Source organism: Podarcis tiliguerta (assembly GCF_965153285.1).
Source record: "Podarcis tiliguerta genome assembly, chromosome: 3".
Taxonomy (NCBI): domain Eukaryota; kingdom Metazoa; phylum Chordata; class Lepidosauria; order Squamata; family Lacertidae; genus Podarcis; species Podarcis tiliguerta.
In genome coordinates, this window is record NC_139536.1 from 105,404,396 (window position 1) to 106,381,681 (window position 977,286).

Below are 977,286 nucleotides of genomic sequence, written 5' to 3' on the forward strand. Positions count from 1 at the left end.
GGGCACAAATTACTTGCCTTGCCCTGGGTGCTGACAACCCACGCTACGCCACTGCCTGGCATGGTCACCAAGCGATCATATTTTATCCAGAGAAGACTAATGGTCCATCTAGCTCAATAGTGCCTACCCTGACTGCAGTGGATTTTTAGGAACCAGGTCTTGTTATTTACTGAGTATCCCAGGATAGACTGAAATTCCTGATCAATGGCCTTCTCCTTTCAGCCCCCAGAAAAGTGTAATGGCATTGTCCCAACCATGTCCAATTGCCTAGTGAAAACCACCTGTATAGTTAACTGTTTGTTAAGGTTGCTGCCACTGTGTCACAGCTTGGGTTAGTGATCTCAAGACTGTGACATCCAGTCTCAAGGCCAGGTTGTAGTGGGTTGTATTCAACTACATCCTATTCAGAGCAGACTCATTAAAATCAACGAAACTGAAGCTAGCCATGCTCATTTCTTTCAAAGGTTCTACTGAGAGTGTGACTTAGAAACAGGACTGGAGGAGAGGCAGCTTTGCTCTCATGTGGCAAGCTCTGGTTTGTAGTGAAAGGGGAAGTGATTCAAAGGAGTAAGCGTACACACATACACATATCTTAAAGGTAAAGGGACCCCTGACCATTAGCTCCAGTCGTGGCCAACTCTGGGGTTGCGGCGCTCATCTCACTTTATTGGCCGAGGGAGCCAGCGTACAGCTTCCGGGTCATAAGGCCAACATGATTAAGCCACTTCTGGCGAACCAGAGCAGCGCACGGAAATGCCATTTACCTTCCTGCTGGAGCGGTACTTATTTATCTACTTGCACTTTCACATGCTTTTGAATTGCTAGGTTGGCAGGAGCAGGGACCGAGCGACGGGAGCTCACCCCGTTGCAGGGATTCAAACCGCCAACCTTCTGATCGGCAAGTCCTAGGCTCTGTGGCTTAACCCACAGCACCACCCGTGTCCCTTACACATATCTTACCCATATAATAAAATTATAAGACTGTCATCATGCTGCAATTCATGCAGCTGCCAGCAGAGGGCCATGATAACAGTCCAGCAGGCAGGCAGGCAGGCAGGCAGGCAAGCAGGCAAGCAAGCAGTGTAGTTGAGCTGTTTCAAGGAGTGTGGAAGGTGCTCCAAAGACCTCTCTGAAGCACTCCCCTCCTCCATTAAATTTCACTGGGGCAGTGTTTTAAGGAGAGGGAGCGTCAGAGAGTGGTTCGGCAAAGGGATTGGTAGGTGGGCAGGCTTGGCAAGCAAATCAAACAGGGGTGGCAGTCCCTGGTACATGCATACATACATGTATCCCTATCAGTTCACATCCACACCAGCAGTCATATCATTCATATCGTTGCAATGTGGTTTGTTAACCTTAACACCTGCTGAAATCAAGTGTTCCCACTGAATGAAGACATTGAACATTTTATGCACAATGAAAGCATTGTAGCTATTTTGAGAATCCTCGGAACCCTTTGCTTTGTCAATCAAATCCTTTGTGAGCTGGAGTGGTGGGAAATCTTATTATCAAAAAAAGGTTCCCCCTTCTATACCAAATCCTAACAGCAGGCCCTTAATCTAGAATAACTCCAAATGACTAAATTACCCTTCTCTGGTGTTATATGAATGTTAAGCCAATTGTTATAATATTTGAAATTGGGAAAGGTGTCATTAGTGGCTTAGGAAATTAGGCCAACTGGCAAACAAGCTACATAAAGTGTATTGACTTCCCTGATATACTGGGTATACTTTTCTCTTCATGGTGTAGGCAGGAAGAATAGAGGTCTTTCCTACCTTGAAAGAAAAGGCTAATATTAGTGCCTTGTACATTAATACTGGTGGCACGCTGGTGGCACTGTGGTCTAAACCACTGAGCCTCTTAGGCTTGCTGATCGGAAGGTTGGTGGTTCGAATCTCCATGACGGAGTGAGCGCCCGTTGCTGTGTCCCAAATCCTGACAACGTAGCAGTTCAAAAGCATGCCAGTGCAAGTAGATAAATAGGTACTGCTGCGGCGGGAAGGTAAATGGTGTGTCTGTGCGTTCTGGTTTCCGTCATGGTGTTTTGTTGCACCAGAAGCAGTTTAGTTATACATGACCCGGAAAGCTGTCTGTGGACAAACGTCGGCTCCCTTGGCCTGAAGCGAGATGAGCGCCGCACCCCATAGTCACCTTTGACTAGACTTAACCGTGCAGGGGTCCTTTAAAGGTAAAGGTAAAGGGACTCCTGACCATTAGGTCCAGTCGTGGCCAACTCTGGGGCTGCGGCTCTCATCTCGCTTTATTGGCCGAGGGAGCCAGCGTACAGCTTCCAGGTCATGTGGCCAGCATGAATAAACCGCTTTCTGGCAAACCAGAGCAGTGCACGGAAATGCCGTTTACCTTCCCGCTGGAGCAGTACCTATTTATCTACTTGCACTTTGACGTGCTTTTGAACTGCTAGGTTGGCAGGAACAGGGACCAAGCAACAGGAGCTCACCCCATCACGGGGATTCGAACTGCCGACCTTCTGATTGGCAAGTCCTAGGCTCTGTGGTTTAACCCACTGCGCCACCCGCGTCCCTCTTTTTTTAATAGTAGTAGTAATTATAATAGACAGCCTTTGGCTTTGTTATCAGGGTATTATTTTTTTTTTTAAGAACAAAAAGACCATTGAGGCATAAGTTTGCATGGACTAGAACCCACATTAGCATATACAAGAAGTCACTTTCCTTTGTCTGCTGTCACAGACACCATACAAAGCATTTGCTCACAATGTATAGACTCCACACCCCCCCCCCCTTTATGCATGTACACAACTGCCAACAACAGATGCCATTTCATCATTCCCGAGAAGTGGATGCTAGTTCAAGGAGGCCGATTGCCACCACAATAATTGCCGCAAGTCTCTTTGTTATCTTTACCGCAACAGACCCACAAGCATCGCTTTCCTTTTTTTAAAAAAGAAACACAGTATAGTATGTCCACAAGATGGCGCTTGAGACAGGGACATTTTAAAAACGTGGATCAGTTTCTTTGGGTTATGGTTAATGCCCAAATAAACCATGTGTGCCCTGAATTTCAGACTAACAAAATAGAAATGGGTATGTGTGGTGGTCACATTCTGCCAAAAGATGCATCATTCATTGCGCTACGATGCAAATGGCATTTATGTATTTGGCAAGGTAGCCCTCTTCCCTTTCAAATCATGCTACAAAGAAGGTAAACACACACACACACACACACACACACAATTTTTCTGTTTCAGAATTTAGAACATTCCTTTAAACAACCTTCAAATATCAATGATTTCCCTTCTCTTTCCAAAGTTCATTTTGCGTAGCATAAATCCCTGCATATTTTATATAAACTAAACCATTGAGTATTCCCATTATTACTTCCATCAAATCTTGTTTGAATTTATCTTAATGCTGCCAACATTTTCAAGTGTACACAATTCCCCCCATATATTCAATGAACATTTTCCAATCTTCTTTAAACAAATGTTCTCCTTGTTCTCTTATTCTATAAGTTCGATCCACAAGCTGTGCATATTCCATCAATTTAAGTTGCCACTCTTCTTTAGTTGGGACTTCGCTTCTTTTTCATTTGGGAGCTAACAAAACACGGGCAATTGCAGCCAGTTCTCTTTCCCTCCTTACAGCAGCAGAGAGAGAAAGTCCTCCTCTGTGTCATTTATCAAAGAGGCATGAATATGTAATCATAATTATAGGCCTAGCCTTCAACATTTATACCCATTTCCATGCAAGGTATCACAGCAACCACCATCATCAACCTTGCTCGAGGCCCTGCTCTGGATAGCTGTATGCTATACTCTTATTTGATTTTGCAATAGTCTGTCGTGCAACTGGTTTGAAAGCAAAGAGTATGCTTGTTTATTTTGGGGTTAAATATTTAGGAGAAAGGGACGCGGGTGGCGCTGTGGGTTAAACCACAGAGCCTAAGACTTGCTGATCAGAAGGTCGGCAGTTCGAATCCCCACGACAGGGTGAGCTCCCGTTGCTCGGTCCCAGCTCCTGCCAACCTAGCAGTTCGAAAGCACATCAAAGTGCAAGTAGATAAATTGGTACCGCTCTGGCGGGAAGCTAAACGGCATTTCCATGCGCTGCTCTGGTTCGCCAGAAGTGGCTTAGTCATGCTGGCCACATGACCAGGAAGCTGTACGCAGGCTCCCTCGGCCAATAAAGCGAGATGAGTGCTGCAACCCCAGAGTCGGTCACGACTGGACCTAATGGTCAGGGGTCCCCTTTACCTTTATTTAGGAGAAAAACCCAGTCTCTAGCATTTATAGAACCTGAGATATGAAGCAAAATGTTCATGCACCATTCTTCTCTTGCGCTTTGGTGAGAAACAACTTACATCTGTCAGGAACGACAGCTGCACTGTGTTTCAAACAAAGATGTGCTTTCCAAAGCCCACATTCCCAGTATGTTTGAACTCCTGTCTCAGTGACACCTACGCTTGCTTGGTCATGTCCACAGAATGGAAGTTGCCAGGATCCCCAAGGCTGTGCTATGCAAGAAGCAGACCTCAGGCACCAGGCCTTTTGGCAGACCAACTCTGAGTTAACAGAGACATAATGGTTGGCAACATCAACCCAAGGAAGTCTGCCTGGCTCCTTCATTATATATCTTTAGGTGCCAGGCAAAAACATTCCTCTTTAACCAGGCCTTTGGTTGACTGAGATTCAATGCCCTTTTAAAATAGGGATGCGGGTGGTACTGTGGTCTAAACCAACCCAGCAGTTCGAAAGCATGCCAGTGCTAGTAAATAAATAGGTACAATTGCGGTGGGAAGGTAAACGGTGTTTCCATGCACTCTGGCTTCCGTCCCGTTGTCCCGTTGCGCCAGAAGCAGTTTAGTCATGCTGGACACATGGGGTGTCTGTGGACAAACACCAGCTCCCTCAGACTGAAAGCAAGATGAGCGTCGCATCCCACAGTCGTCTTTGATTGGACTTAACCGTCCAGGGCTCCTTTACTTTTTACCTACCTTTTAAAATGTGGTTGTTTTTTTTTGGGTGGGGGGCATTATTGGGTTGTTCTTGTTTTTATTTTGATTAAGTGTTTTGTGTTTTTATTTTGTGTTTTTATCCTGTGAGGCGCCCTGAGGCCTGTGGGTATAGGGTGGTATGCAAATTTAATAAATAATAACAACCCTGCAGTGTGGGAATCCCTTTCAGATGGCCACAGAGCCTGGAGACAGTCAGGTTCTGCATTCACAGCAGTGACCAGAGAGGAATGACAGCTGGGAGAAGCCCAGAAAAAAATTAACGTCATGGTACACTCAGTGGCGTAGCGTGGGTTGTCAGAACCCGGGGCAAGGCAAGTAATTTGTGCCCCCCCCCCCCCGCTGCACTGTCCCTCCCCCAGATGGTCCCTTGCTCTCTCTCCGCACCGCACGCCTGGCACCCTCCCCTCCACAGTGGGCGGTGACCCGGGGCAATGCAAGTAATTTACGCCCCCCCCGCTGCACTGTCCCTCCCCCAGATAGTCCCTCGCTCTCTCTCCGCACCGCACCGCACGCCTGGCATCCTCCCCTCCACAGTGGGCGGCGACCCGGCGGCTCGGATCGGATTCGCACAGCCAGCACTGCAGTAAGAGAGAGTGAGTGAGCCAGGTAGGGGCAGAGAGCTGCGAGCGCGAGCGCCCCCCCCAGATGTTGCACCCGGTGCGGCCGGCCCCCCCTGCACCCCCACGCTACGCCACTGGGTACACTTGCATCCTGCCCAACTAGCAGTTCGAAAGCACTTCAAAGTGCAAGTAGATGAATAGGCACTGCTCTGGCGGGAAGGTAAACGGCATTTCCGTGCGCTGCTCTGGTTCGCCAGAAGCGGCTTAGTCATGCTGGCCACATGACCCGGAAGCTGTCTGTGGACAAACACCGGCTCCCTTGGCCTGTAAAGCGAGCTGGACCACAGAGTCATTCATGACTGGACCTAACGGTCAGGGGTACCTTAACCTTTACCTTACACTTGCATCAGCACAACCAGATGCCTTCATCTGCCCCAGCTGCAACAAAACATTTCTCTCCCCTGTTGGTCTTTTCAGCCACAGCAGGCGCTGTAACTCTGTAATGGTTTGATTTCATCCCTGAAGGTGTACTTTCCCATGGTCTCCCAAGACAGACAGATACTAACCCTGCTTGTTCCACACTTTCTGTGTTTACTCAAATCATGCAGTTGCCCATAAAACTACCTTGACCCCCTCACTCCCAAAATATTGCATACACCAAATTTGACACAAATACAGTGCATGCTCAAGGATGAAGCCACCAGCGACTATATTGATGGTGGCAATTTATTATATCCAGCATGAGAGGTCCATGCCACTGAATACCACTTTCTGAGAAACTTGGGGGGGGGAAGAGTCACGTCTTGCTTCTGAGCATCTCATAGGCATCTGATTGGCCACTATGAGAATGGGTCTATCGTTGGTACTACACTCCCACCAAACTGGCAAAAATGTATAGGACAAGTAGTAAAACTTGTTGGAAATGCAAGGTAAAGGGCGGCGACTTCTAGCAAATGTGGTGGTCATGCAATAAAATAAAAGAGTTTTGGGAATCGGTTTATAATGAGTTAAAAAAGATGTTTAAGTATAGTTTTCCCAAAAAGCCGGAAGAATTTTTGCTAGTCTTGGTGGGAGAAGATATTAAGAAGATAGACCAAAGACTATATCTGTATGCAACAACAGCAGCTAGAGTTCTGATAGCCCCAAAGTGGAAGTTACAGGAGATGCCGACGATAAGAGAATGGCAGATAAAACTGGTTGAATACACTGAAATGGCTAAATTGACACACAGAATTCGGAATCAGGAGGACACAAAGTACCAAAAAGAATGGAGTAAATTTATGGTTTATATAAGTGAGACCTGTACAAATATGAAAATGTTGGCAGGATTGAAGTAAATCTTATGTCATGGTGTAATTTTTAATTAAATAAACTGTGAACTATAGATTGGAATAGGAAAACTGGTGGAAGGGAAGGACGGAAGTCAATGGCTCTATGGAGCATAAAGCAGGATATGTGTAATAAGACGTGATGTTTCTGTTGGTTGGTGTTTTGAAACTTCAATAAAAATCATTAAAAAGAGAGAGAGGGAGAATGGGACGCTGAATCAAATGGACCTTTCAGTCTGATCCACCATGACTGGTGAAAGGTTGGTCTGCCACTGAATCCTGATGTGCTCCAAAGTGCTAAAAATAAAATCCAAGGCTTTTCTTCATCATCTGAAATGATCCACTGAGGTTTGAAACCGAATTCTTTCCAGGATTGCAAAGCAATGTTTGACAGGCATCCAAAAAGCCTGGCTGCTAAATAATGAATAGCACAAAAAGCGGCTAAGTGCTGACATGACAAAATGCCTCCCTTCTCGTAGTCTCCTTCTTTCTCCTTGAAGCATCTAGATACCACCTCGTCATACACTTGAGGCAGCTCACGACAAAAATTAAAATTGCAACACAGCTACAAAACTATATGGGCACATTTAAGTAACTTAAGCATGCAAAGCTGTCCAACCTCAGCCATATCCATGCAGGTAAAATTGCTGGCGTCTCTTCGCACAAATCAGATTTAGAAAATGCATTGCAGGCTCTTAATGAAATCAGGGTATTGCCTTTCCATCCACATCTAATTCATAAAGCTTTGTCATTGGGCTAAGCCTGTGATTTATTGCAGCGTATAGGGTTTTTCCTTTTTTCTGAAAACAGGAGTCGACATATCCTTTCCCTGACCCTCATATTTTTAAACCTACCAAATAATTAAGGTTTCTTTTGCATATCTGAAGAGGTGAAGAGGTTTCCAAGGTGTTGTTCATCCATGTGAAATCCATTACAAGTCTAATTTCTGCCCAATTCAGATCTACTCTCGAATTATTGTCGCATTAAGCCTAGAGGTATGTGCAAACATGGTTAGAAAAGAAGCTGTAATCAATTGCATACTGCAGAAACAACATTAATATTCACTTACAATGTTCATGTTGCCCAGCAATTGTGTGCTACGTAAAAAGCAACTCAGCTAAATATGGTAGCACATAAATGGTCCATTTATGTTGTAAATCTAGTCTGTGTTTCTCCCTTTGGAATTACGGAGGGATGAACCTTGTCAATTTCAGTTTCTCTCTGTCTGCCGTTTTTCTGATCGAAAATTCAGTTCGTCACATTCCTTCACCAGTTTGCATTTCCTTAAAAAAATGTCCTCGTGTAAATTCATCAGCGCTTTTCTCTCAGTAGACACCATTTTGTACGGCATTCAGACTAATATCGGCATTTTGGCAAGCAATTCCCCCTATATGCATTTGATATTTTATTTTCACAGCTGCATTTTTATGTACACCTTCCCCCAACATACACATCTTCATACACAATTTATTTCACTGTGGGACAGCATCACAACATTTGGAGAAGTGTGAATTTCGACTGAGATTAAATAGACTCAATTCAAATCATCTTTGGACTGGACCAGGAGTGGAGGAGAGAGGAATTTGGCAAGACGAAGGACTGCTAATTACATCTGGCAGGAGTTTATATATGTGACTTTGTTTTTTAACTGCGGACTGAGGAAAATAATCCTCAGAATTTTAATGGCAGAGATAAATGGCGGAGCAGGCATCTTGTCGGAAAGTTATTTATAGCCCAGCAACTCCTTGAACAACTGAAGGAATGTTTTCAAAGGAGTGGAATGTGAATGGACAAAGGACGGTGGCAATAAATTATCTCTACACTCCAGGTTTGGGAACAGAGTGCTAGAAGGACTACACGCGTGAAATCGATATCTATATGTTTGCGAAACAACAAGGGTGCTGATTGCAAGGGAACAAGAAAGGTCAGCTTTGAAAATGGATTAAAATTAACAGACGGATGAGAAGGTGATTAAAGAAGAAGAATGAAGTGGCAACATCAGGAACAGAAAAACTATGTTCAAAAAATGTATTAAATCTTAATAATTTGGATCAATTTGTTATAATTTGGAAAACTAATAAAATTAATATATATAAATATAAAAGAATTTCAGAAGAGAGCTGCATTTTTTCCCGGGAATTGCAGGTGAAAATGCAAATTGCGGCAATTTTCTCCTCATCCCTATTAGCAGCGGATGGTTTCCACACATTCAAATTCTGCATCTGCACATCATAAGCTGAGCAAGCTCCACCAGTCTCTCTGTGTCACAGGCCTAGTCAGCTTCACCCATCACTCTTGAGATTTCGAGAGGGTTGTAAGCATCTGGGGACTTCAGTTCTTCAGACGTGAGAACACAGTGGTCACTGGAGCCCAAAGGAGGCCAATGATGACAGCTGCAAAATAATTATAATAGTATTCAAAATGGACAGTTCTAAGGTGGTGCCCAGACCAAGCACTCTTTGTCATCTTCCCTTCAATTCTTTTCACTCAGTCCCAGAGCAAATCTTGTCGTTTTCCCACACACAAATTTACACAGTCGCCTCAGGCAACCTCTCTTCCTCAGACAAGGGCATGTAATTTTCACTGGAAGCCAAATGAGGGCAATAAAGAAAGCTGCAAAAGAGAGAAAAAGAAGAAAACATACGTCTGCTCTAAGGTAATGCCCTCGTTAGCATTGTGTGTCACCTCAGTCATTTCCCTCACAGTCCTGGGCAGCAAATAATGTCATATTCTCCATACATCTCAACACCTGGCCCAATTTTGGGCAGCCGGGAGTAGGGAATGGTGGGAAGGAAAACTGGCAAAGGGTTTCATAAGACAGCTGGGTTTACAGTAGGCTAAAATAACTTGGCCAAAAAGGTGAGTATTCAGCAGAAAGGGAGAAATGGGGAAAGACTCCATTTACGAAGGAGGAAAGTGTTGGACAATGTCAGACAAACCAAGCCTGAGTCAATAAATGGCTACAAGATTTAGCCATATATGCCCCATACATTTGAAGCACTATGATCAGTGCTTTTTTCTGGGGGTACACAGGGGTACGCATACTCCTAAACATTTTGTGAATCTAAGTTTGGCCTCATTGAGGGGCAGTATTTCAATATGAGTAGAAAATTGAGAGTAGCCCTAATTTATTTATTTTTAAGAAAAAAAGCACTGACTATGATAACACAGCGGGTGGCGCTGTGGGTAAAACCTCAGCGCCTAGGACTTGCCGATCGCACTCCCGTCGTTCGGTCCCAGCGCCAGCCAACCTAGCAGTTCGAAAGCACCTCCGGGTGCAAGTAGATAAATAGGGACCGCTTACCAGTGGGAAGGTAAACGGCGTTCCGTGTGCTGTGCTGGCTCGCCAGATGCAGCTTGTCACGCTGGCCACGTGACCCGGAAGTGTCTCCGGACAGCGCTGGCTCCTGGCCTATAGAGTGAGATGAGCACACAACCCTAGAGTCTGGCAAGACTGGCCCGTACGGGCAGGAGTACCTTTGCCTTTTACCTATGATAACACTTTAAACATGGCTTCCCCAAGGAAATTATGAGAGCTGAGGTTTGTTAAGGGTGCTGAGAGTTATCAAGAAGAATGAATTCCCCTCACAGAGCTACAGTTCCCGTCATAGGAGCCAACTCCTAGGGGCCGAAGGGTCTTTGACTACCCCAAGGAAATATTTGAGGGGGCCAGCCCTCCTCCAAAGTCAATGGGCACTGCTATTCAAATGGTGTCTGCGCACCATGTCATGTGATCGATTATGCAGGGTGGGGCTTTCCTGCCCCCACCCCAATATTTTATTCAAATTGGCACCCCTGGTTCCCAGAGCTCCCCATGAAGAGCAATTGATCGTTAAACCACTCTGAGAATTGTAACTCCCAAGAAGACTATTTATGTATGCGACTACTGCTACACGATTGCAACTAGCCCAGAGATGGAAATAATATAAAGTCCTAACCAGAGAAGAATGGCAGATCAAGTTGATGGACTATGCCGAAATGGCACAAATGACTGGAAGAATCAGAAATCAGGAAGACCAACATTTTAATAAGGAATGGGGAAAATTTATCATCTTCCTTAAAAATCATTCTAAACAGCTAAAATTGTTAATGGGATTGGAATGTCACTTGTAGTTTAATGGTGAATTTTGGACCTAATGGAGATGTAAAAGATTTGGATTATTATGAAAGATGCAGGAGGAAAGGACTAACAATAGGACCCACAAAAAGGAGGAGGGAAGTCCAGGAGACTCTTTGGAAATCTTGTTTTTATGTTGGATATGTGATTGTAAAATTTTACTTTGAAAAAAAACACAAATAAATAAATTTGAGAGAGAGAATTGTAACTCCACGGGGAAATGGGAGTCTCCTAACAACTCTCCGTATCCTCTGAAGTGACTTGGAAGCATGACTTTTTTCCAACTGAAACTTGTTGGTTCTGGCACTTCTCAGGTGATTGCCATTGCCATTGCCAGTGGCGTAGCGTGGGTTGTCAGCAAGGCAAGTAATTTGCGCCCCCTAACCCGGGGCAAGGCAAGTAATTTGCGCCCCCCCCCCGCTGCACTGTCCCTCCCCCAGATAGTCCTTTGCTCTCTCTCCGCACCGCACCGCACGCTTGGCACCCTCCCCTCCACAGTGGGCGGCGACCCGGCGGCTTGGATCGGATTTGCACAGCCAGCACTACAGTGAGAGAGAGTAAGTGAGCCAGGTAGGGGCAGAGAGCTGCGAGTGCGAGCGCCCCCCCCCCCAGATGTTGCGCCCGGTGCGGCCGGCCCCCCCTGCACCCCCACGCTACGCCACTGGTTCATGGTGAGTTCTGGCACCTCTTTTTCTACAAAAATAGGACTGCTTGGAAGTGAGTACCATTTGATCAGGTGTTTTGGGAGTGGGGCATACAAAGGATTGGGTTGCAACCATTTGGAGGAACAAAATGTCTACTCAAACGAGCCCCTGTATACCCCACCACATTTTGTAAGGCTGAACCTTAATTCTCCTCTTACCAGGTGTCAAAATACCATTCTTCTGCTTAGGAGATGACGTCCCTTCATATTCATTTTGTGTCTCTGCCTCCTCTTCCTGGAACATGACAGCAGGATTCTTCAGTACTCGAGGCATTCCTGCCAAATTTAAAATATTATTGATTATGCAAACTTTTAAGCTATATCATAACATAACTCATTCCCTTCTGGGTACAGACTTCAAACTGTTCCTCTGCTGGTGGTGGGACTTTAAATGGTAATATGTAGGTACTTCATTTACTATAAAAGATGCTAAGTCAGCCTGGTGCATTTGGGAACCTTGTGCTTATTTTACTGAGTTTGGGGGCAAGTCCAAGTCCTGATGGAATCCCTGCCGGATTTCATGCTTAACTTTAGAAATACAATTTTTATTAAATTTTCTGCTTTACAATTTAAAGTACTCATTTTTACATCAGTGACTTTCCATGGTTCATTTTACATATCCCTGCATATTTTACATAAACTATACCATTCAGTTTTCCATCAAAACTTTATTTACACCATTCAATTTATCTGAATTTATCAATTTATCAATTTATCAATTTATCAATTTATCTGAAAACAGTGTTTTCAGCTATACACAGTTATTTCCCATATATTCCAGAAACGTTTTCCAATCTTCTCTAAACATATGTTCTTCTTGTTCTCTTATTCTACATGTTAAGTCTGCAAGCTGTGCATATTCTGTCAACTTACGTTGCCATTCTTCTTTGGTTGGGACCTCAGATTTCATGCTTAACTTTAAATATGAGGGTTCTTATTTGCCCGTGAAGGAGGAACAGTGACTGGATAAAATTGGCTGTGTGTGTTTCCCTTTATTTATTGTTTTTTCTGTTTGAACGGTTCTTCATTATCCTCCTGTTTAACTTAATCCATCTGGTTACTTCCTCAGAGGCCTGACTTGCAGCTCATATTTACCCACTTTTACACTTCAGCAAGTCTCATTGTGCTTGTTGGTGCTTACTCCCAGGTGAGCATTCATGGGGTTGTAGGTATAAGTGTTCATTTATCAACCTGGTGTACGGCAAACAGTACAAAATGTTTTCGGTGGTTTGGTAAACAGTTTAAACACCTCTGCTATAGAAATTGTCTTGAGCCTTTCAAGTGGTGGTGGGAAAAATAAGCTTAGGAAGTAAGCTCCGACATCAGTGCTTTTGGTTCATGTAAGGTAAAGGTAAAGGGACCCCTGACCATTAGGTCCAGTTGTGACCGACTCAGGTTGCGGCGCTCATCTCGCTCTATAGGCCGAGGGAGCTGGTGTACAGCTTCCAGGTCATGTGACCAGCATGACTAAGCCGCTTCTGGTGAACCAGAGCAGCGCATGGAAACGCCGTTTACCTTCCCGCCGGAGCGGTACCTATTTATCTACTTGCACTTTGACGTGCTTTTGAAGTGCTAGGTTGGCAGGAGCAGGGACCGAGCAACGGGAGCTCACCCCGTCGCGGGGATTCGAACCGCCAACCTTCCGATTGGCAAGTCCTAGGCTCTGTGGTTTAACCCACAGCGCCACCTGCATCCCTCATGTACCTGGAACTAAAATCTTCCTCTGATGAGACATTTTATATCAGCCTTCACCAACCTGGTGCCCTCCAGATGTTTTGAACACAGCTCCCACTAGCCCCAGCCAAGCATAAAGGTAAACGTGAAGGACCCCCGGACAGTTCAGTCTAGTTAAAGGTGACTAAGGGGTTGAGGCGCTCATCTCGCTTTTAGGCTGAGGGAGCCGGCGTTTGTCCACAGACAGCTTTCTGGCTAGCATGAGTAAACCACTTCTGGTGCAACCAAACACCATGACGGAAACCAGAGCGCACGGAAACACCATTTACCTTCCCGCCGCAGCGGTACCTACTTATCTACTTGCACTAGTGTGCTTTCGAACTGCTAGGTTGGCAGAAGCTGGGACAGAGCAATGGGAGCTCACCCGGTCATGGGGATTTAAACTGCTGACCTTCTGATTGGCACACCCAAGAGACTCAGTGGTTTGGACCACAGCACCACCTGCATCCCATAAACACCCGGTAAGCCCCATTCAGGGTTAACAAATGTTAGCTTATATATATATATATATATATATATATATATATATATATATATATATATTTAATAGTCTACTAGATCACAGAATCATAGAATTGTAGAGTCCTGCAGGAACAAGTTTCACTATATGTGTTCTGAGTCTCCCAACATTCACATTCATGGGATGTCCACACATTCTAGCAATGAAGGATAGGAACGCGCATCTTCCAACATGCACTGGGTCTAGTTCAGACCATTATGGTTCCCGAGTTCAGCATGAAGGCCCAAAGGAGGAGTCAGTGTGTGCTGAAAATGCCAAATCCCCAAACAGACAGGAGCTGACTGTTGTGAAAGAAAGGCATTCCTGTTTACTGTCTGGGGCAGCGGAAACCTATCAGTTGCAGCGAATCCATGAAACTGGAGTGTTGATCCTAAGGATGGTCTGGCAGCACACAATGTGGGAACCTTGCTGAAGCTGAGCTGGTTTGGGTCTGGTTGGTACATGGATGGGAGACTGACCTGGGACCCCCTTGAGTTCTTTCTTAGAAGAAATACTGTACCCGCATAACTTTAGAATAAAACAGTTTTCAGGGTCTCCCATGAACTTCTAAAGTGGTAGCCCGGACTTCACACTAGCAAACCTTTTCTGAAATGAAGCGCTTAAAAACCACTTCACCTCCTATTCTGCAACATATGAATGCAGTGTCAAGATGGCTGCCTTCAATTATAAATAAATGCTTCTGTTTCAATGGGTCAGGGAATGGGAAAATGTGCTTCTCTAGATGTCAGTGAGCTATGATTCCCATCATCTGTGCTTGGCAACCGAGCTGGCTGGGCCTGAGGAGCAGTGGCGTAGCGTGGGTTGTCAGCACCCGGGGCAAGGCAAGTAATTTGCGCCCCCCCCCCGCTGCACTGTCCCTCCCCCAGATAGTCCCTCGCTCTCTCTCCGCACCACACCGCACGCCTGGCACCCTCCCCTCCACAGTGGGCAGCGATCCGGCGGCTCGGATCGGATTCGCGCAGCCAGCACTGCAGTATGAGAGAGTGAGTGAGCCAGGTAGGGGCAGAGAGCTGCGAGTGCGAGCGCCCCCCCCCCAGATGTTGTGCCCGGTGCGGCCGGCCCCCCCTGCACCCCCACGCTACGCCACTGCTGAGGAGCACTTGGAGACTGACAAGATATGAGAGCCACATGTTCCCTATCTCTGCTATAGAAATTTAGGTTTTTAAAAAGTTGCTGGGAGGGCCTGTGCTTTTGAGGAGGCAACAATGCTAGCAACTTCACATCTTCTTAGATTGAGCACTGCAATTAATAACCGGTTCTAGGGCAGAGGTTTATAATTAAAAGCCGGGTTGGAGCATCAGGCTGCAATTAAAAAATCCACACTATCTGAGCAGCGTTTGTAATTGTCTTAAGTGTACGGAGACAAAGCAGTCACTTCTCGGTTGCTATGCACCCCCGCCCCAGCTTCTGTTAGGTTGACGTGTCAGGTGTGACACAAGCTGCATCCCAGATTTTAGATATAGAGAATAGCTCTCCCACACCTGTTAGAAGGGATGCTTTTGCAACTTGGTCTGTTTCACATCTAGCTTCCAGGCAGGACGGCAACCGATACTTTATTTCATTAAAGATTTCTAAACTGCTGCCCTCACAAGCACAATGCCCTAGAGAAGCAACAACATGCAATATAAAACCATCAAATTAAACCGGCGTTATACTCCCCTTAAAAATGAGCAGCATAACTGTTATCACATGGGACAGCAATTTACAAAAGGCGGATTCAGCAAAAAAAAAAAAAAAAGGCCTTAAGGTTTCTTTTGCAAAAAGCAACAGTGATGGAGCCAGGCATGGGAGGAAATTCAGAGCCACCCCAGAAAAATTCCTGTCTCTTGGTATCTGTCAAGCTGCCAACTGTTACCAACAGATCAAAGAGCGGGGCATTAGAAGCTGATCTTAAAGTCCAGGCAGTCTCGTTGAGTCTCATTCAGAAGGATTGAGTGAGTGGTGGCTGGAGGAACGACTCCTGAACTAGAGTCATGCACCAGGGGTGGGGGAAACCATGGACATCAAGGTATTCCTTGACTACAAGTCCCATCATTGGCCATGCTTGCTAGGGCTGATGGGAGTTGGAGGCATCAGGTTCCCCATCGCTGAAATAAACTATCATGAAGTAGGAATACTTGAGAATGAGAGGTGACTTTTTCCTGAGTGCGTGACTTCAGAGGAACTGGAGCAAAAAAAGAGCACTCTAGGTATTTAGGCCTGGAAGAGTGAGCAAGAGGGATAATGGCATGTAGAAGAAGCAGAGCAGTTCTAGGTTTGGGGAAGAACTCCAACCCATAAGGAATGCATTCTCTCCGTCTTCTTTTCTGTTGCCACCATGCGTTCGTTGGCCTCTGCAGCTGTGCCCACTCTGGACCACCTCCCAGAGTAAGAGACAGAGAGGCAAGTGGTGGGAAAAGGACTTTTCTTTCCCCTGCTTCCTCGCTCAGAGAAGGTAGGCCAGGGGAAGCCAATCCTCCAGATTTTGTTGGACTACAACTACCAGCATGGCCAATGGCCAGGGATGATGGGAGTAGGAGTCCCATAGCATCTGGTGGGCACAAGGTTGGGTATTCATGGGGCAAGTGAACAGGCAGCCACAGAATAGAAGGGGAGCATCAGGGGCAGAACACTCCAGGGATTGGCAGTGGGTATCTTCTACTAGGGCACCAGCCTCAGGAGGTACCAAATGATGCTGACCCCCGAGTCCAGTCCTGGAAATGGCTATTTACAAATACAAGAGTACGCTTCCCTTCTGATACTACCAAATGCACATAGAAGAGGGGAAGTGAGCTGGGGACTCTAAGAGTGGATTCTTCTTCTTTGGCAATCACTCATAGCCGAGTAAGATTGTCTTCCATAAACACGGTTTTAACAATGAGCCCATAAGTGACTGTGGAGGCCAATTCTGGATCCACACGTCCTTCCACAGTGGCGACATTGGTTTTCGGGCGTGTTATGGTTCTGGGGATTGCTTGTGCGTAAATTGCCTTCACTCCTGGTGGTCTGGCATGGCTGAACCCCTTTCTGACAGAGCAGCCTCTACTCCGTGGCTGCCTCAGTCGCTGGCAGAATCCGTCAGTGGGCGTTTCTTAAACCTTCTCCAACATAAGAACTCCTTTACTCCCAGTCTCCTCCCTCTCTCCCTACGTGACAGCTTCCTTCGCAATGTGGGAGCTGGCAAGGGAGTACTGGTTCCTTCTCCGCTTGTCTCTGGCGCAGAGTCTTGGAGCTACCTCTCCGCTTCCTCTATCTCCTCCCCTTCTCCACTGGTGCTACGCTGATTTCCTTCCCCAGCTTGCGGGCTACCCCTCCTTCTGCTGGAGGCTTCTCTGCCATCATCCTGGAGCCTTCTCAGCTCCTCCTCCTCCTCCGATGGCAGTTCCCTGACAGGGCGGGAGTGGCAAATCCACAGTGTGGATTTGCCAAGCGTGCCTTCCTCTTAGCATGTTTCTCCCTTGCATCCTGAGTTTGAGTGTCTTCAAAACCCATGACACCTTTGGTCAAGGCTACTCTCCAACTGGAGCGCTCGCAGGCCAGTGTTTCCCAGTTGTCAGTGTTTTTGCTACATTTTTTTAGATTTGCCTTGAGAGAGTCTTTAAACCTCTTTTGTTCTCCACTGGTATTTCACTTCCCATTCTTAAGCTGGGAGTAGAGTAGTTGCTTTGGAAGATGATAATCAGGCACCCACAAAACATGACCAGTCCAACAAAGTTGATGTTGAAGAATCATTGCTTCAACACTGGTGATCTTTGCTTCTTCCAGTACACTGATATTAGTTCGCCTGTCTTCCCAAGTGATGTGTAAAATTTTTCAGAGACACAGTTGATGGAATCTTTCGAGGAGTTGGAGATAGGTTGCTTGTTGCACCATTGACCGTCGGGTAAATATTAAAGAGATGCCTTGATAGGGTTGCCCGAGTCAGCAAAGGGCAGGATTCTGATGCCTGTTGTCATTTGGTGCTGCTGTGGCAAGAGAAGATGCATTGAGCCAACTATGAAAATGGCAGGAACCATCTCCCATCTTGGATCAGTTCCGGAATGCCTACATAGAAGATAGCAAAAGGTTGAAGACCAGTCCTGGCTTAGTGTCCCAGTATTCCTCCTTGATCCAGCTTCATTCTCTCACCAGGAGACTGCTGAATGCCAGTTTTTAAAGGAAGACTCACATAGCTCAGTGGCAGATTGTGCTTCTAACACAGAAAATCTCCATGGCATCTTCAGTTTTGTAAAAGAAAGAACAGAGAGAGAGAGAGAGAGAGAGAGAGAGAGAGAGAGAGAGTCACTGCCATTCATTGGGCTAATGGACCAATGACATGGCTTGGTATAATATGCAAACAGAAAGCAGAGGGTCTAATTGCACAAAACTGGCAGCTAAAAAGTCAATAAGCCCTGCAAACAATAAAAGAAGTAATCATGGTCCTGTAGTAAGATAATAGTACATGAATGCTGAGTACACACCCTACATACCAGAGGACTGTAGTTTGTTAAAGGTGCTGGGAATTATAGATCGGTGAAAGGCAAACTGCAGATTCCATGATCCTTTTATTTTGGGTAAGTCTTTAATGCATCGTGTGGATGCAGGCAGTGACATAAGTGAAATAGACTATTTCACATGTGTGGTGAGTCTATTTCACTTACGTCACTGGCTGCATCCACATGATGCATTAAAGACCTCCCCAAAATAAAAGAATCATGGAAACTGCACTTTGCCTTTCACAGATCTATAATAGACTTGGGACGTAGCCAAAAAAATACTTAATAGACCGAAAACGCTAATTTCCTTGTGAAGCTGAGAAGACTGTATAGAGGAGCTGTTAATGTATTGTGGAGTTGTTGACAAAATCTCTGGATTGTATCTTGTTTCATTGCTTCATCGAAACCAGCTCCTGGCTGGCAGGTGAAAATAACTCTCTGGCCCCTGAAGTGTTCATTAAAAATATATATATAGATATATATCTTGATGTAAATCATCCAAAGTAATTTAACTGCAGAACTACCCCAAATTAGATTTATTGTTCTATGCAAGTGTCGGTGCAGGAACCAGTTCCTAAATGCATCAAAATTAGAAAGTGGTAGAGGACCCATTGACTTTGTGGCTTTTCTGACTTAGTATAAGGCATTATATGCTAGAAGGTAAGGTAAAAAGGTAAAGGATCCCTTGGCGGTTAAGTCCAGTCAAAGGCAACTATGGGGTTGTGGCGCTCATCTCGCTTTCAGGCTGAGGGAGCTGGCGCTTGTTCACAGACAGCTTTCCGGGTCATGTGGCCAGCAGGACTAAACCGCTTCTGGCACAACAGAACACTGTGATAGAAACCAGAGCACACGGAAATGCCGTTTACCTTCCCCCGCAATGGTACCTATTTATCTACTTGCGCTGGTGTGCTTTCGAACTGCTAGGTTGGCAGGAGCTGGGACAGAGCGACAGGAGCTCACCCCATAATGGGGATTCGAACCACCGGCCTTTTGATCAGCAAGCCCAAGAGGCTCAGTGGTTTAGACCACAGCGCCACCCACACTAGAAGGGTACCCATGTTAGTCAGTTACTGCAAACATTAAGAGATTTGTCACACCTTAAAGACTAACACAACATTTGTGTGTGACAGTTTTATGTGTGACTGCTTCCAAAGTCTTTCTTTCATCAGAACTTTTCAACGAGTTGCTGGCAGAAATCAGGATTTTATTACCTGACGTCGAATATATTCAGTCAGTCTTTTGCAAGCAAACGCTAGTCCCCTGACCCCGAATGTCAAAAAACCAAATGATCAGAGAGTATCAGTCAGAACACTTTCTCTCTACCCGCCCCGTAAATTAAGACTTTGATTTGCTATGCAACTGGGTCAATGCATAGGAAATACGTTTTCAGTGCAAGCATCATGGTGAAAATGCTCAAACAGAAAAGAGCAAAGGAGGGGGGAAAGTGGAGGGAGGAGGAGGAGCATTGCAGAGAAGAGCTCATCTCTCAGACATGCTAAAGAGGCATTCAAAAGTTGAATGTTGAAAAGACAACTGGACCCAGAATTGGTGCGAAAACATGGTGTGTGCTATTGCAGTGGCGTAGCATGGGTTGTCAGCACCCGGGGCAAGGCAAGTAATTTGCGCCCCCTAACCCGGGGCAAGGCAAGTAATTTGCCCCCCCCCCCGCTGCACTGTCCCTCCCCCAGATAGTCCCTCGCTCTCTCTCCGCACCGCACCGCACCGCACGCCTGGCACCCTCCCCTCCACAGTGGGCGGCAACCCGGCGGCTTGGATTGGATTCGCACAGCCAGCACTGCAGTGAGAGAGAGTGAGTGAGCCAGGTAGGGGCAGAGAGCTGCGAGTGCAAGCGCGCGCCCCCCAGATGTTGCGCCCGGTGCGGCCGGCCCCCCCTGTACCCCCACGCTACGCCACTGTGCTATTGAACTTGGTCTGATTTGCATCAAGAAATCTGGCCTGAAATTGCAGGTGAACCCTTGTTTCACCAGCTGTATCCTGACAATTATTTCCAAACAGTACAGGTGGACAACCTGTGGGCCTCGGAGTACTTTCAGCAGCTCTCTGCAAGCGTTCAGACCTTTAGCAAGAGAAATCTAACCCTTTCCTAACAGCGGCAGCAAACAGGATGCAAAGTGGCGGCAGGGGTTCTGCTTGAGGTCGCAGCAAACTGTAGACACTTCTGTCGCAAACAGCACCGGCCACATTCCTGGGGGTGAGATTTTGACACACTCCGGGGGGGGGGGGAACTTGCAAAACTAGTTTGAACAGAGGTCACGGCCAACAAGGACAAAGAAAGTGTATCACATTACAACACTGCCTGCAACTCTCTGCAAAAGCTACAATCTGTCCACAGTCTCCAACCCTCTGTAGAGGAAAACGAATATCTTGGAAGATACAACAACTCTTCTAAAACAATTTTTTCCCTTCAAACAAGCTCTCCTGGTCAGAAATACGCAGTATGGGGTGGACTATAGCCCATAGGCAGATCATTTTTCTTGGCACACATAAGGTTCTAGGTTCAATTCCTGGCTTCTCCCATAAAAAACGGTAGCTAGCCCATTTGGGTGGTGGGGGCACTGTCCTCAGCCAGCTTCCACCTGCTTCTTTGTAGACAACCAGTCCTATGGTGGCCCAGCCTGTCAGCTTCCTCCTCCTTAGTCTCAGTGTTAGCCCTTGTAGAATTCAGCAGGAGGCAGGCAGAGCCAACAAATTCTAATTTTGTCCCCATTAGCTCTAGCGCCACCTACTGTCGGGCTCCCAGAATGGGCACCAGAGACCACAGAGGTGCCTGAGACTCTGTTGCTGCCTGAGACGTGGAGAGCTGCCGCTTTTCAGTTATACCAACCTTCTGCAAGCTGGTGCCCTTCCGATGCTTTGGATGCAGCATGGGCAATGGTCAGGGATGGTGGGAGTTATAATTTAAAACTTCTGCAAGGCACCAGGCTGGAGGAGGGTTGGGGCAGACAATATTGGGCTAGATGAACAAATATCGCATTTACTTGGGTCCAATGCGCCATCAAATCTAACGTGCAGCTCAGTTTTCAGAACCTTGAAACCCCAAAGTACTTGCCGGTAAATGTAAATGTGCCAACGAATCTAACGCATACCTTAATTTTTGCAGCGTAAGTTGGCCAAAAAAGGTGAGCATTAGATTCAAGTAAATACAGTATGAAGCAGCCCCCTTTGGTCCTACAACTGGTAGATACAAATTGCTTGATCGCTGCAATTCATAGGAGTGAATTTCCAGGTTTCCCCTCCCTCCCCTGTAACCAGTAATCTTGCTTCCCTGCTTTGAAAAAGAGGGAAAGATTAAATCTTTTGGAAAGATTAAAAACAAGCTTCTCACAAGTTTTGATTCTGCAGTCCAGAAGCACGATACGAGGTGAAAATCAGCCGGAATAAAAATTCTCAATTTTCTGAAAACCTGGACTGATCCCTTGCCATCACCACCACTAAAATCACTGCTCTGTTCATACCCAAACAATGCTAAATTAGGTGAGGATCTGTATGGTGAAACACTACGTTTTGAAATGCAAAAATTAATCCTACTATAAATATGCAGTTTCATCTTCTCAGCTCCCCTGGAAATTGTTTGGGTATTTATGCTTTTCCTCATCTTACATAAGTAAGAAAAACTAATTTCATGTGATGCGCTAATCTGCGAAGTGAGCACGCTGTGTGCCGTTTGTGATTCTGATCTCATTTCCTCAAACTCACTGAACATTTGTGTCAAAGTCAGCAAATGGTCTGTGATCCTGTCTTACATTTCCTGATCCTCAGCAGGTCTTGACCCAGTTCCTACTGTAATCCATCAGAGAACACTCCTGGAAACCATTCTGTTCTAATCTCTTTTTAAAAAAAATATTAGAACTCATTCAGAAAATCCAAGCCTTTTAATTTCCTACAACCAGGAGCTAAGGTGAGATTGAAATGACAACGGGACCAGGATATGGGAACGTTGACATGAACAGGAGGACAAGAAGTCATGCTGCAAATACATGGAGCAAACAGATTTCTGTGCTCTTCTCCGGCTGACAAATAGGGACTCAAAGCAGTTGAGGGTTAAAGGTGGATACATACAACCAGTTTTTCAAAGGTTCTAAAAACTCAGCTTTGTTTGTGTTTGCAATGATGATCTAAATTGGTCTTATGAATCCCAGAGCTGCCATGGCTGCCATGGGTTTCTCAAATGCTCAGACGTGGCACCTACATTGATTGTCTAGATCACAGCATTTCACATGCACGTAAAGGCAGCTGTCTTAATGTTTCCCCAACTCACACACATTAGGCATCATGTGCTGATCATGGCACCTGGAAGGAAGCCTGCAAATGAACCTGAGTCACCAAATTGTAGCCCAGTTTGGGGTGGGCTTTAAATAAACCTGACAACCGGCATTGGAGCAAGTTGCCCCCGTGTTATTTTGTTTATCATATCATATCATCATATTGAATCCTACCTTTCAGGGTGCAAATTCCTTCAAAGAGGCTTACAAATACAGTGGTGCCTCGCAAGATGAAAAGAATCCGTTCCGCGAGTCTCTTCGTCTAGCGGTTTTTTCGTCTTGCGAAGCAACCCCATTAGCGGATTAGCGGATTAGCGCTATTAGCGGTTTAGCGGCTATTAGCGGCTATTAAAGGCTTAAGGGATTAGCGGATTAGCTGCTAAAAGGCTATTAGCAGCTTAGTGCCTTAGGAAAAGGGGGTGGGGAGCGAAAAAAAATCGCAGGAACTCGCAAGACATTTTCGTCTTGCGAAGCAAGCCCATAGGAAATTCGTTCTGCGAAGCACCTCCAAAACGGAAAACCCTTTCGTCTAGCGGGTTTTCCATCTTGCAAGGCATTCATCTTGCGGGGCACCACTGTAACTTTAAAATGCATTCATAAAATCATGCTAGGCAGTATCCGAATCTAACTTGTCATCAGGATCCTTCCCATATGGCAGCTGGTGGCAGGTGGCCCTGTGAGCACATGGAAGGACAATCCAGTTGGAAGATAGGAACACCTGATGTCATCCTCCTGTAACAACCTCTTTGTCAAGGCTTCAGGGGATCCTATCTCTCTCCCTGGGGGTGCCAAAAAGCAGAAAAACCAGAAGAGTTCTTACCAAGTACAGTTGTACCTTGGTTGTCAAACACCTTGGTACTCGTACATTTCGGCTCCCAAGCCGGAAGTCAAAACCTGGAAGTGGGTATTCCGTTTTTTAAACTTTTTTTTGGAAGCCGAATGTCCAGTGGGGTTTCCCCAGCTTCCAACTGGCTGCAGGAGCTTTCTGCAGCCAATCAGAAGCCGCACTTTGGTTTCTGAATGTTTTGGAAGTCGAATGGACTTCTGGAAGAGATTCTGTTCGACTTCCAAGGTATGACTGTAGTTTCTTCAATATTCACAGAAAGAGACGAAGGAATGTGGTCTCTCTTAGATAATGGCATTGCTCCAAGTAAAGTCCCACCCCCCTCAGTCCCTCCTATTCTACATCACCCCTGTCCTGGCTGATCTGTGCTTTCTGCCTCTGAGCTTTCTGTTCCACTGCTCTCAAGGCACGCCTGGTTCTGGGAGTGAGGGGTCAGGAATGCTTTCAAGGGACACTGGGTCTGTTACCTGTCTCCCCCCGGTGCTTCTTCTTCCTGGTGCTCCCTCAATATTTCCCAGCTTCTCCTCTCTGCAGCCTTCTGAGGAACTATGACCTTCTGCAAACCACTGTTCTAAATCTATACTGTCCTCCTCTTTTTGGGAATGTGCAGGAAGAGGGGGGTGGTCCCAACCATTCCTCTTCAGTCCAACCCCTGACACTCTTTTCCCTGGGATCCTTCCCACAGGGCAGTTAATGGCAGGTAGCCCTGCCAGTCCAACTGGGGCAGGTTCTGGGGTCTTCTTTGCATGCAATCCCCCCCTCTTTAGTTATTTATTTGTTCAATTTGAAAACCATGCTTCACTACTTAATGTACTCGGGTGGTACACAATAATGCAATTAAAGAGCAATACATTCATTAATTTTTTTTAATTAAGATTAAAAAGTTAGGCATCATGACATCACTCCAGTGGAAGGCAAACACTGATACATCTAGACTCAAATACATCTCTCAAGGGCTTGAGTGATGCCTTCTTTGCTTTATGTTTCTCCTGGAATACTTTGCTCAGGGCAGGTGGTGCTAAATGGCCCTATGATGAGGTCAGGACAGTCCAAATGGAGCAGGTGTGGGCACCTGGTGTTAGCTTTCCCTGCCTCCCTTGAATTCTCAACACCTTTTTCTACAGGGCAGTTAATGGAAGATGGCCTGGAGGCAGGAGGGGACAGTCCACCTGGAGCAGGCTTAAGGTCTTCTTTGCCTGTCTCCTCCTCTTTTTTTGGACTCCTTCCCACACAGAGTTGGTGGTACAGTCAAATTTACACTTGCAGGCTGAGGGTGGGCTACATCTCCAAGCCTGAAAACTAGTTCAGCTCTGCTTATAGAGAGGTTGCAGGATCTGGTTCCTGGTAGAGTGAGAAGGCAAGGCTCAACGGCATCTGTTTGTGGTGCTTTGGCATAGGAGATTCTGCGGTAAGACAGAGAAGACATTCAGACCAACTTGTAGAAACGTATCTTTGAATTTCACTCCATGAATATCCCACCTTTCTCCCATCATGGAACTCTGGAGATTCTGTTAGGGAGCTCAAAGGGTTTCATTATGGAACTCAAGGGATTCCACTATGGAACTAGATTTGGGTTCTCAAGTGGCCTCCCCTACAGTCGAGGGACTGACCAAACCCAGACCGGCTTAGCTTCGGCCAAGTGGCGACACCATGTACTTTCATGCACAGCTCAGGACCACAATACCTTAAGGACTGCCTCTTTCCATATGAACCTACCCAGACCCTGAGATCATCATCTGGGGCCCTTCTTCATGTGCCTCCTCAAGAGGTCCAGAGGGTGGCAACATGAGAACGGGCCATCTCTGCAGTGGCTCCCCATCTGTGGAATGCTCTCCACAGGGAAGTTCTCCTGGTGCCTTCATTATACACCTTTAGGCGCCAGGCAAAAACGTTCCTTTTTAACCAGGCCTTTGGTTAATCTGATGCACATCATATGCCCTTTTAAAATACAGGGGGGGGGGGGTTGGGGGGGGACTATTGGGTTGTTGGGGACGTGGGTGGCGCTGTGGTTTAAATAACAGAGTCTAGGACTTGCCGATTAGAAGGTCGGTGGTTTGAATCCCCGCGACGGGGTGAGCTCCCTTTGCTCAGTCCCAGCTCCTGTCAACCTAGCAGTTTGAAAGTATGTCAAAGTGCAAGTAGATAAATAGGTACCGCTCTGGCGGGAAGGTAAACAGTGTTTCTGTGCGCTGCTCTGGTTCGCCAGAAGCGGCTTAGTCATGCTGGCCACATGACCGGAAGCTATACGCCGGCTCCCTCGGCCAATAAAGCGAGATGAGCGCCGCAACCCCAGAGTCGGCCACAACTGGACCTAATGGTCAGGGGTCCCTTTACCTTTCCATTTATTGGGTTGTTGTTTTTATTTTTATTATGTATTTTGTGGTTTTATATATTGATTTTATTCTGTGAACCCTCCTGAGACCCCGAGTATAGGGAGGTATATAAATTCAATTAATGATGATGATGATCCACCTTGCCTTGGGTTACATCTTTTCACACATAATATAATATGGCACAGGTTACAGCTTCCATGCACAATAGCATTCTCTGTCTCATTCTGCACACCAAGGAGGACATAATGATAGATTATGTATGGAACAGAAAGAAGACCCAAGGCAGAGAGAAGAATAAGAGAGGATTCTGGAGAGCTAGGCCCAGTCAAACTGTTGTCTTCAACCAGAAGCAGTCCTATAAAATCAATGGGATTGAGTAGGCCCTGAGATTATAAACAACCCAAGCTACTTCAGGAAATACCTTCCCGAGAGAGCGGACTCTCAATGAGGGTCTGCATCGCTGCCTGGTTCTTTTCCTTACCCGCTGTGAGTTGTGTCACCCTGGTGTTTGAGGAGCTTTCCTTCTTCAGCATAGACGCCCTTTCTCCCTCTGAGGAACGGTGGACCTCCAGCAACCCAGAACTTGCTCGGTCTAATTTCTTCACAAGCATCCCTCCAATGGTGCTCCGAGAAACCAGGCTCAGGATTGCTCTCCATTTCAGGCTGATCTTCCTCTTTGCTTTCCTCTTTGCTCTCTTCAGCAGCCCAAAGGAGAAGTGGAAGATCACCAAGCTGGAGAGGCTCGCAAGGAAAAGGCAGCCAAGCACATAAAGGACAAAGGAGAGGGCGGAAGCCAGTGTTAAATCTGCAGCCATGAGGAACAGCTGGTGGGAGCCGGTCGCCATCGTCCCAAAAGGACTTTCCTCTTTTATATACACCTCAGCTGCTTTGCTCAGAAGTTTGCAGAGAAACCTTCTGGGAGGTGCACTGTATGCAATTAGGTCATTATAAAGCTAGCTGGCCTCTTGAAACATGCAAGAGCAAGTCACAGCCCTGCTGGGAGGGTGAATCATCCTTCTCGCTATAGCTGCAAAACAGCATTTCAAAACCACACTCGCTGCAGAGAGTGCCAGAAGGGTTTGCCGTTTCTGACATTGCTACACTGCGATCTGTATTTATGACTTGCTTGGCTGAAGTCCAAGAATTGTTTCCACAAGGGAAACAATGATCTGTCTTTATTACTGGGAAAGTTTTGCTTTCTTTCTTTCTTTCCTTCTCTCTCTCTCTCTCCCTCTTTCTTTCTTTCTTTCTTTCTTTCTTTCTTTCTTTCTTTCTTCTTTACAAATGCCTTTCTCAAAAACATGTCACATTCTGATTTTGAAAAAATGCACTTCATTAAAAAGGACACTGCCCTGACAAGAAGGCAATATATACTGTTATAAATAAATCTAAATAAATAAATAGACCTGAACTGTGTATTTTGACACGTGTGTGTGTGTGTGTGTGTGTGTGTATTCTGCTAAAAAATACGGTGCCTCTCAATTTGGAATGGGATTCTTTCAGAAGCTCTTTCCAGTCAGCTAATTCAGGGAGTCCAGAGAGATATTTCCCTTTTTCTCTTGTAATACAGTCGTACCTTGGATCTCAAACGCCTTGTGAGTTGAATGTTCTGGCTCCCGAACCTTTGAGTACCCCCTGGGGGGAAAAAGAGCACAGCCTTTAACTCTCCAATGGTTTGACTTTACCCCCAAATGTACACTCTCAAGACAGATAGATGCCAACAATACATGCAAGCGTAAAAAAGAAAAACAAAGTGGTGTTTTTTTATGTTCTTACTGATTGACACTTACTGTTAATGCTTTTTTTTCTGGGGGAGACACAGGGATATGCATACCCCTAAACATTTTGTGAATCTAAGTTTGGCCTCATTGAGGGGAGTATTTCAATATGAGTAGGGAAAAGAGAGTACCCCTAAACATTTTTTTAAAGAAAAAAACACTGCTTATTGATATTCCTGCAAAATATATAGAGCAAATGTTTTAAAAGCCAAATTTCTTTTTTTGAATATTCAAAAGATCGTATTGCTTGCTGAAACATTTAAATACAACAACAGCACCATCTATTGGCCGATGCTGTCTATCATGAAAATGAGCAAAATGACATACTGTATATGTAATTCAATATGCTAAATAAAGGTAAGAGTTAAAATGTTAAAGGACCCCCGGACGGTTAAGTCCATTCAAAGGTGATTATGGGGTTGCGGCGCTCATCTTGCTTTCAGGCCGAGGAAGCTGGCGTTTGTCCACAGACAGCTCTCCAGTTCATGTGACCAGCATGACTAAACCGCTTCTGGCGCAACAGGACACTGTGACGGAAACCAGAGCACATGGAAACGCCGTTTATCTTCCAGCCGCAGTGATACCTATTTATCTACTTGCACTAGCGTGCTTTTGAACTGCTAGGTTGGCAGAAGCTGGGACAGAGCAATAGGAGCTCACCCTGTTGCGGGGATTCGAACTGCCACCTTCTGAGTGGCAAGCCCAACAGTGATTTAGACCACAGCACCACACACATGCCATAAATATAAAGGCAACAACCAACAAATGCATTGTGGCACAAGCTTTGCAGACTCAAGCCCGCTTCTGACTTGCCACTTCACCATTACGCAGCGGTTGGAGTGGGATTCAATGGCTGCCACGAGGGGGAAATGGGCCCACTCTGAATCATGGCAGGTGGGTACAGAGCCCAGAGCCCTAAGCAGGCAAGGCACTCCTGCTGCCCCTGTGGATCCTGCCACCTGAGGCAGTTGCCTCACCTTTCCTCATGGGTTGGCCAGCCAATGTAATTCTGGGCTGCATCAATAGTAGTATAGCATCTAGATCAAGGGAAGTAATAGGGCCACTGTATTCTGCTCTGGTCAGACCTCACCTGGAGTACTGTGTCCAGTTCTGGGTGCCACAGTTCAAGAAGGACACTGACAAACTGGAATGTGTTCAGAGGAGGGCAACCAAAATGGTCAACGGCCTGGAAACGATGCCTTATGAGGAACGGCTAAGGGAGCTGGGCATGTTTAGCCTGGAGAAGAGGAGGTTAAGGGGTGATATGATAGCCATGTTCAAATATATAAAAGGATGTCACATAGAGGAGGGAGAAAGGTTGTTTTCTGCTGCTCCAGAGAAGCGGACACGGAGCAATGGATCCAAACTACAAGAAAGAAGATTCCACCTAAACATTAGGAAGAACTTCCTGACAGTAAGAGCTGTTCGACAGTGGAATTTGCTGCCAAGGAGTGTGGTGGAGTCTCCTTCTTTGGAGGTCTTTAAGCAGAGGCTTGACAACCATATGTCAGGAGTGCTCTGATGGTGTTCCCTGCTTGGCAGGGGGTTGGACTCGATGGCCCTTGTGGTCTCTTCCAACTCTATGATTCTATGATTCTATGCCTGAAATGAATGAAACATTGCTACAGCAACGTTCCTGAAGCCCGAGGAGCCGGCAGACACCTGGCACTCCAAAGAACCTCCCCTGAGATGAGCAGAACAGGAGGTTCGCAGAAGGAAGTGGCTTGAGGACTTCTGTGCAGCTGATGCTCTCGACTTCTGCGCTAACATTCATCCTCAGAATCAAGCCCTGGGAAGTGTACGGATATCGGCACTAGTGACTTAACTAATGCCTCCCGCTCCTCCACCAATGCCAAAATCTTGCCAGGCCCAGGAGCGGGCATTTGCGATCGAGCACACAATATTGGTTTGGAAACCTCCAGTCAGATTAATTAAGATAGCTTTTATTACATGATGGGAAGACTCCAATTACAGGTTGCAAAGCGTTCTCCGATTCTTTCCTCCACTGTAATTTCTTTTAATTAAAAAAACCCACCCATGCCAGCCTTGGGCAGGTGGCCTCTTGGTGTGAGAAGCTAGCACCCTAGGGTGGTGATTGAGCAAACCTCAGTGAACATTGCAGGGCTAGGCAGCAGGCTCCCCATATCCCAACCCATATAAATAAGAGACCAATAAGACTGGTTTGGGGTCAAAACAGGCCACAACTTTATTGAATACAGATAGAAGAGCTTTGGCTTGGGCGTGGGGCAATCTAAATACTTCCAGCCCGCTCGCCGGGACTGACGCATGGTCAATCCAGGTTCCTAAGACTTACACCCAATAGGGTGACCCCCGCAGGGACTGCCATCTGGGGGAGTGCCTTCAGCCCTGGTCCTCCTGGGCACACAGACATAGCCACTCCCCTCAGATGAGCCAGTGTGGTGTAGTGGTTAAGAGCGGTAGACTCGTAATCTGGTGAACTGGGTTCGATTCTCCGCTTCTCCAGATGCAGCTGCTGGGTGACCTTGGGCCAGTCACACTTCTCTGAAGTCTCTCAGCCGCACTCAGCTCACAGAGTGTTTTTCGTGGGGGAGGAAGGGAAAGGAGAATGTTAGCCGCTTTGAGACTCCTTCGGGTAGTGATAAAGTGGGATATCAAATCCAAACTCTTCTTCTTCTCTTCTCTTCTTCAGATCCCTTTAACGGTATACCCCAGTGTCTATACATTGCTTCCCCAAAAAGGAAAGAAAAGGATGTCCCATCGGATCTCTTGCAGAGCACAAAGAGTGACTGGCAGAATATATGTACAAAATGCATGATAAAACCCATGGGTAGGAAAACTAAGGCCCAGGGGCCGGATCCAGCCCAATCGCCTTCTAAATCCGGCCCGCAGATGGTCCAGTGTGTTTTTACATGAGTAGATTGTGTGCTTTTATTTAAAATGCCATCTCTGGGTTATTTGTGGGGCATAGGAATTGGTTGTTTTTTCTCCCTCCCCCCCAAAATATAGTCCGGCCCCCCACAAGGTCTGAAGGACAGTGGACCGGCCCCCTGCTGAAAAAGTTTGCTGACCCCTGATATAACCAAAGGTATTAGTCTGCTGTCTGAAGTCCTCTTGTTTGTTTCTCTGGTTGGGTCTAATTCTTGCCTCATTGTGGCTATCTCAGTCCAATGCAATCCTGCACACCTGGAAGTAAGTCTCATTGAGTTCCTTGAGAGTGTATCCCACTGAATTCACTGGAATTTACTTCTGAATAAACCTGAATAGCATTAGCCTGCATAGCTGTAATATCCAGTTCAGCCAGAGGAAAGCTTCATGTTGAAACAGCAGAAACACAGTGTTAAATCCCATCTCTAACAGAAGAGCAGGATTCTAGCAGACAATCTCACTCCCAGTCTGCCTCTGCACAATATTGTAGCTATTAACAAGCTCTGGGTTCATGTCTGAAATCCAAGAATATTTCCCTGTCTCCTTTGAGACAGTGAGCATTTTCTGCCCCATTTCCTTCCCTTCTGAAAAGCTATGCTACAAATATGCCCAAACATTACAAAAAAAGGCACATATTTCTCAGTGCATCATTGAAAGGGGAGGGGCTTGCACCATTTGATAGGAAAAGAGAATCTGCATAGCCATGTAGACAATTCTTTGACATGTAGATGCTTTGAGGAAAGTATACACAACCCCTAGAACTAGTGAAATCTGTGATACCTGTGAATAGTCTTTTATGTTTGTCATGAGGTGCAGCTTTATTTCCATAATATTCCTGAGCTCAGAGAGAAATGACAGATGGATTATCTATTCCCTCTAGCCAATAGAAGGATTCTCTCTTTTTGCAGAGCCTCATTATGCCACTTAAACGACACTTCAAAAGACAGTGAATACTAGACTAAAAATTAATTTTGCATTCAAAGCCTCCTTTGGATCAGTAGTGACAGATTTAGCTATTGCAAGCATGTTCATGGAATTGCTACAGAGGATCTTAGAGAAAAGGGATGGTAGACCAGTGGCTTCCCCGATGTTGTTGGACTACAACTCCCATAAATCCCTTACATTGTCCATGTGGACTGAGCCTGTTGGGTTCCCTAATTCCCAGTAAATTTGCAAAAAATGTATAAGACAAGATCTCTGTTGGAAATGTAAGGAAAAAGCGTGTACCTTTTATCATATGTGGTGGACATGTAAGGCAATGAAAGCATTTTGGGAAACAATATATAATGAACTGAAAAAACATACTTAAAATAACTTTGTAAGCATTTTTTGTTTGGCTTTTTTTGTTTGTTACTTGTGCTTCATTTCCTTCTTAACTGCTCAGGCATATTACCCAGGCTGCTTCCACCAGTCTTATTTATTTACTTTCAGATCTCATTTGTCATTAACAAAGTCAGCACTCCATGTGTCTATCTGGTTCCTACCATCATCCTCTCTTCAAAATTGGCATTGTGTTTTCCCTTCCTTGGCCTCTTTGGGCTCACTCTCACATAAAACTGACTCTTTCCACCTTTCCCACCCTCATAGGTAAAGGTAAAGGGACCCCTGACCATTAGGTCCAGTCGTGACTGACTCTGGGGTTGCAGCACTCATCTCACTTTATTGGCCGAGGGAGCCGGCCTACAGCTTCCGGGTCATGTGGCCAGCATGACTAAGCCACTTCTGGAGAACCAGAGCAGCACATGGAAACACCGTTTACCTTCCCACCAGAGCGGTACCTATTTATCTACTTGCACTTTGACGTGCTTTCAAACTGCTAGGTTGGCAGGAGCAGGGACCGAGCAACGGGAGCTCACCCCGTCGCGGGGATTCGAACCGCCAACCTTCTGATCGGCAAGTCCTAGGCTCTGTGGTTTAACCCACAGCGCCACCCGCGTCCCTAGCTCTAATCAAATTGGTCCAAACTGAATGTTACCTCTGTAATTAATCAATGTCTATAATAAGCCACATGTTTGCTAGACAGCTCAGTTTTTAACACAATGCTAAAAACAAACAAACACAATGCTCTGTGGATCTTGCTTAAACATGTCGAGATGAGGGGGGAAATTCAGTTCAGCTTCCATTTTAAAACCTACCTAATTTTCACTTCCTGGAATGACACACTTCCCAAAACTGCGATGACTTTAGAAATTTGCACCTCTGTAAATGTTGCTGTGCACTTCTGCAATAATGTGTACAAAAATGTAGATACTGGGTGAAAGTTTGCATAAAAATGGGTATAGTGAAAATAATGTACAAATACATTACCTCAGGGAAATTGCGTAAAAAAATGGGTAGGAGGAAAATGCACAAAAGTGCTGATGGACTTTCATAAGGATTTTTTTAAAAAAATGCACACAAACAACTGAAGTCGGGAGGAAAAGAAAAACCAAGAGAAATTGAAGTTGACAGATTTGTCCATCTCTACAGCAATGGCTAGACAGATAGGTATACCAATATTTGTGAACACATTTTCAATACTTTCATTGTATCCTATCCAATGAAATAGTGCAGATTTTTAAAATAATAATAATAATTGTATGGATGGATGTGGGTGTTTTCTGAGTCAATAGGGAACTGACTTAAAAGTACTCTAGAAATCACATTTCAGCCACCTTGTAAATCTTCTTTAATCAGAAGCTGATTAACTGGGCTGCAAAAATGGATATTGCTAATTTTCAAAATGGACATTTCCTTTTGACTTCCCCTTTGTTCTGCATGAGGACAGATGTGCTTTTTAATCCAAACAATAGGGGCGAAATTCACTAAGCTCAAGCGTTCAAAGTTCAAGAGAACAAACACAATGTTGGATGGAAATTAAATTGCTTTTGTCCACCAGCATATTCTGCCGCTATAAAAACATGTCAGAAAGATTTGGTAGCTTCAGCTCCAGAAAAGCTTGCGTGCAAACGGGACTGAAAGGCGGAGAGAGAGAAAAGAGCAGGTAAAGCAAATAGTCTGCTTTTGACATTAGAGATTATTCTTGCAAACATTATTCTCTCTCGGTACTAATGGCTGAGCGTGTCCGTGCCTGTTGCTGATATCTTAGCGCCAGGGTTCTTTTGGCATGTTTCACAGGGGTGTGCCATTTCTGTGTTGTCTTCTTATAATTGCACCTTCTTGGGAAAGGCTTGAAGATATCATGGCAAGAACAATGCATTATTATTTACAGAGACCCATCATATTGTAAAACTCCTCTTGCAGATGATCTGAGCAAACACTCAAAGCAATAATGTACTCCAGTCTGACATTGGTGACTGACTAGCAGAACTATTAGATATTCCTAGACTGTTAGGTTTTTGTTTTTTAAAAATTATTTATACTTTTCAAGTTTATACATTTCATCAGTTTTACAATCAATTTAACATTTCAAAACTTGACTTCCTTCCCCCTCTTTCTGCGGTTCTTTAAATTTATTTTTTCATATCTTCTGCATTTCCAAATTAACTTAATTTGATCATTTATTCATCTACTTTAAATATATACTCTGATAAAACTGCAGGTTGTTACAATTATCCTCCCAATGTTTTTATCTGTTTGCAATTTATCTATAAATATTCAATAAACCATTTCCATTCTTTTATAAAAAGTTTGTTATCTTGATTTCTTATTCTTCCAGCAAGTTTCACCATTTCTGCATATTCCATGTTTTTGTATCCATTCTTCCTTTGCTGGGATTTCTGCTTCTTTCCACTTTTGGGCAAGTAGCATTCTTCCTGCTGTAGTCGCATAAATGAATAAATTTCTATACAATTTAGGTAGTTCTGTCCCTATAATTCCCAAAAGAAAAACTTCTGGTTTTTTGTTTTTTACAAAAGTTATTTTGAACATCTTTTTCAATTCATTGTATATCATTTCACAGTAAGCTTTAACCTTACTACAAGACCACCACATATGATAAAAACAACCTTCTTTCTCTTTACATTTCCAGCACTTGTTTGATTTAGATTTTTTTTCCTAGTTTACTCAGTGTTAGATACCAACGATATATTATTTTCATATAATTTTCTCTTAAACCATAACAGGCTGTAAATTTTATATCCACATTCCACAATTGTTTCCATGCTTCCATATCTATATTATGACCGATATCTATTGCCCAGCATATCATTGAGGATTTTCCTAGATACTCCTACGCTTGATTACCTAGTTCCTCCCAAGGTGAGGGGAAGTGGACATAGCCAAGTCTGGCTGGACAGCTTACTCTATGGTATTAACCCCTTCATGCACTAATTAGACTGTTGCATGTTGGCTATATGAGGACGGTTATTTCACAGGGATAACCATCTTCCCTGATCATTGACCATTATCATAACTTCCGTCTTCCCTGATCATTGACTGTGCTGGCTGGAGCTGATGGAAGTCAGAGTACAACTATACCAGGAAAGTCATAGGTTCTCCCAACCTTAAGTAGGGATTCCTTATTTGGATATTTGTTGCTGTTTAATCATTTAGTCGTGTCTAACTCTTTGTGACCCCATGAACCAGAGCATGCCAGGCACTCCTGTCTTCCACTGCCTCCCACAGTTTGGTCAAACTCATGTTGGTAGCTTCGAGAACACTGTCCAACCATCTCGTCCTCTGTCGTCCCCTTCTCCTTGTGCCCTCCATCTTTCTCAACATCAGGGTCTTTTCCAGGGAGTCTCTTTTCTCATGAGATGGCCAAAGTATTGGAGCCTCAGCTTCATGATTTGTCCTTCCAGTGAGCTATTTGGATATAGCCCCATGTGAAAATCTCACTGCAGGTGATCTCTATATCGTCCCCTCTCCCAATATTAAACTTCTTTGAGGAATGTGTCGGGAGGAGAAAATGGCGAAGGAACATTTTTCTTTTCTTTTGAGATGAAAAAGAGGTTTTATCCATGCTGATTTATTCCAGCTCCACTACATCAAATCACTTCGAGTAACAAGAAGATGTTTGGACTTGACTCAGGCAGGAGGTTGAGCTTCTCAGTTCCCAGAACAGTTTCTATAAAGCCTCTGTTGAACTGAGTATCTTGACTTCCTTCTTTTGTCTTTTTACATAATTTTCTACTCAGAGGAAGCTGGCATGTATTCAGAGGCAGAGCATAGGATCTTGAGGGAAAGTGTAAAGGGGTGTTGTGAACAGAAAGCCTGAAATAAGTTCAGGGGTGGGTGGGAATTATAATAACTGGGTGCCCCATCACACTGGGTGCTTGCCTCAGTCAATGCATGTCATTGTAAGAATGGGCTTCAAGACAAGACCCATATATCATAGAATTGTAATGGAAAAAAATCTATCAAGGTGCTGTTGGTTGAAATGGGTACCGAAACAGTTTCTAATATTTGACTTGATTTTCATTCGATTAGGCTGGGCTGGGTGATGTTATTGTGGATTTAATGTTGTTTGATTCTATAGCATTATGACAAACAGGACCCTAAATAGTTATGCAGATATTTAAAATGGAAAAAAGAATAAGCCTATATCAATAGCTACTGTAATGATATGCTGCTGCTCTTATTATGCTTTTACTACAATTTTAGACTCTCTTTCTAAAATTGTTGTAGCCCACCCTGGGAACTTTTGGTGATTTTTTTTAAAACAAAAAACAAAACAAAAATATAAATAATATTTAGTTTTTAGCAACAGGAGGTGAAAATAGGGACAAACATCTCAAGAAGTGAATATTGACAGTTGACCTTCCTCTTGGAGATGGAGGGATGGAAGCAAAGAAAGGAATAAAGCAAATATCCTAGGAAATCAATTTCAACCCTTTTAGCACCTTGGACCACATCATTATCTGCTTTCAGAGATAATCATTCTGCAAAGAGTCATCATCAAAGAGTAAAATGGATAAAGCTCCCACACCTGTGTACACATTGTATAATTCTCATGGAGCCCAGCAGGACTTACTTCTGAGTAAATATGCAATAGGATTGCACTGCATTGGGGACATTTTTATGGTTAGGAATTCATCAGTCGGTCTATGCAGCAAAGCAAGTGATTCACTGCTGCTCTTTGGTAGTTTGAACTTAGAGCATATACTTTCAATGTGATTGCATCTGAAGTTCCCAGCAAGAGGAGGGATTGTTTACAGAACCCCTGCAAAGAAATGGATGCTATGACTGTTATAGCTATGAATCCTCGAATGCTTGGCCAACTGTGCTGACAAAGTGGTAGATGGTGAATGACTCAGTCACCTAAGGCACTTGCTATACCAAAAATATTTAACGTATAGTTGCCAAAAGGAACGCAGGTGGCACTGTGGTCTAAACCACGGAGCCTCTTGGGCTTGCCAATTGGACGGTCAGCAATTTTAATCCCCGTGATGGGGTGAGCACCCATTGCTCTGTCCCAGCTCCTGCCAACCTAGCAGTTCGAAAGCACACCAGTACAAGTAGATAAATAGGTACCGCTGCGGTGAGAAGGTAAATGCCCTCACGGTGTTCTGTTGTACCAGAAGTGCATGACCCAGAAAGCTGTCTGACAAATGCCAGCTCCCTCAGCCTGAAAGCAAGATGAGTGCTGCAACCCCATAGTTGCCTTTGATTGGACTTAACCATCCAGGGGTCCTTTACCTTTACAGTTGCCAGCCTGACAGATCTTTTACTGGGTGTCAAAATAACTGGCCCCAGGTACCCCTATGTAGGGTTTGATTGAGATCAGTGTTATCACAGAAATATTATTTGAATTAATTAAGTAGGTTTGGAGGGGAGGTTTCAGGTGTACAGTACTCAAAAGTGATTATTTCTTAACTCTCACCTTTGCCTGAAAGAATTCCTGATTGCAAGAGCAAGATCAGGGCTTTCATTTTGGACTAGAATGAAGCTCTACCTTGTTTCAACAGACAACATTAGATGTGGTTTCTACCAAGGTTCAACTTTCTACCATACCAAATGAACAGTGATGTTTCAAGTAGGGCAGATGAAGGATAGATGGACCCTGAACAGATCTTGCATGTGGACTGTTTAAACTGCAGGATGGTCTGACAAAATGGAGAAGTGAGTCCCTTAGCAGCTAAATGTGTACAGGAAAACTTGACGCCCCAACCCCAACCCCAACCCCAAAAAGTTGGGAACTCTAGATATAATTATATAACCTTTATAACTCATGTTGGTGTTCCATAGTGTACATTTGGAAGAGGGCCACCAGATGGCATCCCTTTCGGTGACAGTGGTACATAAGTATCATTTGCATTGCTTGTGTACAGATGGAAGAAGAGGTTCGTTGATAAAGCATGCTCAAATTACAATATTTCCTTCAGTTTCATCAGCTGAGGAAAAGCAGTCACCAACCTCCCCACATAATAATAATAATAATAATAATAATAATAATAATAATAATTTATTTATTTATATCCTGCCCTCCCCAGCTGAAGCTGGGCTCAGAGTGGCTAACAACAGTAAAAATAACACAGTTTACATAAAATCACAATCAATTAATTGAAATACATTCTAAAATTAATTCAGAATCAAATTAATGGCAACCACTGGGCTAGAGTTCTATGAGGATTACCGAAGGAGGGGGTCAGACTGTGCCTTGGCCAAAGGCTTGGTGGAACAACTCTATCTTGCAGGCCCTGCGGAAAGATGTCAAGTCCTGCAGGGCCCTAGTCTCTTGTGACAGAGCGTTCCACCAGATCGGGGCCACGGCCGAAAAAGCCCTGGCTCTGGTTGAGGCCAGCCTAACCTCCCTGTGGCCTGGGATCTCCAAGATGTTTTTATTTAAAGACAGTAAAGTCCTCTGTGGGACATACCAGGAGAGGCGGTCCCATAGGTACGAGGGTGCTAGGCTGTATAGGGCTTTAAAGCATCACAGAAGAGGAATTAAAAAGATGGGGAGCCATTGTCCCTCTAGATGTTGATGGATTGGACTACGAAATCCCAACAGACCCAATCACATGCATTCTCTCTTCCAGGAAGAACACCCTGGACCCAGCCATCAGCCAAAGAAAGAGTAGTTACCAGGAGCTTGCTTTCCTTCTCCATACAAGACAGAAAAATGCTCCAACCCCCAGGTATCTTGAAGCTACAGAATCAAAGAGGAGCACACTCTGGCTTCTGCCACTGGCCAGATCAAAGAGATTGACTGGTAGATTGTCCACTGTTTCTCTCTCTTTTCCAGGAAGAACAGTCTGGTCCCATCCATCGGCCAGAGAGGGAAGCTTGTTTCTAGAAGAACACTGAACTCCTAATGCCTCTTGGACTGGGAATGCAAAAGTAGATTCTGGAGACTGCCACTGGTTAGAGAAATAAGGACCTTCCAAAATTTATTTTAATTTAATTTATTTATTTAATTTATATACAGTGGTGCCTCGCAAGACGAAAAGAATCCGTTCCGTGAGTCTCTTCGTCTAGCGGTTTTTTCGTCTTGCGAAGCAACCCTATTAGCGGATTAGCAGATTAGCGCTATTAGCGGTTTAGCGGCTATTAGCGACTATTAAAGGCTTAAGGGATTAGCGGATTAGCTGCTAAAAGGCTATTAGCAGCTTAGTGCCTTAGAAAAAGGGGGTGGGGAGCGAAAAAAAATCGCAAGAATCGCAAGACATTTTCGTCTTGCGAAGCAAGCCCATAGAGAAATTCGTCCTGCGAAGTGCATTGAAAAACGGAAAACCCTTTCGTCTAGCGGGTTTTCTGTCTTGCGAGGCATTCGTCTTGCGGGGTACCACTGTACTGCCCTATACTTGGAGGTATCAGGGCAGTTCACAGAACAAAATCAAAATATAAAACCACAATATATATAATCAAAATAAAAACCACAATCCAAAAGAGAGCCATATTTTAATAGGGCATAGGATGTCAATCAAATCAACCAAAGGCCTCATTAAAAAGGAACATTTTTGCCTGGTGCCTAAAGTTTTATAATGAAGGCACCAGGTGAACTTCCCCGGAGGGAGCATTCCACAGATGGGGAGCCATTGCAGGCCCGTTCTCGTGTTGCCACCCTCCAGACCTCTCAAAGAGGAGACACATGAAGGAGGGACTCAGTAGATGATCTCAGGGTCAAGTTCATATGGAAAGTGGTGGTCCTTGAGGTATTGTGGTCCTGAGCCATTTAAGGCTCTATAGGTCAAAATCAGCACTTTGAATTCAGCCCAGAAACTAATTGGTACCCAGTGCAGTCGGACCAGGATCGGTGTAATATACTCAAACCGTCTTGCTCCGGTGAGCAACCTGGCAGCTGAATTCTGTGCTAGTTGAAGTTTCCAAACCGTCTTCAGAGGCAGCCCTACATATAACACACTGCAGTAATCGAACCTTGAGGTTACCAGAGCATAGACAACAGTAGTTAGGCTATCCCTGTTCAGATCAGTGCGTAGCTGGCAGCGGTGGAGGAAGGGGGGGGCGGTCCGCCCCGGGTGCCATCTCTGAGGGGGTGACAAGAAGGCACACCGTGGGAGGCTCGCCCCACCCCCCGGGAGCAGCAGCGCAAGCCGCCACCATCACACCGCTGCAGCTGCAAGCAGAGGATCCTGCCACCATCCATACGGTGCTCAAGCAGTGCTGTCAACAAACCACCCAGCAGTGCATGTGCGGCGCCGCTATGTATGGCGCATGCGTGTGTGCCATACGTGGCAGCACACACACATGCGCCGCCGACACCCCGCACCGGGTACCGGTTAGCCTTTGATCGCCCCTTGTAGCTGGGCCACCAGCTGAAGCTGATGGAAGGCCACTGAGGCCCCCTGAGCCTCTAGCGACAGCAAAGAATCCAGGAGGACCCCCAAGCTACGAACCTGCTCCTTCAGAGAAAGAGAAGAAGAGAAGAGTTGGGTTTGATATCCCGCTTTATCACTACCCAAAGGAGTCTCAAAGCGGCTAACATTCTCTTTTCCCTTCCTCCCCCACAACAAACACTCTGTGAGGTGAGTGGGGCTGAGAGACTTCAGAGAAGTGTGACTGGCCCAAGGTCACCCAGCAGCTGCATGTGGAGAAGTGGGGGATCGAACCCAGTTCACCAGATTACGAGTCTACAAACTTAGAAACTCTCCAAAGGTCAGATTCATGTGCTTTTCCATACATCAGCCAGAAAACACAGGCAGTAAAACTTGGCTTAGCTACAGTGGTGAAAGTTCCTAAATTATTGGTATAGGAACACAAGAATGACTTGTAAGAACCATGCGATCTGAGCTTGGAGCAACCAGCTCAGACCTTTATACATGCTGAGCTTCTCAGGTGACTGAGTAAGCAAAAGTTTGATTACCTAGCCCCTCCCAAGCTGAGCTAAGTCTGGCAGGACAACTTACTCTATGGTGTTAACCCTTGCATGAATTAATTAGACTTAAGCATGTTGGTTATATGAAGCTGCTTATCTCACCAAAAAGAAAAGAGAAAAGAGAAGTTGTCCAATCAATAGGAAATTTTACAGGGAAGAAGAAGAGGAAGAAGAGTTTGAATTTGATATCCCGCCTTTCACTCCCCTTCAGGAGTCTCAAAGCGGCTAACAATCTCCTTTCCCTTCCTCCCCCACAACAAACACTCTGTGAGGTGAGTGGGGCTGAGAGACTTCAGAGAAGTGTGACTGGCCCAAGGTCACCCAGCAGCTGCATGTGGAGGAGCGGAGACGCGAACCCTGTTCACCAGGTTACAAGACTACCACTCTTAACCACTACACCACACTGGCTCACTGGGAGAATCCACGTTGTGATTGATTTGCAGAAAATTCCACAAAGAATGCCTCAGCAATGGTACTTTACTTTACTTTTTACTTTACTCTACTTTACAGTGGTACCTCAGGTTAAGAACTTAATTCGTTCTGGAGGTCCATTCTTAACCTGAAACTTTTCTTAACCTGAGGTACCACTTTAGCTAATGGGGCTTCCCGCTGCCGCCGTGCGATTTCTGTTCTCATCCTGAAACAAAGTTCTTAACCCAGGGTACTATTTCTGGGTTAGTGGAGTCTGTAACCTGAAGCGTCTGTCACCTGAAGCATCTGTAACCTGAAGTACCACTGTATTGTATTGTATTGTATTGTATTGTATTGTATTGTATTATTATGGCATAGGTCAAGAATCTAATAGCAACTTCCTTCCCAGGGCAAATGGCAGCCACTTGTAATCTGGACCCAAGTTGGTTGGCCAGTCTTTCCCAGCCTGGTGCCCCTCCAGATGTTATTGGACTCCAACTTCCATCAGCCCCAGGCAGCATGGCCCATGATCATGGGATGATGGGAGTTGTAGTCCAGCAACATCTGGAAGAACACAGCTTAGCCTCCCCGGCCACTGGAAGAACTTGCAAAGGTCAGGAGTCCCACAACATCTGGAGGGATGTTGGGAAAGCCTGCTCCCAGCTGTCAAGCTTTGCAAATGGGTTTTTAATCCAAATGCCTGGGAGTCACCGCTGCAAGTATGTTGTGCCCTTTAACTATTATATACAGTAGTCCCCTTTCACTCGCTGACAAGCAGCATAAGGTAACATTAAAATAAATAGTGGTACTTTTTTGTCACCATGACAACAAGACAGCCAGGCTGAATTATCCTTCTGGGGATTCACAGTTCAAAGCTTACAGCAACATTCCCTCCAATTGCCTATTAGTCCCAGGCAAAAATACAGCTGGGTTGCATCTCAGGGGAGCCAAGCAGACTGTCCTTCTGTTGGCTTCGGTCATTTACCCATTACAGCTTCACTTAGTTCTATCCCTCGGGTGAGATTCCCTCTGTCATGAGGGTCTTTCTGTTTGCTTACATTTTTAACCAATTTCATGCCCTCTCATTTGAGGGGCAGGTAACAATGCTGAAATAGAACGAAATCTAACTTTCATATGAACATGCCCACTAGCGTAAAGAAAATGGCATCGTCAAGTTAGTGTGGAAACAATGTTAGTTTTGATGGGGAAGGTAGAAGAAATATACAGTCGGATCCTGGAAGTCAAGTGGAATCCATTCCGGAAATCCGTTCGACTTCCAAAATGTTTGGAAACCAAAGTGCGGCTTCTGATTGGCTCCTATAGCCAATCGTAAGCCATGAAAGCCATGGCGGACACTTGGCTTCCAAAAATCGTTCAAAAACTGGAACACTCACTTCCGGGTTTCGATCTTTTGGGAGCCAATTTGTTCGGAAGCCAAGGCATTTGAGATTCAAGGTATGACTGTACAGTGGTACCTCGGGTTACATACGCTTCAGGTTACAGACTCCACTAACCCAGAAATAGTGCTTCAGGTTAAGAACTTTGCTTCAGGATGAGAACAGAAATCGTGTTCCGGCGGCGCATCAGCAGCAGGAGGCCCCATTAGCTAAAGTGGTGCTTCAGGTTAAGAACAGTTTCAGGTTCTTACTGAAAAGGCCCTGGCCCTAGTTGAGACCAATCTAACCACCTTGCGGCTTGGGACCTCCAAAGTGTTGTTATTTGTGGACCCTAAGGTCCTCTGCGGGGCATACTAGCAGAGGCGGTCCCGTAGGTATGAGGGTCCTAGGCCGCAATCTCCAAACTGCAAAGTGGCATTAAAAACAGTGTGCTGTATTCAACTAAATCCTACCCAGAGTTGACTTAGTGAACTTAATGGCCCTAAGTTAGTCCTGTCCATCTATTCCAATGGGTCTACTCTGAGTAGGATACTAGTCTTGGATACCACCCAGTCCATACTTTTCTTTTCGGCAATTTGAAGATTAAATTTGTTTCCTTCCATTTCGGCATATGTAGCTCCCGTTTTGCTTCCCACTATAGGCACGTCTTTCCAATTAGAGCAATCGATTTGCATTTAGCAAATGCGAATGCAGATCTCCTTAATGGTTAAAGAAGGCCATTTCAATAAGTTGCAGCTAAGGATGACTGTTCCCAGCTAATTTCCACAAGGCTTATTTGCAGCGTTGGCTGCGCACTCGACTTGGGGTGTAGAAGATGTTATCATTCTGACGGCAGCTTTCTTTCCAATGCATCTTGCAACATTTCGAAATAATAAACCACAAATGGGGAAATCATGCAGCAGGTATTTAAATTAAATGGATAGCGTAAATTGGCTCCATCTCCCATCTGTGCTCACCAGAGGCTCAACATAAGGCCTGCATGACAGCCATGAGGTGCCTTGGCAAAGAAGGGCTCATGCAACAGCCAAGTAAAATCCCCGTCAGCAGGAGTCCTGGCTTCGGGTCTTTATGCAATTCTCGCATATGGGGTATGAACAATGAGGCTCAGATTGCAGTAATAAAATGGGAGGGAGGGGTTAGCCCTCAGACGATGACCTGTAATTCCCCATCTTTCTTCAGTTGCAGCTACAATTAAATTTTCTTTTCTGAGAGAACACAAAACCACCGTTCTGGACAAACGGTATTATCAGTTCTTTCCATTGATTTGGCTGATGTCTTCTGGAATAGAAGTGAAGGAGAAATTTGATTTTTAATGAGAAACTACCCCTTTTGCACTTCTCAAACCAATATGTGAGTATTATAAGAATTTTAAGGTCTTCGATATGTAATAAATGTTCATAAATGTACCAAGCAAACATGTACATAAATATATAAACCACATGTCTGGAGCAGCACAGGAAGACTGTCCTGAAACCATTTTGACTCCCAAACTGACCAAATGTTTGCTCTGCAAGGAGGGAGGGGGTGAGGGAACCTTCCCATTGTCTCAGGAATTGGGTAATCACCATTTCAAAGGAATGGCCAGACTACCAGGAAAGGCAGTCAGATAAGGCATTATCAGATAACCTGGCAGACAGGAAAAACAAGAACATTCAAATTTCTGTTGTAGACCACCTTTTCTGTGATGTAGGTATGATGTTTGTGGGGGGTGGTCTTGGGTTATGTGATGTATGTATAATGTGATGCATGTATGATGTATGGAGGAGTGGTCTTGAGCTCCTGGGCAGGGAATTTAAAATGTCTATATAAGGGCAGGCACACCTTTGTTCTGGGTCCTCCTCCGTCCTCCTGCGTGTGAGGGGAGTACCCTGTTGAAACAGTTTAATAAAGATCAGGCTCACTAGCTGATTTTCTTTTCTATACAGTGGTGCCCCGCAAGACGAATGCCTCACAAGACGAAAGGGTTTTCAGTTTTGGAGGTGCTTCGCAGGACGAATTTCTCTATGGGCTTGCTCTGCAAGACGAAAATGTCTTGCGAATCCTGGGGGTTTTTTTCCACTCCCCACCCCCTTTTTCTAAGGCACTAAGCTGCTAATAGCCTTTTAGCAGCTAATCCGCTAATCCCTTAAGACTTTAATAGCCGCTAATAGCCGCTAATAGCCGCTAAACCGCTAATAGCGCTAATCCGCTAATGGGCTTGCTTCGCAAGACGAAAAAACCGCTAGACGAAGAGACTCACGGAACGGATTCTTTTCGTCTTGCGAGGCACCACTGTATTCTCTGGTTGGCCTCTGTTATTTTCTCTTACCAATAGGGAACCCATGTAAGGACTCTATGCAGTCTCTTGGATACCCCATAAGGGGAAAAGGGCAGATTTTGTTTACAAAGGTATCCCTTTGGAGTCTCTCCTTTGGGCATGTGATGATGGCAAGGGAACCCCCCCATAGGTGACTGTGGATCAGCTTGCTCCTAGGTGAGAGACAGGAGCAGCTGAATGTGGGTATACCTGAAGGAGCATCTCCACCACCATTGTTGAGCTCCAAGGGCCTTCTGGTGGTTCCCTCCCTGCGAGGTTACAGGGAACCAAGCAGAGGGCCTTCTTGGTGGTGGCACCCACCCTGTGGAAGGCCCTCTCACCAGATTTCAAGGAGGGTAAGCTATGTGGCTTTTTAGACCCATTCCTATATCCTTCTAGGTCAATCTTCACCAACCCAGTTCCCTCCAGATAGATTGGACCCATCCAGCACAGGCACTGGGAAAGACTGGCCCAGATGTTTATTACTTAAAGCTAACAAGTTTTGTGAGAAAGTTGCTAGGAAGGGGCTGAGTAATTGTGGCTGCTCTGAAGTTTCCAGCAGTAGATAAGCCCAGTTATCTTGTTTCAGTGATTACCCATCAAAATAATTTATATGGTTGAACCCGGCTCAGATAAGGCCTCAGGAACAACTGTTTTTGTCGTTATAAAAACAGCTGCAGTGGATTAGGCCAAAGGTCCATTTATCCTTAATCTTTGACAACAGGCTGTATTAAATTCCTTAGCAGAAACATACAAGGTCGGGAAGCAATAATGGAATTTCCCTGCTTCAGGGCAGGCAGTGGAAAGTTTAGCAGTCTCCCAAGCCTCCAAATGCAACATTTGCTACAAATGCTTAGCAATACTCTAGTCTTGAACCAGGAACTTTCATTTTTCAGGTTTCACTTGTGGGTGAAATGGTTTATCAAGCCCAGCAGTTTGGCCCAACTACTGTGTGTTATTGGCTAAAATGTTTCTCACTTAGCCTGCGGTCAGGCTGTGCTAAATCAGTCATCTCTTTGTTGAGGGAAGAGTACTGAGGCAAAACATTGCATGATCCTCAACAAACATATCTACCCATGAATATTCCCAGGACATTGCAAACAGATCTGTGCAATCTAGTTCAGGTGGAGCCATTTCAGATGCTTATAGCAAGCTCAGTAAAACCCTCCCTTTGGCATGTAAGATTGCCGTCACTTAACTGAACTTGCCAGCTTAAATGTTTATGCCTTCCTAAATTCGTGTGTGGCGCTGTGGGTAAAACCTCAGCACCTAGGACTTGCCAATCATCAGGTCGGCGGTTCGAATCCCCGCGGCGGGGTGCGCTCCCATTGCTCAGTCCCAGCGCCTGCCAACCTAGCAGTTCAAAACAGTGGCGTTGCATGGGTTGTCAGCACCCGGGGCAAGCAAGTAATTTGCGCCCCCTAACCCATGGATTTGCGTCCCCTAACCCATGGATTTGCGCCCCCTAACCCCCAGATGTTGCGCCCAGTGCGGCCGGCCCCCTTGCACCCCCCACGCTACGCCACTGGTTCAAAAGCACCCATAAGTGCAAGTAGATAAATAGGTACCGCTTACTAGCGGGAAGGTAAACGGCATTTCCGTGTGCTGTGCTGGCTCGCCAGATGCAGCTTGTCACGCTGGCCACGTGACCCGGAAGTGTCTTCGGACAGCGCTGGCCCCCGGCCTCTTAAGCGAGATGGGCGCGCAACCCCAGAGTCGGACACGACTGGCCCGTATGGGCAGGGGTACCTTTACCTTTACCATAAATTCGTATGTTAAGAAACACTCAGTTGACTTTTCATTTCTTCTGTTCTCTACAGCAAAACAAAGCATTGTGCGAGACAGAATCTGGAGAGAAGTTCTTCTGATCAGTTGCTGGCTTTATTTATTTGTTTTGCTCAGAGAGTACAGCTGGAAAAATACGAGGCCTTTAAAAACACCTGCTGTGATAGCAGAGTTAACAGACTTTCCAAAATGTTGCTCTCTGCATAGAAATACAGCAAATATTTCCTGTGTTGCGCGTCGAGGTCCCCAAGACCCCTCCCCCAAGAAAAACACAATTGACACTTAATTTTTGTTTAAGGTTTTTGGCATAATTTTGGCCACAACTTTATTCAAATACAGCAATGTGAGTGGTTGCTTAGGCATTGGTAGCACTAATTGCCCCCGCACGGGGACAGCTCTGACATTCGCACCCCCTGCGAAGTCAGCAAGGGTAAGTCACCTGGGGAGGGAGACGGGACTGGGAACCATGCCTCACCTCTCCCCAGCATGCTCCCAGGGGCTTGCGTGGCCCGAGCCCCTTGCCAGGGGGTTTCGGACAAAAGCATGGGGGAGCCCCTGGGTTCCTTTAACGGTAAATCCCTTCAGCAGCAGCAGCAGTATTTTGGGAGGCAGGCACAGCCGAATCCATACCCCCCAGCAACCAATTCCAGACCAATGGCTAACCGCAAACCTTACAAGTTGTGAGGATTTGCTACGGGGTAGGCGAAAACCAAGTGGCACACTCTAATCAGCCAAATGGCAAAATTCCTACCGGGCCCCTGCCCCAAAGCAGACGACCCCATGACAGGCAATAGGAAGGTCAAGCAAACAGCCTAACATTAGGGAAGGTAGGGTGGGTGATCCGAAGCATGCAGCAAAAGAGGGCGTTCATTGCTGCGTGCCTTGTATTTAACAAATAGGGCTGTCAATCACTAATTGGCAACATCTAAATTTCCCCAGTAACAGCCCACCCCTGCTTACAGGATGGCCAAACCATTTGCCTAGTAACAGTGAGGTGTCTTGTCAGCCCCGCCCACAACCTGTGGTCTCCATGAGGGAGAACACACTTTGCAGGATGCCAAAGCAACTGGAAACAGATCACCAAGATGCTAAATCATGACAGCATTTTTATTTGAGCACAGCCACATTTGTGTGGCATTTAGGGTGGTCAACCATTTATTTATTTATTTTAAAAATCAGATTAACTCCCAGGCTTTTCGTTAATTAACGAATTAGATTACAGCGTTCATAATATATGGTTATGGTGTGCGGCAATTGCATATTGCAAAAAGATTTGCTGGGACACCATCCGTCTGTAACATGATGCAAGAGTTGGCATTAAAGTCATGACTGAAAAAGTAGTCAGTTAGAGCCTCCAGTTGCAAAATAGGTGTAATGTCAAGCTTAGATTTGTAAGGGTTGCTATTAAACGAAAGCACTGATGCATTGTGCATTGGGAATCTGAGGGAAATGGCAGATATTATTTACAAGTGGCAACACAGATTCAGCATCTCCAGGGGAAGAGTTTGGTACTTTTCATCTCTGGATTTAATAACCGCACACCCTCTTTATGCAGTAACGTACATCCCTTACTTTAAAATGTGGAAAGCCAACCCTATTACATCTGAGGACCACACTGTTAATTTTGCGGAGTGGGGTCCTGGGCCTCTGTCCCAAAGTCCCACCCGGATGCCACCACTGAGTATCTCACACCTTAAAAGGTAAAGGGACCCCTGAACACTAGGTCCAGCCGTGGCCGACTCTGGGGTTGCAGTGCTCATCTCACTTTATTGGCTGAGGGAGCCGGTGTACAGCTTCCGTGTTATGTGGCCAGCATGACTAAGCCGCTTCTGGTAAACCAGAGCAGCGCACGGAAATGCCGTTTACCTTCCGCTGGAGCGGTACCTATTTATTTACTTGCACTTTGAGGTGCTTTCGAACTGCTAGGTTGGCAGGAGCAGGGACCGAGCAATGAGAGCTCATCCCGTCAAACCGCCGACCTTCTGATCGGCAAGTCCTAGGCTCTGCGGTTTAACCCAAAGCTCCACCCGTGTCCCATTCTCACACCTTATGCATACATGATTCCCATTCAGTTGTGTTATCTTTCCCCAAATTTTCTTCTGCCATGGTATACAAAGTCCTATGGGATGCGGGTGGCGCTGTGGTCTGAACCACTGAGCCTCTTGTGCTTGCCGATCAGAAGGTCAGCGGTTTGAATCCCTGTGATAGAGTGAGCTCCCGTTGCTCTGTCCCAGCTCCTGCCAACCTAGCAGTTTGAAAGCACGCCAGTGCAAGTAGATAAATAGGCACCGCTGTGGCAGGAAGGTAAATGGTGTTTCCATGCATTCTGGCTTCTGTCATGGTGTCCTGTTGCACCAGAAGTAGTTTAGCCATGTTGGCCACATGATCTGGAAAACTGTCTGTGGACAAACACCAGCTCCCATGGCCTGAAAACGACCACAAAGTCTCCTTTGACTGGACTTAACCGTCCAGGGGTCCTTTACCTTTCCTTTTTTTTTTACAAAGTCCTGTAAAGGTAAAAAAAAAAAAAGGTCAAAGGTTGACCTATTTTAATCACCGGTGATGATCTCTCTGGGAACAAGGCGTGCCATTGGGGTGCGTGTGTGAAAATTTTCAATGAGGGGACCTGGTCTTCTCAAAGTTTCATGGTGGCTGTCTGAAATAGTACAAGAGAGCAATTCTGCAGCCATTTTTACTCTCCCAGTGACCTCAAATATTCCTCTGCAGTAAGGGAGGCAAATGAGGAAAGCTTTCCCATTGTCTTTTCACTTACAAATCCTGTCTTAAGGGCGAATTTGTGTATGAATAGGGTGAGCCTGTGACCTGGATTCAGGAACTAAAGTATTAACCATCGCAAAATAATAATAATAATAATAATAATAATAATAATAATAATAGCCAGGCTGCCCAGGTAATGCAATCAGCGACCATTATTAGGTATCCTGGCAAACAGGATTTATGCTGCAAACTGCCTCCTATGATGTATGTATGATTATTTTGGGGTGGTCTTTGGCTGAGGGGATTGGGCAATGTCAAAAGTCTTTAAAGGTTCCTACACACTTTTGTTTGGGGTCTCTCCCTCCTTGGAAGGAGGGGGGGGACTGTGTTGCAACAGAAAAATAAATATCTGCCTTGCTTTCCATTGGATCCTGCCTCCATCGATTCTTCTCTGACCAATCATGGACTTAGGGGATTCAGAGTCCTATGGGGAGTTGGGCAGCAAAAGCCAAACCCCAATTTTTACATCACTGTTGTTGTTGTTGTTTTTGTTGTGATCAGACCCATATATGTGCTGCATTCTTTCTGTGCATTCCCCATGACTTAATAGCATAAATATAAAACGGCATTTGAAAAACAGAGACGTTGCAGAATATACGCAAGTATTTTCAGCTGCTTGTCTGCTGCGCTCCCTCTGACTGCGACGTGGAAGAAAAGAGGCAGATTATGCTGAGAATGGCAAAGAAGCAGCAGGGAGCCTTGGCAAGTGGCAGGGAGATTAATCTATTCCGTGATGCAAGTGTAACGCCTTCTTTGGATGAAAGGAATTGATTGAGACCGGGGGTGTGGGGTGTGGGTGGCGGGGGAAAGCTCTGAGTAAGAAAATATTGCAGCAGCTGCTTCGCCTGTGCCCTGCAAGGCAGAGGCTAGGGTACCGGGAGAGCAATGCACCACCTGCTCTGAGATGGAATGACTCTGCAATCTGCTGGAAGAGGGAAGGAATGACGGAGCGATGTTAGGACAAAGAGCTGAAAGAGGAAGACAGGCAGGTTTCAGTGCTGCGAGCATTCGATGAACAAACGGGCCTGCCCATACAATGCAGCTGAAGGGAACAGAAAATAGAGTTTCAGAGTCTGAGTGATCAACAATTTAAATTGGGTAATGAAAAAGTGAAACCTGATTAATTGGTTAGCGGGTGCTTCTCTTTGTATTTAAAGATTTTTTTATTATTAATTTATTATTATTAATTATTTAATAATAATAATAGTAATAGGACAAGGGTGGTGCTGTGGGTTAAACCACAGAGCCTAGGGCTTGCTGATCAGAAGGTCGCCAGTTTGAATCCCCGCGACGGGGTGAGCTCCCGTTGCTCGGTCCCTGCTCCTGCCAACCTAGCAGTTCGAAAGCACGTCCAAGCGCAAGTAGATAAATAGATACCGCTCTGGTGGGAAGGTAAACGGCGTTTCCATGCACTGCTCTGGTTCGCCAGAAGCGGCTTAGTCATGCTGGCCACATGACCCGGAAGCTGTACGCCGGCTCCCTCGGCCAATAAAGCGAGATGAGTGCCGCAACCCCAGAGTCGGTCACGACTGGACCTAATGGTCAGGGGTCCCTTTACCTTTAATAATAGTAATAGTAATAATAATAATAATAATAATAATAATAATAATAATAATTTTTGTATGCCACCCTTCAACTGCAGATTCCAGGGCAGTTCACAACATAAAATTACAATATAAAAAGCACAAAATACACAGTAAAAATAAGAACGACAACAAACTGATAACCCCCCCTCCCACAACTCATGTAAAAGGGTATTGGATGCCAGTCAACCCAAGACCTGCTTGAAGAGGGATGTTTTCACCTGGCGCCTAACAGTGTATAATGCTTTTAAATCCGTTAGTACCATCTGTTACATTTAAACATATTTGCATAACACTAACCTTCACTAGAAGTGTGATGTTGGTATACTGAAGGTAGCTTAAGAACTTTAAGTAAGTCCCAAAGTGGCCTCACAAAGATAAAGATGTGTTCCCCTTAGCTGCTCACCGATTAACATTTGCCAACACTGATTAGCCAGCTATAACTCTGAAAAACTTTATCGCAGGTTTATTGTCAAGCTTTCTATGACTATCAGATGTATTATTAATTAATCTTTAAATTGGCAAACACAGTCGTATCCATGTCTATTCAGAAATAAGTCTCACCAAGTTCAGTGAGCAAGTATGTAGAAGACTGTGGCCTAAACTGATTTAAAGCTTGAAGCCCTGGTTACAAGAAAATATACAATAGCCATTCAAACAGATAAACCATAGCAAAAATGAAACTGTACATTAGGTTATAATGTTACTTATTATGTAATAAATTTATATACCACCTTTCCTCTCAAAGGAGCACACTGATAAAACAATTGTTAATTATTATTTTTTTAAAAAAAAATCTAGTACAGAGGAAAACTGGGAAAGCTGGAAGAGGAAGGTCTTCAGTTGTTACTAAAGAGACAGAGATGGTGCCTGTCAAATATTTAATGGGAGGCCATTTCAGAGGGTAGGAACCACAACACTAAAGGCCCAGTTCCTGTATTGTGCAGGATGTACTTTCTGGTAGGATGTTATCTGCAGGAGGACCTCACCTGTAGTGCTCAGTGACTGAATGGGCATATAAAGGATGCTTATGAAACATGGGCCACTTATAAATGCCATCTCCAACTCCTCAAAAGATTCCATCAACAGTGTCTCTGGAAATTTTTGCACATCACTTGGGAAGACAGGTGAATTAATGCCAGTGTACTGGAAGAAGCAAAGATCACCAGTGTCGAAGCAATGATTCTTCAACATCAACTTCGTTGGACTGGTCATGTTGTGCGGATGCCTTACTATCATCTTTCAAAGCAACTACTCTATTCTGAACTTTAAAATGGAAAGCGTAATGCTGGTGGTCAACAAAAGAAGTTTAAAGACTCTCTCAAGGCAAATCTAAAAAAAGTAGTATAAACACCGACAACTGGGAAACACTGGCCTGTGAGCACTCCAATTGGAGAAAAGCCTTTACCAAAGGTGTTGTGGGTTTAGAAGATGCTCAAACTCAGGACAGAAGGGGGAAATGTGCTAAGAGAAAGGCACTCTTGGCAAACCCTCATGTGATCAACTCCCACCCAGAAACCTACATCCCCACTGTGGAAGGATGTGTGGATCCAGAATTGGCCTCCACAGTCACTTATGGACACACCATTAAGACCATGTTCATGGAAGACAATCTTTCTTGGCTACGAGTGAGTGCCAAAGAAGAAAGATGATCAAATGCAGAGCTATTACTGCTCACAAATGGGTTGTTTCAACACATCATTTTGGTCACCTCCAAGAACAATGTCATAGTTTAGAAAAGATATATTATTAACAGGCTAACATCCATATATGTGCAACATCCATCAACACTTGAACTCAAGATGAAAGGGAGACACTCAAACTCAGGAACGAAAGGGAGAAAGGAGCTAAGAGGAAGACACTCTTGGCAAACCCTCCCTGTGATCAACTCCTGCCCAGAAACCTATGTCCCCACTGTGGAAGGATGTGTGGATCCAGAATTTGCCTCCACAGTCATGGACTCACTGTTAAAACTGTGTTTATGGAAGACAATCTTACTCGGCTATGAGTGATCGCCAAAGAAGAAGAAGAAGATAAAAGATAAAATGACATTTTGGGTATCCTGGTCCCAAGCTATATAGAGCTTAGTACGCCAAAAAACGCACCTAGAACTTATCCTAATAGGTTGGGCTTACACATTTCATGGCAGGCTGGCCACCTGATAGACACTATTCAGTGTAAGGCCAGTATAAAGCTTTTTGGCAAGCCCATGCAAGGCATGATAGCATTGCCCCACTACATCTGATTGGGCATGTGGCTCTCCCTGGCTAAAGTGCTGGGTTCTTGTCTAACTAGCCTGCTTCCTTCTCCAACCTCCAGAGATATTTACTGAACACCTTCCAGGCCCTGTAGAGCTGCTGCTTTGTTCTCTGGCCATCTGTCCCTGAGCCCATTGGCCACCTTCCCTTGTTCCTCCTGCTGCTGCTGCATCAGCTTCTTCTTTGCTCTTTTCTTTGCTCCATGACAACATCTGGTTTCCAAACTCCCTTTGCCTCCTCCTCCTGCTGCTGTGTGCACCAGAAGCCAAGGCAGCCCTGCAGCACCAAGAATATTCCGCAGCAGCAAATCTTGATCCACAAAATTGCATCCATGAAGTGCTTCTCTAGGCAGCCACCTAGTGGGAAAGGCAGAGAAAGGCAATCTCACCTAGTTTTGTTATTATTGATTTTTATTTTTCCATCCCTAATCCCACCTTTAGGGACATGAGTGGCACTGTGGGTTAAACCACAGAGCCTAGGACTTGCCGATCAGAAGGTCGGTGGTTCGAATCCCCGCGACGGGGTGAGCTCCCGTTGCTCGGGCTCTGCTCCTGCCCATCTAGCAGTTTGAAAGAACGTCAAAGTGCAAGTAGATAAATAGGTACCACTCTGTCGGGAAGGTAAATGGCATTTCTGTGCACTGCTCTGGTTCACCAGAAGTGGCTTAGTCATGCTGGCCACATGACCCGGAAGCTGTACGCCGGCTCCCTCAGCCAATAAAGAGAGATGAGCGTCACAACCCCAAAGTTGGTCACGACTGGACCTACTTTAACCTTTACCTTTAATCCCACCTTTACTCTCAAGATGTTGCATACATAGCTCTCCCACACTCCCTTTTATCCTCTCAACAACACTGTGATGTAGGTTAGGTTGACCTGGGCTCCTTGGGGAGGAGGCAGGATATACATTTCTTTCTATAAAAATAAAAATGTAATGCCGTTGTCATGCAGTCCCCATTGGAGGATTTGTAGTACCTCATTACAAGCCTGGATTTGTGTGAAGTCAGGGTTGGGGAGCAACAGAGAAGGTAACCTTTTTGAAAGATGGATGTTATTTGGGGCAGGGGCCTGGTAGGAATTTTGTCCATTTGGCAGATGGGCTGGTGCCATTTGGTTTTTGCCTACTGCATAGCAAATCGTCACAACTTGTAAGGTTGCGGTTAGGCATTGGTTAAAATTTGGTTGGTGGAGGGGTAAGGATTGACTGTGCTTGCCCCTCCAATGCTGCTGCTGCAAGGGAATTCCGTTAAAGGAATCCAGGGGTTTGCCAATCATTTGTCCGTATCCCCGGCAAGGGGCTAGGGCTGTGCAAGTCCCTGGGAGCATGCGGGGAGAGGTGAGGGCCTGTGGCTTAGCTCCATTTCTCCTCAATATTGTTTTCCCTTACTGGCTTTCGCTGGAATCCAGAAGTCAGTTCTGTCCCTGGACAGGGACAGATAGTCATAACCAATGCCTAAGCAACCACTCACATTTATGTATTTTAATAAAGTTGTGGCCAAAATTATGCCAAAAACCTCAAACAAAAATTCTGTGTGAATTGTGATTTATTTAGGGGGTGGCTTGGGGACCTCGACACACAAGGACCCTAGTCTAGAAAGCTCCTCCCCAACTTCAATTTTTCTCTGTGTAATTGCCCCCATGGAAGAGTACATTAGTGAGGCGCAGTAGTCATAATTCATCCATGAAATGCTTTTGAAATATGCCAAGGTATTGGACCATATTATAGCATCCGTTAAGGAGACCGTGGGAATTCCAATTCTGTCACGACTATTAATATAAAGAATTCTCAGTGCCCTTACATGTTTCATTGGGAGGAAGTCACGACAGTCAACATGTTTGAGGAGCAGAGTGTCAACGTACACTTAGGATATAGGTAAAAAAGGTAAAGGTAAAGGTAACCTGGGTGGTTAAGTCCAGTCAAAGGTGGCTATGGGGTTGTGGCACTCATCTCGCTTCAGGCCAAGGGAGTCGGCGTTTGTCCACAGACAGCTTTCTGGGTCATGTGACCAGCATGACTAAACCACTTCTGGCACAACGGAACACCGTGACGGAAACCAGAGCACATGGAAACGCCATTTACCTTCCCGCCACAGTGGTACCCATTTATCTACTTGCACTGGTATGCTTTCGAACTTCTAGGTTAGCAGGAGCTGGGGCAGAGCAACAGAAGCTCACCCTGTCACAAGGATTCAAACCAGCAGCCTTCCACTCGGCAAGCCCAAGAGGCTCAGTGGTTTAAACCGCAGCGCCACCCCGTACCTTTACATAATATATAACAATCAGGGCTGGCCAGAGATCTTTTGCTGCCTGAGGCAAAGGTCAGGATTGTGTTCCCTGCTGTTCCCCATCCATCAATATATCTGCTAACTGAGGCAGGTGTTTCTAGACTCCAACTCCCATCAGCCCCAGCAGTCATGGATAGCAGTTAGGGATGTAACAACTGGAGGACCAGCAGTTTACCCAAACACACCCTTACCTAATGTTAGGGCTGGCCCTAATTGCAACAAACCAAGCAAACCGCAATGCAGGTAAGAACTTTTGCTGCCATGAGACTGGCAAGAAGTATCCAAGTTATCAGCAAATGTAAACCAGCATGCTTATACTGAGACCCCCAGCAATTGCTCATTTTTGCAGCAGTCGAAAATTTGGCCAGAAAAGCGGGGCTAACTACATATTACAAACAAAGCACAAATTATGTGTCCCTTCCAAATAGTGTTAACGATTTCATTCTACCATTTCCCACCACCAGATGGAAACTTGCTGCAGTGGGACAACTGGTTCCAAATGCAGGTCGTATGTTTAATTATTATTATTATTTTGAAGTGAAACAAATCAGATATCTTTTCACTAGGAAAAACACATATTCCCTGCAGTTATTTATTTATTCATTCTGCCCCTGCCCCACCCTGGGTAATGTGGCAGCATCTGTTTCCGTCATATTTCCATTATCAGATCAAGCTTGTTATTTCTCCCACTGTGCGCAGCAGAAAACCTACACAGAGTGCACAAACAACCCCATGGTCCAATTGCATAGCAAACTGTAGCATTGCTGGCCACTAACCTAAGATTTGGGGATGCGGGTGGCGCTGTGGGTTAAAGCCTCAGTGCCTAGGGCTTGCCAATCGAAAGGTCAGCGGTTCGAATCCCCGCGGCGGGGTGCGCTCCCGCTGTTCGGTCCCAGTGCCTGCCAACCTAGCAGTTCGAAAGCACCCCTGGGTGCAAGTTGATAAATAGGGACCGCTTACTAGCGGGAAGGTAAACGGCGTTTCCGTGTGCGGCTCTGGCTCGCCAGAGCAGCGATGTCACGCTGGCCACGTGACCCGGAAGTGTCTTCGGACAGCGCTGGCCCTTGGCCTCTTTGAGTGAGATGGGTGCACAACCCTAGAGTCTGTCAAGACTGGCCTGTACGGGCAGGGGTACATTTACCTTTAACCTAAGATTTGTAGCTTAATGACAGACAAAAGGAAACACTGCAAAGTTCACGAAACACACACCGTACTGGCCTGAATATAAGCCACACCTTTTTTTCTAAATTCTGACCGTGAAAAGTTAAAAGTGCGGCTTAAATTTGTGACCTTACAAAAATGGGCTTTTACGATATCGCTGCTGAAACAGACATATGGTAAAATGGAACAGGTGTGAGTGACTGGGGAATTTTAAGGGAGCGGCTTATATTTGGGTATTGTCTTTTTTTTTCTCTCCCCCCCCCCCTTGAATTTTAAAGGTGCGGTTTATATTCAGGTGTGGCTTATATTTGGGCCAATATGGTAATAATTTATGCTATTCCCTGCTTCTTCTTCTTCTTTGGCTATCACTCGTAGCTGAGTAAGATTGTCTTCCATAAACACAAAAGTAGTCCCTAAGTGACTGTGGAGGCCAATTCTGGATCCACACGTCCTTCCACAGTGGGGACATTGGTTTCTGGGCAGGAGCTGATCACGGTGTAGATTTGCCAAGAGTGCTTTGATCCTAGCACATTTCTCCCTTGCGTCCTGAGTTCAAGTGTCTTCAAAGCCCATGACATCTTTGGTAAAGGCTGTTCTCCAACTGGAGCGCTCACAGGCCAGTGTTTCCCAATTGTTGGTGTTTATACTACATTTTTTTTAGATTTGCCTTGAGACAGTCTTTAAACCTCTTTTGTTGACCACCAGCATTACGCTTTCCGTTTTTATGTTCAGCATAGAATAGTTGCTTTGGAAGACGATCATCAGGCATCCGCACAACATGAGCAGTCCCACAAAATATTCCCTGCAATGAGATATGGACTGTGTAAACATATATTTAAGCAACCCTCTCCTCCAGAATCCAGGTGATGGGGGATAAATTTGATTCAGTTCTCATTTAAAGGTGACCCTATCTAGTTTGCACTTTCTGAAACAATGTGAATAGCAAAGCATAGTCACCCTTCAAAATTCCTGCTTCTCCTAATAGAAACATCTTTATGCACCTGCATTTTTGAAAACATTACTTGTCTGGAGAACTGCATTGTACAATTCAGAGAAGTACAAATTTCGAAAGGTGACTGCTTTTTGGTTTGTGCACCCCACCCTCAGGAAGTACAAATTTGGTAGGCTCACCTTTACATGTGACCTGAATCAAATTCCTCCTCCATCCCTATCTACAGGTCAAAATTAAATAATACGAACATATTTTAACCATCTCCAAGACTGGCCTTTTGAAGCAAGCACCCTTGGCAAATTATTTTCTTTTCCTTTGTAGATTTTTGTTGAAAAGATCACAGGTACACAGGTTCAAATCTATCTGCAGGCACCTGCTCATAGTCTTTGTTCTGTTCCTTGAGAGTGGGAAGCATTTTGAAGAACACTGCCAAGCTAGATAAGATATCTTCTTTGCTCACTTGCTTGCTTCTGGTTTTTCTTTAATTATCGCTCTGCAGACTTGCAACCCTGCAGAGACCCTAATTAAAGTTATTTGCTGTTCACTTAAAATATGCAGCCCCCTCTGCTTACAGCTTTATTTCTGACTGCAGTTTCTATTGCGTGTTGAGTCCTACAACGCCACCCCCCAAAAATTCACACTTCACACATCAATTTTTGTTTAAGGTTTTTGGCATAATTTTGGCCACAACTTTATTCAAAATACAAAAAAATGTGAGTGGTTGCTTAGGCATTGGTTATGACTATCTGTCCTTGCCCTCAGGGACAGAGCTGGCCTTCCGGACACCAACGGAAGCCAGCGTGGGAAACAAGTATTGGGTGAGAAAATGAAGCTGGGCATCAGTCCCTCACCTCTCATCCTCATGTTCCTGTGGGGCTTGCACGGCCCAAGTCCGATGCCAGGGACAAGGACGAAAAGAATGGCAAGCCCCTGGATTCCTTTAACGGAATTTTCCTTTCCGCATCATTTGGAGGGGTAGGCACTTACCCCTCCAAGCACCAATTTAACCAATGCCTAACCGCCAACCTTACAAGTTGTGACGATTTGCTACGCAGTAGGCAAAAACCAAATGGCACCAGCCAATCAGCCAGATGGCGAAATTCCTACCAGGCCCCCGCACCAAGGCGGACGACCCCATGACAGGCATAACAAGGTCAAGCAATCAGAAAAACCACCCTATTAAAGGGAGGGAGGGCGGGTGATCCGGTGCAAAACGGCCAAGAGGACGTCAACGTCTGGCTCCTGTATTTAAAGACTCTGACCACTCCTCCAAATTGGCAACAATCAAAACTCCCCAGCAACCCAATTTTAACCATTTAAAGGCTTGGGTTCCCCACCAAATCTGCCGAGTCACGACAGGGTGGCTTGTTCCCCCAACTGCAACACGTGCTCTCTGTTATGGAGAACACGCTTTATCAAAAATGCATCCTCTTGCACTGGGTGTACCTTCATCGCCCTTTTAGGTTTTCTGATGCTACACTCAGCTTTAGACTGAAGATCAGACATGATGAGACCATGGATGAAACCATGATGAATCACTTGGTTTTGTTGAATGACTGTCTATAAGACTCATCTACTGCAATTTTCAATGCACTGTCCCATTTTGAGGGGATGGATATTCCCACTGTGATTGCCCATGTGGTGCATTGCTGGCCTGCATGGAGACAGATACAATTTGGAGCAAATTCAAGTAGCTTGCATGTGTACTACAGGTATGCTGGATCAGACCAAGAGCCCGACATCTTTTTTTCTCACAGCAATCATTTGGGTGCTTTTGGGAAGTTAAGAAGCAGGCCAGGAGGGCAATATAACTCCTGTTGTTTACCCCACAGCAACTGCCTCTGAACATGGAATATACAGTGGAACCTCAAGTTGTGGACGTAATCTGTGATGGAGGCACGTTCACAACCCACAGCGTCCGTAACCTGCAGCACCGCATCTGTGCATGCGTGTGACGCGATTTGGTGCTTCTGCACATGCGCAGAGTGCGATTTAGCACTTCTGTGCATGCACGAGCGGTGAAACCTAGAAGTAACCCTTTCCGGTATTTCTGGGTTTCCCACGGTCCGCAACCTGAAAGCACATAACCCAAAGCGTTTATAACCCGAGGTACCACTGTGTGTGTATATGTGTGTGTGTGTGTGTGTGTGTGTGTGTAGGGACGTGGGTGGCGCTGTGGGTTAAACCACAGAGCCTAGGGCCTGTCGATCGGAAGGTGGGCAGTTTGAATCCGCACGATGGGGTGAGCTCCCTTTGTTCGGTCCCAGCTCCTGCCAACCTAGCAGTTCGAAAGTACGTCGAAGTGCAAGTAGATAAATAGGTAACGCTCCAGCGGTAAGGTAAACAGCGTTTTCGTGTGCTGCTCTGGTTTGCCAGAAGCAGCTTAGTCATGCTGGCCACACAACCCGGAAGCTGTACTCCGGCTCCCTCGGCCAGTAAAGCTAGATGAGCGCCGCAACCCCAGAGTCGGTCATGACTGGACCTAATGGTCAGGGGTCCCTTTACCTATATATATATATATATATATATATATATATATATATATATGTGTGTGTGTGTGTGTGTGTGTGTGTGTAAAGCTTATAGCTTTGGATAAGCCTACTATATTCTACTATATTTTATTTAGCCAGATTCCAGTTAATGCCATTTTCGTCCTGAGATATTCTGAATTCCTGAAGGCTGGCCTTTAGACAGGTGGAGGTAAATCAAGAATTCCTCTGACTCTAATTTGATCTTCAGAAGCATTTGTGGGCTCTTAATGCCTCAATTTTCATATAGTTTACATTTTTTAAAGGCGCCATCCAACCGTCGTAGGGACTCCACTCTGGATTTGTGTAGGACTTACTCCTTAGCCTTTTCTTCTCCTGAACATATCCTGTAAGGCAGCAGAGGTTTAGGACCAGAGTTTTCCTTCTCTTAGATGGGCTATCTTCCCAGATTGATGAGCCCCATCTGCCTCTCATTTCCCTCTACAGCATGTGAAGAAGCCACCTTCTTGACCATTGGACCCACTATTGTTCTTGTCTGCTTAATCCGCCAGATACTGTCTTTGCATGCAGAGGACCTCCCTGAGGGTTTGAGACCCATTGGCTCATTTGGTTTAGCTGGCCAGTCGAAGTTGTTTCCTGGGGTTTGGCCACTGTTGCATGCTAACAGCTTCTGGAAGCCACAGGTGAGAGCTGAGAACTGTAGAGTGGGGACCAAAGGTGGGCAAACTACCCTAGAACAAACACAACATGTCCCTCACCAGAGGTACTACTCCTCCCCTAAGACCCCATACACTTCTGTGACTACCTCTGAACTAATACATTTATAATTCTATATATGCAACAGTATAAAGGGTGTTAAGTTTCATAAGGGTTGGAAGACGAAGCCAAGATCAGAACTGAAAAGTTAATAGAAGAAGGAAGGAAGAAAGGGAGGGAGGGAGGAAGGAAGGAAGGAAGGAAGGGAGGGAGGGAGGAAGGAAGGAAGGAAGTTTAATAATAATAATAATAATAATAATAATAATAATAATAATAATAATAATTTTATTATTTATACCCCACCCATCTGACTGGGTTTCCCCAGCCACTCTGGGCGGCTCCCAACAGAATATTAAAAACACAATAAAACTTCAATCATTTAAAACTTCCCCAAACAGGGCTGCCTTCAGATGTCTTCTAAAAGTCAGATAGTTGTTTATTTCCTTGACATCTGATGGGAGGGCATTCCACAAGTATGTGAGACTAACAGGCAAAGGAAAGGGCACCACTATCTGCATATTATTTCTCTTACCTGCCAATCAAATCGGAAGATACATTCGTTTTGACAAGAACTCCAAGATCTATCTTTTCAGGATGTGATGAATTTATACCTTGCTACATTAATCCTCTTAGTGCTTAACCAGCAGTTAAGGACTTTGATGTCTTAGCTATCAGTTTCACTGGGCGCTTTGACATGATGGCTGGATACCTAGTTACTAGCTGAGGGGGAACCTCAAATAATTGATTCAGACTTAATTTTTTTTAAAAGAGAGATTGCATTTATCAAGGTTTTAATTCTCTTTGCCATTTTTTGCAATTCGGCAAATTCAAGCACTGTTTCCAATATCTATTTAATTCCTAGCCAAGTGGAAAGAGTGACAGGAGGCACCTAAATACTGGATGGGTCGTGTGTCATTGCGGCCACATTCACTTAACCACTATGATGCTACATGAAACAGTCATAGCTTCCCCCAAAGAATTTTGGGAGCTGTTCTTTGTTAAGGGTGCTGAGAGATGGTTACCAGACTCTGATTCTCTGCATAGAGCTACAGTTCCCAGAGTTCCATGTGAAGAGGGACTGGCTGTTGAACCAGTCAAGGACTCTATGTTTGGCATGCAATAATATTGAATATTTTGTGGTTGGTACACAATGGTACAACTTTTGGCTTTTCTCAGCCTTGCCCCTGCAGAGATCCATCAGTCATCCTCCGATGTGTGTCCGCGACTGATGCTGCTGTGCATGCAAGAGCACACATTACTCAGCAGAGTAAACACACAACAGATCAAGCTCAAGGCATGGATACTGTACTAAACTACACATTTATTATACATAAATCAGGACAAAGAAAAACGTGGCCTCTCTTCTTGGAGGGGGGGGGGAGCAATACAGTGCGGTTGTTCCGCTCACGGGACTCCAACAATCTGTGTTGGAATGTAAACAGACATGTAACAATCCCACATATCTGCAGCAAGAGTGGAATGGAATTCCCAACAAGGAGGAGGAGTAGAAATCTCCACTTCAAGGTTTCTGGGCAGGAGGAAGATGATGATAGTATGGACCCAGATTCATGGTGGTGGGAAACAGGACACACCCCAGAAGAAGCAGAAGCAAAGAGCTGGGAAATAATGGAGGATGAGGAAGAGGAGCAAGCTAACAGATGCTTTGGTAAACTGGATGGTTAAGTCCAGTCAAAGGCGACTATGGGGTTGTGGCACTCATCTTGCTTCAGACCAAGGGAACCTGCATTCGTCCACAGACAGCTTTCTGGATCATGTGGCCAGCATGACTAAACCGCTTCTGGTGCAACAGGACAGCATGACGGAAGCCAGCAAGCATGGAAACACTGTTTACCTTCCCACTGCAGTGGTACCTATTTATCTACTTGCACTGGCGTGCTTTCAAACTGCTAGGTTGGCAGGAAGCAGATGCTTTAGTCATGAACGGACACAGGACTCTGGAAGTGGGAGAAACAGTACAGCAGACGCGGACACTACATCACTTGAAAGTCTAGTAGAACCTCCTCTTTCTCCGAGGACCAGGCAATCCCTTCACATCTTTGAGCAGAAGGCTAAACAGAGACAGAAAGATTCCGTCTCCAGCCACCGTAGGCAGTAAGGAGGGGTTTGAAAAGTGCTGCAACGGGCACTCTGAGCAATGTCTCAAGACTGAGAATAATTCACGGTCTCTCTGTGCGTTCTGTTGATTTAAATAAAAGAACTGGAAGCAGCTCTCTGCATCTCTGACTTCACCAGGCAGCTAGCCTGTGAGTCGTGACGCTTCCTCAAGCAGGTGCGATTTCAGAGCACTCTGTTAGAGGGGTTGAAATGGAAGTCTCTGTCCAGAAGCCAAGCGTGGGACAGATGGACCATAGAGGGCCACCTCAGTCACCCGTATCTCAAGGAGGTGTCAAAATCTCAGGCATGACACTGCTTAAGCATCAGCCCTCCATCTGAAGGCTGAGAATGGATATAAAGAACCAATGCCTGAGTCAAAGCCTACGTGCATCAGTAATCAACTGTGGCGTAGCGTGGGGGGTGCATGGCCGCAGTGGGCGCAACATCTGGGGGGGGGGCGCTCGCACTCGCAGCTCTCTGCCCCTACCTGGCTCACTCACTCTCTCTCACTGCAGTGCTGGCTGTGCAAATCCGATCCGAGCCGCCGGGTCGCTGCCCACTGTGGAGGGGAGGGTGCCAGGGTGCAGTGCGGTGCGGAGAGAGAGCGAGGGACTATCTGGGGGAGGGACAGTGCAGCAGGGGGGGGGCGCAAATTACTTGCCTTGCCCCGGGTGCTGACAACCCATGCTACGCCACTGGTAATCAATGAAAGTTGTGGCCAATTTTAAATCCCAGAACATTGTCTTGTCCAGTTTGTTTACACCTATCCCCATCTTGGACTCTCACTCTGGGGTGCAGTGCAGTGTGAATGGGTCCACAATGGTATTTTTGTATCTTTGTAGATAATATGCAGCGTTACCTTGGACCTGTCACAACCTCTCGGGCTAACTAACATCATAGGGGCATTGTGATGATAAAATGGGGAAGGGGAGAGCAATGTCCATGAGCAACTTGGAGGAAAAAATGATGGGATAAAATGTAATAAATAAGCAATATACTTCTATGGAGTTACCTCCATGTAGAAAAATGGCATGTGCTAAGTGGTCCTCTCTGATTGGCAAAGTTTCCCCAACATCTCAACAGCTGAGCGGTGGAGAGCTCTACGGGTACAAAAGGAGAAAGCTTCACAATGCCAATTAAGTTCCGGAAAGAATAGCTTTCAACAAAAGGAAACCAAGCATGAGGTGAACTCACAATAGGGAATACTTCAGATTCTAGAAAGCTGCCTTACAAATAAAATTGCTAGGTTTGTAGAGTGAAGGTATAGTCATTTTCTGCAGTGAATAGCTTGCACAGTGTTACTTACTTGCACTTCACAAATCCCATTGCTTCAAGACAGCAGAGCATGCTGCTTCTGATCAGGTAGATGCCTTGCCAGTATAGATTTGCCCCACGATACCAAAGATTTCATAGAAGCGCTGCCGAGAAAAGAAGTAACTTGCAGGATGCAGTTTGCAGAGAGAGAAAGTTTCTGTGTTTGCAGGGATGATATTTGTGTCATGTAGTAATCGGAAGGTTTACTTCTGCAGGACCTGGAGATCTGTCCAGTTTGGGCCTCAGTCCCTCAGTTCTGCTGACTAAATAGAAGGCATCCTTAGATGTTGCTGCATTTTACACAGTCTACCAGGTGATACACCAGTGTTAGATGGCACCAGGCATAAATCTGCTGGCTGGATCCTGCTGGGTTTGGGCCATCGCCACAGGAAACCAACAATGGTTCTGCAGATTTGGAATATTTCACACTCCCTGTGCAGTCAAAAGGGATATTAGTGGCTCGAAATGTCAAGAGGTCCTCCCTCCTTCCCTCCCACCTGCTGAGTTTCAAGTTGCAGTCTCACATTGTTGTACAGACCATGCCCATTACCTGATTTGTTTCCCTGCACTGACTCCAGATCACTAAAGGTATAGTCTGCAACTCACCATGAAGGCCTCCCTTGCTCTCTTATAATGGCAACGGTGCCCACCTGAGAGGGGCCGGAACTGAGTTCCAGTGTGTTCTGGTTGGGGGGGAAACCTCTAAATTTGAATGGCATGCCTCAAATTCCATAAGAGCATTCATTAACTGCCTGCAAGAACTTGTTTTTAAAAAGCCACAGCAAGCTCAAAATATGGTGAGGCAAATACTCCATAAGTTAACCAAGGAAGCAACTTTGGATACAGGATATAATTCAATTTGCCTTGGATATAATTCAATTTGCATACGTTGCATACGTTGCCATACGTCCAGAATTTTCCAGACATATCTGGAATACTGCAGCTGCAAGCAGTGCGTCTAGGCAGAAATCGGTGAAAAGTCTGGGAAACTCCCGATGTATAGCAGCCCATGTCGGCAGCCCATGTCCAAAACGTCCAATTTCTTTGCAATTTCAACAACTTTTCTGTCCGGATCTTCACTTTTTGAAATATGGCAACCCTAGCTACACAAGTGGTGGCACAAAGGATCTTGTAAATGAAGCACTGAGAAACACACATCCCCATCCAAGGTCTGTTCAGAGAAATGTCACGGGGGAAAGGACAGTGTCTCCCACTGTACTTGAGGGCAGTAGGTTTGTCTAAGGGTTAGGGACTCAGGTGGTGCTGTGGTCTTAGCCATTGAGCCTCTTGGGCTTGCTGATGAGAAGGTTGGTGGTTCGAATCCCCTCAATGGGGTGAGCTCCTGTTGCTCTGTCCCAGCTCCTGCCACCTAGCAATTTGAAAGCATGCCAGTGCAAGTTGATAAATAGGTACCCCCCCCCCCCCCGGCGGAAATGACTGGCAGAATCCGAGACCAGGGAGAAGAGTCGGTGGAAGAAGATTGGAAAAAATTCAAAGTATATTTACAGAAATATTGCAAAATCAATGAATGTTAGAAGAATGCTGGAATGAAGTTATATGGTTTTAGCAGAAATGTCATAAAGAATTAAGTAAAAACTGATTGTTAAGGGGTTAAAGTGGAAAATTACAGAAGCCATCCCAGTTTCTGATCTGATCCCGGAATGTCCCACTTTCCCGTCTCTTTTTCCATCAGAGAAATGTTGAAGGGTTTGGAGTTATCTGACCCCCAAGCCCTGTATTGGGAAGGTGTTTTTATGTTTAATGTTTTATTGTGTTGGAAGCCGCCCAGAGCGGCTGGAGCGACCTAGTCAGACAGGTGGGGTGTTGATGATGCTGATGGAGGAGGAATGGGTCGACCCTATTTTCATTGGAGAAATGTTGGAGGGTACGTTAATAATAACAAAGGGAGATGGAAAGAAGATAAAGTCCAGACCAGAGAAGAACAGCAGATCAAATTGATGGATTATGCCGAAATGCCTAAAATGACCGGAAGAATCAGAATTCAGGAAGACCAAATTTTTAATAAGGAATGGTGGAAATTTATAACTTATCTTAAAGACCACTGAAAACAGTTAAAATCGTTAGTCGGATTGGAATGTCACTTGTAGCTTAATGGTGAATTTTGGATACAATGGAGAGATAAAAGATTTGGATTAGTATAAAAGATGCAGGAGGAAATGATTAACAATAGGACCCACAAAGGGTAGAAGGGAAGTCCAGGAGATTCCTTGGAATCTTGTTTTTATGTTGTATGTTTGATACGTGACTGTGAAATTTTAAATCTGAAAAACCAAATAAATAATTTTTTATATATACCGTAAAACTTTAATCTGAAAAACCAAACAAATTTATATATATAAAAAGAAACCACTATGGGGGGGGGATAGGAAGGGAGAAATAAACTGAAATTCAGAACAGAGAAAAGCCAAGGCAACCCTCCTCTTTAGGCATCATTTGGGCTCCTAATGATCTCTGTCTCTCTCATTGCGGCTTGAAGAAGAGGCGGTGGGGCGGGGCGGATGGCACACATACCCGCCTGGCGCGCGCACCTCGCTCCCCCCCAGTGCGGAAGGCGCGTTTCTTGCGCGCCTCGCCTAGCCGCCGCATCTCCTCGGATCGCCGCTACGAGGCGAGCTGGAGCGCTTTGGCCGGCGGCAGCCCGGATGTAGCAGCAGCAGCAGCAGCAGCAACAGCAACATCAGAGCCGGAGCCGCCGAGCTGTGGTGCTGCCTTGCCTCCTTGCTAGTGACAAGCCTCGGCGAGCACGAACATGGCGCTCGGAGCGATGTAACGGAGGCGCCGGAGCGGCCGGAGCTCGCTTGACAACCAGCCGGCAGCCTTTAGGTAAGCGCGACAGGCTTCCGCGGGGATGGGGAGGAAGGCTGGTTCCAGCGCGAGGACCATTCTCAGCCGCAGCATCCCGAGGGCAGCATCAGTAGCCTCTACCTGGAGAGGATGTGGGATGGGAGGAAGGAGGATGGAGGAGAGAGGGTACCCCGGGTTGCCACTGCCTTTGTCAGCTTCCTCGGGGGACGGAAGAGCCTCGCTCTCCCGAAGGCAGCGCTGGCTCCCTTTTTCTAGAGGGAAGATGCGCTCTTGGAAGGATGGGAGGCATCTGTGGGTGTGGAAGACTGTGGAGTGTGTAGATTAGAAGCTATCCCAGCTCTCTTTCTCAATTCCAGCGTGGTCTGAGCTGCCAAAGAAGGACCCCCTCACCCCTGCAAAAAATAATAAAAAATAAAAATACCAGGGCTCTTTAGTGAGGGATGTGCCCGTGCGTTTTTGGGTAGGGCTGTTGTGCACATGATGTCTTAGGGGATCGGACATTATCTGTTTGCAGAAATCTGCATGCTTCGGTAGGATTGTCCACAGAGTTGGCCACATGCAGCATGCATACATGTGTGCGCGCATGCACACACACACACCCCAGCGAGCATGTTTTTTGGGTGTGGGTGTGCTGGGCGGGGAGGGGAGGGGAGATTTAAGGAACTGCTGCGACTGCTTGCATGGAGAGCGTGGCGATTCTCTGGTCTTGCAGATTAAAGGCGCGGTTCGAAACTGGGGGAATTTAATATTCTCCATGTGTGTGTTGTGCAGTAAGCCCTGCTGTGACCTTGTCATTTTAGATGTTGAGGAGGTAGGAAACATAGGGGAAAAAACCGCCACCTTCCCAAACCTAGTGAAACAATGCCCTCTTTTAAGAATCTGATGAAGAGTACTTCTCAACTGCGAGCTGCTAGTTCTTTTGATTTGATACTCTTGCTTATTTTAGAATGATGATACATGGCTGGCATTTTTTTTTTTAAATGTGTTTTATTTAATGTCTGCATCCGCTTGTTCATAAAACAAGGTGAGATAAAAATGCAAACGTCCAAGTCAAATATTGGAAATATTGTTTGGACAGCTGAGTGATTTCAAGAAAGGAAATAGGACTCTTGTGCCTATTTTAAAGAACTTTGCATAACAGCAAGATAAGATAAGCTCTCACTAAGTAGAACACGTATTATTTTACTCTCCTGTACAGGTTTACTCAAAAGTAATTCTCAGTGTTCAATGAGGCTTACTCTGAGGTAAATGTGCATAGGATCGCACCCTTCATCAACTGCTTAAAAAACACAGGAAACAGAATCACTTTTGTAGTTATTTTTATATAATACTACATTGATGATGTATTAAAAGACAACATTGGGAGCAAGTTTTGTTTCAAGCTTAAGAATCAACTTTTCTTTAGGAGACAAATATTGCACAGGAGTTTAAGTCTAAGAATAGCTCATTGAGAGAGCATGAGCCACAATGTATGCACTGGGCAGGGTATTCTGGAGCCTTGCCAATGAAATCAATAGACGATCACACCAAGTCCATGATTATGCTGACTTTTTTTTTTTAATGCACTTCCAAGCTTCTTAGGTCAGCCATTGTTTTATGTGAGGTGTAAAAGCTGTTTTTGATATTTGCTGCTTCTTTTATCTCACTCTTCATGTGATACCTAATTATCACTGGATGTGATGGTTTGGGTTTTAGAACAGTATCCTTTTCTCTTTTTTTAAAGTCTAAGTTACTTCTGAATAATTTATCCCTGAGGTAGGGTTGGGAGAAAACCACAACTGTATCGCAACTGACCTTGTTGTAGAAAGATACAAGGCTGCAGGCAGCAAGACAGTGGAATGACAAAAGGAAATTATTGCTGGCAAAGGAATGGCATGGTGATCTCTCATTGTGATAATTCCAAAATGCATAGTAGGGCAATACCTTTATTAGGCCAACTCCAGTGCCACATGACATTTGGGGAAGAAGCCAATTTGCTTTAAAGCCCCAAAACAGAAGGTGGGAACCTGTGGTCTGCCACATGTTGTTGAACTCTTTTTCATGAAATAATTTTTATTTTATTTTACAAGTATAAAATTATAACAATACCACCATACACATCCATATTTAAAGATTCCTCTGAATCTCTGGCCTTCCCATCTTCCCCTCCATGGGTCCTATTGTCAACCTTTTCAACTCCATATTATTCAGTAGTCCATATTTTATGTCAATCCACTATTTCCATAGTATTTGCTACATTACAAGTGTTATTGCAATCCTGCTAATGTTTTCATCTGCTTACAGTGGTCTCCAAGATAAATTATATTTCTTCCTCATTCTTTATCAAAGTTTGGGTCTTTGGTTCCTGAGCTTTCTGGTCAGTTTTGCCATTTCGGTATAGTCCAACAGTTTAATTTGCTATTCTTCTCCGGTAGGGACTTGATCTTCTTTCCATCTCTGGGCTAGTAGCATCTGTGTGGCTGCTGTCGTGTACATAAAAAGTCTTTTCTGCTCTTTTGGAATGTCAGCACCTAAAATTCCTAATAGAAAAGCCTTTTAAATAAATAAAAATTTAAATAAAAATTAATTTAAACATTTTTTCAACTCATTATATATCATTTCCCAGTATGCTTTTGTTATGTTACAGAACCACCACATATGATAAAAGGCGCCTTCTTTTTCTTTACATTTCCAGCGGATATTTGTACCTGTTACACATTTTTGCTAGTTTTGTTGTTGTTTAGTTGTTTAGTCGTGTCCGACTCTTCGTGACCCCATGGACCAGAGCACGCCAGGCACTCCTGTCTTCCACTGCCTCTCGCAGTTTGGTCAAACTCATGATAGTAGCTTCAAGAACACTGTCCAACCATCTCGTCCTCTGTCGTCCCCTTCTCCTTGTGCCCTCCATCTTTCCCAACATCAGGGTCTTTTCCAGGGAGTCTTCTCTTCTCATGAGGTAGCCAAAGTATTGGAGCCTCAGCTTCAAGATCTGCCCTTCCAGTGAGCACTCAGGGCTGATTTCCTTAGGAATAGGTATGTTTGATCTTCTTGCAGTCCATGGGACTCTCAAGAGTCTCCTCCAGCACCAGAATTCAAAAGCATCAATTCTTCAGTGATCAGACTTCTTTATGGTCCAGCTCTCACTTCCATACATCACTACTGGGAAAACCATAGCTTTAACTATACGGACCTTTGTCAGCAAGGTGATGTCTCTGCTTTTTAAGATGCTGTCTAGGTTTACTAGGAGTCAAATACCACTGGCACAACATTTACATATAGTTTTCTATATGAACACATTGCCCATACTGTGGTTGATCGGAATCAGATTTCAATAACTGGAGGGCCACATCTTTTATACCTCTGCCATAAAAGTTTGCATTAGGGCTTCTCCACGCTTTTCCCCATTTGCCCCACTGCTTGCTCCTGGGGAAGCCCTCTCTTGACCACTGAATTGGAGCAAATGTCAACCATTTGCTCCAATTGATGTTTCCTTTGATTCGGCAGTAAAGAGTGGGTTTCCCCAAGGAAAGCGCAGGATAAATGGAAAACTCCATGCCTAAAAAGCGTCCTGGGATAAGCGTAAAACCTCTCAGACCTGTGGACAAGCAGAAGTATTAGTCTCAGTCTTAAAACGGAGTGCAGATGAATTTATCTTAGGTGGTATACAGGTTTAAGGTTACACTCTGGTTTGTTTGGATAAAGAAACAGACAATGGTCAGTTCCTTGTTTTCTAGAACACAGAATCCGGCAGTTCTAGGAATATAGAGTGTTTGATGACAGGAAACAGGGTTTTAGTCTAGACTTCTTCCTGAAATTTTAGTTTTCTTATCATATGTGGTGGTCTTGTAGTAAGGTTAAAGCTTACTGGGAAATGATATATAATGAAATGAAAAGGATGTTATAGGGACAGAACTACCTAAAATGTATAGAAACCTATTCATGTATGCCACTACAGCGGCAAGAATGTTACTTGCCCCAAAATCAAAAGAAGCAGAAGTCTCAGGAAAGGAAGAATGGATACAAAAACTTATGGAATATGCAGAAATGGTGAAACTTACCGGAAGAATGAGAAATCGAGATAAAAAGATATATATATATATTATAAAAGAATGGAAATGGTTTATTGAATATTTACAGATAAATTATAAACAGATAAAAACATTGGCAGGATTCTTGTAATAACCTGCAGTTTTATAAGAGTATATAGTTAAAGAAGATGAATGAATAAATAAATTAAGTTAATTTGGATATGCAGAAGATATTAAAAACATATTTAAGGAACCACAGAAAGAGGGGGAAGAATGTCAAGTACTGAAATGTCAAACTGATTGTAAAATTAGTGAAATGTATAAACTTGAAAACTACAGTCATACCTCGGGTTGAAGTCGCTTCAGGTTGAGCGTTTTCAGGTTACGCTCCGTGTCAACCTGGAAGTAACGGAACGCTTTACTTCCGGGTTTCGCCTCTTGCGCATGCGCAGACACTCAAAATGACATCACACACATGTGCAGAAGTGGCAAATTGCGACCCCCGCACGTGCAGACGCACAGATGTGGGTTGCGTTTGCTTGAGGATACGAACAGGGCTCTGGAACGGTACCACTGTAATAATAATAATAATAATAATAATAATAATAGCACAGGACTGAGATTTTAGTTTTCTATATACTCCATGTGTGAGTATTCAAATCACAAGAACACCCATTTGCAGTCAAGCGCTACAGTCAAGTCACAAGTTTGCAACCTCACTGAGCATTAGGTCATTATTGTCCGCTGCAGTGTAGATGTCTGTGTCATATGTTAAAAATGCAATTATTTAGGATCTTATGGGCTCAAAAATATTAATGCAGCAATTTCCTTATTTCTCCTTTGCATTCAGGAGACTTTCTGTCATTGATGTTGTCAAAGTCTTCTCTATGCTTATGTTGAGACCAGGGAAAGCTCAGCCCTTTGAAATCATAAAAGTTGATATCATTGCTATATAAGCTGGCGTTCACAGAGGCCTATGTTTTCCCCTCTCTTTAAATGGGCAAAGGGAAGAAGTATCGCCTATCACTGGTGGCTGGGGAAGTTTCATTGCCTCTTTTCAACAGGCAGCAAAAGTTTTTGAAGCTTCACAGGAGTTCTAAGGTCTGCAGGAGGCTTGAGTGATCACATGCCCCCCAACATTACTCCATTGAAAACAGGGACATCGTATTCCTTAACAGTGTTCAAAACCCCCATTGTTCTAGGCACATTTTGCGACAGGGAATTACCAAATTGGTAAGAAAGGAGGACCTTTTCTGCCTCCCCACTTCCAGCTATTCTCTAAAGACTGGAGAAGAGAACTTCTTAAGAATATTAGGGGGGTGGGCAGGGGAAGGACTAGGCCATGTGAAAAATGAACATAATATTTTAGCTGCAGTTCATTCATTTTCAGCATTGAATTCTTGTTATAAAAAAGCGTGCCTAGACATTCTGTTGTTGCACCCATAACCTAGGTTTAAGGTGCCATTTAGCTCCTAGCTTTCATATCTCTGTTTCTAGCACTGTTCCTTAATAATAATAATAATAATAATAATAATAATTTTATTATTTATACACCTCCCATCTAACTGCACTGCCCTAACCACTCTGGGCAGCTTATAACACAATAATACATGAAACATTGAAAAACTTCCCTATTCAGGGCTGCCTGCCTTCAGGTTGCATAGTTACTCATCTCCTTGGCTCAGGGGGTCGCATAACTGCATACCCTCCAACATTTCTCCGATGGAAATAGGGACGTCCTATGGGAAAGCGGGACATTCCAGGACCAAATCAGTGTTAGGTTTCTGTTGGTGCCACTGTGCAGTGCTTGGAGTCACAAGACTCTGTTTACATTCCAGAGATTCCAGACTGTTGGAAGTCTCACGGGAGAAGGGAGATGGATGTTGTTGTTACTGGTTTCCTGTTTCGAACCCGGGATGGCTTCTGTAAATGTGGGACTGTCCCTGGAAAATAAGGACACTTGGAGGGTCTGTGATGGGGCTTTGGGTGTCTTAGAGACATCGATAGGCTTTGTGGGGGAAGTGTCCCTCCTATTTAAAGTTGTGATCTAGGACCTCTTAAACTTGGTGCTTTGTCTACCAGTTGCCTCTCTGCTTTCACAGAGAGAGGATGTATATTTCTGTTCTGTCTGCGTAGTTAGAAATAAAACTCTTAGCGATGTAGTTCATATTTCTGGTCCTCTGCTGCTGCTTGGACACTCTGCGTAATGGGAACGTGCCTGGAGCCTCATCAAAGGCTCAGGTCGTTAATCACTGTCGGAGGACTTGACCAGAGGAGCAGCTCGGTTGAATGCAAGTCCAACAATCAGAACCCCGGATGGCTTCTGTAAATGTGGGACTGTCCCTGGAAAATAGGGAAACTTGGAAGGTCTGTGATTGGGGTGTCTTAGAAACATTGATAGGCTTTGTGGGGGAAGTATTCCTCCTTTTTAAAGTTGTGATCTAGGACCTCTTAAACGTGGTGCTCTGTCTAGCACCTGGTGGTGATGGACTGTATAGCATGCTTTCCAGGATGCAGGTGGCGCAGTGGTCTAAACCACTGAGCCTCTTGGGCTTGCCGATCAGAAGGTCTGCGATTCGAATCCCCAAGACGGGGTGAGCTCCTGTTGCTCTGTCCCAGCTCCTGCCAACCTAGCAGTTCGAAAGCACACCAGTGCAAGTAGCTAAATAGGTACTCCTGCGGCAGGAAGGTTGACAGTGTTTCCATGCACTCTGGTTTCCATCTTGGTGTCCATGATTGCAGTCATGGGATTTTTGTCTATCACATGACGGTGTATGTTTCGACGGGCTGAAGAAAGCCTTTGAAGCTCCCAGAAAGATGTGTGGACAAATGCCAGCTCCCTCGGCCTGAAAGCGATATGAGCGCTGCAACCCCATAGTCATCTTTGACTGGACTTAACTGTCCAGGGGTCCTTTACCTTTTTCTTTTTACTAGCATGCTTTCCCATTAAACCACTGCTTAGGGCAGCAATGGGGAGCTTGCTCCCCTACATATGCCATTGGACTCAGCCCCAGCCAGCTCAGCCCATGGTCAGGGATGATGGGATTTGCTGTTCAACATCAACCCGAGGGGAGAAAATTCCCCTACCCTTGCCTTGGGGTTTCTTCCTCCCCCTTTCAGAGCCCTTTATCAGGCATTGCTTGCCTTTGGCTTTGGGCTGGGAGCCAGTTTATACCTTCCTTGTCAGCATGCAGTGTCCTTCTTTCACATTGGGATTCTGCAAGTTTGCTTCAGCTGGGCGTACTTGGGATTCACACGTGGCTACTTCCATGAACTGGCAATTCTTAGTTCTTGGGGGTAACGTTTTGCCTTCTGCCTTCAACATGTAGCCAATCCCGTGGTTTGTGCATTTTCATTTAAGCGCTGCACCAAGTCTGTGCAGCTCTGATAAGTGAGTTAAAGTCTTACCCAAACATGTAATACAGCAAGGCGATACCTCTCATTGTCTCCGCCATCGCTGTGTCCTGTATGTTGTATATTTACAATTGCAGTGAGCTCTCATGAATTATAACTACAATCCTATGGTCAGTTATACGTACACTTTATTGATTCAACAGCATCAGTCCAATATACGGTTATGGTGAACTTGTTTTCAGAGTGTAAATTCTTGTCTAGAGAAAGCAGCACCATCCATTTTGTTGGGAGCCACTCAGAATGGCTGGGGATTATATTATTATTATTATTCCACACACTAGAGGAAAATATCAGTGGGTCTGTGAAATATACTCGGAGTCGAGTGTGGATTTCATGCTCTTTATTCAGCTCATAGTAGTGAGGAATGAAAGTTCCCCCCAAAATATCTGCTTTATATACATTATTTACACAATGGGCCGCACATGATTGGCTAATTCTGGGATTCTCCTGTAGGCCAATCAGGTTGCGGATTCACTTCCACCTGGAGCTGGATTGGGTGGCTCCTGCCGACCAATCATACTGCTGCATTGTTCTAGGACCAATCAGACTGCTACATTCTGAATCCTATTGTTCTAGGACCAACCAAACTGCTGCATTTGGAGCCTATTTAATTAACTCAGTACATAACAGTCTGGAAGTTTGCAGAAGCACCAAATATATCCGTGGGGGGGGGGATTCTTGCCCCCCAAACACCAAAAGCCCAATGAGGGCCTGATTTTAAGTGGTGGTCACACAATGACTGGTGAGGGAGAAATAAAAAACTGGGGGGGGGGGGGATGAAATGGAATATCCTGAAAAAGGGCATGGCTGGTTGGAACTCTGATCAGGAGCACTCTGCACTGAAATATTTTGTTGCAGGTCCTACTTGCACTTACAAAATTTGGATGCACCTAACTGTTCAAAAGTCTCCTCTAGGAAACCTGTTGTATACATATCAAGGTTAGTGTCTGGAACAGGTCTGGGATAACTCGCAAGGTGTTCGTGAAGTAAGCTCTTTATTCAAGGAAGCAAAACAGCTCAGGCCTAGTGAGCACAGCAACTCTTCCCAACAGATCTTGCTCCTATGAGGAAGTTGTGAGGCAGCTCCCTGGCTCTATTCCTTCCCAAGCAACCTGAGACTCTGAGACCTTGTGTGTCTCTTCTCCACCCTCTTCATACCTCTGTAGGTTCTGGGAGGCCAGGGGGACAGGGGAGCTGGTCACAGCAGGAGGGGCATACCAGCCTCTGCTTCTGCCTCTGCCTCTGCACGACTCTCTGCCACCGACTCTTCCTGCTCACTAAAACCTGTTACCTCTTCAACATCCGGCGCCTGCTCCTCCCAGTCTGCTCCCTCTGACCACTTATCATCGTCCCACCACCAATCCACTGCCTTTGAGCCTTCTTCCCTTGGGGGTTCCCTAGCTGGTGCCTCCCAGCCAGTCTATGACAATAGAACATACATCCTGTTATGTTCGCACCAAGTTTACTTGGAGGTTAGACTCTGCATAGCCTTTGTGGAAGATGCATTCTGATTTGTTTGAGGAGCAGCTATGCATCAGGAAACATTCCTCCTGGTTTGCTTGTGGCATGTTGATAAGTCTTCCCATTATTCACCCAACCCACATTTTTCAGTGGCCATTAAAAATGGTTTTGTTGTGCTGGGAGGACAGAGCACTGCTAATTTTAATTATTTTGATTTTTAATGTTTTTATTTATTTTTCAGATTATATTAGGTGCATTTGAGAAAACCACTGTTGCAGCACTGTATAAAACAAACAACTTGCCTTGGTATTTATACAGATTTGTTTCATGCTGAATAATAAAGTTTAATCATTTTAAAATTCCAAAATATCCCTGTTTTCAACTTGTGTTTTACTGATTATTTTAAGGCTTGTTTTATTTTATTTTTTGTAAACCACTTGGAGATTCCGTTTCCAATCAAATGGTACATAGATATTGTTAAATTAAACTAAATAAAAATAACTGCACAAATAAAATAGGTAAAAACAATTGACTTCTAGCATGTGGTTGAGTCCTTCCCATGAAATAGTGACAGTATGGAAGCACTCAGAACCTGTTTAAAAATAGCAGTTGCATAAAAAATGTGGACAACTATCCATATCTTCTGAATTGCTAAGCTCATTTTTTATAACACAGTTGCCTTCTGGAAACCTTTGCAACAAACTTTTTTCTACCTTGTTTTTCTGGTTGTCCTAAATTTTGGCCAAGATCTCTGCTAATGCTCCACTTCTCCTTAGGCTTGAAGACCTCCACTTTGTATTGATTTGGAATCTGATGTTGACATCTGACTAGAGTAAGCATGTGGATTTCAAATTTCTTTTGCTCTAAGTCCTGTGATAATCGTGATAATGAACAAATGTTGGCTGTAGAGACATGAGTAACTGGAGAAATAGAAATAGAAATTTATTTGTCATTGTCCGTATATACACAGTATACACAACAACGAAAATCAAACACCCACCCAAAGACCGACTTCACATACACATTTGCACGTACCTCCAACACTCTCATCCCATTCAGACATAATCTATAAAACATACATAATCCAGAATATAACATGACCTATTAAAAGCATAACATAACCTAAACCTAAAGAAGAGGTATTTAGATGGTTTTGTCTAGCTCATGACAAGCTCGGGACCTCTAAAGCAAAGCAAGTGCACCTATCTTTTACTGTTAAGTGTTGGAAGGTTTGCCATGTTTTTAAGGGGTCTGTTCTGTGTCTCCATTCCTCTTATCGTTCTGCTTTTGAGTTGGCTGGCTTCCATATGCAGCGGCTCACAGTCAAGTTAACTTCTTGCCCTCCAATTGTCCTTTCCCTTCTGGCTTCTCCTTTCTCTCTCCCACAATGTGCTTGCAAGTTCCTGCTCTTATCTGCTGCAGCACTTCTCTAGGAAGAGCGTTACTGGATGAATGCTGAAGCCCGGCTGAAATAGCAGGATGCCAATGGCTGGGACTAATGGAAATCAACACAATACTGTTATCAGGCCTGCATAACTTGTGACCACATGGAACGCAGCTCCCCAGATATGCCTGGTGGCTCAATAGGGTCTCACTAAAATAATATTGCGGAGTTGGGAAAAATTGAGAAAAGGACAACTGAAAGGGGACATGTCATGACAGAAGTTTATAAAATTATGCGTAGCATGGAGAAAGTGCGAAAAGAATAGCTTTTCTCTCTTCAATATTTTTTTTAAAAAATAAATTTATTTATATGGTTTTTCAGATTACAATTTTACTGTCACATGTCCAACATACAACATAAAAACAAGATTCCAAGGAATCTCTTGGACTTCCCTCCTACCCTTTGTGGGTCCTATTGTCAGTCATTTCCTCTTGCATCTTTTATAATAATCCAAATCTTTTATCTCTCCATTGTATCCAAAATTCAGCATTAAACTACAAGTGATACTCCAATCCAACTAACGATTTTAACTGTTTAAAATGGTCTTTAAGATAAGTTATAAATTTTCCCCATTCCTTATTAAAAGTTGGGTCTTCCTGATTTCTGATTCTTCCAATCATTTTAGCCATTTCGGCATAATCCATCAATTTGATTTGCTATTCTTCTCTGGCCGGGACTTTATCTTCTTTCCATCTCTGGGCCAATAACATCCGTGCAGCCGTGGTCACATACATAAATAGTCTTTTCTGCTCCCTTGGGATTTTGGCACCTACACTTCAAAACATTGTGGACATCCCATGACACTTATACCCTCCAACAGTTCTCCGATGAAAATAGGGATGTCCTATTCAATTCTTGTTGGTACCCCACCCATCTGACTGGGTTGCCCCAGCCACTCTGTATGGTTTCCAACATCTATAAGAACACAATGAAGCATTAAACATTTTTTTAAAAAACTTCCCTGCACAGGGCTGCCTTCAGATGGCTTGGGGGTCAGATGGCGTCATACCCTCCATACCCTGAACTAGGTGGACCATTGTCCTGATCAAGCAGCTCTTCTTATGATCTTACTGTGGGCCTGGGACTTAAAAATTAAAAGATTACTGAGCACCTGGCAGCAACCATACTTGGCTATGGGTTGTGTTCACCTTGGTATGGTGCAATACATACGAGTTATGTATACAAAACAATTTTCTTATGAACTAAAGCAACCTTCATCCACAATATCTTTTATTAACAGGGACGCGGGTGGCGCTGTGGGTTAAACCACAGAGCCTAGGGCTTGCCGATCAGAAGCTCGGTGGTTCGAATCCCCACGACGGGGTGAGCTCCCGTTGCTCGGTCCCTGCTCCTGCCCACCTAGCAGTTTGAAAGCACGCCAGTGCAAGTAGATAAATAGGTACCGCTCCAGCGGGAAGGTAAACAGCGTTTCCGTGTGCTGCTCTGGTTCGCCAGAAGCAGCTTAGTCATGCTGGCCACATGACCCGGAAGCTGTACACCGGCTCCCTTGGCCAATAAAGCAAGATGAGCGCCGCAACCCCAGAGTCGGTCACGACTGGACCTAATGGTCAGGGGGTCCCTTTACCTTTACCTTACTTTACATTTTAAGGCTCTTTTTGGTGGCTTAAACTCAAAGCAATTTCATATACATTGCACTATATTTTTCTTCTTTAGCGATCACTCGTAGCCGAGTAAGATTGTCTTCCATAAAAATGGTTTTAACAGTGAGTCCGTAAGTGGCTATGGAGGCAAATTCTGGATCCACATATCCTTCCACAGTGGGGACATAGGTTTCTGGGTGGGAGTTGATCATGGTGAGGGTTTGCCAAGTGTGCCTTCCTCTTAGTACATTTCTCCCTTCTGTCCTGAGTTTGTGTCTTCAGGACACCTTTGGTAAAGGCTGTTCCCCATTTGGAGCACTCTCAGGCCAGCATTTCCAAGTTGTCGGTGTTTATGCTACATTTTAAAAGATTTGCCTTGAGAGAATCTTTAAACCTCTTTTGTTGACCACCAGCATTACGCTTTCCATTTTTAAGTTTGGAATAGAGTAGTTGCTTTGGAAGATGATAATCAGGCATCCGAACAACATGTCCAACAAAGTTGATGTTGAAGAATCATTGCTTCGACACTGGTGATCTTTGCTTCTTCCAGTACACTGGCATTCGTTCGCTTGTCTTCCGAAGCGATGTTTAAAATTTTCTGGAGACACCATTGATGGAATCTTTTGAGGAGTTGCATTATATTATAGTTAGACATTAATTGGAGCAATCTTTAACATGCTGTAATGTTATTCCTATTTTGTCCATGGGGCAAGGGCAGGGGAAATAAGATTTGAACTAGCAGGCAGAGGGTGAACTAGTATCACAGGATTCTTAAAGCAGAGATGGAGCCTCTGTGGCTCTCCAGATGTGTCTGGAGACATTTTGGACCATTGCCTATCCTGGCTGGGGTTGATAGGAGCTGGGAGTCCAACAACAGCTGGAAGAGTAGAGGTTCTTCATCCAGGCCTTAATGCATTTATGTGGGGTTTGTTGTCTGCTTGTTTGGTTGTACAGTAGTACCTCTGATTGCGAATGGGATCCATTCCGGAGGCCCGTTCGCAACATGAAAAGCCCGCAACCTGAAGTGCCGTATCTGCATAGTGTGATTTTGTGCTTGTGCACATGCGTGAAGCATGATTTAGCGCTTCTGCGCATGCACGAGCGGCGAAATCCGGAAGTAACCCTTTCCAGTACTTCCGAGTCGCAGCCGGATGCAACCTGAAAGAAAGTACAGTGGTACCTCAGGTTACATACGCTTCATGTTACAGACTCCACTAACCCAAAAATAGTACCTCGGGTTAAGAACTTTGCTTCAGGATGAGAACAGAAATCATGCAGCAGCGACACGGTGGCAGCGGGAGGCCCCATTAGCTAAAGTGGTGCTTCAGGTTAAGAACAGTTTCAGGTTAAGAATGGACCTCCGGAACGAATTACCGTATTTTTCGCCCCATAGGACGCACCACCCCATAGGACGCACCTTGTTTTTTTTTGGGGGGGGGGGAAATAAAGGGAAAAAAATTATTCCCCCCCCCCAGGCGCGGGGGCTGGCACGGGGGAAGCCTGAGTTTCCCCCGACCCCAGCCCCCAGAACAGGCTGCCGCCCCAAGCCTTGCGCGCCTGGTGGGACATCTGGTCGAAGCAGGGGGCAGGCTCCGCAGTTCGCCCCCTGCTTCGGGCTGCAGGCTGCCGCCCCAAGCCTTGCGCGCCCGGCGGGATCTCCCGCCAGGCACGCGAGGCTTACAGACATCTGCCCGAAGCAGGGGGCGGGCTCCGCAGCTGGCCCCCTGCTTCGGGCTGCAGGCTGCCGCCCCAAGCCTTGCGCGCCCGGCGGGATCTCCCGCCAGGCATGTGAGGCTTGCGGACATCTGTCCGAAGCACGGGGCATGCTACGCAACGCAAGCCTTGTGCACCCGGCTGGACCTCCTGCCGGGCACGTGAGGCTTGCGGATAGCTTCCTGAAGCCTGGAGAGCGAGAGGGGTCGGTGCGCACCGATGCCTCTTGCTCTCCAGGCTTCAGTGAAAGCCTGCATTCGCCCCATAGGACACACACACATTTCCCCTTCATTTTTGGAGGAGAAAAAGTGCGTCCTATAGGAAGAAAAATACGGTAAGTACTTAACCCGAGGTACTACTGTAACATGAAGCAAACGTAACATGAAGCATGACTGTAAGTCACTTTGCGTTGCCCTAGACAAGAGAGAAAGTGACTAACAAATTCAATAATTAATAGTAATACCCAGTGCTTTTCCCCCCTAAAATAATGTTTAGGGGTACTCTCATTTTAACTCAAGAAAATCACCATTTTATAGTTCAAATCGGGGAAAATACAGTAAATGGAGAAAAGTACAAAGATTCACAAAATATTTAGGGGTATGCATACCCCTGCATACCCCCAGAAAAAAGCACTGGTAATACCCCTCTAGTTACTTCTTCCCCCCTCTCCTGGCTCAGAAGGCCTCCATCCCCCGGGCCCCTGTGTAAAATCCTTGTTCCATCAGCTTTTTGCACACACAGCATCGAAGAAGACAAAAAGCTTTCATTTCAGGCAGGATTACATGAGGAAACACAATTATTTGCAAGGCTGGGGCTTATGTGGTCACTCTTACAGTTTCAGGCTACTGTCAGAACAAAGATACATGATAAGATTCATGCGCTGTGCTTCTAGTTCATTGTTTCCACAAGCCCCAAACTAAACAGTTTACTGGAAGAGATTTTCCCCCCCCTGAATGGAGTGAGCCCTACCCAGGCTACCCACAGTGCAAAACTGAGTTTCCAGAACAAAATGCTTCACCTCCACCTCCGGATCTGTGTGACAGCTCTAAGTCAGAGTGCACAGCATTTTCCACGCTGGTGAATTTCCCATGTCCCAGTTCAACAAGGGCAAGTTTGAAACAGGCCTTTTCCCCCAGAAGCTAAAGCACCAGCTCTTATTAGCTCATCTCGTGGCGGAAAGACGAAAACATGCGTTGCGCTCAGGGGCCCTGGTGGCACAGGGAGGTGAAAGGGGGTGAGCAATGGAATACTTGCCCAGAGCACACAAGCACATATTATTCATCCTGTCTCCCCATCCTTTACAGAGGAGTACATGTCCTCTACTGCAAACTTTCTTTTTTTAAAAAAAAGATATTTTATTGGGTTTTACAATAAGTATAACACAACAGAAAGAAAAACACAATACAACATATAACAGAAAAATACAATAACATATAAACACAAAACAACAACAACATATGAAAGAAAAAAAGTAAAAACAATTTTTATCTCATTATAATCTTAGCATCAACTTGTGTCACCGACCTCCCCAGACCTTCCTTCTCTGTATTCCAGATCTTATATTCTATCAGCAAATTCCTTCCCTCTGTCTTAATTTAATTTTGTCATAATTTTAGTATCTTAATATAATTGCATTTCCATATATCATAAAATATTAATCTTTCTTAATCTTTAACCTCTACTGCAAACTTTCAAAGCTCTCCTGGAGCTGCCACCTCATTGTCAGGGGTCAGGCTTGCTCTAGCGAAAGGTATTTGAAGATTATGGGTTTGAAGGGGTTCCATTCATATCCTCACATGCTGATTTCTCCCCTGTCTGTAGCCCTAATTCAGGCATTCTTACTGCCAGGTTGGTCGTCACAGAAGAAGTGGGGAGGTGTCACAGGAGGGGGGGTTATTTATTTATTTATTTATTTTTTCCCCACCCATCTAGCTGGGTTTGCCCAGCCACTCTGGGCAGCTCCCAACAGGATATTAAAAACACGATAAAACATCAAACATTAAAAGCTTCCCTAAACAAGGCTGCTACATTCTGAATTAGCTGTAGTGTCTGGGTCGCCTTCAAAAGTAGCCCCACGTAGAGCGCATTGCAGTAGTCCAAGCAGGAGATAACCATAGCATGCACCACTCTGGCGAGACAGTCTGTGGGTAGGTAGGGCCTCAGCCTGCGCATCAGATGGAGCTGGTAGACATCTGCCCTGGACACAGAATTGATCTGTGCCTCCATGGACAGCTGTGAGGTCAAGCAGACCTGCCCACTATCCGTCGCACGAGCGTCAGTGTCTCAGAGCCTCCACAGATATGCCTGCATGTGTGAAGTCTTCTTTGTGACTCGAAACCCAGTTTAATCAGGATTCTGTGCAACAGGGAAGCCTTCATGCCTACAGATGCATAGACAAAGGCTCGGTCAAAGGCAGTTGTGTCTTTTGTGTGAAGGCTGCAGCGTGGAGGATTACTCCTCAGCATGCCATGGGAGGAAGAATGCCCAAAATGGGACCCATAATATTAGAATTTATCAAGTGATCTCTCCATTCTACACAAATAATTCTAACATCTCATCCAGTGGTTTCACTCACAAATAAGATAATCCTGCGATGGTAGTTCAAATCCTAGGTAACTCAGGGTACATCTTTAGATTTTCCAATTAAGAGGCAGCTTCCTGTGGAGTCTGTGCTAGGAGAAGAACTGTAGCTTACAGGTAGAGCACAAGCTTTTCAACCATAAGTTCCTAAAGCTGCAATCTCTGGCATCTTCTGTTAATAGGCTCACATGTGATGGGAAGATCCTCTATCTGAGACCAGGGAGAACTAGGGTTAATCAAGGGTAGACCAGGGTGAAGAACCTGTAGCCCTTCAGATGATGTCAGATTACAACTAGAGGACGCTGCAGATGCTGTGGTCTAAGGCACCGAGCCTCTTGGGCTTGCCAATCGTAAGGTCGGCGGTTCAAATCCCCATGACGGAGTGAGCTCCCGTTGCTCTGTCCCAGCTTCTGCCAACCTAGCAGTTCGAAAGCACACCAGTGCAAGTAGATAAATAGGTACCACTGTGGTGGGAAGGTAAATGGCATTTCTATGCACTCTGGTTTCTGTCACGGTGTTCCATTGCACCAGAAGTGGTTTAGGCATGCTGGCCACATGACCCGGAAAGATGTCTATGCACAAATGCCAGCTACCCTGACCTGAATTTGAAATGAGCGACATAGTTGCCTTTGACTTGACTGAACCGTCCAGGGGCCCTTTACCTTTCTTTTACCTAGACTTCAACCCCCATAATCCCTGACCTTTGACTATGCTGGCTGTGGCTGATGGGAGTTGGTGTCCAACAACATCACAGGCTCCCCATTCCTGGTGTAGACAGCACTGGCCAAATGGAGCGATCTCCTGGTATGTTCCTATGTCCCCCTATCTCTATCCATGTTGCTATGTTCCTATGTTCCACTCTGTAGAATGCGCCTCTGTCACACATGTTTGCAAGCATGCATTTGTTGCATTCACATGTTACATTTTAGATGTATAATTAAACATGTGGGGAAAGTGGCCATCCCTTTTCATAGCTGGCTTGATTGTTATGCTAAATGATGGCTGGATTAGTGTAGCAAACTGAAAACAGAGGCTGCCCTGGCACCTAACTGCTGGGGATTAGTAAACGGAAAATATTGTTTCAGAACTCTATATTCATGAGATGAGCCTCCCTAGATCAAAAAGATAAAAGGATTTTAGCATCTCCAGTTTTCAAAAGCCAAGTAGAAATGAATAAATCTGATTGTGGCGTAACTTGGCCGTGACTCACCCTCAGTCCAGGACTAGTCAGGTGATAGCCAGTAAACCAGCAAGGATCAAACTGGGAATAGACAATGCATTTCTCATGTGATTGCCTATTCTGGGCTTCTTGCCAATTTAAGTCCTCTCTCTCCCTTCCTGGAGTGCCATTCTCCACCCATGAGTTTCCATGTAGCTCATGGAGGGGAAATCTCTTCCCCTTCAGATATAGTTGGACTACAACTCCCATTGTGCCTGACTACTCAACATCTGGTTGTGGCTGATGGCAATTGATGTCCAACAACATTGAATGACTGGATTCCACATCCCTGATGTAGATGCCAACAGGTACTGACAGTGATGATCCATTTCTTCTTCTTCTTCTTCTTCTTCTTCTTCTTCTTCTTCTTCTTCTTCTTCTTCTTCTTCTTCTTCTCCTCCTCCTCCTCCTTCTGCAATCCCTTGTAGCTGAGTAAGATTGTCTTCAATAAACATGGTTTTAACAGTGAGTCCATAAGTGACTGTGGAGGCCAATTCTAGATCCACACATTCCTCCACAGTGGGGACATAGGTTTCTGGGTGGGAACTGATCACAGTGAGGGTTTGCCAAGCATGCCTTCCTCTTAGCACGTTTCTCCCTTTTGCCCTGAGTTTGAGTGTCTTCAAAGCCCAGGACACCTTTAGTAAAGGCTGTTCTCCAACTGGAGCACTCGCAGGCTGGTGTTTCCCAGTTGTCGGTGTTTATACTACATTTTTAAAGATTTGCCAATAAACTTCTTTTGTTGACCACCAGCATTACGCTTTTCATTTTTAAGTTCGAAATAGAGTTGTTGCTTTGGACGACAATAGTCAGGCATCCACACAACATGACCAGTCCAACGAAGTTGATGTTGGAGAATCATTGCTTCAACACTGGTGATCTTTGCTTCTTTCAGTACACAGGCATTAGTTTGCCTGTCTACCCAAACAATGGGCAAAAATTTTTGGGGACACCATTGATGGATGAGAAGGGGATGATCCAGAGAGTGAGATGATCCATCTACCATGAACTGTTCTCCTTCAAACAGGCTAACAGTGAAGATAGTCATACCAAGTGTCTTGACACAGTGGTTTGATCTTTAATGCACACACATTAGTCCCTCAAATCTAGTGTCTCAGTGCTGCATATTTGTATCCCCAACAAGATGCTTGCTGCATACTTTAGAATAATTGCCCTCAGCCTAATTAGTTTATTCCCATACTGTAGCAAATTCAAAAGTCACTGCACATTGGAGACAGGGCGAAGGTTCTCCAAATACACCCAGTGAAGTGTACTTTGATTATGTGAATACATAATTCACGGTCCTAAGGCAGATTTGTAGACTGAGAAACTAGATCTGTGTAAAATGACAGTTCTCACGGGGGTGGGGTGTTACAGGAGAAGACTATTCAGCGAAGACCCTGTGGTAGCTTGTGGGCTGAGGATTTCATAAGCTGGAATTCATAAGCCAACGTCAAGCTGTGATTTCATATCCTGGCTCATTTGGAAGCCACTAGCAATAGTTTACTGATTCACATGTAACGGGAAGCTACATGTGATTTCTTTGCTCGTGTCATGCTTGTGCAGGGAGGAGAGGTTGTGTGTGTTTGTATGGTGCTCATGTGTACATTGACTTATGTATCCAGACTTTGAATGTCTGAACCCTGAATCTGCGTATTCTGGGATACATTGTTTCATTTAAATGGTGAGCCTTTTTTTTCATGTGAAGGCAGAATTCCCTTAGGAGGAATTGTGGACTGCATAGCCAACCTCTCTCTTTTTTCTGTCTTCTCTCTTTTCCTCTTTCCTCCCCAAATTTCTGCTTGAGAGGGATAGATCTGTCTTGCAAGAAGTCTGACTTGCTCTCATAGCTCTTTCCTCGCCTCCTCCTTTCATCACTTTGTAAATTTAAGCGTTCCTCCCATTCCCCTCTCCAGCCTGCTTCTCCCTGCCAGCTCCCTCCACTCATGTGAAGTTAGGCTAAGGGTCACAGGTTCCCCATTCCTGGTTTAATCAGTCAACTTCTTATATCTGCTATGGTACTTCTATAGAGCATCACAAGCTGAGATGGTGGCTCTCTAGCCTAGAACTCACTGAGGTGCTCATCCTTGCCTGGACTTTACCACCTGCAGGTGAGAGCTCATATGATGGAACTTTCCTCTATACAGAAAACACAATTCCCCACACATAGAAAACAAGCATCTCAAGTTAAAAAATAGGCCCCACCTCCTATATTTACATTTTTAGGTACAGGGGTTCTTAAAAAGTAATTAAATTGTGTGAGCTTTCACCACATACTGAAAGTGGACACCTTAGTGAGAACAGTGCCTTAGATAAACATTGTATTGATCGCAACTCTCATTCAAGCATTCTTTATTATTATTACATTTTAGGGGGTTGGGGGGTCTAAATCTTGCCTTCATCCGAAACATGGATTCCTGGTGGTATACTTAAAAATAAGAAATTAATACATTTTAAAATAATAATGATGATAATGATATCTGAGAAATAATTCTTTAGCAATCAGAGCTGCGAAAAGACTCATGGATGAGGAATGTGGATGTGGAAGAACAATGTTACAGAATAAATCTACTTCTCCTTGAATAACTAAACTGTTTCTGGCACACAGCTCACTGTCTATTTTTGTTCTGAGTGATAGCTTGACAGCTAAGCAAACTTAAATGTTCTTTAGTTGGCAAATGTCACCAGTTCTCTCCTTCACCCCCTCCCGTTGCATAAGATGATCCACTTATGAGTTTATTTCCAACTCAATTTCAACATCTCTCTCATATATCCACATAATTAAAAACTGGAATAAAGTAGCATTATATGAGTGCAGCTAGGATTCTGCCCAGAAGTGATTATCAGGGTCAAGAGGTTAGCCCTGGACTTGGGATACCTCAAGGATTTTTAAAATCATTAATATTATTTTGCATTTGGAGAGTGTAAAATGTGTCTGCCTTTCCTTTATGAGTTGTATAAATTAGCATTATATCGCTGAGTAACCATACCAGTTAGAGAGGGTCGTAGTTAATGTAGGAAATTCACTGCCATAACATGTAGGATTGGGACGTGGGTGGCGCTGTGGGTTAAACCACAGAGCCTAGGACTTGCCGATCAGAAGGTCGGCGGTTCGAATCCCCGTGATGGGGTGAGTTCCTGTTGCTCGGTCCCAGTTCCTGCCAACCTAGCAGTTCAAAAGCACGCCAGTGCAAGTAGAGAAATAGGTACCGCTCTGGCGGGAAGGTAAACGGTGTTTCCGTGCGCTGCTCTGGTTCGCCAGAAGCGGCTTAGTCATGCTGGCCACATGACCTGGAAGCTGTATGCCGGTCCCTCGGCGAATAAAGTGAGATGAGCGCCGCAACCCCAGAGTCGGCCACGACTGAACCTAATGGTCAGGGGACCCTTTACCTTTTTATTACTATTATGTACTTCGTGGTTTTATTCTGTGAACCACCCAAAAATCTTTGGATGAAGGGCGGTATAGAAAAATTAATAAATAAAATCATTAAAAGTAAGCTCCATTGATTTCAGTGAGGCTTACCGCTTCCAGGCGAAGTGCAGCCTAGGTCACCAATAGCAACTTCTAGGCAAGGGTGATTAATGTTCCTAGAGTGATAGAATCATAGAACTGTAGAGCTGGAGGGGTCCCAAGGTTCATCTAGTCGAGGCATAGGTAAACTCGGCCCTCCAGATATTTTGAGACTACAATTCCCATCATCCCTGACCACTGTTAGCTAGGGATGATGGGAGTTGTAGTCCCAAAACATCTGGAGGGCCAAGTTTGCCTATGCCTGATCTAGTCCAATCTCATTTCTTGTAACATGAAGCCATTCGTTCGAGTCCTACCCTTCCAGAGCAGGGATAGGCTGAAAGCTATCCACTGAGACGATACTGTTCAACCTGAATCAAGTGAGCCAACGAATAGTGAAGTTCTATCTATACCCAGTGTATAACAACTTGGAGGAGAGAAGCCATTCTTCAGCTTGCTCATGTTTGCTGTTGTCTGAAAGGGGGTGGGGAGCCTACTACAACCCAGATGTGGCTGGACTACAACTCCCATTAACCATTGGTCACAATGGGAGTTGGAGTCCAGAAACACCTGGAGGACCACAGGCACTTTGACTCTGGTTTAGGAAGTCAGTATACAGCAACACTCTTCTCTTCACATCCCTGAATCTTGGTGAAGGCAAGAGGCCCTCTGCAAGGAGAGAAAGTTGTTGTTCATTTGAAGGATAACACCTCCTTTGAAGGGTTATTCAAATAATATCTCTTCACATTCTGTTTATGCATTTTTTTCTTTAACGGGAGCCAGACTCTTCTGCCTGGGGTGTTGTACTTTGAAAATGAGCTCAGAAACACCTTTTCTGGGAGTTTTTGTTTTGTCCCTTTGAAAAGTACAGAATGAATAATTCAAAGAGTAGACTTTAAGTAGCATCATCAGCTCAGATCCAGATTGTGGGTCCATCTCAGTATTCTCTGCACATCAGTAGGCAGTTGCTCTGGCAGGGGTGTTTTTCAGACCCGTCCATCTAAAATGGTGTCCTCTGAAGACCACTGAAAGGAACAGTGGTACCTTGGTAGTCAAACGGCTTGGCTCCCGAACAAATCGCCTCCTGAACGCAGCAAATCCGGAAGTGAGTGTTCTGGTTTGCGGATGTTTTTCGGAAGCCGACCGTCCAACACAGCTTCCGCAGCTTCTGATTGAGTGCAGGAAGCTCCTGCAGCCAATCAGAAGCTGCGCCTTGGTTTTCAAACCATTTGGGGAGTCGAACAGACTCCCAGAATGGATTAAGTTCAATAACCAATGTACAACTGTACTTCATTTCTAGCTCAATCAAGTCTAGCTGCAAGTTTGAGAGTCAAAATGCAGGAATCATATAAAAATTGAGGGGAACGAATGGACAACTGAGCAGATTTGTGCCTGATTGTTGTTATGGTTGTTGTTGACAGTACAGCGCGTACATTGAGAGGCAGGTGGATGGGGGCCTTTGCCAACCAATGCCAGCTTTGGAAGCGCATGGGGTGTACATAAGCAAGGAGAGAAGCCAAATCTAACAGCGATAACGGCAAGCTGGTTTGCCGCCACTTGAATGTCAATGGAGCCTCTCCATTTGGCATGTGTTCCACATACTTTTTTTTATTATGGCTGACTCTCCCAGCTTCATTAACCAGTTCAGAAGTTGCAAAGTTAAGGGCACCATTTCAGCCATTTGGGAGGCAAAGCATGCAAGCAGGCTTAAGCATATCTCCCATTTACAACTACTGGTGTTTTGTTTTGCTGTTTAGTTCTGTGAATGCTGAAGTGTACTAGGGGGACTAGGCTAGTCTCTTAAATGTTTCCTGTAAATCAGAGTATTAAAGTATTAAATCCCGGAGCCTCTTTCCCAAAGTCTGGGAAACTTCTGCCTGGCTTAGGAAGGGAGACACTATACTCACACCCAAAACGTCAGGATCATAGCTGTCAACCGTCCCTTATTTGGCGGGAAACTCCCTTATCCCAGCGTCGTGTCCCGCTGCTGTCCCGGATTGATGATATCCCATAAATTTCCTGGTTTTCAAAGGAAGCGGTTCATCTCCCTCCCTCCCTCCCTGCTGGCCAGGGAGGCTCCAACTGTGTTGCTTGGCTGCGTTGCTCACCCAATAAGGCGTCTAAGAACGACTGGGGGGTGGAGCTTGCATGCCTTGTGCCGATCAAATCGGCCGCGTTGCCTGGGGACTCGCCTTTGCTCAGCGCTTCCCAGCTGAGAGGTGACAGTGGTTTTGCTTGCTGCATCCCCTTTGCTGGGTTGCTGCGCTGTGGGAACCACCGCTTGAGGCTTCGTTTGGCTGATGGCTGGGCTTTCTGCCTTTGGCTCGGAGGGGCTCGGAAATTGAACAAACCTGTGCTTGGAATCAGATGGATACGTCATCGACGGCCCACTCACCCTTGGCGGGGGAAAGGTCTGTCTGGAGCGGGGGCACATGGTGCGGAAAATAATAATAATAATAATAATAATAATAATAATAATAATAATAATTCCTTATTTTGGCTGCTGATCCCTTATTTTCGAGGCTGCTGGTCCCTTAATTTCAAATCCGTAAGTTGACAGCTATGATCAGGATGTTGTGACATAACACACACGACGTCCATCCCCCCCCATCACCCTTGCAAGCTGGTACCTCTGTCCCTATCCTACCCCCCAAAAAATCATTGCATGCCACTGCTGATAACCACCACATTCTTCCAAAGATACGGTGTATCTCACCGTTTTTCCAAGGAATTCAAGATGGCCTACATACCGTATTTTTCGCCCTATAGGACGCACTTTTTCCCCCCCAAAAATGAAGGGGAAATCTGGGTGCGTCCTATGGGGCGAATGCAGGCTTCGCGGACCTCTCCGCAAACAGCAGGAGCGCTCCCGCTGCTGGCGGAGAGGTGCCTGCATGCCGAAGCCTGCGCGCGCTGAGCTCAGCGCGCCCAGGCTTCGCGGACCTCTCCGCAAACAGCGGGAGCGCTCCCGCTGCTGGCGGAGAGGTGCCTGCATGCGGAAGCCTGCGCGCGCTGAGCTCAGCGCGCCCAGGCTTCGCGGACCTCTCCGCTAGCAGCGGGAGCGCTCCCGCTGCTGGCGGAGACGTGCCTGCATGCGGAAGCCTGGGCGCGCTGAGCTCAGCGCGCCCAGGCTTCGCGGACCTCTCCGCTAGCAGCGGGAGCGCTCCCGCTGCTGGCGGAGAGGTGCCTGCATGCCGAAGCCTGCGCGCGCTGAGCTCAGCGCGCCCAGGCTTCGCGGACCTCTCCGCTAGCAGCGGGAGCGCTCCCGCTGCTGGCGGAGACGTGCCTGCATGCCGAAGCCTGCGCGCGCTGAGCTCAGCGCGCCCAGGCTTCGCGGACCTCTCCGCTAGCAGCGGGAGCGCTCCCGCTGCTGGCGGAGAGGTGCCTGCATGCCGAAGCCTGCGCGGGCTGAGCTCAGCGCGCCCAGGCTTCGTGGACCTCTCCGCTAGCAGCGGGAACGCTCCCGCTGCTGGCGGAGAGGTGCCTGCATGCGGAAGCCTGCGCGCGCTGAGCTCAGCGCGCCCAGGCTTCGCGGACCTCTCCGCTAGCAGCGGGAGCGCTCCCGCTGCTGGCGGAGAGGTGCCTGCATGCCGAAGCCTGCGCGCGCTGAGCTCAGCGCGCCCAGGCTTCGCGGACCTCTCCGCTAGCAGCGGGAGCGCTCCCGCTGCTGGCGGAGACGTGCCTGCATGCCGAAGCCTGCGCGCGCTGAGCTCAGCGCGCCCAGGCTTCGCGGACCTCTCCGCTAGCAGCGGGAGCGCTCCCGCTGCTGGCGGAGAGGTGCCTGCATGCCGAAGCCTGCGCGCGCTGAGCTCAGCGCGTCCAGGCTTCGTGGACCTCTCAGCAAGCAGCGGGAGCCAGCACTGGGCTCCCACGGCTTGCAGAGAGCTGCCTGTTTGGGGGCTGGGGTCGGGGGAAGCTCGGGCTTCCCCAACCCCGCGCCTGGGGGGGAAATAATTTTTTTCCTTTATTTCCCCCCCAAAAAACTAGGTGCGCCTTATGGGACGGTGCGTCCTATAGGGCGAAAAATACGGTAGTTCTCTTTCCTGTGAGGTAGATTTAAAATCACCCATCCTACAAAAATACCCTGGGCCGTTTTTCTTCTTAATGCCACTGCATATGGACCACTGTTACTACCCCGAATTTCACCCTCGTAGAGCTAGGAGATTGACAGATGTCTTAGAATATGTCTTAACGTCCAGAGCTGAGGGACTATGATGATGGGTTTTCTGGTACCTCCTTAATTATTTTCCCATGTGGTTTCTCCTTCCCCATCAATGCTCCTTTCAGATGCAACAGCTGTAGAGGGGATTCCACATGGATGTAGGAGATAAGGACCAGGAATCTTGAAATACTTAACTTTTTGTTTACAAGGTAAGTTTCTTTTACCCTTCAGTTTCGCAACAAAAAATTTAAGGCTGCAAAGCCATAGTCACTTACCTGGGACTAAGCCCTGTCAAACAAAATGGGACCTGTTCTCAAGTAAGAATGGGGAAGAAATTCATTTGGGTCACATTTTAATGTTGGTCTACTAAGTCACAATTTCTAGGCCAGCCCATGTACTGAAAGGCAGCTCTCCTTTCAAATCTGCACTGGTCCAAATTTGGCAATACAGAACTGCATAGAGCAATGAAAAGTGCCCACACCTACGTCAATATTAGTGAAAATACAAAAGTGAGTTTTACTGATGAGACAGTGCAAGCAGAAATGCACTTTCCAAAAGAAAATGTGTGTATTAGGATAAATGAGTATGAGGATGCAAGTGAATTTTCATGCAGACTTTTTAAATTTAAAAATGCAAATCTAGGCAGAAATGTGGCAAACCAAATTTAAGATAGGAAAATTATAAGATTGCACTATAAATACTATTTTTTCAGCATGAGTCAAAATAAAAGACTTTTAAAAAAAAATATGTAATGATCTCTACTGCCCCAAATCATTGGTTATGCGTTGAGTATTATTTTATTTTATGGTTTTGGGAGCTGGCAGTGAATAACTGTTGCGTGTGTCAGGGCTCTTATTTACTTCCAGCCAGCTGCTATCTCCCCAGTAATTTGTAAGCAGTCTTTTCCATGATAGCTTTGCCTTGTGGAGATGGTGAAATGCCCTTCTAAGTCAATATTCCTCTCTGTTTTTCATTGCATGCTGAGGCTGCCTCTAAACCTGAACCAACATATATCCAGATATGTAAACTGGGGGAGGGCCATAGACAATACTGGCTGGATGTACCAATGGTTTGACTCAGTACAAGGCAGCTTCTATGTTCCTATCTATTATGTACTGAGTTGAATAGGATTCAGAATGCAGCAGTCTGATTGGTCCTAGAACAATAGGATCCAGAACGCAGCAGTCTGATTGGTCCTAGAACAATAGGATTCAGAATGCAGCAGTCTGATTGGCCCTAGAACAATAGGATTCAGAATGCAGCAGTCTGACTGGTCCTAAAACAATAGGATTCAGAATGCAGCAGTCTGATTGGTCCTAAAACAATAGGATTCAGAATACAGCAGTCTGATTGGTCCTAGAACAATCGGATTCAGAATGCTGATTGGTCCACAGGAGCCACCCAATCCAACTCCAGGTGGAAGTGAATCCGCAGCCTGATTGGCCTACAGGAGAATCCCAGAATTAGCCAATCACATGGGGCCCATTGTTTAAATAATGTATATAAAGCAGACATTTCGGGGGAACTTCCATTCCTTACTACTATGAGCTGAATAAAGAGCAAGAAATCCACACTCGACTCCGAGTATATTTCACTAGCTGAAGTTTTTCAGTCTTGTCCCTCCCCATGGATTGCTACTGCTGCTGTCTCCTTTTTCCTACCATGGTTGCATCCTCTCCTCACTAGGGAAAGGCTAGTGGAGTATCCTGCTGTTGGGCCACCAGCTTACCCCAGTCACAGGAGAAGGAAAATACAGGTGGAAGAGGTGGCAGTGATTGCAAACAGTGGAGCTATCAGAGAAGAACATGATTGGAGATCTTTAGCAAGTGTTCGATTTGCTGCCAGTATATGTCTGACAATTCAGGATTTCAAGGAGGGCTAGAGTACATCTGAAGAACATCATCAAAGCACTGTTTTTCATCTTAGGCCAGTCTTTGGCCTCAATCTGATTCAGCCACATGAATCACAATGATCATTTACAGCTGCTTTCACCATGCCTTCCACATGTTTTAGAGTACCTTTTACCAACTTCCATTGGTAGAAAAAAAAGCTACAGCTGTTCATGGTTAGCTTGACCGCACATGTTCATGTGCTGGCAACCTCTCAGTTGGATTACTGCAACACACTCTATGTGGGGCCATCCTTGGAGGTGGTCTGGAGGTGGCAACTGGGGCAGAAGGCATCAGCTGGGTTGCTTGTGGGGAAAACAACCAGCAGTTTATAACACATTCTTGAAGGATTTCCACTGGCTGCCAATTTGCCACCAGGGCAAGTTCAAGGAATTGGCACTAACGTGTAAGGTACGGGATACTTGAGAGATCATGGATGCGGGTGGCACTGTTGTCTAAACCACTGAGCCTCTTGGGCTTGCCGATCAGGAGGTCGGTGGTTTGAATCCCTGCGATGGGGTGAGCTCCCGTTGCTCTGCCCCAGCTCCTGCGAACCTTGCAGTTCAAAAGCACGACAGGTACTACTGCGGCAGGAAGATAAACAGTGTTTCCATGCAATCTGGTTTCCCAGTGTCCCATAGCACCAGAAGCGGTTTAGTCATGCTGGCCATATGACCCAGAAAGCTGTCTGTGGACAAACGCCAGCTCCCTCAGCCTGAAAGCGAGTTGAGCACTGCAATCCCATAGTCACCTTTGACTGGACTTAACCATCCAGGGGTCCTTTACTTTTTTCTACCTTACTTGAGATCCTTCTTATGCACCCAGCAGATTGCTGCAGTCTGTAGGAGAGTTTTCCCTGCAAGTTATAAAGCTCTCCAAAGCCCACTCCACAGTAACTGTGAGCAGGGCTTTTAAAGTAGCTACTCCTATTCTGTGGAATGTCAAGATAAGAACAGTTGCCCACTACTGGCACTTTCCAGAAACCATTGAAGACATTGCTATAGCAGGCTTTCCTGGCTGGATAAATGGGTCTTTGCCATGAGTGGCAACTTTGTATGGTTTTAGGTAAAGGTAAAGGGACCCCTGACTATTAGGTCCAGTCGTGACCGACTCTGGGGTTGCGGCGCTCATCTCGCTTTATTGGCCGAGGAAGCCGGCGTACAGCTTCTGGGTCATGTGGCCAGCATGACTAAACCGCTTCTGGCGAACCAGAGCAGCACACAGAAATGTTGTTTACCTTCCCGCCGGAGTGGTACCTATTTATCTACTTGCACTTTGACGTGCTTTCGAACTGCTAGGTTGGCAGGAGCAGGGACTGAGCAACGGGAGCTCACCCCATCGCGGGGATTCGAACCGCCAACCTTCTGACCCTAGGCTCTGTGGTCACAGCGCCACCTGCGTCGCTACACTAAATATGTCAGTATAAATGCATTTTGCCTCAGAGCTCTCTGTTTTGTGTTCCCTGCAACAGACTTAGCTGCCTCACTGGAATAGTTAGGCCTGTGTCATTCATGCCGCAGTCCGGGGTAGCTTAGCTGCAACCCTTTGTATTTTATTGGACACCAACTGCATCAGCCCCCGCCAGCATGGGATATAGTCAATGATGGCAGGAATTTTGTTCCATCGACATCTGGAGGACCAAAGGTGGTTTGCCTGCTCTGATCCTGTTCATCAGAAGCTTTCTTTAGTTGTTTTTAATATTTTTAAGCAGTGGAGCAAGATAACTAGTTCCAGGAGAAAAGCTCTGTTTAAATGATGGCTTCTGCATCATTTTAAGGCGCATGCAGGCATCGGCCCAATAACCCAGGGCAAACTGACCCAGTCTGTGACTGAAGGCAACCGTTGCTTTGGAAACCGTAACGTATCTCCCAGGTGTGAAACATTAAGTTGCAGTTCTTAGCAACACGTTCCCCCCCCCCATATTTTTTGAATCCTTTCCCACATAAAAAACCTAAACGGGGAAGATTATAATACACCTCTTTCCTCAGTGGTAGAGCATATGCTTTGGAGAACGTCCCGGGTCCAATCTCTGGCATCTGCAAATACAACTGAAACCCCCGGCCAAAACCCCGAAGAAGAGATAGTAGCAAGTTAGATGGATTAATGGCCCAATGCAATGTATAGTCATTCCTTGTGTTCTTTGATTTATCATACGAGGGAGAATTCAGAAACACCATTGCCCCCTGCATTTGAAGCCTTAAAATTTAAAATTTGATCACCTGCGTAAATCAGCTTTTATTTGCCTTTAGGTAAGGGGATGGAGTTTTGAGAACTAGTTCAACGGCAGCCCTAGTTCTGGCACAAGTGTTTCACAGCCTCTGCTAGGCTTACCTTTGTGACGTGGGGGGCACTGTGGTCTAAACCACTGAGCCTCTTGGGCTTGCCAATCAGAAGGTTGGCAGTTCAAATCTAAGCGATGTGGTGAGCTCCTGTTGCTGTTTCCGAGCTCCTGCCAACCTAGCAGTTCAAAAGCACGCCAGTTCTTGTTGTTTAGTCGTTTAGTCATGTCCGACTCTTTGTGACCCCATGGACCAGAGCACGCCAGGCACTCCTGTCTTCCACTGCCTCCCGCAGTTTGGTCAAACTCATGCTGGTAGCTTTGAGAACACTGTCCAACCATCTCGTCCTCTGTCGTCCCCTTCTCCTTGTGCCCTCCATCTTTCCCAATATCAGGGGCTTTTCCAGGGAGTCTTCTCTTCTCATGAGGTGGCCAAAGTATTGGAGTCTCAGCTTCAGGATCTGTCCTTCCAGTGAGCACTCAGGACTGATTTCCTTCAGTCCATGGGACTCTCAAGAGTCTCCTCCAGCACCATAATTCAAAAGCATCAATTCTTCGGCGTTCAGCCTTCTTTATGGTCCAGCTCTCACTTCCATACATCACTACTGGGAAAACCATAGCTTTAACTATACGGACCTTTGTTGGCAAGAAGCACGCCAGTACAAGTAATTAAATAGGTAATGCTGCGGTGGGAAGGTAAATGGTGTTTCTGTGTGCTCTGGTTTCCATTACGGCCAGAAGCAGTTTAGTCATGCTGGCCACATGACCCGGAAAGCTGTCTGTGGACAAAGGCCAGCCCCCTCAGCCTGAAAGCCAGATGAGTGCTGCAACCCTATGACTGGACTTAACTATCTAGGTGTCCTTCACCACCTTTTTTTTTACCTTCATAACACATCCGGGAGATTAGTCCATTTTACAGAAATACAATGGAAGCTTTAGGACAATGGTGGCCCTCCAGGTGATGTTGTGCTCCAGCTTTTCTTATCAGATCCAGTCACCATGGTCAATGCTCACAGAGGCCCAGGAGGACAACTTTATTCCATGAACTTTTCCAAGTGAAACAGTAGCGGCACAATCACCAAAGGTGATAAAGCATCTCAAGAGTAGTATATCAGGGCAGCTGAATGGGGAAAGCTGCTTGCAAGTTATTCTGCATTTCAGCTAAGCTTCCATTTCAACAGTTCCTCTTTCCTTCTGTGCCCAGATATTTATTGATGAGCAAACCACAGAATGTTAAGGGTGGATCAGCAGCAGACTTAGCTACTTCCATTGGTTCCCATTGAAATCAACAGGACTTCAGAAATGGCCAACCTCTCCCCTTAATTTTAGTGGTACAATCTGGATCTACAGTGGTACCTTGGTTCTCAAACTTAAACCATTCCGGAAGTCCGTTCCAAAACCAAAGCGTTCCAAAACCAAGGCACATTTTCCCATAGAAAGTAATGTAAAATGGATTAATCCATTCCAGACTTTTAAAACCAACCCCTAAAACAGCAATTTAACGTGAAATTTACTATCTAATGAGACCATTGATCCATAAAATGAAAGCAATAACCAATATACTGTACTATAAAATAAATTAGTATTGTACCATGATTAAAATTAAAATTAATGACTGATAGTCATTGTTTGGATGGCGGGCATTTATCCATTTCCACAGCCACACAATCAATCAATCAGTAGTTGAACTGGGTTCCACACAGTCACAAAAACAAACTAACCGAAAAAGCCTCAAAAACAAAAACATAAAATAAAAAGCAAAAACAAAAGCGCCAAATACAGTGGTACCTTGGTTCTTGGACTTAATTTGTTCCGGAAGTCCATTTGACTTCCAAAATGTTTGAAAACCAAGGTGCAGCTTCTGATTGGTGCAGGTGCCTTGGAAAAAGTAGCCTACAGTTTGGCTTCTGAAAAATGTTTGGAAACACTTACTTCTGGGTTTTCAGCATTTGGGAACCAAGGCTTTTGAGTACCAAAGCGTTTGAGAACCAAGGCACCACTGTATATTGTAATATACTTGAGAAAGTTCTAACTTTCTCCATGTTACTCCAAGCACTTTTAAAAGAAAAAGACACGACACGCTTTTCAGATATGGCACTATTGCTGGAAGCATCATTTGTTATTTTAAAACTCTTTCCTTTTAAATTGTCGAAGGAAAGCCAGGGACCATGTAAGGGAAAAGCAATTTTTTAAAAAAGGTGCTGTGTGTGTTTTATTTTTAAACAAATTCTCAACCACGGTAATGTGATATCTGAGTTACCTTGGGCAGCAGACAGTTACCGAGTCCTCTCTCCTCGTAAAATGTCATTATTTACAGAAGCTGCGCAATCAGATTGAATTGAAATCTGTGTTATAAGATCTGCAGCACGGGGTGAAGAGGGTAGTCGCACTCAAACTGGCCTGGAATTAGACATTATTGCCGCCTCATTACACATAATTTCACCAACCACTCGTTGAAACCAAGAGGATAAAGATCACAAGCTTGCCACAGAGGGCTCTGTACAGATGTGACTTTTTAAATACTGCGATGTCCAAACCCACACAATTATCACAGCAACAGTCTGCTTCTGACGGAAGGCATTAGCTTCAGAAGAATTGTAGGTGCGTCGGAGATGTCAGAGCGTAGCTAGGCCTGCCTTTCCATTGCCGAGTAATTTCTGAACGCAGCCTATTATCAACCCCAGTTTGCAAATAGAAGGGATCAAGGCATATTGATGAAAGTGTGTCTTCCTCTACAAAGTGTCCAATTGAGAAAATACTATGGAATGACTCTACATCGATACGTCTCTCTTCCTTCCTCATCCTTGCTACCCTCCCTTAAGGATATGTGCTAGTTTTAAAATGAATTGGGGGAAGGGTATGAAATGGACCAGCCCCATTTGTTTCTGTTGGGGGAATCAGGAGAAATGGAAACAAAAGAATTAAAAAAATATTCATTTTTTTCGTTTGTTTTTGATTCCCACTGAAACAATGAGCCAACTAATTTGTGTGTCTTATTGGACTGCTGATAAAATGGCAGCCCCTGTCATTTCTCTCTGAAACGTGACGTGAATGATTGATGCCTCCAAGGGGTAGCAGAACACCTGGGAAAAGCAACCTGGGCTAAGAGATTATAATTGAACCATTGGCCTTGGAGGGAGAGGGTTAAACACTCCCTACTGTTTCTGTAACATTCAGAACCTCCCACCCCAACATTTAATTTAGCCTCTAGTTCCACATACCTAAGGGAACAAGAGAGAGACAGAGAGAGGGAGTTTTCCCTTAAATCATAGAATCATAGAATCATAGAGTTGGAATAGACCACAAGGGCCATCGAGTCCAACCCCCTGCCAAGCAGGAACCACCATCAGAGCACTCCTGACATATGGTTGTCAAGCCTCTGCTTAAAGACCTCCAAAGAAGGAGACTCCACCACACTCCTTGGCAGCAAATTCCACTGTCGAACAGGTCTTACTGTCAGGAAGTTCTTCCTAATGTTTAGGTGGAATCTTCTTTCTTTTAGTTTGGATCCATTGCTCCGTGTCCGCTTCTCTGGAGCAGCAGAAAACAACCTTTCTCCCTCCTCTATGTGACATCCTTTTATATTTTTGAACATGGCTATCATATCACCCCTTAACCTCCTCTTCTCCAGGCTAAACATGCCCAGCTCCCTTAGCCGTTCCTCATAAGGCATCATTTCCAGGCCTTTGACCATTTTGGTTGCCCTCCTCTGGACACGTTCCAGTTTGTCAGTGTCCTTCTTGAACTGTGGTGCCCAGAACTGGACACAGTACTCCAGGTGAGGTCTGACCAGAGCAGAATACAGTGGCACTATTACTTCCCTTGATCTAGATGCTATACTCCTATTGATGCAGCCCAGAATTGCATTGGCTTTTTTAGCTGCTGCTAAATATGTGGAACTAGAGGCTAAATGATATACAGTGGTACCACTCTGGGCAGCTTCCAACATATATACAAACATAATAAAATATTAAATATTTAAAAAACTTCCCCATACAGGGCTGCCTTCAAATGTCTTCTAAAGCTTGTACAGTGGTACCTCGGGTTAAGTACTCAGTTCGTTCCAGAGGTCCGTTCTTAACCTGAAACTGTTCTTAACCTGAAGCACCACTTTAGCTAATGGGGCCTCCTGCTGCTGCCACACCGCCGGAGCATGATTTCTGTTCTCCTCCTGAAGCAAAGTTCCTAACCTGAAGCACTATTTCTGGGTTAGCAGAGTCTGTAACCTGAAGCGTATGTAACCTGAAGCGTAAGTAACCTGAGGTACCACTGTAAAATATAATATACAACGTTATATTTTACTAGTGGTCAACTCATTTTGTGTTAACTACCGCGAGCAACTGGAGAGGAGCTGCATGCATTCTTCAAATTAAAAAACAACAACAACCAATGATCAAGTTCTGTCCAACAAGCTGTGAAGTATCAAATATCAAGTGCTCATCTGATGTTCAATAGGTGTTGAATATCTGTTGTTCTTGATTTTTTGGCTCATATCGAATAACAGGTTGCGGAGGAGGATTTTGAGGGCAAATGCATTCCGGCATCTCTCTCCCGCCCACCCTGCTTTCCAAATCAAATGCCTTCAAACGCAGACATGTGCATGCCTAGAGCTTCTATTCTTTTTCATTCTCACCAGGTTTTTGAAATCCTTCCTTGCCCACTGCCCAAGAGTTGGCATCTTTTCAACCTCCATCAGAATAACTGAACAAAAAAATTAGTGGCATTTCAAATAGAACCAGGAGGCCTTCCGTAAATGATGAACCAGCTGGAGTGTTGGATTTGTCACCAATGAGGAGTGTGTTGATTTGAGTTCCCATTGTTGCCTTTTTGTGGAAGGCAGGCAGAAGGACCTGCCCACAGGCCCTTTGTTTACCACCCAAGAGCCGTCTGTCATGAAATATTAGTTAGGCATCTTGTGGGTTTTGCAGTTTGAAATGATAACTATCACGATGCATTTCTGCATTTAGGCTGCCTATTACTAGGAGGCTGAGGATCTGTGTTAATACTTCCCACAGAAACCACCTCATAAAGTAAATGTTAAAAATAAATAAATTATAGTGACGATGATATTCTTTAATGGCCATTTCCATTTCTGGTTGTGTTTTCTTTAAAAATACATTGAAATCCCTATATATTCTGCCTTCTTAAATTCTGAGGTCCTAAAACCATGTATGCAGATTGAGATTGGAAATTCTGACCCTAATATAAAGGAGTAGGCGAATACTCATATCCAAGGCTTAGTGGAGAACTCTGAGGGTTTTTGACTTCTCCCTTTTTCACAGTCAAGTGGTGTATCCATTTTGGGAGTAAATAACAAACAAACAAACAAATAGTGAAGTTTGTTTAGTATACTGTACAAAGTCCTGATTAGAACTTCTTATTCTTAGTGTTGTCAGTGGTTCTAAAATACTTGTGCACTCAATTGCACCTTAGTTTTAGTAAAGACTATACAGTCTAAAAATCAATAGCATAGAAACACTGTTTTTTGTTATCGTTTCTTTAATTGGGGAACAGATCATGAGAAAAGGATACACTCTCTTCAATACCAACAAACAGTAAGATACGATTGGCCCTCTTCCTTTTTTTCATTTATGCTTAAGAGGAAATGAAGGCATTCAAGCAGCAATCCTATATCGACTTAGCTGGGAGTTAAGTATAATTGAGCACAGTATAACTGAGGGTAGGTAATAAATCTAAACAAGAAGAGCAATAATAATGGTGCTGGGAGTTGTAGCTTTGTGAGGGGTAAATTACAGTTCCTAGGATTCTCAAGGAAAACCATGTTTGTTAAATGTGCTTAAAATATATGGCGTGAATGTGACCCTATTTCAGCACTGGCAGTGGGACAGCATCCTTCACTGCACCTGACTGCAGACTTGATAATAATAATAATAATAATAATAATAATAATAATAATAATAATTTTATTATTTATACCCCAACCATCTGGCTGGGTTTCCCCTGCCACTCTGGGGGGTGGCATACAGCACATAAAAAATGGTAAAACATCCAAAAAATTTCTAATACAGGGTTGCCTTCAGATGTCTTCTAAAAGTCAGATAGTTGTTCCACAGGGCAGGCACCACTACCAAGAAGGCCCTCTGCCTGGTTCCCTGTAACCTCACCTCCCACAGTGAGGGAACCACCAGAAGGCCGTTGGAGCTGGACCTCAGTGTCCTGGCTGAACGATGGGGGTGGAGACGCTCCTTCAGGTATACTGGGCCGAGGCCGTTTAGGGCTTTAAAGGTCAGCACCAACACTTTGAATTGTGCCTGGAAACGTACTGGGAGCCAATGTAGGTCTTTCAGGACTGGTGTTATGTGGTCTCCAGTCACCAGTCTAGCTGCCGCATTCTGGATTAGTTGTAGTTTCTGAGTCACCTTCAAAGGTAGCCCCATGTAGAGCGCATTGCAGTAGTCCACAGGCACAGGGCAGGCCACATGACACATACAACTCTTGTGCCCTCCAACCGCCTGTTGTTACTGCTCCCCCTCCAGCTGCCTCATTCTGCTAAATGGTAGGGCTGGCCCTAGGTATTCACTATAGCTCAGACGCTGCATGCAGAAAGTTCAACCGCTTAGAGAAAAATCCCTCTCAAGAAGCAGTGTTGTGGCAATATTCCTCAGCAGACGAGCAAACAAACAGTAAGAAAGAAAATTAATAACCTTGATGGCTAGAAATGGTTGTTTGTGTAGGAGTTCACAGAGCTAAAGATAACAGCTGCAACCCAACACAGAACCAAGCAAGCTTAAGCCCCATGATAACAAATAGGGACGCGTGTGGCGCTGTGGGTAAAACCTCAGTGCCTAGGACTTGCTGATCGCAAGGTCGGCGGGTCAAATCCCCGCGGCAGGGTGAGCTCCCATCGTTCGGTCCCAGCTCCTGCCCACCTAGCAGTTCGAAAGCACTCCTAAGTGTAAGTAGATAAATAGGGACCGCTTTATAGCGGGAAGGTAAACGGTGTTTCCGTGTGCGGCGCTGGCACTGGCTCGCCAGATGTCGCTTAGTCACGCTGGCCACGTGACCCGGAAGTGTCTCCAGACAGCGCCGGCTCCCGGTCTTGAGCGAGATGAGCGCGCAACCCTAGAGTCGGACACGACTGGCCCGTACGGGCAGGGGTACCTTTACCTTTACCTTAACAAATACATTTAACTGAAGTCAACTCTGGGTTGGATTGGGTTGGATTTTTGTGAAGGATTAGAATGCTTTACCCATGACCCACAATGGAGCAAAGCAATCCAGACATGCACATGTACCTGGGCGGAACTGTGAATGGTATTGGGTTAGGCAGAGCTTTCGTTTCACCCAGATCTGCCAGCTAAGATGCTGGGCAGCCACCGCCAGTGGAAAGCCCCAAAATGGGCATTACGCAGGTGAAGAGAGTCACATTGAGTCAACTCAAGACTCCAAGCTGGTCTTGCTGTGCTCTTGTGTGATGCGGTGATGGCCCATAGTTTGGATTAAGTACTAAGTTATTTAAACACACACATACACAGCTGAGAGAGCCAGGAGGGAACATCTGCTGGCTCCAGGGCCACCGTTTTCAATTTCCTGAAGATGCGCTAAAAAGGAATAGTCCGTAGCTATCATCTAACGGCTTTACAGAAAACTCGGCCCATCTCAGGTTTATACTGCTGCTTTCTATTTGTCTGGATGAGTCCCCAGCTGCAATCCTTTCTTTCATTGTTCTTGAAGGAAATAGTTTGATGCAGCCGGGGGAGCAGTACAGCACTCCCATAATAAGGTCTTCCTCTGAGAGAGCAGATGAAAGAAAAGAGATAATCAGGGCTTCAAACCTCCCACTGTGCACCTGTCAATCAGTGTCAAAAGGCAGCGGAGAGATGGCTCTGGGCTGTGCCGTAATCATCCTGATCAGAGCGGGAGAGAGGGCTTGATTAAATTTGCCAGAAGCGCTTCTGCATCTATCGCTTACATTGCTGCAGGTACGTTTACAGGTGCTGCAAGATTAGATTCTTTAAATTATTATTTCGTTCCAATGTTTTCTTGTTTTTGTCTGCATTCCTCAATGGTAAAAGACCCCTGGATAGTTAAGTCCAGTCAAAAGCAACTATGGAGTTGCGGTGCTCACCTCGCTTTCAGGCCGAGGGATCTGGCATTTGTCCACAGACAGCTTTCCGGGTCATGTGATCATCAGGACTAAACTGCTTCTAGAGCAACAGAACACTGTGACAGAAACCAGAATGCATGGAAACATTAATTACCTTCCTGCTGCAGTGGTAACTATTTATCTACTTGCACTGGTGTGCTTTCAAACTGCTAGGTTGGCAGGAGCTGGGACAGAGCAACGGGATCTCACCCTGTTGAGGGGATTCGAACTGACGACCTTCTGATCAGCAAGCCCAAGAGGCTCAGTGGTTTAGACCACAGCTCCACCTGCGTCCCAATGACTTGGGGCCAAACTAGACATGATATTTATTCCATAGTATGGTGTTGCATGGCTGGTTCATCCCCCATTTCATTAATAACTAGTGCAAGCAGCAGAGCTGGATTGGGTCCCTATTAGAATTGGGTTCCCCGTGCTTGCTATTCACAATGGGAGGGGAAATGCTTCCATCAGAGCCTATGAGAGCTTTCTTCTTATTGCTCACATGGGGTGAGGATTTTTGATTGACACCATGGCCAGGATAAATGGTTAATGCTCCCCACCCCCTATGCCTTAGTCCTGATCCAACTAGCTCCACTTCCTGTGTTGGCTAACTTTAAAAGAAACTACAGCAACAACTGTGTAGAATCTAACTATGTCATACTTTGGCTCTTAGATGACCAAATTTGGTGAGAAACTAGGGGAAGGTTAAGTGAAAATCGTGTGGATGGACAAGCTTTGGAAAAAGTCATTCCAGAATGTTCTTTTTGGTTATTCCACACACCCATAAGGTTCATTGGGAAGAGCCAAGTATCTTTTTGGATTCTTCGGGTCTTCCCTGATAGAGTAGGATCGGCCACAGGATGTGCAGGAGTGTTGCTCTCATGTTAAATGCACTGGATTTGCCCTTAGAGCGCATGGAGCTAAATCTGATTGGCTATGTAGCGCTTTGATACCCTGACATTGAATGCATCCGGTACTCAAGGAGAACTGAAACAAAAAAAATGCTGCCAAAGCAACAGCCAAGGTGGAAAACAGAAGGGAATCAAAGGCAGCTTCAAAAAATGTAGGGCTAAGGTATTTTTTCTGGGCAGGTTTGTACCTCCTAAAATTACTGTTTTTGAGACAATAATTGAACCTGGAGAACCTTTTGGCTCAGCATTTCAGAGAATACATCCTGTCGTGGAAGAACTCTCGCTAAGTCTGTCGAGGCCTACTAAAATTATGGACTAGATCAACAGTAAATGATTAGAGAGAAAATATAAATACATTTCTATAAGAGAAGTTAGTTTATAATACGGAATCGTAAAACTGGAAGGGCTACACTGTGACCCAGTGTGGTGTAGTGGTTAGAGCGTCAGACTAGGACATGAAGAGCGCAGGGTTCAAATTCTGAATCAGCTATGAAATTGTGATTATTCCAATTGAACTGAACCAGCTGGTAAACTGCAGACAATTAGGAAAACATTTTGTTTTGCCTTTCCTGTTAGCTTTGTGTCACATAAGACTTTTTGCCTAAGAAGCTGTGACTTTGCATGATGTTGTCCTCGCTGCCACCCTGTCCTCTCCCTCCCAGTAAACAACAGTAACCCTATGGTCAGGGGGAAAGCCTTAGCAACTCCTCTATACCCATCAAGCTGCTTCTGCTTCCAGACAATTGCCATTTGTCCAGTGCTTTTCTTCAGGGGAGGGGAGAAAGGTGCTGGTCCTGCGTGCCCTTGAGTGCCCCAAGGGGAAAAAAAGCACTGCATTTCTCACTGATATACCACCATAAAGGTAAATGGTAAAGTGACCCCGGACCATTAGGTCCAGTCATGGCCGACTCTGGGGTTGCGGCGCTCATCTCGCTTTATTGGCCAAGGGAGCCGGTGTATAGCTTCTGAGTCATGCGGCCAGCATGACTAAGCCGCTTCTGGCGAACCAGAGCAACGCAGAGAAACGCCATTTACCTTACCGCCATTGTGGCACCTACCGCATTTTTAGCTCCATAGGACGCACCCGACCATAGGACACACCTTGTTTTAGAGGGGGAGAACAAGAAAAAAAATTCTCCCCCTCTCTGCGCAGCACCCCTTCAGCGAAGTGGCAGGAGGCGCTGCACAGAGAGGGGGAGATTTTTCCCCTGCATGTTCTCCCCCTCTAAAACAAGGTGTGTTCAGTGCATTCAAGGAGCATTCAGTCGTCCTCAGTGAAGGCAACCTGAAGCCTCTGGAGCGCAGCGGGAGTTCTGCTTTCCCCCACCGCCAGCCTCAAAGAGCAGGTCAGGGAGCAGCCGAAAGGCACGCAGCCTTCCCACTGCTCGCGAGCTTGTGGGGCTGATGGTGGGGGGAAGCGCTGCTTTCCCCCACTGCCAGCCTCAAAGAGCAGGTCGGGGCTGGCGGGGGAAGCCCGGGTCCCCCCCCCCCCAGCCCCATGGACCACACATTCGCTCCATATGACGCACAGACATTTCCCCTTAGATTTTAAGAGGGGAAAAGTGTGTCTTATGGAGCGAAAAATATGGTATTTATCTACTTGCACTTTGACGTGCTTTTGAACTGCTAGGTTGGCAGGAGCAGGGACCGAGCAATGGGAACTCACCCCGTCGTGGGGATTCGAACTGCCGACCTTCTGATCGGCAAGTCCTAGGCTCTGTGGTTTAACCCACAGCGCCACCCCTGTCCCATCAATATACCACCATACACAATGAATAAACGTCTAACTTACAGACGCAATATGGGATATTCTCTCTGTGTTGAGCTTACTGGCTTTTCAAGCAAGACATAACTCTGCCCCCCCCCCCACCCTGTCTATAGGAGAATTAATTGCTGGAGTGTTTGCTGGGAGCACTCTTTTTTAAGAGGCAGGGTGCCACACTATAAGCATGGAGAAGCTCTAGGGCTTTTCTGAGGGGGCGAGAAAACACCAAAACCCAAATACCCCAGCATATTGCAGCTGAATCGAACCAGCTGATAAGTTGCAGATGAGGAGGAAAACTCTTTGTTCCTGCCTTTCCTATTAGCCTTGTGTCACATATCACTCTTCTTGTCTAAGAGGCTGTATTTCTCAGGGCAGTCAATACATCAGTCAAAAGAACAAGGAAATAGCTTTGACTTTTCGACTCCTTTGTTCCAAATGGTAGCATCTGACATCTCCAGTTTACCATGGATAGAAAGTGAAGCAATTCACTTTTTGGCAATTCATTAACATGGGCTTTAGTAACAATATTCCCAGCTTGTAAAACAGCAAATGAAAACCGGCACCTGAGAAATCAAATCAAAACCAAATGTTTTTTTTAAAAAAACACACAAGTGCCTTAATATCTACTTTTCAATACCTCTCTGTTTTGTCCAGGGGTATCAAACGCATTTCTGTGTCTGAAGCCCCCGAAATTGGCTGTTCAGGAAATTACATTTGCGCTCCATCAGAAAACTGACTTGGTGCAGGCGTGTTTCATAACCATTCCTCTAAATGCCCTATCAGGAGAGCAAGCTCTGACTCAATTGCAAGGTTGGAGCGAGGCTTTTCTGATCAGAGATTGTCAAACGCAGACAATTAAATAGTATTGTTTATGATTCAAGGACACCCAATATATTTCTGCGAAGGAAATAGATTATATCTCAGCCAAGAAAGTGAAAAATGAAAATGGGAAAATTTTATCTCTCTAATCTCAGGCTTACATTTGCCCCCTAGATTTAATCTTATTGTTAGTTTAGCGGCACAGTCCTGACTATGTCTATGCAGAAGCATGTCCCACCAAAATTGATGGGACAGACTCCCAGGTAAGTGTGAATAAGATTGCAGCTTAGGTACATCTTAAGGCAAATGCCTTATTCCAATACATCTGAATATGCATTTACAGAAAGTGTGTGCTGGAACATAGCTTTTGATGGTGAGAACATGGTTTATAAAGCTGATATAATTCTTGAGAAAGGGGGCAGCTTGACATCCCAGGTAGTTTGGGGGCAGGGAGAGGGATAGTAGGAATCACAATGCACTCCTACATAGCACATGATGCATTAACTCATTTTGCTCACTATTTTAAAAATAGGTGGTGTTAACTGTTGCTGAGCTAAAGTGATTCGCTTGCTTTCATTTTTCAGCACCACTTATGACAATGTGCACCTGTCCATTTACGTTGCTTTCATATATTTCTCTCTCTCTATCTGCCTTCCCAAAATTTCCACTTATTGCAAAGCAGTTTTTCAGATTTTCTGACGCATTGTCACGCAACGTCAGCACCATTCAGCTAGTATTCCAGAATAACGTGCAGTGGTACCTTGATTCTCAAACTTAATCCGTTCTGGAAGTCTGTTCGAAAACCAAAGCATTCCAAAACCAAGGTGCGCTTTCCCATAGAAAGTAATGCAAAACAGATTAATCCATTTCAGACTTTTAAAAACAACCCATAAAACAGCAATTTAACATGAAATGTACTATCTAATGAGACCATTGATCCATAAAATGAAAGCAATAATTAATGTACTGTACTATAAAATAAATAAGTCTTGTACATGATTAAAATCAGATTTTTTTTCTTACCTGCACTGATGATGGTCATTGTTTGGATGGGGGGCTTTTATCCATTTCCGCAGTCACACAATCAATCAATCAATCAATCAGTAGCTGAAGTGGGTTCCACACAGTCACAAAAACAAATTAACCAAAAAAGCCTCAAAAACAAAGACGCAAAATAAAAAGCAAAAACAAAAGCGCCACACTTAATCAGTTCCGGAAGTCCGTTTGACTTCCAAAATGTTTGAAAACCAAGGCGCAGCTTCTGTTTGGTGCAGGCGCCCCACAAACAATAGCCGACAGCTGCATCAGACGTCCGGCTTCCGAGAAATGTTTGAAAACTGGAACACTTACTTCTGGGTTTTCAGCGTTTGGGAACCAAGGTGTTTGAGTACCAAGGCGTTTGAGAACCAATGTACCACTGTATTCAAAAACCCATTGTTGTTGTTTTTTTCTACCGTAAGAAATCAGACTTTTTTTAAAAAAAGATCTTGAATGGACCATCAATATTTTCTGTTGTGTGGCATGTGGACAAGCATCTTGGGTGGGTTGGTGGTCATGGTTTGGGAGATGCCTGTTCCAACCCACTTCTCTATGCCTGTCAGTTTGTCATCTCTGTTTGGAAGAGAGATATGGCAGATAGAGATGATGGTGCAGAGTCCATGTCCAGCTTAGGACTCAGCTGCAAAACAAACATTTGTCACCATAATCAGGTTCTCCATAATCCCACATGGTCAGTACTAGGCACTGAATAAATTAAATAGCTGTAGAATGGCTATTCCTGTGTTCATGCTCAAAACTCCAACACTTACTGGTCAGAAGAAATTGAGGGTACATAAGGGCTCTGACTATGGCTATGAAACAAATACCAGTTCAGGGACAACCTGCCATTAGGGTGGAAAGGAGAAACATGTAGACGCACCCTAAAAGCAGTGGCATGTTACTGCTGCCGACAATCAGCTGCAGGTTCACTTAAAAACATCAGGTAAAGGTAAAAAGGTAAAGGACCCCTGGACAGTTAAGTCCAGTCAAAGACGACTATGAGGTTGCAGTGCTCATCTTGCTTTCAGGCCAAGGGAGCCGGCATTTGTTCACAGACAGTCATGTGGCCAGCATGACTTAACCACTTCTGGTGCAACGTAACACTGTGACAGAAACCATAGCGCACGGAAACACTGTTTTACCTTCCCGCCACAGCAGTACCTACTTATCTACTTGCATTGGTGTGCTTTCGAACTGCTAGGTTGGCAGGAGCTGGGAGAGAGCAGCAGGAGCTCACCCCGTCATGGGGATTCAATCCACCAACCTTCTGATTGGCAAGCCCAAGAGGCTCAGTGGTTTAGACCACAACGTCAGGAAGGTAAGCCTAGCAAGGGGCTGTGAAATGCTTGTGCAGAACTAGTTCTCAAATGTTTTTTTTTCTACTGTAAGAAAGAACACATTGCCACCCACATCAAACAGCACATGTCAAACAATAATAATAATAATAATAATAATAATAATAATAATAATAATAATATATTTATACCCCGCTCATCTGGCTGGGTTTCCCCAGCCACTCTGGGCAGCTTCCAACAGAATATTAAAATACAATAACCTCTTAAACATTAAAAGCTTCCCTAAACTATAAATGGTAAGCACGGAAAGGCTTCATTTGCCTTAAGTGGTGGCACCACAGAGCCAAATCTGATTGGGTACATAGCAGAGACATACCCACCCATGTGCTGCTCCACAGTTGGAAGTAGTATAATGCTTCCAATTACCAGTTGTTGGAAACCATGAGAGGTGAGAAGGGAGCTCCTGTGCTGGTTTCCTGAAGACATCTGGTTGGCCAGTGTGAGAACAGGTTGGGGGACTATATGGGCCAGTGGCCTGACCCAGCAGAGGTGCCTATTATGTTTTTAGTACTCTATTTTTAGAACGGAGTAAGGAACCTGTGGCTCTTCATATATTGCTATGGAGAAGTACGTACATACTGTATTTTTTGCTCTATAGGACGCACTTTTCCCCCTCCAAAAATGAAGGGGAAATGTGTGTGCGTCCTATGGAGCGAATGCAGGCTTCAGGTAGCTATCCGCAAGCCTTCTGAGCGCGGCGGGAGTTCCCCCCGCACTCTGAAGGCTTGTGGATAGCAGCCTGCAGCCTGAAGCCCAGGGAGCGCAGCGCCAACTCTCGCTGCCCTCGCCGTGCTTCAGGCAGGTATCCGCAAGCCTTCTGAGCATGACGGGAGTTCCCGCCGGGCTCCAAACGCTTGCGGATAGCAGCCTGTTCTGGGGGCTGGGGTCGGGGGAAGCTCGGGCTTCCCCAGCCCCGCAAGCTCCGGGAGCGGCAGCGAGGTTGCATGCAATCTTGCCGCCACTCCTGGACCTGTTCTGGGGGCTGGGGTCGGGAGAAGCTCGGGCTTCCCCCGCCCCAGCCCCGTGGCTAAAAACGAAGCCGCGCGCAGCCTCTCCCGGCTGGAGAGGTTGCGTGTGGCTAAAGAGGAAGCCAAGACAGCCAGCGGGATGGATCCCGCTCGCTGTCTTGCCTTCTTTGCTCTTTGGGGCTGGGGGAGGGGGTAATTTTTTTTTCTTTATTCCCCCCCCCAAAAAACTAGGTGCGCACTATAGAGCGAAAACTACATTTACCATTTCAGAGAACACACCACAATTAAGCAGGCACAAGTTGCAAGAATTTGCTTGCACCCTCATATTTGGTTACCTCATCATCCTAAAGACGTTTCCTACTAACAAGCATATCCCAGTCCAGCCAAGGCTTCTGATATTTCGACATTCTGAAAGTCCCACACTGCCAGGACTGGCTTGTGAAAAACAGCTTGAGGTAAGGCAGGAATGAGACATCATGGGAAAAACCTCTGTGATGAATCCAGGAATGTGAAACAAACAGTAAACAAAGAGAAAAATAGCATTGAAGCAGCACTATCGGGGGCGGCGGGTTGGAGACACAGGACAGAATGTAAATAAATAGATCTTGGATAATATCCACAAGTGGGTTGTTGTTTTTGCAGGGGGTGGTATTTCTGTCCTCCAGAAATCACTATTTGGGAGCAAAATTTGAGAATATATAGTCTTCCATATAGTACAGGCAGAGCTGCAGCTGGTGAGGGGAACTTGCTGTCGAAACCTCTCTAGCTCCTCCAGAGCACCTCCTCCCATTCCTTATCGTTCTGTATAGTTGCCAGGATTCGGTGGGTTGCGTAAGTGCTTACTGTTTAAAGAGTTTGCTTCTCAGCTGCCGGGTCCTGGGAGCATCTGCTTAGAGAAGACATGCACTGTGAAAACACAGAATATTTGCCTCTTTGTGGTTGACAGCTGGCAATGTGGTCTGCTAGAGAACTGCCACGGAAAGTGAGATGTTGCAATTAGTAGTTTGGGGTCTCTTAATACCTCTCCCCTGCAGAGTCTGCCAACAATTGACTGAAAGATTTAATTAAATTGAAACAGGGAATTAAACATTCAGCTGCTGATACTAGAAGCCTTGCAACATGTTTCGAAATAGCAAACCAAGTAAAACAAAAAACAACCCAGTTGTGTGCACATTTACCAGTTTTAAGGGTACTTTGAGATCAGGCCTGCACTCTCAAACAGCCATAGTTTGTTCACCTACTTTTTAGGGGTATCCACATGACGCAAGGGAGCGGGTGGCGCTGTGGTCTAAACCGCCGAGCCTCTTGGGCTTGCTGATCACAAGGTTGACAGTTCAAATCCCCGCAACGGGGTGAGCTCCTGTTGCTCCGTCCCATCTTTTGCCAACCTAGCAGTTCGAAAGCACACCAGTGCAAGTAGATAAATAGGTACCACTGCAGTGGGGAGGTAAACAGCGTTTCTGTGCACTCTGGCTTCTGTCACGGTGTCCCGTTGTGCCAGAAGCGGTTTAGTCATGCTGGCCACATGACCCAGAAAGCTGTCTGTGGATGAACGCCGGCTCCCTTGGCCTGAAGTGAGATGAGTGCCACATCCCATAGTCACCTTGGACTGGACTTAACCGTCTGGGGTCATTTACCTATTTACCTACGCAATGCAGTCATTCTATTCCAGCTCCCATCAGCCCTAGCCAGCATGACCAAAGATCAAGGAAGATGGGATTTGTCGTCCAACAAAATCTGGAGGACCACAACTTCTTCATCTATTTTCTGCTCTCTCCCTCCCCCCCAAATGTTTCTTTCATCCTGAGTGCTATGCGAATAACTTTCTTTTGTCTCCCTTGTATGCACATAGTGACTGATATCCTACTGGCTTAATAAAACTATAAAAACCATACAATGCTATAAATTACAGAGTCTTTGTCTTAGAAGAAGACAAAAGAGGGCAATTCTTTAGCATCTTTCAGGGTTCATTTTTCAGGTAGTTATTCGCCATGAGAAGCATCTTTGCAATATTTCAAAGCAAATTGCTGCATGTTCTCCCAAGCTTTTAATAGTAGCATCCTTCAGCATAGCACTGCATTGAAAGCTAAAGTGCATATTGTCTGAGAAATGGTGGCAAGAATGAATATTTAAAGGCATTTTCCAAATGGGAGGAGTGCAAAAACGTGAAAGCTCATGGGAATTCAAAATGCAAATATTTGCAACATAAGCAATGTATAAGCATCTAATTAATAGATTTAGATATAGAATGATGGAACACTGCTGCAAGGAATAATTGGAACAATCAGAGCTGGCATTGTCAGAACTTTACATCAATACAGTTTTGATGCACCAAAAGCATGGCACATAAAATGACATATCACTGGACTACTGAATGATCTGTTGAAAGGAAGGCTAACAGCAGAATCCTGCACAGGTCTACTTAGAAGTAAGTCCTATTGAGTACAAAGGACCTATTTCTGTATTAGTTGCTTTCCTCACAAAAGCAATCCAAAATGACATACAAAGCCAGTAAAAATGCTAAAACCAATTATAATAAATGTAACCAATAAAAGCCTAAAATACATCTGTACAGATAAAAGACAGGTCTTACAGATCCTGCCCCACTAAAAGACGTTGCAAATATCAGAACCGCTTCAAATCAAGGGCCAGTGCGGGAGGAAAGTTTTTGCTTCTTCCTGACACCTAAAATATGCTCTGCAAAAAAAGTCCATACAAACACATGTGTTGTTGTTGTTGTTTAGTCGTTTAGTCGTGTCCAACTCTTCCTGACCCCATGGACCAGAGCACACCAGGCACTCCTGTCTTCCACTGCCTCCTGCAGTTTGGTCAAACTCATGCTGGTAGCTTCAAGAACACTATCCAACCATCTTGTCCTCTGTCGTCCCCTTCTCCTTTTGCCCTCCATCTTTCCCAACATCAGGGTCTTTTCCAGGGAGTCTTCTCTTCTCATGAGGTGGCCAAAGTATTGGAACCTCAGCTTCAAGATCTGTCCTTCCAGTGAGCATTCAGGGCTGATTTCCTTAAGAATGGATAGGTTTGCTCTTCTTGCAGTCCATGGGACTCTCAAGAGTCTCCTCCAGCACCATAATTCAAAAGCATCAATTCTTCGGCGATCAGCCTTCTTTATGGTCCAGCTCTCACTTCCATACATCACTACTGGGAAAACCATGGCTTTAACTATACGGACCTTTGCTGGCAAGGTGATGTCTCTACTTACAAACACGTGTATATTAGGATAAATTCGCACTGACATTCGAATTTCCACAACCATTTCTATTTTAAAAAAGCTTCCCCCCCCCCCATAATACAGGAAGATAATACAGGAAGATAAAAGAAACTGATATAAATAAAAGCAAAAACAGAGAGAGGGTTTCTTTTTAAATAAATAAATTGCTAATTGATGAGTGTTATGTACTGAGTTGAATAGGATCCAAAAGGCAGCAGTCTGATTGGTCCTAGAACAATAGGATTCAGAATGCAGCAGTCTGATTGGTCCACAGGAGCCACCCAATCCAGCTCCAGGTGGAAGTGAATCCACAACCTGATTGGCCTACAGGAGAATCCCGGAATTAGCCAATCACGTGGGGCCCATTGTGTAAATAATGTATATAAAGCAGACCTTCTGGGGGAACTTCCATTTCCTCCTCACCACTATGAGATGAATAAAGAGCATGAAATCCACACTCGACTCCGAGTGTATTTCAATGTGGAAATGGGGAGAACTGAAATTAAGATTGGAAAATGAGAAACGGAGATAACCTAAATCAGAAGACAATGGCAGGGCCACATCCTGCAGCAGAGTAGGGGTAGGAGAAAGCAAGGAAGGATTCTCTGTTGAGTAGAGCCCTCAGCACTTCAACATCTTCCTTGGGGTCCTCCTTTGAATGTTGAAAGCCCCAGGTGCTAGGATATGTGGCTGCTAATGGATGCCAAACATTTTATTTATTCTTTAGCAAGACTTGGGGCTTATCCACCCTTCTTCATGTCCTGTAGCTTTCCCCTGGAGAAAACCTCAATTGGAGCAAATGACAATTTGGTGGGGTTTTTTCTGGATTGATGTTCGCTCAATTTAGAGCTAAGCAGTACCGGGCAAGCATAAGTGCGAATGAGCCCTTCTGGTAGATAGTTGTTTCAGTGTTTGCCTTTCTGTATGATATTTGTACGGTGAAGTATCTTTTCTATTTGTTTTTATGAGTCACAGTCTGAATGAATAAAAAGTTGAGATACTCTCAAGGGCAGATAGCAGCTCATCAGAGTACAGAAAGAGATAGTTGTGGATTGATGGGAGCTGCTGTGTAACAGTGAGGAACAGTTATACTAATGCTGCTCACTTTTCAATGTGCCCCGATTTTCGATTAGATGTGCCTTTGCTACAGCTGCATTAACCTTTTCATGGTCAGTTGGGGCCAAAAGCAAGTGTGGGCTTTGTTGCTGATCTCATGAATGAGAAAGATGGAAAATGTTTTGCGTGTCGAGGTCCCCAGGGCCACCCCAGTAGCTCACAAATAACACCAAATTTTTTGGTTAAGGTTTTTGGCATAATTTTGGCCACAACTTTATTAAAATAGAAACATGTGAGTGGCTGCTTAGGCATTGGTTGTGACTATCTGCCCCCACCGTGGGGGACAGACTGACATTCCGCACACCTGCGGAAATCAGAAAAGGGGTATACACTTGGGGGTAGCGACGGAGCAGGAAACCTGCCCTCAGCCCTCCCCAAATGCAGCCAGGAGCTCTTGCAGTGGCCTGAGCCCCCTTGACAGGGTGGACAAGCAATAGGTAGTCCCCGATTCCTTTAACGGAATCCCTTGCAGCAGCAGCAGCATTAGAGGGGCAGGCACAGCCAATCCATGCCCCTCGACCAACCATAAACCAATGCCTAACCGCAACCTTACAAGTTGTGATGATTTGCTACGCAGTAGGCAAAAACCAAATGGCCCCAGCCAATCAGCCAGATGGACAAAATTCCTACCGGGCCCCTGCCCCAATGGCAGAAGACCCCATGACAGGCATAGCAAGGTCAAAGCGAACAACCCTAAATATGGGGGGGGGGGGGGCGGGCAATCCGATGCATGGGCGAAAAGAGGAAGCCCTAGCCTCGTGCAAGGAGTTTTAGCATTTCTGGCTGTCAATCAACAAATGGCAACATTAACTTCTTCCCAACAACAAGGGAAGCCCAATCGCATCAGTGGCCAATGATCAATTAGCCCGCCCCACAACTTTGGAGTGTCCTGGCGGCCCCCACCAGGAGAACATGCTTTAGCAGACAGAATATAGACCAGGGGTCAGCAAAGTTTTTCAGCAGGGGGCCGGTCCACTGTCCCTCAGACCTTGTGGGGGGCTGGACTATATTTTGAAGGGGGGAAAAGAACGAATTCCTATGCCCCACAAATAACCCAGAGATGCATTTTAAATAAAAGGACACATTCTACTCATGTAAAAACATGCTGATTCCTGGACCATCTGTGGGCCGGATTTAGAAGGCGATTGGGCCGGATCTGGCCCCCGGGCCTTAGTTTACCTACCCATGATATAGAGCTTCAAAATACAATGAAATAAGTGTGAATAATTAGAAACTCAGGAGATTCTTCTGACTAGTTAATATACGTAGGCAAACCTTTGGAGATAAAATGAAGCTTGAAAAGCCTAAATTGCAGGAGGCATGAATTTATATAATAGAGACCGGTTTCATTGCATCCCATTCAACTGGGATTGTAATACACAATATGGATGGAACTGCCCATATGTGGCAGGAATGGTGAAACCATGATGCCTGAAGATTTATGCAAGGGTGTTTGCCAAGACCAGCTCTACCATTAGATGTAGCAATCTTGTCAGATTGCTAACCTACTCTGTGCCTATTAAGCTAGCCTGCAGCATCACTTTTCAGATAAGTAAAAAATAGTCATTGCAATGGTCACAATCAAACATAAAGTGCAATGAAACTCCTATATATATATATTTAAAGTATGGAACTGAATTAAAATTGAAGTGAAAATTGCCCAGTACAAATCTCCACCGCAAAACAAATTTAATTCATTTTATTTGTTTGTTTATTTATTATTGCATTTATATCACATGTTTTCCCCCAAGGAACTAAGGGTGACACACATGGCTCCCCCTTTCCTCTTTACAGGAACTACTTTCAGGTGTAATTTGGAGATTTTTCAATCAATATGGCAAATCAGTAAATCTGTATTAGATCATTTCATGCACTGAGTTTACTGAATGCCCCACCAATTAACATTCACCAAAAAACAAGTGCAACCTGGGACAATGGCCATAGCAGTTGGATTTTTATAAAAAACCTGTCTGTCTAAACAGTTCTCCACCTCCTCTACTGTAATGGTTCTAGGGGTTGCTCGTGCGTAAGTTGCCGTTACTCCTGGCTAGGTTGCCTGGTTGAACCCTTTCTGTCTGGACAACCTCAAGTTCCGTGGCTGCCTCGGTCGCTGGCAGAATCCATCAGTGGGCGTCTCTTGAACCTCTTCCAGCATAGAAGCTGTTTGACGCCCAGTCTCCTCCTAGATTCATCAGCTAGCAGTGAACATTTAGTGCAAAATGCTTTGACATCAACATCTCTCAACTCCAACGAAGGACAATATTTGCAGCAGGGACTAGGCAAGTTTGTATCATTGTTCTGTGCTTATCTCATGCTGAGCAGTCAGCAACCTTAAAGCAGATGAAGGGGAGGAAAATTAGAGCCTGTAGCACTCATCTGGTGTATTGAGCAGAGGCCACAGAGAGAATTCTTGGAAGCAAGAGATGTTCAGAAATGGTTGCCCCCCAGATTGTTCTGTGCTTGGATGCTCTTGCTCTTTGGGAGGTGAGTGAAACAAACAAACAAAAATCAGCAGTTCTTATGCACAAATCCGTATTGGCTTGCATTTGATGTCTTGTCTGTAGATTAATTAATTTCTCAGATTTAGCAGTATTCAAGGATCTGGTGTGCTTGCTACGTTAAGGCAAGTGAGAGCTGGTCTTGCATTTTTTATTTTATTTTTTGCTTGAGCAGGGGACATCAGGCTTTCCTCCTGCTTAACAAGTAAGGCTTCTCAGATAGTAAAAAGTAGAGGTTGTGGCCAGCTGCTTTCTTTGTCCTCTTTAAGACTGTAGTCTAGAATAATTCCTTAAAGGCTTACACGTGTTAACGGAGAAATCTGAGGGCTCCCTTGGACAAAAAAACAAGGACACCGGCCAGGAATACCAGAGCAAAACAGCAACCAGTAGGCTTGGTCTTTATTGAAGACTGTCGCGACAGGACTCCTACCTGCCTCAAGGTGAAACAAGATGGAAGCCCTGAGCAAAAGAGAACCCAAACTTTTATTAGCTGCTAATCCCCATGTTACACCCCCCCCAACTACATCACTAATACATCATGGTTGCATCATGAAAGGGGAGGTCTGGTGACAATAATCTGAGCATCCTGGACCCTGCCCCATGGTTCCCCTTGCCTTCCACCAAACACCCATCAAGTGTAACAGATATTTACATTTCCCTGTTTCCCAGCCAAGTTAATCACACCCCTTTGTCTTCATCTGAGTTTGTTATTTCTGGAATGGCTACCTGTCTGGCGCTCAGGTATCAGGATGCCACTCAAGCAGAGGGGCTGCTGAGTAGCTGAGCTCACATGTCTATATAAATTTCTGAAGCTTTCCCAGAGAGCCAGTACATAGATATATATACAGTGGTACCTCGGGGTGTGAACAGGATCCGTTCCGGAGCCCCATTCACATCCTGAAGCGAACGCAACCATGTCGATGGGTTTGCGCGTGCGCTGGTCACATTTTGCTGCTTCCGCACATGCGCGTGATGTCACTTTGACTGTCTGCACATGCACGCGCAGCGAAACCCAGAAGTTACATGCTCTGTTACTTCCGGGTCGCCACGGAGCGGAACCCGAAAATACTTAACTTGAAGTACATTTATCCCGAGGTATGACTGTATATATATTTATCAGTGAATTATTATATTTGGTATTGTGCAGCAGAGGCCCTTTGAACAGATAGGAAGAAACTGTGATGAAGTGTTTTGTGGGGACAAATCACAAAAGTCACAAAAGTGATTGTGCTGGTTTTGGTAGTGGGCTGCATGTGCATGATATCTGCTGGAGGCGCAACACCTCCCCAACCTATACATAAATTCCTGCAACACAGGTAACTTTCCCTGTTGCAAGTGTATCATAGAATTGTAGTGTTGGAAGGGACCCTGCTGTCATCTAGTTCAATTAACCTCCTGCAATGCTGACGCATCCCTGACAGACGGCCGTCCAACCTCTACTTAAAAGCCTCCAAGGAAGGCGAGTCCACAACCTCCCAGGGGAGTCCATTCTACTGCCAAACAGCTCTTACTGTCAGAAAGGTCTTCCGGATGATTAGTTGGAATCCCCTTTCTTGAGAGAGCCAGTGTGGTGTAATGGTTAAGAGCAATAGTGTCATAATCTGGGGAACCGGGTTCGCATCTCCGCTCCTCCACATGCAGCTGCTGGGTGACCTTGGGCTAGTTACACTTCTCTGAAGTCTCTCAGCCCCACTCACCTCACAGAGTGTTTGTTGTGGGGGAGGAAGGGAAAAGAGAATGTGAGCCACTTTGAGACTCCTTCGGGTAGTGATAAAGCGGGATATCAAATCCAAACTCTTCTTCTTCTTCTTCTTCTTCTTCTTCTTCTTCCTGGAGCAGGAAAAAAAACAAGCTTCCTTCAACTTCCATGTGACAATCCATTAGATATTTGAATGTGACTATCATATCTCCTCTCCTCCAGGTTAAACATACGCTCTTAAAGGATTTGGGACGCGGGTGGTACTGTGGTCTAAATTACTGAAACTCTTGGCCTTGCTGATCAGAAGGTTGGTGGTTCAAATCCGCACAACAGGGTGAGCTCCCGTTGCTCTGTCCCAGCTCCTGTCAACCTAGCAATTCGAAAGCATGCCAGTGCAAGTAGATAAATAGGTACCACTGTGGGGGGAAAGTAAATGGCATTTCCTTGTGCTCTGGCTTCCATCACGGTATCCCATTGCGCCAGAAGCGGTTTAGTCCTGCTGGCCACATGACCTGGAAAGCTGTCTGTGGACAAATGCCAGCTCCCACGGCCTGAAAGGGAGATGAGTGCTTCAACCCCATAGTTGCCTTTGACTGGACTTAACCGTCCAGGGGTCCTCCCCCCCCTTTTTATACCTTTAACTTAAAGGATTCCTGGGAGACTTATATTACTAGAATCGCTCACTGTGATAATTTTACAAGACAAAGCTGCAACTTTAGCAAAGCAACTAACTTTGCAAGGCAAAGTTTGTTGCTTTGCTAAAGTTGCAGCTTTGTCTTGTCTTTGCAAGGCAGTTTGTTTGTAGAAGAGATAACAGGCACTTCCAAACAACCTGTTTGTTGAGCTATCATACTGAGTTGCTTTGCAGAACGGTTAGATGGCCACTGGCTATTTAAGGAGCATGTGTTCTGATTTGTATGCAGGAAGATTGGATGAGTCGTGCAAGATACAAGTTGAACCACACTTCCCAGTGCATTTCCGTAATACAGTGGTACTTTTGGGTGGTAATCGCACCCAAAAATAGAGACAGTCTGGAAGCGCCAGTGTGACAGTTTTCTAATTTTGCTCCATACACAAGTGTGTGTGTGTGTTGCAGAAGTGGGATTGGCAGTGGCACACACAGCAGCACAGGCCATCCTAGAAGACTAATCCAATTGCATTGTTCAAGCTGTGCACCATGTAGCACAAAACGTTGAATTGGCTGCATCAATATGGGCAGGTTCACACCATAGATTTGAAGCACGTGTAAAGCAGATGGCTTCTCCCCGCAAATCCTGGGAAACTGTAGCTTGTTGAGGTTGTTAGAAATCTCGCCTGAGGAAAAACTACACTTCCTAGGATTCTTTGCATGTGCTTTAGATGTACGGTACAGATTTGCCCTATGACTTCTGGAAAGACCTGGTTGAGAGATGCCTCCATGAACCTTGCTGTATGCTTCAAAACATTCTGTGCTGCCTTGTGGAAAGTCCCACTGGCCAAAGAAATGGGAATTTGCTCTGCTCACTGTGTTTCTATGAAAAACACATGGTATTTTGTCTCACTTCGATGTGACTTGAATCCTTGATATGTTGCAGGCGGCATCGACTGCGTTTCTCATAGTATACTGCAATCAGGATTATGGAGACTGTTGTGTACGTAGGATGATGCCAGATCCAGATGATTTTTATACTTCTTCTGCCCCTTGATCCACATATTCTTTGTTAGCATCACTCTATAATTTGCTTTCATTACGGGCAGCATTCATTTCTTGGATATTTAAGAAATGGTGCTTAATTACGATTGGCACTCTAGGAGAGATGCAGCTGAGCAAACTGGACATTTTGCAAGATGAACATCTTGGCTTGGCGTTAGAGGACCATTGAAACTGAACAGCGTTGTGCGATCCTTTCGGCTGCAATTTTGTAAATTATCCAGAACACATAGCATCAGGGTCCTCTGCAGATATAAAACCAGTGATTTCAGTGGCGCTCTGCCAATTTTCATCAGCTGGGCATCATTAGTAGAGAAGATGCAGTCTGAGTAAATTTTCAAGATTATTTTTTTTTTTAACAGCTTGAATGCGGGGCAAATTGATTTCACACTTCTGCTGCAACTATAAGATCTTCGTTCCAATTAGAGAAAGGCTCAATTAATGCTAATACATTTCATTAATGTAGAAATAAATTTCAGACTTTTGGTTCAGATTTTTCCCTTAGGCAACTGCAAACATGTATTCATTACTCCTCTCACCCATCTTTCTCCCCTGATAAATCACCACCATCTCTGTCCTTGACACGTCAGTATCATTGACAACATTTCCTCTTCTAATACAGACCAGAGGAAAATGGTAATTTACTTAACTGGCTCAGCAACTGTATTTTGTTATGCTGGACACAACACTGTGTAGAGACTTTGTTCTGGGTATAGCCTTTTCAAAAAGAGATGCTTGCTATTTTGTGAGTCTGCTTTGGACCAGAGACTGTGGGCACACTCACACCACAGAATTAAACTGGCTTAATGATCAGTCCCTCTTCCCAGGGAACTCTGGGAATTGTAGGAATATCCTAATATTCCCAGACTCTTAGCAAACTACAGATGCCGGGGGTACAGGTGTTCTTTAATGCAAAAGCTTCTCTGCACATAGAAAATGAGATATCAGGAGCGGGGGGGGGGGGTTTCTAGTCTAACCTTTGTCCTGACATGCTAGTTTTTTCTCTGTGTGTGGTGTTGTGGAAAACTATACAGAAGAGAATTCAGTAATGCTCCTCCAGTTTATTGAGCATCTCCTGATTTGCTTTTGCAGACACTGAGGTCCAGCACCGAGGGCCTTCTGGAGGTTCCCTCACTGCGAGAAGCGAAGTTACAGGGAATCAGACAGAGGGTTTTCTCGGTTTCCCCAGCCACTCTGGGCAGCTCCCAACAGAATATTAAAAACACAATAAAACATCAAACATTAAAAACTACCCTAAACAGGGCTGCCTTCAAATGTCTTCTAAAAGTCTGATAGTTGTTTATTTCCTTGACATCTGATGGGAGGGCATTCCACAGGGCAGGTGCCACTACCAAGAAGGCCCTCTGCCTGTAAGTCCCAAGAGGTATCAGTCACAACTTGAAGCCCTCCAGAAAAACATTGGAAGTCTGGAGATGACCGAAGTCCCCGCCTACAGTCTGAAGTGGTCCAAGCGCAGTTATGGGTTGGACACATGAGTGAGAACAAGGCCTACTTTCTCCTGGTGTGCAGGGGCAGAGGAAGGGGGCACAGGTACCATCCTGGGGGGGGGGGAAGCGACATTGCCGTGAGCAGCCACCTCTCCCTTGGGACACTCGGGTGAGCGGGCGCTGCCCCATTGGAATGATGCTCACATGGCCAGACACCTACCCAATTGGGACGACGACTTGCATGGGCAGGCGCCTACCCCTTGGGACTCTTGCACGTGCGATGTGCCACACCCCCGCGTGTGGCATGCCATGCCCCCACTGCCCCAGGTACCGAAGCCCCTTCCTCTGTGACTGCTGGTGTGATTCCCCCAGAGTGGTGGTTGCATGTTTACTGGATACCATTGGCATGCTTTCCCTCCTGCCTTGGCTAGTCAGTTGCATCACTGGTGTAGATTTGTGTCACGTAGTGGGACAAATGACTACTGGGAGAATAAGAGAGCCAGGAGACACACAGCATGTGGGGAATTGGAAACCAGAGTACTGTTGTGAGCAGCACCTGACCCTTCACTGGCTGTAAGCCAGGAAGCTAATACAGGGCTCACTTTTTCCCAGCGAGTGCTGTTTTAGAGGCTCTGTAATGTCAGCTGATGCATGAAAATAGGAAATACAAAAGTGGCTTTCATTGTGCGGGAGGCGGTGGAACATTGTTCCTCAAATGACAACAGTGTTTCTCTAGTTACCCTTTGCCAGCGTTTACTATTTCTGTACAAGCCCACATTGTCTTTGATGGTGTGTGTGTGTGTTTTGTTTTATTTAGTTTTATTTATTTCATTGTGCATCTCTATTAGATGTTTCTCATGGGCCAACCATCCCGAGAAACCCTGCTGTGCTGTGGTGTGACCAGTGAAGGCATTTTCGACAATAAACAAGGTATTGTGTGCTTTGGAAGAAACATTGACAATGGCAAAGCCCAGATGGCTTGGAACCGTTTCAATGTTTTCTTCTTGCTGTATTAGTTCATAGATTTCAATAACGGTAGTGGCTGTGGGGAGGGAATGGCCAACTCAGAAGACATTTGGAGCATAGCTGGGAACATCGACCAAACTCAAAACAGGATGCACTGTAGCCATTTGCAGAGGGTCTTCATGTATGCACATGAACATGGAAAGAGATGGATTGTCCTTTCTGGTCCTCACCCAAACCATCACATATTTGAGGTGCTGTATGCATCTAAACCAAAGGAGGCATTTGTCTTTGTGCTAAGGCAGGGTTTTCCAAACTTGGGCCTCTAGCTGTTTTTGTACTACAACTCCCACCACCCCTAGCTAGCAATTTGTAGAAATATGCAGTTTTCTGAATTTTGTGATGCAGTTCTCCAGCCAAGTTGAAAGCACCTACTGGGGTAAAATGTGCGTTAAAATGCATGCATACTAGTGAACACTACATGCAAAAATGCATTTTACCTCAGGAAACTGCTTAGCAATAAGGTGTATATCAGGCTGCAGTACATACAAAATGTGTATTAGGAGAGATGTTCACTAAAATGCAGATTAGTTTTGCTGAGGTCTTTTAAAATCATCATCATCACAAACTGATGTGGTAGTATGGGGAGCTTAACTTAAGATGGGGGAAAAGATAACCCAAAATTGACAATTTTCCCACCCCTAAAAAAGGTAAAATGTAAAGGACCCCTGGACAGTTAAGTCCAGTCAAAGGCGACAGACAGCTTTCTGGGTCATGTGGCCAGCATGACTAAACCGCTTCTGGCACAATGGGACACCATGATGGAAACCAGAGCGTACAGAAATGCTGTTTAACTTCCTGCCACAGTGGTACCTATTTATCTACTGGAACTGGTGTGCTTTCGAAATGCTAGGTTGGCAGGACCTGGGAGAGAGCAACAGGAGCTCACTCCATCATGCAGATTCAAACCGCTGACCTTCTGATCAGCAAGTCCAAGAGGCTCAGTGGTTTAGCCCACAGCGCCACCCGCTCCCCTACTCTACCAACACCATGTGGCATGCATAGGAAATTTCCCCTTATATCAGAATCTCAAGTCAAACAGTGAACAAAGTGGTTAGTGTGGGTGTGTTTTCAGAAGTAAAGAACATACTGAAAAATGTTTAAGCCTTGAAACTGAAAGGTCTATATTTAAGTCATGTTTTACCTGTGCGAACACATTGACATATAACCCTGCAGCTATGTACTATCCCCTTCCACTTTTAAAGATTTCTTCCTGCTGTTATCCCAGCATGCATGACCTGGCTGTAAAATACAACAGACTTATTTAAACTGGCAAGTAAATCAGTCTGTTTCGGATGTAATAGTATTAAGTTATGGGTGTGCACCATATTACTTGTGAAATACAGTGCAATTTACAATATTGTACAGAAATAATATCACCTATTACAGTTAATTAAGCAGTGACAGGTTTATAGAGTGCTGGAAGGCGAAATTCAGTTTAGATTTGGGTTCTTTCCCCCTTATTATTGCTGTGAGCCAAAGACAAATTGCAATGCATTAACAGAACTGGTACCATTGGTTTTTACCTGGCTCTACTTTTTCAGGGTTGTATGGTGTCAGTCGATGGGACGTGGGTGGCGCTGTGGGTAAAAGCCTCAGCGCCTAGGACTTGCCGATTGAAAAGTCGGCAGTTCGAATCCCCGTGGCGGGGTGCGCTCCCGTTGTTCGGTCCCAGCGCCTGCCAACCTAGCAGTTCGAAAGCACTCCCGGGTGCAAGTAGATAAATAGGGACTGCTTACTAGCGGGAAGGTAAACGGCGTTCCGTGTGCTGCGCTGGCTCGCCAGAGCTGCGATGTCACGCTGGCCACGTGACCCGGAAGTGTCTCCGGACAGCGCTGGCCCCCGGCCTCTTAAGTGAGATGGGCGCACAACCCTAGAGTCTGTCAAGACTGGCCCGTACGGGCAGGGGTACCTTTATGGTGTCAGTCAGCTGATGGTATGAATTCCATCAACAAAACTTGGAAGGCTTGTGGGACCCTTCAGGGCAGACTGGGGGGCAGGGACTGTAGGTGGAGGGTGAATCCCCCAAAATTGCTTCCCTCTCCATTCCACTGATGTTCAGTCACTTTCAGCTGAGCGACACTGTTGGTTGGATACAATCTTCAGAACAGTTTATCTCCTAGATAGAAAATGACTGATCACATTGCTTCTTGGCCTTTTGGCTAAGATCAAGTGTAGTAGAAAATGACTGATCACACTGCTGAGTTGCTTAAGCTACTTTCACATATACCTGAGTCAGCTTTGGCCTACTGAATGACGTGGAACAAATCAGGGTGAGCAGAGCTCCATTCCAATACACTGCATGAGCCAATCGCTCAGTGAACTACAATGCTCAAGGGTGAAGTCCATTGTAATGGCTAGTAGAAAACCATTCATTGTTCAGCCCGGACACTGAGGTCCAGCTCCGAGGGCCTTTTGGTGGTTCCCTCCCTGCGAGAAGTGAGGTTACAGGGAACCAGACAGAGGACCTTCTTGGTAGTGGCACCTGCCCTGTGGAATGCCCTCCCAGCAGATGTCAAAGAAAACAACAACTATCTGACTTTTAGAAGACATCAGAAGGCAGCCCTGTTTAGGGAAGTTTTTTTATGTTTGCTGTTTTATAGTGTTTTAATATTCTGTTGGGAGCTTCCCAGAGTGGCTGGGGAAACCCAGCCAGATGGGTGGGATATTTATTATTATTATTATTATTATTATTATTATTATTATTATTATTATTAAGCATGCTTGTGCTCAGGTGGGTCTGAATGCTAACTAGGATTGCTTTATTGTTTTCTGTATTCTACCAAAGTTTTACCCAGAAGAGATATTAATTAGGAAATATAAGGGGAAATTAGCAAGGTATAATAACAAATAATCACATAGCATCTAATGAAGACTTTGCAAGGTATAGCAGAATAATCCTTTGCATGTTTCCTCATAATCATCCCATGGAGTTTTGTAGTGCTTAATCCCAAGGTCTCCTTCTTCTTTGGCGATCACTCGTAGCCAAGTAAGATTGTCTTCCATAAGCATAAGGTTTTAACAATGAGTCCATCAGTGCTCTGATGGTGTTTCCTGTTTGGCAGGGGGTTGGGCTCAATGGCCCTTGTGGTCTCTTCCAACTCTATGATTCTATGATTCTATGAAATGACTGTGGAGGCCAATTCGATACAATGCATGGAACTGCACTGTAAGGCAGGAATTTTGCAGGAACCCATTTTTAGGCTGCAATCCTAAGCATATTCACCAGAGGGTAAGTCTGATTTAATTTAGAGGGATTCACACCTAAGTAAACATGCTTGGGATTGTACCATGTGCTGTTCAAAGTTGTTGGGTTTTTTAAACGAAATCTTCAGGGTTTATGACACCATATTTATGTGGAATTTCTTGGGATGTTTTTCAAGCAGCTTTTGCTTAAAGCTCCAAGATCCTGTAGGTTGTGTCCCCATCCCCTCCAGATCATCTGAATTACTTTCTTCTGTGCAGCAGAAAGAAAAGGGTTTTAAGGGAAAGCTCTCTGGAATTCTCCACCGCTTTGTTTAATACAACAGCGGGTGTGTTGTATCTTAGGTGTCATTTAATGCTTAAAGGAAAATACTAAGATTGGATGGATGGATTGGCAGGTTGATTGGATTTGTCCACTGCGTGCTTCTTGCTGAAGTGATCTGCTTCAATGCACACCGTGACCTAGCTCACAATTTCGACCATAATTAATTCCATGCCCTTTCCCCAATCAGGCAATTAGGGCTCTGACCCACAATCGGAGAGCACGGGAGGAAAGCAATCAGATTATCTCTTTGCTACACAGCAGGTCAACTCAAGCTTCATTCCGATATGCTTGGAGAATTATTCAAATTGTCCCTTAACATACCCAAGAACTCTGCTTTAAAAGCAGCTAGCCAAGGGGCGGCTAACTGAGTAAATGAGACCATTGAGGCCGAAGGATCCGAAACAATCAAAGCTAAATAAATATTTCCGCACGACGTTTCTCCTTGCAGACTGTAACAACCTAGGTTATTGTATTTTAGTGTTCTATTGGAAGCCGCCCAGAGTGACTGGGGAAACCCAGCCAGATGGGTGGGGTATAAATAAATTATTATTATTATTATTATTATTATTATTATTATTATTATTATTACCTGATGACAGTAAAGTGTGCAGAATTTCGAGTGGCTGAAAATGAGTGCTTCTTCGTTTGTACGATTTAAATTGAGAATTTCTGTCTCTCTGGTGGCATTTTTTTCTGTTTGGCATACTGTGTGTCGGAACCCATACGTCTGTATATATTGTAGATGAAATGGTTGGTGGCTGATGCAGATGACATTTCTTTTTAATATATATAATAAAGCAGATACAAAAGATGGCAGATAAGAATTCAGAAGCTAAAAAGGCAAGGGGGTTAAGAGAAAGGTCTTCATACATGGACAGAAGGCCATCAGAAAGGGGACCAAATCTGCTTCCTTAAGGAAGAGAGTTCCATAGCCTGAGAGCAACCTTCTCGCCACCGTTTAATATAATTCGGTGCATCTTCTTTAGATATTGATCATAGTGGTTACAATCATGGGCAGTGTCAGAGGGTGGACTGGGGAGGGGGGCAAACAAGGAGCTTGCCTTCCATTTACCCCCATTGCTGTCATTAACTTTTCCTGATTTTTTTTCCGTTCCAAAGTCTTAACATGAAGGACACAACACATCCACCCACTTTGCCCCCCCCTCTCTCTCTCTCTCTCTCTCTCTCTCTCTCTGTGTGTGTGTGTGTTTCCTGGTGCTGCCACTAGTTACAATTTCAATTTAACAGATGGGAACAGGTTGTAGAATAAGGGGAATTGCCTTTCCTCGGGTTCACTAAACATGACAACGTGTCATTATCTCTCCCAGGTTGGGAGAGCTTGCTCTGAGGTCACAGAAGGAAGCCTGCAGTCCAAGATCCTTTAACTGGAGATGCCATTAAACCCAAGACGAGCATGAAAACATGGGCTAGACCATTGATTTAAATGGGTCTTCTCTGATCATCACTAACACTGAATATTGCCCATATACTCTGAACTCAATGAAACCATTCTTTTTGGCTGTTCTCCTGGTGTGAAAACAATTTGTTTCAGATATTTTATTATTGCTACCTTAAATTATGGTGCTGTCCATAATTCAGATTTCTCAACAAAGAGCCTGGCGGTATCTGAAAGGCTTGACGTTTTTTCGCGACATCATACACATTCTATCATAGGCATGGAGCCTTACAATTTCTCATTTTCTAACCGTTTCACCCAATGTGGCAAATTATGTCTGAATGACTTAAAATATTTTAGCGCCAAGGTAATTTTCTCCTTTGTCCTCGCAGGTTTTTCCACCATGTTTGGAAAGAAAAAGAAAAAGCTTGAAATTTCCGGCCCTTCAAATTTTGAACACAGGGTACACACTGGATTTGATCACAGAGAACAGAAGTTCACCGGACTACCTCAACAGTGGCATAGTTTGCTAGCGGACACAGCAAACAGGCCAAAGCCCATGGTGGATCCTTCATGCATTACCCCAATCCAACTTGCTCCAATGAAGGTAAGCAGATTATATTGAAATTGAAATTCAAAAACTTTATTGTCACGTGTACAACTTGTATACAGTGAGATTACACGAGCACCCCCCACTCAGCTCTCTTAGTCTTAATTCCCCTTGTTTACTGACATACACCCACCAAACCCAAAAGTTAGTTGCCCCGTTGATTCTTTTCATTTAGCAGCCTAATAGCCCACGGATAGGAGCTGTTCTTTACCCTGTTGGTACAACTAATCATGCTTCTATATCTTCTGCCTGAGGGCAGGAGATCAAGAAAGTGCCGGCCAGGGTGTGAATCATCCCTGAGAATTTTCCTCACTTTCCTGAGGCACTGTTCTTCCACAATGTCATCCAGCGGATTCATGGGACGGCCCATAATATCTTGTGCTGTATTCACCACCCTCTGTAGGCACTTCCTATCAGTTGATGTCAAACCAGGATACCACAACGTGATGCAGTATGAAAAGACACTTTCTATTGTAGAAGGAGATCATCAAATGTTGATTGACATCGTTCTTTTGCAATCCTCTGAGGAGATGGAGTCTGTGTTGGGCTTTCTTAACCACCTGGGTTGCATTGATTTTCCAAGTAAGGTCTTCACTGAGATAAACTCCTAGGAATTTAAAGGAAGAGACTCTCTCCACATAGCCCTCCCCTATGTACAGCGGTGCTATTTCTCTTCTCTGCACCCCAACACATACATATTAGTGGAAACTGTGTGAAGTGTCCTTAAGGGAGCTTGCCCATTTCTGTTGCAGAACAAAAGGGCAGGTTCTCTCTTGAGAAGATACCTGAATAGCCACCACAGACGTATATCAATAGGACATATTTGTTATGCAAAGATTGCAATCTTAAATGAATTTTGCTTTGCAGCGGTGGAACCTCTGTGGGTGCTTAATGGAACCAACTAAAACAAAGAAAACTCCTAAGTGTGGCGGGCAAGTTTCAACACAGGAGATAAAAGTGTGAGCTTCCAGTTCACAACCCAACCAAAAGCATATTTTCAAATTAGGGTTTGAGAATTCAGTTCAGCAGGAACACCAGAGACACCCGAAAACCAACATGGCAGACTTCCCCCAAAGTCCACATAGCTATTGATCAGAACTCGGCAGCTTTTGAGCACATGGTTCAGCTGAGGATACACAAAAAGAGTAATGTTCCTTGAAGCCCAGGCTAACGTCATGTGTATACAAGACCATAAAATAGACCTTGTTGTCATCCTCAGTTTTGCACCGTCCCCTCCAGCTAGAGTAAAGCAGGTTTTCTCCTTGTGCCCTGTTTATTGTAGATTATTTGCTGTGTATCAGTTTATCCTTTCAAATCGATATTCTTAACAGTTATTTTTAACAAGCCGTCTCTGAGCAAAAAGTTGTTTCTTGGTTAAAATAAAGCAGAAATCAATGTTTGCCTCCTCCACCCCCTGATTTCTCACCCAATCATCCTAGCTACTCACGAAGCAGTAAGCTGGGAGGCTTGAAAACAATGATCTTTAAATAAATCCACGAGGACTTCGGAGTTCAGTTTGAAGTCAGATTGCATTTTCTTACGCAGCGATGGATGGATATCAGTTATATATTTTAATGAAGCCATGTAGAAAATTTAACAGCAAATATTCGCAATTCCAGTTGTCAGGACTGTCTGCTTGCTATTGTTTGCTTTGGGGTTTTTTTTTCCCTGTCCAAACGTCTAAAGCTTTGCATGTAAAAAATATTAGAGCCAGCTGGATCAGACCAAAGGCCTAACGGCTCCTTGTCTGCTGTCTCCAGGAACATATTTAGATTCACACTAGGAAGAATCCAGCCATTGTAGATAGTAGTCATTGGTAGGGTTAGCTTCCGCGAATTTGCCTAATCCTCTGAAAGCCACCCAGAATGGTGGCCATCGCTATTCCTTAATGGAAAAAGGACCACCACCACCCCCCCACAGTTTTTCCCACCACCCTCTTGCCCTTTCCTCAAGCTGCATTGTTGCAGGCTCAAGAGATTCATGCAATGCGATCCTATGAAAGAAAGGAGATCACAGTGTATCCTAATGCCGCCTTTAAATATGTCAAATTCTATTAGAGCTTTGGATTGAAAGAAAGGAATATCTTGAAGCAGAGAAAGGGGTCTCATGTAAGGTAAGTTTACCTGCATTGTAGGATCTTAAGGTTTTGCTGTCATCTAGTGGCTATGTTCTTTATTGTTCAGAATATACAATAGATTTGCTTCACCTAGGAGTGGACAATATGCTATTGTGTGCTGGTGAGGGAAAGAGTCCTTTATCCAATTTCCTTTGAATTCGTTTTCTGTTCGGGCACCACAGAGACCTTGCTAAGACATTATGCTGCAGACATTATGCTGAACTCGGTGCAGCAACAGTGGCGGTGAGAGGAGGAATGTGACTTAGCTTCAAGAAATGAATCCCCACAGAAAAACCACTGGCCCAAACTAAATATCCTTATTATTTGTTCTTCCATCACCCACTTTCTTTCTTTTTTCATATATTTTTTTTGTATTTTTGTTTTGTACTTTTCAAGTTTATACATTTCATTAATTTTACAATCATTTTGATATTTCAAAACTTGACTTCCTCCCCCTCTTTCTACGGTTCCTTAAAATTATTTTAATATCTTCTGCATATCCAAATTAACTTAATTTGCTCATTTAGTCATCTTTAAATTTATACTCTTATAAAACTGAAGGTTATCACAATAATCCTGCCAATGTTTTTATCTGTTTATAATTTATCTGTATATATTCAATAAACCATTTCCATTCTTTTACAAAAAATAAAAAAGTTACCTTGATTTTTTATTCTTCTGATAAGTTTTGCCATTTCTGCATACTTCATAAGTTTTTGTATCCATCCTTCCTTTGTGGGACTTCTGCTTCTTTCCATTTTGGGGCCACTGTAGTAGAATACATGAATAAGTTTCTATACATTTTAGGTAGTTCTGTCCCTATGATTCCCACTTCTTTCTTTCTAGAGTAAATCTAGCTCTGATATGCGCTTATACTTGCAGTTACACTGCATCATGGAATTTGTAGTCTGCATAAAAAGACTCTCATTCTGGTATATTCCCCCCCCCCCCCCATGTGTGCTGGTGGGGCACGGTGCAAACCAAGATGGTGGTGGATATCCTAAATGCATAAAATCAAATAAGCACTATTAAATATACTGTATGCATTGAATGCATTTAAAGTATGGCACCCTATCAAAGAAGCAGACTGTGCAAATGTTACAGGAAAGCTGCACAGTTGCGACATTCTTTCTGCTCCGCTCCAACCAGTTGCACACTACATCATGGGCCTTGCAAGTTTTAAAGCTGCATAACTATAGAGCCATTGCTGGGTTTGCACATTTTGTTCAATGCTGGGCTTCAGTGAGGGATTTGCAATGAAGCTCTTTCACTTCCCTTCACACTGCTGACAGTGAGAGAATAGACAAGTGTACTGGGAAGTAGAGATTAAAAATATAAAATGAACCATTTGGGCAAAAACAATGGAATTCCGTGATATGATATGATGTCAGCGGGTACCAAAGGATTTCAATAGCATGAGAATGTGGAATGTGTATTTTGTCTTGAAAACACACAAATACCTATTGTGTGAGTGTGAGCAATGGGTTTAATGCAGGCAATTGGATATAACCACATCTTCTGACTTGAATGGACCACTACAAAATCTGGTAGAAGCTCCCACCCCCCCTCCTAAAGGCCCTATGCTGTATATATCTTATAGAAAGACTGCTCTAGCAGAGCTATCTGGAAATGGTGCTAATGTGCCACCTAGCGCCAATGGATAAAATTACCAATGAAATAAGGTGAGTTAAAAACAGCTGTCTTTTGGCATCTTAAATACTAGCAGATTTATTGCAGCATAAGCTTTTATAGACCATCTTGCATTATGGACTATATTGCAATACATGCACACACTGATCTTAAATGGTTGCCACAAAATTGAAAAGGTGAACTATTTGATGGTCTTTGAGGCTCCCAGATTGCAACAACCAGACCTTAAAAGCTTATACAGTGGTACCTCGGGTTAAGTACTTAATTCGTTCTGGAGGCCCGTTCTTAACCTGAAACTGTTCTTAACCTGAAGCACCATTTTAGCTAATGGGGCCTCCTGCTGCCGCTGTGCCGCCAGAGCACGATTTCTGTTCTCATCCTGAAGCAAAGTTCTTAACCTGAAGCACTATTTCTGGGTTAGCGGAGTCTGTAACCTGAAGCGTATGTAACCTGAAGCTTCTGTAACATGGGGTACCACTGTATGCTACAGCAAATCTATGAGGGTGATAGCCAACAGTTGTCTTACTCAGAGGAGACCCATTGAAATCAGCTGACTCAAATAACGCAGTTGGCTGTCACTCTTCATTTTAAGGTATCATAGAATTGGAAGGGACTCTGCGGATCATCTGGTCCAACCCCCTGCAATAGCAGGAATATGCAGCTGTCCCATGAGGGAATCGAACTGCAATCTTGGCATTATCGGCACCATGCTCTAACCAACTGAGCTATCCAGATATACAAGTCATTGTTGCTGTCACTGTTGCTTTGCTACAAAACAGCAGACTAGGTGTCAGGAATGAGTCAGCTCAAAGTAAAGGTTTGCAGCCAACTGCAGAAAGCAGCCAAGAACAGGGAGGCTTTGATGTTAGTCAGGCAGGAGAGGGCTGGCAGCTGCAGACTTCGACTCTTCCTGACCTTGATGAACAGGATGATAAGGTGGTAGCTGAGAGCGGGCTGGAACACAGCCACAGCTCGCCGGAAGCACAATCAGGCGTGAGCAAATCCCTCTCAGACCTGGAAGACTCAATAAGTCTGAGGAGTCAGCAAATGGGAGGGTTGTTAGATAGGAAGCGAAACAAGAGACATCAGGGTCGAAAGTTCAATATCTGCTGGAGACGCTGGAAGGAGTCTTCAGAAGGGTCATCTTGAGTAATGGTGCCGGAGCCTTCATTAGAGCCGTCCAGAACAATATGCTTGTTTTTGCAACAAATCCTCCTTTTCAATTAGCTACGCTTACTGTGTCAAGCTGGAACCTGGGAACCTGACACTAAGCCAGCTACCCATCTTGAATGTGCCATTTGAGTGACTGATGATTTCCCCAATGTATTGATGCCAACCTACAATGACACTGCCCTACTGATTCCTTAAATGCAGCCACAAAATAACGAGGGAGCTGACATTGCAAAATCTTATTTCATTTACTCTGTATTAACACCTCAAATAGGGATGCGGATGGCGCTGTGGGTTAAACCACAGAGCCTAGGGCTTGCCGATCAGAAGATCGGCGGTTCGAATCCCCGCGACGGGGTGAGCTCCCGTTGTTCGGTCCCTGCTCCTGCCAACCTAGCAGTTTGAAAGCATGTCAAAGTGCAAGTAGATAAATAGGTACCGCTCTGGCGGGAAGGTAAACGGCATTTCCGTGCACTGCTCTGGTTTCACCAAAAGTGGCTTAGTCATGCTGGCCACATGACCTGGAAAAACTGTCTGTGGACAAACGTCGGCTCCCTCGGCCAGTAAAGCGAGATGAGCGCCGCAACCTCAGAGTCGTCCGCGACTGGACCTAAAGGTCAGGGATACCTTTTTAACACCTCAAATAGTAGTGATAGAATGCTTATCCACATGTTTTACCAGTGCTGTTATGAAGAAGCAATGATCCAAATCGGCCTTCACCAACCTGATGCCTTCCAGATGTTTTGGACCACAATTCCTATCAGTCCCAGACAGCAGGGATTATGGGAGATGTAGTCCAAAATGTCTGAATGGCACCAGGTTGCAGGAGGCTGGTCCTGATCTATAGTGATAAGACAAATGCTCAAAGACCAGGTGGAATTTTCCTTTCCTCTCCACCTTTGCCATACGACAATCTACTTTGGAAAGTTTCAAAAGCAGTTTGACATGTGGAACTGCTGTTTGAGAGAAGCCAATCCAAAACCACCTTAGCCATGTCAAACTAGTTTTGTACGTCTTTGAGTATTGGACAACATGGCTTGATATGATCAGGAATCATATCAATCTTAGAAAAATATTCCCAGAAAAGCTTTGATCCTAGGCATGCATAACTGGGACTAACTTCTATAGAATCAGGATTTTAAAAATTTTACCCACCCCGCCCCCATTTATGAAATGAAAAATCAAGACCATTTTCTGAAATTCAGTTTTTTAACCTTGTTAGATTTTGAAACTTTCCAAAATGTCTGAGATGATTTCATTTCACCATTGGAGCATTTGGCTAAATTGTCGCTCCTGTAAAGAAAGGAATAAGAGTCACTGCTATATTTCATTGCTAATTGCGGACTCTCAGTACCAAACACAAGGTGGCAGCAAAAAGTGTTTCAGCATGCAGATAAGGCGTCATCTGCTTAAACAGAAATGTGGTGAGAGTTTTGTTTAAAATAAATCCAGTGTGATGAAGTTGTCATTTGCATGTGATTACCCTTATTAAGGGACTGCTTTCTCACTTCATAATCTGAGATTGCAACCCATGTATGCAAATTCCAAGATTTGAACAGGCAACACATCAGATGCTTATTAGGACGTGTGATTGCCCCCTTGTTCCCACCATAAGGGACAGGAGATTTTTTTGAGCACACCAGTTGAATTCTCATCATACCCCATGTCATGCCTTCTGCGTCTTCCTGCCCCAAGATCATTCCTTGAGGCAGCAGAGGCAGGCTGCTCCCAATCTTCAGTGGGACATATTTTCCCACTTGGAAGCTGGTACTACAAGTCCCAGAATCCTCAAGGAGACATCTTCTCTGCAAAGATTCTGGGATTTGTCATTCTCTGACCTGCCGGCAGCAAAAGATGCTCTGCTGGGGACTGAGTACTTCTCTGCCACCTGCCTCCTGATACATTTGGGACCTTGAACAAGGGAGGCAGCAGAAGAGGGTTTTAACCAGAATAGGAGCAGATTCTTCTGTTCTAGGTGGTGATCGCAGCCAGCTTGGGCCAGTCAGAAGTTCAGGACCTCGGACAGCTCTCAGTGGAGCTTGGCTTGATAGCTTATGAAAGAAGAGCTCACATGTTGCTTCAGCAGCAATCTGGAGTTCACTGAGGGTTCAAACAGGCTACAGCTCCATTTAGTTTGTTCCCCTATGAGGAAAAGCCTCCTAGTTTCATAAACATTGGCTCTCTGACTGAACTGAAAATATTATGGCTTGACAATGGTTTCAGGGGTGACGTCCTTGAAATCCAAGGATGATGATAATGCAATCTCCTCCAGCTGGGGAGGCAGGGTATCGGTTTTATACCCTCTAGGGAAGGGGAGGCAGAAATCATCACTAAAGCACAATAAAAACGACATCTGGAGCCCCTGCCCAACTGAAAATACAGGGAGCAATTGGACTGGAAGGAGGCAGGGTGCTTGATTCATACTTCAGCAGTTAAAATGCCTTTTTATCCATCTCTGGCAATAGAACTGGGGAAAGCTGTACAGGAAATTTTAATACATGCAAGTGTTGGGGTCTGTAAAATAGTGCTTAGTGGGTCCCCGTGTCTCCAGCAGGGTAGTGTGAAACTGATATTATGCAGACGGCATATAATTAAATGGTTCTAGTCTTGAATGCTAAGTTGGTCTGAAAAGGCAGGCAGCCCACTTGTCTGGAAAATGCATACAGCCACCATGCTGATTTATAACTTACTATTTATACTGTGTGTGCATTATTATAACTTGCTCTTGCCTACATGGTAAAAAGTGCTGTGCTAGTCTCCTCTGGTGTTCACTTAAACATGGATATATGTATATGCAGGTGGCGCTGTGGTCTAAACCACTGAGTCTAGGGCTTGCCGATCGGAAGGTTGGCGGTTCAAATCCCCGCGGTGGGGTGAGCTCCCATTGCTTGGTCCCAGCTCCTGCCAACCTAGCAGTTTGAAAGCACACCAGTGCGAGTAGATAAATACGTACCACTCTGGCAGGAAGGTAAACGGCATTTCCGCGCGCTGCTCTGGTTTCACCAGAAACGGCTTAGTCATGCTGGTCACATGACCTGGAAAAACTATTTGTGGACAAGTATCACTCTCTTGGCCAGTAAAGCGAGATGAGCGCCACAACCCCAGAGTCGTTCGTGACTGGACTTAACTGTCAGGGGTCCTTTACCTTTTATGTATATGCCACAGGACAAATTAGAGTTTTGGACCGTAAGGAGAACACCATTTGTTGTAATGCCCGGGAAGGAACTCTCTGAGTCATTGCAGCAGCTAATACAGAAATTATCTTTATTAGTTAATATCAGGCAGTCGATACAGCTGCATTGGCATGAAAAGATAATAAGCACGTCAAAGTTTCTGCAATGTGCAGTAGTGTGGGTTGGTATGACTGCAACAGCAGCAGGGATTATCCCCAGATACAAAGCTATGATTTCTTTCAGGAACACAGAGGAATCGGGATGCCTTGCTCACCATTCTAAGGGTCTTTCAACCGCTTGTGGATCCAACTCTGCCAGGGAAAACCTATATGCTTGATTAATATGTAATGCTAGCATATGGGATTGAAATTGGCAGCTAGTCTAGTGTGATGGATTTGCTTCACTTCTTTTACATGGGATGTGGATGCAGCAGCTATTGCATTAACATGGCAGTGCACAACTCAAGGATCAGGGAGGCTTATCATGCAATCCTATTCATGTTTGCTCAGAAGGAAGTCCCACTGTGCTCAATGGAGGGCCGGTATGGAGTGAAATGGCCTCCCCAGTTTCACCATTCATCAGTTTTGGGTGCAACTGTAGAAGCAGCTTTAATATTGTTGTGGCGATCACACAGGGTCCCTGGACGTTTGACGGTCTATTGATCCCTGTGCCACCACTGTGATTGCTTCCCCGCTGCCACCAACCCGTTTCTCTCAGATACACACGGAGTCCATATAGTTGTTAACATTAAACCGAATAAACAAGTTTATTTTATAAGCATTAACAAGTTTATGGTTTCAGATAATTTTTCTTGTCAGTTTCTTAATCTTAGTTTCTTTACCGGCCTATACCTTCCTAATAACTTCTGAATGATTATCCCAACTGTCTATCTGACTCCTCTTAACAGATTCTCTCACTCTCTCACATCAAACTATCCCAACCCACAGACTTATCCTCCCTCTCTCTTCTCTAACACCCGACTGACTCCTCAACAACTCTAACTCTAACTCTAACTCCTCCTCTTGAGTTCCCACTGGCCAATCACTTCACACTCATTTAACCCTTTCCTTATGACCCAGCATGATGTCACACACCCAGGAGGCAAACACCACAATTGTCAAATATTATTTTTATAGTGTTAAAGGAAGCACTGGTGGGGGTTGGGAATTGTAGTCCAAAACATCTGGAAGGGTAAAAGGTAAAGGTAAAGGATGCCTGGACACTTATGTCCAGTCAAAGGTGACTATGGGGTTGTGGCACTCATCTCACTTTCAGGCCGAGGAAGCCAGTGTCTATCCACAGACAGCCTTCTGGGTCCTGTGGCCAGCATGACTAAAGCGCTTTTGGTGCAATGGAACACTGTGACAGAAACCAGAGTGCACAGAAACACCGTTTACCTTCCTACTGCAATGGTACCTATTTATCTTCTTGCAATGGCTTGCTTCTGAACTGCTAGGTTGGCAGGAGCTGGGACAGAGCAATGGGAGCTCACTCTGTTGCGGGGATTTGAACTGCCGACCTTCCGATCAGCAAGCCCAAGAGGCTCAGTGGTTTAGACCACACCACCACCCGTGGACACCAGATGGGCAAAGATTATCCTGCTCCTTCTGTTCCTCCACTCTTGGCCCATTGAGCTCTTCATCCACCAATATCCTCCAATCCACCATTCAGTATCTAAGAGGAATTTCTCAGGAGAGTGTTTTCTGGGAAATTTTCCAAAAATTTTCTTTTTTAACCCCATTGCAGATAACTCCCATCTCCCGGCAGAGATAACATTTGGCAAAATACTGTCTCCCGGTTTCAGCACCTACAGACAGCATGGAGAATTTTGGGAGGCCATTTTCACCCAGCTCTAATCCCCCTGTCCACCCATCAACAGAAATAAAATTGGATAGAATCAGACAGAATATGGGTTTGAGTTAATGGTCTACTAGAAAGAAACTATAATGTTAGCGTCAGAACTCAAACCAGCCCAGTTACCCTGGCACCCGTTTGTGATAGCCAATTTATATTAATGGTGGATTGAGGAGTTTATCATTCACTATTTTCTGAAGTCAGACATGGCTGTTTATACTTAATTAATCTTTAAGGATGTAAGTGCCTTTCCCTCTGTATAAAGCTCCTCTTTCCCCCTCAAATATTCATGAATTAATATGAGAACATTAATTACCGTATTTTTCTGTGTATAAGACTAAGTTTTTTTCCTTAAAAACAATGTCAAAAATTGGGGGGGGTGTCTTATACACAGATACATCTCTCTCCCCCACACATTTTCTTGAATCGGTGTCCCCCGAAATAAGGGGTGTCTTATACATGGGGGTGTTTAGGCCGGGCTCTTGAAAGGAATCTTTCACGAATTGTTGCATGTGTGTATGCGTTTGTCCATTTTAGTGTTTGTCCATTTTGCTACTTGTCCTTTGAATGCACACTTAGAAATACACTGGTTTTTTTTAAAGGGAAAATAGGGAATGCATCCTCAACATGAACATAAAATATAGAATTATTTGCTTAACGTGAGTTCCTATTAGGGCAAAGCAGTTAATCATCTACTTCATTATAGTCAGCGTTAATACAGTGGTTTTTAAACAGGAGCTGTTTTTCATCTCCTCTTTGTAACATGGCGAGACAGCTGTTCTTGCAGACAGATCCATTATAGCTTATCACTAGAGAACAGGCCGCTAACATAACACCATGAATTATGGCTATTGTCACCGGCAGCCAGAACAAATGCCGGAACTCGTCAGAAAGCAATGGAAAGCAGAGGATATCTGCTCTTAAGGAGAAGTGGGCTTTAACTCAAAGAGATTGGCTTTCATTGATTTTAATGTATGAGAGTCGCTATGGCACAGAGGCGTGGCATAACTCAGTGTTGCGATATTGATTTCTCCAAAGCTGCGTTCTGGTTTGCATTAATGCATGCTGTTTAGCACTCGCCAGAGATAGAGGTATGATAACAAGTAGGAGCTGAAACTGTGGGGCGGTGCATGCTCTCATCTTCGCTATGCACAGGGGTGCCATGTGGAAGAATGTCCTCTTCTTGTCCTGCCCCCTGCCCCTGTTTTGAAACTCTTTGAGAGTGTCTTGTACCTCTGGTCAACTCATTGTTATAAACAATAAAATGGGTGTGTGGGCTATGAATGCATGTTGAAAGCACAAGCCTTTTGCTGGGAATCACAATGGGGGATGGTGCTGGCTTGGCTTGTGGGTGTCAGGGACTGGACTGAGGAGGAATGGTAGGAACCACCACCACCCCTCTTCCTGCACCTTCCCAAGAAAAGGAGGACAGTATAGATTTAGAACAGTGGTTTGCACAAGGTCATAGTGCAGAGGGGAGAAGCTGGGAAATATTGGGAGAGTAGCAGGAAGGAGAAGCACCAGGGGAGAGACAGCTGACAGTGTCTCTAGAATGCATTCGTGACCACCACTCCTCTCCTAGGACCAGGCGTGCATTGAAGTAGAACAGAAAGCACAGATCAGCTGGCCCAGGGGTGACGTTGTATAGGAGAGATGGAGGGAGTGGGACTTTACTTGGAGCAACGCCATTACCTAGAGAGAGACCGCATTCCTTTGTCTCTCACAGTGAATATTGAATAAACCACTTGGTAAGAACTCTTCTTGTTTTATCTGCTTCTTTGCTGCCACCATGGGAGGGTAGGAGAGTGGGCTTCCCATGGACATCTGCTTGGCCACTGTGAGAGTGGAGTGAAGGACTAGATGGATCTTTGGTCTGATCCATCAGACTCTTCTTAAGGTCTGATGTGAGATATCAGTTCAGCTCACCTCCTAGGAGAATATATGCCTCTTGCCTGCAACTATGCCTTGCTGTTGGGACGTGGGTGGCGCTGTGGGTTAAAGCCTCAGTGCCTAGGGCTTGCCGATCGAAAGGTCGGCGGTTCGAATCCCCGCGGCGGGGTGTCTCCCGCTGTTCGGTCCCAGCGCCTGCCAACCTAGCAGTTCGAAAGCACTCCCCGGAAGTGTCTTCGGACAGCGCTGGCCCTTGGCCTCTTTGAGTGAGATGGGCGCACAACCCTAGAGTCTGTCAAGACTGGCCCGTATGGGCAGGGGTACTTTACCTTTACCTTTATGCCTTGCTAGTGTTGTTGGCAATGGGGAGACAATGGAGTGCACCTCCCGTGGGCAGTGCGTCCAGAGATCCTGGGCTGCCCAGATGACCAGATCCCTCCTCTTGGCCATGCTGATGTGATCCAATGGAAAGCAGAGTGATACGTTTGGCACCAGCTTGGCTGCAGGAGTTGCCAGAAGGAGCCATTCAAGGCATCATCCAATCATCTTAGGAACTCCACTCCAGATCTTTGTAGGGTTTACTCCTGAGCCTTTTTCTTTCCCAAAGATATCCTGCAAGACAGCAGAAGTCTGGGGTAAGAATTTTCCTTCTCCATATGTCTCTGGTGATCAGTCCTCCAAAGAAGAAACCGAACTCTCACATAGCACTGCCCTGGGACTTCTCACTGCTTAGGAGTGGGAGTGGGAACATGCAACAATGTTTTGGAATGTTACACTATTATGAAGGGGGTGGTCCTCCAGGTGTTCTTGAACTACAGTTCCCATCATCCCTGATCATTGACCACATTGGTTGGAGCTGGTAGAGAATAGAGTCCAACAATATCTGGAAGTTACCATGTTGCTTTCCCTCATTCTATGACCATAAATCTACTGAGTTTCCCCACATCCTTGAGTGTTAAGAAGTCCCACAGGCAAGTGATACCAAACTTTGGTTTCCTCTTGGAGGAGAAATCACTGAAGATTAGCGACTGTGCCCTAAATGAATCCTTTTGTATGGGTTTGGGGTTTTTTATATTTTAAAAGCAAAAACATAATCTAGCTTGATTTTTCGTTAAAAACATCTGCCCTGTGTAACGCAGTTTGCAAATATCCAACAAATATGACCATCAGGCAGGCAAGGCCCTGTTGTTGATGATGATTTCTTTTCTCACAAAGTGATCCAAAGTAACTTTTTTAAAAAAACACAACTAAAAACAACCACAAAACCCTAAGAACGCAGCTAGAAAATCAAAAGGCAGGATTAACTAATCTGACCCCATTAAAAGAGGTCACAGTTTTGCCCCTAAGTTTAAGAGTCAAAAGTCTGGGCTAAGAGAAAAGTCACATCTCCCAAATATGTAGATAAAAATTGTGTCTCCCTGGGGAGATCATTCCACAAATGAGGGGCCCATCCTTTGAAGCTCATGCAGAGGGTTCCTAGCTGCTGGTTCCTGGCATGATCTTTAAAGCCCTAAACCCCCTCAGCCCTATATACCTGAAGAAGCGTCTCCACCCCCATCATTCTGCCCGGACACTGAGATCCAGCTCCGAGCGCCTTCTGGTGGTTCTCTCATGGAGAGAAGTGAAGTTACAGGGAACCAGGCAGAGGTCCTTCTCAGTAGTTGTGCCTGCCCTGTGGGACACCCTCCTATCAGATGTCCAGGAGATAAATAACTAAACAACTTTTAGAAGACATCTGAAGCAGCCTTATATAGGGAAGTTTTAATTGTTTGGTGTTTTATTATGCTTTTATATTTGTTGGAAGCTGCCTAGAGTGGCTGGGGCAACCCAGTCAGATCAGTAGGGTACAAATAATACATCATCATTATTATTATTATTATTATTATTATTATTATTATTATTGCTATTTTTCTAGAAAAGGAGGTGCTGGAACTCACTATGAACTTGTTCTGTTATAATGGCAATGGCACCCACCTGAGAGGTGCTGGAAAATTGAGTTCCTCTCAGTTCCGACTGAAAAAAGCACAGATTATTATTATTATTATTATTATTATTATTATTATTATTATTAACCCATGTCACCCACTGCCCATGTCAGCTACAGGAGGCCTTTACAAAGCCGCAGTATCTGTGCAAATCACACCCTTCACTACTTCCATCTCTTTTCCTATCGCAAGGAGTAGCTTTCTCTTCAACGCATGGATTTTTATCAGGATTCAGGGCCAAGTAAGTGAAGGTGTCTTCAGAATTCTTCCAGGAGGTGGTGTGTGGGATGAACAACCCCAGATAAGGCACAAATGAAAAAGAGCTGTTTCAGGTGGAGTAAGGGGGAATAAATCATTTTGTATGCAGAGCAACCTTGTGCCTCCATAGGGTCCTCCTCTCTGCTCAGAGAAGCAGAGAGAATCCACAAGACAAAATAAGGGAGGGAGGGAGAGCAAGGCGGGAGGGGAGAGAGAGAGAGAAGAATCTCCTCTGCCTTGAAGCCTAAACACAGGGAGAATATTAAATTGGCCCTTGTATCTGAGCAACATGTTGACACAGGGGAAGTGGGTTTCCCTTGGGTGCTTCAGTCTTGCATTAAATTATAAAGCATTTCATTGCCAATCCTGCTGTTTTATGATGTGGTAATTAAATATGAATGGGCTGTCAATTGAAACACAGTCACATTACTGAACGGCTACAAAGTCAAAGGGGAGCACATCTGCCGCACCTCGTTCGACCCTATGGTTTCAGTATCAAAAGCCACAAAACAGCAACACCAGCTTGTAATTGCAGACAGAAACCAGCGCAAGCCCTGCCCTCTGCTTGCCTCTCAGAGCCGTGGGGATGGGCCCCGGTGGCGGCACCACCCTCTCCAGCTGCTGCTATGAACTGGCCAAGGGAGGAGGCTGCCTGTAACAGCTGTGGAGAGGCAATGGGATGCTCCTTCACTGCCACCACTCAAGACAAGTGGCGGCTCATTCTCCTCCCCAAGCTTGGCAGCAGCAGCACTGGTGAAGGAAATAGGGACAAATCAGAAACCGGGTGGCTTTCATAATTCTGGGACTGTCCCTGGAAAATCAGGACACTTGTGGGGTATGTGTCAGGCTTCTGGGATTCCAATCCCCCTCCCTCACAGCTGGCTGCCAGAAATGGGAAAACAAGACGTTCTTACCAAGGTAATCTATTCAATATTCACAGAAGGAGACGTAGGATGTCTTCTCTCAGACAATGGTGTTGCTCCGAATAAAGTCCCACACCCTCAGTCTCTCCTATTATATGTCATTCCTACACCAGTTAATCTGTGCTTCCTTCCTCTGAGCTTTCTGTTCTCCTACTCTCAAGGCCCGCCAGGAGCTGGGAGGGGGAGGGTCTGGCGTGCTTTCCAAAGACACAGAATCTGTTAGCTGTCTCTCACCTGGTACTTCTTCTTCCTCCTCTCCCATTATTTCCCAGCTTCTCCCCTCTGCAGCCTTTGAACTGTGACCTTCTGCAAACCACTCTTCTAAATCTATGCTGTCTCCCTTTTCTCTGGGAAGTGCAGGACGAGGGGGAGGGTCTCCACCATTCCCCCTCAGTCCAGTCCTTGACAGTATAGAACTCTAGCTATTTCCAGGCTTCTGGCCCTGTGAGAAGCGAGCAGATTATTAAAGCTCAGTTTGAGATGCCATGAAAGCTGTTCAGAGCCAAAAAGAAAAGTATCCCTTGTATATCTTGTTCCTTTTCTTCCTTCTGCCTCACAATGCCTTGGTAGTATTACCTTAAGTGTTCTTTTTAGGGAAGAATAAAGTGCCCAATAATAAGCAGACATCCTGTGCTCCATATCCACTTGTATAAGTAAATCTAAACTGAGGAGTGATTTCTTTTCATTCAGTTGTATGCTGGCAAACTAGTTGTTAGCTTTGGCTGGCACTGGTACAGACTGGCATCAAGTAGCAATTTATTATAATAGTCTCTACTTGTATATGGAGTTTTCAACAGTATGCAATAATGCATCTTTAGGAGGAAATGACATATTTTTTTTGTCCTAAAATGTTACATTTGATGGAGGGACATGGCAGGCTATCAGCCTGTTCCTCGCCGCATTGTTGAAATTGCTCTGCTCAATAGTTTTATCACAGTAACATGAAATCTAAGACGGTCTTTAATCAAAAGCTATCTTCTGTTCCCAGACCATCGTTAGAGGAAATAAACCTTGCAAGGATACTTCAATCAATGGATTGCTCGAAGAATTCGACAATATCTCCGTGACACGTTCCAACTCACTGCGGAAGGAGAGCCCTCCCACCCCTCGCCTGGGACACGCCAATCATATCGAAATTCACCAGCAGGAAAATGGCTACATCACGTATTCTCAGTATTCGAGTGAGTCGGAGACTGCTACGGACTTCCTTGCCGAAAAGTACAGAGACAAGAGCATTCATGGGGAAGAGTTGGACAGATATTCCAGGGGCAGCTGTGCTGCCAAGCAAAATGGGCACATGGCGAAAGTGAAAGCCAGCGAAATGTATTTTTCGGAAGCTAAGCCCCTGAAGTCTGATATCTCTAGGTTCTTGCCAGATTACCATGCTCACATGGAAACGAAAAGCAAACTGAATGAGTATGGTGGCTTGAAGCTGGAATATCAGAGGGCTCCTAGCGGATCGTCCCTGGATTATAAAGAACCTTTTCATTTCACTCCTTCTAGGACTTCCATTCACAGTCATTGCTCAGGAGAGAGACTAGAGTACAGTGACAGCGACTGGGCCAAGGATGATTATGACAAAAGGCCAAAGTCGTCCTATGTAAACCAGACAAGCCCTCAACCTGCCATGAGACAGAGGTCCAGGTCAGGCTCTGGTCTCCAAGAGCCAATCATGCCCTATGGAGCAAGTGCTTTTAAGTCCCATCAGCAAGGCCATTCGTATAGCTCATATACCTACCCTCGATTATCAGAAACCGCAGCAGGCATTCCAAAGGTAAACTTTTACAGGTCAACCTTTTCGACATTGTGGTCATTTCAGTATTTGGAGTTGAACACTTATTTTGCAATCTGATTTTAGCCCCAGTATCCCTGTGGGTTCTGCAGAAAACCTGGTTTCTTCCCAGGGAGATGAAAGGTTCTTGCACATAGGCCTCTGAATATGTATGAAGGTTTCTCATTTTTTATGGTTCAATTGGAACTCCAGTGCTACTTCTAAAAATTGGTACTGGCACTAAATCAAGCTGTGTAGTTCAGAAATCAGTTTTTTATTTGTTTGTTTGTTTTTTGGCCAACAGATACTACTAGAGATGTTCAAAACCAATCCATTTGTTGCCAAAAAAATTTCCACCTATGTGCTTCATAATATCAGATCTAACTGAAGAGAGACTCAGATATCTGTGCTTTTAGGTGTCCCTCCAGCAGCTATCCCATGTGTTCACTTCATTTCTTCCAATGGGAGGTGCATCTGGATGGGAATCTAAGTATGCATCCCATAATGATCTATACATTTTTGGCTAGCTGGTACAAGAGTTTCCATACCCAGCTACTGCTCCCTGCCCACCCCCACCCCCACTGACCGCCATCATGCAGAAGAAGTTGCCCAGGCAGCCAATCATCATTTGTTTTCCTGGCAGATAGTAAACCAGACAGCAGTGGAAATTTCAGGACAGTCAGACAAATAGCAAAAATTAGGGTGGTCCAATTGCTGTGGCATCCCTATACATGACACTTAAATGCACAGCTGCAAAATAATGATAATAATCATAATCATAGCCAAATGTATATCTGTCCTCCCCCACTTCCCATTACGTTAAATAGAATTTGCCTGTTGTGGGTCCTAACTCTATGTCATTAGTAACCCCACTGCAAACAAGCGAAATCCAGTGATGTAGCTCTCCAATAGGTAAGTTCTCCAATATGTTAAAGAGGAGGGAGTCAGTGGGTGGTTGCTGTTCTGGGCGGCACCCACACATTCAATGCAGTGTCTAGTTTGGCCTATAAATCAAGGATGTCGTTGGACTACAATATGCACCATCACTGACCATTGGCCCTGCTGGCTGTGGCTGATGTGAGTTGTGTTCCAACAAAATCTGAAGAGCCACAGGGTCCCCATCCCTCCTGTAGAGGCTTGATAGCTTCTCCTGTGAGCAACGCCATGGTTCTGATGAAGCCAGGTGCCCCAACTCTAGTGGGCCAATGTGTCTTCGCCCTCCTCAATGTTTGTTGGAAAGGGGCCCCTTATTGTGTGTGCATGATGTCACATGGATCACATGTTGTCAGTTCAGTGGCCAGCTCCTCCAGACGATGTGACATCATGCAGGCGCCACACGCACCTGGCCCACTCAGTCGTTTGAAGCCTTTTCCCATGAGGATTTGAGCACATCTTCTCAAAAATACCTCTCATATCTGAGTTAAAATGATGCTTCTGATTCACAGTGCCATTCTATACATGACTGTGCAGAAGTAAAGGGCCGTTGAGTACAATGGAACTTTCTTCCTGGTCAGCAGATATAGGATTGCAGTGCCTGTTTCATCCGTCTGTTCCAACCAGGCTACGATTTCCAAAACAAATAGTGTTTTTGCACAAGGAAAAATCAACAACGGATGTCTTCCTGGGGGGAAATGGTGATGGTTTAAGTCTAAAATCAATTAATGACATAGATTATTTAGCTCCCCATCATTATTTTTAGTTCAGGTTTGTTTTTTTGAATTACCTCTGGGGATGGGGGTATCTAAATTTTGCCCCTTCTTCTGTAAATCTCCCTTGATATTTTTCAGTGACATCAATATCACCCTCAAGACCTTCCAAAATATTAACCATTTCCTACTTCTAGACTGAATCTTTCTCCTTGCCAAGTGCCTGAGCATGTGCATGGAACACTATAGCCTAAATGCACAGACACAAGCAAGCCTTATGAAACAGCAAATCCACACCTGGCTGCTATTGCTGCATATATGGTTGAGCTTCAATTGATACAAGCAAATAGTTAAAGTCTTTGCTACGGAGAAGACTTTTGCAGCAATATATGCCATTGGCCCCAGAACAATCCTGGTGAATTCTGTAGGCTTATTCCAGAGTAAGAGCTAGTTTAACTGAGCCTTTTAGAACTGTACAATATGAGCTGACTCTACCCATAAATGCATAAAAGAAACCCTGATGCATCAATCCTCATCTAATCCAGTATTCTGTTCTCAATGGAAGCCAACCAGACATCTTCAGGAAGCCCAGAAATCTGTGCATGAAGACAGCTCCCCTCCCATGCTATAATATAATAATAATAATAATCTATTATTTATACCCCACCAAACTGACTGGGTTTCCCCAGTCACTCTGGGTGGCTCCCAACAGAATATTAAAACCACAATAAGACATCAAACATTAAAAGCTTCCCTAAACAGGGTTGCCTTCAGATGTTTTCTAAAAGTCTGATAGTTGTTTATTTCCTTGACATCTGATGGGAGGGCGCCACTACCAGGAAGGCCCTCTGCCTGGTTCCCTGTAACCTCACTTCTCACAGTGAGGGAACTGCCAAAAGGCCCTTGGACCTCAGTGTCTGGGCTGAATGATGGGGAATGGAGACGCTCCTTCAGATACACTGGGCCGAGGCCATTTAGGGCTTTAAAGGTCAGCACCAACACTTTGAATTGTGCTTGGAAACGTACTGGGAGCCAATGTAGGTCTTTCAGGACTGGCATTATATGGTCCCAGCAAACTCTCCCAGTCACCAGTCTATCTGCCACATTCAGGATTAGTTGAAGTTTCCAGGTCACCTTCAAAGGTAGCCCCACATAGAGCACATTGCAATAGTCCAAGCAGGAGATAACCAGAGCATGCACCAATCTGGCAAGACAGTCTGCAGGCAGGTAGGGTCTCAGCCTGCATACCAGATGGATCTGGTAGACAGCTGCCCTGGACACAGAATTGCTGTGCCCCCCCCAAAAAAAAACCCCAAACCCACATTCAGAGATATACTGTCTCTAAGGCTCTAACTTCCATTTGGGTATCCTGCTTATCTGTGACTTTGTCTCATTTCCCTGCAAAGCCATCCGAGCCAATAGCCGTCCCTACCGCATCTTGCAACAGGAAATCCCGCAAGTTTATTGTTCTTTGTGCTTGTCGGCACATTCTCCCATTCATTCCAAGTTGGCATTCTGAAGCTGTTCTGCATTTCAGTTTGGCCCCATGGCCAATCCAGGGGAGGACAGGCTATGTGACACATTTAATCACATACCTGAACTGCAGTCCACAATGCCCACTGAGTCAGTCTTCATTTCAGGGAATCAGCTACGTGGGGTGGTAGAACTGCACTTCATTTTATTTAATTGAACATGTCAGGGTGGGGATGTCCATTGTCTGTTTTCCTCTGCTATTCTGCAGAGACGCAGTTATCCGCCTACGTACCCATAGAGGCTGGATTTCTGGATCAGCGCTTTCGATTGCATTCAAATCAGATGGCTCACTCCCCAGTCACCCCCAGCAATCTCTTACACCTTGCTCTTTCGAAGTGTATAAAATGGTTGTTTCTTGTTGCTGCTGATGTTGCATTCTCATCCTGTACCTTCTATTTCACTTTCGCTCCCCTCCCCAGAAAAAAAGTGAAATGAGTTTTTTAAGCAGGAGGGATATCCACCTCCTAGCAAATGAAAGGCCCTTTGTGCCAAAGGGAGAACAGCCTTGCTTGCCTTACACAGAGAATAGGCAGCACAGCTGTCGCTGCAGCAGCAGCAGCATGTTCCGTTTCAGTGCTGTGCTTTTGATGGATTTCTTGTCAGAACTTAATCTGCTCTGCTGACCTGGACCTGAACAATCAGATTCCCTTCCCTCCACCTCTTTCCATTTTCTTCAGTCATTCAAAGAATTTCCTTTGGGAGATTAATTAAAATATAAATGTCAAAAAGAAGTATGCAATGAAGCAATACGTATAGTGCATGCCGCTCTCTGGATTTTGCAATGCTGTGGATCTCTATGCTTGGACCTGATTAGAATTAAGGTGTGTCAAGTTTATCTTTTGTTACGCATGTCACAGAAAGCAAAAAATAATAATGGAGCATCTTGAGTCATAAGTGTGTAAAATATAAGCATGAGTGCATTTTTACAAAAGCTTGTTTTGTTTTTCTTTTTTCCTTAAACCTGTCTCTTGTAGTTGGCCATGCCTTTAAAAAAAAATGCTAATGCTGATTCAATTCATTAAAGTAAATTTCAAATCACTAACATGGAAAGGTAATTAGACTCTATCTAACATGTGAGCTGTCCACATCATTATCAAAAGACAAAGAGGAGAGGGGACAGAATAATTACCAAGCAACCTCTTCTCAATAATTTGCCGGATATTTGTCAAGAGCTTTCTCATGGAGAGAACCTGTAACCATTAATTTAAAAGGTGGAAGAGGACTGGCAGATAGACACGCTTAATTTCCATGATCTGAAAGAAAGAGAGAAGGCAACTGCTATAGATCTTCACATAATTAAAAAGCAAACACAGCAAAGCCTCTCAAGATGTGGTCTAAAGTCACATGAAAGAGAACCTTGTAGAAGCTAAGCAGATCTGTGTCTGGTCACTACCTGAATGGGAGGCCAGATGGGAAGCCTTCTGGCTTGAATTCCATCATGGAAGGACAGTGGGATATGGTTGTGAACAAATATACATAAATATAACAGCTTCTGCATTACAAAGTTGTGCCCATCCCAGATTCTCACAGTGAAGTTACAGGAACCCATGCTACCTTGGTAGGATATCAACTTTACATCTGGTTTTGTAGCAGTCCAGGGATGGGCATCTTCAAGGCATGCTTGGTTGCAGCCAGGTTTCCTTCATTTTTGGCTTTCAAACTTTCAGTTGTCATGATCTGAGAAACGTTTGAAAAGGTATAGCCTCAGACACTCAGAAAAAAACAGAGAGCAGGCCTTCTAATGAACCAGAGATCTTTAGAAAGGTCTACCACCCAAAAGAGTGGGACGTGGATGGCGCTGTGGGTAAAACCTCAGTGCCTAGGACTTGCCGATCACATGGTCGGCGGTTCGAATCCCCGCGGCGGGGTGCGCTCCTGTCGTTCGGTCCCAGCGCCTGCCAACCTAGCAGTTCGAAAGCACCCCCAGAGTTCAAGTAGATAAATAGGGACCGCTTACCAGCGGGAAGGTAAACGGCGTTCCGTGTGCTGCGCTGGCTTGCCAGATGCAGCTTGTCACGCTGGCCACGTGACCCGGAAGTGTCTGCGGACAGCGCTGGCTCCCGGCCTATAGAGTGAGATGAGTGCACAACCCTAGAGTCTGGCAAGACTGGCCCGTACGGGCAGGGGTACCTTTACCTTTACCTTTACCACCCAAAAGAGCAATTGGTCCCTTCAACCAAAGTGACGGACAAATGCCATTATTTCCCTCCATACCTGGGTTTTTTTGAGATGCTCATCAGCGTTGGCAACAGAATATGGAATAGGCTCGACCTCTTCCAGAGAGGCTCTCCTTATGAATGCAAGCCACCACCACACTTGTTCAAATAAAACTGAAACTGAGAGGTCTTGCACTAGAGGAAGAGTCAGAGAAGCAGCCATCCATGCACTTAAGTTATTAGCAGTCAGCCTCCCATGTTAAGCATGGTGCTGACCCAATCCCCAGCAAACATGGACTCCTTTGTCATTTTGCGAGATAATTAAAGCAGCTTGCCATTAATTCACGGGTGAAATAATCACACGTGTCTGTTGCCAGCACCCAGCTCATTTATATCTCTGAAATTTGCAGCTCTAAAACACAGTTGGCGGTTCCACGCTTGGTGAATAGTCAGCAGTTTTTGGAGCCTTTGGAAGCGCTCTTCTTTGAGAAAGAGAAGCCCGACAGCTCTACACTTCAGATACGCCTTCTGAGCTTGCAGGAAGCCTTCTTTCTATCAAAGCTTGCTGTGAGATTAAAAGACGAGCGAGTCCGCCGGACACGAGAGTTTGCCAGACGCTAATCTCTGCATTAAATCTATCTTCCTCCATTGAGTACACCCTACTCACAAACAGTCCGGCGCCATGCAGCAGCCTACAGTGACAAATTGATGCTGCGGCGAACTCCCTTCCTCCCCTCCGCCCCACCCTGCAGTCTTAGCATAAAATGGTCAAATGATGTTCCACTGCAGAATTCAATTTCACAGTTCAGTTGGATCCTTGATTACACTGCCAAATTCAGATTAATGTGCATTTAACTAACATGGATCAGGGAACTCCTGGCTGCCAGCCAGCAGTAAAACTAGCAACGGAGAGCTGTTTAAGAGCTCTATGCTTTGTCCTCCCTGTGCGCCACCACTGAAATTGATTGATTAAATAAATTCACAGCTATAATTATTTGTAATTGTGCTACATCATGAGTCTGTGTCGAAACCCCCACCCACGTCGGAGATGTTACACACATTATCCCAAGCTCTTTTGCTTTGAACAAAGCTGAAAATTATTCCTTTTCAGAAATGGTTTACATTTTCTGTTGTTAATCTTGCACCTTCATAGGTACAATTTCCTCAGACTGGCTCAGAAGAATATTTGAGAATGTCAAGAATAAATGGATAAAAAGCTAGGTGGGACATTTAAAAACAACAACAAAGAATGCAGTAGTCTGAATTCTAACCTCTCGCGAGCAAATCTGATTAAGCGTCAATGCAAAACATCATTGTCATCTTGCAAAGACTGCCACTGATTTAATTTCTTTTTGACTTTTTGATTTAAACAATAGGATTTTTTTTAAAAGAGTTGGTCATTTTAGGAAATAATTCAGGAAATGGCTAACTCCTGTATTTTTTCCTTGAGAAGGCTCCTTTTAAAAAGAGGCTGAGCTCCTATTTGATGTGCTCATCTTATAAATTCCCTCAGGGATGAAATCTCATTGTGTGATATTCTGTGCTATATACACATAGTTCACTCAAGTTGCATGTATGCTACTGATTGGAGATTACACACATAAATATACAACCGCACCCCAGGGGTTAGCACAGTGCTTCTCAAACTTGGGTCCCCAGCTGTTGTTGGACTACAACTCCTATCATCCCTAGCTAGCAGGACCAGTGGTCATGGATGATGGAAACTGTAGTCCAACAACAGCTGGAGACCCAAGTTTGCTCTCCAGATATTGTTGACTACCATCCCCGTAATCCCTTGCCATTGGGCATGCTGGCCTAAGCCCCAGCAAACATGGACTATGTTTTCATTTTGCCAGAGACACAGCTTTGTAACATTATAAAGGAAGCTGGGGAACTATTTTTCCAATATCTCTTCATCCAAACACATGGTATGTCTGGACCATTAAACCTGTGAATTATCTGTTCCTACAGGTTATGTGGAGATGCTACATCTTTTGGTTTTGAGTCTTTGCTAGTGGTACTCTCCACCAGTTAAAGATTGTTAATAAGTTCAGCTTTTTGGCTTTCAACCAATTGATCCATCCATCCATTAATTAGAATAAAATTTAAATAAAGTTAAACATAGTAAAACCACATGAAAAGTGGCTATTTAAAAAAATGATGAAAGAAGGATCCTTTGTTCAAGCCCACATTAGTTCATTCCCTGCCATCGCCAGTTCAAGGGCTTATGGTAGCTGGTACTATCAAAGCCTTAGACCTTGGAGAACCAATGCTAGCTGGGCACTACCAATCAAGACAGACTCAAATTTCACCCACTGGGAGGCAGCTTCATATGCCTAGAGAAAAGTATTTACCTTAAAAATAGCATTAAGGTAAACAGCTTTTAAATGAAGCATAAATAAAATACTTGAATTAAAATGCCTTCTGAGAACAAGGAAGTTCTAGGTCCACTGTATTAAGAACATACAAAGCTGCTGTATGGTCCACATAGTCAGACCAATGGTCCATCTACTCAATAACGTCTTTGCTGACTGACAGCAGCCCTTCCTGGAGATGCCAGGGACTGACCTTAGGACCTACCTAAGTTCTACCACTGAGCTGTGCCTTTCCTCATTGTGTTATTGTGATAGATTCAGGTTTAGAAAGGCCATATTGAAATATTGGCATTGATTTCAGTGGACCATTGGTAACCTCAGTCACCTATAGCTCATACTGTGAAGAACATAAGAAGAGCCATGTTGGATCAGACTGAAGGTCCATGTAGCCAAGCGTCCTGTTTCTTACATTGTCCAGAAAGCCCACAAGAAGAAGAAGATGAAGTCAATAGACCTCTCTCTGGCTGTTCCCCTCTCAACAGAAACTGGTATCCAGCACAGATCACCTCATAAAGCCCCATTGACAGATCTGTCTTCTGTGTATTTGTTCAACATCCCCCCCCCCTTTAAAGCCATCTAAACCAGTAGTCATCACCACATGACAGCCAATTCCATAACTGAATTATGTGCTTGGTGAATACCGTATTTTTCGCCCTATAGGACGCACTTTTTCCCCTCCAAAAATGAAGGGGAAATCTGGGTGCGTCCTATGGGGCGAATGCAGGCTTCGCGGACCTCTCCGCAAACAGCAGGAGCGCTCCCGCTGCTGGCGGAGAGGTGCCTGCATGCGGAAGCCTGCGCGCGCTGAGCTCAGCGCGTCCAGGCTTCGCGGACCTCTCCGCTAGCAGCGGGATCGCTCCCGCTGCTGGCGGAGAGGTGCCTGCATGCGGAAGCCTGCGCGCGCTGAGCTCAGCGCGTCCAGGCTTCGCGGACCTCTCCGCTAGCAGCGGGATCGCTCCCGCTGCTGGCGGAGAGGTGCCTGCATGCGGAAGCCTGCGCGCGCTGAGCTCAGCGCGTCCAGGCTTCGCGGACCTCTCCGCTAGCAGCGGGATCGCTCCCGCTGCTGGCGGAGAGGTGCCTGCATGCGGAAGCCTGCGCGCGCTGAGCTCAGCGTGTCCAGGCTTCGCGGACCTCTCCGCTAGCAGCGGGAGCCAGCACTGGGCTCCCACGGCTTGCAGAGAGCTGCCTGTTTGGGGGCTGGGGTCGGGGGAAGCTCGGGCTTCCCCAACCCCGCGCCTGGGGGGGAAATAATTTTTTTCCTTTATTTCCCCCCAAAAAAACTAGGTGCGCCTTATGGGACGGTGCGTCCTATAGGGCGAAAAATACGGTATGTCCTCGCTCTCATCAAAATGGAATCTACTGCCATTCAGTTTTATTTGTGAACACCATTCTTCAAACACACACACACACACACACACACACATTTTCCTTGAAAACTTTCACCTTCCCTCGTAGGAAAGATGTCCCGGCCTCCTGATCATATCACCTGCTGATGTCCGCATTTCCCCCCGCTGTACAACATCCTTTTGTGGAGTAAGAAACTAAAATGTTCAGAGGTGCTAAGACCACCCAAACAGGTCAAAGGATGTCTTGAACCAAGGATATTTGTGCTCCATACAGAACCACTGGCATTACAGCAATTTACCCATAAGGCAGGGGTGGCTAACCCAGGGCTCTCTAAGTGTTGCTCGATTCCACTCCCATCCTCTCATACCAGATATCTGCCATCTTTGAAGGCTATTTTAAGCCTGATTCTCATCAAATGGCCTGTACTCAGCTACCTTCAGCAGCCTCGTGCTTTTGATTTTAGAATCAAAAATCCAAAGCAAGAGTCTTCTCACAACTCACAACCCTGAGATTAAGAGCCTCATGCTCTACTGGCTGAGCTATCCAACAGCTAGCTTTTGTCTGGTTCTTTTCAGTCCCAAAGGTTAATCAGATCACATCTACAATTAAACCTTTAGTTGATAATCTAGTATGTGGTAGAATGGAAATCGCCATTCATTTGCAGGAGCCTGCTATAGCAACTCATTGCAATTTCATTCTTTTTGAGCTTAATGCAAGCGTGGGGAAGCTGCAGCCCTCTTGGACTACAACTCACATCATCCCTGACCATTGGCCATGCTTGCTTAGGCTGATGGGAATTGGAGTCCAACAACATCTAAAAGGCTGCAGATTCCACCACACCTGACTTAATGTATGGCCTCTGATAAATTGTTATCCTTAGGCACATTAAAATGCCTGTTCTGAAGACTGGGTTGTAAACTAAGCTATTTCTGAACTGTTGTGGACAGTATGGAGCATCTCCTGTCTAGTCAAACAAGGGGAATGGTCAGGGAAATTGGTTGCGTGTTGTACAAACAGATGTTGCTGCATCAATCTGTCACGATGGACTTTCATTTGATAGGAAACTGTGTTGCTTCACAGGCTTCAGAATGCCAATAAATGTTGCGCAATAATATCCCCTCTAACCCCATCAAGAAACGGTTATTCACACTCATTACAGGGGGTGCGGGAGAGAATGTATCAGAGATTTACGTGGCACATGCTCTTTGCACTGTGTTGTGTTCCATCCTGCTGTCAGAATGACAGGGCGGCAGCAGCACCTGTTCTGCTCAAACCACTGTCAGCTAGAATCAGAGCAGATCAGTAGTGGCTGGCCAAATGAAAGGAACTTCTTCCTATTAACAGTATGAAAGGGAAAGGTCTTATCCACACTAAGCTTTTCTCCACTCTTTCCAGGCATAGTCTGCTCTTTAAAGCTCCGTGTCCAAACACCTTTTTCTTGTGGCTCTACAGCAGCGGTTCTCAACCTGTGGGCCCCCAGATGTTGTTGGACTACAACTCCCATCACCCCTGAGCTCTGGCCTTGCTACCTAGGGATGATGGGAGTTGTAGTTCAACAATGTCTGGGGACCCACAGGTTGAGAAAGGCAGCTCTAGAGCTTCCACTGTGACAACCTCACAATCAAAGCAAACATCAATCTGTGGGAGATCTGAATTGACATTTGCTCTGATTCAGCTTTAAAGGGGTGGGGGGTGGGTAAAGCTTTTTTTGGGGGGGGGGAACCAGCCCAGAAATGCTCAGATGTGGAGCATTAAGGCATGGACCTCTGCCTCGAAAGAGATGCCCAAAAGGTAACTGTGGATTTTAAAAATATCTGGTATGTAGCAGTCTGTAGGGTCAGATTCTACCAGTAGATGATTTCAACCAGGGGCACCAACTATAGAGGGCAGAAGGGGCTTCAGCCCCCTCAATATTTATAGGCGGGGGGCTGACCCCCCCAAATTGAGAGGACCGACATCCCCCGCTGCTGCCGGGACAACACTGGCCTGCTGGGCGAACTCTGGCCTACCAGGTGGGGGTGGGAGGCGTGGAAGGTGATTTTTGCCCTCTGCCCCCCCCCCATATCACATGATTCCACCTGCCCCCCAATGTGTGTGGTGGGGGGTAAGTCAGCACCCCGGATTTGGGCTGAATAAAAGTGCAAGAAAAACCCAGACTGCTTCAGAGAGGACAATAGTCACTGTAATTTTGGAGAGCGATAATATGGTCACATTCCACTGATGAGGAAAGGTGCTGAGATTGGCATATCTGCTATAGGGTTGAATAACTGTAAAGACCTGAGCTGTGAATAAGGTACATAATGGGACTCCTAAAATCCCATTCAAGTCGATGAGACCTGCCTTAACTGTGCACAGGTTTGCAATTCCAGTATACAAGAGCACATGTGCTGTGGAAGCAGCTATGCAACCCACAATGTGTGTTTAGTAGCTCTGCAACCCATGGTAGAAGGACACAAATGTAGGGTGAAATCTAGTAGGAAGTTCTTCTGAACTTGAGATGAATGGGACCTGCGATAGTTCAATGCAGATTGTGCAGGACAATTTCTTTGTGGATTGTGCCCATGGTCTGAAGGCTATGTCTGAAGACCAAGGATGAGAAGCCAATGGAGCTCCATATCAGCCGCAGCCAACGTGGCCAGCGGTCAGGGTTGATGGAAGTTGGAGTTCAGCCACAGGTTCCTCCCCTCCATCTGGCTTCTGTAGAATCGGCTGCAATTATCTCTACTAGAGTCAGAGAAATATGCGTCTTGGAAAAGCAGGAAATCAGTAATATTTGAAGACGCCTTGTTCTAAATCAGATTACTGGCCCATCTAACCAAGTGTCACCTGTGCCGACCGCCTGATGGTCCCCAAGGGTACAGGCAGAAATATTTCCCACCCTTGCTATCAAAGATCCTTTTAACTGGAGATGCCAGGGTTTCAACCTGGGATCTTAGGCATCCAAAACATTTGCTGTCCCCCAACCTGTGACCCACCCTATGAATGACAGTTGCCTGCAATCTACCTGCACCAGAGTTCAACCAGGTGCTTCCAGCTGCAGCCATCAGTTGCTCCCTTCCCTAACCACTGATATAATCATAGATGGTAGAGTTAGAAGGGACCCTTTCGTGCAGTGCAGGAATATGCAGCTGCCCTATGTGGGGATCGAACCTGCAACCTTGGCATTATTGGTACCGCCAAGTACCAATTGGTTCTAACCAAGCTACCCACTTAGTAGGGGTCAGCATTTGGTTCCTGAGAGATGCATTGAGTAGGGAGCTGGCCATGCTCAGATGGCCCAACTTGAGAGATGCCACAAGAGCAATCACATCCTGTCATTATTTGGGCACACTCAAAATGATAATAATATTATTAATAATAATAATAATAATAATAATAATAATAATAATAATAATATACACAGACCGTGGCAAAGTTTCTTTTAGAGGTCGCAAGAAACAAAGACCGTCATGCTCTAGACATAACAAAATGACTACCTCAGTCTCTTTTGCCTGTTCTTTTGTTGTTTTAACTGTATCTTGTTTTGAAACTGTTTTGTGGGTCTATGGACCGCAATAAAGATATTTATATAATAATAATAATAATAATAATAATAATAATAATAATAATAATTTATACCCTCCCCAGCCATTCTGGGTGGCTCCCAACAGAATATTAAAAGCACGATAAAATATCAAACATTAAAAACTTGCTTAAACAGGGCTGCCTTCAGATGTCTTCTAAAAGTCAGATAGTTATTTATTTCCTTGACATCTAATGGGAGGGCGTTCCACAGGGTGGGCGCCACTACCAAGAAGGCCCTCTGCCTGGTTCTCTGTAACCTCACTTCTCTCAGGGAGGGAACTGCCAGAAGGCCCTTGGATCTGGACTTCAGTGTCTAGGCTAAATGATGGGGGTGGAGACACTCCTTCAGGTATACTGGGCCAAGGCTGTTTAGGGCTTTTAAGGTCAGCAGCAACACTTTGAATTGTGCTCGGAAACATACTGGGAGCCAACGTAGGTCTTTCAATGTACGTAAAACCACGCTTACCTGTTGACTTGCTTCTTTTCACAGCTGGATTATGATCGAGCACAGATGGTTGTAAGCCCACCGCTGTCTGGGTCAGACACTTACCCTCGAGGCCCAACCAAGCTACCTCAAAGTCAAAGCAAAGTCACGTATTCAGGCAGTGGCTACCAGTACCCAGCAGTCTATCACAAATTCTCCCACTATCACCACCAGCCTTCTCTCCAGCCAAGCTCACATTACATTTCCACAGCTTCTTACCCAAGCTCCCCGAGCATCACTTCAAGTGCTTATCCTCCACCAAGCTGGGGCTCTTCCTCAGACCAACAGCCCTCCCGGGTCTCTCACGAGCAATTCCGAGCGGCCTTGCAGCTGGTGGTGAGCCCTGGTGACCCTCGGGAGTACTTGGACAACTTCATCAAAATTGGGGAAGGCTCCACTGGTATCGTTTGCATTGCCACAGAGAAGCACACGGGGAAGCAAGTTGCAGTGAAGAAGATGGATCTCAGGAAGCAGCAAAGAAGGGAACTGCTCTTCAACGAGGTACGCCATTTTGGAAGTGTGGGAAGGTGCTTCCACCCTACTGATTTCAACTGGGCTTGAGCACACTGTTAGATTGTGCCCATTGGTTTTAAGTAGAGGTCAGAAAGCCATGGGGAACTGGGAGACAGTGGCGTAGCGTGGGGGGTGCAGGGGGGGCCGGCCACACCGGGCGCAACATCTGGGGGTTAGGGTTAGGGGGCGCAAATCCACGGGTTAGGGGGCACAAATTACTTTCCTTGCCCCGGGTGCTGACAACCCACGCTACGCCACTGCTGGGAGATCTGGGCGTGGCACCTTGAGCTCCTTGGAAGAAAGGTGGACTAAAAACATAATAAAAATAAAATAAAATTACAGTGGTACCTTGGGTAACATACACTTCAGGTTACAGACTCCGCTAACCCAGAAATAGTACCTTGGGTTAAGAACCTTGCTTCAGAATGAGAACAGAAATTGTCCTCCGGTAGAGCGGCAGCGGCAGGAAGCCCCATTAGCTAAAGTGGTGCTTCAGGTTAAGAACAGTTTCAGGTTAAGAACAGATCTCCGGAACGAATTAAGTACTTAACCCGAGGTACCACTGTAGAGGTAAGCATGCCTCTGGATTGTGCCCATCAATTCTAATTTGTCTTAAGGATGGCACTGAATTGGACAAAGTATCATTAAAAGGCATATTCTATATCCACATGTCTTGAAAGACAGCTCTGTGAGCTCTTGGATGTCTGTGTGATGTAAAGTTTAGGGAGGGCTTAGCTAAAACCAGGACTTCTCTCTCATACACAGAAGCCATTGCTTTGATTTAGTCACCCTTCTCCAATCATCATGTAACAAAAACATTTACTCTCCCTACCACTATCTCCTTAGCTCCAAACAAAACAGAGCCTTCAACAGCCCTTTTTGGCAACTGCCCCCAGAAGCTGCTAATCTCATTCTAAGTTGCCAAAGGCGATGAAGGAAAAGTTGCGTTCAGGAAGCTAAAGCAAGGAGGTCCAGAAAGATCCAGGTGCTCTCCAGAGTCCTGAGGACACCGGCTTACACAACCAAGAGTTCCTCTATCTATCTCAAAATTGTCCACCTTAACTGGAGTGGCTCTCTGAGTTTTCAGAAACGGAGTCTAATAATAATTTCCCCAGCCACTCTGGGCGGTTCCCAACTGAATATTAAAACACAATACAGAATTAAACATTAAAAACTTCCCTAAACAGGCCTGCCTTCAGATGTCTTTTAAAAGTAAGATAGTTGCTTATTGCCTTGACATCTGATGGGAGGGCGTTCCACAGGGTGGGCGCCACCACCAAGAAGGCCCTGTCTGGTTCCCTGTAACCTCACTTCTCACAGTCTGTCCCTGGCCTTACAGTAGATGCCAGGAATGCAACATGGGATGTTTTGCATGCAAAGTACATGTTCTGCCCCCATGCTACCACTCTTCTCTGAGGGTAGATGCTGGCACCAGACCATCTGCTGCAGTGCTGGCAGTGGCCATAGAGTGCCACTCAGATGGGACCAGCCTGTTCCCATTCCCTGTCTTCCCAAAGCTCTTTATAGAAAGCATTCGTGCCACCTTCCTGAAATGTACAATTCATGATTCAGAGAGCCAAGTTGTGCCTATACAGGGCAAGCTTTCTCTCTCTCCATTTGCCAGCAAGATGCAATGGAGAACAGCGCTCCTGTGTTGCGTCTTTCATAGTTTAGGGAAGAGGCATTTCAGCAGCTTGATTCACTCCAACACTGCACCCACCTCAAATTCTATTTCTACACATTTGCTGTGGGCACAGGAACCCTTTACACAATCATAAACTCATTGCTTCAAATTGCAAGTCACTTTTTTAATTCACTGGGAGAAGGTCCAGAGTTACCAGGCAGGATTTGTGTGCTTCGACCAAACATATACCTAAAGCCCAGTTCCACATAAGGATTTCGTTTTAGTTCAAGGTCAATATGTTTTAGTTCAATGTTATTTTGCTGATAATTCACATTAAAACTCTTTTTTTAAAAGATGTGTGTGTGTGTGTGTGTGTGTGTGTGTGTGTTGCGGCTGCTGTATAAAAATATATTTACAATTTGGCCTATGTGAATTAAAAAACAACAGATGCGCAAAAACCCATTAGCACATTATTCAGAGGTTCTCCTCTTCTGTTCTTTAAGGTTGTAATAATGAGAGACTATCATCACGAGAACGTGGTCGACATGTACAACAGCTACCTTGTGGGAGATGAGCTGTGGGTTGTTATGGAGTTTTTAGAAGGTGGTGCTTTGACCGACATAGTGACTCACACCAGGTAAGCTGCATGAAATGGGTACGTTTTAAGACAAGCCAACCCTTCCAAGTATCTGATAGTTTGCACCATTGTTTGGCTGCCTGCAAGGGCTTCCTCCATTCGCTGAAACTAGCTTGATCTCACTACATCAGGGTGGCATGGGTGGTGCTGTGGTCTAAACCACCGAGCCTCTTGGGCTTGCCGATCGGAAGGTTGGTGCTTTGAATCCCCGCGACGGGGTGAGCTCCCGTTGCTCTTTCCCAGCTCCTGCCAACCTAGCAGTTCAAAAGCACGCCAGTGCAAGGAGATAAATAGGTACCACTGTGGAGGGAAGGTAAACGGCATTTCCATGCTCTCTGGCTTCTGTCACGGTGTCCCATTGCACCAGTTTAGTCATGCTGGCCACGTGAACTGGTAAGCTGTCTGTGGACAAACGCCAGCTCCTTCAGCCTGAAAAGCAAGATGAGCGCCACACTCTATAGTCGCCTTTGACTGGACTTAACCATCCAGGGGTCCTTTACCTTTACATCAATGAATTGAACCCCTGTAGGTGGAGCATCAGCATGCATATAGAGGAAGGTAAAGTTTGTAAAATAGTGGAAAGGATTTGGCATTAGCATTAAGTCAACACATTACACCGTTCTGTCATTAGCAGCAGCAACAACAACAACAACAGAGGAAGAGTAGTTGGAGGGAGACATACACATTGGGTACATCCTAGCCTGCTAATTCCTATTCATTGCCTTTGTCGTTTCCATGGCAACCTGTGAATTTGCTAAACATAGTTTGGTTGTACCATCAGATGTATCAGTAAGACGCTGCACAAGGGAAGTGTGGTGGGTTTGATTTCCAACATGGATGTGCTGGCGCCTGAGCAACTTGGAAGTCTGTGTGCTTAATTCTTTTACACTAGCTGATTCTCAAGTAGGGGAAAATCTCATTTGCTCTGTAACTTTTCTGCTGTGGCTATTTTAAAGACCCGCTTCAGCCCACATACTAAAAAAACCAACAAGCTCGTAGCTTTCATTAGGAGCTATTTTCTGAACTGTTAGTCACCGTGCCAAATATTTTGGCAGGCATTTAATTGCAAACAGATGCTTCCAGAAAACTCTTAAGTGCTGTCATTAGGGCCGGGATTCATTAGAAGCACTCCTTTCTTGTTATTTGAACATTTTATGGCCGTCTCTCTAAGGTTTCGTTGAAGGCTTTACAGTATTTAGATAAATAACATGAGGCCACAGTGGGCAAAATGTTCATCGTGCCTGATGGCTTGACCACAGCCAGGGTTGTGATTAGCTGCTGACCATTCATTAGGCAAGGCTCCATCCTTGTCTTGAGTGCTCACAAGTGTTTGCCAATGAACCTCCCTTCAAAAGGCAGAGATCACAAAGCTAGCCATACTCAGATTCTTTTTCACAAAGGGCAGCAAATATGTTCCAGCAGCCTTAAGGGTTTTCAATGCAAAACCCATTTCCCAACTCCTGTACGCTGCAAATGTCTGGCATAATGGGGACCTGCCAAAGCTAGATGGCTTTCAGGCAAAATTTCTACGATCTCTGCTGCAGGTACCCAATTGTGTCCCCAACTCCATACTTCTGTTAGAAGCTGGTGAATGCCCAATTTCAACTAAAGCGTGGTAAAGGTAAAGGTACCCCTGCCCGTACGGGCCAGTCTTGACAGACTCTAGTGGCCAGCGTGACAAGCTGCATCTGGCGAGCCAGCGCAGCACACAGAACGCCGTTTACCTTCCCGCTAGTAAGCGGTCCCTATTTATCTACTTGCACCCAGAGGTGCTTTTGAACTGCTAGGTTGGCAGGCGCTGGGACCGAGCGACGGAAGCTCACCCAGCCACGGGGATTTGAACCGCCGACCTTTCGATCAGCAAGTCCTAGGTGCTGAGGCTTTTACCCACAGCGCCACCCGGGTAAAAGCATGGTGGACTGCCCTAAAACATTGCCTCAGGATTTCATTGTTTGATTTAGGGAAGGGTTTGTACCAACACCTGACCAATGAGGAATTTGTCAGCAAATGGCAGAAAACCATGGCTAAAAAGCCACCTCTATTGGTCAGTCACCCCCCCCCCAACTGTATTACCTGGGTTATGAAGGTGCCCAAAAGATGTTAAAGCAAGATTATGGGATAATGCACACAGTGACTTGCGATCTCAATCACACACAGTCTGTAGTCCACTGGCAGTAGGAGTTCAATATGGGCATGTCTTTAAGTTAACATCTTACATTAAAAACCTGACAGTACCAAACTATCAAAGGCTTTTCACCAAAGCCAGACTAAACATCTTTCCTTCTGCAGTGTTGGATGGCAGGCTGAGAGGTGTTCCCTACCAGGACAGACTTTACTCATGTGCTCAAGACATCGATTCCATAAAATATATTTTGTTGCACTGTGCAAAATATGAGCAAGCCAGGGCTGAACTGATACTACCCTTGTTGGTACCTTTCCCGGGAAAATCAGAGGCTCACTATGTCAGGTTCCTATTGGAAGACCAGACAAATGCTAGAACATTAGAAGGTGGCAAAGGTTTTATCGGTGGTTGCAAGAACCAATGATCCCTATATTCTGAACAAAATGCTTGTTTAACCTGGAGGTAGGCTGTATGAGGGTTCGACGGGACGCGGGTGGCGCACGGGACGCAGGTGGCGCTGTGGGTTAAAGCCTCAGTGCCTAGGGCTTGCCGATCGAAAGGTCGGTGGTTCGAATCCCCGCGGCGGGGTGCGCTCCCGCTGTTCGGTCCCAGCGCCTGCCAACCTAGCAGTTCGAAAGCACCCTCGGGGGCAAGTAGATAAATAGGGACCGCTTACTAGCGGGAAGGTAAACGGCGTTTCCGTGTGCGGCTCTGGCTCGCCAGAGCAGCGATGTCACGCTGGCCACGTGACCCGGAAGTGTCTTCGGACAGCGCTGGCCCTTGGCCTCTTGAGTGAGATGGGCGCACAACCCTAGAGTCTGTCAAGACTGGCCCGTACGGGCAGGGGTACCTTTACCTTTACCTTTAGGCTGTATGAATTGTGCATTGCTTTGTAACAATTTGTTGGGTCTCTGGACCATAATAAAGATTGTTGTTGTTGTTGTTTGCCAGTGGGATGGTAAGAGTTTAAGACCAGGACCTGGGAGACCAGGGTTCAGATCCCACTTCCAGCAATGAATCTCACTGGGGGACCTTTGGCTAGTCACTTCCTCTCAGCCTGACCTACACCACAGGATTGCTGTGAGGAAAAAAGGGGGGGGTGAACCTTATGCACAACTTGCAACTCATTACAATTTTTTTGTGTGAATTCAAGCTTATCTGTATAGTGAAGTTGTTCATAAAATCATGGAATCATAGAGTTGAAAGGGACCCTTAGGTCTAGTGCAACGCCCTGCAGTACAAGACTCTTTTACGCAATGTGAGACTCAAACCCACAACTCTGAGACTGAGTCTATCAAATGAGCTACCGCCCATTGATGCTGTGTCAAAATAATTTAATAAAAGTAAAAATTAGATTGATGGATTATTATTTAATTTCTATACCACTTAATATGTTGAAAACATCTCAAAGCGCTGTACAAAAAGTTTAAAAAAACAACAGATTTAAATATTAGAAAATTGCACTGTTATATGTTAAAGTGTTCCATTAATGCAAAGTGACTAATGCATATAAATCAATGTCAATTCATTTTCCTTCCTTCTCAGTCTCCGAGTTCTCACCCAGGATCCAAACAAACTCTCTGCTCACCCTCAAAAGTCTCATAATGAGAAAAGTTCCTGGAAGCGGCCGACATCACCTTAGTCTTTTACACTAGACTTGCTTCCCTAGTGCCCCTGTTCCCTGCCTGTTCCCACCAAATGGAACAGCCTTTCTCAACCATGGGTCCCCAGATATTGTTGGACTACAACTCCCATCATTCCAGTGGCCAGTGGTCAAGGATGATGGGAGTTGAAGCAGATGAAAACACTACAGCAGGATTTGTTTCCATGTGTTGCTTTCTTTTAACAATTCCAGAATGAACGAAGAACAGATTGCTACTGTCTGTCTGTCTGTCCTAAGAGCACTGTCCTATCTGCACAATCAAGGAGTCATTCACCGGGATATAAAGAGCGATTCTATACTACTCACAAGCGATGGGCGAGTAAGTTTCTCAGCAGTTGATTTATTACTATGAATTAATTTTGTATACCAACCTTCATCCGCAGATCTCAGTGCATTTCATAATATGAGCATGTTTTTATGTTGTACAATTTCTTCTTCTTCTTCTTCTTCTTCTTCTTCTTCTTCTTCTTCTTCTTCTTCTTCTTCTTCTTCTTCTTCTTCTCCTCCTCCTCCTTCTCCTCCTCCTCCTCCTCCTCCTCCTCTTCTTCTTCTTCTGGATATTGCCTCATAGAACATAACTCTGGGTGTTGCGTGTCAAGGTCCCCCAAGCCACCCCTAAATAATTCACAATTCACACATAATTTTTGTTTAAGGTTTTTGGCATAATTTTGGCCACAACTTTAATAAAATACATAAATGTGAGTGGTTGCTTAGGCATTGGTTATGACTATCTGTCCCCACACCCAGGCACCAGACCCTCACCCCCCCCCCCATGCTCCCGGGGGCTTGTGCGGCCCTAAGCCCCATTCAGGGATACGGACGAAAGAATGGCAAGCCCCTGGATTCCTTTAACGGAACTCCCTTTCCACAGCAGCATTGGAGGGGCAGGCACTTACCCCTCCACCAACCCATTTTTTAACCAATGCCTAACCGCAACCTTACAAGTTGTGACGATTTGCTAGGCAAAAACCAAATGGCACCAGCCAATCAGCCAAATGGACAAAATTCCTACCAGGCTCCTGCCCCAAAAGCAGACGACCCCATGACAGGCATAGCAAGGTCAACGCAATAGCCCTAGATTAGGGCGGGTGATCCGATGCACGCAGCAAAAGAGCCCAGTCAGTGCTGTGTGACTTGATTTTATAACCTTTGGTCCATTTAGGGAAATGGCAACACCAAAATTTGCCCAGTAACCCAACCTCCCAATCACTGCGGATGGTCATCCATACTAACCCACCCAGCAGCAGAGGAGTGGCCTGTTCAGACCCCACTGCAACACGTGCTCTCTATGAAGCAGAACACGCTTTGCGCAGAAATCAATTACAGTGGTGCCTCGCAAGACGAAAAGAATCCGTTCCGTGAGTCTCTTCGTCTAGCGGTTTTTTCGTCTTGCGAAGCAAGCCCATTAGCGGATTAGCGCTATTAGCGGTTTAACGGCTATTAGCGGCTATTAAAGGCTTAAGGGATTAGCAGATTAGCTGCTAAAAGGCTATTAGCAGTTTAGTGCCTTAGAAAAAGGGGGTGGGGAGCGGGGAAAAAACCCCAGGAATCGCAAGACATTTTCGTCTTGCGAAGCAAGCCCATAGCAAATTCGTTTTGCGAAGCACCTCCAAAACAGAAAACCCTTTCGTCTAGCGGGTTTTCCATCTTGCGAGGCATTCGTCTTGTGGGGCACCACTGCATAGGAAACTGAGGCCGGAAACATGCCCCAAACATGAAAAGGGAGAGCTTCTGTGCACACGCAGAAAAAAATGGCATTTCTTTGCAGTATCAATGCCTCCCTCTTTGCGGCCTGCTGCTTTGCACGGTCCTTTGGCTTGTAGGGGGGGGGCTGCTGCTGGAAGGGGGAGCTAAAAAGCCCCATGGGCACGAGTGGAATGCCATTGAAAGTGCTTTGGATCCCAGCCAGATCATATAAAACTTGGTTTCTGTTTCCTTTTCAACGGCACCTTACCTCTCCTTCCCAGTGCTACAGAGAAAAGGTGCGGCTGCTGACTGCCAATTAGCTACCTGTTCAAAGTGTTGGTTTGAACAGCCTGAAGTGTTGGTTTGTACAGCCTGGGATCAGAACACCTGAAAGTTTGTCTCACTGTGTGGCCTCTGCCATTTGCAATTCCCTTCCCTTAAACAGGCACGTTCTCTGTTGTCTTTATGGAACCTGCTGGAATAACAACAACAAAATAATAATTCAGGACTGCCCCCTTTCTGCTACCTTGAAAGCTCACAAAAGTATAGCTGCAGGTCTAATGGTAGCTTTTTGTGACAGTATTCTTTTTTAAAAAATATTTATGCTTTTACAGTACATTGGTACATCCATTTCACGGTATTCTTCATCATCCTTCTACATTATTCGACTTCCCCACACCTTCCTCCATGGGTTCCTTTTGACTCTTAGTTGTTCCTTTTGGGTTCCTTTTGACTCTTAGTTGTGTTACATAACCTTCCACTCCTTCTAGTTAATTTAGCTGCTACTCATATGTCTGGTTTTACTTGGGGATTTATAGAACTGTTGTAATTCTTAAATATTCTGCAAAGTTTTCCCACTCATCTCCTATGGTATGTTCATCCTGGTTTCTTATCTTTGCAGTCAGCATCACTAACTCTACATATTGTAACTTATTCTAGCAATCCTCTTTTGTTGGACCATTTTTTTGTCCTTCCACATTTGTGCATAGGCTATTCTGGCCACAGCAGTTGCATAAAGAAACAGATTTAATACAGTCTTGGATATCTCACCCTCCATTATACCCAAAAGGTACATCTCCGGGAGGGTGTGTGTGTGTCAACATTAGCATCTTTTTTATTTCTGTGTATATCATCTCCCAATATCCCTTAGCTTTCCCAGCCAGATGGGCAGGGTATAAATATATTATTATTATTATTATTATTATTATTATTATTATTATTAATTACATTCTTCAACCTTGTATCCTCAGAAGTTGTTGGGGCAACAATGCCCATCCCCCTGATCACTGGCCAAGCTGGCTGGGGATGGGGGGAGTTGTAATCCAACAACATCTGGGGACTCAAGATTGAAATGTACCTCTTTCTGTTATCAAACGGCCTAGGAAGGTTGTGCTGAGCATTCGATTCCCAAGTAGAGATGCAGCTGGCTGCCACTGACAAATAATGCTTTATCTTTCAATGTTCCTTCTGGATTCAGGCTGCATACACTTAGGCTTACCAAAATTGTGGGGATGTTGAGGATAGTAGGAGAGGATATATTGATTAAATATTATCCTTCCTCACTCACACTAGTGAGCTAGTATCTGAGCACATTCCCTTGTACGTTGTAGGAAGCTAGTTGATGGATTCGTGAGAATCATTTGAGTTAAGCAATCCAGTCTGGCTTGTCCAGGTTGGATTGTTCCTGGTAAATACTGTTTTGTTGTTGTTGTTCAGTCGTTTAGTCGTGTCTGACTCTCCATGATCCCATGAACCAAAACACGCCAGGCACTCCTGTCTTCCACTGCCTCCCACTGTTTGGTCAAACTCTTGTTAGTAGCTTCAAGAACACTATCCAACCATCTTGTCCTCTGTCGTCCTCTTCTCCTTGTGCCCTTAATCTTTCCCAACATCAGGGTCTTTTCCAGGGAGTCTTCTCTTCTCATGAGGTGGCCAAAGTATTGGAGCCTCAGCTTCAGGATCTGTCCTTCCAGTGAGCACTCAGGGCTGATTTCCTTCAGAATGGATAGGTTTGATCTTCTTGCAGTCCGTGGGACTCTCAAGAGTCTCCTCCGGCACCATAATTCAAAAGCATCAATTCTTTGGCAATCAGCCTTCTTTGTGGTCCAGCTTTAGTTCTCTCTTAAAAACAATAATGACTCAACAGTCTTCTTTTAAAAGTCATGATAAGGTGTACTTACGTTCAGTTCACCATATGGTCCTGAAGGCAGGCTTTAGCTTGCAGTTACCATTACAGAGAAAAGTGTGGGTTCATCCTCTGTGGGGGGTGAGCCCATATGCTGCTGGCTGAGAGCCAACAGACAGCAAAAGGCATCAAGGATAAGAGTAAGCAAGAGCAAGAGAGGAAGAGGAAGATGGCTGCGTGACTAGCCCCTTTATAGGGTCTGCCAGGATCATCATGCCCACCTACCTGATCACATGTAGGGGGAGAATGCTCCAGATCAGGTGTGACAAGAAATCCTGGAGCAATACTCCCCTGTGTGTCCAGTCTGAGCAAACAGGAAAAGTTCTGTTTGACTGCTTCAGTGATGTTACATCCCACAAAAATCCTATTGACTTCACAAGGTTTCAAGTTGCCCTTGCACACCCTCGATCACTCACAAACCCACTGCACAGTTGCGATAGAGTTGACCGCTCGCAGAGTTTCTCAGAGAGAGTGATAGACCAACATCAAAAAGGAAAGAAAATTATTTCCATCATCATGAATAGATGTTCTTCGGTTTTGCTTTTTTTTAAAAAAAGAAGAGGTGCTGATGAAAAGCCATCTCCTCTCTGCTTTGTAGATATGCATACAAAGCCTCATTATGCCTATTACTCTCTACAATGCACATTTTGTCATGAGAGGTTGTATAATCCTTTCATTTTTCCTCCTCCTCCTCCTCTTCTTTTTTTAAAAAGGAGCGTCTCTTTTATCTATTCAGAGGAGCAATCGACATGCAAAAACCTTTTTTGCGCTCCTACAGCAAGGGAAATGGATCTGGCACCGAAAACTTGCCTTGGCTGCATCTATTCTGTAATGGTATAAAAAGAAGCTTGTGCTTATGGGTGCCTTTGTTTTACAAATAGCAACCATCCTTTCTTTCGCTTTTCTTTTTTTCAACTCGTGGGTAGGAGAAATGGGCAAGAAGAACTTGATTAAAAGTAACATACGCACCGAAGCCAAAAAACCAGACAGACAACGCTTATAATAAAACGCTGGTCTCTACGATTGCAACTTCCTTATTAACTCTTCCTTCAACTTTCTGTTCTGGATCCCAAACTGTAGCCCGACATGACAAATGAGCTGGAAACCTGGTGTGTTGCCTTTCCTGTTTCTGGCATGCAAACCCAAAGACTCGGGGCTCAACCACAAGCCTTCTGCCAGGGCATCACAATAGGTGCTATCTGGTTATCTGGATGGACAATGACATTCTAAAAAACTGGTTCTGCTATGAATTCATAAAAAGAATAGTTCCTCATTTTGCTCTAAGTACATCGCTGTTTTGCTAGCAGAGCTGGCCAAGCTGCTGTGCGCGCTTACAAAATGTCTATTGTAATTAGAGTATATTAAAGCCAAGAGAAAAAAGGCTCGAGACATGATGGAGGTGCTTGCAAAATGAATTTCTTACTGAAATTCTGAATTGTCTACATTGCTCTCCAGGATTTCAGACAAGTTTCCCTCCCAGCCTAACCAACGGTCTTCATTTTCCAGCACATCCCTGGATGAACCTTATTCATTTCCCCTTATCTTGGCTACTTTGTGTTTTGTTTTGTTATGTTTTTTTTCAAAATTGTACTTTTCAGTTTTATACATTTCGTTAATTTTACAATCATTTTAACATTTCAGAGCTTCACTTCCTCCCCCCTTTCTGCGGTTCCTTGAATTTATTTATTTTTAAAGTATCTTCTGCATATTCAGATTTATTTAATTGGCTCATTTAATTATCTACTTTAAATATATACTCTTATGAAACTGCAGGTTACTCCAATAATCCTGCGAATGTTTTTATTGGTTTGCAATTTATCTGTAAACATTCAATAAACCATTTCCATTTTTTAAATAAAAAGTTAGTTATCTTGATTTCTTATTCTTCCAGTAAGTTTCACCATTTCTGCATATTCCATAAGTTTTTGTATCCATTCTTCCTTTGCTGGGACTTCTGCTTCTTTCCATTTTGGGGCAAGTAGCATTCTTGCTGCTGTAGTAGCATACATAAATAATTTTTATATAATTTAGGTAGTTCTACCCTATAATTCCCAATAGAAAAGCTTCTGGGGGTTTGTTTACACACACACACACACACACACACACACACACACACGTTATTTTGAACATCCTTTTCAATTCATTATATATCATTTCCCAGTAAGCTTTAACCTTACTGCAAGGCCACCACATATGGTAAAAACAACCTTCTTTCTCTTTACCTTGTCAACATTTGTTTGATTTGGATTTATACATTTTTGCCAGTTTACTCAGCATTAGATACCAATGATATATTATTTTCATATAATTTTCTCTTAAACCATAACAGGCTGTAAATTTTATATCCGTATTCCACAATCGTTTCCATGTTTCCATATCTATATTATGACCGATATCTATTGCCCAGTGTATCATTGAGGATTTTCCTAGATATTCCTAGGCTTGATTACCTAGTTCCTCCCAAGGTGAGGGGAAGTGGACATAGGTAAGTCTGTTTGGACAGCTTACTCTGTGGTATTAACCCCTACCTGCACATTTCCCAGTAAGCTTTATCTTGGCTACTTTGGGAAATATGCAATTCCATCACTTACCAAAGCAGAGCCTTGCTTAGTTTTAACAGAGAATAAATATCAATACTGTACAGCTAAAATGATGGGCATCTGCTAAATATGTCTGAACACTGCTCACTGGATTATTTCTCTGATGTGATATTTATTTGGTTTTTTTCTAAATTTCAGATAAAATTGTCAGATTTTGGATTCTGTGCCCAGGTTTCAAAAGACGTTCCGAAACGGAAATCACTTGTTGGAACCCCCTATTGGATGGCACCTGAAGTGATCTCCAGACTGCCTTATGGAACAGAGGTAAGTACAACTGGTGTTTTGTTCCATACAGCAACATATATTCATTTTATCAACCGTTCCATCAAACATTTATTAACAGAAGCACATTATCGTCAAAGCAAAAAAGACTTCTGGACCAGCTTACATGCCATGAAGCAAAACAAAGATTGTCCCTACGCACAGCTTACACTTTAAAAGAAACAGCACAAAAGGAAAGGTGGGAAAAGGGAGGAGGAGGGAAGAGGAGAGCAAACAAACCCAGGCACCATTATTTTTAAAGCTACATGACAGTTCTTATAATGAGAAGCTAAAATGGAAAGGAAGAGCCAAATGGATCTGGCTTCTCAGAGAAGTGCAGAATTCAGCAGCCAGATTGCTCAACAGAACAAGATGGTTTGAGCATATTACACCGATCCTGGTCCGACTGTGCTGGCTGCCAATTATTTTCTGGGGTCAATTCAAAGTGGTGGTTTTGACCTATAAGGCCTTAAACGGCTCAGGAACGCAATACCTCAAGGACGGCCTCTTTCCATATGAACCTACCCGGACCCTGAGATCATCTTCTGAGGCCCTTCTTCGTGTGTCTCCTCCTCGAGTGGGCTGGAGCGTGGCAACATGAGAACAGGCCTTCTCTGCAGTGGCCCCCATCTGTGGAATGCTCTCCCCAGGGAAGTTCACCTGGCACCTTCATTATACACCTTTAGGCGCCAGGCAAAAATGTTCCTTTCAACCAGACCTTTGCTTGATTTGAATGTCATCCTAAGCCCTTTTAAAATTTGGGGTGGTTTTTTTTTGGGGGGGGGAGTTATTGGGTTGTCATTTTTATTATGTATTTTGTGGTTTTTATATCTTGATTTTGTTTTGTGAACCGCCCTGAGATCCCCGGGTATAAGGTGGTATAATAATAATAATAATAATAATAATAATAATAATAATGTGCCCCTGCTTCCCACTGCTCCCTTTACTGCAGCCTTATGTTATCACTGTTGCCAGGTAATAAATACAGTGGTACCTCGGGTTACAGATGCTTCAGGTTACAGACGCTTCAGGTTACAGACTCCGCTAACCCAGAAATAGTACCTCGGGTTAAGAACTTTGCTTCAGGATGAGAACAGAAATCGTGTGGTGGCGGCGCAACAGCAGCAGGAGGCCCTATTAGCTATAATGGTACCTCAGGTTAATAACAGTTTCAGGTTAAGAACGGACCTCCGGAATGAATTAAGTTCTTAACCCGAGGTACCACTGTAGTTGATGGAAGAGCCCAGTGGAGCAGGTGTTTCAGCAGGTCCAGTAAAGTCGCCCTGTGTGGCCCCATCTCTATTTCTGCTGCACTGGGGTGCATTGTGGAACCCCAAGTAGCCAGTCTTATGGTCCCTATGAATACCAGCGGAGGGCTCCATCCAACTAAGTTCTACTCAAGAGGAGACCCATTGAAATCAATGTGCCTGTCAGGGGCATCTTGCCCATAGAGGCGAGTGGCGCGGGGTGCCAGGGCGCCAAGTTCTGGAGGGCTCCAGGGAAGAGGCGGAGGCTGGATGTGGCTCCTCCTGGCATCAGCTCGCCGCCCTCGCCCGCCTCGCTGAAGCAGCGCTGTGCCCAGAGCCTCAGCCTCTTCCCTGCTGGAAGAGCCGCCCTCCAGCTGCTGCCCGCCTCCTTCAGCCCTGCAAAGCTTCTGGCACGATGGCGCCAGATATACTTAAGATGGCCCTGGTGCCTATGTTATTCGCGTGCATTGATTTCAGTGGGTAGAACTAGCATTGGCTACAAGCCACAGCTTCAAAATGTCCTTGCACATTTAACCTTTTCCCATGGGAGAAGCTTCATGGGAACGGACAGGCCTTTGCAGCAATTTCGCTATCAGGGTCTCAGAAATTGCTGCAAGGATTCTCATGTACCAGCAGTTTGCTTGATACTTTTCTCCATCCAGTGTCGTCCTTGGTTGTTTAGGTGTTGTCCTGCATGTTTAGAAAGGGAAAAGTGTAAGTGACCATTTGGGATGCATTGATTATGTAATATATTACTCAGTGCAAAGTGAAAAACCCATCATGCCTTACGGCTGCACATAAGATAAGGACATCGCATTTTAGGGCCTATCATACTGAGGTTGCAAAATAAACCACGGTTCATTATTTAATACTGCGTTTTAGCTTTCTGGTGTTGAGTATTTTCTTAAATAAATAAATAAACCTACCCACTAAACAGGATTTCTGCTCAGATGATTTCTTGGGCCAGGGTGCCTGTAGTTGATGGGCAAACTCACCCTGTCAAAAATATTATTGAAAAAAATAAAGAAATTGTCCAGTAGCACCTTAGAGACCAACTAAGTTTGTTCTGGGTATAAGCTTTCGTGTGCATGCACACTTCATTATTATTTCTTTGTTGTTTTATCGTGTTTTTAATATTCTGTTGAGAGCCGCCCAGAGTAGCTGGGGAAACCCAGCCAGATGGGCAGGGTATACCTAATATATTATTATTATTATTATTATTATTATTATTATTATTATTATTATTATTTGTTCACTGAATCCCGAATCATCCAGCATGACACATTCAATTAAAAGTTATAACAACAATTTGCAGCATCTTCGAATTTAGCTACCCCACCCCCCACAAAATCTACATGCTGACTGTGCAAGCACAGAAAATATAAACTAACTCATAATCAATCTCAGTTCGAATTAGAAAAATGTTAACATTCACTGAACCAGAGTCAGGGATCATTATACAATCAAGGATTAACTGTACTGCACTTGATCTTCTCCAAAAGGCCGAGAATTACAAACACACTAGATTTTGACTTAATTAACTGACTAATTTCTAGTTTCAATGGCATTACTATATTTAAGCATAGGCAGCGATACCCAGTGAAACCCAGTGCATGGAAACTGGTAACACTGTCTATTCCAGCAGGAGAAGAAATTCCAGATTTTTAAAAAGCACTGCTTGGGTTGGGATTAGATATCTTTCCAGAGCTACCCTGAACTAAATGTGTAATCTCACTCTTGGGACTCAGCTACATTAGTAAAAAATAAATAAAAATGTTTTGAATGCGTTATAAACATGCAACGCCAGATGGCACTGCAGAGCAAAAAAAATTTCACATAGCATTTTTTCTTTTGTTTTAACGATTTAATTTCTGACTTATTCGTAGCAGGCTTTTCCCCTGTGTGTAGATCCACCCTGTGTCATCAGTCCTTCAGGAGAGATTTTCACCAAGCAGACTTAACTCTTTTTAAAATGTTGATAGGACAATGTCTCTATGGGGATCAGACATCTGTGTGCAGCACCTTTCAGCCTTTAACACATGGATATATATTGCAGGTGGATATCTGGTCCCTCGGCATCATGGTCATAGAGATGATCGATGGAGAGCCGCCTTATTTCAATGAGCCACCTCTCCAGGCAATGCGCAGGATCCGAGACAATTTACCACCAAGGGTGAAGGATCTACATAAGGTCAGAGGGTCCACACTTTCATGAAAGCCCTGGTCAGTCATTCTGAGCCTCAGGCAAATAGAATTGCATGAGGGAGAGAGCAAAGAACATGCTTGATGGCTCCTGTCTTCACATCTCTGTCGCCCTATGTTACCCACATAAACATCATTGGAGGACAAGGTCTGTAGTGGTGAAGCTGCTCTATGCCTCTAAGGCTCCCTGCATGATCATGACTCAGTCTAAACTATGCACAGGGAGCCTACATCTCCAAATAAAGCTCACCACTGCAGACCTTTGCCCTCTGATGTGTGGAAGGTGATAGACAAGGGTAATAAATACATGACTGAAGGGTTGTGGGCAGCTGGGGAACCTTTGGCCCTACAGATGTTGCTGGTTCATAAGTCCCAGAAACTTTTCTTTTGGGAATCATAGGGACAGAACTACCTAAACTGCATAGAAACTTATTCATGTATGGTACTACAGCAGCAAGAATGTTACTTGCCCCAAAATGGAAAGAAGCAGAAGTCCCAGCAAAGAAAGGATGGATACAAATCTGTGGATCTGGTGGAACGCTCTGTCACAAGAGACTAGGGCCCTGTGGGACTTGACATCTTTCTGCAGGGCCTGCAAGACAGAGCTGTTCCACCAGGCCTTTGGCCAAGGCACAGTCTGACCCCCTGCTTCTGTAATCCTCATAGAACTCTAGCCCAATGATTGCCATCAATTTGATTCTGAATTGATTTTAGAATGTATTTCAATTAATTGACTGTAATTTTATGTAAATTGTGCTATTTTTACTGTTGGTAGCCTCTCTGAGCCTGGCTTTGGCTGGGGAGGGCGGGATATAAATAATTTTTTATTATTATTTTATTGTTAAGAAATATGCAGAAATGCTGAAACTTACTGGAAGAATAAGAAATCAAGATAACATTTTTTAAAACAAAATAATGAAAATGGTTTATGGATAAATTATAAACAGATAAAAACATTGCAGGGTTATTGTAATAAACTGCAGTTTTATACGAGTATAAATTTAAAGAAGATGAATAAATGAGCAAATTGAGTTAATTTGGATATGCAAAAGACATTAAAAACGAATTTAAGAAACTGCAGAAAGAGGGAGAAGGAAGTTTTGAAATGTCAAAGTCATTTTAAAATTAGTGAAATGTACAAATTTGAAAAGTATAAACAAACAAACCTAAGTCCCATCATCCCTGGTGATGGTTGTAATGGCTGGGGCTGATGGGAGTTAGAGTCTCACAAAAACTGGAGGGCCAAAGGTTCCCTAGCCCTGAGTTAGTGCATCCCTAATCTCCCATCATCACTTTAAGCACTGATGGACTGAAGCCTTGTGCTCATTACCAGCTACCTTCATAAGAACCTAAAGAGAGGCCTGCAGAAGGAGGTCAATGGCCCTTCTAGTCCAGCATCCTGTTTTCACAGTGGCCAAGCAGATACAGATGCAACTAGATTCATCCTCAAGCACATCCCTGAACAATTAGGTCCTCAAACTGCCTCTTCTTAGAGTTACCATATTTTTTACTCTGTAAGACTCACTTTTTCCCTCCTAAAAAGTAAGGGGAAATGTGTGTGCTTCTTATGGACCGAATGCAGGCTGCGCAGCTATCCCAGAAGCCAGAACAGCAAGAGGGATTGCTGCTTTCACTGCGCAGTGATCCCTCTTGCTGTTCTGGCTTCTGAGATTCAGAATATTTTTTTTCTTATTTTCCTCCTCCAAAAATTAGGTGTGTCTTGTCATCTGGTGCGTCTTATAGAGCAAAAAATACTGTAGTTGGATGCTGGCATTCCTGGACCCTCTGCTCAGAATGTAATCCTCTGCCCCAAAGCCAAAGCTTCCCCTTTTGTTCACCCTTGGTACCTTTGGGGTTATTTGGGGTTCAGAGAAAGAGGAAGTGGTTGGGGCTATGAACAGAGCGCTGTTTGGCACATACCTGCTCAATGATTTGCACACACCTTCACACACCTGCTCATGAAATCGGCTCCTGTTATAAGCCACTTGTTTCCATTTCTTGCAAGATTACTAGCCTGAAGAGGCACAATAGAGGACTTCACCACCTTATTCTCACCTTCGCTGTGATGCATGCATAGACCGGGTCTTGGATAATGAACTCCTGAACACATGAAAGTCCCACAGCGATGCTGCACACTGCTATTAAATGACAGAAGGCTGCAGCACCAATCATTTAGGTGCTGCCTTCTTCACAATGTTGCTTTTGCTTTTCCAGGTTTCCTCGGTACTCCGTGGCTTCTTAGACTTGATGTTGGTGAGGGAGCCTTCCCAGAGAGGAACAGCGCAGGAACTGTTGAGACACCCATTTCTGAAACTGGCTGGGCCTCCTTCTTGCATAGTGCCTCTCATGAGGCAATACAGGCATCACTAAATCCAGTAGGGTACTCCCCTCGCTTTTTGTTTCTTCTGGAGGAGCTGGATGAAAACTGGCAAGTAGGCTGAAGGCACCTCTGTTGAGCTACCACTGCTGGCACACGATGAAGGAGACTTCTCTGAGTTTATGAAGATACTTTTTCCCCTTTGCTTGGTAACCAGGCATGTTGACAGTTAATACTCCTGTGGGGGGGGGGTGCACCTTTCACAATCCATCGGTGGCGTTGCTCTGTCAACTATCGAAGCAGAAGGACGTTACTTGTAGCACAACCCAGATGGAGCATCCAATTTTTATTTGAAACCGAAGCAAGGTGGCACTTCTACTTCAGAAGGACTTTTTTCCTGACAAAAACAAACAAGCACTTTTTATCTCAGTTGTAGCAATGTGACGTATTTTGAAATGAATTTGTAATTTTCTGTACATTGCTTTTGATAATTTACAGTACTTTGATGTCATAGCGGTCGTGCTGGTAGAGGTGGTAGATGTAAGTTAATAAGCATTTGAGTGAGATCTTTCCTACTTTTCTATCCCTTTTGATGAGAAAGGAACACACACACTTTAACAGCTCAGAATGTTGACAAAAACTTTTCATCTGTGTTAGTCAAATGTACATCTTCATTTTGCAAACATTCAACTTGCTGAGCAATACAAGATACTTTTTCTCCCCTTGGAAATAATGTGTAAAGATTACAGTATTGTCCAGAAGCAATGAGTATCTTACAGAATACACAGGACCTTATGCCAAGGGCTGAATTGCATATTTATATTTATCATGTCAAACAGACAGCTATATCAAATCATCAGTGGCCACAGAAAGTGTCCAGATAGAGATTTGCTTGCCAAGAGGTAAGCTTTCCAGTTGTGAAAATATTTCAATTGCAAAGGCTGCAGTTGAGTGACATATGCCACTTATGACATATGCCTATAGCTGGATGCTGATTTTGCTTATGCTCAAACTCCCGCAGCCCCACCATTGCCTTTGTTTCAGACAGGCCTGCACAATTTGTGAACACCAAACTAAACACACACCGCTGCAGTCACCTGCTGTGGCCTGCCAACAGCTCAGCATACCACCTTAACCGTTCTTGGCCTGCAGAAACAGAAGGCTACAGCACACATAACAAGCCACAATGCATAGCTAGCAAGCTGTGTCCCATTTGGTGAGTTGCACAGATGTTGTGCAGGCCTGGTTGTGTGCAGCTTGTAATGTAGCAGCAGGAGTCTTGGGGCCGTACCCAATGAAGTCATCCCATTCATGCAAAGACTCCCCATTGGGGCAACACAACTCTCCTTCTTCTCCTCTTCCACCTCCCCACTGCGCCCCAGTAAATCTCTCCTAGAGAGTGTTAGAGGGAGGGACCAAACCAGATGTTGGGGGAGATCCACAGGAGAGCAGAGAGAAGGAAAGTGTTATTGCAGAAGCGGAAGACCTCACATGGATGCGACAACTTCATTTTTCGAGTGGAAAAAGTAAACAAAAGAATCCCATTGGCCATCCAGTTTCAAATCCTCCTTTATAGGGCAACATACGATGTGTCTGGGGACCCAAGTCATCTGGAGAAGAAAGACTTAGTGACTGGGCTCAGCTAGCAATGTGGGCGATTCTTTGTTTTAGTCTGTGTTGACTCCAGTGTCACAATATTTGTATTCATTATTTAGAGTCACGCTTTGGGAGTCAAACACCAACCTCAAGATGTCCAGCAAGTGAAAGGGCATTTCCCAAGTTGAAATCCAAGTGTTTGTAAGATTCTAGTTGACATGTTCACCATTCAGGGGGAAATGCTGTGTAGACCCTATTGGAATGTGAATTCAGCAGTGACTACTACAACCAATTTTGTGTTGCTTGTTGAATATATTTGCATGTTTACCATAGACCTATAGCGCGTTGCCTTTATAAGTGCTTCATAATTATTTCCATGATGGAGGGGGTTTATTTATTAATGATTTTTTAAAAATTATGCACAATATGAAAGCCATGTATTTTCCAACCTTTTTTGTTATTACTGACTTCACTTGAAAAAAATAATTATCTGACCCAAAATCTAACATATCTGGTTAGAACGTTTTGCATTATGAAGGGCATTTCTCCCCCCTCAACACAAATAAGTTGGTCATTACCTATTGTAATAAATGAGAAGCAAAACAAGAAGTTAAAAGGCTGCTGATTCTAGACAGATTTGTCAACGATGATGAAGACCCTGTACTTTATTCCATCACAAATACAGTAATTCTTTTTTTAAAACCAAGTCAAAAAAGTAACACACTAAGTAATGCTTCTTCGGTTTGCATAACACCTTAAGGCTACAATCCAATATATACTTACCTGGGAGTAAGTCCCATTGAACTCAGTGAGACATCTTTCTGTGTAGGCATGCCTAGGCTTGTGCTGTTAGTGCTTTAGGGGATTATCACAACTAATGAAATAAACCACAAACCTACTTGAGGTTGGAAGCGGGTGGTGCTGTTTGTTAGACCACAGAGCCTAGGGTTTGCCAATCAGAAGGTCGGCGATTCAAATCCCCGCAACAAGGTGAGCTCCCATTGCTCAGTCCCTGCTCCTGCCAACCTAGCAGTTTGAAAGCACATCAAAGTGCAAGTAGATAAATAGGTACCGCTCCGGCGGGAAGGTAAACGGTGTTTCCGTTCGCTGCTCTGGTTCACCAAAAAGCAGCTTAGTCATGCTGGCCACATGACCTGGAAGCTGTATGCCGGCTCACTTGGCCAGTAAAGTGAGATGAGTGCCGCAACCCCAGAGTCACCCGCAACAGGACCTAACGGTCAGGGGTCTCTTTACCTTTACTTGAGGTTACAAAAATAATTTGCCAGTGAAGCCTATGTTGGTGTTCACTCTTACAATTTTATTTGTAACTAATGGCCTGATCTTATGAGCTACTGAAACTAGACCTGAACTTCATGATCCAGCTTCAGATGAAATCCTAACAGAGCATCATCCATAAGGTATTCCATGCCAGTACTTACCCCTAGGTATCTATAGATACATCATAATATCATAATCAGAGCAACCCAGGACCCCCTGCTGCATACCTTTTGAGCAGTAAGTAGAATGTTCATACTTTTTATAAATAAAAATGTAGCTTTGCCACCATCTTTTCTGAAGCATCCAGGGCCGGTCCACCCATGAGACAAGGTGAGGCAACCGCCTCTGGTAGCAAGATCCACAAGGGCAGCAGATCCCTATGGAGATATTTATCACCCTCTTGTTGCTGGTGTAGATCTTCACTCACCCTTTCTTCCCAGGCAGGAATGGGGTTGCCATTTTGTGGTTTCCATAAGGTCCTTCCTCCACCACCTGGCTTTATTCTTAACCTCTGAACTTTTCCCATCTTGCCCATCTCATGTTGATTGAATGCTCCCTGGGTGGCAGCTATGGCTTGATTTCTGGCAGCCAATGAGGAAGGGCTGGACTATACCACTTTGGACTGATGGGAGGGGGGGTCACAAGATGGAATGTTCCTCCATGGGGGTGGAAGCCACTGCTACTCACTAAAAAAAACACCGTTCTGCAAGACTGCACTAGAATCCTTCTCCCTGGCATGTTATTTTTTTATGTGCAGGCAACATTTCTTGTATGGGAGACTTTCTAAGAATGTGAATTTCCACCTGCATGCTGGCATGGTACAGCCCAGATAGTCCCATGCTATTGCTGTGTTGTTCTGTGCTCTGACTTGCATGCTGCTTGTGCAAAGCAGTAATAATAATAATAATAATAATAATAATAATAATAATAATTCATTATTTATACCCTACCCATCTGGCTGGGTTTCCCCAGCCACTCTGGGCGGCTTCCAACAGAATATTAAAATACAATAGTCTATTAAACATTAAAAGCTTCCCTAAACAGGGCTGCATTCAGATGTCTTCTAAAAGTCTGGTAGTTGTTTATTTCCTTGACATCTGATGGGAGGGCATTCCACAGGGTGGGTGCCACTACCAAGAAGGCCCTCTGCCTGGTTCCTTGTAACTTGGCTCCTAGCAGCAAGGGAACTGCCAGAAGGCCCTCAGCCCAGGACCTCAGTGTCCAGGCAGAACAATCCGGGTGGAGATGCTCCTTCAGGTATACTGGGTCAAGGCCATTTAGGGGTTTAAAGGTCAGCACCAACACTTTGAATTGTGCTCAGAAACATACTGGGAACCAATGTAGGTTTTCAAGACCGGTGTTATGTGGTCTCGGCAGCTGCTCCCAGTCACCAGTCTAGCTGCCACATTCTGGATTTGTTGTAGTTTCCAGGTCACCTTCAAATGTAGCCCCACATAGAGCACATTGCAGTAGTCCAAGCGAGAGATAACTAGAGCATGCACCACTCTGGGAAGACAGTCCACGGGCAGATCGGGTCTTGGCCTGCATACCACTTGGAGCTAATAAACAGCTGCCTTGGACACAGAATTGACCTGCGCCTCCATGGATAGCTGTGAGTCCAGAATGACTCCCAGGCTGCAAACATGGTCCTTCGGGGCACAGTTACCCCATTCAGGACCAGGGAGTCCTCCACACCTGCCTGTCCCCTGTCCGCCCATGTAGAAGTGTGGAAGAACTGAGTAACTCTGACCAAGCCACATGCCAAGGGGTGAATAGTACTTTAGTCAAAGCAACATAAATGTCTGTCTGCTTTCCTATAATAAAGCAGATTCATCGGATCACAAGTCAATCATTTCACATAACTTGAAACCCAAAGCAAGTATATCTAGACTCAAACAGTCATTCACATGTCAGCATAAGAACTCAGAGTTATATTTAGGTCTCTCAGCTGCCTTCAGGTTTTCTGCCCCCATCAGGAACCCACTCTCTAAAAACATGGGCTTAGGCTGCATCTGCATACACTATAGGTGAGATTCATCTAGCAGCAGCAGCAGCAGCTGCAAGAGCTTCTACAAATGCAACAGGGCTTCCCCCTCTCTCCACCCGCTGCGAGCCCTCAAAATTGGCCCAGAGACTTGGGAGAGCCTTTCGAACAGTGCACAGGAGAGGAGACGTGGGGTTTGTTCCTTATGGCAAGCTGATATGCTTGTTGTAAACGGAACATTTGTAATAGCACAATGCTAAAGTCAACCCATTCTCTTAAAAGCACATTCACCTCCTCGTATTCAATATTACTGAATAATATTGAATACGACAAATGGGTTAAATTATGGAATGAAGGGATGAAATTTACAGCATGCTCCACCTTAAGAGAAAATTTAGGAAAAATGATGTACCGGTGGTATATCATCCCGGTTAAATTTGCCAAAATGTATAAATTGAGTAATAAAGCCTGTTGGAAATGTAAAGTAAAAGATGGGGATCTCTACCACATGTGGTGGGAGTGTGAAAAGATGAAAAAAAATGGGATTTAATATATAATGAACTGAAGAAATTTCTTAAGTACACATTCCCGAAAAAACCAGAAACTTTTTTATTAGGGATCATAGGGGAGGAAGTTAAGAAGGAGGACCATAAATTATTCCAATATGCTACTGCAGCAGCTAGAATACTGGTAGCTCAAAAATGGAAACTACAGGAGACCCCAACGATAATGGAATGGAAGGCTAAATTTTTTGAGTATACAGAATTAGCTAAAATGACCTACAGAATTCGAGACCAAAAAGGGACAAAGTTTGAAGAAGAGTGGGGTAAATTTGTGGCATTCTACAGATCTAACTGTAGAAGTTTAAAGACTACAGCAGGGTTGATATAAATCCTGTGAATGGAAGGTGAATAAGAATCTACAAGAGAAGATATATATTAAGAAAACCAAAGCAGGAAGGAAGGAAGTCTGGGCGTGAATATACGCAGTGTAAAGAAGATGACATAAAATTATGACTGTAAAAGATTGTTTTATTTTGTTTTATTTTTGTTTGCGAAAAATTTGATAAAAAGCAATTAAAAAAAAAGCACATTCACCTCCTCAAAGAATCCTGGGAACTGTTGCTTGGAAAGAGCGCTGGGAACTGGAAGCTTTGTGAGGTTCCCAATATTCTTTGGAAAGGATGTGCTTCAAAGGTATAATGCATGGGTAGGCAAACTAAGGCCCAGGGGCCGAATCCAGACCAATCGCTTTCTCAGTCCGGCCCACACATGATCCGGGAATCAGGGTGTTTGTACATGAGTAGAATGTGTGCTTTTATTTAAAATGCATCTCTGGGATTTTTGTGGGGCATAGGAATTCGTTCATTTAATAATAATAATAATAATAATAATAATAATAATAATAATAATAATTATTATTATTATTATTATTATTTATTTGTACCCCGCCCATCTGGCTGGGTTTCCCCAGCCACTCTGGATGGCTTCCAACAAAGATGAAAATACATTAAAATGTCACACATTAAAAACTTCCCTGAACAGGGCTGCCTTCAGATGTCTTATAAATGTTAGGTAGTTGTTTATCTCTTTGACATGTGATGGGAGGGCGTTCCACAGGGTGGGCACCACTACTGAGAAGGCCCTCTGCCTGGTTCCCTGTAGCTTTGCTTCTCGTAGTGAGGGAACCTCCAGAAGGCCCTTGGTGCTGGACCTCAGCGTCCGGGCAGGACGATGGGGGTGGAGACGCTCCTTCAGGTATACTGGGCCGATCCCCCCCCCTTCAAAATATAGTCTGCCCCCCCCCCAAGGTCTGAGGGACAGTGGACTGGCCCCCTGCTGAAAAAGTTTGCTGACTCCTGGTACACAGCCCCTGGTGGCCCAAACCTTTACTGGATCTTTGCCTCGACTGGTAACATTGGTTGGTAGCATAGCCTTCCTGGGATAGCAATGAAAAGGCAAAACAAAACACCCAGAGCATTCTTTTCATTGGGCCCCCTTGTTTTCTGTGTTCTGGTGTTTACCAGCAGCAAGAGATTAGTTCCCAACATTAATCTTTGTCATCAATCTCAGCAAGGGCTGATGTTACCTTTTCCAAAAAAAAAACAAACTACTGGTATATACCTGAATGTGTATGCTTGGGAATGTGTTGCCCCGCAATTGGTTTTTCTTTTGCTCCCATGGGTTCAAGGGATTGATCCTGGGATCATTTGCAAAGCATATGCTCTAACCCTGAGCTACAGCCCATCCTATAGTGTGCAATAGTACCCTGCCCCTTTTATGCATCAGAAACTATAAATTTATTTTTTAAAGAAGATTAATGTTCACACCAGAAGGTGTATTGTACAAAGTGGCCTTGACAAAGACAAAGGAATATTGCAGCAGAGCCCATGTGCTCAGAACAGATAACTGATGAAGAATGAAAGTACAGTGGTACCTCAGTTTATGAACTTAATCCATTCCGGAAGTCCATTCTTAAACCAAAACCGTTTTTCAACTGAGGCGGGCTTTCCCTATTGAGGTCTTCCGCTCCCAGTGCCCTTCCACCATTCGGATTCCGTTCTTAGACCAAGGTAAAGTTCTCAAACCAAGACACTATTTCCAGTTTTGCTGAGTTTGTAAACCAAATCGTTTTTAAACCGGACTGTTCTTAAACCAAGGTACCACTGTAATGGGGTTCTATTTTCCACTAAAAAAAATATGTCTTTATTAATAAAAAGTATTGTGTTAAAAAAAATATCCATGAGTATTTGATCAAATGCTTGTTGCAATGTGAGTCACATTTTAAAATTTAATGTGTGTGTGGGGGGGAACATCTAATTTTCTGATCCATAGATATCCCAACCCCCCAGCAGTATCCATTGCATTGCTTAGAAGTCATTGCTATCTTCAAAAGATTTTGTGCACACCAAACAACTCAGCAGGGGAAATGCAGGGGCAAATAAAAACATCCATATTCGTAACCTTCTGTGATGAATGTCTTTAACTTGCATATTCCATGCAGAAATCTACCTCGGTTTATATTAGGGATTTATATTAGGGAAATAGCTCTCTTCCACAACATACTTCAGAATCCATCAGGCTCTCCTCCTCCGATGGTGATTAACGACCTAAGCTTTGATGAGGCTTCAGGCACGTTCCCCCATTCCGCAGAGTATACAAACAGCATGGAAATATATGCTACATATTTGTAGAGATGGAAATATGTGCTACATCACTAAGTTTATTTCTAACTATGCAGGACAGAAAAGAATATGCATCTGCTCTCTGTGAGAGTCAGTGAACAACTGGACAAAGAAACAGGAAATCAGTAACATCAACATCCGTCTCCCGTGAGACTTCCAAAAGTCTGGAATGTAAACAGAGTCTTGTGACTCCAAAAACTGCACAGTTGCATAACAGAAATCCAACACTTTCTAGCATATGGGGAATCTGAGGCTGCTAAAATGGAATAGGGGGTGGGATGAGGAAAAACAACAAAATGGACTTAAGGCTTCTGCCAAAGCTGCAGTATGTAAGCATAGCCTGTCTTTTTTCTTAAAAAAGAAAAGAAAAAATAATAACTGAAGCCCTCAAGTGGCTCAGATACTTATAACATTTCATCAAATCCCTCTCTAACTGAAATACATTCCAGTAATAACTCTGGTTTCACATATACATTCAAATGAGGTTGGCTTATGAGTACCAGATTAAGCGGGAGGAGGGTTGAGGGGAAGCTCGTATTATGTTTTTAGTCGTTTTCATAGAAGGGTAATTGCATCTGAAGGGCACGAGTGTCTTTATCTATGTATACCTTCAGTTGATTAATTTATTACAATTGATTGGATCTGATGTTAGAAGAAGAAGAAGAAGAGTTTGGATTTGATATCCCGCCTTTCACTCCCTTTAAGGAGTCTCAAAGCGGCTAACATTCTCCTTTCTCTTCCTCCCCCACAACAAACACTCTGTGAGGTGAGTGGGGCTGAGAGACTTCAAGGAAGTGTGACTGGCCCAAGGTCACCCAGCAGCTGCATGTGGAGGAGCGGAGACGCGAACCCGGTTCCCCAGATTACGAGACTACCGCTCTTAACCACCACACCACACTGGCACACTGTTAATAATAATCCAAGACATTGCTCTGCAAGCAACTCATTAAATCAGGAAAGTGAAATCGGTTCATGTGGAGGTGCTAGTCTGGTGGCCTGTGAATTGTCATTCAGCCAATTGGTTCATTTAGTAGACTCATACCTTGACTTTTGACTAGACTCCTCAAAGTGGTGAACATGTATAAAATGCAACAGATTAATCAAGAACCTCATACTCACACATCAAACAGCCAGCCCCATTGAAACAGGATCTGTTTTCGGATGTTCCTTCACACAGGACAGGCAATGTCTGTTGGCCCTAGGGTAGGTAGAGGAACCTCCCACTGGTAAAGGCCTCCTTGCCTGCCCCCCCCCTCCAATAATTGCTATAGGAGATTATAGATTAAAGGAGCAGAGCGCACATTAAGATGAAAACAAGCTGACCATAACGCAAGAAAAGTCCTTGCTAGACTGGACCAAATGTACACTGGAAGCTTAACTGTTGGGTAACAGTTGCCCCCACCAATTTCAGTCCACCCTCAGCCAGCCCTTACATCCAATCAGAGGAGTGGCTTTTGTCTGTCATTCTCCAGCCCCCATGACCCACAGTTCCCTGGTAGTTAATAAACACACGTAACACAAGTAATTTTGGTTTATGGGTTCAAATAGGCCACAACTTTATTGGTTACAGATGTGAGTGGTTTGGCTTAAGCATTGGGTGAAGCCCGGCTATATCTCAACTCCTGCCCATCTGCAGGGAGTCCAGCTAAGGGTAAACCACCATGAGGGGGAGCCCCTCCTTCTGATCCTGAATCTTCCCCCCCCCCTACATAAATCCAGCACTGCGAGAGAGGGAGGCCCCTGGCCTCACCGTGGTTAAATCTCCTGTAGCCACACCCACAACCAGCACTGATTGGCTAGCGGGACCACGCTGAGTGTGGTCCTGCCCAGCTCTGATGATGTGGCCAGGGCAATGCGAGCCAGGAGTGTCAATCCCCACCCCCGTGCCAGATCACTATCAGATCACAGCTGCCTGGCCACAACGCCACCCACCAGAAAAGGTGAGTGGACTTCCTAATGACTTCCTGCCTTCTGCCCTGCCAGCCTCATGGGGCATCAGCCACCACTGCAAATATCTATCAATTCCAGCGTTTTCTTTCTGCAATAGTAGCCATCCAGATGACTCTGCCTCTCTGTCTGTATCCAGGTAATGATGAGGTGTTATCTGAGTTGAAGGACACATTCCAGCCAGGCAAGAACATTTAAGGAGGGTTTGAAGCAGAGCTAGTGAAGGATGTTTCTGAGGAAAGGATCTCGGATAGAAGAGCCCAGGAAGGCAGAATTTGGCCACCAGGCATGACATTCTCCGCCACTTGATGCAGTGTTTTGAAGGGACATCAGTTGGAAGAGGACCCATATTGCTTTCCCCCATAATTCCCTTTGGCAGAACCTGAGGCAATGTTACCCTACAGCCAGTGCCGCTGCTTCACTTTCGTGGTGAAAGATAGTGGATAAATTGGTTACTAGAATAACAACAGGTAATTAACAAACAAATAGTGCTTTTCTGATTATTGTGGACTAAACTCACCCACAAACTGTGACCTGGTCACCCAGGATTTTGGAGATAATGTGCAATCAATCATCACTATCCCTGTTGAAATGGGTTATAAATAGAACTAAAGGATGGCTGAACATAGGACTCATTTGGGTATACTGGGTTCATCCATTAGCTTTCTTTTATTTAAAAATTGGACGCAAAATAACTGAGCAGATGTTTTCGCTTTTGCTGCAAATATTTTTAGCTGGCCATATTCACCAAGCGACAACTACTGGTAGCATGCCAGCAAAAGCTAGTCTCAACCAACTTCTCATACAATTGTGATGGATAAGAAATGTTTGGTGCTTTGTTCCTCCCTACTAGGTAAATGAAGGAGTCTTCAAATGAGGAAATAATTTTCTGAGGGACTAGACTTAGAGGCATTGTTCCACTTCCTCTATAGAGTCCATCTTCCCCTGCCTCTACAGGGAACAGACATAGGGTTCCAGGTCTACTTAGAAAACGAAAGAGAACCAGGAAAGGATAAATTCTAAAAAATGAAAAATTTGTTTAGACTAAGGGCACACTGTCAAGGCTTTTCTCTCCATGCTTGGTGTTCTGGAGCCTGTCTAGGAAGCTACCATCCCAAGTCAGATCACTGCTCTATTGAGCTCAGGACTGTATACACTGACTGGCAGTGACTCTTTGAGCGGGATCCCTTGCAGCTCTGTCTGGAGCTCCCAGTGATTGAAACTGGGGGCTTCTGCATACACAGCACTGAGCCAATGCCCTTCTCCAAACTCTTCTTCTGCATCTCAAACTCTTCCCCCGTTGTCGGTCTGAGGCAACATCAGGAGAGAGAAAAGATAAGCTTAGGACAGCGGTGAAGAATTTCAGAGCTGGGGAATGAATGTGACTCTCCACCCCTCTCTGTCTGGTCCTTAGGACTATCCCCAAGCCATACACCCTTCTAAGCCACACCCCTGTCCCCAAGCCACACCCATCTCTGCCTGTGCTTCACAACCTTCTTGCAGGTTTTTGATTGGCCATTCAGAGCAGTCTCTGAGTTGCTCACCCTCCCAGCTGAGGATGGATCTTTCCATCAGGAAATGTGAGGACAAGAGCACAACCTGCACACAATCTCTTTCTCACACAGATCATTTGACAAAATTCTCAGTAACTTCCATATACCCTACCTCCTTCCTGGCTAGGGGTTTCAAGTGACTTAAAGCTACCAGATACTCACTAGTCATAGGGACAGAAATTTGGAGGGAGGGTCTGAGATGTTTCCTCTCTGACTGGGCTGACCCTCTGTGTGTGTGTGTGTGTGTGTGTGTGTGTGTGTTTTCTCTTGAGGAACAGAGTAGAATAAATTCCAGTTGGGGAGAAACCAAAACCCTCTGGTTATTAAACTCCAAGCACATTCCAGAGAGCTGCTTTCTGACAGAGGTCCATCTTCTTACACCAAGCCAGAAAGCTATTGGGTTGGAAGAAGGACACGAGATTGTCTGTTCCAAGCACCGTTGTAGCTGAATAATCAATAATGGCACATTTGCACCATGGGAAAACCCAGGAAGCCACTTGTGGCATATTCCATTCCAGAGATATAAATGATCTTGGTTTCACATAAATAAAATTGTGCACAAATGCTTCTGGAAATTCGCCGCCATATATATGGGCAGAGAAATCAGAAAGATCACCTCCTCCAGTGGGTTGGAGAAATTTCGCAACAGTTTCTCATAGATGGGGGCTCACTCATTAGCAGTGCCAGCAGTACAATTTCTCTGCTGAAAATAGCAGCTTCAGCAGGGTGGATAACAGCATTGGGAGCACTTTTCAATGGGAAATCAGCACAGGGAATGACAGCACCAGACAGATGGAGGCATATGTGTGTGTACTCACATGAGCTCCAAACGAAGGAGAGATTAGGGAGAGCAAATACATTAATACATTAATACACCACGCATAGCATTTTCACAGTAAAAATGCCCATGAGGTTTTTATGCTAGAGCAGAGTTGGGAAACCGTTTTGGTTTCCCGGGACCTGTTCCTTTGTGGGCCGTGTGGCAGGTGGGCAGGGCTGCCTGCCAGCCATATAACATCATTATGTCATCACATGATTGATAGGTAGATTGTCTCACCCACCAGTCAAAATCCTTTGTGGGGGTTTTTGTCCTAGATCATGGGTAGGCAAACTAAGGCCTGGGGGCCAAATCAGGCCCAATCGCCTTCTAAATCTGGCCCACAGATGGTCTGGGAATCAGCATGTTTTTACATGAGTAGAATGTGTGCTTTGATTTAAAATGCATCTCTGGGTTATTTGTGGGGCATAGGAATTCCTTAATTCCCCCCCCCCAAATATAGTCCGGCCCCCCACAAGGTCTGAGGGACAGTGGACCAGCCCCCTGCTGAAAAAGTTTTCTGACCCCTGTTCTGCACAGAACAGCATCTGAAGTTGTGGCAGTCTTATTTTTTTATATAAGATGTGACCAGTCCTATGCATGCTACTTATGCGCTCTTAATGTGCCATTTGGCCCCATGACAGGCCTGATCCAGAAAGGGAGATCTTCAAATGTGTGTGGTGTTCATCTGAGCCACCTAAACTTGATGGAAGTGACTTATGCAGAAGATACAGAATTTCCCTTTCGTTGGCATTATTTCGCCACCCCTGCGAAGTGTGATGACCTGGAATGGGGCTAGCTTCTCTCAAGGAAACACCCTTACTCCACCTGCCGAAGGCCTTTGTAAGGGAAGCACTGATACGAGGTGCTCATTTACCAAATCCGCCTGGCATTTTATTTGCATCTCATTATTTGTACAGAAGCAGAGGTCACTTCCAAATGAATAAGAATGCCAATAAAATATTATTTTACATATTTATATATTTGCTTAGGTTTCAAAAATACTCTGCATTAATCAACATAATTCAGGATTTATTGGGAGGGGTTTTTCCCCCATATATATATTTACACATATATATTTATAACACCTGAAGATATCTGCATAGTCATATGAACGTTTTGTGGTTGTTGTCTTAAATGAAGTCATCATGGAGTCGTAGGCATTTTTTTTTTTTCCAATCACAGTACATGCAAGGTGCTCAGCCCAGAAGCATTTCTCACTTGGCTTACCATAGCATGACGCTCTTATGTTTTGAGCAGCAACAACTATAAAGTTGTTTTGGTGCTAAAGCATTCCCATTAAGCAAAAAACAAATTTTCCTCAAGCTAAGATCATGGATTCTTTTCTCTTCCCCCACCCACCCTGCCTGATTGAAATAGATTCTTGGTTGAGATGAACTTGAAGTGAAGCTGTGGCGGCTTAACATAAGGTGAGCAGGATTTGGCTGGTATTTTTGTTTCTTTTTCAAAATGGCATCATTCCTTGGGGAATGTCTCCATAGGGTGCTATCCTAGATTCCCGGCTCCTTAACCATCCCTTTGCTCCCATAGGAAAAGTTGGAGCTTTGGGAATATAGGGTGATGGGTTGGATCCAAAGAAGCTTTTCCATGGATGGAAAAAGTCCTTCCATTCATAAGGAAAAGCCCAGAGGAGGTTTCATTCATGGAAGGTTTGGAGATGATCTTCATCATTTTCTGTTCTCCTTCAGCCTCCTATCCATTTTTTTCAAGAAGCATACAGGGCTGTAGGATAAAAGGGGGAAAATATGTCTTTCCTCACTCCTTCCATTAAAATTATGGATCTCCATTCCCAGATCATTGGATCCAACCCATCCTAGCACCAGCAGCGGCAGCAGCTCAAGCAGTACTCAGAGCAAAACACACACCTCCATCCTAATTTCTCCCCTCAGAACATGAATGGGAAGGAAGCTGCCATTTTACATCAATGGTCCTTCCAAGAAGAAAATGAGGCCTTGTGCTCTGAAGTACTGACTTTTGAGAAATGATTGCTCCCGCTGCCCCCCGCCCCACCCTTTCCTGCCCTCCCCCTTTTGGTCATTATAAAGTAGTTAAGTTTTATTTCATCCCATGGGAGCCCCTGGCCTACAGGAGAAAAAAGTGCTTTTGCTTCAGCTGACTGGTGAGCGTGCCAGCTACTATCCCATATGTTTGTACTCAGATCTGTCTCGTGGGATTTGGACTTGACTAGCGGTCATTTTGAGGTGGAGATGGTAAACGCCAAGAGTGATCACAATAACAAGTCCCAAGATCAAGCCCAGAATGAGAGGGAGGGTTTCTTCCAACTGTTCTCTTTGGTCTACTGGGCACTTATGTTCTGCAATATAATGAATAAAAAACAGGGAGGGGCAGTGAGACAGAGAGAGAGTTATTTTCTGTACCAGTAAACATGAGCTTATATGAAGCAAAATGGACTCTTTTCCATACAAAGAGCTCAAGGCAGCACATACAATATTCCCACAACAGCCCTGTGACGTAAGCCAGACTGAAAACAAAAATATGGCCCGGAGTCACCCTGTGAGCTCCATGGTTAAGTGGGAAATTGGACAGTTTGGAGAACATAGGTATAATCCCTCTGGATTAGACCAATGGCCCATCTAGTCAAGCATCCTGTTTTCTGCAATGGCCATGATGGCTCCAGGAAGTTCACATGCAGGGGAAGAAGGCTGCATGAGGGAATGTCACAGCAGACTGGGTGTCAGGGACTGGACATCGTCAGATGACTGGTGGAGACCACTTCCCCCCTCCTCCTGAACCTTCCAGAGAAGAGGAAGACAGTATAGATTTACAGTAGTGGTTTGCAGATGGTCACGGCTCAGAGGTAGATGAGGGGCAAAGTTGGGAAATAATGGGAGAAGAGGCGGGGGAAACAGAGCCAGGCTGACACATTATCACTAGAAAGCATTCCAGACCCTCCTTCTCCCAGAACCCGGCAAACATTGAAAGTAGGAGAGCAAAGGGCTCGGAGGCAAATGGCCCTAAGAGGCCACCATAAGGTGGCTGCTGCTGATGATGATTGAGGAGAGAAGGAGGGTGGAGTTTACTCAAAACAACGCCATTAATTTCCAAGCCTCTCTCTGTGAATATTGAATAAAAGACACTGGTACGAGCTTTCCTTGTCTAACTATTCCTGGCAGCTTACCATGGCGGGATCAGATTCCCTGACACCTGACACTGGGGGAAGGCATTGATCGAAAAGATCCATGGCCTTCCAGTTCCCCAACATGTCACTGAAACAGGGAGAAACATATGCCAGTCCTGGAGCTGCTGTAAGTATTTTCCCTTCCATTGGAAACAATAGGAAGGAAATCATTTAACGGGCAGCCCTGAAAATAACAAAGTAATGCAAGAATGCTTCTCCCACTCATCCTGCTGGTATGGTCTTTCCAGTCCCCCAACATGCCACTGTTGCTGCAGTCATTGCTGACCGTACTGAGCTAGGGCTGGAAAGTGGTAACCAAAATGATCAAGAAACTGGAGTGCCTTCCCTTTGAAATTGACATAGTTTGTAATTTTATCATTAAGGAAAAACAGGTGACTAAGGTCAGATGTGCACAAAATCCTAAATGGTGCACAAGACGTCTTAACCCTAGTCTTCGGTCTTCGCATTAACCCTTGGGGTCACTGAGTTAAACTGATGGGCAGTAGTTTCAGAGCAGAAAGTAGAAATAACTTATTTTTGCAACACTTAATTAATTTGTAGAATTCACTGCCAGGAGATATAGTAATGGTGATTGGCCCAGACAGCTTTAAAAAGAGGATGGACTTTTTAAAAATTAACAGGATGTATATACCATCTAATTATCAAGACCTTTAAGCAGTTAACATAAAACAATATAAAATATTCATTAAAAACAAGTCAACGTATAATTTGTCAAAATACAGTATACGTAATTTTCTTGTTTTTTAAAGGAAGAAATATACATGATAAAACTAAATATTCAGATTAGACGGATAGGTCTGGCAATGGCTATTTGCCATGATAGATAAAATGAATATCTGTGTTGAGAGTCTGATTACCTCTGAATACCCATTGCTAGGGGTCAAAGTAAGGAAGGGTTCTTGCCTTCATTTCCTACACCTGGGATTTCCAGAAGCCATTGGTTGGTTGCTATTGGACAGTGGATGCTGGACTAACAGGACCCTTGGGGTAATGCAACAGGGTCCTTCTTATGTTTTGTTTCTACCTGTGCATATAAGACTTTGACACTCATATGCCAACAATTAACAATTTTCCACCTCCATATATATAATCACACGGAAATCCAGAACATTTCGTAAACCTGAAACCTTCCACTTTTTTTCTGCCATGAGTAGTTTATGAGTACAGTCATATCTCGGGTTAAAGTAGCTTCGGGTTGAGCGTTTTTGGGTTGTGCTCTGCGGCGACCCGGAAGTAATGGAATGCATTATTTCCAGGTTTCGCCGCTCACGCATGCGCAGACGCTCAAAATGATGTCACGCGCATGCGCAGATGCTATAAATCGTGACCCACGCACATGCAGATGTGGGTTGCGTTCGCTTCAGGATGCGAATGGGGCTCCGGAATGGACCCCGTTCGCATCCAGAGGTACCACTGTATCTACAATATCTATTCTATAAGAAAGGCGGTTGGCTAAAGACATTGGTAATGGTTTACTGCTCATAAAATTTAGAGCACGACTAAAGAAGGTGAAGCAAAGGATTTGGACATTGCCCTTTTGGCTGTGACATTTTGCCAAAATAGTGATTGGTTATAAGAAGTGAGCAATATAGAATCCTTGGTCACAGCTACAAAGCACTTTCAGCTATGAATGGAAAACTAAGGGCGGGGGAATCATGTTAGAAATTATCCACGTTAAACCCCCATTTTCAGGATTCTTCACTGATGAATCTTGCTTCCATTCAGCCCAGTGCTTGTCGCTATTGCTCCAACAAAGAAAGTTAGAAGTAAAGAAGATCTACTCAATTGAAGTAGTAGGAGCATGTCTTCACCTGCCTCCTTCTCCAGGAATAATTATAGTATTGTCCTCAACCTAATGCATCTTCAGGACCAGGCAACTTAGCTCTTATCTTCCTAGCCGTTATAGCATTTGTATTTATTTATGCCATTTATTTTTAGAAATTAAGAACCTGTAATACAATTAAGTTGTAAATTAATACACTTAGTGAACACTTGTTTGTGCCCACAAATGATTTTATTTGTGAGTCAATGGTCCTTGATGGAAAAAGCATCCATTCTAGGATAATAATGGGATGGGGAAAATCTGCTTATTCCTAGCTGAAGGAATGCTATTTTTAGCCTTTGTCTGATATTCCGGACAGGATAACTTATTCTTTCAAAAATAATAATAAAGAAGGTGTGTTGTGCCCCTTCTCCATCCCAGCTTTCCATGGAAACTGCCTGCTTTGCTGGTCAAGTGCTGCCACCTCATCTTTCCAAATGGTACCCAGACATCTCCCAGCACCCGCAAGACCCTTACCTTCACTGAAGGTGAAATCAGAGCTGATGTCAAAGGGCTGAAGGCGGACCTCCGACAGCAAGAGAACTACAGATTTTTGATGGTCGCTGGAGGTCAAGGTGATTGTCTGCTGAGCTTGGCATTCGTAAGATTTCCCAGCTGGGGTGACTAAAGCAGAAAGATGGCGTGTGGTAGATGTGTGTTTCCCGGCTGCCAAAAAGAGAGAAATGTCAATGGATGAGAACCACTCCTATGGCTTGGCATCCTCAATGTTGCCTACTATTTGAAGAGGCAATAACTCCTCTGCTTTCACTGACCACACTTAAGCCTGTTACCAACATGACCCATTTTCCCCCATTCCACTGGTGGAAGACTGCTAGGGGACCATCTCAGTGATGCAAGTGTCATCCCACTTGCATTATCTTCCTGTCTGCTGACAGAACAGCAGTCGTGTGCCAAGGTCCTATGACCCACAGTTCCCTAGTGATTAATAAACACATGGACAGGAGCATTTTGGTTTATGGGATCAAATAGGCTACAACTTTGTTGGTTACAGATGTGAGCAGTTTGGCTTAGGCATTGGGTGGTGCCAGGCTATATATCGACTCCTGCCTGTCTTCAGGGAGTCCATCTAAAGGTGAACCACCAACAGGGGGACCCCTATGACTTACATCAAATAGGGGCACCCCAAGGGATTCCTGTTGGGGTCGTGGCATGGCCCTAGCCCATGTCTGGGCATCGGACAGAATCCACACCCTGGATCCCTTTAACAGAATGCCCTTAATGAGGAGGGACAGGCAGAGGCTACAACCTCCCCTTCCAATTGAACAAAGGGCCACCACGAAAGGTGTGTGGACTTAAGCAACTTCCAGTGGTCCCTTCGTCAGCTTTCTGATGGGGCATGGACTGCATCCTTAGTTGCCGTCTTCAAACCTGGATTCCACCCAAACAATTCATATTGGTCAGACCAGCTTAATAGCCAGAAAATCTTGCTTTCCCACAGCTGGCTGAGGACAGAGGCAGGGCTCTCTCATCCACTTCACAGTGCATTGGTTTCGTGTATTCTTTACACTCTGGTGAGACCCAAAATTCCTACGACTTTCTAGATTTGTGGAAAAGGCAAGAACCCTTTCCCAGGACATTTATGGTACAGGCCTTGTTATTGTCAACGATGGTGAATTGGGAGGGGGTGGAGGTTAAGAATGAAGAAATATCCATGTGCAGAATTGCCAACACTTGGAGAATTATGGAGGAAAAAAACCCCTTTGTCAGAATATTTATAAATCACCATAAAGTGTGTGTGTGTGTCCATATACCCTATTGGGGTCCTTTGCACTAATGTGCTTTTGCTATGGCAGCAACTATGATTATAATGCCAAAGAATACCAACTATTAACTCGATATGCAGCTTTGCCAGAAGAGATGTGTTGGCAACATCTTTCTCTTACTAGATTCATCTTTGCAAATGCAGCATAGCACTCGATTTTCTTTCTTATTTTAATTGCTGAAGGCATCCCCACAGCATCACTCAAAGTGCCATCACTCGTGCTGTGTCCCCGAGGACTATTCTATTTGTATCTTCCCCAGGGCAGCATTTTAGCCTCGGACATGCCCTGTGAGATAAGATTGAGAGGGTGTGTGACTTGCCCAAGGCCGCTCAGTAGGCATTGCAGCTGAGGCAGGATTTGATCTGTACACCCAATATCCATCACGTTAGCCATTTGCGATACTGGTTCTCATAGCACAGCACTCCGAGCAAAACTGTACATAAATAATAATCAGGGATAATATTCCAAAACAAGACCTGAAACATATACAGATTTGTAAATGTGCTTAATTTTAAGTAAGAATAATGACAGTGCATGATGCTGATATGATTAAAGTAAATCCATAAATCTTAATAAGTAGGACTGAAATCCAAAAATAAAGAAAAATGAGTATTGAAATTAATGGCACATAACTGCTTAACTTATGCACCTATGTCCCACTGAACTGCTTTCTCTGGATTGAACCTATGCTCATTTACTTGGGAGTATGATTCTTTTGAAGTCAATGAGACTTACTTCTATGTAGGAACATCTAAGATTGCACTTTAAACCTTCAAAAATTAAATCTTTTTTTTAAAAAACCCACAACTAATCTATGTTTGCATGCGATGACAATTCTCAGTAAATTTATTAGTGCAGAGGCGAGGTGGATTTTTAGACCCTTTCGAAAATCAATCATGATTTCCCTCCTATACTTTATTTTAAAATGAATATGACTTTCAGCACAATTTATACTTAGGAAGGAGATAAATAAAACTTTGTCTTCAATTTCTGAATATCAGGAAATATTCAAAAGCGATGAAATTTATGAACTGTGGATGTGACTTTTGTTTGCTTCAATGCGACAAAAGGGGGGGGGATCCCAGGATGGGGGGAGCCACAGACAATCTCTTGCAGAACATCCTGCACTGCAGATATACACAGCAACAAACAGAGGCAGCAGGAGAACATCTAAGATCAGGTTGAGAGAGTAATGCTAGAAAATGAGACAGAATCATCTTCAACAGACAAACTACACCAAAAGCTGCCCGCATCTTCTAGGGCATTTGGATGCATTCAGGATGAAGCAATCACCACCACCATTTCAGTGAAGGGAAAACTGAGGTGGCTTCGTGGTTTTTTTAAAAAGAGCATTTAGAAAGAACAGTCCCAAAGTCCAAGCAATAACAAGAAAAAAAAATAGGAGCTGGTTTTGTTATTTACATTTGAAGACAGGTTTAGGAGCCCAGCCTCTATGTTCTGAAGTGCTTGCAATAAGAGCATGAAATTCACCCATACTTGCAAACCTGATTCTGTAAAACTCAAAAATACTTTACACGCGAAGCCTAAACTATAGGTACAAGAGACAAATCATATAGGCAGCAAATCCATCTATTAAAGCTTTCACCGGATCACCATTACCAATGGAGACCAGTACCAATGGAGACCAGTGTTAATTTGTGAGTTGAGAGCACATTTCATTTTCTTAATAATTTTTTCCCCTGTTTTAGTTCTGGCATGTTGCTGTAAATATGTGGTTTTTTCTTCCTGCGATGAGTAGTAGCATGTAGCTTTTGGTTTTTAATTTACCATTTTGCACTTTCTCGTTAACACGCCAGAAAGACAACTCTATCGGAGTGTTTTTTGTATTTACATTTAATTAATTTATTGCTTTGGTCTTCAGAGAAACCATTGTATCAAGCCCTATCTGTTGAAAGGTGCGCATAGACCAGATTTGCAGCCTGATGGGAAGAACGTTTCCTTACAAAGCGAGTCTTACTGAGTTCAGTTTGATCGCAGCCGCACAACGCAATTCTAGGCAATGATAACTCAGTAGACTCCCTTGAATTGAGCAGGACTTACTCCCAGGTAAATAGGCATCGGATTGCACCCGCGGTTCTTTGTAACGTGTCGGGCCACCGCTTCGTTTCAAAAGGCTCCGAATTGACAGAAATCTGCTTGTAATCGGCAATCCGTCGAATCGTTCACTCTTGAAAAGCGTGGCCTTTTTCGCCATTTCGAGGCGGCCCAAAGGCAGAAGAAAGACGCCTCTTGAAATAAGTCGATTTTGCGCACAAAATCGCTTTTGTGCTTTTTGCGCACAAAGTCGATTTTGCGCTTCCAGGAGGGCGCTGAGAAACAAGGCAGACAGGGACGGGAAGATAGAAGGCGGGGATCCAGCGCCTAAATCCACCCGAATCCGGGCATGTGTTCAATCCACCCAAGGGAAGGAGGGTGGTTTGAGGTGAAGGGATGCGGTTTTTATCCGCAGTGCGGGCTTGGGGGTGTAGAGGAATCTAGCTTAAGGTAGGCAAAGCGGACAAAAAACCGGAGAGAAGCGACGCTCCGTGTGAAAGCAGAGCGAGCTGGCACAAAGAGGCACAGGCCGGGGACGCAATCCGGACTTGAAGAGCCCACGAAACCAAGCCTGCATTGCGCTGTGTTGTGCTCTATGTTGTGTCCTCAAACCCTAGCCCCGAAAAGCCCCCCCACCCCCGCTTTTCAAAGGAAGGTGATGGAGAACTCCAATGTCGCTTTCTTCCTCTCCTGATCTGCTGCCACCAAACAACCCCGCTCTCTAGAGTTTCCTAGGCCTGCCTGCCTCTCTCTCTCTCTCTCTCTCTCTCTCTCTCTCTCTCTCTCTGTCATATAGCACATCCGGACTTACGGTTAACCGCGTCCTTGAAGTAGGTGCGCTCGGAGCTGTCGTAGACGAACTGGACTTTGTTCATTTTCCACCAGGCCTCGGGCCCTGTGCTGGTGTTGCGACCCTCCTGTCGATTTCGGGTGGAGGAGACCGGGGGAAGGGAAGGGAAGAGGGAGGGATAGAGAGGAAAGACAAACGGTTGATATTAAGGAAGCTTCCCCCTTGGGACCCTCCGCATCCCGTTTCGGCCTGGTGAGAACTTTGGTTGAGCTTTGGGAACCCTGCGCCCTCACAATAAATAAAAATGCTGCTCGATTTCTCAAATCTGTCATGGCATGAAAGAACTTAGAAGCTGCGGGGAAAGAACCGCTTCGTGGGTCTTTAGTAAGGATACTGTACGAACTAGAAAAATAAAAGATAATGCCATCCTGGTGTTTTTTGACCGCCCGTTTTCTCTGCCTCTCATTTTCTCTCTCACGCTCTCCCCTTTATTTCCATCTGTCTCTCATCCCCACTCCTTTGACTCTTCCTGAGTTTCTGGGCTCCTACGCGGGTGACCCTGCCGCCGCCATTATTTACCTTGACAAAGTAAAGTCGCAGGGTGTAAGCTTTGTCTATCCAAAAAATCTGGAGCTCGGCTTCGTTGCTGCCGCATTTCCCCTGCTCTTCTGCTCCTCGGGAAAGCGGGATATAGGCTTGCTCTGTGATCAGCTGGACACAAGGGCACAACAGGCTCAGTCAACGGAGAAGTCCAACGACCTCCCCCCACCCCCGAAGTCCAACGACCTCCCCCCCCAAAAAAAACCCCTTTATTAAGGATTTCATCCGAGGCAAAAGCCATCCCCCTTTTCCCGATGCTGCTATAATAACAACCCACAACAGATGGAATGAATACATGTGCGTGCAGGATCATAAAAATGAGCGGATTTCTCTGTTCACAGCCAGGTAGAATAATTGCCCATAATCTCTCCACCACCACCCGCCTCCCCGTCCCGGAGGATCAAGATGGGCAGTTAGATATGGTCGGATCTCTTTTCCACCCCCATATGAAAAAGCAAGTTTTATGCACTTATAAAAGCATCAAACCCAAGAATCCCCAGCAATGGATAGGAGCCAGCATTCCTTGGGGTGGGAGAGCGAGAGAGCGGGGGCGTTTGTTCTCCGAGTACAATCTTTTCTCATTCCAAGCTTAACTACTTGCAAATTCGGTGTGGGTTGTTGTTTTTTTAATTTTCTTCTTGTGTGTGGGGAGCTGGGGATGTGCATTACCTTAGCAACATCAGGCAAGAACTAAGGCGAAACATGCTTGGGATCCTCATATTCTAGATTATTCCTGCTTCTCCCTCCCTCTCAGTCACACAGTATTTCAAATCAACAAACATTTCAGAAATACTAAAGCTAAACCTTCCCGCTCTTTTATTGGATGACAAAATGCACAAAGTTGTTGGAGTCGGTGTGCGTGCGTGTTTGGAGAGAGATGGGGCAAGAGAGATCTGGCGCGCAAGATCCTTACATCTACATAATTGCTGGCCCACACGTCATAGGGGACGATGAACTTCGCCGCGAATTCCGCCATAAGACAGGTCGTTCCATTTTCGCGAACTACAAAAATAGCCTTTTCGGGGTTCGAAGACAGTCCGGAGAGGTTCTCCACTTCTTGCTCTGCCCCGCTGCCGGCCACTGCGTTATATATAAGAGATCACAGTCAGGAGGGGACATGATTTTCAGGTTTAAGATGCAAACCTATACGCATTTGTTAGCGACCAAGACCTATTCAACTCAATCAGGCATTCTTCTGAGAAAGATTGCACTCTGAGTCACAAAGCTTTATTGAATACGGGAGTTTCTTATCAGCGGTCAGTTTTTGTCTGATTATGTGGGTAGGAAACTACCTGTCTTTCTTAACTGCGCGGCATTTCCCAACGAAAGCCCAGCCCGCTGATCGACATATCCTTCCCAGTAAGACCGAGGAGAGATCATAGTCATCTCCCCACAACCAACCGCAAGACACGCAGGGCTGTCTTATGGCTGTTTCCCATTTCTCAGACGGCCCTCAAAGCAGGGATGCTAGTGATGCGCAGCCTAAATAGACAGACTCGCCAGAGGAAAGTAGCGCTGGTCGTCCGCCACCCGCATGGGAAAAGCAGGCATTGATACTCACATAAAAATAGAAGCAGTACAGGGAGTCTTAGGCTGGATGAGGAGGTCTCGCGCCTTCTCAGATCCATGCTTCCAAAGCAGAGCCGGCGAAGATGAAGCTGGATATTTAGATATTTGGCGGGGTGGGAGCTGCTCCTGGAAGAGTCTTTCCTCTTCGCTCGCTTCGCTTCCTGTAGTGTTGCTTGCGCGGAGGCGAATGCACTCCGATCACTTTCCTAAGCTCGAGTAATACGAGCTGCGGGAGGCGGGGTGTACGTGGAAGGCCGGCGGGAGCTGTCCAAAGTAACCTAGTGCTGAAGTGCCTGGTACTTCACGCTCTCCTCCGCTATGCCGCTGCAGCGTCGGAGAGCGAATACTGTAGAGGAGGGTCGCGAGAGAGCTGTCCAAAGTAACTTAGTGCTGAAGTGCCGCCGTTGGTACGCTTTCCTCAGCTATGCTGTTGCAGTGTCGGAGAGCGAACAGCCGAAGGTCGGGGGGAGCTGTCCAAACTAGCTGCGGATTGCAAATCGACATATAGGAGGGAACTCGATAATTTCCTTGCGGTACTCACCTAAGACCGTAAAAAAAGAGCTGTCGTTGTGTCGCTGTTTCCGATTCCACCACCCCCTCCAACATTTACATTCATTGGGCAGTTCAGCCTTATATTGTCGAAGCCCAACAGCCTTTCCTCCTCCCCGACATCCCTTTTCCAGAGGCAATGCCTCTTTTATTTATTTCACACCCTAGCGAGGCGAAGTTAAAGCGCTCTCCCGTTCCATGATCCTGTTTAGAAGTGGTGGATGAGGTGGCGGCGCTTTCCCTACAAAACAATTAAAGCGCTGCTTCTGGCGTGCTAGGCTCGGAAGTCGTCAGCTGACATCGACGGAGTCAAATATACCCTTAGAAAGGGGTCGAGGCGTCAATAAAGCGTGTTTATTGTAGCCACAAGGAACGATTGCTGCAGTTCCCATGATCGGTGTGGATTTGGTGGCCGAGGAGAGGAGAGCAAGTTATCAATAACCTCTATTGTTGAGCCTGCTTGGCTTGATAGCTAGCTTGCTAGAATATCTGGCAATGCAGAAAATGAATACTTATGAAACAGGGAAAGACTGAACGACTAGCAAAGGCGTGAGGTGGGGCATGGAGGGGAGGCCCTGAGAAAATAATACCTCACTCAAGTGAAACCAACCGGAGCAAGTAAACTTTCCTTCCAACCTCATTGTCTCTCACACGCAGAGGGAAGGAACGCACCCTTACCGTTAACTCCTCAAATAGTTTACCCATATTGACAGGACAAACTCATCCGTAGGTGGATTTTATGAAATTAACATGATTCCTCAAACAAATTCCCAGAGACACGTGATACTACTTTGCACTGCCTTTTGAAATGTCTTTCTGACTGGTTGTAATTAAGGGGAGTTCTTCTATACAGGTTGCAATAAGTGGTGGATTACACAATAGAGGCCAAGCAAGGCAATCCACCTGCAGTAGACTGGCTTCTACCTTTTGGCTTGATTCCATGTGACCACCGCCATTTTCTGGTGGTGGTTGACAGAAGCCTGGAGATCATCCAGACTGTGGAGTGCATGCTAAGATGAGAAACATGAAAAGGTTTGCTCTGTGGAGCACTTGACATGGGATGTCAGTTTTAATTAGACCGCTTCACAATGTGTGGCCTGACAGTCTCTCTTATACCCCAGCCTTCTCAACACACATGAAGAGCACATTCTATAAGGTCTCATGGACCCTCTTTTAAAGACCCTGTGTAGGCTCATGGAATTTACTTATTTTTTTGCTTCTATACCTTTATAATCATAGTAAATATTTCAACACTTTACGTACCAACAGTTACTTATTTATATCAAAGACGTACAGCTGGACTTCTAGTAATTTATTTCACTTCCAATGGAAGGCTTGGTGTTAAATGTAAAATGCAGTACATCTAAATGCAACTTTCCATAAATGGAGTTGTGTTAAGGTCACAACCCTGTGCACATTTTACCTGGGAGTAAGCACCAGTGAATTCAATATTCCATGATTCTCAGTAGAAATGTGTAGATTGCACTGTAAAATCTCAGTGAAACTAGAAGTGTCCCCAACACATGAAATATACTAGGGAAGCCATAACTTTTTTAAAAAAGTTGATTTAAACAATAAATATTGTTAATATATATATAGAGAGAGATTTAAAAGTCCAAAAAACAGCATTTAGTGTTAGGGAATTGCATTTTAAAAAAATGAAACAACCAGACATTTGTTGGAGTTGAATCACTGAATTGATTCACTGCCATTCTACTGCAGACACTAACTTGAAGCTGCCATCTCAATCTACTGCTTTAGTGTACCAGCTGCAGAAGATCAGCCCATCCAAATTACATGAATTTTCAAGCTCATTGATCCCTTCCCTAAAAATATATTGGACCAAAATTAGTTACCACAGTAACAAAGGAGGTAAATTAACCATTAATTAATTACTCTGCTGCATCTAATCAGATCCTTGTGTGATGTATGTTTTCATTACTGTGTGGGAAAGCTGCACATTTCAGGAAAGAAGTGACCCATTGGAACCAGCTCCCACATAATTATTTATTTGTTATCTCCAATATTAATAGACTGCTTTTTGCCATAGAAAGTCTCAAAGCAGTTTATGCAGCAAGTAAAAAAATTAATAAATGAAACAAAATATTTTAAACAAACAAAATCCACAGATAAAATCTCTAATCTGACAAATAGGCATAGTGTATAATAGGCATTCTGATATGACGGATATACATAGAATAGGTGCCTTCTTGTTATTTTTTGCTTTCTCATGCTGAGCATCTGTCTAGTGCACTCATCTTTCATGGCAAAAGCTGAACCAAGAACATTTAAAACATAATTCTGCATGAAGGATTTCCCATAACCTAAGAGATCGTTTAGCAGTAACACATCAAACATGTGCTTGAAGATTAAAACACTGAAACCAGCAAGGGCTAATGAAGAAAAGAGAAAACCTCCTATTGATGGCAGTGTGCTAAATCGGGAGTCTTCTTTAATCCTTGTCCACATGTTTTGGTTGTGGTGGTGTTAGTAGATTGAGATGACATCAACATTCTGGGGGTTCCTTCCCTGCGAGAAGCCAAGTTACAGGGAACCAGGCAGAGGGCCTTCTTGGTAGTGGCACCTGCCCTGTGGAAAGCCCTCCCACCAGATGTCAAAGAGAAAAACAGCTACTGCACCAGACCTTTAGAAGACATCTGAAGCCAGCACTGTTTAGGGAAGCTTTTAATGTTTAATAGATTGTGGTATTTAAATATTCTGTTGGAAGCCACCCAGAGTGGCTGAGGAAACCCAGCCAGATGGGCGGGGCATAAATAATAAATTATTATTATATTATTATTCCTTGATCCTAGTCTAGTGCAACATTCTGACCACTACACCATGCTGACTGACCCATCTTGAATCTGTTTACTGAAGACGACTTGTTTAGACAATGCTGGCAAACGTTAAAGCAGCATGGATTTGGTTTCATTGATGTGAAGATTAGCTGCATCCTGGGGAAAAGTCCCTCCACACCTGTCTCACAGTAGAATAATGATGCAAGCCAGTCTTAAAGGCTTAAGCAAAGATATACAAATGGCTCTGTGCTGCAGCCAAGTAACCTTGGATATGTTCTGTGCTCTATGTACTGAGATTTCTGTGTAAGATAGAAGCTTAATGAGCATTGCTCATTGAAGAAAATCCAACCACTTAATTAATTGCAATGAGGGGAAAGGAAAAATAAATAAACCAGCAGTAAACTCACTTTCATTTCTGCTGGTGCTTTAAAGAAAGCCAGTGGTCAAGATATTAAAGGTGGAAGAAGTGAAAAGGCAAAACTGCCAAAGGTAACTAAACAAATATATGCACAGTCAAATTTATGAAAGTGAAGGAGACCATTCAAGCTCTTTTATGTCATAGTACTACAACCTTTCAAAAACCTGGCCTGGGCATCTTTGGTGTGTCTGCCACAACATGCCCCCCCACTCACATTGTCATTTCAAGCAAAGTAGATACTACCATTCTCCGAATGAATCTAATTCCGTCAAGGGGAAGAAACAGTCCAATAAAACAAGGCATTTTATGGCTGCGTTCAGTGCAGAGAATAAAAGGATCCAATGTCATCTGTCCACGGATCAGTAGATATTTTGCTTAAGAAAGGCAGCTGTTTAATGTGTCGATTTAGCAGCAAGCACTAAAACTGCTGGAGGAGAGAAGTCAGCAGCAAGGCTCTATACCTGGGCATAAGACTATGAGCTGGTTTTTGGAAGAAAAGGAAAACAAGAAAGGAACTCCCACATAACTTGATGAAATTATAAAGAGGCACACAAGGTTTGTGAGCTGTGAGTGGGGGCAGAGGCAGAAGTGAATGCATGCAGTTTTGACTTCTGCAAATTAAGGAGGCTAGTTTCAACACATGCCCATGCGTTACTCTCAAGAGGCGCTATATGGTGGAGGGTAAATTTGAGGCAGGCAAAAATACTAAAGAAACATACAAAAGCAGGTTCAGCCATAAGAGACATTCCTGAGGGCCAAGAAGAAAAGATCGAATTCAGCCCCTGGGTGTGAAGTTCTATGCCTCTGGCATAAAGAACAGTGATAAATGCATGCGGTATTCAAGCTTCCTTTTGAAATCTGTGCTTTTGGAGCAGAAAAAATGTCTACCAGATATTGGGATGAGCAAATCTAGAATCATAGAATCATAGAGTTGGAAGAGACCACAAGGGCCATCGAGTCCAACCCCCTGCCAAGCAGGAAACACCATCAGAGCACTCCTGACATGTGGTTGTCAAGCCTCTGCTTAAAGACCTCCAAAGAAGGAGACTCCACCACACTCCTTGGCAGCAAATTCCACTGTCGAACAGCTCTTACTGTCAGGAAGTTCTGTCCATTTCAGTTTTTTTGTTTCTCATTTTTCCTATCTTGACTTCAGTTCTCCACATATGCTGTGTTACTTTTATTGTTGTTAGCTGCTCTGAGTCCAGCTTTGGCTGGGGAGGGCAGGACATAAATAAATTATTATTATTATTATTATTATTATTATTATTATTATTATTTCTACAGCAGGTGGCATATTCAAATTAACCAGCATTTAGTGCAAATTTCTCATGATATATAGGCAACTCCCCACTTGCATGGGGGATACGTTACAGCCCCCCTGTGTGCGTAAATGAAATGCACATAAGTGGGGAACACCCTCTAAAAAGCTTCCAAACTGCTTTTACCCTGTGGCACCTCCAGTCTCTTCAATCCTGAATAAATTCAGTGACTTTACACTTGCTTTAGTTCCCCCCTCTTTCTCTCCCTAAAATTGAGCTTTTTCCTTTGCTGTGGATTTTACCTTTGGCTTTTTGAATTTCTTGTGGATGATATCACTTTGCTTCCTGTCTTTGTTTTTTGTACCTTTTCTGATGGAAGGGATAAGTTCCATGACTTGGTTCCTTTCATAGCTTTACTTTCCCCTCACCTGCTGCCCCGCCTTTGCCCGATCATCAGAGTGGGAACCTAGGGTGATTTAAGAAGTATCAGAAATACCTTCTCCTTTTATACCTTTGACTCCAGATTTCCAGAAAGGGCACGGAACAGCACGCTTGAGCCTACTGCAGTATAGTATCTGTATCGCTGCTGCTGAGCAGGGTAGATTGGCAGTAGAGAGCGCTCCCATAGGTAAAGGTAAAGGACCCCCAGATGGTTAAGTCTAGTAAAAAATGACTATGGGGTTGCGACGCTCATCTCGCTTTCAGGGTGAGGGAGCCGGCGTTTGTCCAGAGACAGCTTTCCAGGTCTTGTGGCCAGCATTACTAAACTGCTTCTGGCACAATGGAACACTGTGACGGAAACCAGAATGCATGGAAACACTATTTACCTTCCTGCCACAGCAGTACCTATTTATCTACTTGCACTGGTGTGCTTTCAAACCGCTAGGTTGGCAGGAGCTGGGACAGAACAATGGGAGCTCACTCCGTCACAGGGATTTGAACCGCTGACCTTCTGATCGGCAAACCCAAGAGGCTCAGTAGTTTAGACCACAGCACCACCTGTATCGCAGAGGCTCCCATACACCATTTTGGAATCCATAAGTTCTTTTTTTATTTTTTAAAGCCTTTTTAGCCTTCATTTCTGGACTTTTTGCTCCGGGGAGGGTCTCCTCATGCACCCCAAGGACTTTCCAGCTCTTTCCCACCATTTCCAGGTCTCAGTTGAATTACTTATTCATTTCCTGGCACTGCACATATGCATGGTTGTGTGCAACTCAATTGTGCCTAAGTGCGGGGTGCCTGTGCACATTTTTACATGCAATTTTGCTTAGCATTCATGTTTTTGCAAAGCAATTCCCCCCCCCAAAAAAAATTATGCATTTTGCATGCTTTTTTAACTATCTGCTTATCTATACACCCTTTATCCCAGTATGTGCGCTTCTATACATGTTGCTTGGTTGGAGAATTGCACCACAAACGCAGGGAAGAGTAAATTTCGAAGGACGGTTGCATTTTGGATCATGTGATGTCCCAGAAAGTGCAGATTAGGTAGTATCAGCTTTGAATACAAACTGAAATGAATGTCTTCCCATATCCCTAGAGATAAATAGCCAAATGGAACTTCAACATTGGTATTTGAGCACCCTTTCGCTTATTTCCACCACTGCAATTCCTGTTGGTGCTCCTCCTTCAATCTTATGGAATGAATTATGAACTGAATTCTGTACGGAAGATCAGGTTGCTCTAATAACCAATGACACAATGTAACTAATGGAATGGCTTTGCACTGTGATGTATAATGTGATAAACACCACCCGTGTTCAGTGATGCCATCTAGAAGAATTGGATGTCATTATGCGCTTATGCCACTTAAGAATTGATTACATTAGCGAGCGTAATTAGTTTTTAAACATGGGAGAACTTTGTGGATGGCTGCTGGAAAAGATCATCCAAAAAGGAGTAAATTCTTCTCTAAAAGAGAATATGGAGTAGAACATAACAGAACAAATTAGATTATGCTTTTCACTAAATGTGTTACAATACACTTCTTACTGCTTCTCATACATTTACCCAAGATGATCTTCCACAGATCATTTCTGCAACAGGCAGTCAAAAATTGAGGAACACATCTTCACACACTCTCCACCTCAAATTAGAGGGGTGATCCTATGCACCCTGGAAGGATGGCTGAGAAGCTGAACATTGCTGCAGGCCTCACTTGCCTGAGAGTACGATTTGTGAGCAGCTGCCTCCTCAATGGAGCAACAGAAGTTCTGCCACTGTTCCCGCATAGTTGGTGATGATTCAAAGGCAGTAGTGCCAGCAATAGTGTGTGTTGGGTGCAGGTACGGGAAGGTCTTGGATAACTAGGGTCCCCATTCCCTTGATGTGCTTCCAGAAAAGGCAATCAATCAATCAATCAATCAATCAATCAATCAATCAATCAAATAGTCTCAGAACTGGTTTATTTATTTTCTCTCCCATTAGTTTAAATGGAATAGAGGGGGGGGCGTGAATACATATTGGAGGGTGGGCTGGAAAATCCCCCCCCCAATATTCCTGTGTGGCTATGTGTCATGGGCCAGGGATTGGCTTCACCTGCTGAGCAGCAGCCTGAAGGTGAAGTGACTCCACCTGCTTCTGATCAGCATTCTTGCTCCTGATGAGAACCAGCTGGCTCCAGCTTTCTTAAGCAGGGTTTCCAGCTTCAGTCGGTTGCTGGAAACAACATTTGTAGTTCCTGACCAGACCTTCTTGCTTCTTATGACCTTGGAACCTTGGCTTTTTTGACCCCCAGATTGTCTGACTATGTGAACTGAGATACTCCTGACCATAGGACTGGACTGGGCCTTGTATATATGGTCTCTGCCTCTAGGCAAGTACCCCCCTGAGACACAGCTGGTTGGCTGGCTTCTACCTCCACTGAACTCTGCCATGGCTGGCAACACAGGAATACAACACTATGGGCTAAGGATACAGCAGAAATTCCACTATGACGTTCTCCTTCCCAGGTAAAAAGAATTGCTCTTTCCATTAGTCAAGTGTAGCCTGATCCTGATAGTAGGACTATGTAGGACTATGGTTAAATTTACATTTGTGAGAAAGCTATTCCCCTGCAGTGGTATTTTCTTTGACCTGTGAAAGAGCTTGGCACGTTAGATTTTTAGATCACTCTGCAACAGAAGAACAAAAAGGGAGCAGCCATAGGAAGGAATGGTGTGTTCTCTTCCCCATCAAAGGACAAATGCCTAAAAACATCTGCAACATGGCAAATGATTCATCTGAAGATACTTGCCATGCAAGGACTGCCCCTGGCTCCATGCCACTGCAGTCCATGGCTGCCCAAGAAGAACCACTTACATATGTGTACCAGCTCTAACCCAAAAAAACAGCTAGCCAAACTTCCCAACATGTAATCAAAAATGGTGGCTTTCTCCATCAAGGTTCATTAATTCTCTTCTTCATTTTAGGACCACTCATATCTAATTAAACACAGTTGGTCCAGTAACATTGACTCCTCTCAAAAGGTGACATCACAGGCTTGTAGGTGATTTTTCTAGCTCTGTTACATTTTTCACATGCCCTTGAACTGCACCTCCTAAAAATACTCCACCCAATGTGGAGTTTCCCATTTGAACAGACAAATGTGGAAGAGGCAATATGCTGCCCACAGGGGGTGTCTTTCAGAATAGCAGCTTGTCTGCGGAATAGGTTTGAGATCCCTGGAAAGAAAGAAAACGGCAGTCCTCATCCCTTTCCTCAGTTAATAGTTGCCGAATGCAGCAGTCGAAACAAAGGTTATTGGCTTCTATTGACGGAAAGATAGCCGTGATTTACAATGTAATTTCCAAACTTGATGGGGTGGAACTGAAGTCTCCAGGTCTTGTCAGGCTGGACAAATGGGAAAGAGAATGGCATTCTACACTAGCTGTGCCTCACTTTGGTACAGGACGAAGCCGTTTTTAAGATTCTAAGCAGGCGATTTCTGCACACTGATTTCACCACTTAAGGATATTGCTGTGCTTGACAATATCACTGGACAAATATGGAAATCTTTACTATGTAGCAGCTACTATGCAAAGAAAAGAAAGGGGGCAGTACTATTAAGGTCGTCTGACAATATGGAAAGAACAGAGACTTCCAGGGGAAATTGTCTTGATAATGTAAGCAGCAGAGCTTCTCTATTGGTAATGGTGAGCTCTGTAAGATGTCGTAAGTATCAATGCAGGTAAAGATGACGCACACCTCTGTGCTAGAATTCATACTGTGCCATGTAAGCCATCAATGGAACTTAGCTGGAAATTCATATTACTTACATGCAGAATGCCCCATGTTCAATTGCAGCTGTCTCCAGTTAAATGTAACACAGGATTTGGGTGCTCACTATCATATTACAATTACAGCGGTACCTCGGGTTACATACGCTTCAGGTTACAGACTCCGCTAACCCATAAATAGTACCTCGGGTTAAGAACTTTGCTTCAGGATGAGAACAGAAATTGTGCAGCGGCAGCGCTGTGGCAGCAGGAGGCCCCATTAGCTAAAGTGGTGCTTCAGGTTAAGAACAGTTTCAGGTTAAGAACACACCTCCAGAACGAATTAAGTGCTTAACCGGAGGTACCACTGTACTATAAAGGGTAGTAAACATAGAAATTGATCCTGGATAATTTTGGACTCATTGTTAAAACCATGTTTATGGAAGACAATCTTACTCGGCTATGAGTGATCACTGAAGAAGACGACTTAGTTTAAGCATTGGACAGGCACAGTGTTGGTCAGAGGGGAGGTTGTAGCTTCTGCCGGGCCCCTCTGAAATGGAGCATCCCATTAAAGGGAACCACAGGAGATGCTTCTGTCTGGACGCCCAGGTGGGGGATGAGGGACCACAGCAGTCCAGTAGGGGAGTTACCCCTTGATGAAGGCCAGGGACTCCGTCATTTCTGGTTGACCCCAAAATTTATTCTGGCAGGGGGGCGGGAAAGGTTGGGGACTACCCAATGCCTATGCCAAACCTTTTACATCTGTAATTGGTAATGTTGTGGCCTGATTTCATCCAAATATTGGACTGAGGAGTAGCAGGGATGCCTTGCCATGCAATTCTGCATTCAAACAAAATTCTGTTTCATCTTCTTTCCTGTTGTGTACAGTGGTACCTCAGGATGCATTTTTCCGCACATGCATGTGACGAGTGGCGAAACCTGGAAGTAATGCACTCTGTTACTTCCCGGTTGCCACAGAGTGCAACCCGAAAGCGCTCAACCTGAAGCACATTCAACCCGAGGTGTGACTGTATTCTGCAAAATCCTTTAAAAATTCTACATACTACATAAAAACAAGCCACCGCCATCAAGGATTTCTCCATCTCACTAAGCACTGTGCACCAAATGTGCCCCCTCCCCGTATCTGTCAGGGACTGGGCAGAGGAGGAATGGTGGAGACTGCCTCCCCAGCCTGACCCTTCCAGAGAAGAAGAAAGTTCAGAATTACAACAGGGGTTTGAGGGAGGTCACAACTCAGAGGAAGATGAGGGGGAAAGTTGGGAAATAATGGGAGAGGAGGATGAGGCAGAGCTGGAATATTATCACTGGAAAGCATTCCAGACCCACCATCTCCCAGAACCCGGCGAGCCTTAAAAGTAGGAGAGCAAAGAGCTTGGAAACAGATGGCCCTAAGAAGCAACCGTACGGGGGGTGGTGCTGTTGACGAATGAGGAAGTGGGAGAAAAAGGGGGGTGGAGATTTACTCAGGACAACACCATTATTCCAAGAGGCTGAATTCTCAAACCTCTCTCTGTAAATATTGAATAAAAAGCAGATGGTAGGGACTTTTCCTTGTCTTATCCATTCTTGGCAACCTGCTGTGGGGGTTGTTTCCTCTGCCACCTGACAATATGTAAATCTGACCCTTGGGGCTGTCCCTCAAGCCCAAGCCCCCTCCTTAGGCCACACCCCTCAAGTGCTTTTGAATGGCTGGAATGGGTTGTTGAACTCGGATGATGTTTCCTGCTTTCCTGAATGAAGATTTGCATGTGTGGAGATGAAGAAACCTTAAGCTTTCCCATGCCTGGAATGTAAACCTATTGCACAAGGGTAAAATCCACACCTGTTGTTTCCATCCTTTGTGTGTGTGTGTGTGTGTGTGTGCTTCTGGAACCAACCCACTCCCTGGTATGTGGCTCCTGGTATGGTATCCTTCAGGGAATGCACCCCTTTGGCTAAAAAAACCCATCCCATACAAGTGCAGTTGTGGTTCTGATCCACACTATGTGTAGGTAGAACTCCTGACAGAAAGCAGGGAGAGCAATCTTGGTTAATACCCCCTTCCCTTGCAGCCCTTTGAAAAGCTGTTTCAGAGGAGCTGGGGGCCCTTTGGAACAGCATGGGATGTGGGTGAAAGTCTTCTCCTCTCCTTTCTCCAGCACTGGAGTTCCACTGGAAGTCATTCGCTTCTGCAAGCCAATGGGCAAGTCTTGATCTAATAGCCACTGCATCTGAATATTCGCTGCTGACACAGCATCGGTGATGGTGCAACGCTATAGGCTTCAATAGTTTTAGCTTTATTGTAGCAGCTAACATTTAATGCTTAATTTCTAGTGTAGCCATTCATTTAGAAATTCTGGAGTGACTTCAGTTCCAGTTCCAATTGTGAGTCCTTTCTTATACTTCATATAAAAATGTGAATGGCTGAGGCTCTGGCTAACTGACAAAATGGGGAGGGAAGAAATAAGATGCAACAACGTTCCTAAATATCTAAATTTCCCCGTGTGCTAGTTAAACAGTACGTAAAAATCTTCCAGTTTTCTCCAGGGATTCAAGAGAGTGCTTTTGCACCTATATAATTTAAAATATTTGAATATTGATTCCCAAATAAGCTTAAGGGGTCATGGGGTAAGAGGACAAACCCTCTTATAGATCAGTAATTGGTGAAAGAGCAGGGAGCAGGAAGAAAAATGTATTCTTAAGTATCTGCACAGGTCTGATGGAATAGGAAGGTTTTCAGCAGGCATTTAAATGTTGAAAAAAGAATCTCTGCTGAATCTCTATCAGCAGAGTATTTCACAATTGGTTTCTTGTTGCTGTCAAATGAGCCTCACTAATGACCCCAAGTTCTTGTGGATGGTAAAGGCAAAAAGGGGGTAGCAAGGAACTCCAAAAGAGTCTCTTCAAACTGGGTGAGTGGCCAGTAAAATGGCAAATCGAATGCACCTTAAACTGATGCACAGTACAAGAGGGTGTGTGTGTTCACATATAAACTAATGGGACCTAAACTGGTGCTGACTTATTGATCTACTACCACATTACTTTGCTTACTCCCAGTCATGTCAATTGCAGGTTACTGATCTTTATTCTCTTTATTCCCGTTTTCTCTTTCTCATGCTGTTGTATTTTCCTTATCGTTTCCTCTTATTTATTTATGTATGTATCCACCCTTCCTCTCGGTCAAAAGCATGCATCCAGGTTATCCAGGTTTGTTTTGAAAACTTCCTCCTCCTCCCCCCCCCCCATCATCATCTTCTTCTTCATACCTGACCGACCTGGAAAGCCATCTTGAATGGAAAGCTTGATTAACATCTTAAGCCTGCATGTGGCTTCTGTGAAAAGGAGCAAATTCCACATTACAGATAAAGAGGAAAAGAGCCAATATCATAATAAAGCCACTTCCGACTTCGGGAGGTGGTGGTGTTGCGGGTTTCACGCCCCAACATGCGTGCGGAGGCTGGCTTCCAACCCCTGTGCAATCAGGGGAATCCTCGGGGCCCCGTCATCCCCTGAGCCAGCCAATCGGCTGGCTCGGGGTGTGTGGCTTGCCTCACTTAAGGCAAGTGCGGCACTGGGATCTCCCTCTTTTGGCTGCTCAGCTGCTGAGGTTTCCCACCCACCCGCCCTTTAAGGTTCCCCTTCTGACCTTGCTATGGACCTCGGTTGGTCGCCGTTAAGGGGCCTGGGTAGGAATTTTTTCCACTTGGCAAATTGGCACTGGCCATTTGGTTTTCCGCCTACCTCATAGCAAATCGTCACAACTCCTTTGGTTTTGACAGTTAGGCACTGGTGGGGTATTGTTATGTAGATGTGTTGCGGGGGAGGAGTGCCATCACCTCCCCCAAATATTGAAGGGTAGTCCAGTAAAGGATTCCGGGGGGCGTAGCCTCGTCCGAAACCTATGGAGGCCAGGGCCTAAAGTGCGCCCCCGAGCGGTGACCCTGGGGGAGTACCTAGTTGATGTGCATCAGCAGGGCTCCCCCTGCTGGTGTTAACCCTTCCCGGTCTTCAAGCAAACGGGCTGAAGCCGGATAGTCGATAGGACCAATGCCTAAGCCAATACCGCTCTTTACCTGTAACCAATAAAGTTGTGGCCAATTTTAGCTCATTAACCTAAAATAATGGTGTCACGTGTCTTTATTTCTACTGGTGGGAGGCAGGAATTCGCCACACAACTTTATACATAACAACTTTAACTTTACACTGCACATTTTACACTCTACAGACTTTTGTTTCCCATCTCTTTCAAAGAATATTATATTGCGGAGTTGTAAAAGGGCAGACAAAATGATCAAAGGGTTGGAGCAATTTCTGTATGGGGAAAAGTTACAAAAGTTTCAACCTTTTTAGTTTAGGAAATAATTTAGGTAAATAATTGGGGGAGGGGGTATGATAAAATGATGGATGATGTGGAGAAAATGGGAAGACTATTAACTGTAGCTGGAATTGTATTTCTGTGAAGATTGCTGAGTCTCTAAGCAGGCAGCAGGAGCACATTGGTGCAAGGGCAAAGAGGAGGAAAAGTCTCACAAAGCAGAAAGATCGGCTCTGTGTTGATCAAACTAATGCTATTATGATTGCTGAAGATGTAAGGTTTTCAGTCCTTCAGTCACACAGCAAACAATTACAGAGACATCACAAAGGAAGGCTTCAGTTGCTTGGGAAACCATGTGATACAAAGCTTGACCGTGGTCACTCACTTCCTGCGTAGGACAGATGGCTACAGCAAGGCAGGTTAACCAAATAACAATGATAAGAAAGGATTTGTAAGATACGAATGTGCGCCTTTTAGTAATGCCAGAAGAGTGTTGTTGATGGATTTCAACCCAGGATCAGTTTTGTATGATATTTTAAAAGTAAAGACGGAGAAAGGTGGGTGGGATTTCCAATGAAAATGCACTGGGTCACAGCCAGAACGTTTTCTTATTGGAGATCCATAACCTAGAAATGAATTACAGGTTAAAATTAGACAGGAGTGGGTCAGAGATGGCCGAGCAAGTTCTGTGAAGTAGAACTTGCCAGGAACTGCAGTTTTACTTAAGTGGGGATCTGCAAGGTGACAGTCCTGATTAGACAAATTGCTGCTACTGGCAATAACAATTTAGTGTTGTGCATCATTATTCTTGTGCTTTTTTTTACAGGTTTCATGTCTTTTTATTCTATCTGATTTTGTTGAAAACTGTTCTGTGGCTTGTGCTAAGGGTGGCATACAAGTCACCTAAACAAATAAACATTGGGATCTGACTGGGAGATAAAAGCACTCTTGCCTGATTTTCACAAAGTAATCTCTAAAGCGCAGACGCAGCGCTTTATCTACAGATCTCTGCCCTGAGATTGTAATATAAAATCCTTGCCACTGTTCAGAGACCCTCTCTAAAGAGCAGCCAGGGATTTTCTCTCTGGTATGAAGCACTGTGGCACTGAAACTGGAGACAAGTTCTCTGCTTTCTCTTTCAGAGTAGAAGGCAGCATTTCTCACCTCCACAGTGCTGGAGCGATGGGTGGGAATGCTGACTTTTCTTAAAATTTTGTTAACATTTTGGTCTTCCTGATTTCTGACTCTTCTGGTCGTTTTAGCCATTTCAGCATAGTCCATTAACTTCACCTGCCATTCTTCTCTGGTAGGAACGTTGTCTTCTTTAACAATGGGGGGAAATTTATAACTTATCTTAAAGACCATTGTAAACAGTTGAAATCACTAGTAGGATTGGAATAACATTTGTAATCTTAGGGTGAATTTTGGACATAATGGAGATGTAAAAGATTTGGATCATCATAAAAGACGCAGGAGGAAATGATTAACCATAGGACCCACAAAGGGGAGGAGGGAAGTCCAAGAGATTCGTTGGAGTTTTGTTTTTATGATTTATGATTGATATATTTCTGTAAGATTTAAATTTGAAAAACCAAATAAATTTAAATAGGGAATGGTGCCTTTTGTTCTTAAAGAGCAGGCCGGGGGATTTTAGATTGATATTCGCACTAAACCCCACAGAAATATTATTATTATTATTATTATTATTATTATTATTATTATTATTATATAATAATAATAATTTATTTATACCCCACCCATCTGGGCGGCTCCCAATCGAGTATTAAAAACAATGCAGCATTAAATATTAAAAACTTCCCTAAACAGGGCTGCCTTCAGATGTCTTTTAAAGAGAAGATAGCTGCTTGTTTCCTTGACATCTGATGGGAGGGAGTTCCGTAAGGTGGGCGCCACTACTGAGTAGGTCCTCTGCCTGCTTTCCTGTAACCTCATTTCTCACAATGAGGGAACACCAGAAGGCCCTCGGCACTGGACCTTGGTGTGTGGGCTGAACGATGGGGGTAGAGACGCTCCTTCAGGTATACAGCTTTCTGCCTGCTCTTTTAGCATGAAGGATAGCATTTCCATCAACCCTCATTCTCTGCCGTGGTTCTTTGGAGTGTGGCGGTAAGGTTGGTTTGGAGCACAGTGGCAGGGGTGATTGATTTGTGTCTCTGAAACAGTCTCAATTTCACAGCCACCCTGCCCTGTCACCATCCCAGTTTGTGGCAGCAATGCTGTTGCAGAAAGCCAAATATGTGTCAGAAATTGGACTCAAGATGGCGAGATGGAGGAGGAATGGAGACCACCCCCCTTTCACCTGACGCTTCAGGAGAAAGGGGAGGCAGCCTTGATTACAGCAGGGGTTTGATGAAAGTCACAGCTCAGACAGACTAACAGAAGAGCTGCGAAGTGTTAGAAGTGGGGTGGGACTGCAGCAGGGCAGCCAGATGACACGCTGTCAGTGGAGAGTATTTCTGACCCCACCCCTTCTCCCAGAACTCGGTGTTTGTTAAGAGTGCAGGAAAAAAGGACTCGGAGACATTTGACCACGAGTGGCCACCATAAAGGTGGATGCTGTTGCTAGGGAGCCAGTGTGGTGTAGCCGGTAAGAGCAGTAGTCTGGGGAACCGGGTTTGCTTCCCTGCTCCTCCACACGCAGCTGCTGGGTGACCTTGGGCCAGTCACACTTCTTTGAAGTCTCTCAGCCCCACTCACCTCACAGAGTGTTTGTTGTGGGGGAGGAAGGGAAAGGAGAATGTTAGCCGCTTTGAGACTCCTTCGGGTAGTGATAAAGCGGGATATCAAATCCAAACTCTTCTTATCCTCTTCTTCTTCTAGGAAGGTGGGAGGAGGAGCCTAGTTTGGAGCAACAACATTGTTAAGGCTTGCTGCGTTCTTTTGTCTCTCGCTATTATGAGAGAACAAACTCATTAAAAAGGACTTGACCTTGTTTTCTCTGCTCTCGCTGCAACCGGGGGAGGAATAGCTTTCCCGAAGCTTTGACAGTATGTGAACAGAGGTGTCAATTATTCCTCTGGGGGAGTGTGCCTACAACAGGGCTGGGCGATACCTGGTTTCCAACATTGCGATATATCACTAGCTAAACATTGCAATATACTGATATATCACAATGTCTGAAATAAAGATGGTGCTTTGTAGAGGCATTGGCTGGTCCACATCATGATTTTTGCATAGCACACACACACACACACATCATGATTCACAATATATTGCCAAGTTAAAAATTGTGAAACTGATATCATCATTTCAAACCAGTTTTGGGGGATAATCAATATACTACCCAGCCCTAACCTACATGTGAGTATATGAGAGCGGGAAAGAGCACTGCATGCCTGCATGTGGGGTGATGGAACATGCATATTGTCAGTTTGGATTTCTTAGTGCAGAAAGTATTGATCTGATGTGCAGAGATCTTTCCTATTCTAATTAATTCAAGAGGGTTCTGGAAGCTTCCTTGTGTGAAAGAAACAGAAGGTTCATGATGTTTGGGTTATACTTTCAGAGAAACTGAGTACAGTTGGTTTGAACTGGTTCTGTTATCTCTTCTGTCAAGGTCATGTTGACTATAAAAATAGGCCAGAAGGAGCCTGGCTTTCCCCCTTTCACTTTCTATTTCTCTTCCTTCTGGTCTGGTGTTCTGTACATAGTACGCTTAGTGTTAAGGTTTAGACTTATTTTAAGTGTAAGTGAAGTCTGCTGCAACTGGATTTCTTATGGACAGTGCCAATCCTGTATGTATTGGCTTTGTGACCATGATGCTCATTTGCCTTCATTAGCAGTAAAGCTCTGCTGAATGAAATACAATTGCTGCTGGTCTATTTTTTGGGAATCCTGCAACGTGTTTAAGTTTTTACTCTGCTAACTATACGTTGGAGTTCTGCTCTGGATCAATATTGAGTAGAATTTCCCCAGTGATACTGCTGCCAGCACAGACCAGTCTGGAATGCATGTGTACATTAGCCATGCCTCCTGCTGGCATCTGGCTCTGAGATGCAGGTGACTGCCAATGCAGCCCTTAGCCCTAAAATGGGTTTCCCACATCTGCAACAGAAGGCGAAGCTGACTAGATCAATACGTTTCTTCTTTGGAGCAACTTTACAGAATTATACCCTAAGCAGTCTGTGAACATAAGAATAATTTGATTCATGCTACCGGAGACTCCATTGGTATTTTTCAAAATTTTATTAGAGAACCTGAAAGTTATTATCTCGGGACAGTTACATCATTATGTCATTTTTAAAGGAATACGTAGAATCTGTTTGTACAAGCATATACAACAACATGATTGGTATTCAGCGTTACTGAAATCAGTTGTCTGATTTGTTCTAAACTACCAGCTTCCCACAGTCTCTTATGTTGACAGTTCCAAGCAGAAGGCTGGCATGCATTGTTCTGCGTTGTAACTACAGCGGGCTTTGAGAACATGCGCGTTAATACTGTAGCAAATTGTTTGGAGATATATATATATATATATAACAGACATAAAAAGGGTTATTCCTGATATGAAAGTCTGAAAATCTGCATAAATATATTGTGTAAAATTAAATTAATATACTTTCTTTTTTCAACTAGAACTTGAAGTATTAAGAATGCCCACATAATTCATATACACATATATTTATATATATATATATATACCCCTATGTTTCGTTAGTTATTCAAATATTCTGTCTCATAATCATACACAGACTCTATTTGTTTACCAGTAAGAGACTAACTGGGCGGTCATACAATAGTCACTGAAAAAATTGGTGTCTGTACCACATGCACACTGGTTTTTGTTTACTACTGCCGACAATGTCGAAACAGGAACGTGATCTTCTACAATAGTGTGATTGCATGTGTATAAATACTCTACATTTTCACAGTTACAAATTCTCCCTACCCCTCCAAAACAGCTATTTAACAAAACTTAAGATACAATGAGCTGTAGTATTGGGGGCCTGGTAACAAATGGATCAATATGCAACTGTTAAGTAGGATGTAAACGTTTGTTAAAGTGCCTACGATACAGTTCCTTTGCTTTTTGTCATAATAAGTAGATTTGGCACAAAGACTGGTTTCTTTTTGCCACTTGGCAATCCTTTCAGCAGCATTGTACAAAACAGTAGCTTCAACCAGACAAGACCAACCTGATACAGCACTTCTTGCTGACGTAATTCTGAATACAGGAAAAAGAACCGGGACAGATTTTATACTGCATGTTTACCTTCTCTACTAACTTTAGAGAGGGTGGTTTCTTAATACATTATTTTAATTTGCACCATCATTAAATCTGGTAGTTCTAGTTTGTCCTTACAGTAAAAAGAAAAACTCCAGAGACAGTTTTCTTTAAGCTATGGTGTCAAATTTATTGCAATTTACTCGGGGGGGGGGGGGAAACCCAGTGCCCCTTTTCAAAGGCTCTTGGGTCAGGATGCTGCGAGGTCCTGGGAACTCCTGGTTTTCTCAAAAGCAAAAGAAGCCCAGGCAAAATGTGATATAAAATATCAATATAAGTTAATAATAGACAAGTGCAAATTATTATAAAATAGTAATTAATGTTTTGCTGTATTAGACTGGTCTGATCCCGTAGCCCTGACTCACACACACACACACACACACACGCACACAAACACACACACACCCTTGTTCAAAGGGGAGCATTTTTCTTCTGAACTGGACAGAATTTAAAAATCTTCTCTTTTTTTAGAAGCATCGACGATTGCTAAAAATAAAATACAGTACTCCAAATGTTACAAAAATTCTAAGTTCTTGATCAGTGATTCCCAGCTACGCTTGCTTGACACTAAGTAGAAGAGACACCGCCTTCCAATGTTTAGTGAGTTGGCATTGCAAATACAAAACATACGGGGTTTTCAGACTTCAGTTTGTGTGTTGGAGCATTATACCACTGTTGCTGGCCTGCGGTCCATCTCTGCTTCTAGCTTCACCATCTGCTGCATCTCCTTCGCCTGCAAACCAGGACAATTGTGCAGTTATAACAGGACAGAACACAGTGGTGGGGCGGAGGGGGAAGAAGAGACTGTGCATCTGAGTACCACTTTCAGACTGTGATTCCAGGCTGATTTGGGTGTTATTGCAATAGGGATAAATGTACAGAGCTAACCTTCAACTCAAGGTAAATCATAGATTTGTAGCTCCTCTTTGTAATGCAACTTATGTGTTTGTGAGTGTGCCTCAGAGTGGCTATGCGTGCGAGGAATAACTGAATAAACGAGGGCTGTTTTCTATTTGCAGGCACACCAGATAAACACAATTCTCCACTAACCCAATTCAAATATAAAAGTGAGGGACAGATGCTATTGCTATGCTTCTCTATGGAAACCACTGGGTTTTTTAGAAACCTAAAAATCTGAGCAACACAAGCATGAAAGGGCATGATAGCTCCCTCCTCCTTCCTTTCAAGTATTTGAAGTCAGAAATTAATGGGCAAAAATCATAAGTGAAAATGTGGAAACATAATGGATGGCTCAGCAAGTATAACCTCTTTTGAAATGCTGACCTATATATGTATATTTCAACATCTGGAACGTTCCAGATGAAATTCAGTTACCTGTCGCCTTCCTCAAACCGTCTGTAACTGACTAACCATGGCTTTAGGGATTGTTTGAAGATGGACTATATTCTCATAAGTTATCTTTTGCAACGCTTTCAAATTAACAATGGGGAAGCAAAATATTCAGGAGTCTAAAAGCCAAGCCTTAGTCATGACGGGAGACAAAATTTGGGAAAACCTAATTCAGTCATTTGATGTTGAGAAAAGGGACGCAAAACAGACCTTTAGACATATTACTGACTAAATAAATAAGAATCATGTTTGCCACACGGAAAAACTTAACAGCAAAAGATTATAGATGCAAATGAAGATGAATTCTTATCAAAAGAAATTCCAATGAATGTGATCTCATTTCTGCCTACTTTTTTAAGGGATGTGTAGTAGAGTTGTAATTATTATGCACTTGGCACTGCATGAATTTAGAGGGGGAAAGGGTTTAAAATGTGGCATCTTGCATCATTCATGAACATGAGTTTAATAGGAAAGGTGACTATCTAATTTCATCCACAAAATTCACGATAATTCAGTTTACAAAATTCATGATAATCAATGCAAGAACACCTTATGGACAAATTCAGGAAGTAAAGGTGGACTGATCAAAGTTTTTCAAGGCCAACATTTTGTCAAATGAAGTCATACTTTTATAGAGGAAACCTACTTGTTGATTCATTTTGAATGACTTATCACATACAAAAGGCATGGTCTCACTATTATATTAATTATAGTTTGACCTGCAGTGCTTCTGAAACAATGAAAACACTGGGTTGTTCTGAAACATTGTCTTTGTTATGCAAATGACACATCTCAGCGATTGCATCTATAAATGGTACCCAAATTTGTATTATCTGGTACAGCTCACAATGATTGCGAATTTGTCCAATGCTTGTAAACTTGTCAAACTCACAATGCTTGACTAGATTATGAGCTGAACACCATTCACCCTATAATTTCTTCTCCAGTTCTGGGTATTAAACAAGATTCTGTGCATGTATGGTCAGCACTCACCAGAAAATTGGTTCTTGTTGGGTGTTGAGAAACTATGGGAACTTTTTTTAAAAAATAGCATATGTTTTCCAAAACAATACCATGCCATATGAACTACCAAACTGGGGAATGGCCTAGCTAAGTTCAATCTGTGTCGATTGAAATGGCAATCATGCATGAGGTACCAACAGAACTACAGTTTCCAGGGGCAATACATATGTGCACAACACATCGGTGCACATGTGCCAACATTATGAGCTAAGAAAGAACTCTTGGGAAATGGATGAGCTTCCCAAGCTGATTCCAAATCAAGCCAAAGGTAGCTCATCCATCACTAATTAGATCTACACACACAAAAAGAGTCTCAGTGAAAAAGGATTTATTTTAGAAGGAAAGCACACTGAATGTAGTAGCTAGCTCAGTACCGATCAATCCTACCTTGAGTTTGAGAGACTGCATGGCAGGATTTCAAAAGCTGTTTGCACAAAAAATAATAATGTCAAAATTGAGAAATACAACAAGGCAAATAAAAGGAATGACAGCTGAGATGAGAACGACAAGCAAATGCAAGGAAAATAAATGCAAATATATAGAAAACATTTTCTGTTTGTTTCTGCTTTCATCTGCACATCTCCATTTTCCTCTGGTAATGAAGGTTGCAGCAAGATTTTCACAAAACGGTCCTTACCATGTCTACTCAGAAGTAAGTCCCACTTAGCTCAGTAGACTGAGTCCCAGGTATGCGGGTAACAAGACTACAGCCTAAGTGACTTCTAGATGTATTTTAATGTATTTTTAATCTCCTGTTGGAAGCCACCCAGAGTGGCTGGGAAAACCCAGCCAGATGGGCGGGGTATAAGTAAATAATAATAATAATAATAATAATAATAATAATAATAATAATAATAATAATTATTATTATTATTATTATTACAGGGGAGCCCAACTTTTAAAACCAAGTGGGCTGCAAGAATACTTTGACACAGAACCTGTCATGCTGGTGGTGGGGTCCTAGAGCCCTCCCACCTCCTTCCCAAAGTTGGGAAAACGATGACTAGGCTTTGGGAAGGAGGCGGGAAGACTCAAGGACTCTGTCAAAGCCCTCACACCACCTTCCCAAAGCCCAGCACCTTGCTTACCTAGCTTTGGGAAGGCAGCATGAGGGCTGGAGTCAAATTTTGCTGAGGGACACCAGAATTCCTCTAGGGCCATGCATTGGACCACTCTGTTCTAGAGGATATCTAGAGTTTCATTAGGCCTCTGAGGCTGGGAATGCCAAAGGAGAGAGGAGCTGGTAGGGTCACTGTGTACACCAGGCTTCCTCAGTCTCGGCCCTCCAGATATTTTGAAACAATTCCCATCATCCCTGACCACTGGTCCTGCTAGCTAGGGATGATGGGAGTTGTAGGCCAAAAACATCTGGAGAGCCGAGGTTGAGGAAGCCTGGTTATACACCCTTCCAGTCTCAACTTGGTGCATGAAGGAACACCCAGAAGAGGGTGCTCTCCTTTTGCAGGGACTACAGGACTTTGAAAGGCTTACCAACACCACCCCAAAAAAGGGAGAAGCACCTATGGAAAGACACCGTTTTCTGGCTTTGCTCTTGCAAGTTTTGTGCTTACTGAAAGTGAAATAAAACCTAGTGGAATGAGAGAAAATAAACTGGAAAATGAAACCATTTCAAAACAGCATTTTGAAAGTGTCAATCCTAAATCTTCCAGCACCAAGACTATTAAAATAAATATGATCTGATTTAAAAGGTGAGATTGAAGGTGACAGTGTATGACACATTAAAAACAATAGGGCTGGCACCCAATTCAAGAAATCTTAATCAGGTGTTTTAGTTATATGCTCTGCATTGATCTGACTAAATTCATATCCACTTGCAAATGGAAAAAAAGAAGTACTGTCGTACCTTGGAAGTCAAACGCAATCCGTTCTGAAAGTCCTTTTTGACTTCCAAAACGTTCGAAAACCAAAGCACAGCTTCCGATTGGCTGCAGGAAGCTCCTCCTGCAGCCAATTGGAAACTGCAGAAGCCCCATCAGATGTTCAGCTTCCAAAATAGTTCGCAAACCAGAACACTCACTTCTGGGTTTGCAGCGTTTGGGAGCCAAAACATTCCAGAACTGAGCTGTTTGAAAACCAAGGTATAGCTGTACCTTTATTTTTTGTTGAGGCACTAGGGTATTATAAAAGGCAGTCCCTGCTATGTGAACAAAAGGGGGAATATGCCTTTTAAGATGGAGCCTGCCACCATTCATTTTTCTGAGTACAGTGGTACCTCGTGTTGCGTAACCTCCAGGTTACGGAATCTTCAGGTTATGGCTGCAGTAAACCCGGAAGTATACACTTCCGGGTTTTGCCATGTGTGCATGCGCAGAAGCGCTCAATCACGCTGCATGCGTGCGCAGAAGGACACCTCCGGTTACGAAGTTTTTGACATACGTCCGGGCCTCCAGAACGGATCCCGTTCGTAACCGAAGGTACCACTATACTTCAACTAAAAATAAAATACACAAAATACACAGACACATGGATATTAAATAAAGTATTTTTAAATATATATATTCTGGGGCACAACTTCATCAATCATGTATTTTTGATCAATTACTCCAATAACCAATTCCTTAACTGAACACTTTCATAGGCCATTTCACAATTACCTGCTCATTTTGTTTCTCCAGAATTTCTAGATGCTCAAGTTGAACTTTCTTCAGCTGGTCCATTTCCTTTGATTGCTTCATTGCCAGCTGTAAACAAAAACAGGCAAATGCAAAAACGAAACATGAAAATTTTCTAAGTGGCTGTTTGGACTAGTAGCCACTCTTCTAAAACTTTGTGGAGGGATAGATTCTTACTGCTATGGTGTACATAACGAAAGAACTGGGTGTCTTTGTGCCAAAAGCAAAGGCTGGTTCTTTGGCACTTCTGATTTATCATTTGCCACCACTCCCCTTTTTATGATTTTCCCTATCAAGAGGGAATTGAAGAGGTGTGAAGTTCAGATGTTGTACAGAGGGTATGTTGGTTGGTTATTACTACTACTATTAGTGTTATTGAAAAACAGTACAAGAACAACCAAGTATACATTTAAGAACAACACAAACTGAACACCTAAAGCAGAGACCAACTAGTGAGAAAAGCTTGCCAGAAGAGACTATCAGAACACTGTGGCAAGAGTGCAAGCCCTCTTCCCTCCCCATAGCAAACCAAGTGAGAACTGTGAGATGTCTTTGCTCACAGCGATGTCAAGCAAGGTCAACTCTGATAGGCTATAAGGAAAAGCCAAATGTCAGGGAAAGTAAGACCCTGCTCCCCCATCGCCTTTTAAGGAGAAGCAGAGATGGGGAACACTGGATACAAACTGCAACACAAACATGTATGAAGAAGATACCACTTAAAATGGGAAGGGGTTTTTTTTTGACTGTGGGTGACAGTTTGGTATAACGCTACCCTTCCAATTAATTACTCAGGTGGCAAATTGAAACAGCAGTGTTCTTAGACTTACTGTGAAGTTTCAAATAGGCAAACCGGTGAGTTTTTGAGAAGTGTGGGGATATCTATTAAAAGGAGAGACTCTTTGGAGAGTATGATGCAGATGTTATTGGATATGTGAACTAATTAGCTACTTACTCGCTTTCTCTCCTCCAGAAACTTCTTTGTGTTGCTGCTGTTCAGTTCCCTGACACGCCTATAAAAGACATTTCTAACATTGTAGAATCTGTTTGTTTTTAACAAATAAACGTCAGTGAGAAGAGGGTGCACAAACTAATGATGGTGCAAGCAGCTCCAGTTCAATTTCTGTTAATCACAGGGATTTGGAGCTTCCAAGTTGAAGTTCCCAAGCGTTGACGGAAGGATCTCAGTTGCCATGAAAATGATGGGGCAACTTGTGGTTTTAGGAGGGTGACCGGATGCAAAATAGGACAGGGCTCCTGAACCTTTCTCAGCTGTGTAGAAGGGAGTTTAAAAGCTGTAGCTTGCAAGTCCTACACAACATAAAAAGATACAGGACCCTTGACATATTTTTTCACCTCGTCACCCTAAGTTAGTTTTTAGCAGAAAGGCATCTTATTTTCCCAACATTCAAAATAGAGGAGTTAGCAGTTAAGAGAATGAGAGTAGAATTCCTTTAGAGATATACATGAAGCCCCATAAAATGGAGAATTTCCACCCATTAACTCCTTCACTAGCGGCAAAATAATTGGCCCAGGAAATTGTTGTCTTGATATGGAGAAAGACATGTTTGAATGCTGCTCCAGTCAACAGGGATAGCTAACATGGTGCCATCAAAAAGGTGTTGGACTACAACTCCTATCATCCCTGGGACGCGAGTGGCGCTGTGGTCTAAACCACTTGAGTCTCTTGAGCTTGCCGATCAGAAGGTCAGCATTTCAAATCCCCATGATGGGGTTAGCTCCCATTGCTGTGTCTCAGCTCCTGCCAACCTTGTAGTTCGAAAGCACGGCAGTGCAAGTAGATGAATAGGTACTGCTGTGGTAAGAAGGTAAACGGCATTTCTGTGCGCTCTGGTTTCCGTCACAGTGTTCCATTGCGCCAGAAGTGGTTTAGTTCTGCTGGCCACATGAGCCAGAAAGCTGTCTGTGGAGAAACGTCAGTTCCCACAGCCTGAAGCTAGATGAGCACCACAACCCCATAGTCACCTTTGACTGGACTTAACCGTCCAGGGGTCCTTTACCTTTTACCTATCGCCCCTAGACACTGGCCATGCTAGCAGGGGCTGGTGGGAGTCCAACAGCCTTTGGAAGGCAAAACATTGGCTATACCTGGGATAGAGTGTTGGGTTTAGATGTGGGGCAGTTTGCGCGATCAGTTTCGAAAGTTTACTGGGATGCTTTGAATACCATGTCTCAGCTCCAGGTTCACTTATCTACCAAGTCATGGTCTTGGTAGCCTTGCCATCCTGGGCTCCTTTGGGAGGAAGGGTGGGAGATACACTGAACAAACAAATAAAACCAATTGCTATCTCTCCGCCTAGCTCACAGGCTTGTTGTGAAGAGAAAAGAAAATGGGAGAAATAACTGGATACACCATCTTGAAGCCCTTGAGGGAGACACGGGATAGGACACATAATTATTTAATAAATAAAAACTCTTTTGCAGGCTTTATGGAGATAAGACATCACCCTTGGAACATGAATGGGATTTAATCATAATACAATAAACAAAATGTTCTCCATACATGACTTTAAAGCCCCAGGAGGTACTCTCCTGAAGAATGGGGACAAGTGACTTGTTTCCTAGGGCAGACTCAACAAAAGGGTAAGGCAACCTGCTGCTTGCACATTCCTGTAGACATACCATCAGGAATAACAGTAATAACAGAATGTTGTAAGGAAAGGGGGATGGCTGTTTTCCACCATGGAGTTATAAACAGAACATTTTTTGCCCTCACAGAACAGCCCGTATTACATCAGTCGTGACACTTTTTCCTCGTCTCCTGTTATCGGGTATCCTCCATCAAACAATTTATTTGCCTCCCTCACTTTGTTGTCAATTTGGTTTCCTGTGCGACTCCTGCTATTCTGAGGACACCAAGATCTGTGCTCAAATTGATTTATCTGCTTATGTGCACACAGGAAGCTAACGTTTCTGTACCTGCATTTCAAATAATAAGCTCAAAAAAAAGCTCAGCAAGTGAATCATGTAGAGACAACTTTCTCAAAATTACGAAGTTGAAAACGCAAGTTTTAACAGACTGGTCTGTGAGAATTTATCCTATATACAGCAATCAAATGCAGTACGTACCTCTCTCTTTCCGCTTTGTTTTTGATAGATTTATCTTGGCTTATGGCTTTACTATTTTCCATGGAAATTTTTGCTTGGTTGGCACGCATTTCTTTGCTTTCCCTAATAAAATGATAAAGGCGAAATCATTACAAAAAGCCTACAGTCTTATAACACTTTCCTGGGAATAAGCTCCACTAAGCTCAGGGGGAAGCCCCCTCTGTCTGAATGGGAGCACCAATATGCTCACCTGTCGTGTGAAAGCTTCAGTTGCTGGGTCTGCTGCTCATGAGCATTAATTAACAGCTTCTTTAGTAACTCGCACTGCTGGCTCAGGTGAAAATCACGCATCTCTTGCTCTTCGGCACTGTGGGTGTTGATCATCTCGGACCACTCTTTTGTGTGCTGTGCCACAATTTCTTTTACCTTTGAGCAAAAGAGGACTGCGTCAGGCAGGCTGTCAAGAGGACTATTCTGCAGGTGGTTTTGGAAACCATTAGCATACATATGCATGCAGAAAAGGAATCACTTAACAAATCAGATGTTGTCATGCAACTACTGTGTATTATCAAGACAAGAAGCACCCCCCCCCAAAAAAGCACCCTATTATATGATGCAGTGTGAATGTAGCCACAGATTACAGGTACAATAGGGACGTGGATGGTGCTGTGGTCTAAACCACTGAGCCTCTTAGGCTTGCTGACTGGAAGGTCGGCAGTTCGAATCCCCACGATGGGATGAGCTCCCGTTGCTCTGTCCCAGCTCCTGCCAACCTAGCAGTTCAAAAGCACGTCAAAGTGCAAGTAGATAAATAGGTACTTCTGGGGCAGGAAGTTTCTGTGTGCTCTGGTTTCTGTCACTGTGTTCCGTTGTGCCAGAAGCAGTTTAGTGATGCTGGCCGCATGACCCAGAAAGCTGTCTGCGGACAAACACCGGCTCCCTCAGCCTGAAAGTGAGATGAGCACTGCAACCCCATAGTTGCCTTTGACTGGACTTAACCGTCCAGGGGTCCTTTACCTTTTTACCCTTTTAGGAGAGCCTAGCAAGGTATCTATATTTCTAAGGATGTAAATACTTAGTCATGCTTCTTTCCACAATGAGTTTATATAAAAAAATATTATTATCCAAAGGTGTTTCTCCCTCCCTCTCCCCAGCTTCTGCTTATGCAAAGCGGAGAAGTCAATTTCATCAATCCTCTCCTACTCAATGCCCTCCAAAAATCCACTACTGAAACTCAAGGGATTCTCTGAAACAGTCTGGGATATGACATAAAAGGATGCAGTGGGTGGGTTCAGTAAAAGCCAGATGCCTCAAACACCAGGAGAGGAAGCATTTTCTTCTTGCACAAAGCCACCACCAGAACCCTGCATTTATAAGTACTCGACAATTTTAAAGCTACAGGTTTCTCATCAAGTCGGAAAGAACCTAACAGGGATCCCTGTGTTGCTTATGCCTCTAATATTCACAGGGGTGAAAAACAAACACTAAAACCCTTGTTAACAGTGCCATGGGCCCGAGTTACCCTACATTCAAAGAAAGGACTCAAATCCAATGGAGGCTTCCATTAGGGGAAAGAAGATCTTTGCCAACTCCTTTTTCACCCAGCAGAACACAGTTTTCCCTCCTACGCTGTGTAGGAGGGCATTCCACAACCCCGTCACAGATTTTCAGAAGCCACAGAGGGCTGCAAGGGGCAGGGAGGGAATAAGTGTGAACGATCTCCTCCTCTTTTCTGGACATCAGCTGATGTCAAGTTGGGATCCAAGTCAATGTAAGGATGTTTTAAAGCAAGAACCCACCAAAATTCTACTCAGAGCACTTGCACAAACCTCTTTGGGAAGGGTCATCCTTAAGAGGTTTGCAGAGCCTCGATCAGTAGAAATGGGATACCTTAAAACTGGTAACTCCTAAGAGAAGAAATAATCCATTTGCCTTATGATATCCTTCCTCCCAAGTTCCCCCAATGGAAAGGAGAAGCAGCCTAGACCACAGAAAGGTTGGAAGCTACTCAATTCCATAAAAGTTGTGGCTTGTTTCACCCAACTCTGAGCGGAACTCCAGTCTTTCTTTTGACTCCTTGCTGCAGGAGCAAGTTATCTGCTGCTTCTGGGAGCACCTATCTACCCACAAGACCTTCATGTGATAGAATGCACTGTCAAAATGCCCAGTTCTTCTCTTACCTTAGATTTGTGATCTGATGTTAGTATCTGAATTTTATCTTCTATTTCTTTCTTCACCTCGAGGCAATTATTTCCTCTGGAAGAAAACAAACAAGTAGGGAAATGTCAAGACAAGAGCCACGTATCAAAACATCCTAGTCAATTGTGGAAAACAACCAAATATCAAAGCATATCTGAATAATAATATTCCTTTTCACTCACCAGCCATACTTCATATGTTGTTGGCTTACTGGCCTATAAGGCTGCAATCCTAGTTCCCGCCCATGGGTTTGTCAGAGGCAATTGCTAGTAGGCCTAACCATGTCAGCTGAGAAGTGTGCCCTACTGAATTCAATGGGGCTTACTCCCAGGTAAGTGGAGTTAAGATTGTGGCCATGCTTTGTACACGCATCATGTTTATCTGCCCCACCAGTCAGAAAGGGACATCCAGAATTTTTAGAGAGGACATAGAAGAAGTCTGACTACACATTACAGTATTTGTGTGTATGTGTGTATAAGAGAGACTGAACATGACACAGAGTTTTTATTTTCAATTCTATTCCCATATTTTTTGCCATGCTCTAGCCAACTGAGTATCCCAGCTGACATTTGCTTGAGTGCAATATCTAAGTGACAGTTAGGCCACATGAGACACTATGGTGACTATGGAGGTAGCCGCTGTGCATCTCCTTGAAAAATCTAACGAACTACATGTAACAATCATGTTGTGAGTTTCAGCAAGCAAAGGGGAACAGGGGAAGGGAAACTTGTACAATAGAAAAGAAGGGCAAAAAGGGAAGGTAAGAAGTCCACCAGCACTGGAATTGTAAGTCTATTCCAAAACTGTCTCTGGGTTCAATTGCAATCTCTGATACAGAATCAAAATGGCTGCCCCCAATTCAATGGAAGTGGAGAACTGGGAAGAGCAATTTCATTATTGCTGCAGTCAGCATTTGTTCTGAATTTGAAATTTGTGTTTGTGGATCTGTACATTTAATTGCTGTTGCTGTCGTACAACCACAAAGTTCTAACAGCAAGGCTTTGGGTTTACGAAATGTAAAATGTTTTTATAGACAATCAAGTGGTTTTGAGTTTCTCTCCTTCTTCCACACAATTATGCAGCTGCCCTGCCTGCAATCTGAAGTGCAACAGCCCAGATTGGCTTGAGCACCTCAGTGACAACTAGGCCTAAGAAATGGAGGCTGGAGACAAGGAGATGGTACCATTTTTGGAGCCTTCTGCTGAAGGCGACTGTTCCATGTCCTCATTGGGGTAGGGCAGCCCTCTAAAAGTTTTGAGGAGTAATGACTGTTCTGAGAACAAGCCCTGCATCAATGAGCATCTCAAGGGCCAAACTGGCATGCCTCATTCTCAGCTTCCAACTTCCCATACCAAACTCCCTACACAGATATAGCTTAAACTGCCAATGGAGCAAAAGGATAGAATCATTAATACACTTAGGTATCTAACTTCTTCAGGCTCTCTGATGCAGAAGATACATCCTAAAAATGAACAAGCACCAACATTTCCAAAAGACCTTACCCCTTTTTCTTGATTGCCTTCTCGAGGATTTTCTCATAAGCTAACTTTTCTTTGTCGTAATGTGCTACTATTTTGTCAACTTGTGTGCAGTGTAACTTCTGCATGACACAGTGTTCCTGCAGCGGGGGGGGGGGGGGAGAAATGACATGTTAGGCTGGAGTTTGGGTTATTAGGCATTTATGTGTGTATCACAGCATATAAATATGAAGGTTAGGAAAAAAATCCCACTCCTGGTTTTAGGTCCTATTATATTTAATGGTGCTTGGACACTGCATGAATACCTTTTCTTTTTAATTTCACCAGACATTTGGTCCCATAGTTCCAATGCTCTATTATAATCAGACCAGTTAGTAAGCCCATCTATGTGTAAATAACTTCCTCTGTTTAGCCCTGCCCTCATATTCCTTCCCTTTCTCCCCTTTTCCTTTTATAGTGTGTAAAATGCTGTACACACTGGGGGTACTATAAACCAATATCAGTCCCTCCATGATTTTTATGCCAAGTATTCTGTGTCTTGTTTTATGTCCCTTTAAAAACCCTCGTTGATTTTGGTTTTTCAACTGAGTTGAATAGGATTCAGAATGCAGCAGTCTGATTGGTCCTAGAACAATAGAGTCCAGAATGCAGCAGTCTGATTGGTCCACAGGAACCACCCAATCCAGCTCCAGGTGGAAGTGAATCCGCAACCTGATTGGCCCACAGGTGAATCCCGGAATTAGCCAATCACGTGGGGCCCATTGTGTAAATAATGTATGTAAAGCAGACATTCTGGGGGAACTTCCATTCCTCCTCTTCACCACTATGAGCTGAATAAAGAGCATGAAATCCACTCTCGACTCCGAGTATATTTCAGTTTTAGTTCCTGATGTTAGCCAATTTGTACATTTCAGATTCAAGCAGGAATGCAGTACACCAAGCCGTTATTTTTGATGACACTAATTATGAATCAGTTTGCAGTTGCCTCTTCATAACACATCTTTGTATGATGATATGTTGTTGTTGTTTAGTCGTGTCCGAGTCTTCGTGACCCCATGGACCAGAGCACGCCAGGCACTCCTGTCACATTTCATATAACTTAATCCATGCAGAGTCCTTTACAATATCTCAAAGGAGAATTTCTCACTCATTTTAATGCGAAAGAAAGTGAATGTTGCCCAACACTTTGAAGTTCAAGTATTAAAATATAAACCTGAATTCCAAAATAAGTTGACAACACTTCTGGGAAACGAATCGCACATAGTGCCTATGATTTACCCTAGGAACAAAGCTCAGACATTGCTGTTCCAGAGAGATTTCAAAGAAAAGTGAATCTGAACAGCACCATTAAGCTGTCAGCTTTATCGAGGGATATACATGCTGATTAAGGAACATTAGAGCAACTCCTTAGAGAAAGAAGGAGGAGGTAATTTTGACAAAGTTAGACATCCACAGAGAATCCGGACTAAAGGAATACCTGAGATGAAAAAGGATAAAGGGCTGTGCTTTCTGTTTTTCTGTGGGTACTGTAGAATTCAGAAAAAGAATTTGGGAGGTGGGCATGTTCTAAAGGTAGAAACTCTTCCTACATTTATTTCCATCCTGATCTCTGCAATTCTCTTTTGGATTTTACAGGACCTCGTTTATTTGTGTTTTCTTCCGAATATTATGGAGTTCTTAGGCCGTGTTTCTTGCCATATAGTTCTCATGAAGGGAACACAGTGTCACCTCGATATAATGTGGGAGGTGTCTGAATGACATCACATCTGGGGGGGGGGGAGACACATGTATTCTCTTTTTGCCATCGTGTTTGCTTCCTGGAGATTTTCCTTTCCTCGTGAAGGGGGAAAGAACATATTCCAGGAAGCAACATAGATCATGACACTTTATGCTATATACCGTATTTTTCGCTCTATAGGACGCACCCGACCATAGGACGCACCTTGTTTTAGAGGGGGAGAAAAAGAAAAAAAAATTCTCCCCCTCTCTGCTTAGCGCCCCTTCAGCGAAGCGGCAGGAGAAACAGAGCCCCTTCCATTTCTCCTCCCGCTTTGCTGAAGGGGCGCTGCACAGCTCTCCCTCTCCACTGAAGCCAGGAGAGTCTTGCTCTCCAGGCTTCAGCGAAAGCAACACGAAGCCTCCAGAGCGCAGAGGGAGCGCTCCCTCTGTGCTTCGGAGGCTTTGCGTTGCTATCACTGAAGCCAAGGAGCCTGCATTCACTCCATAGGACGCACACACATTTCCCCTTCATTTTTGGAGGGGGAAAAGTGTGTCCTATAGAGCGAAAAATACGGTAGTACAGTTTGTTTGTTTTTTTAAAAGAAAACTTGTAAGTAGGTTTAGCTAGTTCTGAGATGGTGACTGAGTCCCACCTACTTTAAAGTGGTTTAGGCTGAGGGACAGAGGCAATTCACTAGACACATGGAGACCCACAGCTTGAGCTGGGAAATGCTGCTCCATTTAGCGGGTATAATTAACCTTAGTGGGTTATCTGAACCAACAATCTTGCAACTGATCATAACAACCAATCATTTCCCAGCTCTCCCACTCCATCTCTCAAAACAGAAAAATGGCACAAAATACTCTATTAAAAACTTGCTTTGAAAATTCCCGTACCTTTGCATGTCTCTTCTTCAAAGCGTTGAGCTCTTTCTGCTGTTTTTTCAAATGCTTTATGTATGCCTGCCCCACATTTAAAAAAACACAACAAAAAACAAACTTGGATTAATTTCCCTTCGGATGCATCTGAAATCACAAGAATTCAGAGAACAGCACCCAGAAACATTTCTCTTGACTTAAAAGATACATTATAAATGCATTACCATGTTTAAACATTGGGTAACTGACATACAATACCATGTTGCGTATATTACTGACCAATGTACGGAGGAATCTGAGGTGGAGACCTGGGGGTGGACACAACTGGCTTGTTCAAGTAGTCCTTGTATGTCTTAGGTAAAGGTAAAGGTAAAGGGACCCCTGACCATTAGGTCCAGTCGTGGCCGACTCTGGGGTTGTGGCGCTCATCTCACTTTACTGGCCGAGGAGCCGGCGTTTGTCCGCAGACAGCTTCCAGGTCATGTGGCCAGCATGACTAAGCCACTTCTGGCGAACCAGAGCAGTGCACGGAAACGTTGTTTACCTTCCCGCCAGAGCAATACCTATTTATCTACTTGCACTTTGACATGCTTTCGAACAGCTAGGTTGGCAGGAGCAGGGACCGAGCAATGGGAGCTCACCCCGTCGTGGGGATTCAAACCACCCACCTTCCGATCGGCAAGTCCTAGGCTCTGTGGTTTAACCCACAGCGCCACCTGCATCCCTCCTTGTATGTCTTACCATTTTCCAATTTATAGTATGGTAGAAACCAATCAGGAAAATACCCGGAGGGAAGGGAAGGTTTCCTGTTTCTAATAACTCCTAACCTGCCCCTGGCCCATGCCAAACTGTGATGAAAGATTGCCTTGGTTTTCTAGGTGCAGAGAAATGCAAAACCCAATAGTGTCTGGTGAGGCAGAGTGTTTGTGGCACAATTGTACACAGTAGGTTATTGGCGCTTACTGAAAGGCAGAGGCGTGATAAACTTGGCCCAGTGTAGTGTGGGGTGGATTATCAATAATGTTAATTGACTTTGGAATTCTCAAGGGGCTAAAGAGAGGCCAATGAAAATGTAAAAGACCTCTTGGTTAATGATCTAATAAGCAAGCAGTCCTGTGGTAGAGAGGCAAGCCTGTTTTTGGAGAATTATAGGCTTATGATTCATGCTGAGTCTTCCACAAGGTTTCAGTTTCAAGGGCAATTTTACCCCACGGTAAACAATTTAACATACAGTGGTACCTCGGGTTACAAACACCTCGGGTTACAGACTCTGCTAACCCGGAAATAGTACCTCGGGTTAAGAACTTTGCCCCAGGATGAGAACAGAAATCATGCAGCAGTGGTGGCAGCCCCATTAGCTAAAGTGGTGCCTCAGGTTAAGAACGTTTTCAGGTTAAGAACAAACCTCTGGAACAAATTAAGTTCGTAACCAGAGGTACCACCATATTATGTTCCCCAGGCTTTAGAAAATCTTGCTAGGTTTTTGCATACACATACCTTCATTTGCTTCAAGTCCTCTATCTTTATTTGAGGAATAAGGTCTATACCTTAAAGAAAGAAAACAAATGCATCGATAGCATTTTAATATCAGCAGCAGTAATTTTAATAGCATTTTATTGAGCTATCCAGACTTGCTGAAAAGGTGTGTGGATTACTGTAAAATATGCTTTACACTCCTGCTTAATACAAACTATATTTATTTTCAGTGTTTGTACACCACCCAGGACCAATTAAATTATTGGGATGTTTTCGAATTTATTCCAAAGAGAAAAACAACAGAGCTCAGGGTATGAAAAGCACTAAACATGTTTTTAAATGGAACATTTCTAGGAAAATTTAAAGAAGGTGCTCAGTAAGTTACAATGGATCCCAGTACGTTTCTGAGCACAATTCAAAGTGTTGGTGCTGACCTTTAAAGCCCTAAATGGCCTCAGTCCAGTTTACCTGAAGGAGCGTGTCCACCCCCATCGTTCTGCCCGGACGCTGAGGTCCAGCACCAAGGACCTTCCCTCACTGCAAGAAGTGAGGTTACAGGGAACAGGGCAGAGGGCCTTCTCAGTGGTGGTGCCCGCTCTGTGGAACGCCCTTCCATCAGATCTCAAGGAAATAAACAACTATCTGACTTTTAGAAGATATCTGAAGACAGCCCTGTTTTGAGAAGTTTTTAATGTTTGATGTTTTGTCACTTTATTATTATTATTAATAATAATATTCTGTTGGGCGCTGCTTACATAGGAGTTAGGCAAGCCAGGTGTGAAGATCATTCCACAAGTAGGGTGTCGTCACTGAAAATGCTCTCTATTTAATAACCATCCACCCCACCACATTCTTCATTCATTTCTCCAGGAAAAATGGGATATAGAAAGAAATCTTTGAAATCCTTCAGATGCAAGTTTACCTTTCTTAGTTTCCATTCCAGGCCCTACCCCAGAAGTGGTATTTGGTCTAAGTTCGGAACTAGTCTGAGGAGTGACGTTTGCTTTGGGGTTATTAGCTTTGCCTTTCTTGTCGTTCTTTGAGGTATCGTTGGGAACATCGGCTATGTCACTCTGCAAGAAAACAAGGGGTTCTTCTTGTAAAAAGACACCGACAAATCTGAACTTAAGGATAATATTAGCCAAAGGAAACTGGAAGATGAATGAAGGAATCTTTATTTGCGTCAGCCATGGCCATAGCAATAAAACAACAATACGATATACAAAGAACAGAAAGTCAATTATATAAAATACATTTTAGGGTTTTGAATCAAGTCAAATAGCGGATCTTATCAGTGGCGTAGCATGGAGGGTGCAGGGGGGCCCGGCCGCACCGGGCGCAACATCTGGGGGGGGGGCGCGCTCGCACTCGCAGCTCTCTGCCCCTACCTGGCTCACTCACTCTCTCTCACTGCAGTGCTGGCTGTGCGAATCCGATCTGAGCCACTGGATCGCCGCCCACTATGGAGGGGAGGGTGCCAGGCGTGCGGTGCAGTGCGGAGAGAGAGCGAGGGACTATCTGGGGGAGGGACAGTGCAGCGGGGGGGGCGCAAATTACTTGCCTTGCCCCGGGTGCTGACAACCCACGCTACGCCACTGGATCTTATTCTGATTGCCCCAGCTAAAAACCTTGCAACCTTTGCTGTCACCTGCTTGTCTTGATCTGCCAAGAGAAAGGACACTGTGGCAGTGGTTGGGCGACCCGGAATGGACAATAAGAGAGGGATGATAATCTCATTCCTCAAGTCTTTATAAAGAGTGCAAGCCAGAAGGGCATGCACCACCAGTTCCAAAGATGTGAAAAGGGCAAGCTTTTTTATTAGGACTAACATGAGACGAAATACCAAAAGACTATTTATCTATGCGACAACAGCCACAAGAATGCTGCTCACTCCAAAGTGGAAGGAAGAGAAAGTCCCAACCAAAGAAAGAATGAATAACCAAGATGATGGATTATGCCAAAATGACGAAGGTATGACCGTGAAGATCAGACACCAAGATGATAAAAAATTTAGTCAAGAGTGGGGAAAATTTATAGAATACAGTGGTACCTCGGGTTACAAACATTTCAGGTTACATACACTTCAGGTTACAGGCTCTGCTAACCCAGAAATAATACCTCGGGTTAAGAACTTTGCTTCAGGATGAGAACAGAAATCGTGCTCCGGCAGCGCGGTGGCAGCAGGAGGCCCCATTAGCTAAAGTGGAGCTTCAGGTTAAGAACAGTTTCAGGTTAAGAACGGACCTCCAGAATGAATTAAGTACTTAGCCTGTGGTACCAATGTATCTTAAAGACCACTGTAGACACTTAAAAACGTTAGCAGGATTGTTATAACACTTATAATGCAATATGATTTCAGGTTAAAAGGGAGATAAAATAGACTCAAAAAATGTAATTATATGTAATAGAACAAAAAAGAAAAATGGGTTTAGCATCATGGATATACTGTTACAAAATATAAACAAGCACAATAATGCAATTATTATAAACAGTAATGTAAGCCTATACCTCTGGCTGCCAACATATAGTAATGGTGGAGCTTACCTAAATTTAGCAAATAAAAAGTTGGCCAATCTTGTCAGTTATTCTCATCTTTTAAATCTTCCAGGCAGAGAGGCTTTAAGTAAAAAATGCAAATCTTTTTTCATACCCTCAGTTAATTACTACTTACTGTTTCAATTCCCATAGCTCTCATCTGGTCTGCTCTTTTCTCCATGACGGATAAAAATTTCTTTGGATCTGACAAGGCATCAACAATGTCTAAAAGAAATTTCAAGTAAGTAGTCAAGCTATTTTCCACTTCAGATCCCTTCAGCATTTGCCATGGAATTTCTACAAAGACTCATTTTGTCAGAAACTAATGACCTCTTCATCATGGACTAATTAAGTGGAGAGCCACACTATCCTTGGGAGGAGGTGCAGAAGCATATATCCAATTCTCCCCATGTGAGGAAGGACTGCACCATCATTTTGTATGGCTATAATCCAGAGGTGTGGTGGATGCATCTAGTGGGGGACACATCATGCTCCTTCTGGGGTACTTTGTCCACCTTTGGTCTCACCCTACATTCAGCTCTCACCTGTTAGTGGTGGTTGGCAAGCCAGCAGGAAGAACAACAGGCACGTTTCACCTTCACTGCAACATTGTCCCACCTGTCCCCACAAGAACTGTACTATTTCCATGCAACTCAATGGAAGCCATTCATTTCTATAGTAGAAAATAATTTGCTTGGGGACACAACCGAGGGAGAAACTAAACCCATTCCGTGCTCTCTAGGTAATCTAGGATTGGTATCCAAACCAAACGCCAGTCTCTCAGAATTAATGGGAAAATCTGTGGGCATCACAAATGGGTTCTGGGGATCACACATGGCATCTATATTAACAGTGCAATTCAAACCATGTCTACCCAGAAGTAAATTCTATTGAATTTAATGGGGCCTACTCCAAGGTAAAGCATTAGATAGTAGTTGAAGACACAAGCCGTTCCAAGACTATGAGTCTTAGGATGGACCCAAGACTATATATTTGAACAACCATTTAAATGCACAGGATTGGCTGCACCCTAAGCTAGTTGCATTTAAGTTCCATTGATTTCAAGTTAATCATTATTCATTTTTCACATAGATTTCAAAGGGACCTAAATGAAAATAACTTAGTTTGCATCTAATCACAATGTTTTTGCACCCATTGTTTTATGTTAACACTAAGAAATGTTTAGGATCTTTAGGATTGTGAGAAGCCTCTTCAAGTATATTCTTAATTCTTGCATACCCAAACCCTCAGTTTCCATCAACAATTTGATTTTTTTTACCTCCAAAGCCATCAGGCACGTAAGTTTTGAGTACAATGTTGCAGAAGACGGTTGGCAGAGATAATGGTTTATTGCCTTCATTTCGAAGAGAAATATGTCTGTAACCTGCCTGAAGACCATCCAGAGGCAGGATCCTTTGGCCAATCAGTTTGTTGTTGTCATCATAAACAGCTATCCTCAAGACTGCAAGGTCTGGCAGAATGACCTAAGAAGTGTGCAAAGTTGGTTATTGATCATTGCAAGAGGACACGGCCTGCAATTTGAAGGAATCCAGGAATCCTGTCCATTCTAATGCAGTCATATGAGAGAAGTGCTGCCTGATTTAACCTCCGCAATAATAGGGTCCATACTAGAAGTACATTTCGAGGTGCTGTGTATTAAATTTAAAGAAGAGCATACAAACAGTGGGAGTGGTGGCCATGAAAAGAGCTTCAAAACAGAGGAGCTCTCCCACTTCTTGCTCAAATATATATAAGCAATCTAAAAATATCAATCTCTTAAAAACACACACATAAAAACACTAAATACAAGATCAGCATTGTCACCACCAAAGGGGACAAAAAAGAGTGAAAAGTTAGGAGGCCTCCATAGGGCCCTAATTAGGGAATAACCACTTCTACACTTTTCACCCTAAGAACTTAGTCAAAGTAAATAGTTCTCTCATCGCCATAACAAATGAAATTTCTCAGTAGGTCCAATCTCTCTCTCTCTCTCTCTCTCTCTCTCTCTCTCTCTCTCTCTAGGAGGGGAAGAAAAATTTACTTGAGGATACCCAAGAGCAGTATCATTCAAGGTAGGAGAATTCAATCATTCCACTATATTTTCACAGCACCTTCCTATTAAAGGCTGCATCTGCAGAGGCATCAGAATCAATTCTGGAATGCCTAGAAATGTGTGAAGTGGTTACTTTGCAATCTTCATTTATAGAGGCACTGCCCTGAAAGACTGCAATGTAAGTGGCCCCCTAACGGAGTGTGTTACACTGCTATGTGTGTGAGAGAAACAAGCCCTTTTCTATATATACGTCTCAACAATAGAAATTTCTCAGCCACCTTGCAAAGTTTGATTTGAATAGGCTTTTCTGCTTTTGAGGACTGCTTAAAGAAAGCAAAACGGGTCCTCTATCTTTCAGATATAGGTCATGTGATCAGTGCACAGCCATCAATGTTCCTGAGAGTTTTGGTGTCTTCTGATGCTAGCCAAGGACACCTGGTAAAGGACTTTCCAATTTTGTAGTTCAGTTGCTTGACCAACTCTATCCACAATCTGTCAATAAGTTCCCCACTCGAAGGACCACTCTGTTTTGTCTACCTGTTGATTGCTCTAGTCAGTCTCTGTCCATTGTCAGAGCCTTGGCTGTTCTCCCACTGCAATCGATTCACAAGCCTGTGCATCTGGTGTCTATCATTGTGTTTATTCTCTTGATTTCTGGTGTTAGTTGGCCCTTAGGCAGCTCAGAATAATTTCACCACAAGGAGAAAATAGACCTAGCCGGTTAGGAACATGTAAGAGGATAGATGCTTGCCTGCAGATTTGGTTTGGATAATCCAGCAGGAACCACTGCAAAGTCACAGATACGGGGAAAGAATCTGTGTGGTGTGGCGTGTGTGTGTGTGTTCATTAGCAAACAGCATACTGAATAGTCTCCAATCAAGGCTCTACCATCTGCTACTGGGAAAGACCTGCTGTGAGAAGTCTGATGGCTGCTCCTCCACTTCCTGTTCTTAGGATCTTGCAGTAATAATAGGGGCTTCATACTAATTGAGAATATGACTTCAGCTAGAAATAATTAACGGTGAGGACTCTCTGTACATGTGCATTCTTATTAAGTTAATAATAACTTATGCTCCATTTGGCTAACTTGCATCAGTATCAGTTGTGAATAGAGAGAAGCTAAATGGAAACAGGTCCATCAGTTTCCCAAACTGGGGTGGAAATTGAAAACAATGTAGTTTTCAGTTGGTTTTGTCACGGCTAAAATGGCCGCTGTTTCTTTAATGCGAATAAAGCTGGGTCAGCATGAGTCAGCAGTCTGCACCGGGTTGTATATATATAGTGAGAAATGTTAGCTGGGCTGGGGTTGGTTGGTTGGTTGGTGAGTGAAAGCTGGTTAGTTAGTGTTGGTGTGTACAGTTGGTTAGTCGCTTTTGCACAAAGACCTTTAAGAATAAAACTCTGCAAGGATATTCTCGTGGACTCTTTTGTGCCGACAAGGGTCCGAGGACTAGGCTGAGGAGACAAAGGGAGGTCAGAACCCTTTCCTTCTTTTTTTTGCTTTTTACAAACACTGACAGGTTTCACTGCTAGACTCATGACTTACATGCAGATCCAAATTAAGAAGAGCAAAAGTAGACTAGCATGCCAAATCTTGTTAATTACCAATCCACCAAAGGAATCCCACCAGCAATGATTCGCTGCCTCAAAAAATATTTTGCAATAGCACATTCAGAATAGGCCCAGGAAGAAAGCAACCCGGTAACTTCCTTTGTGAACCACAATGGAATGAGATTTTATTACATTTATTAAAAAAATATATATCTTGCCTCTACCTGAAAACAGGCCTCTGGGAGACTTATCAATAAGTGCAAATTAATGCACAACAAATGTTGAGGCCGCAATGATTAATAAAGGCTTTAGGAGGAAGATAATGGAAAATATCCACTCCACAAGTCTTAGATGCAGTATTTGTCTTATATGATTGAGCCAAATGTCCCATCTCCTGGCGACCTAACTAAGGACAATACTACATTGTATTTATGGCAGTCTGCAATATTGCTTGAAGCCTCCAATGGCCCTATAGGAACAAGCTGTTAGATGATCCACCTTCAGTGGACTTTTTTTACTGCGACAAAATCAACTATTCAGAAATATCCAACCTAGAATACACGGTTAAATGCAGCAAAACTGATCCAACATAAGCATTGAGAAATACTGCTGTATGTTACAACTTACCAATATCTCACAGTGGAATGACAACACAGAGTATGTATTACAACAGCAGTAGTTTTATTTTTTTTATATAGAAACAGGAGGACAATAAAACACAATCCAGACATTACCTGCTAAGAGCTTGCATTAGCTTCATGTTATGGCGAAGCCTAAACCTACTGCCTAGAGAAGTGACGGCCAAACTTGGCCCTCCAGCTGCTTTGGGACTACAATTCCCACCATCCCTGATCACTGGTCCTGTTAGCCAGGGATGATGGGAGTTGTAGTCCCAAAACAGCTGGAGGGCCAGGTTTGGCCATCACTGGCTTAGAGTGTAACTAAGGTGATTTTCCCACTATAGGGCTCTGGTGCTGTGCTTATTTTAAGTCATTTTCCAAACTGTTATAAGACTAATGCTTTTTTTTTCTCTAGAAAAAGAGGTACCAGAACTCACCATGAACACCTCCCTTGTTCTCATAGAATGGCAACAGTACCCACCTGAGAGGTGCCGGAACTGAGTTCAAGGGAGTTCCGGCTGAAAAAAATGCCCTGTACAAGACCAAATATTGGCCATATGTGCAAAACTATTTGGGAAATTTATATTTGGCAGTGTGCAATTAAAGAGGGCATGAAAGGATCCGCCGCTGAAGGAAAGGCAGGTAACCGTTCTGCACTCTCGACAACAGAACAAGTGAAAGCAGAAGAGACATTGTCAAAGACGGCAACCACTAATGCACATACTTTGGATGAAACTCCAGTGGACAAAAATTAAAATAGAATGGGATATAAGAAATTATAGACACCACTGATTACAACTGAGGGTGGATTTACGTGTGTAGTTTTGACAAATCTTTCTTGCAGTACTTTGACGGTTGAAGGATTGTACAGGTGCTCCACCCAAATATTCACCAAACTGAGGCAGATTGAGGTGGGAATGAGGTGGCAGTCCTGAAATGTTAGAATGGACTGTACAATTTCTACCTGCAAGTGGGGGGAGGGGAATGGCTATTTCTGAATGCTCACCTATATGGTAAAGACCCTGCAAGTGTCTGTGGGGAATCAGCATACCAGTGAGAAGGTTGGAGTCAAACCATTTTCTCTTGATACCATTTCACTTGCAGGAAGGTTTTACCTGAGGGAACCTTCAAAAACCACATCTCTCCCCCCCCCTTCAGCCTGATGTGGTATGGACCACTGTACCACCTCAGGAAGATGCCAGCTCATTCAGCCACGTGTTCAGACTAGACCTTGGAGACATCTCAAAAACACAATATTGCTTGTTTCCAGCGCCGCAACGAGAAAGATTGGTAAAACGGCACATATAAAAGCACCCCCAAGAAGCAATCTTTGAAAACGAATTTACCAAATGGTGCCCAGGACATTTTGGGTGGAAGAGAGGAAAATGTACACAATGCAGACAGGACGAGGGAGCTAGCCTCAGACGTGGCGACGGCAGCACCCTCCTGACTTAATCCATGTAATGACATTGACCTTGAGGGGTTTTTTGGGATGCAACATCTCACCTGCCCTCTTGGCTGAAGGAACAGTGCAAGATAGCAGCCACTGCCAGGGCAGGGAACAAGTTGTGATCTCCAAGGGATGTAGAGGTTCACCAGCTGGAGCTCATTCTGAGCAGACTGCATACCTGGAACTCAGGCATAGCCCCGAACGAGGTGGGTTCCTCCAAGAGGGAGGAGGAGGAAGCAAGAAGAGGGAAAAGCCAAACAGAAAAATAAAAATCACGAGATAGCTAGAAGAGGTTCTCTCTTAAAAAAAAAGAACACCCTGAGATTAAATCAGCCTTAACCCATGACAAAAATAAAATAAAAATAAAAATGCATGACTGTGCAGCCTTCTAAACAAAGGGAGTGCATTAGCAAGACTTTATTCTCTTGGGGGGAAAGCCTTGTTTAGGAAAGTGGTCATTTTGAAGCAAAGAACAAGCGTACTTTTGAAACACATCATACCTTTCGGAATACAAATGACTCTTCATTGTAAACTGGATTCAAACCATTGTTCATCACCATCCGTGTTCGAAATTCTTTACGTATTGTATCAGTGGGCAGGCCGTACATATCCACTTCTACGTACGTCCCAATTTTTTTGTCTGACAAAAACTGGCCAGATATTACCTTGAAATGAAAGCATAGAGGTTCGTTTCTTCTAACATTTAAACCCATTTTATATCGTTCAATACAATTATAGACCGCTTATTCTTTTAAAAATGCTGAAGTGATGTACAAAAGATTAAAAATGATACAACAGGTAATAAAAAAGAGCATAAAACAAAACCACATAAATTCAGGTCGGTTTCTAAAATATAACTGGAAAATTGTTTAAAGTATTCTCTTTGCAGGTAGTTCAAAGACTGGAAGTCGAAAGGAAATCTGTAAGAACTTTAACTGAGGTGGCAGTCCTGTACATATATTTTGGCATTATGGCCTGCCAAACACTGAGACAGTTACTTCAGAGTAAATGCGCATGTGTTTGAACAGTGCCTTTGACTTTTAATGAAAAAAGAGATGGTGTATGTACTTATGTAACCCAAAAATCTTTGATAAAAACAATTTTTAAAAATACATTACAGAGATAGGAAAAAAAACCCTGAAACTATAGAGATTCACAGCACTTCAGTCAGATGAAAACTATAAAACTATAACTACTGCAACTCACTGGGCAGGGGATATTTAGTCTGAGTCATACATACAGATATATATCGACATATATGCACACTACCTGCCATAGCAGGGACGCGGGTGGCGCTGTGGGTAAAAGCCTCAGCGCCTAGGGCTTGCCGATCGAAAGGTCGGCGGTTCGAATCCCCATGGCAGGGTGCGCTCCCGTTGCTCGGTCCCAGCGCCTGCCAACCTAGCAGTTCGAAAGCACCCCTGGGTGCAAGTAGATAAATAGGGACCACTTACTGGTGGGAAGGTAAACGGCGTTTCCGTGTGCTGCGCTGGCTCGCCAGATGCGGCTTTGTCACGCTGGCCACGTGACCCGGAAGTGTCTCCGGACAGCGCTGGCCCCCGGCCTCTTGAGTGAGATGGGCGCACAACCCTAGAGTCTGTCAAGACTGGCCAGTACGGGCAGGGGTACCTTTACCTTTACCTTTTTACCTGCCATAGGAACCAACTCCTAGAGCCCCCCCCCAATATTTTATTCAAGTTGGCACCCCAGCTACCTGTGATTCATTCAGTTATTGCCATGTATTGGGTTTAACACATGTTATGTTACAAGGCACATTCTAACCAATCGTAGAAGTATTGGTAGACGAAAGTTCTAATGGCAAGTAAGTGAGTAAACTTTCAACTGCCATCTGCCAACGGTCAGTTCATGCTTGGGATTATTATTGTGTTGTCCAGTCAGTTTGGTTCTTGTGTTCCTATGAGTGAGCTGTTGTCACTGACAAATGTTGACTACACTTAGTTGAGGAACTTATACTGCCTTGGGCTTCTGACTTTTTCCGAACATTTAACAGTTATGAAATCAATGGATATACTGAGCTAATTGAAGGTAAGCTGGCTATACAGACTAATTTTAACAGCCTGTTTATGGGGACGTGGGTGGCGCTGTGGTGTAAAACACTGAGCCTTGGGCTTGACAATCGGAAGGTCGGCGGTTCGAAACCCTGCGACGGGGTGAGCTCCCATTGCTCGGTCCTAGCTCTTGCCAACCTAGCAGTTTGAAAGTATGTCAACGTGCAAGTAGATAAACAGGTACCTCTCCAGCAGGAAGGTAAAGGGCGTTTCCGTGCGCTGCGCTGCTTTCGCCAGAACCGGCTTATTCATGCTGGCCACATGAACTGGAAAAACTGCCTGTGGGCAAACATTGGCTCCCTTGGCCAGTAAAGCGAGATGAGCGCTGCTACCCCAGCATCATTCACGACTGAACTTAACTGTCAGGGGTCCTTTACCTTTTTTTAATTTTACATACTATGGGATTTATGATACATTATGGAAGTAATCAACATTCTAACATGCTTCTTTTGGGGATTCTTATATTATTTGTGTGTATGCACAAGTGCATGTAAGGGAGGTAAAAAAGATAAAGGACCCCTGGACAGTTAAGTCCAGTCAAAGGTGACTATGGGGTTGCGGCGTTCATCTCGCTTTCAGGTCGAGGGAGCCGGTGTTTGTCCACAGACAGCTTTCCGGGTCATGTGGCCAGCATGACTAAACCACTTCTGGTGCAATGGGACACCGTGACAGAAACCAGAGCGCATGGAACACCATTTACCTTCCTGCCACAGTGGTACCTATTTATCTACTTGTACTGGTGTGCTTTTGAACTGCTAGGTTGGCAAAAGCTGGGGCAAAGCAACGGGAGCTCACCCCACTGTGGGGATTTGAACTGCCGACCTTCCGATCGGCAAGCCCAAGCACCCCACCCGTGTTACGTTCAGTAGTTATTGCTATAAGGTTGCATTTATGACTTGGAAAGTTGCTTAGAAGTTTGAGAAAATCTAAAACAGCAAATAAGAAGAGTAGAAAATGAAGACTGCAATTTTTGACACTCTAGGGAGTAACCCTCCCTGGGCTTGCTTCTGATTAAACATGCATACCAGGGAATTATTAGATTAATTGTTCTCGCTAGTAAATCAGTTTGCAAAGGCAGCTTGGAGAGCTGACCACGTATAACAGCTTTTTAATTATGAGACCTAATTACTGTCATTTGTGCCTCATTGTAAATGCTCTTTGTGGCATCTGAATGAAGTTTCGCTCAAGCGCTCCAGGATGTACACTAACATCTGATGAACATGTAAGCATAATCCCACATCTGAAAAGCCACATCAGTTGGTATTCCACCTTCTCTCTTGTACCATCTGGGCTATGAGACCGCCCTTGAATCTCTGAGGCAAAGGCTCTGGGACATACCATATAGCGATCTCTGATCTCAATCTCATGTTATCTGTGGCCCGATAGCAGTAGGAATTCATTATGGGTACAATTTCCAGATACCTGCATATCTTAGAAATCTGTCTGTACCAATTTATCAGTGTCTCTTTACCACAGCCAGATTAAATGTATTTCCATCAGAAGTGCTAAATTGCAAACTGGGAGGCATCCCTTATCAGAATAGGCTCTGTGTATGTTCTCAGGACGTCGATTGTATGAGGCATATCCTACTGCATTGCAGACAATATGAGCAAGCTAGGGATCTATTGATTAAACCCCTTACTGGCAAATTGGCTGGGTAAATCCGAAGCCTACTATACTAAATATCTTCTGGACGACAAGTCTAATGATATCACAGTGGCCATGGCAAAGTTTCTTTTGATAGTCATACGTATCAAAGATCATCATACTTAAGACTAAACTAATATCGTCTCGGTCTCCCTCTCCCGGGCGGTTGTCTGTATGAATCTGCATTTTATCCTGAATCTATGTTATGGGTTTTTGGACCGCAATTAAGATGATTATTAATCCCATACCCTAGTCATAACAAACAAAGCCCCGAACAGTTTTTCTTCTTAGAATTCTGAAAAGGCACTATTTAATGAGATCTGTCAGCTTGTCACCATCCAGTGGTAATGCTATGTTCACAGTTGCAGAATACATTTGATCTGCTGAGGTTCAACGTTAATGTTATATTAGGTTGGAATCAGAGAATCACAAGAGCTGTCCTCCAGAACATAATCCCTGACACCCCCTATAAAACTGCATCCAAGGACACCCCGCCCCCCCAGAATGTCATGGGATGTGGCGCAATAGGATGCAAGGGGAGGAGATAATTAGGTGGAATCAGTACATTACAGCTTACATGAATGGAAGCCCACTCTCTCACCCAAAAGCATCACTGCCCGGTTTTGGCCAATTTTGCCTCCCACGTCTAACTGCATTCCATTCTGGAGGTCTCTTGACTCTTAAACAGCTCAGGAGCGCAATACCTAAAGGTCTGCCTCTTTCCATATGAACTTACCTGGACCCTGAGATCATCTTCCGAGGCCCTCTTTCGTGGGAAAGTTCGCCTGGCGCCTTCATTATACACCTTTAGGCACCAGGCAAAAACGTTCCTTTTTAACCAGGCCTTTGGCAGATCCATTGCAAATGCACCTCCTACCTGCACTGAACAAGTCGCTGCAATCACACCATCAACAGGCGTTTCAGAGAAAGGGTCAAAGGTTCGATCTGGGCGCCGCATAAAATCTGGTTTAAGAAGATACCTTAAAAAAAAAGAAGGCATGTTTTTATAGGTGAAACTTCATATTGATTTTATATCTTATTATTATAATTGTTGTTTCTAATTAGTAATAAGCTTTTAAAGTAAGTTTTCAGGATATGCATACAGAGTCTATGAACATTTTATCCCCAGTTTGACCAGGACGGGAATTGTACTTTCCAAAAGGTTAATGACAGTTTTAAAGAAAACTTTTCTGATACACACCAAGAGAAAAAGGGGTATTGCAAATGATGAAGTACAAAAGAAGAAGAAGATAAGATTTGTTTAATACTATGTTCCACAAATCCCAAGCGTTCACATTTTCAGCAAGTTTCAGCTGATTAGATTAACTTGCATAAAGGACACGAAATTGAATCTGGCAAGGTCTGGCTAGGAACAAAAATCCCAGAGGATTTCTTACTGTCATCCATGGAAGTGCCCTATTTGCAAAACCCCCCAAACCTCACAAATGTACAAAGTCTTCTGCCAATGAGACTTGATTTTAAATAGAGGGTGCAAGATTGATTGATGAATGACGCAGCTATGTACCACAGTGGAATTTATATTGCACCAAAGAGCCTATTGCGATTGAGTTTACAGTGGACGCTCAGGTTGCGAACGTGATCTGTGCGGGAAGCACATTTGCAACCCGCAGCGTCCACAACCCACAAGCACCGCATCTACGCATGCGCAGGTTGTGATTTGGCACTTCTGCGCATGTGCCAAAACCCAGAAGCAACCCGTTCCGGTACTTCTGGGTTTGGCGTGGTGCGCAACCCGAAATCACGCAACCCGAAGTGTCTGTAACCCGAGATATGACTGTATTTGTAAGACAGTGGCGGCTCAAAACTGATGCAACTTTTTGGTAACTTCTGGAATTGCATGCAAATATTGTGGGTTGACTCTTACGGTGTTCATCCATTGACAGAAGGTGCCATGGTTCAGTGGATGCTTCTAATCCTGGAACAGGGAGACATTTTTCTCTGATTCCCCCCTCCCCCTGCAGCTTTCTGCAGATCTGCTTCAAACAGTTGGGGGACCACCAGAACAACTTGAGAGGTGCATGACTGCAGGAGGAAAGAGGGAGAGGGGGAAATGGCCTTCCTCCCTGTTTGACTGATGGTAGCCTCTGGTTTTTTTATATGCCTGTTGTCTTTGTCCATGGAGTTCTCCTGGCAGGGATACTGGAGTGGCTTGCCGGTTCCTGCTCCAGGTGGATCACGTTTGGTCAAAACTCTCTACTACGACCTGTCCGTCTTGGGTGGCCCTGCACGGCATAGCTCATAGCTTCTTTGAGTTATTCAAGCCCCTTCACCACGGCAAGGCAGACTCTTGAGAGTCCCATGGACTGCAAGAAGATCAAACCTATCCATTCTGAAGGAAATCAGCCCTGAGTGCTCACTGGAAGGACAGATCCTGAAGCTGAGGCTCCAATACTTTGGCCACCTCATGAGAAGAGAAGACTCCCTGGAAAAGACCCTGATGTTGGGAAAGATGGAGGACACAAGGAGAAGGGGACGACAGAGGACGAGATGGTTGGACAGTGTTCTCGAAGCTACCAACATCAGTTTGATCAAACAGCGGGAGGCTGTGGAAGACAGGAGTGCCTGGCGTGCTCTGGTCCATGGGGTCACGAAGAGTCGGACACGACTAAATGACTAAACAACAACAACAGCCCCTGTCAGCAAAGGGATGCATCCTTGCAAATATTTATTATATTTGCCAGTTAAGCCCTGAACAATGACTGCTTAATATAAATATCCTTTTTTTAAGAAAGGAAGGTAGTAGTACTCACAGTCCTTTTCTTAGGATTCATGTCAGCCTTTTCTCTCTTTCTCCTAACATGCAACACCCTCCCCGCCACTCTCCCCCCATTCAAACAACTCCAAAGGCAAGATAATTCAACATCAACTGATCATGTCTACAATAGGCTTTGATCATTAAATGTGTGAGAGTGTGCATGCATGCATAAGCAAAAGAGAAGTGAACTATTAGTAACTTGTCTGCAATCTGTTCTTTTTTGACAGAATTAGGAGTTGGGACTTATTCATATGTACACATAGGAGAGATTAAAAGAGAAAAATATATTATACAACAGCAGCAAGAATACTCATCGCAAAGTATTGGAAGACACAAGAACTACCTACTCTGGAAGAATGGCAGGTGAAGGTGATGGACTATATGAAACTGGCAAAAATGACTGGCAGAATCAGAGACCAGGGAGAAGAGACGGTGGAGGAAGATTGGAAGAAATTTAAAGATTATTTACAGAAATATTATAAAATTAATGAATGTTAGAATGACGTTGGATGGAGGTTAAAGGGTTATTAGTAATAATGTGGTGAAGGAGTATGGAAAATTCGAAGGTTAAAAAGATGAAGAATTAAAGGTACAATATACTAAGATAAAGATAAAGATAAGACAGAGGGAATGGATTTGCTGATTAAATATTTGAATTGGAATACAGAGAGGGGAGGTGTGGGGAAGTCTGAGAAACAAGCTAATGTAAGAAATACTATGAAAATGCAATTGTTTTTACTTGTTTTTCTTTTTGTATTTTTTTGTATTCTTTTTTCTTTCCCTTTTTTATGTGAAAATCTTAATAAAATATTATATATGTATAAAAAAGGAGAAAAATATATTTATTGCAAACATTGGCAAGTCCTCTGTAGCCTGTTCAGTCCCACCTTAGCCTACAGATGGTCTGCAATCAGTGATTCTGAAAATCGGGAGCTCAAAATGCTTGTCTCCAAAAGGAAGCTCAACATGATGAGCTTTCAAATTCTTCTCTGGCTCAGATAAGAACCTACACTCTTGCCTCAGTGTAGGTTGGAGTATTTGTGCCGCCCCGGCTGTACTTGGAGACGCTGATTTTTTTCACCTCCTATGCAATGCAACGTAGACACCAGTGGTGTTATGAGTGTGGCGGTTTGAATTTAGATCGCCGATGAAACGAGCTAAGTAATTTCCTGATTTTTTTAGTTTTAGTTTTTGAGAAGTGGCTCATCTTATTTATAAGGCAGTCCAATGTGTATGATGCTGTAATTGACTTTATATTACTTAACTAGGCTGTGGTGATCAGGTTATGTCTATATAAACTAAGGTTATTGGCAGAGAATATTCCCCTTAACCAAATACATACTATATGGAAATTAACAACTGTGGAACAAAAAATGAAATGGTAGCCAAGAGGCTGATATTGATAAACTGGGAGAGTAAAAATATGATCTCCTTTAATCAGTGGATTGGTAATATGATAAGACTTGCAACCTACAAAGAGACTGCTTGCAGATATAGACTCTGCTTGGAAAAATACAACAATATTTTGAATAAATTTATACAAAATGTAGTAGACTAGTATTAGGATAATAATATCAAATTTATAAAATAATGTATGGGTTAGGGTATTTTTTGTATATATTCATATAATTCTTTTTTCCTTTACACAGTTCTGTGTTTTGTTTCCCCCCCTTCTTTTTGTATCACTTTACTGCTTTATATTTGATTTCCCCCCAATAAAATATCAATTAATAAATGCAAAAAGGGTTATATTTATATAACCTTAATGCACACAGTTTTTTAGATCGTTGCAGTGCAACATTCTATTGATCTTAAGCAATTCAACAGGAATCATTAACGTGGCTGTTACTGAAATATTCATATATTTACATGGCTCTGTTTGTTTGTTTTTGTTATAGCTCCTATTTATTCTTTTTAAAGCTTTTTTAAAAAATGGTTGTAACTCAATGCATTCCAAGAATATAATACATAGTATTAAAGAAAAACAGAGAAATACAAACCTGTTCCACTCTGTTTTAAATCTTTATTAGATATTTTTATTTTGTGGTGGCCCTAGAAAAGTACCCTAAGGATTCTACTTCAATTATATTTTAAAATTCCAGCCTAAATCTGCTAGACAATGAATTTCTCTTTCATCATTGAGGATAATCTTTAGCACGAGTAACAGTGCAATCTTATACATGTCTACTGAGAAGCCCCTGAGTGTGATACTTATTCCCAGGTTGGAAGGTATATATAAGATTGCAGCCTAAATCTCCCTTCTCTACTGCTCTGATCCTCCTCCTGTTATTTATAGAGCATTATTCTAAGGTTCCTTAGCCTCTTTCTCCCAAGTCTGAAAAGGTCCAGATCTTTCAGCTCCCTTTCATAAAAAAAGAACAGAGAACCTCATCTCTACATCCTGTTTTTCATTTGTAGCACATAATTAAAAGTAACATAGCTCCACATAATGCTAATAGTTTAAATCGTTACTCACCCGCACGACCCATTATATTCAAATTTCCCCTGATTCAACTGCATTGCTAAATCTGTCAAGAGACAAAAATAGTTTAGCACCTTGTTCCTGAACAATACCAAGCTTGAACAGCCTTCTTAATCTAAGGGAAAGAATTTGTCCTTGATAGCCAATTAAACTAAAATGCCTTATGTGATCATTGAAAATACTAAACTCTGAAATGCAGGAACACTTAATGCGGCTTACAATGCTTTAGCAATGTAAAATACATTCACAGATTAGTTTTCCAAACTGCATCATGTCATGACAGTTGACATGGGAGCAATGAAGTGCAGCCCATGGAGAAGCTTCAATTTCTTGGATTCTTCTTTTTTAGAGCAGGATGTTTCATTTGATTCTGCTATGGTTAGATACAAAGTCTGCCTGAGTGGTGGTCCTCCTTCTCCTCTCCTCCTCCAACCTCCATTTAGATGTTTCTCTGTGTAGTGGATAGAAGCACCCGGCACTGATTATGCCAAAGTCCTGTGCTGGGTACTTGTAGCCACTCAGAAGCTGTGTATCTCTACAGTCATGGCCTAGAAGCCTCCTCCATCATGCAGTGGTCGAAACTGATAGCTCTCCAGAGATAACCTTACAAGCAACTACACTGGACTTTTGAGATGGTAAGCATATTCTGGGCGCTGAAATCCCAATGGAGCACAAAAGACTATTTATGTATGTGACTATATAAAGTTCCTACCAGACAAGAATGGCAGATGAAGTTGATGGGACTCCAGTGGTGTCCAAACTTTTTTCAAAGAGGGCCAAATTTGATGAAGTAAAGGGCTGTGAGGGCCAACCAAAGGGCCACCATTTTTTCCCAAAGTTGTTGAGCTTTTTTTAGGGTTGAAGTTCAGCAATTAATTGTTTGTGTGACTGCAGTATATTGTCTATTGCTTTCAATTTATGGAACAATGGTCTTGTTAGATAGTAAAATCCATGTTAAATTGCTGTTTTAGGGGTTGTTTTTAAAAGTCTGGAATGGATTGATCCATTTTGCATTACTTTCTATGATGAAAGCGCGCCTTGGTTTTGAAACACTTTGGTTTCGGAACGGCCTCCCGGAACGGATTACCTTTGAGAACCAAGGTAGGTAAAGGTACCCCTGCCCGTTCGAGCCAGTCTTGCCAGACTCTAGGGTTGTGCGCTCATCTCACTCTATAGGCCGGGAGCCAGCGCTGTCCGCAGACACTTCCGGGTCACATGGCCAGCGTGACAAGCTGCATCTGGCAAGCCAGAGCCGCACACGGAAACGCCGTTTACCTTCCCGCTGGTAAGCGGTCCCTATTTATCTACTTGCACCCGGAGGTGCTTTCAAACTGCTAGGTTGGCAGGCGCTGGGACCGAACGACGGGAGCGCACCCCGCTGCGGGGATTCGAACCGCCGACCATGCGATTGGCAAGTGCTAGGCACTGAGGTTTTACCCACAGCGCCACCCGCGTCCCGAGAACCAAGGTACCCCTGTACTATATAGGCTACAGTTTTGAGCCCCTACCACCACACAGATTAATCCTGCAATATAAAAGGACATGTTGAGACTTGCTTACTTTTTCGTTGTTTGATTGATTGCTCTTGATCTTATTGCCTGCCTGATTTGACACACATTCTCATATTTATCCATGCGACTGCATCTCCCAATAATGCCAGGAGCAAAGACTACAACATCTGCTGGAGAGTTACTGCCCAAGCTGTTTTTTTCTTTTTTTGAAATTTAGATACAGTAGCCCCGTCTGCCTACCTGGGGTCTGATAGTTGAGCGAGACCATCTGGCATCCAGCGTTCCAGAAAATTTGAGGCATGTAATTGCTAGAATCCACTCTTCCTCCCTTCGGGTAAATCCGACTCATTTGCCGTTTATTATAGCTGTGTTGGTTTGTTAAGGAAAATGGAATAACCAAGCAATGTATAGACTTAACGACCATTTGCTCACATCTTTGTTTTGGGTTTGTATTTATTTTTATGTACTAACATACAAGGCATTTTATGTACTAACATACAAGGCACAGACAACCATCTTGCTGTATTTTATTAAAGGACTGTGCACACTGCTTAGGCACAAAGCAGCCTCCGCAGAGGTAATGACAAAACATTCCCATTATAGCTCTCTCAGTGCAAGGATACTTCACAAACTCAATTGCGTGTGTTTTCAAATAACCCAGACCAACAGACTCATTAAAAGAGGACATATTGTAGTGAATGTTGCGTTCTAAAAAGAAAACAGGAAAAAACCTGTAAAGTTCTGAGAGTGGTAAGATTAGCACACGATCGATGCCCACTAGAATTTTAACAGTGAACAAGAGCATCGGAATAAAGGAAAAGGCAGGGTATAAACTGTCATGGTTAAAGTCTTTGAGGGCAGAAACTGGAAAGTGCTGGAAAATTCTAGAAGATTCTAGAAGGTTCATTTCTGATGCACATATTATTTTGACTATTTCAAGGTCACGCTAAGCCAGGAGAGATAAATTCCTGCACTCAGTGAGATGCTCTCTAAATCTCTCCTACTTTCGTTTGTACCTCATACGTCTGAAGTTTTTCCCCTGAAGTTTTTGTACCAAGCCTTTGCCTTTTAGTAAAAGTTTTTCTTTTCGACCTTTGACTCTGCATGGTCTATTTTTATTTATTACAAGATGCTGTTCGTCATAAACATCTATATCTAAAGAAACAGAACGGCACATTAATAGTATTTGGATCATGATCATCAGCTATTCTCTAATCAAGGCTTCTTTTCTACGCAATTGACAGGTTCAAAGCCAAAAAAGGCATGAAATTTAGAAATAGTAGGTATTACAAGCAAAACCCAGGCACTTATGCCAACCATATTTTAATGGACAGGAACAAGCAAACAAAGGTACATCAATATATCTGCGATATACAAGCATTTTAATTCACAGGGCTGTGTAGATTATCATACTTCTCGTAATCTGGTGCCTCCATGTGGACAACGGAAGAAATAAAATGAAAGGAAAATGTGACTTTAAGAGCCATACATGGGGGTTTTGTTAAGAGAAAGGAACTTGAGAGGCACAGTAAAGAGTAGGACAAATGTATTTAATATATATATATTTAAAAATAATTACCTTCTGCTACATGGAAACCTTGAAACTTAACAGGCTGAGCGTAGTTGATCAACGTTGACAAGTACGGGTGTATATTCGTTGTGGCACCTACATATTTGTAAGAAGCCATCCATGCTTGCTCATCTTCTGCAGTTATGACACCCTGGAAGCATATTTAGAACAAACAGCATTTCTTTCTTTGTCCATGTGGGAATAAGTTCAGATAGGCTTTGGATAGAACTTCTAAAAGCAAGCGCAAGTGGAAAACAGCATAGAAGAGCCCTTCTCTAGCATCAGCACATGGGCATAATGCTTAAATACAGTGAAGAAAGTCACAGGCAAGAAAGTCAAGAGTAAAAAACAAACAAACCCAAAATCCTCCTGTGATTATGTGACATTGTATGACCAATGTTACTAATTTTCACATTATACCATCAGTGTTTTATAGAGCAACTTCAGAGGAGAGGTTCCTATCTTGGCCCCATAGTGCTTACGATCTAAATTTTAGGTAGCTCTTGCAAGAAGGAAGTGAAGAAAGATAAACAAATGGGAAAAGGGAATAAAAGGGGGCAAGAGTAACAGGGGATGAGGATACAGAGCAGTCTTTTGAAATCTTATATACATAAGGCTAACAATTGATCTCTAATAGGACAGAAAGGAATAATACCCCAATGAAGGAAAAACCTCACAGAACTTAGGGTATGGTTACCAGATTTTTTTCAATGAATCCAGGTACACTTTTTTTGTTTTGTTTTGAAGCTGAGTAGCAACAGGGAGTTAGGAGTGGGGATGGTGAGGCCCTTCTTTCGCACCTTGTGAAACATAAATGCGCAGAGTTTTTAAAAGACTGGGCAACGGCGCGCTGTGCGCCCGTGACACCCGAGCCTGCCCCAATCTCCTGCCCCCTTCCCCCTTTGTTTTGACAGATTGGGGGAAGCTCAGGAGTTGCAGGCGGGTGGCCGTTGCCCAGGAGGGGTGCAAGTCGGGCGGTTTCTCCGCTAGGCATGGCGCAAATCCCTTCTTTCGCACCCTGTGAAACATAAATGCGCAGAGTTTTTAAAAAACTGGGCAACAGCCACCCGTCCGCAACTCCCAAGCCTCCCCTGATCAGTCAAAACAAAGGGGGCAGGAGATCTTTTACTGTTGGACGTCCCCGGTTCCCCTTGAGCAGTGGCGGCGGCAGCTGCAGTCAGCAGCCCGGAGTCAGCCTGGTAGTCCAGTTGGCTCTGGCTGGCTTCAGGAGCTTCTCGCTGCCGTGGTGTCCGCCATTTTTCCTCGCCAGAAGTTCCAGCAAGGAAGAATGGCGGGCGCCATGGCAACGGACAGTGAGCAGCTCCTGAAGCCAGTCAGAGCCAACTGGCTCCAGCTGCTGAGGCTGCCACTGTCACATTTCCCAGGGACAGATTTGCAAATCTGGGGACATTCCGGGGACGGAATTTGTCTGGGGACAGATCTGCAAATCCAGGGACTGTCCCCAGGAACCGGGGACATCTGGTAACCGTAACTTAGGGACAGGAGAAACTGAAATCAGGATCAGGCTACAGTCAGGTTGGTGGGACATCCACTTTGGGCCGATATTTAACTAGCTCTTATGGCACCAAGGCCATGCAACTCCTGCAGAACATCCCATCTCAAACTCTTGACTTGGAATAACGGTCATATGAGTGATGACGACAATCTCTGTTCTGTGTGGGGCTCTTCGCTGCATTTAATACCCACCTACAAAGACGATGCCACAGTTGCATGTGTCAAAATGGCCACCTCGACATTGGCAGACACCCTCATTCTCGTCCCCTGATGTCAACAAAGGGCTGGCGCTTGTGGTTTTTATGGCTGCGTATGGACTCCATTTCTTAACTGCTTGAATGTGGAGGGAGTAAGGAATAGAGCTGTATCCTGGCATCATGCCACCCTGAAAGCTGGGAAGGGTCAGCACTATTTAAAGTTACGTTTGCCAGCAAAAACAAGGCAGTTGGGGAACTCCGACTGCTGGATAGCTCAGCTGGTTAGAGCATGGTGCTGATAATGCTAAGGTTGCAGGTTTGATCCCCATGCGGGACAGCTGCATATTCCTGCATTGCAGAGGGTTGAACTAGATGATTCCATTCCAGCTCTACAATTCTGTGATTCTATTTTTTGTGTTTCCACATCCTTGGGGGCTGCTAAGGAGGGTGGGAGGAGATTGGCCTGCCATTCCGTCTAAGACAGATGGTGAAAAAATGGTGAAACGTATTGATCAGAACTGCAGGCAATAATAAAGAAAAACTCCAATGCAGCACTAAGTATAATAATAATAATAATAATAATAATAATTATTATTATTATTATTTATACCCCGCCCTCCCCGGCCAGAACCAGGCCCAGGGCGGCTAACATCAAAATATATAATACGTTAAAAACATAAGGTGAAACAATCAATTAAAATACATCTTAAAATCAGATTAAGATCAAAATGAAATCCGATGGCAACCCATGAATTATAACTATAGCAGTTGGGGACATTAAGTGTTCACCAGGCCCAACTGTTTGTGCTGGTCTTATATGGGCTAGTCGGAAGAGTTAGGAAGGCCACTTACACTTAAGTACTGCATGAAAGGTGTGACCCTGAAAAAACATGGGATTCTTTCTCCTCCAACCATGAAAGAATAGGGTCATCTTTCTTTTTTACATTTCTGTTAGCATTCCTGATGGGGGTCAAGGGAGTAGAAGTAGAGAGGGAAAGGGATTGCCTACATATCTGAGGAAGCTCTCACCCAGAAAACACCCAGTAGCTCTGTTTCAAAACAATACACAACCTTCAAGCCTCATGCATGCTTTAGTTGGATCCAAAGAACCATGGACAGAAGGAAGACAGCCTCCAGCACCAGCCTACCTCTAACAGATAAGTTTTTACAGACAAGTTTGTCCTCTTATTTGTTCAAGAGCTTGCACACGCAGAATGAAACCCTGTAGTTTAGTTTTTACTTTTCTCATGCAATGCTATAGGGTGAGGTGAAGAACAGGCCTCTGAGCATAGCTGTCAACTTTTCCCTTTTCTTGCAAGGAATCCTATTCAGAATAAGGGAATTTCCTTTAAAAAAGGGAAAACGTTGACAGCTATGCTTCTGAGTGGAAGAGGACTTCTGCACCTGGAAGCAATAACTTTGGAATTCTGTTTTTTATTTCTTGCAAACCACTCACAAATCAATAATTATAAGTATTATTTCTACGATCCATAAATGGTTTTTTTAAAAAAATAATTTAAATAAAAAACCAATTTCACTGACTATTGATTAGCAGTTGAAAACTGAAGCCTCCATCAACAGCTTGAGTTTGAGTAGAGACCGGTCCGTTTTGCAGTTTGGGAACTGCAGAAATCTTGGAGGACGCCCCCCCTCCCCACCGACCGCAGTTACCACAGAATTGTTACATAAGCTGCCTGTTACCAAACAATACTAATTACAAGTGACCACTTAGATTCAGCAGCTATTTTCATCTCATAAGCTCCTGAGATACAGGCTGTTTTTAAGGTTAGAGCAAGCAGCAAGCGCTTTTTCATCCACCCCACCCACACAGAGATCCAGTCCATCCCCAATAATGTCCATTACGCCGTCATCTTCCAATAAATTGGAGTAATTTTCATAGCAGATTGCAGTTTGCCCCTGAATATCTTCTCAGTAGCCAAGATCCATTAAATGAACTGCACAGAGAATTTGTACCCGACGTTAGGAAAAGGACTATAAAATGTGTGTTGCTCTTTTTGCGGGGTAATATAGACAGAACAGATATAAGTCCATTGAAGTCTGTTCAGAAGTCCATATTCTTCCAAGTAAGCAAAATATGCAAAGAAAGCTTCCGAATCTAATATTTCTGCCGTCTGAAAACCAGACATCAAATGTATGCATCCCCATTTGAAATAAAATCAGGGGGACACAGGAGCAAAAGCTGCGCCACGGCTTTTCTTACTGAACTAAACTGATGGTTATGGCGTAATAGCAGGCTGCTTTCGGACCTCAATGTTTTGCAAGACCAAACTCTGCTAAGTAAGCAGCAGAAAGCCCCATAAAAGACGGGGCAAGCTGTAGGCCTAGGAATCAGAAGAAACTTGATAGTAGGGAAATGGGGAGAAGAGGAATGGGGTTCAAGCGAAGCATTTCTAGAAGAAAGTTTAACATGCAACCCCCCAGCTCCCCCCAAAATAAAAAGGAAGAGAAAGCCAGAGGAGGATATGAAGAGATGAGAAAGAAGCAAAGAGTGGTTTATCGCTCTCCAATGAGCTATGTAAACATCTGCATTAAGCTAAGATAGAGGAGACATGCAGGCAATCCAGCATTCAACTAGCCTACCAGAGAACTGAATTTGCTATGCACTACAAGGGAAAGAGCCACCATCAAAATCAGAAACTATTCCTGAGGAATAGCTAAATAAAGAGAACAGTTAAATAATGCAGGAAGTTAAAGAATGCATTCTACAAAGCAGCTTCGTTAGATGCAGAGAAATAAAAAGTTGGAAAGCTATAAAATATCCCAAGGATCACCTTTTTATTGTTTTCTTGTTCAGAATCGTCCACAGCCTAAGGAAAAAATACATATATTATCCAAAGAAGTTGCAGCATGACACTCATATCTCAGAGAAAGCAGGAGGCAAGAGAAAGTGCTGGGCATATTTCTTCAATACGGCGGAGACCCAGCTTCAAAAATTCCAGGATGAAAGTGATTCTATTGACCCATTTCAGACTGACTTCACACAAGGTTTGGGGAGTCCTAACTGTATGCTGGGACGCAGGTGGCGCTGTGGGTTAAACCACAGAGCCTAGGATTTGCCGATCAGAAGGTGGGTGGTTCGAATCCCCGTGATGGGGTGAGCTCCGGTTGCTCGGTCCCTGCTCCTGCCAACCTAGCAGTTCAAAAGCACGTCAAAGTGCAAGTAGATAAATAGGTACTGCTCCGGTGGGAAGCTAAACGGCATTTTCGTGTGCTGCTCTGGTTCGCCAGAAGTGGCTTAGTCATGCTGGCCACATGACCCGGAAGCTGTACGCTGGCTCCCTCGGCCTGTAAAGCGAGATGAGAGCCGCAACCCCAGAGTCGGCCACGACTGGACCTAATGGTTAGGGGTCCCGTTACCTTTACCTTTAACTGTATGCTGGGAGCTGGAAAAAGGGGGTATATGCTGTTAGCTCTGCTATGCAGTTGCTTTCAGCATACCAACTATGTCAGCTGTCCTCGTTATCTTACGATGGGATGGGGCATTTTCTACAGCAGCCCCCCCCCTACGTGGAACTTCCTGTCCCAAGAGTTTCTGCCATCTCCTTCTTTATTTAAATTCTGCTTATGGCCGAAGACTTTTCTTTTTCATCTAGCCTTTGATTCTGTTGCTATCCACTGATTATGGCTTCACGCAGCGGGGTTTTAATGCTGTTTTTAGTCTGAAGGTTTGCTTGGTATTTACTTGGTTATTTTAAAGATTTGATCATTGACATTTATTTATTTATTCAATTTACTTTTGTTGTTTATTACATCCCATTAGCTCTGTCAAGCATCTCCACTGGAGGATAAAAGTGGAACAGAAATGTTAGTACGCATTGTTAAGAACAAATTCAATACATCATTTCTGTTGGATCCATGTGCAAATCATGGCTGCTGTTTAATTTTAAAATGTTCTTAATGTGGGGAAGGAAAGGCTCCCTGTACCAAGGTGGGTGTTGGATAGGGATTCAGATACGTAATTGAAACAGTTGGAAGAAACAAAAGTGAACTGAAGCTCTTATCTGACCAAACAGATTCTACAGCTGTTTGAAGCACATTCTGGATAAATGTATCAGACAGAGACCTGCAATTCTGCCCCTAATCCTGAAAGACAATGACTAAGATCCAAAACAATGGCTAATATCCATTGCATAGTTGATTATTGGAGGAGCAAAGAAGCCAATGCAGATCGCAATCCAGGACAGCCTACTAAGTGGCCACTTGCTTCATTAAGTAACTACCTTCACCCTAGTCTATGAGGAGTTAGATGCAACGTGGATACCCAGAGGAAGCAAAGAGGAAGCACATAGGGTATTATCATTTCTCGATTAGCAAATACTATTCCAGAGACTTTAAAAAGTTATCATTATTGGGAAGAATATTGGTAATCAAAATGAATGTACTGCCAAAAATGTTATTTTTATTTCAATCAATACCCTTGATCAGCAATAAAGGACACTTCAGAGAGTGGCAAAAATATATTATTAGATTTATCTGGCGGGGGGAAATCCAAGAATAAAATATAAATTGTTGATAAATTCTAAAGATAGGTGGATTCTCCCTGCCAGATTTAAGATTATATTATGAAGCATCCTGCTTATGCTGCCTAAGGGAATGGATATTATTTAAAAATACTGACATTTTAGACTTCGAAGGTCATGACAATAGATATGGTTGGCATGCCTATTTGTAGTACGAGAAGGTTAAAGTACATAGAGCTTTCCTAAATCATGTAGTAAGAAAATCGATTTATGAAGTATGGGAAAAATATAAAAAATTATTAGAACAAAAAACACCATGGTGACTTTCCCCACTGGAAGCGATATCTTTTAAAAAATTGAATATGAGAAATGACTGGGCAACATACAAAGAACTGTTGATAGAAGTAGAATATCAACTAAAATTAAAGAAGTTTGAGGACATAAGAGGAATTATTAACTGATTGGTTACAATACCATCAACCAAATGATATATTTAAGAGGCACATAAAAAGATTTTCTTAATGAAACCTCTAAATTTGAAAAAGAGCTGTTAATAAACAAGACTAAATTGCTTTCAAAAATGTATAAATTAGTATTACAATGGCATACAAAAGATGAACAGGTTAAATCAGTTATGATACACTAAGCGAGGGATTTTGGATATAATATACAATTTACAGCATGGGAGAAGCTATGGAACAGGGATCTGAAGTTCACAGCATGTTATATGTTGAAAGAAAATTATATGAAAATGATATTTGGTATTTAACAACCTAGCAGTTTGAAAGCACATCAAAGTGCAAGTAGATAAATAGGTACTACTCCGTCGGGAAGGTAAACGGCGTTTCCGTGCACTGCTCTGGTTCACCAGAAGTGGCTTAGTCATGCTGGCCAAATGACCCGGAAAATGTACGCCGGCTCCCTCGGCCAGTAAAGCGAGACGAGTGCCGCAACCCCATAGTCGTCCGCAACTGGACCTAATGGTCAGGGGTCCCTTTACCTTTAAACTACCTTAAAATGTACAAAGCAAGGTCAATACATGCTGGAAATGTAAGGAAAAAGAAGGCACCTTCTATCATATGTGGTGGACATGTAAGGTAGTAAAAGAATTCTGGGAGATGATATACAATGAACTTTAAAAATGTTTAAAATAACCTTTTCTTTAAAAATAACAACCCTGAAGATTTTCTTTTAGGAATTCCAGGGGAAAAAATTCAAACGAATCAGAAAAGACTATTTCTGTATGCAACCACAGCTGCACAGATGTTAATGGCCCAGAGATGGAAAGAAGATAAAGTCCCGACCAGAGAAGAATGGTAGATTAAGTTGATGGACTATGCTGAATTGGCAAAAATGACTGGAAGAATCAGAAACCAGGAAGACCAAAACTTTAATAAGGAATGGGGGAAATATATAATTTATCTTAAAAACCATTGTAAACAATGAAAATCATTAGTAGGATTGGAATAACACTTGTAGTTCAATGTTGATTTTTGAGTATAATGGAGATTTAAAAGATTTTGATTAATAAAAAAAGATGCAGAAGGAAAAGGTTAATATAAGGACCGACAAAGGGGAGGAGGGAAGTTCAGTAGATTCTTTGGAATTCTCTTTTTATGTTGGTTGTTGGATTATTGTTTGCAAATTTCTAAAATCTGAAAAACTAAATAATTGCTTTAAAAAAAAAAAATTGGCACAGTAAGAGGGCTTCTATTGGTGCAACTGCCTGGATCAAGGTTAGAAGATAGGCTGCAATAACAGCAGCAAAATAGTTCAAATTAGAATCTTTTCCCTTGGACATGGAGGGTTTGATGTGTCTGCTGTCCTGGAGCATTGTGCTTTTTAAAAAAGAGCCATTTGGTACTTGGGGCAGAATAATATCAAATAGGAACAATTAGAGTAATGTCTCCCCTTTCTGTCTGTTCTCAAGATCTACTGGTATCATTTCATACTGGCCCCTTCAGATGTGCACTTCCTGTTACTCTTCAGACCTATAATATGTTCTTGTTCATATTAGCAATGATTTACCATTGGGACACTGGTGGCGCTGTGGGTTAAACCACAGAGCCTAGGACTTGCTGATCAGAAGGTCGGTGGTTTGAATCCCCGCGATGGGGTGAGCTCCCGTTGCTTGGTCCCTGCTCCTGTCAACCTAGCAGTTCGAAAGCATGTCAAAGTGCAAGTAGATAAATAGGTACCGCTCCGGCGGGAAGGTAAATGGTGTTTCCGTCCGCTGCTCTGGTTCACCAGAAGCAGCTTAGTCATGCTGGCCACATGACCCAGAAGCTGTATGCCAGCTCCCTCGGCCAATAAAGAGAGATGAGGGCCACAACCCCAGAGTCGTTCAAGACTGGACCTAATAGTCAGGGGTCCCTTTACCTTTACCTTACCATTGGAAGCATTCAGCAGGAACCATACAGGCAAATAAAAGACGTTTTCTAGACTTTCAGCAAGGAATAGAGTCAGGCCCTTTCTTTGTGACTTTGACCAAAATCGTATGTTCGTTCTACCTACAATTAATAAGCACCGTGACCCCATTCTACTGGACATGTCAACAAATGAGAAGTTGTCCAATTAAAACGTATGCGAGGAAAGCTATCCCACCTTTTTCACATTGTTGGCCACTGATTCTTTTTGGCTCAAGTCATCTGCAGACAGCTCACTTCCAAATTTGTATTCTGGGTGGGCTTCTTCTTCCTGGTCAGCTACACAAAAACGCAAGCAGAAAACACTGAAAGACAATGACTAAAATGCCAAAAGAGCCAAGAAGTAAAGCAGAGGCTTTAAAAAAGCAACATGAAAGCATCTAAGAAGCTTCACTAGTTTTCTAAAAGAAAGTTACATTTCAGGAACTACAGCGCTGAAATACAGTGGAATCTTGGTTCTCGAATGGCTTAGTCATAGCTGTCAACCGTCCCTTATTTGGTGGGAAAGTCCATTCATTATCCCAGCGCCGTGTTCCGCCGCTGTCCCTTATTGATGATGATGTCCCTTAAATTTCCCGGGTTTCAAAGAAAGCAGCTCCTCTCCCTCCCTCCCTGCCGGCCAGGGAGGAGGGAGGCTCCAGTTGTGTTGCTTGGCTGCGTTGTTCACCCAATAAGAAGTCTAAGAACGACTGGGGGGTGGAGCTTGCATGCCTTGTGCCAATCAAATTGGCTGCGTTGCCTGCGGACTCGCCTTTGCTCAGCACTTCCCAGCGGAGAGGCGACGGTGGTTTTCCTTGCTGCATCCCCTTTGCCGGGTTGCTGCGCTGTGGGAACCACCGCTTGAGGCTTCGTTTGGCTGCTGGCTGGGCTTTCTGCCTTTGGCTCGGAGGGGCTCAGAAGTTGAACATTACTGTGCTCCTTGGAAAATCCATTATTTTGGCTGCTGGTCCCTTATTTTCAAATCTATAAGTTGACAGCTATGGGCTTAGTTGACAAACAAATCAGCTCCTGAACGCCAAAAAACCCAGACGTAAGTGTTCCAGTTTTCAAACGTTTTTCGGAAGCTGAACATCAATCAGAAGCATCAATCAGAAGCTGTGCCTTGGTTTTCAATCATTTTAGAAGTCAAACGTACTTCCGGAACGGATTCCGTTCGAGAACCAAGGTACCACTATAGTTAAACTACTGTATGGCTTCACATCTACATAGTTAAAGGTACCCAATGCCTGGTAACTCTTCCCCTAGTGAGGTGACAATTCCCCATTATCTGCTCTGTTCATCCAGGCCTGTTGACCACCATAGGATCAGTCCACCATGTTATCAGTTCATGAGTGATGTTTTTTATGAACTCCCTGGACTTCTTGTGCATATCTTTGGAATCCAGAGCTCAAATATAAAACTAAGAACATTTATGCTGGAAGTGAATGTTCGCTTAAAGCAGGGGTTGTCAACCTGGTCCCTACCGCCCACTAGTGGGCGTTTCAAGATTCTAGGTGGGCAGTAGGGGGTTCTATGGCACAAGCTGAATCCTCCTTCCACTGAGCACTGGTGGGCGGTAAGGAAATTTGACCATCAAGGAAGATGCATTAGTGGGCGGTAGAAGATTAAAGCTGTCATCTAAGGCTATACCTCTCAAATGGTTTATCAGCCAAGCCATCATAATAATCAGTTAGAGGAGCTGAAATGAGAGCGATTTTGAGAGCCATCTTACCACTTTCTATCTCTTCTTCATTGTCATCTTCCAAGATGCTAACAGGAGCGGCCGTTTCACCAGCTTCCATCATACTTTTCAAAGTTTCAAGCTGTTCTATTTAAAACAAACAGGCACACACACACACATACACACAGAAAGGCAAAATATATTTCGTAAATAAAAATACAGTCATACCTCGGGTTAAAGACGCTTTGGGTTAAACCTTTTCAGGTTGCGTCCCGCGGCGACCCAAAATGAAATTCACCACCCCATTGAGACTAATAACTAAAGAACTATCCTTTATGCAAAAAAAGAGATATTTTGTAAAAGCATAAGGTACATTGAAAAGGAAAAACGCACTATGACGACATAGCAATTCAGCAATGCTTTAGAACAGGGTTTCCCAAACTTGTTTTTGGACTACAATTCCCATTATTCCTGACCTCTGGTCCTGCTAGCTAGAGATGAAAGGAGTTGTAGTCCAAAAACAGCTGGAAAAACCCTGTTTTTTGAAGAGACTGTTACTGCAGTGCTTCATGAAAAACAACAGAACAGTAAAACAGAAAGTCTATTTCAGGCTGAGAAAATACTAAAGGTGGCCGTGATCGTATAGTGGTTAGTACTCTGCGTTGTGAGAAAATACTAAAGGTAACTGAGACAATTTAGACAAGAGACTACAATGCTGGTGTTCTTGTGAGGCCTGCACTTCAATACTTTTAATAGCACTTTACTTACTTTTTTCCACTTCAGTTTTCAACCTCTTGTTTTTAATCAGGATTTTTCTTTTGAGATCATTGGGGGAAGGCAGGGGTCTTCCCGGTTCGAGCTGCAACCAAGAAAAGAGGCATAATTAGGAAAAGAACACAAATATTTACAATTCGTATTGGCAAAAACTGCACAGAACCTGCCTGCAGCCTTAAAATCTAAACAAACACACACAGGAGGGGAAGACGATGCTAAGGGACAAATTAAGACAAACAGAAAGAGACACAGTGAATTAAATAACTCGGTTACAGTACAATCCTGTAGGTGTCCACTGAGAAGCAAGTCCCTTTGAGATCAATTGAACTTACTCTTAGGTAAGTAGACATAGGACTGCAGCTTTAATTGGACAAAAGCCTTGGGAAATGAGATATATGTCTTAAGATGCTTCCTTAAAGGGAACGGTCATAAATATGTCCTGATATACAAAAAGGTTTCCTATATTCTTGGCTAGGCTCTTACGGATATCTAGGACCAACGAATACTAAAGATAAGATGCCGACAAAAGAAAATGGAGGCTGATAGGCACATGAAGCATTTCATATAGCTAAAAGAGTGCATCACAGGAAGGCAGAAGTATGCTAATAAATTAAGGCCGAAAAGTCAACAGGATTAATAGATATTCTCAGGGCACTTCATTATGGACACCCTTCAAACCCAGAGATCTATGGATATACAGTGGTAGAAGAAGAAGAAGAAGAAGAGTTTTTGATTTGATATCCCGCTTTATCACTACCCAAAGGAGTCTCAAAGCGGCTCACATTCTCCTTTCCCTTCCTCCCCCACAACAAACACTCTGTGAGGTGAGTGGGGCTGAGAGACTTCAGAGAAGTGTGACTAGCCCAAGGTCACCCAGCAGCTGCATGTGGAGGAGCGGAGACGCGAACCCGGTTCCCCAGATTACGAGTCTGCTGCTCTTAACCACTACACCACACTGGTAATTCTACTTACGTTCACCTCTGGTTACATATCCTTCAGGATACGTGCGCAGCAAACCCGGAAGTATTTTTCTGGGTTTCGCTGCACGCGCATGTGCAGAAGCACTCTATGCACGCATGTGCAGAAGCGCTAAACCACACCGCGCACATGCACAGAAGCGGCACCTCCGGATATGCACACCTCACGATCCTACCAGAGTTCCAGAATGGATCCCGTGCGCAACCGAAGGTACCACTGTACGTAACTCTTGTCACCAAAGTTTTCGTTGATTTTTACAAGAAGATGTAAAGAAAACAGTTGGAAGGTACCTACTGGATGAGTTTCCAGCGGCTGCTTTAATAGAAGGTCTCCAAACAGATCTTCACAGTATTTTGACATTTTGTATTGTTGATATTTGCTGGGAAACAATATAGTGGGTTTTATATATATAAAAACACAAAGCACTGTTATGAATCAAAATACAACAGAGTATGGAGACTATTCTTTCTCTCTCTCTTTCTGTCTGCTTATTCCACAACTGAAAGCTATTAGAGCAAAATACATTAACCATGAATAAAAGATTAGCATAAAACCAAATACAATTGGAAAATTGATTTAAAACGATTATATGAAAGTGGCTTCCAAGTGTATTAAAGCTATTGTGTCACAGTTTAAAACCCAAAAAAGGCAAATGTGACTTCTATCTGTAATTAAAGCAAGTGCCGTACTCAATGTGACCTTGAATTAAACTTAAGCCAATTGCCTTAATAAGCTGTCATGTACAACAGTTGCCCTACTTTAAACTTTGCCACAATTTATTTCTCAGCTCATCATGGAAACATGCAAGAGGAATAATCCTTCATAAAATACGTACCTGCAGTGATTTTCAAAGGACAGGATGACAGGATAATCAGATGTTACAAATGCTGTTTCCTTAATGGCTTGAATCACATCCTTTAAATGAGCAAAAAAGTTACATGTGAGAAAACCAATTCAATTGCAATCAGGAACATAAAAAAGAAATTGGAAAGATGCTGTGTTTTAAGACAACCCCAGATGCTAAAATAGCTTCACATTGATCTTTTCAGCGTTGACTTGTTCAATAAAATTTCCCAAACTTGGGTCTCCAGCTGTTTTTGGACTACAACTCATCCCTAGCTAGCAAGACCAGTGGTTAGGGATGATGGGAGTTGTAGCCCCAAAACAGCTGGAGACCCATGTTTGGGAAACACCGAATTAAATAGAAGAGCAGGTTTCTCAAAGTTCTCCCTGTAGCTGAAGGAAGTTAACTGTGTCAATAAATGACGCATCTTCACTAATGCTTTGATCCATGCAACCACTCTATGCAATCTATTGCTACCTGCAGGACCTTGCTCAACATAAATCATACCCATTCCCTTTGCAATGATAAGAAAGGAGAATTATAAAGCCCAACAGAGCCAGAATAAATTGTTCTCCATGAAGCATGGAAGGATTCAAATGAATGCTGCTGCACAGAAGCATTTTAGTGGTCAATCATAAGCAAGCTATAGTATAACAGGTATATGCTCTTTCCATACTTGGGCAGAACTGCAACATTACACATTAGAAGGAGTTTACACAACTTGCAACTGAATTCCTGGCAAACCAAGAAAATTATTGTACTAACTGACCTGTGGTTTGGCCTTTGAATACATTACAGGTGATGTTTACCTTGAAAAGAATGTCTGTACACATTGCCTTTCCGTGAGTTATTATCGGTTCCTGGTCTTCACCTTTGCCATCCCAGCAATCGAGTTCGACACACCTGCAAACCAATGAGAAATAAGTACTGAATCCCCTTTCCGTTGCTAAAGCAGTTAAGTAAAATATTTTAAAGTGACAGAATTCCTTTCAAACTATCTGCCATAGCGACAACAGTGGCTACTTTGAATGCATTCTATATGTGCATAAGCCATACGAGAGAACAGGATTCAGTATTTTGACCTTTTTTTAACCTTGATTTGAACTGACCATTGAATGCTATGGTTCTGAGGAGCACCTGCATGCTGGAGTCTGGTTGTGTGTACACAAGTGGTACAATGGCCCCACTCCCCTCCTGCTTATGGAGTCCCTTCTTGCATGTGGCACATGAAGGAGACATTGTTCTCAGATATTGGACATGCACAGTGAGTGTACATGTGGTTAAGGGTGGGATCTAAATTATATCAAATCAAAATAAAATCAGCCTCTCTGCAACAAATTCAAATAAGAATTATATAAATAAATATGAATGCAGATTAATTTAGATACAGTATAACAAAATAGCTCTCAAATGCAGTGGCTCCGATATACCGTATTTTTTGCTCTATAAGACTCACTTTTCCCCTCCTAAAAAGTAAGGGGAAATGTGTGTGCATCTTATGGAGCGAATGCAGGCTGCGCAGCTATCACGGAAGCCAGAACAGCAAGAGGGATCACTGCTTTCGCTGCACAGTGATCCCTCTTGCTGTTCTGGCTTCTGAGATTCAGAGTATTTTTTTTCTTGTTTTCCTCCTCCCAAAACTAGATGCGTCTTATGGTGCAAAAAATACGGGTAATTAACATTTTCCTTTGCTGCAGTCAAAAGCAAATGCAGTCAGATGGCAGAACCAAACCCTACTTTGCTCATCATGTCATTTATTTAAAGGCATGACTGTAAATTTCCACAAGTTCTCCAAAGAGTGAAATATTCCTTTCAATATTTAAATCAGTTTGTTGTATATGTATATTTGTGTGTCATACATGCAATATACTGAGTCACATGTAGTAGTGAATCAGATGCATCTAACTAGTTTTTATAGTATAGCATCTCTCTAAAATATTCATTTGAATAATTGTGTACAGCTGAAAACGCTGGGAGCCTTGAGATTAATTAAACGGTGTAAATAGGTTTGGAGGGATGCAATAATGGAATACTGAACGGTATAGTTTGTGTAAAATATGAAGGGATTTATGAGACGTAAAATGAACCATGGAAAGAGGAGAAGGCAAGTCATTGATATCTTATGTAAAAGGAGTATCTTAAACAGAAAACTTAATAAAAAGTATATACAAAAAATAATAATATTCATTTAAACCACCAGGGTGAATGTCCGACCTGCATCCGGCTAAGAGGACTTGTCTATACATCTCCACAGATGATTTCCCACCAAACTGTCTTCCAGTGAGATACGTGTTGTGGGACGAGCTAATGAAGTAGTGAGCCAAGGGCTGTTCCATTTCTTGGTATAGTTCTAAACGGTCCAGGAAAACAGGGGCATTCTCATCGGACATCAAGTACCGGCAAAACCCATCACTTGACATGAGACCTGAACACATGAAAACGTAACATTATGGATTCTGTGCATTCATGCTGAGATTTAAAACACACATGAAAAACGCTGCAGATTAAAATCAGGGGGCGTGGGGGCAGTCCAGGGAGACTTTCAAAGATGGGGGATTTAAAAGTGGGATATGGGGGCAGACATGCAAAAGGTCAATTCTTTGTCCAGGGCAGCGGTCTACCAGCTCCATCTGGTACGCAGGCTGAGACCCTACCTGCCCACAGACTGTCTTGCTGGAGTGGTGCATGCTCTAGTTATCTCCCGCTTGGACTACTGCAGTGCGCTCTACGTGGCGCTACCTTTGAAGGTGACCCAGAAACTACAACTAATCCAGAATGCGGCAGCTACACTGGTGACTGGGAGTGGCCACTGAGACTATATAGCACCAGTCCTGAAAGATCTACATTGGCTCCCAGTACATTTTTGAGCACAATTCAAAGTGTTGGTGCTGATCTTTAAAGCCCTAGATGGCCTTAGCCCAGTATACTTGAAGGAGCATCTCCACCTCCATCGCTCAGCCCGGACACTGGGGTCCAGCTCTGAGGGCCTTCTGGCGGTTCCCTCACTGTGAGAAGTGAGGTTACTGAGAACCAGGCATAGGGTCTTCTTGGCGGTGACGCCCGCCCTGTGGAACGCCCTCCCATCAGATGCCAAGGAAATAAACAACTACCTGACTTTTAGAAGACATCTGAAGGCAGCCCTGTTTAGGGAAGTTTTTAATGTTTGATGTTTTATTGTGTTTTTAATATTTGGTTGGAAGCCGCCCAGAGTGGCTGGGGAAACCCAGCCAGATGGGTGTGGTATTAATAACAACAACAACAACTATTAAGGCTTTACGACTTACCTCCACTCTCCAGTTTGAGCCTCCAGAAGCTCAAATTTTGAGCACAGGAGCTGTCTTAAAGCCCTTGCAAAAGCCTCATTGAAGCAGTTCACAGGTGTGAGCTGCTTCCACGTGTACTTCTGCCCAGGGCTCCAATCCCCACTCAGCTAATGAGCAGGAATGAAATCCTGTTGCCTTGGCTGCACAAACCTGTTCCCTTCTGGACTAGACAGACCTATGTGCTGACCCAGGAGAGCTCTTTCCATCTTGTTAAAGCTCTGACCATGTTTTTCGGGGCCTTTGCAAGTCCCAATAAACCACGAGGTATGAAATTGCAAGACCGGAATCCGAATCTCTGGAGCAACCTTATAAGCTCTTCAGGCCAGATCCATATCACAATCTAGCTTGGCAGATCCAATTTGACAGATGGTTGGGGTTTCAAAGCACCAAGCAGGGCTTGCAACATCTTCTGAATGTGGGTAAACGAGGTTCATTGGAGAGTACTAGTGACTTGACAAAGGTGTTTTTTTGACTGAACCCTCCATGTGTAAGATGGAAATAACTGAGTCACTTCAATCGAGGCTTATTTCAAAGAGGAACAAGATAGGGTGATGTTCACACAAAGGTTAAGATGGATCTTGCAGAAAACAGTACATTTTATAGAAATGATCACACATTTATGATCTGGTTCTTACCCTTGCTTTTTAATTCACCATCTGGCTCATATGTCTCAATTATCTGCATTGCTCGTTTGGGATCATAGAACGGAAATAAAATTTCATTCAGCCGAGGATCTCGTTGATGCTAAGATTAGAGAGAAAAAAAACAGGATTTAGAGGGATAACTAGAGTACAGCTTTACTCCTACAGACCTCTTATTAATGAGAGCATGGGAAGGGGACAGATAATTAGTTTTAAAACCAGAACACAATTGTTCAATGCATGTTTCAATGTTTAGGTTTGGTTTTTTTAAATCCAAACATTGGTAGCTAAATTATTAAATATTCTCAGTATAATTGTATAACATGTATTAATGTTGTTCATATACAAGAAACACATGCAGTGCGCATTGCAAATAATCTATTGCCCCATTTCAGGGTTCCTTAATCATTTCCTCTCCCCTTTCCTGAAATCTGTTTTAAACAACGGATGAAACTAGTTCACTGCTATTTATTTTAAACTTCCACGTACAAAACCACTACTGCTTTTATCCAAAGAGGAAGCCTATACATAAAGAACCTTAAAAGCATACTGCGTTTCCTTTAAGGAATTTCACACAATCAATCAATAACTTAATCAGCCTTTAGGTTCCTCTGGCCACATTTCAGGTTATAAACACAAACAAAGCTGAAGTTATTGGGAGTAAACATTGACACGGAAGAAGGAAATTGTTACAAAGTAGAAAAATGACGTCAGTTGCCAATCTTGCCCCAAAGAAAACAAGAGTAGGGCTCAGGTTACTGGCCAAAATTTTAAATATCAAAGATGGGAAGAACTGCTGTCATCAATTTTACTTTCTTTTTAGAAGTAGTGGTGAAGATACCTCACAGAAAGAGGGACCACCTCATTAATATATAGGTCACTTAAATTACAAAAGCCCATTTTATCAAGCATATCGCAATAGATACTGCGTCTTGCAGTAACTATGCTTGCTAAGGCTGGGTTGAGACAAAATGGAAAAAAAGCATTATTATAGTATGGTGAATTTGCGAGCAGGATCTGAGCTATGAGCAACAGAAGGAATTAGAAATTATTTTATGGTGGTTATGATTTGAGAAAGAGAAGACAGGTTGCCGCGAGGGGGAGAAATTAAAAACACAATGGAAAACAGGAGAAGTCGACAAAACCCAAGAAAAAATTATTATGTTTTGGTGTGCATATGTGACATTTTTGAAATTTAACAAAATATAGACTGCAAAAAAGCACACCTTGTTTGCTTGAGTGAGAGGCAGCACATTAGAGAAGACATTTCAGGGTGGGAGACTGGGAACAGAAAGGAAAGCTCCCAGGTGAGAGTTGGGAAGTTCCATCACTTTCTGTGGGTAACAAGGATTAAGAGCATGGGTAGGCAAACTAAGGCCTGGGGGCTGGACCTGGCCCAATCGCCTTATAACTCCAGCCCACGGACGGTCTGGGAATCAGCAGGCTTTTAAATGAGTAGAATGTGTCCTTTTATTTAAAATGCATCTCTGGGTTATTTGTGGGGCATAGGAATTCGTTCATCCCTCCCCCCCCCAAAAAAAAAATAGTCTGCCAAGGTCTCAGAGCCAGTGTACTGCTGAAAAAGTTTAGGTAAAGGTAAAGTAAAGGTACCCCTGCCTGTACAGGCCAGTCTTGCCAGACTCTAGGGTTGTGCGCCCATCTCACTTAAGAGGCCGGGGGCCAGCGCTGTTCACAGACACTTCCGGGTCACGTGGCCAGCGTGACAAGCTGCATCTGGCGAGCCAGAGCAGCACACGGAACGCCGTTTACCTTCCCGCTAGTAAGCGGTCCCTATTTATCTACTTGCACCCGAGGGTGCTTTCGAACTGCTAGGTTGGCAGGCGCTGGGACCGAGCGACGGGAGCGCACCCCGCCGCGGGGATTCGAACCGCCGACCTTTCGATCGGCAAGTCCTAGGCACTGAGGCTTTAACCCACAGCGCCACCCGCTGAAAAAGTTTGCTGACCCCTGATTAAGAGCTAACTTTGCGAGCGGACTCTGTGTTTTCTCTTTCTCTGTTTTTGTTTTTATTTAGATTAGTTTCTTTTATATTATTGTATTATGAAAAGTGTTAATAAAATTTTATGGGGTGGGAGAGGAAGGGCTGGGGAACAGTGGATAATAATTTTAGCTGGTTTATGGAACAAAATAAGACACGTTCCGCTGAGACTGGGTAATGCTAGAGAAGAAACCCCCTCAACATTCATTGGAAATGAAAGTGTTATCATATGACAGTTCATTATGTCTGTATGGGCAATGAGAAAGGAAATGACTGACACCTGCAGTTTCACCTGCTCCCTCAATGATTTATTATAAATGGCTGTTTAGAAGTGAGAATAGTGAACCACTTTACTGCCTGGGGAAATGCCAATTTAACAAGGTTGTGCGATCTAGTGAGTTAAAGCAGCTGTGTCATATTATGAAGTATGAGACAGACAAGCTCTTTTGCATTATCAGTATGCCAAAATGGAAAATAACACAACACCAAAATGCAAAGTGAATGTGACCTTAAACAAATTATGAACATGTAATCCATTGAGTTTAAACCACATAGAAAGTTTAATCACAGATTTATGCCATTCTGACAAAAGTTGCTACTTGATGATGGATGCAGAGGAAAAATTGTGTATTGTTTTTATTTGTGTAAAACTACCAGCATGCATGACACTTTCCAGAGAACAAGAACCCTGCCCCAAGAAGTTTACAGTCTAAAATTCAACACAGTAAAAACAGCAGAGGGAGAGAAGAGGAGGAAGGGGTGAATGGGGAAGCAATACACAGTTGTTTCAGTTATACTTAAAGGTAAAGGTAAAGGGACCCCTGACCATTAGGTCCAGTCGTGGCCGACTCTGGGGTTGCGGCGCTCATCTCGCTTTAATGGCCGAGGGAGCCGGCGTACAGCTTCTGGGTCATGTGGTCAGCATGACTAAGCTTCTTCTGGCGAACCAGAGCAGCGCACAGAAACGCTGTTTACCTTCCCGCCAGAGCGGTACCTATTTATCTACTTGCACTTTGACGTGCTTTCGAACTGCTAGGTTGGCAGGAGCAGGGACCGAGCAACGGAAGCTCACCCTGTCGCGGGGATTCGAACCACCAATCCTCTGATCGGCAAGTCCTAGGCTCTGTGGTTTAACCCACAGCACCACCCGTGTCCCTATGGGAACTAAGGGACGGTGCCAAAGCCTCCATGGGAAAGGTGGGTTTTGAGGAGTGATTCATTAAGGAGTTCTAGGATGGAATTCCAAACATATGCAGCATCAAAGTATAAAGGGTGGAATAATTTGTTGGAGCAGGAAGCTTTCAGATGGTGGAGGATGGTGAAGGTGGAGGAATAAAGCTCACAGGTGAGGATATATCAGGATATAAGAAAACTGAAGACCAGAGAGATGACTGGAGTTTTTGCCAAAGAGACAGGAAGGAAACCTCCCCCCCCCCAGCAGTGAGGCTTTATTCCAAGAAAGTGTGCATAGAATTGCATCCTTAATTTCATTAGATGAAACATGGGAATTGTGTAATATCCAGAATTACTGTTGTGAATTCAGGTTTATTTGCAGGAGACTTCTAAAATTCTAGGGCTTGAACTGCTATTGCATCAATTCTGCAAGATGGCCAAACATACCTCAAATCGCTTCTAAGAGACTAGTCTCCACTAACAATGTGCTATTATTTGTTTTCCTTCTAAATATGGCCTCAAGTGGTCTACAAAATAAAATCAATTAGCAAAAAGCAGCTACAGATTTTTTAAAATTGAGAAGATGAGTTTTAAAAATGGGTTCAAATTAACTACTAACAAGAGTCCACAGAATGTAAGAGTTTTACTCTGTCATTGTGAATTAGGTAGTGGGCCCGATTCTCCACTGAATAACAAAAACAAAAGCCAAGCATATTTCAGCTGGGAGACTTCTAAGCGTATGCAAGCAAAATAAATATATAACTATAGAAATCCTTCAACTAAAGTAAGTGCCCAGCTGTGAACTTCACTTATGAGAGTTTCAAAGATTGAATGCAGAGCACAATATGTTGCAGATCAACAGTTTCAGAGTGGACTGTCTAATATAAGAGACAACAAGAGACATCTGTTGTAATTTCTTAAGTATTTTGAGGTTCTGTTCTTCATAGTGAAAACGTTCATTGTGTCTACTGCCTAAGTTAATATTAATTTTTAACAGACAGTGACAAATCAAGACATGCAACAGAGAATGCATCATCTCTTAAATCGGGTCCTCCCTTAAAGAGGGCACGTATCGAGGTGAGACCTGGACAACGGACAGCCCGGTGTTGTGGGTGGGTACAATTGGTCAGCCACAACACCCGATTGGTAGGTCCCTCGAAGCTGGGTACAATCTGGCCAATGGGACGCAGTCCAAACAGTTCGAGGGACCTATTCATGTCCATGCACATGACCCAGAGCTTCCTCTTTCGGTGCGTGCATTCGAAACAGCCACCCACCTCTCCCTACTTTTAGGGCTTGTTGTGCTTGACCTTGCTATGCCGCCGTGTGTCGTCTGTCATTGGAACAGGGGTACAGCAAGAATTTTCCCCACTTGCCTGATTGGCTGGTGCCATTTGGGTTTCACCTGCCGCGTAGCAAATCGTCACAACTTGTAAGGTTGCGGACAGGCTCTGGTTCAGGCGATAGGGATGGGAGAACGCTCTCACCATCCCTATGTGAAGGGTATTCCGTTAAAGGAATCCAGGGACTTGATGGTTTGGTCAACCCCTGTGAGGGGGTTGTGCCCGTGCCTGAGTCCAGGGGGACATTTGGGTGGCGGAGTTAGCCCTTTCCTGGCTTTCCGCTTATCCAGGTGTTCACCGTTGGCTGACCTATGCTTGTGCCCTGAGTCAGCACTACCTGCATGGCAGGGAGCTAGTTGAACCAGAGCCTATGCAACCAGTCACTTTCTGTAATCAATGAAGTTGTGGCCTAAATTCTGCCAAAAACCAAACCAAAAATTTGAGTCAAGTGTGAACTTATTTAGGGGGGAGGTTTCTGGGTCTGAACACGCAATCTCTGCTACAAGCGGTCGCACTGAAAGTTACACTGAATCTAAGTTATCTAGGTTAAATAAGTTATCTAAGTTAAAGCTGATGAAATATGAAAGCAGCAGAACATACGCTGGTCCCTTGCTGAGTTTCCCATAAAAACAGAATGTCAGCATTTTGTTGCACGTGCAACAACAAAATATTCATACCGCTCATGGTCAGTGGAAAGGTCACCATCTTCAGTTCCAATAAAATACTCAAAACATTTGAGTAACAAAGAGGGGCAGTTTCAGTTATTGAAACAACTGTCCCCTATCCTCACTACATTAGACATGAACTCCCAGTAACAGTTCACCGATAGGCAATGCAGGAAAATAGAAGCAGAAGGGGAAGAAGCAAGAAAACCCTGAGTACTTGTAAACAAGAAATCATTGCCTCCTTCCCACCATTAAATATTTTTCTCAAGATTTTTACATTCTCTCCTTGCTATCCAATTCAAAACTTCATTGCACCAGTCCTGCTGTATCTGATCAATGGTCTATTCCCCCGTCGGTCATTGCTTCCTACAGCTATGGTCTGAAGTTGCTTCTGTCTTGTTCTAAAGCTGCCAACCATAGTTTCTCAGTTCAGGCAACACCAGAAACGATGGCTAATTTGAGACTTCAAGGTTTAACTGTGGCTCACTGTAAAGGGAGAATGACTGCTTGCATAGGTAAAACACTTGTGGATCTCTCAGTTTTAGAAATATAAGTTAAGATATGATTGTCTGAATGCAACCAAAGCACATCTGATAATACCTGAGCCCCATCTCACCCCCCCCCCAAAAAATTGGGGGCATTTCATTTCAAGAACTTCTGGCTTGTTCATGTACAATCTTTTTCTGGGTAACTCTTACGACCCACTCCTACTTCAGCATTATGTAAGTTGCTAATTAAGCTTTTCTTCTGGCCTGATTTAATTTGCTTTGGGGCAGATATATTGACAGCCTTCTTTCACTAAGACTGTAATAACCAGGAGGCAGAATCTGTAGAACATGTCCATCTGTTTTATAATTTCTATGCTGGGATTCAACAGTATATGACTGGTCTTTTACTGACCAAACTAATGTCAGTTCCATTTTATGTTAAATATCCAACAGAAGATAAAAGCCCCAAAGGTGGTGGCTAAATCTCTACCAGTAACAGTGAGAACATGAAAACAACTGACCACTTGAAACTAAAAGGAACATCTCCAAGGACTAATGAGATTGTTATAATTGCATATGATTGCTTTTGTGTTGCACTTTTCAATCTGTTTTGTTCTGAGATTCCTGTGTATTGTGTGCCTCTTCTTTTTTGGTCTATTGGATGAAATAAATGAATTGATTGTGCAATACCTTCCAGATAGAAACTTAATTAGTTCCGGGGGTCCGTATGTACCCCAAAAAGTCCGCAACTAGAGGCACCGTTTCTGTGCACACGCGTGGCGCGATAGAGCGCTTCTGTGCATGCGCACGTGTATACTTCCAGGTTTGCCGCGTTCACAACCCAGAAGTTACGTTATCCGAAGGTAACGTAACCCGAGTGTCCACTGTATAGAAAAATTAAGCAATCAGGCCTAAAAACTTTAAAGAAGGGAATGTCCTTGAACCTTTCATTCCATTAAATTTATACTAGAGAAAAGCACTTGAAACTTCATAGATGAGGTTTATGGTGAAAGGAGGGTTCTACTCTTCACTCCTTGCCGTTCTCCCTTGTTTTCTGATTTTCCTCTCACTGCCCAAACCACTCATGGTTTTCATATCATCAGCACTTCTGAATCCTCTCTCCGTTACTTAGGGAAAAGAGCACTGGAGATGGAAGAGCGGCAGAAAGAAGAGTTGCTTGACTTCATCTTAAAATGGCACCATCCTAGAACGAACAAAAGTGGCTGAGCACGGGTCAATGGCAATCTTTCCGTAATGAGTGAGAGAGGATGTGACAGGAGTTCCAGCAACTGTAAGGAGAGTAGGGGCAGCCCCCAAAGTGAGCGAATGGAAATATGGTAGGCAAATCAGTCCCTAAAACAACAATAACAGCACAGCGATGACTAAAGGAGGGTGAGATGCAATTTATCTTTGACACAATCCCTCTTCAACCTTTTTTTTTTAAATAAAATAAAATAAAATAAAGCCCACCCTTCATCATGCTTGAAACAGGACACTATGTAACAGAAATGGAACAGTTGACTATTAAGAGTTAGCTGAAGACAAATGAATTGCAGGCTATACTTTGACTCAGCCACATAAATATCATGTGTACTCATCTTAACAAATGTATTAATAAAAGAACCTTCCATGAAGAACACTTTTCATCCAGATATTTAACTCACTAAATACTACATCATCATCAATTTGCTTTTGGAAAGGACATACTGTCTGTGCCATACTTCTTACGATTCATCAGAAAGCATACTGGATGGAAAACACTGCATCACACATTTTTTTGAAACAGCAAATGGGCACTAAGAACTCCCATTACTACATGTAGAAGCCCAATTCTCAATCTCCCCTCTGCTTCCCCATCAATATTTAGAAGGATTGGTCCAGAAACATTTGACTCCTAAAAGCAAAAGATCACCTCAGTTAAAATTACATTGGATATATTGACAAAGCAGTCAATAACACACACACACACAACAGCTACACACTACGGCAAGTAATCAACGCAAGCAATTTGCAAAGCCACATGAAGAAAGCAGGAGAATGTATCAAGATGGAGCTGATTTTTGCACCTGGGTATTGCCAAAATGGAAAGATCAGCGGATCAAAACCACAGCAGATGGTAGCATGGAACATGCAATGAGAAGAAGCAAGCCACGGCAGACAGACTTGTATGGTAGTTAATGTATGAAAAAGCTTACTTCATTTAGAAAGCTCACTAATTGGTCTACCGTTAAATAATCAGTTTTGTCTCCATTGCTGAAAAGAAATTTATTAGAAAAAGTAAGTTTTCATATAAGATGCTACAGCAGATATGATTTACATGTTGACATTTTTTTTTATTTTCTCAACACAAAACTAATATTCTACCACTGATCTAAGCTTTGTGTTTTCAAAGCAGTCACTATTGTAATGGTAATATTAGCTGTTTTCTACAGAACAGGAACTTTTTCTCCATTTCATTATTTAATAGATAAAAGGGATTAACAAACCAACATGTAAGTCTTCCACATTAAAATCTTAGTGTATGAAATTTCAGACATTAAGACTTTCTTAACCTAGTTAGTTTACATATTGTGTTAATAATTTAAAAAATAGCAGGTTAATATTATAGGTTAGTAAAGCCAATTCAAAAACAGTTCCTTCCAGGTGCTTCTCTTAATGCAGAAGATCCTGAAAAACGCAGCCTGAACATTTACTTTTGGTAAATCTTTGTAGAAGAATGTAGACCTGACTGCTAATATTAATATGGCAAAAAAAGTCATGGCAAAGTAATATTTATCATCCTTGGATTCAGTAATCAGAAAATTAACTTCATTTTATATTGCGATCAACTTACATTTTCCTAAAAAGATCCTCTATATCAGTTCGAGGACATATCTTCTGAGTCAGTTCATAAAATTTCTCGTAAGTAAAGGCTGAAGGCTCTATTTCATCATTCTGAAAAGGAAGAAGAGACATGACTATATTAGCCCCCAAACACTTCCATAATATTTTACTCAACAAACTCAAAATTAATACTGAATCAAAACAGCACTCCGATATATTCTTTCCAGTAACACCCAGATCTAACTACTGTTTAAGACTAACACAGCACAGGACACTTAGATTTCCAGCATAACGACAGCAGTTTAAAGCACTGTTAGAATGCTAATTGGCAAGTGGAAACTCATGGATGAAAACAACCATTTTACACAATGCTCATACAAATGGAAGCACTGAGTTTCTTGCCTGTTATCATTTAACAGAAAAAAGCAAGAGTACTGGGATACATTCACAGCAGTATGTGTAATGTTCAGTGTGTAGCATGTAGTATAAACACCGACAACTGGGAAACACTGGCCTGTGAGTGCTTCAACTGGAGAATTTACCAAAGGCGTCATGGGCTTTGAAAACGCTCAGGATGAAAGGTGTGAAACGACCCCTCTCGCTCTCCAGGCTTCAGGAAGCTATCCGCAAGCCTTCGGAGCGTGGCGGGAGTGCCTGCCTGGCTCCAAAGGCTTGCAGATAGCAGCCTGCAGTCCGAAGCCCGGGGAGCACAGCACTGCGCACCCCGGGCTTCGGGCAGTATCCTCAAGCCTTCGGAGCCCGGCGGGAACTCCGAAGGCTTGCGGATAGCAGCAAGCTCTGGGAGCGAAGGCGAAGTTGCACGCAACCTCGCCCCTGCTCCTGGACCCCTTCTGGGGGCTGGGGTAGGGGGAAGCTCGGGCTTCCCCCGCCCCAGCCCCATGGCTAAAAAGGAAGCCAAGACAGTGAGCGGGATCCATCCCGCTAGCTGTCTTGGCTTCTGCCAAAGCCACGTGCAGCCTCTCCCGGCTGGAGAGGTTGTGCGTGGCTAAAGAGGAAGCCAAGACAGCCAGCGGGGTGGATCCCACTGGCTGTCTTGGCTTCTTTGCTCTTTGGGGCTGGGAGCGGGGGAATATTTTTTTTTCTTTATTCCCCCCTCCAAAAAAAACCTAGGTGCGCCCTATGGTCCGGTGCGCCCTATAGAGCAAAAAATACGGTACATTCTCACTGTTAAAACTGTGCTTATTGAAGACAATCTTATTCACAATCTTATTCGGCTGTGAGTGATCGCCAAAGAAGCAGCAGCTTTGCAAAAGAACTAATTAATTTAGTAGGGCTGACAATACGTCTGGAACTTCCGAGACATTGCCAGACGTATGGTAACCCATGTCGAAAGTGATGATTTTGGCAGAAATCAGAAACATCTTCTTTGTCTTTTGAGATAATTGCAAAAAAAGTTCAGCAACTTCTGTGTCCAGATTTTCTGAAATATGCCAAGCCTATGATAGTTTGCTAAAGTGGCCGTGAGTAACCTTCCACTGGCAATGTTTGTTTTTACTCATGACACAGATTAAAAATAAAGTCCAATATTCTTGAATATTAAATGTTTATACCTTTCCACTGGGAAGACCCAATTCCTTAAGTGCTTGAAAGATCACTTTTTCAGTTTTACCTGATGCAAAAGTTCTGGTAATGCTAGAGGAAAACAATAGATATGTTATTTAAAGGGCATTCTGCGTTCCCATCAGCATAACCACTTCCACCTACAGAGGCTCCCTTGGGTGCTGAACACACACATTCACACATGCTGCAGATTCACTTTACTAATAAGAGTGGCTGTTTTTCCAGTTCCATAGGTCTGCATTATTTATTTCTAATAATAAAGTCAATTTTCCCTCCTCCCCTGAGATTACTTAGAAAGAGAAAAGACAACTTAGACTCCCTTCATATCCAAAGCAGCCTAAAGACTCCCAGATCAACCAGACACTGCATTTTAGGAACGTTTCCAAGTTAAAAAGAGATTCCCCATGCCTCAAAGAGCTTAAATTCTCAATGTTGGCAGTGAGAAAGAGGCATTCAAGTTTCCCCTGCAGAACTTCAACCCAAATCTTTTATGATAACTAGTCTTCAGAGCATACCGCTAGTTCTGATGCAATGTTGTATGGTTTATCTGTGGGCGTTGATATTTGAGCATGGAAATTATATCAGGATTTTTCACAGTGATCCGCATTTAAATATACCTTATTTCAACAGATGATCTAGTAGTTTCAACCATCCCTCACATTTTATTTTATTTTTTGCTTTGAAATCTTTCAGCAAACATTGACATTCTGGGACTACAAATCCAATGTATCAGTATCTCCACTAAGCTGTATAATTTGGAAAGAACTCTAACTCGGTTTTTTTTTTTTGGGGGGGGGGGGGAATCACAACTGTTGCTGGGCTCATCGCGCAACAACTGCGCAATGTGCTTACCTTCTAACTGGAATCTTGCCATTAGCGTTTGTCAGAAATGCCAGTTTCATCCAGCTAGAAGTTAAGGGAAAACAAGGAAGAAAACATATTGATTCACATGCTAAATTAAAGGGGGGGGAGGAGCAGAGAAGTACCTCATATTTCTGTCCATGCTTCTACTGATACGTATATAATGTGGGACTCACAGATTTTACCCTGAGAGAGATCTGAGAAATACCCTTGGAAAAACACATGCAAATTGTTTAAGAATCCACTTGGTATTGAGGTGAATTTCATCATGATTTTCCTATATTCCATGAGGGAGACCATGACGAATTCAGCCCCTTAAGCCCATGTAGCTGACAACAGCTCTGGTCCCAGCTATAGCCATATAGCACAGACTGGGGCTTACAGAGAGGCTATAAACAAGTTCTGCCCAAGCTGTAGTTTGGCAGTGTCAGCAAGCTCCTACAGCCTTGATCAAAAAAACTCTGTCCATTGAAAGCACATCAACAGGTGGAGAGGTTTTTTGACGAAAAAACATCAGAATTTTGAGTAAATGAGTGCCTCAAAAGATCTGGGGGCCATAAGACCCCAAAGCCCCTCTTAATTGGATTTTCCAGAGTTCTTTTGACCTGCAAACTTGCTGCTGATTAGGCTTTTGGGTTGAATAAAAGCCTGAAGTGAGGCTTTCCCCTTCACACCTTGCCACTATCTTCAGTGGCAGATGCTGGAATTTTTGGAGAATCAAAATGAGGGCTTATAAATTGAGGAGGAGATGAACTTGCTTCAGGGAATTCTGAATACAATGGAGGGCTGGAGGGGAAACATCCTGAATGGTTCAACTCTTGCCATTTCAGAAAATTCTTGGAAGAAGCTCGGGGGGGGGGGTAGACCCAGTACAAATCAAAATGTTAACCAGAACACACATAATTGGGCAGACATTCTCCTTCCTGAACCAGGAAAAGTTCAGATAGGGCCAACAGCCACAGAAGCATCTCTCAACAGATTGTTACGTCCACCAGTGAACTCTCTTCCTCCTGAGACCGTATTTGACTTTGGGAACATTTTTATTTGTGGAAAAAAATATGAAGAATAAATTAACACCACATTTCTCATGGATGTTTGAATTTGTGGGGAATGTCCCCTGCAGACTGCCCAGATATTTATCTCCTGCTGGACCAAGTAAGGAAAGGAATTTTTTTGGGGGGAAATTCATGCTAAGAAATATGCAGCCAGAAACAAAACAAGAATTGAAGAGGTGAGGGAAGAAAAGGCTTACTGTTTCTTGAGGCATGTCATGGGGCAGACATTGTTAGCTCGAAAGTTACATATGATTGATCGGAGTCCATCCACCCATTGCTGAAAGACAAGAAAAGCGCTTAAGCATTCAGCCGCTGGAAATATCAAAAGGAGAAAAAGAGAACATTATTGCCACAGTGCTCACTTCAACGGCAAAGTTTCCCTCCATGTTGCTGAAGAATTAATAAAAATAAGGCACACAGTGACTTGTGATCTCGATCACACGCAGTCTGTAGTCTGCTAGCAGTAGGAGTACAATATGGGCATGTCTTTAAGTTAACATCTTACATTAAAAACCTGACAGTACCAAATTATCGAAGGCTTTTCACCAAAGCCAGACTAAATGTTTTTCCTTCTGCAGTGTTGGTTGGCAGGTTGAGAGGAGTTCCCTACCAGGACAAACTTTGCTCGTGTGCTCAAGACATCGATTCCATAAAACATATTTTGTTGCACTGTGCAAAATATGAGCAAGCCAGGGCTGAACTGATATTAACCTTGCTGGTACCTTTCCCGGGAAAATCAGAGACTCACTATGTCAGGTTCCTATTGGAAGACCAGACAAACGCTAGAACATTAGCAGTGGCTAAGTTTTTATCGGTGGTTGCAAGAACCAATGATCCCTATATTCTGAACTAAATGCTTGTTTAACCTGGAGGTAGGCTGAATGAATTGTGTATTGCTTTGTAACGATTTGTTGGGTCTCTGGACTGTAATAAAGGTTGATGATGATAAAAAAAAAAAATAATCGGTGCTTTTTTCTAAAAAAAAAAAAGTTTAGGGGTACTCTCATTTTGACTCAAGAAAACCACCATTTTATAGTTCAAATCGAGAAAAATAAATACAGTAAATGGACAAAAGGCCACCATGCAACAGAACTGACAATTCACCATGTTAGAGAAGAAACTATTTTTTAAAAAAAAATAGTTTCTTCTCCCGTTAGATTCACAAAATGTTTAGGGGTATTGCTACCCCTGCGTCCTCCCAGAAAAAAAGCACTGATCATCATCATAGCTTGTTTATGTTAAGTGTTCATACATTGTCTTGTTTCAATCCTTACAATTACCATGTCAACAACATAAATGTTGTTGTTCCCACACTGCAGAAGTGGAACTGAGGCTGAGGGCTTGTCCACACTTTTGCCTGCCAAGAAACCTGCTGTTTACTGCTGAATCAGAACAAATGACACTCCACAGAAAAACTGACAGATGCTCGTTCCAATTCAGTAAGGGGTTTTTTTGGGGGGGGGGGAGGGGGCGGTGGGACAATTGGAAATGTGAACGAATCCTAAGAGGACATAGGCTTACCAAAGACCCTTAGCCTGCTCATTATAGGGGTGAGGTTCAAGACAGATAATTCCTTATTCATAGCTTAGTCTCTTTGTCGTAACGCTAAAACAGCTCTTTGCTTATATATTACACGTGACATAAGGTAAAGGTAAAGGGACCCCTGGCCTGGTCAAGTCGTGATCAACTCTGGGGTTGCAGCGCTCATCTCGCTTTACTGGCCGAGGGAGCCGGCGTACAGCTTCCGGGTCATGTGGCCAGCATGACTAAGCCGCTTCTGGCGAACCAGAGCAGCACACGGAAACGCCATTTACCTTCCCGCAGGAGCAGTACCTTTTTATCTACTCACACTTTGACGTGCTTTCAAACTGCTAGGTTGGCAGGAGCAGGGACCAAGCAATGGGAGCTCACTCCGTCACAGGGATTTGAACCGCCAACCTTCTGATCGGCATGTCCTAGGCTCTGTGGTTTAACCCACAGCGCCACCCGCGTCCCTTACACGTGACATAGTTCTTTTTAATTATGTATTTATTTGGCTTTTCAAATCAAAATTTTACAATCACATATCAAACATACATCATAAAAACAAGATTCCAAGGAATCTCCTGGACTTCCCCCCGCCCCTTTGTGGGTCCTATTGTCAGTCATTTCCTCCTGCATCTTTTGTAATAATCCAAATCTTTTACATCTTCATTATATCCAAAATTCACCACTAAACTACAAGTGTTGTTCCAATCCCACTGACGATTTTAACTATTTACAATGATTTTTAAAATAAATTGTAAACTCTCCCCATTCCGTATTAAAATTTTGGTCTTTCTGATTTCTGAGTCTTCTGGTCCCTTTTGCCGTTTCGGCATAATCCATCAATTTAATCTGCCATTCTTTTCTGGTAAGGACTTTATCTTCTTTCCATCTGTGGGCCACTAACATCCATGCAGCCGTGGTCGTATACATAAATAATCTTTTCTGCTCCATTGGGATTTCAGCACCTACATGAGACATAGTTCTGGCCCATTTGCTGCCTCAGAAGCTAGGAATGACACAACTGAGTGCCTAGCCCTAGATGCATCCCATACTCATCCGAGTCATAGAATCATAGAGTTGGAATAGACCACAAGGGCCATCGAGTCCAACCCCCTGCCAAGCAGGAAACACCATCAGAGCACTCCTGACATATGGTTGTCAAGCCTCTGCTTAAAGACCTCCAAAGAAGGAGACTCCACCACACTCCTTGGCAGCAAATTCCACTGTCGAACAGCTCTTACTGTCAGGAAGTTCTTCCTAATGTTTAGGTGGAATCTTCTTTCTTGTAGTTTGGATCCATTGCTCCGTGTCTGCTTCTCTGGAGCAGCAGAAAACAACCTTTCTCCCTCCTCTATGTGACATCCTTTTATATATTTGAACATGGCTATCATATCACCCCTTAACCTCCTCTTCTCCAGGCTAAACATGCCCAGCTCCCTTAGCCGTTCCTCATAAGGCATTGTTTCCAGGCCTTTGACCATTTTGGTTGCCCTCCTCTGGACACGTTCCAGTTTGTCAGTGTCCTTCTTGAACTGTGGTACCCAGAACTGGACACAGTACTCCAGGTGAGATACCCCATGGCCATCGATTCCCCTTCTTAAATGTTTTCTTTCTGTATTTATGAAAAATCTAGCAATAACAGAACAAATTTCCTACCCAAACTGGCTGTCGTGGCAGCCCCTGCACATGTTCTAATGTAGTTGTAGTACTGACTTTCTTGCCCCAGCAACCCCAGGTGGCTTCAAGCAAACTGAAACATCAAACACAGTAAAACATCAAACATGTAAAACTCCCCTAAACAGGGCTGCCTTCAGATGTCTTCTAAAAGTCAGATAGTTCTTTATTTCCTGGAAAACTGATGGGAGGGTGTTCCACGGGGAGGGTGCCACTACAGTGGTACCTCGGGTTAAGCACTTAATTCGTTCCGGAGGTCCGTACTTAACCTGAAACTGTTCTTAACCTGAAGCACCACTTTAGCTAATGGGGCTTCCTGCTACTGGCCGGAGCACGATTTCTGTTCTCATCCTGAAGCACTATTTCTGGGTTAGCGGAGTCTGTAACCTGAAGCGTCTGTAACCTGAAGCGTATGTAACCCGAGGTACCACTGTACTGAGAAGGCCCTCTGCCTGGTAAGCTGTGTGTCTGTGGTCGAAATGTTCCTATTGGTGCAGAGGTGAAGGGGTAAAGGACGACTTGGCCTCATCCACACTTCCACTCACCCTGTGCTTCCTAGACACGGGTCGCAGAAGTTTTTCATTGGCCAAACCACTTCCCCAGAGAAGTCTGCGTGAGAAAGCCAGTGCGGTAGAGTGTTGGACTAGAATCTGGGAGACCAGGGTTTAAGTCAGCCAGAAGCAGTGGCGTAGCGTAGGGGTGCAGGGGGGGCCGGCCGCACCGGCCGCAACATCTGGGGAGGGGCGCTCGCACTCGCAGCTCTCTGCCCCTACCTGGCTCACTCACTCTCTCTCACTGCAGTGCTGGCTGTGCAAATCCGATCCGAGCCGCCGGGTCGCCGCCCACTGTGGAGGGGAGGGTGCCAGGCATGCAGTGCGGTGCGGAGAGAGAGTGAGGGACTATCTGGGGGAGGGACAGTGCAGCGGGGGGCGCAAATTACTTGCCTTGCCCCGGGTTAGGGGGCGGAAATTACTTGCCTTGCCCCGGGTGCTGACAACCCATGCAACGCCACTGGCCAGAAGCCATCAAACTCACTGGGCGAACCTACCCTACCTCAAAGGGTGGTTATTTGGATAAAGTGGGGGAGAGGCAGAACCCTGTGCAATATCTTGAATTCCTGGGAGGAAAGCCACCTTTCCACATATTTTATATCAAACCTTTCCTGAAAGCAGCCTATTCGCTGAAGAGGCTAGCTACTGTTTTAAACTAGAATTGCCTCTAGTTGGACAAACATGTTTATGCCACCAGATAGATGATGAAGCTACAGCAACATAACATTCCATGGTCAGGCCCCCCTAATTGATTTATTAAGTGTTCCATTAATAGCCCGCACAAATATGAGCCTCCCTGCTTCAGCCACCGTTGCCAATTTTAGCCCAAATTAAGTAACGTGTAATTTGTGCTGGCATTAACGGCATCTATTTTAGAACTTTACAACTGTGAATTGCCTAGAAGACTTCACAGGAAAGACACAGCAATTGGTAGGAAGCTCTTAAGCCTACACAATGATCCTGCTAGATTGTGTTCTCTTACTTCCTATTTTTCATCCCCGGAAACCGTTTCTGCACTCATTAAGGTGTCTTTTCTGTGACTATCACGCTGGCTCGTGACTCCCATTTCATCATCATCCATACCCAGAATTTCCAAATTTGTCAAGTTTTAATTTGATGGTTCTGTGGAACACCATCTGCAGTCAGTAGCAGCCTTGGTAGACGAAGCATAAACTGCCAGAACAGCATGAAAACAAGAGTCTTTCTGGCCAATATCTGAACGGGAAATGATGGTGTAAATTGCATGGCAGTTTACATAAATTGCAGAATAGTTTTTCATAGCTGCAGCAGTTGTGGGATGGTTATCGATATCAAACTTCCCACTTCGTCTGCGGCTCTAAGTATACATGCTACAAATCAGGTCCCGTTGAAACTACTGGTGGGCAAATACCTGCTCTAGGTAAAAAAGGTAAAGGACCTCTGGACGGCTAAGTCCAGCCAAAGGTGACTATGGGGCTGCGGCGCTCATTTCGCTTTCAGGCTAAGGGAGCCGGCATTTGTTCACAGACAGCTTTCTGGCTCATGTGGCCAGCAGGACTAAATGACTTCTGGTGCAACAGAACACCGTGATGGAAACCAGAGCACACAGAAATGGTGTTTACCTTCCCGCTGCAGTGATACCTATTTATCTACTTGCACTTTGACGTGCTTTCACACTGCTAGGTTGGTAGGAGCTGGGGCAGACCAACGGGAGCTCATCCTGTTGCAGGGATTCGAACCGCTGACCTTCTGACTGTCATGCCCAATTGATATTCAGAAGCATAAAAAGGTAAAGGGGACCCCTGACTGCTCAGTCCAGTCGCAAAAGACTCTGGGGTTGTGACACTCATCTCACTTTATTGGCCAAGGGAGCCGGCGTTTGTCCACAGACAGCTTCCGGGTCATGTGGCCAGCATGACTAAGCCACTTCTGGCAAACCAGAGCAGCGCATGGAAACACCGTTTACCTTCCTGCCGGAGCGGTACCTATTTATCTACTTGCACTTTGACATGCTTTCACACTGCTAGGTTGGCAGGAGCTGGAACCAAGTAATGGAAGCAGTACATAGCCATAATAATAATAATAATAATAATAATAATAATAATAATAATTTATTATTTATACCCCGCCCATCTGGCTGGGTTTCCCCAGCCACTCTGGGCGGCTTCCAAAAGAATATTACAATACTGTGATACATCAAACATTAAAAGCTTCCCTAAATAGGGCTGCCTTCAGATGTCTTCTAAAAGTCTGGTAGTTGTTGTTCTCTTTGACATCTGGTGGGAGGGCGTTCCACAGGGAGGGCGCCACTACCGAGAAGGCCCTCTGCCTGGTTCCCTGTAACTTGGCTTCTCGCAGTGAGGGAACCGCCAGAAGGCTCTCGGTGCTGGACCTCAGTGTCCGGGTAGAGCGATGGGGGTGGAGACGCTCCTTCAGGTATACTGGACCGAGGCCGTTTAGGGCTTTAAAGGTCAGCACCAACACTTTGAATTGTGCTCGGAAACGTACTGGGAGCCAATGTAGGTCTTTCAAGACCGGTGTTATATGGTCTCGGCGGCTGCTCCCAGTCACCAGTCTGGCCGCTGCATTCTGGATTAGTTGTAGTTTCCGGGTCACCTTCAAAGGTAGCCCCACGTAGAGCGCATGACTAGTAGCCATTGACAGGCTTATCCTAAAATGTGATTATGCTGTATCGCTCATAATACTGTTTCTCTCAGCCATTATCAGATTCCCACATGAAGTTTTCTAGGTGACCATGGACTGGTCACAGCCCCTCAGCCTAACCTGATAAAAATGGGGAGAAGAGAGAACCACTGAAACTACCTCCAGATGCTTGGAGGAATGTCAGGATAAAATAATAATAATAATAATAATTGCTGCGACTTCCCATTACAAGGGCTTTCCCAATAATCTGTACATATGCTCAGTGCAGAGATGCTTACACAACCAATTACAGAAAATGTTAATTCACAGCAACAAAAACAAGTGCTATAAGCCGATTCATTCTGTCACCACAGTACTGTTCCCTTGTACCTCCATTTCTCTTTAAAAATAAGATAAAAATGAACCTTTCAAAATAACCTTGAATATTGAAAAACCACTGATCCCCACCCCCAATCTAAGAATTTAAAACAAAACCAAACAAAACCCATAAGTACTGAAAGAGACAAGTGTTAGTTAAAAAATTATGCCTTCTTTTGCAAGAATGCCACCAGGTGTCAGCAGTAGTACACTGTACCACACAGCTAAGAAGATAAAGAAACTAAGAAAACCATTGAAATAAGCTCCGTTTTGAAATGGTATTACATCCCTCTTGGTTCTAAGAACAATTAAATTGGTGGAAAACTAGGATTCTTTAGACAGCCACAGAGGGAGGTGGGGAATTCTCATTCAGAGGATTTGTCAGTCTGTATTTGCCATTTACATTGATAATGTTGTGCCTCTTCCCTACGTTAAAGGGCAGGGAGATAAAAATGGATGCTGTACATAAACAAAGCTCTAAAATCCTGGGTGGTTAGAATATGCAATCCTATTTATTAATTACATTTTTTAATCTCATTGCTTCCTCCTATAATAATTCTCCACATACCCATTTTAGACTAGGAGGCAGTCTACCCTTACCACATATCTGACTTTAACCTGACCTTGACAAAACCAGGATGAAGAGTGCCTGTTTTCAGTTATTTGGTGTGGTATCTGCAAGAAATTTATTGTGACTCAAGTTTAAAAGCTTTGAATGTAACTAGGAATGGGCAGTGCTGTCAGTTCTGGTTTCTCTCCGTTTCTCATTTTTATAATATTGAGTTCAGTTCAGCACATTTCCACATCACTATATGTGTTTGAGCCTCATGAAAATTTGTCAGCATTTCAGCGCACATTTCTCCTAATAAACACGTTCTTTAAGCAGTGTTCATTCACCGTAAACAGTGTAATATTCACTGTAAACAATGTAATATTCACTGCAAACAGTATAATATTCACAGTCTGTGGCAATTTCCCCAAATGCAATGCATCCCACCTACTTATGTGTACGTTTTCATGCATACCTTCCTTTAAATGTGCACATTATTGTCAACTCTTCTTGTTTGGGGAACTGCATTGCAAAATTCAGAGAGGTACACATATTAAAAGAGAGCAGTGTTTTGTTTCGTGCATTGTTTTGGGAAGTGTGAATTAGGTAGGGTAAAGGTAAAGGGACCCCGACCATTAGGTCCAGTCGTGAGTGACTCTGGGGCTGCGGCACTCATCTCGCTTTCTTGGCCGAGGGAGCCGGCGTACAGCTTCCGGGTCATGTGCCCAGCATGACTAAGCCACATCTGGCAAACCAGAGCAGCGCACGGAAATGCCGTTTACCTTCCCGCCAAAGTGGTACCTATTTATCTACTTGCACTTTGACATGCTTTCACACTGCTAGGTTGCCAGGAGCTGGGACTGAGCAATGGGAGCTCACCCCGTCACGGGGATTCGAACCGCCGACCTTCTGATCGGCAAGTCCTAGGCTCTGTGGTTTAACCCACAGCGCCACCCGGGTCCCGTGAATTAGGTAGGTGTCCATTAAAATGTGGACTGCACCAAATTTCCTCACTATCCCTAACCTTAACACACAGCAGTTGGGCATATTTCTCCTTTCCCCCATTTTCGTGGAGTAATTTCTCTGCCAGAAAAAGTAGCATGTGAAGACAAACAGGCCACACTATGAAGGACCTCAGTTACTGCTTCTTGCCAGATCAGACAATGACCATAACATGACTATCTTCGTATAACAATGGAACATTTTATTATTTGTTTTTTGTCTCTCTGGAAAATCTAGTAAATGACAGCACCCAGGAAAGAGGTGACTACTGAAAAATAAGTTTCACCCAGAAGCCAGTAGATACAACCACACCCAATCAATGTTTGGGACCCGCAAAGTACTTGAGTGGTTTCTTTTTCTATTCAGGATGAAAACAAGCTTTGTTAGCACTGAAATAGGACATTCCACAGGGCAAAGGGCCAGTTCACCTAGTCATTTTCAACTGAAAACATCTCCAGTCACTGGGTTCAACATATGAGAATGGCTGGAATAAGCACACTTGGAAATACACGACTATACTTTCCATCAGCACTCAAGCAGTAATTTCTGCTTTCAGAGAAATGTCAACTCTATCATTTGCTCACATTCGTATCTTCTTACCCCATTGCTTTCCTCAACTCCCTCCAGCCGGAGGAAGTTGTTTCTCTACCCTACTTCGTGTCTGAATTATATTCTCATCTCCTTTGCTCATGTTAACCTTATAAAGCCCATGACACCAAACAAGAGCTGCTGATACAGCCATCATCCTTTATATTCTCTGTAGGTTATTGCATTCTGCAGAATAACTTTTCCTTAACATCACAAAAATATCAGAAGGACTGTCAGTGCAGCTGCCCATTTTGTGGAACAGTATCCCAACTGAGATAAAAGGGACACCTATTATTTGCACTTTCTGAACACAGTTGACAACTGGTTGGATTAAAAGGTCTACGTTAGGAATTCTAACGTAGGCGCCGAAATCCCAAAGGAGCAGAAAATACTATTTATGAATGCAACCATGGCTGTGCAGATGTTATTGGCCCAGAGATGGAAAGAAGATCAAGTCCCTACCAGAGAAGAACAGCAAATTAAATTTATGGATTGTGCTGAAATGTCAAAAATGACCAGAAGAAACAGAAATCAGAAAGACCAAAATGTTAATGGGGAAATTTTATAATTGTAAACAGTTAAAATCATTAGGATTAGAATAACACTTGTAGTTTAACGGTGAATTTTGGACACAATGGAGAGGTAAAAATTTTGGATTATTACAAAAGATGCAGGAAGGAATGACTGACAATAGGATCCACAAAGCGGAGGAGAAAAGTCCAGGAGATTCTTTGGAATCTTGTTTCTATGTTGAATGTTGGATATGTGACTGTAAAACTTTAATCTGAAAAACCAAATAAATTTATTAAAAAGAATAAAAGGTCTAAGCTAGATGTTAATTTTGTATAATTTTTAAACCTGTCTTTAGTTGGTTTTTCCACTGTTTAGAACTATTTTTAGCTGTTTTTAGTGAGTTTGTAAATTGCATGAAGACTAATATAAAAGGCAGTCCATCGATCAATCATCATCATATAAATAGCTGAATAGATATATCTATGTCTTTTAGATGCACAATGGACTTGGTCCAAGCAGCCATACATCCAGGGAGAGTTCCCATTAATATGCTGGAAATATGCAAAGCTTCCCCCATTTATCTCTGTGCTTTGTAGGTCTTTTTAAAACTCTGGAAGCATTTGATAGTAGAATCGTGGTTTTAAATCAATATGATTAATGTAGTTCCCAAATTGTGGCCAACAGCAGAGCAGTAAGGGAGAGATGAAAGCAAGCAAGCAGACAGCAGGTTTGCCTCGGTGTGGAAATGGGTAGATTGAAGAACAGCCTAATATCCTGCGATATGGGAGGTCCTAAGTAAGGTAAAGAGACCCCTGACCATTAGGTCTAGTTGTGGCCGGCTCTGGGGTTGCGGCGCTCATCTCACTTTATTGGCCGAGGGAGCCGGCGTACAGCTTCCGGGTCATGTGGCCAGCATGACTAAGTCGCTTCTGGCGAACCAGAGCAGCGCACGGAAGCGCCATTTACCTTCCCGCCGGAGCGGTACCTATTTATCTACTTGCACTTTGACGTGCTTTCTAACTGCTAGGTTGGCAGGAGCAGGGAGCTCACCCCGTCGTGGGGATTCGAACCGCCGACCTTCTGATCGGCAAAGTCCTAGGCTCCGAGGTGTAACCCACAGCGCCACCCACATCCCTTATGGGAGGTCCTAGGTGTAAGTTAAAAAGAACAGCCCATCAGGATCATTACCTCCAAGAGCTAGTCAAGGAAGAGGCAGTGAAAATCTTGTTTGAATGCTTTGCTTCCTTTGTGCTGTACAAATTACATGACCATAGTGTGTACAGCCCGTGAGCTTCAAAATACACCTCCTCAATATCAAACACCTGCCTCAGATGAATACCACAGAAACCTGTTTCGTGTTCGATATAGTAACCTCTGGAGGAAAGCTTGTTATGTATGACCTTGCCCTCATTTTGTGCCCTCCATTATAGCTGAGTACTGGGGCAGAGTTAAGGAGCTGGCAAGTTTCCCAAATCAAGTTTCTTATTAAACTTTAATCCTTGAATCGTGCAATCTCTTGGTTTCAAGAGCTTTCCTGGAAAAAAAAACTTATTAGTTAGTGTTCCTTGAGTTGCCAGGTCTAACTTCTTTTTAAATCTAAGAGACAGAAATATCTGTTTAGGCCTGGCAGCATAGCTGGTTCAACAGCAAAACAGGTGAGTTGTTTGCAAACCCTGGGAGAAACCTAAAGGTATGCAAAAGGACATTCCTTCCAAAAATTTCTCAGCCAAAGTGGTGTAAAATCCTTTCCCCAGAGGGGTGTACGACTGTGTACACATACACACAGAGTACATGAGTGCTTCACTCTACTCTGCAACCATTCACACTGACACCAGTTGTTTCCGTTCAGTGATGCATTTTTATTTTTATTTAACAAATCAGAGGAGGGTGGGAGATGCAGACAAGGACAAGTGACTTCATTGCTGATTGAGCAGGGGAAAAATTTCACCAACTCTACATCCAGAGATAGCTGCTGCCCATCTGATTGGTAAAGGTAAAGGGACCCCTGACCATTAGGTCCAGTCGTGGCCGACTCTGGGGTTGCGGCGCTCATCTCGATTTATTGGCTGAGGGAGCCGGCGTACAGCTTCCGGGTCATGTGGCCATCATGACTAAGCCACTTCTGGCGAACCAGAGCAGCACACAGAAATGCCATTTACTTTCCCACCGGAGCGGTACCTATTTATCTACTTGCACTTTGACGTGCTTTTGAACTGCTAGGTTGGCAGGAGCAGGGACCAAGCAACGGGAGCTCACCCCATCATGGGGATTTGAACCGCCGACCTTCTGATCGGCAAGTCCTAGGCTCTGTGGTTTAATCCACAGCACCACCTGCTTCCCTTATCTGACTAGTAGGAAGTGCCTTTCATCAGCTTCGGCTAATGGTCCAGCTGTGCCCCTACCTGGACAGGGAAGGCCTAATTTCTGTCATCTATGCTCTGGTAACCTCTCGGTTCGATTACTGCAATGCTTCATGCATTGGGCTGCCTCTGAAGGTGCTACAGAAACTTCAGCTGGTGCAAAATTTGGTGGTCTGTAGGACTAGGTGATATATCAATATATCGTCCAAAACCGGTTTGAAGTCCATATCGTGATATTGGTTTCATAATTTTTGACCTGGCAATATATTGTGAATCATGGGTGGGGGGGGGGGGTTCTATGCAAAAATCATGTTGCAGGAAAAACTGTAAAGCCAGCCAATGCCTCTACAGAGTTCCATCCTTATTTCAGATATTGTGATATATTGGTATATTGTGATGTTTAGTTGGTGATATATCATGATGTTGAAAACCAGATATTGCCCAGCCATAGTGGCTAGGTTACTCGCTGGGCAAGATGGTTGGAGCATATTGCACCAATCTTGGCCCAACTTCACTGGCTGCCAATTCATTTCCATGCCGAAGTCGAAGTGCTGGTTTTGACCTAAAAAGCCTTAAATAACACAGGACCGCAATACCTCAAGGACCGCCTCTCCCTATATGCATTACCCTGGACCCTGTGCTCATCCTCTGAGCCTCCTCCACAACAGAACTGGAGAGTGATAACTTGAGAACACAGGGCCTATTCTGTGGTGGCTCCCCATTTGTGGAATGCTCTCTCTGGGGAGGCTCACCTGATGCCTTCATTACATATCTTTAGGCACCGGGTGAAAAAGTTTCTCTTCAACCAGGTCTTTGGCTGATGAACATTCTATAGCTCTTAATTTGTGTGTTTGGGGGGGTATTGGTTTGTTTTTATTTTATTGTGGTTTCTTTTCCTTTTCCATTTTGTCTGTTTATGTTGTAACCTGCCCTGTGATTTTCAGATGAAGGGTAGTATACAAACTTAATTAATAATAATTACTGCTGCCTAGACATTGGGCATTTATTTCAAGTAGATCACACCTAAACAAAGTACCCAAAATAATATGTGATTCCTAAGTCCCCTCATCACAGTGCCTGTGCTTACAGTCTGGTTACTACTAAAATTAAAAGGAATATTATGGAGGTAATTTAAAGGTGAACTTCTTTTGTAATAAAAAAATAAAATAGCGTCCCTACCATACAACTGCCTTTCAAAAGAGCAGAAATGCAAAAACACTCAACTTCACAACCAATAGCACTTGTGGTACATAAAGCACATTATCAAACCGTGGTACAGTAATAGTATATTCATAGCAATGAGTACTGTAGAAGTATTGGCCATTAAACGTGAATAGCGGTTTTGCAAATATGCTTGAGTTTAAGATGCCATTAAATGCTCTTGGCCGCTAAGTTAAGATTGTGTTTTCCCTGGTAGCCTATTTGCACTTAGGCTCTGTTCCCCAAAGTAGCATCTTCTTGAGAATGTTATCTTTCCTCGATCTAAACTGATATCCACACATGCCATAATGTTCATAACAAAATTAAAACTGAGCTGGAAGTCAGCCCACTGCTATTCAATGAGTGTATATAAAATTGTGGGGGGACTTCTCACGTGGCTATTTAATGGGATGAACCAGCTATGACATGAAAATAGGGTTGCCATACATCCGGGACATTACCGAGATTTCAAAGGCGGGATGAAGACCTAGGTTTTGGGGCGCTTTTGTTTTCTCCCACTAAATATGGCCCCAGTAGCTTTCCCTGTGCTTTTAGCAAATGGGATCATCTTAATAGATGGCCCTGGTTGTGGGCAGGCCCTCAAACTGGTTCCCTCCTGGTGTGGGTGAAGCTATCACCCAAGGCTATTGCCCAATCATTTTGAAGGGTGATAGTGGCAGAAAGTATAAAAGTGGCAGCGCAACGTGTGCCAGGCTCCTGCTTTGGGCTGCCAAACACTTGCCTGCCCTCCCTTTAATTTAAGTGCCCATTGGCCTTGCTTTGGATTTTGGTTGGTTGCCCGTCTTGAGTCGGGGATCAGGTAGGAATTTTTTCCATTTGGCAAATTGGCACAAGCCACTTGGTTTTTGCCTACCTCTTAGCAATCGTCACAACTTTGTAAGGTTTGGCGGTTAGGCATTAGCTTATTGTTGAATGGGGGAAGGGAGGTCAGCCATTGCCTGCCCCTCCATTTTCAAGGGTATTCTGTTAAAGGAATTTGGGGCCTGGATCCTGTCCAAAGTCCGCTTGAGGGGCTTGGGCCATGCCAGGCCTCTGGGAACACCAGGGGAGACACAGGCAGGTTCCCCCGAAGCAATTTCCCTTTGGGTGGTTTAATCTTACAGACTTCCTGCAAAGCAGGCAGGTGTCAGATATATTCTTGCCAATGCCTAAGCCAATACCACTCTCATTCCTGTAATCAATAAAGTTGTGGCCAAAATTTTGCCCAAAAACTTAAATCAAATATCCGTGTCTGTGTGAATTTCTTTATTCTAATGGGGGGTCGGCTTGCGGGTCTTGCCACACAATAAGCATGGAATGTACCGATACATGGGACGCGGGTGGTGCTGTGGGTTAAACCACAGAGCCTAGGACTTGCTGATCAGAAGGTCAGCGGTTCGAATCCCCGTGATGGGGTGAGCTCCCATTGCTCGGTCCCTGCTCCTGCCAACCTAGCAGTTCGAAAGCATGTCAAAGTGCAAGTAGATAAATAGGTACCACTCCGGCGGGAAGGTAAACAGCGTTTCCATGCGCTGCTCTGGTTCACCAGAAGCAGCTTAGTCATGCTGGCCACATGACCCGGAATCTGTACGCCGGCTCCCTCGGCCAATAAAGCGAGATGAGCGCCACAACCCCAGAGTCGGCCATGATTGGACCTAATGGTCAGGGGTCCCTTTTTTAAAAAAAATAAATATTTATTAGAAGTTTAATAGTTACAGGGAAAAAAGGGAAAAAAGACACAATAAAGAATTTAACAAACAATACATCAAAAGGAAAAACAAAAACAAAAAATACATCAAAACAACAAGTAAAACAAAAACATTTAAAAACACATCCAATATTTCCATATCTTTACCTTTCATTTACTTGTTTCATCGACCTCCTCACACCTCCCTTTTTTGTATTCTAGTTCAATTAGCTATTTCAGCAAATCCTTTCCATCTTTCTCAATTTTTTGTTCTATAGTTTATCTTAACACAATCTAACTTTAAATTTTCCACTTTGGGCCATTAACAATCAGTTTTTGCTTAATTCTTTATAACATTTCTGCTAAAACCATATAACTTCATTCCAGTGGTCAGGGGTCCCTTTACCTTTTTATACCAATACATAGCTGCTCTAAAGCTATTAAGGCAGGGAGATGCCTTAGAGATATTTGTCTCCTGCAAGAGCCTCTCTCTTTCGCTCGCAGCTGACTGCGCTGGTGAAGAAGTTCTTCTAGGATGTAATGAAACCTCGTCTATAAGTGACCTTGGAGAACAGACTACGGTACTCCAAACTGTGCAACTGGGATCTTTGGTATTCCTGGGAACTGTCCATCACAAAATATGCCCAGACATCTTGTAATTGCTTTGAAATGTTATGTGCATTGGAGCTTCTAGGAATCGAACAAATGGGGTCAGCTCTACACCGTCGCTCTTTGGAGGGAAACCATTTACTGAAAAAGCCTCTTAAATACCGTATCCACAAAAAGGGAAGCAAGCCATTCTGCTTTGCTATGGTAAACCAAAAGTAATTTCACTGGACTTCAGATTAGGGGGGAAACTATTCGTTATAAACATGACCATTATCATCGCAGAGATGATAAAGAAGATTTTCAAAATTGCAAATTCGCATAGCAGAATTATAACCAAAAAGCATATAAAGAAGAAAGGGGGAAAGCAAACAATCTCAAAAACATATTAAAACAGATATGATAAAATCCTTATAATATGTACACAGATAAATCTTATCTCAGTGGGCTTTCCTGAGTTGGGAGGCTTTTACTGCAAACTTCACTGCTAGAAGCATGACTATATAGCATAATCTTAAAAAGAAAACAGAATACAAGATAACACTTGTAGCAGAAAGCAAATTGGGGAGGCTCCATAATTTGGTGTTATGTGCACATGTTTGAAATGTAGAAGGTTCCAGTACTGATTCTTGGCATCTCTGGTTTGCTGTTGGGGGACCTTTAAATTCTTGGAAAGCCTCTGCCAGGCTAAATATAACCAATGATTTAACTCAGTATATGGCATCTCAACATGTCCATAGGCCCTTAATTCACATATCCACAATACTAAGTGTTGAAATACATTATTGTTTTCATTTCATCAAGCATCAGATATTTTGTTTTTGCACTCAGGCTCGACAGTTCGCAAAGGATAAATACATCATCATGCCCTTTTGAAAACAAAACCAAGATTATAACTGTATTCTTTTCCATTCTTCTTCAAATGAAAGCCAAGGTTTAAGTGATATTTAACAAAAGTCTCCCAGCAGTCTTACTTTGAAGAGTTGCAGATTACATCTTTCACTGCAATGCAAACTTTTTATCACACACGGACACACTTCCTAAATTGCCATTCTAACGTTTTCCCAAATGGGGGGAACACCCAAACATTTGGGAAAGCATTGCATTAGGTTCAATGGAAACATTAGCTCAATTTTTGCAACATGCACAATCCCATTTCAATTTCCACAGATCTGTGTCCAAATGAGAACTTCTTATCCTTCAGTAGAACGCATGGGATTTTATATAGAATAGCAATGCAGTGAGCTTAAATATACAATACCTTAGCATCTTCGGTGCTTTCTGCTACCATATACGTGAAGCTGATGTTCACCAGATCTGTGCCGCTACAGACACAAACTATTTTCCCTTCAAGTTCGTTTTCTGTCTTGCCAACAGCCTCGAGAGCAGCTAATATTTTTGGATCCTGTTAGAGACAATGAATGCCTTGTTAGACGTCCAGAGCTAAAACAGAAAGGAATTTTGTTCGCTTCCCTCACCTCAAATATTTAACATGTAAACATTTCTTATTCACCTTTGCTAAATATTTTTTTTATCAATGCTTAAAGTCCACAGTTTGAAAGCATTCACGGCACAGCTGAGTATTTGTAATACAACTAATAATAATAATAATAATAATTTATTATTTATACCCCGCCCATCTGGCTGGGTTTCCCCAGCCACTCTGGGTGGCTTCCAACAGAACACTAAAATACAATAATCTATTAAATATTAAAAGCTTCCCTAAAAGCTTCCAATGTCTTCTAAAAGTTTTTAGTTGTTTTTCTCTTTGACATCTGATGGGAGGGTGTTCCACAGGGCGGGCGCCACTACCGAGAAGGCCCTCTGCCTGGTTCCCTGTAACTTGGCTTCTCGCAGCCAGGGAACCGCCAGAAGGCCCTTAGCGCTGGACCTCAATGTCCAGGCAGAACGATGCAGGTGGAGACACTCCTTCAGGTATACTGGACTGAGGCCATTTAGGGCTTTAAAGGTCAGCACCAACACTTTGAATTGTGCTCAGAAACGGACTGGGAGCCAGTGTAGGTCTTTCAGGACCAGTGTTACATGGTCTCGGCAGCCACTCCAGTCTAGCCACCGCATTCTGGATTAGTTGTAGTTTCCAGGTCACCTTCAAAGGTAGCCCCGCATAGAGCGCATTGCAGTAGTCCAAGTGAGATGTCACAAAGGCCTTGTTCCGGAAGGTGGAAACTTTATATGACACAAAGTTGGTGGCAGCTTTTTGAAATTCAACCTTTAGGAGCTAACACACCATGATTTGAGGTTATTTATGCAGAAGCTCTTGAAAGGCAGGATACCACAATCATAGTTCTGGGAAAAGGAATCAATTTCCAGCGACTGTTCTTTTGCTCCATTGCACTTCTGATTTTTCTTTCCACAGCATGATGGTTTGCATTTTCATAAAACCTGGTCCAGTCATAGGTCAACTCTCTAAGCTATGATCACCGTTGCAGGTCACACCTTTCATAAATGGCACTGGAGGCAGTGTGACATATGGCTGACTCTTTTGTTTACCAATCTATGTCTTCAGAAGATTGTCTTTTGCAACCAGCTGCAGAACTGGTTGGCCCTGTTCCTGCCACTTCAACAACCTCAGGAAAGTTAGGGGGAAAGAATTAATTAAAAAAAAAACTACAAATCTGAAAAAAGATTATCATCCTGTAGTCTGCATGCAAGTCAGAAATGAAGGAATATATAGATTAGAGAGTTCTTGCACAGACCCTATCATGTTACTCTGATGTTAAGAGATTTCCAGTTTATCGCTTAAAATCAGGAAAGCTCATTTGCATGGCAACATCTTCTTGTAGATCAGAATGCCAATGAATGAATACATTAAACCCTTATCTTAATAATGGTCATACATTTTTATAAGTGTTTGATGGCTCTCTGTTTGAAGCTGTGTCTAAAATTTAATGGGAAGAAAACTTTGGGCAAGCTTCACCCACAAAGACAGCATTTTTTTTGTCCTGCTAATTGAAATGGTGAAACTTAAGAACATGTTTAAAAAATGAAATTTGGCGGAACTTAAAAACACTTAACTATGGCCGGAATTTTTAGGCATTTATGCCATATGCTGAAGCTTTGGAAGAAAACTGAAGTTGTTGTTTTAAAGACTAAAGGGGCCATCGAGGAAGCTGGGTTTTCAGAAGTTTTGTTGATAGCAACCTTACAAAGTAAACTCCACCACCCAAGTCAACACTTATTGTTTAAAACAATGCCATTAAAGAGAATTACAGAAATACCTTTGGCACGGCTCCAACGCGAATACTATTGATTAGAGAGCATTCCAAAACCTGCCCTTCCTGGAACGACAAAGGAAACAGGAAAATCTCAAGGGTTTGGTTATAATAAAGATCACATTAAAATAGGTACTGTAGCAGAAAGCAAAGCTGGAGTAGAATTCGCAATCGCAGTTAACACAAAGAAGTGTATTCTGTTCATTTCAGTTCAAACATACAGATCAAGGTGATTTCGCCACTTCAATGTGAATGATGTGATGAAGTTGATGATGGTGATATAATATAATTTTGGCTACAAAGCTACACATATTTAGCAACTACACACCACACCCAAGTCCTTTCTCCTCCATTTTGTGTCTTCACATCAAATACACAGAAAAGGTGGGATGAATCCTGAGAGAAGGTCACAAGAAGGGAACAAAGATGGGCTGTTGCTATGCTCCCATAACAGCTGCCAGCACAGAAGTGAGCGTAGAGAGACTAGCAGAGAAAAGACCAGGATTAAATATCCCCAAGGCCAAGCCATCAGCACTATAGTAATACAACTCTCTGCGTTTACCGTATTTTTCGCTCTATAAGACACACTTTCCCCCCTCCAAAAATTAAGGGGAAATGTGTGTGCATCTTATGGAGCAAATGCAGGCTCTATGGCTTCAGCGAAAGCAACGGGAAACCTCCGGAGGCTTCGTGTTGCTTTCGCTGAAGCCTGGAGAGCGAGAGGGATCAGTGCGCACCGATCCCTCTTGCTCTCCTGGCTTCACATTGCTGGAGAGGAGTTGCGCAGCTTCCCCTCTCTACGCAGCACCCCTTCAGCGAAGCAGGAGGAGAAATGGAAGGGGCTCTGTTTCTCCTGCCACTTCACTGAAGAAGCGCTGCGCAGAGAGGGAGAGAAATTTTTTTCTTGTTCTCCCCCTCTAAAACTAGGTGCGCCTTGTGGTCCAGTGCGTCCTATAGAGCGAAAAATATGGTACATCCCATTTTGTAACTCTGCGAACACAGTTCTGCTCAGCAAATCTCTCCTCCTTACAGTAAACAAATGGTTGCTGGGAGAGAAGAGGTGCCTGAAATATTGTTCCTCTCCCCAGTTAACTAAAATAAAGGGGGTGGAGTGGGGTGGAGGTATATAATATGTGCTTCCACTTGTGGATTTCCCCTCAACAAATTAACTGTGAGATCCTACGCATGTTTATTCAGAAGTAAGGGACGCGGGTGGCACTGTGGCTAAAACCTCAGCGCCTAGGACTTGTCGATTGTCAGGTCGGCGGTTCGAATCCCCACGGCGGGGTGCGCTCCCGTTGCTCGGTCCCAGCGCCTGCCAACCTAGCAGTTCAAAAGCACGTCAAAGTGCAAGTAGATAAATAGGGACCGCTTACCAGCAGGAAGGTAAACGGTGTTTCCGTGTGCTACACTGGCTTGCCAGATGCAGCTTGTCACGCTGGCCACGTGACCCGGAAGTGTCTTCGGACAGCACTGGCCCCCGGCCTCTTAAGCATGATGGGCGCGCAACCCCAGAGTCGGACACGACTGGCCCGTATGGGCAGGGGTACCTTTACCTTTACCTTTTAAGTTCCACTGTGGTCCATGGAGCTTTACTCCCTAACAGATGCTTTGGGGATTTGCTGCCCAAGGTCCTGGTATTTAGGAGTTGTGTTTCATGATGGAACAGGCAGCAGTTTGCTTTATCACAAACACACATTCCACATTTCAAAAATCGGAGAGGTAAGTACTCCAGAGAGAAAGTCATGATATGGAAGTCATGGCAAACGGTACCTTTCCTTCACTTTTCCATGTGATAAAGAAGCCAAATTCATCCACTTTAAAGAGACAGTTTGGTTCAAAGACGAAAGATTCCTGTCGACAGGCAAAAAGAAAAATATTCAGTGCCTCAAGTTAAATAAAAGGTCTACAGAGTAGCAACCTCCGTTTTTATTTGGTTCAGAAACAAAATATTTTAAAATTCATAATGCCCCCACAAACCACTATGTTAAATATACAGAGACCACAAAAGACAAACCCTACAACTAGGACTCAATTCACACAGCACTGATTCAGGGCTAATGTCCCCTCCTCTTACAGATATTGCAACATGACAACTGCAACATCTTACCCAGACTTCTTAGGCTTGGGGCAACTCAAGTGACTAGGGAATCAGCTATACAACTGCAAATAAAACATTTTCAATGTGCTCTGAAGTGCAATATACAAATGCGGCACTAGATGGAGACAGTGCACTATGCAAAATTCAAAATATTTTTCAAAACGTTTTGGTTTTTTAAAAAAAGCATTTCCACAGCGTTTTTATATGTGTGTAGATTCCACCTAGGGCAGGGCCTCATCCAAATAACCTGCACGGTGTCTTTTAGGCCTTTCTGGTTCGGTTGGTGACTGAGCTAAAAAACCCCCCATTGGGGCAGGAATAGCCAAGCTTTTGTTCGCTGCGCTCTGGTAACCTCTATGCGATGTTTCTGCAATACATTAAGCACGGGGCTGCCTTTGAAGACAGCTTAGAAACTGTAGAATTCAGCAGCCAGACTACTGGCTGGGGCAAGGTGGGTCTGATCACGTTGACAGCAATCTTAGCATGGCTTTATTGGCTATTGATAAGTTTCCAAGCTCAATTCAAAGTGCTGGGTTTGATCTTTAAAACCTTATTCAGCTCGGAGCCCTGGTACATCAGCAACTGCCTTTCCCTACTTGAAGAGGCCTGATTACTGCATTCATCTTCTTAGGACCTTCTCCAGCTGCACTTTCTGAAGGAGATGCTGAGAGTGGCAACATGAGAAGGGGCCTTTTCAGTGGTGGCTCCCTACTTGTGGAAGGCTCTCTCCAGAGGAGCAAAACAGGTGTCATTAGTTATGTCTGTAGCCTCTTTTAAGTATAGTCGTACCTCGTTTGCAGCCGGGATCCGTTCCAGAGCCCCGGCCGCTAACCGAAAAGGGCGCAGGGCAAAGTCCCATGTCTGCGCACGCGCGTGGAGCGGTTTGTGCTTCTGCGCATGCGTGAAGCGTGATTTAAAGCTTCTGCGCATGTGCGAGCAGCAAACCTGAAAGTAACCCGTTCCGGTACTTCTGGGTTTGCTGCAGACGTTCACTGGAACGTACACTAGACAAGGCGGATGTTTGCGGAGGTATTACTGTATGATGGGCAAGGACTTAAGCACTTGTTTTATCTCTGTTTTTAAATTTGGTTTTATTTATTTTTTTGTCATTGCTATTTTTATCCTGTATGAAAGTCCTTTTGAGGCATTTCGGTGTCCTGCACACTATATGGTGATACAGTGGTACCTCGGGTTACAAACACTTCGGGTTACAGACTCCGCTAATCCAGAAGTAGTACCTCGGGTTGCGAACTTTACCTCAAGATGAGAACAGAAATCGTGCAACAGTGGCACGGCGGCAGCAGGAGGCCCCATTAGCTAAAGTGGTACCTCAGGTTAAGAACAGTTTCAGGTTAAGAACGGACCTCCGGAACGAATTTAGTTTGTAACCAGAAATACCACTGTACCTCTGCTCAGGGCCAGATTTAGGTTTGATGAGGCCATTAGCTACTGAAGATAATGGGGCCCTTCATATGTCCACCTGTCCTTTGTCAACAACAAATTGTCGCTGTTTTTGTGTTGAATATATGCTGTATGATAATTGATGGACCTAATAGATATCTAAAGCCATTTGCACATAATAAAATATGTATTTTATCCAAGTATTTTTTCCCTTTGGATTTTTGGGGGGCCCCAAGAGAGTGGGGCCCTAAGCTATAGCTTGTTTAGCTTATACGTAAATCCAGCACTGCCTCTGTTCACTGGTGCCATGCTGAAGTGAAAAGCATTGGTGCATTTCTAAAACCAGCTGAACTTTTAATTTTAGGGGATGGTATTTGCTTGGTGGGCATGTGCATAAACTGAGTGGAGAAGATTCCTTTTGCAAAGAAGAAACTTGAGTAAGCCATACTGTTCCTCAGTTGTTTATTTGCTGCTACCATGAATGTGGGAGATAAGATCTCTGGCTGTCTTGGCAGGCTTTAATATTTAAAAATATCTTTTCTTCATTTCAAGAGATTATGGAATGAAGCAAAATAATACTAAAGGGATTTGGTGGGACTTATTTTTTGTTTTATTATCGTCTCGCTAAACAGAGCTTCAAGCTAATCTATAGTGCTTGATAGATTAGCCGGAGGTTCTGTTTACATGAAGTTTGCTAAGGCATCGTTCGAGCCCCGCAAATCTAGTTAAACAAATCCATTCCTCAAAAAGACTGTAGATCGCATGATCAAATAAAAAGGAAACAGGCTAGAAATGTTCTCTTTTGCAAACACGGTTTCTTCCCTCCCACATTCCTTGGAGCTATCCTCTTTTAAAGAGTTTACAGATCTGGAAATTATATTGAATGAGCTTGCAATAAGTGTGTCTTCCTGGAAATGAATAGCCGGCTTTCGAAAGATGTCTGCTGGTCTGAACTGAGATGTAACTGGGCTGGTATCCTTTCTGGCATCCATTACACTGCTGTCTGGCAATGTGTCCCCCCCCCCCCCAATATCCATTTCTCAGTGGGGGATCTACAAAGCTGGTAACAGAATTAAACTGCTGTGATTTCCATTTTCCAAAAAAAACCCCACCCCAGCCACAGGCTGTCTCGCCAGAGTGGTGCATGCTCTAGTTATCTCTTGCTTGGACTACTGCAATGTGGGGCTACCTTTGAAGGTGACCCAGAAACTACAACTAATTCGGAACGCAGCACTTAGACTGGTGACTGGGAGTGGCCGCCGAGACCATATAACACCGGTCTTGAAAAACCTACATTGGCTCCCAGTACGTTTCCGAGCACAATTCAAAGTGTTGGTGCTGACCTTTAAAGCCCTAAACAGCCTCGGTCCAGTATACATGAAGAAGCATCTCCACCTCCATCGTTCTGCCCGGACACTGAGATCCAGGGCCGAGGGCCTGCTGGTGGTTCCCTGGCTGCGAGAAGCCAAGTTACAGGGAACCAGGCAGAGGGCCTTCTCGGTAGTGGCACCCGCCCTGTGGAACGCCCTCCCATCAGATGTCAAAGAAATAAACAACTACCTGACTTTTAGAAGACATCTGAAAGCAGCCCTGTTTAGGGATGTTTTTAATGTTTGATCTTTTATCGTGTTTTTAATATTCTGTTGGGAGCCGCCCAAAGTGGCTCAGATGGGCGGGGTATAAATAACAAATTATAATTATATTATTATATATTATATATTATTATTATTATTATTATTATTATTATTATTATTATTATGCCCCCCCCCCGGTCTGAGCAGTTGGCCCTCCCTTTTCTAGAGGCAAAGACTCCTTGATTGCCTTCAAACTGCAGGTTTCAATGTTTTGCTGTGGGGCAATATTAAGGAAGTCGCCTTACCTCTTCATATCTGTCAAACACGGCTCCATCTTGTAGAAAGGATGGAACTGGCTTCTGCCAGTTAAATTCATATGGCTTTGCCATTATATAGAACTGCCACCCTGAAACAAAACAAGCAAAAGTGAGGCAAGTGGAATGTAAAACTGCAAAGACTAGGATGAACATGTTCTCTCGCCTGGTAAGGAAGCACAGTTTGGTTTCTGACCAGAGAAGAGTTTTTTTTTTCAATCTCTCCCCCCCCCATTATTATTATTATTATTATTATTATTAGTTTTCAGATATTACAATACAGATGTACCAAAGCCAACACCATTTCCTCCCCATCACCCCATACATTTACATTTCTATTTCCTCAATCCATCATATTATTCTTTTCTCCTTCCTCCCACTTCCCTCCGCCCCCACTCGATTTCCTCCACATTATACAATTTAGAATAACCTTTGCATTCTACGACCTTCTCAAATCATCTATATATTCTTATTATCTTTCCTTACTAATTTTTCTTCCATCCAGTACTTCACATGTCAATCTAGGCATATTAGCATATCTTTTTTTGAGCAATATTTTGCCATATATTCATCAAAACATTTCCACTTTTTGATTCAACTGATTTCTTATTATAGCAGTTAATTTTGCCAAAATTAAATATTCATTTAGTTTACAAATCCACTCCTCCTTTGTTGGTATAGTTTGTGACTTCCACCTAGCAGCAATCACTATTCTAGCAGCTGTACTTGCATATAGAAAAATTCTCCCCCCCCCCATGGTATCTCATCATCTATCAATCCAAGGAGATATGTCTCTGGTTTCCAGTGTGCACCGACCCCTCTCGCTCTCCAGGCTTCAGGCGGCTATCCGCAAGCCTTCGGAGCGCAGCTCCAGGGCTGTGCTCCAGGGGCTTCAGGCTTCAGGCACTCCTGCTGTGCTCCGAAGGCTTGCAGATAGCTGCCTGAAGCCTCCGGAGCACAGAGGGAGTTCCCGCTGCGCTCCGGGGGCTTCAGGCGGCTTCAGCGAAAGCAACACAAAGCCTTCAGAGCGCGGGGGGAGTTCTCCCTCTACGCTTCGGAGGCTTCGCATTGCTATCGCTGAAGCCAAGGAGCCTGCATTCGCTCCATAAGATGCACACACATTTCCCCTTAATTTTTGAAGGGTGAAAAAGTGCGTCTTATAGAGCGAAAAATACGGTAACTATAACATCACCAAAGCAGAGCATGAGACTCTTAATCTCAGGGTTGTGGGTTCGAGTTCCACGTTGGGCAAAAAGATTCCTGCACTTCAGGGGGTTGGACTAAATGACCCTTTGGGTCTCTTTCAGCTCAATGATTCTATGTTCTCTGGTAGAAAACACTCCCACTTGGATTGGGAGTTTATAAATACGCTTTAACCCAAATGAAAAGACTCAATATAACACTAAGTACTATTTATTCCTGGTCCTCCTTTTCAAAAAGAAGGATAACAAAGAGTATTTTCTAAGTAAAGCACATGGCTAGAAGCCAGAGAATACGGATAGCACAAGAAGCCAGAGGGGTTATACATAATTTACTGAACTTGTGATCTCATTATACAAACACTGTAATGAAGGGAGAAAACACAAATCAGCTTGGCTTTGAAATCTTCATGAGAAAGGCTACTAGAGCACAGAATTTTCACATGAATGGACTAATAAGAGGTTCAAAATTTCACAACAGCCGCTCACAAACTGTTTCGAGAAAATTGTATTAGAAAGACTGAAACACACATACACACACACGGCTCTCCACAGAATTTAAACACACACCCTTTTCTGGTTTAAGAGAAGTTTGGGAAGACAATGAGATTGGAATTTTAACTTGAAGAAGACCCACCCACCCATACATACATATGGAATGATGGGATTTAATAAAGACATGGCTTATCAGCTTAAGCAAACTCGTCAACTTCACAAAGTTATGATTTAGATTAGAAGTTAGCAAAGGAGCTTTTGTGTTCCTTGGAGACAAGGCAGCCAGTGCAGACACATGACTTTGCCTACTAATAAAAAATATCTCAGACCTTTAGAGAAGGGCAAAGGAAATTATTAAAAATGTGAGAGCACCATCTCTAAGCTTTAATGTCAAGCAATTAGTCTTGAAAGCAGATACATGAACAAACATGTACAATTAAAAGAGAGACAGATTATTTTTGAACCCTCCTTTTTCCCTCTCCCCACCCCCAATCTACCTCCTCCTCAAAATTCCTTGGGGATGATCTGATCTCTGCCTGAGGCATTATCTAGACCCAGTTCTTCAGTTATTACTTTTTTAAAAAAAGCCCAGAATCATATTTCTTCAATTCCTTTTAAGTGTGTATTGGTAGCAATTCCTAGCATGATTAAGTATTAGACAAAGTCAAACTTTATTAAAATCATACCTGATTTAATATCAGCTTGTTCTAGCAGTGCAGCAGTTTATTGCACTTTCTAAAGAAACTAATATGCATATGCACTGTATTTCCCTCCTATTGCATACTTTTACGACAACTGGCCCAAATATTAGAGGATTATAAACATTCAAATGCACAGAAGTACTTGCGAATCCTTCTGAAGGAGGTTTCATTATAGTCTTAAACCCTTGTCCCAGAACTCAGTTTACCGTCATGATTCATCATAGCCTTGATTTTTTTCTTTTCTTTATTAGTTTTAAATGAGAGAGGGGGCAGTTGCAGAGAGCACAATGTACACACAAAAGGGGTTGCCAACCTTTATGGATCAGTAGACACATTTCAGATTTTGAGTGAGAGCTAAGGTGCTAGTCACAGCTTACTGGGTGGGTGGAGAAAGCAGAAACACTAAATTATAGAGAGACAGCCACCCCCAACAATCTTCTGCCATGTCATGGAGTTCACACAATATTGATTTCACACACACACACACTGTTGCTATCCAATAGCAAAAGGGAATCTTCCTCGGTGCCAGGAAAAATACACAAGGTGGCCACACACATTTCACACAAATTGCTTAGAAGGCACCTGCACATTTTGCCCCATAATATTCTTTCTTGGAGGGCTACTTACCTATTTTTCTTTTCTTAAATGAAAGCTCAGAGTCTAGGGCACTTGCCCAAGGGTGACAGAGAAAGCATTCACAAGCGCCAACTTGGTGACCCATGGTCCTAGGTTTTCTAGCTAAAGGACTGCATGTGATAGGGCTGGGGAACACCTGTATGAATAGGGACCTTGGGGAGCCAATGTCAGACAGATTAGATCAGGGGTAAGCAACCTAAGGCCCAGGGGCTGGATGCGGCCCAATCGCCTTCTTATTCCGGCTCGCAGACGGTCCGGGAATCAGCATGTTTTTACATGAGTAGAATGTGTCCTTTTATTTAAAATGCATCTCTGGGTTATTTGTGGGGCCTGCCTGGTGTTTTTACATGAGTAGAATGTGCGCTTTTATTTAAAATGCATCTCTGTGTTATTTGTGGGGCATAGGAATTTGTTTATTATTTTTTCAAAATATAGTCTGGCCCACCACATGGTCTGAGGGACGGTGGACTGGCCCATGGCTGGAAAAGGTTGCTGACCCCTGGATTAGATAATTGGACCAATGGTCCAGCTAGCATTAGGCACCTCTATGCATTCATAAACCTGTATCCAGCTATATCAATATTTCTGGTCCCCAGCCCTCCAATCCATCCAGGGTGTTTGCTCTTGGTCAACCTGAGCCCAGCCAGAAAATGATGTCTGTGTGCTAAATTTGTTGGATGTGGGTCACTCACAAGCATGTGTGTGTGTGCTTGCTGCTGGAGGGGAATATCAAAACACGAGTTGTTTTCTATGTACCATGGTCCTTTCCTAGACATTGAATGAACATCTTTTTATTTTCCTCCAGAATATTAGCTTAGGGACAGCTGGCCACAGTGAAATGATGAAATGAACTATTTATCTGCAGGTGAACAGAAAGCTTGCAAAATAAAAGCAAGGGGAGAAAGACTTGAATTTCCAGGGGGGGGGGGGGAGGAAGGAAGGAAGGAAGGAAGGAAGGAAGGAAGGAAGGAAGGAAGGAAGGCAGGCAGGCAGGCAGTGTAGAGGAGTCTGGTTGGCTGCAGCCCACAACCATAAGTCTTTACAGAATAAGGCAAATGTCCCTCTCACTGATTTCTTCCTTAACTCTAGGCAAATGCTAACTCTTCTTCAGTTTGATAAGCTCACTCCTCCAAAGTGGGTAGCATTTTAAAAAGGAAAGGGAGTACAATTTCATCACTTCATCTCCTCCCTTAGCACCCATTTCATTTTCAAACTATGTCCTCATCTCCCTGAACCTGCAAGCTTGTATTAGGACTGGAGCGCACATTACATTTCCAACCGGAATGCCATTGGAAATGATGAGGTCCATCAAACACAAGCACCATGGTACTCTGATATTTCACCTCAGATATGCAAATGACACAACCTTGATGGCAGAAAGTGAGGAGGAATTAAAGAACCTTTTAATGAGGGTGAAAGAGGAGAGCGCAAAATATGGTCTGAAGCTCAACATCAAAAAAACTAAGATAATGGCCCCTGGGTCCATCACCCCCCTGGAAAATAGAAGGGGAAGAAATGGAGGCAGTGAGAGATTTTACTTTCTTGGGCTCCATGATCACTGCAGATGGTGACAGCAGCCACGAAATTAAAAGACGCCTGATTCTTGGGAGAAAAGCAATGACAAACCTAGACAGCATCTTAAAAAGCAGAAACTTCACCTTGCCAACAAAGGTCCGTATAGTTAAAGCTATGGTTTTCCCAGTAGTGATATATGGAAGTGAGAGCTGGACCATAAAGAAGGCTGATCGGCAAAGTATTGATGCTTTTGAATTATGGTGCTGGAGGAGACTCTTGAGAGTCCCATGGACTGCAAGAAGATCAAACCTATCCATTCTGAAGGAAATCAGCCCTGAGTGCTCACTGGAAGGACAGATCCTGAAGCTGAGGCTCCAATACTTTGGCCACCCCATGAGAAGAGAAGACTCCCTGGAAAAGACCCTGATGTTGGGAAAGATGGAGGGTGCAAGGAGAAGGGGACGACAGAGGATGAGATGGTTGGACAGTGTTCTCGAAGCCACCAGCATGAGTTTGACTAAACTGCGGGAGGCAGTGGAAGACAGAAGTGCCTGGCGTGCTCTGGTTCATAGGGTCACGAAGAGTCGGACATGACTAAACAACAACAATGGTACTCTGGGCATCAGCCTGGTGGCAAGCCACTGCACTTTGCTGTGGCAGCAAAGACCACTGTTAAAATCTACCTATTACAGGTAATTAAAGGGGAGGCATTCAAAAAATATGATAAAATGGGGACAAAGAATGCTATGGGGTGGGGGTAACTAACATGCAATAATCCTAACCCAGATAAAGAAAGCAAGGGAAGTGGATCACCAATAGCCGAACTACAAGTGATGCTAAATGTGGCTCTGTCAATCATGCCAGGCGTTTCTGTTTATTTTGTTTAAGCATGGAAGGCATTGTTTACTGGGCCCACAGCAAGCATGGAGGAGAACCCTACGTTCTCCAACCATGATCTCCAGGAAGACCCTCCACAGACACACACACAGAGAGAGAGAGAGAGAGAGAGAGAGAGAGAGAGAGAGAGAGAGAGATTGCCAATGGGAGCACCCCACATCCTTAACTGTAGAGAGTAGAGGACATTGTTGCTAAGCTTGCAAATTTCTCAGAAGGTTTTTGTGAGCATACAAGGATGGAGAAGCCCTGCAGGCCCACCCAAATCACTTGAAAGAAGTAAAAGCAAAACAATAACCCCCCACAGAACTGTGCTCATTTGTCTGCTGTGGAACTGTGCAACTACAACAGAGATAACTTGGCTTTGCTGTGATAAGCCAAGTTACAGGGAACCAGGCAGAGGGCTTTCTCGGTAGTGGCCCCCGCCCTGGGGAATGCCCTCCCACCAGAGAAAAACAACTACCAGACTTTTTGAAGACATCTAAAGACAGCCCTGTTTAGGGAAGCTTTCAATGTTTAATAGACTATTGTATTTTAATATTCTGTTGGAAGCCGCCCAGAGTAACTGGGGAAACCCAGCCAGATGGGTGGGGTATAAATAAATTATTATTATTACTACTACTACTACTACTACTATTACTACAAATTTCCAAGAAAAGTCATTTCGGACTAGTCTTCAAGAGGCACGAAACCAATTTGTGTTTTCTGTCTCTCTCACACTTGGAACTGTCCAACAGAGCAGCCATGCCTAAATTTATTTGTCAGAAAGTCTGCACCTTGTTTGTGGGGAAAATGCTTGCCCTTGGCTACCATTCTCCTTCCTCTCTCCTTTTGCTCAAGAAATAGCAAGCGAGGCAATGCTGTTCAATATCACACTTTTTCCACGGTGAAAATGCGCTCCTGACATCTTTATAAATGTGTTGAGATCCCACGGCAGACCGAAGTGCGAGGAATACAAATTGTATGCCGTGCAGTCCTTGGTTGCCGTGCAACCGGGAACATACCCCGGTGCAGTGGGAAACAAAACAAAATGAATAAATAAAAGCGCCAATGTGAAGGTTACGTAAAGAATTTAAAAGAAAAATCTCATATACTCAAAAATTAGTGCATGCACCCCTAGAATAAAAAGTGGAATCTTAAGCTCAGAGAAATAACAGGATGTTCCTCCGTAATGGCATAAAATACAGAAGGATGCGGAATAAGTTTTCTCTGTAGGAAGGTAGGAGCATCTTAATCAAACACAGAGCATCATAATCTCCAACCATCTTAAGAAGAATTTTAATTCTCCAGCAGCTGCTTATTTTGCTTACGGAGAAGCTCAAATGCAATTATAATTGTGATAGCCTTAGATAGGAAAAGGTTCACTCCAAGCTAAAAATAGCTAACCCCACCAAGTTCACCCGTCACTCAAATTCAGCCTGATGCATGACGCCTCTCAGGGCACACACAGCCCACAACAGAACTGCCTCCATAAAGAGCATGTGATTTAAATAGGAGGCATGAGAACTCTATACAGTGGCGTAGCGTGTGCAGGGGGGGCCGGCCGCACCGGGCGCAACATGGGGGGATGGGGCGCGTTCGCACTTGCAGCTTTCTGCTCCTACTAAAATCCACGGGTTAGGGGGCGCAAATTACTTGCCCTGCCCCGGGTGCTGACAACCCACGCTACGCCACTGACTCTATATTAAGCAAACAATCCTATATCACCACTACCTTGACTTGGTAAGTTTTATTGCCTAGGTGGGAAGGCCTCTGCACAGCTCAGCCTCTCTCTTGCCCAGCTTCTGCAAAATGGGAAAGGAACTGGTCTGTGTTTGGAAATACTCATACCAAATCAAGCAATGAACAGACAAACGAAAGGGTAGAAATCTGTTTCAATCAGATAACCCTTTAGCGTTTAGAAGTCCATCTAATAGATAGGATTGCAAATATGAAGAAAAAGAAACTGAAGGTGATAGCATAGGAAAAGAGGCTGATTGAGTTTTGTTCCACCTCCCCTTCTTTTTAATATCTGCTCGACACTGTGGAAGACTGGAGAAGACAAACTGATTTTCACAATAACTAATAATTTGTTTCACTATAATGTTAATGGTTTCTGTTTATTGTCTTTCACCTGCTCCTCATTAACTGACCAAACCAAAGAGTTGCTAGGTTCCTTCTAGCTCAGCCATCTGTGACAAAAAACATTAATAATTAAATTAAATTATTGTCTGATTAAACCATAATATACCTGACATGATAATTCTATGGAAAACCAAGTCACACTTAATGACTTCCAATATGTGGAGTACTTAAAAACACACACCAAGTATTGCATTTATTTCTTTTTACACTTTTTCCAAAATTTTCTTTTACCCCCAGGGCTTCAACATTTCCAGAAAATTTAACAACTCAAAATAGTACATCTGCTTGAGGAAGTATTTTCTCTACATTGCTTTCTTCCTCCCGCAGCAAACATCTAATTCCTGAGTGGTAATCTGAATCAAGGGTGGGGAACGTCAGGATCATGGGTCAAATCCATGCCTCTCATTATCGCCCTTGGACTCTTCTGCCAACCACACCCCCTCCCCACCCAAACCCCTGTCTCCTCAGGCCGTACCCCTCTGGGGCCTTCATTCACATCCTCCTCGGATATCTGCAGCAGGCTGGAATGTGTTCTTGACCTCCAATACTAAATGTTATGTACTGAAGTTCTCACCCTGGGCCAGCAGGGGGATACTGTAGATAGTTATGCAAATAATAATAATAATATTTTTATTATTTATACCCCGCCCATCAGGCTGGACTTCCCAGCCACTCTGGGCGGCTTCCAAAAATATTAAAATAATGTAATACATCAAACATTTAAAGCTTCCCTAAACAGGGCTGCCTTCAGATGACTTCTAAAAGTCTTATAGTTGTTGTTCTCTTTGACATCTGGTGGGAGGGCGTTCCACAGGGAGGGAGCCACTAGCGAGAAGGCCCTCTGCCTGGTTCCCTGTAACTTGGCTTCTCACAGTGAGGGAACCACCAGAAGGCCCTCGGTGCTGGACCTCAGTGTCTGGGCTGAATGATGGGGGTGGAGACTCTCCTTCAGATATACTGGACTGAGGCCGTTTAGGGCTTTAAAGGTCAGCACCAACACTTTGAATTGTGCTCGGAAACGTACTGGGAGCCAATGTAGGTCTTTCAAGACCGGTGTTATATGGTCTCGGTGGCCGCTCCCAGTCACCAGTCTGGCTGCCGGGATCCAAAGTGACATTCAGTGATTGGATGGTTTTAGAAAATTGTTACAGTTACATTGTACTGGAGCTCTACATAAGCAGGCTGACTGAACCTTTCAGTTCAGTTCTGTTCTGGCCTGTGAATAAACAAGAGCTGTTTGAAGAATCGCTGTGTCGTCTGATATGTTCACCCGCAACTTAACACTAAATCTTGCTTGTCTGGTTGGAAAACAAGAGAGGCATAACCAGCCTACTGTAGAAAGGTAAAAATTACAGAAGGGAATGCGGACTTTGAGCTGAAAAGGGTTCCCCAGCTGTGATCTGATGAGTTATTCTACTGTGCATACATTCGATAATTGTTAGAGGGAGGTTGTTGCTCCTACCACCTAGCAAAGAAATTGCTGACAAAATCCAAGGGAGCAGAAAATACTATTCATGTATGTGACCACGGCTGCACAGATGTTATTGGCCCAGAGATGGAAAGAAGATAAAGTCCCTACCAGAGTAGAATGGCAGATCGTTGATGGATAATGCTGAAATGGCTAAAATGACCTGAAGAATCAGAAATCAGGAAGACCAAAATATTAATAAGGAAAGGGGAAAATTTATAACCTATATTAAAAACCATTGTAAACACTTAAAATCGCTAGTTGGATTGGAATATCACTTGTAGCTTAACGGTGAATTTTGGACACAGTGGAGGTGTAAAAGATTTGGATTCTCATAAAAGATGCAGGAGGAAATGACTAACAATAGGATCCGCAAGGGGGAGGAGGGGAGTCCAGGAGATTCCTTGGAATCTTGTTTTTATGTTGTATGTTCAATATATGACTGTAATATTTTAAATCTGAAAAACCAAATATTTATAAAATATTTATAAAATATAAATATATTTATTTATAAACCAAAATTTATAAATAAACGAATTGTTATTCTTGCTCACACCTCAGTAAGAACTGATTCATGCACACAAATCCTATGGCATTTCGGCATCCCTGATTCATACCAAGTATTCAAAGGGATTTTACCAGCAGAATTACAGAAGAGTCATTTTAGTGTTTGTACAACTGTAGGACTGCAAAAAGAAAAGAACCTACTATTATTACGTTAAAGAAGATGATGCACGCGGAAGCAAGGAGACAGTCGTAAAGAAAACAGCAGACTCTGACCCTACTATTTGTAATGTTTGGAAGTAAATTCTATGTAGCAGGGGAAAAGACAAAGCAGACCTAAACCCCAGCCAGGGAGGGAGAATTAAACAGTCAACAGAATTACCACTGCATTACATATTTACATTGCTGTATATTCACTGACTGGAAGACCAACTATAGACCCCAAGCTAAAATCCTGTGATCCATAAACCAATTCTCATTCCATTTAAGCTCAATTCAAAACTTCTTTAGTCCCTTTTGCATAGGCTACTGAATTAATGAAAAGGAGAGGGCTTCAGTTAATTGGGCTGTCAGCCATCAGTCAGATTGGCAATACCTGAGCGGAATGATCAAATAGGTTGCCCCAACGTAAATCAGTTTTCTGTATTCCAGTTTGGCAATCTCCCTCACACCTACTTCAAAATAAAAGGCACAAAACACCTTGCTTTCAACGTACGTACAGCATTTGTCAAGGTGCAGCTTGCTGCTAGCACGTGACATGATGAAGGATGTTAACCCCAAATTATAGGGCAGCCAATTGAAAAACCATAGAGGATGTGTGTTTTTTCTTGAAGCTGTACAACTGAACTTGTTGAAATAATTATCTAAGAATGCTTTCCAAGTGAATAGTACTTATTGTATCTGGAAGTGAACACTGCACAGAGCCAGGAACACAAGGCCATATGCAGCTATTAAGCAAAGTGAAAACAGATCCTTTAGATTTGAGTTCATTGTTCTGCTGCATATGATGTTACAATTATTATTTCTAATAACACTTCGGAAAGGTAGAAATTGCACAGGTTCATGTGCGATGAGACCACGCAGAAAGTTTTAAATTAACCCCTATAAACAAAACATTTTTTTCATTCCTTGAATAAATGCCTTCTCCCTTGAATTTGCTCCCTATTAGGAGCCTGGTGTTCATATTTGAGCCTCTGACAAATGGGACTTCAATAAGCAGCACCCCCTGGTGTCTTGTGATTGACAAACAAATGTCAAATTTGGCCAGGTGAGGAGATAACAATCTTGTCGGCCAGCCAGAACAGGTTTCCCACCCCTCTTATAAGTAAAGGTCCAGTTACTCAATATTACTTTACCAAAGTGTTTACCTTAATTCGATGCAATTACTTTTGTAGGTACAAAATATTTCTTTTATGATTATCAGAGGCCTGAGATGATTAATAGCTCAGTCAGTAGAGCAAGTGGCCAATTTGTTCACCTTATATTCTGCCATAACATCCAGAAGCAAATAAGAGGACAACCTTGTTGGCCGGGACCAATATTTTATGAAATCTCTAGAACAATAGGCCAGTTGCAAGCCGTAGAAACTGGATGGTGTTTTGACTCCCTCTTTACAGAGGCCCTAATGTAGTCTTGAGAGAAGAACAAGAGAGGCTGAAGAGGAGAGAAGGCAGGAGGTTGGAGCTAAGCAGGTTCAGGTTTTGAAGTAGGAGTTTGTCCTGTTATGTAGAGACAGAAGTGACAGAATGGGGAATATTTGAAGAAAAGGAGGAACAAACTTTTTATAATAATTCACTTTGGTGACATGGATTTCTCTTGATTTTTTGTCATTATTCCTACTATTTAGCATTTGTGTTAACTTATGTGGCAATAATAAAAGAGCAAAACTTGAAGAACTGCAAACTGTGTTTAGACCAATTAAGCTTTGCAAAGAGCCATTCTTGCATTATTGTATCTTTCATGGGTATTGGGGAAATCTGAGATCCTTGATTGATTGGGGGATCTTCTCGTGTCCCAGCATAGAGGTTTTTCATTCATTCAGGAGAGGTCTAACCTCTGACATGATCAACACCCAATAGAGTGTTATTGTAAGTGGAACAACAGCAGAAAGACTTTTGAGATTTAGAGCACACCCATCCCTCTACCCATAAACATTAACTATCTTGGGGGGAAATCCAACACCAATGTAAAGTATTGCACTTGGGCAAAAAAAATGAGAGGCACAAATACAAGATGGGTGACACCTGGCTTGAGAGCAGTACATGTGAAAAGGATCTAGGAGTCTTGGTTGACCACAAACTTGACATGAGCCAACAGTGTGACGCGGCAGCTTAAAAAGCCAATGCAATTCTGGGCTGCATCAATAGGAGTATAGCTTCTAGATCAAGGGAAGTAATAGTGCCACTGTATTCTGCTCTGGTCAGACCTCACCTGGAGTACTGTGTCCAGTTCTGGGCATCACAGTTCAAGAAGGACACTGACAAACTGGAACGTGTCCAGAGGAGGGCAACCAAAATGGTCAAAGGCCTGGAAACGATGCCTTATGAGGAACGTCTAAGGGAGCTGGGCATGTTTAGCCTGGAGAAGAGGAGGTTAAGGGGTGATATGATAGCCATGTTCAAATATATGAAGGGATGTCACATGGAGGAGGGAGAAAGGTTGTTTTCTGCTGCTCCAGAGAAGCAGACACGGAGCAATGGATCCAAACTACAAGAAAGAAGATTCCACCTAAACATTAGGAAGAACTTCCTGACAGTAAGAGCTGTTCGACAGTGGAATTTGCTGCCAAGGAGTGTGGTGGAGTCTCCTTCTTTGGAGGTCTTTAAGCAGAGGCTTGACAACCATATGTCAGGAGTGCTCTGATGGTGTTTCCTGCTTGGCAGGGGGTTGGACTCAATTGCCCTTGTGGTCTATTCCAACTCTATGATTCTATGAAAGCACATCATGATCCTGTTGAACTGAAGTCTGATTTTGTTTAGGATTAATTGGATCAAAAGACTAGAATGCAGTTAGTCAACAACACACACTGAATGCTTTATCAGAAAACCTAATGTTGGACACTTTATTTATCAGGAGATAGTACTGCTGCATTTTAGGTCTTACTCAAAGTTTCAGGAACTGAGTCCCTTCAGGGTTTCTAAGGAAAGTGTTGAATTTCAGGATGAGGAGCCAGAGGCAAAGAAGTAAGCTATTTTCTCAGACTTTCCCGATTTTAAAGTTTAAACCGCCACAACCCTCCCCCCCCCCCCACTTTCCTCTTCTTAGTATATTTCTCCATGCAAGAGAGTGACAGAAAGACAGCAGACATGATGGTGGCTATGGCTAAATGCAAGTAAGCAACACACACATTAAGAATTACCACTTGGTAATTGCAAAGTACTGGAAGACACAAGAACTACCCACCCGGGAAGAATGGCAGATGAAACTGATGGACTATATAGAAATGGCGGAAATGACTGGCAGAATCCGAGACCAGGGAGAAGAGTCAATGGAAGAAGATTGGAAAAAATTTAAAGTATATTTACAGAAATATTGCAAAATTAATGAATGTTAGAAGTATATTGGAATGAAGTTATATGGTTTTAGCAGAAGGGTTATTAAGAATTATATGAATAATAAGTGTTAAATGTGTCAAACTGGAAAATTGAAAGTTATATTGTGTCAAAATAAATTATAGAACAAAAATTGAAGAAGAGGGAAAGGATTTGTTGAACAAGATAATTTGAACTAGAACTAGAATACAAAAAAGGGAGGTGCGAGGAAGTCGAGGAAATAAGCTAATGAAAGATTTGGATATAAAAATTTGGATGTGTTTTTTTCCCTCTTATGTTGTATTGCTGTATTGTATTATTTTTTTTCTTTTATTGTCAATGTATTGTTTGTTGAATCTATGTATTGTCTTTTTTATTGTTTTTCTCTTTATAACTATAAAATGTCTAATAAAAAATCTTATATATAAAAAAAAGAATTACCGCTTGGTATGCAAGTCAGCCCATTTTCACGCAGAGTTCTAACTTAGCAGTGGTACATCCACTCAGAGCCCCCTAAAGCTGGCATGCAAGTGCGTCAGCTTCCAGAGCAAGTGTGTTCATATCTGACAGGTCACAGGTGGGACATTTTCATGGGCTTTGCACATGGCCATCAACATGACTGTTTCAGCCCTGTGTGTTGTGCACCAACAGAGTAGTAATAAACAGAGGGTGAAAATGTAGGAGAGAAAAGTGAAATTATCTTTCACTGGAGATAAATTAGAAGGGAAGGTTTGACACCACTTGTTAAATGATCAATAGATAGCCCACTTTTGTTAGTTTGTCATTAGTTGCAAACTAAGTACATGATGACCCGGCACTCAAAGAAACCTCAGACACCCACAGTTGTTCAGTGAACTAATAAATGCTGATTTATTCCAAACTCAGTAGCAGAGTGCATGCTTTGCATGCAGAATTCTCCTGTTCAATTCCTGGTCTGGTTGGGAAAGACCCCTGCCTAAAATCATGAAGAGTCGGTGTAGAAAATAATGAGCTTAATGATTCACTCTCAAGTAGCTTCTCTACATAAGCTATGGTGACAGTTCTAAACAACATTGGATTACATCATAATAGACAACCCATATGCTGAGGACCAGTTACAGAGAAGTATACTGTTAAATGATGCTTTAAGAAGAAGTCACTATTATAGATTGGGTGAGAGTGCACTGGGATAGTTTAAGTGTCTCTAACTTATTTTCGGGGGGGGGGTGAATACAATAAAAGGAGCAAGCTAATCTACAGGAAAGAAAGGATCTAAAGGAAGAAGGAACGGGAAAAGAATCTACAAGATCCTCCCTCGTCACTGTATCTTGTGAGCCAGTGTGGTGTAGTGGTTAAGAGCGGTGGACTCATAATCTGGGGAACCGGGTTCGCTTCCCACCTCCTCCACATGCAGCTGCTCGGTGACCTTGGGCCAGTCACACTTCTCTGAAGTCTCTCAGCTCCACTCACCTCACAGAGTGTTTGTTGTGGGGGAGAAAGGGAAAGGAGAATGTTAGCCACTTTGAGACTCCTTCGGGTAGTGATAAAGCGGGATAGCAAATCCAAAATCTTCTTCTTCATCATCTTAACTTTCATCCCCTATAGAGGAAGATGTGCCTTCCCACCTCTCACCTGGGCTCATGATCTCCCCTTACTGGCCTCTCACACAGGGTCCAAACTATGGTTGTCATTTTTCAAAAAGAGAATATCTGGACACAAAGGGGAGGGGAGGCAAAGTTGTTGAGCAGAACGAAGAAGAAAAAGAAGAAGAAGAAGAAGAAGAAGAAGAAGAAGAAGAAGAAGAAGAAGAAGAAGAAGAAGTTGTTTCTAACTTATTTTTTTAGAAAAATTGCCAAAACAACAACAACAATCCCAACACTTCAGATATGGGCTGCCATACACACAAGTGTTGTCTTGGACATTTTTGCCACTTTTCAATAATTTTGCATGGGAGCCATTTTCAGTGGATGAATCCCAGCTATATCCAGGAGATTACAGACATATGGCAGCCCTAGTCCACATTGCCCTTCACTTTTATCTGTGCAGTGGTACCTTGATTCTCAAAGGGCTTAGTTGTCGAACAAATCGGCTCCCGAACGCCACAAACCCGGAAGTAAGTTTTCTGGTTTGCGAACGTTTTTTGGAAGCTGAACGTCTGATGGGGCTTCCATTTGAGTGCAGGAAGCTCCTGCAGCCAATCGGAAGCCGTGCCTTGGTTTTCGAAAGGTTTCGGGAGTCAAACGGACTCCCAGAACAAATTAAGCCTGAGAACCAAGGTACCACTGTATACAGTTCTTACTTAATGAGACAGAGTAATAATATAGGAATAATAATAACAAAACTACCAAGGAAGATAAAAGGGGGACGAAAGAGACAGAAATAGATAAAGTGACCTCCAGTGATCTGTCTGTCAGTTGTGTGTACAATCTTTCTTCAAAATGGCTAAATGCTCAATCTAGGTTTTTCCAATACTCTTCCCTTTGCTTGATGTTGTTTTTCCAGTCCTCCACCAGTGCTCTCCATGCAGAAAGTCTAAAGAATGTTACCCAGCTCCTGCCTTCATGGTTATAAAATCTTTCCTCTATTATTTACGCCTATAATTTATTTTTATATTAAGTGTTTTTTAAATAAAAAAAATCAAGTACAAACTTCTAATAGTCCTGTGCTATTTTTACTCTCTGTGTTTTAACAGATTTGTTTTTATATTCTTTTTCTAAAATTCTGTTACAATTTAATTACTTTTTAACTGTTGATATTTTATATGTTTTTTGCTGTGTCCTATGGCCTTTTGAAATGTGTTTTTTGTGGGGGGTGCTATTGGTTTTTTTTTTTATTATGTATTTTATTTTGTGATTTTATATCTTGATTTTATTCTGTGAGACTCCCAGGTATAGGGCAATACATAAATTCAATAAATAACAACAACAACAACAACAATTTCCCCACCCTCCAAACACACACAAAGCGCTGCCATGTGCCACACGTCATTCCACAAGTGCCGCTCTTGAACTTATATGGCTGGATTCAACTAATGAGTCCCACTAGCTGAAGACCACACAATGACTTCTCTTAGCAAAACAGGCCTTTTCCTGCTCTTCCCCTCCTGTGAGACTCCACACTGATTCAGGGTGGAATGTCAGGAGAAGCTCCAGAGCAACATGCATGGGGGCAGAGAGGGGAAATGGTTCTATCATGAAAGCAGAAATACTTGTGTTGGTGAAACGACCAACTTAGTGCTACAATGAATTTCTCCTAGAGGTTCGACCACCATTCTCAGAAAACTAAAAAGGTAAAAGGTAAAGGACCCCTGGATGGTTAAATCCAGTCAAAGGTGACTGAGGTTGCAGCGCTCATCTCGCTTGAGGAGCTGGCATTTGTCCACAGACAGCTTTCCGGGTCATGTGGCCAGCATGACTAAACCGCTTCTGGCACAATGGGACACTGTGACGGAAGCCAGAGCGCACAGAAACGCTGTTTACCTTCCTGTCGCAGTGATACCTATTTATCTACTTGCACTGGCGTGCTTTCCGACTGCTAGGTTGGCAGGCGCTGGGACAGAGCAACGGGAGCTCACTCTGTCGTGGGGAGTCGATCTGCTAACCTTCTGATCGGCAAGCCCAAGAGGCTCAGTGGTTTAGACCACAGCGCCACCAGTGTCCCTCATAGCCATGTAAGGATCCCACCTTAGGGGAGTAAATTGAGCTTGACCTTCTGGTGACTTTCAGTGCCCATTGTCAGGCTGAAAGGCAAGATATGAATATTTCAAATAAACCAATGAACAAAACAAACATTGGTTCAGCTTTAATCAAGGAGAACCTCTGAATAGATCATTATCTAAAGTGGGCTACAGTCCAATTCACAATTCTGAGTTGTGTTTAAACTGGGAAACTAATTTCCTTCTGACTAAGAGGAAGTGCAACTTAAGAGGACAGCAAAATTAAATGATGCCAAGAGAAAGCAAAAAAACCACAGGATTACTGATGCTACTGTAAACTAGATGGCTTCCCCCCCCCCCCCCCGCTCGACTCAGCTCAGCTCCTTTTGGGACCTTGCCAAGGAGCAAACCGTCAAGGGGGAACTTCAGAGCAACAGATTCCCAAGGTGAAAACACCATGAGAATACAGCAACAGAATTAAGGATGCAAGCCTAACACTTGTTGTATGCTGAAGAGCTATGGAATACAGTGGTACCTCGGGTTACAGACGCTTCAGGTTACAGACTCTGCTAACCCAGAAATAGTACCTTGGGTTAAGAGCTTTGCTTCAGGGTAAGAACAGAAATCGTGCTCTGACAGCGCAGCGGCAGCAGGATGCCCCATTGGCTAAAGTGGTGCTTCAGGTTAAGAATGGACCTCCAGAACGAATTAAGTGCTTAACCTGAGGTACCACTGTATAGGGACAAAACTACCTAAATTGTATAGAAATTTATTGATGTATGCTGCTACAGCAGCAAGAATGCTACTTGCCCCATAGTGGAGAGAAACAGAAGTCCAAGCAAAAGAAGAATGGATGCAAAAACTTATGGAATACTCAGAAATGGCGAAATGAAGAAAAAGAAATCAAGATAACAAACTTTTTATAAAAGAATGGAAATTGTTTATTAAATATTTACAAATAAATTGCAAACTGATAAAAACATTAGCAGGATTATTGTAATAACCTGCAGTTTCATAAACATATATAGTTAAAGCAGATAATTAAATGAGCAAATTAAATGAATTTGGATATGCAGAAGATATTGAAAAATAAATTTAAGGAACCACAGAAAGAGGGGGAAGGAAGTCAAACTTTGAAATGTCCAGAACGAATTAAGTATCTACCCCGAGGTCCCACTGTACAGTAGAAATCGCACAACAGTGGGGGAACATGAGGCACGCCAGCGCAACAGTTCAGAAACCTTGAAAGAATGCCATGGTGGTGCCATCATCGAAGCACAGAATTGTAGTCATTCTGCAAGCCAGCACCCAAATTGAGGCAGAGCCATGGAAGCTACAAAGCAGCTGTCACCACATCCCAGCCCTTCAGCCCCCAATCATGCACCCCACAGCAATGGAACTTTATGCTGACCATAAAACTGGCCTTCCCCACTGAGCTCATTAAATGGGGGGAAATGAACACCACCCTTCCTGGCACAACTCATGATTAACTGGCAGCAGGATCTCTGCACTCAATCACAGCGCATTATTGGTAAGCTAATCTGGGAGCCTTTCCTCAGCTGAAGAACAGGGTAAAGGTGCTTTGAAATACAGTGGTACCTCAGGTTACATACGCTTCAGGTTACATACGCTTCAGGTTACGGACTCCGCTAACCCAGAAATAGTGCTTCAGGTTAAGAACTTTGCTTCAGGATGAGAACAGAAATTGGGCTTCGACAGCGCAGGGGCAGCAGGAAGCCCCATTAGCTAAAGTGGTGCTTCAGGTTAAGAACAGTTTCAGGTTAAGAACGGACCTCTGGAACGAATTAAGTACTTAACCCGAGGTACCACTGTAAACGCTTGGTTTTTGAACAAGAAGTATTCTTGTGTTTGTTGAACGCTTGAAAGACTTTTATCTTTCTGCCACAGCGGTTTATCTACTTGCACTGGTGTGCTTTTGAACTGCCAGGTTGGCAGGAGCTGGGACCGAGCAATGGGAGCTCATCCCATCGCAGGGATTCAAACCGCCGACCTTCCGATCGGCAAGCCCAAGAGGTTCAGTGGTTTAGACCACAGTGCCACCCGCGTTTCCATGCACTCTGGCTTACGTCACTGTGTCAGAGTTTTGTTTGGGGGGGGGGGTGAAACACACCAAGATTGTTCAGCTGTTTTTGGAACAAACCAGCTGCTTTTTCCATCACATTTCCATACATCCAAGTTTTCCCTGACATTTTGCCGATTTGGCAAATTTCCCCCCGATGCCATTTTTACACATGAAAACCAGGACATGTCAGGAGTTCCTTGTACAGTGGTACCTCAGCTTAAGAACTTAATTCGTTCTGGAGGTCTGTTTGTAACCTGAAACTGTTCTTAACCTGAGGTACCACTTTAGCTAATGGGGCCTCCCGCTGCAGCCACCGCGCGATTTCTGTTCTCCAGAAGCGGTTTAGACATGCTGGCCACATGTCTCAGAAAAACTGTCTGTGGACAAACTCCAGCTCCCTTGGCCTGAAAGTGAGATGAGCGCCAGCAACCCCATAGTAGCCTTTGCCTGGACTTAACCTTCCAGGGGTCCTTTACCTTTACCTTTTACCTTTCACCTTTCACCTTTCTGTTGTTCTCATCTGCTGTGACTTCCTTTCCTGAACATTTCTGCGCTGCCCTTCCCTGTGCTTAAAAATCAAGGACGGTGTAGCCCTTACAAAGTACACAACAACTACGCAAGCCAGCAGCGTTATACTCACAGATTAAAGGAGATTTTCTTTTCAGCTGAATCCTTGGGGACTGTATATCCTGAAACTATGTTTCTTACTGTCTATCCCCTAAACAGAAAGGGAAAACAGGAGAACTTTCTAATGCCACAAGAAGAATGCCAACTTTATATTGACACCCCCCTGGACCCCAATATATGATAGAACTCCGGAGAGCTGTCCCTTCCCCCAGGGGCTCCTAGATTAGACAGTAAAATGCCCCTCACTAGATGTTCCTGAGTTGTATTTTTCAGTCCTCTGAGTTGTAGATAAATAGCCCTCTCTCTGTCAAAACATCTGCCACACAGGCTTCCTCTGGGCCTGATGAATTGTGAGGCTTCTCTTTTTCACACTCCAGTCAAGGTGACTGCTTACGAAGGGGAGACTCAAGCGGTTGCTTAGGCAACTTGGTGGCAGAAAGGATAGGATCTTCAGAAGAAACTCATTGGCTGTACGAAAAGGGCAGCAAACCTTCACTCAACCATTGCCTATTTTGCCGTAGATGTAGAAGTTACAGATGGAGCACTTCAATGGCTCGCACCCTGACAACTACTTCATAGATTTCGCTGCAACTCTGAGTATAGTATACCGTTTAACCAAACCCCTTACAAGCCTTAGTTCAAAAACAGACATAAAGCCACCAACACACCTTGCCATTTCTTTGGAAGGCATTTATTAGGCATGAAAACTTAGCATGATGCTCTGCAAGGGTATCTTTAAAGCAGTGTGGATAAAAATCAATGATTTTTTTTTAATTTAAAAAATAATTAAAAATCAGATTTTTTAATTTAAATTGGATTTTTTTTTTTATTTAAATCAGATTTTTAAAATTAAATGCTTTTGGAGGAAAAATCTTTCTAAAGATAGTTTTCTATTTAAGTTACATTATGGTTCAAAGGCTATTCATCAGGAAATAAGGATTTGTTTTAAGTTTTTCATGTGTGCTAAAACTCAGTTGTGAGTTTTTTTAAAAAAACAACAACATTTAACCACATCAGTTAACAAACATATGCTGTAATGTTATTGTTTTGGTTAAATAAATTGTTTAAATTGTTGTTAAGGAAATGACTATTTTTCTCCTTCCAATAAAGTACAGCAGAAAAGTTGTTAACTTATTAAACCTCACAATAATTTCATAATTATCTGTCTATGTATTTCTAATAGTATAATCAAATCAGTAATTTTTGATATCTGTAAAAGCTACTCTGAAAATTCATTATTCCAAAAATGCAACCTTCCTCTGGTTGTAAATATTAAGATTATACCAGCAATAATGAGTCTTTCTGTTAAAAAAATAATATTTTAAATCAAGTCTTACTGACTAGTGATTTAAATCATGATTTAAATCTATTTGATTTAAAACAAATCCACCCTGCTTTAAAGCAAAACAGCTAATTAACAGCAAAAACACGAGCCATTTTAAATATCTGTCTCAGCAACATGAGCTTTGGAATTAAAGCATCTGCTTATGAGACCTCCATTTGAAATACTGTATATCGGGTCTAGTTATGCTAATTGATTTTCTAACCTTTACTGTAGCCATAATATATATTTAAAGCAAATGGAATTCACCAAGTGTGGATCCTTATGGAGCCAAATGGCACAAATCACACACTAGGGAGAATCCTTGAGGTTGCAAAAGTACAGACAAACTTTAGGGGCTAAACCATAAGAGGTAAAGGTAAAGGGACCCCAGACCATTAGGTCCAGTCTTGGCTGACTCTGGGGTTGCAGTGCTCATCTCACTTTATTGGCCGAGGGAGCCGGCGTACAGCTTCTGGGTCATGTGGCCAGCATGACTAAGCCGCTTCTGGCGAACCAGAGCAGTGCATGGAAACACCGTTTACCTTCCCGCCGGAGCAATACCTATTTATCTACTTGCACTTTGATGTGCTTTCTAACTGCTAGGTTGGCAGGAGCTCACCCCATCGTGGGGATTCGAACCGCTGACCTTCTGATCGGCAAGCCCTAGGTTCTATGGTTTAGACCACAGCGCCACCCAAACCCACCTGGGACAATAGCTCAACCCGCTATTACTGAGTGGCTGCGGCGCTCATCTTGCTTTATTGGCCGAGGGAGCCGGCGTACAGCTTCCGGGTCATGTGGCAAGCATGACTAAGCCACTTCTGGAGAACCAGAGCAGTGCATGGAAACACCATTTACCTTCCCGCTGGAGCGGTACATATTTATCTACTTGCACTTTGATGTGCTTTTGAACTGCTAGGTTGGCAGGAGCTGGGACTGAACAATGGGAGCTCAACCCGTTGTGGGGATTCGAACCGCCAACCTTCTGATCGGCTAGTCCTAGGCTCTGTGGTTTAACCCACAGCGCCACCCGCGTCCCTAAAACCATAAGAAGGGGACCCCAAAAGAGCCCAGTGAAGCCCAGGAATGATAGCTGACCCCTGGTGGCAATGACCACAGAACAGAAAACCAGAAGGGGGGGGGTGAATGGAGTGGTTGGAAACCTCCATGGGAGAAATTCCTATTTGTTGTTTCAGCAACTAAGTTCCATTTAATTAAAAAACGCCCAAGGTTGTATCCAACAGTAGTCACACTTAACATAGACCCACTGAAATTAATGGTCATGACCTATTTGGGTCCATAATGTCACCGGGTTGACTTTGAACAAATCTTAGTGGGCTACAATCCCAAATCTTCAATCTGTCACTTACGGTCAAGAGCTTGGGTGTAACCTTCGACGCCTCCCTCTCTATGGAGACGCAGGTTGCAGCTACAGCAAAGGTGACATTTTTCCAGCTCCGCCGTATTAAACAGTTGGTCCCTTACCTTTCTCGCCCCGATCTGGCTACAGTGATCTAAGCGATGGTCACCTCCAGGCTTGATTACTGTAATTCGCTCTATGCGGGGCTCCCATTGAAGCTGACTCAGAAACTCCACCGGGTGCAGAATGCCGCATCAAGACTCCTTACGGGGTCCTTGCCGCGGGATCACATTCATCCACTGCTTTACCAGCTGCACTGGCTCCCGGTGGAGAACGGGGTCAGGTTTAAGGTGCTGCTTTTGACCTTTAAAGCTCTATGCAGCCTAGGACCCTCATACCTATGGGACCGCCTCTCCTGGTATGCCCCTCGTAGGACCTTAAGGTCCATAAATAACAACACTTTGGAAGTCCTGAGCCCCAAGGAGGTTACGATTGGCCTCAAACAGGGCCAGGGCCTTTTTAGCTCTGGCACCAGCCTGGTGGAATGCCCTACTGCAGGAGATCAGGGCCCTGCGGGATTTGACATCTTTCCGCAGGGCCTGCAAGATAGAGGTGTTCCATCTGGCCTTTGGGCTGCACTCAGTCTAAACCCCCCTCTCATTTATTTATTTTTGATGGAACCCCTTATATGGGATTTGTATATAAATTTTCCCTTGGCTCTTGTTGCTGGCCCATGTAGGACCAGCATGGATAGTTGGCCCCGGTGAATATTTGACGTTTTCTCCCCTTATGGCTTTGATTTATAGGCTACCACAAAATGAGGCTGCATTTTAAGCTGCATTTTAAACTGTATTCTAAGATATTTTAATCAACTTTTTTTAAAAAAAATAAAATAAAAATGTTTTTAATGTATTTATATTCACTGTTAGCTGCCCTGAGCCTGGTCTTGGCCAGGGGGGTTGAGGTATAAATTATTATTATTATTATTATTATTATTATTATTAACTGGCACTATCAAACTGACAATCCAAGTTTCCTTTCAGAAGGCCTTTCCCTCTTGGAGTGCCGCAGGTTTATTTATTCTGACAATCAAGGGAATGATTCTAAATCATTTCACAACCATTATTATAGCAGCTTACAATCAATTATAGAACAACTGTATACACAACTATATAATCACGCTGACATCTAACCACAGTTTGTGTTGTCGCAGTATCAGCCTCCTTCACTGTTGCCTGGCATCCTCTTCACAATTCTCCTCTCTCCCACTGAAACAACATGTGCTCAGTCTCTGCTACTGGAGAACACATGCTCTCCCATGTATGGCTTAGCCACACTGTCATCCGAAGCATGCCCCTTAACTCCAGATTCACTTTACAGAAGGCTATGCAAAGCAGAGGGCTTTTGCAAGCGCAACAGAGGAAGCCCATAATGGCTTACGCTAGCTACCTCACCTGATAGGATTTTAAACTTAACTCAGTCTCTGGGAGGAGCAAGAACTCTGCATATATGTAGATGCCTTAATTTGCACACAGAAATGTACGTAAAGGACCCCTGGATGGTTAAGTCCAGTCAAAGGCAACTATGGGATTGTGCCGCTTATCTCGCTTTTAGGATGAGGGAGCCAGCATTTGTCCACAGACAACTTTCTGGGTCATGTGACTAGCATGACTAAACCGCTTCTGGCACAACGGGACACCGTGACGGAAACCAGAGTGCATGGAAACGCCATTTATGGTACCTATTTATCTACTTGCACTGGTGTGCTTTCGAACCGCCAGGTGGGCAGGAGCTGGGACAGAGCAATGGGAGCTCACTCCGTCACACGGAATTGAACTGCCGACCTCATGATCAGCAAGCATGAGAGGCTCGGGGATTTAGACCACACCACCACCCGCGTCCACTTAAGTAGAGATGCCCTGTAACAGATGGATTGCCTTCTTGCCTGCTCTTTGCCTTTCCTGCTGCTTCTCTGTCCGCATGCTGCTGCCCATTTCGGGGAGATGACCACTACACTCATACATCTGCTGACCACCTCACTAAGAGAAGAACATACAGGGCCCACCATCTGCTTCCAACTAAGCCTGCCTCACTGAGAAAGAGATTTTGCTGACATGTACCTGCTTTTGGCAGCTTCCGCAAGAGAAATGAATATTCTGCCCACATGCTACTGCCTGCCTGAGTGGAAGAGGAATGAAGATGAATGAATGCCTCTCCCCACAAGATGATGCTCCCTACCTGAAGGACAGGGGCTGCGCACCGTGGCCCATGCTAGCCACCTGAGGGAGAAAAACTGGCCACTGTGATCTCATGCTGATGCTGCCTATTTCACAGACTGGCCACTGTGTTCTCACACGGATGTGTTCAACCAGAAGGAGAGACACAGGCCATTGTGATGTCATGCTGATGCTGAAGGAGACAGAAACTGGCCAGTGTACCAGCCCACAACTGCTGTTCACCTGAATAACAAGGAGACACTGCCTGGCACGCCAATACATTGCTCACCATGTTCATGAGAATTATGTCCTTTGCACCTTGGACCAGACTGGGGTTTCTTAACTTGCTTTTACTCTCCTGTTCCTGCATATTAGGTTCCCTTACCAGAGGTCTATAATAACAATGAATCAACCACATTTATTTGTACACAAAAGATAGGTAAAGGTAAAAGGTAAAGGACCCCTGGATGGTTAAGTTCAATCATAGGCGACTATGGGGTTGCGGCACTCATCTCACTTTCAGGCCAAGGGAGCCGGCATTTGTCCACAGACAACTTTCCGGGTCATGTGGCCAGCAGAACTAAACTGCTTCTGGCACAACGGAACACTGTGACGGAAGCCAGAGTGCATGGAAATGCGGTTTACCTTCCCGCCAATGTGGTACCTATTTATCTACTTGCACTTTTTGGAGTGCTTTCGAACTGCTGGGTTGGCAGGAGCTGGGACAGAGCAACAGGAGCTCACTCCGCTGAGGGGATTTGAACCCACTGGCAGAGGAAGAGGAGTGCGGGGGGAGCGTACAGCCCCCGGCAGCACGATCCCAGTGTGGTGCCATTGTGGCTGCCCCCCCCCCCCCCGTGCTGGGTGCCATGCCCCTGCAGGCAGCATGCCACACCCACACCTGCTCTCCGCCCCCCAGTGCCAGAGCATGAAGTTCCACCACTGTTTGAACCTCCAACCTTCTGATCGGCAAGCCCAAGTGGCTCCGTGTTTTAGACCACAGCGCCACCTGCGTCCCACAGGCATTGCAATTCATTAGCTCTGACTAAAATAAAATAAAATATAGCACTGTCCCTATCAGTCTTTGCATTACTTAAGGTTAGGTTGGAGCACCTTCATTTTGTAAATGTTTTTTAAAAAGAATTTCCATGCAAAAAGAAGGGCTGATCTTAACATATGGCAGAGTGAGACGACTGCATCAGGAAGCTGATTTGGGTTGTTATGAAAGAGGCAGAAATTTTTTATCTGAGTAATTTGTTATTATAGTAGTCTTGCTATCAGGGAGTGGGATTTTCTGCCTCAAGACCCTTGGGTACTACATACCTTGACTGGAGTGGTGGGACAAGTGCTGGATTTACGTATAAGTTAAATAAGGTATAGCTCAGGGCCCCACTCTCTTGGGGGCCCCCAAAAAAATTAAAGGGGGAAAAACCTGGATGTACGTTTCCAAAATATAAGATAAAAAACAAATAAAATAAAACCTATATACAGCAACAGTGTTTTGTGTAGGCTCCTATGATGTAAGTAATGGGCCCCGCCTGCTAGCCTGCCCCCTAAAATATCACTGGGTAGATATCTATTAGGTCCATACCCATGCTCTGCAAAATGTCTTGGGCCAGCCCTGCCACACACAAACCTTTAGCACCTTTATCATTCCAGCCCCGCAGATCGATACTTCTGGAGAACACTTTTCACAGCACTTGGTGTTTACTACTAGAGGGAAGCTGTTTTTCTCTGCTCTGAAAAGCAGAAACATTGCATCTCCAGGGTAAGATTACCTAAGCTGGCTTTTTAGCAAACAGCACTCTGATGTCACTCTTCTCTGACATCATTAATCGCCCCAGAAACCTCTTCAGACCAACCTCAAGCCTGAAATAAATACTGTCAATCCATACAAATTGAAGGGTAACCCAGAATAAAGATCAGGTACCTTGCATTCTGCAGCTGCCAACTGAGGCCAAGAAATATAAAGGGGAGGGGGAGAGAGAAATAAACTGCTACAATTAAACTGGGCTTCCTCTCGGCCACTAAAAACCTAAGGTAAACCTTCCGACTTAAAGCACACACAGATATTTTAATTATCTCAGACTCAAAATCAGTTCTAACAAAACAAAGCACGGCATACGTTGATGCATTAGTGATTAGTACCACACAAATGGGGAGGAGAGCAAGGTTTTATTAGATATGGTCTTACTATCAATTTTCATGGCATTATCAGATTACATAAAGGCCAGCTGGGAAAAACAAAAAGGCCTTTCTAATAAAATGCTCATTAATCTTTCCTCTCCAAAAGCACCCGTCCTAAATGGAGAGCAACCAGATGGATCTTGTTGTTCAACGACACATACGGCTTTTGCCATCCTAGAACAGCCAGTCACCACAGCTAAGCTGCCTGATCACTACGGACTCAAAGTATCTTCTCCAAGAGCAACATTACAACTTGCAAATGCATTTGGTGGAATTCTGTGGATGTGAGTGCTTCACTCTATTAACATTAACTGGGCCATACAGTTAATGTTTAACTGTTCTTTTGTTTCCTAAACAATGGTTAAGAATCCAACTGTACATTGAAAAAGTGATTTCCCTTGTCAAGCCTTGCCCGCAGAAGAACAAGGGCACCAAGGAGACTTGCTTGCAAACACAAAGGCTGAAAATGCAAGGATGCACAACTCTTGTGATTAATGCAAACCATGGTTTGGATCCCTCTTCGATCCAACTCCAAACTGTGAGGTTTAGGTATTTAGACATAATGGCTTGGTTCCCGCATCATGGTAAGTTTTCCCTAACATTACAGACCACGGTTAAGTAGGAGATAGGTAAAGGTAAAGGGACCCCTGACCATTAGGTCCAGTCGTGGCTGACTGGGGTTGCGCCGCTCATCTCAGTTTATTGGCCGAGGGAGCCGGCGTACAACTTCCGGGTCATGTGGCCAGCATGACTAAGCCGCTTCTGGCGAACCAGAGCAGCGCACGGAAACGCCGTTTACCTTCCCGCCGGAGCGGTACCTATTTATCTACTTGCACTTTGACGTGCTTTCGAACTGCTAGGTTGGCAGGAGCAGGGACCGAGCAACAGGAGCTCACCCCGTCGCGGAGATTCGAACCGCCGACCTTCTGATCGGCAAGTCCTAGGCTCTGTGTTTTAACCCACAGCACCACCCACGTCCCTAAGTAGGAGATACCTTAAAACAATAAATTAAAAGTTCATTCAGCTGAAATGTAAACATTCATATAGTGTGGAAATCTTCGCAAAAGTTTGCAGTGAACTCTTTGGAGGCAAAACATTGAGGCCGGCAGTTTGCTTAAGAGCAAAGTTGCCAGCATTCATCTGAGACTACACCTCCCTTGGCACAGTTTATATGCAAGCAGACAACATCAGGAAGGTTTTTCCAAAGATTAGAAGGGAACCTCCCACTCTTAGCAAGATTATCTTGATATCAGATAAGGCAGACATTGTTCTCAGGGTCAATAAGACATTAAAGTCAATGCATAATGCATCTAGGCAATTTTGCCGGTTTTGAGTGGGGGCTGTTATCCAAAACTAACAACTTTTTTTCCTCTAAATCAAACTTTGTGCCTCCTGGTTGGTCGTTCAGGAAAGGAGCATTGCACAATTTAATGCTCCATTCCATCATCCAAAAACAATGGTTCAAAGGAAATACCGTCAATTGTTGGGGCATTAACCCAATTAACCCACTTGTAATGGAATAAGCAGAGGAAAATATCATTGTGTATTGTGAATCAAAAGAGTTAACGTTGCAAAACAGGGAAGATTTCATCTATAAGAATTACGTTTCACTCCTAAATCCTGGAAGATCTGAAACGTGGCTGCAAATTGGTTTCACAAAAGCCCAGATTATATCCAGGAGATGGAATTAGCAAAAGTATAAAACATACATTAGAGACATGAAGCATGTAGAGTATAAAACACAAATTCTTGTGCAAGTGTATCACTGTGTGGAATTTAAAATGACCTCTCCAATAAGCATGCCACTTTTCTTAACGCACTTCTGAGATTCATTAAAGGAAATCCTCCTTATTTTGCAACAAAAATTTAGAGGAGTGAGTACAGAGGGAAATAAAATGCAAAAAAAGAACAGGTAGTGATAACTACCTGAAAACATAACAGTTACAGTGACCAATTATCAAAGCAGCAGAGTGATCTCACATTCCACATAGCTTCCAGAATCAAACACAATCTGACAAAAACCCAAGTCAAACAGACAGTGTTACTGAGCTACAGATGTTAGTTTAACTAAGGATGTTATCTGTGCTGATCTTTAAGGGCTTTATTTACCCTAAATGCTACTTGCAGCCTTTGCACCAAGGGGTGAAAACAACATCGGCCATTTGCAACCCCCTTATTTTTATTAACGTGCTAGTTCCCACAGTGCAAAAGGCATGGAGCAAGAAAGCATTCAGGACTAATTCAAAGAGGCGAGGTCTACTGAATGACGAATGAAGCCACAGCTCTAGAAAAGTGCTGGCTTTTATTTTATTTTACAAGGGGAATCCACTGGACTTCCTTTTCCTTCCTCCCCATTAAGGATCCTATTGTTAGTAATTTCCTCCTGCATCTTTTATAATAATCCAAATCATTTACATCTCTATTATATCCAAAATTCACCATTAAACTACAAATGTTATCCCAATCCTACTAACGATTTTAACTGTTTATAGTGGTTTTTAGATAAAACTTCCCCATTCCTGAATAAAATTTTGGTCTTCTTGAGTTCTGATTCTTCCCATCATTTTTGTCATTTTGGCATAATCCTAAATTTTGACCCGGCCAAGAGATCTGAGGTTCGCAATAAATAAACGGATTAAAAAAACACTCAGGAATCAGACCTGATGCTACCTTTAGATGACAGCAACGTATATTTCCCTTGATAGCTGGTAGCAGAGAGATCATTCTCCAAAGATATATACATATTGTGAGATGTGCAAGCCTAGTTTCTCCAATCAGCACCAAGGGAGTACAAGTTTCCCCAGCCCAAAGTAGCAATGTGATATATTAGATTAGAGCTGCAAAAATAAATTGCCTCCTGAGGTTTCCTTCAGATGCTGCCAGATTCACTTGCTATAACCCTTGACACCTTCTGTTGCTCATGGCCTGTTCTCTTGCTGTGTATAAGGAGCTATGATGAATCTGATGCCTTTGTAACCAGGTAATTAGCTGGAAGGAGCAAGCTAAAGATTAAAGGAGCTTTTGCCAGTTTCAGCTCAAGAGCCAGGAGGACAATCCTTGCCTGAAGCAATGCATACCATCTATGCTAAAGTTTCCTGATGTGATAGGAATTTTGAGGTCTTAGATATATGGTAATGTTCATAAGCGCAAAATATGGTCTGAAGCTCAACATCAAAAAAACGAAGATCATGGCCACTGGTCCCATCACCTCCTGGCAAATAGAAGGGGAAGAAATGGAGGCAGTGAGAGATTTTACTTTCTTGGGCTCCATGATCACTGCAGATGGTGACAGCAGCCACGAAATTAAAAGACGCCTGCTTCTTGGGAGAAGGGCAATGACAGGCCTAGACAGCATCTTGAGAAGCAGAGACATCACCTTGCCAACAAAGGTTCGTATAGTTAAAGCTATGGTTTTCCCAGTAGTGATGTATGGAAGTGAGAGCTGGACCATAAAGAAGGCTTGAGAGTCCCATGGACTGCAAGAAGATCAAACCTCTCCATTCTGAAGGAAATCAGCTCTGAGTGCTCACTGGAAGGACAGATCGTGAAGCTGAGGCTCCAGTACTTTGGCCACCTCATGAGAAGAGAAGATTCCCTGGAGAAGACCCTGATGTTGGGAAAGATGGAGGTTACAAGGAGAAGGGGGTGACAGAGTTGGTTGGATAGTGTTTTCGAGGTTACCAGCATGAGTTTGACCAAACTGTGGGAAGCAGTGGAGGACAGAGGTGCCTGGCGTTCTCTGGTCCATGGGGTCACGAAGAGTCGGACACGACTAAACGACTAAACAATAACAATGTTCATAACCGCACGTACATAGATCAGCACAGGAAGACCAACCTGAAGCCATTTTGATTCCTAAAATGAGCAAAGGTTTTCTCTGCAAGGTCAAAGAGGAAAAGCCTCCCCATTGTCTTTTCCTTCATAAATCCTGTCTTAAGGGTATGTCTGTGTTTGAATAGGGCGTGAGCCTGTGACCTGGCCCAGGAACTAAGTATTTATCACTACAAAAGAATGGGTAGGCTCCCCAGGCAATCCAATCAAGTAACCTGCCAGACAGGATAAACAACAGGAGAAAACAATATTCAAATTTCTGTTTTAGACCGCCTTTTCTGTGTTGTAGGTGTGATATATCTGAGGGTAGTCTTAGGTTACACCCCTTCTGTGATGTATGTATGATGTTTCTGGGGGTGGTCTTGATCTACAGGATGGGAATTTCAAAAGTCTTTATAAGGCCTTGCATGCCATTTTTCTGGGTCCCTCCTCTCTCCTGTGGGTGAGGGGAGCACCCTGTTGCAACAGATCAATAAAGATCAAGCTTACTAGCTGCTTTGCTTCTCAATATTCTCTGGTTGGCCTCTGTTATTCTCTCCTACCAATAGGGAACCTATGTAAGGACTCTATATGGGCTCTTGGATACCCCATAAGGGAAAAGGGCAATTTTTGTTTACAACACTGACACCAATAAAATCAAACATGAGCTCTTGTTTAGCATCTCCACATACTTCCCCAAACTCCCAAAGCATGGTTTATGATTCATACAATGGTGGCAAGTTTGCACCATTGTGTATAAACAGGAAACTTACCAAGTAGCACTTATCCAACTGTTATGTTTGAGTGGCCAGGGATACTTTTCTTTCTGCAAGAAGCAAAATAGTGAAAAGTATTATTTACAGAAGCTCCATTGTGCAAAGCCATCTTTATAAATCAAAACATTATCACCGTTATTAATTTCTTCTAGCATTTCTTGGTCAGTTTTCTCAAAATGACCCAAGACAGTTTACAGACACACACACACACACACACACACACACACACACACAAAATGAAGAACAGAATGCACAACAATTTCTTTTTTAAGAAATAAAACTAATGATCAGTGAAAATAGGCCATTGCTTTCCCATTATATATATGGCACTATGCAATCACTTCCAAAAAAAGAAAGAAAGGAAAAAGATTTGCTTACATTTCCCCTTAAACCACAAGTGGGAAAATGCTAGACATGTGTTTCAATTAAAGAAAGACTAGTCAATACTATGGTGGTAGGGCATAGCACAATTCACATCTAGTGTGGTGTAGTGGTTAAGAGCGGTAGACTTGTAATCTGGTGAACTGGGTTCGATTTCCTGCTCCTCCACATGCAGCTGCTGGGTGACATTGGGCTAGTCACACTTCTCTGAAGTCTCTCAGCCCCACTCAGCTCACAGAGTGTTTGTTGTGGGGGAGGAAGGGAAAGGAGAATGTTGGCCACTTTGAGACTCCTTTGAGTAGTGATAAAGCAGAATATCAAATCCAAACTCTTCATCTACATCTGGTCAAACATTTCTTGTCAAACCCAAAGAACAGGGAAAGAGTTACAGGTATATGCACACGCGTGCCATTATACAGAAAACAACACCTGACAACACCCTTCGCATATAATATTTACCTATATATGGAACATTCTCTGTATGGATTCAGGAATGTCCCCGGTAAAGAGAAGGTGGTTTTTTGTCAGTCAGATGTTGCTTTCTACCTATAGCCAAAAGCAAAAATCCCACTAATATTCATATTGTTTTTAGACTAAAGAATTTAGGATTTTTAAAAGGTCTGTTTCAATAAGTTATTTATATGCGCATCTTTTTTAAAAAAAACATAGAAAGGAGCTCTTTTCAGGATAGATAACAATAGATGATGATATAGATAGATAGATAGATGATAGATAGATAGATAGCTAGATGACAGACAGACAGATAGATAGATAGATAGATAGATAGATATAGATAGATATAGATAGATATAGATAGATAGATAGATAGATAGATAGATATAGATAGATAGAAACCACAGTTATAATCAATCTTATCTCCAATTCAGAAATGCATTTGAGACACTTTGATTTCAATCAATCGCATCTAGTGTAAGTGATGCTGCACAAGCCTTTGATTCTACTGTGCTTCCTGCACACAACTGGGAACGCAAGACGCACTGGTCAGGATCCAAGGGACCTTGCAACTAGCAACATACAACTACGGAAGCATAAGGCTTGTGTTTCTCAGACACTAGCCGTTCATGCCACATGGAAACCCTTTCTGAAACAAATAAGGAGTTTCAAAAGTAAGTTGTGACATGGCCATGTGCTTCCTTGAGCCTGAGTACTCCTAAGGTAGTGCTCTGGGTCCTAGACATTGGGGTGGGGTGACCTGAGTCCACCCTTTGACTTCTACTATGACTTCTACTACTTTGTAGACCAGGTTTCCTCAACCTCAGCCCTCCAGATGTCTTGAGACTACAATTCCCATCATCCCTGACCACTGGTCCTGCTAGCTAGGGATCATGGGAGTTGTAAGCCAAAAACATCTGGAGGGCCGAGTTTGAGGAAGCCTGTTGTAGACTGTATAGCCAAGTCTACAGGTCCATGCACCTGTTGCATGGAAGGCTGAGGAAGCATCAGGAAAGTGCAACCAGAGTTCTTAGGTGTGTTGAGGAACGCATTTGTCAGAGACCCACAACTGGACCCCCTCTTTCAGGGGATGAGGGAAGAGGACTCCAAGCCAAAAGGGGAAGGGTTCTAGAGGGGTCAATCCCAAGAGCACTTCACCAGATCAGCCTGTGGGGACAGTGACCCTCCAGCCTGAAGATGAGATGACAATGACAACAACAACAACAATTTATTATTTATACCCCGCCCATCTGGCTGAGTCTCTCCAGCCACTTTGGGCGACTCCCAATCGAGTGTTAAAAACAATACAGCATGAAATATTAAAAACTTCCCTAAACAGGGCTGCCTTCAGATGTCTTTTAAAGATAGGATAGCTGCTTATTTCCTTCACATCTGAAGGGTGGGTATTCCACAGGGCGGGCACCACTACCAAGAAGGCCCTATGCTTGGTTCCCTGTAACCTCGCAATGAGGGAACCGCCAGAAGGTCCTCAGCGCTGGATCTCAGTGTCCGGGCTGAACGATGGGGGAGGAGTCATCCTCAGACTCCCAGGAGTCTGCCGTGAAACCAGAGACTCAGTTGTTCCCTTCAGTAGGAGACTACCAAAGCAGGCTGGGCCCCTTTAGATGAAGAAGCACCTTATGGTCCAGACAGGGCTAATAGTTGAGATGCAACTGCTATCACTATGCAGAGCTCAGTCTCAGTATGTTTGTTGCTGAAGCAACACAGCCTTGCCTTGCCCTGCTCCCAGCCTGAGCTTTGGGCTGCTTTGCCACAGAGCCAGACAACATTCAGGCCTTGAAGATCCTCAGTGTAAAAATACCTTTAGCCTATTGAAGAAGTAGATTGTCAAAGAACACTAAAATGTAACGCACTAAACTCTAAGCTGGGCAGAAGCTTCCTGGGCTTTAGGAAGGAGGCGCCAGGGCTCTGACAGGATGCTGGAGCCATGTTCACTCCTTCCTGAAGCCAGATGGTCTTTGGGAATGTGGCAGGAGGGCTGTTGGACCCCTTAGGGGACTAGACTAGCCCCCCTAGTTCACTGACTGCACACTACTGAGTTCCATCTGGCAAGTAGAAAGGCTTGCACTAACGTAATAATTGTAACAGCATTACTTTGAACTCCACTGTTCTGAAGATGGCCACACCACAACATTAAAAAAGGCCTGACAATCCAGGACAAAACAAGTTCATGTGAACAGCAGATCTGACTCCCATTCCCTTCTTAATGGCTAAAACTAGGTTCAGTTGCACATTACGCTCATGGTTTTATTTTCCGAACAGGAACATTAAAGTGATCAAATGTCTAGGAGTAATAACCGAAAAAGGCAAAAACAAAGCTTAGTATATATATTTCTGACATGACTCTGAAGGTCTGCATATTAAATTATTGCAAAAGAAAACAAAAACTTGAGTGGAGAAACATTTAGGTTTCCCACTGCCAATGTCAACACGACAATCTGTCTCCAATTCCCCATTGTAGGAACCCTAAGCGCTACAATTATATTGTGTGCTATAAGGTACAGTTACAGAAGAATTTCTTGCTTCAGAGTAATGCTGTGCAACAGAATCTCAAGTAGCTTTCTAAAGAGTTCCCTATAAAAATATAATCATACAGCACAAGCATCCAAACGTTAGGAAACAAATCCACCATCAATGGATTGCCCATATCATAATGCCTCTTTGCAAATATTATGTTGCAACCACACTTGGAATACTGTATGGAGTTTTGGGTGCTGCACCTTAAAGAGAAAGAAAGAAAGAGTTTGGATTTGATATCCCGCTTTATCACTACCTGAAGGAGTCTCAAAGCGGCTAACATTCTCCTTTCCCTTCCTCCCCCACAACAAACACTCTGTGAGGTGAGTGGGGCTGAGAGACTTCAGAGAAGTGTGACTGGCCCAAGGTCACCCAGCAGCAGCATGTGGAGGAGTGGGGAAGCAAACCCAGTTCACCAGATTACAAGTCCACCGTTCTTAACCACTACACCACACTGGCTCTCCAGAATATGGTGCAGCTAGCTGAGCAGAAAGAGGAACCACCAAGCTAAATGTTGTCCTATAGTAAAAACAGGAGCAGATTTGATTTTTTCCACAGACAAAAGCATATTTTAAAAATCCCTCCCTTGGAAAATTTGTAAAAATTAAGTTTCACCCCCTAAAATGGCATACCCTAGTGGTGGGGGCTATATCACACATAGAAATGCACAAGCTCCCTGATTCGAAATGCCAGCATCTCTCACTTGTTTTCCTGGAACTGGCAACAACAAAGTCAACAGCTATTTGCTAGTTCATCTTAACGAGCGACAACCTTTTGCCAAGCAAGAACATGGATGGAGCTCCATTTGCTCTTTGCAGAGACTTCCAACCACAGCCACTGGCCATGATCCAGAAAAGTTGCACACAACACGTTCATGCCTTGCCAGGCTTTGCGCTTCTTCCTTGGAAAAAGACCTGCACCTCCCTGGTCTTATTCTGTTTCTCAAGGTTTCATAACTGATTTGTAGCACAGCAGGGATGCTGCACTCGAAAACAGAAAACCCCCAGAGCCCAGCTGCGCGGGCATTTCTGCACAAAACCCAGTTTATTTTGCAATGCTGTCTCTCCTAAGCATTGCAGAGCTTACTTATGTTCTCATGCTATCACAAAAAAGCAGTAATAAAGAGAAACAGAGAGCATCAACATCAACTGAGGCTGCACAATGTCACATAAATGTTTTAAGGTTGTGTGCTTTGCTGAAAATGCAATCTTAAAACCAACGTGGAAAAAACAAGATTTGGGTGAATGGGTATAACAGCTATAATGAATAAAATGTTTTAGGTTATGTCTGGAGCAGACTGCAAACCAGCTAGAATCAAAACAGCCTGCATTTAAGCAAAAGCCCCCAAACACCAAAGCCTTTAGAAAACTGGTTAGGCAATGTAGTTCCCTCTAGGTGTTGTTGGACGACAATTCCAATCAGCTCCAGCCAGCACATCCAATCAATTATATTGATTGTGTGTGTGTGTTTGTTGTATTTATTTTAATTGATGCTGTGAGCTGCTTTGGGTCTTGCACTGAGAAAGGCAGGATATGAAACAAATAATCAGGGGTGGTGCCAGTTCAATTCATAGCTGTCAACTTTTCCGTTTCCTTGCGAGGAATCCTATTCAGAATAAGGGAATTTCCCTTAAAAAAAAGGGAAACATTGACAGCTTGTGTTGTGTTGAGGGTACCAGTTTTCTCCCTCTGCCCTAGAGAACACAACAACATTAGTTTTCTCCAAAACTGATTTTATTCATTAATGGTTCATATCCCTTATTATCACTTATTACCCTAATCGCTGGATAAAATGACGGGCCTTGCTGTTTTCCTGCAGTGCTCCTTGGTAGGAAATGGACTAAATGTGACTAAAGAAGTTTCTTCTGACTACAGTAAGCCTGCAACTTACGTGGGCTGGGGTGGGTACATTCCAGAGATCATGCCTAAAACCCAAATCATGCATAGTCAAAACGCACTGAGTTCCACACGGTAAGATTGTCTAAGCATATATGTGCCAAGCAATTCTGAAGATGCAATTTGCCGATATAAAAAGCTATTTACAAATGAGAACAATGCACTGTCCAAATGAGATAGGGCAATCTGAGTTCTGAACATGATTTTGGAGAAACTATTAAACCTCAAACCTTCTGGTGCTAGTTAAATATCACCCCTTGCTCCTCATTAAAAATTATACATTTAATGTATTCCATTAGGCATACTCAACCTCCTTCCCTCCCCCCGTCAACCTCCAGTACAGTACATTTTGCAAAGTGCAATGCGTCTGATGTTTTTAATGAAGTCCAAGGCTTAATTTAACACTTATAAGTTGCTTTGCCAAAATCCGCTATTATTCTCACTCTTTTTTCTTTTACAGAAAGAAGCAGCAGCTGGGCTGGAACTCTGAGCAACACAGGTGTTAAGCCACAAAATGTATTAAGAATGCCCAATGGTGATTCAAAACTGTTAGCCAGAACATTAAGAGCTGCAAACTGGGTAAAATGAGACAACAGGAAACCGACACACTTTGGGATTACTAGAACTGAGAACTTCTGGGGAATATAAAGCCCTTGCACCATACCTCCAGATTTGATGAATGGGACTTTTCCTGTATTTGTATAGACATACAGTGGTGCCCCGCAAGACGAATGCCTCGCAAGACGGAAAACCCGCTAGACGAAAGGGTTTTCCGTTTTGGAGGTGCTTCGCAAAACGAATTTGCTATGGGCTTGCTTCGCAAGACGAAAATGTCTTGCGAGTTCTGCGGGGGTTTTCCCCCTCCCCCCTTTTTTCCCAGCCCCTAAGCCGCTTAACAGCTGTTCTCTAAGCCGCTTAACAGCTGGTGCTAAGCCGCTTAACAGCTGATCTAAGCCGCTTATCAGCTGATCCACTAAGTCGCTAATAGCCTTTTAGCAGCTAATCCGCTAATCCCTTAATAGCCGCTAATCCCTTAATAGCCTCTAATCCCTTAATAGCCACTAATCCCTTAATAGCCGCTAATCCCTTAATAGCCGCTAATAGCTGCTAAACCACTAATAGCGCTAATAGCACTAATCCGCTAATGGGCTTGCTTCGCAAGACGAAAAAAACCGCAAGACAAAGAGACTCGCGGAACGGATTCTTTTCGTCTTGCGAGGCACCACTGTATTTGAGTCTAGGAGAGATACAGTGGTTCTTTTATTAGATGGCCACTGGTCAAGGAAGAAGGAAGGCTTAGAATGGGGCACCACACATAATTCATACATTTTTCTTCGCCCTGCAAATGGGCTTCCTTTACTGGGCCTTAATAAAGGTTAGATGGTAGATCTTCTTTTAATTGCCCCAGAGTACTGTTAGCCCAGAAATGGAAACAGGAAGAAATTCTGACGAAAGAAGAATGGCAGGCGAAATTAACGGACTATGCAGAATTGGACAAAATGACAGGAAGGATTCGAAACCTGCAGGACCAGAGATTTACAGAAGATTGGAAGAAGTATATGAATTATTTGAAGAGCAACTGTAATCAACAAATTACGCTAGTAGGACTACAAGAAGTTTTGTAAGGAGAAATATACGAAGTATACCGAAGTAGAAAAAGATAGAGATATTGGTTATGAGTTTGAAATGTAATAGGGAAGATAACAAATGCATACTGAGAGATTAGATTGGAAAATTTTCAGGCAGGATTGATGGAAGTCAAAAATTTGAATAAGATGTAAAAGTATTTAATTACTGTTGAAAATGATATGTTAAAAAAACTAATATATATATAGAGAGATTATAGATATATAGATATATAGATATAGAGGGTAGATCTTTTAATTGCCCCAGCTAATTTTTTTGCCGTGTTTGCTGTCACCTGGTAATCTTGGTCCGCAAGAGGAAAAGATACTGTAGCAGTGGACGAACGACCTGGCATAGAAAACAGAAGAGGTGGAATAACCTTGTTCCACAGATCTTTATAGAGAGAACAAGCTAGCAGTACGTGCATTACTGGTTTGATAGCCTTTTGGCTAAGATCAAGTGCAGAGAGGTCTTTATACATTTAAGTTAGGACATGAGCAAAAAGCAGGTTTGTTAGTACTGCTCCAGAGAGTTTGAGATAGAACAGAGCTACTAAATTAAAACTTTGGGGCAGGGGGATATGGACCAGGTATTTACACATTTGGTACCCATTTGGAGTCAGCTATTGTCAGCTATTGTCCCAGGTGGGTGTGGGTGGCGCTGTGGTCTAAACCATAGAACCTAGGGCTTGCCGATCAGAAGGTCGGCGGTTCGAATCCCCGTGACGGGGTGAGCTCCTGCCAACCTAGCAGTTAGAAAGCACATCAAAGTGCAAGTAGATAAATAGGTATTGCTCCGGCGGGAAGGTAAACGGTGTTTCTGTGTGCTGCTCTGGTTCGCCAGAAGCGGCTTAGTCATGCTGGCCACATGACCCGGAAGCTGTACGCCAGCTCCCTTGGCCAATAAAGTGAGATGAGCACTGCAACCCCAGAGTCATCCGCGACTGGACCTAATGGTCAGGGGTCCCTTTACCCTTTACCTATTGTCCCAGGTGTGTGAGAGAGTTATGACAGAGCAGTTTCTTTCTCCAGACACAATGTCATACAGAGCATCATTTCCGCTGGCTTTCACAGGCCAAGTAATTGATTTCTGTTCGCCAACCAATATATCAAGGAGAAATAGGAGGATTAAAATTTGCCAGTGCCGTTGCTTTGAAGGCAGCCGGCTGAGTTTCAAGGCCAGGATCAATCCAGCTGAAAATGAAATCAAAGTCACTCTGACCATCACATTTTACAAAGATTCAGGCAGAATATGCAAAAAGATATATAATCCAGAATACCAATCTGAATGAATCAAAGTTGCACAAAGCACAAGTGCAGACTCTTCAATTGTCCCTATTTTCCAGGGACAGTCCCAGATTTATAAAAGCCATCCTGGTTTCACATTTGAACCCAGAAAGTCCTTAGTACATCCCTATTTTCACTGGAGATATATTGGAGGGTATGAAGTAATGCAACCCCCGGGCCAAGGAGATAAGTAACTATACAGTGGTACCACGCAAGACGAATGCCTCGGAAGACGAAAGACTCGCAAGACGAAAGAGTTTTTCGTTTTCTGAGTTGCTTTGCAAGACGGATTTCCCTATGGGCTTGCTTCGCAAGACGAAACATCTTGCGCCTTTTTTTTAAAACCGCCAATGCATTCCTATGGGAAACTGTCAATACACAGCAGTGCTTCGCAAGACGAAAAAATTCACAAGACGAAAAAACTCGCAGAACGAATTAATTTCATCTTGCGAGGCACCACTGTACAACCTTTAGAAGATATATGAAGGCAGCCCTGTATTTTTTGATGTTTAATGTTTTATTGTTTTTATAAATGTTGGAAGCTGCCCAGAGTGGCTGGGGCAACCCAGTCAGATGGGTGGGGTGTAAACAATAAAATGATGAGGATGTGGATGAGGATGAGGATGATGAAACAAGACATCCTTATTTTCGCCATAGAAATGTTGGAGGGTATGCAGGCATCTACCAGATCATTCTGACTTGGTGAATACAGTGGTACCTCGGGTTAAGTACTTAATTCGTTCCAGAGGTCGGTTCTTAACCTGAAATTGTTCTTAACCTGAAGCACCACTTTAGCTAATGGGGCCTCCTGCTGCTGCCGTGCCGCCAGAGCACGATTTCTGTTCTCATCCTGAAGCAAAGTTCTTAACCCGAGGTAATATTTCTGGGTTAGTGAAGTCTGTAACCTGAAGCGTATGTAACCTGAAGCATATGTAACCCGAGGTACCACTGTATAAGGAAAGTGTGTAAGGGGGTAACTAATTATTCTCAAGAATGCTTATAAGGAAGTATAAACATATGCTATAGGATGGGGTGTCCAACCAGTCGACTGTGATCGACACGTCGATCCCTGGTCGATCCCTGGTCAACTGGCTCCCCTAAAAAAAAAAAAAAGCTCAACTCTACCAGTTTATTTTTCCAAGAGTAGATCGCAGTCTCTTGGGAGCTGGACATCCCTGTTATAGGACATCAGACAACATAAAGGGTGAAAGAACCACAAAAATGTTTCCCCTCCACCAGTGGCGTAGCGTGGGTTGTCAGCACCCGGGGCAAGGCAAGTAATTTGTGCCCCCCCCGCTGCACTGTCCCTCCCCCAGATAGTCCCTCGCTCTCTCTCCGCACCGCACCGCACGCCTGGCACACACACCCCCTCCACAGTGGGCGGCGACCCGGCGGCTCGGATCGGATTTGCACAGCCAGCACTGCAGTGAGAGAGAGTGAGTGAGCCAGGTAGGGGCAGAGAGCTGCGAGTGCGAGCGCCCCCCCCCCGGTGTTGCGCCCGGTACGGCCAGCCCCCCCTGCACCCCCCACGCTACACCACTGCCCTCCACTAATTCCATGACTTCTGTGATACAGTGGATATGTTAGCTCAGTATTCTGCCTTCCACACGTCTAATACCTCCCACATTTTCTTACCAATGCTAAAAGGCTAAAAAGTTGTTTAAGTGCACTCTCTCTCTGAAGAGAAGCAAGCTAAATGAAAAACATGTCATCTGATGCAGCACATTTTTCTTTCAGCTTAAAAAGAAGACAGCAGAAGAAGAACTCTCGTGAATTAGAGGGGATTAGCCCCAACTGTTTTACAGTTCCAGGCTGCGCCATTTTCAGGCCTATCTTCTTACAGGATTACAATATATATATCTACAATGAACAAATGCTTCGCAACAGACTAATCCAGCTCAGTCTAAATTCAGAATGAGATTTAATTTTTAAAGGGCAGAAAAACCTCTTTGCAGTGTTATTTTATTCCCCAGGGTGTGAAACGTGTAAGAACACGTCAAACTGTTTTTACGCAACAGGGTTCAATCCATAAATACGTCCCACTAAACAGGCACAGGATATCAACAACCTGAAAAAACAACCTGAAAAATTCCTACAGTTTCCTCCAATAAAGGTCTTAGTTCTCATGCTGATCTTACTACCCCTCATGACACACCAGGATGCTCTGGTTCGCCACAAGGGAGAATACTTCCACTACTAGCACAGTAGTTTTCAATATTTGTATGTGGTTACCCATAGCTGTTTCGAAACAGAACATGTATCCAGTGGTATTTTTAAAAATACACACAGACACACCCACAATGTACATGTGATGTGCTCTTACAGAGTGGTCAAGGGACTAGGGTGGTGCTGTGGTCTAAACCACTGAGCCTCTTGGGCTTGCTGATCAGAAGGTCGGCGGTTCGAATCCCCACCACGGAGTGAGCTACCATTGCTCTGCCCCAGCTCCTGTCAACATAGCAGTCTGAAAGCATACAAGTGCAGGTAGATAAATAGGTACCACTGCGGCGGGAAGGTAAACGGCGTTTCCGTGCACTCTGGCTTCCATTGCGCCAGAAGCGGTTTAGTCATGCTGGCCGCATGATCCGAAAAGCTGTCTATTGGCAAACGCCAGCTCCCTCTGCCTGAAAGGGAGATGAGCGCCACAACCCCATAGTCGCCTTTAACTGGACTTTACCGTCCAAGGGTCCCTTACCAATGCAAAAATTGAAAAGGGCTCCTACATCTTTAACGGTTCTGTAGAAGAGAGAAATTCAGCACTTTGAGGTCCAGTGATAATGATTTTTATGGAAGTCTCTGCAAGATGCTAACTAAGCTTTATGAACTATTGTGACTGAGACGTAGTAATAATATCACAGCCGGTAGGTGGTGGTAATAGGGCCTCTCTTAGGGCCTTGAAATGCCATTAAAATCTGAGAAGAAAGGTGGATTTCATCAAGTGTAGCATATGTAACAAACTGCACCTGCTGACATTCCCTCTTCTCCACAACTGGGAGTCCTGGCCTCATTTTCACCTGCCCATCCTAACTATTATTCCTCTGCAAACATCAGAGTGCAATGATGGCTTCAGGAATGAAGTGTCTTAATCCGCATCTCTCTCCCCCCCCCCCCCAAATCTGGCTGTGAAGGCAGCCACAGCCTCTGTGGACACACAAGAATCAATTTCATCAGAAGTCAGTGACCCATCTGGTTCTAGTCCTCTCTACCAGCAGGTTTGTGTTGCTGTCCTTCAGATCATCACTGGGCTTGTTTCTCCCAGACCCAGCATCAACCTCCCTCCCCACCAGAAATGAACAGAAGCAATTCATCCTAGCTGAAGCTGCAGCAGGAGAGAAGAAAAAAGATGTTGGGAGAGATTTGATGCAAGCTTTGAACCCACAGGATTGCTGGCAGAACGTGGTAAAGGTAAAGGTAAAGGTACCCCTGCCCGTATGGGCCAGTCTTGACAGACTCTAGGGTTGTGCGCCCATCTCACTTAAGAGGCCGGGGGCCGGCGCTGTCCGGAGACACGTCCGGGTCACGTGGCCAGCGTGACAAAGCTGCATCTGGCGAGCCAGCGCAGCACACGGAAACGCTGTTTACCTTCCCGCCAGTAAGCGGTCCCTATTTATCTACTTGCACCCAAGGGTGCTTTCGAACTGCTAGGTTGGCAAGCGCTGGGACCGAACGACGTGAGCGCACCCCGCCGCAGGGATTCGAACCGCCGACCTTTCGATCGGCAAGCCCTAGGCGCTGAGGCTTTTACCCACAGCGCCACCTGGGTCCCTGGCAGAACGTGGAGTGTTCGCCAAATGCAACTTCAATAAGCTCCAACTCGTACGGCCAAAGGTCAGGGATAATGTGAGTTACAGCCCACCACAGATGAATGGTGCTGTGTTGGTTACTCAATTAAGCAAGGAACCCACTGGGTTGCAGTAAAGAAATCCACTGCCCAAGTAGAACAACTTCCAATAATTCAATGGAGCTTTCTCTCCTTTTCCTCTCCCTGAAAGCCCCCACTCCAAATCTGCACTGGGGCTCCCTCAACACACCAGAGCAGATTTGAGGGGTGCTGTTTTGGGGAGAAGAGAAAGTCTTAAGTTCTACCACACAAGCAGAAGTTGCCCTACTCGTGCAAATGTCGATTTCAGCCCATTGCCATTCATAGATTCAACTATATTTGGAAATTCAATGGGGAAAATTTGGGAAGGAGGTTATTTCTTTAGCTCAAGTCACAGATGTAGCCCCTTTTTCAGTTTTCTGCTTGTTTGCTCCTTCTTAACTTTCAGGCACCCTGGCTACCAAGTATTTAGTAGCTATGTGCCGCAAAATGGCAAATGCTTGGGAAGTGGTGGGGTTAATGTTTCATTGCAGAATGCAATAACAGCACATTTCCTTTGGCTATTAAAGAGATGTTCTCCAACTGCGAGAAGCTAAATGTGTGTACTTTTCAAAATGTACACTTTTGAATATGTGGTGCTGCTGTCATAAAACCTGGAGGAATGCTCTGCAAGAGTTGGCAAACGATGCTTTGAGATCATTTGTCACCACGATCCTCCAACAGCTTTCCGCAGAAAAACAAAAACAAAAGAAGGAACAATGGCAGAAAACCAAACACAACGCTGTAAATTGTGTACTTATGGGGGGTACCAAAGCATTAACACATGAATTGCAGGGGAAACACATCTGGGCTTCTTGATTTTGTGTGTGTGTGTGTGGATTTATACGAATGCAGGAAGAGAAGGACAGGTCAAAAGCCAGTTTTCCAGGGATATAGCCTTAGATTTTGCCTATGGAAGCAAAGCTTGACATTGCAATGGCACTCAATCTACAACTTTGGAAGGTGGTTGAAAATGTTTCCAGAACAGGCCCATGACCTGGTATTTAAATGAAATGGAAATAAGTCCCAACAAACCAAAGGAGGTTGTTATGAACAAATCAGGATCTGAACTTGCAAAAACTAAATGATGCACAGAAATTGTATTATGAAAGTATTTTATGCAACTAATACAAACAATTCTATTATGAACACAACATGCTGATTCCAAGTAGGTTCTGGGCCCAGTGTGGAAGCCAGCGGTGTATTGTGGTGGAGTCCACGGGGCCTGCTGCCCCGGGGAACAAAATTGTTAGGGGCACAAAATGTCAACTCCTGGTGAGCCTCAATACAGCTGCATGCTTCCATTGCTGGGCTCCATTGAAAACGGCTTCTCCATGTGAACCAGGAAGTGACCTCTCCAGGCAATGGAATGACTCTTCTTTTCTTATCTCTGGGGCCACAATCTCTTGGGTGACGCGTACGCCGTAAGGCAGTTGAATGCGTATGAGTACTCTGCCAGTTGCCCTCCCTCCCAAGCCCGCTCCATGTGGCTCTGGGCACTGGCAACCCACGCTATGCCACTGGTAGAAGCAAAGGGAACAGGAGGTACTTTTGCCTCCCCCTCCCTACTGTGAAAGCCCTGAGACATCTGAGGCAGGTATCTCATGCTAGTGCTGGGACTGGCAGACCTCAGATTCACTAGACAACTTGCCCTCATTCTGAACACCTGCAATCTAGCAAAGAAGAAGAAGAAGCGTTTGGATTTGATATCCCGCTTTATCACTACCCTAAGGAGTCTCAAAGTGTCTAACGTTCTCCTTTCCCTTCCTCCTCCACAACAAACACTCTGTGAGGTGAGTGGGGCTGAGAGACGTCCGAGAAGTGTGACTAGACCAAGGTCACCCAGCAGCTACATGTGGAGGAGCGGGGAATCAAACCTGGTTCACAAGATTACGAGTCCACCGCTCTTAACCACTACACCCCACTGGCTCTCAAAGGGGAAAGTTGAGGCTGCTGAGTGTTCGGGGGTTGCTGTTTATGTGCATGGAGTGGAGATCTTCCCTCCTGGGGCGCAGACTTCAAACTGGGAGATCTGCAAGACAGGAAGCGCCACTAAAAACAGCACTTTCTTGTTGTATCACAGCAGGGCTGTCAGGATGCGAGACAAAGTTCTAGATCGGAATCAATGGTAGGGAACCTATGCCTAATCTTTCCTTCCTTAAGTTTGTCTACGTTGACATTTGACAACAATGGGAGACCCTGAAAACAGAATAATCTAACAGTAGGGGATTTGTTTTGAATGGATTATAGCTATTCCGATTCAAAACACACACACACACCCTTCCTGCATCTTTACAAATATTGGATGGTTGAAATATTTGGTCATTAAGATTCCATTTAGAATGGAAGCATCTTTGGGATGGTGCAACTTTCTCCTTTAAAGGAAAAGCAATGCTATTTTTGTAGATAACAACTTCAAGACCAGGCTGCGTGTGCAGAGGCTGTTGGGCGACGAATGGTCTTTGGAGCCATACTGCCATTTTGGGAATGGAAAACGAAAGGCAAGCTTAAATGTCATGGTGCCTTTGCATTCTGAGATGTGAGACATTCTCCGCGTTGGGAATGATTACAGAAGGAATCAAAAACAAAATTCCCAATATCATGAGGCCCGTTATACAAGCTCTTGTGATGCTGCCACATTCGGAATGCTGTACATAGTTTCGGTCATTCCTCTTAAAAAGGATATCGTAGGAAAAGGGAGAAAGAAAAGGGTGCCCAAAATGATCAGTGGGTTGGGACGCCTCATCTTCTTGGAAAGGCTAAAAGTGCTAGGAAGGTTTTTAAGTCTGAGAGCAGGGAAATGATTAAGAAAGAATGTGATTTTATTTATTCAATTCCTTGTTCAACTTTGTAAGCTGCTTTCCGACAAACAACAACAACCCACACCTCCAAGCAGTACACAGATTTAAAAAATGGAATGCACTTTTGAAAACTTTTTTTTTGGGGGGGGGGGGACAACAACACAAAACAAAACATCACTATAAAAAGCAGAAAAGAGCGTCAGTCCGTCACCTTATCAAATGGCAAAACTAGTTCCAGGGACATCCAGCCAATACCCAAAGCCCAATGAACTTGAAACAAGAGGATTTTAACCATTATTTTTTTTCAAATTAAAATGGGATGGAGCTGGGGGGGGGCACCTTTAATAAATCAAAGTCCTAGGAGGTCAGGACTCTTTAAAGTGAGAAAGTGCTGTTTTAAATGTATAATGCATATGGGGCCTTAGTGGGAACTAGACCATAGTTTGTGTAACATTACGACTTGTTCACACATTACACTGAACATGGGCAGAAACTCTGTCTACACATGTGCATGTGTTTGTGCGAAAGGGTGTAAACCTCTTGCTTTGTGCAGCTCAGCTATTGCGTACGCAGCTACACAAACCATAAGCTTGTTGAACATTGCACACGAACACCCCTAATGGCATCAAGGTGTACAGTGGAGGATGTAAAGAGCTCTCCACCAAATTCCTGGGGTGCTGGAATAAAATTGAGACTTCTCTCTAAATTGCCAGTTGGATTCGAGTCTTTGAACCAGAGGGCTGTCCTGAAACCTGGGGGGAAAAAACTGGCCAAGTATCAACAACTTCAGTATCAAAATTGAAGATTTAAGAACTGAAATCAAAATTGTTCGACTTACTGCCTGCGGAAATTAAAATGGGTAAGTAATCCCAAGATTCTGTTAGGGGGTCTTTTTTTGTCTTCTCCTCTGAATTCATGCCCTGGCACTTCCCACATCAGGGAGCCTACTTCATCACAACCCAGGGACACATTAAAAAGAAATATTCATCACATAAAGCTATCAGCAGCAAAATCCTCTCGTGGCGATTTTACCACGTCAAAGGGGACCACAGGAATCAGCGATGGACAGAACTTCCAAATTTCCAATTAGCAATTGCTTTTAAAAACTGAACCAGAGTTCCAACCCACAGTTAATTTGCATAGAAATAGGGAATTTGAATTAATTGTAAAGAGCTCCTGGAGTGGTGATGACATCACTGGTGCACTGGGATCTATATGAGCTTTAAACCTCTTGGCAATGTGGCAAATGTGGTTTCTATTAGCCATAATGCTATCATGGGCATCTGGGGTGGGGTGGGGAAGGGAGAGACCCCTCCCTCAAAGAGCCAAAATTCTAGATTCCCAGCTCTCACTTAAAAAAACCAAAACTTTATTCTGAGAAACTGCCCTGTGAGAAACTGCTGCTCAGTGTGTCAGCCAATGCATGAATTCATGGCAGTAACTGGCATTGAGGAAAACGGATTGGGCCAATTAGCCAAAGGAAAAGCTAAATGGCCCATCCATCTGTGGAGGAACTTCCCAGTTCACATTTTAAAGCCTTTTTTTTGGGGGGGGGGTCCTTTCCTGGTGGAGAAATGATTGTGGCTTCACATAAAATAATCTGGAAATTCAAGGTTTTTAAGGTAGCTGTAGCAGTGGATCTACCAACAAAGAAAAACAGTAGCAGGCAAGACAGATTTTTCTAACTCATGCCTTTTGTCATACTAAAAAATCATGCAATTTCCCCTTGCTAAGCTTGTAAACTTTTTAGAAAACTTCCTGTCAATGCCAATGCAGATCACCTTTATTGTACTCATTTTTCAGGGGAGAGGAGGGCAGCTGAGATAGCCTGGTTTAGACCAGGTAGTAGAATTTTAGCATACCCATTTTGACTGGTTGCAGGCGGAGGAATCAAAATAGTATATGATAGCCCTACAGTGAGGCATTGCATTGTTATCTAGTTTCCATTATTATTATTTATTACATTTCTATACTACCCTTCATCTGACGACCGCAGGGCAGTTTACAATATAAAAACACAAAAATACACAACATAGTAACAAACAAAAACAATAACCCCCTCACAGTTTAGAAGGCCACAGATTGGCTAATGAGCCAAAGACCTGGAAGAATAGGAATGTTTTTATCTGGTGCCTAAATATATGTAACAAAGGCACCAGGCGGGCCACCCCAGGGAGAACATCCCACAAGTGGGGAGCCACCACCAAAAATCCCATGCTGCCCCCCTCCAGACCTCTTACAGAGGAGGTACACAAAGAAGAGCCTCAGTGTCCTGTTTGGTTCATATAGGGCGAGGCAGTCCTTGAGGTAGTGCATTTAGCGATGCGGGTGGCGCTGTGGTCTAAACTGCTGAGCCTCTTGGGGTGGCCGATCGGAAGGTCGGCGCTTTGAATCCCTGAGACAGAGTGAGCTCCTGTTGCTCTGTCCCAGCTCCTGCCAACCTAGCAGTTCAAAAGCACACCAGTGCAAATAGATAAATAGGCAGCACTGTGGCAGGAATGTAAACAGTGTTTTCGTGCGCTCTTGTTTCCGTCACGGTGTTCTGTTGTGCCAGAAGAACTTTGGTCATGCTGGCCACATGACCCAGAAAGCTGTCTGCAGACAAATGCTGGCTCCCTTGACCTGAAAGTGAGATGAGCAGTGCAACCCCATAGTCGCCTTTGACTTGACTTAGCCATCCAGCAGTCCTTTACCTTTACATTGCGTTTTTATAAGGGAAATGTTGCTATGAAGTTGATTGCTGCTGCAGCACAATTCATTTAGGGCTGCAGGAGGTGAAGGAATCAACAGGAAGAAGTGAGGATTTCAGCTATAGCTGCAAACTCATATGAACTAGACTATTATTTTTTGACAGTTCAACTCACAAGTAATCTAACAAAAGTTTCCATTAAGAAATGAGCTCTCTCACTAATCTGTTTATGTTTCACTGATTAAGACATTTCAGCTAAATTGCACAAAATACTCAATACTGAATATTCAAATACTGAATAAGAAAGGAGTGAAAATGCGGCTCTCGTGAACAACTCACAATGTGGTTACTTTAAAGACTCGTGCCTTCTAGGCGATTTAAAAATCTGAAGTCACATCAGGTAACAAAATAAGACTCTCCTTCCTCTCCAAGTTCCTTCTCATCCAGTATTCCTATACTTCTGAAATAAGGCTCCATAGGGCAGCAAAGTTGACATCCTGTTCCTATTTACAGAGCTTGGAGAGCTTCCATGTAGCATAATATGTAATCCTTCCTTATAAAAGACCAACCCCATAAGACCTCACGACGCAAAACAATTAACCAGGAACACAAACAACCTTGTTGGTTAGGTAAATAGAACTGAAAATACTCTCTTGTAATATCAAGTGTTTATGTCTTATGTCCACAATTACCCAAGATGCCAGAGAGGCAGTTCCCAAACTGCCCCCCCCCCCCCGCATGAACCACTTGAAAACTGTCAAGGGTCTTGGGAAGACCACATAATGGTTTTTGCAATGTGCTGTGCTAGACGCTATATAATTTTTAATTGCATTTTAATTGCTTCTTTTATTTCTCGTATATTCTCTATGTCATCGAAACTGAAGTTTGAACTCCATAGAATCCCAGTTGTAATACAATAAAGTACATTGCAAAAGAAGCAATAAAAATATTATTAAAAATCAATATGAATGCCTAATGTGATGGATGCGCCTTCTCCTGTCTTCATCCACAAATCCACAAACACACTGTTATTCTGCCCTTAAAGACAGATCCATTCCTGCTATTACTTCAAGCAACAGTTTAAAAGGTCTGCGCATACAACGGCATGTGGATGAGCATCAGGCTTAGAAACCCCATTCCTCCTTCCATTCCACTCAGGACAAGTACGTCTGCTGATCTACAAATTGGATATCCTGGTTTAAAACAAACTCTATTCAGTTGACAAACAGGCCAGCTTCAAACATGGGTTTGTTTAACAAGATGGCTTGTTTAACTAAGCATTGTTTGTTTTAAACCAGGACACTTGGTTTGCACATAATGCCAAGCTAAGTATGTGAAAAGAAAACCGCCCATAAAATTATGGGGCCAGCACATCACTCAGAAAGGTGCCTAAAATCATGACAAGACAGAAGTACTGTTTTGGGGGGACAGGAGGGCGGGCAGGTGTGGAGGACTCCCTGGTCCTGAATGTGGTAACTGTGCTCCTGAAGGACCAGGTGCACAGCCTGGGAGTCATTTTTGATTCACAGCTGTCCATGGAGGCGCAGGTCAATTCTGTGTCCAGGGCAGCTGTCTACCAGCTCCATCTGGTACGTAGGCTGAGACCCTACCTGCCAGGAGACTGTCCTCCCAGAATGGTGCATGCTCTGGTTATCTCCCACTTGGACTACTGCTATGTGCTCTATGTAGGGCTACCTTTGAAGGTGACCCGGAAACTACAACTAATCCAGAATGCGGCAGCTATACTAGTGACTGGGAGTGGCTGCCGAGACCACATAACACAGGTCCTGAAAGACCTACATTGGCTCCCAGTACGTTTCCGAGCACAATTCAAAGTGTTGGTGCTGACCTTTAAAGCCCTAGACGGCCTCAGCCCAGTATACCTGAAGGAGTGTCTCCACCCCCATCGTTCAGCCAGGACACTGAGGTCCAGCACCGAGGGCCTTCTGGCAGTTCCCTCCCTGCAAGAAGGGAACAAGGCAGAGGGCCTTTTCAGAAGTGGCGCCCACCCTGTAGAACGCTCTCCCATCAGATGTCAAGGAAATAACCAACTATCTGACTTTTAGAAGACATCTGAAGGCAGTTCTGTTTACAGAAGTTTTAAATGTTTGAGCTTTTAACATGTTTTTAATATTCTGTTGGGAGCCGCCCAGAGTGGCTGGGGAAACCCAGCCAGGTATAAGTCATTCGTTGTTGTTGTTGTTGTTGTTGTTGTTGTTGTTGTTGTTGTTGTTACTACTACTACTACTGAAAGGGGTCACCAGGCTGAAATACAACCATCCCCTTTCCCACACCTGAACTGCCAGAAGTGGTCAAATTAAATATGAGATCAACATAATTAGCAATACAGAAGACCATTCTGTGCCCCCCCCCCCCCAGGTACTGAAACAATCCAAAAGCAGGTGGGTCAGCCAAAAATTCCTAGATAGCCCCGAAGTGACCAACAAGTCACACTGAGAGGGAGGGAGGGAGGTGCTGCTGCCAGAAGAATATGAGGGAAGAAGACAGCCATCCAGCCTTTATATGGCCATCCCACCCAAAAGCATATGAGTGACACAAGAGCTTTGTACAGGTTTTCTCTCTCGGCCTGAACAGGCCACAAAGATGCCCTGCTGGTCAGTACCAATGCAGAATGGGCATCACAACGGGCCCTGAGACAAACTATTTTTTTACGGCACATTTCAAGCTAAGGAGTATTCAACAGCAGCCGTAATTCTGCAGCAATGAATTAAATGAGAAAGCCCAACATTAGAATGAAGGAAATAAAGACCTGCCGTACAGGTTTGAGAACAACGCTGCCAGTCTTTGTTGGCAATAAAATATGACACAGTTGCTTCTTTCTAAGCAATTTACTGAACACCTGGGTCAAGGAAACATAGTGAGGCTGCTGTTTTGTTTCTCCCCAACCAGCAAAAAAAAAGAGAGAGAGAAACGTTCAAGGTTTCCAGAGGAAACATTTTATAGAAACAATGGAATGGAAAAACTGGCAATCAAAGTAAGTGTCCTTGCTGAAATGTTGCTATACAGTACTACTCAAAAAAATCTCAGTACAGTGGTACCTCGGGTTACATACGCTTCAGGTTACAGACTCCACTAACCCAGAAATAGTACCTCGGGTTAAGAACTTTGCTTCAGGATGAGAACAGAAATCATGCTCCGGCGATGCAGCGGTAGCAGGAGGCCCCATTAGCTAAAGTGGTGCTTCAGACTAAGAACAGTTTCAGGTTAAGAACAGACCTCCGTAACGAATTAAGTACTTAACCCGAGGTACCACTGTACTGTATAAGAATTAATTTAGACATTTTTTTTAAAAAAAAAACCTGTAAAGATGAGCTATTGATTCTTGTTTCCAATATGTGCAGATGAACTCAGGACTCGTGAAATAGGAAGACTTAACAAATTCATTTTTCTGCTGGCAAAACCTCCCCCCCCCCCCTTTAAGATCATTCTTCTCAGTTGATACAGTTTTCTTTTTTTGCAGATCAACAGTGCGGATAAAATCTTGGCTGTAGCAAACCAAAGAAAAGGAAGTTTTCATCTCAACAGAGTCAGGATTTGATTCATTAAGAAAACCTTCAGCAACTGAGTGCCTGGCATATGTTTTGAACTGCAATGCCTATTACCTGCAGCAAGCAGCACCAAGGAGAAAAGGCTACTTTAAGATGCATCCCATTCTCTGATCCTTTTAAAAAGCCAGCTGTATATGAGAACACCACCGTCCCATCAAATCCTGGGCAAGGACCAGGCAAATGACATCACAAACCAAATTCATTTACACTATGCAAAACATCTGTTTTATTCAGCTCGATGGATACAGGATCGAACTAAACCTCCCTTTAGTTACGCGGTTATAAAGTCCCTGCTAACATGCAAAAAAAGGGGCTGTGGAACAGAAACGTCAAAGAGCAAGAACCAAAAAAGGCACATTTTTTAAAGCAACCATCAAACACATAATGCCTATATACACCGTATTTTTTGCTCTATAAGATGCACCAGACCACAAGACGCACCTAGTTTTTGGAGGAGAAAAACAAGAAAAAAATATATTCTGAATCTCAGAAGCCAGAACAGCAAGAGGGATCGCTGCGCAGTGAAAGCAGCAATCCCTCTTGCTGTTCTGGCTTCTGTGATAGCTGCGCAGCCTGCATTCGCCCCATAAGATGCACACACATTTCCCCTTACTTTTTAGGAGGGAAAAAGTGAGTCTTATAGAGCAAAAAATACGGTACTTCCAAAGGAAATAAAATTTGGGGAGGCCAATAATTTTTCTGGCACTATTAATTGCAGAGCTAAAACCAATTTGTTTTACGGGACTCCTTTTTTTTTTTTGCATGCGAAAGGTACTATTTCAAGGGACCTGGAATATATCTCAGAATATCAGTACTAAAAGATGTCTTACCCTAGACTGTGAAATCCCAGTCCGCAGCCTTCAACTCTTAGGGAAGCGGCTGCACAAACCGATGGAGGAATCGCACTGGGCATTGTTCCGAAGAGGACTCCTTTAAAGCAGCTCCTCCAGCTGCTTTAAAAGGAAGTTGTTGATACATAGCAAAATAGGCATCTTGGGGTGTGTGTGCCCCCCCTTCTCTTAATAAAGCACTTGCCAAGAAAGTTTTTTTTTGGGGGGGGGGCGCTCCCCACTCTGCAGACTGGCTTCTTCAAAAGTGCCAATTACCACTTTGAAAAGGCAGATTTTTGCCCTTGTCCCTCCCACACATACACAAAAGTTCACCAAGACATGACACATGCACATCAGTAAAATGTGGAGGGAAATAAGGGAGGTCTTGCTTCTGCTTATCTTTAACTAATAGCTTAACATTTGCCACAGCTAATCATAGCTGTAAAGCCAGAAGCCTTGCCTTAGTCATTGCAAGGGGAACACAAGTTACTTACAAGTACATCTGCAGGTTATTGGAACGGATAAAAAAGGGTTTTTGAAACAAGTAGAAAGTTGTTGAACTCCTTTCGACACACGGCTCCAGACACTGCATTGTTCGATGGGCACAAGCTGTTCATCCCGCCACCCCAAAACCCAGAGTTGAAAAGTACTTTTGAAATATGTTTAAAGCATATTTTCTTTTAAAAGGATAACTTAAGGCATTTGGTGTGTAGATACACAATGTCACAACATACTTAAACTATAATCCTCATGTACAAAACATTTTGTTTCTATGCTTTGGCTTATTTGACCCCTTCTGTATTGATTTGCTTACACCAGTTACATTGCTGAAATCTGAAAATACCTAGTTTGAAATACAAATTTGTCCTGCTTTTAACAACCACCTCAATGTTGTTGTTCTTTCACTCCTATTACACTACAAGCCAGTGTCCTCATCTCTCTCTCTCTCTCTCTCTCTGCCCCCCCCCCCCCCCCGAATGCTGTAATGGCCATACCCCTGCTGCTACATACCAAAGTGTCTAGGTTTTAGGACAAACTTAGGATAATTTAGTTCAGCCTCAACCTTGGGTCACCTCTCAACCTTGGGTCCCCAGATGTGGTTCGACTACAACTCCCACCATCCCTAACTAGCAAGCCCAGCAGTAAGGGATGATCAGAGTTCTAGTACAGCAACATCTGGGAATTCAAAGGTTGAGAAAGGCAGCCCTAGATCCGCGATGTACCAGAGGGTCTTTGTACCTGAAATATGTGCTCATCCATATCTGAGAGACAAAGTGCCCTGGACATAAAATTTCCTAAATGGATTCAGGTGCCATGGAGAAATTCATTTCCCTGGTTCCTTGGTACCTGGGATACTGCCATGATAGCATGCAAGATGCCAACAAATGGCTACAATTTCTAGATCGACTCTGTATCCCCAAATGGAAACCAGAGTCAGAGGTAATACATTTTCTATTACAGGGGAATGACCAGGAGCTCACCAAGTTAGTGGCTAAATATCTCTGTTTGGTTTTTTGTCATCGAAATACACTGCAGACGTCTGATCTCCCTGGAGACCAAGAGATGTGATGATAGACTGCTCTGCCTCCTTTCTTTTAGCACTGGGGAAGTGGTAAATCTGTATTGATTTGTTTTGGATGTTGTATGTGATGCCAATAAAAGGTTTTACGGTTAAAAACAAATGGCTATTAGTTATGATGGCTGTGTTCTACCTCCACTGTTGGAGACAATATGTTTTTGAATACCATCTCCTACGGATGACCAATGGAGATCATACTATGGTGCTCAAGTCTTGAGAGGAGACTTCCTGTGGGCAACTGGTTGGCCACTGTGAGAAAAGAATGCAGAAGCTGGATTGGTGATTGGGAGTTGCCGCCAAGGCCACATAACACTGGCCCTGAAAGACCTTCGTTTCCGAGCACAATTCAAAGTGTTGGGTGCTGACCTTTAAAGCCCTAAACGGCCTTGGCCCAGTATACCTGAAGGAGCGTCTCCACCCTCATAGTTCAGCCCGGACATTACCATCACATTGACTTCAGCCTTTAGAATTTGCTAGCTTTGAGACCTTGGCGGGACTTCTCTGCCTCTTTGTTTCACCATATATTGGCTAAATACCTGCCTATTGATGGCATGTATCATGTGCCACATTAAACCAAACAAACCTATGGTTGAATGTGACTGTGCTGGGACAGGCTGCTAAAGAGTTCACACTGCAACAAAATAAGCCAGAGTCTGGCTTGTCATGTGTAAAGCCAGGATCATGGCTTGTTTCTCTCCAAACAAATGGTAAGTGGGAAACTAAGAACAAGACCTGAAGCAGAAAAAAGCCACAAACCTAGATTCAGACAACACAACAGGCCAAATCTGGCTTGTTTCATCTGCAACACAGCAGAAGCAGGAGAGAAGCAGAGTGGAGTGAGAAATTTTGAGCAGCATCTGTATGCTGCAAATTTACATTAAACCATCATTTGTTTTCAGAGATGGTTTAATGTGGCCCGTGAAGCTCAATGTTTTCCAGACGCCAGGCTCCAAGTAAAACTGAAGGCCATGATGGGAATGTCATGCAAAACTTTAGTACACAAAGAAACGATGCTTTAAGATAAACACACTGATCTCAGAAAATATCTATGCAAATTTCCTCAAAACCACTTATGGCACATATGGAAGGAAATGCAGATTATTTCATTTCCAAACCACTAAGCACAGATTGAATCCACAGGAAAACAAGCCAATCAATACACAACGTAATAAAGAGCCAGATTGTTCTGGTAAGAAACCACATTCGCTATGGCCCAAGTGAGCTCACTTTTACATTTTTACGATCAGAAAAGCTCTCCCTCCTGTTTTTTTAAAGTAGAACTGTTAAGCCGTTTGTGATCAATGTGCATTGCATCCATGAGTTAAAGGTAAAGGGACCCCTGACCATTAAGTCCAGTCGCGGACAACTCTGTGGTTGCAGTGCTCATCTCGCTTTACTGGCCAAAGGAGCTGGCGTTTGTCCGCAGGCAGCTACCTGGTCATGTGGTCAGCATGACTAAGCCGCTTCTGGCGAACCAGAGCAGCGCACGGAAATACAGTTTACCCTCACACCAGAGTGGTACCTATTTATCTACTTGCGCTTTGACGTGCTTTCGAACTGCTAGGTTGGCAGGAGCAGGGACCAAGCAACAGGAGCTCACCCCTGCGTGGGGACTCGAACCACCAACCTTCTGATCGGCAAGCCCTAGGCTCTGTGGTTTAGACCATGGGTTAGATCCATGAGTTAGTGACTAGTTATTCACAATCTCTGAATGGTTAAAAAGGAAAGAAAATGAACAAAGGAAACAATAACCCACATAACCCTTTTTGCTCTTAAAATCACAAACATGGTGACCTTCAATTGGAGCCACCCTAAAACATGAACATGTTGGGTGTTCTTTACTGCTCATTTTCCAGCCCTAGGACATTTGTTATGAGAGATGAGACAATATTCCAAATGTGGCTGGAATATAGGTTCACATAAGAGCACTGTGGACCTGAAGTTTGTCCTTGCAGATTCTCCAAAAGAAAAACAAGAAGACTGGCAAGCTTCCACATCCTCTTTACCAAACTCGATTATTGGAATGAAAACGCAGGACTGAAATGTTATTTGTCACAATGAGAAACAAACTCATGTCAAACCTGAACTCCGTAGAACCCTAATAGGTCTGCAGTTTAGCATTACATTATTTAATCTCACCAGTTAGCTTTTAAAAATTTATTTCTTAAGGAATTTGAGAACTATATGTCATGAGCCTTGCAATGTTGTTGGGCCGGGAGTCAGGGCATTAAACCCTAATCAACTTTATAATGAATTATTGTGTTGTATGATATTTAAAAAACTCAGCCAAGTCTAGTGGCGCTCCCTGGTATCCATAGTTAAGACTATACACAGGCAAAAACAAGATTAATAATTTCAGAACTGAACCCAAATAGGGTGGTCACAGTATCTGCCACTGCTGAATAATTACATACCAGTGTCACTAAGTTTGGTAAAGTCCTGAGAGCCTAATTCAGGGTGTGTGGGGTGTGTATTAATGCAGAAAGACAAAAAACGCAAACGAAACAGCAGAATCTCTTTTCGGAGGGCTAATTGGTATTTTATCACGGAAAAACTAAAATCCTCCACCTTTACATGCCCCTTGGTTCCATACCAATGTTTTCTGGTAGATCATTAGCCCCCTTCCCAAATTGTTTAGGGTTCCTCATCTCATAGAGGATGCAACAGAAGGACACCTGACTCTCCATCGGACTTTTGCCAAATATGCAAGGATATGTCGCTGGTTTTTGTGTTGAATATATGCTGTGTGGTAATTTATTGGCCTAATAGGTATCTATTGCAACTAGTCCATGCAGAATGTAGGCACCCTTTATATAAAGGTAAAGGGACCCCTGACCATTAGGTCCAGTCGTGACCAACTCCCAGGTTGCGGCGCTCATCTCGTTTTATTGGCTGAGAGAGCCGGCGTTTGTCCACAGATCATGTGTCATGTGGCCAGATCCAGATCATGTGGCCAGCATGACTAAGCCACTTCTGGCGAACCAGAGCAGTGCACGGAAACGCCATTTACCTTCCCGCCGGAGCGGTACCTATTTATCTACTTATTCCGAATAGGATTTCCCTTAAAAAAAGGAAAAAGTTGACAGCTATGGCAAGAAGACCAAAACTTCAACAAAGAATGGGGGGAAAAATATAATTTATCAAGGAGACCACTGTAAGCAGATGAAAACATTAGCAGGATTTAATAACACTTGTAATGTAGCAAATTTCATGGACAATATGGAGAGATGTAAAAAAATGGATTATGAAATAATATGCACTTGAAAAGGTTGATAATAGGACCCATGGAGGGGAGAGTGGGAAGTCTGGAGATTCAGGGAAATCTCTAAATATGGATATGTATTTTGTATTGTTATAATGCTACACTTGTAAAATCAAATAGATTTTTTTTCCAAAAAAGCAACAACCTGTTAGAATGTGTGTGCACTTGAATTTGAGTTTCTATTCTTCATCACACATGTGCACATTGCAAATTGGACAGCGCATTCATTAGAGCATGAGACTCTTAATCCCAGGGTTGTATGTTTGAGCCCTACATTGGGTGAAATATTCCCTTCTAACACTACAATTCTATGATTTTATGAGCATGGACACCAAGAGACAAGGACGTATGCCCATTATTCGACATGCTGCAGTTGGAAATATCCGTGTTTACCTAGTATATTTTCTTTTCTTATATAAATTTATTTATTTGGTTTTTCAGAATAAAATTTCACAGTCACATGTCCAACTTACAACATAAAAACAAGATTCCAAGGAATCTCTTGGACTTTCCTCCTCCTCTTTGTGGGTCCTATTGTCAATCATTTCCTCCTGCATCTTTTATACTAATCCAAATCTTTTATCTCTCCATTGTATCCAAAATTCATCATTAAACTACAAGTGACATTCCAATCCTACTAACAATCTTAGCTGTTTACAATGGTTTTTAAGATCAATTATAAAATTTCCCCATTCCTTTTGGTCTTTCTGATTCTTCATTTTAGCTGTTTCAGCATAATCCATCAACTTGATCGGCCATTCTACTCTGGTAGGGACTTTATCTTCTTTCCATCTCTGGTACCTCGTATAATTTCAACCAGGGGCATCTACCTTCATGGTTTTGAAATGCTGAGATCTGACTGAGGTTATGCCTCAGTTGATTCTTCCTTGCTTGCCTCGATGTGAAACATCAGTGCCCTGCTTCCCTGTCCACCCCAACCTTTCGCCGCCACTGAAACAGGAAGCATTGTCGAAAGCATTTTGAAGTGCATTTGCTTCATAATAAACATAACCATATCCACTTCAGTATTAGTGGCTCGGTTAAGTTTTAGGAAACAGCAGTTGTGGTTCGTGTTGCACAAGACACCCTGAGACAAAGTCAGACATTGTATAAAGCAGGAGTGAAAAACCTGTGGCCCTCTAGATGCTGCCAAACTGCAAATCCCATCATGCCAAATCATTTGCCATGCTGGTTAGGGCTGGCTGGAGTTGGACTCCAATGGCAACTGGAGTGACACAGGCTTCTCAACCTTCGAATAAAGCATGCAGAAAATAAGAGACGTCAGCAAGCTGTTATTTATTGGCTGGGGAAGGGAAGGGAATGGCCGCTCAGATAACAATCCTTGTTGCACTATCATTGCTCCCATGTCCACCTGTGACCCATCAGAGACTATCCATTCAAAAGTGAGATCCCTCCCAACCCCAAACTCCACTGAAACGGTCTGGTTCCAAATATCTTTCCGAGAGAAGTTGCACACAGGTTTCATTTGGGCAAAGCAAAAAAAAAGGAATCAACACGCCTCGCTCAAACGTGAAATGCCATTTTCCTCCTTCCCTCACCCGTGCCTAATTTTCCACGCAGAGAGACCAGCTGCATTTAACAGCTCCATAAGAAAACATCTCCAGCAATTAGGAAGCCCACCTGAAAATGAATTTCTGGGTTACATAAAACGATGCTGCGTTTTTTACCTTTTCTTCTCAGCCTCTCGTGCTGCATGGACTGATTACCTTTTCACCTCGCACAGACACAAAAGGTTTGACCAGGAACTTGCAGACACAGCTTTGGAAAATATTCCAATGTCACTGAGCTAAAAGGCCGCCCGAGTTGACTGAGCTGCAAATTCGCCTCTGGGTGTATCACATGGCTGAGGCTGTTGCCTGCCTCTGTATGATCTGCCTTGTTCTCTGAGAGTTTACCTCTCCAATTCCACCCCCCCCCCCTTCTCTCTGACTTCCTTTTAAAAGGAAAGGTCCGTGTATTTTTCCCTTTGACATAACCGAACTATGTAACTTAAAGCTTCTCACACTATTAAATTTCAAGGTCTCTAGTTGCTTCTGTGATGCATTGTATTAAACAGAATTTAGGGAAGCCATAAAAAAGTGTGGTGTTTATGGATAAATCTACAGGTCAGATTATCTGCTTCTCACTCTCTCTCTCACACACACATACACTCAAAAACTATTTTAGAACATGCTTCAAGAAAAACTCATACTTGAAAATATAACATATACTGATTTTTCCAGCTCTTCTCTTTCACCTCAGAAACACAGTCATCATAGCCACTGATAATAAGTCTTGTACTCCATGAATTTGTCTGATTCTCTTTCAAAGCCAGCCAAAGAGTCCAGCTCCCATCAGCATCTACCAGCATGATGGAGGACGCTGGGAGTTATAGCAAACATCTGGTGGGCACCTGGTAGAGCAAGACTGCTCTGTTCTTACCATATTCCTATTTGCTGTGGGTATAGACCAATTCTATGCCCACCTTCTATACCAATTCTTCTGTCCATTCTCACATATTATTATAAACCTGGTCTCTTGACAGGGAACTTCAAATAGGTAAAATAGGGTTGCCTCTCTTTTTCTGGCCAAAGTTTTCCAGCTATTTTGAAGGAAAATCACCAAAAACGACACTGCCGACATGGATTGCCCAGACACTGTTTCCGAAAGCCAAAATCTGGCTATGTCCAGGAAATTCCAGGTGTGTGTCAACCCTAACCTGGTAAAGTCATTAAACCAGTGAGTTTTACAGGGTAGTGATATGGATGTATACTCTGATGTTAAGTCCTATTGCATCCACTGTGACATACTCTCAAGAAAGCAAATGTGCGCAGCATCACAGCCGAAAGCGGCTTCTGTTGTAAGGGCAATGCAAGAACCAACAACGGTGCAACAGGTCACAATGTACAGACAGCAAAACACACACAGTTTCGGCACAGTCTCCCTGAGATAATGCGTGAAACGTTGGGAACTGGAGAGCAAGTCTTTTCTTAACAGCATCCCACCTGTCGGCACTTTCAACGCTACAAGGAAACAAGACGTGCAGGACTTAAACCTCCAGGACAAGTGGGGAAAGGTTGCTCTCTCTGTGCTCGTGACCCCAAATATCCACCATTCGTGAGGTGCCATTTTCACTGCAAAAGGCAACATTTTGTGAGGCACGGTCACGTTGGCCAACCCATCTGCCCGCTCTTCCAACACAAATTGCCCATTCACACATCCACTCTGCCTCTTTCTAGCTTCTTGGGGAGGAGAAGGAAGAAAAACAAACTCCTCTCCACCGCCCAAGCAATCTGGGCGGTGCCCTCTCACAAAACGGTCCTTCCATTTTGCCCAAAACACTGAACACAGCCATCATGTTGGAAAACACCACCATCACAATCGGCAACGCAGTAAGCTGCTACAGGTTTTGCACACTTCCTGGAAACACTGCACACGGGCAATTCTTTGCGGGGGGGACGGGACAACACCACTGATCTTCTTCTACGAGACCATAAAAAGGAGGAGGAAATCCTCACGCTACACAGGATACTCCATATAGACGCAAGCAATTATCAATGCAATCACTACCGTTCAATCTATACCTCAATTATGGCCTGGATTTCTTATTAGTATCAAAGCTCATTACCTCAGTAATTTGGCACTCTGAAAGCTCTTCAAGGGAAAGGAAGGAGGAAAGGGACCCTAGTATTCTGGAGAGCGTTGGTTTTGTTTCAAAGGATATTTACTGAAATGCATGAAACCACAGCCGAGCTGTTCTGATTAAAGCTCCCATTCCCAAGTACCGCTAAACAGAAACAAATGCCACTCTTAGCTTTCATTCCACAAAAATGCTTCAGCCTCGATTATACTAATAGGCTGAAAACACTTATCCTCCCCCCGCACCCAAATAATATGTTTATATGTCAGAGGTTTACAAAATGCCCTTTAGCACCAATGATGGAATGGACACAGGGATGCATGTAAGACGGCTGCCTGGACAGAGTTAGACTATTGGCTTATCTAACATAACATTAGCAAAAGTTCTCCTGAGACAGCCCTGAAACTTAATAAAGTTGCTGTCAGTGTAGACAATACTGGGGAGGCTGCCCAAAGGCAGTTTCCAGCATTCCTATGTTACTGCACATTGTACAATCTCTTTTTAAAAAATATTTATTTGGTTTTTCAGATTAAAATTTTACAATCACACAGTGGCGTAGCGTGGGGGGTGCAGGGGGGGCCGGCTGCACCGGGCGCAACATCTGGGGGGTAGGGTTAGGGGGCGCAAATCCACGGGTTAGGGGGCGCAAATTACTTGCCTTGCCCCGGGTGCTGACAACCCACGCTACGCCACTGCAATCACATATCCAAGAAGACAAGATTCCAAGGACTCTCCTGGACTTTCCCCCTCCCCCTTTGTTGGTCCTTAATCATTTCCTCCTGCATCTTTTATGATAATCCAAATCTTTTACATTTCCATTGCATCCAAAATTCACCATTAAACTGCAAGTGTTATTCCAATCCTACTAACAATTTTAGTTGTTTACAATGGTTTTTAAGATAAATTATAAAATTCCTTATTAAAGTTTTGGTCTTCCTGATTTCTGATTCTTCCAGACATTTTACCCATTTCGGCATAATCCATCAACTTGATCTGCCATTCTTCTCTGGTAAGGAATTTATATTCTTACCATCTATGGGCAAACTCTTGCACATTGTACAAACTCAAACTCCATTATGCAAAAAAGGAAAACAGGGGAGAAAAACCCAGGAGAATGCAAGCAATCAACTGGGTTCCCAGACCTTTAAATTACCCTTTAACCTTTTTATAATGCTATTCTGAACATCGTATATTTTAGTCCCTGCTTAATTCTTATTGTTTTTGCTAACATGGCTGGGGTTTCTTAACCTGACATTGCTGTGACAGGGCTGAAGCTGCTTTTGTTGCAGTTAAACTGCAAGTGTGTGTGTGAGAGAGTAATGTTTATATACTGCTATATCATGAAAATATATCACAGCAGTTTACAACAATATAGAAACATAAAACCAAACAGTAACATTAGAAATGACTTAAATAGAAAAAGGAATTAAAACAAACCATCAACAGGTCATTGGGGGGGTATTCTTAATTGCCTGCATAGGCCTGGAAGAATAGTTTCCCTTTTTTTCCCCCAGCAGGCATTTAAAAGTTGGCACTGAATCTCTAGTGGCAGGGTGTTCCACAGGACTGGGCCTATGACACTAAAGGCTCAGTTTCTCACTGTTGTCAAATGAGCCTCACCAACTCAGAGAACAACCAAAGATGCTTCTGCAGATAAGTGATCAAGCTGGAATATAAGGGTTCGGGCAGTCCCTGAGGTATCATTTTATTTATGAACAGTCTGTATCTTCTTGTGTTTGAATGCTTTACTTCTGTTGCATTGCATTGCTGCCTACAAACTTCTGGCATGGAATGGCAAATAAGCAAACAATCAGGACAAATTTAAAAGCATCCTTTTGAATCTCGCAGGGAAAGAATATTAAGTTTAAGGAGAGAAGGGCAACATCTACGCTGCTCAGACTGACATATGCCTCTCAGTCCTAACTCAGATTGTTGTGATGAAGTTCTCAGCAGATTAAACATACTTAAAAAAGAAGAAGTCATATAGCTGAAACAAAGCAACCCATTTCAGGGTAGGTGACATGACTGGAAAATGTTCCCCATCAAATCAGCATAGCCTTGCAAAAGGCACATTAAATTTGTCTGACATTAGTATTAGGGTTTGTTTGTCTTTTAAAAACGCACACACCCTGAATTATATATATATATATATATTGGTGGTTGCCTATTAAATAGGATAGGGAGGCAGGCGGCGCTGTGGGTTAAACCACAGAGCCTAGGACTTGCCGATCAGAAGGTCAGCGGTTCAAATCCCCATGACAGGGTGAGCTCCCGTTGCTCGGTCATTGCTCCTGCCAACCTAGCAGTTCGAAAGCATGTCAAAGTGCAAGTAGATAAATAGTACCGCTCCAGCGGGAAGGTAAACAGTGTTTCCGTGCGCTGCTCTGTTTCGCCAGAAGTGGCTTAGTCATGCTGGCCACATGACCCGGAAGCTGTACGCTGGCTCCCTCGACCAATAAAGCGAGATGAGCACCGCAACCCCAGAGTCATCCGCGACTGGACCTAATGGTCAGGGGTCCCTTTACCTTTACCTATTATACAGGATATCTGATGCTACAATCCACCCTCTGACCATAGATGGGGAACCTTTGGTACGTAGACATAATGAGCCATGCCAGGGCCCCCCAATTGGAATACAAGGCCATTTTGGCCAAGCCGTGCCCATGTGGTCTGCTCACCTGACACTGTATATGACAGGGAAGGCCAGGTAAAGAGAAAGGCTGTGGGGTTGCAGGCACTGTTGACCAGCAGACTGGCAGCACCTCCAAAGACCTGTGCAAGGCTCTGCACACACCAACTACAGTGGTACCTCTGGTTAAGAACTTAATTCGTTCCAGAGGTCCGTTCTTAACCTGAAACTGTTCTTAAACTGAGGTACCACTTTAGCTAATGGGGCTTCCCGCTGCCGCCGCGCCACTGCTGCACGATTTCTCTTCTCATCCTGAAGCAAAGTTCTTAACCTGAGGTACTATTTCTGGGTTAGCGGAGTCTGTAACCTGAAGCGTATGTAACCCGAGGTACCACTGTACAGTGGTACCTCGGTTTATGAACTTCATCCATTCCAGAAGTCCGTTAGCTAATGGGGCTTCCCGCTGCCGCTGCACCGCCGCCACGATTTCTGTTCTCATCCTGAAGCAAAGTTCTTAACCCAAGGTACTATTTCTGGGTTAGCGGAGTCTGTATGTAACCCGAGCTACCATTGTACTTTGAAAGCACCAACTACCGACTGGGCATCAGCACATGGTGCAGTGCACGATACTTTGCAAGCCTTCGTCATCAGCTGATTGTCAGGGCTTTTGCACACTGCACTGGGCACAAACAGTTCACCTGATGCCATTGTGACAGTAGGTGATTGACAGGTGGACAGTCCTGCCCCCCCCCTTATATATGTCCTGAAGAGGATAGGACAGACAAGCCTGCAATCCACCACCCAAATCCAATTTCCCACCCCTGTCCTAAAGTGGATTATTTTTAAAATAAATAAATAATAATAATAGTAATAATGTCAGGGGTTCAGGAGCAGAGTCACAGGAGAGGGAAGAAACGGAGAGCGAGGGGGAGGAGTCGGAAGGAAATGTCAGCGGCGACAGTAGTCCGAGGTCTCTGAGTCTCTCCAGTGACTCGGAGGATTCACAGAAAGGGGCCCCCATGGTCAGGGCAAGGGGAGAGCCCAGGGGGACACCTCGGGAAGGAGGGGACTCAGGGAGTAGCAGCTGGAAATCCGGGCCAGCGTCCCCCCCAGAGTGCAGTAGGGGGGAGGAGTCCAAGGCATCGGGATCAGGGAGCGCGCAGGCAGAGGGAGAACGTGAGGCAGGACTGACCACACCCTCGTCAGGGAGCGAGGAAACGGTCATCCGGAAAGTAAAACGCGCGCGCGCGCCAAGTTCAAATGTACAGGAGGGCGGCAAGGTGGGCAGCCCGGGTAGGGAGCCAGGTCCTAAAGCCCGCCGAAGAGAGGGGGAGGAGTCAGAGGGGTCAAGCTCTGCGTCGGAAGAGTCCAGGAGGAATGAGACCCCGGGGGGTAGTAAGACCCAGAGGAAGAGAGAGAGAAGGAAGAGGTGGGGTAAGATTAGAGTATTAAACTGGTGCACAGGGGGCGGAGATCCAGACAGAGCTTCGCCGGTCTAAAGTCCAGACGTAGGGCTGGGACGCTAAGACTTGTAAATGGAGACTATTCTTCAATAAAGACTTTGATACTGTACGATCGGCTAGCGTTGGTCCTTGGTGAGCTGGGACCCGGAGCCAGCTCTGACAAATAATAATACAGCTTAATGCAGGAATGGAATGGAACTATGTATAAGACCGTATAAAAGAGCAAATGATATAAACATGTGTCGGGTTGAAAATGCATATGGAAGGCATCTTCCAGTCCTTGCAGTTTGTATCATTACAACACTACATAAAGCTAAAAGGTAAAGGTACCCCTGCCCGTATGGGCCAGTCTTGACAGACTCTAGGGTTGTGCGCTCATCTCACTCTAGAGGCCGGGAGCCAGCGCTGTCCGCAGACACTTCCGGGTCACGTGGCCAGCATGACAAGCTGCATCTGGCGAGCCAGCGCAGCACACGGAACGCCGTTGACCTTCCCGCTGGTAAGCGGTCCCTATTTATCTACTTGCACTCGGGGGTGCTTTCGAACTGCTAGGTTGGCAGGCGCTGGGACCGAGCGACGGGAGCGCACCCCACCGCGGGGATTCGAACCGCCGACCTTTCGATCGGCAAGTCCTAGGCGCTGAGGCTTTTATCCACAGCGCTACCCGGGTCCCTACAACACTACATAGGAGTAGAAATTAATCTAATGGTGTTCCTAACCTTACAGTAGCTCGCTCAACCTATTAAACAAGTCACATCAGAAAAAAAGCCCCATCTGAATTTCTCTTTTAGATATGAGAGCACGTATGTTTTTGAGTTCCAAAATCTGCAGTGCCACCAATTCATTAGCAATCTGCCATTTTATTTTATTTTATTTTATTTTATTTTATTTATTTTATTTTATATTTTCAGACTTAAGTTCGGAACATTGTGCATGCCAAGTTTGCTGCACTTCTAAACTGCACATCTTACCAACAAGCATCAGTACACATATTCATTCATTAAACCACAGCATAAAATCATGGAATCCTCATACTTTCGTGCAATCACACTTTGTCACACTGCATCGCATCGACGGACATTCATAACCTGCAAGTGGTGGCGGAGGTAAGGATGCAAAGTGAAAAGTCAGAAGTTGCACGGGTACATATTCCAATATTAATTTCAGACATTCTCGTTATTTATACCAGAAAACAGGTAAAAGGTTACAAAAGGGTGGAGAAAACCTATGCGGTAATGATGGAAGAAATATGCATATTTTGCTTCTGACATCTAACCTGTGATGATTTTATGCATAACACCGCTCGTGCATATCAAAAAGATAAAAACTGAGAATGCTAAAGCACAGGTTGAACAAACACAAACCCCTGTGTTGCAAAATGGGACAATCTACAAAAACGCAACACGCTGGCTAATAACTGTTAGTAAATATATAATCGGTATGATGTCATTCAAAATATACAAATAAGCCACTTCAAAACAATATATATAACATACAACACATCTCACAAAATATACGCCGACAGTTTGGTGTTCCTTGCTATTCATTGGTTGTTTGAATCTTTGTTTGACTCTGATACATGTAACAACTTGCAGTTACTTGTACATTTTGTGAAATGTGTTGTATGATATATATATTGTTTTGAAGTGGCTTATTTGTATATTTTGAATGACATCGTACCAATTATATATTTACTAACAGTTATTAGCAAGCGTGTTGCGTTTGCATTTTTGCAGAAAGTACAGGTTGAGACATAGTAAATACATACAGAACCCACTCCTGGCCGTGATGCCTACAAAACTCACATGCTCCACAAAACCTTCTGGTATCTTTAGGTAAACCACTTACAGTAAAATTCTGTGCATTCCTCCTCTGAAGCAACTCCCATAGAGTTCAACTGGAGATACCAGGTAAATGTGTAGAATTTGGGTTTCAAAATGATATACAATGAATTGAAAAGGATGTTCAAAATTACTTTTGTAAAAAAACAAAACAAAAACAAACCCAACCCAGAAGCTTTTCTTTTGGGAGTTATAGGGACAAAACTACCTAAATGGTATAGAAATTTACTGATGTATGCCTTTACAGCAGCAAGAATGCTATTTGCCATAAAGTGGAAAGAAGCAGAAGTCCCTGCAAAGGAAGAATGGATACAAAAACTTGTGGAATATGCAGAAATTGTGAAACGTACCGGAAGAATAAGAAATCAAGATTACAAACTTTTTATAAAAGAATGGAAATGGTTTATTGAATATTTACGGATAAATTGCAAACTGATAAAAACATTAGCAGGATTATTGTAATAACCTGCAGTTTCATAAACAAATATAGTTAAAGCAGATAATTAAATGAGCAAATTAAATGAATTTGGATATGCAGAAGTTACTGAAAAATAAATTTAAGGAACCGCAGAAAGAGGGGGAAAGGAAGTCAAACTTTGAAATGTCAAATTGATTGTAAAACTAATGAAATGTATAAACTTGAAAAGTATAAATGTATTTTTTAAAAAAGTAAACATGTACAACAGCATTCGCCAACCTGGTGCTCTGTTTTGGGACTACAACTTTCATCAGCCATAGCCAGCAAGGTGAATGGATAGGCATAATGGGAACTGTAGTCCATCTGGAGGGCACAGTGGCGTAGCGTGGGGGGTGCAGGCGGGGCCGGCCGCACCGGGCGCAACATCTGTGGGTTAGGGTTAGGGGGCGCAAATCCATGGGTTAGGGGGCGCAAATTACTTGCCTTGCCCCGGGTGCTGACAACCCACGCTACGCCACTGGGAGGGCACTAGACTGGGGAGGCTAGTTTGCAGCAAAATGGCTACTCCTTGTTTTTACTTTCTCCAGCCCACATCTTTGACCACCTCAACTGTACCACAGCTGAGGCCTGAGAGAGCAAATAGGTTTTTCATCCGCCATGCAGATACTCTTTATATTAAAAAAAAAATGATACTATTTGAAAAACTCAAACATAGTAATTAGAGCAAAAGCAGAGGCATGGCGTAAATTTGATTTGGAACCAAGTTAATAGAACTGATATCCCTGGATAAAAGGTGTACTGTTTAATATACCAGGATCTGGAGATAATGAGTTCACGAAATTAAGCATTTCTAAGAGTACCCACTAAAAATAGAAAGTTAGCACAGAAACCTCTACGAGTAGCCTGCAGTTTGTTTGTTTAGCGGAGCCCCATAACAGAGTCAAAAAGATACAGAAAATGGACCGCGTTACTCTTATTTATCTAAAGCCAGTCAACTACCAACGCCAGACAGTCTGCTAAGGGACTGAGAGCGGGTAGCAGAAAGCAGTACAAGAGCCAGAATCGGCTTCTGCTCAGGACACCTGCAAGACAGATGATCTTTTGCCTGATGCTGGAGCCAAATGCAACATGTACAATTATTATTAATACATCAGTATTAATATGCATGGGCACTTGGCAGAACAACAACAAAAAGCCCGGTAAACTTCCTATCCCCAAGGAGCTGGCAATCTCAAGTCCAAGCCATCAGTGGAAAGCATGCCTGGGCAAGAAGTGCAGGAAAATGCTATTCTTAAACTCTACAGCAGAACCTCCACTTCTCAATGTACTTAGCAACGTAATGTTCCTAGTCAGGATCTTAGCCTTTAAAAAAACCAAAATAACCCTCCAAAGACTCTTGCCTGCTCTGTTAAGTTCTACAAGGTGCTGGATGCATACAGAAGCATTAACATATGTTTGTCTTTAAAAAATACAGTGGTACCTAGGGTTAAGTACTTAATTCGTTCCAGAGGTCCATTCTTAACCTGAAACTGTTCTTAACCTGAAGCACCACTTTAGCTAATGGGGCCTCCTACTGCCGCCGCGCCACTGCTGCACGATTTCTGTTCTCATCCTGAAGCAAAGTTCTTAACCTGAGGTACTATTTCTGGGTTAGCGGAGTCTGTAACCTGAAGCGTATGTAACCCGAGGTACCACTGTACAGTGGTACCTCGGTTTATGAACTTCATCCATTTCAGAAGTCCGTTCTTAAACCGAAACCGTTCTTAAACCGAGGTGGGCGTTCCCTAATGAGGCCTCTCGCCGCCGGTGCCCTTCCACCATTCAGCTTCCGTTCTTAGACCGAGGTAAAGTTCGCAAACCGGGACACTACTTCCAGTTTTGCGGAGTTCGTAAACCGAATAGTTCGTGAACAGGGCTGTTCTTAAACCGAGGTACCACTGTATATGCCATTTGAATTAAAGATTACATGGCCTACTGCCCCCTTTTGGAACATGCAAATGAGCGAATGAAAACCATAAACAGTAAGCTCAATGCCCTTGGTTTATCTGTACAATAAAACAAAGATGGAAGGTTTCATCAAATCCGAATTAGCTTTTGCCTGAAGAATCAAAAGATATTGAGCCGCAAAATTCATTGGCTGGGACCCATGGAATATGCTCATCATCTATAACTCTCAGTCTGGATTTTAAATTGGGGTGTCTGGTAGCAAAATATTACTGGAGTTTAACAAGTTTCAGATATTGAAGAGCTTTTACTCTTCAATAGTTACCGCATTTTTCGCTCTATAAGACGCACCAGACCACAAGACGCACCTAGTTTTTGGAGGAGGAAAACAAGAAAAAAAATATTCTGAATCTCAGAAGCCGGAACAGCAAGAGGGATCGCTGCACAGTGAAAGCAGCAATCCCTCTTGCTGTTCTGGCTTCTGTGATAGCTGCGCAGCCTGCATTCGCTCCATAAGACGTACACACATTTTCCCTTACCTTTTAGGAGGGAAAAAGTGAGTGTTATAGAGCAAAAAATACGGTAAATAGATTAGCATTTTAGGGGATTGATGATGGTTGAATCAATGGCATACGTAAACCAGATTTACAATACCTATTTATGATCTCTTTGTTAATTTCTTATTATTATTCAGCATTCTGTATATTGTTGTTATTGGTCGATATAGATAACTGAGTGGCAAAAAACAACAAGAACCCACCCTCTTCAAAATACTTTGCAGCTGCCAAGAGCATCTGTATTAAGTTTATACAAGATCAAAGTGTCTTGGAAGTGAAGCATATAAAGGACAACACTGCATTTTGTAATTAAGTTGTATTTTCTGTATCCTGAAATTTTGATCAGCTAGTTCGCTGCTCAAATGGCAAGTTTGTAAACTGGAATAAAGTTGAGTGACTCAGCGCCTACTATAAACCACAGTTTATGTTTCCGGGAACATACTAAACTGTGATTAATGAAAATTAGAAGCAAAAACTGATTTCCTCGTGGCCATTCCAGAGAAAGGAGCAGGAGAGAATGAGCAAAAGCTCATGATTTAGTATGACATAGTTGTTCAGAACAGTATTTCATCCCTGGTCAGCTAAGATCTACTGAGCAAGGGCATCTTTAGGCTCACCAACTAACAACATAAAGACCAAATGATGCCCAGTGCAGAGTAGTCACACAAATTCTAGCTTCCTAAAACCAATTTTGACTATTACCTACTTCGGGTCATGGGGAAGGGTCCTGGTTAAAGGCATAAGCCAAGCTGAAAGGTGTTTTGATTTCACTCAAGCCATGAAATTAACGGGCAAGCTCAAGCAAACCACTCATTCACAGCCTTACCCCACTAACATAACATAGGGATAACAACTGGCTACAGGGTCCCTCAAGCACTTCAGATTCAGGTTACATTCTAATTTGGCAGAGGTGATTTGAACATACATTCTATGCCCTGAAAACGAATGCCACAGGCACATACTTCACATACTCCACAGGCACATACTTCCATGCATGGTGGGAATGTTCCAAAATCCAACTCTTCTGGACATCAATCATACAAAAAATGTGCAAAATACCTAAGCGAGTATTAGAAGTCACCCAAGAACTGGCCCTACTAAACATCTTCCAAGATAATAATGTCCACTTTCATTATAAAGAGCTCATAACCCACCTACTCTCAGGAGCCAGAAACAACATAGCCAGACACTGGAGAGACCTGTCAGAAGTAAGCATGGGCCAATGGTATCAAATAGTATGGGAAACCAGCCTTATTAGAAAAACTAACCAATAAACTGAAACTGACATGGGGACACATAGAAGAAGACGCCTTCACCCCGGTATGGTTCTCCTGTATCACATACATAGCCCAACAAGAATCCACCGACAGCATACAAATCAATCTGGCTAACCTGATCCAAAAATACACACACACACACCATTCACACACAAAAACAAATTCCAAAGACAACCAATCACACCTTAGGCCACCTGTCTTAAAGGGAAAGGGAAAGGGACCCCTGACCATTAGGTTCAGTCACGGATGACTCAGGGTTGCGGCACTCATCTTGCTCTATTGGCCGAGGGAGCCGGCGTACAGCTTCTGGGTCATGTGGCCAGCATGACTAAGCCACTTCTGGCGAACCAGAGCAGTGCACAGAAACACCATTTACCTTCCCGCTGGAGCAGTACTACTTGCACTTTGATCTACTTGCACTTTGATGTGCTTTCAAACTGCTAGGTTGGCAGAAGCTGGGACCGAGTAACGGGAGCTCACCCCGTCGCGGGGATTCAAACCGCCAACCTTCTGATCAGCAAGCCCTAGGCTCTGTGGTTTAACCCACAGTGCTACCCATGTCCCTGTCTTAAAGGTAAAGGTAAAGGGACCCCCTAACCATTAGGTCCAGTCATGACCGACTCTGGGGTTGCGGCGCTCATCTCGCTTTATTGGCCGAGGGAGCTGGCATACAGCTTCCGGGTCATGTGGCCAGCATGACTAAGCCATTTCTGGAGAACCAGAGCAGCACACAAAAACACCGTTTACCTTCCCGCCAGAGCGGTACCTATTTATCTACTTGCACTTTGACATCCTTTCGAATTGCTAGGTTGGCAGGAGCAGGAACCGAGCAACAGGAGCTCACCCCGTTGCGGGGATTTGAACCGCCAACCTTCTGATCTGCAAGTCCTAGGCTCTGTGGTTTAACCACACACGTCCCTGTCTTACCACCAAGGAAATACAACAAGCAAATAGTAAGAGAATCCATACAAGTGATGCTGACACAAAACCCCACACATACACTAAGTAGAAACATAGAAGCATAACTACCCCACTCCACCCACCACTCCCTCCTCCCCCTTTTTTCTTCCTAACCTAACACTGTATGCAACACTAATGTCTCACAACAAATGAAACTGACCTGTAGAAAACACAAGTTGAAAAAAGAGAAAATGCACGTATTTTTGTAAACTAAAAAATCTGTAATAATATATTTTTTTTAAAAAAGGGGGGGGGGGAAAGCTAGCCTTCACCGTAAGAAGTGGCAAAGCCTGCAGCATGAACCACGCCAATATGTTCTGTGAAGAACAAAGCATTTCAACAGCCTTCACAAACCGGGCATTTGAATAGACCCTAAAGATGGTAAAAGAAGCAGATTGCCACTGGAGACTCTTCCAAACATGGCACTTCAATTATGCCACAGTATACCATTGTGATCATTCATCCAGTTGACATCACTGTTCTCACTTTCTCCAGTGAATAACTGTGACTGTAAGCTGCTCTTTAGGACTGCAAAGGACAGATTTAGAGACTCAGTGCCCACTATCTAGCATACTTGGTTCTTAAACTGTGCTTTGAAGCAACTTAAAATACCCCAAGAATTGCTGAGCCCTTCAATTTGAGGTCTGCCTCCCCTTTCAATTTATAATAAAGGCTGCCTTTTTTAAAAAAAATCAAAACATATTTAAGAATGGCCCTGCCAGTGTGGAAAATTGTTCCTTTTCAAGAAAGTCTGGTGCAAACATTTCAAAGCTCAAACCCATCAAAGATAGCCAGACGGTCAACTAAAGTACATAGGAAGAGAAAAAGGAAAAAGAAAAGCTCAGTGGTGAGTTCACTGTATGTCTAGTCATAAGCAATCATTTGTAAGTTCATGATGATCAAGTTATTTGTCTTGTCATTCATAGTATATAACTTCAAGGGCTTTAATTCCTTTTCAGAACTGAGATGCAACCGAATGCATGAACCACTGAAAAGCAAGAAATATCAAATATCCTGTCAATGAACAGGAATCTGAAGTTCTTAATATGATTACATGCTCCCCCATATAAGCAAATTCCCTGCCTGCAGAAAAGCATCAAATCAGGCATATAGCTAAGGTGCAATATGCTAGTTTTCTACGTTTGTAGGAAATGGTTTTTTTTTTGTTTTTTTAATGCTTTTTATTGACTTTTTCCAAAAAAAACAACCCAAACAAAATAAAATAATATTTACAATCATTCTTAATGTCATCTTGTTTACATTGCGTAGAATCACGCCTCGACTTCCTTCCTTCCCAGTTGCGGTTTTCTTAATATACATCTTCTCTTACAGTTTCTTCTACTTTTCTATACACGTCACAAGAGTTATGTTAACCCTCTGTAGTTCTTAAACTTCTACAGTTGGTTCCTATATATGTTACAAATTTACCCCATTCTTCTACAAACTTTGCCCCTTTTTGGTGTCGAATTTTATATGTCATTTTTGCTAATTCCGTATAGCCCCAAAATGGAAGTCATCGGAGATCCCAACAGTTATGGAATGGCAGGCTAAACTTTTTGAATATACGGAATGTAGGAAACATTTTATATGGGCAAAAATACGGGCATCCCCAGCTGAAATAGTAAAATATAGACTGGTCACCAGAGGGTGAATTTGAACTAGTTGACTGCCCCACAGAAGCAGACTGGCAAGGTCAGAGCTGGAAGGCGCTCATGCAAACATCCCTATATTTGGGAGCACAAATAGGATGTCCCCATTTTCACTGGAGAAATGTTGGAGGGGATGAAATAGGATGCCCCTATTTTGACCCAAGAAATGTCAGAGAGGACGAGAAAGGCTTCTGCGCTTTGCACAGTCTTGGCGATTCAAGAAAGACCTTCTGTGACTTCTAGTTGTGCAATTAGCAAAGGTCCATATATATTTTCCTAGATATCTGTCAGGGACTGGGGAGAGAAGGAATGGTGGAGACTGCCTCCCCACCCTGACCCCTCCAGAGAGGAGGAAGAGGAAGACAGTATAGATTTACAACAGGGGTTTGAGGGAGGTCCCAGCTCAGAGGCAGATAAGGGGAGAAGTTGGGAAATCATGGGAGAGCCAGAACAACACCTAGCTGACACGTTGACATTAGAAAGCATTCCAGACCCTCGATCTCCCAGAACCCGGCAAGCCTTAAAAGTAGGAGAGCAAAGAGCTCAAAGACAGAGGGCACCTAGTAGCACCCATAAGAGAGATGAATGAGGAAGTGGGAGAGACAGGGGGTGGAGATTCACTTGGGACAACCCCATTATCCAAGAGGCTGGGTTCTATAGCCTCTCTCTGTGATGATTGAAATAATAATAAATTTTTCCTTGTCTTTACACTTTCCTGGGCAACTGGCTGGGAGCCGCTGACAACATCCTGACAATATCACAGTCCAAGGATCTAGTCCAGTTACTCACCCCGTCAATATAGAGCGAGCATTGGGATTGCACCCCCTGATGCAATTCAAAAAGGGGGAGGCGATGGCAGAGATGGATTACAATGTACAGATTTGTGTGCAAGTACACTCATCCCAAATACATGTGGTGGAGTGTGCCCACAAGCCCTCTGCTCCTTCATAGCTTGGCTCGTTTGTGAACTGACTCCCATTTCTGCCAAAGCTGGTTTGAGGACTTTGAGCGTTCTACTCCACGGAACAATTCCACAGCCCCGCTCTTAATGCACAACTGACCTTAATCTTTGAACCCTGCAGCGTACGGAAAGCTAAAAAGTAGAAAATGCTGAGCTGCAGAGCCAGAGCTGGAATGAAGCTCCACTTAAGGGAATTCTGTCATCGCAAGAGGATTGGACTTGATTATTCTTAAGTCTGACCTGACAGATGGTCTATCTCGAAGGAAGGAGATCCCATAACAGCCCAGCAGCACCACGTGCAGCGCAAAACTACTCGGAAGAAAGTCTCATCCAATTCAATGTTGCATTCTGAGCAAAAGTGTATGAGATGGCAGACTACTGGTAAGCATTTATTTGACAACAATATTCAAGGATACCTTCAGCCAATGTTGCTTCACTTAAGACAATTTATGGCAACAAAACTATTTAAATGTGGCATTCAGCGTGCCAATTAGTAACTGTTAAAGGGTTGTTTTTTTCAGCCGGAACTCACCAGAACTCAGATCCGGCACCTCTCAGGCGGGCGCCATTGCTATGATAAAAGAACAAGGGAGGTGTTCAGGGTGAGTTCTGGCACCCCTTTTTCTATATAAATAGCACTGAGTAGTAGTATCAAAAGGAACGCGGGTGGCGCTGTGGGTTAAACCACAGAGCCTAAGACTTGCCGATCAAAAGGTCGGCGGTTCAAATCCCCACAACGGGGTGAGCTCCCGTTGCTCGGTCCCTGCTCCTGCCAACCTAGCAGTTTGAAAGCACGTCAAAGTGCAAGTAGATAAATAGGTACCGCTCTGGCGGGAAGGTAAACAGCATTTCCACGTGCTGCTCTGGTTCGCCAGAAGTGGTTTACTCATGCTGGCCACATGACATGGAAGCTGTACGTTGGCTCCCTCAGCCAATAAAGTGAGATGTGCGCCGCAACCCCAGAGTCAGCCACAACTGGACCTAATGGTCAGGGGTCCCTTTACCTTTATTAATATCAAAACACAGCCAAATTTTATCGTAAAAGCAATATTATTCATATTAATAATCTCAAGGTTAGAAACCATGGTTTCACTACATGGGAGCTCAATCTTGAGTTCAATACTCATGGAAAGGGCTCATCCAGCCTTGACCTAGCCCTGTCGCTTTTCCCCAGGGAAAACCCCATCTGAATCAGAGCAAGCATTAATTGGGTTTTATCTGGATTGAGGTTTGCTCCGATTTATCACTAAAGAGCAGGTTTACCTGGGGAAAGTGGTACAGCAAGGACAAAACTGCACGAATCTGTGCCTAGAAAGCCCAGGACAAGCAGAAAACCACTCATAGAATCTTAAGAGTTGGAAGGGACCCATAGGGTCATGTAGTCCAACCCCCAGCAATGGAGGAATCTCAACTAAAGCATCCATGACAGATGGCCATCCAACCTCTGTTTCAAAACCTCCAAGGAAGGAGAGTCCACCACCTCTTGTGGGAGTCTGTTCCACTGCTGAACAGCTCTTACTGTCAGAAAGTTTTTCGGAATGTTTAGTCGGAATCTCCTTTCTTGCAACTTGAAGCCACTGGTTCGAGACCTACCCTCCAGAGCAGGAGAAAACAAGCATCCTCCCTCCTCCATGTGACAGACCTTGAGATATTTGAAGATGGCTGTCATATCTCCTCTCTGTCTCCTCTTTTCCAGGCTAAACATACCCAGTTCCTTCGAGCGCTCCTCATAAGGCTTAGTTTCCATACCCTTGATCATCTTGGCTGCTCTCCTCTGCACACATTCCAGCTTGTCAAAATCCTTCTTAAATTGGGGTGCCCATGACTGGACACAATATTTGCTGGACAAAGGACAACCAGAAATGTAGACACACCCTAAGACAGTGGTGTCCAAACTTTTTTGAAAGAGGGCTAGATTTGATGAAGTGAAGGGCCGTGGGGACCATCCAAAAGGCCGACCAAAGTTGTTGACCTTTTTTTAGGGTTGAAGTTGTTGAGGTTTTTTTTAGAATTTTATTCCAAGAAATAAACTGCCACAGGGGCCGCATTAAGACATACCTACCCTAAGATTACCCTAAGGTGGTAATAGAACAGTTCTAACCTAATACGAATAGTCCTGACAGTTCTATGCATTGAAACCCTTTACTCTAACCAGTGGTTCTTAACCTGTGGGTCCCCAGACGTTGTTGGACTACAACTCCCATCATCCCTAGCTAGCAAGGCCAGAGCTCAAGGATGATGGGAGTTGTAGTCCAACAACATCTGGGGACCCACAGGTTGAGAACCTCTGCCTGTTCTTTCTGTAACCAAATACTGTGAATAATCTTTGCTGATGACATTAAGTTTTCTGGGGAATGAGGGGGTGTGTGGGTCACTGGGTGCTGCGTTGCAAGGGGAAAACTGGTGTTTTTGAGTTCTGAATTTACAGTCTGATTTCATTCTATTTTTTTGTGCCCATTCTGAAACTCAATAAAAAATATATGTTCAAAAAATCTCACTGTAAGAAACAGTGAGATGAATTCTGAACCGTTTAGCTCTCCCATGGATCACTGTGGTAGCTTTCATTAGCATAATTGAGAGCATATTTTATTCTGACCTTTGTAAAAGCTCTCATTTCCCAAACGTGATGGATACTGAATTGCTTTTTCTGAACAAATAACCATCATTTCCTATGGGAAAGCTGCCAATTATACATCGGAGGAAAAGGCTGTATCAGATAACATATAGGCATTTGGAAAGTGAGCACAGTTTTGACAATCCTAACCTTGAAGTCAAGTATCAATAAACTGTACTTCCACTTAAACAAAATAAATAAATATATATATATATATATATATATATATATATATATATATATATATGGCTTTTGGTTTAAATTTTGTAACCATTTCCTAATCTGTCCTGCTAAAAGATGCAGCTAGGAAGTTCCAAATGGAGAGAAGCGGTAGGCCTCTATGGGAGTGAGAACGTTTTTCTGCCATACTTTGGGAAGAGTCAGAGAGTCCCTGGGGCAGAAGAGGATACCCTGTCCCTTTATCCCTTACCTGCTCCTTTCCCCACTTTCTTCCCAAGAAGTACCACAGCATCTTTTCCCTCTGTGTGGATTATCCAGCCATCAGTGGTGGTGGTGGTTTGACAGTGGTTCTCAAAGCCTGATGGGGGCTCAAGGCCACTGATGCCCCTTGGGCAAGAGAAGACGAATGATCTCCAAAATAAGTTGTGGGCGAGATGCAGGACTGCCTTGTCTGGAGTCCACTTCCCTGGCACTTAAGGTTTGCTCCCCACCTGCACTGCAGGAGGTTGGCCCTTGCGGTCCCTTCCAACTCTACAATTCTATGGTTCCTCCTTCTTGCTTGCCTCGTCTTGGCATTGAGCCACTGGTATGGAATGAAGCCCAGTCGTGTGGTTGGTCCTCCACAGTAGAAGAGGACAGTTTCCCTGACATTGTGTGCTAGGCCAGGACCCGTGAAACATGGTCCAAGACTGGTCCAGAATCTGAAAGTTCTGCTAGGAGTCAGTCCGACAGGGCCAAGGCAGGATACGAGGCAGGAAACCAGGCAAGGAGGGGTACAGGATCTCAGGCAGGATCTGGCATACAGCAGTGTTGCTCCCACAACCTGGGGCAGGGTCTGACAGCCTTTTATCTTTGTCAGGGTAATGGCCGGTCCTGATCCTCTGGCGACTCACCTCCCTGTTTCACCCAAAGGTGAGCACTCCTCCTGCGAGTACTCAGGTCTCTCCTTCTCTCAGACCTTAGTCTCTGCAGCTCGGGAGACATCGGTGGGTTACTAGACCCAGGGGCCGCCTCAGCTTCCCTTGACCCAACCAGTAGTGGAGCAGCTGTGATTGATGGCCCAGTTGAAGGCAATGAGGTAATCCCCGCATCTGGAGCCAGGGCAGGCTCAGGCCCCTGACTCGGCCCAGCTGGTGTTTGTTGCAGGGGAACCTGTGCAGACTGGAACTCTTCAGGGTCAGGCCCCAGACTTGGTTCAGATGATGCCTGAGGCAAAGGATCTGGTGCAGACTGAGACTCCTCTGGTTCCGAGTCCGAGCCAGAGTCCCAGGCCATCACACCTTGCCACCAAGGGACGGAATGAAGCATGGTGCCACATTCTTGGTGCCCCGTCAGAGCGCTGGTCAATAAGAGCATGCTGACCCCTTCCCCAACAACTGAAACTCAGGAAGGGTGGCCACCTTAATGGGCACCCACAGTGACCAGCATAGTTGACCTCTGGTCTAAACGCCCTCCCCCCCCCCCAGCTCCACCACTCAAGACAACTGATGCCTTGGAGAGGCGATTGAAAGTAATAAAACATAAAAACTAAGATTGGCAGTGGCTGTAGCCTTAATACTACAGGGTCCCTCAGCCCTGCTCTTCGTCAGAAGGCAGAGTCAAAATCTGGCCACTCCTCTCCAAACTAGGATGTTACAAGCTGTGGCTGAGCAGTTGCAGGTTCAACACAGCCTGCTCTGCTCTTTCTCATTCCTGGGTTGGGCTAGATGGCCTTTGAGAGTCTTTTCCAGCTCTCTAATTCTTTGATTCTATAAGATCGATTCTGCCCTTCAAAGGAAGTCAAACTCAACCTGCCTGTTCTCTTCCCGCTTGAAGAGAATCAGCTTGTCCTAGTCAACTGTTTATATTAAGCAACATGCACTTATATTTAGGAAATAGTAGCTAGGGAGCTTGATGTAATGTTTGTTGTTGTTTTTTTAATGATCTTCTGACAACGAGGTAGACCGTGATTTAAAACCAGCCCAACTTGGAGGTGTGGTGAGGAACAGGGCCTAAGCAAAACAATTTCAATTGCATTTATTTCATTAGCAATCCTTGGCATTTCATCCCCTATTATCTCAAAACGTGAACGAGCAGTGGCAGCATATTTTCAGGACTCTCTCTGGTGCTGCAGCCTCACTTCATTCTGCAGGCAAAGATAGAGATGCCATTTCCCTTTGCCACAAATGGCAGGCAACCCTGGAGCCAACTCTATAGGGCCGAGGCATCTTCCATCCCCTTAATAACTGTGGGGAGGGGGCCAGGCCCCATCAATGTTGATGAGGTGTGCGGCTTCCTCCCGACAATGTGACGTCGAACGCATGACATCACACACATGCAGTGCACTCTGGGCCCCCTCAATCATGGGCACAAGTCAGCACCTCTGATAGGTTTTGGAAAGGTGGGGGGGGGGGCTTTTGGACCCTGTTGCACTCCCTAAGCCAGGTAGAAGCTTCCCCTGACTTTGGGAAGGAGGCACCAGGCTATAATACTTTATTTTATTTTTTAAATATTTTTTAAAAAATTCTTTTTATTGAGTTTCTCTTAAGAAAAAAAAAACCAAAAGAAAAAAAAATCAACAAATCCAAAAGAAATATCCATACATAGCACAAAGATAACATCCATTACAGTTCTTTGTCTTCTTCCTTGCATCTTTATATGTTTAAGTATTTAAACCTTTTCTCTACACATTCCTTGACCTCCTTCCCTCCCGATTTTGGGCTGCTTAATAAAAGTTTTTTCTTTTTTCTGCAGCTATTAATTGTCACTGGTTTACGCGTCGTAAGACTTATATCAAACCTGCTATAGTTTTTAAGTCTCTATAGTTTCCTTCAATGTATACCATAAATTTATTCCAGTCACTAATAAACTTTGTATTTTTTTGGTTTCTGATTTTTTTGTGTCATTTTTGCTAAATCAACATATTCATATAATTTTGTTTGCCAATCTGTGATCATTGGGGTATTTGGGCTTTTCCAATTTTGTGCAATTAATATTCTAGCGGCGGTTGTGGCATATTGGAATAATGTCTTATCTTCTTTTTTTGATTTCATCCCCAATTATTCCTAGTAAGAATAAGGCTATAATACTTTAATACTCCAGGAACATTTAGTGGACCAGCCTAGTCAGTTGGCAGCACGCCACTGAAATCTATGGCTTAAATAACCAGGTATCCCTTAACACTCAGATACATAAAGTGATGCCATGTAACCACAGAACTGAACTTAATTGAAAAGGATACCCTGGAGCACCTTCTCTCATGAAACCACCAGGCCCTTCCCTTTGCACATATTGTGGGCCCCTTTTTATGTCAAGTCCTTATTGATTTTGCAAATTTATATTCTACCTCGTCACAAACTTTGAAGTGGCTTCCAATAACTCACAGTGAAATGTAACACTCTTAAGCAGCAACCCTTAGGAAAACCAAACAGACCATCAACCCATTTTTTTTAAACCCATCGTAAAAGCTACTGTAAAACAGTCAACAGTACAATTGCAGCCACAGGGCTTCTGTGTGTTGGCCTTCACCCATTCGACCCCTGGAGAAGTGATGTAAGACAGACAGCTACACTTGTCCTAGATGTTTTGCTAAGGAGCTCCAGTGCTATAGATCACGTCAACCGACTGTTTCATATAAATGTTAAATAGTACTGGAGAGAACACAGATCCCTATGGGACACAGCACAGAAAGGATGAAGCTGACACAGGCATTCCACAGGTGCATCCATCCCAACAGAAATGAACTAATTGAAATTGAAATACTTTATTGTCACTTGTACAACTTGTATACAGTGAGATTACATGAGCACCCTCCACTCAGCTCTCTTAGTCTTAATTCCCCTCGTTTACTGACGCACACCCACCAAACCCGAAAGTCAGTTGCCCTGTTGTTATCTTTTCATTCAGCAGCCTAACAACCCATGGATAGAAGCTGTTCTTTACCCTGTTGGTGCAACTAATCATGTTTCTATATCTTCTGCCTAAGGGCAGGAGATCAAGAAAGTGCCAGACAGGGTGTGAATCATCCCTGAGAATTTTCCTCACTCTCCTGAGGCAACGTTCTTCTGCTATTTCATCCAGCGGATTCACGGGACAGCCCATAATATCTTGTGCTGTATTCACCACCCTCTGTTGGCACTTCCTATCAGTTGTTGTCAAACCAGCATACCACACCGTGATGCAGTATGAAAGGACACTTTCTATTGTTGACTGGTAGAAGGAGATCACCAGATGTTGATTGACATTGTTCTTCTGCAAGACTCTGAGGAGATGGAGTCTGTGTTGGGCTTTCTTAACCACCTGGGTTGTATTGATTTTCCAAGTAAGGCCTTCACTGAGATAAACTCCTAGGAATTTAAAGGAAAAGACTCTCTCCACACAGCCCTCCCCGATGTACAGTGGGGCTAGTTCTCCTCTCATCCTCCAAAAGTCCAACACCATCTCCTTTGTCTTGCTGCTATTAAGGTGCAAGTTGTTCCCTAGGCACCATAATGAAGGGTTAGATCCAGGGCTGCAGTCAAAAGAGTAAAATGAGGCCACCACCCTCCCATCAAGCTATACCATTCTCAAGGCTGACCACATTATTCTGCCACCCGAAGCAGAAGACCTCACAAGCACCTCTCTCCAGGAGTAAAAATACAGCAATGTTAAATTAACTAATAAGTTGCTAGGTTTTTGGTTTTTTTATGACACTCAAAATCAGCAGCCCGAGGCTAGCTGTCTCAATCTGTCTAATGGTAGAGCTGCCGTAGGTTAGACCCTTGGCTACAAATACAGTTTCTAGTTGAATATTCGGTTTGAGTCCAGCCGAAAATTAGGTTTGAAATTGGGCCTGGCTGCAACTTGATCGTTGCCCTTTAAAAAGCAGCAGCAAGCTGCACCCAGGTCAAAGCAAATTAGACAAAAGATGAACCAGCCCCTTCCATTCTTTCTTCACAAGAGTCAAAATAGCACATTATGACTCTCCAAGCCCAAACCTGCTAAAACGTCTGTCTTCAGTATTAAGAGCAACTACCAGAATCGTCCTCAGTGTGCAACCTGCTGATCAAACTTTACTTTGTGTGGGACAGCTCAGTTGGTAGAACATGAGACTGTTAATCTCAGGGTTGTGAGTTGGTGCCTCATTCTGGCTTAAAAGATTCCTGCATTGAAAGGACTAGATGATTCTTGTTGTCCCTTACAACTCTTCAATTCTATGACACACTTATGGCCCAAAGACTGATGGTTTGCATTTTTTAAAGCAGAAAGCATTGATCTGATGTGTAGAGATCTTTCCTATCCTAATTAATTCAAGAGAAGAAGAAGAAGAAGAGGAGGAGGAGGAGGAGGAGGAGGAGGAGGAGGAGGAAGAAGAAGTAGTAGTTTGGATTTTATATCCTGCTTTATCACTACCCTAAGGAGTCTCAAAGCGGCTAACATTCTCCTTTCCCTTCCTCCCCCACAACAAACACTCTGTGAGGTGAGTGAGGCTGAGAGACTTCAAAGAAGTGTGACTAGCCCAAGGTCACCCAGCAGCTGCATGTGGAGGAGCAGAGACCCAAACCCGGTTCACCAGATTACTAGTCTATCGCTCTTAACCACTACACAACACTGGCTCTGGAAGGGTTCTGGAAGCTTCTCTATGTGAAATAAACAAGGAGAAGATTCATGGTGTTTGGGTTATTCCTTCAGAGAATAGCTGGTTTAAATTGGTTCTCTTATCTCTTCTGTCAAGGTCATGCTGACTATAAAAGTAGGGCCAGAAGGAGCCTTCTCTTTCTTTCTTTCTTTCTTTCTTTCTTTCTTTCCCTCCTAATGTGGTGTTCTGTACATAGTATGCTTGGTGCTAAGGTTTAGACTTATTGTAAATTAATGTAATTTTAAGTTAAGTCTGCTGCAACTGGATTTCTTATGGACAGTGCCAATCCTGAATGTATTGGATTTGTGACCATTTTCCTCATTTGCTTTCAGTAGCAGTAAAGCTCTGCTGGGTGAAAGACAATTGCTGCTGGTCTATTTTTCGGGAATCCTGCAATGTGTTTAAGTTTTTACTCTGCTAACTATATGTCGGAGTTCTGTGGTGGATCATATTGAGTAGAATTCCAATCTTCTCCAGGTCTCACTTTGAAATTACAGGATGAGACCTTTGGAAGCAGAGATGGAAATGATATGAAGCAAATTTCCATCGCCAACATAAATCAGTCCAAATAAAGCATATAAACCTGCTATCCTAGCTTGATCACTGAGATTATCTACAGTTCCATCACTGGTAGTTCTCCAAATTGGCAAGACTAGTTTGACATCAACATGAAGCCAAGCCTTTAGTGTCATCAGCTGAGTTCTTTGGAAGGATCTTCCAACAGAGATTCAGCCTTCTGTTTTAACCTTTAAGTATTTCCTGAAAACATTTTAATGCTACTAGGCTTATGTAAAGGTAAAGGGACCCCTGACCATTAGGCCAGTCGCGGACGACTCTGGGCTGCGGTGCACATTTCGCTTTACTGGCCGAGGGAGCCGGCGTACAGCTTCCGGGTCATGTGGCCAGCATGACTAAGCCGCTTCTGGCGAACCAGAGCAGCGCACGGAAATGCCGTTTGCCTTCCTGCCGGAGCGATACCTATTTATCTACTTGCACTTTGACCTGCTTTTGAACTGCTAAGTTGGCAGGAGCAGGGACCGAGCAACGGCAGCTCACCCTGTTGCGGGGATCTGAACCGCCAACCTTCTGATCAGCAAGCCCTAGGCTCTGTGGTTTAACCCACAGCGCCACCCGCGTCCCTAATATGTAGCCTAATACTAATAGTTAACTGGTGGTCTGTGATTTTCCATTTTTATGTGGCTTTTATTGCATAGATATAACTGCTTTGATTTTTTTAATTAAAAAAATATGAAATTGCGGGATACAAGTATTTTTTATAAATAAATAGCAGAAGGGGGCACACAAGCCCAAGCCTCCCTAGGCTCATTCAGGTCACACTAAACTATAGCGCACCCCGACATCTGAAGAAAGCCAATACAGTACTCAAATGCCTTGGCTCCTGAACAAATTGGCTCCTGAACGCCGCAAACCCAGAACTAAGTGTTCCAGTGTGTGAACGTTTTTCAGGAGCTGAACGTCCAATGCTTGAGTGAAGGAAGCTCCTGCAGCTAATCGGAAGCTGTGTCTTGGTTTTCAAATGGTTTTGGGAGTTAAACAGGCTCCCAGAACAGATTAAGTTTGAGAACCAAGGTAACACTGTACAGTGGTACCTCAGGTTAAGTACTTAATTCGTTCCGGCGGTCCGTTCTTAACCTGAAACTGTTCTTAACCTGAGGTACCACTTTAGCTAATGGGGCCTCCCGCTGCTGCCATGCCGCCAGAGCATGATTTCTGTTCTCAACCTGAAGCAACGTTCTTAACCCGCGGTAATATTTCTTGGTTAGCGGAATCTGTAACCTGAAGCGTCTGTAACCTGAACATCTGTAACCCAAGGTACCACTGTATGTCTTTATGAATTAGACTTATTGTTTTTTTCTTCCAAACTCACTTACTACAAGGGCAGCACTGTCCCCAACCCCCCGGGGGTACTCAGGGGTACGCAGAAATGGCACCTTTTTTTCCCTAGAAGAAAAGCACTGGTTATGAGTGTGCTGCTTGCTGCAACAACTTCATGGCGAGTTCCTGCACCCTTTTTCCTATCACTGCGCAAAGGTACATTTTTGTCTATTTTTGTCTGCCTGACATTATTTTAAAAACGATAGAAGCCTGAATTACGCATGCAGCCAATTTGCTGGGCAGCTGGGTCGTGTAGTTCAATTAAGGGAGCTGCTGCTGCTTAATTACTGCTTGCTTGGCAGCTCTCTGTTACCAGAGACATTACCAGTGCTGTAAAACCATACATTGCTTTTAAATCCCCAATACAGTGGTACCTCGGGTTAAGTACTTAATTCGTTCCGGAGGTCCGTTCTTAACCTGAAACTGTTCTTAACCTGAAGCACCGTTTTAGCTAATGGGGCCTCCTGCTGCCCCTGTGCCGCCACCGCACGATTTCTGTTCTCATCCTGAAGCAAAGTTCTTAACCCAAGGTACTATTTCTGGGTTATCAGAGTCTGTAACCTGAAGCGTATGTAACCTGAAGCGTATGTAACCCAAGGTACCACTGTATACAGTCAAACCTTGGTTCCCGAACGCATTGTTGCAGAACAAAATAGCTCCTGAACACCACAAAACCTGGAAGTCAGTTTTCTGGTTTGCGAACGTTTTTCAGAAGCTGAACATCCAACACAGTTTCTGCTTGAGAGCAGGAAGCTCCTGCAGCCAATCAGAAGCCGGCCTTGGATTTTGAACGGTTGCAGGAGTCGGACGGACTCCCGGAATGGATTACGTTCGAGAACCAAGGTACCCCTCTAACAGAAGGACCTGCATGATTCTCTTTGTTTCCTTAGATCTAGAGGTGAGACTTCTGCAGTGTGGATTTTCTATTCAGGGTGTTTTAAAAAAAAATCAGTTTATATGCAAAAGGGTCATTAGTATGCAGAGCACTAACCGCTTGTTTTATGAGATAGCTTGCTTGGGGAAGTCTCCTCGCTGGAGAAGAGGGGGAAATTAACTATCCAGGGGATAAAGATGTAGCATATTTAGAGGGGGTTCCAGGGAGGGAGGAAGCAAAGGCAAAGTAGGAGTGGGAGAAACAGGAATTAGGCTGTGGGCAAACTTCACCACGGTGACTTAGGCACAGCTTGAGAGGAAGGAAAAGGCAGCAATCTGAGGTCTAGCCATCCCAGTGGCAAATCAAGGGGAGGCGTTTAACTGATGGGGAAGAGAAGCTAATTGCTCACCTGATAATAAAGGGATTAATAGGGAAGTAAGACTGCTTAAATAAATAGATCTCAGAAGGGCTCTGAGGATGGGAAGAGCTCTAAATGCATCAGAGTGAAGAGCTCACCAGGCAGGGAAGCCCTGGGTTACATAATGGGAGGGAGACGCAGGTGGCACTGTGGTCTAAACCACAGAGCCCCTTGGGCTTGCCGATCAGAAGGTTGGCAGTTTGAATCCCTGCTCTGTCCTAGCTCCTGCCAACCTAGCAGTTCAAAAGCACACCAGTACAAGTAGATAAATAGGTATCACTGCGGCGGGAAGGTAAATGGCATTTCCGTGAGCCTTGGCACTCATCACAGTGCCTTGTTGCTCCAGAAGCGGTTTAGTCATGCTGGCCACATGACCCAGAAAGCTGTCTGTGGACAAACGCCGGCTCCCTCAGCCTGAAAAGCGAGATGAGCACCGCACCCCATAATTGCCTTTGACTGGACTTAACCGTCCAGGGGTCCTTTACCTTTACATAGTGGGAAGGGATAAGCTCTCACACTGCTCTTATTGTTAATTTGATTAAATAGGTGTATTTAACTGGAACACTGTGCACTGCATCCTGCAACTCTGAGATCCATTTTAACACAACTCGGGCTACAAATAGAGCTAACAAGATAATAAAAACAATTTTGCCCCCTTTTGCAGGCCAGGGACATACACACAGACACTTCACACACACACACACACACACGGAGAGGGGTACAATTCACTGGGGAGCAAAAGTTTTTCACAAGACATTGCACACTTTTGGCTCAGCCCCAATTAGATCTACAGATGTACTGAAGGAAAGTGCTTGCAAAACCAGACCGAGAAGAATAGTTTTTTTATATAACCAGATTAAGGAAGAATCACGGCGATGGGCATTCCTGCTGGCCAACTGGCATTGCAAACGCATCAGACGGCATTGCAACAGACACAGAGAAAGTCCTGCCAGAGGGCTTTGCTTGATAATGCCACATCTTGGCAGCACCCAATCGGAGGCACCGGCGGGCTGGGGGTGGGGGTGGGGAGGCCCGCTGCAAGAGCTTTTATTGCAGGAGACTTTGGCACTGAGCTCTGCTTGCTGCTCCTCTCTGCACAGAAGGCCCAGCAGATGTTTCCCGGCAGTTTGCTTCCCAAATCAGATCCTCTGTTCCAAACCCAGCCTTTTTTGATACACTTTCGCCTCTGCATTTCACTGCTTCCTCCTCAAGTTTTACTAGGCTGCTCTTTTGTTTTTAAGACAGCGTTTGATTTTAGGACCCTCGTACCTACGGGATCGCCTCTCCTGGTATGTCCCACGGAGGACCTTATGGTCTTTAAAGAAGAACATACATTTAAAGAAGATTGGAAAATGTTTATTAATTATATGGAGGGAAACTTGTGTATATTTGAAAACGTAGACAGCATTAAGATAAATTCAACAGTGTAAATAAGTGTAAATTTAACAGTGTAAATAAGTTTTGACGGATGTAATAATGGAATACTGAATCGTTTAGTTATATAAAATACGCAGGGATTTATGTTATACAAAATGAACCGTAGAAAGAGAAGAAGGGAAGTCATTGATATTTTAAGGTTGTTTAAATGCATATTATAAAACGCAAAACAGAAAAATTAATAAAAATTATGAAAAATATAGAACCACTGGCTTAAACCACTGGTGTGTTCTGCCAGTGCATGCTACTTTTCTGCTTTTCTGCCTTTCTGCAATCTGCCGCCACAGCGGTACCTCTTTATCTACTTGCACTGGTATACTTTCGAACTGCTAGGTTGGCAGGAGCTGGGACAGCAACGGGAGCTCACTGCGTCACGGGGATTCAAACCGCCGACCTTCTTATCAGCAAGCCCAAGGGGCTCAGTGGTTTAGACCACAGCACCACCCACGTACCTAGATGGGTGTGGCTCTGGTTGACTCCATAAAAGAGCCGAGTCATGCAGCCATTTTCTCAGTCTTGATTTCCTTGCTTCACTTGCTCACTTGTCTTGCTGTTATTTTGCTGCCATGCTGCTCTCCTGCAGCCATTTTGTCTTCTTAATGTCATTTTGCTGCCTACTGACTCTCAGCCAGCCGCACATGAGTTTAGTCTCTGTTTGAGATGAACTCACACTTTATGTAACTACTATGTAAAGCCTGCCTTTCAGGGATCAAATTGTGAACTGAAATGTGAGTCAACTTTTTTTTTACTTTAGTCAGAAAGACTCTTGTGTCTTTATTCTTTTAAGAGGGATTAAAGGGGACACCAGGATATAATCTTAACTAAGAGATTCAAAGAAATCTGCAAACTAGCTTCCAGCTATATAGAAGAAGAAGAAGAAGAAGAAGAAGAGGAGGAGGAGGAGGAGGAGGAGGAGGAGGAGGAGTTTGGATTTGATATCCTGCTTTATCGCTACCCGAAGGAGTCTCAAAGCGGCTAACATTCTCCTTTCCCTTCCTCCCCCACAACAAACACTCTGTGAGGTGAGTGGGGCTGAGAGACTTCAAAGAAGTGTGACTAGCCCAAGGTCACCCAGCAGCTGCATGTGGAGGAGCAGGGAAGCGAACCCGGTTCACCAGATTACGAGTCTACTGCTCTTAACCACTACACCACACTACACCACCATATTGGTGTGAGTGAAGGAAGCATATCTAAGATATCCTTTCCTACTATCCATAACATTCCTACACTTCCATGCTTTTTCTGTCTGCTGGACATATTTCAAATGAAAGGGAGTCACTGAAGAGTCAGCTGTCACCATTTATGAATGAGAAAACAAGAGAGAGAGAGAGAGAGAGAGAGAGAGAGAGAGAGAGATATTTTAGGAGAGCTGTAGTCATTCCCAAAATTAAATTTAAATAATACAGTGGTGCCCCGCAAGACGAATGCCTCGCAAGACGGAAAACCCGCAAGACGAAAGGGTTTTCCGTCTGCAGAGGCGCTTCGCAAGATGAATTTCCCTATGGGCTTGCTTCGCAAGACGAAAATTGACGAAAATTCTTGCGATTTTTCCCCCGCTCCAAAACCCCTTTTTCTGAAGCGCTAAGCTGCTAAAAGCATTTTAGCAGCAAAACCGCTAATCCCTTAAGCCTTAAAAAGCCGTTTTTAGCCCTTAAAATGTCAATAGCGCTAATAGCGCTAATCCGCCAATGGGCTTGCTTCGCAAGATGAAAAAACCGCAAGACGAAAAGACTTGCAGAACGGATTCTTTTCGTCTTGCGAGGCACCACTGTATTATTTTAAAAATGCTAAAAGTAAAGTAAAATTTAAAAGTTAGCTTCTGCAAACCCCTGTCCACACATATACAACTAGGATCCACTGAGCCAAACACCAGCTTCCCAGGTGTTTGGGCAGTATCAGGTATGTGGCAAAACTTAAAGGTATATCTAAGTATTGCTGGGCCACCTTCCATTGTCGATGGGCTGGTTTGTTGGCTTGACAAGTACCAAATCACACCGGCCTGAGTGACAGAAATCAGATGGAATTTGTACAACAGACACAAATTGCCCTTCTGTTACAGAAATTGCCAGAAGCATCCTTCAGCAACTAAACTGCTCCGTCATTCTGTAACACAGAATTATTCTGAACCTTATGTAGACACCTCGAGTCTCATTTGGCAACAAGCATGCAAAATCCAGCTACATTCTTTGGACTGATGAATCCTTCCCCCCTGCCATCTCTTCTTTTAAATCCCCAGTACGCAGACTTCGTTCCTGCTAGGCACATCAAATTCAGTAAACATCTAAAATACTAATGAGATGCCGTTCTATTCTGGCATGTTTTATATTTATATACATATAAATGAAAACCTACTCAAACACACACTGGTCCAAGGTCTGCACGTCACATGAAACCATAGCATTAAAAAAACAACAACCCAACTATAGTTGAATGTGAATGGGTATCAATTCCTGCTCTAAAATTTCCCATGGTGCACCTCCCATTTCTCCTGTTGTTGTTATGTCACAAATGAAACAAGCCAGAGTCTGGCTCGCGGTGTCATCTTGGGCTTGTAATATGTTTCACACCAGCCTCTGAGAAAATCGCAAGCAAATAGCCAAGAACAAACCTTGATTACTGTTCATTGTTTGGAGAGAAACAAACCAAGAGCGAGGGTTCAGACAACAGGACAAGCCAATCTCTGGTTTGTTTCATCTGCAGCATGATGGCAGTAAGAGTGGAGGAGGAACACTGCAAGAACTTTTAAGCAGCATGCACCGGCATAGTACTCATGCTCAGTGAACCATAGTTTGTTTCAAACCACAGTTTAGTGTGACGTGAGAACCAGGCCACTACCTACAAAACCTTCACTGCCTCAGGCTGTCAAATCCCACTGAGTGGCAAAACCTAATTCTTAACCAGGGTTGAAATGCACAGTGGTGAATTGTGTGTGAAGCACAATCTGTAAGACGCCAAACTTGAAGAGCTGGGCACATACACATTTCTTGATTACTTTAAAAATAAATAAATGCAGGTTTAGGGGAGCCAATCTGGATCGGGACCTGGAAAGGGGGCTTAAACCTTTTCCCCCTTGCCACAATTCTGATCCAGATAGTGGAACTCAAATAGGAGCTCCCCGCTGCACTGCAAACAAGTGCAGGAAGTCTGATCTGGAACAGAAATGCAAAGGGTTCCCTATCTGCCTGCCTGCCTATACACATGCGCGCACACACACACACACACGGGTCCCAATTTTAAGTTGACAAACTGCAGGCACAGAGGAGTCAATCTGGGAGGGGAGGCAGAGCTGCACACCCACAATTCACTTTTAAAAAGCAGCTGATGCCTCATCCAATAAGGTAGAAAACTAGCTACAGGAGATTTGGGGGAAGTTGCCCCTGAAGATGGTGCTGAACTACATCTCCCATCAAGCCTAGTCAGCACAGACAGTAGTTATGACTGAAGAGAGCTGGAGTTCAACAGCTGGAGAACCAAAGGTTCTCCCCTCCTTTTGCTTCAGCTGCAAAACATACAGAAATAGGGCAGCTTTGTATTCTGTGTATTCAGAAACAGAGGAGCAAGGAAAGCAGAGAATGTTGGTTTCAACCGTTCCTAACAGCCCCCAATTATATTCCAGAAACATGGGAGATTACAAGGGGTCAAAAAAATATGGATGTACTGTGCCATATTAGAAGCAAAAAAAGTTGCTTTGATGAATTCGAAGAGCCACAAAAAGATTCCACTGAGCACATGGATTGATAATATGGACAGACTAGCTACATATGAATGAATTGCATGTCGACGCAAATTAAGAATGGATAAATATGAAGAAATCTGGAAGGAATATTTAAGTGATAAGACAGACAGTGGTGGGAAGTAGGGGGAGGAGAGGTGGGGAAGTATTGTTAAAAAGGTGTAGTCATAGGTATACCAGTACTCAAATCTGAATTGTCACGTTGTGTTATTAGTGTTATTATGGTTTTTGTTGTGCCTTTTGCCGTTGTTGTTTATATTGAAAAAATGATTAAATAAATTAAAAATAAAAGACAGTAGTTACTACAGAAATAGGGCAGCTTTGTATTCCATGTATTCAGAGACAGCTTGTTTCAACTGTTCCTAACAGCCCCCAATAAAACCTCTGAGAAAAAAGCCATTTTTTATTTCCACTTCCATGTACCAGGAGGTTCCACCATTTCTCAGTACACTGCAAATTTTCAGTTAGATTACATGAGAGGATACCTACGTTTTCAATCAAGTTCACATCTTAGTAGCTCTCGCTGTGAAGAACAGCTCTTTTGTCTATGAAAAAGAAAAGAAAAAAACAAGAAGCAGTGAAAAATGTGGCGTGGTGAAGTTCACAGCACTCTAAATTAAATTGCATTTCCACAATTGATATTTACGGCGCTGTTCAAAACACACAACTTGGGCATCTCCCCATTAATGACATCAAGTGATAGCCAAGGGCACAATCCAAGGTTTAATCGCTGATTGCAACAGGAGTTAAGCATGCACTTAAACCTAATGAAATAAATGAGACGAGGGCAGGCTGGTGTCCCAAGATTTTACTGCATCCTTAAAACGTAATTTGATCTGAAGTCAGCCAACATTTCACATTGCTCCATGCAGGTCTAACAGCCTGAAAAGAGATGTTGAGAGTGTGTGTATGTTCAGTCCTTTGCTATAACAATAGCAGGGGATGGGGAGAAAGCAGGACCAGCATTTTAGTCCACAAGGAAGGGATTAACATTTTCCCCAACACGGCAGTCCCACTGAAAATCCTCAGTCACTATCGCCACCCCTGAAATTGTAATTTTCCCCCGGGATGCCTCTGCAGGAAGCAATGGGAACTTTCCTCCTAGGACTAGCTGTAGATTGGGTGAGTGCAGTGTGGACAAAGTGTCCCTTTGCATCACAGTCCAGGTCTTGCTTGCTTTTTCAGTGGGGAGGCGCAAACACATGACCGCTACAGACACATTAACCTGCCTCCACACATATGACGTCACCTTCCGCTTCAGCTCCAAGCTGATGTTTGTGAGCCTTTTACCTGTCCATTTCTCTGCCCAGCTCCTCACATCTCAATTCTGTTTGTTTTGACCGCAAACTCCCATGCAACTTGCTAGTATTCAGCACCATTAATGAAGAAGAAGAGTTTGGATTTGATATCCTGCTTTATCACTACCTGAAGGAGTCTCAAAGCGGCTAACATTCTCCCTTCCCTTCCTTCCCCACAATAAACACTCTGTGAGGTGAGTGGGACTGAGAGACTTCAAAGAAGTGTGACTAGCCCAAGGTCACCCAGCAGCTGCATATGGAAGAGCGGGGAAGCGAACCCAGTTCACCAGATTACGAGTCTACTGCTCTTAACCACTACGCCACACTGGCTAGATAAGCATCTGGGCTGCGGCCTGGGAGACCAGGGTTCAAATTCACACCCAGCAATGAAGCTCACTGAAGGACCTTGGGCTACTCACAGTCTCTCAGCCTAACCTGCATCACTGGGCTGTTGTGAAAATAAAATGGGCAGGATGGCATATTGTGTTCCGTGCCTTGAGCTCCTTGGGGGAAAGGCGGACTGTAAATGTAAAAATAAAATAAAAAGCACATGAATTCAAACTGTACCCCAGTTTCATTTTCACGGAGTCTTCAAAAGCCAGCTTCATCCAAGTTAGGTACTCCCAAACTTAGTTGAGTAGCACATGCCCAAAGCAATAATTGGAGTGCATCCTTTGCTGTCCAAAAAAATAATACTGTAATAGCACAGAAAGCTGGGGCTGAGTCAAATTACATCCTGGAGCTTTGCAGCCCCCTTTCAGAGGCTGCCAAACAGGATGAACAGGCTCCTTTCAGAGATGCAACAAGAATACCCATCTCCCTCTGCCCCTCTGCTGCACTGCAGCCTTGCAGCGCAGGGCTGGAAGCAAGACAAGTGCACTTTGGCTGAGAGCAAGGCTCTCTCTCCTGTGCTGAAGTCTTGCAGCATGACACTGAAAGAGAGCAAGCATCACCCTGTTGCCTTGGCAACAGGGAGATGTGAGCTTTAAGCACCCTTCCACAGCTCCTCGCCCAGAGCCAGAAGCTTCTCCGAGCCAAGATAAAACGGCACGGAGGTCCATGGCAGTGCATTGCCGTGGTTGTGCACAACCACAGAAGAGGCAAAATGAAATTGCAGGATGGTGGGCCACATTTCGCACTCCATGATTCCCCCCCCCCTTTCCCCACTCTCATGTGTGGCAAATGCTTCAGCTCCACCTTCCACAAAATCAGCACAAAATAGCCATGAAGCAGAAGGGCAGAACGAGCTCACGGGCTCTGGGCGAGAGCCTCTGCTCAGCATGTAGAAGGTCCCAGGTTCTCTTTTTTCATTTATATAATTTTTATTAATTATTCTCTTTTATAATTTAAAATACGCATTTAAACATCCTTAAAATATCAATGACTTCCCTTCTTCTCTTTCCATGGTTCATTTTACAATACCATAGCAAAGATAAAGAGACCCCTGACCATTAGGTCTAGTCGTGGCCAACTCTGGGGTTGCAACGCTCATCTCGCTTTACTGGCCAAGGGAGCCGGCATACAGCTTCCGGGTCATGTGGCCACCATGACCAAGCCGCTTCTGGCAAACCAGAGCAGCGCACGGAAACGCTGTTTACCTTCCCACCGGAGTGGTACCTCTTTATCTACTTGTACTTGATGTGCTTTCAAACTGCTAGGTTGGCATGAGCAGGGACTGAGCAACGGGACCTCACCCCGTCACGGGGATTCGAACCGCCGACCTTCTGATGGGCAAGTCCTAGGTTCTGTGGTTTAACCCACAGCACCACCAGCGTCCCAGTACAATACCATAAATCCCTGCATATTTTACAAAAACTAAACCATTCAGTATTCCATTATCAAATCCATCAAAACTTATTTACGCTGTTGAATTCATCTCAATGCTGCCAATGTTTTCAAGTGTACATAATTTCCCCCCATGGTCCCAAGGTTCAATACCCAGCTCAGTCTTCAGACAGGGCTGAGAATGTCCCCCATATTAAACCCCAGAAAGCCATTACCTTTCAGTCAAGACAATAATGAGTTAAATGGGCCATGGTCTAACATGGCCTCCTATGTCACTGTAGGCCACTGCAGCCCAACCCAGTGCCCTCCAAATAGTGTTAGGCTCTTGACTATTATGGCTATACGTGTTGGAGCTGATGGGAAATGGAGTCCCAACAACATCTAGAGGGCACCATGTTGAGGAAGACTAAAGAAACACCAAATCCCATGGAGAGGATTGTCAGGAGGTTCATATCTCCCACAACAATGAATCATCGTATTGTAGCATGGGAAGGGATCCTGAGGGTCATCTAGTCTAACCCCCTGCAATGCAGGAATCTCAACTACAGCATCCATGGCCATCCAACCTCTGTGTAAAAACCTCCAAGGAGGACTTATACAGTATAAGTCCGAATCAGATAAGTGCTGGAGATGTAATGAAGTTGAGGGTACGTTTTATTATATGTGGTGGACTTGTACAAGGGTAAAAGAGTATTGGGAAATGATATATAATAAATTGGGGGGAAAGGTTTAAAAGTACCTTTCCAAAAAAACAACAACCCCAAAACAGAGTCCATTTTGTTCGGGATAATTCAGATGGAAATTCCCAGATGTCAAAAAAGGTTATTTTTGTATGCCACTACTGCAGCCCGTGTTTTTCTAGACTAAAAATGGAAAACGAGCGAAGTCCCAACCAAAGAAGAATGACAACTTAAACTGATGGAATACGTGCAGCTTGCAGATTTAACATATAGAATAAGAGAACAAGAAGAACGTACGTTTAAAGAAGACTGGAAAGTATTTATTGAATATATAGATGAAAATTATGTACTTTAAAAAATGCTGGTAGCATTAAGATAAATTCAACAGTGTAAATAGGTTTGAATGGATGTAACTATGGGATACTGAATGGTTTAGTGCATGTAAAATATGCAGGGATGTATGTTGTGCAAAATGAACACGGAAAGAGAAGAAGGGAAGTCATTGATTTAAGGTTGTTTAAATGAATATTTTGAAATGTAAATTAGAAGGAGCATCTCCACCCCCATCGTTCTGTCCAGACACTGAGGTCCAGCACCGAGGGCCTTCTGGCGGGTCCCTCACTGTGAGAAATGAGCTTACAGGGAACCAGGCAGAGGGCCTTCTCAGTAGTGGCGCCCACCCTGTGGAACGCCCTCCCACCAGATGTCAAGGAAATAAACTATCTGACTTTTAGAAGACATCTGAAGGCAACCCTGTTTAGGGAAGTTTTTAATGTTTGAAGTTTTAGTGTGTTTATATTATCCTGTTGGAAGCCATCCAGAGTGGCTGGGGAGGCCCGGCCAGATGGGTGGGGTATAAGTAATACATTGGTTTTGTTGTTGTTGTTGTTATAAATATATTTCCATCCCCATTTTCATTAGAAAAATGTTGGAGGGTGTGATGTCCTTATAGACCAAAACAGTTTGGTTGACTGCCACCAGCAATCTTTCCCTCACAACCATTTCTGATTCTACAATTCAGTTGTTTTCACAGCGTGGACACATTTTTTAATGCATTGTTCTCATTTGTAAAGGAAAAGGAGAGAGAGAGAGAGAGGGGGTAAGCACAGTCACCAAAGCACATCGTCTCCATGGTTTGGCAGCAACAGAACACCAGGACTGGCTCCTCTTGTCAAGTTTCTATGACAAAGCATGATTATGCAATTGACAAATGATAATAGTTCCCATGTGCAGTTCAATATTCGCTTAATTTAAGGCTCTGCAGAGAACAGGCAATCACAAACATGGCCAGAGGGAGATACAGATTTGGGGGGAATGTGAGTGAAAGTGAAATGACTTCTCTTATCATCTAGTTAATGAAGTCTGACAGTGACCAGGTCCTTGCAAACGCAGCCATGAAACATAACTGAATTATGTCTCTGGCTGCAGCAAGACTCCTGCCCCCATTACTTATGGAGGGAGATGCAAAAGGCAAGGGGCAGACATCCCTGCCACACAGTTTGCCTATTCTAGTTGACATGATCTGGCGGGAGTTGCCTGTTTTGTACACCCTCAGTACTTATATTTATACACAGCACCATAACAGTGTGAAAGGGAAGAAGCCAAAAGATGACAGTCTGCAAATACTATTTGTCAAGATGGTAAAATAAGGTTGCTTTAAAAACAACAACTACAACAACAACAACATCATCATCATCATCATCAACAACAACAACAACTGCAAACGATTTAGAAATCACCTTCAATGGTTAAGAGCCAACCCTGCATAGAACTGAATTTCAGGTAAATAAAAATGGCATTTTCAAACAGATATTTGAGGTTTTCCAGCCTTGCTGTCTGTGAGCAGACACAGCTTCCATAAAGACACTGCTAGAAGCAAATAAACCATAAACACGCTGCAAAAGGAGAGAAAATTACAGCCACCATCTACGAACAACATGTTTCTAAAGTACACTCAACAGAGATAGGTGGGGTTATTTCACCACATTCGAGCTGAAACACACTTATTTTCCCCTGGAACGGTGCACTTTTCATTAGCAAAGATCAAATGGAGCTTGCACTTTTCTGCCAAATGTTTTGGTCCTTCGTAGACAAGGATCACAGACCACCCATTATAACCACAACTATCATAAGATGCCCCACAAGTCAGATCTTATCTTCCCACTAAAGCAAACTTCACCAATCGTTCAACTAAAATAAACCACATGACAATTGTCGGTTTTTAGATTGTCACATCTTTTCTACACCCCAGTTCCCACCTGCTCCCAGTCACTGCACGACTCCAGCTACATTCTGCTTAGAGGTTATCAACATTTGGGATTTCATCCTGCACAAGGGGTCAAGCAGGAAAAACAGGTGTGTAAATTGTTTGCAAAATCTTCTGCTGCCATATATTGCCCAGGGTGTACGGAATCGGCGCTTTTGCCCAACACAGCTGCTTCCCCGCCAAACCCCTAAATGGACTTTTTGCAGTAAAGTAAATTGTGCAAGAAGATCAAACCTATCCATTCTGAAGGAAATCAGCCCTGAGTGCTCACTGGAAGGACAGATCCTGAAGCTGAGGCTCCAATACTTTGGCCACCTCATGAGAAGAGAAGACTCCCTGGAAAAGACCCTGATGTTGGGAAAGATTCAGGGCACAAGGAGAAGGGGACAGCAGAGGACGAGATGGTTGGACAGTGTTCTCGAAGCTACCAGCATGAGTTTGACCAAATTGCGGGAGACAGTGGAAGACAGGAGTGCCTGGTGTTCTCTGGTCCATGGGGTCACGAAGAGTCAGACACGACTAAACAAATTGCCAGGAGAATGTACCTGAAAGTAGGGATATCGTCTAACCTCCCTCCAATCAAATCTGAATGAATGTCCATTGAACAGCCAACCTTCCTACAAGCTTTGTGCAAAGACTTCGGGAAGAATGTTCAATGAGCAGGTCATCTGGAAACGACCTGGGATTCCACCTTTTTTGTTTGTTTGATCGTCTCACTTTAAAGATGCTGGGTTCTGTTTTCACTGCTGGACTGCTTGACGGGCCTTCTGCCTAGTCCAGCAGAGCTGTTAATGTTTGTATGATGTGCAAACCAGCCCTGCATTTACATTACAATTTCAGGCAGGAAGAGATATAGATGTCCACAGGCTGTATGAAACACTTCCTTTCCTCTCTGGTCAACAACCAAGATGCTTCCTTCATTTGCACCATTAGGCTTCTAAATCTCATCCGACAAGCTTGCAGCTTTTGCAAGCACTTTAGGAAGAGGTGCCCAGTATCACATTGTCAGCAGGCAAGACCTGTGTGGTACGTGAAGGAGACAGAGATGGCACCTCAGGTTTCAATTCTTTCCCATTCCTCCATCCTTTCCAAACAGCTCCAGACAATTAGTGTAAATAAAGATAACAATAATTAAAACTTGCTGGTCTTCGGGGGAAAGAGATGAGGGAACAAGCTTCCTTCCATTTCCTGTTGCATTCCAACTAATTGTTAATTACTTTCTTAAATACTTTTGTGGGCACAAAGTAATGTATTCTTCATCTTACATTTATTTTCTAGTCCACAGCTCTTCAAGGATATTGAAGAGTTATTTGTGCTCCTATGAGGAGGAGGAGGAGGGGGGCGGGTGGGTGTGTTTTGAATGGTTTGTCTTTTTATAAAAAAACAAAACAACAACCCCTAAGCCATCCGCTGTGTCTTTCTCGGCCGCATTTTCCCATACACTTACTTCAAGGTTATAAAAACTTTCATTTCTATCTGCCAAGTCCATGGGAGTAAAGCACGAGATAGCGTCTCAAAATTCAAGAAGAGGCCGCCTATCTTGCTTTGGTTACTAATTTGTTTCAACGTTTGGGGCAAAAAAAGCATATTGGCTGGTGAGAGAAGCCAGAATTAATCCCACACCTGAAGGACTGGATAAAAAAATCCATTTTATTAAATTTTAAAACCATTAAGGAAGGCACAATTGCATTAAATAATTTCCTTAAACTGACATCTGTATGCAACACAAACCTATTTTAATCTATGAAAGGGTAGGGGAAACATTCCGGCAGGTTTCCATGGCTCAGACCTTATTAGTCTCTTTTGTGGTCTCATCCCTAGTTCATTCCCCCCCAAAACAACAACAACAACACAGAGTTTATGCTCCCCCCCTTTTAAATTTTTATTTCTGTAGTTCGGCAAATTCAGGAGTTCCCCTAAGACTGTGAAAGGGAGAAAGGGGCATTCCAAACTCTCAAAGAAAATACAGTACAAGCACCTATTTAATTTGTTCTTTTTAAAAAAGAAAAAGAAATCAAAGGCTTAATCACAGTTAAGCTTTCCAAGTGCCCAAGATGAACAGGTTCATAGTAGCAAAGTGTTGGCGAAAAGAAAACTTAACACATTGTTGCTTTGTTCTTTATTGCTGCACTAAAAAGAAGTTTCAGGAAGTGGATTAAAATTTAAACGTTGTTCAAACAATCACAACAATGCTTCATTTATAAAACCCTGTCATGGTTGCTATGGGTGAAAGACATATTATTTACACACATACACAGAGAAAAGTACAAAAATATATGAGGGGTGGGTGGGATTTTCCAGCTGTCTGTCAACTGCTTTTGCAAGCAAACTGGATTAGGGACAATCATCCGATGGCCTTCCTATTTGTCTGGCAAGCAAACCGGCTGCACACTCACTAAAGAGAGAGCGACAGATTGCTGTGTAAACCTGACTGGCTTGAACTAGAGGATTTTTACTGTGGTTTAAACCACAGAGCCTAGGACTTGCCGATCAGAAGGTCGGCGGTTCGAATCCCCGCGACGGGGTGAGCTCCCGTTGCTCGGTCCCTGCTCCTGCCAACCTAGCAGTTCGAAAGCACATCAAAGTGCAGGTAGATAAACAGGTACCACTCTGGCGGGAAGGTAAACGGTGTTTCTGTGCGCTGCTCTGGTTCGCCAGAAGCGGCTTAGTCATGCTGGCCACATGACCCGAAAGCTGTATTCCGGCTTCCTCGGCCAATAAAGCGAGATGAGCACTGCAACCCCAGAGTCAGCCACGACTGGACCTAATGGTCAGGGATCCCTTTACCTTTACTTTACCTCGGGTTAAGAGCTTACCGTAATTGTTCCGGAGGTCTGTTCTTAACCTGAAACTGTTCTTAACCTGAAGCACCACTTTAGCTAATGGAGCCTCCCGCTGCCGCCCTGCCACCACTGCACGATTTCTGTTCTCATCCTGAAGCAAAGTTCTTAACCCAAGGTACTATTTCTGGGTTAGTGGAGTCTGTAACCTGAAGTGTCTGTAACCCGAGGTACCCCTGTACTCCCATCAGCCTTAATTTATTCCTAAGACGCTACCCAGGAAACATTTGCATTTTTTTATCTTTACAGCCACCAATAAACTGAATGAAAACATCATAACTAATTGTGGCCATGTGTTTCATATAAGATAGACTCCAGTTGGTAAAATACGTTAATCCCCAGGGAATGGGGCCTACCATAATGAATTCTTTAGGGTACTGGATTCTCAGGAGACGGGGAAATGTGTGTTGTGAAGGGAGGAGAGAGGCTAGCGGTTGTACCTCCTTGGGGAAAGAAGTAATTTCTCTTCTCGTTCATTTCTGTGAATTAATCAGTTTGAAAGATACTAGCAAACCCCTCAAGAGCCCCGTGGAATAAATGCAGAAAAGACACAACCAGTAGTGGAATGCTCTTGAATTATTTTGCAGCAACAATAACAAAAATGACTTACTTGGGATCATTTAAAAAAACATATGCTTGCTGTCTACATTATCTAATAACAGACGCCAAAGTAGACCGGGGTGGGATGGGGGCAGGGAACCTGCCAAGTCTAAAAACTGGGGGTTAAAGAAAAAGGCTGTGCTGTCCAGACCAAAGGGGGAAGAGAATCACCATAAAGAATTTAGAAATGGGGAGAGGAGGCTCCATTGCTCACTGTTGCAAGACTTTTATCTTAGCTCTACGCTTTTTGGAGTGAACGGAACCTTTTTCGAGAGCGCTCAACAGAGATAATGGACAAACACAGAATAATATTCAATTATACTGTAATTGAGCAGTGCACAGAAAAAATAGAGGGGGTGGGGTGGGAGAGAATAAAGCAACAAGACAAACTTCCTACATCTCTCTTAGAGGGCCTTTTACCGACACTCAGATCAGGTGAGAGCTCTGAGCATGTTAGTGTTATATCACAACTGGACGAACGATTTCAGAAAGCTAGTGGGAAAACAGTGGGCTTGAGCAGCCAGGTTACAACACATTTGTACTACACATCGCGAAAAGCGCTGTTTGTCAAAATGCATCCCGGCTATTGAACACATATGTTCTCATTAACTACGCCCCCCCCAAAAAAAACCACCAACCCAAAGAGACACCACTTTGAAGTGGTATGCTGTTAACCTACAGAGAAATGGAAAGTCCCAAAATCTGCCAATCTGCTGTTTCTTGGGGATAGTGGAGGATGTCACGAATCAAACCAGTATTTGCAGAAATGTTAGGGAAACAGAGAAAATTAGCTGCCAGGGTCTGTGCTGGAGGGGGTGAGAGAATATAGACTTTCGGCGAAATTGAAATCCACGCAGTTTCAAATTATGAAACCTAAATTTTACTTACCATATTAAGAATATGTAGAACCTAACACTTAAGCAGGGACGTGGGTGGTGCTGTGGGTTAAACCACAGAGCCTAGGACTTGCCGATCAGAAGGTCGGCGGTTTGAATTCCCGCAACAGGGTGATCTCCCGTTGCTTGGTCCCTGCTCCTGCCAACCTAGCAGTTCGAAAGCACATCAAAGTGCAAGTAGATAAATAGGTACCACTCCAGTGGGAAGGTAAACGGCGTTTCCGTGCGCTGCTCTGGTTCGCCAGAAGCGGCTTAGTCATGCTGGCCACATGACCTGGAAGCTGTATGCTGGCTCCCTTGGCCAATAAAGCGAGATGAGCGCTGCAACCCCAGAGTCGGTCACGACTGGACCTAATGGTCAGGGGTCCCTTTACCTTTTTAAGCACTTAAGAACAACCTAAGAACCTAAGTTTGGTGTATTTGTGGCATATCGCTTTTGCAGAAACAGTAATGGCCAGTGGTGGCAGATGGAACAGTAAGCTTCTGTACCTACAAGGGGCAAATAAAAGTTGAGGATTGAAGCCGTGCTGGCTGGGGCCAATGGCAGTTGACCCAAAACATCTGGGGGAAGGGGGACAACAAGTTTGAGTAAGGCTGGATTTATGTGCCCTGTGAACCTGGCCTGTTTATGCTTAAAAATAGTGGTCCCCCAAGCCAAATAAAAAGAGCCATGCTTCAGTTCCAGCGTTTTAATTTAATCATGAGTCACAGCTAATTTCTCCCTTTGTTTCCAATGAGGTTTCAATGCAATTGGCTTTTTCTGGATCAGAGCCAAGTATCTAGCCCTCAACACGCAACAACAGAACAATCAGGTCTGAAATGCAAGATCTTGTAATAAGGCTAACAAGATCACATTAAAAGGTCTCTTCCTTCCCAGGTTTGCCAAGGAGAAAGGAGGAGGGGAAGTTCCTTTTTTTAAATTGCTTTCATGTTTGCCTTCACATTTCAAGTTAGACTCGAGTGACTATTCCAGATGTTCCTCAAAAGGCCAAAGTTGCAAAAAGAAAGAAATGCAAGCAAAACAAGAAGTTATAAAAATTAGGCTGCATTTGACACCATTGTTTTCTAAAGAGTGAGTCCCAGTCTCATAAAACATGTTCAGACATAAATTAAATGCAGGCACCTAGATAAATAAGGGACGCGGGTGGTGCTGTGGGTTAAACCACAGAGCCTAGGACTTGCCGATCAGAAGGTTGGCGATTCGAATCTCCACAACGGGGTGAGCTCCCATTGCTCGGTCCCTGCTCCTGCCCACCTAGCAGTTCGAAAGCACATCAAAGTGCAAGTAGATAAATAGGTACCGCTCCGGCGGGAAGGTAAACAGTGTTTCCGTGCGCTGCTCTGGTTCACCAGAAGCGGCTTAGTCATGCTGGCCACATGACCCGGAAGCTGTACGCCGGTTCCCTCGGCCAATAAAGCGAGATGAGCGCTGCAACCCCAGAGTCGGCCACGACTGGACCTAATGGTCAGGGGTCCCTTTACCTTTACCTAGATAAATATTTATACTTTTAACAATTTAGGGGTTTTTTTTTGCATTATAATTATATGAACACCATTCCCAATTTTGTATTTATTATATTATGGAGAGTTTCTTTTAAAAATCGGATCGGAAATAATGGAAAACCGTAGTTTCACAGTAGCACAGACAAGTCTTCACAAGCCTCTGATTCATGTCCTCCTTCATCTCCCCTTGGGAGCACCAGGCGCACAGAGGTGTGGCTCATATAGGCTTGTCCCTGCAGCAGAAAACCATGGTTTCCCTTACATATGAACCAGACCATAGGCTAAGTTCTCCTACAAACTATGGAGAAGAACAGGAAACTAGGACCCTTCCTGCTGTCCTCCTGCAGGTGGATTTCTTCACCATGCGTAGCTTGAACAGTTCGTACAGATACCAAACCAGCAAACAATGACTAGCGTTCGCCTTCCAAGCCAAAATTGGAAAGCATGGCTTGAAGCAAGTTTCTGTTTCTGGTTTGGAGGGAAAGTGCTAGCCACAGACTGCCAGTGGCAAATTACATAACCAGTGCTAAGAAAACAGAAAGAGAAGCTGTGGGTGGAAAGCACAGTGCAGACTTTCTATGCAAAGGATCCCAGGTTCAAGTCCATGGAATCGGAACAGGTGAAATGTTTTTTGGGAGATGATATATAATGAGTTGAAAAAAATGTTGAAATATACATTGTCAGGAAATATATATGTCAGGAGTGCTCTGATGGTGTTTCCTGCTTGGCAGGGGGTTGGAATTGATGGCCCTTGCGGTCTCTTCCAACTCTATGATTCTATGATTTACAAAGAATCCAGAAGCATTTATATTGGGAATGGTGGGAAGTGATATAAATAGAAAAGGATGTAAGCTTTTTTTATATGCAATAACAGCAGCTAGAATACTATTAGCCCAGAAATGGAAGCAAGAAGAATTGCCAACGATTGAAGAATGGAGGATGAAGTTGATGGACTATGCAGAATTAGACAAATTAACAGGAAGGATCCGAAACCGGAAGGACCAGAAATTTACCGAAGACTGGAGTAAATTTACGAACTATATGAAAAGTATTTGTGATGATCAGACGACGTTTGCAGGTTTGCAAGAAGTTCTGTGAGGAGTATTGTTGGAAATATTGTAAAAATGGAAAGGGGGAGATGATAAGTTAAGAGAGGTAAAGACAATATAAAATTAAGTAATGCACAAAAAGGTTAAGACAGAAGATCATCAGAGGTGCTGATGGAAGTCCAAAAAAGTGTATTTGTAATAATTTGTGTGGTACGTTTTATAATTTGTATGTTAAAATTAATAAAAATGTATTTTTTTAAAAAAAAAAGTCCATGGAATCAGAACAAACAGCAAACGGAGTAGAAGGCATGGCTGGTGAGCAAGAAGTATGAACAAGCGCACTCCTCCCTGTTGTGGATCCTTTTTGCTTGCAGTAAGTTAAATGCCTTCAGAGCAGGTGGTACATTTTCAGTTGAAGAAAAACACAAAAGGCAGCCAAAATGAATAGTTGTTGGGGCAAGGTTGTACGGAGAGTACGAAGGTTGGCAAAACAATACTGTACTGCCCTTTCGAAACAAACAAAATGAACAGAAAGGAATCTTATTTCTGGATGTTGGACAGCCCAAATATTTTCACTGTCGGTTTGAGAGAATCACAAGAAGTGCCTCCTCTTCCTCCTCAAGCCTCCCTTCTTTAGAAACAGTATCTTTTAATATGCTTACGCCCTGAATTGTGTTTTCAAGGATACTAACAGTGTGTTACAGTGTGGCCTGTATCTGTTCTCACATTTTATGTCCACATCTTGCAAATGTATAAAGTATCAGAGTCTGGGAGGATGTGCGGATGAGCAGGGCTTCCTTATAGTGATCAAAAACGGTTTCGTTGCCTGACATCCCTCTAGGTTGCAAAGAAAAATCAGAATCATACCAAATTTATATATCTTACACATGCAGCAATTCACACTGCAATCCTATCCTCGCTGACTTGGGAGTAAGCCCCACTTAATTCAACAGGACTTACTTCTGAGAAGACATGGTTAGGATTGTCATTGCAGCTCGTGGAATAGTTACAATGTTTTTGTTTTTAAATAAATCAAGGACAGCCCTTGTTAATGTCACTGTATTTTTAATTGCAAGAGTGATCATACAATTAATCTCGCCTACAGAATCACAACTGTTTGAGAGATACACAGCAGAACGCTGTGCTCAAAGTCACATGCTCTCAGAGTCGCAGGTCACAGAAATTGCCCATTGACCCCAACAGCTGTGCCAGATGGATCACATTGAGACTGCAAACCTAGACACACTATGAGTAAGCCTAGGTGAACATAGCGGGAATTCCTTCTTGTAGCCCCTCCAGACATCCTTTCAAATGTGTATTCATGATGATTTATGCTCATGATGTTATCAGAAAAGTTACTGGTGATCCCACTGTTTGCACCTGTGAAACTTTTGTGGCAGACATACTGCTTCATTTCCAATCAATGGCTGTCCCGTAGCTTCCCGCTTAAATCCTGTAACTTTTTATACTATAAATGTTTGGGGTTGCAATTAGTGGTCCAGCTCTCGTTGCACCCTACTGCAGAACTGCTCCCCAGAATGCAACAACACAGGGGAAGCATCCCAGAACCAGTGCTATTTTTCTACTAAAAGAGGTGCCGGAACTCACCATGAATGCCTCCCTTCTCTTAGATGGGAGTGCTGCTGGGAGATGCGGGTGGCGCTGTGGTCTAAACCACAGAGCCTCTTGGGCTTGCTGATCAGAAGGTTGGCGGTTCGAATCCCCACAACATGGTGAGCTCCCATTGCTCTGTCCCAACTCCTGCCAGGCTAACAGTTCGAAAGCATACTAGTGCAAGTAGATGAATAGGTACCACTGCAGGGGGAAGGTAAACGGTGTTTCTGTGCACTCTGGCTTCCATCATGGTGTTCCATTGTGCCAGAAGCAGTTTAGTCATGCTGGCCACATGACCCAGAAAGCTGTCTGTGGACAAACGCCGGTCCCTTGGCCTGAAAGTGAGATGAGCGCCACAACCCCACAGTCACCTTTGACTGGACTTAACCATCCAGGGGTCCTTTACCTTTTTACTTTTTTTCTCTTTGAATGGCAATGACACCCACCTGAGAGGTGCCAAAACTGAGTTCCAGTGAGTTCGGGGGGGGGGGGAGCCCCGCACAGAACTAATAAAGAAGAATGGTGTGTGGACAGTTTAAATACACAACTGTCCCAGTGGCATAGCGATGCGGGTGGCGCTGTGGGTTAAACCACAGCCTAGGGTCTGTGGTTCAAATCCCTGCAATGGGGTGAGCTCCCGTTGCTTGGTCCCTGCTTCTGCCAATCTAGCAGTTTGAAAGTACAGTCAAAGTGCAAGTAGATAAATAGGTACCACTCCAGCAGGAAGGTAAACGGCGTTTCTGTGCACTGCTCTGGTTCGTCAGAAGCGGCTTAGTCATGCTGGCCACATGACCCGGAAACTGTATGCCGGCTCCCTCGGCCAATAAAGCGACATGAGCGCCGCAACCCCAGAGTCGGCCACGACTGGACCTAATGGTCAGGGGTCCCTTTACCTTTACCTTTACCAGTGGCATGCTGCAACAGCCTAGAGGGTCTCTGCAGAATGCTGCACTACCAGATTGGAAGCTGCAGAGGCCTCTTGGATAAAACAAAACCCCCAGGTTGCAGATTTACTGAAAGGCAGTCAACGACATGCAGGGTGGATCCAAATACTGTTGCCTTATTTTTGCAACCTGATTACACTACACAGCTGCCCTAGAGAAAACTTCTGCTGGATTCAATTTTTATATGTTTCAGTGTACCTGTTTCACTAAGTACCCTAAACTGGATGATTTAGAAACCCCAGAGGAGATGGCATCAAGTTTGTCTGCAAGATCGATCCTGGCTGCTGTATCCCAGGAGCCTAGAATGATCACAAACCTTGCATTCTGAAAGCATTCACTAAGGCCTTAATATAATTTTAAAGCAGCTCTATTACTGTCTTTTTTTCAGGCTAGGAACCTGCAGAATATTGACTGTAAGTCTGCCCCTTTATTGGGCAGGCAGCTTTTTGGGAGGGCCCCAGGCTTCCCTGGTAAGCCTGTCTATCACAGACCGGATCATCTTCCTGCCGCAAGAGTTAGGGGGCGTCCCCATGGGTGCAGGACCAAACGACTAATTGTGGCCCTTGGCAAAGTTTAAATGCCCAGCCTGTGGGGGCTTTTGGCCTCTCTCTTGCTGCGTCAGTTCTCACCCTCCCTCAAATCGGAGTTTTTTTACGGACGGTACAACCTTGCTATGGACAACGTTGGCTGCCTAATTTTCAAGGGCCGGGCAGGAATTCTTCCCACAGCTAATGGGCATCAGCATTTGGGTTTTCACCTACCTCACAGCAATCGTCACAACTTCATAAGGCAGATGGGCATTGGGTAAGCCTAGTCTTGGTTGGAGGGGAGGTTGTAAGAGTATCCTGTTAAAAGGATCTGGGAGGAGTAGCTCCTGTCCGATGCCCAAACAGGGGCTAGGGCCATACCACTCCTTCAACAGGGACTATTTGCAATTTGACGTAAGTCAGAGGGCATCTCCCCCCACACACACACTGGCTTCACTCTTAGAAACACTCCCAGCGGACAGGTTGGAGTGACATACACAGTTGCTTGCCTCAATGCCTATGGCCAAACCTTCACATCTGTAACCAATAAAGTTGTGGCCTTATTTGATCCCAAAATCAATATGCTGTGTGTTGTCTAGTTATTCGCACATCAGGGAACCGGGTGGTCACAGGGCCTTGATATGCAAGCTGCCCAGCATTTCCTGAACAGCTTTAAAAACCCTCTCTTTTCAGAGGTTTGCTAAACATTGACACAAACCCAGCATTCCCACGTATTTTAGAAATCTGTGGCTTGCAAACACATCACTAGCTAGAAATCACTTAACCTACATAGTGATTGTGTACACTGGCATTAAGAATCCTGAAGTTCTGTTTTATTTTGTTCTGTTTTGTTCTGTTTTATTAAGAGTGCTTTGGAGTTTTTTAGTCTAACATTCTATACCACTTTCCTGGGAGTAACCCCACTGAAATCAATATAATTTACTTCTAAGTAGAAATATAGGGTTGTGCTGTTATTTTGTGTTCTATTGCATTTTTAAATATATTTTACTGTAGTTGTGTTATTGCTGTTCGCTACCTTGAGTACCATTTGGTGGAAATGAAGGATACAGATGCAGCAAACAATTGCATTTCAATGGCCTGCTATATAGTTTTATCTTTTTAAAAAAATAAGTGCATGATTGCATTAGACATCTGTTGCATAACTCGGTAGCTAATGAACTCCGAAATCCAAATCAGTCCCAATAAAGATATAACCCAACTAGGGACTTCCTAAGATCCCAGCCCTCTTTTTGACCAACATAAGTGCCTTTGATTTTTATGCACGTTGGTCGTCAAAGGTTGCTCTTAAATTTCTTCTTTTATTTCTCGCCCTTTTAGTGGGCTTGCTGTTGTTTTCTTGCGCTGAGCAACCTCCTTGTTTTCTATTCTGTATCGAACTGCTCTAGGCTTGTTAATGCTGCTTGCTAAAAGCAGTGGGGGAGCTGATTCACCCAAGACCTTTAACTCTTCATGCAAGTGGTCCCAGCTATCTTGAGGCACGCACAAAGATAGCCAAATGCAACACAGAGATTTGATCATTGGATTCCTGAAACAGCAGCACTTTTTCCACCCAGAGCTGGAATTTCCTCCTGCCCAGCTGTATCCACAAGAGAGGAGTTCCCACATTACACAGTCCTCATGCATGCATACACAGAAACGGCTGTGGATAATCACACACAGGAGGGAAATGTCTTGCTTATACAACAAGCTTATAGAACTGTGATGCTATCAGACTCCAGATCCCATCATCCCCAACCACTGTTCATGATGGCAGGGGCTGATGGGACCTGGAGTTCAACAACATCTGAAGGGCTACAGGTTCCCTATGCTTGTAATAAAACCTACTGGCTTTCCAAAACAACAACAACAACAACTCATCATTGGGAGTATGTGAATCAGATCTACATGTGTAAAGAGAGCCCCCATTGAAAGTGCAGCAACAAGGGATGCTGCTGAGCCACAACAATACATTCATTTCCTAGTTCCTATCAAATAAACACAAACAATCAGAATCAAAGTTTACCTGTTTCTGGAGTGGGAAGCTTGTGCCCTACCCCCAATGTCCCTGGGCTAAACTCTGAGCCTCCCTGACTAGGTCTGTTGGAAGTGGGAGTCCAATGACATCTGGTAAGGTAAAGGTAACGGACCCCTGGATGGTTAAGCCCAGTCAAAGGCGATTATGGGGTGCGGCGCTCATCTCACTTTCAGGCAGAGGGAGCCGGTGTTTGTCCACAGACAGCTTTCTGGACCATATGGCCAGCATGACCAAACCGCTTCTGGAGCAACGGAAACCAGAGCACACGGAAATGCCACTTACCTTCCCACCGCAGTGGTACCTATTTATCTACTTGCACTGGCATGCTTTCAAGCTGCTAGGTTGGCAGGAGCTAGGACAGAGCAACAGGAGCTCACCCTGCCGTGTGGATTTGAACTGCTGACCTTCTGGTCAGCAAGCCCAAGAGACTCAGTGGTTTAGACCACAGTGCCACCTGCAAGTGCATATGCATGTGTAACAGGAGTTGACTATAGCATTAAGACATGTCCTCACCTTACATTCAAGGCATCAAGTACTTAAAGTTACATTAAACAAAGAACTCTCTCTCCACTATCCCCCCCCCCTTCATGGCAGGAGGCAAACTGAATTGACAGGCTCGCAACAGAGCTCCGAGTCCAACGCTACTGCCAAAATAATACTGAAACAGTATAGCCACAGAAGTTGTTTTTTAAAAAATATATGGCACTAAAAGTCAAGACAACTGTGGATTTATATGAAGAAGAAGCAGCAGCATATACCGCAGCACACTGATTCCCTGGATTTGGTGGGTTACAGAACAAGAGATCATTGCGGTCTAACATGCTATATTTGAAAACAGGCTGGGTGGCAGTCGTGGGGGAGGGGGGGGCTTTCCACCTGCAGCTTTTCCTATGCAACAGAGCCAACTGTTTGGATTATAGGCTGTTCATAGGATATTTCTGGATTCATTTTAAAAATAAAAATAAAAAGACCCGTGTTTCAGAACAAAGCTCCTGTGTGTGGGAGTGCAGCTGTAAAGCAAAGAGCATTGTTATGCAAGCAGATATGAATCCATACCCAATGATCAAATAAGGCTTTGGAATTGTTTTGACAGTTGCTAGCTAGCTCCGATCGACTCTTCATCAGAGCGTTCGTAGGCAAAGATAAGAGCCATGATTTGACACGCAGTTAGGCACCCTCAAGTCAATTGATTTCAAAGGGCTTTAGGTACATGGAAACTCTGTGGCAAATACCTTTACTGGTTATAATTTTTTTGCAACAGAATGCTACGTCATTTGGAAACAAAGTTTCTTTCTTTTTGAAAAAAGTAAGTTCAGCGAAACCTACCTGTTTTAATCATCATCTCTATTATTTCCTTGGTTAGTGTGCAGGATCAGGACCTGGGAGGCAAGAGGGATCAAATCCCAATGTAGCCATTGCAGCTCCCTGGGTGACCCTGGGCCAGTTGCAATCTCTCAGCCCAACCTACCTCACAGGGTTGTTGTAAGGAGAAAAACCATATATGCCACCTTGAGCTTCTTAGAGCAAAGGTGGGATACTGAATAAAAACAACCTGTTCATTTTACACGCAACTTAAGTCTTACTGTAAGTGTGGAAGATTTGTATCATTAAGTGCCAAAGCATCAACTGTGTTTTCTGAAAGGCAAGCAAACAAACAAAAACCAAATACCTTCATAGACTAGATCCAGAGGCAGTTTATAGAGATAATAAACTGTGCGTGATAATTTACAGTAGACTAGACCGACACTGGCTACACTAACCAACACTGAATATTTACTTACATAAGTTGCATGGCAATGCTATCTGTTGCTCTTACAAAGCTGGACAGCTTGCCTTCTTTGGCACAAAGGACAAGCCGCAACTGGCAAAGCTGCACAACTGTGTTGTCAAAGAATGCTCACGGAACACTGCATGTTCCGGATAGCAATGCTTTATTGGCTTCCTTAAAAGTGCAGCGTTTTAGCCACTTAACTTGAAACTTTGGGGGGTCTGCTGTTGTTTATAGCATCCTCTCATACAGTCCATTTATAACCGCTCCCCCCGTAATCTAAACATGCTTGCATAGCAACAAGTCCAGCAGCTTTCAGAAGGTACTTGTTTCCTGCTTGACACATTGATTTTCCCCCATAGATTTCCCCCACAGAAACTCCTCCAATTTTCATAATTCACGCACCAGATTTCTGACCCGTGTGCCTCGGTTGCACAACAAACCCCTGTGACACACTGCACAAATGGCATGCCCCCCCGCAACACAGGCATTATTGCCACGCACAAACAAACCCACCACAACTCATGGGTGCATGCACCCATGTTTGGGATCACCACATCGGGCTCCAGAACAGAATATTATCAGCAGAAAGGAAATTTGGACCATTCTGTGTCTCCCTTGTTTCTGCAAAAGAGTAGGGCTTCCAGAAGCACTGGGTGTGGGTGAGATCTCTGACAAAAGTCAACAGGCAAGGTAGCAGAAGATCACTAATATTCTGTTGTGCATCAGCAACCTCTCACTAAATAGTAACAATAAGCACATGCAGGCAGGCCTTTTGTAAAATATACACCGGCCATTTTTCATAAATTATATCGTATTCCCGTATCACATTTAGGGGAAGGGACATAGCTCACCGCAATAGAAGGTTCTAGGCTCAATCCCCAACATTTATAAGTAATGTTGGGAAAGATTCCCTGGCTGAAACCCCCGGAAAGGCGCTGCCTGTCAATGTAGACTAACTAGATGGGCAAAACTGGTCCCACTCAGTATTCCACGAACCTTTATCCCCACATTAACTGGGAACAACAGTTATGTCTATTTTAATGTTTCCCTAGGCATTCTTCACCTTGGGCAGGAATTACAACTGGTGGTTTATCATCTGTGTTACAGCTACAGCCCAAAAACATGTATACAAGTCTTCACGCTTCTCTTAGCAGCTTCCAAATATTATTCTCCATATTACCTCATCAGACCAGCAAGAGGGGCGGGGAGGGGACTCTAAGAGAAATAGCAACAGAATGATGCAGCCAGGTAGTTTAATAAGAGCAATGCATTTAAGATTGCCCAGCTGCAACTGACAAAGCCCAAATTGGATTAACCAGCTAGTGTCTCATCACACAAAATTCAGCCATAGCACTAATAACTTGGTGGGTTCCAGGCACACAAACACTCAGCACCTGCTTCCTAATAATAATAATAATAATAATAATAATAATAATAATAATAAGCTATTTAAGTTTTAATTTAAACAACACCAGGAAATAGTTCAGATAGGAAAGCATATCCCGCCCCCCCCCCCGCCCCCATGCACATCCTAGAAAAGTGTCGCTTACCTTCTGCAAAACAGAGGCCACCCTTTCTGAAACTGGAGGGCGAACGCTTCAGAAATGCTAAAAGTTAGACCTGAAGCTAGGGAAACATTTATAAGAACTGCAGAGGGCACTGACATTTAATCCCGGATGCACATACGGGGGTGGGAGGAAAAGGTGACCTGCTCGGCACGTACCGAATAATAATAATAATAATCTCTACAGTATTAATAAAAACGGTTCGGATGCAAGCGGAGCTCTATGGAGAGACCTGCCAGCAGTGCCGCTGGAGGGCAGGGGGTGGGGATGTTGTATTTCGCCGGGAACAAAGCGCCAAGGTGAAGCAGACCGGGAGCCGAGAAAGCGCTTTCTCCCCAGAAGGGCTGGAGAAAGAGCAGAGCCACGCAAGGACTACCCACAACAACAACAACAGAAAAGGTGCCCACCCACCGCCCACCTAACGCGAGGAACGAGCCGACGGCTCTCCTCTCCGCGCGCTTACCGGGAAGCAAATCCCGCGGGGCAGCGCGGGGCTTACTTCCGAGTAAAGGGGCGCGGAGCCAGCTGGAGAGAGGAGGTAGATGCAGGAAGGGAACCGTGTGTGCGTGTGTCTGTCTCAAAAGTGAGACGAGGCCAATGGAGAGTCTCTCCCGACCCCCGAGGGAGGGGTCGGTCAGGCTGCAGCCCCCTCTGCATAGCAGGCAAGCGTGCCTCCTATGCGCCTCCCGGGCGCCAGGCGATGGCAACTCCGCGCCCCTCGTACCTGCCGGCCGGCCCCCTAGACTCGCCAACGCCGGAGATCCGCTGACGCGCGGCTGGCGACCTCAGCACGGAAGGCAGCCCTGTGCCTGCAGCAGCAGCAGCAGCACCGCATTCCCCCCGTCCACCACCTCCTCCTCCCCGCCTGGTTCTGCCATTGCTCCCGCCAGGGTCTTACATCAGCTGCCGCCGGAGGATTCCGGAGAGGAAAGGCGAGTAGCAGCAGCAGCAGCAGCAGCAGCCAACCAGCCTTTCTGTTTGCACAAGATGCTCCGGGAAGGAGAGGGAGGGCGGCTTTCCCCGATGTCTCCCACTCCCTCCCTCTCTCCCTCCTCCCTCCGGGCCAGACTTTGGCGAGGTGCTTTGTTATTGGCGGACACCGCCGCTGGACTTGCTGCTCCCGGGTGGTTTCCCCCGAGCAAGCGTGAGAAAAGGACGCCAACTCCGCCGGCGCGCAAAGGGAGCGCGCGCTCCTCCAACAAACGCGGCCCAGCCGGGGTAGGAAAAGAGGGTGCTCAGCAGGCGCGTGCACAGACTAGGAAAGAGGCACGGGCGGGGGGGGGGCGTCTATGTAATCCTATGCATTGCTGATAGAGGATAGGGGGAGAAAAGGGTTATGCGCGCGCCAAGGACGGGGGCCCACCCGCTTTACAAAATGCATTATTACGCACTCTGCATGGCCAGGGCTCTCCGGCTGCTGGCGTCTCTCCGCCGCCAGGGGCAGGACGAGAGAGAGAGAGAGAGAAGCGCCAGCCAAAAACTCCTGGCTCCCTCCTCCCACCCAGGGCACTAGCAAGCTGTGCATGACAAGTGCACAAAGGCGAGGCCCTGCTCTGTGCCTCTTTCTCTTCCACGCGGCGTTTGCATGCCGAGATGTTGTGCGCGCATAAGGCAGGAGGCGCCTTACTGTCGGTGCCTGCGCATAGGTGGGGGCGGCCAGCGGCCGCGATACCTGCCAACAGGAGCACAGCAGCATTGATTGGCCACCAAATCGGAACAATCCTCAAAAGAGTTGGGTTTAGGGATTGGGGGAGCGGGAGCGGTCAGAAATGAGCCTACCCAAACACACAAGGCAAAGAGAAACTCTCCAGTGAAAAGTTATTTTAAGGGAGGGTGTGTTCTTAAAGTTTATGATTGGTCAACAAAATTACGCTGCCTTTTATTTGCTTGGATGACGTATTTTATTGTTTGATAATCGATGAGTGTAGGCTTGCTCATTTAATACACTGCAGTTCCTGCTGGTGTCTGCACCAAAGTATTCTGAACACACACAAAAATTAAAAGCTATACTCCCTTTGTAGGTAGAGGGTCGTTGGGGTTTTTTGCAGGTCATTTGTACATCTTATCTATCAAACCTCTTTTGCCTTTAAAAAGGTAAAGGGACCCCTGGCCATTAGGTCCAGTCGTGGCCGACTCTGGGGTTGCGGCACTCATCTCGCTTTACTGACCGAGGGAGCCGGTGTACAGCTTCCGGGTCATGTGGCCAGCATGACCAAGCCGCTTCTGGCGAAACCAGAGCAGCGCATGGAAACGCCATTTACCTTTCCACCAGAGTGGTACCTATTTATCTACTTGTACTTTGATGTGCTTTCAAACTGCTAGGTTGGCAGGAGCTGGGACCAAACAATGGGAGCTCACCCCGTCTTGGGGATTCGAACCGCCGACCTTCTGATCAGCACGTCCTAGGCTCTGTGGTTTAACCCACAGCACCACCCATGTCCCTTTTTCTTTTGCCTTTGCTTCTATCCAAATCCTGTATAATCTTACTGCTTACAGGTTTCCCATACGCAGCTGATTAGCTACTTCGAGAATAGGATGCTGAACTAGATGGGTCATTGGCCTGATCCAGCAAGCCTCTTTTATGTTCTTATGTTATGTCTGGTTCTCATAAGAAGATATTTAAAGTAAAGGTAAAGGTACCCCTGCCCGTACGGGCCAGTCTTGACAGACTCTAGGGTTGTGCGCCCATCTCACTCAAGAGGCCGGGAGCAAGCGCTGTCCGCAGAAACTTCCGGGTCATGTGGCCAGCGTGACATCGCTGCTCTGGCGAGCCAGAGCCGCACACAGAAACGCCGTTTACCTTCCCGCTAGTAAGCGGTCCCTATTTATCTACTTGCACCCGGGAGTGCTTTCGAACTGCTAGGTTGGCAGGCGCAGGGATCGAACAATGGGAGTGCACCCCGCCGCAGGGATTCGAACCGCCGACCTTTCGATTGGCAAGCCCTAGGCACTGAGGCTTTTACCCACAGCGCCAGCCGCGTCCCATAAAGAAGATATTTACACCAGTACTATTGTGGGGTAAGTAGAGCACAAAAACATAAATGCAAGCAGCCATTGCTAAACCCAACTCATTGTTACAAAAAAATAAAATAAAAATGCAGAGCTTCCACCTTGTTTAAATTCAAATTGTACTTTAATTGTGATGTCAACCTACTTCCTGCCCAAATATTTCCTGGTGTGGGGAAAATGAGAACAGCACATTTTGCTCAATGGAGAATTCAGATGGGAGGCTTCCGTGCTACACTCCACTTGCTAAATGTTTGGAAACCTGTATTATAGTTCAGTACATGTTTACAGCTATGAGCTATATGGTTCTACAAGCAATGGGTTGTTAGTTTGAGAGAGATCAGCATTTCCACATTACTAAGGTAGCCTAGAGAAACTCATTATAGGGCTGAGTAGCTTATATATACCGGTAGTTTGAATACTTGCATACACATGGTGGGAATTACATGGTGATAAATTGGGGGGGGGGAGGCCCCCACAGCTATTCCTAGGCCCCATGCTGCTTCCTTGTTTTGATTCATAACTTGAAACACAGTAATGGGTTTAAAGCTTGTAGCTTGAATTGAAAACACAAGGATTGGAATGCAAATGATCTTGAAAATTGGAGAGCAAAACTGGCAAAACTGAAAGCATTCGATCAAAAGCAAAAAAGGCAATCATATTGCACACACACTTGTTTTATTGTAAAGATTGATCTCCTGCTCTTCAGATTCTCACAGCAACTTGACAACATTTCAAAATGCCATAAAACAAAATGCGTACCATGAAATCTGCAAAGGCTGTGCAAGTACCACAAAACAGGTCAAATTCAATGAAAAAGCCTGGCACCAAAATGGCTTCAAATTAGGTGTCAGATGAGCCTTCCTTGGTGAGAGCAATTGGGGTGCCACCACTAGGAAGCCCCTTTCCCTAGTAACCCCCTCCCCTGCTAAACCTCATATGACAAGAGAACCCTTAGAAGGGTCTTTGATGAAGATGTATAGGAGAGCCTTCAGATGAGCACACGGGGACAAAGGAAAGGCAAATACCGTATATTTTTCGCTCTATAAGATGCACCAGACCACAAGACGCACCTAGTTTTTGGAGGAGGAAAACAAGAAAAAAAATATTCTGAATCTCAGAAGCCAGAACAGCAAGAGGGATCGCTGTGCAGTGAAAGCAGCAATCCCTCTTGCTGTTCTGGCTTCTGTGATAGCTGTGCAGCCTGCATTTGCTCCATAAGACGCACACACATTTCCCCTTACTTTTTAGGAGGGAAAAAGTGAGTCCTACAGAGCAAAAAAATTACGGTACATTATATTGGAAAGATTCCAGAATTAGATATTTCTTTATTACAGAGGGTGCCATATTCATCTCTTCATGCAAGCCTTGCAACAGGGTCCCCCAGGGCTACAGTTCCTGCCCATCGTCCGGCTCTTAAGCAGAGAGCTATGGATTCCACACTTTACATGCAAGGCGTAGCAGTGCAGTCATAATGAATTTCAGAACAAATGCCAATGTTGGTAGCCGGCAATATTTCGTATTTGCCTGCACAGCCTCATGGTTCCAAACAGGTGCAAAGAGATTGCTGCGCCGCCGGAGCACGATTTCTGTTCTCATCTTGAAGCAAAGTTCTTAACCCGAGGTACTATTTCTGGGTTAGCGGAGTCTGTAACCTGAAGCGTATGTAACCCGAGGTACCACTGCAATGTGTTTTGACTTAAGAATGAACATCTATATCTCAGGTTCACCAGACGTTGCTCAACTCTGACTCCCATCTTCCTTGACCAATGGCCATGCTGGCTGATGCTGATAGGAGGTGCAATACAACAAAATCTCAGTTTCCTCACCCCTTATGTACGGAACACATGCACAAGCATATACTCAGCCCACCCCCATGTATATCCTTCACCTTCATGTATATCCATATAGCTGTATGTGCACAGAGTGGGGGCTTTTTACTGGGTAGCTAGACATGCAGTTCCTTCCCCTAACAACACAGGGTCTCAAGGCGAGCATCTGAAATCCAGTCGAAATAAAAAGCTTCTAAGCACTTAATATTCCCAGGCTCGGTTATTTCCTAACTGAGGATACTGCTGTGCAAATCCCTCCTGTTGGAACATGACCCACCAATGATTTCATTAAGATGCACTGGGCAACTTTTGTGTGCTTTTTTAAAAAAATCTTCTTAGAGCATCTTGTTGTTGTTGTGCCACTTTTCACTCCCATGAGTCACAAAGCTGCTTCCATACCATAAATAGTAACACCACAACCACAACATAAATCATATAGAATAATTAACCAACCAACCACTTTCTATAAAACACTATTGACAAAGCAACTTTTAAAAATAGGCTAAACAGCACAACCACAAGAAAAGTCATAATATTCACAAAGCATTACAGCACTCATAATCAATTTTTATTATTAGATTTACAGTGGTAAAGGTAAAGGTAAAGGTACCCCTGCCCGTACGGGCCAGTCTTGACAGACTCTAGGGTTGTGCGCCCATCTCACTCAAGAGGCCGGGGGCCAGCGCTGTCCGGAGACACTTCCAGGTCACGTGGCCAGCGTGACATCGCTGCTCTGGCAAGCCAGAGCCGCACACGGAAACGCCATTTACCTTCCCGCTAGTAAGCGGTCCCTATTTATCTACTTGCACCGGGGAGTGCTTTCGAACTGCTAGGTTGGCAGGCGCTGGAACCGAACAACGGGAGCGCACCCCGCCGCGGGGATTCGAACCGCCGACCTTTCGATTGGCAAGCCCTAGGCGCTGAGGCTTTTACCCACAGCGCCACCCGCATGGTACCTCGGGTTAAGTACTTAATTCGTTCCGGAGGTCCGTTCTTAACCTGAACCTGTTCTTAACCTGAAGCACCACTTTAGCTAATGGGGCCTCCCGCTGCTGCCGCGCCGCCAGAGCACGATTTCTGTTCTCATCCTGAAGCAAAGTTCTTAACCCGAGGTACTATTTCTGGGTTAGTGGAGTCTGTAACCTGAAGCGTATGTAACCTGAAGCGTATGTAACCTGAGGTACCACTGTATATTATATTAAATAATATATTTATTATTATATTGTTAGGCACAGGTTCCTGTATGCCAGGGGTCGGCAACTTTTTTCATCTATGGGCTGGTCCACCGTCCCTCAGAACATGTGGTGGTGGGGGGGAATGTACGAATTCCTATGCCCCACAAATAATCCAGAGATGCATTTTAAATAGAAGCACACATTCTACTCATGTAAGAACACGCCGATTCCCAGACCGTCTGCAGGCCAGATTTAGAAGGTGATTGGGCCACATCCGGCCCCCGGGCCTTAGTTTGCCTACTCATGCTGTATGCTTTGCTGCACACAAGCTATTGCAGCAGTAATTCAGTATATACCGTGCTCCTGTGTATGCTTATTTGGCAGCAACACCCACTTATTGGCTTAGGCCAAGCTTCCCCAACCTTGGCCCTCCAGCTGTTTTGAGACTACAATTCCCATCATCCCCGACCACCGCTCCTGCTAGCTAGGGATCATGGGAGTTGTAGGCCAAAAACATATGGAGGGCCGAGGTTGAGTAAACCTGGCTTAGGCTGTAATCCTGAATGCCATGTGGCCCTCTAGATATTGCTGGACTACAATGCCCATCATCCCTGACCATTGTTCATGCAGCTGAGACTGCCATATACCGAGACAAGCAATTGGTCCATCTAGCTCAATACTGCTGACACTGGCTACCAGCAGCTTTCTAGGGTTTCAGGAAGTTGGCATTCCCAGCCCTACGCAGAAATGCCAGGAATTGAATCTGGGAGCATCTACGTGGATCACAGAGGCTTCGCCATCGAGCTACAGAACGTCTTCATGCATAAGATTGCACTATAAGGCTATTTTGCTGTCGGGTTCACCTCAGTTCACTCATTTCCACTTACAGAACGTCATTTTCATGCTGTTTGATGTGTGAAAAGCACCTGACAGTCCCCAAGTCAGAGCGAGCAGAGCTGTGCAAAATAAATAGGTCCCAGTCACTGTCACCTGAAGCTGAAGATCATCAGCCTGAGCTGAAGGCCACAGGGTGTGAGAGACCATCTAAATGTGCTAAGCGAGAACACCCAGTTCCTAAGTAAGCCCAATGGCAGTACACTTTACAGCTTTATGATTTAGCTTTAAGGCCCAAATAAGCAAACTGCCACTAAACACAAGCCATTTATTTTAAAGTAATCCTATGTCAAGAGGAATACTGACATTTTAGAGCGAGAGTCAAATGCCACCTTCCGGACCTCTCTACCCAGCCACTAAGATGTTCCCCAGGCCCCACATCTCACCAGCCTTGCCCCTGTGCAATTCTCTTTTTTTAAAAAAAAAATATTTTTTTTATTATTTTAACATATAAATTAAAAAATGTACCACAAAACTTATCACTCATACAATCTTTTTAGACTTCCATCGGCACCTCTGATGATCCACCGTTTTAACCACTTCTTATGCATTGCTTAACTTTATATTGCCTTTACATCTCTTAACAAATCATCCTTCCCCTTCTCCATTTTTGCAATACTTCCCATAATACTCCTCACAAAACTTCTTGCAAATCTGCAAACGTCGTCTGATCTTCACAAATACTTTTCAAATAGTCTATAAATTTACTCCAGTCTTCTGTGAATTTCTGGTCCCGCCGGTTTCGAATCCTTCCTGTTAGTTTATCTAGTTCTGCATAGTCCATTAACTTTATCCTCCATTCTTCAATCGTCGGTAATTCTTCTTGCTTCCATTTTTGGGCCAGTAATATTCTTGCTGCTGTGATTGCTATAAAAAGAGCTTATGTTCCTTTCTACTTATATCACTCCCAACAATGCCCAGTAAAAATGCTTCTGGTTTCTTTATAAATGTGTATTTCAACATTTTTTTCATCTCATTATATATCATCTCCCAGAAGCAAAGCTCCCTCCGGCGCGCAACCCCCCCCCCCCCTGTTTCCCAGAGTTTTTTAGGGAGGATGGCGCTGCCGGCAGGGAAGAGGCGGAGGCGCCGCATCCAGTCTCCGCCTCTTCCCTGGTGCCCTCCAGAACTTGGCGCCCTGGTGCTCCGCGCCACTAGCCTCTATGGGTAAGATGCCCCTGCTGGAAATTATAGCTCCATGAAGGGTAAACCACAATTCACAGGATTCCTTGGTGGGAGCCATTTGCTTTTAAAGGAAAGGTGTGGTGTGAACAAAGGTAAGAATTGTGGGATGTAATTCACTGCGAGCAGTCAAATACAACATTCCTTGTTTTGCTAGAGTGGACGTGCAAGGGAATGTTTGGTTCAGCCAGTCAAGACTTCCTGTTCCTCCTGACCTGGAGCATCCTTCCTTGCATGTGACTAGTGGGTGGGCGTGACCTTTCCAGACCTGGTAAAAGGCCAAGACATGCCGCCACTGTCTCTGTTTTCCATCTTCCTTTCGTCCTGTGAACACCTGGACTGCTAACTGCAGTCACTGGGTAAATCTCCCTTATGGGGTAAAGTTGTTTGTATATGTTTGAAACATTAAGCCTAAACCCTGCCTTCAAGGCTTACACTGTGCTCTGCCTGGTTGTGAGTAAACGTTCTTTTTGTTACTTATGAATAAGACTGTGGTGTCTTTATTCTTTTAGGAGGGATTCAAGGGGTCTTACCAGGAAAATATTAGAACACATTTCAGTCTGGACAAGCCAGATTGAATTGCTTATTATTTTAAGCAGGCATCACCAAACTCAGCCCTCCAGATGTTTTGGGACTACAACTCCCATCCTCCCTAGCTAACAGGACCAGTGGTCAGGGATGATGAGATTTGTAGTCCCAAAACATCTGGAGGGCCGAGTTTGGGGATGCCTGTTCCTAAGAAACTCACATGAGTTTGCAACCAGCTTTCTGCTGCGTAAGAAGGGGAGTGCACTCTGCTAAGTACAGGAACTTGCTGGCGCAAGCTAGCAAGGATATTAATAAACAATATATCCTCTCCTGCCACCCTGAACATTCCCACAAGAATCACATCCATTGCTCTGTCTGCCACACCCACTTTTTGTCTCTGTCCCACCCACCACTGGCATGAGAAATGTGACCCAAGGATATAGAATCATAGAATCATAGAAACATAGAATCATAGAGTTGGAAGAGACCACAAGGGACATCGAGTCCAACCCCCTGCCAAGCAGGAAACACCATCAGAGCACTCCTGACATATGGTTGTCAAGCCTCTGCTTAAAGACCTCCAAAGAAGGAGACTCCACCACACTCCTTGGCAGCAAATTCCACTGTCGAACAGCTCTTACTGTCAGGAAGTTCTTCCTAATGTTTAGGTGGAATCTTCTTTCTTGTAGTTTGGATCCATTGCTCTGTGTCCGCTTCTCTGGAGCAGCAGAAAACAACCTTTCTCCCTCCTCTATGTGACATCCTTTTAAAAGGTTCCCCACTCCTATTTTAGAGATAGTTTGCATTTGTTTCTTGATCTAGATTTTTCAAATTCTATGTTAAATGGGATCCTTCCAGGCAACTAATAATCACCAAATTCCAGCAGGCAAAGGGCAGAATCTTATATTACTCCAAAAGTCAAGCTAAAAGCAAACGTTTGCCAGAAAGGTCAAAGCCAAGGCTTGGAAATGGAGCTGGAAACAGTAATAATGCTGGTGTTACAATCAGGCTCCCATTAGGTGCGCCTTTCACTAACTGAAGAGCATGAAATGACAATAATATGCAGCAAGAGCGCATATTACCCCATCCTTTGCCCTTGGAAACCTCAGAAAAAGCTGCTGCAGGAGAAGAAGGATGTGAGCAACATCACGGGAGGCGTGCTTCTAGGACGAAGATGAAACTACGACATTCCCTTGTTATCTTTGCTACTGGTTGCTGTGTGCTGTTTAAGTAATCTTGCTACATTTATAGTATTGTAATGTGTGGGGTCCCATCACCTCCTGGCAAATAGAAGGGGAAGAAATGGAGGCAGTGAGAAATTTTACTTTCTTGGGCTCCATGATCACTGCAGATGGTGACAGCAGCCACGAAATTAAAAGACACCTGCTTCTTGGGAGAAAAGCAATGACAAACCTAGACAGCATCTTAAGAGACATCACCTTGCCAACAAAGGTCCATATAGTAAAAGCTATGGTTTTCCCGGTAGTGATGTATGGAAGTGAGAGCTGGACCATAAAGAAGGCTGATCACCGAAGAATTTATGCTTTTGAATTATGGTGCTGGAGGAGACTCTTGAGAGTCCCATGGACTGCAAGAAGATCAAACCTATCCATTCTTAAGGAAATCAGCCCTGAGTGCTCACTGGAAGGACAGATCGTGAAGCTGAGGCTCCAATACTTTGGCTACCTCATGAGAAGAGAAGACTCCCTGGAAAAGACCCTGATGTTGGGAAAGATGGAGGGCACAAGGAGAAGGGGACGACAGAGGACGAGATGGTTGGATAGTGTTCTTGAAGCTACCAGCATGAGTTTGACCAAACTGCAAGAAGCAGTGGAAGACAGAAGTTCCTGGCATGCTCTGGTCCATGGGGTCATGAAGAGGCAGACACGACTAAACGACTAAACAAAAACAACAACAATGTGTGGGGTTGGGGGGGTATGCTGTTCTATTTTTGCACTGCTATGTTACTTTGAAATTGTTTTTGTAGCGCCTGTTTAAAATGCATCCCTGTTTCTTGGAGCACGGTTTCTTTTTTGGAAAAGCGCCACACAAATAAAATGGATGAGTGAATGAGGGCGAGGAACCTGCAGCCCTCCAGCATTGCCAATGACCAGGAAAAACGACATCCAGGAAGCCACCCGTTCCCCATAACCGATCTACTAATAATAATTTGCATTTAGCAAGAGCGAATTCACATGCTGGCAGGCCACAGCACACACATTCTAGAGATGAATATAGCATACAGATAGGCAAGGCAGAGTACTGGTAAATAGGTCAACAAATATTTATCAGAACCAGGTTGGCTTTTCAGTGTGTTTTATGTAACAACACGCTTCAGCTCAGCAGAAGCAGGTTGCAGTTCCTGGCCAGAGTTTCCTGGGGAGGAAAGCACCCTGATCCAGTTTTGCCACTTTTCTGTGATTAATGTAAATGTGCTGCATAAATAGCTGCCTCTTTCCATCGACCATCTGCTTGGTGCATAGGTTAAAATCATCTCCTGTGTTTCGTCATCTACTCGGGAATAATTCTGCCTTAACCACCACTGCTCAGGGAAGTATTTAATGTGTGACATTTTAATGTATTTTTAATCTTCGTTGGAAGCTGCCCGGAGTGGCTGGGGAAGCCCAGCCAGATGGGTGGGGTACAAATAAATTATTATTACTGTTGTTGTTCTTGTTTAGTCGTTTAGTCATGTCCGACTCTTCTTGACCCCATGGACCAGAGCATGCCAGGCACTTCTGTCTTCCACTGCCTCCCGCAGTTTGGTCAGACTCATGCTGGTAGCTTCGAGAACACTATCCAACCATCTCTGTCGTCCCCTTCTCCTTGTGCCCTCCATCTTTCCCAACATCAGGGTCTTTTCTAGGGAGTCTTCTCTTCTCACGAGGTGGCCAAAGTATTGGAGCCTCAGCTTCAGGATCTGTCCTTCCAGTGAGCACTCAGGGCTGATATCCTTAAGAATGGATAGGTTTGATCATCTTGCAGTCCATGGGACTCTCAAGAGTCTCCTCCAGCACCATAATTCAAAAGCATGAATTCTTCGGCTATCAGCCTTCTTTATGGTCCAGCTCTCACTTCCATACATCACTACTGGGAAAACCATAGCTTTTACTATACGGACCCTTGTTGGCATGGTGATGTCTCTACTTTTTATTATTATTTATTATTATTATTATGCTTATATAAAGTCTGCATATGAACATTAAGCCTACTGTGGCCATGCACAGTGGCCTTGCAGACAGACCCTCCAAGTGTCCCTATTTTCCAGGGACAGTTCCAGATTTACAGAAGCTGTCCCGGTTTGTGATTTGATCTTGGAATGTTCCACTTTTCCTTAGGACACCCCTATTTTCATCAAAGAAACGTTGGATTGTATGGAGGTTTGTGATCCCCGAGCCAACATTTGGAAGACATCTGAAGGCAGCCCTGAATAGGGAAGGTTTTTTTATGTCTAATGTTTTATTATGTTTTTATATATGCTAGAAGCTGTCCAGAGTGGCTAGAGCAACCCTGTCAAATGGGAGGGGTATAAATAAATTGTTGTTGTATAGGACACCCCTATTTTCATTGGAGAAATGTTGGAGGATTGCCTGCAGATGCCTATGGGGTGCACATGAGCAAGACACATGCACAACAGAACTCTCCCATTTATGATCACCACTGCTAATTTATCCCTTTCTACATATGTCCCAAGACGGTGTACAATATATTATCCAAACAGTTGAGCTGATAGCCCTTATTAATTTTTCTACATGCAGAAATTACTCACAACTGGATTCTGCCAACAACTGAAACAACTTCTCTACTTTTAAAAAATAAATAAATTGTTGGTTGTAGACCAGTTGTTACCATCACTGCGTTTTTTTATCAGGGGATAAGGGGTACGCATAACCCTAATCATTTTGTGAATCTAACAGGAGAAGAAACTAAGTTTTTTTTTAAATAGTTTCTTCTCTAGCACAGTGAAGCGTCAGTTCCATTGCTACCCCAGATGGCAGCCTCACTTCCTGTCACAATGTTTTCTGAGTCTCAGATGGAAGCGGGCGTTTAATGTGTGAAGCAGTGTGGAATGTGGATGTGTGATGCTTTACTGATGAAAGTTTGGCTTTGTTGAAGGGCAGTATTTCAATATGAGTAGGAAAATTACTATTTTTCATCAGAGGAACCAAGATGTTAGTGTGCACAACCTCATGACAATGTGGAAGTTACTGTGAGCTATCCACTGTGAATTATGAGGCAATGCGTGTTCTTTGTACTTTTGTCTATTTACTGTATTTATTTTTCCCAATTCGAACTATAAAATGGTGATTTTCTTGAGTCAAAATGAGAGTACCCCTAAACATTTTTTTGGGGGTGGGGGGGGAGTACTGGTTACCACACTAGAGTCTACCAATCATGGATATTCCAGTGACAAGCATTGCTATGGCACAAAAAATTGGATTGAAACAGGCCACACCCATTGGAGTTACAAAGATGACTGCACTGCCTTTTATTGACATTGGAAGATACCCAGCAGCAGAAAAGTCACCTGGTAGGATCACTGGCAGAGAGGCACTGTCTGCCAAATAAGCTTGTTGTTGCTGCTGTGTAACTTATTGACTGGTATCTCAAAGCTGTAGCCACACACATTTTCCCTTCTGCATCCAGAGAGAGAAATCTGCATTGCTCGATGGACACCAAACTTTGCTTTCATTTCAGGGAGATACCGTATTTTTTGCTCTATAAGACTCACTTTTTCCCTCCTAAAAAGTAAGGGGAAATGTGTGTGCGTCTTATGGAGCGAATGCAGGCTGCGCAGCTATCCCAGAAGCCAGAACAGCAAGAGGGACTGCTGCTTTCACTGCACAGCAATCCCTCTTGCTGTTCTGGCTTCTGAGATTCAGAATATTTTTTTTCTTCTTTTCCTCCTCCAAAAATTAGGTGTGTCTTGTCGTCTGGTGCGTCTTATAGTGCGAAAAATACGGTATATGGATGTAGTCCCTGTTCTGTTGTTGTTGTTGTTGTTGTTGTTGTTGTTGTTGTTGTTATTGCCCTTGAAAGAGATGAAGGAAAAAATGTGGCCTAAACAATGCCAGCAAGCTGATAGCTTTCCCACTAGAGGGTTTTGGGTTTTTTAAAGTTTATTGTTACACTTCCTGTGTCCTTGTCTAAATAATCCAATAAGGAGGGAACCTCTTTCTCTGAAATCTACTGCTGAGGCATGACATGGCCTGTCTTTTCTTTACAGTGGAACCTCGGGTTAAGTACTTAATTCGTACCGGAGGTCCGTACTTAGCTTGAAACTGTTCTTAACCTGAAGCACCAGTTTAGTTAATGGGGCCTCCCGCTGCTGCTGCGCCGCCGGAGCCCGATTTCTGTTCTTATCCTGAAGCAAAGTTCTTAACCTGAAGCACTATTTCTGGGTTAGCGGAGTCTGTAACCTGAAGCGTATGTAACCTGAAGTGTATGTAACCCGAGGTACCACTGTATTTTTAACCTGGTCTGGCACAGACTAGTACCAGGCAGCTGGAACTAACCGCCCTTTCCATTTCCCACACGGCACCTGCAAAGGTGGGGGAATTGGACCACCCATTTGCCAATCACCTGATGGTCCAATGATGACAGGCGGCTGGGGAACGCCCACCTGGTTCAAATTCAAACTCTTCCGGGAAAGGCATGGAGCTTTGCAAATGCCAGCGATATCATCTGATCTCAGTGCTGTGTAGGAGGTTTTGCAGACACTGCCAGTCACCAGGTCAGCGGTACCTGCAAACCCTCTTTGGGCCCAACTGCACATTTACCTGCTCCACATCCAACGTCATATATGACTTCAGGTGTAGGGCAGGTGGACATGGCTTGGCTGGAACAGCCTGGCGGGCCAGATTGGGAGGTCTGATGGGCCTAATTTGGCCCATGTGTTTGAGGCATTACAGGAAATCAAAAAGGTGGGTACATGCAGTTCTCTTTGGAGTAGTTCCACTGCCACCTTGTAAGCCCACCAGTGTCCATTAGCAAAGGAAGGCACATAAGAACATAATAAGAGGTGGATCAGGCCAAAGGTCCATCTTAGTCCATCATCCTGCTCTTACAGTGGCCAACCAGATGCATGATCTGAGCACAAGACCCAAGAAGGGTTCAAGTACAAGCACAAGGGAGTCCCCCACCTAGAAGATGATGATCATCATCATCATCATCTCTGGGCGACTTCCAACAAAATATTAAAAATACAATAAAACATCAGACATTAAAAACTTCCCTAAACAGGGCTGCCTTCAGATGTCTTCTGAATCCTTTGTCCAGGATCCCCACTCCACCCAATGCTGGAACCAACGCTGCTCTTTCATACAATAATCCCACCCAAAGTGTGCCATCCCCAAATGGCCCTGGGCCTTGAATGCACCATCCTTTTTGCCTTCTTCCCTTCCCATTTACAGAAGAGCTAGAGGCTCGGCTCGGCAAAAAAGAGAAAAGGCAAATCGGCTTTTGCAGAAGGTTAAACGGCCAAATGCAGCAAAGCCAGAGTTACAGCTGAGCATTGCCTTTGTACTTCTACACACTCAACTGCCCCTAGTAACCCCATGACCTGCCTTCTCTTCTTCACTGCCTGGGGAAGCAGTCATCAAAAGATCAGCACTGGGTAGCAGCAGAGAACAGTTACTTCAACTGACAGCTTAAACAAAAGATAGCTTGGCAAGGCTGTTTAAGCCATGGAGAGAGAGAGAGAGAGAGAGAGAGAGAGGGCTAAAGACTAGGATTCAACTAGTGGCAGGATTGTCCCACGTAGTTAAGGCAAAAACAACAACAACAACAACAACAAACTACCCTGGGTGTCCAAATCAGAGTTTGCACACCTGTATCCACACATTAGGGACACAGGTGGCGCTGTGGGTTAAACCACAGAGCCTAGGACTTGCCGATCAGAAGGTCGGCGGTTTGAATCCACACGACGGGGTGAGCTCCCGTTGCTCGGTCCCAGCTCCTGCAACCTAGCAGTTCGAAAGCATGTCGAAGTGCAACTAGATAAATAGGGACTGCTCCGGCGGGAAGGTAAACGGCGTTTCTGTGCACTGCTCTGGTTCGCCAGAAGCGGCTTAGTCATGCTGGCCACATGACCCGGAAGCTGTACGCCGGCTCCCTCAGCCAATAAAGCGAGATGAGCGCCGCAACCCCAAAGTCAGTCACAACTGGACCTAATGGTCAGGGGTCTCTTTACCTTTACCTTATCCACACATTAGCTGACACCAACCTGTCAAACACACTCTTTTAAGAAGTTTGACGTTGTTTCTTTTTGTCTAAACTGCATACAATTAATAGGAGAGGGGTAGCTGTGGTTTTCCCAGTAGTAATGTATGGAAGTGAGAGCTGGACCATAAAGAAGGCTGATCGCTGAAGAATTGATGCTTTTGAATTATGGTGCTGGAGGAGACTCTTGAGAGTCCCATGGACTGCAAGATGATCAAACCTATCCATTCTTAAGGAAATCAGCCCTGAGTGCTCACTGGAAGGACAGATTGTGAAGCTGAGGCTCCAATACTTTGGCCACCTCACGAGAAGAGAAGACTCCCTGGAAAAACCCTGATGTTGGGAAAGATGGAGGGCACAAGGAGAAGGGGACGACAGAGGATGAGTTAGTTGATTAGTGTTCTCGAGGCTACCAGCATGAGTTTGACTAAACTGCGGGAGGCAGTGGAAGACAGAAGTGCCTGGCATGCTCTGGTCCATGGGGTCATGAAGCGTTGGACATGACTAAACGACTAAACAACAACAGCTGTATCAGAAACCAACAAAGCATGAATAGCATGTATAGCACTTTAAAGAATAACCACATCTATTTTAAAAAGGCATAAGCCTTTGTACACCAGTGCCTGCTTCCTCAGATGCACGTATGAAGAATCAAACCAGGCCGATGTAGAAGTCAACTCAACTTCCTGTCCATTCAGTTACAGAGCCCAAAGTCATTCAGCTCAGGAATGCATAATCACAGGGACAGTAATTTTGAGCTGAACAAGGAACAGAGAGGAAAGGGTTAAGCCATCTTTCTCCCTGCACCCATCTTTTTGTCAGCTCCCAGACTGCTTTGGCTTTTGTTTAAAAATCTGCAGATGAGCCGGGAGACTGCATAATGCATAGTTTCCTCTGAAGCCTACTCATCCCATACTTCTACAGCTCTGCCAAACAGTAGCTGAGTGAACTCTGGTAAATTTCACTTCTGATGCTAAGAGGGTGGCAGAAAGAGGTCTCCCTGTCGAGTCACATGTTGCTTTATGTACCTTCTGTGAATCTAGTGGTGGAATGAAACTCATGCTAGAGAATTTTGCAGGAGTGTGTATGGTAGAAAGGGTGCCAAGAATCCCCGGGTGAAAAGGGTAGGATTTAACATACATAAACTGCATTAGGAAAATATGAGCTCCATTATTTATGTTGGCGGTAATGGGTTTGTCTCCTGTCTGGTTTAAAAGGAGAACATTTACAGCACAATCCTGTGTATGTTCGCTTGGATGCAAGCCCCACAATGTTCAGCTAGTAATTTAATTCTTTTTTATAGGTGTTTATATACCACTTTTCAGTGAAATCACAAAAAGCGGGTGTGTTTTTTTTTAAGTAATAAGCATAAAGGAAAACTAATAAAACAACAAAGACAGCTACAAGTGGGAAGAGGCATTTAGGAAGCTGGACTTCCCTGTTTAGTGCAAGATGGTTCTTGAGAAGCCCTGGGGGGACAATGAGGAAGTAGATTTCACTTCAGATAGGACACTGGAGCCAGGTCTTCAGGTGGTTCTATCTTCTGTCTGTCTTCCCCTCAAGGCAAAATGGTTTCTGAGTAGCCCAGTGCTGATGGTTGGGGGAAAGAGAGGCCACCTCAGCTACAATCCTAAGCACAGTTACTTAAGCAGAGCTGAGGACCTTTGAGAACTTGCTAGGCTGCAATGCCCATCATCCCTGAACATTTGCCATGCTGGCTTGGACTGATAGAAGTTTTAGTCCAAGAAGAAGAAGAAGAGTTTGGATTTGATATCCCACTTTATCACTACCCTAAGGAGTCTCAAAGTGGCTAACAATCTCCTTTCCCTTCCTCCCCCACAACAAACACTCTGTGAGGTGAGTGAGGCTGAGAGACTTCAGAGAAGTGTGACTAGCCCAAGGTCACCCAGCAGCTGCATGTGGAGGAGCAGAGAAGCGAACCCAGTTCACCAGATTACGAGTCCACTACTCTTAACCACTACACCACACTGGCTCTCCAACAACCTCAGGAAGGCAACCTGGTCCCCACCTCTGTATTAGACAGTAAGTTCCCTTGAACTCAGTAGGTGTTATTTCTATGTGAATATGCTTAGGATTGTGCTATTGGTCAAACAGTTGCTACTCTCTGAAATACAATTTCAAACATAGTGTTTCCAAATCATTGTATTGTACAGAAAACTAGACACCCAAAGACCCAGAGATGGGGGGGGGGTGTTTCCTCTAAAAGAATTATTATTAATGACAACAAATAATATTACAGCAATACAAAAAGAAACAGTTCAAAAGTGCAGCACTAGTTGTCTGCGATCAAAGGGAGAGGTTGGTGACCATCTTCTTGTTTCCCAGCTAGAGCATTTTGTGCTGGGATGTCAATATGAGCATGCTTGCTTGCTGCATGCTCAATTCAGGAAAGGCTAAGGGGAAAATGTCTTTCTTGATTTGTCCCCTAATGGTATGTACTTTACTAGCTAAATTCTCCTAGACTGCTAAGAACCAGATGGAGATGGGGAAAACCTTGAATCTAAAGAAATGCAAACATTCAAAATTTTGCAAATTCTCCCATTTTGCCACTCAGAGTTTGAAGTCAAGGTTCTACTCTGCATTTATATGTGAGCTCTTTATTTATCTCCATAATTGTCTCTCTGTGTGTTTGAATCAAACCATGCAGGCAAAGGAACATTATTTCCCCATTGCAGATCACCTTGAGTTCATGCCCATTTGCAAAGGGAAAGGCTTCACCCAACATCTTGGTGACAAGAGGGGATGGACAATTGGGTAGTTGTACACACAGGTCAAAGTGATAGGGGGTATTCTGCCCACCATCCAAATCCAGCTCTTCACCCCTCCACTACTAGGGAGCTTCACCTGTTCAAGCCTTTCTCCCTTAAGCTTTGTAAAAATAAAAATAAAAGGATGTCATTATGTAGTCATCTTCCTTTAGATTCAGAGAGAACCGTTTTAGACAGGGTGATAGGCAAACTGTCAGGTAATTAACTTTACAGTGTAGCCGCACTTCTTCCAATTATGCTTTCAAAAGACCAGAACTATCTCGCCAAAGTTTGAAGCACCCTGGATTCGCACTACAGTTAATATACAAAAATAAAGCCTTTGAGCCTCAGTGAGCAACTTCCCTATGCAAAATGAACCAAACAGCTCCACTGACACTGATGAATATCCTCAGTCCTACCCACTGGATCATCCTGTTGGTACCTGGATGCCACACCTACCCCCCACAGCTCTGAGGATGTTTTACCTTTGTCTATGTAGTTTATGTAGTTAAAGCCATGGTTTTCCCAGTAGTGATGTATGGAAGTGAGAGCTGGACCATAAAGAAGGCTGATCGCCGAAGAATTGATGCTTTTGAATTATGGTGCTGGAGGAGACTCTTGAGAGTCCGATGGACTGCAAGAAGAGCAAACGTATCCATTCTGAAGGAAATCAGCCCTGAGTGCTCACTGGAAGGACAGATCGTGAAGCTGAGGCTCCAATACTTTGGCCACCTCATGAGAAGAGAAGACTCCCTGGAAAAGACCCTGATGTTGAGAAAGATTGTGGGCACAAGGAGAAGGGGACGACAGAGGACGAGATGGTTGGACGGTGTTCTCGAAGCTACAAACATGAGTCTGACCAAACTGCGGGAGGCAGTGGAAGTCAGGAGTGCCTGGCGTGCTCTGGTCCATGGGGTCACGAAGAGTCGGACACGACTAAACGCCTAAACAACAACATGAAGTTTATGTATGGGACGCGGGTGGCGCTGTGGGTTAAACTACAGAACCTAGGTCTTGCCGATCAGAAGATCGGCGATTTGAATCCCCGCTACGGGGTGAGCTCCCGTTGCTCTGTCCCAGCTCCTGCCAACCTGGCAGTTCAAAAGCATGAAGTGCAAGTAGATAAATAGGTACCGCTCCAGTGGGAAGGTAAATGGCATTTCCGTGCGCTGCTCTGGTTTGCTAGAAGTGGCTTAGTTATGCTGGCCACATGACTCGGATGCTGTACGCCGGCTCCCTCAGCCAGTAAGGCGAGATGAGCGCTGCAACCCTAGAGTTGTCCACGACTGGACCTAATGGTGAGGGGTCCCTTTACCCCTTTACCTATGTAGTCCAAAGGATGGCCTGCACATTCCTCAGAGGATCAACAAACCCCTAGGAAACTTCCACAGATTCAGTCCCTGCTGTTCCAAACCGCCATGCCTTGGAGGAGCCAGTCTTGAGCCTCCAGGCCAGATATTGGCAGGTGCAGCAAGCCAGTGGTGAGACAACTTGTCCTGACTGCTCTCAGCTGCAGGGTCGCTGTCTATGGTCCTGATAATCTTACCTTTGTCACAACCGCCCTACAGCATGAATAAGGCTTGGGTAGTCCTCTCACCATCTCATTTGTCCCTGCTCCATGGCAATGCTTAAGGATGAGGACAGAGGGACTTGAAACATGCTTTTAAAAACTATGTGAAATTTATCTCAGTTTCATAGGGATGTGGGGGGTTGTTTGAGGAATATTCAAGTCCCCTTTCGTGTGTGGAACTAGTCGCACAGGACTATTTTTAAAAGCTGGCTTGTGGGTTATCAGTGATGATGTTTAAAGGAGTACTCGTGTTATTCATTTGCAGCAAAAGCAAAAAAGAGACATGTTGCACCTTCAAGACTAACACAATTGTTATGGCATCTGCTTTCATGATCTTCAGTCATACATTTCTGCATTTCATTTCCCCTGACCTCAATTATTACAAATTGCCATTACCACCATGAGTATATATATCTATAACTTCTATAACACTCCATGCATCTGATAAAGTGGACTGTTACCCACAAAAGTTAATACCATGAGAAATACCACCTTAATTTTTAAGGTGTCACAAGACTCTTTGATGTTTAAATGGTACATGCTCCATTATTACTTTAAGCAAATCATGTTAGCAATTAAGTATACTTGCATCAAAAGGAACTGCATTCTTCACAAAATCCTCTGAGAAGCACCCAGTCTTAGACATCTAATAATACTTTGTATTCCTTTTAAATGTTTTTTATGTTGTGCACTGCCCTGAAGCTTTGCAAGACAGTGGCGTATAAATACCTTTATAAATGAATAAAAAACTAATAATTGGTTCAAGGAGAGATTTAAATACTTAACTGAAACGTTAAGAAAGCAAAATTTGCTCTGTCCCAGGCAGAACAAACATTTCAATTTTGAAGACAAAGATTATTTCTGCTGTAGCCGATTGAGAGTTAAAGCTGCTCGGTTTTAGTGATTAGTCTACTTCTAGAGAAAAAGAAAATTGTACTTAAGAGTGTACGTCAAGGAGCGGCTTTAAGAGTTGGTCTATCAGAGGATGCATAATGAATGACGTATACTGTCCTTTTTTATGTTTATCTCGCCTACAAAAGAGGAAGCAGGAGATCAACTCCCAATTTTGTGTTCTTAGGTTAGGAAAATTTAGGGCTTCCTTCTTGTTGGTCAGGGATGATGGGAGCTGTAGTCCAACAATATCTGGTGGTCCACAGGCTTCCTGCTCCTGGACTAGACAATTAAAGTAAAGATCTGGCATTCTGCCTTCTCCTATCTACAACAGGAAAATAGCATTCTAACCCCAAGTGAAGAAAGGACTTTCTCAGGAAATACCGTATTTTTCGCTCTATAGGACGCACTTTTTCCCCTTCAAAAATGAAGGGGAAATGTGTGTGCGTCCTATGGAGCGAAGACGCCATAGCCCTGTGACTCTCTCCCGGTTGGAGAGGTGACGCGCGGCTATGGCAGGAGCCTCTCTGCTGCGCGCCTTTCCGCTGCTCCCCGACCTGCTCTTTGGGGCTGGTGGTGGGCTTCCCCCCGCCAGCCCCAAAGAGCAGGTCGAAAGGAACCCGAAGCCTGGAGAGCTAGAGGGGTCGGTGTGCACCGACCCCTCTCACTCTCCAGGCTTCCAAGGTAGGCGCCTGAAGGCCACTGAACGCACCTTAAATGGCACCTTGTTTTAGAGGGAGAAATAAGAGGGGGAAAATTCTCCCCCTCTCTGTGCAGCGCCTCCTGCTGCTTTGCTGAAGGGGCGCTGGGCAGAGAGGGGGAGGGTTTTTTTTCTTGTTCTCCCCCTTCTAAAACAAGGTGCGTCCTATTGCCTGGTGCGTCCTATAGTGCGAAAAATACGGTAATAATGGGTTCATTCCTGCTTTGCAACTGATTGCAAATGGCTGATTTCAAGAGGAATACAAAAGCACATTAAGAAACACAGTTTAACTATTTGTTTTCTAGGGGTTTGTGAGGGAGACCTTCTGCGAGCCAGCTAGAGAAACACCTTCTCACAAAATCTCCTGGAAACATCCTGAGAGACAGTTGCCTTTTTGCACTTTGCGTCTAGGAAATAGCACGAGGAAAACTGGGAAATGGAAAGTGGCATTTTGTGTGTGACAGAGAAGGAAAGTGAAAGAGATTGAGAGAGAGAGAGAGGAGCAGTTGCAAAATTTTATCCATTTGCCCTTGCATGTGTCAACATTTAGAATCAACATGTGCAGGAGGAAAAACTTGAATGTACCCGAAGGGAAAGAAAACTTTGCCTGTTCTGTGTTCCTATGAAGATTTTCTGTTCATATTCACTTTGTTTTTGAAAAATCCTTGATGGATGAACAGCGAAAGGGAATTAAAATGTTTATTACTTATATGGGGGGGGGGGATTGTGTACACTTGAAAATTTCTTAACAAGCCAATCTTACATGTAAGTAAATAGTCACTGAATCAGTGACTACTGTATCATATGAGCACTGATCCACAGCATATTTTCTACAGCTTTTATATTTACTTGCATGTAAGATTGGCTTGTTAAGAAATTGAACTGCATCCTTCTCGTATTAATTCTTACAAGTCTGGCTGATGAAGAATTGATCAAGATTGGCTGATGAAGCATTGAACAAAACAGATTGGTTATCTGGAAACTCCGTTCCGGAGATATTTGGTGGCAGATTATGTATACATCAAACTTTTGAATTAGTCTACTGTGACTGGTGAAGAAGATTCAGAGACTTTAGTTGCAATTTCTGGCCATATGTATTAGTCTATAAATAGTGTTTAGTGCCATTGTTATTGACCATCGTGTTGTGTTATTTTGTTCAGCAGGGCTTCAGGAGTTTGCCAGGAGGAGACGTACAAGGAACCAACCATCTTAGGGTTTACTCCTTAGCCTTTTCTTCTTCTAAAGATGTCCCACAAGGCAGTGGGTATGGCTTTTTCCTCCTGAATGTATCAGCACATCTATCTGATATGATTTTTAAAACATATTGAACAGCAGTTATATTTAAAGGTGTGCAATTGCTTGAAAGCCCAGTTGAACTGACCTGAGATTCCTTTGATGTGCAACACTCTGCGCACAGTAAATTCCCATCAGGTTCAGGAAGGGTGAAGCATTCATCAGAGTTCTTCCCACAGCTTATCCTTATAATGCCACCGGTGATGGTTTTCCCCATGGTGCTTTCCCTTCTGAGACTCTAATCATCTGCTTTGTGCAATGCTTATGTAAACTAGCACCAGGTTATTGATAGCAAACACAATGGCTTTTGTCTGACTCAATCAAACACGGATTCAAGTCAAAGCAGAAATGAAATAGCACACTTTTCTCTTAGGCAAGGGTGCTAATCATCCTTTTTCAACTGCTATTACAGAGCAATTACAGAGAGAATGGCTCAGCTATTTCTTGTTCCATAGGACAGAATAATGCTACATTCCTGGGCTTGCTCTCCTGAAGAGAACAGTGGCATTCTGTTAAGAAAGGCTGGCAGGCACAGTGCATAAGGAAACTGGGAGTGTGTCTTAGTGTGGATGCATAGAGAACTAGGTAAAGGGAAAGGTATCCCTGACTGCTAGGTCCAGTTGCAGATGACTCTGGGGTTGCGGCGCTCATCTTGCTCTATAGGCTGAGGGAGCCGGTATTTGTCCGCAGACAATTCCAGGTCATGTGGCCAGCATGTCTAAGCAGCTTCTGGCAAACCAGAGCAGCGTACGGAAACACCATTTACCTTCCTGCCGGAGTGGTACCTATTTATCTACTTGCACTGGCGTGCTTTCAAACTGCTAGGTGGGCAGGAGCTGGGACCGAACAACAAGAGCTCACCCCATCACGGGGATTTAGAATCATAGAATCATAGAGTTGGAAGAGACCACAAGGGCCATCGAGTCCAACCCCCTGCCAAGCAGGAACCACCATCAGACCTGACATATGGTTGTCAAGCCTCTGCTTAAAGACCTCCAAAGAAGGAGACTCCACCACACTCCTTGGCAGCAAATTCCACTGTCGAACAGCTCTTACTGTCAGGAAGTTCTTCCTAATGTTTAGGTGGAATCTTCTTTCTTGTAGTTTGGATCCATTGTTCCGTGTCCGCTTCTCTGGAGCAGCAGAAAACAACCTTTCTCCCTCCTCTATGTGACATCCTTTTATATATTTGAACATGGCTGCCGACCTTCTGATTGGCAAGCCCTAGGCTCTGTGGTTTAGACCACAGCACCACCCACGTCCCTCGCATAGAGAACTAGTAGCCAGTAATTGCATTGGAGAGATCCTGCTCTGTTATTTACTGGTAGATGCAGGTTAAGCAAAGCCCTACTCATTGCTTGCACTGAACAGAGCTTACTCAAGCTGCACTTCGAGTCACCATTGTGGCTGTGTGCACACTCCTCTTGACTCTGCAGTTTAATATATCTGCAGTTTAAACAGCTCAACAACATCTGATGGAAGGTTGAATAAATGAGTCAAAGGCTCGTACAGAAGATCTTGCTTCAAAAATATCTGACATCGCCAGAAACTGCTAACAAAGCCCTGGAGTTAGTCATACAGACATAGTCAAAAGAAAGAAAGAAAACTCAACCTAGTTTGGGATCTATAGCTATCGACTGAGGATCAACAAGATAGAGACAGGCAATGAAATATTCATTTTAGGGGAATCCCCAAGATAGGAAGAGGGGACATGATTGCATTGATGGCGTCTCCTGGTTCACAGAGTTGGACTTAGGACTAGAGGTGTCAGATGATGACATTGAGCAGGCTCATCAGGCTTAAGGGAGATCAGGCAAAGATGGTCATGCTGGAGAGAGAGGGTCCAAGAGGTCAGTGCTGTGACTCTGCTGAGGCATATCCTCTGCTGCTGCATCACACTGCAGCAAACTCCTCCTCTCCCTCCCGGTAATCAACTGTGGCCCACATGCCAGGAAGCTAGTGTAGCAGCTCCTCTTAACCTGGTGAGCCATTTCTACTCCAGGGCGAAGTTGTGGCCATGGCAGGACAATATTATATATTTCCCACTTAGTCCAGTGTAGTTTATTCTGAAGCATGTGCAGGACTGCAGTCTTGAATTGTTGTTGTTGTTTAGTCGTTTAGTCGTGTCCGACTCTTCGTGACCCCATGGACCAGAGCACGCCAGGCACTCCTGTCTTCTACTGCCTCCCGCAGTTTGGTCAGACTCATGTTTGTAGCTCCGAGAACACTGTCCAACCATCTCGTCCTCTGTCGTCCCCTTCTCCTTGTGCCCTCCATCTTTCCCAGCATCAGGGTCTTTTCCAGGGAGTCTTCTCTTCTCATGAGGTGGCCAAAGTATTGGAGCCTCAGCTTCACGATCTGTCCTTCCAGTGAGCACTCAGGGCTGATTTCCTTAAGAATGGATACGTTTGCTCTTCTTGCAGTCCATGGGACTCTCAAGAGTCTCCTCCAGCACTACAGTTCAAAAGCATCAATTCTTCGGCGATCAGCCTTCTTTATGGTCCAGCTCTCACTTCCATACATCACTACTGGGAAAACCATGGCTTTAACTATGCGGACCTTTGTTGGTAAGGTGATGTCTCTGCTTTTTAAGATGCTGTCTAGGTTTGCCATCGCCTTTCTCCCAAGAAGCAGGCATCTTTTAATTTCGTGGCTGCTGTCACCATCTGCAGTGATCATGGAGCCCAAGAAAGTAAAATCTCTCACTGCCTCCATTTCTTCCCCTTCTATTTGCCATGAGGTGATGGGCCCAGTGGCCATGATCTTCATTTTTTTTTTGATGTTGAGCTTCAGACCATATTTTGCGCTCTCCTCTTTCACCCTCATTAAAAGGTTCTTTAATTCCCGCCCCCCCTTCTGCCATCAAGGTTGTGTCATCTGCATATCTGAGGTTGTTGATGTTTCTTCCGGCGATCTTAATTCCGGCTTGGGAACCATCCAGCCCAGCCTTTCGCATGATGAATTCTGCATATAAGTTAAATAAGCAAGGGGACAATATACAGCCTTGCTGTACTCCTTTCCCATATTTTGAACCAATCAGTTGTTCCATATCGAGTTCTAACTGTAGCTTCTTGTCCCACATAGAGATTTCACAGGAGACAGATGAGGTGATCAGGCACTCCCATTTCTTTAAGAACTTGCCATAGTTTGCTGTGGTCGACACAGTCAAAGGCTTTTGCATAGTCAATGAAGCAGAAGTAGATGTCTTTCTGGAACTCTCTAGCTTTCTCCATAATCCAGCGCATGTTTGCAATTTAGTCTTTGGTTCCTCTGCCTCTTCTAAATCTAGCTTGCACTTCTGGGAGTTCTCGGTCCACATACTGCTTAAGCCTGCCTTGTAGAATTTTAAGCATAACCTGGAGCAGGAACCGGCAAGCCGCTCCAGTATCCCTGCCAAGAAAACTCCATGGACAAAGACAACAGGCAGTCTTGAATGCTACCCATCAATTTCAGTGGAATTTTTCTAACCCTTTTCTGTTTTTGTTTACAAGGGCAAATAAATTGCCTTGCATTCAACACACACCCAAGAGTGATTCACTCTTAAAAGAACTGAAAGTGTAAAAAGGACCTTTCACGTTTTTATACTGCAGCTTGGAAATCAATACCAATGCAGAGCTGTCATAAAAAGCTTTGGGATCTGCTTAGGGGAAGATGGTATCAGAGAAGCAGCAGTTTTGTTCACAGAAGTGACAATTAGAATTAGGTGAATTCCACAGGTCATGATTCCCCGAGTCACAGTATGAGTAACAGAACTTTGAGGGCAAAAACCAGGCTGCCGCTTTTGTGAATCAATGTTCAACTAGTTGGGTTTAGATAATGAGGCCCTGCATTGCCTGATCTATAGTCAAAAGAAATTCTACCTGGAGGCCTTTGATGACTAATACCCCCTTAGCCCAAAGTTTCTATTTCCTGCTGCACAAAGATGATTCTGCCTTAAATAGGCCTGCAGCATATATTTGTTGTACATGGTTTAAAAAATTGTTCCCTCCAGATGTCTTTTGCCATTAGCATTTTTGACACCTTCTAAAAATACAGACCCAGTTTCTCTCACCTTTACTTTTAATAAGCAATCTTTGCACTCTGGTATCGCATTGGCTGCTCTCCAACATACCTGGATGTCAGTAATGATGCCGTGGAACAAGAACTCCTCCCTTGGTACCCTAAAAGAATGTCCTCAATTTATATTTGGATGCCACACTTCTTTTGGACGATGCTGCATCTTCAATTACTGTGCTAGTAATTTCAGGGTTGCAGGAAGCATAAAAGATGAGAGGTTGCTAAAGCCAAAAGTACCAGCTAATTATATTGAGGAATGATGATTGTGCAATAGAACTGGCACTCTAAAAACACTATCACCAGGCTGCCCAGCTGTCTAATGACATTAACATGTAGGAAACTAAAACCTTAAATTGCATTATTTTAATAAGAAGGGTTCCATAAACATATGCAATAAATGCAAAACTGAATATCACACATCTGCAAACCCTGACCATTGACTGATCTGTCTGATGCCATGGAACGTTCACAAATATTTTTTAACAGCTATGGGGAAAGGGCAATTCTTTACAAAACAGCATGCCATCTGTGAATAAATTCAAAGGTCTAATTGGCCAGAAGATGACAGCATACTGAGCATGGGGACACAGGGGGTTGTGTGGTGTTTCTAAGATGCAGGATAATATAAAGGATGTGGAACCAGGTAGGAAGAGAACCCGGGGGATAAAGGACCAGGTGATTAAAGGAAGTGAGAAACAGGAAGTGAAATGAGGAAAGAATGGTAAAGCAGGAGTGGGCAACCTGGAGCCCCTCAGTTGTCATTGGACTGCACGTCCCATCAAGCCTGCCCACCAGCTATGGTGGCTGGGGCTGATGAAAGTTCAATGACATCTGGAGGGCTACAGGTTCTCCATCTCTGGGATGAAGGGATGGAGAAGACAGAAAGCAAAAGGGTAGGGTACCTGAGAACTTCAGGTACAAAAGGCCTGTGAAGCAGGGTAGCTAAAGCTATGGATGAGGATCCAGAGTAATCTGTTGTGCTCTTTGTTTTGCCCACCCATGGTTCCCACAGTCTACATGGCCAAAATAGCTCTGAGGAGCAGAAACATCAGGGAATGCTAAAAATTAGGGGCAAGGAGTGGCAGCAGCAGATGTGCCAAAAACTGCAAGTGGGAGCTGAGGGAGACTAGGGAAAGGAATCACCGTATTCCTTTAGTAGAAGGGAAGAGCACTTGGGTTGGGAGACAATGAGGCTGAGAGCTGAGCAGGCAACAAACAGGAGCCTCAAGTAAGAGAGGGTTGCGAAGATAAAGGCCCAAGCAATGAAGAGGATAGCACAAAGGACAGAGCGGATGAAAGGAGATCCCAGGGGAAACTTTGCCTGGGATTGAAGCATGGGAAAATGGGAGGGAAAATACAGACAAGGCTGAGCTTTGTAGACCAGTAGCATTTGATACAACAGGGAGATAAGGACCTCTTTAATCCAGCGGTGGAACCCACACCAGCCACTTTGCATTGCTTCTCTGGCAGCGGTTGGGGGACATGTCCCTAGAAGTCCCCCTTGGATGTATCCATCTGAGGTGGCTGCCTCAGTCTGCCTCTCATAGACAGGCCAGCTCTGCCCTTATCCCTCTTTTGGTGACATGCTTCTATCACCAGAACACTGTTGAAGAGATTGAAGGGAAGGGGACAGTCATGAGGGACTCAGAGGCAACTCAGGTTGGCTTAGAAAGAAGCTGAGTTGCTTTCCAATTTGGAGGGGTGGTGGTGGTTTATTTCTGGGGTGGAGGAATCACCCCAACACAAGCCAGGATCAGGCTAGCTGGTTTCTAATTATAGCTTCCTAGTGTCAGGTTGGGACGTGGGTGCTGCTGTGGTCTAAACCACAGAGCCTAGGGCTTGCCAATCAGAAGGTTGGCGGTTTGAATCCCCATGATGGGGTGAGTTCCCATTGCTCTGTCCCTGCTCCTGCCAACCTAGCAGTTTGAACGCACATCAAAGTGCAAGTAGATAAATAGGTACTGCTCCGGCGGGAAGGTTTCCGTGCACTGCTCTGGTTCACCAGAAGTGGCTTAGTCATGCTGGCCACATGACCTGGAAGCTGTATGCTGGCTCCCTCGGCCAGTAAAGCAAGATGAGTGCCGCAACCCCAGAGTCAGCCACGTCTGGACCTAATGGTCAGGGGTCCCTTTACCTTTACCTTTTAGTGTCAGGTTAGACAACGAGATGTCCTCCAGATGTTGTTGGATTCCAACTCTCTTCAGACCCATCCAGCAAGTCCAAAGGCCAGAGGTGATTAAATCCAGCAGCAATTGGAGAGAGCCACGTTGGCAACTGCTGTGACTATCGAGTCATGCAAGTCAAGGCAATATAAAGCTAGCAGAGGGAGCGAGCTGCAAATTCAGAAGGCAAGCAAGAATGAAGTAAGCCAGAATCTGCATTGTGCACACATAGCAATCAGCACTGTGGCTGAAAGAAAGAGTACTTCAGAAAGGGCTATGAACAGAATGGAGCTGAATGTTGGAGAATAAACCTTTTAAGAACTGTGTTTTTGTGATTGTCTGTAAACCCATGAGGGCAAAACAAGGGTGGTTTTGCTACTGTTCACATCACCTTTAGTTATACGTCATCATCATTTAATTATATTCATTGCCTAACTCTCACCAGGAGGTTCCAGGGTGAATTACAACTTAATTAAAAACAACAACAACCTTAAATTAAAATTTAAAAAGTTAAAATAGTCCAATGAACCTATAAATTTCTAGTGAATCATATGCTCCCAGTGCTTATGGGCATATCTGGAACTTTGAGAAAATGCCATGGGCCCCAGTCACAAAATAGCTGTTGTGGAGCCATGGCATATACCAAATGTCTGGTTTGGGCATGTCAAAATGGCTTCAGCATTGGAGAGGCTAAGGCAGTGCAAGTAGGAACTAAATAAGAAGAGCAAACCATCTTTCTATTGCTATCATACATAGAACTGGGTTGCAGGTGTATATCTGCTTTGGACTGTGACCATTGTGTTTTGTGACATAGTCCACAGATAGATGCAAGGATTGGGATGGCATCTTCTGAAAAGTACTACTCTTTTTTAAAAAAATACTGCAGTTCTACTTTTTAAAAACTACCTTTTAAACAACACACGCAGGTCCCCACTATCCAGAAATGTGAAACCTCACTTATCCAAACACAAGGAATTGGTACCCAGATATCACTATACACACCCCAGATTCAGATATCCAAACTGTCGGGCCTGTGTGTAGTAGTGTAAACAAACAAATAAACATTGCTTTACTATTTTGTGTCTCACTGTTCTGTGGCAACAGTTTCAGCAAAAAACACAGTGGGAGCAAGGGAAAAGGAAGAGATATTGGACAAATAAGAGAGCATTTTTTCCTTCCTTGTTTGCCTTTTGCAAGGTTTCATAGCGGTTTCCTGGATTTTCCCAAGTTTTTCATCATTTTGGGGTCAACATTCTATTGTTTGGAACACATTAGAAATTTTCCCATAGGAATAAATGGAAATCGTGGGCTCATATGTGAACGTTCACCTAACAAATGATTCCCCAAGAACACATTGTGTTTGGCTAGCAGTACCTGCATATAACACAGTTCTCACCAAAAGAAATGAATTATTATTGAGGAGATACTGAGACCTTTTGCAGGACAGGAGGAAAACTTCATAAATACTTGAGGTGATTCTCATGAGCAACATACTTCGAAGCATTAATTGCATTTATAACCAGTTTTGTTTAGATCTTCTAAGAAAAATGAAGAGTCCATTTTATGTCTTGATGGTTTCATATTTCCTTTTGTTTTGACAGCTATAAATATGTTGCAACTAGACGTGGCTAAGCTTGTGAGTACTCCCTCTAAACTCAAGCCTAGCTAATATTTACGTAGCAGTTATAACAAGGTCCACCCATTGACCATATGCTACGTTGCTGGGAAAATAAAAGCTTAAGGTAAACACATTTTTGCTTGCTGAGCAGACTTTCAGTCATACTTACACAAGCCACAGTAATGAATCTGAAAATGTCAGAGATTATATATATATATATATATATATATATACACACATACACATACACACACACACACACACACAGTCAAGATATAAACCGACTTGAAAAGAGAGTACAGCTTAGCAGCCAAAGAATTGAAGAAAATGTCATTAGAAAGCATTTGCTACCTTTTTCATTAAAGTGCTATGATTATAAAGTGCTATGATTATAAAAACACTTACATGTAAACTAGCATCAGCTATGAGGAACTGCTAACTGGATAATATAATGTAATGGTTCTAGGGGTTGCTTGTGCGTAAATCGGCACCACACCCGGGTGGGTTGCCTGAGTGAACCCTTTCTGTCTGGACAGCCACTCGCCCGTGGCTGTCTCAATCGCTGGCAGAATCCGTCAGTGGGCGTTTCTTGAACTTCTTCCAGCATAAAAGTTCTCTGACGCCTAGTCTCCGCCTACTCTCCCTGCGCGGAAGCCTTCTGCGCAGGGAGGGTGTGGGCATCGGAGGACCCGTGCTCTCCCCGCTGGTCCCCGGCGAGGAGTCTTGGAGCCACCTCGCCGATTCCCCCATCTGCCCCCCTTCTTCACTGGTGCTACGCTGATTTCCTTCCCCAGAAGATGTGCTGCTTCTCTCCCTCCCGGGACGCTCTCCGGAATCCCTCTGGAGCCCTCCCTCTCCCTCTGGCTCCGATGGCAGTTCCCTGACATATAAGCTCTTCCTTCAAGTCTTTCATAAGCTGAAGGGTCCTATGCTGATATTCCCTGCCTGAAGGGGAGAGGTTGGCCATTGTGATCTCACACTGATGTTGTGATCATAATGCCCACAGCTTTAAAGAGAAAGTGCCCTAGATATCAACCAGAGAGGAGTTTCTTCTCCTTCTCTCTCTCTCTCTCTCTCTCTCTCTCTCTCTCTCTCTCTCTCTCTCATTCTTCCATCCTCTCAAATGTAAATTTCACATCTCATTGGGCAGTGGACAAGGCCCACTGCTCACCAGTGGATGTTTGAACTGCCCTCTGAGTCTTGCTTGACCACTGGCAAGGTTGTCAATATGGACAACCATATGGACTTGCCTGCCTATCCTTTCTGTAACGAAGAGTGCTTTCACATAGCTGGGACTGCACCTGAATTTTCCTCGCAGGCTAGTGAGGCACTCCCTCAGAGAAGAAAGGCTCAGCCAGCAAAAAGCTGTAGACCCCTGGAGCATGGTGACAACCTCTGGCACTGGGTGCTAGCATAATACGCTTTTCCCAGTGGTAACTGCTCTTCTGTCACAGTGCTGATTTATTGGGTTGGGTGGTAAACTGATACAGTGGTACCTTGGGTTAAGAACTTAAGTCATTCTGGAGGTCTGTTCTTAACGTGAAACTGTTCTTAAACCAATGTACCACTTTAGCTAATGGGGCCTCCCACCGCCGCACAATTTCTGTTCTTATCCTGAAGCAAAGTTCTTAACCCGAGGTACTATTTCTGGGTTAGCGGAGCCTGTAACCTGAAGCATCTGTAACCTGAAGCGTCTGTAACCCAAGGTACCACTGTATTCTCTACAGACATCTTGAGAACATAATGTAGGAGGGCATCCTATCTCCATGATTTCATAGGATTGCAGAGTTGGAAGTAACTGTGTGGATCAACTAGTCCACCCCTCTGCAATGTAGGAATCTTTTTGCCCAATGTGGGACTTGAACCCACAACCCTGAGGTTAAGAGTCTCAGACTCTACCAGCTGAGCTATCCTATCTCTGAGCATGAGTGAGTCTGGAACTCAATGCGGGAGATGTAAATGGTGGAAAAAGTCAGAGTGCATTCTTAGAAAGGCACAAATGAACACATGCTGATATTTTCCAGAACGGGTAATTTAGGTTTTTGGCAGGAGCGTGGAATGAATCCCGTCAGCAATGCCAGTAAATACCAATAACAATATCATTGCTATATATCAGGAGCACAGTATATGCTATAAAACACCTGGCTCAGGGTTTATGGATGCTACCATCGACAGTTGCAATTAACGCTGCTATGCCTAACTGTGGGCTACAGTATAATCATAATGCTATAACTCATGGCTGGAAACTCTAGAGGGTCTTCAATCTGGTCCAGGCAAGTAATTGAATTTGGTATCTCAAAGGTCAGTTGGAAACTGAGAATCACTACAAGTGAGAATTATGAGCTGGCAGCATCAGACGGCGCTTACATTTTCAGCTTCGCGTATATTGAGGGTTTCTCTGTTGTCCCTCCAGGAGGTAAACTTAATAATGCAAGCAGGAAGCACCATGGGAAGAAAGGCTGCTTGTGTTTGCTTAATGTGTCTTTTCAAGCTGGGCGTTCTGAGATGTTTTGCTTATGCAGAGAGCCAAAGGGGAAGAAAAGTGGACCAAGGTCATCCCAATCAGCCAGAAAAATGCATACCCTCCAACATTTCTCCGATGAAAATAGGGACGTCCCATCCCATAATGATAATTTTACTATTTATACCCCACACATCTTATTGGTTTGCCCCAGCCTCCCTGGGCAACTTCCAACATATAAAAAACATTAAACATTTTTTTAAAAAAATCTTCCCTATACAGCATTGCCTTCAGACAGCTCTGGGGTTGGATAACTCCATACCCTCCAACATTTCTCCAATAAAAATAGGGACATTCTAAGGAAAAGTGAGACATTGCAGGATCAAATCAGAAACCGGGACGGCTTCTCTAAATCAGGGACATCCCTGGAAAATATTAACAGTTGGCGGGTCTGAAAATGGATTCAGGGCAGTTTCATGCAACTTCTGGTTTTTTAGTGGAGCTGATTTAGGGTCTATCTGCTTCACTTCCAATCATATCATTCTTAACTTTTGATTTCAGGCAGAGGTGATGCTGTTTAACCCTCCCCGTGGGTGTGATTGCCTCAGGCTGTAGTTAAACTTAGGGAGAAAGCTCCAACTGCAATTTTCATTTTCATTGTGGGTTGTGGGTGTGTTAAACCTCCCCAGCAGTGCATGGATTCCCAATGAACATCACTCCCATGTGTGCAATTAAATAAAACGTGAAAATGTGATTACAAGCAGCACAGTTAGTGTCACCTGCAGACAGGCCCTCAGCAAGGAAAGCAGAAAGGAGTTTGCACCTTTGCTGTTATAGTCACAACTTGTTTTCCTTCCTAGTGGCAGACAAGCAAGCTCACTCGTGAAAATGTTACTCTACGACCAACTTGCTCCTGTCCAAAGAATGGTGCAGAAAATAGTTGCTCATACAGAACTCCATTGACAATGCAAACCTCCACATGTCTACTTGGAAGTAAGTCGCCTTTAGTTCCATGGGGTTCAGTTCCCAAGGAAGTACCAGATGTAGGATTGCAGAGTTATTGTCCGATTTCCTTTGGGGACACCAAGTACAGTGGTACCTCGGGTTACATACGCTTCAGGTTACATACGCTTCAGGTTACAGACTCCACTAACCCAGAAATAGTGCTTCAGGTTAAGAACTTTGCTTCAGGGTGAGAACAGAAATCGTGCTCCGGCGGCGCAGCAGCAGCAGCGGGAGGCCCCATTAGCTATAGTGGTGCTTCAGGTTAAGAACAGTTTCAGGTTAAGTACGGACCTCCGGAACGAATTAAGTACTTAACCCGAGGTACCACTGTACTTGGAATTTTGATCAAGCGAACTTGAAAAGAGAGGTTGAGCCAATCAATTGCTTCTCCATTATTTCCTCAGGGGTAAGTTAAACCGACACTCTAAAAAGTGTCGCTGCCTAAATGTATTTTTGTTGCTGCTACTTCGCGCCAAATGCCAAGGGATTGGATGGAGCTGGAAGAGAATTGGACAGCAGCCAAATGTGGGAGTATAAAATGTTGGGTAAAATGTGGGATGGAAGAAAAAGGAAGGGGTGAAAACAGCTTTAGTTTTTCCAAGGTGTGGGTCAATAATCGTGCTTATTGGCTAAATTTAGCAAGGGAGTCATGGTGGGGGAATGGATTTATGGCTACATTCTGGGTTCTTTTTTTTTTCTTCCGACATGTTATATAGAACTTCATCTACCAGTGCAGGCCCTGTTAGATGAGCTTGAGAAGATGCTGCCCCAGCAAAGACTCAGCTCTCTGAAGCCTTAAAGAGTCTGGCAGGGCTTCACCCCCTGGGATTGCCGTTTGCAGTATTTAAAGGGCCTGTAGTCTATAATAATAATAATAATAATAATAATAATAATAATAATAATAATAATAGTAATTTATTATTTATACCCCGCCCATCTGGATGGGTTTCCCCAGCCACTCTGGACGGCTCCCAACATGATAAAACATCAAACATTCAAAACTTCCCTTAACAAGGGCTGCCTTCTAAAAGTCAGGTAGTTGTTTATTTCCTTGACATCTGATGGAAGGGCGTTCCACAGGGCAGGTGCCACTACTGATAAGGCCCTCTGCCTGGTTCCCTGTAGCTTCACTTTTCGCAGGGAGGGAACCGCCAGAAGGCCCTCGGAGCGGGACCTCAGTGTCCAGGCAGAACAATGGGGGTGGAGAGGCTCCTTCAGGTATACTGGGCCGAGGCCATTTAGGGCTTTAAAGGTCAGCACCAACACTTTGTATTGTGCTCAGAAACGTACCAGGAGCCAATGTAGGTCTTTCAGGCCCAATGTTATGTGGTCTTGGCGGCCACTTCCAGTCACCAGTCTAGCTGCCACATTCTGGTGAATGTGCATTCTGCAACTGAATATCCCTGCACAATTATAGAGCAGGAGAGACTTCAGGTCGGGGACAGAGAGCATGTGGTGCTCTTGATGTTTGCTGGACTACAAATCCCATCATTCCTGGCTAGCTGCTGTGCTGGCGGAGGAGGATGGGGTTTGGAGTTCCACAGTATCTGGAAGACTGTGTGTTTCCCACCCCTGCTCTAGGGGAATCAACATCAGACTCCAAGGATGAGGGGAAAGCCATGTCCTCAGACCAGGCAACATCTGACCAGAGTCTTCTTCAAGCCAGCACTGGGACCCTGAGGCAGGAGATATAACAACGTCCGACTATCAATGAAACTTCAGGGACAGGATTCATCTTCTATGTACAAGCTCTGCAACAAACAGGGGCATTTGATAACTTGTTATTTAACTACAGTCATAGTTAACATGGGTTTAAGGACAATACATGCATGCCTGAATAGAAATAGCTGGCGAAGATTCAGTCAGTTCCAGCTACAGCGGATGTCACATTGCAATGCGACAGGGCTTTCAGATGACATATGAGTCACCGAGCCTGTGAAAGAAAAGGGTCCGGCAAGAAAATAGAAGAGGATAATGTCAACAAGAGCACCTGGAAGGCCAAGGAACATGTCATGATAACCTTATAAATTGATTAGTACAACTGAGACTTGGTGGGACAACTCCCCGGCTTGGAACGAAGCAATTGAAGGGCACAATCTCTTCAAAAAGATTAAAGTTAATGGTAAAGGAGGGGGTTTAATGATATTTGTCAAATGTGTACACCTGCGCGGAAATTCAAGATAGTAAACAAGTCAGTCCAGTGGAGAACATGTGGGTAAAAATAAAGAAGTCCGCTTCAGCTGTGGAAATAGCAGGATGCTTTGAACTACTGTCCAAGTAAGAGTTCTGAGGCTTTTCCTGAAGGGCTGACCCACCCATGAGGCAAGCTGAGGCAACTGCCTCGGGTGGCAGGATCTACAGGGGCAGCAGATTCTGATGTAGATCTTTACCCCCCCACACACACACCTTGTTCCTGATTTAGATATTCATTCTTTGCTTCTTCCCTGCTGAGGAGGGGGGTGCCATTTTGTGGGTTGTCTCAGGTGCCAGAATGTCTTGAGCCAGCCCTGAAATCCTGGCACCAAAGCAGAGCACTGTTGGAAGCCAATGAAAGTGTCTGTGACTGAAGGTGGAATCCCACAATGTGCTTCTGCAGAAGGATGGGAAACTGGCATGTTGAATACATTTCTTCCGCCTACGCGCCAATTGTTGTCAGATGGCTGTAACACCATTTGAGCTCTTGTTGAGCATCAAGCCTGGAGAGGGAGATGTGCGAAAAAACCCCGCAGCCCACAAAGTTGGCACTCGTGAGTTCATCTGCGCTTATTCGGAACACACTGTTTATGTTGCTGTTGCAGTCCCATCTGTGGTGGCTGAAAAGTGAAGCTATTTGAGTCTATGGCAGTTTTAAAGGCATAAATAAAAGCTGTGCTTTTTATTATGATCGTTGATCCTGTCTGTTTCCTTGAGGCAGACTTTGGCTGTCTAACTTGGAGAAACTGCCACAAAGAAGCCCAGTTGGGATAAGACGTCACTTTAGGACAGCCCTTGAACGGATGGATAAGCCACTCCACAGAACCAGGAGGACTTTGAGTTCATCCTCCTTCATAGCTTCAGGGGTCATTTACCTTTTACCTTACCATATATTTGAGGAGATTTCACCCCTCCCATACCCAAGAATCTCCTGAGCAGTCTGCTGATTCTGCAGAGAGGAGGAGGCGTGTTCTTATATCTACTTATTCTGCTCCAGCACCACATCAGAGAGAGAGAGAGTTGGTCAGTGAGTGAGAGAGTCAGTGAGTGAGTCAGTCAGGGAGAGAAAAAGACTGTTATCTCTGTGTAGATAAGGTCGCTGCAGAAAGCAGCTGTAAGACTCAGGGCAGTCCAGCATCTCCATTTGTATATAGTTTGTATAGTACAGTAGCTGTTAGTGAATAAAAGAAGATACTTTTCAGCGCTGTCGTCTGAGTGATTTATGCTCTGCTGTACTTTGCTGTACAACGACTGTCTTCTTGTTGGAGTGATTTGCGGTGCTCACAGCTCTGAGTTGTGAGTCCACGGCACTTGGACCTGTTCCTGTGAGGAAGGTGGTCTCTGGAAGTGCTACCCAGCTCGCCTAGCCCAGTCGGGGCTGAGGTGGATGAGTCCAGTTGGTGACACTGGCTCAAGGGCGATGCTGACAATACTCAGAATGATTGTCAGGAAAAGGAAACCTGAAAAGCTACAGTGCAGGTGTGGAAATGCTTCTACGTTTCCAAGGACAATTCAAAGTGCTGGTGCTGACCTTTAAAGCCCCAAATGGCCTCAGCTCAGTATACCTGAAGGAGGGTCTCCATCTCCATCATCCTGCCTGGACATTGAGGTCCTCCTCCGAGGGCCTTCTCACAGTTCCTGCACTGTGAGAAGTGAAGTTACAGGGAACCAGGCAGAGAAGTTACAGGGAACCAGGCAGAGAGCCTTCTTGGCAGTGGTACCTTCCTTGTGGAACACCCTCCCACCACTACACAACTCTACACAACTTTTAAAAAACATCTAAAGGTAGCCCTGTATTGGGAAGTTTTTAAATTGTGATGTTTTATTATATTTTTGTATGTGCTGAAAGCTGCCCAGAGTGGATGGAAAAACCCAGCCAAATGGTCAGGGTATTATTATTACTAGTCTATAAAGGAATTTTTGGACCTGCTGTGTACTATCAGCTATCCCTCCCTGCTCTCTAAAACTTCTATACGTGCTCTTTTCCTTCTCAGGTCAGCAACAGAGCTTTGGTTGACCTTAAAGCCCCTTCAGATCATAGAATCATAGAGTTGGAAGAGACCACAAGGGCCATCGAGTCCAACCCCCTGCCAAGCAGGAAACACCATCAGAGAACTCCTGACATATGGTTGTCAAGCCTCTGCTTAAAGACCTCCAAAGAAGGAGACTCCACCACACTCCTTGGCAGCAAATTCCACTGTCGAACAGCTCTTACTGTCAGGAAGTTCTTCCTAATGTTTAGGTGGAATCTTCTTTCTTGTAGTTTGGATCCATTGCTCCGTGACCGCTTCTCTGGAGCAGCAGAAAACAACCTTTCTCCCCCCTCTATGTGACATCCTTTTATATATTTGAACATGGCTATCATATCACCCCTTAACCTCCTCTTCTCCAGGCTAAACATGCCCAGCTCCCTTAGCCGTTCCTCATAAGGCATCGTTTCCAGGCCTTTGACCATTTTGGTTGCCCTCCTCTGGACACGTTCCAGTTTGTCAGTGTATGTAAACTGTACAGCTCTGACTACCAGAATACTTCATTGTTTTGTTCTACAATCACACCAACCCATTTACATCTGGAATACAGAATATGTGGGTCTCCAGCTCTTGAAGGACTCCAACCTTCATCAGTCTCAGCCCATATGGCCAGTTGTCACTTTACTTTTCTCTGAGTAAACATGCATGATTTCTGGCCATAAATCTGACTCAACTCTTTGCGGTCTTATGCTTTTCAGCTCCTGGCGTAGAGGAATCCGGAGCCTAAAGGAGCTGCAATGCAGGGAGAATTTAGCCAGGTAGGATTTCACCAGCAGCACCGTCAATGAGCTTCAATGTCAAGAAAATATGCTGGTCCTGCTGAATCTCTGCCGGCCATGAAGCCACAAACGGATGCTCCTCTGACTTCAAGGGCAATTCTACTGGTGGGCAGAAGGTGAAACACTAAGTTTACTTTCAGTTGGAAAAGCCCTATATTTTTAACATTTATCTTCATGTGAGAAGCAATGACAAATCTCTCTTTCGGGAAGACAAAGAGAAAACTTACAACGGGACATGCTGTGATGTAATGCAAAGCCATGTGAAATTGTATAGCAGGATACAAATTCTGTGGCCCTCTAGACTACAATTCCCAGCAGCCCCTTGACCATTGGCTGATGGTTGGGAGTCCAAACACATCTGCAGAGCCACCACCTTTGTTACACACAGAGTAAGAGTCAGACCTCTATCAATTCATTAGCCGTTCAATTATGCTTCAGCGCAATGACTGGACTCCCATTAACTTGTAGTGGATGTCCTCCAAAATTAGACATCTAATCTTGGCGATAATCTCCCTGGCTAGTCCTCCTCGGTCTGTGCTTCATACCACCAAATAATAATAATAATAATAATAATAATAATAATAATAATAATTCAGGCACGCTAACAAAGAAAGTGATCTGAAGCAAAGTTGATTGAAAGTACATTGCACTGAAATACTACACTTGCAATCCAGGGCGGGCCCAAGAAGCAAACCACAAAATGGTACGGGAGGGGGCAGGTGAGTGCAGATCTACATCAGGAATAAGAGGGGAACAGGGATCTAAATCAGGAACAAAGGGGAGGGAATCAAATCAACCTTATCTGACATGTGAAGGTGGGTGCAGAACCCAGGAAACTCCAGAAGGCAGCCTCCGCCATTTCCTCCCTAGGGGTAGGAGGAGAACAACAGTGCCTCCTATTAGCAGAGAGACTGCTGTAGTGGTAGCATTGCTGAGGAGGTGGAAGCTCTGGCTTCCAATGAGTGTTTCACAGCCATTTCTGCCACTGTGGTGGCAGCTGCAGTAGGCAATTGATTCCTTGGAGGCCAGATCTGTTGCCCGTGTGGTTCCTGCTGCCTGAGACAGTTGCCTCACCTTGCCTCACAGGTGGAAGAGGCCCTGCTTAAATCACTGTGACATAGATCCCCATTTTTACATTTACAGCCATACCTCGTTTGTCGAACGGAATCAGTTCCGGAAGTCTGTTTGACTTCCGAAAATGTTCAACAACCAAGGCACAGCTTCCTATTGGCTGCAGGAGCTTCCCGCACTCAATAGGAAGCCGTGGAAGCCACGTTGGACATTCGGTTTCCAAAGAACAGTCGCAAACCGGAACACCCACTTCCAGGTTTGCAGCATTCAGGAGCCAAAATGTTTGCGTCACAAGGTGTTCAGGATCCAAGGTACAACTATATCTACATAGAATCATAGAATCATAGAGTTGGAAGAGACCACAAGGGCCATCGAGTCCAACCCCCTGCCAAGCAGGAAACACCATCAGAGCACTCCTGACATATGGTTGTCAAGCCTCTGCTTAAAGGCCTCCAAAGAAGGAGACTCCACCACACTCCTTGGCAGCAAATTCCACTGTCAAACAGCTCTTACTGTCAGGAAGTTCTTCCTAATGTTTAGGTGGAATCTTCTTTCTTGTAGTTTGGATCCATTTCTCCCTCCTCTATGTGACATCCTTTTATATATATGAACATGGCTATCATATCACCCCTTAACCTCCTCTTCTTCAGGCTAAACATGCCCAGCTCCCTTAGCCGTTCCTCATAAGGCATCATTTCCAGGCCTTTGACCATTTTGGTTGCCCTCCTCTGGACACGTTCCCGTTTGCCAGTGTCCTTCTTGAACTGTGGTGCCCAGAACTGGACACAGTACTCCAGGTGAGGTCTGACCAGAGCAGAATACAGTGGCACTATTACTTCCCTCGATCTAGATGCTATACTCCTTTTCCTACATAAAAGGAATTCAGTCAGAAAGCCCATAAAACTCAATGGGCGTTACCAAGTAAGCATGGTTAGGACCACAGCCTGGGACTGCTAACCTTTGAATGCAACCAGACTTAGACATGTATAGAATTGCCCTGTTAATCTTGAAAGAGAAATGATCATGCTCCTCTGAATTCTAAGAGTGCTACAAAGAGGTACCATTCACAGGGTCAGCGCTGAAATTTTACTTGGATCAATAGAGTTATATACTGAAATCAGATCTCAATATCTATCACAGTTTGGCTAAGCTTCCCCTAATCACTAAATCTCAGTAATGCATAATGCCACTTATCTTTCTTTCCCATGGGAACCTGACTTGTCACAGGCGTCAGAATGAAAACATATCAGGGTTTTCCCGGAAGATTTGCATTGAGGCACAATGAAAGGTTTGTGAAACTTGTCATCACATTTATTGAAAGCAGAAACACAATACGTTGCCATCAAGTGTTTGGCAGGAGCTGCAGTTTCACCGTCCTGGAAAGTGGCAGTGAGCGGAATTTGTGAAAGAGGTTCCTAGAAATACTCCACATCCCCACTGAGCAAATTCGTTGGGTAGATACACTCTAGTTCCTTGGCAGAGAAATAAAACAGAGAAAAGGGCTTGGGATTCAACCAGTTTCTGCCATAATGGGACGTGGAAGACTTTGGAGGCAATCAGTAGTTTTTCTTAATGTGTCTGGACACAAGAACATGTGCACTTTTGAAACAATGGCAGAAAGTTCACATGTCCCATCCTGCTGCTGATTTACTACACTTCAGATCATTTTCGATGCATCCCATTCAACAGGGCCAGCCTGTTCAGGAGGCAGCTGCCTCAGGTGGCAAAATCCAAGGGGTGCTTTCATCGGTGTGTTGCACCGCTGCCACCAGAGAAGCAAGGAGAAGTGACTGCAGGGGCCTCCAACTTTCAGCAAAATCTCACAGGGCTCTCCTGAGATCTCCCCAGAAGCCACAGCTGTGAGACCCTCATAAGCGAGGCTTTGATGAGGGGTGGCAAGGGCGGCATGCAAGTAGGGTGGTGTGAGGAGCGATAATGTTGCTTTTCCACCCAAAAGCCAAAATGTTGCAACTGTTAGATAACCACAGACAGCACAGGCTTGTTTACACTTAAGTTTATAAGTAGAAGAAGAGGAGTTTGGATTTGATATCCTGCTTTATCACTACCCGAAGGAGTCTCAAAGCCGCTAACATTCTCCTTTCCCTTCCTCCTCCACAACAAACACTCTGTGAGGTGAGTGGGGCTGAGAGACTTCAGAGAAGTGTGACTGGCCCAAGGTCACCCAGCAGCTGCATGTGGAGGAGCGGAGACGCGAACCCGGTTCCCCAGATTACGAGTCCACCGCTACGATAACCACTACACCACACTGGCTTAGGTTTAGAACAGCTTAGGTTAGGATTCTCATAGATAGGACAGCTTACAGCTGAAATACGGTTTATTTGTATGCTCCAGCAGGTATAGAACTCATTTACACATGTTAGTGGTACGATGTATTTTTGTCTCTTGAGTCAATGTGTAAAAGCATAGAAACCAAATGGACCAAATAAGGAGAAAGGTGGTGGTCGTCGAAATCAGAGTAATGGGAGATGTCAACAAAGGCAGGGATTTTAGTTGGGAAATTAGGAAATTACAGTCATAATAGGCTGTAAACCTTGCAGTACCCAGCCAATGGGGAGACAAGGGAGGGAACCTGTGCTTCGGGTGTAGGGAATAGAAGCTTATGCTTTGTCAATTTTGGGTGTGCCGTCTCTAGACACATGGGACGTGGGTGGTGCTGGGGGTTAAACCTCCCCACGACAGGGTGAGCTCCCGTTGCTCGGTCCCTGCTCCTGCCAACCTAGCAGTTCAAAAGTACATCAAAGTGCAAGTAGATAAATAGGTACCGCTCCAGCGGGAAGGTAAATGGTGTTTTCATGTGCTGCTCTGGTTCACCAGAAGCGGCTTAGTCATGCTGGCCACATGACCCAGAAGCTGTACACCTGCTCCCTCAGCCAATAAAGTGAAATGAGCACCACAACTCCAGAGTCATCCGCAACTGGACCTAATGGTCAAGGGTCCTTTTACCTTTACATTTACTCTAGACACCTGTTTTTGCAAGAACATATTGTATTCCATAAACTTCGCTGCTTCACCAATTTTGTTCAGATTGTATTTTAAGGAGTGGGATTAAGGGTCTTAGGACGCACTTTTTATATCTTACAGGTGGCACCTTTCCATTACACCTCACAGAGTGAAACAGGACAGGACACCCCTGCCATTCAACCAGAATCTGCTTGACACAACAGGAAAGTGTTAAATACTTGGCTTATCTAGTATCTGTCTCAAGGGACCTCCAGGTGTTGCTGGACATGCCATTCTTACCAGACCCAGGCAGCACCGCCTATTTCTAGGCATGATGGTCCACCAACATCTGAAGGCAGGGCACAGGTTACCCAACCCTGATGTATCTAATTAAACTTGACCGGATGAATCTAATTAGCTCTGAACCGACAGTTCCAATAGTCACCAGCCCCCACTGTATACCCTTTTTAAAGGACAATAGAAAGGTTGGCCAACAAAGTTCACCACCCACCCTGCTGTCTCCTGAGAAAAGCACATTGTAAATATGTAAGTTTAAAACCGCAGCAGTTCAGGCTCTTCTGCAAACCTAATAAACAATTCATTTCTGGGGAAGAACTGCAACACAAACATATTGGGAGCGGCCTTTAAACGTAAGACCCACCCTAAGCAAACTCAAGTGCGGTTACCTTTTTAAAACTACTCTGATGACAGAGGGGCTTGTCAAGTAGCACAAAAGACATGTATTTGAGAACTAGCTCAAGATCAGATGATACATCATTTATTCAAAAGACAGCATACAATGCAACACACACAGAGAGAGACAATGAAGGCTGAAGACAAGGCCTAGCAATTCTGGCACAGTACGAAAGGGGAGCCCATTTTGATTTACTCCATGAGCAGATGATTGTCAGATGAAAGGTCAAGATTTTCATCATAATGGCTTTATACAAATCTATTATACTCAAAAGACACTAGGAGTAATACTCTACACAGTTCTGGTTGCGGTATCCCGAAAAGTAGTTTGTAGAGTTGAAAAGGGTTTGAAAAGGGCAACCAAAGTGATAATGGGGCCGGAACATCTCTCCTGTGCAGAAAGATTTACAACGTTTGGGACCGTTCAGTTTTGGGGAAAGTGAGTAAGAGGGCAGAGGGGGGAGAATGAAGGAAGTGTAAAAAAGAAGGCATGGAAAGGAGACAGTGAACATAGAAAAGTTCCCCTCTTTCTCTCATCATATTAGAAACTGAGCCAGTCAGTGAAGCTGAATGTTGGATGATTCAGGCCAGAAGAGCTTTTTCACATAGGACATGGTTAAACTATGCAATTCACTATCACTAAATGAAGTGAGGTCCACTAATTAGGGCACTTTTGAAAGTCAATTGTACAAATTCATGGAGGTTAGGGCTACTACATTTGATAGCTATGTTCTCCCTCTTCTGTCAAAGGCAGCATGACTCTGAATATCAGCTTGCTTGGAATAACAAGCAACAAGATTGCTGTTGCCAGTGTGGTGTAGTGGTTAAGAGCGGTAGTCACGTAATCTGGGGAACCGGGTTCGCGTCTCCGCTCCTCCACATGCAGCTGCTGGGTGACCTTGGGCCAGTCACACTTCTTTGAAGTCTCTCAGCCCCACTCACCTCACAGAGTGTTTGTTGTGGGGGAGGAAGAGAAAGGAGATTGTTAGCCGCTTTGAGACTTCTGAAGGGGAGTGAAAGGCGGGATATCAAATCCAAACTCTTCTTCTTCTTCTTCTGTTGCCTTCCTGTTCTGCTGGTGGACTTCCCCTAGGCATAGCTCAGTTGGTTAGAGCATGGCAGTGATAACCCCAAGGTTGCAGGTCTGATCTCTGTATGGGACAGCTGTATATTCTTGCATTGGAGGGGGGTGGATTGGATGATCCTCAGGGTTCCTTCCAACTCTACAATTCTATGATTCTAAGAAATGTAGTTGGCCACTGTGAGAACAGGATGCTAGATTAGATGGGCCTTTGGCCTGGCTGAACAGGAGGAGGAGGAGGAGGAGGAGGAGGAGGAGGAGGAGGAGGAGGAGGAGAAGGAGAAGGAGAAGGAGGAGGAGGAGGAGGAGGAGGAGGAGGAGGAGGAGGAGGAGGAGGAGAAGGAGAAGGAGAAGGAGAAGGAGAAGGAGAAGGAGAAGGAGAAGGAGAAGGAGGAGGAGAAGGAGGAGGAGAAGGAGGAGGAGGAGGAGGAGGAGAAGGAGGAGGAGGAGAAGGAGGAGAAGGAGGAGGAGGAGGAGAAGGAGGAGGAGAAGGAGAAGGAGGAGGAGGAGGAGAAGGAGGAGGAGGAGGAGGAGGAGGAGGAGAAGGAGGAGGAGAAGGAGGAGGAGGAGGAGGAGGAGGAGGAGGAGGAGGAGGAGGAGGAGGAGGAGGAGAAGGAGAAGGAGAAGGAGAAGGAGAAGGAGGAGAAGGAGGAGAAGGAGGAGAAGGAGAAGAAGGAGAAGAAGGAGAAGGAGGAGAAGGAGGAGAAGGAGGAGAAGGAGGAGAAGGAGGAGAAGGAGGAGAAGGAGAAGGAGAAGGAGAAGGAGAAGGAGGAGAAGGAGGAGGAGAAGGAGAAGGAGAAGGAGAAGGAGAAGGAGAAGGAGAAGGAGAAGGAGAAGGAGAAGGAGAAGGAGAAGGAGAAGGAGAAGGAGAAGGAGAAGGAGAAGGAGAAGGAGAAGGAGAAGGAGAAGGAGAAGGAGAAGGAGAGAGGAGTTTGGATTTGATATCCCGCTTTATCACTACCTGAAGGAGTCTCAAAGCGGCTAACATTCTCCTTTCCCTTCCTCCCCCACAACAAACACTCTGTGAGGTGAGTGGGGCTGAGAGACTTCAGAGAAGTGTGACTGGCCCAAGGTCACCCAGCAGCTGCGTGTGGAGGAGCGGAGACGCGAACCTGGTTCCCCAGATTACGAGCCTATCGCTCTTAACCACTACACCACACTGGCTCTCACAGGGCTTCTTTCTCATTTTTATGAGAGCAAACTGAGGATGTCATTCTAGTTCAACCCATTCCTGGAGGCTACTTTCTTTTTTAAATGGAGCCCCCTCTCTCATAAACACCTGCCAGACTAGGCAAAGGACATAACAGTTTATTTCCAATCAATGTCCATTTCACGTATTTTCATTCATAAATACATTCTGTCCTGTCTCAACATTATTATGCTCTAATCCCAGTTCACAGAAATCGAATTATTCAAGTCTCCCTAATGCACACATTTACTAAATCCCTTACATCCTCCAGGGAAGTATTATAAATGAACTTGTAGTTGAACAGTTTGGGGCTGAGCTGAGATCATGATTCATTATGGGTGCCCAGTCAACCAAGAACTTCACACTGACTTTATTTAATTTCTACATCACCGTTCTGTCTGAAATAGAGTCCAGGGCAGTTAATAAACGTTAGAAAAGATTCAAACGCAAGAACCTTAGAACGCATACACATCAAACCATAAAGTATGTACAGTGGTACCTCGGGTTACATACGCTTCAGGTTACAGACTCCGCTAACCCAGAAATAGTACCTCGGGTTAAGAACTTTGCTTCAGGATGAGAACAGAAATTGTGCTCTGGCGGTGCGATGGCAGCAGGAGGCTCCCATTAGCTAAGTGGTGCTTCAGGTTAAGAACAGTTTCAGGTTAAGAACGGGCCTCCGGAATGAATTAAGTACTTAACCCGAGGTACCACTGTACAAACATTAGAATAATAAAACTTGGCAGGATAGGGATGTTTAAAATTGTTGCTAATGCAAGAGAAAAGAAAGGGTTGTAATACTGAAATTCCTATGCACACATTCCAAAGGCAACGTCTCATTGTCCTCAGTGGGAATTGTATATACAAAGCAAATATGGAGAGTGGTTATAAACATCAACAAAAAAGGTTACCTCTCTTTAAAGCTCATCCAAAGCACGTTCTTTCTCTTGAAGAATTCTTGGCACTGCAGTTTACTTCTCTCATCGAGTTACAGCTCCCAGCAACCTTTAGCAAACTAAAGACTTGAGTTTCTTACAGTGTCCACATGTGCCTCAAATGTGATTTAAACACACAGCAGGTGCACAGCCTAACTCACCTGAAACCTATCAGAGGAGGGACATAACCATTTTTTCCAGCAGTGATGAATATTTTAAAGTTATGCAGGGCAGAGGGGGCTATCCTTTTTTTGAGCAGCCTTCACCTTTGACCAACCTATTGGGGCTGTAGGGCAGTGGTAGAATCATAGAGTGGATCGAAACACTGGAGGAATGCTATAAATAAGTCAGAAATTAAATTGTTGTAGAAAAAAATCCCTATGGAAAATTGTGTTTTTCAAATTTCCTGCTCTCTGTCGCCATCTGGTGTTGCATGTTTATAGTGAATTCAAATCGCAGTTTCTTTACTAATCTAGCTGAGTTTATAGAATTGTAGAGTTGGAAGGGTCCTCTAGTCCAACCCCCTTCAATGCAGCAATCTTTTGCCCAGCATGGGGCTTGAACCCACAATCCTAAGTCTCATGCTCTATCAACTGAGCTACCGCAGGTGGAGGTGACCAGAAGTGGGTGTGTCCGCTCCATATCATGTGGCAATTTCTAATGGTTTCTTGCAGGGATGGGGAGTAGGGCTGGGCAATATCTGGTTTTCAGCATCACAATATATTGTGATATATCACAATGTCTGAAATAGGGATGGAACTATGTTGAGGCGAACAGTAGGGCTGGTTGATATCTGGTTTTCAACAGCAACCTGCAAGGGTTGTAGCTTCCCCATTCCTTCGTATGGGAAGATAAGAGACCTAATGTCTGTGTTTTGGCCACCACAATGACATAAACCTTAGATCAGCTCATGCCCTCAGTTCTTAGTGTCTATAAAATTGCACAAGTGTCTTGCTAGTCCTTTATTGCTGCATTGACTAAAGAGTATAATGGCATTTATCAATTATCGTGGCACTAAGAGCCATTCTGGTTTTCAGATGTGCCACCAGGATGATGCATTAAGACTTTGGGATGCTTCTGTTGGTAAGTGTTGTTTTAAAGAAAAATTATTGTGTGCATTGAAGAAGGCTCTAGCATTGCTTTGCTTCCCCTAGAGGTAATCCAATTATATCCAAAAGTGCTGAGATATTTGTTGTCTGTGTCCAGACAGAACATCAGATTAAAAGATGAAGAATAGCAACAGGCTCTGAATGAAAAATGTTTGCTCCATTATACAGCCATAATTCCTCACCTAGGGGATTAATGCTTGGCTGGAACATGAGAATATATATCTTATTCAGATCAATGACACAGCCTGTTTACACTACTGGCTGTTTTGGGTCCCGTCCTAAGGTACAAACATCTAGGCTCGTTGAGAAAAAGAGACCATTTTATTATACCCCAATACGGCAATAGATTCAGGAGAGAGGAAAGACCTTCTCACAACATAAAGTTAATTGATGCAATCCTCTTCCACAAAGTCTGGTGATAAGAACTGGCTCTAAAAGGTGATAGGCACTTTCATGGCAGGTTAGCCTATCAACAGCTAGGTAAACGTAAGGGGACCCCTGACCATTAGGTCCAGTCGTGGCCGACTCTGGGGTTGCGGCACTCATCACGCTTTACTGGATGAGGGAGCCAGCGTACGGCATCTGGGTCATGTGGCCAGCAGGACTAAGCCGCTTATGGCGAACCAGAGCTGCTCATGGAAACATTGTTTACCTTCCCACCGGAGTGGTACCTATTTATCTACTTGCACAGAACCTCCGCCTCTGGATAGCAGTTGCTGGTAGGTAAGTAGCATGGAAAGGCAAGCACTTTCGAGCCCTGCTTGGGGGTTTATGTACAGGGATAGCCTAACTTCTCTCCTCTGTGCTCTGGTAACTTCCAGGTTAGATTACTGCAATGCATTAAACATGGAGCTGCCTTTGAAGATGGCTCGGGAACCACAGTTTGTGCAGAATTTGGTGGCCAGCTCATAGGGGTGAGATGTTCTGAGCACGTAAAGATAAAGGTAAAGGTAAAGGACCCCTGGACGGTTAAGTCCAGTCAAAGGCGACTATGGGGTTGCGGCGCTCATCTTGCTTTCAGGCCGAGGGAGCCGGCGTTTGTCCACAGACAGTTTTCCAGATCATGTGGCCAGCATGACCAAACCACTTCTGGTGCAATGGAACACTGTGACAGAAGCCAGAGCACATGGAAATGTTGTTTACCTTCCCACCACAGTGGTACCTATTTATCTACTTGTACTGGTGTACTTTGGAGCTGCTAGTTGGCAGGAGCAACGGGAGCTCACCCTGTTGTGGGGATTCAAACCGCCAACCTTCTGATTGGCAAGCCCAAGAGGCTCAGTGGTTTAGACCACAGTGCCACCCGCATCCCATCTTACCCAACTTCACTCACTATCAACTAGTTTATGGATGCAAATCAAAGTACTGTTTTCAACCTATGAAAGCCTTATGCAACTTCAGACCCCAGTACCTCAAGGACTGCCTCTCTTCATATGAACCAAACTGGACCTTGCCTTAATTATCTGAGGCTCTTCTCCAGGTGCCCCCTCTGGGATGCAGAGGGTGGTGAGAGAACAGGCCTTTTTGGTGATGGGTCCCCACTTATGGACTATTCTCCACAGGGAGGCATGCCCACTGCCATTGCTCCCTGTTTTTAGGCACCATATATTAACTTATCTTTTAGCGGGGTTGAACTTTGAAATTTCTGTCTCCAGAGAATCCTTTGCACACTGAGTTTGTGCGCTGAGAAAAACCCCAAGGGTTTTCTGTTGCAGTAGTTCTGTGTCTTGCAGAAGATTTGTGGGCATGCGCCAGATGGTGTACAGTGGTGCCTCGCAAGACAAAAAGAATCCGTTCCGTGAGTCTCTTCGTCTAGCGGTTTTTTCGTCTTCCGAAGCAAGCCCATTAGCAGATTAGCGCTATTAGCGGTTTAGCAGCTATTAGCAGCTATTAAAGGCTTAAGGGATTAGCGGATTAGCTGCTAAAAGGCTATTAGCAGCTTAGTGCCTTAGCAAAAGGGGGCGGGGAGCGAAACCCCCCCCCAGGAATCGCAAGTCATTTTCGTCTTGCGAAGCAAGCCCATAGAGAAATTCGTCCTGCGAATCACCTCCAAAACGGAAAACCCTTTCGTCTAGCGGGTTTTCCGTCTTGCGAGGCATTCGTCTTGCGGGGCACCACTGTACCTTCAAATTCATGAGGAGCAGTGGCGAGGCCTGCTGGGTCATATTGTTAACCCCACTGAAACTGAACACATAAAATATTGCGCTTTCCAGGGAAAGCTGAACAGATACCAAGAGGCTTGAAAGTTGGCCAATTAAGAGAGAGCACACAGATTGTGTTAAGAAATTTTATTTGGGTCTGTGATGAAAGCACATAAATTACAAGTGGAAGAAACATCATGCCACAAAATTGCATAGGATTCTTACAAAAAAATGTGAATTATGCCTCTAAAATGGTGAGAAACTGAAATTATATACATGGTAAATGAGAGGATTTTCTTAACTGAAAGCAAGTCACTATTTCCAACCAGCCAATCACATACACGGTTTGGCAATGTACAAGAGCAAGGTTAGTTTTGAAAGGAAGAGAAGCTATGTCCCCTTGAAGTTCTGTTAAAGAAATCTCCTACAGCCATGTAAGATTCATAATGTCTGATGTTTATGAACTAAAATTCGGTTGAAGCTAATAAAATCAAATGAAAAGTTTCTCAGTAGTGTGAAGAGATCCGGAGTGTAGGTTGAAGTTCAGTGTAATACAACGCAGCTCTATTCTCTAAAGCAGAAATGTCCACAGTATATTATTTCCACATGTTCAACACTTAACAAGGCAAATACATAAAAGGCACAAGACTCTCACATCATAGACTCCTTTTTCATTACCTTACTTTATTTCAAGTAATATTAATGGTAAATGATATATCACTGTAAGTTTGAACAAATGCAAGATATACAATATTCCACACTAAACTACAACTGCAAAAGGGGCACTGTACAGATATTTAAAAAAGTAAGGACAGTCAATGGTCAAATACAAATGTACTGAAAACCAACTACATCTGATAATATACTCTGTTCAAACCATTAACTTTTATTTCATAAATTAAAAAGCTCATCAGTATTTCTCCTAGACTATTTGAAGCTGCAGTATACAAGCACATCAAAGAAATAGTCTCAGAATCGTTGTGAATACTGCTATTTATTTTATCTTACCTAACCTAAAACAAATTTATTGAACCTTTATCTTATAAAATGCAGCATTAAACTTTGACCCTTCCAGGTTTTGTATTTAACGATTAATAAGAGTGATCTTCAAAGTGCAAAAGTAGAATAAATGACAGGAGTCATATTCTTAAAATCAAAATGAAAGTCTCTGTTTAGAGTTAGGTCCTCTAAATTATATTTCCTCGTGTGTGTTGTAAATTAAGAGAGAAAAAATACTGTTCAGCCAAAGTTTTATTTCCCTATGTACACTTAGCATTTAACTTGAAACTTAAGTTTGATCTCTATTTATTGCTTACATTTAAATAAAATAAGTTATTTCTACTGAACTCCTGAGGGAAAGCAAACTACATATATGCTGTTAGGCATTAAGTCTTTATTATTATCAGGACAAAATTTAGTGTTTCAATAACATCCACAAAGTAATTCTATTGAGTTTAGAGGGGCTATAACCTTTCTAAGGTTAACAGTATAAATAAATTGCAGGATAAGAACTGATGTGTTCATCCTCCATATCCTTCTGTCTATTTTCTTTTCACAAATTCTCCAGCTCTGAAATATCTGAGTTTTATATACATTTTGGAGACGGCATTTCCTACATGCATACCATACATTTCTGAAAACTATGGAAGAGATGTTTGCATGTCAGATACCACAGTCCAAAACATTTCAACAACAGATCACATGATGCAACCAAAAATAATAAATTGAAAACAATGCTCTCGGAGCCACCCATTTATAATTGAAAACAATATACAATAGTAAGTTAAAAGATTCTTGTGATTTGAAGGTTGCTTTGTAAAGATGCCCATTGAAATATTAGCTCTGATCCCTGAAACTTCTTTATTTTGCCACAAGGGAAGGCTCCTAGTGAGAACTTGCATGCTCTGTTCATACACAGTGGTTTGTATATGTTTGTGTGTGTGTGTGTGTGTGTGTGTGTGAATACACATCTATGTGAACCCACATCACACAGGAAGCATATACAAACACATGTCTCCTTCTTGAAGAGATTTCAGCTGGGAAAGTTAACTAGTCACCACGGCTTCAACAGAACATCTCAAAGCAGATATATTGTCAACAACGCAAGCAACTGGTTCTTGGAAAGCAACTAAAATAAAATCAGTGCAATTATCAAGATGATACAAGCTTTCAAGTTGCAAAGGAGGAAATAAATGGCTATGGATGTTATGATAATGTTCGGAATTTCTTTTTCAGCCACTGCTGCTTCACAGAGAGGTCTATGAATGTTTACTTTCACAAAACATGCTGGTCCCCACTGAAAGCTCCAAATTGCACATGGCCTGGCCAAAGGAGCCTGGGAAACAGCAGCACTGGCCTGTTGATCTACCCCCCAGACGGTAACGAAACAAAGAAACAAACAACATAGACTTTCCTCATCAACCGTTCCTTTTAGAAAGGTGTGCTGTCCCTACAGATGTCTCCCATATCTGAAGATGCCCTGTTCACATCAGGAGAGTATCTGGAGAACACGGTGGGGACTTTTGCACCATGGTAATTTAGGTATGTGGCCTTGGAGGAGTTGCTAGAGGGGTGTATCAAATACTTTCCCTGGATTATCTTCCAGCTCCTCATTCTGCTGTGGCTTATGGTTGACTTTCCCACCATCGGATGCCAGGGGAGAAGTGGCAGAGCTGTGGTCTCCATCTTCACTAATTTTGCCTTTCATCGCCTCTTGAACAAATTCCAGGATTTCCAATGGGAGTCTTTTGAATTTGTCTTGGTATTCTTGATCGAGATCAGCCTGTAACTGGAAATAACAGCAACACCATCGTAAGTAATGCAATAGGCAATGATTGACCATTCGTGTTCTTCAAGCAATGTGGGCGGGGAAATGCATGGGGAAAATGGGATATTGGGGGATTTTTCTAGGGGTGAATTCTGAGGGTGGGGGTAAACTTACCACCAATTGCACTGCACTCCTCTTGATCCTGCAGGGTCATTTCTAGGTATCTGGAGAGGGGAAATGGCAACCCCCACGGAGGGCCGCACTTCCCCCTAGAACATCCCCTCTGAATATGTGACATAGTGTCACTCAGAGGGGCAAAACAAGCAGTGGAAAGGGAATTTTGCTCCATCCCAAGCCAACAGACTGACCAGAAGCTGTTTTAAAGTTAAGAAAATACAGGGAAGCCCTCAGACCACCTCTTAAAGTATCTCCACACCCTAAAATAATATGAGCTCCATCCTTCCTTGAAAAGGTTTCTGAAATTCCACCTACACCTTTGCAGAAGGTAGGGTGAGGTGTCAAAGCTCTGATTTATGTAAACAAAAACTAATTTAGTATTATAAATCTGTGCCTAGGGTTCATTTCAACTAAGTCTCTGCTTTCCAGTATGCTGGCTGATGCTACTGCAATGTTTCTGCAACTATACTGAAACAGGGAGGCTGTTTTATAAGAAGCAAAATGATTATTTCCTGTAATAATGGGAGCCATGCTTTTATCAGAGGTTTCCAATGAAGTTTCCATTTCACATCAATGCGAAATGAACAATGGTTTCATATAGTTTTGGGAGCCCTTTCACCTTATCGAATGCAAACATCATACCCGAGTGTTCGCTTAGCTGTTATGGAATGTTCGTGAACATTCAAACTGTCCACTGTTGGCCCAAAAGGCTTAAGCAGTACAGTGTGTTGATGATTTCAGCAGAGAAGGGAGGAAACAGAAGTACCGAATTTGTTGGCCAACACATACCATTCACATATCAATCTCATACAAATGCACGTGATTTCAGGGTGCGGGGATACTTAAAGAGGTAGCCTAAGGACTCCCCCTTTTAACTTTCAAACAGTATGTTATATCTACCTATCTTTTGATTTATATTTGAGATATAGTTTGATACAGCACGTGAGTGGCATGTAATGTGAGACAGACAGTTGGAAGGGGGGGGGGGACAATGTGTGAGAATAAACGGGGAAATGGGCACATAGCATTATGTGACTCTGTTCCCTCCATCATCAGCACATCCATTTGAGTACCGCCATTCAAAGCAGCTGCAGCCCTGTGTCTCTATTTGATATTACAATGTTGGATTCCAAAAGCTGGAACCGCTGTTTAATAAAACAAATGAGTTCAATGTGTGCTCAGGGAGATACTGGTGAAGGTGGCTCAGATTGTGCGTGGCTGTTCAAGACAAAGTCACAAATCAGGCTTCTGAAGTCTTTCCTCCAATATAGGAGCATCCTCAAGAGGTAAGCTGGTTATTGCAGCGGTCCCTATTAAACCTTTCATCCTGGTGTGTGTGGGCTGGAAGGGGCTGTTATTACATCTGGCTGATCTTCAGGGGATGTTGCTACATATTGGTGCACTCTTGGTGTATTGTCAAGTACATAAAAGATAATACAGCTCGAGTGGGACAAAAGCACTCCCTTTGGGCTACTTCAGAAGTTATATTTTTCTGACTCTTAGTTTTACCTGTGTTGTACATGGACTGGGATGCCGGGTAGCCAGTCCTATACTACATGAGGTGAAAATGTACTTTTGACAAGGGTTTCAAAATAGATGTTGATCCCACATGCCCTACAGTGGCACCATTCCAGGCAGAAATCCCTGTCTGTCCAAGGATTGTCCCTAAAATTCATAGATGCTCATGTTTTACTCAATCACATTCCAACACTGTAGGACTTGATGCTCCTCCATCAAGTCCTACAGTGTTGGAATGTGATTGAGTAAAACATGAGCAACATAACTAGACTTGATGTGCCCACTGGAAGGAGTGAGCACCCTCTAGATTGCTCAGTGGTTAGAAGGCTTATCTAGTCTTGCAACATATGAAAAAGTTGCCTTCAGCAGGTGGCACAAAGAGAACAAACACTCAGACATTGGGGATCCCTACTTGGGATTGTTGGCACTAAGCACATACTGAGTGACGTCTGATAAAGCCTATTCCTTCTTGCCCCTGTTTCCCCAGTATAGTGTGAGGTGCTCCAGAGAGACAGAAGGCTCTCTCTAGATCACATGAGTGGAAGGATAGGGGTTCAGATATAACCTTCAAGTGATTGTTCCCCCCCCCTTTGACATACACCCTGTTAATAGCAATTGAAGAACTTCTAATTGAAAGTGTTTGAAAAATCTCCTCTGTCCAACTGTTGTAGTTGCACACATGTCAAAGTCAAAGACACGTCATATTTCAAAATGGAATAGCGGGCTAGGCACCTTGTAAATACAAATATTACATGACATAGCTCATCAGCAGAAGGAGCCTGTGAGCTCTGCTTCCACCAAGTAACAGCTCCACTGAGACTCATTTTTTTATATAAATAGCAATTAAAAATGCTTTACAATGCTGTAGATGAAGCCAGCTCAAACGAGGGAAAAAACAAACAAGAGGCAGACAATTAAAGTCCAAAAGCAACAGGGAGATGGATCAAACCGCCCATTGTAATATTACTGTGGTGTTCCCAAGGCATAGCAGCTTACAACATTTTCTTAACTGGAAAGCCTGCTATAATCATGCTCTAATATGAGAACTGCCAAGATTCTTCTGTTCATAATTGAAAAACAGTTGATTTCTTTTCTGCATTGCAGAGATGCTCAGTTCAGAACAGATGCAATATGACGTTTCGAGGCAGAGGATGCAACTGGAGGTGCAAGGGCGAGAAAGAAAATTGTGTAATGTGAGATAGGCTTAGCGCTGATCTTAAAACTGGTTGCTTTTCTTGATCACTGAATAGATTGGTTCTTGAAATCATCCCTCCGCTTTTTATCGGTCTCAGTTCTACCTCTCCACTTTGATTCTCCAACCTTCTGCATCTCAGCTCTTATTCTATTATGCAGTCGGATGACCGTTTGCTATTTTGTTACAGGAAAAAGAAGGCTGACAAATACTGAAAAAAGGGAAATGTTTGAAATTAATCCTCCTCTACAAGACATTGATTGCACCCTGGCTTGACCTTTGACAAAGTTCTCACTATGCCTCCTAGTCGAACAGATACATGGGAGCCAAACATTATAAAGTTGACATGATCAGGGCTCTGTTTCTGACATTTTGTAAACACGCCGCCCAGGAGAACAAAAGCGCAGTTAAATAGCAAGGAGAGCAGCTAAGCCAGAGCAAACACGGATGACAACAAAAGCCCTTTAGTTGTTTGACATTAGCATGCACACCTTAATTGTATTTTCCTCATCCTCTGGTCCAGAAAAAACAATCCTACCTTGTGATCTACTGAAGGCTTGTTGCATATATCCTAACTGTTAGCTGCTGCACCAAGAGGACCCACACTTATTTAAGAAGCTGTAAGTCTATTCAAGATTGGATCCAAAAGCTGACAGAATATGCTGAATTAGATGGTTTATCAGAAAAAATAAAGAATAAATCAAAACAGGAATTTGTTTCTAAATGGGAGGTTTTCAAAGAATATCTGAAAAATAAATATAGTAGTTTAAATTCTGTTGCAGCATTCGAGGAACTTCAGTAATAGTTGTAAGGTAGATATAAGAAATTAGATTTAATGAGAATAAGTTTAATTATAAGAAAAAATGTGTATTGGCAATAAGTAATATGAATTTGAAGTATGGAATGGACGGGAGGTCGGGTATTTAGTGTTAAGACCAATAGATGTTTTATTGTCTGCTAAGAATATTATGTGTCTATGGTTATTTTTGTAATTTGTGTATAATTTGGTATTTGTGTTCTTTGTTTGTTTGTTTGTCTTTCTTGTTGTATAAATAAAAAACTAAAAAAAAGAAGAAGAAGCTGTAAGTCCTATATTTGGGACGCAGGTGGTGCTGTGGGTTAAACCACAGAGCCTAGGACTTGCCAATCAGAAGGTCGGCGGTTTGAATCCCTGTGACGGGGTGAGCTCCCGTTGCTCGGTCCCTGCTCCTGCCAACCTAGCAGTTTGAAAGCATGTCAAAGTGCAAGTAGATAAATAGGTACTGCTCCAGCAGGAAGGTAAACAGCGTTTCCATGCGCTGCTCTGGTTCACCAGAAGTGGCTTAGTCATGCTGGCCACATGACCTGGAAGCTGTACGTCGGTCCCTTGGCCAATAAAGTGAGATGAGCGCAGTAACCCCAGAGTCGGCCACGACTGGACCTAATGGTCAGGGGTCCCTTTACCTTTAAGTCCTATCTTTAAGAAATAGGTGGGTTTTCTATATCAGAAGTTCACTGAACTTCAGATCTCAAGCTTCAGATCTTTTTGGGAAATCCCTTGGCTATTGATGGAACCCCACCCTTCAGGACATCTGAGAATGGGCATGGTAAACCTTTTCAAGTCTCACTGGTTTCAGTCCAATAGTTAAGACTCAGAAATGACTCCCATTTAAAAATGGGGATTTATTAAAGTGTCTGCAGCCGCTGAAATATGCAGCCGTCCAGCTCAAGAACTGGATTTTGTTCTAATATTGACTCAGCCACGGGATCAGAAACACACAAAATGTCTTTGTGTGCAGGAGTATCCAATTATGTAAGCCTTCACCTACAATCTGAAGTGGTAAAGATGAGACAGAGGATGACCCCAGCAAGGCCAGAGTTGGCATGTCTGTTTCAGGAGAAGTACCTCAAAACTGCTTTTCAGCAACTCATAGCTTGTGCTGGTGCTGATGGAGAGAAATAAGACTCTGTGTTTCCCAGCAGTACACACAACTAAAGATAAAAGTGGGAATGGCATTAGACACTTGGTGTAATAAGACAAAGGAAACTTGTGGCAGGAAGCTGCTCCACATTCACAGCTAATGAATTGCTGATTAGGTTAGTTCCTGGCTCAGAAATAGATGTGGTGAACAGAAAAAAGGGTTGTTAAAATCTATCCTTTACTCCTTCCTGAATCATTTAAGAATATCTAATGCCCCCACTTTCTCAGCACAAAGTGCACAGGCCCAATGCTACTTTGCAACAATGATTCCCAGACCTCGCTGCTGTAATTGACAAAATGTAATTGCAATTGACAAAATGTACAGCTTCCTTGACCCTCGTCTAACAAGCCGGCTAAGCGATGTACAGAGTAAGCAAGTTTTTCCCCTGCAGCTTTTCATTCCCAGATTCATTTCATTAGTTTGACATAGGAAGGGGACAAAAGGCAACTTTATCCTGCATATGAATTGTACTAAGCACATTGAGCCGCACTGAAAGAAAAAGAGGAGTAGAAGTCAGATGTCAGTGGACTTAGACAACCACTCTTAACAGGAAACAGGCATGTTTCCACCTCCGCAGAAGAGAATAAAAAGGCTTTTGCATAATTAGTGGAAGACAGATATAGCATCATCTCAAACTCATGCTACACTTCTTCCCCTGCTGCTATACTTGTCCTAATGGAAAGCCAACATAAAATGCATGAAAATTCATGGAAGTTGTGTCCAGGCAACAGAACAAAGGAAATTTCAGATTCTATAAGGACAATTTGGTGCTCAAAATGTAGAATGGAAATTATTTGGTTTAAAGATGCCAGTCATGCTTGCTGAGCTTAGATACAGGTTTGCAATGATTGCTTCAAGAAGAGGCGACCATTACAACCCCCCATTTTTTCCTCCAGCTTAGATTAAAATCTGAATGGGAGAAGAATTCCTGCCTCCTCTTTCCTTCTCAACCTGTTCCCAAAGTGTGTGGGGGGTTCTTTAAGGAAGAATGGATGAATGTAGAAAGACACATAGAATGCATAGATCTTCTAGCCAAAGCTACCTTCCAACAATAACAACTGTGCAAATCTGTTTTAAAGAATTCTACACAGAGAAATATGGGACGCGGGTGGCGATGTGGGTAAAAGCCTCAGTGCCTAGGGCTTGCCAATCGAAAGGTCGGCGGTTCGAATCCCCGCGGCGGGGTGCGCTCCCGTTGTTCGGTCCCAGCGCCTGCCAACCTAGCAGTTCAAAAGCACTCCCGGGTGCAAGTAGATAAATAGGGACCGCTTACTAGCGGGAAGGTAAACAGCGTTTCCGTGTGCGGCTCTGGCTCGCCAGAGCAACGATGTCACGCTGGCCACGTGACCCAGAAGTGTCTCCGGACAGCGCTGGCTCCCGGCCTCTTGAGTGAGATGGGCGCACAACCCTAGAGTCTGTCAAGACTGGCCCGTACGGGCAGGGGTACCTTTACCTTTACCTTTACACAGAGAAATGATTAGGCACAGATTATGTGCAGAATATCTTTCCACTGATGGACACAGGGGGAAATAAATCCTGGATGCTCCTGCTAGAGGACCATTTTCAAATTTTGCTGAACAATTAGGGGAAGCCTAGAGGCACAGACAGGGATGCGGGCGGCGCTGTGGGTTAAACCACAGGGCCTAGGACTTGCCAATCAGAAGGTCAGTGGTTTGAATCCCTGTGACGGGGTGAGCGCCCATTGCTCGGTCCCTGCTCCTGCCAACCTAGCAATTCGAAAGCATGTCAAAGTGCAAGTAGATAAATAGGTACCACTCCGGCGGGAAGGTAAACGGCTCTGGTTCACCAGAAGCAGCTTAGTCATGCTAGCCACATGACCCGGAAGCTGTATACCAGCTCCCTCAGCCAATAAAGCGAGATGAGCGCTGCAACCCCAGAGTTGATCACGACTGGACCTAATGTTCAGGGGTCCCTCTACCTTTACCTTTAGAGGCACAGACAACAAAATATTTCCAAGTCATCTAAGCTCTGTGCTGTGCCTGGCTAGTGAAGGGTGACACAAACACTTATTTTAACTGACCACAAAGCAGCATGACACCTTTTTTAAAACGATCACTGTCAAACAGACACATTGAATGCTCAGCTTACAGCTCATCCAACACCCCTAGCACCTAACAAAGGATTAAATCAACAAGTCACCCTAGCCTCTGAAATACACTGCAATATGTTTTTAAGCTCCTTTTGTGTATCAACACAAAAACACTGCCCATGTGTCTTCATGCATACAAGTCATCTCTCACTTTTAAGGTACAAACCTACGTACGCTTTCCAGGCAGTAAAACCTACTAGACACAACTGCTAAGTAGAAGTATGCAACTTAATGATTCTTTGAAAGGCTTTCTAAAATTATGTTACTATACTGGCCAGCTTTGGGGGTGGGAGGGAAGAGACTGAAGACATTCATACTTATTTTGGCAAATGCTAAATCGAACTGCCTAAAATGGAAAGTGCTGCAACTTATCCTCATGTTTTGCCTATGCAGTGATCAGTATTTGTGTAAGGTTTTTCCTCTTCTATACAGACACATACAAGGTGAGGAATATATAGCCTTCAGGTGAGACGACAGGCTCAATTTAGCCTCTCCAAACACTCTGGGCAGCATTATTCTTGCTTTATGTCACATTGTCCCTTTGCAGGACAACAATGCAATATTCCTTCTCTTCTGCTATTTGCCTGACCTAACTGGACAGCCCATCTCCTGCAAGACAAGGAGAATGAACTGAAACAAAATGAAGGAAAAGGTCTGCAAAGTGACAATGGTGGCAGTCGTACCCCTGTTAGCATAAGCTAGATGAGTGATTTTTCTTCCTGGAGCGATTTAGCCTCAAGAGAATGTTTGGGGGAAATGTGGCCCTCTAGATGTTGTTGGACTCCTAGAACATCTGATGGGTCATAGGTCATAGGTCATAGCCATAAAAAGAGGAAAGGGAAGGGAAGGAATATTGGGAGACAGCATCATTCACACTGTCAATTAACTTGGTTTCTGTAGCAATGGTATCTACAGTTGCAACGCCTGCTGTAAGAGAAGCATCGTGTATTTTGAGTGTGGGAGAAATGCAATGCCCTTAACAGAAACTGTATCAAGAGAGAAGATGTTTGGCTCTTGGGCTAATGACATTGACTGGATACATGGGAAGAAAACAAAACATGGCGGACCCAAAGGGATGGACGTATCCTTTGACTTGCTTTAAACCAGTGTTTTCCAACCTTGGGCCTCCAGCTGTTTTCGAACTACAATTCCCATCATCCCTGACCACTGGTCTTGCTAGCTGAGGATTATGGGAGTTGTAGTCCAAAAACAGCTGGAGGCCCAAGGTTGGGAAATGCTGCTTTAAACTGTGAGATAATGCTAAGGTGATGACACCCAGCACCTTAGATTTGCAGCAGCTGCTTTATCTGGCCAGGGTTTATCAAGTGATAATTGCAGATCTCAATTGGGGAGTGCAACCAGGACCTCACATTTATTTTACTGACTACTAATGAAGTAGAGGTAAAGGACCCCTGACAGTTATGTCCAGTTGCGAACGACTCTGGGGTTGTGGCACTCATCTCGCTTTACTGGCCGAGGGAGCCGACGTTTGTCCGCAGACAGTTTTTCTGGGTCATATGGCCAGCATGACTAAGCCGCTTCTGGCAAAACCAGAGCAGTGCACGGAAATGCCATTTACCTTCCCGCTGGAGTGGTACCTATTTATCTACTTGCACTTTGACGTGCTTTCGAACTGTTAGGTTGGCAGGAGCAGGGACCGAGCAACGGGAGCTCACCTCGTCGCGGGGATTCAAACCGTCAACCTTCTGATCAGCAAGCCCTAGGTTCAGTGGTTTAGACCACAGCGCCACCCGCGTCCCTTACTAATGAAGTAGAAAGGCCATTAATGTTTTGCTAATTTTTTCCCTCCTAAAACAGAATGTTGGTGTCTGAAGGCAAAATGATGTGACATACGACCCAGGTAGTTGGTTTTGTCTTAAAGCAGGGGAGAAGAAGAAAAAGCAAATTAGGTAAGGGAGTCAGTGTGGGAGGACTGATTGCAAAAAGCCTATCCAAAACATCTCTCAGCTGCTGCGTGTTCTTCTGATGACACTGGCTGCACATTGGCAAACTTCTTTTGACAAATGAGCACAGCTAGAAACCTACTTTTGAAAAGCAGAAATTGGAAGCTGAGTTTCAGAGGAATCTGAGCTGCCTGCCAGCATCCAGAATGCATGCATGGAATACTAAACAGACTTCTTGTCCCTTGAATTAGGCACTTGATCATCACCAACACACACAGACACACACACCCCTTTTGAATATTGCTATTTCAATAATCAGATGCAAAGTGGCTGTAGTCCCCAGGAAATCCTCTTTTTTCCCCCTCACCTCCGAACTGATTGACAAGTCATATTGCAGAGCCAGTATTCCTGGAAGAATGCTAAGCCTCTTGTCTGCAACATAGCGGGAGGAAGTCTTGAAGCGTAATTGTGCTCCTGGGCATAGTATCTCTTTTTACATTTGGGCAGAGGAATCTGCAGATGGCATTGTACAGCTTGCCGCGTTAGGCATCGCTGGGAGTATCTGTAGCATTTTTGGCAGAGAGTGGTCAGGCACGAAGACAAGGAGACGGGAAAGGCTGAGGGGCCTTGTTCTCACAGAGCAGGATTAAAAGACCGTCTGGGCTGTACCACTTCAGACTGAAGGCGTTGCTCTCACTCTGAATGGGAAGGGAGGAGAGGTAACACAGCTTCACTGCTCAGGCAACGATCCCGGTCTTGCTACTCTGTGCTAGTAATATTTTCACACTAGTTCAGCTCTAGTCGAAGACACCCTGTCCCAACAAGTCAGCTATGTATATCTTATTTGGGAAAGTGTACATCAACCTGGTTGCCTCAATCCCATCTCCACCTCACTTACACCCTGTTATAAACAGTTTTTTTTACCCTTTTGCAATGGTGAAGGGAAAATAGGCCCAAAAGGAGGTGTATTTCTTGGGGAGAGAGATATCTGCTCAACATTTTGGCTTAGCTCTATTAAAATACAACATTTTAATATGATCATTGATTAATTTGTGGAATAACAGGGTTGTCTTAATAGTTTTTAATGGTAGGGATGAGTTTTCCGGGTTTTAAAACTTTAAGTCATAGGTAAGCGATATATAGCCCATGAGCTGTGTACAATGGTACCTCAGGTTACATATGCTTCAGGTTACAGACTCCACTAACCCAGAAATAGTGCTTCAGGTTAAGAACTTTGCTTCAGGATGAGAACAGAAATCGTGTTCTGGCGGCGCGGCGGCAGCGGGAGGCCCCATTAGCTAAAGTGGTGCTTCAGGTTAAGAACAGTTTCAGGTTAAGTATGGACCTCCGGAACGTATTAAGTACTTAACCCGAGGTACCACTGTACCACTGTACGCGGGTGGCGCTATTGGGCGCGGGTGGCGCTGTGGGTAAAAGCCTCAGCGCCTAGGGCTTGCCGATCGAAAGGTCGGCGGTTCGAATCCCCGCGGCGGAGTGCGCTCCCGTTGCTCGATCCCAGCGCCTGCCAACCTAGCAGTTCGAAAGCACCTCCGGGTGCAAGTAGATAAATAGGGACCGCTTACTGGCGGGAAGGTAAATGGCGTTCCGTGTGCTGCGCTGGCTCGCCAGATGCGGCTTTGTCACGCTGGCCACGTGACCCGGAAGTGTCTCCGGACAGCGCTGGCCCCCGGCCTCTTAAGTGAGATGGGCGCACAAGCCTAGAGTCTGTCAAGACTGGCACGTACGGGCAGGGGTACCTTTACCTTTACCACTGTATAGTATTTGCCTCGTGCAGCCTGCCATTTGCCTCCTTGCTAAATTAGCTGCCAAAAATTGCTGCCACTGCTGAATTTGCTGCAGTTGTGGTCAAATAGTGCACAAAAATCCAAATATTTGCTTCCTCCATTTTTGTGCATGAAATCTGTTGACACTAATTTTAAACTGAGATAGCAAGCCTTTGGGTTCAACAGTCATTCAGGCTTTCTCAGTCAACTATTTGGTATGGGCCGATTCCCACATAGTTAATTCTGTCTTCCTAGTGGTTTGGAATGGGTGGGAAGGGCTCATGGGCATGTCAAGAGAGCTCACAGAAACAAGAAGCCTCTGAATCTATGTGACAAGATTCCCAACAAATACAAAAGCACATAAAACAGCTATAATTGTATAAAGAGAAATCACTGCAATAGAGATTTCCATAGTATGTTAAACACATGTGTACACAAACACAAAATGTGTTTGCTACTCAAGAAATGTTTCTTGAATATGCAATAGAAAGAAATAATAGGAATAGAAAATGTTCTCAGGCTCATTTCCAGTGATCTGTTTCTTTTTCCAAAGGTTGAACAAACCTCCTTTGCTCACTTTACTTCGCGTTAATTTTTACTGCATATAAATTTAAATAAAGATTATTTCTACAGTGCAGCAATTAACAGATAGCCTAAAGACTTATTATTTCAAAGTAGATATTGCCAAAGATATTTAAATAACAGCCATAGAAAATGTCAAATAATTAATTTCACTTAATCATAGGTGGTGGGGGTTTTTTGGGTGTAAGCTAGTTAATTAATATAACCATATCATTGATGATATGATATGGAAAGAAGATTCCACCTAAACATTAGGAAGAACTTCCTGACAGTAAGAGCTGTTCGACAGTGGAATTTGCTGCCAAGGAGCGTAGTGGAGTCTCCTTCTTTGGAGGTCTTTAAGCAGAGGCTTGACAACCATATGTCAGGAGTGCTCTGATGGTGTTTCCTGCTTGGCAGGGGGTTGGACTTGATGGCCCTTGTGGTCTCTTCCAACTCTATGATTCTATGATTAATTGCAGGTGATGTATTTTGCTATGTTTCTGATGGTTATAGGAGGGAGCAGGATGGGAAAGAAATTAGGGTGTGCCAAAAAAGAGAGGTGAACCCAGATTTCCCTAGTTCACAAGTAACATTAGGTCTATAGTGCCTATAAAGTTGAAAACTAACTAGGAAGAAGCAGTTTGGTGACGTTAAGCATGGGCTTGGATTCACCTCGCTTTGCACTTGAACTGCTTGCGCCACCCTCCTACTTTACTGGAAATTGTCAGGAAAGCAAAGAAAGTTAGGTAGCAAAATGTGCAGGTACCTAGGCGATTTCTGTGAAGTGAGAGTGAGTGTGGTGTGGCTAGCTTGTATATTTTTTCCTGGTATTGAGGAATGATCCCTGGTGCTATTAGCAGCCTGTGTGTGTGTGTGTGTGTGAGAGAGAGAGAGAGAGAGAGAGAGAGAGAGAGAGAGAGAGAGGTGGGGAGAGATCGCCATCATTAGGGCCAGCAAGTCATAGCTGGGTTCCCATGGCAAGAGTAAAGTTGGTGCTGGTAGCTGTCTCTCTATTTCTGCCTCCACATAGCAGCTATTTCATGATGGGCACCCCCAAAACTCTCTCAAAAGTCAACATGTACCCACTGGTCCCAAAGAGGCTGGTGATCCCTGAGCCAGAGTTATCTAGACAAATTGCTGCATTACCTCATGCATGCCCAAATCCTGAAAATCAAAAAGTTGTCCAGTACTGTAGATAATTTTTGGTTATGCTGAGCTGCACTGCACATCCAGAAAAGATGGTGAAGCATATTTAAGAAAATCTACAAAATCACTGAGATACGTTTTTAACCCAAACTGGATTTAAAGCATTAAATCGAGATAATATGATTTTAATCTGAATTCAAAGTGCTTTGGATTCAGTTTTTATTGCAAATTGTGGATTCGTCCCTTCACTGTGTGTCTGCTTACTTTGCTTGGACGAAAATAATTATATATAATTTTTGTTAAAAGAATTATTGCCTTGCCCTTGACACATGTTTGGAGAAAGGTACACGGTTCCTGTCAGGTGCCCAGCAACAAAATGTGGCCATGAAGAAGTAGGGTAGTTTTAAAGCCTGCCTCTGGAGTGTCATAGCTGCTGATAAGGTTAATAAATTAATAAGTAGGTTATCCTAGAAAGTAAGGAACATGTCCTAATATAGCAAGAGATTCAACCACAGGAAACTATAGGGAAATATAATACTTCCCAAAGCAGTTAGCTATTATTCCCCCTGGATATGAAGAAAGCACAATTAGCTCAAATGCTTTTGGGACTGCTTGGATGAAAGCTCAAAAACTGACCTAAGGAATAGCTGGTGCTGTCCGGGAGCTGAGATGACATGGAACAAGTGGCAACAAAAGTAACTGTCAAGCTTTTCATTTGGGAGATGGAGACATTCTGTATTTCTGGTCTGAAATGTGTACAACGCTAAGAAAGAAAGAAAGACCTTGAAAATTGGCCTGGGGCACACAGATAAGCTTATTGTTGGCCTGTTTCCTTTTGCTCTGTGGGTATGAAATGTGCTTGAACTAACCACATGCCAAGCTTGTTGGGTGAGATTAGGGGGGAAAGGGTTTTTGTTGTTGTTGTTGCTTTGCATGTAGATTTCCCAAGTTTTCTGCACTCTTAAAGATCCCTCCTCATTCAGTTCTAAGTGCTGGGAGTGTTCCAGAAGAAACCCTTACAGATTTGGTGGGGCTGTGAAGAGGCTCAGACAACTTGGGAAACTGTTTTAACTTTGAATGAATACATGAACACTTGCTACGGGTGACTGCGGAGGCAATAAGCTTTGCTATTTAGGGAAAAGGTAGCAGCTGCAGAGGCAGTTATGTTGTGAGAGGGCATATGTGACAGCCCAAGGAAGTGTAGTAGTAGTAGTAGTAGTAGTAGTAGTAGTAGTAGTAGTAGAAGAGTTTGGATTTGATATCCCGCTTTATCACTACCCAAAGGAGTCTCAAAGCGGCTAACATTCTCCTTTCCCTTCCTCCCCCACAACAAACACTCTGTGAGGTGAGTGGGACTGAAGTGTGACTAGCCCAAGGTCACACAACAGCTGCATGTGGAGGAGCAAAGACGCGAACCTGGTTCCCCAGATTATGAGTCTACCGCTCCTAACCACTACACCACACTGGCTCCCAGTGTTGAGGCAAAACCTGAGGCTCTACGTTTTCTGGAATGTATACACACTGTTGTGGGTTTGGAGGGTCAATTGGATCCCTTCCGAACCTGTGATCTTGTAGATTTGCTGTAGAATCTTTAAGAGGAAACCAGCCAAACTAGCTCCTTAGTTAAGTTGATGGCTTTGACTGGCCAGTTAAGAACTGTGGTTTACAAGTCTTAGGAGCTTGCCATAGAGACAAATGGCACATATATTTTCCCACATCAACTGGCTGGATACCGGGGCATCATTGGATGGAGAACAACAGGGCGTGTATTCCTCTGTGCTGCATTTGAGGTTTCCCCAGAAACCCAAGGGGGAATCAAGATCCATCCCTTCACAATTCTATTATTCCATGATCTGTTGGGGCCCAAACACTGAAGAAGCGTAAAGGAGCTGGAAGTGGACAATTCTAGAGGAACCAAAACAACACACTGTTGGCAAGATCAGGCAGTCTTCCATATTGTGCACCATGTGTTTTACATCTTGCATTTTAAGAGCCATTGCATGAAAATAAAGATGTTAAAACACAATCTGGCAAGCAAAATACTATCCTCTCCCATAAACTGTGCCGCAGTCAGATAGGGAAGATGACAGCACACCAGGCAGAATTCCAGATCTATCAAGCACATATTGTCAAACGCGACAACGTGCACCCGGAGTAAATTATGGCATACTTCCTAGTATTGGATCATGACATTTGTTGTTGTTGTTTAGTCGTTCAGTCGTGTCCGACTCTTCGTGACCCCATGGACCAGAGCACGCCAGGCACTTCTGTCTTCCACTGCCACCCGCAGTTTGGTCAGATTCATGTTTGTAGCTTCGAGAACACTGTCTAACCATCTCGTCCTCTGTCGTCCTCTTCTCCTTGTGCCCTCCATCTTTCCCAACATCAGGGTCTTTTCCAGTGAGTCTTCTCTTCTCATGAGGTGGCCAAAGTATTGGAGCCTCAGCTTCACGATCTGTCCTTCCAGTGAGCACTCAGGGCTGATTTCCTTAAGAATGGATGCGTTTGATCTTCTTGCAGTCCATGGGACTCTCAAGAGTCTCCTCCAGCACCATAATTCAAAAGCGTCAATTCTTCGGCGATCCGCCTTCTTTATGGTCCAGCTCTCACTTCCATACATCACTACTGGGAAAACCATAGCTTTTACTATACGGACCTTTGTTGGCAAGGTGATGTCTCTACTTTTTAAAATGCTATCTAGGTTTGCCATTGCTTTCCTCCCAAGAAGCAGGCGTCTCTTAATTTCGTGGCTGCTGTCACCATCTGCAGTGATCATGTAGCCCAAGAAAGTAAAATCTCTCACTGCCTCCATTTCCTCCCCTTCTATTTGCCAGGAGGTGATGGGACCAGTGGCCATGATCTTCGTTTTTTTGATGTTGAGCTTCAGACCATATTTTGTGCTCTCCTCTTTCACCCTCAATAAAAGGTTTTTTAATTCCTCCTCACTTTCTGCCATCAAGGTTGTGTCATCTGCATATCTGAGGTTGTTGATATTTCTTCCAGCAATCTTAATTCCGGCTAGGGATTCATCCAGCCCAGCCTTTCGCATGATGAATTCTGCATATAAGTTAAATAAGCAGGGAGACAAAATACAGCCTTGTCGTACTCCTTTCCCAATTTTGAACCAATCAGTTGTTCCATATCCAGTTCTAACTGTAGCTTCTTGTCCCACATAGAGATTTCTCAGGAGACAGATGAGGTGATCAGGCACTCCAATTTCTTTAAGAACTTGCCATAGTTTGCTGTGATCGACACAGTCAAAGGCTTTTGCATAGTCAATGAAGCAGAAGTAGATGTCTTTCTGGAACTCTCTAGCTTTCTCCATAATCCAGCGCATGTTTGCAATTTGGTCTCTGGTTCCCCTGCCTCTTCTAAATCCAGCTTGCACTTCTGGGAGTTCTCGGTCCACATACTGCTTGAATCATGACATTTACTGTGGCTCTTATTTAATTTAAGTGCCCTTACTTAGGCAAAGCTCAGAAGATGATGTGCTCCTATAAGGGCTGAACTACACATGTTGTTCTGTTGTGCAAAATTCTACCCCTTCCAACTCCCCCCCTCCTTCAGCCTACAAAATATATCTGTGGAGTCTGCAGACAAAAGAGGGAGGCCGGTGCGCAGGTGGCGAGTGCCTTAAAAAAGAAATGGCACAAAGGGAAACAATTATGCTGAAAATCCTATCTCAGATGCTATTTGTCAAAGCAGCAGCACTGTGTGTGTGTGTGTGTGTGTGTGTGTGTGTGTGTCTGAGAGAGAGAGAGAGACCTAATCTTCAGCAGACAGCGGCACAGGGTAAAGGTAAAGGTAAAGGGACCCCTGACCATTAGGTCCAGTCATGACCGATTCTGGGGTTGCCACGCTCATTTCGCTTTATTGGCAGAGGTAGCCGGCGTACAGCCTCCGGGTCATGTGGCCAGCATGACTAAGCTGCTTCTGGCGAACCAGAGCGATGCACGGAAACACCGTTTACCTTCCCGCCAGAATGGTACCTATTTATCTACTTGCACTTTGACGTGCTTTCGAACTGCTAGGTGGGCAGGAGCAGGGACCGAGCAATGGGAGCTTACCCCGTCACGGGGATTCGAACCGCCGACTTTCTGATCGGCAAGTCCTAGGCTCTCTGGTTTAACCCACAGTGCCACCCATGTCCCACAGGATACAAGCAGTTAATAATCCCCTCCCTGGAGCCAGTCTTCCATTTTAATTTTGCATAAACCAGGGGTGCATTTTTTGTAAAGATGTTGGGGACATATTGTGCTTCAGTATCATATCCCATTTGAGATTAAGAAAAGCAGAATGAAGCCCACATATGAAAGAGGCATGGCTCCATGTCCTCTCTAATAAAACATATGTTTCCTTGTTACTGAAATTTAATTGCATAGATAAAATCCTCCCAAATCTGTAGAAAGTGGTTATTTCTTAATTGCTTAAGTTATGCAAATAAGTTTTTTTTTTTAAAAAAAAATGATTGCATTTTTCTTTTGCAACTCTGGTCAAGGTAAATTTACCACATGCATGATTAGGTCATGACAATCAAGGTCAACACATCTTAAAGTATTAGAAATAAGATTGAAATACGAAAAAGTACCTTTCCCCCATGGAGTATACCAGAATTTCTTACATAAAGTTTTTATTTATCTGGTTGCAACTTTGTCCCTCTCAGTTAAGTGTGTGTTTTAAGAGGTGCAAAATATTTCTCTCCCAGGAAATAATTTAAAGGGTATTACAGAAGCTAGCAAGTTAATCCTCAACTGCATACAATCATTTATAGAAATCCTTTTAAGAATGGGACTTTCTAAACACACCTCTAAAAACTTTTTATTCATGGTTGTAGATGTCAGGTAGAATGAATGACTGTGCGATCATTTCAGACCATGGACCCACTTTTAGCACAAACATGGATTTCGGGGAACAACTTCTTTTTTTTTAACCATATAGTCGTATGAGTGCTGTGCTGCTATCTCAGCCCATCAGCTGAAGAGCAATGCACCAGATCATTTTCAAAGCAGTGCTGTTTATGAAGGATAACCAAAGAGAGACTCTTGGTGGCAAAATGTATCTTGATTCTCAGAGTCCCACATTCTAGAAGTAAACATATTAATGCTAGGGGCCACAATAATATGATCTGCATGCATTTATAAACTGGACAACTGTCAGGGACCGCCTGGACACTGAGGAGTGGTGGCTGGATACTGATACTACTACTACTAGTAGTAATTTTATTATTTATACCCCACCCATCTGGCTGGGTTTCCCCAGGCACTCTAGGCGGCTTACAGCACATAAAAAAACTGTAAAACATTAGACATAAAAAAATTCCTGATACAGGGTTGCCTTCAGATGTCTTCTAAAAGTCAGGTAGTTGTTTATTTCCTTGACATCTGATGGGGCGTTGGTGCCACTGCCGAGAAGGCCATCTGCCTGGCTCTCTGTAACCTCACTTCCCACAGTGAGGGAACATCCAGAAGGCCCTCGGAGGAGGACCTCAGTGTCCAGGCTGAGCAATGGGGGTGGAGACGCTCCTTCAGGTATACTGGGCCGAGGCCATTTAGGGCTTTAAAGGTCAGCACCAACACTTTGAATTGTGCTCAGAAATGTACTGGGAGCCAATGTAGGTCTTTCAGGACCGGTGTTACGTGGTCTTGGCAGCCACTCCCAACAGAGCCGTAGCTAGGGGGTGGTAAGGAAGGCCCCTGCCAGGGGCGCAGGTGAGGGGACACAAAATCGGCTTTAAAATATGTCCATAAATATGTGTATTGGATTTTCTGTGAAAGAATTCATTACAAGGTGAAGTGTGCGAGGAATTGAATGGGGGGTTAGGGGTTGGAGGAGAGGCAGAAAGAGGAGCTAATTTGTCTGTGGCTAGGGGACACAATCTGGACGGTTCTGCTAGGGGTGCAAGATCACTTAGCTACAGCTCTGACTCCTAGTCACCAGTCTGGCTGCTGCATTCTGGACTAGTTGTCGTTTCCGAGTCACCTTCAAAGGTAGCTCCACGTGGGCACCAGGAGAAGTGGGGTTGGAGACTGACTTGTAGGAAGGGATTAGTGATCTGGGGGAGCGTGAAACAGCTGGGAGACCGGAAGCAGAGGGAGGAGAAGCTGCAGGATTGGAGAGTGAAGGTGCAAGGAGGAGGGAGAGAGAGGTCATGCTGGTTTAGAGTCAAGGGCTTCTACACCTTCTCCTACCTCCACCTCTCCTGCCCCACTGTCTCCCAGGATCAGGAGAGGATTGAAGAGACAGGACCAGAAATGGGTTAAATGCAGGTGGAGTCTTTGCCTGCTTGTGCGCAGCTTGGGTGGGGGAGATACATGAGGTCGAGGGTGGGCCTCTCTGTTGTGGCCACTACCTCATCGGATGCACACCTAGGAGTAACTGAGAGGCATAGTGTTATGTGCTGAGTTGAATAGGATCCAAAATGCAGCAGTCTGATTGGTCCTAGAAGAATAGGATCCAAAATGCAGCAGTCTGGTTGGTCCTAGAACAATAGGATCCAGAATGCAGCAGTCTGATTGGTCCTAGAACAATAGGATCCAGAATGCAGCAGTCTGATTGGTCTGCAGGAGCCACCCAATCCAACTCCGGGCAGAAGTGAATCCGCAACCTGATTGGCCTACAGGAGAATCCCAGAATTAGCCAATCACGTGGGGCCCATTGTGTAAATAATGTATATAAAGCAGACATTTCGGAGGAACTTCCATTCCTCACTACTCTGAGCTGAATAAAGGGCATGAAATCCACACTCGACTCTGAGTATATTTCACCTAGGACAGATGGACATGCCTTTTCCTAACTTGTAAGTGTACTTTTGACAATCAAGAGCTAATTCCTCCCTCTAGACATTTCTTGTCTGACAGCACCATGACACCAACACAGTTCAATCAGCTAGGAGCTCAAGAGAACTAAAGGAAGTAGGGCAAAAGAAAAGAGCCCTCACCTAAAAAAACCTATAGTTCCTCTGGTTCCCAGCCGCAGTTAAAGGAGGACAAATGGGACATGCAACAAAATGTTGCAGTGGGGAGTGCCCTAGTCAGCCATTTCTATGATTCTCCTCGCCGTATTTCCTCTGAGCCTGGTTTCCATTCCCCCCCCCCAACAGTTAGCATTTTGTGCCCACTGAGCAGGCTCAGTCCACATTAGGCTGCGAGCGCGGGTGGTGCTGTAGGTTAAACCACAGAGCCTAGGACTTGCTGATCAGAAGGTTGGCGGTTCGAATCCCTGCGACGGGGTGAGCTCCCGTTGCTCAGTCCCTGCTCCTGCCAACCTAGCAGAAGGCATGTCAAAGTGCAAGTAGATAAATAGGTACCACTCCGGCGGGAAGGTAAACGGCGTTTCCGTGCGCTGCTCTGGTTCGCCAGAAGCGGCTTAGTCATGCTGGCCACATGACCCAGAAGCTGTACGCCGGCTCCCTCGGCCAATAAAGCGAGATGAGCGCCGCAACCCCAGAGTCGGTCACGACTAGATCTAATGGTCAAGGGACCCTTTACCTTTACCTTCCAAATGTAGGCTAGAAGAGCATACTCATGCTAAACTAGATGCTGATGCCAAAATAAATTATTTTTCCTTATTAAAAACAAAGCAGAGGAGACTCGTGTGCCTCCCCACCTGTCATTTCACACTTTGTTTTATGTTACTGCTGGTCACACACGTATTGGGATATGGAGCGACAACACAGAACATGTCACAGCCCTGATGACTATGAGAAAAGCCGTGTTCATGACAGAGACTTCTACATTTTTTTATGGAGGGCCATAAACGCAGAGGTTCAAAGCTTCGTGTCATACACACCTTCATGGCCCAAACCATCTTACATGTACACTCCCTGTATGTTTCCCTAAATGCATGCACCAATCATGTGGGAAAGCTGATCAGCCTGCAGGTAATTATGTTATGGCCAGCAATCCCCAACCACATGTGGATCTATTTGGGAGGAAGATCCTGAGGTTCCTTGCATGCAGAAACTTCTGTAAGGAAGCTTTCAAGTGAGTCCAAGAGACATAAACAATAGCACTTCTTCAAACAATGAACCGTTACAGAATTTGGTGATGGTCGTCGGGGCTTACATGTTCTTCTTGAAGGGGACTGAATGCATTCCTAGAAGAGAAGCCTCTCAATGGCTGCTACCTTGCAAGTTCATTTTATTCCACCAGTTGCTAGAGGAAGTCAGCAAGGCAGAGGACTGTTGCCTTCATGCCCTGCTTGTGGACTTAGCTAGCTAGTGTTGGAAATTGGGTGTTGGAAAATTAGCTAGCTAGTGTTGGAAATTAGCTAGCTAGTGTTGGAAATTGAAAGTCCTGAAAAAGAGCACTGCTCATATGTAATAATAATAATAATAATTTTTTATTTATATCCCGCCCTCCCCAGCCGAAGCTGGGCTCAGGGCGGCTAACAACAATCAAAATAATCCAACATTCTAAAAACATTCATTCTAAAATTCATTAAAATCAAATCCATGGCAACCATTAAGCAAAATTCTGTGCAGATTGCCAGAGGAGGGGGTCAGGCTCCAGTAGTTTGGGTTGTGCAAAATTTGCTTAGTTTCTTGTGATGGGGATCAGGGCTTGGTTTCTTCTACACATGAGCATTTGTGGTAAGTAGCTGAGCTTCTCCTGCCCCTCCTATCTATATCCTTGCTTGCTTCCTGACCAGAAGCAGGGGGGGATATTGTCACCTTTCGCCTGGGAACATGGAGGGCAACTGAGAGAGCAGTGGAAGGCACAGTGCAAAGGCACAGCTGATTTCCCCATGCAATATATTTATGAAGACCTTCTTGCTACTGAAATATATCATGGAAATGGCTTGGCTGTTCTCTGAGGCATCCATCAGTTGCTTAAGGATGCTGGTAAAGGCTCTGTCAGCTCTGCGGGACTCCTTTGACTTGCTAATAGGATAAAAATAAACCAAGGAGTGTAGCTAGAAGTCAGGTGGAATTCAAAAGGCTCTGGCTGGATCTTCTTTTTTAAAAAATTGTGATTTCCTTTTCTGAGTGCCTTTTCTACCTAATCAAAACTAAAGATGGGGGGAGCCTATTCTATCTGTGGTGGACAGTGTTACACTAAATAACTGCTTCCCCACAAAAGAAATTAATACTAGTATTCACCAAAAAGAAATCCCTCACAAAATTATTTCCAGATTATTATTATTTTTACACAAGCTATGTTATGTTTAGTCTTCCTCACACTCTAGCTGTGAGGCATCCAGCTTAACGAAAATTTAGATTAAATAATAAAACATACTGAACAGAAGTTAATCACTTTTAAGTACTACAATCTTATGCAAATTTATCGGGGGCAAATCCCATTGAATTTAATGTGATATTTTCTGAATAGACATACACAAGAATTTTGCAGTATATACTGGCATTAAATGTGAAAGAAAATGGCCATACTTTTCATTGAAACACGTTTCAATATTAATTTCACATGTTCCCCTCAAATATTAGCTTGCTTCCCATGGCACCTCTAAATTGAGGCTATTCTAAAATTGCTCGCTATTTCTGCTTTTATTTATTTACTGCATTCATATTCCACCTTTCTGCCAAGGCACCCAAGGTAGTTTACAATTTTAAAAGGCTAAGATAGAAATGACACAAATGACACAAAGTGTAGAAGGCAGAGCCTTCTGAAGCTGACTGGAAGCTGATGGCACAAGCTCCACAGTCAGTCACACGTGTCTTAAGCAGCCTCAGGGAAGGTGGAAGAGAAGCTTTTTCTAACAGTTCCCTCAAGCTATTAATGATTCTTCTCAGGAAACAACAGTGTGTGCTCCCTTGCCTAGGGAAGAATGAGTTTCAGCCCAAATTTGCTTCTGTGTAATGTCTATCTTGGAAAATAAATAGTAACTGCATTAGGATGTATTCTGAGCTATTTAGGAACATAGGGAGCTGCCTTTGACTAAGTCAGACTATTGCTCCATCAAGCTCAGTATTGTCAACACGGAGAGGCAATGGTTCTCCTGTGTTTAAGTTCGAAGTCCCTCCCAACCCTGCCTGGAGTTGCCAGGGACTGAACCTGAGACTTTTTGCAACCTAGGTATGTGCTCTGCCAGTGAGCTATAGTTCTTTGTAAGCTTTCTTATCAACAGATCATTTCTCCTTTCCCATTAGCGTGCAGGGCTAATGACATTATATGAGATGTGCCAGAGTTTCCTCCATCAGATGGCAAATAACTGCCACTACCAGCTCTTGAGATATGCAGTGCAGATCCATCTATGCAATTTCACATGTGCTCTTTTAAAAAATGCATTCCATGTAGTTAATCTATCTAATCTATCTAATCTATCTATCTATCATCTATCTATCTATCTATTTGTAAACAAACAATAGCTCTGCATTAAAATTCGTACTTAAGCCAACATACACATTTAACTATCATTTTATCTCAATGTATTTCATCCTAAAATAGACATTTTTGTGCATTTTGGTACATGGACTTGTCCCAAAAGCTTCTGTGCAATTAACCTGCAAAGCCAGTTGCCTTGGGGCACCTGGTCTGCTGAATGTTGACTGTATGCGTGCGAAATCTCCAGGGCCGGATTTAGGTTTGATGAGGCCCTAAAGGCTACTGATGAGGCTACTGAAGGTAATGGGGCCCTTTATATGGCCAGCTGTCCTTTGTCAACAACAAATTGTCACTGTTTCTTGTGTTGAATATATGCTATATGGTAATTTATTGACCTAATAGTTATTTAAAGCCATTTGCACATAGCAAATAGGAGCCTACACAACACAAAACACTGTTGCCGTATGTAGGTTTTATTTTATTTGCTTTTTATCTTATATTTTGGAAATCTACATCCAGGTTTCTTTTCCTTTATTTTTTTTGGGGGACCCCCAAGAGAGTGGGGCCCTAAGCTATAACTTGTTTAGCTTATACATAAATCCGGCACTGAAAATCTCAGACTTCCTCTGAAAGAAAAGTTCATGAGAAACAGCACTTGATTCATTGCATCGCTATGAGATGGAGACGTTTGTATACCGAATTAGGTAATTTCGCATTGAACATCACCATTTAGTCTCAGGGAGAGATTTTACCAGCTGTGCTATCCTTTCAAAAGTGGACATATCATTGCCTGAACATAGGAAATGCCTACATGCAAAGATATGCTCTATCACTGAGTGGGGCCCTGACAGGACAAGTTTAATGCCATTCCATCTGGTAATTGCAAGCAGAGCATCTCCAGCAGTACATTACGAAAAGAGGACTAGTCACAAGGAAACCGTTCCATAATCGTCGGGGCCAAATCATGGCTACTCAGTGTGTCATGGGTTAGGTATCAAGGGCTTTCAAAATCACGTGAAGCAAGGACTTACTTTACCATGGGGGTGCCATGCTTTGTTAGTATGCAAATTACTTTGGGATACATACAGTAGAAATGTTAATCTCTATTTTCATGGAAGGGCAGTGTTGCAAGTAAAGTAGCATGCAGCTGATGTCAACATTGTCTAAATTGCGCTGAGCCGCTTATTTTCCAGTTTCAAGGCACTGAACTACAGAGCATAGTGATGTTTTTGGCTTATTTAAAACAAAGCAACAAAACACAACAACACCAGTTTCAAGTGCTGGTTTGAGAGTTCCGTCTTCCTAGCAAGACATTCTGGAGATTTTTCATTCTCATTTCAAAATGCAGAAAGCCCTGTTTCGCAGGACTTCCTTGCTTCTGTTATACATGCTTTTTCTTTCTCTCTTCTATTCTGACATCTCTCGTTCCCTTGGGCTGCTCTATTCCAGATTATTTGATTCCAAAATATTTTAGCAAGTGACTTTCATCAATTATTCTAAGCCTACCTATTAATTCTATCCACAGGTAGCCCATTTCTTTTGCACATCGACCCTGTGAGGCAGGTGAGGTTGAGAGGCAGTGAGTGGCTCAAGGTAACCCAGTAAGTTTCAGGGTCAAGTGGGGATGTGAGCCTTTGTCTCCCAGGTCCTAGTCTGATACTCAGAGTTCACACAATCACTTCAAAAATGCTAACTTGATATGACCTCCAAGTTTCCTTTTCACCATTTCAAGTACTTGTCTGAAGTGGGAACAAAATCGTAATTATAAAGTTCGTGGCCATACAGCATTAATACTCCTGATCTCAATTCTACCTGCCCTCCACAGCCCTCTTAATTATCATTAATTGCATACATTTATACCGTGCATTGCTCACTGTAAAGGTGGGAATTAACAGAAGCGTTGAAGTTTGCAGGCAGTGGAACTTCAAAACAGCACAAGTTTCTTAACAGAAAAAATAATAGAATAATCAGTGATAGACTTTGTCAAGTAACCAACAAACAACATCAGGGATTTAAACATGCAAAGGTGCGTATTAGGGGTGGAGGGAGGAATTGGATGAATCAATGGCTATTATGTTAGGATTCCTACCAATATGTACAAAATGAGAGTTGTTAGTTTTGCTAAAGAAGAAAGGCAAATGTTTCACTCACTTTCACTAGTCTCATACTCCATTTCTACTTCTGTTTTTCCTCCTCTACTTCTGGTTCTTCTATGCTCTTTAAAACAAAACCAAGGATCGTTTTAATTTTAGGAGAATGGCAAATGCTCTAAACTAGAATATGACATTTTAAACAAAACAGCTAGTAACACACAAACATAGATATAATAATAATAAAATATATTTCGTCATTGTGCTTAACAAACAACAAAAAGGTCATTGAACGCATCTTTAATGCCACCTCTTCGACGTGTCTCTGGTTGGCATGCATATCCAAGCAATGAAACTGCTCTGTCCATTCTAACTCATCAAAGTGTGACAGCGCTTTCTTCAAGTTACAAATCTATTTTTGAGTGCAGAGAGAATAGTTTCAACAGGAAAGAAGATACCTCCCCTGCCCCGGGGATAATGGCAATCTCCACAGTAGACGATATAACCATCCATCATTTTGATTGCCAAGTCAGAGGCTGTGCTCTTGGACAGGTAAAGTCAAGGACTACTAAGGGCGGGCAGTTCTTGGAAAGAATACCTTCTATAGAAACAAATTTTTCGTCATAAATCTGGAGTAGGAACATAGGAATGCCTGGTTTACTTATGTGTCGGTATTATTTGGGTAGAAATAATAAAGGTAGACTACATTTTACCAACTTTGGGATCCTTTGAAGACCTACAGTTCTACTTTGAGATGCCAGGGACTGAAGCCAGAGGCCTTTTGCAAACAAAATATTTGTTATTCCACTGAGCAATGGCCCTTCCCCAATTCCATCCTCGACTGGCATGGTTTAGGGAAGTCATGTGAACAAACAAAAGCTTCATTGCACCAGCTGTAGCTGTGATGTTCTATCATGTTCTATCATGATCTAATTATTTATTGTATGTAAGCTGTATATTGCCATGGTCTCTGTCATACTAGTTTTGCAAACTTTGGGGGCACATTGAACAGTAGCTGGGAATAGCCAACTCAATAGTTTTGCAACCATAACATCTAATAAACTAATAAAACTAATAAAACACACACAGCCCTTACTGTGCATAAACTTCTTTCTTTTCTTTTTTTAAAAAATGAATCTATATGGTAATGAATATATACACGTCAAGCCAATCCAGTTATGCATCCCATGAAAAGAAAAATAAATGAGTAAAGGCTACTTGACCCTACTGCATTTTCTTTAAATTCCTGTTGCCTGAAATTGACATTATGTCAATTGGAGCTGCAGGGATCATGACTAATTTAGAAGCACGAATCATCTTGGACTCCCATCTTTAGCCTCTTGACTTTAAAAGGTCTGTCCTTGACATTTCAAAAAAACAATCTTCTAAACAGAAAACACAGTGTATGACGGTGTACGTATTAAGGAAGTCTAAAATTGACTGCTGCCCTTCCTATTCTTGCTGGAAAATGAAATCTATACAAAGCTGCTGTTTCTTCTTCTTCTTTACAACAACATGTCCAAAGCTGCTCAAAATAAAACTGAAAATTCCAATAAAAGTATCTTAATAAGATGTAACATTTTATTACAAAGATTAGTAAGTGAGCATTGAGGTTCTACTTGGCTGCATGATAACCAATAGCCACTGACAGACCAATCCTCCATGAATTGTCTAACTCCCTCTTAAATCTATCTATGGTAAGTAAGTGCTTGGATTGGTGACAAAGGAAGTCCTATCATGCACACAGGAATTACACAACCTTTTTTTTTTTCATATCAAGCATCGCTAGGACCCCTTACGACAGCACAGCTGTTGATTTGTCTACTTATTTAAAATTATTCTTTGTGCTTTGGCACTTGCTCAGCTGAGAAGGTAAGTTCTAAAATAAACTCAAGTGCATTTCAGGCAACAGAAAAGTAGTATTAAGTAAAACAAGCAATTACATATTCCATTTCCCATTAACTAAAAAGTTATATGAGTCATTCTTGGCTTTCTTCCTTAGAGACACATTAGAGGGTAATTTAAATGAGCACGTTTTATTGGTTTTACTATACACAGATGCTACTGTTTCCACAATATGCATATTATTACATTATTGCACAAAGGATATTATACTTCTATCATTTTCAATATGGAGTGCACCTGCAGGACAATAGCACTGATAGTATGGTTTCATGAGACCCCTGAATCTTATTAATAGAGGAAATACAGAAAAACTAAGATCATGGCCACTGGTCCCATCACCTCCTGGCAAATAGGAGAGGAGGAAATGGAGGCAGTGAGAGATTTTACTTTGTTGGGCTCCATGATCTCTGCAGATGGTGACAGCAGACACGAAATTAAAAGATGCCTGCTTCTTGGGAGAAAGAAACCTAGACAGCATCTTAAAAAGCAGAGGCATCACCTTGCCGACAAAGGTTGGTATAGTTGGTATAGTTATAGTTGGTATAGTTAAGTTGGTATAGTTGGTATAGTTAAAGCTATGGTTTTCCCAGTAGTGATGTATGGAAGTGAGAGCTGGGCCATAAAGAAGGCTGATCGCTGAAGAATTGATGCTTTTGAATTATGGGGCTGGAGGAGACTCCCACGGACTGCAAGAAGATCAAACCTATCCATTCTGAGGGAAATCAGCCCTGAGTGCTCATTGGAAGGACAGATCCTGAAGCTGAGGCTCCAATACTTTGGCCACCTCATGAGAAGAGAAGACTCCCTGGAAAAGACCCTGATGTTGGGAAAGATGGAGGGCACAAGGAGAAGGGGACGACAGAGGACGAGATGGTTGGATAGTGTTCTCGAAGCTACCAGCATGAGTTTGACCAAACTGCGGGAGGCAGTGGAAGACAGGAGTGCCTGGCTTGCTCTGGTCCATGGGGTCACGAAGAGTTGGACACGACTAAACGACTAAACAACAGCAAGAGAAAATAGAGTAGGCTTATATTATCAAGGTAGAAAACGGGACAGGAAAAACAAATCATACAGTGGGGCAGGGGAGGCCTGTGGTCCTCTAGATGTTGTCAGAACTGACTGCTGGCCATGCTGGCTGGGGTTGATAAAAAGTTGGACTCCAACCGAAGTCATCCAGACAGGTTGTCATCCCTGCCATATAGAATATCTAACTCTTCCATTTCTAGACATAAGCAAGTGTTCCAGATGTGCCTTTACCTCATGTACTCTTAAATCACATTATCCCATTGCTACATACCCTTTTGCATTTGTGTCAGAAACTTCTGGTCCATTGTTGAATCTGTTGCAGCACAATCTTAACCATGTCTATACAGAGACAAACCCTATTTAATTCAACGGGGCTTACTCGCAGGTAAGTCAACACAAAAGACAGAATCCAAGTTAAAAGGTGACTGCACACTTTTCCCTAGCAAGTTTATATATGTCACCAAGTTCACCTCCATTTCGCCTCAGAAGATCACCTGAAATGTTTCTTATATGTGTGGCAGCCATGTTTGTCCTTCATCGTATGCCCTGTTTGCATATGAATGAGTGCAACTGTGTCTATTTTTCACATGAAAAGGGGTGTGTGGCTAAGGGAAGCTGAACTTATCCCTGCATCACCTCCATATATTACTTCAGTTGCTTCTCCCTGCCCCATTCCATCTCAGTTCGGTATTGGAACCTGCAGGGCTAGAGTAATGTGTGAATATTCAGATACATGCATATATGAGAAAAACATGCATGGGACGTCATGAGATGTGGGAAACTTGGCAGAGAGAAAAGAGTGGAACGATGCGGGTGGATTCAGCTCCACACACCTATGTGTTTCCTTCTGATGTTAGAAGTACCCCCCCCCCCATCTCATATTAGACACGAACAGGGCAGACACGTAAACAGCAAACCCATCTGCCTACACGAGGTCCAATTTAGCTTTTAATGAAAGTGGAGAGTGTTTGGTACAACAGATTTGAGGGGGGGATTTAAGATGAAGGGGAGCTTTAGAATCTCACTTTTGCAGGCTTTTTTGTTGTTTTTTGCCTCTGTCAAGTCTGAACATCAATCCTGCTCCTCTCACTTGTCCCTAACCTCCTAAGCACTCGCTGCACCCCACATTGTGAAACAGTGCTAATGAAACTGGGATACAGAGGCAGCTTGGGTACTGTGGGGATTTTTGTTATGAATCTACAATAGTCGTTCTGCACCAGCACGGCCACATTCAACACAGAAGCAGTCCAACTGCCGATGGTTGCTGACAGCAGCTGCTCCTTTCAGTGCCAACCATCACCAAAAAGTAAAACATTAGAGTCTTTGTCAGGCTATGGCTTGCTTACGTTCAATTCTGAATCCTATCTTATTTTTGTTTGTTGCTTTACTGTATGTGTATAGTTGGCTCACAGAACAATAACTAAGATGTGGTGCAGAAATACAAAATATAATAATTAAAATGATATATCTTGATAGTGACAGCAGTCACGAAATTAAAAGACACCTGCTCCTTTGGAGAAAGGCGATGGCAAACCTAGACAGCATCTTAAAAAGCAGAGACATCACCTTGCCAACAAAGGTCTGTATAGTTAAAGCCATGGTTTTCCCAGAAGTGATGTATGGAAGTGAGAGCTGGACCATAAAGAAGGCTGATCGCCGAAGAATTGACGCTTTTGAATTATAGTGCTGGAGGAGACTCTTGAGAGTCCCATGGACTGCAAGAAGATCAAACCTATCCATTCTGAAGGAAATCAGCCCTGAGTGCTCACTGGAAGGACAGATCGTGAAGCTGAGGCTCCAATACTTTGGCCACCTCATGACAAGAGATGACTCCCTGGAAAAGACCCTGATGTTGGGAAAGATGGAGGGCACAAGGAGAAGGGGACGACAGAGGACGAGATAGTTGGACAGTGTTCTCAAAGCTACAAACATGAGTCTGACCAAACTGCGGGAGGCAGTGGAAGACAGGAGTGCCTGGCATGCTCTGGTCCATGGGGTCACGAAGAGTTGGACACGACTAAATGACTAAACAACAACAACAAAATCCTGATAGTGTTGGCAAATGTTAATCAAGTCACAAGGCACCTTGGTGAATCATTTTCAAAATGTGTGCTGCCTTGAATTATTCCTTTTTTTCTAAGTAATAAGCAGAAGCTGAGCTAGCTCTGGCTACCTTTGCATGCAGTCGCACCTCAGAGAAAAGCAGCCAGCAGTCATCTTTGAATGTGTATATATAAATATGCAGACAGTATTGCTCTTTCTGTATCCATGAACTTGTTGGGTAGTGGTGTGAAAAGATCAGACAATCCAGCCTGTGGATTTGTGTATATGCTTATGATTAAAATATGGGTCTGAGTGAGTCAGCGTCTGTCTTGCTAAGATCCAGATCACTGGCAAAATCTACAGGGGCAGCAGATCCCAATGTAGATCTTCAATCAACCCTTCTTCCCTGGCTGGGAACCTTTGTGGTTTGCCTCAGATGCCAAAATGTCTTGGACTGGCCCTGCCTACTGCTTTAACTGATGTTGTTTCTAAATGAGAATGGTAATGGTGAAAGACATTATTGAGTGTAGGATTCAGAGGTGGAGATGTCATTAGTACTTCAAATTTATCTCTGAAGGCCTGAAGCCTGTACTTGAATAAAGCCCATAAGTTCTTATTTTAGATACTAAGGGCTTCCACCCCTGCAGTTAGATGTTTTAGACTGAGTCTTCTTTGCTAATGGGATAAAATGCCTTGACAGCATTCAGAATCTGGCTACTACTCTTTCCAGAAATCACCATCTGCCACTTAAAAGTCCTTACCATTAATTTGATACTCCCAGTTTCTTACTACCTGCAGCACAGTAGCCACAGATTTCCTCTGGGGCAACCCAGTCAGATAAGTAAGCAGGGTACAAATTTTAAAAAAATACATTATTTTCCTTCCAAGTCCCCTTCAGTCTTCCTTTCTCACATGTCCATAACTCCATACCACACTTAAACATCTTGCCTTCCAGGTGTTGGACTACAACTCCCATAAGCTGCAGCCTGCATGGCAAGTGGTCAAGGATATGGGAATTGTAGTTCAGGAGTACCTGGAGGCCACCCCTTATTTACAGTCTTAACTCTTTTCATATCCTGACCTACACTCTCCAGTGTACTCATTCACAGAATATCAAGAGAATGGGCTGAAATCTCACCTTTACCCAGTGGGCACAGGGTGTGAGTGAGGAAGTGCTGTGGTTCCTCCGGAGGAGGGCTTCCCTTTCCTCTTGGAGGGTTACTTCCCCAAGTTCCTGTCTTGGGTTCGCACATGTAAAGGTAAAGAAACCCCTGACCATTAGGTCCAGTCATGACTGACTCTGGGGTTGCGGTGCTCATCTCGCTTTATTGGCCGAGGGAGCCAGTGTGCAGCTTCCCGGTCATGTGGCCAGCATGACTAAGCTGCTTCTGGTGAACCAGAGCAGCACACGGAAACGCCATTTACCTTCCCGCCAGAGCGGTACCTATTTATCTACTTGCACTTTGACGTGCTTTCGAACTGCTAGGTTGGCAGGAGCAGCGACCGAGCAATGGGACATGTTTGCACATCTATCTCCTCAGAAATTCAAGGTCCCCCACAAGTGGCTTCCACTGATAACAAGGATAGGTCTGGGGCAAAAAGGTCTCGGATGTGCATAGCCCCAACAACCCTTCCAGCTTAGTAACCTGTTGAAGTGGATGGGAGAGTCATTCTCACTGGCCAAATTACTCAGCCTATTCAACAACTTGAGGACACAGGTTGTGTGTGTGTTTGTGTGTGTGAGAGAGAGACAGGCAGACCAAGAATCTATGGTGGACCAGGGATTGCTTTCAGACACTCTTTTCCCCTACCCAAGGAGGTTGAAATTGTTTGGGGAAAGCTGGAAGTGAACTCTACTCAGACCACACTGTTTGCATCAGAGATTTTTTGGCCTCTTCTGATCAAAGATTGCAGAGAGCTTCAGCTCACTGGGAGGAATACATCATGCAGCGGGTGGGGTTTTTGTCCTTATAAATACAGGTAACCTCTTAACAGGCTGTTTTCCATGGCCCAATCCTGTCACCAAGGTCACCTTTGCAGAGTCCTATTTTGCATCCCGCTGACATTGATTCATGTTGCCAGATGGCAAAAGATGAAGCACAATCATTCAACACAATGTCTGACCTACTTACATGCCTAACAATCTGCTGCCTCATGCTTGGTAAAAGCGTCCACGCTTTTGAATAAAAATGCAACTTGTTTTCTTAGTTAGCTTAGAGGTAGTGGGCATATTTTGCATTCTGAATGGAAGTGTTCCAGCAGTAGAAATATGATAATTCCAACAGTTTTCTCTTGTCTTTCTTTTCTTTTTAAAAAATATTATTCAAGGGCATAAAAACACATGGCAAAGTGATGCTCCCTCATTCCTTGAGGGACATCCTTTCAAAAGGAATCGCAAGTCAACCTTTCTGTAAAAGATGTTAATTGTGAAGTTCCTAGATTAGACCTGTTGGTGCTTTTAACATTCTAAAGAAGTCTGAAAGCTTAAGGTTGCTGCATATTTGCAAGATGACAGAAAGACAAATAGACATCTGTTGGCATGCATGTTCTGAATCAGCTGTCAATAACAATGCTATTTCTAAAGAAGCATAGCATAGTCACTCCAAGGAACTCAGATGTGGCATCCAGGTATTGCAAAGTCCCAAGAGGTTGTAAATGATGAGGCAAGCCTGCCCAACCTGTATGGAAGGGCAGTGTAGCACATCCTTTGTCTGCCAAGGGTCCTAAATTCAATTCTCATAGGACCTCTTTCTGAGACCCTACAGAGTTGCTGTCAACCAGACTAGAGAGTTGGATGGTTTTGTTGATATAGGGCAGCTTCTTATGCCCAAGCCAAACACCAGACAGGCATGTTTGTAAGGATCCATAAGGATCTTGACAAATCAATGCTTCTTTGTTTCCTGTCTGATGCTAAAAAATGGTAGAGCAGTGTGCACCACCACACACTTGCTGCACCACCATGTGCAGGTGGTGGGGTTGCATTCAGTTATACGACTATACAATTACTTAGGATGGTGTTGTTCATTTCAATGGTAGGAAACATTTCCTATTAACCCAAGCAAAACTCCTTTCTCTGTCATGGTTCAAACTAGACAAATAGTCCTATGTTTGGAAGGGTGAAATAGTTTCTCTAACCTACAAAAGTGGGTTAAAACGGCTCTTGCCTACAGTTGGTTTCGTGCCAATTTTGCAACATGTGAAAAAGAAATCCTCCCTTTTTCTCCACGGTGGATGGATTTTGCTTTTCAGTATTTTTCAGTGCTCTCAGATGGGAAAATAGTGTGTTTATTTTATCAAACAGGGGGTGGTGGGAGGGAGGGAGGGAGGGAGATATGCCATTCTTGATAAAACTTCAGACAAAATGTCAGCAGCAAAGAGGAAAGCATGATTGAAGAGTAACTAATTAAGGAAGAGAATGACAAACAAATCAAAATGTTTTGTATGTATGTGCTAAAGCCACTAATTTCCTCCTCCATTCAACTTAGCAACTATTTATCGTTGTCAAAAAAAGCTCACATCACTTCAGCAAATCCGTTTTCAGAAAGATGACTGCATGAAGGAAGCTCCAACATACAAAATGTGGGTAGAATGGGGGGGGGGGAGAGAGTCTGAACTGGAGGTGACAATTCAGAAAATGTGAAATTTACTCCAGGAGCAGTGCTCACATACAACCCTTCGTTTGCCAAAAAGCACTTGCCAATGATAAGGTGCCATTGGGTAGAGCACTGTGGAGACCTTTCTTAAAACGGTGGCTCCGTGTAGGCATACTTTAAGAATCTGATCTTTTATAATTCCACCAGGAGCAGAAGAAGACAAGTTACCAGAAGCAACGGGAGGAACAGAATAACAATAATACAACATGTCTCTGCAGCTTTTGAGTTGGAATTGTAATGGTTTGAACATTCCTCAGAGGAGGAAATCCATTTTTCACATATTAAAAAAAGAACATGTGGACTTGATTTGCTTGCAAGAAACACATGTGACCAGGCTTCACAGAAAAAATTTAATTAACAAAAAGTTGGGACAAGAATTTATCTCATCGGACAAAGTCAAAAAAAGAGGAGTTGTAATTTATGTTAAAGAAGGCCTGGCACCAAAATTTGTTTTTAAAGATGAGCAAGGAAGATATTTGGCTATTGAAATACAGTATCATGGACAGAAATATTTGATGGTGGGCGTATATGCGCCCAATGAAGGAAAATCAGAATTCTTTAAAAGATTGCATGAGACATTGTTGGATTATATGGAGTACAATGTGATTCTAATGGGAGATTTGAACGGAGTAGTCTCAACGAATATGGATAAGGCACAAAGACAGGTAGTTACCAAAGATGGGAGACTACCGAAAACCTTTTTTGAAATGACTGATAACCTGGACTTGATTGACATTTGGAGAACGAAACATCCCTTGGAAAGAGAGGGAACCTTCTTTTCTGAAGCCCAAAAGACTTGGACTAGAATTGACCAAATTTGGACCACTAGAGAACTGGCCCCAAAGATAAATAAGGTGGAAATCTGCCCAAAGACTTGCTCCGACCATAACGCTGTTAAGATGGTAATGAACTTACAACCAACTGGATCCTTCAGATGGAGGATGAATGACTCTCTTTTTAGAGATGCGGAATTTGTAAAGAAAGCCCAGAAAACTCTGAAAGATTATTTTGAAATAAATTTGAACACTACGGTGGAGAAAAGAATTATATGGGACGCAAGTAAGGCGGTTATGAGAGGCTTTTTGATCCAACAAAATGCACTCAAGAGAAGATTACAACAGGAAAAAAGAGAAAAGATTTTGGACAAGATCAAGGAAGGTGAAAAGAGATTGAGAACAAACCCAAAATCACAGGAAATATTAAGAGAGATAAAGTTGTATCAAGTACAGTACATGCAATTAATAAACCAAGAGATTGAATGGAAAATCAAACAGATGAGACAAAGAACATTTGATTCGGCAAATAAGTGTGGAAAGTTATTGGCATGGCAAATAAAGAAGAGACAAAAAATGAACACTATTACAAATTTGGAAGTTGAAGGAAGAATGTTGCAATATCCCAACGAGATCAGGAGTGCTTTTCAAAAATATTTTTAAAAGCTCTACTCTCAACAACCACAGAAAGAAACAGAGATAGAAGAATTTTTGAAAGTGAATGGGCTACCAAAAATATCGCAAGAAAACAAACTTAAACTGAGCAGCAGGATAACAGAACAAGAGGTAGAGAGTGCCATCCAAAATATGCAACTAGGCAAAGCTCCGGGACCTGATGGGCTGACTGCAAGATATTATAAATCATTGAAAGACTGGCTAACTCAACCCTTAAAAGAAATATGTAATGAAATACTTCAGGGGGAAAAGGTTCCAGAATCGTGGAAAGAAGCTTTTGTGACTCTTATACCAAAGACAGACGTTGAAAAACATCAACTTAGGAATTACCGGCCTATATCATTGTTAAATGTGGATTACAAAATATTTGCAGATATCTTGGCGAGAAGATTGAAGAAGGTATTAATAGAGGAGATTCATAAAGACCAAGCAGGCTTTCTCCCAGGAAGACATCTATCAGAGAACGTAAGAAATATAATTGACATTTTGGAACTTTTACAGGAAAATATAAACACAAAAGCGGCGTTGATATTTGTGGATGCGGAGAAAGCCTTTGACAATATCTCTTGGAGTTTTATGAAGAAGAATCTCCAAGGCATGGGGGTAGGCCAAGAATTTGAAAATGGTATAGGGGCAATTTATTCTGAACAAAAAGCTAAATTAATTGTAAATAATGTTTTGACAGAAGAGTTCAGAATAGAAAAAGGAACACGACAAGGGTGCCCAATTTCCCCACTACTTTTTATATCGGTCCTGGAGGTGTTGCTGAATATGATCAGAAAGGACCAATTGGTTAAAGGGATACAGGTCGGAGCCAAACAATATAAATTAAGAGCCTTTGCAGACGACCTGGTTTTGACGTTGCAGGAGCCAGAATCTAGTGGAAAAAAAGTTTTAGAACTGATTCAAGAATTTGGCCAATTGGCAGGTTTTAAATTAAATAAAACAAAAACTAAGGTTTTGACAAAAAATCTGACAGAAATTGAAAATGAAAGGTTTCAGAAAGAAACAGGTTTAACAGTAGTGAAGAAAGTTAAATATTTGGGAATAACTATGACAGCAAAAAATGGGAACTTATTTAAAGACAACTATGAGAAATGCTGGACGGAGATAAAAAGGGATCTAGATACGTGGTCTAGCTTGAAACTCTCACTACTTGGGCGTATTGCTGTAATTAAGATGAATGTATTGCCAAGAATGCTATTTTTGTTTCAGACACTGCAGATTATTGATAAAACTGATTGTTTCAAGAAGTGGCAAAAAGATCTATCTAAATTTGTCTGGCAGGGCAAAAAGCCAAGGATAAAATTTAAAATATTAACAGACGTTAAAGAAAGAGGGGGCTTTGCCCTGCCAGACCTAAAACTCTATTATGAAGCAGCAGCTTTCTGCTGGTTGAAGGAATGGCTACTTCTTGAAAACACAGACATACTGGATTTAGAAGGGTTTAATAATGCATTTGGCTGGCATGCATATCTATGGTATGATAAAGTTAAAGTGCATAGAATGTTCAAAATTCACATTGTTAGAAAAGCACTGTTCAATGTCTGGATCAGATACAAAGATCTTTTGGAAAACAAAACCCCAAGGTGGTTGTCTCCAATGGAAGCTAAGGCAGTAAAGAGACTCAATATGGAGGCAAATTGGCCGAAGTATTGGGAGATTTTAGAACAGGATGGTTCCAAACTGAAATTGCAGAGTTTTGACAAACTAAAAAGTAAAGTCCGAGATTGGCTCCATTATTATCAAATAATGGAGGTATTTAAAATGGACAGAAAAATTGGCTTCCAGGTGGAAAAATCAAAATTGGAGACAGAACTATTAGAACCTAAAACAAAAATATTGTCTAGAATGTATAATTTGCTGCTGAAATGGAACACACAGGATGAGGAAGTGAAATCGGCTATGATTAAATGGGCTCAAGACGTTGGCCATAACATAATGTTTGCTGACTGGGAAAGGTTGTGGACCACTGGAATAAAGTTTACGGCATGTAATGCCTTAAGAGAGAATATAATGAAAATGATATATAGGTGGTACATGACACCAGTCAAGCTTGCAAAAATGTATCATATGCCTGATAATAAATGCTGGAAATGTAAAGAAGCAGAAGGTACCTTCTTTCACCTTTGGTGGACGTGCCCAAGGATCAAGGTTTTCTGGGAAATGATTTATAATGAATTGAAAAAAATATTTAAATATACATTTAGAAAGACCCCAGAAGCCTTTCTCCTGGGTATGGTAAACCAACAGGTTCAAGTGAAGGATAGAACTCTTTTTATGTATGCTACAACAGCAGCAAGAATACTCATCGCGCAATACTGGAAGACGCAGGATTTACCCACGCTGGAAGAATGGCAAATGAAGCTCATTGACTATATGGAACTTGCAGAAATGACTGGCAGAATCAGAGACCAGGGAGAAGAGATGGTAAAGGAAGACTGGAGGAAATTTAAAGATTATCTACAGAAACATTATAAAATTATGAACGTTTGAGGTATCAGATTGAATGTACAAGAATGTTATTATAAAAACGACAATGTTACAGAAAGTATATTTAGTAAGACATAGGGAAATGTAAAGATAAATAAGACAATAACATTAATCTGAACCAAAGATACGCCAGAGGGAAAGAGTTTACTACCAGAATATAAGATCTAGAATACAGAGTGGGAAGGCATGGGGAAGTCGCAGACTTAAGTTAATGCTGAAGAATACAATGACATAATATTTGTTTTTAATTTTTTTTTATTCTTATCTTTTTCATTTTTTTTTCTTTTTGTATAATGTATGTATTGTTTTGTTTTTGCTGTTGTCTTTTTGATGTGTTTGTCGATTTGTTTTCTGTTTGTTTATTGAATGTGGAAAATAAAATATTATTTAAAAAAAATATATAATTCCAGTATAAACTAACCTCGTTTGCACTAATCTGTAGATTGGCACCTCATTATGCACCAGCTTTTGCAGTCCCCAATAATTTTGATGGTTCAAAAGTGCATAAAATATGTTAACAAGTATGCTCTTTTGAAAGGAAATAAATTTGAGGTGAACACATTTCAAAAGAAAATAAATTTCAAATATATACACACATACAATTTAAATGCAAATTCCGATGCAGATTTAAACAAAACTGAATGCATTCATGAGTGAATACTGGAAGCAGAATAATGTTGGCTAGAATCCCCTCATTCTGAGGGACAATTCACCCCCATGAAAAGGTGGATGTTCCAGAAATTTCCATGAAGTATTTGAGGAGGGTTTGGAAAAGACTTTCCCCCATTTTAAACTTTGAAAATGGTCTCTCTCATGCCCTGAAGATGCTTGAAGACTACAGGAACCTTTTAACTTGGCCATATGGCCAGCAATGGGTTGTCTATTTTCATGCCTCCTGCAAATGATACTGCTGACTCAGATATTGACCCCTGGCTGATTTTGACAATGTCCTTGCCTCTGGTTCCTCTGTTTGCCTGCTCAGAAACTTTATCCATGTATTCACCTGCCTCTGGAACCCTCGGATCCTGGAATTTGAGCTTGCCCATGTTAGACTACACCCCTGTCCTCGACTCATCCCAGAATGGCAGCTCAGGGTAGATTCTTTTGGGGCCTGACTCACTGTTTTCGAGGCGGTCTGAATCACTGGCTAGTTGCAATACATCTTAAGTTGAGAAGAGAGTCCTAATTGCCCAACATGTGGAAATTATGAGTGGGAAAACAGCCTGTGTGGAAAGGATTTAGCATCCTCTTCAGCCTTTCAACTGTGATCAAATCTGGAGTCTCTCCTGGCTACGTTAAAGTGAAAATAAAAACAGAAGGCCTCCACATCATCTAGTTTGGCCTCAATAGCTCTACATACACACATATGCCCAAGTTAAGAAATCACTTGAAGCTATTAGCACATTCTACTCCAAGATATAAGCATGAAAAGCAAGAATTAAGCTCACTCTCTCTCTTCTGCCTAATGCTGCAGTAAAATCAATGTGCTAATCTACCTGCTGAAGGCTCTACACCACTCTAGTAATTAGCCTTTTCATAATTTCTTTCACCTGAAGAGGGAAAATTCAGATTTTTTCCCCCATATAGAGACAGATGTTACAAATGACAGGACGTACAAATTAGGAAGAAGGTGGAAAGGAAACAAAAAACATGTTCAAAGCCTAGAGGCCATGTGAAGAGAGGTACAACTGTGGAACTTGCTCCTCCTGGGTTTTGTGAAGGACAATATAATTAATTGGTTCAAAAAAGGGGTCAGGCAAGTTAATGTGTGGTAGATTTATCAGCATGCATTAACCAAGAGGGCAAAGGAATGAATTATTCTCCACATGTGCCTAGATCTCTTGACGGACAGAAGTTAGACATGAACGACTCGGGGGAAAGAACAAGAAGATGGGACCATTCTCCCTACTCAATATGACTTTAAAAAACTTTTGTTACTTGTGGAAATTCTTTGAATAAAAACATAAAAAAGACACAAAGTAGGTTATATATTTCAAGTACCCTTGGGGTATGTCCTCTTCTTTTCTGCTGGATTTGTTAGACCAAAACTGACACCTTGACACTGCCTGAGAATGGGACAACTTAAATTTGAGACAATGCAAGAGCGAGAAACAGTTTAAAAACACCCTGTCTGGTCTGGGATACAGGAACTCTTGTATTTGTTGGCAGTGTGGGCATGGCAGTCTCTCCCCAGCTTTAAGGAGACAGCACCTATGAAAGGGTATACTGGGCAATTTCACCCTCCTTCAATGAAGTATCATCAGAATGAGGTCACAATGGCCAGTCACTTTTCTTCAGATACAAAGCATGAGGTCACAATGGCCAGAGTCTCTCCTTCAAATGGGCAGTTTGGGAGCACATTGGTCAAACAACTGGTGGTCGCACAACTCTTCCTCTTTCATGGAGGCAGGTAGAAGCAAGAGTCTGGTGAGTACAGCCTCCTTCTTAAGAGCAGTGAGCACATGCAGGATGCTGTAGGCACAGCCTCTCTCTCTGACTGAGGTGGACAGTAGCCATGGGTGCGCAAAATGGCCACACTGAATTGAGCAGCAAAATATGGGCAGAGAAGCAGCAAGCAAAGAAGAGAGCTGGTATTTAACACCTGGTATTTAACTCAGAGTAGGCTTACTAAGGTGGGGCGCGGGTGGCGCTGTGGGTTAAACCACAGAGCCTAGGACTTGCTGATCAGAAGGTCGGCGGTTCGAATACCGCGACGGGGTGAGCTCCTGTTACTCAGTCCCTGCTCCTGCCAACCTAGCAGTTCGAAAGCATGTCAAAGTACAAGTACCTTCCCAGCAGGAAGGTAAACAGCATTTCTGTGTGCTGCTCTGGTTCGCCAGAAGTGGCTTAGCCATGCTGGCCACATGACCCGGAAGCTGTACGCCGGCTCCCTCGGTCAGTAAAGTAGATGAGCGCACAACCCCAGAGTCGGTCACGACTGGATCTAATGGTCAGGGGTCCCTTTACCTTTACCTTTAGGCTTGCTAAGATGTATAAGACTGAATCAGATAAGTGCTGGAGATGCAAAGAGGTAGAGGGAATGTTCTTTCAAATGTGGTGGACTTGTAAAAGGGTAAAAGAATACTGAGAAACGATCCATAATGAATTAAAAAAAATGTTTAAAAGTACTTTTCAACACGCCCGCCCACAAGTCCTTTCTGTTGGGGATAATGCAGACTGAAATTCCCAGGTGTCAAAAAAGGTTAGCCTGTGTTTTGTTAAGCCAAAATTGGAAAGCGAGCGAGGTCGCAACCAAAGAAGAATGGCAACTGAATTTGACAGAACATGCGCAGCTTGCAGACTTAACATATAGAATAAAAGAACAAGAAGAATATATGTTTAGAGAAGATTGGAAAATGTTTATTGAATATATGGGAAATAACTGTGAACAGCTGAAAACGCCGGCAGCATTAAGGTAAATTTAACAGTGTAATTAAGTTATGATGGATGTAATAATGGACTACTGAATGGTATAGTTTCTGTAAAATATGCAGGGATTTATGATATGTAAAATGAACCATGGAAAGAAAAGATGGGAAGTCATTGATATATTAAGGATGTGAAAAGGAATACTTTAAATTGTAAAGCAGAAAATGTAATAAAAATTATAAACAAAAGAAGGGGGGGAGGAGGAGGAAAGCTGGTAAACAGACACTCCAGGTACTAAAATGGTCTACTGATAGCAACTACCCCAGTGTAATTTAAAGGCACAGAGACATTTTACAGTCTCCCACCCCCTTTTTTAAAAAAAAGATAATTAAGGCATATGTACTTCTTTCCTTGTGACGCGGGTGGCGCTGTGGGTAAAACCTCAGCACCTAGGACTTGCCGATTGTATGGTCAGCAATTCGAATCCCCACGGTGGGGTGAGCTCCCGTCGTTCGGTCCCAGCTCCTGCCCACCTAGCAGTTCGAAAGCACCCCTAAGTGCAAGTAGATAAATAGGTACCGCTTTATAGCGGGAAGGTAAACGGCGTTTCCGTGTGCTGCGCTGGTGCTGGCTCGCCAGAGCAGCTTCGTCACGCTGGCCACGTGACCCGGAAGTGTCTCCGGACAGCACTGGCCCCCGGCCTCTTAAGTGAGATGGGCGCACAACCCTAGAGTCGGACATGACTGGCCTGTACGGGCAGGGGTACCTTTACCTTTACCTTTTTACTACTTTCCTTAAAAGCAAATGATTATATACAGTTTTGAGGACGTGGAAGAAATAGCTGACTTCTGTATGCAGCTCCACTTAAAGTTTGTCTGGCTTGCGAGTATGGTGGCTAGTTGCAGACGATTACAGGTTCCCAACCCCATTAATGCATGTGTAGAAGAAAGAATTTCAGCAAGTATCACTTGCAGCAGGTATAGCTTGTCACGCAAATGATGCCTTGCTGAAATGCACTACTAAAAGTGCAGTCCTGTTGGCAAAAATGACTGGCAGAATCAGAGACCAGGGAGAAGAGATGGTGGAAGAAGATTGGAAGAAATTTAAAGACTACTTACAGAAATATTATAAGATTAATGAATGTTAGAATGACATTGGATTGAGGTTAAAAGGTTATTAGCAACAAAGTGTTGAAGGAGTACGGAAATTCGATGGTTAAAAGGTGTAAAATTAAAGGTTCAATATATTAAGATATTAAGAAAAGATTAAGATACATTAAGATATTAAGATAAAGATTAAGTTAAGACAGAGGGAAGGGATTTGCTGATTAAATATTTGAATTGGAATACAGTGAGGGGAGCTCAGAGGTTTTTAAATTTCACATTTCACACATGGCCAGTGTGGGGCCCTGATTCAGATCAGGACCCTAACATGGGGTTGCTGGTAAAGGGGCCTTAAGCTACACACCCCTCTGCAGTGGTCCCAATCCAGATTCCTGTCTTGCCTGCAATTTGCATCGCAAAAAAGGGTCCCTTTCAATGGGATACAGGATGGGACCACATCAGGGGCGGAGGGTTAAAAACCTAGCAAATATAATAGGTGCCTGATCCAAACTGGGGGCCCTTGCTCTTGTAAGGTGTGTGGGGGGGAGGGAAGAAACAGGTAGAACTATGCAGCTAAGGTTACATGCGGTTTGGCAATAAATATTTCTGGCTGGCAAGTGCTCAGCTAGTTCCCCTAAGCAAGCACACATATACCAAAGTAGAGTCAGTACACATGATGTCCCCATGGAGGAGACACAATGCCCCTTCTCAAAAAGCTTATTAACGGGGGAAATTGTTTTTTCCCCCTTGTGTGAAAGCTACATAAAGCCTTGCACTGTCAAGAGAATAATCAGTAAGTCTCCAGAGTCAGAAAACCATTTGAAATCGTCCCGAGAGATGTATCAGAACAGGATGAGGACAGCAGAGTTAATACGGTAGGAAAAAAGCAATGTATCTTTTGCGGGCAATATGTTGTGGGGTGAGGCCCCGTGACCACTCTGTACCCTATTGGGCAAATAACTAGACAATACACGGTGTATTAGTTTGGGATCAAATAAGGCCACAACTTTATTGGTTACAGATGTGAAGGTTTGGCCATAAGCATTGAGGTAAGTAACTGTATATGTCACTCCCACCTGTCCACTGGGAGTCTTTCTAAAGGTGAAACCAGTGGGAGGGGACTATGACCTACATCATATTGGGGCATCCCCTAGGCGGTCCCCGTGGGAGGAGTGGTATGGTCCTAGCCCCCATCTGGGCATTGGACAGGAGCTACTCCTCCTGGATCCTTTTAACATGATACCCTTACCCATGGTGGGGCAGGCAGAGGCTGCAACCGACCAAAACTAGGCTTACCCAATGCCTATGCACCTTACAAAGTTGTGATGATTGCTATGAGGTATGCGAAAACCCAAATGGCGATGCTAATTTGCCAGATCCTTCTTCATATCCTTCCTGATGCTATTCCTTAATCAGAGTTGTTCACCAATCTATTTTCCTCCTCCTCCTCCTCCTCCTCCTCCAAAATGTGTTTTTTTAAAAATAGGCAAGTATTTGGAAACCCAAGCCAATGTTCTAATTGCTGCTATTCCATTCACTGCCATGTTGCTCCGACATTAGTTTTTAGAACTATGTTTACATATCACAGCATTTCTTTGTGTATGGTTATGCTGTTGTTTTGCGTTGCTGCTCTGAAGTACTGTTGCAATGTGGCTGTGCATTTCAGAATAAACAAGTGAAAGGAGAGATACAACATGCTAGCCTACCTTCCTGGTCATGTACAACTTTCTTAAGGTAAAGGTACCCCTGCCCATACGGGCCAGTCTTGACAGACTCTAGGGTTGTGTGCCCATCTCACTCAAGAGGCCGGGGGCCAGCGCTGTCCGGAGACACTTCCGGGTCACGTGGCCAGCGTGACATTGCTGCTCTGGCAAGCCAGAGCCGCACACGGAAACGCCGTTTACCTTCCCGCTAGTAAGCGGTCCCTATTTATCTACTTGCACCCGGGAGTGCTTTCGAACTGCTAGGTTGGCAGGCGCTGGGACCGAGCAACGGGAGCGCACCCCGCCACGGGGATTCGAACCGCCAACCTTTCGATCGGCAAGCCCTAGGCGCTGAGGCTTTTACCCACAGTGCCACCCACGTCCCATACTTTCTTACCTTGGTCTATATTCTTTTTTTTTTTACTGCCAAATGCATCGTACCCAACTCTCATCTTGTGATCCCCTCTGCTTTGGATTCCTTTAAATTGGTCTCCTGGGAACTGGATGGCCCTGCCTTCGATGTGGAATGAGTCCAAACAGCATTTGCTCCCTCCCAAATCCATGGCTTGTGTTTACGTTTGTGCATAACCCTCTCTTTGTGTGTGCAATATAAATAGAAAGCACCCACACCCACATCCTTGCAGAGAGCCTATATAAATTTATTTCCTTTCATAATCCCCTTTCAATCAGACTTAGACTAGCTAAACAGAGAGGGGTTACCCAGGATACAGGTAACCATATGACTCACTGGCAAGGCTTCAGCTATTAATCTTTAGGAGATACAAAATGAAAGCAATTGCTGTTTTACTGTAATGGATTAGAGCCTACGCCACAAATCGCAAAGAGATAGTTTGTGGAAAGCAGTCAGTCATATACCAACTGCTTAGTGGACTTGCTCTCTTACGAGCTACGTTATCAGTCACTAAGGAATTCACAACGATTTTCAGTTTTTGCCCAAGATGCATTAGCCAGGCAGCTCATCACTTTTTCGACAGCAGCCTCCAAGCGACAGGATATGCATTGGCAACACTCTGTGCTGTAACGTAAGATGCTCCATTATTCTTTTAGATAGGACTTTCCATTATGGGAAAGGAATATATCATCATGAAATATGGTAGGCAAATTAGTAATCAGCACAACGAAGGAGAACATTCCCCTCACAGATGCAATTCTCAGAGCGGCTTAGCAGTCAATCCCTTTTTCCAGGTAACTCTGGGAATTGTTGCTCTGTGAGGGGGGAAAGCAGTATTATTATTATTATTCATACCCTTGCCACCAGGGTGAGTTGCCTCAGCACAGCTCTCAGCTGTGCCAACAAAGGCCCGTATAGTTAAAGCCATGGTTTCCCCAGTAGTGATGTATGGAAGTGAGAGCTGGACCATAAAGAAGGCTGATCGCCGAAGAATTGATGCTTTTGAATTACGGTGCTGGAGGAGACTCTTGAGAGTCCCATGGACTGCAAGAAGATCAAAACTCTCCATTCTTAAGGAAATCAGCCCTCAGTGCTCACTGGCAGGACAGATCGTGAAGCTGAGGCTCCAATAATTTGGCCACCTCATGACAAGAGAAGACTCCCTGGGAAAGACCCTGATGTTGGGAAAGATTGAGGGCACAAGAAGAAGGGGACGACAGAGGACGAGATGGTTGGACAGTGTTCTTGAAGCTTACAAACATGAGTCTGACCAAACTGCGGGAGGCAGTGGAAGACAGGAGTGCCTGGCGTGCTCTGGTCCATGGGGTCACGAAGAGTCGGACACGGCTAAACGACTAAACAACAACAAGCTCTCAGCACCTTTAACAAACTAGTTCCCAGGATACTGTTACAAAAGTCAGGTGCCTGCCCCTCTCTCTGCCGAACAGTAGCAAGAGCCCATGGGGTCCCAGGCACCCACACAGGGTCTGCGTCCTTTTGGAGAAAGGAAGACACAGCGGAGACTGTTGCGCTTTAAGAAATACGGTTTATTCACCTATTTACACCTTCAGCCTTAGTGGAGGGAATTCAGATCTTACAGCATTATCATTTCAAGAGGTAGAAGCAGAAGCAGCCTGCAGCCAGCCCCCTCCCAAGACGGTTCTCAGCTCTTCTTATCCCTTCCCCTTCCCTTGAAAACTCTCTTTTCCTGTCCCCTTAAACACAAACCCTATTACCTTGGTAACATCTCACTCTCCAGGCGCAATAATTCCTCTCCCTAATGGCCCATCAACACCTTTTGTCATGTTAACAGGCTTGTTCATTAAGCCAGTCAAACAATAGATTTATGTCTGTTTTAAAGTAGTATTAGGTAAAGGTAAAAGGACCCCTGACGATTAGGTCCAGTTGTGGCCACTCTGGGGTTGCGGCGCTCATCTCACTTTATTGGCTGAGGGAGCCGGCGTACAGGTCATGTGGCCAGCATGACTAAGCCGCTTCTGGCGAACCAGAGCAGCACACGGAAACGGCGTTTACCTTCCCGCCGGAGCGGTACTTATTTATCTACTTGCACTTTGACGTGCTTTCGAACTGCTAGGTTGGCAGGAGCAGGGACCAAGCAACAGGAGCTCACCCTGTCACGGGGATTCGAACCACTGACCTTCTGATCGGCAAGTCCTAGGCTCTATGGTTTAACCCACAGTGCCACTCACGTCCCTTATAATACTACTTAAAAATAGTATTATATTAAAAGTAGTATTATACTACTTTAAATGTACATTGCAAGTTGGGCCTGAGATAAAATCCCTTCACATTAAAAGCCAGCATATCAAGCACAGTTGGGTCCAGGTATAGTAGAGACCTTCAGCAAGACACCCTCCACAGACCACCCTACATCATCTCCTCACTGTCCTTATCAAGACTTGCTCCTCTCTTCATTTCCATCATTTGCTACCACCATTTTGGCTACCAGGAAAAAAATCCACAAGCATAAAGGCAGTGACATTGACTGTTCCGCCTTCACACTATCATTGTTTCCTGGGTGAGTGCACAAGGCGGGTCAACAAGCTGAAGAGGAAGTACAGGTCATAAGAAGAGGTAGAGAGGACTCTTGCCCTCCTTAATAGATGCCCAAACACGAATGCCGACCTATTAAACAATTTTGGAATGAAATATATGAAGAAATCAAAAAGATGTTTAAAGTATCTTTCAGTAAAAAACCAGAGGCATTCCTTTTAGGTATAATCACAAACGATATTCCTGACAATCAAAGGAACGTATTCCTTTACGCAACAACAGCTGCCAGGATGCTTATAGCAAAAAATTGGAAAGGGAGAAAAAATCCATCAATGAAAGAATGGCAAATTGAATTTTGTGAATATATAAATCTGGCAAGACTCACAGCATTCCTAAGGGGACAATCGGAGAAGAAATTATTAAAATAATGGGGATGTGCTAAAGAGTATATGAAAAAACATTGTTCTGGAGTAAGCATAACGGTATGTAATGAATGATGCTTTCAGAGTTAAAGAAAAAGAAAAATGGTGTAAAAAGTATAAAGATAGAAGTAATCTACATTAGACACAACAATTTAGAAAGAGTAAAATTTTTGAGGTCTTAGAACAAAGGAAGGAAGTCAATATGTGTATATGTATGTGATAACTGGGGACGCGGGTGGCGCTGTGGGTAAAAGCCTCAGTGCCTAGGGCTTGCCGATTGAAAGGTCAGCGGTTCGAATCCCCGTGGCGGGGTGCGCTCCCGTTGTTCGGTCCCAGCGCCTGCCAACCTAGCAGTTTGAAAGCACTCCCGGGTGCAAGTAGATAAATAGGGACCGCTTACTAGCAGGAAGGTAAACGGCGTTTCCGTGTGCGGCTCTGGCTCGCCAGAGCAGCGATGTCACGCTGGCCACGTGACCCGGAAGTGTCTCCGGACAGCGCTGGCCCCCGGCCTCTTAAGTGAGATGGGCGCACAACCCTAGAGTCTGTCAAGACTGGCCCGTACGGGCAGGGGTACCTTTACCTTTATGTGATAACTAGATTAGAATGAAGGTATGGTTTTATTTGTAAGATGTGTGCTTTTTTGTTTTTTTATGTTCTGTTTTTCTTTCTTGTTTGTATAGTTTTGTTTTGGATTCAATGTTTGTAATTTCTGTTGTAATTTTGCACTGAAAATAAATTTTATTTTTTAAAAATATAGATGCCCAAACACGCCAACCCTTGATGTTCCTCAACCCAAACATCAAGGAGAATGGTAAAAGAAAATATGTAGCTCTCCTTAATGCAGTCAAGCAAATAACTGGGTCATGTTACTAGGCGGTGCAAGGAAAGCACACAAGTAGCAAGAACAAACATTTAGACAGTCATTTTCACTAGTTGCCCAAAACATGTTTAGCAGAATTAAGCAAGTAACATTGACTATGTAGGAAACAAGGCCACACCAAAAGCCAGGCATCCAACATGCTGCACTTTCAAGCAGGCACCAAGCTGGCAACTTCAGACATGAAAAGAACCTGGCAAAATGATTAGTGCCACGTGGCCCTAGACCATCGCAGCACACAATGAAGGATTATTTAAACCATAATTAGCAATTTCCTGTAACAGCTTGAGATCCCTAGCCCACTGCGCAGAAAGTTTCCAAGCCCTCCTGCTGCAACTCAAACTGTTTGTACGTGCTCATCTTCTGCCTGCAGTTGCCAAACACTGAAGTGAGTCACACACATGCACACACAACTTATATAAACCCCACTGTGCCCTTTTCTTAATTAATCACTACAAGGCCTAAGCAGTTTACCTCTAGGCCACAACAGGTCACCAAGTATTGATTTTCAGAGCAAGATTGCCCATAAAAGCCAGAGCTTAAGAAGTAAATGTTTATTGTGATTTATAAGTGTAAACTGATTAATTATTATTTTCTGATATTTAATTTTACTGCTTACTATTTTATTCTAATGGATTATTGAATATTGTTTTATTTGATATAAGTTGTTTATTTTAAAGTTATTGTGGCTTTTTTGTATTGGATCAGATTGTTCTTACATGTATGAGCTCTGCTGTCTGTTTTTTGTTTTTGTTTTTTGCTTCTTCAGCTTGTAAAGCACCTTATAAACCATAGTAATATAAAAAGGCAGTATACAAATTAAAAGTGAAATGAAAAGAAAATGAAATATCAAAGTTTAAATGGCAATGTCACCCCATGGCAAAAACAAGGCTCCTTAACATTAGTGTCCCAAGCAACTTTTTAAAAAACAAAACAAAACTATGGTTGGGAATAATCAGTATGTTTAGAATCCTGTATAGAAGACTATCCACTATAGAGTAGGGCCATCCTAGAAACACATTATGTCAGCTGCATAAAAATTCTACACCCACTTTAAGCAAACGTGAAACAAAGCTGACATATTTTTAAAGAATAATTGCAGTCATTGGGCGTGGGGGATTGTCTTAAGGTGCATACTTTGTTGTTGTTGTTGTTTAGTCGTTTAGTCGTGTCCGACTCTTCGTGACCCCATGGACCAGAGCACACCAGACACTTCTGTCTTCCACTGCCTCCCGCAGTTTGGTCAAACTCATGTTGGTAGCTTCGAGAACACTATCCTACCATCTCATCCTCTGTCGTCCCCTTCTCCTTGTGCCCTCCATCTTTCCCAACATCAGGGTCTTTTCCAGTGAGTCTTCTCTTCTCATGAGGTGGCCAAAGTATTGGCGCCTCAGCTTTCAGGATCTGACCTTCCAGTGAGCACTCAGGGCTGATTTCCTTCAGAATGGATAGGTTTGATCTTCTTGCAGTCCATGGGACTCTCAAGAGTCTCCTCCAGCACCATAATTCAAAAGCATCAATTCTTCGGCGATCAGCCTTCTTTATGGTCCAGCTTTCACTTCCATACATCACTACTGGGAAAACCATAGCTTTTACTATACAGACCTTTGTTGGCAAGGTGGTGTCTCTACTTTTTAAGATCCTGTCTAGGTGCATACTGCATATCTATAAAAATGCACCTTAAGACACCCTCCCTCCCATAGATGAGTGCACATTTTGTTTAGACATGTCTCTGCTCTGTTTTAAGTTTGCATAGGGTGGGTGTAGAATCTTTATGTAGCTGACAAAATCAGCAGCTTCCAAGCATCCATTCTAAAGTAAACACCATGTAAAGGCTAGGCCATCAAATGGAAATGCAGAAATCCCCCAGGTACTCATGCATGCATAGGTACCAAGAGAGGAGAGGAATTTAATTGTCATTCTGAGTATCACTTCGGATTGTGACATGCATCTTTTGCGACCTGTTTGTCATTGAGATAAGAATGTGTTGCGGTCCTGGAACAAAGATAAAGTGAAAAGAATGTGGCAAGGAAATAAATCTAAACCAAGCAACAACCACAGTCACAACTTGTAACTTATGAAATCCCTGTTTTCATTTACAAGATGGGAAAGATGCAATTCTATGTTTGTACTTGTGCCTATCTGGAATAAGGCCATCTAAATTAAAGTTGTTCTTCAATTGCTATAAACACAGAAACACACAGCCAAAGAATCCTTCCATTTCCTTTCTCTCACTCTATACTGAAATATATTGCCTCATCCTCATTACATTTTTCAGTTTCTGAGAATATTTGAACATATATGGATATGCACAAACAGGCTATATGAATATAGAAATAAAACAGTAGCAATAGATTTGAGCTAGAACTGAGGGAGATTCTTGTCCTGAAATGAATAAATATGTTCAGATGCACTGATACTTAATCCAGTTAACTTAAGAAGAGAATGTGCTAAATTACACTAAACACAGTTATATTTTTAAGGTTTTTAGGATGAGGTTAAGAAATGGAAGTGTGAAAACATCGGCTTAATTTTCAGGCCTCAAAAACACATTAGACTTTCCACACTGGGATACCTTTCCTACAAAAAAAGGCCAATGCAATTGGTTTTGTGCCCTTTTAGTTTAGAGAAGGAAGCGATTACTTCTGGATTTTCGTTGTTGAGGTTCCAAATTGTTCGGTTTCCAAGACTCTCGAAAACCGGGGTGCCACTGTATTGTGAAGCAAGCAATACAGTGGCACCCCGGTTTTCGAGAGTCTTGGAAACCGAACAATTTGGAACCTCAACAACGAAAATCCAGAAGTAATCGCTTCCATTTTCAAATGGACCTTGGAAGTCGAACGGCTTCCAAGGCGCACTTTTCATTTCCCCCCATTGACTTTCCATTGACTTTGCAGCCAGCCCATTGATCCTCAGTTTTTGAACATTTTGGAAGTCAAACAGTCTTTCGGAATGGATTATGTTTGAAAACAGAAGTTCCACTGTTTGTTCTACCTGCAGCAACTTTCAAAAATGCTTTGTTTAAAAGGGAGCACCATCCGTGTTTTTAAAGTGGGCACCAGAGTACACACACTCACACAAAAATTTCTGAACAGAATGATCCAAAGTATTTTTGTTCCTGTTCGTACAAATAAATCCATCCATCCAAGCACTCTAAAGTTCTTGCACAAGTGCTCCCTACAATATCCCTGTAAAGTATGCACTAATTTTTCCTATTTTGAATATGGGGAATCAAACATAACAGTGCCAGAGGCCAAGATCAGAACAGCTACTTTAGGACTTCCTAAAAATTTGGACAGGCCTAGTGGCATTTTTTCATTTGTGGACAGGAAAACTTCACTGCCATGTTATCATTAATTTTTTGAAGTCTATTCAATTTAAGAAGCACCTCACCACGCTGGTGTTCAAGAAATGCTAGTCCAAAGCCTAAATGAGCACATGTCCCAGAAGCTGTCATCAACTGCTTTGGATGCTGGAATAAATGTCAATGGCTGAGTTTAGAAGCAAATCGGAATCTCCTAAATCTCAGCCCTAATACTACCTTCCAGATTTTATTGATTTCCTAACAGCCACATGCATCCATGCTTAGCCACCATTAAACAAGCATTAAAATCCATTTCCAAAGACTTATGTACACCACACAGCAGGCACTTTCTGAGCTTTAGACTGATAATCCTGTTAGCTACAAGCCCAATCATTTCTTTTTTAAAAGGATGAGATTATGCAAAGGAGAAAAAGGGGAAAGTATTTTGATCTAGCACAGGGAAGGGGAATTATGCCAACAAGCCTGAGGTCTAAAAAAAGATCAATATATTTTAAAGATTTCCCCTGACTTCTGGATTATTCGCTGTAAATTATACTTGGCAATTATGAGATTTAATGAAAGGTTCATGTCAGAAATCATTCCTTTTCCCTGAAGCCAATGTTTTTTTCTTTTGCAGGGGGCAGGACTCATTAATTTGCTCTGAACCTGGTGTGTGTGTGTGTATGTGTCGTCTGAAATTTTCATGACCTTTTCAGATACAGAGCAAGCATGAATTCTTGACAGCTACTGCAATTTATGTGTACATTTGAAACATCATGTATAAACCATGTTAAAACTGCAAGGTATGACATTCCAAAACCACATAGACACACCTCTGTATCTTTTGCTTTTGAATGATATGGTTAACACCTTTCTCCTTTTGTGCTAATCATTTTTTTCCCCTATGTTGTTTTGGTTCTGTTGCCAATTGCTGTATGTTACAAAACAGCAGCTTCTCCTGCCTCTTCTGCTTTATGAGAAAACCCAAAGCTATTTTGTAGCATGATTTGTATCCTATTCTATTCTGAAAATCAAGAGGAATAAGTAATAGTTCTCTAATGGAACCACAAGACCCAAAGTGGGACAGTTTTTTTGGCCTGTTCAGTTATGCTCTTTGGAAAATTCTTGTACCAGTTGTAGGCCTCCAGGGCCTTGTTGAGAAACACCACCCACTGACAGATATCATGAGCAACTTATTCTGCACTGTTCAGATGAAACTCAGAAGTCCCTATAGACACAGGAGAACTAAAGCGAAACGGAGTCAAAACAGAGTCAAAACTGCAACAACATTTGAAGGGAACTTTTCCCATGACACATGGAATAAAAGGGGCCCATTTAGCATACTAGAAAGTGCTGGCTGGAGGGGTCTTAAGATGCAATCCTAACCCTACCCACCTGGGAGTAAGCCTCATTGAATTCTTTAAGATCTGCATCAGAGTAGATGTGGTTAGGGTTGCTCTGTAAATAGGAATCAAAAAGTCCAACTCCCTCTAGGTTTGCTGGAGAATTCCATTAGAAATGGAAATGGGGGAGGATATTTGCTGCCATTTGCATTTTGTGTGCTGCAATTTGCAATTTTCATACTGCATTTTGCCCGCATGCAATTTTCATGTTTGTCTGGAGTTCAGGAATGGAAATCACGCAAGTGAAAAGGAGCAGTATTCACTACCATTGACTTTTGCCCCAGATATTATGCAAATAATTATGTTATTTCTGCATTGTTTTTGACACTGCCCTTCCATTGAAATGCACTGAAATCAATTCCGTTATTAATTCCGTGATAAATTACATTAGTTTCAACCATAGAGGACAGCAAAATGAGCAGCATATGTTTTAGCACAGGCTGAACTGCAGCGGAATGGAAACATGACTGATTGTGACATACATGGAATGAGGTGGGAACCACTGCCTCCTTACATCCACAATCCCTGCTCAGAAGCAGGAATCCTACCTAATGCTATTATTGCCCCCTTACCCCACCTAGGGATGCCAATGGAAATACAGCTTAAAGTAGCACCTAGACATGCTGCTTATGTCTAATGATGGTGGCTAGCCATGATGGAAGCCATGCTCTGCTTTCATGGTTGGGGACAGTATGCTTTCTAAAGTTGTTTTAATTTGTTTTAAATATTGTGTTTCAATAGCGCAACCCACCTTAGGACCTTAGGGTGAAGGGCAGGTAATTAGTATTATTATTAATAATACAGTGGTGCCTCACAAGACGAAAAGAATCCGTTCCGCAAGTCTCTTCGTCTTGCGGTTTTTTTCGTCTTGCGAAGCAAGCCCATTAGCGGATTAGCGCTATTAGCGCTATTAGCAGTTTAGCGGCTATTAGCGGCTATTAAAGGCTTAAGGGATTAGCGGATTAGCTGCTAAAAGACTATTAGCGGCTATTAAAGGCTTAAGGGATTAGTGGATTAGCTGCTAAAAGGCTATTAGTGGCTTAGATCAGCTGATAAGCGGCTTAGATCAGCTGTTCAGCGGCTTAGCGAACAGCTGTTAAGCGGCTTAGGCGCTTGGGGAAAAGGCTGGGAGGGGAAAAAACCCCCCAGGAATCGCAAGACATTTTCGTCTTGCGAAGCAAGCCCATATCAAATTCGTTTTGCGAAGCACCTCCAAAATGGAAAACCCTTTCATCTAGTGGGTTTTCCGTCTTGCAAGGCATTCATCTTGCGGGGCACCACTGTAAATAACAATTGCTGGAAACAGGAGGGGAGACTGCTCTTGTGCTCAGGTCTTGCTTGGACACTTCCCACCGGCAAAGGTTCGGCCACTGTGAAAACAGGATGAGGGACTACACGGCCATTGGCCTGATCCAGCCAGCTCTTTTAATTTTGCTCCATATGAAGCCTAGCAGTGGAATCCCATCATGATGTCATCGGCCCTCACTCTTACAATTAAACCATTGTTTGTAGCATTCAGGCTAAATCTTTGGGGTTATGGTTTGAACCCACTGTACCTTCTTGTCCATACTGGGGTGTCAGAAACAACAACAACTAATAATAATAATAATAATAATAATAATAATTTTTATTTATACCCCGCCCTCCCCAGCCAAGGCCGGGCTCAGGGCAGATAATAATAAAAGCAAGTTGAATGATTACAACTTAAAAACAAAATTAAATACAACATTAAAATATTGAAACATTAAAATATTAAAATGTAGCCTCATCGCAGGAGGAGAAAGGAAAAGAAAAAAGAAAGGGAGGGAGGGAATCAAATTGGCTCCAAGCCAAAGGTCAGGCGGAACAACTCTGTCTTACAGGCCCTGTGGAAAGAAATCAGATCCCGCAGGGCCCTGGTCTCTGGCCGGAGCCAGAGTTGAAAAGACCCTGGCTCTGGTTGAAGCTAATCTAACTTCCTTAGGGCCCGGGACCACTAGGGTGTTGCATATATATGTATGTGTTTTTAATGTATTTTTCCATTTGCATGCACAGTAGCCAAGGTGGAGCACAGCAAAGTTAAAGCAAATTCACGCTCTGCAACCACAGGCGATTCCAGTGGAATTATAGGTAAACAGGCTTGGAAGAGAAAGTCCAATGCCAGTCTCAGTACAGAAAGAAATTAGGGCCTCGCTCTCGGAAACAGCAGGTGAGGTGAGAAATGTGTTCTTTGGCAGCACACCACAGACTGCAGCTGTGTATGTGAAGCCCCCCATCCTCTCTTCCCCATATTAAACAAGCTCCACTCCTTCAGTCTTCTTAGAAAGGATACTCTCCAGACCTCTAAGCAATCCTGTTGCTTTGCTCTGGATTATTTCCAGCTTCCATGTGTCTTTTTTGAAGTCTGGAAATGACATAGTACTCACACCAAGCCTCCCTAATGCCAGGGAGAGGGGTGGGGGAGAATTATCGCCTCTGTTTTACTCATAATGCTCCTTTCCATGGAGCCCAGTATGGCATCTGCACAGCAGTACATAGCTAATCAATCATCTTATCTGCTAGGACCCCCCTCCCCTTGCCCTGAAGCCATTTCCACACTGCTATTTGCTAGGAAGACATATTCCAGCTAGTAATTACGCATTTGTTTTTACCCATCTCCAGAACGCTGTATTTATGCTCCTTAAATGTAACCCTTTTTATTTCTGCCAATCCCCCCCCCCCCCCAGTTTATCAAGATAAATATTTATTTGTGGCCCTGTCATTGCAAAGCACTTTCAGCCTCTCTCGGTTTGGCATTACTTGCAAATCTGAGTTCTGTACTTTTTATCCCCCTGTTAATGAGTATATTAAATAGCACTAGACCAAGATTTATATTTCCACAAGTGTTTGCTCTGTCACAGAGATGCAGAAGAAGGTGTCCTCATACTCCTTCAGGCATCTATATAAGGAAACTGTTTCCTGGATTATTGAATTTCTAATATCTGCACAAGCAGGGAGGCAATTACAGTTAGAGGACACCTCTAGGCTGCTCGACAGGTACACTAAAAATAGGATAGTTGAAACAGCTGTTTGGACATCAAGAGGTGACAGGTGAAAGACGTTTCAGATAGATAGCTCTAGGTTCCTGAACTGTATTTAGGTAATGCGTTTTCTGAGTAGACCAGATCATAGCAAGTACAAGAGCCTCAGAGATACCTTGAGTTATTGCCAATCAAGCTCTAGGGGAATACATCTGAGTCAAACTATACATGTCAGAGTGTACCATGCGATTTCCCTGAAAAGTAACAAGTGGAGGCTGTAATGAGTGGAGGAAAGGTGGATTAGGAGTTAAGAGTTTCCCCTCTCTCAAAATTGTCCTTTTAGGTGCTTTTACCCCACTGGGGTAAAAGGGACGCAGGTGGCGCTGTGGGTAAAACCTCAGTGCCTAGGACTTGCCGATCGCATGGTTGGCGGCTCGAATCCCCGCGGCGGGGTGCGCTCTTGTCGTTCGGTCCCAGCACCTGCCAACCTAGCAGTTCGAAAGCACCTCCGGGTGCAAGTAGATAAATAGGGACCGCTTACCAGCGGGAAGGTAAACAGCGTTCCGTGTGCTGCGCTGGTTCGCCAGATGCAGCTTGTCACGCTGGCCACGTGACCCAGAAGTGTCTGCGGACAGCGCTGGCTCCCGGCCTATAGAGTGAGATGAGCGCACAACCCTAGAGTCTGGCAAGACTGGCCCGTACGGGCAGGGGTACCTTTACCTTACCTTACCCCACTGGGGAGAGATGGGGTCCTGCATATTTTGCCCAAGGGGAATGGGGAGAGAAGCATGTTGAAGAACAGGGAAAATAGTTAAGTCCTTTCTCTAATGCCATAACTCCAATTCAAAGCAGGGTACTCTGCAGTTGCATTGACCCTTTCAAGAAAACGTTGGGACACAGGATCCCAGATCTCCTGATGTGTTGTCCAGTTGTGCCCTAATCCTAACCAAAGTACATTGTTCTCCAGGAACCCACACATTTGTGGTAAGCTGTTTGTTTGTTTGTTTATTAATACCCCCTGACAGGGATTCCAGGCAGCCTACAGATAGAAGAGTTTGACTTAGCAGAATGTGTGAACCGGAACAATATCCTCCATGGAATTGAATCAACTGGATTACTGTGCCTTTAGAAATAACAAGCAAAAACTGTTTCTGATCTATCACTTAAAATTATGTTCTTCTTCTGCTCATCGGAAGCTCCATGAAATAACTGGTGCCTATATTTTCCCACAGCAGGTGGCACTGTGGTCTAAACCACAGAGCCTTGGGCTTGCCGATCAGAAAGTCCCCACGACAGGGTGAGCTCCCATTGCTCGGTCCCAGCTCCTGCCCACCTAGCAGTTTGAAAGCATGTCAAGTGCAAGTAGATAAATAGGTATTGCTCCGGCGGGAAGGTAAAAGGGTGTTTCTGTGCGCTGCTCTGGTTCGCCAGAAGAGGCTTAGTCATGCTGGCCACGTGACCCAGAAGCTGTCTGCGGACAAACACCGGCTACCTTGGACTATAAAGCGAGATGAGTGCCGCAACCCCAGAGTCATCCGCGACTAGACCTAATAGTCAGGGGTATCTTTACCTTTACCATTATAATTTCCCTGTGTCAAACGAATCAGTCAAAAGTTGGCACCTATTTTAACGTTAAGAGACTATATAGTCTAAACCTTTTTAAAAGCTGTTTATTGATTTAGTCTTCAAAAATCATAATGTAAAACACCACGAATTAATTTCCTTCATGTTAACAGCTGCCAGAAAAAGCTACATGAAATAATGAAAACAATGCTGTTAAGCAGTCCTGCCTATGGGAGAAGGGGAAAACAAAACAACGCAAATGCACAGTTACGTCACAGTGTCTGAGATGGAGAACAGATGCAATGCACAAAATGTGTCATTGCCGGAATCGAGAGGGTAGCCATGCTATAGTCTGTTGCAGCCACAAGGCTCTCTGATGCTATATTCCATATCTGTGAGTGATTTTTGCAGGATGCCAAACTCCTTACTTTGCTCAGATAACAAAATAATAGGATTTCTGCAAAAACCAACCCCTTATTCCTGAATAGAAAAAGTTGAGATTTTTGCATTGTTTAAAAAACTTCCAGGTGCATTGCACCCTCTGCTGGTCAAGGATATTCTTTACACTGAATGACATGCACCAAGATTAAATAACATACTGTATTTACTCAAATTCAGCGCTCACTTTTTTTTTCTTTTTTTTTTGGTCAAAGTACGTTGGGAAAATTAAGGTGCACATTACATTCGATGGCACATTTACATTCGCCAGCAAATACTTTTTTTGGTTTTAAGGATCTGAAAATTGAGGTGTGCATGAGATTTGATGGTGCATTAGACTTGACTAAATACGGTATTTTTGTAGGATACCATTCCCAGCCCCCAAATGCACACTCATTTGTGCGTTAACATTGCCTATATTTTTTCTTTCCACGTGATGAAGCATTGCACCTCTTTCTCTGATATTTCTTTCGTTAACATTCATAATTAGAGGCCTGGTCGAGTATCAGCCTGACACCAGGCTCATTGTCCCTAAGCAAAAAAATAAAAATAAAGAAATGGTGCTCAAATCTCCTTACCTTGGGCTTTTCATCCAGTATTTGCTGACGAATCTCCTTGTGCTTCTCCACAAGTCTTTCCTGCCTTTTACTTTGAGCATCTTCTAGCTGGAATAAAGCAGGGAAACAATTTATTGCATTCAAACATGTGTATTTCATTCTTCAGTTCTATACTGAAGTAGTTCTGTCCAGGATAGAACAGTATAACATAAGCATTCTTAGTAGAATATTTGATTTGTTTTTGAACAAAACAATGCTTATTGATATATTATGTATACTTAGAGATTTAATTTAAAACCTTACATTCCCCCCCCCAAAAGAAATGTGCAGTTTAAAACACACTCAAGAATACTAGAAGAAACAGCTGAAGTTTATAGGTAGTTGATAGTAGCATTTAATCATGCCATCATCCAGCACCAAAAAATTAGACAGCTTTGCACAGTTAAGGATGAAGCCAGGACTAATTTTATTTCTTAGCAAAGAATAACAAGTAGATAGAGTGAGAAATAAAATAGAATGCCAACAAATCAACACATTTTCTTTGGGGTGTTTCTTATAACTAAAAACACATGCTCTATAGAACATTGTTGTGTACTTTTAACTTCCACATATGTTGCAATGCAATTTTTGACACCAGCTTCTGAATCAATTGGCATATATGCCATACTCTCTGGAACAGGAATTTCTAGTCATTGGTCCTAGCATTGTTGCCCTCTCTCTGTTACCTACTGATCATCTGCCACTCAATAGTCAATTTCAAACCTTCATGCATTTCACAAGAATGGGAGGGAGACTACTGGCTAAAGCTCTGTTCACTAAGCCTCTAAAAACTGCAGCACAAACCTAGAAAGGCTACTTTTTCCTGAAGAAAAGCAGCTTTGGAGGGCTTTATGAGCGATGCAAGAAAGCATCCAATAGGGAGCATTCAACTCTTTCTCTGACAGTCATTTTTGATCTTCCTGTAATGTCACTGGCCCTCTTCCTGCCCCAGTGAGTTGAAACACCAGTGGAATCTCATAGGAGGAAGAGTTTCTCAGAAGGATCTGGAGCAGTGGAGGAAGGAATAAACACCTGCACGCTACCCACTACTGCTCTGCTCAGAATGGATCCCTCTCAATGGCACTTTTGTTCACAAAAAGCAGCCATCAGTTGTGTGTTACACACATGTGTGTTTAATGCGTAATGGCTAACTTGTGAAGCCTCAGCTATAGCTCCTCCACATGCCTATGTTGATCCAAAGCCAAGCATCCATCCTGCTGGGTCTGGGACTGCCTGTTTCACCATTCCTGGTGAGGAAATGATGGCTTTTGCATCAGTTTTTAGCTGGGAAACTGACCCCCAATTCTTGGAAATGCCTTCTCTCCGGTTGAAATTGATGCAAACAGTGTCATGCTGTTCTTTCTAGCAGAAATGGATGCTCTTTGGCTACCTCCGCTGTCCCCCTTGCCATCAGGAAAGTCACTAGGTCATTGGGGAGCCGGGGAAGGGAGGAAGGTAGCACCAGGTGTGTGATTTCAAGGTGCAGCAGGCCATGCTCCCAGCCTGCTCATGACATACTATGAGAAGCGCCAAACTTGACTTGTGTCTGCCTCCATTTGCCAGGTCATTTGCCATCATGAGCCCTTACATTCAATTTCCCATGACAACATTTTGCAATGGATTGTAAATGCTGGAAGGGGACTCTGCTCAGATTTCTTAGAACAGCTTTGAGCATTACCTTACCTGCAGGAAGAGGATTTTTTTAAATTCTCCACACTTTCCGTTCCTCCGCAACATCAGATCTGAAACACAGCTGATAAAGTTTCCAACATTCCTTCACATTTCAGATGTGATATTGTCATGGGGAAACACTTGACTCCTGCACAGCAAGATAATATTCAAAGTGGCTCTTGATAATTCTACAGAAGATGGCAAACCAAGTTTACTAAAAATGTAGCATTGCAAGGAACCATAAATGCAAGATATCTCTTTTCAAATGACAAACACTGCTTTCAGTGCTCTAACATTATTACTCCTTGTAAACCAATATAAGTACTGGAATTTGCCTGTTATCTTCATGCCATATGCAAATACAGACAGTTTTGATGAACTTGCATGCAGTGGACTCACCCTTTTAATGTATTGCACCACCTCCTGAATATATGATCGAATCATTTCTGTCTTCTCCCTGGGAGCAAGATTAAAAACTACTGATTCCATTCCATTAATTTTTAACTGGCATTATTAATGCATAATTTGCTAGCTTCTGCCACAGAGATCCTTCTCACAAATTCTTTGTACATTACTTTAACTAAATAAGGGGAAATAAAAACCAGACAGCCCAGAAGCCACACATTATGTTCTGCATTAGAAGTGGTTTGACCAGAGACCACAAGTGGACCACACAAACCTTGTGAATAGAAAGGTCATAGCGGTTCTTAATGTGTGAGGAAAGAAATCACAGGCGTGCCTCAGAAACGTTTCAGCACCATGGACAGGGAAACCCATAGCCCTCTTGAACTATAGCTCCCATCATCCCTGACCTTTGACCTTGGTGGCTGAGATTGGAGTCCAATAACTGCACCTAGAGACACCTAAGTTCCCCACCACTGTTTTACACCAAGCAACTCTTCTTGAGCCCATTATCTCTCTCCCACCTTATCTTCTGCAGGGATGGAACAGAGTTTTGTCCCAATTAGGATTGAGGCTCCACTCCACCATTGAACCTGCCCCATTCTGATGGTTTCAGCACAAGTCAAACGTAGTATGATGGCCTGGGACTCGGGCTCAGGCTCGGAGCCAGAGGAGTCTCAGTCCGCACTGGGTCCTTTGCCCCAGGCAGCATCTGAACCTAGTCTGGGGCCTGATTCTTGAGAGCCCCAGTCTGCACAGGTTCCCCTGCAACAAGCACCAGCTGGGCCGAGTCAGGTGCCCGAGCCTGCTCTGGCTCCAGATGCGGGGATTACCTCGTTGCCTTCAGCTGGGCAATCACAGCTGCTCCACTACCAATTGGGTCAAGAGAGGCTGAGGCGGCCTCTGGGTCTAGCAACCCACCAACATCTCCCGAGCTGCAGAGACTGAGGTCTGAGAGAAGGAGAGACCTGAGTACTCGCAGGAGGAGTGCTTGCCTTCGGGTGAGACAGGGAGGTGAGTCACCGGGGGATCAGGACCGGCCATTACCCTGACAGAGATAAAAGGCTGCTGAACCCCCGCTCCAGGTTGCGGGAGCAACGTTGCTGTTTGCCAGAACCTGCCTGTGATCCTGTGCCTGATCTTGCCTGGTTTCCTGCCTTGTGTCCTGCCTTGGCCCTGTTGGACTCCTCACGGAACCCTTTGATTCGGGACTGGACCTGGACTGCGTTACCTGGGTTACCCCCAGACCCAGCACAGGTAGCAAGGTGTCATCACTGCTCCCTCACTACACCGCAAGGCAGGGCTTAAAGTGGCAGAAGGATGTTGTCAGCCTGCACTAGGCTCCACCTCACATGCCTAAAAGCTTTCAGAGAAGGCAAGGAGATGACTCTTTACTGTGTAACAGCCTCAAATCATGAACAAGGAAGTCCACACCAGGGATGAAGAACCCATTGGTCTCCAACCCCCCATCAGCCCCAGCTAGTGTGGTCAAAGATGCTCCAGGGTTTAGTCCAGCAACCTCTAAAAGGCTGCAGGTTCCCAACCTTTGGCCTATGCCATGCACAAATTGAGTGGCAGAATCATTCTAGATTCTAGAGTTTGGGCAAAGAGGAATGTATTCATTTCAGTATGTTCCAAATTTTTCTGGAGTGGATCAGGTGATTTCACTCATCATAAACATTTCCCCACCTTTCAGTAGAGTCCTTTGAATACAGAAAATTCATGTTTTGTGCATTGTGAGCTATAGCCACATTCTCTTTAGGTCCTCCCTGTAGAAAATGCTGGGGATTGTATGGGTCCCATAGGGACTGCTACTGACCAAAGTTTAACTTGGAAATTTCATTGGAAATAGCCTAGCACTTGAGAATAAGTGTTTTGCACATCTCATACTTGGCAGTTATTTGAATGGGAAAGTCTTCTGAACAATATCCAGCGACTCTGCACTAGTCAGCTTATTGTTCTGTGCAATCTTAATCAACAGTATTTCTTTTCCTTGAAATTTAACCATGCCGGCCCAATTCCACTAAGCAAATAGCTAACTACCTTATATAACACAAGCACACAGAGGAGAAGAGGTAATGCGAGGTCATAGAACTTTCAGTTATTGTATGTCTTAACAGAATCCATCTTTACTAGGTCAATAGCCACCCCTCACAATTGTGCATACGTTACTTAGAAAAGTGGTTTTGAATTCATCCATTAAAGCTGCAATTTCTTTCTTTCTTTCTTTGATTTATATACTGTCTTTCATCATAAGATCTCAGGGCAGTTCACAGAATAAAATACAGGATAAAAACAAGTAAAAGAGTAAGACAAAACAGCAAAACAATAACCCTCCCTTTCCAACATTGCTAGAAATAGTCAAGAGGTGCTAGAGCTTCCCAGTTCAAGATGGCAGCCAGCAGACATCTTGAAACAATGAATTTTATGCATAAACGTGTAAATGTTTAATTGTTCCATCTATATTCTGCCATATTTCCATGACCAGACCCTGATTAGCTTCAGCAGTAGCATGCATCTATAGACCATGCCATGAACCAATTGATGTTGCTAGGATTGCTTTATAAGCCTTCAAATCTTTTTGAACAATTACATGCTCAAAGCAATCCTATAGACTATCACACAATTTTTTATCGCCTAGTCACAATAATTCCCAACATGCTATTCTTTGCACTGTTCACTTGAGACTGAATGCCTCGTGTCTGTCTTCATCAACAACTCTTTGATGTCTGTAGCCTTCTGTTCCTCGCTTGCCAAAATGTTGATGCCATTACTCTCCTATGTCACTGCAGGTTATTATTTTCTTCAAGGTTACAGCTTAAAATATTTACGAGTGCAATCCATCTCCCATTTAAATCAGGATGCCAGGTTTAATTAGAAATACATTGCCCTTTTTTGTGTTATACCTTCTTGTTTCTTTCTTTTGTTTAAAGTAATTTTCCATTTCATTTTTAGTCCTTTTATATCCACATAGAGACTGATAGATGAAACTGAGACTTGCAGGCGGTTTTGGATTTTTATGCAGCCTTAAGTGCCAGTGAGCATTAACATGTTGGTAGCTCAGCTGTGGGATGAAGCAATTTATGGGTCTGTTCCAGAATGGTAACCAGAACCTTTTCAGTAATGGCTCAAATGATCTGGAGATCTTTCCTCAAGAATGTTCAGCTGGCACCCTTCTACCATTCTCTTTTAGAAAACAGGCATAGGCAAACTCGGCCCTCCAGATGTTTCGGGACGACAGTTCCCATCATCCCTGACCACTGGTCCTGTTAGCTAGGGATGATGGGGGTTAGCTAGCTAACAGGACCAGTGGTCAGGGATGATGGGAACTGTAGTCTGTTCCCATATGCCTGGGTTAAAACAATCCTGATTCAAATAAACTTTTGAGTCAGAATTGTATACTGTTTTTGAATACTGTTTTCCTTGGCTTTGTTCTGACTGCTGTGCTTTTGCTTTTCTGTTGTTTTGTTGGTTTTATGTTGAATTGTAGTCATCTGATTGTGTCTTGCTTTTAAATAACTTTTTGTTTTTGTAGGAAGGTCACAAAAAGGTGGGTCCGGGCATTTGCTCATCATCTTTACTGGACTCTCTCTGTAGGGATCCATCTTATCCCAGTTAAATATGCCAGTGAGATAATTAGGTAGGAGAGATATTATAAAATCAGTATAATAAAACCAATGCAGCATCACTTTGTAAGAGAAGAGATGGGCTTAACTTGTTAACTGACCCCTTCCCCAAACTCTTTTAACATTTTCCGTTGCTTCAAGAACCACTATGGAACTTATTTTCAATTCCTGTCTCTTTAGTTTGGATCTAGTTAAATTCAGTTGAGTCTAGTTGCAACTGAAAAGCAATGGCACTTCAGTTCGTTGCAATAAGGTGGTTCCATTGCTTTTAGTGCAATTTAGTCACTGCCAACTTCAGCTGGATTTGGGCCTTGGTTTAGGGTGGCCTATTATGATCATGGTTAAAGAGGATGGACTTCAAACGTCGGCATGCATGTCACTCTCTCTGTGTGCGTGCGTATGTGCATGTGTGCATGTGTTTCACAGAGTTGCATTTCTAAAATGTTACCAACCTTGGGCCAAAGGGATGTGGGATGCCAAAAGCAGAAATAAATCCATTACTAAATTCCCATTACTGACAACAGTCCATCTGTGTTCACGGCATGCTTTGTGTGAACAGACTCATAGCTTATGTACAGTATATTGTAAAATGCCCCTGAAAAGGGGACTCCCTTAAAGATTAATAGTTGAAGGCCGCACTTACTCATCCACTTGACTTTTATCCTTTGTGATTTTTTCTTGCCTCTTTTTGTCCATCTTTTTCTTCAACTCCTTCTTTTCCCTGCAACAAAAATAAAACCCTTTTTTTCCTCTTTTTAAGGCAAAGTTAAGTGTGACAGAGCAAGAGCATGTATATTTACTTGGGCCCCTCTGTCTTCAGTGGGGCTTGCTCTGTAGTGCTTTAGGATTGCAACTTTTAATACAAAGGTTTCGTTTACTTACAGCATGCCTTACCTTTCACAAATCTCTTTCAGTTTCTTCAACTGGCTGTTCTGGCATTCCTCTGCTACGTCTGTCAGCTTCTGAATGAGCTGAAAGACAGGGAAAACAGGTGTGTTATAAAACTGCATGAACCACATTTGATTGTTGAATACAGTGGTAGCTTGGGTTACATACGCTTCAGGTTACAGACTCCGCTAACCCAGAAATAGTACCTCGGGTTAAGAACTTTGCTTCAGGAGGAGAACAGAAATTGCATGGCGGTGGCGTGGCGGCAGTGGGAGGCCCCATTAGCTAAAGTGGTACCTCAGGTTAAGAACAGTTTCAGGTTAAGAACGGACCTCCAGAATGAATTCACTTCTTAACCTGAGGTACCATTGTATTTGGACGGCTTAAGATGTTAAATTATCCTAGCCTCCAACCCTCAGAATGTAAGAAAAACATTGGGGCCTAAATTGCATAGTAAGGGAGCTTGGTATCTGGTGGGCGGGGCTTGTGTGTTTTGCCCCGGAATCAGCCCCTCCCTTCAATGTGTTCCGTTATGTTCAATTAAGAATGCCCGTCCAACTGCTTCTTCTTGCTTCTTGCCTCAAGACTTGTCTCACGCTGTTGTATTCAGTTTCTGTCATTATGCTATTTTGTTACAGTATTATTAAAGCTTAGTTTGCAGTTACGTGAGCCACTTATTTTTCTCAAAGAAAATGGAACTCCTCTGAAGAATGGTGGAATATCCTAAACTTGGGGGAGTGGGGAGATATTCCCAGTTTGCCAGGAGTATTGATATTGTTAATCTCCACAACACAGGAAGGGACGGGTTTTGCTATTGCTACTATTTGATAGTAGAGGATATGCATGTTTACTCCCTGTCATCTCAGACTCCTGCCTGAACCCTACTGCAACAAACAGCTGTGCAAGCCTTTGGGAGGCAGAGATGCAAGAGGGCATCAGAGGATGGAGGGAAGGAAAGAGAGACGGAGGCCAGTGTTGCCCGTGGTACCCCTGACCATCTTTCATGGCACCCCAGAGTGCCATGGCACATTGGTTGAAAACCACTGCTCCAGGAAAAGGCAAAACATGCAGAAGAAGGAGAGCCACATGGGAACATTCTTTGCTATGTCACAACACCGCCATGTTTAAGGAGCAGAAATGACTTGTGATATACGATATCTAAAACATTCAAAACCCCCTAAAAACTCTGAAACCCCATTTTAAAATACAATATACTATAGAGACTCCTTATGCTGCGTTTAGAACCAGAATTGCATTTGTGTAGAAACTGTTTCTCAGGCGGCTAGTCCTGCTCTTTATAACCTTATACCTTCTTCCAGAAGGCAGAAGCTGGAAGAGATCATTTCCAGGGTACCATACAAGGCGAAGTTCTATGTGAACTTATGAAACTGATTTATACTGGGACAGTGTCATAGGTCTACGCGGACCAGGACTGTGCCCTCTGACTGCCAGGGTCCTCTAGGGCCTAAGACTTTCCAGTGTCACTACCTGAAATTCTGCTAATTGGAGATCTTGGGTCTTGAAGCCAGGATCTTCCATATGCAAAGCATAAACACACAACCTCTGAATGACATGGAAGACCTTCACTAAAAAGAATCCAGTAATGTCCATTTGACTTATGCTGAGATTTCAAACCTCTTCCACCAATGCGCACAATTTGGCAGATGCTTTGTGTGATTACCAACCACTTCAAAAGTTTACACACACACACACACACACACACACACACGATTAACTAACAAGCCTGGGTACCAAAATAGAGTTCTACTTTGCTGTGCTGAATGCATTTGAATGCACTGCGAATGTAGCATCATTTGTAATTCTCAGAATCATTAAAACACTCCCCTGTCCCCCGATAATCCAACAAATCACACTGAAAGAGCAACAAATTCCCATGTGTTCTATATAAAAGACCATCTGCTGATGAGATGCAAGACAAATCAATCTCTGTCAACAAAACATTAGATGTGGGAATAGACACGGGCATCACATTGCCCTCAAAATTTGCCAAATTTGTACGGAATGAAGCTGCCACCGATGGCTAGGCTAGTGCATGACAGTGCACAAACAGTAAACAAATAAGTCAGCATTAAGTTCTAGGGATATTGTAAATGTGTGGTTGTTCTTCATTGGATTGGGTTTGTTTTCTATTTCCTTACAAAATGAACACTGAAGCGTCTTGTTATTTTCATTCTGCCAATTCCCAAGCTGAAATCATTTGTTTTCTCATGTGGAAAATACACATCACGTTTCAGCTTTAACCCATTGAAGTCTCCTCAAAAGTAATGGATAAAATTGCTACACCGATGGCCAACTTTACTTCTGATGTGCCAGGCTAGGAATCCAAGGCTTTCTCTGGCAATGGCTTTTCCTAGCATGGGTAATGTCCTCCGTTGCCCACCGGCCTCTGCCAAGTAGCACAAAGTGGTGGGACAGAATGAAAGGCCCTGTCTTTGCCAGGAAGGTAGGCTGGGCATTGAGAAGCCCTTCCGGCCTCATTTTGGACCCCAGCATTCATGGCAGGAAGGCCAATGGGCCACAGGATGACCTCAAACACAGCTGGTCACCAAAAGAACTAGACTTCAAACAACTATCCAAACAAAATGATCCACCCAAATCTGGCAGACAGGTCAAGATTATCTGTAGGCTCACTCCTTGCAGTTGTTGTTGTTTAGTCGTTTAGTTGTGTCCGACTCTTCATGACCCCATGGACCAGAGCATGCCAGGCACTCCTGTCTTCCACTGCTTCCCGCAGTTTGGTCAAACTCATGCTGGTAGCTTCAAGAACACTGTCTAACCATCTCGTCCTCTGTCGTCCCCTTCTCCTTGTGCCCTCCATCTTTCCCAACATCAGGGTCTTTTCCAGGGAGTCTTCTCTTCTCATGAGGTGGCCAAAGTATTGGAGCCTCAGCTTCAAGATCTGTCCTTCCAGTGAGCTGATTTCCTTCAGAATGGATAGATTTGATCTTCTTGCAGTCCATGGGACTCTCAAGAGTCTCCTCCAGCACCATAATCCAAAAGCATCAATTCTTCGGCGACCAGCCTTCTTTATGGTGCAGCTCTCACTTCCATACATCACTACTGGGAAAACCATAGCTGTAACTATACGGACCTTTGTTGGCAAGGTGATGTCTCTGCTTTTTAAGATGCTGTCTAGGTTTGTCATTACTCCTTGCAGTGGTGATATATAATATCTGTGAAGTTACATAGCAGTGGCCAGGAATGCATCCTGCTAGATCATTTTTTGGTGGGGGAACAGTAAGGGAGGGCAACAAAGGTTTTCCATTGACCCAAAGTAGGCTATGAGAAATGCCCTTCCTGCCAGAACCAGACAAATGCCCTGTCCGTAGCAGGGATGCCTGTAGGGGCCGCTGTGCCAAAAGGATTTGGCTTCAAACCCAATTTTATGAGCTGCTGCACAACCATACCAGCTCCCAGAGGTCCTTTGCAGTTGTAAACAACTTTGCTTGACTGTGGTACACAGAAGGTATACTTTGGTAACTTTTGATCTTTCATACGACAAAGTAACCAAGTGTGTAAAGAGCATGGTTAAGTACCTCTGACAGCGTCCACATGCTGGGGGCAGAATGGAACTATGTAATACTAGCATTCAACTGCCTTCTTCTCTTTTAGATTCCTGTTTCAGCCCAGAGGGCTGCCCTACACAGGGAGCCTGACCCCACCAGCAGTAGATTTGCAGCTGTAAAAACAAAAGCTCCTTTGGGACAATATATGCATAATATCACTTTGCTGTTTATAGCTTGTGCTCTGGCATCCGTTCAGAGCACACATAGTTTCACAGAAGGCTATTTGGCACAAACAATAACTAGTTGGAAGCCATTTTTAGTGACATCGAAGCTCTCGTTTCCAGGTTTTGTGGGCCACGCTAATCTAACTGCTTATTCTGGAATGATTTCTGATAATTTAATTAGGCAGAGGATGTTGGTTTCAGCTTCAAAGTCATACAGTGAAAGATGCTCCCCCCCATCCAAAGCAGCTCTAATGACAAACCAATCAATTATGGCCCAATGTTTGTAGTTAGTGTGGAGCAAATTAGAAAGCTTTGCAAGATGTGGCCTTGTAACGGTACTGTAATCAGAATTAGGAAAGTGTCTGAAAATAAAGTGGCCATTGATCCAGTTGTATTTGCAATATTGTTCCACACACACTTTTCACAATTTCCCCCATGCCATTGTGAATCCTTATTTTGTTGTTGTGGTTGTTTAGTCATTTAGTCGTGTCCAACTCTTCGTGACCCCATGGACCAGAGCACGCCAGGCACTCCTGTCTTCCACTGCCTCCTGCAGTTTGGTCAAACTCATGTTAGTAGCTTCGAGAACACTGTCCAACCATCTTGTCCTCTATCGTTCCCTTCTCCTTGTGCCCACAATCTTTCCCAACATCAGGGTCTTTTCCAGGGAGTCTTCTCTTCTCATGAGGTGGCCATAGTGAATCCTTATATTCTCCTTTATTTCGCAAATTTGTAATGTTAAAGGGATGGTAACCAGAAGCACAGAAAGTGAGCACACCTCCACACAGACACATTTCAAGTGGCCCCAAACATAGCTAGTTCTACATGCAACCTTGCCATCAAAGAGCTTCAGATAAAGTGTGGAAGCAAGGTACTCATACATACCAATTTAATATGTGCTTGCTTCTGGTACTTTTCACTATAATACTGTTCTTGCCGAAGATTAAGCAGCTGTTGCTGTTGCTTTTCCTTAAGCTCTATTAACTTCTGGGACATTTCTGAATCAAGGGTGGTCAACTCTTGTTCAATAGTCGAAGAACTGTGATCTGGGCTCCCAGCTTCACCTCTGCAGAGCAATGTGGAACAACAAAAGAAATTCAATGCAAGTTGTGACAGTACAATGCACATACCCTCCCTTCCCCCCACCTGACCATGATTCATCTCAACTTGGATGTGCAGATGTTGTCTGGGTCTTGTGGCTAAGCTACCATAAGCCCAGGGTTCCGCTAAACCATATTTAGAAGTGAGGACTCCCATGCATGTTGACCCATGTCAACTTATTTATAAATGTCACACACACCCGCTGAGGGCACCCAAGCACAAGCTGGCTCGCCATCTGGAAAATGAGCTGAGGCATCCTAAGTTAATGGCTATTCAACCTAAGTCAAAACCTCACTTGGTTCCAGAAATGTGAGGGATCACACAGGTTCACCCTGAGGGGAAAATCAGATTTTACTGTCTGCTGCTTCTTCACTGGTTTAGTAGCTCATAGGAGTGCTCTGCTGACATGAGCTGTACAATGAATAATGTGGCAATTCCTACCAATGGGGCTTTTCATTTTGCCCCCTGACATGTCACAAGGTTGGCACATTACAGCTAAGTGAGTATACATGTTCTATTTTTCAGTGAGCTCGTTTTTTCAGTGGCTCTTGTGCTCTCACATTCTTTAGGGTGTTCACATTAGAGACTTTCTTCCAAGTAACCCACTGTTCTTACCAGTGGTGTAGCATGGGGGGCATAGGGGTGGTTGTCCCGGGTGCAAAATGTGTTAGGGGCACAAAATCTCAACACTACGTGGTTCTGTTGCTGGGCTCTGCTGAAAACAGCTTCTCAATGCGAACTAGGAAGTGACTTCGCAAAACAATGGAAGGACTCTTATCGCAGTAGCGGCAATCTCCTGGGTGACACAGACGTCTTGGGCAGTTGAATGCCCATGCTTGCCCCATTTCCCTCCCGCGCACCTCTGTGCGGCCCCAGGTGCTGGCAGCCCACGCTCCTCAGGTTCTTACTGCATTGTTTAACATTACATGCACTGCCTAATAGGTTTTGTCCTGCAGGCATGGATCTCCTCAGGCTGATCTGAAGCTCCTCTATGTTCAAAGGACCCTATAACATTATGCTGCCCAGTGGAAGCTCCAAGGTGCTATCAGTGGGAACCAGAATGGTGTACCCTCTAAGAGACTAGGACCAGGAAGGTCTTGGTTCAAACCAACACCTCAACCAAGAAGCACACTGGATGACTGGCTGGTAGTCACTATCGCTTACTTTGGAGGAATGCTATAAGGATAAAATGGGTATGTGTGTTTAAGGGGGGCATGCACACTAACCTGAGCTCCTTTGAAGAAGGGCAGGATAAAAATTAAGTAAATTAAAAAAATGAATCCAACGCAGTGTGCTCTTGGGATATCAAAGAATTGATTTCTACTCTTCCAACACACCTATTGCTCCTCCTCTGTTTGTCCCAGCTCAGGGTACAGCTGTTATCTATTTGCTACAGAACCTGCCTCCTTCCATGCAAACAAGAGTCAGCATACAGTGTGCATGTTGAAAGTCTCCACCCCAAACCCTCTTTAATTCCCAGAAACGTGTTAGCACCAAAGCAGACTTAAAGTATTTCCACTAGGATGCTCTGGCAGAGAGGTTTCTTTGCAGCAATATCAATTTTTTTTGTTTTTTTTTTAAGGAGGCAAGAATGTAAAATGATATGAACGGAAATCACACTCAGAGCCAGGCAAAAATGTAACATGTGGTGAGATCATTGAGCAACAATAGGACAAAATGGAATGAAGACTGGGGGAAACAGTTGGGGGTAAGCAAGCAATCGTTTCTCGGCACTGAATCTAATTGCTGATCTTCCAACGACACTCTTGGACTCCATGCATCGCATTTCAGAAGCTGCGGCTTGCATTATTTAAAGAGCCATAGAGAGACCTCCATCAGTCAGCTGAATTTCTTTCAGCACTTGCACCCCCCAAATTCATGCACCCTGACGTGCAAGTATTTATTGGCAACCAAAGGACAAAGTTCACAAAAAACCAAAGGTCTCTCAAAGGAAGGCGAAGAGAGCGGAACAGCACACAAAAGCAGACGGGGGAGAAATACATTTATTCATAAAATGGAATCTGAACAACAAACTCCCTGAGGAGCAGTGCGATATTTTGGGTCTTGGGAAAGAACTGCAACTCTAAAGGGTGAGGTGAGAAGGGGAAGGCAATGAAAGGGGCATGTGAAAGAAACAGAGCAACTGTGTAAGCAAGCTAAGCAGCAAGAGCAATTTAAAGAAAAATTAAAAATTAAAAACCAAGCCAGCACGAATGAAATACATCAGTCTGCACCCTGACAGATAATCAGAGGTGTTTACAGCTCTACCCAGGTGTTAAGCTAGTTGCCTAGGCAACCACAGGAATAGAGTCTGAAAGTGAGGGTTTACTTAAGGCCACAGCTATTGCTCGAGAAAGATCATCATCGAGCCTGATAACACTCCCTGTGAAGAATCAGGTTTGCAATTTGGGACTGTTCCTGGACTTAGCCCTGAGCCTAGATGTCCAGGTCTCTGCAGTGGTGAGAAATGTATTTGCACAGATAAAAGCTGGTGCACCTGCCACACCTGTTCCTTGAGCTGTCTGATTTGGCCATAGCCACTCCTGCAGGCGAACTTGCACCACATCAACCTCAGCCCTCCCCTTCTCCATACCAGTATGCAGCATCAACTGTGCCAAAAGGAGGTCTGGTGAGGGGTGCGGCTCCAACACACTGCCCACTAATGGGTTTTGTGTCAGTCACTGTCCCACAACAGGAGCTATCTTCCTATGGTGGGAATCTGGAAGGATTCCAAACACTAACCAGGAGTGACATTTGCCTTTTGGTATGGCCCACTGAAATCAGTACGCTACTGCAATAAAGGGGGAAAGAGAAACTTGGTTTATAAGAGGAGGGATAAACTCCATATACAACATACTTTTTCTTACTGTCTTTTTTAGCTGTTTTCTCCAAAACCGCCCTCCGCCGCAGGTAGTCGTTTTGGATTTCATTATACTTCGTGGTATGCTCTTTTATAAGATCCGTGGTTTTTTTGTGGTGTTTCTTCACAAGGTCCTTCATTTCTTTGTAGTGCTTCTTCTGAAGTTTCACAAACGCTTTCTGTTGCTTTAGCTCCTCGATCGTTTGTGCTTCGACTTCTAAAAATAAGGAGAGGAAAGCCTTCTTTGTCAGTATTGCTTCCTATGGACATAAAATGAAAGGCTGTCATCATGCAGACCCCATTGGAGAATTTGCAGGGCTGCATCACAATCCTGGATCTGAATGAAGTCAGCAAAAGAGATGGCAGGTTGCACAACCAAAGTAGCCATGGCATGGGAATGAGAAGGGAGGGACTCAGAGAGAGGGGAAGTGGTGGTTTAAAACAATAACAGAAGTTTGAGTAAAGCAGGGAAGGAGGGCACTGAGGGAAAATAACAGTTTTAAGCAACAGCAGAGGTTCCAGTGAAGCAGGAACAGATGGGCACATAAGCCAATTGTGGTTTTAAACAACAGCAGAGATTTGAATAAAGTGGGGATAGAGAGACACAGAGGAAATGGCAAGGTTTTGAATAATGCAAGGATGGAAGAAAACTGAGGGGGAAAGTGGCAGCTTTAAACAATGGCAGAAGTTTCAGTGGAATGGGCAGGTATGTTATCAATAACTACTGGTTTACGTTAACTTGCTTTTAATATTCCATTTCATCAGTATTCTTTTAATTAACATTTTATATTCCATGTAAAACACTCAGGAGTTAAGGATGATTAAGCGGTTTATAAATCCTGTTTAATAAATAAATAGAATCGGGTTGCACTTCCTTGACACAAAAGATCAAGAGATCCTGCTGTATGTATACTATCCACATGTTTCTTACCTGTCAGGACACTCTGAATAAGATCTTCTGTTTTCGCTGGCACTTTCACAGAACCTAGATGGAAAATGCCATCAATAGTCAGTGGTTTGGAAATGACAACTATATGGCCTCAAAGCTATAGGCACACAGGTTTCCTTTTTAAGGTGAGAAAGCATCCTTTAAACCACCATTTCCCAACCTTGGGCCTCCAGCTGTTTTTGGACTACAACTCCCATAATCCTCAGCTAGCAAGACCAGTGGTCAGGGATGATGGGAATTGTAGTTTGAAAACAGCTGGAGGCCCAAGGTTGGGAAACACTGCTTTAAACGATCTCTCCACATCCTCCAAAATCATGGAAGCTGCCATTGCTCCTCTTTTTACAAAAAAAGGCAGTGAAGCTTGTTTGATTAGTCATGCCTGGTATACCTTCATAGATGTGTCTATGAATACTGATTCAAAATCCACCTGCCCCCTGCACCCCAGATCCGACATTCCTTACTACCTCATCCATAGGTAGTAAAGCTAGAGGTTATTTCAGAAGTTTGATAGATCAGGTGAATAGGGAGAATGGGGGAGTGTTTCTTATGAGTCTTCTTAGCTGCAATAATGGTGGTAGTCCTCCAAGCGGCTATGTATCATTATTTCCTTGTCCTTCATTGCTGCTGTTTTTGCTACCATCACCTATTTCACACATTGCCTTTCTCCTTCATCCAATACAATCATTGAAACTAAATTGCACAAAACCTGAACAGAAAACAAATAAAACTTAGGGGGTTTTGTGCATGATGTGGTGCAAAATCCAGATAGAAAATAGTTGCGATGTGATCCACAAGGAAGTCCAGGACCCTCAAATCATGTTGATCTTCTGAAAAAAAATGGGCCAAACTAATTCCTCCATAATCCCTACTGCCTCTTAAGTGGCTTCTCGTGAGTCTGAGATATAAACGTATGACACAACTCAACCCACATTCCCCTGTTTTCCAAAACTCAGAAGGGTGAAGATTGTCTATTCCTTACTCATAGCTAGTTTTCTATGCAAAAGGAAAAGTAGGAGATGCAAGAAGTTCAACTTGCCAGTGGTTGCCTGCAAGTTTCTGAGCACAAAATCTACTGATTGACAATATGGTGAAACTGTCCCAAACAAGGCATGGGGAAAAGCATTCCAGCTCAATGAGCTTCACGACTGACAGGGATATGAACCTATGTTGCCTGATGCAACCAGTGTTCATTGGGGCTGATAGGACAGAAGGCAGGGAGGGTAACAGCAGATGGAGCCAGAGCTGATGACAGGAAGAGCTAATTAATTCTAGTTTTGGTCCTATCCCCTCTCTGTTGAGCTCTGCAAGGGCAACAATGAGACTAAGGAGAAGGAATCTGACAGGCAGTGTCAGCTTCTGGCCTGCTTGTAGGAAGGCAGGCAGGTGGGGGCTGGTTGAAGGCAGACTGAGTGCCAATTTGCCATTGTGGTCCAACTTCCAGCGGATGTAACCCAGTTTGTTACACTCAGTTGGAGCACAATAAGGTATACAGATAGCTAGCATTCTTCCACCAGGCCTTTCAGCAATTGCAATAGAGCTGCCAGGCAACAGGTTTTCTACATGGGAGGGTAGCAAAGGAGAGAGATTTTGTTACGGGCATTGTCTTTCCAAAACAATCCAATACAGGTGTACTGATGGGCTTTAAATGTCTCACAAAAAAGAAAGAGGAGCGGGGGGAGAAAAAATGCTGGCCTAATTTCTATTTTGTTCTAATAGTTTTTGAACACAATGAACAAAGACTGGGTTATTTTCCCCATAGAAAGACACTAAAAAAACGACACAGTGCAGTCTAGTTCTTACCTGGTGTTGGTTGGCTGGGAGTAACCTGTGTGGATGGTTTTGGGGTGAGGGAAGTGGTGTGGTTTACTCCATTTTCAGCTGGTGCCGGCTTGGGTTCAGTGTTCGCTTCTGAAGGAACATCTCTCTGTTCCGCCTGACAATACAAAACAATTCCCATAAATATGTAAGGAGGCAAGCAATCTTATAGGAGACATGCTACACTTAATTCTGGTTATTTATTTTCTATACCACTTAATATACAGTGGTACCTTGAGTTACACATGCTTCAGGTTACAGACGCTTCAGGTTACAGACTCCGCTAACCCAGAAATTGTACCTCGGGCTAAGAACTTTGCTTCAGGATGAGAACGGAAATTGCCTGGCGGAGGCAGCAGGAGGCCCCATTAGCTAAAGTGGTACCTCAGGTTAAGAACAGTTTCAGGTTAAGAATGGACCTCCGGAACGAATTAAGTTCTTAACCCGAGGTACCACTGTATTCTAAAGAACTCAAAGCAGTGTACAGAAAACTAAAACAACAATAAACAACTTAAACAAAGTATTACAAAATGACACAGTTACAGAAATAAAAGTTACATGAATATAAAGTTACTAATATATAAAAATCATTATCAATTCATTTTTCCTTTTGACACATACGTCTGAGATTAGGGTACATGGCCAATAGCTTGGACATGGATTCTACTTCCAATGATGCACAACTCTCTACCTCTAACTAACTGTATTCACATGCTAAGATTTATTCATATTGCAAGCTTGCTGGGGGAGTTTGTGCCGCACCTGGCACAAAGTGATCCTAGTCTACCTTTCAGAAAGAACTTACAAAATACCTCTAGTGCTCTTAAGAAATAGCTGCCATTACTATTTTCAGCTCCTTTGATTACTTACCAGAAAAAAACAGTCTTTTGCAAAAACAAAAGCCTAGAATTAATAATGGAAATCTCACACTGCAGTAAACAGTACACTGCAGTAGTTTAGGAATAAACTGTCCAGTATTTAAATATTTCTATATACACCTACATAGACCCCACTGAAATGTATGCAAATGATAAGTCATGTTTATCCACCCATAATCACAATTAATTAGCCCTAACGGTGGGGTGCTGCAATAAAAACACTTATTGGGGTATCTTGGATCTTGGTCTTTCTTGAATGACTTATGCTCCTATTTTATATTTCCATTCCCAAAAGACAAGGTCTATACCCTCCAGCAAGCACAGGAAATATGATTTCTGCATGTAGGTCTCAGTACACCGCTGATTAATAACATTGTACTATGCAGATATAAATATAATCTAACAGAACATACCAGTCATCACCAGTGAACTGAACATGGAAAAAAATTACTGCTCTGTTCTCCCCAGATTAATGTCCCAGAAGTCTGATTACTAATTCACCCCCAAGACACATGAATTGTTCCCAGGACAGCTAACCCATAGTTATATTCAACAGATAAGCCTACGTAAGCAGTACCTCTATCCTTGCTGCATGCTCGGATGAATGTGCTTGCATCGCACAACCTGCTTAGGCATTCCCCACAACCTTTTCTTCCTTGCCAGCACTCAATGCCCATGTTTAGAGCTCATTCTTTTTTACTACACACAAATCATCTCAACAGTAGCTATACTAGTGGCCACAGTCATCAAAATGCATCACCGATTCCCACTGCACAAATGGAGCAGCGATGAAGGCGCATAGTCTGAGAGTGCCGTTAGGCAGCAATGCACAAATGTATGTAGGGAGCACCTGTTGCCATGGTACCTCACTGGATTAGTTTCTCAGGCAGCTTCGGTAATAAATTGATTTGGAGGGTGTGTGAGTTTTTTCCTTAAAACACTTCAAAATTTCAAAAATGTGTTACAGGTTCAGAAGTGGGGGAAGAGTTTAAAAGATTATAGCACAAATACATTACGCTGAAAGCTTGCTCAATATTCCCACCCATGAACACTGCATACTACAAATGAATTTTTCACTGCACCAGTTTAACTCTTCAGAAGCTACAGAACAGAACCAGGCTCTGAACATTACGGTATATCCCTTACCCATCTCTGGCACGCAGTGAGAGGCAAGAAGGCTTTATGTGTGCTCCCTCTACTTGCTTACGTTTGCAAGCTGCTTACTTCCCTGGACATGTTTATAATCTAATTGGATTTGTTTCCAATGGTGTTGCCTCTCAAAAACAAACGGCAGAATAAGATTGCTGCTACTGGGTTCGCAATCTTGGAGGTCCGCTCCACTTTACCATGAGGCGGAGTTGCGGTGGACTGCGTGGCCACCCCCTCTGCTCTGGGGGCGGGGAACGAAGTCCCATGTTGCCCGGGGGATCCCAGCCACGTCATTGCCCAGCCGACCAATCCGGTGGCTGGGGGGGCGTGGCCGGGGCAATTTAAGCTTTGGCGTGAGCTGGAGGAACCCTTCTTTGGCTCGACCCCGACGGGAACATCTGGGGGAGCTTGAGTTGGTCTGCATCGATGGGGCTCCCCTTTCTGGTGGTTTACCCTTACCAGACTTCCTGCACATCCGGCAGGAGTCAGATATAGTCGGGTTCATTCAAGGCTGCCCAGGAGGACTCTCCTGAGTGAGTGCTTGTGGGCCCTGCTCTTGCCACCTACCATCTGGCCTGGGGCGGGGCCTGAAGCCTCACAAGGACCGCTTGCTGCTTGCTGCCTGCTGCCCAGGAGGACTCTCCTGAGTGAGTGCTTGTGGGCCCTGCTCTTGCCACCTACCATCTGGCCTGGGGCGGGGCCTGAAGCCTCACAAGGACCGCTTGCTGCTTGCTGCCTGCTGCCCAGGAGGACTCTCCTGAGTGAGTGCTTGTGGGCCCTGCTCTTGCCACCTACCATCTGGCCTGGGGCGGGGCCTGAAGCCTCACAAGGACCGCTTGCTGCTTGCTGCCTGCTGCCCAGGAGGACTCTCCTGAGTGAGTGCTTGTGGGCCCTGCTCTTGCCACCTACCATCTGGCCTGGGGCGGGGCCTGAAGCCTCACAAGGACTGCTTGCTGCTTGCTGCCTGCTGCCCAGGAGGACTCTCCTGAGTGAGTGCTTGTGGGCCCTGCTCTTGCCACCTACCATCTGGCCTGGGGCGGGGCCTGAAGCCTCACAAGGACTGCTTGCTGCTTGCTGCCTGCTGCCCAGGAGGACTCTCCTGAGTGAGTGCTTGTGGGCCCTGCTCTTGCCACCTACCATCTGGCCTGGGGCAGGGCCTGAAGCCTCACAAGGACTGCTTGCTGCTTGCTGCCTGCTGCCCAGGAGGACTTCCCTGAGTGAGTGCCTGAGGGCCTGCTCCTTTCTGCCACTTACCACCTGGCCCAGGGCGGGGCCTGACGGGCCTCACAAGGACTGTTCCTGCCACCTACTATCTGGCCCAGGGTGGGGCCTCACAAGGACAGTTGTTGCCTCTGATGCTGCTACTGCCCAGGAGGACCCGGAGGGGTCCAGAGTTCTTTTTAACATGTTTTTAAATCTCCCTTTCCCTTTAGATTTTTTTATATATGGGGGTGGGACGGATGTTTGGGTGGGCTTGGGAATTTGTTAGTTTTTGATGAATCTGTAATTTTGGCAGTTTTTATTTGTATTGTTTTATTGTTTCTGGGCTGTTTTTGTTTTTTGTACTTATTGTTTTAAGGTTTTATTGTGTTAGGCTGCGGAAGAATAACATTAATTGCCATCAATGGAGGCCACTATGAGGCTTGGGATTCCTACCGTGGAGGGGCGAGGGAGGTATGGCGGTGGGGGCAGATGTTATAGGCGAAGGGGATCGAGATATGGATATGCTCGTACCCCTTCCAATCTGCGCCTCATCCCGAGGGACGAGGGTAGGGTGAGCAAGGATTACTCACCTCCGTCACTGGTGTTGTGCAATGCCAGGTCTATAGGCAACAAAACCGCCACCCTGCGAGATTTCTTTATCTCGCAGGGGGTCGACCTGGCTTGTGTGACGGAGACCTGGGTGCGCGAAGGGGCAACAGTTACCTTGCGAGAGATGGCGCCCCCGGGTTTCTCTGTCCTCCACCAGTCGCGGACTGTGGGCCGGGGGGGAGGGGTGGCATTATTAATCCGGGAAGATTGTCCTTTCAGGGCTCTACCATCGCCATCGATCCCCGGCATTGAATGTGTTGGCCTAGTGTGGGGCTCCGAGGAGAGCTTGGCTGTCTGGCTGGTGTACCGGCCACCTAGCGCACCAGCAGCCACCCTGTCAGGCCTATTGGAGGTGGTGGCCGGCTGGGCCTTGGAGTTCCCTAACCTATTGGTATTGGGGGACTTCAACACCCATGCTGATGCCACTCCCTCCTCACAGGCTCTGGACCTGGTGTCTTCCATGGCGACACTAGGGCTCTCCCAGTTTGTTTCGGGCCCCACACATCAAGCAGGCCACACGCTGGATTTGATCTTTGGCGTAGGTATAGATGTGATCATGTCTCCTTCGATGAAGGTACCATGGTCTGATCACTACGCTCTGAAAGCCAGGATTGACTTTCCACCCCCACCCTGCTTAGGTGGCGAGCCAATTTGGGCTCGCCCGCAGAGGCTGATGGACCCTGATAGATTCCGCCAAGCCTTGCGGGACCTTGCTCCCCCTGGCGACTCACTGACTGAGCTTGTTGAGGGCTGGAATATCCAGCTCCTGGCAGCCATCGATGAGATCGCACCTAAGCGCCCTCTGCGACCCCGCAGAAACCGGGCTCCCTGGTTTACCGAGGAGCTCCGGAAAATGAAGCGGGACCTCAGACGGCTAGAGCGAGTATGGCGGGGTGCCCGTGACGGAGCCTCAAGAACATCTTATAGGGCTTTTATGAAAACCTACGAGATGGCGGTGAAGGCTGCTAAGAAGTCTTACTTCTCGGCCTCCATTGCATCCGCTAGCTCTCGCCCGGCGCAATTATTTAGGATAATCAGGTCTTTAACGTCCCTTGAGGGACAGCCAAATTTAAATAACAATTTGACACACAGCTGTGAGGCATTTGCGAGCTTTTTTGCGGAGAAGGTCTTGTTGCTCCGCCATGACCTCCCTGCCAATTTGGATACAATAAAGGAACTGGAGGCCCCTCGACTGTCCTCGGGTCCAGTATTGGACCACTTCAACCGGATATCCCCAGCCGATGCGGACAGACTCCTCCGAGCTGGAAAGCCCACCACCTGTCCTCTCGACCCGTGCCCGTCTTGGCTGATTAGAGCGTGTCCAGACGAGGTGCGGGCCCTCCTGGGGGATATCATCAATTTGTCCCTTGGCACGGGGACATTCCCAGGAGAATTGAAGGAGGCAGTGGTGCGCCCGCTCTTAAAGAAAACATCATTAGATCCTTTAGATCTATCCAATTACCGCCCAGTTTCGAATCTTCCGTTCCTGGGTAAGGTGATTGAGAGAGCGGTTGCTGAACAGCTTGGTGGGTTTCTGGATGAAACATCGGCTCTCGACCCATTCCAGTCCGGCTTTCGCGCTGGTCATGGGACCGAGACGGCTCTGGTTGCCCTAACAGATGATCTTCGTAGACAGCTGGATCAAGGTGGGTCGGGGCTGCTGATTCTTCTAGATCTGTCAGCAGCTTTTGACATGGTCGATCACGAACTTCTGGACCACCGCCTTGCCGACGTGGGGATTCAGGGCACAGCCCTTCAATGGCTGCGCTCGTTTCTCTCTGGTCGGGGACAGAGGGTGGCGCTTAGGGGGGAATTGTCATCGCGCCACTCCTTGGTGTGTGGAGTACCTCAGGGTGCGATACTCTCCCCGATGCTTTTCAACATCTTTATGCGCCCCCTCGCCCAGCTTGTCCGGAGTTTTGGGCTGGGTTGCCATCAGTATGCTGATGACACCCAACTCTATCTGTTGATGGATGGCCATCCTGACTCGGCCCCAGACACACTGACCAGATGTCTGGAAGCTGTGGCTGGATGGCTACGTGGGAGCCGGTTGAAGTTAAATCCTTCGAAGACAGAGGTCCTGTGGCTGGGACGGGACGATATGGGATTGAGGGGGCAACTCCCATCTCTTGCGGGGGTGCAATTAGTGCCAGCACCGTCCGTTAAGAGTTTGGGTGTAATCTTCGACACCTCCCTTTCAATGGAGGCGCAGATTGCAGCTACAACAAAGGCGGCATTTTTCCATCTCCGCCAAGCTAAGCAGTTGGCTCCTTACCTCTCTCACCCTGACCTAGCCACTGTGATCCACGCGACGGTCACCTCCAGACTGGATTATTGTAACTCGCTCTACGTGGGGCTGCCTTTGAGACTGACCCAGAAACTCCAGCGGGTGCAGAATGCTGCAGCGAGACTCCTTACGGGGTCTTCGCTGCGAGATCACATTCACCCGGTGCTATACCAGCTGCACTGGCTCCCGGTGGAGTACAGGATCAGGTTTAAGGTGCTGGTTTTAACCTTTAAAGCCCTATACGGCCTAGGACCCTCGTACCTACGGGACCGCCTCTCCTGGTATGCCCCACAGAGAAACTTACGGTCTTCAAATAAAAACATCTTGAAGGTCCCAGGCCACAGAGAAGTTAGGCTGGCCTCAACTAGAGCCAGGGCTTTTTTGGCCGTGGCTCCGATCTGGTGGAACACTCTGTCACAAAAGACCAGGGCCCTGCGGGATTTAACATCTTTCCGCAGGGCCTGCAAGACAGAACTGTTCCACCAGGCCTTTGGCCAGGGCACAGCCTGACTCCCTCCATTGGCAATCTTCGCAGAGCTCTGGCCCAATGGTTGCCAGTGGCTTGAATTAATTAATTTTATAATGAATGATTTTAAAGTGTTGTTTGTGCTGTTTTATTGTTGTTAGCCGCCCTGAGCCCGGCTTCGGCTGGGGAGGGCGGGATATAAATAAAATTTATTATTATTATTATTAATGCCTAAGTCAATAACGCTCACAGTCTGTAATCAATAAAGTTGTGGCCAAAATTTGCCCAATAACATTAACATAATATCTGTGTCCTGGTGTCTTTTTTACAAGGGGGTGTTTGCGGGGTCTAGACACACAACTTATTCCACTCTTCTGAAATAAAAGCTGCCTGGGCATTGGTTCCTTCACCTGACCCTGACCAGTTTCTAAGGCTAGGGAGCAGCTACTATTAACAGTCTTCCTAGTGCACACTGCTCACGTCATACCTAAACATTGGCCATGCTGGCTAGGCTGATGGCAGTTGGGAGTCCTACAACATATGGAGGGCCCCAAGGCTGGGGGGCGGCTCCTAAAAAGAAACTGATATCAGATGCAATTGCCTCTAGCTGCTGCTGAATCCAGCCCATTCCTTTCTGCCCTTGCACTATGAGAAAACCTGTGACCTGAAGGAGATAGGATTAATAAGCATGAAGCCGGGGAATGGAACACTGAACTGTCTTGGGGCAGCAGCTCACCCAAAACTAGTCTGGGGATTTTGACTCCTCCCTTTCTGCCCTTTGACACTGAAGAGACTTATAGGAAGGGACAAACTCAGTACACAGCTCAGCCAACGGCTAACATTCAGGAAAGTGAGATGGATGAAAGGAGAACAGCTACAATGACCTGGGTTGTGAGGTGGTAGGGATGTATTAGAGAGGATAGAGGCTTGTATCTGTATTTCATTACTTTATAGAAGCCACCTTGGGGTAGAAATACAACGCTCACTTAGCTGATGAAGAGATGCATCCATCTCTGTGGTTATTTATTATAAATATCATTCTGCCTGGGTCCAAAATGCAGCTTCTTTGTATGTGCGCATGTGGAGAAGATGCTTATACAACTCTTTCTCATCTGCTGCTGACACGCAGCTGTTTCGAAGACAGAGGAATTGTTTGCAGAGGGATCCCTCACCTGGCACTGAAATACAACTGCATCTTAGGCCACACAGCAGATTTATCAGGCATGTTAGTGCACTTAAGGCACTAAGCTAGGGACTTGTATACAGTCAGAAAGACGGTTTATTTGAATGTGAAATCTTAGCATAGATCAGGCTTTCAGACAAACGCAAATCTATCACCATATCGCAATCATGCTTGAGCAAAACTGCAAAGTGGCCAAGCTGAACTAAACGTTCTGCTTACCTGGGATGTCTTTAACCTCTTTACTCCATGGTCTTTTTGCTATGTTTATTTTTGTTGTGATACTGTGACATTTGCAAAAAGCAGATGTGAAATGAAAAGGGGACAAAAATTGGGCAACAAAACCAGAATATATCGTTCAGAAAAACATCCATTATTCAGTCAATAAATAATTTTGAATGAACCTCGTTTGCTTTCCTTATCAAGAATACAGTATTGCGAATCAGATAGGCTGGGCAGTGTAAATCTAGATTTAAATCCCCTTTCCATATGTGGAATTAATATTCAATATTAAAGTCCCAGATTTGTGCGAACAGATTTGGCATTAATGGCAGGGCGAGTAGAGGGTGGGTGTAGAGATTGAATCATGGCAGAGCTACCACGGCCAAACTCCCTTTTCCATTTCCTGAGGGGATTGTTCTATCTGCAATGCATCATCAAAGCAATCCCTCCGCTACATTTCTTCAAGCCCAAATTCTCACCTCTTTCCTGACTTCTTCTTCATCTTCCAGAGTCAGCGCTGCCAGCTGATTTGCTCTCTGCTCCATTAAATTCACATATCTGATAGGGTTGGATAATGCCTCAATAACATCTGGAAATGAAACAGGAATTTAGAATCAAACTTGGATTTGGTTTCAAAGGGCTATATTTATCTATCTGTTTTACAGATATGAAACAATCATTGAACAATCCTAAGGTTGTTCTTTTCATTTCTAATAAGAAATCAACATAGACTAGAATCATTCAAGTTTTCCTTGAAGAAAAACAACAGCTGGCTGTATTTTATTATCTTCCCCCACACTGACAGGGCAAATCTATACAATGAGACCGACTCTCAAGTAAGTGTGCATACCCTTGCAGCCTAAATTCACAAGTGACACATGGTAGACTAAATATATATCCATAGCACTGATGATGAGAGATGGAGTGCTATTAATATTATATAGCCTCTTTAAAGATAATGAATTAAGGCCCAGAGAACACAACTTGGAAAGAACTCTTCCAGATTCTCCATTTGCTCTGGGATTGGGACTCAGATCTGCCCAGTCTGATCGTCATCAACTGTCTGTTTTAAAATAGACTACATCAGTAGTCTAAAAAGAAAAGGCAGCACTATGGAACTAAAGAACACTGTGTGTAATCATTGACAATTACAGCGGTAACTGCACATCATGTTGGATGATGGACAGCAACTTCTTAGAACACACATTACAACTTCCTGATAGCTAAAAGGTAAAGGTAAAGGGACCCCTGACCATTAGGTCCAGTCGTGAACAACTGGAGTTGCGGCACTCATCTCTCTTTACTGGCCGCGAGAGCCAACGTTTGTCCACAGACAGTTTTTCCAGGTCATGTGGCCAGCATTGCAAAACCAGAGCAGCGCACGGAAATGCCGTTTACCTTCCCTCCAGAGTGGTACCTATTTATCTATTTGCACTTTGACGTGTTTTCGAACTGCTAGGTTGGCAGGAGCTGGGACTGAGCAACGGGAGCTCACCTCATCGAAGGGATTCGAACCGCCGACCTTCCGATCGGCAAACCCTAGGCTCAGTGGTTTAGACCACAGCACCACCCACATCTTCATAGCCTGATGTTAATACAGCTTGTTACTGCTGATCACTGTATGAACTTTATATAATTTCAAAAACACACAAACAAAATGTTCAATTTGATGCCTACAGATTTTATAGTTACCTGCATAAGTATCAGGTACGTAATCTTTAACCTCTATGTATACAAATATGGCTGGCAGTGTCAAGGGCTGATTCCTTTCATTCCTCAGGCAGATATAGTGATAACCTAGAAAAGGAAGCAGGACAAGGTCAACAGAATTTTTATAACTGACCACTGCAGTGTAATAGGCATCAAGGTGACTCATGAGGTGCTGAAAATGAGCCAAGGTCCCTAAACATAGTATCCCACTCCTTAGCAATTTCCCTGACATGCTTCATTATCACAGATGCTCCAACTGTGGAAGGCAGGGAGTGCTTGTAATATTCAATGCAGAACTTAAGCAATGTATGTAGAAACAGGTACGGCCTCCTTTGCAAACCACAGTTGTGAAGAAACCCTCAAAAAAAAAAATTATGGCAAATGTTTACTGTTGGAATGACTGAAACACAAGGGAGAACACATCTGGGACTCTTGGAAAATAGTCTGCTTCCTTGGGGACCAGTTTTGGAGCTTCCCTTGGGATCTGTGTTTATGCGATAGAATACTAAAGACAGTGTTAGTGCCTTGGCTATACCTGCTTGCAAGTTTTCAGTGTGCTAAAAATAAAGAAACACTCTTTTTGTGTCACGGAAGAAGAGTATATGGGATTCTTGGAGGCAAGTCTTTTCAGTTTCTCTGCTAAAATCATGACTATATTTTAACAACACTATTGGTCTATTACAAGTCATTTAGTAAGAACCAGGCATGGTCGAGAGCCCCTAATCTCTCCCTGTTTTAAATTGGGGGCATGAGCAAGACTAGCAGCAGGAATGGAAGAGGTGTTTGAAACAGAGGGTTCCCTCCCTTTCCCTTCTTTTACCCAAGTCATGTTGGTTTGCAGACTGTTGAGAAGCAAAATGATGTGACATTATCAGCCCTGTAGATAAGTCACCCCCAATTAGCCCCTGGGTTTTGCTTTATTAGCGTGCTACCTGGGAGAAGGAGGGAAAGAGGGAGAGGCTCCCCTTTTCTAAACACTTTGTGTGCCCTTTCTGCTGGTCTCACCACAACTTGGAAAGGAAGGGCAGGGAAGTGGAGGCAGAATATGTTCTTGGGAGGGCTGGTAGGGACAGCAGAGGGCACTGGGAATCATATAATCATAGAAGTTCAGAGTTGGAAGGTGCCCCAAGAGTCATCTATCTAGTCCAACATTTTGCAGCTTGTTAATACCTCCTCTCTTCTAAGGTAGACTGCAGTGAGCTTCCATGGTCTATTCCCAGAGCTGGTGATGTTTGCTGGCATCTTCAGTAAGAACAGTATATAGAGGAAGAGGGTAAAGGAACAGGCAGGGAGATGGGGAAGACGGAAAGCGAGCATTTCAGGGGGCTGGACTCGATGAGCAGATCTCCAATTCTATGGTTGATACTGTCAAAGCTGGGCTCTCAAGCTGCAATAAGCTTAAAAAAAACCTGGCACACTAGAGTCCTCATAGTTCAGCTTTCAAGGTACACAGAGAACCTGCCCTCTTAGTTCATTTGGCTCATTCCCTCATTCAAAGGTGCATTTGGGTACGGTAGATACCGTATTTTTCGCTCGATAAGACACACTTTCCCCTCCTACAATGTAAGGGAAAATGTGTGTGTGTCTTATGGAGTGAATGCAGTGGGGAGGCAGGCAGAAAAAGCCCCCCCCCCGGCTCTTGGGAGCTGCTCCCCAACAGGGAGAAGGGACTGACGCGGCCAGTCAGTCCCTTCTCCCTCTTCGTAGAAAAGCCCGCAGGAGCCGTGTGCTCCTTAAAGGGTGTGCGGCTCCTGTGGGCTTTTGCGGGAGATGGGGGAATTCCCCACCTCCCGCACAGTGGTGTAGCGTGGGTTGTCAGCACCCGGGGCAAGGCAAGTAATTTGCGCCCCCCCCCACTGCACTGTCCCTCCCCCAGATAGTCCCTCGCTCTCTCTCCACACCGCACCGCACGCCTGGCACCATCCCCTCCACAGTGGGCGGCGACCCGGCGGCTCGGATTCGCACAGCCAGCACTGCAGTGAGAGAGAGTGAGTGAGCCAGGTAGGGGCAGAGAGCTGCGAGTGCGAGCGCGCCCCCCCAGATGTTGCGCCCGGTGCGGCCAGCCCCCCCTGCACCCCCCACGCTACGCCACTGCTCCCGCAATAGAAGGGAGAAGGTCTGGGAGAAGTACACAGGCTGCGCACAGCCTGTCCGCTGCTCCCAGAGCTGGGGGAGGGAGTCATATTTTTTTCCCTTGATTCCCCCCTCTGAAAATTAGGTGTGCCCTATGGAGCAAAAAATACGATAGTTTGTTCTGGATGGGTTTACACTCTATCTGAAGGAGCAGGTGTGTTGCTTGGGGGATACTCCTTGATCCAGTGCTGTCACTGGAGGCTCAAGAAGCACCACCACCACCACCACCAGCAGCAGCAGCAGCACAAAAGTGTCTATCTCCTAACTACGTCTGTTTCTGAATTGATGCAGCTTAGCCACAGTGGTGGTCCACGCTCTGGTAACCTCCCAATTAAGACTACTGTAGCGCACTCTCTATGGGGACACCATTAGAGATGATTCAGAAGCTTCAACCAATGCAGAATGCAGCTGCCAGAATGCTGAGTAGCATAGCTAACGGCAATCATTCAACACAAATTCTACAGGATTTGCACTGAGCTCAATTCACGCTATTAATGTTAAATTATAAAACTCCAAATGCATTGTGGCAGAAATATCTGAAGGGGCGCCTATCCCTGTATCATATTGCCACTGTATTAAGTTCTTGATGTCCTCCCATTCAGTAGAACCCCTAGCACAGTGACACAAGATAGGGCCTTCACTGTAGTGGCACCCTATTCATAGAACCCCCTTCCCTGGGAGGTACAGCTGGTGCCACTGTTTTCTGGCTTTCAACGCTAGTTGAAACCATACCGATTCACTCAGCCAATTGGATGAACTGATTTGATTGTCAGCTTTAAACAGATTTATATCCTTCTGTGGTACTATTAATTTAGTTTTTGGTCTTGGTTTTGACTGTTAGCTTGATATTTTTGTTTGTTTGTTTGAATGTGTGGATATCTATGCTGTAAACTGTCCTGGAATCGTAACTGCAGAAGAGTGGTTCAGAGATTAAACAATAAATAAAATGAATAAGAAGCCCAGATTGCCCTACCTGGTCGAATTGCTGATACCGGCAATATCCGATGCCCAATGAATTTCCCTCCTTCTTCATAGGCTGCTATCCTCAGACATGCCAGGGAAGGCAGAACAACCTAAATAAATATATTTTGGTGGAAAGTATTTAATGTTTTCTGGCACACCTTGTGCACAAAGGAGGAATACTGAGACACGCTGTTCAGCAAGTTAACATTGGTAGTAATCTTACATTGTTCGCAGTGCTGCAACAGTTCATTCCTGGGTGAATGCACAGCTGATTACACATGATAGTTGAAATAGCATGATCTGCAGATCTCAACTCACTTCTTAAATACCAGAAAGAGCTGGTGACCAGGACATTGCTACCTGTCACACACTCTTGCCATCACCATATATTTATCTTTCTCTGAGTCTCTTAGCAACAGATGTGATGTCATAGTAGTCCTCCTAACTAGGCAAGCACATATATCACAGTCCATCTGGCTATGCTTTGATTAAGCTGCCCCCTTTCCAGAATTTCAGCCTCAATTGATGATACACAGGATCTTGGAAACCCTACAGCTGACAGCTTCTTGATACTGTAGAACTGGAGATGGGTAGAGGGTAGAATCCATTGATTCCAAATTCTGGGTTCCATAAGCACCCTCCCCCTGTCACACACCAATACACCACAGAAGTATGTGCCCTAGACTTTCATATGACACATTTGGTGGGGGGGGGGTATCTGACCGATTTTGAGAGCAGGTGGGCAATGTTTATAAGATGGGATAGTTCTCACAATTGGACTGTTCACTTTATTTTACATAGCTGCAAGAGGATCTCGCTTTTCAGGTCAAATTTCAACACTTGTTTGCTTTGACAAATAATCCACCATAAACTTACACAATTAGATTAAACATGTTGTTTGCTAAAGCTTTTCATTCTTCCTCCATAATTCCTTTTATTATTAGAAAAAAAGAGATATGGCAAGTTTTTCTTTCCCCATGTAGCACCTAAAAATAAACTCATTATATATTGTCTCTCCAGAATTACTTTTAGGATTTCTGGGGTATGCAGCAGGACACTTTTCACATCTCTATTACCCAATGTGGTGGCTAAGGCAGAGCTTTCCAAACTTTTCATGTTGGCGACACACTTTTTAGACCTGCATCATTTCGCGACATAGTAATTCAGTTTTACCAGCAACCTGGAGGTTAAACTAACCCCTTTCCAACCCTGGGAGGAGTGCAGGGAGCATTAACGCGACACACCTACACATTGCAGCTGACACACTAATGTGTCGCAACACACAGTTTGGAATGCTCTGGGCTATGGCAGTGAGCTGTGATCCAAGCCATTGCTACTTCATCTCAACCAGCTCATTCGCTGGGCCGCAGGCAACCTCAACCTCTGCACCCCCTCCAGTCTGCAATATGAGGATGGTTATACATGCCTGCTTAGCAGGGATGCTGTAAGGATGACAATATATATATTTACATAATTGCTCCGAACACCTGAAAGTGATATGGTTTGGCTTAGTGTTACCTGCATGCTGAGCCACTAAATGCTTATGAGATCTTTTATTCTTCCCCAAGTATTCTTTAGATGAAGCACTCCCAGCCTGCATAGCTTTGACTTTCATGTAGGATGTTGCTTGCCCATGATTATCACAAGGGCATTGTCCTTGCAAGATATAGAGTGAAGGGGGTATGGCAATCAGCACTGGAAACACTTGGTGGCAGCTGTGGTTTCTCATCATTTACACACAGGCAAACTAGGGCTCTTTCCCTGTGGATGACAGTGGAGTCTCCCCCTTGAGGAAGAGGAGGTGATGGCAGAGCAGGCACTAGGGCTGGGCATTACCTGGTTTTCAACATCGTGATATATCATCAGCTGAATATAATGGGGTACTGATATATCGGGACACGGGTGGCACTGTGGGTTAAACCACAGAGCCTAGGACTTGCCGATCAGAAGGTTGGCGGTTCAAATCCCCGCGACGGGGTGAGTTACTGTTGCTCCTGCCACCTAGCAGTTCGAAAGCACACCAGTGCAAGTAGATAAATAGGTACTGCTCTGGCGGGAAGGTAAATGGTGTTTCCGTGTGCTGCTCTGGTTCACCAGAAGCGGCTTAGTCATGCTGGCCACATGACCCGGAAGCTGTACGCCGGCTCCCTCGGCCAATAAAGCGAGATGAGCACCGCAACCCCAGAGTCGACCACCACTGGACCTAATGGTCAGGGGTCCCTTTACCTTTACTTTACTGATATATCACGATGTCCAAAATTGCCCAGCCCTACTCTGGACCACTCCTACATGTGCAAGCCAGAGCAAGCACCCATATCACTCTGGTTCCCGCAGGGGGAAGCTGTGGGGGGGCTTCATCAACTGAGGGGCAGGCAGCCTGGTACCCACCCAACTCTCAGCGGAGCAGTTTAAGCAATTTGTTCCCCCTGCCTTTGGCTTGGGCAAGCCAGAGATGGGAGCGGCGCTCTGTTAAAGTGCTCTGCTGAGGCGTGGGCAGCTGTGCGTGAGCCAGAGGTTGGGGGGACTCAATCAGTTGAGAAGTGGGCTTCTTTAAAATGCCCGCCTCTCAGCTGATCAAGGCAATTTGAGCTGGTTATACTTCCCACTTCCCGGCCACTGACAGTGCAAGCAGGCAGACGAGAGTGAGGTATGCTGTGCTGGCAGAGGCCAGGGAGCTGGGATCTACTGCCGGCTCAAAAAGTCTGAAACCGGTATTGCGGTTTAAACGTCATATTGGTTTCAGACTGTGAATCATAACATTGCCCAGGTCTAGCAGGCACTGACTCTTAGGCACTGACTCAAATGGAACAGAACTGGGACAAACAGGATTTCACCTGCCCCCCCATATTACCATATTTTTCGCCCTATAGGACACAGTTTATCCCCTCCAAAAATGAAGGGGAAATGTGTATGTGTCCTATGGGGCGAATGCAGGCTTTCGCTGAAGCCTGGAGAGCGAGAGGGGTCGGTGCGCACCGACCCCTTTCGCTCTCCAGGCTTCAGGAAGTTATCCGCAAGCCTGCGGATAGCAGCCTGTTCTGGGGGCTGGGGTCGGGGGACGCTTGGGCTTCCCCCGCCCCAGCCCCGCGCCTGGGGGGTAAATAATTTTTTTTCTTTATTCCCCCCCCCCCAAAAAAAAAAACCTGGGTGCCCCCTATGGGCCAGTGCACCCTATGGGGCGAAAAATACGGTAATTTTCTGAATTGAAGACCAGCAGCCAATAATACTATAAAGCTTTTTTCAGTAGAGGAAACAAGAATGACAAACCTACTTTCTTAAACACAATGGCCTCTTCTTCCCATACAGGATTCACTGCATTGCCTTGAGACGGCTTCGTCTTGAGAGCTTTTCGCCTTGTGTCCACTGGCAGACCAAACATGTCCACTTCTACGTAGGTCCCGACTTTTTTGTCCGACAGCAACTGCCCAGAAATGATCTAGAAATGCAAGGTTTAGGCATTCAGTGGCAGTGTGGCAGATAGACTGGAATGTCTCCAAAAACTAAAGCCTTGGTTGTGAATCTAATACAGCCAGACAGCTGGGGGATGGCTGATCCACACTTTGGTTTGCATGAAGATGCTGTTTTCATTGAACTGGCACTTAAGGCCACTGTGTTTCATGGGACTGTGGTAATGCCTCTTGGACTGCTGCAGCAGCATCAGTCACGCCAGCCGTAAACTCATCACACCAGCACTACCCTGCAACATGGAGGTAGCGGTTTATACAATGGGCACCTTTACACAATCCCAGCTGGGCTGTGAACATGCCTGGTGGCCCAGGTGCTCCTGAAGTTAAACACTTGGGGGCTGCTGGCATTATGAACTAACAACAGAAAGCAATGCATTATAAGCCTGTATTAAACCTCTGAAACTTGAGCTGCAGCTCAAGAACAAATCTGTTCAAACTGGACTGTGCATGCAGAAATGTCACAATATTATCCTTTTTCTAAAAAGAGAGAGAGAGACTTGTAATGGTACTTAGGGAGCGAGGCTGCAGCAGAATAGCAGACGGTTAATATGAGGGGAAGAGAATTGAAAACCTAAGATTCCCCTCACATTTTTCATCGTGAAAAGGAAAAACATCCCCACAACCAATCAACTCTAGTTGAGAATAAGAAATAAACAATAAACTTTTATTTTAAGTCTCCATGCTTTTATTTTTTTCTAAGTTGGTTTGGACTCCAAGGCGTTAATAATTAATTTTTTAATGATCAATAATAATAATAATAATAATAATAATAATAATAATAATAATTTGAGTAAACTGAATACTTGTGCTGGTTCTTTTAGTTTACACAGTTCTGTACCTTTTCTCTGTGATATAAATTATTTTCTACAAGATTATCTGACAACAGGAGAAGTTAGAAGTTTCGTTACACTATTTTGCTTGTCAACTCAATATTGTATGTGTGTAGTGTGTACTTCATAATAAAATGAAAGTTTTAGAGCTGAAAGGGACCACAAAGGACTTTGTGGGTTTCGAACCCATGACCCCAAGATTAAGGGTCTCATGCTCTACAGGCTGAGCTCTTTAAACCAGCACAGAGTTTGGGGGTTGGCACAAAACCTGCTTAAAAGCAGAACACAAGCTGGATTTTGTGCCAAAATCCAAAATGGGGCCCTAATTTAGAAGTATTTGAAATTCTGCTAGCATATTCTGTGGAGGTAGCTGATAAATGGTATAAAACTGGAATGTGGGAGTATTTCTTTGGACAAGGGCCAGAATTTGTGCTATATACGTATCTCTGAAAAATTACTGCTTTCCTATTCTTCTGTGCTTGCAGTCCCAACACACACAAGTAAATTGATGCCTGGCCAATTTGCTTCATTTACGCTAACCATTTTCTCAGTTTCATGGCCTCCACTCATACCATTTACTATAATCACAACACAAGCTTCGCTGGATAGGGAGATACAGTAGAGGATAAGTGTTTCGAAAATGCTCCCATCACTTCAAATTGCCAATTTGTAAAAGGGCACCATGATGGTTTCTCTGCAGATCGCAGCCCCCACAACTTCGGTTATGACTTATTTGCGGCCATTCTGACAAGGGAGTGGGGTAGGAGATGGGGAAATGGGACTACAGGTCACCATATTCTGCTATGTGCACCCAGGGAGTAAGACATTCTGGCCTTGTTGTGTTCGGTGAGTAGGCTCAAGCCTTCTCAGCGCCTTCTCTGACATTGACCTTAGGGCAGGCTTAAACTGGAAGGAGACTGGAGTGAATACTTTCCCTTTTCTTAATTATGATTTTATTTATGATTTTCAGTTTTAAACATTTCGATAATTTCACAATCATTTTAACGTTTCAAAACTCGGCTTCCTTCCCCCTCTTTCTGCAGTTCCTTAAATTTATTTTTAATATTGTCTGTACATCCAAATTAACTTAATTTACTCATTTATTCATCTACTTTAAATATATACTGTTATAAAACACTGTTTTATATATAACAGTATGTTATATATATATAACATACTGTTATATATACTGTTAAAAAACAGCAGGTTATTGCAACAATCCTGTCAATCTTATTATCTGTTTACAGTTTATTTGCAAATATTCAATAAACAATTTCCATTCTTTTTTTAAAAGTCTGTTATCTTGATTTCTTATTTTTCTGGTAAGTTTCACCATTTCTGCATGGACTGAATACTTTCCCACTCTGTCCCACCTCCAGTGTGACTTCATATCCGACAGTGTCCTTCTCTTCTCCACCAGTTTGGGGTTTTGGTTGCGCTTGTTCACCCTAAGCTCTCAATAGGCATATGATGGCCATTGGTTCTAGAGCTGGAAAATATGCTTTATCCTGGATGGAATACCAGACTGGCTGAGATGGCCTTTCACTATTCCCATAAAGATTCCGTCTTTTGTCACATTTGCTTTAATTTCCAGTCACAGCGGCACCCTTGCTCGGGGAAAGAATTCAGCCTTATTGGTGTGTCTGTGTGTGTGTGTGCATGTGTGTTAGCATTTCACTCCTCAGTTGCTGGACGTGTGATTGTTACATCACATGTCAGTGTTTACTTTCTAGGCTTGGAATGTGTGAGAACAGAAGCCAGTCTTATCTTTTATAATAATAATAATTATTATTATTTATTTATATCCCACCCTCCCCAGCCGAAGCTGGGCTCTGAGCGGCTAACAACAGTAAAACTTGTACTCGCTGCCAGTTTCCTGTTTAACAGGAATGGAAATGGGTATTTTTTGCTCTATAAGACTCACTTTTTCCCTCCTAAAAAGTAAGGGGAAATGCGTGTGCGTCTTATGGAGCGAATGCAGGCTGCGCAGCTATCCCAGAAGCCAGAACAGCAAGAGGGATCACTGCTTTTGCTGCACAGCGATCCCTCTTGCTGTTCTGGCTTCTGGGATTCAGAATATTTTTTTTTCTTGTTTTCCTCCTCCAAAATCTAGGTGCGTCTTGTGGTCTGGTGCGTCTTATTGAGCGAAAAATACGGTAATAATAATAATTATTTTCCCTGGTCACTGACTCCAATAAAATATTAAAAGAAAATATATTGCCTTCACAACTGATGCAGCACATATGCATTTCTTAACTTGGGAATTCGAACCCAAGTATGAATCATGGCACAAGAAGTCATTTTGGTGCTTAACATTCAACAGCCACACCATTGTGACAATTATTCCATTAGCGACTGTATACATACCTTCACGGACAAGGTGTTTGCTACTATTCCGTCTACGATACCTTCGCTAAACGGATCAAAGTGCTTGTCTGGTCTTCTCATAAATTCTGGTTTGAGTCTGTACCCACTTTTGCCATTATATTCATACATTCCCATATTTATTTGCATAGACAAATCTAAGCGACAAAAAAAATTAAACGTTTCATGGGACAGGTCAGACGCAGAAGTTTCTCTGTAGTTCTAGCACATTTCATATAATCATAGAATCATAGAATCATAGAGTTGGAAGAGACCACAAGGGCCATCGAGTCCAACCCCCTGCCAAGCAGGAAACACCATCAGAGCACTCCTGACATATGGTTGTCAAGCCTCTGCTTAAAGACCTCCAAAGAAGGAGACTCCACCACACTCCTTGGCAGCAAATTCCACTGTCGAACAGCTCTTACTGTCAGGAAGTTCTTCCTAATGTTTAGGTGGAATCTTCTTTCTTGTAGTTTGGATCCATTGCTCCGTGTCCGCTTCTCTGGAGCAGCAGAAAACAACCTTTCCCCCTCCTCTATGTGACATCCTTTTATATATTTACAAAAGAAGAACCCTGAAATTCCACTAGAGGTCTCCTTTCCTCTTTATATGCACATGATTACTGTACTGAATTCTTTTATATATAAAAAAAAACTCATTCCACATATGCTATATTATGGTTTTTTTGTGGCCTGTTCACACAGTACTTTTAAAGCTACACCGTGGTCATCTATAAATATTGGATATATAATGTGTAGACTGTTCTAACAATAGCAGCATCTAAAGGGCAACTACCACTGCAGACATTACTGTGACTACACTACTAATCTCCTGGTTTTATACCTTATATTGCCCATTGCGGAATGTGCCTGGCAATAGCCATAGCTGCCATAGTTTGCGTTGGCTGAAATGAGCTCTTGGTTGTCCATTTTTGTCTACATTAGCAACTGAAAACTAGTAAAATGCTAAAGTCCCCGTTACCTTCAGCTTTGCAAGAAGCAAAACACAAACTACCTATTCAAGAAGCTGAAAAAGAAATTCCAAGGCACAACAATGATCATTCTCTTTATGGGAACTAATTTCCCAGCTTCTTCATAAATATCCATTGTTTCTATTTAAATCACAATTGTATGTTTGGAAGGTGTGCTTCTTTTCAGGCGAGTACTGGTTGTCCTTGCTTCTGGTCCACTTGACATTTAGTTGTGGGGATACAGTTAATATCTGTTTTACTAGATAGTTGCCTGCTATGATTAAGGAAAGGTTAATGTGAGTTGCTTGAGATGCAGTTGCAGCATCCACTGATTTATAATTACTGAACGGGCTGCCAAATGTCATCAAAATCAGCAGTCATTTTCACAGAGGAGTAAGGGTTTTCATTTGATGGTTGACCTCACATACTACGGACTTTTTTTAAAAAAAAAACCTGGTTTTGGACCATGCTCCATAATGACCGAAATGGAATCCTTTACAAAAGCAACAGATATATTGCTGGATTGCATAAATGGATGAACCTGTACATTCTGCGGCTTGTGATTTTAGCATTGCGATTCAAGAAAGAGAACCACACGAACGACCCCCCCCCCAATCCATTTCTGAGTGTGCATATCCACAATGCTAATTCTATTTGCTTACTCAAATATTCTGCCATAATTAATATCCTTTCCCAGGACATAGAGGGAATTCTAATTAGTGGGTTGTATACAACTAAATTCTATTCAAAGGAGACCTGTTGAAATTAAAGAACTTAGGTGAGTCTGATTAACGTTGGATACAAACTAGTGTCTCTTAAAAGAGTAGTCCAATTAGACAAGTTCTTCAGAAACCATACACAACAACTAAAGCAAGTGGCAGGCTGAATTGCTTACCTACAGTTTGGAAGTTAAGAGCAACCATTTGACAGCCGGCATTCCAGAAGAGCTGAGGCATATAGTTTGAGGAATCAACACGTGTCCCTTTTGGATAAATTCGGCTCAGCTGCATTTTGTTATACCTAAATTGCGAGTGGTTAAGATAAAATACAACTGGAAAAGCTAACCTGGCTTGAAGAGTTAAACACAAATATTGTACACCTTACCTACAATAACTGATAATTTGATTGATCTGGCACATGACACACTCCTAACAGACATGGCAATCAGCTTGTAGGTTATAGGGCTATGCAAGCCCATCTCCAATTCGGGCCCAAATTTGGCAATTTGGGTCAGGCCCCAGTTTGGGCTGGATCAATTTGTGCCTGGTCTGATATGATCTATATTGCAGATCTGGATCGGAATCTGTGAATACAGATCTGCCCACTCACTTGCATTGGAAAACCAAAAAAACCCCACAAACTTCCCCCCACCCCCACATAGGTCCATGGTAGCCCCTCAAGAGAGGATTAATCCTGCAAAATTACAGATAGCTCCTGGAATTTTTGGATTAGCCAGATATAAATTTTGGTGAGCTCTTTCTTTATCAAAAAACAAAAGTATTTTCAAAAATACTCTATAGTCAACTGAGTACTCAATCGTGTTAGTTTCCACCTTGTCTCCAACAACACTGTGAGAGTGTTGAGTGAGATTCTAGCCCTGGAGCTCTCAATAAGCAAAATCCAGCTCCCCTCCTCCCATCCTGCCATTTTCTTTATATGGTATTGTAATTAATAAATTGCAACATTTTAGTGACATGCTGTCTGGTTTTCTCAGGGATTGTTTGGAGCTATAGTTTTAAACAGACCACTCCGTGTCAATGGAATTCTGTACAGATACTGAGCTTCACTGATTTCATCTGTATCTGCCCAAAATTGAAGCTGATCATTCCGATTTGATCTGATCAGTGATTCAAGAGTCTAACAGATTGGTTGCACAGCCCTATGCAGCAGCGACACAAGTGTCAGCTCTGCTGCACCACATGCACTGCAACTGTACAAGCTGAATTGCATTGCAGCCCCCTAGGACTACATAGTGTTTAGCTGTTAGAATTATAGAACTGCAGAGTTGGAAGGGACCATGGCGGTCATCTAGTCCAACCCTCTGCAATGCATGAGTCTCTCCCAAACATGGGGCTTGAACTCACAACCATGAGATTAAGAGTCTCATGCTCTGCTGACTGAGCTAGCCCAGTGAAGCAACATGCAAGCACAGTTGCAGACATAAAAAGTAACCCATGATCAAATATCTATTGTACCACGCAGCAAGGAGAAAGCTATTCACACAGAGAACAATCTGGAGAAAATAAGATGACATCAAGATGGCAAACATTCAACTTGAAGCTGATGCCCCATTTATTTATATGGTCCACTTGTCTTATGGATTCCACTTTCTAAAAGAATGGGAATTAATTTTGTGTGAAATTTATATTTTCATTATCACTGACTGGCTGCTTAAAACTGGAGACCATGCTCCTTTGGCCCAAATCAACCTTTCACCAACTGCTTTGCTCAGTTGTGACCAAGTTGCTGCATTATTCCCCCCCCCCCAACCAATGTCAAAGATACTCCACAAACTCGACAGGAGACTTCGTGAGCTGCTCGAGTGCTTTGGTTTCCACAAAGGAAGACATTTCAAAACTCTTGTTCCGTTCTGCAATTTGATAAAGAAAATAAAGATGAAGATATGTAACTTTCATGCGACTGAATATATGTAAAATCTCATACCATAGCATCTATAGAATCAACAAAGAGTGTTTCCAGCAACACAAGATCATTGCAGAATGAGAGAAAAATTGGTAATGGGGATAACTGATGCAAGTGTACAAATGCTTTCACTCATTTTAGTTTCAAAGTGTACTGTTTTTCTACTTGGTCATTTGTCATCCTTTGGGAGGATTCCACAGCTAAAGAAATGCACACAGCCGCCTATGTCCCATTTTGCTATTGTTTTACGGCAGGGTTAGGGAATCAACCCTGACCACTGGCAACACTGACTGGGGCAAGTTCCTTTGTGCTAGTGTAAACCCTTGCACTGACAGAACACATTACAAGGTCATGATATTTTGATGCCAGAAGTGGAGCATCATGTGGCATTCGTGGCATGGAGTCAACACTTTGAAAACCTTTGCTGCACCATTCGGACACAAATCCTTACTTCCATATATTCCCCCTTCAAGGGTTCTTACTAGAAGCCCAGACTTCGGTTGCGCATTATACCCATTTTGCTGTAAAAGCAGCATTTGAACACTGGCCAAATAGCTTAAAAAGTTCACTGATGTGACTAACACTCAGATTATTGACAGAAAAGACTTAACTCCTGATCCTCAAACCTATTAACTTAAAAACAAGTCATGCTGACTTCTACTGAAATTTCTCCCATGTGGATTTCTTTGGGATGTTAAGCCGTAGGCTGCAATCGTAACCCCATTATTTAGCCTTAAACCTAATGTTTTTATGGGGACTAAGGGATGGTTCAGTCACCAGTTTGGGGCGTAGACCCTACTGTGAAATGAGGGACCAGAAGCTTTCATTTTATTTATTTATTTAAACTTGTATACTGCTTCGCCTTTTGGCAGGAAATGAAACCTTACAAATACACTCAATAATTCAGGAAGTGAATGAAGTATAACTTTCTACGGCTGGTATATACAGCATGCTACTGGAATATACTTTTGTCAGGGTATCATCCATACTGGGTTTGGTGGCTTAGAACAAATCTCTAGTGTGGGCAGCGGTAGAAATCTGGGATTGGCATGGGAGGCACATAGACACCACGCAGCCCAACGAAACCTTTGCAGACACATACTTACACTGGAGATTACCATACCATTGAATAATGCAAAATGTCCAGAATACGAAGAGCTTCTTCAATCATTTATGGCCAGCAATTACCAGTTTGCGTTAAATATATTTCAGGAATGCAAGTAGTCTGAGACTGCTAAGCAGAGAAGCTGAACATAAATCTGCAACTTTTAACTGCTCTATCCACAGTGCCTATGAAACATGTGTGCAACATTGAAATTCAAATGCTAAAGACTTCCTTTCAAAGGGCCGCAGCAGAGGTCACCATTGCCTGTCATACCCAAGCGAAACAGGACAGGCTCTCTCGAAGGGGGTTCTGCTCTACGTAAGGGAAAAGGCGTCAGCTTGTTTGCTCAAGATGTTGCAAAGTGCATTCCCAGCAAGGCCCCTTCAGCAAAAAGCAGCAGGCAGTCATGAATATGGACCATTAGTTTCTAACAAAGCAATTTACAATAGGGGGGGAAACAACAGTGAAAAGTACACAAGAAGACGAGTTCTGCATTCCTGCGCTGTGTTATGCATGTGAATGAAAATTGCATTTACAAAGCAATAAAGAACGCGGGTGGGACTCATCAAAGGAGATCAGTCAGTGGAAGTCCTGTGCAAGGACTTCTGCTTGCACAATGGCACTCCCCCTGTGAACCCCAGAGGGCAGATTGTTGCACCTGGCAGGTTGAAATGCTTGCACAAATGGAAAGTTTGTTGTGGCACGACCTTGAATTCCACCCCCTGCTTCTAGCACAATTCTACGTTTAAAAACTTATGACAGAATCCAATAGCTGTTTCCCGTTTTTTTAAGGGAAATCCCCTTATTCTGAATAGGATTCCTCGCAAGAAAAGGGAAAGGTTGACAGCTATGGAATCCTATCACAGGTACACACTTTATTTCTCATTGATTGGAGAAGCACATATTAAGCACATATTTAAATCCTTCCTGTTTTGATCAATGGGGTTCAAAAGTGCTTAGCTTTGACTGATTGTACCATTAACTTTTTGCAATCAGATTGCTTCCAAATTAAGAGTACATTGGTATGAATCATTTTTTTTGTTTTGTTTTTGAATTGTTCCATCTTACTAATAAATGTTACTGATTCAAATGTTAAAGGCAGCCTGATTCTCTACCAAGAAACCAAGTTGTGCTTCCTTCCATAAGCGGCTACCATTTTATTATCATATTGAGTAAACGCTTAGGTAACTGAGGACTTGTTTGGTTAACAGATCGTTAAGTCTCAAAATCATTGTTGGCTACATTGTCCTTGCAGAAATTGAACAGACTTTTCTAAATCTTTTAAAAAATTCTGTGAAATTTAGGGCTGGGCAATACAGTGGTACCTCAGGTTACATACGCTTCAGGTTACAGACGCTTCAGGTTACAGACTCCACTAACCCAGAAATATTACCTCGGGTTAAGAACTTTGCTTCAGGATGAGAACAGAAATCATGCTCCAGCGGCGTGGCGGCAGCAGGAGGCCCCATTAGCTAAAGTGGTGCTTCAGGTTAAGAACAGTTTCAGGATAAGAACGGATCTCTGGAACGAATTAAGTACTTAACCCGAGGTACCACTGTACCTGGTTTTCAGCATTGCAATATGTCACCAGCTAAACACTGCAATGGAGCAGTCATTGGTGATCGCATGGTTGAAGGGTGGAGATCAGGTGAAGGAACAGTTATGAAGATTAAGAGGTACATGCTATGTGCACTGCATACTCCTGCTCTCGGAGGCAGGTGAGCCTTTGCGTTTGGAGGGCGAACTCCTCCCACTCCTCCTTAGACAGAGATATGGAGAAGAAAGGAGCAGCCCAGTTGCATTTCTGGCATCAGGTAGAGACACCATGGTTACGGGAAGGCACCAAGGCTGGGAGGGAGACTGTTCTGCCATTGGAGGGGAAAGGGAGCTGAAAGCGAAGGCAGCCAGTCAGCTGCCAAGGGGGCTTACAATTATACTGTCCCCTGGAGCTTTGAAGGCTGTGCTTTGCAATACATTGCCAGCTCAATTATTCTGAAACGGTTCTTAGGTGTGGTCTACAAATGGGTGCTGGACGATATATCGGTACACCACCCAGCCCTAGTGACATCTGCCGAGAAATATAGTTCTGTGGAACCTTCCATACTCACTTTTCGATGTTTCAAACGACTCAAACTTCACAGGCTGTATGTAGTTCACCAAGTTTGACATTTCCTCAGTGGCCATGGCCTCGCTACCAGCTGTCCCCTAGAACGGAGACAGGCGAAGGTCAACATTTCTGTCAAAGCATCCACTGCCCCAAGTTAACTTCATAAAGACTACCAAGAGGTGCAACGATGGATAATCTTTTTAAGGGCCTCTGACATTATCTATTAATGGGTGGTGTTCAACTAAGGTTTCCACAGAGCAGACCCAAGTTAGTAGCCCTAGCTTGGTCATGTTCATGAATCTCAAAGGGTCTACCGATTAGCTGAACACCACTCTATTTTTTTCATTCAAAATCCAGGTGCACTGAACCTCTGTAGGAGGAAACTGAGCTACTGCTGTCTATCTCTACTACAAATTCCCAAACTACAACATTTGGTGCCATTAGAAGACTTTCAAACCTCGTAACATCTCTCAAGTTAGGATGATAAGGAAATCCACGTAAACCAGCTATCTATTTTATTCTTACGGGGTTTACAGGCATAATTTGTCTCCCTAAGCAGCTCGCAGCAATTAAAATTCAACACATAGCTCTGCTGGGTTGTTGCAGGAAATAAGACTCATGTACTCAGGAGTACAAACGTAAAGGAAAGGCACCAACAAGGGAAATAGATTGGAGGGGAAAGACTCGGTCTGATAATGCCCAGACAAAGAAGCAAGGACCAATAATAGGCACCTGCGTCCATTTGGGGCCAGATGTATTTCTTGCTGCTGGTGTGCTTAGAATCATCGTAAAGTTGGGAGGGACCTCAAGGGTCATCTAGTCCAACCCCTTAGAATTCAGCTAAAGCATTCAAGACAGATGGCCATCCAACCTCTGCTTAAATACCTCCAAGGAAGGGGAGTCCACTGTGAGGATACCCAGAGCTTACAGGGTTAACAGCTCAAGGGAAATGACGTCCTGTCACTAGGGGAGTGTTCACATCTTTGTTATGTGAACGTTTTTTACTTTCTGTTTTGGCTGCGACAGGAGAGGCGTCATGTTTTTGCTCTCTCCTGGCTGATGTTGTTTGGCTGCTGTACAATAAAGCTTTGTAGAATAGGAAGCTGCTGTATGAGAGTTTTATTGCATGGCTGAGATTCCTTCTACACAGGCGCACCACTGCGCAAGACACTCTGTTGTAGCCGGGAGCAGCAGGTTGGCACAGTGGAAGCGGACTGGACGCCACAATAGTCCCGCTGTTCGCAGCCTTGATGGACTCTCATTGGAACATCCACAACTTCCCGAGGGAATCTATTTCATTATCAAATAGCTCTTAATGTCAGAAAGTTCTTCCTGGGGTTTAGTCAGACTCTCCTTCATGGGATGGAAGGAGGAGCAGCTATGAAACAGCCTGTGGGCCTCTGGTCAGTAGTGGAATCCAGGCTGGCCTTTCCTTGCCACGGCTGTATCACATACAGCAAATGACAGCGTCCGTTAACTGCTTGTTTATTACTTTTCTTATTTGGGGGGGAAATGGCTGTTGGAATTCTTTCTGGAAGGAAAGAACCGGGAGCAAGGCCCCTGCAGCTACTTATTCACTGGATGGTGGCAGAGGCAACACGTTTCCTGCTTGGCAGGGGGTTGGACTCGATGGCCCTTGTGGTCTCTTCCAACTCTATGATTCTATGATTCTATGACTCCCCTTGTCCTTGGGTTCCTCTTAGGAGGGGAAGAGGTGAAATCTCCCAGTGGATATTTTACTCTTGACAAGTGATAGAGGCAAACTATCTGCAGATCGCTCCAAGGATCCTGAAAATGCTATGAGGACAAAGTAATCTGAACTGCAGGTCGCCATATCAAATCATCAAACTTTTCCAGGTACTCTTGTTTCATGTGAGGTTTGTTTGTTTGTTTGTTTGTTTGTTTGTTTGTTTTAGGATAAAATACAATCTTTCTTGACTTAAATTATGATTTCGCTGCAAAGGAGGCATGGTGTATTTTTGTGTGTGAACATGGCAGTGGTGGAAGGCACCCCCAGTTTTGAGGGACTGTATTGAAAGGGAGCGGGCTAAAGCATTTGTGCATTTAGACTGAAGGCAACAATGAAAAAAGCAACAACACTGCCCTTATTCCCCATGAATAATAAAATGTTACATTTTTTATTTGCTCTCAGTGATGTCATTCAAATCTTTCTAGATGGCATAGAGAGTGTCATGATATTATCCTGTTTGCTGCAAGATCCTGATTGGATAGGCTCTCTTAAGAAAGGACAAAGAAGAAGAAGAAGAAGTGTTTGGGTTTGGTATCCCGCTTTATCACTACCCGAAGGAGTCTCAAAGCGGCTAACATTCTCCTTTCCCTTCCTCCCCCACAACAAACACTCTGTGAGGTGAGTGAGGCTGAGAGACTTCAGAGAAGTGTGACTGGCCCAAGGTCACCCAGCAGCTGCATGTGGAGGAGCAAAGACGCGAACCCGGTTCACCAGATTATGAGTCTACTGCTCTTCACCATTACACCAAGCAGCAGAGGCAGCAGAGAGAGAAAACAATGGCTGCAAAACACGTAAACAGAGAAATATACAGAGGCTGGACTGGGAGATGTCCTGTGCAATTTGGTCAGTATCATTTCTGCACCTGAACTGTGATACTGACATCTCAAAAGCCACATAATTTTAGCTCAAGGCCCCCCAAAACCTCAGCAGGAGAGAAAACTTTTGATGCAGACATGAACTTCAAAGCATGGAGCCAGAGTGCAACCTAGGATCCCATATTCCCGAAATAAAGCCAGCTCTAAAACGTTGGTCTCTTCAGATAACCTTGATAGTTCAGTGGCAAATATCTGGTTCTGTGGCAGCGTCTTGGCCCTCACTATCCACAAGATGGCACTGCAAGACTGTGTCATGTGGACAAACATGTAAACATGCTTTCAAAGTCACATCAGGACTTCAAAAATGATTCATCACTTACTTCATCCATTGATGATTTTTTGCAGTCATCGTCGTCATCGTCGTCATCGTCACTCTCGATCTCTGCTTCTCCTGCAACATTTTATTTGAAGAAAGGAAACTCAGTGTAGTCAACCGCCTCCCAATATTCACACCTTTAAGCTGCTGTTGTTACCAGAGTCACTTTGCTTCATCCAAATGCAACTACAGTACCATAGGCTGAAGATGGTATCTTGGTCTAGTGTTTTGGCTTTCAAAGCATTCCTCTGTGGCCAAAAAAACTATTATCCCTTCAACACATTAATGAACAATCAGTAACATTATTATGATATTTAGCCATACAGTGGTGCCCCGCAAGACGAATGCCTCGCAAGACGGAAAACCTGCGAGATGAAAGGGTTTTCCATTTTCAGAGGTGCTTCGCAGGACGAATTTCTCTATGGGCTTGCTTCGCAAGACGAAAATGTCTTGCGATTCTTGAGGGTTTTTTTCGCTCCCCAACCCCTTTTTCTAAAGCGCGAAGCTGCTAATAGCCTTTTAGCAGCTAATCCGCTAATCCCTTAAGCCTTTAATAGCCGTTAATAGCCCTTAAACTGCTAATAGCGCTAATAGCGCTAATCCGCTAATGGGCTTGCTTCGCAAGACGAAAAAACCGCAAGACGAAGAGACTCGCGAAACAGATTCTTTTCGTCTTGCGAGGCACCACTGTACTTACAAATTACGGAGTGCCAAAACTCCCATTCCCCATTTTCAAGGTTAAACTTTGGTTACTTTTTGGTGGCTTTCAAGAAAGTAGCAGAAAGAAGAAATTCCAAAGAAATTTCCCTAGTAGGGTGGGTTTACTGTACTTTTGTAGATTGAAGTGGCAGAATTTTTGTTTCTTTTAATTTCCTTGAAAAAAGTAAAGCCTTGCTCAATGGCAAACCCCCTCTGAGTGTAATTGCCAGTGGGGATCAGATGGATAAGGATTCATTAAATGGGTGAAGAGAGGAGGGTCTGAATCAAATCCTCGCCCCCCCCCCCGCTTATAATAAAAAGGTAAAGGGACCCCTGACCATTAGGTCCAGTCGTGACCGACTCTGGGGTTGCGCGCTCATCTCGCTTTATTGGCCGAGGGAGCCGGCGTACAGCTTCTGGGTCATGTGGCCAGCATGACTAAGCCGCTTCTGGCGAACCAGAGCAGTACACGGAAACGCCATTTACCTTCCCACTGGAGTGGTACATATTTATCTACTTTTACTTTGATGTGCTTTCGAACTGCTAGGTGGGCAGGAGAAGGGACCAAGCAACGGGAGCTCACCCCGTCACAGGGATTCGAACCGCCGACCTTCTGATCAGCAAGTCCTAGGCTCTGTGGTTTAACCCACAGTGCCACCTGCGTCCTGCCACTTATAATACTAGCTTGTTAAAAAAGCAGCAGCAGTCAATATGAGGGATGCGTCAAGTTCCCTTTTCCTTTGCCAGACTAGCACAGAAGAAGTCAGGTCATCAGCCTTGAACGATTTTTTTTTTTTTTTTTAGTTTAAAAAAGATGGAGAGGGAGAAAAGGCCCAAAGGAAAATTCTAGGCCACTTCATCCTATAGAATACAACGAGCTCCTCCAAAGACAAATTCTGAGAAATTTCTCCTACCTTTTCCCATTTTAAAGACTTGAGTCTTATCCTTCCCTTCACTTCCTCAGTTATTGAGGGCTTTGTTTCGTGCTCAGGGGTGGGGCTATTGTTTTAGCAGTGAAACAGCACAGGCAATGAGTTTATGTGTAGAACCTGGAGAGTCATTCATTTCTGACTCTCAGCTAGACCCCAATCTGGGCAAACCTGTGCTCTCTGCTCCTCCTGAATAGCCTCTTTTGTAGCTAAGCTGAGCAAAGCAGTGCAAAGTTTTAAGGAACTGCTCTTCAAGAGAAGAAAAAAGGACAAACACTTCTCAAAGTTCTGTTACTCAAGCAACATTGCTGAATGGATGTCATGTTGTCATCAGCTACTTATCCTTCTATGGAACAAAGGAGCTATTTCTCAGCTGGGAAGAAGTAGGGACCAGAAGAAACGTACCAATGTCCCCACTGTGGAAGGACATGTGGATCCAGAATTGGCCTCCACAGTCACTTACAGACTCATTGTTAAAACCATGTTTATGGAAGACAATCTTACTCGGCTATGAGTGATCGCCAAAGAAGAACAAGAAGATAGCATGGAAATATTTGTGAGAACATCATCTATCAATTAGCAGCCAATTTTGAAAGGACACTTTCTCCCCCAGCCACATTCTACTTCTCTGTGTGTGTGTGTGCAAGACTGTTGGAATTCTCTTGTTGAAGGGCTGTGCTATGTGTGAGAGAAAAGGAGCTATTAGTCCAAAGCTTGAAATCCTATATTATGATCTGAAATAATGAGGCTATCCTTCTTGGGGTACAGACATGGAGAAATGAGGCCTTGCTCTAACAGACTTCAGGAATGGTGTCCTGGTGATGCTAAAAGACAGCACAAGCTTCTGAATGGATGCTAACAAGTGAAGAACCAAGAAAAGAAAAATTGGTTATGGTTTGACATAAAAAGAAAGATGCTGCTGTCATGGAAACGGACTGCAGGGAGTTGGACACAGTGGCAGAAAGCAGGCAAGAATCACGAGCTTTGCCTTACTTGGCACAAAGGTTGAGGTTGAGCAATATTGAAGCAGCAATAGTGAGGATTTGCCTGTATTGATTCCCTCCATTAGAGGTGCTCAGCTGGCCTGCTGTGGAATAATTCTGCCCCTGAGGCATATTCTGAATATCCTGAGGCATATTCAAAGTTTGTCAAGAGTTTCACTTGCAAGGATTTTTTTTTAAGGTGTTTTAGAGTGACAACAGTGGGACACAGGTGGCGCTGTGGGTAAAACCTCAGCACCTAGGACTTGCCGATCGCATGGTCGGCGGTTCGAATCCCCGCGGCGGGGTGCGCTCCCGTCGTTTGGTCCCAGCGCCTGCCAACCTAGCAGTTCGAAAGCACCCCCGGGTGCAAGTAGATAAATAGGGACTGCTTACCAGTGGGAAGGTAAACGGCGTTCTGTGTGCTGCACTGGCTTGCCAGATGCAGCTTGTCACGCTGGCCACGTGACCCGGAAGTGTCTGCGGACAGCGCTGGCCCCCGGCCTCTTGAGTGAGATGGGCGCACAACCCTAGAGTCTGGCAAGACTGGCCCGTATGGGCAGGGGTACCTTTACCTTTACTAGAGTGACAACAAAGAGATGTCCTAATACATGCTGGTCCCCTTCAATTTTCTGTGTAACATGTGCAATATGTAAATAATTAAATTTGCATGTGAGCATTAGGAATCAAGCCATAAATGGCACTCCTTTATTAAGGTGACCATTTGAAGAGGTCTTCAGATCTGTCTGCCAGACCACTGTCTGGAAAATAAAGTAGCTTCGTACAATACAAAATCTGGGCATCCCTGTCCAACAAAGTGTACCATATGTTTTTTGAAGAAGTCGAGGATAGCTATGACTATCAGAACTAGTGGCTTGCATTTGGATTATGCAGAGGATATTTGTGTCTATGTGTGTTTAAAAGTGGTAGTAGTTTTGTAACGTGCTTCCCCACTTTTAAAAAACAATATATTGCAGGGAAAGTGTTTGTTTACCGGCTCCAGGAGAGGAGGGCTCAAACCCGCTGGAAGCATCGCTACACGCATTTGAAGCTTGTTCAGACAGTTTTTTCCTCCCACTGCCATCCGCAGACTTCTGGGACTTCTTTTTATTCTTCACCAGAATTTTGTACATCAGGTCTGCCGGGCTTGGAAGAGGAACGCCACGTTCAAGCTGAGAAAGGAAAAGAAACTGGCAGTAAAGCTGTGTCTTTTCGAAGCATGATTTCCACACGTCGGGAGACATTTGGGCACCTGAGGCCAACCACAAAATGGCATCGCCCACCCCAGGAAAGAAGAGGCGAGGGAAATCTACATTGTGAACAGGGGGTGGGGAGAAGGAAATCAAATCAACCTTACCCTATAGTTGAAGTGGGAATAAAAGGCTGCCATGGGGAGGGGGGGACAGACCCGCTCTGAATCATGGCAGGTGGATACAGAGCCCAGGAGACCCCAGAGGGCAGCCCCCACCATTTCCTATCTCAGAGTGGGAAGAGATCAGCAGTGCCTCCTATCTGCCAAGAGGCCATAGCTGTCAATGTTTCCCATTTTTAAAGGGAAATTCTCTTATTCTGAATAGGATTCCTCGCAAGAAAAGGGAAAAGTTGACAGCTACGCAAGAGGCCACTGCGGAGGTGGCATGGGGGCGGGGCCTGCCAAGGAGGCAGAAGATGCAGCCACTGAAAAGCATGCCACAGCCATCACTGCCACTGCGGCAGCAGAAGTGGCCAATGCATTCCTTCGAGGCTGGATCGGCTGCCCGAGGCAGCAGCTGCACCTTGATGTTATAATATTTTGCCCTTTGTAAGGCTTCACTCATATTCGTTTCGCAGGGGCCTTAAAGCACACCTTGTATCCATATGGCCCTGCTTCTTCCTTTTGCCAGAGGTCAGCAACCTTTTTCAGCCGTGGGCCGGTCCACCATCCCTCAGACCATGTGCTGGGCTGGACTATATTTTTTTTTGGGGGGGGGGGTGAACGAATTCCTATGCCCCACAAATAACCCAGAGATGCATTTTTTTAAAAAGCACACATTCTACTCATGTAAAAATGCTAGGCAGACCCCACAAATAACCCAGAGATGCATTTTAAACAAAAGGACACATTCTACTCATGTAAAAACATGCTGATTCCTGGACCGTCTGCGGGCCGGACTGAGAATGCAATTGGGCCACATCCAGCCCACGGGTCTTAGGTTGCCTAACCCTGGCCTAGACACACCCTCTTCGTCTGCCTGCGGCAAGGGACAGCTCTGCCAGTTGATTTGTCAATATGCCAACTTTTTGTTACGGCTGAGGAACGCTCACGTCCAACGTTTCTTGATTTCAGGAGGCTTCCTGTGTCCCAGTTAGGAAAACAACTACCTGGGGATTTCCCCCCACATAGAAGAAGCACTGCACTTATGGGGAAATGTGTGCATGACAGAGTACAATTACCTTACTCAGTTGCAAGTTCAGGTAATACCCCCTCCCCATATGTGGTGGGCTGGCACACAATACTCTGTGCACATCTGTGAAGCCACTAACCTCTTCCTTGGCAAGGATGTCATTTCCTTGCTTCACATGCAAGATGTTCAGGGATCTGTGGCAGCCCTTGTAATCAATATACCTGAAGGAGGATCTCTACCCCCATCGTTCTGCCCGGACACTGAGGTCCAGCGCTGAGGGCCTTCTAATGGTTCCCTCACTGCGAGAAGTGAAGTTACAGGGAACCAGGCAGAGGACCTTCTTGGTAGTGGCACCCGCTCTGTGGAACACCCTCCCGTCAGATGTCAAGGAAATAAACAACTACAGTCACACCTTGGTTTTCGAGCAGCTTAGTTCACGAACAACTCAGAACTTGAATGTCGCAAACTCGGAAGTAGGTATTCCAGCTTGCGAACTTTGCCTTGGAAGCCGAACATCCAGCGCGGCTTCCGATTGGCTGCAGGATGCTCCTGCAGCCAATCGGAATCCTCACCTTGGTTTCCAAACGTTTCGGAAATCAAACAGACTTCCAGAATGTATTCTGTTCGGAAACCAAGGTATGACTGTATCTGACTTTTAGAAGACATCTGAAGGCAGCCCTGTTGAGGGAAGTTTTTAATGTTTGATGTTTTATCATGTTTTTAATATTCTGTTGGGAGCTGCCCAGAGTGGCTGGGGAAACCCAGCCAAATGGGCGGGGTATAAATAATAAGTTGTTGCTGTTGTTGTTGTCATCGTCAGAGTGGACTCTGCAACCACGTGATTAATTTCTTTCACAATAGTGCAAGTAATGCACTTGTGGATGCTATGATTCTCTTGACTTTATATGGTACAAAGCTAGACAGCTGTTGTGGTGACTCTTTTAAAACTACACTTGGGCATCTTTGCCAAACATCTTACAAAATACAATGTATGATATAGCACCTTACCACACCCACTATATCGTGCAAAATAAAGAAGAGTCTATTTAGAGGTGCTATATGAAAGCAACGGAAAATTCAAAATTGTAAATCAATACTTTATATTTTTACTGCTACATCTTCTTCTTTTACCAAAGAGGACTAACTTACTGGATATTTTTCCAGTGGCTCCATCAACAAGGCATCACCAAATATTAATCTGCAATATTCTGCCATTTTTGCCTGTTGCTTGGGGCTGAAAAGGGAAGAAAACGGGGAATTAAGTGAGGGTTATTCATAGCATCGGAAGTGCCAGTAATGGAAAATTTAATATCCTTTAACGAGAGGAAGAGGCATAATTTTTTGAACCTATCCTCCTAAATTATTCTCACTGATATGGAGTCATTACACGATTATTCCGAATCTTGTGACAGTTCTTTTCACATACACTTTTACAGTAAAGATACAATAAATGTTCTCAGACATCTGCAGTGGTAAACTGAAAAAGCTGAACCTGCCTCACATACAGGCAACTAATATGTGCTTAAGAAAATGCAGAAAATGAATGTGACATTTGCACGCTGTTAAACATAAATATCTTTATTCTACTCCTGTATGTAGGTTTGTGGTTCCTGCCTTAGGTTTCAGAGTTTTCTCGGTTTCACATTGCTGCTCATGGTCAAGACTAGAAAGCAGGCATAGAATAAATGTTGAAGTTTTCCTCCAAATTTCCCAGTTCTTGCCACCTTCTTTTCCCTGTGCCCTGAGGCTACTTGGGGTGCTTTGCAACAGTTGTTGGGATTATGAGCAATATTAACTGAAATATCCTTGTACTCATTGAGAAACTCGATGCAAACTGGAAATATAATTTAAATGTACATGCATTTTTAATGGCAAAAGCTTGCCCAACAGTATTGTGTGTGTACTGAGGGTTGCACATTAAATGTAATTTTTGGCTGAGAGCAAATGTTCAGAGTCCATCTGCAAAGCAAATAACACTCTGAATCTCTGTACCATCAGAAAAGCTCCTGGAGGAAGCAGTTTCAATTATGGTTTGAGCTTGTGGGTGAGAAATTGTTTTATTAGACACTGAACTCATCTCAAATTAATTTCAGCAGATGAGATATTATTTCTAAGCCCTAGAAGGGGTACCAGAACCACCAATGATCTGGCTGGCTTTTTGTCTCCAGGCCCTTTTATTACAGGTTTCCATAAAAGAGCAGAAAATAACAATTATATCTGCTTTCCAATAAGTTTTGCTCATACATTTCATCCAAAAGTTTTGGCGAAAGACTGATATATAGTGCCACTAGCATTGTTCTGTGTTTGTACATTTCTTGATTCTGGCATTTCAACAACAATGGTGATTTTTCAAACATGTCTGCTACTTAGGAGAAACCTGTTCATTTATTCTAACTGTTGGCTAACTCATGGTCCCACTAAGCTACAGGAAGTGGCTTGAGAGACCCTGGACCTTTGATTGGGAGGGTAGAGGTGCTGTCTGCTTTTTAGAGATCTCCTCTATAGAGCAGGCAGAGACATCTTTTATCCCCAATCTTAGCACTAAGCACCACGGGGCTATGATCTGAGATAAAGTTGTCTGCCTGCTCTTTAAAAGGCAAGGTTTCCAGAAATCTGTTTGAAAATGGGCTGTCAAGTGGATTTCCTTCTGTCTACCTGTTTGACCCCCATCGAGGCACATACACCTGCTATGAGTGCTTTCTTTTAAATGTGCAGATATCATGCAAAAATAAATACATAAATTGCTTTGCAATATGCATATTATATAGTCGCTGATTTAAAATTGCCACTGTTGCTCTCCTCCCCTGACATGTTTGCTGATTTTGTGCGTGTCTAAGTCGCTAGAGCTAACCTATATGGACAAAGACTGCAAATCTAACCCTATGTTCATCTGAGGAATGTTGGAGGGTGTGCGTATGGGATCAGGGTACACGTATGTAGTCCGTGGGTATCTGTGTTTTACGTGCAGTGTCTGTGTGTATATATACACTGGCTATGGTCCCCATTGGCATTTGGTCCTTGGAGGGGTAGTTGACTGGCAACAGGGCCCTTGAAGATGCTCTTCAAGCATGCTGAAAAGTGGTTTGGGCACACATTCTCTGCAAAGAAATATGGAATGAAGCATACTCATATCCAAACCACTTCCACCACATTTTGGAATGCCAGTGTTTCTTCACCACGAACTTCAATCGTTCAGCAGCATCAACGAGACCTACGCAGGCTAATATTTATTCTGCAATATTGCTTATGAAAATATTTTGGCTACTTACGAATCCACGTGATTTTCAAAAGAGAGAAGGATCGGGAAAGGAGACGTCTTAAATGCACATTCAGCAATAGCTTCTATTACTTCCTATGGGAGATGGCAGAGAAGAAGGAAGAAGAACAGGCAATGAGGATTTCTTCTTTTTAAAGAACACATTTCTCTTTCCGGTTGTTTTTTTTAAAAAACGATTTAACACACAAACATAAGCAGTTTGATAACTTCTAAGGCACAAAGCCATGCTTTCTCATGTTCTGAAAAACTTTAAAAGAGTTGAGGAAGCCCCACTAGCAATTAAGTTATTCTAAGCTTGATTTACTTTATCGTCGTCAGAATCTCTCCTTCCACTATTACATCTGCTGCCTGAGGGAGAAAAAACAAAAGCCTGCATGGAAGAGTCTGTCTTTGTAGGGCCCGACTGTATACCTAAAGCTATGCCTTTTATGGATCATTTTGCATAATTAAAATAGTCACATATTGCCTGACAGCCTTTTTTTTTTTACAGGCTTTCTTTCCACAAAACTCTGTTATTTAGCTTAACACATTTCAGGCTTGTTGCGTGTCGAGGTCCCCAGGGCCACCCCAATAAGTCACACATCACACAGAATTTTTGTTTAAGATTTTTGGCAAATTTTGGCCAAACAACTTTATTGAAATACAAATTTGTGAGTGGTTGCTTAGGCATTGGTTGCGACTATCTGCCCTTCCGCACACTGCGAAAGTCAGAATAGGGGAATACACTTGGGGGTTATGCGGAGCAGGGAACCTGCCCTCACCCCAAATGCAACCAGGAGCTCATTGCTATGGCCCGAGCCCCCTTGACAGAGTGGACAAGCAATAGTTAGCCCCCAATTCCTTTAACGGAATCCCTTGCAGCAGCAGCATTAGAGGGGCAGGCACTCAACCTACCAAGGGCAGGCACTCAACCACTTCCCCTCAACCAACCAAACCATAAACCAATGCCTAACCGCAACCTTACAAGTTGTGATAATTTGCAATGCAGTAGGCAAAAACCAAATGGCCCCAGCCAATCAGCCAGATGGACAAAATTCCTACCAGGCCCCTGCCCCAAGAGCAGACAACCCCATGACAGGCATAGCAAGGTCAAAGCGAACAACCCTAATTCTAGGGAGGGGGGGGACGGGCAATCCGATGCACGGTCGAAAAGAGGAAGCCCTAGCCTCGTGCAAGGAGTTTTAGCATTTCTGGCTGTCAATCAACAAATGGCAACATTAACTTCTTCCCAACAACAAGGGAAGCCCCAATCGCATCAGTGGCCAACGAACAATTAGCCCGCCCCCAACTTTGGAGTGTCCTGGAGGCCCCCACCGCAACATGTGCTCTCCATGAAGGAGAACACGCTTTTCTGATGTGGGGAAACCTTAGATGTGACAGAGAGCACATATTGCAGGGAGTCAAATAAGGGTAAGCATTTGGAACATTTCCTAAAAGCTGACTGAGGTTAGCATCTGTTTATCTAACAGAAGTTAGAAGTTTATCTAACACTTCAGAAGGATATGGGTCTAGGCTATCTTGGTTACGCCAAACTGGTCTATCGCTATGGTCCTATTTGATTCCCTACACGATTAGACTCACATGATGGAGAGTAGGGATGGCGGTCACTCGTCATGTTCTCCCTATCATGTTCCTGCATCTGCCACTGCCTCTCTTGTGCATTAGAAGGGAACTTAAAAATGGTAAGCATAATGCTGGTGGTCAACACAAGGTGTTCAAAGACCCACTCAAGGCAAATCTTAAAAAAAATGTAGTATAAACACTGACAACTGGGAAACACTGCCCTGCAAGTGCTCCAATTGGAGAACAGCCTTTACCAAAGGTGTCATGGACTTTGAAGATGCTCGAACTCAGGATGAAAGGGAGAAATGTACTAAGAGGAAGGCATGCTTGGCAAACCCTCACCGTGATCAACTCCTGCCCGGAAACCTATGTCCCCACTGTGGAAGAATGTGTGGATCCAGAATTGGCCACCACAATCACTTACAGATTCACTGTTAAAACTGTGTTTATGGAAGACAATCTTACTTGGCTTTGAGTGATTGCCAAAGAAGAGAAGGGGAAACATCTGGAGCTTGGTGTGTACCCATGTACGCAAGTACAAGAGACAGGTCCCCTTATATTTCACTATTAACATAAAAGGTAAAGGGACTCTGACAATTAGGTCTAGTTGTGGCCGACTCTGGGGTTGTGCGCTCAACTCGCTCTATAGGCCGAGGGAGCCGGCGTACAGCTTCCGGGTCATGTGGCCAGCATGACTAAGCTGCTTCTGGCGAACCAGAGCAGGGCATGGAAACACCATTTACCTTCCCGCCGGAGCGGTACCTATTTATCTACTTGCACTTTGCAGTGCTTTCGAACTGTTAACATACTTCTTCTTAATTGTATTTCAGTTCAACTTTGATAAAATACATATTTCGTTATGTGCAAATGGCTTTAGATACCTATTAGGTCCATAAATTAACATATAGCATATACACAACACAAAAAAAACAGCAACAATTTGCTGTTGACAAAGGCCAGCTGGACATATAGAGAGACCCATTACCTTCAGTAGCTTAGGGCCTCATCAAACCTAAATCTGGCCTTGCTTCCATCCTCCAATATGTGATGGGGAAAGGCACAGAGATGTGGTGGAATATTTCACCACTTTCCCTCCTGCGGGAACTGAATGGTGAAATAGGGCTTATGGCTTTGCCCAAAAGCTAACCATTTCAAATGCAGCACAGAAGCAAATCCATATGAGACATGTTTTGAGTTGACTGTCTCTCAGGCAAGGGTCTCGTGGCATAACCAAGGCTTGCATCCATAGCTGTCAACGTTTCCCATTTTTTAATGGAAATTCCCTTATTCCAAATAGGATTCCTCACAACAAAAGGGAAAAGTTGACAGCTATGTTTGCATCTGAGGCATCACTGCCTGAAAATATATTGCTATGAATGTGTCTCCATCAAGAAAGGGAAGAAAAAGGTCAAGCTACACAAAAATCAAGGGACACGGGTGACGCTGTGGGTTAAACCACAGAGCCTAGGACTTGCCGATCAGAAGGTCGGCGGTTCGAATCCCCGCAACGGGGTGAGCTCCCGTTGCTCAGTCCCTGCTCCTGCCAACCTAGCAGTTCGAAAGCACGTCAAAGTGCAAGTAGATAAATAGGTACCACTCTGGCAGGAAGGTAAACGGCGTTTCCGTGCGCTGCTCTGGTTCGCCAGAAGCGGCTTAGTCATGCTGGCCACATGACCCGGAAGCCATACACTGGCTCCCTCGGCCAATAAAGCAAGATGAGCGCCGCAACCCCAGAGTCGGCCATGACTGGACCTAATGGTCCCTTTACCTTTTTACACAAAAATCAGATTTTGATGGGGGGCGGGATAGCTGACCTGGCAATACAAATTACACCCATCTTGGTAAAACCGTTGTATGTTACAATGAAGTTTGGAAATGAATTCACGGCTCTTTAGATCTCAGCCTCCCATATTTACTCAGTTGTGGCATAAAGAAAGAATTAGGGGAGTCAAATTGCAACACAGTGAGATCAATTTACTTTTGTGCCTCCGAACATGTCAAATCTATTTGTTGGAGGCAGGGGGAAATGACAGGCCTGTTACATGGAGAACAGCCATGGTCCAAGTATGTGCTGATTTAATGACTTTGCACCCATCAGCTACTGAGAATTCAAAATTCATTCACACACAGGACATGTTATTTCTCAACAAGAGTGTGTTGTCAAACTGAACAGCAAAGTGACAACAATATTTTTAAACTGATGTTCATGCTAGCGTCATCAGAAGTGTAACTAGTTTAGTCACAACATCCTGACGATCTTCACAGATTGCAGAGAAATAGGCCATTCTCAGTCCCCTCCCCCCCAAAGATAACCAATAACAATGAGAGAGGTGAGGCCTCAAACTGGTGCTCAAAACATCTGAGTTTATGAGGATGTGTAATGTGCCAGACACTTTAACATTAGTCTCTCTCAGAAGCTCTATGACACAAACACATTTTAAAAGTCTTGGATTGCTAAATTAAATTATGAAACTGAATCAATAAATAAAAACATGAGACCGAAGATATCACAAGGAGATAAATGCCCCAATAATATATTTTATTTTTCTTTACAATCCTTATATCCCGCAAACCTTCAGCACGTAAATAACAGGGTACTTAGCAATACAATGGATGTGGGGAGCCTGTAGTCACCCAGATGTTCTCCAGATGTTCCTGAACTTCAGCACCCATCAGCATGGTCAATGGTCAGAGGTTGAAGGGGGCTGTAGTCTAGCAACATCTGGGGATATCACATTCTGATAATATAGGCATTATATATACACAGTCTGTTAAGTTGTGGGTGAACATATCAGATGACACAGCGAATCTTCAGACAGCTCCTGTTTATTCACAGGCCAGAACAGAACTGAACTGAAGGGTTCAGCCAGCCTGCTTCTATAGAGCTCAACTACAAAGCAACAGTAACAACTTTCTGTAACTATCCAATCACTGAACGTCACTTTCAATTCCTTATTTGCATATGCGGACCTGAGTGAAAACTATCTACAGTATCCCCCTGCTGGCCCAGGGTGAGAACTTCAGTACATAACACAGTCCACTTTGAAATCATTCATGGAAAACAGTAACAAGGTTAAATTACTGCAATACATTATACATAGGGCTACCTCTAAGTGTGGGGATGATTAGGGAGGCAGGAATAAAGATGGTTCAGAAACTTCAGCTAGTGCAGAATTCAGTGGCCAGGTTGCTCACCGGAGCAAGACGGTTTGAGCATACTACACCGATCCTGGTCCAACTGCACTGGGTACCAATTAGTTTCCAGGCCCAGTTCAAAGTGCTGGTTTTGACCTATAAAGCCTTTAACAGGTCAGAACCGCAATACCTCAAGGGCCACCTCTTTCCATATGAACCTATCCAGACACTGAGATCATCTTCTGAGGCCCTTCTTTGTGTGCCTCCTCCTCAAGAGGTCCGGAGGGTGGCAACATGAGAATGGCCTTCTCTGCAGTGGCTCCCCGTCTGTGGAATGCTCTCCCCAGGGAAGTTTGCCTTCATTATACACCTTTATGCACCAGGCAAAATAATCATTTTTAACCAGGCCTTTGGTTGATCTGATTTACATCCTATGCCCTTTTATAAGATGATTATAGGATAGAAAACAGAGGAAGATGGAAAGGAATTGCTGAAACAATTAAAAGAAGTGGAATACAAAAAGGGAGGTGTGAGGAGGTCGTGGAAATAAGTGAATGAAAGATAAGATATCGAAACTGTTGGATGTGTTTGATGTATTTTAAATTGCTTTTGTTTTGTTTTGTCAGTTTAATGTGTCAGTGGTATGTAGTGTTTGTGTATTGTATTGTATTGTATTGTATTGTACTGTATTGTTTTTTTCTTCTTTCTTTTTTTCCTTTTTATTTTATCTCTTCTTTGTAATTGTTGGAAAAGTAATAAATACTATTTTTTAAAAAATACATCCTATGCCCTTTTAAAATGTGTCTATTTTGTTGGGGAGGTGCTATTGGGTTGTTGTTTTATTTTTCTTATGTATTTTATGGTTTTATATCTCGATTTTATTCTATGAATCACCCTGAGACCCCCAGGTATAGGGTGTTATATAAATTCAATAAATAATAAAAATAAAAAGAATTGTAACTAAAAACATTTCATCTACGGCTACCCTTCTTGTGTGGAATAAGATGCTGGGCTAAATGAGCCTTTGGTGTGGTCCAGGAGGGCTCTGCTTAATGTATGAAGGAATAAACAGGAATGCGAGGGAGCAGTCCTGCGCTGCTATGATGGGCACAGTCTCAGCATCTTCGTCCTCACCTGCTCCAACCCTAACTTTGGATGGAGCAGAAGAATCTTTCCAAGTTTAACTGTCCACACTCAGAATCCTCAATGTGAATTATCCCAGTCACACAGGGTTCCTGCCTGTGTGGAGGAGTCTAAATACACTCAGCTGAACAAGAGAAGATTTGCCCTCCAGCCCTTCTTCTTAATGCTTGAAAGTTTGAAGGCTGCAGCCAGTGGGAACGGGGCTGTCTGAGGCAGAGCTGGCATTTGTAACTGTGCTCCTTCCTCCACAAACATCAGATAGATGCAAACACCTCAGCAAGGCTTGAAGTATTTGTTTTAAGGATATAGAAAGTGTGTGGGAAGCATTTTCATGACACTTAGGGTGTTTGCTTTCATACTATATCCTACAGATCACAAGATACTCCATTCTATTCCAACTCCACATAATCCCTAAACCTTTAACACATTTTAAGGCTATTTCCACAGTCTAGGGTTGTTTGTCTGTTTTTCCATGTTGGATTTTCAATAATTCCTAAAAGCACTGTTGTGTAAATCTTGGAAGTACAGTATAACGAAGGAGCAAACTATAAACTGTCTGAAAAGGCATATGAACCAAACAACCATTGTTTCTGGATGGGCAAATAATTACTGACGAATAGTCAGTAACTTGCATGAAAGAAGATCAGCTGACATTACCGCAAAGGGAAGTCTGAAGGGTATAGATAATATGAACTGAGGGGTAGTTAGCTATACATTTCTTGTAACTGTCTCTATCACATTGTTTCAGTTCTTCAGATAATTTTATAAAAAGCTTGAAAGGATTGAAATAGTACACAAGTAAGCACATATTCCATGGTATAACCAGGGCTGGATTTAGGTGTGATAAGGCCCTAAGCTACTGAAGCTAATGGGGCCCTTTATATGGCCAGCTGTCCTTTGTCAACAACAGATTGTTGCTGTTTTGTGTGTGTTGAATATATGCTATATGTTAATTTATGGACCTAATAGGTATCTAAAGCCATTTGCACATAACAAATAGGAGCCTACAAAACACTGTTGCTGTATGTAAGTTTTATTTTATTTGTTTTTTATCTTATATTTTGGAAATGTATATCCAGGTTTTTCCGCTTTAATTTTTTTGGGGGCCCCCAAGAGAGTGGGGCCCTAAGCTATGGCTTGTTTAGCTTATACGTAAATCCGGCACTGCAGTTAACACTAGACAATCATGGTGGAGAGACTTATTTAGATTTTGTAATGACACCATAGTATCATCATAGTTTCCCTATCATGCAACAAAAGTGCCTCCAATCTGTCCATTTAATGTTTTACTTAAAAAGAACAGTAATTTTCAATCCACTACCATAATGTCCCCAGATTAAGTGTTAGCTATTTCACCGTTGTTCCTTGGATGCTAGTCAATATATTATCCAGCACAGATCCTTGTTGACATTAGACGATAATATATCTTGCATTCAGCTCGTGGATCCATTTGAGGCTCTACTGCTGTCCATTTCCTTATAGCTAAATGCAGCATCAGTAGCACTCTTGGAGCATTGAAAAAATGTGTTGAGCATAAAGTATACAGGGGGAGCAGGTGCTTGTGTGGCAGCCCTGCCCTCAATGTTCTCATTTGTGCCTGCTCCAATGCCATCCTTCTCATGTTGAGTTGGGAGGTAGGAAGGTTGAGGGTAAAGATGGTTATAAAGGTAAAGGTACCCCTGCCTGTACGGGCCAGTCTTGACAGACTCTAGGGTTGTGCACTCATCTCACTCTAGAGGCCGGGAGCCAGCGCTGTCCGCAGACACTTCCGGGTCACGTGGCCAGCGTGATGAAGCTGCTCCGGCGAACTGGCACCAGAGCAGCACACGGAACGCCGTTTTCTTCCCGCTATAAAGCGGTCCCTATTTATCTACTTGCACCCGGGGGTGCTTTCGAACTGCTAGGATGGCAGGCGCAGGGACCGAGCAGCGGGAGTGCACCCCGCTGCGGGGATTTGAACCACCAACCATGCGATCGGCAAGTCCTAGACGCTGAGGTTTTACCCACAGCGCCACCTGCGTCCCCTGGATGGTTATAAGTCCAGTCAAAGGCGACTTTGGGGTTGCAGCGCTGATCTCGCTTTCAGGCCAAGGGAGCTGGTGTTTGTCCACAGACAGTTTTCCGGGTCATGTGGCCAGCATGACTGAACTGCTTCTTGCACAACGCAACACCATGACGGAAAGCAGAGCACACAGAAACGCCGTTTACCTTCCCGCCGGAGTAGTACCTATTTATCTACTTGCGCTGGCATGCTTTCAAACTGCAAGGTTGGCAGGAGCTGAGACAGAGCAATGGGAGCTCACTCCATCACGGGGATTTGAACCACCAACCTTCTGATCTGCAAGGTCAGACCACAGTGCCAGTTGAGGAGCTATGCCAAACACACCAAAGGATGCTGGAGTAGGTCCAGTGAATGTGCGCTCAACTCTACCTGATGCTTTTGAATGTGCAGACGGCTACTGTCTCTCCATTTACAGTTTCTCTTCATTTGAAAGCTCTGCATCGCACCAAAGACCTCATTGCTAGGCTTCAGAGCACAAACATACCCTACACATGAGAAAATAATTCAGTTGCTCCTAATCTCCCAGATGAGAATTGAAACAAAAGCTTCAGTGAAGACTTACGGCACGAGTCTCAAGATGCCCACGACAAGTGCTACTGGAGATCTTCCCACATTTTCCTTCCTCCCTTAGCCCAAAATAAGCTAAGTGAATGTTGCAAACTGGCCCTTGCACAATAGTATCAGTGACACCGCACAACGTACCTTAAAGGATATCTCAGTTGTCATGGTGAATCCATGTGTAATAACGGGCTCTTCTTCAGCTGTTCGGCCTTTCCAGCAGTCCAGCTCGACGCAGCGACAGCCAGACAATAGCACTTGGCGATACATCTCTACGGAAGAGTTACCGGCCAGCTGTCCAGCTGCAAAGACATAACGAGGAGCATGAAACAAGGGGACCCATTATGGGCTTATGGACTAAATGCACATAATTTAAGCATAATGAAAGCTTACATCATCCTTTTCCCCCGGTGGTGACAAACAAATGGACAAATTCATTTAAGAGGCATAAAATGTAATGAAAATCATGTCCAATTAGTCAATACTGAATGGTTCTGATATTTCCTTCGTATTCAGCACTGTAAATCAGAGATGGCTAAGCTGTGGCCTAGCAGATATTATTGGACTCCAACTCCCATCAGCCCCAGGCAGCATGGACAATGGTCAGAAATGGTGAGAGTTGTAGCTCAAACAACCTCTGGAGGACCATAGGTTAGCCACCTCTGGTGTGCATGATTTCTACCTAAAGAATATTGCATTGATGTGTGTGGTGGTAGACCTAGAAAATAAGAGGGAATATCACATGCACAACAGTTCAGATTCCCATTGGTTTCAAATGTTTCTGTATTTCTAAAATGCTAAGAAATACCTTTGCCGGTTGTGGTATTTCTTGTGAGAACCATGAAATATAAACAAAGGGGATGAGAGAACTGTACACTGTACTGGTCCGTGTCCACTTTTTAGGGTTTTAGTCTTGTTTCAAATGTATTTCTAATTGTGTTTTTAATTATCATATTGTAATCACATTGAGACAGCAGCTTAGATTCTCGTGTTACTATTAATTGCCTTTAAGAAATCTAACTCTTGTAAATGTGTTCTGAATGATACCGTTAAAATGCACTTGTGGCAGAAACGGCTCTTCTGTCAAAAAATGTATTATAATTTAGTACAGTAAAAACAACAAAAGGTTTGCAGTCTCTTGTACAGTTGACACCACCTTAGAGCTCTGTTGTGCCAACTGATCGGCACTGGCAGTTCACACGTTTTCACAACTCCCGGAATTTAAAGTGACATTCGGTACTTAACTGGTTTATAATGAAACACTGTACACTCAATGGGCCCCAATCCAACCCAAGTGAAACACTTTCATTGATTTCCATGAGAGTGACTTAGTTATGTGCTCAACTCTCTTACTGGTCAGTGAGAAAGGCTCACTTTAGGTAGGGTGGGTTTAAAAAAGTTTGGAGTGTATTTTATTGTGAAAAGCTTAAATGGTTGTATACAAAGTAGTGCTTCACAGTGCCTTGCGAGAGTGGGATTACTTCCGTTTGTGCAATGGGACACTTTCTTCTTCTCCTTTCACCATCTGCCCCCTCAATTTGTTCTGGGGTTTCCTCCCAAGCAGATTTGGGGACAGCCTGGGACATTTTGTGTGAGGCAAGAAGAGCAAGAAAAGCCTCACACAAAATAAGTGGACATTTTCCCACTCACACATTTGGTTAGTTAAATACCACTCAATATCGAATCATAGATCAATAAGCTTGAAACAGGATGGCTTTCTATCATGGATGATGTAGTAGTGAATTTCCTTCATTGGTTGAACTAGATTACTTTGGAGAGCCTTTTCAACTTTGTGATTCTCATCCATTATTTTCTGCTTTGCTTTTCAAGCGACCCATGCTTTAGGATAGCAATGTGATCAACCACCCAATTAAGCTGGTTAGCTGAATTAGGTTAACTAACTGATTAATTGTTGCCTTTTCCCTGTCTTAAACAATGGTTATTCAATTTGCTTTGCTTCCTTCCTTTTTAATATTCCGTTATATTTCTTAAACAAGTAATAATTATAATGTTTTGCTTGCATGATTTTGGAGAGAACAGAACACACACACACAAAACAACATAGGAGAATCCAAAGGGAATCTGCATGATTCACATCTGATGGGAAATAAGACACCCAATTACTACTTGTTAAGCCTTCACTGATATCAATTTTCCTTACACTCCTGGGGGTTTAATACCGCAACCTTGGGGAAGAGATTAAAAAAAACAAAACACCAATCTGTTAAATGCTTAAGCTGTGTGAAAATAAATTGGTAGAAGCCATTTAAGACAGGGCTTTTTGCTCAAGCTCGTCCATCAGATTCTAGAAAGTCACAAAGCTTTGGCAGGTTTAGAATTCCTTGCCTTTAGGGTTTCCCCACATGAACACTGTCACCTATTTTCATTTTGTATAGACGTTCAACAGGAGGGAGGAAGCATCAGTTGAGCAGCAGCCGAAAGTTCAGACTCTTAAGCTTTAGTACTAGGCCAGAAGAATATAAGCAAAATTTGCTCCTCCTCTACTCAAAAGCAGTGGTCAGTGGACTAGGGGACTAAGCTAGTCCCCTAAATGTTCCTTGCGAATTAGGGTATTAAAGTATGAAAGCCTGGTGCCTCCAGGCACAATGTTCCGAATAGGTCCAAGAACCCTTCTGTCACATTCCCAAAGCCTGCCCAGGTTTGGGAAGGAGGTGTCAGGGCTCCAGCATCCTGTCAGAGGCCTGGTGAGTAAACAAAATCCTGAGAAGCTTCTGCCCATCTTAGGAAGAGAGGTACAATGCTCACACGAGCAATGTTGTGACATCACATGCACGACATCACCCCACGCCCAATCGCCATCTCAAGCATGTAAATTGCCATATACATATGTCATGAAAATGTGTGAGCTCTTTTTGAGTGAGGCTCCTTCTTGATGATACATGAATGTCCAGTGTGTTTCCTTTAAAGAGTTATGAACTGGGATAATTCTGCATGATGCTTCAGTGGCCAAAGATTCAAAGAGTGGCTTCTTCGCAACTCAATTTCAAGCTTTTCAAAAAATTACTTCACACATTGCCACATTTATTACTGCAGGTGTTTTGGATTTCTGAGGTCCTTGACCTCCACAGGCCTTTTGTAAATCGCCATATGAAAGATTCATGGCAAAAGATAATAATCTCGGCTTCTATTCTGTGCTGAACTGCTCGAAACCTCTTTGGAAGAATTATCAGAAAGGGTGAAAAAGTCACCAGCTTCTATCAGCATTTAATTCCCAGCCTCTCAGCTAGATGTACTTGTCCTGGATGCAAAACAGCACTGCGAATTTGAGTGGCGTTGGATGACCAGTCCTTGCCCAAGAAATGCAACAGAGAAGACTGCTCAATTAAGTGTTTCAAACATGGTTTGATGAGTCGGACTGAATTCAACACAGGTTCCGTCCCTAACTAACTCTGCCATGGATTAATTGAGAAATGAAGGAGGTTGAGACGTGGAGCTCAGAGAGGAGGAAACAGCTTGGTGAAATGAACACAATGTTCTAGGTGCAACTGTCAACAAACACTTCTTTAGGGATGACTAAAGAAGATATCAAGTGTCGTAGGAAGATTTAAGGACAATCAAAGAAAGATTTAAACATTTCAGTACAGTGGTACCTCGGGTTAAGAACTTAATTCGTTCTGGAGGTCCATTCTTAACCTGAAACTGTTCTTAACCTGAAGTATCACTTTAGCTAATGACACCACCGCACGATTTCTGTTCTCATCCTGAAGCAAAGTTCTTAACCCGAGGTACTATTTCTGGGTTAGTGGAGTCTGTAACTTGAAGCGCCTGTAACCTGAAGCATCTGTAACCTAAGGTACCACTGTATAGTATAGTAAAGTATAGTATAATATAGTACAGTATAGTATAGTTTTGTTCAGGCATCCCCAATCTTCAACCCTCCAGATGTTTTGGACTACAATTCCCATCATCCCTGACCTCTGGTCCTGTTAGCTAGGGATCATGGGAGTTGTAGGCCAAAACATCTGGAGGGCCGCAGGTTGGGGATGCCTGGTATATATATTTGATACAACCAGAAACAGTATTCACTCCTTTCAAGAGCATTGGCTCAATGAATCATAGAATTGTAGAGTTGGAAAGGACCCCAAGGGCCCTCGAGTCCAACCCACACAATGCAGGAATCTTTCACCCAACATGGGGCTTGAACCCACAACCCTGAGATTAACAGTATCATGCTCTACCAACTGAGCTATCCTGACTGCTATTCTTCTACAGTTCTCCATGACATATTCTTGTGAACAGGGATTCTCAACAAATGTGAAAGATCAGAAGAGAAAAAGGCTTCTTTGTGTTGATGAGGAAATGAGAGTTTCTTTGTCTCAGATTAGATCTAATATAAATGAGATTACGTGGCAAAAGAAAGTTCACACCTCTCATTGAGTTTCTATACATATATAAGGTACATATGTAAGAGGCTCGTTTATAATTATATTTTGGGAATTATTCATGTTCTTATGCAGCTGCATTGTTTTAAAATTTCTGGATGGTCCATGAGCAGATTATAATGTAGTTGTAATCTACGTTATAAATCAAGCACTGCTAGCAGTCGTCCCCAATGGATTTCTTATCAATAAAAAATTGGTGTGGCACAAGGACATTTTTATGCTGCAAGTGTGGCCCAGAGGAAAAAAGTTTGAGAACCACTGTCATAATTCAAGACGCCTTACAGAAATCATTAAATGTAGCCTTCCTCCAGAAAATACTGTATTTGACTAATAGACTCAAACAACAAGAAATTAATCAACAAAATCTACAGAATATGAGCTGGCTATTCAAGACCAGCTGGCCAAAGAAAAGTGAAAAGAAACAATTCATAAAATTAGTCCCAGGATGGCTGTAACACAACAGTACTCAGGGCCAATGTCATGTTATATAGAGGAAGCAAAGAAAGGAATGAAGAGTAACTGGGTATGAAGTATGGGAACAGCATCATGTTGTTGCTGCACATGTTGAGGTTGCATCAGCATTCACCAACCTGGTGCCCTGTAGATGTTGTTGGAAGACAACTCCCATCAGTGCCAACCAGGATGGGCAATGGTCAGGGATGATGAGAATTGAACTCCAAAACATCAGAAAGGCATCGGGCTGGTTATGTGCTATAAAATCAGCTGCATGGAGATCTACAAGCAAAGGGTATGCACTCTGCCATGATGTAGATGCCATGTTTTGCTTTTAAAGGCATGGCGCGTGTCTGTGTGTGTTTGTATCTGTGAAAGCTTAGGAAAGTGTGCCTTGTTCATCATTACGGATAAATGATCATTGTTCCTTAGCTTTTGGCATGGTACAATGAGGTGCTGCAGTCAGTTCTTCACTGTGACAACCGTAATAAACTAAGCTGATAGCTAGTAGAACTCTATTGGAAAACTGAGCTCCAGATTAAAAGCTGGAGGGGAGATATATATATATATATATATATATATATATATATATTTCTCCAAACCCACAAAAAATATTATTTTTGCCACTAAAATGACATTTCTTCAAGTTTAGGATAGAATGCTTTGAAATTACTTTTTTTCTTCCCTTGATGGATGGCAACATTGGATTATAAATGTAACACTTCCCCCTAAAGGGAAAGACAGAGCTACAAGGTCTAAATAAATAATCAGCACTTATGTGCTGCGAAATTGTTGTTGTTGTTGTTTTACTAAAGACTAAGGTCACAATAATTATGAATAGATCCATGATATGTGTGTGTTTCTCTTTGTGGTGCAATGTCGTTTCTTAAGCATTTGCTTCGCTTAAAATATACCTAAGGGTGCAGTCTCATAACTAGGACCCACCAGTTAGGGGGCTGTAGCACTTGTTGGAACCCCGGCTTTATGGGTAGAATGCCGAAAACACCACTGCCATGACAGAGACACTGATGGAATGGAAATTGGAGTGGAGCCATGGGAAGAGAAGAAGAATTGCACACTTCTGTCATACCGTTTCCCTTCAGTCTGCTCACATGCCTCTGACAAGGCACAAAAATCAGCACACCTCCAGTATATGAACCTCATGCAGAGACAGCGTAACAGGACGTGTGGCATGGCCCCAACTTGTGCATACCTAAAACTCACAAGGGGCAAGTTGGGCTTTGGAAAACTACAGAAAGAAGGCACTTTGTACATAACAGCCAGGCCTTACAACCTGCATGGGGAACTCAAGCACAAAGAGCCGATTACAGTCATAAAGGTAAAGGTAAAGGGACTTCTGACCATTAGGTCCAGTCGTGACCGACTCTGGGGTTGCGGCACTCATCTCACTTTATTGGCCGAGGGAGCCGGCGTACAGCTTCGGGGTCATGTGGCCAGCATGACTAAGCCGCTTCTGGCGAACCAGAGCAGTGCACGGAAATGCCGTTTACCTTCCCGCTGGAGCGGTACCTACTTATCTACTTGCACTTTGATGTGCTTTCGAACTGCTAGGTTGGCAGGAGCAGGGACCGAGCAATGGGAGCTCACCCCGTCGCAGGGATTCGAACCACCAACCTTCTGATCGGCAAGTCCTAGGCTCTGTGGTTTAACCCACAGCGCCACCCATGTCCCTTGTCATACCTCGGGTTAAATATGCTTCAGGTTGAGCGCTTTTGAGTTGCGTTCCATGGCGACCCTGAAGTAACGGAACGCGTTACTTCCAGGTTTCGCCGCTCGTGCATGCGCAGACGGTCAAAATGATGTCATGCGCAGACGCGAGTTGCGTTTGCTTCAGGATGCGAACGGGGATCCTGTTTGTATCCAGAGGTACCACTGTACTTCCAGTTCTGGTCCCATCCTCCTCCCTGCTGAGTTTTGCAATGGCAACACTGAGACTAAACGGGGGGTGTAAGGTGGGGGCTTGTTGGTGACAGACTGAGGTTGGTGAGGCACTGCCCCATTTGCCCTAATGGATCAGCTTCCACTACTGAGATTTCCCACTCTTTTGTCCCTGCTTGTTTGTTTTGCTAAGCATGCAAAAGATGAATGTTGGTATCGCCCCCCCCAATAACCCCATGTTGAACTCAAGCTTCCTTCTCCTGCTTCCCCTATTTAGTGGGTCTTGAACCCTTGTCTCATGAGGCCCATGGGTACTTGGTGCAGTCTGCCTGCAACCACACATGGGCCACATTGAGTGGGTTCTCCTTCCTTCTCTTCCCGCTCAGAAACAATGGTTGAAAGAAGCAGAAGCGAATTGAAACCAATGTCAGCAGGGGTGCCTGAGAACAAGCGGTAGGTAGGCCTTCATCAGGTCCCTCGGTTTCCAGGGACGCTGTTAGCATCATAAAACGTTGCGCACTTTCCCCTCCCAGGTTGAGCGTGTGCTGGATGTGCTGGTTGTTCCACCAGTGTGGCAGCAATGTACAGTGGTACCTCTGTTTATGAACTTAATTCGTTCCGGAGGTCCGTTCTTAACCCGAAACCGTTCTTAACCTGAGGCACGCTTTCGCCAATGGGGCCTCCTGCCACCAGCGCATGACTTCCGCTCAAATCCCGGGGCAATGTTTGCTACCCGGAACACCTACTTCCGGGTTAGCGGAGCTCATAACCCAAAGCGTTCGTAAGGAGGACGGTACGTAACCCGAATTTCCACTGTATCTCCTCCCTGGTATGTAAAGAGAAGACTGCTTTGTTAGATTCTGATAATTAATGGTGTAACAGATCTACCAAGAGAAGAAAACATACTCTGATTTAAGGGCTTCCTTATTTCCCCAGTGGCTGGGTTCTTAAATTTAAATTAACAAAGTACATTTATTATGTATGAAGTTATGCACACAATTAATAGTATATTAAAAATCCAACTGTGCACGATACTATTGTCATCATTTATTTACAATGCGGTAAATAAATTGGGAGCATGGAGATTGTTTTAAAGCACTTGGTAAAACCGCCCTTTGAAGCAGCCTCTCTCTCCTTCCTTTACATGAGTGGGCAGATGGGTTGAGGGTAACTTCTTCGCAGACCTCTTTGAATATTTCTGCATTCCCTCTGGGGCCCCAGCCCCAGCTTGGGAATCACTGATTAAGATTCTTTAGGGCAACTGGCAGATGAAGTTGATGGACTATATGGAACTGGCGGAAATGACTGGCAGAATCCGAGACCAGGGAGAAGAGTCGGTGGAAGAAGACTGGAAAAAGTTTAAAGACTATTTACAGAAATACTGTAAAATTAATGAATGTTAGAAGAATGTTGGAATGAAGTTATATGGCTTTAGTAGAAATGTTATAAGGATTTAAGTATAAAAAGATTGATAGAATATTAAAGAAAAAAATAAGGTTAGAATGTGTTAAGATAATTATAGGATAGAAAACAGAGGAAGATGGAAAGGAATTGCTGAAACAATTGATAGAAGTGGAATACAAAAAGGGAGGTGAGAGGAGGTCGGTGAAATAAGTGAATGAAAGATAAGATATTGAAATTGTTTGAGGTGTTTTAAATTGTTCTTGTTTGGTTTTGTTAGTTTAATGTGTTAGTGATATGTAGTGTTTTTGTATTGTATTGTATTTTGTTTTTTTTTGTAGTGTTTAAATTGTTGGAAAAGTAATAAACATTATTTTTTTAAAAAAAGATTCTTTAGGGCAACTAACCATAAATTGAAAGCTTTACTCCTTAGCCTTTTCGTCTCCTGAAGATGACCCACAAGGCAGCAGGTACTCTACAGAATCATAAGGTGGTGAGTACAAAACAGACATTTTCTGCTGTACTGTGGAATGCCCATCCCTCTGTTATATGTGAAGTAGCAAACACCTATTGTTTCTGAAATCTTGTAAACACTTCCCTTTCCTCCCAGGCCTTCCCTGACCCATAAGATTGGAACCGGTTTTATGTGTCTACATTTCTGTTTTATTCACTTTCAATGAGCTTTTATATCGCTGCTTTACTGGTTTCCCGCTGTGTTTTGGTTTTAATGCATAAAAATTATATTGCTTGTATTTTTTTGGACTGCACACTGCTTAAGAGATTTTTGAAACATTAAGCAAAGTGCCTTTTAAGAATAAATATATAACAACAGCAATAGAACAAACCAATGTTAGCAAAGTTTCCATCCCTCAAGACATCATCCAGTTTCATTCAACATTCTCTTGGCTATCTAACCAGTTAAGACAACAATTCAGCAGCATATGCACACATTCAAACAAACTGAGCACTTGTCAAATGAATCTGACAATACAATTGTAGTTGCTGCAGCTTTCCAATAAATGCTGTCAGCTATGGTAATGCATCCATAAAACGCAATGATTAAATCCATTCCAAGCCAGATGCTTCCGTTTCATGTGGCGCCTGTGTACGCACACACACAACCCGCTAAAAAGGTGGGGCATGCATTTCTCACCACAGAGTCAATGCACTCCCTCTTCCTCTCTTAACTCAACACAATATTCTTCTGGCTAATCATTTATGTGCAATTTCACTGAGCCACAAATCTTAAACCATGTTTAAGAGCAGCTGTTCCGGAGCCAAGTTCTATAAATATACATTCATCTGCCACATGACAAGGAACCAGCAGTTGCAGATCAAGGTGGCGTTCTTTGAAATCCTGGCTTAAGCCAATGGAGAATTGGGGAAAGCTTTGACCCAAATATGGAGGACTAACATCAACAGACAACCATGACCCATGATGCTAATATTCAAGATTCTCTTTGAATTCATACAGCAATTATTGGAGTCACAGAAAGTTGGTTTTGATGATACTTTAAATATCCTGACCCTGATAGCTACTTAGTCCTTAAGTATCATGATTTAAGCCAGAAATCCGGTTACATATATATATATATATATATATATATATATATATATATAATCTTATTTGCAGCAATTTTATTTGCTTTCTAGTTTCTGAGCTAGAAGCTCCAATCCCAAGCATACTTAATTGGAAGCTAGCATGACATACTCCTAAATAAATATGTCTGCAAGGCAGGTACTGCATGTTTCAAAAATGAATGGAAATAAAAAGCCACAAGATTTGACCATGCACTCCGAAGATTGAGAAAAAAATTGTGGATGGCATGCTGGCACGCCCGCGTATCTTTGTACTTAACAGCTGGCTCTTGTAGCAGGGTACTAAAATTTTGGTTGTGCATGCTTTTAGTGATCCCAGGAGATGTTTAAGCAGACACCTTTAGCTTGATCTATAACCTTGAATCCCACTCAACTCAGCAGCAACAGTTTGGCTAAACAGTGCCTCTCTCCACACATGGACACTTTTTACTTAAGACAGCTGGTGCTATCTAATTATTGAAGTGTCTTGTGTTCCTAAGCACTTGGCTGCATTGCAGGCAGAGTGTGCAGCATCTTTTTTAAAAAAAGCCAACTGCAATTATCTCTGTCTTAACTTCAGCCACTCTGAATTTTTTTGTGGGCTTTTATCTCCAGCCACACGTCCTTTCACAAAAGGGTTGTGTTCGCATTAAGGGTGTGTTCATTAGAGACTGGATTACTGGAAACACACTCAATGTGGGGCGTCCCTTGGGTTTAACCAGGAAGCTATAGCTGGTGCAGAATGCAGCGGCTAGATTGTTGACGGGGTACTCTTGTCAATTTTGCCGAGGGAGCTGTAATAGCTTCCAATATGCTAACCGTGTACAGTTCCGGTTGTCACATTTAAAGTCCTTAACTGACTTGGGTCCAGACTATCTAAGAGAATGCCTTGCCTATTATCTCCTTGTCTGACAACTGCACTCCTCAAATTGGGGCACCGCTGAGAGTCTATTATGGCCCAGGGATGCTTTCAGCCTGTCCTAGAAACTGGGCTTTTAGCGTTGCAGCTTGAGCTCTCTGGAATCAATTAACTTTTTAAATACATTTTTTATTAATTTTTCTGTTTTACAATTTCAAATACACATTTTACACCCTTAAGATATCAAAGACTCCCTTCTTCTCTTTCCATGGTTCATTCTACATATCTTAAAAAGGTAAAGGGACCCCTGGCCATTAGGTCCAGTTGCGGACAACTCTGGGGTTGCAGCATTCATCTCCCTTTACTGGCCAAGGGAGCCAATGTTTGTCATCAGAAAGCTTCCGGGTCATGTGGCCAGCATAACTAAGCTGCTTCTGACAAAACCAGAGCAGTGCATGGAAACGCCATTTACCTTCCCACCAGAGCGGTACCTATTTATCTACTTGCACTTTGACGTGCTTTTGAACTGCTACGTTGGCAAGAGCAGGGACCGAGCAACAAGAGCTCACCCCGTTGTGGGGATTTGAACCGCCAACCTTCTGATCGGCAATCCCAAGTGGCTCAGTGGTTTAGTCCACAGTGCCACCCGTGTCCCATTTTACATATCTTAAATCCCTGCATATTTTACAAAAACTATACCAAATGGTTTTCCATTATTGCATCCATCTGGAATCAATTATCTGAAATCAGACAGGTGCTTAACATCATGATGTTTAGACACCTACTGAAGATATTTTTGTTTAGGAAGGTTTTCCCTGGGGTATACCCCTGTCACTTTTCTGATGATAAGAGCTGGTCAACAGTGCTAGGCACTACCTTTGAAGATGGCTTCCGCGGATCTCCCACCCTCCTGCCTTTTTTTCTTTATTCATCAAAGGAAGGGGTGTGGGGCCTTGACACACAATCCAAAACGTTTGCCTTGATGGAACAATCACCTTAGTGAGATACTGAATTCCTCCCATTGTTTTTAGAATTTGTACTGTTTTATTGTTTTATTGTACTATTTTATTGTACGCCGAAGAATTGATGCTTTTGAATTATGGTGCTGGAGGAGACTCTTGAGAGTCCCATGGACTGCAAGAAGATCAAACCTATCCATTCTTAAAGAAATCAGCCCTGAGTGCTCACTGGAAGGACAGATCGTGAAGCTGAGGCTCCAATACTTTGGCCACCTCATGAGAAGAGAAGACTCCCTGGAAAAGACCCTGATGTTGGGAAAGATGGAGGGCACAAGGAGAAGGGGACGACAGAGGACGAGATGGTTGGACAGTGTTCTCGAAGCTACAAACATGATTCTGACCAAACTGCGGGAGGCAGTGGAAGACAGAAATGCCTGGCGTGCTCTGGTCCATGGGGTCACAAAGAGTAAACACAACTAAACGACTAAACAATAACATTGTTGTTTGATTCTATTGCTCTCAGAGTGCATGCTTTTTTGTGTTTTTACCATTTACAACACTTCAATGGCTATATGCAGCAAAGTGATCTAAAACTTGTTTAATAAATAAAAACAAATGCCCTGCGGTCAGATCAATACTGGTCCAATATTGAGGACACTGGTGATGTAGGTGGAAGTTGATCAAACTGGATTTCTACTGAGGAAACACTCATGCCATAGGTTATCTTGCTCAACTGAGAGGGGCCCATGCACATCAACTCCATTACATAGATATTTAGCAAGATGCATGTGTGAGCTGGCCCAGGTTATCCAAACATTAATTGGGGTCTTGGAAATTTTATGTGTCCATGTCCAAGCGTATTGAAAGGCGTATGAATTTTGCATTTGGCAAAGTCCCATCACAGGAATATTTGATGGGCCTCCTGGGGATGAGAGATGGTATTTACAGAACCACTAAAGACTATCATTTGCAAAATGTCAGCTTTTACTATCACGCTCATAAATATATGGTAATATTTCCTTGTGGGCACAAAACAGCCTAACAACTGGGTGTGGACCAGTGCAACAGATTGTCCTGACAAGATTGTGCTGACAAGATAACACAAGAGTTAGCATTAAAAATTAAACTGTCAACATCATAATGCTTTTATATAAAGCAGTCACATTTAAAATAATGTGTGCAGTTATGGTGGCTTCTTCAGCAGAACTATTACAGGTTTCAACAGCAGAAGATAAAGAGATTTCAGTTAGGGGACAGGGGTGAGATAAGCAAAGACTGTAGGTAACGGAAAAATTCTTACCTGGTCTTGGACACATTTCAAATTAAATTACAAAAATAGCAGGGCACTTACAGATTATCTGTTGTTGTAGGTAATTTCTATACTTAATACACAGAACAATGGTATCAATCTAGAACAATCCTGTTAAGGAATTTTGGTATACTTACATACTACAGAGACCATTTTAATTGGTTCCAATAAATGTGTAAAATGGAAAACTTGAACTTGCTGTAAACTTCAGCCTCGGTGAGGGACGGTCTTTACTTTGTGCACCTTGCCAAATAAAATGGACTGTTTGTCCCTCTTTATGTTAGGGCTAGACAATGTGTGGCCCTCCATATACTCATTTAATTAATTTAACAAAATGTATAGGCCATTCAGGTTTTTTTTTAAAAAAACAACAACCTGTTTCCATAAAATATTTATCAAAAGCCAACAATAAAAACTTTAAAAACTTAACTAAACATAATACAATCAAATGTCAGGGCAGGCTTGCTGAAACAAATAAAAGAAGTATTTAGCGGTTTTATTCTTGGTTTACAACTTGTGGTTTGTCTGGAGCAAGACAAACCAGGAGCCAAGATTCAGACAAAATGCTAAGCCAAACCAAGGTTTAGCCCTGTGTAGCACACTGGCAGCAGAACAGGGAAGTCACACTATTGCTACTTCATGTTAAGCCATGGCTTAGCAATGCATCCAATCTGGATGTGTTATAGTATCTCTGCTTTGCACAAAAATTAACCATTAGGTATCCAGTTAGAAAATAAGTTAAATGGCGAAAAGAAGTTGTGCACCTTGTTCAGTTTTGATACAAAAACAACTGGTGCACACTGACGCAATCCATATCACAGTTCTGAACTCAAAGTAGTGTTTTCATGAAACAAATAATAGGCAATACTTTTCTTTCTTTTTTACTCTTCCTGTGGTTATTCAACTTGTATTAATGTCAACATCTGGATACATGACAGCGTAAGTTTGCATCAGGAAAAATATCTGTCATTTATATGTACATGGCCAATTTGAAAAATGTCTTTATAACCTTCAATGTTTGATGTTGCAGAGAAAATAACAAGCTTGATCCCTAATTATTGGTATTATCTTGACTACAACAGCAAATCAAACTATAGCATATGAATTTAACAGCAATAGTTATTTTCAAAAGCAACCATTTGCTTTAAAAAAAATGCAATAATGTTATCTTTGTAATTATAGCCCTATACTGCCTGCTTGAATCTGCTACTGGCTTACATAGTTTCACATCAGATGCAAATGGTCAAAATGACCAAGGCCCACACATTCCTCTACATGTTGAAAGTCATTGCTTTTTTGGTGACATAAATATCACAATTCAGAGAAAGTGGGGCTTAGTGCAAAGAGGGGGTTAGTTGTGTGTGGGAGCATTTAAACATGACATTTCCCATACAAAGTTTGAAATGATACATATGGGAGAAAGATCAGTGAGCAAAGCATTTCCAACACATTCAAGCAGCCACTTCTTAAATACAAGGTGGGGCCAGTAGCTTCAGCTTTAATTGGGCAAAAGACATCTACAATATTGCAATACTTTGTGAACAGGTCCAATAATCTCATGGTCATGTTCCAGTCAGAATGATGCAAATGGTAGGGACAGGTAAGGTAAAGGGCCCCTGGATGGTTAAGTCCAGTCAAAGGTGACTATGGGTTTGCGGTGCTCATCTCCCTTTCAGGCTGAGGGAGCCGGCATTTATCCACAGGCAGCTTTCTGGGTCATGTGGCTGCATGACTAAACCGCTTCTGGTGCAACAGGACACTGTGACGGAAGCCAGAGCACAAGGAAACACTGTTTACCTTCCAGCCGCAGTGGTACCTATTTATCTACTTGCACTGGCGTGCTTCCGAACTGCTAGGTTGGCAGGAGCTGGGGCAGAGCAACGGGAGCTCACCCCATTGTGGGGATTCGAACCACTGACCTTCTGATCGGCAAGCCCAAGAGCTCAGTGGTTTGGATGACAGCGCCACCCGTGGGTAGGGGCACAGTAAAGTCAACTCTTACTCCCCCGTACTGCTTTTCCTTCTCACTGCTAAAAGTAATGCTACAGCCATGATACACAGGACAAGCTTTCCCAAGTGTGGAGTGAGATTTTTCTCTCTACACATCCATGCTGATCTTTCTCAGCCACCATTGCTGGGCTTAGTGGAAAATCAGTCTTTTCCCCCTTTCACTTGCTCAGGCTGGTGGTGCGTTCTGAATAGTGATAACACTGTTATGAATTTGTGGGTGCTAGACACTTCTAATCCCTGGATTCAAGAAGCGTTAATAGCTAATTAAGCCAGGCAGGCTAGCCTCCTGGGTAATGGGCCATTAAGAGGACAAAAGATCAAAGGGCTTATACTAAGCCAGAGTTTAGAGTTTATGCAACTGAGAAGCAAGGCAGCAAACCGAAAAAGCCAGAGAGGCAGAGAGATTGTGCATCTCTGTTGGAATCCAAAGCTGTGGCTGTGGGAGAAACAAGTTGCTCTCGGGGTGTTGATGCTGTGAGCCCCTCCATCATAGGCTCAGGTTGCATATATGTGTAAGTAAACCATATCTCATAAGGACACCACAGTCTCTTCTGTGCCTAATTTCCAAAAGGAAAAAATGAACCCTGGGTGAGCGCCGGGAACCCCTGGAATCTCACACTGCTCAGAGTTTGGGGTGGTGTGCAACAATATCAATCTTGCAATGTGTGTGCAATGAGAGCAGCCAGGTCTTAAGTTGGAGACCTCCCCGACACTACAGCCCGGTAGCCTTGGGAAGGAGGACTGGCAGAACTGGCTGCCGGAATTGCTCCAATCTCTGTCCAACGAATTAATTCACGCCCAAGGTAAATTAAGCACATGCTAAGTAGTTTGAATGAATAGGGCCCATTCTGAACAGGTGAGCTTGCTCCTGGTTAGGTCCCTAACAAGGAGGATTATCAACTGAAGATGATGGAAGACGCAGGGGTAACAGGCCTAACAAGTAGAATAAGAAAGCAGGAGGAACCAGTACTGAGAGAGGAGTGGAATTTTTTTGAGCATTTAGAAAATAATCGTACACAGATGAAAACACTGGCAGCATTAATGTAAAATCAACAGTATAACATATTTAAGGGGATATTATAAAGGAGAGAATTTGGATCAATTGGATAAATAAGAATATGCAGGAATTGGGGTTAAATCAAAGGAGCTTGGAAGGGTAAGGAGGGAAGTCACTGAATGTATTGGTATATTGTAAGACTTTAATGTGGAAATGTATATCTGAAAACTTTTCAATAAAATTATTTTAAAATAATTTTAAAAAGAGGAGGAGGAAACTGATGGAAACATAGAGATCACCAGGTAACCACCTTTCAGGGGTCAGCATCTCCCTATCTTGAAGCGTTTAGACAGTCCATGAACTCCCAATCATCTGCAGGTATAAATGCATTTCTACTTTATTAACAATAAATCTACAAGATTATCTAATTTGTCAAACTGCTTTCCCCGCCATACTTCACCTGTGAGGTAGGTGTTGTGCGACGAATTGATAAAATAGTGAGACAGAGGCTGGCTCATATCTTCATTCAAATCCAGTTTTTCAGGTGGAACGACTCCGTTCTCCTCTCCACTCAAATATCTCATAAATCCATCCACCGATATCTGCCCTGGGAGAAAAGAAATTCAAGAAGGCACATACTTTAGCTTCAATAACTCAGCTTGCAGTACACCTTCGTTTGGATTCAACTCATCCCAGAAGAACAAGACATGTTCAACAAATTATTTACCCTTGTTTCTATCGAGTTTTTTTCATTCTTCAAGTGATCCAAAAACAAAAATTAGCAGACTGCAACCCTTTGAGTTTGACTTTGCATCTTACTTAAAACGCTGAGGTCCACCAAGCACAACCAGGTGCAAAATAGTAGCTCAGACCTGGAATGGAGGTAGGGTCTCATGTGTAAGGTAAAGGTAAAGGACCCCTGGATGGTTAAGTCCAGTCAAAGGCGACTATGGGGTTGAGGCACTCATCTCGCTTTCAGGCCAAGGGAGCCAGCATTTGTCCACAGACAGCTTTCCGGGTCATGTGGCCAGCATGACTGAACTGCTTCTGGTGCAACGGAACACTGTGATGGAAACGAGTGCACAGAAATGCTGTTTACCTTCCCGCCACAGTGGTACCTATTTATCTACTTGCAGTGGTGTGCTTTTGAACTGCTAGGTTGGCAGGAGCTGGAACAGAGCAACAGGAGCTCACCCCGTCATGGGGATTCAAACCACCAACCTTCTGATCGGCAAACCCAAGAGGCTCTGTGGTTTAGACCACAGTGCCATGTGTAAACACACCCTAATTCTCCCAGTGCTAAAGAGGAGAAGTGGGCCAAACCACTGCTGTGTCACATACTTTCACTAATGTGCTTTTTAGGATTAGCAGAGAATAACGTTTCATTTTTATCCAAGGCTACTACTGTGGCTGTGCTGCATTTCCCTCAATTGCAATTAAGCAACTGATTTATCAGTGCTGGAAATGTCACAACGGTGAGCGTCTGATTGCAGAAAAGGAATACCTGATGTTTTCATCAGGCTTCTTTAATAACTACCACTCAGAAAGGTTGAAAGATAAATGGAGATGCTTCCCACACATGTGTGTGAGAGAAAAGGACTGGTAATGATCATATAAATAACAGAACAGCGATAAACCATCCAAACAATCCTCTGCATTGTCCCAATACATTGAAGTAAGTCTTACAGAAAAAGTATACCAGGGCAACTTGTTCCTGAGTGTACATATTAGCAATTGAAAGCACAGCAAGGTCATTTTTCTCCACTGCAGGTCAGGATGCATATGCATGGCTTTGTACACATCAGAGAGGGGTGAGAGGTTGTCTTCTCCCCAAGTGCACGGTGTGCTTTGTTTCCCTTTCTCGTAATACCCTGCTCCCAAACACCTATTTGTGAAGCTGACGGATGCACAATGTCTGTCTCAAATGCAGACACCTGTCTCAAGTACAAAGTGAATCGAGACTGAATTTGTGAGCCGGACTGAAGCTGGCTTGAGCAAAAAGACATCACACAGCAGTATTTCTCAAGAAGCTACACAATCAGTGTGGATTGGGGCGAGCATCATTTGTGTGCAGCTTCCAAAACTAGCAATGGGAGTGCATTGGATACAAAGTCCGCACCAATGTATACATACCCTTGTACAAGCAGCTGTCATTTTAGGCACGTCCAATATATACACAACCAGATATCATGCCGAACCCAGAAGTGACTTGGAAATGTCACTAAAAGTCACCAAAAGGAGTGGAATGCGGAGGGGGCGTGGTGGGGTGTTTGCAGGCTTTTTCAATGGGTGTTCCAATTACACATGATTTCATGTAAGCACTCAATGATCCAGGACACCCCCCCTCCCCCCCCCAAAAAAAAACCCCAGAGAGTTGTCTGAAGTCATATTACCAACTGACATGTGACGTTTGATAACTTCAGAAGTTCCTGGTCAGTTCTCACTTAAGTATTATATTTTAGCTGCCAAACAGAGGGCAGTCAACCTGCTAGGAAAATTTTGGAGTAACTTTTCAAGCTCTTCTACAAAGGAAAAAGAAACATTCCCAGAAACATACGACCAAGTCTTGCCAATGTGCTATTCAGTTCCCATGCGCTTTCATGAGTAGCACTGACAGGTAATGATGCACTGAAATTCTAATATCCTCCATATGCCTGTGTTATTAATAGAATGTCTTCTGCCAACTTCAGTTGGACTCTTTCCAGTCATTTAGTCAACAGAGAAAATAAGAACATAAACTGATTACTCAGAGGGGAGGGGAGAGAAAGTTTCAAGATCATTCCGTTCTGTCTGCTTTTGTTGAATCTGAAAAAGTCATTGTTTTTATTGCAAATGATAATGTCAGGCTGAATGTAGATCTCCTGGCAGCCAGAAAGAGTCTCAGCTCTTCAAGGGACTCTCTACACGGAGACATTTTCTTCATGTCCTAATATGCAGCTCTTGTTTAGAAATGTGAGCCCATGAGGGATTTCAGAAGACCCCCTGTGAAATGTTTGCAGTAATGAAGTTTTGGAAGCTCCCTGCTTGCTTCCTCCTAGAATTTCTTTTGCTGTCCTTTTCAGGTGTGTGACACACAGCAGTCAAGAATGAAACAATGACTGCAGAAGACCTGCTGGGAAGTGGCAGCCTGGATGCTTAAAGGTAAAGGTAAAGGGACCCCTGACCATTACGTCCAGTCGTGGCCGACTCTGGGTTTGTGGCACTCATCTCGCTTTATTGGCCAAGGGAGCTGGTATAAGCCGCTTCTGGCGAACCAGAGCAGTGCACGGAAACACCGTTTACCTTCCCGCCGAAGCGGTACCTATTTATCTACTTGCACTTTGACGTGCTTTTGAACTGCTAGGTTGGCAGGAGCAGGGACTGAGCAATGGGAGCTCACCCCGTCGTGGGGATTCGAACCGCCGACCTTCTGATCAGCAAGTCCTAGGCTCTGTGGTTTAACCCACAGTGCCATCCGTGCCACCCGCCTGGATGCTTAGTCATGAGCAAATCTGAGGGCATTGCTCTCAGTTGCTTCTCGATAAAGCATGCTGGATTCCTTCCCATCTACTGCAACCCTTCACAGGGAAGTAGACCGGTGGATTAGAGAATATTTTCCCCTTTGAAGGGGCAAAGGATTTCTCAGCTAGGACTGGGCTGAAATTCTCTGTCCAAGGTTCTGCAAAAATATGACCCCCCTGAGAAAATGGTGGCTCTTTTACTGTTGATTTCTTGGGGAGGGGGGAGAAATATCTTCAGATTTTTTGGGAAGGGGCTGCTGCTTACATTACTAGGCAAACATCTGGTGGAACGTTTTTGGGAATGGGAGGTTTACAAGGAGTGTAATGGGAGGAGGAGAAAAAAATACCGTATTTTTTGCTCTATAAGACTCACTTTTTCCCTCCTAAAAAGTAAGGGGAAATGTGTGTGCGTCTTATGGAGCGAATGCAGGCTGCGCAGCTATCCCAGAAGCCAGAACAGCAAGAGGGATCGCTGCTTTCGCTGCGCAGCGATCCCTCTTGCTGATCTGGCTTCTGAGATTCAGAATATTTTTTCCCTTGTTTTCCTCCTCCAAAAACTAGGTGCATCTTGTGGCCTGGTGCGTCTTATAGAGCGAAAAATACGGGTATGTTAAAAATGCTTTTAATTGAATAAATTAAGGAAACATCAGAATTAAAATTATAAATGTGTATAATACACACTATTTAAAGCAAGATCATGCCAATTCCATCAGTCATGGCTTCCCCCAAGGAATCCTGAGAACTGTAGTTTGATAATGGTGCTAAGAGCTGATAGGAGACCTTATTCCCCTGGCAGAGCCACAGTTTTCAGAGTGGTTTTAACTCTTCTTAGGGAACTCTTGGAATTGCTGAACTATTGTGGTGAAATAAGAGCATCCCCAAAGCAGTCAACAGCAATCTCTATAATAACTCTTGCCTGGATTTTCATTGCTGCTAGGACAGGCATCCCCAAACTCGGCCCTCCAGCTGTTTTGGGACTACAATTCCCATCATCCCTGACCACTGGTCCTGTTAGCTAGGGATGATGGGAGTTGTAGTCCCAAAACAGCTGGAGGGCTGAGTTTGGGGATGACTGTGCTAGGACAAAAAGAGACCTTGAAGGTTACCCTACAGTTGGTGTCCGACAAGAGGTAGAAAATCTTTTCTGAAATGGTATCAGAGTGTAGGTGGGGCAGAACAGATCCCAGAAATTTCATTCTTGGTTCAGGGCAGAGTGAACAAAAGAACAAGCAATGAGGTAGATCCTCAATTTCTGGTGCCCCACAAATGTAGTGCCAAGGGGGTGTGAGAATATCTGCCCCCGAGCATAGCTGTCGGCAGTTTGGAAGTGGAAGGCTGTAAATGCTCACCTAAGCTTTGGAAATGTGGGCTTTACAAGGTAATCAGCAGTTTGATGTTCCAATTTATAAAGTCTATATCATTTTAAAAAATATTAATTTAATGTCCTGTCTGTCCAATAGAGTACCATAATCGAAAATATAATCACAGAGTTTCCCCTTTGAATTCAGAGTAGAAAACTTACTGAGCAGAGTAGGATATGAATCAAGCAACCTCTGATATTTTAAGCTCCAATTTTTGCAGTTTGGTAACATAGGGTATATGCTTTTTGGAGACACTGTAGCTCTGTATGGGGACCACAGTTCTCAGGATACCTGTGGGGCTTCCATGACTGTTTAAAATGGAACGATAGTGATTTAAATGTATAGGGTAGATGGGACCGATGTCCAAGTACAACTAAAACAGACTTGTAAACATAAACGCTAGCAAAACATTTTAAAATTTAAGAACATGCTGCTATTTTTGCTTTCCATCAAGTGATTTATTTTTCGCCCACTTCTAAAACAAAAAGGACACTGAAGAATGACTGGCATGCTGTGTTGCACAACGTAGCTGCTGAGTGACTACTCTCAACGGCTCAACTGAGAGACAGTTTTTTAATTAAGGAAATATAGGGTGACAGGTGAGCTTATTTTAAGAGTAAGCCAACCCGTTTAATAATATGTGGCCATAGTTCTTTAAAAAGAAAAGGAAGTACAGGTGATATTTAGCAAGTGTATGGCAATCTCCATAATATTATGCTACCATGTTCCCATCAACATTTAGTTAAAAATTATCTTAATAGACAGACTGCAGTACTGGATAATTGCAGAGGTAAAGCCTTAAGATTTTGAACAATCTATTTTAAAAGACAACTGTCCCTTGTCAATCTTGGATAATGCCTGACTTTACAAGGAGTTTCATTCTGAAACACTCCATCTGTTTTGGTTTTGCCTTTTATTTTCTCCCTTCTTTTCCACTTACAATTGTCCCTCTGGCAGGCTATTAAGGGGATTTACAAACTATGGGTTATATCAATTCCTGGATATTTGTGAATGAGCAGAATGGATTCCCCCTAGTGATATTAGCTTACTTTATCTGCATTGAATATCTGAGTTTGATTATCCACTGATTAGGTGGGTAGCTATATATAGTTTCCTGCTTCCAGTGAAAAATCTAAAGCAGGGATACATGTTTACTTTTAGTTAATTCCATTATTAAAACTGTTGGAGGACTGTTGAAGACTTCCTAAATGGAAATTCAGCTGTTAAGGAAACTACAGGCTAATAGCCAAGATATTTGTGTGATGAACTTCCAGAGAAGTTAAATGGCAAGAAGCCATTTCTCCACCAGAAAAAGAGACACCACTGCTATCCCTATACCGACTGCCTGCTAGCAGCTACTTACTTAAGGGGCAGTTTCCTCTTAGAGTTATGCCATCAACGCTAACCAGAAGCATGTGAAAATTGGTTTTAAGATTGCCTACAGCTGCCTGATGTTGCCCTGGGATGCAAAATGATGTAGCAATTTAATCTAGAGGGGAGGGAGAATGAAAAAAGAATCTTGAAGAAGGGCACCCCTCCTATTTTGTTGCCTGAGATGGAGCAACACACACTGCAAAAGATGCATTGTACCCGAGGCCAATCAAGTTATTTGGGCACGCAAGACAGAAAATCCCACAAGAACCTTTTCCTCTCCTTGGCAGGAAAAATACTACTCCTACTCCTACTACAAATTAAGTATCTAACGGGCTTCCTTCAGCCTGTCAGTTCATGTCTAAAACTACGCTTTCCGAGCCATGTTGCCCTGTTATAGACGGGATGCTGACATTCTCTGCCTCTTCTGTTATCAGGCCAGATCGCGGAATTCCATATCAGAAAAAGATATATAATACCCAGAGTACCTGCCTGCAAACTGCACTGCTGTCCATTTCACTTAGTCAGATGCTAGTAGCCACTGTAACCACACATTGTCGCTGCTCACCTGAATAAAATATACGCCGCGCCCAAATGCTCTTCCTTCTGTCTGAAAGACAGAGACACTAAGTATGCTGTCTATTTCAATCAAAGAAAGGCTGAACCTTGTGATCCCATGTGGATACTGCCTGCCCAAAGGAGAGAGAGCCTGGCCACTGTGACCTCATGATGATGATGCCTCCCTGAAGGAGAGAGGCTGGCCACTGTGACCTCATGAGGATGCTGCCTGCCTGGAGGAGGGAGAAACCTGCCCACATGTTACCAACTACTTTCATGAGAAAGGTACCCTTTGCACCCAGGATTTGTCAGACAGGATTTGCTTGGCTTTCTTCCTTACTCTCCCACATTCTCAAATGCAAGGTCCACACTCTTTCAGTAGCCCTCAAAGTCCACCAATTTTTAAGGACTTCTAACTCTTAAACACTGCTGACTGCCTTTGATGGTCTCTGTCTCTCTCTTTCTCTCTGCTGTGTTCACCTCCTTCATGCAACAAGGCACTTCTGTAATGAATATGGTTGATGAAAACTAAATCCGAAACAAAAGCTAAAGTTTTAAAACAGCTATGACTAAAATTAAAAATCAAAACTAAAATGTTCCCTCCATCGCAGACCAAAGCATCATATTCTCATTTCAAGGAGTTTGGTGAGATGGGAAGGGTTGGTGATTTCTTCCCAGGAGAGTTACAATGACAGCTACAATCAAATCAATAAAGCATCCTTGTGGAACATATTTGAATTCCATACACCTGGATGCAAAAAATGCTGTAGCAACAGTTGCAGCAGCATTTTGCCCTGGCTAATCCAAGTCTATTTTCCAGAGAGAGTGAATTCTACATCTGATAGATATGGGCGAAACCTCTCAGCAAACACTCATGCTACTCAGCATCAGACTTGCAAAATCCAACCATAATCCATGCCTTTTCAAAGCATACAGCCTGCAATAAAAATGAACAAATCTCAACACCAAGTCAAACAAAGCTACACTTGCCCACTCCTGTACTGCTACCTTCACAATCCCTTGCTGTTTGGCGGCTGCTATCACTGCTGCTTTGTTTTGTATTGTGGATTTATCTTCTTGATCCATTTAATTAACAGACATAAAGTGCTTCCTTCAACTTCCAACTAGTTGCTGGAAGAGAATTGCTGCATAAACAGTCAGGAGGTTTTCACATTACAATAAAATCTTTGGCTGAGCTCATAGCTAAGCCTCATTAACACGAGAGACCAGCTGCAAACAAATAAATGTTAGCAAAAAGGGAACAACTTTATAAAGTGGATCAAACTACACCTTTTCATTTATTTGTATTTTATTTATATTTACATGTTATTATAAAAGGTTCGTAGATTAAATTGTGTGATGTTAATTAAGGAAGTCTGGGGACCACAGTGGATTATGAGAAATTTCATTCCCCTTGCTTCCCTTGTGGTAAACTAAAAAACAGGGCTGAGAGGTTTTCAAAATTGTATCTTAATTCGCATAGTTCCCAGAGGGCACAGATTGTCTCTTTCTCATTATTATTTTGCAAAATACAGGTCCCTACACCAAATTATTTTGAGATTCAAGACTCAGTGCAAGCAGACAGGGGCCAGTGACTGGCAGCTGCTAAGTTAACAGGGGCACAAAATTATAATTTGGAATGCGGGGTAAAAGTTAAGGTAAAGGGACCCCTGGACGGTTAAGTCCAGTCAAAGGCGACTATGGGGTTACGTGCTCATCTCGCTTTCAGGCCAAGGGAGCCAGCGTTTGTCCACAGACAACTTTCCGGGTCATGTGGCCAGCATGACTAAATCGCTTCTGGTGCAACAGAACACCATGATGGAAACCAGAGCGCATGGAAACACTGTTTACCTTCCCACCACAGCAGTACCTATTGATGTACTTGCACTAGTGTGCTTTTGAACTTCTAGGTTGGCAGGAGCGGGGACAGAGCAATGGGAGCTGACTCTGTCACGGGGATTTGAACCACTGACCTTCTGATTGGCACCCCCAAGAAGCTCAGTGGTTTAGACCACAGCACCAACCATGTCCCTATGGGTAGGGTAGTAGCAGCAGGGGCCCAGATTGCCACTGGACCCTCAATCAGTGTCACTAAATCTGGTGCCCACCAAAGCCTACTGGGGAATATTTGATAACATGGAAATGATAGCTGCAGCAGTACCAGGGACTCCAGAGAGTAGGATACACCTGTTAGCTAAAAAGCACAAGACAGGAATGGGAAAACCTGTGTTCCTCTGGATGTTGTTGGACTTCATATCCCATCAGCCTCAGACAGCATGGATAATGGTCAGAAATTATGGAGAGCCACAGGATTCCCCCAATATCCTCTAGTTTTCTGCAAATACTTCCAGTCTCCTGCCTCTCTCCCAATACTTAGCACCTTGCTATTGCATTACATGCTCAGGGAAATGTTTATAGATGTCTCTTCAAAGTACCCACTACCTAGTTTGTATTATACTGACCTAATGCAATCGAGGTTGAGAATCTCTGGCTCTTGGTCTCAATGCAGCCTTTGATGCCTTTGAATGGAGTCTCTACCTTCCCTTCATTGACTTAATCCCCTGCACAGCAATTACTCTGACAGACCACAAACAAGCTCCCATTGGTGAAACTGGGAGCTCCCCTCCCAAAAAAAAAGCATAATTGCTGCAGAGAAGGGGCATGTGTATTTTTGGGTAGTATGTGTGCCAATTGGGAAGTCTCTGTACTTAGATAGCCCCTATTCAACATCACACCCCCACCAAGTATAAATTAGGCTTAGGATAAGGTCTTGTTCATAGGAATGGGACTTTTGTTTGCTAAGACAAGTTGCCACATGGGAGGAGTGACATAATGACACCAGGAACTTTTGCGTCACAGCACCTTCATCCCAGTATATATCATATGAATGGAGACTTCGTTCCCACCATGGAAAGCTGCAAGGTCCACATAAGGCTCCCCAGAAAGCAATCCAACATGAAAACAAAGGATTGCTTATAAGATGGGACTGCCCTCTTAGAAAATCCTGATCACATCAACTAGCCATTGCAGATGCCAAATCCCTCCTTCTACCTCACTTTTGTCCTTTTTAGGCCCATGGCTTTGCTGGCTCTGCAGATAAACATCTAGTGAATGTTCTGCGAAGACATTTTCAGCTTCCTTTGCCGTGGGCTCTGCCTCTTGCAAAATGTGCTTCCGTCAGTGCCCTTGTTACCACGAAGCATGACTTATGAGGGATGTGGTTTATGTCAGATGCTATATTTAAAAGTGCACTGTACTATTAAGGTGTCTTCAAAGTGGAAAAGCAGGGCCCTCCCTGCTTTGTACTAGCTCCTGCCTCTACGTTCTCTGTTGCCTAGGAGACAGACCCATCAACTTATACGCAGCAGACTTTGACAGGCGCTTCTACACTCTTTAGCACACACAGATTTAAAACAGTGAGGCCAATCTGTCTAAAAATTGACAGGGGGGAAGATGCTTCTTAAATCAAGGCTGAGATGTTATGGTTCTGTTTATGTGTGGTGATCCCCTACGTTGGAGGTAAGTTTTTTGTTTTTAAACAATGCTTGCAGGCTCGGAGGGGAAAACACTCACCCTTTCCTCAGTGCACAATAAATTCTACATCTTGTTGTAGATATATATTCAATCATTTCTTAAAAAACAAAACGCTCCACTATGATTTGAACATGTGATGTCTGAAACAAAATTTCTCTCAAAATATTTTGGGTCACATAACTTTTTTGTGGTTTTTTGTTTTTTTGAGGGAGGGATTCATGACCGTCCCCTAGATTTGTATTCACCGAAGCTGAACTTCTTGAATGTAAAGTCTGGAGAAATTCCAGTGCAGGGATGGAGAAGGAATCCCATTAATGGAGACAGCAGTGCTTGCCTCTTTTAAAAAAGAAATAAATCAAGCTTTCGGTATATACAATCAGAACGAAAACCATAAATGTGCCTACACACACCTTTTAGGTGTGTTTAGGTTTTATGCTGGGTGTTGAGAAAGTATAAGCAGTATATCTCTGCAATATACAAAATCACAAGGGTGTCATCACTTGGCCATAGACAGGTAGCATTGTGACCCGTCGTGTGATGAGCTGCTGGGCTGTTAGGCAGGTAGGTAACTCAGGTGAGGAGAGAAGGAGGTATCTGGAGGACAGAGATGCAGGCTCAAGAAATGTGAAGAGCAGAGAACCAGAGGATGAAAACAGGGCCAGGTGAGCAGCCTAGGCAAGCTGTGGAGGTTTGGTGAGATCTGGGATAGCGGGAGTGTTGGCAAGGTGTAACTACATTGTATGTGGGGCTGCCTTTGAAAATGGTTTGGAAACTACAAGTGGTGCAGAATTTAGTGGGCATATTGCTGACCAGTGCAGGGTGATCTGAACATATAAAACCAATTCTAGAACACCTACCGATTACTTTCTAGACTCAATTTCAAAATGCTAGTTTTGACCTAGGAAGCCTCAGGACCCCAAGTCCTCAAGGACCCCCCAATCTTACTGATAACTTCCTTAGGTTACCTTAGGATCTAAGGCAGGCATAGGCAAACTGGGCCCTCCAGATGTTTGGGGACTACAACTCCCATCATCTCTAGCTAACAGGACCAGTGGTCAGGGATGATGGGAGTTGTAGTCCCAAAACATCTGGAGGGCCAAGTTTGCCTATGCCTGATCTAAGGCAATGCAGATTTATCCATGTAGCATCAAATGTGTATTTATTTGTATGCTAGTTTTTGGAAGTGTTTTAACTATGAAATCTATTATAATAAATTTAGCAAAGCAGCCGCCATATGGCGAAGAGATATTTGGGGAAGTGACCACAAAGAAGAGCTACATCTAAGTAGGCACAGGGAGAGTGGCAGCCTCAGTCAGAGGCGGCTTCTGCTTTTCCATGGCACTGCCACCTCTGCATGCCATGCCTTCTGTTCCCTTGTGCATCCCTTTGGTCTTTGCCAAAAATGCCCTTCTTTGGGGTTGTAGTGATGTTAGGAAATCTTAGTTAGACAAACTTTGGTCAAGCTGAGGAAAAGCATTGTGGGGGAACCAAAGACCAGAAGAATTATGGGGAATGTGTATTTGTTACATTAAACGGTAGACTAATTGTGAATAAGTTATCTCATGCATCTGCAGGAAGGAAACATTCCCATTATTTGTGGGTTTTAACACCTGATATCTAAGATGCTGTCTTTATGTGAATGGGGCTATCAAACCTTATTACAACAAGGAAGGAGAATCTGGTGTGTGTCTGGGAATTGGGAGGAACCCTTTCATCCCAAGGTCTTGAGAACAAATAAGCTTCAGCTGTCACAAGCTGAGTTATCACCCTACTAGGTGACCATTGTTAATTTTTAAACTAATCAGAAGAACTGATTAGTCCTTGGGTCCGATTACACGTGGGTTCTCAAGGATAAAATCATTTGGAACGGAGCCTGCAAGCTCAGCATCTGCCCGGCTTACCAATATGCTGGCAATCGCCATTCATATGTGCGTTCTTTGTGATGTAGAATTCCTGTCTGTTATCTTGGAAAGTGGATTCAGCTGAGAACTTTCAAACTATCCTAAGTCTTCTTTTGTTCTCGCTTGCGAGTATGTTTAGCTAGCGATGTTAAACAATGTTTTTATTTTCATGTTTGAACCCTGTAAGAGATGTGCATACTTTTAAGTATGATTAATCTTGTGGTTTTTTAAATAAATCTTGGGAAAGGATTTTTCCTGTTTTGTTCTGTGTGCCTTCTGTGGGGGAAGTCTCAATCCAAAGCCTGACCACTTAGCCGCATACCAGATCTGTTGAATTTCTGCCTGCAATTGTGGTAAAGCACTGGATATGGAACAACTGATAGGTTCAAAATTGGGAAAGGAGTACGGCAAGGCTGTATATTGTCCCCCTGCTTATTTAACTTATATGCAGAATTCATCATGCGAAAGGCTGGGCTGGATGAATCCCAAGCCGGAATTAAGATCTCCGGAAGAAGTATCAACAACCTCAGATATGCAGATGACACAACCTTGATGGCAGAAAGTGAGGAGGAATTAAAGAACCTTTTAATGAGGGTGAAAGAGGAGAGCGCAAAATATGGTCTGAAGCTCAACATCAAAAAAACGAAGATCATGGCCACTGGTCCCATCATCTCCTGGCAAATAGAAGGGGAAGAAATGGAGGCAGTGAGAGATTTTACTTTCTTGGGCTCCATGATCACTGCAGATGCTGGCAGCAGTCACGAAATTAAAAGACGCCTGCTCCTTGGGAGAAAGGCGATGACAAACCTGGACAGCATCTTAAAAAAGCAGAGACATCACCTTGCCAACAAAGGTCCGTATAGTTAAAGCCATGGTTTTCCCAGAAGTGATGTATGGAAGTGAGAGCTGGACCATAAAGAAGGCTGATTGCCGAAGAATTTATGCTTTTGAATTATGGTGCTGGAGGAGACTCTTGAGAGTCCCATGGATTGCAAGAAGATCAAACGTATCCATTCTTAAGGAAATCAGCCCGGAGTGCTCACTGGAAGGACAGATCGTGAAGCTGAGGCTCCAATACTTTGGCCACCTCATGAGAAGAGAAGACTCCCTGGAAAAGACCCTGAAGTAGGAAAAGATTGAGGGTACAAGGAGAGGGGGACGGCAGAGGACGAGATGGTTGGACAGTGTTCTCGAAGCTACAAACATGAGTCTGACCAAACTGCGGGAGGCAGTGGAAGACAGGAGTGCCTGGCGTGCTCTGGTCCATGGGGTCACGAAGAGTCGGACATGACTAAATGACTAAACAACAACAATGCATGGTGGGGCAGCCGGTAACACTGAATAGTAATCTTCTTCCTTGGGTTACTCTCCTGGGCTATCCCCAGACAAGGGAGTGGTGGCAGCATTTACCGTTTTATTGTGTTTTGTCCTGAAAATAAAGCTTCTGCACACCCCTCCCTTCTAGCCGGGTCCTGCTGGAATTGGAGGACAGGTGGAAGAGGTGGGGGCGTGTGCAAGAATGCTACAGGGGTGCTGTCCGTTGCATGCCAAGGCCCCATGACCCATCGCTCCCTTGGTGATGAATCGCCAGACAAGACAGCAAGATATAGTTCGGGTTCAAATGGGCCAGAACGGATTACAGATGGCAATGGTTTGGCCTAGGCATTGGGTGAAGCCCTTTATTCCACTCCAGCCTGATGAAAAGCTGAGGAGGAAGACTGTGGCAGGCCTCAATTTATTTCCCCCGGGAGCAGACCCAAGAATGCCCATTGGCCATCTGGGACCACTCTCTGAGGAATTCCCACAACAAAGCCTGTTAGGATATTTCCGATCCACCTTAAAAGGGAGCAGGCTTTGTGAGTCACAGAGTCTGCGTATTTCCTGTTTCACAGGATGTTTCTGCTGTGTCTTTGCTTTCGTTCTCTCTCTGCCGGAACACTGAAGCAGGCAGTCATGTTTTTCTTTGTTCTGATCAACGCAGAAATAAACTTGTAAATAATGCTCTCCTGAGTGCATCTTTCGCTGTGTGCATTATCTGCTGATAGAGCGTGCACGGCTCTGGAATATGGCAAGCTATTTCTGGAGCTCCTGTTGCTAATTGCTGATATTGCATGTCTACGGGAGATCAATGGACGTCCAGAGACGACGTGGAGTCATGATGGACTTTGTCTCCCTGGCAGTATCCCACCTGCCACTGGCCAATCCACAGGCAGGCTTGCATTCCTTCCCAGTCAGCCGCTGGATCGCAGGTGTGGCCGTTGCCAGTTTGCAACACCACCTGACCTGTAAAGGTCAGCAGACTTCAACTAACTCTCCTTCTTCCATCTCTCTTCCCCGGGTCTGCTTTGTTCTCACCTCAAACTTGTCTCTGGTGACTATACAGACAAATATGGAAACATTGCATAGACACAAGCTAACCTGGGCAGCTGTGTAGGGAGGTGCCTAGAATCTGAAGTGCAGGTTTTTTTGTGTCAGTCCTGGGCATAGGAATCGTGCAGAGAAATGTGAGGAAAGGAAAATGGATTGGTGTAGCGTCGGGTGTCATCACAAAGGCTCTGAAAATCTTGTGGCAGTATGTGTGTGCGCACATGCACATAACGGTCTGCAACTATACTCTCACCCACATCTACCTGCGACAAGACTGCCTTGTCATAAAATGGAAAATGGCGGCAATGGTTGCATGCAGACTGTCTTTTTGAAAACTTTTTTTTAAAGGCAAATTTATGGCAAACAAGCCAGCTGCTTTCTGAATGCTCCTGTATACTTTCTTCTTTATATTTTCCAGATTTATATTTTGCTAGTTGAGTGCAGATGTGCTGCTGTTTAATTTGTCTGTGGGCAATATGAGTGTGAAGGTAGTGCCTTGCATACATTTGTGTCTACACTCAAACTGTGGATTACATTTGTAAGCGACTATTCCCAGAAAATAAATAAATCAAGAAGTGGGTCTGGTGGGAGAAATACTGTCCACATTAAATGTGTTACGCAGACCAGACAAGAACTGAGATGTTCGTGGGGCTTCTCTCCAATTGCTGAATGAGAGGCGACAGGATCGTAATTGCTTTTTCTTATTAAATGTATCACTGACAGTTTGCATTTCTCTTATGACTTTCATCTCAGCTTTCTTTAAAAAAACAAAGAAAAAAGCACTCCAAAAAACAACTTGGATGATTTAAGGAAAATTCAATGTATTTAAATAAGAGCTCAAATATAGGGTGTGTGTGTGAAATGGCCATTCGATGTAAGAAAATGTCAGCTTTAGAGAAGAAATCTCTGGAATGTATGCAACTGCACTGCACTGGAGGAACAGAGAGAAGAATCAGTACCCATATGTTCTCCAGATCATTATAAGCATACAAACACCCCACTCATAACAGGCCCCCTACCCCTCAGACAATACTCAGGCCACAACAAGATGTCTGTGACAGGGTAGAGGGAGAGACAAAATCTTGAGGCACTCTGGTCCTAGGTTGTATATTTCTTGATGGCATCCTGATCCCACAATTCCACTAATATATTGCCCATTATGCAAAACTAGACTTGGAGGGACTAGGACATGAATGAGAGAGGGCAGGCATTCTCTCTCTAGAAAAGGCTACAGGTAGTGCATCAGCAAAAATAGGTAAACGCCCTTGGCTGTTACCACCTAATCATCCAAGAGAATCCTCATGTTGCAAGACTGGGGTTGTTTTTTTGGGGGGGGGGGTAGTAGTAGTAGTAGTCATTAACAGATAAACTATGCACAAGTGAATTACAACCATGTAAAAATAGTAACTCTGAAGATGCTCAAAATTCAGTGCATTCAAGGTGGTACAGCTACAATTCATCATCTATGGGTTGAATCCAACAACATCTCTCTCAGTCCTCTATCTGCCCCTTAAATTCCCCCCTTCAAAAAAAAAAAAAAGAAAATTGAAGTGGGCAGATCTAGGGGACATACAGAGATAGGAGAAGAAGTAGAAGTACCATTGCAGAGGCAGAAGCTGTTCCACTCAGACAAGAACTTGGTTGGGTATAATCTTATATATTTTAGGGCTACACTTCCTGTATTGACTCTGAAAGTCAACACATGCACTGTCATTCACACAATGCAGTTGAATATCTATACAGTTTCCAGTATGTGAGAACACGTGTGTGAACGGCCCTAAAGAAACTCATTTACATAAGGATCAAAAAAATTTAGAATTTCAAATTATTATTGAACAGCCACTTTTATAATTATATTTCTTAGCATGATGTTTAATAAATGTCTACCTTTTAAAACGGATGCGGGTGGCGCTGTGGGTTAAACCCAGAGCCTAAGACTTGCCGATCAGAAAGTCGGCAATTCGAATCCCCGTGATGGGGTGAGCTCCTGTTGCTCAGTCCCTGCTCCTGCCAACCTAGCAGTTCAAAAGCAAGTCAAAGTGCAAGTAGATAAATAGGTACCACTCTGGCGGGAAGGTAAATGGCGTTTCCGTGTGCTGCTCTGGTTCGCCAGAAGCGGCTTAGTCATGCTGGCCACATGATGAGGAAGCTGTACGCTGGCTCCCTTGGCCAATAAAGTGAGATGAATGCCGCAACCCCAGAGTCGGCCACGACTGGACCTAATGGTCAGGGGTCCCTTTACCTTTTAAAAACACAACAGCATATTTGCATGCATTTTAGCAATTTTACAATGCTGAATAAAATATGTCCACTTTCTAGTAAATATTTCTCAAGGCCACACATATTTAGCTCTATAATCAACCAATTCTTGATCAAGACTCAAAGGTTAAGGGTATGAATAACCCCCAGAATTAGCCTACTGAGCGGAATTCAAAGTCACATTATGATGAACCTTCCTTGTGCAAAATCATTTCAGCTTGCCAGACAAGACAATCCTCCTCCTCCTCCCACTGTTCTCCCTACCCCACCCCAAGCAAATTATGGGCAGGGGGAACAGAGGGTGGAAAGCCTCATTGCACAAGTGAAAATCCTTGTGCAAGGCTTCCGCAGGATTCAACTAAGGGGTGCTATGTCACTATGTCACTAACTCCACATTGAAGTATTATTATTATTATTATTATTATTATTATTATTATTATTATTATTATTTGTCCCTTATAGCTCTCAAATATTGTACTGGTATGACTGTGAAATGCTTGAATGAGGATGAAGCAAGAAGTCTCAAGAAATATAACATGGTCTCCAGGCTGTTGCAATGCTTATCTGAACAGAACTGAAGAGTATATCTTGGCCAAAAGCCCAGCTTTGCTAGTAACATCACTAAAGAATTTCCCAAAAGCATCTTTCCCGATTATGACAGAATGCGCATCTATCCATTCTGAAGTCCACTTAGCATAAACACCTTATCAGCACACAAAATGCTGTGCTGCTTCCACCACTGGCATTATCAAGCAGTAAATTATTTTGCTCCGGTTCAGTGTTTTCTTATGGCTTTCATTTTACTTCGCAAATTTCAAATTCAAGTAAATAATTATTGTCCTGGTGATTACGTTTGCACACTCTGAATTATCTACTCTACGAAATGAAGAGCAGCAGGAAAACTAGCCCGCCCCCCCTTCACAGAAGTTCTAAAGAAAGTGTTTAAATGTTAACTACTTCAAGGCTGTCAAATCTTCAGTCATCCAGCCAGAAATATGATTAAATTTGAACCAGTGTGTATCTCTCTGCTGCAATTTGTTCATTGTTTGAAATCTGCAGCAGAATATTGAAGATAATGAAAATGACTGACCTTTCTTAGCCAGACTATTATTGGGTTCATATTTCTCAATCAGTTGCTGAACCTGTTCCTGCTTCAAGGGTGGATAAAGAATTTCATTTAACCGTGGGTCTCGTTGCTTCAAGTTTATAAATTCCATCATCTGGTCAACAGTAAGATATGCTCTGCCTTTGGCGCCGCTGTAAAAAATTGAAATGGAAAAGGGAAAAGAAAAGGAAGATTACCAAGTGCATTATTTTTCCCCACTGCCATTTTGCAATATTCCTCTTGAAATCATCAGATTTCAGCTAAACACCCATGAAATGTGTTATTTCATTAATAGATGTGCATCAATTAGTAGATGGACTACTCACTTGAGCTCCAACCACCAACCCCTGCATTAAGATCATAAGTAAAGCAGAACATAGGCCAAGGGTTAACTTTCATTGCTCTTCTGACTCCAGCCTTAAAGACAGAAGACATGAAGAGAGTTGGGATGAAGGACCACTGTGATGACAGCTTCCGGGTCATGTGGCCAGCATGACTAAGCCACTTCTGGCGAACCAGAGCAGCACACTGAAATACCGTTTACCTTCCTGCCAGAGCGGTACCTATTTATCTACTTGCACTTTGACATGCTTTCGAACAGCTAGGTTGGCAGGAGTAGGGACCGAGCAACAGGAGCTCACCCCGTTGCGGGGATTCGAACCGCCGACCTTCTGATCGGCAAGTCCTAGGCTCTGTGGTTTAACCCACAGTGCCACCCGCGTCTCTTATTTTACATATAATATAATATAATATAATATAATATAATATAATATAATATTATAAATACACACACACACACACACACACACGTGTGTGTGTGTGTGTGTGTGTGTGTGTGTAAAAGAGATGCCAAGTACAGGCGAAGACACTTTTAAAAAATGAGAATTTGGTCATCTTTAAGCTCTGGCCCTATGGTAAACTGAGCATTTGCTGATATGCAGTGATGCTTCCCTGTTGCTTGGCCAGCATCATCTGGGACAATTTGCCTGAGGACTGAAGTGTCCCCATATTGACATCCATTTCCTCCACTTGACCCTGTCTCTCTCCCTGTGTGTGATTCATGCTAGCAACAGCAGCACATCAAGAGCAAGGCACTCCACAAATCACATAGAACAGCTGCCCCCACAGGTTTATGCCTGCAGGCTAAACTCAGATTTGCATTAGGAGGATGGAACAACCCAGCAGTGCACATCAGGTCTCTGCATCCCATGGTTAAGTGGTGGGAAGGAAGAGTGCTTTAGAAGCAGTATCAACGTGCTATTGGGAAAAGAAGATTGCAGCTGTCCTGGATTCCACCGAGAGGAAGGGCAGGAAATAAATGGAATAAATCATAACTAACAACAGTAATAACAGCAAGCAGAGGCACTTTTGCAAAACAAGGACTTTGATAACCTAAAGAAATTCATGGAAGGAAAGTTTCCGCTCTTCTCCTCCCTGCAGCAACTTTCCCAAGCCTCATTGCTCATGAGAGCCCAGGATCCTCCAGAGAGGTGGGCTTGTTGTGGTGTGTGTGTGTTTGCTCACTGGGCCGGTTTGTGTGCATGATTCTGGGGCTGGCAGAACACGCCCTTTGCCACTGGCAGCAAAAATAAACAATAAATGAGCAGAAAACAAAATGTGAAGGTTTCCGTAATTCCTTACAGCTCTTGGAAGATGTGGTCGATTTCAGGTCGAGGGCAAAAGTTGCTCAGAAATTCTCTGTATATTTCAGGAGTGAAGTCATCTTGAGGAATTGACTCATTCTGCAAAGGGTAATTCAAAGAAAATAGGTAAAACTGAGTTGCTCAGACTGAATGACACCATCACTAGGTCTTTACATCAGTACAACGCCAGAGAAGGTACTGCTGACCCCTGACAATTTTGCCTGCTAGTACACTTTTCCAGTGCTTCATTGAGTGTGTGCATATGTGGGCAGAGCTACTCCATATCCTACTTCTATGCAAACGGTCCCTTTACCCATTCCTTCCCAACTTCTACATATCACCCATCTTCTACCCCATGAAAAAACTGTACTTGCAGCAATCACGATTTTTCGATTGACTTGCCTAAGATCCAGGACAAAGCGCCGCCTTTCGGAAATCCCCCCCAGACATCAATTTCGCCTTTGAAATCCTGGTAATGTCCAGGAAAATCTGAATGTGTTATATCTAACACTCAATTTCTCTGCTTCGAGTGGCATCATTTGACGTATGTGTGTATATGATTTGTTCTTAGCTCTGTTTTATCTTTGTCAACCTTGGGGGTATTCAAATATCTCATTCTTCCTTGGTTATGGAAAGTGACTAGAAAACCACTTGAGAACCATTAAACGCTGAAGATTAAATAACTTTTGCTGCAGTCTATTGCATAGCTTCTTTATAATGATGCAAACAGCACAATAAAGAAGCAGGAATTGTTGTTGGGTTTTTTTAAAAAAAAAGTTCAATACACAAACACAGGGAGTTGGATGGTGCCTTATTTACATTATTATGAGTGGATCACAACAAATAACAAAGCCAAGGTAAATATAAATGGTGCCGTTCAGATGTACAAAAGTGTTCCGTAAATCAGAAACAAGTCTATTTTGTTTAAATATTGCAGACACTGACAGAAGAAAATCACTCCCATTATTTATTCTGCTTTTTCATACAGTTGCCAAGGAAACCGGAAGTGCCTATTGAGGGACTTGCTGTTAGTTTTCCTTTTTATTCTTTTCCTCTTCCTCCTCCTCCCTCCCCTCCCTCCCTCCTTCCATCTTCAGAAATACTTTTCCTTCAGCTTCTCAGTTTCTGGAACAGTGATGATAGGAAAATCCACCAAACTCTTCTGGAAACCACTTGAATCCACCTGTCTCCATACCCAGGTTAGATTGCCACAATATGTTATATGTTGGGTTGCTGATGAAGGATGTTTAGAAACTTCAAGTGGTTCAGAATACAGCTGAAAATCTTCTAACCAACAGAAGCAGGAATGAGCACACCTTACCAGCTCTTAACAAACTCCACTGGCTAACCATTTGTTTCTTGGGACAGTTCCAAATCCTGATTTTTGATGGACACCACTCCAAACAATCTGGGACGGAGGCATCCGTCAGAGATGACATTTCTACAATCAGTGGATCCTGCACAGAGCCAGAGATTGGGCCAGATGACCTCCAAAATCTCTTGCAGCTCTATGGTTCTAGTGGAAAGACTTCCTTCTCTCATAATGAACACACCCAGCTTTAAAATCTGACTTGGGAACCCATCTCCCTTGCATCCACCCACCTGACACCTTCAGATGTAACATGGTTGGCTACAACAACAGACAGAGCCTCCTCATTGGCAGGACTCCCACTCCATATAAATTTGATGGATTTGGGGTGCAAGGGGGGAATCGTTCACTTAGGCATTTCATGCCACTTTGTGAAACTTTCTGATTGCATTTTGCTTTGGCTTTTAACCTGCTGTGGTTGCACTTGTGTATATTTTAGTATTTTTGTTTTCCTGTGGTGTATATTAAAAGGGGTCCACGATGCTGAGTTCACAGACATGCACTTTGGTGCCCATCAAAGTCCTCTGTCTCCTCACTTTTAAACGGACGGAATTTTTGGGTTTCTGTGTGTGTTCTTGTTGTTTTAACTTGGGTGGTACTAGGCTGGCTGCGAAGCAAAGAGCAGGGATTGAGCCACACCACACTCTTCCCTCACTTTCCTCAGGGTCCCATGTGAGACCCTGAGGCATTCTTCAAAGGAAAGGAAAGGAAAAGAAAGGAAGAGGGTGGAGCAACTGGTGGCTGCTTCCTGGTTTCCAGCTTCTGACTGGGTCTCTTCAGAAAATAAAAGGAAGAGTGACATTGGTGCTGCCTGGTAAATTTGAGGAAGGAGGGAAAGATCAGGTGTCTATGTGGTGTTTTGTGCATTTCTTTTTTTGCAGGAAGGGGTGTGTGTGTGCCTTGTTCTAGAGGTTGCTGTCTGCTTTTGGGGGAGGGTTTTGCTTGTCTGTAGCCTTTCCCTGTTGCCTTTTCGGGAGGGTAGTGGGCAGATGGGGACCCCTGAGTGTCAGCAATTATTCATCTGTGAAACAGGTATTTTGTGATGCCCACAACAATCTCTTAGGTTGGGGACCTCTGATTTAAAGTAAGGTGCTAAGTGACCTCTACGGCAATAGATTAACATGGCAAGACAGAAACCTATTGAATACATTTGACAAAATAGAGTTAAATGTTCCCCCTATTTAAATGTTACCCCATTTCTGTTGTTGACCTACCCCATACAATTATGTAGCTCATGGCTTAATTTCTAAATCCATTTTCCTATCTATAAAACAAAGAATTGAGTGCCCTGATTTTCTTTCTTAGTTCTCACAAACTATACAACCACAATTAGCAGCTGAAAAAGCTTCTCTAGTGAGAAGCCAGTTTAAACATCAATTATATATTGCTTATTTATTACTCTCTGGTTCCCAGAGGGCAACTTCTTCTCTTCATACAGCTTATTAATTCTTCCCCCTACTTGCTCCCCTACCTTTTACAGCCATTGATGGGGACAGCACTGTCTTTTCCCTTGGACATGCACTGCTTCAAAGAGTCTATAAATGACACTGCAAAGTATGATGCTTATAAAACAACTACTTCTTAAACCATTACTGCTATATTAATTTGTTTTTCAGTCGTGATCATAAAGTCACTAATAAGTGTAAAGCCACTTCAAATATAAATTGTAGGCTTTGTGATGAAAATGGGTGCATGGTTGGTTGTGTTTATATCTTGTCTGTTTGCCAAGGCACCCAAAGGCACTTTACGATTTTTAAAAAACTAAAACAAACACATGAGATCTGCTGAACTTACATTCTGCAGGATTAATCCAACAAATTGCTCAATTGCTCTGTGAGTTTCATAAAGCCATGTTGCCCCCCCCCCCCCCGTTTAGAAGTCACCATCTGTACAAAGAGACTTATGTTGGCAGGGAGTATACTCCCTGCTGCCTTTTTGCCCATGCTTCCTAGTTCCTTCCTATCCAGAAGAAGGTCACGAGGGATGGAAATTTGGCAAGCCTAAGCTTTCTCTGTGTTGGCCCCACAGCTCTGGAACTCTCTATCAGTGGCTCTCCAGAAGGCTATTATATTTGAGTCACTCTAGATTTATCAACACTCTAGATTTATCAACATGATAAAGTGTAAAACAAGATAAAACTACTTCAATCCCCTGCAACTCAGAAAGTCATCAGTAATGCACACTCTACCTATGATATTGTTATGGGGGGGGTTGTGTGTGGTTAGGCTGTAATGCTTGGGGCCCCTTCTAATTCTTGGAATAGTCAGGCTAGCTTCTTGATGAGCTGATAGCCTGGGTGATGGGCCACTAAGGGAAGAAAGGAAGGGGCTCTGTGCAAGGTAGCAAATGGGCAGGCTTCCTCCTTCAATTCGCCGATAAGCAGAAAAACACAAGCCCAGAGTTGAGAGTTGAGTGGTGTAAGCTAGAAACTAGAAGTGGAAAAGAAGCAAGCTGAAGCCTCAGAGAGAAAGAGTGATGCCTGATTTCTGTTGGAATTCAAGGCTGTAGCTATGGGAGAAGCAAGACCTTCTTGTAGCATTAATACTGTGAACCCCTGCATTGTAGGCTCAGGTTGTATATATGTGTAAATAAACCATATATCATAAAGACACCACTGTCTCCCCTGTGCCTCATTCTGAAGAAAACATGAACCCTGGGTAAGCTCCTGGAACCCCACAAATTGCGCAGCACTCGGATATTGAAGTGGCATGCAAAAATAGAAAACTTTGTAAAATGTTGTTGATATAATTGGCCCCACGAAGGTCTTCATGGCCTTCTCGAGACAATCTCCTCCATCCTTCACTTCCCTGTAGAGAACTCCAAGGTCAGCCCTCTGGTCTGGGGATGAACACTCTTCCTGCATCCCATAGCCTCCCTCCTGCTGCACTTCCTGCAGTGCTGAACCAGGGATGTGTGGTGAGAGGCATGTGGTCCATCAGGTTCAGGAGACTGTACCTGTGAGGGTCTGGGCTCTGGCCCTATAGGCGCTGATGGTCTGGGTGGTTCTTTAAGGATTCAGGTGCAATGACTCCCCTTTCTGGCACACCTGTAACCTCTGACTCCATGTTCTGACCCCAGAAATTAAGACACGTAAGCCCAATGACTGCAATGTCCACATCACTGATGTTCATTTGCCTGACCACTTTTACACCGAAGGGTCTAATGAGTCTATGGATAGCTAACTGGATTTCTGTTGTTTCGAAATCACTTGGCAATGTTTCAAAAATGCTCTGAATGTCAACATTGTGGAAACTTGCTAATATTCAAGAGAGTGCCTCTTGTTGCATGATATGTATATTTTGCTTTCCTGAGTGGGATGCCGCTTCAGGGCAAGCTGGCTCTGCACCAGCAATATATATCCACTTTAAATGAAAAGGCTTCCCTGAAGAACATAACATTTTTGTACTGAAACATGTGGTGCTTTACACCAAGCTAAAAAAAATAATAATGTTCTTTTCTCCACGTTTTCCAGCTAGGAAGTAAATTCAAAGGAGAATATTCAGATACATATTCATACTTCTCGTTTTGCATCAACCTAAGTTTGCTTATGGGAGCATATCCCATTGAAAACAGAAAGTCTTTTGAGTGAGCACGTTTAGGATTGCACAGCTGTAGCAACTCCCTCTTGTGTCTCAACAGAAGATGTCCTTTCAGCTGCTTTGTGGAAGCTTCAAAAAGGAGGACTTCCCGTCTTGTTTAGGCACATGACATGATATTCAAGCTCGCTGAATACATTTCCCTGGGATATCTAATTCTCTTGCCAATGTTTTGACATCTTTTGTAACCTAAGACTGTTCAGTGTAATGGCAGCCAGTATCTAGCAAGAGCATGCGAGCTGGACACACAGAGGAAGGGAAAGATCTGCCAAGTCATTTCTGAATGCTCGAGTGGCCGTCATGTACCAAGGGGCCCAAATACAAGCCAGCTGACATTTGAAAAGTCAGTGCTAAATCTGACAGCGGATTGGTCGGATGGCACAACAGTGGAGAACAAGCCAACACTTCATATCAGAACTGGGGAGGTTTTATTGCTTACCCTGGCAGACGGAAGACTACAGGCTTCCAGTGCAGTCTCAACACGCTTTCTGTCTGAGGAGAACAAGCGATAAATGCTGCAAAGTAGAAAAGAAACAAAAGGAGTAAAGATCTGCACTGCCTGTCCACCCCCAGTCCTGAGTATTCCCCTAAAAAGCTCTAACATCAGCTGAAATGCCCAATAAAGGATATATTTAATAACTGTAACTTTGCATCTTGAAAGAGATGTCTTTCAGGTAAATTTAAGGCACGGGACTGAAATTCTGATTGAAACATTCCACCCATTTTTTAGTTTTGTTTATCTAATTTATCTTTGAAAAGATGTCTGAGACCAAACTCCGACTTTTGGAAAAGTTGGTTTCAGAATAATGAAACCAACACAATCAGGGACATTTGAGAGTTTTCTCACTAATGCTCCAAAACTACCCCTCTTTTTTGTTGTTGTTGTTGTAAAAACAGGTAAAAACAAAGGGACTTTCAGATACATAACACCCAAAAGAATTAGAGACTATCATTACTGCAGCACAGACATTATCCATTTCATTTTAATGGGCCTGTGTTGGATAATATTAATAAGAACAATCTATGGCCTTTTAAACTTTGTGTGTGAAGTGTTTTTGTTTGTTATTGTGGTTTTTTTGTGCTTTTGTAAACTGCTCTGTGATCTTCAGATGAAAAGTAGAATAGAAATTTTTAATGATGATGGTGGTGGTCTGGTTTCAGGAAGGTTGAAGAGCTGCCTTCTCCCATGTGAAACAGCCTAATTGCTGAGGCTTCTCTCAATACAATCTGCTCAGCGGCATGTGGATTTCTGATTGAATATCATGGTGAAATCCACAAGCCTCTTCTCTGTCAAGTAATTTAGGACCAATTTAAACCCAGCCCCAAGTTGAGCATTAAGGATATGTTTGACAGGGACAACTTCAGACAACTTCAGCTCGCTCGTATGAATCTGTAGCACCAAGCACCTTTATGTCAGATTCAGACCTTACAATTTTAGATGTGCACACATCTTTAAAAAAACCCCTAGCTTTGTACATGTAACACACAATAAATGTTCGTCACCCTGGGTCCCTTTGGGAGGAACGATGGGGTAGAAACGTATTGATGATGACGACAATAATGATGGAAGACGCACTTGGAGCATGTTCACCCAGGAACTTCCTGCACATTCAGATCAGCACTTATGTCCTTCCAGATAAATGGTGTTGAGCTAGAGAACACATCTCATGCCACGTCTCCAGTAATGTTTGCAGAGCATACATTGCTCATTGCAAACTTTATCAGCCACTTGGATGCAAACCTAGGGAATTATTAGGTTGGCAATGGCCAAACAAAATTCATATATGGTGGTACCTTGGTTTACAACCATAATTTGTTCCGGAGGTCCATTTGTAAACCCAAACAGGTTGTAACCCAAGGCACGCTTTCGCTAATGGGGCCTCCAAATTTTTTTTGTTCATAATCCAAAATAAATGGGTTGTAATCCCCCCAAAAAAGATTACAAATCGGGACACGCACTTCCGAGTTTGATGTGTTTGTAATCCAAAATGTATGCAAACCAAGACATATGAAAACCAAGGTACCATTGTATAGGATGCAAAAGTAACCCTGAACACCTTTCCATTCCTGATAGTTAACCCCTGAATCAGAGACTTTGCATTCCTGGAGGTGACCAAACTTTGCCTGGGCTTCACCCCTTCAGACTGCAGGTGGCTGACATGACTGAACGTGTCTCCATGCAAACATTTTCCCAACAGGCAGAAGCTTAGCCTTCTTCCTGATATGCTAGATTGTTTGTTTTCTTTATTTCAGGAAAGGGGGATTTATTTTGTGTAGAGAAACATCCACCTTCAATGGTATAGCCTTCACACACTTTAACCACGGCAGCAAGAAGATCTGTATCAGAGTGAGGGCACTGTAGAATGAATTATCATAGCTTGCTTCTGTTTTTAAATGCCACACAGGGTAATAAGTTCAAGCCAGTCTATCAAATATAATGGCATGAAAAGCTTCTACAAAAGGAGGCACTCTGTAAGAGAGCACAACTTACTTCTTCAAAGGGATCCGCCCCTCCGTAGTGACTTGCAATTTAAGTTTGGTATATCTAGAAAGAAAGAAAAAGTGCTTATATATATATAAATCATTACAACCACAGAAGTAGAACTCTGCTTTGTTTTCCACAGCGCTGACCACAAAATAACCCTGAACTTTGTTCTTTTGTAGAAGAAAATTATAATCTCCCAAGCCTTTCTATTTCCAAGAAAAGCTTAATGTCTTGAAACCTCAAGCAAGTTTATCTTTATTTACAAAGACATCTCTAAGTACAGATTTTGAGAGCGATCTAAAGTCCCTTGAGGAAGCTAAATCAAAGATGGACCTTTGCCAAAAAGAACTTCTTTTATAGTATTTTTTCAAATTATACACAGAGCACATTTAAGACTAATGGCTCAGAATGAGGCATGAGGATGAATGCTTTGCAGGTCTTCTAGCTCTCTGTGGCAAAATTTTGCTGGAGTGAGTCACCAGCTGGTGGCTCATTTTCTCAGTCACATCGGAGCTACTTATCTGTGATCAGCTCCCATGCAGTTGGAAGAATGCAGTTGGCAGGGGCCAACCATATGGGAATTGGTATTGTGGTGTGTGTGCGCGCGCACACGCACGCATACAGATTCTTGGGAAAGATCCATGCCATTAGCTCCCACTCTCATAGTTTGGTCATCAGTGGTAAGTAGTTCCAATATGCATCTCATATAACACCTATGTGGACAGTATAGATTGGGCAGAGAATGATGGAGAGCTGTAGGCAAGCATTAAGTGCACACATGCTTCCTGGAATGCAAGACGTTTTTTGGGGCAGTGAATGCTGCGACTAATCCAAGTCAAAACATCAAGCAGTTTGACACACACTTAGCAACAGGGACACCTAGATTTTCCTAGTGAAGGTATAGGCTCAATTGCCACCTCTTCTGCTCTTTGTTTTGCTAGGATAGTCTGCAACCGCTCTCATAGTCCAGAAGATTTTTCACAAAGCATTATCTGCACTATGAGAAGTAAGCATTTGGAACCTGGTGGAGGATTTGGCACAAAAAGTGGTCAGAGAAAGAGTTAACACACACACACACACACACACACTTTTCACTGTTGACTTCCTTTCAGCTTCTGCCCACCTCACAGGTAAGGCATCAATATAATATAATTGTGTGTAACATGTAGTTTAACTGCTAGTTTTCAATATAATTCAGCCCTTCTCTGAGCACAACAAATCAGCATTATGGCTTTGGATAAACATGGATTTATTTAGGCATTTCCTTTTAAGGTGGAGGGGGGAAAGAACTACTATTTTTGTCCCAGGATATTCTCATCAACACCCTTTGTACTTTTGTTCCAAAGCACTCTGAATCAACACATTGCACCTACAAACGTCAGATAAATAGATTTACAGTTTTCCTCCACTGAGCAAAAGCACATGGGCCATTAAGAAGGGGAAGTGGAAATCTTGTATCGCTTTATTGTTTAACTAATAATAGATAGCACAGTGAAAATGCCAAAGGAGATCAGTCTGCATCTCTTTTATAGCACCAGATGGCAGTGCCAAGGTCTTAGGATGTGCCTTCTGCACGCAGCAGGAAGACTGCAACAACTCTTAAGTCTACCACATTACCTGTACACATGAAAATTTATCTGCATAGAGATCTGGTCCCTGTCATTCATGCTGTGGCGGCAGCCAGATTTGAACTCTATAGCACAGGCCACTTCCATCCATGCTGACCATTATAAGAACCTTGTAACATTAAGAACTGGGTTCTCAGGTGAGAACTACCTGTACACCTTTGTCACGAGCCCTGACTTACCGCTCAGAAATGTATGTCATATATACGTTTCCTGACAACACCTAAGTATGAAAGAGCAGTTTTGCTGGCACGTTGTATCATTTTACCAACCAAGATTTTAGAAGGTAGATCTGTGAAAAGATGGGTTCTGCTCTTGCTGGAAACACTCTCTCATGTGTTCTTCTATTGTAGATTTTTATCAAGGACTTAGAAAACACACAAGTTATCCCCTTATGAGGCAGCTTGCTGGTTGATCCTTAGAGACCCTTTTGAGTATCTTCCTTGAAAGGTCTAATAAATCCGTTTCCAGACATGAATATATCTGCATGTTGTAGTATCTCTCAGCCCTGCTGTGATGGTTTGTTCCTAACTTGTGACCTTTAATAATTATTAATTGGTTCTACTGAGGTGGCAATTTTGTATTACTTCATATTTTAAACTTAGTTTAATAGTCAGTCAACTGTACTAAATGCTTGATTGTTTTCCTCTTCAGCTCCATTTCTTTTTTTCTTTTCGTGTGACTCCAAACTATATTCCTGAAGGTCCTCCCCTTTTTTGCCAAAAGAACCAGAATCAAAGAACAAGGTGCCTGTGATCACATTTTGAGCCTAGGAATTCGCTTTCAATACAAGGTTTGAACTCAATTCACAACATTTTAGCACAAAAGTCCCCTCCCGGGTAGCTTTCTTCATTTCCATAGTGTAGGTGGGAAAAGTCCATTTGCTGTTGCAACAGATAATTGGATGTCAGAAAACTGTTGCTGATCTACTAAAAATCTCCCAGAGATCTTCCAGCAGATCCTGATCTACCTTGTCCTCACCTATGGTTAAAAGAAACAAGCCAGGATTGTTAACTAGAATTTGAAGCTAGCTTGTTTTCCTAACGCATCATTAAAGACTAACCACCATTTATCCAGATTTGGGCAACAAGTAACTGTGGTTAGCTGAAAATAGAAATAAATGGTTCAAATTCCTTCCTCACAGCTGTGCTGGAGGAGAGAAAGATGAGAGCATCAACCTGAGGCTTGTTGCTCTTTGTGCATGCGACCATTTTGTTGAAAACAAAAGCCAAAGAGCATTTTGTGCCGACACTTGAATTGAAGAACACCTAAAATGGAGCCAAGAGGCTTTCTTCTCACCCCACAAAGCCCTTGCTAATTTATTCACCGATACACCCTGAAAAGAAAGTAATTTGCTTTCATGAAATTACGTTAGCACCTGGCATGAAACAGAAAGCTCAGTTTAGTCATGGATGGAAAATATATAACCTGTTTAAATGCAAATACGGTAACGTTGGCTTGCAGATCTCCACAAAATGGTTGCTGCGTTACTCGGATGCAATCCTCAACAAAGCATGTCCAAACACAGTTGAGCACCACAAACTTGGTGGAGTCATTGACAGGAAACAAGTGCCAATTTAAACCAAAATAAAGCCACAGCAGTATCTTTTTTCTTAGTGCTATCTAGAAAGGGTTCAAATAAAAAATTCTCGTCTTGTTTTTCGGCTTCAGGGGCCTACCTCTAGCTGAGACAGCAGAGCTATGTTTGGTTGCTCCACTCCAGACTGCAAACTGGGACTTATTGGATGCCCCTTCATGCTAAAATGTTTAAAAAAAGAGCTTTGCATATTAAAAAAGAACAACCTTGCGTGTCGGGGGAAAAGACAGACCAGCACCTTTCTCCCTAATGCACTAGCTTTTTAGATGACAGGGATGATCACGATGAGGATGATTTTCCCACAGAAGAACGTTCCATCATGCGAGCTCCAACAGCTATCTGAAGTGGTACGGGGATAACATGTTTATCACCTGGGAGAGAACTGGGCCAGTGGGAAAGAGGAAAAGGAATGTTTATAGAAGCAGCTGCCTGCGATTGCAGAAAACAATTGGTAGCAATCATTCTCACAAAGAAAAAGGAAGCTGACACACAACGAAGAGTAGAAACATCCTCCACAGCTCAGTGCTTTGTCACTTACGCTTTTTCCAGAAAAGCTTCCCTTGACATGTTCTGTGCCAGCAGGTTTGACGCCAGACTGAAGATTTGCTCCGACCATTCCTAAACAGACAGAAAGGAATTGCCACTTATGTTCAATTTATTTTTATTTTTTAATTTGCAAATTGAATTTCTAACCCCCCCCCCCTCACCCAAAGATCATGAGGCTGTTTACAATAGCAAGCACAGGACAGAGGAGCAATCCATCAGGACTTGAGTTCCAAGAAAACTGGCAATAGGCCATACACACCTGATAGCCAAACCCCCTTTTCAAGGCGAAAAATTGCAGGATGCTGTCCCTGGGGAGGCTCATCTGGTGCCTTCATTACATCCCTTTAGCCCCCAGGCAAAAACATTCCTCTTCTCCCAGACCCGTGGCTATTTAACAATCTACAGCCTTTTGAACTGTACATGCAGGGGTAATGTTTTTATTTGTTACTATGGCATGCACCCTTGTGTTTTTATATTGAAAACTGCCCTGTGATCCTCAGATGATGGGTGGTATAGAAAGTTAGTCAATTAATCAATAATAAAAATCACTCAGGCCAGTAGAAAGGTGTTCAGAACAGGCATCAACAGATACAGATTTACTTATAGATTATGTGAATGGGCAAGGAGGTAATGTTGGTTGACGCTGCTGTGGCTCAGAAAACCAAAGTTTCAGCAACAATTATAATTAGTATTTATACAGTATTTTTGTATGTCCAGAATGCTTCACATACATTATCATAGAACCTTTGGAACAACGCTGTAAGGAAGGTTCAGTATTATCCCATTATTGGAAGCAGTAGAGGTAGTATTAGGACTACCTTGTGGGACCATGGCAGAGACAACATCTTAATTGAGGACTTCCTAATACATAACTCTTGGTCACTACAGTGTGCTAGATCTCTTTCAACATGATTATTTTTCTGCTAAACAAGTAAGCTGAAACTGCCCTCAAACATGTTCTGGAATGAGCGAAATGATAACTTTTTTTATACATAAAATACAACACACTTATTTCCATTAGAACTTATTTGTGCAGAATGAACTAGATGTATTTCAGTATGGATTTTAAATGTACCTAAAGCAAGCATACACCTGTCTTAAACTGAATGTGGAGGCAGTGGAATGAGCTCCCTTTTAGAAATGCTACCCCCTTTGCCTGATAGAAATGTATTTCAAGAACTAATTTTATGGCACAAACATTATGTTTGAGCCCCCACCCAAGCTGCGCACACAAGAGAGCAACATGTTCAGGGCTTAGCAGTAACTTGATGATTTGAATCCCTTAGGAGAGTGGGGGAAACAACACTAACTAATCGGGGATTTTTCAAAACCTGGAATTAACAGAACAGACGGTTTTGCCTTGGAGAATCAAGAGTTCACTATACTTGGCGACTGTGGCATAAAAAGTCACATGTAAAAAATCCCTTTGAAGCAGAGGCGATCATATGATCAAATTAAAGGTTCCCACGCTCTGGGAGACGCAGTTGAACTGAACCGATCACCTTTCTACATGTAACATATTCTGCTTCTGCCTCTTACCCCTATTCCCACATCTCTGCTGACTGTTTGGAAAATCTCTCTGTCATCCAACCTTGAAGCCTTGCAGTTATCCTTCATGCCTCTTCACTTCCTCCTGCATACCGTCTCACAAATATCATCTTGCCAGCTTGTCATTCCCTTCCGTTCCTGCCTTGAAACCCACACCAAAGCCTAATTTATAGCAAAGCTCAAAAGGCAACCCAAGTAAATTCCTTTTCAATCTCCTTGTCATGGATGCTCCTTTCTCCAGTCAACTGTGAATTTTGAAACTCCAGCATTGCCAAAAAACCCATCACCAACCTGACCAATACTTCACATTTCAGGCCAAATACTGCTTAACTACTCTTCTTTCATTGCCCTCTTCTTCTTTTTAATCATCCCTTTAAGGACACGTTGGATGACTCAAATCTCATTGCAGGATCTTTGTGACAGTTTAAGAAGGTGCTGCCGATTCTCTGTTTTGTAGTTCTCATTTTCAGGCAGCTGCTGTACACTCTCCTCCTTTAACCTTAGTTATTTTCATTTACGTACACCTGCACATTCAGTGTTAACAATGGAGAGCTGTCAGAATCTCCCAGCCATTCTGCACATTATTTATCAACACAGAATTGAATTTCTGGTTTGGAAAAGCATGCACCTTGTAATAAGGCTGTTTGCCCTTATGCTTACCCACTCCTTCAGAGGGCAACACTCCCTCTGAAAGAACAGGTATTCACCTTGGGGGTACTTCTGAATCCTTTGCTGTCACTGGAGGTTTGAGTGGCTTCAGTAGCATGGAATGCCTTCCATCAGCTTCAGCTGATGGCACTATCCGGACAGGGGTAGCCTAACTTCTGTCACCTATGCTCTGCTAACCTCTAGGTTAGATTACTGAACATTATACATACAGCTGCCTTTGAAGACATTCTGGAAACTTCAGCTGGTGCAGAATTCAGCAGCCAGGTTGTTCACCAGGCAAAATGGTTTGAGCATATAATGCTAATCCTGGCCCAACTGCAGTGGCTGCCAATTAGTTTCCAGGCCCAATTCAAAGCGCTACTTTTGCCCTGTAAAGCCTTCCTTGGCTCAGGACTAGGGCTGGGTGATATCTGGTTTTCCACATTGCAGTATATCACCAGCTAAACATCATGACAAAGGAGATGGTGTTGGACTTTCGGAGGAAGAGAGGAGAACAAGCCCCGCTGTACATCCGGGAGGGCTGTGTGGAGAGAGTCTCTTCCTTTAAATTCCTAGGAGTTTATCTCATGAAGACCTTACTTGGAAAATAAATACAACCCAGGTGGTTAAGAAAGCCCAACAGAGACTCCATCTCCTCAGAGTCTTGCAGAAGAACGATGTCAATCAACATCTGGTGATCTCCTTCTACCGGTCAACAACAGAAAGTGTCCTTTCATACTGCATCATGGTGTGGTATGCTGGTTTGACATCATCTGATAGGAAGTGTCTACAGAGGGTGGTGAATACAGCATTATTATGGGCCGTCCCATGAATCCACTGGATGAAATAGCGGAAGAACGTTGCCTCAGGAGAGTGAGGAAAATTCTCAGGGATGATTCACACCCTGGCCGGCACATTCTTGATCTCTTGCCCTCAGGCAGAAGATATAGAAGCATGATTAGTCGCACCAACAGGGTAAAGAACAGCTTCTATCCATGGGCTGTTAGGCTGCTGAATGTAAAGATAACAACAGGGCAACTGACTTTCGGGTTTGGTGGGTGTGCGTCAGTAAACGAGGGGAATTAAGACTAAGAGAGCTGCGTGGGGTGTGTGTGTGCGTGTAACCTCACTGTATACAAGTTGTACAAGTGACGATAAAGTATTTCAATTTCAATGATACCAGGATGGTACTATCCTAGTTCCTGAAATAAGGATAGAACTATCCTAGAGGTGAACAGTTTTCAACATTGTAATGTATCACCAGGTGAACATTGTGAAATACCGATTTATCACAATGTCTGAAATAAGGGTGGAGATATGCATTGTCTGGTTTCACAGTTTTTCCTGCATCATGATTTTTGCCAGCGCCTGGTCTTGTGATTCACTGCCCCCTGCATGAGGCAGGGGAAAGCTGATCTGGCAGAGTTAACAGGGGCTACAGGAATCAAGAGCATTGGCTGGCTTCACGGTTTTTCCACATTGTGATTTTTTGCATAACACACACACACACACACCCCATGATTTACGCCAGGTCAAAAATTATGCAACCGATAGTACAATATGGACTTCAAACTGGTTTTGGACGATAGATCGATAGATAGCCCAGCCCTACTCAGGACTGCAATACAAGGACCACCACTCCCCATATGAACCAATCCAGACCCTGCAATCATTATTTGAGGCCCTTCTTCATGTGGCCCATTTTCTTCTAAAATGAATCTTGAAACTCTTGCTCAGCTCTTTCAAAAAGAATCATAGAATCATAGAGTTGGAAGAGACCACAAGGGCCATCGAGTCCAACCCCCTGCCAAGCAGGAAACACCATCAGAGCACTCCTGACATATGGTTGTCAAGCCTCTGCTTAAAGACCTCCAAAGAAGGAGACTCCACCACACTCCTTGGCAGCAAATTCCACTGTCGAACAGCTCTTACTGTCAGGAAGTTCTTCCTAATGTTTAGGTGGAATCTTCTTTCTTGTAGTTTGGATCCATTGCTCCGTGTCCGCTTCTCTGGAGCCGCAGAAAACAACCTTTCTCCCTCCTCTATGTGACATTCTTTTATATATTTGAACATGGCTATCATATCACCCCTTAACCTCCTCTTCTCCAGGCTAAAAAGGCAGAAAAAAGGGAGGGGAACCCCACCTTCTGTGTTAAATATTCATTTAACACAATACCCCATTCTGACTATTTTGGGGGGATTTCTCCTGCCACCCTGAAAGCTGCACATGCTAGCTTCCCATTTTTAGATGGGGAAAAGGGATCCATGATATGGAGAGCTGCCCATCTTTAAGGCTTCACAGAATAACCAGATGCAGCAGTCTGCAAAGTGCTTTATCATCTTGGACACGTTTTCTTTCAAAGCAAAGGGGCAGGTATGAAAACCAAATATAGTAGGCCCTTTAGCATCAGATTCTTATCAAAGTGCTGTGTCTCGTTCGTAATTTTAGTACGCCCTGTCTAGTTTTTCTAGCTTCCAAAAACATCCCAACATTGCTCTGTTCAAGAACTAATCATATGTTCTAAATCTTCTTGTGACAGTAAGTGCTACAAAGATTAATCACAGCGTAAGATAACAGTTTGAAATACTTTTAGCGCAATAAAGCCTGGTGATGTTTCTCTCACATTTAAAAACTCACGTCCTACTGATTGCATGTGCTTCCTGAGCCCAAGGCACATTTCACTTGTGATATGGGCTCTTATCAGTCCCTTGATCTCTTCTTTTTGGGGGGGGGGGGGTGGCATACACCTTTTGATTCAGTAAACATATAATAAAGTCATATTAATATGCAAGTGATTTGAACTGTATTAGGAAAGGACAAATCTGCCTATTCCTAGTCCACTACACTTTCATATGCTTAAATCAAAATCTGTATTTACCTACATTCCATTTTGCATTCATTTGCATTTTTTAAAAATCCTCTCAAACCACATATTTCAATGCATTTTAAAAGTAGAATTTTAAAGTCCACATTTTGATACATTTAATCTGCTGAGAACTGTATCACAGTATTTGGAGAAGTGCCAAATCCATTGGGCACTTTTGTTCTGAGCTCCACATTGACCCGAGAGGTGCTGATAATTTCCTACAGGAAATCACAAAGATCACATTTCTTTGCCTTGTTCAGTGCTGCCTTGTGCGAAACTTCAGAGCTGATCCTTCTGCCATTTTACTTTACTTTCAAGGGTTAACACTGTTAACCTCCCAGTCTTCAAAAGGGCAAGTTTAAGAGATGTGTCAGGGGTAAACGGTGACACTCTTAGCTAATGATAGCTAATTGCAAACAGGGCATCAGGTCAAACCATCTGAGAATACACAGAGATAGGCAGCCATTAACCTCAAGTCAACATAATGTGAGTGACTGTGGGAAGGTAACATATACCTAGGGAATAGTTCTCACATAGCATTTATTCCCAGGGAACACCAGTTTTGGGTTTTATTTATAGGGAGGTATGTGTACTCATGCAAACCAAACTGAGGCCTGGGTAATCTTATAGTATTGGGCAGTAAGGATTTACTAAACCTACTGTATCCTTTCGTAAGGAAATCAGCCCTGAGTGTTCACTGGAAGGACAGATCCTGAAGCTGAGATCCTGAATACTTTGGCCACCTCATGAGAAGAGAAGACTCCCTGGAAAAGACCCTGATGTTGGGAAAGATGGAGGGCACAAGGAGAAGGGGACGACAGAGGATGAGATGGTTGGACAGCGTTCTCGAAGCTACCAGCATGAGTCTGACCAAACTGCGGGAGGCAGTGGAAGACAGGAGTGCCTGGCGTGCTCTGGTCCATGGGGTCATGAAGAGTCGGACACGACTAAGCGACTAAACAACAACAACAGAGCACACATCAAAATGACAGCATTGCATATGAGTAACTATGACAGTGGCTTTGTGTACTCAGGTCTGTGTAAAGAGGGAGATCTTAGCTAGGGAGAGAACAAAAATCAATGGTGATCTTAAAAATAACTGACGCGTGCTCGTTGTTTGGGATCCTGATTTGTGACAATATGAAGCAAACACCATGTCTGGCCTTAAATAAATGTTCAAGGAATTTCAATGAAAGCAAACAGATACCAGATAAGACTTCGTGAAATTTCTCAAAGAAAGCAGAGGAGTTATGCACCTCCACAGACATAACTAAGCACAGAAGAAGATCACTATTTATTTAAGGTTGTTTCATACTGCTCTTCATAGTGAGATTTCCAGTGAATTTTACAAGGGGGGAGTAGAGCCACTGCTCCTCCTTCAGTTTTATATACTGTAGTAGTTCCTCTTCACTGCTTGCACAATGTTTAGAACTGCATAATATGTTGGGATCCGTATGATTCCAGCCTATGGCCACTTTCAAATGTGTTTACCCCTAAGTATTTTCTGCCCTGTTTTCACATAAATCTGCATTTTTAAAATCCACATGCAAATAATACCTGAATATGTGCTTTGAAATGTATTCTCTCTCAAAATGCATATTTCATCTAAAAATATGGATTTCTAACTTAATTTTTTCTCCAGATATGCATTAAAAATCAATGATTTCTAGCCTTTTAAAAAAAATTTAAAAACCAAGAATAGTATGGGAAAATTTGGAAAGTGGATAACTAAGTTCCAATCTGCATATTAATCTGGGAGGCACAGATCAGGTTTGCTCTATCAGAATATGCAAAGAATGATTTCCTAACTACAACCAGAGTGGACTACATTGACTACATCGTCAACTCCTTTTTCCCCATTCTGTTGCTATAGATATATATTGGGCCTGAAAATAACCCAATTTGATTTCCACACAATGAACTTCAGCTTCAATAAAGAAAGCTTTGTATTCACTCCCCTTTTGGTTCCATGTTCTTACACCATAATTCACATGGTGCCATTTCCCTTTATGCTAGCAGCAAATTATATAGCTCCTCAATGCCCTGGTGAAGCCTTAGATTTTCAGATCTGCTGCTGAACGAACACATTTCTCTCATCTTCCACATGCATAGCACTGCGTCCCTGAAGACATTTGTCTCAATATAAGATATCTCTTCTCATAGGAAAAGACAGCGCCTAAATGGTCCACATTCTCCAACGCTCTTCATCCAAATTGAAACTGACTGTGTGAAGACGATTCCCCCACCCTGCACATTTGTTTTTGGCTGGAGGAGAGGGGGGCACAGTTCAGCGGCAAAGCACAAGCTTACATTAGAGAAGCCCCAAGCTCAAAACACAGCATTCCCAGTCAGTGGCGTAGCGTGGGTTGTCAGCACCCGGGGCAAGGCAAGTAATTTGCGCCCCCTAACCCGGGGCAAGGCAAGTAATTTGCGGGGGCCCCCCCGCTGCACTGTCCCTCCCCCAGATAGTCCCTCGCTCTCTCTCCGCACCGCACCGCACCGCACGCCTGGCACCCTCCCCTCCACAGTGGGCGGCGACCCGGCGGCTCGGATCGGATTCGCACAGCCAGCACTGCAGTGAGAGAGAGTGAGTGAGCCAGGTAGGGGCAGAGAGCTGCGAGTGCGAGCGCGCCCACCCCCAGATGTTGCGCCCGGTGTGGCCGGCCCCCCCTGCACCCCCCACGCTACGCCACTGTTCCCAGTGAAAAGTGGACCTTGGAGGGCTCATGCCAGGGTCAGCCTATACACTATACCATGGGTAGGCAAACTAAGGCCTGGGGGCTGGACCTGGCCTAATCACCTTCTAAATCCGGCCCATGGACGGTCCGGGAATCAGCGTGTTTTTACATGAGTAGGATGTGTCCTTTCATTTAAAATGCATCTCTGGGTTATTTGTGGGGCATAGGAATTCGTTCATTCCCCCCCTCCCCCCCCCAAAAAAATATAGTACCCCCCCCAGAAAGTCTGAGGGACAGTGCACCGGCCCCCTACTGAAAAAGTTTGCTGACCCCTGCCTATACCTTTAAAGGTATAGAATTATGAGTAAGGTAAAGGTAAAGGGACCCCTGACCATTAGGTCCAGTCATGGCTGACTCTGGAGTTTCAGCGCTCATCTCGCTTTATTGGCTGAGGGAGCCGGAGTACAGCTTCCGGGTCATGTGGCCAGCATGTCTAAGCCGCTTCTGGCACACCAAAGCAGCACACGGAAACGCCGTTTACCTTCACACCAGAGCGGTACCTATTTATCTACTTGCACTTTGAAGTGCTTTTGAACTGGTAGGTGGGCAGGAGCTGGGACCGAGCAAAGGGAGCTCACCCCGTCACAGGGATTCGAACTGCCAACCTTCCGACTGGCAAGCCCTAGGCTCTGTGGTTTAGACCACAGCGCCACCAGTGTCCGTTAGAATTATGAATACACTGATGCAAAGGCCTCATGTTACGGAGGGTGAAAGCAAGAGAGAAGCTGCTGCAGACATCTAGGACCCCTTTTTGCATTATGTAGCAGGACAGAGTGACACCATAAAATCCCCAATTACTCGGAAAAAAATTCTGGCTGGACCCAGTCATCTCCCCCCGCCCCCTTTTTTGCATCATCCCTAATGGAAATGGAAATGCTGTTTGTGTGTGAACTCCTGTGTGTAGCTCTCTTCTTTCAAGCAGTCAATAGCTGTGCATTATATTCTTGTGTTGTTATTTTTGTTATATTATTGCATAAAATAACATTATATTGCAGCCACACCCCTGGAATGGCTTTGAATTACCAACTAAACCAGGTGAGGGTAGTTGAAGGGGCTCAAACCCTCAGTGAGTTTGGGAGTTCCCCTGTATTCAAAGACAGGTTCCCAGCAGATTGAGCAGACAAAACCAAGAGCAGGTCCAATGGTCAAGGAGGCCATTTCTACACATGCTGTAGAGCAGAGATTTCCACACTGTGTGTTGCGGCACGTTAGTGTGTCGGCTGCAGTGTGTAGGTATGCTGTGCAAATGCAACCCACACTCCTCCTGGGGCTGGAAAGGGATTATTTTAACCTCTGAGCTGCTAGTGAAACTGAATTACTGTGTCGCAAAATGATGCATGTCTAAAAAGTGTGTCACCAACATGAAAATTTTGGAAAGCTCTGCTGTAGAGGGAAATGAAAGGTAGCTGGGGCTCATCAATCTTGAAAGATAGAAGGAAAACTCTGATCCTAATCCTTTGCTGCCTTGTGGGATATCTTCAGGAGAAGAAGGCTAAGGAGTAAACCCTACACAAATCTGGAGTGGGATCCCTAAGATGGTTCGATGGCGTCTTGTACACCTCCTTCCGTCAACTCCTGAGGCCAAGCTGGTGCCAAACATATTGTTCTGCTTTCCTTTGAATCACACCAGCAAGGCCAAGAGTGGGGTCTTGCTGTCTGGACACTCCAGGACCTCCATACACACTGCCCAGGCTGACACACCAGGGAAGTCACTTTGGTACTGCTAATGCAGGGGTGGGACTTCACCCCCCAAAGGTACACTCCATTGTCTCTTGAGACAGATGGGTGCCAACAACAGTTTACCCCTCACAGAGCTACAAATTCCCAGAAACCCTTAACATATAGTGCCTAGAGTTTATTAAAGGAAAGAATGTGCTCCCAATGTGCTTTCAAAATATAGTGTGCATACATAGTAGTAGATAAAGGTAAAGGTAAAGGGGCCCCTGACCATTAGGTCCCGTCGTGGCTGACTCTGGGGTTGTGGTGCTCATCTCACTTTATTGGCTGAGGGAGCCAGCGTACAGCTTCCGGGTCATGTGGCCAGCATGACTAAGCCGCTTCTGATGAACCAGAGCAGCGCACGGAAACACCGTTTACCTTCCCGCCGGAGTGGTACCTATTTATCTACTTGCACTTTGACATGCTTTCGAACTGCTAGGTTGGCAGGAGTAGAGACAGAGCAACGGGAGCTCACCCCGTAGTGGGGATTCGAACTGCCAGCCTTCTGATCGGCAAGCACTAGGCTCTGTGATTTAACCCACCGCACCACCTGCGTCCCATCATAGTAGTAAATGAGTCCAATAGTACTAGATAGGACTCATTAAAATGTGGTTTAATGAGATGTGCAAGCCAGGCCGTTAAGGTATCTGTTCACAGATATTTTTTTTCAGTCTTCTTAGAAATGCTCATCTAGCTGCCTCTCTCTCACAGCCTTTAAGGTCCTTTTATTTAGACAGGCCTTTCACCTCATGGATCGACTTTGCTTCCAGTTTTGATAGATGGCATTAGTTGAGCTGCTGCTTTCTGGCTTTGTTCTAGTTTATTTGCTCATTTTATAAATTTTAACACAGTTGCTTTGGGCTTATATTTCACTGTAGTATGAATGTAGGCTTTAACGTTGTTAACCACCTTGACGGTTTAGTGCAGAAAAGCGGGACATACCTTTAAATATTATATAAATAAAACAGTTTAACTAAAATTAATTTGAAACCCCACATGACTGAGGCAGACCATGCCCTTTCCACTCCTCAGTAGTGAAGCAGCTATTACATGATTAATTTTTATTTCAGCAGCCATAGCAAAAGCAGTTCAGAAATGCCAAGTGGCTGAGAGATTAAATGTTAAAATAATTATAGTTAAATGCAGCCATTGAAGCCAGCAAATATGGTTTCTGTAGACACAGGTGTGCTGCTCAGACCAAGAGCTGGAAGAGCGTTGGCTGCGTAGCTCTTGAAAATAATAATAAAAAAAGCACTCAGAGGGTTTATTATTTAAAACCGAGGGGGGCATTGATAAATTGAGATCCCAAGCAAAGTTTAATGACCAAAGATTTGGAGAGAAACTAGAAAGAGAGAACAATAAGGAACAAGAGCAAGAAACAGAATTTTAGAGCTAAAAGACAAGTTGAGGTGCACATTTTCTCTGCATTAAACAATTCTTTTGAACTCGGAGGCAGGGGAGTGCATTTGAAAATGTGTCTATAGGAGATGAAGGGATACAAATGGAATACGGAAACATATTCATTCACATCTATTAAGAAAACCCATTAAAAGAGGAACAGAGAAATTCAGAAGTAAGATGATCATTGTTCATCCTTTACACGTTTAATAATTGTTAGATTCACTAAAAATATACCACTTAGTGTTAAAATGTTTAATTCTCCAAATAAGAGGAGGAAGTGGGGGTGGGGTCAGAAATCCACCTCCTACAAGAAACTCATATTAAGCAAGGAGATTAGAACTATTAAAGGTGTGTAAAATACGTGCATCATGTGAAAAGACCAAGAGGGGTGACAATCATACGGACAATTTTCAAATACTGAGATTATGAGCTGCAAAAAAACAAAACAAAAAAACAAAAACAGTTTGGATATATTGTTGAAAGTACCAATTAAAAACAAGAAGTATATTTTACTTGGCATTTATGTTCTGTTGGCAAAACAAGTTGTGGTTTTTTTATTAAACCCCCCCCCCAAAAAAAACCCCTTAATCTACTTAATGAGAACTTTTTATAGGAGATGATTTGCACTGTGCATTATCATCTGAAATGGCTAGATCTCAATCTGGAGCATCCCAAAGTACGCTTCCCAAAAGTTGTTTGGAACAGATTAATCTAATAGCTGGATGGAGATTTTACTATCCAGATAATAAAGATTGAGAGCAAAGATTCTGCTTATGTTGGGGAAATACTGAGCACTGTGCTTGGCTGCAAACAACACTACTACAGTGCTTATGCACTGACTCCCAGAAAGAAGAAAACAAGAATTTAACAACGAAAGCAGGAAAGTGTAGGATGGCTCAAAGAATTTCTACAAAGCAAAAGAAAGCTGAAGACAAATAATGCCTAGGACCGAATATTTTCTCCTCCTTAGTGTTTGAATCATTAGGACCAAAAGCTTCATCATTAGTTTGGCTTTAGCCAGGAAGTTCAAAGGCAGGCAACCTCTGCTGTTAGAACCATCAAATTAAAGGGCCATGAAAACAGCTACAAAAGAGAAAACAGCATTTTTTAAGGCAAAGCACAGAAGATTTGCAAAACTGAATTGTTTGAAAACACCACAGTAGGAGATGATGAGAAGAGAAGAGAGGTTTCCACTAGACATGGAGAGATATGCACGAAATGAGCATAGAACAAGGTCGGTGCTTTTGGTGAGGATGGGGACAAAATTTCTTGTCCGATGTAAACTTACATTCTCCCAAGTTTGTAGTTTTATAACAGTCCCAATCACTATATCTAATGCCGTGCTTGGGTGGCCAGTGCTGATCAGTTTGGAGCCAAAACAAGACCACCCACAAGCAAATAAACAAGTAAAAACAAAGAAAGAAACAACAACAACAAAAAAACACAGCAGCTAACTCCTCCAAACAGGCAAAACCCTCTCAAAACAGGAAGGGAAAAGATTGTGAATTTGTGCTGTTCACATAATAGTTATGGAACACTGGCAACATGAGGGTTCAACACAGGCTCATTCTGCCCATTGTCCATGAAGCTGCCATTTATCATCACAGCCCTTCTATTCAGGATTGAAGGAAGCACAGAAAATTGTCTGTTGCTGATCTCCATCAAAGCAGGGGGAAGAAAGTCTTTGCATCTTTCAAGCCTTGCATAGGTTGGGCAGAGTATCACAAAGTTTTATGTCGGGAGGTGACACCTGGCATACCCTCCAATGTTACTCAGAGGGGGGGAGAGACACTTCTCACTTCCCTCCAGCTGACCTTCCTCAACCCCCCATTTTGTCCCCACTCCCAACAAAGCAAATTCTATCAAAAGAAGGGCAAGTGTCACCACCATTACACCAACAGGCCACAACACACACACGTTCCACCAGTTGCACTCTCCTAAATCCATCTCTTAAAAAGCAGAGACATCACCTTGCTGACAAAGGTCCGTATAGTAAAAGCTATGGTTTTCCCAGTAGTGATGTATGGAAGTGAGAGCTGGACCATAAAGAAGGCTGATCGCCGAAGAATTGATGCTTTTGAATTATGGTGCTGGAGGAGACTCTTGAGAGTCCCATGGACTGCAAGAAGATCAAACCTATCCATTTAATATTATTTATTAAAGACCTGATTTATCGTCCAACATAACTTGTGAATTTGGCTGTTTCAGTTAGTTCAGAAGTTGGTGTTTCAAGGCACTGTGTTCCAGAGGGGTTCTAATAAAAAATTAGCACTGAAATAGTTTCAGTTCCAAATTTTTATTCTTGAGTCAAACGTATCACACTGTTGGGCACATCTGTTATTTTTAAGGTCTGTTCAGTCCATCTCGGCCTTTGCACCAACTCAACCTCTTTATCCACTGGCTCAGATAATTAAACCACACGAGGGATACAAAGCGTGTTCTCCTTCATGGAGAGCACGTGCTGCGGTGGGGGCCGCCAGGACACTCCAAAGTTGGGGGCGGGCTAATTGTTCGTTGGCCACTGATGCGATTGGGGCTTCCCTTCTTGTTGGGAAGAAGTTAATGTTGCCATTTGTTGATTGACAGCCAGAAATGCTAAAACTCCTTGCACGAGGCTAGGGCTTCCTCTTTTCGACCGTGCATTGGATTGCCCGTCCCCCCCCCCTTCCCTAGAATTAGGGTTGTTCGCTTTGACCTTGCTATGGCTGTCATGGGGTCGTCTGCTCTTGGGGCAGGGGCCTGGTAGGAATTTTGTCCATCTGGCTGATTGGCTGGGGCCATTTGGTTTTTGCCTACTGTGTAGCAAATCATCACAACTTGTAAGGTTGCGGTTAGGCATTGGTTTATGGTTTGGTTGGTTGAGGGGAAGTGGTTGAGTGCCTGCCCTTGGTAGGTTGAGTGCCTGCGCCTCTAATGCTGCTGCTGCAAGGGATTCCGTTACAGGAATTGGGGGCTAACTATTGCTTGTCCACTCTGTCAAGGGGGCTCGGGCCATAGCAATGAGCTCCTGGTTGCATTTGGGGTGAGGGCAGGTTCCCTGCTCCGCGTTACCCCCCAGTGTATTCCCCTATTCTGACTTTCGTATCGTGCGGAATGTCAGTCTGTCCCCCATGGTGGGGGCAGATAGTCACAACCAATGCCTAAGCAACCACTCACAAATTTGTATTTCAATAAAGTTGTTTGGCCAAAATTATGCCAAAAACCTTAAACAAAAATTCTGTGTGATTTGTGAGTTATTGGGGTGGCCCTGGGGACCTCGACACGCAACCACAATATTTTGTTGCAGCAAGTCCTACCTGTTATTTTCTAATTACCAAGTTAGGATAATGCAATCCTAGGCCAATCTTGAAATGGCAGATAGGCGACTTTTACAAATGACAAAACCCTCCATCCGCCTAAACGTTCTGTTAAAATTCCATTCTAAGAAGCAAAAGAGCATTATCTTAATTCTCTAACTTTTTGTGCTGTGCAATAAAAGACCATAGCTTCAAGGCTCACCAACTCATTAATTTTAACTTAAGCATAGAAAGTGAGCAGAGAACTCTCAATAAAATGACCAGTGAAAGGCTCGGGAATGGATTGTGCTCTGAAGTAAATTATTAACAGCCTGAACTCCAGAAGCAAACCGCAAGGAAATAATGGTTTGAAGTTTTTCCTCAAAGTGCTTTTCAAACAGTTCTGTCTGTGCAAACCTCATTATTTGCCATGCTGCAAATAACCTGTAGTTGCTCACTACAAACAGCTTAAAATCAACAAGAGCCTGCAATAAACAATTACCATCAGGGATATCATCGCTTTACAAAAATGCCTGATTTATGAGTAGAAGCTTTTAGCAAAGCGAATGGGCCAATTGCAGGGCACCTAGCTAACAGCAAAGAAACAAAATTCACTTATGAATCCTCACGCATATAAGTTTCCAAGGGGAAGGCTGGGAGGAGGAGATAACCACCATTGTAAAACATGCACAGAGGGCAAGCTTCTTGCTCACAGTGGGAGAGAAATACCTCAATTTGTTACACAGCTGATTTTACATCTGTTTCTTTATCTACAGCTAGAAATCACTCAGAAAGTGCAGCAACAGCTAAGCAGGCAAAATCCTTCCATATTTACCTTCTCCTCCCACACTGCGTCAAAGAACAGTCTCGCGGTGGCAGATTTATGTCCCTGTCGCAGGAAACCCCCCCCCCTTCCTTTTAACACACCACACACCGTAATGCACAAGCACTACACGAACACCCCACACATTTCCTGGTCCCGACCCAAGGGGTGCCCCTTCTAGAGGGACACCCCAGGAGCCCTCCGTACATAAGGAGGCGCCTTCTCCATTTCCTCAAATGGGCTCCCCATACTCCGCTTCGCCCTATCTCCGCCATTGGTAGACCGGCCGACCGAACTCGGGGTCAGCCGGCCGCCGCTTCAACCAATCAGTGTTACCGAACAGCGCTCCTAGTGGCGGCTACGCTGGTACTGCAGGCAGCGAGCGCCCGTCTCTTCGCTTTGACAGCTCACAAATACAAAGCTTCCGACTTCACTGAACCGTGACTGATCTAATCAAAATGTAGCAAGTCGCTTCCGACTGGCGAACTTGCTTTGAACTTCAAGGGCAACCTTCTTTATAAAATCACTAAAAATCAGCCGTACGTCGGATTTTCATCGGACCACTTTTATTCTACTCCATATTTCAGGGACTCACTAAGGGGGGTGACCCGGAGACGGTCAGCCATAATCCCCTAAGCGAGCAGTCACGTACCTGGCTACTGCATCTGGTGGGGCATGATAAACAAGATAAGCATCCTGATGGGCTCAGGCTCATCCCATCATGGACACAATTGAATGCATACGGTTGTATATTCAGGGCAGACAGCAACAAAAGGACCACGACCGGATTCCCCTCAGGGGGATGGAAACCGCACCCTTTCTTTGTTATTCAGGACTGGCACATGGGAGGGGGAGAGGGAGACTCTGGCCAGGTGTCAAGGTGCTCGGATTACCTGCTCGACCCCTCCCTGACTCCTCCTGATTTTGATATATTCATGATGTCACTATGATGTATTTTCTGGAGGTGTAACTCAGGGGATTAGGAGCTAATAAAAGTTAGGGTCTCCCTTTGTTCTGGGCTTCCATCTTGCTTCACCTCGTGGGCGGTGGGAGTCCTGTCGCGACAGTCTTTTCTCCAATAAAGACCAAGCCTACTGGCTGCTGTTTTGCTCCGAACTTACTCTGGTTGGTGTCTTTACTTTTGTCCAAGTGAACCCTCGGTACGTATTTTCCGTTAACAGTTTTGGCGACCGCGCTCAGGGACTCTTGGTTCTCCTGTAAGGGTGGGGAGGGAGATAGAGGGGATCAGGCGCCACTGGGCAGCCTTAGCCCGGGGATCCTTTTTCCTCTCCCTGCCTCCTCCTTGCGGGCGGTAATCAATAGTCACCAAAAGGCTCAACCAGAGGGAGCAAAGGCAGGGTCAAGCCGGCCAAAGAGAAAGATCCCGGGATCTACGGGGGACGTCGTCTACGAACGTGAGTATGGTTTTGAAGTAGACACATTGGGAGGGGGTGGAAAGGGTATCCCACGACAGCCGGACTTTCCTATCTTTCCTTCTTATCTGCTATCAGACGCCACCTTTTCGGGGTCGTCCAGGGGCGTCCTTACTCTCCCGTCTTCCCTTTTCGGAGTCGCCCCGGGAAGCACGGTTCTTAACTACTATCAGACGTCACCCCTCGGAGTCGCCCGGGGACGTCCTAGAAACCCCCCGTCTTCCCCCCTCGGAGTCGTCCCGGGAAGCACGGTCCTTATCTGCTATCAGACGCTACCTTTTCGGGGTCGTCCAGGAGCGTCCTATTTTTCTCCCGTTTTCCCCTTCGGAGTCGTCCGGGGAAGTACGGTTACTTATCTGCTTTCAGACGCCGCCTTTTCGGGGTCGTCCAGGGGCGTCCTAAACCCCATCCCCCTCTCCCGTTTTTCCCTCTCGGAGTCGGCCAGGGAATTGCGGATCTATACTGTACCTTCCTTTACTAATCTATCTCTCCCTCCCTCTTGAAACTCTTCAAAAACCTCCGCAAATGAAGCCGCCCCTCCTGCTCGGCGACCTTTGTTAGGGATGACCCGAGTACGTGAGAACGCAAGGTCATTTGCTTCCTTTCCGAACCTTTGATTTTCCGGGACCCCGATCTGGCACTGCGCTGTGCAGGCGTTCAGTAGGGAATCCCGAAATTAGTTTCGAGGTCAGGTAGGAGGCTGTCATGGTCAATAGAGGGTAACACATAAACTGGGGCCCCACACTAGGGTTAGTCTTGTGAACAGTACTGGAGTAGAATTCGAGGAACGTGGTTTTCCGGGTAGAAGAGTCCCGTGGTTTCCAGGCAAAGGAGCCTGTGGTTTTCCGGGTGAGAGGCAGACCCGTGGTTTAAATAGGTTTAAGAGACGTGGTTTTCCGGGTAGAAGAGACCCGTGGTTTCCAGGCAGAGGAGCCAGCGGTGCTCCTAGATAAAGATATTGTAGTTCATTTAATAGGTAGGGATTGTGTTGGTTAAGGATATCCTGAGTACTGAAGTCCTTTTATTATTTCTTTCTATCTCTCTGCCCCCCCTCTTTTTCCCTTTTCCTCTCCCCTTTTTCCCTTGTGTGTCTACCCCCTTCTGTCTTTAGCGTGCTTTGAAAGCAAAGGGATCCTATCACACCTATTAGGAGAGAGATGGGTGCCCATGCTTCCAAATACCCCGACTGGACCCCTCCAGGCGAAAAGGCTTCTATGAAGCCTTTCGGTCCTAGGGAGGACTCCGATACCCCTCTGCAGTTCGTCCTCTCCAATTGGAAGGAACTGAGGGGGAGAAAGGGACTCTCAAAATCCAAACTGAGGGATCTCTGTAACTCATCGTGGGTTGCTTATACCCACCACCTGGAACCCGCCTCTCAGTGGCCACCGCATGGTTCCTTTAACCTCATGAAGATGCAGGCACTTAAATCGTACCTAGCGGACGAAAAGCCCCGGCAGCTGTATTATCTCAATGCTTTTGCTGAAGCCCGTGAGTTGTTCCATAGACAACAAGCCCAAATCGTCCGACAAATGGCTGTTCTGAAAACTACCAGACCGCCCCCTTATGATGAGATTAGGGCGCAAGAAGAACAGCTGGACCGAACTCTAGTCCCGTTTTATTATCCTGAACCAAGGGCACCTCAGCCAGCCGGTGGGGGGGGAACCGGACCCGGGGCGGGAGCAGCTAACCCCCCTTCGGCTACCCCGTCCCAGACCTCGCCCGCGGTACCCCAACCTGGTCCCGATCAGACCGCGCCCGGACAGGAGGAGACCAACACTGATTTGACTTTGAGAACCCTACCCAACGGGCAGCCCCCTAACGAGGATAGAGAAGGACCAGTCGCTAGCAGGACTCGGAATAGAGATATCACTTTGAATGGAGAAGTGGAGGGCGCTTTCCCTTTAAGAGCACTGCCTATTCCACCGGCCAGGGAAGGAGACCCACCGCGTATGGTCTTTACACACCAACCCTTCCTGACTTCAGACCTAATGAACTGGTCAGACAAGATGCCCTCCCTTCGCGACGACCCCGACAAATGCCACCGTCAGGTTGCCACCATCTTCTCCACCCACAACCCCACGTGGGCGGACGTCCATATGCTACTCGGAGCTCTCTTCAATGAGGCAGAGAAAAGGGAAATCCTAACCAAAGCCGGGGAAGCTCTAGCGCGGGAAGGCTACCAACCTAACCGACCCGCCTCGATGGCCCCTCTGACTGCCCAAACCCTGCTCAATGACCCTGACTGGGATTACAACACTACTAATGGCACCTGGGGTCTAAAAATGTTTAAGAAAGCCATCCTAGATGGCATTAAAGCTGCAGGACAGCGTACAGTAAATTGGACCAAAGTCCAAGCCGTCCTTCAAGGACCGGATGAGCATCCCTCAGACTACTATACCCGATTAGTCTCCGCGATCAAAACCTGGGGGGGAATAGATCCAGAAAGCCCCCAGCATGAGGTCATCGTTAAGGGGTTCTTCAAGGACCAAGCAACCCCAGACATAAGGAAGGCATTAAATGCGCATCTGGGGTATGATGGGAAGACAATAAGCGAGATACTGTCCATTGCCAAATCAGTTTTTAACAACAGAGATGAGCGGAGAAAGAAAGACCCAAAAATGGATCCTCCGCGAGTGCTGGCTTATGCAGCCGGGATCCCCCCTCCCAAAGAGAAATTCAGAATGAGGGGACCCGGGAAACCAGACGACCGCGTTTGCTACAATTGTGACGAGGTGGGACACATCAGAAGATTCTGCCCCTTATTATCAGAACAGACGAGAGCCGAATATGGGGATTTCAGATCATACCGAGCAGACAACAGGGAGCCTACTTATCCCAAGTACAGAGAGCCCAATTCGTTGTACCGATCCACTCAGACCCCATCCCAAGCTCAGATCACCGCGAGGCCACAACCACGACCCCGGAACCAACCCCAAAATACAACGAACCCCTTCAACCAAGCAAATCGCCCTACCAACCCCACTCACGAAATGGTTATGGAAGAATATAACGAACATTGACAATTAGAAGCAGATCCCGCCTCTTTCCCCTTTCTTTGTCCGGTCTTGCAATTATCCTCTACCGATCCCATTTGCACCATGCAAATTGATGGGCAACCCTACGATTGCCTCCTCGACACCGGGGCAACTTATTCCACCCTTACCAATAGCCATCTGGTTGCAGGGGAAGAAACCAGAACCGTGATGGGACTCGACGGAATCCCCCGCAACTGCCCCCTTTCCAAACCAGCAAAAGTGTCTGTCGGACCTTTATCCGTTAAGCATACTTTCCTACTGACATCTAGCCCCGTCAACCTTTTGGGGAGGGATCTGCTCTGTAAATTAAACGCAACTATCCAATGCGGCCAAGAAGGAATATATCTGCATATGCCAAACGACTCCATCTTTAACTTCCAAGGAGTCCTACAGGAGGCAAACACAAAAGCCATTGATCTCCCGCCTGAGCTCCTTGATAATGTCCCACCGTGGCTATGGGGAACTGAATCAACCTCTGTGGGTCTCTTGAAATCTGCGACCCCGGTAAAAATAAATTACAGGACGGACCAACCTTTCCCCTGCACCAAGCAATACCCCCTACCTCCTGAAGCGATAGACGGACTCGCCCCCATGATCGATGAATTTTTAAAAATGGGAGTCCTAGTACCTTGCGCCTCCCCTTGCAACACCCCTCTTCTTCCCGTCAAAAAACCCAATACGAATCCCGTCAAACGGCGCCTAGTACAAGACCTTAGACTTATCAACTCCTTCGTCGTTCCCAGACACGCGGTGGTCGCGAACCCCCACCATCTCTTGAGCACCATCCCGGAGGGAACTGTGGTGTACTCAGTCATAGACCTATGCTCCGCTTTCTTTAGCATCCCCGTAGACCCAGAAAGCCAATTCCTATTCGCCTTCACCTGGCAAGCTGGTCAATTAACTTGGACACGGTTACCCCAAGGCTACGTGGAATCCCCAGCGATTTTCTCCGCTATATTGCACCAAGATCTGCAAGATGTCACTCTCCCCAGGGGTTCTGCTCTTCGGCTTTACGTAGACGATATTTTACTTTGTAGCCAAGACCCGGAATCTTGTAAAACAGATACCATTGCTCTCTTAACCATACTGGCGCATAAAGGGCACAAAGTATCCCCTAAAAAGATTCAATATTGCCAGAAGGAAGTAAAATATCTTGGACACATCTTAGGAGAGGGCACCCGTGCCCTCTCCACAGACAGAATTGAAGCCATAACTAAATTACCTCTCCCCAAAACTAAACGGCAACTCAGGGGTTTCATCGGAATGAGTGGGTTCTGTCGAGCTTGGATACCCCGGTACGGAGAATTCTCACGCCCCCTCACAGCGATGACCCATGACACTGCCCCAGACCAACTGCAATGGACCGCTGAGGCGCTCGAGGCGTTTGAATCAATCAAACGTGAATTGAGATCCTCACCAGCCCTTGGACTCCCTGACTACAGACTACCCTTTTCGTTATTCGTCCATGAAAATAGAGGAGTAGCCTCCGGGGTCCTCACTCAGCCCTTCCAAGGAAGAAACAGACCTGTCGCATACTATAGTCTTCAATTAGACACTACCGTAATGGGGAACGTGGGATGCCTGAGAGCAGTGGCTGCTGCGGCATTACTACTGGAAAAGGCTCAGGAAACTGTCTTGGGACACGAGTTAACTGTTAACGTCCCACACGCAGTAGCCACCCTCCTTAGTCTGCAGGGATGTCAACGCTTCACCATTCAAAGGCTAAACAGATACGAGGCAATCCTCCTCAGCCCCTCAAGCGTCACCATAAGACGAGTAAACTCCCTCAACCCTGCAACCCTCCTGCCCCTTCCAGACGATGGTACCCCACACCACGATTGCTCACAAGTGGTTCGCCATGCTGAAAAGCCACGGGAGGACTTAGACTACCTCCCCTTAACGGACCCCGACCTCATCCTATACACCGATGGCAGCTCGAAAGTAGTTGGAGGGGAACGGAAAAGCGGGTATGCCGTTGTTAGCGACACAGACATCTTGGAAGCGCGCCCCATCCACGCGAAGTATAGTGCACAAGCAGCCGAGCTTATCGCCCTCATCCGAGCCTGCGAGTTGGGGATGGGGCAGCGAGTTACCATCTATACAGATTCCAAATACTGCTTTGGGTTAGTTCATGCCACCGGGCAGATCTGGTTACAGAGGGGTTTCCTCACAGCTGCAGGCACCCGAATAGCGCACGCCCCTTTAGTGCAACGTCTTATGGATGCAATACATCTGCCCGATGCCATAGCGGTAGTCCATTGTAAGGCCCACACCAAGGGGAGAGACTCCGTGTCCATGGGAAACCGTTGCGCAGATCGGGTGGCACAAGAAGCAGCCCTACAACCATTGACAGCTGATAATGAATTTCAAGGGCCTCAGGTTCCCTCTGACATAGACTTTGAACAAATGTACAAGACGGCAACCGCAGAGGAGATAAAAGGATGGGAGGAACAAGGGGCACTCTTAAAAAACGGTGTCTGGTATCTCCCAGACAAGAGACTTTTAATGCCAAAACTCTGGGTGCCTAAGCACCTGAGAATCCTACATCAGTACACTCATTGGGGAAGGGACAAGCTAATAGACTCTATGCAGCGCTGCTGGTATGCCTCAGGGTTAGCTGCCGCCGCTAAAGCGGCCGTGAAGAATTGCCATACCTGCCAAACCTTTAACCCCAAGCATACCGCCAGATGTCCACCGGGTGCCAGACCATGGGCATTTGTCCCTTTCGAAAGCCTCCAAATCGACTTCATAGACCTGCCCCCTTGCCAAGGCTATAAACATGCCCTAGTCATCATTGATCAACTGACCGGGTGGGTGGAATGCTTCCCTACCCGCCGAGCTACAGCCCACATAGTCGCAAAGGTCCTATTACACGAGATCATACCCCGGTTTGGAGTCCCTCGACACATAGATAGTGACCGAGGATCGCATTTCACATCCGACATTGTCCAGCAAATAGCCAAAGCACTAGGCGTAAAGTGGAAGCTCCACACACCATACCACCCTCCATCTTCGGGGCAGGTTGAGAGGATGAACCAGCAACTTAAATTCCAGCTTGGAAAAATCTGTAAAGACTCAGGGATCAAGTGGGTCAATGCCCTTCCCCTAGTCCTGCACAACCTCCGAGCCTGCCCCCGTGGGAAATTGAACCTGTCCCCCTATGAACTACTTTTTGGAAGACCCTCCCCTGTATATAATACCCAATTTCCCCCATCTGAACTGGAAGTCGGAGAATCTGAACTAACAAAATATATAATGCAGCTCCAGAAGCAACTCATTGTTCTTCACAGATACGCAGCCGCCAGTCAGAACATACCTCTTGACCAGAACATTCATCAGTTCCAGCCGGGAGATTGGGTACTTGTGAAGACTTATCAGAAAGTACCCCTACAACCGACCTGGGAGGGACCCTACCAGGTACTTCTAACCACTCCAACTTCCGTCAAGGTAGCAGAGAAATCCGCCTGGCTGCACCACACCCGCTGCAAATCTGCTCCTCCACCCGACTCTGCCACCGACGACGACCCCTACACTACTCCCCCGCTGACGACAGAGGACAACGACCTCGACGAGGACGTCGACCAACAGACCGGACCGGATCGGGGCACGAATCGGGCCCAACAGACCGGACCAGATCGGGGCACGAATCGGGCCCAACAGACCGGACCAGATCGGGGCACGAATCGGGCCCAACAGACCGGACCAGATCGGGGCACGAATCGGGCCCAACAGACCGGACCTGATCAACCCTCCACACCAACCTGCTGGACATCCGAGATTGTCTCAACTACCAACACCGGAGACCCTCCCCCAATCCGCCTCCGTCTGCGCAAAGCGCCCCTGCCAGCCGTTTGACAGCTCTACGTTTGACAGCTCTACCATTTGACAGCTCTACCTTTTGACAGCTCTACCTTTTGACAGCTCCGCCGTTTGACAGCTCTGCTTTTGACAGCTCTGCTTTGACAGCTCCGCTGTTTGACAGCTTCGCCGTTTGACAGCTCTACGTTTGACAGCTCCGCCGTTTGACAGCTCTACGTTTGACAGCTCCACCATTTGACAGCTCTGCTTTTGACAGCTCCGCTGTTTGACAGCTCCGCTGTTTGACAGCTCCGCTCTTTGACAGCTCTGCTTTTGACAGCTCCGCTGTTTGACAGCTCCGCCGCTTGACAGCTCTACCTTTCACAGCTTCACCGCTTACCACTCCTTGCCTGACCATGCCCAACACTGAACTCGCAACAATCCCACTTCTCCCCTCCCTCCTCCTTCTTCACCTTTTCGCCACCACCACCCTGGGGGATACGCATGTTTCGTGCCCAGGACTACCAGTTGAGCACAAATACTTGGACTTTGGTATTGTTGACATGGTGAAGAAGGGAACATTAGACCGCCTTGGAGACTTCGACTTTTGTGTACCCGAGACCCGGGTCCTCCTCCGCCATTCTGTCCTACCTACCCTTACCGCACACCAAACATGGGAACTTTTCATCCGCTCCCCAACTTATACCCCGCTCGGCAAGTTCGTACTCAGCAGGGATGGCCCATGGAATCGGGCCCGCTGTATAAATGGTTCTTACACGGTCTTCTCTGATGGCGAACCCCAGCAAACCCTGAATTGGACACTCATTGACAACGGAGGTGGTGAATCCGTTTATACCGACCGCAACCACCCCACCGACCGCCTCATACACGGATTCTATTGCCAAAGAGCCGACTCCGCACCCCGCCCCACCACCCTTCAGGGGATCTGCCTCCGAAGATACTGCTGTGTGTGGGATATCGGCCTTGCCTCCACCTGGGACGGCAGAACGTACCTTGAAGGTTGGCATCACTCCACCACTTCGCCCCCTGAATGGGATACCTCCGGACCCCAACGATGTGGCGGACTAGCCACAAATGCCACACACCTCTCACGACAAGACCCCTTGTACCCCGCGGGAACCGCTCCTCGACTAAGGGGGGAACTGTCGACATCTCAAACCCCCACGAACGATCTGCTGTCCACCTGGCATTCTAACACATACGTCAAGTTGATTTCCGAAATCGCAAAACAGACCACAACCAGCGACTGCTGGATCTGCGCCAATACCCCTGCTCACCTCCACAGTGGCATTCCCTTCCTTGGAGTGCCCCTCACTCTACAACAGCACCTTTCCGCTAACGTGCAATCCTGGAATTTGACTGCCATCAACTTGACTCACCAATACATCTATTTAACTGGACCCACGAAAGGCGACATCTGTCGGAAGTTCAGCGGCAACGATCGGATGATCGGAGACAGCACCTGTAAGTACGTCATTGACATCTCCTTGAATGGTAGAATCACCCTGTGGTGACGGGGCACCCCCTTCATACACCCGGATTTCCTGTCTGCCTGGAAACAGGTACTTGACCTGCCCCGTTCCTGGGACCCTTCCCCAATTTCTCTGTGTTTCTTCCGTACCTTCCTTACTGGTCGTATAGACTCCTGCCTGCAGGGACTATTTTGGGTGTGCGGCCACCGTGGCTATACCTGGGCCAGCCCCCACTCCCGAGGCACATGCTACCTCGGACTCATCCTACCTGGAATCAGAGTGACCACAGACCTCCCCTCAGGAAGGAGACGTAACAAAAGGGCCAAGGACTTATCTGACCTGTCTGACGTGACCGCCAATGGGGAAACTTATGGCCGAGCCCTCTTCCCTGCCTATGGAGCCGGCTCCAACCACGTTGATATTCTCAAGCTGACAGACATCCTGCTGACTTTTATGGAGGAATCAAATGCAGCAACTCAGTCTATCCTAACTGAATTGACAGAAGTCAGGCAGACGGCTGTTCAAAACCGCCTTGCTTTAGATTTTATTCTGGCGTCGACAGGAGGCGTTTGTGCCCTTGTGGGAACAGAGTGCTGCACACACGTCTCCGACCAGACCCTGAACGTCACCGGCCACCTTAACAACATCCACAAATTAACTGACAAGCTAAGAGACATTCAACACGAGGGTCTATCTGACGTGCAACTCTGGAACTGGTTACCAGGATCAGCATGGCTCAAGCAGCTTTTAGGAAATGGGCTCCTGGTTATAATTACGGTAACTGTATGCATCGCATTTTTCTGCTGCGCTGTCCATTGTTTTCCACTCTGCTGTCAAACGTGCGGCTCCTGCTTCCCGCCTCCCCGCTTCCGTGACCCTGCACCTCACACAACGCTTCACCCTCACCGGGCGCCGCCACCGGGGACCACTTCAACCTTCATCGAGATGGAACCCCTCCGAACCCCACGCGACCCGGACTCCAGGTACGCCATGCCGGACTTCTACTAATTTGCGGAGAAAAGGATTGCACGGCATTCTCCGTTGCAATCTTATCTCCGAAGGGGGGAACTGTCGCAGGAAAACCCCCCCCTTCCTTTTAACACACCACACACCGTAATGCACAAGCACTACACGAACACCCCACACATTTCCTGGTCCCGACCCAAGGGGTGCCCCTTCTAGAGGGACACCCCAGGAGCCCTCCGTACATAAGGAGGCGCCTTCTCCATTTCCTCAAATGGGCTCCCCATACTCCGCTTCGCCCTATCTCCGCCATTGGTAGACCGGCCGACCGAACTCGGGGTCAGCCGGCCGCCGCTTCAACCAATCAGTGTTACCGAACAGCGCTCCTAGTGGCGGCTACGCTGGTACTGCAGGCAGCGAGCGCCCGTCTCTTCGCTTTGACAGCTCACAAATACAAAGCTTCCGACTTCACTGAACCGTGACTGATCTAATCAAAATGTAGCAAGTCGCTTCCGACTGGCGAACTTGCTTTGAACTTCAAGGGCAACCTTCTTTATAAAATCACTAAAAATCAGCCGTACGTCGGATTTTCATCGGACCACTTTTATTCTACTCCATATTTCAGGGACTCACTAAGGGGGGTGACCCGGAGACGGTCAGCCATAATCCCCTAAGCGAGCAGTCACGTACCTGGCTACTGCATCTGGTGGGGCATGATAAACAAGATAAGCATCCTGATGGGCTCAGGCTCATCCCATCATGGACACAATTGAATGCATACGGTTGTATATTCAGGGCAGACAGCAACAAAAGGACCACGACCGGATTCCCCTCAGGGGGATGGAAACCGCACCCTTTCTTTGTTATTCAGGACTGGCACATGGGAGGGGGAGAGGGAGACTCTGGCCAGGTGTCAAGGTGCTCGGATTACCTGCTCGACCCCTCCCTGACTCCTCCTGATTTTGATATATTCATGATGTCACTATGATGTATTTTCTGGAGGTGTAACTCAGGGGATTAGGAGCTAATAAAAGTTAGGGTCTCCCTTTGTTCTGGGCTTCCATCTTGCTTCACCTCGTGGGCGGTGGGAGTCCTGTCGCGACAGTCTTTTCTCCAATAAAGACCAAGCCTACTGGCTGCTGTTTTGCTCCGAACTTACTCTGGTTGGTGTCTTTACTTTTGTCCAAGTGAACCCTCGGTACGTATTTTCCGTTAACATCCCTACAGCCCTGTACACAACCGCTTTGGGGGGCCCTATTTATTCACCTAAATTCATGTGACTATGCATAAGAATGAGTTAGTCAATAGCAAGGGTTGTCCTTTTTTACTATTATACAGTATTATTAAATAGTGCTCCCCCCCCCCCAATTAATTAGATGAGGCTGCTAAAGCAAAGGAAGTCTTGAGGGAAACTAAGAGTGGCCTAATGTCTTGGGTGAAGCATGTGAATATATATACATTTATTTATACAAGGCCAAAGGCCAAAATAAAGGCTATCAATAAAGACACAATAACAGCAAACAATAAATAACTGAGCAGTTTAAGCAGTCATTTACTGAACACGTAAAAATTGAGATGAGCCAATTAAAACAATTATGTATTTTGTGTTTCTGTATTTTTATGCTGTGAACCATATTGAGATCTAGAAGGGATACGGGTGGCGCTGTGGGTTAAACCACAGAGACTAGGACTTGCTGATAAGAAGGTCGGCGGTTCGAATCCCCACGACGGGGTGAGCTCCCGTTGCTTGGTCCCTGCTCCTGCCAACCTAACAGTTTGAAAGCACGTCAAAGTGCAAGTAGATAAATAGGTACCGCTCCAGCGGGAAGGTAAACGGCATTTCCGTGCGCTGCTCTGGTTTGCCAGAAGTGGCTTAGTCATGCTGGCCACATGACCCGGAAGCTGTACACCAACTCCCTTGGCAATAAAGCGAGATGAGCACCATAACCCCAGAGTCAGCCACGACTGGACCTAATGGTCAGGGGTCCCTTTACCTTTACCTATATTGAGATCTATGGATGAAGGGCAGCATACAAATTTAATAAATAAACAATAACGACCATAATAAAACAGAGAGAAGAAAAAGAAATAGAAATGAAAGCTTATACAGTGGTACCTTGGTTGTCAAACATAATCCGTTCTGGAAGACCATTTGACTTCTGAAACATTCGACAACCGAGGCGGAAAGGATGGTTGGCAAAGTCAATGGAGAAAAAACCGCAGCGGAAGCAGTTCGACTTCCGAGGCACGTTCGAAAACGGAAGCAATTACTTCCAGGTTTTTGGTGTTCGGGTTCTGAAACATTCAGCTTCCAAGACACTCGAAAACCAGGTAAAGGTAAAGGGACCCCTGACCATTAGGTCTAGTTGTGGCCGACTGTGGGGTTGTGGCGCTCATCTCACTTTATTGGCCGAGGGAGCCGGCGTACAGCTTCCGGGTCATGTGGCCAGCATGACTAAGCCACTTCTGGAGAACCAGAGCAGCGCACAGAAACGCCGTTTACCTTCCCACTGGAGTGGTACCTATTTATCTACTTGCACTTTGACGTGCTTTCAAACTGCTAGGTTGGCAGGAGCAGGGACCGAGCAACGGGAGCTCACCCCGTTGCAGGGATTCGAACCGCCGACCTTCTGATCGGCAAGTCCTGGGCTCTGTTGTTTAACCCACAGTGCCACCCATGTCCCTGAAAACCAAGGTACCACTGTATAAATATACTGTATTAATTCCAATTATCATTAGAATTAGTATGGGGAAAGGTTTGAATTATATTCATGGTTTTTTTATTCTATTTTTTAAAAAGTTTGGTTTGTTATTTTGCATATAAGATTCTTGCTGCTAGAATCATATTATATAACAGTTTCTCCCTGCCTTTCAGATATGTTAAGAGAAATGTTTTTGGGTCTAGCTGAACAAGGTATTTCAAAAAGATTCTTATGATAAGATATGATTTCTTGCCGATAGATGGATATATATACTGCTGTTGCTTCAGGGCAATTCCACCCATAGTGATTGAAATCCACTCTAACCTCACCACATTTCTGACAGTTATATTTGTTGGTATTATAAATTCTAGCCATTCTAAGGGGGTTAAATACCACATTGTCTACAATTTCACTGAATTATCTGTCAGAGTTCAAGGTGCCTTATATTTCTCAATATCACCCAGTGCTTGGAATAAAGCTCCCTGAACTAGTTCAAAAATCTCTGAACTACAGTTGAAAGTAGTTCCCATAACTACTAGGTGAACTAAGTATGAATTAAGTTTGTTTGGTGGTAGAACCACACCACAACTCCTGAACTAATATATTTGTTCATCATTTTGCATGTATTAAATACAATTTATTTCTACAAAAATGTCCTGTGTGTGGAAATGTGCTTCCTGGTCTTACCCACCATGCAGCTTCAATGGATGAGCCCAGGTTTTAGTGCTATGAGAGTGGCAGGTAAACCTTTTCCTTGTCACACTGTACATTATTTTATCCATCTCTATCATGTCCCACCCCCAACTCACCTTTGTCCCTTACCCTAAAAAGCCCCGAAGTCCAATTAACATCTGTGAGACCAGATAGTCCAGCTTTGGTTAAAGGTTTCAACACAAGTTAAATACAACTAACTCTCTTTGAATACAGTACATGTAGTGGCAGGGTTCAGGAAACAGGTGGGACATTCTGATCCATTTCTTTTAAGGTCCTAGCAACACCCCGGGCACAAGACCCTTTGTTTATGGTTTTAGATCAAGACCAAATTTCAACTTGTCTGATTCAAGTTTAAAACAGCATGGCCATTTCTTATTTCCAAAACTTAGTTGACAGCTTGCCTTAAGACACTTCCTCAGAATTACAACTCGACCATAATAAAATGGATGGCGAACTAAGATTTACAGTGGTACCTAGGTTTTCGAGCATCTCAGAAGTCAAACATTTCAGTTTCCGAACGCCAAAAACCCGGAAGTAAATACTTCCGTTTTCGAATGCGCCTCAGAAGGTTTCCACTGCGTGTTTTTTTCAATTTTCTCAATTGAACTTGCAGCCAGCCCTTTGCGCGTCAGTTTTCTAACGTTTCGGAAGTCAAATGGTTGCCCGGAATGGATTACATTTGAGAACCAAGATACCACTGTATTAGATGCTTTATGAATCATTTAAAAATGTTTGGAGGACAAGAAAATGCTTTATACAACATGTTTAGAATGGGAACTGCCAATGCCAGCAGGAAGAGTATTGTACATGACACTGTTTCTCTGAAATAATATTGATCCATCTTATACATGTTCCTATATATTTCCAACTAACAGCCCCATTTCCCTTTCCCAGTTATGGCATTGCATCATTTGCATGGTCATACCTTTGCGATTTCGTCCTGAGCTGCTACTAAGTTCAAGTATGAAATATTGACCAGGTCAGGGCCATACACGATTGTGAGCATTCGGCCTTCCAGTCGTCCTCCTATGTTTCCTGCATCCAGATGTTCACGTAGTTTGGGATCCTGTAAGTAAGAGCATTGAAAGTCATTAAAGTGTCTGCCTGTACTTTAATAATGACAAAAAAGAAAGAATAGTTCAATACTCCTATTTTGCTGCTAAGGATAGGAGTTCTAAACTCTGTTCAACCCACACACATGGGCCCTATAGGGATAAAATGCAAATAATATATCCTCTATTTAAACCCATCCCACGAGATGGATAATGATTGGGGACGGTTTCCACTACCATGTTCTAAATAACCTGCATGGTTTGCGGCATTTACGATTACATTGATTAGAAAAAGGCCCAGAATGGGTATCATGTAAAATAAGAAAGCAGTAATGGTTACTTTAATGGTGAAATGGTTTACGTGCAACATTACAATCATTTTTTCTACACAGTCAACACCCTGGAACAACCATTACTTAAAGAAGATCATCACCGGGGGGGGGGGGGGGGGGGAGATTGCCAACACAGGAAGAATCCGAAATCGACGAGATCAGAGATTCACTGAAGAATGGGAAAAGTTTTCAGAATATATGCATAACTTAAGTGGAAAACAAATAATGCTTGTAATTTTTAATGAAGCTTTGTAAAAAAGAAAGATTAGAATTGGAGTGAACAAGATTAAATTTATAAATTAGAGGAGACTTTAGAAATGTGTTCGAAAGTAAGAAGGGAAGGAGTACCAGCCAAGTTGAGGGAAGTCAAAAAAAGAGAATGGATTTAAAAATTGTATGAATTGTATTAATTTATTTTATTTGTAAACTGAATAAAAATTATATTAAAAAAAAAGAGATTGCCAACACAGAATGGAGTGCTCTGGGTGGGCATTCTTGGCTAACTTTCAACAACCACTTAATTCTTATATCCTTTCACATGTAACTTAATCACCAATGAATTATTCTTTGGAGTTGTATTTTTTAAAAATAAAATAGTGTTGACAGCATAAGTAGATTACATAAAAATAAATGTGGCATTGCTGTTTGAAATGTGCTAAGAATCAATGTGTGTGTCAAAGCAGCATTGCATTCTACATTACTCTTCTACTCTTAACGGAGGGGAGGTGTTGTGAGCGAGAACAGCTTCCCGCACTCACAGGGGGGGGCATGACCAAGCCCCTGCACCATTGAGCTCTGTGCCCGCACCACGCCCCCCAGCCGGCCAATCCGGCTGGGGGGGCATGGTTTTGCCATTTAACATGGCTGCAGGCTCAACAGCTCCCCCTTATTGTTCCTCATATCACCCTCCCTCCCTCTAGGTTTTGCTCCTGATCTTGCTATGGACTTCGGTTGGTCGCCTTGGTTGTCCAAGGGGCCTGGTGGGAATTTTTTCCACTTGGCAGATTGGCACCAGCCACTTGGCTTTTGCCTAGGTAAAGGTAAAATAACCCCTGACCATTAGGTCCAGTCATGGCCAACTCTGGGGTTGCGGCGCTCATCTCGCTTTATTGGCCGAGGGAGCCGGCGTACAGCTTCTGGATCATGTGGCCAGCATGACTAAGCCGCTTCTGGCGAACCAGAGCAGCACACGGAAATGCCGTTTACCTTCCCGCCGGAGCGGTACCTATTTATCTACTTGCACTTTGACGTGCTTTTGAACTGCTAGGTTGGCAGGAGCAGGGACCGAGCAACGGGAGCTCACCCCTACCTCATAGCAAATCATTGCAACTTTGTAAGGTTTGGCAGTTAGGCATTGGAAAATGTGTTGTATGTTGGAGGGGAGGTTGCGGCCATCACCTATCCCTTCCCTTGAAGGGTATTCTGTTAAAGGAATATGGCAGTCGTGGTTCTTGTCCGATGCCCAGGTCGTGGCTAGGGCCATGGCATGACCCCCAGTGACTCTAGGGGAAAGCTTCCAGTTGATTTGCATCAACAAGCTCCCCCTACAGGTTGTTAACGCTTGCGTGACTCCCAGCAGAGCAGGCAGGAGTCAAGTATAGTCTGTTCGATCCAATGCCTAAGCCAATACCACTCGCAATCTGTAACCAATAAAGTAGTGGCCATTTTTAGCCCATTAACCTAAATACTTATGTCCATGTGTCTTATTTTATCTCCAAGTGGAGGTAACTCACAACTCACAAATGTAGTACAGAATCTTAACTTTCCCCCCTTACGTAGATCTTCAGTCCACCTGGTTCGTAAGTTCATATTAAGCAACCTGTATCCAGCAATGGAAGGACAATACTGTTCCTTCACTGACTCTTTCACTGACTGGCCTTTGGTTTGGACTCAGTCTGACCCTTATGTTTCCCTCCCCTTATGGTTTTGATCTATGGGCTACTTTTAAAATGAGGCTGCATTTAAAATTGTATTTTAACCTGTATTTTAAATTGTTTTTTCCCCCCCTATTATGTTTTTACTGTAATTTTACTGGTGTTAGCCGCCCTGAGCCCGGCTCTGGCCAGGGAGGGTGGGGTATAAATTATTATTATTATTATTATTATTATTATTATTATTATTATTATTAAGAGCCACAATTCTCAGGGGACCCCAAGAGCCTAATTATGGTTTACAAATCTGGTTTCATAGCGACACTGAACTTCTCTTACACATCCCACATGACTTTCTGAAGCCCTGTAATGTCTTGACTGGTGGCCAAGTCAGTCTTGTTCTAACTAAATTGCCTTGTTTCTACAGAACAGAAAACAAAACAAATAGTATAGTTTATTAAAAGCTCAAGCAATGATTTATTTTTACATGCATTTGTTGTCAGCAGGCCAGGCGAAGAGTTCTCTCAAATGCAGTGCGCTACCCTTTTCTATTAACCTGCTATTAACCCTCAGAACTGGCTTCACAAAAAGAGGGTGAGAAGAGAAGAATAAGCACATACTTCTGAAAACTCCAACTTCCTTTATTTTCCTCTCCATTGCTTTAGGTTTTTGTTTGTTTGCTTGCTTGCATCTTACGATCCAAGACTCACTTGGCCACTGCTTGTTTTAATGCCTTCCAAATCAGAAATCACGAACAAATCCAAGAGACAATAATGGGATGAATTCAATATCGCACTCTTCTGATCATTCCATCAGTGCAAGCGTTTTGGTTTGCTGAATGAGATGATCCCCCACCTTTAAACACACCCCCATTGTTCCAGGGGTTCTCCTGACACCCCACCCTACTCTGAGCCAATTGTGAGGGTGGGAAGGAGAGAAAGCCCCATTGTGCATGTGGAAGTCATCCCACAGCATGGGGGGCACTGTTGTCTAAACCACTGAGCCTCTTGAGCTTGCTGATCAGGTCAGCGGTTCGAATCCCTGTGATGGTGTGAGCTCCCATTGCTCTGTCCCAGCTCCTGCCAATCTAGCAGTTTAAAAGCACACCAGTGCAAGTAGATAAATAGGTACTGCTGAAGCGGGAAGGTAAATAGCATTTCCGTGCTCTCTCCTTTCCGTCACAGGGTTCCATTGTGCCAGAAGCAGATTAATCATGCTGGCCACATAACTGTCTGTGGACAAACGCCGGCTCCCTTGGCCTGAAAGCGAGATGAGCGCCGCAACCCCATAGTTGCCTTTGACTGGACTTAACCCTCCAGGGGTCCTTTACCTTTACCTCCCACAGAACATAGAGTTATGGAGCTGAAAGGGACCACCAGGGTAATCTCGTTCAACCACCTGAAATACAGGAATCTTTTGCCCAACTTGGGATGCGAACCTACAACCCTGAGATTGTGCTCTACCAACTGAGCTACAGGCCAGGTCTCTACTGACAAGACACATTATTTGAATCCCACCCAAGTCCAGGTCTACTCAGCAGAATGAGCAGGAGGAACTCCAAATGTATCAGGGATGGCTCATCATTTTCCGAAACACATTAGTATCTAAACAACCCCTCACTGTTCCCCATTAAGTCCAGAGTCAACATGTACCAAAATGCACCACTGCCCACACTAGGAAATTGTATATCTTAAAAAGTACATGCATTGTTGTGAACATATCTGCATTTGCTTCTGGGGGGATGCCTCTCCCTGAGCGATGCAGACAACTGAAATGCAATGAACAGCTGCACAAAGGTTTCAAAACTCATAACACTATCTGCAATGGGAAGAAGTAGCAAACGAAACTGACTTGAGACTAAAGTCAAGTTGTTATTGGCGTGGTAAGCCTGTATCTCAGACTGCATCATGCTGGAATGCAGGTGGGTCCTCAAAGGGCTTATTGCTCCAGGACCTGGAAAAATGACTGGGTATGCCTCATCTAAACCACAGAGCCTAGGACTTGCCGATCAGAAGGTCGGCGGTTCGAATCCCCGCAACGGGGTGAGCTCCCGTTGCTCGGTCTCTGCTCCTGCCAACCTAGCAGTTCGAAAGCACCTCAAAGTGCAAGTAGATAAATAGGTACTGCTCTGGTGGGAATGTAAACGGCATTTCCATGCACTGCTCTGGTTCGCCAGAAGCAGCTTAGTCATGCTGGCCACATGACCTGGAAGCTGTACGCCAGCTCCCTCGGCCAATAAAGCGAGATGAGCGCCGCAACCCCAGAGTCGGCCACAACTGGACCTAATGGTCAGGGGTCCCTTTACCTTTATGCCTCATCTATGTACATCTACTGTATATCTTTCATTTCCACATTGAAAAGTTAGCATAAAATAACTGAGGATAGATGTTGAACCTTGAGCACCAGTGAACATGCCCATAGTAGCTGTACTAGGCAATCCAAAGGCACATGGCAACTGCTAACAGTTTTGCGCTAATTGAGGAAGAGATTTCTCTGCTCTGTTCAGAATAGCATGGGAGACTTTGTTACTGCTGCCCCTTTATTCTGAGAGCACGGCTAAAACTCCTTGGGAGTCACAGTCATATTGGAACATTATAACGAGGGTTGAAACAAACAAACAAACAAATTGTACATGGTGGATCATTTTGTTCAAATTTATCCTCTTTACCCAGTAGGATAATAATTCTCGTGCACTTCTCAAGATAGGGCAATTAGTATAATTTACCCATTAAAAGAAAACCCTAGGAGTCTTTGCAAATGTTTTTTTTAAGGTGGAAAGTAAAAAACACAATTCTTTTAGCAGAATTTAGCTGGCAATGCAAATCATGAAAGAAAAGGCAACACACACAAAACTGACAGTGTACCCTTAGTACACTGAACCACTTGGTTGTCTCAGTAGGTTTCAAGAAGTCATGCTAGTTCATGCCCCCAGTGATTATTCAGACTATTTTGCAGTGCTGCTGAACTATCTCCTCAAACTTTGCCACAAAGACCACATGGGGCTGGCACCATGCGGTGCTGGAAGCCTATAACCTGGGTAGTCCCACTTTTTATGTAACACGCAGCTGTCATATTTCAAGTGGATGACTGACTCATTGAATGCATTATCACTCCAGCTGACAAAATTGTACTGCGATTCCTTCCCTACTGGTGTCTCTGCACAAAAAAGGCACACTTGTGGAGACAGACCAAGGCAGAAACCGCAGGTATTTTGAACTAAATGATTATCTCATGCAGCCAACAATCTGAATTAAGGTCTGCAGCATTTGCTTGCAGGAGAGATGAAAATCACTTACTCAAAACTAACAAAATTTAGAAGCTCTGAATATCTTGAATGGAGTTTCCCTTGTGTATCTTTTATATTTAAAAAGTTTGCATGATGATCAAATCTGTATTTATTTTCAGATGTATTCGAGCCTAAGAGTAAGTTTTGGGTGGATATAAAGCTTTGGCAGTCCTGTTTATCTTATGTTTCATGCTCTATGCTTTATGGTTCATTCCATAATACTTGAGATTTGTTACTCCAGTCATATTTTACGGTGGGTCTATGATTGTATAAATAAATCTGAATCTCAGTCATATTTATAAGCTGTTCTTCCTAAGGGAAAACAAGTACAACACATAATGTTTTTTTAAAAAGTACTGCTGAGAGCAACAAAGTGTGACAGAGCAATGGAATCCAACAGAACAACAAAACAATCCATTAGAAATAAAAACAGTGGCTGTAACATGCTGAAAAGCCTGGACAAATATAAAGTCTTTATCTGGCATTACAAAGCCAAGACATTTATGCTGCAAAAGTGCACCAGTTGCAGACGTAATTGGGATGAAGTCCCACCGAACTCAAAAGAGTTTTTATAGCCAATATGTGTTGAATAATTATGGGCTGTCCAGTGAATCCCTGGATGACATCGTGGAAGAACGTTGCCTCAGGAGAGTGAGGAAAATTCTCAGGGATGATTCACACCCTGGCCGGCACTTTCTTGATCTCCTGCCCTCAGGCAGAAGATACAGAAGCATGATTAGTCGCACCAACAGGGTAAAGAACAGCTTCTATCCGTGGGCTGTTAGGCTGCTGAATGAAAAGGTAGCAACAGGGCAACTGACTTTCAGGTTTGGTGGGTGGGTGTCAGTAAACGAGTGGAATTAAGACTAAGAGAGCTGAGTGGGGGGTGCTCGTGTAATCTCACTGTATACAAGTTGTACAAGTGACAATGAAGTATTTCAATAATTGCACTATAAGTCTAGTGCTAGGAAAAAGATCCCTAGGGAAGAAAATTTGAATGAAGGATGCTACAGCCAGTGAAGACCACTCCCTGGTTGCCCTCACATGGCATCAGAAGGTGAGGGGGCTGAGAGGAAGGCCTCTCATGACAAACATAATGGTCATTAGTTATGATGCTATTTTTAAGAAGAGAGCTAGCATGCAAACAGGGTCCTGAATTAAGCAGGCATTAAGTCTGACCCAGAAGTACTCTTCTTAAGTTATAATCTAATGTTCAAGGCAGGGTCATGTGGTAGAACCAACTTTCCGAGACCTAGGTCCCTGGCTCGGAAACTAATTGGCAGCCAGTGCAGTCAGGTCAGGATTGATGTTACATGTTCCAAACTGTCTTGTCCCAGTGAACAACTTGGCTGCTGAATTCTGCTCCTTCTGAAGTTTCCAGACTGTCTTCAGAAGCAATTACACATATGTGTTGCAGTAGTCTAACCTAAATGTTAAATATTTATTCAGTGCTGTTTTTGTTGTTGTTGTTTAAAAGATGCTTTCTGTTTTCTGTTTTCACTACAGTTTAACTCAGGCTTCAATATGATATTTCAGTAGGATCCTACCATTGCAGCATTTTACCTAACTACTTCTGAACATAAATGACATTTATACAGTTCGAACTAGGGCTTCCACTGAAAATTTAAAGCAGATGTCAAGATTGTTCTTGAGGAGCAATCAGACATGAGGGATACCTAACTTTATCTTCACAACTAGCGTACATAGAAGGTGATATGGAGCCAAGGTTATCCAAAGAGCTTCATGGCAAAGGAAATTTTTAACTCAGCATTTAGTCTAGGGATGAGAAACCAGCAGCCTTCCACATGCCATGGACTGCAACTCCCACCATCCCATGCCACTGGCCATGTTGGTAGGGGCTGAAGAGAGTGGGGAGTGGGAATTATAGTCCAAAAACAGTTGGAGACCCACTGTGGGAAACCCTTGCCCTAGGCCAAATACAGCACTCTAACCATTTCATCAAGGTGGTTCATGTCATTGAGGAAAGCCAATAAAGTTTGAGGAAGTCTGGTGAAATTTCTCTGGAGCTTTCTCACAGCCCTGCTTCCAAATAACTGGTCGGGATGCCCACGTCTTCATACATTACTATCTTGGAAAGCAAACTTGCAGCAACTTTCAGGTGAAATATTAAAAGGAAATATGCAGAGGAAGCTCTAGGGAGCATGAAGACAATGGACGGGCTTGCTCAACACCACATTAGAAACCATTTGAAACCATTAGAAACCATTTACACAGGTATCAGACAATGCATTATCATCAGCAGCTGACTTGAGCTCAGTTGGTGTCCCTTTAATTTAACAGGGAATTTTCCCACTTAGGACTCAGCTATATAGCTGCAAATAAAACATTTAAAGTGCAATATACAGTGTCATTCTAGATGGTGAGCCTTATGGAAAATTCAATGTATTTTTAAGAAATGCTTTAAAAAAAGCATTTTAGATTTTTTTACATACCGGTATATGTGTGTGTAGATGCCACCTTAAATACTAGGCTATTTCATTTAATCTCAAACAAAAGGTATGTGATAGCACAACCAATGGGATCAAGTCTGAAACATTTTTTAAAAAAGAAATATGAGTTGAAGCAGCCATGTTTAAGGCATGAGAAACCTACAACATTTTTGAATTTGCAAGTTATGAGCCAGCTTTCCCCAGTGAAAAAGGTCTGACAGTTGAACAATTAAGCAGGATCTGGCTGAAGTTCTACACACTGTAGTAAGATGGTTATCTTTTAAGAATGGTTGACATTATAATAGGGCCTGAGGGACCACAATGTTCTTACCAACTGATGCTAATCATCCAAAACCACCTAACTTTCCCTAATCCCCTTTCAAACTCTGCCACCACCACAAAAGCAGCCTGTTTAGTATTTCTGACACAATTTGGGAAGCAATTAAGGGCAGATAATCTAAAATGTTGTCAAAGCGGTTTGAAGTCACTTTCCAAGATGTTCGTCGCACTTATCAAATTGTTGGTCAGTTAATTAAAAATGTTTTCATTTTGTTTATTTCCATCTACCAGTGTAAAGTTAGATATTTATCTTGCATCGGTGCCCAGAAAGTCCACGGTTGACACCAATGAAATCTGAAGAGCAGTTAGGATCAGACTTACATCTTCAACTGCAAATAATCAAACACATCAAATTAAAGATGTCGACTAGCCAATCATATAAATTGTCCTACTTTTCCTTCATTCCTTCACCAGCAGGCCATTTGTAGAAGTACAATAGATATAAACAAATTCAGAGACATTTATTTTCAGAGTGGTGAATTCAAACCACTTTGACCACACTTGGACTAGTAAAGGTAAAGGGACCCCTGACCATTAGGTCCAGTCGTGACCGACTCTGGGGTTGCAGCGCTCATCTCGCTTTATTGGCCGAGGGAGCCGGTGTACACCTTCCAGGTCGTGTGGCCAGCATGACTAAGCCGCTTCTGGTGAACCAGAGCAGCGCACGGAAACGCCGTTTACCTTCCCGCTGGAGTGGTACCTATTTATCTACACACATCAACACACATTTATTTGTACACAAAAGGTAGGTAAAGGTAAAAGGTAAAGGACCCCAGGATTGTTAAAGTCCAGTCAAAGGTGACTATGGAGTTGTGGCACTCATCTCGCTTTCAGGCTGAGGGAGCTGGGGTTTGTCCATAGACACCTTTCTCTGTCATGTGGCCAGCAGGACTAAACTGCTTCTGACGCAATGGAACACCGTGACAGAAACCAGAGCACACAGAAACGCCGTTTACCTTCCCGCCGGAGTGGTACCTATTTGTCTACTTGCACTTTGACGTGCTTTCGAACTGCCAGGTTAACAGGAGCAGGGACTGAGCAACGGGAGCTCACCCCGTCGCGGGGATTCAAACAGCCAACCTTCTGATCGGCAAGTCCTAGGCTCTGTGGTTTAACCCACAGCGCCACCCGCGTCCCTACACTTGGACTACCTGCACCCTAAAATTAACATCCTCATAATCTACAAAGAATATTAAGACACTTTTATCTATGCTCACTCAGCCTAACTTGCTGATTGTGGAAAACTGAATGCATTCAGAGGCATTACTTGGCTGGTTTCATACACTATAATAAATATTGAAGTTCAGTGGCTTAAATATTTACAGTACTTATTTACAGCTGCCAACACTTCTTGCATACAGTCCAGCTTATTAAATTAACTTGAAGTCCAGAGACAAAGCTCGAACACTTCCATTCCTAAATTAATATTTCTAAAGATTTAGACTGAAAGATTAATTACTGTGGTAAGCTAGCACTAAGGATTTTGCCAAGTTACGGGAAGGCTGGGAACCTGACAATCAGATGAGCATTACTGGAGCTATAAAGAATGGCCCACAAATTTTATCACAGAAGATTCATAGAGCTGGAAGGTACTCTGAAGACCATCAAGTCCTACCCCCTGCAATGTAGGAATATACAGCTTGGTCCAGCTGGGGGATCGAACCTGCAACCTTGGGGTTATCAGCACTGTGCTCTAACCAACTGAGCTACCCCACGGCTAGATAAAACCACTGTTAACATTTGTAGTAGATCTTACTGTACTGTACTCAAGACGATAAAAGAGGACTGGATATTATTTATAGATTATATGAAAAATTACTATGAACAGACAATTAACCTAGCAGGATGTTAGTATTTTCAGCAGCATAAGTTAGAACTAAAATTAAAGGGAGAAGTAGAGAAAGACTGGGGAAACTAAGATGATGCAAAATGAACTGGAATATAAAAGGAACCAAGGAAGGAGAGGAAGGGAAGTCTGTCTGTGATTGTATTTTTGAATATAATAGAATATGTAATATGTAACTCTTTTTTCCTATTTTTTTATTACTTTCATTTTTTTCTTCTTCTGTTGAAATGTAGCAGAAATGCAAATAAAAACGGAAAGGAAAAAAAGGGTTAGACATATTTATAGGGCTAGGATGGAAAACTATGCAGCCTAACCTCTTCTTTTATTTCTAGATTTAGGTATGTAGCCATGTTGGTCTGACACAGTTGAAAAAAAATTAAAAATGGTCCATTAGCATGTTAGAGACCAACTAAGTTTGTTCTGGGTATAAGCTTTCATGTGCATGTACACTTCTGCACATACCAAAGGTCTTCTTTTATTTGTAAAGGAGCTGTGCAAATAGGACTCTTTATTCAGTAATATTAACAATAGCTAAGCCTATTATTGGTGCAATTGTCCATGAAATCACAAGCTCTGAAGCTCTTTAGCAAGATTTCCAATTATACTTTGCTCAGCACTGAAAGAGCTTGGCATTACTCAAAGATCTGAATGAGGCTTTATTTTCCAAACAGAAAAAATCTCTTTTGTCTGCCAAAGCCAAGAAAAAATATATATCTGGGGCAGCTCTTACAGAAGTTTGAGAGTGAGTCACAGGTGCTGTGGTCTTCTAGCCACAGGCTATTACAAGAAGTACATCCAACAAAAGCTAACACCACATTAGAAACCATTTGCACAGGTATCAGACAATGCATTATCATCAGCAGGTGACTTGAGCTCAGTAGTCTCCAGCACCATCTCAAAAATATTTTCTGTGCTGCCATTGCAGCAACAGATTTGTTAGCCAGCATTTGTAATGCAAAGGGCAAATAAACAAGGATATGGGCATAGAAAATGTATTCCATTTACGGGAAATTTAAACAATAAACATTCACTTTACATTGAGATTCTATGAGATCTCTCTTTAGTGACAGTATGAGCAAAACTAGATACAATTTGTGATACAGTAGTTGAACACCTCTCTAAAATGTACAGTGGTACCTCGGGTTAAGTACTTAATTCGTTCCGGAGGTCCGTTCTTAACCTGAAACTGTTCTTAACCTGAAGCACCACTTTAGCTAATGGGGCCTCCCACTGCTGCCGCACCGCCGGAGCACGATTTCTGTTCTCATCCTGAAGCAAAGTTCTTAACCTGAAGCACTATTTCTGGGTTAGCGGAGTTTGTAACCTGAAGCGTATGTAACCTGAAGCATATGTAACCTGAGGTACCACTGTATTGCAAACTTTTCTGATACAAGATAGCTATAAAAAGGTTTCACCCTAGGCATCAGCAACTCCACCCCACCCCCCAAAAAAATTCATGCATGTAATTGATAGGTCTAGGTGGTCTGAAAGGTAATGTGGCAACTCTTCAATTCCCCTGGTAGTATGTAAACATAACTCTCTCTCTCTCTCTCTCTCTCGCTCTCTCTCTCTCTCTCTCTCTGTGTGTCACTAAAATGGATAGTGCTGTCTATAGCCATCCTTTTCTCTGCCTTAGCCCCACATGGATGGACTTGATTTCTATTTCAAAGCTTTATTATCTGTCAAAGAAAATAGAATAAAAGCCATTCCTGTTCAACACCACTACAACAGACTGAGGCTGCAACTGTACACACACTTACTTGGAGGTAAGCACTACTGACAGTGGCGTAGCGTGGGTTGTCAGCACCCGAGGCAAGGCAAGTAATTTGCGCCCCCTAACCCGGGGCAAGGCAAGTAATTTGCGCCCCCCGCTGCACTGTCCCTCCCCCAGATAGTCCCTCGCTCTCTCTCCACACCACGCCCACTCCACAGCGGGCGGCGACCCGGTGGCTCGGATCGGATTTGCACAGCCAGCACTGCAGTGAGAGAGAGTGAGTGAGCCAGGTAGGGGCAGAGAGCTGCGAGTGTGAGCGTGCGCCCCCCAGATGTTGTGCCCGGTGCGGCCCCCCCCTGCACCCCCCACACTACGCTACTGACTACTGAAGTCAATGGGGTTAATTTCAGAAATGTATGGGCCTGCACTGTAAATATGTTTAAAAAAATAAGAGCTTCAGAGCAATCTGTAAAATACTAAACCTTCTAGTAGTAGAGCAGGTATTCAACAGAGGACCTGTTTGCAATATCTGAAGATGTTTGTAGTAGGGGTTTCCCAGGCAGTCTCTCATCCTGGTTCTTCAGCCATGTTTAGTTGTTGCACTTTGTTTTAGAGATAGTTCAGGCATGCCCAATTTTCTGGGTCAACTAACTGAGCAGGAAAGAACATTCCCGCAGAGTCCTTTTGAAATGGGTACCATCATCACAGTGGAGTGATAAAACGCTGCTTTTGCCAATGCTACCAGAATGAGTCCTGGGATACAGAGCTCAGTCCATAACTACACGGCTGCTTTGTGCTTGATTAGTTCTCTGAGAATATGTTAGCAGAGGGGCGTTAGGCAGCTGGCATTAGACACACTTTTTAAGTTCAAAAAGGAATTTCAAAGCCACTTCAAAGTCCCCTTCTGCCAGACCCCAATCAAACAGAACAAAGGGATGAGGGCAACCAGTCAAAGGTGACCTCCCCCACAAATTATATTTCTTAAGTCTTTTGTGAGCTGAGCCCAAAGGCACAATTATGATATTTTCATCTGTTACCAATTCTTTCTTTACTGATTAAAAAAACATTTGTGCAGGGGAATTAACTGTGACAACACATCCTAGAAGAAATGAATCAGTGTCTTTGCAGTAAGAAATATTAGGTGAATATCCTTCGCTGGCTACAAAGATCTGTTCATTATGCCCCTTAACATTTTCTGCAAATACAATCCAGGCTTAGTCATGCTCAGAGCAGATGCTCTGAAATCAATGGGACTTATGGTAGTTGTGAGTAACTTAAGCCTGGCTGGTTTAAATGGGTCTGCTTTATTTATTTATTGCATTTGGATCCTGGTTCTCGGCTGAAAAGGCTCCCAGAGTGGCTTGCATATAATCAATTAAAGCCAGACAGTCCCTGTCCCCAGAATTGCAAACTAAAAGATACAGTCTTCAAAGGAAAAGAGGAGAGAGGGAAAGAAAATTAAGCTGCCAAAGTTAAACAAAAGTTATCATAATCAGCAGCTGGAATGGAAACTCTAAACACAACGAAGGCTTAGATCCTAACTTCATTTAGCTGGAAGCAGACGCACCAACTCTAGGGGGTGGAGGTGTCGCCAGCCCCCTCAATAATCATTAGCAAGGGGTTCAGCCCCCCTGAGCACAGAAGAGGAGGAGCCATGGCCATTGAAACTGTGTGGTACTTGGCAAGGCCTCCTTCTGAAGACGAGGCGTGATGTCATGGACACACTGCAATGCTGCCCCCAATCTTCAGCCCAAGGTGGCATCTCTGGCTGGGAGTCACACTGAATTCAGTTGCTTACTAATGAGTAGACTTGGTTAGGCTTGAGTTCTAAGTCTAGAGCTGACCCGATCTATCCTGACGGATTAAGAAGAAACCCGCAAAAGGTTTATCAGTGTACAGTGGTACCTTGGGTTACAGACGCTTCAGGTTACAGACTCCGCTAACCCAGAAATAGTACCTCGGGTTAAGAACTTTGCTTCAGGATGTGAACAGAATTTGCATGGTGGCAGCGGGAGGCCCCATTAGCTAAAGTGGTACCTCAGGTTAAGAACAGTTTCAGGTTAAGACCGGACCTCCAGAATGAATTAAGTTCTTAACCCAAGGTACCACTGTATTTTCTTGTAATAGCTTCTACTCAGTATATGCTACTACTTTTGCAATCCTGTCCATGTTGGTTCAGAAATACCATTGTGTACAATGGGGCTTCTTACTTCCAGCAAAGACTAAAGCTACAATTTTATACGGACTTACTAAGAAAAAAGCTCTCCTCCCCACCCAATTTACTTTCAAGTAGATAGTGCTGAATTGCAGAACGCCAGTTTATAAGTTCGTAACTTCTACTGCAAGGGCGAGGAGCCTGTTTTGGTCCAAGCTTCCCATTCCCAGGCCAATCTATGAAAGCTAATGATGATCTCAATGGCAGCATCATTCCTAATGCTGCTGTTCCATTTTGAGCAAGTGTCGTTTGATTTGTTACATGTCATTTAAAGCTGGTGGTGCAATGTTTAAAGTAATTGATGTCATGGCAATGCTTGTCATCAAGACATATTTATCAGTGGAGACTTGCAGCTGAGGAAAGCTGTATTAGCATCTTTAGTGTTTTGTTGGGGAGGTGAAACATTTTAACAGACCCGTACTTGATATACGGTCATATAAAAAGAAACAGAGTGAAACACTGTTCAGGTTAAGATAAAACTGAGCACATGCAGTACAGAGAACCGTACACTGGAAAGTAAAGGAAATATCTAGATATAACCAGTACTAAGGGTTGGGTCAAAGTAAAGGGACCTGATTTAAGGAAAAGATTAAATCAATGGTTTGTCGTCAGAGGCATCAGTGTCACTGTGCTGTCAGGTAAGGAATGTCCAGAGTGAGGAATTAGCTCTTTAATGCTAAAAGTACCATTACAAATCAGGAAAAGGTGTTTCCACCAGTCCTCTCAGCTACTCCTAGGTGTGCACCTGATGACGCAGTTGCTGCAACAGAGAAGCCCCAACCTCGGCTCATGTATCTTCCTCACCCAAGCACAAGCAGGTGAAGACTGGCTCTGAATGCAACCTACTTCGGCTCCTCCCTCTTCAATCCTCTCCTGGTCCTGGGAGACAGTGGAGCAGGAGAAGTGGGAGCAAGAGTGGGAGATGTGGAAGCCCTTCATTCTACACCAGACTGACCCATTTCTCACTCCTCCAGCACTTGTTCTTCACTCTCCAGTCCTGCAGGACTCTCCAGTCCTGCCTCTGACTCTCACCTGTTGGCTGTTTCAGGCTCCCTCTTGTTTCAGGCTCCCCCCTTCTAGAATCTATAATCCAGCCACCAGTCCTCAGTGTCCAGCCAGTCTCTGAACAACAGACTTAGGGTTCATCCGCACTTACCTTTCCTCTGCACTTTCCAGACATGGCCTGCACTTTAAAGCTCCATGTCTGAGCACTCTTTTTCTCGCATAAGAGCTTTCCTTGTGAAAACCTGCTCTTTAAAGCTGAATCAGAACAAATAGCTATTCACAGAAATTCCAAATTGCCATTTGTTGTGCTTCAGCTTTGAAGAGTGGGTTTTTGTGGGGAAAGCTCAGGGGCAAAAAAAGGGAGGGCATTTGAAATGCAGACCTGTGCCTGGAATGAACAGGGCAGAGGGTAATTGTGGATAAACCCTTAGACTGTAGTCCTAACCATATCCAGTCAGAAGTTTCACTGAACTCAATAGGGCTCATTCACAAGTAAGTGTGATTAGGACTGCAGCAACACTGAGCAAAATTCACAAAAGAAGCAACTGAATTTAAGTTAGTCATGGATATTTTAAATTCTATTGATTTCAGTGGGCCAGCTCTAAGCATGGCTAAGTCTGGATCCAACCCAGTGATGACAGTGCCCTAAAGCAGAATGCATTAAATAATATTCTAGTGTCCAGACAAACACTCAAAGAATGAAAAACACTGGGATTAGGAAATGCCATCAAGCGAGCTGCGATCGTGGGAGTTAATCAATGAAGGCATGACACTTCGGATTGGGTACATGACAGAGAAGAGCAAGAGCTCAGCAAGTTAATCTGAACAAAACAAAAAAGAGTGATGACGCACATAAACAGCAAAAGCCTGGAAGCAAGAAAGCAGCATGGAAAGCCAAGGAGGGGCAAAGGGAGCGAAAGGAAAGGTGATAGAAAATCTATATGTGAAGGTAATGATGGAAATCATTTCAGTGGAAATGGATTCTGCTCTTAGAAAAAAAAATGTGCTGGGTAACAGAGATAGAATACTAAACACAATAGAACTGAAGATGGGAACAAACCAATGTTGCTGGGAAATAAAATTGGATATCAGGGGCCAATTCAGTATAAATGGGCACAAAGGACTAGATTTAGATGCATTCTAATTATCATTTGTTATCATGCTTTCCACTTAGCGAAGCCTGGCAACACAACTACTCATTTGAGCAACACTACTAGCATCCAGCTAGGTCAGTCCTATTTATAAATATTTGCACAATGAAAGTGCCAATTTTAATGCTCACATTTTTTTCTCTCCACACCACTTTATATAAATAAGAAGAGACTAAAGGTTCATCAAATTTATCGCATCACGGCTTTCTATTCCAGGCAACACGTTTTCAGCTAAAACGTATTATGGGAGATGCTGTGGTCCTAAGTGTGCTTTCATGGAAGTTTTGTACTGTCCAGACTGCATAAACTACATTTTCAGTTCAAGGGCTAAAACAGTTATGTAATGTGAAGAGAGAAATGGCTTTTGTTGAGTCACAGTAATACAAAAGAAATAAGGATGCATGTTCGCCCTCTATGGCCCACATCTGCCCACATTCACACCACCATCTTAATAACAGCTTAGTGACATTAAATTGCTGGTCCATTGCAAAATGTAATACTAGCAGTTAACATAGGGATAGCCAGGTGTTGCAGGACTTTAATTCCCCTCATACACACATATCTCACCAGTTTGGGCAATGGTCTGTGAAAATGGGAGCTGGAATCAAACATCATCTGGCACTATATTGGCTAGTCCTGAGATGGTATGTTCCAGTGGTAAGTCAACAGATGTAACCTTGCCTCTGCTGGTGTGATGGCCTGGGATTCGGACTCGGAGGCTGAACCTGAGGAATCCCAGCCTGCACAGGAGTCCCCACCTCCAGAACCAGCTGAGCCGGGGCTGGGGCTTGAGCCTGAAGGGTCCTCATCTGTGCTGGATCCTCAGGTGCAGGCACCAGCTGAGTCTGCTCTGGCTCCTGAGATGATGGAGGACCCATTGCCTGCAGGTGCTCCACTCACAGCCCCGTCAGGGGAAGCTGAGTTGCCTCTGGGTCTGGTAATCCTCCAGCCTCTCCTGAGCTGCAGAGGCTCAGGGCAGAGAGGCGGAGGGAACTAAGTTCCCGCAGGAGGAGTGCTGGCCTCCAGGCCAGGAGAGGCGAGTCACCCGTGGACCGGGGCCGCCCTATGCCTCAGGGCAGATAAAAGCCAGCCAGCCCAGTCCCAGGTTGCGGGAGCAACATTGTTGGTGGCCTGTTCCTGCCTACACCCTGTCCTGCTCTTCTGCCAGAGTTCCTGACCTCACCCGACTCCCTGCCTTGGACTCCGCTTCAGCTTTGACGCACAGCCTCCATACTGCACCCTCGACCTCGGACTGGACTCGGACCTCGCCGCACGGTTAACCCTCGGGACCAGCACAGCTGCATAGACAATTGAATTATTGCACTTTGCATGCGATCCATTGTGCAAAATTTGTTAGGCGTGGGTCTATTTCTCTATATCAGTTTTGCTTGTTTTTACCCATTATTCTATACCTGTATTAATGAAGGTTTTTAAAAATTAAAATAAAAAAAATCTCCCAATATATATTTCAATACATATATAAATGTGTATTTTCTCTCAATCTACCTAATTGGAATGAACATTTTGATAGATTTAAACTGCCAAGAATGTTGCACTGGTGACATTCAGAAAACTACAAAGTCTTCTGGATAGGTAAGTTCCCAGAGATGTATTTCTTCGAAGAGTTCAGATCAGAGAATTTTTCTATAAGAATTCATAAGTACAGTGGTGCCTTGCAAGACAAAATTAATTCGTTCTGCGAGTTTTTTCGTCTTGTGAATTTTTTTGTCTTGCGAAGCACCACTGTGTATTGGTTTCCCATAGGAATGCATTGGCGGTTTTTAAAAAAAAGGCTTGCGAAGCAAGCCCATAGGGAAATCCGTCTTGCGAAGCAACTCAGAAAACGAAAAACTCTTTCATCTTGCGAGTTTTTCGTCTTCCGAGGCATTCGTCTTGCGAGGTACCACTTCTTCAAGTATCCCCAGTTGCCACAGAAATTGTTTTTTGTTTTTTGTTTAAGGGGGGAAAGTTGTGTAAGGCAGTTCAAAAATACACATTGCAATTGTAAAGGCTTCTTCGTCTGTAATTGCAGATATTCTGTTTACACAATGGAGAAAAACATGTATATCAGCAAATAAAAACATCTTGACAATTCTAGTGAAAGACACATTTCCAGCAAGTTGGAACACATTATCCAACCATGTGCATATGTTTGTATAAACACTAATGATCAGTTCAGCATGTTAAAGAGATGGTGGGGTTATATGTACAAGGATCCCAAATCCCTGCAGTGCATACATGGCTGAAGCACATATACACATACAGTATATGACCAAACCAGCCCTCCTTAATTTCACTACTTGCACCAAGTGGGTATCTTTATGTTTTCTCTGGCTGCCTCCACTAAATGGCTTTTTAAATGTATGGCCTTTCACCAGCCCAACCTATTCACTAAACAGGGCAGAGAGGTGTGGCATTTGCAGTAGGTGCGGGAAGAATAAGATCTCAGACTATGCTTCTCCAGAACAAAATATATTCTTGCCTAAGGTGGCGCTGTTGGTTAAACCACAGAGCCTAGGACTAGCCGATCAGAAGGTTGGCGGTTCGAATCCCCGCAACGGGGTGAGCTCCCGTTGCTCGGTCCCAGCTCCTGCCAACCTAGCAGTTTGAAAGCATGTCAAAGTGCAAGTAGATAAATAGGTACCGCCCCAGTGGGAAGGTAAACGGCGTTTCCGTGAGCTGCTCTGGTTCGCCAGAAGCGGCTTAGTCATGCTGGCCACATGACCCGGAAGCTCCCTTGGCCAGTAAAGTGAGATAAGCGCCACAACCTCAGAGTCAGTCACGAATGGACCTAATGGTCAGGGGTCCCTTTACATTTAAGGTTCTAGTAAGTCAACAAGTTAAACTTTTTTAAAGAAAATGTGTGTGTGCTTTAAAGCTAACTTTGCAATATTCATAAGGGTGAATCATCACCATCACCATCTTAATCCAAAACTGTTTCGCTAACCAAGGCAATACTTTTAAATTTGCACCTCTCACTTCAGCTTCTGGTTCAGGGTCCTTTCTTGGTTCCTTCCATTTAATTTTTTTAACGTCCTTTGGATTTCTGACCCACCTGTGCAATACAGTCTTTAAAGAGAAGACCAGATGGTTTTTGCTGCAAAAACTGGAAACCAAATACAAACTGCATGAAAATTCTATTCTTTCACTTCTTTCACAATGGCTACATAGCCAGGGCCTCTGTAGCGCACTCACTAAATTTTGTAATAGGATACTTTAATGTGCTTGGCAGTGGAAATGCAGTTTCAGTAATCTCCACTGGGGCACAGAGGAAATAATTCTGCATCTCATTTTATAGCTGGGCTGAAACACTCCATACAAAGGTCTGACTAACTGCAAGCTACTGTTGCAGATAAAACAATGACAGTAAATGCATTGTGGCACCTCAAAGACTAACACATTTATTCTGAAATAGATTTGTTCATTTTTATGGTGCCAAAAGACTTGCTTTTTGCTGAAATTGACTCGTTTTGATTACCTCTCTAGAATTTATTGCAGATTATGCATTCAAGCAATATATAAAATCTAAGCCATTTAAATGATGAGAAATGCAGCTATAAGCAGAACATAGGCCTGGAATGGTTACAGGTATATTGATGCCTGTGATGTTTAGTAAGCAATGAAGTTAATTTGCTTAGCCAGTCAAGACTATGGGCTGCATTCAATAGCGTCCTGCACCCTGATGGAAGGCTCGTTGATCCTCTACACACACAAACAGCAGCAGTTCCCTCACATGCTCCCTCAAATCTGCTCCAGAGGATTGGGGGACCTTGTGAAACCATGGTGAGTGGAGCTGCAAGAGGGAATCAGCAAAATGTGTTCCTCTCCCCATTCCATTGACAAAAGCCTCCACTGAGTTCAAAGAGCCTTCTGCCAGCACAAGAGATACCAGTGGATACAACCCAGCAGAACACAGTTGGATGATGATAGGGATGGTGATGATTAGCTCTTATGAGTATTGCAAAGTTAGCTTTTAAAAAAGCAGTTTCTCAAAAAACATTTATCTTGTTGGCTTACTAGAACCTTATGAAGAGTATATTTTGTTCTGGGGAAACATATTCTGAGATCTTGTTATTTGCACCTCTCACAGGCTTCTTGTTCATGGTCCTCTCTTGGTTACTTTGCATTTCAAATTTTGAACTTCCTTTATACAGTACTTTACAGTACAGACTTTAAAGCGAAAGGCAAATTGTTTTTGGTTTTAAAAACTGAAAACCAAATACAAACTACAGTTAACACAATAAAAAAAAATCCTTCTAATAGCACCTTAAAAGTAAAGGTAAAGGGACCCTTGACCGCTAGGTCCAGTCGTGGCCGACTCTGGGGTTGCGGTGCTCATCTCGCTTTATTGGCCGAGGGAGCCAGCATTTGTCCTCTGACAGCTTCCTGGTCATGTGGCCAGCATGACTAAGCTGCTTCTGGCGAACCAGAGCAGTGCACGGAAACATTGTTTACCTTCCCGCCGGAGCGGTACCTATTTATCTACTTGCACTTTGACGTGCTTTCAAACTGCTAGGTTGGCAGGAGCAGGGACCGAGCAACAGGAGCTCACCCCATCGCGGGGATTCAAACCGCCGACCTTCTGATCGGCAAGTCCTAGGCTCTGTGGTTTAACCCACAGCGCCACCCGCGTCCCGAATAGCACCTTAGAGACCAACTAAGTTTGTTTTTGGTATGAGCCTTTGTGTGCATGCACACTTCTTCAGGCACTTAATGTTAACACATCCCCTCCCCCAATGCTAACAACTCCAATATAAAATGCTGCACAATGGGTTCTAGTAATGCTGGGCTGGAAAGTAGCTGTGTGAGTGAAGTCAATGTTCCCAGAATGGTATGTGAGGTAGTTATGTCTGGAAACTCTCCTGCTGTTCAAATACTATTATGAATCTATTGCAGCACATTTTGCTACATTAGGATAGCTGGGGGAGAATCCTGAAACTATGGCACGATAAAGTACATATAATTTACTGCTCGGCTTAGAAGGCTAAGTCTTTTAAAGTTCTGTGCCACGTTGGATAGATATTGGAGCAATTCAAACTCCAATGCTAAATCTCACTGCCTCCATTCTGTTAGCTCATAAATTCTGTAAATCCAGCTAATTTATGGAGAAGAGCATCAAGGGTCATCTAATGTGAATGGTTTAAGCACACAATATTTGCAAATACCAAAGGTTCTCTCTTTTGCTCAGTATAATCAACAGGAGTTTGTCAGAATAACAAACCTTATCGACCGCAGAGCAGACCCATTCAAGCATTCATTTTGCTCTATCATGGCACTAACTTGAAATGTCTCAAATAAATTTAATGGAACCTTAAGAAAAAAGCTTCCACCCAGTAAAAAATCTTCAAGAAACGGTGCTGTTTTGTGATGGCTCTTTTATTCCAGATTTGGAAACCAAAATTGCCTTGCCCTGCAGTCACCTTTGCTCAACTTTGTAATGCGAGGAAGCTTAGTGGGATGTGACTTTCTCCCGATATTGAGCTAAGCTTGTTAAACTGCATGTTTCCAGGAAAAAACGATCCTGACAATACAGCTGGCTTCAAATGCACAACAGTACTTCATTTTCTCATAATCTCTTCTGTCTGTTTAGTGAAACAAACCTGTAAACAAGTGCCAGAAGCAATGTAACCCTGGTCCTCAGCAGGTAAAAGACGCTCCGTTTTCCAGCACATTTCTATCACAGCCTTTTAGTTTTACAGCAGCAAGCAGTGCCACCATAAACACACTGTTCTTGGGGAGAGTTGGCAACCCACTAGGTTTAGAGCTGTGCTGTCTAGCCTTGTCCCTTCTGATCAGCCAGCTTCCAGGAAACATAGCCTGAAGGATATCATGGGCCTGTGAGGCCATCTTTTATCACTAATGGCCTCTTTTACTTTTAAACCAGGATATGCTGTACATGCTCCTGTCAGTACAGCAGCTTCTCTATAATGTGGAAAACTGTCTACTTGAGTTATAGTAGTCAGCCATCTCTCAGCAATTAGCACTGGGATAATGTACAGCAGCACACAAAGGCCTGCAGCACATGAGCTCCAAAGATCTTATTCTTTACTGGACTAGATATGTGAGAGCAGGGATAAGGAACCTGGTGTTCTTCCGTTGTTCTCATACTCCAACTGCCCAACCAGCATGTTCAAATGACCACACAGAAGAAACAGGGCCAGCCATTGTTCTGTGAACCGCCCTTAGACCTCCAGGTATAGGGTGGCATAATAATAATAATAATAATAATAATAATAATAATAATAATAATATCATATTATTTTAGATGTGTGGTAGAGGGAGGGTGTGCCTGACCTCTCCTCAACCATGTTCAATGAGTTGTTGCCTGGGGAACATATCTGAACTGGGTCTATACTGAAATGAATGGTGTAACTACATATTTATAACAGGAGGTGGGGAAAAACTTGCTATTCCCCAGCATAGGATTTCAGGACAAAATGACAAACACTTCATTCAACCCACTGCTGTGGTCTATTGTTATTGTTCAATCGTGTCTGACTCTTTGTGACCCCATGGACCAGAGCATGCCAGGCACTCCTGTCTTCCACTGCCTCCCGCAGTTTGGTCAAACTCACGTTGGTAGCTTTGAGAACACTGTCCAACCATCTCGTCCTCTGTCATCCCCTTCTACTTGTGCCCTCAATCTTTCTATGGTTATGGAGAAGGCAGATATGAGTTACCAAGGTATCCTGGATGCTGTGTATCCTATTTCAAATTTCTATCTGTTGCAGAAACATACATGGAAAATTATAAGAAGAAGAGGAATTTGGATTTGATATCCCGCCTTTCACTCCCTTTAAGGAGTCTCAAAGCGGCTAACATTCTCCTTTCCCTTCCTCCCCCACAACAAACACTCTGTGAGGTGAGTGGGGCTGAGAGACTTCAAAGAAGTGTGACTAGCTCAAGGTCACCCAGCAGCTGCATGTGGAGGAGCAGAGATGCGAACCCGGTTTACCAGATTACGAGACTTCAGCTCTTAACCACTACACCACACTGGCTCTACACATGACATGACAGTATAAACAAATGCCCCTAATCCAAAACAGACTTGCATGCACAGGAAAAGGTTTATTGTGCACAGAATGTGGTGGCAGGGTGGTGCTCACAAAGGCATAAGCAAGCTCAACAGACTGCTAAGCCAGCAACAGTAAAACCAACGACATTATTGTGCCCATTTCCATGCTTGCGTGTGTCTCAGCAGTGTGCATACTGCTGTGGACCAACGGTGTGTTTGTTCCTGTATACACTGACAAAGCTCAGGGGCACTGAAATGTGTTTGTCCTCTTGAGATTAAAGTGTCAGCCGCTCTAAAGAAAACAAACTGGCCATAGCCTACTTTCTGATCAGCCGCCAGATAACTTCTATTTTGACCTTAAACAAAAATAAAGAAAGCCTTGATCCTGTCACATATGAGGAAATTCTCTGTAGTACTATTGGAGTTTTGATTTATTTATTCTTTTAAAAAAGCACGCGTGCGCACACAAGCACACAAACAAACCCTGGCTTTAGGAAAGGCTGCATCAGTCCTTTCTTTTGTAAGTGAAGAAAATTATCATTCGAAGGGGTATAAAATGAGTAAAGACTTTCAGTGCATAGTCAGGAAGAAGGGGAAAGGTAGGTATATCCACAATGTTTCACCCATCTGGTGGCAATATTGCACCAAGGCATTGGAAAACTCTTTAACACAATGCTAGTCTAAGTCTCTCACAGAATTTTTCATTGTAGCGACACAGTGATACTAAGTTAAGTGCATGCACACTTGCCATTAGAGGTAATGCTTAAGGGGTTTGGGGGGTGGGGTTACTACCTGACCCTAGGCTTACCTGCTTGAAAAGAAGTCTGACTGAGGTTAATGAGGTTTCGTTCCAATTGAGGCTGAAATCTTATGACTCAAGGAGGCTCACTTCCAAGTAGACATGTTTAGGATTGTGGTGGAAGTTTGCAGCATTGCAGCTCTAGGTTTAAACGTTTTGAAATCTTGCCGGAGATAAGAATGTGTTCTAGATTTAAAAAATATTTCTACATGCCACTTTTTAATTCATTTTAACTGTTCTCAGCACAGTGGTTTCCAGCACCTCAACATTTCAAAATCATACCTTGGTCTAAGCAGTACACTCACACTCACACACAACCTTTGAGAGGAACAGAATGGGGCTGCACAATATGTATGGGACAAGAACATGCCTCATCTCAAGACTACTGTCCCTGCCCCCCAAAGTACAGTGATGTAACCTATATTCAAAAATTCCAGGGATCCAAACAGAATTTATTTCCATCTCTGGTCAATATTGAAAATTTGGTATAGAAGGCAAAACTAATGAATACAACAAGGGTTCATACGCCAGATCTTTGGGCACGAGTAATTTTTCAAAGCTGCCTCTGCCCTGTTGAATCTTTCTTTTCAGAACAATGGGTTTCTGAGAATGCTGATAACTTTCTGTGAGATCTCTACCACCCACACAGAACTAGAGGTTACAACCTGATCCTATGAATGTCCAGTTGAAAAGGGAATCCACTGCTCCTACAACCGATTTTTTTCATAGTCTAATCATCCATATCCTTTCACATTTTCTGTGTAGCACAGACCAAGAGTCTTGGTCACCACAGCAGTCTGAGGGGGAGGGATGAGAACATCTACCATGGGATGTGAAAAGGCTGTGTTTTCAACTGGGGGTTTCAAGAGCTACATCCAGTAGCCTGGTTCACACATCATACTAAGCCAAGCGATGGCTTAGCAAAAATGCATGAGCATATAGGCTCCAGGAGTAGTTCTTCTGTCTGCTGTTCTCCACCTGGTTCTTCTGCCGCTGCAGCGTGCTGAGCTAAACCAAGGTTTGGCTTACTGCATGATCCAAAACAAATGACAAAACTGGATTGCAGCCCATGATCTGGGGAGAGCAAAACCATGAGCCCTGGGTTGGATGACGTGCTAACTAGTTCAGTGCAGTGACAGAATGCCTGTAGAGGACCAAAGTCCCCATGATCTCCTCTCTGGGAGCCCACACATGTATGTGTTCAGGCTAACACGTGGCTTAGTTTAACGTGATCTGTGAACTAAACCAGTGTCTGAGATACCAGGTGGCAAACCTAGCCGAGGCCCATGAAAACCTGACAGGTCCATAGAAGCTTAGAGAGACTTCAAAAAGGATTCTAGGTTGGATTTAACTTTAAATCTTGTTGTGTATTCAGTGCATCCTCCAAGAAGTCCTTTCCAAATCGCTTAAATTTTTCAATCGCTTCAATTCTTTAATGAGCATGCAAAGCTCAATTAAGGAGTCAAGCAAGTGGACTGAAAAATCTGACAGTGGCTTATGACTTGCTGTCAGGCACTTCAGCATGTATATGCAAAACAAATACCGCTAACTTCATTTAGTATTGACAACATTAAGTGCTTTAGACATCATGAGTCAATTCCTTGAGTGATCACTGCTGGTAGAAAAACCAGAAGAGTTTAAATCATAGAATCATAGAATCATAGAATCATAGAGTTGGAAGAGACCACAAGGGTCATCGAGTCCAACCCCCTGCCAAGCAGGAAACACCATCAGAGCACTCCTGACATATGGTTGTCAAGCCTCTGCTTAAAGACCTCCAAAGAAGGAGACTCCACCACACTCCTTGGCAGCAAATTCCACTGTCGAACAGCTCTTACTGTCAGGAAGTTCTTCCTAATGTTTAGGTGGAATCTTCTTTCTTGTAGTTTGTATCCATTGCTCCGTGTCCGCTTCTCTGGAGCAGCAGAAAACAACCTTTCTCCCTCCTCTATGTGACATCCTTTTATATATTTGAACATGGCTATCATATCACCCCTTAACCTCCTCTTCTCCAGGCTAAACATGCCCAGCTCCCTTAGCCGATCCTCATAAGGCATTGTTTCCAGGCCTTTGACCATTTTGGTTGCCCTCCTCTGTACACGTTCTAGTTTGTCAGTGTCCTTCTTGAACTGTGGTGCCCAGAACTGGACACAGTACTCCAGGTGAGGTCTGACCAGAGCAGAATACAGTGGCACTATAACTTCCCTTGATCTAGATGCTATACTCCTATTGATGCAGCCCAGAATTGCATTGGCTTTTTTAGCTGCCGCGTCACACTGTTGGCTCATGTTAAGTTTGTGGTCAACCAAGACTCCTAGATCCTTTTCACATGTACTGCTCTCAAGCCAGGTGTCACCCATCTTGTATTTGTGCCTCTCATTTTTTTTGCCCAAGTGCAATACTTTACATTTCTCCCTGTTAAAATTCATCTTGTTTGTTTTGGCCCAGTTCTCTAATCTGTCAAGGTCGTTTTGAAGTGTGATCCTGTCTTCTGGGGTGTTAGCCACCCCTCCCAGTTTGGTGTCATCTGCAAATTTGATCAGGATGCCCTTGAGTCCATCATCCAAGTCGTTGATAAAGATGTTGAATAAGACCGGGCCCAAGACAGAACCCTGTGGCACCCCACTAGTCACTCTTCTCCAGGATGAAGAGGAACCATTGATGAGCACCCTTTGGGTCCGGTCAGTCAGCCAGTTACAAATCCACTGAGTGGTAGCATAGTCAAGACCGCATTTTACCAGCTTCTTTACAAGAATATCATGGGGCACCTTGTCAAATGCCTTGCTGAAATCAAGGTAGACTACATCCACTGCGTTCCCTTCATCTACCAGGCTTGTAATTCTGTCAAAAAATGAGATCAGGTTAGTCTGACATGACTTATTTTTCAGAAATCCATGCTGACTATTGGTGATCACAGCATTTCCTTTCAGCATTCCTATTTACCTTTATTTCCTTTTGCTTTCTAATCTCCCAGGAATCATTTATATACAGCACTTATTTACACCTGAACTAGAGGTGCATTTTTCCTTCATCAGAGAAATGCTGGAGGGTATGGAGTTATGTGACCCCTAAACCAAGGAGATAAGTAACTATACAACTTTTAAAGACATCTCAAGGCAGTCCTGTATATGTCAGGTTTTTTTTAATGTTAAATGTTTTATTACGTTTTTACATATATTGGAAGTCACCCAGAGTGGCAGGGGAAACCCAGTCAGATGGGCAGGATATAAATAATAATATGATGATGAAGAAGATAGTAATTGGAACAGGACATCCCTATTTTCAATGGAGAAATTGGAGGGTATGAACATTATTAACAGTCCTTCCTTAAAAACAGCTGTCGCTCATAGAGTCTGCTTATGTGGCAACACCGGCTGGTTAAAGCAAAGGGGGACATTTATCTTTGCAGTCTCTGCTGGGTATTGCTGAGTACTTTCCTCATCTCACAGAATTCCAGGTGGCATTGGATAGCTTAGCTCAAGCCATTGACATTTCCCCTGCCTTTTGCAGCACTGCTTGCTCCCCATCAGCCTGTGAACGGGAGCAGACAATTCTGGATTGTTTGCTTGAACACAGCATCATGCCTTGATGCCTTCTCCTTTGTGTTGTCACAAGACCTTGCCTGTTATGGCAGGCTTTTAATTATTGACTATTTCCCCCCCCCACCACCACTCTGCAAATGAATTAAGTGAAAGCACAGACAATGCATCAGCTCAATGCCAGCTGCTTTAAAATCAGTGCTTTAATGATACCTAATAGATTTGTGCATTTATGCAACAATAGATGGAATGAGAAGCGAGAGTTTCTAACATCCCTAATCAACTAGCAGATTTCCCTAGACAACCTCACCTGCTTCACCTCAGTTCTAGTCAGCGCTACCTTTACAAGATGGATAACTTTGGCTCTCAAAGCTGTGTTTGTCTAGACCAGACTCTCACAACCTCATGCTCTCTACCCCTACTAGCTACTGCTGGACTTCAGCTCCCATGGCCACTGATCTTTGGACACGCGGCAGGGCATGATGGGAACTGGAGTCCAAAAACATCTGGAAGGCATCAAGTTGAGGAAGAATATTCATAGAATCATAGAATCATAGAGTTGGAAGAGACCACAAGGGCCATCAAGTCCAACCCCCTGCCAAGCAGGAACCACCATCAGACCACTCCTGACATATGGTTGCCAAGCCTCTGCTTAAAGACCTCCAAAGGAGGAGACTCCACCACACTCCTTGGCAGCAAATTCCACTGTCGAACAGCTCTTACTGTCAGGAAGTTCTTCCTAATGTTTAGGTGGAATCTTCTTTCTTGTAGTTTGGATCCATTGCTCTGTGTCCGCTTCTCTGGAGCAGCAGAAAACAACCTTTCTCCCTCCTCTATGTGACATCCTTTTATATATTTGAACATGGCTATCATATCACCCCTTAACCTCCTCTTCTCCAGGCTAAACATGCCCAGCTCCCTTAGCCGTTCCTCATAAGGCATCGTTTCCAGGCCTTTGACCATTTTGGTTGCCCTCCTCTGGACACGTTCCAGTTTGTCAGTGTCCTTCTTGTACTGTGGTGCCCAGAACTGGACACAGTACTCCAGGTGAGGTCTGACCAGAGCAGAATACAGTGGCACTATTTCTTCCCTTGATCTAGATGCTATACTCCTATTGATGCAGCCCAGAATTGCGTTGGCTTTTTTAGCTGCCGCGTCACACTGTTGGCTCATGTCAAGTTTGTGGTCAACCAAGACTCCTAGATCCTTTTCACACGTACTGCTCTCAAGCCAGGGTGGCCCAACCTTGCATACAAAGTGGGCCGCAAGGGCGCTTTGATGTGGAACCTGTGGGCTGCCAAAAACTGACACCCCTTTTAGCCTTGTGGCAAAGTAAGGCCAGGTTTTGAGAAGGAGGCGCAAGGGCTCTAACAAGGTCCTAGAGCCCTCCCACCTCCTTCCCAAAGCAGGGGAAATGCTAACTGGGCTTTGGGAAGAAGGCAGGAGGATTCTACAACCCTGTCAGAGCCCTCATGCTTCTTTTCCAAAGCCCGGTGCCTTCTCACCCAGCTTTGGGAAGGCAGTGCAAGGTGTCAAATGTCGCTGAGGACCACCAAAAAAAGACCCCAAGGGGCTCATGTGGCCTTCGGGCTATGTGTTAGACCGCCCTATTCTAAGCCCTCCACGTCACCCCATATATGCACACTGAGAGATTGTATAGATTTACCACAAATCACTCTGTTTTCCCCGCAGCCTTCCCAATTGTAATTTTTTATTGGCTTTTTAATCAATCAACAACATGACAATAATATTTCACCGTGTTCATGAGCCCTCTAATCTACACCTGGCATCCGAAACTCATCACTAGACATAATTTTTAAAGGAAAAGATGAGGGGGGGAATTTATACTCATAGTTCATTAATGTTGCAGATTGACTTTAGTTTGTCATTCAAAGAGTTCCCTCCAATAATTCTTCTAAATGAAACACTGTATCTGAACACATTTCATGGATGCAAACCTTTATTTTATTGCTAGATCTAACATGTTCTTTTCCTTCCAATGGGGAGGCTCAAGGTTCCCAGTACCATGGCACCTTGGAAGTCGAACGGAATCCGTTCCAGAAGTCCGTTCAACTTCCAAAACGTTTGGAAACCAAGGCACAGCTTCTGATTGGAAGCCACGTCGGACGTTCGGCTTCCAAAAGAACATTCAAAAACTGGAACACTCACTTCTGGGTTTGCGGCGTTTGGGAGCCGAAATGTTCGACTCACAAGGCATTCAGGATCCAAGGTACGACTGTATTGTCAAGCTGTACATTTATGTATCAGAGCAACTCTGAAAAGCTGGGGGCACTGAAAAACGTTTTCAGGTTTGGTGATGATTTGAGGTGGGGTTGAACTCCTTCTGAAGGAGCAGGCAATAAGTGTGTCAGAGAGAGATGGAGAAGAAGAAGTGATTCAGAACAAAACTGCACAGTTGAAATTGTTGTAGCCTTTTTGATGAGCTGCAAAAGCCAATGAGGTGGATGGAAATCATGCACAACCCATTATTACTGTTGAGAAGGCAGTATCTGCACAATGCTAGTGATCAGGTACACAGATATCAAACTGCTCAACCCCAGAAATACTCCACTACTCTCACAAAACAAACCCAGCTATTTAAATAAAGTCCAATTAATCTGGAGATGGAACTTTTTGGGGGAATCTTTGCAATGCTGTAAGACACACACTGTTCACAGGACAAAAATAAATAAAAGAAGCAAAATAGTTCAATGTTTGTTACAAACACTAAAGATATTTGACTCAAGAGTTGAAGGAAACACCACCAAAAAACAGGTAGTATTTGCCACTATGAAACTTTCAACACTTAAAAAAAATATAATACAATCAAGATCTCAGTTGCAATGGTATGGATATATCCCCATGGAAGCATCAAGCTCCGGTACAATGGATGGAGAGTACTTTAAAAAACCCTCTGTAGCAAGTAAAATAAGATGGGTTAAAATGCATCATGTCACAAGGGCACAGAAGAACAAAATTCACTGAATCACTGCATTGCCCAGGAAACAAGTATCTGAAACAATCTATTGTCACCGCCAGTCCTCCGTTTTGCAAAACTCCACTTGCTTGAAGTCTGGACACATAATGGAGAAGGTCTTTACTGTTCATTGATGCCTGAAAGCGCAATCCTCAGAGCTCAATTTCCCCCCGGTTTGTATAGTTCACAACAAATACAGACTCATCTGAAGTGAAATAGCATCACCTGGAAGTTTTAAATCACATCTGTAGCTTTTGTTTGTTTGTTTTAGCGACTGCCTTAAATCTGATTGCATTCTCAGAATCCGTTGCTCACAGCATGAAAAAGAGAGAATACGGTGCAATGTATAAGCATTGAGTGAAGAAAGGACTTCATAAGCATTTTAAATCGTACACATAATACTGAGTAATGCCACTTTGCAGAGAAAAACTCAAACAGTTCAATTAACACTTTCCCCTCTGTGTTGCAGCAGAGAGCAGATGAGAGATTCTCATATATCTGTCCTCTAAAGTGCTTAATACTGCATTATAAATGTTGTTTACTTGAATATTCTCCCTATTTCCTGTTGATTTCTGTAGAAACTTCAGGAATAAAACACTTACAAGATGGATTCTTATTGCTGTAGATGTTTAAATGATGAAAACTAATTTGCAAGCTTCCTGCTGAGACACATCTGAATATTTAAAAATTCATTTGCTTTGAAGATTTAAAGACCTGTAAGTCTTTGATGATATCTTGATTTTTTAAAATTTGGTTTCATTATGAATGGAAATAATCCAAAACTTTTTAGTGTCAGATCAGCTTTTAGAGTGGGGGAAAAACATGTTCTTCAAAGCTATTGCTTCCATCTAATATTTCTGGAATACATCCATATGTACAGCTTGCGATCTGTTACAGTGTTTACGTTTTAGGATATACAAATATGGATGTAACACACTACAATGCAGGCCATAAAATATTAATCTGATTCATTCATATGGCACTGATGAAGGCAGAGGAAAAACAATATGGGTGCTGTCCGCTAGTTTCGCGCACATAGCATAATGTTGGCAAGTACAGCTTCAGTGAGCATATATTATAACCTCTGCTGGGTCCTACTCAAGCGAAGCACACACAACATCCATCAATATAAATGGAGGAAATGCCTAGTGTTCTTAAGCAGAAGGAAGGCTGCCAAGTCAAATGCATGCTGCGAAACAACTGGCCCTGATCGTTCTCTTCTCATATGGCAGATACACAAGTCAACTGTTATTTTTGCATCAAGGGGCTATCACAATTGGCAATGTCACATCCAATTTGCTCAACAAGACTTATTTAGCTAGTACCGGAGTCTCATGTTGCACTGTAATCTTTGAGCCCAAACATGTCTTTACTGTTGTGTTTGTCTACCTACACAGGTTCAGATCAGACACACACACCACACTATCATTTATCGTAACCACTGTGCAGAGATGAAGCCAAGGCCTGAGCTTCCGAACACACAGCAAACAAAACGCAGGTAATTTATTTATTCTGACATTATATTTCCAAGCTTTCTAAGCAAGTGTCAGGTCCAGACAGCACACAGTGATTTAATATAAAGATATAACAAAACTGTTTAAAATAAAATAAATTTTAAAATTAGTTAAATGGCTGCTTTTTTTTAAAAAAAAAGGCATGCTGATTAAAACTATGTTCAATGCATGGTTAAAAGCAGACAATGAGAGGAGTCAAACTCTTGGAAGTTTTGTTCTGTAGTCATAGTGTCAAAATCAAAAAGGTCACATTAGAGTTCATTATCATCTATTTTCTTAGCTCTTAACGCTTAAAATTTGATTCCATGATAAAGCAGCACCTGGAAGCAGCGCAATGGTGTTTCTATGGTCTGCCAATTCACAGGTCGTTCCAAACCAAAGTTAAGCTCCTGTAAATGTGATGTGGCAGCCACATGATTTCTTAACTACACCTCTGAGAGCAGATTCTGCTACTTAGCCACACACTTAAATGCTCCATTGCAGCATGGCAAGCAGGTGTGTGGGTTTTATAGGAGAAACTGAAGCAGTTTTAGTTGCCTAGAAGGGAATACAAATGTCTCATTTGGAATGGGGGCAAGCAAACACTCCAGTTTTGAAATTTATTAATATATTATTTAAACGTTTTACAAATAACATATTTAGATATACCATATTTTTCTGTCTATAAGATGCCCCTATTTGGGGAGACTCATATTTAAGAAAATGGGGGGAGATGGCCCCGTGTATAAGACGCCTCCTAATTTTTGACATTATTTTTTAGGGGGGGAACCTAGTCTTATACTCTGAAAAATACGGTTCTATGATTTTTATAATTATATTTATAGTGTAGGGAGAAACTGAATAGCATAAGAACAGGAATCCCCACAAGGATGACAAAAAATGAACTTCTGCATCCTCATACATTATATCTTGAATGCTATAATGTTATAATGACACTGCAGGTGCTTACCTTTTTGTATCACAAATGGCTTTCTGTCTCAAATAATTATGATATAATATAAGCTCTCCTACTTCGAGGTTATAAAAACCTCTCATTTGCAGTGCAATTGCTATTCTTTCTATCCCAAAGGACACAGAGCCTGCTATCAAGTAAAGCTTTTAAGAGAAACATTTAAAGCTGGTGTTAGACTGTAGTGCTCTCAATCTATTTAAAACACACACACACACCACTTCCATTAAACCATTAATTGCTCACTAAGATTACTATCACTGGTATTTGCCTTAGAAATCCTGAAAGACTAACATAGCACTCAGCTTTAGCCACAGTGGAACTTGATTATGAATGGACGAAAAAATATATAATACTTAGCTCTAGATCCTCCACTAGACACAACAAAAAACAAAAACCTTTTCAAACGTTTTAACAGAATTGATGTGGCCTGTTCCTCACACAATGCTAAACCAGGGTTATAAAACCATAGCTTAGTATGTGTGAACCCAGCCCAGCAGCTTAATTATGGTTTATTAACTATGGTTAAAGGTCACTTGATAACTATGGTTTGTAGTTGCTGTATAAAATCTTAGTTAACATTAACCATAGCTTAGCATTATGTGTGAACCTAGACTTTCTCCTTAACTTTGGATAAGAAGCCATCATCATCCAATATCTACAGAGCTGTTTGTGAAGACGGGGAAAAGATTGAACCACTTCCAAAGCTCAGTTGCTTTCGCTGGCACTTTTAACTGTTGTGTGACATAATAAATCAAGGTTTAAGTGATCACTATGCAAAAGCCTCAATGTTAACTATGGTTAACATTAACCATGGTTTGGCTTTACACGTGAACCAGGTTAGTTCTGTTCAAATATTACAGATTTTCAGCTTAAGTATGTTCAAACTCCTCCCAATCCACAGTATCTATCGGCCTATTCGTATCAGTAGGACTCACCTCCTAATATTAAAGCTAAGGTTGTTCACGGGTCTTTGGTCCAAATTTATAACCAATTTATTTAGCCTTGTGGGCTTTCCTCCACTCATTCGGGTGTAATGGGCAATCACAACCACCTCAAGCACGGAGAGAACAAATTTGTAATTTTTCTGAGAAGCATTCCCGGTGCAATTTCCCAATTGAAAGCACTTGGGAAGAGGTATCACTAATAAATTAAAGGCAAAGTGTAAAGTCAGCATGACAGTACTTTCTCCACTTCAGCCATAACAATTCAGTGAAGGGGAACATAAGCTTTTTGCTAATTAAGAAAAGCTGCGAGTAGGCACACAACCCCTTGTAAAATCTTTTTGTCATATTTTCATGTGGCTCCTCTAGACTGATGTCGTTGCTGAGTGTGCATCTCTACCTCTTTTAGAAAATAAAAGGGGGGAGTTTTAAGCCTTTAATTAAGTTACTTATTCTGGGCACAGGGTCTGAGTGCAAAAAAATAAAAAAATAGGAATAGCTCTTGGCTTTCGAGCCCATTTCTCTATGCTCTATGGATGGCAACTTAACATTGGCTCCTATTCTCCTTAAGCCTCTCAGTAGTGCCACTTGTGTGAAATGATTCTCCTAGATTTTTCTCTCCACCATTCTAGTACATTTTACCCACCCCCTTTCCCCCTTCTGTGACACAGCTGAATTTTTATGAATGTCAATGTTTGTGTTTAAATCCACATGTTCAGTAATGGAGAGTCATTCCTTGAATGCCTAAGCCAACTGCATGAAAGTCAGTGCCCCCATCAATCAGCCCGAACACTGAGATCCAGCTCTGAGGGCCTTCTGGTGGTTCCCTCATTGTGAGAAGTGAAGTTACAGGGAACCATGCAGAGGGCCTTCTCAGTAGTAATGCTTGCCATCAGATGTCAAGGAAATAAACAACAATCTGAAGGCAGCCCTGTATAGGGAAGTTTTAAAAGTTTGATATTTACTATGTTTCAAGTTTTAATTTGGTGGAAGTTTCCCAGAGTGGCTGGGGCAACTCAGTCAGATGGGTGGCATATAAATGTATTATTATTATTATTATTATTATTATTATTATTATTATTCTGTCAGCTAGGATGGAGACCACACAGTTCCCTGCAGCCTTCTAAATCAGGTAGCTTTGCACACTTTCGTCTAACACACACAAAAGACAAAGTTAGGAAGGCTACTTCAAAGCACATCAAAAACAGCAGTGGTTTTTGATAGTGAAGAAAGCAAAACCAAAGCTTAATTGGCTCTTTCAGCTCAGCTCTAATACAAGGCAGCCCTAGCAAACATGGGAAACAATTACATTCAGTTGCATGCTCCCTGTCTAGCAGCCGGAATATTTCCCTGTTTCATGTTGCTCGAAACCAAATAATCCCTCTTTCCTTATAAGTGAAATACAGCTCAAAGAAGGAATGTACATAGCTGCCCTGGAGTGCTCTGAATGACAGCTGCAATCCTGGCACCCTGTCAAGAAAGTATTCAATGGAGGTGCATTAACTTTTAGTTCTGAGATTCAATACTTTCATCAGCTAGCTCCTAATCAGCACAGAGGGCTAACATATGCTGACACAACTGTACCAGCTTTGAAGAATACCAAAAAAGGGTCATGTTTATGCAATGTCTAACAACACCCCTCCTTCAAATACATCCATGCTCTGATGGAAACAAGCTCTTCCTTTCATGTCTCTGAACGCAACCTTTGCTTAACTTCACAGAACCACATCAATACCACATTGAGGTACTCTCGACCGGGGTTTTCTTCGCTTGTCATTTTGCCAACACTCTCCCCCAATACCATGCCCTCTCCGGTTGAGAAACCCTTTGAATATTATTTTTAATTGGAGAGTACATCAAAAAGCAGGATTACTATTGACTTCTTTAGCATCATTTTGTATAATTACAGAAAGATAATTTCTGAACTGCACAAATGATTCTGAAGTGGATCAAGCTGTGGGTCCAATTGATCCAGCAGCTCATCTCTAACAGCAGCTTGCTGAAGCTAGAATCTCTTTCATTATAGACACTACAAACCCTTTGGGCTTTGATGCACAGGTGGGTGGTTTCAGATTTAACACTAAACTGATTTGTTTGTAGGCCGAATGTTGTTTCCTATTTCATCATGTTAACTATGTCCAAATGTGCTTGTTTACAGTAAAGCAGGCTTCCTCAGGCTGGTTCCCTCCAGATGTTTTGCACCGCCAACCCCAGCCACCATGCCCAATGCTTTGGGGAGGGGGTGTCTATCAACATCAGGAGAGCAACAGCTTGAGGAGAGCAACAGCTAAATTTGAATCTTTGACAACAGTGTGAAAGATTCAAATTTTGAAACACAATCCTCTAACAACCACTAGGAAAGAATTCAGCTCAGTGGCAGACCAACTGCTTTGCACACACAAAATGTCAGCAGAAGGAGGGCAGAACAGGATTAGAAGCTGAGAGTCAGAGCACGTGCACAGACAGGCCCAATCCTGCTGCCTCTCCTCCCGCTCTCTCAGCTTGGGCAGAATCCTGCACTTGGCTGAGCAATGCGCCAGACAGGCCCAGAGGAGAACTCCACTCCCTTAAGGTAGTATTAATTTGCTCAGGAGGGATCCAGAGGGAAAGGACATAGCTAGAGCTTAGTTTCAGCAATGCCTTCACTGTTGAACCAGGGACAATGCTGTTTTCTTGGGGCAGTTTGGTCAAACTCATGCTGGTAGCTTCGAGAACACTGTCCAACCATCTCATCCTCTGTCGTCCCCTTCTCCTTGTGCCCTCCATCTTTCCCAACACCAGGGTCTTTTCCAGGGAGTCTTCTCTTCTCATGAGGTGGGCAAAGTCTTGGAGCCTCAGCTTCACGATCTGTCCTTCCAGTGAGCACTCAGGGCTGATTTCCATAAGAATGGAGAGGTTTGATCTTCTTGCAGTCCATGGGACTCTCAAGAGTCTCCTCCAGCACCATAATTCAAAAGCATCAATTCTTCGGCGATCAGCCTTCTTTACAGTCCAGCTCTCACTTCCATACATCACTACCGGGAAAACCATGGCTTTAACTATATGGACCTTTTCCACTTCCTAGCTATCATAATTTGTGCAGCTGTCAATAAATTTGTGAGCAATTCTTTCATAGCCTGCGAACCTTCTACCCCATCGTAAATTGATAACAATGCTACCTCTTGACTTTTGGTCAGCTTTAACCCAGTGGTTTCTGTTATCTCCTTAAACACCCTTTGCCAGAAAAAAAAATGTACATATTTCCATCTTCAAGGATGCTGCACTGGTGCAAACGGGCCCAGCCTACTCGCAGGAGTGCTTGTTTGCTTGTCTAGTCCCCCAGCTCAGGACAATAACCACGGAAATGACGGTCGCCACCCCACTGCTGAAAAGGAGGTATGCCCAGTGTTGGGACAATGTCTTAGCTTATACCTAGGCCTGTACCCTAGAGCGCTGCTATGAGCCTTCAAATTGTGTCACCTCTAGCTCTATATTTAGGCATTGTAGTGGATTCTGGAACAAAGCCATTGGCAACAATTGTGCTGTGAGTCCAAATACTGGATTATCAAGTGGCAGCCGGAATGGAAGGTCCCAGGATCCGTCCCTGGCATCTCCAGGTAGGGCTGAGAAATACTCCTGCCCAAATACCCAGAGAGCTGAGTATATCCAGTCAATATATGTGATACTGAGTTGAATGGACCAAGGACCTGACTTTGCATGAGTCGGATCATTCCTGTGCTTCTACTACGCAACAACAGAGTCAGGAGTATTAGCACGCCAGAGATGACTGACACAGATTAGAATTATATAACATGACAGGTGCCTGAGCATTGCATCCTTTTCCCCCAGATAGCAGACTTTCTTTGGTTCTTGGTGATATGCCTTCTTGCTCTAAACTATCCTTAGTACTCAATGTTAAGAGGAGTAGGCAAATGTCTCGTTTTCTTGGATAATGCAAATGCAGTTAGGGCCAAGAGTGGGTTAAGAGCTACTCAGAACATCCAAGGCCACTCACTTAAACCTGCACTTCTACATACGAGTCTGAAATGTAGGAATGATATGTTGCATATATACACTTAGATTCTATGAGACTTACTCCAGGCTCAAGAGATGTTTTTGGCATTTCTGAATATTGCAGCTCACCTTCAAATGGGGCTGCAGTTTTGTAAACCCTGCCTCCAGCTCACCTCCCCAAAGAACTCTTTCTCTCTAGACATCAAGCCATAATTAAAATGACTTTTAAACAATATGTCTTTATAGTATTTTTCCGAGAGATCTTGCTCTCATTTCAATGCTTAGGAATTCAACTCATAAGAACAATATTTTAAAAAATGAACCACACAAACATTGTATTCTAAGCCAAGGATGTGGAATGTGTGGTGCTCCAGATGTTGGACTCCAAGTCCCATCAGCCTAGCCAGCGACATCCATGGTCAGGAATGATGGGAACTGTAGTCTCACAATATCAGTTCCTCCATCCCTGTTCAAAGCAAAAGCAGCATTCTCACATGGATTATGACCTTCCTTACCTGGGTAAGGATTTTAAAGGATAGGGCCAGGAACCAATAGTTTCTATGTAATGCAGACAATATGCACTTACAGTGTACTGGAAAGTTTAAAAAAATCCTTAGAATTAACAACTCTAGATAGATCTGTTACTCATATCAATCATCAATTTCATGTGCTTATCTTAAGTTGTTTCACTCACCCGTCTGTTAAAAATTCTGAGGTCTTTTATTACAGTTTAATGCAATATTTATGCTAGCCTAAATTACAGATTGACATAATTATTAATCATGCAAAGAGTAACAAGAGACCAAGTTTGCGACAGCACAATCCATCAGATTCATGGCACCTTCTCTTAACTCAGCTCATGAGAAAAGCAATTGAAACCTATTAGTTTATCTGACATGTAATTCGTTACTTCTGACTAAATGATTATTCCTAAATGATTAGGAGAAGTAATGTCTGAAATAAGCCATTTTCTTGAAGGAACGCTAACCATGAGAACTGATAAAACTGCTCACAATCCAGACTAGCTTTCCCATAAAACTCTCTCTGTGCTGCAGAGGTTATTATTAGATGTGGGTCAGCACTAGGGTTGCAGTACCTGTTTCTTATCATTTCTTCAAGTTTATTAAATTGTACATTGAAATCCATTTCAACTCCCACTGAGACTAAACTACACTTCACACTGCGGCCTTTTCTAATGTAACCCTGAAGGCCTTTTTTCTTCTCCTGCAAAGCAGCATTGAGAGTGGGCAATTTGCAACCAAGAAGCAGTGGAGTTTCTTAAACCTTCTCTACTCAATGCATTGGTGGGACATGGGTGGCGCTGTGGGTTAAACCACAGAGCCTAGGACTTGCCGATGAGAAGGTTGGCAGTTCGAATCCCCGCGACGGGGTGAGCTCCCATTGCTCGGTCCCTACTCCTGCCAACCTAGCAGTTCGAAAGCACGTCAAAGTGCAAGTAGATAAATAGGTACTGCTCCGGTGGGAAGGTAAACGGCATTTCCGTGCACTGCTCTGGTTCGCCAGAAGCGGCTTAGTCATGCTGGCCACATGACCCGGAAGCTGTACGCTGGCTCCCTCAGCCAATAAAGCGAGATGAGCGCCGCAACCCCAGAGTCAGCCACAACTGGACCTAATGGTCAGGGGTCCCTTTACCTTACCCACTGCATTTCCTCTGAACCCTTCCCTGGACCATGACTTGGGAGCCTAGAATTTGGATCCCCATGAAGCTCATGTGCGGCTTGCATTCTCTTAGCCTAACCTTCAAATGCAAATATGTGCACATCTGATCTCAGATACGGCATTATTTTTCTTTCCTCCGGCATCAGATGTGATTGTTAGGTTTCTCTTGCTATCAAGTGCCTCTCAATAATAGCTGGCAAGTAGAGTTCCCAGGGTTTCGAAGTAACAAGAGTAAACACTCTTTTGGGAAGTGACAGATGTGTGATTGCCACGTCAAACTAAGGATAGCTGAGAGAGGTGTTGTCGAACGTCTGACCCCATTAACTTTGAAGGCAATGCTTCTTTGCTGGAGTCACTCCATCTTCTTCATAGGGACAAAATGGATTGGCTAGGCACCTTTATCAATAAGCATTAAAGATTTAATACTTTAAAATGCTGCATGGTGGATGTCCATCTTTATAATCAAATCAAAACAAACATGATGTTTTTATTGTTTAGAAAGAAGATCCTTGGCTAGCCTTGCACATAATCATCAGGAACATAAATCTGAGATTACTTTTGTTTTCTGGGAGCAAACTTCAGATCAAGGATTGAACGACTTATTTTGGAAGGGGTTCCTCTCCCTCTTGAACCTGCACAGCACCCACATAAAAAAAAAAAACCTTGGAAAATTGTGCATTTTTGCAGCTATTGTTGAATCCCCTCCAAGATACGGTATGTGCATGCCATGTGGACAATTCACTAGGCAGAGGCTTTGTGGGCGGTCTGCTCTTGAACACACTCTACTCCTCCTACCTTCAGAGCAGACAGTTTGTTTCTGTCATCATCATTTCACCTAATAACAAAAGGTATACCGCATTCTGAATCAATTTAAAAATGAAGGTTATCTGATCTATACATCCCAAGAGTGTTTAATGCAATGCACATAAACAACCTGTTCAAATGTTGTTGCTCTCCTGTGCTGGCCACACACCAAGGCTTCAGGCCAGTGGCTATGGATTCCACAGCCCAGAGATGATCCTGGCAAGCCATTGAGAAGCAGTGACCATTAAATTGCCACTCATCTCCACCAACTTTATTATTACTTAAAACGTCCCATGAGAGATTAAAACGTTCAACGCACAGCCCCTTTCCCATAATTGCAGTAGATTGTTCTTGCTAAAGAAGCCTTCTAGAATCGATTCCCATTGGATCAGTCTTGTGGCAAATTGAAGGAGGGAGGTTTTTTTCCTCTTGCTGCTCAAAGGCTGCAGATCTGCCTGCAGATGCCCCGCTTCTCAGAGTTGTGGTACTCTTTGCAGGCACATTATTTAGGAGGATGAGGAATAGGAAAAGAAACTGGAGGAGCTGGCCATGAAACCATGAAAGAGCCCAAACACATGTTGATTGCCATCTTGTGAAGTGGAAGCGAGGAAGAAGCTCATCTGGATTTTATATTATACCCGGAAAAACAAGCTGTTTTTAATTAAATTCTTCCCTCTGCCCGTTCCCCAAAATAATCAGGATAAGCCCTGGGAGAGCATAAATTCTCAAAAAGGGGGCTAAATATGACAGCCGCTAGAAGCATTTGGTTTCAAGTGGAGACAAGATGATGCTTGAGGGTATGCAAATCAACTCAGGCAGCAGATTGCCTTGAGTCCTGGATCTAAAGCCCATGACTGCTGCCACCATGTAATTTAGGAGCTTTGTCAAAACGTATATTGCTCCTTGCAATTTGTTTTACATCCACTTTTCTCCTTGTTGCTGCAGTTGCACAGTTGCATCTCAGAGGTTTTACTCAGCTGCCTTTCATTCATGCATGCATTCATTCTCTCTCTCTCTCTCACACACACACACTTGCCAGAACTCAACCAAAGTAAATAATTTCCCCAACACCTGAGCCCAACCACTTGCTCCAACCCAGAGGATTAAATGAATTGGCAACTCATTCTGGCCCCTGTGCAAAAGGAGATTTGTGTGACGCATCATTTGGAAAACGATGATGAAAAGGAAGCATACCTGAGCCTTACATTTGAAACATTTCATCAGCAGCACCTATTGGTTTGATTTTTATCCTGCTCTTCCCCTCAAAGGAGCCCAGGGCTGCCATGCATCATAAACAGCATAGCATAATTAGAAGTATTACAAAGATTTAAAATAATTCAAATCAACATTCTAGCATCCATTCTTTTCATATTGGGGAATTTCCAGATGTTGTGATCTAACCTAATCAGCACAGGTAACTCTTAGGGATGCTTGGGTGCTGTGACAACGGCTAGAGGGCCACAAGCTCCCCATTCCCTGTTGTAGAATGAAGCAACACAGCTGTAACACACATCCTGAACAAGGCAAAATGTTTATTGTTAGCTTGCAAGCTAAGAATGCAGGGAGGCATCAGGAAATTAAGCAACCTTACCCTAAGAATGCAAGGAGATTGCTTCATGCAATCCGTTCACATAGCAACCACTACTTCAAATCAAATTCCCTTCCCCATGAAATACTGGATAAGACTTAAATTTCAGGCTGTCACACTATCGAGCAATGGTTTCATGGAATCATGCCACAAATGGAAACATTCTGAACTGCACTTGAGGTTGACTCTATCAAGAACAGCTAATTCACAATCATTTTATAAGGAGACTTCCAATAGCATAACAGCATTAAGAGGTGCAATGTTCCTCTTGGCTAGTTTTCACTTTTTAAAATGGTTTCTCGTGATGTTTTGTTACCCCTCTCCCTTCCACACACAGTTGGCAACTGGGTTTGAGGAGAATGACTATTTAAATGAGCACACACAAGCAAAATTATGCACTGCTAAACTAGAGAAGGTAATGTATCTGGAATAGTTTACAATGATATAAGCAGCCATGGGCTGTTTTCTAGACATTTTCTCAGGGAGTGGGGAAAGATCTGGAGGTATTCAATACTTCCAATACGGTGGTACCTCTGGTTGCGAATGGGATCCGTTCCAGAGGCCCGTTCTCAACATGAAAGGAACGCAACCCACAGTGGCACGTCTGTGCACATGCGGATTGCGATTTGCCGCTTATGCGCATGCATGTGACATCATTTGCGCATGCGCAAGCGGCGAAACCCGGAAGTAACCCTTTCCAGTACTTCCGGGTCGCTGCAGGACTTAACCTGAAAGAACGTAACATGAAGCAGACGTAACATGAGGTATCACTGTACTTCTGAAACTTATTCAAATGTTTATGAGCACAAAATATTGTTAGCCTAAAATCTATACTTATGATCTGGATAGGAGGGTCACACCCTCTCCCAAAGACCTTCCCCCAAGAGCCGTACTGTACGTACTTAATCTTGTCACATGGCTCTATTCATAGTCTGCCTGCTGGGTAGAGAATTACCTACCGTGCTCACATGGGTCTAAAATAAGTAGCACTTTGGAAGCACATCGATTTCAATCTCATAAAGTCTTCTTTGAGGCATTGCAATCTATTTCACGTATTTTATCCTTCCCCCTATCTCCCCCTAGAACAGAGTAGATTGAACTGGTTTTTGAACTTCCAAGCAAATGAACTGTGTCCTGAACTTGTATGCAAAATTCCATGTCAATATCTTGATGTTCAGCTGAGTCACCAACCTACAAACAAACAAATATCTTAATGTTTGACTGAGTCATCATCTTACAAAATGAAGCAGAAGGGTGAATCAGACAAAGCTACACTTCACTTGGACAGCAATCTTGCCAAATACCAATATCAATAATAAAATTAAAAATGATACCTATCAATGTTCCTTTCTTTTCAATATCAAAGGTTTGTATCAATAGTAGTAGTGATCTTCCATACATTGTCCCTATGCTACTGCTGTCAATGGGGAAAAAATGGTATATGTGTGTTTCAACAAGATAAAGTGCAAGGAAAACAATAGAACCGCTGAAGTATAAACTTTTCCACCACAGAAGTCAAAGGTATTTTAAACTCTGAATGTTTAGAAACACAATAGGAGACAATTGTCAAAGGCACTTTTAAATTCTTAGCAATGCAGACTTGGAACTAAGAAACAAAATACAATATTAGTAATGCAGTAGACGGAGTGTCTGTTGCCTTTTCAGCAACTGAAGATCTTCAATAAGCCTTTTAAGACGATGTCTTTATCCCAGCCATCAGCATCTGTACTGGAACTATTCATAACTGATTTTATACGTGGAGTTATTTTCAAATGTTTCTATGGAATGGTTTGAATTTTATGTACGGAACTGTGTGGAACTGTTTTCACACTTGTTTTATGGTCGTGGCTGCTTTATAATTGTATATTTTGCTGTTGTAACCCACCTTGGGACCTTGTGGTTAAAGGCAGGTAAGAAATCTAATAAAATGAAAAATAAAGTAACAATAATTATTATTCATTGTTGTTGTTGTTGTTGTTGTTGTTGTTGTTGTTGTTGTTGTTGTTGTTTTTAAGCCAGGCAGCGCCCGCAGGTATCATATGTATAAAGGTGGGGTGTTGCCATGTATAGCAGTGACCATAACACCAATTTTTAAGCTGCAGTGCTAACAGCTGATGGTCCAGACCAAGTTTTGAACCTGCTGATGCTGATGCTGGGGAGACCTGTGGTTGGAAGATACAACCCCCTTGAACCAAGTCCCATAGCACCGGGGCCTGTCAAACAGAAGTCTGGACTCTTGCAGGCACCTTCCCTTAGCCTGAGGAACTGAATACCACTTACAGTACCCCACCAGTTCTATGGAGCATGGAGCACACCAGATGAGAGGCCATGGAATGAAAGAGATGTGCCCATCTTCAGGCCAGGGAGTTGGCCCTTCCACAAAGGGACAGAGCCTAGGTGAGACACACTGGAGGCAAAGGCTCCAAAGGGCCAATCCGATGCTCCTTCCATAGCATGCCAAGCTCCCCATGCCTCACACCTCCCCTTCTTGGTAAGGGGCAGTGGTCCATGGTGTTGTGAAGCCAGGGGAGAAACAGAGGCGCACCTTTGCCACCCCACAGGCAGCAACTAAGCAAGAAGAGCACTTGGAGCTATCCATGGTACTGCAACCCTACCCACCCACCTTGCCTTGCCTTGCGGACTCTCTGCAAGACCAGAACCGGACAGATGCAAAGCAAGATGGACTCTCCTCTAAGATGTGACCTACTTAGAAATAGCACGAGACAACCCTTTTGCCAGCAGGGGCATTGATGCCTTTTTGAAAGGCTTATCCAACTGGGTAATCGTTATGATTGCATGCCAGAGCTGCTGTCTCTCTGCACCTGAGTCAAAATGGAAAGCCATCATTTTTGCCAGCTTCCCCTTCTCTTGGAAAGGGTTTGTTTCTTACAATATCCAATGCTTGTGAGCAAACCCTGCACCTGAGCCCATTCAAAACCCAGATGGATAAAGCATTTGGCCAAATCCAAGCCTTGTCTGCACCTGTAATCAAGGACAGATCTTGCATACAACAATACATCTTGGATTCTCAGTAACAATACTGATGTCAGGGTGCAGGCCAAAAGGCTATGCAATTCATAAGCCACCCCACTTTGAAGCTCAGTAACCTACGCCTTTTATTCTAAAAGTCAAATGTATTTGTTAGTTAAGGTCAGATATATGAGAGAGAAAGTACAAAGGCAGAACATTTACAAAACCACAAACCCAGACATTTCCTGCCTTCAAAGATTTCAAGTTTAAAACGGTTGTACATGAATAGATTGCTGTGATGATTACATCGTTTTACCTGTTTTTTAAAAGAATGAACCAAAAGGAAAGATAATAGAATCTAGGGAAAACTAGCAAAAATGAGGTATTCTATTAATAACAACATCATAGAAGCTGTCAAAATGGTTTTCTGTTCCCTACTGTATCATCTAATTTTATGCATGTCATTAATGTCTCTCCACTGGGATGCCATGGGTATACACCATTGAACATGTGAATAAAGAGGCTTGTAGAATTGTTAACATATAAATGAATTCATCAGTTCAGCTAGAAAAAAAAATGAAGCATAGGAAAATAAAAAGTGGATGGACATTTAAAAGACAATCAGTCTGCAATCTCAATTAATGCAACTGTTTTACAAGTTTCCTGATAGCATCTTGCCTCATCGTCTTTCACAGCCATTTGTCTGGGAGACGGCTTCCAGTCTCCCAGACAAATGAGTGTTGCTCATACAGAGTATCAAACCATTTAATAATATTCCAATTTCAGGTCATGTATAAGAAAAAAATCCCAACAACTTTCTGAAAAGAGTCTTCTGACGTCAAAGGTAGATTCTCACTGCACTGCGCACAGAAACAGCTATCAAATTCAACTGTGCATGAAAATCTAGTTAATTTTTCACTGTAGCACTTCAACAGTACTCTGCAACATAGCTCTATGCTGAACTGTCATTTAAAATCCAAAGGATCATTCTCAGATTGAAACCTTGCCCTGCACACATTTGGGAGCAGACACCAGCAAGACTACCTATTCAAGTATGCATAGCCCCCAAACTATGCAGGTAGCTCTATGGCAAAGACACCCATTGCTCTTAGCAATGTATGTCATCCTGATAGTGCTACCACTGTGTTGCTATCCATCTGTCTAGAGAGACAATGGAGTATGCCTCTGGGGGTCAAGTCAAACTGCTGCATCACTAGCAACAAAGTGACCTCCCTGGGACCAGGGGCGAAGGAAGGTGACGTGACACCTGGGGCAGGCATCGCTACGTAGGGCACATGTGCAGCACTGCTATGTATGATGCATGCGGCATACGTAGCGACGTCGCACATGCGCTGTATAGTGGTTAGTTGCCGACGCCGCTCCAGCGCTGTACGGATGGTACAGGGATCCCTCCGTACCCGCTACAGCCGCAAGCAGAGGATCCTGGCTGGTGACAAACTGCTATACAGCGCATGTGCAGTGTCACTACGTATAGCACATGCATGTGACAATGCACATGCGCTGTACTTAGCAGTTTGCTGCCAGCAGTGGGATCATCTGCTTGCTGTTGCAGCCGTGAACGGAGGATCCTTCACATGTGGCTGTGGCAGCACAATGGCTGCTCGCGCCATCGCCAGCCCCCGCAGGGTGACTTCTTGTCACCCCCGCAGACATGGAACCCGGCGCACACCGCCCCCCCACCCCCGTTGCGGCGCCACTGCCTGGGACACAAGTCTGGGCAGTGTATATGGAGATCCTGGGCTGCCCAGATGACAAGACCCCTCTCTCAGCCTAGCTGCGCCCTTCCCAGGAAGCTAATAGCAAACATATCAGTTGTCTCTTTTTAAAGCTGAAATTACCATAAAGCTTAGTTTTGCTGCTCCGTAGGTACCAATTTCACGATTATTGGAGCCTAGGAGTTTTACAGATGAAGTGCATAAAACAGCTGTTTTATAGCTTCTATGATAGCAATGTGATTGCGTGGTGAGAACTATGATTTCAGAGACTCTGAAAGCAGGCAGAAAGTTGTGCTTATTTTTAAAAATCGTGGTCAGAATCAAAAAAATCATCAAACAAGACTCACCATCTTCCCATACCCTGCATATATTTTCATGTGTGAAATCTGAGACCTTTCACTTGTTAACTAAGCACACTGATTTGACCCCCAAAGTTAGGATCTTTGGAGGGGAAATGAATAAAAATTGTGTGTCCGGTTTTTGTGCAAACCTTCTGATTGCAGAGGTGCTAATGCTCCTACTATCTGGCTATCTTTTGGAAACATTAGATTATGAGAACATGATGCATTAAGCAGCTTTTCTTTGCCATCAATTGTCACAGATACAGTCTTTCTGCTGAAATCATTTTTGTCTTGTGTTTGCTCATCTAGTTAGCATTTCGCCTGAGCCAGATAACAGAAATATATTGTCTGTTTGGGAGGGCTAAGTGGCTTACTTCAGCTCCTTTTATTTTCCTTTATGTTCCTGGCTGCCTTTTTTGTATTTATAGCTAGAGCGAGTGAGTGAGTGATTTACTCACATGTATTCTGCGCCTGTAAATGAGCCAATCACTTCCTGATCATTCTAACACTTCCGTTTCCTTCCGAAAATGTTGCTAGCCTACACTTTTAGAGACATTGTTCACAAACTCACAAAGGTTGCTGTAAATACAACATTTACAATGCAATCCGATCCATGTTTATTCACTGAACTAATTCCCAATGGGTTCAGTGCAGCTTACTCCCAGGTAAGTGTGTATAGGATTGCAGCCTTAGAATAGCCCCATTAGAAATAATAGTTTAATACCAAGAAGTATGTTTTTTTTAAAATGAAAATAGTTAGAAGGGGGGAAAATGGAAATCTGGCAAAATATTAGTGATGAATTATTATTTGCACAAAATATAAGAGCTCTTCAACACAAAGAAAATCTCGCATTGGCCCAACCGCCTTCCTGTTCTGCAACATTTTATTCTAACACGAAATCCTTTTCTAGCTTACATAAGAGCTAATAAAACATTTACTAGTACAGCCTAAAACTGTGGTTCTTCACTGAATCCTCATTTTAATCTACAATAAATATATTGTTTGCATCAGGGCTGGTCCTAAATTGTAGTGCTGAGATATCCTTTTGGAAGACTTAAGGAATATTTCACTTTAATTTTAACTATTGTAACGGATTGCTTTAATTTTGGTTCTGTTCATTTTGGCTGTTAAGTTAAATTGTGAACACAACTGTTTTATAAGATGAAATTAATAAAATGTGGTTACAAAAACTATAATAGCTAATGCTTCACTGTTGGAAGGGCATCAAAAATTTAATCTGCCTGAACAGCACCAAAAAACTGGAGGATCATAGATGAAACACTGTGCTGTAGAAAAGAATGGGGGGAGAGAATCTCTATCCATTTTTCCCACACCAATCTTTAAAAGCTCTGTCATGCCACTGCTCTGGAACAGCTGTCTAAGGAAAATTTAGTAGCAGGTACTATTTCCTGTGATGTTAGTATTTCATAAAGACAGTAAAATGAAAGAAATTCCTCCCCAGCATATATTTAAGTGTATAAAGAAATAAAAGACAGCTCTCTCCTTGAAGTTGCTAAGATATGTACTCAGTACGTATCAGGGGGTCCACCTACAAAAGTGACTTCTTTAAGCTTTCAAGTTCCACTCAAAGCTCTTTGAAGAAACGCTAAAGTTTTGTCTTCACCGTTACATTGAAAAGCTATTAAGTCCTACAAAAGGGGTCACATTCCCCACTGGTGTGTATATAAAAAGAAAAAAAGTTTGTTTCAAGGCAACTTACAAGAGCCGGTGGTAACAGAATAGAAATCAGCCTCAGCTTAAAACCAACAAGCACATATCAGCACGATGGTTTGGACCCAGTCCTAGGCAACAGTCCTAACCTCACTTAAAGGTAAAGCTACCCCTGACCGTTAGGTCCAGTCGCGGATGACTCTGGGTTTGCGGCGCTTATCTCGCTCTATAGGCCGAGGGAGCCGGCGTTTGTCCGCAGACAGCTTCCGGGTCATGTGGCCAGCATGACTAAGCCGCTTCTGGCAAAGCAGAGCAGCGCACAGAAACGCCCTTTTACCTTCCCACCGGAGCCATACCTATTTATCTACTTGCATTTTTTGACATGCTTTCGAACTGCTAGGTGGGCAGGAGCTGGGACCGAGCAATAGGAGCTCACCCCATTACAGGGATTCAAACCGCTGACCTTCTGATCAGCAAGCCCTAGGCTCTGTGGTTTAGACCACAGTGCCACGCGTGTCACTTACTTGGGCATAACCAGACTGAATTCAATAGGCCTTGCGTCTGAGTAGACACCATTTGGATTGCACTGTTCAGTCATGCATAAAATAGACCAGGGATCCCCAAACTTGGGTCTCCAGCTGTTTTGGGGCTACAATTCCCACCATCCCTGGCCAGTGATCCTGCTAGCTAGGGATGATGGGAGTTTTAGTCCAAAAACAACTGGAGACCCAAGTTTAGAACAGACCTATTGAAATTATTAAGAGGTTAGTAAAAATAATAACTTAAGTCCCAGTGATTTACAGGGTGAGCTCCCGTTGCTTGGTCCCTGCTCCTGCCAACCTAGCAGTTTGAAAGCACATCAATGTGCTAGAAGATAAATAGGTGCCGCTCTGGTGGGAAGATAAACGGCATTTCCGTGCCCTGCTCTGGTTCGCCAGAAGCGGCTTAGTCATGCTGGCCACATGACCCGGAAGCTGTACGCTGGCTCCCTCGGCCAATAAAGCGAGATGAGCACCACAACCCCAGAGTCGTCCACGACTGGACCTAATGGTCAGGGGTCCCTTTACCTTTTACTCTAGACATGGTTAATTCTAAACCAAGACCATTAACACCACACATTTTAAAAAGGAAACCAGTTTTTCATCGCATATTCATTATGAAATAACACCCAAAAAATTATTTCAATGCCCTACCCAAAAACACATGGCCAGAGTAGCCCGACATTGCTGTGGTGAGGGGGAATCTGTGGTGGAGGCCCAATATGGTGAAAGTAGGAAGTGGGGTGTTTTCCCTCTTTCTCCCTACAATTCTGGGCAATGAAAGGAGATTAATTATGCCAGCATGCCATGGTCACAAACTCACCGGGAGCATCCGAGAAGGAACAAACAAAAACAAATAAAACAATCTCCCTTGAAGAATAAAAACAGTGTTGCAAGAACAAATAAGTAAAAGGGTGTGTGTGATGTCCTTGTGTGCCCCAAAGCAATGATCAAAAAGAGGAAACTCCCTTCGGTGTGTCTTTCAAGGCTCTGTACTATCCAGGGAGAAAATGAAGTCTGAGAAGGGTAAATCAGCCCAGTGAACCTAAAAGGGTTCTTTTGTGATCAAGTTGTTTGCTTCCTAGGCTCTGTCCGGGGTCCTGAAATATTTGCCTTTGACTGTTCTTGTTTTCAGGAATTGAGATCCTGCCTGAACTCTGCCTCTTTCTTCCTGTCCCAATTCCTTCTGGCCTCATCTCCTAGCCAGACTTACAGCATTCTGGCTCAACCGTGAATTCCTCTTCACCATAACTAAACTCTAAGCAACCAAATTATGAAATGAGAAGTTCCTTGTTCAAAACTCTGCCTCTTAGGTGGCTTGAGGCAAACTGTTGTCTCTCAGCCTTAGTTCCCTCATTTATACAGGTAGTATGATAGCAACCAGGCTTGCCTTGCAGGGCTGTTGTAAAATCTGCAATATTAAAATGGTTCCCAACCTCCAGATCCCTTGAAAATTGCTGAGAGTCTTGGTGGATCACGTAATCATTTTTCTTCCTGTTGTAGCAATTGTAATGCGCTGTGCTAGATGCTGTATGATTTTGTATTTTTATTTCTTACTTATTGTATTTCACAGAATTCAGAAGGGAACGCAATAAAATACAACATAAGAAAAAAATAATGAAAGAAGAAATAAGAATACTATATGGATATTTAATGTGATGCACGTCCCATCTTCAGGCATAAATCAATAGATACATTACAGAATATCAGAATGAAGCTCATGGACCACGATTTGGGAACCCCTGATGTACTGGCACCACTTTAAATATTAACAAGTGTTATAAGAATAGATATATTACATTATCACATTTTTAGGATACATGACCTCATACAATGCAAAACTAGGGGAGAGGTTCTCTGTGTTCAGTCTATTTGCCAGTTCCACCCATAACTGAAGAATGGTTGCTATGCAATTTGCGTATCAGATGCTATGTTAGCTCCAAGATTCTGCCTAATGCATGCCCTCTATATTTAGCACGAGCAGAGAAATATGTTCTTAATAAAATAAAATCTGTAGCTCAAAAATCAAATTCTCATTAAGCTCTGATGCATGCTAATAAGAAAGAATGGGGAACTGCAGAGCCAAAGTCATTTCTGAAAGCAGTCAATGTGTGTATATGTGGCAGGGTTATAGTCTTGAAATGCATGCCTACAAACCAAGCGCTCGCTTGGCCAAGGCGCCTAGCAACACAGCTGTACAGCATACACTATCTGTTTATAAATAAGGAATAGCCTCCAGAGGGTGGGTAGCTCAGAATCATAGGAAACACTCAGCTGGCAATGAGTGAAAAATATCCTTCTCTCATAATGGCTCACCTTACAACAGTGTTTGAAGGCTTGTGGCTTTCTGTCTCAAGTAAAAACCCTGCTGTTTCTGTGTTCAGACCATTACAAGCCCCCTATACCAGCCTTCCCAGCCTAATGGCCTCCATATGTTGTTGGACTCCACCTCCCATTAGCTTTAGCCAGCATGGCCATTGCTCAGGGATGATGGGAGTTGTAGTTCCAATAACTGGAGGTAGCAGGTAGGGGAAGCCTGCCCTATGCCTTGGAAAAGGAACAGCGGATCTCTGAATACGTATTTCCAGAATTTCAGTTCTAAATAGGAATTACCAGGACTCAAGCATCAATGGAGGCAATGTCCCCTCATTGAGGAGAAGTCCATAGTTGTAAAAGTGAGGAACAGACACTCTGCACCTGCTCAGATGCATTCTCCTTTATCACCATGCTGAGCTCTGGCTAAAATTAATCCCATTCTTTTGCCTGCTTCTGAATTATGGTTCACTAGGTCAGTTGCTTATTTCCCAGATACACACTAGATCCAAGCATGGAAAACTCACTAATTTGATAATTATTAATGCAGAACATATATAAACTAGCAAAGGAACGTTCGGTTTCCCAAAAATATTGCACCTGACACAGGTTTAGCACAATCACTTCATAGCTACCAAACAGTGTACATACTGAAAGAGATCTCTTCACAGAAACTGCACTGAGAATAACTTGGGATCCAGTCGTATCTCTCTCTTGCACATCAAATTATACATAGACATGTGCTTAGTCACCTGGTGAAATTAGGGGTGTGCAGCAACTTTTTGTATGGACTGAATATGAATGCATGTGTAAAGTATACATTTTCTATAATGAAAAAGCTTCAGCAGGACTATAGTTTACACACGAATAGCTATTTCTCCACAGTGGAGCTCAACAGCCATGAAATGTAAGGGCTAAGCAACAGACGGGCCACATTTTTTTGCAGACTCCAAATACACCACATTACTATGTAGAATAATAGGCTCCTAAAACACAGCCAAGGAGAACATGTTTTAGGAGCCTATTGGTCAGAGAATCGGTCGTATTCCTGAGCTGACCCCATCATTTGTATAAATACTCAATATAGGCTGAATGCTGGAATCATTAGGTACAAAAATTTGTTTTAGGATTTTATAGAAGACAACATTTTTTGTTTGATTCATTCTGTCACTTTCACCCAATTACAAATCTGGAAGAACTTAAATTGTCCAACAGTGGTTGTCAGAGTTCCAGTCTACTCATTATCTAAAAACCAGGAAATAGCAAAATTTATTATTTCCTGGGGAAACGTGAGGAAATGAATGCAAGCTATGATATGCAAATGAACAGCTGTATAGAATGCTAGGCTGGGCTTTTTGAAGACCTAGATACAAAATGGAATGGAATATTCCGAGACGAAATCTCTCAGACACCATACTTGACATTTGGAAATATTACAGATTGGATCACTCTTAACCACACTGAATATTTAATGCAAACCTACGTGTATTAAATCATTTTACTGCTTGCAATACTATCATACAGATACCTCTCTCCATTGCCTTCTCCAACCATTTTATGAATGGAGCCTTCTTTCAGGAGGGAGATGCAATGCCACAGATGCAATGACAGCAGAAGCAATGGGCTCCTGAGCACATTTATAATAATCTAGGTTATTGTAGTTTTAACAATCCAACAATCTAAGAGGTAAGATTTACACCCTAATCCTAAACACAGAAACAGATAAAATACTGGTATGGGACAATGCAACAGCACTGCAGCAGGAACTTGGTGGTTTAACATGATTTGTGATTGAGATTTAAAGGTAAAGGTAAAGGGACCCCTGACCATTAAGTCCAGTCGTGACCGACTCTGTGCAAATAATAAAGCTAATCTCGCTTTATTGGCGGAGGGAGCCAGTGTACAGCTTCCGGGTCATGTGGCCAGCATAACCACAGAGCCTAGGAATTGTTGATCACATTGTCGGTGGTTTGAATCCCCACGATGGGGTGAGCTCCCGTTGCTCGGTCCCTGCTCCTGCCAACCTAGCAGTTCTAAAGCACGTCAAAGTGCAAGTAGATAAATAGGTACCACTCTGGCGGGAAGGTAAACGGTGTTTCTGTGTACTGCTCTGGTTCGCCAGAAGCGGCTTAGTCATGCTGGCCACATGACCCGGAAGCTGTACGCCGGCTCCCTCGGCCAATAAAGTGAGATGAGCGCCGCAACCCCAGAGTCAGTCATGACTGGACCTAATGGTCAGGGGTCCCTTTACTTTTACCTTTACTAACACCTTGAATTGGGCCTGGTAGCACACTGGCAGCTGGTACAGCACGTACAGAACTGGTGATACATGGTCCCATTGAGTTGCCCCACTCCTCAACCAAGCAGCTGCATTCTGCACTCCCTATAACTTCCAAACAGCCATCAAGGGCATAGAGAACACAGAGGGCATTCCATCAGTACAGTGCGGAGGTCACTAGAGCATGGACAACTCAGGCCAGGCTATTCTGGTCCAGGAACAGCCATTTCTGCCAGATGTTATGGGTTGAAGTTTTATAACCACCTCTGTCTTTTTTAGTTAGGTCGCTGTTTTAAAGTTGAAAGAGCTACTACTGCACTGAAGAGATGGGGCATGCTTGCCTTCTAAATACCAAACAGTTTGTGAGGTGCTCTATATCAATTTTTAAAAGAACAGCATCAAATCTATCCTTACAAATATAAGACTCTGTGGGTGGTCTAACACATTGTTCTGCTTGTGGTGAAGAACAAGATGGGCACCCAAATGCAAACCATTCTAAATGCAAAAGCAACTCTGTCCTGGCAATTGACTCATACTTCAACATAGATGATAAAACAGCATCTTCAACCAGTGGCGTAGCATGGGGGGTGCAGGGGGGCCGGCCGCACCGGGCACAACATCTGGGGGGGGGGCGCTCGCACTCGCAGCTCTCTGCCCCTACCTGGCTCATGGGTTAGGGGGCACAAATTACTTGCCTTGCCCCGGGTGCTGACAACCCACGCTACGCCACTGTCTTCAACTGCACCTAAGGGCAGGAGGTTAGCTTTGGCAGTGGGAGGTGTTCTGCATTATAACAAAAGGGAATGAGCTGGGGAGGCTCAGGGTGAATGACCACTGCTGCCCCCCCCCCCACCACCATTAGAGTCCATTCTCTGAGACAAAAAAAAAATTCAGTTCCAAAATATAATTTTAACTACAGAGATGTAATTAAATTCGAAAGCTACACAGGGAGACAAGGAAGGATGTGTAATAATTACATCCATTTATATTTCAGGGTGTGTGCGTGCTATGCACAAAACCCTAAAGTTCTCAATCTAATATTCAGGATAAGCAATGCAGTTAACTTAATTAACCATGTTGATAAGTTAATGTTTGTTCCCTATGATTATTGTGAAATTCAGGGCAGTTGTCAGTTTCCCAGTAGCAGCTAAAACAGATTCAGCATGTTGTATTGTGATCTTTCCTGGAAATTTTCCTGCATTGCAGGGGATTTCCTGCATTGTAGAGGGTTGGACTAGATTACCTTTGAGATCCCTTCCAACTCTGTGATTCAGTGAATCTATACTTTCCCCTCCGAGAATGACAAGTGGGCAGCATACCTTTGGAGGATTTTATGTCTATTTTTCTCATGCTTTTAAATTAGCCATCAGATTATTACATTAGTTCTGTTGTTGTTGTTGTTTAGTCGTGTCCGACTCTTCGTGACCCCAGGGACCAGAGCACGCCAGGCACTCCTGTCTTCCACTGCCTCCCGCAGTTTGGTCAAACTCATGCTGGTAGCTTCGAGAACACTATCCAACCATCTCGTCCTCTGTCATCCCCTTCTCCTTGTGCCCTCCATCTTTCCCAACTTCAGGGTCTTTTCCAGGGAGTCTTCTCTTCTCATGAGGTGGCCAAAGTACTGGAGCCTCAGCTTCACGATCTGTCCTTCCAGTGAGCACTCAGGGCTGATTTCCTTCAGAATGGATAGGTTTGTTCTTCTTGCAGTCCATGGGACTCTCAAGAGTCTCCTCCAGCACCAATTAGATCTATAGTATGTGTTTTATACCCCTAACCACATCACAGTGGGCAGCACCAGGCAAGGAATGAAAAAGCATAAGCTTCTCTGATTGGGAATTATCAATCAGTAATGGACAATGATTTGCAAATGCAACATTCAAGTTGGAAGGGTTTCTTTTCTTTAATGACATAGCTGGAAAACACATCAGTGTTTGTCATTCATTAACAAAAGACAAAAAATGGGCAACAGGTTTAAAGTGTTCCATTTTGGCTTTGGATGGCATGCAAAAGACCACACAGAAACCAGAATGAAAAATAGCCACTATTCAGCAACAGGCCTTTTGTGTATCAAAGCTAAGCACGTCTCACTGTATAGGAAAGGAGGCAGATGGTGGCCTGTTCTGAGAACCATCATGTCTTCTAAATGACTAACACAGATAAAGCATACTGAGTGCTCGGCCAGCTGAACGATGCCTTTGCTTACAGAAGTGCCATACCAAAATAAAAATTATTTTTGGATAGATTTATCCAACAAAAGTGACCATAGGCTGAGAAATACTTAACAGATTTAGAGCCAAGCAGCTTGCTTCTAGAATGCATTCCCCAACGTGAGCACTAGTAAGAAATATCTGACAAATTCTCTTTGTCCATCTTTTAATTCACAGGTGAAGTGTGTGCTGATGGGTTTTCAGCATCAAGGGAAGAGGGAGGAAGAAGGTGGATCAAGGCAGGCCTGTGCAGAGCTTATCTGAGGCCCAGAGTTGGTGTCTAGTTCTTGGCATGACAGTGGAAGCCCAGCAGGCACCTGCAAGTGTGTGCAGTTCATAGCAGAAGAAGCCATTTTCTCTGTTGGAAATGGGTGAAATTTGTGTCTGGAAAGCTGGGATTTCCACAGCCAGGGCTAGCAAAACATATCATCTGACACATCACGTAACTAGCAGCCTGAAACAAAAAATATGAGATGTGGCTTTCAAAGCTGGCATGGGAAATAAAGTGGAAATGGCAGACGCACTGGAAGCTGATATTTTACATCCATTGCCTGCAATGTCACACTGCCTGTGACAGTGACTAACAGGCGTGATGTGCTTTTGCACACAACTATCAGGTGTTTCTCTTTGATAATATATTGGTAACTAACATTTCCCTTCCTCAATAGATGCTTCTTCTCTTCAAGAGAAGAGATCTCTTCTAGAGCTGGAGGGTTGTCGATTATCAGTGTGGCTCTCTACCCCAGTGGTCAGCAAACTTTTTTTGGAAGGGGCCAGTTCACTGTCCCCCAGACCTTGTGGCAGGCTGGACTGTGCATGCACGCGCACCCGGCAGAAGGGGCTTCTCTCTATCCCCCTCTATCCCCCAGCCCCTCCTCCTGCCTACCTATGGAGCTGCCAGCGCAAGGGCTAGCTGGCCCTGGAGAGGTGCTATGCTCTCCCAACCGCAGCTACTGTGCCTGCCCTTGCAAGTGGCAGAGGTTGGCGGCGGTGGAGGGACGAGCGGCCCGAGGGGCGCTGCCCAAAATGGCACTCAGCCAGATAAGCCCAGACCCTTTCCTCCTCTATGTAGGGCGGGGAGAAGAGCGGGGAGGAGGGAGCGAGATGCTGTGGTCTGTGAGAGGGAGGGGGAATGGCACCCCCCAAAAAAAATGGCGGCGCAGAAAAAAATTAACGAAAAAAATAATAATGAAGGAATCCACACAATCCACGGACCATCTGCAGGCCGGATCATGAGGGCAATTTGGCCTGATCCGGGCTGTGGACCGTAGTTTGCCGACCCCTGCTCTACACAAAAGCCATCTAAAGTGCTGGTATTTCTTTAAAAGCACGCGAGTCGGAAAAAGAAGAAAACTTTCTGAGGGAAAACACATTCGGTACATACCCTGCTAGTGTTCTAGAAACCATCTTGTTAAATAGAATGCTCCTTTTGAGGGCTACCAAATAATGCGCTTCTCAGCTTGCACTGTGAACTGAGAGAGCAGCATGTTCTGGCTTCAAAAGAGGAGTGAATACAACAGTCTACCTCTCCCACCTGAGGGATAACAATAAAACTGGATCAACCAGCTACAATATCAAAGGTCAAGAAAGAATCAAGGCCTTTATGCCTTTTGTTTCCCAAAATATTCTGCAGAGCTGCATGGACATTCTTGGAGTTCTAAAAGCCTCCCTTTCACTTGGACTCCCTGCCACCACCAATCCCCTTCCTTACAGTGGAAGAGTACAATCTATTTTTATTGTACAAGTAAAAGTCGGTATTAGGGACTGGGGAGATACTCGATTTTGTTTGCATTTTAATGAGATTTGCACTTTTTGAACTAATACACAAACTGAAACACGATTCTCCTTCAAAATTCTCACCTGAACAAATTTTGTGATGCAGTTCTCCTGTCAACCAATATGCACAAGAATGCATATATTAGGGGGAAATGCACATGATTAGTGGAAATAATATACAAAAATGAGTTATTTCAGAGAAAACTGCTTGCAAAAATGTGCAGAATGGGGGGGAATATACAGTAAAATGTATTTTCACCAGGATTAAAAAGAATTAAATCCTAAATTGCTATGGAAACATGGAGAACTGAATTTAATAATAGACAGGCGAGAGACTATGAGAACCCAAAATTGAACAAGTCACCCATACCTGATTAGTGCTGTCAAGCAAGTCTCCTAAATAAGTCAAGAAAATCATGTATACCTTCCACATTTGCATACAGCTATAAGCAGGGGACTGGCAGTTTAGGATCCATTGGATGCAAAGCCCCTCCGGCCCTGTCAGCTATACAAGCCTGAAGCTGGCATAGCAAAAAGAAAGAAATAAACCCCCTCTGCCTTCAGATTTGGCTGGTGCAAGCTTTCCTTCTCTCTCCTTCCAGGGAACAAGTGTGCTTTGCCCATTTTTGGTTAAGAAGTAGGGATATTTTACCTTCAACACATCAGAATTATTTATAATTCTGGAATTACTGAAATAATACCCAAATGTGACAATGATGACACAAGCCTACTGTTATTAATTTATGCTATTATAGCTCTGCAGACTAATATAAATGACATCTTAATGTAAGCTTAACAGAATTAATCAAGAGGGATGCCAATACTTTTGTTTTTCCGCATAATTGTCATGGACTGGCTGGACACAGAGGAATGGTGGAAGGAACCAGCTGGGAAACCCCTAAGGGAAGATTGGTGGTGGGACAATGAAGAGGGGAAGAGGGAGCAGACTGGGAGGAGAAGAGGTCAGAAGCTGAAGGGGTAACAGGGTTTAGTGAGCTGGGAGAGTCTGTGGCAGACAGAAGTCCAGAATCAGAAGCAGGAGAGGAGGGAGGCAGAGATGAGTCTGGCTGGGATGGGTACTTCCACACGTGTTGTTTAAAATGCCTAACACTTCATGAGAGTCTTTCCTGAACAACAAACCATGGTTAAATGCTTCCTGATATTGTCGCTGCTCAAAGAGGCCTGTTTACCAAGGCCAGTTGGTATATTTGCATATTTTGAAGAGGACTGCTGACCTTGGCTGCATACAGTTAAGTACTTAATTCATTCCTGAGGTCTGTACTTAACCTGAAACTGTTGTTAACCTGAGGCACCATTTTAGCTAATAGGGCCTCCTGCTGCCGCCGCGCCGCCGGAACACAATTTCTGTTCTCACCCTGAAGCAAAGTTCTTAACCTGAAGCACTATTTCTGGGTTAGCGGAGTCTGTAACCTGAAGCGTATGTAACCCACTGTATTATATTTCTTCCTTTCTTTTTATTGCCAGCGTTTGGTATCACAATCTATAAAGAAAACCTGACCTTAGTCAGACACTTCATTTTATCTAACCGTTCCAGTTTTAACCATCTGATATTGCGGCAATACATACAGCATTTTCCCACTACTCGTATTTTTTACTTGCCTACAAGCAGAGCTTCAGAATGTTGAATTGTGTTTGCACTGTGCTCAATACAGCAATAGGGTGCTTAAGGAAAACTGTGGTGGTGGTGGGGAACACAATCCTTTCCTGTGTAGGCCCAACATCCATGTTCAGAAGGTTCCACCCAGGACGTAAGCTGGCCCCGCTTTCCTCATTCTTTCCCCTCCGCCTGCCTTGGCAAAATTGCAACCAATTCACCATGCTGCTGGAGAAAATGGCCTCCCCTATCGCCATGCAGCTTGCCTACCTCTGCTTAGTAAAGGAACATGAGTTGCGCCAAGCTTTCACCAAAGCAGACATGCCCCCCCCCCCCGCCACAATGTCATGAGAATTAGCCTTCTTCTCTCTCTTATTAGCAGTCAGTAAACCATAACCAATCAATGTAATGGCTAGATAGAGAGTTGAACCTTTGAAGAATTCCAATCAATTATCCTCTAATTGTTGTTTGGCTGTATTTTAATAACTAAAATATCTTTTTGCCTGCTTCTAACAAAGCCTTGATGAAATGTGTAATTTGGATTCAGTTCCCTGCCCAAAAGGCATTTAAAATTTTCCAGCACCGATTATCTTCTGACTGATGGTCAGAACTCATTGTTAGACAGACGACATTTACTTCAAGGGTCATACACATAACGTAATTCCTCTTATTAACACAAAGCCATCACGTGCCCCTATTTCCCCAGGTCATTCACAGAATTACGGAAGCCGTCATGGCTTCTGACTTCATTGGAGATTGTCCCGTTTTCCCCCTCTGGCGCTGCTGCCACCAAGGATGGGAGGAGGATGAACCAGTGGGTTGTGCTGGTGCTGATCCCAGGGTTGCACTAAAGCAATACAGATATAGATATGGTTCACAAGCACAGCTGCCCCTGAGCCTGGCTGGCTTTCCTTTCAGAATACTCAGCTCCCACAACACACTCTATGTGGGGCTACTCTTCAAAACAACTCAGAAGTTTCAGTTGGCTCAAAATAAAGCAGCCAGATTACTGGTTGAGGTTCCTTATAGAACTCACGTAACTCTTGTTTTAAAACAGTTGCACTGGTCACCACTTCACCATTCAAGGTGCTCACATCAGTGTTCAAAAATCTAAACAACTTTTGCCACAAAAATCTGAACGATTGACTCAATCCCTGCAGACCACTTTGGGTGTTAAGATTAGCAGAAGGTTCCACCACTCTCAGACGTTTGGAGATGACAGCTTTAGGGTCTGCCACAGAAAACTCCCAGGCTATGAAATTCCCTCCTTACAGAAGTGTGTTTGGTACATTTCTTGTACAGCTTTTGCCTGATGCACCTCCAGACCCTGGCCTTTGATGCTGTGTGTGTGTGTGTGTGTGTGTTGGAGAGAGAGAGAGAGAGAGAGAGAGAGAGAGAGAGAGAGATTTATTGAACTTCTATCCTGCCCTTCTCCCCAAAGGAGCCCAGAGTGTCAAACATCAAAATGATAAAACAATGCAATTTAAAGCTGTTTACTCTACGGTCCCATGCTGTTCACTCTACAGTCCCAGGGAAAGTCACAAAAATTTAAAATACAGCATTAAAAATAATTTAAAACAAATTACAATTACAGGAACAGGGTGGGTCCCAAAAAAATACAACTCAAGTGTGGAAGGCCAGGGTAACTGATTGTAATACAGTCATACCTCAGGTTACAGACGCTTCAGGTTGCGTTTTTTCGGTTTACGGACCCACCGAAACCCAGAAGTACCGGAATGGGTTACTTCCGGGCTTTGGCAGTTGCGGATGCACAGAAGCGCTAAATTGCGCATGGATCACATTTGCAACCCGAGCTTCCACTGTATTGTAAGTAAGTAAGAATAAGAATAAGAAAATGATCTGGAAAATGCTTATTTATGATGTGTGCATGCATTTTATGGAGCTGCTTTTAGGTTTCAACAATGATTACCACTCTCAGCACAATAAACATAAGGAGAACACTTGTGAGTGCATCACTAATTAGTGGTGCAAATTTTTAGCTGAGTATTGTGTTGGGCTAAAAGTCGCTCAAGTGAATTTGTTCTGAACACTTATTTGCCTCCCCCACATCTTTTCTATCCAAAAGAATTTTGTGTGGGATGGGCAAGTTTGAAGCACAGAGGAATTATATTAACAGCAACCTTCTAACCACTGCAAAATGCACATGCATTTATAACTGTAATCAAAGCAGAGAACAGTAGCTATTTTGATACACACCTGGCCCTATTGTCTACTTAACTCAGTTGTACCCAGCCTTTCCATGAAAATATGAAAACACAAAGATCTTTCAGAGATTCACAATGGGTGCTTTATCTCAAAAGCTCACGATTTTCATTGTAGGTGTGGGTTAAGGGCAAAAAGGCATAAAGCAAGTCAATATATTTCAAAATACTGGTCATGGTTTCAGAAAACTCTGATCCTACACCTCTGCTACCTTGCGGGACATTTTTGGGAGGAAGAAAAAAAGGCTAAGGAGGAAATCCGACCGCACAACTCCGGAGTGGAGTCCCTAAGACAATTTGATGGTGCCTCCTTCTGGCAACTCCTGCAACTCACCTGGTGCCAAATGTAATTCTCTGCTGTCCTCTGGACCACATAAGTGAGGCTGAGAGGGGGGTCTTGTCATCTGGGCAGCCCAGGACCTCCACACACACTGTCCAGGCTTGCGTCCTGGAGACTTCACCCTGGAGGCACACTCCATTGTCTCTCAAGACCAGGGGTGAGCAACCTAAGGTCCGTGGGCCAGATGCAGCCCAGTCGCCTTCTCAATCCGGCCCGCGGATGGTCTGGGAATCAGCGTGTTTTTACATGAGCAGAATGTGTGCTTTTATTTAAAATGCATCTCTGGGTTATTTGTGGGGCATAGGAATTCGTTCATTTTTTTTTTTTTTCAAAATATAGTCCAGCCTATCACATGGTCTGAGGGACGGTGGACCGGCCCACAGCTGAAAAAGGTTGCTGACCCCTGCTCAAGACCGACAGATGCCAACAACAACATGGCAATGCAAATAAATTACCATTACTATATCAGAACAAGGTGAGCTAAGTCTATCTGGCTGGCATAGGAAGGAAAACATGGGCGCTGCTGTAGACCTCCTGTAATCCTGGGCCAATATATTGCTGCCCACACAACATGCATTTTCCACGCATATATCCTTTTGTCAAGTTACACCCTTGCAAGGACGTCAAGCGGCCTTATAGGTGGGTCAGGGACAATGGAAATTAAAAAGGGAGGGGAGATTTAATCTTGTTTCCTTACAATGTGAAGAAGGATCTGGAGATGAGTGGACCAAACTGGGCCACAGAAACAAATGAATCATCTCTCTCTTGAAATGCAAATGGAGGAGATATGGCAAGTTAAAGAGAAATTTGTCTAGTGCCCTGGGGACAAACTATATCTGCTCTGCCTGGTGAGTAAGTCTCCCTCCAGGAATAAGTTTTTACAAATCTAAAAGATTGACTACAGTCCATTTCAAACAACTGGAATCCAACATGTTGGATCCATTTGTTTAGTATGAGGTGGCCAGGAGATGCTCATCTATGAAGACTGCATGAAAATCATGACTGAAATGGATACCCTCAATAAATCATTGGGACTCAAGAACCCAGAGGCTCCCCTTACTTTCATGTGTTAATCACAGTGAAAAATGGGGTTTCATGTATGTCGTTTTATATCATGTGTCTGATGTTACAGCAAAGAGACTGACATAGCTTTTCATGTACTACAGAATAGACTCTGCCCTAGCTGTCAGAGTATGGATAAGTTTGCAGTGAAGAAATATGAGGAAACATGTTAGCTACCAAAGCAGAGAATAGGAAATGGATATGCATATCCACCATAACTGCTGCACATTTGTATTCTGCACTTGCTTTCAAGAATATATATATATGTATCATTACTAACAATATCTGTGCCATCGGCATATAAATAATGGTGGAAATGTCATCCAACATTATCTTTTAAGAGGCTTAGAAACAATGGGGCTCACATTACAGAACAAATCCATTAATTACACGTTTGGCACCTGTTGTCAAACTGCACTTGCAAGTAAGGTTGAATGAACATAATTTGAAAATATCAATTGCAATTTAATTCCACAGTCATACCAGGATTACAGTTACACACACACACACACACACACACACACACACGGACTGTTGAAAACACTTTTTTTTTTAACCAGTCACAGTCTAACATTTTAATTCCCTGAATAAAATACAAACTCAGACATTTATTCAGGTATACATTTTATCACTTATTTAACCACTCCAATTGTTTTGGGCCAATATTTAGTACTCATGATGAGAAATTGTACTTGCCTTAAGCTACACTGATATATATGGCATAAGAATGGTAGGAAAGATCAAGTAATCTTGAAATTACATCCGAAGCTGTAATGGACTGTCACACTGTCACAAGACATGAGGAACCCAAATTTATTCTTATTATTTTTAATTCAAGAGTCTGTAGCAACAAGACTATTTTGGACCTTGTGTTTTATAACATTTCACTGAAGCAGTAAGGCTACATTTTGCGTTCTACTATCTGGGTTTCTGTAGGAGGACCTTAACATATGTGAATCCAAACTTGAACCTAGCCTATCAAAATATTATCAAAAGTCACTTTAGGTTAGAAGAAAAGGAAGCCAGAAGCTGGGCTGTTACATTGCCATATTAAAACAATTAAAATGAACCACAATTAAATGACCTTTGGTTTGGCCTAGCATATTAGCTGAACCCAGGCTCATGATTTAGCTCTCAGTAGATTATGAGCTGCAACCAAGATTGTCCTGTGGCTCATGGTTTGTCTGGGAGAGCTAAACCGTGAGCTTCAGTTCAGATGAAGAAGAAGAAGAAGAAGAAGAAGAAGAAGAAGAAGAAGAAGAAGAAGAGGAGTTTGGATTTGATATCCCGCTTTATCACTACACGAAGGAGTCTCAAAGCAGCTAACATTCTCCTTTCCCTTCCTCCCCTACAACAAACACTCTGTGAGGTGAGTGGGGCTGAGAGACTTCAAAGAAGTGTAACTAGCCCAAGGTCACCCAGTAGCTGCATGTGGAGGAGCGGAGACGCGAACCCAGTTCCCCAAATTACAAGTCTACCACTCTTAACCACTACACCACACTGGCTCTCACTTACCATGAGACACTACCATGTCAAACCATAGCTTAGCTTGGTGCAACAAAGCAGCAAATTGACTGTAGGGTAAAGCACTGTGATATTCTCTCCCTGAGCCCACACACTTGCACATTTGCACTAAGCCATGGTTTGGCTTAGCATGGCATGCAAATCTATCCAATGCAGTTCAAAACAAACTGGTCATTTTCAAAGCATGCCAACTCCAAATCATAGGTCGTGAAGTTGGCGTGCTTAAATAAGTCGAGCTTGTTCTAAGCCACAACTTCTCTTGCTTTTGTAACGACAAGCCCAAATACTGTAAAAGTGAAACTAAACACAAGCAAAGTCATTCTCCCAGCTGTGGAGTAAGAGGAGTAAAGTTAAAGGGACCCCTGACCATTAGGTCCAGTCGTGGCCGACACTGGGGTTGCGGCGCTCATCTCGCTTTATTGGCTGAGGGAGCCAGCGTACAGCTTCCGAGTCATGTGGCCAGCATGACTAAGCCGCTTCTGGCAAACCAGAGCAGCACATGGAAATGCCGTTTACCTTCCCGCTGGAGCGGTACCTACTGGTTATTTATCTACTTGCACTTTGATGTGCTTTCGAACTGCTAAGTTGGCAGGAGCAGGGACCGAGCAACGGGAGCTCACCCCGTTGCGGGGATTCGAACCGCCAAACTTCTGATCCGCAAGTCCTAGGCTCTGTGGTTTAACCCACAGCGCCACCCGTGTCCCTAGTAGGAGGAGTAGGGAGGAGGAAATGCACAAGTCAACATGCAAACATGGCCAATATGTGGTTGATGTCTAGCAAGTGTACGGGGAAAATATTGGCCCATGTATAGTCATTTCTCTCCCCCCTTCCCTTAAAAAATCAGATACAGTAATTCTCCATCCACTAATGAATCATGCTCCTTCAACATTACAAACTTGAATGTGTATGGGAGCTTACTTTAAAGACGGCAAATAGGCTGAGGTCATGCTTGGCTGTTCTTTCAATTACAGAGGTCTGACATCTTTAGTGCCCTGAGCAGAAGCTGAAAAACTGTCACAGAAAAGCTTAATAGAAACTTTGGATCTTCGAACAACTTCAAGACTTTCTGTAATAAAGTTCTGGAGAGTTGTATCACATTTATTTTAAGGCTCTCCAAATGACCTCAAGAAAGGCATGTAAGAGATCCAAAAAGATCTCTATAAATGGCTTCTGTGGGAACGATTTCTGTCCTCCAGTATAAATTCCTTGTACAAGAAATGAGTCCATTACTTTCATCACTTCCCAGAATTCTGTTTTAGAAACTCATATCATTCTAAGGCCATTACTTATGACCCTTCTAGGGGTTACGGCTTTGGAGGAGTAAGGAGAAGCTGGACCAGATCTTGGCTGTTACTCTCCTCCCCGTTGCTTCTCTACGGTAGTAGCTGTGCTTCTCCGAAGGCAGAGTTGCCACTGACATCAGCTGCAGGCACCTAAGCAAAACCTCAGTGCTGCCCATCTTTCTAAACCCTCACAATCCACAGAGGAAGGAGAGCAACTCAGCTCAGAGATTGTTCCTCTTCCAACTCTTTCTGATTACATTCAATGAGTTGGTGAAATACACTTTACTGCTCCAATACAGGTAGCATGTGTAGTCTCTCAGAGCTTGCTGCCCCTTTAGCCTTTCAGATGCTGAAAGGGTCCCTGTAGCACCAACAGTTCCACCTGAGGAACAGCTCATGATGGATTTCCCCAGTTTTTGAGCTACAATGTCAGGGAAGGCATACTTGATGGCAGTAGTGGCCGGCTGAAAAAGTGGCTGTGTTGCTCTCCTGGCTTCTTCAAAGCAGTGCCACTCATTAGGAGGTGGGAGAGTGGGCCGGTGTTTCCTCAGTCATGGGGGATTTCAACTTTGCCATATTTCCCTCATATGACCCTGGGGAGATTCCTGACTTTAAGAACACAGAATCACAGAATCATACAACCGTAGAGCTGGAAGGGACCCCAAGGGTAGTTTAGTCCAATGCCCTGCAATGCAAGAATCACAGATGGCCCCTGACAGATGGCCATTCAACCTCAGTTTGACAACTTCCAAGGAAGGAGAGGCCACCACCTTCCGAGGCAGTCCATTCCATTGCCAAGCAGCTCTTACCATTGGAGAGTTCCTCCTAAGGTTTACTCAGAATCTCCTTTCTTGCTATTTGAATCCAGTGGCTCAAGTCCAAGCCTCTCGAGCAGAAGTTAACAAGCTTGCTCCATCTTCCATGTGACTTACTTCCTACCATCTTCTCACAGCCTCTTAGGTCTCCAAAACCTATGTAACGCTTTATCCCAGACCAGCTCTTTTCCTAAACTCCATGCTTCTGTGGTGTAGTGGTTAACAGCAGTAGATTCAAAATCTGGGGAACCGGGTTTGCCCCTCTGCTCCTCCACATGCAGCTGCTGGGTGACCTTGGGCTAGTCACACTTCTCTGAAGTCTCTCAGCCCCACTCACCTCACAGAGTGTTTGTTGTGGGGGAGGGAAGGGAAAGGAGAATGTTAGCCACTTTGAGACTCCTTTGGGTAGTGATAAAGTGGGATATCATATCCAAACTCTTCTTCTTCTTCTAGCTTCCAAGCCTTCTGCTTAATCCATCTCACTTCCGTTTGGCACCCTGGCTCCTAAGCTTGCTCAAAACTCTTGTCACTTCATTTTCCTCCAAGCACCCAGGCTCCTCTACTTAGGTCTGGTACAATTTTACACACACACACACACACACACACACACACCACTAACTTCTTCAGTTTTCCCCTCAGGCATCATCCTACCTTGCCTTTAGGTATTTGTTAATTCACTTCACTGTCTGCTTTGCCAACTTTCTGCCTTTTTGCTCCATAGCTTCTCTACCACCAGGGACTGCTTCTGCCTGAGATTTCAAACCAGTCTTTCTGTGCTGATAATAAACCACTCATATATACCCCAATAAGTGGTATAAATGTATCACCAAATCTGCATGCAGAAACCCTAGCATCAACCTTAACGCTCTGAAAATGTATGGGATTACAGCTTTGCTGGTAAATTTGTAGTAGTAATTCAAGTTTTGATTACAATATTCCATGGCAATGGGGGGGGGGGACACGCTTAAGGGTCAGACTAAGAGTGCAACAAGAAATATTTGTGTGATATGGCAGACAGCAAAACGTCACCAACTTATGTATGACAGACATGGTGAGTTTATATTTACGGCAAATGTGTATATTTACTATTATCCTTGCAGTTTCTAAGTTTATTCTCATCGGTTCTTGTAAACATGATATCACTGCCATCTGACCACACACAGACCATCAAGTGTGGGTCAGTTATACTGCAAGATGATAACTTTAGAGGTTTCCTTTAGGGGTGTATGAAACTACCTCACACCAAGCTGCAATGTATTATTGCACATCCATCTGCAGAAATATGCACTGAGGACTGAGCATGCTGGATTCTGGATCATGGTTTAAGTGGTTAAAGTGAGAAGCATATCCCCATGACTATTTAAATAACATTTCCTATTCCGGAGAAAGCAAAGCACCATAGTAATCACTTGATTTGGTAACCGTACCACAGTTTTACTTTCTGATCTTAACTGCTTATCTCAGTGGGTCAAATTTATTTCACTCCAGACTCTGTTGGTACATTAACCCATTTAGTTGTGCTTTAATCTAAACTGAAATAAACATGCTGCTTGGACATAATAACTCTCCTCCTCGAGTCTCTCCTAAACCCAGAAACTGAGAACTCTACTGAATCTAAATTGTTCCTCTCCTGAGGCTCAACACTTTAATGGTGAATCCAAAAGTGCTTCCTGCAAAGGAAAGTCTGTTTTAACTCCTTGTACTAGACTGCCGTGCAAGAAAAATACAGCTTGCACAAACAGAAGCATGGGAGTCAATCTATTGCAATGCTCTTAAAACTCCTGCACAAGCATTTGTGGAACGGAGCAAGTGGCTAGTTTCTTTCTTTTCATATGGATTCTTGGAATCAGCCCAATGGCTGTCCTCAGACATTATGGTGCACTATGGTATATGGAGATGGAAAAGAGCCTGTCCTCCTGTCTGATTCTCAAACATACACTCAGTCCTCCCCCGGTGCAGTCACAATAAATTAGGAAGCTTCCGCTTCTGTTTTTTATTGGACAAAATGACACACTGCAGTCTAACCTTGAAAACCGTAGTTCATCTTTGCTATAATTTTCTTGAAACAAGGAAACTTTAAGTCATATGTTCTAAAGTTGACTTGTTTCAAGCAATCTATAGTTACTGATTAACAAGCGTTTGGTGTTCAGGCATAATGCTTAACTATGTTTAATTCAAATCAGGAATGATAGCTTCTGAAATCCTTTTCATGGCCACACTGAAGCAGGAGAAGGAAGGGGGAGGATAAAACTGGGGGGGGGGGAGACACTAAGCTCATCACCATCACAATAAACTGGCCAATGTCTCCAGGTGACATCTTCCGGAACATCTTCACAGTCCCCGAAAGTGGATGACTAATCGGGAAGTTCTGTATATTTATTTATAGTCTGACATAAATTATTCCTACATTCATAAAAAAATAACACTGCCTTTCACATTGTCATTCGCCTAAATTACCGTATTTTTCGCCCCATAAAATGCACCTGACCATAAGATGCACCTAGTTTTTAGAGGAGGAAAACAAAAAATATTCTGAACGAAACAGTGGATGTATGATTTTTGTGGTTCATGCTGTGGCCACAAACATGATATGTGATTTGACGGTGAATTTGGGGTGACACTACAAAAATCCTGAGGATCCATGTGGATCTGTGCTTTGTAACCATGTTTTTGTGCCATTGCAGCCCCACGAAACTGTGGATGTGCGATTTCTTTGGTGCAGGCTGTAGCCATGGACATGCTATGTGATCTGATGGTGAATTTGGGGTGACCCAATGCAAAAATCCTGAGGATCCATGTGTTTTTACCTCCCCTCTCCCAGGCAGCCTCCTTTATTGCTAGCGTTCCTTATCTCCCTCCTGATCAGCTGCCCAGCGGCTTCGTTTCAACACCCCCTTCCCTCTTGTTTGCCTGAGAGTCTTTTCCTCAGCTGGAGCAGTTTTTTGCTTCTCATTTTCTTCTAATTTCTCTCCTCATTGCTTGTTTTAGTATACCTGTCTCCTCTCCTTGCAAATTCACTGTCTTTACCTCCCCCCTCCCAGGCAGCCTCCTTTACTCGCAGCCTTATCTCCCTCCCGATCGCTTGCTGATCAGCTGCTCAGCGGTTTCGTTTCAGCACCGCCTTCCCTCTTTCTAAAAAAAAAAAGCACAATCTGCTTTTCACCCCTGGGCAATTTGGCTCCAGGGACCACGCATTCGCTCCATAAGATACACAGACATTTCCCCTTACTTTTAGGAGGGAAAAAATGCATTTTATGGGGCGAAAAATATGGTACCTGTGGCGCATTTCTTAGTTTCTGATTGTAGCACATTCACAGTCTAGTTTGTGTTGAGTCTAGACTCAACCCCTGGTTACTCAGAATAGTTACCCTGAAGACAAATTTGTGCTTTGCAAATTACAGCTCATTCTCTTAGCCACTATTCCACACCAGTCCTTAACTAAATTAAAAACATTTTAAAGAAAAAGACATATTTACGTTGTTGTATAGAGAGGTTTCTCCGAGAATAGGCAAATTTAAAATAGAGAAAGCAACAAGGGAAATCTTTTTTGGAGGGCAGAATAATCTGTGGGAATAAGGTTTGGCCAAGGATGATTCAGCCTCAGTGCAAAGAGGCAGACCACATGACCTGCAGAGGAATTCCAGCAGTATAAACCTAAATCCATGCGTGGAAATTAAAAATGTCGCCCAAAGTCTAAGCCTGAAACCACTTGCTTTCTGCTCCGCAGATGGTAATGTCAGGAGGACTGATATACTTTCAAATGTGAGAGCAGATTATTTAAAATTGCAGCCGGAGTAATTTTATTGAAGTGAATGGGTAAACTGCATTAACAGGCATTTATTACTCATGGAAGTCTACAGTAAACCAATTACTAAAGATTGCACTTCTGTTGGGAGATGCATGACAAAACCCAAAAAGCTCTCCCGATGCAAGCTGGTAATGGAACACTGAAGTCATCTCAATATAGCCCCTTATTTAGATTTGTGGAAAGAACTACTGAAAGCACAAACAACTGAATTTGAATTTATTATGTTACAATAGGCTGCATTTCCAATCAAGATGAGCGAGCAATGATTTTATAGGCAGGATGCAAACTCCTGTCTGTACTCTACCTGTGCTATCTATGCTCGGAAATTAGAACAGCCCACTTGCTTGCAAAACAGAGCAAGCCAGAAGTATCTAATTACATTTCATGGAATTCATCATTACATCTGCTCCTAAATCAGCATCATCACAGAACAGGTAAACATTATAACTGAGCAATTAGCATCAGTAGTTATTTGCAAGGAGGAAAAACAGAGAGGGTAATTTTATTCAGAATCTTCCTTTCTGCACGCTCGGGCTGCAAGAAGCAATGGGTCTATGCATATAACAAACACCACTGACATCCTGCTTCCTAGGCTTAGCAAAAGACCTTCAGAATCAGCTGGTTTAATCCACAGTTCCCGTGACCACCATTCAAGGCACGCCAGGTGCCACAGCACACTGGCTGAATGTCTCCCTTTGAGGCAGAAATTTAAAATGTATAACATCCACATATCTCAGTCAGAAGAGCATGAGTCTCTTAATCTCAGGGTTGTTGTAGGTTCGAGCCCCACGTTGGGCAAAAAGATTCCTGCATTGCAGGGGGTGGACTAAATGATCCTACAATTCTATGCAAATGCACAGACCTTCCTCTATAACAAGGCTTTTGGCCTTTAATTATCTCTATGGCATTTTTAGAAGTGGTGAGATGTTTTTAATGTACCGCATTTTTTGCTCTATAAGACTCACTTTTTCCCCTCCTAAAAAGTAAGGGGAAATGTGTGTGCGTCTTTTGGAGTGAATGCAGGCTGCGCAGCTATCCCTGAAGCCTGAACAGGAAGAGGGATTGCTGCTTTCACTGCGCAATGAGCCCTCTTGCTGTTCTGGCTTCTGAGATTCAGAATATTTTTTTTCTTGTTTTCCTCCTCCAAAAACTAGATGCGTCTTGTGGTCTGGTGCATCTTATAGAGCAAAAAATACGGTATTTCTTTTTCCTCTTGGCTTTAATATAGCTCTGTGGGAGTTTCTTTGTCTTTTTGGCTGGATGGTTGCAAGTCGCTTTGGGTTGCCCTGGGGAAGATAGTGAATAACCATTTCTATTATTATCATTGTTACTACTACTACTTATCTGGGATGGAGGGGAGAAGAGTTAATATTTTGTTGGGTTGGGGGGGTGAGAAAGTGTGAAAACAGGGAAGGAATGTGGCTAGAAGGAAGCACGGCAAGTGAGAGATGGTGAAGGGTGGAAAGAAGAGGAATGATGGTGAAGGGGTGGAAGGACTAGTGAATAAATAAAAGGAAAGATGTGATGGTAGGTAATGAAGAAGAAAAGGAAATTAATAGATGGAAGAAAATAAGCTGAAGGGAAGAGAGGAAGAGATGCCGAGGAAGAGAAAAAGAAGGGGACAGGGAAAGTGACCAGAAGATGGATGGAACAATGGAAACCAAGAGGTGAAGGTGGAGATAGGAGCATACTATGCTCTGGCAACCCATCTGACCTGGCCTAGCGTTGCAGCAGGGCCTGTGTAGGTAACAATAATGATCATTATTACCATCATTAATGTAGCTTTAATGAATACAACATTAAGATGCACATAGGATTAAACCTCCATCATTAGGAATTGTGTTTTTCACTGGGAATAGCTATTTAACCCAAATGCAGTCCTTGAAAATCTTGTCAGCCTGTAATGTTCCATTTAGCATAATCCTAGTTGTGTCACATGCTGGTGTGGAAAACTGCTTAAAATTCCACTGTTCCTTTGCGAGGGAGGAGGAAAGGGACCTTGCAAGCAGGAACCTCCTAGGCTCTACCCATATGAACTCCTAGGCTCCACCCACATCACTTTTGAGGCACCTTACCAGGTCTAGGTTCTATCAGCCACCACTCAATCCTTTGACTTTTGGGATTCACAATTAAAGCCTTTGGGGAAAACAGATGAATACATCGGAGCTTGGGGATCAACACAACACAACTACTCCCAACCACCAAACACAAGTCTCATTTCTTGTCATTCACCTGTTTTGAGTCCATTTAATTTAATTTCTAACTGACCGTCTCGGTTGTTTTGCTAGCAACCTAAACAGCCCAGCTACTCCCCATCCAAAATGAGTCCTATTACGTTTTAGGTTGTCATTTTAAAAACAACAACAACAACAACAACAACAACAACAACAAACCTTCTATTTTAGGATCTGCATGGATGTCTTGTAGAAGGTGGCACTTGACAGGGTATTGTAGATGTGGTCTATTAAGAACCACTAAGATCACCAGTGAGAAAGGGAGGAAGGAAACCATATTGTGAAGCTCTACTTGCATCCAAAGTTGTGTAAGTGGGAAAAGAGCTACAACACAGCACAAGCAATCCTGAAAGCTGTCCTTGCTCATAATAATGGATGACATTCCACCATACAGGGCAAATCAATTATGAGAGTCATGCTATTAACTAAGTTTCAACCATAAGGGCAATCAGCTTTTAGTCTTCTCAGTTTCACCACTTGCAAAGCTGATTCTCCGCATAGAGGTTAGAGAGTCAATGCAGCAAATAATTAAATAGAAAATACAAATATCCCCCTTCAGAATTAATATTTAATCAGTCTTCATATCCCTGCACTTTGGCAGGGTAAAACTGCATAGACTGGCAGATGTTTTAAACCACTGAAAAGAAATAAACTACTGTTCAATCCCTCTTTGTTCAATAGTCCAAGCGGACAAGAAAAAGTTCAATCTGGGACAGGCTGCAAGGTTTGCATTCAAATGATAGCACCAAATAACTGAAGACTGAAACACAGCAATCGGTAATGTTTAGCCAAGGCTGTTTAAGGACTTCATACAATGAGTCTCTGCTTGTTCAGAATAGCAGGAAAGAGCAGTAGACCATGCACTCCATAACTTTAATGATCAATGTGAAGCAGTAAGACAGAAATCGGTTTTTCAGAAAGTTTACTTATCCAACAGATAATATCATGGCAAAATACCAGCTTCATTTACTTTAGGGTCACCTGCCCAGAACAGAGGACTGAGAATTAAAATACTCTTATGTGACAGCAAAGTAAAAACTCCCTACATTTTGCTGTCCACATACCTGTTCTGTTGTTCAGATCTGCCATTTTTGAAAATGGAAGGTTAATTTTATTTATTTTTTTAGTTACATTAAAGGCCAAGCTACACATTGTGCTTCAGGTATACTTCATAGTTACATTTTCATTTTATTAACTATAGGCATGCATATGAACAATATCTACTGGGAATGCAAGAAGGTTGATCTCTTCCCTCTCCAGTCACCCACTTTAAGGGAATGCTGCTTCTTTTAGAATCAACCTGCACCCTTGTCCAGATTCTTCCCTCTTCTGAGTATTTAAGTCTTCTGAAATTACATTGATAGTTACAAGTGACAATTTGTTTCCAGTGATGGTCCTTTTCTTCTTGATTCTCTGGCCTAACAAAGCCAAACCAGCCAAACTTACTCTTTACCTTTTGAGTGGTTGTTATATTGATTTTCAATATTGCTTTTTAAAGATTTTGTTTTATTGTTATTTTTAATGTTAGCCATCTTGAGTGGTTCTTGCTGGATGGAAATGCATCAGTTAAATTATACATACATACATACATACATACATACATACATGATTCAATGCTATATGATGCAGTGGTGGCTGCTGGCTTAGATGGCCTAAATAGAGGGTTTGATAAATTTACTAGAAGATAAGTAAATCCTGTGGTTCAGAAGCAAATGATATGGTGGGACACCACACTGCCACCTAATCCCTCCAAGCAGCAGCAAAAAGGCACCTGCCAGATTACATAAGCACCTCTGTCCTATATGGGACACAGGCCGTGCTGTGGTCTAAACTACAAAGCCTAGGGTTTGCCGATCAGAAGGTTGGCGGTTTGAATCCCCGCAACGGGGTGAGCTCCCATTGCTCTGTCCCAGCTCCTGCCAACCTAGCAGTTCGAAAGCACAGTGCAAGTAGATAAATAGGTACCGCTCTGGCGGGAAGGTAAACGGCATTTCCATGTGCTGCTCTGGTTCGCCGGAAGCGGCTTAGTCCTGCTGGCCACATGCTGTCTGCGGACAAACGCAGCTCCTCGGCCTATAGAGCGAGATGAGCGCCGCAACCCCAGAGTCGTCCGCGACTGGACCTTATGGTCAGGGGTATCTCTACCTTTACCTCTGTCCCATCATACTGCTACTATTGTGATGAAGTACAACCATTAAAGGAGGGCTGTAGCCTTCCTGCCCTGCTTGTGGTCTTCCTGGGAGTATTCGAATCAGCACTGTTGAAATTGATGGGCCTTCATTCTAATCAGGGTTTGGGATAGAAGCCAACCAGAACGAACTGCTGGATTAAACCTTCCACTGGTCTGACTTGCTATTTCACTTATATTGGGTGGGAAGCACTTAATGTGCCCATCAATGGAAGCCCTACACAATGACTTATGCTTGTGCAATGGGGCTTTTCCCCTCACCACCACCTGTACACCCCAAAATTGTGTTGGGCGGGGGGGGGTCAGAGAAACTCGAAAAGAGCGCACGAGATGAGAGGAAGGGGAATAATTCCATTGGGGAAGTTGAAATGCTTGCACAGATGGAGAGTTCAGAAGAGTGTGACATATAATTCCACCCATTGTTTTCAGGAAGTTCATCATGACTGCTGTATTTCTTTTTTTTTATGAAGACTTTCTGATGTGTGCATTTACAGGCTCACATCTATTAATCTTCCATCACAATGCAATTGGTTTTCATTAGCAGAGTCTGATTAGCTTGGTGCTGAAAATTTTTCCAATGACTTTCTGGATTTTAATTGAATTTAATGAGACAGAACTAATGGTGCAACATTTTGTACTGTGTGACAGTGATGAGCCATATTCGAATTATCGACATGCTGTTGATAAATTCCAAGAAGGGATAGTTTCACTTGCAAAATGTGAGATGAAAGGTGGCTGTATATGTAACTGGTAGAAATATGGGCTGGTTTGAATGCTAACATTCCTGGCTTAATAAACCACAGCTTGTTAGGACAGGAATGAGCATTGGGACATGAGCGCACCCAGTCTTCCTCTTATGTACCAGCGTTGACACTTTGATCCTTGTTTCTTTAATGTACTGTTTCCCATTAAGCCTGAAATAAGGATCTGTTTACTAACAAGGATCAAACAATGTTTTCAAATCTTAGAGAGTAAATGAGCATGAAAACACAGTTCCCCATTTCAGACATAACTTGTTTTGAAAGATTACAACCAAAGTACCTAACCTGGCGCTTCAGGGGGGCAGGGAGGACAGCAGCAAAGGAGAGAATGCTGGTCCAATTCCTGTTTGCACTTAATAATGGTATGTCTGATTTGGCCCTCTGTGGTTTGCATCCATTGGAATCCTAAGCCTGGTGTTCAGAAAGATGTAAAAGGCCTGTTGCTGGGGAGACTGCAGAACTGTGTTTTGAGAATACACTGTGACTCTCTTTCATCATCTTCATCGCCATCTGCTAATTTGTACGCCACTCTTCCACAAAAATTTCCTCATAATGGCACATAGCATCTCAAGTGGCAGATGTTGATAAATGCATCAGCTATAGGGTGGCACTGGCAGCAAGAATGATAAGGGCAACCTTTCTGGATAGTGCACGTGCCCAACCTTAAGAATGCTGACTAGAAGGAATGTTTTTAAATTTTAGATTTGTCCTGGTCTGGTGCATGTAATGTCTTCGATTTTGTAGTTGTGTGATTTCTGCTCATACTGTATTGTGGCCCATTGGCTATAAACAATAAAATCTACTGACTGACTGACAACAGCTCAAATGAACAATTAACAGTTAAAAAAATTACAAATTAGAAACTATTAGAAATAATATCAAGAAAAATTCCAAAGAACTTTTTAGCATTATAAACATTTTGTAAATACTTTGCTGCAGATTTTCTAGGCATGATAGTGGAAAGATAAAAGGTAAAGGTACCCCTGCCCGTACGGGCCAATCGTGTCCAATTCTAGGGTTGCACGCTCATCTCGCTCAAGAGGCCGTCCGAAGACACTTCCGGGTCACGTGGCCAGTGTGATGAAGCAGCAGCTGGCGAGCCAGCACCAGCGCCGCACATGGAAACACCGTTTACCTTCCCGCTATAAAGTGGTACCTATTTATCTACTTGCACTTAGGGGTGCTTTTGAACTGCTAGGTGGGCAGGAGCTGGGACCGAACAATGGGAGCTCACCCCACCGCGGGGATTCGAACCGCCGACCTTACGATCAGCAGGTCCCAGGCACTGAGGTTTTACCCACAGCGCCATCTGCAGAAGTCCTGCACAAGGACTTCCACTTACGCAATGAGGTTTCTCGTCCTCCTGCACTCCCTGAAATTGACTTGGGTAGGAAGAAGGATCTTTTTGTCTGGCAAGCTGGTGTACTTCTGCAGACTGAATGTCTGTAATAATGTGATGTTGAATTTCACCCTGTGTCATCATCCTCTTATTATTACTCAACGCTGATATTCTACAGCCTGCGGGAAGTTTGGAAGGAGATTATTAACACACCATATTCACAACCACTGTTTTTGCCTCTGCCGTTATGTGATGCGGTCCTTATCCTGTTTGCAGTTAGGGAGCCCTGCCAACCCCGTTTGATCTCTCTGGTTCATATTAGCCCAATGTGTCATTTATAACCAACAGGCAGGTATTAACATAAGGAGATTTCCTGCAAGGAGATGAAAGCCGCCTGGAGATTTAAGAAGGACCGCCCTTGCTTTTTCAGCAGAGCTGTACAGTACTGCCAGTAGTTTCAGATTAATCAATTCACTAATCACACACAGATTGGAAGGCATGGTTGTGAAACAAGTGCAGCTGTTGTTGGTCTTAATTTACCTCAGAAGCAACAGATTCCCAATTTTCTTATATATATTATAATATCTCCATTCAAGTGTTAAGTGTAAGCTTCAGTGATTGCAGCAGATGAGATTATGATACTGTTTTCGCTTCTATCTACAAGAGCTGGTGCTGAATTGTAATGCAAATTCTTCTTCCGATCTAGTGAGAAGAGAAAGCTGGACAGAAATTCTCAGCCGTCTATTCTCCAGTAGCAACTCCTTGTCCCATGATAGCTGTCAAAATAGGCTAAAGGAGCCTCACTCAGAAAGTGTGACAGGGAAGCAAGGTGTGGTTGGGTGACTACATAAGACACAGTACCAAAACTTGATCAGTGAGGAAGAAAGCAACATGTCCAGCAAATTTTGCGCTTTGTCCACATTAAACCACAGTTTGTTTTGATCTGTCATGTCATCTGATGTGTGGGTATTTGTAAATTCACCTGCTATGCCATTTTTTCTTTTAAAAGCCTTCTTATTTGATGGTGCATAAAATGTGGAATGCCTTCTACCCAATCTTCAATATTGCTGCCAAATATTTTGGATAAATTTGACTCTTGCTTCTACCTTTCAACTTCCTTTTAGCTATGTGCCCTCACTTTTGAGCAGCTTTGGCTTTCAAAATCACAGGGAGAAAGTACATGTTCTCACGGGTATTTCCAGATATCTAGTAAATGTGTACCAACTGTGGCTGCAAAGTGGTAAAGTATTATTGCTATTTACTGTTATGTACTGAGTTGAATAGGATCCAAAAGGCAGCAGTCTGATTGGTCCTAGAACAATAGGATTCAGAATGCAGCAGTCTGATTGGTCCTAGAACAATGCAGCAGTATGATTGGTCTGCAGGAGCCACCCAATCCGGCTCCAGATGGAAGTGAATCCACAACCTGATTGGCCTACAGGAGAATTCCGGAATTAGCCAATCACGTGCAGCCCATTGTGTAAATAAAGTATATAAATCAGATACTTTGGGGAAACATTCATTCCTCCTCACCACTATGAGCTGAATAAAGAGCATGAAATCCACTCTCGACTGAGTATATTTCATTACAAAACTGACTTAAAGTAAAATTAAGTCAATGATCCTAGTTACATGAGAAACAGTCTTACAAGAGAACATTATCTGACTCTTGAACTGATATCTTCTAAGGCTGCAGCACACTGGTGTTTTGTCTGAGCTAGACACACCACTTTAGCAAACCCAAAGACTTGTTCTAGGACAACATCCTCAGCCTAGAGGGCACTGATATCTTAGATACAAACACAACATACACCTGTTTGTCATATAAACAGCATGTCGAGTTTAAGTACCATTTCTCAACAAATTACATCTGGATACGACATTCTCAACTGCTACGAAGTGCCTGTCTACCTTAACTCTTGGTGATAACTAGCTCAGAGTTGCCAACAGGAGACAGCTGTAGCTTTGCAGGTTCAAGCCTCCGTCACACAAACTCCCAGGGAAATTAATCATCCTGAAACTTTGACTGGACAAGGTACTGTCAGCTAAAAATAAGTTGATTTCATCCCTTGCCCAGATGGCAACAAGGCAGGATTAATACCATCATCACACACAGCTCATACTGGGCTTTTGAAAAATCCTGGAAAAGGTTCTGAATGCATGAATAAGGAAGCCACTGGTGCTTTAATTGCAGGCTGCTAGGAAGCTATAGAACACATTAAGAAGTGCCAGATTAATCTATAAATTGGCATACCTGGGAAGACAAGCAGGGTAACAGAATTCAAACAACATTAAAACAGACTGGATTCAGCTAATGTTTGAGAAACTATTTCAACTATTTGCATATACCATACTAAAATATACATGAAGGGAGAACGCAAATCTCAAAATGGATTGTATAAATAGAATCAGTTAAACTGGATGCAATCCAGTCAGGCAAAAGCACTTGAAGATCCAGCAATTTCAGTGGAAGTAATAAAATACCCATAATTTGACTTTTTTTTAAAAAAACCACACACACTCACTATCCACATGTCTGTTTTACTCTTCACTCTCACCTGGCAACTGCCTCTTCTTCCCTTAGTATATACTAGGAAGGTTCCGATCAGCCTGGAGGAACTACTGCTTGATAAGCGTGGAAGGAAGCTATAGCAAACAAAGTTTTAAAAGCCCAGTTCAGCATATATGTATCTCTAGAGTTTTTATAGCACATTCCCCCAGGCACTTTCCGTGTGTATATGCGGATATGTAACTCATACAATCAATCAATCAATCAATAAGGGACAATGGATTAAAGGATATCATGGTTAAAGATGTAATGGTAAAATGGACTTGGGACATAATATCCCACTCGAGTCATGGGAAAGGCTGTGGAAGGTAAATCTAAAATTTACTGCATGTAGTTCGTTAAAGGAAAACTACATGAAAATGATGTATCGTTGGTACCTAACCTCAGTTAAGATTGCAAAGATGTATAAAAATTCCACCAAAATATGTTGGAAATGTAAATATAATGATGGTACCTTTATGCATATGTGGTGGACTTGTAGAAGGGCAAAAGACTTCTGGGAAATGATTTATAATGAGTTTAAAAAAATGTTTAAGATAACCTTTTATAAAAACCTTTTTGCTCGGAATAGTGGGGGAAGAGATACCAAGGAATCTAAAGAGACTGTTTATGTATGCTACCATGGCTGCTAGAATGTTGTTTGCCCACTATCCTGGGCCATATTTGAGCATTATATTGGACTTCTACAAAAAGGAGGAAAAAGAAAAGAAACACATGCCATTAACCACTGGTAACTTGCTACATTGCCTGTTCTTGCTGCTGCTTAGTAGTTGTATAAAAGTAAATGTAAAGGGGCCCCTGACCATTAAGTCCAGTCGCAGACGATTCTGGGGTTGCGGCGCTCATCTCACTTTACTGGCAGAGGGAGCCGGCGTTTGTCTGCAGACAGCTTCCAGGACATGTGGCCAGCATGACTAAGCCACTTCTGGCGAACCAGAGCAGCGCACAGAAACGCCATTTAGCTTCCTGCTGGAACGGTACCCATTTATCTACTTGCACTTTGACGTGCTTTCAAACTGCTAGGTTGGCAGGAGCAGGGACCGAGCAACGGGAGCTCACCCCGTGGCGGGGATTGGAACCGCCGACCTTCTGATCAGCAAGCCCTAGGCTCTGTAGTTTAGACCACAACACCACCCGCGTCCCTTAGTAGTTGGGTAAAGGTAAGGTAAAGGGACCCTTGACCATTAGGTCCAGTCGTGACCGACTCTGGGGTTGCGGCACTCATCTCGCTTTATTGGCCGAGGGAGCCGGTGTACAGCTTCCGGGTCATGTGGCCAGCATGGCTAAGCAGCTTCTGGCAAACCAGAGCAGTGCATGGAAACGCCGTTTACCTTCACGCCAGAGCTGTACCCATTTATCTACTTGCACTTTGATGTGCTTTTGAACTGCTAGGTGGGCAGGAGCAGGGACCGAGCAATGTGAGCTCACCACGTGGCGGGGATTCGAACCGCCGACCTTCTGATCGGCAAATCCTAGACCTTCTGATCAGCAAGTCCAACCCACAGCGCCACCTGCATCCCAATCCAGTCCAATCCAATCCCATTTAGAAAAAGCCCAGTTATGAGTAACGGGGCACAAGTCTCTCTACACAAAAGCCGGGTAAGAAACCACAAAGTATTATTTGCTGTTTTAGTTTGTTTATTAATTCATTCACTCATGATTTGAGTAGGTTTGACAATAAGGCAGCATGAGCTTTGACTTCTGTCATTCTGTGATTAATTGTAGAGAACAGAAATCTTCTGAAGATAAATCTTACCAGTTTTTAAATTAACAAAAGCACTGCATTAGCAGTATGGGTTTGAAAAGGACTTTGCTTACTTCTCTGTTGCTTTGCTGCTGCTTCAAAACAAAAATGTCAACTAAAGCACATGACAGAGATAAAATAGCATTGAAATTGCTATAGATGGAAGAATGTGTGAATCTTAGTTTTCTCCGTTTCTCATTTTTTCACCCAAATTTAGCTCTTCATATTTCTTCAATTTGGGGTTTTTTTTTAAAAAAAAAAACATTCATGAAAATTCACCCGCATTTTAGTGCAAACCTCCCCTAATATAATGTTTTGTATGCTATTTTCACTACTATACATTCATACCTTGGTTATCAAACAGAATGCGTTCCGGGAGTCTGTTTGACTTCAGGAACTGTTCAAAAACCAAGGCACGGCATCCTGTAGCCAATCGGAAGCCGCAGAAGCTGCACCAGATGTTCAGCTTCCAAAAATCATTCGGAACCAGGAACACTCATACCCGGCTTTTGATTGTTCAGGAACCAAAACGTACACGTTCCAAGGCATTCGGCAACCAAGGTACAACTGTATTCATTTTCACGCACACTTCCCCCTGATATGTGCATTTATGTAAACCCTGCCTGGAGAACTGCGTAACAAAACGCAGATAAGTGTGAATTGCAATTGATACATGTGTTTTGGTGTGCTATTCTTTTGCAAAGTGCAGAGTTGATATATCCACCTTTAAATCAGAACTAAATCAAGTATCTCCCCCATCCCTAATGCTCATTTATGCCCCATCATGCTATACTTTGCCATTTTTGTTTGGAAATACATTTCCTTTATCCCATCAGATCTCAACATGCCCCTCCCATTGTTGCAATGTTTGTTTGTTTTTCCCCTTTGTCTTGTTCAGTTTGTCCATCTGTTCACCAGAATTCTGCCTGGACACATCAGTTGCACATGTATGCACAGTGCACTCCTAAATGGAAGAATCCATATGCTGTTGCTTCTCTCCAACCATGATGAAGGCATACCCTATCAGCCAAATAAACAGCTGGATTACTTGCAGTCCTGCACACCATAAAAGATTCAGGCGCTTGAGGAGCTCACAGTTCCTTTATCAGCTTGATGTGTCCCAATGTGCTGTTATGGCAAACACCCACTACAGATGTAATATTTCCAATTCAAGGGACAACACAGCATTTCTTTGTTTATGGCTTGCTCAATGTTGGCCCCCTTTTCCAGATACTGGCTCAAGTAAAGCCTAATTCCATGGGAACTGAATACTAGTTTACCATCTGAATGGACCGCACTGTGTTTTATGTCACAGAAAAACACAAGGCGTCTGGCACTCTGCAATCAACTATGTCATGTTCATGAAAAGATAATCTAGAAGGATTGCCAGCAAGAACACAAGAGAAGTTAAACAAATCAGCCTCAAAGTAGTGCTCTGACACAATGGTGTCACAACATGTATCTTCACTCCGTTATTTCCTACTGGCTTGGCTCTGTCTGGAAAAGAAGAGGGTTTGGAAAGAGTGGATATTTACGAGAGTTCATAAAGGATGATGTTAGTAGGCCAACATGCATTCATTTACTCTAGGCAAAGATGAGCAACATTTCAATCAACCAATCAATCAATCAAAAAAAATATGTGGTGATGACTTCAATGAAACTGCCGAATTTAACTCAACTTCTCTAACCTGTAGCAGAATGAGGTCATCCCATACATTCTCGAAAATGTTGATAGAAGCTTGGAGAGCATCACATTGCTGAAAAGCCAATCAGCTGCCGCTGGAGCAATTAAAGCTATTAAATATTTAATTCCAAAGACAATCTGTTGGTTTCAGATTGCCGGGAAAACCAAAATGTGTTGTGATGGCAGACAAAGTGGCAAGATGTGAGGCTACAAGACGATGAATTTTTATAGTAATTATATCCATGTATAACCTTAGGAGGACGCGGGTGGTGCTGTGGGTAAAACCACAGAGCCTAGGACTTGCCGATTGCATGGTCGGCGGTTCGAATCCCCGCGGCGGGGTGCGCTCCCATTGCTCAGTCCCAGCGCCTGCCAACCTAGCAGTTCGAAAGCACCTCCGGGTGCAAGGAGATAAATAGGTACCGCTTACTAGCGGGAAGGTAAACGGCGTTCTGTGTGCTGCGCTGGCTCACCAGATGCAGCTTGTCATGCTGGCCACGTGACCCGGAAGTGTCTGCGGACAGCGCTGGCTCCCAGCCTATAGAGTGAGATGAGCGCACAACCCTAGAGTCTGTCAAGACTGGCCTGTACGGGCAGGGGTACCTTTACCTTTACCTTTATAACCTTAGGACTATTTAGAAATTTATTTGCGTACTAAGGTACACATGGAAGAGGCTCATCAGGGTCACACACCCTCTGTGGACTTTTATGGTCATTTTTGCAGCCACAACTGGGAGTTGAAAGTGACCCCAAGGGTCATCTAGTCCAATCCCCTGCAATGCCCACAATTGTCCCTAGGTGGGCACGAACCAGCAGCCTTCTGATTAACAGCCAGATGCACTGACCCACTGAGCCACCTGACATGTGCTTACACATCTGTGTACTCAGCCTAGGCTATTAGGCATGAATAAGCTCTGGCATAAGCTCCGCACAAATGCCACCCCCAAATGTGTGGCCAAGCTAAGCACACAGGGTCTTTATCAAGCTCTTCATTTGGAACCAAGGCTTTGATGGTTTCGATCACTCTGGTTATACAGTTTAATTATTGAATGCACTCCTTCATGCCAATTATCATTTGAAATTATAACAATATGAAGAAAGCCCTTCTGGATCAGAGCAATGTTCCACCTAGTTTGCTGTTTTATTCCCAGCTATGGCCAGGCTGGCTCTTCCTGGAAATCCACAAGTTGGGCACCAAGGCAACCCACCAGCATCAAGCATTATTTTGGAACTGTACTGGCATCTCTGGCACCTTTGGCCCTTCGTGGTGCAGTTACTGTGTGTTGAAATAGTCACTAGCTGGGGGATAAATCACAGTTTGAGTTGAGTATTGGTTATGCCACAAAGTAGCACAGCTGGGCATCCTGGCAAGTGATACACTCAGAAAAGGCCCATAAAGCTGCCAGCTGTGTCTCTCCTCCGCAGGCCAGCAGTATCCCAAACTGACAAAGGGCTGGGGCAGAAGGAAGATAAGAACTCAACATGTATCATGCTAAGCAACTATAGACAGAGAAAGGGTGAGGGAAGACAGCATGAGAGGACATGTCATATCAAACATCTATGGTACTAAGCATCATTGTGAGAACTGTGGCTCTTGAAGAACACAGGAGTTTAGTTTCACTTTTAATTTAGATTGTAGCTTCCTGTTGTTTTCTATGGAAATAAACACAATGCTTTGCAAATTGGCTCTCTGCTGCTTTGTCATCTCCAGACGGTGGCTGTTAATGGGGATAGTGGCTCCCCATTCATCGGATACATAATTGGCAGGCAGTAGGAAGAGATAGCACAGGGAGAAGTTATCATCACTGACAGCTGGCATGAGAGAGCAGCTATCCTATGCAAAAAAAAAAACAACCCCACACTCATTTGTGAACAGTGGAGCCTGTCTGCCTGAGGAGAGGTGAACCTTGCATTTGAAAGGAAAAAAAGGGGGGGGGGAGTTAAGAATCTCCTCTCTGGTTCAGGGTGCAAATAGCATCTCTTCTATGAAAGTGGTTGACATGTAGGAAGAGAGAGAAGTGTCTCTCTCCCCCTCCCTTTCATGTAGGCAGCATCAGCGTGAGGTCACAATGGCCAGTCTCTCTCCTCCAGGTGGACAGCATCAGCGTGGTCACAATGGCCAGTCTCTCTCCTTTAAGTGGGCAGCATCAGCGTGGTCACAATGGCCAGTCTCTCTCTTCCAGGTGGGCAGCATCAGTGTGAGGTCACAATGGCCAGTCTCTCTCCTCCAGATGGGCAGCATCAGCATGGTCACAATGGCCAGTCTCTCTGAGACCTCCAGGTGGACAGCATCAGCGTGGTCACAATGGCCAGTCTCTCTCCTCCAGGTGGGCAGCACCACAATGGCCAGTCTCTCTCTTTCTCTTTGAAGCAGACAGAAGCAGGAGCATGGAGGCATAGTCTCCCTTTCTTTTATTGAGGTGGGTGGCCGCAATATAGTCACTAGTGTCTCTGTCACTGGAATAGGCTGCAGTGTGTAGGCAGGGAGAGGAAAGGAGGGAAGTTGGCGGGTGGGCAGCTTAGCTACTGCAGGACTTCTGCTAAAAGACAATTACTTCATGACGGCCTGGCACAAAAGAGGCAGATTATAGTTATTTTACCTTGTTTACTTAATCTGTTCATTACATTTCTATTCTGCCTTTCCTTCAAGGAGTCTTCTGCTTTTTTTAATCCTCACAACCCACTCAAGAGTTAGGCTGGGCTGAGATTTACGTAACGCTGGTTGGTTGAAGGTTGCCACTCAGTTCCTTTTCATGTCTAAGGGAGGATTTAGGTCTTCCCAGTCCAACACTCTTAACAAGGACACCAGACAGAAATTATGGAGGTAGACACAGTATTGTTGCCATTATCCAGATTCAGCAGGTTGACGGCTTACAGAGCCAGCCCAGGTTTGGCATAGTTTGACAAACTGGCAGGCTGCAAGCAAGCAGAAGAATAGCAGGCCCTTGGCATGCCAGTCCAGGGAGAGTGAGGCTTCAGATTTCAGCTTGAGCCTGGAGGACAGATTAGACAGGAGAGAGGCAGACCAGGCAGTGGAAGGTAGTTGTATCAGCAATCAAAGAATGAAAAGAGGGAGACTGGAAGGAACAGCTATCATTTCCTCAGGAAGAATGGAAAGCAGAGAGAGAGAAAAGGTGCCACTCAGAGCAAGCCACTGGGAAACCCAGCCAGAAGCGTTTCATAAAAAGCTTCTCTCTCCAGGTATATTATTATTATTATTATTATTATTATTATTATTATTATTATTATTACAAACCCATGTGTCACTTTCCCCACTAAATTAGAGCTAAGCCCAAATGGAAGATGTTTTCCAACCCTTTCACCTCTGCAAAAAACACCCCTTATTGTTCAAGCGAGGGTCTTCAAACAGGGTTGAAACTGACCACCCTCACTCTAAACTGACTTTGTGGCATTGTGGTACAGCCAAATATGATTGGTGCAGCTAATCATAGATAGCAGAAAGTAGACAAAAAGCTAGGAACTGAGAAGGAACACTGCCCAGAGTGGCAGTGGTGTGTGGCGAAACATGAAATGAGATTTATCAGGAAGTGTGTGAGCCCCATACCTGATAGGCCCCTTTCGCTGTCAAGATGTTTGAGAGTGCTGTACCAAAGTTTTACAATCAATATTTGAGCTGCTCCCTTCCAGAAACAAGAGTGAAAACTGTCTGCCTTTGATGTTCAGTACAGCATGGAGGCATACCCTCCAACATTTCTTCGATGAAAATAGAGAATGGTAATTTTATTATTTATACCCCACACATCTTATTGGGTTCCCCGGTCACTATGGGCAGCTTCCAACATAAGTAAAAACACAATAAAACATTAAACATTTTTTAAAAAAAAACAACTTCCCTATATAGGGCTGCCTTCAGATGGCTTGGGGGCTGGATAACTCCATAACCTCCAACATTTCTCTAAAGAAAATAGGGACATCCTAAGGAAAAGTGAGACATTCTAGGATCAAATCAGAAACCGGGACAGCTTCTCTAAATCAGGGACGTCCCTGGAAAATAGGGGCACTTGGAGGGTCTGTGGAGTTTGACCAATTTGAAATCTTAGGGCGGAGCTGGATGTTCAACACTTATATGGGGGCAAAGCTGCCGTTTCCTAGCATCCCATGGATGAATGGAGTAATCCAGAGCCTACACTGCACCCATGTTCTGTATAAAACCTTTGTGTGTGTGTTAATTGCAAAGACTGAGTTCATTATTTGAGAAAACCTGATCCCCTCAATTAAGAACATGCAGACATGCTTTTAATTATACTTAGTGAGGCACAAAATGCTTTAATCTTGGTTTAAGGAAGCTTTTTATAGCAATGTGTTAAAACTACAGAGTTCAAGATATGTATTTTCAACATACAGTGGTACTTTGGGTTACAGATGCTTCAGGTTACAGACTCTGCTAACCCAGAAATAGTACCTCAGGTTAAGAACTTTGCTTCAGGATGAGAACAGAAACCATGCAGCGGCGGTAGCGGGAGGCCCCATTAGCTAAAGTGGTGCTTCAGGTTAAGAACAGTTTCAGGTAAGAATTGACTTCCGGGACGAATTAAGTTCTTAACCCAAGGAACCACTGTACAGGGTTCTGTAATACAGCACACATTTCTAAACAGGAACACTGATACAGGTTTCATGTTAATGGGGCCATCAGCTTCCTTTCCTTTCCATCCACCAGACTCGCAGGCCGGAGAGAAAAGGTTCTTCCTAAAACCAACAAAAGCTTTTTCTTAAAAAAGAGGGGGAAAGAAAAGAAAGCAAAGGTACAGAAAGGCTTTGACGTTTCTGTTCAATACTAATGCCCTTGAAACACAATTGATTTTCCTCTTCAAGCTTGCCAAACCATCTAAATCATCTTTGTTTCCTTGGGCTTGTAACAAAACTCAGGGCAAGCTGAAAAAGTTCTGTGAATCTGATCGCCTTGTCTCCAGCGGCTCACCCCAATGTAGCAATTAGCCTGCCACCTTTAGCTTCCCCGCAGCTTTCCAAACAATGCCACCTACTGAATTGCTTCCATGCACATCAGGCACTGAAGCTACACAATAGGTATTTTCTGCCCCCACCCCTGGAAAGAAATCAGCCAACTCTTTGAAAAGTATAATTATCTGCCATTAGCAGAAGAAAGGGGTTAAGACTGCTGTTCATGAAGGCTTTCCCAAAGTCTCTTACCACCACCTTGATTTTTAAAAAATATATACCTGGGGAGAGAAAGATCACACACACGCGTACTCATACAGCATGCCAGCTCTCTGCGTAATACATTTTTAACAGTGTTCAGGCGAGAAATGCTTTTCTAGGATTACAGCCATTAACTACACCCCTTGTTTTATATCTGCAAACAGTAGCAGTCAACCATTCCTGCATAGTGCACCATTGTATTTCACCGAATACCATGCTGGCATGTAATTCAAAAGCAAGGAGGAAATCTAAACCTTTTCCTGTTTTGTTTCCACCACCCTCTAGAGTTTTCAGTTATGCCAAACAAGAGTCTAGAGAAATTAAAGTCATACTTGCAGTCAGTAGGGAAACTTTAAAGCACACAAATGCTCATCTCATTCTGGTACGAACCATCATCCAGCATCTTTGCTGTCATTTGGGCACACCCTCTGACTATCTGTTTTGCGGCGATTAAACTGGCATTTTCTCACTTACATTTAATTTTTTAATTTTTTTTGCATTTCCCATCCACTATCGTTTACACACAAGCCATATCTGGCACCAAGGAAACACATCTGATTAAAGGCCACATCTGATCTTTACACATCTGTGTGCAATGAGTTTTTCTTTCTTTCTCATGTGCCCATCTACACTGCATAAACATGCTGGACTTCTACCACCATCTGCTTCCTCTAAAATGTTTATCTTTCTAAATATGAAAAAAAAAAATATGAGTCACCCATGAGAAATATACCACCCACCATGAATTAGAGTTGTTGGGTTTTTCCCCCTGAGTCAGGTTTTCAGCTTTCTTTGCCATCACATTTTCAGGCATTTTTTCAGAAATCATACTCAACTCCTACCCTGACCACTGTTGGGGGTTTTTCTGCTTAATCTGTTTTTCTACCCTAGAGGGAAATACAGTGGTGCCTCGCAAGACGAAAAGAATCCGTTCCGCGAGTCTTTTCGTCTTGCGGTTTTTTCGTCTTGCGAAGCAAGCCCATTGACGGAGTAGCGCTATTAGCGCTATTGACAATTTAAGGGCTAAAAATGGCTATAAAAGGCTTAAGGGATTAGCGGTTTTGCTGCTAAAATGCTTTTAGCAGCTTAGCGATTCAGAAAAAGGGGTTTCGGAGCGGAAAAAACCCCCAGAAAATTTTCGTCAATTTTCGTCTTGCAAAGCAAGCCCATAGGGAAATTCATCTTGCGAAGCACCTCTGCAAACGGAAAACCCTTTCGTCTTGCGGGTTTTCCGTCTTGCAAGGCATTCGTCTTGCGGGGCACCACTGTAGACACAAATAACCTACAGTTACCAGATTTTTTTCAATGCATCCGAGGACACTTTTCAACTTCAATGGATTTTGTATGGGGACTGATTTGTAAATCCGGGGACTGTTCATGGGTAATGGGGACGCCGGTAACCTTAAGATAACATGCATATTTTCAATTGTAGGTGGGAAAGCATTTGGGGAGTGGGGATTTTGAATGCACAAAACAGCTCTCCTTCCACCCCCAGGTGCCAATCCTGTGTTCAACTTGAAACTATTGATGTCTTGGATCATTCTTGGATCATTCTTTGTCTAGCTCCTCCCTCTTGACCTTACCACCTTGGGTCATCCTGCTGGGAGTACGAGACTCCCGGTGGTTTCGCTCACAAGGATCATAGCAACTTGCAAGCCCACTCACCACGACAAGGTAATGATCCAGTGAGTGAATCCAATAAGTCCTCAACTGCAGAATAGGTGGAAGATAACAAGTGGTATGTTACAATGGCTGTGAAGGCAGATGAAGACTGAAGCCGATAAGAATCTACCAGCGTCATGATACTCATGACATCAGAATAGAGTGGAATGTGGCAACTATCAAGGCATCTCTTTATTAGCTGTGGCCAGTAAAAAAGTTTGGTAAGGATTTTAGCAAACTGTCTCCTAACTATATCCATGAGTATTTTTGCACTTTAAAGTTTCCCTTCTGACTGCAAGTATGACTTTAATTTCTCTAGATTCTTGTTTGGCATAACTGAAAACTCTAGAGGGTGGTGGAAACAAAACAGGAAAAGGTTTAGATTTCCTCCTTGCTTTTGAATTGCATGCCAGGGGCTGGATTTAACTGACTGGTGGGCCGGATTAGGCCCCCAAAACGAACTTTGGACAAGCCTGCCCCAGAAGGTCAAAAACCATTTGGGGATTCAGGAAGATATAGTTTATAAATGTACTTTTTTTGGTGGAAAAACTAAGTTTAGAAAACCTCTATTTTCAGCGTGTGGGCATGATGGGACTAAAAGTTTTTGATGTTGAAAATTATTGCAAAGACATGCTCTTTCTCGCCAAAGAATGAAATTTTTGGATTTTGTAATCCTTGTAACAAATATTTTACATTTTTTGGACATCATGGGGCGGGGAAATGGCTACTGGGTACAACTTTCCCACAATCCATAGCTGTAATAGAAAAAAATTAATGAAACAAAGTTGTTCATCATAAAAATTAACATAATATTGGTTATTATAAGTTTTTTTTCTGAAAACAAAGTGCATACTTTTTTAATTTGGGGATATCGGACTTTGAAGTTATGAAAACTGGCTATCAGGGAGTGATCCCATTGAATTTTCACAATGGATTTCCACAGGTCGAACACACTTGATCAAAACCACTTCAACACTAGATGAGTTCATTGATGATCTAACAGAAAAAATAGAACATTTGATTCCTCAAATTATTCTTGTACTTTGTATCCTGTGGTAGTGTATTATAAAAGTCCTGATGGAGAGATGATCTCATCCATTTTTGTATCTTCCTAGGTTATCTATACATTCCGTTACAATACAAGTATGTTTAGAATCCTGCTAATGTTTTGACCTGTTTACAATAATTTTGTATATAATTATAAACGTTTCCCATTCTTTTTTTAAATTTCTTGTCTTCTTGGTTCTTGAGCCTCCCAGTTAATTTTGCCATTTCGGCATAGTCCATCAACTTGGTTTGCCATTCTTCTCTGGTCGGGATTGTCTCTTTCTTCCATCTCTGGGATAATTTTAAAACATGTACCCTGCTGCCTCTTACATTTTCTTTAAAGTACAAAGCCCCCAATGTTGCAACCTTTCCACATACAGCAGTTACTCCATCCCCTTGATCATTAAGACTGCCATTTCCTGAACCTTTTCCAACTCTACAATAATGTTTCTGAAGTGAGGAACAATGAGCTTCATAGATGAGTGGGAATTTGAACCTGGATGTCCCTAGTCCCGGTCTATCACTCTGACCACAGCAGCTCTCATATCCTAAACCCTTACTCCAGTGCAAGTTTTCCTCCAAACTGGACAGATGTTCTTCCTGCTTGCAAGCCCATCAACTCCTGTGTTGGCAGGGGGTGGGATCAGGAAACCTACGCATCGTTGCCAAATCTACAGAAGATTGGCCCAAGCATGCTCAGAAGAAAGCACTGTGAGATTCAGAGTGCTTAATGGCTATAGGGGCCAGTTTCTGGCAGCCATTCCCTCCACTACGGAGGAAGGGCCACTAGAGGATTACCATGTTTTATTTCAACAACTATTAAGGCAGTTATAATACATATGATTCCTTGTAAGCCTTTTACAATTGCTTTAGTTATTAAGCTCTCAAAAATTCAGCTGAAATTCAGTTCTTCTACAAGGTAACTGAACTTGTTCAATCTGAAGGTGCAAAAGTTAAGTCCAAGATTAAGTTTTTTCTTATCCACAGCTCCCAAGCACATGCCAGAATTTCTAGCATGGATAATCAGCAGTCTGCCTGAAGGTAGAAGTTCATTGTTCATTTACTTGGTTATTGGAAATTCAGGCTATAAAGGAGAAATTGCAACTCAGCCAAAGTTAATTTATGCAGTGAGAAGTTATGCTCTTAGAAGTACTGAAAGCCCAATGTTGGTTGATGTAAAAATATTAATCACCCATAAATTTCAAAATATACCAAAAGGATGGGCAATATGAAATTTCTAAGCTCAGGATCCAAATATTATTATGAAAGTGATGCTAAAAACCAATGAACACTGACACCTTGGATAAAGCAATGAGATAAAGATATTTGCCATGGGAAATGACTCAAATTAATTTAAGAATGTATTTAAGTTTCGGAAAATGGTAACAAGCACTTTAAGATTCTGTAAGAAAGCCAGCTGCTGAGACAAAAGCTTTCCACCATGAATTATTTCCTGTATCATCCACGCCACTTTTCTTGTTAATTTCAAATCAGCATCTCTATATTAAAAACAAAACAAAACACCTTTGATCACCACATTGGGTTACAGGGGCGAAACTGCTACCACAATCAAAGGTATCTTCTGGAAACTTATTTACTTTTGGCAATCAGTCAGAAAGATTTTCTTTGTTTATGCCTTTTATAATTACTTTTACTTATTTTAATTATCCCTTCCCATTCCCTATCCCTTTTGTGTCTGGTTTTTGTTAGATTGGAACAAAACAAAACAACAAACAAACACTGGCAGAGACTTTATTTTGGATTTAATTTGTGCAGCGCCTATCACAATATTAGGCATTTAATACTGGCTTGGATCCAAAGACTCTGAGCCAGACAATGGGACTTTCCCACTGCCTTGCTACTGCCATCTCTCACACCCTGCAAGCTGTTTCTGTAGGGTTCCTGTATCCTCAGAATAGCATGTAATCCAGCACAGAGAGGAGGACTGAAGACGCACACACTCTTTCTCTAGCACAGGTGGAAGTGTCCCTCCTCTCACACAGGAAATATTTGCATCCCAGCCAAAATAGTACATTAGTGTAAACGTTGCAGTATAAATGCTCTGCCTAGACTTCAACTGAGTTGGTGGAGGAAGATTGGAAGAAATTTAAAGACTATTTACAGAAATATTATAAAATTAATGAATGTTAGAATGACGTCGGATGGAGGTTAAAGGGTTAAAGGGTTATTAGCAATAATGTGGTGAAAGTACGAAAAATTTGAAGGTTAAAAAGATGAAGAATTAAAAGTATAATATATTAAGATAAAGATAAAGTTAAGACAGAGGGAAGGGGTTTTCTGATTAAATATTTGAATTGGAATACAGAGAGGGGAGGTGTGGGGAAGTCTGGGAAACAAGCAAATATAAGAAATATTATGAAAATGGAATTGTTTTTACTTGTTTTTCTTTTTATTTTTATTTCTCTTTTTCTATGTGAAAGTTTTAATAAAATATTATATATATATATATATATATATATATATATATATATATATATATATATAATTCAACTGAGTTGGGAAGCTTCCCCAAGCTTGGGCATGAGTTGTGCTTTGTAGGCTAAACTGCCCGAGGGCCATTTGCAGCCTTCTAATGTGAAGCAGAGCCATTTTCAAGGGATTCTGTTATGCACTGAAGTTCTTACCCTGGGCCAGCAGGGGGATACTGTAGATAGTTTTCACTCAGGTCCGCATATGCAAATAAGGAATTGAAAATGACGTTCAGTGATTGGATAGTTACAGAAAATTGTTACTGTTGCTTTGTAGTTGAGCTCTATATAAGCAGGTTGGCTGAACCCTTCAGTTCAGTTCTGTTCTGGCCTGTGAATAAACAAGAGCTGTCTGAAGAATCGCTGTGTCGTCTGATATGTTCACCCACAACTTAACAGATTCCATCAAATAAACACGGGGAAATGGAGGTGATTTTTGGCAAGAATGAAAAGTGGAAACAGCTCCAAAGTCCAAAGCAACCCATAGAAGAGACGACACCCCTAAAACTGATGTTGAGAGCAGCGCTGATATCCTGGAGAATGGCTTTAATGTATAGATAGCACCTCACCCCAGCTAAACTGGCTAAAATGTATTTAAAAAATCAGAAGTTTGCTGGGGGTGCAAAAAAAGGTACAGGCTCTTATACGCATGTGTGATGGGAATGCGCGGCAATTAGAGAATTCTGGGATTCTATTTATAATGAATTTTTAAAACTACTCAGGTTCTCGTTCTCAAAAAACCCCGGAGGCCTTGCTTCTAGGGATAATGTCATCAGAAATAAAAAATAATGTCAGACCACTATTCATGTACACAACAACCGAAGCCAGGATTCTGGTAGCAAGGAGCTGAAAAAGCAAAGACTCCTACAACAATCGAATAGCAGGTCCAAATGATAGAATATTTACAGCTGGCCATAATGAGAGGGAGAATCAGAGGATATCCGACTGCAGAAGGTACATAAAGAATGGAAAATATTTAAAGATTACTTGAAAAATTACTGTAACAACAAAAATCTCCTGGCAGACCTTGACTGATTCTTGTAAGACGAATGTGATAAATAGTCATGTACTTTGGATAAGAATTATGAAAACAAAATAATAGTATGATGCTGTGTGTAAAACCATCAAAATAAGTGGTAGTACAATGGGTTTAATTGGAAGTCAACTTTATTTCCCCTTAATTCTCTTTCTTTTCTTTTTTCTTCTTTCTTCTTTCTGTTCTGTAAATTAGCTATAGATAAAAGTAATGATTGGTGATGTATATAATGTATAGTTGCGTATTGTTCTGTTCTGTAGTATATTATGGTGTGATGTGGGATGTTGTGTAATTTTATGTTGCCTGTCAAATAAAGTTTAATAATAATAATAATAATAATAATAATAATAATAATAATAATAATAATAATAATGGCTTTCATGAAAGCTTTTAATCCTGGATTCAAAAACGCACAAAATAAAATGATGCCATTCTAGGACAACCCAATTAGTACAGTGGTACCTCGGGTTAAGAACTTAATTCGTTCTGGAGGTCCGTTCTTAACCTGAAACTGTTCTTAACCTGAGGGACCACTTTAGCTAAAGGGGCCTCCTGCTGCCACTGTGCCGCCACTGCGAGATTTCTCTTCTCATCCTGAAGCAAAGTTCTTAACCCGAGGTAGTATTTCTGGGTTAGTGGAGTCTGTAACCTGAAGCGTCTGTAACCCAAGGTACCACTGTACTAGAGAGCATTTTTAACGATCTGAGCTGTGCAGAGGCATTGCATTAAGGCAACTTCATGACAGTGCAAAGGCCAATGGATCCCAATCACTGAGTACATTCAATAGCTGTGATGTTCAGGACCACTTGACAATACTGTAACAGTACTTTGGAAAGCGAGATCAGTTCATTAATTAGTACAGGGAAGGAAACCATTTTTCTGCATTACGTTTCACTGGGTAAACATGAAAACAGCCATATGGCAGGTTGCTCATCCATCCAACATATCTCTAGAGTTTGCAATTATCCCTAATGCAATATGGTAATTTCTATCTATCTGTCTCATCTTACACCTAGCTGTTTATATCCTGAATGATCGGCTGCTGTGATTCTCCAAGTGCGCTGTGGGACACTAGAAGAAGGAATAGACAACAAAAAGATTCCCAATTACCCATTAGCATGTTATCTGTGGTCCTTAAGACAGACAGAGGTGAGATACACAATTTTTCTTCCCTACACTTCAGCTAAATGAACATACAAGGAAGCCAGGAGTGCCTCTGATTTGTATGGGCAACTATAAGGGTGAATAGAAATGAGATGCTAGTTTAACTAGTAACATTTTTTTAAAAAAATCTACCCACAGCAAGACAACACTTTCGTATGCACAATGTGGTCACCCCAAAGGCTGCAAAAAAGAAAAAACATGATCCAATATCCCTGCCTTGTACAGAAAAGAGAAAAACAGCTTCAAAAATGTAACAGAAAACAAAATCAAATGGTTAATTTGCTGGTATGCCCTGGGTCTGAGTTACATATCTGAAGAGCGGGGTCGGGATTACAGCCACTAAAACTGCAGGGAGTTTGCCGCACCTGATCAAGACAAACTCCCTCAATTGCATGTTGCGAGGACTCCTGTGGCTGAGAACAAGGAAGTTGTCACGGTCCGGGTTATGGGCAGTTGAGATCCCGGTGGAGGACATCGGGACCGGGGGCTAAACGGCAGAGTGGAAGCAAGAACAGAAGTGCGGAAGCCATGAGTCAGGAAGCCAAGGGTCCGAGGGACAGGAAGAAAGGAGTCAAGAGGACAAACACAACAAGGCAGGTGTAGGGATATCGCGGAGTGGACAGTGAGGTCCGGAGGGAGCACACTCTCCACCAGCAATCAGCCACAGTCTGCCTGCAGGCGTGACCCTGGGGTGCAGGTAAAACCCCCCCTCAGACAAGCCACGGCTGTCGGAACATTGTCCCCTATGTCTGACCTTTTGCGGTCTCAGCAGTCAGCGGTGTCCTGTCTGTAACCTTTTGTCCCTGAGACCTTTTGTCTCCTTCGTCATACACTGTGCAAGGGGAAAATGACGCTGTGGAACAGGTGCCAAAATAGCTTTGTACCACCCCACGACCTCAGGACGTAAGATGTGTAAAGGTCACAGCCCAAAAATGTATTTGCCTGGCTTGCATGTTTGTCTCAATAAAAGGAGGCTCCACAGGAATGGCAGCAGCTCGCTTCAGACCACCTGTGCGCAGCCCACATGATGATCAACTCCTGTCTCGTGCCTTCACTTCAGCAGGAAGCATGTTGCTGTGGCAAAGAGCCAAAGGGAAATGCTGACCTTATATCCCTTCCCGCCTCTTGCCACCAGGTGCTGTGAGTTACCAAATCGGCCTCACCTGTGTGGCCATGCCTTGCCTCTTCAGAACAAACTTAGGAAAGCCCCAGTCCTGGGAAGCCCTACCAGTCACAGGGCCTGGCTCCTGCACACACTCCTGACAGAAGTTCTTGGCAGGTCATGGTTTGGAACCTGTTCAGACAGGGATGGAGTCTAGAGGTGGTTGATGGAGGCAGAGGACGGCAAGAAGTTGAGGAGTGGACACTGATTGAAGAAGCAACTCCCAAATTGTCAATGTTCTTTTGATAAGATTGATCCAAATAGCAAACCCTTTTGAGCCAATGAGAAACTAGCCTATCCCTTTGATTCTAACCCTCCTGCCTGGAGAAGCAATTCCAAAACCCTGGGACCCAGCAAACTTGGGAGACCCTTATAATATAATTATAATCAAAATGCACATTGGAGAAGAAGCTCAGGCCTGAATTCATAGCAATCGAGAAACTGTCTAGGCCTCACACATACATGGGCTTCCATGACTTTTGACATGTTTCTACTAAGAATCCAGTCAACAAATCTTGTCCATTTTGGCACAGAGCAGGGGTTTTCCATCTCAGCTGCTTTTGAGCTGTGCTGCACCATTTATCATGCAGATTGTTAAATACTTAAAGCCTTGAATTATGCAATGTTTAGTGTAAGCAGTGTTACTGACGCAATTCTCTGCTTGCATGCCATTAAACTGCATCAAGCAAGAACTAACTTTTTGTTCCTCCCAAAGCCTAAGGCTGTGCTGCATCAAGTCCAACTGAAAACAAACAGGAGAAACAGCTCCTCTCTCGGGATGCCCACGGAATTATCTCCACCCAACTTTCCAGATTTTGGAAAATCCAGATTTGGGGGTCCAAACTGACTGATCTGGTCTCCAGAACAGTGCCAATGCTTTAGCAATTTGCCATCATTTCATTTTGACTTAATCATTTTGCACATCAATGAAATTACAGTGCACAAAATTATATTGATGTAATCATATCAAGATTATTATTATTTATTATTTATTGGCACAGTAATTTAATTAATATGTAGAACATCAGAATACACAGACCATACAAGAGAAAATTGTTCTATGTTTTCCTCTTATAATTCATTTTGGAATGTATAAAGGTTTCCAAACTGAAGTTTTGGTTAAATCAGGCAGATACAACTTTAGTTTGGAGTTAGCGCTGGTTCAGCTGTCAATGATGCTTTTCCTTGCATAACAAGCAAAACTATTGGGAAGGTCTACATAAGTTTACAAGGATGAAAAACAGTAAGCTCAATGTGTATGAGAAAGCAGCAAAGACAGAAACCACTCCAACACAAATGACTTTGAAAACCGCCTTTGATTTTCATCTATGAAACTGGTGCCTAAATATATATTATAATTATGTACTGAAGAAAATCACATAAATACTGAAACATCTGCCAAGCACACAGTGTTTCTAGTTTGACTGACAACAGTAGTGCTTAATTGCTCACATGGCACTATCAGTACATAAAGAGTTTGGAAAGCAAAACTAGGCCAAATTACTGTAACAGTAAAATAGACAAAGGTGGTATCATTGCTGAGTGTGTGCATGTGTGCGAGAGTGCAGGAACTATCCATATTATACACTCAAATAATGAATGTGGGACAAGTTTTTTTTTTAAAAAAAATCGCCTGCCCCAGCACATTAAGACACACCCCAGTATCATCAATATTGGTAGATGTACTACACTGTACAGGGGACGCGGGTGGCGCTGTGGGTTAAAGCCTAAGCGCCTAGGGCTTGCCGATCGAAAGGTCGGCGGTTCGAATCCCTGCGGCGGGGTGCGCTCCCGTTGCTCGGTCCCAGCGCCTGCCAACCTAGCAGTTCGAAAGCACTCCCAGGTGCAAGTAGATAAATAGGGACCGCTTACTAGCGGGAAGGTAAACGGCGTTTCCGTGTGCGGCTCTGGCTCGCCAGAGCAGAGATGTCATGCTGGCCACGTGACCCGGAAGTGTCTTCGGACAGCGCTGGCCCCCGGCCTCTTTGAGTGAGATGGGCGCACAACCCTAGAGTCTGTCAAGACTGGCCCGTACGGGCAGGGGTACTGAGGCATCTGATCAAAGATCTGTATTTTAAAATAAGCTTAAAAATATATTTGTAGATGCTTGCTCCAAATGCTTGCTCCAGGCCAGGCAGAAACCACCTGGCTGAGAGTCTTTTTGTTTATTCTCCTGAACAAGGGCCCCTCATTGATTTGTTGCAGTACCTTAAAGTTGTAAAAAAGGAGCAAAAGCTGGGAACAAAAGGTCATACGAATTACAGAATACAATCCAAGCTGCAAAAACACTAATTAGAGTTGGTAAATAGTGCCTCCCATCAAAACATGGTTTAAGGTATCCTGAGAAGGTTAAAAGGCAAAGAGCTAAAAGCAACAACAGCTGCTGCCTGGTGAGGAAGAGAAACTGTTCTGAGGTTGTTTTTGGTCATTTTAGAAACTTGATTTTTAATAAGTTCTTCCCTTCTAAAAATCAATCTATATATATGTACTGACTTTAATGTAACTATACAAAAGAATGTAGAAAGTAAGAGATGTTAGATTCTTATGTTAGATTCTTATTTCATTGATGGTGTGTGAGAAGGTGAACCCAAGACCTCTGTTTATATGACAAAATTTGAAACCATGAGCCATCTGTTTTAGCCATTTGCCCCTGTTGCCAAGGGCAGAAGAGCAAAGAGCAGAAGAGCAAAGGGCATAGGGTGATCTGATATTTAAGACGCCTTGTCAAGGCAAATGTAAGATATTGATAGAAGGAAATATAGCTCTTTGTCTCCCATAAAAGGTAATAGGAAATGGGTGTATCATTTATGATTGGTTCTAGCAAACAGCCAATAGGAATTTCAACCAGGCTGATTGGACAGAGGCAGCCAAAGGAGGAGTAAGGAGGCTGGGCTGAGGGAATATAAGTGCTGGCCACCAGGGCTGGGGTGGTGCAGAGCTTTTGGTAAATATACCACTGTGCCAATCATTTATTTGTCTGACAAATAAATTATTATTTTAATTTCTCTATTGCTGCGTTGAATATTTCATTCCAGCTAAGCGTTAACCACAAGCAGGGTGCTACAGTACCTTTACCTTTTTACTACACTGTACAGTACTTGAAAAGTCAATGTGGCCCCATGTTGCAAGTTAAACATTAACAACGCCCTTCCTGAGTAGATCTTCTAAACTGATCTCACGGCTTGATTCCACAGCCAAAACATTATCTGTGATCTGTAAATACTGAAGACTATGCCAACATATTTAAAGCCTCCAAAGTTTCAGTTGATAACAAAATTTTAGAACTGAAATCCAGGCTTAGGGGCATTAATTTTCTGTGGGTCTGTAATTTACTTTCCCAGCTTGCATATTTTTAAATGTTGTGTGTGTGTGTGTGTGTGTGTGTACTGCAGTGCCGTTTTAGTGTGCCCCACCCTAGGTTCTTTGTGAAAGTGGTTTTAAATAAATAAACTCTGTGCTTTGTTGCTTGCCTTCGTGCCAGAAGCATGTAACGACAGTCAGCAGAGCAGCTGATAATACTCAGGCATAAGCTCACTGACATTACGGTGCTGATTGGGTGTATGGGTTCCAGGAATAAAGTAAGGAATGATCCTCAGATAATTCCAAATCTTCATCATGAGTCTTTTAGCACTTGTGCTCCAGCTGTCAACACAGCTGTTTCATGCTCCTCAACTCCTTAGTAAACCAAGGAATGGGTGTCTTGGAGCCTTTACGACCAGGGTTTCCCAAACTTGGGTTTCCAACTGTTTTGGACTACAACTCCCATCATCCCTAGCTAGCATGACCAGTGGTCAGGGATGATGGGAATCGTAGTCCAGCTGGAAACCCAAGTTTGGGAAACCCTGCTTTAGGCTGGTGCTTAGGACATCTCAACATTCCAGAGAGTGGCCAGAGCCACAGCATGAATGGCAGTCACATCCATGAAACAAATCCCCTAGAAAGAGTCAGAAGCCATCAGGGTCCATACGTCTCCCAGATCAATTTAATGGGGTCTTTAGGACTTGCTGATCAGAAGGTCGGCGGTTCAAATCCCCGCGACGGGGTGAGCTCCCGTTGCTCGGTCCCAGCTCCTGCCAACCTAGCAGTTCAAAAGCACGTCAAAGTGCAAGTAGATAAATAGGTACCACTCCAGTGGGAAGGTAAACAGCATTTCCGTGCGCTGCTCTGGCTCGCCATGCTAGCCACATGAACCGGAAGCTGTACGCTGGCTTCCTCGGCCAGTAAAGCTAGATGAGTGCTGCAACCCCAGTCGGCCACGACTGGACCTAATGGTCAGGGGTCCCTTTACCTTTACCTTACCCCTGCAGCGATCAAGAACAGCACATAGCCCAAACCCAGTGAGGAAGTCCATTAGAAGGGTCTGAGTACAGGCTTTTCCAATTACAGCTTACCTTCTACCTATCCAGTACATAAAATCCAAATCAACAACGTTTTGGAGCAGAACTCTATGATCTATGATCTCAGATACAGTTTTAAAACAAGCTCCTTTTCATCATGGAGGCCATGAAATCCCAAGCTGCACCAATGAGTGGACTTATAGCTCAGCCACTAAACTGCACTAGCTCACCTTTCAGAAGACCGCAGTTGTGAGATGGGGTTCTGTTTTTAAGAAGACCTGGCACCAAAGTAATCTAAACTCTAGGTAACCCTGTGGAATTTGGCCCGGATTGATACAGCTCCCCACCAAGTTATCCCTAGCTCTGCTAATATGACTACACAGAGTAGAATTTATGATGGTTGCATTATTAGCTGTCTACCAATCAAGGGTTCTGTTGGCCGGCAGTTATTCCAAATCCAAATCTTTATTACGGTCATAGACCAGCATATTCTGGAGTTATTAGAGATGGAAATATTTTCACTGTCAGGTTGCAACCCTAAACACACAGTGAACACAGTGAGGTTTATTTCTGACTAAACATGCATGGGATGGTGCTATTAATAGGATCCTGCTATCCAGAGTTGCTGGATGAACTTTCAAAGACAGATTTCTTTTTCCTTTATGCTATCTTAATAATCTGCTTAAGGCCTGCCTGTTTTAGTTCATTCGAGACAACGTGGCCTTCATGAGCAGGATAATTCAATTTTTAAAAATGTATTTCTTGCCGCTGTCTCCATGCAGAGAAGTCATCATTAAGTGGAGAAGAAAACATTACAGAAAAATCTTACAATGTGAACATGAGAATGCAGTTCCTCTGCAGAGAATAATTTTGGCTTTTCCACAAGTGCAAATCGTTGACTTTTACTTACATTCTTGTGATGAGACACATTCCTGTCAGCAGGCATGGTAGTGGTACTATTTTCCCCTCATTTATAGTAGCTTCTTTTAGGAAGAACTTACAGTTTAACCGTGATGTTATTGATAAGCTGTTCTTGCTAAAACTGCATGAGTAATGATTGTTTTAGTAGAATATTCTACCGCTAAGAAAGAAGGGCTATCTAATTAATTAGAGCAGTGGTTTTCAACCAGTGTGCCATGGCACCCTGGGGTGCCTTGAATGATGGTCAGGAGTGCCACGGGCAACACTGTCCCTCTTTCTTTCTTTCTTTCTTTCTTTCTTTCTTTCTTTCTTTCTTTCTTTCTTTCTTTCCCTCCTCCCTCTGATGCCCTCTCGCATCTCTGCCTCCCAAAGGCTTGCACAACTGTTTATTGCAGCAGCCCTGGCTATAAGCTCCATAGGCAAATGGTGAGGCACCTCTCTTTGAGACAGTGGGGGGTCATCCCAGAGATCGGGGTGACAGCAGCAACTTGCCCAGAGGACTCCCAAGGAGAGGAGAGGAGGCTGAGGGAACACTCCACAAGGGAGGGTGTTTGAAAAAGGGTGAGAGGCTGCCAGCTCTGCAGGCAAGGGGTGACATAACTGGGCTCCTGAGCCCCACTGGGGTGGCACGAAAAGAATGTAGTTGGTTAAGGGAGCTGTGCATTAGAGAATTAGTTCTTCTAGATTTTTGCAGTGGGAACCTACATAATACAGTAAATGAGTGTGTGTGTGTGTGTGTGTGTACACCCCCTCCCAATTTATACAGAGTGTGTTTGTACAGAGCTTTGCGGCTTATAAAAGATTGTATTGTGCATTTTCTTTCTTTCAAACTGCTTGTTGATCATGTCCTAAACTGTAAGAGCATTAAACTGTATATAGATTGTTTAAATGATGATTCCATTCTATATTGTTGCTTACAAGTAATAAACCAGACCAGCGACTGGATTAATCCATTTGAAGCAAAAAGGTGAGACCGTGACATCGAGCACCACAAAACTGCAGCACACTGTACAGAAAGTCATAATCTGACTGGGTCAAACATTTTACTGATTAAAAATGGCTTAAAGGATATGGCTTAATTATGCTTCATAGGAAGCTATTCATAAATAAAACTCATCATCTACTGTTGCATTGCAGAAGCAGCCCAACCTTCCAGTAGAAACAAGCAAACAAAATAGGTATGGCTGACAATGAATCTGCAATAGAGTAAAACTCATGCTTATAACATCGAGTGCAAGCTAGAATCTAGTCTCCCTTTCGCATGCCTTTCCCATAAAATAACATATGAATTTTCCCACGTCAGATTTTTCATGTGTATTTCTTAAGATTTGAGCCAGAGAACAAAGTTCAAATATTGGCCTTCATCTCATACTTTACCCGAATGCTTGTGAGAGTGCTTGCATTGACCCAGTGCATTATTGTAAAATAGATACTAGGCAAAGGTAAAGGGACCCCTGACCATTAGGTCCAGTCGTGATCAACTCTGGGGTTGCAGTGCTCATCTCACTTTATTGGCCGAGGGAGCCGGCATACAGCTTCCGGGTCAAGTGGCCAGCATGACTAAGCCGCTTCTGGCGAACCAGAGCAGTGCACGGAAACACCGTTTACCTTCACGCCAGAGCGGTACCCATTTATCTACTTGCACTTTGACGTGCTTTTGAACTGCTTAGGTGGGCAGGGGCAGGGACTGAGCAACGGGAGCCCACCTCATCGCGGGGATTTGAACTGCCGATCTTTTGATCAGCAAGTCCTAGACTCTGTGGTTTAACCCACAGCGCCACCCGCATCCCTTAAAATAGATACTACTTTGTATTAAAACCCATAAATGATATTTGCTTGTATTGTGAATGTCTATGCAGTCATCTGATTTACATATCAAAAACATTTGTTCTAAGGTATTTGGCTCTATCCATCAATAGAGCAATATTGCTCAATGACATAGCTTCTTAACAGACATGACAACCTGGAAAGCATTTTTTTTTTACCCACCAAACAACAACTGGCACTTCAAAGGGGAACAAAACACATTACAAAGAGGAAGACTAAAACTTGAAATGAGAGAAGACAGAAGCTTATTTACATTTGTACACAAATAATGGAAGAGTGATGAAATATTTTAAACCTGAAGCAGCATAGTAAGAACAAGTATGTCAGCTGTATGCAAGAGACATTTTACACAACTAAGCTATACAAAGGGTCCTCTCAACAGGAAATTGACTGCTCCTGGTCAAATGTTCAACTAAACAGTGCAGAAAGAAATCCAGAGAAACTCGCTTCCTCCAACAAACCCAAACATAGTTGCTCCTTTAAGGAATGGATGTTCAAGATGAAGTCTGTGAGGAGCTTGTGCCATTTGAGAAGAGCTTTGAGAGGGAACTATGCTAGCATGGTCTGGAATGAAAATGAGATATCAAACAGGACAATCATGCACCCTGTGGCAATCCAAGTGGGAATGAACAGATGATCAGAAGACAATTTTTGAGTATCCTTCTCGATCTGGTTAGAAAGTAGCTCGTAGTAAATTTGCAAAACAAGGAATGTAAGATCAACTATTCCCATATGTCGTCAAGGTTTAGGAGGGAAAAAACAAGCACCTTTTCTCGATATTAGAGTTTTGGCAGGTTAAGTTTTATCAATTCAGAGTTATGATAGCTGGCCTTATGCAAAAAGGTTTCTGCCAAAGCTAATGGCCAAGTTTCTAATATACAAAACAGAAATGAGACTGTATGATGACCCCATAGGTAAAGGTAAAGGTACCCCTGCCCGTACGGGCCAGTCGTGTCCGACTCTAGGGTTTGCGCCCATCTCACTTAAGAGGCCAGGGGCCAGCGCTGTCTGGAGACACTTCTGGGTCACGTGGCCAGCGTGACGAAGCTGCTCTGGTGAGCCAGCACCAGCGCAGCACACGGAAACGCCGTTTACCTTTCCGCTATAAAGCAGTACCTATTTATCTACTTGCACTTAGGGGTGCTATCAAACTGCTAGGTGGGCAGGAGCTGGGACTGAAAGACGGGAGCTCACCCCGCCGCGGGGATTCGAACCGCCAACCTTACGATCGGCAAGTCCTAGGCTCTGTGGTTTAACCCACAGTGCCACCCGCGTCCCTGATGATCCCATACAGGGTCCCAAATAACAGGAGTATTTTGTGCAACAAGTTCATCACTGCAAGGGCCTACAGATGCACATGGTACAGAGTACCCAAACAGGAACGCAGGTGGTGCTGTGGTCTAAACCACCAAGCCTCTTGGACTTGCCGATCTAAGGTCAGCAGTTCAAATCCTTTTGATGGGGTGAGCTCCCCTTGCTCTGTCCCCGCTCCTGCCAACTTAGCAGTTCAAAAGCATACCAGTGCGAGTAGATAAATAGGTACTGCTGTGGTGAGATGGTTTTCTGTGTGCTCTGGCACTCGCCAAGGTGTCCCGTTGCGCCAGAAATGGTTTAGTCATGCTGGCCACATGACCCAGAAAATTGTCTGTGGATAAACGCCAGCTCCCTGGGCCTGAAAGCGGAGATGAGCACCACACCTCATAGCCAAATTCGACTGGACTTAACTGTCCAGGGGTCCTTTACCTTTACCTTTTACCTTACCAAACAGGGCTTCTGCTTCAATCATTTACATTAGCAATTTTCACAGTAAAGAAACACAAACTTTAATGGTTTTTGATCTCAAAGGTCATTCCAGATGTAGACCACTTGGACTGCTCCTAGGAGTTATGGTTTCCGTGCTGCAACTGGTCAAGTCTTATCATATGCACTACGATTCTATGAATTTATTTATCTTACAGCAATAAAACATACAATTATAAAACAAAACAATTAACAACCATAAAACCAGAAAAGAAGGGGGAAACAATTTAAAAACAATTCTCCATATAATTTAACTTAACTCCTTTTTTACTGCTCAGACTCAGTCAATTGATGCAGGAAATGATATTATTTGAGCCACTACAACTAGCTCAAACCCTGGCTCCTTCACAGACTCCCAAGAAGCATTTAAAAGGCACTTTCATGATTACTGTAACATAACCCTTGGCCCTGGAATGGCAATCTTAACAACCAGCCACTCTGATGTGCCTGAGGCCAGTTAGCAGAATGGAGCCATCAGCCAACATCTCCAATTCTCACTACAAACAGGAAATTTGACTACAATAGGTAATTGTTCAAAGTAGTGCGTGTCTCCAGCATTTACCGCATTTGTGTGTTGTGAAACAGCAGCTTTCAACAAACCCTTAACTGGAAATAAGACACTGTAAACATTGCCATGCCAAAGGGGGGGAAAGGACTCGTGTTGATAACTTCCCTTCAACAGCTGCCAGTGTCTTTAAACCTCCAACTTCAGGAAGAGCACATCCAATTATAGCCGAGCAAAGCATTGCAGTGTTCATCTCCCAACATTTGTTTTAACTTAGAAGCAGAAGTGTCACCTGAGAACCTCTTTAAAACTAAATATAGGGCAGCTTGACATCAGATTAATTCATGGCAATCATATTCCCACTTATCTGCAGGCCAAAATGATCTATCCCAGACAAGACAGATTCTCAGGTGCAGGGAAGAACATGCATCCAGTATCAAGCAGAGGGTCATTGGCATTCAGCCGTGTCCACAGTTCAGCAAATATTTACATCTGTGCTGGCCCTTTCCATGGTTATTTCATCCTGCAGCAGCTGAACTGCAAACGAGATCCCAATCTTTCACAGCCTAAGACAAGATCTTCAGACCACAATTACAACAGAATTAGGCCCAAGCATTTACCGGAAATTACCTTTCCCCCGTGCTGTAAGTACAGCTTTAATGGTAGATCGGGCCAGGAGCCATGAGGAATAATCAAGTTAAGCATTCTCTTGTTTCTAAGCAAAGCATTAAAATATTAAGCAAGTTGAGTGTTTGCATCACAGAGGAGCCACTGCAAACAGTGAAGCACTGCTAGTACACAGGACAAACTGAAAAGCCTACTATAACTCAGGCTGTGATTTTTAGATGACTGTTAGATTAACTGATTTAAAACCTTTTAACTGGTTGAAAGGTGCCTCCAATTAATCAAACTGCACATTCAAAAAACCCTGTAGTTTTTAAATGCACGTAACTTACAAAAATCACAAGTGGCAGGCACCGTCTTAGAAGAGGCATTCATGCTTTTCTCACACAGGATGCAATACCTCTTCTTTGAGGGTATCTGCTATGACTTGTTCTCAATCAGCTGGGAACCCTACAATGAACAACTGTCAATCATTTCCTCAGCATTAGTGGCCTAATGGTCCGCTTCATGAGCACAGGCTGAAAATTGGATTACAGAGCAGCAGCAATTTGTGTGAACACAGTCTATTTCCTTGTTTATTTGCTTCCTGAGGAAACTTACCTTCTGCTTGAACGGATCAAGCAAAAGCACCATATGTCATTTGAGAGGTAATGGGCTCATGTTTTCCTTTGACTACACAGCACTGCACTTTTCTCTTTCAGTAAGACTCACTTGGTTTCTCAGCTGCTGAACAGCAGTTGCAAAAGAGCTCAAATGAAAGATTGTCAGCCACTCCTTCAAAAGACACACACTGATTACCACCACCACCACCCCGCCGCCTTCCCGCCTGTCATACCACTCTAAACTGGCTCTGTAAGCTCCCATCTGCATTACACATTTGAAGAAACATCATACCACTTTAAACAGCCAGCAAGGTATCTTGGGAACTATAGTTTGTTAAGGGTGTTGAGAGTTTTTCAGAGATCCCCATTCCCCTCACAGAGCTACAACTCCCAGAGTGGTTGAACAATCAATCCCTCTCCCTAGATTCCCCTCTGTGATACTTGGCCCCCCAAGTGATACATCATCATCTGTGGAGGTGTCATCATCTGTCAGTGAAGAGCTTTCCCCTTCAGGAGAGGGATCTGGGGAGAAGTCCAATGGTGAGCCAGTTATGCCAGCTCTGCCTCTATCTCCAATGGACCAGAGGTGAAAGCACTGGTGTGAGAAAATCATGTGTGCCAATTGCTAGATCAACATCTTAGCTAAGCCTAGCCATGCATAATACTCCTCTTCCATGCCTTACCTGCTTGTAACCTGTAGCTCACACTGCACTAACTTCATTACTGAAACTTTCTTTTTTAATTTTTTTTTAAAAATAAAATTAATTTTCCAAATTTAACACAACACAAAATAACAAACAAATATATAAAAAAGAAAAACAAACATACATTCAAAACTTATTACAGTTAATAATCCAAATTGCATTCCATTATTGGGTGACTTCCTCAAATCCTTCCTAACTGATTTTCATTAAATCTCATTTTAGCAATTTTCCAATATCCACTTTCTGGTAAAATTAACTTGTTTAGATTACTAACTTCCTTTCTTTTCATAATATTCTCAATCCATCATTTTATGCAATTCAACATAATTTTATCCTAAACCAAATTTAGTACTTGCAAGTATTTCCACTTATATTATTATATTTTACTAAATATTCCTTAAATTTCTTCCATTCTTCTCCACTACTGAAACTTTCAAAACTTCCAGTCATTGTAACAGCTTTCTCTCCATTATCTTAGTGATGTGTTCCCCACCTCTGACAACAATACATTTTAATACAGTATACTCAACAACCTCAATAACTTTCTTTGCTTTTCAGAATTTACTCAAAGTAAGGAACGCAGAAGTCCATTGTTCAGCATAAAGGAAGGAAATGAAGGTGAGGTTATTTTAAGCACAAAATGCACACTACTCATTTTTGTAAGTTATTGTCTATGTGGGCTTTTTGTATTAAGTGAAGATCATTACTTTATTAAAAAGACAAATGAGAACTCTGAATCTCGCTTCTTTAAATGTGAATAGCAAATGGCAAATATACTGACAATGAAAGATGAGTTCCGTCTGGAGGCAGGGGCGGGGGGGGGGCATATTCACATTGTTTTATTTGCTTCACTGAATATTCTTAAATAGCCCAATCCAGCATAAGTTCAGCATGCTCAAGACCCAATATTTCTTTTGGGAAAGTTAAGCATATGAGTAAGATCAGACACCAACTTTGTAGAGCAGCAATGAGTCCTTGGAAACCGCCTCACTTTGAACACTGGGAGCATCTCTGCTTTTATTGAGTTTATAAGAAAAGCAAAACATTTCTGGAACATGGATTTCAGTGTTTACCACCACAAGTGAGAAGCCATTAAGAAAGTAAACACTGGAACGTTATACTGTCCATTTGAAAACATATAAAACTGGTTTATGCTGAGGCAGATCCTGTAGTTCAAGCACTGTCTATTACTCTCACTGGCATGCACTCTCCAAGGTCTCAGACCTTTCTATGCCCACCTAGCAGAAATGACTTCAGTTTCAGAAGCTGGAGACAGAACTTGGTTCATCTGCATGCAAAGCAGGTGCTTAATCACTTAGCTATGGCACCTCCATATCTTTTTTTGTACTGCTCTTTTTCACCTTCCCTTAAATTCCCTTTACTAGAGTTACTAGTAAAGTTTAATTATATCCTATAAAGTCTTCCTTCAGTTTTCTCCCACCCCTTTTATATTTTAAGCTCTTTGACTATCATTCCAGGTACAGCCAATCTATCTAGTTCATCATAAGTATGGCAAAGTCCACAGCTGACACATAACACAAATTGACTGACCCAATATATTCATTTTTCACTTGCATACCCATGTTTTATAAACCCCATTTAACCTTACACTTCCCCAAGATTCCTTCAAAACCTAACGTTGCCCTTTGCTGTTCACTTTCCACATGTCATCCCTGAGTGACTTCCTCAAATCTTGCACATGATATGTGAGCAACAAATCTTCCTCTTCATATGTGGAGGCTACGCCAAGAAAGCAAGAACTTTGAACTCTTTCCCTCACTAGATTCATATAACTTTGGCTTTAATATTTCTGGCTTCAGAAGTTGATTTGTTAGTCTATGCTGTTTATATTGAGTGCATTTCAGGATTCTGTGTTCAGCTTCTGCACACTTGTTTGGTTTCCTTTGGTAGTTTAAATGGAAGAGTAAGACAGAAATACAAACATGTCGTTGAAAATTTTCACCAAATGCACCCAGCACTATCTTTGGGTCTTAGACCTTTCCCTTCCACCCAGTCTTGTAACTGTCTGTCTGATATTTCCATTTGCATGTTTCATTGTTCCCCATTTTTCCTCATAAACACATCTCTCCTCAGTTTCAGTATCCACGGACAACACCATCGACTCTGTTGACCAGGCCTCAAGCCTTGGCTTTAGGATGCCTACATCTCCTTTGCACCTCACATCCAGACCACTGTAACATCATGTTCCCTTGCTATGCACAACACTGGTAAAAGGCAGCCCTTCTTCCCTGTTCTCTTACTAAGCACTCTTTCCATGCTCTGATTACCACCTCACTTGAAGACTACAGCCTTTTCTTCACTGGCTTCCCCTTCCCACAACTTAGTTCATTCACCTCCTGCCACCAAAGTTCACCCCTCTCATCACTCAGACCCCATGACAGTTGCCTAAAAACACAGCCTGGCAATGAACCAGACAAGATCTGTCTGCTCCCAGACAGACTGTGTAAGAGGCCACATTTTAGGCTTGAGTAAAACAGGTGCTATTTATACGGATCAGCCTAGGCACTGCTGAGCAACGATGGTGTCATTGTACTCGGCACTTTTCTCCATGAAAAGTAGAGAGTTAGTTTCAAAATATATATATTATACATCATCCTGATATTAACACAGCAAGACAGTCTTGATAGCACAGGTAGTATTTTTGGCTTCGGGACATCAAGCGTCACAGAACGACTATTGAGCATGCAAGTCTAGTGCCCAGAAGCTGTCACTGTACGGAAATGGGGAGGGGGGGGGGGAGATACCACATCCTTTCCTCAGCTGTTAGAACAGGAAAGAAAACTGGAGCGCCATAAGGATTTTACAATTGGTTCTTAAGTTACACAAACAAGACATTTGGAAGGTAATTTCCTTGGCTGAAGGCTTCCATTTTTCCTCCTCACCCAAAACAAAAACCTTATTAAGCAGTTTCCATTGGGAAGGTAAGCTTTTGCCTGTGAAATGGGGTTCTTGTATTGCATCCAGGACAGGGCTGCTGTTGAAAACTAAGAAAAGCAGAGGTTCATCTGATGCAGCTTCTCATGCACAGCACATGTGAAATCTCTTACTGCCTCTGAGCGCTCTCCAAGGGCCCTGTTCTCTTGGTATGGCAAACCTCAGCATAAGTATTTAGCAACAGATCAAGCACAAGCTGTCCTTACAGAAAAATGCATCTCCAGCCATTTTTGATGCAGAATAAGGAGCCATACATCTGCCCGCATCAGTGACTGCTCCTACTATCCTATTGCTCAAAGCACCGTCTTGTTAAAGCATCTGAATCTGCACCAATTATATTCTTCAGTGCTTGTTTTACTTTCAACTCTTTAGCTAGTTTTTTTAAGAGAAAGAGAGAGAATGATGGATGCCCCCAGGATTTTCCTTGCACACTTACTGCAGCAAAGCAGTTCCTCAGTTTACCCTCTGGTTTGAAACCTCAAAGATGCAAAGTATGCTTAACCTCTTTCCACCCCGCCCCATGCCTTGGAATAGATAATACTTGCACTCTGGTTTCTTTTCCATCTCTCTTTCCTTTGTGTTTCCTTTTCTTTCTCACCAACTCTCCAAGCAAATTGCCCACCCTGCTTCAGATGAAGTGTTAGTTATGTTTGGACTCTCTTCTTGTTATGTACTGAAGTTCTCACCCTTGGCCAGCAGGGGGATACTGTAGATAGTTATGCAAATAAGGGATCAAAAGTGACGTTCAGTGATTGGATAGTTTTAGAAAATTGTTACAGTTACGTTGTACTGGAGCTTTATATAAGTAGGCTGACTGAGCCCTTCAGCTCAGTTCTGTTCTGGCCTCTGAATAAACAAGAGCTGTTTGAAGAATCGCTGTGTCATCTGATATGTTCACCCACAACTTAACACTTCTCTAACCCCATTTGCCCTTCTGCAAGTTTATCTGGCATCCATCGTCCTCCCATTTCCTTATTTCGTCTCATCTCCATCCTCTGTAGCCTTCCAGTATCGCAAATAGTTCCTTCTTACCCAGTCCTCTCCTGCTTTCTTTAGATTGAACCCACTAATTCCCAGTCTGGTCTAAATGCTGTCTAAGGACTGTCTATCTTTGTAATACACCACCCATTTGGTTACTTTAGATGTTGGCTCATATTCTCATTGCTAATTCCCCTTAGAATTGCTACGGCACACCATGGCTATGGGTTAAAAAAATTATGGGGCAGGTATGTGTGTACACAGGTCCACAAGAACACATGGTAACAACAGAGAAAGGCTGAAGATCCCAAAACATTTCCCCCAGTTGCATTCACAATTTCAGGGCCTTATGCCATACAAAGTTATTTCTGCTCTCCATAGGATTAAACAAATCACTTCTGCTACTATTACCGTGTCGATTACTGCTGCTGTTCCCTCACCAGAAATAACTCCTTGTAGCTTTTCAGTCACTAGGAGAAAATATGCCACTGAGACTTTTATCCTCTCCCAATTTGGGCATTCGTGGCTTGACGGAACAGAAAGACTATAGTTCAAACAAGCTGGCAGGTTCCTTTCCCTAACTGCTGTGCGCTAAAATGTAACACATTGCTGGATGCCTGTTTAACTCCCCTGAAACTTCTCAAAATCCATTCTTATAGCAGCAGAAAGTCCAAGTCTGATTGCAATACTTACCTTACCATACATGTGTAATCCATGGGGTGTTAAATGCGCAATCCAAAAGAACAGCATCTATGCCATGCTGCAGCAACATTCCTTTATTTTTTAAGAATCCTTTTTGAATAGCTTCACATGTATTCCCACCTTCTCTAAATCACTCCCCAGACGGTGGTGCTGGAGTTTGTACCGTGCTGTCCTGCCTTCGTGAAATGAGCTCAGTGCTTTATTCAAAGCGGTCCCGGGGGAACATATGAACTTATCAGTATGCCTTTTACTGAGACAAAGCCATTTTGTTCTTCTTGCCCAGCACTGCCTGCTCTGACTAAGCAATGACTATCTGAACTCTTAGCCGGAGACCTTTCCCAGCCCTCTCCAATATCCTTGCTATCTGGAGGTGCCAGGAATTGATCTCAAATCCTTCTGCATGCTAAGCATGTGCTTTACCACCGAGCTACCTCTGATTCAGCCACACGCCCAACAAAAGTAACTTCGCTTTACCTTCACAGAACCAGAGTTGGAAGGCATCCTCAAGGGTCATCTAGTCCAACCCCCTGCAAATGTATGAATCTCAACTAGATCATCCATGACAGGTGGCCATCCAACCTCTGCTTAAAAACCACAGCCTCCCAAGGAACTCTATTCCCCTGTCAAACAGCTCTTATGACCAGAAAGTTTTTTTCGTATGTTTAGTCAGAATCTTCTTTCTTCCAGCTTGAAGCCATTGGTTCATGTCCTAACCTCCAGAGCAAGAGAAAACAAGCTTGCTCCAAACTTGATTAGGTTATTTCTCTGAATGCAACCTTGCTGTCCTTTGACTTATTTGTTCCTTCCCTATGTTCTCAAAAGATATCAACCTCTGAGCCTGTGCCTTGACAAATACATAATATTTGTTTCTGCAGTAAGACAAACACTTTCCCTTTCTCCCAGTTAGGAAGCCTCTGTGATTTATCTCACATCACCTTCATTTTAATATAAAAACCTCTGAATATTTTGTTGCCCAGACATGAAACACACTGCGTCTCTAGCTGCCTCACTATTTTAATCCTTTAAATAAGGCCAGAACTGGTAGCTTGGTAAGGCAGCAGTAATCATCTTGTCTTCTATTGTACCATACAAGCTTAACAGTGCAATTTCAAGGAATCATTTCATTTACATTCAAGAATGTAATACGATGGTTTGTGGATCGAGAGGGGAAAGAACTTGGATGGCCCCCAAAATTTCTCAAAGTACAATTGGTCGGTGGGAGCTGGGAGTGAGCCATGTTTGTCAAGACCTCTGCCAAACCAGCTAAAACGTCACCTGCCTACAGTTCCAGGATGACAGAAAAAGAAAATTCTCAGAAAAATGAATTTCATAAATTGGATTCACATCTGTCCCAGACATCCTCCACTTTATTAGGGGGCAAAGAAGTTTGTTGGAGGAGAGGGATTTCACCAAAAACTGTTGTGGAGGGTGTGGCATTCGTACGGAGCCCCCGGTCGTCTCACGGACTATTGACCCGTACACCACTAAACCGCTGCCACCAACCAGGTTCCTCTTGGTAAAATCACTTCAGTCTCAGTCAGCTTCTCAATTAATAAAGAAGAGTATATTTTATTTCAGACATGAACAAAACTTTTACGGCATTCCAAACCTTGTTGTCTTTACTTTCTTAGTCTTATTTTCCTCTCTCTATCTCTTCTACCTCCCCACACTCAAGAACCTGCAGCCCTGTCTCGCTATTACCAACTGCCTTTCCCAATCAGCCAACCCACTAAAACCCACCAACAACCCCCAACAAACTCCTCCCGGAACTCCTCCCAGAACTGGTTTTATAGTCCCACTGACTCCACTCCCATGGTCCTGTCTGTGCAACCTATTTAACTATTTCCCCTCCAGCACTCTCTCATATATGTTAACATCACAGAGGGGTGCAGAAATTCTCCAATAGTTTGATGGGGTGCTAGGGGTTCAGAGCAAGTGTAGCACAGTCATTTGAGGTCTACAATAACATAGTGCTATAGTCACATTGGTGTGGATGGATGGTTTGCAACATGGCTGACAAGGCTATGCAATCCTGACCCTTTCCATTACCCCCTCCATCATTTTCTACTGCAATGACCTCAGAGTCAAGCAATGAGTAGGACACTGAGTCAGTCTCTTCAGGCAACTGAGCTTTGTCTTTGAGAGAGGAGGAGGAAATGCATGGTCTTACTCCACCTACCAGAGCCCGGAGTCAATATTCAGCAGGGGGAAGCATCCTACTCAAACCCACTGGTGTGCTTCTCAATTTGGAGCTAACTTGGTGGGGTAGACTGAATGTAGGAATGTACGAGCATTGATGCCTATAATCTCAAATTAGATTTTCGTTTTTCGAAACATGGGCTAGCTTATACATTCATATCAACAAGACTGAAACCAGCAGCTCAGTTCTGATATTGCCTTGTTGTTGGATAACAGCCGATTCAGAAAATATAGGAAGCTTTCTCCTTTCAGTTTTCAAGCTGCAATCAAAGTGTGAAGTGGCTGTCCTCAAACTTACAGCAACTGAACATCAAACTCTCAAGTCATTAGCAAACTTAAAAAAACTTTAAAGGATCAATTTCTTTTTTTTTTTACTTCAGGGTGTACATCATCTAAGGAACTCCAACCAAAGTTCTCGTTTTCATCAGAAAATTCAGACTGCAAAATAAATTATGCCTGCTTCTACCCTCGAGTTTTGATCAGTTTGCTCCTGAATGAAATATCTCCCCAAGAGAAGTCTTTCAGTATTCATGAATGTAATGTACATTTCAAGTTGCGCCTTGCATGATAATCAAATTGAGACTTGGGAGCTGGGACGCTTTCCCCTTGTTAGTGCTATTAGGATGCTTCTCACAGTAAGCACACATCTTCAAATCCAAAAAGGAATTATAGGCATAAAAAAAAAAAGAACCAAGGCAGCATCAGAGTTCAATAAGATCTGCCCAATCTGTCAAACCGAGTTTAACTAATTGATGTCAGTAGCCGAAAAACAAATGTTGCAGGAATTCTGGACATCAATAGGCCATCAGATGGAAGCTAACCTTGCTAACTACATGTGATGTTTACTTCATAGCTCACTTTCAGTGCAAGTTTCCTTTCCTCAGAAAACTCACAAAATAAGAGGAAGACCACAACGGCGGGGGAACTATGGATTTTCAATGTCTGAGGTCCCTTGAAAATGAATGCCAAGTGTTTCAAACATGGCATGCTGATGACAATCCACCCCTGCCCCCAATCTAGGGACCTATACAGTCCTAGTTTGAAGAGATGTTCTCTGTTTTGTTAACATTCAGGTCATAAATGTGTGTCCAGTAAACTACTTCGCTCTGCTTCCTTGTTTGATCAGCTTGCCCCAGAGAATCCCACTCTATTGCCACACTTAAGGTTTGTGGTATTGTGTACATTGTGGAACTTAAGCAATTAACAGTCCAGTTGAGCAGCAGGTCTAATGGCATTCAAGTGTTTAGTTAACACCTGCCAGTACTTCACGATGTTTGGTTCACTGTTCACCAAAAAGGGGCTGCAAACCTATGTTACTTGGCTGTCCTTGTTTCTTCCAAGGGCAAACTTCCTTCATTCTGTTGAGAAACCCACATTAAGATGCACAACCTCACTTGGCTTCTATTCACAAAGTCCTGTGTTGGCTTCGAGGATGAATTTAAGAATGTTTTTATTTACGTTCCTGGGCATGAATGCATGTAGTTCAGAACAAGCTGATCTTTTCAGGTCATTCAGTAAAGGATGGGTCATTAGCTTGCATTTTCCTGAACATTTCCTCGTTGTTTTTGCAACCAGTTACAAATGAGCCTTTTAAAGGGATAGACATATCGGGAAGGCAACTGATTTACCAATAGGAATTACCTAGACAACCAAAGAAAAAAATTACGGTAAACTAGTCAGCTATTTTACCTTTTATTAGTATTTGGTCTTTCTCACTTTCTCCTGCCCTCCTTCCCAAATGGTTATTGTTAATAGCCGCCAGAAATACACAGAATGAACTATGGAGGTCTTGGAGACTATATTTTCCATTAAAATCACATGCTTGTCATGGGGTGGCCAAGTCAGGATGATGTAGATTGATGGTTGGCTCCAGTGTGGTGGGGAGGTCTCTGCCAGACCTGGGGGAGCCTAATAGTGAAGACCCTGGAGGTGTGACCAGATGTGTGTGTCCCTCTGACTGTTCTCTCACCTCATCAATCCCCACAGCAAGAACTCTTCAGCTTTGCTTTCCTAACCACAACTGTTGAAGCCTATTCTCTGACACCTCAATAGTGTCTCTCAGGCCAGATGCTGAGTCTAGCTCTCTTTCTCCAGAGGGGGTAGAGACATTCCCTCCATCACCTATGTCCCAGAGGCACTCAAGGAAGGAGGCACAAATGGTTGGAGCAAATCCCACCTCCAAGATAGAGTGCAAGATTGCTTGCTAAGGAACAGAACTGTTTGATGAATTAAGTTGAGCCTTCCCCATATAGGATGGCAAGGGTTGTGTCAGTATCAGATGTACTGCCTGCTGTGCCTTAGATGAGTGATTTGCAAATGTAGGGCACCAATCTGAGCATTATCACGCTTGCAAAGAATCATTCAAATTTTTGTTCTTCAACAACTGGGAGCCAGGACAAGGCTCCACCAAGACACAGCTTCTACTTTTCCCAAAATTGCTCATCATTACATCCAGCAGAGAAGAGTAATTGTAGCATCCTGGGATTGTTTTCAGTGCTACACCCACTCAGAGTAGACCCACTGAAACTGATTGACATGACTAATTTGGGTCCATTAATTACAAAGTGTCTGCTCTGAGTAGAACTTAATTAGATACAACCCCTGACACACACTTGGTGAAGATGTTGCGGGACGTAAATCATTTGTACATAAGAGAAACCTCTGCGAAATTGGGTGGGTGGGTGTCATTTTATGTTCTACACAAGGAGAATGTTCTGTCCCCCCCCCCCACACAATACAAAATGTCCCTGAAAGAAAAACTCCTCTGAAGATGTGCCATTATTCTAGAAGAAAAATCAGATCCCATGTTCCCCATGCTTTGAATATAATCTATACTTTATGTATTGTTGGCTGTAATAGATAACTTTGGTGCAGTTCAATTAAAAGAATTTCTAATTTAGCTCGCTTTGCAACTAAACAAAAAAATAATCCCATATATTTATCTGAAGATAAAAACAGAAATAGTGGCAAATGAAAGAAACCAGTCAAGCCTAATCTCACTGAAATGCAAAATTGGGTATTCTTCACTGACATGCCAGAGGGCTGTTCTTTCAAATGCTGATATTTTTAGAAGGTTATCGTGATTGTATGCAATCCTTACTAATTAAAAGTTAAAGACATACCATCATGCATGTTCACTAAGTTCAAAAATGAGAAAACCACAATTCCCTCATTGCTAAATTTCTGTTCTCATATGACATGTTTACAGTGCAGACTTGCTTATTTCCATAAATAAGGAAAATAAAACAACTACAGTAAGTGTTTCACTTGCTGATTAAAATTTGCTCCCCTAATTAGCAAAGCTGATATAAAGACTACCTTGTTAGGGCCTGTGAAAAATCTGCTAGTTTTGTAAGATGGGTGTGTGTTCCCATCTTCAAAATACTTTCACTGAGATTTTCTAAATCACATTTAAGAAGGACAAGAAATAAAAATAAACAGCACAAACAATAAGCAAGAACATTTGAGCCTACTGAGATCAAGCAAGCCCCTTCACTATTCTCTTTTCAGCACCTGCTAAAAATATACCTGTTCAGACAAGCCCACCTAAATGCTTAGAAAGTAGAGGTAATCTTAATCTGTTTTAGGAATCTAACTGTTCTATGTTTTAAAGTAGGGTTGTAATTTTTTTATTGATTTTACCATTTTGTATTCGAGGTTTTTTACAATCAAGCGGTGAATAATTTTTATGAGATAAATTAATTAATCAGTTAAAAGTTGTGTGCTGTGTTCTGTTGATAGGGAATGTTCTGGGGGTCGGAGACAAAAATTGGGGGGGAGGTCAAGGTGGGTCAGTTAGTGGGGAGTATTGGAGGGTGTGAAATAGGTGTCAGCTTGTTTCTAGTCAGAAAAACGAAAAGAAAAAAAAGAAATCTGGAGGGGGGGGGCTCAAAGGGCTTAGAAAACAATAATATATATATTTTTTAAAATACAGGAAGAAGCAGGCACTGCAAGATTCTCCATTACATGGCTTAGTTGAGACTGCCCAGAAGCTTCTTGCCCTATCCTTTAAACAAAGGGACGCAGGTAGCGCTGTGGTCTAAACCACAGAGCCTAGGACTTGCTGATCAGAAGGTCGGTGGTTCGAATCCCCGTGACTGGGTGAGCTCCCGTTGCTCAGTCCCTGCTCCTGCCAACCTAGCAGTTCGAAAGCACATCAAAGTGCAAGTAGATAAATAGGTACCGCTCCAGCGGGAAGGTAAACGGTGTTTCCGTGCGCTGCTCTGGTTCGCCAGAAGCGGCTTAGTCATGCTGGCCACTTGACCCGGAAGCTGTACGCCGGCTCCCTCGGCCAATAAAGCGAGATGAGCGCTGCAACCCCAGAGTCGGTCACGACTGGACCTAACGGTCAGGGGTCCCGTTACCCTTTACCTTTTTATCCTTTAAACAAGAGGGAGAGATGAGACAGCATGAGATAGATGCCCCTTCTATTATAGCTACAAGGGAAGTAGAGAACGCTTCATCAGTGGCACCTTGCAAGGCAAGCAATACATTTCCTGCCTTGTAGTGCAGTAGGAACTTGGGTGCCCAGACTGATAGCTTTCTCCATCCAACTAAAGCCTGACCATGAGGCCATCGACCACAGGGGGAAAGCCAGCCACTTAGTGACTAAGACAGTGCATGTCTGTTCCCCTGCCTTAAAAGAGAGGACTTGGGGGCCGCCTACAAAGCTTCAGTAAGCAACTGTGTACCTATTTCCTCTGTCCAACATGCAGATGCTCCACATGCTATAGCAAAGGAAACGATGGATGAAAGCCAAGGATCTCTGACGGGAGAAGCTCTTTCAACCATGTCCCCAAACAGTGTATGGAGGCACAGGTCCAAAATGGCCTGTTAGCAAGTACACTGCTTGCATAAGGTTTGTGTTCCTCGGTCAAGGTCAGAAGAACACACAGAACCGCCCTCACCATCTGAGCTCTCAAGATGGCCCCTTGAGATCCCATGATCACTTCCATGACCATCCCAGAGCCCTGTAAGCAAGGCAGAGGGTTTTAAAGCCCTTTTTGTGCAGAGACTCAGTGGGTCTTACCCCCCCCACCACCACCACTTACCCCCCCCACCACCACCACTATATACTGATATTTTGATTGCATTATTTAATTGTTGTTTTGCTATGTGCATACCCCAAGCTGGGACCTTATGGTGAAGGACAGATTTTAAGTAAAATTATCATCACCAACACCAGCAGCAAAAATATTCAAAAGAAACTTTCCCTGTGCTTAACATCTCTCCCATGGGCATAGCCAGGATTTATGTTGGGAGGGGGAGGAGGGTTTTTTGGGGGGCAGAATCTGCAATGTGATTGGTCAGCAAGTTAGCTATTTTTATTTATTGATGGAGGGCGGTTAACCCCGGCTACATCTATGATCTCTCCCCCCATCCTTTCAGAATGTTTAGAGAAATTAAATGTTTTTTAATATCTTCTACTTTGCATATGGCTCAAGAAAACAATCATGGTTATATTTTTATTTTTAAAGCCTTTCCTGCTGAAATATGTATGACTACTGAGCAGTAATAATAAAATGCATAGCACATTTAAAAATGAATGTTCACCATGGGGAATGTGCCCTACACCCAACTAATGCCACTATTTCAGCTTGTTAGCAAAATCCTCAGAGCTATATAAAGATTCTAGTTTCCATAGAAACTGTTGTGTGAAACTTCGGGATGTTAAGCACCCATGTTAATTTGAATTTCCATTTGCTAACTGCTAATACACTATATCATTTCTAGTGTCGCAAGATAAAAGGATAGGTCATGATCTATAGCTTTTCACCGTGCTAATGTGCCCACTCCTCACCACCCATGAGCCCCATTCCCACCCCCAAGCACCAACAAACAAGCCCTAGATAAACCCCAGGTACACCTTATTCCCAGGATATCCTGTGGCCTGGTGGCAGGAGAGAGTGTAGCTTGTTGTTGTTTAGTCGTTTAGTCATGTCTGACTCTTCATGACCAGAGCACGCCAGGCACTCCTGTCTTCCACTGCCTCCTGCAGTTTGGTCAAACTCATGCTGGTAGCTTCGAGAACACTGTCCAACCATCTCGTCCTCAGTCGTCCCCTTCTCCTTGTGCCCTCCATCTTTCCCATCATCAGGATCTTTTCCAGGGAGTCTTCTCTTCTCATGAGGTGGCCAAAGTATTGGAGCCACAGCTTCAGGATCTGTTCTTCCAGTGAGCACTCAGGGCTGATTTTCTTCAGAATGGATAGGTTTGGTCTTCTTGCAGTCCGTGGGACTTTCAAGAGTCTCCTCCAGCACCATAATTCAAAAGAATCAATTCTTCGGCGATCAGCCTTCTTTATGGTCCAGCTTTCACTTCCATACATCACTGTATGGAGTGTAGCTTACATGGAAGGTAAAAGGTAAAGTAGCCCAATGTTGCCACAGTTAGCACATGGATATTCAAGTCCTTACAATATAATCTTCTATCACTCTCTTCAAAGATGTTCAAAAGAGGGTGGGTGTTACAGAACTGTAGAGTTGGAAGGGACCCCCAGGAGTTATGTACTTCAAACCCCTGCAATTGAGGAATCTCAATAAGGTCATACATGACAGGTGGCCACCCAACCTCTGCTTAAAAACCTCCAAAGAAGGAGAATCCACCACATCTCATGGGAGTCTGTTCCACTGTTGACCAGCTATTACTGTCAGAAAGTTCTTCCTGATGATGAACAGGAATCTCTTTTCTTGTAACTTGAAGCCATTGAATAGAATCCTAGCCTCCAGAGCACAAGAAAGCAAGCTTGCTCCATCCTTCATGTGACAGCCCTTTAGATATCTGAAGATCGCTATCTCCTCTCAGGATAAACAAATCCAATTCCCTCAACCATTCCTGATAGGGCTTGGCTTCCAGACCAGGTTGCCCTCCTCCACACACATTCCAGCTTGTCAATATCCTTAAAATGTGGTACACAGAAACACAGAGAGATGGAACTTTTATCTTTCCACAAACCCACCAGAGCCATCTGCAAGTACCCATTTTCTAACTGAAAAAGTCACAGCAAAACTTACAGGCTGCTTTAGCACAAACACAACTCAGAGTAAGCAATTTTATTCTAAGGGCAAAAGTTTTTTGTGATTGCATTCTTTTTAAAGTCAACCCTGAATCTGGGGGAGAGTGACTGAATTATATCTCATAAGCAAAGCATTTCAGCATTTTTATTTATTTCCTAAGATTCAATCTATAGGCTCATCCTTCTCAGCTTCTGCTGAGAGACCCAAGAACCAGAAATCTAATTTTGTTTTTGAAAGCAGCTAATATTTCCACTTATCACATAATTGTAGAAGCAGAACCTTTTAGAAAAGCAAACGTTATGACATTCAGAGTAACCTGACATTTGGCCAACTAACATTCTTATAGGACTACTAAAAACCAGTTTTAAAAATGCAGTCATGAACAGCATTTTAAGAAGATAGCTGTGTCAACACTGTCTCTGAAAAATATTTTTTAATATGGTTCATGGTTAGATAAGCTATCCATAATTCAAAAACAAACTTCCACCATCTATTTTACATGCAGGCAGAGGGGTGAGGTGGGTGGGTGGGAGGTTGAAATTAATATGGAGACAAAGGTTTTATGGAGAAATAATTATCCCTTCCTCGTATAACACTCTGTGACAAGAAACAGAACCATAAAGGGTAGCTTTTTAGATTAAATTTTTCATATTGTGAATATGCTCCTACAAATTGATCCTTTCACTAAATTGTCAATATTAGCAAGATGCATATGGGCTAATTTTCATGGAGGTGTGATGGGCGCAATGACACTTTTTCCTCTCACGCCGTTGGGCCCGCTCTCACTTAGATAAATTGCCCCCACCTCATTGAACAACCATTTACCTGAAGGTTTTTCTTTTGTTTTAATAAAACTATCCCAGATTATCCTGTGGGGGACCTTTGTGAGGGGGGATAACTAGTAAGTTGGAGTCTCAGGTGGATTTTCTTTAAATAAACAATAAGGATTTATTTAAGGCAAGATAGTACATAACACAGGTGGATAAAACTTAGGTTACTGCAGGAATACAATGCTATTCCACTTTAATTCACCCTTAGTTGTTTTGTGTTATAGGTCTGTCCCTTTATAAGGTGATACTTTCTTTCAGTTATCCACCCCCTTTAACAATCCTGCTTCTGAGGTACTTTAAGAAATAGACCCAAGCGCTCTCCACACTCCCTCCCTTCACTGAGTTTGGGAGTCTCCTGCTTTCTCTTAAGAATCTCTCCCCTCCAGACTAGATTGAGTCCCAAAGAGGCTGTTCCTTTCCAGCTCCTACTTCTCCTGGCTCAACCTCTGCCTCCCAGTAAAATTCCAGTCTATTCCTCCTACAGGACACCACACACTGTCCTTCACAATACACCCATAATGGAAGTTCTTTTCCAGAATCAACTCTTTCCCCCTTTCACTCTTTACACCTCAACCTGACTCCTAACCTGTCTCCCTACCTATCTCCCAGCCTCTCCAACCTCAATTCCAACCCCACCTCCTCAACCTCTCCTTTTAAACTCTCCCTCCTGGAACCACGGCCAATCAGAGGCTGCCGTTCTTTAACCATTTGCTGGCAGGAGAAAAAATAAAAAGAAACACTTGCTAAACCAACCTGTCCAGCAAAACCAACTTTTTCATCACAGGAGGCTGTCAACCTGTTTCTGAGGACAGGTAAGGGTTCACATGATGGAACTGTCTTCCATAAAGTAAACACCCCAGCGCAAAGAATTGTAGCATGTGAGAAAGAATGCCAGAATCCATCACCCTTGCAAGCTAGTTTTCATTTTGAAGAGAATCTCTTTTGCATGAAAGAGCATCACTGGTACAGAAAGTTGACCATCCCTGTGAAAACTAGATCTTCACGCCCCATCTTTCTGATTTTCCTTCTGTTCCTGCAGAATTTCTCTTCTGAAACACCCTTCAGTTTCTTCTATTCTTGACTGCCCTCCTATTGCTTCTGGCAGAGATTCCATTTCTCTACCCACATCGGGCCATTTACCCCAAGTGATTTATTCAGAATGCAATTGGAACCAATGGAAATATTTTAACTGGCTTGGGAGTGGCTCTACAGAGATTGTGAGATGGATGTTTAGCTAAAGGAGAGACTCTGCAGATCATTAATATGTACTGGTAGACATCAAATAATTCTTGAGGCACGGCTGCGAAAACCCACTCATGACTGGCATATTTAAAATTGAGGGTGGCATCTTTAAAATTGAGGCTACCAATCTAGTAAGTAAGGGCACCATGAGTACTGGAACTTTTGCCCCAGGCAGCAAAACGTCTTGGGTCAATCCTGCACTAGTCCATGTCACACACAGCTCAATGACAACTGCTGCTTCTTTCACAGTGGGCTGACATCTAATGGAAACTTTGTGGATGCTTTCTGGAAGGATGCAAAAACTGCCAATGGCTAGGCAGTTCTGTTTTGCATTTTTTGCTTTAAATGTCATCTATCTTTCAAAAGCCTCCATCGCCACAAGTGTTAAGTGATGATAAAAACAATACACAATGGAAGCCAATGGGCTTTTTACCCTGAAAAGGCTTAGGTAAAAGATCTCAGCTTGGAGTAACCCTGCATTGTGAAGTATGGCAGCAAGAAATATACATCGTGAAAGCAGCCTTCCCCGTCCTGGTGGCTGTCCACATGTTTTCAACCCCAGCTTCCATCACAGTCCCAGTCAACACAGCCAGGGATTATGAGAGCCTTGGTCAAAAATATATGGAGCACACCAGTTCGAGAAGACTGCTTTAAAGTGAAACAGCAACAATAAAAATAATGACAGGTCCCTGACTCAGTAAAATTTGACAAAGGAGGTTGCTGCGGATGGGGGCGGGGGAGGAGTTGTTGGCATCCATCTGTCTTGAGAGACAATGGAGTGTTCCTCCAGAGCTGAAGTCAAACCACTGGAGAATCACAGTGCATGCTGTGGCTGCAGAGACCAATAACTTGTAACTGCTGCCTCCTGTGTTGTTTTGCTGTGTTAGCACTGAAGTGACTTCTTGGGGCGTAAGCCAGGCAGTGTGTATGGAGGTCTCAGGCTGCCCAGATAATAATCTGCCCCTCTTGGCCTCATTTATGTGGTTCAAAGGAAAGCAGAGCAATACATTTGGTACCAGCTTGGCTGCAGGATTTGCAGGAAGGAGGCGTACCAGGAGGGAGGGAGGGAGGGAGGGAGGGAGAAAGCGAAGGATATACTGCATTTTTCACTCCATAGGGCGCACCGGACCATAGGGCGCACCTAGTTTTTAGGGGGGGAAATAAGGGAAAAAAGTTATTTTGCTGGCTGTCTTGACTTCCTCTTTAGCTACGCGCAACCTCTCCAGCTGGGAGAGTCTGTGCGCAGCTTTGGCAGAAGCCAAGTCATAGCTTCTGCGGATATGTCCCCGGATAGCTGCCTGAAGCACGAGTTGGCGTTGTGCTCCCCGGGCTTCAGGCTGCAGACTGCTATCCGCAAGCCTTTGGAGCCCGGCGGGAACTCGCACCGCGCTCCAAAGGCTTGCGGATAGCTGCCTGAAGCCTGGAGAGCAAGAGGGATCGGTGCACACCGACCCCTCTTGCTCTCCAGGCTTCAGCGAAAGCCTGCATTCGCTCCATAGGTCGCACACACATTTCCCCTTCATTTTTGGAGGGGGGAAAGTGCGTCCTATAGAGCGAAAAATACGGTACCTAAGCCCAGTATCATTAGAAGACAGGGACTAAGGAGTTGTGTTGAAGGCTTCATCAAAAACTTGTAGTATCACATAGGTGTTCCAAGATGGAATTCCAGGCATAAGAGACAGCAAGAGAGAAAGGGCGGAGTCATTTAAGCCACAGATCATTCCAGTTGTTACTAAAGGGTTCACTGCACAATTAACCATTCTCTGCACACAACAGATTTTAACTGATTGTCCAACACATTATCGCATTTCTAAGGTACCCTTTCACCTCAAAGCAACAGGCAAGCTCACACACATAGGTAAGGCATGTCATCCCCAGGCAAAGAAAGGCCTCTTTTCTTTTTTACAAACAGCTTGCAATGAAAGCTGCTTGCCACTGACTGGTGGAGCACAACAGCAAGGAAAGTATTTATGCATTTTAACAAAAGCAAGACCCCACTGAGCAAATAACTGTATGTGCACCTTAGCGAAACATACTTTTTGACACAGGAACACTTCTCTCAAAAAAGAAAGAGAAAAAGAGAGAGAAGGGGAGGGAGCTGCTTTTTAAAATAATGTTCTATCCATTGTTAATGTTCTCATGCTGTTCATCATAAAGCCAATAATCAGGGAGCACTAATTTGATATTTATGTGCATGTCACGAATTGCTACCATAGGTTTTTCAATTACAATTCTAGCCTTTTGGAAAGTTTCTGACACTGAAATGGGCCCTTAGGAAGAAACTTTAAAATGCTTTAGGAAAAGCAATTCCAGAGAAGAAGAAGAGTTTGGACTTGATATCCCGCCTTTCACTCCCTTTAAGGAGTCTCAAAGCGGCTAACATTCTCCTTTCCCTTCCTCCCCCACAACAAACACTGTGAGGTGAGTGGGGCTGAGAGACTTCAAAGAAGTGTGACTGGCCCAAGGTCACCCAGCAGCTGCATGTGGAGGAGCGGAGACACGAACCCGGTTACCCAGATTACGTGACTACCGCTCTTAACCACTACACCACACTGGCTCCATAGTCACATGATACATCCAAGCACACAATTACCTGCACATGACAGCTGCCTATTTAAAAAAGAAAACAAAACTGAGAAATACCAAGGATGGTAACTTGCTTCCATAAAGCATAGCTGGTGAGATGCGTGAAAAATCCTCAAGTGCCACCAAGCATAGCTTTGAATTTGGATTGCATACTTGTGTGATCATTAATGAAAAGTTGAAAATGAAAAACAGCCATTATCTGGAAGATACATTCGGTTCAACAATGCAGCTTTTCCATCCAATTTACAGACGCAGAAAATAGAAAAACTTAATTTAGGCATCTCTTGCAAGCATGATGAGTTACTTACGCTATCTATTAAATGTTTATTAAAAAGGAGCACTTCATAATTAACATTACAGTTCCGATTCAGCTGTCGAGGGCATAGCCACTTAAAACTAAAGTGAAATTATGTACTTGCTTCACAACACAGTCACTTCCGCAATGACATCCAAAAAGTTGCACATAATAGACTTTCCGTCAATGTACAAGACGAAGTTCAAATTGCATGCTTGCCTCTCCCAGAGAGCCCTTAATTAAGCACCTTGAGGCTATCATTATAAGTAAGGCTATGCTGCAGTTATGCAAAGACACATATATGGTTGGAGAGACAACTTTTAGGAACAAAATGTGACCCATAGGGAATTTTTCCGAAGCACAATCTGGTACAGCAGCAGTGGAGAATCTTTGGCCTCCTCATGTGACCTACCTTAGGTGATCTGGCATGTTTTCCGCACCGGGCATCTTTGACAAGGCTGATATCCAGCAGCTCCGATTCCTGCACCTGATGAGACAAGAAGGGGAGAGGGGAAATGTGTTTTGGTGCATTAGGTCATTCCATCATTTACACTGCAGTTTTGCATATGAAGGTCTTTACAAGCATTCCCACTCTCAATTAAGATAAAGGCAATTAGAGATCATACTAGACAAGAATTTCAAAAAGCATGGGGGAAATGCAGGGAATACATCACAAAACAGTGCCCTAAAATTCATACCTGGACTTGTTTCGATTAATGTCTGCAGGAGACTTTGTGGATATTTAAGTTATAATTAGAAAAATCTTAATAATTATTCATAAAGGAAACAGCTTATAAGAAGTAAATAAGGATGCCAGAAACAGGATAACGGAAGTCTTTTGTTTTGTTGTTTGTATTGTTGTATATTATGCTTGTTGTTTGTTATGTTTGTGTCTGATGGGGGTGGATTTCTGTGTTGGGGGGTTTGTGTTATGTTGTAAATAAAATCCCCAATAAAAAATTACTAAAAATAAATAAATTAATTAAGATAAAGGAAGAAAGGAAGTTGTCTTATACAACTGGTCCATCATTGTGAGTCTTCCCAAATCATGGTAAGATTATGCCTTTTAGAGACCAGGAGACCTACTTGAGCTGCAGACTTGGAAGCTAGTGGCATCGAGGAAAAGTCCAGGTTCACTCATCCATCCCTGACTGCCATGATTTGCGGTGACGTAGGGGGAGCAGATCTCCTCCCATTCAGCCAAGTACACTATGGTGCAGTCACAAGGGGGCAGGGCCTCCTCCGCCAAGGAACCAATCAAAGCCAGCTCTCTGGCTCCCCTGGGTGGAGCCTAGGGGTAGACTTGACTGAAGACTTTTCTGGTCAAGTCCACACTGGGAGGATAACAAGGAGGCCCACCCTTCACCCAGTTTTCTCCTTCCAGGCTTCTCCACCTACCCACTCCTTAAGTAAATGGTTTAGTGAAGAGGAATCTCCTTTAGAAGAAAATTCCACCAGCAGCATTGTTATGGACATGGATCGGCCCCTGTTTCTCATGACCATGGAGGAATTTAACCCTCAGACGGATTGTCCATGGTTCTGCGGGGTTTCCTCCCATCTCCATTTCTACTATGTCACAGCTTTGCAATGGCAGCAAACGCATTGAGCTGGGTCCTTAGATGGGAGAAGAGAGGCATCTGGCTGCATACCAGTGGGGAAGCCCTGTATGGTATATAGCTTATGGCCTTGCTCCTGTATACCTGAAGGACCACATAACACCGGTCCTGAGAGATCTGCATTGGCTCCCAGTACATTTCCAAGCACAATTCAAAGTGTTGGTGCTGACCTTTAAAGCCCTAAACAGCCTCGGTCCTGTATATCTGAAGGAGGATCTCCACCCCCATCGTTCAGCCCGGACACTGAGGTCCAGCTCAGAGGGCCTTCTGGCGTTTCCCTCACTGCGAGAAGTGAGGTTACAGGGAACCAGGCAGAGGGCCTTCTCGGTAGTGGCGCCCGCCCTGTGGAACACCTTCCCATCAGATGTCAAGGCAATAAGCAATTATCTTACTTTTTAAAGACATCTGAAGGCAGCACTGTTTAGGGATGTTTTTAATGTTTAATGCTGTATTGTGTTTTTAATATTCGGTTGGAAGCTGCCCAGAGTGGCTGGGGAAACCCAGCCAGATGGGCTGGGTATAAATAAATTATTTTTTATTTATCATTATCATTAAGGTGTGACATGCTCCATCCAGAAGTCCACTCAGGGGTTGTTGGGCCATAGCATCCACTACCAGGTTGACTGCAAAAGCCACATTGGGAATTGTTTACGGCATGGTGAACCCTATTGTTAGGCAATCCTTTACTGGTCTGCCAGAGAACTGACCAGCACTCGGGCTGCTCAGTCTTCAGATCCATGCCCTTAAGCTTATGACAAACCTACAGTCTGTTATCAATCAATGCAGTTATGGCTTTATTTTACCCCATAGTTGTTTTATTCTGTACCCCTCCCCACTTCGCTGTGTGTATGTCCAGAACTCATGATAGATACACAAACACTTGTTCTACAAGAGCTGGAAGATATAGAAACAGCTAAGAGTGGAAGCAGATATACATCATACGGCACATATCCATCTTACATCACCAATGTGTCCTTCTCAACTACTTCATGAGCCATAGGCAAGCAAATTTTATGAGATTTGGCAGCATCTACTGTGTTTCTCCTGTGGATACGATTTGTATTTAGAGCAAATAAGCTGCACTAATTGTCTGTATTACCATAAAAGTTGTTCAGTTCCATAAACACTGCCAACGCTGGATTAATACAGTATACCACAACATGTTAGATTTAAATCTATCTCTGATCCCTGGAAAGCTACTGAATTAATGAGAAATCCATGTAGCGGCATAGGACCCCACAAACGAGTATACTTTCCCCCTTATGAATACTGTTAATGATTTTGGGGCTGGGGTTGGGAAGGAAACTGATATGCCATGTTTGGAGGTAGCTTTTAAAACTCATTTGATATACAGATAATTTACATTTTCAATAGGGCTGTAGCAAGCACAGTAAGGAAAAAGCTGCAGGGTACCAGCAAGTGCACTCTTTCTACCAGGCTGCCCACACCAGGCAATGGAAACAGTAACCATAGCAATAGAGGATTTATATATTATATGGGGAAAGGGGACAGAAAGCAAGCAGGGACCACTGCTCAGTGGCACAGGGGATGCTTTGAATGCCAAATATTCCAGGTTCAACAGCTCCAGTTAAACAGGACTTCAGGCAGTCAAAAACTAGCCACCATTAGGAAAAGTAGACGGTACTACAGAGAGGGATCAATGATCTGTTTCAATATAATACAGCTTCATGGGTACAGACTAATTCCTCCCCCCTGAAACTCATTAAACATCATTAGATCATTAGACTGCTGTACAAAAAAATTCCTCCCACATAGTTCCGCAATGTGACACTCATCTTTTGGAGAAGAGCGACCTTCCATATCAGTCACCAATTTCCAAAATTTCGTCTTATCACGAGTCTCCAAAGCTTGTGTCAATTCCAACCGATATTCTTTAATAAAGGTCTCCTTCTTATGTCTCATCAGCTATTTATGAGTATTGAATTTCAGAACGGGGACAGGAACTTTCCTTAGATTAGCTCTCCAAACAAAATTAAACCACTTCTTAAGTTTTTCTTCTACATCGAACACAATCATTATCAAACCATGCCCAATAAATAACTGTCTTTGCCCATAACCTGCACCCCTGTAGAATCTCTGTTGCAGTGTGATATGCTTGAATGCCAAGAAGACCATACATGAATCTAGAAACAGCTTGACAGGTGTGGCAGAGGTGCTACACTGGTTTCCTGGCAAGTGGGTTGCTGCCAATGACCAGGAGGGAGAGAGGCAGTGGGGAGTTTGGCACAGTAGAATGGCACTGGTGGAGTCAAGACTTGCCCCTTTCTCCCAGTAAGCAACACCAACCCACCTGCTGGGAAGCTACCACAGCAACTTTGCCCCACCTGGTGAGTCAAAATATACTATTTCCCTGTGGAGCCGATGTTTAAAAACCTTTGTATGCGTGGTCATTTGCTGTTTGTGCATTACATGATTAAGACTGCACTGAGGGAGAAACAGGGCTATTCCACTGACTCTGCTGAGAAGCTGCCTTTGGCCCTTCAGCAACCACTGCCTAACAGAAGCCATTCAATCAGACTGATTTGCTCCCATTCCAGCTGATCATTATTTTATGGTCCAATGCAGCTATGTGCATCTTGGGCTGATTTGCTGCCAGGAGAGGGGGAAATGCGCTGTAGGATATCACTGGGGCCTTACTCTCTTGCATGTCCTGGTGAGATCTCGGGGAAAGGTTTAGGGAAGCTTTTAATGTTTAACAGACCACTGTATTTTAATATTTTGTTGGAAGCCGCCCAGAGTGGCTGGGGAAACCCAGCCACATGGGTGGGGTATAAATATATTATTATTATTATTATTATTATTATTATTATTATTATTATTAAAGGTGGTGGGCCCTCATGGTCATAGACTCATAGAATTGGAAGAGTTGGAAGAGACCCTCAGGGTCATCCAGTCCAACCCCCTGCAATGCAGGAACCTCGACAAAAGCATCCATGACAGATGGTCATCCAACCTCTGCTTAAAAACCTCAAATGAAGGAGAGTCCACCACCTCTCTTGGGAGTCCATTCCACTGTTGAACAGCTCTTACTATCAGAAAGTTACTCCTAAAATTTATTTGGAATCTCTTTTCTTGTAACGTGAAGCCATCGCTTCGGGTCCTAGCCTCAAGAACAGGAGAAAACAAGCTTGCTCCATCTTCCATGTGACAGCACCTGAGATATTTTAAGGTGGCTATCATATCTCCTCTCAGTCTCCTCTTCTCCAGGCAAAACATACCCAGCTCCATCAACTGTTCCTCGTAAGGCTTGGTTTCCAGATCCTTGATCATCCTGGTTGCCCTCCACTGCACACGTTCCAGCTTGTCAGTTGTTAAAGGGCTTCCCATCCCCCCCTCCTTTGGTTTCAGAGTCTTCCACTGTGTTGTTATGTAGCTGCTGGTTTACAGGGCCAGAAAGCAATGTTACTCGCCATTAAAAGTGGCTGTCGGATGAGAGGCTGTCACCTTCCTCCTCCAATTACCAGAAACATTCTTGCTTTCTGAACTGAACTGCAACTCTTGACATCTTTTGGTCCCTCAACCTTTATATAGGGAGATGGGAATGCACAATTCAGAAAACAATTATCTCTTCATACCATATATGGAGGACCCATGCCCTTCTTCCAAATGTTGACTGAACTACAACTCCCATCAGCACCTGCAAGCATACCCAAGGGTGATGAGAGTTGTAGTTCAGCAATATGTGGAAGGCCAAACATTCCCCCAACCTTTGATTACGATTTCTTCAAACTCGTGTTCACTTGAACCAGTTTATCACATAACAAACCTATCAAAATCACTCCTTACTTCTTCCATCTCACACTAAAGCCACAGTGCCTTGTCTTCCAGTAGCTAGTACAGCTTTTTGCTGACATGGGATTTGAGATGTCAATGATGGGCTAAAAATAAAACTGCAATTGACAGCTATCCAAGCTCTGATCACGTCCAGGTAGCACCAGCAAGATATATAATTTTAAAATATAACAACAACCAACCAAGCCAATAAAATAGCTGAGGTGTAGAAATACTTCATTCTAAAACTGAAAGTTTGTTGCCCACACATCTGTACAAATCTCTACCTCTTCTCTCTCTCCTCTACCTACTTCCCCCATTTCTTTCTTCTTTTTCTTTGTACTTACCCCTTCTTTGTTTCTTTATTACTGTTAGGGAAATTCTGTTGAAATAAGGTGTCGTTTTACTGTTTACCTTGTATACATTTGTGGTGGAGTGGGGAATTAACGTATTTTTCCGTCTATAAGACGCCCCCATGTATAGGACGATCCCTATTTTTGGGGACTCCGGTTTAAGAAAATGGGGGAAGATGATCCCTGTGTATAAGACACCCCCAAATTTTGGACATTATTTTTTAGGGAAAAAACCTAGTCTTATACATGGGGAAATATGGTAACTGGATATTTTTTTGCCCCAATACAAAATGTTTGTGAAATCTGTGACTGTTTATGACATGTTAGCATATGTGGCTTTATAAGCCTACACCAGTCCTGGCTACACAACACTGCAGAGAAAAACAGCAAAATAGATGGCGATTGCGAGGATACCAGGGGGTTCCTTTTCTTATAAATGGCAGCAAAGATGAGGTATTCTATTAATCCTAAAAGAGGTAAAGCTGATCCTATACCACTCTTCCCCCGCCCCAAGAAGAAAAAAGGTCCAAATATTTGTACTGCGACACACGCTCTGTTATATAAAGGAAGAGGTGATGAAACACTGAATTCCAAATGCTGGTTTAAAAATAAAGGCTCCCACTGTACATTGCAGAGTTGGGGGGAAAGCAAGAGAGGGAGCGTCACTGATGCCTTCACAGCTTCAGTTGGCCGGAAGATACATTGCCCTTTATTGCCTGCATTGTTAGCAGAAACACACAACAAGCTTGCACCCATTCCAGGTCCATAACCCAAATGCGGCTACATCTAAAATGAATCTCAGAGGAAACCTCTTGGAGATGACTCAGTAGCAAAGTACGTACTCTGTGTACCGATGGACCCAGGTTTCGTCCCTGCCGTCGCCAGTTTCAAGGACCTTAGGCAGCAGGGATGAGAAAGACTTTTGCCTGCAAACTAGAGAGCCACTTCCAGTCAGAGCATACAATACTGAACTAAAGGACCAGTGTGTCTAGCTCAGTATAAGATAGCATCAAATGACCAAAAGGCTTATCTCATTGCTGGCCCATTTTCATGAAGGTTAAGCAACGTCAGAGCCAACCTTCCATGGACTCTGCTCTCTCACTAGGGACAAAAAGCCCTATTCACTCTATTCTTTTGATCTAACGGAACAGTGACGCAGGTGGCACTGTGGGTTAAACCACAGAGCCTAGGACTTGCCGATCAGAAGGTCAGCGGTTCGAATCCCCATGATGGGGTGAGCTCCCATTGCTCGGTCCCTGCTCCTGCCAACCTAGCAGTTCAAAATCACCTCAAAGTGCATGTAGATAAATAGGTACCGCTCCGGCGGGAAGGTAAATGGCGTTTCCGTGTACTGCTCTGGTTCGCCAGAAGCGGCTTAGTCATGCTGGCCACATGACCCAGAAGCTGTACACTGGCTCCCTCGGCCAATAAAGTGAGATGAACACCGCAACCCCAGAGTCAGCCACGACTGGTCCTAATGGTCAGGGGTCCCTTTACCTTTTTTAATGGAACAGTGTTCCATATCATCTTCTCAGAATAATACTCTTTAAACTTTTAACCAATGACTCAAGGAGCTCTTAACAAAACAGAAAAGCAATCCAATATAAATAATTAAAGTTACTGTTAATTCCAATTCAGTGCGTTAAGATCAGCAGGATGCACTTCGTTCCAATGTGTTCTCACATTCACAAATAGCAGGACTTGACAATACAGCATAAGATGCATCACTTTTGTGGAGCTGATGTTTTTTGTGGAAACGGCAAAGCACAGATATCCAAGGCAGTCTATAGACTCCCTGTGGATAACCAATAGAATGGGTAGGCAAAGCAGAAACACATTGGAAATAAAGGGCCAAGTCCTCCATCATGCAGACCTATGACCTTAAGCCAGGAGAAACCTGTGGTCCTCCAGGGTGACCGTAGGCCATGCTGGGAGTGCAACACTACTTGAGAGGCTGCTGCTTCCCCATCTCTGGTATAAATGCAGCAAATGAGATCCTTTCTTTCTTTCTTTCTTTCTTTCTTTCTTTCTTTCTTCCTTACTTTCTTCAAATAAACCTTTAGTCACAAGGTTCAGTTAGATATTTATATTTCCCATACAAGAGCATTGTGCAGTGCAGCCATGTCCCTATCAAATCCTGACTTTTCTTTCTGACAGACCACCTACACAGCATTTCTGTGTGCCGGTTACTTCTTGCAGTGTAATATCACAAAAGCCACCCATGGTCTTCCTTCTGCTATTTACTTGCCGAGAAGACGGCTCTGCTACACAGAGATGCTGAAAAGCTTAAGGAGCACCTTGCTGGATGAGGCCAAAGGTCCAGTTCATCTAGCATCCTGTTCTCAAAATGGTCAACCAGATGTCTATGGGAAGTCCCCAAGGAGGGCATGAGCAGAATACCACTTTCCCCACTTGTGATTACCAGCAGCTGGTTTTCAGAAGTACACTGCCTTCAACAGTGAAGGGAGAACATAGCAACCTTGTCTATTAACCACTGATAACATTATCCCCTATGAATTTGTCTAATTCTCTTTTAAAACCATATAAGTAGGTGGCCATTACTTTGTGGGATTTAATTCCATAGAAGGGAAGAAGCAACGGCTTATAGATTAAACAGATCTTTCCCCTCATGAAGAGCAGAAGCATTGATTTTCCACATGGGCTGCCCGTTTGTAATACCAGTTCCTAGCCATTTCCACTCTGCAATTTAGTCTGGGCTCAGTAGGACAATTCAGATTGTGTCACATCCCAAGTTTATGGGGGAAAGGCCACTATGAGTCCTCCACTTATCTGTGCTTCATCTATCAAAATGAAAGCCCTAATGCTCACCTCTGTGTCTACATATTGGAACTAAGCAATATCGTTATTGCCTTGTTTATGATGAACAGGGGGACAGAGAACTCAACCTCCAGTGGTACAACTCATATTCTCTGAAACGTAATAGCTGAAACAAGTGTATTATGCAACACAAGTAGCCCAGGACCACATCACTCTAGCCTGCTGACCTAAGCAGCCCTAACATATCTGATTAAAACTGCTACTTTAAACAAAAATGCACCCCCATTGCAATATTTGTGGCAGCATATCCGAGGAAGATAACATAGGATGTATTTGAATGTAAAAAAGGACGGTATGACTTGAAAAAAGACAATGCACATTTTTTGTGAACCAAGCAATTTTCTTTTTTTTTTTTAAAAAAAGAAAATGACACACATCTTGAGTTTCACTTGAATGCCTCATTTGCAGCATGTTGGCTTTACACATACATATGCTCTGGGAACTTTTGATAACTAATTCTCTTGTCTCTGCTGACACAGGCATTAATTGCATTTATTCAGTCTTGAGGTTTAGCTACCATGTTCTTCCTTTTAACTGACATCCATACCTGTGGGCAATTGATTCAAGAATGATTTAGGCATATGACTTTACTTTTCAGTAAACGTGGGCAATTGATTCAAGAATGATTTAGGCATATAACTTTACTTTTTAGTAAAGAAAAAGGCAGCTATCTGAAGGAGAATTAAGTTGTCACAATGCAAGTCATCTGTTCAGAGAGATTTCACACAAGTCTGTCTTCATTAGGCATCTTAGAGGGAAACAGAGAGTGGCATATAGATCACAACGGTCTCTTTGTGCCTCACATTTATCCATTAGACTCAGCCTCATATTTATCCATTAGAAAGCCATTATGAACATTATTCAGCCAAAAGGAAATACTGTATATTAGAAGTTGTCATCCACATATTGTTATGTTTGCATTTGTGAGATTCACAAGCAACATTTTTTTCAAGATTATTTTTCTGAAAAATGCTTTGTTCAGTTACAAGTCTCCCTTCAAAATGCCCGAAGAAAGCCTTGAAATCAATAAGACTGGCTAGTTGGGTTTCCGAAGTGAGATGTATGGAGCAATGATGGTTTTAAAAAGGCACCTGTATGCTTTCAAAATCTGAACAACTGCATTTTAAAGGCACTTATTTACTTACCTATCCTTTGCAATAAAGAACCTAATTTTCAACTTACAGGGCATGTGTCTTTTCTGTGTCCATCTAGCCAGTGCTTTTTTTCTAAAAAAAAGTTTAGGGGTACTTTCATTTTCCTACTCATATTGAAATACTGCCCCTCAATGAGGCCAAACTTAGATTCACAAAATGTTTAGGGGTATGCATACCCCTGCATCCCCCCAGAAAAAAAGCACTGCATATAGCCATCACAAAAAATACAGCTGGTGTTAATGGATTGTCCTTTTAGTTGACTTGATTTGGGGTGCCATCTGACATCACTTTGTGACGAGGTGTGTGGAGTTCAGCTTACCAGGGGGATGACCTACTGGAAAGTTTTGCTCAGTTCCATTTCATCGCTATTTCCTAATGTCCGGATGTGGTTCAGATAATAGCATTTCTAAAATTGACCAGTAACCGACTTTACTCCTTTTCAACCATTCTGAGGCAGTTCAGATATAATTTCGTGAAGATTAATGCCACATGCTCTTACGTTCGCTAGAATTGGCAGAGCGCAGTATCTAAGACGATGCACTGCCAAGGACCGCTTCCATATTTCACAGCAGCCATCAACTCACTAGTCTCTCAGCCTCAGTCCCTGCAGTAAGAGGATAATAATCATGACAGAACCTCACAAGGTTCTTGTAAAGATAGCTGTGATGACAGATGTGTAGCACTCTGTAAAATTGGAACAACAAGGCCCTACCTCACAACTCTCAAGAAAAATCATGATGGCACTGCATTTATTAAAGAAAGAAGAATGTTAAGGGAGTGGGGAGAGATTATCAGGGTTCAGAACGTTCCTCAGGGTCACCCATCATGCACACAGATGTGGAGGGGAACTGCTGTGTGGAAAATGCTCTGTCTGAATGGAGCCCTAAAATCATGAATTTGACTGGCATATTATGTCAAATGACCAGCAGAACATTTCTTGTACATCTGGCTGTGAAGTCCCAGGCTTTCACCAGAAGATGTGGTTGGAATTTTTTCCACATCACTATCAAATGAATCCCGCAAGCACTAAGAGGAAGCTACCATTATTACCGTCAAATAAAATGCACACATAGGAGTGGGAGGTACCCCACAATGTTTTGTTGCATATTCCACTTGAATCCCCTATTAGTATTGGCAACAATTCCAACAGCAACAAAAAAAAACCCTACCTGTGAACAACACTTTCTTGAACCACAGGATGCGGCTTGAGGATTATTATTTGAGAAGTATTATTTTCAAGCCCAACAAAAGGAAAGGCATGGACTCATAAGAAGTGAGATGTGACCTTTCTTTGCCACATTTGAGAAATTGATTGTTACAATTGGTGTAAGAACCTGGCTCATGACTTGTAAACACAAAGCTATGCATTATTGCATTGTGTTGACTAAAACTCGTTGAATGGCATCTTGTATGCTTTTAAGATGGAATTTTCACTCTTGCAATTTAATTCTCTCCGAACAGCCAAAAAGCAGCATTGTGCTACGTACGGAGGAGGGAAAGCTGAATGGTAGGCATAGAGTGGAGAATGGGAATTAAAAATGTCTGTAGGCTGAAGATTGGAAGCCTGGAACAAAAGCCAGGATTTGAAATCTGGAAACTATGGCAATCAGAGCTGCTAATAGGGGTCACCTTGTGTTTGATGACTGCATTAAACTGTTTCTTCTTTTTTATCCGACACAAACTGCTAAGTAAGGAGAATACATGATGTGGAAGGGCAGTGTGTTTAAGCCTCCAAGTGGATACAGTTGTTCAGATGAGTGCATATAAAATAGAGAACATGTCTCTATAAATTCAGTTAGCACCACTTCTTGGCAGCTGCCAGGCCAGTTTAATGAGAACATTTTAAAGCTAATCCTGAGACGTGAATATACCTGAGGAGATTCAGTCTTGAGGGGAGCTGATATGGAGTAATGGAGATACAAGGAGACCAAAGTTCAAAACTCCACTCAGCCACATGAAGCTCACGGGTGACCTTGGGACAGCCATAAAAATATAGGAAGAGCCTGCTGAATCCAGCTAACGGTCCATCTGAGGTGCAGCATCCTCTTCTCACAGGGGCTAACAAGATGCCTGTGGGAAACTTGCAAGCAGGATATATAGAGCAACTTGGTGGTGGTTATTGTAACCAATGTCCCCACTGTGGAAGGTCGTGTGGTTCCAGAACTGGCCTCCACAGTCACTTACGGACTCATTGTTAAAACCGTGTTTATGGAAGACAATCTTACTCGGCTACAAGTGATTGCCAAAGAAGAAGAAGAAAGAATTCCTTTGAAAACAATCAGCATGCGGCCAACAACTTTGGTTGGTAACTTATACCATCACATTACCATATCAAGAGGTAAAGCAGTGAATTATAAGGCAGACACCTCAAAGTCTCTGTGTGGCAACAATGGTGTAGTGTCATTTGCTGTCGCCTGGGGCATGCGCACAGGCGTTAGGCAAGGTACGCAAGTATAGGCGGGGGAATGGAGCCTGCTAGCCCAACCCTCTCCTCCAATGCTGCCAGAGCAAGCCCACTCCCACCGAAGCAAAGTGGGGCTGTGCTGAGCTGCCTGCCCATCCATGCAGGGGGGAGCCCAGCTGGCCAATGCAGCCCTTGGAAGGCGAATCCCCCCAATGTGGTGACACCTGTGGAGAGGAACACCTGGACTGTGCACCCTCAAAAATCGTGCACCAGGGGCCACGGCCCCCAGCACCTCTCACATAATGCCCCTGCGTGGCAAGCCATGGGCACGCATCTGAGAATCTTTATCACCTATGATCACTTACACCTGCTGTTACAGCCACAGTGAACCTGAGCCACTGTCAGATTCAGGGGAGGCAGAGAAACATCCTGCTAACCCATGCAGTCAGGCACAGCATGGCCATGGCATTGCCAACATCCCCATCTCAAGACAATGATATAGGCCATGATGCAACACATCAAAAATCAACCCAACAGGGTCCCACTAGAAGTCAGGTTCACTCAAGGGGGAAACCCAGAGTGAAACAGGCACTGAATAGAGCTTTTTCCATTTCCTTCTACCTTTGGAAGTGTATGATGAGAGCTTAGAAAACTTTCATCACTTTGGGGAGTTGATAAGACATGGTGAAGGGAGCAAAACCAAAGCTAACAATGAAAATCCCTGTTTGAGGACAGATCAGATATCACAAAATCATAGATTTGTAGAGTTGGAAGGGACCCTGAGGACCATCTGGTCCAACCCCCTGAAATGCAGGAATATGCAGCTGTCCTATACGGATCCAACCTGCAACATTGGAGTTAGCAGTACCATGCTCTAACCAGCTGAGCTATCCAGGCTCACCATCAAGTTCATATAACATTAAGCACACCTAGTTAAGCAAATTAAGCTGGTCACATCACACTCACAGAAATCACTTAGTAGGTACCTGCACTCCCCCCCACCACACAACTTTTTTCCTAGGAGTGCTAAAGGCTTACCTTAAAGAAGAAAGGAATCTCAAGGTCTCAGGCACCTGCCCTGGGGCACCAGAGAAAGTCTCTGCTGCCAGGCTGGTGACTCATACATTCCAGGACAGTTCAGGAACTGTCACAATTTGGATTTATTCCCACTTGAGCTGTGCACGAAAAGACCTTTGAAAATACCATTTACCATCAGTTGTAGGCCTCCTCCTTTCCTTTGCCCTGCTACCATCTGCAGATCAAAAGCCACTGACCTTAAAACTATCCATCAAGGAATTGCATTCATCACTGTAGTCCAGACAGAAATATAACACTGACTATGGATACAACTGACCCTTGGGGGACCAATTTCTTTTTCTCTTCTTGAACTTCCATTTTCTAGTTTGCAGTGAACACTTGCAAGGTTTTAGAAACCTGAAGGTAATACCCTGAGCAGAAGGTAAATTCATGACTCACATATTTGTTCTATTAAATAATATCCCAACACCTACAGAGATTATATATATATATATACAGTGGTACCTCAGGTTCAGACTCCGCTAACCCAGAAATAGTACCTCGGGTAAAGAACTTTCCTTCAGAATGAGAACAGAAATCGTGCAGCGGCGGCATGGCAGCAGCAGGAGGCCCCATTAGCTAAAGTGGTGCTTCAGGTTAAGAACAGTTTCAGGTTAAGAACAGACCTCCAGAACAAATTAAGTTCTTAACCCGAGGTACCACTGTGTGTGTGTGTGTGTGTGTGTGTAATTTTCAAGAGAATGGGGGAGGTTGTAGCTACATCTGCCGTTAAGGAGGTGCTATGTAAAAATCTCAGCCGGTGTTCCCAACCCCAAAAATCAAAAATCAAAGCCCATGACTAAGCAAAAACAAAAAACAAAGCCATAAGCCATGGTACAACCACATGCCATTATCTGATTGCATCTCTAAAATACTAGTCAAATGTCATATTTTCTGGGTCTGGGTACAGCTACTGCTGTACCCCATTTCTAAGCATTTCTATTTGCTTGTACAAGCAGCATTCGCCCACTAATTGTAGTAGCAACTGAGACCAATATAGCCCAGCTTCTATCCATACCATTCTAAGATCTTTCATTGATGTACATGGTACATGGGTAACATTCAGCTACGAGGCCACGCTTCTCCTGAAGATGCTACCCGATCAAATATGGATATTGCCGAATTAAGCAAGAAATATGCTTAGGGCTATAACACTAAATCCATTAACTAGGAAGCAAACCCCCACTGAGCGCAATGGGTATGTACTTCTGAATAAACTTGCCTAAGATGCACACTTGCCAATTTCTCTGATTCTGAATGAACAGTTCTCACAACCTTTAGCTAGCTGAGCCTGATTCACATTTGAGAAAGTTTTGCTGCCAGGGGATTGTTTTGTCTCCACTTAACAATAGGGGGGGGAAATCTCTCCCAAAGTGTAAACTCCTGCTTCAAAGCTCAAATGCTACTTATCAAATATGACACTTCCTGTCTAGCTATGATAGGAAGCCGCTTGCTACAGTTTGCCAAGTTCTATTTGAGATTTCTAAAGGAATTCTGAACCTTCCTTTTATCCATTCCAGGCTTCGCATCCGCTGTTCCACTTGCTTTGTTGTAAGCACCATATCGTTGCCAGACACTGAAGTGCTTTCAAAATAAGCCAAACGTGTTGACATGCAAGAGCAAAGAAGAAAAACGGTTTCGGCAGCTTTACTTCCAGGAGACAATTGCTAAAAAAGTTACTTTTCACAGTTATCCAGGTTTGTGGTGGAAATCTTACAATCATCATCAGCACGCTTCTGGATGAAACTTCCTAATCTGAAGCTGCTTTTAACTACAAGGGAACAAAAAGCACCCTTCAACACCACCATGAAGATGGATGGGACACACAGGGCTAGACAAATTGGAAATTTTCTGCCTCCAAATGAAACCGTAATGGAAACAATCACAAAAAAGATCGAGCGATACAATCAACCAAGATTCCTCTAATGCAGTCTATTTACAGAGAATGATTTCCCCTTATTCCTTTTTGCAATAGACCATTGTAAACAAACCCATTCCCCCCCCCAAAAAAAGAGCCATAAACTAGGCCCACAAAACTACCAGTACCTAGACATAGGTATAAGGAGCTGTAGAAAACACTTCCCATGTTCATCCAGAGGCAAATCTCAAGGAAAGGGTCTAAGAAATTATGCTTGTGCAAAGTGGGTTTTTTGTTTTTGTTGTTCCAATGTGGAAAGGGAGTTTGCTTTGTTGGCTATTTGTTCTTTTAAAAGAATATCTTTGTACTGCAGGAAATAACATAATGAATGCATTCTTGACATTAATGAATATTATTGTTTCACGCCACCACAATCTCTGAGCGGTGCAAGATTCCAGGCGCTTACCCAGGGTTTATGTTTTCTTTTGGAATGAGGCACAGTGCAGACTGTAGTGTCTTTATGATATATAGCTTATTTACGTGTATATACAACGTGAGCCTATGATGGCAAGGTTCACAGCATTAACACGCCAAAAGGGTCTTGTTTCTCCCATAGCCGCAGCCTTGGATTCAAGGAGAAATCAAACATGGCTCTGTCTCTCTGTCATCTTACTGCTTGCTAGTATACATCTGGCCCAGATCACTGCAGGTGTTTGGAAATGTTTACATTCCATCATTGCATTCATTCATTTTCAAGGTGCATCGTTGTGCCAGCTTGTCAATGCAATTTACGGGAGGCTTAGGTTATATTGCAAAATGTCAAGAGGGGTGAAAGGATTTTTAGCTAACCTTTGTGCAACTATCAATTCCCTTCCCCCATTAAAAAAATAAAACCAGACTCTAGAATATAACTCTAATCAACTCGTCCCTTATTCTGGATCTTATTTATCTCAGAGAGCAATTTGCAGTGAACAATCAATTATAATAATTGTTACCAGCAAATAAAAGATGCAATCAGCATGATGAGCTTAGCTTCGTAAATTTATCTGTGTTGAGGGGCCACCTCAAGAATTCTTAATGGTGTTATCAAGCCTGGAAAGGGCTGGCTCTACTATTAGATATACTGAGGCGATCGCTTCAGGTGGCAGGTGCTGGAGCACAGCGCTCCTTACTACTGGAGGCCAGTATACCATGTGCCACACAGCCTGTTCTGCAACCCCTAAATTAGCCTACCAATGATATGGGTTTTCAAGAAAATTTTGGATAGTTAGATGTCCTTAAGCATTATCTAATTTAGCATGTTATCTGTGTTTAGAAAACAAAGCTAAAAACTTTGAAATGGCCAAGCCTGCCTAATATAGTATTTGAAATTTGTTCCATTTACTGTAGCTAATGATCTTATGAAATAAGAAAAATTCACGGGAAAATAAAGCATGGGGGGGCAGGGAGATTCTGGAAAAAAATCCACCTGACTTCATTGTAAGGTAAAAGGTAAAGGACCCCTGGACAGTTAAGTCCAGTCAAAGGCGACTATGGGGTAGCAGCACTCATCTTGCTTTCAGGCCGAGGGAGCAGGCATTTGTCCACAGACAGCTTTCTGGGTCATGTGGTCAGCATGACTAAACCGCTTCTGGTGCATGAAACACCGTGACGGAAACCAGAGTGCACAGAAACGCCATTCATCTTCCCACCACAGCAGTACCTACTTATCTACTTGCACTGGCATGCTTTTGAACTGCTAGGTTGGCAGGAGCTGGGACAGAGCAACAGGAGCTCAGCCCATCACAAGGATTTGAACTGCCGACCTTCCGATCGGCAAGCCCAAGAGGCTCGGTGGTTAGAGCACAGCGCCATTGTAGCATTGTAGCAACCTTCCCTTAGGTGTCATGGAGTGTCCTCTTCCACCATCAGTGTTGAAGTATGAATCAGCTGCCCATCTAGTCAGCTTCTGTATGCAAAATAAAGGGTGTCATCTTATCCCTTGCCTCAGGCTACGAAATAGCAACTTGAGTCTGCAGATTTTAATCTCTCTCACCTATTTCATTGGCCCTGGGTAGAATTCAGTTTTGTTGCCCTCTTCCAATTGTTCCATCTACACAAGCATGGCAGCTTGCCAGATAGAATTTCAATAATGAAATGTGCTGCTTATTGAATATTTTAATGCATCATTGTTCTGGGTGTTGTGTTGTTTCTTTTTAATGTTTTTGACTCCTGTGCGGGGTTTAAAGTCTTGAAGCACTTTAAAAAACTGAAACAGTTTACAAAGATGTCAGGAATGCTATCAAAAAAATATAAAGAGTAAAAGAAATTCAGTAGCAAAAATAAGAAATACCAGATTTAAATTTCAGCATCTTGCCAGAATTATACTTGTTCAAAAGAAAAAAAGCACAGTCAGTATGGTGCTCAAAGAAAACTGCTCTAAAATTCTATGTCAGTGGAATTACACTTCAACTTTCATTTATAAAAATAAATAAATCATGATGACACCTTCAAAAATATTGGCGTCAAAAGAACAGTGCAAGGCCCATAGATACACTTGGCAGCAGCACCACTATATTAAAAATATTGATAGGATGCTGCAAAAAACACCAGAGAGATAATAAGTTACAAAATTGGAAAAACCTCACAAGAGTTCCTGTTAGAATATGCCAAGAACAGCATAAAGAATGATCACAGAGACCTTGTAAAGAATCTGATAACGGCAGCCGGAGTACCACTCACAAAAATTGGAAGAATAATGACGTACCCACTACAGTGGTTTAGAGAAGAGGTACATGGCATATATGGGTGATGGATGCCCTGATGATGAACAAACTCACTCGCTTAAACATCTGCAGGAGATATATCACAATCTCCCTCAGGGGAAAGTGACAGCTGTTCATCCACTAGTGAAATAAAATTAGGCCGTAGACAATTGATTGGACAATATATGGACATATTAAGCTGCCTGTTGGCTCACGTAGTGTACCGTGACCGACAGTTGTTTTCTATGGTTTCAGGCAGAAGTCCTTGCAGTTCTGCTGCCTAACATCCTTTGTAGTTGGATATGACAAAAACTCAACCTAGCACCTTCTGTAAAGCCAGCAAGTACTTCGTCATCACTAATTTAAAGTCCCTTTCCTACTGATGACAATATTGTAGAAGACCAGGATGAAAATGTCTCAGTGAATTTATATGCCATTTGGAGAAACAATAAGACAGAAGTGTTTTTATTAATATATATTAATGGACTTTATAAATGCAATTTTGGGTGGGAGACTAACACATTTAAAGAATTTGGTGGTGTCCAGTTAGTTCATTTCTGTTTCTGTTTCCCTAATAAATTTGACATCATTACAATGAGCTATATTAATAAAAGTATCCCACCATCGTGCTGGAGAGATTGAAATAGTACAGGTACAACATTTCACATGTGGTGGGCATGTGAACATATAAAGGCCTTCTGGAAGAGGGTATTTACAAAAATAAGCTACGTATATTACGGGTCAGTATGTAGAATGTACCCAAAGTTAACCATTTTTAAAGAAGGGCATTTTGACTTTTATTATTAAAAAAACTAATTACTTTTCTTTCAGTAGGAGCACACCTACTAGTGACACAGAATTAGAAAGGATTGGAATGACGTAGACTATTTTGTTGAAATATGGCATCCTTTTATAAATTGTGTTTTAGCATTTTCTTCTATTCCATTTATTCTATTTTTGTAATTGTTACATTTTGGAAATCAATAAAACTATATTTAAAAAAACAAACAAACAAATAAGCTGCACTGTATACTAGCAAAGTACACCACAGACATCCAACACTGATCTCCCCAGCCAGCATGGCCAGTCATCAGGGATAATTGAAACTGTAGTCCAACCACAAGTGAAGCATCATAGCTTTCTCACCACTGGCGCTAACCAACAGATATATCTGATGCGCTTCAATATATCATGTAGGGCAGGGGTGAGTAACCTCTGGCTTATGGGCCCATCTTGGCCCACCAGGTTGTCCAATTTGGCCTGCGGGGCCACTTTCTTTGCAAATCACACCATCAAGCCAATTTGCTGGCATTACTGGTGACATCACTTGATAAGTTGGATGGCTGCAGGTGCCTATTCCTAGCAGGTTTTAACCCATGCTGCACAGCTGTCTGGAGGGGGTTAAGTCCTGCTTAAGTTTGATTTCACACCAGGCACTCACAGTCAAAGAGGGGGATGTTATTGGGTTATTGTTTTTATTTTGATTTTATATATGTTGTGATTTTTTGTGTGTGTGAACCACCCTGAGACCTCCGGGTGTAGAGCGGTATATAAATTCAAAAATTGGGAAAGATTGTGGAAGAAAGGGGTCAAGTTCACTGCATGTACAATCTTAAAGGAAAACATAATGAAAATGATGTATAGATGGTATCTGACCCCTGTTAAATCAGCAAAGATTTATCATAACTGTGATAATCTATGTTGGAAATGTAAAGAAAAAGAAGGTACCTTTTATCATATGTGGTGGACCTGCCCCAAGGTGAAAGACTTCTGGGAAAAGATTTATAATGAATTGGAAGAAATGTTGAAATATACATTTATAAAGAAACCAGAGGCCTTTCTTTCTGGAATAACAGGTTTGGAATTGCCCAAGAAAGATGTTAAATTATTTTTGTATTCCACAACCGCTGCTCGAATCTTATTAGCTAAGAAGTGGAAAACGCAAGAAGTACCAGCAGTGGAAGAATGGCAGATGAAGATGATGGATTTTTCGGAGCTAGCCGACCTGACTGGAAGAGTCCGTGACCAGAAGGAGGAGGAGTACCAGGAAGAATGGATGAAATTTAATGATTATTTAGTTAAATATGTTAAGTTAAACTAATTGGAAAAAGCTTGCAATTACCAGATAGGCTTAGGATTTAAATATGCAATGTGATGAATTAATATGTTCAATGCTGAACTGGAAAGAAAGAAAGATGTTAAGCGATTAAGTTAATTTTATAAGAATACTGATTTGGAAAACCGTTAAAATGTTATGCATTGAAATTCAACTAGGGGGATACAAGGAAGTCACTTAACAATGTTAAGGTTAGTTTTAATAAGGTTATGATTTATGCTTGTTTGTTTATTTTTGTGTGTGTTTATAATTTTGTGAAAATCAATTTTTTTTTGGAAAAATAAATAAATTCATTAAATATATAAATATATAAATTAAAGCCTATAAAACACAGCCTTATTCTTCCCATTCCAATCAAGAGACAGAAAGGGGAGAAACAAGCCAGACCTGTGCTTGGAGCTACCCAAAGTGCTGAACATGGGGCTGACAATGTTCCTTGCAGCATGGTCCCCACCCAAAGGATTTTGGCTGGTGGACAGGGCAATCTAGCTGCTAAGCATGGGATGTCCTGTGATTGACAGGTGGGTTGCCCTGCTCATGAAGCCAATCCTGATAAACATATGGCCCATAGAGCCAAAAACATTCTCTACCCCGATGCCGGAAATAATTCTAGGAGTTCTTGGGGAAAACAAGTTTCTGCAGGAAAAGCACTACCATGGAGAGAGACATCTGCCCAGTAACTGTACTTTCATTCTGAAAAGAAATTTTCTGGAATGCAAAATTATTAAAGAAAGATGCCTTTAGATTTCAAACCTTCCCCTCCTGCTGTAAATCCTAAGCATTTCTTTCGTCCCTATCTTCAAAGGAATCGAAGTAGCTGCATAAAGATAGGAGCATAAAGGTATCCCAGTGACTGTGAAGAGCAGGCTTCTGCAAACCGATGCCCTTCAGATGCTTTGAACTACAACTCCCATCACCCCAACCACTGTCCAGGCTTGCTGGGCTGATGGGAATTGTAGTCCAACATATGGAGGCCATCATGTTAGTGAAAAGTGGTATAGAGCTTCATAACCCTCTAACCAAATAAGCAAAGAAAGCAAAGTATTCAGCTCCTCAAGCTTTCCTTTCCTATACATATAATAGGAATTTGAATTCAAGCTTGCTCTCAAGTCCCCCTCTCTTAACTTCAGTCAATAGTTTGGAAGATATTAGAATAAACGTGTTCAAACACTACAAAGCTACCCTCTTTCTCTATACTGTGCCAGATGACTGATTCGGTGGGGTATTATGTTGCCGATCTTCCCACCATGTGGGAATCTTTTGGCTAACTGGCTCAGCCATGGAAGATTGAACATGCCGGCTCATTTAATAAGAGCCTTAAAACCTTGTTTAGGTGTTCATTCTTAGGCAGAAATAAGTGTTTAAAGGGAAAAGGACTGCTGATTCACCCACAGGCTCTGCCACCTGTGAATTTGTGGGAACTTAAGCTCAGAGCATCCATATGGGCAAAAAGGGGAGAAATGGGATGTGATTTCCTTGGGTGGAGTGGGGGATGGAAGGAAGGAAGGAATTACTTTTGGTCTGATCTAGTAGAGCTCTTCTTGTGCTATACTTCCAGCTCTTGCTAAAAATGGTAGCTTAATTTGAGGTTGTCACTCATCTCTATTCCTTGGTGGCAGCTCCACCACCCACGTTTTCACTGTATCAGTGCAAAATGCAATCTTGCAGATATATTCACAACCATCTCCTCCTTCACAAACTCCTCCAGCTACCGAAACTACAAGCTGCACAACCTTTCCAAAAAGAAAAAGAAAGAGAAAAACCAGGTATGCATGTCCATTTGTCATTTACATTTACTGGGAGCTTTGTTTCAACATGATGAGAACCAACAATGCCATAGCTTTCTCTGTTGGAAAACAATGTGAAATTACTTTCAAAAATGTAAACATTGCTTTTGGGGTGGTTTACTAAAGACGAAGAAGTTAAATCAGTGATGATACATTTGGCAAGAGATTTCGGTTACAACATACAACTTTCATCATGGGAAAAGTTATGGAAAGATGATTTGAAGTTTAAGGCTTGCTATTCGTTGAAAGAAAACTATATGAAAATGAGGTACCATTGGTATCTGACTCTGAGTTAAATTGCGAAAATGTATAAAACCAGCTCAAATTTGTGCTGGAAAGGTAAAAGGAAAGAGAGTACCTTATTATATGTGGTGGTCCTGTGGGGTGGTAAAAGCTTTCTGGGAAATGATAAATAATGAGTTAAAGAAAATGTTTAAGAAAACTTTTGTTAAAAAAACAGAGGCTTTTCTGTTAGGTATAATAGGTGAGGAACTACCAAAATAAAATAAAATAAAAGACTGTATGTATGCAATGACAGCAGCAAGAATGCTTCTAGTCCAGAGATGGAAAGGAGAAGTAACAACCAGAGGAGAATGGCAGACAAAACTGATGGAATACGCAGAAATGGCAAGACTGACGGGAAAGATCAGAAACCAGGAAGACCAAGTATTTTTAAAAGACTGGAATAAATTTTTAATATGTTTAAATGACCACTGTAGACAGTTGAAATCATTGCCAGGAATACAATGACACTTGTAAAGTGAAATGAACTTTGGCTACTATGATTACATAATAGATGGATAACGGTAAAAATGGAACCCATGGAGGGAGGGGAGAAGGTCTGACAGAATCTTTTTTATTTTTATGTTTTGAATGGATATGGCCAGTGCTTTTTTTCCTGGGGAGACGCAGAGGTACACATACCCCTAAACATTTTGTGAATCCAAGTTTGGCCTCATTGAGGGGCAGTACAGTGGTGCCCCGCAAGACGAATGCCTCGCAAGACGGAAAACCCGCTAGACGAAAGGGTTTTCCGTTTTTCAATGCGCTTCGCAGGACGAATTTCCCTATGGGCTTGCTTCGCAAGACGAAAATGTCTTGCGAGTCTTGAGATTTTTTTCCGCTCCCCAACCCCTTTTTCTAAGCCGCTAAACCGCTAATAGCCTTTTAGCAGCTAATCCGCTAATCCCTTAAGCCTTTAATAGCCGCTAAACCGCTAATAGCGCTAATCCGCTAAGCCGCTAATAGGGTTGCTTCGCAAGACGAAAAAACCGCTAGACGAAGAGACTCGCGGAAGAAATTAATTTCGTCTTGCGAGGCACCACTGTATTTCAATACAGGAGGAAAATGAGAGCACCCCTAAATTATTTTTTAGAAAGAAAAGGAAATGATGTAGCTTTCAGAAACAGCAAAGGCACTACAGTGTAGGGGTGGGTACACTTTTTCCAGAACCAGGGACCCATATTCCCTCTAGGCACCCTTCCACAGGGCTGCAAGCCAAGGGTGGACAGAGCCAGAGGCAAAAGGGGTGGGACTAAAGAGGGGACTCATACATTTGCACAGTAGGTGAATTTTAACCACACAAAGACAGATGTTTCTGCGCTAACACAGGTACACTTCTCCATCCAGGCAACCCAAAGCTCAAGGACTTCAGCCAAGCAACAGAACTCAAAAAGAGCACCCAGCAGTGCTGGCAAAGAGCCAGAGGAGGATTTTAAAAGGCCAGACAGAGAGGCTTGGAGAATCACAGTTAGCCCAGAGCCTAAAGTTCCTTACACAGCTGTAGCAGAACTGCTGCCTATTAACCCTCCATGGTACTGGGCAAATGCAGGATTTTGATCCTAACTAGCCAACCACTAGGGACACGGGTGGCGCTGTGGGTTAAACCACAGAGCCTAGGACTTGCCAATCAGAAGGTCGTGGTTCGAATCCCCGCAACAGAGTGAGCTCCCGTTGCTCGGTCCCTGCTCCTGCCAACCTAGCAGTTTGAAAGCACGTCAAAGTGCAAGTAGATAAATAGGTACCACTCCAGCGGGAAGGTAAACGGCATTTCCGTGCGCTGCTCTTGTTCGCCAGAAGCGGCTTAGTCATGCTGGCCACATGACCTGGAAGCTGTATGCCGGCTCCCTCGGCCAGTAAAGCGAGATGAGCGCTGCAACCCCAGAGTCTTCCACGACTGGACCTAATGGTCAGGGGTCCCTTTACCTTTAGGCAACCACTAACAAAGGGCACAATCCATTCATGGATGGGACTAAGATCCAGCAGAAAAATGCCATCAGCAGAAAAGCAGGAGGCAATTTTCAGTTTAACAACAACAACAATTAAATGTATTACTTATGTATTACTTAACTCCATCCGGAGTTTTCAGGATTGTTCCTGCACCTCTCATGCTGCTCCAGTGAATGTCCCAACCCTATAATCAGGAGACACTCCTGATAATGGAAACAAAGGGTGGCGTCCAATGCACTCTTACAATTAGTGCAAGGATTTCCACTTGTACAGAGTTTAACCTGCACCAGCCAGTTTTATTATTTAATCCCACTCTTCATCCCAGGAGTTCAGGATACCATACAAAATGTGTCTCCCCAAAACAACCATGTGAGGTAGGTTAAGTTGAGAGAGAATGAATGAACTAAAGTCACTCAGTAAACTTCATTATGAAGCAAGCGTTTGAGGTCTCTCTGGGCCTATCAAGCCTACATTCAACACTATGATCACTATGACTCTCTCAAGGTGAGGGTAAAAAATGGACTGGATAGGAAAAGGTTAAGCCCCTTATTTGTGTCTGCTTTGGGTTTAAAATAAAAATAAAAATAAAAACTCAATGGAGAAAACAATCATAGAATCAACCTAACATGTAGTTGGGAGTTTCAGTTGAGTAACATGCCTGACAAGAGAAATGAGATTCATTCATCTGCTAACTCTTAATCAACTTCAATTGTTTGCCTATACGGCACAGAGAGATGACATCTCTGTATTGTTCTCATAAATCATTTTTATGGCTGCCACTGCACTTAATATGCAAAATACAAAAAAAGCCCTCGCTCGCCTTTTGCAATTCAGGTTTGCATATCTCAACTCTAAAGATCTGTCAATTTACATCTGCACCTATTTTTAACTGATTGATTGAAGGCTGGTTCGGGCTTTTAGCTGCAAATTAACCACTGTAGCTATTTTAATATTATTTTACTGACGAGTTTTTAGATTGAACCGCTATTGCGAAGTCTGCATTTTCTTCCTTTATTTCGTTGTATAATGTGAACCACCACCTTGAGAGGGCTTTATAGTCTTGAATACAAATACCTAAATATATGAGTTAGTGCAGTGATTAGAGTGTTGGACCAGGAGCACAGAGATCAGGGTTCAAACACCTATACATCCATTAACTTGTATGACTTTGGCCAGGTCACTGTCTCTCAGGATTGTTGAGAAGATAAAACGGGGATGGGAGAAGGAATCCTGTATACCACCTTGCTATCCTTGGAGGAAAGGTGATATATAAATGTAATATAAACAGGGAAACAGAGTAGAAGAGTTTGAGACAGGATTGCCTGTTGTAACTGATGAAACAAATCTTTTCCAGATCAATATTTCAGAGCTTGGTGAATTTTGTAACTAGAAAACAAGAAGGCAACACTATGCCTACATGAGACGCACTCCTGCAAATGGCCCCAATGTTACAATCATTAGCCCCAAATACACATGAAGCCCTGTGTTATGATTGGGCCAGTATCTGTTGGGCACATGTTGTATTTTTCCTCTGCTTGGCAAAGCTGTGCTCTTGCAAGACAATGTCTCTGCTGCAAACCTGCACCCAATTCTGGTTGCCACATCTGAGAAAATTGATAAAATGGGTAACAGGTAACTATTACTCCCATGAGTAGATTGGCAGCAGACGTTTCTCAAAGCCACCTAAAAAGCCTATGGCTCAGGTGAGATAGGAACCAGATCTTCCCAGTTCATTCTCTTAGCACACCTACACCACACAACTCTCAGATTTAACAAATGTGGAAAAAACAAGCAGTTGGAGCAAATGCTATCCTTGTAGAATTGTACTTGGAGACTGAAATGCATTTGGGTCAGGTAAGATCCAGTTCTTCAATCTCACGGAAACTTCTACTTCCCACAAATTTGGCATCCAGGTACAACTACCTAACAAGGGCAGTTTAGCTTTGCTGCCCAGGATACACAGTTACAGAGAACCATAAGCAAAAACATAGCCCCCATCCCATCAAGAATGTTCGGGCAGAGGATACAGTCATAAGTGTCCAAAGCTTAGTTTCAACAGGAAATGAAGACTTGTGTTTCTTAACTCATCTTTGCCTGCATCTTTTTATACACTTTTAAAAGACTGCCATGCAATTATAGATGAAACTGTAATCACTTATTGGCAAAGGGTATTTGTAATTTCCAAGCCACGAACATGCACACCACACACACTTTTCTTTGCTACCCATGCTCTCTGAAGGGTGACAAATACTTTTCATTTTAGTTGCAGAACAGTCTGCTCTATGCATGGATGATCTGCGAACTATCAATGTCATGGTGTGCCCTTCTGGCAGGACAGTCAAAAAGGCCAGAACAAGAAAGCATGCCTGTTTCCAGGGCAAACAGTACTCAGTGAGTTATATCACTTGGAACATATCTAATAGCTAGTCACGATGGGTCAGATCTTCCTCATAACTTTGTGGATTACCAGCCTACATTGTGAAGAAGTTGTACCATGAGAAGTTCTACAGGAACAATAAATCCATTGGAATTCTCCAGCCTGTAAACCTTTGGACTGGAACAGTACCTACCCTTCTGAACAGTACGTAGCAATTTATTTACATACTTTATAGATATTGCAATGGATTTCCCTTTGATCACCAGAAAATCAGTGTGTTTCAGGCTTGCACCAAGGTTTTGAGAAGTGAACACACTTAAACTAAGGGGAATGGCAGGCAGGTGACTTATCCTGAGTGACACTCATTCCAAGCAGGAATATTTGGGTGAATGGGGAGAAACAGTAATCCCGAATCATTACAACATGCATCTTATGGAATTTGCCGTCAAAAGATGTGATGGGTAGCTACGTGCTTGCTTAGACAGCTAAATGAAGTGCACAGGTTCAGAAGCAATTCATCTCTAGATACAGGATGGTGGCGGACAAAGGATGGCTGTTGCCTGTGACCAGTCAGATGTTTTTGGGAAACCCACAAGCAATGCACGGTGTTTGTGGGCTTCCCCAAAACATCTGACTAGTCACTGCTAGGAACAGGATTCTAGGTATCATGGACCATTAGCCTGATCTAGCAGGACTCTTCCTATGTTCATCATTATTGGCTTGGGAGACATCACTGCTTGCTTGATATGTACATGGGGGGAAACAACCGTCTCAACAGTGGAGTACACCAGCATTGTTAACAATGCAATTATTATTATTTCATTCTGCAGAGCATGGCTAATTTATTTATGAGAAATAGTACATAAACATCACAAGAATTCCTATCAACAGATTTCAATTACACACTTTCCATCCCATGATACTTGTTCTCTGCTGTGGGCTTTAGAAAGTCACTCACCACTATGTTTTATTTTAGACAAAACTATTTTGAAACAAGGCTTTTCACTTCCTGTTTCGTGTAAGTGGCTATTTTCTCTCTCTACAAGTCTTCCAAGTCTTTCTTTCTTAAAGAAAACCAAACACGTAACCATAATGATATTGTTAGGAGCTCTTTTAGCAAGTCAGTGTGGACTGATGTGCAAAAGGAACATCCTTTGATGGCTACCTACAAATAGCAAGGAGAAAAGCAGACAGGGCAGAGTATAAGACCAGACAGCGTTGTAATGCCTCTCGCATTCAAGAACCATGGACGCATTTGCACAACTACAGAAGCAGGCAGGTCTCTTGTGGCTATGTTCTTCCTGTATCCAACAGTCCAATTATCTAGCTACTTATAATTGTGTTTTAATTGTGAAACTGTATTCTGGCAATATTTAGCTTGAGACTATCAGTTTATGTGTTAAATAGCACACTATTATTGGCACTAATAGTTCTCCTGTTAGGCCAGATATACTTATAATATCATGCCCAAAAGGACAAAGATAAGGGGGAAGTGATTGGTTCAAAATGTACAATATGGTTGCCAACAGCAGATTACATACACTGGCTAGTGGTTGTGTTCAAGCTAGTTAGCATTGGCCACCACTTTGAGATTGCATTACAGTGTATGTATCATGTAGGTCCATCACAAAACATCGTTTCTTCTTAGCAATCAGCAGTCCTAGCCAGCAACAGCCACTGGTACATGTACAAGCAATCACTCCAAACTACCTCTAAGGTGCTGCCTAATTCTTTCACCTTACCATTGTGCCACTGCATATGAGGTTAATTTACCTTTCCAAGTACGCCCTTGCCAATGTCTAGTGTCAAACTGTCACGGTCCAGTTCACGGGTGATCGAAGTCCCAGCTGGGGACGCTGGGACCGGGGGCAAGATGGTGGGATGGGAGCAGGAATGGGAGTCCAGAAGCCAGGAGTCAGCAAGCCAAGGATCAGGAAGCAAGGAGTCATGAAGTCAGGGGTCCGAGAATCAAGAAGCAAAGAGTCAAGGTGTCAAACGCAGCAAGGCAGGGAACGTGTTGCTGTGGCAAAGAGCCAAAGGGAAATGCTGACCTTATATCCCTTCCTGGCTCTTGCCACCAGGTGCTGTGAGTTACCAATCGACCTCACCTGTGCGGCCACACCTTGCCTCTTCAGAACAAACTTAGGAAGGCCCCAGTCCTGCAAAGTCCTACTGGTCACAAGGCCTGGCTCCTGCACACACTCCTGACACAAACATTGCCAGGGGGCAGTTCTTCAGAAAGTCCGTCCTTTTTAAAATGACAAGACCTTAACTGAATATGTAGAATCTGTTTCTTTCTAGAGGTGTTGGGTAGTTCATCTAAACCCTTACACCAAGGGTGCTGCTCTATACTGAGTCAGATAACTGACCCTATTACCCCCATAGTATGTTACTTTCAATATACTGACATCAGCATTATTCTTATTTTTATTATTTATTAAATTTGTCAACCATATTATACCCACAGGTCTCAAGGTGGTTCACAACATAAAATCACAATTTAAAAATACATAATAAAAACAACAACAACAACCCAGTCAGTATGTCAGTAAAAAGGCCCTTCCCCAATCATGCTAATCAGAATTATTTAGTTGAAAGCTTTGCTCTTCAACCAGCACAAAGAGGTAGGAGGAGTACTTATTTATGACAACAGCATTGTTCCAGCTATAGACTTAACCAGAACACATCAGTGTTATAACATAGTGCATTTAGGACAGAATAACTGATGGGCCATAGCAGTAAGCCAGCCGACATTGCACCGTAGCTCTGGAGAAAGGCTGTAGCCCAGTGGCAGAGCTCATGTTTTACATGGAAAAGGTCACAGGTTCAATCCTTAGCATTTCCAGGTTTGACTCAGAAAGACTCCTTCCTGAGTCCCTCAAGGGTGCCAGCAGTGCTGAGCGAGAAAGACCAATGGTTTAATTTGTCACAACACAGAAGGCAGATGCCTGTGTATGACTCACAATGCATTGTTATCAGGATTACAGTCACATCTAAGTTAAGTCTTAATTGCTCAAGCCATGTTTTCCTTTGCTTAATAACCAGATGGTTTCCCCAAGTTTATTCAAATTGTATTACATTTACAAAAGTGGCACGCGGATCTTGCGGGAAGACAAATCACAGGGAGGTTTATCCCTATGTAATGTCATTGACCACAAAGATGCTGATAATCTGACCATGTAAGAGACATTTTTGTGGCACATAGTATGGCCACTGGGGAGAGAAGAAGGAAATTCTCTCATCAAAAAGAGAGAGAGAGAGAGAGAGAGAGAGAGGAGGGAGGAAAAAAAGAAAAGAACAAGCAATTCATTATAAATAGACAAACAGAATTCCTTAAAATATGTTGCCACAGAGGAGAATGTGTGAAAGCCAGCCAAACATGATAAACAGCAACAGAAAATGCTAGCCCCATTCGCTCCCTGTAGAGAATGGAATGGTGTGGTGTTCAGGAAGATAGGTCCATCCACAAAAACAAGTCTTTTAAAAAAATAAAATAAAAAGAAAGTAAAAGATATGGACTCAGAAAAGCAGCTCTTTGATGTATGTTTACTCTTTCGTTTCAAAAAAAAAAAGGAAATGAATTTTTGAAGTGTATTTGTAAAATTGGTATTGCAGCAGGAGGCCGCATCTGTTAACTTTCAAGGATGGCACATCACTTTTGAAGCAGTAAAATGCCGTGAAGAACGGTCTGTGGACCTAGAACTCTTTCAAAATCACTGAACAAATGGGTGCCAAACAGGATTCTCCAGTAACACTGCAGCTCAATATGGATAATTTAGGAATTATTTTTCCTGCTTTTAACTCACGCTGTTTGGTGTTTGCTGTACAAATATTAGCCAAACACCATACCAATCCCAAAAAATATTAGCCAAACACCACGTTCTGTTTCTCCAGAAAATCCTAATGCAATATGGGGCGTCCTTTGATTCTAGAAGCACTTTTATATCAAAAACCCATAACAGTTGTCCAAATTGTTCAAAAAGCTCTCATTTGCTCCACTGACTTCAAACCATTTGGCCAACGCTTATACAATCTGTTATATCAATGTCACCTCTCTCCAAAGGTCCATGCCACAACATTTAGAACCACTGAAAAATGACAGTACCAACCAATGCTACATCATTCTCCCCTCCAAGTAAAGTTCATAATTCCCTGGCTTGGTATACAAAAAGACGGTTCATGGTGCTTGGATGTATTACAAACCAGACACCATTTCTCACAGAGGAAGTCCTCCTGTTCAGAATGGTAAATGTACATCAATTCATGAACAATTCATGCTGAAGCTAAGCTGATCTGGATCTGTGCACAGCATCTGGATGTGTGACCATTACCCTAATGCTGTTGCACAAACCTATAGTGAGATCACACTTGGAATGCTGTGTACATTTCTTGTCGCCTCACTTCAAAACAGATATTGTAAACATGGAAAAGTTTCAGCAACGGGCTACAAAAATGGTCCAAGGGTTTGGAGTCACCTTACTATAAGGAAAGGCTATATTTGGGTGGGTAAAGGTAAAGGGACCCCTGACCATTAGGTCCAGTCGTGGCCGACTCTGGGGTTGCATCGCTCATCTCGCTTTATTGGCCGAGGGAGCCGGCGTACAGCTTCCGGGTCATGTGGCCAGCATGACTAAGCCACTTCTGGCGAACCAGAGCAGCGCATGGAAACGCTGTTTATCTTCCCGCCGGAGCGGTACCTATTTATCTACTTGCACTTTGACGTGCTTTCGAACTGCTAGGTTGGCAGGAGCAGGGACCAAGCAACGGGAGCTCACCCCGTCGCGGGGATTCGAACCGCCGACCTTCTGATCGGCAAGTCCTAGGCTCTGTGGTTTAACCCACAGGAGCCACCCACATCCCACATTTGGGTGGGTAGGGGAGTGTTAGTTCAGTGAAAAGGTGATAGGGGTGTATATATTTATGCATGGTACTAAGAAAGTGTTCAATGTGCTAGAATCTGGGGACATTCAATAAAACTGAATTTTGAAGGATTCAGGATAGACAAATACTTGTTCACACGGTACATAATTTAACTATAAAATTTGCTCCCATTGATGGTCACCAACTTGGATGACTTTTAATGTGGAGTAGTCAAATCCATGGAGGATGCAGTTATGAGTGGCTACTAGTCATGGCTACTAGTCATAATGGCGATGTTCTGCCTCTAGTTCCTGACATGCACAAATGGAGGAGTGCTGTTGCACTCAGATCCTGTTTCCAGGTTTTCCATCTGGTTGGACACAATTAGAACATGATGCTGTGGGCCTTTGGTCTGATCCAGCAGGGCTCTTCTGCTGTTTTTAGGTCCTTATATATTAACTAACAAATGGTGAAAGATGATAGATGGAGAAAGAAGTAGGGTCTACTCTAGTCTTTGTGATGCAGGGTAGGGATGCCCTCAGAGTCTGACTTATATTGCTAGATCTCTGGTGAATTCCAGAATGTGTTGTCTGAAGACCTACTGCAATAATAATAATAATAGCAATAATAATAATAATAATAATAATAATAATAATAATAATAATAATAATTTATTTATATCCCACCCTCCCCAGCCGAAGCCGGGCTCAGAGCGGCTAACAACAGTCAAATAATACAGCATTCTAAAATCAATTCATTATAACATCAGTTCAAATCAAATTTTTGCCCTCCTGGCTATTAAAAACAACAACAAATAAAACCATCTGTGCTTATAACCAATGAGATGTTTTGGATAGTGGAAGCAGTGGAAGTATATACCGTACTTTTCTGTGTATAACATGCCCCATGTATAAGATGCTCCCTATTTTGGGGGACCCCCATTTTAAAATATAATTTTCCAGGGAAAAAAACCCTAGTCTTACACACAGAAAAGTACGGTACATACACAAAGTTCAATCTAAAATCTGTGGCAGCAGATCATCAATCCCATGTACTTTTTATGTGAACAAGATGCCTGGAGTTCAGCCATGTGGCTTTGAAGTCACTGTAGTACCGTAACACAGCAGAACCGTTTGGCCTCCGTCCTCTGAAAGTTTGGTCCTGCAATATTAAAGCAGCGCGCTCCAATATTCATCACAACCTGTCCCTCTGAAACTGGTGGCTGTGTCCTGCAGCTGTTACAAAAGCAAAAAACAACCACCAACCCCCCACCCCCTCAAAAAAAAATTTGCTATAGTGCAATGCTGGCTTCCAGTGAGTTCCAAAATACCCTCCAACCCTCATATAACAGAATACAGAGCTGTTTCTATTTTAGACATGTAATGATCCATCCAATATGTGCACTGGGCGGGAGTGAAGTAGCCCTGATGGCCTGTGTATTTATAAACATCACTAGGATCTGAAGGAGGGAGAAGCTGGAACAAGTAAAGCTTTTAAAAAGCAAAATCAAGTTCATCTGCATTGGGGGAGGGGAAGAGATCCCAACCAGTGCAGATAGATGTTCCCTGCCCTAACACATTTAGCAGTACAGCAGCAGCAGAAGAGTGTCTTTCCTTTCCCTTTACATAAGAAGACAATTATATTGCTGAGAACCAAGAAACAAATAGCAATTAATTTAGGTCTAAAAGCTAAGCTGACTGTTTTAAGTAATGGAGACCATTACAAGCCTTGTTCAAGCACGCATGGAAACTTCTCCTCAATCAAGACCAGATTCAGGAATTATCATTAACCTTTGCCGTCAAGTCCAGCTTATTAACTTAAGTTTCCTGGTTAATATTTCTAGGTGTTTCCTGTGCTTAGAAGAGCAGTAAATCATACCTGTGTGCTACTGATGTAGTCTGATTGCCCAAGTTCACAGACAACCAGTAATGGACATTTTAAGAGGAACAAAACCATCCAAAACATCTGTACTTGTACAGCAAATGTAGTATGGACTTTTACAGTGTACATAAATGCAAGACTCTCTATGGCGAAACAATGGAGCCAAGATACATAATAATAAGGGGAAACACAGAGTGACATTCACCTTGGGCTACACAAATATACAGTAAGAGGGATACATAATTAAATGCCCCACCATACTGAAAAATAAGTCATATTCATGTGAAACTGACATGGAGGTCAAAAGCCTACCCTCCTATCTTAAGTACTTGTTCTCCACCAGCAAGGTATTTTGACATGTATGAAACAGTGTTGTGAAACTTAAGATAATTGTATTAACGTTCCTGCTAATTACTTTGCTTTTATAAACTGCTCTGCAACCATTTTTGGTTGGAACACAAATCTCTTAATTAATAAATTACATTATGCCATTTCCCACCTGTATTTCGGGGGCGTATCATCCAAGAACTTCCATCATAGGCTTGTTCCTGAACCACTAGATCAGATTCTCTACCTTTGTTGTTTTCCTTCTTAAAATATTCACTTGAGCCTCAAGGTCTCAGACTGAAGCCTAGTTCTGAGGTGTGTAGCTCAGTGCCTTGGCTGCACCACTTCACACAGTAGTTAACAGTTTTGCAAGACTAAAAGCTCCCCCATTCATATATTTTTTAAAAAGCATTCCAGATAGATGACAGAGAGAAGGGTTATTGAGCTTCACCCCAGACATGCTACTTTCCTATTAATTTTTATCTGCACCCACAGCAGTGAATCCAGGGCAATGGTTGACCCTATACCAGCAACAACTAGGCCCAAGATCAATGATATCATGGACCTTTTTAACTTTAAAGGCTAAGGATTTATAAAAAGTTGCTTTAAAATGACTTGGAAAGTATTGGCTGCATGGTGAACGTATCCATTTTTATCCCAGCAGTGGATTTGACGAATGCTTCTATTTATTGTATTTGGTGTTTAAATTCCTGGACTATCACAGAGACTTAGAACATTCAACAACTTATTATTTAGAATGTAGTGCATCTTAAATAAATCTCCAAATGCCTGTCCCAGAAATCCAGGGAGGCCAGCTGCCTACAAAGTTATTCCATATAAATTATGGCGCTAACTGATTTGCTATCAAGGACTTGTATCGCTCAGAAAGTCAAAACTTGGTTAAAATGCCATGTGAATAAACAGATTAACCTGCACAAATAGCTGAAACATTTACAACACATTGTATGTACATTGTAACAACCATTTTATGGTATCTGTGGCGTTCATACGGAGCCCCCGGTTGTTCCACGGACTATTGACCTGTACACCACTGCTTTATTCTTCCGCTGCCACCAACCAGGTTTCTTCTGCTGAAATACTGAGTCTCAGTCAGGTTGTAAAGTCAACAACGAAGATTAAAGTTTACTGAAGAACAAACAAGTTTTAAATATGTTCAGAACGGTTTCTCAGATGCGCACCCTTAACTAGATGTGGCACTATCTCACACTGTCACACTCTTCTCTCTCAGTTCTATCCCTGTCTCTTACTCTATTGTCACAACCACTATGTTCGACTTTTACTGCCTCTGTCTGACTCTCATTCCAATATCTCCCCTGGTAAACCCCTGGGCTGAGCCTCAAAACCAGGTAGGCTCTGCCTCTGAGCTTTCTCATTGGTCAATCTACATTAACCGTTTCCTTTCAGGACATGAATGAATGAATATGAAAGAAACAGGTTAAGCGATCAAGTTAATTATATCAGAATTTGGAGTTGGGAAACCGTTAAAATGATATATACTAAAATTCAACTAGGGGGATACGAGGAAGTCGCTTAACAATGTTAGTAAGATTAGTTTTAATAAGGTTAGGATTTATGTTTGTCTGTTTATTTGTTTGTATGTTTACAAGTTTGTGAAAATCAATAAAAATTTTAAAGAAAAAAAATACATTAACCATTTCCATCCCCCTGTACAAACATAATCAAAAGAATGGGCAAATGCCACAGAATCTATTCTATATAAGAAACTTCTTGATATTTTCACAGGCCCATTAGAAGTTCTTAAACTTTCATTCACAATATTATTTCAATATCATTTTAATCATATTATACTTCCGACTACTTTTTTGATTATTATATTTTATATATTTTTAGCTTTTTGTATTTTATTTGTGTGGCTTTAATTGGTGTAAGCTGCCCCTTTGCTGGAGTGTAGGTGACCAGAAGCTTAAGACAAAATCTAATACTTTCTGAAATATTTGTATCTGGTGATTTTCCAGCTTATGTAGGATTCATCTTGAACACCAATTGCCAAGTAAAAGGTGTGCAATATTAAGTGAAATCCAATACAGCTGTTTTAAAGAAAATGAAAAAGCTGCAATGCAATGCCAGTGTCTTCTCTAACATTTAAATGTTAGACATTTATAAACTCTGCATGCCTCACAGTAAGGAAAGACTCACAAAATACATTTCATCACCTTTTAACAGAGTAAAACGAGGTTTAATAGAGTGCAAGATGAAAAAGGGCATGCACATTCCCCTGGAAGAGCATTTTATAAGGCTGGAGGATGACTCATTGGCATTTATTTTCATTAAGCTATAGTGATTCCCATGAATGTGTTCTGCGCCTCGGAGTCTGTATTGCTTAAGCACATCCTAATTAAGGATGTTGCAATTAAGAGACTCATGTGATGCTAAGGTCACGGACACAATTTCCAATTATTCAGATTATCACACATTTTACTTTCAAATTGCAGGAACTAGTGAAAACCTAACTCCTCTTTGCAAGCTTTTGGGGGGAACGTACAATTCAATGAGAGTTTTCTCCACCTTTGTTATGTTGGAGCATGCAAGCTGATGGGTGCCATGATGTTGTTGTTATTGTTATTGTTGTTGTTGTTGTTGGCATCCATCTGTCTTGACAGACAATGGACTGTGCCTCTGGGGGTAATTCAAACAACTGAAAGATCACAGCACCTGTTGAGGCCACAGAGACTGGTAACTCATAACTGCTGCCTCCCACATTGCTTCTACTGCATTAGCAGCACTGAAGTGACATCTCTGGGCAGTGGGTATGGAGGTCCTCGGTTGCCCAGACAAAAAGACCCCCTTCTCAGCCTCACTGTGGTCCAAAGGAAAGCAGAGCAATACATTTGGCACCAGCTTGGCTGCAGGAGTTGCTGGAGGAGTTGCCGCAAGGCGCCATCCAACCGTCCAGATTTGTGTAGGGTTCGTCTCATGAAGGTGTCCCACAAGACAGTGGGAAGAGTTGCCAAGTATGTGTAGTTTATTGCATTGCTCCCTGAGAGCTTCAGTTTGGGTTTGCCTGATCTGCACTCGTGCAGAGCTTCTCTGAATTCATCATACTCTGCTCCACTCAAACATACAAGAGAGGGTTTCAGGTCTCGTTAAGGGACTGGGGACAACTACAATATACAACATCTGCAAGAGAACAGATAATTTACCTAAACAGATTAAATGCTAATAAACAGTCAGTTGGACTGGTCATGCGGTTCCCAGCAAATCAAGGATAGTTTAATCATATTAAGAGTTCAGCGATAAAGAATGTCTGTGCATGCACCTACACAACAGCTAACTTTAGTGTCCTGACCTGAATGCTAGCCATGCATATGCATAAAGTCATTCGAACTTCCGAGCTGAAGAAGAAAGTTCATGGAAAATGCTGCTAGGTTTGTAATGCAGTCATGAATAAACAAATTCATATAGCAAAACAAGTAATTCTAAACTTTGGCAACATCACCCTAGAAAAGATCCCCCTGTCTTAGTCCAGAGTCAAGTTCATAGGAAGCCTTCAAAGGACTAGAAGCCTGGATAGCTCAGCTGGTTTGAGCGTGGTGCTGATAATGCAAAGGTTGCAGGTTCGATCCCTGTATGGGGCAGCTGCATTGCAGGGGGTTGGACTAGATGATCCTCAGGGTCCCTTCCAACTCTACAGTTCTATGACTCTATGACTGCATCCCAGAGTGTCTGAGGAAATTACTTGAATGGAAGGCAGGTTGATAACCCAGTCTCTGGGATAGATGTCCATTATGGGAAATGTCTCGGCCAAAACAACTGCAGGCAAAACATGATGCCCTGCAAAAATTGTTGGAATAACTCCCACCAGATCCAGCCAATAGAGCCACAGGTTGGGGATGATGGATGCTGTAGTCTAGAAACAGAGTTTTATGAACTTGCTCAAGTCACCTTGCCTCTGATCACAGAGCAATATCCAGCCAGCTGCTATTTTCTCTATGTGTCCCTCTCTGCTGAAGGCAAATATATACCCCCCGTTTCCAAGACAACAGGGGAAGATTATAAATTGCAGAAAGGGAGTATTGAAGGGAAAGCTGGTGTGCCTGGGATGCTGGCTATAGCACTGCATATTAAAAGTATGTACTTTAGTACATGTTACATCTTTCATGTCCAAAGTCGTCACATGCAAGCCAGTCTCTTACAAAAATTCAGAAGCTCCCTCAGAGATAGAGAAAGCTGAAGAGATTGTAGAACTAATCATTACCTTTCTCCAATGCTTACCTCTGCTTAAATCTCTGAAGGCAGCCCTGTATAGGGAAGTTTTTTTTAATGTTTAATGTTTTATTATATTTTTATATATGTTGGAAGCTGCCTAGAGTGGCTGGGGGAACCCAGTCAGATGGGTGGAGTATAAATAAAATTATTATTATTATTATTATTATTATTATTATTATTATTACTACTACTACTACTACTATTCTTATTGAATAGGATGTCCCTGTTTTCAACGGAGAAATGTTGGACGGTATACTAACAGATCTTTCCAACAGCAGTCAGGTAGTTAGGGCTACTGAAAACTGCGTATGAATATTGTCTAGTTACAGTAAGTGGCACTTCTTAGTCTAACACTACTGAAGTGTTCTTTTTTGTTGGCTGCCATAACTATGCAAATTCCCAATAGGCAGTTTGCTGACAAACAGAACATAGGCACAAGCTATTCTATGCTGAAGAGGTACATGGACTGCTCAAGTGAAAACCTTTTTATTTGGGGCTAGCACTGGTGGATATGCATCTTTGGTTTATTGTCACCTAACAAGCATTCCAAAAGCTCCAAAGCATTTGCCGCATATTAGCCTTAATATGGGACATGCTTTGCATTCATTTCCCGAGGGGATATTCCCAGTTACATATCTGCAACCGCAGAGGAAGCACAGAATGTGCCCTTTTGAAAACCAATAAAATTACCCACAAAATGCTAAATGCCTGTGTTGTTTCTGCTTTGTATTTCTGTGAAAATGTTTACGTGGGTGGGTAATGAAGCTTAATACAATGCCACCATTTAACATTTGAAGCACTCCGGATTCAAGAAGCAATCCAGGCTGAGAACACAACTGCAGGAAAACATTAACGGTGGCTCTGCTTTTTATTGCTGTGCATAGGTCAGCAGCACTTTAGGGCTTAGTTCTCAGAGAGAGGTGGTTCAATTTGTGCCTCGGCCAAACTTCTTCAGACTGCAGGAGGATGCTCACTTTATCAAATGCTTCCACAAGGAAAATGTCGAATTTTATACTGAGGAACATTAAATAATATGAGCATGCACACAATTTAAAATCGAATAGCCCAGGCACAGGTTGACCAATTCAGTGAACTCAAAGGTAGTTGCCATCCCTAGCAACTCTCTCTCTCTCTCTCTCTCTCTCTCTCTCTCTTTCTTTCACCTTTAGTGCTAATAATGTTCAAGCTACATGGGTACCACTAACCTGACAACTTCTGCCTGATGCTCAGAAGCATTCTAATAGACCAACAGCTTATGTATGATGATGATCTTAAAACCATAAAACTCCACCCTCCACCCAGTACATTACAAACCAATTTAAAATAAAATATATTATTATAAGCATGCTGTTGTTAGACAGCAGTAGCTACCCCGCTCTCAATCAGTAGATTGACTTAACAGAAATATTGTTTAACAGAAAGTGGAAAAGATGGATGTTAGAATGGACTGAATGTCTTAAACAATCATTTTTTATTTTTTTATGTAACCAGCAGATGGAAAATCAGAAGTTTTCTTTTTGTATCTTTCTCTAATTTGTATTTTTGTTTTATTTCTTTTGTCTCTTTTCTTATTGTTACAATCTTACTGCCTTTCTGTCCTTTGTCGTAAAGTCCAGAGATTGTATACTCTGCGGGGTGGTAGATGGTTGATGGAGGAGCCTGGGTGAGAGACAGGGTGAGAATCTGGGAGGAGAAAGGAAAAATCCCAGGTGAGAGCTGAGAGAGGGTCTACTACCTTCTGTGGCTGGTAACAGCTGAAAATCATTTACTAAGAAAGGACTCTGATTTCTACTTATTTCTATTTGTATGTTTGGTAGCCGCTATTCTATTGTATTATGAAAAACGTTAATAAAAATCTCATTTTAAAAAAGGGAGTCTCAGAGAACAGAAATCAATGGCCAAGGAAATTTCCATTTTCTTCTGAGACTCCCAGCGGAATAAAGTTGGGTGGGCTTCCAAGGATTAAACATTTGCTGTAAGATTACTCCTTGAAACACTTTCCTGCCAAGTTCTACTATAGCAGGTGGATATTTATCTATTTTATAATGCTTGGAAATTGTATGCATGGAAGCCCAGGTAACTTACCTTTCAAATATCTTCCACGGGGAAGATGAACTATGAAAAGCCAGTAGAGAATGGGCCACAACCTACTCACTTCTTGGTGGCTTTCTCTATATTCTCCAAAGCCTTCCAAATACATTCCTCCAGTCAATTTGAAGGTGGCATTACATATTTTGTTCCACAGGGAAAGTGGGGAGCTAGCAAGGGGCCTTGGTTGATCACCTTTGTGACCTAGCAATGCCATTGTCTCAGGCCAGCCAGTCCTGGGGCTTTTCAGCTGTAACGTTCTGTGGCTCAGGTCAGGTGATGGTGGGTGGGTGGCGGGCTTTATGGGAGCACAGCTGGATGATGATATTATTCCCATTAATGGTGTTTCAGACTGGGCTTGAGCAATGGTGCCAACCAGATAAGCAGGTGTTGTAAATCTGTCTGCTAGCATGGAGAGAGACCAGAGATAAACGTTCAGGGTCTCAGCCTTTCTCATAAATCAAAGCCTCTTGGATGAACCAAAGTTCAGCAACTCAGGAGAAGTCTTTAGCCCATTATTGGCAGACGTCACAGATGGGGAGAAGAATCTTCCAGAGAGGAGGTCTCCATGGTAGCCAAAGAGGACAACCAATCAGTGGGTCTGGCTGAACCAGAAGTGGAAGGTGACCTGGAAGGACTGACTTAGGTTCTGTTACTAAGGACATGTTGCCATTAGCACAGGTGTGAACAGTTCCAGCCAACCCACTGGAGCGATCCCTGGCAAGCTCATTCTTCTTGTTAATAACCATGTAACTGTTTGGACCCATCCTACCCTTTAAAAGTAGTGTTGGGACAAAGTAGTGTTGGGACTAGCTATCATCTAGTCATGAACCTTAAGAGATCTGCTGCAGCCTTACAAATCTTGCATCCTGTGCTTTGGACAGTGTAATGATTTGTTGAATAAAGGCTTTAAAGTTCCCTCAAGCTGAGAGTCCAAAGACTGTGTCTGAGAGGTGGAGCCTGGATACTGTACTTTTAGGAGATCCAGCCTGACACAGTCATTCAGCTTGTTAGGAAGGACTGATCTGGGAAAGAGGAGGATGGCCCCTCCCCCCATCTTGTCTATTTACTTCAGGATAAGGCACCCTCAGGAGATATAGGAATGCTTCAGGAGAAGGAGAAGCCATCAGATCCATTAGTGTTCCTTATTTACCAGTTTATTTACCAAGAAGTTATTCAAGACAAGGAGATGGTAGTATTAAAAGGAAACTGATTTAATTAAATTCAGAGCCAATTCCTGGCATATGCTCTGCATGAAAATGCTAAAAGATGCATTTGAACAGCACACAGAGTTTCTGTGATGTTCCATTTTCAGCACGAAACTCGCAATTTTGAAAAACAAGAAGGCACCCGCAAAACATGCCATATCTTTCACTCTGTCTCGCATTTTTACATTATCTTCATAGCCATTCGGTGCTGCACCAAAGAAAAGAACCCTGAAAGGGTTTCTTAATGGCATAATCTCAGCCAATGAGAGATCAAACAGTGGATATAATCACATTGTGAAATTCCATTTGGCTAAAATAAATCAAAAATCAAAAATCTGGAAACTATAACAATCGCCGCTGAACAAATCACCATTTTGAGTGTCCCCAATGTGCTTCAGAAATGCCCCTACCTACCTACCCCAGTCTAGCTCCGTACTACTGCCTTAAGATCAATGTTGTTTTAGTGAGGTCAGTCTAGCCGTTCCAGCCTTTGTAAATCTGCAACCTTAGATACCAGCTCTGTATGCTAATCAGCACCATGGAAATAGACGTGCAACTTCTGAGTTAAGTACAATTGGCAAACACCAGATGAGCAGTGAATCAAGGGCTGAAGACAACGGCTGTCAACAGATTGCCAACAGGAATTTAATGCGATTTTTTGTTGCGTCACCTACATTAGTACTCCCCTGTGAACATGCGCAAGCGGTGGCTGGTTCAGCATGCACTATCACTACATTGATCTCCTGTGCCCTATGCTTTCTTTGCTATCTCGCCTATCTTCCTTAGCTGTCTTGCCTAGCCCCTTTCCCCAGCAACAGCACATAGCCTGTACCCTGAACAAGTTTTTCCCAGCACACATCTTTTTATGAATGTCACTGTCCCCTTGGTTCTGCCTTTGCTGCAGTTCCCCATCAACTGCTTCATCTGCACTAGGGGTGGGCAATATCTGGTTTTCAACATCGTGATATATCACCACATAGACATTGTGATATACAGATATATCACAATTTCTGAAATAAGGATGGAGTTATGTAGAGGCATTGGCTGGCTTCACAGCTTCCCCTGCATCATGATTTTTGCATCACACACACACACACACACACACACACACACACCAGGATTCACGATATATTGCCAGGTCAAAAAGTATGAAATGGTTATCACGATATGGACTTCAAATCATTTTTAGATGATGCATATACAGTGGTACCTCAGGTTACATACGCTTCAGGTTACATACGCTTCAGGTTACAGACTCCGCTAACCCAGAAATAGTGCTTCAGGTTAAGAACTTTGCTTCAGAATGAGAACAGAAATCGTGCTCCGGCGGCGTGGTGGCGGCAGCAGGCCCCATTAGCTAAAGTGGTGCTTCAGGTTAAGAACAGTTTCAGGTTAAGAACAGACCTCCAGAACAAATTAAGTACTTAACCTGAGGTACCACTGTATTGATATATTGCCCAGCCCTAATCCACACAATTTCTAAACTTATGCCTATCTAGGGTTGCCATGTGTCCTCTTTTTCCAAGACACGTCCTATTTTTCAGCGGAAAATTTGAGACAAATTGCATTTATTTGTTTTGAATGGCTGCCATGGCATCCTCTTTTTTTGCTCTTCAAATTATAGAAATCCTAAACTACCCTTCCTGTCATTTATAGCAGCTTCAGGCATTCTCAAGCAGCACTAGGCAAGAAAAAGGAACTGAATTGAACTTCCTAAAAGTGCTTCTGAATGAATTTTCAGATGTGAGCATGAGAGAGCAAGGGTAGAAATGTCCACTCATCGCTGACCAACCAGCTGATGGGAGGCTGTACTCTAAAACATATGGAGGGCACCTGATTAGCAAAGGCTGGTATACAAATACTTGCGCATCCCCTGTTATTGTCTCTTCCTGACATGCCAAGTAGCTCTCAGTCAGACCCTCCGGGTTCAAATTTCTGCATTCCAGGGGATGGAGGAGTGCAGCATGAACGACATTTCTGAGATTGCTAGGTGCACCCATGGCATTTGAGGATGTTTCAGTGTAGAAATAGTTAGCACAGCAGGTATTTCCTGTTACAAATGAACAACAGTTGTGACCGTGAAAGTTAATTTGCTTTGAAAGCAGTCTCATCCTTCGGAGTTTTCAAATGGGGGCGAAAATAGTTCTCTTTTATGCAAAGTGTGCATCCCTGTCTTGCATGACACAACCATGAAAGCTGTTTCTACACAACTCCAATATATTCGTCACTACAAATTCATAACAGCTAAAATCTTAAATGATGGCCAACACTGATGCAATTAGTTTTGAAGCCCAGCTTTCTTTGTTTATTTTTGTTTTGATTTAAAGGTGTCAGTACAACAAATACAAGGTGAACAGTGATACATAGCAGAAACCCCCAGGTATAATTAAAAGACCATTTGTGTACACGGCAGAATCTTAACTGTCTTGGAACACCTCCTTTAATTTTATTTGTGTGCTTTTTTAGGACTATGAAGGCGAGGTGGAACAATAAATAGAGAACTCTTATCGTGGTTACCAGTAATTCAATTTAACTATGTCAAAACTCCTGGCAGGCATTATTCACTGTAGAAATGTAAAAATTTCATACAGCAGAATACCCTTGGGTCATAGATGGTTCTTTGCTCATCTTAGAACACGAAACAGCAATCTAATTGACCATTAAGGTCAAGATCTTGTTACTTCCAAGCAGCTAGCCGAATTTAGCAAACATTTTCTCTAATGATGTTATAGTGTTCATGTCCTGATCATTCCATAGGGGTGATAAAGACAGTGTACCAGCTCCTCCGGAGTCACTGTGCAGAACTATTTTTGATGCTTTAAAGTTAAAAAAAAATCTAGGAAGAAACAATGCTAAGCAATGCACATTCAACTGACTACGCAGTGGAAATGAACAAAGGTTCTTCAATTGGACGAAAAGCAATAGGAAGCCCATAGCATTAGGTTTCACCACGCTGTAAATACCTCATGCAAATACTTAAACAAGTGACAAATTGTGGATTAAAGAGTTACAGGTGAGTTGTGGAGCTTTTAAGAAACCTGCAAAGGCAAACATCAAATTACTTTAAAATCTGGTATGTAAATTCCCGGCCTTATCATCCTCTCAACATTCTATTTCCTTCACAATTTAATGATTTCTGCTTTACTGATGACTGCAGCACCAATATCGCTGTGACACGTGACCACTGCTCAATGTGTATTTCTATCATTTATCAATGTACACATATCATTAAATAACAAAAATAGTTTTAGCAAGCCTATCCAGGCATGTAGGTGCTGATGTGTTTAATCTCTTTTACTGTTAATTTCAATCCAGGTTTCATTGTTGTGCCAACATACTCTGTGGCAGCTAGTGGGAGCCTGGCTGAGCTAGTAGAAGAGAATACAGGGATGTTTCCACTAAATCCATCCACACACACAAACACACCATGGAGATGTAAAGGACAGGGGAAAGGAGGAAAATTGAGGGCACAGGGTTCCCCCCCCCCCAAAAAAAAATATTACTGTTTCCCTCCCCCAATTTGGGTTGTTGTTGTTGTTGTTTTAAAAAAGGTTTCCTCCCTTTTTCCACTCACCACCACCACCGTACTGCGTCCACATAAAGGGACCCCTGACCACTAGATCCAGTCACAGAAGACTCTAGGGTTGCAGAGCTCATCTCGCTTTACTGGCCGAGGGAGCTGGCGTACAGCTTCTAGGTCATGTGGCCAGCATGACGAAGTCGCTTCTGGCGACCCAGAGCAACGCACAGAAATGCTGTTTACCTTCCTGCCGGAGCGGTACCTATTTATCTACTTGCACTTTGTGCTTTCGAACTGCTAGGTTGGCAGGAGCTGGGACCGAGCAACGGGAGCTCACCCTGTCATGGGGATTTGAACCGTTGACCTTCTGACTGGCAAGCCCTAGGCTCTGTGGTTTAGCCCACAGCGCCACCCGCATCCACATAGAGATTCTATTAAATATCAGTAATAAACCCACAGTCTAGCTTATGGTGAGTTTTGACTGTTGCCTCATTAAGGGCAGCCTAAATTAGACGCAACTATTTTACAAGTCTGCCCTATTGAGGTAGTAACAGAAGGGTCTTCTCCTCTACAAGGCTTCCGAGAGTGCCTCCGACATGTGAGAAATTTGTGCAACCATCTGAGCCAAGTGACTATCATGTGATCAATATGCAATTCTAGCATTAATGTTCAATCTTAGACTTAATTGTCTGAACTAAATGTATCGGCACAGTGCAAGATGGACTTCTAAGTGCATCCACCTCAGCAATGAACAGTCTCTCTATTCGCATTAATTACAAAATACCAAATTGCATCTGTTTCCATTAAGAGGAAGAAATTAAACAGTGAATGATCCATGCTAAATGCTAAAGGACAGACGCCGCCACTGTTAAGCAAAGATATGGAGCAGAAAGCACAAATACTTGCCATCGCTTATCAAAGTCATTAGATATATGACGTGAACTAATCACAAGTGACCTGAACTAAGTGCTTGGAAACATTGTAATTATTTGCAAATAAAATAATAATAATGGGTTTGATGTAAGCTGCACCATGCTTTCTTTCCATCAAGTAAATTTAGTGTTTAGATATCCTTAGTTCCTAAGTCAGTTAAAGAAGCCTCAATGAAGTTGAAACTGAGCAAAATAAAGACAGATCAGCCTTAATGTTAAGAGAAGATAGCAAGCCTTAAAGCAGCATATATTCACCATTCTGGGCAGAACCTAACTGCATCATTTTCTATCTGATACCACTGCAGGGAGCCCAGAAATCCCACAATACAGAAGGCATAATGACTATTGAGTCAGCATAATGACAAAGGATAATGAACTAAGTGCCACAAGCCACTGTAACCCAGATCTTTAATTTTTTAAAACAGGGAAGTAAAAAGTTGGATGCCACTGAGCACAAACAGGATCCTCTCAGGGCTGATATAAACTTGGAACAAAACAAGATGGCCAACTGCAGTGTTACCACTTCAGACTGCAAAAGGATGTACGTGGGCGAAACATATTAGGGAATCCTTCCCTTCATGGAAAGCTCCCGGCAACCAGAAATCTAGTACAGTAAGGAATAGGCTAGGGTAGAATCTGTCCCTGATGTACTAGTTATCTTAATTTGTGAACCATTTTCTTACATGAGGGACCACTCAAAAAGTGGCATTTCCCAAGCTGCTGTTAGAAGAGTACATTCTACTCTTTCTCATATCTGGATTCTACCACCTCACTGAGTACAGCAGAACACAGCAAGGCACAAGACTTAGTGGGAGCTGGGGACAAGATAGGTAAAATACCAGACTGAGCTTCAGGGAGAAACTTCAAAAAACTGCAGGTATAGGAAAATGGTTTTAGAGTAAGTCAAAGAAAAACTGTTTTTTATATATATATGCATGCAGTTCCCTTACATAATTTTAAAAGTTGTTTACCCATCCAAGTCTAAAATCCTTCTGGCAACTCATCACAAAATGACTGATTTCAGCTTATTGTTTCCTTATTACTGTGGTGCTGAAGATAATGACGGTGTGTACTGGATTATGGAAGAGCATCCTTGCAGGGACAGAAACTCATCATGCATAGCTATGAGCAATGTGATGCAATTCCTCTCTCTGTCTTCAAGTGATTGTCTAAGCATTTTAGAAAATGCTTAAGGAAGCAGACACTTCACTTACCTGCAGGCACACATTCCCCTCCCCTGCCAAAAACAACAGCAACAACAATGTGTCTGTGAAGTCACACTAATAATCAACCACTGAATAAAGGAGGCAGAGGTTTACAAAAAGAATATGTCTCAGAATGCGCTACCCGAATAGAGGAAGACTCAGTGAATGACGTTCGGAATAAAATGTTTAGAAGGGGATGACATCAATGCATAGCAGCTCTCTGTTGATCAGTGAAATGTTTTTGAGTGAAGTGGCTACAAGACACTGATGTGGAAAGCTTGCATGACCAGTTGGGACCAGCTGTCCCAAACCTTGTGTCCGACAGATTTTGTTGGCTACAATTCCCATCATCCCTGCCTAGGGGCTATGCTGAGGGGAACTGGAGTGCAACAACAACTGGAGGTCCACAGGTTCCCTACCCCTAGATTAGAGGCTACCTATGTCACATAGGACGCGGGTGGCGCTGTGGGTTAAACCACAGAGCCTAGGACTTGCCAATCAGAAGGTCGGCGGTTCGAATCCCCGTGACAGGGTGAGTTCCCATTGCTCAGTCCCTGCTCTTGCCAACCTAGCAGTTCAAAAGCACATCAAAGTGCAAGTAGATAAATAGGTACCGCTGCGGCGGGAAGGTAAACAGCGTTTCCATGCGCTGCTCTGGTTCGCCAGAAGCGGCTTAGTCATGCTGGCCACATGACCCAGAAGCTGTACGCCGGCTCCCTCGGCCAGTAAAGTGAGATGAGTGCAGCAACCCCAGAGTCGGTCACGACTGGGCTTAATGGTCAGGGGTCCCTTTACCTTTTTGTAACTGAGTATGGAATATACTTTTAAAGATTTTGAAGCCATTCAGTGTAACGCTAATGAATGAGAAAGACATTATAGATTGCTAAGGCATCGTCTTCTAGCTAAGAGTCCCCTTTGTAGATCATTACCAATCCCAACAAAAGCTTGGTCCATTTCAGACAAACATTTGTTCTCTCAGCTGAAGCACAAACTAATCTCTGCCAGATTACAGCCATGCTGCATTCTCTAAGGGTCCATAACAAAAGCTGTACACTTCTTAGGGGAGGTATTCAAATGGCCTCATAGCCCATGTGGCTTTTGCAAGCCATTTAAAGCTTTGGATTACATTTTTTACAATCAGGATGAATCATCACATGTAGAGCACCAGCAGCTGTTGAACACTACAAGCAACTAACTGCATTTAACTATATTTCAACAGATTGCATCAGCCCACTTCCTATCCACACCTGAAACCTGTTACCTTCTTCAAATATACTTATTCTATTTCAACGTTTACTGCCCCACTCTTCAAGACAGGTTCTCATAACAGCTTTCAACACAAAGCTATAAAAATCCAGTTAAGTTAAAATTAGCAACAATTGTAGCAAAAACAACAGCCGCCTAACGAGATGAAATCCAAGTTAAAATAAGACCCCCCCCAAAATGATAACATTTACACTAGGAGTTGCTCCCTGCTACTGAGATGCCAGCTCACTTTCACAAATTGCTGCTCATACAACCTTGTGTGAGTTCAGCACACTAACACTACACTGACTGTATGAGAAGGCAGCACTATGAAGAAGGATTGGCAGGAATAAGCTGGAAGTCAAATGTGAGGATTCAGCAAAGATGGACTTGCCTTGCACTAATTTGGAAAGTACACAAGTCTTCCCTGCTAAATTTGGAAGAATTCAAATAGTTCTTCAAAGCCAATTTGAGGGTGTGAGGAGGGTAAAGGGGCTCCAGAGGCAGATTCTTAGGATGGTGGCCCACTCTCAATCTCAGACATGTGAGCCTTCTAAGTCCAGTGCTGCTGTACCATCAGCTGGGGAAGAGTACCACAACGCTAAACCTGAGCCTAATGACTACTGAACCTGAGCCAAAGGTCTTATGGGGTGGAGCTCAGGAAAGATAGACTGCCTGGAGGGACTCTTAAGGTGTCTAAGTTCACCTCCAGCTATTGTGGGAACAAGTTGCTTACTTGGAGCTTTCCAAGGTGCTGCAACCACTGACCTGCCTCACACATATCTGCACAGATGAATCAGAACACACAGGGTGGAGAGCCCTGGGGGCACAACTTGCCACACATATCCTCTGGATCTGCTCCTGCAGCTTCTTCTGCCTGTTCCATAGGACCGAGTGGAGTGATGCTGATCCTTTTGGTCCTATGGGGGTAATACAAAGGGGGCTTCAGGGACAAAGTTCAAGAGTGGGGCACCCATCCCCTCTGGGGGGTGAATGGGGTCTAAATGCCCCATTCTGAGAATGTGTCTTTACCCTTTCCCCATAGGACTGAGAGGGTTTCACAGCTGAGACAGCTGATGGAGTGTTCAGATAAAAATCCGAGTTGGATGGAAGTTTAGGGGTTTTATTTGAGGTTGGGCTTCACAAAGAGAGGCTTTGGCATTGGTTCCTAAGCCTGGCTTGAATGAAGTTCACTTGCATCCCTAGAATCTGAGGAGATGCATTCACACCCTGGCCCTTCTCATACGAATCCACTGGCATGGAAGCTCCATGAACATGCCAACAAGACACTTCTGCTGCTGGACTCTAACCATGGTCCTGAACCAGCACCTTGATATTTATCCATGGGCCTCACCATATTTCACAATGTTTTCCAGAACTCTGGGGCTATTGATCTCCACCTTGTTTGGGCCATCATCTTCCCTTGGTGGTAAGCATCACTATGGATCAAGACAGCTGACTCATAGGCTTTGCAGAAAAGAGCAAGCTGCACCACTTTCAGAAATCTTTCTCTCTCCCCCCCCCCTTTTCAAATTTCACTCTGAGACTTCTGTGCAATACAGAAGCTCACATTAAGCATTTGAAACACCACTTAGTCCTAGCAGCAACTACTGCAACTTACTCCTGTTAAGTACACTAAAATAATAATAAATAATATTTTTTTATTTATACCCCGCCCTTCCTGGTTCAGAAGCCCGGGCTCAGGGCGGCTAACAACAAATTTAAAACACTTAATTGTAATGCAACATAAAAGCAGCATAAAATACAGTATAAAAGCATGAATAACAATAAAATTCAAAGTTCAAAAATGAATTTGAGGGAAATCCATCCAATAAACATTAGATAGTCACCAGGGCTAGCTGGCTAAATTAGACCTACTTGGGCCAGCGAGGAGGCCAGGGGAGAATTAGCTGTGGGGTCCCAGAGTGAGTAATATTCATAAAAAGGGGGGAGGGGGAGAGAAGGGAAATAAAAGATCAGGCTGAGTTCAAATTAAAGGCCAGGCAGATAAGCTCTCCTTTGGGCACAGTTCTGAAAGAGTGACTGAAACAGATCAGATTCGGCCAAATGCGGGACCTTGGAGCTAGAAAACACACACACACACACACACACACACATCCACATTGCTACATTTCCTCCCCACCCAACCCCACCTTCTTGCCTTCTTCAGTCATTTTAATCTGGCAAGGAAGCCTGAAGAATATATTCAATTATTTTTAATGGTCAGCTTTTTGTAGTCGGATAGACAATAAGCCACAAGATTACACCACACATTTCCGAGTTGCCCAGACAGAAAAGGACTTCATCAGCTGTGTTTGCAATTACTAGCAATGACTCCCATCTCCCCAACAAGAAGCCTGAGTTAAAACACCCATAAAATCCACTGAGATTCAATTTGTGCAGAGTGATGCCAGCTTAGCTATTTGTATAATTAAGACATTGTATTGCAAAACAGAAACTAGTTCGGTTTCGAACTCTCCGGCTGAGAGTCAAACATTTGCTCATGCACATATCAAGTGGGGAGAGGGATCTAATTTATTTAGTTATTTTAACAAAAAGGGAGGGGCATGCAGCTGATTTCCATGTCCTTAACTCCCTGAGCTCCATCTTGTAAGAACATAAGGCAAGTCCACTGGACCATTTTGTCCAGCATCCTGTTCTTACAGAGGCCAACCAGATGCCTGCAGGAAGCCTGCAAGTTAAACACGAGCACAACAGAACTGTGCACCCAAAATTTCCAGCAACTGATATTCAGAAGAATAATGCCTCCCACAGAAGAGCTAGAACACAGCCATCCCGCAAACCCTTTCCCCCCTCTGTCCAGCTCCAATACCAAAAGCAAACTGGAACCAGCGTGGTGACTGCTGGCTGCAGTGCATCTCAGTAGAGAGCCAGTGTGGTGTAGTGGTTAAGAGCGGTAGGCTCGTAATCTGGTGAACCGGGTTCGCATCTCCGCTCCTCCACATGCAGCGGCTGGGTGACCTTGGGCCAGTCACACTTCTTTGAAGTCTCTCAGCCTCACTCACCTCACAGCAGTGGCGTAGCGTGGGGGGTGCAGGGGGGGCCGGCCGCACCGGGCGCAACATCTGGGGGCGCGCGCTCGCACTTGCAGCTCTCTGCCCCTACTTGGCTCGCTCACTCTCTCTCACTGCAGTGCTGGCTGTGTGAATCCGATCCGAGCCACCGGGTCGCCGCCCACTGGGGGGGGTGCCAGGTGTGCGGTGTGGAGAGAGAGACTATCTGGGGGAGGGACAGTGCAGCGGGGGGCGCAAATTACTTGCCTTGCCCCGGGTTAGGGGGCGCAAATTACTTGCCTTGCCCCAGGTGCTGACAACCCACGCTACGCCACTGCCTCACAGAGTGTTTGTTGTGGGGGAGGAAGGGAAAGGAGAATGTTAGCCGCTTTGAGACTCCTTAAAGGGAGTGAAAGGCGGGATATCAAATCCAAACTCTTCTTCTTCTTCTCAGTAAGATAAGATAGGGATGGGTTCAGTTCCTCTCACTCACACAGCCACTGTGTTGCAAATATCATTTGGATTGAACAAACAGATCTGACTGCCCCATCCGCATGCATCATTTGGCCCTAGCAGCCAGTGCTATTTAGTGATAATGGTGTTGGACTTGGACCATGGGGCTCAGATACATGGATCTCCATGAAACTTAAGGCTGGCATCACTCACTCTTTTTACCTCTCAGAGTTGGCATGTAGATATAACCTGGTAGCTCAATGTATGCCTGCTCCAAGCTCCTTGGAGGAAGAGCACAATGCAAAATGTGAACATGAACTCTAGCCAAAAAAACAAAGTTCACCGTGAGAATGTTCTTGCTTGAGCAGATTTTACCGCATTTATTTATGAGGCTCTTACTCAAATTAAGCAGTGGAGCTTTCTTTAGCTTCAGCACATTTAAGGAGAACCCTGCAAAAAGTGCTGAAGCATCAGTTTGATCAAGCAAAAACCAACTGTATTTCATGTCAAAGAAAGGCAGGCCATTTGGCCCGTGAAATAGCTTCCAAAGTTCCCTTTCCAAGACTGGATCTCTCAGGATACTGTATTTTAAATACTCAGATTCATAGCAGCTCCCCCCGCCCCGCCAATATTCACTTCCGATTCACAAATCGGAGTTCAATCCAGATGGCTTTTTTATTTTAAAATGAAGAGTACAACGCATGAACTGCCAGTTTATATATTGAGAAAAAACATCATTTCTGTTAGGACTACTAGTAGTGTGTTATTAATGTAGGGAATGGTGATAATAGAATTTATATAGCAACTGGGAATGCTGTTTGGTGCATTTTTCCTCAAACCAGCTTAAATCTAAAAATAATGATAATAATTACCTGCAATCGCTTCATACTTAAGAATGTTGTGAATGTTTGAGACAGCTGTCAGGCATGCATAGATGTCAACATAATAGGATTTCTGGTTGTAAGGGTCTTGCAGGGGCAGAGAAACCATTTGTATGGGGTGAAAACATCCCTACCCCAAATGAACAACACTCTGCAAATGCAGCTTGAAACCCAGTGGGAGAAATGACCTTACTGCTAATGTGAACACAACCCCACACACAGAAGAAGAAGAAGAAGAAGAAGAAGAAGAAGAAGAAGAAGAAGAAGAAGAATGCTCTAAGATTAACAAGCAATTTCATGGTGGACGTGAGACTGCAGTCGGAGACTTCATAATTCATAGCTCAGCCTCTTAGTCAGATCAAGAAATATTCTCTTTCTTACAGTTGTCCAATCACACTTTATAAAAAAGATTGCCAAGTTACTTTCCCATGAATTTTGTTTTCTTCACACATTGTGACTTGGGCTAAATAGCATCAGTGGCTATTTTAGGCATTGGCTAACTTTTGGGCGAAATTCACAGTTAACTAGTAGTTTGACAAGGTACTACATGGATAACAAGAAACGATTACATTGTTTCACTGATAATTTGCATGCCAGAGTATTTGTTGTTTAATTTTGGGGCACTTAATTTTCAGCTTCTGCTGTGGTCCTTTTATACTTAATGGAGGAAGACAAATTTTGCTGAGATTCGTGAGCAGGGACTTGTGTATTGTTTTAGAAAAATTTCTGTATTGAACTGAATTTATTAAGGAAGTTGAGCAAAAAGAAAGAAAGAAACTTGGCACAGAAAATCTCTATTGATTTTGTGTATGGAGATACCTAACTGCTCTTCATTTTATATTAGATCTGGTCCCTGATATATGTATCTGCAACTAATCTTAGAAGAATACAGAGAGTATGAATTCAAAATTGTTGGGATACTGCCAGGGAGACAAAGTCCATCATGACTCCACATCGTCTCTGGACGTCCATCGATCTCCCGTAGACACGCAATATCAACAATTAGCGACACGAGCTCCAGAAATAGCTTGCCACATTCCAGAGCCAATGCACGCTCTATCAGCAGACAATGCACACAGCGAAAGATGCACTCAGGAGAGCATATTTACATCTTTATTCAGCGTTGGTCAGAACAAAGAGAAAACATGACTGCCTACTTCAGTGTCTCCGGCACAGAGAAAGAAACGAAAGCAAAGACACAACAGAAACATCCTGTGAAACAGGAAATACGCAGGCTGTGACACAAACATCCTGCTCCCTTTTAAGGTGGAACGGAAATATCCTAACAAAAATGTGGCTAGCCAGAAGGTACTCATTTTTACTTTCTATAAAATAGAGACAACTCCCTGAAATAGGAAACAGTTTGCACATTCATCGAGTGCACATATCCTAGGTCAAGCACCAAATAACTTAGCTAGTTCATGCATAATAACTGTAGGGGTGGGGTATCTGTGCGGTGGGGGGAACCCCACTGCAATATTTTTTGTTTAAAATTAGTGCCAAGTACAGATGACCACTTGAGCCTGCAGTGTCCATGCATTCACTAGGTGATCCTGGAATGTACTAGCTCAAATAGAAAAGCTTTTCAAGTAATAAAACAAGAAAAACAAAAAGATGCACAACAGCAGCAGGAGACCAAGGAAAGGTACAGGTGCAATGAAAAAGAAGTATTACACAAGTGAAAACGTGGAAGGTATGGATTATTTGCTTTTAATGAACCATTTAAAGACTAAACTGTGAAGTCAAAAACTAAATGTGATGAAAAACGAGTTAAGAAACAATCCAAATACACAATGCCTTCAGCTACATATGCAAAATTCAGAGGAAAAACTCCAGCCATCTGCTTTGTAATAATAATTAAAAAAGCAGTTGCCTTTTATTCATGTAGCCTTTTTTCTGAAAGCTCTTAGTCAGGACTTGTCGCTCACACTAACTCAAGCTTCCCAAAGATTGTTCAACAGTTTGGCAAAATCATCAAGTTCAAGCCCCTTTGTGTCCACCACTGTGTTGTTCTCTCACAACATCCCAGCATTAGAGATATTACTCAGCTGACAAATAGAACCCTATTCTAATATTTATTACGATGCACTGTGAGCACTACTCGGCTTAGGCTATGGCACTGCAGTATATCTTCATCCAGAAAACCAAAGGTTGTTAAACCACAGCTTAAGATGAGTACCTTATGGAGAGAAACAGTGAGGGATTCCAGATCTCCTGAGGCTCATAATCTGAGACTAATGGCACAGCCACACCATATGGCTAAAGAATAATAGAACTGTAGAGTTGGAAGGGACCACAAGGATCATCTAGTTCAACTCTCTGGATTGCAGGAATCTTTAGCTCAACATGGTGCTCAAACCCGCAACCCTGAAATTAAGAGTCTCATGCTCTACCGACTGAGCTACGCACATTTAAGACAAATGGCTTCCCCAAGGAAGCCTTAACAAAATACATTTCCCAGGATTCTTTGGGAGTGATGGCAGCAAGTAAGGAGTAGGGCCTAGGCTGGGGAAGATGGCAAAACTTGTTTGGGGGAAACCAAGGTGCCTTGGACGGGACGCGGGTGGCGCAGCGGTCTAAACCAAGGAGCCTAGGGTTTGCCGATCAGAAGGTCGGCAGTTCGAATCCCCACAACGGGATGAGCTCCTGTTGCTCGGTCCCTGCTCCTGCTAACCTACCTAGCAGTTCGAAAGCACATCAAAGTGCAAGTAGATAAATAGCTGCCACTCCAGCAGGAAGGTAAACGGCGTTCCCGTGTGCTGCTCTGGTTCGCCAGAAGTGGCTTAGTCATGCTGGCCACATGACCCGGAAGCTGTACACCTGCTCCCTCGGCCAATAAAGCAAGATGAGCGCTGCAACCCCAGAGTCGGCCACGACTGGACCTAATGGTCAGGGGTCCCTTTATCTTTATTCATGAACAACACACAAAGTAACATAAATTGAGAAAACTCACAGAAATATTGTTTGCTGCACCTTTTCCTCCTTAGAAATAAAAGATGGGAAAGATTCCAAATGAAGCATAGCTAGAATGTGTGCCGTGAGGTATAACTTCAGCTAATTATGCAACCATGTTTCCTATCCTCCATGAATTTATAATCTTAGATTCTTAGATGCGTGCCAATGTATTTCTTTGTTATGCTGTTGGACTGTAGGATGTGCCTTACTAGGACACCTACATAAATATTAAATTGGGACACTAATCTTATTTCTGCTGCACCGCGTTTCCTGAAGTGACAGGATCAGGTTGTATGTGTGTGTTTTAAAGAGAAAACCTACTTTCAGCACCAGAGAAAATCTTTGGAACATTAAATCAGATTTGTCACCAGCTGACATTACCAAAGAAAATAAGTTACAATTTCAAACCTGTTGTTCAAGTGTTGTGTATCCTAATGCTCCAAGGAAGGTTGCAAGCATGCATTTTGTCCATTTCAACAATGCAGAATCAGCCGAAAGACCACTCAATGAAAGACCAAGTGTTCTCTCTACAGTATTGGTCTGCATAATTAATGGCAGCCAAATACAGGGGATCGGTTACTGTGACAGCTAAAAACTAGTCCGTCTAATTGCCAAATTGTCACTTTGCCCAGTTAGAGGCTAGCTGTTTGTTTACCATAAACTGCCTAAGCCACAAAGCCTGTTCCTAACAGATGAAGTCATGCTAAGCCCAGAGGGAGTTATCAGCTAAGTTCACACATGCAAAGTGTGTTCCTTACTACTACTGTTAAACTTCTGAACAAAGGAAAATCGAATCTTCAACAAAAGGCATTTGTACCACCTAGATGCTGCCCAATTCCTGCTTTCAAGACCACTGAAAGTCCTGGCCCTCCTCTAATTCAGCCAAAGACACTGTTACCAAAGTGAAAAGCTTCTACAGTGGTACCTCAGGTTACATATGCTTCAGGTTACATACACTTCAGGTTACAGACACCGCTAACCCAGAAAGAGTACCTCGGGTTAAAAACTTTGCTTCAGGATGAGAACAGAAATCGTGCAGCGGCGGCATGGCAACAGTGGGAGGCCCCATTAGCTAAAGTGGTGCTTCAGGTTAAGAACAGTTTCAGGTTAAGAACAGACCTCTGGAACAGATTAAGTACGTAACCAGACGTACCATTGTATCTGAATTACTCCTGATTTCTTTTAGCAAGGAAATGGTGAGATTTCCAGAAACTTACATTTTGTATATGTTTGGTGTCATTGCCCACACAATAAAGTGGGTTAAACAAATTCAGCCCCGCCCCACAAATATTACAAAAAAAAACCCCAAAGCCCAATCCTGTTAACAATGAAACCCAGTATACCCATTCAACATCTTGTTCGGTATTTCTTCTCCTTCAACTCTCCATTAGTAACACTATATGACAGGCTAGCATTCCATCTTCTTGGTCTATTCTTCAGAACGGAACTGTCAAGCTAAAATGTGAATGTTGTGTGAATTGGTTTCCTTAAGGGCAACAAGTTTGTAAGCACTCTGCCCAACTGCCCGATTTTTTATTTTTTTCAATGGAAGCCCTACACGCTAAATTCCTACTATGGCAATTAATTGAACTGGCTGCAGTACTTGCTAATTCTCCAGATACAGTAGTATAATGTGCAGTACACTGATGAGGTCATAGCTCCACTAATTAACAAGGACTTTGCAATGAATGATTGTTGTCTTCAGAGTGAAATGATATGCTCTGTGTCTCAACATTATTTAGCACCAGTGATCCAAATGATGGTTTACTAAATGATCACCTATCCAGGCAGAAGTGTCCAGCTAGCCAAAAGTCATCTAGTAAGTTCAGGGCTCAGGTGTGGTGACCACAGTATGGGAGCATAACATGAGGAGAAGATAGAGGAGGACTGCCCGTATAAATATGTGCCCAACCTGGTCTCCATGTAGCTTACTCTCCAAGTGACTTAGGGGCTCACAATTTTTTTCTGCTTGCATGCTCAAAGCCACTTCTGACATCAGGAAGAGGTGTGTTGTGGGCTTCACACCCCCAATACACGTGTAGGGCTGGCTTCCAGCCCCCACGCGAACAGGGGAATCCTCGGGCCGCGTCATCTCCTGAACCAGCCAATCGGCTGGCTCGGGGGGCATGGCTTGCCTCATTTAAGCAAGGCGTGGCCCCTGGATCTTCCTTTTTGGGTCCTCGCAGCTGGTAAGGTTTTCCCATCCACCCGCCCTTAAGGTTCCCTTTTGACCTTGCTATGGACCTCGGTTGGTCGCCGTTAAGGGGCCTGGTAGGAATTTTTTCCACTTGGCAAATTGGCACTGGCCATTTGGTTTTTTGCCTACCTCGTAGCAAATCATCACAACTCACTTGGTTTTGGTGGTTAGGCATTGGTAGGGGTATTGTTATGCAGATCTGTTGGGGGGGAGGAGCGCCATCACCTCCCCCAAATATTGAAGGGTAGTCCGGTAAAGGATTCTGGGGGGCGTAGCCTTGTCCGAAACCTATGGAGGCCAGGGCCTAAAGCGCGCCCCCGAGCAGTGACCCCGGGGAAGTACCTAGTTGATGTGCATCAGCAGGGCTCCCCCTGCTGGTGTTAACCCTTCCCGGTCTTCAAGCAAGCAGGCTGAAGCCGGATAGTCGGATAGGACTAATGCCTAAGCCAATACCGCTCATCACCTGTAACCAATAAAGTTGTGGCCTAATTTCGCTCATTAACCTTAAATATCTGTGTCACGTGTCTTTATTTCTACTGGTGGGAGGCGGGAACTCGCCACGCAACACACAGCTGATGCAACAACTGAGTACTATGATTCATTGTATGGCTTCAGAATTACCACAACATGGAATACAGCAAGTTCTGTTTACCTGTATGATAGTATTTTCTATTTCTGGCTACAGGTGGCAACAGGTGTACTTGAAGGCAGATTTTCAAACTGAACAAAGCCAATTCACATATGCTGGCTTCAGGCATTAAGCCTGTTGAAAAACCAACTCTGCAACCCAGATATGTCTGCAAAGGTGACATGAAGGCTGGAAACATTAACCCACCCACCCCCATGTGGGGTCTGCATGATCTATGGAGGCTGAAGCATAGAGCATGCACACTTTTGCTGCACCTTTCAATATATATTTTTCAGGTTATCTGCATCTTCCCTACCCAACCACCCCAATCATCAAGGGGGACATATGCATTGCTAAACAGAAACCCCTACCAACCCCGCTCCCCAGTGTATTTCCAATGTGCAGGAGGACCTGTGTACATCAGTAAAACATTACACAAAAAGAAGCTTAATGAAATGGTGCAAAGAATCATACCCAGGAAACTTCTGAATGTTTTTATCTATGTGCACATTTTCAACAGTAAAATTAGAGAGGGCAGGAGAGGAGATACAGTGGTACCTTGGATTACAGATGCTTCAGGTTACAGACTCTGCTAACCCAGAAATAGTACCTCGGGTTAAGAACTTTGCTTCAGGATGAGAACAGAAATCGCACGGCGGCGCAGCAGCAGCAGGAGGCCCCATTAGCTAAAGTGGTGCTTCAGGTTAAGAGCAGTTTCAGGTTAAGAATGAACCTCCGGAACGAATTAAGTTCTTAACCCGAGGTACCACTGTAAACATAATCTGCAAATGAAGCTGTGGAAGACTACACTTGCTTCTGTTTCAGAATTTATTTCAGAAATTCTCCCAGAATTCAGGGCAGGAGTAGTGGAATGCAGGGCAGAGTGATCCAGTGGGGCAAGAAAGGAGTAAACTAGATGGGGGAAGGGGAGAGAATTCTCCAATCCTTAACTCCAGATCAAATCCTACATAAATCAAGGGCTACGTCCTAACTCCTGCTTGCTATAAACTCTCTGCCACCAACTACATTGCTGCAATGAAGTTCATTTTTTTCCAATGCTGTCCTTTGAGTTGAACAAGTGCCCTCACCAGGCTCTTTTAAAAACACAATATTCCTGAATTAGGTTGTGACCTTGTTGTTTGGATAGATAAATGAGCTTCAGACAAAGGGCAGCAAGCAGAGCTATTCGTCACATCCCTGCCAAAGGATGTCAGTTTGGCACAATTCTAACAGTTTCTCTTATTTTCTGCAATGTATTACCTTGGGTCCTCCTCCCCCACTGTCCCCTGCTTTTATCTGATTAATTAAGAGCAGCCAAAAGCAACACCACAGATACTTTCCATTACATCTTATCTCTATTGCAATCTGTATGATGACTCAGTCTTTGCAATGCTAACCACAGGGAAAATTAGTTTGTCCCTCTCCCCTCCTCCCACCCGTGTGTGCTTCGGTTTGTTTGATGTATTCCGGTCCTGTGGACATAAGAGAACGCTGACACTTTCCGTGGCAAGCAAGGTCCCTCAAGGGCACACATAAGGAACAGCATGTGACAATGGGCCCATTATGTTCCCTTATGAAGGAATTGCTCCATTCAGAGCAAACTACTGAAATTGTTCCAACTTGTTGGGAAGCTGTTCTTTCGGCCCAACAGGACAGCCACTGCGGAGCCAGAAAGTAAGTCATTTATCACATGGCACTGGCAGCCTAACTACAGCACTGCACAACTACCTTCATGCTTCTCTCTATTGCTATGCTTTTTATATGACACAAATAGGAAACCACTGCCTGGGGGTTAACCAATTGTTAATCCAAAAACTCCATTCTATTGTGGGGCTTTTGAAACCCCCCCGTCAAAATCTGGTGCTTTTGGCTTGGCTTCCTTCCTCTCGACAGCTCCAAGAACTAAGGGCTGCTTCCTACATGAATCATAAAGTGTATTTTTGTCACATCAAGTACATGCGGCAGGAGGCTATAGCCAATCCTGGCTTTTTGGCACGTGCTCTTGTTTGCTAGATGTTGCAGGAAACGTGTGTGCCAGCTGCACACAAAACATTGTGTGTAGAATTGTAACATGTCCAGCAAATCCCAAATGTGAGAAATGTAGCTTGAAACCCTGTAATGACAGCCAAACATATTGATAAAACCTTCAAAATGCACAAAACTATCACCATAAATCAAATCAACCACCCTATTTTTTTTTTACATACAGAAGATTTTGGTTCCAAGCATACTTCCTTCAAAGGCCTCTTGGTCTGTTACGACAACTGAAAACATGAAGGCATTTTATACACTGCAGGCACCTTTAAAATACAACATTTGCAATAATTAGCATGCAGCAAAACGAAGTGCCGATCTGAATGATTATTTTTTCAAAGCTTCATTAACTCAACCGTTTTGGATAGGAAATGCAACTTGTCAAAAGAAACCACAGGGTTCCAAATGAATAAATCATTCAACATTTTAATCACCAAGTAACATTCTGGCGGCTATCTGTTGACCTTGATTTCCAGTAGAATATCCACTGAAACATTACTGCAGTCATTAAAAATAATTCATTTAATTAAAATAGCTAATTTATCAGATGAAACCATTGTGCAAGCCTTGAAAGGCTCAAATGTGCTTTAAGATGGGAATTACCCACATGCTCATGAAGTTTTTCAGAACAGTTTCTGCCTATAAATCATAAACAAGCACAAAACCAAGCACTGTGAGCAACTCATTGACTTGCAAGAACTTGAGCTGAACTGTCATAATCACATTGTGTGTGTTTTTTCACAATATGGCTTTTTTTTGCAACCACTGCACTTGGTTGTTCCAGAGTATTTTTATTTATTTAGAGTAATTTGAAAAATTAATCAACAAATTCAAACTAGAACGGGAACAAGCTACAGAGGATGCCTTCACCCTAATATTGTTCCCTTTTGTTACATACACAGCACAACAGGACAATGACCTATCCCCCCCCCAAAAAAAATAGCATATGAATCACTAACATGACACAATACCTAGCCTGCCCCACTCACACAATTAAGCCACACCGCAATCAACTGAACACAGCCAACCAAGCTCGGGAACCCCTAACCTCTCACAACATCAATAAAAATAAATAAATACACAAACAAAGGACCTACCCATATGATGCTGACACAAACCCTAAGAATAAGCAACAGAATGAAAGAACAATTTCCCCATCTCTCTCCCTCCTCTCCCCCAACTGCAAGATGTCTATGACAATATAAAAGCACAATATAAAAACATAGGGCTGCAGGCAGTCCTGTTTAGGGAAGTTTTTAATGTTTGGTGTTTTATTGTGTTTTAAATAGTCTGCTGGGAGCCACCCAGAGTGGCTGGAGAAACCCAGCCAGATGGGCAGGGTATAAATAATTTGTTGTTGTTGTTGTTGTTGTTGTTGTTGTTGTTGTATAGTGAGGACTTCTGTATACTATATAATGAAAGCCACTTAAGCTAAATGAGATGCAAAGAACACTTACCTCCATTGACACCTACCTCATCAGTCCATTTTAATCAAAGAGGGAAAAGAGCTTGGGTGGTTTGATGTATTTTTGAAAGTTATTTAGCACTTTGGCTGCCCACTCAACTTTAAACTTAGAATGTGGAGTTGCCTGCCACCTTCTGCAATCCAAACTTTAGGAATTTCAGTAGAAAATAAACCTCAAGTTCACTACAGATATCCTCAGAATTATGACTGCAACTTGCCTCCTCCTAGGTGGAAGGCTGTCCACAGCTGCAAACTATGGATCATTGTCCAATATCACAACCCAGAGAATAAACCCATTTTCATGGCATGCCTGCAGAATCCACCAAATGTAAATTGGTTTCAAAGTATAAAGTTTATACATCATGCAGAACACACATTAACATTTTAAACCTCAATTAACTTTTACAGATAATTTGATATATAGATATAATTGTAAAATGTTGATAAATACACTGGCACCATTTTAAGAAGGGAAGGCAGTGTTTTCTTTCTCTGCCCCCTCCCAAATTCATATGCATTCTTTCCTATCGTAGATTATTACAGCCAAAATGATGCTGCAATTTAAATGCCATTGGCACTGTGGAAGGTCTAGGTTTAAACACCATATTGACATTTGTTGCAACTGAGCGTCACCAGCTTGAGTTGCCTGTGGCTCTCAGTGGAGAGGAAAGCCATGCTAGTTCCATTCATAAAGGCAAGCTATGTGTTGGCTTTGACTATGAAAACTCATTTACATTTCTGAATCTTCAGATGTGATGCAGGGAAAGCACATCTGTGTGTGGCTGGCAGGCCGGTAGACCCCTGAAGAGTTCCAAGCAGAGGAGCTTCTTGTTCTGTCTTCTGCCAATTAAACTGAATTAATTCAAGCTTCCTGCCCTCTCTATATCCAAGGCGATTTATGCATGAATTGTAAGAGCAGCACACAGGACAATAATAGACAGGGAAGCAAAGGCAAAATCACAACTTCGATGACAGCAGAGCTTCCTAAAGCACAGAGTTTTTTATGTGTTGCCTTTTAAAGCGATTGTCAAAAGGCTGCTCAATTGTTAGTTCCATTTATTTTAAGAGCAAACTATTATTGACTTAAGGTGGGAAGTTTGACAGGAGTGACAATGAACTATTCTTTTACATATGCATTCAGGTTGCAGGAGAGGCTTTTTTTCTGATGCAGAAGGCCAGTACGTACTACCCTAAAGTGCCTAGCTGCTTTCCTCACTACTTCCAAAAATAGTTAATCTGCTCTAAAGAACTCACAAAAGCCACCCTCCTTATGTTAACACCTTTCATGTTTGTCAGAAGCTGGCACAGGAAAGATTGCACAAAAGAAAAGCTAATCCCAGATGGATATAGGACCAATGAAAAAACATCAAACGAGCTGTATGTTTTCAGACCAAGAAATAGAAAGTAGAGCACAGGTGGTCAAATAAGAATAAGATACTTGACCAGTTCAGATGTAGCAGCAAACCGTTCCTTCTTCTTCTAGCTCATGTGTGCTATTTTCATTTTAAAAATAACCACATTTTCCTTTAATGTTTGAATGTCATTCTAGCTGTGACAGTCGACACAGGGCAACTTTTTGCATCACATTTTAAAGTTTACCCTTAAAACTACTCACCAGGATCCTTAAAATTGTAAAATTCAAAGTGTACACCTCACGGAAAATTCAAATGGACCTTTGTGAAATGTGTTGAATGGCCCTATAGTAAATTCTAAACATGTGGGGCAGAAGCTAGGCTGCCTGCAAAAAGTTGAAGAACTAAGGCTTCACACATAATAGGGCTCGAGTTAGCTAAACTGTCTAGAACATGGGTAGGCAAACTAAGGCCTGGGGGCCGGATCTGGCCCAATCGCCTTCTAAATCTGGCCCACACACAGTACGAGAACCAGCGTGTTTTTACATGAATAGAATGTGTCCTTTTATTTAAAATGCATCTCTGGGTTATTTGTGGGGCATAGGAATTTGTTCATTTTTTCAAAATATAGTCCGCCCCCCCCCCCCACAAGGTCTGAGGGACAGTGAACCAGCCCTCTGCTGAAAAAGTTTGCTGACCCCGGTCTAGAAAAACTACTGCTGCGAGTTATTAATATTAGCAACGGTATTAATATTTAACATCTATACAGTGCATATGAGTGTTCAAAGATAACACGTGTTATCTTGTTGTTATCCTTACAAACATTGTAAGGCAAGCCAGCATTATAATCTCCATGCTGCGAATAGGGCGGGGGGCAGGGAGCAGGCTGAGACAGAATGAAAATACCTTGCTAAGGGCCACTTTAGTGATAAGAAGCCCCAACATGACTGACACATAGCTTAGGTTCTTGACCAGTATGGTCCCCCAGATCTCCACGCTGTGTCAGCTAGAAGGTGTTGGTGGAAGGTAGGAGTCGGGAGGCTGTTTTGCTTAAGAGACAGTGCACACTTTATTCAGTATACATAAATATAACACAGCATGTGACTACTCAGTTCAGATCATTAGTGCTTCAGCATAAATATTTTTGTTTGCTTTTAAATTACAGGGGCTTTTTATTTCATCCAGTCTGGGAAATACATTTGCTTACTCTATTCACTCAAACGAAAAATGATTTCCTCAGTGACCTATCAGCCAAAGACGGTTCAGCACAATGGCTTTGCAAAAGCACTAATGGCCCTAACAGGATATTGTGGTGAATAAGCAATTGCTGGACTTTCGGGGACCAAGTGAGAGAAATATGTTGCATGTATGAGGTATTTTCGGAAATCTGGTGCTAAGAAAGTTCTTTTGGCTGTCATGAACGGAAACCAATTAAGCTGCCTGGACATTAATTTGCCCCGTCCCCCAGGTGGATGTACTAATCGGTGCTTCAAATTGCTCAAAACATCAAAACAATGAACTGAAGCCAGTTGTGACATTTACACATCATTCATAGGATTTCTACCTTCAAGTAAGAGTAGGATCATGTGTGTGAGAGAGACTGTGCAAGAGAGAGACCCAACTGTTAGCAAAATCCCCATAGCTCAAGTTGGGCATCAGTTCCTTAAAAAGGTAAGGTAAAGGTACCCCTGCCCGTACGGGCCAATCTTGCCAGACTCTAGGGTTGTGCGCTCATCTCACTCTAAAGGCCGGGAGCCAGCGCTGTCCGAAGACACTTCCGGGTCACGTGGCCAGCGTGACAAGCTGCATCTGGCGAGCCAGCGCAGCACCCGGAACGCCGTTTACCTTCCCACTGGTAAGCGGTCCCTATTTATCTACTTGCACCCGGGGGTGCTTTCGAACTGCTAGGTTGGCAGGCGCTGGGACCGAACGAAGGGAGCGCACCCCGCCGCGGGGATTCGAACCGCCGACCATGCGATCGGCAAGTCCTAGGCGCTGAGGTTTTACCCACAGCGCCACCCGCATCCCAGTTCCTTACAAACCACTTAAACTGGAAACTCCAAATGTGGCACAGTAGTTAAAAATATCACTGCAGTCCTCATAAGAAATTTGGAGAGGGAATATGGTAGTTCTGTTGGAGCAAAGGTATGCGTGATAGTGATAGCCATGGCTGTGCATGTGTGTGCATGTGTGTGCAGTTTATTAGCTCATACAAAAATGGACGCCGACAACCATTTAGTCCAGGAACTTTGACCCAGGTGTCTTTAATTACTGATTTTGCTTCCAATACCAGAGATAACCTAATTGTCTTTTAACTATCTGTATTGTAATAGGAAGCAGTGTACATAAACTCATCTTCATTACAAGTTCCCAAAAGAGATCTGCAAAAAGCAAGTAGAACTTCTTGATAAATGTGGTGGGTGGAGGACTTAAACATCAGTAAAGGTTTAAAGCAGTAAAGAAATAGTTGTCCTGGAAGTTGCTGCTAGCACAGTAAAAGGCATTTATTAACACCAAAAAAACCTCAACCCTACAGTTTCAAGACTGATCACAGTAATTTGTGCAGATGTCACCGCCTGCTAAAGCCAATCTAGAAAAAGCCAACTGGTGGAGATATACCCTTAGGCTCAGAGCAAAACATCCTAACTTCTTCTAAGCTTCCATGTTGCCATAGTAAGCTTTTTGAGAAGAAGTAAATAGCATCTGCTGAAGGCCCAGAGACAGAGAGAAAGGGATCTTTAAAACAAAAGATGTCAGGGATCCGACAGGGATAACAGGTCATTCGCAGAACAGAGAAAGACAGTGACACGCTGACTAGCTTACAGTTAGTTTCTTTATTAAGGAAACAGAACAGAGAACACACAGAGACTTCTGAGGGTTGCTTCTGTCTAGAAGAAGAAGTTGCCCGGACTGGCTTGTAACTCCCCTCCCCTTCACTCTCCAACACTCTAGGTCAGGCCCTTTCCTCTGTCTATGGTGAGCCCCAAGAGACCCCCTCTGTTTCTGCCTGGCTCTCTGTTCAGTAATATGCAACAGATGCTTTGGTGGGGCGGGGGGGCTTGTAGGCTGTCAGCAAAGAAACTATAGGATGGCTCTGTGGTGGAACTGCCAAGACTGATCCCTGTGGGCTGGGGAACTTGCCTGTTTCCTCCTCCTCAACCTCCTCCAAGCTCCCAGCCTCCAGCATTTCCCAGCTTTTCCTTTCCTATGGCCCGTTTCCCACCACCAAGATCCAGGATCCCTCTGTGCTTTCCCTGGGGGGCTCTTGGTCAGGCAGCTTCCACCACTCCTCGTCATCCAGCCAGTCCCTGACAAAATAACTCGAATTCTCCCTCCTCCACTTACCAGTATCCCATGAATTTACTTCACACACACACACACACACACACACACACACATATATAATATTTTATTAAAATTTTCACAATGTAATACAAACAAAAAGAGAAAAAAGAAAAAACAATACCAAAGAAAAAAACACAAAAAATAACAACAATTAAAAACAATTCCATCTTTCAAAACATATCTTGCCTTAGCTTGTTTCTTGGACTTCCCCACACCTCCCTCCTTTGTATTCCAATGCAATTGTTTGTTCAGCAAATCCTTTCCCTCTTTACCTTTATCTTAATTTTTATCTTAATATTTTAACTTTACCTTTCCCTCTGTTTAACATTCCATTTTTCCCTAATACTTCAAACCTTATTGCTATAAACCCCTTAGCTTCAATCCAACATCATTCCATCATTCATTAATTTTACATTGTTTCTGTAAATAGTCTTTAAATTTCTTCCAATCTTCTTCCACCAACTCTTCTCCCTGGTCTCGGATTCTGCCGGTCATTTCTGCTAATTCCATATAGTCCATCACCTTCATCTGCCATTCTTCCAGAGTGGGTAGTTCTTGTGTCTTCCAATACTTCGCGATGAGTATTCTTGCTGCTGTTGTTGCATACATAAAAAAAGTTCTGTCTTTCTTTAACACCAATTGGCCAACCATGCCCAGGAGAAAGGCCTCTGGTTTCTTCTGGAAGGTATATTTAAATACCTTTTTCATTCCATTATAGATCATCTCCCAGAAAGCCTTAATCTTTGGGCACGTCCACCAAAGGTGAAAGAATGTACCTTCAGTTTCCTTACATTTCCAACATTTATTATCGGGCAAATGATAGATTTTTGCTAGCTTGACTGGTGTCATGTCAAGCTAGCAAAAATCTATCATTTGCCCGATAATATACTTCCTCTTGCCATAATAAACAGAGCACCTAGCCTAACTTGGATGGCTCAGTAGGCACTCTGGTCCTTAATCCTAAATCCACCCATCCTGTTCTGGACGGTGTGCATGCACCCATCCTTTTGCTCTGGATGGGGGACCTTTATGGTTCTGTTAAAAACAAGAGCAACATGGATCCTACATGCCCGATGTCTAACCACTCTGCCCTACAGTATACTCAGGCAGGGTGCAGCAAGGTCTTCTGAACACATTTACATGGCTCCCTAAACTCTGGAAATTCTCAAAGCTCAGTAGCATGTAAATAACAGGATGTGGCGGGGGGGGGCAGGGAGGGGAATTAGAGGCTTCTGTCATTAATTGAGAGACGTTGCTCCACAAAGGAAATTGCGTACACATATATAATCAAAACAGACTGCTGAAAAATAGGATTGTTTAAGCCTTAGTAATATGAAGCTGGTCTACTTAAGCTGACAAACTTTATAAGAATCCAGCCAATTTCCTTCACACTGCTAAAAGCTTGAGCCCACAACAGAAAATGCTTCCATCTGTTATGCCCCTGCTGTTGTACATTCTCCCTTGAGCCATCGAGAATCAGAACCAAACTTTTTATATTATTGATCTAACTTCTGGAGTATGTTCCACTAAACATTCAAAACTCTTCTAATAACAAACGACAGCTGATTACCTGCTATCTCCCTTGCCACACAACAAATGCCTAACACGAACCCACTCTTTCACCACACAGGATAAATTCATAAATCATTTGTATGCCGTGTTTGAAGCTTCTAAATCTACTTCACCCCATGTTCACATGGTCGAATCAGCTAATCCCTTCAAACATGCAACAACAATCAAGTCTGAAGCAACCCTTGGTTGTTTTAGTGGTGCTCGGCTGGTATCCTTTCTTTTCAATGAGCAATCCATCCAAGTATTTTTCATTTCCTTCACATCTTTCTAATACCCAATGGCAGCTGAGCAAATGTTTCTTACAGGCTTAACTGAACAGCTGCAGGGACAGTGAAATACCAAAGCTGCAGGTCTCAAAATACCAAGCTGGAAATTGAGTGTCCATATAAACATCTTCTGGCACTGGAGTTTTCTGCAAAAGTAGTTTCACAGTTCCGAACGTAAATATCCCCATGCTACATGGTGATTCCCATGATATTTGTCCAATCAATGGTTTCTTATATAACCTCTTACATATTTGCTTACCAAATTTAATATAGGAAGCTTGCGCAAATTCATTGGTTTTATAAACCAGTCATTACAGGTTTGTTCTTATGTTATTCCTAGATAGCTTGTTTATCCTCCTGCTGCTTGTTTGTCCTAGACAGGAAAAAAGTGGAAGATCCATGTTGCCAACAGCAGACCGTCTTTCTCTAGCAAGTCTTACTGGCAACGCCTTTACTAATCTTTTTTTGTTTATCCATAGAGTGTTTACAATATTGGATTAGATCTCTTGTTCAGATGAAGAGTTCAGAAGCCAAATGGAATAAAGGAAGTAGACTTTGCAAGGATTCAGTTGACCGTAGCCATATGGTCCATAGACAAGATTCCTCACTGCTGTTCCTGCATTTTTGGTTTTTCAAATCACTTGAAATCATTTCCACATGACAGCTGCTCCAAGCAGTGCACTTAATGTGCAACAACTTGGCACCTAATTGCCACCCATTGATGTTACAGATTCCATGCTACCACATGGTGAGGGACATAGAGAGAGCCTGTTCATTGCGACCTCCTCTACAAAAGCTGAGTGACATAGTCATCACTGAATCAGCTTTCATATGAAGTTTCTCTGCTGTTTCTGAATCCAAGTCCATCCGTCCCCTTAACTTGTCCTGTCTTTTTTTATTTTACAGAGACGAATTGCAGACAATCTCAGAAATCCACGCCGCTTTTTGTGTAGCATTTCCAAAGACCTTCAGGACCCTTAACTTGCTTTTCCTAGCATGCTTGTTTGAATATAATTTATTTTCTCCTTCTCAGCCTCTATGCCAGAGGAGGCCACCATGGCCTCCCATCATCTTTGTGAAAGATGTTCCACTTCAGTCCATGAGGAAAAGCCTGTTCTAGCTTCACCCCTCACAATCCTATCCCATATAGGCTTTGAGGAAGGTCTTACAGAGAATATATAAAGGAACTTGGCCCAAGCTTACCTTAACTGGGAGCATCCCTAACCTGGGTTAGATTTGCTCAGGGACTGCAAAGTTCTTTTGATCCAAAACTCAGGTGCTTCCTTGAGCTGTGGCTTGTAGCCTGCTTCAGGGTCTGTACAGTTACAAAAGAATAGCCCATGGGGGCTATCACACACTTCATTTCATGTCCAGGAGTTGGATGAGAAACAGAGAAAAATGTCAAAAGATGAGTAAAACTGAGGTGCTCTTTTTTCAACAAGGCTATAAAAATGTACACAATAGTGCCTGCCCCCCCCCAAAAAAAAAAATAATGGAAATAACAGACGTTTATGAAAATGTACATTGAATTCTCACATTACATTGCACTACACAAACAAGAAGTAACCATATCAATGATGTTTCTCGCAAAATTCCAAGAGAATGAATGAAGAAACTGGGCTTTGTGATACTGTAAGAATTTAATGTTTTATAAAGTTCCAGGCCTTGTTGTGTTTTCTAATAAGACAAGGATGGCATAATGCTAAACACTGTTTTGGCTCAATAGGGTCCTCTTCAGCTATTCAGGGAAGCAGGGAAGCCTGCGGGTCTGCAACCCGCGGCTCCGGAGCCGCATGTGGCTCTTTTACACCTTTGCCGCGGCTCCAGGGCGGATACTAGTGAGTGGAGGAGGCGCATTGTGTGCCCCAACACTCCCCACTGTGGCGGGCGCTGTACTGGCTGTGACGTCGCACGGGGGCGGTGCGTGCGTTAGTCACACACCGTCCCGACGTCACCTTCCCGTCCGCTGTCCGATCGCGGCTCCGGAGATATATTTGTTTTTAATGTCGCAATGGTTTTGTGGCTCTCAGGTTTTTTTTCTTCGGAAACAGGTCCAAGTGGCTCTTTTTGTCTTAAAGGTTGCAGACCCCCGGTCTGGGGTCTGGGGATGAGCCCCTTAGAGTCTGGGGGTGAGCCCTTTAGCCTGTCGCCCTCTGCGAGTTGCAGGGAGACAATCTCAAGTAATGAACCTGTTTCTTACTCACATAGGCTTGTTAAATTATGGAAAATCTAGCTTAAGCAAGAAGTAGAAATAGGGTCCCCATGTCAGAAGGTCAACTTCCAACTAGCAGAGGGAGACAGGGATGGGCTGGGGGCGCTATAATTCCCACCCCCATGATCTCTCCTTCCTTCACAGGATGATTTAACCGGCCTCCTGAATGCCCAAAGTACTCTAAAATGCACGGATGCCTTCTCTGTGCAACTAAAATGATGCCCATAAAACAAAGTTTTAGTATCAGCAGGCTTTTTCAAGTTCATGCAGCTACTGTAAAGCAAATGATGTCTCCGGCTGCCCTTACTGGAGTTTTACTATAGTATGTGGAGTTATGGCCTTTATGATACTATATATAAAACCTGTTAGCCAGCATTCTTATGCACATTAAATATGTTTTACGGCATTAAGTAATTTGAGTTAGGCTTTAAAGTCAGAGGGAGTTAAAAATAGCAGCCATTCGCTAGTGCGTGTCTGGATTTGCTCTTTTATTTATACTCATACCATTATTTCCATTTATATTGCCAGTTCTCTGAAGATGACTGTTTGCAATTAAGTTTTGTTAGTGTATACCAGATGGCTTGGTACTATGGACGTTGAAGCCGAGTGAACCAGATACACCAGCCTTTCCCAACCTGGTGCCCTGTGAATGCGTTGGGCCTGCACTCTCATTAACCCCAGGTTGCAAGGCCACGGATGATGACCACTATGGTTCCAAACCATCAGTATATACTGCTGTGGCAATATCAGAACCATTCGTATCTGCATACAGAGCACTGCATAAGAAATGTGACAGAAAAGAACTGAATTAGCAGAATATTGGTCCCTGGTTTCTCCTAAATCTGCATAACTATTGCCAAGAGCTGAGGTTGCCAGAAAACAGTTAAATAAGTGACAATTTACCAAAAGGATCAAGTGGCCTAGAGGCCTAAGCTGAGGCAACGAACCCATGTATATGGAGAGATCTGCTTCCAATGCTTTGATCTTTCTATTTTGACAAAGAAGCATTTTGTATAATGAATATTAATTTGTTGTGGGAGGAAAACTGTATACAACTAGAAACAAGAGATCCTCACATTTTAAAGCTCTTGTGTGTTTGTTCAGGAGGGTTTTTGGCAAGGGGTGTGTAGGCATGAACAATACAGGAATTCCAAAACATATGTCATGTGGTGTGGCTTAATTTCCAAATATGAGATATGGAGTAAATCTTGTATGATTTTCAGACTGGAACCTTCTTACATAAAAGCTATTCTTCCATCCATGGGTGTGCAGAGAATAATTAATGCTTTTTTGTGAGAATATAATGATGATGATAGATAATAGATGATAGATAGATAGATAGATAGATAGATAGATGATAGATAGATAAATAAATAAATAAATAAATAAAATTAATAATTTATTTATACCCCACCCATCTGACTGGGTTTCCCCAGCCACTCTGAGCAGCTCCCAACAGAATATTAAGAATACGATAAAACATCAAACATTAAAAACTTCCCCAAACAGGGTTGCCTTCAGATGTCTTCTAAAAATCAGATAGTTGTTTATTTCTTGGACATTTGATGAGAGGATGTTCCACAGGGCAGGCAATACCACTGAGAAAGCCCTCTGCATGGTTTCCTGTAACCTCATTCTCACAGTGAGGTAACCACCAGAAGACCCTAGGAGCTGGACCTCAGTGTCCAGGCTGAACGATGGGGGTGGAGACGCTCCTTTGGGTGTACTGGGCCAAGGCAGTTTAGGGCTTTAAAGGTCAGCACCAACACTTTGAATTGTGGTTAGAAACATACGGGGAGCCAATGTAGGTCTTTCAGGACTGGTGTTATATTGTCTCAGCAGCCACTCCCAGTCACCAGTCTAGCTGTCACATTCTGGATTAATTGCAGTTTCCAGGTCAGCTTCAAAGGTAGCCCCACGTAGAGCGCATTGCAGTAGTCCAAGGGGGACTAGAGCATGCACCACTCTGGCGAGACAGGTAGGCTGAGGCCTGTGTACCAAATGGAGCTGGAAGACAGCTGCCCTGTACACAGAATTGACCTGCATGGACAACTGTGAGTCCAAAATGACTCCCAGGCTGCGCACCTGGTCCTTCAGGGGCACAGCTATCCCATTCAGGACCAGGCAGTCCTCCACACCTGCCTGCCCCCTGTCCCCCCAAAACAGTACTTATGTTTTGTCAGGATTCAACCTCAATCAGTTAGCCACCATCCATCCTCCAACCGCCTCCAGACACTCACATAGGACATTCACAGCCTTCACTGGTTCTGATCTAAAAGAGAGGTAGAGCTGGGTATCATCTGCATACTGATGAACACCCAGCCCATAGAACTCTGCATGTGTGTAACTGCAGAGTTCCCCAAATGAGTGCTGTACATCATTGCAGGATATCTTATATTCCAAACAATCCATTTGCAGGCAGTTGGCTCGGACTAGCTCACAGCACTGCAAAGCTGGAAGGCATCTTTCAAGTATCAGCATATTTCAGCATGAAAGAGCAAAGACAACTACCCAACCATTTGTTAGCGGGTTAGGCGGTATTAGGGTTAAAACGTTGGCTCTTTACTCCCAGAGCGGGGAATGCACTGTCTCACCTTAAATGACTCACTGATTCAGACAGTAATGCTGCAAATTAATGTCTGCAGTCTCTAGAGGAAAATTAAACGTGTCATGGAGGCGACAGTCTTGCTACTTAGATGCACAGCTGGCCTGTGGTGTTAAAAAAGGGCATCTCACCCAGCTTGCAGCTTCAGGCAATTTAAGGAGATTTGCCATTCCCACTTTCCCATACAATATGAGTTGTCAATTACTGAAACATACAGATAGCGTTCTTCTGATGAAAAAAAATTGCTGCTTCTCAACCGGTGCTAAAATACTATTTTGTTGGTTTTCCTCACAAGTCAATACTGAGAAAAAGATATACAGTGGTACCTCGGGTTAAGAACTTAATTCATTCTGGAGGTCCGTTCTTAACCTGAAACTGTTCTTAACCTGAAGCACCACTTTAGCTAAGGGTGCCTCCCGCTGCCGCCACGCGATTTCTGTTCTCATCCTGAAGCAAAGTTCTTAACCCGAGGTACTATTTCTGGGTTAGCGGAGTCTGTAACCTGAAGCATCTGTAACCTGAGGTACCACTGTACCGCACTTAGAATGAAATTTAATGTTAAGGCTGAACCAAAACCTGCCCTCTCCATTTTGCCATCTCATTTGCACGGAGTGTAAGTTTGGGTCATTTCAAGCATTTGAGGGGCTGGAGAGGCAAAAGCCATGAGAAACCTATTCGTTTCTGCCAACTGTTTCTGGCAGTTCTTCCTGGCAGTTGCTGTTTTTCCCATTAGTTCCCCACCTATGACATTACATCATGATGTAGCATAGTGGCAAGGGACTTCTGGAGTGTTTTGGGTTTGGGTTTTTTTTATTTTTTAAAGGCAGATGGCAGCAGTGGCTGAGAATGCCACTGAGAGCTGGACAGCTGCAAAACACATGGTGACCAAAAAAAAAACCCCTCAAACAAAACCACGAGCTAAGGAGATTTTGGGAAACCTCTGCCTCTTAACCACCACAATTTTGTCTTTAAGTTGTTGTAACTGGAGAATTCTTCACACAGCCCTATAATTCCGAAGTGCCATCCAAGGCCAGATAAAATTGCAGTGGCCTAAAATTCTCTGAGTTGCCATCTCTGCCCTAGGCATAGCTAATGAAATAAAATTTACTGACTCTCTGCAGTTCCCTTCACGCGAGCACTCGCTCTTACCAAAGCCATCTCTGGTCTCCTCCTCTCCACCACACATTTCTAATTTGGAGCAATTGTAATCTGACAGATAATTACTTGCCCAACTGTATTTGGTTTTTTTCTTTTCTTTTTAGTATCACCCACTTCTGCTACTTGCTTCTCAACTTCTGGGAAACCAAACAGACGCAAGGAGGAACTGGACACTGTAAAAAGCCACCATTGTTCCAAAGCATGAGGTGTCCAACTTTCCAGTTAATGAAGATATTGAGGGGAAACTCTGCTTCCAACTCTGATAATAGCAAGGAGGAGCGAAATGTCCCGATATTACACTTAGAGGGATCCTTGCAGGTGGCAGGACACAGTCATCATTCCTTCTGTTTCTGAAGTTCAGAGGTGATTTTGGCTCCTAATGTAGACAAAGTCACCCATGCACAATAAGGAGATTATGGGCCAGTTTGATGGAATTATTATTTTTATTCAGTGCTTTTTCTGGGGCGGGCGGACAGGGGTACACATACCCCTAAACATTTTGTGAATCTTTGTACTTTTGTCCATTAACTGTATTTATTTTTCCCAATTTGAACTATAAAATGGTGGTTTTCTTGAGTCAAAATGAGAGTACCCCTAAAAAAAATTTAAGGAAAAAAAGCACTGTTCTTATTCATTAAATTTTGGGAGCAATTAACTTTGCCCACAGCAATCCAAAGAGATTAATAACCAACCAAGCAAACAGACAGACAATAAACTCCACATAGATACATTCAATACATTAACAGAGGAATGTTTTTGCCTGGTATTTAAAAATATATAATAATGGAGCCAGGTGAGCCTCCCTAGGGAGAGCATTCCACAAATGGGGAGTCACCACAGAAAAGTCTTGTTCTTGTGTTGCCACCCTCTGGACCTCTTGTGGAGGGGTCACACAATGAAGGGCCTCAGATGAAGAGTCTGGGTTGGTTCATATGGGGAGAGGTGGTCATTGACGTATTGCAGTCCTGAGCTGTGTAAGGCTTTATGGATCAAAACCAGCTCTTCGAATTGGGACTGGAAACTAATTAGTAGCTTTTTGTGGGTTAAAGCCTCAGCACCTAGGACTTGCCGATCGAAAGGTCGGCGGTTTGAATCCCCGCGGCGGGGTGCGCTCCCGTCGTTCGGTCCCAGCGCCTGCCCACCTAGCAGTTCGAAAGCACCCTCGGGTGCAAGTAGATAAATAGGGACCGCTTACCAGCGGGAAGGTAAACGGCGTTCCGGGTGCTGCGCTGGCTCGCCAGATGCAGCTTGTCACGCTGGCCACGTGACCCGGAAGTGTCTTCGGACAGCGCTGGCTCCCGGCCTTTAGAGTGAGATGAGCGCACAACCCTAGAGTCTGGCAAGACTGGCCCGTACAGGCAGGGGTACCTTTACCTTTACTACAGTTGGGGCAGGATTGGTGTTATATACTTAAACCGTCTTGCCCCAGGGAACAACCTGGCTGCTAAATTCTGCACCAGCTGAAGTTTCCAAACCATCTTCAGAAGCAGTCCTATGTACAATGTGTTGCAGTAATCTAACCAACAGGAAGCCCAGGGTTGGAAAAATACAAAACCAGCTTGTTAAAAGCTCAGGAGAGAAGGGCTGAAAACAGCCCAATGAGGACAGAGTGTGCTCAGTGGCAACAGAGTGCTGACTGATCAGGGGGAGCAAGAGAGTGAAACTGAGTATCCTGGATGAGGGTGTTGCTAACCAGCTGGAATACTAAACAAGAGCACCACACGCTGCAACTTTTTGTTACAGGTCTCACATGCCCCATATGTGATCTAACTCTTCCGTGCTCTGTAACACCCTACTCTTTCAGAACGTTTGAAATGCTTGAGAGTTAGAGGTAGTCCAAGGCAGTTGTGATGCACTGAATTCAGCTACTTAGGTTGGTTAGGAAAGAGAAGTGAGTCAGAGCATGTTGAGAGAGAGAGACAGAGAAGACAGGGAATACAGAAAAAGAATTTTAAGTTGTTTATAGCCTCAGGATTTAGAGCTATCATTAATATGTTATTGGGATTATTGCTTAATAACATAACTTCTGTTTATTATTCAGTGGTCCAGCATTTATTTACAAGTCCTGACAACTGTCTCTACTTCTTCCATGTGGTCGAATATTTCTAGCTGAACCTTTTGTGCAGAGCTTGACAACTGCAAGATGCTGAAGATGTTGTTGATGTCAGCTGTTCTGCAGGGAACCACTTTCCAGAAAGACTCATTGTTACAGAGCACAGTTAATGCTCAATAGTCCAGTAGTGCCCTCAGTTTTATTCCTAAATCTCCAGCCCATGTGTATAAATATTTGCTTTTTAGCCTACTTGTTTGACAGGCCATAAACCAGCCACTTCTTAGATGACACCACAACTCACGACTGATCATGAGAAGTATAAGGAGGCCAAGAACTATCCTATTGTTCATGTAATTACAGAGGCTGTAAGATACACAGCCAATTTTGAGTGCAGACATAATACACAACCTCCTGTCAAGGACTGTGAGCTTGCTCTAAGTCCATTTATGCCATACCAGGCCCTAAAGCAGCACAGGGGTAATTAAGGACAACAAATGTACCTAGAAATAAGCATTTTACATTACACATCACAAGAAATGTATATACACAGAGGCCAGGATCTGACTGTTGAGAATTCCAAAGCTTTTCAAGAGACAGGAATCCCTCGCTCTTGGCCTCCTTTCTCCACCCATCCTTTGTTTATCTTCGCTAAGTCTTTTCTTTAGTGTCTATTTGTCCCAAAACAATAAGCTGCTAAAGGGAAAATGAGATAAACCATGATAAACCATGGATGGATGGATGGTATCTTGTGGCTCCATGATTCCACTCCAGCTTTCTCTGCCCATCTCTGGGGAAGCTTCAGAGTTTTCATCAGGTGAAGGCTGACTTACCTATGGCTGTTTTAAATGTAATGTGCTACCAGGCTCCCAGCTCAGGATTAGGAACTGGGGTGATCAAAAGAATTTGGCTGGTGCATCAATACATAACTTCACCCCCACCCCCACCCCCAGCCCCAGCCCTGAGTGCTCACTGGAAGGACAGATTGTGAAGCTGAGGCTCCAATACTTTAGCCACCTCATGAGAAGAGAAGACTCCCTGGAAAGGACCCTGATGTTGGGAAAGATTGAGGGCACAAGGACAAGGGGACTACAGAGGATGAGATGGTTGGATAGTGTTCTCGAAGCTACCAGCATGTGTTTGACTAAACTGCGGGAGGCAGTGGAAGACAGGAGAGCCTGGCGTGCTGTGGTCCATGGGGTCATGAAGAGTCGGACACGACTAAACGACTAAACAACAACAACAACAAACTTGTTACAGCTACCAGATTAAAGTTGTTTTGTGCTGCCTCCATGTGGCAGTCATGATATGCAGACCTGCCCCACTCCCCAATCTCTGTATAAAGATAAGAATGCTGGACCTGGGTCTGTCACATAGGTGGCCACAAGACAGTTTAGGAGTGTGGAGAAACTATGTTTCAGCCATAAGCTTCCTTAATCAACTTAACAGCATCAAGGTCAGAGGAAAATGAATTGAATGGTCTGCGTCCAAGTACTCATCTCTGAAACAACCTCTGTATAATATATGTGTTGTGACAGAAACCTTTCACTTTAAATTTAAATGTATTGCCCTAAGTATACATCATTGTCCTAATCCATCAGCTCTGCACATTCCTGAAGGCACATAATTACCAATTCCTGTAGTACTCTAAAAAAGAGAGAGAGAGCAAATTGTCTCAACATTTTTCAGGATGATGCAATGGTTCTAAACAAACAGTTAAAATTGTTAGTACCTTAAGTGTATTTGATTTCTTCATCTTCTTTTAACAACTTACTGTTTAAGGTAGGCATGCAAGGCTGGGCCATATAATATACATACTGCTCTCTTCTCTGCTTTGTGTCCAGTGAGAGTGTGTGCTGCTGTGTCCTAACACTCAGATTAATATTTCTGCATTAGAAGAGAGATCAAGTGAGGCAGCCCCTTTTGTGCATATTTCCTTGGATGAAAAGGAAGGTGGAGCCTCAGTGGATCTTGCTTCCTCTGGCTACTACTCCCAATAATGCTTCTTCTGACATTGTCCTTGGATACCAATTACTGCTCACCAGCACCTCCACAATCACATCAGGGCTAGAAACAGCAAAAAACATACCAGCCTCACAAGAGAATACATTTCAGAAGCAAGACCATTATCCCTTGTCTCCTCCAAGGAGGAAGGTCCAAGAACACACACTTATGCTCCCATATGGAAGATCGCTCCAGGTGACCTGCTCTCTAGATGGGCCTCTGCTAGATAACCATAGTTTTGGTTCTAGACCACATTGCGCTGTCCCAGGTACTGAAGTTGGGTCACATCTGCACACTCCTCTGAAGGTATTGGCGGCGAGCCTTTTCGGCTCGGGTGGCGGTTAGAGATTGGAATAATGTGTTGTGGTGTGTCGAAGCGCTAGGTGTGGCCATCGCCTATGCCTTCAATTTTTGGGTATTCCGTTAAAGGAATCTGGCGGTCGTGTATTCTGTCCGATGCCTGCTTGGCGGGAGGCCATGGCACGACCCTCGGTGACATCAGGGGAGAATCTATAGTTGGATTGGCATCAACAGGCTCCACCTACTGGTGAATAAACCCCCTTTGTTGTGGACATCCAATGCCTAAGCCAATACCTTTTCACTGCTGTAACCAATAAAAGTTGTGGCCTTTTCTTGCCCATAAACCTTATATCACGTGTCCTTGTGTATTCATTCCACATCGCGGGGCTCGGGTCCTCGAACCCACAACCATAGTTTTGGTTCTAGACCACATTGCGCTGTCCCAGGTACTGAAGTTGGGTCACATCTGCACACTCCTCACTATTACCAGCCTGCCAAGCTCTGCAACTCACCACCAACCTGGACTCTAGCTACAACCACAACCTAGACACTGGGCAGCTTTTTTTGATTTGTATTCTCATTTTGTATGTTTATGTTGCAAACTGCCCTGTGATCTTCAGATGAAGGGTGGTATACAAATTTAATAAATAATAAATAAATAAATAAGCTTTGCAGCTTATCTGAAGAAAATTCATGGCTATCATTTGTAAAAGAAAAATTAAACTGGCATTTAAAATGCACTTTGTTTCAAACATTATAAATGTCACTGCAAAAGCCAACTCACTACTGACATTTACTCTGCTATTGGACAGCCTGAAAGGAGCATGACATGGAGGAACAGTTTCAATATATTCAGGGGTCAATGGTTGAAAGGTATTATTCATTAATGCACTGGGTCACTGGGAAGACTGGTGTCAAGTATAAGACTAAAACTGCAGCCTTGATGATGGCTCTGCCCTCTTCTAAATAAAAGTACACATCACATCAGACTCTTAGTGATTAAGTTACAGATCTCAACCTCATCATGTACTGTCTGTCAAATGTTGTAGAGAATAGCTTGCTTGGAGGTAATAGGATAATGTGCCAAACATCAACATTGCTAGCCTGAAATTCTAGACTAAAACATTCGACACACCTTCAGCTAGCATGAGATTGTCTTATACATACACAAGACTGGAATGTGTGAATGAATGCATAACTCCATTAAGTCCAAGACCTGCTAGCCACATGAAATCTCCACAGATTTCCACTTGCAGTAATTCAGCCATGTATTGGCTAATCTATGGGGATTTCCCATCAGGCATCAAGGCTTCCTTTGGACACTGGAAAAAAACACACTGCCCCCTCCCACACAATGCAACCCTGTTTTATCCAACTCATTTATTCCTGCCTCCTATTACTAAGCCATATCACTCCACCTGCCACCACACTGCTGTTTCATAGAAAGCAACATCACCAAGGGTCAGAAGCTAGGAACCACCACCTTCATGCCCTGCTTGTGAGTTTCGCAGAGGGATTTGACCAGCTACTATTTGGAATACAATAATAGACTAGATCAGTGGTTTTCAACCAGTGTGCAGTTGCACCTTGGGGTGCCTTGAATGATGGTCAGGGGTGCCGTGGGCAACACTGGCCTCTGTCCCTCTTTCCTTCCCTCCCTCCCCGATGCCTTCTCATGTCTCTGCCTCCCAAAGGCTTGCATGGCTGTTTGTTTCAGCAGCCCTGGCTACACACTGCCCAGGTGAATGGTGTCTCTGGGACTGGCCGGGGGTGCTTCCCAGGCACATGTGGGGCAGTGTAAGGAGGCACCTCTTTTTGGTGCAGGGTGGGCAGCTCAGAGACCAGGGGTGGCAGCAGTGGCTTCTCAGAAGACTCCCAAGGAGAGAGGAGAGGAGAGGAGAGGAGAGGAGAGGAGAGGGGGCTGAGGGAACACTCCACAAAGGAAGGTGTTCAAAAAGCGGTGAGGGGCTGCCGGCTCTGTAGGCAAGGGGTGACATAACCGGGCACCTGAGCCCCATAGGGGTGTTGCAGAAAGAATGTAGTTGGTCAAGGGAGTCGTGGACCCAAAAAGGTTGACAACCTCTGGGCTAAATTGTTCTCATTCCAAGCCATTGATGCTTCATGGTCCATAAAATAATGTTCCAAATTATATATGTAACGTCTCAAATGACAAGTTCAGAATGCATATATAATTACAGAACAAATGAGCTCATTTTACAATATTTGTGAAATCTCTTTTAAAAGCACAATTTAGGTTGTAATTGGTTGGTGCAGAGGTTATGTTTCCTTGGGGCACAATAACAGGGACATAAGAGCCTTGCTGGATACAGATTTGAGTGCCATCTAGTAATCCAGATTCGTGCTTCCCGCAGTGGTGAAACAGTTGCCTCCAGGAAGTCCACAAAGAGTACATGGGAATAATAGCCCTTCCCGAACATTTGCTTATCAGGAAATAGGTATATAGAGGTACACCTGCCTCTAAACCAGGAGGTCTTACTTTGTTATCCTCATAGTTCTCTTACCTTTATAAAGCCACCCCAGCCAGTGACCATCGCTACATCTTGTGTCTGTGCTATATTTTATAATGTGTCATGCAAACAACTACTTTCCTTTGTCTTTCTTGAACCTGGGTTATGCTTCAATGGAAGGCACCCTCCCCCACCACACACACAAACCCTGAAACCTCAAACCTAAGCATGTCTATGCCCAGGCTTTTCTTTTTAAGGTGTGCATAACCTTCACTTTAAGTAGTTTGCCAAGCACAATATTATACTTCATCTAAACATGCCAAGGTTGACATTTTCATCATTGGCATTTTTTCAAGTGCTAATACAATGACTCTGGTCTGTACAGTTTTCTAAAGAGAGTCTCAAAACGTAATTTGAATTTGAATAATGGGACATGTTTTGACACAGAATCCACCTCTTGCACAAAATGCTATTACCTTTGCAATGATGCTAACTTTGGTGCGAGTAGTCTAACAAAATAGCTGCTCATATTGTCCTGCTTCATGTCCAACACATGCAGACAAACGCTCTTACGTGCAGATAAGATATCTTTATTCAGACAAATATCAGCACAGGTGTGGCAGCAGACACAGAGTTCAGGAGCCACGATCCAGAGGTTCAGTAATCAGGCAAGAATTCAGGACTGGACAGAAACAATGAAGATGTCCCAACAGTTTCGACACCCTGCCCACAAAGCCTTTAAATATAATGCATGATGCACTCACTTAGCAAGAATACCACTGCCTCCTGAGTTGCTTCAACCTCCTCATCTCCTCCAAATGCTCCCCAGCCTCCACCAAGGCTCTCTACTGCCAGGAGGCCATGGGGAGGAGCCAAAAATCCTGCTCCTCCTTGAGGATGTGGGGCTTAGGACACATATTCACATTTTCCCCTCACATGGCTGATGAAGTTAATCATGCCAAAGTATTTAGAAACCAAGAGGCTATAAAGGAAGCAATATAGGGTGAATTATTTCTGGCCACAGACTAATTAATTAATGGAAAAATCATTTTCAGTATTGCACTATTACCCTATGGAAGTCAATTGCTTTAGTCCACCTCCTCCCCAGTCCCAACACCAGACTAGGAGGCCACAGAAGGGCTAATACCCCTTTCTGTCCTAAGGTAAAGGACCCCTGACCATTAGGTCCAGTCGTGGATGACTCTGGGGTTGCGGCGCTCATCTCGCTTTACTGATCGAGGGAGCCGGGTCATGTGGCCAGCATGACTAAGCCGCTTCTGGCGAACCAGAGCAGCACACGGAAATGGCATTTACCTTCCCACCGGAGCAGTACCTATTTATCTACTTGCACTTTCGAACTGCTAGGTGGGCAGGAGCTGGGACTGAGCAACGGGAGCTCACCCCATCGCGGGGATTCGAACCGCCGACCTTCTGATCGGCAAGCCCTAGGCTCTGTGGTTTAACCCACAGCGCCACCCGCGTCCTACACATCCTTTAATTATACTCATTTGGCACAGTTGTTCCAAGTTTCTCATAGGCATGCTTACAAAGTGCTCCCCAGCTAAATTTCTACCCAGATTTGGGAGTTCTGAATTGTGAAAACAAATTTTCACTGTAAGTAATTTTTCAAACAATAAGGAAGTATTTGCATCAAGCTGAGCCCTGAGATCACACAGAAAGCTAGAGAAAAGCAAACCATTAAAATGGCAGGAAGAAATATCTGTGAAAACAGGGTGGACGGGCTGTATATCTGTTTCTTTCAAAATATTATTCTACTGTCTGCTAGAGCACTCATTTGCTGACTTAGAAAGACAATAATAAAAATAATATTACAGGAACAACATTTGATTCTCCCAAGCAGGCAGTGCCTTTCAAATTGCTATTTATTATTGATCAACTGATTGGGCTGCCATTCCAGCATGGAATAATGTAGCAAAATAAAAATAAAATAATTCAAAGGAAGAAATATTCAGAAAACCAAGTGTAAGACCCATCAGCAAAACCTCCTATCAATGTTTTAAAATGTGCCATATGTGCCATTCTGGGTTTTTCTCAGAAGATAAATGGAGTAAAATTCAGGGCATAATGAAACTGCGGGGGAAAAACAACAGTGCAGAACTAAGGGGGGTCCCCCCCCCCCCGCTTTATGACTGGTGGGCGGGTGGCTTGCTTTAAGAATGCAATATTAGGATAGATGCAGCTATATGTGTTTTTATGCTATGCTCAGTGATACTGTCAGTGCTGTGGGTGCTGCATTATTGAGAAACAAGATTTATTCCTCATAAACTAGTTATGAAACCACATCTTTTAACAAAAATAAAAGAATACCTCCACACTTTTAGCACATAATCATCTTTAATTATTATTTTTTAAAAAAAAAAGCAGGAATAGTATAACACAAAACAGGTGGACATGTAGTCTGGAAATAAGGAAGGCGGTTAAGGTGCTTTTCTTCTTGATATTCTACAACTAAATATTCTAATAGTACAGGAGAAAGCAAAAGCACAATGACTGCAAGCTTTCCAAGAGTTATGTGCTCTGATTCCAGATACACTTCACAAGATTTATTTTCCTGGATGAATTGTGCGTAAATACACCTCCTTTTCATCAGCAAGTGGTCACAGCTGTACCCATGATTGATGCAAATCTAAGAGATCAAGAATTCAGCCTGGAAGCCTGACCACACAGCTGCTAACATCGCAAGAACTGGCATCCAAACCACTCTCTTATAGGCATAGGACATACCTGGATCCTGTCAACAAGCCTTACCATACACTGAGAACACGTAAGCTAGCAAACCAACTAAGGAAAAATGGGTCACCTGATATTAGAGTAATGCCATGCTTTCTGTCAAAATGGCCTACCAAGAGTGATGTAGACAATATTGAGCTTAGTATAAGGTAGCTTCCTATGCTCCTATATTTAGTAAACTGCAAAAAATAATAATCTTGGTTCACAATTAGTGAAGGGAGAGCTTAACCAAGGCCAAGGGTTCAGATTATATGCTAAATCAAACCTTATCTTAGCACAGTGTACCACAAGCACAAAAAAGGTAATCTCATAGTTGGTGAAATCTTCAGGGCAGTGATAAAGGTAAAGGTAAAGGGACCCCTGACCATTAGGTCCAGTCGTGACCGGCTCTGGGGTTGTGGTGCTCATCTTGCTTTACTGGCTGAGGGAGCCGGCATACAGCTTCCAGGTCATGTGGCCAGCATGACTAAGCTGCTTCTGGCGAACCAGAGCAGTGCACGGAAACACCGTTTACCTTCCTGCTGGAGCGGTACCTATTTATCTACTTGCACTTTGATGTGCTTTTGAACTGCTAGGTTGGCAGGAGCAGGGACCGAGCAATGGGAGCTCACCCCATCGTGGGGATTTGAACCGCCAACCTTCTGATCAGCAAGTCCTAGGCTCTGTGGTTTAACCCACAGCGCCACCCACGTCCCTTTTTCAGGGCAGTGATAATGAGTGACAAAAGAAGAGGTTACAATGCTTACATCTTCTGCCCACTTTGCATTGCACATATATTCAACCCCACTCAATCTTGCCTCCAAGAAGATTCTGGCGGAATTTCAGCAAACAGCCCAAAGCAGCGTCATGAAAGAAAAACTATATGGTTGCTGGTGGGATGAGCACAAACAAAGCATTGAAAACAAGCTAGCACTGCAGAGGACAGCAGACAGAATAAGGGACCTATGCTTTGTAATGCCTATTGATTGCTGGAAGGTCTGCTTAAGACCGCATTTCATTTTAATCTTGAATAATGCAGTTGGCGCACAACCAAGTTTCTCTCCATAACCCTAACCAGGAACTTAGGGAAACTGAGTTCCCTTACTTTTCTTAAATTAAATAATTAAATTTTTTGTCAGTGGGGGCCATGGAACAGATATGCACCCAAACGCCTGATTCAGAAACCCACCTATATCTGTAATCAATAAAGCTGCAGCCATTTCTAATCCAGATAATTGTCTGCTTGGGTTTATTAATCACATTTTACACTTAGCCACTGCCCGGGGGGGGGGGTGGCAGCACTGTAACTGGGCGGGCAATAAACAAACAAACTTCATGGTGAGTTCCCCCACCTTTTTTCCGGGGGGGGGGAGCGTTGGACAGAACCTAAAATTGAAACTCAATGCATCACTCTCAAGCAATTCCTTGAAAGGTAATAAAACTTAATTTGCAATTTGCCAAAGACACAGTCACTAAATGAACTTTTTGCTGAACACACAGCTGCATATTTGTTGACCCTCAAAGCCACATAGATCAAGACACTAAGTGATCTGAAACAGCAGAGAATGCCTTTCTGCATTCAAGGAGAAACAGTTTATTTACTGTATACATATACTCTAGTGCCAAATTCAGCAATTGTTCCATCTTGTGATGACATTAGCTTCCAGCTACTCTATCAGGCTGAGCTAATGTTTAAACTAAGCAGCCGCAGCCTTTATATGTGTGTGCACAGTGTAGCTGTCAAACATTACCCACCACTAAATTATGCTTCACTCTTCACCTGCAGAAACCAGAAGTAGTAGATACCTTATGAGAGGGAAGCACTGGTGATACAGCTAATGATTACTCATGCCCAGCTGATTTATGGATGTAATAAAGTTAAACGATACAGTGAAAACCTCATATTCATTCACTATCACAGCCAACACCTGCTTACATGGGACTGTGTATGCCAGTCCACAGCTATACAAGCTGTCACTATAGGGCAAGAGCAGCATCTGTCACAGGTCATTTTTTTCACAATGGCTTTATCCCTTATATGGAATGTGCCATGCATTTTAGGAGGCTAAATGCCATTTGGAAATTGGAGTTTGGGGGGCTTGTTCTTCACACTCTGTCTGGCTTCCCCAGGCTATTATCTACCAACCTAGAAAGCACAAAGTTGCATAGGTAGCTGCCATAGATGCACGATGCTCCCAATATTGGTCAGTTTTCATCATGCATTATTTTGACTTCATATTTATTTCAATGCTAAGTGCTGGGCATTAGGCTGCTTTAGTTGTGCTGGCATCTCAACATACAAATGAGCAACTATTCCCTCTGGGGAAGCTCCAATTTTAACACTGTCAGTAGCCACTCCCCTCTGAAGATGACCACATTCTGAACATTCAAAAGTGTGAAGCCATCCCACAGAAAGTGCCATGAGAAGTGAAAGACACAGCGAAACTATGGCATTACTATCCTATGATGACAGTACAGGACAATACAGATTGTTATCATTATATTTTCTACAACATCTGCTCTGTCATGGACTGGATGGACATATACGCACCAGCTGGGGAACCGCCAAGGGACGAAGTTCAGAGTCTGGGGATTGGTAGTGGGATGACAAAGAGCGGTCAGAGGAGGAGAAGGGAGAAACCTGGGAGGAGGATGTATCAGAACCTGAAGAGATAACAGAATTTAGTGAGCAGGAAGAGAAGTCCAAAATCAGAGGCAGAACCAGGAGAGGAGGCCAAGAGGCAGAGATGAGTCTGGTTGGTGAAGCCAGAGTGTCTCCCCTCCTGCTGTGACAAGTTCCCCTGCCCCCTGGTCTCCCAGGACCAGAAGAGGTATGAAGAGGAAGGAGCAAAGACAGGCATGTTGACGGAGTCTCAGATTGCTTGGAGGAGGAGAATTAGGCAGCTGCAAGGAAGGCATGGACCTTCACCCTCCACAACTACCTCACAGGGTAAGGTTACCAGTTTTCAATGAATCCAGGGAGACTTTTCAACTTCCTACTAAATAGATGGATTTTGTCAGGGGGCTGATTGGTAAATCCGGGGACTGTCCCCGGGAAATGGGGATGTCTGGTAACCTTATCATAGGACCAAGAGCTATGAGTTGTTGTGCTCATTAAGCCAGGCACTCCTGAGCAGATCCTGTTTCTTCTGATGAAGAGTTAACTTCACTTATTCCATGTGATGCCTGCTCCTGACGTGCTCTTAGGCTACACATCAGTTCTTCTCAGGAACATACACACACAGCAAACAAACAATTCATTCTTAAAGGAAGAAGGTGATACACGCACATATACAGCAAGCAAGAACTCAAGAGTGTAATGGACACACAAAATGTGGCTGAACTAAATTGCTATATAAAATGACAACTGACTCCAGCTTCCTACAAGAGATCCAGTTCCACAAAACTACTGTGCCCCAAGGAGTAGCCTCTCACACAGAAGACAGGCAGAGTGGGAAAGACCTAGTGTGGGTTCATTCATAACATTTCAATCCCGGTTGTCAATCCAGAAGGATCACCAGTGCTCACATATACATATAACATTGGGTCTGCTTCTACCCATTCCAATGGCATGTCCTCCTTTCCCTACAGACTCTGTTCTGTAGCTCAAGGGTAGAAAGAGAAAGAGAAGAGCCAGGGACATGAACTGTGGCTCAGATGAGCTGCTGAGCAGAGGCAGTGACTCTTCAGCTGCCTGTATGCTCCATTGCTTGGCACTTCATATTCCCTTTCCCCAAGGACTGTATGGCTTTTTACTGCGCTATTAGCCAAACCACAGCTGCTTCCACTAGTCCTGTCAAGCTGGTGTACTTATGAAATTGACTACGGCAGTCAACAGAAACATGTAGTCAACTGGATTTTGCTCCCAATGGCACTTTTCTTCTTTTTTGCATGGATAAAGGTAAAGTGACCCCTGACCATTAGGTCCAGTCGTGACCGACTCTGGGATTGCAGCGCTCATCTCGCTTTATTGGCCGAGGGAGCCGGCATACAGCTTCCGGGTCATGTGGCCAGCATGACTAAGCCACTGCTGGTGAACCAGAGCAGCGCACGGAAACACTGTTTACCTTCCCGCCGGAGCAGCACCTATTTATCTACTTGCACTTTTGACAGGCTTTCGAACTGCTAGGTTGGCAGGAGCAGGGACCGAGCAACGGGAGCTCACTCCATCATGGGGATTTCAACCACCAACCTTCTGATCGGCAAGTCCTAGACTCTGTGGTTTAACCCACAGCGCCACCCGCGTCCCTTTTTTGCATGGATACTTAAGCCTATACATATATATCCTTTCATGTACAACATAACAATGTATCCTAGAACATGTCCATGCCGGTTACCAACACATCTCCGTACCCCACCCCACCCCACACATTGTCCATGATGTTGTTCATCATTGGCACGAGTCAACAAATGTTGCAGCTGTCACACCCAAATTTGCCCGGGCCTACTGCAGCAGTCCTGCTAAGCCTTTGGGCTGGGGCTGGGGGGCTTGTTTTTTCTAGAATGCAGATTAGAACTGCTGTGGAAGTCAGTGCTCTTACCACGAGCAGCAATTCCCCCATAAGTACCAATTCCATGTTTCTAAAAATGTATTTGTTTGCACGCCACCTTGGCATACCTGGGCAAAATATTACGTAGCTAAGCAGACTTGAAAGGCAGCTCTCCGTATCTCATACCCATAGTTCTGTTTGAATCTAATCTGCTTTGCCTAGCTTTATACAAATACTGTGAAATGAAAGGCAGCCTGAGAGTGATACAAGTATCTGGAGTTCCAAGATTTTCTGATGCCTGAATAGTCAGCAGACCTTTTGGGTACTGGGTACCTAGAGCAAACAGGGGGCGGTTGTTGCCTTCATGTCTTGCTTGTGAGCTGCCGAGAGCATCCCACAGCCAACTGCTAGAGACAGAAAGCTGGACTAGAAAGGTGTTGATCTGCTCCAGTAAGACCATTCTTATACATTCCACCTTTTCCTTTTGATAGGTGTTTCCAGCTAAGTCCTGAACATGTGAGTTCTCCAAGTATGCTTTGCTGAACTCTGAGAACATTAAGATACCAATTTGAAGCCACCCTCTGGCATTCAGTCAAGTATTCCGTTCCATGCATGCGTGCAAACCTATTCAGTTTGCCTCTCCATTGTGTTTGCTGCCTTCAAGTAATCTGAGGAATGCAATAGCTGTTTTTAAAGCTGAACAACACTTCCTTACCTAGGGACTAACTGGTTTTTATTAGTATTTGAATACTATCCCCAGTAAGACCATGCTAACCCCAAATTTCTTTTCATAAAAAAAGCTCTCTGATTGTACACCTTGCATTCTGTTTTGTTACAAAGGAGGACCCACCTGGTAAAAGTTCCATTTTCTGTAAATTTTTTTCTTTCGTATTCTTAATAGTAGCACACAACCCATTACACAGAATTTAGTCTTGCCTCACATGGAAAATCATGGCAATTATTATTATTTTCTTACAAAGCAAGAAATTACAAGGTTATTTGCGTTTTCTATTAAAGCTGTTCCTTAAAAGCACTGAGTTTAGTCAAGGCTTTGTGGAACAACTCATATGCTTCGATTGAACTCATTGTTATTTTTAAAAAAATAAGTGCTTGTAGTAGAATAGAACTCCACACTTATCTACATTTCGTTATTTGCTTCTGCATTCTAATGGAAAGCCTTTCTTGTATCAACTTGTGCAAGTGCAATTTTCTTGTAACTGCTAATTTCATTCTCTAAAAACTTCCCCATCATCATGACCCAATGTATTTAGCACACCACGCAGTCAAGCTACACTGGGCTTCATTCTTTTGCCCTAACATTTAATTACACAAGTCCAAATGCACAGAGCTTTCTCTCTCTGCTGCAATCTGAACTTTGTTGAGGGAGTTTCCTTCCTTACCACATGCCACTATTCTAGTCACTTGCAAACCTAACCTAACACTTGTCATCAAAAGCCACCGGTCCAAAATATAGCTTGCTGAAACGGACCAAGCCCTCATACAAATGCAACGTTGAGCGAGGGCACAATACCACAATTGTTACTTATGAACAAAGTACTTATGCTAACATACTACTTAACTGAAAGCTTGCAAGTTATGTCATAAAATTATTCAGATATTTTAATGATCCACATCCACGGTCCTAGGCAATTCTCTGCCATCATTCTACTTGACATGGCTTAATGCCAGCTAGGTTTCTGAGCAGCTAAGCACCATTTTTTCTGTCACTCTGAGACAAATACAAGGGGTTTCTCTACATCAGGCATAGGCAAACTCCAGCCCTCCAGATGGTTGGGACTACAATTCCCACCACCCCTGACCACTGGTCCATAGTCCCAAACATCAGGAGGGCCGAAGTTTGCATATGCCTGGTCTACATGCTGCCCTTATAATGTGAACACCAGAAAGGTGTCCACACACACTTCTGTTCATAGCGCTTGGAAATACACCATTTACAATCAAGCAAGTTGAAGAGTTTAACAGTTTTCTCTTCAAATTTAGCTTGTCGTTACCAGCAGCAACATGCTTTAATATGGGCGAAGTCAAACCAACATGGTTTATAATAATAATAATTTATTATTTATACCCAGCCCATCTGGCTGGGTCTCCCCAGCCACTCTTGGTTTAGTACACAAGATACAGGTATAGTGAGTCACTTCCATTAATTCATCACAGGGATATGCAGAGTCTCTCACAAACGGATTATTTAATCAACAAATCCAACAAGACCTTTAAAACTTTGGATCACATAACATGTCACAGGCACAGTGGGTAAACATCTGTTTACTACATTGATATCTATAGCATGCAAGAGTCATTACTCACTCCCTTCCTTAGTAATTCAAGAGATGGCTAGAGGCATAGGCATGCCTTGGTGTCTCCTAAGTTAAATTCACCTCAGTTCATCAGGGGAGGAGTACATTTTGCTTCTGCCAAGACAGGCAGAGAGTGAAACCACAGGAAACTATTGAGCTGTGAACTGTTTGACAAGACAGGACGTATAGCATCTGTTATTGACCTCTACTGTCACCTCCTTGTGCATGTGTGAAGTGGAGTCAACTGCTACACAAAGGGTAAAGTTGGGTCTAGTATGTATCTTTGCTTAGCACACATCTGGCTGGTGTACAACTTTCCTACAGCCTCTGAGGAGGTCAGCGGTTGGGGGCATGGGGAAATCCCACTTATTTTAGGATCAGCTCTAAGCAGGGGAGAAAGAAGATTCTTTACTCAAGCAAAGGGTCAAGTAGAAGTTGTCATGGATCTAGAGGCTGGCACTCCAAGATTTGGCTGGAGAAAAGGAAGTCCCTCCTCTCTTGCCATTTCTTCACTAAATATTTGCCTCTTTTGAATTCCCTGTTCTGGTTCCAAAACTGACTCGGCTCTCTGTTCCCTGTGCAACAGCTACATTCTTGCCTCTGTTCCCTTTCTGTTAAGCACTCCTGTTTGCTTCGCCCACTTTCACATCATCCTAGAAACTGCACTGTTTGACAATGCTTTTATTGGTAAGATCATAAAGGCTGGTGGCGCTTACTTCCTTAACAGATGTAACAAGCCTGCCTGAGGTCATGCCAGACTGCCAGCATGATTTTGTGGAGGACCTGCTCCGTAACTTCCCATGTTGAAACAGGCTATGATTGTTGTTGTTTAGTCGTGTCCAACTCTTTGTGACCCCATGGACCAGAGCACTCCAGGCACTCCTGTCTTCCACTGCCTCCCGCAGTTTGGTCAAACTCATGCTGGTAGCTTGACAACACTGTCCAACCATCTCGTCCTCTGCCGTCCCCTTCTCCTTGTCCCCTCAATCTTTCCCAACATCAGGGTCTTTTCCAGGGAGTCTTCTCTTCTCATGAGGTGGCCAAAGTATTGGAGCCTCAGCTTCACGATCTGTCCTTCCAGTGAGCACTCAGGGCTGGTTTCCTTAAGAATGAATAGGTTTGATCTTCTTGCAGTCCATTGGACTCTCAAGAGTCTCCTCCAGCACCATAATTCAAAAGCATCAATTATTTGGCGATCAGCCTTCTTTATGGTCCAGCTCTCATTTCCATACATCACTACTGGGAAAACCATGGCTTTAACAGGCTATGATTGCCTACAACTTAATCCACTAGAAACATTGACTGCAGCTCTGGGGAAATTGGAAGCTGGAAGAGAGATCTGTTACTCATCACCTGTGATGCCATAAGTACTGTCCATTTAGTGCTCGAGAAACTATGTACACAATGTCTATCACCACACTGCAGAGACATCCCTCCCAAGAACAGTTTAAAGTGATACAGAAACCCACATAAAAATGCTATACCAGAGTCAAAGACAGGACAAAAGGAAAAGATTTGCTGTATTGTAGATGTCATGGGCAGTTTGCAGTACTACCTCCAGGTCTCTGACAAGTCAGCTATTTGCCAAATGCCATTGACTGGTTGGACGCAGAGGAATGGTGGGAGGGACCAGTTGGGGGAACCCCCAGGGGAAGAAAGCTCTGGGATTGGTGGTGGGACAACAATGAGTGGTCACAGGGAGAAGGAGAAGGAGAAGGAGAAGAGGAGGAGGAGGAGGAGGAGGAGGAACAACAACAACAACAAGAGTTTGGATTTGATATCCCACTTTATCACTAACCTAAGGAGTCTCAAAGCGGCTAACAATCTCCTTTCCCTTCCTTCCCCACAACAAACACTCTGTGAGGTGAGTGAGGCTGAGAGACTTCAGAGAGAAGTGTGACTAGCCCAGGGTCAGCCAGCAACTGCATGTGGAGGAGCTGGGACGCGAACCTGGTTCACCAGATTACAAGTCTTAATCACTACACCACACTGGCTCCCAGTGTGAAAGAAGATCATGTTGGAAGCTGAATAGACAACAAAGCTTAGTGATCTGGGAGATTCTGTGGCAGAGAGAAGACCAGAAAAAAAGGCAGAAGCTGGAGCAGGGAAGGAAGGAAGCCAGGAGGCAGAGATGAGTCAGGCTGGTGAAGAGTCATGAGTGTCTCCCCCTCCTGCTGCAATAAGCTCCTCTCCCCCCCCCCCCGGGTCTCCCAGAACCAGAAGAGGCATGAAAAGGGTGGAGGAGAGGTTGGCTTTATGCAGGTGCAATCTCCAATTGCTTGGGGAAATCCCTAGAGAGGAGACAACTTGACGGCTGGGGGGAGGCATGGACTTTCAGTCTTGGCAACTGACCCATGGAGCTGATGGACTCATTAGACCTGACACTCTGCGAAGTCTGTGCAGATCATGTTCTTGCTAATAAAGAGTTGCCTTCAACTTGATTGTGCGATTTACCACCAGCTCACTCCTAACACCAAAGAATGGTGAACAGCTATTTCAACCAATGTCAGCTCTGACAACTGGATGGGAAACAATGCTGCCACAGTTCCATGTATTAATTTAGGCTGGTGAAAGAGGAGTTGTTAGTATGTGAGATGAGAAGTCTCTGGTTTGAGTTCCACCTTGGACATGAACTAAAGCAGTTCCCTTTGGCGGACCTCTCTCAGCCTTACTGTATTACAGTGGTACCTCGGGTTACATACGCTTCAGGTTACAGACTCTGCTAACCCAGAAATATTGCTTCAGGTTAAGAACTTTGCTTCAGGATGAGAACGGAAATCATGCTCCAGTGGCACAGCAGCAGCGGGAGGCCCCATTAGCTAAAGTGGTGCTTCAGGTTAAGAACAGTTTCAGGTTAAGAACGGACCTCTGGAACGAATGAAGTACTTAACCCGAGGTACCACTGTATTTGCAATATGAAGATAATGCTAGACGACCTTACAGGGTGAGCTGAAGGATTTCAGAAATACTGGTTGTGATGCACAATCAATCAATCAATCAATCAATTTCCTTTATTCGACCGATAGTCAGAAATAAAAACATTACACAATAATTATAAACTATAACATCATAGGGGTACATAAATAAGGTAGGGCCACAGTACTAGAACTCTCACAGGTAACCCACATCAAAGCATTCAATTATACGCTTCCGACGCTTGAGTGCCAGGAAAAGGAATTTAGCCACTGACAAAGTTGTTTTCCCAGAAGACTTGTTTAGCAGATACGCTGTCTGCTTTCCTCTTTGTCGGGAACTGCGCTGGGGTAAGTATGGAGTTATAAGATACTGTCTTAAATCATTGTAGAAGGGACAGCTCAGTAAAATGTGCTCTGTGGATTCTACCTCACCCAGTGCACAGTGGCATAATCTCTGGTCATATGGGACTCCTCCATATCTTCCCTTCAGGACCGCCGAGTCAAGAACATTCAGCCTAGCCGCAGTAAATAGTCTGCGGTATTCCACGTAGGGGATATCCTCCAGGTAGCGAGCTGGGGCAGCCCGATACAACTGCTCCCCCAGAAACAACCCAGATGCACAATCAACATTATCAAGGATATGCTACACTTAAAAGGATATAGGTCTGGATGCTTGTACCAGACTTCCTGTTTTTGTTTTTATGTTTTTGTTCTCTTTTGTTTTTGTTTCTGTTTTCTACGATTTACAACAGTTTATGTGCAGAGAGAAGGAAAAGCTTTACTTGACTGGTGATCATGGCCAGTGGCAGAGCATATGCCCGCGCTGCCCAGGGCGGGCACGTTCCCGAGGGGCACCAGTGTGTGCTCCTGAGGGGCGCGGAGGGTGCCTCCCAGGCACGGGATAGCCACATACACACCCACCGATCCTGTTTCTTTCCTCTCCCCTTCCCACTTGCTTGCCTCCTTCCCGTCCTCTACCTTGCCTGCCTGTCTCCTCCAGCCGGAAGCACGGGGCAATGGCGCACCGCCCGCCCATGACTCCCGCGCCTACCGCCAGCTGTCAAGGGAAGGGAGAAGTTGCTGCACAGCACTCCCGGCTGGAGGAGGCTGGATTGTGGCCTGAATTTAAGGCACAACATTCCTTTTGGGTTCTATGAACAATCAGCAGAATTTTGCTGTGTTATAGGCTGCATTGTGATGGTGTATCATCCAGGTTTTCCATCAGTAAGTTGCTTAGTGGGAAGCCTACAGCTGCTTATTGTGAACACAGGCTTATTACGGCACATTTTTAGAACCTGAGTCATATGGATGTTCCTGGGTGACTGGTTATAAATAAAATGTAACCTATACTGTCAAGTCCCTGTAGTCACTACTGGGTCATGACAGTTTTTGCATGAGCAAAGAGCCATAAGCAGACTCTGATTCTAGATATTAATTACTGAAATGCATTATCCTGCTTTTAAGCTAACAGATACAGAATTATGAACCCAAAATGCAGATGGGCTCAGGACAAGCATTTTGTGCACTGTATAAATTCCTTCCATTGTAGATTCCGAAAATCACCCCCAGTCCAAAACACACTCTTCTTCAGAAACCCACAGATCTCATCCTGTACACCTTAAAGCAATGGTGGGGAACCTGTGGCCTTACATTAGATGCTAGACTATAACTCCCATCATTCCTGATCACTGGTCATGCTGGCTTGGGCTAACGGGAATTGCATCCCAAAACATCTGGAGGATATCAAGCTTGGAAAGGCGATTCCATATGATCCCACTAAGATACACTATTACATGACTTGTACTAAAAGGGTATCTTCCATGGATTCACTGAGCTGTAGGAAAAACTTGCTTGGCCAAAGATCAGAGTGGTTTGTTCAAGTTCTAGCTCATCCGCTTCATACTATGGAATGCAGACCTCTGCACAAGCCATGCCTCAGGGGCAGGGAGGTAATGGATATCAAAGTTTGATTTAAAGACCAGCATCAAAACCTGCTTCTTCAGGAAGTACGCATGAACGTTCCTTGACAACTTTCAGAAAAAATATGTGCCAGTTCAGTTCTCCATGCTACTCCCATCTCAGAAAATTATTAGACAGATTAGACAGCACCAAGAATTACAAGGACACTGGCATGCTGTTCTAAATATTAAATATGGCTGCTGTAGCATATGAGCAATTATTTTACTATCCATTTAAACCTGCCCGTTCATTTCTTTTGTTAGAAATTATTACAAGCTTCTATGCAGACATTAAAATGTAACATGTAAGCCTTGTGTGGTGTTTTGCGTATGCGATAGTGACGCGCATGTTGCTGCTCTTCGATACTGCCACTCAAGATGGGCAAACTGGTCTATTCCCAGCCCATGTCAATTTCACAAGCATTAACTCATAAATATGTTCCTTTTCATTTGCTACATCAATGTGCTTTCTTTATTTAATCCACACACTTATTTGCATTTAAATACCAATCTAAATATTCATTTCTGAAGCTATTTTTTTATTTAAAAAAACACCATTTTGATATGTTTTGCAAAGGCAAGATCCATGTCAGAATATGTGGGAACTGAAAAGCCCACTGAATAACTTAATTTCCAATCCACACATTAGTTCAAGAGCTGCTGATCAGACTCATAGCTCCATAAATGGCTTTATCTGTAAGCAAAATCTGAAATTCAAAGAAAATAGTTATGCAGGCAATACACAATTTCCACTGTCTGCCCTGTATTTTTGCTTGATCTTTCCTTTTCTCATTATTCCAGCACACTGTGAGTTCTTTCTGGTCATTTCAAGAGCCCTTGGTCCCAAATGAGACAAAACTGTGTAAGAAATAGCCCAAAGCACTTAAACCACAGGGATGGAGGGAAATCAACCCTCAGAAAACCTACTCCAGGATTTTAACATCATCAACAATAACAAGTGCAAGAAATATTGCACAGAACTTTTAGCCCAAGGTCAATCAGGCTGCTGACTACATAAATCCACAGAGGAAAAAACTAATTCTTACTGTGGAATACAAATCACTTTTCTGAGCACGTTTTTCAGCTCACCCAGTAGCCCATCAGAAGGAAAGGCCATTTTAAAGATTTCCTTTAATATCAGAGTGCAGCAACAACTAAAACGAGAATCTGCTTAGCAAAATAGCATCTGCCTTTTTATTCGGAGCCTATTAAAACGTGCATTTGTTTATTAATATAGCACCCCTCCTTATATCACCTTTAATTCACCAAGCCAACCTGTCAGGAGCAAGCTCTCTTACCTGTGATGGAACAAATGCCCACGAACATATTCTCCACTGACAATGAGCCTGAGCTAAAAGAGGCTAGGAGGTAACATGTGTGTGGCAGTTGATGCGCCCAGCTTCCTGGTACGCCCCTCACATGGGCACAGTGAGGCTTAGTGAAGCTGGAAATCAGACTCCATATTCTTTGGACCATCATCAAGTTAAAAAAGCAGCTAGGTAAAGGTAAAGGGACCCCTGACCATTAGGTTCAGTCGTGACCGACTCTGGGGTTGCGGCGCTCATCTAGCTTTATTGGCTGAGGGAGCCGGCGTACAGCTTCCGGGTCATGTGGCCAGCATGACTAAGCCACTTCTGGCGAACCAGAGCAGCGCAAGGAAACGCCGTTTAGCTTCCCACCGGAGTGGTACCTTTTTATCTACTTGCACTTTGACATGCTTTCACACTGCTGGGTTGGCAGGAGCAGGGACCGAGCAACTGGAGCTCACCCCATCGCGGGGATTCGAACCGCCGACCTTGTGATCGGCAAGCCCTAGAGTCTGTGGTTTAACCCACAGCGCCACCAGCGTCCCCTAAGAAAGCAGCTACGTGCGTATTATTGTTTATTCTTTGATAATCAAACTATCCTGTTGATAAGCATCTTATTTATTTATTGCATTTACTGTGTATCCACCTTGCGAGGTAGGTGAGGCTGAGAGGCAGTGACAGGCCCAAGGTCACCAAGTGAGCTCCATGGCTGAATGGGGATCTGAACCCTGGTCTCCCCGGTCCTAATCTGACACTCTAACCACTGTTCCACACTACCTTTTCTCTTTTTTTACCAAATCTTTTTATTGGTTTTCACATTTATCACATAAAAAAAGAAAAAAGAAAAACATTACAATACACAAAATACAAAAACACACACACATAAGAACAAATTTTTACTTCCAAATCCTAATTTCATTACATTAATAACTGACTTCCGTGAATCCCCTCTAACTGAATTTTATTATATCACCTATTTAGCAGTTCTCCAAATTCATTTTTCTAATAATATTAACTTCTTTCATTTACTAACTTCTTCTCCTTTATTACTATTCTAATCCTTAATATTTATTAATAACATATTCATATTCCGCCCCTAAGCCTAATTGTTACTTCCAAGAAATTTCTCTTTATTCCACACTAGCTTTTCTTAATGCCATCTTCCTAAGACTGTGGATGCTATAGATCCATTTGCCTAAGTATTACATGACCCTTGTTTGCCTAAAGCGTTTACCTTTGCTTATCAAGGTTTGGGGCCAATGACCAGTTCTTCTGATATTTCTATTTTCACTTTAGGTGTAGTGAATTCTGTACTGACATTCAGGGAGGAGGGTTTCACTCTTTTGCCCTGCACCATTTTCCTGATAAGGCACTCCTGGAAGCTACTAGTAGTCACAGAGCAGAGAGGGGATTGATAACAGGAACTTCAAATACTAATTCAGAAGAGACAAAACTTAACTGGAGGTAGGGGGGAGAATTCACATACGTGGTGCCCCTTCTCCAAATCAGAGCCCTTCCCTATTATTGCCTCTGCGTAAAAGAAACATAGGAAAAGCCATTTGCAGATTTGCATTCTTTCATACTTTGTAGTTCTCCCCATCTTCGTGTATTTTAGTTCTTATTTTGAACAAGAAGGCAATTATGAGGTAGGATCATTAACTGCAATAAGAAATCCATCGCTTTCAGACATGAAGGTGCATATTGTTGCATGCTAAGATCTTCCGATTCTCCACACATGCTATATACTAGCACTGGAAACTCAGAAATGATAGCCATTGGGTCTTTGGCAACACTTGTCAAGTTTGTACCCTCGTCTTCAGTTTGCAAGGTTTTGTCATTCTTTTGTCACACTTACTTAGCTTTAGGGAGACACCAAACTGAAGGCTTAAAAGTTAAGTCTGCATCTCCAGAACATTTCATCCCCTTTTGATAAAACCTCAGCCTTTGTTTGCCCAGCTGTGAAATTGTTTTATTTTAGGCAAGGGGAGAAAACAGATAATGTTCCTTAACTCAGATTTGCCTACCCCTCCTCCAGGTACATACTGCTAGCTTAGAACCGACTATGGATGAATATTTTTGGCAAGCTGCCTACATCTTCTATCCACTCCTCTGCAGTAAGCAACATTATAAGCAAACTCTGGCATTAGCACAAGTTCTTCCTACAAGTTTTTTTGCAACTAATCTTTCAATAGCTGTCAGCATTGATCGTAAACAAACACTCAAGTTTCTAAGCAAAGCTTTCAGGCAGCTGATCTATTTTTGTTTTTCTAAACAAAGCCTTTCAGAATACATTTCGGCAAATGTTTCTAAAACCATCATTATCAGCTGAAGAGAAATATCCTTCCTTGACCCTTATAGATTGGGTTTTAATCACACAGTGATAGTCCAATTCAAATTATCTTGAACGAATGCTCTTTTAAAAAGCTATAGGTATTTAAGCATTTGTCAGGAATGTAGCAATAATACTATAAATATATATCCCCCTAGAGCATGGGTGGGCAAACTAAGGCCCCGGGGCCAGATCCAGCCCAATCGCCATTCTAAATCTGGCCCGCAGACGATCCGGGAATCAGTGTGCTTTTACATGAGTAGAATGTGTGCTTTTATTTAAAATGCATCTCTGGGTTATTTGAGGGGCATAGGAATTTGTTCATATTTTTTTTTCAAAATATAGTCCGGCCCCCCACAAGGTCTGAGGGGCAGTGGATCTGCCCCCTGCTGATAAAATTTGCTGACCGCTGTCCTAGAGCATAGTTTCAATATACGTACTAGTGGTTGTTGTTTTTTACAGGAACAAGGAAACACAAAATGAATGTCCTAGTACCAGGCTATATAAATAGTTGAAGACTTTCATATAAATGTTCATCATCAACGCTCTTCCTTTCTCACTGCTTGCAATCTTCAAAAGTCAATAAGACTTTTTTCCCAGGTTCCTATCAAGTAGAACTGATAAGCATTTAGAAAACATGGCCACACTCTGCGGAAATGGTCCAGATTTCTCACTGGGGATGGGTGAATTTCAGTTTCACTTTCTCTCAGTTTCTTATTTTTCCAAATTTAAACACAGTCCCCCACATTTCCACATCAGCTTGTGAATTTGTTAAAAAGAAAGTCGTCATGAAAATTTATCAATGCTGTAGTGCAAAATTCACAAATACACTGTTCTGCAATGCAATTTTCCCAAATAGGATGCATTGTAGTATGTTTCTTTCACTAGGGCATGTGTTCTTATGTACACTTTACCTTAGTATTTGCATTTTTGTACACATTACTTGGCTGGAGAACTGCATTGCAATATTCAGGGAAGGGTGACTTTTGAAGAATTGCTATGCTTTGGTTTGCAAAATTTGAGGAAGTGTGATTTAGGTAGTGAATTAAGTGTGAATCTTTAAATGTGGACTGGCTTAAATTCACACACACACACCCATCCCTAGTTCTCATCCTTTTAAAAAAAAAAAAGACATCAGGGTTACAAATGTCAGAAAAAGTATTTGGTCAGAAAAAGAAGCCACCACAAAGAGGGAGCTCAAGTACTTCAATGTATATCTACCTTATTTTGGTCTGTCCAATACAAGAAAAATCCATGTGGGTCTGTTCGGACAAAAACTGACGTCACACTGGTGGAATCCTGGCAAAGAAAGAAAGGACACAGTATTAACACATTGCAAAGCTCTTCTTGCATGCCTAAATATACCACCCTAGCTAGCAAAAGGAAGTATTCGTAAATTGCCATTCATTTATGTGCATGCCTTTCTCATTTATACAGGAGTTTGGGTAACTCATTAGACAAAGTTGGTGGAACAGAAAGGTGCCCTTAAAGTACTCAAGGAAAACAGCACACTTTACTGGCCTTGCCCTACGCAATGCTGAAGATAGCACTTGCCAGTATTTATTTTAAGTCTTACTATAGATACTCCCAGTGCCAACCAAAACACAGTTGCTTAATTCCACCGTTACCACCCCTTCAAAACGTGAGCAGGCCTTGCAACACAAACACGTTATTCTAACTCCTCTCAATTGCTGGACAAGATCAGAGGACAACTGCAAAGTAACCCAACACCTCAGAGGCTGAGCACATTGCAAAGCCAGGCATGTTAAGTTTGCTTCCCTCCAGGGGATGCCGTCTCAAATCTGTGATGTCCGACTTGCACCATCTATTTTAGAGTTTGTTTTCTGAGAATATTTCCACACAAGTAGGAGCCTCTCTGTCATTAACTCTCTGTCCCAGCCTCCCTTGAAGTATACAACATGTTACTTAAGTATTTTCAGATGTTTCCTTCATACACATTGCCATTCTACATTCTGCCCCTCCTGCTTTTCCTACAAATCCTGCTGCCAATTATATGCAAGAACCGTTTCACAACTGCTAGATTATAGAACCATGTTTCATGAGCTGGGATGAGCTGCTGGATTTTAGAACCATGTTAACTGAGCAGGGAAAGGCAGGGGCTCGTCGTAATCCTCTGAAATCACATATTCTCAACAAGGATCTAGAAACCCCAACAAAGAATCCCAAAATGCAGGCAGTTATATTAGTCCATTGTGATATGCACACACGAATGCACTGAGCAAAGGAAGCAGGACTTAGCTTACTAATTAAATGTATTAGCACAACTCCCAGAAAACCTGTGCATATTGTTTCAGCTGCAGTTTTAACTTGTAAAAAAAAAATATGCACTGAGCATTAATAAAAGATCTTCAGCCACCTGAAATGCAGCTGGTGGCTTTTAATTAGAAATGCAAACAAACCCTGCAAAGAAGTGTTATCACTTAAGAGAGTGTCAGCCTGAAGTAAGAAGCGCATCAAAGAAAAGGAGAGAAGTATCCAGCCCCTACTTTGTTATTCTCCTTGTTTCTCTGCCTTGCTCTATGCTAACAAGTCACCAAAACCAAACAAAAATCCTGAGAACCTCATCATCACTTCAGTTATGTACCAGAGCAAAGACGGTCCATCAGTTATCCTGGTGCTCTGGAAGATGATGACATTGTTCCTGCTCTGGGGATGAGGAGACAGGCACACACATCCTGGAATCCTCCTATTGTGTGTTTCCCTTCCACTACCATCCTAGGAGTGCCCAGGAGAGGCTCATAAAATTAAAAAGAGCTCCAAGTAACAAAAATTATAATTATTCTAATTAACCTCCCAGGTTGCTCACTTTTATTTTGGCTCACTTAACATTAAAAACAAATAGGAACCAATGTTTTCTGAGGCAATTAGTACAAACACAGTTTTGTATTTATTTGGCTTGTCCCAACTCACAGGTTCAGCTTCCAAATATGTGATTGGGGCCTACCAGTTGCGTGTTCAGACCCAGAAACCTCCCCCCTTTAAATAAATTCACACTTGACTCAAATTTTGGTTTTGGTTTTTGGCAGAATTTAGGCCACAACTTTATTGATTACAGAAAGTGAGTGGTTGCATAGGCTCTGGTTTTACTAGCTCCCTGCCACACAGGTAGCACTTACCCAGGGTTCCAGCATAGATCAGCCAAGGGTGAACACCTGGATAAGCGGAAAGCCAAGAATAGGCTAGCTCTGCCACCCAAATGTCCCCCTGGACTCAGGCACAAGCACAACCCCCTCTCAGGGGTTGACCAAACCACTGAGTCCCTGGATTCATTTAATGGAATACCCTTCACATATGGATGGTGAGAGCGTTTTCCCATCCCTATCACCCGAACCAGAGCCTATCCGCAACCTTACAAACTGTGACAATTTGCTATGTGGCAGGCGAAACCCAAATGGCAACAGCCGATCAGCCAAGTGGGGAAAATTCCTGCCGTGCCCCTGTCCCAAGATGGACGACATACGACGGCACAGCAAGGTCAAGCGCAAAGCCCTAAAAGTAGGGAGAGGTGGGCAGGTGTTCCAACGCACGAGCCAAAAGAGGAAGCTCTGGGTCATGTACATGGGTATAAATAGGTCCCTTGAACCATTTGAACTCCGTCCCATTGGCCAGATTGCACCAAGCTATGAGGGACCTACCAATCTGGTGTTGTGGCTGACCAATCGTACCCACCCACATCACAGAGTGTCGGTTTTCCAGGTCTCACCGCAATACGTGCCCTCTTTAAGGGAGGAGCCAATTTGTCTATAAAATCAAAATAAATGTGTACCAGCAGTGTGTACTGCAACAGAGCATTTTTGCGCATAGTTAGGTACAGAAGATTCAATGCTGGGGCAAATTAGTGCAACTGATGAAGAAAACACTGAATTCAGAAGACTAAATTTGTAAAAAGCCAATTCTTAAAAGCTCTCGGTCCCATGGAGGTAAGTTCTTTTTGCTTGCCATCTTTAAAGAAAGTTCCATTGCCCAATGAGCCTAAGAAGCACAGAAACATCCTCCATTACTCTCCAGCACATGTTGTCAGAAAACAAATAAACAGAAAGCAAGAATTCACCCACGGGCAAAAGAATCTCTTGGAGAACTTGAGTCCAACCCCTTTAATAGGAAAAGGCTGTCAAGAGTGGTTGAAAACTCACCACCCACCTCTTCATCAGTCAATATCCTAGTAGTAGAACAAACTACAGGAGGTGGAGGTTTGTGAAAAGCACATCAGGGGAAGCTCACTCTAAAATAAGATTTCAGTTCTTCATTGATTCAAATTTGTCACCCTGAGAATTGGGCTATTTGTTAGTCCAGGGAGGAAAGAATTTCTAATTTACACCTCACTGGCAAGTCTGATGAATCCTCATCCTCCCACCAGTATTTAAGAGCGATTGGGAAAAGGATAGAAATTGGGAAGATGAAAGTGCTCTATTCTAGGAACGAGACGTGGAAATACACAGAATAATTGAAAAGACTGCTTTGCTAGCTATCTCCCCAAATGGAGTCCTGCCCTTTTAAAATGGAAATGGCAAACCCTGGCAATCGTAGCCAATAGTGCATTGCCCTGCTCTTCCTGCTTTCAGAAGTATCGTTTTTTTTCATCCTGTAGAAGACAGCCAGGGCCATCACAATACATTTTACTGTCCAAGGCAAAAGGGCAAAATGCCACCCGACCTCCTCATACCCCATACAGAAGCCACCTGGGTTGGCACAACAGCAATCTTGTGAGGCAGGTGCTGCTGAGAGGCTGTGGCTGGCTCAATATTACCTAGTGAGCTTCATGACTGAGTGGGGATTTGAACCCAGATGTCCCAAGTCCTGGTCCAACATTCATAAGAACTGTCTCTCCCCGTGTGTATCAAGCCAAATGCTGCAATAATCATCTGAGGCCCTTCTTCATGTGCTTCCTCCGTGAGAAGTCCGGAGGGTGGTAACACAGGAAGAGGCCTTTTCTGTGGTGGCTCCCCATTTGTGGAATGCTCTCCCCAGGGAGTCTTGCCTGGCACCTTATCTTTAAGTGAGGCTACATCTCTACATCTCAAACCTAGACAGCATTTTAAAAAGTAGAGACATCACCTTGCCAACAAAGGTCCGTATAGTAAAAGCTATGGTTTTCCCAGTAGTGATGTATGGAAGTGAGAGCTGGACCATAAAGAAGGCTGATCGCCGAAGAATTGATGCTTTTGGATTATGGTGCTGGAGGAGACTCTTGAGAGTCCCATGAACTGCAAGAAGATCAAACCTCTCCATTCTTAAGGATATCAGCCCTGAGTGCTCACTGGAAGAACAGATCGTGAAGCTGAGGCTCCAATACTTTGGCCACCTCATGAGAAGAGAAGACTCCCTGGAAAAGACCCTGATGTTGGGAAAGATGGAGGGCACAAGGAGAAGGGGACGACAGAGGACGAGATGGTTGGATAGTGTTTTCGAGGTTACCAGCATGAGTTTGACCAAACTGTGGGAGGCAGTGGAAGACAGGAGTGCCTGGCATGCTCTGGTCCATGGGGTCACGAAGAGTCGGACACGACTGAACGACTAAACAACAACACATCTCTTTAGGCACCAGGCAAAATCATGTCTCTACTCACAGAGCTTAGGCCCATTAAACCACTGGTGGCCTTTTAAACCATATATGGAGGGGAATTGTTTCTGTTTGTTACTATGCTATGTATTTTTGTGCTTATATATTGTAAGCCGTCCTGTGGTCCTCAGATGAAGGGTGGTACAGTGGACGCTCAGGTTGCAAACGTGATCCATGTGGGAAGCATGTTCGCAATATGCAGCGCCCGCAACTCGTCTGCACACGTGCGGGTTGTGATTCGGTGTTTATGCGCGAGCGCCGAAACCCAGAAGTAACCTGTTCCGGTACTTCCGGGTTTTGGCGTGTCCGTAACCCAAGAACGCACAACCTGAAGCATCTGTAACCTGAGGTATGACTGTATAGAAATTTAATAAACAAACAAACAGCTGCACCATACTGGCACACGTCCTGAGGGGCAGCAAGCAGCACTAAGGTGCTAAAGGACAGAGCTGTGTGTGCCAGGTAGACTGCTCTGTATCCCTAACCTAGCCCTAAGTAAGCCTGCCACAGCTGGACAGGATCTTGGTGTCCCATTGCTAGTGTTCAAGCGGCAGATTTAACTGCCAATCAGGTTTGCTTCTGTGCATGGACTGAAAGGCGGTGGGACATCTCAGGCAGCCCAATATCTTGGGCCACTCCTGGGTCACTACTGTACCTCCTTTTTCAGTGGGACAGCCAGGCCCAGCCAGGGGTGATGGTTGGGGTTTATTATGATTAATTATGGAGGGGGAGGGAGGAACAAGAGGTATGCCGAAAGAAGGGGTTTCCCCAGCTCTCTCACACTAATGACTGGATAATTTGCATGAACGTGTTTGGCTAAGTATCTATTTTCAAGCCTCCGGTTTCTAAGAAGCTGCAGCCTGAACCATTTATATTGCAAAAGACAGAGGATGAAGGCAGATGGCAATTGGGTTTGCCAGGTCCCGCAGAGTGCTGTTTGTACATGGTCTGCTTCATGTAAGCACTCCAAGTACAACCTGACAAGCGAAGCAACGGGGAATTGGCATGCATGACATGTGCAGTTTCCCAGCGCCTCTCACTCTGCGGTTTTGGACAACTGGCTCCTCCCAAGCACTGCTGGCGTCTGTTTTTTCCAAGCAGAACATGTTGCAACAAATGCAAGGACTTTCCTCGAGGCTTAAAGTTCCCTGCATCCCCCTCCTCCACATGCAAAACACTTTTCACGTGCACTAATCCGGGTTGGGGAGGGGATGCATGAATCATCCCTAATGTTGCAGCTAAATTATTAAATTTATTTCCTTGACATCCTCCTAGATTTCTTCTTCTGGTCTCAGTTTTGCTAGTTATTTAGTTAACAAAACGTATTTCACCTTTTGCAAACATTTCTGTCACGGTGTGAAACTGTAGCACTGCTAAGCAGCCTGAGCGAATGAAGTAACGTTGATGGCAGGAAGGTGCTTCAACTAACGTACCCCAGTATACTTCCTCTGGCCAGTTCTTCTGCTTCTGGTTGCTGCTCTGAGATGGGCCTCTTCCCCAGTCTCAGGTGTCAACATTCCTTCTTGTGGTTGCTTAGCAACAGTGACTTACTGCCCTTAGCAATGGTGCGGCCTACTGAGCCCCAAAGCAGTAGTGTTGTTATTATTCTTCAATTTGATTTATACACCACTCTTTATTTTGTTCTGTGAGCCGCCCTGAGACCTCCGGGTCTAGGGAGGTACTGTATAAAAATTCAATAAATAATAATAATATCAAAAGATCTCAGGGCAGTGCCTAACACTAAAAACATATTTTACAGAGCATAATCATAAAATCATAAAGCAAAGCCTAGTAATATAATAGTAGTAGTAGTAATTATTATTATTGTTATTATTTTAAAAAAATCATTATAACAGCCCCCACCTCACACACGCCTTTAACAGGCCATAGATTTTTTAACAGCTGAAGGTCTAGATAAAGAGGAAAGTTTTTGCCTAGCGCCTAAAGTCATGTCAGGATGGCTCTCAAGTGACAAGTCACTACAGCACCAAGCAAATATCTCTGGGGACAGCATTTCACAAATGGGGAGCCACCACAGAAAAGGCTAGGCCCATATTTTATGTTCTAGCTTTCATCAGGAATACCTGATTTAACTTTTTTTTCTTTTTTCTTTTAAAGCAAAGGGCCTGGGAGCTCTGCTGGCCTTAGCCCCCTCATATCCCTACCCCTTCTACTGTTAGTATCCATTATCTTGAGAAGCCTGGGTTCCTAAACCCACATTTGCTTGATTAAAACCAGTGCTGGGTTCTTTTTTCTAGAAAAAGATGTGGTGGAATTCACCATGAAAGGGTGGAATTCGCTTATAATGGCAATGGCGCCCACCTGAGAGGAGACGGAATTGAATTCCGGCAAGTTCTGCCCCAAAACAAGCCCTGATTAAAACACACACAGGTGTGGCTCTTCTAGAGGCGGCTTGGCGGATGAGAGATTGGCCCCACATCCCCCCATCGTCCCCTGAAAATGCTCTGTTTCCCCTTCAGCATGGTTCACTCATTTCAGAGCCCTATTTATTTATTTTAGTGGAGTGGGGGAAGCATTTTAATATGGCCTCATCTGTCAGAAACAGCGGGTGGGGAAGAGTTGGACAAACCCTCCGTTCTCCCCTGCAAGTGTCCTCAACCTTACAGTTCTATTAAAAAGTAATTACCAATGTCCTGCTCTCAATGTCCTGCCCTCAGTATTACCAGAATATACATGGGACACGGACAGCCACCTTCTGAGCACATTGACTTCTAGGCCAATTCGTTTACTACTTGTAAGCTAACGGGGAGAAATTACATGGGGCAAAGCAGGGAAAACTTCCTGGAAGTCATGATATTTCAAAACACGTTCATTCATTTACCCAGCTGCATAACCAACCTAAAATAGTTTCCTCCACCCCAATACTTTTTCCTTACCTATTCTAGCATGGAAACAATTCCAGAATAGGTAAAGATAAAGGACCCCTGGACAGTTAAGTCCAATCAAAGGTGACTATGGGGTGCAGTGCTCATCTTGCTTTCAGGCCAAGGGAGCCGGCATTTGTCCACAGACAGTTTTTCCGGGTCATGTGGCCAGCACGACTAAACCACTTCTGGTGAAACAGACCACCATGACGGAAACCAGAGCACATGGAAAGGCTGTTTGCCTTCCTGCCACAATGGTACCTATTTATCTACTTGCACTGGCATGCTTTTGAACTGCTAGGTTGGCAGGAGCTGGGACAGAGCAATGGGAGCTCACCCCATCGTGGGGAGTCGAACCGCCGACCTTCTGACTGGCAAGCCCAAGAGGCTGAGTGGTTTAGACTACAGCGCCACCCGCGTCCCTGTACATACAGAACACAAGTTAGCAGAATGCAAGTTTGGCTTTAAGCAAGATCATCAAGGCACTTGATGGAACTTGATAAAGAAGGAGAGGAAAACCAATCCTATGAATCTACCTTCAGAGCAGCATGTTTTCGCTATCCAATAGGTGTGAGGGAGTGGGGAGACATTATCGCAAGTACCAATCCCATTATTTGCGCAAATTCCACTTACAGAACTAATTGAATTGGCCTCCTGGGTGAGCACTGGGAGTTGTAACATGTCCACAGGGATGTTCTCATGTGCTAATCAATGGAACAAGGTGTTAACACAACAACAATATGTTACCATAATGTGGTGCTTCGGCATCCCAGGAGGTCGACTATTAGCAGGAAGTTTTAACTTTAAAAATGTGTTTGGCCAACTGCAGTTGAAAAGGTATTGTGTGAGAGGCTACAAGGCATGAATTTTCCATCGTGAACACCCTGGTCTGCTTAATATATGAGAAAAAATGCCCGGTTCTCACTAAAAGTGGCATAGTTCCAGGTGAACTGCACCACTTCACAGCGTGTAAGAAATGCCCCTTGCGGGGGAAAACCTCTCATCTCCTTTAAGATCTAGCACATGAGAAAGAAAGGCCCTGGCATTCTCCCCTGATGTGCTAGTTTGGCCAAAGGAAGTTTCTTTTGCATGGAGAAGCATTCCATCATGTCAGACTCACTCCCACTTACCGTCTAAAGCAGTACCACCCAGACGCTTCCTCCGGGGAATCTTGGCCACAGCACTACTTGTTGGAAACTAGCAGACACTTTACCCTATAAATTCTAGTATACTAGTATATTAGAATAGTTCTAAGCATGTATGGTTATATACAGTGGTACCTCGGGTTAAGTACTTAATTTATTCCGGAGGTCCGTTCTTAACCTGAAACTGTTCTTAACCTGAAGCACCACTTTAGCTAACAGGGCCTCCTGCCGCTGCCGCGCCACCGGAGCACGATTTATATTCTCATCCTGAAGCAAAGTTCTTAACCCAAGGTACTATTTCTGGGTTAGCGGAGTCTGTAACCTGAAGCATATGTAACCTGAAGCGTGTGTAACCTGAGGTACCACTGTACATGCAATCACACTTTTATAATGCAAGCGCTACATGGATATTGAAATGTGAGAATTCCAACCCTTAAGCTACAGGAAGTTACCTTCCAGAATCATCTACAGTGGTACCTTGGTTCTCAAATTTAATCCATTCCAGAAGTCTGTTCCAAAACCAAAGTGTTCCAAAATCAAGATGGGCTTTCCCATAGAAAGTAATGCAAAATGAATTAATCTGTTCCAGACTTTTAAAAACAACCGCTAAAACAGCAATTTAACATGAATTTTACGTACTATCGAACAAGACCATTGATCCATAAAATGAAAGCAATATACAATGTCACTGCAGTCAATAAACAATAAACTGCAGTCAATCAATCAATCAATCAATCAGTAGCTGAACTGGGTTCCACACAGTCACAAAAAACAAAACAAAAAGCCGCAAACAAAAATGCAAAATAAATAGCAAAAACAGACAGACCTCAGTGTAACACTCAAAACGGAAGTATGGCACTCAAATCAGAAGTGTGACACTCAAAACAGAAGTGTAACACTCAAATCGTCAGTGTAACTCTCAAATCGGAAGTGTGGCACTCAAAACAGAAGTGTAACACTCAAATCGTCAGTGTAACTCTCAAAACGGAAGTGTGGCACTCAAATCGGAAGCATAACGCTCAAAATGGAGCACATTTAGCTTCCAAAAAAAGTTCACAAACCGGAACACTTACTTCCAGGTTTGCAGCATTTGGGTTCCAAGTTGTTTGAGTTCCAAGGCATTTGAGAACCAAGGTGCCACTGTATTCAACTTTTCAAATCAACTCAACAGCTTCAGCCTAAATGCCTTTTGGCTGAACCTATGCTGTTCATCCTCAGGTACTTGAGGATCCCAATGACCCAGTCACCTCTAAAACGGAACTAATATCTAATCCTTAACGCCCATTAACTTACATCTGCACTGTTGGATTCGTTGTTGGCGCAGTAGATATTGTTGCTACAGTATTAAATTTTGCGCTCTCTATTAAAGTGCACTAAGGAACTGGCGGGACTTATTACTGAAGGCATTTAGGGGGGAATCTCGGTCTTATTTCAACCACAGTCAAATTTTTCAGCTCTTCGTTTGTTATATTTTAAACATGAAAGCAGCTTATTGGAATGGGGTGGTGAAAAGGCACAAATCCACCTCATTGATCTTCGTTCCTGAATTTACAGCCACTATAATTTGTGCTATCTTCATGCATCTACCAAAGCATTGCAAAACACGCACATATTTAGAGGCAAGTCACTGCAGCCTTCAGTGTTCTTCCTCCAATTCCAAAAAAACATTTTCAGGAATGCTAAAGACCACAAGCATACAATCTCTATTTGACTTTTGCTGCTTTTTGCTCTATTTTGTGATTACAGATTATTTTATTATTATTTTATAATGCTGTGAGCCATCTTGTGAACCCTTTGGGTGATGGGGCATGGCCAAAAATACAGCAAGTAAGTAAATTTCAAGCGGGTGCAACGCAATCATAGGTGGGAGGGCGTGGTCAGCTTCTCACTTCCTAGCAAAAATGCACAAAGTCACATTGGAATTTTTGTATTGGCCACAGATCCCATTTATTACACTTCTGTTCCATCTTTTGTCCGAGAAGCTTGAGGTGGCATACAGTGGTACCTCGGGTGACATACGCTTCAGGTTACATACGCTTCAGGTTACACACTCCACTTAGCCAGAAATAGTGCTTCAGGTTAAGAACTTTGCTTCAGGATAAGAACAGAAATCGGGCTCTGGCGGCACGACGGCAGCAGGAGGCCCCATTGGCTAAAGTGGTGCTTCAGGTTAAGAAAAGTTTCAGATTAAGTACGGTCCTCCAGAACGAATTAAGTACTTAAGCTGAGGTACCACTGTACATGGTTCTCCTCTATTTTATCCCCACAACACCCCTGTGAGGTAGGTTAAGCTGAGAGACAGTAACTGACTCAAGATCACCCAGCGACTTTAAGCATATAAGAAAAGAACAGGTTCCTGTTCTCACAATAGCCAACCAGGTGCCTACAGGACCTGAGAAGACCTGAGCTTCATGACTAAATGGGGATTTGAACCTTGTTCTTCCAGATCCAAGTCCAACATTTTAACTCCAACATCAGAAGATGACTTCTTTCCAGACGCCAACCTTTCCTCATTAGCAAGGTGGCGGTGGTTTCAAGCACACCTCTTATGGCTGCATTTAGATAAGAGTTCAGCTCTCATTTCACCAGCTACAGTTTCATTAAAAAGTCCATTACAAAGCACACCAAGACAGACGCTTCTCAAATTCCTGCTGTCACCTAACCAAAATTACAACTGACCCTTGAAATACATACGTCTGGAGATTCAAGAGCATTGAGGAAGCAGCAATTCAAAACCTGTGCGCCCAAAGTACAGTGAAAAGAGACAGCAAGAAGAGTCAATGTCTCTATTCCCTAAAGCCTCCAGTCCCAAAGTACAGGTGTGCTTAACTCCACACAGATGATTTACATATTTGCAGAAAGCTACTGCTTACCTAGGGAAAGATTGAATTTTAAGTGATATGCCTTTTTGACAGATATAATCAAAACACACTCAAACCCATCCAACACCACCTGGGGCAAGCATTTGACCTACAAATTCTCATCTCCCTCGCTGATGCCTGACTAGCTTGGGACATATCATTTACTAATGCTGCATTTTATCCCTCATTGGGCAGTTTCCACTTGAGAAGCCAATGCCACTTAGCAAATCCAAATTGTAATAAGATGGTTGTTTAAGAGAACTCCCAGTAGGACTTCAAATATCCTTAAAAGTCACCTAGTGCACTTCCAAAAGAATTCTGGCTTGTTCTCAAGAGTAGCAGGCTAACCAATTACGTAAGACTCTGGACACAAACACACCTGCTAGAGCTGGGCGATGTACTGGTAAATTGTCTGAAATTGGTATAGCATTCAGATCGTGATACCAGTTTCAGACATTTTGAGCTGGGAATACATTGTGGTGGCTGCAGATCTGCGATGTATTCCCAGCTCAGATTGCCTGCAAACGGCAAAGCCGCAGGCAGGCAAAGTGTGGTGGCCTGGGAATCGGATTCAGAGGCTGAACCTGAGGAATTCCAGCCTGCACAGGAGTTCCCGCCTCCAGGGCCGGCTGAACTGGGTCAGGGGCTTGAACCTGAAGGGCCCTCACCTGTGCCGGATCCTCAGGAGCAGACACCAGCTGAATCCACTCTGGCTCCGGAGGTGATCTAGGACCCATTGCCTGCAGGTGCTCCTCTCTCAACCCTGTCAGGGGAAGGTGAGGTTGCCTCTGGGTCCAGAAACCCTCCAGCCTCTCCTGAGCTGCAGAGGCTCAGGGCAGAGAGGCAGAGGGAACTAAGTTCCCGCAGGAGGAGTGCTCGCCTCCAGGCCAGGAGAGGCGAGTCACCAGAGGATTGGGGCCGCCCTATGCCTCAGAGGAGACAAAGGCCAGCCCGCCCAGTCCCAGGTTGCGGGAGCAACATTGTTGGTTACCTGTTCCTGCCGGCACCCTGCCCTGCTTTCTGCCAGAGTTCCTGACCACGCCTGACTCCCTGCCTTGGACCCTGCTTCAGTCTCAGACCAGACACGGACCACGGCGCATGGTAACTGCCCCAGGACCAGCACACAAAGTCTGAGAAGCCTCTACTGAGTTACATTGCCCAGCCTCAGAGGCGTAGCATGAGGGTGCCGGGGGTGCCATGGCCCTGGGCACAATTTTGAAAGGAGGTGCAAACAGGCGCTCCCGTAGCAGGCTCCTTCATCGGATCCTGGCTCCGCGCTGCATCTAGCCTAGCACAGTTCTGCTCCCAGGTCAGGCCTGACCTGGGGGAGGAGGGAAGGAAAAGAGTGGGCAAGAGCTTCCCTGCCCCTCTCCTACCCTGGACTGTGGCGTGCAAGAGGGCACCCTCAGCATCCCTTCCGTGAGCAGCACGGGGATATGCTCCACTGCTGCACAGCCCAACTGAGCTGGAAAGCTATTGGGGCTTTCCCAGTAGTGATGTATGGAAGTGAAAGCTGGACCATAAAGAAGGCTGATCGTCGAAGAATTGATGCTTTTGAATTATGGTGCTGGAGGAGACTCTTGAGAGTCCCATGGACTGCAAGAAGATCAAACCTATTCATTCTTAAGGAAACCAGCCCTGAGTGCTCACTGGAAGGATAGATCGTGAAGCTGAGGCTCCAATACTTTGGCCACCTCATGAGAAGAGAAGACTCCCTGGGAAAGATGGAGGGCACAAGGAGAAGGGGATGACAGAGGACGAGATGGTTGGACAGTGTTCTCGAAGCTACCAGCATGAGCTTGACCAAACTGCGGGAGGCAGTGGAAGACAGAAGTGTCTGGCGTGCTCTGGTCCATGGGGTCACGAAGAGTCGGACACGACTAAACGACAACAACAGAAGGGCTGGACGATGTATCTTGGTTGCTGCTGCTTCCCCTAAGGTGCGGAGGAAGAAGCAACTGCGATACATTCCAGACATCGTTATAGATCAGAATATTGTGATATTTAGCTGCTGATATATCACAATGTTGAAAACCAGCCCCAACACCTGCCCATTGTAGTGAGGACTTTTGTCACCTGTTGGGCCTGTGCTGGCACTTTCAGGAATACAGGAGAAATAGAAGTGGCTACAGGATAAGACCTGGGTCCACCTAAGCAGATCCACCAGCACAGAGTAGCCCCCACTTTAAGCCACAAATTTGCTGGGCCCTCTGCCCTTGTTATGGCTGCCCTGATCTAATGAGGAACAGTGCCACACGTGCACAGTACTTTTTGTAAAGAATCTACTTCCCTACTGGAAAATCTCCCATTGGAACTCAAGTTCAAGGGCACCGCCCAGAACCACATGCTAGCTTCTACCAGATGACTGTTAATGAGAGAGGCATGTACTGGGAAAACAGCCCATGTCTATATTGACAACCGACACCAGCTCAGCTCAAAACCAAGTCTTTTTTAAGGTTAAGAATCAGTGGCCTCATCTGTTAAAGTCTCACTTAACACACCACTCTTGAGATGTAAGGGTTAGAAAGCTAACAGAGGGCATCCTCAACGTTGCCCTCAATGATTAGGGAAGAGAGGGAAGGAAAGCAAAGTGGGAAACTGTTTTTAATATATAAAGCAGTTGTTTATTGAATTTATATCCCAAAGGAGCCCAAAGATACAGAATGAAATAATGCAATATGCTTTGAATCCTTGGTGGAGATATAAAATGAATGAGTCTTCTAGAAGTATTTTGATGCTGGAAAAACATTAAATTGACAGAAATTCTCAACCTCAATTAACAAACCTTTTGTACTTGAAGAGTAGACTGAATTGTAAGAAGCTGTGTACATACATACATACAGAAGTGTGTGAATATATATGTATGAGACACTATGTACTACTATGAACATTATTAGCAATCCTATTCATATGCTTATTGTTATTAAAAAAGACATGAATATGGAAACTATACTAGAAATTGTGAAAGCACTCAAGGCACTCAAGGTATCAAGGCACTCAGTTTCCATTCTGTCAAACCTGAGCAAATGTAGGAAATGCTCAAGCTGAACAGGATGAGGGAACAAATGTATCTTTAGTTTGCATTGTGCGAAGTATAGGTACAGCTTCCATGTTGAAAACATTGAAATCAGCTGTCAGGACTTGTAAGTGCCACAACTAAATGTGCTTGGGGAGTTGGGAGGGGGGTATTTCATTAATAACACCCCCTGATATTTTCCATTTCCAAGCCTGGAACACTGAGGACATTCAATACCCTCTCAACTCCAGGTGAGTAAAGCTTTGGTCTGTCCAAATCATTATGTAAAACCACAGCTTTTTAAAAGCTGTATAGGGAAGGAATTTTCCTCAGATCAAATTATCTATTGACCTACATTTAATCTGCTGCATTTGCTTACTACCAGTGGTTCAACTCGCTTGCTTATGTCACCAGGAGTCATTCGCCCTAACCTTCTGCATTCCTTGTGGCATCTCTGACCTGGTTTCCAGGAGTGGCTCTGTGGTCACTCTGTCGCCCTGCATCAATCTGCAAGATGGCTAGTGAACTGTGTGAGTCTATGTACACCAATTTATTTTTATTTATTTTCATTTGCCCTGTCCAAATCTACTTTACTCTTCTTCATCAAGAAAAGAACTCTCAAGGCAGCTTGTCCTATTGACCACCAGGATTTTGCAATGATCTGCTGCTGCTGCTGCTGCTGCTGCAGGCAGACAGCTGCCCTTTGAAAAGACGACTAAAACAAATGCTCACAAGGTGTGTATTAAACAAACAAAACCGAAGGAGCCTGCAGCAAAATGTTGCAGCACAGGCTGCTCCTGTTCAGAGTTCTAACCAGTCAAACCCTCTCTTCTAGAATCTCCCACTCCATTTCCAATCCACTGGTTAAAATAACAAAAACACTCAGCATTCTGCAGTTTTTGAGCATGCTCAGTCTGAAGTGGTGAACAGACTGGCGGGGGGGGGGGGGAACAGTCCCTCATTAGAGTTTCTCTCCTAACAATTCTTTTTTGTATTTCTGTAAACCTTGGGGTTTCTCAGAGTCTGCCTACGGAACCATCCATACACATGTTTAGGCTGAATCAGGACTCAGACTTGGAGAATGAGTTTGCTGTTCTCATATAGCAGGCATAGGCAAACTCAGCCCTCCAGATGTTTTGGGACTACAACTCCCATCATCCCTAGCTAACAGGACCAGTGGTCAGGAATGATGGGAGTTGTAGTCCCAAAACATCTGGAGGGCCGAGTTTGCCTATGCCTGTCATATAAGGTAAAGGGACCCCTGACCATTAGGTCCAGTCATGGCCGACTCTGGGGTTGCGGCGCTCATCTCGCTTTATTGGCCGAGGGAGCCAGCATACAGCTTCTGGGTCATGTGGCCAGCACAACTAAGCCGCTTCTGGCGAACCAGAGCAGCGCACGGAAACGCCGTTTACCTTCCCGCCGGAACAGTACCCATTTATCTACTTGCACTTCGACGTGCTTTCGAACTGCTAGGTTGGCAGGAGCCAGAGACCAAGCAACGGGAGCTCACTCCGTTGCGGGGATTCAAACCGCCGACCTTCTGATCGGGAAGTCCTAGGCTCTGTGGTTTAACCCACAGCGCCATAGGATGCTAATAATAGGAGCTCTGCTGGTAAAAGAGATGATGCAAAACTATCACAGATCTAATATAGTTTACATTGCAACTGAAAACAAGCTTCCCTTTCTTCCCTTTAAATGCACTGCATTGCCGAGCTTATTGTAGGTGTTTTGAGTAGAGGCAGGTTTATTTAAGGCTGTCAGGCATTTGAGGAGTATAGAAACCCTTTTCTGCCACACTAGCATCTTTTAAAAGGAGATGAAAGTGTTTCATCTTTCCCTTAACCCCGATGTAACGAGGTGACTCCCTACTGTAGTGGCTCAGTAGCAACTGAAATGCACTCCACACCTGGCAAGAGGCACTTTTATCCATTCTGACTTCACTTTTTCAAGCTTTAAGCTCTGGCTCTGAGCACAGATTCTGAGGCGGGCACTGGCATCAATACTATTGGCACGTCTGCTAGTTTTCTGACCAGCACAAAGTCACAGTCGCTTGCATAGAACACCGTGCTTGATCAGTTCATGCAGCATTTCAGTTTGTGTCAATCAGAATTTTAAAGAAGCAAGGGCTACGTCAGAACTTTAAATTACAACAAAAGAGCAGGATGGACCCATTTTATACGGTTGGGGTGAGGAATCAGAATGTGTTCAACTGGCCCAAACAAGGAATCCTCGATGTTAAAGTTTAAAACATTCCCCTCTTGCTTCAAACTTCTGCAAAATCCTCTTCTGAAGTACTGGGTGCAAACCTTCTGTTACTTCCCAATTAACGTTGACTTCTTTGCCGGGCCTGGGTCTCCAACCAAAGAACAATGCATGGAACAGCCCAACAGTAACCTCTTTCTATCCAAGGTTTTGTTTTGTTTTTTACATTCTGCCCAGCATACTCCTTCAGAAGGGCACTTAAGAAAAAGATGTATCTGGGATGAAATACACTTTGTCCTACAAGATTTGCACTACATGCTAATTTCACAGCACCAATGGTAGCATTTACTTCTCAATTTTACCTCCATGGAAAGCTTACTTGACATCAGTGTTAGAAACTCAAGACATACCTGGGCGCCAAATAGCTCCTTAAACCAAGTTTACAGTTTAAGGAAATGGAATGTCTAGTTGCCATTTGGGGGCAAGATGGTTCTAAGGTCTTATTTTTCAAACGATCGATTGATTGTGATTGATTATCAGTTAAACATGTGGCTAGTTGAGATGACAAGCTTAAGCTAAGCTCAGAACTTTGAGAACTTAAGGAAGAAAAGTCCCTTTATCCAGGGACAATCCATGAATGGTAGTGTAACTGGGGCCTGCAAAGAAGGGATCCTTGCAGCCCCATGGTGCCATCAGCCAATTCCCTACCTCTGACCTCAGCACAGCTTACAGGCAAAAGGTCCCAGGTTCGGTTTTTGACATCTCCATATTTTTTACAACTAACTCATTCATTTTTCCTGTTAACTCTGTCACCATCTTTGCATTTTCGTCAATTTTCATTCCCATCCTATCCAGTTTTTGGTCCGTAGTCCTAGCATTTTCATTCATCTCTTTCTTCATTTCTAAGATGTCTCTTTTCAATCCCAAAATTAATTCTTTCATATCCATATTTATATCTGAATCAACAGTTGAATTTCTTCTGCTAGGATTGGTAACAGAACTTAATGTCACTGTATTTGCTGATTTCTTATTTATATTGGACATATCAAACCTAGTTTTATAAGTTCAGTGATTGTTTTAGCAAATTAAATTGATAAACCACTTATATGGTTCAGTTTCACCTCTTACTATCCTAGTGGTAATAATCTGGCAATCTGACAGTGAGAGTAGAATTGGGCTGGATGGATCAATGCTCCAATTAATCTGGAGGGACCATGGCTCAGCAGTCAGGCACACGCAGAAGGTCTCAGGTTCAGGCCCTTGGCTTCTTGGGCCTGCAAGACGGAGCTGTTCCGCCAGGCCTTTGGTCAGGTCACTGTCTGAACCCTCTCCTTTTACAAGACCTTGCATATAAGTGGCCTCTCTAACTCTTCTCACTGGCTCATACAAATAGCTGAGTCTGGTGAGGACTTAAGGTTCCCAACCCATATAGTTATACAGTGGTACCTCAGGTTAAGAACTTAATTTGTTCTGGAGGTCCGTTCTTAACCTGAGGTACCACTTTAGCTAATGGGGCCTCCTGCTGCAGCTGCGCCACCACCTGAAGCAAAGTTCTTAACGTGAGGTACTATTTCTGGGTTAGCGGAGTCTGTAACCTGAAGCATCCGTAACCTGAAGCGCCTGTAACTCGAGGTACCACTGTAGTTATAATTTGTGGGTAGCCATCTGATCTTAATTTGATTTTAATCCAATTTTAAGATGTATTTCAGTCGATTGCTGATTTTTATGTCTTAATGTATTATATATTTTGATGTTAGCCACCCTGAGCCCGGTTCTGGCTGGGGAAGGCGGGTTATAAATAAAAAATCATTATTATTGTTGTTGTTGTTATTCTCAAATGCAGAATTTTAGGGAGCAGGTGCTGAGAAGGACCTTTGCCCAAAACTTTAGCAAGCTGCTGCTGCTGCTAGCTAGCTAGAGTGGACAATACATTGGGTTAAAGATGAATCAGTGGTCCAGCTCAGCATATAGCAGCTGTATAGGTTCATAAGAAAAGCAAGGCATAGTCGAGATATTCAGATCCCTTGAAACTGAAAATGTAACACATGTTCTTTCTGCACAGCACTGCTATTCATGGCGGTATTTAATTCTGAACAGGCAAGCTGCACTCTGAGCAACATCGCCTTTTCATGCCATTTTCAGGAAATCGGCAAGGAACATTTCTCATGTCGCATAATGGCTTTTCGTGTCGCCTTCTCTCCACCAGAACTGTGCTGTAATAATATGTGGGAGACTGTGCCCTCTTGTTAACAGATGGAGCGAGCAGCTAGCTACATACAACCAGCTCCTATGCACTGCCACTTCAGCTCTTTTCCCTGGTGGGACAGAGCTCCACACAGAGACGGGAAGAGAGTGAAAGCAACTCTGCCTGTGGAGGAAAAGCACAGGGGCATCTTTAAGTTGTTGCTGTTGTTTAGTCATTTAGTCGTGTCTGACTCTTCATGACCCCGTGGACCAGAGCATGCCAGGCACTCCTGTCTTCCACTGCCTCCCGCAGTTTGGTCAAACTCATGCTGATAGCTTCGAGAACACTATCCAACCATCTCGTCCTCTGTCGTCCCCTTCTCCTTGTGCCCTCAATCTTCCCCAACATCAGGGTCTTTTCCAGGGAGTCTTCTCTTCTCATGAGGTGGCCAAAGTATTGGAGCCTCAGCTTCATGATCTGTCCTTCCAGTGAGCACTCAGGGCTGGTTTCCTTCAGAATGGAGAGGTTTGTTCTTCTTGCAATCCATAGGACTCTCAAGAGTCTCCTCCAGCACCATAATCCAAAGGCATCAATTCTTTAGCGATCAGCCTTCTTTATGGTCCAGCTCTCACTTCCATACATCAGTACTGGGGAAACCGTAGCTTTTACTATACGGACCTTTGTTGGCAAGGTGATGTCTCTACTTTTTAAGATGCTGTCTAGGTTTGTCATTGCTTTAAGGGGAGGCTAAACCCCATCAGGGCACAACTTTGCAACAGAAGTCTAGGGCCTCACTCTGCAGAATGAGCAGGAGGTCCCCCAAAAACATAAGGGCCAGCATACCACATTGCAAAAGTAAGCATAGGAGCCAACTCCTAAGGTCTGAGGTCCCTTCGCCAACCCATAAAATATTTTAGGGGGTCGCCCCCCCCCCCCCCAAGTTGATGAACATTGCCATTCAAATGGTGTGTGTGCTCCATGTCTTGTGGTCGATTGTGCAAGGCAGTGGTTACCTGGGCTCCCCAGTACTGTATTGAAGTGAACTAACACATGTTATCATCTAAAGGAAGGGGGAGCTATTTTAAGAAAATTAAGGGGCAAGTGGGGCTCGTCAACCAGGGAAGGTAGCCCATCTAGGAGAAGGAAGACTCTGCGCCTAAACTTCTGCTGTCTTGAAGGATATCTTGGACTACTGCATTGAGCTCTACGTGGAGCTACCTTTGAAGGTGACCCGGAAACTGCTATTAATTCAGAATGCGGCAGCTAGACTGATGACTGGGAGTGGCCACCAGGACCATATAACACCTGTCCTGAGAGATCAGCATTGGCTCCCAGTACATTTCTGAGCACAATTCAAAGTGTTGGTGCTGACCTGTAAAGCCCTTAATGGCCTCAGTCCTGTATACCTGAAGGAGCATCTCCACCCCCATTGTTCAGCCCGGACACTGAGATCCAGCGCCAAGGGCCTTCTGGCGATTCCCTCATTGTGAGAAGTGAGGTTACAGGGAACCAGACAGAGGGCCTTCTCGGTAGTGGCGCCCACCTTGTGGAATACCCTCCCATCAGATGTCAAGGAAATAAGCAGCTATCCTATTTTTAAAAGACATCTGAAGGCAGCCCTGTTTAGGGAAGTTTTTAATATTTAATGCTGTCTTGTTTTTAACACTCGATTGGGAGCCGCCCAGAGTGGCTGGGGAAACTCAGCCAGATGTGCGGGGTATAAATAAGAAATTATTATTATAAATTATCATTATTATTATCTTTAGGAGAAGAAAAAGCTAAGGAGGGTACCAAGGTATGGAAAGCCGGTGAGCAGTGACCAGCGTCAGCTCTCTAAAATCTCAGGTAGAGGATTTGTCCAGACCTGCTGTTTGCAAAGCCTTTTGAACTGAGCCTTGGACCTTTGGCATACAAGGGGACTGCACTGAAAATGCAGGGTAGAAACAAGATAAGATAAAAAAAAAACATGCATGCTACAACTGAGCTATGGCTTTCCTACAGCCAACTAGGTGCAGAGGATTCTATAACAGGCACATTTGAAATTGATCATAGGACCCACTCCCTCCCCTTCACTCTCAGGATCTACCAAGATCAGCCAAGTGCAAAATCCTTTTTGCCCTTTGGATGGGATCAAGGAGGCATCAGCAAGGCTACAATACTATCCCACTTACTCCAGTGGACTTTGTGGGAATTGTTTCTAAGTCAACAGTGTTACTAAACAATGCATAAAATTGTGCTGCAAACACGGCTTATCACTCGGTAGGGCGATGAGGGCTTTGAGCGCATTAGCAGTGGCTTATTCAAGCACAGCAATTAGTCAATTTATATTTATTCAGCTGGGATTTGTGCTTGCACTATTAAGAATAAACTTTAAAGTAGCTTTTTTTCCTTTTTTTTAAAAAAAATGTTATTGCTGCGTCCTGCACTAACAAAAGCAGGGGTCAGCAACCTTTTTCAGCCATGGGCCGGTCCACAATCCCTCAGACCATGTGGTGGGCCGGACTATATTTTGGAAAAAAATATGAATGAATTCCTATGCCCCACAAATAACCCAGAGATGCATTTTAAATAAAAGCACACATTCTACTCATGTAAAAACACGCTGATTCCCGGACCGTTCGCAGGCCGGATTGAGAAGGCGATTGGGCCAGATCCGGCCCCCGGGACTTAGCTTGCCTACCCCTGAACTAAAGCTTCCAAAGGCAGCCTCATGTAAAGGGCATTTAGCCTTTCCCAATAGCAAAGGCTCTCCAAAGGTGCTATAAAGGGATTACATCCCAAAATGTTGTCTCATTTCAGTTTTGCATCTTACCTGGGCGGCTCAGGAGTAGTTAAAGGTTACATTTTTTTGCCAGCTGAGCTCACAACTTTCCCAGAACCTGCCCATTAATCAGATGGGATTATCCCTCGCGCATTCCTATTCTGCTTTGGAAGCACTTAAGCTGCAGTGGCATGGCAAGGATACTTTCCATCCTGCTTTGGTGTACCTGCTTCTGCAGTTCATCAACTTGAAATCTGAAGGCTGGATCAACAGACAGATGTAGAGGGGTGGGGAAAGAGGGGCAGGCGTACACTGGGGGTGGCAGAGATTGGCATAAAGGATCCTATACAGTGTTTTATCTCCATTGGACTTTAATACAATTTCGGACTGAACGGACATCAGAATCCAGACATGTCTCACATCTGGATTACAACAGATCCAGTGGGCCCAATTTGATGTAGCTCCCAAAAGATTTTCCACATCCCAGGACATGGACTCTTGAGTGTTGTAGACTCAGATATATAAGCTAGGCACCAAATGGCTCCTTAAACCAAGGTTGCAGTCGCCAAAAGGGAATGTCTAGTTGCCGTTTTCTAAACCACTGAGCCACTTGGGCTTGCCGATCAGAAGGTCAGCGGTTCAAATCCCCATGACTGGGTGAGCTCCCATTGCTCTGTCCCAGCTTCTGCCAACCTAGCAGTTCTAAAACACGCTAGTGCAAGTAGATAGATAGGTACCACTGCAGCGGGAAGGTAAACGGCGTTTCCATGTGCTCTGGTTTCCGTCATAGTGTCCTGTTGCGCCAGAAGCGATTTAGTCATGCTGGCCACATGACCCAGAAAGCTGTCTGTGGCCAAACACCAGCTCCCTCGGCCTGAAAGCGAGGTGAGCACCGCAATCCCATAGTCACTTATGACTGGACTTAACTATCCAGGGGTCCTTTACCTTTACGGCAGCTCTAAAGTCGTATTTTTCAAATGATGGACTGAATGTAATAGACGCCCAGTTAAACATCTGGTTAGTTCAGATGACAAACTTGAGCTAGGTTAAGAACTTAAGGGGAGGGGAGGACTTAAGCGGCAGCTGAGAGGTAGTTAAAGTAGTTAAGGGGAGGAAATTACTGGATCCAGGGACTGCCCACATATATATTGGCCTATTCTGACCGATTTTTCTTAATGGTGACTGCTCCTGCTCAGGCTGCACAGAGAAAGCATTTTGGCTCCTGAAATTCATTCTGATTGTGCAGATGAAATATAACAAGATAGAATTCTACAGGACGTGTTGCTAGTGTGTGGAAACAGTCAAGGTCCAATGATTTCCAGGCATGCACCTCCAGGTGGTGATGTCAGGTGCCAGGATGGCACTCGGACATCTTTACTCGGGCCGCCCAATAACTATTAAATTATTATTATTGGTCGCAAGTGGCCAACAGCCAGGTGCAAAATGCTCCTGGCACCTGGCTAATTTCAAACACTGCACTCTTCATGCACACCAATATGTTGTCTCTTGGTACTAAGGTCCAGACTAGCAAAGCCAGAGAGATCTGCAATTGAATCTTCCAATGTATTTTATTTGGGTTGAAGTTGCAGAATAGTGGGATTTAAACTTTGCATTCAAACCACTCTATTAGGTGTTGCTATTAGAGCACTTCCAAGAAAGAGTTTACAGTGGTACCTCAGGTTACATACGCTTCAGGTTACATATGCTTCAGGTTACAGACTCCGCTAACCCAGAAATAGTGCTTCAAGTTAAGAACTTTGCTTCAGGATGAGAACAGAAATCATGCTCCGGCGGCACGGCAGCAGCAGGAGGCCCCATTAGCTAAAGTGGTGCTGCAGGTTAAGAACAGTTTCAGGTTAAGAACGGACCTCCAGAATGAATTAAGTACTTAACCCGAGGTACCACTGTAATGTGGACTTAGTGACTACTCGTGCGTGCAAGCTTTGTGTGTTGTCACCTGCATCCCAATGCCACCTTGTATTATTTTCCCATTTGATCCAGATTCCATGGAAAAGTTCAAATAAAAACTCAGAAACAGTAAATCCAGATTAAAGGGAGGGAGGTGGAAATGGGACAGCATTTTGATGAGAAAGACAATAAAGAAACCCCCCAAAAACCAAGCATCACCAAGTTCGCAGCAACCTGCTGTGTGAAAGCACCCTCAGCCACATAGGGCAAAAATAGGGCAAGATTTGTTTCCACTGTTTTCACAGTTCGTAGTAGCTACGGGATGTTGAATGGGAGCAGAGGAGAGAGAGAAAGGAATTAAACTGTCCCCACCTGTCCCCCATGGCCGCTTTCGGAACAGACATCAGATCTGATCACAGAACTGTCACATCTAGTTGGCCTTAGGATTAGAATGAGAGACATGCAGCATACACTGCTTGGTTTTATTTATTTGTGACCTTAGGGCTAACTGTGGTTCTAGTTCCCAGGACCAGTTCTATACAAAGCTCTTTAACTTTCAGAGAGGTCAGAGTTTGCTCATTGCTGTTCGAAGCATAGCAACACTTCCAGCACTTGACATAAACACACAGCTTTTTCACCGCTTGATGTCGATGCCAAGAGCGTAGACAGAACGAGAGGAGGTAATTTCAGGCATGGTCTTTTAAACCCTCTTTTCAAAGAACACGTCGTCTGTGACCTGCCTGACATATCTGAAGCCAGCACTGATGGAACAGCTGCCTGCAAACATTTTGAAAACTCAGCCACAGAAGACGCTGATCTAACTTTACCCGCAGGTGCTCCCGCAGTTTGTCGCAGCTGCTATTAGTGACACAGATTATTTAGGACATTGTTGCACATATAGGAAAGGAGGTCAGTGACCACTGGTCTGTCTAGCCCAATATCGCCACACTGACTGGCAACAACTTCCCAAGTTTTCAGATATTCCCCCCTTGCGGTGTCAGGGAATGGACAAGGCAGATGCTCTCCCACTGAACTGCAGCCGTTCTCCAAATCAGTTGGTATAACCAAGGGCACCTTCACTATTTAGGGTTGGACTAGATGACCCCCAACTCTACAATTGTTTGATTTAATAAGAGGTGCTTGCCTTGTAATCCTGTTCTTTGCCTCCCTTTGGTATCCAATGCATGAGCACTGGTTTTTCCTTAGTGAAGGAAATGCAGAAATGTCTTTGACCCTGACTTCTACCAAAACATGCCTTCATTGCACCATATTGCCAGTTTTTAACCAACATTTGCTCCTCTGACGCCATACACCGAAAAGCCAACGTGTGTTCGGAAATGCTTGGCACCTCATTTTGTCTCTGCTGCCTTCCAGATGTTTAGGACAACTCCCATCATCCTTGACGATGCTGGCTGGGGATGATGAGAGCTGGAAGTCCCAACAACATCAGAAGGGCACCAGATTAGGGAAGGCTGCTGCAGACTAAAAGAGAAATTCTTGTGATTAAATTCATCAAGACCTGGCTGGGCAACTTAAAACCAACAATCTTATCCCCTTTAAAGCAACATTTCAATAGCAGCCAAGTTAATTGTACTGCAACCCAATTATACGCTAGATGGGCACTGACATGCATTCCTTCCTCACTAGGAGGAAGACAATTGCTCTTAAACATCTTCCTCATGAAAAGTTGTGTCTTCTGAACCCATAAAGTGGATTATAAATGGACTGTTTCACAGGTCACCAGCAATTCTGCTCAGAATCCAGATCTTGCAGTGTTTCTGATAAGCTGTTCTCAGCCAGTTGCATGTTTGGGCATCTAAGCATTTAATTTTTAAGGCTTATTGAAACGCCAGCTCTCCCTCAATTCAGTTTGCTACACTTAAAATACCCGTTAGGGTCACAAACAAGTCCCGTATCCTCCCCAGTTGAAAGGGCTTATCAGTGCTAAAGCCCCAACGGAAACACTTTTTATCTTAAGCTGTTTAACCACTGCCTGTGCCTGACTGCTCCATTAGACTATATGTCGACATCAAGACCAGAGATATGGAAATAAAGGACGATTGGAACTGCCACTCTTCATTTTAAAAAACAAGCTTCAGCTTCACAGCATCTTTCCTTCTATGTGAGAAAGAATATTTTTGCTATTCTCTGCATCCAGCAAAACCCACTCCAACTAGTGTCCACTGCAACAGGAAATGAGAAACAAAAATAACATAACCTGTTAACTTAAACAATGCAACCTGTTGACATAGCCTATTAGCTTAAATTCAGGTAGAAGTGGAAAGAACTTCTCTTTCTTTTTCTGCCTTAGGATCTCCACTTACAAATCCAAATAGCACAGGGGGAATCCAAGTTCAAGAGAGAGCACAGCAAGGAATAAACCAAGCCAGCTTCTCTATAAAGCGATGCACAGAGAAGTCTTGTTAGCAATTATGTTAGCAAATTAGTTTTCCAGGTTTCATGTTTTTATTTTTTTATGGCCAAGTACTCAGTAATGTGAGCCCCCACCTGCCGAGATACAGTCTAGGTGCAGGTGGAATACCTGTGAGAACAAGACCACAGTGTACTCTTGCTTGTTCCTATGCCTATCAAAACAAGGGTCACGCCAGAAGGGGGAAGAGGTGTCACTTTGTAAATAACTGCTTGTTACTTGAGCCAGTGATGCTCTCACCACATGCGCCAATTTCTGCCCTCAACACTAACAAAGCCAGAAGGTAAGATGCAAAAACACCATGCCCCATAACAAAACAACTTCACTTTATAACCTTTGCCTTAAAAGGCAAATTGTGGAATGCAAAGAAGCAAAAATAAACTAGATTCTAAATACGTAGAACTGTACTGTCAAACCTATTACCACCTTCTCTCTCTGCCTCCCATGTCCTCAGTTATCTGTTTTAGAGTGCAAGCTTTCTGGGCAACGAAGGGCTTCCTACTTTTGCCTATGGAAATCTGTAACGCTCAATTTACCAATGTCACTGTATGCACCCATAAGAAGTAGTTATATGACAGCAAAAACTATGAGGACCTGAGAAAGTGAGTGAAGACTAGTTTACGGAGAGGTTTCTGCATCTAAACAGGGCACTAAAGAGTGCAAAAAACAAAAGATCAAGTAGCAAACTTTCTTTAAAAAATAATAGTATCCAGTTCTAAGTTCCACTTAGAAACACGGCAGGGGGGTGGACCAGACACTACAATTCTATTATTATTTTCCCTTCAAAAACTCTCTCTGTATGTGTGCACACTAGGCTATGCACATACACAAAAAAGCTGTGCCCCTTTCTTCTCAACGCAAGCACCAAACTGCTTGTCTAAATCCACATCAATGCATTTGAGTTGCTTGTTGCCAAGGGTAACTCGTTGGGAACCAATGCTCTTCCAATGTTTCGCCACAGAAAAATCAGACCGGCTCCACCTTCCTGCTTCTCTCCCAACTTTAAGGCTGGCAGCACCTGCACTCGCCCATCCCACCCACTCGCAGGACCCTGCATTTGTCAGGATGCTTCGCAACCCATGCGACAGCATTTCTGCTTCTTCATCTCCATGCCATCCATCCAGCCATCCTTTCAGAAAAAGAAATGGCATAACCTAATCCCAACTCCACCACTCCACTTTACAGAGATTTCTGCTTTTTCCCAGAAGCACCAGCAATGGACAATACATAGGGAGAACTTCCAGATCCCCAGTCAAGCCCACTGGTACAAATTCCATTCATGCCCACCTCCCTTGCCTGTAAGTCTTTCCCAGCCCTATGCTCCTTTGGCTGGACTGGCTCACACCTGGAATCGTCGGCATGCAAAGCACTGAATCGTAGAAACATAGATTTGTAGAGTTGGAAGCGACGGCGTGGGTCCTCTGTTCCAACCCGCGGGCGTGCAAGGAGCATGCACAGCATGGGGCTCGAACCCACGACGCTAAGATCAAGCGTCTCCTGCTCTACCGACCGAGCTACCCCAGCATGTATTCTGCTCCGGAGCTAGGGCCACTTGGGAAACCCCCGCGTGCCCAGAAGCAGCTGGAATTTGATCCGATCCCCGATTCTGCGTCTCAGCAGAGCCCATCTCAGACACGTGTTTGTGTGTGACCCAGCCACCGAGCCAGATGAGCACCGCGCGCCCTCGGCGAGGCACCATCCCGCACATGTGGCGAGCCCCCCGGCCGATGCGCTCTGGCCGTTGCGTAATTACGCGTAGCGTTTCCCCCTTCCAACCCGGCACCCTCCATCCATCAAGGTGAGCGGGGAGAGGGAGCGAGGAAGGTCGGGCAAAGGGCGGCCGAGGCGGCGCGCTCCGCAAACTTACATCGTCCCACTTGACGAAGACGGTGCCTTTCTTGAGGCTGGCCGAGACGCGGACCGGCTGCAGTTGGAGAGCGTGCACCCCTGGCTGTGCCCCGGCCATTGGCAGCAGCACATCGAGGCTTCCCAGCGAAGGAAAATGGGAGAGAGAGAGGGCAGGCAGGCAGGCGGAGGAGGAAGAGGAGATGGCAGCCGGGAAAAGCCAGAGCCTGCCGGGATCGCTTGCCTTGCCGGTGGTGAGGAGGAGGAGAGCAGCAGCAGCAGCGCTGCAAAACGCTGCTCGCCAAAGGCAGGGCGAGCCGCACGCGCGCCTACAGCAACGAGCCACCCATTCCGCGGCACATCCTATATAGCGAGCGAGAGACGGAGAGAGGCGCGCGCGCGCGCATACACACACACACACTCCCCCCACACACTGGCTCTTCCCGCTGCTCATGCAAATGCTGCTGCCGCCCTCTCCTTCCTTTCCCGGCTGACTCGTCCCCCAACTTTTCTCCGCGCTCAGGGAGCCTGCGGGAAAAGGAGGCAGGAGGGCAGCGCCATCTGCTGGCCCACGGCGCTGCCTCAGCTAAGGGCGAGCAACCTCTCCGCACCGCTTTATTGTTATTTATTGAATTTTTATACCGCCCTATAGCCGGAGGTCTCAGGGCGGTTCACAGAATAAAACCAACATATAAAACTACAATATAGATAACCAAAGTAAAAACAACAACCCAATAACCCCAAACCACATTTTAAAAGGGCATAGGGAATTAAGATTGCCGGAAGAAATATCCACAACCTCAGATATGCAGATGACACAACCTTGATGGCAGAAAGCAAGGAGGAATTAAAGAACCTTTTAATGAGGGTGAAAGAGAAGAGCGCAAAATATGGTCTGAAGCTCAACATCAAAAAAACCAAGATCATGGCCACTGGTCCCATCACCTCCTGGCAAATAGAAGGGGAAGAAATGGAGGCAGTGAGAGATTTTACTTTCTTGGGCTCCATGATCACTGCAGATGGTGACAGCAACCACAAAATTAAAAGACGCCTGCTCCTTGGGAGAAAGGCAATGGCAAACCTAGACAGCATCTTAAAAAGCAGACACATCACCTTGCCAACAAAGGTCCGTATAGTAAAAGCCATGGTTTTCCCAGTAGTGATGTATGGAAGTGAGAGCTGGACCATAAAGAAGGCTGATCGCTAAAGAATTGATGCTTTTGAATTATGGTGTTGGAGGAGACTCTTGAGAGTCCCATGGACTGCAAGAAGATCAAACCTGTCCATTCTTAAGGAAATCAGCCCTGAGTGCTCACTGGTTTCTATCACAGTGTGACAGTTGCCCCAGAAGCAGTTTAGTCATGCTGGCCTCATGACCCAGAAAGTTGTCTGTGGACAAATGACAGCTCCCTTGGCCTAAAAACAAGATGAGGGCCACAACCCCATAGTCCCCTTTGACTGGCCTTAACTGCCCTGAGGACCTTTACTTTACCTTTTACAGGTGGGGTTGTGAATTACTAGGATAAGTAGGGCACCCAATAAAGCAACCCTAAATTCATCGTATAAGGTTTAAAACTGCTTTGTTATTCTTAAGCAACTAAGTACAGGTTTATTGGCTGGTTGAATTTGTATACATTTGCATATGATTAAAAAAAGTGTTCCAATTTCAGAATATTCATTTATCTGATTTGTAGATGCGGCATAATAATTTCACAGCAGGAAGTTTGAAAGTCTGTCTCTCCATCTCTTGTGTGCGTATGAAGTGGAAGCAATATTATTCGAAGTTGGCATGTCCACCTGTTGCCTTTCCAAATACTTGTATTAAGTAATAGCTAAAGATATTGGTTTTCAACCAGTGTGTCATGGCACCCTAGGGTGACTTGAGGAACGTTCAGGGGTGACCCAGTGGTGGGACCATCCTTTCATTAATTTGCAGCCTGTATCCTCATGCATTCTGGTGTAGTGGTTAAGAGTTGTGGACTCGTAATCTGGTGAACCGGGTTCGATTCCCTGCTCCTCCACATGCAGCTGCTGGGTGACCTTGGGCTAGTCACACTTCTCTGAAGTCTCTCAGCCTCACTCACCTCACAGAGTGTTTGTTGTGGGGAAGGAAGGGAAAGGAGATTGTTAGCCACTTTGAGACTCCTTAGGGTAGTGATAAAGCAGGATATCAAATCCAAACTCCCCCCCCCTCCTCCTCCTCCTCTTCTTCTTCTTCTTCTTCTTCTTCTTTCTCTCCAAGGAATATTCAGGAGAGCTGGTGGCTTTAACTTGCAGCCCATTATCTTCCTGCACCTCTCTGTCTCTGTCTCCTTCTCATTTGCCCATCACCATTGGGCAAATGGTGGTATATACCAGACTTGGCCAAGCGGGTACTCTCCAGAGTCTTTGCAAATCCCATCAGTCACAGCATTAGTGGAGGCTGGTGAGAGCTTTAGTCCAAAACCTCTTAAGGGCACCATATTGGGGAAGGCTGGTAGAGAGCTCTGGAGGAGTGGAATTCACTGGAAGGAATAAAACAAACAGCTGGAAGACAGCGTGGGCACAGCCAGGGAGAGCATAAAAGGGACAAGGAGCTTGTGTTGCATATGGAAGCAGGAGACAAACCAATCAAGGGGATGTCACAGTAACCTGACTCAAAGGATAAATAAAATTAATGGTCCACAATAACCCTACTTAGCACATCTTATACAAGCGAAAGTCAATTTGCATCACTGCAGGAACTGATTAGTGCCCTCACCTGGGCTGTTTCCAAATTGTTGTGTTGCCACCTTCTGCCTGAAAGAAACACATCATTTTTAATCACCAATGTTTGCATCTCAGATAAACTTAGTCTCTGTGGATTGTGGTTCTAAGAGAGGGGAAATACATTATTTTAAAATTTTTCTTTGCATCTTAACCTGAATGCCCATTAATTGGCCTAATCTGCCCAATCTGCTGTTGTGTCCCCCGGCCAAACCCCATGCTCAAGTATCAGAAATGCTTTGAACATCCTACACGTGTTGTTGGCATCCATGCACTGGGAGACAATGAAGGAGTGCATGGTGGGGGTGAAGCCAAACCATTGGAGGGTTACAGCGCCTGCTGTGGCTGTGGAGACTGAAATGGGAGAGACATGTTTTGTTGCAGCTGGGGCAGGTGAGGGCATCTGGCTGTGCTGCTGCAGTTGCACCATGACATTTCTTCTCTCTGTGCTCCTCCCAGCGGTCATTCCTCCATTGGTCATTGCTATAGTTACACAACCTGACTGTCTGTTTCCAGGCACTGTGGTTGTCCACATGGCAGGCTTGGTGTTGTCACATTTGCAGAAATCTTTATAACTCAGAGTTGGTCTGCCGACAGGGCTGGTACCTGAAGCCAGCTCCCTATAGAGTACATTTTGGGGGATCCTTCCATCTTCCATTCCGTGAGCTCACTCCATAGCCTGTGGGATGCAGGTGGTGCTGTGGTCTGAATCACTGAGCCTCTTGGGCTTGCCGATCAGAAGGTCAGCGGTTCGAATCCCCCTGGTGGGGTGAGCTCTCGTTGCTCTGTCCCAGCTCCTGCCAACCTTGCAGTTCGAAAGCACACCAGTGCAAGTTGATAAATAGTTGCCGCTGCAGCAGGAAGGTCAATGGTGTTTCCATGCGCTCTGGTTTCTGTCACAGTGTTCTATTGCGCCAGAAGCGGTTTAGTCATGCTAGCCACATGACCCGGAAAGCTGTCTGTGGACAAATACCAGCTCCCTTGGCCTGAAAGGGAGATGAGCACTGCAACCTCACAATCGCCTTTGACTGGACTTAACCATCCACGGGTCCTTTACGTTTTTTACCTTTACCATAGAGTGTGAGTTAAGCCCAAACTTTCTTTCATTATGCGTTTCCTCCTATAGTTCCTAATAGCCTTGCCTTCCCAGTTGTTGGTATTGGCTTCATTCTATACTATGAAATTGTTCATAGATGAAAACTGAACAGTTAAAGTGTTTAGGAATCAACATTTGCCAACGTGAGACATGGTTCAGAAAAGAAACGTGAAAACTGAGGTTTCATTCTTTTTTGCTTCCGTGACTGGCCGCTGCTTTGAAAGCCAATTTCTTAACAGTTTATTCATTCTCCTTTCAATTTTTTGAACTACTATTCCTTTAAAGTGAACTTCCGTTTCACAAAGCTTCCTATTTCACAACTTCAAAATCAGTATGGATGTTTAGCTCGAAGGCCTTTTATAAAACTTTATCTTGAGATTTTCCCATCAGATTTTTATTTGCTGCCTGAAAGGACACTCTTAAACGTGGCTCTGTTTGTCAGTTAATACTGGTTTTGTAACCTCCACATTCTTGTTTGGGCATTTTCTTACTGAAAATCAGAGGAGGGAGTGTGATCTATTTAATTGCTTCATGAATGTTTACCCCTATCAACATAACATTCAAAACTGAATCCAAAGACAGGGATATTGGCCTGGATCACATGTCAGAATAAGCCAGGGTACAAGCTTACTGTTCTTGTTGTTGTTGTTTAGTCGTTTAGTCGTGTCCGACTCTTCGTGACCCCATGGACCACAGCACGCCAGGCACTCCTGTCTTCCACTGCCTCCCGCAGTTTGGTCAAACTCATGCTGGTAGCTTCAAGAACACTGTCCAACCATCTCGTCCTCTGTCGTCCCCTTCTCCTTGTGCCCTCCATCTTTCCTAAGATCAGGGTCTTTTCCAGGGAGTCTTCTCTTCTCATGAGGTGGCCAAAGTACTGGAGCCTCGGCTTCAGGATCTGTCCTTCCAGTGAGCACTCAGGGCTGATTTTCTTCAGAATGGAACAAGTTTACTATGACTGCAAATCCGAAGGAGGATTTGTGTAAATCACTATTGCGTGGCTCTCTCTTGGTTGGAGCCATACTCACAGTAAGGTAAAGGTAAAGGGATGCCTGACAGTCAGGTCCAGTCGTGGCCGACTCTGGGGTTGCAGTGCTCATCTCGCTTTATTGGCCAAGGGAGCCAGGTTACAGCTTCCGAGTCATGTGGCCAGCATGACTAAGCCGCTTCCGGCAAACCAGAGCAGCACACAGAAATGGTGTTTACCTTCCCACCGGAGCGGTACCTATTTATCTACTTGCACTTTGACGTGCTTTCGAACTGCTAGGTTGGCAGGAGCAGGGACCGAGCAAAGGGAGCTCACTCCGTCGCGGGGATTCAAACCACCGACCTTCTGATCAGCAAGTCCTAGGCTCTGTAGTTTAACCCACAGCGCCACCCATGTCCCTTATACTCACAGTAGACCTATTTAAATCAATGGTACTTGAATTCATTTGATCTGTGTGAGCCTACTCTAAATATGGCTGTCTGGAGCCAAAGCACTATTGCCACATGTACGTTCCATTACTTTGTTATTCTAAAGGAGCCCTACTTTGCGCTCTACAAAACCTTTTCAATTTTGCACCAGGTAGATCTGTTTCTCTTGCGTTGACTGTAATGTCCGATCAATGACCAGGTTAAAGGAGATATTCTGTGTATACCCTACATATTGTATAGTTAAACTTTCTAACTGCAAGCACCATTAAGAAAACTTTAGCTGTGGTCAGCAACGATTGATGAAGCTAACCGGCAGGAAGTAATACCATGTCGTTCCAGTCACCATGCTTGAGATTTGCAGCTTTAGCTTTTATAGTATGGCACATAAACTGATTTTATTTCCATCTGCTCAATGAGTTTGTGAAGGGAGCATTAAAATATCCTAGCCAGAAGCAGTGCTCTTAACTGAGCAAGCAGTGTGCTTCCTCAAATAAGGAAGGGGGTCATTAATCAACAAACCCTGCCAAAAATTAGATATCCTTGCGCACAGCACCACATATGCCCAGGATTTCACATTTTGTGCATCATAGAATTGTGCAGCTTTGATAACCCCTTTTAGTGTAAAATCTATACTACGTCTGGGTTGACAATGTGATCGTATCCCAACCTTCTTCCCCCTACGAATAAGGCAAGTAGCATCATTTCATCTAAAGTTTGTTTGTTTGTTTGTTTTGGTATCTACCAGTCTCAACCTGTTTCAACTGGCTTGGACTGGTTCAAAGCAGCTATGACCAACTGGTCTAGACTCGTTCAAACTGGCTTTGATCGCTTACAAACAGTCTAGACCGGTTCCAAACAGCTTGGAGGAGTTCAAACCGGCTTCAACTGGTTCCAACCGGTCTGAACCGGTTCCAAAAGGTTCAACTTGGACTGGTTTCAACAGCTCTACACTGGCTGAAACTGGCTTCAAATGGTTCAAACAGGTCTGGATCGTGTGACCCCGGGGCTTAGGGATTTTTTCAAAAAAATCTTTTCCCACCGGTTAAGTTGTCGAGAGCTGATTTCTTGTCCTGTGATAAAAAGCCTTCTGTTTCGACCGCCAAACCTTTCAGGGGAGCATTTGCAAGCGGTTGGCATCATTTTTGAGTGAATTGGAGAAAGTCAGATTTTTGCTGAAGTTGTGACCCCGGGGTTAGGGATTTTTTCAGAAAAATCTTTTTCCGGCGGTTAAGTTGTTGAGGGCTAATTTCTTGTACTGTGATAAAAAGCCTTCTGTTTCGACCGCCATACCTTTCGCGGGAGCAGTTGAAAGCGTTCGGCATCATTTTTGAGTGAATTGGAGAAAGTCAGATTTTTGCTGAAGTTGTGACCCCGGGGCTTAGAGATTTTTTCAAAAAAATCTTTTTCCGGCGGTCAAGTTGTTGAGGGCTGATTTCTTGTCCTGTGATAAAAAGCCTTCTGTTTCGACCGCCAAACCTTTCACGGGAGCATTTGCAAGTGGTTGGCATCATTTTTGAGTGAATTGGAGAAAGTCAGATTTTTGCTGAAGTTGTGACCCCGGGGTTAGGGATTTTTTCAGAAAAATCTTTTTCCGGCGGTTAAGTTGTTGAGGGCTGATTTCTTCTCCTATGATAAAAAGCCTTTTGTTTCGACCGCCAAACCTTTCAGGGGAGCATTTGCAAGCGTTTGGCATCATTTTTGAGTGAATTGCCAAAAGTCAGATTTTTGCTGAAATTGTGACCCCGGGGCTTAGGGATTTTTTCAAAAAAATCTTTTTCCGGCGGTTAAGTTGTTGAGGGCTGATTTCTTGTCCTGTGAGAAAAAGCCTTCTGTTTCGACCGCCAAACCTTTCAGGGGAGCATTTGTAAGCGGTTGGCATCATTTTTGAGTGAATTGGAGAAAGTCAGATGTTTGCTAAAGTTGTGACCCCGGCGGGGCTCAGGGATTTTTTCAAAAAAATAATTTTCCGCCGGTTAAGTTGTTGAGGGCTGATTTCTTGTCCTGTGATAAAAAGCCTTCTGTTTCGACCGCCGTACCTTTCAGGGGAGCAGTTGATATCGTTTGGCATCATTTTTGAGTGAATTGGAGAAAGTCAGATTTTTGCTGAAGTTGTGACCCCCGGGGTTAGGGATTGTTTCAGAAAAATCTTTTTCCGGCGGTTAAGTTGTTGAGGGCTGATTTCTTGTCCTGTGATAAAAAGCCTTCTGTTTCGACCGCCAAACCTTTCAGGGGAGCATTTGCAAGCGGTTGGCATCATTTTTGAGTGAATTGGAGAAAGTCAGATTTTTGCTGAAATTGTGACCCCGGGGCTTAGGGATTTTTCAAAAAAATCTTTTTCCAGCGGTTAAGTTGTTGAGGGCTGATTTCTTGTCCTGTGATAAAAAGCCTACTGTTTCGACCGCCAAACCTTTCAGGGGAGCATTTGCAAGCGTTTGGCATCATTTTTGAGTGAATTGCCAAAAGTCAGATTTTTGCTGAAATTGTGACCCCGGGGCTTAGGGATTTTTTTAAAAAAATCTTTTTCCGGCGGTTAAGTTGTTGAGGGCTGATTTCTTGTCCTGTGATAAAAAGCTTTCTGTTTCGACCACCAAACCTTTCAGGGAAGCATTTGCAAGTGTTTGGCTTCATTTTTGAGTGAATTGCCAAAAGTCAGATTTTTGCTGAAATTCTGACGCCGGGGCTTAGGGATTTTTCAAAAAAATCTTTTTCGCAGGTTCAGTTGTTGAGGGCTGATTTCTTGTCCTGTGATAAAATCCTTCTGTTTCGACCGCAAAACCTTTCAGGGGAGCATTTGCAAGCGGTTGGCATCATTTTTGAGTGAATTGGAGAAAGTCAGATTTTTGCTGAAATTCTGACCCCGGGGCTTAGGGATTTTTTCAACAAAATCTTTTTCCGGCGCTTAAGTTGTTGAGGGCTGATTTCTTGTCCTGTGCTAAAAAGCCTTCTATTTCGACCGCCATACCTTTCGCGGGAGCATTTGCAAGCGTTTGGCATCATTTTTGAGTGAATTGCCAAAAGTCAGATTTTTGCTGAAATTGTGACCCCGGGGCTTAGGGATTTTTTCAAAAAAATCTTTTTCCGGCGGTTAAGTTGTTGAGGGCTGATTTCTTGTGCTGTGAGAAAAAGCCTTCTGTTTCGACCGCCAAACCTTTCAGGGGAGCATTTGTAAGCGGTTGGCATCATTTTTGAGTGAATTGGAGAAAGTCAGATGTTTGCTAAAGTTGTGACCCCGGCGGGGCTCAGGGATTTTTTCAAAAAAATAATTTTCCGCCGGTTAAGTTGTTGAGGGCTGATTTCTTGTCCTGTGATAAAAAGCCTTCTGTTTCGACCGCCGTACCTTTCAGGGGAGCAGTTGATATCGTTTGGCATCATTTTTGAGTGAATTGGAGAAAGTCAGATTTTTGCTGAAGTTGTGACCCCCGGGGTTAGGGATTGTTTCAGAAAAATCTTTTTCCGGCGGTTAAGTTGTTGAGGGCTGATTTCTTGTCCTGTGATAAAAAGCCTTCTGTTTCGACCGCCAAACCTTTCAGGGGAGCATTTGCAAGCGGTTGGCATCATTTTTGAGTGAATTGGAGAAAGTCAGATTTTTGCTGAAATTGTGACCCCGGGGCTTAGGGATTTTTTCAAAAAAATCTTTTTCCGGCGGTTAAGTTGTTGAGGGCTGATTTCTTGTCCTGTGATAAAAAGCCTTCTGTTTCGACCGCCAAACCTTTCAGGGGAGCATTTGCAAGCGGTTGGCATCATTTTTGAGTGAATTGGAGAAAGTCAGATTTTTGCTGAAGTTGTGACCCCGGGGCTTAGGGATTTTTCAAAAAAATCTTTTTCCAGCGGTTAAGTTGTTGAGGGCTGATTTCTTGTCCTGTGATAAAAAGCCTTCTGTTTCGACCGCCAAACCTTTCAGGGGAGCATTTGCAAGCGTTTGGCATCATTTTTGAGTGAATTGCCAAAAGTCAGATTTTTGCTGAAATTGTGACCCCGGGGCTTAGGGATTTTTTTAAAAAAATCTTTTTCCGGCGGTTAAGTTGTTGAGGGCTGATTTCTTGTCCTGTGATAAAAAGCTTTCTGTTTCGACCACCAAACCTTTCAGGGAAGCATTTGCAAGTGTTTGGCTTCATTTTTGAGTGAATTGCCAAAAGTCAGATTTTTGCTGAAATTCTGACGCCGGGGCTTAGGGATTTTTCAAAAAAATCTTTTTCGCAGGTTCAGTTGTTGAGGGCTGATTTCTTGTCCTGTGATAAAATCCTTCTGTTTCGACCGCAAAACTTTCAGGGGAGCATTTGCAAGCGGTTGGCATCATTTTTGAGTGAATTGGAGAAAGTCAGATTTTTGCTGAAATTCTGACCCCGGGGCTTAGGGATTTTTTTAAAAAAATCTTTTTCCGGCGGTTAAGTTGTTGAGGGCTGATTTCTTGTCCTGTGATAAAAAGCTTTCTGTTTCGACGTCCAAACCTTTCAGGGGAGCATTTGCAAGCAGTTGGCATCATTTTTGAGTGAATTGGAGAAAGTCAGATTTTTGCTGAAATTGTGACCCCGGGGCTTAGGGATTTTTTCAACAAAATCTTTTCCCGGCGGTTATGTTGTTGAGGGCTGATTTCTTGTCCTGTGAGAAAAAGCCTTCTGTTTCGACCGCCAAACCTTTCAGGGGAGCATTTGTAAGCGGTTGGCATCATTTTTGAGTGAATTGGAGAAAGTCAGATTTTTGCTGAAATTGTGACCCCGGGGCTTAGGGATTTTTTCAAAAAAATCTTTTTCCGGCGGTTAAGTTGTTGAGGGCTGATTTCTTGTCCTGTGATAAAAAGCCTTCTGTTTCGACCGCCGTACCTTTCAGGGGAGCATTTGCAAGCGGTTGGCATCATTTTTGAGTGAATTGGAGAAAGTCAGATTTTTGCTGAAGTTGTGACCCCGGGGCTTAGGGATTTTTCAAAAAAATCGTTTTCCAGCGGTTAAGTTGTTGAGGGCTGATTTCTTGTCCTGTGATAAAAAGCCTTCTGTTTCGACCGCCAAACCTTTCAGGGGAGCATTTGCAAGCGTTTGGCATCATTTTTGAGTGAATTGCCAAAAGTCAGATTTTTGCTGAAATTCTGACGCCGGGGCTTAGGGATTTTTCAAAAAAATCTTTTTCGCAGGTTCAGTTGTTGAGGGCTGATTTCTTGTCCTGTGATAAAATCCTTCTGTTTCGACCGCAAAACCTTTCAGGGGAGCATTTGCAAGCGGTTGGCATCATTTTTGAGTGAATTGGAGAAAGTCAGATTTTTGCTGAAATTCTGACCCCGGGGCTTAGGGGTTTTTTCAAAAAAATCTTTTTGTGGCGCTTAAGTTGTTGAGGGCTGATTAATTGTCCTGTGATAAAAAGCTTTCTGTTTCGACCGCCAAACCTTTCAGGGGAGCATTTGCAAGCGTTTGGCATCATTTTTGAGTGAATTGCGAAAAGTCAGATTTTTGCTGAAATTGTGACCCCGGGGCTTAGGGATTTTTTCAAAAAAATCTTTTTCCGGCGCTTAAGTTGTTGAGGGCTGATTTCTTGTCCTGTGATAAAAAGTCTTCTGTTTCGACCGCCAAACCGTTCAGGGGTGCATTTGTAAGCGGTTGGCATCATTTTTGAGTGAATTGCCAAAAGTCAGATTTTTGCTGAAATTTTGACCCCGGGGCTTAGGGATTTTTTCAAAAAAATCTTTTTCCAGCGGTTAATTTGTTGAGGGCTGATTTCTTGTCCTGTGATAAAAAGCTTTCTGTTTCGACCACCAAACCTTTCAGGGAAGCATTTGCAAGTGTTTGGCATCATTTTTGAGTGAATTGCCAAAAGTCAGATTTTTGCTGAAATTCTGACGCCGGGGCTTAGGGATTTTTCAAAAAAATCTTTTTCGCAGGTTCAGTTGTTGAGGGCTGATTTCTTGTCCTGTGATAAAATCCTTCTGTTTCGAACGCAAAACCTTTCAGGGGAGCATTTGCAAGCGGTTGGCATCATTTTTGAGTGAATTGGAGAAAGTCAGATTTTTGCTGAAAATGTGACCCCGGGGCTTAGGGATTTTTTCAAAAAAATCTTTTTCCGGCGCTTAAGTTGTTCAGGGCTGCTTTCTTGTCCTGTGATTAAAAGCCTTCTGTTTCGACCACCAAACGTTTCAGGGGTGCATTTGCAAGCGTTTGGCATCATGTTTGAGTGAATTGCCAAAAGTCAGATTTTTGCTGAAATTGTGACCCCAGGGCTTAGGGAATTTTTTTAAAAAAATCTTTTTCCGGCGGTTAAGTTGTTGAGGGCTGATTTCTTGTCCTGTCATAAAAAGCCTTCTGTTTCGACCGCCAAACCTTTCAGGGGTGCATTTGCAAGCAGTTGGCATCATTTTTGAGTGAATTGGAGAAAGTCAGATTTTTGCTGAAATTGTGACCCCGGGGCTTAGTGATTTTTCAAAAAAATCTTTTTCCGGCGGTTAAGTTGTTGAGGGCTGATTTCTTGTTCTGTGATAAAAAGCTTTCTGTTTCGACAGCCAAACCTTTCAGGGGAGCATTTGCAAGCGGTTGGCATCATTTTTCAGTGAATTGGAGAAAGTCAGATTTTTGCTGAAATTGTGACCCCGGGGCTTAGGGATTTTTTCAAAAAAAAAATTTTCCGGCGGTTAAGTTGTTGAGGGCTAATTTCTTGTCCTGTGATAAAAAGCCTGTTTTGACCGCCAAACCTTTCAAGGGAGCATTTGCAAGCAGTTGGCATCATTTTTGAGTGAATTGGAGAAAGTCAGATTTTTGCTGAAATTGTGACCCCGGGGCTTTGTGATTTTTCAAAAAAATCTTTTTTGCCGGTTCAGTTGTTGAGGCCTGATTTCTTGTCCTGTGATAAAATCCTTCTGTTTCGACCGCCAAACCTTTCAGGGGAGCATTTGCAAGCGGTTTGCATCATTTTTGAGTGAATTGGAGAAAGTCAGATTTTTGCTGAAATTCTGACCCCGGGGCTTAGGGATTTTTTCAAAAAAATCTTTTTCCGGCGCTTAAGTTGTTGAGGGCTGATTTCTTGTCCTGTGATAAAAAGCCTTCTGTTTCGACCGCCAAACCGTTCAGGGGTGCATTTGTAAGCGGTTGGCATCATTTTTGAGTGAATTGCCAAAAGTCAGATTTTTGCTGAAATTTTGACCCCGGGGCTTAGGGATTTTTTCAAAAAAATCTTTTTCCAGCGGTTAATTTGTTGAGGGCTGATTTCTTGTCCTGTGATAAAAAGCTTTCTGTTTCGACCACCAAACCTTTCAGGGAAGCATTTGCAAGTGTTTGGCATCATTTTTGAGTGAATTGCCAAAAGTCAGATTTTTGCTGAAATTCTGACGCCGGGGCTTAGGGATTTTTCAAAAAAATCTTTTTCGCAGGTTCAGTTGTTGAGGGCTGATTTCTTGTCCTGTGATAAAATCCTTCTGTTTCGAACACAAAACCTTTCAGGGGAGCATTTGCAAGCGGTTGGCATCATTTTTGAGTGAATTGGAGAAAGTCAGATTTTTGCTGAAAATGTGACCCCGGGGCTTAGGGATTTTTTCAAAAAAATCTTTTTCCGGCGCTTAAGTTGTTCAGGGCTGCTTTCTTGTCCTGTGATTAAAAGCCTTCTGTTTCGACCGCCAAACGTTTCAGGGGTGCATTTGCAAGCGTTTGGCATCATGTTTGAGTGAATTGCCAAAAGTCAGATTTTTGCTGAAATTGTGACCCCGGGGCTTAGGGATTTTTTTTAAAAAAATCTTTTTCCGGCGGTTAAGTTGTTGAGGGCTGATTTCTTGTCCTGTCATAAAAAGCCTTCTGTTTCGACCGCCAAACCTTTCAGGGGTGCATTTGCAAGCAGTTGGCATCATTTTTGAGTGAATTGGAGAAAGTCAGATTTTTGCTGAAATTGTGACCCCGGGGCTTAGTGATTTTTCAAAAAAAAAATTTTCCGGCGGTTAAGTTGTTGAGGGCTAATTTCTTGTCCTGTGATAAAAAGCCTGTTTTGACCGCCAAACCTTTCAAGGGAGCATTTGCAAGCAGTTGGCATCATTTTTGAGTGAATTGGAGAAAGTCAGATTTTTGCTGAAATTGTGACCCCGGGGCTTAGGGATTTTTTCAAAAAAAAAATTTTCCGGCGGTTAAGTTGTTGAGGGCTAATTTCTTGTCCTGTGATAAAAAGCCTGTTTTGACCGCCAAACCTTTCAAGGGAGCATTTGCAAGCAGTTGGCATCATTTTTGAGTGAATTGGAGAAAGTCAGATTTTTGCTGAAATTGTGACCCCGGGGCTTTGTGATTTTTCAAAAAAATCTTTTTTGCCGGTTCAGTTGTTGAGGGCTGATTTCTTGTCCTGTTATAAAATCCTTCTGTTTCGACCGCCAAACCTTTCAGGGGAGCATTTGCAAGCGGTTTGCATCATTTTTGAGTGAATTGGAGAAAGTCAGATTTTTGCTGAAATTCTGACCCCGGGGCTTAGGGATTTTTTCAAAAAAATCTTTTTCCGACGCTTAAGTTGTTGAGGGCTGATTTCTTGTCCTGTGATAAAAAGCCTTCTGTTTCGACCGCCAATCCTTTCAGGGGAGCATTTGCAAGCGGTTAGCATCATTTTTGAGTGAATTGGAGAAAGTCAGATTTTTGCTGAAAATGTGACCCCGGGGCTTAGGGATTTTTTCAAAAAAATATTTTTCCGACGCTTAAATTGTTGAGGGCTGATTTCTTGTCCTGTGATAAAAAGCCTTCTCTTTCGACCGCCAATCCTTTCAGGGGAGCATTTGCAAGCGGTTGGCATCATTTTTGAGTGAATTAGAGAAAGTCAGATTTTTGCTGAAATTGTGACCCCGGGGCTTAGGGATTTTTTCAAAAAAATCTTTTTCCGGCGGTTAAGTTGTTGAGGGCTAATTTCTTGTCCTGTGATAAAAGGCCTTCTGTTTCGACCACCAAACCTTTCAGGGGAGCATTTGCAAGCATTTGGCATCATTTTTGAGTGAATTGCCAAAAGTCAAATTTTTGCTGAAATTGTGACCCCGGGGCGTAGGAATTTTTGCAAAAAAATCTTTTTCCAGCGGTTAATTTGTTGAGGGCTGATTTCTTGTCCTGTGATAAAAAGATTTCTGTTTCGACCACCAAACCTTTCAGGGAAGCATTTGCAAGTGTTTGGCATCATTTTTGAGTGAATTGCCAAACGTCAGATTTTTGCTGAAATTGTGACCCCGGAGCTTAGGGATTTTTCAAAAAAATCTTTTTCGCAGGTTCAGTTGTTGAGGGCTGATTTCTTGTCCTGTGATAAAATCCTTCTGTTTCGAACGCAAAACCTTTCAGGGGAGCATTTGCAAGCGGTTGGCATCATTTTTGAGTGAATTGGAGAAAGTCAGATTTTTGCTGAAATTCTGACCCCGGGGCTTAGGGATTTTTTCAAAAAAATCTTTTTCCGGCCCTTAAGTTGTTGAGGGATGATTTCTTGTCCTGTGATAAAAAGCCTTCTGTTTCGACCGCCAAACCTTACAGGGGAGCATTTGTAAGTGGTTGGCATCATTTTTGAGTGAATTGGAGAAAGTCAGATTTTTGCTGAAAATGTGACCCCGGGGCTTAGGGATTTTTTCAAAAAAATCTTTTTCCGGCGCTTAAGTTGTTCAGGGCTGCTTTCTTGTCCTGTGATGAAAAGCCTTCTGTTTCGACCGCCAAACGTTTCAGGGGTGCATTTGCAAGCGTTTGGCATCATGTTTGAGTGAATTGCCAAAAGTCAGATTTTTGCTGAAATTGTGACCCCGGGGCTTAGGGATTTTTTTTAAAAAAATCTTTTTCCGGCGGTTAAGTTGTTGAGGGCTGATTTCTTGTCCTGTGATAAAAAGCCTTCTGTTTCGACCGCCAAACCTTTCAGGGGTGCATTTGCAAGCAGTTGGCATCATTTCTGAGTGAATTGGAGAAAGTCACATTTTTGCTGAAATTGTCACCCCGGGGCTTAGTTATTTTTCAAAAAAATCTTTTTCCGGCGGTTAAGTTGTTGAGGGCTGATTCCTTGCCCTGTGATAAAAAGCCTTCTGTTTCGACCGCCAAACCTTTCAGGGGAGCATTTGCAAGCGTTTGGCATCATTTTTCAGTGAATTGGAGAATGTCAGATTTTTGCTGAAATTCTGACCCCGGGGCTTAGGGATTTTTCAAAAAAATATTTTTTCGCCGGTTCAGTTGTTGAGGGCTGATTTCTTGTCCTGTGATAAAATCCATCTGTTTCGACTGGCAAACCTTTCAGGGGAGCATTTGCAAGCGGTTGGCATCATTTTTGAGTGAATTGGAGAAAGTCAGATTTTTGCTGAAATTGTGACTCCGGGGCTTCGGGATTTTATCAATAAAATCTTTTCCAGGCGGTTAAGTTGTTCAGGGCTGATTTCTTGTTCTGTGATAAAAAGCTTTCTGTTTCGACCGCCAAACCTTTCAGGGGAGCATTTGCAAGCGGTTGGCATCATTTTTCAGTGAACTGGAGAAAGTCAGATTTTTGCTGAAATTGTGACCCCGGGGCTTAGGGATTTTTTCAAAAAAAAAATTTTCCGGCGGTTAAGTTGTTGAGGGCTAATTTCTTGTCCTGTGATAAAAAGCCTGTTTTGACCGCCAAACCTTTCAAGGGAGCATTTGCAAGCAGTTGGCATCATTTTTGAGTGAATTGGAGAAAGTCAGATTTTTGCTGAAATTGTGACCCCGGGGCTTTGTAATTTTTCAAAAAAATCTTTTTTGCCGGTTCAGTTGTTGAGGGCTGATTTCTTGTCCTGTGATAAAATCCTTCTGTTTCGACCGCCAAACCTTTCAGGGGAGCATTTGCAAGCGGTTGGCATCATTTTTGAGTGAATTGGAGAAAGTCAGATTTTTGCTGAAATTCTGACCCCGGGGCTTAGGGATTTTTTCAAAAAAATCTTTTTCCGGCGCTTAAGTTGTTGAGGGCTGATTTCTTGTCCTGTGATAAAAAGCCTTCTGTTTCGACGGCCAATCCTTTCAGGGGAGCATTTGCAAGCGGTTGGCATCATTTTGAAGTGAATTGGAGAAAGTCAGATTTTTGCTGAAAATGTGACCCCGGGGCTTAGGGATTTTTTCAAAAAAATCTTTTTCCGGCGGTTAAGTTGTTGAGGGCTAATTTCTTGTCCTGTGATAAAAGGCCTTCTGTTTCGACCACCAAACCTTTCAGGGGAGCATTTGCAAGCATTTGGCATCATTTTTGAGTGAATTGCCAAAAGTCAAATTTTTGCTGAAATTGTGACCCCGGGGCTTAGGAATTTCTGCAAAAAAATCTTTTTCCGGCGCTTAAGTTGTTGAGGGCTGATTTCTTGTCCTGTGATAAAAAGCCTTCTGTTTCGACCGCAAAACCTTACACGGGAGCATTTGTAAGCGGTTGGCATCATTTTTGAGTGAATTGGAGAAAGTCAGATTTTTGCTGAAATTTTGCCCCCGGGGCTTAGGGATTTTTTCAAAAAAATCTTTTTCCAGCGGTTAATTTGTTGAGGGCTGATTTCTTGTCTTGTGATAAAAAGCCTTCTGTTTCGACCGCCAAACATTTCAGGGGAGCATTTGCAAGCAGTTGGCATCATTTTTGAGTGAATTGGAGAAAGTCAGATTTTTGCTGAAATTGTGACCCCGGGGCTTAGGGATTTTTTCAAAAAAAACTTCTTCCGGCGCTTAAGTTGTTGAGGGCTGATTTCTTGTCCTGTGATAAAAAGCCTTCTGTTTCGACCGCCAAACCTTTCAGGGGAGCATTTGCAAGCGTTTGGCATCATTTTTCAGTGAATTGGAGAATGTCAGATTTTTGCTGAAGTTCTGACCCCGGGGCTTAGGGATTTTTCAAAAAAATCTTTTTTCGCCGGTTCAGTTGTTGAGTGCTGATTTCTTGTCCTGTGATAAAATCCATCTGTTTCGACTGGCAAACCTTTCAGGGGAGCATTTGCAAGCGGTTGGCATCATTTTTGAGTGAATTGGAGAAAGTCAGATTTTTGCTGAAATTGTGACTCCGGGGCTTAGGGATTTTATCAAAAAAATCTTTTCCAGGCGGTTAAGTTGTTGAGGGCTGATTTCTTGTCCTGTGATAAAAAGCTTTCTGTTTCGACCGCCAAACCTTTCAGGGGAGCATTTGCAAGCGGATTGGCATCATTTTTGAGTGAATTGGAGAAAGTCAGATTTTTGCTGAAATTGTGACCCCGGGGCTTTGTAATTTTTCAAAAAAATCTTTTTTGCCGGTTCAGTTGTTGAGGGCTGATTTCTTGTCCTGTGATAAAATCCTTCTGTTTCGACCGCCAAACCTTTCAGGGGAGCATTTGCAAGCGGTTGGCATCATTTTTGAGTGAATTGGAGAAAGTCAGATTTTTGCTGAAATTCTGACCCCGGGGCTTAGGGATTTTTTCAAAAAAATCTTTTTCCGGCGCTTAAGTTGTTGAGGGCTGATTTCTTGTCCTGTGATAAAAAGCCTTCTGTTTCGACGGCCAATCCTTTCAGGGGAGCATTTGCAAGCGGTTGGCATCATTTTGAAGTGAATTGGAGAAAGTCAGATTTTTGCTGAAAATGTGACCCCGGGGCTTAGGGATTTTTTCAAAAAAATCTTTTTCCGGCGGTTAAGTTGTTGAGGGCTAATTTCTTGTCCTGTGATAAAAGGCCTTCTGTTTCGACCACCAAACCTTTCAGGGGAGCATTTGCAAGCATTTGGCATCATTTTTGAGTGAATTGCCAAAAGTCAAATTTTTGCTGAAATTGTGACCCCGGGGCTTAGGAATTTCTGCAAAAAAATCTTTTTCCGGCGCTTAAGTTGTTGAGGGCTGATTTCTTGTCCTGTGATAAAAAGCCTTCTGTTTCGACCGCAAAACCTTACAGGGGAGCATTTGTAAGCGGTTGGCATCATTTTTGAGTGAATTGGAGAAAGTCAGATTTTTGCTGAAATTTTGCCCCCGGGGCTTAGGGATTTTTTCAAAAAAATCTTTTTCCAGCGGTTAATTTGTTGAGGGCTGATTTCTTGTCCTGTGATAAAAAGATTTCTGTTTCGACCACCAAACCTTTCAGGGAAGCATTTGCAAGTGTTTGGCATCATTTTTGAGTGAATTGCCAAAAGTCAGATTTTTGATGAAATTGTGACCCCGGAGCTTAGGGATTTTTCAAAAAAATATTTTTCGCAGGTTCAGTTGTTGAGGGCTGATTTCTTGTCCTGTGATAAAAAGCCTTCTGTTTCGACCGCCAAACCTTAAAGGGGAGCATTTGGAAGTGGTTGGCATCATTTTTGAGTGAATTGGAGAAAGTCAGATTTTTGCTGAAAATGTGACCCCGGGGCTTAGGGATTTTTTCAAAAAAATCTTTTTCCGGCGCTTAAGTTGTTCAGGGCTGCTTTCTTGTCCTGTGATGAAAAGCCTTCTGTTTCGACCGCCAAACGTTTCAGGGGTGCATTTGCAAGCGTTTGGCATCATGTTTGAGTGAATTGCCAAAAGTCAGATTTTTGCTGAAATTGTGACCCCGGGGCTTAGGGATTTTTTCAAAAAAATCTTTTTCCGGTGCTTAAGTTGTTGAGGGCTGATTTCTTGTCCTGTGATAAAAAGCCTTCTGTTTCGACCGCAAAACCTTACAGGGGAGCATTTGTAAGCGGTTGGCATCATTTTTGAGTGAATTGGAGAAAGTCAGATTTTTGCTGAAATTTTGCCCACGGGGCTTAGGGATTTTTTCAAAAAAATCTTTTTCCAGGGGTTAAATTGTTGAGGGCTGATTTCTTGTCTTGTGATAAAAAGCCTTCTGTTTCGACCGCCAAACATTTCAGGGGAGCATTTGCAAGCAATTGGCATCATTTTTGAGTGAATTGGAGAAAGTCAGATTTTTGCTGAAATTGTGACCCCGGGGCTTAGGGATTTTTTCAAAAAAAACTTCTTCCGGCGCTTAAGTTGTTGAGGGCTGATTTCTTGTCCTGTGATAAAAAGCCTTCTGTTTCGACCGCCAAACCTTTTCAGGGGAGCATTTGCAAGCGTTTGGCATCATTTTTCAGTGAATTGGAGAATGTCAGATTTTTGCTGAAGTTCTGACCCCGGGGCTTAGGGATTTTTCAAAAAAATCTTTTTTCGCCGGTTCAGTTGTTGAGTGCTGATTTCTTGTCCTGTGATAAAATTCATCTGTTTCGACTGGCAAGCCTTTCAGGGGAGCATTTGCAAGCGGTTGGCATCATTTTTGAGTGAATTGGAGAAAGTCAGATTTTTGCTGAAATTGTGACTCCGGGGCTTAGGGATTTTATCAAAAAAATCTTTTCCAGGCGGTTAAGTTGTTGAGGGCTGATTTCTTGTCCTGTGATAAAAAGCTTTCTGTTTCGACCGCCAAACCTTTCAGGGGAGCATTTGCAAGCGGATTGGCATCATTTTTCAGTGAATTGGAGAAAGTCAGATTTTTGCTGAAATTGTGACCCCGGGGCTTAGGGATTTTTTCAAAAAAAACTTTTTCCGGCGGTTAAGTTGTTGAGGGCTAATTTCTTGTCCTGTGATAAAAAGCCTGTTTCGACCGCCAAACCTTTCAAGGGAGCATTTGCAAGCAGTTGGCATCATTTTTGAGTGAATTGGAGAAAGTCAGATTTTTGCTGAAATTGTGACCCCGGGGCTTTGTAATTTTTCAAAAAAATCTTTTTTGCCGGTTCAGTTGTTGAGGGCTGATTTCTTGTCCTGTGATAAAATCCTTCTGTTTCGACGGCCAATCCTTTCAGGGGAGCATTTGCAAGCGGTTGGCATCATTTTGAAGTGAATTGGAGAAAGTCAGATTTTTGCTGAAAATGTGACCCCGGGGCTTAGGGATTTTTTCAAAAAAATCTTTTTCCGGCGGTTAAGTTGTTGAGGGCTAATTTCTTGTCCTGTGATAAAAGGCCTTCTGTTTCGACCACCAAACCTTTCAGGGGAGCATTTGCAAGCATTTGGCATCATTTTTGAGTGAATTGCCAAAAGTCAAATTTTTGCTGAAATTGTGACCCCGGGGCTTAGGAATTTCTGCAAAAAAATCTTTTTCCGGCGCTTAAGTTGTTGAGGGCTGATTTCTTGTCCTGTGATAAAAAGCCTTCTGTTTCGACCGCAAAACCTTACAGGGGAGCATTTGTAAGCGGTTGGCATCATTTTTGAGTGAATTGGAGAAAGTCAGATTTTTGCTGAAATTTTGCCCCCGGGGCTTAGGGATTTTTTCAAAAAAATCTTTTTCCAGCGGTTAATTTGTTGAGGGCTGATTTCTTGTCCTGTGATAAAAAGATTTCTGTTTCGACCACCAAACCTTTCAGGGAAGCATTTGCAAGTGTTTGGCATCATTTTTGAGTGAATTGCCAAAAGTCAGATTTTTGATGAAATTGTGACCCCGGAGCTTAGGGATTTTTCAAAAAAATATTTTTCGCAGGTTCAGTTGTTGAGGGCTGATTTCTTGTCCTGTGATAAAATCCTTCTGTTTCAACCGCAAAACCTTAAAGGGGAGCATTTGGAAGTGGTTGGCATCATTTTTGAGTGAATTGGAGAAAGTCAGATTTTTGCTGAAAATGTGACCCCGGGGCTTAGGGATTTTTTCAAAAAAATCTTTTTCCGGCCCTTAAGTTGTTGAGGGCTGATTTCTTGTCCTGTGATAAAAAGCCTTCTGTTTCGACCGCCAAACCTTAAAGGGGAGCATTTGGAAGTGGTTGGCATCATTTTTGAGTGAATTGGAGAAAGTCAGATTTTTGCTGAAAATGTGACCCCGGGGCTTAGGGATTTTTTCAAAAAAATCTTTTTCCGGCGCTTAAGTTGTTCAGGGCTGCTTTCTTGTCCTGTGATGAAAAGCCTTCTGTTTCGACCGCCAAACGTTTCAGGGGTGCATTTGCAAGCGTTTGGCATCATGTTTGAGTGAATTGCCAAAAGTCAGATTTTTGCTGAAATTGTGACCCCGGGGCTTAGGGATTTTTTTAAAAAAAATCTTTTTCCGGCGCTTAAGTTGTTGAGGGCTGATTTCTTGTCCTGTGATAAAAAGCCTTCTGTTTCGACCGCCAAACCTTTCAGGGGTGCATTTGCAAGCAGTTGGCATCATTTTTGAGTGAATTGGAGAAAGTCAGATTTTTGCTGAAAATGTGACCCCGGGGCTTAGGGATTTTTTCAAAAAAATCTTTTTCCGGCGCTTAAGTTGTTGAGGGCTGATTTCTTGTCCTGTGATAAAAAGCCTTCTGTTTCGACCACCAAACCTTTCAGGGGAGCATTTGCAAGCATTTGGCATCATTTTTGAGTGAATTGCCAAAAGTCAGATTTTTGCTGAAATTGTGACCCCGGGGCTTAGGGATTTTTTCAAAAAAATCTTTTTCCGGCGCTTAAGTTGTTGAGGGCTGATTTCTTGTCCTGTGATAAAAAGCCTTCTGTTTCGACCGCAAAACCTTACAGGGGAGCATTTGTAAGCGGTTGGCATCATTTTTGAGTGAATTGGAGAAAGTCAGATTTTTGCTGAAATTTTGCCCCCGGGGCTTAGGGATTTTTTCAAAAAAATCTTTTTCCAGGGGTTAAATTGTTGAGGGCTGATTTCTTGTCTTGTGATAAAAAGCCTTCTGTTTCGACCGCCAAACATTTCAGGGGAGCATTTGCAAGCAATTGGCATCATTTTTGAGTGAATTGGAGAAAGTCAGATTTTTGCTGAAATTGTGACCCCGGGGCTTAGGGATTTTTTCAAAAAAAACTTCTTCCGGCGCTTAAGTTGTTGAGGGCTGATTTCTTGTCCTGTGATAAAAAGCCTTCTGTTTCGACCGCCAAACCTTTTCAGGGGAGCATTTGCAAGCGTTTGGCATCATTTTTCAGTGAATTGGAGAATGTCAGATTTTTGCTGAAGTTCTGACCCCGGGGCTTAGGGATTTTTCAAAAAAATCTTTTTTCGCCGGTTCAGTTGTTGAGTGCTGATTTCTTGTCCTGTGATAAAATTCATCTGTTTCGACTGGCAAGCCTTTCAGGGGAGCATTTGCAAGCGGTTGGCATCATTTTTGAGTGAATTGGAGAAAGTCAGATTTTTGCTGAAATTGTGACTCCGGGGCTTAGGGATTTTATCAAAAAAATCTTTTCCAGGCGGTTAAGTTGTTGAGGGCTGATTTCTTGTCCTGTGATAAAAAGCTTTCTGTTTCGACCGCCAAACCTTTCAGGGGAGCATTTGCAAGCGGATTGGCATCATTTTTCAGTGAATTGGAGAAAGTCAGATTTTTGCTGAAATTGTGACCCCGGGGCTTAGGGATTTTTTCAAAAAAAACTTTTTCCGGCGGTTAAGTTGTTGAGGGCTAATTTCTTGTCCTGTGATAAAAAGCCTGTTTCGACCGCCAAACCTTTCAAGGGAGCATTTGCAAGCAGTTGGCATCATTTTTGAGTGAATTGGAGAAAGTCAGATTTTTGCTGAAATTGTGACCCCGGGGCTTTGTAATTTTTCAAAAAAATCTTTTTTGCCGGTTCAGTTGTTGAGGGCTGATTTCTTGTCCTGTGATAAAATCCTTCTGTTTCGACGGCCAATCCTTTCAGGGGAGCATTTGCAAGCGGTTGGCATCATTTTGAAGTGAATTGGAGAAAGTCAGATTTTTGCTGAAAATGTGACCCCGGGGCTTAGGGATTTTTTCAAAAAAATCTTTTTCCGGCGGTTAAGTTGTTGAGGGCTAATTTCTTGTCCTGTGATAAAAGGCCTTCTGTTTCGACCACCAAACCTTTCAGGGGAGCATTTGCAAGCATTTGGCATCATTTTTGAGTGAATTGCCAAAAGTCAAATTTTTGCTGAAATTGTGACCCCGGGGCTTAGGAATTTCTGCAAAAAAATCTTTTTCCGGCGCTTAAGTTGTTGAGGGCTGATTTCTTGTCCTGTGATAAAAAGCCTTCTGTTTCGACCGCAAAACCTTACAGGGGAGCATTTGTAAGCGGTTGGCATCATTTTTGAGTGAATTGGAGAAAGTCAGATTTTTGCTGAAATTTTGCCCCCGGGGCTTAGGGATTTTTTCAAAAAAATCTTTTTCCAGCGGTTAATTTGTTGAGGGCTGATTTCTTGTCCTGTGATAAAAAGATTTCTGTTTCGACCACCAAACCTTTCAGGGAAGCATTTGCAAGTGTTTGGCATCATTTTTGAGTGAATTGCCAAAAGTCAGATTTTTGATGAAATTGTGACCCCGGAGCTTAGGGATTTTTCAAAAAAATATTTTTCGCAGGTTCAGTTGTTGAGGGCTGATTTCTTGTCCTGTGATAAAATCCTTCTGTTTCAACCGCAAAACCTTAAAGGGGAGCATTTGGAAGTGGTTGGCATCATTTTTGAGTGAATTGGAGAAAGTCAGATTTTTGCTGAAAATGTGACCCCGGGGCTTAGGGATTTTTTCAAAAAAATCTTTTTCCGGCCCTTAAGTTGTTGAGGGCTGATTTCTTGTCCTGTGATAAAAAGCCTTCTGTTTCGACCGCCAAACCTTAAAGGGGAGCATTTGGAAGTGGTTGGCATCATTTTTGAGTGAATTGGAGAAAGTCAGATTTTTGCTGAAAATGTGACCCCGGGGCTTAGGGATTTTTTCAAAAAAATCTTTTTCCGGCGCTTAAGTTGTTCAGGGCTGCTTTCTTGTCCTGTGATGAAAAGCCTTCTGTTTCGACCGCCAAACGTTTCAGGGGTGCATTTGCAAGCGTTTGGCATCATGTTTGAGTGAATTGCCAAAAGTCAGATTTTTGCTGAAATTGTGACCCCGGGGCTTAGGGATTTTTTTAAAAAAAATCTTTTTCCGGCGCTTAAGTTGTTGAGGGCTGATTTCTTGTCCTGTGATAAAAAGCCTTCTGTTTCGACCGCCAAACCTTTCAGGGGTGCATTTGCAAGCAGTTGGCATCATTTTTGAGTGAATTGGAGAAAGTCAGATTTTTGCTGAAAATGTGACCCCGGGGCTTAGGGATTTTTTCAAAAAAATCTTTTTCCGGCGCTTAAGTTGTTGAGGGCTGATTTCTTGTCCTGTGATAAAAAGCCTTCTGTTTCGACCACCAAACCTTTCAGGGGAGCATTTGCAAGCATTTGGCATCATTTTTGAGTGAATTGCCAAAAGTCAGATTTTTGCTGAAATTGTGACCCCGGGGCTTAGGGATTTTTTCAAAAAAATCTTTTTCCGGCGCTTAAGTTGTTGAGGGCTGATTTCTTGTCCTGTGATAAAAAGCCTTCTGTTTCGACCGCCAAACCGTTCAGGGGTGCATTTGTAAGCGGTTGGCATCATTTTTGAGTGAATTGCCAAAAGTCAGATTTTTGCTGAAATTTTGACCCCGGGGCTTAGGGATTTTTTCAAAAAAATCTTTTTCCAGCGGTTAATTTGTTGAGGGCTGATTTCTTGTCCTGTGATAAAAAGCTTTCTGTTTCGACCACCAAACCTTTCAGGGAAGCATTTGCAAGTGTTTGGCATCATTTTTGAGTGAATTGCCAAAAGTCAGATTTTTGCTGAAATTCTGACGCCGGGGCTTAGGGATTTTTCAAAAAAATCTTTTTCGCAGGTTCAGTTGTTGAGGGCTGATTTCCTGTCCTGTGATAAAATCCTTCTGTTTCGAACGCAAAACCTTTCAGGGGAGCATTTGCAAGCGGTTGGCATCATTTTTGAGTGAATTGGAGAAAGTCAGATTTTTGCTGAAATTCTGACCCCGGGGCTTAGGGGTTTTTTCAAAAAAATCTTTTTGTGGCGCTTAAGTTGTTGAGGGCTGATTTCTTGTCCTGTGATAAAAAGCTTTCTGTTTCGACCGCCAAACCTTTCAGGGGAGCATTTGCAAGCGTTTGGCATCATTTTTGAGTGAATTCCCAAAAGTCAGATTTTTGCTGAAATTGTGACCCCGGGGCTTAGGGATTTTTTCAAAAAAATCTTTTTCCGGCGCTTAAGTTGTTGAGGGCTGATTTCTTGTCCTGTGATAAAAAGCCTTCTGTTTCGACCGCCAAACCGTTCAGGGGTGCATTTGTAAGCGGTTGGCATCATTTTTGAGTGAATTGCCAAAAGTCAGATTTTTGCTGAAATTTTGACCCCGGGGCTTAGGGATTTTTTCAAAAAAATCTTTTTCCAGCGGTTAATTTGTTGAGGGCTGATTTCTTGTCCTGTGCTAAAAAGCTTTCTGTTTCGACCACCAAACCTTTCAGGGAAGCATTTGCAAGTGTTTGGCATCATTTTTGAGTGAATTGCCAAAAGTCAGATTTTTGCTGAAATTGTGACCCCGGGGCTTAGGGATTTTTTCAAAAAAATCTTTTTCCGGCGGTTAAGTTGTTGAGGGCTAATTTCTTGTCCTGTGATAAAAAGCTTTCTGTTTTGACCGCCAAACCTTTCAGGGGAGCATTTGCAAGCGGTTGGCATCATTTTTCAGTGAATTGGAGAAAGTCAGATTTTTGCTGAAATTGTGACCCCGGGGCTTTGTGATTTTTCAAAAAAATCTTTTTTGCCGGTTCAGTTGTTGAGGGCTGATTTCTTGTCCTGTGATAAAATCCTTCTGTTTCGACCGCCAAACCTTTCAGGGGAGCATTTGCAAGCGGTTTGCATCATTTTTGAGTGAATTGGAGAAAGTCAGATTTTTGCTGAAATTGTGACCCCGGGGCTTAGGGATTTTTTCAAAAAAATCTTTTTCCGGCGCTTAAGTTGTTGAGGGCTGATTTCTTGTCCTGTGATAAAAAGCCTTCTGTTTCGACCGCCAATCCTTTCAGGGGAGCATTTGCAAGTGGTTGGCATCATTTTTGAGTGAATTGGAGAAAGTCAGATTTTTGCTGAAAATGTGACTCCGGGGCTTAGGGATTTTTTCAAAAAAATCTTTTTCCGGCGGTTAAGTTGTTGAGGGCTAATTTCTTGTCCTGTGATAAAAGGCCTTCTGTTTCGACCACCAAACCTTTCAGGGGAGCATTTGCAAGCATTTGGCATCATTTTTGAGTGAATTGCCAAAAGTCAAATTTTTACTGAAATTGTGACCCCGGGGCTTAGGAATTTTTGCAAAAAAATCTTTTTCCGGCGGTTAAGTTGTTGACGGCTGATTTCTTGTCCTGTGATAAAAAGCCTTCTGTTTCGACCGCAAAACCTTACAGGGGAGCATTTGTAAGCGGTTGGCATCATTTTTGAGTGAATAGGAGAAATTAGATTTTTACTGAAATTTTGCCCCCGGGTCTTAGGGATTTTTTCAAAAAAATCTTTTTCCAGCGGTTAATTTGTTGAGGGCTGATTTCTTGTCCTGTGATAAAAAGCTTTCTGTTTTGACCGCCAAACCTTTCAAGGGAGCATTTGCAAGCAGTTGGCATCATTTTTGAGTGAATTGGAGAAAGCCAGATTTTTGCTGAAATTGTGACCCCGGGGCTTTGTGATTTTTCAAAAAAATCTTTTTTGCCGGTTCAGTTGTTGAGGGCTGATTTCTTGTCCAGTGATAAAATCCTTCTGTTTCGACCGCCAAACCTTTCAGGGGAGCATTTGCAAGCGGTTTGCATCATTTTTGAGTGAATTGGAGAAAGTCAGATTTTTGCTGAAATTGTGACCCCGGGGCTTAGGGATTTTTTCAAAAAAATCTTTTTCCGGCGCTTAAGTTGTTGAGGGCTGATTTCTTGTCCTGTGATAAAAAGCCTTCTGTTTCGACCGCCAATCCTTTCAGGGGAGCATTTGCAAGTGGTTGGCATCATTTTTGAGTGAATTGGAGAAAGTCAGATTTTTGCTGAAAATGTGACCCCGGGGCTTAGGGATTTTTTCAAAAAAATCTTTTTCCGGCGGTTAAGTTGTTGAGGGCTAATTTCTTGTCCTGTGATAAAAGGCCTTCTGTTTCGACCACCAAACCTTTCAGGGGAGCATTTGCAAGCATTTGGCATCATTTTTGAGTGAATTGCCAAAAGTCAAATTTTTGCTGAAATTGTGACCCCGGGGCTTAGGAATTTTTGCAAAAAAATCTTTTTCCGGCGGTTAAGTTGTTGACGGCTGATTTCTTGTCCTGTGATAAAAAGCCTTCTGTTTCGACCGCAAAACCTTACAGGGGAGCATTTGTAAGCGGTTGGCATCATTTTTGAGTGAATAGGAGAAATTAGATTTTTACTGAAATTTTGCCCTCGGGTCTTAGGGATTTTTTCAAAAAAATCTTTTTCCAGCGGTTAATTTGTTGAGGGCTGATTTCTTGTCCTGTGATAAAAAGATTTCTGTTTCGACCACCAAACCTTTCAGGGAAGCATTTGCAAGCAGTTGGCATCATTTTTGAGTGAATTGCCAAAAGTCAGATTTTTGCTGAAATTGTGACCCCGGAGCTTAGGGATTTTTCAAAAAAATCTTTTTCGCAGGTTCAGTTGTTGAGGGCTGATTTCTTGTCCTGTGATAAAATCCTTCTGTTTCGAACGCAAAACCTTTCAGGGGAGCATTTGCAAGCGGTTGGCATCATTTTTGAGTGAATTGGAGAAAGTCAGATTTTTGCTGAAATTCTGACCCCGGGGCTTAGGGATTTTTTCAAAAAAATCTTTTTCCGGCCCTTAAGTTGTTGAGGGCTGATTTCTTGTCCTGTGATAAAAAGCCTTCTGTTTCAACCACCAAACCTTACAGGGGAGCATTTGTAAGTGGTTGGCATCATTTTTGAGTGAATTGGAGAAAGTCAGATTTTTGCTGAAAATGTGACCCCGGGGCTTAGGGATTTTTTCAAAAAAATCTTTTTCCGGCGCTTAAGTTGTTCAGGGCTGCTTTCTTGTCCTGTGATGAAAAGCCTTCTCTTTCGACCGCCAAACGTTTCAGGGGTGCATTTGCAAGCGTTTGGCATCATGTTTGAGTGAATTGCCAAAAGTCAGATTTTTGCTGAAATTGTGACCCCGGGGCTTAGGGATTTTTTTTAAAAAAATCTTTTTCCGGCGGTTAAGTTGTTGAGGGCTGATTTCTTGTCCTGTGATAAAAAGCCTTCTGTTTCGACCGCCAAACCTTTCAGGGGTGCATTTGCAAGCAGTTGGCATCATTTCTGAGTGAATTGGAGAAAGTCACATTTTTGCTGAAATTGTGACCCCGGGGCTTAGTTATTTTTCAAAAAAATCTTTTTCCGGCGGTTAAGTTGTTGAGGGCTGATTCCTTGTCCTGTGATAAAAAGCCTTCTGTTTCGACCGCCAAACCTTTCAGGGGAGCATTTGCAAGCGTTTGGCATCATTTTTCAGTGAATTGGAGAATGTCAGTTTTTTGCTGAAATTGTGACTCCGGGGCTTAGGGATTTTATCAATAAAATCTTTTCCAGGCGGTTAAGTTGTTCAAGGCTGATTTCTTGTTCTGTGATAAAAAGCTTTCTGTTTCGACCGCCAAACCTTTCAGGGGAGCATTTGCAAGCGGTTGGCATCATTTTTCAGTGAATTGGAGAAAGTCAGATTTTTGCTGAAATTGTGACCCCGGGGCTTAGGGATTTTTTCAAAAAAAAAATTTTCCGGCGGTTAAGTTGTTGAGGGCTAATTTCTTGTCCTGTGATAAAAAGCCTGTTTTGACCGCCAAACCTTTCAAGGGAGCATTTGCAAGCAGTTGGCATCATTTTTGAGTGAATTGGAGAAAGTCAGATTTTTGCTGAAATTGTGACCCCGGGGCTTTGTGATTTTTCAAAAAAATCTTTTTTGCCGGTTCAGTTGTTGAGGGCTGATTTCTTGTCCTGTGATAAAATCCTTCTGTTTCGACCGCCAAACCTTTCAGGGGAGCATTTGCAAGCGGTTGGCATCATTTTTGAGTGAATTGGAGAAAGTCAGATTTTTGCTGAAATTCTGACCCCGGGGCTTAGGGATTTTTTCAAAAAAATCTTTTTGCGGCGCTTAAGTTGTTGAGGGCTTATTTCTTGTCCTGTGATAAAAAGCCTTCTGTTTCGACGGCCAATCCTTTCAGGGGAGCATTTGCAAGCGGTTGGCATCATTTTTGAGTGAATTGGAGAAAGTCAGATTTTTGCTGAAAATGTGACCCCGGGGCTTAGGGATTTTTTCAAAAAAATCTTTTTCCGGCGGTTAAGTTGTTGAGGGCTAATTTCTTGTCCTGTGATAAAAGGCCTTCTGTTTCGACCACCAAACCTTTCAGGGGAGCATTTGCAAGCATTTGGCATCATTTTTGAGTGAATTGCCAAAAGTCAAATTTTTGCTGAAATTGTGACCCCGGGGCTTAGGAATTTCTGCAAAAAAATCTTTTTCCGGCGCTTAAGTTGTTGAGGGCTGATTTCTTGTCCTGTGATAAAAAGCCTTCTGTTTCGACCGCAAAACCTTACAGGGGAGCATTTGTAAGCGGTTGGCATCATTTTTGAGTGAATTGGAGAAAGTCAGATTTTTGCTGAAATTTTGCCCCCGGGGCTTAGGGATTTTTTCAAAAAAATCTTTTTCCAGCGGTTAATTTGTTGAGGGCTGATTTCTTGTCCTGTGATAAAAAGATTTCTGTTTCGACCACCAAACCTTTCAGGGAAGCATTTGCAAGTGTTTGGCATCATTTTTGAGTGAATTGCCAAAAGTCAGATTTTTGATGAAATTGTGACCCCGGAGCTTAGGGATTTTTCAAAAAAATCTTTTTCGCAGGTTCAGTTGTTGAGGGCTGATTTCTTGTCCTGTGATAAAATCCTTCTGTTTCGACCGCAAAACCTTTCAGGGGAGCATTTGCAAGCGGTTGGCATCATTTTTCAGTGAATTGGAGAAAGTCAGATTTTTGCTGAAATTCTGACCCCGGGGCTTAGGGATTTTTTCAAAAAAAAATTTTTCCGGCGCTTAAGTTGTTGAGGGCTGATTTCTTGTCCTGTGATAAAAAGCCTTCTGTTTCGACCGCCAAACCTTTCAGGGGTGCATTTGCAAGCGTTTGGCATCATGTTTGAGTGAATTGCCAAAAGTCAGATTTTTGCTGAAATTGTGACCCCGGGGCTTAGGGATTTTTTTAAAAAAATCTTTTTCCGGCGGTTAAGTTGTTGAGGGCTGATTTCTTGTCCTGTGATAAAAAGCCTTCTGTTTCGACCGCCAAACCTTTCAGGGGTGCATTTGCAAGCAGTTGGCATCATTTTTGAGTGAATTGGAGAAAGTCAGATTTTTGCTGAAATTTTGCCCCCGGGGCTTAGGGATTTTTTCAAAAAAATCTTTTTCCAGCGGTTAATTTGTTGAGGGCTGATTTCTTGTCCTATGATAAAAAGATTTCTGTTTCGACCACCAAACCTTTCAGGGAAGCATTTGCAAGTGTTTGGCATCATTTTTGAGTGAATTGCCAAAAGTCAGATTTTTGATGAAATTGTGACCCCGGAGCTTAGGGATTTTTCAAAAAAATCTTTTTCGCAGGTTCAGTTGTTGAGGGCTGATTTCTTGTCCTGTGATAAAATCCTTCTGTTTCGACCGCAAAACCTTTCAGGGGAGCATTTGCAAGCGGTTGGCATCATTTTTGAGTGAATTGGAGAAAGTCAGATTTTTGCTGAAAATGTGACCCCGGGGCTTAGGGATTTTTTCAAAAAAATCTTTTTCCGGCGCTTAAGTTGTTCAGGGCTGCTTTCTTGTCCTGTGATGAAAAGCCTTCTGTTTCGACCGCCAAACCTTTCAGGGGTGCATTTGCAAGCGTTTGGCATCATGTTTGAGTGAATTGCCAAAAGTCAGATTTTTGCTGAAATTGTGACCCCGGGGCTTAGGGATTTTTTTAAAAAAATCTTTTTCCGGCGGTTAAGTTGTTGAGGGCTGATTTCTTGTCCTGTGATAAAAAGCCTGTTTTGACCGCCAAACCTTTCAAGGGAGCATTTGCAAGCAGTTGGCATCATTTTTGAGTGAATTGGAGAAAGTCAGATTTTTGCTGAAATTGTGACCCCGGGGCTTTGTGATTTTTCAAAAAAATCTTTTTTGCCGGTTCAGTTGTTGAGGGCTGATTTCTTGTCCTGTGATAAAATCCTTCTGTTTCGACCGCCAAACCTTTCAGGGGAGCATTTGCAAGCGTTTGGCATCATTTTTCAGTGAATTGGAGAAAGTCAGATTTTTGCTGAAATTCTGACCCCGGGGCTTAGGGATTTTTTCAAAAAAATCTATTTCCGGCGCTTAAGTTGTTGAGGGCTGATTTCTTGTCCTGTGATAAAAAGCCTTCTGTTTCGACGGCCAATCCTTTCAGGGGAGCATTTGCAAGCGGTTGGCATCATTTTTGAGTGAATTGGAGAAAGTCAGATTTTTGCTGAAAATGTGACCCCGGGGCTTAGGGATTTTTTCAAAAAAATCTTTTTCCGGCGGTTAAGTTGTTGAGGGCTAATTTCTTGTCCTGTGATAAAAGGCCTTCTGTTTCGACCACCAAACCTTTCAGGGGAGCATTTGCAAGCATTTGGCATCATTTTTGAGTGAATTGCCAAAAGTCAAATTTTTGCTGAAATTGTGACCCCGGGGCTTAGGAATTTCTGCAAAAAAATCTTTTTCCGGCGCTTAAGTTGTTGAGGGCTGATTTCTTGTCCTGTGATAAAAAGCCTTCTGTTTCGACCGCAAAACCTTACAGGGGAGCATTTGTAAGCGGTTGGCATCATTTTTGAGTGAATTGGAGAAAGTCAGATTTTTGCTGAAATTTTGCCCCCGGGGCTTAGGGATTTTTTCAAAAAAATCTTTTTCCAGCGGTTAATTTGTTGAGGGCTGATTTCTTGTCCTGTGATAAAAAGATTTCTGTTTCGACCACCAAACCTTTCAGGGAAGCATTTGCAAGTGTTTGGCATCATTTTTGAGTGAATTGCCAAAAGTCAGATTTTTGATGAAATTGTGACCCCGGAGCTTAGGGATTTTTCAAAAAAATCTTTTTCGCAGGTTCAGTTGTTGAGGGCTGATTTCTTGTCCTGTGATAAAATCCTTCTGTTTCGACCGCAAAACCTTTCAGGGGAGCATTTGCAAGCGGTTGGCATCATTTTTCAGTGAATTGGAGAAAGTCAGATTTTTGCTGAAATTGTGACCCCGGGGCTTAGGGATTTTTTCAAAAAAATCTTTTTCCAGCGGTTAATTTGTTGAGGGCTGATTTCTTGTCCTGTGATAAAAAGATTTCTGTTTCGACCACCAAACCTTTCAGGGAAGCATTTGCAAGTGTTTGGCATCATTTTTGAGTGAATTGCCAAAAGTCAGATTTTTGATGAAATTGTGACCCCGGAGCTTAGGGATTTTTCAAAAAAATCTTTTTCGCAGGTTCAGTTGTTGAGGGCTGATTTCTTGTCCTGTGATAAAATCCTTCTGTTTCGACCGCAAAACCTTTCAGGGGAGCATTTGCAAGCGGTTGGCATCATTTTTGAGTGAATTGGAGAAAGTCAGATTTTTGCTGAAATTCTGACCCCGGGGCTTAGGGATTTTTTCAAAAAAATCTTTTTCCGGCCCTTAAGTTGTTGAGGGATGATTTCTTGTCCTGTGATAAAAAGCCTTCTGTTTCGACCGCCAAACCTTACAGGGGAGCATTTGTAAGCGGTTGGCATCATTTTTGAGTGAATTGGAGAAAGTCAGATTTTTGCTGAAAATGTGACCCCGGGGCTTAGGGATTTTTTCAAAAAAATCTTTTTCCGGCGCTTAAGTTGTTCAGGGCTGCTTTCTTGTCCTGTGATGAAAAGCCTTCTGTTTCGACCGCCAAACCTTTCAGGGGTGCATTTGCAAGCGTTTGGCATCATGTTTGAGTGAATTGCCAAAAGTCAGATTTTTGCTGAAATTGTGACCCCGGGGCTTAGGGATTTTTTTAAAAAAATCTTTTTCCGGCGGTTAAGTTGTTGAGGGCTGATTTCTTGTCCTGTGATAAAAAGCCTTCTGTTTCAACCGCCAAACCTTTCAGGGGTGCATTTGCAAGCAGTTGGTATCATTTTTGAGTGAACTGGAGAAAGTCAGATTTTTGCTGAAATTGTGACCCCGGGGCTTAGTGATTTTTCAAAAAAATCTTTTTCCGGCGGTTAAGTTGTTGAGGGCTGATTCCTTGTCCTGTGATAAAAAGCCTTCTGTTTCGACCGCCAAACCTTTCAGGGGAGCATTTGCAAGCGTTTGGCATCATTTTTCAGTGAATTGGAGAATTTCAGATTTTTGCTGAAATTCTGACCCCGGGGCTTAGGGATTTTTCAAAAAAATCTTTTTTCGCCGGTTCAGTTGTTGAGGGCTGATTTCTTGTCCTGTAATAAAATCCATCTGTTTCGACTGCCAAACCTTTCAGGGGAGCATTTGCAAGCGGTTGGCATCATTTTTGAGTGAATTGGAGAAAGTCAGATTTTTGCTGAAATTGTGACTCCGGGGCTTAGGGATTTTATCAATAAAATCTTTTCCAGGCGGTTAAGTTGTTGAGGGCTGATTTCTTGTCCTGTGATAAAAAGCTTTCTGTTTCGACCGCCAAACCTTTCAGGGGAGCATTTGCAAGCGGTTGGCATCATTTTTCAGTGAATTGGAGAAAGTCAGATTTTTGCTGAAATTGTGACCCCGGGGCTTTGTGATTTTTCAAAAAAATCTTTTTTGCCGGTTCAGTTGTTGAGGGCTGATTTCTTGTCCTGTGATAAAATCCTTCTGTTTCGACCGCCAAACCTTTCAGGGGAGCATTTGCAAGCGGTTGGCATCATTTTTGAGTGAATTGGAGAAAGTCAGATTTTTGCTGAAATTCTGACCCCGGGGCTTAGGGATTTTTTCAAAAAAATCTTCTTCCGGCGCTTAAGTTTTTGAGGGCTGATTTCTTGTCCTGTGATAAAAAGCCTTCTGTTTCGACCGCCAATCCTTTCAGGGGAGCATTTGCAAGCGGTTGGCATCATTTTTGAGTGAATTGGAGAAAGTCAGATTTTTGCTGAAAATGTGACCTCGGGGCTTAGGGATTTTTTCAAAAAAATCTTTTTCTGGCGGTTAAGTTGTTGAGGGCTAATTTCTTGTCCTGTGATAAAAGGCCTTCTGTTTCGACCACCAAACCTTTCAGGGGAGCATTTGCAAGCATTTGGCATCATTTTTGAGTGAATTGCCAAAAGTCAAATTTTTGCTGAAATTGTGACCCCGGGGCTTAGGGATTTTTTCAAAAAAATCTTTTTCCGGCGCTTAAGTTGTTGAGGGCTGATTTCTTGTCCTGTGATAAAAAGCCTTCTGTTTCGACCGCAAAACCTTACAGGGGAGCATTTGTAAGCGGTTGGCATCATTTTTGAGTGAATTGCCAAAAGTCAGATTTTTGATGAAATTGTGACCCCGGAGCTTAGGGATTTTTCAAAAAAATCTTTTTCGCAGGTTCAGTTGTTGAGGGCTGATTTCTTGTCCTGTGATAAAATCCTTCTGTTTTGACCGCAAAAGCTTACAGGGGAGCATTTGTAAGCGGTTGGCATCATTTTTGAGTGAATTGGAGAAAGTCAGATTTTTGCTGAAAATGTGACCCCGGGGCTTAGGGATTTTTTCAAAAAAATCTTTTTCCGGCGCTTAAGTTGTTCAGGGCTGCTTTCTTGTCCTGTGATGAAAGGCCTTCTGTTTCGACCGCCAAACCTTTCAGGGGTGCATTTGCAAGCGTTTGGCATCATGTTTGAGTGAATTGCCAAAAGTCAGATTTTTGCTGAAATTGTGACCCCGGGGCTTAGGGATTTTTTTAAAAAAATCTTTTTCCGGCGGTTAAGTTGTTGAGGGCTGATTTCTTGTCCTGTGATAAAAAGCCTTCTGTTTCGACCGCCAAACCTTTCAGGGGTGCATTTGCAAGCAGTTGGCATCATTTTTGAGTGAATTGGAGAAAGTCAGATTTTTGCTGAAATTGTGACCCCGGAGCTTAGGGATTTTTCAAAAAAATCTTTTTCCGGCGGTTAAGTTTTTGAGGGCTGATTCCTTGTCCTGTGATAAAAAGCCTTCTGTTTCGACTGCCAAACCTTTCAGGGGAGCATTTGCAAGCGTTTGGCATCATTTTTCAGTGAATTGGAGAATGTCAGATTTTTGCTGAAATTCTGTTAGGATAATTAGTCCGATGCTGCCAGTAAATCTTCCCAGATTGATTTATGGCCGTCTTTGAAGTCCAGCACGCTTCCGCCGCGTGAAACTCTGTTGTAAAACACCTTAGCAGAATAAGCGCAGCATACGTGTGATAAAGGCTTAAATTAAACGAAGGCAGATGCTTTCCTTAAAGTCTTTTATTGCTCCGATAACATTGGCAAAAATCCATCAGAGTTCAGCTCCATTTCTGCCAGCTCCTCTCACCGAGCGAGCTGCTGACACACTGACACTTTCGCTTTCACAGCACACAAAGAACATTCCAGTCTGCTCACGTCATTTCCTGGCAGACGTCCCAGGAAATCCCTCCCCTTTAGAGCCGAGGCACAGCAGTCTAACTCATTACTGCTCCCAACACCCCCTCTTGCCTCGGATCGGAGGGTAGAATCGACCCTTGGTCGTCCCAAACCTAAACCTACACAAAACTCTCCATGTCTCTGGAAGGAGAGTGGCTTCGTTAAGCCATCAGCTAGGTTCTTCGCAGAGGGACAATACTTCAGTGCTACTAATCCCTCTTGAACGCTTTGACACACATTCCGAACTCTCAGTGCTTCACAAGCTACAAGCGTTCTCTGAGCCTCTGCTCTACACTGTGGTTGCCCAGTCTTTGTGGGTTTCAAACGGTAAACCCACCTGCAACCTACTGCCTGTTTGCCTGGTGGCAGTTCAGTGAGTGAAAACACACCTAGATCCTTCATGGACTTCAACTCTTTGTCCATTGCCTTGTGCCACTCAGCTGCTTCTTCCTCAGGTAAACTCTGAATATCCTCAAAGGACTCAGGTTCACATCTAGCTGAACCTACCCAGACACCTGAAGCCTCATACCGACCAGGAGGTCTCCTTGTCCTCGCTGATCTCCTCAGTGTGACCCTTGGTGACACTGCTTCTTCTTCCTCAACCTCAGCATCTTCCCCCTCTGACCTGCTGCGCCTCTTGGGCTTCACAGCTGGCTCACCGGGTGAAGAAGGCTCACTCTTTGGTTCAAGCTTGACTCTTGTCAGTGGAGGTGTTCTAGGTTCCCCTCCCTGAGGGAGTCTAAGTTGTCCCTGTCTTGGACTTTGTTGCTCTGGACCTTGGTCCCTTGCAACCACTTCATCCTCCTCCTCTTCAGCGTCTGAGTCATAGGACTGTTGCATAACCACCTCTGGGTTTGCGTGCAGACGCTCCCAGCCTGCTTGCTCACAAAACTCTGCACTATTACTCACAACCAGTCTTGACTGATCACCACTGGGGTACGCAAACCTCCAGGCCTTTGAGCCAGGTTCATACCCTACAAAGATCATTTTCTTTGCCCTTGGCTCGCCTTTTTTGCGTAGAGCCTTTGGAATAAGCACCCAGGCTTCACAACCAAACACACGGAAGTAATTAACCTTGGGCTTTTTTCCATGCAGTAAGAAATACGGTGTATTTCCCACACTAGAGTTGTACACTCTGTTCTGTGTATGTACCACATACTTCCAAGCTTCAGACCAGAACTTTTGGGGTAGCCCAGAATCCCACAGGATCGCAGAAACTGCCTCTTGCACTGTCCTGTTTTTCCTCTCTGCCACACCATTCTGTTGCGGAGAGTAAGGAGCAGTGAGTCTGTGGCTAATCCCCTTCTCCTTGAAAAAGTCTTGCAGAGCGGATCCAGTGAATTCCGAACCTCTATCACTCTGAAAGGCCTTAACTTTGGCGGAATATGTCACTTCTACAGCTGTGATCCAATCTCTAATCACTTTAGCTGCCTCTGCTTTCGATTTCAAAGCAAAAGTCCAAGAATTTCTCGAAAAATCATCAACCAGAATCAAAGAAAACTTTGACTTCCCCAAAGATTCCACCGCCATTGGCCCACACAAATCTGCATGAATCAACTCAAAAGGTTGTGTGGTACGTCTCTCTGATTTCGGATAGGAGCAAGTTACAATCTTAGATTGCTTACATGCATTGCAATCTAAAAACTTGTCACAACTCTTAAAGTCACACCCTTCAGTTAAACTTGGTGCTTTCCTAAGAAATGACCAGCCCAAATGAGCAAAGCGACGATGCCAAATATGAGCACAACCATTGTGGGGCGCTACATTCACACATTGCCCCTTGGCGTCCTCTGCGTCTTCTTCTCCTGTGGACAAAGACAGGTTAACAGTAAACAAATTGTCTTTGGCATGCACTGTATAGACATGTTTGCCATCCTTGTAGAATTCGCACTTGTCACCTGCAAAAGAAACTTGAAAGCCCTCTGTTAGCAAATCATGTACACTTAACAGACAATTGGTCAAACCAGGCACTGCAAAAGCCTTAACTTCATGCTTAAGAAAAGGACAGTAAAACAATCCAGTCGCAGTCAATTGCTTTCGACTCCCGTCCGCAAAAGCCACATACTTTTCAGTTTCTACTCTCCTGCAATCTCTCAGCAGACCAGGAGAGGGCACTAAAGTGCTTGAAGCTCCACTGTCAATCACAACAGTAAAAAAGTTGTGTTTTTGACATTCCAGGGTCGCCATAGCAACAACCCCCCTCTCACTGCCCCCTTGGCTGGGGCCTGTGTTGGCTTTCTTCACTGTAGCCTTTGTTGCAACTCTCTCAGTTGCCATGGAGACTGGACTTCTCTCACGCAAGTCCACCGCTGTTATCTCTCCTTTCGCCAGATGGTTGACCTTGAAGGCTTCCACTGTAGACGGCTTCCCACGGGAAGATTTCTCAGCTCCTTCACGTAAACAGCTTATGGTAGTAGCCTTTGGAGAAAGAGGCTTCTCTGCGCTGTTGCTTTCCTCTGCTCCCCCACTCTCAGCACCCCTGGGGCTCCCAGGTCGATAACCTGCACCCCCTCTGGTGGGTCTGGTGGGTCTGGGGTTCTCCAAGCTTGGCCCCTCTCCAGGCTTCTCAGACAGACTCATCTTAGCATCAAAGCAGCTCTCTGCAGCAACCACAGCAGCTTTACTGCCCCCCTCTCTTGGGAGCTTCTCCCAGCTGCTCTCAGCTGGGCTCTCAGCGCCATCTTGGCTCTCTGCCCCTTCTGGCGTCGCAGCGGCCACGTCTTGGCTCTGGCCTCCCACTCCTGCTTCACAAGCTTCTTGGAGTGCTCGCCACGCTGCACTAGGCCATCTAGCCTCTCGTACCAGGGGTAACAGGTGTACGTCCACGTTTTCTGCTAGAAACGCTAGCACACGCTGCTCTGCTTCTTTCTGCACCTCTGTGCTCTCAGCTGCCTTCTGGGGTTTCTGGACAACACCCCACAAACCTGCCCCCACTAGGGAAAGCTCCACATGAAAGCTCCACGCCAGCCACGTGCTGGGGGTAAGCTTCTGACATGGCAAAGGCTCACAGCCAAAACTGTGTTTCAGAGCCATCTTCCGCCCTTCTCAGCCCCTTTGTACTCACTCAGTCTCTCAAAGGGGATATTAAAGTTTTCTGAAGCTGCCTGAGCCATGGCCCTTCCCTTCTGTCGGCTTATACTCACTCAGCCAAAACCGGGAGTCTGTGTGGCTGTTGGCTCCTTGCGTCTGAGTCTTTCCGCTGTGCCTTTGAAGATCTGACACGTGATCTCAGCCCTCCGCAGCTTCAAAGCCTTTTTCCACACGTGCTGAAGTCCATAACCTTGTTAGGATAATTAGTCCGGTGCTGCCAGTAAATCTTCCCAGATTGATTTATGGCCCTCTTTGAAGTCCAGCACGCTTCCGCCGCGTGAAACTCTGTTGTAAAACACCTTAGCAGAATAAGCGCAGCATACGTGTGATAAAGGCTTAAATTAAACGAAGGCAGATGCTTTCCTTAAAGTCTTTTATTGCTCCGATAACATTGGCAAAAATCCATCAGAGTTCAGCTCCATTTCTGCCAGCTCCTCTCACCGAGCGAGCTGCTGACACACTGACACTTTCGCTTTCACAGCACACAAAGAACATTCCAGTCTGCTCACGTCATTTCCTGGCAGACGTCCCAGGAAATCCCTCCCCTTTAGAGCCGAGGCACAGCAGTCTAACTCATTACTGCTCCCAACAAATTCTGACCCCGGGGCTTAGGGATTTTTCATAAAAATCTTTTTTCGCCGGTTCAGTTGTTGAGGGCTGATTTCTTGTCCTGTGATAAAAAGCTTTCTGTTTCGACCACCAAACCTTTCAGGGGAGCATTTGCAAGCGGTTGGCATCATTTTTCAGCGAATTGGAGAAAGTCAGATTTTTGCTGAAATTGTGACCCCGGGGCTTAGTGATTTTTCAAAAAAATCTTTTTCCGGCGGTTAAGTTGTTGAGGGCTGATTCCTTGTCCTGTGATAAAAAGCCTTCTGTTTCGACCGCCAAACCTTTCAGGGGAGCATTTGCAAGCTTTTGGCATCATTTTTCAGTGAATTGGAGAATTCAGATTTTTGCTGAAATTCTGACCCCGGGGCTTAGGGATTTTTCAAAAAAATCTTTTTTCGCCGGTTCAGTTGTTGAGGGCTGATTTCTTGTCCTGTGATAAAAAGCCTTCTGTTTCGACCGCCAAACCTTTCAGGGGAGCATTTGCAAGCGGTTGGCATCATTTTTCAGTGAATTGGAGAAAGTCAGATTTTTTGCTGAAATTGTGACCCCGGGGCTTAGTGATTTTTCAAAAAAATCTTTTTTGCCCGTTCAGTTGTTGAGGGCTGATTTCTTGTCCTGTGATAAAATCCTTCTGTTTCGACCGCCAAACCTTACAGGGGAGCATTTGTAAGTGGTTGGCATCATTTTTGAGTGAATTGGAGAAAGTCAGATTTTTGCTGAAAATGTGACCCCGGGGCTTAGGGATTTTTTCAAAAAAATCTTTTTCCGGCGGTTAAGTTGTTGAGGGCTAATTTCTTGTCCTGTGATAAAAGGCCTTCTGTTTCGACCACCAAACCTTTCAGGGAAGCATTTGCAAGCATTTGGCATCATTTTTGAGTGAATTGCCAACAGTCAAATTTTTGCTGAAATTGTGACCCCGGGGCTTAGGGATTTTTTCAAAAAAAAATTTTTCCGGCGGTTAAGTTGTTGAGGGCTAATTTCATGTCCTCTGATAAAAAGCCTGTTTTGACCGCCAATCCTTTCAGGGGAGCATTTGCAAGCGGTTGGCATCATTTTTGAGTGAATTGGAGAAAGTTAGATTTTTGCTGAAAATGTGACCCCGGGGCTTAGGGATTTTTTCAAAAAAATCTTTTTCCGGCGGTTAAGTTTTTGAGGGCTAATTTCTTGTCCTGTGATAAAAGGCCTTCTGTTTCGACCACCAAACCTTTCAGGGGAGCATTTGCAAGCATTTGGCATCATTTTTGAGTGAATTGCCAAAAGTCAAATTTTTGCTGAAATTGTGACCCCGGGGCTTAGGGATTTTTTCAAAAAAATCTTTTTCCGGCGCTTAACTTGTTGAGGGCTGATTTCTTGTCCTGTGATAAAAAGCCTTCTGTTTCGACCGCAAAACCTTACAGGGGAGAATTTGTAAGCGGTTGGCATCCTTTTTGAGTGAATTGCCAAAAGTCAGATTTTTGATGAAATTGTGACCCCGGAGCTGAGGGATTTTTTTCAAAAAAATCTTTTTCCGGCGCTTAAGTTGTTGAGGGCTGATTTCTTGTCCTGTGATAAAAAGCCGTCTTTTTCGACCGCCAAACCTTACAGGGGAGCATTTGTAAGCGGTTGGCATCATTTTTGAGTGAATTGGAGAAAGTCAGATTTTTGCTGCAAATGTGACCCCGGGGCTTAGGGATTTTTTCAAAAAAATCTTTTTCCAGCGGTTAAGTTGTTGAGGGCTGATTTATCGTCCTGTGATAAAAAGCTTTCTGTTTCGACCGCCAAACCTTTCAGGGAAGCATTTGCAAGCGTTTGGCATCATTTTTGAGTGAATTGCGAAAAGTCAGATTTTTGCTGAAATTGTGACCCCGGGGCTTAGGGATTTTTTCAAAAAAATCTTTTTCCGGCGGTTAAGTTGTTGAGGGCTGATTTCTTGTACTGTGATAAAAAGCTTTCTGTTTCGACCGCCAAACCTTTCAGGGAAGCATTTGCAAGCGTTTGGCATCATTTTTGAGTGAATTGGAGAAAGTCAGATTTTTGCTGAAATTGTGACCCCGGGGCTTAGGGATTTTTTCAAAAAAATCTTTTTCCGGCGGTTAAGTTGTTGAGGGCTGATTTCTTGTCCTGTGATAAAAAGCCTTCTGTTTCGACCGCCAAACCTTTCAGGGGAGCATTTGCAAGCATTTGGCATCATTTTTGAGTGAATTGGAGAAAGTCAGATTTTTGCTGAAATTGTGACCCCGGGGCTTAGGGATTTTTTCAAAAAAATCTTCTTCCGGCGGTTAAGTTGTTGAGGGCTGATTTCTTGTCCTGTGATAAAAAGCCTTCTGTTTCGACCGCCAAACCTTTCAGGGGAGCATTTGCAAGCGTTTGGCATCATTTTTGAGTGAATTGGAGAAAGTCAGATTTTTGCTGAAATTGTGACCCCGGGGCTTAGGGATTTTTTGAAAAAAAATCTTTTTCCGGCGGTTAAGTTGTTGAGGGCTGATTTCTTGTCCTGTGATAAAAAGCTTTCTGTTTCGATCGCTAAACCTTTCAGGGAAGCATTTGCAAGCGTTTGGCATCATTTTTGAGTGAATTGCGAAAAGTCAGATTTTTGCTGGAATTGTGACCCCGGGGCTTAGGGATTTTTTCAAAAAAATCTTTTTCCGGCGGTTAAATTGTTGAGGGCTGATTTCTTGTCCTGTTATAAAAAGCCTTCTGTTTTGACCGCCAAACCTTTCAGGGGAGCATTTGCAAGCGTTTGGCATCATTTTTGAGTGAATTGGAGAAAGTCAGATTTTTTCTGAAATTGTGACCCCGGGGCTTAGGGATTTTTTCAAAAAAATCTTTTTCCGGCGCTTAACTTGTTGAGGGCTGATTTCTTGTCCTGTGATAAAAAGCCTTCTGTTTCGACCGCAAAACCTTACAGGGGAGAATTTGTAAGCGGTTGGCATCCTTTTTGAGTGAATTGCCAAAAGTCAGATTTTTGATGAAATTGTGACCCCGGAGCTGAGGGATTTTTTTCAAAAAAATCTTTTTCCTGCGGTTAAGTTGTTGAGGGCTGATTTCTTGTCCTGTGATAAAAAGCTTTCTGTTTCGACCGCCAAAACTTTCAGGGAAGCATTTGCAAGCGTTTGGCATCATTATTGAGTGAATTGGAGAAAGTCAGATTTTTGCTGAAAATGTGACCCCGGGGCTTAGGGATTTTTTCAAAAAAATCTTTTTCCGGCGCTTAAGTTGTTGAGGGCTGATTTCTTGTCCTGTGATAAAAAGCCGTCTGTTTCGACCGCCAAACCTTACAGGGGAGCATTTGTAAGCGGTTGGCATCATTTTTGAGTGAATTGGAGAAAGTCAGATTTTTGCTGCAAATGTGACCCCGGGGCTTAGGGATTTTTTCAAAAAAATCTTTTTCCAGCGGTTAAGTTGTTGAGGGCTGATTTATCGTCCTGTGATAAAAAGCTTTCTGTTTCGACCGCCAAACCTTTCAGGGAAGCATTTGCAAGCGTTTGGCATCATTTTTGAGTGAATTGCCAACAGTCAAATTTTTGCTGAAATTGTGACCCCGGGGCTTAGGGATTTTTTCAAAAAAAAATTTTTCCGGCGGTTAAGTTGTTGAGGGCTAATTTCATGTCCTCTGATAAAAAGCCTGTTTTGACCGCCAATCCTTTCAGGGGAGCATTTGCAAGCGGTTGGCATCATTTTTGAGTGAATTGGAGAAAGTTAGATTTTTGCTGAAAATGTGACCCCGGGGCTTAGGGATTTTTTCAAAAAAATCTTTTTCCGGCGGTTAAGTTTTTGAGGGCTAATTTCTTGTCCTGTGATAAAAGGCCTTCTGTTTCGACCACCAAACCTTTCAGGGGAGCATTTGCAAGCATTTGGCATCATTTTTGAGTGAATTGCCAAAAGTCAAATTTTTGCTGAAATTGTGACCCCGGGGCTTAGGGATTTTTTCAAAAAAATCTTTTTCCGGCGCTTAACTTGTTGAGGGCTGATTTCTTGTCCTGTGATAAAAAGCCTTCTGTTTCGACCGCAAAACCTTACAGGGGAGAATTTGTAAGCGGTTGGCATCCTTTTTGAGTGAATTGCCAAAAGTCAGATTTTTGATGAAATTGTGACCCCGGAGCTGAGGGATTTTTTTCAAAAAAATCTTTTTCCGGCGCTTAAGTTGTTGAGGGCTGATTTCTTGTCCTGTGATAAAAAGCCGTCTTTTTCGACCGCCAAACCTTACAGGGGAGCATTTGTAAGCGGTTGGCATCATTTTTGAGTGAATTGGAGAAAGTCAGATTTTTGCTGAAAATGTGACCCCGGGGCTTAGGGATTTTTTCAAAAAAATCTTTTTCCAGCGGTTAAGTTGTTGAGGGCTGATTTATCGTCCTGTGATAAAAAGCTTTCTGTTTCGACCGCCAAACCTTTCAGGGAAGCATTTGCAAGCGTTTGGCATCATTTTTGAGTGAATTGCGAAAAGTCAGATTTTTGCTGAAATTGTGACCCCGGGGCTTAGGGATTTTTTCAAAAAAATCTTTTTCCGGCGGTTAAGTTGTTGAGGGCTGATTTCTTGTACTGTGATAAAAAGCTTTCTGTTTCGACCGCCAAACCTTTCAGGGAAGCATTTGCAAGCGTTTGGCATCATTTTTGAGTGAATTGGAGAAAGTCAGATTTTTGCTGAAATTGTGACCCCGGGGCTTAGGGATTTTTTCAAAAAAATCTTTTTCCGGCGGTTAAGTTGTTGAGGGCTGATTTCTTGTCCTGTTATAAAAAGCCTTCTGTTTTGACCGCCAAACCTTTCAGGGGAGCATTTGCAAGCGTTTGGCATCATTTTTGAGTGAATTGGAGAAAGTCAGATTTTTTCTGAAATTGTGACCCCGGGGCTTAGGGATTTTTTCAAAAAAATCTTTTTCCGGCGCTTAACTTGTTGAGGGCTGATTTCTTGTCCTGTGATAAAAAGCCTTCTGTTTCGACCGCAAAACCTTACAGGGGAGAATTTGTAAGCGGTTGGCATCCTTTTTGAGTGAATTGCCAAAAGTCAGATTTTTGATGAAATTGTGACCCCGGAGCTGAGGGATTTTTTTCAAAAAAATCTTTTTCCTGCGGTTAAGTTGTTGAGGGCTGATTTCTTGTCCTGTGATAAAAAGCTTTCTGTTTCGACCGCCAAAACTTTCAGGGAAGCATTTGCAAGCGTTTGGCATCATTATTGAGTGAATTGGAGAAAGTCAGATTTTTGCTGAAAATGTGACCCCGGGGCTTAGGGATTTTTTCAAAAAAATCTTTTTCCGGCGCTTAAGTTGTTGAGGGCTGATTTCTTGTCCTGTGATAAAAAGCCGTCTGTTTCGACCGCCAAACCTTACAGGGGAGCATTTGTAAGCGGTTGGCATCATTTTTGAGTGAATTGGAGAAAGTCAGATTTTTGCTGCAAATGTGACCCCGGGGCTTAGGGATTTTTTCAAAAAAATCTTTTTCCAGCGGTTAAGTTGTTGAGGGCTGATTTATCGTCCTGTGATAAAAAGCTTTCTGTTTCGACCGCCAAACCTTTCAGGGAAGCATTTGCAAGCGTTTGGCATCATTTTTGAGTGAATTGCCAACAGTCAAATTTTTGCTGAAATTGTGACCCCGGGGCTTAGGGATTTTTTCAAAAAAAAATTTTTCCGGCGGTTAAGTTGTTGAGGGCTAATTTCATGTCCTCTGATAAAAAGCCTGTTTTGACCGCCAATCCTTTCAGGGGAGCATTTGCAAGCGGTTGGCATCATTTTTGAGTGAATTGGAGAAAGTTAGATTTTTGCTGAAAATGTGACCCCGGGGCTTAGGGATTTTTTCAAAAAAATCTTTTTCCGGCGGTTAAGTTTTTGAGGGCTAATTTCTTGTCCTGTGATAAAAGGCCTTCTGTTTCGACCACCAAACCTTTCAGGGGAGCATTTGCAAGCATTTGGCATCATTTTTGAGTGAATTGCCAAAAGTCAAATTTTTGCTGAAATTGTGACCCCGGGGCTTAGGGATTTTTTCAAAAAAATCTTTTTCCGGCGCTTAACTTGTTGAGGGCTGATTTCTTGTCCTGTGATAAAAAGCCTTCTGTTTCGACCGCAAAACCTTACAGGGGAGAATTTGTAAGCGGTTGGCATCCTTTTTGAGTGAATTGCCAAAAGTCAGATTTTTGATGAAATTGTGACCCCGGAGCTGAGGGATTTTTTTCAAAAAAATCTTTTTCCGGCGCTTAAGTTGTTGAGGGCTGATTTCTTGTCCTGTGATAAAAAGCCGTCTTTTTCGACCGCCAAACCTTACAGGGGAGCATTTGTAAGCGGTTGGCATCATTTTTGAGTGAATTGGAGAAAGTCAGATTTTTGCTGCAAATGTGACCCCGGGGCTTAGGGATTTTTTCAAAAAAATCTTTTTCCAGAGGGCTGATTTCCTGTCCTGTGATAAAAAGCCTTCTGTTTCGAAAGCCAAACCTTTCTGGGGAGCATTTGCAACCGTTTGGCAACATTTTTGAGTGAATTGCCAAAAGTCAGATTTTTGATGAAATTGTGACCCCGGGGCCAAAAAAATCTTTGTCTGCCGGTGAAGTTGTCGAGGGCTGATTTCCTGTCCTGTGATAAAAAGCCTTCTGTTTCGAAAGCCAAACCTTTCCGGGGAGCATTTGCAACCGTTTGGCACCATTTTTGAGTGAATTGCCAAAAGTCAGATTTTTGATGAAATTGTGACCCCGGGGCTTAGGGATTTTTTCAAAAAAATCTTTTTCTGCCGGTGAAGTTGTTGAGGGCTGATTTCCTGTCCTGTGATAAAAAGCCTTCTGTTTCGACCGCCAAACCTTTCAGGGGAGCATTTCCAACCGTTTGGCACCATTTTTGAGTGAATTGCCAAAAGTCAGATTTTTGATGAAATTGTGACCCCGGGGCCAAAAAAATCTTTTTCTGCCGGTGAAGTTGTCGAGGGCTGATTTCCTGTCCTGTGATAAAAAGCCTTCTGTTTCGACCGCCAAACCTTTCAGGGGAGCATTTCCAACCGTTTGGCACCATTTTTGAGTGAATTGCCAAAAGTTAGATTTTTGATGAAATTGTGACCCCGGGGTTTAGGGATTTTTTCAAAAAAATCTTTTTCTGCCGCTGAAGTTGTTGAGGGCTGATTTCCTGTCCTGTGATAAAAAGCCTTCTGTTTCGACCGCCAAACCTTTCAGGGGAGCATTTCCAACCGTTTGGCACCATTTTTGAGTGAATTGCCAAAAGTCAGATTTTTGATGAAATTGTGACCCCGGGGCCAAAAAAATCTTTTTCTGCCGGTGAAGTTGTCGAGGGCTGATTTCCTGTCCTGTGATAAAAAGCCTTCTGTTTCGAAAGCCAAACCTTTCTGGGGAGCATTTGCAACCGTTTGGCAACATTTTTGAGTGAATTGCCAAAAGTCAGATTTTTGATGAAATTGTGACCCCGGGGCCAAAAAAATCTTTGTCTGCCGGTGAAGTTGTCGAGGGCTGATTTCCTGTCCTGTGATAAAAAGCCTTCTGTTTCGAAAGCCAAACCTTTCCGGGGAGCATTTGCAACCGTTTGGCACCATTTTTGAGTGAATTGCCAAAAGTCAGATTTTTGATGAAATTGTGACCCCGGGGCTTAGGGATTTTTTCAAAAAAATCTTTTTCTGCCGGTGAAGTTGTTGAGGGCTGATTTCCTGTCCTGTGATAAAAAGCCTTCTGTTTCGACCGCCAAACCTTTCAGGGGAGCATTTCCAACCGTTTGGCAGCATTTTTGAGTGAATTGCCAAAAGTCAGATTTTTGATGAAATTGTGACCCCGGGGCCAAAAAAATCTTTTTCTGCCGGTGAAGTTGTCGAGGGCTGATTTCCTGTCCTGTGATAAAAAGCCTTCTGTTTCGACCGCCAAACCTTTCAGGGGAGCATTTCCAACCGTTTGGCACCATTTTTGAGTGAATTGCCAAAAGTCAGATTTTTGATGAAATTGTGACCCCGGGGTTTAGGGATTTTTTCAAAAAAATCTTTTTCTGCCGGTGAAGTTGTCGAGGGCTGATTTCCTGTCCTGTGATAAAAAGCCTTCTGTTTCGACCGCCAAACCTTTCAGGGGAGCATTTCCAACCGTTTGGCACCATTTTTGAGTGAATTGCCAAAAGTCAGATTTTTGATGAAATTGTGACCCCGGGGCCAAAAAAATCTTTGTCTGCCGGTGAAGTTGTCGAGGGCTGATTTCCTGTCCTGTGATAAAAAGCCTTCTGTTTCGACCGCCAAACCTTTCAGGGGAGCATTTCCAACCGTTTGGCACCATTTTTGAGTGAATTGCCAAAAGTCAGATTTTTGATGAAATTGTGACCCCGGGGCCAAAAAAATCTTTTTCTGCCGGTGAAGTTGTCGAGGGCTGATTTCCTGTCCTGTGATAAAAAGCCTTCTGTTTCGACCGCCAAACCTTTCAGGGGAGCATTTCCAACCGTTTGGCACCATTTTTGAGTGAATTGCCAAAAGTCAGATTTTTGATGAAATTGTGACCCCGGGGTTTAGGGATTTTTTCAAAAAAATCTTTTTCTGCCGGTGAAGTTGTCGAGGGCTGATTTCCTGTCCTGTGATAAAAAGCCTTCTGTTTCGACCACCAAACCTTTCAGGGGAGCATTTCCAACCGTTTGGCACCATTTTTGAGTGAATTGCCAAAAGTCAGATTTTTGATCAAATTGTGACCCAGGGGCCAAAAAAATCTTTTTCTGCCGGTGAAGTTGTCGAGGGTTGATTTCCTGTCCTGTGATAAAAAGCCTTCTGTTTCGACCGCCAAACCTTTCAGGGGAGCATTTCCAACCGTTTGGCACCATTTTTGAGTGAATTGCCAAAAGTCAGATTTTTGATGAAATTGTGACCCCGGGGCCAAAAAAATCTTTTTCTGCCG

General features: G+C 43.7%; 5 protein-coding genes and 8 long non-coding RNA genes across 42 annotated transcripts; 8 read left to right on the top strand and 5 right to left on the bottom strand.

The window, feature by feature from the left end:
* Positions 1-8,269: 8,269 nt before the first annotated feature.
* Positions 8,270-26,904, bottom strand: LOC310673549 (uncharacterized protein). 3 transcript variants are annotated; one of them, XM_083432022.1, is made up of 3 exons: positions 26,347-26,894; positions 11,857-11,973; positions 8,270-9,270 (listed from the first exon to the last, which is right to left on the bottom strand). In XM_083432022.1, exons 1-3 carry the CDS (start codon positions 26,708-26,710, stop codon positions 9,209-9,211), a joined length of 543 nt encoding a protein of 180 aa, XP_083288148.1. In that variant the 5' UTR covers positions 26,711-26,894; the 3' UTR covers positions 8,270-9,208. The 3 variants fall into 3 exon arrangements, with proteins under 3 accessions (XP_083288148.1, XP_083288147.1, XP_083288149.1); XM_083432021.1 differs by lacking the exon at positions 8,270-9,270 and adding an exon at positions 9,302-9,490 and having other exon boundaries at positions 26,347-26,904; XM_083432023.1 differs by lacking the exons at positions 8,270-9,270; positions 11,857-11,973 and adding an exon at positions 24,394-24,935 and having other exon boundaries at positions 26,347-26,897.
* An 11,767-nt stretch (positions 26,905-38,671) lies between these two features.
* Positions 38,672-47,873, top strand: LOC310673580. Its single transcript, XR_014509134.1, has 3 exons — positions 38,672-38,793; positions 46,691-46,891; positions 47,709-47,873. It is a non-coding gene; the product is annotated as an uncharacterized lncRNA (long non-coding RNA).
* Positions 47,874-66,952: 19,079 nt separating this feature from the next.
* PAK5 (p21 (RAC1) activated kinase 5) lies at positions 66,953-181,102 on the top strand. 5 transcript variants are annotated; one of them, XM_083431944.1, is made up of 11 exons: positions 66,953-67,189; positions 92,409-92,492; positions 123,942-124,023; positions 129,434-129,648; positions 145,659-146,444; positions 159,553-160,047; positions 162,187-162,320; positions 166,298-166,424; positions 172,715-172,840; positions 176,141-176,275; positions 178,501-181,102. In XM_083431944.1, the coding sequence occupies exons 3-11, from the start codon at positions 123,942-123,944 to the stop codon at positions 178,654-178,656; spliced, it is 2,256 nt and encodes a 751-aa protein (XP_083288070.1). In that variant the 5' UTR covers positions 66,953-67,189; positions 92,409-92,492; the 3' UTR covers positions 178,657-181,102. The 5 variants fall into 5 exon arrangements, with proteins under 5 accessions (XP_083288070.1, XP_083288072.1, XP_083288073.1 ...); XM_083431946.1 differs by lacking the exon at positions 123,942-124,023 and having other exon boundaries at positions 66,954-67,189; XM_083431945.1 differs by lacking the exon at positions 92,409-92,492 and having other exon boundaries at positions 67,134-67,189.
* A 10,871-nt stretch (positions 181,103-191,973) lies between these two features.
* Positions 191,974-203,612, bottom strand: LAMP5 (lysosomal associated membrane protein family member 5). The gene is made up of 6 exons (XM_083433799.1): positions 202,756-203,612; positions 202,108-202,274; positions 201,174-201,305; positions 200,616-200,721; positions 196,443-196,631; positions 191,974-193,297 (listed from the first exon to the last, which is right to left on the bottom strand). The coding sequence occupies exons 1-6, from the start codon at positions 202,820-202,822 to the stop codon at positions 193,119-193,121; spliced, it is 840 nt and encodes a 279-aa protein (XP_083289925.1). The 5' UTR covers positions 202,823-203,612; the 3' UTR covers positions 191,974-193,118.
* Positions 203,613-220,495: 16,883 nt separating this feature from the next.
* On the bottom strand, positions 220,496-454,989 carry PLCB4 (phospholipase C beta 4). 19 transcript variants are annotated; one of them, XM_083431925.1, is made up of 40 exons: positions 454,957-454,989; positions 402,772-402,827; positions 341,425-341,477; positions 310,336-310,436; positions 306,728-306,808; positions 304,961-305,020; positions 302,983-303,126; positions 286,661-286,740; positions 285,400-285,453; positions 284,538-284,619; positions 282,977-283,077; positions 282,339-282,396; positions 274,470-274,578; positions 272,726-272,936; positions 271,321-271,414; positions 270,503-270,582; positions 269,962-270,046; positions 268,684-268,774; positions 267,967-268,062; positions 266,434-266,534; positions 262,141-262,176; positions 257,646-257,787; positions 256,690-256,774; positions 256,307-256,431; positions 254,550-254,601; positions 250,175-250,277; positions 246,082-246,246; positions 241,187-241,391; positions 240,044-240,132; positions 238,295-238,445; positions 237,394-237,443; positions 235,915-235,980; positions 233,323-233,438; positions 231,802-231,877; positions 229,872-230,047; positions 229,643-229,744; positions 227,508-227,565; positions 226,538-226,624; positions 224,310-224,346; positions 220,496-222,282 (listed from the first exon to the last, which is right to left on the bottom strand). In XM_083431925.1, the coding sequence occupies exons 4-40, from the start codon at positions 310,417-310,419 to the stop codon at positions 222,194-222,196; spliced, it is 3,621 nt and encodes a 1,206-aa protein (XP_083288051.1). In that variant the 5' UTR covers positions 310,420-310,436; positions 341,425-341,477; positions 402,772-402,827; positions 454,957-454,989; the 3' UTR covers positions 220,496-222,193. The 19 variants fall into 19 exon arrangements, with proteins under 19 accessions (XP_083288051.1, XP_083288050.1, XP_083288045.1 ...); XM_083431924.1 differs by lacking the exon at positions 454,957-454,989 and adding an exon at positions 425,047-425,096; XM_083431919.1 differs by lacking the exon at positions 454,957-454,989 and adding an exon at positions 424,554-424,880.
* Positions 247,249-262,253, top strand: LOC310673557. The gene is made up of 3 exons (XR_014509102.1): positions 247,249-247,627; positions 256,284-256,400; positions 262,164-262,253. It is a non-coding gene; the product is annotated as an uncharacterized lncRNA (long non-coding RNA).
* On the top strand, positions 354,788-362,916 carry LOC310673582. Its single transcript, XR_014509136.1, has 3 exons — positions 354,788-355,010; positions 355,549-355,593; positions 362,437-362,916. It is a non-coding gene; the product is annotated as an uncharacterized lncRNA (long non-coding RNA).
* Positions 454,990-455,608: 619 nt separating the features above from the next.
* On the top strand, positions 455,609-473,370 carry LOC310673572. Of its 2 annotated transcripts, none has more exons than XR_014509122.1 (3): positions 455,609-455,984; positions 462,939-463,135; positions 472,880-473,370. It is a non-coding gene; the product is annotated as an uncharacterized lncRNA (long non-coding RNA). The 2 variants fall into 2 exon arrangements; XR_014509123.1 differs by lacking the exon at positions 472,880-473,370 and adding an exon at positions 467,193-467,465.
* A 961-nt stretch (positions 473,371-474,331) lies between these two features.
* PLCB1 (phospholipase C beta 1) lies at positions 474,332-929,963 on the bottom strand. 3 transcript variants are annotated; one of them, XM_083431905.1, is made up of 33 exons: positions 929,480-929,963; positions 901,856-901,933; positions 802,185-802,259; positions 674,754-674,894; positions 644,664-644,743; positions 640,910-640,963; positions 638,858-638,933; positions 633,452-633,552; positions 631,796-631,962; positions 614,315-614,461; positions 598,131-598,288; positions 589,518-589,600; positions 587,398-587,482; positions 584,859-585,036; positions 581,261-581,331; positions 578,317-578,413; positions 574,966-575,050; positions 573,356-573,480; positions 571,491-571,645; positions 568,098-568,262; positions 564,837-564,936; positions 561,713-561,817; positions 560,500-560,609; positions 552,012-552,144; positions 550,194-550,247; positions 549,260-549,479; positions 546,187-546,367; positions 541,557-541,633; positions 541,306-541,383; positions 537,034-537,091; positions 534,946-535,032; positions 501,754-501,819; positions 474,332-476,987 (listed from the first exon to the last, which is right to left on the bottom strand). In XM_083431905.1, the coding sequence occupies exons 1-32, from the start codon at positions 929,909-929,911 to the stop codon at positions 501,778-501,780; spliced, it is 3,798 nt and encodes a 1,265-aa protein (XP_083288031.1). In that variant the 5' UTR covers positions 929,912-929,963; the 3' UTR covers positions 474,332-476,987; positions 501,754-501,777. The 3 variants fall into 3 exon arrangements, with proteins under 3 accessions (XP_083288031.1, XP_083288030.1, XP_083288032.1); XM_083431904.1 differs by lacking the exon at positions 501,754-501,819; XM_083431906.1 differs by lacking the exons at positions 501,754-501,819; positions 901,856-901,933; positions 929,480-929,963 and adding an exon at positions 841,519-842,864.
* LOC310673578 lies at positions 476,941-480,131 on the top strand. Its single transcript, XR_014509132.1, has 3 exons — positions 476,941-477,010; positions 479,766-479,832; positions 480,044-480,131. It is a non-coding gene; the product is annotated as an uncharacterized lncRNA (long non-coding RNA).
* On the top strand, positions 634,137-635,658 carry LOC310673560. Its single transcript, XR_014509105.1, has 3 exons — positions 634,137-634,310; positions 634,442-634,652; positions 635,487-635,658. It is a non-coding gene; the product is annotated as an uncharacterized lncRNA (long non-coding RNA).
* On the bottom strand, positions 748,736-755,231 carry LOC310673581. Its single transcript, XR_014509135.1, has 2 exons — positions 751,862-755,231; positions 748,736-751,558 (listed from the first exon to the last, which is right to left on the bottom strand). It is a non-coding gene; the product is annotated as an uncharacterized lncRNA (long non-coding RNA).
* Positions 757,117-790,268, top strand: LOC310673554. 3 transcript variants are annotated; one of them, XR_014509098.1, is made up of 6 exons: positions 757,117-760,063; positions 760,207-760,331; positions 761,021-761,112; positions 770,340-770,472; positions 783,528-783,587; positions 790,184-790,268. It is a non-coding gene; the product is annotated as an uncharacterized lncRNA (long non-coding RNA). The 3 variants fall into 3 exon arrangements; XR_014509099.1 differs by having other exon boundaries at positions 757,124-760,063; positions 761,017-761,112; XR_014509100.1 differs by having other exon boundaries at positions 757,124-760,017; positions 761,017-761,112.
* Positions 929,964-977,286: the final 47,323 nt, after the last annotated feature.

What these genes read in the sequence shown, in the direction of transcription:
- LOC310673549 (XM_083432021.1), bottom strand. Translation starts at nt 26,710, where the DNA reads ATGGCGACCGGCTCCCACCAGCTGTTCCTCATGGCTGCAGATTTAACA. An exon ending in GGTGACACAACTCACAGCGG is followed by an intron (nt 11,974 to 26,346) that starts GTAAGGAAAAGA and finishes TAAATTTGGCAG; the next exon opens with GAATGCCTCGAGTACTGAAG. An exon ending in GAATGGTATTTTGACACCTG is followed by an intron (nt 9,491 to 11,856) that starts GTAAGAGGAGAA and finishes TCTCTTTTGCAG; the next exon opens with CTTTCTTTATTGCCCTCATT.
- PAK5 (XM_083431943.1), top strand. Translation starts at nt 118,192, where the DNA reads ATGGTTGCCCCCCAGATTGTTCTGTGCTTGGATGCTCTTGCTCTTTGG. An exon ending in GACTGCCTTATGGAACAGAG is followed by an intron (nt 172,841 to 176,140) that starts GTAAGTACAACT and finishes TATATATTGCAG; the next exon opens with GTGGATATCTGGTCCCTCGG. An exon ending in GGGTGAAGGATCTACATAAG is followed by an intron (nt 176,276 to 178,500) that starts GTCAGAGGGTCC and finishes TTGCTTTTCCAG; the next exon opens with GTTTCCTCGGTACTCCGTGG.
- LAMP5 (XM_083433799.1), bottom strand. Translation starts at nt 202,822, where the DNA reads ATGGATCTGAGAAGGCGCGAGACCTCCTCATCCAGCCTAAGACTCCCT. An exon ending in GGGCCAGCAATTATGTAGAT is followed by an intron (nt 201,306 to 202,107) that starts GTAAGGATCTTG and finishes CCTTGTGTCCAG; the next exon opens with CTGATCACAGAGCAAGCCTA. An exon ending in CTTCAAGGACGCGGTTAACC is followed by an intron (nt 196,632 to 200,615) that starts GTAAGTCCGGAT and finishes TCTTTTTGGCAG; the next exon opens with CCGGGAAACACACATCTACC.
- PLCB4 (XM_083431925.1), bottom strand. Translation starts at nt 310,419, where the DNA reads ATGGCAAAGCCATATGAATTTAACTGGCAGAAGCCAGTTCCATCCTTT. An exon ending in AGTCATTTGTATTCCGAAAG is followed by an intron (nt 241,392 to 246,081) that starts GTATGATGTGTT and finishes CACACTTCTTAG; the next exon opens with GTCATTCTGCCAGACCTTGC. An exon ending in TTCTGGAGGAGAGAAAGCGA is followed by an intron (nt 226,625 to 227,507) that starts GTAAGTAGCTAA and finishes TTTTGTTTACAG; the next exon opens with CTGGCAATGAAGCAATCAAA.
- PLCB1 (XM_083431904.1), bottom strand. Translation starts at nt 929,911, where the DNA reads ATGAGCAGCGGGAAGAGCCAGTGTGTGGGGGGAGTGTGTGTGTGTGTA. An exon ending in GTAGTCTTCCGTCTGCCAGG is followed by an intron (nt 633,553 to 638,857) that starts GTAAGCAATAAA and finishes TACCCTTTGCAG; the next exon opens with AATGAGTCAATTCCTCAAGA. An exon ending in AGGCCATTGTGTTTAAGAAA is followed by an intron (nt 564,937 to 568,097) that starts GTAGGTTTGTCA and finishes ATATTTATTTAG; the next exon opens with GTTGTTCTGCCTTCCCTGGC.